Raw genomic sequence first — 1137207 nt, forward strand, 5'->3', positions numbered from 1 at the left:
AGTAACATGTAGTACATATAGTGTCGCAGTGCCTAATTCATTATCATTCTCAGGTGTTCACTCACTGTCATTCAGTTTTATGATTTACTGTCCAAAACGCTGTGTTTTGAAATGAAAACAAACAAAAGAGGTGTTCAACTTATGACAGAGTTGTTGGAACAGAGCCCCATTGTAAAACGGGGACTACCTGTAATTTGTCAAACAAGGCTATTTGTAAAAAAGAGATATAAAAACATTTTTCAAATAATCTGTGAGCAAGTGCCAACTGAAGTGTGAATGTGAGTGCATTCTGACACAATTAACTGAAACCTCAAGTATTTCAGGAAGGCGTCCTGGAAGAAGCGATCTTTGGGTTTAAAAGGAAAGGAAAAGCGAGTGTACCAGTTTCCTAGAGCTGCTGAAACAAAACACCATAAGCTGGAAAGCTCGTAAGAACAGAAATTTATTGTCTCACAGCTCTGAGGCAAAAAGCCCAAATCAGGTTATTCCAAAACCAAACCAAACCCATTGCCACTGAGTCGATTTCAACTCAACGACCCCACAGGACAGAGTAGAACTGCTCCACAAGGTTTCCAAGGAGCACCTGGTAGATTCAAACTGCCGACCTGGCTAGCACCCCCAGGGCTCCGAATCAGGGTGTTAGCCATGCTGAATCCCTTTGAGGGCTCTGAGGAAGAGTCTGTTCCATGCCTCTCTCCTAGCTTCCGGTAGTCCCCTGCAACCCACGGCGTTCCTTGACTTGCAGCTGTTTCTCCCTTTGTCATCACATGGCTGTTCTTCCTACGTGTTTCTTCTCCTCTCTCATAAGGACAGCAGTCATACAGGATTAGGACTCGCCCTACGCTGGTATGGCCTTGTGATAATATTTTCTGGTAACGTTTTCAAAGACTATTTCCAAACAAGGTCACATTCACAGGTTAGGATTTCAACATTATCTTTCTGGAAGACACAATTCAATCCATAGCAGTGGGCCAGCAGCTTCTTCAATGGGCACACTTTTTCCTGAGGTAGTAATATCTCCATTTTACAGATACAGACACTGTTCAGACAGCTATGGGATATCCACCACAGGGAGCTGAATTTGTGAAGGAAAGAGCAGGAGGCTCCAGAGTGATTCAAATCTCAGCCCCCATTGTCCACCTCACATCTACTTTATTCCCCAAATCATCACTCGAGAGGTTTCCCACAAATAGCAGAACCCTGGTCTGGCCATTCCTGAATGTCTGTAAGATATCACAGTGTCCACTCGGCGCTCGGGCACTGCCTCCTTCTGGAACAACTCCAGGAGTAAAGGCTTGGTCCACAGTCTTCAGTTCGAACAAGATGGGGCAGGGAGAGAGGACCAGGTTGGTTTGGGGGACTGATGGAGACACCCCCATGGAAGTCTCTGGGATCATCTGGACTTACTCATCAGAAGAGAAAGAAATGAAACTTCCAAACCTCGGTCCACCTTCCCCCAGCTTGCAGAAAACAGACAGAGCAGAGGTCTGGGCTAGCACTCAGTGCCCACAGGGAAAGTGAGGTGCAGACAAGTTAAGGTCAAGGTCCCACAGTGAGTAGCAGACCATGGTCTGGAGAACATGGGCCTATTCTGTCCCTTCCATGACAACGTCCTGTTGGTCCCTAACAGCTCCACCTGGCATGGACAATGGACTGCAAATCGTCATTTATAGAAAGTGGTAAAGGCAACACTGAACACTCTGTGCCAGGCGCTTACTGAGGCTTTACCAAATTAATTTTTTAGCTGGTGCAACTGGTTTGTGCTTGATTACTAACCTAAAGGTTGGAGGTTCCAACGTACCTGGCACTGCTGCTGAAGAAAGGCCTGGCAATCTGTTGTTGCTAGTTGCCCTCACATCAATTCCAACTCATGGCGACCCTATGCGCCTCAGAGTAGTACCGCTCCATAGGGTTTTCAAGGCTGTGACCTTTCCGAGGCACCTCTGGCTGAGTCTGAGCCGCTAACCTTTCAGTTAGTGGTCCAGCGTTTAACCATTTGCGCCAAGACGAGACTCCTTTAAGATTGCAGCCAAGAAAACATTATGGGGCACGGTTCTATTCTGTAACACATGGGGTCGCCACGAGTCCGAATCTACTCTGAGGCAATGGGTTTCTCCTCACCGCTACCCTATTACTCCCTCCCACTGTACAGACAGAGAGACTGAGGCACAGAGCGTTGTACTGACTTGCTCAGGGTGGCAGCGGTGAACCGCAGAGGGGGCGCAGCGCCTGGCCGCAGTGGGGAGGCCTTGGCCGCCTCCCAGTGGCTCTCAGCCTCGCAGGCCCGCCGGCCTGCTGTCCTTATAAGGCCCCGGACGTCCTTTCAGGATTACACAGGGCACCAGGCACCCCCGGCCTTCATCCTCCTCCGCAGAGAAGAATGCCTGGCATCTTCCTATCAGCTGTTCGCCCCGGGAAGCCCTCTTCCCACTGGGGCGCAGGATCAGCCCCTACGCGGCCTCCCCTCTGGGGAACCCCCTGGCCCGGGCCGCGCCCTCTCACCTGCCCCGCGGGCGGAGGAAGAGGAGGAGGTGGAGGAGGCTGGGAAGAGGAGGAGGCCGGGGAGGAGCCTGCGCCCGGCGGGAGCGCCGCACAAAGTGAAACTCCTGGAAGTGGCGGCGGGGAGCGCGGGGACCGACGCGGCCCCGGCCCCGGATCCCGGCCCCGGCCATGTCCCTGAGCAAGGGGCTGCGGCTGCTCGCGCGGCTGGAGCCCGCGGGGGAGAGCAGCGTCCTGCTGGAGGCGCGCGGCCGCGGCGACTGCCTGCTCTTCGAGGCCGGCACGGTGGCCACGCTCGGTGAGTGCGGCGCCTGCCCCGGTGCCCTCGTCTCCGAGCCCCGGTCCCCTGCTCTCCGGGCCCGGGTCCCTTCCTCTCCTGACCCCGGTCCCCTCCTCACCGGGCCCGGGTCCTGCCCCTTCCTCTCCTGGCCCCGGTCCCCTCCTCTCCGGCCCAGGGGCGGCCCCCAGAGCGGAGACCCCGCATTTGCTGAAACCGAGCAAGGGCACCTCCCGTCCCCGGGACTTGGGGGTCGCGCGTGGGGGGCGGCCTTTCTGAGTGGCATGGCGAGGGGACGGAGGTCGGGGACACTCCCGGGCCAGGCTCTCGGTCCGCGCCCGCCCGCCCGCCGGCCTGTGCGCGGAGGGTCGAGTTCTCCGAGCGCCGGGCTCCGGCGATTTAGGGCGCGCGCCCTCTCGGGGCGCGTTACACATTCATGACGGTCCCAGTGCGCCGGTCGCTCCCCTTCTGTTGCACCGGCTGGTGAGGAAGCCAGGGATTGCCGTTTGGTTTGTGGGTCTGGCTTAAGGATCAAAGCCCTATAACGGAGAGACGACCCCCAAACTGCAGCTAGCGCCGCCGCTTGAAGTGTTAGTACAGCAGAGTAGAGAACGTGGATTTTGACACACTACCTGGTGACTACATTTCTGCCGGGAATATTTGAAGGGAGGCACAGAAGTCCTGAGAGGGGCGGTGTGCTCCGAGGACTTTAGAGACATAGTCTCATTTAATTTTCACAATTAGAAAAGAGATATTATTATCCTGGTATTGCAGATGAGTAAACTGAGGCCTGAAGAGAAACTTTCTTGCCAGGGCGACACAGCTCCTGTCTGAGCATTTCTGTAAGGTCACACAGTGCGCGACTTCTTGTATCACTACGTCCCCTCCCTTGTTTTGTTGCCAGCATTCATGACCAGGGTCTAGGTAACACCAAAGTGAGCAAAAGCGGGTAGGATTGTTAGGATTTTAAACAGCAACACAGGACAGTGGGCTTAGGGTGGTCTCCAGGTCCACCATCTTTCTGTGTATGAAGCTGAACAGAGCACAGAGCAGAGTCACCTGGAATGGAGGTGCCGGGCAGGTGCAGCGGACGCTCACTTGCTCAGGTCTTTAGAAATGTGTCTTTTTTTCTGCATTCGTATCCATTGCCTCCTCAGTGAGGATGGATGCCTTGGAAGCACCATCTCTCCTATTTCCACTTCCCTGTTCCTTCCGTGAGGGAGACCCAGGTTCGATTCCCGTCAACCAGTGCACCTCAAATGCAGCTACCACCTGTCAGTCAGTGGAAGCTTGCCAATTGCTAGAATGCCGATTAGCTTTCAGTGGCGCTTCCAGACTAAGACCAGGAAGAAAGACCTGGCAATCTACTTCTGAAATATCAGGCCGTGAAAACCCTATGGATCACAGTGCTTTGATCCCTTTGTGCGTGGGGTCGCCATGAGTTGGGGCTGACTTGATGGCAGCTAATGATGACAGCAGTCACTTCATTAGCATATAATTTTCTGGCTTGTTTTTAGTCACTTGACTACTGAAACAATGTCTCCAGTATTCTCAGTATCACAAATGTGCAGTGAATTGTGGATTAAGTCATTATCCGATTATTCCAATCTGTGCCCTGTCCTGAGAAGTCCAAATTTGGTCATTTGGTAAGGCCTTGAAAGAAACCCACAAAAATTTCCATTCCATTTTAGACGTCTACTTCATAGAACGTTTATCAGAACTGAGATTGATTTCATGGTACGAAAATACCCCTTCATCAAAGATATGAAAATGTCCTTCGGTTGGATCACAGTAAAGTAAGGTTCATAGACATTTAAGCCACCAGGGGAAAAAGATTTTTTTTTCCCCAAAGCGAAGATTTTAAAATGATTAATGAAAGTAAAATAGTGCATATTTTCCATTAAGAAATGAAGTTTGTGCCGAGATGCATTTGTATTACATTGGTGGTTGATTCCAGGACAGAGGGTATAAGGAAATGGGTGGAGGTGTCCTGCCGGCACAGTGGTTAAAGCTCTCAGCTGCTAACAGAAAGGTCGGTGGTTCAAAACCACCGTGGTTCCGCAGGAGAAAGATGTGGCAGTCAGCTTCTTTAAAGATTCACAGCTTGGGAAACCCTGTGGGGCAGTCCTGTGGTGTCCTGTAGGGTTGCTATGAGTAGGCACTGGTTGGGCTCTTTTTCCTACAGCGTGCACTCCACATCTGTCACTTAACCTAGCATTCATTTATCAGGAGACCTGGGGTTGAATAACAAAAGGGAAAAAAATGAGTTGCCTTTGAGTCACCTCTGACTCACGGTGATGCTGTGTGTGTCATAGCTGTGCTCCATGGGGTTTTCAAAGACTGATTTTTTGGAAGTAGGTAGCCAGCCCTTTCTTACGAGCCACCTCTGGGTGTGTGGACTGACCACACCACCCAGAGACACTGGCTGGGCTGAATACTTAACTTTTGAAGTCTGGTTTTCTTAAATGAAATAAAACTCTTTTTACAAAGCAGCTGTAGCGTTTGCTGGCATTGCTGCCCCAGAGGAGGACTGTAAGAACCTTCTATGACGAGAAAGTTGTTTCAACTTTTTAAATACCCGAAACAGGTCACGTCTGTACAGTGTGGCTCAGGACCTGAAATTTCCGTCTGTGTTTGCAGGTCTAGTGTTTTTCATTTCCTTTCTTGACAAGGTTAAGAATGCCTTCGTTTTTTACACGAAAGTTGTAATCTCTAGGCTTGTGTGGGACTCACATACTTGTGCCAGCCAACATATTGTTGTTGTCAGCTGCTGTCGAGTCAGCACCCGACTCATAGTGGCCCCATGCACAACAGAATGAAACACTGCCTGGTCCTGAACCATCCTCACAACCGTTGCTACGTTTGAGCCTATTGTTGTAGCCACCATGTCAGTCCATCTCGTTGAGGATCTTCGTCCTTTTTACTGGCCTCTATTTTACTAAGCGTGATGTCCTTCTCCAGGGACAGGTCCCTCCTGATAACATGTCCAAAGTACATGAGATGAAGTCTCACCATCCTTGCTTTCAAGGAGTATTCTGACTGTACTTCTTCCAAGACGGATTTGTTCATTCTCCTGGGAGTCCAGAAATTTATTCTCTCACAGTCTAGAAGGCTGTTGTTGTTGTTGTTAGGTACCATCAAGTCAGTTCCAACTCACTGGAGCATTCTGACTGTACTTCTTCCAAGACAAATTTGTTCATTCTTTTGGCAGTCCATGGTATATTCAATATTCTTCTTCGCCAGCACCACAATTCAAATGCGTCAATTGTTCAGTCTTCCTCATTCATTGTCCAGATTTTGCATGCATATGAGGCGACTGAAAAAACAATGGCTTGGGTCAGGCGCACCTTAGTCTTCACGGTGACATCTTTGCTTTGCTTTTCAATGCATCAAAGAGGTCTTTTGCAGCAGATTTGCCCAATGCGCTATGTCCTTTGATTTCTTGACTGCTGCTTCCAGGAGTGTTGATTGTGGATCCAAGTAAAATGAAATCCTCGACAACTTAAATCTTTTCTCCTTTTATCATGATGTTGCTTATTGGTCCAGTTGTGATGATTAAATTTTCTTTATGTTGAGGTGAAATCCATACTGAGGGCTGTATGGTCTTTGATCTTCATCAGTAAGTGCTTCAATTCCTCTCACTTTCACCAATCAAGGTTATATCATCTGCATGATGCAGGTTGTTAATTTACACATCAACCACTAAGGCCAAAGATGAACAAGTTGAAGATTTTTACCAACTTCTTCAGTCTGAAATTGATAGGACGTGCAATCAGGATGCATTGATAATTACTGGTGATTGGAATGCATAAGTTGGATACAAGAAGAAGGATCCGTAGCTGGAAAATAAGGCCTTGATGATAGAAACAATGCCAGAGATCGCATGATAGAATTTTGCAAGACCAACAACTTCTTCATTGCACATACTTTTTCAACAACATAATTGGCAACTATACAGGAAAAAGAGGGAGAACCTCAACAAGATGGATTGATACAGTGGCTGCAACAATGGGCTCAAGCATAACAAGGATTGTGAGGGTGGCACAGGACCGGGCAGTGTTTCATTCTGTTGTACATAGGGTTGCTATGAGTCTGAACCTACTCAACAGCACGTAACAACAACAACATACACGTGAACCTCGCCACAAGAATCAAATTGACTACATCTGTGGAAAGAGATGACGGAAAAGCTGAATATCATCAGTCAGAATAAGGCCAGGGGCCGACTACGAAACAGAACATCAGTTGCTCATTTGCAAGTTCAAGTTGAAACTGAAGAAAATTAGAACAAGTCCAAGAGGGCCAAAGTACTACCCTGAGTGTATTTCACCTGAATTTAGAGACCACTTCAGGAATAGATTTGACACATTGAACACTAATGACTGAAGACCAGATGAGTTGTGAGATGGCATCAAGGACATCATACATGAAAAAACCAAGAGGTCATTAAAAAGGCAGGAAAGAAAGAAAAGATCAAGATGGATGTCAGAAGAGACTCTCAAACTTGCTCTTGAATGTCAAGTAGCTAAAGCGAAAGGAAGAAACGGTGAAGTAAAAGAGTTGAACAGAAGATTTCAAAGGGCAGCTGGAGAAGATAAAGTACAGTATTATAATGAACTGTGCAAAGGCCTGGAGGTAGAAAACCAAAAGGGAGGAACATGCTCGGCATTTTTCAAGCTGAAAGAACTGCAGAAAAAATTCAAGCCTCGAGTTGCAATACTACTGAAGTATTCTACGTGGGAAATATCAAAGGACACAGGAAACATCAAAAGAAAATGGAAGGAATATACAGAGTCACTATACCAAAAAGAATTGGTTGATGTTCAGCCATTTTAGGAGGTGGCATATGATCAGGAACCAATGATACTGAAGGAAGAAGTCCAAGCTGCACTGAAGGCATTGGTGAAAAACAAGGCTCCAGGAATTGACGGAATACGTACTGAGATGTTTCAGCAAGTGGATGCAGCACTGGAAGTGCTCACTCATCTATGCCGAGAAATTTGGAAGACAGCTTCCTGGCCAACCCACTGGAAGAGATCCATATTTATGCCTATTTCCAAGAAAGGTGATCCAACTGAATATGGAAATTATCGAACAATATCATTAATATCACACTCAAGTAAAATTTTGCTGAAGATCATTTAAAAGTGACTGCAGCAGTATATTGACAGGAAACTGCTGGAAATTCAAGCTGGATTCAGAAGAGGACGTGGAACCAGGGATATCATTGATGTCATGTGGGTCCTGGCTGAAAGCAGAGAATACCAGAAAGATGTTTACCTGTGTTTTATTGACTATGTAAAGGCATTCGGCTGTGTGAATCATAACAAATTATGGATAACATTGTGAAGAATGGGAATTCCAGAACATTTAATTGTGCTCATGAGGAACCTGTACATATCTTAGTCATCCAGTGCTGCTGTAACAGAAATATCACAAGTGGATAGCTTTATCAAAGAGAAATTTATTCTCTCACTGTCTAGTAGGCTAAAAAGTCCAAATTCAGGGCGTCAGCGCCAGTGGAAGACTTTTTCTCCCTGTTGGCTCTGGTTGAAAGCCCTTGTCATCAATCTTCCTCTGGACTAGAAGCTTCTCCACACCTTGGGTCCAAAGGATGCACTCTGCTCCCGGCACTGCTTTCTTGGTGGTATGAGGTCCCGAGTCTCTGCTTGCTTCCCTTTCCTTTTATCTCTTGTAAGATAAAAGGTGATTCAGGCCACACCCCAGGGAAACTCCCTTTACATTGAATCAGGGATTTGACCTGAGTAAGGTGTAACAGCCCACCCTAATGCTCTTTAACATTTCTTGCCTCATTAACCAACACAGGCAGAGATTAAGATTTACAACACATAGAAAAATTACATACACCACAAAATGGAGGACAACCACACAATACTGGGAATCATGGCCTAACCAAGTTGACACATATTTTGGAGGGACACAATTCAGTTGATGACAACATTGATCAAGAGGCAGTTGTTCGAACAGAACATGGAGAGACTGTGTGGTTTAAAGTCAGGAAAGGCGTGTGTCAGGGTTGTATGCTTTCACCATAGCTATTCAATCTGGAATAATCTGAGAAGCTGGACTCTGTGAAGAAGAATGGGGCATCTGGATTGATGGAAGACTCATTAACAATTAGCGATATGCAGATGACACAACCTTGCTTGCTGAAAGTAAAGAGGACTTGAAGCACTTAACTGATGAAGATCAAAGACCACAGCCTTCAGTATGGATTACACCTTAACATAAAGAAAACAAAAATCCTCACAATTGGATCAATAAGCAACATCATGATAAACGGAGAAAAGATTGAAGTTGTCGAGGATGTCATCTTACTTGGATCCACAATCAACAACCATGGAAGCAGCAGTCAAGAAATCAAAAGACATATTGCATTGGGCAAATCTGCTGCAAAGGACCTCTTTAAAGTGTTGAAAAGCAAAGACGCCACCTTGAAGACTAAGGTGCGCCTGACCCAAGCCATGGCATTTTCAATCGCATCATATGCATGTGAAAGCTGGACAATGAATAAGGAAGACAGAAGAAGAACTGACACCTTTAAATGGTGCTGTTGGCGAAGAATATTGAATATACCGTGGACTGCCAAGAAAACAAGCAAATCTGTCTTGGAGGAAGTACAACCAGAATGCTCCTTAGAAGCAAGGATTGCAAGACTATGTCTTACATACTTTGGACATGTTGTCAGGAGGGATCAGTCCCTAGAGAAGGACATCATGCTTGGTAAAGTACAGGGCCAGCGGAATAGGGGAAGACCCTCAAGAGATGGATTGACACAGTGACTGCAACAATGGGCTCAAGCATAGCAATGATTGTGAGCGTGGTGCAGGCCTGGGCAGTGTTTTGCTCTGTGGTACATAGTGTCACTATGAGTCGGAACTTTCTCGACGACACTTAACAACAAGAACAACGTTCAGTCTGTATGCTGAGCAATAATCCAAGAAGCTGGATTATATGAAGAACGGTGCATCAGGATTGGAGGAAGACTCATTAGAAGCTTGCAGATGACACAGCTTTCTTGCTGGAAGTCTAGGAGGCTAGAAGTCTGAATTCAGGGCTCCAGCTCTAGGGTAAGGCTTTCTCCTCTGTGTCGGCTCTGGGAGAGGTCTTTGTCATCAGTCTTTCCCTGGTGTAGGAGCTTCTCGGTGCAGGTACCTTGGGTCCAAAGGACATGCTCTACTCCTGGCATTGCTTTCTTGTTGGTATGAGATCCCACATAACTCTCTGCTCATGTCTGTTTTTTATATCTCGAAAGAGATTGACTTAAGACACAACTGTATCTTGTAGATTGACTCCTGCCTCACTAACATAACTGCTGCTTATCCCACTTCATTAATATCATAGAGGTGGGATTTACAACACATGAGAAAATCACCTCAGATGACAAAATGGTGGACAATCACACAATACTGGGAACCATGGACCAACCAAGTTGATACACATTTTAGGGGGACACAATTCAATCCATAAGAGTTGTGTAATTGGAGTGTTGTGAGCCATAGGGTTTTCATTGACTGATATTTGGAAGTAGATTGCCAGGCCTTTCTTCCTAGTCCATCTTAGTCTGGAATCTCCTCTGAAACCTGTTCAGCATCATGGCAGCACGCATGAGGTAGGTACATTGGCTGGGAATCGAATCCAGGTTTCGGACATGGAAGATGAGAATTCTCCCACTGAACCACCACTACCCCCGGCAGCCAGCATAGTCAGCACCTAACCCTGACCATTCACACTTTCTGTGATGTTCAAGGTTGAGGGCAGGTTCCTTCTCAGTTCAGCTGTGGTTTTCCAGTGATGGGTCTAAAGGGATAATATCATGGGTTTATTCCAGTGTGGGTAATGGTCTCTTCTTGGGCCCTGGTTAGGCTGGGTTCTCTAGAGAAGCAATACCAGTAAAATGTATAAATATATAGAGAGATTTATTACAAGGAAACGGCTCACACCACAGAGGCTGGAATGTCCCAAGTCCGTGAATCACAATAGAGGCTTCTCTCAATTCACATAGCTGCAGGGGCTGGTGAACCCAGGATCTCCAGGGCAGAGAGCAGGGCTCCCATTCACAGGCTGTGAAGATCAACAAATCCCAAAATTGGCAGATAAGCTGTTAGCTCAAGTTTCCAGAACCAAAGGTCAGATGAATAAGAGGCAGCTGCAGGATCCAGAGCAAGCCAAAAACCCAGAGCGTCTCCTCATATTTGGATGCAAGCCACACCCCCAAGGAAACTCCCTTTCAACTGATTGGCTACTCAACAGCAGATTCGATCATGGGCGTGATCATATATAGACACAGAGAATCATGGCCTAGCCAAGTCAACACACAATCTTAATCATCACAGGCCCTGAGTGCTCCGAAAAATTCCGTCCGATGCGCACTGCTGCTTTTAGGTGAGTCAGCAGACACCCATAAGCACATGGCCTCTGACAGCTGGGCCCAGCGTCTTTATAGCAAATCTTATCCCGGAGAGATGCTGACTTGAAAAAATGCCTCTTGCTTGAAGGGGTTCAGCATTCCTTAGCAGCCGGGCTCTGGCATTGCGTTGTGGTTTTAGGGAAGAAGTCCCTGGGTGGTGCAAACAGTTAAAGTACTCCACAGCTAATGGGAGGGTTGGAGGTTCAGGGCCACCCAGGGGCACCTTGGGAGAAAGACTTGGCGATCTACTTCCAAAAAAATGAACCACTGAAAACCCTGTGGAGCACTGTTCTACTCTGACACACGCAGGGGTTGCCATGAGTCCGGGTCGACTCGGTGGCAGCTGGTTTTGGTTTAGGAAAAACTGATGATTGGTTCATAGTCCTCTGTTGTTGTTAGGTACCGTCAAGTCAGTTCAAACTCACAGCGACCCTATGTACGACAGAACGAAATGCTGCCCGATCCTGAGCCATCCTCACAATTGTTGCTACGCTTGAGCCCATTGTTGCAGCCACTGTGTCAGTCCATCTTGTCGAGAGTCTTCCTCTTTTTCTCTAACCCTCTACTTTACCAAGCATGATGTCCTTCTCCAGGAATTTATCCCTCCTGATAACATGTTCAAAGTACATGAAACGAAGCCTCGTCATCATCGTACCTATGGAGCATTTCTGGCTGTACTTCTTACAAGACAGATTTGTTTGTTCTTCTGGCAGCCCATGGTATATTCAAGATTCTTCACCAGCACAATAATTCAGAGACATCAATTCTTCTTCGGTCTTCCTTATTCATTGTCCAACTTTCACATGCGTATGAGGCGATTGGAAACACCATGGCTTGCATCAGGCGCACCTTAGTTCTTAGAGTGACATCTTTGCTTTTCAACACTTTAAAGAGATTTTTTGCAGTGGATTTGCCCAATGCAATGCGTCTTTCGATTTTTGACTGCTGCTTCCATGAGAAGTAAAATGAAATCCTTGACAACCTCAATCTTTTCCCCATTTATCATGATGTTGCTCATTGGTCCATTTGTGAGGATTCTTGTTTTCTTTATGTTGAGGTGTAGTCCATCCTGAAGGCTGTGGTCTTTGATCTTCATCAGTAAGTGCTTCAAGTCTCTTCACTTTCAGCAAGCAAGATTGTGTCATCTGCATATCACAGGCTGTTAATGAGTCTTCCTCCAATCCTGATGCCCTGTTCTTCTTCGAATAATCTAGTTTCTCAGATTATTTGCTCAGCACACAGATAGAATAAGTATGGTGAAAGGATACAAGCCTGACACACACCTTTCTTGACTTTAAACCACAAAGTATCTCCTTGTTCTGGTCAAACGACTGCCTCTTGGTCTAAGTACAGGTTCCTCATGAGCACAATTAAATGTTCTAGAATTCCCATTCTTCACAACGTTATTCATAATTTGTTGATTCACACAGCCGAATGCCTTTACATAGTTAATAAAACACAGGTAAACATCTTTCTGGTATTCTCTGCTTTCAGCCAGGATCCATCTAACAGCAGCAATGATATCCCTGGTTCCACGTCTTCTGCTTATAACATGAAATCTATAGGGCAGTCTCCAGGCCGTCAAGCCTTTTAGTAGGAGATCCGTTAACGGAATAAGTCCAAATTCTTTCTTCTAAGAGAATGAGGTTGAGAATCAGTCTTTTATGTACATCAGAGAAGAAGGAGTTCAGAGGCAGAACAGCCAGCCTTACTGGCACCAACTTAAAAGTTTTTTGTTTTTTTTTTTGAAGTTTTCTTGGTGACCTGATTCATTGGTAGGAGGCTTCTTAAGTATAGATGAAAAGCTGTCACGTGTAGCAATTTCCCTTGGGCCACAGTCCACAAATAGTATCCAGATGTTCTCTTATTTGCAGTAAAAAATTTGCATATTGGGGCAAAAAGCACTTGCCATCTTTCTGTCTCCCTTTCTGGCTCTCTTAGACTTGGCGTGAGCTGGGTGTAGGGAGCGGTGCATAAGTGGGGCTGCCACGTGGCTCCATAGTGGCCAACAGACACCCGGGAAGGGTGGCCTGAGGGTGTCTGGAGACTGCACCTGTGTTCGTGTGTGAGTGAAAGCCTCCCGCTCTCACCCAGCCTTGCTCACTGTTGAACAGGCAGCAGGGAGGGAGGGGTGGGGAAGTAGACTTGGGAGACTTAATTAAGTTGATTAGAGAGTGTTCCTAAGTTACCTGGAGCTTCTGGGGGAGAGGGTTCTATGTAAACACTGGGCCCCTGGGTCCTGCAGCTGCTGTGTTCGTGCAAAGGTCACAAAGTCGAGCTTTGTTTGAAGTGGCAAAATGGTTTAAAGCTACAGCAAGGTGCTGTGAGGACTATCGCGGTCCTCGTGTTTCTGACCTGGATTTATTTGGTCAGTGTTATGGATTGAATTCTGTCCCCCTCCCCCGCCCCAAATTTCTGTTGTAAATCCTCACCTTTGTGCCTGTGGTAGGAGCCCTGGGGGCACAGTGGTTAAGTGCTGGGCTGTGGTTTGAACCCACCAGCTGCTCTGCGGGAGAAAGATGTGGCGGTCTGCTTCCATGAAGATTTACAGCCTCGGAGCCCCTGTAGGGCAGTTCTGCTCTGGCCTATAGGGTTGCTATGAGTCAATCACCTTGATGGCAATGGGTTTGGTTTTGGTTTATGCCTGGGATTATAATCCTATTTATGTTAATGAGACAGGATTAGTGGAGCGTGTATCTTAAATCAATCTCTTTTGAAATGTAAAAGAGATTAAACAAGCAAGGGAGAGAAGCATCGATGGAGGGAGAGAGATGCCAAGCCACATAAGATCCCCCGGGAGCGGAAGCTCAAAGAGACAGGGCCCTTTCTCTGAGCTGACAGAGAAAGAAAGCCTTTCCCTAGAGCTGGCACCTTGAATTCAGACTTCTAGCCTCTGAAACCGTGAGAGAATAAATTTCTGTTTGTTAGAGCACCCGCTTTTGGTGTTTCTGTTACAGCAACAGTAGATGACTAAGGCAGTCAGTGACTTGAAGCCTGACCTGCATGAGAGCATCTGGGAGTTCCTGGGTGGTACAATGGTTACTGCACTCAGCTAACGTATCCAGGTTGGAGGTTGGAGTCCACCCAGAGCCGCGTTCTAAGAAATGTCTGGTGGTCCACTTCTGAACAATCAGCCATTGAAAACCCTACGGAGGACAGTTCTACTCTAACACACGTGGGGTCCCCATGAGTCAGCGTCTCCTCCAGGGCAGGGGGTGGTGGTGGGGAATTGCTTCTGAGAGAATGGAGTGAGCTGCCCTTTACAAATTCTCTGGACCAAGGTTGAAGCCGTGGTGAGGCGGTGGAGGGCTCCAGCCTCCTACCTGGAAACTTGGGCAGTGACCTGGGCCCAGTGGTCTGTTCGCCTCCGTGACCCTTGCTGCCACCTTCTCTAGCACAGGTGTTCTCAGTGTAATGTTTACAAAGATCCCGACAGACTCAGCACAAGCTTTAGCTCTCAGTTTGGAACTCGCTGCTAAGATCATGGATTTAGCCCTTGCCAGGCTCGTGTGGCTATGAGTCGGAATTGACTCGACGGCAATGGGTTTGGTTTGTTTTTTAGGCTCATGTTTCGGCTCTGTGGCCCCAAACTTTTTTTTTAAAACTTTTAATTGTGGAAATTTTCAAACACACGGAAGAGAAAAGTGAACCTATGTACCTCTCACTCAGTGTTCATAGTTATCAATATATTGTCTGTTTTATTTTATCTGCCCCTCCTGTATTTTTTATGAAAAACTAACCTAAGATTTAGCTTGTTCAATGCCAAGCAAGATTTTCATTTATTGAGATTGACTTTTTTTTCTTGCATTTATGTGTAGGTTCAAAACCTACTTGGCAGATTTAAATGTGACCAAAAGCAGAAAGGGTGGTGTGAATTGATTCTGAGATCAAAGTGACCACTTGGGAGAGCCAGTCACAGCTGGCAGAAGCGGTGCTCTTGGAGCCAGGCCCCCCGCAGCCTTCCTGTGGGCAGCAGTGATGGGCTCAGAAGGAGGAGCCTGGTCTCATTGGCGGCACTGCCCATAGACCGGGACAAAGGATGACCTTGTCCCCAAACACTTTACACGGCCTTGGCTCCCCTCCCAGCAGGAGCTGTACCCATCTGGCGCTGTGCTCCACCTTCTGGACTTTGGACTTTCTGCACAGTGGTCCCCAGCCTCCTCTGGGCCTGGTGTGCAGTTCGGTGTCCACCCCAGGCTTGGGGGTGGCAGGGGTGAGGGATGTGGGTAGAACTCGAGACACCGGCGGGGGATTTCTTGTGTGTACGTGAGGCCTCTGCCGAGAGGTGTGAAGCCCTGCGGGGTGGGGGGTGGTTGGAAGAGAATGGGACTAGGTTGGGGCACCTCTGTCCACTGGCCACATTTGGGACCCGGCCGTCCAGGCGATGTATTTCTCAAGGCAGGAGGACAGGGAACATGTTGTATTTCACAGTTGGCTAGCTTGACTTAAAACTTTAGTTAGACATGTGGGGCACAGGCTTCGATTCATCCTCTGGCCACAAGCCCCACAAGCGATGAGAGCAGGCCTGCTCAAGGGCAAAGGTGGTGGTGTGCTGGTCCAGTTGCTGTGTGTGTGCACGCGCATGTGTGATGTGTGCCTGTGTGTGTGTGTACATGTGTGGACGAGTGTACACGTGCATGAGTAGTGTGTGTACATGTGTGTACTTGTATGCATATGCATATGTGATGTGCCTGTACACACGAATGTGTAGTGTGCATAGACATGCATATATTTGTGTGCATGTGTGTGTGCACACGTGTGTGTCACGCACCTCTGGAAGGCTCCTTTGGTGCTCGGGTTCCCCACTGTGGTTTCTGGCCACTCAGCTGCTGCCGCTTGGCTGCTTCAGCCTCCCACCTAAGGATGAGAACGTTCCGTTTTCTTTCTACTTGAATTGTCCTTAAAGCCCCAGGTAAACTGACCCAGGCCCAGGCTTGGGAATGAGATCCCAGATGCTTGGGGTCCCCACACACCTCCTGGCAGGGCTAGGTGGCATGGTGGCCACCCCACCCCACGGTGGGCCAGCGAGGTATCTGCCTGATGAAGCTGAACTCTTAGAAACCAAGCCCCAGAGCTGCTCCAGCATCCCCGGCTGTCCCTGCAGACAGCAGGTCTTCCGTGATGGGGGAGGTGGGACCGTCATCACTGGCCGGCCAGTCCCACCTTTGTGGTCGTTACAAAACAGCTGAGGCAGTCCTGACCACTTTTCAGGACTCACTGGAAGGCACCTGGAGGCATTGTTCACGTCAGGGTCAATCCTCCTTTCATGTCCTTGAGCCAGAGTCCCCCCTGTAGAAGTTTTCTAGGAAATAACCACAGATTGGAGCCTGTTTGTTCAAGGATGCATGTTGGAGGCTGATTTGAATTTTTAGCTGCTTAAATAGAATAATAATAATAGCTAACACTTAAGCAGCACTTGCCATAGACCAAGGCATCCTGGGTGGCAAAAATGGTTAAGTGCTCGACTACTAGCTGAAAGGTTTGGCGGATTGAACCCACCCAGGGGCATCTCGGAAGATAGGCCTGGCAGTGTGCTTCAGAACGGTCACAGCCATCAAAGCCCTGCGGAACACAGTTCCTTGCACGTGGGGTCACCGTGGACTGGAATTGACCCGATGGCAACTACCAACAACCATATGCCCAGCACTGTCCTGTTTTACATGTGTGGACTTACTTGATCTTCACAACAAGGCAGCCTCTAATGATCTGTGTTCTACACTTGGAGAAACGGGGGCACAGAGAGGCTGAAGGACGCACCCAAGGTTCCACCTCTGGTTAGTGGCAGAGCCGCGTTGTGAATAAGTCTGGGTGGCTCCAGGGAACAGTATGTTAGTAAGATCTCATTAGAAAACCAGGGCACACAGGTGATAAGTAGCACAGGCGTGTTTACCCAGTGTCCTTTAAAGCATGCGTGGTCTCATTGAGCCATGGCTGCTCTCCTGGCTCCAGTGTGGGTGTAGGATTTGGGGAGTGGGGGGCAGGGCTGATGCTCTGCCCCATGGAGGACTGTGATGTTCCAGTCTCTCTCTGGAAATGGTCAGGCTCTGGAAGGTGTCAGGCACAGTTCCTTATCTCTGCTGACTGCCGCCTTTTGTGTGTGCTGTTGATCCATGCAAAGGCTGGGGTTGGCAGGCGGGAACTTGTATTGACTTTGTTCTGATTGTGGCTGTAATGCTTTACACAGAGAAAGCAAACTACTTTCTCCCTTTCCTCAGTTCAAACTCTAGAAAGTTCCAGCGACGCCTTCTCCAAACCCTTCCCATGCTCCCCTAGCCCTCTGCCCAAGAGGCTTCCTCTCCTTCCTCTCAGCAGGTGACCACAGTGACAAGGACCCAGGGCTCCGTGTGGGCAACTGATGTTTTCCAGACAGCCGTGGGCAATGAGCCTGGAGACACTGGGCCCCTGCCCTTCCTGTCCCCCCGCCCCCACCGCCCCATTCTGCTTTTCAGCCTTAGAGGTTACACCTTTTCTTCTAGAAAGTGTGTGTGCCTGTTTAAGAGAACAAGATATTGTAGCTTCGGGTGTATTAGAAATGGAAACTGCCTCGCTTACTTCGTAGTCTGAATTGTGGGGAGAGAGAAGGGAGGCGGCGTCCAGAGCCTGCCACACATTTGCTGGAGAAAGTGATAACAGTTCCCAGGCAAGGGACCAGCCAGCCTCCTTGCCTCACTGTGATCAGCAGGCGGTGCTCCAGGTGCTCCATCCGTTACTGGAGACCTCGTAGGTCTGGGGTGGCACCTGAGTCTGCGTGAGTCACTCTCCAGGTGATGCTGGCCCTGGACCACATGGAATAGCAGGTCTGGCGCTGGCATGGTGGGCAGTAGCCCTGGCTCCTTGTGCTCTTCCTGGACTTGGGGGAGTTTAGCCAATCCCTCCCTCCAGGCCTCAGAATCCTAGTCTGAAACAAATGAATCACAATGTAAGTTGCCTTTCCTACCCTGAGATTCCACGTGTATATATTTTTAAAAAGGCTTAAACACTAAGCATAAGCGCAGTTACTTCACACACCTAAAATTATAAACTACCCAGAACTTCGAATCTTAGGAAGAGTTACCTGGCAAGATAAGGTCTAAGATGGCTTGGAAGTCTGAGCTAAACCTAGAAATCTGATGCTATACATTTTTTATTGGATACTTATGAATTAATTAAAATGTGTGAGACGATCGCTCCTTGATTCTGCCCTTTTCCTACAAGCAAAAAAAAAAAAAAAGGCAATAGCAATTTTAGCTTAAATTAGGAAAGCAAAGTAAGGTATTTATTAAAATATCATAAGCTATGGTTTTTTTTGTTTTATGCTAATTCAGTGGTTGCTTTAGTAGATTCTTATTAATATCTGTTGACGTGCTTCCAGTCGTATCTTTCATCATATTGCCCAGCATTTTAAAAATAATCTGGGCGTCGTTTGGTTCGGGAGGGGGTGTTTGTGTGTCCGGGAATGTGTGGTCTATTTTAACTGACAATACTTTGCATGAATTTAGCCTTGCTATGAATCGTATCAATGGCCGATGGATATTGTATGTTGGAAAAAGTCTCTTTAAGAAGAGGAGACAGTTCTCTGCTTTTCCTGGTGCCCGATTCAGCAGAACTTAGGTCAAGTGGAACCAAGCTGGGTCCTTCTGGTAGAGATGAGTGATTAGAATGCTATCGGATGTGGCCACAGATCATGTGAACGGTGACACATGCCATCACAGCTCGGGGACAGTGATTGAACCAGCCTGTCTCAATAATGGAGGTGGTTGGTTTTTGTTTAGATGCTGTGGAAACAGAAAGGAGTGTTGAAAAACGAGGGCTGGAAATGACTTCTTGCTACTCCCGCCTGTTGTTGATACCTGCCATCGAGTGAGCTTTGACTTGTAGGTGACTCCATGTTCAACAGAACATAACACGGCCAGGTCCTGCACCACCTTCATGATTGTTGGTGTGCTTGAGTCCATTTTTGCAGCTTGTATATTTTGTGTATTCTGTGTATTTTGAGTGCCTACCAATCTTTTTTTTTTTACCAATCTAGGGGCTCATCTTCTAGCACTATATTGGACCATATTCTGTTGTGATCCCTGCGTTTTCACTGGCTAATTTTCAGAAGCAGATCTTGAGGCCTTTCTTCCTAGTCTGTCTTAGCCTGGAAGCTCTGCTGAAACCTGTCCACCATGGGTGACCATGCTAGTATTTGAAATACTGGTGGCATAGCTTCCAGCATCAGAGTGAAATGCAAGCACACTGGCAGACCTGCACGGCCGTGTATCCCCTGACCCTGGGCCACTCCTCCAACCTCATCTTCCACTGCTTCAACAACCCTGACTTGTTCGTGCCTCAGAATCTTTGTACTTGCTGTTCCTTCTGCCTGGAATGCTCTTCCCATTAGATCTTTCCTGGTGGCCCTCGTCCTCGTTCAAGACTCAACTCAATGGTAAACGCGACTTTGAGGGTAAATTCCCTAACCGCCCTGGCTTAACCAGCCTATGGCCTCCACGCACCAACTGTCTTTGTTCCATCGCTGTTTTATTTTCTGTGTGGCGCTTGTGACTGAAATCACCTCATTTATTTGCTTGCATGTGTCTGGTCTGTGTCCACCACGAGAATGTAGGCTCGATGGGGACAGGCATTGTCTGTCGTGATCAGTGCTGTATTTCCAACACTGCCTGGTGTAGAAAAGGGAGAGACTCTTGAAGCGTCTGTTGAATGACGGACAAAATGGCTTTGGAAGATAAAACTGGGAAAAGTAGGTCAAGGGCATCTGATGTTCTGGGGGAATATAAGTTGTCAACTTCCCTTCCTTGGACATCCTCAGATCTTAGTGCCATCATGTTTACCAGTTTTGAGGACCCCAGCTTCCATTAGACGAGGTGGCCATTGCTGACCCACGTCCCAAGATAGGCTGGTATGTGCCTCACACTGTGCAGAGACTGGAGATCTGTTTGTAAGGAGACCCTGAGATTAAGTGAAGAGTTTCTGAAATCAGCCGAGACAGAGGTCTGGGCAGAAGGACAGAAAACAGCTAGCTACTCTTTCTTTTTCCCACTTGATGGTTTACACAGTATGTGTGTGTCAATGGGAAATTTGAAAATAAAATTTTACTTTCTAAGTGGCAAAAAAAAGTCACGAAGGTTTTGAAAGAGATCGGTGAAGACAGAAATGGTCTATCACATAACAAAGCATCCTCTAAAGCCCTAGAACTGGTATAGGTGACAGGCACAAATCAGTAGAATAGACGGCTCAGAAGAGACTATGTCAACACAGTAATTTAGTTTATTATGCAGGTGACGCATCTGTGGTGGAAGCAGTACAGCCAGGATGCTCCTTAGAAGCAAGGGCAGTAACACTTCGTCTCAGGTGCTTTGGACATGTTATCAGGAGAGACCAGTCCCTGGAGAAGGACGTCGTACTTGGTAAAGTAGAGGGTCATTGAAAAAGAGGAAGACCCTCAACAAGATGGATTAACACAGTGGCTGCAACAATGGGCTCGAGCATAACAATGATCACGAGGATGGCACAGGGCCAGGCAGTGTTTCATGATGTTGTACACAGGGTCACTATGAGTCGGAACCAACTCGACGGTACCTAACAACAACAACATACAGGTGAGGATTTAAGTAAGCCAGGGAAAAAGAGGGTCTACTTGATAAATAAAAATTCCAACTTGAATTTCTGGCAGTTCGCTGTCAATATACTACAGCTGCTTTTGAATGATCTTAAGCAAAGTTTTGCTGGCATGTGATATTAAGGATATTGTTCAATAATTTCTGGATTTGGTTGGTTCGCCTTTCTCGGGAATAGGCATAAATATGGATCTCTTCCAGTTGGTTGGCCAGGTAGCTGTCTTCCAAATATCTTGGCATAGATGAGTGAGCACTTCCAGCACTGGATCTGTTTGCCGAAACATCTCAACTGCTATTCTTTGATCTTCATTAGTCTTTGATCTTCATCAGTAGGTGCTTCAAGTCCTGTTCACTGTCAGCAAGCAAGGTTACTAATGAGTCTTCCTCCAATCCTGAGGCTACGTTCTTCTTCATATAGTCCAGCTTCTCGGATTATTTGCTCAGCATACAGATTGAATAGGTATGGTGAAAGGATACAACCGTGACACACACCTTTCCTGATTTTAAACCACACAGTATCCCCTTGTTCTGTTCAAACAACTGCTTCTTGATCTATGTACAGGTTCCCCATGAACACAAGTGTTCTGGAATTCCTATTCTTCACAATATTATCCACAATTTGTTATGATCCACACAGTTGAATGCCTTTACATAGTCAATAAAACACAGGTAGACATCTTTCTAGTGTTCTCTGCTTTCAGCCAGAATTCATCTGACATCAGCTATGATATCCCTGGTTCTATGTCCTCTTCTGCATCTGGCTTGAATTTGTGGTGGTTCTTTGTTGATGTACTGCTGCAACCATTTTTGAATGATCTTCAGCAAAATTTTACTTGTGTGTGATATTAATGATATTTTTTGATAATTTCTGCATTCCGTTGTATCACCTTTCTTTGGAATGACCACAAATACGGATTTCTTCCAGTCAGTTGAACTGGTAGCTGTCTTCCAAATTTCTTGCCATAGACAAGTGAGCACCTCCAGCATTGCATTTGTTTGTTGAAATGTCTCAACTGGTATTCTGTCAATTCCTGGAGCCTTGTTTTTCACCAATGCCTTCTGTGCAGCTTGGACTTCTTTCTTCAATACCATCGGTTCTTGATCATATTCTGTCTACTGAAATGGTTGAATATCGACCAATTCTTTTTGGTACCGTGACTCTGTGTATTTCTTTCATCTTCTTTTGATGCTTCCTATGTTGTTCAATATTTTGCCCATAGAATTCTTCACTATTGCAACTCGAGTCTTGAATTTTTATCTTCAGTTCTTTCAGCTTGAGAAATGCCAATAGTGCTCTTCCCTTTTGGTTTTCTAACTCCAGGTCTTTGCAGCATTTCATTATGATACTTTGTCTTCTCCAGCCACCCTTTGAAATCTTCTATTCAGCTCTTTCACTTCATCATTTCTTCTACTTGCTTTAAGTACTCTATGTTCAAGAACAAGTTTCAGAATCTCTTCTGATGTCCATTTTGGTCTTTTCTTTCTTTCCTGTCTTTTCAGTGACCTTTTGCTTACTCCGTATACCATTTAAGCCTCAGCTGAAGTTGTCAAGGATTTCATTTTACTTGGATCCACAATCAGCACCCATGTAAGCAATCGTCAAGAAATCAAAGGACATACTGCATTTGGCAAATCTGCTGCAAAAGACCTCTTTAAAGTGTTAAAAAGCAAAGATGTCACCTTGAGGACTAAGGCGTGCCTGACCCAAGCCATGGTATTTTCAGTCACCTCATATGCATGTGAACGCTGAACAGTGAATAAGGAAAACTGAAGAAGAATTGATGCCTTTAAATTATGATGTTGGCAAAGAATATTGAATATGTCATGGACTGCCAGAACAACGAATAAATCTGTCTTGGAAGAAATACTGCCAGAAAGCTCCTTAGAGGTGAGGCTGGCGAGACTTCTGTCTTGGTTATCTAGTGCTACTGCAACAGAAATACCACAAATGGATGGCTTTAACAAAGAGAAATTTATTTCCTCACAGCAAAGTAGGCTAAAAGTCCAAATTCAGGGCATCAGCTCCAGGGGAAGTCTTTTTCTCTGTGTTGGCTCTGGAGGAAGGTCCTTGTCCTCAATCTTCCCCTGGTCGAGGAGCTTCTCAGGCACAGGGACCCCACGTCCAAAGGACACTCTCTGCTGCTGGTGTTTCTTTATTGGTGGTATGAGGTCCCCCCATCTCTTCTTGCTTCCCTTTTTATCTCTTTACATTGGATCAGGAATGTGACCTGGGTAAGGGTGGTGTTACAATCCCACCCTAATCCTCTTTAACATAAAATTACAGTCACACAATGGAGGACAACCACACCATACTGGGAATCGTGGCCTAGCCAAGTTGATACACACATTTTTGGGGGGACATAATTCAATTCAATCCGTGACAACTTTGTTTCGTACACTTTGGACATGTTATCAGGAGGGACCATACTTGGTAAAATAGAGGGTCCAGGATAAAGAGGATGACCCTGAATGAGATGGATTGACAAAATGTCTGCAACAATGGGCTCAAACGTAGCAATGAGTGTGAGGATGGTACATGACCAGGCAGTGTTTCATTCTGTTATACCTAGGATTGCTATTAGTTGGAACCAGTTCGAGAGCACTTATCAACAACAGCAACAAGTTATTCTTACAAAATCCTGTCATGCGATCTCTGGCATTGTTTCTATCACCAAGGGCGTATTTTCCAACTACCCATCCTTCTTCTTTGTTTCTAACTTTCACCAAACACCAGTAATTATCAATGCATCTAGATTGCATGTTTGATCAATTTCAGACTGCAGAAATTGGTAAAAATCTTCAATTTCTTCATCTTTGGACTTAGTGGTTGGTGCATAGATTTGAATAATAGTTGTATTAACTGGTCTTCCTTGTAGGCATATGGATATTATCCTATCACTGACAGTGTTGTACTTCAGGATACATCTTGAAATGTTCTTTTTGATGATGAATGCAACACCATTCCTCTTTAAGTTGTCATTCCCGGCATAGTAGGCTGTATGATTGTCTGATTCAGAATGGCCAATACCAGTCCATTTCAGTTCAGTAGTGCCTAGGATATCGATGTTTATATGTTCCATTTCATATTTGATGATTGCCTATTTTCCTAGATTCATACCTCGTACATTCTATATTTCTATTATTAATGGATGTTTGCAACTGCTTCTTCTCATTTTGAGTCCTGCTACCTCAGCAAGTGTAGGTCCTGAAAGCTTGACTCCATCCACGTCATTAAGGTTGACTTTACTTTGAGGAGGCAGCTCTTTCCCAGTCATCTTCTGAGTGTCTTCCAACCTGAAGGGCTCATCTTCTGGCACTATATCAGACAATGTTCCACTGCTATTCTTAGGGTCTTCACTGGCCAGTTTTTTAAAAAGTAGATGGCCAGGTCCTTCTTCATAATCTCTCTAAGTCTAGAAGCTCTTCTGAAACCTGTCCACCATGGGCGACCCTGCTGGTATTTGAAATACCAGTGGCATAGCTTCTAGCGTCACAGCAGCATGAAAGCCACCACAGCATGACAAACTGACATCCTATTAGTGTTGGTTCTGTTCATGAGAACATTATCAGTATATGATGGGTCCTAGACCTCATCACTTCTGAGCAGTTATTACTGAGTCGTTATCACTGAGTCATTATCACTCCTGATGAAGAGCAGCCTAGACACAGTCAAGGAAGCACAAACAGGGGAAAGATAGGTGCCACATGAAGATCGCCAAGGAACCAGAGTACACCTGAGCTACAGAAACTGAGACAAGGACCTTCCTCCAGAGCTGACAGAGAGCAGGGCTTTGAGCCGGTTCATTCTGGTTTGACCCCCTGTTAGAATTTGCACTTCCACCCCCAGATATTCTATATCTGAATCAACATTTTAACAAGATCCCTAGGTGGTTCTTATGTATAAATGAAAAGTCGATTCTGATTCATTATATCTAGGGTAGAAATTCAAATTCTCAGCAGTGGGTCAAACCCTGGTATTTCTATTATGGCAGCTGTAGGGAACTAAGACACTGTCAACATGGTTAAAAGGTAAGCAACTGCCCAGAAGGAAACTATGGACAAACTTTTGCAACATATAAAATGGACAAAGGAAAGACTGATAATTGTGGTATATAAAAGAGCTCCTACAGATCAAGAAGGACAAATAGTTGAACACGAAAACTGGCAAAGGACATAACAAGCAATTCTCAAAAGAAAAACAAAGCAAAGCAGCTGGCACTGCCTGTCTGCCTAGCACAGTAGTCTGTGTGACAGACGTTCAGTGGATGGATGCCTCCCCATGGTCCTCTAGCCCCCGCTGTGTTTCGGGCACGGAGCCGAGACTGAGCTGCCAGCCTGTGTGGTAGCGCCCCCCACATGCCCCTTCCCACCTGGCCCTTCAACTGAGCCTTCACATGTCCCTCTCCTTTCCCATGAGGGCATTTGGTTCTCTTGTCTACCTGGCTCAACTGGGTCAGCCCAGCATCCTCCAAACAAAGGCAGACTTGCTTTGTCCTAAGGGAATGCACCTGCATAGGTCACGCTCAGACCCTGAGACTACGGAGGCAGGCGCAGCGTGTGAGGCGCGAACAACATGTGGCAGGACCAGGAGTAGCAGGAGGTAGCAGTGGGGGCCAGACATGAAGACAGGCAACAGGTATGACATCCTCCTGAAAAGAAGTGTTAGGAGGACAGCATAAGCCCCTCAGAGGAGGAGGACAGGTATTGGAGGCAACGACGGTTCCTCATATAGAAATGGACTTCGCAGATGGGGGTTCCTGGGACAGAGGACATCACGGGCAATGATCAGGAAGGTCTGGGCCCATATCCCCCCTGGAGAGGTACACCACATGTTAGCACAGAGTCGTCCTGCAGTCCATACACTTGGTGAGCCCTGTGTTTCCCAAATACGTTGACCTTTTGTTCACAGAATACCTGCCAGCATCATACGGCACACCCGTGTCCCTTGGGAATGCTGGCTATGACGTGATTAGGATTTTAAGGCCAGACTCTGGCCCAGCTGGAGTTGGAACTGCCCCTTTTCAGGACTGGAGTTAATTCCAGGCATAGAGAACGTGTACTTCACTTGGCTTCTTGGAGGCGCTTTTCTCCTGGTTGTGTTCCTGCCTCACTGCTGATTTGCCCTCTGCCTTCTCCTCAGTGCCCAGAACAGTGCCTGGCACACAGAAGGCATCAAGACCCTTGTGGAGTGCCTCCAGTTGTCCATTCAATCCAGCCTTTGCGCACTTTCTGTGGGGAGGGCGGATCTGGGCTCTGGGGGAATCGCTGACTTAGAGGAGATAAGCGTCTAAGCAGCGGCACACCTGTGAATTAGGAGAAGGTGGAAGAGAGGGTGGGGGACAGATTTTGTCCTTCCCTCAGGCTCCCTCAGGCCCCCAGCCTATGGCCTGTCTGAGGCTCATGCAGGGTACCAGTTGCCCTCGAGTCGATTCCAACTCACGGTGCCCCCATGTGTGTCAGAGTAGAGCTGTGCTCCGTACTGTTTTCAATGACTGAGTTTTGGGTAGTATATCACCAGGCCTTTCTCTGAGGCCCTTCGGGTTAGTGGCTTAACATGATGACCGTCTGCACCACCCAGGGACACCTCACGTAGGAGTCATATATGCAGTCACATTACTACTGGCTGCTGAGGGTGTGTGTGCGTGTGCATGTGTGTACATGCACGTGTGTGGAGGTAGCGACTTGTTTTATGACGGAGGCGGCTCTAAGGGACCTCTTAGGCAGGGGTGGGAGGGACATTTCAGGTGAAGGAAGAACCTGAGTGAGGAAGAAGTGGGGAGGTACCAGATACCTGAGGAACTGGTTTGACTGGCCTGTTAGGGAAGAAGTGAGAGAAGACCTGAAGTAGCAGGCAGGGACCAGACCCAGCCCAGGCCCAGCCTGGGACCTAGCTTGTTAGGACAGGGACACAGCTGGAGGGCATGCTGTGTGAGGAAGCGGGGGAAGGCCCCGGGGACATTGGCGGGAAACTGACCAGAGGAGGGAAATCTTCTGTAGTCAGCCCGAAGCATTGTTCAGAAGGATCTGCACCCACCCTCCAGAGTCTAAAGAAAAAACACAGGCATTTGTAGTGAAAGAAGCATTTTATGCCTTGTTCTTGCTCCCTGTTGGGTGGGAGGGCTGGTAGCCGCCTTGTCCCAATGAAAGGACAAATCCCCAGCACCCCATGCTGCCTCATCTTCCTATCCTTGCACTGCTGCCCAGAGCTTGACCACCTGCTGGCTGGGGTGTGGACACTGCTGCTGGGCTCTGCCAGAGCCCTTCAGCATTACTGTATTGGAGGGTTTTTTTTTTTTTTTTAGGTGCAAATGGCTTTGCTGGATTCCTTCTTTTTAAGGAAAAAAAGAGTCTGACTGTAAAGAATCCACCTGGCCTGCATTCAGGGCCCTGAGGGGACAGTGTGGAGAGTGCTGGAGAAGGGCTGCCCTGCCCCACAGATATTTTTCTTCTAACTCCTCCTCAGATTTTCTCTGGCTACCTTGTACAAAGCACAGCCAAAATGCTCCTTAGAAGGATGACAAGAGTTCATCTCATTACTTTGGACATGTTATCAGGAGTGACTAGTCCCTAGAGAAGGACATCATCCTGGTAAAATAGAGGGTCAGCAAAAAAAGAGGAAGACCCTCAACAAGATGGATTGACACAGTGGCTGCAACAATGGGCTCAAACATAGCAACAATTGTGAGGATGGTGCAGGACCGGGCAGTGTTTCATTCTGTGAAACATAGGGTCTCTGAGTCGGAACTGACTGGATGGCACCTAACAACAACAACAACAACAACACTTGCAGCCTCAGGAGAGGCCTCGGGATAATGTTTTGTTTTTAGTTCTTCCCCCTCTCCCTCCCAAGGGCTCTTCTGTGAGTTCTGTGAGGCATGGACTTTTGGGTGAGGGAGAGAAGCTGTGAGGAGTGCAGGAAAATTTATTAGCAGGCCTGGCCGTGTGTGTCTGGTCAGCTTGCTTTTACTGGGCTCTCAAGCCTTGGTTTCAAACCAATGTTTTGATTTCCACTTTGCTTAGCAACCACCCTGCAGCCTTTCTCTGCCCTCTGAAAACCACTGTCTGTCTGAAGAGCTGCTTGGCTCTAAACCGATAAGCCTGGAAGAAACAGCCCTAAACCAGTCAGAATTAGGACATGAAGGAAACCTTTTTAGTCTGACCTGGAAGGTTCTATCCTCTTGAGACCCTGAAACACACTCTTATACAGAGTATAAGAACGTAGCTACAGTGGCACCTCCGTTTTTGCTGTTGGCATTGTTAAATTGACCTACTTGTTTTCGACCTGTGGGCAGGACTTGACTGGCGTTTCCTTATGGCCTGTTGTTGTGGAAAATATTATTAAAGAAAGGAGTATGTTTGGTGTATTTGATTATTGACCTGTCCTGGCTGCCTGCTGATCAAGAACAAAGCCTCTGGCCTGGTTTTTAACAACCAGAGCAAACACTGGTGACAACCAATTGGAACTGCTGTCCCATGGCACCATCCCCTTCCTCGGGGTGGTGTGACCAGCAGAGCTCTGTCCTAGCAAACAGGATCCGTGGCCAGGTTGTTTCTGCTTCGGTGCAGCCACACTGGACCTGTTGGGTGTCCTCTGCACTCCTCTTTGCTACTTACTTCTAGAACATTCTCTGTCCCTCTTCCATAAAGTCAGTCCCTGGGTGGTATACATGGTTAATGTGCTCAACTGCTAATTGAAAAGTTGGAGGTTTGAGTCTACCCAAAGGCATCTCTGAAGAAAGGCCTGGCAATCTACTTCCACAGAATCAGCCATTGAAAACTCTGTGAAACACAGTTCTATTCTGACACACAGGGGGTTGCCATGAGTCAGAATCGACTCAATGACAGCTGTTTTTTTTTCCTCCATAAAGCACTTAACTTAGAATTTCATGTTGCAACACCCACCGGAAGGTCCACTCAGGCTCATTAAACATCCAGACCCACAAGACTCCCACAGACCCCACTCAGGACAAGCAGCACAGCTCGCTAGCCAAGCAGCGTGTGGTGTCGTTTGGTGGGAATAGTCCTCACAGTGGCCATGCAAGTTCACACAACCATCAGGAGACCTCGCAGAGGCAGCCCAGGTACAAGGAGTTAGGACTCTTCTTGTGTGGATGTGAGAGGCATCTGGGCTTAGAAGTCTTACTCCCACAGGCTTTTAGTATTAGGTGGCTTAGCTTTCAGGGGCTCCTCAAAAGACATGCCAGCAACAGGAGTCTCTGCATGGCTCCATCAGGCATTTATAGTTCATTTGTAGTTCCTCTCAATCCCGGCATATTTTACCAATCAGGATTGTTTTTATTATAAGCCATGTTATCTAGTAACACAACCCCCCCCCCCCAAAAAAAACACCACTGCCATTGAGTTGATTCTGATTCATAGTGACTCCATATGGCTTCCAAGGCTGTAGGTCTCTACCGAAGCCAACTGCCACATCTCTCTCTTGCAGAGCGGCTGGTAGTTTCACCGCCGACCTTCCGGTTAACAGTAGATGGCTTTAGCCACTGTGCCACCAGGAGTCCTTATATAGTAACATAGACAGCTTTTATCAGGTTTCCAGGGAAACGAGACCAGAAAGTTAACCTAAGGTCAAATCCTCCTACAGGAGGGGAACCAGCTTTGTTAACCCTTTACCCACACACGTCAGGAGACTGTATCACCTACTGGCCCTCCTTGTTGCAATTGTCTGGCTCTTTGGCAATTTTACTTTCTTTCTCTCTGTCAGTTTCTCAGCTACTAATTCCCCTCATACTTCTTGGTAACTTTAATTGCCACGTTGGTAATTGTCAACCGTGCTTGCTGTGCCATACTGGCTAGCCAACATCTGGGGTCACCAACAAAAGCACCACTTATACACAGGCACTGGTTGGAACAACGCTTTACTCACACAGAGAAGAGACAGAGCAAGGCCAGCCTCAGTGGTGGTCATTGGTCTCCTGCAGCCAGCAGGTCACTCCCTGCAGCAGCAACACAGAGATGGTGGTTTCCACACACCCCTCTTGTGCTGCAGAAGAGGGATCCTGTTTCCTCTCCACCAGGAACAGATACAGAAGTGGGGTTGGCCAGGTGCCATATAACACACACTTAGCTAAGCAGATCCTGGTGGGAGGGATGTGCTGATAGCCCACCAGGTGCTGTGGGATGTGTTTTGAGTCAAGGCGCCCCAGAAAGGGAGTCAGCCTACACTCTCATCCCGTCCTAGAAGCCAGCCCAACCCATTTAGTCCTATGAACAAGGTCATTTGTAGGTCACAGAGAAAGGTGGAAAACTGCACTCAGACTGCGTCCTTCCACAGTGATCCTGCTGAAGACATCAGCCTCTCGGTTCCTTGATGTCCTCTCTTCCAATAAGCATGTCTTCCGCCCTGCTCAGCTACTCATTCCACAGTCATACCCTTGACCTTCACATGACCAGTGACCCAAACCCCTCCATCATCTGTTTCAAACAACTTCCACTTAGATCCTTTCAACTGATCCCTCAGCACCCCAGGTCAGACAGTCTTTGACCCTCCTGCCATTCCAATCCCTTGATCCTGTTGTCTTTTCACAGCCCCTCCCTCCTGCCCCACTCCCTGTCTTCCTTCTCTGCCCATCTTAAGTTCCGTGTCAGTCACTAGCCCTCCCTCGCGCTCACCTTCCCTTCCCCTGCCTCTCATCTGCTGGGTCCCACTTGCCTGGCGTAACCACTGCCCTGGTTCCATCCTCCTCTCCACCTGTCTGTATCTGCCTCTGTGCAGCTCAAAGTTCCCAGAAGTGACCCACTACTGTGCTGACCAGTCTCGTTGTAATTGCATGGTCCCCACTATCAGGTGGGCCCTTCCTGTTATATTCTTATAGTCCAGTCACTCACCCACCTTCCCAGACCACTCTTTCAAGCCTTTCCTCTTCCCCACTGTACCTTACCTCCTCTGTCCTCACTCTTAGTGGATGGCAACATTGCTTCTCATTTCACTGAGAAAATTGAAGCAACCTGGAGAGACTGTCCACAAGCTCCCTGTACACTTTCACCCACCCTCCCACCCACATCTATTACCTTATGCTCCATCTTCTCTCCTGTTGACCACGTACAACCCTGACTTGTACATGGGATTCCACTGTGACATTACTCTGGCCAGGAGGCCTTCTTAGAAGCCACTGTCTAAAATTCCAACCTCCTAAGCACACCCACCTTCATATTCCCTCCCAGCTCACTTGTCCTCCTTAGCTCTTCTCACTGTCAGTACTGTGCTTATTGATCTTGTCTATCCACCTTGGCAAGACACTTGAACCAGGCTCAGCATGGAGTAGCCCTAGCACCTCTCACCTTCCTCGGCGTGCCTTGGCAGTGCTGCTGTCCTGCCTCACACCCCATCCTCGGATCTACCCGCACCACCATCACTCACTTATTCGTTCATTTGTGACATGCCTCCCTTCTTTCCACTGTGGAGTGTTGACTCAGCTCAGTGCTGGTGTGGATGGATTTTTGTCTCTCCGGTTTGCTGCTGTGTCCCTGTGCCTGGAACTGTGCCAACCCTGCAGGCACTCCAGTGTGTGCTTGGTGAATGAGTGGCTGATCCCGGAGCCTGAGGGAGGTGGAGAAGAAGGTTGGGAGAGCAAAGGAGAGAACGGATCTTTTTTTTTTTTCTTCTGATAAAACTGGGTATGTATTTATTTCCAAAGAAACTGGGTCTAAACAACATAAAAAACAGGATGCGGTTATTCAGTTGTCACCTACTTGGGTTTTAGTAACAACACATATTCAGACATTTTCTTTGGCGCCACAGCTCATAAACAGCGAGTGGAGATAGAGTTTGTTGTTGTTATTGAGAATATACACAGCAAAACATACACCAATTTAACTGTTTCTACATGTACAATTCAGGGACACTGATTACATTCTCCTAGTTGTGCAACCATTCTCGCCCTCCTTTTCTGAGTTGTTCCTCCCCCATTAACATAAACTCACTGCCCCCTAAGATTCCTATCTAATCTTTTGAGTTGCTGCTCTCACTTTGATCCCATATGTTGTTGTTAGGTGCTGTTGAGTCACTTCCGACTCATAGTGACCCTATGCACAACAGAACAAAACACTGCCCGGTCCTCCACCATCCTCACAATCGTTGCTATGTTTGAGCCTGTTGTTGCAGCCACTGTGTCAATCCATCTCATTGAGGGTCTTCCTCTCTTTCACTGACCGTCTACTTTACCAAGCATTAAGTCCTTCTCCAGGGACTGATCCCTCCTGATAACATGTCCAAAGTATGTGAAATGAAGTCTCGCCATTCTCCGTTCTAAGAAACATTCTGGCTGTACTTCTTCCAAGACAGATTTGTTCATTCTCCTGGCAGTCCATGGTATAGTCAATATTCTTCGCCAACACCATGATTCAAAGGCATCGATTCTTCTTCAGTCTTTCTTATTCATTGCCCAGCTTTTGCATTAATATGAGGTGATTGAAAATGAATGGCTTGGGTCAGGTGCACCTTAGTCCTCATATTAAAAAACAAAAAACAAACTAATTGCCGTCGAGTTGATTCCAACTCATAGTGACCCTAGAGGATACAGTAGAACTGCCCCATAGGGTTTCCAGGGAGCACCTGGTGGAATTGAACTGCTGACCTTTTGGTTAGCAACTGAACTCTTAACCAATATGCCATATAAAAAAAACAAACCCGTTGCCATTGAATCAATTCCGACTCATAGTGACCCTATAGGACAGGGTAGAACTGCCCCATAGAATTTCCAAGGAGTACCTGGTAGGTTCAAACTGCCAGCCTTTTGGTTAGCAGTCGTAGCACTTAACCACTATGCCACCAGGGTTTCCTTCCTCATGTAGGTAGATCTTAAAAGAGCATGATGCTCAAGGCAGACATTTTACTAGTTAAGTTAAACTAATGTTTGATTTTAAGATGACATCGGGATATTTTTGGTTTAATGTTTAAAGATTATCTCAGGGCGATAGTTTCAGGGGCTCATCCAGCCTCCATGGCTCCAGAAAGTCTGGAGTGAGAGGACTGATCTGAACAGCTCAGGAAGGCATTGACAATGGGAGGGGAAGCCAAAGTGTTCTCATGTGGAAACGTGCACAGGAAATGCAATACAAAGTATGGAAGATGGAATATTCCATCTATTTTGGAGATATTTAATAAGGAAGGACGGAAGTTACAGATGGGCAGGCCAAATAGAGTCTGCAGAGGTGTGTGTTCAGCCCACATAGTGCTTAAAATAAAATTGGGTTGGTTGCCAATGTTGGAAAATCAGGAGTGTCCTATTTCTTGTGAAGAACTGGAGACTTGCTACATGGTACTGGCAGGCTAAACTGGTGGCATGGGCTGGAACTGCCCAGTTGCCTCTTTAGAAGGGAGTCTGTGTTCTCTTGTCACCCACAGCCCCTCCCAGAAGCTCCGTTCTTTCCTTACCTGCCTCCTGCTTGTAGACATTTGGTGGGTGGCTTCCGTTTTGGAGAGTGAAGTGGGTTTCTTCTTCCTTTGTACCTACCTGAGGAAATACAGTTGTTGGGACAAGCAGGGGGTGGGGCAGTGTTAAGACAGGCTACCCAAAGGCCAGCCTCTGGGTGCGCTGGGGCAGGTGGGCAGTGGGCAGCCAGAAGGGCCAATGTGCCTACTTGTACATTGGAGGAGTCAGAGGGAGACTTCGAGATAAAGGCATTTAGATAAGAAAGTAAGTTTACTGGAAAAAAGATTTGCAGGGAGACCAGGCTTTAGGAGAGCTGGCTCACCAAATAAAAAGCTTACCGGGGTTAGTTAGTCCATTTGTGGAAAAGCAGCCACCTTCTCACACGATTGTCACATCCACAAAGGTCACGACTTGTTTTGCGTTGTGACGTTGTCTAAGTCAGGTATCATGGGTTGAACTGTGTCCCCCAAAATGTATGTTGAAGTCCTAACCCTACCTGTGAACAGTACCTTCTGCGGAAAGAGGGTCTTTAAAGATGTCATCCTGGAGTAGGGTGGGTCCTGATCCCATCTGAGCGGTGTCCTTGGAAAAGAAAAGGGACGGAGAGATACACAGGGCATCTACAAGCCAAGGAAGGCCTGGGGCTGCTGGAAGCTGGGAGAGGCAGGACGGGATCTTCCCTTAGAGCCTTCAGAGAGAGCGTGGCCCCGCTGACGCCTGGGAGTCAGACTTCTGGCCTCCAGAACTGCGAGTGAATGAATTTCTGTGCTTTAAAGCTGCCCACTGTGAGAGACTTCGTCACAGTAGCTGTGGGAAGGGAGTGTATCAAGGATAAAGTTGTTCTTACTGAGGACGCTGAGCCTTTTATTTGTGTTTGTTTTTTTTCCCTATGGGCCACGTGACATGCAGACCCGGCACCTGTGCCGGCACAGGGCACGGGGTCAGTGTTGTTGCCACAGCTTCCCTTGTGGTCAAGGGCCCACCCCCAAGTGTGGATTTGACCGTGTAACCTTGTTTAACAGTCTCCTGGTGTTCAGTTTTATTTGGTCAGGTTTATTTGCATAGATGACTGAACACACAGAGACCTCCTTGTTTTACGGTTAATGAGAGCCAGGGGATTCCAAGCCTTCAGGGCTCTGTTTGAAGGCTGCATAGGGCTCCTAGGTTGAAACATGATCTTTTATAAAAATATATTTCATTTTGTTGTCGTTAAGACTATGCACAGCAAAACATGCACCAATTCAGGGTTCTACATGGACAATTCAAGTGGCATTGATTACATTCTTGAGTTGTACAACCATTCTTACCCTCGGTTTCTGAGGTGCCCCCCACATTAACATAGACTCACTGCCCCCAAGGTTGCCATCTAACAAAACATGTTTTTTTGTGTCAGAATTGTCAGCGCATTGATCAGCTTGTGTACTGACAGGAGGAACCACACCTCTGCCTGGTTCGGCCCTCAGCACCTGTCAGCTGCAGATCCCAAGCTTGGCAACGCACAGGGCCTGCAGGGAGTGACATTCATTTCTACCTTGAAGGTTGGGATCTCGTAGGTGTAGGTCCTAGAGCCGGGAGCAGCCCCAACCATACTCCTTGTTTCTTAGTGATAGGCTTATCATTGTTCCCAGCAGGAGGGTGCTCTTCATCTCAGACCTGGGAGCAGATGGGGAGGGGGAGGAAGAGGATGCCTCAGTCTTGTCCTTCATCCATATGGTGCCAAGGGCAGGAGACCTGTGGGTTGGATTCCTCTTGGGCAGGCAGAATAACAGCCCCCAAAGGTGCCCATGTCCTACCTTCCATGGCAAAAGAGCTTTGCAAATGTGATAGATTAAGGACCTTGAGATGGGAGATGACCCTGAATTATCTGGGTGGGCCAGCCCGTTGTCATCAAGAGGGCAGAAGAAGGAGGTGGAAGAGGGAGAGAGAAGGACATGTGACCATGGAAGCAGGGGCCAGAGTAATGCGATTGCTGGCTTTGAAGATGGAGGAAGAGGCCACTAGCCATGAAATGCAGGTGGCCTCTAGAAGCTGGAAAGGGCAAGGAAACAGATTCTCCCCTAGAGCCTCCAGAAGGAACACTGTCCTGCTGATGCCTTGATTGTAGCCCTCTGAGACCTGTGCCAGACTTCTGACCTACACAACTGTAAGATAAGAAGTTTGCATTATTAAAGCCACTGTGATTATTGTGACTTTTACAACAGCTGCAGGAAGCTCATACGCCATCCATCACCTCTCCCAGCTACCCTGAGTCCTCTGAGGCAAGTTGGTGGAGTGGATACGACAGTGGCCTCCCAGTCTTTTTCCAGGGGACCTCCAGGCCATTATTTCAAAAATAACTTGTTTGCTGAAGGTGTCTCCCACCCGCTTCTGTCAGCAAACTCTGCTTAGTCTTCAGGACTTAGCTTCTGGCTGCTTTTGGCTCCCCAATACCTCATCAGTCTCCTCTACAACCTATAGTCTCATCATAAACCCATATAAGGTCTATGATTTCGTAACTATCTTCAAGTTTCTCTGCTACCACCACCCCCCCAAAAAATCAGTTACACAAATTCATGTGGGCATTTGGGGGAAAAGTAGTTCATTAAGGTAGTCCTTAACCTTTTCCAGGCCACTAGCCCCTTTAACTTGAAGCCTTGGTGGTGCAGTGGTCAGCAGTTCGAATCCACTTGTCACTCCGAGGGACAAAGATGTGGCGGTCTGCTCCTGTAAAGATTTACAGCTTGGAAACCCAATGGGGCAGTTCTATGCTGTCCTATAGGGTCACTGTTAGTCGAAATTGACTTGACAGCAGTGAATTAGACTTTTGGTTTCACCCCTTTGAGGAGGTCCCTGGGTGGTGCAAACTGCTAAGGGCTCGACTACCAATCAAAAGGTTGGTGGTACAGATCTACCCAAAGGTGCCTCAGAAGACAGACCTTGAAAGCCCTACAGAGCAGTTGTTCTCTGCACACATGAGGTCACTTTGAGTCAGAATGGATTTGACAACAACCAATGACAACAGTTCCTTTGAGATTCTGATGAAATCTCTGGATCCTACCCCCATAAAATGCACATCCAACTTTAGGGATTATACAGATTGAATAAGCCATAGGAAACTCCTTCTCCATCCATCACCTTTCTCAGCAGTCCTAAGTTCTCTGAGGCAGGTCGGTGGAGTAGGTTAGAGTTTCACAGAAACCACAGAAGCTCTGGTGGCTTCCTGGGCTTTCCCCCGTCCCTGCAGTTAAGAGCCCTTGTATTAGATTGACTCACATTAAGGCCGAGTCACTCCTTCCTAGTGAATCTCCCTAATAGTATTTGCCAGGTCTCAAAGCCATATATTTTTGAATTGTTGAGTCTCCAGCTGTACTGGCAATGGGCCTTTCTCTTTAAATCACATCTCACCACCAGTCCTGCCTGTTATTATTTTTAGCTGCCATTGAGTTGGCGGTCGATTCATGGCGACCCCATGCACAACAGAACAAAATGGTTCCCAGTCCTGTGCCAACCCCGTAATTGGTCATGGATCAGACTGTTGTGATCCACTGAGCTTTCACGGGCTGATTTTCAGAAGGAGATCGCTAGGCCTTTCTTCCTAGTCAGTCTTAGTCTGGAAACTCCGTTGAAACCTGCCCGCATCCTAGCGGCGTGTGAGCCTCCACTGACAGACGGGTGGCGGCGACGCGTGAAATGCATTGGCCGGAAATTGAAGCTGGGTCTCCTGCATTGAAGAGGAGAATTCTGCCACTGAACCACCACTGCCCTAGAGAAATGAAAAAGGGGGAACTCTGGCCTTCCAGTCTGTTCCCCTCTCTGCCCTACTAGCTGTGTGTCCTGAGCCACAGCTTGGCCAGACCTGTCAGGTGAGGGATGGTAGATTTCCCTGGCTGACTTGGGGTGACAGCCCTCCCGGGTCAGCCAGAGAAGAAGGGGGCTGGAACACAGGACCACGAGGTCCCCAGTGAGGACAGCTCTGGTGTGCCAGTGCCGACCCCCGGGCTGAGGTCTGAGGAGGGCTACAGAGGGAGGGTGGGACTCCAGACTGACTTTATTCTGCAGAGCAAGTTGGGACAGACCCGTGTGGATGAGTACAAGTGCACTTTACGGGATGAACGACAGAAACGTGGAAGTCAGGTCATCCTGGAGAATGTGGGAGGGTGGGAACTTTTGAGCTGGGGTGTGCCAGGAGGGGTGTCAGCTAAAACTAGGTTCATGTCCTGAAAAGTGCCTGTCCATGCTTTCTGCACTTGTCTTCTTACTCTTCTAGCTGGTCCACACTGCCTTTTTAAGGCACACATCCATGGAGACAGCAGGAAGTGAACCCGTAAGGTTCCATGTGGTCTTGGGCAGGGTCAGATTACCCAATGAGCAAGTTACGCACGGGCCCAATCGTACCTTCCCGCCAGCCTGCAGTGCACAGTTTCCCCTGTCCCCCACCACAGCAAATGGTTCACCACAGATTAGCAGGTAAATACAATCAAGCCCGTGTGTACCTTGCTCAGTGTAAACAGCTACGTACTGTGCTTCCTGGCTAATCCACCTCTGCTCATGGGGCTTAGTGTGTGACGCTTCCTTACAGATTCCCCTTTCTCTGACTCCACGGTCTGTTTTCTGTCATTACTTTTTCTTTTTTGGAGGTCATTTATGGGATGTATATGTTTTGATATTACAACAAGGTTTTAGGCACATTTTCTCAACAAATATTCAGTGTGAATATCACATATAGCATCTAAAATGGGTGGTTACTTCCAGAGAACAAATATTCGTTCTTATAGCACGATTAATTTAAGCTAGATGTAGTGGTGGCACAAACAGTTAAGCGTTTGACTACTAACAAAAAGGTTGGAGGTTCGATCCTACCCAGAGGCACCTCAGAAGAAAGGCCTGGCATTCTGCTTCCAAAAGGTCACAACCATGAAAACCCTATGGAACAGCTCTACTCTGCAACACATGGGGCCGCCATGAGCCAGAAACAACTTGACGACAATTTTTTTTTTTAATTTTAAGTAGGGCTAGGGTTGCTATGGGAACCCTGGTAGCGCCATGGTTAAGAGCTCGGCTGCTAACCAAAAGGTCAGCAGTTGGAATCCACCAGCTGCTCCTTGGAAATCCTGTGTTCTACTCTGTCCCATAGGGTCGCTATGAGTCAGAATAGACTGGTCGGCAACGGGTTTGGCTTTTTTAGACCCTATTAGATTATGTTGTATTGCACGGGGCAAATCTCCTCAAAAGGCCTCTTTGGAGTGTTAAAAAGGAAAGATGTCAATCTGAGGACTAAAGTGCTCCTGACTCAAGATACATGCAAAAGCTGGATAATGAATAAGGAAGACCGGAGAAGAATTGGTGGCCTTTGAATTAAGGTGTTGGCAAAGAATTTTGAATATACCATGGACTGCCAAAAGAATGAACAAATCTGTCTTGGAAGAAGCACAGCCAGAATGTTTCTTAGAAACAAGAATGGGGAGACTTCGTCTCATGTACTTCGAACATGTTACTAGGAGGGACTAGTCCCTGGAGAAGGACATCATGCTTGGTAGATTGGAGGGTCAGTGAAAAAGAGGAAGGCCCTCAATGAGATGGATTGACATAGTGGCTGCAACAGTGGGCTCAAACATAGCAACAGTTGTGAGGATGGCGCAGGACTGGGCAGTGTTTTGTTCTGTTGTGCATAGGGTCACTGAGTCGGAATCAACTTGACAGCACCTAACAAAACCTAACAGATTCTGTTATTTAAGGTGTTAATGACAGAATACATTTATTGCTATACAAAATATTTTTAGTATTTTGATAACTGTTATTAGGTGCCCATTTTGATAACTAGATTTCAGTAAAGTTGAATCTTATTTGTTTTTGTTGTTTTTTATCACAGTGTCATGGACTGAATTATGTCCCCCCAAAAATATGTGTATCGGCTGGGCTGGGCGATGATTCCCAGTATTGTGTGATATTCCTATATGTTGTAAATCCTGCCTCTGTGATGTTAATGAGGGAGGATGGGCCGCAGTTGTGTTAGTGAGGCAGGACTCAATCTACAGGATTGGATTGTGTCTTGAGGCAATCTCTTGAGATATAAAAGAGAGTAGCAAGCTGAGAGGGGGCGGGGAACACTTGCCAGGAGCAGAGCACATCCTTTGGACCCGGGGTTCCTGCGAAAAGAAGCCCCTAGTCTGGGAGAAGATTGATGAGAAGAACAACAGAGAGAGAAAGCCTTCTCCTGGAGCTGACACCCTGAATTTGGACTTTGAGCCTACTTTACTGTGAGAAAATAAACTTTGCTTTGGTAAAGCCATCCACTTGTAGCACTTCTGTTATAGCAGCACCAGATGACTAAGACAAATAGCTTTTTTTTATTGTACTTTAGATGAAGATTTACATAGCAAATTCGTTTCTCATTAAACAATTAATACATGTATTGTTTTTTGACATTAGTTGCCAGCCCCACAACATGTTAACGCCCTCCCCTTCTCGACCTTGGGTTCCCCATTGCCAGCTTTCCTGTCCCCTCCTGTCTTCTTGCCCTTGTCCCTGGGCTTATGTGCCCATTTAGTCTCGTTTTGTTTTATGGGCCTATCTAATCTTTGGCTGAAGGGTGAACCTCAGGAGTAACTTCGGTACCGAGTTAAAAAGGTGTCCGGGGGCTATACTTTCGGGCTATAACAGCTTTATTGAGATATGATTCACGTATCATAAAATTTACCAATTTAAAATGTACAGTTCACAGTTTTTTAGTGTATTCATGGATTATGCTACCATCATCACAATCTAATTGTAGAAGATTTTTGTCGTTCCTAAAATAAACCTCATACCCATTAGCAGTTGCTCTCATTCCTACGGCCCCCCCCCCCGTTAACCTAATCACTAATCTACTTTCTGTCTGTATACATTTGCCTATTCTGTACACTTATATAAATGGAATCATACAACAGGTAGTCTTTTGTGACTGGCTTCTTTCACTTAGCATAATGTTTTCAAGGTTCATCCAGTGTTTGGTTCTATGCATTTAAAAACATTTTTAAAAAGCTGCTGTTGAATCTTTTCATACCCATGGCAGCCCTCCATCATGTGCATCAGAGTAGAACCGTGCTACATAGGATTTTCAGTGGCTGGTTTTGGGGAGGTACCTCTGGGTGGACTTGAACCTCCAGCCTTTTGGTTAGCAGCCAAGTGCATCATTATAAAGATTAAGGACCTCCCTGCTTCCAATGGTTCTTCCCTCAGTCACTTTTGCTTTCTTCTTTGTCCTTGAACTAGACCATGTCTTTGCTTGGATCTGGACAATTACTGGCCCTGCTGATGCAGCCTGCCTTGGGATTAATTGGACTGAGCTTGGCCGGGGGTGGTGCGGGGAGGGGAGTCTGCAACTGGCCCCAACCCTGGTCACCTGGCCGCAAGTGCAGCCTTTGCTCAGAGCCTGGGTTAGCAGGTCCCGTGGAGGCGGTGGCACCGGAAGTTGCAGTCTCCCGTGGATAATATTTATGAAAGGATGCCCTCCAAATGGTTAACGATGACTCACTCCTGTCTATGAACAGATGGAGCGGGACTGCTTCACAGTGTGACAGAAAGCCGGGCCCAAGGAGTCTGCTCCCAGCTTGCAGCCAGAACCCCAGCGCCTCCAGGCCTTTCTGGGGCTTAGTCCTCTCGAGCCCCAGGAAGCTGTCGGCGCCTCCAGAGGGAGAGCAAACTTTTCTACCTCATTGCCGCCCTGTGATTTGCTGATCACAAAGCCTCCACTCATTTTCTTTGTGGGCCGAGCGAGCCATTGTCTTCTTCTTTTCTTTCCTGAGTGGGTGGGAGCTAGATTGGAGAGCTGCCGGGTAAATGAACCTCGCACAGGGGCCGCACGCTGACGGGCTTTGTGATATGCTTCTTTTCCAGCCCCGGAAGAAAAGGAGGTGATTAGAGGGCAGTATGGGAAGCTCACGGACGCCTATGGCTGCTTGGGCGAGCTCAGGCTGAAGTCTGGTAAGTAAGTGCCCTTCCTTCCGATGGAAAGGTTAGCTGTCCGCACGTGCACGGCCAGACTTCTGATGGTGGGCAGCAGCCTCTCCTGTTAGTTGGAAAGATTGTGGGGTTTAGGCATTTTATTTTAAGCTTTGTCATGTTTTAAAGTGTTTCTTTATATCATTGCACCTGCGTCTCAGTGCCGGGTTGACTCTCACCTGTCTGCGCAGGTGGAGGTGGAAACTCCCCTCATGTTTGCCCACCAGGGCCGAAGTTTTTCCCACGTCCGGTCTGGGGGGTGGTTTGTAGTATAAAAGGGACCTGTGCTCTAGAAGGTGTGCCAGCATGGGGGCAGGAGGACGGGACTAGAATGTATGGCCAAGGCTCAGGAGCCCTGGACTGCCTGGGTGCATCTTGGTTTTCTTCATTGCTATGCTTGTGTTATTTTATATTTCTTACCCATAATCCCACTTTTATTGGTTCTAAATGTTTCATCTCATACTCTCATTTTTCTACTTGCTTTTTTAAAATTGTGGTTATAAATACGTATATATATATATATATATAAAACATTTGCCAATTCAGTTTTTGCATGCACACTTGGGTGACATTGATTACATTCATCAGGCTGTGCAGCTGTCACCACCGTCCGTTTCCAGATCATTCCACCACCCTTAATGGAAGCTCGGTGCCCCCTAAGCAGTGACTCCCCCTGGGCTCATCTTGAGGGAAGAGGAGGTGGGACTGGCAGTTGTTTGCAAGGAGATAAGACCCCACCCAGAGGATTTGAGTAAAACACGGACTCTGGGCAGGAGGGAAAGAATGGAAATTGCATTCAAAGAACGGGAAATTGAGTGTGACTTGGGAAGGGAGAGAAGTTAATCTGAAGAGGTGGGCATCCCTGCTCAGTGTGAGAGCTGAGGGGTGAGCTGGTCGCCGGCTGTAGGGGGCGGGGGCTGGTGCCTCTGGCTCTCCTGGACCTCAGGGGTGCCCAGAGTGCCCTTCTGGTTCTGCACCCACAGGCCAGGACACAGGGAACCCACCTGATTTATTTTGTCTCCCCCCCTACCCCCACCGCCCCAATGTCACCAGTGATCGCTGGCTGTGGAGTGCCTCAGTGATTTATGTGGTCAAGACCAGAGTATAGGGGACATTCCTTGTTCTCAGCCCCATTGGTGGAAATGGGAATGGCTGTGAATTACCCAGATTCAGCCATGGGTGGCTCCACCTGGGCTCAGCGTGGACCGCTCTGTATTCCTACAGCAGATGTTCTGACTTGCTAAGGGTTTTTGAAGCTGACAGAATAGCAGTTGTGTTTGCCACTATCTTTCTGGGTCTTTCTTTCAAGGAATGAGTTTTCCTGAACTATGATTATTAAAGTCATCATTTCCCAAGCGTGTTCAGAAAAAAACCACAGGGGCTGTGCAGCAAAATGCTTTCAGTAAATGTCTGTTTTGTGCCAAGTGCTAGAGATATACTTTCACTTCTTGAATCCTAAAAATAAGCTGATAGGATAATGTATCTTTATCTCCATTCTCCAGTAAAGAAAACAGGCTTGGAGAGTTACAGTATTTTGTCTAAAGTAGTAAGTTACAAGTAAGAAGCTTAGCAAGGAGCCCTGGTGGTGCAATGGTTAAGCACCCGGATGCTAACCCAAAGGTTGGTTGTTCGAACCCACCAGACCTGGTGATCTGTTCCTGTAAAGATTATAGTCTAGAAAACCCTATGGGGCAGTTCTACTCTGTCACATGGGGTCACTATGAGTCCGAATCAACTCCATGGCACATAGAACAACAAGAAGCTAAGATGGATTTGAACCTAGTTCTAGCTGCTTCCATACACTCATTTTTTCCATGAAAATGTGCCACCCCAAAGCCAGTGTCCACCTACTGGCCTCCAGAAACCTGTCCCTGCCCAGGAGTGAGAGACCACAGCCCCTGGTGGGGTGAGGGGTCGTGGCTTGGTGTGTGGCCTGGGTGCTGGCGAGTCCTGGGCGGTCCTCAGCCGTTGAATACCCCGGTTCCTGCCTTCCAGAGTCAGCATGCTGGGGTCGGGGGAATGAATTTGACTCCTGGAGTGCTGGGATTACCTGGCCTGTTTTCCACACACTTCTGAAAGTGCCCTGGGGCATCTGAAGGGTGGGGGCCAGGGCCTCTGAATTGAGTTCTCAAATGCCTTTTGGTGCCATTGAGGAGTGTTTGGCTTTAACTGAATATTCTTCCCACTGTAAGTCCCCGACCCAGAAAGCTGATCTGTTTTTCTTTTGCTTTTCCCTAACCTGTATTGAGGGTGTCGAGGTCAGGGCAGCCTGGAGTGAATCCAGCTTTTAGTTGCCACCAAGATGACCAGCCTGAGTGAGGGGTCAGCCTCCCTTTTGGCTTCTTTAGGAGGGGAGTCTCTGTAGAAAGAAAGAGGCTTCCCTCGGGCTCTCGACTTGAAACACATTGTTAAACTGCAATCCACCTAAGTGAGAATAGCCTTTTATGTTAGAAATTAAGAAACACGCACAAAAATTGCATAGAAGCTTTATCCCAGGAGAGCCCGAAGTCCCTCCTTCCTCCCTGAAATGGCAGCAGACATTTCCTGATGCATATATAAGACAGAACACAGAAAGCGAGAATATAGCAATAAGAAGAAACTTCCAATGATTATAGGGATTTAAAACCAAAAAACCTCTTGTCATCGAGTCAATTCCAACTCATAGCGGCTCCACAGGGCAGAGTAGAGCTGCCCATGGGATTTGCAAGGAGAGGCTGGTGGATTCGAAATGCCAACCATTTGTTTAGCAGCCTGAGCTTCTACCATCAGAGCTCCACAGGGATTTAACTCGTCTTTAACCTGAGCTTCCAAGGCCTCCCATTTCATAGCCTTAAGGAACTCGCCTCAAACCTCAGTCTCCAATGAATTGTGCTCTGCAGTTTTGCAGTGTGCAACCTGTGAGGCTATACACAGCAGCCCTGTAAACACTCCAGCGGGCAGCCCTCCTGGATTCTAGTTCCAGCTTCACAACTGGCTGACCTGCATTCATTTAATCTCTCTAGCTCTGTTTCTCCATCTGTAACTAGGAAAACTGCCTCATGGCTGTCTTCTAGAGTTCTTAAGAGATTCGCGGGGGTTGGGGTATGGTAGCCTAGAAGAGCATGGAGTGTTCCCCCGCACCACCAGGCAGGAGTGCCATGGCAGCTTGGTGGAGGGCGGCCTGGTGATGGTGGCAGTTCTGGGCCGATGGGGAGGGCCCTGTGGGATACTCAGTCCCACTCTCTACCGCCCCAGGAGCTCTGCTGTCTCCATTCCCTGTCTCAGGGAGGCAGGGAGGAGGTAAAGGGTGCTGAGTGGGGGTGGGAGGCTGGCCTGCGGGGGGTTCCTTTGGGGAGTGAGGTGAGGGGTAAAGGGCCAGGCCAAATGGCTTTGGCTCATTGACTCCTGGTGGGTGGCTCATGGACACAGGCTAACTGAGGGCTGGTTCCCATGGACAGTCGCTTCTGAGAGAAAACTCCCTGGAGAGGGAAATTTTACATCTTTAGTCTTGTCTTTCGAGATTCAGGGAATGAGATACTGTCTAGCAAGTCTTGAGATGAAATATTCTTCACCAGAATTAGAATAGTTTATTTAATATGTATACCCATAAAGTTTATAATGAAATGTGCAAAGGCCTGGAAATAGAAAACCAAACAGGAAGAACATGCTTGGCGTTTCTCAAGCTAAAAGAACTGAAGAAAAAATTCAAGCCTTGAGTTGCAATAGTGAAGGATTCTATGGGAAAATAGTAAACAATGCAGGAGGCATCAAAAGAAGATGGAAGGAATATACAGAGTCACTGTCCTGAAAAGAACTGGTCAACTATCAACCATTTCGAGAGTTAGCATATGGTCAGAACCAACGGCACGGAACGGAGAGGTCCAGGGTGCACTGCAGGCATTGGTGAAAAACAAGGCTCCAGGAATTGATGGAATACCAACTGAGATGTTTCAACAAACGGATGTAGCACTGTAGTGCTCACTTGTCTATGGTGAGAAATTTGGAAGACAGCTACCTGGCCAACTGACAGGTAGAGATCCATATTTGTACCCATTCCAAAGAAAGGTGATCCAACCAAATGTGGAAATTATCGGACAATGTCATTAATATCACGCACAAGTAAAATTTTGCTGAAGATCATTCAAAAGCAGCTGCAGCGGTATATCCACAGGGAACTGCCAGGAATTCAAGCCAGATTCAGAAGAGGCTGTGGAACAAGGAATACCATTGCCAATGTCAGATGGACCATGGTTGAAAGCAGAGAATACCAGAAAGATGTTTACCTGTGTTTTATTAACTATAGAAAAGGCGTTCAATTGTGTAGATCATAACAAATTATAGATAACATTGTGAAGAATGGGAATTTCAGAACACTTAATTGTGCTCATGAGAAACCTGTACTTAGACCAAGAGGCAGTTGTTTGAACAGAACAAGGAAGTACTTCTGACTGGTTCAAAGTCGAAGAAGGTGTACATCAAGGTTGTATTCTTTCACCATACTTATTCAGTCTGTATGCTGAGCGAATAATCTAAGAAGCTGGACTATATGAAGAAGAATTTGGCATCAGGATTGGAGGAAGACTCATTAACAACCTTGCTTACTGAAAGTGAAGAGGACTTGAAACACTTACTGATGAAGATCAAAGACCACAGCCTTCAGTGTGGATTACACCTCAACATAAAGATAACAAAAGTCCTCACAACTGGACCAATAAACAACATCATGATAAATGGAGAAAAGATTGAAGTTGTCAATGCACTGCATTGGGCAAATGTGCTACAAAAGACCTCTTTAAAGTGTTAAAAAACAAAGATGTTACCTTGAAGAATAAGGTGTGCCTGACCCAAGCCATGGTGTTTTCAATCACATCATATGCATGTGAAAGCTGGACAATGAATAGGAAGGCTGAAGAATTGATGCCTTTGAATTATGGTGTTGGCGAAGACTATTGACTATACACTGGACTGCCAGAAGAACGAACAAATCTGTCTTGAAAGAAGTACAGCGAGAATGCTCATTAGAAGGGGCAATGGCCAGACTTTGTCTCACATACTTTGGACATGTTATCGGGAGGGACCAGTACCTAAAGAAAGACATCATACTTGGCAGAGTAGAGGGTCAGTGAAAAAGTAGAAGACCCTCATCAAGATGGATTGACACAGTGGCTGCAACAATGGGCTCAAGCATAATGATTATGAGGATGGTGCAGGACCGGGCGGTGTTTCATTCTCTTGTACATAGGGTCGCAATGAGTTGGAACCGAGTCGACGGCACCTAACAACATACCCAGTGGTATGCTGGTGAATATTTAATATCTAGCTCTCCGGGGAGCGGGGGGGACCCCTGGTATGTGATGTTTTCCAATTTCCATGGTGTAAATACATCTACCATGGTGATTTCAAGCTACCAATGAGGAGTTGGGAAAAAGGACACCCAATTGGCTCCCAGGAGCTAGTGTAAACTGGCTCCAGCACACCACTGCTTATCCCACGTTCATGTTCTAAAAGAAAAGGTGAAAGAGGTACTTGAGACCATGCCACGTGGGCACTAGTATCCAGAATTCTGAGACGGTTAGTGTGCGGAAGGCTCAGGGTCGTCTGGCCCAGAGTCCTCACTTCATGGGTGGAAAGCCTAGAGTTCAGGATTCAGTTTGCAGATTTAAGTGAGAGTGTCCCATGTGCCCCGGGGTTGAGATTGGGATGGACCTGGCTGGGGAGGTGAGCTCAGAGGCTGAGCAAACACTGGGGTGGGGAGGGGAGGGGGTGGTGCTAGCAAGGAGCAGAAGCAAGGGGCTAGCGCTGTCGCTACATAGATGGAGCATTGTATCCACATGTGACTGATTGTGATCCCAGCAGCCAGCCCTTACAGCCCGTTGACAAATGGCCACAGCAAGATAAGACATAAATCTCATTCCTGCAGGGTCCAGGGACACTGGGCAGCTTTGACTGGGAGTTGGGTTTTGCAGGCAGCCCTGCTGGGGATAGAATCCCCAGGTGACAGGGAGGTCGTTGCATTCCCTTACTCCACCCTGCTTATTCAGGCTGCGGGCAAGGGTGCCTGGACTCAGCCTTCTGCTGTCTGGAGGGCATGTGTATGTGTCTGTCCTTCTGGTTCTAGGGTGTCTTTTGGCCTTCTGACCCATGGCTTGCCCTCCCTCTCCCCACATCTGACGCTGGCCAGCTCCTTCTGACCCATGCCTGGTCTTGCTTTGGCCTGAGCACTAGAAGCAGAGTGTTAAAGCTGGAAGGACATGGGGGCTGTCTGGTGCACCCTTTCCTGAGTTCCAGGGAAAGTAGGAGACTTCCCTGAGGTTCCTGAGGTCATGGGGCAGCGCAGAAACCAGAGCCCTGGTCTCCTGATGCCAAGGAGAACTGACCTCCTGGGGCCGCTGTAACAAAGCACCACACTCTGGCTGGCTTATAAGAACAGAAGTGTATTCTCTCACAGTCTGGAGGCTAGAAGTCCATTTCAGGATGCTGGCAGGGCCATGCTGTCTCTGAAGGCTCTAGGAGATCCTTCCTTGCCTCTTCCAGCTTCTGGTGGCCCCTAGTGGTTTTTGGCGCTCGTCAGCTCATAGATGCATCATCACTCTAGTCTCAGCCTCCATATTCCTTGTGTCTGTCTCTCTTCTCCTATTTTATAAGGACATTGCTTATTTTGGATTAGTCCCTGGGTGATGCAAATGGTTAAATACTTGGCTACTAACCGAAAGGTTGGTGGTTCGAACCCACCCAGAGCTACCTTGGAAGAAAGGCCTGGTGATCTACTTCTGAAAATCATCCACCGAAAACCTGATGGAGCCCAGCTCCACTCTGACACGCATGGGGTCTCTATGAGTTGAAATTGACTTGATGGCAACTGTTTTTTAGTACAGGTTTAGGACCCCCCCACCACTCCAGTATGACCGCATGTTAACTGATGACATCTTCAAAGACCTTATTTCTGGACAAGGTCACATTTACAGGTACCAGGGGTTAGAGCTTCAACATATCTTTTGCGGGGGGCACAGTTTAATCCATAACACAAGGTGAGTTTGAGTTGTACTCCCCCACCCCCCACTACCAGATCCTCACTGGTTTCAAACCCCTGGAGTCATCCTCTTCTGACGACCTTGGTGACCCTACCAGGCCTGGCTTGCTTCCTGGCTGTCAGAAACAAAGCCCAGGTCCTGTGCTCAAGGTGACCATGGGAAGGGGACTTTACACCCACTTGGGGCAGCTGAATCTCACAGAACTTACTTTAGCACCCAAAAGACAGCGAACGTGTCACTGGCCCACATCGCAGGGGCTGCCCTCTTCCTTCATCGGACTGTGCTGGGCTTGAACCAGGGCTCTGTCCTTAAAACCTGTGGTACCACTGAGAGGTCACTGAGGCTGTTAAACAAGATCTGGTAGGACACACACACAAACTCGTTGCCATTGAATTGATTCCGACTCATGGCCACCCCATATGTTACAGAATAGAACTGCCCCCTAGGGTTTTCTTGGCTGTAATATTTATGGAAGCAGGTCCCCAGTTTTTCTTCCACAGTGCCGTTGAACGGGTTTGAACTGCCAACCTTTCAATTAGTAGTTGAGTGCAAACATGGTAACCCCAATATTGAAGTCAGAGAAGCCATACACTGAGTAGAGAGTGGGGTGGGGTAAGTTCCAGCAATAAACGACCCTCAGGGGTCACATAGACTGTCCAGGGGACACAGGCATGGTAGTTCTCAGTCGATTCCGGCTCACAGCGACCCTGTAAGGCAAAATAGAACTGTCCCATCAGATTTCCAAGGCCGTAATCTTTGCGGAAACAGACGGCCACATCTTTCTCTCTTGGAGCGGCTGATGGGTTTGAACTGCTGTCCTTTCGGTTAGCCGAGCACATAACCACTGTGCCAGCCACCAGGGCTCCTATGGTAGTTTTATGGGAAACAATTTCCAGACCCTCAGCTCTTTCCTAGAATTGATTTGTCTGGAAATATGCCTGTGAGGGAGGGGGCAGGCTTCCCATCCTCACTCTTGCATCTGCAATCCTTCTTCCATGTTACAAAAGAAAAGCCCACCTCCTCCCGTCCAGAATCTTCCAGTGGTGCATGGTTCCAGGAAGTAAATACCTCTGGGATGCCAAATGACGTTAAGGAAGTAAGTGATGTCAGTGACCGGGCGACACATTTGTTTGCAAGTCAGCCGAAACCCAATTATTTGCATTCCATGAAACTGGAGGCAAGCTTCGCTGGGCACCAGCTGACAGCACTAATTTTGTCAGTAGACCATTGTGAATTTTTTTTTTTTTTTATTTTAGCATGTAACTCAGAAGAAGTTTGTTTGAAGAACTCAGTGACACTTTCTATGACAGTTCTTTCTACTTACATCTATTTATTAATGTGTGTCTTAGTTATCAAGTGCTGCTATAACAAAAATACCACTAGTGGGTGGCTTTAACAAACAGAAATTTATTTTCTCTTTGTTTAGGAGGCTAGAAGTCCAAATTCAGAGAGCAGGCTCTAGGGGAAGGCTTTCTCTCTCTGTCAGCTCTGGGAGAAGGTCCTTGTCTCTTCAGCTTCTGTTCCTTGGCCGCTTGGCTCTCTTCATGTGGTGCGGCATCTCTCTTCCCAAATCTCTCCTTGCTGCCTTGCTTGTTTAATCTCTTTGCTGTCTCAAGAGAGACTGATTTAAGACACAGCCTACACCAATACTGTGTCATTAACATAACAAAGACCACTCTTTCCCAAATGGGATTGTAACTGCTGGTATAGAACCAAAAACCCATTGCCACAGAGTCAATTCTGACTCATAGCAACCCTACAGGACAGAGTAGAACTGCCCCATAGGGTTTCCAAGGAGCGGCTGGTGGATTCAAACTGCTGACCTTTTGGTTAGCAGAGAAGCTCGTAACCACTGCACCACCAGGGCTCCTACCACAGGGTTAGGATTTACAATACATTTTGGGGGACACAATTCAATCCATAACAATGTGAAAAAGGTTTCTTAGTGTTTATATCGAGGAGCCCTGGCTGCGCAGTGGTTAAGCTCTCAGCTGCTATTCGAAAAAAAGATTTGTGGTTCGAACCCACTGCTTAGCTGGGGAAAGATGTGGCAGTCTGCTCCCATAAAGATTACAGTCTTGGAAACCCTATACGCAGTTCTCCTCTGCCCTATAGAGTCGCTATGAGTTGGAATCGGCTCATCGGCAACGGGTTTGGTATCCATGGACACTTGAACTAGAAGTCCTACCCGCCTCATTAAGAGACACCTTTCCAACAGCTCTTCACTTTTTCTGTTAAGTGATTATTTTTTGAAATGTTTTGTTTACATTGTATTGTTTACACTGTTTGACCAATTGTGTACTAACGGTAATTGTAATGATAATTCAAAACAGATAATTCAAACCAAAAGAGACTCTTATTAGACAATAGATAAGTGGTAACTTTGGTGAAGGGTGAGACAGTCCACAATACTGGGGAGGCCAGCACAACTTGCCCAAGGCAAGGTCATAGAAGAAGCTCCATAGACAGAACCAAAGTCCCTAAGGGACCGAATTACTGGGGCTGAGGGCTGTGGGGACCATCTAGCTCAATTGGCATAACACAATTTATAAAGAAAATGTTCTACATTCTACTTTGGCGAGTAGCATCTGGGGTCTTAAAAGCTTGTGAGCAGCCATCTAAGATACTCCACTGGTCTCACCCTGTCATGAGCAAGGGAAAATGAAGAAAACCAAAGACACAAGGGAAAGATTAGTCCAAAAGACTCATGGACCACAGCCTCCACCAGACTGAGTCCAGCACAACTAGGTGGTGCCCAGCTACCACCACCAACTGCTCTGACAGGGATCACAATAGAGGGTCCCAGACAGAGCTAGAGAAAAAATGTAGAGCAAAATTCTAACTCACAAAAAAAGACCAGACTTACTGGCCTGACAGAGACTGAGGAAACCCTGAGAGTATGGCCCCCGGACACTCTTTTAGCTCAGTAATGATGTCACTCCTGAGGTTCACCCTTCAGCCAAAGATTAGACAGGCCCATAAAACAAAACAAGACTAAAGGGGTGCACCAGCCCAGGGGCAAGGACCAGAAGGCAGGAGGGGACATGAAAGCTGGTAATAGGGGACCCAAGGTCGAGAAGAGGAGAGTGTTGACATGTCGTGGGGTTGGTAACTAATGTCACAAAACGATATGTGCACTGATAGTTTAATGAGAAGGTAGTTTGTTCTGCAAACTTTCATCTGAAGTACAATTAAAAAAAAAAAGGGAATCTAAAAAAAAATAAGAAGAGACGCTTTTTAAACCCAAACCAGAAGAAACTCTTTTTAAACACTGAGCTTTCAGATCAAATTGCTGCACTGTGTGATAGGGTGAGCAATAAAAGATATCGAAGCACAAAATATGTCCCATTTGCATGAAATTCTGTGGGGAAGTGAAATGGCAATGCGAGTAAAAATCCCGTCTGTTCCAGAAGAACTTGTTTCCGAGTTCCTTTACGTAGTCGATGAGGCTGAGCATCACACCACTGTTTAGCTTCCGCTGGATCCTCGTAAAAAGGACTTCCTACCACAGTTTTATGCTGACATGTCAATATTTAGACTATGCTGAAAAAAAACATTTACAACTGTTTAAACTAATGGTGGTGTTGTTAGCAAGGGCTCAATTGACTGAACCCTTTCTTTAGAGTCCAGCCAGCAGAGTGGCTGAGGACTAGACAGAGCCTGGGCTCGGTGGCTTCTTGGTTCTAGCACCGACCACCTGTGTCACTTGGGCAGGTGATCAGCTCCCCTGGGTGACAGTTGCTCGTTTGTAAAATGGTGATAGTTGCCCTGCAAGATCAGTGTTGTTAGGTAGGTTGGTGATCCCGTCTGCAAGGATACAGGTGAGAGCACCAGCTCTGGAGCCAGACTGCACTGGAGTCACCTGCCCAGGTGGTGTAACGAGGAAGTGGGTCTGAACCAGCTTTTACATTGTGTCACCTGTGGCAGGCTCCTTCACCTCTCTGTGCCTCCATTTTCTGCCCTGTAAAAAGTGCCTGGTCCTGGTCCTTCCTTCATGGGGTTATTGAGAAAATTAAATAAGTTACCAAGTACCTGGCATCCGGTAAACACTGCCAAACGTGTTAGCTGTTGTTGAAGGGCAGGCTCCCACATGCCCCTAGATGGCGGCTCCTCTCATCCCCGGGAAACTCTCCCTTGTCCCAGCATCCTTGTCCCAGGACTAAACCAGTTGCTGTCGACTCGATCCTGACTCATGGCAACCCCATGTGTGTCAGAGGAGAACTGTGCTCCATAGGGTTTCAATGGCGGCTTTTTCCGAAGCAGATTGCCAGGTGTCTTAGTCATCTAGTGCTGCTATAACAGAAATACCACAGGTGGATGGCTTTAACGAAGAGAAATTTATTTTCTCACAGTCTAGTAGGCTAGAAGTCCAAATTCAGGATGTCAGCTCTAGGGGAATGTTTTCTCTCTTTGTCTGCTAGGAGCTTCTCCAAGCAAGAACCCCACGCAATGCTTTTTTGGTGGTATGAGGTCCCCCGCTTTCTGCTTGCTTCTCTTTCCTTTTATCTCTTGTAAGATAAAACCTGGTTCAGGCCACACCCCAGGGAAACTCCCTTTACATTGGATCAGGGATGTGACCTTAGTAAGGGTGTTACAACCCTACCCTAAACCTCTTTATTTAATCTTGCCTCATTAACCATAGGCAGAGATTAGGATTTACACCACGAAGGAAAATCACATCAGATGACAAAATGGCGGACAATCGCACAATAGTGGGAATCATGGCCTAACCAAGTTGACACATATTTTGGGGGGACACAATTCAATCCATGACACCAGGCCTTTTCTCCGAGGCACCTCAGGGTTAAGTCGAAACACCAACCTTTCAGTTAGTAGCTGAGAGTATTAACATCTCAGGGCTAGGAGTCAGCTTTCGCTGTGGTGGTGGCACCTTCCCTTTCTTTCATTTATTTTAAGAGCCTTTAATACCTGCTGCAGCACACCTTTCCCAGGCTGCCCCCAGGCACTGCTGCCCTGAATGGGAAATGCTGGCTACCTTCAAAGGAGCTTGGACCCTTGCCAGGGACTCCGTACCCCCACGCAGAGGCTGTCAAGGGAGTAGTGTTAGAAATCGGCTTCATAACTTGGATGGAGGGATTGAAAGTAAAATTTTCCATGGCTGTCCTGGAGCCCGCTCCCTGCAAACTCGGTCTTAGCCTCATCAGCCTGGGCACAAGGACTACTGTCCTCTTGCTACACCAAGGGATGTGGGGCTGGACTCTGGCTTTCCCTGTGCTGAACCCATCAGAAGAGGCAGGGGAATGCCTGGGAATTTCGTGCCTGCAAAGGCTGTGGTAATATTGCACCCTCAAGGCTATAATTTGAGAATGCCAGCCCCACACCAACTCCACCGTCTTCCAGAAAGGACGCCTGCCCTATTTAAGAAACTCCACCCCCAGACACCTGTCACCATGCAGTGTTACAAGGGAGAGCGGTCATGACTTCATAATTTCTGTAAATCACCAAGGGACTTCCCATTTCCTTTCCCCGCCCAGCCTGGGCTGGTGCCACACCTCTGAGTGGGGATTACTGAGCTATTTGAGTTTCTTTGCAAGGGCATCATGCAGAGGCAGGTGGGCAGAGCTCAGGGCCCAGGGGCAGATCGAAGTTTCCTCCTCATCATGCCTTGATGCTGTCATCTTCAGGGTCTGCCTGCTGCCTGGTCACGCTGGATGTCACTCGTCCTGTGACTCATGAGGCGGTTCTGAAGGAGTCGTGTGCTTCGTCTTAGGGAAGGAAGAGGGCCTGGAGTTATCCTGTAGAGGTGGAGAGGGCAGTCAGGGAGGAGTGAGGGTTCAGTGACAGAATTCTCACCTTCCATGCAGGAGACCCAAGTCCAATTTCTGGCCAGTGTACCTCATGCACCGGTACCACCTGTCTGTCAGTGGAGGCTTACATGTTGCTGTGATGCTGAACGGGTTTCATCAGAGCTTCCAGAGTACGACCAGGAAGAAAGGCCTGGCGGTCTATTTCCAAAAACCAGCCTATGAAAACCCTAAGGAGCACAATGGTCTGATCCCACTGTGCATGGGGTTGCCATGAGTCAGGGGCTGACAACAGAGGGTAGTTATCTGAGCTGCAGGTGATGGGAAGTCCCTACACTCGGGGTCCCTATGGCTCCTTTTCAAGACTGATTCACAGTTCATCTCAAAGCAGTCCCTGCGCTGTCTCCTCTGGAAAGTGCTGCTCATTTCCTTCCTGGCAGTAGTGTGGAAGTACCCCCTCCCCTGTCCTCTGCCAATCCTCAACACGGAGTCGCTTGTTCAGGCGGCTCAGCTTCTCTTGGTCCTGTGTTTCCCCACTGCCGCTGCACACCCCTCTCTCAGGCCCAGCTCCCGCATCACACTCGAGAACGGTTTCCTCACCGTCCACATCCCTGGCACATCCTCTTCGAATTTCTGCCAAACTGGAGCACAGCTTCCTTTATGAGAGATGAGGCAATGCAGTTGCCTGCTGGTGCCCCACCCCCTCTGCATCTTGTGGGGGACCTCCTTCTGGAATGACGGATCCTGAGTAGGTATTACCTCACACCAGTGGCACTTTTCTCAGTGACTGTGAGGAGGGAATTTGGAAGGCGCTGGCGAGTAGGTGCGAGAGAAAGACGTGGCAGTCTGCTTGCATAACGATTACAGCCTTGGAAACCCTGTGGGGCAGTTCTGCTCTGTCCTACAGGATCGCTATGAGTCGGAAGTGACTGGATGGCAATGGGTGTGGTTTGATTTTGTTCTGGTCAGTAGGTGGAATTGGCAGTCTTCAAGGTGTTTTATCTTGTCTGAGTGTCCAGAGATCTAAGAGTGTTGAAAACCATTGTCCCAGGTAATCCAAAAAACCAAACCAGTTGCTTATAAACCAGCTGATTATGATTCATGGTGACCCCGTGTGTTTCCGAGTAGAGCTCCATAGGGTTTTCAACGGCTATTTTTTCTAAAATAGATTGCCAGGCCCATCTTCTGAGGCACCTGTGAGTGGATAACCATAGTTGTTTTTGTTGGGTGCTGCTGAGCCGATTCGGATTCATAATGGCCCTGTGTGGCAGAGTAGCACTGTCCCACAGGGTTTTCAAGACTTTTAAAGCAGATTGCCAGGCCTTTTTTCCTAGGCACCTCTGGGTGGGTTCAAACCTCCAATTTTTACTCTTTTTTACTGACTTCCTACTTACCACGCATGATGTTTGTCTTTGTTATCTAGTGCTGCTGTAACAAAAATACCACAAGTGGACAACTTTAACAAACAGAAATTTACGTCCTCACAGTTTAGGAGTCCAAATTCAGAGCACAGCTCTAGGGGAAGGCTTTCTCTCTGTCAGCTCTAGGGGAAGGCTTTCTCTCTCTCTCTCTCTCTCTCTCTCTCTCTGCTCTAGGGGAAGGCTTGCTCTCTCTCTCTCTCTGTCAGCTCTAGGGGAAGGCTTGCTCTCTCTGTTGGCTCTAGGGGAAGGCTTGCTCTCTCTATTGGCTCTAGGGGAAGGCTTGCTCTCTCCGTCGGCTCTAGGGGAAGTTCCTTGTCTCTTCGGCTTGTTTACTGGGTCTTTGGAGATTTCTATGTGGGTTGGCATCAGTCCTCCCTATCTCTGCCTCTAGTTTGCTTGTTTAATCTCTTTATATCTCAAAAAAGATTGACTCAAGACACATCCTACACTGATCTCGTGTAACTAACATAACAAAGACAGCCCATTTCCAAATGGGATTATAGCCACAGGCATAGAGGTTAGGGTTTACAGCACATATTTTGGGGGGTTACAATTCAATCCATAACAACCTCTTTCTCCAGGGATTGGTCCCTCCTGATAACATGTCCAAAGTAAGCAAGATGAAGACGTGACATTTTTGCTTCTGTAAAGATTCCAAAAAACCCATTGCCATTGAATCGATTCCGACTCATAGCGACCCTATAGAACAGGGTAGAACTACCCCATAGGGTTTCCAAGGAGCGCCTGGCGGTTTTGAACTGCCGACCTTTTGGTTAGCAGCCGTAGCACTTAACCACTATACCACCAGGGTTTCCCAAAAACCCAACCGAGTGCTGTCGAGTCGATTCCAACTCATAGCAACCCTATAGGACAGAGTAGAACTGCCCCATAGAGTTTCCAAGGAGCGCCTGGTGGGTTCAAACTGCCAACCCTTTGGTTAGCAGCCGTAGCACTTAACCACTATGCCACCAGGGTTTCCATCAGCCAAGAAAACCCTGCGGAGCATAATTCTACTCTGGGATACCCCATAAGTTCGCGTTGATTCGGAATCGACTTGACTGCAACATGTTGGGTATTGCTTCCTTGGGAGCCCCTGGGTGGTGCAGTGAACGGGCCTAGCTGCTAACCCAAAGGCTGAAAGTTTGAATCCAACCAGAGGCACCTTGGAAGAAAGGCCTGGCAATCTACTTGTGAAAAAGTAGCCATTGAAAACCCAGTGGAGCACAGTTCTGCTCTGGTGCACATGGGGTCGCCGTGCGTCAGAACTGACTCCACAGCAGCTAGTCTTGCTTTGTCAGGCTTCTCTGCGGCTGTGCGGTTCTGACGCTTGGCTCTCTTGTCTGGTTTGCCTTCCAGGTGGCACCTCTTTGAGCTTCCTGGTTTTGGTGACAGGCTGCACCTCTGTGGGCAGAATTCCAGAGGCTGAAATCTACAAGATCACGGCCACCGATTTTTACCCACTTCAGGAAGAAGCCAAAGAGGAAGACCGTCTCTTGGCCTTGAAGAAGATCCTCAACTCAGGCGTGTTCTACTTCTCGTGGCCCAACGAAGGGTCCCATTTTGACCTGACCGTCCGGGCGCAGAAGCAGGGCGACGGCCACTATGAGTGGGGCAATTCCTTCTTTTGGTGAGGGGCTCCATCGTCAGATAAATGTTCTCAGTGCCTCGGTTTCCCCACAGTGAATTCCAGGCTTCTGTTTGGAGACGGGGGTGGGGTATGTCTCCTCATGTATCCCAGTGCCTCCCTCCCCCAAGTGCTCCTGGGGGCTCTGTTTGGTTGAGTTTTTGTACCTGGCTGCTAATTGAAAGACTGGAGGTTCAAGTCCACCCAGAAGTGCCTTGGAAGAAAGGCCTGGCAATCTACTTCTGAAAAATCAGCCATTGAAAACCCTATGGAGCACAGCCCTTCTCTGACACACATGGTGGCCCCATGAATTGGGGTTGACTTGACAGCAACTGGTTTAGCTTGGTTAATGTGCTCAAACTTTCAAATGCAGGCGAATCTGCTGAAGGCGTTGAAGTGCAGGTTCCAGCCCAGTAGTTCTAGGCTGGGCCTGCTTTCTGCCTCAGCCGCTGGTGCCGAAGGTGACCACCCTCTGAGTGACAGACAGGCTCTGGGGGTTGTGTTTGTGTGACTCCCTCAGTCCGCAGCAGCCCATCCCTTGCCTGGGTGTGGAGCGGCTTTGTATCCAGAGAGCCTATGAGCTGGGATCAGAAACCATTTCACACAGAGCAAGAAGCATGGCAGCACTGCTGTAAGTGGTCACCGGGTATCTGAGTCCCTGCCCATTTGTTGCTGCTCTTGTCAGGTCACCCGGGCCAGCTGTATGGCTGGAGATTGAGGAATGCGGGAAATGCAAGACGAAGGGAGTGGGGTGGCCCCAGATGGGCCTGGAGAGGGCGAGGTCACCACAGTGCCTTTTGCAGTGGACTTCAGCTTGGTCTTGAGCTGCAGAGGAGGAAGTAGTTGGGGAGGTGCCAGGCTGCCGGGGGAGCACACTGCAGGGTGTGGTGCCCAGGCTTAGGGCGGAACCCGGAGAACTGACCACAGTGAGTCACCTCTGGCTAAGGGGTCGCAGGCTGAAAAGCTAAACTCACTGTATTGTGGGCAGCGTCTGAGACTGGTAGCCCCATGTCAGGAGTCAGACAGGGTCTGCACTGAGGTGGCTCGTAGAAAAGGCAGAGTGTTTGCTGACAGTCATCATTCCAGGCCACGTATTGATCTCACCGATAATTGCTTCCCCACACAATCACATCTTGGGAGGAGCCGCACAGCTCTAGTTTCCTGTACAGATTTGGGGATCTTCCTTGGAGAATATGAGCTGTCCTCCCACCAAGGGTCTGGCAAGTATGACTAATAAGAACCAAGGTTTACTCAGGGGTTATCCCTCTTATTGCTATATGGTTAGCAGACTCTGGAGTGTTCTGGAGGCCTTGCCTTGATGCCATGTACGGACTTAATACATTTATTACTAAACTGGTTTGTCGGAGTCTGAGAGAGTGATCCAGAAGCAGGAAATGTTTTTGGAAAGTGATGCTGCAGGATTCTCCTTTCTTCAGCAGTGGGCACCGTGGTACGGAGAGCGGAGATGTGGGTCTGATGTGGGGCCGTGCTGGGGGCCGTGGCTGGGGGGATGCTTCTAGAGCCAGAGGCAGAGTCAGGGTGGCTAGCCGGAGAGGAGGGCCGGCTACTTCTTGCTGCATGGCAAAGCTGCTGCCGGTGAGGTGGGGTTTCCTAGCACTGTTGTCCAACAAGAAGAAAACGCGAGATCTTTGAGGAAGGCTCAAGGGCAGAGATAGTGTTGCCTTTTTTAGATAAGTAGGGCGTTGTGATCTAGATTTGCTTGATGCCCCATCAGAGAGAGGCTCAGGTGATAGTTCCCGTCTCCCTAGGAGCAGGCTCAGGGCCCTGGCTCGGCCTCCCAACTCGCTGGTGGAGGTGAAAGCAGCAGAGGTGTCCTCTGGGGGCTTAGGGGTCCATGCACCTCGACTGAGACCCCACTTCTCAGAACGGCCCCTCCTGTGCTCACTAACTCAGGTGCGAGTGGGGAGGCCAAGGGAAAGAAACGGATGATTCGAGCACCTGCAGCCCTTCGTGGTGAGGGGCTGGCAGTGCTAAGCAGAAGGGCCGTGTCTCCACTCCATGACCTTGTCCCAGTACTCAACTTCTCTGTGCCTCAGTTTCCGTATCTGCAGAATGGGGTTAGCGTCCATACCTTTCACATAAGGCCATTTCGAGGAGGAAGTGAGCTTATCCATCTGGAAACACCTAGAATGGTGCCTGGTCCACTTGATTAATGTTGGCTGTTGACACACCACCACCGCCATGGACACCGGGGGCCCCAGCAGCCCGGACAATGCCCTGGGCATGGGAAGGAAACACAAACACTTGAGTTAAAGTTTACTTCCACCTCACCCTTTGTTATTCATTCTGGATTGCTTGCTTATGCTGTCATTATATCCACACCACAGTGTAGGTGTGTAATTTAAATAAGCCTGCATACATTGGACGTGTGGTTAAATTTTTAACTAATAGGGTGTATCAAAAACTATGGACTCCAGAGGGTTAAAACAGAGGCTTCTTTGAACTTCCCTGACAGGCCCACCCCTGGCTTTGCTTCCAACCCTGTAGCAAGGGTTCCTTATCAGGAAAGGAGGAGTCCTGAGTGGTGCGAATGATTAATGCACGCAGCTGCTAACTGAAAGGTCGAAAGTTCGAGTCCACCCAGAAGCACCTTGGAAGAATGGCCTGGTGATCTACTTCTGAGAAGCAGGCATTGAAAACCCTATGGAGCACAGTTCTACTCTCACACACAGGGGTCGCCATGAGTCAGAGTCGACTTGGTTGTGTCTGGTTTATTGGGAAAGGGTTCCTTCTCCCACACACCTGTACACGTCTGGTGTCCTACTGTTTGGGTCTCTGTGAAGGGCCTAGATCTTCTCAGGCTATCTGTCCACGGTGAAGAGTGCATGGGAGACACTGTGCTTTTGTCCCCTCCCGAGCTGAAGTGCCGGCCCCAGTAGGAGCCCACTGCACACACGCTTTGGATGCCATGTTCACGAATCCGTTTTGCAGGAACCAGCTGTTGCACGTACCCCTGAAGCACCACCAGGTGAGCTGCTCCGACTGGCTGCTGAAGGTGATCTGTGGGGTGGTGGCCATCCGCACCGTGTACGCCTCGCACAAGCAGGCCAAGGCCTGCCTCATCTCCCGCATCAGCTGCGAGCGGGCCGGCGCCCGCTTCCACACCCGCGGCGTCAATGACGACGGCCACGTGTCCAACTTCGTGGAGACAGAGCAGGTCAGTGGCCGGGCCCTGGCACTGGGGGGCTCAGAATAGTCAACAAAACAACAATGAACAAACCAGACCCGTTGCTGTCAAGTTGATTCTGACTCATGGCCACCCCATGTGCTGCAGAGTAGAACCACCCCATATGGTTTTTGTGGCTATTACCTTTACAGAAGCAGATGGCCAGGGCTTTCTTCTGCGGTGTTGCTAGGTGGGTTGGAAGCGCCACCGTTTAGGTCAATAGCCTAGCACACACTGCGCCATCCCGGGAACTTGGTCTGAACTCCTCCTCCACCCAGACTCTCCATCCCCACTCCCTAGGACACAGCACAGGCGAAAGTGTATTCTCTTTTGGGGAGAAGAGACTCTGGAGCTTTTTGGGGTGGTTTCTGATCGTGGCTCCTGACTAACTGAGAATGGAATGTGTAAGTGGTGCTGGGCATGGAGGCCTGGCCTCTGGTTGCCTGGTGGGTATTTTTTGCTTCACTTCTCATGGTGGGAGAATGCTGCTTACCCGAGGTATTTTTAGCTAGAAGGAATCAGGAGTCTTTGCTGTGGTCATCCAGGGTGGGACTTACTCAGAGGGCAGCTGTCGGATGAACCCCTCTGGTTGGAAAATCTTTTCATGACAGGAGTGAGTAGATTAGGACCATGGAAGGAGGAGAGAAGAGACAAGTATTCTTATTTTTATTCGAAATCAACCAAGGCGTGAGCCAAGATGCAAGCAGCGGCAGCTGGGCGTTGAGAAGGCTGAGCTTCAGCAGCAGCAGCTTCCAGCACCCGTGGAACACAGCCATCTGCTTAACGTCTCGATTTTTTTCCCTAACTTGCAGGCTGTAGGCTAACACCCTGAGTCGAATGGCAGGTGGGCTAAGTTGTAGGGAAGGAGACCCCGGTGAAGGCACAGGTATAATGTGGTTGTGGACGGCACACAGAGCCCATTAACCAGGAAACACTGCATGCAGTCAGTGGCTTACAGCAAGCAAGGTACGCACGGGCTTAATGGTGCTTACTTACTAATCTGTCGTACACAGTTCACTAAGTAAGCTCGTGGAATTGTGCATGACAGATTAGTAAGTAAGCACCATTAAGCCCGCGTGGCTTATTGGGTGATCTGTCCCTGGTGGCACACTTCTCACACCCCGTTGATTTGGTGGAGATGTGGCTTTGCATTTCCTTGTCACTCCTGCTGCTGCTGCTGCCATTGGAGAGGTTCTCCTGAGGACACAGAAACAAAAAAAAAACAAACCCATTGCTGTGGAGTCAATTCCGACTCATAGCTACCCTACAGGACAGAGCAGAGCTGCCCCCTAGGGTTTCCAAGGCTGTAAATCTTTACGGAAGCAGGCTGCCACACCTTTCTCCCGAAGAACCGCTGGTGGGTTTGAACCGCAGACCTTCTGGTTAGCAGTCAAGTGCTTAATCGCTGCGCCACCAGGGCTCCTTATGAGAACATTAGCCAGTTTAATTCAGCACATATTTGGATACTGACCGTGTGCACATCTTTCAGAGCCTGGAAGGTGAGTGAGGGCATCTTGGTTGGAGCAGCCACTCAGCAGGAGGGACTTTAGAACCGGGCCTTGGAGTGAGCCAAAGGCGGAGTTCCTTGCATGTGATTCCCCAGTGATACGGGCTGTCCTGGGTACTGACCAAAGCTGTTAAAGAAATATCTAGTTAAAAACAAAGAGAGAGAGAGAAAGAGAACATGTGACGCCAAATGCAGGCCGTTTTCTTTTTTCTCGCTCCCTCCTGTTCCGTGAAATGACTCCTTTTTGCCGCCAGGCCCTGCTACCATGATCACTTTTTCCATCCCAGGTTTTAGCCTGGGGTTTGGTGTTTAGTCTGCCAGCTCTTCAATTACTTTTACAAATATTGGTTTATTAGTTATCACCTGCCGTGGGCTGGGTGCTATGCTGGACCCTGGGGGCCCAAGGTGCAAAGCATATTTGTATGAATTGAAATGCCAGAGCCCCTTAACCTGGTAAGGGAGCCAGACTCCAGAGATAGTCACAGGCCGCCCTGCAGGGACTCTGCCATCTCGGCCTTTGCCCCATTCTCCACCCAGCCCTGGGGCAGAAAATACCTAGCTTGTCCTCTCATTTGTGTGTCCCCAGATTTTTGGATTTCAACCAATTAAAAAAATGGAGGTGGTCTCAGAGTCTCATCTACTTTTTTTGTTGAGTAAGTCATTGAAGGAAAACCACATTCCACAATCGGCCCGTTTCCTACAGAATTATTTATTTTATTTTTTTGTTGTTGGGAATATACACAGCAGAGCATGCACCAGCTCAACAGTTTCTACGTGTGCAATTCAGGGACACTGATTACATCCTTTGAGTTGTGCAACTGCTCTCACCCGCCTTTTCTGAGTCGTTCCTCCCTCACTTACATAAACTGACTGCCCCTGAAGCTTCTTATCCAACCTGTCGAGTTGCTGTTGGCAGTTTGATCCCATATAAATAGTTGTTAAAAGAGCACAATGCTCCAGGCAGGCCTTTTTTCTACTAGTTAAGCTAAACTATTGTTTGGTTTTAAGGAGACTTCCGGGATATTTTTGGTTTAAGGTTTAAAGATTATCTCAGGGTAATAGTTTCAGGGGCTCATCTGATTTTCATGGCTCCAGAAATTCTAGATTCCATTAGAATTTGAAATTCTGTTCTGCATTTTCCCCCTTTTGATCAAAGATTCTTCTATAGAATCTTTGATCAAAATGTTCAGTAATGGTAGCTGGGTACCATCCAGTTCTTCTGGTCTCATGGCAAAGAAGGCAGTTGTTCATGGAGGCAATTAGCCACACAGTCCTTATCCTTCTCCTGTTTCTGGCTTTCCTTTGACCTCTTTTGCTCCAGGTTAATAGAGACCAGTTGTGCCTTGAATGGCTGCTTGCAAGCTTTTAAGACCCCAGGCACTACACTACTAACTAAGAAGTAGAACAGAAACATTAAACACGATATTAGGCCAATTAACTGGGATGTCCCATGAAACCATGACCCTAAACCTCCAAAAAAAAAAACCAGGAATCAAATCCCATGAGGCTTTGGTTGTACATAAGGAGCCCCAGCTGCTGCTCTTTTTGTTGTTGTTGTTGTAAATACGTCTATCATACAACTTTTGCCAATTCAACTTTTTACACGTACAGAACTTGTTGACATCAGTTACGTTAATCAGCTGTGCAACCCTACCCCTAATCAACATGGTGTTTCCATCCCCATAAACTGGACTTTCCTAAACGATTTTAACACCACAGTGTAAGAGGACATAATCCTTGGTAAAGGACTATGCTTTAAGTGCCCGTTAGCTTTATGATAGATCTCTACATTGTCTTTGCTTTTCTCAGCTCCCACAGACAAGTGAGCATTTTGGCAGGCGAGGGCTTGGGGGACATCGCCCTAGTTATTTCTTGTATGGGTGTCTCGTGACTTGAGTTTTTCTCCTCATGTTTTCAGTTTGCTGGTTAGGGCTCAGGGCAGAGGCCTTGTCTTCATGTCTCCTGACTCTCCCAGGAGGCCTTAGAGAAATGTCTGAAATAGGACCAGCCTCACGCCAGCTCCCGGGCGTCCAGCCCATGTTGTTTAAATTGCTTCCATCTTCCTTCTCAGGATTAGGAGGGATTTCTTGCTCCCAAAAAGCTTTGGGAGGTTTTTTGTTTGTTTGTTTTTTGTTTTCATTCCCACCCACCCACCCGCCGCCTCTGGATCACAGTAGTGTGTTGGTGCATTGTCACTCTCTCCAGAAAGAGTACCTTCCTCCCAGGAACAGCAGACCTGCTGACAGACAGCCAGAAAGCCCAGCTGCTGTTGGTGCAGAGACCACAGGCACTGCAGACTGAGGCCCTGCCCTGTGTGCATTCAACCCCTCAGCGATTTTGCTTTCAACACAGACACATAGCAGGACATCAGGATTGTTATGGATTGAATTACGTCCCCCAAAATGCCTGTTGTAAATCCTAACCCCTGTACTCATGGAAGTCATACCATTTGGGAACAGGGTTTCTTTGTTATGTTAATGAGGCCATATCAGTGGAGGGTGTGTCCCAATCATTTTTGATCAGGTTTGATATAAAGGTCAGATCGGACACTGAGAACCACCAACCTTTTGGTTAGCAGCCAAATGCTTAACCACTGTGCCACCAGGGCTGCTTCTGTTAAGCAGCACCAGGAAACTCAGGGCTCTTACACCCTGAGTGCCCATTTGCTGGGCAGGTATGTCTGAGGCCAGCTTGCACTTTGGGTGAACCATGGTTTCTCACTGTGGGAAATACAAGCCAGGATGTTCTCTGTGACTCAGAGAGCCCCCAACAGTGCGAACCGTGGTGTGTGAGGGAGAAGGTCCCACCTGGTATATTTGAGGAATCACTTCCCAGAGCTTATCAAGGTGTCCTCGTTAGCACTGTGGAGCAGACCCAGGGCTTCTCCAGTCCTTGGCACATTCAGCTGTGTGCCGTTCCCGGTGCCGGGCGTGCAGCAAGACCAGGACAGACAAGGGCTGGTCCTCCAGGGCGGCTTCCTTCCTCCCCATTGGTGCCCAGTCAGTGCCAGGCCAGGGACAGATGAGAGACTCACCAGGCCAAGTGAGGATCAGGAGAGGCCATGACGTTAGAGGAAGGGCCCATCTAAGGTGGGGGATGCATGGAGAGAAGGACAGACAGTGGAGAAGAAGACACGAGACGGAATAGAGGGGAAGAGTGAAGGCCTGGTGTCTTAGTTACCTGGTGCTGCCATTAAAAATACTGTGAGTGGGTGGCTTTAGAGAACAGAAATTTATTTTCTCACAATTCAGGAGGCTGGAAGTCCAATTCAGGTCATGAGTCTAGGGGAAGTCTTTGTCTATTCCAGTTTCTAGAAGGTGCCAACAATCCCTGGTGTTCCTGGGCTTATGGATTCACCTGCCTCCATTGTCACATAGCGTCTGTCTCCCCCTCTGTGCCTCTGTGTCTCTTTTGCTCTTTGTATAAGACATCACTCAGAAGTGATTAGGTTTGGGACCCACCCTACTCTGCTATGGCCTCATTCTCCATAACAAAAGAAACATCCTATTTCCAAATTCGGTCACATTCTTAGGTACAGCAGTTAGGACATCAACACATATTTTAGGGGACACAATTAGGTCCATAAGATGGGGCTTCCCTCTGGAAAGCTCTTGCCAAGGGACACCCCAGTGATGCTCATGGGGCCCCAGCCTGCTCCTGTTGGGGGGCTGGCCATTTCTCTAAGCATCTACAAGATGGTTTCTAACGTAGGACTGCATCCCCTTCTCTCAAATGTGTAAGGAGGCAGGGTGAGCAGAAACAGCCAGAGGGGAGCAACTGTTGCCAGAAGAACAAAAACATGGCTTCTCCTTATGGCAAGAGGGCCGCTTGCTCTCCACTTCTGGGGTCACAGAATGCCTTCTGTGTAAGGCACTTTATAGCAATATGGGTGCTTAGGTTGGGCCAAGTTGTTTCTTCTGAACAAAAATTGCTCTTTAAGTGGAGTGTATACTTCACTGACGTCCCTGTACATGCGGATCTGCCTTCTACCCCTCCAAGAGGCCCAGGCTCTCAGCAGCTGCACCTCCTGCTGACAAAGGTACTCTTCATTCCCCATTCCTCCTCCCCCAGCCCCTGGCGACCACTGATAAACTGGGGGGTTCTAGGGAAGCCAGCCTCAGGTCTTCTGCTGAGCTGTTGGAAGCAGTGGGTGTGGGCTGCACAGCACAGGAACCTGGACTGGACTCAGGGAAGTTTTCAGGGCTGTGGTGGTCCACTGGGATCCTGGATCACACCCTCACAGGAACCAGGCGCGTCCTGCTTCCTGACGTTTGTAACATCAGAGATGTGGGGCCCCTTGAGCCGGGACAGTGGCACCTCAATACATGGCCTTGGTGGCTTTGATTATGGTGGAATAGCAAATTGTGTGTTGGATCTTAAGGTCCCTCAAATCAGTGATTCAGTAGACAAAGTCTGGGTGATGCGTTCAGGTAGTGTTGGGTTGCCTCCTGTGTGGCTACATGTGAAGAGTCTCCTCGCCCCAGCGTGGCAGGTAGCGAGTTTGGGGGAAAGGGGCAGGTGAGCCTAGGAGGCTTCAGCAGCTGCAGAAGATCCACCACCACACAGTGATTGCCCTCTGGTCTCAGGGGCCTGGGCTGAAGCTGGTCCCCGAGGACCTCTGTAAGGAAGTGAGGCTCTTCAGCCCACGCCCACTGTCCCTTGGGAAGTAGGGCTCTGACTAATTGCCCTGCTCTGTCGTTGGCAACCAGAGACCCCATAAGGAGCAGAGGCTCCCTGCTGTGTGGGGAGCTCTCAGCAGGCAGATGGGCTCCTCATGAATTAAATTCTCAGGAGCCAGAAGAGAGACAGCTTTCTGCGCCGTCCCTGTTTGCCTCCATGGTGGGCCACATGTGAGTTTGTGTGAGTGGGTGCATGTGTGTGTGTCCATGCTTGTGAATGTGTTTGAATGCCTGCGTGTGAGTGTGTGCACCCATATGTGTGTGTGCCATGTGTGAATGTGTGTGGGTGTGAGAGAATGTGTGTGTGAGTGTATGAGTGCATGTGTGAGAGTCCATGAGTACGTGAGTGGGAATATGTGAGAGTGAGCATGTGTGTGAGTGCATGTGAGTGTGTGAGGGAGTGCATTGTGAGAGGGTGTGAGTGTGTAAGAGTACATCAGTGTGTGGGAGAGTGTGTGTGAATGCATGTGTGAGGGACTGAGTGTGTGTGAGTGTGTGAGGGAGTGCGTTGTGAAAGGGTGTGTGTGTGTGAGAGTACATGAATGTGTGGGAGAGTGTGTGTGAGCACGAGGGACTGAGTGTGTGTGAGTGTGTGAGGGAGTGCATTGTGAGAGGGTGTGTGTGTAGATGGCCTTCTCAGACTCCCTCACAGAGGGCCTGAGTCTTTTCCGCACTGTGGTGAGCCGTGTCTGGTGGGTTTGCGCTACAGCCCTGACTAATCCTGCAGAAACCTCCCCCACCACCCAAAAAAAAAGAGAAACATTTGACTAGTGAAGGTAAGAGCACTGGTTAGTGCCGGGACGTTATAGTTCCCTGGTTCCCATGTGTCCTCCTAAGAACGAAGACTTGGGAAGCACTGGTTTACAGATACCTCATCGGAGGGAAGGAGCTCAGGAAAAGCCTTTTAGATAGAAGTACATTCTTAAGTACTCCTGCCTTGTCCTCTTCCTTGGATGGCCCTTTGGCCTCTGCTCCTGCTGCTCCATGAAAGGGGCCACTCAGGGTCACCTGAGGCTTCCTGGTAGCCAAGTCCAGCAGCCCCACCCAGGCCTCACCCCACTGGCACGGCTTCCTCCCTCCTGAAGTGCTCTCCTTCCGGGTTTCCCTCCCACTCTGTCTGTTCCTTCGTATGCTCCCTCTCTCCCCGCAGCTCAAAACCCATTTCCCCATGTTCTGAGCCTGCCTTCTCTTTCTCTCCATCATCTCTGGGTGGCCTCATCCACACTCACAGAGCAGCCTGCTGCCCTGAACAAAGAGAGAAGCTGAGTTTGTGAGCAAGTCATTCACTCCTCAGAGCACGTCACCTCTCTGTGCCCCAGGTGACACTTACTCCATTGAGAGAGACGGACACTGAGGGTCACCCTCCTGGGCAGGTGGGAGTTTGCAGAATGGAGGTTGGACCAGGTTGGGCTTTCATGCTCCCGTCTGCCTCCCTCAACTCCTGTGGACCCAAACGCTGTTAGGATTTCGTCTGTGAGGTGAAGCCCTGCACCCCAGCAAGTTAGACCTGTGTTCTCTCACCCAAAATGGAAGCACAGGCAATCCCTCACTAGTGTGTGAAGGTCAGGGTATGTCCCATCACCTTGGGAACAAATAAGGTGGCCTTGGGGATAGGATGGGACCCAGAATAAAATGTGATTGTCTCACGGAAGGAAGGGGGTGGAGACACTTGGAGGCATCTTTTCTTCTCGCCCACGGGTGGAGTCTGGGACTCTTTGGGGGTTTTCTGAAGCTGGCTTTGCACAAGTTTCATCTCAAGAGGAACTGGGCAAGTGTTGGAAGTAGCACTGTTAGCAGCATTAATTAGAGTGAACGGTAGTCCTTTCTTAAACGAAGAGTTGGCTTTCTGGGAGAATGCTGGCTGGGTTGGTTTCTTGTTCAGTCCTATAGACTGTGTGAGTCACAGCTGCTGGTCAGGTTTATGGACTTCATCTCATTGGGTGTGTGTGTGTGAATTTACGCAAACTGCTCTTTTGTTCTGGCCTTATCAGTAGAATGATGGAGCATAACAGACTGGCTGGTGGTCGGTACCTGGAGACGGGCAGCAAGTTCTCACCCGGGGCTGTTTTCCTTTGGAGACTAATGGACAGACTTTCAGTCGGATGCTGTGGATACGAGGCTCATATAATTCCTGTAGTCCAGGGAAGCTGCAGGGCTGCTTTCCAAGTCCTCGCTGCAGAATGACTAATGAATGTGCCACCTGAGCGTGATCTGCCGGGCATGGAAAGCTACCCGGTAAAGGGAGCAGGGTGGTAAGAAGTGGAAAGGACCCACAGCCTCGCCGGCTGGCCCTGCCAAACCAGGATACAGTTACTCAGATCAAAGCCAAGCATCTGGTAACGGCCCAGCCTTCCCCTGTGACGCTCAGGACTGTGCTCCGTGCCCTCTGAAAACTCCCTTACACTGCACTCATAGGCCTGCGGGCCCACCGGAAGCCGGCCCACTCTGAAATAAGTGTGCGTGTGGGTGGGGAGGAGGAGTATTTTTTAAAAATAGAAGTATACTGTGTTTCTATGCAGGCGCCATTCCACAGGAAGCTTCTGGAAACCGTGTTGTGTGTTGACGTTGTGGTATGTGTCAAGTCTTGACTTGCGTTGTCAAGCACAGGATTGACTAGTGCTGTCGGTTCGGCCTTGGATATAGCTGTTCACCGTACTTCATCCAGCCCTTTACTAACAGCACTGCCACTTAGCTATGGGATCAGGTTAAAATGGAGGGCTCTAAGGAAGACCATGTAGGGGCAGTGGTGGCCCAGTGGTAGAATTCTCACCTTCCATGCGGGAGACCCGGGTTCAATTCCTGGCTAGTGCACCTGATGAGCAGCTGCCACCTGTCTGTCTGTGGGGGCTTCCGTGTTGCTGTGATGCTGAGCAGGTTTCAGTGGAGCTTCCAGACTAAGACAGACTAGGAAGAAAGGCCTGGCAATCTGCTTCCAAAGACCAGCCATTGAGAACCCTATGGATCACCACGGTCTGATCTGTAGTTGATCACGGAGATGGTGAAGGACCAGGCAGCACTCCATCCCTTTGTGCGCGGGGTCACCGTGAGTCAGGGCCAACTCAGTGTCAGCTGACAAAAGAAGGTCTTACTGAAATCCCAGAGTACCCCTGCTTCTCTTCCTAACGTGCAGTGGAGCACTGTGGGATGTTCAGGGAAACCAGCAAGGTTGCTCCCCGAGAAGAAGGCACTCCCCACCAGCGCCAGCTGATCCTGAGGACAGGGCACTTGGTCACTCTCTGGGAGGTGGCTTGGGCAGCAGGCCTGGAAGTCCGCCCAGCAGCTGGCAGGCCCGTCGGCTCCCGGGCTGGGCCTCGGGTCAGGGCGCAGCCCTGCTGTGCTGGCCAGAGGAGCTGGGTGCTGCAATCCACCGCCTGCCCTTCTCGCTAGCTGGTGCTCGGTCTCAGGCGGCAGCATCCGGTTACCAAGCTGAGGACACTCGGTTTCATTGAAGAATCTCTCTCCCTTTATGTTTCCTCCCCATGCAGACGATTTACATGGATGATGGGGTGTCGTCTTTTGTCCAGATCAGAGGCTCCGTTCCGCTGTTTTGGGAGCAGCCAGGCCTTCAGGTGGGTAATGAAGACATCGCCATGTCCGTTGTGTTCTCTTCTAAAACTCTCTGGCAACCTTTCAACCAGGTTTTTGGATGGCACGGTGTCCGGTCTTTTCCTCTGCCCAGCTGTCAAGGTGTATGGGGGGTGTGTGCGTGTGTGTGTGTGTGTGTGTGTGTGCAGATCCATGAACTGTGTGTGCATGTACGTGTGTGTGCGGATGCATCAGGTGTGCTCGTGTGTGTATGTATGCGCGTGTGTGTACGTGTGCGTGTGCAGATGCTTGGGGGGAGTATGTATGTGTGACGTGTATGAGTGTGTATGTGTGTGTGTATTGTGTATGTATGTGTGGGGTGTGTGTATGTATGTTTGTGTATTGTGTGTGTGGGTGTGTGTATATGAGTGTCTATGTGTGTATGTATATGTGTATGTATTGCATGTGTGTGTGTGCAGGTGTATGGGGTGTATGTATGTGTATTGTGTGTGTGTGCAGACAAGTGGGGGGTGCGTGTATATGAGTGTCTATGTGCGTATGTATGTGTGTGTATTGCATATACGTGTGTGTGCAGGCGTGTGGAGGTATGTGTGCACACATGCGTGGTATTTTTTATGTAGAACACACATGCACTGATTTGTAATTTTTGATTGGCAAGCATGTATTGTGCTTCCTGTGGACTTGGGTAACTGCTGGGGTGTCTTTTCTGAGTAAGTGAACCACATTGTGTACTTGGGTAGAATTACCTTAAGTTATACCCCAAAGTCAGTGTACTCAGAGCACGGCCACAGTTGCGTTGTGAGGGTCATGAATCTCTTAGAGGACCCTGCGTGGCCATGCAGGGGTCTGGCGTGTGGAGGTGTCTGTGGCAGAGCTGCCCGAGAATTACACGTAGCTTTCCTGTGATTTCTAAAAATACACCTGGCTATTGGCACAGGGCTCCGGCCAGTGTCAGAGGGTATTTGGCGTTCTGACTCCTGGGGAGAGGGCGGCGTGTGGCGGTTTGTTCCAGGGACACACTTGTCCTCAGCAGAGGGACGTGTGCTCTGCTCGGTGACTCTCCAGCAAGGCGGGCTATGGGCGAGTGGGTTGAGGTTCCTCAGCACTGATCCTGGATCCTCTTCCCCATCTGAGGGAATATTTGCCGTGTTCATAAACCCTCTCTGTGGGCTTTGTTGTTTTCGGCTCTTCTTACCCAGGCTCATGTTACCCCCATGAGGTCGTCATCCAGGGCTGAAGAGCGTCAGGGTGCCATTGCCAGGCCCTGGGGTGTCTGTCACAGCAGGGCTCAGAGTCCCAAGTCTTGGGTTCAACTTCTTAACACAGCCCTTGACAAGACACAGTGTTTGGCACGTCACTTTGTCCTAATGGCTGTCACCAGGCTGCAGCTGACCGCTGTGGTAATGTACCACGCTGGCTCTCAGAGCGAGGACGGGTGAACTGGGTGTCTCATTGGGCTCTGAATTCTGTGAAAACAAATGGCTTTGTTAATTAACACTCGGTCTTTCTGTCAAAAAGGAGCGGCTAAGATGTAGACGGCCAGCGCATGGCACTGAAAGGCAGCATCCATAAGCCCTTCTGAGGATGGTCATAACACGTGGAAAATTCCTTTGGAGAGCTTCCAAAAAGAGTGTTTTGATTTGTTTTTTTGAACATGTTTATTGAGATATAATTTACCTGCCATAAATTTTGTCCGTTTAAGGTATACGATTCAATGGTCTGTAATGTATTTACAGAGTTGTGCGATCATCACCATAATTTAATTTTAGAACACTGTCTTCACGGTTAAAAAACCTGGTCCCCATCAGCAGCCACTCTCCAGTCCCTCCCCTACAAGCCTAAAGAACCAGAACCATTACTCCACTTTCTGTCTCTATGGGTCTCCATATTCTGGACCTTTCTAAAGAGTTTCTGAAACTTGATTTTCTTTACATTTGGGTTTTTCCTTCTGAAACTTCTCGAGCTCTGAATTTAGAATAAAAAGCATAGATCAAATGAGTATAGTGCATAAATGAAACAGGGAGACCAGGCTTCATGTAAAAATGTGTAAGAAGTCCAAAAACTGAGGGGTGGTCCTAATATAGAGTCTCGGGATTTGGGAAGGATCCTTTGGGATTCAACCATTTCATCCTTCCCCCAATTCAGGGACCCTTCCTCACCAAATCTTAAGGAGCCTGTCCTCCAGACCTGACCAGGAGTCCAGGATTTGGGACGGCTCTGGTAATTAGAGATAGGTCTTTCCTGTATCAGGAGTCTATGGGTAGTGCAAACGGTTAACACGATCGGCTGGAGATTCAGGCACACCCAGAGATGCCTCAGAAGAAAGGCCTTGTAATTTTCTTCAGAAAATTCAGCCATTGAAAACCTCTGTGGAGCACAGTTCTACTCTGACACACATGGGATCACCATGAGTCAGAATTGACTCAACTGCAACTCTCCTTGTGTTAAACCGCTCTCTGTAGTCTGATTGCTTCTACAGGACGTACCATGGATGCTCAAGAGTAGGTCCAGTTCTTTTCTCACCTGACATGCCTTCAGACCATTAGAAGGGAATTCTCCCTTCTTCCATTTTGTCTTCTCTGGGAAGAACTTTTCAGCACCTTCAACTATCTTCTGTCATATTTCTAGGAACTTCTGTGTTCTCCCTCCTTCTGCCTCAGTATTCTCATCCCTCCTTCTGCCTCAGTGTTCTCCTCTCTTGTCCGCAGTGTTCTTCTCCCTCCTCCTCAGCATTCCCCCTCTTCCTCGGTGTTCTCCTCCCTCCTCCTCCGCATTCTCCTCCCACCTCCTCAGCGTTCTTTTTCTCTCCTCCTCAGTGTTCTGTCTCCTCCTCAGCGTTCTCCTCCCTCGTCCTCAGCGTTCTCCTCCCTCCTCCTCAGTATTCTCCTCCCTTCTCCTCAGCGTTCTCCTCCCTCCTTTCAGTGTTCTCCTCCTTCCTCCTCAGTGTTCTCCTCCCTCCTCCTCAGTATTCTCCTCCCTTCTCCTCAGCGTTCTCCTCCTTCCTCCTCAGTGTTCTCCCTCCTCCTCAGTGTTCTCCTTCCTCCTCCTCAGTATTCTCCTCCCTTCTCCTCAGCGTTCTCCTCCCTCCTTCTCAGTGTTCTCCTCCCTCCTTCTCAGTGTTCTCCTCCCTCCTCCTCAGCGTTCTCCTCCCTCCTCCTCAGTGTTCTTTTCACTTCCTGAGTGTTTCTCCTCCCTCCTCCTCAGCGTTCTCCTCCCTCCTCCTCAGTGTTCTTTTCACTTCCTGAGTGTTCTCCTCCCTCCTCCTCGGCATTCTCCTCCCACCTCCTCAGCGTTCTTTTTCTCTCCTCCTCAGTGTTATCTCTCCTCCTCAGCGTTCTCCTCCCTCTTCCTCAGTGTTCTCCTCCCTCCTCCTCAGTGTTCTCCTCCCTCCTCCTCAGTGCTCTCCTCCCTCCTTAGTGCTCTCCTCCCTCCTCCTCAGTGCTCTCCTCCCTCCTCCTCACTGTTCCCCTCCCTCCTGCTCAGTGTTCTCCCTCTTCCTCAGTGTTCTCCTCCCTGCTCCTCAGTGTTCTCCTCCCTCCTGCTCAGTGTTCTCCTCCATCATACTCAGTGTTCTCCTCCCTCCTGCTCAGTGTTCTCCTCCCTCTTCCTCAGTGTTCTCCTCCCTGCTCCTCAGTGTTCTCCTCCCTCCTACTCAGTGTTCTTCTCCCTCCTCCTCAGTGTTCTCCCTCCTCAGCATTCTCCTCCCTCCTCCTCAGCATTCTCCTCTCTCCTCCTCAGCATTCTCCTCCCTCCCCCTCAGCGTTTTCCTCCCTCCTCCTCAGTGATCGGCCTTTCTTTTCCTCAGTGTCCTCCCTCTTCCTCTTCGTTGTCCTCCCATCCCTTTTCCAGGCCCAGGGGATGGCAGAGGGGGCTGGGAGTGTTCATTTGTCTGCACATTTTCACAGGAACTCTGTCTTCATTAACAAACTCCTGTGTCCTTTCCCAGTTCTAGCAACCCTGTACCTTTACCACTTACAAATTTTACCCTTAAAACGATTTCCTCTCCTGGGATAGTTGGTTCAAGACTGTATTTTTTATCTTGTCCATTGTGCTGAAGAATTCGTCCCCCTTGTCACTCTAGAATTGTCCTCTCCCCTAATGTGCTTACTCATAGGGTCGCTATGATTCAGAATTGACTTGATGGCAATGAGTTTGGTTTGGTTCTTTTAACGTACTTACACAGACACGTGTCTTGGGAAGGTGAGGTACATCTGTGTCGTTTAGTTCCTGTCACTAAGGCAACTGGAGGAGGCTGAGGTGTGGATGAGTCCCCTCTGCTGTCCCCACCTTGCCTACACACGCCTCTTCCCTGTCAAACGCTATGCATTCAGCGCTGGGATGCATGGCACTCTGTGTGCTTACTTGTGTGTTTATACCTTTTTTTGTTCCAAAAAGGATGGGAGATGGGTTGTAGCACAACAACTTCAAAAAGAAGTGAGGGGGTTGAGGGAAGGGAGAAAAGACTCACGATGACAGTGAATTGGAGCTAGAGATAAAGTTGGTGCACATAGCGTGTGCCCTGTCTTGTGTGCTTGCACAAGTGGGTGTCGTGTTCATTCTCAAACGTCCCAGCAACCATCACGGAAACAGGCAAGACCACAAGGCAGTTTATCACAGTACCTCAGAGCATAAACTTTGAAGTTGTACAGACCTGAGTTCAAGTGCAGATTCTCGCCCTTCTACGTAGGAAACATATACTTTTGAGGAATTTCTTATCTTTCTTAAGCCTTAATTACCAAAAAACCAAACCTGTTTTCATTGAATCTATTCCAACTTATAGCTACCCTATAGGACAGAGTAAAACTGCCCCATAGGGTTGCCAAGGCTGTAATCTTTACGAAGAAGACTGCTACATCTTTCTCCTGTGGAGTGGCTGATGGGTTTGAACTGCCAACCTTTCAGTTAGCAGCCGAGTGCTTAATCACTACATCGCCATGGCTCCTTACCCTTAGTTTACTCTACTGTAAATTGGGGTTAACAGTACCAACCTCAGGGTTATGGGAATGATTAAATATGATATGTATTAGAATCTAGCACAGTACCTAGAAAATACTCAAAAATGGTAGCTGATGTTATCACTAATAATATAAGTAAATTATGGCATCTAAGAGATAAAAACACTAATAGAAGCAGAACTGTTTGCATCCTGAGAACTGAGTGAACGTGTCCGCTAAGTCTACATGAGGACCCTCTGTGGTGTGTGGCAGTGTCCTCAGTGTCTCCTCTATGGACACACAGCACAAAGACCTGCTTCCTGGGATGTCTCAGCTACCACCCCCTGTTGTAGACTGATGGCAAATCATCAATCTCAGATGAAGCCATTTATTCAACAGACACCCACTCAGCATCTGCCCGGTATATGGGGTACCAGGGAGAATATATCATGCCTGCCTTCAAGGAGTGGGGAATAGGGGCATGACAGGACCATGTGATTAGAGCTGTCCTAGAGGAAGGCTGAAGATCATTCAAAAGCTGCCGCAGCAGCACATCCACAGGGAACTGCCAGAAATTCAAACTGGATTTAAAAGAGGACATGGAACCAGGGATATCATTGCTGATGTCAGATGAATCCTGGCTGAAAGCACAGAGTACCAGAAAGATGTTTTCCTGTGATTTATTGACTATGCAAAGGCATTCGACTGTGCAGATCATAACAAATTATGGATAACATTGCAAAGAATGGGAATTCCAGAACACTTAATTGTGCTCATGAGGAACCTGTACATGGATCAAGAGGCAGTCGTGCAAACATAACAAGGCATACTGGAGGAAAGGTGTGCATCAGGGTTGTACCCTTTCACCATACTTATTCAATCTGTATGCTGAGCAAATAATCAGAGAAGGTGGGCCATATGAAGAAGAATAGGGCATCAGGATTGAAGGAAGACTCATTGACAACCTGCATTATGCAGAAGACTCAAACTTGCTTACTGAAAATGAAGAGAACTTGAAGCAATTACTGATGAGGATCAAAGACCACAGCCTTCAGAGTGGATTACACCTCAACATAAAGAAAACAAAAATCCTCACAACTGGACCAATAAACAACATCATGATAAACGGAGAAAAGATTGTCAAGGATTTCATTTCACTTGGATCCACAGTCAACATCCATGGAAGCAGTAGTCAAGAAATCAAAAGACGTATTGCATTGGGCAAATCTGCTGCAAAAGACCTCCTTAGAGTGTTAAAAAGCAAAGATGCCACCTTGAGGACTAAGGTGTGCCTGATCCAGGCCATGGTGTTTTCAATTGCCTCATATACATGTGAAAGCTGGACAATAAATAAGGAAGAGAGAAGAAGAATTGATGCCTTTGAATTGTGGCATTGGGGAAGAATATTGAATATACCATGGACTGCCAAAAGAACAAATTTGTCTTGGAAGAAGTACAACCAGAATGCTTCTTAGATGCAAGGATGCCGAGACTATGTCTCACATACTTTGGACATGTTATCAGGAGGGATCAGTCCCTGGAGAAGGACGTCATGGTTGGTAAAGTAGAGAGTCAGTGAAAAAGAGGAAGACCCTCAATGAGATGGATTTGACACAGTGGCTGCAACAATGGGCTTAAGCATAGCAATGATTATGAGGATGGTGCAGGACTGGGCAGTGTTTCATTCTGTTGTGCGTAGGATCACTATGAGTCAGAACTGACAGGACGGCACCTAACAACAACAACAGAGGAAGGCTGAGGTCCCTGTGGCAGCTCTCAGGGAGAGCTCACCTAGGCGAGGGGTAGGGGAAGGGTTGCTCAAGGCTAGTGGCGGCTTCCTTAGGGATTCATCTTAGGGAAAGGCTTGAGAAAGGATGGGGAAGAATCACCAGGGCGGGAAGGCAGCTGTCCCAAGGGAACAGGAGATGTAGATGTTGCCACCCCTGAGGTCCCAGCATATCCACACTGGCTCAGCTGCTTGGAGTCCTAAGCATGAGGGATATGAGGAGAGATGAGACTGGGGAGGTAGGCAGGGCCAGATCAAGATGGCCTTTGTATGTTCTACCATGGAGTTTGAATTTTATCTGAAAAGCAGCTAAAGCAGAGTTGCTCAAGCTTTGTTGTACGTCAGACACGCTTGGGGAGCTTTAAAAACTTTTCACACCCAGGTTGCATACCACACCAATTCGGATATCTGGGGTAGGTGGGCAGGAGCATCAGTATTTTTTCAAGGCCCCTTTGTTACTCCAGTGTGTGGTAATGTTGGGGAGCCACTCAATGGTGTGCTGGTCGACCAGTGCTCTGGAATATGACGGGGGAAGCTTTGATTTGTAGCATTTGTTCATTCCTGTGGTGTAAATGCTCCCAACATGGCCGATTTTAAGCTATCAACTGACGCCACTCAGCCTGGGCTTGGGAAGGGATGTGCGCACAGCCGGCTCAGTGCTGGTAGGAGCATCAGACCATGCACTAACTAAGGGCTTCAGGGGTGGCTGACATGATTAGAAGGCTAAGAATTTTCAGTTTGAAGGCGGAAGCCTGAGGGTAAAGAGACAGATGGGGGGCAGTTGCAGCAGTCCAGTTCAAGGTGATGGCATTCTTGAAGGTTGGAGCAGTGTGTATGCAAGGAGAGATTCCGAAGATACTGGGTGTAAAGATGTGACCCTCAGGTGCTGTTGGAGACTTTGCTTTGACTAACACAGCCAGGCATTGTTGGGACTTTGACTATTCAAATGGCCAATTCCCTTACCTCAAATGTATAGTCTACAGGATTGAGGTAATGACTTGAGGGGCCAGGCATGAGTAATTGACCAAGTACCCACCTACCAAGGGGGAGGGAAGACAGGGTGAAGGAGAAGAAGGTGAAGGCTAAGAAAAGCACCATGGTCAGTGCCAACCAGTTGGTGCCAACAGTAGTTTGATTCTAGCCCAGCTGAAGCTCCTTCTTGGGCTTCTGACACACAGTGACTCAGGATGCGGAGAAGAGAGGTATGAGGTGAGGTTAGAGTGGGCAGAGGAAGAGGGAAGGACTGACAGGACCAGGGTGATTCCTCAAAAAGTGAAACATAGAATTACCACATGACCCAGCAATTCCACTCCTAGGTATGCACCCAAGAGCCCAAACAGATACAAGTACACCAGAGATCATTGTATCACTATTCACAACAACCAAAAGGTAGAAACAACTCACGTGTCCATCAACGGATGAATGGATAAACAAATGTGGTACATATATGCAACAAATATTATTCAGCCATAAAGAGAAATGAAGTCCTAATACATGCTAGGACGTGGATGAATCTTAAAAACATGTTAAAAGAAATAAGTCAGTCACAAAAGGACAAATATTGTATGATCCCGCCAATGTGAAATATGTGTTGTTGTCATTACGTGCCGTCCAGTTGGTTCCGACTCATAGCGACACCATATACAACAGAACAAAACACTACCCAGTCCTGCACCATCCTCACAATCATTGCTATGTTTGAGCCCACTGTTGTAGCCACTGTGTCAGTCCATCTTGTTGAGGGTCTTCATTTTTTATCCCTGACCCTCTACTTTACCAAGCATGATGTCCTTTTCCGGAGATTGGTCCCTACCAATAACATGTCCAAAGTATGTGAGTGAGACGAAGTTTTGCCATGCTCGCTTTTAAGGAGCATTCTGATTGTACTTCTTCCAAGACAGGTTTGTTCATTCTTCTGGCAGTCCATGGTAAATTCAATATTCTTCGCCAACACCACAATTCAAAGGCACCAGTTCTTCACTCTTCCTTATTCGGAAACCCTGGTGGTGTAGTGGTTAAGTGGAGATGGCCCAAGGAAGCCAGAGTAAAGGAGGCCCAGGAGGAGGGAGGCAGGAGCATCTACTGAGAGAAGGTGGAGGAGCCGCAGCTTCCTGTCTGCTCGAGGGCATCTGCTTTAGGAGGTAGAGAGTCTGTGGCTGTGCAGGGGTGGGCTCGACCCGTTCGCTGTTCTCCCCCTGCTGCCCTCATTCCTTCACAGGCATTTGCAACCTGAGCAAAAAGGAAACCAAAGAAGACAAGTGGGTCCATGCAGCACTTCTCAAACGTTAGCACTTGTGCGTGAGATTTACCTGCATGAGATTTACCTGCACCAGTTAAAACCGTTGATTCTGACTTGTGTGTAGCCGATCCCATGTGTGCAGGGTGGAACTGCGCTCCCTAGGGTTTATATGGCCAACCTTACAGAAGCACATTGCCAAGCCTTTCTTCCAAGGTGCCTCTGGGTAGGTCTGAACCTCCAGACTTAGTAGCCCAGCTCTTAGCCGTTTGTGCCGCCCAGGGAGTTACCTGGAGGGCTTGTTAAGACACAGATTCCTGGCCCCACCTGGAGATTGTGGTTCAGTGGGTCTAGGGCGGGGTCCAAGAATTTGAATTTCTAACAAGCTCCCGGAAACCCTGGTGGCGTAGTGGTTAAGTGCTACGGCTGGTAACCAAGAGGTCCGCAGTTCAAATCCCCCAGGTGCTCCTTGGAAACTCTACCGGGCAGTTCTACTCTGTCATATAGGGTCCCTATGAGTCAGAATTGACTCTACGGCAGTGGGTTTGGTTTTTTTGGTTAACAAGCTCCCAGGTGCAATGCCACTGGTCCACGTGCACAGGTTGAAACACACCCAACCTTTAGGCCCATGTGCTGCCCAGTTCACTCCTCTGCACGGTGCCCTTGGCTTCTTCATTACCTGGGGGGGTTTGAAAGCCTGAGACAGGCCTGCCTCCTGGACACAAGGATGCTGATTAAGTCTGGGGTGAGAGGCAAGCCATGAGGAAGCAGAAGAAGAGCAGGGCTCTGGTCTCAGGTGGACTGCACCCTCCCTTTCTCAGCCACCAGCTGCCACTCCCCTGAGGCCCTGTAGGTGAGGTGAGGGCCTGCTGTGCCTTCCCTGTTTGCTGCTGGTTCTCAGTGCTCAGAGCCACAATTCCCATCCCGTGGATTTGCACTTGCTGTGCAGACTTGTTAGAATTTCTAAGTGTCTCTAGATCTTTCCACAGAGACTCTACTCGGCGGCCATCCGCTGGGCAGGGGACTTGTTGTCCCCCATTTCTTTCCATGGTGCCCAGTACTACACTTGACTCAGATGTGCTTAGTGTCTCTTATGGACTGTCTGTGCAGTTTTGTTTTTTTTGGGGGGGGTGGTAAAAATACATATAACAAAACACTTGCCAATTCAACAATTTTTACATGTACAGTTTAGTGGCATTGTCATCGTGTTGTGTAACGATCAACCACTCTGCCTTTCCATATTACCCCCCACCAAGAACAGAAACTCAGGGCCCTCGGAGCTAATACTCCCTCTTTCCCCCTCCCTCCCAGCCAGGTAACCACTGATCAGCTTAGGTCTCTATAGGGTTGCCTGTTTCATACAAGTGGGATCGTACAATATTTGTCGTTTTGTGACTGACTGACTTCAATTAACATAACGTCTTCAGGCTCCATCCATGTCATAGCGTATATCAGCACTTCATTTCTCTTTACGGCTGAATGATATTCCATTGTGTGGATGGACCACATTTTGTTTATCCATTCATCTGTTGATGGGCATTTAGGTTGTTCCCACCTTTTGGCTATTGTGAATAGTGCTGCAGTGAACGTTGGTGTACACGTATCTGTTTGTGTCCCTGCTTGAATTGCTGGGTCATATGGTAATTCTATGTTTAACTTTTTGAGGAACCACCAAACATTTTTCCACAGTGGCCGAGCCATTTTACATTTCCCACCAGCAGGGAATGAGGGTTCCAATTTCTCTACACCCTTAACCAAAACCAAAAACCTGCCCTACTTATTACCTATTGAGTTGATGCTGACTCATAGCGACCCTATAGGACAGAGTAGAACTGCCCCATAGGGTTTCCAAGGTTGTAATCTTTACAAAAGCAGACTGCCACATCTTTCTCCTGTGGATTGGCTGGTGGATTCAAACCACTGACCTTTCTGTTAGCAACCAAGCACTTTAACCACTGCACCACCAGGGCTCCCTACATCCTTGACAATACCTGTTATTTTCTGGTTTTTTTGATCATAGCTATTCTACCGGCGATGACGTGGTATCTCACTGTGGTTTTGACTTGCATCCAGTGATGTGGTGTGTCTTTTCATGGGCTTGTTGGTCATTTGTATATCCTCTTTGGTGAGATGTCTATTCAAGTCCTTTGTAGGTTTTTTTGTTAATTGTACTTTAGGTGAAGGTTTACAGAACAAACTAATATCTCATTAAACAGTACACATATTGTTTTGTGACATTGGTTAACAACCCCACAGCATGTCAACGCTCTCCCTTCTCAACCTTGGGTTCCCTATTACCAGCTTTCCTCTCCCCTCCTGCCTTCTAGTCCTTGCCCCTGGGCTGGTGTGCCTCTTAAGTCTCATTTTGTTTTATGCTGTGTTCATTTTTTGATTGGGTGACTTACGTAATTTTTAATGGAACTCAAGCTGTCTTTGTAATAAGGGTAGCTGTAGAACCTGCAGATTGGACACAGCTATGTTGAGCCACCTATGACTGTAATTCCCACCTGTTTGAAAGAAGAGGCATTCAGTTATGACTCAGGGAGAACCTCAGGCATGTCCGGTAATGAAACTTGTTATGACTAAGAATCAGGCTTCAGAGCCCTGAAACCTTGTTGCTATATTCTCCTCTTACTGTGCGCCCACGGAAATTATTCTAAAAACAGCCACAGCCTCTTGGTGAAGCCAGAGGAGACTTACCTGTAGTGACCGACTGGTCAGAATTAGCAGCCCCTTTTCTGGGGTATCAGTCTTAGTCATTTGTTGTGGAGCAGAGTACAACACTAATCGGGCGCCTTGACTGTAAATTCAGAAGGCAGACGAAGGCAGCGCAGGGTGGAGCAGCCCCTCTCAGCTCTGCAGGTCTGCGGACACATTTGGAGTTGTGACTGGCCTTTCCTCAGCCAGGTGTTGAGGGACTAGGGAAAAGGAGGGCAGAGTGACCATGAGCAGCAAAACAGAGGTGTGTGACTTGAGCCTTTCTTAGGAGCGCTCTTTAGTTAACAGTTGAGATGCATCATTTTACAGACTCATCTCCCTTGTGACCAAGGTGTCGTAAGATCGAAATAGACTTTGGGCTTTATTTGTGGAATCGTTTATGTGGAGAAACTTTCCCGCAGTAACTTCTAAACCCAGTTTTCTGGATTGGTGCTTTCCTCAGACGTGAAGAGGACGTTTGTATACCCGTGTTGTTAATCCTTCATACATAGTAATATATGATACATACCCGTGTTGTTAATACTTGATACGTAGTAATATATGATAATGAATTATTGATTAAAAAATAAAACAAGGAAACCAGTTGCCAACCACACCGGTTGCCGTTGAGTCAGTTCCGACTCATGGTGACCCCGTATGTGTCAGAGTAGAACTGTGCTCCACAGGGTTTTCAATGGCTGATTTTTCAGAAGTAGATCACAGTGCATTTCTTTGTGGCGTCTCTGGGTGGACTCAAACCTCCAACCTTGCACTTAGCAGCTGAGAGTGGTAACCATTTGCACCATCCAGGGGCTCCTCATGTCTCGTCTCTTTAGCCTCCTTTAATCTGAAAGGTTCTTCAGTCTCTCTGTCTTTCATGACACTGACATTTGTGGAGAATGCAAGCCTTCTTTTTCTTTAATCAAATGTCTCTCATTTTGGGTTTGTCTGCTGTTCCCTCATGAGCAGGATTTGGGTCATGGATCCCCAGCCAGAAGGCTACATAAGTTACAATGCTGGGTCATCTTCAAGGGATCACATCTGGACGCACCATGGTGTCTCTCTGCCTCTCATGGTGATGTTAATTCTCATCACCCAGTCACAGCGCTGCTCAGTTTCTCCACTTAGAGTTAGTGGTTTTCTTTTCAGCTAATAAGCAAACTATGGGAGGCACTTTTAGATCACACAATATCCTGCTCCTCATCAAACTTTTCTTTAAGATTTACCATCAAATGATGATTCTTGCTTGAACAATTCTTTACTACGACAATTATAAAATGATGATTTTCCACCACATTTGTCAGTTGAAATTCAACTATAAGGAAGAACCCTTCCTTTTCCCTGTTCACTCGTCTGTCTGTCCATTCATCCATCCATCCACCCACTCACCCACCCACCCGTTCATCCATTCACTCACCTATCCATGCATCCATCCATCCATTCATCCACCTATCCACCCACCCATCAACCTGCTCATCCATCTTCCTACCCATCCATCCATCCAACCTCCCATCCATCCATCCATCCATCTGCTCATCCATCCACCCACTGACCCACCCACCGACCCACCCACCGACCCACCGACCCACCCATCCATCCATCCATCCATCCATCCATCCATCCATCCATCCATCCATCCATCCATCCATCCATCCATCCATCCATCCATCCATCCATCCATCCATCCATCCATCCACCCACTCATCCATCCATTCATCCATCCATTCACCCACCTATCCATGCATGCATGCATTCAGCAATCCATCCTTCCATCCATTTGTTCGTATACTTATCCACCTGTCCACCCACCCACCTACCAGCTATCATCAGCATAAATTCACAGTTTCCTATTTTATTCATCAGGTTATAATCCATTTCATAGGTAGTTTTAAGTTTTTTTTTCAAATTAAGTTCAGTGTTAAATAGATCGTTCTAAATATAAGACAAATTAGTTTGCAGATAATTATGATAACTCAAATTTTAGGGGGAAATCAAGGTTCTTGGAGTAGAAGAGGCTGGGAAGTGATTTCTCTCTCCTTAGTTGACTTGTTTACACCTCTGTGCTATTAAATGACTTAGGGATCCAACATCTGTCTGATGGTATTATCATGAAATTTCTCTTCCGTCTATGGAAGAATTCCAGCGGACGAGTTTCACACTGCAGAAAGACTGGCAGCAGCCAAGCCAGACTTCAGCCCAGGACCTGAGTTGAGAGCACTGATGCAGAGTCCAGGGAGCAGACACCTGTTCCTCCTGCTCTGGGAGTCCGCCATGGAGGTGGCTACCACATGCGACCTGGCTGGCAGTGAGTGGGGGGACCAGGAAAGGCATAGCTTCCTGGAAGAATCACAGTTGTTATTTCTTTTCCTTTAGGTTGGCTCCCATCATCTGAGACTCAACAGAGGCCTAGAAGCCAACGCCCCTGCTTTCGACAGGTAAGGCTCATTGGACACAACAGAAGCCTGTGCTCTTTGGGGTCTGCTTTCCATTACACAGTTACACAATAGACAGGAAGCGGAGGTCCCCCAGTCCTGAATCTAAACCTGCCCTTTACTTTGATCCTTTATGAAGAAGGGCCTTACAAAATGGGATTTTTACTTTATCTCAGCTCTCACTAAATACTTAGCAATTATTATATCTTATCAGTTCTTTCTTGCAATAAAGCTCCATCAGTTAGTTCCAGTTAATAAGGAATAATCTAAATTATACGATATAGAATGTAGGATATGTGTAGCTGTTCACGGTATATCAAACCTACTGCCATCTAGTCGATTCTGACACAAAACCAACCCCATAAGGTTTCCAGGGCTGTAAATCTCTACGGAAGCAAACTGCCACACCTCTCTCCCAAGGAGCCACCGGTGGCTTTGGACCGCCGACCTTTTGGTTAGCAGTCAAATGCTTTAACCACTGTGACACCAGGGCTCCTTACACAGTTTACAGAGGTATGAAGCGAAAAGTACTTTAACTCCCAATTATTAATATCAGTAGTTTTTTTATGTATCATCTTTAAAAAAAATTGGATCATAACATATTGTGTTGCAACTTGCTTAAGAAAAGCTATTTCTAAGCTAAACTGTTAGTAACATGGACTTGAAATAGCTAATGTTGTTAGGTGCCATCAAGTCAGTTCCAACTCATAGTGACCCTATGTACAACAACACAAAACACTGCCCAGTCCTGTGCCATCTTCACAATCATTGTTATGTTTGAGCCCATTGTTACAGCCACTGTGTCAATCCGTCTCCCTGAGGGTTTTCCTCTTTTCCCTGACCCTCTACTTTACCAAGCATGATATCCTTCTCCAGGGGCTGATCTCTCTGGATAATATGTCCAAAGTGTGTGAGATGAAGTCTGGCTATCCTCTCTTCTAAGCAGCTTTCTGGCTCTGCTTACTTCCTCGAGGACAGATTTGTCCATTCTTCTGGCGGTCCATGGTGTATTCAATATTCTTCACTAACACCCTTATTTAGAGGCATCAGTTCTTCTACGATCTTCCTTATTCATTGTCCAGCTTTCACATGCATATGAGGCAATGGGTCAGGCTGGGTCAGGTACACCTTAGTCCTCAAGGTGACATCTTTGCTTTTTAATACTTTAAAGAGATCTTTTGCAGCAGATTTGCCCAATGCAATATGTTGTTTGGTTTCTTGACTGCTGCCTCCATGACCACTGATTATGGATCCAAATAAAATGAAATCCTTGACCACTTCAATCTTTTCTCCGTTTATCATGATGTTGCTTATTGGTCCAGCTGTGAGGACTTTTGTTGTGAGAAAATAGCTAATAGCTCCTTAAAACATTTCTTCTTTTATTTAAATACTAATTTTAAAAATTATCTTAGCAAATGTAATAAAAATTCTCAAAAGTAATTTTTTTAAGTGTTTCAATCTTTCTACCTCAGACATGGTTTGTACTTTAAATTTGCTTAGCCCACATTTTTCGTTTACCGATACACCAGTATCGACAGCCCAGCTGGAAACCCCTAATTAGCATGTTGCCGTTAATGAGCTTTTGCTGGCAAGTATAATATGTTAATGAAAAAGCCTTTTCCAGGTGTTATTAATGTGTACTCTTCATGTGTTCTAACGAGCCCTGGTGGTGCAGTGGTTAAACCACTCGGCTGCTAACCAAAAGGTTGAAGGTTCAAACCCACCAGTTGCTCTGTGGGAGAAAGATGTGGCAGTCTGCTCCTATCTTGGAAACGCTGTGGGGTTGCTATGAGTAGTGAGTTTAAGTTTTATACGTATGAAATTCTTTTAGTTGACATTGGATTTACATGGAATATTCTTAAGGAAATAGTAAACACATCACTGAAAACGAAATCCCCCCTGAGCTGACCGGAAACCAGAGGGGAGGGCCAGTCATGGGCTTGTTTCAAAATCCCTTTATGAGCTTTTTTCTAAAAAAAAAAAATATATATATATATATATATGTGTGTGTGTATGTGTATTAAAGCACGTTTATATGGACTTAAAATTTGTCTTAAATCCTGGCAATGCATGGTGTGTGTGTATGCATATACCTGAGAGAATAAGACCTCTCTTTTCTCACGAGAAGACACCCTGGTGACGCAGTGGTTAAGTGCCAGCTGCTAACCAAAAGGTTGGTGGTTCAAACTTACCGGCCGCTCTATAAGAGAAAGATGTGACATTCAGCTTCCATAAACATTATAGCCTTAGAAACCCTGTGGGGCAGTTCTACTCTGTCCTATACGGCCTCTATCCCAACTAGACAGTAATGGGATATTTTTGGCTTTTCTCACGAGCCCCCCAGAAGCTGTCTTGTGCCTTGGAAAGGCTTCTCTAAATCCAGGGGTAAACCTAGATCTCTTCTACAAATCACAGAACAGCTTTCTGACGGCTAAGTCCTTTCACAGGAAGCTGCTATTTAAGACGTTGGCTTAGAGAGTGTTTCTCTTTCAATGCTTTTTAACTGGGAAGTTTGACTAGAATGGTATACAGCAGATTCCCTAGAGAAGGAGTTATGTGTTTCCGCGTTCACTGTCAAACTTGTCCTAGTCTTCTAGTGGTACTGTAACAAAAAATACCACAACGGAGCAGGAGTTTGTTCTCTCACAGTTCTGGAGGCTAGAAGTCTGAATTCAGGACGAGGCTCTAGGGGAAGGTCCTTCTGTGTCTCTTTCACCTTTCAGTGGCCAGCAATCCTTGGTGTTCCTGGGCTTGTAGACGTAACTGCCTGTGTTTTCACATGGCGTCTCCCAGTGTGTGTGTGTCTAGTACACTGCTTTTATAAGACAGCACTTAGAAGGGATTAGGTTTAGGACCCACCCTCCCCTGGTATGACCCCATTAATGCAACAGAAGAAAACCCCTGTTTCCAAACAGGGTCATATTTACAGATACAGGGGCTAGGGCTTCCACATAGCTTTTTGGAGGACACGGTTCGATCCGCAACAACCACACCCGTCCCGCTGTAGAGTAATATTTGATGATGAGGTAACAGGTTTGTCTAGTGCAACCCGAGGGAGACCCCAGAGAGGGCAGGCGTGCTTTCCCCAGACTGGCATGCAAGTTTTGATGGATGCATCTGGGACGTCCAATTTTTTTAGTTCTGATGTGTTTGGCCCAGAGCCAATCCTTTCGTTGCTCCCTTCCCCCACCCGCAAAACAACTTGAGCATGAGTAATTTTAATACTCACAGAATACTTGTTCTTTGTCAGTATTGCCGTGACACACTCCCCTGTTGAAGTGGATTATGCATTCCCCTTCACTCATCTGTGTGTCTGAAGGAAGGGGGTGTGTTGAGCAGGTCTGCTCATCATGGCATGGTAATGAGTTTTGAACGTATTAACCTTTATTGGTGGCAGTGCCTGGGTCACCTTCTCAGACCTTCTCTCACTTTGCATGTATCGACTTACACTGGGAATCTTGTCAAGGAGATCAGTTGTTTTTAACTGTTGGTACTCTCAACTACACCCTGATGAGGAGGAGGAGGACACTTCCAAATGGAAACCTGATTCCTCAGTCTCCTGAAAAATGCCAAAGTTTTCCAAGTAGCTTCATGTAACACTAGCAGATGGGCAGAGAAAGTAAAAAAGAACCTAAACTCAGAGAAGAGCATCGCCATTTGTACTGACCTCAGCACGGTCTCCTGGACTCTTTCCCTAAAGCCCTGGAGTCAGTGGAATGAATCTCTTAATTGATCAAAATATAAGTACATTCTTATTTTTAGATTAAAGCAAAGGTGTGTTTGTTTTCTAGAACTGCCGTAACAAGGTACCACAAAATGTGGGGCTTAAAATAACAGAAATGTATTGTCTCACATGCATCAAGGTGTTGGCAGGGCCATGCTCTCTTTGCAATAGGGAAAGACCCTTCTTTGTCTCTTCCAGCTTCTGGTAGCCCCAGATGTTCCTGGGCTTGCAGCCACAGCATCACTCCTTAGTCACATGGCCTTCGTCACATGGCTGCTCTCCTCTTTTATAAGGACACCACTCAGGTGGGATTAGGACCCACCCTATTCCAGTATGACCTCATGGTAGCTTAATGACAACGTCTGCAAAGACCCTTTCCAAACAAAGGACACGCTCACAGGTACAGGGGTTAGAACTTGAACATATCCTTTTAGGGGACACAATTCAATCTCTAACAGAAAGAAAGAGAGACAACTCCCATGACCAAGCACTGAACTTTTCACTTTTCCTTGTCACGCTTACTCCTTTTAACCATTCCTTACAGGAGGATTACCTTATCTTACAGATGGAGAAACTAGCTCAGAGAAGATCAACAATTTGATCAAGAATATTTGGGGTTGGTGACAGGATGTTGTTGTTGTTGCTAGGTGCCCTGGAGTCAGTTCTGACTCATAGCAACCCCATGTGTTATAGAGTAGAACCGCCCTATAGGGCCTTCCAGGCTGCAGTCTTTCTGGAAGCGGGTTCTGTGGAGCAGCTGGGTGGGTTCTAGCTGCCAACCTTTTGGTTAGGAGTTGAGCATCTAACTATAGCGCCACCAGGGCTCCTGTGACAGGATAAAGGACATCGTGAATAATGCTTCTCTCAGTCCTAAAGTGTGGACCCATGAGAAGCAGGAACAGGGATCAGACAAATGGAGCTCAAATACCAGCCTTGTTTCTGATGAGTAGCATTGTAGGCGCGGCTTGGGTGTGTGTTCACAACGGGCTTCTTCACATTTCACCCCAAAATTAACATTACCCTGTGACTGGCAGAGCTGGACAACCCTGGCTTCTCTGCCCAGAGAGAGTCTGCTCTGGAGTGCCACCTGCTGTAAAAATCAGGCCAAATCCTAAAAGATCCCAGGAGAGGCCAGTCGCATCCTTTTGTTTCTTCTTCCTTTCAACCAAGGCTGACTCATAAATCTGCCCAGCTTGGTTGCTATGAGTCAGAATGGTGCAGTGGTTAAGAGCTCGGTTGCTAACCAAAAGGCTGGCAGTTTGAATCCACCAGCCATTCCTTGGAAACCCTGTGGGGCAGCCCTGCTTTGTCCTATGGGGTCACTATGAGTCAGAATCCACTCAATGGCAATGGGTTTGGTTTTTGAGCTGAGGCCCTGATCTCAGCAATCTGATAAACCCATGACCTTCACTCCCACAGAGGGCGACTGCAGGGTCGGCGGGGCTTCCAGGAGCACTGCTCCAGCTGAGTCCCCCCCATAGAGACACAGGAGTCCAAGAGGCTAGGCCCACCCCGGACGAAGTCAGCAGAGGAACCTAAATTCAAACTATCTACTTCAAATCCACATGCTTTCTACTACACAGTGCTACCCCTCAAAGTTTGGAAGAGAATGCTTTTTACCTTACTGAGCTAAAAATGGTTCTTTTTTGATAATTAATATATATTTTTAATTCAGTTTATAAATGAAACATCTTAACCTTGAAAACATTAGGAGGGAAATAAGTCAGTCACAGAAGGAGAAATATTTTATGATCCCATTTATATGAAATAGGCACATCTAGGGGAACCCTGGTGGCGCAGCGGTTAAGAGCTTGGCTGCTAACCAAAAGGTCAGCAGTTTGAATCCACCAGGTGCTCCTTGGAAACCCTGTGGGCCAGTTCTACTCTGTCCTATACGGTGGCTAGGAGTCGGAATCAACTTGACAGCAACGGGTTTTTTTTTTTTTGGTTTAGGCACACCCAGAGAGAGCAAAAATTTTTAGTGGTTGCAGGGGTGGGAGAAGCCCTGGTGGTGCAGCGATTAAGCGCTCTGCTGCTAATCAAACAGTCAGAAGTTCTAACCCACCAGCCGCTCCTCCAGAGAACAATACGGCAGTCTGCTTCCGTGTAGATTACAGCCTTGGAAACCCTATGGGGCAGTTCTGCTCTGTCCTACAGGGTGGCTATGAGGGCCTAAAACTTCAGCACTTATATGTATTTAAAAAATACTCTCTGATAGCTGATTATTTTCCAAAAGTCCAACCAAAATTTTGTTGTTATACCTTCTTTCTTTGTTAAATTTTATTAGAGTGAAATATATATAATAAAACGTTTTGTCCTTTTAATTATTTTTAATGTCCATTTCAATGACATTAATTCAATATGTTGTGCAACCATCACCAACATCTCTTTGCAAAAGTTTTTCATCATCTCAGGTGGAGACTCAGTACCCCTTAAGCCATAACTCCCCATTCACCACTACTCGCAGCTCCTGGTAACCACCGATAAACTTTGTCTCTGTGTGTGCCTATTCTGTAGATTTCATAGAAGTGGGATCATACAGTATGTGTCCTTTTGTGCCTAACTTATTTCAGTCAGCAGAATGTTTTCAAGGTTATTCCATGACATAGCATGCATCAGAACTTCCTTTCTCTCTACATCTGAGTAATATTCCATTGTACATGTGTACCACATTTTGTTTATCCAGTCATCTGTTGATGGACACTTGGGTTGTTTCCACCTTTTGGCTATTGTGAGTAAGTGCTACGATCATTGGTGTACATGTATCCGTTAGAGTCCCTGCTTCCAAGTCCTTTGGGTGTATAACTAGGAGTGGAATTGCTGGGTCGTGTGGTAACTCTGTTTAAATTTCGAAGAACTGCCAAACTGTTTTTTACACAGAGTGTGCACCATTTTACCTTCCCACCAGCAATGCACAAGGGCTCCGCTTTGTCCACAACCTTGCCAGCACTTGTTATTTTCCATTTTTTCTGGTAATAGCCATCCTAGTAGGTGTGACGTGTTGTACCTTCTTGTTTCATCTGCAGCATTTAAGGGAAAAACTGGACACCAAGGTTGACAACTCTGCTAACAGCTTTTCTAGTTTTGAGACGGATGGGTACTAGATAAAATATGAGAGTAATTTCAGAGATACACACAACATGTCAAAGGCTCGATAACAGAGCCTTGGTAGTGCAGTGGTTAAGTGTTAGGTTCCTAACCAAAAAGGTTGGGAGTTCGAATCCGCCAGGCTCTCCTTGGAAATCATGTGGGACAGTTCTACTTTGTCCTATAGGGTTGCTATGAGTTGGAATCATCTCGATGGCAGTGGGTTTCATGATTTATTAATTAAAAGTCCAGTTAGCTCTTCTCGGCTTAATGGTGGCACTTTATATAAAGCCTGGCATGTCATTCATCCAATGTTGGAATTGTTTGGAAGTCAGATACGCTGGGGGTTACTCTTGGCACTGCCTTTCCTCAAGCATCCTGTTGATGTACTGACAGCAGGCCGCAATGAGCCTGAGGGTGGCTGGCAGAGATTGGTTTCCCTTCCCCCGGGCTCATCTTCCCCACGTTGGGTCTTGGGGCTCGGCTCGTCTGGAGTCCCGGTGACACGACTGCGTGGTCCTGCCATGACAGGCATATGTTGCTTCTGAAAGAGCAGTACGGGAAGCAAGTGGTTGTCAACCTGCTGGGGAGCCGAGGCGGAGAGGAAGTGCTCAACAGAGCCTTCAAGGTAACGTCCGTCTGTCTGTCTGTCTGTCTGTCTGTCAGAGGAAGTGCTCAACAGAGCCTTCAAGGTAACGTCCGTTTGTCTGTCTGTCTGTCAGAGGAAGTGCTCAACAGAGCCTTCAAGGTAACGTCTGTCTGTCTGTCTGTCTGTCAGAGGAAGTGCTCAACAGAGCCTTCAAGGTAACGTCCGTCTGTCTGTCTGTCTCTCGCGGCTCCGAACTGACGGGCTGAGGTGGGGGCGGGTGGGGAAGGGGTGCCCGCTGACCTGCACAGGGGCTCCAGGTGAGGGCTCTTTATAAGCATCACTGCTCTGCTTTTGGAACTTTTTTCCACCAGCGCTCCCACCACTTAACGCAGCAGCATAGGAGATCCAGGAGTCCCCACACATTCGATTCTTACAACGTGGTGGCTGGGGAGGACCTGCTCAAAGTCAAAACAAGACATTTCCTACCCGCCACTGCATGGGATCTTGAGGTTCATGACAATGCCCTCTCGCAGCTCTCTGGAGAGTTCCTTCTCAGTCCAGAAAAAGGGAGCATGAAGCCCACCCTCTCCCATCCCTCGCCTTCACCCTTCCTTCGTTCTGATGGCCCCTCACCTCCTGGGGGAACCCTAGGGTCCCCTCTTGGGGTAACCCCACAAAGACCCCTGCCGGGGCATGTGTGGCTGGGTCTCTCTATTTAAAGAGTTTTCCATATTTTCCTCCTGCTTCCTTGGCAGCCTCGAAAACTTCATTCACCAGGGACTGCTGGGAAAGCTGCTCTCTGCACAGCCCGTGTGGGCTCCTGCAGCCTCCCCGGGGCACAAGCAGGTGTGGAAAGAAACCCCACAGGGCTGGGAAGCCACAGAGCAAGTGACCCTGCCTCGCCTGGCTCTCCCTGCTCGTAGGGCCCAGGCCTCTGTGGAACCTGCTTCCCAGGTGTCTCATCTCCTACCTGAAAAGCTCAGAGTGAGCTGTGTCCTTTCGCTTTCATTCCAAGCCACACATGCCCTAATTGTCAGAGAAAAGCCCTCTGTTTTTGTGTTTTATGCTTTTATTGTGGTAGATATCTATGTAACAAAACTTCTGCCCTTTCAACATTCACTCTTACCCATTTCCAGATTTTTCCATCACCTCAGTGATGGATTTTTCCCTCAAGCTCAGTGAGTCTTCCCCCACTCCCACTGCCATCCCCACCCCCACCCCCACCCGCCCCTTGTAACCACTAATCCACTTGAGTCCCTATACACTTCCTCTGGTTGTCTGAAGCTCCAGGAAGCTCCTTCTGAGGCAAGTTTGAAGGCAGAGCTCCCTTCAGCAGGAGGGAGGGCAGAGCTCAGCCTTGGCTGCTTGGCCTTCTGGCAGGAACCCCAGGTCAGCTGAGTGCTTAGCTCACCCCACTTAGAAAGCCACATCTTGGAGCACAGGCTTTTGGTTGTCGGTTTTATTTGGCCAGACCTGCTTTTCCTGTGTGGTTTGTTGTTATTAGCAACAAGCTCCAGAAGTATTTCCCTTCCACCCATCTTGGCAGTGACGCTTCCTTCTTATTTTAAGGAAGAAGAGAAAAAAAAAAAAGGCAAAAAAAAATATGAAAGAATAGTAGCACTAAAAAACCCAAACCCATATAGTAAGTCAAGAAATAAAGTATCACTTTATTTAAAAAAGAATCCAAGGTGCTATCTCCCCTGTGGTGCCTTGAGTTATGGGAAGAGGAAACCTTTAGCCTCCCCTCCTGGCATAGGTGGGAGTGCTCCTGAGCGCTAGGATGCTGGGTCAGAACTTGGGAGATGTGGGTTCTGTCTTCCTGGGATGTTACACTGAGCCTTGGCTCCCGGTGTCAAATGACCTAGTAAGGTTCTTGTCTACATCAGGGCTGCTCAGAGTGTGGTCCGCGCCCCCCAGAAAGTCTGTGGCTGGGTGTTCTCTGTCCATACTCCACAGTGTCAATCAACTCTGCCCCTAAGCTCACTGACTTAGTTCATCTGACTTCAACATCATAGCAAGACTTTCTCAATGAAGCCATGCAGTGATTCACATTCTGGCGTGTTGTGGACAGGCACTTTAAGTATGACCAGACTGGATGACCTATAGTCCTTTTAGTCCTTTGTTATGGATTGAATTGTGTCCCCCAAAAATGTGTATCAACTTGTCTAGGCTGTGATTCCCAGTATTGTGTGACTGTCCACTTAAATTCCATGCAGACCACACCCCCAAGGAAACTCCCTTTCAACTGATTGGCTCCTCACAGCAGATCCCATCATGGAGGTGATCACATTATATCAGATCCCATCATGGAAGTGATCCCATCATCACACGACTACCAAACTACATCATAACTGCCAAACCACTGAGAATCATGGCCCAGCCAAGTTGACACATAGCCTCAACCTTCACATCCTTGAAGGTTATTAGCACCTCTGACTGGACAGACACTGGACTAAGTGGTGTGTGGTACAGGGTGGGGTGTGTGAGGCCAAGTGGCCTAGGGAGACAGCTAGTTTGTCCTTGGCCTTGAGGCTGTTTAGTGAGAAAGCTGAGGTGTTGCCAGGCCACAGGAGCCTCATGTGTGGAGAAAGGCAGCTGTGAAGAGGGTCATGGAACCCCCAAGTGATCATGCCCTGGACTCCCCATCTCTGTCCCACCTTCAGCTCATGGTCTGGGCCTGGGCTAGACTGGCTTTACAGACCCTAGCCTCCCCTCCCCTTCCACTGGGCCACACATCCTGCACCTCCCTAGAGGCCCCAGCTGACAACCTGGCCACATCCACCAGACACTTGTGCTTAAGTCCGGATGTGACCGGTTACCAGGGCAACCATGAGCTGCATTATGAGCTCCACAGCCTGCTGCGATGCTGCTGTACTTGGGGCCTGCAGCCCTTGGGTTATATGAGAACAGAGGAAGCCTCCCACCTGTGCTTCCTGAGGGCCCTGCAGGTTGTGATGTCGGCAGGAACCCCCTTTGTCTTGGCTAGCTTTTGCCCAGGGTGGACCTTCTGCCACTCTGCAGGCAAGGACCCTTTGTGGTTTTGTCCCACGTGTTTCTGTTCTGGCTTCCCTTTCAGGGCCAGGAAGCAGACACGACTCAATGCACGCTACACTTTAGAACGAAGCCCGGACGTTCTAGCGAGTAGCGCAGTGTCGTGTGGTGAAGCGTGCCGTCATCTTTGTCTCTCTCTCTTCCCCCCTCCACTCTCTTCTCCCCTTTGCAGAAGTTGCTCTGGGCTTCCTGCCACGCCAGCGACACACCTATGATAAATTTTGACTTCCATCAATTTGCCAAAGGCGGGAAGCTAGAAAAATTGGAGAACCTGTTGAGGCCGCAGTTGAAGTTGCACTGGGACGACTTTGATGTGTTCACGAAGGGCGAGAATGTGCATCCACGGTGAGTCGCCTCCAGGGGCCTCATCGTCCTGTTGGCGGAGGTAGCAGAGGCGCTGGGAGGACTCTCCTGGTCCCCGACCCCTGCAGTGTGTGCCTGCATCAAAGACAGACTCCGTCTTCTTGCTGCTTAGGTACTCCTGTGGTTTCCTGGGCCATGTACTCCGTGATTTTGGGGTTCAACTGCCTCTGTTCCCTTCCCGCAATCAAAAACATGCTTTTTGATTTTGCAAGTAGATTTTAAAATATAGTTTTCTGGAAAAAGAAATTTGTTAATAAAGGGGACCGCATTAAATGTTGAGCTCCCCCCCCGCCGAATTGATTCTGCATCACGGTGACCCCATATGTGTCAGAGTAGAAATGTGCTCCATAGGGTTTTCAGTGGCTGGTTTTCTGGAAGTAGACTGCCAGGTCTTTCTTCTGAGGTGCCCCAGGGTGAACTTAAGCCTTCGACTTTTCAGTTAGTTGCGAAGCACATTAACCCTTTGCACCACCCAGTGTAGAGCTAGGGTGACAATGTAACTTAGCGCCCAACCTGAGGTACTTGCGAGAGTGAAAGGGGTGCTGGGACAGCTGGCGTAAACTCAATTGCCCAAGGAGACAGGGATGGGTGCTACCCCCTCAGAGCTGAGAAGAAGGCCCCATGAGGAGACCTGGACAGGTGCTGCCTGCTCAGAGCTGAGGACAAGGCAGCATGAGGAGACCTGTATGGGTGCTGCCTGCTCAGACTTGAGGAGAAGCCCCCACGAGGAGACCTGGATGGGTGCTGTCACCTCAGAGCTGGGGAAAAGGCCCTATGAGGGGACCTGGACAGGTGCTATTCCCTTAGAGCTGAGGAGAAGGCCCTGTGAGGAGACCTGGATGGGTGTTGTCACCTCAGAGCTGAGGAGAAGGCCCTGTGAGGAGACCTGGACAGGTGCTGTTCCCTTAGAGCTGAGGAGAAGGCCTTGTGAGGAGACCTGGATGGGTTCTGTCACCTCAGAGCTGAGAACAAGCCCCATGAGGAGACCTGGGCGGGTGCTGTTCCCTCAGAGCTGAGGAGAGGGCCCTGTGAGGAGACCTGGATGACTGCTGTCTGCTCAGAGCTGAGGAGAAGGCCCTGTAAGGAGACCTGGATGGGTGCTGTCTGCTCAGAGCTGAGGAGAAGGCCCTGTGAGGAGGCCTGGATGGGTGCTGTCCGCTCAGAGCTGAGGAGAAGGCCCTGTGAGGAGACCTGGATGGGTGCTGTCCACTCAGAGGTGAGGAGAAGGCCTTGTGAAGAGACCGGATGGGTGCTGCCTGCTCAGAGCTGAGGAGAAGGCCCTGTGAGGAGACCTGGATGGGTGCTGTCCTGTCAGAGCTGAGGAGAAGGCCCTGTGAGGAGATCTGGATGGGTGCTGTCCCTTCAGAACTGAGAAGAAGGTCCTATAAGAAGACCTGGATGGGTGTTACGAACTGAGAAGGCTGCATGAGGGGACCAGCATGGGTGCTGCCTGCTCAGAGCTGAGGAGAAGTCTCCGTGAGAAGACCCAGACAGGTGTTGCCCACTCAGTGCTGAGAAGAAGACCCCATGAGAAGACCTGGATGGATGCTGCCTGCTCAGGGCTGAGGAGGAGGAGGAAGCCGGGTTCCCTCAGATCAGCATTCACAGTCACATGTGTGCAGGTTGTTGAGCTGGGCTCGAATCTGCCCCCTTCCCAGCAGTGGTGGATCCATTGGACAGGGGTCTGCTGGCTACTTGGGCCAAGGGACAGAGTCGTTCTTGGTTCCTGTCTCCTTGGGGGTCTGTGGTTAAATCTGCTCCTTTGTGCTACGCCATTGTCCCTTCAGACATGATTTGTAACCCTGGTCTCTCACTGTCGCCCTAGCTTTCAGAAAGGAACTCTGCGAATGAACTGTCTCGACTGCCTGGACCGAACCAACACCGTGCAGTGCTTTATCGCCCTCGAGGTCAGTGTCCAAAACCCCGGCCATCGCTGGTGGAGCACCTTGAGAAGCATGGGGGCCATCGCTGGGTCAGCTCTGACTCTAAGAGAGGGGGACAGGGCTGAGCTGTGCCTCTCTGGGCGGTTCGCTTCCCCGTCCACAATATGCTTTTGCCCCATCATAGGGAAACTCACCTCACACCCTTTTTTGGATTGTGCCTGGACATGGCAGCCCAGAGGTACCAGGTGCCCCCTTGAGACACAGAAGTCCCATGTGGGCAGAGACAGATGGAGCTGCCCCTGAGGGTGGCTGAGTGAGACCCAGGAGGAATAGGAAGTCTGAAGACCTGAATTTGTATGTGGCCTCTCCTGGCTCATTCTTGGAGGGAGAAGGCGAGTTAGCACCACTTACTATCCAGGTCTCTTGTGGTGGTGGTGGTGGTGATGGGGCCAGGTGTCAGGGGTCAGAGGTGGACCAAGTGGAGTGCCTAAATAGTCAGGATAAGTCATGGTGGGAACCTTCTCTGTGACCAGAATGCCTCTTGCTCTGGGTGGTACAGTCTTCCAGTGCCCAGAGCAGCCTGCAATGTGCTGAAATAAGGAACTTACTAGGAAGACCCCTGGTGGCGTTTGCTCCAAGGCCAGGGAGCTGCTGGTAGCTGTGGAGAAGCCCTGGTGATGCCATGTATTTCTCACACAGGTCCTCCATCTGCAGCTTGAGAGCTTGGGGCTGCTTTCAAAGCCCATTGTTGACCGCTTCTTGGAGGCCTTCAAAGCCATGTGGTCCCTGAACGGGCACAGTCTGAGCAAAGTGTTCACGGGCAGCCGGGCCCTGGAAGGGAAGGCCAAGGTAGGGGCAGTCAGGGAGGGAGGGCAGGTGGCCTGAAGTGAGTCTCTCTCACGGTCTTGCTCCCGGCCTGCGGCAGGTGGGGAAGCTGAAGGATGGGGCCCGGTCGGTGTCACGCACGATTCAGTCTAACTTCTTCGACGGTGTGAAGCAGGAGGCCATCAAGCTTCTGCTAGTTGGGGATGTCTACAGCGAAGAGTCGACCGACAAAGGCAGGATGCTCATGGACAACACGGCCCTTCTGGGTAAGAGGACCCTCAGCTCACACGGAGGGATGGGTGTCGGGGACGTGCCTGCCAGCCCCACATTCTACGCCTCCGCCTGTAATCCAAGATGGTGGTTGGCAGACACCCCTTTCTGGAGGAGGGTAGAGCAGAGAGCATCTGTTCTCTGTACTTCTGGCCTGTGACTTGTACGTAATCTGTCTCATGCTCTGACCAGTTTGTCTGAGCAACTTAACGACTGTTGCTGTTTTTCCAGGGTGTTTTATTTATCTATTTATTTATTTTACCATACTTATGGCTGTGGGTTTATTACAATCATAAAGGATACAAAGAGACACATAAGGTGAGGTCTGGGCGGAGTCATAGCACAGAGCTTCCATGTCCCTAAGAGGGCTCTGTGGGCCTTATCATGTGGCCATGATAGATTACATCATGCCTCATGAGGCTTAATTAGCACCAGACCCCCTAGTTGGTCCCTCTCAGTCTGGTCAGCCCCCATCCACGTGTTGGTATGGCTAGAAAGAACTGAGAATGAAGGACAAATTCCCTTCTGCAGGGTAATTGCACAGCTCTTGGTGCCTCACACCCACTATCGCTAATGCTGAAAACCATTCTGTGACAGGGCTGCAAAACATGAGTGTAACCAACATCACTGAATTGTACGTGTAGAAATTAGTGAATTGGTGAAGTTTTCTTGTGTATACTTTCACTGCAAAAAATCCTAGGAAGAATTCTTATTCCCAAACCCAAACCTGTTGCTGTCAAGTCGATTTGGACTCATAACACACTATAGGACGAAGTAGAACTGGCCCATAGGGTTTCCAAGGCTGTAACTCTTTAGGAGAGCAGACCGGAACATCTTTCTCCACGGAGCAGCTGGTGGGTTTGAACCGCTGACTTCTATGGAGCAGTGTGGTAGATATATTTGCAACAACAACAAAAAGGAGTAGCTGCGGAGGCTGCTTATGTACAACCAGATACCTCATGGGATTTGATCCCTTGGTTGGGAGGTTTAGGATCATGGTTTCATGGGACATCCCAGCTGAGCACTTAACCACTGCGCCACCAGGGCTCCCCCGAGTAGCACAGTGAGTTTTGTTTAGTAGCAAGGTAGATATATGGCACAAAACAACAGATATGATTTAGATTTGGGTTAAATCACTAGTTAAAAAAATTGAATATATTTTGGGTTTCCAGAGGGTGAATACGGTTCAATGTAGTGAGCTTTAAAAGCTACAAGTCTGAGGTGTAAAAAAACAAACAAAAAACCATTTCAGACACGCTGAATGGAAGGTGGAAAATTCGAAGAAAGGTGTTTTGGTTGGTAAGACATTTTAAGTATATATGTACATATATGAGAGCAGACCACTGCATCTTTCTCACTTGAAGTGGCTGAGGGGTTCGAACCACTGACTTCTGTGGGGGTAGTGTGATAGATATATTTACAACAATGACAGAAAAAGAAAAGAGTAGCTGCTGAGGCTGCTTATGTGCAGCCAGATGCCTCATGGGATTTAGTTCCTTGGTTGGGAGGTTTAGGGTCATGGCTTCCTGGCACATCCCAGTTAATTGGCCTAATGATGTGTTTAGCACTTCTGTTCTAAAACCCCTAGTTCCTTGCTTAGTGCCTGGGATCTTGGAAGCTTGTAAGTGGTCTCTGTTCGCCTGGAGCAACAGAGGAAGAAGGAGAGTCATGAATAGGAGGAGGAAATGGCGTGTACATTTAATTGCCTCCATGAACCACTGCCTCCTTTGCCATGAGATGAGATCTGGATGGCACCCGACTACTGTTATTGAACATTCTAATCAAAGGTTCTATAAAAGAACCCTGATCAAAAGAGGGAAAATGGAGAACAAAACTTCAAATTCTCATAGACTCTAGCCTTTCTGGAGCCGTGGTGGCTGGATGAACCCCTGAAACTATTGCCCTGAGATAATCTTTAGACCTTAAGCCAAAACTATGCCCTGCAGTCTTCTTAAAACCAAACAATAGTTTAGCTTAACTAGTAAAGAGCATCTGCCTTGACTATGGTGCTCTTTTAAGATCTTATATGGGCTCAAATTGACAACAGCAACTCAAAAGATCAGATAGAAAACTTAGGGGTCAGTGAGTATATGTTAATGGGGGAGAAACAACTCAGAGAAGGAGGGTGAGAATGGTTGTACAACTCAAAAAATGTAATCAATGTCATTGAATTGTACATGTAGAAATTGTTGAATCGGTGTATGTTCTGCTGTGTATTTTCTCAATAACAACAACAAAAATAAAATATATATTAAAAAAGAAAAACTCTATAGGACAGTTCTACTCTGTCATGTGGGGTCACTTTGAGTTGAAATCGACTCAGTGGCACCTAACAACAACAGTATTTTCATGCCTTTATTGCAAAAACACCGTAAGATAAATGTAATGTTTTTTGTGGTTTACAGACTTTATTTATAAGGCTCCTGTTTTGGTCGGTAGCAATAGACTGGTGGATTCATTTTCCTGGGCCAGGGAGCCCCTTCTGCGTTTGAGGTTGTGAGCTGCAGGGAGATGTGCCTTTTTATCCTTCCTTACAGTGACTCCCAGGATCCTGAAAGCTATGTCGGAGCGGCAGTCCGAATTCACAAATTTCAAACGGATCCGTATCGCCATGGGAACCTGGAATGTAAATGGAGGGAAGCAGTTTAGGAGCAATCTCCTTGGGACTGAGGAGTTGACTGACTGGCTGCTGGACGCGCCCAAGCTTTCTGGAGTTGCCGAATTTCAGGGTGAGAGCAGTTACTTTGGAGAAAATGAAATACGAATTCCATTTACCCCTCAGGTTTGACTTTTTTAATAACTGCTGCCACGTGGAATTCAATATTGGGCCTTTTTTTTTTTACTTTTCAGAAAGTTCCAGAACACCGCCTAACAAATTAACTGCTCATACTTCAACCTTTTCTTTCTTTTTTTTTTAATCAGTAGAATTAATTTTCTTAGAGCAGTTTTAGGTTTACAGAAAAATAGAGCAGAAAGTACAGAGAGTTCCCATATGAACCCTCTCCCGCTGCCCAGTTTCTTGTATTATTAACATCTTGCATCTCTGTGGCACGTTTGTTACAGTTGACGAACCAATATTGATACACCATTATTAACTAAGGTCCATAGTTTACATTAGGGTTCATTGTGTCATAAGGATTCCTAGTGGCACAGTGGTTAAACTCTCAGCTGCTAACCAAAATATCTGGGGTTCCAATCCACCAGCTGGTCCACTGGAAAAAAAAAAGATGTGACAATCTGTTTCTGTAAAAATTCCAGCCTTGAAAACCCTAATGGGGCAGTTCTACTCTGTCCTATAGAGTCACTCTGTCATCTCGATGGCAGTGGGTTTTGTTTTTCTCTTTGTGTTATACAGTCCTGTGGGCTTTGATATAGGTATAATGTCTTGCATCCACCATGACAGTGTCACGCAGAGTAGTTTCACTGCCCTAAGAATGCCCTGAGCTCCACCTAGCCATTCCTCCCTCCCCTGCCACCACTGATCTAACTCTATACATACCAACTCCTCACTTGCCGACTGTCTTGTTGTCCGACATTTTGAATTTACGACAGTAGTAAAAAAATCTACTATGTGACTATTTTGTGCTCAATGACATACATCTGGCAGTAACAAATGCCGGATGCCAAGGTGTGAGGCGAGAGTAACGCTGGCTGTGATGGTTAACGTCATGTATCAGCTTGGCTGGGCCTTGATTCTTAGTGGTTTGGCAGTTACGCGGTGATGTAATTTGGCAGGTATGTAATGATGTACTCATCGTAATTTCTGCATAATACCGATTTTCACTAACAACCTGGTCTTTGGCACCTAAACATGTTGGTAAGTGAAGAGTAGGTATATTTTGCCTTTTCCGGAAAGTCACATTGTTGGAGTCATACAGTGTGTAGCTTTTTCAGACTCAGATGTCTTCGCTTTTCAAAATACTTGGAAGAGTTGTCAAAGGGGTGAGCCTCTCTTTCACGTATCGAGATTTTGTTGTGTGAGATTTTGAAGGGTGAGCCTCTCTTTCATATATCGAGATTTTGTTGTGTGAGATTTTGAATGTTAGAACCTGTTTGTCATAAGATGATGTGGCTTATAGAGCTTTATTACTGTCAGGAGCTTGTCTGGAGCCCACATGTTTAATGTTAGTGGCTGACCAAGACTGTCTTGACATCTGCATTTTCTCAAACCAACTAAATACATCCACTGTAAGCAGGCAAGAAAGTTTGTGTACCTATTAAGAATAAAATAATTCCAAGTTTGGCACCTCTCCTGTCTCCTGTCAGCCAATATAATATTTAGAGGCCTCAGAACTCAGCATTTGAAGTCTCAGTTACTTCGTCAGTCAGCACTGACCCAACAGCCTTGCTTTTCCTGCCTCCTTAGATTTTGGAGCAGCCTCATACCCAGGGCATTGCCTGTTGATGAGTGATTCAGTCCACGGATGTGGGGGGGCCAGACCCTAGCCGTGCACAGAGCCCTGCCTGTACCCTCCTTTCCCACCCACAGATGGGGGAGCACTCCAGTCTGCAGCTCAGAGTTAGGGCTGTGTAGGTGGCTGTGGTGTGTCCAGAGACCACTCTGTCCCCACGGATGCTGAGGACACTAAGTACAGCCTTCGAGCCAGCGAGTGTGCTGAAGACCAGTTGGCTGAAGACCAGTCAGTGGAGCCCCTGCTGCTGCCAGTGGTGACTCCTCCTCAGTTGCCTGAGGGACAGTGTGGGTGGTTACACCAGCTGATGGTGACTTTGCAGGGATCTTATGGGGACAGAAGTGAGTGGGGTCGCTCCCACTAGGAACCTACCAGATTCAGGACAAGAAAGACTTGTAGTTACTGTTGCCAGCCAGGTCAAGCAGAGGAACAGGTATTGTTTTGTTTTAAATGGAAGCTTTAAACCGGTGAAGCTTGAAGTTCAAAGTTGACCTGTTAGCTCAACAGAAAAGGAAGTGGCTCACCTGGCCTCCCATTGATGGGGGAGAGGAGGGGCTTTCATTGTCGCAGCAGTTGGAGCACATCTGAACCTGATGCCTCTGGTACCGAGTGTCACAGCCTGGCCAGAGAGCACTGGGTTCAGTCGCGTGCTGTGGGGCTTGTGTTGAGTGTAAACTTGCTGGGTTAAAGGAAACAGACAGAATGGTGAACAAGCCTCTCAGCTCACTGCACTTCCTTTAAGCCAGGCATTTCAGGAGCAGATTTCATTGAAGCCATGCCTTGGGTTGGGCTGGGTTTTCTCTGCTCTCCAAGAGCGAATTAACCAGTAAACAGGGTATGCCACTGGCTTGCACTGAGCAAGGTACGCACGGGCTTAATATTATTTACTTGCTTATCTGTGGTAAGCAATTTCACAAGTTTCACCACATCTTTGACTCAGATTGGTGGAAGGCACAACTGAGACTGTGTATACCTTGCTTATCAGGCAACCTGGCCCTGGCTGTCACAGTCAGGAAGGTGGTTCCAGGACAGGGCTGCATCCATCTGTCTCAGCCGAGCAGTCGTACTCAGCACTGTCAGTCCTTCAGAGAACACTGAGTTACTCAGGCTGGCTGGTCTAACCAAACCACCCAAACTTGCTGTGGTCGAGTGAATTCCAACTGGAAAGTTGCCAGGAAGGAAGAGGGGTGGGCGGACGTTAGACGGTGGGCCAGGCAGGTGCCCAACGTGATCTAGTGTGGCTTCAAGGCGACCTTGTGAAGAGCTGGTTACAGACCCTTTCTGCAGGTAAACTGACGTTCAGGGGCTCACAGCTGCCCAAGAATACACCCAGGGAAAGGTCATGTGTCATGTGGGTGCACAGTAGGACTGGAGGGATGGGGTGTCCAGGGCACCTTTTTGAGTGGGCTGGGTTGGTGAACGCTGGCTGTGTGGGGCGGTAAGGCTGAGAAGAGGGACAGGGTGGGCTTCTTGTGAACTGGGTAGTCCAGGCTGTCGCAGCTCTGAGTCCATCCCCCGCCTTTCCCCAGATGACAGCAACCCAGCCGACATCTTTGCTGTGGGGTTTGAGGAGATGGTGGAGCTGAGCGCAGGGAACATTGTCAATGCCAGGTAAGCGACCAGCGTGAGGGGTGGAGGTGGTTTCTGGCAGGGGCCTGGCTGGGAGCAGGGCCTTTCTTGGAGCCACCCTGCTTCTGAACCTGTGGTGAATCTGTGGTGTGTAGCTCTTTCTGATTCCACTCTGCCAGGAGCCAGCACCACCCTGTGTCACCTCATTAGCATACACTCCTAGGTATAATCTGGAGGCCTGTAGAAAGCAAGGCACCTCAGTGACCCAGAAAGTTCCAGCAGTTTAGAGTATCTCAGGAACTGAGACAAAGGACAAAGACCAAATTACTCTAGGTAAAGTTAAAGTAAACCCTACAACTCTTTCCCTAACAGACACACCTGCCCTTCCTTTTTCCCCCTGAATAAGGGAAGAGGAGAAGGTGTGGTTGTCGCTTGTCTCTGTGAGGAGCAGCAGCCTTGGCCTCTGGCCTCTGTGAGGTGATTCATGCTGCCCTGGGGTGTGGCGTGAGTGCCTGGAGGGTGGGTGTGGGCTGAGTGGGGCCAGTCCTGTGCCCTGGCTGAAGGTGAGAACTCCTGGGTGCTGGGAGAGGTGCCTTGTTCTCAAAGTAAGGTACAAAGGAAAGAATCGAAACCACAGATTAATATCTGGTATAAAATCAACCTCGCTTTTTTTTTTTTAATTGTGGTAAAATATACACAGCCTAACATGTCCATTTTGACCATTTTCAAGTGTGCATTAATCACACACACAGTGTTGTGCAACCAATCCCACTATCTGTTTCCAAGACGTTTTCATCTCCCCAAATAGAAGCTCGGCCCCTTAAGCCACAACTCTCTGTTCCCCGCCTCAGCCACTGTAACCACTAGTCTACTTTTGTCTCTATGGGTTTGCCTAGTCTAATATTTTATGTGACGTTTTATGTAAGTGGGATCCCATACAGCATTTGTCTTTGTGTCTGACTTATTTCACTCAGTATAATGTTTTTAAAGTCCTCCTGTGTCATAGCGTGTATTAGAGCTTCATTTCTCTTTAGGGCTGAATAATATCCCGTTGTATGGATAGACCACATTTTGTTTATCCGTTCATCTGTTAATGGACACTTGGGTTGTTTCCACTTTTAAGCTACTGTGAATCATGCTACAATGAATTTTGGTGTACAAGTATCTGTTTGAGTGCCTGCTTTCAATTCTTTTGGGTATATACCCAGGAGCAGAATTGCTGAGTCATATGATAACTCTATGTTTAACTTTTTGAGGAACCGTCAAACTGTTTTCGGGAGTGGCCCCATCATTTTGCATTCCCAGTGGCAATGTGGAAGAGTTCCACATCCTCTCCAACACTTGTTATTTTCCTTTTTTTTTTTTAATAATACCCATCCTAGTGAATGTGAAGTGGCATCTCATTGTGGCACACAACAACGACTAATGATGTTGAGCATCTCTTCATGCACTTATTGGCCATTTCTATATCTTCTTTGGGGAAACCCTGGTAGCATAGTGGTTAAGAGCTACGGCTGCTAACCAAAAGGTCAGCAGTTCAAATCCACCAGCTACTCCCTGGAAACCCTATGGGTCAGTTCTACTCTGTCCTATAGGGTCGCTATGAGTCGGCATTGACTCGACGGCAATGGGTTTTTGTATCCTCTTTTTTTTTTTTTTTGGAGAAATGTCTTTTCAAGCCTTTTGCTCATTTTGAAATTGCATTCTTAGTCTTTTTGTCATTCCTTTCAGCCTTCTCCCCGCCCCAAGTTTCAGCTTTATTCCAACGAACTTTCAGAACAAATCAATAAAATTAATTCAGTTGAGCTCTTGTGAGCAAGGTCCCGTCCTGGGTTTCAGGGGTAGACATGGGAGGCACTTCAGTGAGTGTGACACCAAAAAGATCCTTGAAGTCCATGACAGGAGCCAGGTGGGCACTCAGTTGGGGTGCAGGCAGGATGGCGTCAGTTCTGTAAAAGGATATGACTAGGGCTGGAGGAGCTGTGGGTGGGAGGGCGCCCCAGCTACCTGTCCACAGCACCCTCTGCTCTTCTTTCCAGCACCACCAACAGGAAGATGTGGGGAGAGCAGCTCCAGAAGGCCGTCTCGCGCTCCCATAGGTACATCCTCCTGACGTCAGCACAGCTGGTGGGCGTCTGTCTTTACATCTTTGTGCGTCCCTACCATGTCCCCTTCATCAGGTAAGAACATTCAGTGGGTGAACATCTAGGGGAGCGAGGGCTTGACAGTCTCTGCGTTTTGTTCTGTGGCCTCCTCTTCCCCTCCTGCATCAGGAATCAGGATCTGCTGTTACTGTAGAGAAACATAACAAAACCCTAGGCAGACTAGAACGTTGTCTCACCATTAAAAAGTCACCACGGGAAACGTCTAGGTCAGGAAGCCGAGCTCTTTTGGAAAGAGCGTTACAAGATCAGCATCATCCAAGTTCAGTTTTGCACACGGAAAGGGACTTCTTGTTGAAATTTTACAGACAAGAAACTCTTCGACCAAGTGTTGAGTAATTCAGCAGGAAATGCCAATTCTTTTGTTGCTTTTTAAAAAGAATTCTAAGTAGGGTTTGTGGGCAGAAAGCTGTACAGCTGTCTCCACCCCATTGTTGCTGCTCCAAGGAGACAGCTTGTCAGAATGTCGGAAAAGGGAAACCTTTGGGAATGTGTTTCCTGCCAGGAAATGTGGGATTTGTGTGTACGTATACATGTGTGCATGCCTTTGCTTGTGTGTGTGCGTGTTTAAGATTTTGGAGGCGCCTCTCAGCCAAAGATGAGACAGGCTTGTGAAACAATAACACGTGTGAGGAACATGCTTCTTAGGTCAACCAAGTACACAAGGCCAAATGGGCAACACCTGCCCCAAAGCAAAGATGAGAAGGCAGAAAAGGACAGGAAAACTGGGTGAATGGACACAGGGAACCCGGGGTGTAAAGGGAAAGGGGGAGAGTGCTGACACGATATGGGGATTGCAACCAATGTCACAAAACAACTTGTGTGTAAATTCTTGAATGAGAAACTAATTTGCACTGTAAACTTTCACTTAAAGCACAATACAATTAAAAAAAAAAAGATTCTGGAGGAACTCACCTTTTCACTCAACTTTTTAACAGCCTCATATTACTACCTGTTCTTATCATATCATTCAAATTTCCTCCTGTCTTTCTAATTGTCCCACCACCTGTCTCAGTTTACCTTACTGTGGCGGTTTGCATGTTGCTGTGATGCTGGAGGAAACCCTGGTGGCGCAGTGGTTAAGTGCTACGGCTGCTAACCAAAAGGTGGGCAGTTCAAATCCACCAGCCACTCCCTGGAAACCCTATGGGGCACTTCTACTCTGTCCTTTAGGGTCACTATGAGTCGGAATTGACTCAGCAGCAACGGGTTTTGGGTTTTTGTGATGCTGGAAGCTCTGCCACCAGTATTTCAAATACCAGCAGGGTCACCCATGGTGGACAGGTTTCAGTGGAGCTTCCAGCCTAAGACAGGCTAGGAAGAAGGGCCAGGAGATCTATTTCTGAAAATTAGCCAGTGAAAACCCTATGAATCACAACAGAATATTGTCCAGTACAGTGCTGGAAGATGAGCCCCCCACAGGTTCAAAGGCACTGAAAGTACACAGTGAATTGAGCACACCAACAATCAGGAAGATGGCAGAGGACTGGACAACATTTCATTCTGTTGTAGTCGTCAGAGCCAATTTGACGGCAACTAATAAAAACCCAGTACAGGCGTGAGCTAGCCTTTTCCTCCTAAATCAAGTAGGATTACACCTGGTGGAGCACCTTGGTATATCTGGAAGACCACAAGTATACCCTTGGTCTAGCTAGCAAGACTGTGCCCTGGGTTCTTAATTCGCTTATATGACTCTTCCGGAAAAGTTTTTAAGTTGCAACCCTTTGACTGTATCATGGCAGTCAGGACGAGTCCAGCACTCATGGGTAAAGGTTAATAAACGTTTAGAGTCACGGTAAGGTTGGGGTCAAGGTTAGAGATGAACCTTGAGAAAAAGGAGCCACGTTGAGGAGTTGTGGATTTCCCAACTCGGCCTCAGGTCTAGTCACCTGGGTCCTCAGCTTCTCTTTAGCTCAAGCTTGTTTAGCTGGCACACCTGTTCCCAAGCTGTCCCCCTCGTGTCATTTGCTGAGTAACAGTCCAGGGAGCAGACGCACCAGTGGCCTCAGTCTGTGGCCTAGTCGCTGTTGTTAAATCATCGGCTTTCAGTCCCTGGGTTTGTGGATGGGCTTGTCACTTGTGTGCATTGTGGTTGTTGTCAGGTGCCGTCGAGTTGGTTCTGACTCACAGCAACCCTGTGTACAACAGAATGAAACACTGCCTGGTCCTGCGCCATCCTCACAATCGTTGTTATGCTTGAGCCCATTGTTGCAGCCACTGTGTCAGTCGAGCTCACTGAGGGCCTTCCTCTTCTTTGCTGACCTTCTACTTTACCAAGCATGATGTCCTCCAGGGACAGGTCCCTCCTGATAACATATCCAAAGTATGTGAGATGAATGTATGTGTGCATTAGAAATTGGCATTTTATGTGGAACAGAATATCAAATCCCTGTGGAAACCAGACTTACTGGATCCATTGAGGCTGGGGAACCTTTGATTCTATTGTCCTGAAATAACCTTTAAACCTTGCACCGAAACTATCCCATGAAGTCATCTATAAACAAAACAACAGTTTAGCTCAATTGATAAAGAACATTTTGATCTTTTAAGGAATTATCTATATGTGATCAAATTGACAACAGTAACTCTAAAGCACAGTTGACAGCTTTAAGGGGCACAGAGAGTAAAAGTTAATGGCGGTAAAACGAGGTGGGTAGAGATCGTGAGAATGGTGACACACGCGAAGAATGTAACCAGTGGCATTGATTTGTACATGTAGAAATGGTTGAATGAATGTGTGTTTTGTTGTGTATATTTTCACTAAAAAAAAAAAAAAAAGTTGGCTTTAGTGTGAGCAGGAGTCTGGTGTTGAACAAAAATCAGTTTGAAACCATCTACCAGCCCAGCAGAGATAGCTGGTTGTTTCCTTGTCCTGGAGCCGTGTTGACTATCTGGATGGCATCTCCTCTGCCTTGCGTGGAAGCTGCACAGGGGTGGGGGACCGTGACGTGACATTCATGGAAGCCGAAAGCGGGACTTGACGTGTTGGTGCCTTCATCGAGTGCGTCCTTGGGGGCTCTCTGAGTACGAAAGCACATCAGAGTTGGGGCATCTAGGAGATACTGTGTCCTTCCACGAGGGAGCTTGTCCTCAGTGAGAGGAGAGGCCTCCTTACAATGGGAGCCACGGACATCATGTTGGTCACTCAACAAGGTGTGACTCAGCACGCTCCGATTTATGTGTTTCCTTGTAGCCATTAAGAAACCAACCGAACGTGTGCATTCTTCCGTTCCAGGGACGTGGCCATCGACACGGTGAAGACGGGGATGGGAGGAAAGGCGGGAAACAAGGGCGCCGTAGGCATCCGCCTCCAGTTCCACAGCACCAGCTTCTGCTTCATCTGCAGCCACCTGACAGCTGGGCAGTCCCAGGTGAAAGAGAGAAACGAGGACTACAAGGAGATCACCCAGAAGCTAAGCTTCCCGATGGTGAGAGGCTGGGATGGTGGACGGAGGCCCATGGTGGTGAAGGGGGTGTGGTGCTGTGGTCTCCTGCTCATTCAGTCCCGCCAATGAGTTTTTGAGCTGCTTGTGTGTGCCAGGCTTTGGGGACACAACCATAAGGAGGGGCCCTGCCCTTGAGGAGCTCAACCTTGGGGAGGACGGAGTGGCTGTGTCTTTCCACGGAAATGACCGGGGGCGTACATGGGTAGTCTGGCCCTGGCCTATTCTGGGCCCCCTCCATTTTCTTGCCATTCACCATCTTTACATATACATCCAACAAAACAGCTCAGATAAGAACCCCTTTTTAGAACTCAGAAGAATTCATGACTGCTGAGCCCTGGATCCTGCCATCTGGGCTTGAGGTTCTGAGAACACACATAATGCTGCCCTCTAGTGGTGGACTTGAGGTTTCACCCTGAAAACAAAAACCAGTTGCCGTTGAGTTGATGCTAACTCCTGGCAACCCCGTGTGTGTCATAGTAGAACTGTGCCCCATAGGTTTTTCAGTGGCCGATTTTTCAGAAATAGATCGCCAGGACGTTCTTCCAGGGTGCCTCTGACTGGCCTTGAACTGCCAACCTTTTGTTAGCTGAGCGTATTACCTATTTGCACCACCCAGGGCTCCTTTCACTCTGAAGCCAGCAGATTTTCTGTTTAAATTAGGATTTTAATGTTCTCCTTCCTATGCAAAGATAATGCCCTGGCACACCCTCGGCCTGGTGCACAGTGAGCCCCAGCTGTTTCACGGTAGTGAGGACAGACTTTTCTAGCCACATGCTCTTCCAGCGTCCGGTTGGCTCACACAGCTCTTTGTATGAGGACAGGGTCCTTACGCCTGGCCTCCCATTCACTGAACTGCACACACACGTGAGGCTCAGCTTCCTTGTTTTTTCATTAGAAGTGCCGTGCTCCTCGTAAAAAGTGTAGTTGTTATTTCTTGAGTTAAAGGAGAAACAAATAATTTGGGAAATTTTCAGTTTCTGGTTTTTCAGATTATGTAGAACATTAACCAAGCCAAAAACTCTTTCTCCATTGAGTCGATTCCGACTCATAGAGACCCTCTAAGACAGAGAAGAAGTGCCCCATAGGGTTTCCAGGGAGTGGCTGGTGGATTTGAACTGCCCACCTTTTGGTTAGCAGCTGAGCTCTTAACCACTGCGCCACCAGGGTTTCCTCCAGCATCACAGCAACATGCAAACCACCACAGTAAGCTAAACTGAGACAGGTGGTGGAACAATTAGATAGACAGGAGGAAATTTGAATGATATGATAAGAACAGGTAGCAATATGAGGCTGGTAAAAAGTTAAGTGAAAAGGTGAGTTCCTCCAGAATCTTTTTTTTTTTAATTGTATTGTGCTTTAAGTGAAAGTTTACAGTGCAAATTAGTTTCTCATTCAAGAATTTACACACAAGTTGTTTTGTGACATTGGTTGCAATCCCCATATCGTGTCAGCACTCTCCCCCTTTCCCTTTACACCCCGGGTCCCCCGTGTCCATTCACCCAGTTTTCCTGTCCTTTTCTGCCTTCTCATCTTTGCTTTGGGTCGGGTGTTGCCACCTGGGCTCCATGTAGAACACTTTGCTTTTTTTGTATATTAGTGTGATTTTGTTAAAAAGTCCAGTGAATAGAATACTTGAGATATAGTGCTGGGGAGAAGAAATGTCAAACCAGTCTCACTTAAAAATGCTACTTTGAAATAGTAAACTTGGGACACATTCGAAATAATTAAGGGGCTCACACTATAGCTCTTTCTTTCAACAACAGAATTACTGAGGGTACTGTATACCTGTGCTGTCCGATATAGTAGCCACTAGCCACAAGTTCAGATGTTATTCATAAGGTTTTCACTGGCCAATTTTTTTAGAAGTAGACTTCCAGGTCCTTTTTCCTAGTCTATCTTAGTCTCCACTGAAACCTGCCCATCAAGGGTGACCCTGCTAGTATTTGAAACACCAGTGGCAAAGCGTCCAGTATCACAGCAACGTGCAAGCCACCACAGTGCAACAATGTGAGACTTCATCTCACATACTTTGGACATGTTGTCAGGAGGGATCAGTCCCTGGAGGAGGACATCGTGCTTGGTAAAGTAGAGGGTCAGCGGGAAAGAGGAAGACCGTCAACAAGGTGGATTGACGCAGTGGCTGCAACAATGGGCTGAAGAATAACAATGATTTTGAGGCTGGCACAGGACTGGGCAGTGTTTTGTTCTGTTGTACATGGGTTCGCTGTGAGTCGGAACTGACTCGATGGCACCTAACAACAACTAACTTCAACAGCCACAAGCAGCTATTTAAATTGAAGTTAATTAAAAAAACAACTTCCTCTGTTGCACTGGCCACATTTAATGTATTCAATGGTTATGTGTGGCTAGCGGCTACCAGGTTAGGCAGTACAGATATAGAGCATTGCCGTTATTGCAGAAGGTTGTATTGAATAGCATAGCTTTATACACTCATTGATTTGGTTGTGATCGTTATAATCCTTTTGTCCAGGTTATTATTGTGGACTGGGGAGAGGGGTATGCCACATAGCGTAGTGGGACAGAAATAGCTTTTGGAGCCAGCAGATCTGAGTTCAAATCTTGTCTCCATCACACACTAGCTGTGTAACCTCCACAGGTTAGTTTCTGAACTTTTTTTTTTGTAAATCTGAGAAAGAGAGCCGATAGTGTCTGCTTCACAGGAAGAAATGCTCCTGAACAGTCTCGGCCCTTGGAGACGTTGATACACAGCAGCTGCTGTCATTGTTGTTGTGATTCCCCGGGGAAGAGAGGGGACCAGGTGCCTGGGTTCCAGCTGTCCAGGGCAGGGCTGGGTTCATAGTGACTGGGCCAGGTAGGGGGAAATGACCAGGAGGAGGAGAGGATGAGATGGAGAATCTCAGGGTGAAATGTGCAAACTCAATGCTTCTTAGCCTGTAGACAGCAAGCGCCCAGCCTGATCCTTGAGGCCTGGATCAGCAGAGTAACCATCTCTATCATGCTTTTCCCGTTAGACTTGGAGCTTTGTCCAAAACACTCAACAGAACTGTTATCTGAAATTAAGAAGCAAACCATGTAAAAATTCCTAGATAGGTTTATGGGATTCGCGACCTGCTCTCATAGAAGACCTTTTTATTTTTTAAGGCATATTTTAAGAAAATTATGATTTTGCTTGTCATCCACACGGTGACCTTGTTGTTCTCTCCTGTTCCACCTTCTCTGCAAGACAGGCTTTACTGATTTCAGTTTTCTTTGCAACTTAGGGAAGAAACGTTTTTTCTCATGACTATGTGTTTTGGTGCGGCGATTTAAACTACCGCATTGATCTTACATATGAAGAAGTCTTCTATTTTGTTAAACGTCAAGACTGGAAGAAACTTCTGGAATTTGACCAGCTACAGCTACAGAAATCAAGTGGAAAAGTAAGTTGTGCTTTTAAAATATTTTTTCAGCAGGTGCTCCAATATGGAATAATAATAAATATATACCCTAGTTTTCCCCAACCTAAGTTTCAGAGTGGATTTAGCAGCATTCCTCCTGGTGTACTGACCCTTTAATCATTATGTAGTGTCTGTCCTTACCCTTTGTGGTGGATTTTGCTTTAAAGTCTATTTTGTCAGAAATTAATATTGCCACTCCTGCTCTTTTTTGCTTGTTTGCTTGATACGTTTTTTTCTATCCTTTGAGTTTTAGTTTGTGTCTTAGAGTCTGAGGTGTGTCTCTTGTAGGCTGCGTGTAGACAGATCGTGTTTTTTTAATCCATTCTGCCACTCTCTGTCTCTTTATTGGCGCATTTAGTCCATTTACATTCAGCATAATTATTGATACGTATGAGTTTTTTATGAGTTTAGTGCTGCCATTTTGATGCCTTTTTTTGTGTGTTGTTGAGAGTGTCTTTGTTCCACTTAATTTTTTGTGCTGAGTCATTTTTCTTTATGTATTTTCTTTTCATCATTTTCATTGTTGTTGATTTTGTATTTGCTGAGTCTTTATGTTTTTCTTGTTTTTTATTTTGAAGGGCAGGATTGTTAGTTTCCTTTGTAGTTACCTTAATATTTACCTCTATTTTTCTAAGTTTAAACCAATCTTTATTTTCTTGATATTGCCTTGACTCCCTCTCCATATGAAAGCTCTATGACTACAGTATTTAGTCATTCTTTTTTGTTTTAATGTTGTCATCTTTTACATATTGATGTCTCTGTTTCCCTATTTTCATTGTTTTAGCTTTGGTTTATTTTTGTGACTTCCCTATCTGGGTTGATATCTGGTTGCTCTGCCCAGTGCTGTAGTCTTGGGTTGTTATCTGATGTTATTGATTTTCTAACCAGAGGACTCCCTTCAGTATTTCTTGTAATTTTGGTTTGGTTTTTACACATTCCCTTGACTTCTGTTTATCTGGAAATGCCTTAATTTCACCATCATATTTGAGAGACAGTTTTGCTGGATATATGATTCTTGGCTGGAAATTCTTTTCCTTCAAGGCTTTATGTATGTCTTCCCATTGCCTTCTTGTCTGCATGGTTTCTGCTGAGTAGTCAGAGATAAGCTTATTGACTCTCCATTATAGATGACTTTTCGTTTATCCCTAGCTGCTCTTAAAATTCTCTCTTTATCTTTGGTTTGGGGAAGTTCGATTATAATACATCTTGATGACTTTCTCTTGGGATCTGCCTTGAGTGAGGTTTGATGAGCATCTTGGATAGATATCTTCTCATCTTTCAAAATGTCAGGGAAGGTTTCCGCCAACAAATCTCCAACAATTCTCTCTGTGTTTTCTGTTATCCCACCTGTTCTGGTACTCCAATCACTCATAGGTTATTCCTTTTGATAGAGTCTCACATAATCTTAGGGTTTTTTCTTTTTTTTCTTTTTTAATTATTTTATCTGATTTTTCCTCAGATAAATTGGTGTCGAGTGCTTTATCTTCAATCTCACTAATTCTGACTTCCATTATCTCAGTTCTGCTCATATGACTTACTGTTGAGTTGTCTAATTCTGAAATTTTTCTGTTAATCTTTTGGATTTCTGTTTGCTGTCTCTCTATGAATTCTTGCAGCCTGTTAAGTTTGTCATTTTGCTCTTGTATAACCTTCTTAAGTTCCTGTGTTGCTTCATCTGTGTGTTCCTTGGCTTGGTCTGCATTTTGCCTGAACTCCTTCCTGATCTCTTGAAGAGTTCTGTATGTTAATCTTTTGAATTCTACCCCCTGGTAATTCCAAGAAGTTACCTTCCTCTGGGAGGTTTCTTGGTTCTTTGTTTTGTCCTCTTGCTGAAGCCATCATGGTTTGCCTCTTTATGTGATTTGATATTGACGGTTATCTCTGAGCTATCAATAAATTATTATATTTATTTATGTTTGCTTACTGTGTCCTAGCTTCTTGTTTTGATATACCCAAATAGGTTGGTTGTGTGATCTAATTTGATTATTGGTATCTTTGAAGCTTTCACATCCTATCACCAGGCAGTTAGAGCTGTTACTAGGTATGTGAGCCCAGGAGTCCGTTTACTTTTCTTGTTTGGATTCAGCTCAGGTGTCCAGGTTATCAGTCACTGAGTGTGCAATGCAGGCTCTCATCTATAGTCCTTGACTGGCAGAGCTACGTAGGGGTGATTGGAGTAGACACAGTCGTCTGGCTGCAGTAGGGGTTAAGTGCTGAGCAAGATAGAGGGCTGATGGTTGCCCTTGAGTGGCTGGGTGGAAGGCGTGTTCCTGTTCCCTAGAGTGCGTAGGTGGCTGAGTTTTACAGCTGGACTTTGGACACCCAATGCTGTTGGCTTTAAGACCTGGGAGGCACCACTTATTTTTGGACCCCTGTCCTGGGTAGATAGGTGGAGTGGGTGGAGCCACCAGCCCTCAGGCCTCTGATGTGGGTAGGTGAGGACCTTGCTTAATGGGCAGGGTGGTGTCAAATGTCAGGAATCTGCCACTCCCTCTTAGCTGTTGCAGTTGAAAATAGGCTTCAGGTGTATACCCTATTGTACTGTGCGCTAATGACGGCCTGTGCTTTAACAGTATTCCGGATGTTGTAAAAAACAGGTGTGGCGTACAAACTTAGAGAAACACAACATTCATCCACACACACTTCTGCTTCTCATGAACCGGGCCCCATGTGGGATTTGTGTGTCATCTCAAGGCCTGAAGGGCCATCACTGTATGAAAGCGCGCCAGAAAGCGCTCAGGTGGCTATGGCAGCTTGCAGCAATGGGACTCCATCTGCCGATCCTAAAGCGCTCTCCTGTGGCTGGGGGAGGATTGTTGTCTTTTCTCTTTCACATGGGCTGAGCCCTCGGTTTCTCTGTGGCTCAGCAGCGAGTCACCAGTTGCTGTCCAGTTGATTCTGACTCCTGGTGACCCATGTGTGTCAGAGTAGAACTGTGCTCCACAGGGTTTTCAATGGCTGATTTTTCAGAAGTAGATTGCCAGGGCTTTCTTCTGAGGCACCTCTGTGTGGACTCAAACCTGCAACCTTTGGGTTAGCAGACGAGTGCACTGACTGCACCTCCCAGAGGGTTGCACCAGTGAATAGCAGTATTCAGTCTGAGTCACAGCTGCTTTCAAGTCCACACCATCTCCTCACACTCGTGAACAAGACTTTAGGGACCAGTTTGTTTCAGACATGGTAAACCACTGAGGGGCACTTTAGACTCCGCTCAGAGTACTTCATTTTAGTGACATCACTTATTTCTTATTGGTGAAACACTGACAAATTATAGTAATACCCACTGTATAAACAGGAAGACTGAGGCCAAGGACAAATAACTTGGCCAAGGTCACATAGCTGGTCAACGCAGCCATGATTCGTTCAACACTGACGAGCTACAGAGTGCATAGTTATCCTCCTGGGTGACCCACATGCATAGTTATCCACCTGCGTGACCCCCATGCATGCTTTTAGGGACTCCTTGGGCTGTACCATAGATAGGACACGTTCTGCTCTTGGGTTTACCCTCGGTTATTTAAGGCCACAGCAGCCAGCTTCCAGATGACTCAATCTTATCTTCTCCAGCAAATACTGTTTGCTTAGTCAGTGCCTGCTAACTTCCTAGCAAGACGAGCTGAGATGAGAGAGCCAGCTTCTGTCAGCTCCAACTCATGGGGCCCCTGTGTGTGTCAGAGTAGAACTGTACTCTGTAGAGTTTTCAGTGGTGGTTTTTCAGAAGTAGATCACCAGGCCTGTCTTCCATGGCACCTCTAGATGGAATGGAAACTCCAACCGTTCGGTTAGGAGCCGAGCGCGTTGACTGTTTACGTCACCCAGGGACTCCGAGGTGAGGGAAGCATGTTTAAACGCCATTGACCTTCCGAGTATGCAGCTGGTTAAGTGGCTGAGGATAGGGAAGTTAATGTTTTTCCTACAGGCAGATTTAGGGACATTCTTCAAGGTTTTTTGTGCCCTCCACTTCAACCCCTGCCAGAAGTGTGGACTGCTGAGGAATGGCCAATGGAAAAGGTGTGTTCTTTCTTCCTCCTCACTGGTCCCCTCACGCCCTTTCACTGATGACTGAGGATTCGTGAATGTTTGTGCCTGGGCCTTCCCATGGCACCAGGGCAGGATCCAGAGCTAAACAAAGAGAGAGAGCAGCTTGACTTTAATTAGTGCTTCTGTCTCCTCAGTCCCTGTTGTTCACAAATACTTATTAAGGCCCTGTTAGGCCTGGGCAAACCTGGCTAGCCCTTGGGCAACTGGCGGGGGACAGTGTGCCAGGACCCAGGGTGGGAGAGACGTGGTGTGTGCGGCAGTGCAGTGAATCAATGGTTATCACTTTTTTGCTAATTTAAGAGTGCCCGTGTTTTGAGCATATTTACCACTATAATGTAGATTGTTACCTTTTGAGAATGTATCTTTTTTTTAGATGTGTTTTATTTTTGCGTTTAACAATCAGAACCTAGGAGAACTGAGACGGCCTTGTGAATTCTTTCTTTCCAAATAGATTTTTAAGGACTTTCACGAAGGAACCATTACTTTTGGCCCCACCTACAAGTACGATGTCGGCTCAGCTGCCTACGATACGAGCGACAAGTGCCGAACGCCAGCCTGGACAGACAGGGTCCTGTGGTGGCGGAAGAAGCACTCATTCGATAAGACAGGTGAGTGAGGTGTGCAGATCCGAAAGCTGATGAACGGTGAGGGAAAGCCACGTGTTGTTCAGCCCTGTAGTCTTTGGTGTATAAACGACACCTTTTGTGATAACCCAGAGCTGGCACACCTAAGTCATCCCAGATGCTAACCCCTAAGCTTTGTGGAAGCCCCACTCTGGTCTGTTTTGTGAGACTGTGATCCACCAATGGCCCTGTTCTGGACTCCCGCATCCCTGGGTGCCCACCCCCTAACCCCCACTTTGTTCTGGATGGGGAGAGAGGAAAGAAGTATCGGCAAATCTGTGTTCTTTCCTCCTCAGCGCCTCTCCCCCTCCCCACACACACAGTCACAGTACTTACAGACTTTACCCAGCCCATTTTGTCTACCTGATCCTACCAAACTCTTATTTTGTCTGCTTAAAGCCCCAATTCCAGATTAAATGGGAGCGAGACACTGAAAGGAGTCCTTGGATAGCGCAAATGGTTAATGTGCTTAACTGCTAACTGAAAGGTTCAAGGTTCAAGTCCACCCAGGGGCTCCTTGGAGGAAAGGCCTAGTGATCAACTTCCAAAAAATCAGCCATTGAAAACCCTATGGAGCACAGTTCTACTCTGACACACACGGGGTTGCTGTGAGTTGGAATCGACTCAACTGCAGCTGGTAGACCCATAAAGATATGAGTTTTTAGCAATTAGTTCACAAGTATGTTTTGAACTACTGTTGATGCCGCCTAAGAAGTGGCAGTTTGTTTGAGATTAGGACACATGTCCACAGTCCATAAACAGTGGACTTGTCTGGGGAGATGTGTGCTGATGTTACTAAGCCAGGTGGTCACATCTGTGGGTTGAGACAGTAAATTTTCATTCAGAGGCGTCAGTGAGCACCTGCCGGGCCCGGGGCGCTGAGGTGGGGCCAGACCACTGATCTCACCGCTCTCATGTTGGTGCCAAACTGCTGCTGTCTGTGATCCTGGGGGCCTTGGAGCAGAAAGCGTGGCAGCAGTGAACCTTGTGTCCCAAGTCCTCAAGTGCCTAAGTGGCTTCTGCCATTTTAGATAATCTACATTTGAGGATTTTTAAACCTCAGTCCCTGAAGCAACACCCCAGGCTGGCTTCAAGCCGGGGAGGGTAGAGTGTGTAAGGCCAAGACCAGCGGTGTTCAGTGAAGTAGGTCCCACCAGAGGTGTTCGAATCGGCACGCACGTATAGTGATACAATTTTGTGTTATGTGTGGATCTCCTGAATGGAACCCCTGTGAGTAGCAGGAGAACTCAACCTTCTGGACAACGATCTCAATGTCAACTCCAAAGTCAAACACACCTGGTCTCCTGGGGTCCTCATGTACTACGGCCGGGCGGAGCTGCAAGCATCTGATCACAGGTGAGGTCCTCGCTGGGTCGAGCATGTTGTCCTCTGCAGACAGGAAGGCGGGAGCTCCTTTTTCCCTGGGACAACTGACGTGTTGTTCCCATAAAGGAGTGCACATGTGTGCGTGCATGCGTGCAAAAGACAATAAAGAACAAAGGATAATGTGACAAGCCTCTGTGCACCCACCACCAAAGATGAATAAATGTTAACATTTTGTCATTGCTCCGTATTACAGATGACATCGTTTATGAAAATTTAGTGTTTTGGGTTTTTCAAATATTCATAAGTGATGTCATCATGTGACTTGCTTTTTGTACTTAATATTTCTGAGATACAGTCACATTGATGTTATAGATCTGGTTCACTGATTTGTAACCACTCTGTAGCATCCCTTACGTACATCCATGGACTTTAGCCTACATTCGTTCATGTTACATTCATTTACCCTACCTCTGTGCTACGTTCATCCATGAATTTAAATATTCACCCATTAATGAATACTTTTTCTAATATTTTGTCATTACAAACACTTCAGGGTTTTTATTTTCCTCTTTTAAAATAACAGCTTTGTTGAGATACAATTCATGTACTCTTCAGTTCACACATTTAAAATGTATAAGGCAGTGGTTTTTACTATATTCACAGGGTGGCACGACTATCACCACTATGACTTTTAGAATATTCTTATCACCCCAGATGAAACCCCATACGTGTTAGCATCTGCTCTGCATTTGCAGCCCCTTCCCAACCCGAGGCCACCTGTTATTATCACCCCATGAGATCTCTTAATTTTTTACTGTGTTCTTCATTTTTTAAAGGTTGCCACCATAGCTTATGCCATTTTGTATTCTGCTTTGTTTCCACTTAATATTATATTGTATATGCCTTCTATGAGTTTACATAATCTTCATAACAAAGGATTTTCTAAGATTTTGTAAATAGTAACACATCACCCATCCCTATATGAAAACTCTGTTCTATAGAGTCGCCACAAGTCGGAATCAACTCCACAGCAACGGGTTTGGTTTTTGGTGTTATCACACGGATATGTCACAACTTCTTCCCCGTTATGAAACAGTTTGATTGTTTTCTTTTTCTTCTCCTATCAGCAATGCTTTAACAAGCAACCGTGTATATGAATCTTTGTCTGAATATCTGATCATTTCCCTAAAATAAAGTTCTGCAAGTTAGACTACTAGGTGAATAAAGATGAGTATTTTTGAGACTCTTAATACAAATTGCTGAGTAGTCCTTGGAAAAGCTGGAACCTCTGGCAAAGTAGGAGTGTCCACCTCTCCACACCCTTAGCAGTACTGGGGATACCATAGAAAAGCTCTTTGCTGACCCAAGTACATGAGTGGTCACCAGGGGCAGGAGGGAGGGGAAAGGGGGCCATTGCGTAGGAAGCAGTGAGTTTCTGCCCGTTGTGATGGAAAAGTTGGCGGCGGTTATTGGTGATCGTTGCAGAACATAATTACTGTAGTTGATGCCAGTAAATTGTACACATCAAAACATTGAATTGGCAAATGTTGTGTTATACATACATACATATATATCGGTACTGGACACCAATTGTTTTCTGATTCCTGGGTTAAATCTTTAGAGCACTATGGTCTTTTTTTTTTCCCACCCAGATCATCCTTAGATAAAAATGCTCAGATAATACTGAGATTGGCTCAATATGAAAAAGACAAGACAGCTGGCCTTGGGCAAGACAGCTGGCCTGGACCTGCAGGAGCTGGTGGGCATAGTCGTGGGTGTGCCACGTTTACTGCGGCAGCAGGGTCTAGGTGTCAAGTGCTGCCGACTGGAAGCTGCAGGTTGGGTGACCTCTGTATGTCAATATCATAAGTTCAGGGTTTCCATTTCCCTCTGTGTCTAACAGACCTGTGCTGGCCATTGTGGAGGCAGAGGTACAAGAAGTTGACGTGGACGCCCGGGAGAGAGTTTTCCAGGAGGTCTCCTCTTTCCAGGGCCCCCTGGATGCCACCGTCGTAGTAAATCTCCAGTCGCCAACCTTAGAAGAGAGGAGTGAATTCCCTGAGGACCTGCGCACCGAGCTCATGCAGACCTTGGGGAACTACGGGACCATCGTTCTCGTCAGGTACCCGCAGCCGGCTGGCGTGGTCCAGTGTGGGATCTCCTCGAGGACCCTCATTCTCCAGCTGACTTGGTGTGTTTTATCTATTCCAGGATCAACCAAGGACAGATGCTGGTGACTTTTGCAGATAGTCACTCGGCTCTCAGTGTCCTGGATGTGGATGGCATGAAGGTAGGTCACGCTGACCAGCCGTGAAGTGGGGGCTAATGGATCCCCGTGGTTTTCTGTTGCTTTTTTAAATAATATTTTCTTTTCTTTTCAGTGAAAGCTTACACAACATATTAGGTTCCCGTGTGATATTTTCTGTACAAATTGTTCAGTGACATTAGTTACATTTTTCACTATGTGTCAACATTCTCTTTAATTGTGTTCTGGTTGTTCTGTTTCTAGCACTCTAGTTTTCGTGCCCCCTTATCTTCTCATCTTTGCTTTATAGTAATTGTTGACTGTTTGGTCTCATATAGATGGCTTTTTAATGGAGCACCGTACTCACAGGTGATATCCTTCATTTTGTGTGCCTATCTGTTACTTCACTAAAAGGTGACCTTGGGATAGTTTCGGTTCAAGGTTTAAAGAGTATCTCAGGGAGTCCTCCAGTCTTAACTGGTCCCTAAGTCTGGACTTTTTAAGAATTTGAGTTCTGTATGGTGTTTTTCTTCTGTTCTATCAGGGTCCATTTATAGTATTCCAGGTCAGAACAGTCAGTAGCGGTAGCTGGGTACCATCTAGTTCTTCTTGTCTCAGGGTAGATGAGGCCTTGGCTCGTGTAAGCTATTAGCCCTGTAGACTAGTTTCTTCTCTGAGACTTTGGTTTCCTTCTTTCTCTTTTGCTCCAATAGTTGTATCTTAGATGGCTGCTCACAAGCTTTTAAGATTTTCTGTTGGTTTGATGTAGCCCCGTCGTCCCCTCTCCTCTTGCCCTGGCCTGTGTCTTTACATGTAGGTATGCATGAGGGAGGGAGCTGAGATTTGTACCTCTGGTTAACTGAGCTGTCCAACATCCATCCCTGGCTACATGTAGATCATGGGAGAAAGAGTAAGATTTAGGGTCCAGCTCCCGTGGAGTGACCTGGCTGCCTTCCCTTAGACCTTCACATGGAACTGTGTCTTAATCTTTCCCTTTAGCATGTGCAGCTCGTATGTAGTTTCATTTTGCTAATATTCTGGCTTTAAGTTCACATGGAAAGACAAGCAGGAGATGGTGATTCATCCTTTATTTAGACCCAACTGTGAGAGAGCTGTACTGGGGCCTGCTTGGGGCCAGGACCCTCAACTTCTCTGTCACCTTGGCAAAGCGTGAGGATGGGCCTGGCTCCCAATGCATGAAGTATTTGCATGAGAAGCATTTTGTGACCAAAAGGAGTTGGTTTTTCTTGTTTATTTTGGTGTTCACTCTGCCCTTATAGGTGAAAGGCAGAGCAGTGAAGATTAGACCCAAGACAAAGGACTGGCTGAAAGGTTTGCAAGAGGAAATCATTCGGAAACGGGAGAGCATAGTCTCCCTGTCTCCCACAGCCAATTCCTACTTGCTGGAGGAAAACTTTGATTTCACAAGCTTGGACTATGAATCCGAAGGTTAGTAACCCTGTGAGGACTTCTCTGTGGGTCTGGTGAAGAGGGACAGGCAAACGTTCTAGCAAAAGATTTTAAAGACCCCTCCTAAAGCCCCGCTTCGTAAAAGTTTAAAGACTAGAGTACAAGCACTGCACCCCATGTGCGGACCACAGGCTGTGTTCGTGGGTAGCATGGTGGTGTCCTCGAGCCATCTAAAGGTGTATGAACAACAGTGGCTGTGAGGGTGTAAGCTTGGCCGCCATGCCTCCTGTGTGATGGGGTCACAGCACTGTCTCTGATCTCACGTGTGCCACTTCAGACCTAAACCACGTGTGTTCTGGCCGGACCCCAGGCGTTATGTTTAAATAGACCCACTGATGAAAGAGTAGGTGCTTTTCACCCTCACAGTCTTCTGTGGTCCATTTTCTGCTCTAAGGGGACATTCTGGAAGATGATGAGGACTACTTGGTGGAAGAGCTACATCGGCCAGTGGTCTCTGACAGTGAGCTGCTGGGAGATGACCTTCCGGAAGCCACCAGCTCCGCAGTGTTGGCCCCCCCAAGCAGGTCGCCTACATTCACCAAGAAGCAGCAGCAGCCAACATACAAAGGTAGGTGGACCTTCCAGTCCCAAATAGCCTGCGGCATTTGGTTCTGCCCAAGACAGATACGCTCTTTCTCTGTCACAGTTGGACATTCAAAGTGGTCCCAACCAAGTGAGCATGTCCTGTCAGAGGCCCAGGACAAGAGCCACAGTCAGTGTGGGGTTGGGACTGTGGAGAAGGACCCAGCTTCCACCACACTGGTTTTCTCTGTTATTTCCTGTTTTTACAACTTCTGTCCCTGTAGAATGCCAGATGCCTGACAATCCCATCTCCTGTGTATATTCACATGGTCACTGGTCTGAGTTGGCTCTACGTTTCTGATTTTTCCCCAAAAGCTTTTGATTTAATCCCGTCAGGTACGTTTCATATCTATGTCCTGAGTTGCTGATGTGTTGTTATATTGCTATAAGATTATATTTATTATTATGTAGTAATATTAAGGAAACCCTGATGGCATAGTAGTTAAGAGCTACAGCTGCTAACTAAAAGGTCGGCAGTTCGAATCCACCAAGTACTCCTTGAAAACTCTATGAAACAGTTCTACTCTGTCCTATGGGGTCCCTATGAGTCAGAATCGACTTGACAGCAACGATTTGGGGTTTTTTTTTAGTAATATTAAAAAAAAAAACAAAAACACTGCTATCAAGCTGATTCTGACGCGTGGGGACCCTCTGAGTTACACAGTAGAACTGCTCCATAGGGTTTTTGGGCTGTAATCTTTATGGAAGCAGTTTGCCTTTCTTCTGTGGAGCTGCTGGTAGGGTTCAAACCGACAACCTTTAGGTTAGCAGCCAATTGCAAGTCACTTGTGCCACCAGGGCTCTCAGTGTTGTACATTAGCATCATTAAATCATTTTAGACCTGAATAAAGAGGGGCTGAAAAGCTCTGTTGATTGAGCTGCACGTTCCTAGATTAAATGGTATAATAATTCCTTTGAGCTAAGTTTTAAAACCCAGTAGAGTTACATGGGAGTCCCTGGGTGATGCAAACAGTCAGTGCTCTTGGCTGCTAACTGAAAGGTTGGTGGTTCAAGTCCACCCAGAGGTGCCTCAGGAGAAAGGCTTGGTGACCTGCTTCCCAAAAACCAGCCATCGAAAACCCTATGGAGCACATTTCTTTCTTTTTTATTTTTGACATTTAGACACAGAACATTTATTTATGAATTTCCTCGTTCCTAATGATTATGTGGATTTTATTTGGGAGAGCACCTATGTATTTATAACTTCCTTTAGTTTGTTTTGTCTAATTATGAAATAGATGTATACTACGGTAACTGAAATAGGTGGAACACGGTTCTACCCCGACACACACAGGTCACCGTGAGTAGGAATTGACTTGATGGCACTTGGCACCCGACCGATACTGGTGGAGTTCCACAGGCTGGAAAGGAGGGTAGTTGGTGTTCAGCGTCGGACTGTGGCACAGCTCCGCAAACAGCCAAGAGGGCCTGCCAGCTGTGCGTCCTTGTCTCTCCTGGTTGGAGGGATGGTCTGGCCAGCAAGCGCAGGGCTCCTGCTGTGTGCCAGGACCCCGTGAACTGGGGCTGAGAACTGAGAACAGCTGTGAAGGTGAATTCAGGGGCTTCGCGGGGGCTGTTTTGCAGGGAGAGGGGCAGAGTCCCCCAGGCCCCTTTGACTGTGTGGTGGTCCCATGGTGGATCTGTGGCCTGGCTACAGGGCATCATTAGGAGCCGTTACACAACCATTTCCCTGAGCCCCACTTGGAGATAGGAATTTGGGGGACGGGCAGACCAGAGATCAAACGTTTCATAAAGCTCCCTGGTGATCTGGACGTGCCACCTAGCTTGGGACCTGCCTTGTCAGAGCATCAAGGTGGTTCTGTGCGCTCTGATCTAGGGGCTCCCGCCCTGAAGTGGAAGGGGCTGAAGGGACGAGGCGGCCTTTTCTCTGGGGTGGCTGTCATCCAGGTCGCCTCTGGAGGGCAGAGCTGGCATGAGTGCAAAGGCCTCTCTGAATAAAGAAATGAACGAAGCAAGATGGAACTCCGCGGGCGGCCCAGCCACCTGGCAGGCAGCGAGCACACACCTCCTCTGTACTGCACAGTGCCAGTGTCCAGGCAGCCCCATCAGAAGGAGCAACTCTGCTTCTCCCCAATTCCAGCTGCGGAGATACACAGGGTTGAGCTGGAGGGCTTGAGGACAGGCCAGTGTGAGGTGAATTGGGCTGTGGTGTGGTATGGGGAAGAAGACCTGAAATTGCCCTGAATGTATAAGCTCTGTAATTAAACAGAAATCAGGGCCCCTGGGTGGGAAAAACAGTTAAGCGCTCAACCACTAGCCAAAAGGTTGGCAGTTTGAGTCCTCCCTGAGGCACCTCAGGGGAAAGTCCTGGCAATTTGCTTCTAAAAGGTCAGAGCCTTGAAAACCCTATGGAGCACAGTTCTACTTTGCACACATGGGGTTGCTATGAGTCAGAATTAACTCGATGGCAGCTATTTCTTTGGCATAAGACAGAAACAACCACCTCCCCGTACCCCTCCAAGCCCTAGAAGAATGTGCAGGTGCAGTCAAGATGGCGGACACTTGTGCGATAGCCAGAATCCTCAAGACTAGGAGCTACACTGGGCAGCAGGCTGCCCTACTGGCCGAGGAGTGAGAATGTCTTCAGCTTCTAAAAACCTGGCCACGGATTAGCAGGGATGGAGGTCTAGGGACCATGGTTTCAGGGTACATCTAGGTCAGTTGGCATAAGAAAATGTATTAAGAAAACATTCTGCATCCCACTTTGGTGAGTGGCATCTGGGGTCTTAAATGCTAGCAAGCGGCCATCTAAGATGTATCAATTGGTCTCAACTCACCTGGAGCAAAGGTGAATGAATAACACCAAAGACACAAGGTAATTATGAGCCCAAAAGATAGAAAGGGGCACATAAACCAGAGACTACATCGGACTGAGATCGGAAGAACTAGATAGTGCCCAGCTACCACTGATGACTGCCCTGACAGGGAACACAACAGTAAATCCCTAATGGACCAGGAGAACCATGGGATGCAGATCTCAAATTTTCGTAAAAAGACTAGAATTAATAGTCTGAATGAGACCGGAGGGACCCCGGTGGTCATGGTCCCCAGGCCCTCTGTTAGCCCAAGACTGCAACCATTCCCGAAGCCAGCTCTTCAGACAGGGATTGGACTGGACTATATGACAGAAAATGATACTGGTGAGGAGTGAGCTTCTTGGCTCAAGTAAACACGTGAGACTGTGTGGGCAACTCCTGTCAGGAGGTGAGAAGGCAGAGGGGGACAGGAGCTGATTGAATGGACATGGGGAATACAGGTTAGAGAGAAGGAGTGTGCTGTCTTAAAGGGGGAGAACATAACAAGGCGTGTATAAGTTTTTGTATGAGAGACTGACTTGATTTGTAAACTTTCACTTAAAGCACAATAAATTAAAAAAAAAAAAAAAAAAAAACTGGCCACATTGTGGGGTGAGGGATTAGAACCTGGCTCCCCGGTGACTGGATGAACCTTCGGGGCTCTGAATTCAAGTGTCTCTCCACTCTGCGTGCCAGTCACATTGATTATTTCCAAAGGAAACACACCTCTACGGGAAAATCTTTCAGTGTCTCTCATGTCTGGAAAATAAGCCCCGTCCTTTGTTCACCGACTATTCCAAGCAGGCATTAGTCCGCCCCACACACACGCTAGCAGAAGCAGGCGCCTGCTCCTGAGTGGACACTGTCCACACTACTGAGTCGTTGCTGTCCTGTGGGAGTCCCAGACCTGGGCTGACAGCCTTGCCCCGCGGACAGACCGTCTCATTCGTGTCCCACATGTCCTCCAGATGACGCTGACCTGGCGAAGTTAAAGCAGGAGCTGGAAGCCGTTGGGGATTTCCGCCACCGTTCTCCAAGCAGGTCTCTGTCGGTCCCCAATAGGCCTCGGCCACCTCACCCACCGCAGAGACCCCCCCCTCCAAGTAAGCCTCTCCTTGCTTTCTGCTCACCACCATGCCTGCTGGGAATAATTGCTCATTTCCTCCTGCTGAAATCCTACTTCTCAGTCAGCTCCAACCTCGCTTTGGGGTCCCCCGTGCTTTTCCTCACCTCAGGCTCCTTTTTGTCTCAGACCCATGGTGTGTTTGATGTTGGAGGTAGCTGTGTTTCTCCTGGCAAATGGACGGACTCGTTTACAAGGCTGCTCTAACTGCTGCTTCTGGGTTAAAACTTTGTGGATGGAAAAGCAGGGTGCAGTCCAGGGAGGGGCTTTTCCAGCTCCTTTCTCCCCTCTGCCCCATCATTCAGGGGCAGGCTCCTTTCTCCTTGACTGCTGCCAGCCTCTGCCTGCTTACTGGAAACCTAGGACGGCCAGGACACACCGCCTCTAACCTCTCCTGTGATTTGGGCTGCTGGCCACCAGCTGCCCTCAGGCCCGAGCAAGCTCTCCCTCACCTGGGTCTCTTAGGACAGGGCTCTCTCTGGCTTCTCAAGAAGCAATGCTTTACCCATCATGCTTTCCTTAATAACCTGAAGAGAAAGTTGTCACATGCCCTTAATCAGTTTCTATTTCTCCTCTACTGTTTACTCACCCCATCCCCCCAAAAAAAGTGTGACAACCAGACATACAGACTTTCCAAGGCTTTCTTTCCAGAATTGGGTTCCTAATAGCTCATGTGTGCGTCGCAGTAATTACTCTACTGGAAGCCAGAAGTACATCAGTTTTTAAGCATATTTTTGCTTTGCCAAGGACAAAAGTCATGTATTATTGCAGAAAGTTTACAAAAGTAGAGAAGTATAAAGCAACATAATATTTTTAAATTCAGTTGACTACCTATAACAAAAAGACTTCCAGCCTTTTTTTAGTTGTATGTATCTATGTCTTCCCATTTGTTATTATTTTTTTACAAAATGGGTATCCGTTTTGTTTGGTAACTTGTCTTTTTTAGACTTAACATGTCATTCGTTTCCTGTGTCATTAAATATCATTGGCGGCTACAAGTATAATTTAAAGTAATTTATTCCCCTGCTTTGGGATTTTTAACTTTTTCCCCGCAAACGTTTAAAATATTTGAGCGTAATAAGAGCAGTATGTTTCAAACCATTTTAAAAAATCAGTTGACTTTTATATCAAATTCAAACCCCAATATGTTAGACTGGATTTGTGTTCAAACAATGCTTGACATTGGCACAAGCTGTTATGGAATCACAAGAGAAACACACTAAAAATCACGGTAAGCCTTCTGCACCTGTGAGCGCTCCAAGTACCACGTGAGTCTCTGGGCCCAAACCCTGCTGACTGCCGGGACGTCACCATGGCCTATCAGGGCTCCCTGTAGCCCAGTGGGAAGCTGCCCTGCCCTGCCCAGGACTCCGCTGAGATTGAGACTCTGCCTTTATTGGTTTTTCCAGCTGGCTTGATGGTGAAGAAGTCGGCTTCGGACGTGTCCATCTCCTCCGGCACCCACGGGCAGTACTCAATTTTGCAGACAGCAAAGCTGCTGCCAGGAGCACCTCAGCAACCAGTGAGTTCTGGGCCCAGAAGCTTGATGGGTCAGCAGCTCACCCTGCGGGGCTGCCCCACGGCTCACCCTTAGCCTGGAGGCCACATGAGGTCACCTCCTCCCTCTGAATACCTAGATCTCTCTCTCTTTAAACCCCTCCCTGTCTTTTACTGGGCTGTAAGTGGTTGTATGTGGCCAAAGTACTTACTTTGGACATGTCATCAGGAAAGACCGATCGCTAGAAAAGGACATTGTATTTGGTAGAGGGTCAATAAATATGAGGGAAACCCCCAATAAAATGGATTGACACAGTAGTCACACAGTGGGCTCAGACATACCAGTGGTCTTGGAGATGGCACAGGACTGGACAACGTTTTGTTCTGTTCTATGTAAGGTCGCCATGAGTCAGAGCTGGCAAGACAGCAAGTAACAACGAAGTGGTTACTTTGTTTTCAGAGAGGAAATCACTTTTGTTGAAAACCCCAGGTGTCCCCATGTGTCAGGATTGTCGGTTTTCAGACCCATCAGCTTCTCTTTTCTGATTCTTGCCTTTGTCCTTGACGTATAGAGCATGGCTAGGGGGAGGGAAGAATGAGTTCAGACCAGTCATCCTCACAAAAAGATGGTGGTTCTGGTGGAAAGTTAGCTGAGGGGAGACAAAAAGGAAAGTCCCTCCCTCAGATATAATCTACACAGAGCAGGGGCACTGTCTTGTTCGCTGGATCCCTCTGCCTGGAACAGTGCCTGGCACACAGGAGGCACTCCGATTTTATCTGTCGAGGTAAACGAGATTCGGGAATTATATGTGAATTCCCGTGACTCCTTGCTCTCCTCTTCCCCCATGATAACATAGAGTCGAAGCCTGGCTACAAACGGTGTCTTTCTAGCCCTTTGCCTCTTATTGAACCTTGTTAAAATCTAACACTTGCCGGCTCCTCCTCACCTCCCCACTTGACTGCCATCATCACTGTGAGAAAGTGAATGATGCGAGAAGAGACAGGTCATGGGGGCAGAAGGGGAGACTTTCCATCCAGGGAAAGAAGCCCTGGTGGTGCAGTGGTTTAAGTCCTCCATGGTTCAAACCCACCAAGAGCTGCTCGGGAGAAAGATGTGGCAGCCTGTTTCCATAAAGATTTACAGCCTTGGAAACCCTATGGGACAGTTCTGCTCTGTCCTGTAGGGTTGCTCTGAGTCGGAATCGACTCAATGGCAGTGAGTTTTCTACCTAGGAAGTCCCTGGGTGAGTGCAAGCTGTTAATGCACTAGTCTGCTAACCCAGAGGTTGGAGGTTCAAGTCCACCCAAAGGGACCTAGCAAGAAAGGCCTGATGGTCTACTTCCAAAAAGCCAGCCATTGAAAACTGTGGAGCGCAGTTCTATTCTGACACACATAGGATTGCCATGAGTCGCAGTTGGCTGCACAGCAACCAGTGGCTGTTGGTATTCCGTCCCTCTTCTTGATCTGAGAGTATCGACGGATGCACCTTATATTGGGGTTTGTGTTTTAATCTGTAAGCTCCACGCGTGTGCAGAGTGGGAGGTGACGAACGTGTGTGTGAGGTTCTGCTGCTGCCTGTGTTAACGTGCTTCATTCCTCATTCTGTCCTCAAGCCCAAAGCCAGGACCGGGATAAGCAAACCGTACAATGTCAAGCAGATCAAAACCAGCAATGCTCAGGAGGCTGAAGCAGCAATCCGGTGTCTCCTGGAAGCCAAAGGAGGTAGGCACTCCCCTGGCGCTTCCTCCCTGCTAAGGCAAAAAATTTATTTTCTTTTCCTCTCCCTACTAAAGTGCTCTAAAAAAGAATCCCCCCATCCCCGGAGGCAGTGTTAAATGAAAGTACCCCTTAGCCCCGGTGGTGCAGTTGTTAAATGTTTAGCTGCTAACCAAAATGTCAGCGGTTTGAATCCACCAGCCACTCTACTGGAGAAAGAAGTGACAGTCTGCTTCCATAAAACACCCTGTGGGGCAGTTCTACTCTGTCCTATACGGTCACTATGAGTCACAATCGACTCGACAGCAATGGGTTAACAGGTTATATTTTTAAGAAAGGAGCCCTGGTGGCTCAATGGTTAAGCATTTGGCTGCTAACTGGAAGGTTGGTGGTTCAAACCCACCTAGTGTCTCTGAGGGAGAAAGACCTGACAATCTGCTTCCATGAAGATTACAGCCTAGGAAACCCTCTGGGGCATTTCTACTCTGTCACATGGGGTAGCTATGAGTCGGAATTTACTCACCAGCAGTGGGTTGGGTTTGGTTTGGTTTTACCCCTTAGCAACATTTTCTAAAATTCCACTGCTAAGAGTTATTGCTCATTTAAAAAAATATATTCAAAATTCAGTAAGTATATTGTCTTAGTTATCTAGTGCTGCTATAACAGAAATACCACAAGTGGAGGTCTTTAACAAGCAGAAATTTATTCCCTCATGGTTTAGGAAACTAGAAGTCTGAATTCAGGGCACCAGCTCTAGGGGAAGGCTTTCTCTCTCTGTCAGCTCTGGAGGAAGGTCCTTGTCTCAACATCTGTGAGCCCAGTGTTCCTTAGAGATCTCCACATGTCTTGGCATCAACCTTTCCCTGGGTATAGGAGGTTCTCAGCACAGGGACCCCAGGCCCAAAGGACTGTCTGCCAGCTCTCAGCACTCTGCTCCCACCTCTTCTTTTTTGATGGTAGTCAGGTCCATCTCTCTTTGCTTCCTTCTCCTTTTATCTCTTATAAGATAAAAGGTGATACAGGCCACACCCCAGGGGAACTCTCCTTACATCGGATCAGGGCTGTGACCTGAGTAAGAATGTTGCATCCCACCCTATAGTCCTCTTAACATAACCTAATCATGCCTCATTAACATAGACAGAGATTATGGTTTACGACACATAGGACAACTACATCAGACCACAAAATGGAGGACAACCACACAATACTGGGAATCATGGCCTAGGCAATTGCCACATATTTTGTGGGGACATGATTCAGTCCACAACATATATAAAAAGCATCCAAGAATTATTACACATCACTTAAGGGAGAGACTGACGTGAACTAAAATGAATTTTAAAAACAGTAAGAAGAGCCAGTTCTGGTGTGGGTCCTATTCCAGCCACAAAATCCACTTTTTAAATCACCAGCAAGTCTAGACAGATCTTTTGCTGCTGGGTAGGGTCTCTTCTCTACCCCCTTGCTTGTTAATTTTTTTTTTCTCATTCAAAAATTTATATGTGTATAGTTTTATGACATTGGTTGCAATCCCCGCAATGTGACAGCACTCTCTCCCTTTCAAACTCTGGTTCCCATGTCCATTTGTCCAGTTTTCATGTCCCGCTTATTAATTTTTTGTTGCTGTTACTTTGCTTCACCCATATTAATCACAGTTTAACTTGGAACCTTCCTTATTCAGAGTTGCTGATAACTAAAATTTTTGTGTTTTTGTTTTTACTTTGTACCAGAATCTCTTTTGGAGAGGGGAGATATTTACTTTGAAAAGACATTTTCAATTACAATGACCTAATTTGCTTTCAGTCAGGATATTTCACTTATTTGGAATTCTCAAATCTCTTTTTAAGAGGGCAGGAGTTCAGAAGCTGAGAAACACCATTTTAGGGTAACACTACTACAAGTGGTTTCTTTTATTATTAAAAAAAAATAACTATAATTCTGTGGATGTAAAACCCAAATGTCTGTCAACTGAATGGATAAACAAAATGCAATATGCCCGTACAATGAAATGTTTTTAAGAAAAAGAAATGAAGTAATGATATCGCTACAACATGGATGAACCTTGAAAACATGCTGAGTGAAAGAAGTCAGTCGCAAGAGGCCATGTATTGTAGGATTCAGTTTAGATGAAGTGTCCAGAATAGGCAAATCATAAAGACAGAGAGTAGATTAGTGGTTTATTAGTGGTTTCCAGAGCCCGGGGCTGGGGGGCGGGTGGGGGGAGCGGGAATGGGAAGTGACTGCTAATTTGTACAGGGTTTCTTTCTGGGGTGATGAGAATGTTCTGGAATTAGATAACGGTGATGGCTGCAACAATTCTGCAAATACAATAAAAACCACTGAATTGTACACTTTAAAAGGGTAATTTTAGGGCATGTGAATTATATTTCAATAAAGCAGTTATTAAAAGAAATTCTACAGATGTAGATTTTTGAGGTCTGAAATCTCTCCAGGGCCCCAGCTTAGCATTTTCTTGGTCATGGGCCCTTGGAAATTTGGGTGGGCTTTGGATCCTCCACCTGTGATATTCACGTCCCCATAAGACTTTATGTATGATCTCAAGGCCTTACTGGTCCCCACCAGAACTGTCCACGGGCCCCAGACCACCATCCTTATTGAGAAGATAAGCACAAATGGCTGAGGGCCAAAGCTGACACTCCTCAAAGATTTTTTTTTAAAGGAAATACATGTTGTCAGTAAGTTATCCTTAGAATGTGGACTGTCTAGAGAGTAAGTCATGCAGTGAATTGCCTTTCTCTTTAACCCCCAGCCATGCAATCTGATGTTCCAGGGACCCCAGAAGAAGCCCTGAATGCCATGGTCCTGAGAGACCGAGGGAGCTCCAAACCAGAGCCCACACCTGGGGTGGCCAAGCTGGAGTCCTGCCAGGTACCCCAGTTCATTCCCCGTCGGCCAGCACCCAGAGTTCCTGCCATCAAGAAGCCGACCCTGAGAAGGACGGGCAAAGTAAGGACCCAGAGACACAAACTCTTACTCCTGAGTGGTCCTAATGTCTCATTAGACAGGAATTACATTCAGCTCACTGAGTCTGGGCTCTCTGTACCCTTTGTGAGTCCAATACAACCCCACCTTTGAGGAAAATCCCACTAACTGCTTTCTCATCCATGTCCCGCTGCATCTTGGCTGTAGCTGAGCAGAAAAACAAGTCTTTTACTGTCTTTCTGCACATTCTCACTGTGACAAGAACAGCTTTGAGTTTTATGCTTCACAAATATTCTGTTGGAACCCCCAAGCCGAACCGTCACGGGGTGCCTTTTCCCAAGTACCCTAATATTCCCCATTTGCGGTTTATCCCACACATCCTAATATCCCCCACTTGTGCGTGGTCTAAGTTGTATGCACGTGGTTTCACGTGCATCGATCTTATCTTCATAGACGAGCAATAACCAGTTCCTAGGTGAGCCAACTGCACGCTCTGAGCGGCCCAGGTCTCCTGGAGGCTCCGCAGCTTTTCTCACCACTTTTCTTGCAGATTGTCTTTTGTTCTCGCTCTCCGGCTGCTCAGCCTTGCTTGCTGCTTCAGAGACGTGAGTTTGTAAGGACAGTAGCAGCCCAGAGACTGGCACCCATAGAGACATCTGGATCTTCTGTTTGAGTTCAAGTTCTAGTGGCAGGACGCTCGGTAATCCCTCGCCTGGTCGTTGTAGGCTGGTGCTGTCTTTCACCTGTAGGAAGTGTGAGCGGCTGCGTGGTGCTTCACTCTCTGCAGAGCTTGCTAGCGTTCCCTGCGTTGCTATTCGCTCCCACTTTGGTTCATTGCCATCTGTCTATTTTCCATTCCTGCTCCAAACTGATCTCTTTCCTCCTCCTTTTCCCTGTCCTTGTTGTGCCATTTCTTTTAAAAGCCAGGTGCAGAAATGGATTCATTTTCCCAGCTTGGTGCACAGGGGTTACAATCAAAGGCTGTTGAGGATTTTTTTTTTTTTTTTGGTTTGTTTTCTAAAGAACCAAGGGAAATGCCAAAATGCCGGTGCTGTGCTACTGTTAGTGTCCCTGGGTGGTGCATAGAGTTAAGCACTTGCCTGCTAACCAAAACGTTGGAAGTTCGAGTCCACCCAGAGGCACCTCGGAAGAAAGCCCCGGTGATCCACTTCTAAAACATCAGCCATGGAAAACCCCGTGGAGCACAGTTCTGCTCTGACTCACATGGGGGCACTGTGCGTCCAGGCCACCTCACGGCGATTGGTAATGGGAAGCTGCTAAGAGCCATTTCTGTACCAAAGCTTCATCTTGCTCTGTGCAGGTTTTTGCTTTGTGGTCATTTTGAACCAGAACCAAGGAACTGAAGACCTTGTGGAAAGTTTCCTGTTCTTCTACATTTCAATAAAAAGTCCACAGAGGAAGTGGTCTCCCTTGGTCCTTCAGTTAGCTTACTGCTGTAACAGGAGTTCCTTCACCCAATCCTGGTACAAACGGGTGAATTCCCAGCCTTCGCCGGGGCCTGAAAGAGGATGTTTTCGGGGAGGTTTGGGTTTAATAAGGAAAGAGCATAACCCCGATTGCTGAGGTAATTTAAAAAAAAAGTCTCCATTTGTTCACTGTGGCCTTGGTTTTCAAATGCCCGTTCCTGTTCCATGGGACCTTCTATTTGTCCTTGGTCAGCATGTGTTTCTCCTGTCCTTTTTCTTATCTGGTCACCACCTGCACATCGTAGACATCCTGGAATCTCGTGTTTGTTAGCATGTCAGTTTAGCCTCCTCTCTGACCTGAAGGCTCTCTGACGCTAACTCCCGAGTGCTGCCTTCTTACTGATGTTCTTTGTCCTGCCTTTTCTCAGCCCACGTCGCCAGGAGAACAGTTGGGGGAACAGATGGCCCACTTTACAGTTGGGCCCCCAGAGGCAAGCATCGAAACCTCTTCTCTCACAACAGCCCCTCGAGTCCCACCTGTCCCCAGACCCAGAACATTTCAGCCTGGAAGAAGTGCCGAGAAGCAGCCAGGCCTTGGAAAGCCACCATCCGATGAGGCCCCTCCAGGGGCAGCAGCCACTGCACCAGCACTGTTGGAGGTCCCGTCTCTTGTGCCCAAGGTCCCACCGAGGAGGAAGAAGTCAGCCCCGGCTGCCTTCCACCTGCAGCTTCTACAGAGCAACAGCCAGCTTCTCCAGGGCCTTGCCTGCGGCAGCAGCCATGACGACTGCCCGCCTAGACCCCTGCCGGTCACTGGCCCCCTCTCTCCGCAGGCTGACTTTCTTGGCACATCATCTGCCACAAGCCCTGACACCGATGTCACCAAGAATATGAAGTCAGAGGCAGCCTCCATCCTTGGTGATTATCCAGATCCCTTCCGGAACCTTCTCCATCACCCTACACTGTCGAATCATGCCTGGCTTTCCAAGAGCTCCGACCCTTCGGACTCAGGGACCAGGAGCTTTGAAAGGGCATACACGGACCTCCCACAAGTCAGTGCTTCAACAGTGAAGGTGGAGCTGCCAACGGACCCCAGGGAGAAGGACTATGGACGCTGGGTGACGCTCAGTGACAAAGACAAGAGGACGGCCCTGCAGTTGTTTGACCCGCTGGCGAAAACATGACTGAGGGACTTCTACAGCTGCCCTCTGTGGAGTGCTTTCTTCTCCCCTGTAGACACCACTTTACCAGGAAAACGTTCTCTTTTTGTTAAACCCTTCAGTCTAAAGAGACATCTATTTAAAGACACACTGAAACAAACATGTGAACTTCTGTAACTCTTGTGTAGTTTACAAAAACGGTGTCTCTTACTCAATAAGATTATTATTCAGCCACCAAAGTATGTTTTACTCAAGACTTGGGCATTTTAAGCTTTCTCTCAGGGGTACGGGAAGCCCCTGTCAGATTCCGTGTACGAATTTTAGGGAAGGAAACCTAGCTATAATGCCCAGGACGTTCCCCACCATTGAATTTTAAATGGTTGCTCAGTTTACGTGTGTATGTGATTTTGTTTTGTTTTGTTTATTTTGTTCGTATTTTACAGATTTGGAATAACTTTTTGGTGATGCACTTGAAGGTGGATGCATAAAGTTAGGATTAATTACATTAAAGGCAGTTGGGACCATTATAGCTGTACCCAGGCCACTTAAACCAGGTTTACAAACAAAATCAGTATTGGAAGCAGGAACTAGATCAACCAGACCACTGTCCATTCCATTAGCCTCTTTTGCTGACTTCTGGACACGTATGTTAGCCTTGACTGTGTGTGACTCTGTGGGAGGCCAGACACTGTGTGATTCTGAAGCGTGTATCATTGGCTTAACCTCAGCTTAAACCGAAAGCCTTCTGCCCTGCATCTTGGATATTGCATACCCCATACATTGCTGGAGTCCCTGGGTGGTACAAACCGTTAACCAGCTCAGCTGCTACCTGGAAGGTTGGAAGTTTGAGTCCACTCAGAGACACCTTGGAAGAAAGGCCTGGCCATCTGTTTCTGAGACATCAGCCATTGAAAACCCTACAGAGCACAGTTCTACTCTGGCACACACCCAAAAAATTAAAACAAACAAAGCAACCCATTGCCGTTGAGTCGATTCTGACTCGTAATGACCCTATAGGACAGAGTAGAACTTCCCCATAGGGATTCCAAGGAGCAGCTGGTGGATTTGAACTGCCAACGTTTTGGTTAGCAGCTGAGCCCTTAACCCCTGTGCCACCAGGGCTCCTCTGAGACACATGGGGTCATAAAACCAGCCATTATAGCTACTTCCATAAAATCAACCATCGTAGCTACTGGTAAAATACATTGCTACCATTCTGAGCCCTAGTGTGCTACTTAACCTAATTTTTATACACTCTCTATGGTGGCGTAGTGGTTAACAGCTGCAGCTGCTAACCAAAAGGTCGACAGTTTGAATTCACCAGGTGCTCCTTGGAAACCCTAAGGAACAGTTCTGCTCTGTCCTATTGGGTCACTATGAGTCGGAATCGACTCAGTGGCAACAGGTCTGGCTTGTTTGGTATACCTTATATGAAACCTCATGGCTTCTTTCTTCCATCATATTCCATACCTGGCAAAAGCACAAAGTGTGAGAACTCATACTGGCACATCCTATTGATTCTCACTGTTGTAACATGAAGTCTGTGCTGTAGCCTGGCCTGCCTCGCTATGGCTCAGGAAGGCAAGCACTGTGTGTCCCTGTGAACAAGAACCCCCAGGGCAGTGTTTCTGGTTTGCTTGTTTATATGCTTATCGTTGATTACTGCCTTGTGCATTTTTCCTGTATATTTCCCACACCACTTCTTGCCTAGTCAGTAATTTGAAAAGACATTACCATACTGTTGTACATTTAAAAAATAGTTTTATAAGGCCTAGAATCCATTGAGAAACCCTGGTGGCATAGTGGTTAAGTGCTACGGCTGCTAACCAAAAGGTCAGCAGTTTGAATCCTCCAGGCACTCCTTGGAAACTCTATGGGCCAGTTCTACTCTGTTCTATAGGGCCACTATGAGTCGGAATTGACTCGATGGCAATGAGTTTGGTTTGGAGTTTTAGAATCCATTGGGAGCAGACATTGGGGTTTTGGTATAAGAAATTCACTGGATAATCTAGACAGTAAATAGGAAAATCTTAACGTGCCACATGCCGTATTTAGGAGTCTTTCATGTTGTAGAATTCGGCAGCGGTTATACTGACTTAGCCCTCATGTGACGTTGGCATTCTGGTACTAAATGCTAACTGCTGAGATGTCACTAATGCTCTTGCCTAGAACACACCACTCTGCTTTTACCAATCAGACCTTTGGGATTTCAGAACTATTTCTCAGTGCCACTATCTTGATACATTGCTGATGACTTAGATTTGGCATTTGAAACAAAAGCAAAACAATACCGATCTCATTTCATCTGAAAACTGACAAAAGAAAAAGATATTAGTGACCCACAGAGACAAACAGGTAATAAGCATAGCTGACCAGTCATAAAAGATGGTGTTTCTGGCCTTAGCTGATTAGGACAGCTTCAGTAGCAAGTGCTTTGTATCATTTTTACTTCTGTGGCAAATACAAGAAGTAAAGAACATCGTCCTTGTAAGAATTTAAGGGAGAAAGAAAGCAAGAAGAGTAGTAATCTTGGAGAAGTTAAATGATTTGCCGAGATTCACGTAGCTACTGATGGGTACAATTGGGAATGGAATTGAAGATTTCTTAATTCAAATGCCCTTTTCGCTATAACCTCTTCCTTCTCCCAAAAGGTAAATTTGAAAGCAACCTTCAGAAAAGCAGGGGGAAAATAAGTTCCACAAAAGTTGCTTTCAGTGCTGAGAAAAGGCCTAATTTTTAGGTTTCTTCTTTGTTGTAGAGCACAAACAGCAAATAAGTGCCACAGAGAACAGACCCTAGTGAAGGTAGGTGTGCATCATACAAGTAGTTCTTGAGAAGGCGTCGTTAAGTATTAATGCACAGAACTGGGCTGACTTGGGCAGATGGGTCATGAGAAAAATTGTAAGTAATGGAACTTTAAATTGAACAAATGTTATTTGATCCTGGGTGTTCAAATTTAATAAACAGCGTAGATGAGATATGGGATTTTGAGTTGATAATACGTAAAGTTCTCATACTGCTCTTCTGTCTCTTAAGTACAATTGGAGTTGCCTTATTTATTTTTTAAATCAATGTTTAATAGTTGGGGGGGTCCTAGGTTAGCAGTGGAGTCAGATTGGAAAATCTAGACAATGATCGAGCTGCCATCTTAGGGCTGTCCTTCTGTGGTCTTTGACTTTTAGTCTTTATTTGATGCCACCACACGGGCCTTTTTGGTATGATCCTCTAGTTTATTTCCTCACCACTGTTCTGAAAGATGTTACAGTTCACTGCAGAGTATTTTAGGTACCAAACTTTATAATCCGGAGCTCCTGGGTGCTGCAAATGGTTACCACGCTTGGCTCCTAACCAAAAGGTTGGAGGTTCAAATCCATCCAGAGGCACCTTAAAAGAAAGGCCTGGGGATCTACTTCCATACAATCAGTCGTAATAAATACTAGGGACCCATGATAAGTTTGGAAATGTTATGTTTAAAAAAAAAAAAGCCCTACGGAGCACGGTATGACACCCAGGGGCTCATCATGAGTTAGAATTCACTCAATGGCGACTGGTTAAACACTGCTTCTCGGGCTTCTTGCCCTGTTTATTATTACTAATTTGTTCTGGTAAATCATTAAAATTAGGACATCTGTCCAAGCAGTTCCTATAAGCGTTCAAAATTATTGAAGTTCAAGACGCTTGATAAAGTTGTGTCTGATGGGCGTATCAGTATAAGTAATGTATTAGAGCATTTACTTTATACCAAGTCATGTCGTCGGGAAGGAAAGCTGAAAAAACTATTGCGTGATTAGCAATTAATAAAAACCCTGTGATGTTTATTTGAATTGAAAATTTGTACCGAAGTTGTAAATAATACCTATTAAATGCTTTATCTTTTTTTTTTTTAATTTTGCTTATTTCTTTTCAGATATGAGAACCTTGTGATATCTTCTTTTGCTAGGCTTCTGTTCTTCATAAAATGTAATTACTACTAGCTATTTTTTTTTTTTTATTTATCTGAGTTTTGTTTTTTGTTCAGTTTTGACCATCAAGCTAAGTTGAAAAATGTATGACTTGAGCACTGCTGGCAGGGCCACAGCCGTAACGTTAGGTAATAAGTAACTTTACGCTGCAATGTCTGCCTTGAGAGACGCTAGAGTATGTACTCTATAGAAAACTTTTAGCAAACTTACAAAGGCTTAGATTGCTGTGTAGCCAAGTGCAAGATTGATTTTTCAAGTGATTTCATCAAAATAATATTGTTTATTTTTTAGTCTTAGGATGCAAAGGTGTGTATGTATGTATGTGAGAGTTGATTTTATATGTCAATTCCTTTATACCCCTATTCATTTTTTCTCTTAACACAGTTTTCTTTTACTCAAACATTCCCCATTTTTTAATAATAAAAGTCAGCCCCAGTGAATGTGAACAGAGGATTCATTCAGGAGCTACACACAAATGTGTAGCTAACAGCCCAGAGTCTGGGTTAGCGTAATATTATGCAACATAAATCCAGAAGAGTGCTTTAAATATACATACTCAGTAATCACAAACATCTGTGGAAACAACCACAACTCAGATCAGCAAAGAGAACATTGTCAGCACCCCAGAGTCCCTGCTGTGTGTCCCTCTAGCTCACGTTCACCTCATCGCCAGACACACGAGATAATATGATCCTGACTTACGGAAATCACTTCTCAGCTTTTCTGTGCCGTTTTATCACTGATACATATTCCTAACCTATATTGTTAAGTGTCTCCAGGTTTTCAACTTCATATTAATGAAATAGTACAGAATGTATTCTTTTTATCAACATTGTTTCGCTTCATCCACATTGTTGCCTGTGTCTGTGGTTTGTTGACTTGCTACGGTAGATGGGTATCTGGGTTTCGTTCAGTTTAGGGGTAATATGAACCTGGGTGGTACAAATGGTTACTGCTTGGCTGCTAATCAAAAGGTTGGCAGTTCTAGTCTACCGAGAAGTGCTTCAGAAGAAAGGTCTATTGACCTACTTCTCCAACGTCAGCCATTGAAAACACTGTGGTACACTGATACACATGGGTTCTACTCTGATACACATGGGTTCACCATGAGTTAGAATCCACTTGATGGCAACTGGTGAACTGGCAAATGAACAATTAGGCTGTGAACACACTTGTGCATGGATACGGAGCCCATATGCATAAGCTTCTTCAGGGCAAATGCCCAGAAGTGGAATCGCTAGAGATAGGGTATGTATGTCTTTGACTTTACAAGCAACGCTAATTTTCCAAAGTACTTTTATCAGTTCAAGCATAAAGATTCCTGTTCTTTGTCCTCATCAATAATTGATACGTATTGTCAGACTCAATTTTGCCAACCTTGGACGGTGTAAGGATATTTGCACACCTGATTTGCATTCCCTGATTACTAATGAGGTTGAGCACCATTTAGTGTTTATCGGTTATTTGAATTTTTGTGAAATACTTCTGGTGTGTGGAAGCCCTTTGCAGTGAATGATTTGGCCTTTGGTCCTGGTGCTGAAAATAGGACCACACCTGAGGCTGGTGAGAGCCAGCCCAGCTGAGAGGGATCACTGGGGGCCATGCTAAGTAAGCCTCAGAGGTGTGATGAGGCCTGATGGTTTGCCCACATGGTGAGCCATGTAGGCTGAGAGTATAAAATCGTTGGGAGAGAAAGTTTTGTTTCCTCAGCTACAGTGTTGATGGGCAGCAAGTGTAACACTAAGCTTGTAGCCCACCTAAGTGGATCTACCTGGCCGGGGTAGTCTGGTGGAAGGTAGGCTCCCATTGTGTCCCTCACCCATGAAACCAGTTGGAGAGCTTTCACGGAAGAGTTCTTTATACCCACCCCGGGAAAGCTTCCAGAAGCCAGAGGGGATCGGTGTGTCATATAACTGCCCCATTTAACTCACTCATCCACGACACAAAGTGGGGTGTGCATGGAAGTCGTCATCTCTGCCCAGACAGCTTTTGAGCCATGGGGTACTGCTCATCGATTGTATGCTGTCTGCTTCTTATTATAAGTAATAAAGGCTACTTTCCATTGCTAATGTGTATTCCGGCTCTGACTGGAAGAACATGATTTTTATGCAGCAATCCATATTAGTTATTGGTTCCCTTTTTCTAATGGCTTCCTGATTATCTAGAACTTGGGGACCACTTGTAAGTACCATGCAGATTTGGCATGGTGTCTCAGACTTGGCGTGTTGTCCAAATCTTTTGCCCACTTTTCTATTGGATTGTCTTACTGAATTGTAGGGGTTCTTCATGTATTCTGGTTGAGTCTTCTTTGTTATACTGTGTTACAAATGCCTTCTCATTCTGTGGCTTTTGTTTTGCTTTCTTTCTTGGGTCTTTTGATGAAAAGTCTTTATTAATGTTGTCTGATTTTATGGTTAGTGCTTTTTGTAACTTATTTTAAAAATACCTCCCTACTCCAGGGACATTGTCCTGTTATCTTCTAAAACCTTTAGAGTTTAGCCCTCCACATTTAAGTCTGTAATCCACCTGGAGAGATTTTTGTACCTGGTTGAGGAAAACCAGGAAACCCTGGTGGCGTGGTGGTTAAGAGCTACAGCAGCTAACCAAAAGGTCTGCAGTTCAAATCCAACAGGCACTCCTGGGGCAGTTCTACTCTGTTCTATAAGGTCACTATGAGTCAGAAGACTTGACAGTAATGGGTGTGTTTTTTGGGGGGAGGGAAACCAGATTCAACTTTTTCTGGATTCATTGTGGGTACCCAACTGGCCAAGTACCATCTATTAAGTCTTTCTTCACTGCTCTCAACAGGACCACCTTTGTCACAAATCAAGGGCCCATATATGTGTGTGCATTATTCTGGGCTTTTTTGTTTTCTGTGTCTCATGCATTTTTTGTTCTTTCATTTCTCCTTTACTGCCTCTTTTTGCATTATTTTCTTGATTATTTTACTGTTTTTTGGTTTTTAGATACCCTTTACTAGAGAAGATTAAGGAAATTCTCCTGGCTCACTAAATTTATCTTTTTCAAGAGTGGTTTGTTGAATTTCCTCAAAGATAATTTTATCCATATATTGAAATGATCATTTTTTTCTCCTTTTGTTTGTAATATGGTGACTTACATTAATCAATTTCCCCATGCAAAACAAATTGTGCATCCTTGGTATGAATCCAACTTGGACAGATGATATGTTAATTGGAGAAGAAAACCAAATATGCATGGGTTCCTGGGATCACTGGAGAGTGAGGGAACTCCATCTCCTGGCACAAAGAGTGTCCGCTTGTTAGATTTCAGAGTATTTTGGTATCTGGGATTATCAGAGTAAAACAGATTATTTAAAACATTGAAAGCCCTAAAAAATTTCATGCTCGGTTTATCCTCAATCAAATCCATTCCGCATCTCCATTTCAGGTTATTAGAATTCCTTGTTCAAGCAGGATACCTTTCTGTTTTTTGACTTCTCTCCCCCGACGTCTGACTGACCACCAGACGCTTCTGAATCTTTTCCATTTCCACAGCCGGTCTTAATTCAGCTTTCACACGTTGCCTGGATTATAATCAGGGCTTGAACCCCTGCTGAGAATCTACAGTTCTAACAAATCCCCAGGTGGTGCTAATGCTGCTGGTTAGTCAGGGACCGACTCTGAGAACCACTAGAGCAGTGTTCCTCATCATTTATTATGCATAAGAATCACCTGGGGATCCGGTTAAACTGTAGATTCTGACTCGCTATATCTCGGGTGGAAACGCAAATTTTCAGCAGGGATTTGAACCAGAACGAATCGGTTCAAATCTCTGATTATAACAGCCTCCTAAGTGGTTCCTCATCTCAGCAGGAAAATAGAACTTTTATTCAGTGAACATCAGTTAGGCACCATGTACCAGGTGGTGCTTTAAATAAGACTATGAGCTAGCGTTATTCGTATTTTAGAGATGAGAAGACTGAGCATCATGAAATTCTTGTGGGCTTTTCATACTGTTTGTTTTTCAAACTAAAACATCTGTTTTAATCTCAGATATCAAACTACTCTGAAATCTAAATCACAGAATCAGGTGTGATGAATGCCTTTTGTACCTGGAGATTGCTCCCATCAAGGCACTTCCAACGTCCCGGGAACCCACACATATTCGGCTTTCTTTATCCATTAGCTTTAAGACATGGTAGTACCGTTTTGATTACACAAAAAATCTATGGTCCTAGTAACCTTAGTTTCTCCAAACTCTGGGCCCAGGTGTTAAACTGTGACACTTCCTAAACTCCAAGGCCAAGCCAAAGGCAGATTAACTGGAATTTTTACAAGAATGATTGCTTCTAAATTTGAAAATTTCTTGGACATGAAACTGTCTTTTTATGCCTTCTGCCTTAAGTTAACTTATAATAAAACACTGCTTTTTTTATAAGGTAAAGTTCTAGTATTTTAAGTGATTACCATTTGGGGAAGTTTTCAACAGCCTACATAAAAGTGCACTCAGTTCTACGTAAATGACATTTGTTGAACATCAAATTCAGGAGGGTATGCCTCACACTTAACTTTCCCAAATTACAAACAATTTGAGGGGCATTATATGAACAAAGTTCAAAAGAGCTATCACATTGTTTTAATACCCGCTGTGTTTCTCAAAAGGAACTCAGTGCTGGCACGGACCAACCAACCTCGGGCACTCCCATTCAACATGCAACCCACCTCCCCCACGACTCTGGCCGGCATGTATCCTGTGTCATGGCTGAGAGTGTGGAGAAAGGTGCCTTGTAGTCTCAGTCGCTCCTAAACCAAAAAACCAAACCCGTTGCCACGGAGTCGATTCTGACTCACAGCAACCCTGAAGGACAGAGTAGAACTGCCCCATAGGGTTTCCAAGGAGCGCCTGGTGGATTCGAACTACTGACCTTTTGGTTAGCAGCTGTACCTTTTAGCCAGTACGCCACCAGGGTTTCCCGATGGCTCTTAGGTGACATTTGTATTCTGTTGTAAAGGAGAACTTGGTGTCCTGTTCTAGGAGTTTTAGGGCTAACAAGGTGATCTTGCAGTTTGGGAGAATGTGGTCAGTGAAAGGGTTATAAATGAAGGTAACTGACTTTTTCATTTGTAACTGCTATACTCTATTCCATTCCCCCTTCAACAAGATCATTCAGTGACTTGTATTATAAGGAGAAAGGCAAAACGGACCTTCACTTGCAATTTCTCCTAGAACGTATATTTAAACAAGGATGACTGAACTGAGGGAAGAACCATTTTACTTATCGTTCTAAGTTGAAAATTATTTCAGATCCATATATTTTTCATACTCTGTGACCTTAAAGTGTTTTTCAGCCAATGCTTTTAAGAAAAATATTAATGACTTAAATCTCACAAAATTGATCAGGTCAACCTGGGGCATCATACCCATTTCACAGGTTGGTAGATGGATGACGGGTTGACAGAAATAACAGGAAACGTTAGGTCTTGCTGACGAACCTCTTCTGGCAGGTTAGTGATACTCTGGGTCTCTCTTCCAGATCTTATTCTAGAAACACGGCTATAACGAGTACACTGGGTTTTTTTAGGAATGGGGTTTCAGTCCATTCCTAGAAGTTAATGAGTGGCTGTTTCTAAGAGTGGTGTATGTGCTCTGGTTCAGGGCCAAGAGAAATAGGAAATGCAAACCTATCTGCCCCTTCCCCCGCCATGTCACCCGTTACCTAGTGCACCGTGGTCACCTACCATCACCTGTGTCTACACAGTAAAGCTAGTGGTTGCGTCACCTGTTCTGTTGTTGCACACCTGAACGATCAGACGTTGATAAGGTTTACTGACGACCCTGGTTTGCCTTCAGATGCTGTACTCCAGGGTTAGCTCTGACCATCCCTGTCTACAAAAGTCCACCATCTTCAGCATGCCAAGCACAGAGGTACCATGGGACACAGCAGCCCCACTCCTAGTTATAGCCCAAAAGAACCAAAGGTGTATGTCCGCACAAAAACTTGACCATGACCGTTCACAGCAGCGTTCTTTGTAACAGCCAAAAGGTGGGACAAACCCAAATGTCCACCAACGGATGGGGGGTAAACAAAATGGGGTAGAACCACCGAATGGAATATTATTCAACAATAGAAAAGAATGAAGTTGTGACAAGGCTACAACACGAATGAACCTTGAAAACATGCCAAGTGAAAGAAGCCAGTCTCAAAAGGTCACACACTGTATGATTCCATGTCTATGGAATGTCCAGAACAGAAAGGCCATGGAGACAGAGTCGATTAGCATCTGCCAGGGGTCGGGGAGTGAGTGCTAATGGGTACCTACGTACCGGGTGACTATGGGGGATGATAAGTGTTCTGAAATGAGATGGTGGTGGTGGCCGCACCACTGTGGATATACTAAAACGCACTGACTTAGACTCTAAAAGGGTGAATTTACGGTGTGTGAATTATCTCAATAAAGCTGTCACTTTAAAAAAAAGTCCATCAACATGATTTCCTACTTCTCACATGGTGGAGGGCATTACCACTTCCAAGTGAGCAAGAAAGGTATACTTTATTTGGCCAAAGAAAATCTGAGAATCCTGATACTAAGTATGGCTAATATACATAATGACTTAGTTTTATTTCATACTCTCATCAATAGTAGATTTAGCTACTTTATCTGGGACAAACTGTAAGTATAGGTACCTAGAGTCTGGAAAGAATGAATATAAGCTTGAATTTTGTTTTTTAAGCAAAAGGTTTGCTCTCAGCAATACGAAGAGAAACACAAGGAGCTGATTCGTGCATGGTGGGCAGGTTGAATAAAGTTGACACCGTGGTGACGCGCTAGACAAAGACTTACACAGATGAGTTTTTAAAAATTTACAGCACACAGATACCCAGAACAAAACAGTCATCTCCGCTCTGGTTCAGTCTTCTCTCCACCGTGTGCGGCACCCTCCAGGTGGCATTTTTCTGAGAAGCGAAGCTGAAGTTGGCTCTCCCTCTGAGCCTGTGTGCCTCCTGGAGTGAGCTGGGAGCTGCTCACCAGGAAGAGGTTCTTCTCCATCCACAGCAACTCTGCCCTCTGCCACGAGGCACCACACTGCAACCACCAACAGTGGTGCCCAGGGAATCTCTTCTACGTGGAAGGAGTCCAGGCCTTTCATTCTTCAGTCACTTCCGTCTGTGATTGCGCTTCCTGGTTTCCAGACTGAGGACAATGTTCTCTTGCCTGCAGCATATTCCAGACTACGTTGATGTCATAATCACTATGTTTGCACAGTTGCTTGAGCTTAAAAGAGAATGAGAACACCAAGTTTCTTGCACTGTGTTCACATGTGAAAAATGGACCAGGACAATGGTTAGTTTTCAAGGTCTTTGGCTAAAGTTTCATGGATGAATTGTAAAGTGCGTTGGTACAGAAAAGCATCCTTTGTCTTTGGCTTACAAATGTTTAAATGGTTAACATCCACGGGGATCAGATCTCCAATGCCTAAATCTGAAGAAAACAAAAATGTTAATAAAACCTAAGTAAAAATATGAGTTCTCCCCACCCCCAACTTGTCAACATTGCAAGAAGCCAGATGAGTTGTTCTAATATTGATTTGGTTGGGATAAGGGACACTTAGGAGGCCCTGGGCGGTGCAAATGGTTAAGTGTTCAACTTCTAGCCAGAAGTTGGTGGTTTAAACCCACCCAGAAACGCCTCAGAAGACAGGCCTGACGATCTGCTTCCAAAAGGTCACAGCCTTGAAAACCCTACCAAGTATTCTGCTCTGAACACTCAGGGTTCCCATGAGTCGAAGCTAACAACAACGAGGGATTTTTAAAAGATAAAGGAACTTGAGGTTTGACTGCAGTTGAGTTACACTGGACAAAGCATGTGTTCTAGCATATGTAATTATAATTTTATGGTTTTCACAAGTTGTTTGTATGTGTCCTGTCTCCTTCCTAATGAACAGGGAGCAGAGCTGGAGCACTACCATCTTCAGAACCTTCCACGCCTGCAGGTTATGACCACAGCTGCATCTCTTTAACCAGAGTCTATTCTGTCATCTTTATGACAAGCCCCCTCGTGTTGATGAAGAGATTGAGAACATCACACGTGTGGCCTATACTCAAACACCCATGATCACTCTGAGGCGGGAAGGGTTATTTAGTGCTTGATTCATTGAAAGACTTGGAAGAGTATCTCACGTTTCAGTCTAGCAAAGTCCACCTCAACCAAAGTGACAAGAGGTACTGGTGAGGCATGCTAGGTGGGGACTGCAGGGCGGGGGTTGCTATAAAGGAAAAAGAGCCTCCGGGAGCCTTGGGAGAAGGGGGCAGGCAGAGCCATGACAAGGCTCTGACAATGATTTTCCTTTTGCTTCAAGCTTCCAAAGTGGTTTGTTTAACATCTGGCAAATGTTCTTTGAACGTAAGTTCTTCATCTACCAAATAGCGACTCCTCACACGATGGCATATTACTTTGAGGGTAAAGCTTCTTTAAGTTCTAGTACGAAGCATTAAGCATTTTCCACTTATTGAGATGATATACAACGATGTTCAGACAAATCTCACTCTGCAGTGGGAAGACCCACTTGGCAGGTGCTGCAGACGCACCTTGTCCCTGGCTGCCGGGAGCTCAGGGCGGGGCTGAGTGCTACGAGGACAGCACCTACCCGGCCTCAGGTGATCAGAAAAGGGTTCCATAGGTAATATATAAGCCGACCAGTAGCTGGGTGGGGACAATCAATTCAGTGACGGAATGCACAGAATAATATGGCAGGCTGGAAAGAGTCAAGATTTAGGCCGTATCCTCAAAAAGCCTGCAGTAGCAGGTACTGGCCATCTCCCTCAACCCCAGGAGCATAAAGGAACTGCAGGTTAACACTAGTTTTCTCCATTGGAATCTTGGCTGCTTCAATATTTCCCATATATCTCCCATTTACTAAAGCTTCCATCCCTTTGGTTGACTTTTTAGAGTTTCTACATGCAGCTATCAGTCTATTAAGTAAAATGACCCTTTCAATCTAGCTGATAGAAGGGTTTGATTCTTAAAACAACAGAGGTCACTGCTGAGGGCTACCTTGGGGTTAGCCAATTAACCTTCGTCATCGTTTATTAAATGAAGGGAGTGAGGACGGGTAGGGCCAAGGTTGTATGTTGGCAGAGAAAGTTTTATCTATAGCTAAAAAGAAAACAATTACAGATCTAGGTCTTCATGAACCTGCCTCCTAAAGCTGAGAAGCTGGATATCAAAGCTGACATTTACCATTAACCACCAGACACCACCAGCTGTGCATATAATGGGCAACACATTTCGAAGGAAGAAATACCTGCTGATTCCACTGGTACCACGTGGAGTTTAATCATGCTGCCGACATAGGTTGGTAGTGTTTCTACGAAATTCAGCACCTGGAAGTTCTTGTCTTTAGCAAACTCCAGAAAGTCATCCTGTAGTGCTTTAAGGGCAGGGGAATCTGTAAAACCACAGAGAACAAGAGCGTGCTCCGTCTGCCCAGTCCATGACAGAATGTGCCAACTTTTCAAATCGTGAGAAATCCAAGTTCTAACTCAAGATCGCGGCCTGAGTACACGCTTACAGTCTCATGCCAGGAAGCCATCAGGCATAAAAGCAATGAGGAACTGGAAGGATAGTCATTCAGGGATGCGTTCCCTCACATTCCTGCCAGCAAGAAGCAATGCCCCTGGGAAGTGTGCTGGGGGGAGACTGCACCCCATCCCCCGCCGCAAAGCACAGCCTTCTGCCAACCCAACCTGTCCACAATCACAGAGGGCCCATCCTCTCCTACTCCCTAATCCTCACGTACAGAAGGGCAGCCAAGAAGCCCCAGATTGTAGAGGAAATCCTATAGCCTAAAAGAGGCAGACAGGTAAGCAAAGAGAAACCTGGCCACAGAGGAAACATATAAATGAAGAAACAAAAGGAAGCTCTGAAAACCCTCTATTTAGAGTGATTTGAAGAGAGAATACATCCACAGACAAAGAGGGTGATACAAAAAAGAACTCTTAAGAAATAAAATTTGACTGCAAAAAAAGTTCCACAGGGTCAGAATATAAAAGTCAAGCAACTCTCTAACAATGCAGAACAAAGAGAAAATACGAACAAAAAAGAACAGCATACTAAGGCTCAAGCCAAAAGTTCAAAATTCTGATTAATAGGAGTTCCAGAAAGAGAAAACCCTTAGTCAAAACAAATACAGTGCTTTATAATTAACATATTGAAAATCTCAAAAGCTCATTTATATTTTTAAAGCTAATGATTTCCCAAACTCATGAAAAAATGCACTTCATTGGTTATTTGGAAATATACTTAAAGCAAAACAGTGTGTAATTTTTCTAATTTTAAATCCCAGTGTCCTTGGTGATAGAAGGTAAGCATTACCCTTGCTGAGCTCTTTGACTTCCAAGGAGGGAAAGAGAAGATAGCGGTAGTTAACTGAGTATTCAGCCAGACGGGACCCGTGATGAGGGACACTGTAGAAAATCATTCCTCTGGTATTGTTTATAAGAGTACTCATTTCTGGCTTCTTAGAGGCTTCCACCAGCATCTTTTTGACAAGAAGACCTAGACACACAAAGAATGAAAAACAATGAATTATTTTTCTTCCCTCCATTATTCTAAAAACAACAACAAAAATGCAAAACACACACACAGAGATTCTTTAAAAAAAACATTTAAACAAGAATTGGGTGTAGTACCATGAACAGGGCCTAAAGATGCTGCTGCTGTTGTTGTTAGGTGCTGTCAAGTCAGTTTCCACTCACAAAAAAAAAAACAGTGACCCTATATACAACAGAAAGAAACACTGCCCAGTCCTGCACCATCCTCACAGTCGTCGTTATGCTTGAGCTCATTGTTGCAGCCACTGTGTCAATTCATCTCATTGAGGGTCTTCCTCTTTTTTGCTGACCCTCTACTTTACCGAGCGTGATGTCCTCCTCCAGGGACTGATCCCTCCTGATAACACGTCCAAAGAATGTGAGATGAAGTATCCTCACTTCTAAGGAGCGTTCTGGTTGTACTTCTTCCAAGGCAGATTTGTTCGTTCTTTTGGCAGCCCATGGTACATTCAATATTCGCTAACACTGTAACTCAAAGGCATTGATTCTTCTTCGGTCTTCCTTATTCACTGTCCAGCTTTCACATGCATATGAGGTGACTGAAAACACCATGGCTTTGGTCAGGTGCACCTTACTCCTCAAAGTGACATCTTTGCTCTTTAACACTTTAAAGAGGTCCTTTGCAGGAAATTTGCCCAATGCAATGTTTCACTTGATTTCTTGACTGCTGCTTCCCTGGGTGTTGATTGTGGATCCAAGTAAAATGAAATCCTTGACAGATTCAGTCTTTTACCATGATGTTTACCATGATGTTGCTTACTGGTCCAGTTGTGAGGATTTTTATTTTCTTTATGTTGAGGTGTAATCCACACTGAAGGCTGTAGTCTTCGATCTTCATCAGTAAGTGCTTCAAGTCCTCTTCACTTTCAGCAAGCAAAGCTGAGTCATCTTCATAATGCAGGCTGTTAATGAGTCTTCCTCCAATCCTGATGCCCCATTCTTCTTCATACAGTCCAACTTCTCAGACTATTTGCTTAGCATACAGACTCAGTAAATACGGTGAAAGGATACAACCCTGACACACACCTTTCCTGACCTTAAACCATGCAGTATCCCCTTGTTCTGTTGGAACGACTGCCTCTTGATCTATGTACATGTTCCTCATAAGCACAATTAAGTGTTCTGGAATTCTCATTCTTTGCAATGTTATCCATAAATTTGTTATGATCCACACAGTCGAATGCCTTTGTATTGTCAGCAAAACACAAGTAAACATCTTTCTGGTATTCTCTGCTTTCAGCCAGGATCCATCTGACATCAGCAATGATATCCCCGGTTCCACATCCTCTTTTGAATCCAGGCTGAATTTCTGACAGTTCTCTGTCAACACACTGCTGGTGCTGCTTTGGAATGATCTTCAGCAAAACTTTACTTCCGTGTAATACGAATAACATTGTTTGATCATTTCTGCATTCGGGTGGGTCACCTTTCTCTGGAATAGGCATGAATATGGTTCTCTTCCAGGGGTTGAAGATTTAGCACTTGTTAATACCCCTGTCCTCTAGGATATACAGTACACATTACAGGCAGGTAGAACCAGCAATTCCGTCCTGCATGAAGTACAACCAGAACGCTCCTTAGAAGCGAGGATGGCAAAACTTCGACTTACGTACTTTGGGCGTGTTATCAGGAGGGACCAGTCGAAGGACATCATACTTGGAAAACCCGAGAGCCAGTGAAGAAGAGGAAGACCCTCAATGAGATGGACTGACACAGTGGCTGCAACAGTCGGCTCAAGCATAACGACGACTATGAGGATGGTGCAGGAACAGGTAGCGCTTCCCTCTGTTTTATATAGGGTCCCTATGAGTCAGAACTAACTACAACAACAACTACACAGGCAGGTGAGATCTACAAGACCGCTGTCCCTCAGGGTGCTCTGCTCTGCTGGGCTTCATAAATGAAGGGGGATGGGGCAGCTGGTCTCCCCACCCTGCCCCCGCAGCCCACCAATGACCACGTACTGAAGACAGCACTGCTAGTCTAACACATGGGCCCCTGAAGCTTGCCTGCCATGGAAAACAAGCTCCTGTGGGAAAATGTCCCTGGGACAGCACCTGCTCTTCCACCCCCACGGGCCTACAGTGAGGCATGAAGGTCACAGGTGGTGACAGTGGCGCTCTGAGGACACCAAGGGCTACATCCACCTTCTTCTCAGCACAAAGCCCCTCGAGTCACCTGCCCTGAGCATTTCATGAGATACACTAAATTGGCGAACTTAGAATTGCATCGGGGGGCAGCAGGCAGGAAGGAGCAGATGTGGCATCGGAGCAAGCGTAAGGTCTCGGGGAGCAGAAAGCAGACAGGAATGGCTGGGGCTGCAGGCACTGAAGCAGTGTGGACTCTGATGGAGAGGGGACAGGGAGGAAAGGGGAGCCTCGCCGCCAGCCGGGAAGGCTGAGTGTGTTTGGAAGCAGGGCTCACAGAAGTCAGGGGCTGATTCTGATTTTTATTCATTACCACTACATGAAAGCATTGCATTAAGTGCTCAAACTCCTGTCCCTTTTCTAAGGTCTGTTACTGTTGTCCCCTTCTAGAAAAACAGCATGGAAGGAGAGCAGTAATTCTGAAACTCCTAGTGATGGCTGAAAACATTAATTTGGACATAAGGGCTGGCCTCCATGCTGGCGACAGCGTCGAAATGCCCCCTCTGCAGAAGTGAGGCCCAACTTACCCCCCATGCTGTGTGACACCCAGATCATGGGCCTGTCCCCAACGCCAGCCGCTCGGAGCTTCCTGAGGAGCTCACTGCTTCTGAATGCAATAGACTTTCTGAGCAAAAGAAAACAGCAGGTGTGACAGGAGGCTGCAGATCCCCCAGATTGTGTTACCCACGTTTTCTAAGGCAAAATCTTTTCACTTTGTATTGGACTAATGCTACATACCACGTTTCAGGGCTGGGAATAACCCCTCTTCTCTCTGCACGACTTCTGAAGTTGCTAACACTGGCATAACTAGGAATACCTAAGCGCAGGACAAGCCATTTATTTACCTAACAATCGTCGTCTGAGCATATAGTGTGTGTCTAGTGATTTTTACCGGGCAAGCTGGGGCTCCCACCGACAGACCACTGAGGACCCTGCAGGTCCCACCTCATTCCCTGGCCTGACAGTGACAGAGTCATTGAAGACCACCTGGCTCTCTTGTGAGTTCACCTCCAAAAAGTCAGCAGTCACTGCTTCTTAGTTCTACTTGTATTTACACTGCAAGGAGCAAGCCTTCATCACTGGGTTTATTATTTAGAAATACTGGAAAGCTATTAGAGAATTCGAACTAAGCGATTTTCCAACTGAAAGGGAACTTCAAAACCATCTAGTCTGGTAGCTTCAAACTTTTCATCAGTAGGCCCCTTTGTTCATAATGCAGGCTCTTCAGAGCCACTGTGGGTGAGATGGGATGGAGACCTGGGGTCTGCCTGCCTGCTGGCCCTCAACGCCATTCCAGAGAGCACACAGGGATAACCTTGATTTAGACTGACTCTCAACCTGTGGACACACTGAGAGAAGTCAAGTGGCTTGTCAAAGGCAGAATCGGGCAACAGTCTAGACCTTGTACTCAGAAACCCAGTGTCCTTCTCTATGTTCACAACTGGCACATGACATACAGGTGACATACAGGGCCTATATTGCTTACTACCTTTTCTTCTACTTTCTCTAGCTGGTGTGATTGTGAACACAAAAGCAGAGAGCACCAGTTTTACTTCTGGTAGAAAAGGAGATCTGCTTTATCACCCAGGGTCCTTACTGTTAGGATAGTTGTAAGGAAACCATGTTAGGAGCCCAACACTGACAAATATCTAAGCCCTATCCTGTTTTACTGTTTCTTTATAGCTAACTCCCTCTAAAACGAAGAGAAAAAAGCTAGGTTAATTTTTCTTAAGAAAATCCTGCCTGTGGCATCAAAAAATAAAAATCTCCTCCCATCACGGAACTGAATTACTGGGCTTGAAGGCTAAAGACCACAGTGTCAGGGGACATTTAGGTCGACTGGCATAATATAGCTCATGAAGGCAATGTTCTGCATCCTACTCTGATGAGTACTGTCTGGGGCTTCAAAAGCTTGAGATACAACTATTGGTCTCTAATGGTCTCTTTCTTCGGAGCAAAAGAGAGTTAAGAAAACCAAAGACTCAAGGAAACAATTAGTCCAGAGGACTAATGGACCACAGGAACCACAGCCTCCACTAGCCTGAGGCCAGAAGAACTAGATGGTGCCCAGCTACCACTACTGAACGCTCTGACCAGGATCACAACAGAAGATTCCAGGTACGGTGGGAAAAAAACATAGGACAAAACTCAAATTCATAAAAAAGACCAGACTTACTGGTCCAACAGAGACTGGAGGAACCTGAGACTATGGTCCTTAGACATCCTTCTAATTTGGAACTCCCAGAAACCACCTTTCACCCAAACAATAGACAGGCTATAAAGTGAACAGTCACACCCGTGAGGAAAGTGCTCCTTAGAACAATCATCTATATGAGACCAAAAGGGTAACACCTGCCCAAAAGCAAAGATGAGAGGGCAGGAAGTGGCAGAACACCAGGTGAATGGAAATGGGAGAGCTCAGGGTGGTAACAGGGAGAGTGCTGACACACTGCAAGGACTATAACCAATGTCGTGAACAATCTGAACACAAATTATGGAATGGGAAACTAACTACTCCGAAAACCTTCACCTAAAGCACAATAAAATGTTCAAAAAACAAAAAATCCCCTCCCAGGCAGAGGATCCACTGTGATCGTGTCCCTCCCCCCTCACATGTCCCTCCCCTCTCACATGTCCCTCCCCTCCCAGTATAACGGTGTCTCCCTGTTACCTTTCCATGGGGCACCTTGCTCGCCAGTCACTGAGGCTGGTGTCGTACTCCACAGATATAATGCGGAGAGCAGGACAGTCTCTTGCTAACCATGTCTATGTAAAACAAAAGGTACAAAGGAACACACGTGAGTCTCCATGGCTTGATTACTTCCTGGTAACTGAAAGCCATTAACTAGAGGCCTCTTGCAATATGACAACTAATTAAAGATAGCATTGGAATAAAGTTCGGAGGTGACTACAAAAACAGTTCCAGTGGTCTCTCTTTTTACGTCTCTGGTCGCAAAGTTGTATCGATATTTATACCATAAAGCCCATACAGGTTTCAAGAGAACAGTCTCAATTTTAATCTGCTATGGCCAAAAGAGCCAAGCCTGTTTTGGAGTTTAGATCAAATTGGCTTTTTAAAAGCATTTAATAGAAATCTATGGTCTAAGGACAGACAGTACAGTCTAGTGTTTAGTGTCTGGGCCTGAGAATTCAGAAAGTCTAACACAGTGACGTTCTGCCACTGTGGTCCTGGGTCTACCATCATCTCTGCTCTTCATTGTCATCAGAGGGAAAGGTAAGAAACAATGGCTCAAAGCCCCGGAAACTACTTACATATATAAAAACAACAAACCAAACCCACTGCTGTTGAGTTGATTCTGACTCATAGTGACCCTATCAGACAGAGTAGAACTGCCCCACAGGGTTTCCAAGGCTGTAAATCTTTACAGAAATAGGCTGCCACATCTTCCTCCTGCAGAGCTGCTGGTGGGTTCAAACTGCCAACCTTCTGGTTAGCAGCCAAGTGCTTAACCACTGTGTCACCAGGGCTCCTTATTCATACATACAGGCAGCATCAATTCTAAATGAGCTTCAGATTAAGTTCATTTGACAAATTCACTCCAGAAGGATTTCTTTGACTATTCTTTAGAACAAATAATGTCAAAGAAATCCGAAGTAAGTAGAATCATTTCAATGAATTCGCTCCAGATAGATTTACTTGAACATTCTGTGAAAGAAATAATGTTCAAGAAATCCAAAATAAATAGAATTATCTCTTCAAAGTTTTTCTATTTTTATAATTATTAAAATCACAACTAGCTAACTATTCTGAATACGAATGATGTTCCCACTATACCCTGTTGCTGCTAAGTTGATACTGACTCATGTCAACCCCCCCACGTGTCTGTCAGTTTGTCGTACTGTGGGGGCTTGTGTGCTGCTGTGATGCTGGAAGCTATGCCACCAGTATTCAGATACCAGCAGGGTCACCAATGGCGAACAGGTTTCAGCTGAGCTTCCAGACTAAGACAGACTATGAACAAGGACCCAGCAGTCCACTTCTGAAAAACATTAGCCAGTGAAAACCTCATGAATAGCAGCAGAACATTGTCTGATATGGTGCTGGAAGATGAGCCCCCCAGGTTGGAAGGCACTCAAAAGATGACTGGGGAAGAGCTGCCTCCTCAAGGTAGAGTCGACCTTAAGGACGTGGATGGAGTAAAGCTTTCAGGACCTTCATTTGCTGATGTGGCACAACTCAAAATAAGAAGAAACAGCTGCAAACATCCATTAATAATCAGAACCTGGAATGTACGAAGTATGGATCTAGGAAAATTGGAAATCATCAAAAATGAAGTGGAATGCATAAACACCAATATCCTAAGCATCAGTGAGCTGAAATGGACTGGTATTGGCCATTTTGAACTGGACAATCATACAGTCTACTACGCCGGGAATGACAGCTTGAAGAGGAATGGTGTTGCATTCATCATCCAAAAAGAACATTTCAAGATCTATCCTGAAGTGCAATGCTGTCAGTGATAGGATAATATCCACACACCTAGAAGGAAGACCAGTTAATACAACTATTATTCAAATTTACGCACCAACCACTAGGGCCAAAGATGAAGAAATTGAAGATTTTTACCAGCTTCTGCAGTCTGAAATTGATCAAATAAGCAATCAGGATTCATTGATAATTACTGGCGATTGGAATATGGAAGTTGGAAATGAAGAAGGATCGGTAGTTAGCAAATAATGGCCTTGGTGACAGAAACAATGCCAGAGATCAAATGATAGAATTTTGCAAGACCAACCACTTCTTCACTGCAAATACCTTTTTTGACCAACACAAACGGCGACTGTACACATGGACCTTGCCAGATGGAATACACAGGCATCAAATTGACTACATCTGTGGAAAGAGACAATGGAAAAGCTCAATATCATCAGTCAGAAAAAGGCCAGAGCCAACCACAGAACAGACCATCAATTCCTCGGATGCAAGTTCAAGCTGAAACTGAAGAAAACTGGAACAAGTCGAAAAAAGCTGAAGTACGACCTTGAGTATATCCCACCTGAATTTAGAGACCATCTCAAGAATAGATCTGACAGGTTGAACACTAATGACTGAAGACCAGATGAGTTGTGGAATGACTTCAAAGACATCATACATGAAGAAAGCAAGAGGTCATTAAAAAGATAGGAAATAGAGGCGAAGCCAAGATGGTGGAATAGACGCTTCTGGCGAGCCCCCTTTAAAACAAAGACCTGAAAAAACAAGTGAAACGAGTATATTTGTGACAAGCTGGGAGCTCTGAGCATCAAAGGCAAGCTTAGACAATGAACTGAGGGGCAGGGGGAGGAAAAGACTGTTCAGAAGTGGAGAGGAATTACTGGACCTGAATCGAGGGGAGCCCTCAGGCACCATTCCCAGAGCGACAGGGATGGTGGGCTGGTACTAGCATTCAGCCGCAGTTTCCTCACGGAGAAGCAACCAGCCACACAGCCTACTCACACCTCTGGAACCTGGGGAGAATGGCGCTCTTGGCAAAAGCTAAGTACTTGCATATATTTTACCATGCCCCCACACCCCCAAGCCGGCTTCAGCGGCTGAATCCCTGGGCCTGAGATAGACCCTGGTGAGCACCTAGAGCCATCCTCCCGCCCTTGGGGAAGGAAAAAATTTGCAGCTGGGGAAAAAGATAATTTGCTAGCTCCATTAACCGGGGGAACTCAGGACAGAAGCAGCTCCTGTCCAGGCATAAACCATCCATGGACCTTGAGCACCTTTCCCTTCTGCATGGACCTGTGTGGGCCTATTTCGGGAGAATAGGCCCTTGTTGGCAAACTCCAACCATTTCAGCTGTGTGGTAGAGAGGTGGGTGTTTGACGTTTGACATTGCTTTGCCTATTAAACAAGGTCCTCACCTACCCTCATCAGGGACCTAAGGACTGGTAGCTCCACTCAGGTCAGCCAGCTACCCACGAGAGGGGTCCAGAGATAACTGGTACCTGCCAGTCCTTACAACCAAAAACTTTGGGTGCCCAAGGTCCCTCTGCAGAACCCACCCACCAGCACACTCTAGGGAACAGAGACGCCTTTTCCTCAGAGACACTCAGGGGTTGGTTCTCAGCCCCCTGCCTTGTTCAGAGCGTGACCCCCTGCTGCAATCAGATATCAGTATATAAGCCAATCACCCCTGCCCCTCTAATAAGACTGTAGGACAGAGCCTGTACCACACACTTCAAATTAGGTACCTGGAAACCTGAGCTGAATTCATACAAGAAAACTGAATGGACTCCTAGACTGATATACCTGATAACAGCTCTGGCCGACTGGGGACAGAACACGAGAGCTCCAAAGGTGAAAATAATCAAGCTAGCTCACTCAAGCAAACCATAGGGGTATACCAAAACAAAACAAAGCAAGCAGCTACAACACAGTAAGCAAGCATAAACTAATACAATACCTTATAGATGGCTCAGAGACAACAGTCAATATCAAGTCACATAAAGAAACAGACCATGATCACCTCAACAGGCTCTCACAACAAAGAATCCAGGGATCTTCTAGATGAAAGTGCACTCCTGGAATTACCAGAGGCAGAATACAAAAGTTTAATACACAGAACCCTTCAAGACATTAGGAAGGAAATGAGGCAATATGCAGAACAAGCCAAGAAACACACAGATAAAGCAACTGAAGAAATTAGAAAGATTATTCAGGAACATAATGAAAAGTTTAATAAGCTGGAAAATTCCACAGACAGCAATCAGAAATTCAGAAGATTAACAATAAAATTACAGAATTAGACAACTCAATAGAAAGTCAGAGGAGCAGAATTGAGCAAGTAGAAGCTAGAATCTCTGAACTCAAAGATAAATCACTTGGTACTAATATATATGAAGAAAAATCAGATAAAAGAATTAAAAAAAATAAAGAAACCTTAAGAATCATGTGGGACTCTATCAAGAGAAATAACCTATGAGTGATTGGAGTACCAGAACCGGGAGGGATAACAGAAAATATAGAGAAAATTGTTGAGGATTTGTTGGCAGAAAACTTCGCTGATATTGTGAAAGACGAGAAGATACCTATCCAAGATGCTCATCGAACTCCACATAAGGTAGACCTGAAACAAAAGTCACCAAGACATATTACAATCAAACTTGACAAAACCAAAGTTAAAGAGAGAATTATAAGAGCAGCGAGGGATAAATGAAAAGTCACCTACAAAGGAGAGCCAATAAGAATAAGCTCAGACTACTTGGCAGAAACCATGCAGGCAAGAAGGCAATGGAATGACATATTTAAAAAACTGAAGGAAAAAACTGCCTGCCAAGAATCATATATCCAGCAAAACTGTCTCTTAAATATGAAGGTGAAATTAAGACATTTCCAGATAAACACAAGTTTAAGGAATTTGTAAAAACCAAACCAAAACTACAAGAAATACTAAAGGGAGTTCTTTGGTAAGAAAATCAATAATATCAGGTATCGACCCAACACTAGAACACTGGGCAGAGCAACCAGAAGTCAGCCCAGACATGGAAATCCAAAAAAAATCAAACCAAGATTATAAAAAAAAAAAAAAAGCCCCAAACAGGGTAACAGTGATGCTATCATATAAAAGAAGGCAACATTAAATAAAGAGGGACTAAGAAATGTAATCATACACCTTCCATATGGAGAGGAAGATACGGCGATACAAAGAAATAAAAGTTCATTTTAAATTTAGAAAAACAGGGGTAAATAATAAGGTAACCACAAAGGAGACAAACTATCCTACTCATAAAAAAAAAATACAAGGGAAAAATACAGACTCAGCAGAAACAAAATCAACAACAACAAATACAAGGAAAGGACAATATATAAAGAAAATCTACTCAGCACATAAAATCAAGTGGGAAAAAGAAACTGTCAACAACACACACAAAAAGACATCAAAATGATAGCACTAAATTCATACCTATCCATAATTACCCTGAATGTAAATGGACTAAATGCACCAATAAAGAGACAGGGAATGGCAGAATGGATTAAAAAACAAGATCCGTCTATATGCTGCCTACAAGAGACACACCTTAGACTTAGAGACACAAACTAAAACTCAAAAGATGAAAAAATATATATCAAGCAAACAACAATCAAAAAAGAACAGGAGTGGCAATATGAAGTTCTGACAAAACAGACTTTAAAGTTAAATCCATCATAAAGGATAAGGAAGGACACTATATAATGATTAAAGGGACAATACGCCAAGAAGATATAACCATATTAAATATTTATGGATCCAGTGACAGGGCTGCAAGATACATAAAACAAACTCTATCAGCATTGAAAAGTGAGGTAGACAGCTCCACAATAATAGGAGACTTCAACACACCACTTTCGGTGAAGGACTGGGCATCCAGAAAGAAGCTCAATGAAGACACAGAAGATTTAAATGCGACAATCAACCAACTTGACCTCGTAGACATATACAGAACACTCCACCCAAGAGCTACCAACAATACTTTCTTTTCTAGTGCACATGGAACATTCTCTAGAATAGACCACATATTAGGTCATAAAGCAAGCCTTAGCAGAATCCAAAACATTGAACTATTACAAAGCATCTTCTCTGACCATAAGGCCATAAAAGTGGAAATCAATCACAGGAAAAGCGGGGGAAAGAAATCAAACACTTGGAAACTGAACAATACCCTGCTCAAAAACGACTGGATTATAGAAGACATTAAGGATGGAATAAAGAAATTCAGAGAATCCAATGAGAATGAAAACGCTTCCTATCAGAACCTTTGGGACACAGCAAAAGCGGTGCTCAGAGGCCAATTTATATCAATCAACGCACACATCCAAAAAGAAGAAAAGGCCAAAATCAAAGAATTATCCCTACAACTTCAACAAATAGAGAGCAACAAAAGAAACCCACAGGCACCAGAAGAAAACAAATAATAAAAATTAGAGCTGAACTAAATGAAATAGAAAACAAAAAAACAATTGAAAGAATTAACAAGGCCAAAAGCTGGTTTTTTGGAAAAAAAAAAATCAACAAAACTGATAAACCACTGGCCAGACTGACAAAAGAAAAACAGGACAGGAAGCAAATAACCCCAATAAGAAATGTGAGGGGTGATATTACAACAGACCCAACTAAAATTAAAAGAATCATATCAAATTACTATGAAAAAGTATACTCAAATTTTAAAATCTAGAAGAAATGGATAAATTCCTAGAAACACACTACCTACCTACCTAAACTAACACAAACAGAGGAAGAACAACTAAATAGACCCGTAACAAAAGAAGAGATTGAAAAGGTAATCAAAAAATTCCCAACAGAGGCCTCACTCTACCTGATTTTAGAACATATTATACAGCCACAGTAGTCAAAACAGCCTGGTACTGGTACAACAACAGGCACACAGACCAATGGAACAGAATTGAGAACCCAGATATAAATCCATCCACAGATGAGCAGCTGATATTTGACAAAGGCCCAGTGTCAGTTAATTGGGGAAAAGATAGCCTTTTTAACAAACGGTGCTGGCCTAACTGGATATCCATTTGCAAAAAAATGAAACAGGACCCATACCTTACACAATGCACAAAAACTAACTCCAAGTGGATCAAAGACCTAAACATAAAGACTAAAACGATAAAGATCATGGAAGAAAAAATAGGGCCAACGTTAGGAGCCCTAATACAAGGCATAAACAGAATACAAAACATTACCAAAAATGACGAAGAGAAACCAGGTAACTGGGAGCTCCTAAAAACCAAACACCTATGCTCATCTAAAGACTTCACCAAAACAGTAAAAAGACCACCTACAGATTGGGAAAGAATTTTCAGCTATGACATCTCCGACCAGCGCCTGATCTCTAAAATCTATATGATTCTGTCAAAACTCAACCACAAAAAGACAAACAACCCAATCAAGACGTGGGCAAAGGATATGAACACGCATTTCACTAAAGAAAATATTGGGGCAGCTAACAGATACATGAGAAAATGCTCTCGATCATTAGCCATTAGAGAAATGCAAATTAAAACTACGATGAGATTCCATCTCACTCCAACAAGGCTGGCATTAATCCAAAAAACACAAAATAATAAATGTTGGAGAGGCTGCGGAGAGATTGGAACTCTTATACACTGCTGGTGGGAATGTAAAATGCTACAACCACTTTGGAAATCTATCTGGTGTTTTCTTAAAAAGTTAGAACTAGAACTACCATACAACCCAGAAATCCCACTCCTCGGAATATACCCTAGAGAAATAAGAGCCTTCACACGAACAGATATATGCACACCCATGTTTACTGCAGCTCTGTTTACAATAGCAAAAAGCTGGAAGCAACCAAAGTGTCCATCAATGGGTGAATGGTTAAATAAATTGTGGTATATTCACACAATGGAATACTACGCATTGATAAAGAACAGTGACTAATCTGTGAAACATTTCATAACATGGAGGAACCTGGAAGGCATTATGCTGAGTGAAATTAGAGGCAAAATGACAAATATTGTATAAGACCACTATTATAAGATCTTGAGAAACAGTATGAACTGAAAAGAACACATTCTTTTGTGGTTATGAGGAGGGGAGGGAGGGACGGTGGGAGAGGGTTATTTAATGATTAGTTAGGTAGATAAAAACTACTTTAGGTGAAGGGAAGGACAATACTCAATACACGGAAGGTCAGCTCAACTGGACTGGACCAAAAGCAAAGAAGTTTCCGCGATAAAATGAATGCTTCAAAGGTCAGCGGGGCAAGGGTGGGGGTTTGGGGACTATGGCTTAAGGGGACTCCTAAGTCAACTGGCAAAATAATTCTATTATGAAAACATTCTGCATCCCACTTTGAAATGTGGCATCTGGGGTCTTAAATGCTAACAAGCGGCCGTCTAAGATGCATCAATTGGTCTCAACCCACCTGGATCAAAGGAGAATGAAGAACACCAAAGTCACACAATAACTATGAGCCCAAGAGACAGAAAGGGCCACATGAACCAGAGACCTACATCATCCTGAGACCAGAAGAACTTGCTGGTGACCGGCCACAACCAATGACTGCCCTGACAGGGAGCACAACACAGAACCCCTGAGGGAGCAGGAGATCAGTGGGATGCAGACCCCAAATTCTCACAAAAAGACCATACTTAATGGTCTGACTGAGACTAGAGGAATCATGGTCCCCAAAACTTCCGTTGGCCCAGGACAGGAACCATTCCCAAAGACAACTCATCAGACATGGAAGGGACTGGACAATGGGTTGGAGAGAGATGCTGATGAAGAGTGAGCTACTTATGTCAGGTGGACACTTGAGACTGTGTTGGCATCTCCTGTCTGCAGGGGAGATAGGACGGTAGAGAGGGTTGGAAGCTGACAAAATTGTCACGAAAGGAGAGACTGGAAGAGCTGACTCATTAGGGGGAGAGTAAGTGGGAGTATGGAGTAAGGTATATATAAGCTTATATGTGACAGACTGACTTGATTTGTAAACGTTCACTTAAAGCTCAATAAAAATTATTAAAAAAAAAAAAAAAAACTCCCAACAAAAAAAAGCCCTAGTCTGGACGGCTTCACTGCAGAGTTCTACCAAACTTCCAGAGAAGAGTTAACACCACTACTACTAAAGGTATTTCAGAGCATAGAAAAGGACTGAATACTACCAAACTCATTCTATGAAGCCACAATATCCCTGATACCAAAACCAGGTAAAGACAACACAAGAAAATTATAGACCTATATCCCTCATGGATATACATGAAAAATCCTCAACAAAATTCTAACCAATAGAATTGAACAACATATTAAAAAAATAATTAACCATGATTTTTTTTTTTAAGTGGGATTCATACCAGGTATGCAGGGACGGTTCAAGATTAGAAAAACAATGTAATCCACCACATAAATAAAACAAAAGACAAGAATCACATGATTTTATCAATTGATGCAGGAAAGGCATTTGACAAACTTCGACACTCATTCATGATAAAAACTCTCAGCAAAATAAGAATAGAAGGAAAATTCCTCAACATAATAAAGGGCATTTATATAAAGCCAACAGCCAACATCACCCTAAATGAAGAGAGCCTGAAAACATTCCCACTGAGATCGGGAACCAGACAAGGATGCCCTTTATCACCACTCTTATTCAACATTGTGTTGGAAGTCCTAGCCAGAGCAATTAGGCTAGATAAAGAAAGAAAGGGCATCCAGATTGGCAAGGAAGAAGTAGAAGTATCTCTATTTGCAGATGACATGATCTTATACACAGAAAATCCTAAGGAATCCTCCAGAAAACTACTGAAACTAATAGAAGAGTTCAGCAGAATATTGGGATACAAGATGAACATACAAAAATCAGTTGGATTCCTCTACACCAACAAAAAGAATATCAAAGAGGCAATCACCAAATCAATGCCATTTACAGCAGCCCCCAAGAAGATAAAATGCTTAGGAATAAATCTTACCAGAGACGTAAAAGACTTATACAAAGAAAACTACAGCACACTCCTGCAAGAAACCAAAAGAGACTTACATAAGTGGAAGAAGATACCTTGCCCGTGGATAGGAAGACTTAACATTATAAAAATGTCTATTCTACCAAAAGCAATCTATACATTTAACGCAATTCTGATCCAAATCCCAATGACATTCTTTAATGAAACGGAGAAACAAATCACCCACTTCATATGGAAGGGAAAGAGGCCCCGGATAAGTAAGTCATTACTGAAAAAGAAGAACAAAGTGGGAGGCCTTACTTTACTTGATTTTAGAACCTATTATACCGCCACAGTAGTAAAAACAGCCTGGTACTGGTCCAACAACAGATACATGGACCAATGGAACAGAATTGAGAATCCAGACATAAACCCATCCACATATGAGCAGTTGATATTTGACAAAGGCCCCAAAACAGTTAAATGGGGGAAAAGACAGTCTTTTTAACAAATGGTGCTGGCATAACTGGATATCCATCTGCAAAAAAATGAAACAAGACCTATACCTCATTCCATGCACAAAAACTCAGAATGGATCCAAGACCTAAATATAAAATCTAAAATGATAAAGATCATGGAAGAAAAAATAGGGACTTTTTTTAATACATGGCATAAACAGTATATAAAACATTATAAAGAATGTAGAAGAAAAACTAGATAACTGGGAGCTCCTAAAAATCAAACACCTATGCTCATCCAAAGACTTCACCAAAAGAGTAAAAAGACTACCTACAGACTGGGAAAAAGTTTTTAGCTATGACATTTCTGATCAGCGCCTGATCTCTAAAATCTACATGACACTGTAAAAACTCAACTGCAAAAGGACAAATAACCCAATTAAAAAATGGACAAAAGATACGAATAGACACGTCACTGAAGAAGACATTCAGGTAGCTAACAGATATCTGAGGAAACGTTCATGATCATTAGCCATTTGAGAAATGCAGATCAAAGTACAATGAGATTTCATCTCACTCCAACAAGGCTGGCATTAATCCAAAAAACACAAAATAATAAATGTTGGAGAGGCTGTGGAGAGATTAGAACACTTATACATACACTGCTGGTGGGAATGTAAAATGGTACAACCACTTTGGAAATCGATTTGGCACTTCCTTAAAAAGCTAGAAATAGAACTACCATACGATCCAGCAATCCCACTCCTTGGAATATATCCTAGAGAAATAAGAGCCTTTACACGAACAGATAAATGCACACCCACATATTTATTGCAGCACTGTTTACAATAGCAAAAAGATGGAAGCAACCAAGGTGCCCATCAACGGATGAATGGATAAATAAAATTATGGTATATTCACACAATGGAATACTACGCATCGATAAAGAACAGTGAGGAATCTGTGGCACATTTCATAACATGGAGGAACCTGGAAGGCATTATACTGAGTGAAATTAGTCAGTTGCAAAAGGACAAATATTGTATAAGACCATTATTACAAGAACTTGAGAAATAGTTTAAATTGAGAAGAAAACATTCTTTTGTGGTTACGAGAGGGGGAAGGGAGGGAGGGTGAGAGAGGAGCATTCACTAATTAGATAATAGATAAGAACTACTTTAGGTGAAGGGAAAGACAAGACACAATACAGGGGAGGTCAGCACAATTGGACTAAACCAAAAGCAAAGAAGTTTCCTAAATAAACTGAGTGCTTCAAAGGCCCGCGTAGCAGGGGCAGGGGCCTGGGGACCATGATTTTAGGGGACATCTAAGTCAATTGGCATAATAAAATCTATTAAGAAAACATTCTGCATTCCACTTTGAAGAGTGGCGTCTGGGGTCTTAAACGCTAGCAAGCAGCCATCTAAGATGCACCAATTGGTCTCAACCCACCTGGGTCAAAGGAGAATGAAGAACACCAAGGATACAAGGCGATTACGAGCCCAAGAGACAGAAAGGGCCACATGAACCAGAGACTACATCATCCTGACACCAGAAGAACTAGATGGTTTCCGGCTACAACTGATGACTGCCCTGACAGGGAACACAACAGAGAACCCCTGAGGGAGCAGGAGAGCAGTGGGATGCAGACCCCAAATTCTCATAAGACCAGACTTAATGGTCTGACTGAGACTGGAAGGACCCCAGTGGTCATGGCCCCCAGACCTTCTGTTGGCCCAGGACAGGAACCATTCCCGAAGCAAACTCTTCAGACATGGATTGGACTGGACAACGGGTAGGAGAGGGATGCTGGTGAGGAGTGAGCTTCTTGGATCAGGTGGACACTTGAGACTATGTTGGCATCTCCTGCCTGGAGGGGAGATGAGAGGGTGGAGGGGGTTAGAAGCTGGCGAAATAGACACGAAAAGAGACAGTGGAGGGAGAGAGCAGGCTGTCTCATTAGGGGGAGAGTAATTGGGAGTGTGTAGCAAGGTGTATATGGGTTTTTGTGTGAGAGACTGACTTGATTTGTAAACTTGCACTTAAAGCACAAGGGAAGTTATTTTAAAAAAATGAAAAAAAAATTGTACATGGCCCAGTTATGAAAAAATAAAATAAACCTGTTACTAAAAAAAAAAAGGCAGGAAATAGAAGACCAAAACAGATGTCAGAGACTCTGAAACTTACTCTTGAACATCGAGCAGCTAAAGCAAAAGGAAGAAATGAAGTAAAAGAACTGAACAGAGGATTTCAAAGGGCGGCTCGGGAAGACAAAGTAAAGTATTATGATGACACGTGGAGAGACCTGGAGGTAGAAAACTAAAAGGGAAGAACACACTCGGCGTTTCTCAAGGTAAAAGACCTGAAGAAAAAATTCAAGCCTCGAGTTGCAATGCTGAAGGATTCTACAGGAAAAATATTAGACAATGCAGAAAGCATCAAAAGAAGATGGAAGGAATACACGGAGTCACTATACCGAAAAGAATCGGTCAACCTTCACCACTTCAGAAGTGGCCTATGATCAGTAACCGATGGTGCTGAAGGACGTCTAAGCTGCACTGAGGCATTGTCAAAAACCAAGGCTCCAGGAATTGACAGAATATTAACTGAGATGTTTCAACAAAAGGATGCAGAACTGCAACTGCTCAGTCATATATGCCAAGAAATTTGGAAGACAGCTACCTGGCCAATAGATTGGAAGAGATCCACATTTATGCCTATTCCCAAGAAAGGTGGTCCAACCGAAAGCAGAAATTATTGAACAATATCATTAATATCACACACGAAGTAAAATTTTGCTGAAGATCATTCAAAAGCGGCTGTAGCAGTATATCGACAGGGAACTGCCAAAAATTCAAGCTGGATTCAGGAGAAGACATGGAACCAGGGATATCATTGCTGATGTCAGATGGATCATGGCTGGAAGCAGAGAATACCAGAAGGGTATTTACCTGTGTTTTATTGACTATGCAAAGGCATTCGACTGTGTGGATCATAACCAATTATGGGTAACATTGGGAAGAATCGAAATTCCAGAACACTTAATTGTGCTCATGAGGAACCTTACACAGATCAAAGGGCAGTCTGTCCAACAGAACAAGGAAATACTGTGTGGTTTAAAGTCAGGAAAGGTGTGCATCAGGGTTCTATCTTTCCACCATACCTATTCAACCTGTATGCTGAGCAAATAATCCAAGGAGCTGGACTCTGTGAAGAAGATCATGGCATCAGGATTGGAGGGAGATTCATTAACAACCTGCCATATGCAGATGAAACAATCTTGCTTGCTGAAAGTGAAGAGGACTTGAAGCACTTACTGATGATCAAAGACCACAGCCTTCAGTATGGATTACACCTCATCATAAAGAAAACAAAATTTCTTACAACTGGACCAATAAGCAACATCATGATAAACATCATGAAAAGACTGAAGTTGTCAAGGATTTCATTTTACTTGGATTCACAATCAACACCCATGGAAGCAGCAGTCAAGAAATCAAAAGATGCATTACATTGAGCAAATCTGCTTCAAAAGACCTCTTTCAACAGCTAAAAAACAAAGATGTCATCTGGGAAGAGTACAGTGGGCCTCACCCTAGCCATGGTGTTTTCAGTCACCATATGCATGTGAAAGCTAGACAATGAATAAAGAAGACCAAAGAAAAACTGACGCCTTTGAATTGTGGCGTTGCAGAAGAAGAAGACTGTGTCTCACATACCTTAGACATTTTACCAGTAGGGATCAGTCCCTGGAGAAGGACATCTTGCTTGGTAAAGTAGAGGGTCAGGGAAAAAGAGGAAGACCCTCCACGAGATGGACTGACACAGTGGCTGCAACAATGGGCTCCAGCATAACAAGGATTGTGAGGATGGTGCAGGAACAGGCAGTGTTTCGTACTATAAGTCGGAACCGACTCGACGTACACCTAACAACAACAACAACACGGTGACCCCATGTGTTACAGGGTACAACTATTCCATAAGGTTTTCAACGGCTGTAATCTAGAGCGCCAGGCCTTTTTTCTGTGGCTCCATTAAGTAAGTTCAAACTTCCAACCTTTAGGTTAGTAGTCAAGCGCAAACCATTTGCAGCACCCAGGGACCTCTATGTTCCTACTATGTTATTTTTTATAGTATCTTTTTAATGGAAGTGAACTATTACTGGCCCCTCCTTTGTGCTGCACGTAACATTTTATTTAATAAATATTCTCCTTTACAGTCACAGGCTGTATCCTAACCAGAAGTCACACAGCACATGGCGGCAAACCCAGCTGTTAACGTCACATGCTACCAGTATCCCCAAAGGAAAGAAAAACTGCATGGAAGAATATCTTTGTAAAAAGACAACAATGAGTAAGTCACAATGAGGGCTCTTAAGACCAGTGGGCTGGCAGTGTGCCGTAGGTGGGGCTGGCTACCAGGGTTAGTGGCTCCTTACCTTAGGCCAACAGGTGGTATACCTGTCTTCACCCTCTGAAGCCTTTTCCATCAGAACCTGATCAAGGTCCTGCTGGCGCCATGTTCTGAAGGCTGCTCCCATAAGGCCATGAATAAAAAGGACATCGGCTTTAATGGGCTGACTGACGGGAGAGAGAATTTTAAAAAGAAGCAGAATAGATGCATTATTGCTTTGGTAAGAATCTACGCAGCACTCTCTGTGGCTGGTGCTTCAGCAGGTTTGTGTGACATGAAACTCAATTCAGGCAAGCGTGTGAACACAGGTTCACTGGGGACCCCGACAGAGAGCTGACAAGGCACCCAGGCAGCGACTCGCTGCACCTGCAGTCAGACCAGCCCAGTCGGCTGTGGTATGCTTAGTGAGCACTGAGGTGACCGGTGTCATGGGTCGCCCTCCAACGAATGCCATGGGGATAGTCCACAAACCAGTCAAAGTCCTGAGGGAATGAAACAGGAACAGTTCTGTTACACATCAGGTCGCCACGAGTTGGGACCAACTCAACAGCAACTAACAGCAGCAAATGCAGGTTCAGTTAGTATAACCAAAGAGGTTTTCACAACTCTGGCAAGGAAAATAATCACATCAGAAGTACAGTCATCGAGATTGTGAAGTCATCCATCTTTGGACATGATGTTTAAAAAACCGCAGATGGTATATTACTTGCAAGCTACTTACACTACACACACAATTACGCAGCACACGTAAAAGACACTGCCATAATGTCTTATTTATAACTTGGAATTAACCAGACAACCTGTTTTTCAAATTTGAAAAAAGCTTTTGCTATTTTCTGAGGCATTTTTTAAAGTGCTTGATAAAAATCCAGAAACCCTGGTGGCGTCGTGGTAGTGCCACAGCTCCTAACCAAAAGGTCTGCAGTTTGAAGCCACCAGCTGCTCCTTGGAAACTCTACGGAGCAGTCCTACTCTCTCCTATAGGGTCGCTATAAATTGGAAGCGATTCGACAGCAGCGGGTTTGGTTTTCTCAGTCTGATAAAAATCCAAGAGATAGGGAATTGTTTTCACTGGTTGTTTCTGTGGATACTCTCTCGGCAGTGATACAGCTGGAGACAGTGACCACAGCTAGCCTGAAGAAACAGCATGAGTCAGACCGATTACAACCTCCTCTTCCCGCCGTATGCTTTCATACCTGCATCATTTCCCACCCGAGTTCTGGCCCAGGTGAATTCGTTACCTGCAGACGATAATGTCCTATCTCCCTTCCTATTCAGACCAATCTCTACATTCCACATCAGTTACTAACCCAGATCTAAGTGACAAATGCCTTGAAACAAAGAAGAAATACACATCAGAAACTTCGACACATTACAATGAACCCTGTGAGAGCCAGAACTTGACCAGACGGGCTTGTTTTTCTGGGTCCCCAAAGTTTTCCGCCTTTGGCAAGGTGCAGTCTTGCCACTTTTCTATTGCTCTCTATTAGTGTAAAATATGAGTTTTCCTCCTCTGACAGGCTTCCGCCTTACACAGGTTCTGATTTTTGCAGGTTTTACTGTGTAAGAGATGAGTACAGCGATGTTCAAATGCCCTCAGCGCAAAACAACCCTGATGATTTAGCCAGTACGCACGCTCTCATGACAACGTGCTATTCTTCCTAGGTTATCCTCGACAAGTGGTTTCAGTAAAGAAGGTACCAGACTTATCAGTAAGGTACTTAAAAAAAACAAACCCATCACCATCGACTCCATTCCAACTCACACCGACCCTACAGGACAGGGCAGAATTACCCCCTAGGGTTTCCATGGATTCGAACTGCCGGCCTTCTGGTTAGCAGCTGAGCTCTTCACCACTGGGCAACCAGGGCTGCATGAGGTACTCAGTGTATGCAAATTATGCAGAAATTAATTACAAAGGCAAGCCCTGAGCTGGTTTATACCTGGTGCGGCACTGGGGATGCAGCACATATACCCCGTCCTGGTACTTTTCCTGCACAGTTTCTCGGTCCAGGTTAGCCAGGGTCCTGGCAGCGTGTGAGGCCTCCATAATGTGCTGAGATTTCATTGCTTCTGCCATCAGGGAAACCCAGCCTAGTGAAACACAAACACATGCCCTAAATACTGACGCCACAGGTGTGCAGTGGTTGAGAGATGCTTGGACCCGAGGGGCAGCAGGAGAAAGCCAAGGTCCAGCACATTTGACAAGTGCAGCAGCCAGGTTACCCTACTTCATTCTTCCCTGAGGGCCTGGAGGCCCAACACACAAGTCTGCGATGGCTCCCAATCAGAGGCCCCATATGGGATCTCAGAGAAGGTATGAGAGGACAGGGAAGCCAGAGCACTGGGAACAGAACAACCAGCAACACAATTAAAGAAAATGTTGACACACTGTGAAAAACATAACTAATGTCACTGAACGATTTGTACAGAAATTGTCAAATGGGAACCTAATTTACTGTGTAAACATTTACCATAAACACAGTAAGATAGTATTAAAATAAAGAAGGTACAAGGAGTTCGGTAACCATTTCCTTTATTTAGAAAATCTAACAAAAATTGCAGTTATTAGAGATCACAAAAGATAACAAAGTATCATATTGTGCATTTAGCAAGAATTAGAAAACTCAGTGGGTGAAGAGTTATTTCATCCTATCAGCAGTCGTATCGGCAGCCTTTAGCACAAATGAGGAAGTTAATTCACACACATGCACAGATATGGAAAGGATACACCAAACTCACAAGGAGCCATTACCTCTTAGGAAGGAGGTGGGCTCTGTATTTCTGTACTCTGACGTATTTCCGGTGAGATCTTCTCCTGTGTTACTTACATAATCCAAAATAAACAGTGTGTGGGCTTTGAGGGCAGAGGCTTACTCCACGAGGGCCTCAGTGGCATGACTTAGTGGGAGGAAGGTTTTAATCAGTTAACGTCTGTAGAATCACCGGGACCTTCCCCCCGGCCCTGGCAGATTTGCAATAGATGGCTATTGTTCCTGCGTCCTCCTCCCACTCTCTGTGACAGAAATGTCCAGGGCCATTGTGATGATGTGAGGCCAGTATTTAATAACCCAAAAGAAGCTTCTAGCCCGTTCATCCTTCAACAACAATCGAATTTATAATGTCAGAAAATTCCTCTTCAAAATCTGTTAAAGAAGGCTTTATAGTAAGAATAATTTAAAATTCTACCAAGACGGATATACAGGTATATTATTGATATGTACGACGACACAGCTTTATTTTGACTGAGGTGTCACAAGAAAGGAAACAGGAAAACACGGCACAAGCCATTTCTGTGACATTTTTAGTTGACAAAGTATTTTCACCCTGCCTGGGACTCCTGGACTATGAGCAACTAAGTTTCTGTCCTTCACAGCCACTCACTTGCGCTATTTCTCTTACAGCAGCCCTAGGAGACTAAGACAGGCAGCAGTACCAACGGGCAGGGAGCAGGATATCTACATACCCTTAAGTGTCTCCCAAGGAGCCCCAGTGGTGCCGTAGTTAAAGCACTCAGCTGCTAACCAAAAGGTCGGTGGTTCTAACCCACCAGCTGCTCCACAGGAGAAAGGTGTGGCAGTCTGCTTCCATAAAGATTACAGCCTTGGAAACCCTATGGGAGAGCTCTGCGCTGCCCTATAGGGTCACTATGAGTCGGAATTGACTTGACGGCAGTGGGTTGTTTTTTTTTTTGGGGGTAAGTGTCTCCCCACAGTCTCCTTATTAGTTCCGACGGGGGAAGACAGGAATTACACAGTGGACCTTGTTTTAGTCTGACTGTGCCTCTTGGTTAACCAAATCGTCTTATGTCAACCATTTACTAGCTGCTCAAAAACTAGTTTTTTTTTTTTCATCACGCAGACACTGCCCTCCTGTGGTTGCGCACACACTGACCATCTCAGGTGTGGGTTATCCGCATCTCAGCAACACCTTGCTCCCACTATCACTACATGATCTAAGGACCCACAACTAATGCTGAGTTGTTTTTTTAACTTTATTGTGCTTTAGGTGAAAGTTTACAATGCAAAACAGTTTCTCATTCAAAAATTTATACACAAATTGTTTTGTGACATTGGTTGCAATCCCCACAATGTGACACCACCCTCCCCCTTTCCACCTCGGGTTCCCCATGTCCATTCATCCAGTTTTCCTGTCCCTTCCTGCCTTCTCATCTTTGCTTTCGGGCAGGTGTTGCCCATTTGCTCTTGTATATTTGACTGAACTAAGAAACACATTCCTCACGTGTGTTACTGTTTGTTTTATAAGCCTGTCTAATCTTTATCTCAAAAATGGGCTTCAAGAATGGCTTCATTTCTGAGTTAGCAGGATGTCCGGGGGCCATAGCCTTGGAGGTTCCTCCAGTCTCAGTCAGAGTAAGTCTGGTCTTGTTTTGTGAATTTGAATTTTGTTCTGCATTTTTCTCCTGTTCTGTCTGGGACGCTCTATTGTGATCCCTGTCAGAAAGGTCAGTGGTACTAGCCAGGCACCATCGAGTTCTTCTGGGTTCAGGCTGGTGGAGGCTGTGGTTCATGTGGTCCTTCAGTCCTTTGGGCTAATATCTGCCTCATGTCTTTGGTTTTCTTCATTCTCCTTTGCTCCAGACAGGATGGGACCAACAGGTGTATCTTAGACGGTGGCTTGAAAGCTTTTAAGACCCCAGATGCTACTCACCAAAGTAGGATGTAAAACATTTTCTTTATAAACTATATTATGCCAAGTGACCTGGAGTTCTTCTGAGACAATGGTTCCCGGTTCTTAACCCCGGCAACTTGGTCCCTCAGGGTGTTTGGATGTGGAAGCTTCTATGACTTTGCCTCGGTCCAGTTGGCTGACTCCCCCTATACTGTGTGTTGTCTTTCTCTTCACCAAAGTTGACCCTTGTCCACTATCTAGTTAGTGAATTCTACTCCCCAGCCCTTCCTCTTCGTAAAACCATCCAAGATTGCTTTTTTCTGTATGTAAATCTTTTCTTGAGTTTTTATAATAGTGGTCTCAAACAACATCTGTCCTTTTGTGACTGACTTATTTCACTCAGCATAATGCCCTCCAGATTCATCCACACTGTGAGATGTTTCACGGACTCATCATTATTCTTTATTATTGCGTACCTGGCAGAATCTTAACTCTGAAAATTCAATGTACTATGAGGGCTGCAGGTGGAAGAGGGAGAAGCAAGGACTGAACCCCAAATGCCAGTATACAAAGGTGTTACCTGAGCGAACTATCGCAGGGTGAAGATGTTCGTTCAGAGCCATATTCCCAACGACACGCATTATGTTTCTCTGCACTTTGGGGCAGTCCCTGTAGAGCTGGTACAGCCTCTGAAGCAGTTGTAGGCCTCCGTTTGCCTCGATCTTATCACAGTGTGAGGGTATCTAGCAGAATAAATTAACGAGAACACACTTTATGTTGTATGAATTCCTGACACAAGATGACATAGCATGCTGATATGGACAGCCAGGTGGCTCCTGCCCAGGACAGAGACCCACTGAGGACACACAAACCTCTGGTCTCAGCTTACTCAAATGAAAAAGCGAGTCCTATGTCAGGGGAAAGTGCTTCGAAATTTTTAAAATTCTAAGGTGGTGTATCTTGTCAGGGCTTTTAAAATTTTTATTCTTAAAATTATTCTGCCTAGCTTTTGGGCCAGAAGTAACCTGACGATATCATTATTACAGACTTGTTTCAATTTATAGGGATATTGGCTTGAAACGACCTTAAAATGGTTCTGAAACCTTGAGAAATCAGCCACCAATTCACGGGAAATAATCCCGGATGCAAACAGGCAGACACTGCTTGTGAATACACGGACCCACCCAGAAACAGATGGCCACCTCTGCGGCCCTACGTGCCACCCCAGGGTAGGCAGTGCCCAGGGCTATGGGGCGGGCTGAAAATCAGGAGCTGGGAAAAGTTTAAAAAGAGAAAGACCAAGTAAAAATAAAAGAAAGAGAAAGGAATTTGAATTTTAAAGGAGAGAAGACAGAAAAGGAAACAAACGAAATGTATGTCAAGGTCAGGTGACACAGTTGGCCAGCAAGTTATTTCCACCTGTCTAATGTTTAATGTCGTTGGGGAGCCCTGTTGGCACAGTGGTTAAGGGCTTGGCTACTAACCAAAAGGTCAGTAGTTCAAACCCACCAGCTGCTCTTCAGGAGGAAGATGCGGCAGTCTGTTTCCATAAAGATTACAGCCTTGGAAACTCTACGGGGCAGTTCTATCTCTGTCCTATAGGATCACTATGAGTCGGAGTTGATTCAATGGCAACAGGTTTTTTGGTTTTCTTAATGTCACTGGGCACTGCTTGCCTCTTCCATCACCAGTTTTACTCACTGACGTAACATGTCACGTATACGTGACAAGTTTCATTTTCTAAAATTTAATTATTTTTTATCACATTTTAAATACATTAAAAGTATGCCTTTAAATATCTATCGAGCGAGGTATGTAACAATCTGAGAGGTTTCTGGAAAGGTAACTGATATTCCACACATTGTAATTTCAACAGAAGAGTCATTAGATGCTTCAGAAACTACCTGTAAGTCATAAACACTCAAGGTAGTCTTCCCATGTCCCCTTTTTACTGCAACACTTCACTGACTCTGCTTCGTGCTCAATTCCTAACTCCACCAGAGGGAACTAGGGATGAGTGGAGAGCCCAGGCCCACGCACCAAGCCTAATGGTTCCCAAATTAAACTGGAGGGTTTGGAATCTCCAGGCTGGGGCTTCTCATGGTGAGACGATCTCGCCAGGGATGCCTGGAAAAACACAAACTTTGGACACCACCAGAGATCTACTAAATTAAACTCCCTATTGGTTAGCAGGAAATAGGCGTTTCACACGCTTCCTGAGTGATTTTTATGCTCTAATGTTGGAGCACCACAGATCGAAAGTTTATTGCTTTTTTTCTCTTTAAAAATAAAGAGCATGATGGAAAAGTCACCACGATGCCAAAGAGTTTAAAAATTACCAAGAGATGCTATAGTTACAATTCAAAAGTGTAGTCAGCCACGCATTTCCTTTTTTTCCTGCCACACCACATCTTTGGCAGATGTTTTAATAGAAATTAATTCCCTGATGATATTACGGGTAACAATGATCTGAGAAAGTAGGAGACGCTATTGCTGAAATGTAAATGCCATATTCAGAAGGCAGGTTGCTTCCTTTATATGTAATTAAAGGTTAAATCCATTTTAAAAAATTCTTAGCAATAATGAAATTCATGTATGATGCTTATTAATTCTAACAAACTGGGAAAAAAGCAGAAATTTAAAGACAAGTGAAAAGCTTATTTTTCTTCTAAAATAAATGAAGGCTGATCATTTCCCCTGCATAAACAAACCTTTATAATTTATTCAATGCAATCATATAAAGTAAACTACATTTTAAAGATGTAAGTTACCTCAGAGTGTTTTACTATAGCTTCTAAACAGAACATTTCTACTGTAGCTGAAGGAACTTTTCCAAAACTTTCAGCGTAAGGAAGTCCATTTCCTCCGAAACACCATAGGCCACCCTGGAATTAAGGTAATTAGAATTTTTATTGAAAAGAGTGACTAAATTTTCTGTTTGACAAAATATATCCCTGTACAAGATACAGAATTAGAATGTAGTAACATATAAAATATATACATATATATATATATATAGGGCTCTAAATATCTTGGCCACCACTAGTCTGTCAGTTTGAAGCACCGTGGTGGCTTGCATATTGCTCTGAGGCTGGAAGCTGAGCCACTGGATTTCAAATACCAGCAGGGTCACCCATGGCGGACAGGTTTCCAAGGAGCTTCCAAACTAAGACAGACTAGAAGAAAGGCCTGGCAATCTAAAAAAAAAAAATCTACTTCTGAAAATTAGCCGATGAAAGCCTTATAGATCACAACAGAACACTGTGTTTAGTGAAGCAGAGGGCCAATGAGGGCATGGGAGGTCCTCAGTGAGATGGATTGGCACAACCGTAACAAGGATGGACTGGAACACATCAGCGATTGTAAGGCTGACATAGGACCAGGCTACGTTTTGTTCCATAGTATATAATAAGGTCATCGCGAGTTAGAGTTGACTCTGGCAGCTAACAACAACAACAAAATATTTTGAAAGCTTAAAAGGGACTTTAAGGTTCTAAGTGCTAGCCCCGGGCACAATATCTTGGTAACAGTGGACACTCATAAATATTCACTGAGTGAGGGAGCAAGGAGCAAGCGAGCGAGCCTACCTTCTGAGCAGCCAGGCTCTGACTGCTTTCGCTCAGAGCCAGAGACGTAAAATACTGGATACATTCATCCACCTCTGTTTGCGGCAAAGAAGCCAGCAACTGCCTGAGCTCCTCTTCGATGGAGGAATCCTGAGTAAAAGCAAAAGAAAGTCTTCAAAAATAAGCTCAATAACTGTGTGCAACAAAAAGTACCCAAAGAACAAAGCCAAAAAGAAAAACTGGCAGAGATAAATTAGTGTATTCAGTCTTGAAAACAGGTAAACACACACCCAGGTAAATAAAGAACCATTTAAGTTTGAATCCTAGAGTTTCAGGTCTGCTACCTGAATCTGCAGGATACAGAAAGCTACGCCGCCACCCACTCATCGGTTCTCATACTACGGTGCCCGTGTGGTGCTAACGACCTAGAAGCTATGCCACCGGTACTTCAAACACCAGCAGGGTCACCGGCGGTGGAGAGGTTTCAGCAGAGCTCCCAGACTAAGACAGACTAGGAAGCTAAGCCTGGTGATCTACTTCCAAAAATGAGCCAATGAAACCATCACGGATCACAACATGCCATTGTCCCATGTAGTGCAGGAAGGGGGGCCCCTGGGTTGGACGCACTCAGAATTCACAATGGCCACAACGCTGGACTGAAGCACACCAACAATCACGGAGATGACGCAGGACAGGCAACACCTGTTCTGTTGTACGTGGGGTCGCCACAAGTCAGAGCCAGCTCAATGGCAGCTAACAACAACAAAATACAACTAGTGGTTTTTTAACCCAGGACCCATCACTCTCTCATCATCTCTAACAACTCCTAACAAGTAATCAGTTTTTCTATTTTCAAAAACTGATTGTTAACACAGAAGTTTTAAGATTTTCACTTTCCGGTCCTGGAAGGGTGCTCCAGATGCACACGTCAACGTTTACGGCAGCGGTTCTCCACCCAGGGTGGCTTCGCCCCCCAGGAAGCAGTCAGCGACGGCTGGAGCTGGACAGTGGTTAGGAGCCCCGCTGCTAACCGTAAGGCCAGCGGCCTGAGTCCACCAGCCTCTTCCTGGAGGCCCCGGGGGCAGCTCTGCTCTGTCCTAGAGGGTCACTGTGAGTCAGAATCGACTCAACGGCATGGGTCTGGTTTTGTTTGGTTTTTTTTTTTTTTGAGACTTTTTGGTTGTTACAACTGGGTGCACTACTGGCACCCAGCAAGTAGAGGCCAGAGGTGCTGCTCAACACCCTCCAATGCACAGAACAGCTCCCAGGACAAAGAATTATTTGGTGTTGAGATGGAGAAAGCCTGATGTATAGTAGCCTTAAAACAGTCGATCGGCTCACGGATGTTGATAAGGTCCAAAGCTACCCTATGGTGTACAGAGACTCCCGATCCCCACAGGAGGAAAATAATCCCAGGAGAACAGCACCCCCTGAGGAATCAAGAAATCTTTGTACGAAAACCGCTACTTCAGTTTTACATCCTGGGTGCTCGTGAAAAGTAGTCAAAAGCTATTTTTTGAAAGTTTATTTTACACCCAAAGAGAAGATGATATATTAAACTATTTTTCACACTCTGGATTAGTTTATTTACTTACTTCTTTTAAGGATGGCAAAGGAGGTGGTGGGAGAAAAAAGCGAAGATCACTCTCTTTGCTTCGTGCCAAACCAATCAGAGTTCTCATATCACAAGCTTGAGCGATTATCCTATATTGGTAATCTATTGTAAAAGTATATTGAACACCTAGATTAGTTTATAGCTGTTGCAAAGATTGAATGAATAAACTATTTGAAAGCACTCTGATTTCTAAACTGCTACACAAGTTTCTAGTTCAAAATTTCACAACTATTCTTTCACAACTGCATTTACAATACCTCTGAGCTAAAAAAAAATCCAAAATTTTCATGACTAATTTTACAATGAAGGAAAAAGGTATTTGCAATGAAGAAATTCTTGGTCTTGCAAAATTCTATCATGCCATCTCTGGCATCATTTTTTTTTCACCGAGGCCATATTTTCCACCTACTGATCCTTCTTCATTTTCAACTTTCACATTTCAATTATCAATGCATCTCGACTGCATGTTTGATCAATTTCTGACTGCAGAAGTTGGTAAAAAATCTTCAGCTTCGTCTTTGGCCTTAGTGGTTGATGCGTATATTTGAATAAACAGTCATATTAACTGGTCTTCCTTGTAGGCGTACGGATGTTATCCTACCACAGAGAGCATTGTACTTCAGGACAGATCTTGAAACGTTCTTTTTGACGATGAATGCGATGCCATTCCTCTTCGAGTTGTCATTCCCGGATACGACCGTCCGATTCAAAATGGCCAATACCAGTCCACTTCAGCTCACTAACGCCTAGGATATCGATGTTTATGCGTTCCATTTCATTTCTGACAATTTCCAATTTTCCTAGATTCATACTTCATACACTCCACGTCCTATTACTAATGGATGTTAGCAGCTGTTTTTTTCTCATTTTGAGTCATGCCACATCAGCAAATGAAGGTCCCGAAAGCTTGACTTCATCCATGTCGTAAGGTCAGCTCTACTTTGAGGAGGTAGTCCTTCCCCAGTCATCTTTTGAGTGCCTTCCAACCTGGGGGGCTCATCTTCCAGCACTATATCAGACAATGTTCCGCTGCCATTCATAAGGTTTTCACTGGCTAATGCTTTTCAGAAGTAGACTGCCGGGTCCTTCTCCCTAGTCTGTCTTAGTCTGGAAGCTTGGCTGAAACCTGTTTACCATGGATGACCCCACTGGTATTTGAAACAAGGGTGGCACAGCTTCCAGCATCACAGCAACATGCAAGCCCCCACAGTTGGACGAACTGACAGACACGTGTATGCTGTATGCTAAGCAAATAATTTAAGAAGCTGCGCTATATGAAGAAAAACAGGTCATCAGGATTAGAGGAAGACTACTTAACAACTTGCGTTATGCAGATGACACAACCTTGCTTGCTCAAAGTGAAGAGGACTTGAAGCACTTACTGATGAAAGTCAAAGACTACAGCCTTCAGTATGGATTACACCTCAACATAATGAAAACAAAAATCCTCACAACTGGATCAATAAACAACATCATAACAAATGGGGAAAAGACCAAAGCTGTCAAGGATTTCATTTTACTCAGATCCACTATCAACTTCCATGGTCAGGAAATCAAAAGATTCATTCATTGCCTTGAGCAAATCTGCTGCAAAAGATCTCTTAAGTGTTAAAAAGCAAAGATGTCACTTTAAGGACTAAGGTGTGCCTAACCCAAGCCATGGTGTTTACAATCACCTCATATGCATGTGAAAGCTGGACAATGAATACGGAAGACTGAAGAAAAACTGAGGTCTTTGAATTGTGATGTTGGGGAACAATGTTGAATATCCACGGAACGCCAAAAGAAGGAACAAATCTGTCTTGGATGAAGTACAGCCAGAATGCTTCTTAGAAGTAAGGATGGTGAGACTACAACTCACACGTTTTGGACATGTTACCAGGAGGGTCCAGCCCCTGGAGAAGGACATCATGCTTGGTAAAGTGGAGGGTCAGCGAAAAAAAGGAAGGCCCTCAATGAGATGGGCTGATACAGTGGCTCCAACAACGGCTCAAACATAACGATGACTGTGAGGATGGCATAAAACTGGGCAACGCTTTGTTCTGTTGCACTTGGGGTCACTATGAGTCGGAACCATCTCGATAGCACCTAACAACAACAACGAATTTCACAGTTCTCTCCAACTATACCTGGGTACCTGGTCACAACCTATGAAACTCTTTTTGAAAAAACAAAGCACGAATGTGAAAATGGATAGGTCAATACCAATTTCTCTAACACCTTTTTTTTTAATAATCGCAGTTTTCGAAAGCTTTGATGACTATTCCAAACTCCTGCAGTTGTACTTAGGTTGCTGTCCGCCGTGACAGTATTGTGCTTTGGCCTCCCGTGAAGTCTGTGAACGTTTCATTTGAGGTTCCAGATGCTGGTAGTTTGTTTTAACCCTCACGATTTAAACCTTCCCTTCTTTATGGACCAAAGAGAAAATTTCCTATCACAGCAACAGCCACTAAGGCAGACGTTCTTTTCAACAAGGGCAGTTCTTAGCTTGCGTGAGGGCTTCCCGACCGAGTGGGGAGCTTTCTCAGAATCTACGTGCCAGGGTCCTCCCGACTGCTCTGATACAGTGAGTCTGGAAGAGAGCCCTGGAATGCAGGTTGTAAGAACAATTTCTGTTCTGAGTCTCCACTAACATGAAATAAGCTCATATTTACATTACAAGTGATCGCAATTGTAGCCTCTAGTCAATCAACTAACAAACTTGTATGGAGTCAGGAATATTATTCTGAGACCTACCTTTTCTTTTAGAACCTTGTTCTTTTTTGTTTGTTGCCCCATTTTTACAAGGCGGCTCTACAACAAATTGTGGCTTAGTCCCTGGGCTAACCAGAGCAGGTCTGAACCTTAGCTCATGTACTTTCACTCCAAAACCAAGTGGCTTTTACAGAAAATGAAATTATTTTAAACACTCCTAAAGAATAAATGATGCACAAATCAGGTGCCTTTCACCAGTCATTAGTCTTAGAGCTAAGCAGATGGTCAAAGTAAAAGCAAATATAACCGTATGGTGCAGCAAGCAATTAAACAGGTTTCATTAAATACGAAATGATTGAAAATGCAAGCTCAATATTAAGCCGAACTGTCAGAATCAAGAGTTGATCCCAAGGAAATATCTAATTAAATCGAACTTTGTTCTGGTAGAAAGTTACACAAATCTATCTACTTCTGTTTCGAGGTTTTTCTACCGAACACATATGGCTAACTGGCCAGCGGTTTTTCACTTTATCGCCGAGGCTTCTTTTTTCAATTTTTGAAAAGTTGTTTTTTATACGTTAAGATCGCCTCAACTCTTTTCCTTACTTATGCTCTCAGTCCCTTTTCTTTTGTACCAGAAATCAGAGCTAGCTGGCAGTGCACTCACGCAGGTGGGTACATGTAGGTATCAGGTGGGGGTCTGGAGGGGACAGTTACCATGCAGGTGGGTACATGTAGGTATCAGGTGGGGGTCAGGTGGGTCAGGTGGGGACAGTTACCGTGCCAGTGGTGGGCCTGTGACATTTCCTGCACGGCCTGCAGCCGTGCTGCCTTATCACCCGACATACTGTTCCTCAGGAGCAGCCAGATGGCACACTCGTGGTCTTCCACGTCCACTGTGCTAAAGGTGTCTGCAAAACACAGGACAATGTGGATAGTCAAGATGACATCTTTACTCTCACATGTATTAAAAATTATAATCTAAAAATACTTGAAATCTACAAAAAAAGACTTGAATCCATTTATAACACCTAACAGTAACTGATGTATTTGTTAAGTGTATTAGGTGTCTGTATCTTACGTTTTATATACTATATTATTTCGTTACTTTTTTTTGCTTTTCCCCAAAAAACTTTTCATTATGAAAAATACCAAACAGAAGAACTGAAAGAACAGTATAGTAAACATCTATAATATACTTAACACGTCGAGCTTCAATAACTTATCATCTCGCCTTCTCTGCTTCCTCTATTTGCATGGGTAAGGAGTCCTGGATGTCGTAAAAGATTAAGCACTCGGCTGCTACCCGAAAGACTGGTGGTTTGAACTCGCCCAAAGGCTCCACAGGAAAAAGGCCTGGTGATGTGCTTCCATAAGGATTACAGCCATGAAAACCCTATGGGGCAGTTCTACCCTGTCACATGGGGTCACTTACGAGTGAAAATTGACTCGATGGCACCTAACAACAACGTATGCATGGATGTGTATTTTTTTTCCTAAACTAGTTGAAAGGGAGTTGTAGACATAACGACATTTCACCCTTTAATCACAGAATAAACCTCATTCTTCTACATAACCACAATGTCATTATCACACCCAAGAACACTAACAAAGACTTCCAAAGTCATCTAATATCCAGTCCAATTCCATATTAAATTTCTCCAACTGTCTCCAAAATATCCTTACAGCTGTTTCTTAAAACTAGGATTTAATTATGACTCTTTAGTCTCTTTTAAATCTAGAAAGTTTTCCCACCTTTTCTTTTTCACGAGACTAATTTTTAAAGAGATCAGGTCAGCTATCTTAGAGCTAGTGCGGATTTGTCTCTGAAATCTACATTTGTGATGTAATACTTTAATGATGAGAATGCATGAGAGTGATTTTCTAGCAAGTTTAAAATTTTGAAACTCTCGTGAAAAGGATAGCACATATTTAGTCTCAATATTTATTTACAAGTATCGAACAGCAATACATCTATAAAGATGGAAGAAAGAAAACTGTTGAAAAATACTGAGCCCTTAAGATTAAATACAACCTACACACGTACACCAATGTTCGCTGCAGCACTACTCACAATAGCCAAAAAACGGCAACAACCTAAACGTTCATCAACGGACGAATGGATAAACAAAACATGGTAAATCCACACAATGGCTTATCACTCAGCCAGAGAGAAATGACGTTCTGATTCACGTGCCAACATGATGAACTTTAAACACATGACGCTGGATGAGATCACCGTCACAAAAGGCCAAATATTGGATGATCTCACTTATAGGAAATGACAAAAGCAGGCAAATGGATAGAGACCCAAGTCGAGGGTGAGAGGGAAGGGAAGAGGGAGAGTTACGGTTTGGGAAACAGTGAACCGTTCACGGTGATGGAAAGTTTGGCATCAGTGAAGGGTGATGGTTGCCCAACATGCTTAATGTAATTGACATCACTAAGTCGTACACCCGAAAAATGCTGAACTGGCAAATGTGTAATATGTTTTTACAACAATAAGTAAATAAGAAGATTAAATAAAACCTAAGAGAACAATGTTAACCAATCAATTTTCCATAAATATACTAAACATCAGCATAAGAAATGGAAAAAAATTCTCAAGCTGATCATCTAATGACTTTCAAATTACTGATAAGGATTCCAAGTTAAATACTTACCAGCAAATGGACTCCGTAATATCTTGGCTGATGTTGCCAATACCTTCCTCACTGCTTTGTGAAGTTCTTTTCTTGCCTGGTAGGTGATTCCTAAAATGAGTATAAGCTTAAATGAAACCAAGTATGCACTCTTAATGTATGCTCCGATACCTCAAAGAGAAATGCATGAAATAAACTCCAAAATTCTTTTTCCCACAAAGAAAATACAAAATAGCATCATTCTTTTATTTTATTGTCACTATCAATGCAATATTAAAACAATATGGGGACATAGAGTTATAGACCCCAAAATAAGCTCACTTTCCAAGTTAGGCAAAAAAACAAAACATTATCTAACTTCTAACTAAAGCTAACCAAAGTCCTCATACACAACATAGAATCAGCTACATTCAGGAAAATGTCCCTTGAAAACAGCCCATCTCAAACTGAAAACTGGAGATATCTCACTCACGAGATGAAGCCTCACTACACAGGTCTACTGTAGGCTATAAAATGATCTGTTCAGTCAAAATGCTAAAAATGCTAACCCATCATTAAAAAAAATAGATTTCAGGTCTACTGCAGGCTATAAAATGATCTGTTCAGTTAAAATGCTAACCCGTCATATAAGCAGGCTGAAATACAGGAAGGTGAGGTGATCACGAATACCAGTAGGAGAGCTGTGGTAGCTACAGGTGGTGGATGGGGGAGGGGCCAAGACCGCCCCCTTGGGAAGGTTCTGTGCTTCCCTAAGAGTCAAGGCTGACGGGGCAGGCGCAGGCGGCTGAACCGTCCAGTGCGGCAACTCATCAGGCTACAAGTACCCTGATAAAAGGACACTGCTCTGCTCTAAAATTCCACGTTCACCAAGGAAACCTGTGACTGCTAGTCAGGCTTCCATGTGACCTAATACTAAGGAGGAGGCATCCTAACTGGTGCTACTTACTACTACCCGTTGCCATCAAGTTGACTGACTCAGCTTCCTGCAGGACAGAGTAGAACTGCCCCGTAGGGTTTCTTTATGGGAGCAGACTGCTGCATCTTTCTCCATGGGGCAGTTGGGTGGGTTTGAATCACTGACCTTAACTACGTAACCACTGCACCACCAGGGCTCCTTCCTACCTGGTAAGGACAGGCCTTTCAGCCTCCATAAATACGTACATTGGCTGGTATTGATGCTTATGAGTAAGTCTCGTGACTTTAGTTTGCTTGAATACATCCCTTAAAGCAAAAATATCTCTGAGCTGAATGACAAAACTGTGTTTTCATACTTGCCAAACTGCGGGCCCCCACTGAGGTCTGGGGTTATAGGTTCAAGCTAAAAGAGTCATCTGATCCTAGCTTCACATTGTTAAAGCAGGGTTGCAAGCTTGTATTAAATGTGGAAATCCCATATTTGGGCTTCCATTAATTTTTTTCAGAGCTTGATTCTCACAGGGTTTGGTGATTCTCAGAGTTAGCCAAACCTATTTTATTAATTGGATGTTTTAAATAGATTCATTTTTAAATTCAATTGCTAGCTTCCATTTTTCACAAAGACAAGATTATTTTACTATAAACTTACCATGATTTTCTCTGTTATCTAAAGACACTGTATTGACGTATATATATGACTTTGTTTTTTCTTTTTCTACCACTTGAGTATCTAGTGTCAAGGACTTCTTCAGGGCCAGAACTTCATATGTAAAAAATAAAGAACCTCTTAAAGAGAAACAAAAAAAAAATCACGATAAATATATGACCTAAATGTAACCTAGTCTTCTTTACTAAGCTTTTCATAGTAAACTTTTTATACTTATTGGGAAAAATAACATAGATACAAAAACACACATATAACATTTACGTGCACGCATGTGTTAAACACTCAGTTTACTGAATAATAATACCTGCATAACCATATAGAAATAAGAAACAAAAGTGACAGCACCCCAGAAGTCCACATGTACACTCCCTGATAATGATCTGTTCAGCTTTCCATGTAATTCTTATTCTGACTTTTATTATAACGTCCTCGCTTTTTTTTAATAGCTTTACCACTTACACATGCACCCTGCAACAAGAGAGCTCAGCGCTGCCTGTTTCTGACCTTTATTCTAGTGGAACTGCACTAGGTGTACCCTTTGTGCAGCCTGATGCTTGTGAGGCATCCCCGCGCTGCGTGTATCTCTAGCCTCCGCACTTCTCTTTTGTGGGCGTGTGAGTCATCCACGGTATACACACACCACAATCTATCTATCTATCCCACCAGACATGGGCGTTTCCTGCAGGCAATGCTACCCCACATCTTCCATGTTAGCATGTGCTTCTCCAGGGCAGTGTGTATACTTTCCAATGGTATACACACTGTTCAGCTTTACGAGGTAATGACAAACTGTTTTTTCAAAAAGGTTATACCAGTTTATACTCCCATCTCTAGCATCTGAAAGCTTTTGGTCTCCTAAGAACTAAACCTAAATTCAGCTTTTACATGTGAAATGAAGTTTGGTGTGCAGCCCTCAATGGAGATTTTTTTCCCCAACTAGACTGAGCTACGGCCACCAGGTAAATCCAGACACAGGTGCATCCTGTCGTGAGCCTTCTCCTGGCCTTCAGTCTCCAGCCTAAAGCAAGCAAGGGGCAGAAAGGCCAGACACTGGCCAGAGAGAAACTCTCAGGAAGCCTCTCCTCTCTTGGGGAGCCTATCTGAGCAGCCGGAGAGACCACATGCGTGGAGAATTTTTACACTTTCCATGAAAGACAAAATTCCTTACCAAAAAACGAGGGGTTCTTTCTACTCTATCCCTGACTAGAATCTAGACAAAGAGACTGCATTACAGAAAAGGATATATGTTTATTCTCTGCCCAAAACGAGTCAAAGGAAAAATCACCTAAATATGCTTTGGCTTACATTACAACATGATGGAGAAACACCATGTATCTGGGTAAAATGCAAAAGTGTAAATTCTATCCCCATCATTTTAGCATCTATGAATTAGCTTTTTATTTATACTAGTGAAAAAAGAAGTATTACTAATAAATGTAGTAGACTACTATTATACGTAAATTGAACGAATATAGTCCCTGCCCCCACAAAAGGGCAAAAGGTAAGAGAATGCTGAGGAACAACTGAAGGAGCGAGACCTGCGCCACCCTCTGGAGGCTCGTAACGGGGGAGACGTGACTTGTTCTCCCACTCCACCTCCATCTCTGAACCTGAGTGGTAATTTAAGAGATTCTCTAAAATAATTTTGACTACTGTGTTTTTTATACAAATAATGCATGTGTTATGCCAGGACTGTTTTACTTAACTTCATCATTTCCACGTGTTCTATGCGTGGGCTCATTACTAACATGGGCATGTTATTTGTGGAAAAACACGGTAGGCTCATTTTTTACTTTCTTCACCCACTTCAGAACTTAAGACAAAATGCTGCCCACTGTGGTGATTTAAAATGTGTGAAAGCTAATGAGAGAATGCCTGCTATGTATGTATCAGTTACTTTCCTCACAGCCCCTGCTGGAGGGAGGCAGAACCCCCTTGCCTATTGGACCCAAGAGAAAACAGGCCTCAGACAGGTAAGTAACTTGACCGAGATAACACCTAAGTGGCAGAACCAGTGATTAACCCTTCTCATTCCAAAACCTATACTGTTTCATTACCCCGGGCTACCTGTGAATCATTTCCCCTGAGATTTCAAGTAGTAATGTCACCAAATCAATTAGTATTTCCCAGTGGACACTTACCCTAGAATAAGGGAGCCAGTAAACTTTATAATATTTCCTTCAAAAAGAAAGGAAAAAAGTCAGTGTGATGAAACTCAGTTTTAAACATTTGACACAAAACAGGCAACAGTGTTAGTCTCTACTTGTATCATATATAATCACATAAGACATTACTGATATTTTCCCGTGAATAGAGTCAGTTGCTATCAACATACAGTTTCCTATTCACAGATATAAACATTCTAATCAACAAGTACTGGGCACACAAATACAACTATATTTATGGCCTTTCACTCTCATTGTCCCGTTGCCCCACCTCCAGTTCCCCCAGGCCTCATCCCACTACTGAAATTGCCAGACTACAGGGGTTCCACTGAAGACATGCCCTGGAAGCTACTTCTCTCTGGCTCCTTTCGTGGTTTACAACCAATTAAAGAAAAGAACGGGGAGACTGCTCCCTATCACTACCATGACTGTACCAAGGGATTGGTGTCTCCAGTAGGGACACAGAAACCCTGGTACCATAGTGGTTAAGAGTTTGGCTGCTAACCAAAAGGTCAGCATTTCAAATCCACCAGGCACTCCTTGGAATCCCTGTGGGGCAGTGCTACTCTGTCCTATAGGGTCACTATGAGTGGGAATTTGACTCCACGGCAGTGGGTTTTTTTGGTTTTAGTAAAAAAAGGACACAAAATGAATTTTCCCAAAGTAACTATGTTACAGTTGGTGATTAAGTGCCATATGTAGGGTAGCCCCACTTTAAATACACACTGCACTCTACAAACTCATTTATAAATCCTTGTTTGAAACTTGGAAAGCATTTTTTTAAAAAAAAGATTAAAAAAATCCTAGTGGCAGACACACCTAGTTGCCTATTCAGTATACATAAACTTCTTAATCCTTACTAACACAACTTTATTGCAAGAAATATCTCATTTCCCAGATGACTCTGCAGTGTGGCCAGTGAGATAGAGGCGGAAGTCGCTAGGGAGAGATCCCTTCCCAAAAAAAAGACAAAGCTCCATAAGGCAGCTTTTGGCCCTTTTGCTTTCCGATGTCCAGGGATTCAGCAGCCACCTCGCAACCATGAGGAGAAAGACACACACTAAAGATAATGGGGCAGGAAGACAAAGGGGATAAGGTGCTATTTCTGCTCTAAATTGTCTGCGCTGAACACAATCTTAACTGATACCTACCACCCACGATGGCTAGGTACCAAGTCCAGCCCACAAAAATCTATTTAACCTATAATTTATTTGGTGTCTAGAGGTAGTATTCCCTTTGTTCAGAGCTTCAACTCATGCGGCCAAGAACACAACTGAGGGAGAAGGAGATGCTCCTGGCTTGACCTCACCTATGCATCAGGCACTGGTAATGGGAATTCCCCGTCCCCTCCCCCCCACTCTAGCATCCCAGTGGTGGGTCTACCAGGTGGGGACAGCACAGTCCCGGCAGGTCTGCGGGGTGAAAGTTGTGGCACATAGGGCTGCTTGGCTGCAACTCCCTGGGACATTCTTCCTTCCTGGACGTTTCCCCCACCCCTACCCTGTGGGCCCCAGGCATTGGCCTGGGTCCCCCTCTACTGCTACCACTAAATTATCCCTTTTCACTGGGCCCCTGGGAACAGACAGAGTCTCACAGCCTTTCCTTCTATCCAAAAGTAAATTCATCACTCTTGCTCTTGAGTTTGTTGTGCTAGAATTGATGAGAGAAGCTCCCTTCCCTGACCCCTCTTCTCTTTTTATATTTAGAACATAGAATCAAACAATTTTCTACATGAAAGGATCTATCTGAAAAGCAGAGCTATTCTAAAGACCAAAAGGAAGCCCCATGAGGACAGGGACTTTGTCTCATTCAACACTGTGTCCTCAGAGCCTCGGATAGTATCTGGCACATAGAAGGTCAATAAGTATTTGTCAAATGGATGAAAGATGACTGCAAGGCATAGAACGCCTTTGTGGAGGATGATTTGGTCTTTTAGTCCTGGTTCTGACAGTAGGACCACACCTGAGGCCAATGAGCGAGACCGACCCAACTAAGAGGGACAGGGCCTGATTAAGGCATGTGAGGGCCCCAGGCACTGATAATCTGTGGAGCCCCAGCCTCTGCTTACTCAAGCATTCAAACAGGATACGCGAGTTTTATATATTCATGCGTGTGTGTGTGTGTGTGTGTGTGTGTGTGTTAACTATCCATGATGTAACTTTTTAAATGCAACTTTTTTATACTAAGGAAACCCTGGTGGCGTAGTTGTTAAGAGCTACAGCTGCTAACCAAAACGCTGGCAGTTTGAATCCACCAGCCATTCCCTGGAAACCCTACAGAGCAGTTCTCTGTCCTACAGGGTCACTATAAATTGGCATTGACTCGACAGCAATGGGTTTGGGTTTTTTGTTTGTTTGTTATACTATGCAAAGGCATTCTACTGTGTGAATCGTAACAAATTATGGATAACGTTGTGAAGAGTGGGAATTCTTAGTTGTGCCCATGAGAAACCTGGACATACATCAAAAGGCAGTCATTCAAACAGAACAAGGGGACACTGCGTGGTTTTAAGTCATGAAAGGTGTGCATCAGGGTTGTATCCTTTCACCACACTTGCTCAATCTGTACGCTGAACAAATAATGTGAGAAGCCGGACTATATGAAGAAGAACGGGGCATCAGGATTGGAGGAAAACTCATTAACAACATGCATTATGTATGATACAACCTTGCTTGCTTAGGTGAACAGGACTTGAAGCACTTACTAATGAAAATCAAAGACCACAGCCTTCGTATGGATTGCACCTCAACATAAAGAAAACAAAAATCCTTACAACTGGACCAATAAGCGACAGCATGATAAAAGATTGAGGTTGTCAAGGATTTCACTTTACTTGGATCCACAATCAACACTCATGGAAGCAGCAGTCAAGAAACCAAAGACGCATTGCATTGGGCAAATCTGCTGCAAAAGACCTCTTTAAAAGTGCTGGAAAGCAAAGATGTCACCTTGAAGACTAAGGTGCGCCTGACCCAAACCATGGTGTCTTCAATCACTTCATATACATACAAAAGCTGGACGATTAATAAGGAAGATCAAAGAAGAACTGACCCCTTTGAATCGTGATGTTGATGAAGAATATTGAATATACCTTGGCTGCTAAAAGAATGAACAAATCTGTCTTGGAAGAAGTACAACCAGAATATTCCTTACAAGCAAGGATGGCGAGACTACAACTCACATACTTCGGACATGTTATCGGGGGGATCAGTCCCTGGAGAAGGACATCATGCTTGGTAAAGTAGAGGGTCGGCAAAAAAGAGGAAGACCCTCAATGAGACAAACTGACACAGTGGTTGAAACAATGGGCTCAAACACAGCAACAACTGTGCGGATGGCTCAGGACAGGGCAGTGTTTATTTCTTTTGTACACAGGGTCGCTATGAATCAGAACCGACTCGACAACACCTAAAAACAACAACAAATGATATTAAAAACTGAACATAAAATTGGCATATGTCATTTCAGCGGAATGAGATGAAGTGGATTATAAAATTTTCAGTGGATGCGTCGTACTAAGATTTTTACTATACATCACATTTTCTACAAAAAGAATATTTCACGTATTCTACAACAAAGAAAATGAGTTGGTGAACTTAGTTGTTTCAACAATGAATGTAAAATTCTGTTGATCTCCCACAATGAAAAATGGACTTTCACCAATTTTGTTTTAAAAGGCTTATACTTCAACTTTGATACTTATTCTGTAACAAATGCTATTAGAAATGAACAAATGTAAAGATGTCATAAAACAAAATTTAATATCGGAAAACAAATATTATAACAAACTACTGTATTTTTAGATAGATCTCTCATCTTTAACATGTTATAATTAAAAACACTTCTATTCTTTGCTCTTATAAATTCTTCAGTTATTTCATCACAATTAAGTGGCTGAACAATATCTATTTCCATACACAATAAGGATAATGAGTCAAGTCTTTCTTGGATCTTTGTTGTAAGCTGAGGGTTTTTGAGTCCCCTTAGGGACAAAAATGGGCATTCTGTCGTGTAGTTTGCGATCATTAATGTTAGGAATATGCGTAAAGCCACCTCAACATTGGGAAATGCGCATTGTATTTTGTCTTCTATTATGGAATCATACATGCCTACATGAGTAAAATTCGTCTTCCCTGAATCTGTAAACTTAGTTCTCATGTAGGAATGAAACTGTCGCACTTCTCTGTAAAGGTCTATATTTTAGTCATCAGGATAAGCCTGCAGTAATTTCTTGGATGTCTTCATGCATGCTTCATTAGGTATGATCACATTACTTAAGAAGGAAAATCTACTGGAAAGAACTTCATGCACTTTTGCCCTTCTTTTCATGCAAGATTCACACGTGTCAACGATGGGGTAGTTACATGGCTTCGTGAAATTGATCTCTGGCACTCAATACTTCTGGTGCACTTCTTTCATTTACTTGTTTCTTTCTAATGCTTCTGTGACGGTGAGCTGCTTGATAATCAGTATTTGGCAGTATTTGTCTTACTGTTTTCAAAATCGTCTCTTCAATTATCTATACAGCCTGTAATGACTGGCAGTTGCTGTCGTTCTTAGGTGGCGTCTAGTCGGTTCCGACTCATCAATCAATCACCCTGTGTACAACAGAATGAAACACTGTGTGGTCCTGTGCCATCCTCACAATCATTGTTATGCTTGCGCCCATTGGTGCAGCCACTTTGTCAATCCATGTTGTTGAGGGTCTTCCTCTTTTTCGCTGACCCTCTACTTTACCAACCATGATGTCCTTCTCCAGGGACTGATCCCTCCTGATAACATGTCCAATGTTTCTAAGGAGCTTTCTGGTTATAATTCTTCTAAGACAGATTTGTTTGTTCTTCTGGCAGTCCATGGTATATTCAATATTCTCTCCCAACACCATAATTCAAAGGTGTCAATTCTTATTCGGTCTTCCTTATTCATTGTCTAGCTTTTGCATGTATATGAGGCGACTGAAAACACCATGGCTTCGGTCAGCTGCTCTTAACCACTGCCACCAGGGCCACAGGCATAGAGGTTAGAATTTACAACACATATTGGGGGGACATAATTTGATCCATAACAAACACCCTTCCCCCAATCGTGTCATGTGGAGACATCAATCTGGGGGATAAGAGAGTGAAAAATTCTTTAGTCACAGCAGAACAGCAGACAGGCACTAGTAACAGCAGAAACCCAGGACCCAGCAGGAGACAGAACTTGGAGAAGGCGAGTCAGAGGCAGGGAGGAAGCAGAAGCCAGTGTCTGTGAACAGAGAAGCGGCAGCAGAGCAGTCTGAGAGCAGCGGGCCAAGAACTGAAACGAGCTGAGGGCTGAGACAGTACTGGAAGCAGCGGAGACCCAGAGTACAGAGGGGCTATCTGCCCAGCCAGGGTGCAGCCTGTGTAGGGGTGGCCCTGCCGCAGTTGTGTTTTGAGAGTTGTGGTGACACTGGCCCAGGCTTGTCCTGATGCTGCTGGGTGAGAGCTGGACCAGCATGGAAGGGGGCAGAGCACCTGCTGACACCTAAGACTTGCCCACCCAGCGATATAAGAGTAAACACTGGCCTTCCATCGTTATTTAGAAGTGGTTTCTATCATTGTCTGCTATCTACTTTCCACATGCTAACGCTCTAGGAGCACCTCGTGTGTTCTGGCTCTGACAGGATGGACGTGATGTTTATGGAGGAACAATTATCAGTGAAAACCTGTGTGTGCACAGTAATTCGTATTGTGTGAATAACCTGTTGAATGAGTGGGACCGTAGTGACCCAGGCCAATCTTTTCATTTTGCAAATAAAGGAAATAATGCTCAAAGAAGGTAATTTATTTCATTCTACTATTCAACAAATAATATTTGAACGTCTACTATATGCCAGGTATAATAACAAGCAACTGAGAATATAACTGTAAAGAAGACATTTCCTTCTCAGAGTGTACAGTCTGTAGGGGAAGTCAGACAACTAAACCTGTTCTAGTTCACTCTACAGGATAAGTGACAAGATCTACCTGCTTTAGGGTGTCAGGGACAGTAGATGAGTGCTAAGCTCCAACAGGGCAAGAACAAACATCTTGTGTGCTCGCCACTGTCTCCCCAGATCCTAATACAGTGCCTGGCACAAAACAGGAGCTTAAAAAATATCTGTTTAATGAGAATACAGTGATATTTAAGTTAAGCTTTCTAGTTGTCGTCAAGTCAATTCCAACTCATGGCAACCCCATGTGCGTCAGAGTAGAGCTGTGCTCTGTAGGGTTTCCAATGGCTGATTCTTTAGATCACCAGGCCTTTCTTCCAAGGTGCCTCTGGAAGGATTGAAACCTCCATCCTCTCGGTTAGCAACCGCGCATGTTATCTGTTTGCACCGCTCAGGGACTCCAAGTCAAATTTGTTGTTGTTGTATTGTTATGTCGAGTCGATTCCAACTCCTAGTGAATCTATGTGACAGAGTAGAATTGCACCATAAGGTTTCCTAGGCTGTAATCTTTACAGGAGCAGACCACCAGGCCTTTTCTCCTGCAGAGCAGTTGGTGGGTTTGAACCACCGACCTTTCAGTCAGCAGTCAACCTTTTGTGTCACCAGGGTTCCTTAAGTCAAGTTTAGAAAGACAAATATAAATTTGATGTGAAAAGTAGGGTAGGGAAAAGAATTTCCAAGGACAGTGAGTGTGTATGGCTCTGGGCCTACAAATTTAAGGTGGGCCATTAAAATAGAAAAGGAAACCCTGGTGGCGTAATGGTTAAAACCTATGGCTGCTAACCAAAAGGTTGGCAGTTTGAATTCACCAGATGCTCTTTGGAAACTCTAGCGGGCAGTTTTACTCTGTCCTATAGGGTCGCTATGAGTGGGAATTGATGCAATGGGTATTAATACAGAAAAGACAAATCTGAGGCTCATTGTAGCTTAAATATATGTGTGTGGGCCCCCTGGAAACCCAGCCACCATCACGGCCCCATGTCTACACTACGGCCCTGCTGGTTGAGCTGTACTCACGGAGCTCTCGCCAGTAGGTGCTGCTCTTCAGCGAGGGAGGAGACGTTGCCATCCTTCTGCCACAGGCTACACAACAAGCAGCCAGGGACATTCTGCCTGTGGGGAACAGTTACAGCAGGCTTAATGGAGCACGTGATTTAAGATGCATCTTTTGACTACAAAAACATGTCAACATTACAGCAGACTGTCCGCCAAGTTCGATTTCCCAAGACCAGAAAAAATCTTTTCGATTAAAAGCATTTTTTTCTCCCTTAAAAACTTTAAGCAGACTTGTTAAAATAACATTTTTGGGAGTACTTTATTCTTCTTCAAACTGTGTCCATTGGTGAGCAATGATTGATAGGAAATAAGAAATACAGATTATCAATCAGAATACAAACATAGGCATCTAAATGTATTTATATTATACAATATATACAATGTATTTATAATAAAAACCCATTGCCATCGAGTCGATTCTGACTCATAGCAACCCTATGGGACAGAGTAGAACTGCCTCACAGGGTTTCCAAGGAATGCCTGGTGGATTTGAACTGCTGACCTTTTGGTAAGCAGCCCAATGCTTAACCACTATGCTACCAAGGCTCCATGATATATATATATATATATATATAACATATATGTATATATAAAATACATATACATACATAAGTTTGATAAAAAGAGGCGCTACAGAAATGAGAAGCTCTGTCTGAGTGGAAGATATACTTAGGACCCATGGACATACAGTAAAACCTGCAAAAGACGGAACCTATGTAAGGCAAAAACCTGTCAAGAGAAGGAAAAGTCAGGTATTTTCCACTAAAAGGTTCAAGAGAAAAGTGGTGACTGTGCCCTGTCAAAGACTGAAGACTTGTGAGGCCCGTAAAAACAATGCAGTTCCATCGAGTTCCCGCTCTCACAAGTTTCACTGTATTTAGTTGTTCTCTAGCTCCCTCAGGATGGTACCCAACATAGTTAAATTTTTTTGAAATTTAATCGTTGGCATAGTGTCAAAGAAAGAGAACCGTCGCCCAACTAATTCATCAACTGAGTAAAGATAATCTAGTGTGATGCAATGGCTTCTAGAACAACCCAGCATTCTAGAACCATATCCATTTATCTTTGGATAATGAGACTTTTTTCTTTTTGCTATAAAGGAAAAGGTGCCTTGAGAGTCTCAAGTGAGAAATGGTCCTTTGGTTGAACATACAGAAAACCTTTGGCAGGTTTATGGAAAATGGGGGGAAATCATTTGGTGTACACTTAAGAAATAGCCACTAGAGGTTTTTTTATTTGCGGAATCAAATTTGTAGGCCCCGAAACACAGACACTCCCCTTCTTCGTGAATGTTCTTCTCTCTGCCTCTTTTCCTTGTCAAATTCATACTCATCCTTTTGGTCTTCACTTAAATATCACCATTCTCATCCAGCAGACACTAAGCTCTCTAGCAGATAATTCTTACACATGTGCCCCTACGTCCTATAAAGCTGTCCGGTTAATTCCTAGGCCCCATTTTGCCCCCTCTTTTAGTGGCACAGTGGTTAAGTGCTCAGCTACTAACCCAAACATCGACGGTTTGAACCCACCAGCTCTGCGGGAGAAATGTGCGACAGCCCGCTTCTGTAAAGATTTACTGCCTTGCAAACCCTATGGGGCAGTTCTACTCTGTCCAATAGGGTCGCTACAAGCTGGAATCTATCTACTGAACAGCAATAGGCTTAGTTTTGGCCTTATTCTGTACATAATGAGCCCTGGTAGTGCAATGGTTATGTGCTTAGCTGCTAACCAAAAGGCTGGTGCTTCAAATTCAGCCAGTGGCTCTGTATGAAAAAGACCTGGTGATCTGCTCCTGTAAAGACTACAGCCTAAAAAACGCATGGGACAGTTCCACTCTGTCACACGGGGTTGCTATGAGTCGAAAACTGACTCAACGGCACCTAACAACATTCTGTGCGTGCTTAAGACAGAGGGAAGCCGTAAGACTGGGCCTTTACTTCCAACAGATTCCGAATGTACCAGTTTTTCCTATTTTCTGAAAGATGAAAAGAAATAGCCCGATATAAAAAAATACATAGAAATATTTAAACTCAGCCACTCAAAAAAAAAAAGGGAGTAATGCTGTCACGCAAGATACGTATTAATACTGTCAATGAAGGCCTACAGAATACACATCATACATTAATAGACACTTCCTAATAACTATTATAATTTCATCAGCTTCTAATTTCCAAAACAGTTTTAGCAGCCCCAAATATTTTCACATTTGCTTTATTTTTCTTCATATAAACAAATTATAATCACTTAAAGGTTTTCATTCTGAACCATACCCTACAGTGATAACACAAGATAAAAAGCTTGTAAATTTTTCTTAGTTGATGTGATTCTATCCTGTTCACATCAAACTACTTAACAAGTAGCCTGGTGGCACAAAGGTTAAGTGCTCGGCTACTAACTGAAAGGTTGGCAGTTCAAACTCACCCAGCAGCTCCATGGGAAAAATGCCTGGCAATCTGCACCTGTAAAGATTATAGCCTAGAAAACCATATGGGGTAATTCTAATCTGTCATATGGGTCTCTACGAGTTGAAATCGACTTGACGGTACATAACAACAACAAACTTGTAAAGGTTATTGCTTCTGATTTTTTCACTTGTTTAATGGGCCATGGTTACTTACCTATGAGATGTGTTGTTGTTGGGTGCCGTCAAATAGATTTTCAACTCACAGTGACCCCATGTGACAGGGTAGAACTGCCCCATAGGGTTTCCCAGGCTGTAATTTTTAGGGGAGAAGATCGCCAGGTCTTTTCTCTCCTGGATCTGCTGGTGGGTTCGAACTGCCGACCTTTTGGTTAGCAGCTGAACGCTTAACCATTATGCCATCAGGGCTCCTTAGTGGTGGATTCCGATCCATTGCCAGAGTCCATTTTGACTCATAGCGACATAGGTATGTTTCTGGGCTCTCTATTCTGTTCCGCCAGTCTACTTTTCTATCCTTGAACCAACACCATACTGTCTTAATTTTTATAGCCTTATACTAAGTTTTCATATGTGGTAGGGAGAGACCAATTTCTTCTTTTTCAAAACTGGCTTCACTATTCTTGGTCCTTTGCTTATGAATTTCAGGTTCAACCTTACAAGTTTCATGGAAAACCATAAAGCAATTTTAACTGGAATTGCACAAAATTGAGGAAAACTGCCATCTTTATAATACTGAGTCTTCATATCCATGAATATGGTATAACTCTCCATTTATTTGGGTCTTTTATGCCTTTTAACAATTATATTTTTCTCTTCCTAAAGCACTAACCAGCTTTAGTTTGATCAATTTCTAAATACCTTCAGTTTTGACTTCTGTTATGAATAGTATCTTTGGCTACTATTAAAATTCCTAGTTAGTTATTGCTGATGTACAGAAGTTATTTTTGTATTCAGCAACCTTCCGGAACTAAAGGCTACTGCTGACACCTCCTAACCAAAGTAGCCGTTCCCTCACATCACCACCTGGTACCTTCTTGATAACTGATTTGTTTAGTGTCTCTCCCCCCAACTAAAATCGGTTACTTGTTCACCATTCCATCCCCCAGTGTCTAGAACATGTCAGCATATATTAGGTGCACAAAAACGTGTGCTGAATAAATGGATGAAGGCTTTAAATCTGGATGATTCCCAGAAACACAGGAAGAAAAACAAGTTTTGAAATGAGGATGAGAGATAAGAACTAGTTCTCTCTGACAGGTGGAGTCTAGAGTCCACACAAGTCATTAATATGCTGGCACCAGGCCAGCACCTGAAGTTCAAGAATGCCAGTTCAATGTGATGGAACTGAAGATGTGGTCAAGGATGAGAAAATAAGCCAGAAGGAAAATAAGCAGAGACACCTGGGACCTACACTTAGGGGCAGATTAAAAAAAAAAAAAAAACCTAGAGTGCAACAATATGGAAGCCAAAATGAGGACAAAGATTTGAGGGTGAGAAACAGGGAAATCAATGGGAAAGCTAGGTTCCTAAAAAGTCCCAAGAACAAATGAGGTTAAAAGCAGCATAAGCTTAACTGGGGAAGTACTAGTTAACCTCAGGAACAGAAAGCCAGAATCTCTCAACCGGTAAAAAGAAAGCCTGTGGTTAAGAGCTCGGCTGCTAACCGAAAGGTCGGCAGTTCGAATCCCCTAGCCGTTTCTTGGTGACCCAGTGGGGCAGTTCTACTCTGTCCTAGAAGGTTGCTATGAGTCGGAATCAACTCGATGACAATGGGTTTTTTTTTTTTTTTTTTGAGGCTACAGATTAGAATCGGGTGAAGGAATTAATTTTAGAACCTTCTGGGGTTTTTCCCTTTGAAATTACCGTTATGGGGTTCATACAGCTATCCGCACTGAACCTGTTCAATCGCAGGGTCTGGGGCGAGCAAGCAGCTGCGGTCGGAAGCTCAGACTAGGGCGGCGAGACTGCTCGTTGTCATCATCTTTTCGCGACTACGAGCCCGGGCTCACGGCGCCGAGGGGTGCACCTGGCCTCGGTGGGAACCGGGGAGGATCAGGCCCTGAGAGCCGGGTCCGCGCGCAGTCGGGGCCCGGCCAGGCGAGCGGCGCGCCCCTCGAGGCCCCGATCGCCCGGCCACCACGCGGCCTCCCGCGCCCGCCGCCGCCCGCGGCCCGAGCCCACCTCCCTCCTACCTGCCGGCGCGCGGACGCGGCCCGCGCGGACGTTCCCACGGGAGCCCGGCGGCGGGCGGAGGCGGAGGCGGAGGCGGAGGCGGAGGGCACGCGCCCACCGCTGTCTGCGGCTCCCCGCCCGCACCGTCACGTGGCCCGCCCGCCGGCCCGGCTTGCCCCGCCCCCCGGCCCGGGCCCCGCCTCCCGCCGGCGCTCTCCGCCCACAAGAGCGACGTCACGCGCGACGCAGCTGCGCAGGCGCACTCTGTACGCGACGCCGAGGCGCACCTGGGACAGTGGGCGGAGGTGCGTAGCGGGCCTCGGAGAGGGAAAGTGGGGCGCGTGGAAGCCAGAGGGGCCCCTCAGGCGTTAAGTCGTGTATTTCCTCGGGAAGAGGCATTGCCCCAAGCGCAGGTGCGGACGCGGAGGGGCGTAGCTGGCTGGGCGGTTTCCCTGGAGCACACATCCCTGGTTTGGTGGGGGAGCGCAAGACTTGAGACCTGGTCTGTACCTCCTTTTTTTTTTTTTTTTTTTTTTTGCCGGGAGCTACGGCTTCATCTCTCTGCTGGGTCTCCTCATCTGTAAAATGAGACGGTTGGACTCACTATGATTTTAAAGGCCACTTTCAGAACTGCCGTGCTGTGATTCCTTCCTGCCAGGATGCTAACTTTGATCACGTCGCTGGGCGGGAAAGGGAATCTTTTCAATAGTGGACGTGTTCTAAACCCGCGTTGGGCACGCTGGTGTGGCTTGTACCGCCTGCTGTTGTTAGGATTGACAGCGGGTAAAATTTGTCTGCAAGTAAGATTTGCACATGGTTAACATTCCAAATAGGTTCATTTTACTCTTGTTAAAAGATGAGAATGTCTGTGTGTTTTCTTAATGTCAGCCCCTGTGTCTTTCGTAGACTTAGATGTTTAATGAACCAGATTCCTGAAGTATGTTGAAGTTGATGCCTTTGAATTTTATGTTGCCTTGCCCCTTTTCTCAGCATTCCTGAGGTCATCTGTGCCTTCTGACTGGGAAAAGATGGTCAACGTCTTGAAAGGAGTGCTTATAGAATGGTTAGTAGCTTTGATACTTCCAGTTTTAAATGTACATATTCAATCTTGATTTTCTTGTAAATTTTAATTCGGTGTTTTTCTTTTGGGGGGGTTGGTTTTAATTTTAAAATCTGGATAAAATCAAGTCTTTTAGCTTCCTCAACATCAGTTTTCTTAAGCTGTATAATAAGTGGGACCGATTTTGCTGCTAAGCTTCTTCTTAGTGCCAGATTTCAATGTCTCTTAAATTGATAAAATTGAGATTATTTCCAACAGTTTTTCATCAGAGGCAGCATGTTTGATAGATTAACACTCTTCAGAGAAGTAATGCTTATATTTTCCTGAAACCATCAAAGGTTGCCTAGAATTTTAGAGCCTGCAAGGGTTTAGGAAATTCCTAAATCTTCCCCATTGCAAAGAGCAGCCCATGAAAAAAAAAGACCAGCTGGAAAAGTCTTCTGAAGACCTTTGCACACATCCCAGAGGAGAAACTAGAAACCATAATGGTCAGGGCTGAAGTCTTTCAAAGCACTCTATCTTAGATCTTACTTATAATACAGGTTTGTTCATACACGTGTATATACACACGTGTGTATGTACATACATGTACACATACAAATACATGTGATGAGTCTCTGGGTGCCAAAAACACTCGACTGTTAGCCAAAAGATTGGCAAGATTGGCAGTTTGGACTCGCCCAGAGGGCACCTCAGAAAACAGACCAGGCGATCTGCTTCCAAAAGCCTTAAAAACCCTATGGAGCAGTTCTCTGCACTCATGAGTCAGCATCAACTCAACAGCAACTGACTACAACAAGTAGAGGCATTCAAGGATTTGACTACAGGACTGTGGGGGCTGGCAAGTTTAAAAACAGTAGGTTAGTATTCTAACCAGGGACTCAATAGAAGATCCCAATAGAATGGAAGAAAAATGTAGAACAAAACTCAGATTCCTAAAAAAGGGCAGACTTACTGAACTGATGGAGACTAGAGGAGCCCCCGAGACTATTACCCTAAGATACTGTTTGAAAATGGAATTGAAGATCTTACTGTGGGTCGTCTTTCAGCCAAGTAATACATTAGCTTATAAAATAAATAGTGTCACCCCTGAGTAATGTGGTTCCTTAAACAATTAACGATATGAGACCAAATAGTCAGCATTTACCCAAAAGCAAAGGTGACAAGGCAAAGAGTAGAAAGGAAGCTAGATCAATGGAAACAGAACAGACACAATGGAAATTATGAGAATGCAGATATGTTGTAAACATTGTAACTTACGGCACGGAGCAATTTGTATAAAAATTGTTAAAGGGGAACCTAATTTGCTGTGCAAACTTTCACCTAAAACACAATAAAAATTTTTTTTTAATTGTACTTTAAAGTTTTACACAGCAAAGTAGTTTCTCATTAAACAAAACATACATTCTGTTTTGTGACATCGGTTCCCAGCCCGACAAGTACCTGCGCTTTCCCTTCTCAACCTTTAGTTCTCTGCTACCAGCTTTCCTGTCTACTCCTGCCTTCTCGTCCTTGCCCCTGGGCTGGTGTGCCTGTTTAGTCTCATTTTGTTTTATGGTCCTGCCTAGTCTTTGGCTGAAGAGTGAACCTCAGGAGCAACTTCATTACTGAGCTATAGGGGTATCCGGGGACTATATTCTTTGGGTTTGTCCAGTGTCAGGGCTGTAAGTCTGGTCTGTTTTTTGTGATTTAGAATTTTGTTACATATTTCTCTCCAGCTCTGTCCAGGACCCTGTATTGTGATCCCTCTCAGAGCAGTCAGTGGTGGTAGCTGGGCACCATCTGGTTGTGCTGGACTCAGTCTGGTGGAGGCTGTGGTAATTGTGGTCCTTTAGTCCTTTGAACTAATCTTTCCCTTGTGTCTTTGGTTTTCTTCATTCTTCCTTGCTTCCAACTGGGTAAGACCAGTGGAATATCTTAGATGGCTGCTCACAAGCTTTTAAGACCCCAGACACTACTCACCAAAGTAGAATGTAGAACATTTTCTTTATAAACTTTTATACCAATTGAGCTAGATGTTCCCCAAGACCATGGTCCCCTCAGCTCAGTAATTCGGTCCCTCAGGGAGTTTGGATGTGTCTGTGGAGCTTCCACAACCTTGCCTTGGACAAATTGTGCTGGCTTCCCTAGTATTGTGTACTGTTTTACCTTCACTAAAGTTACCACTTAACTATTATCTGTTGAGCGTTTTTCCCTCCTCACCCCTCCCCTCCCTCATAACCATCAAACATTGTTGTTTTTTTGTGTGTAAACCTTTCCAAGAGTTTTTATAGTAGTGGTCTCATACAATATTTGTCCTTTAGTGATTAACTTATTTCATTCAACATAATGCCCTTATTATGGAACCTGGGAAGGTGGATCCTTTCTCACATGCTCAGACCTGCCGATAATCTGGACACTGGCCTTTGAGAAAAAGAAAGTAACTTTATTTGCAAGGAGCTGGGAGGAAGGGCCTCAGATCTGACTCCCCAAACAGTGGGGAGGCAGGGCTTTTATGTGATTAGGTAGTAAGATGGCTACCGATCAGGCCCACTGGGAGTTTTCCCCACACAGGCACACTGGGAGGTTTGCAGGGCCTTGTTACACCCTCCAGATACATTTGCGTTGTGAGATGCTTGGCAAATTCATCATTGTTTTTTATCGTAGCGTAGTAAAAACTTGGTGGGTCAGGCTGCAGGCTGCAGACTCCTATAGTCTTGAATCCCAAGATCCCTAGGACAGGTAAGAAAAGTGCAATGAGAAGAGAGAATTCTGCCAAAATATTTAGTCTGGAGGCAGAACATGCCCTAAGGAAACTCCCTTTTCAACTGATTGAGTGACATTAACATGCATTTGGAGCCCTGGTGGCGCAGTGGTTAAGAGCTCGGCTGCTTACCAAGATGTCACTCCTTGAAAACCGTATGGGGCAGTTGTACTTTGGCCTGTAGGGTAGCTATGAGTTGGAAACAACTCAATGGCAACGAGTTTTTTTGAACATACATCATGGAAAGTGATTAGATTATAATATAGACTAGCGTTTGGCCACACCACTGGGAACTCACTGAGAACCATAGCCTAGCCAAATTGGCACATAAAATTAACCATCACAGCCCCAATACAATTGCAGGTGCCATTGCTGTTGAATCATTTTGACTCACGGTGACCCCATGTGTGTCAGTAAAACTGATCCACTAGGTTGTCTTTTACTTTGTTTTGTTTTTTAAAATAATATTGTGCTTTACGTGAAAGTTTAGACAACAAATTAGGCTCTCCCCTGATGGCGCAGTGGTTAAGAGCTGGGCAGCTAACCAAAAGGTGGGCAGTTGAATCTACCAGCCACTCCTTGGGAACCCTTGTAGGCAGTTCAGCTCTGTCCTGTAGGGTTGCTACCAGTCTGAACGGACTAGACAGCAATGGGTTTTGTAACATTTTCATACAAATTGTTCTGTGCCATTGGTTACAATGTTTACAATGGGTCAGCAGTCTCATTATTTCCATTCTGTTCTGTTCCCATTGATCTAGCTTCCCTTCCCCTCCTTGTCTGCTTGGGTAAACGTTGACTGTTTGGTCTCATATAGTTAATTGTTTTAGGGAGCGAATTATCACAGGTGATACTGTTTATATTGTAAGCCATTCTCTTATTTGGCTGAAAGGTGACCTGCAGAAATAGCTTCAATTCCAAGTTCAATGGGTATTTTAGGGTGATAGTCTTAGGGGTTCCTCTAGTCCCTATCGGTCTAGTAGGTCTGGCCTTTTTTAGGAATTTGAGCTTTATTCTACATTTTTCTTCCGTTCTATCCAGGACCTTGTATTGCATTCCTGGTCATAGCTGTTGGTAGTGGTAGCCAGGCAGCATCTAGTTCTTCTGGTCTCATGTTAGAAGAGGCTATGATTCATGTAGGCTCTTAGTCCCATGAACTGGTTTCTTCTTTGAGCCTTCGATCTCCTTCATTCTCCTTTGCTCCGTACAAGTAGAGACCAATAGTTGTATCTTAAATCACAGCTCACAAGCTTTTAAGACCCCAGACATTACTCACCAAACTAGGATGTATCACACACAAGTAAAATTTTAATTTATTTCCAGAAAAATCCTTGGGAATGCATTAAACCTATATTTTAATTTAGGAAAAAAAAAGGCTGGATCGCATCTTAAAGAGCAAAACTCTGGGGAGACATTAAAATCCCAGTGGTAGGTAGACTTGGTTTAGCCTTAAACCCTTTCAAGACCTCTGGGACACACGTTATCCCACCCACTTTTTATGCCTCTGGAGTTCTTACGAAAGGGAGTAGCCCAATTTTAACGCGTCTAGCATCAATGTGGGAAACCCTGGTGGCGTAGTGGTTAAGTGCTACAGCTGCTAACCAACAGGTCGGCAGATCAGATCTGCCAGGCGCTCCTTGGAAGCTCCACAGGGCAGTTCTACTCTGTCCTGTAGGGTCACTGTGAGTCGGAATCAACTTGACGGCAGTGGGTTTGGGTTTTTTTGAGCATCAGTGTGGGAGCCTTCTGGAATTTGTGAAGCTCAGATTTGAGTTGGAGCCTCATTTTTGTGTAGATTGAGCATTGTCTTAGGCCATGCCTCTCGAATAGGTGAATTTTCTAAACTTTTGACAGATTTGCCTTTATTTGTGTGAGATAAGTCTCCTTACTATGTTTCCCAGTTACCATGTTCTCGTGAGAATGTATTCAGCATGAGGATAAGCTATTGCCAGTCTTCTTTCAGTCATAGTGACCGTTTTATCTTTTATGCCATTCATTGTTTCCAGGTGTTACTGGCTCCCTTTGTTTCTAGTTTCTGAAGAGTAAATAATGCCTTTTAAATAAGGAATAATGCATTGAGGTTGTACTTTTTCAAGAGATTGGAACTCCTATTAGTTATTCCTACCCTGCATTCAATCTTAGGGCCCAGACATTGCAGGTGGACTGCGCCACTGTGAGCCGTTCTGCAGGATTCCAGGGCAGCTGTTTCCACTTCTTAGCTGTTAGTGCTGCTGTTGTTGTAGTGAAGAATACATAGCAGTGGTGGTAGTTTTCCTGAGACTCACATTCCTTTAGTTATCATTTTGCCTCTAAGTGTTGCTTTGCAGTAGTGAAGAATGCTTTGTGGTAAATCTTCCTGAGATAAAAAATTCTTTGACTTTATTTATTTGGGCTGCAAGTACTGCTTCTGCAGTAAGGAAGAATGTACTGTACCATGCTTTGAAAAAGTTTCGTGGAAAATAATAAGGCTAAGAAGGAGACGAGAATAAAACGTATGTGCAGTCATCGCCAGATGGCTTCATGTTTCGTGAATTGTCAAGAAGTGAAATGAAAAAAATTTAAAAACCGTATTTACCATTGACACATATCAGCAGGATTTACGTCATCCAGGCTCTGCTGGGACACGTGATCCCAGATAATGGGCATCAGAATCCATAACTCATAACAAAAATTCTGAATTGGTCCTTTAATGAGCATGCCTTCATTAGTGAAACACGTAAGATCAACAGAAAATTCCAAGGAGAATATAACTGGGTCTTGAAAGAATTTAAAGACAAAGCATGGATCTGTAAGAGAAACTGAGGTGTGTTGGGTGAGATTTCTGCCCCAAGCTTGCTGCCCTGTTATTGAGCCTCTGAATTCTGCCTGGGATCTCTTGGCCCTCTATCTCTACAACCTTACTAATTTGCATGGTCCCAGACCAGCAGCATCTGGGGGCTTGTTAGAAATGCAGAATCGCAGACCTCACCCCACATCTACTGGATCAGAACTGTGCCCACAAGGACCTTGTTAAGATACATTTAAAGCTGGAAAAGCGCCGTGAATTCGTCAGCTTGAGTTGATAATTCCCCTATGGAGAATTGTTTTGCACCAGGACTACTTAGATTTTATTTTGCAGATAGGTACTATTGTTGCAAAACTATTTAACTTTTCCCTTCAAGGTGAATTTTAAAGTGTAGCCCACATAACTGTCTTCCCAAAGGTTCAAATCTTCCAGAAAGACTCCAGGCCCAAAATAACAGATTGATAAGGGACATGCCGCAGCCGGTGGCTACTTCATGAGCAGGTGCAGTCGATGCTGGGTTATAACTGGAAGAGTTTTCATTCTGCCTCCTCTGGGTATCTGATGTCGGTATTTGATGGGAAGATTGTTAACAATACAGCCCCAGCATAGGTCTGTTTATTACCTTATAATACCCATAGATTGCGGGAAGCCTGTGCGGGGTATTAGAGTGCAGAATTTGATAGGTTTGGAGTTTACAGCCAGACCATTTGAGGAGCTCCTGAAACTGCTTCCACTATTCTGGTGATTCTGCGTGTTCCAGTCACATGGTCGCACAGGGTAACCTGTGGTATCCTGCATACCTGTTCCAGTGCTGTTCCGGATAGGCGGGGCAGCCAGCTCTGTACGTCTCCCACCTCTGTGGCCCAGTTCAAGAAGGACGGCTTTCTCCGGTGTTAGATCAGCTTACCTTGTTGCTGTATTTAAGCTCCGTGCTGGTCTGTTCCTCATCACTGATTCTGAGTCTACAGTAACGAAGCATATAAATCAGAGTATAATGGTGGCCACTTAGCCCAGCTAAGAACAAATTGGAAAATCACAGTCCTTGATATAATAAGATTGTTTCCTCCGAAGGCTTATCAAAACCCAAAATCTAAGGGTAAATAAAAAATTTTAGGTTTATAAATTTGTATTTTTATGTCAAAATTAAGTTGGTGAGAACTTCTTCTTTGTTGGGATCCGTCACTATCTTCTGCCAGGCTCACGCCAAGCCTTTACCCAAACCCAGCCAACCACAGCAGTTACTGAAGCAGACGACACATGCCAACATATGTCTGCGTCCAATTCCAGGTGCCAGAGCAGGCCCCTGGCGTGACGGTTAGCACAGGTGGCTTGGCAGCTGCTCTGCAGGAACATTTGCTGCAGAGGTGAGGTGCACGTTCCGGCTGCTTTACAGCACAGCAGCAGAGCCCCCAGAAATCAGGGCATCAGACCAGCCTCCCCCTGAGAGGAAGAAACACCGAGTTTGGCTTCTAAACCTGTGTTACATATGATATGAGAAGCAAGTACAAACTAAGGCAAAACCAATCTAATTGTTGTTCTGTTCTGTTTATAAATCTTTTGTCAGCCTTTGCTTAGTAGGGCCACGTGCACTGAAGTTTCCATTACCCAAAACAGTGCCCGAGGAATACCCAGGAGGTGCCTAGTGTGTGTGTTGACTGAATGAATTCAGTTAACAGGACTGAGTCCAGATCTGCGATCTCAGCCTGAAGCCCAGGTTCTTAATGTCCCTTTAAAGCCTCTCCTGTGATCATTGTGACATCAGTGAGACTCAGAAGGGCTGAGGATGGGTTCTTGATAAATTGGATCCCAACTTCAGGACAAAACAGGTTTGTACACTAGGCCTCCTTTTTGGCAGGTTACACCAGAATAGCTTTTAAATGAAGTAGCTGTTGCTTCCCAGGCATAGCTTTGAAAAAGCAAGCACCCACCAAGCCGAGGACCTGGAGTTTACACAGTCGGGACGGAAGTGCGTTCTTAAGCACCAGCTGATCTAGAAAGCAGTTTGCAATAGGTTTTGAGAGCTTTCATATCCTTTAACACAGTGATTGCATTTCTAGAAGGTTGTCCTAAGGAAGTGATTGGGATTGCTAATGAAAATGTGTCTAGTTGAATGTTCTGATAAAGCAAAATGTTGATTGTGGCATACTTTTATAATAAATAATGTAGCTATTAAAATAGCTGAGGAAACCCTGGTGGTATAGTGGTTAAGAGCTACGTCTGCTAACCAAAAGGTTGGCGGCTTGAATCCACCAGGTGCTCCTTGGAAACGCTGTGGGGCAGTTCTGCGCTGTCCTGTGATAACAGTTTAAACGATATGAATCAACAATATTGACAATACAGCGTTAATGAATAAAGCTGAATGCTGTTACTAGCTGACATCGATGTTTTCCATGTGACAAGCACTGTACTGAGCACTTAGTAGTGTTCATTCATTCAGTTCTCACAACAGCCCTGTGAGCTAGGTATTACCATTTTACGGTGCAGAAATTGAGGCACAGAGAGATTAATCAACTTGCTCAGGGTCACACAGCTACTAAGTAAGCTGGGATTTTATATCGTAGTATACTGGCTCCAAAACTCAAGCTCCTAAACCTTACATATACTGCCTCTAATACAAAACTAAGTGTAATGTTGTACCCCCCCTTTTTTTTTTTAAAGAATGTAAGCATATATAGTCTTAGAATAATAGGGCTCCTTAATATTTTTGTAACAGAAATGATAAATTATATAATAGGAAGAGAGTTGTTTATAATTTGGACCTCTCTGCCTACACCCTCCCACATACCCAAATAGCCCTGGTGGTGCAGTGGTTAAGAGCTCGGCTGCTAACCAAAAGGTCGGTAGTTCAAATCCAACAGCTGCTCCTTGGAAACCCTATGGGGCAGTTCTCTGTCCTACAGGGTCGCTGTCTTAGGTTGGGTTCTCTAGAGAAGCTAAACCAGTTGTCATGGATTGAATTGTGGTCCCCAGAATATCTGTCAGCTTGGCTAGGTCACGATTCCCTTGTATGACTGTATGATTGTCTGCCATTTTATCTTCTGATGTGATTTCCCTATATGTTGTACATCCTGTCACCATGATGTAATAAGATGGATTAGCAGCAGTTAGAGTGATGAGGCCTACAAGATCAGGTAGCGTCTTAAGCCAATCTCTTTTGAGATAAAGAAGACAGAAGCGAGCAGAGACATGGGACCTCATACCACCAAGAAAACAGCGCTGGGAGCAGACCGAGTCCTATGGACCTAAGGTTCCTGTGCTGAGATGCTCCCAGACCAAGGGAAGACTGATGACAAGGACCTTCCTCCAGAGCCGACAGAAATAAAGCCTTCCCCTGGAGCTGGCACCCTGAATTCGGACTTGTAACCCTCTGGACTGCGAGAGAATAAATTTCTCTTTGTTAAAGCTGTCCACTTGTGGTATTCCTGTTATAGCAGCACTAGATACCTAAGACACCAGTAAAGCATATGAATATATAGAGAGAGATTTATATCAAGGGAACTGCTCACACGATTGTAGAGGCTGAACTGTCCCAAGTCCGTGTATCGGGATAGAGGCTTCTCTCAATTCATGTAGCCACAGGGGCTGGTGAACTCAAGATTGGCAGGTCAGAGAGCGGGGCTCCTGCTCTCAGGCTATGAAGATCTGTGAATTCCAAGATTGGCAGATAAGCTGGTAGCTCAAGTCCCATGAGCCAGAGGTCAGAGGAACAGGAGGCAGCACAGGATCCAGAGTGAGCAAAAAAGCCAGAATGTCTGCTTGTATTTGGATGCAGGCCACACCCCCAAGGAAACTCCCCGTCAACTGATTGGCTACTCACAGCAGACTCAATCATGGGAGTGATCACATATAAACACTGAGAATCATGGCCCAGCCAAGTGGACACACAATCTTAACCATCATAGTCGCTGTGAGTTGGAATCAACTCCAAAGCAATGAGGTTTTGTTTTGGTATTTGAGTGCCTACCATAGGCAAGGTGTTTTGGATACATTCTGTAATCCAGCACCCTGTAACATAAGTGGTACAGTCTCCATTTTACTAGTGTACAGCTTAAGGCATGGAAATGTTTATATACCACACATATTTTGATTTTGCTGAGCTGGGGTTTGGGACTAGTTTTTCTGAGTCCAGTACGCTGTGGAGTCTTGTGTCTTTGTAATGGTAAAACGTGGAATCTGTCATATTGGGAAATTGGGAGGTAGGATTCTGGTTAACTGAATGTCTCCTGTGATGGCCTTTTCTCCTCTTCTTCAGACCACATTCATGTAGCAAATACTGATGGGGCACTTAAAATATGCTGGACCCTAATCTAGGGACCATATCTCAGGCTGGACAAGACCCAAATTCAAAAAAACACTGGGAAAACATAAGTGGGAAATAAACTTAAGTGAGCAAAACCCTTTCACATTCAATAACAAGTTTTCTAAAACATCCTATTTCCAGGACATGCAGAATTTATGGAGAAATACTTGAACCTTTTAAGTATTTACGTCTGTTGGCTAATTATTTTCAGAAAGATTAGTTTACTACTGTCTAAGCCAAGATTATTGATCAAAGGCTATGTAAGGGATAATATGAATATGTAATACACGTGTTATGAGTAGTAGCTAAAATAGCAAACAGCAAGAATGTGAAAGCACGGTCAGGGTGCCTCAGCCCCGTGTGAGTACCATGCTGTTTCTTGGTTTCAGTTGTTTAGCTTTTACCTCATTGACGTGATGTAAATTTATTCAATTTAGAAAATTTCTAGACATTACGTCTTACTAGCCATTAACCCTTGCTGCCTCTAACACCTCTTAGGAGCAGGCCATAAACAAATACCATATTTTTCTGAAAATAATGCAGGCCTTCTCAGTTTATTTGCCAACCGCACCCTCCCTCCTCAAGGTATTTTTATAAAACGAGCTATGCTAATTTTTTTTACAGCAGTATTTGTTCACCTTTTGTGTACAGTGTATCCTCCTGAGAAACCTCTGAGCGTGTGATTTTTACAGAAAATAGTGAAGTTCTTACGGGGCCTGAGGCGGTCAAGGACAAACGGTAAAGTGCTGCAGAGGCCACCCAGTGAGAAAGGCGTCCTCGCTTGTACGGCAGGGACAGCAAGCAGCACTTTGTGCTGGAGCACTCCACCCCAGCTGTCACACCTTTCTACCCTTAAGTGGCTCCCCTTTAATTCCACACCCTACCCTCATGGCGCCTCTTCTTTGTATATCCACTGCTGTCATGTTGATTCTAACTCATTGTGACCTAATAGAAGAGAGGAGAACTGCCCTGTAGGGTTTCCTAGGCTGTAATCTTTACAGAAGCGGATTGCCAGGTCTTTTCTTCCACAGAGCTGTTGGTGGGTTCCAACCACTGACCAGTCAGTTAGCAGCCAGGCACTTAACCATTGCGCCACCAGGGCTCCTTTCTTATTTGTGTAGACAAGGAAGAAGTTGAGGGAAACAGCTGGCCTTTAAGAGTCTGAGTAGAAAACCTGAATCATTTTAGAAAAGCTGAAGCTTTGGTTTCCCTGCCCTGCGGGCCGTCTCATTTTCATTTCTGGAATACAATCTGGAAGTACCATGTTAAGCCTGTTTCTTAAGCCCCAGTTCCTTCCAGAATTGCCCTTTTTAATTCCGTTTGTTTCTCCAGGTGCTTTTTGTCAATAATCGATGCGTTGTTTACTTCAGTGGGATTCCTCAATGTGCGTGGTCTCAGTGAGTGTTTTGTTCACTGCTGAATCCCTAGGACCAGAACAGTGGCTGGCACAAGAGAGGGTCTCAGTAAGGATTTACTGAATGAGAATAAAACGTAAAATAGCAGGTTGACTACTGCCAAACAAATCAACTTTGCACGTTTGTGTGGCCATTCTAATACTGCAGCTGTAAAATTTAACCGAATTTTCCTGAACTGGCGCAGGACCGGGCAGTGTTTCGTTCTGTTGTGCACAGGGTCGCTATGAGTCAGAACCGACTCGACGTCTCTAACAACAACAACAAGTGTAAGATGTTGTTAGGTGCTGTCAAGTTAATTTCAGCTCATAGCGACCTCACGTGGTACAGAATAGAACTGCTCCATAGCGTTTTCTTGGCTCTAATCTTCGCATTAGCAGGTCTTTCTCCTACAGAGACACTGGGTGGGAACCACCAACTTTCGGTTAGCAGCTGAGTGCTTAACCATTGCGCCACCAGGGCTCTGCTCCTTAAGTGTAAGATAACATACTAGAAACTCAGTTTAGAATCTGTGGTAATTCTGACCTGGGCAGACCTGTTCATTTATTTACGTCTATACAAGATAGTAAATTGGTAATAAAACCATTTTAATGGGAGTGTGTTGAAACTAGTTAAGAAAATAATTTTGTTTAGGTAGGATTGACTTTATTTAATAGCTCAAATGTCATGAATCAGACTCATCTAGGGAATGAAAGAAATCCTTTAGAGAGCCTTAATTTGCAGTTCTTCCTTAGCTTCGATTATACCTGTATGTTTGAATTTGAAAGAAGTAAAACTTTTATTGTTTTCTGTAAGTTATACTGACCTCTTTTGGATTAAATTGATATCTTTGTAATTGATGTTGACATTCCCCAAGAAAGCAAAAGACTCTGTTTTTTCTAGGAATTTAAAGAACTGTATGCAACTTGACATTTTATGTTCATCTTTTGCTAAACATATTATTGCGTATTAGATAAAAAGTGTGTCCTTCATTGTGATTCAGGGTTTTTATAAAAGACATGTTTTTGTAAATGTGTGCTGTCCACCAAGAAATTGTATCTCTTTCCTTATAACACAGCGTTTAAAGCATCCTGCTGCTAACCGAAGTGTCAGCACGCTCCTTGGGAGAAAGATACGGCAGTCTGCTTCCGTAAAGATTTACTGCCTTGGAAACCCTATGGGGCAGTTCTACTCTGTCCTGTAGGGTCACTATGAGTGGGAATCGACTCACTGGCAGTGGGTTTTGATTCCTTATAACAACCCTATGCATTCCAGACGAAAAGCCACAAGTAAGTAGAATTGAATTTGGCTCTCCTCTTTGAGCTTGGTATTCTCAGAGTGGTTGTTAGGATTTCCTTCAAAAATTCCAAATAGTAGTTCAAACTAATGAAGGTCAGAACTTTGTGCAAGGAAAGATACTCCAGTACCTACTGCCAGCCAGACACTGTCCTTGGCGTCTGTCTCCTCTCATTTCCATAACAATTGTGTTATGCAGGTGCACTTCTGTAGCTGAGAATAGAGGTTTAGGAGATTAAGGACCGTGTTCAAGGTTGAATCCAGATCTGACTCTTGCTGTATAGCCTGCATTATCAAAGTGACTACTTAACAGGTTTTGTAAGTTACTGTCATTTGTCACTGACAAGGTATGTAACAGCTGTTGGTTTCTTAAATGTGATGGTCATGGACAAGTAAGGAAAGTCATTTTTAAAAGCAGTTAGGGAGGCTGTGACTCTGGGCTCTATTAACTAAACTTTTAACAGTAGTTTTTTACTTGCCAGTTAAAATTTTTTTTTTTCCCCTTATCATTGGCCTCTTTCTCCTTAAACTTTCACTCACAGTTCTAAGATGAAGCCGTGTCTATAATTGTTAACACTTGAGGCAGAGAGAGGGTGAGGGATTGAATAACAGTTTAGACCTTTTTTAATTATCCTCAAAATTCGATGTGCTCACACTCAGTAGCAAATTGCAGTCTCTGGGGTATGGTTTGGCAGTGAGGTGTCTTACAGTCAGCTGTTGTCTCCACAGTGACCCAGCCATGAAGCAGTTTCTCCTGTACTTGGATGAGTCCAATGCCCTAGGGAAGAAATTCATCATCCAAGACATCGATGACACGCACGTCTTCGTGATAGCAGAGCTGGTCAGCGTCCTCCAGGAGCGAGTGGGTGAGCTCATGGACCAGAACGCTTTTTCTCTCACCCAGAAGTGAAAATACTGACTGACCACTTAGGGATGATCAGCACCAAACGTGAAACAGACTGTCAGCGTTCAGCCTCATGTGTAACTCAGTAGACAAGAGAATCTCTGAGGGGCATGACGGGAAAGACCATGGCGTCAGGTGTTCAGAAAAAGCCCCTGAATGGATTTCGTTGTTGTGATTTTTTTAAGTACTTGTATCCTAGAATTAAAAAAAAAAAAGGTGATTAAATAGTTGGCTGTAATTTGGCTTTTATTATCATTTATTAAAATATAAATGCTTTTCATACCTTTTGGTATCGATTTAATTAATACATCAGGAATATAGTGGAATATGCTTTTAAATTATTCGTCTAACCTAGGTATGTATTTTGCTTGTTCTAGTTAGTGATTGTGAGTTTTTATAGTCTGGGTACTTTTTGTTTTGTTTTCATTAGAAATTTCACAGATTTACTGTTTTGATAAATGTGCCAGGGAGGGAACTTTGGTAGTATTTATGTCTCACAAATACTATTTGCATATCAGCCAGCTCTCTTGGTAATGAAGATGGGAAAGAGAACATGTAACATTAACGTAAACGATAGTTTGCATTTCTCTCAAAATAATATTTTTAAAAAGGTCAGAAGGTTAGAGACAGCCAAACGGGAAAGATAACATGTTACTTTGCACCTTGAGTTTACCTGTTCAGACCTTATTGGTCATTTTCCCATCAGACCAAGCATTCTTTTAATGAGAAATCAGTTTTACCTGTGCCTTATTCCCTGTGAAGGAGCCCTGGTGGTACAGTGGTTAAGGTGCTCGGCTGCTAAATGAAAGGTCAGCAGTTTGAAACCATCAGTGGCTCCACAGAGAAGGATGTGGCTGTCTGTTTCCATAGAGGTTTACAGCTTAGGAAACCCTATGTGGTCGCTATGAGCTGGAATCAACTCAATGGCAGTGGGTTTACAGCCTGGGAAACCCTATGGGGTTGCTACGAGCTGGAATCAATTCAATGGCAGTGGGTTTGATCTTGGGTAATCGCCATGAAAATCCCTATTTAAACTCATCTTTAAAAAAAAAAAAGAAAGTTAGGACTGGATAGAAGCAAAGGCAGCCTCAGGGGAAACAATGTTAGGCTAAAGTATGTTGTGTATGTTGTATGATTGGAAGGAGGCAGAACCGGTAACAGTGATAGGGGCTTTGCGTCCCTTCTTGAAGATTGTGGCACGGGAATGGGGTCCCGTGACGGGAATTTTCCCAGAGGAAAGAGAACTTCATGGTGTTATGTGGAATCATATCAAGCCCAGTTTACTGCCTCAATGGTATGTTTATTCGCAATACAGCCGTACCGTTTTCACTCACTTGTGCATGCGTTACTGAAGCTGGAAATTATCGTAATTCATTGTATTTATTATGATTGCCATGTAACAGTCTACACAATTTTGATTCCCACGTAACAGTGCGCCCAGTATTGATGGGTTGCTGGTGCATCTGGTACTAAAACTTGTTCAGTGGAAGATATTTTTCTTCATAATTTCCAGCTGTACTGAAATATTATTGAATCTTGTATTTCAGGCATGTTTCAGTCAATTTTAAACATGTCTCAGCAGTTCGCCACCTAATACCTCTAAAATTGACGTGAAACTTTGAGAGAAACTTTTTCTTCGAATCCCAGCATTAAAGAGACACAGAGAAAAGTATATTGAATAGTGACTGCAAAGAGAGTTAAGTGAAGGACAATCTCTATTATACTAACTCTTATTGTTAAAAACTTAGGTTGGGGCAGCATTAAACACCTTTCTCTGAACACTGCATTAAGAAATATGGGAGAATGCAACAATTGGAAGCCACTTGCAGCCCCTTAGTTGACTTCTCCAGCTCTGGAAAAGCAGGAACTGCCCAAGTGACATTCATGCTGGCTCTGTTTGTGCCCGAGTGGCATTCACGCTGGCTCTGTTTGTGCCCGAGTGGCGTTCACGCTGGCTCAGTTTGTGCCCAAGCGACGTTCACGCTGGCTCTGTTTGTGCCCAAGCGACATTCACGCTGGCTCCGTTTCTCAGCATCTCATTAGCATCATTTGATCTGTTGCACTCAGATCCCCAGAATAGGAGGTGCTGGGACCTTGACGCCAGGGGGAGTTATCACCGTCTTGTTATTTTTCACCAGCTCCTAAATACTGTGAAAGGTTACTAGTAACTGAAGTTTTCTTACTGCATGAAAGAATCATATCTTAATTTACAGAATGAAGCTGACCAGTTATAGAGATCCCTGATGAAAATTGTGATATTCTCAAATGGTATATGCAGTGTAATGAATTACTTAATATGGCCCTTCTAGACATGGTCTTCATGACTCACACACAGTGATTGAGTGGGACTATGCAAAAAAGGTATATGGAACCTGTGATGGTTGGGATTATGTGTCAGCTTGGCTAGGCCATGGTTCCCAATATTGTATGGTTGTCCCCCATTATGTGTGTTGTGGATCCTGACCTCTACGTGTTGATGAGGCAGGACTGGTGTAGGGTGTGTCTTGCGTCTCAGCCTTGACGGTTGTGACTCAAGTCCCACCCTTACTTAAGTTATGCCCTTCCTAGGCTGTGGCATCCAAGATATATGTAGGTGTCCTCGTGGGGCTCGCTCTCTCTGCATCTGGATCCAGCTTTTGGTTCATGATGAGTTGACCTCCGGTTGTTGGGACTTGAGCCAGCGGCCTGCTGTCTGACCTGCCAATTCTGGGATTCACAGGCTCCCACAGACCTGTGGGCTGGCAACCTGCAGCCTGACCTGATTCACCAGCTTCCACAGTCTTGTGAGCCAGCAGCCTGTGGTCTGAATGGCCAGTTTGGGTTTGTCAGCCCCTGCAGCCACGTGGGTCAGGAGAAGTCTATGCCTGACTCACGGGTTTGGGACTTGCCGGCCCCCACAACCACATGAGCCATTTCCTTTATACAGTTTCTGAGTTCTGTGAGACTTTGCAGCCAATTATGGAGCCCAAAGCCAGGAGGGAGAGTACTGAGGGGAAAGGGAGTAGTTGATTTTAGAGATGATGGAGTGGTACAGCAGTTTGGGAAAGTTGGACATTTGGGACATCTTTAACTTCTGCCTGATAGAAACCAGCTTTGTGGTGCTCCTTATAAAAGAAACTATTAGTTACAGTCAGAATGGTGAGTTTTGCTGCAATGGCCCAGACTCACTAGAATATGTGGTTTTGCAGAAAAAGGAGATAAATGGGAGAATGAGAAACCTTTGGTTTCTGGATGGGATTAAAAAAACACCCATGGATTGAAGCAGCTGTTACCCAATCAGTTACCCAAGGCAGAAGCTGTTCACGGCATTTAGGAGGGGTGGATCTAACTCCTGAGGAATTGGCTAGTTGGATGCAGATGGAAATACAGAGTGATAAAGAAAGGGCCAGACATACAATACCTTGGTTTCTGTTACCACTAATAGCTGCAATGGCAGGGGAAAAGAATGCAGGGATTGAGTTTAGCACTGAACCAAGCCCAGATCCGTTCTGGTCAGAGCTACCACCTGTAGTCTCAGGGCAACCTACAAAGGAAAAATCTTGTTGGAGCAACAGGAATTTCCTCTGTAGTGGTCACTAAGAAGGTAGCCCTGGAGGGAAATGAGCAAAACCAAGAAACTGTAGAAACCAGGGGTATACTGTAAAGGAGTTGCTTTAGTTTATAGATCAGTATCGTCAGCTTCCTAAGGAACCGTTACTAATATGGATTGTGCAAACAACTGATTCAGAGGCAGTGTCTTTAATTTTGAATGCTGCAGAATGGAAGAGTCTGTTGGGATTGATACAAGACCCACAACTCACTATGGAACATTCACAAAGGATACACAGGATCCAGTTACACAGCAGGTTAACCTGGAGGGGACGGCCAGCCTGGTGGCCTGGATAAAACTTGCAGTGAGATTTGTTTACCCTGAGAAGGGTAACTGCCCCTCTCCCCCTCTAAATACCCAGTGGAACACTCCAGAGGAAGCACCTGATGAGCTGCTTACGCAAACCATGCTGGAATGGCTTTATGGTGATCAGGATATTCATTCAGTGAGTATGCCACTTACACAGGTCATGGCAGATATGGTAGTCAAGGAACCCCTTCAATATGGGCACCCGACATAGCCTTGCTACCGTGAAACAAAGTAACTATCCAAGAAGCCTTGTCAGATCTTTTGTCACAGCTTTCCCTCATGGGTCTTAACAAATCCAAGATAGGAAAGGATGCTTCATAGGAGACTGGGAAGAGGCAACGGGGAAAAAACTTATCCCAGCAGAACAGTGATTTTTAGATGGTTACTAAGAAATGGGATGACTATAGCAAACATTGATGGAGTTGAGACAGAGCTTCTAAGGCAGCATTATAGGAGATTGGGTGGGCCAACAAAAACTACTGCTGGTCCGCCAACATTACAGAGTCCATCCTTTTCACCTTAAAAAACAAAAAAAAACCTTGCTTTCCAGTTGATTCTGACTCATAGTGACCCTATAGGACAGAGTAGAACTGCCCCATATGGTTTCCTAGGAGTGCCTGGTGAATTCAAACTGCTGATCTTTTGGTTAGCAGCTGTAGCTCTTAACCACTACACCACCAGGGTTTCATTATTCACCCTAGTCGGAAGGTATTTAATGATGGGAATTCCCACCTGGGACCATTTGAAGCAGAGGTTCAGCTAGTTGATCAAGATAAGGATTGACAAGGGGGCCAGGGTCTTCTGCTTCAGCCCCAAGCGGGGAACTTGAGACCATAAGCACATGTGAGGGTGAAATGGCCCAGGGGTGGAGAAGAGACCTTGGAGCCCAATATACTGTAATCCCAAAACCTGTCAATAAAATCTAAAAAAGGGGACTAAGGTTAAAAAAAAAAAAAAAAAAGGTTAGACTGGGGGGATATAGGGATGCAACGGTTGATAAGACTAAGGTGAAAAAAAAAAAGGTCTGATGAAAATTGGAAGATTCAAACAGATCTTGTATGAAGTAGTTACACCTCCCTTACCTGAATGTATTATTGGTATGAATACTATGCTTAATTGGGGAACACTCCCTCTACCTGATATTGTAAAGCTGAAGGCATTTAACTCTGCCCTTAGGCCAGTATTGATTGGACATGCTAAATGGGAACCATTAGAATTGCCTGAACCCACTCAGGTTGTTAATTTGGAACAGTATAATTTGAAACAAATAGTAATTTGGTGGTCAAAGGGAGATTACTGCTTTGATTAAAGACATACTAAAGGCTAGGTTATTGGTACCAACAAATTCTCTGTATAACAGCCCTGTATGGCCCATGAAAAAGGAAGATGGCTCATGGAGGCTGACAGTAGACTATCGAGGCCTAAATAAAGTAGTGCCGCCTGTGGCTTCAGTTGTTGCAGACGTGGTATCAGCAGTGCATAAAATACAGCAGGCTAAAGGAGACTGGTACTCAGTGATGATCTTGCAAATCCCTATTTCTCCATACCAGTCTGTGAATACAGCCAGCCAGTTTGCTTTCACGTGGGAAGGATCTCAGCTTACATTCACTGCATTGCCACAGGGTTACCTGAATTCACCAGCTTACTGTCATAGTTTTCTTAGACGAGACTTGAACTTGGTACTGATTGCAAGTGTAATGATAACATTACATTGATGACATTGTTACTATCAAACTCCGAAGAACAGGCAACAGCTGAATACAGTGGTGGCCCACATAACCACCTAGTGAAATTCTTGGGAATAACTTGGGCAGGAGCCACCCGTGACATTTCACAGGCAACTAAGTTATTGTCACTGCCTACCCCCAGGACTAAACAGGAGGCCCAATGTTTGGTTGGTTTATTTGGATTTGGGAGAACACATATTCCACATCTGGGAATATCTCTGGTCCTCATGCGTAAAGCCACTCGGAAGAAAACTGCATTTGAATGGGGGCCAGAGCAACAGCAGGCAAATCTGAATTACAAAAAGTGGTCTCACTCTCCCTGCCTTTAGGCCCCTGTGGTCCACATCCAGACATGATCTTGGAGGTGTCTGCCATACTTTCTTATGCAGACTGGAGCTTATGGCAAAAACCTGAGAATGCCACCCTACGGTGACCACTGGGATTCTGGATGAGAAAGTTTCCAGATGCTGCAGCACGAGACGTGCCATTATCTGCCTGCTTTGGGCATTGACTGAGACTGCCTCAATGACAGAGGGACATAAAACCATCATGAGATCTGAAATACCTATAATGTCTTGGGTAACATCAGAGAAACTAATAAGGAAGGTGGTGCCCAAAATAGTTCCATAATAAAATGGAAATGGTTCTTATAAGAACAAGCTACCGGGAGAATGCAGGGAGGCACCCACTATATCCACAAGCAGGTAGTCTCTTTCCCATAGGTCCTACCCTGGAACCACCTGAGAAGCTGCCAGAGCCCATTGCTACGTGGATAATGTCCTATGATAACTTTCTGCAGACCAATAGAAGGCTGCTTGGTTCATGGATACATGAACAACATGTGTACGTGTTGGCCAGGGTATATAGACAACATGTGATGTGGAAAGCTGCATTAAGACCAACAGATGGGAAAACTGATTGAAGAAGGTAAGAACAAGTCATCTCCATAGACTGAACTGCATGCTATCTTCCTGGTTGTAATGGAAGAAGTGCACAATGGTGAGAGCCCATATGTTTGGATTTTTACTGATTCATGGGCAGTGGCCAACAGCCTGGCTGTGTTGTTGTCAGTTGCCGTCAAGTCAGTTCTGACTCATAATGACCTTATGTACAACAGAAGGAAACACTGCCCAGTCTTGTGCCATCCTCACAATCATTGTTATATTTGAACCCATTGTTGCAGCCACTGTGTCAGTCCATCTCATTGAGGGTCTTCCTCTTTTTTGCTGACCCTCTAGTTTACCAAGCATGATGTCGTTTTCCAGGGACTGCTCCCTCCTGATAACATGTCCAAAATGTGTGAGACATAGTCTCACCATCTTTGTTTCTAAGGAATATTCTGGCTGTACTTCGTCCAAGACAGATTTGTTGGTTCTTTTGGCAATCTATGCTATATTCAATATTCTTCACCAACACCACAATTCAAAGGTGTCATTTCTTCTGTCTTCCTTTTTCCTTATTGTAAGAAAAAGTCCCACTCCCCCATCTCAATAAGATCACACTGCTCTCACACTTGCATTTTCACTTAATCTTTCATGGTTTTTTGTTTATTAAAAACATGAAGCAATATTTCTATTTCAGAGGAAAATTTCGCTCCTGGCTTCTTGAGCACATGTGCATACCAAACCAAACCTGCTGCTGTTGAGTCGATTCCGACTCCAAGCGACCCTGTAGGACAGACTAGAGCTACCCCTTAGGATTTTCAAGGAGCGGCTGGTGGATTTGAACTGCCTACCTTTTGGTTGGCAGCTGAACTCTTAACCTCTACACCACCAGGGCTCCAGAAGTACATAAGGAGCATTAAAAAAATATTGATGGCTGGCCTCAGCCCCCAGCTATTCAGACTTAATTATCTTCAGGTGGGTACTGGGCATCACCATTTTTAAAGGCTCCCTGGCAATTCGTGGGCACAGTCAGAGTCGAAGACCCCTGGCCTTGTGTATGTAATAGAGACTTGGGGAGGAAGTTTTTGTTGGGTTTTCAGTATGCTACTCTACCAGCACAGCTGTTTTCTTTTACTGCCAGGAAGGCTGAGTCTACCCAGCAAGAAACCAGCTTTTGTTAAAATCTACTAATCGGATAACTGAATCCCCGGGTAGCTGCAGGATCTTACTTATTGATGTAGTTACTTTGGTTTGGGTCCTTTGGTTAGTTTAAGCAGAGTGATGGCATCACTCGTTATTGGCTAGGGCTGTTTTTAAAAAAAAAAAAAAAATTCACTACAGTATATTTTAGTCGTTTGTTTACCATTTGGCAGAATTTTTTAATGAAAAATTTTTTAGTTATGTCACTATATCATTTCTCAGGCAGGGTCTTTCTGGGAGGATGTCTAATATTCACATAAGTTGTTTGCATAGCTATGGTGGCCACTCTGCCTCCCATGAGACCTCAGTATCATCTACATTTACATACGGCCTTTGGATGTCTGTGCTTTATATTTTCTTCCATCAAGAAGAGTGGTCATTTAGTGACAGGAATTCACAGGAATCTTGAAGGTTTTGAGTTTCCCAAAGGACATGGAATGGGGGAACCAGTCTCAGGTCAAGCTTGTAAAACACAGTAAGTCATTTGGTATTTGTGGCTGCAGTTTGCGATGAACGCATCTTGGAAGTTTTAGTACAAGCCGCTGTGTCTAAGAGTAAATGTTCTAGAGTGTTTAAAGCTTGAACTACGGCTACACTGGGTGACTGGTCCAAGAGCCGCTCTGAAAGTTGTCCAGAGTTAAATTACGGTCACAATCCAGGAATAGACGCTTTCGAGGGTTTCTTCCTCAATACTGGTGCTTCTCAAATTTTAATGTGCATAGGAATCATCTGGAAAGCTGGTTAAATTGCAGGCCCTGAGTCAGCAGTCTGGGCTGGGCCCCGAAGAGTCCGCATTTCTAACAAGCTCCCAGGTGAGGTGGAGGTGACCGTTAGCAGATCCCACTTGGAGCAGCAAAGCTCTATCAGGCAATAGTTGAGGACCCAGAGGGAGAAAAAAATCTCAGTTCCTAACAAGAGAAAAGTGGCATTCTTCCCTAATTTTTTATACTGATTTTTAATCTTGTGAACCCCACTAGAGAACACATCAGTCAACTGCATTGACGTCTGTTTGGCCCTGCGAGACACATTCCAGTGCGCTAATTTAGCAATGGCTTTTAATTTCACATCCTTCTTTTTCTTTTACGCCAAATTCTTCATTATTTTCATTCTTTGTATGAAAGCATTCAAACGTGTAAAGTCGCTGAGTCCTGACCTCTGTATCACTCAATTGTAACATGTTGATTCCAATTTTTTAGTGAAAATAATACAGAGTTGAAATCCCCTTTGTCACAGTGCCCTTCTTTACCCTTCCAAGGCAAGTACCACTGTAAAGTTGATACATAAACATCTATGTTTTCCACTTGTATTACATACTATATATCCATAAAGCATGTACGACTGTGTTTTTTCTAACTTATATGATAAACAAATGGTACAATGCTGTAAACTATCATTCTGAAATTCTCTTCACACTGTTTTTGAGATCTGTCCATGTTGATATGTGGGGTTCCAGTTCATTCGTTATAGCTGTTATTTATTGTTTAATCATGTGATTCCATGAACATCATTATGTGTGTCTTCTGCTCATGTGCAAGTATTTCTCTAAGTTATTTCCCACGAGTGCAATTTCTTGGTCATACCAAAATACCTGTTGCCGTCAAGTCAATTTCTACTCGTAGCAGCCCTATAGGACAGAGTAGAACTGCCCCACAGAGTTAGTTCCAAGGCTGTAATCTTTATGGAAGCAGACTGCCACATCTTGCCCCCGCAGAGCGACTGGTAAGTTTGAAACACCAATCTGTCCGTTAGCAGTCAAGCGGTTAACCACTGTGCCACCAGGGCTTCTCATTGGGTCATAGGTGAGATGCACATTTAGCTTCAAGAAATCTTGTTAGGTTGTTCTACAACATGGCTGAGTCAGTTGTCACTGCATCTGCAGTGTGAGAAAGCTCCTATTTCCCTACAGCCTTGCCAGCACTTAAGAGTTTACTAATCTGATGGGCTTAAAGTGAAATTTAATCTCAGCTATTTTTTAAAAATCTTTTTATATTTATTTTTGAAAATGTTTCAGTTTTGTGTGTATGTGTAATGGGTAAACTATACCCTGTTTTTCATAGGAAACGTATAATATTTCAGCTTCCTTATTTTTATGGGTTAGCTTTTACCCTAACCATCGTCCTAACACTAATCCCGTGGGCAAATACAGTTTGCCACAGCCAAATTGTAAATGAACTATTATACAAAGACAGTTCATATTAACAAATTGGAGGCTTCCTGCAATTAGCTAGTTCCCCCCCCCCCCCACCGCCCCGGCCTAAATTTTTCTAAAACTGGATTGTTTTGAGCTGCTTTGTAAATAAGCATAGCTTAAGAGGTTCATCTGCTTCCAAAGTTGATCGCCTAAATTTTTCTAAAACTGGATTGTTTTGAGCTGCTTTGTAAATAAGCATAGCTTAAGAGGTTCATCTGCTTCCAAAGTTGATCAGTAAGGTGCTAAAAATAGATTTTTAGGCTGAATTTTTAAGTAAACTTTTTATTGAAGTATAATATGCATATAGAAAAGTGCACATGTCAAATGTACAAATCTCTGAATATCCACAAACTGAACACACCTGTGTAACCAGCAGCCAGACCAAGAAACAGAACGTTAGTACCATCCCAGAAGGCCTTTCACGCCTTCCCCATCACTATCCACTGTCCTGAGGGTAACCACTGTCCTGACTTCAAACAGTGTAGATTAGTTCACTGTGCCTGTTTTTGAACTTGATCTAAACGGAATCATGGGGTATATAATCTTTTGTCTGGCTTCTATTTAACATGTTTGTGAGATTTTTTCCCTGCTATGGCATGAAATTACAGTTTGGTCGTTCTCATTGATGTAGGCTATTCTGTTGTGTGCCTGTACCACACTATAGGTATTTTGGTTGATAAATAAGTCAGTCTTAAAAATTAATAAATACATTAATTTCACTACCCATCTGTCAGTTTCTGGTACTCTGGTGGCTTACATGTTGCTGTGATGCTGGAAGGTGTGCACCACCAGCATTTCAAGTACCAGTGGGGTCACCCGTGGTGGGCAGGTTTCGACAGTTTCCAGACTAAGACAGACTAGGAAGAAAGGCCTGAAGATCTGCTTCTGAAAATTGGCCAGTGAAAGCCCTCTGGATCACAACAGAATACTGTTGGGTACTGCACTGGAAGATCATTCCTGTAGACGACAATGGACGCAGGTGTGCTGACCATCTTAAGGATGGGGCAGAAGCGGGCAGCGTTTCATTCTGTTGTACGTGGGGTCCCCGTGAGTCGGAGCCAACACAACAGCAACTAGCAGCCACACCCACGTATCAAACCTCGGTTTGCCCTTGGTAAACCTACAGCAGAAAACTTCAGTACTATCCTGTGGTCACACTAATACGTTATTTCTCCACTGACAAAATTGATAGAACTTTGTTCTATTTCTTTGAGAGAAGAAATGGAAATACAGAGTCTAATTGCAAAATAACTGGCACTAGCTACTTTTAACAGTGCATTCAAAACTTTCTTCCAAACTTTTGAGAAAAGGTGATGTTCTAAGAAAAATGTGCTCTGTTTACCCTGTGGCTTCCATCCATTCTCTAGTCCTTTTCAGGAGTGTTCACACCCTCATTTCAGAAATATGCCAACTAAGCCAACCAAACTCATTGTTGTCAAGTCGATTCCGGTAGAGACCCTATAATAGGGCCAAGTAGAACTGCCCCCATAGAGCTTCCAAAGAGCGGCTGGTGGATTTGAACTGCTGACCTTTTGATTAGCAGCCAAGCTCTTAACCACTTTGCCACCAGGACTCCTTCGGAAGCGTAGAGTCAGGTTATGTAGATAAAAATGTAGTGAAGATAGTCACATTGCTGTGTCTCGCTGGGTATGCTCCTTGAGAACTCCCACTTGCTTTGTTCTAACCCTGGGTTCGCCAGGTAGCCCGCTGACCCATGACTGGTCACCAGGAGAGCGTGGTCTGTGCACAGGGTGGTGCTGATTGCTACTGGTTTCTTATTGTCGAGCTTTGTGCTAGAACCAGAGGAGATGTGCTTGGGCACTGTATGTACATAGTGAAAGAAAAAAAAACTCAATCACGGTTTGAAGGTTTCTGTGTCTCTAAGTGGGTTTGGAAACCCTGGTGGTGTTTAAGTGGGTTCATAAGTATCTAATTTCTGGAGAAAGTAAGTAGTACAGACTCAAATCCCTTTTGAATCTAGGTGGGAAATAAAAAGAATCACCAAGGGGAAAAGTACTGTGGTACCTTGTTTTATTACTCATATCACAGCTGACAACATATACCCTTCAGATGCAACAGAAAAGTATCTTTCCATTGTCATGCCTTGTTTTGTTCTGTATATCACAGCTGACAACATTTACCCTTCATATGCAACGGAGAAGCTCACGGAGTAGTGTGGTTAAGGAGTACTTCAGGACACCAGTATCTGTGGTTCTAGTGTCTGTGGTGTAGTAGCACACCCCTGGTTCTAGCACAACACTGGGCAATAGGGAAGAGTAGTTTCCTATCAGAGAAAGCACTTAACTCTTCGTTAACTTACCGAGTGTTACTTTGTATGTAATGGTTTTGTATCAAAAATATTGAAATCCCATTTCTGTCCCTGAAATCACCATTCTGTTCCGCGGCAGGTGGATCAGGCCCCATCTGAGGACAGCTGCGCGCCCCCAGTTCTGGGTTACGAGGGGGTTAACGTTTCACTGAGGAAAGTATTTTAGACTCAGAAGAATGGATTCAAACGTGGCATCTATGCAAAGGAAACAGTGGAAATTACAAGGAACAAAACCAAAACTCCACCTAGATGATGAGATTGTGGGTGATTTAGTGTTTCTTACCGGTATTCCCCACGATTCACATGGTGGCTAACATAGAGAAATGATAACGGTTAAAGGAAAACGGCTAACGAGGCAGAGTATGACCGTGTGCATCGGTTGTGAATATCATCCATGCGGCCTATGTGTTTGTCTTCCAAAGTCTAAATGGCACAAAACTGACTGCAATTTCCTGTTCAGATATAAAGATCTTCGTTAATATTGTCGTCTTCAAAGCCTAAACCCAAACCCAAAACAATTTTTTGGAGTTGTGTTACAGGTTATGCATGAAAACATCAGTTGACCTGTCAGTTGCTTATGGGACGGCTTGGTGTGTAGTTAGGAAGAAAAGATTCGTAGTAAATTTGCTTGGCACGCTCATTCTAGTAAGGGTCAAATATTAAAACCTTAGCGAAGTCACACAAACTCGAATTTAATCCCCAAATGTAATTTAATCCCGATTATCTGGCAAAGTTAACTGTCCTTAAATTAAGAACAAATATTCACATATCGTATTTTAAGACTTTAAGATAATAACGTTCTAATATTTTACAAGTGGTAAAATGATCTGAAGGGTGCTTGCTCTTCCCCTCTTGGTTAAATTGATGTTTCAGCTTATGACATCAGTATTTGAAATTCTAAAATGAAAGTAAAAGATTGGCAGAAGCCAGCAAGGAGAGGTGTTCAATGATAAGCAGAATAGCTACAGCCAAAAATATTAATACAGCAAGATAAACAGGTGTAGGATTTGTATTTCTGAGGCAGTGAACAGGCCTCATTTTCTAGCTTGTATCCTCAGGAGAGATGAACACAGAGGGAGTCATGGAAGGAGGCATGTGGGAAAACAACTCCTTTGTAGATCTGAAGGTTTTCAGTTTCCTTCACCACAGCTCAGATTAGGTCCAATTAGCTACTCAATAAAGCGCATAAGGAAAATAGAAGTTTATTACGTTTGGTGATTCTTTTTCCCCATACCCCAGGATAATAATATAGTGTGTTATTTACTCATATGACACTTCTATTTGGGAAGAGGAAAAGCAGCTTAGCACATTAATTCTCCAAGCAGATAGCTTTGTGAACGTTAGTTCTAACCACTGATCTTGTGCTAAGCACGTTGCCAGGAGGCACAGCCCTGTAGGAGAGATTCCAAACACACAGCTTACAGGTTATTTCAAAATAGTTAAGCCTCAGGGACAAGGAGGGCCTGGTCTTTCCATCTCTCACAGCCCCCAGGGGAGCACCCATTCTTAGGGAACCTAAGCTTTCCCGAAGCCCTCGTACTTCAGGACTTCAATCCCATGAACAGACACTTTCCCTTCCCCTTCCCATCTGCACCTTCCTCTTCTTGCAAAGCCAGGAGCCCCCAAGTCACCTCACTGGAGGCCCCTTTCCAAGAGAGCCACACTTGGGGGCTGCGAGACTAGAGTCTTCTTGGATGAGTCCACGACTGACTGAGGAGCAGTGGCCCTGCGAGACAATGGACAGTTCTCCAGGAACCAAGCGTCTCATGGGAGCCCCAATTTCTTTTTCTGCCACTGCCACAGGGGTCTGGAAGGGCCTGGAGCCCTGACCATCATGGGTGGGCACAGACCAGCAGCATCGGCACTACCTGGGGCCTGTTCCAAGCTCACTGAACCAGAGTTCCCCAGGCGATTCTTCTGTACGTTAAAGGTGGAGAGCTGCTCTGAAGGAGCTGCAGTGGGGCAGGGGAGAGGGTCTCAGAGCTGGTTTGGGGGCCATGGGAATGCAGACTAAGGAGTCAAACAGGGTCTGCCCCCACCCCGTTCCAGGGAGAAACCTGGGAACTAAAGACAAGTGATATGGGTATGGTGTTGAGGTGAGGAGGTTTATAGTGTCACAAAAAAAAAAAAAAAAAAAAATTTTTTTTTTTAGTCAGAGGGGGCAAATACTCCTTTAGCAAAACAGAGCCAGGCTCATTATCTCACAAGGAAAAAGGTCAACGTTAAGTCAGAGCCTTTGTGCAACTTAGAAGGTGCTCGTGGGCACAGGTATCCACCTCTTTTCAAAAGTTCACTTTACACCACTGCGCTTCTACGAAAAACCTACATTGGTACCTGTTTTCTCTAACTGAAAGAACTCTGAAGAGGATTCTAACTTTTACAAAAGAAGGCAAAAATAGCGTACAACGTTTGTTTTGCAGCGAGCCATTGAAGAGGCAGTGTGCACCCCGAGCAGCGAGAGAGGCGTTGCTGAGCTGCTTCCGTGGGAGCTACACTTGGTATCTGAGCATCAAACCGCCACAGCTTTGAACTGTGTCTGTGAGCATCTGTGCTTTATCTCAATTTATCTTGTGCATCCGTTAGCGAGATGTGTCCTAAGGTATCAGGAAAGCCTAAGAGATCATAAGGGCGTTACTGTTAGTGTAAAACTGGACATAATTAAGCATTTTGATCGTGGTGAATGAAATAGACGTGTGTGCCTTGAACTTGCCTGCGTCCACCATTTGTACTGTTTACACACGGAGAGAAAGAATCTTGAAAGCTGCCAAAGTTACTATTATTTCTGCTGGTAGCAAAGTGGTCTCTTTTAGTCGGCGTCCAGTAATGGATAAAATGGAAGGTCTATTGTTTGAGTGGATTGATGGGTGTACAAAGCGTGGTGTTCCATTACCTTATACTTAAGGAGAAAGTCAGTCTTTTTTTTTGTTTTTTATTGTGCTTTAAGTGAAAGTTTACAAATCAAGTCAGTCTCTCATACAAAAATTTATATACACCTTGCTGTCTACTCCTAGTTACTCTCCCCTGAATGAGACAGCACACTCCTTCTCTCCACCTCTATTTCCGTGTTCATTCAGGCAGCTTCTGTCCCCATCTGCCTTCTCATCTCCCCTCCAGACAGAAGCTGCCCACATAGTCTCATGTGTCTACTTGAGCCAAGAAGCTCACTCCTCACCAGTATCATTTTCTATCCCATAGTCCAGTCCAATCCCTGTCTGAAGAGTTGGCTTTGGGAATGGTTCCTGTCTTGGGCTAACAGAAGGTCTGGGGACCACAACCTCTGGGGTCCTTCTAGTCTCAGTCAGACCATTAAGTCCGGTCTTTTTACAAGAATTTGGGGTCTGCATCCCACTGCTCTCCTGCTCTCTCAGGTGTTCTCTGTTGTGTTCCCTGTCAAGGCAGTCATCGGTTGTAGCCAGACACCATCTAGTTCTTCTGGTTTCAGGCTCGCAGCCGAACTTTTAACAGACTTCTAATGGCCATATGTGGGCTGGCATTGAATTCCAGTCACCACATGAGTCTGCACCCACCTCACAACTCTGTCACAAGTCTGTACCAAAGTGCACAACGGTAGTCTGTCAGGACCTGGGCATGGCCTGAACAAATCCCTCGGAAGCCCCAGGTTGTTTACCTGCTACTTTTCTGGACCCTCCAACAGCTGGGGACAGAGCACAAGAGTGGAAAGAAACCCCTATGATGGATTCCTGGCCTGCACCGAATATACTGGTGCCGTATGTATTCTCTAAGATGATAGAGACTTTCTCTACAGCTCTCATCACTTCCTCTGAGCCCTCGTCAGAAGTGCCTTTGATGTCCATGACTCTACCAGCAGTTTCTTCAAGGCAACCTAGGCTTTTACTATTAGGCACCTTAAAACTTTTCCAGCCTCTACCCATTACCCAATTCCAAAGCCAGTTTCACATCTTAGGTATCCGTTAGAGCAGCAGCCCACTCTCCTGGTCCAAATTCTGTCTTAGTTGTCTAGCGCTGCTGTAACAGAAATACCACAAGTGGATGGCTTTAACAAACAAATTTATTTTCTCACAGTTTAGGAGGCTGGAAGTCTGAATTCAGAGTGCTGGCCCTAAGGGAAGGCTTTCTGTGTGAGCTCTGGAGGAAAGTCCTTGTCTCTTCAGCTTTTGCTTCCTCATTCCTTGGAGATCTCCAGGTGTCTTGGCACCTATCTTGACCCACATCTCTCTCTGCTCCCTTGCTTGATTTGTCTTTATATCTCAAGAGATTGACTCAGGATACACCCTGCATTAATCCAGCCTCATTAACATAACAAAGACAACCCATTTCCAAATGCAGTTATAACCACAGGCATATAGGTTGCAATTTACAACACATATTTTGGGGAGACATAATTCAGTCCATAACATTTTACACTTTGGCCCCCCAAAATTCATGTCCCTGCCACATGCAAAACACAGTCTCCCCATCACATCACCCCAAAAGTCTTAAATCAACTCCAAGTCCAAAATCTCACCTTCTGAATCATCTAAATCAAATATGGGTGAGATTTTAGGCAGATTCCATCCTGGGGCAAAATCCCTCTTCATCTGTGAACCTGTGAAATCTAGACTACAAGTTATCTGCTTACAAAGTACAAGGTGGAACAGGCACAAAGTAGACATTTTCATTACAAATGGGAGAAATTGGCGGGAAAGAAGGGATACCAGGCACCAAGCAAGTCCAAAACCCAGCAGAACAAATTATGTTAGCTCTCAAGGCTTGAAAATAATCCTCTCTTCTCTGAGACCATCTGGGCAACAGCCCCGACCTCCAAACTCTGGGTGTTGGCCACACTCTCTGGATTCTTGGTGGAGACCCCTCATCCCTGGGCTTCAAGCCTTTAGTTACAACGTTGAAAGATTCTATGGGGAAAATATTAAACAACGCAGGATGCGTCAAAAGAAGATGGAAGGAATACACAGAGTCACTGTACCAAAAAGAAGTGGTCGACGTTCAGCCATTACAGGAGGTAGCATATGGTCATGAATCGATTGTATTGAAGGAAGAAGTCCAAGCTGCACTGAAGGTCTTGGTAAAAAACAAGCCTTCGGGAATTGCCAGAATTCCAACTGAGGTGTTTCAACAAACGGATGCAGTGCTGGAGGTGCTTACTTGTCTATGCCAAGAATTTGCAAGATAGCTACCTGGCCAACCAAGTGAAAGAGATCCATATGTGTACCCATTCCAAAGAAAGGTGATCCCACAGAATGTGGAAATTATCAAACAATATCATTAATATCACATGCAAGTAAAATTTTGCTGAAGATAATTCAAAAATGGTTGCAGCAGTACATTGATGGGGAACTGTCAAAACTTGAAGCCGATTCAGAAGGGGATGTGAAAGAGGGATAGCATTGCTGATATCATATGGATCTTGGTTAAAAGCAGAGAATACCAGAAAGATGTTTACCTGTGTTTTATTGACTATGCAAAGACATTCAACTGTGTGTGTCATAACAAATTATGGATACCATTGGGAAGAATGGGAATTCCAGAACACCTAACTGTGCTCATGCAGAACCTGTACATATTCCAAGATGCAGCCATTTAAACTGAACGAGGGGATGCTGTGTGGTTCAGAATCAGGACAGGTGTGCATCGTGGTTGTAGCCTTTCACCATACTTATTCAATCTATATGCAGAGCAAATAATCCGAGAAGCTGGACTATAAGAAGAACTCAGCATCAGGATTGGAGTAAGACTCGTTAACAGCCTGTATCATGCAGATGACACAACCTTCTTTGCTGAAAGTGAAGAGAACTTGAAGCACTGATGAAAATCAAAGACCACAGCCTTCAGTATGGATTACACCTCAACAAAAAACAAAAATCCTCACACTGGACGAATAAGCAACATCATGATAAACGGAGAAAAGATTGAAGTTGTCGAGGATTTCATTTTACTTGGATCCACAATCAACATGCAGAAAAGCTGCAGTCAAGAAACTGGACGATGTATTGCATTGGGCAAATCTGCTGCAAAAGACCTCTTTAAAGTGTAAACAGCAAAGCTGTCACTTCGAGGACTAAGGTGTGCCTGACTCAAACCAGGGTATTTTCTATCACCTCAAAAGCATGCAAAACCCAGACAATGAATAAGGAAGACTGAAAAAGAATTGATGCCTTTGAACTATGGTGTTGGCGAAGAATGTTGAAAATACCACAGACTTGCAGAAGAACAAACAAATCTGTCTTGGAAGAATTACGGCCAGAATGCTCCTTAGAAGTGAGGATGCTGAGACTTTGTCTCTAAGACTTTGGACGATTTATCAGGAGGGATCAAAAGGGCGGGGCCAAGATGGCAGAGTAGTCAGGTGCTTCCTGTGGTCCCTCTTACAACAAAGACCTGAAAAGGACAGTGACTTGATTATATATGACAATCTAGGAGCCCTGAACATCAAAGACAAAGTTAAGGAGTCAGACTGAGAGGCAGAGAATGGAGAGACAGTTCAGAAGCAGCGAGGATTTGCCAGACCTTGCCCGGCCGGCGCCCTGCAGGCTAGATTGGCCAGTGCTTTCAGGCTGAGGTAAGCAGTAGTTCTAGGGATGTGTCTTCCACACTAGGGGACATCGAGTGGCAGAGAGTCTGCTCAAGCCTCGGGAACCAGGGAGAAGGGGCACTGAATCTGCGAAAGTTTAGGGCAAGCCTCTAACCTACTGCGTGAGATCAAATAAATCCTTCCCCCCTCTGAAAAGTACCTCTCTCCCATTTACCATTTTTCCCGCTCTGCTCCTGTCCAGGTCAGGCTTCAGCGACTGTCGTGCCCCCTGGGCCAGAAGTGGGACCCGACAGGTACCCCAAGCCATTCTCCTGGCTTTGGAAAAGGAACAAATTAACAAACAGGAAAAAAAAAAAAAATCTTCCAGCTGCGCTAAGCCAAACTCAGCACAGGCACAGCCCCTTTGAGTAGAGCACAGGCATAAGGGGTCCACGGACTCTGAATGCCTTTCACCCTTGCCTAGATTTCAGCAGCTGAGGCCCTCATTAGCACAGTACAACAGGGTAAAATACCTGAAGCCTATTTTCAACTGCAACAGCTGAGGGGGAGTGGCAGATTCGTGACATTTGACACCGCCCTGCCCATTAAGCAGCATCCTCTTCTACCCATATCAGGGCTCTGTGGACTGGTGGCTCCACCCACTCCACCTAGCCACCTGTGACAGGTGTATTAGAATAAGTGGTACCTCCCAGTTCCTATAGCCAACCACATTGGGTGTCCAAGGTCTGGTTGCAAAACCCACCCATCTATGCACTCCAGGAAACAGAGACACACTTCCCACCCAGGCACTCAGGGGCAGCTGCCAGCCCCCTACCTTGCTCAGCACATAACCCCCTACTGCAGCCAGGTAACTGTGCCTACTCCAATCACGCCCTGCCAGTCTAGAACTGTAGGTTAGAGCCTGCACCACACACTTGCTGACAGACGACCTGGACACTGGCGCTGAATCCACACAAGCAAAGTAAACAGACTCCTGGGCTCGCATACCTAGTAACAGCTCTGACCACCTGGTGACAGGACATGAAAGCTTCGAAGACACCAATAATCAAAGTAGCTCACACAACCAGCCTATTTAGGCATATGAAAACAAAACAAAACAAGTAGCTAGGACACAGTAAAGAGGGATCAGTCCCTGGAGAAGGACATCATGCTCGGTAGAGGGTCAGTGAAAGAAAGGAAGACCCTCAACAAGATGGATTGACACAGTGGCTGCAATGATGGGCTCAAGCATAGCAAGTGTTATGAAGATGGCACAGGACTGGGCAGTGTTTCATTCTGTTGTACACAGGGTCACTAGGAGTTGGAACCTACTAACAGCACCTGATAATAATAAATATAACCATTTATCTCTTTAGTATATTAAAAAAGAAAGAAAGAAAAAGCTCACATACAGAGACTCGGGAGATTGACGTTCTAGTCAGCAAGAGTCATTTTAATTAAGTTCAATCAGCGCAGGAAAAGATGAAGCATTCTACAGTAAAAGCAATATTTTCCAGGTCAACCTCAAGGTCCATGGAAGTGGACCACATACGTAGCTTTATTGCTAAAGCTGATTGCATGGTGCGAGCATTATGAGTTTTACTTCTTTGTCACTGATCTCATAGTTGCCCTTGTAGAAACTGATTTAAAATCAAGTCAGAAGGTTTCATATCTCACTAATTTCAGGTTGCTAGGCAACTAGTCCACTTCTCCTCTGCCTCACTTCTGTTCCTCAGGAGACGTAGAAGGTTGGGGTAAAGTATGTAGCATTGGAGACTAACAGAAGACAGATTTTTTTAAAGGAAAGTTATCCAGTTTCTGGAATTCATGTTGCTTTATTTCTCAAAGCCAATTTCTGACTCTGTCTTTCAGCCTTATTAAGAGAAATAAAATCAATATTTCGAATTCTATCTTAGAGAAATGAATGCAAACATATATTTTCTCATCCTCTGAAATTTTTCATGTAACTTCTGTGTTTTTCTTAAAACTAACATCAAAGACAAAAATTTTTATTATTATCATACAATTGATGTTGTTCATTATTGTCACCATGCGTGTTTAGGGTTGCAAGGCAGGAGCCCTAGAAGCTTATGGTTCCCTGTAAGGCACCTTGCCTATAGGTACTCAGTGCCTTACTTGTCTAGTGCTGCTATTACGGCAACACCACAAATGGGTGGCTTCAACACACGAATTCATTTTCTCATAGTTCAGGAGGCTAGAAGTCTACATTCAGCGTGCCAGCTCCAGGGAAAGGCTTTCTCCCTCTGTTGGCTCTGGGGGAAGGTCCTTATCTCTTCCCAGCCTCTGTTCCCCAGTCACTTGGTGATCTCCGTGTGGCTTGACATCCATCTTCCCTGTCTCTGCTCCTAAACAGCTTGGTTTATATCTCAAAGGTAATTGGCTTAAGACACACCCTACACTGATACGGCTCATTAATATAATAAAGAAAACCTTATTCCTAAGTGGGATTACATCCACAAGTTTAAAATCAAACCAAACCCATTACCATCACTCAATTCCTACTCCTGCCTCATAGGGTTTCCAAGGGGCGGCTGGTAGATTCAAACTGTCAGCCTTTTGGTCAGCAGCATGAGCTCTTAACCACTGCGCCACCAGGGTTTCCCTCATAAGCATAGGGGTTAGGAACTTGTTATGGATTGAATTGTGTCCCCCCAAAATGTGTGTCAACTTGGCTAGGCCATGATTCCCAGTATTGTGTGGTTGTCCACCATTTTGTGATCTGTTGTGATTATCCTGTGTGTTGTAAATCCTAACCTCTATGATGTTAATAAGGCAGGATTAGAGGCAGTTATGTTAATGTGGCAGGACTCAGTCTACACGATTTGGTTGTATCTTGAGTTAATCTCTTTTGAGATATAAAAGAGAGAAGCAAGCAGAGAGCAAAGGGACCTCATACCACCAAGAAAGAAGTGCCAGGAGCCGAGTGCATCCTTTGGACCCAGGGTCCTGGCACTGAGAAGCTTCTAGACCAGGGGAAGATTGATGACAAGGACCTTCCCCCAGAAATGACAAAGAGAGAAAACCTTCTCCTAGAGCTGGTGGTCTGAATTTGGACTTCTAGCCTTCTGAACTGCGAGAGAATAAACTTCTGTTTGTTAAAGCCATCCATTTGTGGCATTTATGTTATAGCATCACTAGATGACTAAGACAGAATTACAGGACATATTTTGGGCGGATACAATTCAATCCATAACCCTGGACTGTAATTACTCCTTTAGTACGTGATATGAAAACCATTTAGAGGTATGGATTTTTCATCTCACGTATTTTCACTTAAATGAAAATACATGAAAAATAAAAATTTAGACACCTACAAATATTTCTCATTATTAAAATTGCTAAATATAGAATCTTCAGCTAGTATATCTCACCTTCCATGTGGGAGAACCGAGTTCAGTCCTGGCCAGTGAGTCTCATGTGCAGCCACCACCTGTCAGTGGGGCCTTTCGTGTTGCTATGACGCCGAACAAGTTGCAGCAATGCTTCCAGACTAAGACTAGGAAGAAAGGCCTGGCAATGCACCTCTGAAAATTATCCACAAAAACCCTATGGATCACAACGGTCTGATCCCATTTTGCACGGGGTCCAGGTGAGTCAGGAGCCGACTCAATGGCAGCTAAAAGCAACAACTAGTATATCTAATCACTTTACTTAAATATCAGACAACAGCAAGGTAAAGCTAGTTCAACAACTTTTCCGAGCTTGGACTCTTCTCTATCACACGTCTACCAAGTAGTTGTACAGTCTACTCATTAATACTGCCAGGAAAGCTCAGTCCCTTTCATGGCAACTTCATCCAGTCCTTCCTTCATTTAAAATACACAGAAATAAATACTAGTTAACATGTGGAACCTTGCCCACAAATGTCTAGTGTTATTTTATCCCAAACTATTACAGCTTTCATAGGAACAGCTCGTCCATTCATCCACCCATTCCTTCATTTCATTATTTATTCATATATTACTTAGTCACTATCTGCCAACGTACCAGAGATGAGGATACAATCGTAAACATGAATTTTGCTCTTTTTTCTCCTAAGGTCAAAACCTTTTCTGATGCCAACTTAGAGCTTCAGGACTTCAAGATAGCTTAGCATCTGTTATCACAATGACATTTGTCTTGTACTCTGTTAGCACTCCCAGGTAGGTATTCCTTGTTTGCAGTCAGCTCTCCATCATGAGATTTGGTAATCCAGGCCGTACTCCTCTGGTGGCTCCATTTCCACGGGCCTCCAGCTGGCTGACAAAGGAAGAGAGACGGTGGGGAAGCACACCAATTTTTTAACTGCCTAGGCCAGAAGTAAGGCATAGCACTTCCTCACACATTCCATTGGCAAGCAGCAGTCACGTGGCCCTACTTAGGCAGAAAAGGGCTGGGAAACATCCTTGGCTGGGCAGAGATTTCCTAGTTACAACTCCATTGTACAGAAGGACAAATGGTGGACAATTAGCTGTCTCTGTTTCAACACCCAAAACCCTTGCATTGTTTTGCAACTGTGAGTTAGGTTATTTTAGCATAGATAATCATTGCTTATAACTGGACTAATAACCAACATCATGATCAGAGAAAAGATTGAAGTTGTCAAGGATTTCATTTTACTTGGATCCACAATCAACGCCCATGGAAGCAGCGGTCAAGAAATCTAAGGATGCATTGCATTGGGAAAATCTGCTGCAAAAGACCTCTTTGAGGTGTTAAGAAGCAAAGATATCACCTTGAAGGCTAAGATGTGCCTGACCCAAGCCATCGTGTTTTCACTTGCCTCACATGCATGAGAAAGCTGGGCAATAAATAAGGAAAGCTGAAAAAGAATTGACACTTTTGAATTACAGTGTTGGCAAAGAATATTGAATATATCATGGACTGGCAGAAGAATGAACAAATGTGTCTTGGAAGAAGTACAGCCAGAATGCTCCTTAGAAGCGAGGATAGCGAGACTTCATCTCACATACTTTGGACACGTTATCAGGATGGATTAGTCCCTGGAGAAGGACATCATGCTTGGTAAAGTAGAGGGTCAGTGAAAAAGACGCAGACCCTCAACGAGATGGATTGACACAAGGGCTGCAACAACGGTCTCAAGCATAACAATGATTGTGAGGATGGTGCAGGACCAGGCAGTGTTTTGTTCTGTTGTACTTAGGGTCTCTACAAGTTGGAACCGACTTGACAGCACCTAACAACAACAACAATCATTGCTGAGACTGCTCTCTTCTGTGGTCTGATACTTAAATAGTTCTCTTTCATAGGTACTATTTTTTCATGTAACAGAAATTATTTATTGACTATCTAGTAACTGATATTCTTTAGGTAATTAAATAGATATGACTTGGTATTTGTCTCCAATGGTCCTGTTGGCAAACATGACTTGCAGGGTCTGATTCTCAGAATTCACTGTTACAAAGTCCTAAGCTTTTTACTGAGCTAAACTGAAAATTGTTAGCATTTACATAAAAATTAACAATTAAAAATACAGAGATCCTATTGGTATAATCCCATAGTCTTGATCAGGAGATTTAATCTATCTAGGTGTGTATATGTGCTCACCATGTTTTGTCTTTTTTTTTTTTTTTGACATCTGCTTTTTTGGAATGCTGATGACCCTTGTTAACTTCATGAATGACAACTTTATCAGGTTTCATTTTCTAATTCTCATTTAAGTTTTGTCTTGGAACTTCAGTATCTTCACTTGTCAAACGGGATCACTAAACCACAAACACCTGGAGACATAGGCACGATGGATCTGAAGGGTACGGAGGTCCTCAGAGCTCAGGGCAAATTTAAACAGCTGGGAAGATGCTGCCAGCAAGTAAGAGAAACTGAAGGTGTCAGTGATTTCGTTCTACTTGAGTCAATAATCAATGCCCACTGAAGTAGCAGTGGTGAAACCAAATGGCGTATTGCATTGGGAAAATCTGCTGCAAAAGACCTCTTTAAAGTGTTAAAAAAAAAAAAAAAAAAAAAAGCTGTCACTTTGATGACTAAGGTGCATCTGACCCAAGCCATGGTCTTTTCAATTGCCTCTTAGACCTGTGAAAGCTGGACAGTGAAACAGGAAGACAGAAGAATTGACATATTCAAATTGTGGTGTTGGTGAAGAATATGGACGACACCATGGACTGCCAGAAGCATGAACAAATCAGTCTTAGAAGGAATACAACAGAATGCTCCTTGGAAGTGAGTTGGCGAGACTTCACTTGGAGACGTCATCAGGAAAGACCAATCGCTAGAGAAGGACATCCTGTTTGGTAAAGCAGAGCGTCAGCGGAAACGATGGAAACCCTCCATGAGATGGATTGGCACAACAATGGACTCAAGCGTATCGAGGGTCATGAACATGGGGCAGTGATTCATTCTGTTATACATAAGGTTGCCATGAGTCGAAGGCGACTCAACAGCGACTAACAAAAACTGCTCAAGTAGTTAGGGGATTTATCATCTCAGAGAAAAGGTTTCAAGCCAATGAAGGCATGCAGGATATGTGCCAAGCTTGGCTATTTCGGACACAGGCTGTTGTCTTCTCTCTGCTCTGCGGTCCTTGGGATGTTGGCAGCTTTTCTTGTGGCCACTAGATGGCAGCAGAACCCCCAGCTCCCGCAGCCTCACCTGTAGCAGCGGGACCTCCCTGTTATTCAGTACCCTAGAGAGCTTTGTTTTCTCCTTAATGTGGGTTGTCTGTCAAAATTTACCATTTTATGAGCTAAAACTGAGGATATATTAAAATATTTATCTGTTCACTTGAAATAATAATAAACCTATCATGCTAACCTATTCTTCAAAACCAAAAATTAGTGGGAAGAATGACACTGTTCTGTATTTTTATAAATGTCTGGCTTAAGACAGATGAATTGTCATATCTGCTTCTGCATTCAGTCTGTTTCGGCATGTCACATCAGGTGGCTTCTGGATAAGCCCGGTGTGCATTCAAGAGAGAACGAGGGTGAAACATGCAGATAATGTCCTAGTGTTATCCGGAAAATAGTTTGATCTCACGGACACCCTGAAAACCAGTGGTGGCACAGCTTAGAACCCAGGCCTTGTCACCATGTCTCTTCCCAAACATCCTTTCCAAGGCACCCAACTGTATTCAGAAGTTCTGAATGTGAAGTTCTGGCTAGTTCTTCTAGGTGGTGGTTAAAACAGAAACAAAACAAGATGTAGCAAAGAGGTTATATGTAACCGTTAAGACCGAAGGGTTTCAGCTGTTTGAATCTTTGAGAAAAGTCAGTTTTTGTGCACTACGCTTCAGCTACAAGCCTTATGCCCTGACGCCTTCAGCCTCAAACATTACAGCTCTCAGCTACCGGCCACCACTATGTCTGCTTCCCAGGTAGCAGCCGGGCTCCTGAGATTTGGGTCAAACAATACCTCCCATAGCAGTCTCTTCTCATCTGGAGCAAAAGAGAAACAAGGAAGCCAAAGACTCAGAAAAGAAACTAGTTTATGGGAGCCACGGCTTCATCTACCCTGAGACCAGAAGAATTCGATGGTGCCCAGGTACCACGAATGGCCATTATGATCAGGGCCCCAATAGGTGAATCCTAAAAGAAGGGGAGAAAAATGTGGAACAGAACTCAAATTCTTAAAAAGTCCAGACTTACTGGATTGGTTGAGACTAGCGGACACGCTGAGGCTATGCCGTGAGCTGAGGCTTAGTGTCTCTGTAGACCTTGAAAAGAGGTCATCTTTTAGCTAAATAACAACGGGTTGGCTCATAAAATAAAGAATATTACCTTTAAATACTGTGGACCTTTTTAAAAAATCATCTATATGAGACCAAATGGTCAACAATTACTCTAAAGCAAAGATGAAAGGGTAAAGGGTCCAGGAAACCAGGTTACTGGAAATGAAACATCCTGAATGGAATGAATGAGAATGTTGATACATTGTAAAAAACGTAACCAACGTCACTGAAGAAAACTTCCCAGCCCCAGGGCCTCCATGGCAGCCTCCCCAACACAGCCCGACCCCCACTCCCATCGCCCTCTGCTTTGCTGTAACTTGGCTCAGAGGTCCCCAGCCCTCCTTGCCCCTGGCCTCGTGCAGGGCCAGCCTGGTCCACGTAGATGCTAAATCCACAGAGTAAGGTGTGGGGGTCATAGATTGCTTTCTTCCCAGAGGACCACCCATCTCTTTTATGAATGGCCCCCCTTTCCCCGCTTGCAGAGATCAATTCTGGAAATCCAGGGGCCAGGCAGATTTTAGGATATTGCCAGAAAAAAGTCTTCCCAAGACAATGGGCAGTTGCTTAACAAAGGCCCCTTCAGTGCCTTTGGAGACCATCAGCAACTCTGCTTAAAGAATCATTGCTGTCCAACTCCAGTTACCTACTCAGAGGGGGCTTGGCCAGAATTCAGGGCTGCCGAAAGGAACCACTAGAGCAATGATGGGGTTGGGAGGAAGGAGAATGATGGTTTGCCTGTGGGTTAGAGCATGGCGAACTGCTCACCCCACTCTTCTCCAGGACAGGGAAGGCAAGGACTAGAAAAACTCTTTTTTTAGTCATCTTCTGTCCTGGTCATCTAGTGCTGCTATAACAGAAATACCACCAGTGGATGACTTTAACAAAGAGAAATTGATTCTCTCACAGTCTAGTAGGCTAGAAGTCCAAATTCAGGGTGTCAGTTCCAGGGGAAGGCTTTCTCTCTCTGTCGGCCCTGGAGGAAGTCCTTGTCATCAATCTTCCCTTGGTGTGAGAGCACCTCAGCGCAGGAACCTCAGGTCCAAAGGATGTGCTCTGCTCCCAGCGCTGCTTTCTCGGTGGTTTGTGTTTCCCGTCTCTTTGTTCGCTTCTCTCTCTTATATCTCAAAGGTAATTGGCTTAAGATACAGTCTAATCTTGTAGATCTCATCGATATAACTGCCACTAATTCATTGTACTGCATCATAGCGATAGGATTTACCACACGTAGGGAAATCCCATCAGAAGATAAGATGGCAGACACTCATGCAACACTGGGAATCCCGACCTAGCCAAGTTGACAGATATTTTGGGGGGACACAATTCAATCCATGACATCTCTCTTTCCCATCTTCTCCCTCTCCAGAGCGAACGGAGCAGTGTTTTTGGTGGCTAGACTTTGGCCTAGGTGTTACTTCTGCTCTGGGAGGCACGAAGCAGGAAGAGGAAGAGGCAGCAGGAAGCTGACTGAGCGCCGGGGAGGATCTTGGCGATGCTCTCCCGTCATCCAGCCCAGCTCACTGGAGGAAGAGGGTGGGCAGCGGTGGGATCCAGATACTGTCTAAGGCTGCCCATTCCTCTGATAAGCATGCTCTTATAAGGCTCCTTCCTGCCCAAACCCGCCCCCCTCCCCACACACACACTGGATCTAGTTTGACAGTGCCTAGTCCAAAGTAGAAGGTCAATCAGTGGTTAACAAGGAATAATACTCCCAATAGACCAATCCAAACCAATTGCTGTCCAGTTGATTCTGACTCATAGCGACCCTGTAGGATAGAGTAGAACTGCCCCATAGGGTTTCCAAGCTGTAATCTTTACAGAAGCAGACTGCCACATCTTTCTCCCAAAGAGCGGCTGGTGGGTTTGAACTGCTGACCTTTCGGTTAGTAGCCAAGCACCACTAGGACTCCTGATGGCCACTCCAATCATAGGCTTCCACCATCATAGGTTTCGAAGTCTGTTTTGCTCCAGGTTACACGTTGCCATCTTCTTCAACAGCTATTTATAGACTCATACAATACAGCGTCTGGAGTCCTCCCTGTTCTGGTCGCTGTTCATCGGCTGTGCTACCTCCTCTCAATGTGCCCATCGGAGCATCCAGAACTGAGAGCGACAGTGTGGGCAGGCACGGCTCCTGTAGGGTCCAGAGGGACCACAGGATCTCTTTCCTTATTCTGAGTGCTGTTTCTGGTTATGAAATCTCTGCTGGCTCTGGCATTTTTGGCTCTCAGGACACATTAAAAGACAAAAGCTTTGGATCTTATTCTCCAAAAGCTCTGCTCCCTTTGCCATCGATATTTTCTGTCTCTCTGTGCTCCGTTTCCAGTCCTATCCCTGTGCTGAGCCTCTTGGTGGCTGATAGACCTGAGCCAGCAGAAACTTTGGGCTATGTATGGATTCAGTCCTGGCCAGGAGGGAGGGTGGTACCCACCACAGGTGCTGGACTGGACCAGGTGTGGGGTGACCAGGAGGCAAGGAAGAGGCCTGGTGAGGCCTCTGGGTCTTCAGTATCTGGATTCTTGGAGTGAAGTGATGGGGAGAAAGGGGTGGAGAGAAGTGGGGAGAGAAGAGAAGGGAACAAACATCAACCCAAGCACCCTGCTATGATTTCGGATTCCTTGTGCCTTCAGGCCCAGCCCCAGGGTAGGACCGTGGCAGTACCATCTCTACTCTCCTTCACAGCCACATTTGTGGTGGGTTGCCAAACAGTTACCAGGACTCCTGTCAGATCCAGAGTAAGCTGACTGAGTGCCCCAAGGCAGGTGTAAAGGAGAGCTGAGCTGTCAAAGATAAGTCGCCGCTCTCTCTAAACTTTTGGGAGCCTGGTAAGGGTAGTAGAAAGTTTTTCTCAAACTTGAACCTAGGAGCAAAGGACAGCCACAGTCATGAACACTGTGTGAGACATTTTTCTTACAGTAACTGTCAGCAGCAATCACTGTATGGTGGATTGGTTTTATCTCTTCAATTGTGCTGCCAAAAATTCGAATATTTAAAAAAGTATACCTCAAATTGCAACCGATCATGGGGCTGGTGCAGGACCAGGTAGCGTTTTGTTTCATTGTGCATGGGGTCGCCATGAGTCAGAGTGGCTGGCTCAGCAGCTTACCACAACAACAACACACCCCGAACACAGCACAGTGAGAGTGATTGGACCAGCAGGATTTCAAGGGGCAGTGGAAGGATCCCGTTACCAAACCTCCCTCCTCTTGGATCCCAATTGCCTCAGATTTCTAGATAAAAGCATTTTTATTCCATAATTAGAGAAGAAGGGAAAAGCTTAAAAAATGCAAATTCCCAACAGATTTAGTAGATTACTCTAAGTTTCCAGTTATGCGAAGAGGTAGAAGCAGAGGCAGAAAGAAAACAAACGTGGGGTGCCTTCAGTTCTGCAGACAGTGGGCTGCATTTGTTCCCAGCCATGCTTGAAAAAAACAGAGTTTACACAGGTGGACCTCATGCAAGACTATGGTGCTGGGAAAAGAGGGGTTCCAATGTTAGTATTATTTCATTTTGCAGAAGAAAGAGCACCTGTGTTAAGTGTGATGGTTAATTTTTTGTGTCTACTTGGCTAGGCTATGAATCTCAGTGGTTTGGCAGACCTTATGTAATCACCTTCCGTTTTGTGATCTGATGTGATCAGTCAATCAGTGAAAAAAGAGTTCCCTTGGGCATGTGGTCTGCCTCCAGAATATAAATGGATGTTCTGGGAGAGCTTTCTCTCTCTCCTTCCCTCTCTCTCGACCCTGCATTCGTTTTGTAGCCTGTTCTCCAGATCTTGGGACTCAGCCTGCAGAAGTCTTTGCCTGCCACCTGACCTATGTATTTTGGATTTGCCGGCCCCCACAACACCGTGGGCCAGCAGAGGTCTCCAGCCTGCCACCTGACCTACAGATTTGGGACTTCCAAACCAAAAACCAAATCCACTGCTTTTGAGTAGATTCCCACTCATAGTGACCATATAGGACAGAGGGCTTCCAAGGTTGTAAATCTTTATGGAAGCAGACTGCCATGTCTTTCTTCCACGGAGCTGTTGGTGGGTTCTAACCGCCGACCTCTCAGCAGCTGAGTGCTTTAACCACTTCGTGACCGGGGTCCTTTGGCGGCTGCCAGCCCACACAGTTGTGAGAGCCATTTCCTTGAAGTAAGTCTCTCTCTCTCTGTTTTTATATTTACATCTCACTGGTTTTGCTCCTCTAGAAAACCCAACTAAGACAGTAAGTCTTGCTGGTATTTGTTAAATCATTTCTATGCTGTTATATAAATATTATTTGTTCAGTCAAGGAAGTTCTTCAACTGCATATTTTTATCTTAACCCTTTCCCTAACTCTTAAAATCTGACAGTACGGGTCAGATTTTTCGTAATTTAGGCTTTTGATTTCTGGTCCCAGTTAATTTAATGTGTGTGTTTGTGTAGTCCCTGGGTGGTGCAAATAATTAGTGTGCTTCGCTGAAAGGTTGGAGGTTCAAGTCCACCCAGAGGCACTTTGGAAGAAAGACCTGGCAATCTACTTCTGCAAAACCAGTCTTTGAAAACCCTATCACAGTTCTACTCTAACACACATTGGGTTGCTGTGTGTCAGAGTCAAGTAGACAGCAACTGGCTTTGTGTGTTTGTCTGAAACAGGGAGATTGGTTTTCTTAATATGATATGTATACATCTTAAAGTAATTAGGTTCTGCAATGGTAAGTATTGAGGGTAGAGAGATGTATTTTCTTAGTATACTGTGCATGCATCTTAAAGTAACTCTGTTTTGAAATTGTAAATATTGAGGGCAAGGGCCATACATCTATACTTCTTTGGGTTTTCCCACAGTATTTAGCATAAGGACGAGCTCCCAGCCGAAGCCTAATTACTCATTACATTGAACTGAGTGAGCATTGTCTTTTATGATAAGGTATCCTAAGACCTAAATGATGTTTTATTACTTAAAGCCTTCAGAATTAAATTTAGGGGTTACAACATATTGCTATTAAATAATGCTGGTATTACTACTTCTATCAAATGCGTATTTATGTGCCTGCATGCATGAATGAGGCAAATATTCTTGTTTAAAAATCTGCCTTTTTAAGTCAAAACTATGCCCCAAAACCAGTGCCCTCAAGGACAGAGTAGAACTGCCCCATAGAGTTTCCAAGGAGCACCTGGCGGATTTGAACTGCCAACCCTTTGGTTAGTAGCTGTAGCACTTAACCACTATGTCGCCAGGGTTTTCCAGAACTTGCAGTCAGTGAAAAGTTCAGTGGTTGCCAGGGGATCAGGAAGAAGGGAAGGATGAATAGGTGGAGCACAGGGCGTTTTTAGGGCAGTGAAACTATTCTGTATGATAGTGTCACGGTAGACACGTGACATTATACTTTTGTCCAAACCCATAGGACCGTACAACACAAAGAGTGAAGCCTAATGTAAACTATGGACTTCAGTGTGTAATAATGTATCCATATTGGTGGTTTATCGATTGTAGCAAATGTGCCACAGGAACGTCACATAGGAGAAATGACCTGGAGGGGGAAGAACTCTCTGTACTTCCTGCCCGATTTTTCTGTCAACCTAAAACGGCCCTAAAAAAATAGTCGTTAAAAATTACCTTTTAAAAAGAAAAGTGTAGATAGCACCTGTCAACATTTGTAAAATCGTAGGCATGGAATTTCAGAATTTAACGGACTTTCATCCAGCTCTCTCTTTTTTTCTGACAAGCAGAAATTCACAGAAGCAGGAGTTCTTAAATCTGAAGGTGATTTGAAAACTTTTGCAAACAGGCAAAACAGAAAACAGTGCTGAGCTTTGGCAAAGCGTGGCTGCTGGTCTGAGCTACATAGAACATTCTATGCCTCAAATCGAGGAAGAAATGATGCTGACCTTGCCTAATTTTTTAAACTACAAATATGTGAAGTCATGCAATAACAATGCTGTTAGTACATGCTAGAAAATGAAGGAAGGATGTATAAGGACATCAATATAGGGGGAAAGGCTGCTAGTTAAAATGATACTATCTTGTCTTTCCTCCAAAAGACCAGCTGAAAAAAAGACACACTACATCTGAGGTCATCAGCATCAAAGGGGCACTCCGATCACTGCTTCCGTGGAGAACCACGCTGGCTCATGTGGTTGTAGTTGGGTACCATCGTGTCAATTCCAGCTCATAATGACCTCTCCCATGTGACAGAGTAGAACTGCCCCATAGTGTTTTCTAGACTGTAATCTTTACAGGAGCAGACTGTCGGGCCCTTTCTTCCCGGGAGCGGCTGGTGGGTTGAAACCAGTTGGCAGCTGAGCACTTAACCATTGCGCCACCAGGGCTCCTTAGTCCTAGCAAATATGTGTTTTCTAGTGGCATCCAACTCAAGACAATGTGGCATTCACTTCCGGCTCAGATTAAGTCCGGGCAATCTGGACATCATCGCTGGCATTATCGGCTGGTAAGGATTGCTCAGCTAAGGGAGGTTCGGACTAGAGTGGCTGTTAAGTGTTTTCCTGGTTGTTCAGGCTGCGCAGACCCGAGCGGAGAAGGCTGCCTGGGGTGGGGATGGGTGGGATGAGTGGACGTGTGAGAGTGAGCATTATGCGGTTTGAGCGTGTGGTGTGAGTGAGCATTTGTGTGGTGTGTTTGAGTGAGTGTGTGTGGTGTGACTGCTATGTGTGTGTGGCTACGTGCAAGTGTGTAAGCATGTGTGTGTGGTGTGTATGAGTGCATGATTATGTGTGGTGTGAGTTTGCAATGTGTGTGTCTGCGGTGTGTGTGTGCAGCATGAGTACGTGATGTGAGTGTGGTGGTGTGTTAGTGTGTGGTGCGAATGTGAGAGTGTGTGTGGTATGAGTGTGTGGTGTCTGGGTGGTGTGAGTCTGTGTGGTCAGTGTGAGTCTGGGTGGGTACGTCTGTGGTGTGAACATGGGTGTGAACGTGAGTGTGGCTGTGTATGGTGTGAGCGAGTGGTGTAAGTGTAGGCATGTGCGGATGTGTGTGTGTGGTGTATGTGCGTGAATGAATGTGGCTGTGGCTGTGTGTGTGGGTGTGCACGAGTGTGGCTGTGAGTGGATCTGAGTGTGTGGTGTGTGCACGAGTGTGGGTGTGCATGAGTGTGAGTGGTGTGTGGGTGTGCACGAGTGTGGGCATTCACGAATGTGAGTGGTGTGTGTGGGTGTGCACAAGTGTGGGTGTGTGGATCTGAGTGTGTGGTGTGTGTGTGGGTGTGCACGAGTGTGGTGTGCATGAGTGTGAGTGGTGTGTGGGTGTGCATGAGTGTGGGCATTCACGAATGTGAGTGGTGTGTGTGGGTGTGCACAAGTGTGGGTGTGTGGATCTGAGTGTGTGGTGTGTGTGAGGGTGTGCACGAGTGTGGTGTGCATGAGTGTGAGTGGTGTGTGGGTGTGCACGAGTGTGGATGCGCACGAGTGTAGGCATTCACGAGTGTGAGTGGTGTGTGTGGGTGTGCATGAGTGTGTGTGTCAGTGTGAGCGGTGTGTGGGTGTGCACGAGTGTGGGCGTTCACGAGTTGAGTGGTGTGTGGGCGTGCACAAGTGTGGGCGTGCACGAGGGTGAGTGGTGTGTGTGGGTGTGCACGAGTGTGGACGTGCACGAGTGTGAGTGGTGTGTGGGTGTGCACGAGTGTGGGTGTGTGTGGATCTGAGTGTGTGGTGTGTGTGGGTGTGCATGACTGTGGGTGTGTGGTGTGTGTGTGATCAGTGTGAGTGGTGTGTGTGGGCGTTCACGAGTTGAGTGGTGTGTGGGCGTGCACGAGTGTGGGCGTGCACGAGTGTGGGTGTGTGTGGATCTGAGTGTGTGATGTGTGTGTGGGTGCGCATGAGTGTGGGTGTGTGGTGTGTGTGTGCATCAGTGTGAGCGGTGTGTGTGGGCGTGCACAAGAGTGAGTGGTGTGTGGGTGTGCAAGAGCGTGTGTGCATCAGTGTGAACGGTGTGTGCGGGCGTGCACGGGGGTGGGTGTGCACGAGTGTGAGCGGTGTGTTCGGGTGTGCACGGGGGTGGGTGTGCGTGAGCGTGTGCAGGGTCCCGCGGGCCCTCCCTCCGCTCTTGGGCCCGGCGAGCAGGAGCAGAAGGCGGGCCGGCACCCCGGGCCTGGGCGCGGAGGGCTGTACGCGCGGCGGGGCGTCCTGGGCGGGGCGCGGGCCCCGGCGGCGCGGGCGGAGCGGCGGCCCCGGGAGGCGCCCCCGCCGGTCATGTGACGCGTCACGTGGCGGCCGCGGCGGGGGAGGCGGAGCCTGGGCGAGACGGGGGAGCGGCGGCGGCGGTGCTGCCGGAGGAGGAGGCGCCGGGAGCCCGGGTGGCCGCCGCCACGGCCCTTCGGAGGTGAGGCGCGCGGGGCGCGGCGGGGCGGCTGTCACGGCGGGGCGCGCCGCGGCCGCCCGAGGGTGTGGGCCCGCGCCCCCCGCCCGTCCCGCCCGGGACCCCCGGGCCGGCGCTCGGGGGGCGGCGGGGACCCCGGCCGGGGCGCGGGGCGGGGCGGGGAGCGCGGGCGGGCGCCCGGGGCCCTTCGGGGCGCAGGGGGCGCGGGCGTCGGGCCCCAGAGCCGGTGGCGGCCGCTGCTGCTGCGCTCTGCTCGCCTTTTGTCTCGGCGTCTGAGAAAATGGGGCGAGAGGAGCCGGGGTGCGTGCGTGTGTGTGTGAGAATCAGGGGGCGTTTGGCTTGGAGCCATTTTTTTCTTTAATTGTGGAGACAGAAAACCCCTTAACACGGTTTCCCCAGGGAGCCGGGCCGTGCTCCTCGTCGTGCGCCCAGCGCCGGCTGAGTGCAGTGGGCTTCCCTCCCTGTCTGCCCACCTTCCCGGCTTCCAGCCTCGCCCCCCACCCCTGGAGCCCCGGAGCGGGGTGTCTGCAGAGCAGCGCCCAGTCACCTGTCGTGCCAGCTGCATGGAAATCCTGGCGCTCCTGCTGTCTGGAGTCTGGGCTGTTTCCTCTGGCGAATCACCGAGATTCCGCTCGCAGTACCAACCCTTCCTCCTTCCCCTTCGCTTGAAAACAGGGCACGATGCGAAGGCTAAAGTTGGACCTGGTGGGGTCGGTTAGCAGGGGGAAGCATCTACTTTTTCCTGTCAACCCTTCAGGGTTGGGAAGGTGAGGGCGATCTGGCGTTGTGGAAGGAAACGAGGGTGATACAGTCCTATCTGGGGAAGATGTAGACAGGAGACCTAGCATTCTACCTGCTGGATTGCCACCGTGATCGGAAAGTCTTCTTACACTCTCCTCTTTCGGGATAACCAACTCCCTTTGCCAGGGAAACGTTTCTTGGATTTCTGGATTTGGGGGCTTTCCTCCTCTTTATTTACAGCAGATCAGCAGTGCCTTACCCAAGGATGTCTATTAAGCCTTTTCAGTAGGCAGGTTTATGTCTAAGGTTTTGAAGGCAAGAGTCTGTTTGGGGGTCCTTTTCTCTGTTCCTCATTCTGTGTGTCTCGGATTTGCAATTCACAGTTTAGTTCTTGCAGGCAGCTCCACTGGGAATAATGCTGTGGTCTCGGAGTGTTCTGTCACCAGGCCACGGGCAGGCTTGCTGGGGCTTGAGCCTGTGATGGGTGAAACGTGACAGGGTGGCTTGTCCATAGCCACACCGCAGTCCAGAGAGCACCTGTGCCCATGGCTCTGGGCTGCCGGCTGGGCAAGCAGGCCGAGCACAGCACTGTGCAGTGATGGTCACATCACCAGCGAGGGGATGACAAGTGTCCTCCCTTATTCTGCATAGTTTTCTGCCCTGGAAATGATTACCGGTGTGTGAATAAATCTCAGCCAAGTCTAGTGTTCAGTATCTCAGTTTAAAGAGTAGTTCTTAATTGGTATAAAGGAGTTCTTAGTGGGTGTGTGTTTCCTTTCAGAATTGGAAGAGGTCTACTTTAGAAAGGGCTGTGAAAGCAGCAGTTTTTTTCAGGTGATGGGGGAGGTGGTGTTGGCCTCTAGGAGTATGTAGTGCTGAGTTAGAGGGAGTCCTGTAGGGAAAAAAGTTACCACTGTGGAGCTCTCAGACTTGGAAGAGGAGTAGAAAGCCAGGACTGCTTCCAGGGCCTGAGAAATAATAACAGTGTATTGACTACTGTATATTTTGTTCTGTTGTACATAGGGCCGCTATGAGTCAGGATCGACTTGATGGCACCTAACAACAACTGTGTATTTTAGAACAGTGGCTTTTTCGTTTAGAAAAGATCTGTGTCTGCTATTGAACTTTCTGGTTTTTATGTGGAGCAACAAGAGTGGCAGTTTGGTTATTCACACTCCTCCCTCCCGCAGCAGAACTCTGAATAAGGATGATTTTTTAACCCATCGGAGGATGCGTGGCACGTGAAGCCTGTTTTAAATGGGACCATCCAGCACTGATGCTGAGATCCCAAGTGATGGTATGATGGTAAAGAGATAGCTGTCATACGTGAGGCTGAATTCCAACCCTCTCACTGATGGTTAGGAGCCCTGGTGGCTAATTAGCTCACCTGCTCATCAGAAGGTCAGCAGTTCCAACCCACCAGCTCCTTGTTGGAAACCCTTGGGGCACTTCTGCTGGGTCCTGCAGGGTCACTATGAGTCAGAGTAGACACGATGGCAGTGGGTTTAGTGCACCGGTGGTTTGTAGGACAGAGTGTGAGTCCCAGTGTTTCTTTTTGGTCTTGCAGCAGAGTCACCGAGTATCTGAACTCAGCCATGTTCCAGTGCCTACTCTGTGAGGGTAAGCTGGGTGGGAACCCGCTTCTCCATCTGTTCAGTGGGATTCGCAACGTCACTTACAATCTCTCTGTGCTCCTGAAGTCTCCTGTTCACTCCTGGGGATGGAGAAGGATTGAAGATGGGTGCAGGGGCCCAACTGTGCATGTGGTTTGTCAAATGTGTTAAAAAACAGAGTGAAGCCTCTGCTGCATTATGCCTTGATTTAGTTATTGTGTTGGTTCCTGTTAGGAGTCTGAAGTATTTTCAGTGTTACCAAAAGCCTTGTAGAAACTGTGCATTTGCCCTTAGTAACACTGCTGGGGCTGGGCAGAGTATGACATTCAAATGTCACATTTCTTGTACTTTGGCTGGGATTATGTTAATTTAGTTACTACGTTTTAGCATGCTACGTTTTAACATACTAGATGTTAACTGTGGTAAGCTCCTGATGGTCAGTAGCTCTTACTGAAAGTTATAGACACCTTTCATAAAAACACCTATTGCTGTTAATTCTGTCTCATAGCAACCCTACAGGACAGACTGGAACTGACTCATAGGGTTTCTAAGGCCGTACTCTTTATGGAAGCAGATTGCCACATCTTTCTCCCTCCGTGCGGCTCATGGGTTTGAACTGCTAACCTTTCAGTTAACAGTTGAGTGCTTAAACATTTCATCACCAGGGCTCCTTTAATTAAAATAACGGAAAACCAATTAGTTATTATTTAATACAGGGTCCATCTTTAAAACATACCCTCCATGGGGGCATAAGTGATACATGTTTTGTGTCCTTGCTGGGCTCTGTCGCTTTCTTTCCATGTGGACAGTTACGTGTGGTGCAGCTATCTTTCGGAAATTTACCGATGATGCAAGTGACGGATTTGTTTTCTAGCTAACATTATAAAAACTAAAAAACACCAAACCTACTGCCGTCGAGTCGATTGCGACTCCTAGTGACCCTGCAGGACTGAGTAGAACTGCCCCATAGAGTTTACAAGGAGCGCCTGGTGGATTCAAACTGCCAACCTTTTGGTTAGCAGCTGTAGCCCTTAACCACTACGCCACCAGGGTTTCTGTATAATGTCAAAAGGTTGATAAATTTTGCTTTATGGAAGAGTATATTTTAAAAGCACTAAAGAGAAATAAAGGTAAATGTTTATATAATTCTAGTATGGGTGAAGTCTTTCTAAGCTTAACACCGAACAGGAAACTGTAAAAGAATTGACAACAGTGTTAAACAATGTACGTTATTTTAAGCGAAGAATGCCTTGAACGTAAAAGACAAATGACAAACTGGAAGAATACGGGCAACATATATATTGGACATGTCAATATATAAAGAGCCCTAAAAAATCAAAAAGAAAGAGATGAACAACACCTCACTAGAAAAACGGGTTAGAACATGAGCAGATCATTCTCCTTTAAAAAGATCTTTTATTATTTAAATTTTTATCCTGGAAATTTTTAAGCATTAGAAAAGTTGTGAGACTAGTGTAAGGCAGCAAAATATCTGCCGCCCATCTTCAGCAATTACAAAGCATGACCAGTCTCGTAGGCGACATTCTTCTCTGCTTCATTCTCCCTGGATTATATTGAAGCAAATCAAGCCGTTGTATCATTTTATCTGTAAATATTTTTGTTGTGTCTCTAAAAGAGTGAGACTCCTTAAAAAAAAAAAAATCATGTTATTGGGTCCCTGGGTGATGCAAACGGGTAGCATGCTTGGCTGCTAACCAAAAGGTTGGTGATTCGAGTCCACCGAGAGGCACCTCAGAAGACAGACCCGATGGAGCACGGTTGTACTCTGACACACATGGGGTCTGTATGAACTGGGGCCAACTCCATGGCAGCTGGTACTAGTTATTACTCTACTTGAAAAACAAAAAATCCCACAATATCATCAAACATCCAGTCAGTGTTCCCTGACTGTTGTATATATATATATATTGAATTGTTGTCTTGAATTAAGATCCAGGTAAGGTGTATACATTGCAGTTAGTTCATTTATCTCAAGTGTCTTTTAATCTGTAGTTCTCTACCTTTTTTGTTTGTTTTGTTTTCTTTATAACTTTTTATTGAAGAAACTGAACTTTGCAGGTCGTATCGTGTACTGCTAAATATACTTGTATTTCCTGGACATTGGTAGTTTTGTCTAGAGTCTTAGTCGGAGGAATCAGGTTTTGTGTGTTGTGTGTATTCAGGGGGAATGTTGGCGAAAGGAGCATTTCCATCAGGAGATCCATAATGTCTGATTTCTGTCTTTTTGTGATATTAACAGCCACTCCTGATCATTACCTTGATCCCTGGATTCATTAGGGATTGCAGTACGCTACAGTCTGTCATCCCCTCTTTATACTTATTAGCTAAAATCCTAGTTCTACACAAGAAACTCCCCTACATCAATTGTTTGGTTTCGCTGAGACACAGATGGTGGGGAAGAGAGGGCAGGTCGTCTGATTCTTTTTCCTTTATTTACCAGTTTCCAAAATCATGTGTCAGTTCCCTAGCATCCTCCAATGGTGGTTCATGAGATCGTGGATTGTTTAAATTTTTTGAGTATCATTATGAACTCCTGTATTTTAGCATACATGGTGTGTTTCAGTCCATTGGAATAATTGTCCTTGTTGTCAGGTGTTTTGAATCAATTCCGACTCATAGTGACTCCATGTGACAGAGTAGAACTGCCCTACAGCATTTTCGTGGCTGTAATCTTTATGGGAGCAGGTCTTTCTCCTGCAGATCCAGTGGCTGAGTTAGGACCACCAACCTTTAGGTTAGCAGCCGAGTGCTTAACCATTGCATTACCAGGATGCTCACATTGCCCTATCTTTGGGCAGAGTAAGTGTATTCAGGTTGGTTCCCGAGTCCTGACATTTCTCTAGTAGTCTAGTCTGTAATTGTTTCCTTAATGAGATGTTCCAGGCTCATCTTGTACACTTCCTGTTCTAGACTTGGAGTCAAAATAGACAATTTTTAAAAGGAAAAAAGGAGATATAAATGGTCGGTGTTGTTGTTACGTGCTGTCACTTTGGTTCCGACTCGTAGCGACCTTATGTACAACAGAATAAAACGCTGCCTGGTCCTGCGCCATCCTCACAATCATTGTTGTGCTTAAGCCCATTGTTTGCAGCCTCTCTATCAACCCATCTCTTTGAGGGTATTCCTCTTTTCCGCTGACCCTCTACTTTGCCAAGCCTGATGTTCACCCCCAGAGACTGATCCTTCCTGACAACACGTCCAAAGTATGTGAGATGTAGTCTTGCCATCCTTGCTTCTAAGGAGCATTCTGGTCATATTTCTCCCAAGACAGGTTTGTTTGTCCTTTTGGTAGTCCATGGTATATTCGATATTTTTCCCCAACACCACAATTCAAAGGCGTCAGTTTTTCTTTGGTTTTCATTATTCATGTCCAGCTTTCACATGCATATGAGGGGATTGAAAGCACCATGGCTTGGGTCAGGTACACCTTAGTCTTCAAGGTGACTTTTTGCTTTTTAACACTTTAAAGAGGGCCTTTGCAGCAGATTTGCCCAATGCAATGCATCTTTTGAATTAAAAAAAATTTTTTTATTGTGCTTCAAGTGAAAGTTTACAAATCAAGTCAGTATCTCACACAAAAACTTACATACACCTTGCTACATACTCCCAATTGATCTCCCGCTAATGAGACAACCCGCTCCCTCCCTCCGCTCTCTCTTTTCGTGACCATTTTGTCAGCTTCTGACCCCCTCTACTCTCTCATCCCCCCTCTAGGGAGGAGATGCCAACATAGTCTAAAGTATCCACCTTATCCAAGAAGCTCACTCCTCACCAGCATCCCTCTCCAACCCATTGTCCAGTCCAATCCCCGTCTGAAGAGTTGGCTTTGGGAATGGTTCCTGTCCTGGGCCAACAGAAGGTCTGGGGGTCATGACCACCGGGGTCCTTCTAGTCTCAGTCAGGCCATTAAGTCTGGCCTTTTTATGAGAATTTGGGGTCTGCATCCCACTGCTCTCCTACTCCCTCAGGGGTTCTCTGTTGTGTTCCCTGTCAGGGCAGTCATCGGTTGTAGCCGGGCACCGTCTAGCTCTTCTGATCTCAGGCTGATGTAGTCTCTGGTTTATGTTGCCCTTTCTGTCTCCTGGGCTCATAATTACCTTGTGCCCTTGGTGTTCTTCATTCTCCTTTGAGCCAGGTGGGTTGAGACCAATCAATGCGTCTTTTTATTTCTTAACTGCTGCTTCCATGGGTGTTGTTTGTTGATCCAAGTAAAATGAAATCCTTCACAACTTCAATCTTTTCCCCATTTATCCTGATGTTGCTTATTGGTCCAGTTGTGAGGATATTTGTTTTCTTTATGTTGAGGTGTAATCCATACTGAAGGTTGTGGTCTTTGATCTTCATCAGTAAGTGCTTCAAGTCCTCTTCGTTTTCAGCAAGCAAGGTTGTGTCATCTGCATAACGCAGGTTGTTAATGAGTCTTCCTCCAGTCCTGATGCCCTGTTCTTCTTTATATAGTCCAGCTTCTCGGATTATTTAGTCAGCGTACAGACTGAATAGGTATGGTGAAAGGGTATAACCCTGACACACACCTTTCCTGACTTTAAACCACAAAGTATACGCTTGTTCTATTCAAACGACTGCCTCTTGGTCTATGTACGGTTTCCTCATTAGCAGAATTAAGTTTTCTGGAATTCCCATTCTTTGCAATGTTATCCGTAATTTGTTATGATTCACACAGTTGAATGTCTTTGCATAGCCAATAAAACACAGGTAGACATCTTTCTGGTATTCTCTGCTTTCAGCCAGGATTCATCTTACATCAGCAATGATATCCCTGGTTCCACTTCCTCTTCTGAAACTGGCCTGAATTTCTGGCAGTTCTCTGTTGATATACTGCTGCAGCCGTTTTTGAATGATCTTCAGCAAAATTTTGCTTGCGTGTGATATTAATAATATTGTTCTGTAATTTCCACATTCAGTGGGATCACCTTTCTTGGGAATAGGCATAAATATGGATCTCTTCCAGTAAGTTGGCTGGGTAGCTGTCCTCCAAATTTCTTGGCATAGATGAGTGAGTACTTCCCAGCACTGCATCTGTTTGTTGGAACATCTCAGTTGATGTTCTGTCAGTTCCTGGAGACTTGTTTTTCCCCAGTGCCTTCAGAACAGCTTGGACTTCTTCCTTCAGTACCACCGGTTCCTCATTGTGTGCTGCCTCCTGAGATGGTTGAATGTCGATGAATTCTTTTTGATATGGTGGCTCTGTGTACTTCCATCTTCTTTTGATACTTCCTGTGTTGTTTAATATATAACCCATAGAATCCTTCAAATTTGCAGCTTGAGGCTTGAATTTTTTCTTCAGTTCTTTCAGCTTGAGAAATGCTGAGTGTGTTCTTCCCTTTCGGTTTCTATCTACATGTCTTTGCATACGTCATAATACTTGTCTTCTTGAGCTGCCTTTTGAAATCTTCTGTTGAACTCTTTTACTTCATCATTTCTTCTTTTTGCTTGAGCTACTCGACATTCAAGAGCAAGTTTCAAAGTCTCTTCTGACATCCATCTCAGTCTTTTCTTTCTTTCCTTTCTGTCTTTTTAATGACCTCTTGCTTTCTTCATGTATGATGACCTTGATGTCATTCCACAACTTGTGTGGTCTTCTTTCATTAGTGTTCAGCACATCAATTCTTGAGATGGTCTTTAAATTCAGGTGAGGTATATTTAAGGTTGTACTTTGGCTCCCGTGGACTTTTTCTAATTTTCATCACCTTCAACTTGAACTTGCATATGAGCAGTTGATGGTCCATTCCACAGTCGACCCCTGACCTTGTTTTGACTGATGATTTTGAACTTTTCCATCGTCTCTTTTCACGGATGTAGTCGATTTGATTCCCGTGTATTCCATCTGGTGAGGTCCATGTGTATTGTCGACATTTATGTTGGTGAAAAAAGTTATTTGCAATGAAGAAGTTGTTGGTCTTGGAAAATTCTGTCATGCAATCTCTGGCATCATTTCTATCACCAAGGCCATATTTTCCAACTACGGATCCTTCTTCTTTGTTTCCAACTTTTGCATTCCAATCATTAGTAATTATCAGTGCATCCTGATTGCATGTTTGATCCATTTCAGACTGCAGAAGTTGGTAAAAATCTTTAATTTCTTCATCTTTGGCCTTAGTGGTTGGTGTGTAAATTTGAATAATAGTTGTATTAACTGGTCTTCCTCGTAGGCATGTGGATATCATCCTGTCACTGACAGCGTTGTACTTCAGGATTGAATGGCCAACAAACTTATTAAAATAGTAATTTTAGTAGTAATTAAGAAATGAAATTAAGAGGAAAAAGAAGATACTAATTTTAGGTCTTATATTGGCAATATAATTTAGACTCAGCTTAGGCCTTAACAGATGTGAATCTACTTGGTAAAGCTTAATATAAAGCACAATATTATTATGATTACTTCTGCTATTCCTTCTCTTGGTAGTCTTAATTTTTGGACGTCTCCCAGTCTGCAATGGGAAAAGGATGATGGTAATTCCCAGCATGGGTGAGGATGCAGGGAAATGTGCCGTCTCAGATACTCTCACTGGTGGCAGAAAATGATATGCTTATTTGGTATAGATGCAACTATGTATCAGAGTGTGAAATGTGCATAGGCCTTGACTCAGGTAGTCCATATTTAGGAATTTATCCTAAAGAAATAATAGGAAAAGTCAGAAAAGATGCAAGTGCATAGTAAACAACTGAACATACCTTACACAAGGAATTGATAAAATAGATTTTGATACTTTCACACTGCATGCAGGCATTGAAAATAGTGATATGAATCTATGTTAACCAGTCTGGAAAGATGGCTATGATACATTATTGAATAAAAAAGGTAGGTTCCAGAATTTTAGGTACAGCCTTTAGAAGTAGTATGTAGCGGCCTTCAAGTGAGCCCCCTACTTATGGTGAACCCACACACAATGGGAGGACATGCTGCCTGGTCCTGTGCCATGCCTGTGATTGGTCATGGATTGGACCATTGTGATCAATAGGGTTTCCATTGGCTGCTTTTTGAATGTAGATCACCAGGCCTTTCTTCCTTGTCCATCTTAGTTTGGAAGCTCCACTGGAAGCTGCTCAGCATCACAACAGCACACAAGCCTCTGCTGACAGACTGGTGGTGGGTGTGCATCAGGTGCGTTGGCTAGGAATTGAACCTGGTCTCCCGCATGGAAGATGAGAGTTCTACCACTGAGCCACCACTGACCCAGAAATAGTATAACCGAAAACCAAACCCGTTGCTGTGGAGTCGATCCTGACTAATAGTGACTCTATATTACATTGTGGAACTGCCCCATAGGGTTTCCAAGAAGCGGCTGGTAGATTTGAACTGCCAACCTTGTGGTTAGCAGCTGAGCTCTTAACCACTGCACCACTAGGGCTCCCAGAAATAGTGTAGGATTAGAAAATGCTGGACAACGAGGCTTTGACAAGGCCAAGAATCATGCCAGCTGGGAGGATCTAGTCTGTCAGATCTCATGGTCTCAAAGAGTCTGTACAGGCCGGTTTCATTCTTGGGATATAAGATTCAGATTTCCCAGAGACAGAATGAGATTGGCCTAGTCAGGGTGATTTGCCTACCCTTTGGCTGTGTGTATGTGTGAATGCAGTATGACTCTCAGTTCACAGTCCAACAGAGACCCTGCGGAAGGGGGAGAAGTCATTCTCTGTAGGAGAGTTGGGGTGATTTTAATGAAAGGGGATAAAGACATTCCATGAAGACAGGGAAATAGATGCTCATTACCTATTTAGTTAAAATTAAATGAATGCTTTGATCAGAATCAGTAAATTTTGCCACATCGCCATAAATTACTGTAAATTCTGATAAACTTGGCCTTTCAGATCTCTGTACCCACCACTTTTGGGCATGTTAGGACCTATACCAGTGGGTAAACTCCGTTTCTCAGAAAATGATTGGTCAGAAATAAAATTCTGGGTTATTCGTGGATTTTAAAATTTATGCTATTTCCCCTTCAAGTGTGGATAATGCAGAACCAAATGTATTTTTCTGATATCAGAAAGTACGAATCACAGTCTTTGTACTTGTGTGGTATCAAGGATACTCGCCCTTTGGATAAAGAGCGTTGGAATGTAGGTGCTCATGGAAAGCCTCTGACTGCGGTGGTGTGACAGGTTGGGGAGTGTGGGAAATTAGTGGGTGGCTGTGCAGTGGTGCCGTGTAGAGAGTGGAGGTTTACTTGAGCATCTTTCTTACTGTTCTGATTTTTAATCAAAAGCACAGTTAGAGTCAAAATGAATGTGAAGAGCTTTGAGAAAGATAACACCCTCTACAGTTGAAGATATTAATTTCTCACTTAAAAAAAACTAAAGACTCTGTTTAGACCTTAATGGATGTGAAATGATTTTGGTAATGCATAAGAAAAGGTATTATGTTGTTATGATTCTATCTGCTATTCCTTCTCTTAGTAGTCTTAATACTTGGGCATGTCCCACTTTGGAATGGGCCTGTCAGAGCCACAGGGCCTGGGTTTTTGTGGTGTCAGCTCTGTGAAAGTCTGATCAAGGGTAAGAATTTGGCCCTTTAATGAATAAATTTTTATGAAAGATTCTTCAGCCTTTGCTTTTAAGTTTCAGCTATTGATCCAACTAGTTATTAGTTGGGAGACTGTTCTGAAGACTCCTTGTATCTGCTTTCAAAAACCATTGCTCAGTGTTTGTGAATTCCGCTTCAATCTTATAGGCAGATATCACTGAGTTCAGAATTTCTTCATCCTGCTGGCTATTTCTTTTACCAGTTTCTTGTCAGTGACAAAAGGAAAGTAAGTTTAAATTTCTTGAGACAGTTACTCCTCTGATGTGTGTGTCTGTGTGCAATTTTGAATTTCTAACAAAGGAAATGAAGAGTCTTGGGTAGAAATCCCTTTCAGTACCATGTTATTTTCCCGTATTGTAGCGTTCCCTCATCTTTGACTATTAAGAGTGTGTGTTGCCTCCCCGTCACTGTTACTGATGGTTAACAGTAAGGCAGGAGCATCACAGATCCTCGCTGAGGACTAGCTGAGCCATTAGGTCGGGACAGCTTTGCTGTCTGTGAAGAGTTGGTCGGCAGTGAGGTTAGTACACGCTGCGGGTGTACAGGATTATCTTTGCTGCGGGTGTACAGGATTATCTTTGCACACGAGCAGTTTCTTAAGCTGCATCCAACCTTCTTGGCCATAAAACCAGATGGGCAAATTCAGCTCCGATGGTAAGAGTATCACAACGTGCATTGTAAGATGTGAGGCTGTGCCGTGTTTATAAAACCCTGGCCAGCCCCAGCTGAGGTTTTAAGTAGCCAGAGTTCCTGTTTAGAATCAGTAAGTAGCCAGAAAGTTTAACTATAGTATTGACTTTGTCAGAGTACAGAAGGATGCCTTTAAAATATGATGCCTGGGTTCAGTGTGTCTGAGAAAAAGAAGCGTAAGGAGGCTGGAGTGTGGGAGAGCCAGGTGGATGTGGTTAAAACTCTGATCACATTTTCTGGCTCTCACAAGTGGTTAGCACCCCTCGTTTTTCTTCTTCCCATCTTTTCCTGTGAAATGAGAATTGCGGTCTTGTGTTTCATATGTAGGAAATTTACTTTTCGGAATTCATTTTCTAGCACCTGAATAATGTAATAAATTCTGTAGTATTTGAAATGCTTGGCGTAAAACACAACCACTCTCGATAAAAGATAGCTCCTAGTTTGCCTGTCTTATTCTATTAGTAATAATTTTTAATCAAGTGACAGAAAGGAGCATGACAGCGGCACACGTAATGTTTTGTCTCTTTGCACGGCTTTGAGTCTGAGGAACTCTAAGGAATAAATTAAGTGGTGTGGGATTGGGGCGCTGCCCAGAATCTATCCGCTAAACCCTACTAGAGCATCAGTTCCCAGCCTCTGTGGATTTATGGCACCCTGTTCGTGTTTGATTTTGTGTCTCCCTCCTCCTTGCCACTCTAATGGCTGCCACAGCCAGGTCTCAGCTATCAGAGGAGAGCAAAGTGCTGATATAAGAAATTCACTGATTGTTGCCATCGCTCAATTTTATCTAATTGCGTCCACCTGCAGGTTTAAATAATCACCACCACAGCTTTTCTAGAAGAACATTAACAAGGTGCACAGTGCCATTGCTCTGTGGAATGCATTTAAATTTTTTGATTGATGAAAATTAATATTTTGAAAAATTTTGTGACTTTTAAAAGTAGTCAGTCGTGGTGAATAAGATTTGTATGTTACGTGCAAGCAATGTGATGGAGAAGTGTGAAGTGACATTGTAGGTCCCTCCTAGGTGACAAATGGTGTTCTTTACAGAGGTATATGTAGAAGCAATAGGGTTTATGAGGTGCTTCAAAATCAGCTTTCCATAGATCTAGTGTAATAAGTTTGTTGTGAAATAAAGAAGCCTCAAGGTTGGCAATATGGTTCACAAATGGTGTGAGTGTCGTTTTTAATTCTGAGAGCCTTGGCATATCACACTGTCTTCCCTCTCCTGACTTTCTGTGTTTTGCGAATAACTGTGGTCTCCTGGGCATGACTAATAGTCATGGAAAATAGAAATTTCATCGGCTGTCCTTCCCAGTGTTCAGATGTTGCCATTCTTTCTCCTTCACAGTGATACAGAAAGATGACACAAGCATGGCTTTGGGGAATTGGTCTATTTCTGTAGAGTATACGAGACAGCCAAAGCTTTATTTGTGGTAAGAAGGGTAAGTACTGTCATGTGAAAGACATAAATGATCTCTGGAGATTTAGTATAAGATACTTCAACCTTTTCATTTTAGCCAGTTGTTATCAAACCTTTACTAGATGGTTAACGACTGGCAGCATGGGTTTGAGTTGAATCTCCTTTGGCACAGATGAGCAGTAAAGAGGACTCCAGGTGAGATGTGAGAAGAAGGAGGCTTCCAGGGGGCCTGGACCCAATCACAGACTAGATAATGAATGAGCTCCCTGGAAGTTCACATTTGGTTAACTCCTCTCCACTTTGTGTCTACCTGGCCTTCAGCACTGCTGTTATGGCACAATGCTATTTTGAGAAGCAAACTATTTTATAGGAAATGCCGGGTAAGTAGGGCAGGAGGTTTATCTGAGGCTGTTGAACAAGTGACTCAGCTAGGATTCCGATCTTCAGCTACTTAATTTTTAGTCCAGTGGTTTCATGACTGTCACACTCTATTCTGTGTATCTTGGCCCCCATATTGTTTTGTGTTTGGAATTTAAATGTTGCCTGAGATTTACAACCTTCTGCACCTTATTCTTATTATGCTAATATGATTAACATTTATTCTTAATATTTTAATTGTGACTTAATGTGAAGCATATGTATATGTGTCCTTTCACCATACTTATTCGATCTATATGCTGAGGAAATAATCCAAGAAGAAGAATGCAGCATCAGGATTGGAGAAAGACTCATTAGCAACCTGTGATATGCAGATGATACAACCTTCCTTGCTGAAAGTGAAGAGGACTTGAAGCACTCACTGATGAAGATCAAAGACTATAGCCTTCAGTATAGGTTACACCTCAACATAAAACAAAATCCTTACAACTGAACCAAAAAAACATATCATGATAAGCAGAGAAAAGATTGAAGTTGTCAAGGATTATATTTTACTGGGATCTACAATCAATGCCCATGGAAGCAGCAGTAAAGAAATCAAATGACATATTACATCGGGCAAATCTGCTGCAAAAGGCCTCTTTAAAGTATTAAAAGGCAAAGGTGTCATTTTGAGGACCAAGGTGTGTCTGACCCAAGCCATGGTGTTTTCACTCGCCTCATATGCATGTGAAAGCTGGGCAATGAATAAGGAAGATTGAAAAAGAACTGATGCTTTTAAATTACTGTATTGCCGAAGAAAACTGAATATACCACGGGCTGCCAGAAGAAGGAACAAATCTGTGTTGGAAGAAATACAGCCAGAATGCTCCTTAGAAGCAGGGATGGCGAGACTACGTCTCACATACTTTGGACATGTCATCAGGAGGGACCAGTTCCTGGAAAAGGACATCATGCTTGGTAAAGTAGAGGGTCACCGAAAAAGAGGCAGACCCGCAATGAGATGGGTTGACACAGTGGCTGCAACAGTGGCCTCAAACAGCGATGATTGTGAGGATGGTGCAAGCCTGGGCGGTGTTTCATTCTGTTGCATAGGGTTGCTAAGAGTCGGAAGTGACTTGACGGTACCTAATAAAAACAACGTGTATATGGGGACACCTTGAAAGAAGTATGTTCTCTCTTCTAATTCTCTAGTTCCCTTCTGAATTTAAAAAGCACATAAATAACAATTGAAAAAATTACTGAGATCGGTTGACTCTAATATAAACTGCCAGCCTATTTAGAAGACCAAAGAATTGATACCTTTGAATTGTGATGTTGGCAAAGAATATCAAATGTACCATGGACTGCCAAAAGAACGAACAAATCTGTCTTGGAAGAAGTACAACCAGAATGCTCCTTAGAAGCAGGGATGGCGAGACTACGTCTCACATACTTTGGACTTGTTATCAGGAGGGGCCGGTCCCTGGAGAAGGACATCATTCTTGGTAAAGCAGAGGGTCAGCGAAAAACAGGAAGACCCTCAATGAGGTGGATTGACACAGTGGCTGCAACAGCGGGCTCAGGCTTAACAATGATTGTGAAGATGGTGCAGGACTGGGCAGTGTTTCCTTCTGTTGTACACAGGGTCGCTATGAGTCGGAACCAACTTGGCAGCATCTAACAACAGCAGCAACGTATTTAGGTGAAGATATATTTTATTTCAAAAAGGTTCTTTTGCCTTAAATATGTGACTCCAAAAATCCAGGTAAACATGGCTCCAGGTGGGAATGTCTGCTCACCTGTAGTTCATGCTTTTGTGGTGCCCTTCTCAACCCACCAGATTGGCTGCGGCTGAAATTTGAGTCTTGTTTTCACAATGCAAGGTCTTTGCACACCTTAGTCTTTTCTTCAGGACTCTTACTTCTGGCTTGACCAGATAACTGTTATGAGCACCATGTAGTTAAACTTCATGGACTGGGGTCATAAAGAAGAAAAAATTTTGGATTCTAAAAGGTGACTTTGGTTAAGAATGGTCAAACTAAAGAAATAGTTGCCTTTGGTGGGGGTAGCTGTATGGAGGAGTTCCTGGGTGGTGCAAATGGTTAACGTGCTCAGCTGCTAAATGAAGGTTAGAGGTTTGAGTCCACCCAATGGTACCTTGGAAGAAAGGCCTTGTGATCTACTTCTGAAAAATCAGATATTGAAAACTCTATGGAGCCCAGTTCTACTCGGACACAGATGGGAGCGCTATGTGTGACAACGTATACAACTGGTAAGACATCAAAGAAAGCTAATACATAAACCCAGATTATCATTGCCTTCACACTCCAGAATCTTGGTGCTAGACATGATCAGGCTTCCTACTTTATTGTGTAGATGAAGCATGTTGTATCTAATGAAAAAAAAGTGGTTGGCATGTATAAGTTCATGTCTGTCTTTTTAGGTAGGTTTGGCTTCTCTGTGGCTTGCTTGCCAATGTCTACCCTTGCTTTAAGTGGAGATGGAGGAATTGAAATAGGTAGTGGGCAGGGCAGACAGGAAATTAGGCAGCACAGGTTACGTGTTGGGTGGCTTCATGCCTACAATGCCTGGTAAAAATGACATTAGCGGCAAGTCCTTAGATGCTGCAGAATTTATTATCCGTGGCCTTCTGAACTCCTGCTCCTTAATTGGATTTGGGCTGAGCTTTCTCGTGGGTGACCTTGTACCTTCAAATCAGTGTTCCCTCTCCTAAATAACAGCACCTTAAATTAAAAAAAAAAAAAATTCTTAACCTTTTCTGACTTGTAAAACGCCACCGCCCTACTTTTCCGTTTAGAAAACAGTGAGAACCAGAGAGCTGTGCACGCTGGAGGAGGAGGGTCGGTGAATGAGCAGAGAGGAGGATGCTGCCTTTGCTTTTGGCAGACCTGTGAGACAGTTTGTGTAGTCACGTTCTGTCCCAGCTACTGGAGAGCATCAGTGGATCGTGCCGGAAAACCTCCAAGCAAGTCCCTGGTACATCAGAGGAATCCAGTTTCCTAAAGCAAACGTCCTGTCGTAGGCTGGTCCTGCTGCATTTTCGCCACAGAGGCACCTCAGCCTTTCTTCAAGGAGGCTTTCTCAGGGGTTCGTGATTATTTCTACCGCGAGTGGTAATTACAGCTTGTACTTGCGTTGCGCTTAGTTTCAGAATATTTTTTCACGTGTACCATTTTATTTGGTTTTCAAAACAACCTTACACGATATGTCAAGCACATGTTTTCCTGTTTTTTTTGTCATTTTACGAGAAAACGAAGGCTGAGGGACTTGCCCCTGGTCCTACAGTTGTCACGCAGAAGTCTTGGGACTCCCGTCCACACCTCCTGCAGATGAATCCTGCCTCCCGTCTCTTGCACCCTCAGCCACCCAGTGGCCTCCTTTCCGTGTCAGTCCTGCCATTTTTAAAGATTCAACTGAGGGCTAGGCTGTGGAGGCCTTCTCTCGGGGAACATCGGGACAACAGCATATGTCCCACACTGATAACTAGTGGACCTTGCTGAGAGCATGTCTAGCATCCTTCCTTCTTAATGGGATTGGGATTTTGTTTATATATCCTCCCCTCCTCCACATGACTCTGGGAAAGGTGACCCCATCCCCTGCCAGGGGTAAATCCGGATTAATTTCAGCCCGTCACTCTGGGCCCCGTAAGCCACAGGGGAATGCTGTGGGGTAAGAATTCTCACCTTCCATGTGGAAGACCTGGATTCGGTTCCTTGATAACGCACCTCACGCACAGCCAGCACCTGTCGGTGGAGGCATGCATGTTGCTGTGACACCGTACAGGTTTCAGTGGGCTTCCAAACGAAGGCTAGGAAGGAAGGCATGATGATCTACTTCTGAAAACCACCCAGTGAAAGCCCCGTTGATCACAATAGTCCGATACACAACTGATCATGGGGATGGCACAGGACTGGGCAGCATTTCGTTCTGTTGTGCATGGAATCACCATGAGTTGGGGACAGCTAACAACAACTAGCCAGTGATGTAGTCCTGGCCAATGGGACAAGTACGGATCTGCTAGGAGGTTCTGGGAAAACCTTCCTCAACCTTAGAGTGACAGCACGAGGGAAGATGACCTGTTTGTCCCCTAAAGTTGTCTGCACGTCTGGATGTGGTGCCTGGAACCATTACAGCCATCTTGCTACTAGTGTGAACATGAAGCCAACATGAGAGGGGACAGGGTCAAGAAGACATTAGAGAAAAAACCTCAGAGGCCTGGCGATCCACACCTGGCACTCACCCTGCCTTTGCTTGTTACATGAAATAAATTTTGTATCTTTACGTCAGATGGAACACTTGAAGATTGATATGCTAGGCATTGGTGAGCTGAAATGGACTGGTATTGGCCATTTTGAATTGGGTACTCATATGGTCTACTATGCCGGGAATGACAACTTGAAGAGGAATGGCGTTGCACTCATCATTAAAAAAGCATTTCAAGATCTGTCCTGAAATACAATGCTGTCAGTGACAGGATAATATCCCTACACCTACAAGGAAGACGAGTTAATACAACTATTGTTCAAATTTATGCACCAACTGCTGAGGCCAGAGATGAAGAAACTGAAGATTTTTACCAGCTTCTGCAGTCTGAAATTGATCAAACATGCAATCAAAATGCATCAGTAATTACTGGTGATTGGAATGCAAAAGTTGGAAACAAAGAAGAAGGGTAAGTAGTTGGAATATATGGCATTAGTGATAGAAACAATGCCAGAGATTGCATGAGAGAGTTTTGCAACACCAATGACTTATTCATTGGAAATACCTTTTTTCAACAACATAAATGGCACTGTACACTTGGATACCACCAGATGGAATACACAGGCATCAAATCAACTACATCTGTGGAAAGAGATGATGGAAAAGCTCAATATCATCAGTCAGAACAAGGCCAGGGGCTGACTGTGGAACAGATCATCAGTTGCACTTATTTAAGTTCAAATTGAAGCTGAAGAAAATTAGAGCAAGTCGACGAGAGCCAAAGAACAACCTTAAGTATAAAAAAAAAAAAAAAAATCCAGTGCCCTCGAGTCGATTCCGACTCATAGCGACCCTATAGGACAGAGTAGAACTGCCCCATAGGGTTTCCAAGGAGCGCCTGGCGGATTTGAACTGCCGATCCTTTGGTTAGCCACCATAGCACTTAACCACTGTGGCACCAGGGTTTCTGCCTTAAGTGTATCCTACTTGAATTTAGAGATCAATCACCTCAAGAATAGATTTCACTCATTGAACACTAATGACCGAAGACCAGACCAGTTGTGGAGTGATATCAAGGACTTCATACATGAAGAAAGCAAAAGGGTCATTAAAAAGACAAGAAAAGGAAAAAAAAGACCAAAATGGATGTCAGAAGAGACTCTGAAACTTGCTCGTGAATGTCGAGCAGCTAAAGTGAAAGGAAAAAATGATGAAGTAGAAGAGCTGAACAAAAGATTTCAAAGTGCAGCTCGAGAAGACAAAGCAAAGTATTGTAATGATACGCGCAAAGACCTGGAGATGGAAAACCAAAGGGAAGAACACGCTTGGCATTTCTCAGGCTGAAAGAACTGAAGAAAAAATTCAAGCCTCGAGTTGCAATATTGAAGGATTCTATGAGCAAAATATTCAATGACACAACAAAAGAAGATGGAAAGAATATACAGAGTCACTTTAACAAAAAGAATTGGTTGACGTTCAGCCCTTTTAGGAGGTAGCATGTGATGAGGATTTGATGGTATTGAAGGAAAAAATCTAAGCTGCGCTGGATGCATTGGTGAAAAACAAGGCTTCTGGAGTATCAATTGAGATTTTTCGACAAATGGATGTAATGCTGGAAGCGCTCACTCATCTATGCCAGGAAATCTGGTGGACAGCTACCTAGCCAACTGACTGGAAAAGATCCATATCCATGCCCATTCCAAAGAAAGGTGACCCAACAGACTGTGGAAATTATCAAACAACGTCGTTAATATCACAGGCAAGTAAAATTTTGCTGAAGATCATTCAAAAGCGATTGCAGGGAACTGCCGGAAATTCATGCGGAATTCAGAAGGAGCCGTGGATTGAGGGATATCATTGCTGATGTCACATGGATCCTGTCTGAAAGCAGAGAATACTGGAAAGATTTTTATCTGTGTTTTATTGACTATGCAAAGGTATCGATTGTGGGGATCATAACAAATTATGGATAACATTGCAAAGACTGGGAATTCCAGAACACTTAATTGTGCTTGTGTGGAACTTGTGTATAGACCAAGAGGCAGTCAGTCATTCAGACAGAACAAGGGGATACTGCATGGTTTAAAGTCAGGAAAGGTGTGCTTCAGGGTTGTAGCCTTTCACCATACTTATTCAGTCTGTATGCCGAGGAAATAATCTGAGAAGCTGGACTATATGAAGAAGAATGGGGCATCAGGATTTGAGGAAGGCTCATTAACAGCCTGTGATATGCAAATGACACAGCCTTCCTTGCTGAAAGCAAAAAGGACTTGAAGCACTTACTGATGAAGATGAAAGACCGCAGCCTTCAGAATGGATTACACTTCAACATAAAGAAAACAAAAATCCTCACAACTGAACCAGTAAGCAATGTCATGATAAACAGGGAGAATATTGACATTGTCAAGGATTTCATTTTACTTGGATCGATAATCAGTGCCTGTGGAAGCAGCAGTCAAGAAATCAAAAGTTGTATTGCACTGGACAAATCTGTTGCAAAAAAACCTCTTTAAAATGTTAAAAAGCAAAGATGTCACCTTGAGAACTAAGGTGCGCCTAACTAAGCCATTGTGTTTTCAGTTGTCTCATAATGCATGCGAAAGCCAAAAATTCAGTAAGGAAAATCGAAACCTTTGAATTCTGGTGAATATTGAATATACCATGGACTGCCAAAAGAACAAACAAATCTTTCTTGGTAGAAGTACAGCTAGAATGGTTCTTAGAAGTGAGGATGGCGAGACTTCATCCCACGTACTTTGGACACGTTGTCGGGAGGGATTAGTCACTAGAGAAGGACATCATGCTTGGTAAATTAGACAGTTAGAAGAGAAGAGGAAGGCTCTGAATGAGGTGGATTGTCATAGTTGCTGCAACAGTGGACTCAAGCATAACACCGAACATGCGAATGGCGCAGGACTGGGCAATGTTTTGTTTTGTTGTACATAGGGTTGCAGTGAGTCACAACCGACTTGATGGCACCTAACAACAACAACATATGCATGTGAAAGGCACATAATGAATAAGGAAGACTGAAGAAGAATTGATGCCTTTGAAGTAAGGTGTTGACAAAAATATTGAATATACTGTGGACTGCCAGAAAGAATGAACAAATCTGTCTTGGAAGGAGTATAGCCAGAATGCTCCTTAGATGCAAGGATGGCAAGACTTCATCTCAAGTACTTTGGACATGTTATCAGGAGAGATCAGTACCTGGAGAAGGAAATTATGCTTGGTAGAGGGTCAGCGGAAAGAGGAAAACCGGCAATGAATATGAATTTATATAGTGGGTGCAACAGTGGGCTCAAGTGTGGCAATGATTGTGAAGATTGGACAGGACCACGCAGTGTTTCCTTCAGGTGTACACAGGTACTCGACAGCACTTAAGAACAACAACATGTCAGCTCGTTTTGGGGTTATCTGTTACTTGTGTCCAAATACATGCTGACTGATGTGATAACTATCGTATTTATCCATCTGTTCGGTCATTCATTCACACATACATACATATGTACATATGTATGAAGGAGAAGAACAAGGCAGAAAGGCAGAAGTTGAGCTAGTTATGGGTCAGAAATGGCTTCCCCCAGGAAATTCAGAGGCCTTGGTGGGAGAGAGCTCATTTTGTGATGGGCCTTGTATTTCATGTTTTCGGGTTTGGGTGTTTTATTTCAAGAGGAGAGCTGTCGAAAGGTTTAATACGGGGATATGGCCTGAGTATAAACAACAACAAAAAACCAAACCCGTTGCCGTTGAGTCTATTCTGACTCATAGCGACCCTATAGGACAGGGTAGAACTGCCCCATAGGGTTTCCTAGGAGTGCCTGATGGATTTGAACTGCTGACCTTTTGGTTAGCAGCAGAACTCTTAACCGCTGTGCCACCAAGGTGTCCAGAATGAGTATAGTAAGCTGTAAATAACTTAAGCTACCCATGCTAGTGAGAAATTTGGCTTCATATTCCAAAGAGGCAAGTTTGATTTGCTGAGCAGGCAAGGAACAGTCAGTGGCTAAGGACCTGGTGACAAGCCGGTGTGTCCAGAAAGCTCAGAAGAGCACCTTTGCTTGGAATCTGATGAAATAAACAACCTGTATTTTTTGCTTCCTCCTAGCCAGTATGTACACATTCAGACACACACACACACACACACACACACACACACAAAACACAGACACTGGCACACACGCACACACACACGGAGATAGCTTTCAAACCCTGGCGTCATTTGTGCACTCTGTCATTCTCTTAGTCTTTGATGGTTCAAATGAAACAGTTCCAGCCGAGACATCTCTGTTGGGGTTACAAAACCAGGAGAGATGGTTCCAATGTAAATAAAACTTTAAGGGTGTATAATGTGTCCACAGTGGAACTTTTCACATCTCAGGAGGATTTCCTCCAGGTCTGCTGTAGCAGGGGCTGTGCTTGTCCTCATACAAATGGGTAGATTAGTAAAGCTGGCTCATACCCAGTGTTGTCAGGGATCCCGCCTCCATTGCTCCTGTACTTCTTTCAGGCTGTGCAAGGTCCCTCCCCGCGTTTGGTAATTGGTGGGGTTGTAATGAGACTGCTTCCCCGCTGCTTCTAGGATGCCGATCTGTGGGCGTCCTGGCAGGGTTTTCGTTGTGTTTGAGAGGCTTTGGCATAAAGGTGGGAGGGATTGGTGTTTCAGGTGGTGGCAGGTGAGCCTCCTGCCAAGTTGGCATAATGGGAACAGGACTCCTCTGAGCTGCCATCTGTGTGCGGCTGATGGGAAACCGGCAGTGGCTTCCGTGGAGTGCGGAGCTGTTCCGCTTATGCTTAGATATTTAGGCATCAGTAATGCGAAGGCTGTGCCGGTCAGCTATCAGGAGGCTGGGGAAAGTAGACTGTGCAGTGACTTTTCATTGTTTGAATTCAGGAGACTGCTGTTTGGATCTACCCCCTACCCCCCCACCCCCAAAATGAACAAAAAGAAAGCCTCAACTCTTTTCTGCTACTACAGCTAACCCCGAAGCCCGCCACAGTTGTGCACCCAGTTGCCCGCAGCAAGGGGCGGCTTGTTTTGACCAAGTAGTTTGACATACTTTAGAGTTAGCAGATGCTCCTTTTCCACACACCAAACGTGTATAATAAGCCATCAACATGCTTGTCTAATATGGTGTCCCTTTGCTTTTTAAGCTCAAATTTTCTTTCTCTCCTTGTGGTGGTTGACAGGTCAAACGGAAGTGCTGCATCCACGCTTCATCTTGGTCTGACTTGCTGCCCTTGAACCGGGGGTCTGCTCTCCAGGTGATGTGTGTGTGGTAAATATATACGTGACAAAACATTTGATGTTTCGACAGTCTTCACATGTACAGTTCAGTGCTATTAACTTAAGTTCATCATGCTGTTCAACTGTCACTCTTATCCATTCCCAAATTTTCCATCACAGGCGCTCAGTGTCTCCTAAGCAGTGAATCCTCCTCTCCCCTGTCCTCCCACCCGAACTGGTAACCAATAATCAACTTTGGTCTCTATATACTTAAGGCACAGTGGGTTTTGGTGTGTCCTGAAAACCTTGCTTTGTGTCTCCTTTATCATAATCTCAAAGCACGGGTGTGGGATAGAGAACAACTCACTTCCCCTGTAACCTAGCATTAGTTGGTAGGTTAGCTAGAGCAGTTAACTTGTGGCCCAAGGGCCTGCCAGAAAATTGCAGTGGACCCCGAGCTGGCCTGGAGAGAAGCAGAGTTGCCGGGTGACCCTGTCTGACCTCTGCCCTGGAAGCAGATCAGAAGAATGACTTGCCTGCTGGGTTCCGTGGACCACTTACAGATTTCTGTATTTCTGTTTCAAAACAGCCAGCAAAAAAGACTCTGGAGCCCTCTATTATTAGGGGCTCTAATCTATTTTATTTTTTTGTTGTTGTTGAGAATATACACAGCAAAACATACACCAATTCAATGGTTTCTACGTGTACTGTTCAGTGACATTGATTACATTCTTTTGAGTCGTGCAGCCATTTTCATCCTCCTTTACTGGGCTGTTCCTTCTCCATTTACATAAAACTCACTGCCCCCCAGGTTCCTATAGACACCTATCTTGACTGACTTACTCAGAAAAGGGAATTAATTGGAAAGATTCTGGACTATCTCTTGGAATGCAGGCTGGGCTCTGGATGGGCCTCAGACTGGAACTGGAGACTGGAAGACTGTATGGCGTGGATCTGGGAAGGGCTTTTCTTCTCTCTGTCTCTTTCCCGTGCTCCGTGCCTCCCTTCCCTCTTCTAGCATCCTCTACTCCTCAGTCCATATGGCAGAACATGCTGCCAGTGCCCATGTTTTGCACATGGTGTTTGGAGGGAGGCTATTTTCTGTGTCCAGAATCTCCAGGGAGGGACTGGTGAGTGTTCTAGAAGATGGCGGTTCCCATGGTAACTGTGGAGAGGGATGGTAGCTGTTAAGGAGGTCGTCGATGTTCAGCAGAAAGAACTACCCTGCTACCATTTACAAATATGGAAGGGACAGGCCTCTACCAGTTAACAAATACGAAGGACCCAGGCAGTAAAAGCACCTAGGCTTATGCATGAAAAATTAACACAAGATAACCAGTAAAGAATGTCTGCCGTGAGCATTATACTCTTTCAAGAACTATCTATATGGGATCAAATTGACAACAGGAACTCGAAAGATTAGTTAGGAGCCTTGGGGGGCAGTGAGTTTATATAAGTGGGGGAGGAACAGCTCGGTAAAGGAGGTTGCACAACTCGAAGGATGTAATCAATGTCACTGCATTGTCTGTGTAGAAACTGTTTAATTGGTGTATGTTTGGCTGTGTATATTTTCAATAACAACAACAAAAATAAAATATAAAAAAAAATTAAAGCAAGACAATTTGTCAGGTCCTAATTCGATGGCACTGGGTAATTCAATGGTGGCAGTGAAGGAGCTGCTGGGTAGTGAAACTAGTTAAGCTCTGGACTGCTAACCCAAAGGCTGGTGATTCAGACCAACTTAGAGACACCTCAGATGTAAGGCCTGGCAGTCTGCTTCTGAGAGGTCACAGCCTTGAAAGCCCTATGGAGTACAGTTGTACTCCGCACACTTGGGGTCGCCATGAGCTGGAATCGACTCAACAGCAACTAAGGACAACAACAATTCAATGGTGAGGAAGGGAGATACAGGTCCACAGGACTTCGGGGCCCGTAGGCCGGAGGACAGAACAGGAAGGAGCTAAGAACCATGGCAGGTGGGTGGAGGGGTCATGTGCAGGGGCAACTCCCCGTGATTTGGGAAGTTATGGAAGGTATTCTGAAGAAAGCCGTGTCTGACATGAGGCCCAGTGTATGGTCAGAAGACAGCCAGGGGTGGTGGGTACGTAGGAAGATGCTGCAGGTAATTGTAATAGAGGGTAAAGGGCTTGAATGGAACTGCTGTTGAATACGTTTGTGACTAGACCTTAATGAAGCTGGAGGAAGGAATAATTGGCCCTGTGAGGAGGGTTGAAGCTTAAGAATTAGTCAGAAATAGAAGAAGTAGGAATAGAAGCTTCAGAGGGGCAGAGAACAGGTCCAGATTGATCACTGGTGTCGCTCCAGGGCATTTCCATCAGTGCTTAATTAAGATTTGATGAGTCAACAAATGACTATTGTCCTGTTAAGAAATTAAGCAAAATAAAATAATGAAGCTAAGTACTAAACCAAAACAAGATCCCACCACCACTGCCAACAGAAAGTCCTGGGGGGTGAGGAGGCACACTTGCTAATAAATTCTGGAAGTACTTTTTCTGAAACCAACTTACTTTTTTAGTAAAATGGATTATAGCCCATTTTCATATCAGCATTGTCTGAGCTCAGAGAAATTGTGGCTCAAGTTTAATCAAGCAGAGTAGCTTGATGTGATAAACATATCTCTGAACACCTGAGTATAAATACAATATTTTCAATTCTGTTTTAAGTGCACTGGGAGTCCTTTTGTAAACCCCATTTGGTAGCAGATAACTTCGCAAATTTCAATTGTCCGACATCACATACAGTTAAGCCACACCAGTAGGTTGTCCTTTCCTGCTGCTGTTATATCTCATTGAGGCCACAGGGTCATTGACGGATCACACGCTGACTTCTGAGTTAATGAAAAATAGCTATTCCTTTGTTAGGGGTTTGGTTGCACACACAAATCACCTGTATGAATTTGGGAACTCCAAATGAATTGGAGCTGAGGTGGGGTTGAGTTGCCCATGTGAATTGTGAATCTGTAATACAAGGAGATTTCCAGTAATGCAAGGAGAATTGAAAGAGTCATTTAGTGATTGCAATTTTGAGCTATTCTTTTCTTGCATAAATATCAGAACAGTGTCTAATAGGTCATGGTTTAGTGTAAATCTTGGGTTCTTAGAGGACGTTTCTGAGGATATTCAGATATTTTTGTTAGCTGCTGTTGAGTCGGCCCCGACTCATGGTTACCCTGTACACAACGGAACAAAATGTCGCCTGGCCCTACACCATCCCCATGATCAGTTGCAGGTTAAACTGTTGTGATCCCTAGGGTTTTCACTGACTGATTTTCAGAAGTAAATTAACAACCAGGCCTTTCTTCCTCATTTGTCTTAATCTGCTGAAACCTGTTCAGCATCACAGCAACACAGAAACCTCCGGTGACAGATGGGTGGTGGCTGTGCATGAGGTGCACTGGCTGGAAGTTGAACTCCGGTCCTCCGTGTGGAAGGCGAGAGTTCTACCACGAGCCATCAGCCATCACTGCCCCATATTCAGATGTTAGTGAGTGTTTAAACTTTCTGCATAAAGATGACAGTTGACTCCATGGGAGACCACCTAGGTAGAGGAGGAGAGAAGAGGGACCTGTATAGAGCCCTGAAAGATAGAGAAGGAGGAGCCTGGTGAGATAGACAAACAGGAGAGCTGACTGTCATAGAAGCTGTCCAGGAGAATCTTCTGTTTGAATGGAGATATTGGTGCTACCCGATAAGGTAGCAATTGAAATGTGGCTAGTACAACTGAGAACAAGATTTTATTTTATTTGATTGTACTTAATTTAAATTTAAATCACCACATGTGACTAGTGGCTACTGTTCTGTACAGTGCAGTTTTAGACTGAGGATCTGGTCAGCAGGGCCAAGAAGGGTAAGGACTGACAAGTATGTTTTCTCCCCTCAGCCACCAACTCTAGGGCTACTGGAAGCTTTGTGGTGGCTTCAGACTCTGGGATGTTCCCCAGAGAGGATTTGGATTGTTGGGGGCAGCCTTGGGACCTCTGGGGAGGAAACAAGCCACATAAGGGCCCTGTCCTTGGGGAAGCACTATTGTTGTTGTTAGGTGCTGTCCAGTCAGTTCCAATGAACAGTGATCCTGTGTACAACAGTACGAAACACTGCCCGGTTCTGCGCCATCCTCACAATCTTTGCTGAGTTTGAGCCCATTGCTGCAGCCACTGCATTAATCCAGCTCATTGAGGGTCTTCCTCTTTTTCGCTGACCTTCTGCTTTACCAAGCATGATGTCCTTCTCCAGGGACTGGTCTCTCCTGATAACATGTCCAAAGTACATGAAACGAGGTCTGGCATCCTTGCTTCTAAGGAGCATTCTGATTGTACTTCTTCCAAGATAGATTTGTTCGTTCTTCTGGCAATCTGTGGCATATTCAGTATTCTTTGCCTACACCATAATTCAAAGGTGTCAGTGTGAATAATATGGTGAAAGGATACAACCCCAACTCAAACCTTTCCTGATTTTAACCATGCGGTATTCTCTTGTTCTGTTCAAATGACTGTCTCTTGGTCTGTACACAGGTTCTGCATGAACACAATTAAGTGTTCCGAAATTTCTGTTCTTTGCAGTGTTATCCATAATTTGTTATGGTTCACACAGTCGCATACCTTTGCATAGTCAGTAAAACATGAGGAAACATCTCTCTGGTATTCTCTGCTTTCAGCCAGGATCCATCTTACATCAGCAATGATATGCCCCCGGCTCCATGTCCTCTTCTGAATCTGTCTTGAATTTCTGGCAGTTCCCTGTCGATACACTACTACAGCTGCTTTTGAGTGATCTTCCGTAAAATTTTACTTGCATGGGGTACTAACAATATTGTTCAATAATTTCCACATTCTGTTGGATCACCTTTCTTTGAAATAAGCGTGTATTTGGATCTCTCTCGGTTGGCACAGACGGATGAATGCTATCAGCACTACATCTGTTTGTTGAAACATCTCAATTGGTATTTCGTCAGTTCCTGGAGCCTTGTTTTTTGTGTGTCTTCAGTGCAGCTTGGACTTCTTCCTTCAGTACCATCAGCTCTTAGTCATATGCTACCTCCTGAAATGGTTGAACGTCAACCAGTTCTTTTTGGTACGGTGACTCTGTGTATTCCTTCCATCTTCTTTTGATACTTCCTGCGTCATTCAATATTTTGCCCATAGAATCCTTCAGTATTGCAACTGGAGACTTGAATTTTTTCTTCAGTTCTTTCAGCTTGAGAAATGCCGAGTATATTCTTCCCTTTTGGTTTTCTTACTCTAGGTCTTTGCACGTGTCATTATAATTCTTTACTTTGTCTTTTGGAGCTGCTCTTGGAAATCTTCTGTTCAGCTCTTTCTTCCATTTGCTTTAGCAAGTCGATGTTCAAGAGCAAGTTTCAGAGTCTCTTTTGACATACATTTTGTTTTTTTCTTTCCCTCCTGTCTCTTTAATGACATATACGATGTCCTTGATGTCATTCCATAACTCTCCTGGTCTTTGGTCATTAGCTTTCAGTGCATCAAATCTATTCTTGAGGTGGTCTCTAAATTCAGGTGTATTTTGGCTCTTGTGGACTTGTTTTAATTTTCTTTAGCTTCGACTTGAACTTGCATATGAACAATTGATGGTCTGTTCCACAGTCAGCCCCTGGTCTTGTTCTGACTGATGATATTGAGCTTTCCCACCATCTTTTTCCACAGATGTAGTCAGTTTGATGCCTGTGTATTCTATATGATGATGTCCAACTGTATAGTGCCATTTATGTTGTTGAAAAAAGGTATTTGCAATGAATCAGTCATTAGTATTACAAAATTCTGTCATGCAATCTCTGGCATCGTTTCTGTCACCAAGGCCGTGTTTTCCAACTACTTTCCTTCTTCTTTGTTTCCAACTTTTGCATTCTTGACTGCGTGTCTGATCAATTTCAGACTGCAGAAGTTGTTAAAAATCTTCAATTTCTTCATCTTTGACATAAGTGGTTGGTGCATAAATTTGAATAATAGTTGTATTAACTGGTCTTTCTTGTAGGCGTATGGATATTATCCTGTCACTGACAGCCTTGTACTTCAGGGTAGGTCTTCCGGGAGCTTTTGTCATCAGTTTTGTCGTTAGTATTTCTGAAGGAATTCAAGTATTTCTTCTCTCTGTGTCCTGTTTTCTTTTTCACTGAGGAGTCAGAAAGCGTTTGAGAGGAGCATGGAAGAAAGGTGGGAGGTGGTGTTACGGGGAAGCAGGTGTGGATTCAGAACTGGCGGGTCAGCATTAGTAGTGTTGAAAAGAGAAAGCTGCTCTCTTTCTTACATCATCTCAAGCCCTGCGAAGACACCGTGTTCTCAGGGTGCGGCCTCTTGTGGGAATCTTGTCATGGTTTTGCTTTTGGAAATGCTTTTGGTCAAGCATTCTCCACATATAAAAACACTTTTTATTTCACCCCAAGTTTAGGATTGTATTAATGGGTAAAGAGTGACCAGTAAGGGAGCTTTGTGGCTTCAGACACCTTTGCTTTACCTTTTTGTATTACACCTGTTGCGTCAATTTTTGTTGTGTTTATAAGTTTAAACGTGAGACAAACAGCAAAATAATAACAGTACATTTGTAAAAGAGGAGAAAAATCCCCCATATGTTCCACCATTATTTTAACCTATGTACAGCATTGTTGTCAATTCTGTTCTCATATGCATTTTTTATAGTTATAATCAAGACTACGAATACCTTTATATGCTTTTTTAAAAAAAATTAGCACTGTATGAGTATTTTTTTATGTCTACATGATCTTCACAGAGCCTTGGTAGTACAGCGGTTAAGAGCTACAGCTACGAACCAAAAGGTTGCTCCTTTTGGTTCTTTAGAAACTATGGGGCGGTTCTACTCCGTCCTGTGGGGTCGCTATGAGTCAGAATTGACTCGATGGCAACGGGTAGCAGGGAACGGTAATATGATCTGTGTAATTATACTTTTCGACGACTGTTTAATATTCCACCAAGTAGGTAAATCATCGTGTACTCAAGTGTTTGATTATTGTTGGGCATTTGGGTTGCTTCCGATTTGGGGCTGTTTTAAAATAATGATGTAGTACATGTCTTCCTACTTTTTTTTATCCTTCTGGGTTATTTCTCTTTAGGGGATTGTACAGATAGTGATGTTCACTTTTGTTTGCTGTTTAGTGAGTACCAGTTTAGGCTGAACTTTAGGGTGAAGGTACCTTTTGGAAACTGGGTATGTGAGCATCGCTGTGCATCATATTGACTCTGCCTCAGTGTAGGGAGGGTCGTCTGCAGATTGCTCCCGTCTGAGCCCGTGCTTGCTCAGTGAACATAATGGCATAGTTTAGAGATGTCAGGAGAGTGATGGCTGACCTTTCAGTAGTTGAAGGACTGACCTCATGTCCGTATTCAGGAAGGGCTTATGGGCTAGCCTCAGAGAAGAAACTAATCTACAGGGCCAAGAGCCTACACGAACCATGGCACACCTACCCTGAGACCAGAACTAGATGGTGCCGGCTACCACTGCCGACTCTTCTGTTCAGGGCCACAGTAGATGGATCCTGATAGAACAGAGGAAAAATGCAGAATAAACTCAAATTCTTAAAAAATCCTGACTTACTGGAGCAGTTGAGTCTAGAAGACTCCCTGAGACTATCGCTTTGAGATACTCTTTTTTTTTTAAATTGTACTTTAGGTGAAAGTTTACACAACAAACTAGCTTCTCATTAAACAGTTAGTACACATATTATTTTGTGACATTGGTTACTAACCTGACGACATGTCAACACTCTCCATTCTCAACCTTGGGTTCCCTATTACCAGCTTTCCTGTCCCCTCCTGCCGTCTAGTCCTTGCCCCTGGGCAGGTGTGCCCCTTTAGTCTTGTTTTGGTTTATGGGCCTGTCTAATCTTTGGCTGAAGGGTGAATCTGAGGAGTGACTTCATTACTGAGCTAAAAGGGTGTCCGGGGGCCATATTCTCAAGGTTTTTTCAGTCTCTGTTAGGCCAGTAAGTCTAGTCTGTTTTGTGAGTTAGAATTTTGTTCTACATTTTTCTCCAGTTCTTTCTGGGACCCTCTATAGTGATCCCTGTCGGAGCAGTCAGTGCTGGTAGCTGGGCACCACCTAGTTGTGCTGGACTCAGTCTGGTGCAGGCTGTGGTAGTTGTGGTCCATTAATCCTTTGGACTAATCTTTTCCTTGTATTTGTATACTGAAAGTTGTGATTCTTGCCCTCAAAGATCTGACATTCAAGTTGGCATACCACCGTAGGAAGCCATTAGAAAGCCAAGTAACCACATGATAAGAGAAACCAGCCTGGGTTCACACAGAATAAACAAAGGCAGGTGTCATTCCGTTTTGTGACAGAGAGTTCTGGAAGAAGGTCTTTAGTTTGATTTCCTACCCGCTCTGTCCCTCCAGCCTCTGCTGCTATTATATTAGGCCTCTAAACCAAACAAAACCAAACCCATTGCCGTTGAGTTGGTTCTGACTCATAGCGACCCTGAGTACATTTAAAAAGAAAAACAACTGTTGCCCTCAAGTTGACTCCAACTCGTGGCCATCCCAGGAGTGTCAGAATAAAACTATACTCCATAGGGTTTTTGATGGCTGATTTTTTTGGAAGCAGATTGCCAGGCCTTTCTTCCAAGGTGCCTTGGAGTATCATCAAACCTCTAGCCTTTGGATTGGCGACTGACTGTGTTAACCATTTGTATCACAGACTGCTCTGTGTATGGTTAGCAGTCGTCTAATAGTAAGTCTTCTAGACCAGTAGGGAGTTTCACTGCTTTGCCAAGCTGATCCATACCACCCTTCCTAGTCCACATTAACTGGGTTATTTCTCCCCATTTTCTGTCTTGCTCCACTGCCCACATATGGGGCGCACCAGACGGCATGCAAGGGTCCAGCCACCATGTCCTCACTGGCCCAGTGTGGGCAAGTGCTGTTGGCCAGCCAGTACCTGGGCCCTTCAGGTGAGGGTAGTGCTCTCCCTCGCCTGGTTGAATTAAGACGCTTTGATACTTTATCAATCTGATGCCATCTGCTCTATTTCTCTTAGAAGTTCCTCAAGGGCCCATCAGTGTGACCTGTCTGTATTTTCTGGAGAATTTTTTTCATATTACTATGTTTGTTTTATCAATTCAGTGGGCATTTGGGAGGGAGAAATGTACACACTGAGGCTTATTCAACATCTTGTTACGTTTTCCCATTTTACTGAACTCTCTTAGTAGTTCTAATTTGATTAAATTCTGTTGGATTTTCCAGATGGAAAGTTGAATGATTTATAAATAAAGGTGGTTTTTGGCTCTTTGTATTTTTATATTTCTATTTTATATTTTTATACGACTTTTTTCTGTCGTAGCACGCAGGTTGGTGTTTCTAGAGTGATGTCGAATAACCCTGTTGGTGGGCCTGTTTGGCTTAACCCTCACTCTAACCTGACTGCCGTTAGCATTACCGGGTCAGTCACCTTTGGCGTATTGCCGCGTTGCTTTCTGGAACGGTGACCTAAAACTGGCATGTTCTTGGCGCACTACACCCTCGTTAGTGCCGAGTGACTAGATTATTGCTAAGGCTCTTCCACACCTATGTTCTGCCATTTCAGACTTAAATGTGGGCTTGGCCATCTGTTATTTCCTCTGGAAATTTTGGAGTCCATGAGAACAATCAGGTTTGGCCTAGATTTCGTACATTGTTTTGTTCTCATCAAATACTTACACAAACTTTTCCCTCCCTGTGGACCCAAATTACAATTGTTAACCCTTGCAGCATAGTTTCGTGGAAAATTACGGGCTCCAGCAGATATCAAGCCAGGGCTCTGTCAGTAACTGCCCGATGGCTTTGGAGGAGATACTTACACTGTTTGAGCCTTGGTTTATTCATTGTAAAACAGGGATTTCACTACCTGGTAGGGAGGTTGTGAAGTAAGATGAAAACTATCTGGGTGACAGTGGGCCCTTGTGGTTAACTGCCATCCAGTTGGCCCAACTCATGGTGGCCCCATGCACAACAGACAGAATGAAATGGTGCCATCTTTACGATCATTGATATGTTCAAGTCCATTGTTGTGGCCACTGTGTATTTTTAGTGCCTTCCCACATAGGGGCCTCATCTTCCAGAACTATATCAGATGGTGTTCTGTTGTGATCCATAGGGTTTTCACTGGCTGATTTTTGGGAGTAGATCTCCAGGCCTCTCTTCCTAGTCTTTCTTAGTCTGGAAGCGCTGGTGAAACCTGTTTACCATGGGTGACTCAGCTGATACTCGAAATACTGGTAGCATAGTTTCCAGCATCATAGCAACACACAAGCCACCACAGTATGACACACTGACAGAGGGGTGGTGGAGTGGGCCCTTGTAATGTCGAAATCCATGGTTCTTTTTCAGCCTCTTGGCTCCTTCCAACACTGGCTCGTTAGCACCCTCAGTCCATTCAGCAAGAATTTTCCCTGTTTGAAGATGTTTATGAACTTTTATTTTACTCATAGATCATTTTTGCCCTTTTCCATGATCCTTTGTCCCCAATTTTCAGATAGAAATCAGGTTTAATGATAATTGCCTTTGCATATCTATTTAATAATTTGGCTTATTCCAGATTTTTAAATTGCTTAATAGGCAGAATGTAAACAAAATTGTAATAGCAATGTCCAATACTAATTGAGGACTTACTATGTGGCAGACAGGTAGTTAGGTATCTTGCATACATTAATTTCTTTAATCTTTGCAGCAGTCATCTCTCCTAGGAAACTGAGGCGTAGAAAGGTCACCCAGCTAGGACATGTGGGACCAGGCTGCAGGCCCAGGCAGGCTGCCTCCAGACCTGTACTAGAAACTGCAGTGTTCCGCCGCTTTCTTGTACTGTCTGCACGGTCTGTAAGGGGTTTTCCCCCGTTATTTCGTATTCCCAAAGTCTAGTCTATTATGTGCTCACTCGTCTATGCCAAGAAATTTGGCAGAATGCTACCTGGCGGACCGATTGAGGAGATCCATATGTGTGCCCATTCCACAGAGAGGTGATCCGCACAACGTGGAAATTATTCAACAATCATTAACACCACACGCAAGTAAAATTTTGCAGTAGATAATTCAAAAACCGTTGCAGCAGTACATCAACTGGAAACTGTCAAAACTGAAGCCGGATTCAGAAGAGGACTTGGAACATTGCTGATGTCAGACAGATCTTGGCTGAAAGCAGAAAATACCAGAAGGATGTTTACCTGTGTTTTATTGACTATGCAGAGGCATTTGGCTATATGGATCATAACAAATTATGGATAACATTGCAAAGCATGGGAATTTCAGAACACTTAATTGTGCTCACGTGGAACCTGTACGTAGATCAAGAGTCAGTCATTCTAACAGAGCAAAGGGATACTGCATGGTGTAAAGTCAGGAAAGGTGCGCGTTAGGGTTGTATTCTTTCAGCATTCAGTCTGTATGCTGAGCAAATAATCTGAGAAGCTGGACTGTAGGAAGAATGCAGCATCAGGATTGGAGGAAGACTCATTAACAACCTGCGATATGCAGATGACACAACCTTGCTTGCTGACAGCAGAGAGGACTTGCAGCACTTGCTGATGAAGATCAAAGACCACAACGTCATGATAAACAGAAAACATATTGAAATTGTCAAGGATTTCATTTGACTTGGACCCACAATGAATGCCCATGGAAACAGTAGTCAAGAAATCAAACAACTTATTGGATTGTGCAAATCTGCAAAATATCTCTTTAAAGTGTTAAAAAGCAAAGACGTCACCTTGAAGACTAAGGAGCACCTGGGCCAAGCCATGATATTTTCAGCTGCCTCATATGCATGTGAAAGCTGGATAACGAGTAGGAAAGAATGAAGAAGGATTGATGCATCTGAATTGTGGTATTGTCGAAGAATGTTGAACACCATGGGCTTCCAGAAGAATGAACAAATCTGTCTTGGAAGAAGCACAGCCAGAATACTCCTTAGAAGTGAGCATGGCAAGACTTCCTCTCATATACTTTGGACATGTTATCAGGAGGTACCAGTCCTTGGAGAGGCACATCATGCTTGGTAAAGTAGAGGGTCAGCAAAAAGACGAAGACCCAAATGAGATGGATTGGCAAAGTGGCTGCAGAAATGGGCTCAAACGTAGAAATGATTGTGAGGATGGCACAAGACTGGGCAGCATTTCATTCTGTTATGCGTAGGTTCACTGTGAGTTGGAACAGACTTGATGGCACCTATCAACAACAACCATCTATTATTTATAGATCCAGGGATAGGTTAAAAATAAAATCTGAGTTTGTGAAAAAGCTGATTGGAAAGTTAGGTAATGACTGCCAAATCTAGAGGATGTTAGTTCTAGTCTGTAGCATTAAGACTCTAGGTTGTTTAATTTGATTTTCCCCTTGAAATTGCCACCCAGAGCTGAACTTCCTACTGTATCTTAAGAACTGTGGTTTTAACTTTCTCTGTGATTATTAAAAAGCCTTCACTATTAGCATATTCTTGGCAATATAGTTATTTTCAGTAAATTCTCCCTGCTTTGGCCTAAGTTTGATCTCTCTGCTTTGCTAATGCACCATTGTCTTCAGCTTCTACCTGGCTTTATGCTGTCAAGAACCAGTCATTCCATTGAGGTTCTGGGGCTCTGCCCCAGAGCACTTTGCTGGTCACTGGCTACAATATTTGTCTTGTAGTATTGAAGGTTTGAATCCATCAATTTTTCTGTCTTCCTTTTTCATTATCTGACTTTTGCATGCATTGGTGTAGAATATTAAATGCACCATGAGTGCCAAAAGAACGAACAAATCAGTCTTAGGGGAAATACCACCAGATTGTTTCTTAGCAGCGAGGATGGTAAAACTTTGGCTCGCTTACTTTGCACACACCATCAGGAAAGACCAATCGCTAGAGAAGGACATCGTGTTTGGTAAAGTGGAGGGTCAGCGAAAATGAGCGAACCCTCAGTGAGATGGATTGACAGAATGGCCACAATGGTGGACTCCAGCATATCAACAGTCATGAGGATGGTGCAGGACCGGGCAGCGTTTCATTCTGTCATACATAAATGGCCACCAAGAGTCGAAGCCAACTAGACAGCAGCTAGTAACAACAGCATTGCAGTTTATGTATGTCAAAAGCCCACCTTCTCACAGGATGCTGGGTGCTCCCCAGGCCAGGCCTGGGCTTCACTGAGTTGTGTGTGGCTCTCATGCAGCCAGCAGCCGGGGTTGGGGCGGGCACTCAGGAAACACTTGTGTGTGAGTGTCCCTCGGTTGCTTTCCTCATTTCACATTTCACTTTGGACTCTTGCAGCTAATATTAACACACACCATCTATTGATTTGATGCTTACCTTTTTCCAAGCCTTCCCAAAGCTTTCTAAACTTCTTCCTGAAATTCTGGAACCTTCACTGATGAAATTTCTCCTCAATTAGGAAAAAAAAAAACCCCATTGCCATTGAGTCAGTTCCAACTCATAGTGACCCTGTCAGACAGAGAACTACACCATAGGGTTTCTAAGGAGTGGCTGGTGGATTTGAACTGCTAACCTTTTGGTTAGCAGCCAAATGTTTAACCACTGTACCACCAGGGCAGAAATTGACTCCAGGCTCCATTGTGCGTAAATATGTCGACTTTGGAGGCTGCCTTCACTGTGGTCTCAGAGCTCACACACACCAGCCCGTTGTAAATACTCACTGCAGCTGGCTTATTTAACGTAAGCAGTTGATGCTTTTGCGGTAGTCTCTGCTCTGTCCTCTTGTTTGTTTCATTATCAGTTGTGGCTTATCATGTGGTGACCATGAAATCATTACAGACCTAGTCAGGTGGGGAGCTATTTTGGTCCTGCTTCCTCAAGGCTGTGTCATGAGTCACTGATGAGGGAGGGTACAGAGACATCTAGCTCACATATGCTTTGTCTCTTGTAGCTCAGAGAGCTTTTTTTTTCTCTCTTCAGAAATTTTAAAAGGGTGGCCTTCATCCAGGTGTAACTGTCCTCCTAAAGTAAAGAAAAATTGTTCTGAAAAGTTGGGTTTTGAAGTTAGAAAGCACTCAGGATGAATCAGTGCTGGGGGAAACTTAGTGGCGTGCCACCCCTGAGAATCTGTGTAGCTGTGCCTGCAGTGAGACGGTGTGTGGAAAGGATGGTGGTCGGAAGGTAGTCAAAAGGCCTTATTGGGGCACAGCGAGTACTTGGCAGAAAAAATTTGAGACTCTTTAATTAGAAATTTAGGAGAATTTAGGAGTAAGGGTGTTAAGTACAGGGTATTAATAATTCAGCAGTTTGCTGATCATATGCCATTAATAAGTCAGATATATGGATACTCCTCCGGGGGGGTTATAATCTAATAGGACAGCAAAACCTAATCCAGTGGGTTTTAATTCAGGGTGCTGAGTATCATATGGTAGAGTGCCCGATGTGTTTCAGGCATTGAGAAATAGAATTTTAGAGTTGGGAATTACCAGTGGACACCAACATCTTCACCTTTAGCTTCTCCTTTTTTTTTGCCCCTAGAAATGGCTCTGCTCTATTAATAGCTGAGAACTTTTGCTCAGTATAAGATAATAATATTAATAACTCATGTTTGCTTAGTACTTAATTAGATGTTTAATGATGAGCATAGCCAGAGAGGAGGGAGACCAAGGAGAAGAGGATCTAGTGGTAAGCCTTCTGGAACCCAACATTCCATGTCAGGTGAAGGTGGGGGAACTAGGAGAGGCGACTGAGAAAGAATAGTTAAGAGAGAGCAGCAAAACAACAGAGAGCTCTTGCTAAGATCTTACAGGGAAAAACTCATTTAAATCCCTTAACTCTATGAGTTTGATGCTGTCATACTCCCCATTTTACAGATGAGGAGACTGAGGCCTTGAGTGGTTAAATAACACAGCTCTGGTCATGTAGCTAGTGGTGGAGCCAAGATTTGAAGTCAGGCAGTTAGGCTATAGAGCCCCCCTCCTCAACCACTGCTGCTTCCTAAACTTACAGACATTACCACACCTGGTTATATTTCAGCCCCAAACAAAGAAATGTGACGGTTTATATAAATTTATCATAGGTAGTGCATTTTTTTTAGTGCATAGTTTTCAGTACCTGTTTTAAATATTAAAAAACAGCTCATAATTATCAGTTCTGTACACTTGTAGGCAACTCAGGACCTGTGTTTGTGAATCTGGTCTAACCTTGCCATTTTACCTGTGGTGAAAAGCAGGCCCCATGTTGTTGAGGGATTTGCACAAAACTGCACTTGAACTTAGATCTCTGACTACAAGGTCAGTGTTTTCTCCACTGACTGTGATGCCCTTGGAACATACATTCTTATATAAACAATGTTGCAAATGAGAGAAAGAAAAAACATTTAAAAATTAAGGAATAAACATAAACAAAAACTTCACAGCTAGGCTGATGTAGAACATATGGTACATGGTCTAAAAATCGAAGTTCTCAAGGATTTCATTCTACTTGGATCATATCCAGGCATGGACCAGTAACAGGAAATTTGCCTCAAAAATGTAGGGCACCGAGAGACTGAAGAAAGAGGTGGGCAACTCCAGTGTGGCAGCGAAAGAGTTTATTAGGAAGACAGTCCTGGGCAGCCACAGGATGAAAGCAGATCTCCGCACCCCGCAGTGGGAGTGCAGAGGTTTTATAGTGGTAGTGGACAGCAATGGCCAGGGACTTACATAAGGATGACCTAGCAAACTGTAGTGAACTAGTGGACCATATGAGGGTGCTAATGTTTGGCCTTGCAAAGCCTCTTCAGTCCACCCCTTGAGACTGGCTCTTAGGATCTCGTTTCTCCGTCTCTTGTGCCGTGGTACAAGAGACCCTGTTCTCTCTCTGCCAGGAACAGATATAAAAGTGGTATTGGTCAGGTGCTGTATGATGCCTATGTATGCGCAAGAGACAGAGAAAGTTACTGTGTGTCCAGAATAGAGGGAAGGCTTTTCTGATAAGGAGGAGAAACTGGGAGAGGGAAGGCGATCTTAATCCCCGCATCCTTATCAGAGAATGTTTTGGGCCCAACACCTTTACTTAGGCAGCCTGATGGGAGGCAGAAAGGCAGACCATTCCCGCAGTGGACCAACAATCAGTGCCCATGGAAACATCAGACAAGAAACCAAACAGCATATATTGCATTGGGCAAATCTGTGGCAAAAGATCTCTTTAAAGTTCTAAAAAGCAAAGATGTCACTTTGATGCCTAAGGTGTTTCTGACCCAAGCCGTAGTCTTTTCAGTTGACTCATATTAATGCAAACACCGAACAACAAAAAAGGAAGATAGAATAAGAATTGGTGCATTTGAATTGTGGTGTTGGTGATGAATATTGAGTGTACTGTGGACTTAAAGAAGAAGGAACAAATCAGTCTTAGAAGAAATACAACCAGAATGCCCCTTAGAAGTGAGCATGGTGAGACTTCATCTCACGTACTTTGGACATCTGATCAGGAGGCACCAGTCCCTGGAGAAGGACCTGTTAACCTGTTGCCGTCGATTAGATTCCGACTCATAGAGACCCTATAGGGCAGAGTAGAACTGTCCCATAGAGTTTCCAAGGAGCACCTGGTGGATTTGAACGGCTGACCTTTTGGTTAGCAGCTGTTGCACTTAACTACTACACCACCAGGGTTTCCTTGAGAAGGACATCATGCTTAATAAAGTAGAGGAAAGAAAAAGAGGAAGACCTGTGATGAGATGGATTGACACATTAACTACAACAATGGGCTCAGATATACCAAGATTCATGAAGATCATTGGTGCAGGACTGGGCAGTATTTCATACTGTTATGCATAATGTCATCATGAGTCAGAACCTACTGACAACAACTAATAGCAACAATAGTTGACATGAATACGCAAGATAGTAAAAATGCCCTCGTCAAGATCAGTGATAACCTCCCTGTAGCCACATCCAGTGTCTTCAACCAACTTGACCTCATCCAAAAGCTGCTCCTGGTTTAGGTGTTGTGACTCCACTCTCTACTGGTTTTTCCTGCTCCCCCTTGACTATTCTTTCTCTCTCTCATCTGCTGGTTCCTCCACCTTTACCTGACTTGGAATGTTGAGGCCTGTCTTAGTTATCTAGTGCTGCTGTAACAAAGACACCAGAAGTGAATGGTTTTTAAAAAGCAGGAATTAATTTTCTCGCAGTTTATGAGGCTTGAAGTCTGAATTCAGGGTGCTGGCTCTAGGGGAAGGCTTTCTCCTTCTGTTGCCTCTGGAGGAAGGTCCTTGTCTCCTCTGAACCTCAGTTCCTGGGCAGTCTGCATATAGCTTGGCATCTCTCTTTCCCCATCTCTGCTTCCTAACTTGTTTATTTAATATCTTTTATATCTCAAAAGAGATTGACTTCAAGTACAACCTACACTAATTTTCCTCATTAACACAACAAAGACAGCCCATTCCCAAATGGAATTATAACCATGGCATAGAGGTTAGGATTTAGATCACATATTTTGAGGGAACAGAATTCAATCGTAACATTCTACGCTTTGGTCCCCCCCAAATTTATATCCTTGCCACATGCAAAACACATTCACCTAATCACATCACCCCAAGAGTCTTAACTCCAAGTCCAGAATCTCATCTTCCGAATCATCTAAACCAAATATGGGTGAGACTTTAGGCAGATTCCATCCTGGGGGCAAATTTCCTCTTCGTCTGTCACCTAGGAAGTCTAAACCACATGTTATCTGTTGCCAAAGTTCAATGGTGGAACAGGCACAAGGTGAACATTAGCATTACAAATGGAAGAAATTGGAGGGAAAGAAGGGATAATAGCCACCAAGCAAGTCTAAAACCCAGCAGAACAAATTACATTAGCTCTCAAGTCTTGAAAATAATCTTCTCTTATTGAGACCGTCTGGGCAAAGGCCCTGTCCTTCAGAGTCTGGATGTTGGTCACGCCCTCTGGATTCTAGGGGAGGCCCCTCATCCCTGGGCTTTAGTTCTGCCTTCCAGGCCCACTGGGACATTGCCTCTGCTCCCTCAGCTTCGGTTGGCCCTATTCTCCTACTTCATCTGAGTGGTGACCCCAAACCCCAACTCCAGCACAGACTCTGTTGTTCTGCCCCCTGGGCATGACAACCCCATCCTCTCAGCTTTGGGTAGAGGTCCCATCCCCCTGGCATGCCTTAGCAGCAGCCCCATACTCCAGAACCAGTTGGCAAAGATCAAACCTTGGGCCTCCAGGTTCTTTTTAAAACCTAGGAGGCTGTGGCCCAAACCTTTGAGATCTAGGAGACTGTGGCCACACCCTTTGAAACTGAGAAGGCCCTGCCTTCTATGCTTCTTTCAACAGTTCTGCTGATCTCCGCACTGCTCCATGGATGGTCCTTTTTTTCCTTGGAGTACAATATATGTAACTCCTTTGGCCTGTTTCCTGCCTGTAGAATCCCAAGAGACAGACAGCGTTCTTTTCCTTTCATTCTTTCTCTGTCCCCTTCAGTCTAAGCTGATAGGTTTTCTGCTGTGATAGTTGGTTAGATCCATCAGTCACAGGCTTAATCTCTTTAACAAAAGTTTGTGTAGCCATGTACTTAGTGAACATTCTAGGACACATGTCCTTAGTTTGTACAACAGAATTTTCTAAATCTTTAAGTTCTGTTTTCATTTTGCACAGTTCATTTTTAAGTCCATGTCTTTCCTCTTGTATTTTCCTCTAAGCAACAAGGAAAAACCACACTGCCCCATAAAGACCTTACTTAGAAATCTCAGGCAGATATCCAAGTTCATCACTTTCAAGTTCTACCTTCCACCAAACATCTGAACAAAAGTCAGACAGGTTTTTTCCACTGCATAAAAAGTATCACCCTTCTTCCACTGTCCAGTCACATGTTCATTTTCTTTAAAGCCCCACCAGAAGCACATTTAACAGCCGTATTTCTAGAAACATTCTGTTGCTGGCACCATATGTATTCTCTAAGACGATACAGACTTTCTCTATAGTTCTCACTCCCTCTGAGCCCTCACCAGAATTGCCTTTGATGTCCATAATTCTCCCAATAGTCTCTTCAAGGCAATCTAGGATTTTACTATTAGGGATCTTAAAACTATTCTAGCCTCTACCCATACCCAATTCCAAAACCACTTGCACATTTTAGGTATCTGTCAGAGCATCACCCCACTCTCAGTAACAAATTCCATCTTAGTTATCTAGAGCTGCTATAACAGAAATACCACAGATGGGTGGCTTTAATAAATAGAAAATTATTTTCTCACAGTTCAGGAGGCTAGAAGTCTGAATTCAGGGTGCTGGCGCTAAGGGAAGGCTTTCTCTCTCTTTTGGCTCTGGAGGAAGGTCCTTGTCTCTTCAGCTTCTGCTTCCTGGTTGCTTGGAGATCTCCATGTGTGTTGCACCAATCTTAATGTAACTCTACTTCTCTCATTCTTGTTTAATCTCCTCTATATCTCAAAAAAGATTGACTCACGACATATTTTACAGTAATCCTGTCTCATTAACATAGCAAAGACAACCCAATTCTCAAATAGAATTATAAACGTAAGTATCCCGTTGCCGTCAAGTTGATTTTTACTCACAGCGACCCTAAAGGACAGAGTAGAACTGCCCCACAGGGTTTCCAAGGAGCGCCTGGTGCCTTTGAACTGCCAATCTTTTGGTTAGCAGCCATAGCTCTTTACTACACCACCCGGGTTTCCAACCATAGGCATAGAGGTTAGAATTTACAACACGTATTTTTAGGGACACATTTCAAGCCATAACATTGGCTCATCGCAGGATCTTCTTCTCCCCGTCTCCGCCTTCTCTCTCTCTGGGCCCATCCTTTATAGTCCTCAACTTACCTTTATGGAGATGATTCTTCTGTTAATATCTCCAGTCCAGGCTGCTCCTCTGAGGGTCAGATTCACGTATCCAACTGCTTACCTGACTTTGCCATTTGCATGTCTCACAGGCACCACAAACGTAACATGCCAAAATGGAACCTATGCCATAGACCCTGGACCTGTTCATAGCACCTGCCCACCATGCCATTCTTGTCACCACTAACTGGGAGCCTTTCGTAACAACAGCAATAGCTAAAGTTTATTTAGAGTTTGTGATGTGCCAGGCGCCGCCTTACAGGCATCGCATGGATTAGTCCTAACAACAGTATCATGAGGTAGATGATAGTAATAATAACACATTATATAGCTTTTAGATTGCAGTTGCTAACCAAAAAAGGTCAGCAATTTGAATTCACCAACCACTATTCGGAAACACTATGGGGATGTTCTACTCTGTCCTATAGGGTCGCTATGAGTTGGAATCAACTCGATAGCCATGAGTTTTTTTTTAAGGCAGTGTTTTAAGCATTTTATAAATACTAACTTGTTCAGTTCTGTGAGTATGTAGATACTATTATTCAACTGAAACGCAGGGAGATTAAGTTACTTGCTCAAGGTCAGTCTGCTAGTGTGGTAGAGCTGGGAAAACAGCCCTGGAAGGCTGAGTGGAGAGACACACTAACCTGTACCCCATGCCACGTGACTGTCATTATCCCTGATATACACACAGAGTGATGGCTCCCCCGTTTCCTCTCCCACATCTGGTTTATGACCAGTCCTGTTGGCTCTGAATATACCTCCACACTGCCCTCAGCTCCCCCTCTAGTTCACGTCCCCTTGTCTCTCCCCTGGGTTATGCAGCAGCCTCCTGTTTGCTCTTTCTGCTTTCACTCTGGTCCCTTTCCATATCTCCTCTGCAGGGCAGCAGTGCAGGCCCTGAAGAGAACATCAGAACATTTCAGTCCACTGCTTCCCGTCACTTTCAGAAGAAAACAGAAGCACCTTTCTGTGGCCTACGAGGCCTCGTCTAAACTTTACCGTAGCCTCTCTGATATTCTTTCCTGTCCTCATGTGTGACTAGTGGTGACCCTAAGCACAAAAGAATGAAATGCATGGTCCTGCGCCACCCTCATGATCGATTGCGAATTGGGCAGTTGCGATCCATAGGCTTTTCAATGGCTGATTTTCAGAAGTAGATCACCAGGTCTTTCTTTGTAGAGTATCTTAGTCTAGAAACTCCGCTGAAAGCTGTTCAGCATCATAGCAACATGCAGGCCCCCACTGACAGACGGGTGTTCTTGGAATCAAACCTGGGTCTCCCATATGGTAGGTGAGAATTCTGCCATTGAACCACAAGGCAACTCACAGATGCCAACAGCCTTATTTCTCTCTTCCCTTTTGTTATGGTTCTCTCCCATTAGAATGTAAGCTCCCCGAGGGCTCAAGCTCAATAATCATTGAAAGAAATAAATGCAGGTTAAAGGTTACGCGGCATTAGAATCCTGGCTCCTTCCGGTTGGAACATGTGTTCCGTGTTCCAGAAGAGCTGACTTTGTGTAGCCTGGAGTGCAACCCTGTGACTCAGTTGTGGAGTGCTTGTCCACCATCACTCAGTTGTGGAGTGCTTGTCCACCATCACTCAGTTGTGGAGTGCTTATCCAGTCCTATCATCTGCTGGAACACACAGGTGGCAAGAGTTCCAGGACGTTCACAGCTGTATTTTTGTGGCTCCACTCTTATCCTGCCCATCTCCCTAATGGCCATGGTTTTTAAACCTTGTGCAAGCAACGCTGCCCAGACTCTGGCAATTGGATGTTTTGTGGATGGTGGGAGGCAGGCCGTTAGGCAGGGGAGCTCTCTGAGGAGCTGGGAAATGGTTGGCCTGCAAAGTGCTTGGCCATATCCTTGCCTGGACAAGGGGCCATTGTTTAGGGCACCCTCTGAGGCCCCAGTCCACCCCTCAGCAAGGCAGGCTCTCCTGCATGGATTCCCAAACTGAGCCCCAGATCTAGACATCTGAGCCGTCACAGTCACGCGTACCTCAGCTCTCTGAAGACCCCACGTTGCTGCCTCTGGGGATTCTTCTGGAATCACCGTAAATGTAGCTGTGCTGTCTCCATCATCTAGTGCTGCTGTAACAGAAATACCACACGTGGATGGCTTTAACAAAGAGAAATTTGTTTTCTCACAGTCTAGTAGGTTACAAGTCCAAATTCAGGGCGTTGGTTCCAGGGGAAGGGCTTTCTGTCTCTGTTGGCCTTATCATTGTTCCCCCAGACGAGGAGCTTCTTCACACGGACCCTGGGTCTAAAGGATGCGCCCTGCTCCTGGTACTGCTTTCTTGGTGGCATGAGGTCCCCAACTTTCTGCTTGCTTCCCTTTTATCTCTTGAGAGATAAAAGGTGGTGCAGGCCACGCCCCAGGGAAGCTTCCTTTACCTTGGTTCAGGGCAGTGACCTGAGTGAGGGTGGTGTTACAATCCCACCCTAATCCTCTCAACATAAAATTACGATCACAGAATGGAGGACAGCCATACGGTACTGGGAATCATCTCCTAACCAAGTTGATACACACGTTTTTGGGGGACATAGTTCATTCCACAGCACGTGCTTTAATAGCAAGTTCTTTTAGTTTCTTCAGTAACTAAATCTCTCAGGGTGGGGTACAAGGAAGTGCACCTGACGGGAATTCCTGTAGCAAGCCAGAAGATGGAATCTGGGGTGGTATTAGCAAACAGGCAGTAGCTGTTAGCAAGTTAATTAAGGTCTCATTTGTAGTCCTGGTGTGGAGGACAGTATGTTATTAGCTCATTTAACACCCTATGGCTTCCTGAAAGCTGTCGTTCTGTGGAAGTACTGACTGAGGTGGGCCCCTGCCGTGAGAGGTGGGAGCCTGCAGTTGCCAAGTGCTTCCACACTGAGCGAGAGCGATGACAGCAATAAACTGGGGAGACTTTTCTTTCAAAGCAAGAAAACAGCGTGCACTTGGTTGACAGCGGGAGGGTAAACACGACCTTAACGCATGACTAGAATCACTGGGTGGCGCAAAGGTTTTTTTGGCTGCTCATTGAAAGATTGGAGGTTCAAGTCCACCCAGAGATGCTGCAGAAGAAAGGCCTGGTGATCGACTTCCAAAAAAATCAGCCTTTGAAAATCCTGTGGAGCACAGTTTCACTCTGACACATGAGGCTGCCAGGAGCTGAAGTTGGCCCTGTGGCAGCTGGTACTAGTTATCATTGCACCTAAAAAAGAAAAAAAAACTCATGATATCAAGTACCCAGCCAGTGTTCCTTGACTTTTATATATATGTTGGATTGTTTAAGATCCAGATGAGGTGTATGCATTGCAGTTGGCTTGTTTGTCTTAAGCGTCTTTTAATCTATAGTTTCTCTGTCTTTTCCTTTGCAACTTTTTATTGCAGAAACTAAGCTTTGCAGATTATGTCCTGTCGTGTTAAATACACTCCTTTGTTTTGTGTATTTCCTGTGCATCTGTAGTTTTATCTGGAGTCTTGATCAGAAGAATCAGATTTCTCTGTGTGTGTGTGTGTGTGTGTGTGTGTGGTGTTGGGGGGAGCTGGGGGAGAACAGGAATATTTCCATCAGGAGGTATGTAATGTCTGAATTCTGTCTTTTTGTGCTATTGACAACCACTCATGGTCCTGACCTGAAAACTGCCTGTTGCGGTAAAGGGGCCCAGCAATCCCTCAGCATTTTCAGGCAATGCATGGGGACAGGCTCTTGAATTGGATCATGGTTTTAGGAAAAAATCCCGGGGTGGTACAAATGTTTAAAATGTTTGGCTGCTAACTGAGAGGTTGGCAGTTTGAGTCCACTCAGAGGCACCTTGAAAGAAAGACTTGGCCATCTCCTGAAAAATCAGCCACTGAAAACTCTATGGAGATGGGAAAAGATAGGTGCCAGACCACATGAAGATCACCAAGGAGCAGAAGCTGAAAGAAACAAGGACATTCCCCACGAGCTGACGGGAGGAGAGCCTTCCTTCCTCTAGAGCTGGTGTCCTGAATTCGTACTTCTAGTTTCCTACACTGTGAGAAAGTAATTTTCGGTTTGTTAAAGCCAAAAATAAGAAAACCCTATAGAGCACTGTTCTACCCTGACACACGGGGCTTGCTATGAGTTGGAATCAGCTTGATGGCGACTGGTTCTTTTTGGTTAATGAATGAATGCTTCAGCTGTTCCTTGGCCCCGAGCTCATAATCTGTACAGGTAAGCGATCAGTATAGATGGTCTGCCATGGGACACTCGCGCCGTAGGACCCCCTACCCACAGCACCCTCCCCTTTAATGTGGGGTGTGACGGCTGTAAAGCAGCACTGTGTTCTCTGCACAGGTCGGGACTCGTCTCTGATGTGCTGACCCAGAGCCTACGTTGCTCGACTGGCTCTCCCAGTCTGGAGCTTCACCTTGATCAGCTCCTCGGTCGGGGAGGTCAGGGAAGTGGGGTCTCTTCAGAGACATTAAGGAATATCGAAGAAAGCACTGTTAGTATTTTGCCCCAGGTGAATTGTGAATTGTCTGTGTAGCAGTGATAATGCTTATGATGTTATTTCTTTGGAAATATTTACTCAAAGCTAAACAGTCAGTCTACACAAAGACTGTACAAACAGTGTGTAGATTAATTGGGGAAGCCTGCATTAGGGCCCCCAGAAGCTAGGGCTGGCCTTGGCGGCGGGGTCGCCTCAGGGGCAAAAACAGCTCCTCGCTCCTTCCTGGGCTGCTGGGAGAACACAGCTGCTGGGAGAACGCAGGGTGAGTATGTGACATGTTCCGGGTGGCCACACCGGGTTACTAGACTCCGGTGGCCTGGAGAGTCACTGTTGGCTGTTAGGCAGGAGCCCTGCGCCTTGGATATCAGATCTTAATATTGTGACACCCTGGATGAGTCTCGGAATGTGGAGAGTTCCCCTCAGTGATGGGAAGCTCCAACAACTGCTTATTCCTTCCGTCTAACAGCTCCAGGTGTGTGGGTGCCAGAAATGGCCCTGCTTTTCTTTTTCTGGCAGCACTAATCTTTTGAGGGGGAATAAGGGGTGAGAAGCAATTGTTTTAGGCTCTTTGTGGGCAGCTCTGGCTTCTCCACTCAGAGATAGCTGTGCCAACCTCCATTGCCTAGTCCTGAACCCCTGTCCACTTCCTTTGATACTGTGACCCTTGTGTTTGTCAGAGCTCAAGCTGCGTTTGGTGTTGGGCCATCTCGGCAGGAGGTGGAGGAGGCGTGGGCTCCCTTCCGCTTGTACTGAATTCATCCTCACAGGCATGGAGGGATCCTCAACCTGTTGGTTGTCAGTAAAGTGGACTGCGCTGTATATCATTTAGCCCAAGTGTGGGGGAAGGGTGCCGTCTGTCTTCACAGCTCCTTGGAGACTCTACAAGGTGTCCAAGCTGTATGGCATCGGGGCTGTGTGGGCAGAACAGCTTCTTAAAGAAAGAACAACGTTCTAGCACTTTATCTTTCCCTCCAGTTGTTTTGATATAGCACATTTTGGAAAGTTTAGAGAGGAAATACAGAATAAAATATTGTTTTTGTGACCCCTCGCTATAAATGTAAAATGATCCTGCACTTTCTGAAAGATGTTTTTATTGTTTGGTTGTGTTTATGCTCATGTTTGTTGGGTTGATTGAAATTCTAAATTTTAGAGACACAAGCTTAGGGCTTTCCTGGGAAAGCAGCGCAAGCCTACTTTGATAACACTTTTCGTCTGATTTAATTTGAGAAACATTTTATATGGCGAGTTTAGAGAAACAGTTGCTCTGTTGGTTAGTTTTTTCTTCTTGAAATATTTACCTGTTCATGACTTTATTTTGTTTCTTAATAGATGCTCGTAAGTATGATTTATTTGATCCGGTTTTCCCTCTGTAAACATCTAATTGGACACACATGTGTGGAGGGCCTCCGATCTGCAGACAGTGTTAGGACAGGTGGCAGGAAGGAGAGTGAGAGCAGAGTCACAGCGTCTGCATTTAGGGAGCTTGCGGGGTGAGGTTAGCCTTCCTTTTTGCGGACTCCGCGGGGCCTGGAACACTGGGCCTGGTTTTCGCTGATGCAGTGCAACATTGGCAAGTGTTCAGAATGTAAGTCTTGTCTGTCCTTTCTACCGTAAATTTCCCTATAAATTGCTTTAGTTCTTAGCAGTGATTTAGGTCAGGTATGATAGGTGGAGGTATTCTTTTCCCTTCCCTGTTATAGTCTGATCTTAATGTTATGGGAAGATGACAGTGTAGCATTTGGCACTAAGATGTTTAGAAACGATTTTCTAGCCAAAGGATATGATACTTTGTATATATGCATGAGGAAACCCTTTAAGGCACATGGCTTAAACGGCAAAAGTTAATTTCAGATGGCTTAATCAGTGTTAACTTCAGATGACTAGGATACCTTTAAAAGCAAACAGACAGCAGAAAACCTCCCTCTCCCCATCCAGTCATTTGACAGTAGCATAATTGGGAAAGTGTCCTTGGCCTGTCCCTTTCCCTCCCCCAGGGTGGCCTGGTTCCCCCTGTATTCTTACGAGGTTCTCAAAGGCAGCAGACAGCTGTGAACATTTGATACTTGTTTGCCTTGGAATTTAGCATGTGAGCCCCTCTGCCTAGAAAGCCAGCTGCTTGGTCATTGGGCTGTTATTTCAGAAGGACATTGTGAAATTAGGTGATGGCTCTAATGACCAGGCAAAATGTGAGGCATTTACCATGTGGGTAGACAGCAGGCGAGTGGGTCACTGTAGATGTAAAGCTGACACTTTCTTCACAACTAGGGGGTCAAATTGACAATTCACTAAGGGAAAAAATGGCGTATTTCTCTCATATATGCTGTCTCCATTTCCTCTTATTTATCAACTTGAGTGTTTGTTGTTAAGAGGTAGGCCTCTGTGTGAATTTTTATTAGAATTGTAGTACAGCATTAATCTTAGTGAGGCAGCAAGACCAATGTAGTATGAAAGCATTTAAAAGAAGGAAATTCTTATATGTTATAACATGAGTAATAGAAGCCAGGCCGAGTGTAAGACACTATGTTTTTATTCCATTGTATCTTTTCTTTTTAAATTGCTTTTTTTATTTCTGATATTTTCCTGTGGTCATTTATCAGAGTATCCTCCTTGGTTATTTAAAGTCATCTTTTCATTGTTTTTCTTCACCTGGAATCTGTTTTCTTAGCTTTTTGGAACAAGTGACTGCCTGAATGTAGATTTTATTTTTATTATGAAGATTGGTTTCTTGTAGAGGTTCTTCAGTGAAATTAAAAGCTGTTGCATGACAAAGGAGAAAACTGTGGTCAGGAAGGGTCCCGGCACAATTTGATCTTCACTGTAACTGGCTGCCTCCATGCCTTTGGTAGCTGTGAAAACCACAGGTGCGGACCATGGTGACAGTGTGGGCGCCGGCCTCCTTATGTAGATGGCCACTGTTGAGTGATTAATAAAAGATAGGGTTTTGTATTTTAGGTCCTAAGCCGTCTTCAGGTTTACATTGGACAGTCTCCCACCCCAGTGGTGTTTGTAAGGTGCTCTTATCTTGAAGTACACAGTTGTTTGTTTTAATTGTGCTTTAGGTGAAAGTTTACAGCTCAAGTTAATTTCTCAATAAAAAATTTATACACATTTTGTTATGTGACACTAGTTGCGATCCCTGTAATGTGACAGCACTCTCCCTCTTTCTACCATGGGTTTCTTTTGTCCATTCAGTCAGCTCCTGTCCCTTCCTGCCTTCTTATCCTGCCTCTGGGCAGGAGCCGCCCATTTGGTCTTGTGTATCTGCTTGAACTAAGAAGCACACACTTCACGAGAATTTTTTTTATGTTTATACTCCAGTATCATCTTTGCTTAAAGAGTGGGCTTCGGGAATGGTTTTAGTTGTGGGTTAACAGAGTATCCAGGGGCCGTGGTGTCAGGGGTTCCTCCAGTCTCAGTCAGACCATGAAATTTGGTCTTTTTACAGGAACTTGAGTTCTGCTGCACACTTTTCTCCTGTTCTGTCAGGGACTCTCTGTTGTGTTCCCTGTCAGGGCAGTCATTGATGGTAGCCGGGCACCATCTAGTTCTTCCAGTCTCAGGCTGATGGAGTCTTTGGTTTATGTGTCCCTTTTGTCTCTTGGACTAATATTTTCCTTGTGTCTTTGGTATTCTTCATTCTCCTTTGCTCCAAGTGGGTTGGGACCAATCGATGCATCTTAGATGGCCTCTTTCAAGCTTTTAAGACCCCAGACGCCACTCACCAAAGTGGGATGCAGAACATTTTCTTAATAAACTTTGTTGTGACAGTTGACCTAGATGTCTCCCAAAACAGTGGTCCCCAGTCCCCATCCTCAGCTACTCTGTCCCTCAAAGTGTTTGGTTGTGTTCAAGAAACTTCCTAGCTTTTGCTTTAGTCCAGTTGTGCTGACTTCCCATGTATTGTGTGTTGTCCTTCCCTTCACCTAAGATGATTCTTGTCTACTATGTAGTTAGTGAATTCTCCTCTCCCTCCCTTCCCACCCTCATAACCATCAAAGAATGTTTTCTTCTGTGTTTAAACCTTTTCTTGAGTTCTTATAATAGTGGTTTCATACAGTCTCTCTACAACCACTCCAACATTTATTATTTTGTGTTTTTTGGATTAATGTCAGCCTTGTTGGGGTGGGAGCCCTGGTGGCAGAGTGGTTAAGAGCTACAGCTGCTAAGTAAGAGGTCAGCAGTTCGAATCCACCAGCTGCTCCTTGGAAACCCCATGGGACAGTTCTGTTCTGTCCTATAGAGTCGCTATGAGTCCGAATGGACTTGATAGCAATGTGTTTGGGGTTTTTTTTTTCCCCAGGTGTTGGGGTGAGATGGTATCTCATTGTAGTTTGAATTTGCATTTCTCTAATGACTAAAAAATGACTAATGATTGTGAGCATTTCCTCATGTGTCTTTCAGCCGCCTAAATGTCTTCTTAGGTGAAGTATCTGTTCATATCCTTTGCCTATTTTTAATTGGGTTGTTTGTCTTTTTGTTGTTAAGGTGTTGCAGTATCTTGTAGATTTTAGAGATTAGATCGTTATCAGATATGTCATAGCCAAAATTTTTTTCCCAGCCTGTAGATTCTTTTTTTACTCTTCCGGTAAAGTCTTTTGATGAGTGTGTTTGATTTTTAGGAGCTTCCAGTTATCTAGTTTCTCTTCTGGCATTCGTGTATTGTTAATTATGGTTTATATTCTGTTTATGCCATGTGTTAGGGCCCCTAGCGTTGTCCCTGTTTTTTTCTTCCATGGTCTGTATTGTTTTAGATTTTATATTTAGGTCTTTGATCCATTTTGAGTTAGTTTTTGTACATGGTGTGAGGTATGGGCCTTGTTTCATTTTTTTTGCAGATGGAGACTCAATTATGCCAGCATGATTTGTTAAAGAGACTGCCTTTTCCCCATTTAACAGACTTTGGGCCTTTGTCAAATATCACCTGCTCATAGGTGGATGAATTTACGTCTGGGTTCTCAATTCTGTTCCACTGGTCTATGTATCTGTTGTTGTACCAATACCAGGCAGTTTTGACTACAGTGGTGGTATAATAGGTTCTAAAACCAAACCAGGTAGAGTGAGGCTTCCCACTTTGTTGTTGTTCTTTGGTAATACTTTACTTATCTGGGGCCTCTTTTCTTTCCATATAAAGTTGGTGATTTGTTTCTCCATCTCATTAAAAAGTGTCATTGGAATTTGGATTGGGATTGCATTGTACTTGTAGATCACTTTGGGTAGAATTGACATTTTCACAATGTTGTGTCTTCCTATCCATGAGCATGGTATATTTTTTCACTTACGTAGTTCTCTTTTGGTTTCTTTCATTAGTGTCTTATAGTTTTCTTTGTATACGTCTTTTATGTTTCTGGTTAGGTTTATTCCTAAGTATTTTATCTTCTTGGGGACTATCTAAATGGTATCGATTTGGGGATTTTCTTTTGAAAGTTCTCTTTGTTGGTGTAGAGGAATCGAACTGATTTTTGTGTGCTTATCTTGTGTCATGATACTTTGCTCAAATCTTCTGTTAGTGCCAGTAGTTTTCTTGTAGATTCTTGGGGATCTTCTGTGTATAAGATCATATCACCTGCAAATAGGGATACTTTTACTTCTTCTTTACCAATTTGGATGCCCTTTATTTCTTTTTCTTGTCTTATTGCTCCAGCTAGGACCTCCAGCACAATGTTGAATAAGAGTGTTGATAAAGGGCATCCTTGTCTATTTCCCATTCTCAAGAGGAATGCTTTCATACTCTCTCCATTTAGGACGATGTAGGCTGTTGGTTTTGTATAAATGCCCTTTATTATGTCAAGGAATATTCCTTCTATTCCTATTTTGCCAAAAATTTTTATCATGAATCGGTGTTGGACTTTATCAGATGCCTTTTCTGCATTGGTTGATAAGCTCATGTGGTTCTTAAATCTTTTTTTTATTATTATTTATGTGATGGATTACATTGATCATTTTTCTAATGTTCAACCATCCCTGCATACCTAGTGTGAATCCCGCTTGGTCACGATGAATTATTTTTTTCCAGTGTACATTTTAACTGTTTAAATTGGGAGAGGGAAACACTGTCGTTTATAACCTAAGTTGGGAAGCCAAGGCTGGATTTTATTTGTAGCTTCTCATGACTTAGCAGAGTGCCTGGGATGTGAGGCATTCAAATGTTTGTCAGTGGATGAATAGATGCACATGTGGGCGGGTACATAAGTTTAGTTGGTCATGGTTTTTTTTAATGATTAAAATAACTTATTTTTTTGAAGGAGATAAATTACTCAATGTTAGCTGTTTGTAGACAAAGGGAAAGGCACATGTTAGAAGTCAGATGTGTTGGCAAGTGGGACAGACTACTACTGAAGGCTCCACTCAACAAATACCCAGAATCCTGGGCTCTCCCATTTCTTCCCGTACAAAAGTGGGTCACACTTTCCAGTCAAAGGATCACAGAGACCAAATAGGTAGGATTCTTTTGACTATCAACCAAGAATCTTTAGATCTTTTCTCAGCCAAGGCATCTAGTGAAAATATAACTCATTTTTCAGGCTTCTCTGGGGGATTAAAAAGTCTCATTTTGCATCCCACTTCCTTTCTCCATGTGCTCATTCTTGAGGACTTTTCTCCTCTGCTGATCAAGATCATTGCAGTGACGAAAAAATTTCAAAATGCTGTGATTTTTATGGCATTCTTTTAGCATGTTAATCAAGATGTTGCATTCTTCAGTGTGCATGTGTGGAGATGAGCCAGGATGTATCTTTAGAAGAAGGTGATGGATCACAGCAGAGCAGCCCGGGAGGTCTAAAGCTGTATTCAACCAAGATGCCTGACTCAGAAGCTGGCTGCCTGAGGACCCGAGAGTCAGGCCAGCTCCACGGGCGGTGAAGGCTCGGGATGGCCTCTACAGCCAGCCTCTGCTTACCCTCTCCTCTTTTTTTATTAAAAAAAAAAAAAAAAAGCAGATATCTTGCTTTACATAAGAGAAAAAATAGCCACTCTCAAAATATTCTGCTCCCAGTTCTTCAGGTAAATAACTGGGAGGGGTGCATCATCACTTGAGCCACGTTGAGCAGCTTTAGGGGGATGTTCTGGAAAGGATAGTCAGAAAGGTAGAAGGAGAAAGAACTAGCATCTCAGTGGTCTCGTGTGTTTTACTGGCATCTCGGAGAGGTGATTCAGATTCTGGACCCCCTCGGTTGAAATTGCTGCCTTAATTTCCTCATTTACAGAACTGACCTAAACATGGAGGCCCTTCTTCCCATTCTGATTTGTATCCTTCCATCATCCTATGGGATGACAGGGACAGATATGTGGTAGCATTTCTCAGGTAAACAGAAGGAGGCAGGAAGGCTGAGCACCTTGCCTCGGCTTGTTTGTTAACTCCTCTGATTGAGATCCATAATTTTAGGAAATTCGGGAAGGACACATTATCAGTCTACTCTACCCATCGTACATTTTAAGTTTTTTTTTTTTTTTTTAACTTTAGATGAAGGTTTACAGAACTAGCTTCTCATTAAGTAATTAGTACACATATTATTTTGTGACATTAACTACCAACCCCATGACATGTCAACATCCTCCCCTTCTTGACCTTGGGTTCTCTATTACCAGCTTTCCTGTCCCCGCCTGCCTTCTAGTCCTTCCCCTGGGCTGGTGTTCCCTTTAGTTTCATTTTGTTTTATGGGCCTGTATAATCTTTGAAGGGTGAACCTCAGGAGGGACTTCATTACTAAGCTAAAAACATGTCCGGAACAATGGAATACCACGCATCGATAAAGAACAGTGACGAATCTGTGAAACATTTCATAACATGGAGGAACCTGGAAGGCATTATGCTGAGTGAAATTAGTCAGATGCAAAAGGACAAATATTGTACAAGACCACTATTATAAGATCTTGAGAAATGGTAAACCTGAGAAGAACACATACTTTTGTGGTTACGAGGCGGGGAGGGAGAGAGGGAGGGAGAGGGTTTTTAATTGAATAATCAGTAGATAAGAACTGCTTTAGGTGAAGGGAAAGACAACACTCAATACATGGAAGGTCAGCTCAATTGGACTGGACCAAAAGCAAAGAAGTTTCCGGGATAAAATGAATGCTTCAAAGGTCAGCGGAGCAAGCGTGGGGGTCTGGGGACCATGGTTTGCGGGGACTTCTAAGTCAATTGGCAAAATAATTCTATTATGAAATCATTCTGCATCCCACTTTGAAATGTGGTGTCTGGGGTCTTAAATGCTAACAAGCTGCCATCTAAGATGCATCAATTGGTCTCAACCCACCTGGACCAAAGGAGAATGAAGAACACCAAGGCCACACGACAACTAAGAGCCCAAGAGACAGAAAGGGCCACATGAACCAGAGACCTACATCACCCTGAGACCAGAAGAACTAGTTGATGCCTGGCCACAGTCGATGACTGCCCTGACAGGGAGCACAGCAGAGGACCCCTGAGGGAGCAGGAGATCAGTGGAATGCAGACCCCAAATTCTCATAAAAAGACCATACTTAATGGTCTGACTGAGACTAGAGGAATCCCGGCGGCCATGCTCCCCAGACCTTCTGTTGGCACAGGACAGGAACCATCCCCGAAGACAACTCATCAGACATGAAAGGGACTGGTCAGCGGGTGGGAGAGAGACGCTGATGAAGAGTGAGCTAATTATATCAGGTGGACACTTGAGATTGTGTTGGCAACTCTTGTCTGGAGGGGGGATGGGAGGATAGAGAGAGAGGGAAGCCGGCAAAATTGTCATGAAAGGAGAGACTGGAAGGGCTGACTCAAGAGGGGGAGAGCAAGTGGGAGTACGGAGTAAGATGTATGTAAACTTATATGTGACAGACTGATTGGATTTGTAAACGTTCACTTGAAGCTTAATAAAAGTTAATAAAAAAAAAACATCTGAATAAACCCTCATAAAAATGAAAAAAAAAAAAGATATCTATGATGAGTCACTTGAAAACTGAGCAGCAGACTGTTAATATAAATAGCTCTAAGCGCTCAACATAATTTAAAACTTAAAAGGTATGCAGTTGTTGTAGAAGTTGTGAAATGGCTGATAAATTGCCCTATCTATTTATGCTTGTGTTAAAGATGAGATAAATTGTTTCCTGATTAAAAAAAAAAACATGTCCGGAGGCCATACTCTCGGGGTCTCTCCAGTCCCTGTCAGGCCAGTAAGTCCGGTCTTTCTTTATGAGTTAGAATTTTGCTCTACATTTTTCTCCAGCTCTGTTCGGGAGCCTCTATTGTGATTCCTGTCAGCAGTTGGTGGTGGTAGCTGGGCACCATACAGTTGTTCTGGACTCAGTCTGGTGAAGGCTTTGGTAGTTGTGGCCCATTAGTCCTTTGGACTAATCTTTCTGTTGTGTCTTTGGTTTTCTTCATTCTCCCTTGCTCCATACAGGGTGAGACCAGTAGAGTACCTTAGATGGCTGCTTATAAAGCTTTTACGACCCCAGATGCTACTCACCAAAGTGGAATGTAGAATATTTTCTTTATAAACTATGTTATGCCAGTTGAGCTAGATGTTCCCAGAGACTGTGGTCCCCACAGCCCTCAGCCTCGTAAATCGGTCCCTTAGGGAGTTTGGATGTGTCTGTGGAGCTTCCATGACTCTGTCTTGGACAAGTTGTGCTGGCTTTCCCAGTTTTGTGTACTATCTTACCCTTCACCAAAGTTACCACTTATCTATCGTCTATTCAGTGTTTTCCCCACCCCACCTCTTCCATCCCTCATAATCATCAAAGATTGTTTCTTTTTTGTGTGTAAACTTTTTCATGAATTTTTATAGTAGAGGTCTCATACAATATTTGTCCTTTCGTGATTGACTTATTTCTGTCATCGTAATGCCTCCAGATTCATCATGTTGTGAGATGCTTCGCAGATTCATCATTGTTCTTTATTGTTGCTTAGTACTCCAGTGTGTGTGTGTACCATAGTTAGTTTATCCTTTCATCTGTTGAGAGCATTTTGGCTGTTTCCATCTTTTTGCTATTGTGAACAATGCTACAGTGAACATGGGTGTGCATATGTCTGTTCGTGTGACGGCTCATATTTCTTTAGGAGTGGGATTGCTGGATCATATGGTATTTCTATTTCTGGCTTTCTAAGGAAGTGCCATATTGTTTTCCAAGATAGTTGTACCATTTTGCATTTCCCCCCAGCAGTGCATGAGTTCCAGTCTCCCCACAGCCTCTCCAACATTTGTTATTTTCTGTTTTTTTTTTTTTTTTTATTTGTGCCAATAATGCCGGGGGATGGGGGGTGGAGGGGAGGTGAGATGATATCTCATTGTGGTATTGATTTGAATTCTTTAATGGCTAGTGATTGCGAGCACTTCTTCATGTGTCTGTTAGCCACTTGAAAGTCTTCTTTGGTGAAGTGTCCATTTCCTTTGCCCGTTTTTCAGTGGGATTATTTGTCTTTTTGTTGTTGAGGTGTTAGATTTTCCTGTAGATTTTAGAGATGAGAACTTTGTTGGATTTGTCTTAGCCAATTTTTTTTCCCCAGTCTATAGATTCTCTTGAAGTCTTCTGATGAGCATGAGTGTTTAATTTTTAGAAGATCCCAGTTATCTAGCTTATCTTCTGGAATTTGTGTGTTGTTAGTTATGGTTTGTACCCTGTTAATGCTGTGTATTAGGGCCTCCAACGTTGATCCTTTTTTTTCTTCTATGATCTTCATAGTTTTTGGCTTAATATTTAGGTCTTTGTTCCATTTTGAATTAGTTTTTGTGTATGGTGTGAGGTGTGGGTCCTGTTTCCTGTTATACATTTTGGACCACATTACCCTGTTGTTACTGTTAGGTGTCATCGAGTCGACTCAGCTCATTAGTGACCCCCTTGTGACAGATTAGAACTGCCCCACAGGTGTAACTGTTTGCGCCACTAGAGCCCCTAACCCTCCCAAAATTGTTTTCACCGAATTACCCATTGATGTTAAGCTTTTTTTTATTCATGTTTACAGTTAAGAAATAATTGCAAATCCTGTTTTTTACATTTGTGTGAGATTGTTACAAACCCATTTGCCCTTGAGTCAGTTCCAACTCATAGCAACTCTATAGGACAGAGTAGCACTTCCTGTAGGATTTCCAAGGAGCGGCTGGTGGATTCGAACTGCTAACCTTTTGGTTAGCAGCCTGAGCCCTTAGCCACTGTGCCACCAGGGTTCCCTCATCTGATGGGCTTTATGTAGTGCTTCCATTGCAAAATATTTTCAGAATTAAGTATTAGGAGAAACCTTGACTTCCTTGGGTGACTGGGCAGCTTCCTCATTTCTGATAATGAGATTTATGTAAGCCATCCTACTTCTCTTTCTGTTTTGATTGCAGCCATGCCTAAGGCCAAGTTTTTAATGCTTTGTACTAACATTTTTGCTGTCTCCTTTTTCTTAACTCTTGTTTTTCCTTTCAGAAGCTATTATGCATAATCTTATTTTATTTTGTACGTGTTTTTTATAAAGTGTCGTAAATTCTCTTTGGGACGAGTCATGTTTTTAATAGATCGATTAAAAGAACAGTACATATTCATTATTCATTAAGTATAATGAGTTCTCAGAGTATAAACATTGAGTTTATGCATGGTGATACTACAACTTTCTTTTCCCACTAACTCCACAAGATTGTTCTTTCTTATGTAGCCCTGGCCGTGCCGAGAAAGGAACTCCAAATTTAGGTGTACAAATACTATCTTATTGTGTATAAGAAATTGAAGAAAATAGAACTGATCCGTTTCTTCCACAAGCTAAGCTTTTGATAAATGAATATGGAATCCCCTCTGAGAACTTGCATGATATAAATCATTGCCTGAGTTCGTTATTTCCAGCTATGATTATAGCCCTTAATTGAAAGTGGTTTAAGGGAAGAATTGGCTCATTATCCTTTTCTCTGCTACTGACGTCTCCTCTTTTATTTGAGGTATCACTGTTTTCTGGAAAGAAGGTCTACTCCACTGATCAGATAGAGTCACTGTAAACCAAAAAACCCACTGCCATCGAGTTGATTCCTTTTCATAGCGACCTGTAAGGACAGAGTACAGCTGCCCCGTATGGTTTCCAAGGCTGTATGTCCTTACGGAAGCAGACTGCCACATCTATCCTCCCGTGGAGCAGCTGATAGGTTCGAATCGCTGACCTTTCAGTTAGCAGTCGAGCCACCAGGGCTTCTTAGAATCACAGTAGAGGTTTAAATTCTGTAGTTTCTTTTCCATGCTATTTGTGTGCATCTGCCTAGCGCACAACAGTGCCCACAAATCAGCTGAATTTTCCCTGACACTATTCTTGTTAGTGGTATTGTGATGGTACCTGTGAGAAACAGCCATCAGATCCTAAGGGACACAGATGCCTGCCTTGGTGAATCCATTTCATGTCCACCATTTCTCTTTCATTGTTTCATGTGCAGACTACTGTACTATGTGATGAGTATAGCGATGTGCCTGCCTAAGGGCTAGGAGATAGTTGTATTTGTTTGAGTCCTCACTGAGCTTCCTTGAGCCTCATTTTGCTAACTTGTAACGGTCTCCCGCTCATTGTTATTGTTACAAAAAAAGAGAATTAAAAAAAGCTCCGGAGCATTATGCCTGGCTACATTTGATAATAATTGAATGATAAACGTTTCCAAGCCCTTGTGATGGTCTGCTTATTCTCAGATCAGTAACAAAATTCTTGCCTAAAACCACTCCTTGATGTAGACTGTAAGAAGATATGGCTTGTGCTCTGAATCTTATAATTTTACAGTAGCATAGCACAACTGATGATTTGTTTCCAATCATGGGATGTCCGCTTCATTCATCTCATTTCCCTGTACATGAGTTTTCCTGTGCTGTGTCTCCTACTTGAATTTGGTTTAACGTGGACCCGTGTGTTCATTGTATATTTTTTTGCTAAGCTACATACACAAGTGATAGTATTATGTTTCTAAGCTATCCTCTTTATTTGTAGAAGTACCAATAAAGATTAGCATTATATTTTCTTACCTTATGTTGTTGGTGTTGTTATTAGGTGCCATTGAGTTGGTTCCAACTCACAGAGACCCTATGTACAACAGAATGAAATACTACCCGGTCCTGCGCCAGCCTCACAATTGTTGTTATGTTTGAGCCCCTTGTTGCAGCCACTGTCATCCTTAGGAACTAACTTCTGGAGTTCAGATCGGCCTCCTTATCATTAGTAAATAAACAGAAAAGCTAAAGAACACTGTACCTCTTGACCCTGCTGTCACTTAGAATTATTGTTGAATGTTATCTCTTTACTTTTTTCCCCCAGACCCCAGACTGGTCAAAATTTTGGGCCTAGTTGTATCTTCATTTTCTGGCTATCTGCCCCTTTCTTAACTCCTGCAGTTTGTCTTCTGCTTCTACCCATCATTTCGTTCCCAAGTCCAGGGTCCTCCACCTCTCTAGCAAATTCTGGCCTGTCTCTCTTAATTGGCTTCGTGTTTTTATCCTCACCCTCTCTGGGCGTCTTCCCCTACTTTGACCTCTTACCCTGTTACAGCTCTTGATCTCAGATGATGGTTTCTAAACTTGCAGACAAAAGTTGACAGATGGTAGGTGTGGAGCCCACCCTCCTGAAATGTGGCCTGCCAGATATTCTAGAAAACCTTCCAGCTGTAAACACTTAGAAATACTGAAAAACATACAGCGAACACTCTTTAAAAGCTTTATCACAAGAAGGTAAGGGAAATCCACAGGTGGGGAAAAAGAAAGAGAGCGTGAGGTGTGTTCTTTGAAGGAAAGAAAGGAGGAGGTTTCCCCACGTGGGCAATAAGCATGGGACCCTGCTCTGCGGTCCTCAGTCTCAGTGAGGAATATTGTGACTTTAACCTGAGCCTTTTCAGAGGAGGAGGCTGGGAAAAAAATAAAACAGCAAAACCCACCTGTTAGCAAAGGAGCAGGCTTCTTTGCTTAAAACAAGGCTCTTCTGAGACTTTTGGGTTGGGGTTTGAATTTATGCTGCCGGTATGGTCTGGAAAACTCCAGGCTGAGAAATTAATGACATGCTCTTGAGTGGAAGCACCCAGACGTGCTTGGCAGAAATAAATGCAAATTTCCTCTGGAAGATTAGGACCCTCAACCCGCTGGTTATTCTCTCTGAAATGTGAGCTAACAATAAGGAAATAAGCCACCATGAGTGAGGGTCAGCCTATAGTTGAGTATGACATGGCAGTTGTTTCATTAATTCAATCATTCTTCCAGTTTTTATTGCGCACTCATTAGGTACTAGCTACTATGCTCAGTGCTGGGGTTATCATGGCAAAAAAGCCTGTGGGGCAGTGGGTCCTGGGCTGCTGACCAGAGGATTTGGTCCGTTTGGCCTGAGGCCCTCCTCTTCAGTGCTCTATCACTGCCATAAAACTGGTGCTTCACCAGTCCCACCTAATTTTTTTTATGCTAATTCCTGTCCTTTACAGATGACAAACTGAGACCAGAGTGGTAGTAACTTGCCCAACGTATGCATCTCACTTTGCATGTCTGTAAAATGGGGATAATATCTGCCTTCCAAGTGTGCTGTGACAGGGAAAGGATAGCCAGCACACTCTGTATACAGATGGGTCTCGCCCCCGTCTCTCCCCCCTTGAATAGTCCCCTGCCTCTCCTGATTTAAGCCTAAGTGCTGTTTCTACTGCTGGTGCGACTCCTTGAGATGTCTTTCATTGTTCAAGTTGCTACCGGTATCTCTTTTGTCTGAAATCCTATTGTGTTCTAATCATCAGAGCTCCACAGTTTCACACTTAGTCCTTCTCCAATTATTCCGTATGTCTGTGTTTTGCCTCCATAATTGGATTGTGAACTGCTTAAGTTCCGGGACCAGACCATGTGTTTTTTATATTAAGGTGATATTACTTGGTCTTGTGCTGGTCACTTGGTAGGTATTTTATAATACCTGTTTATTGTTATTTGATTAAGCATAGTAATGTCATTGTAATGAGGAAATGAAAATATTTCTTTCCAAACAGCAATTTTGGGTCATTATGTGAGAGTTTTGACAAAGTAAGAAAACATTTTCTGCTGGCCGTTTTTTCTCCTTCTAAAATTTATTTTATTTTTTGGTGAAAATACATACAACACAAGATACACCATTTCAGCAATTTCTATATGTCCAGTTCAGTGACATTGATTACACTCTGAGTTGTGCAGCCATTCTTGCTATCCTTTTCCAAATTGTTCCACCACAGTTAACATAAACTTACTGTCCCCTAAGCTTCTCGTCTAACCTTTCGAGTTGCTGTTGTCAGTTTGATCCCACGTAGATAATTTCTTTTAAAAAGCATAATGCTCAAGGCAGGCATACTTTACTAATTAAGCTAAACCGTTGTTTGTTTGGTTCAAAGAAGACTTTAGGGGATAGTTTAGTTTCAGGTTTAAGGTTTAAAGATTATCTCATGGCAATAGTTTGGGGGTTCAGCCTTGGTGGTTGTTTTTGGTGTAGACGTGTATTCTGCTATCTAAATCATTGGTTGGTGAGGTGATTCCTACTTTATCTTCTGGGACAATTTCCCCTACAGTCAGGACTACTCATGCATTTAGTGGTGAGCACCTTTGTAAGTACCTGACGAAGCTGGGACTCTCTGTTGGAAATTATCAAATAGGCCACAGTCACTTCTGTGTTGGCCCAGGTGCGTGTGTGGAATTGGAAATGCATCTATTTGTGTGAAATGCATGGGGGTTATTTTTGCAAATAAAAAAAAAAGATGGCCTCAGATGTGGTAACAGATTTGCACATCAGGATGTAAACTGATGTTTTCATTTTAGTTTAACAATATATACCTATTCATGAAAATATTTGGCCATAAAAAATTAGGAAAATAACAAATGGCCATCATCTACTACAATCTAATTCAGTTTTTTTGAAAGGAACTTCTTTGTAAGTTAAAAAAAAAAGAAGTACTGAAAATAGTATTAAAATAAGATTTAAACATTGCATAATAATCCAAAAGACATTTTAAAATTCAGATTTACCATAACCAATTGTACCTTGCTCTGAACACATGTAGTAGTTTAACGGGATATGGAATGTGAAATAGAATGAATGCTAGGTTGTTTTGTCACATCCTTCATTTTTCTCTGACAGTTGTTTCTCTGTTTCTCCTTTTTCTTAAAGGAAACTGCTTATATTTTATATTTCCTGTGTACTCATCACCAAGAGGGCGATTTTTCCACTACACCTAAGCGTGTTTATTCTTGTGTGTATATGCTGGGCCATAGACTGGTTTGAATTTTCCATGTTACAATGCGTCTATGAGAAGACCTTGTGTTAGTATTCATGGTAAATGTCAGCGTGGTGATACCACCTAAACACATAACAACGGGACCTTGGCAGGAGCTTGGGGACATTTTCAGCTACTTGGAGCTCTTTATTATGATGGTATTTATTAGTATTTCAAGACGAATTTTATTATATAATTATGCTCAATGTATTTACTGTCATCTAAGATACATTCAGTGTTTTAGATGACTAGAATGTAGCCTTTGAAGAGCCCCAAATTTTTATTTCAGCTCCTTTAATTGGAAAACTTTCAAAATATGCAATTCCCTACTTAATCAGAAGATAATGAATACAATTAAAAAAAAAAAAAAACCGTTGCTGTCAAGTCGATTCCGACTCATAGGGACTCTATAGGACAGAGTAGAACTTGCACCACAGAGTTTCCAGGGAGCACCTGGTCGATTCGAACTGCCAACCTTTTGGGTAGCAGCCGTAGCACTTAACCACTATGCCACCAGGGCTTCCAGTGACTACAATAGAACTCATAATTTACCATTCAGAGGCATCTCCTTATTCTTTTGTGAGGACACACAGTGGTGATTTTCGAAGGAGTTGGCATATTGGGCTTCTTCCTACTCTTAGTGGTCATTGGTTCAGCAGATACTTACTGAGTTTGTTGTAGGTGTGGAGATGGACTGTGAGTCGAAATACACTGAGTTTTTTTTTTTTTTTTTTTTTTGTGGAGATTGGTCAAAGCATACTTCCCGCTCTCAGAAGGTTCGCAGTGTAGGGAGGACAGACTGGGAAGCAAGCGTTAGAACACAGCATGATATAAGCCATGAGGTGGGGAGGCAGGGCGGGGCTGTGAGTTTGACATCCAGGCATCCCATTGCTGTCCAGTCAATTCCGACTCGTAGATACCCTGTAGGACAGAGCAGAGCTGCCCCATAGGGTTTCCATGGTTGTATTCTTTAAGGAAGCAGACTGCCACGTCTTTCTTCCATGGAGCAGTTGGTGTGTTCAAATTGCCAACCTTTCCATTAGCAGCTAAGCACTTAACCACTGCACCACCAGGGTTTCTTGATCCAGATATATCTGAGGTCAACTTAAAGGGTGAATGGCATTGTATTAAACTCTGTCATGCACTTTCGTGACAAGGTGTGTGTGTGTGTGTGTGTGTGTGTGTGTGTGTGTGGATTAATCCTGCCTATGGCCCTGGGAAGACGTTTCCTGTAGTTTACTGGCCTGTAAAAGAATACAGTGCATTACATCGTTGAGGAAGCATTTTTATTCCTATACAGCATTATTTGTTCCTGGAGGGAAACATTTTCAGCACCATGTACAAATAAAAGCACTTTTATTCAATCGACATCCATTTATTGAATGCCTACTGTGTTCATGTCCTAGACGTCTTCAGGAGCAGGCGTGTTAAAAGTCCTCACCATTACGTAGCTCCCAAGCTATCAGGTAGCATAGGGGCTCAGATACCTATAATATGGTAGAGAATTGAATGAGCAATTTAAGAAAGATAGAAAAACATGCGTGACGATTAAAAAAGATAAGTCCATATCCGGTAGGGAGGAGCTGGCAAGGACAAGGAGGAGGTCGTTTTGAAAGATGGTAAAATTGGGGAAATTTGGGATGAGCACTGTTATCGGAGGGATTAACCAGAGGGGAGGGGAGTTCTGGGATTGGGGTACAAGCAGTATGTGGAGCGCTGGTGGTGCAGTGGTTAAGAGCTTGGCTGCTAACCAAAAGGTCGGCAGTTTGAATCCATCAGCTGCTCCTTGGAAACCCTGTGGCTCTACTCTGTCCTGTAGCATCGCTATGAGTCAGAATCGACTTGTTGGCAACGGGTTTTTGGATTGGTTTTATGCAAGCAGTGAGTGTACTTTGAAAGGAGGGTGATTTTTACAGAGGACAGGGGTGGAAGATAAAGCTGCAGAGGCCGGTGTGGGACCATTCTGTGAAGGCCTTCAGGGCCAGGCTGAGGATGGCGGCCGTGAGTGAGAACAAGTCAATGGTTTTGAGGTGGCGAATGATGTTTTTGCAGCTGTCCTTTAAGCTCATGGCAGAAAAGGGTGAGTGGAACAAGAGGGGAAGACATTTGATCCGGTGTTAAGAATCCTGACCTTATTAAAAAAAAAAAAAAAAATTTGACCTTATTAGCCAGCTTGAATTCCGGTTTCAGCACTTAATGTACCATGAGACTTTAACTTCAAGCGTTTCTCAACTGCTGTAAGACTCAGTTTTCTCATAGGGAAAATGGGAATAATAATTTTTGTACATGATTGTCTTAAGTGACGTAACATTTGTGAAATCTTTAATAATTTGTATGTACTTTCATTTGGAATTTCAGCCTGGGCTGTTTGTTTTCTTCCTTTTCAAACCTTATTTATACCTTTTTATTTCTTCTGCTTGTCTTACTGAGCTGGCGAGGACCTCCAAACAGCGTGATAGTAGGATTCTTGTCTTACTGCTCTGGCTGGGATTTCTAGTAAAGCAAGATATGAACACCCTTGTCTTGTTTCACTGTTAAATAGGATGTTTGCTGTAGGTGTTTGGTAAATATCCTTTATCAGATTGAAAGTTCTCTTCCTAGTTTGAAATTTATAAAAATGGATGTTGAATTTCATCAGGTACTTTCTCTGCTTGTATTTCAATAATCTTTTCTTCCCTTCTTGACTCTTTTAAAATGAATTATAATTAATAGATAAATAGATTTTCTAATGTTAAATTACCCTGGCATTCCTGGGGTGAACCCAGTTTCGTCATGATCTAGTATTTTCTTTATGTGCCATTGGATTTGCTCATGTGTAGGGTTTTCGTTATCCACGAGTGATATCATCTTTACTTTCTCATTCTCGTACTTTCCTTATCTGGTTTTGGTATCAAGGTATAATAGCTTCATAGAATTAGTTGTGGGTGTTACCACTTTTTTGGTTCTCTGGGAGAGTTTGTATAATATTGCAATGGTCTGTTCCTTGAATGTTTGGTAGAACCTGTCTGTAAAATTACCTGAGCTGGTGTTTTCCTTGTGGCACAATCTTAAACTACTTGTTTATTTTCTTTAATGGTTATGGAACAATTTAAACTTCATCTTTCTTCTTGAGTTAGTTTTGTTAAATTATGTTTCCTAGGAATTTGTCCATTTTGTATGTTATCAAATTTTTTAGCATTAAGTTGTTCGTGGTGTACTTGTATCTTTTTAGTCTTTGCTGTATCTGTGGTTATATTACGTTTTTCATTCCGACTATTGTTTATTTGTGTGCTGTCTTCTCTTGCTCTACCTTGCTACAGGTTTCTTTGGTTAATTTTTTCTAATGAATCCAGCCATTGGCTTTGTTTAGCCTCTTTCTGTTTCTTTTGTCTGTTTTGTGAATTTCTGTTTTTATCTTTGTTATATTCTTTCTGTATTGTCTTGTGGTTTAATTTGTACTTTTCTAACTGAAGATGAACATTTAGACCCTTGGTTTATAGCCTTTTCTAATAGAAGCAGTAAAGGCAGGAGCAAAGTTCTGCTTTTGCTGTAGACAAAAAATTTTGATATGTAGTATTTTAATGAATGTTCAGTATTTTAAACTTTCCATTATGGTTTTTCTTTGTTTCATAGGCTATTTACAAGTTTTTTTTTTTTTTTTTTTTTAATATTGTAGACTATTTCTTCACAGTATTTGAAAAAATGTATTGTGGTAAATATGTATCTAACAGGTGTGTTTCTTTAGTTGGTTTTTAAAATTTCCAAAATATGGGGTTTTATCATTTATATTTTTGTAATTGATTTTTGGCTTAATAGCTTAGTAGTCATATAATATAGTCATTATATAACACTTAACAACCTGCGTTATGAGGATGATACAACCTTGCTTGCTGAAAGTGAAGAGGACTTAAAGCACTTACTGATGAAGACCAAAGCCTTCAGTATGGATTATACTTCAACAAAAAACAAAAATCCTCACAACTAGACCAATTAGCAGCATCGTGATAAACAGAGAAAAGATTAAAGTTTTCAAGGATTTCATTTTACTTGGATCCACAATCAACACCCTTGGAAGCAGCACTCAAGAAACCAAACGATGCATTACATCTGTCCGGCACATCTGCTGCAAAAAGACCTCTCAGGAGTGTTAAAACAAACAAAGATGTCACCTTAAGGACTAAGGTGTGTCTGACCCTGGCCGTTGTGTTTTCAGTCACTTCATGTGCATGTGAAAGCTGGGCAATGAATAAGGAAGACTGAAGAAGAATTGACGCCTTTGAATTGTGGTGTTGGGGAAGAGGAATATACCATGGACGGCCAAAAGAACAAACAAATCTGTTTTGGAAGAAGTACAGCCAGAATGCTCCTTAGAAGCAAGAATGGCGAGACATCGTCTTGTATACTGTGGACATGTTGTCGGGAAGAATCAGTCCCTGGAGAAGGACAATGCTTGGTATATTAGAGGATTAGCGAAAAAGAGGAAGACCCTCAACGAGATAGATTGACACAGTGGCTGCAAAAATGGGCTGAAACATAACAATTGTGAGGATGGTGCAGGACTGGGCAACGTTTCTTTCTGTTGTACATAGGGTTGCTGTGAGTTGGAACCAACTCGATGGTACTTAACAACAGCACATGACACTTAGTCTTGAAATATGCTGAAACTTGCTTTACATGGTAAATTTTTGTTAATGTTCTTGTGTGCTTGAGAAGAATATGCATTTTCTGAATTGGACGCAAGATTCTGTATCTGAGCATTAGGACCGATTCTATTTTTATTACTGTAGATGGTTTACAGAACAAACTAGCTTCTCATTAAACAGTTAGTACATACATTGCTTTGTGACCTTGGTGACCAACCCCAGGACATATCAACACTCTCCCCTCTTCAACCTCGGGTTCCCTATTACCAACTTCCCTGTCCCCGCCTGCCTTCTAGTCCTTGCCCCTGGACTGGTGTGCCCAGTTAGTCTTGTTTTGGTTTTATGGGCCTGTCTATTCTTTGGCTGAAGGATGAACTTCAGGAGTGACTTCATTACCGAGCTAAAAGGGTTTCTGGGGGGCCATACTCTTGGGGTTTCTCCAGTTTTTGTCAAGCCTGTAAGTCTGGTCTTTTTTTGTAAGTTAGAATTTTGTTCTACATTTTTCTTCAGAGGACCAAATTTTTTAATTGTGATATTTGCATCTTCTAAATCTTTGCAATTTTTTTTTTTTGTGCAGCTTGATCTATAAGTAATTAAGAAAGCTGATTGAAATCTCCTCCTCTGGTAGAGGATAATGCATTTCTTCCCATCAGTTTTTTCTTTGTATATTTAGAGGTTATTTTTTAGGTATTTTATCAGTTTAGAGTTGTGATACATTCCTGCTGAATAGGACTATTTTATTGTATGGCTACCTTCTTTATTCTGTATTAACTACTTTTGCTTTCAAATGTATTATATTTGATATGGTTATGTGTTGATATGTGGTTAAGTGCCCAGCTGCTAACCGAAAGGTCGGTGGTTTGAACCGACGTGGCAGTCTGCTTCCGTAAAGATTAACAGCCTTGGAAATCCTCTGGGACAGTTCTGCCTGGTCCTGGTCCTGGTCCTAGAGGGTCACTAATAGTTGGAATTGGCTCAGTGGGTTTGACTTTTTTTTTTTTTTTAAATGTAATCTTATGCTCTTTTAACCTGTAGGTGTAGGTCTTTTAATCATTGATACATTGTGTTTACTGATGTATTTGTACTTGCTTCTGCCATCTTTTTTGTGTGTGTGTTTTCATTTATTCTGCCTTTTTCATTTCCTTTTTCTCATTTTGGGGAACTGATTTGAGGTTTTTCTTTCCTTTTTTTCTCCTCCATTTTTCCCATTCCAGTGATTTAGATGTTGTGTGATTTGTTTCCAGTCCTTTTGTGCTTGCCCTTTAAATTTTACCATACTTACCTAATACAGTCAATTGTAAAATTATTCAGTGTTTTAACCACCCTCTGGGAGAATACAAGGGCGCTAGAATACTTCAGCTCTGACCATTCTTCCTTTAGCCGTCTTTTGCCTATTCTTTTTAGTTTTCCATTTTTTATCTCCCAAATAGACACAGCTAGTGGTTAAGCTCGTGGATCAGAAACTGGCTAACCGGATTTGAATCCCAGTTCTGCCACCTACCCAATGGGTAATGTTGGGAAAGGTGCTTAACCTCTCTGTGCATTGTTTCAGCTGTTAAATGTGGACAATAAAAGGACTGTTCTCTTAGGGCTAGGACTTTTAAGTGGGAAATACAGTAGCTATAAAGCATTTAGAACTATGCCTAGGAGGTATGAAGTGCTATGTAAATGTTGCTATAATTACTAGTGTTATTTTTTGTTCTTCTTTGAGCAGACAATGTTTAATTTTACCTGCATATTTAACAGTTTATTTTTTCACCATTTTTCCTTCTTCAGAACCTTTTTTCTTTTGCCCGAAGAATATTCTTTAGAAGTTATTTTGTGGGGTCAGTTAGGTTTAAAACTCAGCTTTCATTCATTAAAAATGTCTTGTTATTTCATCCTAATTATTAAAATATAGTTTTTCTGGGTATAAATTTCTGTTATATGTCTGGAGTGTAATTCTATATTTTCTGTATTTTATATTTTCCCTCTTTGAGGATATTAGTTCGTTGATTTCTGCCTTCCACTGTTGCTCTTGAGATGTCTGCTGTGAGTCTGATTGTCATTCCTTTATAAGAACCTGTCTTTTCTTTTTTGCTGCTTCTGAATCTTCTTTCTGAGTTTCCATTCTGCAGTTTTACTAAAATGTGCTGGGGTGTGGATTTCTTTGTCATTCATCCTGCTTGGTGTATTTTGTGCATCTTGTATCTGTGAATCTTTCATTGGTTCTGGCAAATTCTCCGCTGTTATGTCTTCACATATTTCTTCTGTTTTCTGCCTTCTTGTGATTACAGTTAGATGCATATTAACCCTTTGCAACCAGCCTCTGAACCTCTCTTTTATATTTCTATCTCCTCGTCCCTCTGTGCTACAGAAAGTTAGATGGACCATTTCTTGAGGTGTTAGATCCAGTTCATTAATTCTTCCTTTCACTGATGTCTCACTCACATATTCCATTTTATTTCAGGGATTAGGTTTTCTGTTTCTGACTTTATTTGGTTGCCTCTAGTCAGTTTAGGCAAAACCCTGGTGGCGTAGTGGTTAAGTGCTACGGCTGCTAACCAAGAGTTCAGCAGTTCGAATCCGCCAGGCGCTTCTTGGAAACTCTATGGGGCAGTCCTGCTCTGTTCTGTAGGGTCGCTAGGAGTCGGAATCGACTCAGTGGCAGTGGGTTTGGTTTTTGGTTTTTAGTCAGTTTAGGTAGTGTTTTGTTGCTTCCTTTTTAATTTTTTTATGGAACATTTTAAACCTAATTATTTGAAATTCAGTCTATGTTCATTCTTATTTCTGAAGATTTGGGGTCTGAATTTTTTGTTTGTCGTTTCTATCGAGAGCTTGTCGTGACTTCTTTTGTGTTTGTTAATTTTTGATTGTGAATTGATTTTTGGCGAAACCTTATCACTGGGAGTTCTCAGGCCCTAAATTGGGAATGTTTTCATGCAAAGAAGATCTGCATTGGTTTTACTCTAGAAACGGGGTGCTAGAAACCTGGGACAGCTTTAGTTTCCTTTGAGGGTCTTGTTGAATGTGTGTGACTCGGGTTCAGCCTCACCACCTTCAGTCTGAACCAGAGTTTGTGTATTTGATAGGGTGACCAACTGTCTGGTTTATTCAGGACTGAGAGGTTTCCTGGAGTGGGGGACTTTCAGTGCTAAAACTGGGACAATCTTGGGCAAACTGGGGTGGTCGGCCGCCATTTCAGGACTGAGAGGTTTCCTGGAGTGGGGGACTTTCAGCGCTAAAACTGGGACAATCTTGGGCAAACGGGGGTGGTCGGCCGCCGTAACTCTGATTCCGGTGCTTATATCTGCGTCTCCCATAGATGACTGGCTTTCTCATTTGTTACTTTTGTTTATGTGCCTCCCATGGAGATTTCCCATCCTTTCCAGTAAGTACAGCAGTTAAACATTATGTTTGTTGTACTTTACTCAGGATCTAGCTGTAGAGTAGTGGGTGTCCCTAGAGAGCATAAAATATTGAAGTGTAATTTGTAACTTCACGTTTTGCTCGTTATTGAGAACATTTTTCAATGCCATTCCGTAGTCTTCTACAGTGTAATTATTAATGGTTCCATAGTATTCTGTAACATTTATTTAACTAGTGTCCCATTTTAGACATACAGTTTATTTCAGATTTTTCACTTATAAACAGCGTTGTGATGGAGATCCTTATAGCTAAATCTTTGCATAATCCAAGACTGTTTCTTTAAGATAAATTTCCAGATGGAGAATTGCTGAACCAAAAGGTTTGCAACGTTGTAAACCTTTTGAATTATATTGTCAGATTGCTCTTCCACTTACCTGCACCTTAGGTGACATTGGGTATTATCATTCCTGTCAGTCCTTGTCACTGTGATAAATGAAATGTTCCCTCTTTTTAATTAAGGCACATGACTGTTGATCCTAGTGAGCCCCATATATGGAACCACAGTATTTTAAAATCTAAGTTTCAGTCATATATTCACTGTAAGGAATACCTAGCTCCTGTTCTCTTTTAAACAAATAATGAAGCTGTTTGTCTTGCAACCTCCATGCCTTCCCCTCTCTTTAGAGATAATTAGATGTTCATGTTTTTCAACCTGGCTGTTGAAAGCAGGCACAGAAGGTAAATAGGGAGTAACATCCCCTGAAAACATACCTCTTTGCTGATCTCTGAACACAGCTGTGGACTCATAACCTTCTTCCCTGAATTCTTTTCCTCACAGAGGCTTCAGTGCCAAGCAGTTGCAGGCTTCCAGGGAGACCCAGATCCTGAGTGTTTGGTGTTGACCCAAGGTTTTATGGAGAACCTCACTCAGTCTGTATTGTTTCCCATCGCCTTGAAAGACTGAGGCGGTATCCCACACTTAGTACTGTATTCAACAATTAAATGCAGGGAAGTCTGTGGGTACTGCAGGCAGTATAAAAATTGGAGTAAAACATAGTCTCTCCCACCTAAGAGTTTAAGATTTAGTAGGCGACGTGGATTGAATAGAACGGCAGCGGAGAAGACACTTGACATGTGAGTCTGTGTACAGCATTTCAGTGTGCCTCGTCTGAAGGAGCTGGTGGTGTTCTGGACAAGGCAGAACTATTCTGTACAGTGCATCTTGGAACTCTCCAGCACAGGTCAGCGGGAAGGCAACTGGACACCTGTGCAGCTGCTGTAAGAATGCGTCCTTTGGATAAGCCTCGCCATCAGCACGCATGTCTGTAGTTATTCTCTCACTAGCATGTTTCGAGACTTAAATTAAGAGCTAGGGAATAATAACACAATAAATATTTAAAATCATTATTAAACTCCATTCTCTTTGTAGTGGTGGTGTGCAATTTTCAGGTTTGTAGGTGCTTCCTTACACATGTAGGTAGGCACATAACAAGGGGTTCCTGGTAAAGGCCCTTACTGGTGGGGAAGGCATCCATCCAAGACCTGAAGGCAGTTCTGGAAGGCAGATTTGAACTAGCCTCTAGGCAGCTTTTGAAACTAATTAGGAACCTGTTAGAGTGCCTTGGGCTCAGTGGATGTTTGTGGGTTGTGGAATATTCTTGGGGGAAAAGAGTGACTCCGTAATTAGAGGAAATATCATCATAGTTGTGTTAGTTAAAAAGTGCACAGACGTGTTCCCATCTGTGGAAAGTGAGACAGCGGGAGAGGAGGCCTGGGCTTGGGTAGGAATCACCCTCTGTTCTCTTTTTAGGGTAGAATTATGAAGATGTCATCTTAGAAGTCCACACCTTCGTTCACAACCAGAAAACGAGTAGCCATCCCTAGCGTAGTAATTGGAATGCATTTTCGAAGTCTCCGGGTGGTGCACGTATGGTTAACACACTTGGGTGCTAACCAAAAGGTTGGAAGTTCAAGTCCACCCATAGGTGCCTTGGAAGAAAGATGTGGCGATCTACTTCTGGGAAAAATCAGCCGTTGAAAACCCTGTGGAGGGCAGCTCTACTCTGACACACGGGGTTGCCAGGAGTCGGCATCCACCTGATGGCAACTGGTTGGTTAATTTAAATCACTCAACAGGGAAACTCACTCTCCTCTCCAGCCCCCAAACAAGTGTGCATTCAAAAGCTTCAGCTTCAGGGTGTTTAGAATATTTTATTCTAGATGTTCTCCTGTGTTTTTCCTCTGCTGTGCGGTCATCTGACACCATCAATATATATTTTTTGCCCATACCTACTTCACCATTATTGCTTCTCATCCTAGTCTTCTTTTAACCACCGTCTTATATTTTTATCCTTTAGAAAGAAATAGTTTATTCCAAAATTTTTTCTCATCTCCGCTTATCACTGTTAATACGCATTTTCTTTGTCGACACCTTCTTAGCTTGAGAACTAAAATAGTGCCTTTGATGCTGTTTTGGGGATTTTCTGGATTGGGAGAGTGCTTATTAAGGTTGGATATAATAATCTAAAAAATTCCTTCTTAATGATTGTGAGTTCTCTAGCGATCCCAGAAGACTAGTGCCTAATATAATGCACAACTTTTTAAACTCGTTTATGAGAACATTCTTAAAAATTTTTATTTATTTATTGCGAGATATATCCTACATGTAGAAGAATTATAAGACATATATGTATTAAAGAATAATTTTAAAATGAACACCCCATAGCCATCACCCAGATCAAGAAATGGAATAATTGCTAGCATACCAGAAACACATCTGTGTGTGCCTTTTCGTGAACACAGTCCCTCCCCCCTCCCCCCAGTAACCACTGTACTGCTGCTTTCCTTGCTTTTTAAAATTTAATCATATTACCTAGATATGCAGTCTTAACTGATAAAATTAGTTTTGCCTGTTTTTGAACTTTATATAAATGGATTCATATTATTGGTATTCTTCCATAAGATTCTTTTGCCCGACATTGTGTTTATGAATTCTCCCGTTTTGTTGTGTGCAGTATTCATTTGATGACTAAGGTGTGCCTGACCCCCCCAAAAAACACCTGTTGCTGTTGAGTCGCTTGTGACTCATAGCAGCTCTAACCATGGTCTTTTCAGTCGCCTTATATGCTTTCTAAAGCTGGACAATGAAAAAGGGAGACTCAAGAAGAATTGACGTATTCGAATTGTGGTGTGGGTGAAGATTATTGAATGTATCATGGACTTGCAGAAGAATGAACAAATCCACCTTGGAGGAAGTACAGCCAGGATGCTCCTTAGAAGCAAGGATGGCTAGATTTCATCTCACTTTGTACACATCATCAGGAGGGACCAATTACTGGAGAAGGAGATCATATTTAATAAAGTAGAAGGTCAGCAGAAAAGAGACCCTCAGTGAGGTAGATTGACACAGTGGCTGCAACAATGGGCTTAAAGGTCCTAATGATTTTGAGGATGTTGCAGGACTGGGCAGCATTGCCTTCTGTTATACGTAAGGTTGCTATGAGTTGGAGCCAATGGCGACTAACAACAAGAGTGTTCATTTACGTTGCTGTATAGAATTCTGTTGTTTGAATGCCACACTGTGTCCATTTGTGTTGTTACAGTTTAAATTTTGTCCTCCAAAAAGGTATGTTGAAGTCCTAACCCCTGGTACCCATGAGCCAGGGCTTTGAACTGGATCATTCCAATTCGACCCCCTGCTGAGAATTTTTATTTCCATCCTGGATATGTTAAATCAGAATCTACATTTTAACAAGATTCCCAGGTGATTCTTACGTACACACCTACATTTTAACAAGATTGGCCAAATACATAAGAATCACCTCGAGATCTTGTAAAATATAGATCATGATTCAGTATATCTGGGGTGGAAAGGCAAGTTCTCAGCAGACGGTGGAACAGAATGAACCAATTTGAAACCCTGCCGTGAACATGACATTGTTTGGAAATACGGCATTTGAAGATCTTATCAGTTAACATGAAGTCATACTGGAGTAGGGTGGGTCCTTACACCGTCTGTGTGGTGTCCTTATAAAAAGAGAAAAGAGACACAGAGAGAGGAGAGATGGCAATGTGAGAAGATGGCATCTATCAGCCTAATAATGTCAAAGAACACGTGGGGCTATCAAGCTGGAAGACCTTCCCCTAGAGCCTTCAGAGAAAGCATGGCCTTGCTGACACCCTGATTTAGTACTCAGCCTGCAGTGCTGTGAGGCAATAAATTTCTGTTCATATAAGCCACCCAAAACATGGTATTTTGTTATGACAACCCTAGGAACTAATACAGTGTTGTTTTCAGTCTTGGTTAATGTAGGCGGTGCTGCTACGAATGTGTCTTGTATAGACCTCCTGGAGTACTTGCGAAGGATGTACTTAGTGTACATACTTGGGAGTGGAGTTGGTGGCTCACAGAGTATTCTCATCTTCAGTATTACTAGTTAATAGCTGTTTTCCAGAGTGGTTGCATTATTGCAACTTTTAATGAATGTATCTCTATCAAAATTGTGTAAATGGAACATAACCCACTGCCGACCAGTCCATTCCAACTCATAGCGACACTATAGAACAGAGTAGAACTGCCCTGTAGAGTTTCCAAGGAGCCCCTGGTGGATTCGAACTGCCGACCTTTTGGTTAGCAGCTCTTATCTTCCCTAATTTTATCTCTGTTCTCTAACATTAATTTGAAGAATTAAAAAAAAAAGAACAAACCAAAAAATGCATTTTATTCCCTTCTCCCCCTGGTAAATTTTATCCAGGTCGATGGAAAGAAGCAGTCAGAAAAGACAAAATAGATTGTAGTGAAAATAATTCAAGTTAGAAAGAAGAATACTAACGGGGGGGGGGGGCAAGAGAGGCAGAGAACACAGCACAGGACCTTTTGCATAATAGATGTTCAATAAAGATTTGTCAGTTGATTAATCCAGGGGTGTCTATAATTGTAGAATTTTTTTTCTCAGCAATGTACCAGTCTGTCCCCAAATTTGGGGCTCCTAATTTGTCATTAAGGTCCCTGGGTGGCACAGCGGTGGGCCCTTGGCTACTAACTCAAAGGTTGGCAGTTCAAATCCACCTGCTGCGCCGTGGAAGAAAGACCTGGTGATCTGTTTCTGTAAGGTTACAGCCATTGAAAACCCTGTGGAGCACAGTTCTGCGCTGACACATATGGGGTCACCATGAGTCAAAGTGGATTCCATAGCAACTTTTTTTTTTTTTTAATTTGCCATTAGAACTGGATAGTATGGAAAGTCTGAGTGGAAAGAATGTGTTAACCTTATAAATTTAAGTACTGCCCCCTACGTCCGTACCAGGTGATTAATTCAGTCAGGCACGTGTACTGTTTGGTTTAAGACTGTAATCTCCTTAGGGCAAGAACGAACTTTTCAGTGTCTTATAGCAGCGTTCTGAAAATAAGCCGTAATGCCCAGAAGCAGGTTTGGCCCAGAATATAGAGGTTAGCATTGGTAGTGTTGAGTTGACAAGCTTCTTACCATTGATCAGAAGTTCATGAGTCAGTTACCATCCTCACTTTCAAAATGAGAAAATAAGGAAGAAAGAAGGGAAGTAACGTGCCCAACATCGCCGGTGTCAGTGAACGGTAGCGTTGATGTTGGTGCCAGCCTTTCAGTAATTAGGACTTTATGATGGAGGTGGTTTTGCATTGCTAGATTTTTATATCCATTATCCATTTTAATTTTGGGTTTTTTTGAACATTTTATTGTGCTTTAGGTGAAAGCTTACATAGCAAATTAGTTTTCCGGTCGGCAGTTCATTCACAGATTGTTCTGGGACTTTGGTTGCAATCTCGGTAGTGTGTCAGCGCTCTCCCCACTTCCTCCATGGGCTCCCTCTTCCATTCATCTGGTTTCCCTGTCCCTCCCTGACTTCTCATCTTTGGTTTTGGGCAAATGTTGCCCTTTTGGTCTGATACGGTTGTTCTCAGGAGCACATTCTTCACGGGTGTCATTATTTATTTTATAGACCCGTCTATTATTTGGCTTAAAGGTGGCCTCCAGGAGTGTCTTCAGTTTCAAATTAGAATGTTGTCTTAGGGCAATAGTTTTGGGGGTTCCTCCAGTCTCTTTCAGACCAGTAAGTCTGTTTTTTTTTTTTTTTAATTTGAATTTTGCCATTATCCATTTAGAGTCACCTAGAAGTCGTTGTTGGATGCTTTTGAGTTGATTTCGACTCATAGTGACCCCATGTGATTTTTTTCTTAGAACGCCTGCCATATTTGTTTAATCAAGAGCCAAACCTGTTGTCACTGAATCCATTCCCACTTATAGCAGGACCATGTAGGACAGGGTAGAACTGCCCCATAGGGTTTCCGAGACTGTACAGAAGCTGACTGCCACATCTTTCTTCTGTGGAGAGGCTGGTGAGTTCGAACTGCCAACCTTTCGATTAGCAGCCGAGAGCTTAATCACTGTGCCGGCAGGGCTCCTGGGAATAACGTGGTATATTATGTACTGGGGAAACCCTGGCGGCGTAGGGGTTAAGTGCTACAGCTGCTAACCAAAGAGTTGGCAGTTCAAATCTGTCAGGTGCTTCTTGGAAACTCTAGGGGCAGTTCCACTCTGTCTTATAGGGTCGCTATGAGTTGGAATCGACTCGACAGCACTGGGTCTGGTTTTATTATTATTACTATATACTGGTATAAGCATTTTAGGAGGAGGGACAGTGGCACTGATTTGAGTTTTATAGAATTTGTTTTCATTTTGCGTGCCCCTCAGGTACAAGTGCTTCCCGAGAGAATTTCTTCAGCTGTTTCTACTGAGATAGGAAAAAAGTTATGCCTGTCTCTCTCGCTCTCTGTATATATTTAACAGGACTGAGCTAGGGTATCTCAGTGGAGTTCTGTGTAGCTGCTGCCTTACCCCTGCCCACCTCCTTCCACAGACTTAATTATTGAGTTTCTGGTCAATATTAAAACCCCTGGTGGTGCAAGGCGTTGCTAATCTAAAGGTTGGTGCTCTGAATCCACCCCGCAGTGCTGCAGAAGAAAGACCTGATGATCTTCTAGAAAACCAGCCACTGGAAACCCCCGGAGCACGTTTCTGCTCTGACGCACGTGGGGTTGGCATCAGTCGGAACTCGGGTAGCTGGTTTGGTACGTGCCAAGCTTTGTGTCAGAGACGAGAAAGACCTCCTCTAGGAGCTTATGTTTGGAGAGAAGAGAGCTAACGTGCAGTGCAGCGCGTGTTGTAACAGAAGTTGGTGCCCGGTGCCATGGGGGCTTCACCGTAGAGGTGCTGTTGTCGTCGGGTTTAAAGGAAGACTTGGGTGTTGGTGCCGCTGGGGGAGCAGCCAGAATGAGGTGTGAGAAGAGCCAGGAGCAGAACGCTTTGGGGGACCGAGTGGCCAGAAGCGAGTGTGGTAACACAGGCTAGGCGTGGAGGATGCAGCAGGAGGGTGGGACCAAGCCATATACCATACCCGTTGCCCTGGTGTCGAAGGGTGGGCAGAGAGGTTGAAATCACATCATCAGGGGCCTTGATGGAACTGGATCCCATGGGCCAGAGGCTCTCAAAGCCTGGCGTCCAAACAGTTGGTATTTGCATCTCAGCACCGATGTTTAGAGTTTCGGGATCTCCCCCCGCCCCCGCCCTGGGCTCCCAGCGTACATCTTGTGGGGGAGCTGGGCAGGCGGTTTTAGCTGGCCCTCCGGGATCTGGAGAACACCTGCCGCAGGCCCAGGGGAGTGCAGTCAAGGCTTTGGTTTCTCTTATTTGAATTTTCGAAAGGTCACGCTGAGGCCCCAGGAGGGGGTTGAGCGTGGGGAGCTATAAAACAGTATTTGTCGTGGTGGGTGATGCAGGCTGGGCTGCAGGCGGCAGGAATGGAGATGGGATGGGTTTGCTGGGGACGGTTCTGCAGGACTTTATGGCTTAGTTGAGGATTCGCAGGAGCCGAGGACACAGGTGTGCTTTGCTCTGTGACCTGACAGCCCTCAGGGACATAGAGGGGTTTTGAAAAGCCCTTGATGCATTGTGTCTTCAGGGAGTTTCCTTTACTAGTAGTGAACAAATCAATTCAGGTAGCTCACCTGAGGCTCTCAGGCTTCTCGCTGAGGATGGCCTCTACAGGGTAGTGCATTTGCAGAGTCCAGAGTCTTAGAAGGGCAGCCCCGAGCATGAGAGCAAGGGAGTCAGTTCACCCAGATACGCCAGCCATTGACAGACACCGTGTTCAGATGCTGCAGGTTACGGGTTGTCTGTCCACTGGTGCAGAATATCGTCTGTCTGTGTTTCACTGGTCAGTAGACTCGATACCTCCATCTGATATGTGTTAGTGTAAAAATGGGTCTCCAGTTTCAATTATGGCAGTTACTATTCTGCTCAAACCATTATTCTTCAGTTTTTTTCCAGTTCTTTTATTTCTTACACTTCTTTGTTTTACAGATTTGCGGGACACCAGGACCCCACGCCGTGATCAATCAGAAGCTTCCTGAAGTGACTGGGAAAACAGACACTTCCCGGGCCAGCCGAAGCGTGTTTGCACGTGCACTGAAAAGCTTCTTTCTCTCCACACACGCGTACACGAGAAGGCAGGCTCGCCCTGTGCACACTCGAGCGTTCCACAACCGATGAAAATTAATTTAAGAATCAGATGGAGCAGCCAGACACCACTGGGCTCTGGAGCCCGGGGAGAGAAGTGCATCACTAACGGCCAGCTTTCTATATGGTCCTCACGGGTAAAGAAAGTTTGCAAAAAGAAGAAAAAAAAAAATTTGCACACATCAAGCCTCCAAATACCTCCCGGGTTTAAAGAAGGAGCTCCGTGCGAAGGAGACACTGGGGAAGCGTGATCTCTGCATTGCAGGTGGCAGCAGGCGGCGGTTTTGGCCCTTTAGTTTGCAGTGGCTTTGGTGATTGGGACAGAGGTTAAAAGCCCAGACTGAAAAGTTACTGTTAGTGTGGTGACGGCTGGGGGAAAGCGAGTTCAGGTCTGATGGGACAGGTCTGAACAATGAACTGACTCCTTGGCCTTTTTTAGTTAACCGTGCTGGAGACATTTTAATTTATTATTTCCCCTTTCCTTTCCTGCATCGATAGGATAATATCTTCCAAAAGCAATCGAAACTGGTAATTGCAGAATAAATACCAAGGGAAATCCAAGCAGAGTTTCCTTTTAATTGGGCTGTGCATGAGGCATTTGGAAACAGTCTGAATGTGAAGAGGAACGCACCCCATCGGCAGAACGGGAAGCCGTCGGGGAAGACGCCGCTCGTCTGTGTGTTTGTTCTGAGGGATTATCTTCCTTGGTGAGTCCAAGAAGACTTTCATGTGAGAGAAAGGTTACTTGATGGACTTAACCCTGAGATTAGTGTTTGTCATCAGGATGGGAAAAGACGTGACCTTTAGGAGCAGAAAAAGGGTGAAGTGACAAGGTCAGGGAGGAAGGAGACGGGGGAGAAACAGAACCCCAAAGCCGGCTCAGCTCTGTGAGCAGGGCCATTTAGGGGCCGTCCAGGGCACACGTTTGCCTACTTGGAGAGCTGTAGAACCTTTCTGACCCTGTTTAGGGAGGGGGCTTCCTTCCCAGCCTCTATGGCACGGAGAAGCAAGCCACCATCGGGGCAGCGGGTGGACAGAGTGCAGTGTGCCCGTGGGACACCACAACCTGCTGTGACGCCAGGCCTGGCTTTGGATCGGGAAAACCGTAGGATCCGGGGAGTTTCCTGGTTTTGAACGGCAGTGAAGGAGTCGTCTTTTCTTCCTGACATTCGGACTGCTGTCTGCACAAACTCTGGTCTGTTCTGCACGGTTTGTGTGCCTTTTTTCCCTTTATGCAATCTTCTTCAGCTTTAGCAGCAGAACTCTGTCCTGTTCAGAAAACGTGCCAGCGGTGGCTTCAGAAGAAACACGATCGTGTACATGCTGTCTCTGCATCTGAGCTCTGGAGGAGAACATTCCAGCCAGAGGGATTCATAAAGCCTTAAGTTACTTGAAATCTATGTATTTGCAACCCTTTGTCTCTGGAATCACGTTACACTAAACTGGAACCTCAGGCTGAATAAGAATAACCAAGTTGAACAAAAAGAAGACAAAGCTGTTTGCTGATCACCACTCGTTAAACAAGGCTCTTTCTCCAGAGGGTCAGCGCACTCTTCCTCTAAGGACTTGAAAACAAACACGACTTGATGGTTTTTTTAAGCATTGCTTTTTCTTAGCAGACTGCCGTCGTCTTTTATAGAGGCATTTTTCACTATGCATTTGTGGATCTTTATAAAGTGCTGACCTTCTAATTAGGCCCAGGTCGGCCTTAATTAAAGGGAAGAAGGGAGCAGCGCAAGCCACCCACAAAAAATAGAGAAATAATTCAATGAGAAAAATTGGATTAGATTTTTCAGCGTTAGGCGTTGCTTTCTAAGTAGAAGAGTTCGTCAGAAACGAAGTATGTACGCAGCAGTGGAACGTGGGCCGGTCCTCTGCAGCGACTCAAACATCCTCTGCCTGTCCTGGAAAGGGCGCGTCCCCAAGAGCGAGAAGGAGAAGCCCGTGTGCAGGAGGCGCTACTACGAGGAGGGCTGGCTCGCCACGGGTAACGGGCGGGGCGTCGTCGGCGTCACCTTCACCTCCAGCCACTGCCGCAGGGACAGGAATACTCCCCAGAGGATAAACTTCAACCTGCGTGGCCACAATAGCGAGGTAAACTTGCAGGCTTGTTTTGCTTTTTCTTTGGCCATTTCCGGTGGTGATTTAGAGGATCTGCCCCCACCACGGACACAGAACTTACCCGTGTTCCTTCCTGAGTGTGTCAGAGTCTCTCCAGCATCCTCGTTTCTGGTTGGAGGGCACCCAGTAGGGAGCCCAGGGAGGTGTTCTGACTGGGGTGGGAGGTTGGATTAGATGCATAACTCACCGTTCCTGTTCTGAGGCCGGTATGTTCGCCACCTCCAGTGTGAGGATCTATTGCGACACGCGAGAGTGCCAGTGTAAGGAAGGGAAATGGTGCAGCCCTCACCTGGCAGAGCACCTGCATTTCTTTGCTGATGGTTTAACACCTAGTTTGTGTTTCTTGTACTTGGAGATGAGCAGAGTAATTCACTGGGCATAGGTGAAGGAAGTCATTCCTAGGACCAGAGTCATAGTGTTGCACTTGTATTGTGGGTATATTCGATTGAGGAAATGATGCTATGTATATTTGGGTGTACACACATACACTGGAGCCCTGGAGGTGCAGTCGTTAAGAGCTCAGCTGCTAACTCAAAGGTCAATTTGAATCCACCAGCCCCTTGTTGGAAACCCTACGGGGCAGTTCTCTGTCCTATAGGGTTGCTAAGAGTCAGAACCCAGGCGGTAGCAACAGGTTTTGTTTTTTCCTTTTATGCATATGTACACATAGATTTCTCTGGGCTGGTGAAATGCAAACAGTAGCCTTACCTGTGAAATTCATTCTACCAACATTTATTGAGAAATGCCATCAAGTGGGTTCTGACTCACCATGAGCCTGTAGTGCTAGGCGCTGTGTTTGAGAGAAAAGTATGGCTGATAATTTGTTGCAAAGGTGTACTTGTGTAGCAACTTGACAGTATTAATGTTCCACTGTTCACTGGCTTTTTTTTTTTTTTTTAATGAGGAATCCATAATTCTTTTAAACCCGTTGTTGTCGAATTCTTTTAGACATCTTAAAATTTCCTTAGATGGGTATTGAATAGAATACTGCCAGAGTGTAACAGAGTAAAGTGCGTTCATCTTGAGCTACATCTCAGTGATGATTCGCGTGTGCAGTCACCGTGTAACTCCAAGCAGACTCAGACACAATGTTTCCAGCTCCTCTGTACGGGAATCGGGCGCCCCTTCCCAGCCTTGACACCCCCACCGACAAGAGGTGCTCAGTTTTCCTGACTTCCCGCACCACGCATAAGGGGTGCCTATGCTTGGACTTCATGTAAGTGGAATCACGCCTTATATACCCCGGGGTGCCAGACATCTTCACTCAACATGACATCTTGTGAGAGTCACCTTTGTTGTGTGCTCACCATTGGTTGGTTCTTTTTAATTGATGTTTGTTTTCCATTGAAGGAAGATAAAACAGTTTACCCGTCTTCCTGATGATGGGCATGTGGGTTGCTTCCAGTTTGGGGCTATTATGACTAAAGCTGCTATGAACGTTCGTGTACTTGTCTTTTTGTGGACCTTTGTACTTATTTTTCTTGGGTATATCTCTAGAGGTGGAATTTCTGAGTCATAGAGTAGGCGTATGTTTAGGCTTAGCAGAAATTGCCAAAGAGTTTTCTGAAGTGGTTGTGCCATTTCACACTCCTACCAGCATCGTGTGAGAGTTTTGGTTGTGAAGCAAAGAGTATTTCAGGATATTTTTCCCAGACCAAGTGAAATTTACTAAGAAACTGCTTTTGCATTTGAGCTTTCTCCTGTTTTAAAACAAGTGGTTTTATGCAAGAAGTTAGAATGTTTTACAGATACTTCTATATCCACTAAATGGAGATGCCTGTATACCTACCTACATACGTACATACTACACAAAACCATTTATATATATTTATTATAATGTATATTTATGTCATATGTATTTGTCATATTTATATAGATATACATTTATCTCTTTCTCATTTTGAAGTGGATACTCTCTGAAAAGATACATTCATTTTCTATTGTTGTGTAATAAATTAGCACAAACTTAGTGGCTTATTTAGCGGCTTAGAACAACACCCATTTATCATCCCACAGTTCTGCAGGTCAGAAGCCCTGGCTTGGTGTAGCAGCGTTTTACTCAGGGTCTTACAGGCTGACAAACGTGATATAGGCCAGGGCTGCAATCTCGTCTGATGCTCGGGATCTAAACTCATTCAAGTTCTTGGCAGAATTCTCTTCCTTGTGGTTGCAGGACTGAAGCCCTCAGCTCCTAGAGGCTGCCTGCTGTTTGCTGCCGTGGGAACTTCTCCACAGCAGGGCACTTTGCTTCTTCAAGGCCAGCAGGAGAGCATCTGCTGTAGTTTCGAATCACTCTGTAACTTCTAGTTCTGAAAAAGGCTCACTTGATTAGGTCAGGTCCACCTGTACTCCAGGAGAGGGGATTAAGCAGGTGTTCACACCAGGGGGTGCTCTTTTAGAATTCTGCTTACCACAAAGAGGTGACTGTTATTCTGTGAGTCGGAATCTACTCGACAGCACGTACCAGCAACAACACATTATTCCCAGACAATGGTGTAAGTATTTCAGTATCGAAAATAACTTCTGTGATTTTTTCCATTTTGCATTTTTACTGTAGTTAATTTATATTCTTAGTATTAGAATAGCTAAAATGTATTGAGTGCCTGCCAAGTAGGGTGACCAACTGTCCTGGTTTCCTGGGACATAGGGCTTGCAGTACTAAGACTGGGAAGTCATGTGCAAGCTGGATGGTTGGTGATCCTACTGCCAAGTGCCAGGCACCTTCTCATCTCTCTTTCCTTGTGTGGTTTTCACAGCAGACCCTAAGGGTACATTAGATATCATTGTTCCCATTTTACAGGTAAGAAAACTAAGGCTTACAGACATTAAACCACTTGCCTAAGTTCGTGCAGCCTGAATGGAGGAGAGCTGGAATTTGAATTCAGGACTCAACTAGTCCGCTTCAACTTGTCTTTTTTTTTTTAAATATTTTTTAATCTGCTTTCCTGTCTTTTTTATAACTTATTTTTGTTGTTGTTGAGAATATATACAACAGAACATACACCAATTCAACGATTTGTACATGCACAATTAGTGACATTGGTTACATTCTTCAAATTGTGCAGCTATTCTCACCCTCCTTTTCTGAGTTGTTCCTTCTCCAGTAACATAAACTTACTGCCCCCCTGAGTTTCCTGCCTAATCTTTTGAGTTGCTATTATCATTTTGGTCTGTTAGAGATAGATTTTAAAAGAGCACAGTGCTTAAGGTAGACATTCTTTCTTTACTAGTTAAGCTATTGTTTGGTTTTAAGAAGACTTCAGGAGATATTTTTGGTTTAAGGTTTGAAGATTATTTCGGGGTAATAGTTTCAAGGGTTCATCTAGCCTCTATGGCTTCAGAAAGTCTGGAGTTCATGAGAATTTGCAATTCTGCTCTGCATTTTCCCCTTCTGGTCAGGATTCTTCTATAGAATCTTTGATGAAAACATTCAGGAATGGTAGCTGGGTACCATCCAGTTCTTCTGGTCACAGGGCGAAGGAGGCAGTTGTTCATGGAGGCAGTTAGCCACACATTTCATACCCTCCTCCTATTCCTGACTCTCCTTCTTCCTCCTGCTCCAGGTGAATAGAGACCAGTTGTTGTATATTGGTCTTTATTTTTTAAAACCTTGTGTTAAATGTAAGTCCATAGTCCCTTACCTGCAATTGTGACATTTAAGAGCACAGAGATTATGGAAAGATTATTCATAACTAATTTAACAGTGCCGCCTAACCTAGCCTGATTGAAGTATTCACTGTGGTTATTCAGTCTCCTTCAGCTGCAGAAATATGTATGTGTTTTATTATGGGTGTTGCCCCGGACCCTGTTGGGGAATATTATATAGGTTATGGTGTGTGCCTTGTATTACTTTTCTAAAATTTCAAAATTTACTTGACCACAAGGGTTTGAGATAATGAATTAGGAACTTGTATCTTCATGTAAGGGAATCATGAAAAGATAATCCAAAGAGATTTATCTTTTTTTCATTTCCAGGAACAATGATATTTAACTCCTCTCTACCCATTGCTCTCTTTCTACACAACAAGCAAAAAAAAAAAAAAAGCCCAAAACAAAAGAACCTTGCCCCCACCCCGATGTCCCTTAAGAACACTATTGAAGGAACTGTGGCAACGTTTTGATGATATTTCTGGCTTTAGAATCTAATCAAATTGCAAGTGTCAACTCTACTAATCTGCTAATTTCACAACTGAGTTTAAAAAAAGAAAAAAGCCAAATGGAAGCTCATTTGTTTCACAAACAGCTAGTGTGCAAAACCTGTTTCTGACAAACTTCTTAAAAATGCGCTTAATCAAATTTTTGAATTATAAATGTTTTCAGTTATATAAGTTGAAGGTAATAAATGAATCCTGTAATGTTTGTGCCCAGCCTTCTAGATTAGTTTGTCATTCTCATGTTGTGTGTTCTTTTATTACAGATTTGCGGTGGAATAGTACCAGCTGTGTTTTCTGGAGTGAAAACAGGAGAATTAGTATTTTTTTTTGTTTTTTGAGTTTTGAGAATTTATTCACTTTGTTTTTAATGTAATTTTTTTTTTTTTTTTTTTGCTGTGCTTTAGGTGAAAGTTTATAGCTCACGTTAATTTCTCATTCAAAAATTTATACACATACCGTTTTGTGACATTGGTTGCAATCTCCACAATGTGACAGCACACTCCCCCTTCCACCCTGGGTTCCCTGTGTCCACCTATACTGTCCTGTCCCTTCCTGCCTTTTGTCCTGCTTCTGGACAGGAGCTGCCCATTTGGTCTCATACGTTCGATTGAACTAAGAAGCATGTTCCTCATGTGTGTTACTTTTTGTTTTATAGGCTTGTCTAATCTTTGTCTGAAAAGTGCGCTTCGGAAATGGCTTCAGTTCTGGGTTAGCAGAGCGCCCGGGGGCCATAGTTTCGGGGGTTCCTCCAGTCTGTGTCAGACCATTAAGTCTGGTCTTTTTACATGAATTTGAATTCTTTTCTACATTTTTCTCCTGCACTGCCTGGGTCTCTCTGTTGTGATCCCTGTCAAGGTGATTGTTGGTGGTAGCCGGGTACCATCTAGTTCTTCTGGTCTCATGCTGGTGGGGCCTCTGGTTCATGTGGCCCTTTTGCCCTTTGGGCTAACATTTTCTGTGTGTCTTTGGTTTTCTTCATTCTCCTTTGCTTCAGGTGGGATGGGACCAATGATGTATCTTAGATGGCTGTTCACAGGCTTTTAAGACCCCAGATGCTACTCAGCAAAGTGGGATATAGAATATTTTCTTTATAAACTCTGTTATGCCAGTTGACCTGGATGTCCCCCAAAACTATGGTCCCCAGTCCCAGCTACTCGGTCCCTCAAAGCATTTGAATGTGTATAGGAAACTTGCTTTTGCTTTGGTCTGGTTGTGCTGACTTAGTAGTAGAATTCTTCATCTTTAAAAATAGCTTTACATGTGGTAAATATGTTTACTATACTAGTCAGGTGGTCAAAATATGTCCCTGAGAATACCTCTTATAGGCAAAACAAAAAGAGCCCCTGCCATCAAGTGAACCAACCCTTCCCAAGTCAGCTTTACATGGCTTCTGTGGGCAGAAGAGATCCTTGTAGCCTGTTTCAGGTCTTTCTTCTGAAATCTTTGATATAGTTAGGAGCCGTGGAGTTGATTTTGACTCATAGTGACCCCATGTTACAGAGTAGAACTGCCCCATAGGGTTTTCTAGGCTATAATATTTATGGGAGCAGATGGCCATGTTTTTCTCCCATGGAGCTGCTGGGTGAATTTGAACCACCAGTCTTTCAGTTAGCAGCCTAGCCGCTTAACCTTCGCGTTACCAGGGCAGCCCTGAAACCTTTGGTAACCCAAGCCCAGTGCCGTTGAGTTGATTCCGACTCATAGCAACCCTATAGGACAGAGTAGAACTGCCCCATAGAGTTTCCAAGGAGTGCCTGGCAGATTCGAACTGCCGACCCTTTGGTTAGCAGCCGTAGCACTTAACCACTATGCCACCAGGGTTTCTGAAACCTTTGATAGCAGTGTTTACATAAGAGGCATAGATGTACGCTTATCTACTGAAACTCAAAGAGGGAATCTTCACGACTGTTTGAAAAGTGATGTTTCTTGCAGTTACAGTCCTTCTTTGGCCGTGAAGCAGGGTGATGACTCAGGCCTTCAATAAAGACGAGTTTTCCTTTTAAAAGCATCTCCAGCAGGTGGGCACGTGTACCATGCAAACTGACCATGTTGCAGAATGAAGATGATTTCAGAAAACAATTACTTGGGAATGTTTTTCTTCTGGAAAACAGCTTCTTATAGATACTGTTGATGTCATGAAAATGAGTGGAGGTTGGTACTGATTATTCATTTAGGGCTTTTTTACACTTAGAGCAGACAGGCAGGCATGTGTGTTTGGTAGAACTGGTTTGTTTACAGGGGCGTATCAGCTCTAGGACTGGTCGTACCTGGGTTCTTGGGTTTGGTTGCATCTTCTCTAAGGAGTTTTTTTCTGGCTCTCTCTACTTTACCAGACCTTTCTGGTAACGCCGGTAGTGCTTTATAGCAGGTATCTGCTTGCGTGGTTGTATCTGTCTACGTGATTGTGAGTTCCTCCAGAACCAGGATGATCTTTTTATCTGTAGTGCCTGATGCATTGGTTGTGGGCAGTAAATATTTATTAAGTGAACAGATCTGGGAAAAACGCCAAATCAAGAAAAGAAAGAGGGCCAAGAGTACGTGTGAGTGTGCACGTACACCCCCACCCCACCCCGCCCACAGAACAAGCCCCAGGTAAACCCTCCTGACAGGCTCATGTCATCAGCAACCTCTGTTCCCAGAAAGTTTTTTTTGTTTTTTTTTTTAAGGGTTCGTGCAAGTTGATTTATTAGGGTAAAGGAAAAACAGTAGAATATTTTTTAATCTCATCATCTAAAATTTTCATTTCCTGTGTTTGGGTTTTTGGGTATGATATTATAGCACATATATATATACTTTATAAACAAATATGTATATGTCTATATATTTCAGGGGGCTCAATTTTTTTATTGATAGAAGTATGCAATCAAGGCTTTAACATGTAGCTCAAGTTCAGAGCTGCTGGTCACCAAAGAACCATACATTATAATGTGGTGGGGAATGCGTGCTCACCAGAATTCTGCCTCATGCAGTCCCACTAAACTAGCAGAACAGACATCAAAATGGAGAAATCATTAAAGGAGAATGATGAGAACAAAATACATTTAATTAATCGCTCCTGATTCCAAGAAGCTCTTTCTAATGACCATCCTAACCCAGGCTCTGATTCTCTTCCTCTGCCATATTGGAGGTGGAAAACACCTGGTCACTCTTCTTTACACCTGTTTCTCTTAGAAGGCCTTGCAGGCTAATGTAATAGAGTTTCCAGTCTTGGGATAGAAAGGTTGAAATGGAGACGTAATTGAGGGCTGAGAAATCTTTAAGGCTCCCAGTAAAGAACAAAAACCAAACCCCTTGCCACCAAGTCAATTCCAACTCATAGCGACCCCATAGGACAGAGTAGGACTGTCCCCATAGGGTTTCCACGGAGTGGCTGGTGGATTTGAACTGCCGACATTTTGATTAGCAGCTGTCGCTCTTAGCTAGTGTACCACGAGGGGCTCCAAGGCTCTCAGTAGGTGTGGATTTTCTTACCAAATTCTGGACAATTAATATTTTAACGGTGATATTTGAAAGGACCATTTAAAGTTGAAAAAGAATTTTAGTTGTCCTAAAATGAACCATGAGATTAGAGTATTAAGTCTAGAAGAGACTTCAGTTTTTTTAAAATTTATCTCTCTCATTTTACAAAAAATAGGTGGATGGTAATTAGGTGACTTGTTCAGTGGCAAAGAAGGACTAGAACATCAGTCTTCTGACTCTGTCAAATACTTATGTACCACTTACCAAAAAACCCACTGCCGTCGAGCTGACTCCTACTTAAAGTAACCCCATAGGGTTTCCAAGGTTGTAAATATCTGTGGAAACAGACCACCACATCTTTGTCCTGTGGAGCCGCTGGTGGTTTCGAACTGCAAACCTTTCCATTAGCCGTCAATCACTTTAACCACTTCGCCACCAGGGCTCCTACTACTTATCAAGTAGAGAGCAAAGGAGTGCTCTTGGTCTGGATTAATCTCATGGAAGGTCATGCTTCTCTCTAGAAGACCCCTTAGTCCTGCTGTCTAAAAAGGTCATCTGCCTGTATGTGGCTGCTCCATGTATTCTTAGATGTGTTACCTAAAGTGTCTGTCCTCTTAATACATCATCTCAGGTCCTTTTATTTTCCTGTGTAGGTCTAATCGTCCACCATTTTGTTGGAGGGTTGTGGAACTGGGGAAAAAGGCTGGCTTGCCATTACTTAGAGCGCGTTGTTGGGTTTAGGTAGCTAGGCTGATCCTTGCGCTCTTAGGTTACTGGGCTTGGAGAAGATAGATAAGAGAAACAAGTTGACTCAAATTGCTTTATTCTTGTTTAACTAGTCCCAGTAGAAATTTTGAATTGAAATCAGCAATTATAATGAGGTATTAGAATTTTCTATTTTAATCTATGAATAATTATCCTAAAATATTATCTTCTTTTTTCCCTATTTAGTTTTTCAAGGGTGGTTAAAATATTCTAAAAAAATTTTTTTACTTCTAATGCACTTTAATCAGTTTTTCTCTTTCCTATAAAAACACAGTATGACCTATGTCACAATTCCAAAAACAAGAATGCAGATTTCTAGATTACAAGAGTGATCTCCTATGCAATTGAGTCTTGGGTTCCTGTTGTGCTCTGTGGTGAGCGTGAGGACCTAGAAGTGGGCTCCCTCCCTGCTGCTGTCTCTGGCTCACCCTCCTTTCTATGAGGCCAGAGCCCCTGCTGGGAGGTGGGCTGCATGAAGGGGATCCACTGTCTTAAACTTAGGAGAGACTTGAGAACCACATTTGGTTTAGAAATATCATGTATACAGGATTTAACATATTTGCAAATTTATACACTAATTCTAGTGAGAAAACCTGACTTATTTTGGGTTAAAGCCAGCAAAAACTTACGGAAATCCTTTATCTTCCTTATAAATTCTTCATAGGCAGTGACTTTCAGTAAATCTGTGGCTACTAGCCATGGTTTCATAGCGTTGAATGTAAGCGGAAGACTGTTTCATTGCCATTAGTGATGGCCTGTTGTACCTTTTCTCTGTCTGTTCCAGATTCCAGGAAGTTCTAGTTCTACTGCTTTCCCACCTCCTCTGCGAGTCACTCAAGTCGCCAGTTTACTTAGGGTTAAATTGGAATAAGTCCCTTCAGAGTGTTTTGAGAACCTATGTGATAATTTTTTTATTTGGAAAGGTCGCTGGAAGTGATGAAGGTGCGTGCCATGTATGTGGATGGTGAATTTAAAGCACCTCATATCTTTTTCATATCCTAGTTAAGTTCTTAGTTTCCAGCCCTTACACTATCGCTAACACGCTTATGTTCAGTTACTTTCTTCGCTATGAGGCCACAGACAGTGTTTCTTGATTTTTGTTCCACAGTTAAGATTTGAAAACCCATATGCATCATCAGGCGTCTGTTGCACCCAGTGTATGCCAGGTGCTTTGTGTGCCTGCCACTGTGTGCAAGAAATGCTGCGTGTACTCACCACTGTGTGTGCCAAATGCTTTGTGTGCCTGCCACTGTATGCAAGAAGTGCTGCATGTACCCGCCACTGTGTGCACTCACCACTGTGTGTGCCAGATGCTTTATGTGCCTGCCACTGTGCGCGCCCACTACTGTGTCCGCCAAGGACTTCGTGCACCTGCCACTGCGTGTGCCTGCCACTGTCTGTGCCCACCACTGTGTGTGCCAAGTGCTATGTGTGCCTGCTGCTGTGTGTGCACGCCGCTGTGTGTACCAAGTGCTTTTTGTGCCCACCACTGTGTGCGCCTGCCACTGTGTGCCCGCCACTGTGTGCCAGGTGCTTTGTGTGTCTGCCACTGTGTGCACCAAATGCTTTGTGTGCCTGCCACTGTGTGTACCTGTCACTGTGGGCCAAGTGCTTCGTGCGCCCACCGTTGTGTGCGGCAGGTGCTTAGTGTGTCCACCACTGTGTGCACTGAGCACTGTGTGTGCCTCCACTGTGTGTGCCCGCTGTTGTGTGTGCCCACCACTGTGGGGCAAGATCAATCCTGCATTCAGCCCTCGTGGAGTTTACTGTCTAGTGATGAAGGTGAGGTGTGTACCTGGATATGTCTTTCTCCACTTGTGTTTCCGTTAAGCACAGAACGAAAGCTATGTGATGGTCAAGGAATTGGAGGTGACGGTAGCCAGAGCTGGGCCTTGACCAATCGTTAGTGTTAGGTAGTGTTTTCCTTGTGGTGCGAGAAGATTAAGCCATATTCTGGCTTCCAAGAAGCAGTTGATCTCTTTGGTGCCCTGGCCCCCACCTAGCATGTAACTGTTACTCACTTGTTCAGATCCAGCTCCAGCCTCCACAGGAAGGTGCTGCCGACCCTGGTCAGTCGGTGCCCAAGGACGGGACTTACGTATTTTTGCCTGCCCTAGAACGGTCATCCTCTTAACAGGCAGTGATTTTCTGCGTTCCTTTTAATTATTCTGGGAAATGTTTGTGGGTTTTAATGGGGATTCTGTCCACTCAGGCATTCTGTACTTTGATCAATTTCAATGACTAAAGGTTTAACCAAGGGGCTGTCTTAATAATGTGACTTAGGTTAACTCTCAGATAGGGCTTCCTAGTTGTTTCTGTGTGGAACACATCCAGCATGCAGTGCGGTCACATGTGGAAAGTTCCCTAATCATGGGCCATGACCTGTCTGAAGTGAAGATAACACACTAGTGCGGTAGCTTTCACAGCTCACCTTACAGTGGCTCTCCTCGCGAGTCAGCCAGCTGCGTTTATTTGTGTGAGCATACTTGAACATGCTAGGCCATCATTTCTATTTTGAAATTTAAAAACAGCCTTCCAGTTGTTCCTGTCCTCAGGAGAAGAGGTATTCCATTCTGGGAAGCTGCTCTTGAACCCAGAGAGGCGGGTGCTGGTCTGCCTGCCTCAGTGGAGGAAGCCCTGGATTCACATCATGCTGCAGGTGAACCAGGTGTGAGTGAGGAGCTCCGGGCTGCCTTGGTGAATGTCTGTGGCTTCACGGTGTGCACAGCTGATCCCAGAACTGCATAGTGCTCAAGACAGGAATTGCAAAGCCACAGCCCCTCAGACTCTCTGCTGCTTTCGCTGTGTTAAGAGTGAAACAGATATTGGAGACCAACCTAATTTTATATCCTAGAAAGGAATTTAAAACAATGAAGTGTACCTACTAGAGTTTGGTGAATGTATCACTTTGATCTGCCAGCTTTATGACAAAAGATTTTCTGGATGGGAGAGTGAACAAAAAGATCTTCACAGTGAGACTGAGGGGATGGAGAAGTATATGAATAAAGTAAACTTGACAGTTTAAAAATATATTTTAAAATTCCCTGAATACAGCCATAGTGGACTTCATTGTCCTGGTGAGGCTGTCTTCTTTCGTAGGCCAGGCATGGAAAAATGGGTGGTGGGTGTTACCCTGGGAATGCAGGGTGACACGGGGCCAGAGTGGTGGGACGGCCTTCTGGAGGAGGTGGGTGTGAGCTAGACCTTGAAGCTCATTTCAAGCATTAGAGACACATCTAGAGTTGCCACTGTGCTAGAGTACCAAGGTGGAAGAGATGCCATTCCTGCCGAGATGTTTTTGCTGCTGAAGGGTGGATGTCATTTGTGTGGGAGTAATGTGGCTACTTGATCTTCAGTTTGCCATGCTGTGGTGCTTGCGTGTTGCTGTGATGCTGGAAGCTGTGTTGCTGGTGTTTCAAATACTACCAAGGTTTCCCATGGTGGACAGGTTCCAGTGTCGCTTTGAGACTAAGACCAGGAAGAAAGGCCTGGCAATCTATCTCGGAAAATCAGCCAATGAAAACCCTACGAATCACAACAGAATGTTGTCTGATGTAGCGCTGGAAGATGAGCCTCCTAGGTTGGAAGGCACTACACAGTGGCTGCAACAGTGGACTCAGATATACCAAGATCAGGAAGATGGTGCAGGACTGGGCAGTGTTTCGTTTCATGATCCATAAGGTTGCCATGAGTTGGAGCTGACTTGACCATAACTAACAACAGTGTTACTGCTGCTGATGACAATTGCCATATATTTGTGTGCTTTATGTCCATTGGAAACCCTGTGGCATGTTCAGCTGCTAACTGAAAGATCAGCAGTTTGAATCCACGAGGTGCTCCTTGGCAACTCTGTGGGGCCATTCTGCTCTGTCCTACAGGGTTACTATGAGTTGGAATCGACTCGACAGCAGTGGGTTTTTGGTTTTATGTCCATTATTTTGTTTACCCTCATTACAAGTCACTTCAGTGTTGTATTGTTGTCCTCGCTGTGCGGTGGAAGAATCTGAGCTTCTGAGATGTTGAGGAAGTTGTTCAGGGTTACAGAGCTCGATGGTGACGTGGGATTTGACTCCATGTCTGTGTGTTTTTCTTCTAGGAGACATCCCTTCAAAAAGGTGAGGGGGTAGAGAGAGTACCCTGTAAACATCACTCACCAGGATTCTGTGATAGCATGGGAATGGGCCCGCAGTGTACCCAGTTACTATACACTGAAGGTATTTGAGACAAAACTGTTTTGAATGTCTTAGTTATATAAAATCTTATTCTGAATAGGGAGGCCGTTCTAGCAGAGAGGCAGAATGGGATTGTTGTATAGTAAAACCTGTGAAAACTGGAACTTGTGTAAGGTGGAGACCTGTCAGAGAAGGAGAACTAAAATATTTTCCACTAAAACGAGTGATAGAAAAGTGGTAAGATTGCACCCTGTCAAAGGCAGAAAACTTGTGAGATCCAGAAAAACAAGGCAGTCCTGTAGAGTTCTGCTGTCTCAGGTTTCACCTAAGCTGGCTTATCTATTTTTATACCAAAGCGGAGTCGTGGGAGTTAATATTAATTTCTATCACAGTAATGAAGAATTCCCGGTAGCACAGTGGGTAAAGCTTTTGGCTGCCAACCAAAAGGTCGGTACTTTAAACTCATGAGCAGCCCCACGAGAGAACGATGTGGCAGTCTGCTCCGTAAAGATTTACAGCCTTGGAAACACGGTCAGGCAGTTCTGCTCTGTCCTGTAGGGTCGCTATGAGTCAGAATCGACTCGATGGCAGTGTGTTTCTTTAATCACAGTAATACGTACACATGGGGAAATGCTTTTAATGAAGAAAAGAACAAAAACCAGATCTGTAGCTGTTTAGTCAATTCCGACTCATAGTGACCCTATAGGACAGAGTAGAACGACTCCATAGGGTTTCCAAGTCGCAGCTGGTGGATTTGAACTGCCAGCCTTTTGATTAGCAGCCACGCTCTTAACCACTATGCCACCAGGAGTCCTTAATAAAGAACAGAGGTTTGTTTCACCTGTCTGCTTCCCAGCTGCCCCTCTCCTGACTGCTCACCAAAGGCTCATATTATAATCTGTTTATCCGTTTTAGAATTTTGTCTTAATTTCTTTTCTGTCTTGGTAGGTGAGGATTGAGCTCTGTCCTGTCTCTCTTTTTTACTCAATCCAGCTGTGCCCACTACCCACTCATCCCAATATTGCTGTATCACAGTAATCGATTAAATTGTTATTCAGTGTTTACCTTGTTTAAATTATGTAAATATTGCTCCCAGATCAGCCCAGTAGGGTACTCTGATTATATTGGCTTTATTGTTTAACCTTCCCCCTCCCCAGGCAATAACAATTGTCTTATTTTCTTCAGTGGTTAATTTTTTTTTTTTACCTATTCTAAATCTTCCTGCATCTTCCGTACAGTTTCCACACATTCAGGCCAATTAGATAATTTCTCAGTTCCTTTTTTGGGGAGGAAGCTGAGACCTCCATCTGGGGTCCTTTGCCCTCTTGCTGCTCTCTGGGTTGGCTGTTCAGTGGGCCTGCTGCCCTGCGGACTTCCCAAACTTCTGTTTATCATCTCAGGAATTCCCTTTGCTCCTTGCTTCTGCAAGACCCTGTTTCTTGGGTTTTGTGTCTTGGTCTTTCTTGGTTTATCTCCTCATTTTTGTTGGAACAATCTCCTGGATCTTCCTAAGAAAGAGTTCTCAAGCCATAATTTTTTTTTTTTTTTTTTTGCAACTTTGTATATCTAACAATTTCGTTATTCTACTCCGTTAATAGTTTGGCTGGGTATAGCTTTCTAGGATTGTTTCTTCACAACTTTGAAGGAACAAACACACTGTCTTCAGACTTCGCGAATCCCATAAAGAGTTCAGGCTCTAGAGCAGACTCAGTTTGAATCCTAGCTCTGTCGTTTAGCAGTGTTGTGACTTAATAAGTATGTTATTTAATTTCTCATTTGCGAAATGGATTTGTAAATAGTACTTTTCTCAGAGGCCTTTTTCATGAGAATTAAACGAGTTGCTATCCATAAAGCTTTTAGAACAGTGCCTGGCACATCGTGAGATTAGCCATTACTGTTCCTAAAAATCCTTCCTGTGTGACCTTTTTAAAAAAAAGGGAACGTGGGAGTCTTGGGGCCTGCTTCTTATCCGAGGTATTCTGAAGTTCCACAATGGTGTGTCTTCGTGAAGGTCTTTTTTCATTTATTGCAGTGGTCTTGTGATGGACCCATTTGGTGGAGACCGTGTCCTTCAGTTGCAGGACATTTTTGTTCGTTTGTTTTTTTATTTTTACTCTCCACGTGCATCCTGGATCATCTGTTTTCTCTAATTTCTTAGTCAGATGGTGAACATCCTAGAATAACATCGATTTTCTCATTTTGTTTGACTTTATGAGAGATTTTCTCGCTGTATTTTTCAACCCTTCCTTTGGGAAGTTTTTGGGAGCCATGGGTTTTTTTCCCCTCAACAGCTGTTTATAATCTTCTGTTCTGATTCTTATTTCTCATACCTCTGTGAGGATACAAGCCGTTGGTCTCAACAGGTTTTTTTCTTCATGCATTGGACCCATTTTTTGTATTTGGGGCTTCCTTACTGGACCCGCTTCTCTGAGGTTCCTTTTCTAAAGGTATGTGTAAATGTATGCAGGGGTGTGTGTATTTGAATCTCTCTCCATTTTTCATATTTGAGGCTTCCTCAAATGCCTGATGACCCTTGACTCTTTATTCAGATTTAAAAGGAATGCACTAGAAATCTGATTAGTCCCTCTGGGGGTGTGTGTGGGGAGAGAGCTCAGTTAGTGGGCCTTATTGTGGCGTGATCTGGAGGAGAACCAGCAGTTTTCTTGGGGACCTCCAAATGTCTGAATACAAGCAGCTTTCTCTGGTTGTTCAGCTTCTCCAGAGAAGCTTCTTCCAGTCCCCTGCCTGGGAGTTTACTCCTGCCTCCAGCATTCTGAGAGATTGGAGGGGGCAGTGCTAGGGGGGAGACAGGGGTGGTAGATGTAATAAAGGAACAAGTAGTGACAGCTGCAGGAGCAGCAGCAGCAAGGAGCAGCACAGCTAACGTTTATTGGGTACCTACTGTGTGCTGGTTACCATTCTGAGTGCTTTAACTCTTAATTCTCATACCAGCTCTGTGACTTTGGCCTTACTGTTACCGTCATTTTATAGATGAGGACACTGAGGTACGGAGCCATTAAGCAGCTTGCCCAGAGTGACACATCTCTACAAATTGACAGAGCTGAAATTTGAACCCAGGGACCCTCCAAATTCTATGCTCCTAACCACTATGCAGAAACCCTGGTGGTGTAGTGGTTAAGTGCTACGGCTGCTAACCAAAAGGCCGGTAGTTCACATCCACCAGGTGCTCCCTGGAAACTCTATGGAGCAGTTCTGCTATGTACTATAGGGTTGCTATAGGGTCACTATGAGTCAGAATTGACTGAACGGCAACAGGTTTGTTTTTTTTAAACCACTGTGCAGTGTGGTCTCTCAGAAAATCACTCCTGTTTTTGGTTCTTACACGTTCTTTGCTGTGCCCCGAGACTAGTTTCTGTGGTTTGTTTTGCCCAGAGAATAAACCCTCAGTGTCTATTGGGGGACAAGACTTGCTGGTTACATCTGTAACGGTGGTACAGAATGGCCTGGCCATGTGGGTGGAATGGGTCCCTGGGGCTTTAACTGTTCTTTATGTAACTTTTCGTGGAGCAGTGGTGGTTCAGTGGTAGCGTTCTCATTCCCCACGCAGGAGATCCCAGTTTGATTCCTGGGCAGTACCCCTCGTGTGCAGCCACCGCCCGCCTGTCAGTGGAGGCTCGCATGTTGCTAGGATGCTGAACAGTCTTCAGCAGAGCTTCCACACTAAGGCAGACTAGGAAGGAAAGCCTGGCAATCTAATTCCAAAACTCAGCCAGTGAAAACCCTATGGATCGCAAGGGCCCCTATCTGCACCTCCCACGGGACCTAGACAACCTTTCTAGGATGTTTCTCCGTATCCACTCCATTTTGTCCCCCCCTCTTCTATTAATCCAGTGACCACTCCTCTATTTGCTGTCTTTGTGTGTTGTGGTTTGGGGGCATAGTTTCTGCTTCTCAGCGCCCTTGAAGATGGTGTTTGTGTCGGTTTTCACGCTTCCTCTTGTTTTGAGGCAATTTCCAAGAGAAGGACCAGAATCATCTTTACTTTTGACATCTTAAATCACAAATCCCCTGCTAAGGTATTTTTTAAAGGTTTTTAAAGCATTGAATGTAGATTTATTTTTCCCTAAACAATAAACAGAATAGAATAGACTTATATTTTATTAAGAAAAGTGGAATTTGTCAAAATAATGGTGGTATTCGTTTTTTCTTTTAACAATTTGTTTTGTTGGATTGTTTTTTCTCCTAATAGAAATAAATGATCACATCCAAAAGTAACGTAGATACATGGGGAAGCACCGTCCTTTGGGTGTATTTTTACTGGAGAGAGAAAGAAAGGGACGAGGGGAGAGGCAATCATTTTTTTGGTAATAGCCCCCCAGGGAAGCTCCTTCAAGCTGCGTCACATCGAAATGAGAGTGAACAAGATTATTACCGAAGTCATGGGCAAATAAATATTTCCTTAACCCTGTAATCTGTAGTCCTGACTTATTAATGGATGAATACCTGGATTCTTGAACCAGATAGCTTGGATTTGAACTGAGCCACTTTCTGTGTGATTTGGGACAAGTTAGTGTAACTTCCCTACTTCTTGGTTTCATTATCTGCATGGAAGTGATTATACCTGCCTCCTCAATGGGTGGTGGTGATTAAAAGACGTAATCTACATAAAATGCTTTTCATGGGTGCTAGGACATAAAGGCACTCATTAAATATTAGTTTTTGGTTAATTATTGTCATACTGTCATACTTGGGTTTTTTTTTTTTTTTTATCTTCTGCCTACCCTTCTGAGGCTGTAACGGTGGAGACATGGCCTGCCTGTGGAGAGGTGGCCTCCTGGCAGCTAAGTATGGGGATGGGAGGTGAGACTTGAGGCCGGTGAGAAGTTAGGGGCAGGGTGGGAGCTGTCTGAGCTGGGAAGGAGGCTCAGCTTGAGCCATTTAGGGTCTTCATAAATTCAGGATTCTAGGATGCTGGGCACCCAATCTGTCTGGCGCCTTGTTTGCTCCCTGATTGTGGCGCATACAGAGTTTCTCAGTTCTGCTTGCTTCCATCCACGTCAATAGACTCTGACTCATGGATTCCAGAGAGACATGGAGCTATCTATTGACCCTTTACATCAGGGTTCTAGGCCTAGATGGAGAAATGGATGCATAGTGCACTGGACAGTAGAGATCACATGTTACTAGGAGGTTTTACTGTCTAAAAGTCAATGGAAGTCACTTCTCTGGGATACATTGTATAGGATGGTGTGGGAGGGTGCGAGCGGGGAGCCCATGAGAATCTCCACTGGGGCCACCCACACGCTGATTTCCAACTTCCAAAACAAACACGCCTGTGCGTTTTGCCTGACATTGTACTGCTGGTGTTTTTATTGTACCTTCTGGTAACCTACGTTTGGTTTCTCTTCCCTGTTGTTGCTGTTTTATGGAATTCTTACTGACATTTGTTGTTTTTTCCGCTTGGCCTAGTTAGATTCGGCCTACTAAAATACAGAGGAAGTTGTCTGTGTCCTAGGGCTCTATCCTGAAATAATCCTAGTCAAATCCATTTCCAACCCTCCTTACCCCTCCGTGTATATAATCCCTGTAACAATGTTTAAAGAAAAAAGCGATGTTGTCTGTCTTAGCTCTATTCTTCTTTCTTCGCTTTTTAAAAAAATTTTATTGTGTTTTAGGTGAAAGTTTACAATGCAAATTAGTTTCTCGGTAAAAAAAAATTTAAACACAAATTGTTTTGTGACATTAGTTGCAATCCCCGCAATGTGTCAGGATTCGCCCATTTTCCCTTTCCACACTGGGTTCTCAGTGTCCCTTCATCCAGTTTTCCTGTCCCTTCTTGCCTTCTCGTCTTTGCTTTTGAGCAGGTATTGCCCATCTGGTCTCCTGTACTTGATTGAACTGAAAAGCATGTTCCTCACATGTGTTACTGTTTGTTTTACAGTTCTGTCTAATCTTTGGCTGAGAGGTGGACTTCGGGAGGGGCTGCAGTTCTGAGTTAGTGGGGTGTCCGGGAACCATAGTTGTCTCAGGGGTTCTTCCAGTCACCATCAGTCCAGTAAGTCTGGTCTTTTTTTGTGCATTTGAATTTTGTTCTGCATTTTTCTCCTGCTCTGCTAGGGACTCTCTATTCTGATCCCTGTCAGAGCGGTAGGTAGTGGTAGCTGGCCACCAGCTAGTTCTTCGGGTTGGTAGAGGCTGTGGTTCATGTGATCCGTTACTCCTTTCAACAAGTATTTTCATCATGTCTTTGGTTTTCTTCATTCTCCTTTGCTCTGAACATGCTGGGACCAGTAGATGTATTTTAGATGGCTGTACGCAAGCTTTTAAGACCCCAGATGCTACTCACCAAAGTAGGATGTAGAGAGATTGTCTTTATGAACTATGTTATGACAATTGATCTAGCTGTCCCCTGAGACCATAGTTCCCACCCCTCATCCCCGGTAACTCAGCCTCTCAAGGTGCTTGGATGTATCTAGGAAGCTTTTATGACTTTGCCTTGATCAAGTTGTGCTGACTTCCGAGTATTTTGTGTTGTCTTTGCCTTCACCAGATTTGACACTTGTCTACTATCTAGTTAGCGATTTTCCTTCCCCATCTCTCCTCTCCACTGTAACCATCAAAGATTGTTTTTTTCTGTGTATAAGCTTTTTCTTGAATTTTAATGATAGTGGTCTCATACAATATTCGTCCTTTTGTGATTGACTTAGTCTGCATAATACCCTCCAGATCCATCCATGTTGTAAGATGTTTCTAGGATTCATCATTGTTCTTTATTGTTGTTTAGTATTCCGTTGTGTTTATGTGCCATAATTTGTTTATCCACTCATCTGTTGATGGGCATTTAGGTGGTTTCATCTTTTTGCTATTGGGAAGAGCGCTGCAGTGAACATGGGTATGCATATGTCTCTTCATGTGATGGCTTTTATTTCTCTGGTATATATTCCTAGTAGTGGGATTGCTGGATTGTAGTACTACTACTTTTTAGTTTTTTTTATGGTATTTCTATTTTTAGCTTTTTTTTTTTTATTGTACTTCGGATGAAGGTTTACAGAACAAACTAGCTTCTCATTAAAAAGTACATGTATTCTTTTATGACACTGGCTAACTCCACAACATGTCAACATGCCCCCTTCTCTCTATCTTGGGTTCTCTATTACCAGCTTTCCTGTCCCCTCCTGCTTTCTAGTACCTGCCCCTAAGATGATGTGTCCCTTTAGTCTTGTTTTGTTTTATGGGCCTGTCTAATCTTTGGCTGAAGAGTGAACCTCAGGAGTGACTTCATTACTGAGCTAAAAGGGTGTCCGGGGGCCATACTCTCAGTGTTTCTCCAGTCTCTGTCAGGCCAGTAAGTCGGGTCTTTTTTTGTGAGTTAGAATTTTGTTCTACATTTTTCTCCAGCTCTGCCTGGGACCCTCTATTATGATCCCTGTCAGAGCAGTTGATGATGGTAGCCGGTCACCATCTAGTTGTGCTGGACTCAGTCTGGTGGAGGCTGTGGTAGTTGTGGTCCGTTAGTCCTTTGGACTAATCTTACCCTTGTGTCTTTGGTTTTCTTCATTCTCCCTTGCTCCCGATGGGGTAGGACCAGTGGAGTATCATAGATGGCCGCTCACAAGCTTTTAAGACCCCAGACACTACTCAACCAAACTAGAATGTAGAACATTTTCTTTATAAACTGTGTTATGCCAGTTGAGCTAGATGTTCCCTGAGACCATGGTCCCTACAGCCCTCTACCCAGTAATTCTGTCCGTCAGGGAGTTTGGATGTATCTGTTGACCTTGCCTTGGATGAATTGTGCTGGCTTCCCCAGTATTGTATACTGCCTTACCCTTCACCAAAGTTACCACTTATCTATTGTCTATTTAATGTTTTTCCATCCCCACCCCTCCCCTCCCTCGTAACCATCAAAGATTGTTTCTTTTTGTGTGTAAACCTTTTCTTGAGTTTTTATAGTAGTGGTCTCATACAAAATTTGTCTTTTTTGTGATTGACTTATTTCACTCGGCATAATGCCTCCAGATTCATCCATGTTGTGAGATGCTTCCCAGACTCATCATTGTTCTTTATCGTTGTGTACTACTCCATTGTGTGCATGTACCACAGTTTATCCATTTATCTGTTGATGGGCATCTAGGTTGTTTCCATCTTTTTGCTATTGTGAGCAGTGCTCCAATGAAACATGGGTGTGCATCATGTCTATTCGTGTGATGGCTCTTATTTCTCTAGGATATATTCCTAGGAGTGGGATTGCTGAATCATATTGTATTTCTATTTCTAGGTTTCTAAGGAAGCACCATATTGTTTTCCAAAATGTTTGTACCATTTTGCATTCCCATCAGCAGTGCATGAGTTCTAGTCTCCCCACAGCCTCTCCAACATTTGTTATTTTCTGTTTTTTCGATTCGTGATAGTATAAAACCGAGGTGAGATAGTATCTTATTGTGGTTTTGATTTTCATTTCTCTAATGGCTAGTGATCATGGGCATTTCCGCATGTGTTTGTTAGCCTCTTGAATGTCTTCTTTGGTGAAGTGTCTGTTCATTTCCTTTGCCCATTTTTTAATGGGATTATTTGTCTTTTTGATGTAGAGGTATTGAATTTTCCTGTAGATTTTAGAGATTAAACCTTTGTCTAATTTGTCATAGCCAAAAATTTTTTCCCAGTCTGTAGGTTCTCTTTTTACTCTTTTGGTGAAGTGTTTTGATGAGCATAAGTGTTTTATTTTAAGAAGATCCTAGTTATCTAGCTTATCTTCTGGAATTTGTGTGGTGTTAGTTATGTTTGTATCCTGTTAATGCCGTGTATTAGGGCCTCTAGAGTTGATCCTATTTTTTCTTCTATGATCTTTATAGTTTTTGGTTTTATATTTAGGTCTTTGATCCATTTTGAATTAGTTTTTGTGTATGGTGTGAGGTATGGGTCCTGTTTCATTTTTTTGAGGATGGACTTCCAGTTTTGCCAGCACCATTTGTTAAAAAGACTGTCTTTTCCCCATTTGATGGACTTTGGATCCTTGTCGAAGATCAGGTGACCATAGGTGGACGAATTTACATCTGGGTTCCCAGTTCTGTTCCATTGGTCAAGATATCTGTTGTTGCACCAATACCAGACTGTTTTGACTACTGTAGCTGTATAGTAGGTTCTGAGGTCTGGTAGTGTGAGTCCTACTTTATTCTTCTTCTTCAGTAGGGCTTTACTTATCTGGGATTTCCCTTTCTATATAAAGTTAATGATTTGTTTTTCCAGCTCTTCAAAGAACATTGTTGGTATTTGGATTGGGATTGTAAATTGCTTTGGGTAGAATTGTCATTTTAATAATGTTGAGTCTACCTATCCATGAACATGGTACGTTTTTCCATTTATGTAGATCTCTTTTGGTTTTTTATGGTAGCATTTTGTAGTTTTCTTTATAGGTCTTTTATGTCCCTGGTTAGATTTATTCCTAAGTATTTTATTTTTTTAGAGACTATTGTAAATGGTATTATTTTCCTGATTTACTTTTCATCATTTTCTTTATCGAAGTTTAGGTATCCAATGATTTTTGTATGTTTATCCTGTGTCTTGCAACTCTGCTGAATCTTTCTGTTAGTTCCAGTAATTTTCTCGTGGAGTCTTGGGTTTCCTACCGATAGAGATAGGGACAGTTTAACTTCTTCCTTACCAATTTGGATGCCCTTTATTTCTTTTTATTGCCGTATTGCTCTAGCTAAGACTTCTAGCACAGTGTTAAATAGGGGGGGTAATAAAGGGCATCCTTGTCTTGTTCCTGTTCTCAAGGGGAATGTTTTCAGCCTCTCTCCATTAAGAATGATGTTGGCTGTTTGAATTTTGTTTAGATGCCCTTTATTATGTTGGGGAATTTCCCTTCTATACCTGTTTTATTGAGAGTTTTTATCAGGAATTGGTGTTGGACTTTGTTGAATGCCTTTTCTGCATTGATTGAGATGATCATGTGATTCTTTTATTTATGTGGTGGATTACATTGGTTGATTTTCTAATGTTGAACCATCCTTGCATACCTGGTATGAATCCTATTTGGTTGTGGTGTATTTTTTTTTTTTTGGTATAATGCTGAATTCTATTGGCTAGAATTTTGTTGAGAATTTTTGCATCTATATTCATGAGAGATATTGGTCTATAATTTTCCTTATTTCTTATTTTTGTGGTGTCTTTGCCTGGTTTTGGTATCAGAGTTATGCTGGATTCATAGGATGAATTCAGAAATATAACTTCCTTTTCTATATTCTGAAATAGTTTGAGTAGTACTGGTATAAGTTCTTCTCTGAACATTTAGTGGAGTACTCCAGTGAAGCCATCTGGGCCAGGGGTTTTTTGGTTGGAAGTTTTTTTCTTATTACCTTTTCAATCTCTTCTCTTGTTATGGGTTTGTTCAGATTTTCAGTATCATGTTTTATTAATTTGGGTAGGTAGTGTGTTTCTATAAATTTGTCCATTTCCTCCTGGTTTTCAAATTTGTTGGAGTATAGTTTTTATAATACTCTGTTATGATTCTTTTTTATTTCAGTTGGGTCTATTGTAATGTCCCCCATTTCATTTCTTATTTGGGTTATTTGCATTCTCCCCTGTTTTTCTTTTGTCAGTTTGGCCAGTGGTTTGTTGATTTTGTTGATCCTTTCACAGAACCAACTTTTGGTTTTGTTGATTCTTTCTATTGTTTTCCTATTCTCTATTTAACTTATTTCTGCTCTGATCTTTATTATTTCCTTTCTTTTGGTGGTTGTGTGCTTCTTTTGCTGTTCTCTTTCTATTTGTTTGAGTTGTGTAGCTAATGTTCTGATTTTATCCCTTTCTTCTTTTTTGATGTGTGCATCTATTGCTATAAATTGACCTCTGGCATAGTGGTTAAGTGCTACGGCTGCTAACCAAAATGTGGGCAGTTCGAATCTGCCAGGCACTTCTTGGCAGTTCTGCTCTGTCCTGTAGGGTCACTATGAGTCAGAGTTGACTCCACGGCACTGGGTTTGGTTTGGTTTTGAGCAAGCACTGCCTTTGCTGTGTCCCAAAGGTTTTGGTATGATGTGTTTTTATTCTCATTTGATTCTAGGAATTTTTTAATTCCATCTCTGGTTTCCTCTGTTATCCAGTGGTTTTTAATCAGAATGTTGTCCAGTTTCCATGTAATTAATTTTTTTTCCATGCTCTTCCTGTTGTTAATTTCAACTTTGATGGCATTCTGATCAGAGAAGATACTTTGTATTATCTCAGTGTTTTGGATTTTGTGGAAGATTGCTCTGTGGCCTAAGATGTGGTCTATTTTGGAGAACTTTCCATGTGCATTGGAAAAGAATGTGTACTTTGCAGCTGTCGGGTAGAGTGTTCTGCGTATGTCTGTGAGTTCAAGTTGGCTGATCGTGTCCTTTAGAACTTTTGTATCTTTGTTGAGTTTCTTTCTGGATGTTCTGTCCTTTACTGGGAGTGGTGTGTTAAAAGTCTCCAGCTGTTATTGTGGAACTGACAATTTCTCTTTTAAGTGCTGTTAGAGTTTGTTTTATGTATTTTGGAGCCCTGTCATTGGGTGCACAGATATTTATTATGGTTATGTCTTCATGATGGGTCATCCTTTTAATCATTATATAGTGCCCTTCTATGTCCTTTCTGGTGGGTTTTGTTTTAAAGTCTATTTTATCTGAGATTAGTACTGCCACTTCTGCTCTTTCTTGGTAGCTGTTTTCTTGGTATATTTTTTTCCATGTTTTGATTTTTAATAAATTTATTTCTTTGTTTCTAAGGCTTGTCTCTTGTGGGCAGCATTGATGGATTCTGTTTTTTTTTTTTTTTTTAATCTCTTCTGTCACTGTCTATGGTTTCATTTAGGCCATTTGCATTCAGTGTAATTATTGATAGGTGGGAGTTTATTCCTGTCATTTTGTAGTTTTTTTTTGTGTGTGTGTGGTGCAGATGTTTTCTTTGTTCCTCTTCTCTCCTGTGCTGAATTCCTTTTGTTAGTGATATTTTTTATTTCCTTTTTTTGTAGATTTTATGTTTTTCTTCTTTATTTTGATGAGTAGGTTTTTAACTTTCTTTGTGGTTACCTTGACATTTACCCTTACCATCCTAGGTTTGAACCAGTCTATTATTACTTGGTATTGCCTTGCCTTCTCCTCCATTAGAAAGTTCTGTACCTATACTGTTTATTCCCCCTTTTATTGTTCTGACATTGTCATCATTTACAGATTAACCTCTCTGGTTCCCTGTTGTAAATCTTTTGGTTTTGAATAGTCCTTGAGAGTTCATTTCCTAGGTTGGTATCTGGCTGGTACAATCTTGTGTCCTAGATTCACGCTGTCGTCTGATGTTTCTTCTCAAGCAGAAGGATTCCCTTTAATATTTCTTGTAAGTTTGGTTTGGTTTTTACATATTCCCTTAATTTCTGTTTATCTGGAAATATCCTGATTTCACCGGGGGTGAGTGAAGGGCAGGTTCCAGTAGGCTGTGCCTGTGCTATGTTTCTCAGGGGTTCAGTGTTCAGCACACTGTGCAGGTAGGCAGGAGCGAGGGGGAAGTTTGTGATGTGAGGAGCTAAGATGGGTATGGGAAAGACGAGAGGGAGGAGAGAGAAACAGGGCCAAAAAAAAAAAAAAGTGCTGAAGGAGCCTGCTGTTGGAGTGGAGAGATGATAAACCAAGAAATGAAGAAAAACAAAAAGGAAAAAAGAAGAAGAGAAAAATAAATAAAAATTAAAAACAAGAAAAAAGAAATGCCCCCATGGATCCCACCAGTGACTGGGGAAGAGGCTTCCATCTGGAAGCCTGGCACACAGCTCCAGGTATTCAGGAGACAGGGAAAGAAGGTAAGTAGAGAGAGATGAGAAACTGAGAAAAGAAGAAAAACACAAAGCATAACAGAAAATAAATAAATAAAAGATCCTAGGGATCCCACCAGCAGGGAGGTGCAGACTGGGGAAGCAGTTCTCCAGCCAAGCGGCGCTTCACAGCCTGTCAAGAAGAAGCAAAGATGGCACATGGAGCCAGGTGTTCCAGAGAAAGGAGGGAAAGGAGGTAATAGGCAGGGGAGAAACCAAAAGAAGCTGAAAAAAGGAGCAGCAGCAACAAAGAAATGGCACTGAAGGAGTCGGCCCGTTTGGGTGAGGCGAATCTGAGCGGCACGCAGCCCGTGCTTCCTGGGCCGTGGCTGCTCGGCCTGCTGGGAAGCAGCAGAGGCTGAGCAGAGGGAAGAAGGGTGGGAGGTGGGAAAGCATGTATCGCTGGTTACTGGGCACTCTGTCTCCTGGTGGGAGCTCTGTGAAGCTGCTTTCCTATACTCTTTGTTCACCGATCTCTGATAGGAGTCCAAGAGGGCAAATCCATGCTGTGTTATGTGATAGAGGACCTCCACTCGTGTCTCTCCTTGCCCTCTGTTCTCTGTCAGTTTCTTATTCCATTCAGTGCTTGGTTGAGTTCTTTTTCTCTTCATTTGACACTCTGGTTTCCAGGATTGAAGTTTGTTTCCGTTTTACTTAGTTTTTTGGGTCTTTGCTGTGGAGAGATGGCATCATGCTCTTGTCTATAGTGCTGTGTTGGCTCCACCGCTCTATTTCTAGCTATTTAGGAGGCGCCATATCGTTTTCCATAGTAGTTGTACCATTTTACAATCCCACCAGCAGTGCATAAGAGTTCCAGTTTTCCTGCAGCCTGTCCAATGTTTGTTATTTTCTGTCTTTTTGATTAGTGCCACTAATTTTGGGGTGAGGTGGTATCTTACTGTAGTTTTGATTTGCATTTCTCTAATGGCTAATGATCGAGAGCATTTCCTCATGTGTCTATTAGCTGTCTGAATGTCTTCTTTGGTGAACTGTCTGCTCATATCCTTTGTCTCTCTTAAAATTGAGTTATTTGTGTTTTTGTTGTTGAAGTGTTGAAGTATTATATAGATTTTAGAGATTAGAACCTTGTCAGATATGTCATAGTCAAATTTTTTCCCCCAGTCTCTGTATTCTCTTTTTATCCTTTTGGTGGTCTGGATGAGCTTGTTTGATTTTTAGGAGCTCCCAGTTATCTAGTTTATCTTCTGGTGTTTGTACATTGTTAGTTATGGTTTGTTTTGTATTTATGCCATATATTAGGACTCCTAGTCTTGTCTCTGTTTTTTCTTCCATTATCTTTATCTTTTTAGGTTTTATATTTACATTTTTGATCCCTTTTGAATTAGTTTTTGTGTATATTGTGAGGTATAGGTCTATTTCATTTTTTTTTTTTTTTACAGATGGACATCCAGTATTGCCATCACCATTTGTTAAAAAGATTTTTTTCCCCATTTGATGGACTTTGGTCCTTTGTCAAAGATCAGCTGACCACAGGTGGATGGGTTTACATCTGGGTTCTTGATTCTGTTCCATTGGTCTTTGTGTCTGTTGTTGTACCTGTAGCAGGCTGTTTTCACTACCTTGGATATATAGTAGATTCTGAGATTAGGTAATGTGAGCCCTCCTACTTTGTTCTTTTTCTTCAATAATGCTTTGCTTATCTGGGGCCACTGTCCCTCCCATATAAAATTGGTGATTAGTTTTTCCAACTTGTTAAAGAATGCTCTTGGTATTTGGATCATGATTGTTTTTTATCTGTAGATGGCTTTGGGTAGGATTGACATTTTTACAATGTTAGGTTTTCCTATCTATGAGCATGGTATGTTTTACCATTTTTGTAGGTCTCTTTTGGTTTCTAGCATTAATGTTTTGTAGTTTTCTTTGTGTAGGTCTTTTACAGCCCTGGTTAAATTTATTCCTAAGATTTTTTTTTTTTTTTTTAGGGGCAGTTATAAATGGTTTTGTTTCCTGATTTCCATTTCAAAGTTCTCTTTCTTGGTGTATAAGAATCTGATTTTTTGTATGTCAATCTTGTATCTTGCTATTCTGCTGAATCTTTTTATTAGTTCAATAGTTTTCTTGTGGAATCTTTGCAGTTCTCTATGTATAAGATTGTGTTATCTATGAATAAGGGATACTTTTATTTCTAGTTTTATGTATTTGGAACCCTGTCATTGGGTGCATAGATATTTATTAAGGTTATGTCCTCTTGGTGGATTGTTACTTTAATCATTGTCATGGATTGAATTGTGTCTTCCCAAAATATGTATAAGTTTGGCTAAGCCATGATTCCCAGTTGTGATTGTCCACCATTTTGTCATCTGATGTGATTTCCCTATGTGTTGTAAATCCTAATCTCTGCCTGTGGTTAATAAGACAAGATTAGATTACGTTAAGGAGGATTAGGGTGGGATGTAACACTCTTGCTCAGGTTGCATCCCTGATTCAATGTAAGGGGAATTTTCCTGGGGTGTGGCCTGCACCACCTTTTCTCTTACCAGAGAAAAAAGGAGAAGGAAGTGAGCAGAGAGGAGGAAACTCATACCACCAGGAAAGCAGTGCCAGGAGCACAGTAGGTCCTTTGGACCTGGGGTTCCTGTGCAGAGGAGGCCCTAGTCCAGGGGAAGATTGATGACGTGGACCTTCCTCCAGAGCCGACAGAGAGAGAAAGCCTTCCCCTGGAGCTGACACCCTGAATTTGGACTTCTAGCCTCCTAGAAAATAGATTTCTTTTTGTCAAAGCCATCCACTTGTTGTATTTCTGTTATAGCAGTACTAGATGACTAAGACAATCATTATATAATGTCCTTCCTTGACGTCTATGGTTGATTTTGCCTTAAAGTCTATTTTATCTGAGATTAGTGTTACCACTTCTGCCCTTTTTTGGTCACTGTTTACTTGACATATTTTTTCCTTCCTTAGATTTTTAATATATTTGTGTCTGTTGTGTATTTCTTGTAGACAGCATATTGATGGATTGTGCTTTTTTATCCATCCTGCCACTCTCTGTTTCTTTTCAGGTAAATTTATACCATTTACATTCAGTGTAATTAGTGATAAGTATGAGTTTATTTTGTTCATGTTGTTGTGCTTTTTTTTAGTGCTGACGTTTTCTTTGTGCCTTTTACTTTCCTATGTTGAGTTCGTTTTGTTTGTGGATTTTCTTTTCCTCCATTGTTATAGATTTCGTGTTTACTGAGACTTCTTCTTTTTTATTCTGATGAGTAATTTGTTAATCTTTGTGGTTACCTTGAGATTTACTTTTATCCTCCTAAGTTTGAACCAGTATTTTATTACTTGAAATCGCCTTGATTTCCTCTCTTATTGAAAGTTCTTTACCTACACCATTTGTTGCCCCTTTTATAGTTTAGACATTGTTGTCATTTATAGACTGACACCTCTGTTTTCCTGTTTTAAGTCTTTTAGCTTTGTTTTATTATTGAAATCTGTTTTTTTCAACCCCTCCATTTGATGTTTAGGGTTCCAGGATTGACGTTTGTATCTGTTTTACTTAGTTCTTTGGTTCTTTGTTGCAGAGAGGCAACATGATGCATCTGTCTCAGACGCCGTGTCGGCTCTACCTCCTTTCTTTGCTTTGTAACATTTTAGAGCTCATTCCTTAAAATAGGAAAATAAATAACCTTGGAAGCACCATCATTGTTAGTAAGGTCTACTTTATAATTCCTTGCTAGAGGAAATAAGTATGTAATGGCTTTGTTTATAAAATCCTATGAGTTAATGTTTAAGACTTGGAAAATTAATTTTGTCCATACAGAGTTTGAAAATGAGAGTGTAAAAACCATTTATCATCAGTCCATTCACTTGCTATTTTTGAAATTTTAGATTTTATTTTTTCATCTTCTCAGGAAATTCACCATGGGTAGCATTTGTGGTTAATTAGGGAATTACTTAAGCAATATGATCAAAGAGCTCTTTCTTGTCTCCTAGGCCTTAAATTTTTCTTTTCCCTTAATTATGCTTAAAAAAAAACCCAGTTATCTACTTTATTTCTAAGATTAGAATTACCTTAGGGGAGTCAGATCTGTAATGTAAATTGACATACTTGAAATACTCATTTGAGACTAACACCTCTTAAAAAAAACACAGTATTTTAGTGCAGTACTGTCCAATAGAAATATAATACGAACCACATATGTAATTCTAAATTTTTTAGTAGCCTCATTAAAGAAATAAAAGGAAACAGGTGAAATTAATTTTAATATACTTTATGTTGTTGTGAGGTGCCATCGAGTTGGTTCCAACTCATAGCAAGTCTGTGTCCAAGAGAACGAAACACTGCCTGGTCCTACGCCATCCTCATGATCGTTGTCATGCTTGAGCCCATTGTTGTAGCTGCCGTGTCGGTCCATCTTGTTGAGGGTCTTCCTCTTTTTCACTGACCCTGTGTTTTACCAAGCATGATGTCATTCTCCAGGGACTGGTCCCTCCCGATAACATGTCCAAAGTATGTAAGACGAAGCTTCGCCATCCTGGCTTCTAAGGAACATTCTGGCTATACTTCTTCCCAGACAGATTTGTTACGTAGATATACTTTATATAACCAGTGTATCTAAAATATTATCATCCAGAATATAATCAGTATAAAAATTATTAGATAATTTATTTTCATTTTCTATACTAAAGCTTTGAAATCTCAGTTGAGGTTAGCCACATCTCAAGGCTCATCTGCCACATGTGGCTAGTGGCTACCATATTGGGCTGTGCAGTTTTAGACAACTCGGGTTTTTTTGAAGGTTGTGGCAGAGCCATCTGCTTACCCCAGAGAGCTTATTAATACATGTCTTAGGGCCTTGGATAAAGGGTATTTTAAAAAACCTTTATTTGGGAATAATTTCAAGTTTACATAAAAGTTACGAAAAGTACAAAACACACTCATCCTTTACTCAAATTCACTTACTGGGAACATTTTGCCTTATTCTGTCATTTGTACTCATGCTCGAGCAGTCATGGTCGCACTCACTATACACACACAGACACACACACGTATTTATGCATACTTATTGATTGTTGTTGTTAGGTGCCACCAATTCAGACTCATAGCTGACCCCATGAGACAGAATAGAGCTGTCCCTTACATATTCTTTCTTTCTTTTTATCTATATCCATCTATCTGTCTACCTATCTGTCTGTCTCGCTATGTATCTAAACTGTCCCTGGTGATGCAACGGTTAAGCACTTAGCTGCTAACTGAAAAGTCAGTGTTTGAACCCACCAGTGGCTTCATGAAAGAAAAGACCTGGCAATCTGCTCCCGTAAAGATTACAGCCTTGGAAACCCTTTGGGGCAATTTTACTCTGTCACGTGGCATCACTATGAGTTGAAACTTGATGGTAGACAACAACAACAAATGTGAATCTATATGTCTCCATATATTCCCCCTTGAGTCATTTGAGAGTTCAGATCATGTCCATTTACCCAGAAAAACTCTAGCATGTATTCCCTAAGCATTCTCTCACATAACCACAGTACAGTTATCAGCTTCAGGAAATTTAACATCGATTTAAGCCTTTCCTCCAACTTGCTGTCAATATTCCACTTCCATCAAACGACCAACAAAGTATATTCTGGGTGCAGGTTAGGATTGCATATTGCGTGTACCTGTCATGTATTCCTGTGTGTTTTGGTCCCTTGAACCTGGGACAGTCCCTCAGTTTGTCTTTCTTGACCTTGGCATTTTAGAAGAATACAGCACCCTGGCCCCAATAGAATGCTCCACATTTTGGGTGTGTGTGATCCCCTCCCCATTGTTAGATTCAGGTTGATCATCTCCAGTGGACTACTACGTAAGTGATTTGTGTCTATCTAAGGGCACATCCAGTGATATCTGCTGTCATTGGTGAGATTAATTTTGATCACCTGGCCCAAGTACTGTCCAATTTCTCTACCGTATTGTTATTTCTTCCTTGCATTTGATCAGCAATCTGTGGGGAGACACTTTAAAACTGTGCACATGTCCCGTTCTTTATGAAAATTTCCTCCCTAGTTTTAGCATCCACTGATAGTTTTTCCTTGAGCCAGTCTTTACAATGATGATTCCAAAATGGTGGTTTCCCAACTCCGGCATTCCTTCCAGAGATATTGCAGGTTCAGTTCCAGACCACTGCAATAAAGTGAATATTGCAATAACATGAACTTTTTTGGTTTCCCAGCGCATATAAAAGTTATGTTACACTATCCTGTAGTCTGTTACGTGCGCAGTAGCATTATGTCTAAAAAATCAATGCACACACCTTGATTAAATAATACTTTATTGCTAAAAAAATGCTGACCATCATCTGAGCCTTCAGCGAGTCATAGTCTTTTTGCTGGTGGAGGGTTTTGCTTCCAGGTTGATGGCTGCGGACTGATCAAGGTGGTCATTGCTGAAGGCTGCCGTGGCTGTAGCAATTTCTTAAAATAAGACAACAGTGAAATTTGCTGCATCGATTGATTCTTCCTTTCATGAAAGATTTTTCTGTAGCATATGATGCTGTTTGGTAGTGTTTTACCCACAGTAGAACTTCTTTCAAAATTGGAGTCAGCCCTCTCAAACCCTGCTGCTGGTGTATCAACTAAGTTTATGTAGTATTCTAAATCCTTTGTTGTCATTTCAACACTGTTCACAGTGTCTTCACCAGGAGTAGATTCCATCTCAAGAAACTTTCTTTGCTCATCCATGAGAAACAACTCCTCATCTGTTAGAAGTTTTATCATGAGATTGTAGCAACTGTCACATCTTCAGAATCTCCTTTTAATTCTAGTTCTCTTGCTTTTTCCACCACATCTGTAGTCACTTTGTCCACTGAAGTCTTGAACTCCTCAAAGTTATCCATGAGTTTTGGAGACAGCTTCCAAACTCTAGTTAATGTTGATATTTTGACCTCCCATGAACCATGAATATTCTTAACGCCATTTAGAATAGTGAATCCTTTCCAGAAGGTTTTCCATTTACTTTGCCCAGCTCCATCAGAGGAATCACTGTCTATGGCAGCTATAGCCTTAAGAAATGTATTTCTTAAATAATAAGACTTGAAAAGTTGAAATTACTCCTTGATCCATGGGGTGCAGAATGGGTGTGTTGTTAGCAGTCATGAAAACAAAATTAATCTCTAATCTCTATCAGAGCTCTTGGGTGACCAGGTGCATTGTCAGTGAGCAGTCATATTTTGAAAGCAATCTTTTTTTCTGAGCAGGAGGTCTCAACGATGGGCTTAAAATATTGTAAACAGATACACTGTCATATAGGCTTTGTTGTTCCATGTATAGAGGCAGAGTAGATTTAGCATAATTCTTTAGGGCCCTAGAATTTTCGGAATGGTAAATGAGCATTGGCTTCAACTTAAAGTCACCAGCTTCATTAGCCACTGACAAGAGGGTCAGCTTGTCCTTTGAAGCTTTGAAGCCCAAGTGTCTTAGTCATCTAGTTCTGCCATAATAGAAATACCGCAAGTGTATGGCTTTAACAAAGAAAAATTTATTTTCTCACAGCCTAGTAGGTTACAAGTACAAATTCAGGGCACCGACTCCAGGGGAAGGCCTTCTGTCTCTGTTGGCTCTGGAGAAAGGCTTCCCCTGGTTGAGGAGCTTCTCAGGCACAGGGACCCCGTGTCCAAAGGACGCACCCTGCTCCTGGTGCTGCTTTCTTGGTGGTCTGAGGTCTCCAGCTCTCCACTGGTTTCCCTTTCCTGTGATCTCTTGAGAGAGAAAAGGCAGTGCAGGCCACATCTCAGGGAAACTCCCTTTACCTTGGATCAGGGAGGTGACCTGAGTAAGGGTGGTATTGGAATCCCACCCTGATTCTCTCAACATAAAATTACGATCACAAAATGGAGGACAACTATACAATACTGGGAATCATGGCCTAACCAAGTTGATACACACATTTTTGGGGGGACATAATTCAATCCATGACACCAAGCATTGACTTCTCTAGCTATGAAAGTCCTTCTTCCAGTATAAGGCTGTTTTGTCTACGTTGAAAATCTGTTTAGCGAAGCCACCTTCATCAGTTATCTTAGCTAGATCTTCTGGGTAACTTGCTGCAGCTTCTGCATCAGCAGTTTGCACTCTTATGTTACGGAGACGGCTTCTTTCCTTAAACCTCATGAACCAGTCTCTGCTAGCTTCAGACTTTTCTTCTGCAGCTTCCTCACCTCTCTCAGCCTTCATAGAATTTAAGAGAGTTAGGGTCACTATGAGTTAGAATCGACTTGACGGCAGTGGGTTTTTTTTAGGGCCTTACTCTGGATTAGGCTGTGGCTTAAGGGAGTGTTGTGGCTAGTTTGATCTTCTATCCAGACCACTGAAACTTTCTTCATACGAGCAATGAGGCTGTTTTGCTTTCTTATTATTGTGTATTCACTGGAGTAGCACTTTTAATTTCCTTCAAGAACTTTTCTTTTGCATTCACAACTTGGGAAACGGTTTAGCACAAGAGGCCAAGCTTTCGCCCTACCACAGCTTTCGACATGCCTTCCTTACTGAGCTTAATCATTTCTAGCTTTTGATTTAAAGTGAGAGACAAGCGACTCTTCCTTTCACTTGAACACTTAGAGGCCAGTGGCATAGGGTTACTAATTGGCCTGATTTCAATACTGTCGTGTCTAAGGGGTTAGGGAGGCGGAGGAGAGAGAGTTGGGGAATGCTGGTCAGTGGAGCAGTCAGAACACACGCAGCATTTATCAGTTATGTTCACTGTCTTATGTGGGCGTGGTTTGTGGTGTCCCAAAACAATTACAATAGGAACATCAAAGATAGCTGATCACAGATCACCATAACAGATATAAAAATAATGAAAAGGTTTGAAATATTGGGAGAACTACCAAAATGTGATAGAGAGACACAAAGTGAGCACATGTGGTTGGAAAAATGGTGCCAGCAAGGCTTGCTTGATGCAAGGTTGTCACAAGCCTTCAATTTATAAAAAACTCAGTTATCTGCAGAGCACAATAAAGCGAGGTATGCCTGTGTGTCCATCCATCTATCCATCATCCATCCATCCATCCATGCATATCTGCCTCCATCATCATTATGAACTTAATGGATTTCAATTTTTTTTCCAATTATTTTTCTCAATTATATACAGACCCAAATTTGCTCATTTTGTCCCAGATTTGGCCAGTGGAAACCTCTTTAAGCTGGGTTACATTTCCTTTTGATGCATCTCAATCATTTTGGGGGTTCTTTACTTTCTGGTATAACCAGATGTTCTAACCGCATCTTGTTACTCACCCTGCCCCAGGTCTGGAAATAGTCATTTCTCCGAGCCGTACTGATTGTTTTTAGTGGAGATGGTATTAGTAGAAACAAAGCCCCAGCCTCTAGTTGTGATCATGCCCGCACACACATACACACAAACACACACACACAAATACACATACGCACATACCATTGCAGTCTGGATCCAATCAGGAGACAAAAACACACAGTAAGTCAGTCCCCCTGCTTATGAGCTTATAGTAAGCCAGAGGCTGGAGGACAGCAGGGTCCCCTCCTGGGATGGAACATCTTTGGATTCCTGTGCCATCCTCTGCCTGTTTTTTTTTTTTTAAACCATTTGTGCCGCCCAGGGACTTCTCTGTCTCTGTAGATTTGCTTTGTCTCTGGACATCCTCTAACCATTTTTTTTTTAATTGTACTTTAGCTGAAGGTTTACAGAACAAACTAGCTTTTCATTAAACATTAGTACACATAATGTTTTGTGACTTTGGTTTCCAGCCCCACAACATGTCAACACTTTTCTGTTCTCAACCTTGGGTTCCCTGTTACCAACTTTCCTGTCCCTTCCTGCCTTCTTTTTGTTGCGCTGGGGATGGTGTGCCCATTTAGTCTTGTTTTGTTTTATGGGCCTGTCTAATCTTTGCCTGTTTTTATTTATTAATTCCTACTCATCTACCTCCTCCATTACCAAAGAATTGACGGTAATATTGTAGTAATTCATTTGCTTTTTTTTTTTAATGATTGGAAGAATGAATGGGAGGAGGGCCAGGAGGTAATGCTGAGACTTGGTCTCTCTACAACTTCCCGTTGGGGATGGGCATGGGGCTAGCAGGACGTGGACTTTGATTCTGTCCAGCTCTAGTGTTCACTGTGCCCATCAGCCAGCTATATTCTGACTTTAATTTTCTTAATCTTAAAAATGAATTTCCAGCTCTAAGTTTCTAAAGTCTTGTGGTTTCATTCATTTCCTACCTTAATAGATTTAATTGTGACATTCACTTCCTTATAAAAAAAATTTTTTTTAATACTCTTGGTTTTAAAATACGGTCAGTAAGTTGACTGTTATTGAATGTGCTTCATATTTTGTCATTTGAGTGTGTGCTCCATGGGAGCAGAGAACTGACCTTGGCACCTTAAAAGTAAAGGTGAATAGTGAATTTCTTCTCTATGTGGCTTGGTTTTGGAGGGGAAATCAATTTTAGAGCTTTAGTGACATTGAGGTATACTTCATTGTTTCCAGTTTCTTACCGTATAGAGCAGTAACTTGACTTTGTTTCATGGCCCTAAAGTGTCCCTGAAGCTACGGCCAGAGGTCATGAAAATTATTCTTGGGAGTGGAGAGAGGATGGGGTGAAAGTGTGACTTGGTCCTCAGATCTGTCTCTGTGGCCTAGAAGCAACTTAAAATAAGGTAGTGAATTCATACTGAACCCTCATGGCTGTTAGTGTCCTGTCCCCTCCTCTCAGCCTCCCCCTCCAGCTTTTGTTTTACAGTCTCACTTATATAATAGAATTTCCTTCTTGTCTGAAGAAGGAAGAATTTCATTATTAAAAAGAAAATCCATTCTCAGCTGGCATGACATTTATTAGGAACACTCGGCCCTGTTGTTGAGCAGCTCTCTTATTTTTCTGATGTAGAAAAAAGAGCCAGTTAAGCTTTCAGAGACGTGACCCAGAGCCAGATGTCCTCTTGAGGTAGCTGACGTCGCTTTTGTAGTGATCAGAAGTACAGAACAGTTCATGGTGCCAGGTTAACAGTCAATGGCTATCGTAGACTTAGCTCAATCTCGAAGAAAATGCCAAGACTTTCATGTAGTCTGAAACTCATTTAAGTTGCATGAATTTATAATAACTACTATAATGGGTGGCTTCTTTTCCAGAATAATTTATGCATAGAAAGTAAACTTTTCATATTTCTTTCCTAGTAAAGATGAATTGTGGCAATTGCTTGACTGTTAACTTTTTTTTAACATAAAATTACCTATGTAAATTATTTTGGTCCTAATTTTTATTCAACTCATTTGAAAAAATGTTAGGCATCTTCTTTGTGCAAGCGCCCATGCTAAATGCTATGGTATGGAGTGAACAAGATGGACACAGTTTTTATTAATTATGATGTATGTGGTGGAAAGTGCAGAAAACCTACTCGAATTGATTCAAGCAATTAATAAAAGGGATGTGTGGGCTCATGGAACTAAAAACATCTGGGGGATACCAAGTTTGAGGCATGGCCTGCTCCACTGGGACCTGGTGTTTCTCCATCTCTCTGCTTCCGTGTTGGCCCCGCTGACAGGTAGGCTCCTTCCACATGGTTGCCCTTAGCAACCTCAGGCTAACAGTCTCCCAGCTCTCCCTCCAGTGGAGAAGGGAGACTGCTGTGCCCCAGTAACAGTGCTGGGCTTGACTCCCAATATCCAGAGATGGTCATGTGCCCAAGCCAGAGCCAGTCACTCTGGCCAAAGGGGGGCTCTGATGGGCTAGCCAGTCACTCTGGCCAAACAGAGGCTCTGATGGGCTGGCCAGTCAGGTGCATGCCTGAGCCAGGGGTGGTGGTGGTGGTGGTGGTGGTTGTTAGTTGCCGTCGAGTTAGCTCAGACTTGGAGTGACCCCATGTGTGCAGAGCAAAACTGCATTCCATTGGGTTTTCAAGGCTGTGACCTTTTGGAAGTAGATCACCAGGCCAGTCTTCTGAGGCACCTCTGGGTGGGTTCAAACTGCCAACCTTTTGGTTAGTAGTGCAGCATGTAACTGCTTGCAAGGGGCGTTGAAGTCACCCCCTTTTGAAGCATGCAGACTGGGCGTAGGGAATGTGGTTCCCCAGGAAAATCTAGGCTGTGCACTTGAAGCAGTGAGTGGGTGGTGGGTGTCAGAAACCACGGGTGTTTCTCCTGCAGCATCTGCCCTTACAGAGCCCACAGTGTGGTGGGCGACAGAATGCGAGCAGGCAGTAAATGGTGGTGGTGCTTGACTGAGAAAACCCAGGGGCCGGGGACCTCCTGGCAGGAGCAAACCATTGCCAATCATACTTTAAAGTGTAATGAGTAACAGCCATCAGAGAGGATGGGCGTGCCAATTACATGTTTAAAGGAAACGATTTGGGGGAAGAATATTGCAATTAAGCCTTATTTTTGAACGTTCTCGTGCAGCACGCTTGTGACAGTGTGCGTCTGAGTCAGCGCCAATCGGCTCTTCTAGGCCAGCTCTACGGTAGACGCATCCTGGCTGGATCGGGAACTGCTGCAAGGCTGGGCTGTGGCTGTGCTACCTTTCTGTCCCCTGCAGAATTTAATATCACTCATTACATAGGATGATGAGTGGGGGATGGAGAGGTGGGCACAGGGAGCCCTGTCTGCATTCTGAGGCCGGTGGCCAGGATATGAGAGGGCCAGGTGGGGCTGGGACTCAGATGGGAGGGGGGCTTCTGGGAGAGGGCGCGGGGGTCACAGAACATTTCCTGGAGGAAGTAGCTTTTGAGATACTTTGATCATGACAGAGATGCCTCCTGACTCTTGGGAGGAGCCTTTCAAGTCCTCTCAGCTTGAGAACACTGCCGAACTTTCCTGGTGTCACCACTCTGTGTGACTCCCTGCTGATGGTTCTTCTTGTGCAGGTGTGGCCATTGGGTGCGTGGCTCCTGTACGTGTGAGCATTGCATCCTGAGATGCAGGCCTAGAGCTCAGTCAGTAATGAGGTGGCTTCTGGCTGTGTACGTTCGGCTCAGTGAGCCAGGTGAACATGGACCGCTCCTGAGAGACGGATGGAGCTCAGTGCGTGGACAGAAGTGGAATGTGGGTCTGACCACCTTCTCGGGCCACTGGGCCTCGACCTGGACCACTGGGGGCAGCAGTTGACCCCTGTCACTGCCTCCCCTCCCCCACTGTGGGACTGGCAGTGGAAAATAGCAGGCACATTCAGGCACCTGGAATTCTATTTGGTGGGAATGTACAGTAACTTTGATAATTTGGTTACTAGCAAAGATGTATTCTTCAGGAAAGAGGTGTATCAGAATTGTTGTGTTAGTAATTGGTCATTAGAATCAACAAACCTGAAACGAAAGTATAGACATTCAACTTTGAGAGCCACTTGTAACTGTTGAGTACAAACTGTTATTAAAATTAAACCCCCATTTATTTAGTTTAATTTTGCTAAGTTTGTCCCTGAACATCCCTAAACGAGCGTCCACCCCTCTTCCCCTCCACCAGTGTGTGTGGGCACGCTGGGGTGGGAACAAGAGTTACTGGCATACATGCACATGCGTGCTGTACACACGCACACAGATGTCATCCCTCTTAGAGCTCTGGGGGAGCTGATTCCACAAAGTAGCCTGGAATTGTCCCCCTGCACAGAGTACCCCCTGTAACCACAGGGGCCCTGGGCTTTCTGTGCACGGCATGTGTTCCTTCCTCCAGCCTGCCCTGCGGTCCCCTCTCGTGGCGTGCTGCCCTCCTGCACCGACCAGGATGAATGGTGCCCAGCTTTAAGACTCCCGAGTCCTACCTTTTCCATGAAGCGCCCTGACTCCTTTGGACCGGGTGACCTGAGGGCCCATTGGGCATTAGCATTCCAAGATTCTGAAATTGGGCATCACTTATTATTTGTGCCACTTGCTTGGCACCCGCAACTCTCTGCCTTCTGTAGTTTTTAGGAAAGTGTGTACATCTTTTCTCTCCATCTTATCAGTTATTCGAGTCAGCATGTGAGAGACTGCTGAGCTGCTCGAGATGGCACACATTAAGCAAGACTGAAGGCTTATTGAATTTTAAGACTGCCATCTCTATTTTGAAAGCGTACATAAGAAATAGCTGCACTTTAAAAAGATTCATTTGTGTAAGCTTGTATTATATATCGAAATGAGTCACATCTTACCTTTCTTGTTCATTTGCACAGACTTTAGATCCCCTGAATTCTGCAAACGAGTGTTTTGTCTCTGTAGCCTGGGTTGTGTGTGTAGTGGGTGTATCTCCATATGGCTGGTTCATTCAGGGAGGTAATTGCATAGCCAACTTGCTAGGTTAAGCTTGTAAGGTTCCTAGAAAAACGAAGCAACTAAACATGTAATAAATGTTTAGATTTTATATTTGATACTCTGAAGTGAAAATAAAAGATTATACACTCAGCTGCCGGTCTTCGCTGGCCTTTTATGAGGGTGAATTAAAGGCAACACGGAATAAAGAATGTAAGGTTTGAAGTGAGACTGACCTTGAGTCGACTCTTCCATCATTTTGTTGTTGCCATTGGTTGCCATGGAGTTGCCTCTGACTCATGGTGGCCCATATCCAACAGAACAAAACATTGCCCGGTCCTGCACCATCTTCACAATCGTTGATATGCTTCAGTTCATTGTTGGCAGCCACTGTGTATTTTGAGTGCCTTCTACCCTAGGGGACTCATCTTCCAACACTATATCAGACAATGGTCAGTGTGGCCCACAGGGCTTCCATTGCCTAATTTCCATACCTTTCATCCTAGTCTGTCGTAGTCTGGACCCTCCACTGAAACCTGTCCACCATGGTGACCCTGCTGGTGTTTGAAATACCACTGGCATAGCTGGAAGGGCAGTAGTGAGAGAGAGACTTACAGCTGTTCACTAGCTATTTTTTTTATTTGCCAGGACAAATAGTTTGTGTCAGAATGAAAATAGTAATAAAATGAAATGCATAGAGAAATTACTAATAAAGTTAAGTGTGTGGATTTTTCCTGTCATTCTTGTTTAGCTTATTAGATATGAAAAGTATCTGTAATTTCATACTTGAGCTTCTTTTAACAATAGAAGGTTCAATATTTGGGGTTCTAAAGATGCGTTTAAAACCCACCGCCGTCGAGTTGATTCTGACTCATAGCAACCCTATAGGACAGAGTAGAACTGCCCTGGAGGGTTTCCAAGGTTGTAAATCTTAACGGAAGCAGACTGCCACATCTTTCTCCTGAGGAGCGGCTGGAGGGTTCAAACTGCCGACCTTTCATTGGCAGCCAAGTGCTTTAACTGCTGCGCCACCAGGGCTCCTAAAGATTCATTGAGGCAGAGTGTTTTTGATGTTTAGTGATTTAAGACTAGTCTAGACTTTCAGCTTTGGCGGAAGCAAAACCCCTTCAGCCGTTCTTTCCCTCTCTTCTACCCTCCCTTCCTTCCCTTCTTCCTAAAATAGAAATAGGGCTTGTGCTTCCACCCTTTCCTCATGACTTTAGTAATTATGATTCCATAGTTCTCTGTTCTTTGCTACCTGCTAATGTGGCATTAAACTTTAAATTTAATCCGTGCACATATTTTTTTTTTCAAAATTTGCATGTAAAGTATGACCACAGCTGTAGGAAACGTGCAAGATAAAATTCATTATGAAATCCCAGAATGTAGAAATGTCAGGTAATTTTTTTGGCAAATAACTTTTTGTTGCACTTTTTTCCCAAGATAAGCCATTAAAATAAAATCTGGTTTTTAATGAATTGGAAATCCTTTTTCTCCTGTACTGTAAGGGTAACGGATACTAATAATATGACCCTAAGGCATTACAGTGTTCTACAGTGTCTTCTGAATCATTAAAGAAAGATTATTTTAAGCATAGTGTTTTAGTTCATTACATTTTATTACATTATAATTGAAAAGTAGAAAGTCACACATTTCGTGTATAAGAGAACTTTCTCATTTAAAAGTAATGCATTATTCATTAACACACACCTGTATAAACTTAAATGCAGAATTATAAAATATATGCATGTATTCCTAACCTAGTCACTCCTGGCCATTCTGCTGTTGTCAGGTGGTCAGAGCCAACACCATCTCTTATTGGGATCAGTGTGCTGACCTCCTCACTGGCAACCCAGCTTCTCCTCTGGACTTTCTTTTAATCCTCACAATGTCCACAAAAATAATGTTGTTGTTAGCTGCCATAAGTAGGCCCCCAACTCGTGGCAGCCCCGTGCACAACAGAGTAAAACGCTGCCCGGTCCTATGCCATCCGATGATTGGTTGCAAATCGGACCATTGTAGACTTCCGGGCAACACGGCGCCATAGACGGAAGCACCACGTCATCCCTCCACAGTAAAGAACCAAAAAACTAAGTAAAACAGAGACAAACGTCATTCCTGGAACCTGAAGTGTCAGATGAAGAGATAAAGAACTTAACCAAACACCAAATGGAATAAATGAACTCTCAGGGACTATCCAAAATCTAAAGACTTGTAACAGGGAACCAGAGAGGTTAATCTGTAAATGATGACAATGTCAGACCAATAAAAGAGGGAATAAATGGTTTAGGTATAGAACTTTCTAATGGAGAAGAAGGCAAGGCAATACCAAGTAATAATAGACTGGTTCAAACCTAGGAAGATAAGGGTAAATTTCAAGGTAACCACAAAGAAAATTAACAAACCTACTCATCAAAATAAAGAAGAAAAACACAAAGTTTCAATAAAAACAAAAGAAATGAAAAAGAAATCCGGAAATAGACCATTGTGATCCATAAGGTTTTCACTGACTGATTTTCAGCAGTAGGTAGCCAGGACTTTCCTCCCTAGTCTGTCTTAGTCTGGCAGCTCTGCTGAACCCTGCTCAGCATCATAGCAACGCACAAGCCTCCACTAACGGGTGGAAGCTGTGCATGAGGTGTGTTGGCTGTGCCTCAAACCTGCACAGAAGCTGAGAATTCTACTACTGAACCACCACTGCCCCTTTAAAGCATTGGGAGGTCACATCATCCGTATGACCTGTCCAGAAAACCCATTGCTGTCGAGTTGATTCCAACACACTGCAACCCTTCAGGACAGAATACACTGGCCCTATAGGGTTTCCAAGGCTGTAATCTGAAGCAGACTGCCACATCTTACTCCTTTGGAGTGGCTGGTGGATTTGAAGCACTGACCTTTTGGTTAGCAGCTGAGCACTTAACAGCCACACCACCAGGGCTCATTCAGTAACCTTCTAATGACCTCTTTAGTTTGTGTTTTGGCCACCAGGCCCCTCCTGACCTACTTGGGGCCTAGTTCTCCTGCACACTGCCCTTGTCCTGAAGCCCAGCTTGAATGCCCTCACACCTTTGCACCAGCCGTCCTGTCTCTGCTGCCTGGAATGATCTCCCTATGATTGGTGCCTCCTTGGAGTTTAGATTTCCCCTATTTTATGATTACTTCCACATGGAAGGCTTTCCTGACCACGAGGCATCATTTCTCCCGCTCTACTGCCTGTCACTCCCAGGTTATTATTGTTTTCTGAAATAACACTTGGATTGTGTTACTTCTCTTATTAAAAACCTAGAAGAGTTTTCTTTTGTTTACTTCATCAAGTACAAACTTTCCTGCCTGGATTTGTTTGTGGTTTTTTTTTTTTCCTTAATCGTACTTTAGATGAAGATTTACGGAGCAAACTAGCTTCTCATTAAACAATGAATACACATACTGTTTTGTGACATTGGTTGCCAACTCCACGACGTATTAACACTCTCCCCTTCTTGATCTTAGGTTCTCCATTACCTGCTTTCCTGTCCCCTCTTGCCTTCTTGTCCTTGCTCCTGGGCTGGTGTGTCCATTTAGTCTAGTTTTGTTTTATGGGCCTGTCTAATCTTTGGCTGAAGGGTGAACCTCAGGAGTGACTTCATTACTGAACTAAACGGGTGTCTGGGGGCCATACTTTCAGGGTTTCTGGGTTTATTTCTTGATCTCATGTTTTATACAATATCCTTAGAGCCTCTTCCGTTGCTGGTTCTGTTTCTGAGGACTGGCACTTAAACAACATAGACACTATGATTCCGTCTCAGAGTGACCCTACAGGACAGAGTAGAGCTGCCCCATAGGGTTTCCAAGGAGCAGCTGGTGGATTTGAGCTGAGCTCTTAACTACTACACCACCAGGGCTCCTTAAACAAACAGTTTTTGTTGTTGTCAGGTACTGTCAAGTTGGTTCTGACTCATAGCAACCCTATTTACAATAGAACAGAACACCATAGACCTAAACAAATGCCATAAATCCCAAATGCGTCGTTTTATGTTTTGTTTCAGTCTTTATCCACGTGTGTGTATACTTTTACAGAGCTCAGATGAGTGTGAGGTTGTCCTGGGGTAGTTTTCTCTTCATGCAATGTTATTTTGCCCTTGTGTTTTGTGTGCACGTGGCTCTGAGTTGTGAGGTAATGAGCCCATACACTCACACTCGTGTAGGTGTCACTTTGGGAACTCTCAGAGTGACGTGAGGAACGAATATTTGACCTGGCAGTCCTCTGCCTACAGACCTGACTGTCATTGACTGCTGCTGTCCTGCACTCAGCCCCAGGGACCGGAACGAGGGTTCCTCTCCCCTGCAGCATGTAGGTGGCATCACTAGCTCTGCACCTGGTGCCCTCTTGGACTCGAGGGTATGCAAGATGTAGGAGGATGTCAGCTGCTCTGTGGAGGAGGGTCAGGAACACCTGCTCATGCAAATTAGCTAAAAGTTAGAGTAAGGCTGGATATCAAATCTATATTATTTCCATATTTTTTATTGTGGTAAAAAATGCTTAACATATATATATTTTATATATTATATAAAATAATATATATAATATATAATAAAACATTCCAACCCTTTTACATGTGCAGCTCAGTGACATTGATTATGTTCATCGTGTTGTGTAGCCGTCACCCTGTCCATTTCCAGATTTTTCCATTACTCTCAACAAACTCAGTGTCAGTAACTACCCCTTTCTTCTTCCCTGCTATCCCAAATAACCCAGAAACCACACTAATAAAATTTGATTCCTATACATCCGCCTGTTCTAGGTATTTCATACAAGAGGGATCGTACAGCATCTGTTCTCCTGTGTCTGGTTTATTGTACTCAGCATAACGTTTTCAAGGTTCTTCCGTGTTGTCGCGTATATCGGGACTTCCGTTCTTTATTCCATTGTATGTATGTACCCCACATTTTGTTAATCCATTCATCTCTTGATGGACACCTGGGTTGTTCCACCTTTTGGCTGTTGTGAATAGTGTTGCAATGAGCATTGGTGTACAAGTATCTGTTTGAGTCCCTGCTTTCAATTCTTTTGAGTATATACCTAGGAATAGAATTGCTGGATCACATGGTAGTTCTGTGTCTAACTTTTTGAGGAACTGCCAAACTGTCTTCCACAGTGGCATTCCCAGCAATAGAGGAGAGAAGATTCCCGTTTGTCCACATCCTCGCCAACACTTGTTGTTTTCAGATTTTTTTTTTTTTTAGTAAGCTTAAGGAAACCCTGGTGACATAGTGGTTAAGTGCTACAGCTGCTAACCAAGAGATCGGCAGTTCAAATCCATCAGGCACTCCTTGGAAGCCCTATGGGGCAGTTCTACTTTGTCCTATAGGGTCGCTATGAGTCGGAATTGACTCGACGGCAGTGGGTTTAGTTTTTTTTTTTTTTTTTAGTAGGCTTAACGTGCTATTTCATTGTGGTTTTGATTTGCATTTCTTAATGACTAATGATGTTGAGTATCTTTTCATGTGCTTCTTGGCCATTCGTATATCTTCTTTGATGAAATATCTATTCAAGTCCTTTGCAGGTTTCTTGATTGCATTGTCTTTTTGTTGTTTTGTTTCCATATTGTATTCTTAAGGTACAAAGAAATACTGTGAAACTGCTGGAAATCTCAGTAGGTAGTTCCTTGTCATAAGTGGAACCCAATGTGGTGTTTATGAACTTCCCACCTTAGCTACCTTGTGTCATTCAGGTATTGTCTGTATGAGCAAAGGTCATGGATTTGCTCTTTGAAATGGTTAAGTAGCATCTTTTTATTTTACCGTACCGTCAATTGTTTAAACTTTGTCCTATTGAGGGCATTTAAAAAATATTTTCAGGTTTTCCTAAAAATAAATGGTGTGTTACTGTCTTTGTAGAAGTTCCTCTGGGCTAATGTTTTGGAGGTACACTCTCAAAAGTGAGTTTATTAGGGTTAATGACTTGATTACATTAAAATTTTTGTTTTATATTTCCATATTTCATTGAGGAAGGATTGCCGAGGAGGCTAGGGATGAGAGTGTGAAGGGGCTGTCTGAAATGGCAGGAGGTGTGTGTGAACTCTCGAGCCTGAGACTGCTACCCGTTGTGAACTAGCTTGGATGGCTAGGGCTGAACTGACCAGAACCCGACCAAACAAGGAGAAAGATGTTTGACACCATGAGCTGGTGTAGATTGCTGAAATTTGATGGCTTGCTCTGGGCTGGACTTTGCTTATGGATGCAGATCCTCAAAGTTCCAACCGGAACAGAAGATTCTTCAAGACTGAGGAAAATGCTTGACTCTTCAGAGTACCGGTTTGATCCGAAACCAAAACCAAACCTGTTGCCATCGAGTCAATTCTAACTCATAGTGACCGTATAGGACAGAGTAGAACTGCCCCACAGGGTTTTCAAGGAGCAGCTGCTGGATTAGAACTGCAACCCTTTTGATTAGTAGCCATGGCTCTTAACCACTGATAGGGACAGGCAATTTAAACATTGGCCATCTAAAAGGGGGTAGACAAAGGCATCAAGTGGTAGGCTTACACGCCCTCCTCGATGTGCTTACACTCAAAGTAAGGGGACAAAGGAGGATCTCCACTGAAATAGCTTCCTGTTTTCCTGATGGGCCTGGGAAGAGAGGGTAGGGGAAGTTGCTGGTAGGATTCTGTGATTCAGCTGTGTGTGTTGACTGCTAACAGGGTTAATTGTGATTGTAAAATCTGTAATTGTAGAAGCTGTAGCTATAAAAGAGTGGGCTGAGAGGGAGGCACTGCTGGGCGAGAGGGAGGCACTGCTGGGCGAGAGGGAGGCACTGCTGGGCGAGAGGGAGGCACTGCTGGGCGAGAGGGAGGCACTGCTGGGCGAGAGGGCAGTGGCCGCACCTGAAGTCCCTTAGAGGCTTTGCTATACCGATACTTGTGAGGCCCGGTGCAAGGACATATTGTCTCTCAGTTAAATTTTATTGGAGGCCAGAAAGGGTGAAGATAAGACGAACTGTCGGGGAACCTGACCAGTTCAGGTGGACACCTGCAGCAGACCTGAATGGCTGGTAGCTGGGTAACCTCACCCAGAGGACTCTTTGCCCTACTGAAGGCATAATTGTTAATGACTATTTTGGGCTGGTAAAATGATTGAGAGGGGCAAGTTATCCTCCAAGTATGACAGAACCTGGCTAGAACAGCCAGGGGGTGGCCTGAGGTGCCATAGGTCGCTTTTGTGTGGCCTTTCTAGCCATAGTCCTGTAACTCCCACCCAGGTGATTGGTAATTGTGGCCCACCAGGGGGATTTGTCAGTTTCGTCATCCCTCTGGGCTTAAAATGAGCCACCCCAGAGGCGGAAAAGAAACCACCACCACCAGGGAAGAACAGCCAGGAGCCAGCAAGTCCTTTGGACCCGGGATCCCTGCATTAAAAAGCTCCTGGACCCAGGAGACAGAGTGAGCTGTAACCTTGAAGAAGGCAGAGAAGCAGTGGTAGAAGAGACTGTGCCACTGTGGGCTTCCTGGCCCACAGAGCGAGAAAACAGTGCCTTTGGCCAGAGACTGAGGGCCAGGGAGAGGCATGCCTGCGAGCACAGCTGGGAGGAGGCTATCCTGATGGAAGAACTGTATCCTGAGTATTCCAGAGCCTAAACTGTAACCTGTTTACCTCTCTAATAAACCCCATAATAGTGAGTATTGTCCGTGAGTTCTGTGTGGCCATTGTAATGAATTATTGAGCCCAGCAGAGAAGTAGAGAGTGCCCTGGGAAAGGCAGTTGGTGTCAGAATTGGTGAAGATGGCGTAGAGAGGAGGCATGTCTGACCCTTGCCTCGTAGGAATCAGCCTTGGGCTGTTGATCTTTAGTCTCCTTCCCCCTTGTGAAGTTAGAGGAGGTCAGACACTGCCCCATGCCGTTTTGACATTTATAATTTTATTTCTAGATTGTTGTTGTTTTGTGCCATTGACTCAGTTTCAAACTCAGAGCAACATTGTGCCCCACAGGGTTTCTTAGGCTGTCATCTTTATGGGAGCAGATTGCCACATCTTTTCTTCTGCAAAGCAGCTGGTGGGTTTGAACCACTGACCATTCAGTTAGCAGCTGAGCACTTAACCACTGAGCCACGCGGGCTCCTTCCAGATCCTATACGAAAACCAAACCCCCACTACCATCGAGTCGACTGCGACTCATAGAGACCATGCAGGACAGAGTAGAAGGCTGTCATCTTTACAGAAGCAGACTGCCACATCTTTCTCCCACGGGGTGTCTGGTGGGTTTGAACCGCCGACCTTTTGATTAGAAGCCAAATGCTTAGCCACTGTGCCACCAGGGCTTCTTTCCAGATCCTGTAGTTGTGTATAATTTCCAGGAATGTTCAAGCCGTAGAACAGTAAACACGTCATACATTTATATGTGTGTGTATACAAATAAATGCAAATTGAAAGCCGGGTGCTCAGTAAACTTCTCAATGTGTTTCTTCTGCCCCACTTGAAAATCCCTTTTCAATTTCCAGCTATAGGTTTACAGCTTCTTTAATTAATTCAGGCATCTATTTACTCCAAGTTTTTTGTGTGCTGTTTGTGGAAAGATAGATAAGGAGAGTGATAAAAAATACCGCATTGCTTATTCGTTAGCATATTGAAGGACAGTTGTACTTGTACTTTCTGTCTTTAAAGTTTAGATCCCAGAGAATAGGTCATTGTTTAAGTCCCTGCCTCACTAGAGTTTCTGTTTCTGGAGATTCAAACAAAGTGAATTCTCTAACAATAAAAACTTTCTAAATAAAGCCTTTGACTTTATCCGTGTAAGCGGAACTATATTGGGATTCTCTAACGTGGTTTTATTTTATGTGGGCACTTGTTAAGAAATGTCAGAGAACAGTGTGCTCTATGAGCTATCTCAGCCGTGGTGGCTGTGGAAATTGTCCCCGTCCAATACTGTGTCCTCACCTTGCAGGCCCTTAAGGACGCTCAACCCCCTACTGTTTCCTAATGGGCACCTCTGGAATTTTTTTTTTTTAATTATATAACCACCGTACCTTAGGGAATTTTACTAGAGAATTGGTATGTCTTTTATTTTCCCTGGTGTTTGTACTTCTCAGAGAAAATGATTTAATATTTAGTCCACTGGGAAAAAAATGAACTAGTGGAGGTAGAAGCTAAAATATGAGTAGCTTTTATGTGTTTTAACTTCTTTTAGTTCATCCTTCTGGCAGTTGGACAATGTCCAGTGCCATGATGTCATTAATAAGCAGATGAGGCCACGGGGGTGCATTCCGTGGCTGGCATTTTTTGTTATGGGTTACTCTTCGTGAGCGAATTTAAAACTTCTGTCTCCGATGGCCTTAGAATGTTTTATGGTAGACATACTCAGCCGATTGTCAGTTTTCTCTTGTTTCAATGCTTTAAAAAAAATTAAGATCACTTGTTGAGGTGACTTGTTGACAAATATGAGTAGTGTAAGGTATTTGCCCTCAAGCTGCTCATTGTCAAGTATAAATGATTGCCACGCAGTATACTAAGCAGTCAGATAGAGGCACGTCCAGGGTGTTTTGGGAGCAGTGACGGGTATGTGAGGGAATTCTTGAGGCGATGGTTTGCATCAGCTGACTTTTCAGCAGAGCCTTGAAGAGTAAATGGAAGCTTGTGAGGAGACGTGTTCATCCAAGAGCCAGAGCAGTAGCAGAGGAGGCTGGACAAGTGGGTGGGACCTTTTGTACCAAGTGAGAGATGGCATTATCCCACTAATGATAAGAAACTGCGGAAAGGTGAAAGCAGGGGCTGGCGTGATTACAGCTTCATTTTAAAAAGTTCTATTTATCTGCAGTGTGAGCTCTGAATTGAAGGATGGGCTGGGAGCCAGGACTTTGGTTAAAAGGCTTATACAGGTGTCTTGGCAAAAAGCAGGTGTTCAGGCTGAGGCAGTGAGAATGAAGTGGGTAGATCTGAAAGAGATGCGGGAGGAAAAATTAGTGGAGTGGAGGGCAGGTCAGAAGAACGGAGCCCAGAATGACACCCAAGTTTACAGGCGGATGCTGCTGACTAAGATGAATGATATAGCCTTCATTTGAGACATGCTGCATTTGAGGATCAGGCAAGATATCTATTGAAAGTTCAAGTTCAGATTTATACACGCTACAAAGTAGATGAAGCTCAAGAATATTATGCTGAATGAAAGAGCCAGATACAATGGGCTGCATATGTAGTGTATGATTCCATTTATATGAAATCTTAGAAAAGACAGATCTAATCTGTAATGTCTAAAAGCAGGTCAGTAGTTGTACCAAGGGATAACATTATCTCACTGATGATAGGGAACCATCGGGAGGTGGCCTTAGTGGTTAGGGATTCAAGGGAATTTTGGAGGTGATGGAGCCTTGAGTGTGGTGGTATTGTGCAGTTGTGGGGGTGATTATGTAAACTCATTGAAGTGTATCCTTTGAGATGTGTTTTTATTTTTTTGGGGATGTAAATTATACCTTAATAAAGGTTATCTTAAAAAAAAAAAATTCAAGTTCAGAAGAGAGTCTGGACCAGAGGTAAATAAACATCTGAGAAGTAAGTAGGGTTTAGGCTGTGGTTGAAATTCCAGGAGTGAATGAGATTGTCGAAGCCAGGTATTGAGGATGAGACGAAAACCAAAGAAGGAAACCCAGACAATGCCAACCTTTAAGGATACAAGAAAAAATAGAAGTCTTTGAAGCAAACAGAGGAATAGTTAGAGGTGAAGGAGAACTAGAGTACAGTGGCAGGATCCAAGGAGAAGAACTTCAAGGATGGAGGGGCCACAGTTTTCATTCCTGCAGAAGTATCAAGATGGGGACTTTGTGTTTAGCAGTTTTGAGGTCCGCATTTTTCAGTGAAATCGGGTTGGTGCAAATGTTGAACCCGAGAGTTCTCACTGAGTGGAGAAGTCAAATGTGGGCCAGTCATCCAAGAATGTTGCCTAGAAAGGACCAGAAGGACAAGGCGGTTGGGTGGTTGGGGGATTCAGGATCTCGTTGTTAACAACTTTAAGGTTATTTGTTCTTTTATAGGCAAAGGATCTCTGGTAGAAAAGTCCAGATTGTAGAAGGTGGTAACCAATGGGCAAGGGCCCAGAGGAGAGGGTGAGGCCATGCTCTGACAAGAGAAGTTGCCGTCTTCCTCTGAAACCAGAGATGAGGAGGTGGTAAGTTGGGCGCAGAAGTAGGTGAGTTTCTGTGAGGACTGAGAGTGAGTGGGGGAACAGGGTAGAGAAGCTGGTTTCAGGAAAGTGGTAAAGCTTTGAAACAGCTGTCTTAGGACCTGGGACAGAAACCTGAGCAAGGATATGTAAAGGGTTTGCTGAGAAGAGAGCAGAGTTGGTTGAGACTGGAAACCACACAGTGGGCCCAGCAGGGGAGGCCTCATTTTCTCCAGCTGAGCCTGGCAAGTTGGGGGTAAGTGCGTCCATTTCAGCAAAAGCAGCAGGTTGCTGTCCCTAACACCTGGAATGACAATGGTTAGTATTTTCTTTCATCCAGCATTACTTTATATGCTGTGTAGGTGTTAATGGGGGTCTCAGGCCTCACTCAGCGCAGCTACAGAGACACAAAATGGGTGAAAACGGGTTGGCTGAGCAAAGGAGCACACTGGGACTTGCTTTGCTAAGATGGCTCCCCCAACGATTGCTGAAACAGGTTTTATTAGGGGCAGAAACTGAGGAAGGGTCCTGGCGAGAAGGAGCAAGATCATTGATTGGCCTGACCTGAAAAGGCGTTCCTGGGGCGGCTCCATAGTCTGCGCTTGCTCAGTCCCAAAGTGGTGGCGGGGGAGGGGGGGGTGGTTCTCAAACCGCATCTTAGGCTTGGCCCCTTCCGTTCTGAAAGTTTTCCCCCAAACTTGGGCTGCTAAAGTTTGGTTCAGTCTGATGGGAGAAAAGTTCTGGGGTCGCCTAGAGGATGGGGTTGATGGTTCTGCAACATGTCAGGCGGGCCAAATTTGGTCTTAACTGGTTCTGTAGTTTGCGACCCCAGCCTCTTGTTTTTCTTACCTTGGGCAGGAAGTTGGCTGATTGCCTAAAAAACATCTAGAGAAACCAGTTAGAAGGGGAGGTGACTCATGCTAACCTACTTAAAAGTTGGGGTTGGTAATGGTGCTCAGAGGCTGTCGGCCTCATGGGGACATGGTATCTGTCTGCAGCCCCAGCTCCTAGGGAGCCCAGCGTTATCCCACGCTGGATGAGGTCAGGGGCCCTGGAGAAGGAGCAGGACCTTCCTTTGCCCTCTTCCCTCTGGGGCCCACTCCCATCCATGGAGGTCAACTTGGTAGGAGTTGTGTTCCATCGGAAACAGTATTTGTAATCAACTTTGTGACTCTCTGAATAAAGACTTGGTTTGAAATTAGAGCCTTTTGCCTGAGGAAAATGTTCTTCTTTAGGGAAAATATTTGAACGGATTAGCAGTTGGTGTTCCTGGGCAGTGTCGTGCAGGGGGTTTATCTAGGCTTAAATCTGGGCAGCCGGGGAGAGTCGTGGCTTTGTGGCCAGCTCAGGAGCAGTCACTTTGAAATGTACACATTAGCTTCTAGTCAGAGGACCACACCAAGAACATCCTCTTTCCCCGGAATCAGTCCAAAAACCCCAAACCCATTGCCGTCGAGGCGATTCTGACTCATAGCAACCCTATAGGACAGAGTAGAACTGCCCCATAGGGTTTCCAAAGAGCGCCTTGTGGATTGGAACTGCAGACCTTTTGGTTAGCAGTCGTAGCTCTTAACCACTACGCCACTAGGGTTTCCCAGGAATCAGAGGCATAAAAAAGCACTTCAGAGAGCCTCCATGAAAATGGCCAGAATACGCTGACAATACACTGAATGCCAGCAATTCCAGTAGATTAGTGGAGCCAGCGCTGTGGTGCCTGCGGTTGTTTTTACTGGTGGCGGGGGTGGGGGTCTACACCTTTTTATGTGATCCTGTGCCCAGAAAAGGAAATCGCCTCTTGAAACTCAAAAACGTTCCCTGTGGTGAGCCCAGCACTGCCTTGCAGGGAGTACAGGTGGCAGTCGTACCAGGTGCTCCCAGGTTCTCAGCTTCCTGTGTCACTGTGGCTTCTCAGGCAAAGCAAGGCAGAGTATACACCATCTTTGCTGCTTTGGTTATTCTCTGGCCTCTTGATTTTTTTTTTAAGACTTAGGTCCTCAATTACATGCTTTTCAAAAAGCATGTATTTCTGAAGACCCATAGGGTGGGAGTTTAGGCTACAGAATTTGGTAAGCAGGTGAGGTTGGGCATATTACTTAACGTTCTGAATTGAGTGTTCACTTCTGCAAACTAAGGATTATAATTGTCTGCCCTACCTACTATGTGGAATCTCTGAGTGGCGCAAAATGTTAATGTGCTCAGCTGCTAAATGCAAGGTTGGAAGTTCAGGTCCACCCAGAGGCGCCTTGGAAGAAAGACCTTCTGAAAAGTCAGCCATTGAAAACCCTATAGAGTATGGTTCTACTCTGACCAGCATGGGGTTGTCATGAGTAGAAGTTGACTTGACTGCAACTGATTTACAGCCTTAGAAACCCTTTGGGGCAGTTCTGTTCTGTCCTACAGGGTTGTTATCAGTTGAATCAACTCAATGGCAATGGGTTTGGGTTCTTTTTTTTTTTTTTTAGGTTAGTTAGGGGACATCGGTAGTTCAGTGGTAATATTCTCACCTTTTATGCCAGAGACCCGAGTTCGATTCCTTGCCAATACTCCTCATGCACACCCACCACTTGTCAGTAGAGGCTTGTGTGTTGCTGTGATGCTGAACAGGTTTCAGCAGACTTCCAGACTAAGATGGACTAGGAAGAAAAGCCTGGTGACCTACTTGTGTAAACCAACCAGTGAAAACCCTAACAAACACAACTGTCAGATCTGCAACTGATCATGGGGACAGTGTGGGACCAGTTAGCATTCAGTGCTGTTGTGTATGAGGTCACCATGAGTCACGGGCTGACTTAGTGGCAGCTAATGACACCAACAGGTTAGTCACATCTACTTAGCATTGGGTATAGAAAGACCTGTAACAAATGGTTCTGCACACAACAGGCTCTTACTTGAGGGTTGAAGACACTCATGGGGCACCATTATACAAATCATGGAAAATGCTAGAATAAACATCTAACTAAAGCAGTGTGATAACAGAGGAGAATACTTATTTTGATGATGTCAGGGAACACTTTTCAAAAGCAGTAACATTTCAGTTGGGTCTGGAGAGACACTTAGGAGGGGTGACATGTAGGAAATGGCGAGAAGCCTGAAGTGGCTGGGTGTTGGGATGGGACTGAGGAGGGCAAGGCCAGGACACGCAAGCTAATCCAAGCTGTTGGAACTTTATTGAGTCTGCAGTGGCCAGTAACAGTTACTACATGTACTTGCTTCTCTTCAATATGAGGGAGATTTATACATTTTTATTATAACTCTTCGTGTAAAGATTCTGCCCCTAATTTAGTGTTTTTGTTTGTGTGTATTTCTGTGCCATCCAGCTCTCTCCCCCGTTTACCTGGAGCTAAAACTGAGAAAAAATGGGTCTCTTGCTTTGTTCACACGGTGGTGTGCCCTGGTGGAAGTGACAGAAAATATCCCCTTAAAAAACAACACCAACGTTTTCTTTGGTAATTATTGCTGTTTTCCTTCCTGGTAATCTTCCTGGTGGAAGTTTTAGAGGTTTCATGACCTCGAAATTGTAAATTAAATTTTTTGAAACATTCGGAATTTACTCTTCCCCAATTAAACAGGCCTTGGCACAAGCCGGTTTGTGTTTTTGCCTCATTATTCTGTGGACTTCTCTGTGGGCTTGGCCTCCTCCGTGGATTCTTCTGGTTTATTGTTCATCTCTTGTCCTTCTGCTTGTTCATTTCCTCATTTCACATCAAAAGGAAAACCCAGGCGATTCCTTGGTGCCTCTGCTCTTGGCTCAGGCCTTGAGGGACTTGTTGGTGGCCTGGCCCTCCTGTGCTGATTTTTTTTTCTCCAAAAAAAAAGTGAGAATGGAATAACCATAAAGAACATGAATTACAGATTCCTGATAAAAAGGTACTTAAGTTTTCTCCTGTGGTCACTCTGTATTCTCAGTGTCTGTTTGTTCCATCTTAGAGTGTCTCACAGGATCCAGAGCCTTGGAAAAAATGGTTAAATGCTCAGCTGCTAACCTAAAGGTTGGTGGTTCAAGTCCACCCAGAGGCACTTTGGAAGTAAGGCCTGGCAATCTACTTTTGAAAGATCACAGCCATTGAAAACTATGACTCGCAGTTCTAGTCTGACACCCATGGTGTCCCCATGAGTCAGAATCGACTATGGCAACTGATGTTTTGAGGACAGTGTTTTTTCAGTGGTAGAATTCTCACTTTCCATGCGGGAGACCTGGGTTCAGTTCCTGGCCAATGCCCTTCACGCACAGCCACCGCTTGTCTGTCATTGGAGGCTTGTGTGTTGCTATGATGCTGAACAGGTGTCAGTGGAGCTTTCAGACTAAGATGGACTAGGAAGAAAGGCCCGGTGATCTGCTTCGGAAAATCAGCCGGTGAAAACCCTGTGAGTCACAGCAGCCTGACTGGTAACTGATCCTGGGGATGGAGCAGGACTGGGCTGCATTTTGTTCCAGCGTGCACGGAGTCACCACGAGTCAGGGGGAGCTGTGTTTTGTTCCACTGTGCGTGGAGCTACAGCGAGTCAGGCACCACTCTGCAGCAGCGAACAACAACGGAGCCTTGAAATGGAAACTTCCAGGAGCTGATGGACCTTCAGCTCACTCTTCTCTGCAGTTCAGTCCCTGCCTGAGAAGATGTTCTGTGATGTATCACGCACCTTGAGAGTCAGTCTTCAAGTTGATAGGTTCTTATGAGTGATGTAGAAGACTGAATAAGAAAGAGTGTGTGTGCATGTAATGGCCACAAGCGGGATGTGATATTTATGAAGAACTGGGTTCTCTTAATGAAACAATTAGATAGCAACAACTAGAAAATGTGGTAGAAGGAAAAGAAGTTTATAAATGTTTACTTGGCAGGTATTTGTTACTCATACATTTACTTAGTATTGGGAAATATGGGAGATTATAAGAATAACATCCCACAGGCTCTGAGCAGGTGAAATATGCTCTATGCAGGTGAAACTCTACCCAATAAAGAGGTCCAGCAAAAAGTGCAGTACCACGTCCTGTCATTCTCAGTGTATTTTCTCCGTCAGAAATTGGCCTGTTACTACATTTATTTAGTCCATTTACTTCTAATGTGTAATTATTGATATGGTTGGATTTAGGACTGCCATCTTGCAATTTGTTTTCTGTTTGTCTCATGTCCTTTTTTGCACCATTGGTCCTTCTTTCCTGTCTTCCTTTATGTTAACCGAAATAATTTTTTTGTATATCTTTTTAACTTCTACATTGGCTTTTTAGTTCTATTTCTTTTCTAAAAATTTTTAGTAGTTGCTGTAGGGATTACAACATTGATTTTTAATTTATCACAGTGTACTTGAAGTTAATAATGAATTACCGCATTTTTACACAGATAATGTGCACCTTCTACATTTGTTTGCCAACAGCCCTCCCCCATGAGGTATTTTCATAAGTGCACCATGCTAATTTTTTATAGCAGCATGTAAAAGAATTTGGCATAGCAGCGCTTATGCTTATGAAAATACCTGGTGCGGGGAAGGCGTGGTTGGCAAACAAACATAGAAGGCATAAGTTATTTGTGTAAAATTATGGTACTTCTGGTAAAATATAGGTACCTTGTAATGGTATGGAAACCCTGGTGGCATAGTGGTTAAGTGCTATGGCTGCTAACCAAGGGTCGGCAGTTCGAATCCGCCAGGCGCTCCTTGGAAACTCTATGGGGCAGTTCTACTCTGTCCTCTGGGGTCACTGTGAGTCAGAATCGACTCGACGGCACTGGGTTTGGTTTTGGTTTTTGTAATGGTATAGTTCCATTTACTCTCCTCCCTCAATTCATTGTGCTATTATTATCATAAGGACCCTTCCTGAGTGAGACTGGAACCGTTGGAGGGTTTTAAGCAGAGGAATATCAGGAGTAGCTACTGCTATTAACAGTACACTCAGATCTCCCGATTATTTGAATAGAGTAGTATTTACAGTTTTTATAAAGTTTTAAAAAAATTTATGAGTAGAGGGGTTTTTTTACCATTGAAAAATAGCAGTGTGCTGCCTCTTAGGATGGAAAGAGGTGAGTCTTAGGTCCGTGAAAGAGAACCTCACAAGCCCATCTAGTCATCACGCCGGATCATCTGGGTTTTCGTTCTCTCTCCCTGAGTTGGTAGATCGGTGTTAAATTTCATTTAATCAACAGTGAATCCTAGCTTACAGCTTGTTCCTCAAATCATGTAGCATTTTAAGTGTTTTCCTCTTTCAGAGGTGCAAGTCACTTATTTTCTTTTTAAAATTAATGCATGTACATTCTCATCCTGAAAGACTGGAACAGTATAGAAAGATACAGAGTGAAATGTCATTTTTCCACTAGGAAGGGAACATGTTAGAAGAGCTTCTTGGCATTTGAGAAGCTGTCTATTGTCACTCCCTCTTTTATTGCATCTTTTTCTTTCTAATAAAGGGTGTGTACTCCTCTGAGTTATTCCTGATATTATTATTATGCACTATTCTTGATAGTTATTCCTCCAACTTCTGTCTGATTTTAGAGGTTAACTACTAGGTGAGTCCTGACTATCTCATCCATTTCTCCTTATGACATTTTTAGGGGTATTATTCATGTTGCCTCTAGAATATCCAGGCTCCTCACCCTTGACAATTCCTCTAGTAGTTGAAAGAGTGGTTTGAGATGACTTTTATTAGATTCTACACAGAAGTCCCCATTGCAGCGTTCAAGTCTCTGTTGCATAACTGTCCTGTGTCTAAAAATACACCGTTGAGTAGCTTCAGCTATTGCACAGGGATAGGAACCCACGCCCTTTGAGCTATTAGTACTGACTCTGACCACAGACTGTCTTCCAGGATGTCCTGCAAAGTGACCTTTCTAGAAAACACCATTCTTGTTCCAGTGAAGTACAGTACAGTTGTAGTAGCTGACAGCATGACAGGCAGACTGCTCTTGGTGTTTGTCAAGGTTTGACTTGCCAATGTTGAGGGATTTTCATAATCGTATTTATACTTCTCTGCGATCTTTGGTGCCTGGGGTTGTAGATTGCATTTAATCCATACACGAACACGTTTGGTAGTGAATCTGACTTGAAACTACATGCAAAGCACAGTTTTTGTATTAGGGTCAGGGAGTGTTTTCCAGCTACATGCTGTTCGAAGTAACACTTCTTTATTGCCTTTTCTACCACATGAAAAACTGTAGAACCTCATCTTGCTGACTGTGTGTTACTGTTGTCGTTAGGTGCTGTCGAGTCAGTTTTGACTCATAGCAAACCAGTGTACAACAGAATGAAACACTCCCTGGTCTTGTGCCATCCTCACAATCATTGCTATGTTTGAGCCCATTGTTAAACAGCCACTGTGTCAGTCCAGCTCATTGAGGGCCTTCCTCTTCTTGCTGACCCTCTACTTTTTACCAAGCATGATGTCCTTCTCCAGGGACTGGTCCCTCCTTATGACATGTCCAAGTTCATGAGATAAAGTCTCGCCGTCCTCACTTCTAAGGAACATTCTGGCAAGACAGATTTGTTTTTTGTTCTGGCAGTCCATGGTATATTCAGTATTCTTTGCCAACACCATAATTCAAATGCATCAATTCTTCTTTAGCCTTCCTTATTCATTGTCCGACTTGACATGCATATAAGGTGATTGACAACACCATGGCTTGGATCAGGCCCACCTTAGTCCTCAAGGTAACATCTTTGCTTTTTAACACTTTAAAGAGGTCTTTTGCGGCACATTTGCCCCTTGACTGTGTGTACAAACAAGGTTACAAATAATTTACAGAGCCTAAATACAGGGTTGCTACGAGTTGGAACCAATGGGTTAAATATAGGCAGAGGAATGCCCTGGGATGCGGATGTGGAGGTTGTGAATGGCTTCGTTGGGGAATCTGTTAACGTGGGAGGTAGTACAAAGGAGCTAATATTCGTACTTGAGTTACTTTTCCATCTCTGAGGGTAAGATACCGATTTTTCACTCAAAGTATCAGCCAGATACTTAAATCTCTTATTTCAATGCCTGTTTGCATTTGAGTTAAAGATAGTCACGTAGGTTTTGTTTTGTTTTTATTAAGTCAGTACACAGTTGTTATTTGCAAAATCTTAATTTCATAAAGGCATACTAAAATAGTGAAGTAGTTAATGCCATATTAAAAGAATATGCAGCTTGGTTTATAGCCACACAGAACTTTCTCTTCATGTAAGAAAAATGAAAGACAATTATGAATTATTTATCAAAAGTTTACCTTTCTAAATAGGTGAAAAAAATTACAATTTTGTGTTATATATGTAGCAGATGAAACACATTGCCAAAGGTGAGATGATTTAGACAAGGAAATGCACAGTCAGTGAAATTACTGATAAATAACTCACTTGCCGTTCTTCCTCATTACAGTCACGCTTCAGGGAAATTTTTAAATTTAAAAAGGAGAAGAATCTGAATGTTGTGAAAAATATTTTGATAATATTTAGAAACTGTCAACTTGAGGTTTTATATTTAAATGGAAATTAAAATCTAAAATCGAAAGATTAAGAAGGAAGGAGTTAGAGGAAAGAATACTAAACTGAGAGTGAATATACAAGAATTCTTATTTGTCTCAGCCGTTAATTACCTATGAACCTAAAACAAGTCCTGCATTCTCTCAGCTACTGAATCGCCCTCCTTCTCTTTGGATCTTTTATTATTTTTGTTGAAGTATAGTTGTAATTTAATAGTTCTCTTAGTAACTGTCTTAGAAGTTCAGTAGCTCTTGTGGTAACTGTCTGTAGAATGCAAACCTCATCTTTGTATTTTAGACAGTGTCTTTATTTTATGCGTGCTCTTAAGAGATGATTTACTTGGGTATGGTATTTTGAGCTAGTGATGGTTTTCCCTAAGAACTCTGAGCATACGATTCTATCACCTCCCGGTACTCGTTACTGCTTTGAGAAGTCTGCTGTCAGTCTGATTGTCATTCCCTGTTAGCTCTCTTTTCGCTCTGGTAGCTTTCAAGATTTTCTTGTTGTCTTTGATGATTGCAGCCTTAGTACAATCTGTTTAATGGGGGATTCATTTTTATTCAGGCTGCTTGGCACCCATTGTGAGCTTTCAGTAAAAAGATTCATGTCTTCAATTCTGGAAAATTTTTATTGTCTCCATCATTCCTGCTATGTCCATTTCTGGAAATACTATTAGAAGTATGTTTCTTCTCAATCTGTTTGTTATGTTACTTAACATCCCTCTGTGTATTATAACTCTTTTTCCTTATTCTTTCAGTTTACTGATTTTATCTTTTTACCTGGTATTGAGTTTATCCGATTTACTGATTTTTTTTCAGTGACCATATTTTTTAATTCCAAGATTTTGAATAAGTTTTTGTTTTCAGATCTACTTCTTCTTGATTCATTGTCTGCCCGTCCTCCTTTCCTCGCTCCTTTCCTCCCTGAAAGCATTTTATCTATCATTACTATCATTTGGAATAGTGAATGGTATATAGAACCTGAACTCACAAGGCATCCTGGCCAGAAATTCTATGTTTTAATTTCTTCAGCTTTACTAGGTAACATGAAGGTCCCTTCCAACTTCAAAAATTCTAACTTCCCACACACAGCAGGCAGCAAGGAAAATTACCCGTGGAGTCAGGTTTTTGCACATTGCAGCCAACCCAGTCATTTTCTTGTCCTTATGGTCTGGACCACACAGGCTTATGAATTATTGGTCTAAAAAGGTATCTCAGATGTTGTGCCCTCTACAGAAGCTAGTGTTCTACAGGCTTTTCCAGTTATTATCTCATTCACAGCTAATATTTTCCAACTTAGACTTTTTTGGGGGAAAAAAATCCTGTAAACCATAGACATAATGCTGGCTAGTGGTACATATTGGTCCAAAGACCATGTAGTTGTGGGAATGGAGCTGAACATTGTTTTTTTCTCTCTCCCCACGTATCTCTGCTTCCCTCTGAAATAACTATTGACAGCCAAGGACTCATTTCCCTTTTCCACGAGGAAATAATAACAGGTGATTCTGCAATCTAACTTATCCAGGATAGCCCAAAGAGGATCAAGAAGGGAAGGAAAGAGGCTGTTGTCAGAGGAGGTGAAGTTTACTTTTTACGGGCTTCCAAAGTTTCTTTGTAGGTGATTGCTAGAGCTGTTTATTTATGTTTTACAAATAATGTTTAATGAAGAACTGCCAAAATTGCAGTTAACTTTTTTTTTTTTTAAATAAATAACTTAGCAAGAAAGCAGCCATATGGTATCTGCTTAGAGCTGGAGGTGCAGAGTCTATTTTAAAAAACAGACCCACGGAAAGACTCAAACCAAAAAACCCCTTCCACTTTAATAAAAATAACATTGAGTGATCCATGGTTAATTTTTAAAAAGGGTTTTAAAACTTTTACAAATAGCATATTAAATTTGGCAAGCAGAAATTCTGAGAAAATATAAATCTGATATTAGTCAGATGGTTCTCAGTGATTCTCTTTGCTAACCTTCCAAGTAGGAGAAAGAATTGCACGTGACTGTAGGTTTTTGGGAACTAGGAACTGTTGGGGTAGTGGTGGTTCAGTGGTAGACTTCTTGCCTTCCATGTGGGAGACCCAAGTTTGATTCCTGGCCAGTGCATCTTATGTGCAGCCACCACCCATCTGTCAGTGGAGGCTTGCGTGTTGCTATGATGCTGAACAGATTTCAGCAGAGCTTCCAGAATAAGACAGGGTAGGAAGAAAGGCTTGGACATTTACTTCTAAAAATCAGCTAATGAAAACCCCATGGATCACAATGTGCATGAGGTCACCATGAACCAGAGGCCGCCACGATGGCAGCTAACAACAACAGCAAGTACTGTTAGAGAAGAGCTCAGGTGAGGGCCTGGCATTAGGGAGGAGGCAGAGAAATATATGACCACAGAGGGGACGAGATGGGGCTTCCTAGAGAAGGTGCTGCTGCTGTGGCACGAGACCTGTGCTCTGTGACCGTGACCTGGAGACCTACATACACAGGTGTTCCACCTGAAGTTTGCACATTTGGCCTTAAAAACATTAGTCCTCAAAACCTACATCAAAAGCGACACAGTGAATTTCAAATGGACATTTGAGCTACCCATGAAATTTCATGATTCTCTTGCCCCTTGATTGGTTTGTAAATACAAGATTATCATTACCTGGGGAATGGCTATCCATAAAATGATTAGAAATCCCTTCATGCTACAACGATTTATGACAGAATTGAGTTGTCCTCTTCAGTTTAACTGCTTGGCTTGGCATGATGTTCTTACCTCTTTTGAAGAGCATGTGATGTGCCTTTTTTCCTGTGCGTAAAGCATATCAGGAACTCATGCCCTAATCCTGTTTGATGGCCTCTGTGAATTGGGCTAATTAGCTTGGCTGGTTAAAACTCTCTGTTGGAAAAAGTGAAGTATTGTTTCAGCCCCAGTTAATTCTTTCAGTTTCCTGAGCACAGAGCTTTCATCCCAAAGATCCATACCTGTTATAAAAGCAACTTCAAGGTGCACGATTTGTGGACGATATATACGTCATTATCGTTTTCTGTGAAACACATGTGTATGTGCATGCAGACACACACTAAAAGTCCATAAAAATTATATAGTTAGCATTGGTGGGGCAAGGAAGGAGTTAATAAATTATAAGTGATAAGCTATTGTCTTTGCACTATTTGTACAGTATTTAGCAGATTATTTGTATTTTCATTGTGGTACAAAGAACCCATGTCTTTGTCTCCATGCACGTGATTGGACCATTGTGATCCAAAGGGTTTTCAGTGGCTGATTTTTGGAAGTAGATCTCTTAGGTCTTTCTTCCTAGTCCGCCTTAGTCTGGAAGCTCCCCTGAAACCTCAGCATCATAGCAACGCACAGTCTGCCACTGACAAGCAGGTGATAGCTGTGTGTGACCATGATCTTGTAGAAAAATCTGCCTTGATGTAATTTTATCCTTCTTGAAGGTGTTGGTTGGAATTATTTTATAATGCCAAAGAGCCATTGTAGGAAATATGATGCCAAATTGCAAGCAGTGCCTTCCTTTACATATTGTTAGGTTAGAATTATTTTTAAAAAATACAAGTAGATTTTCATTTAAAGGCCGTGATTTTAACCTCAGGATAGTCCCTATTTTATTTTATCATAATAACTTGTGATGAATATCATTTTACAAGGGAGGAAAATTAAGTATTAAGAGGCTGTTAGCCAGCCTTCTTCATAGTCTGAGACGGGTGGGACCCGAGACAAGGCCACCCATCTTGGTGGATCACTTTGTTACATCTCATGTCAAGACCTGTTCACCTGAGATGTTCTAAGATGGAAGCTGAGAGAGTGATCATGTTTCTAAAAACAAGGTACAGAATGAGTGATGTTGCCATTTGGCTTTAGAAAACCTGCACATACATGCTTGTATATGCTTAGAACATGTCTGGAAGATAGGTCAGATACTGATGACAGTGTTTACTTTCTCTGTACCCAGGTTCCACCATCGAATTTTGTACTAGAATTACACATTTAAAAAATAAAACAACAAAATAACCTAAGTGTTCAGAGTGGATTTGTTCGATATAATGGGTTCTAGTCATATTTCTCCTGTTTCTTTTACTCAATGGGTGTTATTAGAGACCTTTATTGTGAACTAGACATGGCAGACCATCTTGGAACTTTTCACCTGGAAAACCGAGATCTGCTTTTTACGCAGCAGTACTGTCACGGATTGAATTATGTCCCCCTAAAAATGTGTGTATCAATTGGGCTGGGCCGTGATTCCTGGTATTGTGTGATTTTCCTATATGTTACAAATCGTGCCTCTATGATGTTAATGAGGCAGGATGGGTGGCAGTTGTGTTAGTGAGGCAGGACTCAGTCTACAAGATTGGATTGTGTCTTGAGGCAGTCTCTTGAGATACAAAAGAAGTGAGCAGATAGACAGGGGGACTTCATACCACTAAGAAAGAAGCACTGGGGGCAGAGTGCATCCTTTAGACCCGGGGTTCCTGCACGGAGAAAGCTCCTAGTCTGGGGGAAGATTGACAAAAAAGACCTTTCTCCAGAGCTGACAGAGAGAGAAAGCCTTCCCCTGGAGCTGACACCCTGAATTTAGACTTCTAGCCTTCTACACTGTGAGAAAATAAATTACTCTTTATTAAAGCCATCCACTTGTGGTATTTCTGTTATAGCAGCCCTAGATAACTAAGACAGGTACCCTCCTGGTTTGCTGTGGTGAATTTCGTGGTGGCAACAAGATGTTGAGGGAGGCAGGTAGCTCTGACCTCAGGCTATTTACTTACGGTCCTTAGGTCTCAGTTTTCTATAAAATGGGGGCCTGTGGCAGAAGTGTGTTGTTCTTTATGCCATTGGGGTCTGTTCCCCTGCATGCCAGTCATGCCTGCCCCTACTGCCCCTGTGGTCTGCCTCATCTGAGGGTGATCCCGTGGCCTCGGCCTGAACCTCACACTTTCCTGACTGGCAGGGATTGGCTCGGGAATGGGTACAGACCCAACAGGATGCAGAGAGTTTTGTTAATACATCTGGAGGGAAATTCTTGTTGTTTCTCACTGAAAGAATGAGAAGAGGGTGTGAGGTTTGGAGTAGCTGTCGTCCACATTCTAACACTGGGAGACAGTGTGGAGGAGAAATGTCATGTCCAGGTGATGCTCATGGAACCTGGAAACAAACAAACCACACCTGCAGCTTACCCTGCCCCTGGTCTGTTACTGGACTGTTTTGAGAGGCAGTATATTCTCTGTTTCGCTTCAGTGAGTTTCTTGTCATGTGTGTCACAAAATAAAATCCCAACTGGTGTGTTGTTGTTGTTGTTAGGTGACATCGAGTCAGTTCCAAATCATGGCAACCCTAGTACAACAGAATGAGACATTCCCAGTCCTGCACCTTCCTCACAATCGTTGTTATGCTTGAGCCCCTTTTTGCAGCCACTGTGTCAGTCTGTCTGGCCGAGGGTCTTCCTCTTTTTCACTGACCCTCTACTTTACAAAGCATGATGTCCTTCTTCAGGGACTGATCCCTCCTGATAACATGTCCAAAGTATGTGAGACGAAGTCGGGCAATCCTCGCTTCTAAGGAGCATTCTGGCTGTGCTTCTTCCAGGACAAATGTGTTCGTTCTTCTGACAGTCCGTGGTATATTCACTATTTTTGGTCAACACCATAATTCAAAGGAATCAGTTCTTCAGTCTTCCTTATTCATTGTCCAGCTTTTGCATGCACATGCGACAATTTAAAATACCATGGCTTGGGTCAGGCGCACCTTAGTCCTGAAAATGACATCTTTGCTTTTCAACACTTTAAAGTGGTCTTTTGCAGCATATTTTCCCAACGCAACGCATTGTTCGATTCCTTGAGTGCTGCTTCCTTGGGCATTGATTGTGGATCCAAGTAAAATGAAATCTTTGACAAGTTCAACCTTTTCCTCATTTATCATGATGTTGCTTGTTGGTCCAGGTGTATGCCTTTTTGTTTTCTTTATGTTGAGGTGTAAATCCATACTGAAAGCTGTAGTCTTTGATCTTCATCAGTAAGTACTTCAAGTTCTCTTCACTTTGAGCTAGCAAGGGTGTGTCATCTGCATATGGCAAGTTGTTAATGAATCTACCTTTAATCCTGATGCTGCATTCTTCATATAGTCCAGCTTCTCAAATTATTTACTCAGCGTACATATTGAATAAATACGGTGAAAGGATGCAAACCTGAATGCACACCTTTTTTGACTTTGAACCACGCAGTATCCCCTTATTCTGTTTGAATAACTGCCTCTTGTATGTACAAGTTCTCATGAGCACAATTAAGTGTTCTGGAATTCCCATTCTTTGCAGTGTTATCCATAACTTGTTATGATCCACACAGTCGCATGCCTTTGCATAGTCAGTAAAACACAGGTAAACATCCCAGGCATTACTGAGCTGAAGTGGACTGGTATTGGCTGTTTTGAATCAGATAGTCATATGGTATACTATGCCGGGAATGACAAATTGAAGAGGAATGGTGTACCATTCATCATCAAAAAGAAAATTTCAAGATCTATTCTGAAGTAAAATGCTGTCAGTGAAGGGATAATATCCGTACACTCCAAGGAAGGCCAGTTAATACAACTAGTATTCAAATTTACACATCAACTGCTAATGCTAAAGATGAAGAAATTGAAGATTTTACCAACTGGTATAATACCATTTAAATTTAAGATTATTGGATGGTTAATCACACATATCAAGACGTAGAGTGCACATAGAAAGCGCTCAATGGCAATTCTTAGAGTTGGAGCAAGAAGTATAAAACATGTTAATAGCTTATCTAACATGAAGTAGAAGCTGCAAGAGAGAGTATAACAAAGTGTTTAGTTCCTTGTTGTTGTTGTTAAGTGACATCAAGTTGGTTCCAACTCATAGCAACCCTATGCAAAACAGAGTGAAACACTGCCCGGTCGTGCACCATCCTTACAATCATTGTTATGCTTGAGCCCATTGTTGCAGCCACTGTGTCAATCCATCTCATTGAGGGCATTCCTCTTTTCTGCTGACCCTGTGCTTTACCAAGCATGATGTGCTTCTCCAGGGACTGATCCCTCCTGACAGCATGTCCAAAGTATATAAGACGCAGTCTCGCACTCCTTGCTTCTGAGGGGCATTCTGGTTGTACTTCTTCCAAGACAGATTTGTTTTTTCTTTTGGTAGTCCACGGTATATTCAATATTCTATTCTTCGTCAACACCACACTTCAAAGGCATCAATTCTTCTTCTTCGGTCTTCCTTATTCATTGTCCAGCTTTCACATGCATATGATGCTATTGAAAATACTATGGCTTGGGTCAGGTGCACCTTAGTCTTCAAGGTGACATCTTTGCTTTTTAACACTTTGCAGCAGATTTGCCCAACACAATGCGTCTTTTGATTTCTTGACTGCTGCTTCCATGGCTGTTGATTGTGGATCCAAGTAAAATGAAATCCTTGACAACTTCAATCATTTCTCCATTTATCATGATGTTGCTTATTGTTCCAGTTGTGAGGACTTCTGTTTTCTTTATGTTGAGGTGTAAAGTCATACTGAAGGCTGTGGTCTTTGATCTACATCAGTAAGTGCTTCAAGTCCTCTTCACCTTCAGCAAGCAACGTTGTGTCATCTGCATAATGTAGGTTGTTAACGAATCTTCAGCCAATCCTGATGCCCTGTTCTTCATGTAGTCCAGCTTCTCGGATTATTTGCTCAGCATACAGATTGAATAATAAAAAAAAAGGTATGGTGAAAGGATACAATGCTGACGCATACCTTTCCTGACTTTTAACCAATCAGTATCCTCTTGTTCTGTCTGAACAGCTGCCTCTTGATCTATGTAAAGGTTCCTCATGAGCACACGTGAGTGTTCTGGAATTCCCATTCTTTGCAGTGTTGTCCATAACTTGTTATGATCCACACAGTCAAATGCCTTTGCCTAGTCAGTAAAACATAGGTATCCTTCTGGTATTCTCTGCTTTCAGCCAGGATCCATCTCACATCAGCAATGATATCCTTGGTTCCACGTCCTCTTCTGAATCTGGTCTGAATTTCTGGCAGTTCCCTGTGGATATACTGCTGTAGCCGCTTTTGAATGATCATTAGCAAGATGTTGCTTGTGTGTGATATTAATGATAGTGTTCGATAATTGCCACATTCAGTTGGATCGCCTTTCTTGGAAATAGGCATAAACATGGATCTCTTCCAGTTGGTTGGCCAGGAAGCTGTCTTTCATATTTCTTGGCCTAGATGAGTAAGCACTTCCAGTGCTGCATCCGTTTATTGAAACATCTCAATTGATATTCTGTCAATTCCTGGAGCCTTGTTTTTCACCAATGCCTTCAGTGCAGCTTGGACTTCTTCCTTCAGTACCGTCAGTTCCTGATCATGCGCTACCTCTTGAAATGGTTGAATGTCGACTGATTTTTTTTGGTGTAATGACTCTGTGTATTCCTTCCATCTTCTTTTGATGCTTTCTGTGTTGTTTAATAGTTTCCCCATGAAATCCTTCACTGTTGCAACTCAGTGGCAATTCTTAGAATTGGAGCAAGAAGTTCTTTAGCTTGTCATAATTATACTCTACTCCTCTTCAAGGCCATCTATTTGGTTTGTAAAGATAAAACAGTCTGGTATTTTACAGCCGAGAAGGACTAGATCTGCTGAGGTTCCAGTGTTGAGGCATTTTAAGAGTATCCATTTGAGAGTAAATTTGAAGCCCCTGTTGTTGTGTATAGGGTGGCTCTGAGTTTGAATCTACTCAGTGGCAGTGGGTTCAGTTTGTTTGGGTTTATTTTTGTCTTATAGGGTCGCTATGAGTCGGAATCGACTCAACGGCACTGAGTTTGGTTTTGGTTTTTTTTGGAGTTAAAAAAAATAATATATATATATATATATATACACATGTAGTTCCACTCTATCTGATATTACATAAAAGAAGGAAAGAAAAAAGAAAGCTGTGTTGGGTAACAAAACAAAAAACAAGAACTTAAAAAAATTTTTAAGGACTGGTCAGGCCTTCCCAAGAGGACAGCCTATGACCGCATAGTTCGACCACCCTTTCTTCTCTTCCAGTTTTCTGACGCAGGAAAATCCGAACAGGCAACTGTAGAGACGGACATGGATTCTTTAAGAAGCTGTTAACATTGAACCCCAGGGCCCACTGGCTTACGTAACAGCAGCGGTATCATTGTTGATTTTCTGACTTCTCAATACTCTCCAGAAAGTGCAACCTGGCGTATTTTTAAAAGATCAAATTGAATTAAAAATCAGTTTCTATTTTGAGAATTTCAGTAATGTGAGATAATTGGAAAGGCTCTGGAGTGCTTCAGTAATGGCTGAAAAAACATTGTTTTTAATAATCGAAATGAACTCTGAAATGACAAGCATTTTATACACTCTTGCTGACATGATTTTTAAAAAACCTTTCTGATGCATATGGACCTCATGGCCCTTATCTACTTTTTCCTCTTAGGGCTTTTATATGATTATCTCATCCCAGACATTGTATTTCTAAAGTTTTGTTTTTTTGTTACCAGCTAGAAAAGTATATTGTTATGGCCTCCCTCCCTCCCTCCTTCCTTTCCTTCCTTTCTTTTAGCTCCTCTTATCACTTCCACATTCTGAAAAAGTAGCACATACTATATAGCAAATTAGAAGATATTAGGCATAAATAATAAATATACAGAGCTAAGAAATTAAATTGATATTTAAGTTAGTTTCATACTCTGTCCTATAGAGTCACCATGCGTCGGAATCAACTTGACGGCACTGGGTTTTTCATATAATAATAACTGAAATGGTTGATGCATTCTGTATCAGCATATATTGCTAGGATTGCATCGATCTGACCAGCTTGACACTGTTCAGATAGAAAGAACTAAAGGCCACAGTAGGTAATGAATAGAGTGGGGTGGAAGCCTAACTATAAATAAATGGTAAATGAGGCTCTTATAGAGAAAGTTCTTCAAGATGAATGAAAATTTAGACTCTAATTAGTAATTACTCCATATGGTAGTACTATATTTATGAAATTAATGCTGGTCGAAGGAAGGCATTTGGGTTAAATAGGTTATGGTAACTATAGTAATCTGAATGGCTTATTCCTCCAAGAAGCTGCCTTTAACCTCCTCAGTCTGCATAGATTTTTCCGTAAGATTTATAATGTGGTATATTCTTAATTATTTTTTCATGTTTATACAGTCAGCAGATGTTTATTGTGATGTTGTGGATTGAATTGTGGCTCCCAAGATGTGCATATAAAAATCCTAACCCTTATTCCTGTAAATATGACTTCATTTGGAAATAGGGGTTTTCTTTTGTTATATTAATAGTTTGACCAACCTTTCTTATGTTAATGAGGCCATATCAAAGCAGAGTGGGTCCTAAACCTCATCACTTCTGGTTTATCAAAAGAGCAGAATTAAAGAAATAAAAAGCAGAACAGATGCCTAGACACACACAGAAGGAAAACAGATGCTAAGAAACTCCAAGGACCTCCCATGATTACTGAGCAGGAAGGACCCTTTGGTAGAGCTGATGCCCTGACTTGGACTTCTAGCCTCTGAAACTGTGAGACAATAAATTCCTGTCTTTAAAGTCACCCATTTGTGGTATTTTTTGTGCTGGCAGTGTTAGGAGACAGACAAGCCCTTACTGTGCCTCAGTCACTGGAGATTTAGGACCAGACTGGTCCTTAAAGACAAGGTAGGTTTCATACAGTCAGAGAAATCTTACTGCATGAGAACAGAGCCTGCAGTGTTCTGAGGTGAACATGATAAAGGCTTTGTAAGACACATCAAACTTGGCAACTGTGACTCTCTCTCTGCATGTCCTGCTGTTTGGGAGCCTTGACCGCACAGACTGTTTATTTACTTGTTTTCATCATGCCGGTAGAATACTGTTGATAACCTAACAAAGCAGTAGCCAGCCTAGCTTAGATGCAAAGGCAATTAGAAGTAAATAGACATTTTCCAGGGGTGAGTTAGTGCTGTCAATATATTGCAACTATGGGTGGTATTTTGTGCGTTACCTTGATTTTGCAAAAGTGGAAGGAAAATGGAGAAGAGTTAGGAAATCCAAGGAAGACAACTACTTGGTCAGTCTTCCAGGACCAGGCCCCTGTTTTGTGTACCAGTGTGGGTCCTGTGGCAGGCACAGGAGTCCTCACCTGGCCTGAGGAGTCAGGCAGGAGAACTGGCATCCAGCCGTGCCAATGCTTCTGTATCTGAGGCAGCCCAAATTTTCCCCAACTTTTACGTGTGGTTTCAGAAATCTGCCGTTTGCCTCTTTTGTATCTTAGACGTGGTCAGACAAAGTTGTTTATAAGAGCTTGACCTTTTCCAGCAAGTCATACACTGAATGTTGGAAATACCATACAGCACCAGCTGCAGCGTGAGAGCTGGTACGGCACAGAGTCCTGGCTCCAGCTTTTCAGCAGTAAAATTACTCATGGGTGCTACCTCCTAGGACTCCTCCTATTTTTGTTTTAAAATAGGCCTGAAATGTAATATTTTTTCAAAGTAGCTTTTTAAGAACACTTTTGGTGTGTTTATCTAGTTATCAGGGTGTTATTTCTTCCTTTTAAATTGAGGCCTTGCTCTACTTTTTTTTTTTCTACTTACCTAAATGACACAGTGTTAAAGAAGTCAGTTTCTCAAATACCGTTTAAGCAATGAAATAGTTTTTTTTTAATTTAGGATTTTCTTTTTGTTACTTGCTGGCAATTCAGTGTGTGCCCTCTTTTCCCTCCATTTATGAAGCATTTGTTGACTGTCTACTATGTGTCAGCATTTGGTGCTGGGGGTGAAAAGATGATTAAGCTCTGGGCCTCCCTCTGTAGAGGGGAGGCTTGAGAAAGACAGGCACAGACAACTCCAGTGTCATGTGACAAGTACGAGACTAGAAGGTTGGTGAAGGTGCTCATGAACATGAAGCAGAGGGTCTAATCCTGTGGGAGGGCTCATTAAGGAAAGATTTGCAGAGAAAGGCACATTTGATCTGAACTTTGAAGAAGAAAAAGGCACTTAGAAGGCATACTGTGATGGTTAAGGTTTTGTGTCAACTTGGCTGGGCCATGATTCTCAGTGGTTTGGCAGTTATGATATAGTTTGGTAGCTATATAATAATGTAATCACCTCCATGATGAGATCTGCTGTGAGTAGCCAGTCAGTTGAAAGGGAGTTTCCTTGGGGGTGCAGGCTGCATCCAATATAGGTGAACTTTCTGGCAAAGCCTTGTGGCCTTTTGCTTGCCCTAGATCCTGCAGCTGGCTCCTGTTCATCTGACCTCCGGTTCTTGGGACTCGAGTTAGCAGCTTACCTGCCAATCTTGGGATTTGTTGGCCTCTGCAGAGGCCTGTGAAGCAGAGGCCTGCTGTCTGCTCTGCTGATCTTGGGCTTACCGGCTGTCTGACCTGCTGATCTTGGGTTCACCTGCCCCTGCGGCTGTGTGAGTCAGGAGAAGCCTCTAGCCTGACTCACAGACCTGGAACTTTCCAGCCGCTATAAATATGTGAGCCATTTCCTTGACATAAATCTCTCTATATTTATATACATATAGGCCAGTTCCACTCTGTCCTATAGGGTTGCTCTGAGTTGGAATTGACTTGACAGCAGCGGGTTTGGTTTTTTGGTTTTTATATACATATTTATACACTTCACTGATTTTGCTTCTCTAGAGAACCCAGCCTAAGACACAGACCATGACTAAGTGTTGAGGAGAAGGCTGGCGTTATGGTGCAGGAGTGTCCAAGAGACCTTGCCTTTAGCATAAAACACAGAATGCTCAAGTCGATTCAGCAAGTCTATATTAAACATCTACTCCTTCCCTGGTAAAAAAAACATACAGATAATATAGGTCTGTGTGGAGACCTCCATGAAAAAGAGCTCACACTGGACTTTAAAAGCCAGAATAGTGGGGGGAAAATATAATGGGATTGAATGTAATTAAATTTAAAAAGTCTTCTGGACACCACTAGAGAGATCATTGACGTAATGGAGAGCTCGGCTCATGACCAAGGGCTACCGCTGCTTTTGTGATTGAGATGGAGGTCCAGGGGAGAGCAGAGCAGAGGCAGGAAGGCCAGCACAGCTGGGGCATCAGGAGAAGGTGGGAGGCACGGACTGCTGCCAGGCTAACCCAGTCCCACCACCCAGCTCCAGGCTCTCTCTCCTGCCTGCCTCCACTGCTGTCTTAGTGGTCTTTCGCAGCTCTACAAACCACCCCAGAACGTAGTGGCTTAGAACAGCAGTGGTCATTTGCAGTCGCCCTGGTTCCTGTGGATTAGGGACTTGTGAGCAGCTCATTTAGGCAGTTCTGGCTCAGTGTCTGTCGTGAGGCTGCAGTGAAATGGGGGGTGGCTGGGGCCAGGGTCCTCTCGAAGGCTTCTTTACTCTCATGTCTCATGCCCAGGCTGGGGAGACCCAAACAGCAGGGGAGAGTCCTCCTCAGACCCCTCTCTCTGTCTCTCTGGTCTCCTGAGCATGGCCAGACTCTTCACATAGTATTTCAAGGCTCCAAAGGCATGTGTGGAAGAGAAAGAGAGTACCAGGTGGAAGCTGTGTCCCGTTTTCTAGCCTGGCTTGGAAGCCACATAGCATCACCTCCATGTAGTGATTGAATGGGAAAGGACACCGATCCCAACTTTCAGTGCGGAGTTCCAGGGCTCAGGGGCTGCTGGTTATCCAGGTGAGAGACCAGGCTGGTAGCATTGGTGACAGTGACCCTGCTGGATTCTAGGTCTATTTTGAAGGTAGAATTGACAGGATTTGCTAACAAATCACGTTTTGAGGTTTGAGAGAAGGAAGACTTGGAGGTTTTTGGTCTGATCAGTTTGGAAGATAGAGCTGCCATTTACTGAAATGGTAAAGATGGGAGCACTGCACTGGGGCAGAATTCGGCAGCTCTGCTATGAATGTGCTGAGTTTGAGGTGCCCCTTTAACATTCAAGTGGAGGTGTCTAGTGGGCAGTGCCATAGAGTCTGGGTTCAGGGCAAAGAGTCGGACTGGAATCATCAGTATCTCATGGACAGGATCCCTGAGGGGTGCTTAATGGTGGGTAGGGGCCGGGGCAGTGGCAGTGTGGTGGGTAGGGGCAGGGGCGGTGCGGTGGGTAGGGGCAGGGGCGGTGCGGTGGGTAGGGGCCGGGGCGGTGCGGTGGGTAGGGGCCGGGGCGGTGCGGTGGGTAGGGCCTGGGGCGGTGCGGTGGGTAGGGCCTGGGGCGGTGCGGTGGGTAGGGGCCGGGGCGGTGCGGTGGGTAGGGGCCGGGGCGGTGCGGTGGGTAGGGGCCGGGGCGGTGCGGTGGGTAGGGGCCGGGGCGGTGCGGTGGGTAGGGGCCGGGGCGGTGCGGTGGGTAGGGGCCGGGGCGGTGCGGTGGGTAGGGGCCGGGGCGGTGCGGTGGGTAGGGGCCGGGGCGGTGCGGTGGGTAGGGCCTGGGGCGGTGCGGTGGGTAGGGGCAGGGGCAGTGTGGTGGAGTCCCTGGGTGGTGTAAACATAATGTGCTCAGCTGCCAGCTAAAAGGCAAGAGGTTCCATTCCACCCAAAGACACCTCGGAAGAAAGGCCTGGTGAGCTACTTCTGAAAAATCGGCCATTGGAAACCCTGTGGAGCGCAGTTCTACTCTGATACACATGGGATTCGCATGAGTCAGAGTTGACTTGATGGCAGCTAGTTTTGTTTTTTAAAGACAGAAGAGAGAGTGGAGCATTCAAGAGTTACTTCAAAGAAAAAAATGAATAGGACTTGGTGACACTTCAGGTTAAGGCCTTAAGGAGAGGGGGGAGTTAGAACATCCTCTTAGATTTTAAGGAGAGCTTGAAAAATACAATAGACAAGCATCCTGCTTTCATTGACTTTATGGTCTTGTCAGCAGATTTTTTTTTTTAATCTTTATTGTATGTTAAAACCCTGATCAGTTGAGATTTGAGTCTGCTTTGAGGCCCTCCAAGAAAGGGTCAGCAAGCACTCCAGACAGCCCTCAGCATCGCCAGGACCTGTACAGGCTCCTGTGCTGGGCCACAGCATGAGTTAGGGAGCAGTCATGCTGGACAAATGTTTCTTAGCCCTTAGATGACCTTTCTGTGTTTAGTAGCCATGCTTTAAATAGCTCACCCGGTCCTTTGACAACTCAAGCAAAACAAAATCCCAGAAGTGCACCTGGCCCAGGTTCCGTGTGCCATGTGCACGGCAAAGAGGAGCTGAACAAGTCCGTGTGCCTTGTGCACTGCAGGGTAGGGCTGGACAGGTCAGTGTGCTGTGTACAGTGCAAGGTGGGACAGGACAGGTCAATGTGCCATGTGCACTGCAGGGTAGGGCAGGACAGTTCTGTGTGCTGTGTGCACTGCAGGGTGGAGCGGGACATATCTGTGTGCTGTGTGCACCGCAGGGCAGGGCAGGACAGGTCAGTGTGCCATGTGCACTGCAGGGTGGGGCGGGACAGGTCAGTGTGACGTGTGCACTGTAGGGTGGGTGAGACAGGTCTGTGTGCCTGTGTGCACTGCAGGGTGGGGCGGGACAGGTCAGTGTGCTGTGTGTACTGTAGGGTGGGGTAAGACAGGTCTGTGTGCCTGTGTGCACTGCGGGGTAGGGCAGGACAGCTCAGTGTGCTGTGTGTACTTCAGGGCCGGGTGAGATGGTGAGGCATGTCTGTGGACAGTCGGGACTGCTGAGGAGAACTCGGGGTGACAGGGATAATTTTCCATTTGATAAGATTTTCTTTTACATGTGTTCTCCCCAGGCCCTATGCCAGGCTCCAGATAGAAAGCTAAAGAAGTCAGCTGTCCTTGCCCAAGCCACTTGTCTGGTGAGGAAGACATGGACAGTGGTGCGGTGTTGGGTCAGCCAGGAGAGGGCTGTTCAGGACCCTGTAGTGGCTGGAGAGTCATGAATCAGAGTAGGGCTTCCTGGGAGTGGGGACTTTTAGTTAACTTGGGCATTTTGCATCAATTCTTGGTGATTTCAGGGAATAACTGCAGGCAGTCTGTGATTCCAAAAAGCAAATAAATACAGCACCATAGTTTTATGTGAAATTCTTATTCCTGAATTCTAATTTTTTAGAATTTAGAACATATAGGTGCATTATCACATAGTATGCAAGACACCTAGCAGGGATGGGGCATCACCCTGTAACCAACCATAATATTTCAGCAAAGCACACTGTACTGGGCTGAATAGTGTCCCCATGCATGTCTCCCAGAACCTGTGAAACAGGGTTCTTGCAGATGTAATCAAGTTAAGATGAGGTCATTCTGGAGTAGGGTGGCCCCAGGAGGCAAGGAAGGGTCCTCACCTAGAGTCTTCAGAGGGAGCGTGGCTGTGCAGACACCTTGATTTGGGACTTCTGGCCTCTGGAGCTATAACAGTGATTTCTGTTGCTTTAAGCCCCTCAGCTTGTGGTACTTTGTTTCGGTAGCCCTGGGAAACCAAGCACACACAGAGTGGGGTGGGTACAGAGGCTGGATAGAGCCTTAGCCAGTTCAGGACAGATTTGGTAGCTGAATAAGTCAGCTCAGGTTTTGATATCAAATGAGCTTGTGAAAAGCTTTCAATTTTCAGAGTTCTTTAGGTTTCACAATTGTGGATAATGGATGGTGGACCCATATTACAAACATAGGACTCTTTCCTACTTTCTTTTCTTCTTATGGAGCTGAAATTCCGTAGAGTTGTGGGGCATATTTTCAAAATTTAGGGATGAAATGCCTCAGCAGTGGTCTTGAGTGTACTGGCGATCTTGGCAATGGCCTGGGACTGGGCAGTGTTTTATTCTGTTGGACGTGGGGACACCATGAGTTAGAGCTGATTGGACAGCACCTGTTTAGTTTTGGACTCTTTCCAGGGTCCCTTGTACCCACTGAAGCTCTTCCATATCCTTGGCTGGAGGGGGGCCGAGCAGGGAATTGGTTTCAGTGTCCAGTGAAGTTATGGTGACATTTTTCAAATAGTTTGAATTTTCTCATTTAAATGGGAAAACCAAACCTGTAGCATTGTAGATATTTTCCTACAAGTGGATGATGCAACCCCTGCTGCTTTCTTCTCCATTTGCCAGGCTCCTTTGGGCAACAGAGTGGGTGAAGAAGAGCTTGTGTTTGGAATCCAGCTGACCGGGTTTGAATCCTTGGTCTTCCACTCCTTACTGGCTTCATTTGGGTTGAATTACCCTAGGTCTCTGAGCGACAGGTTTTCACCTCTGAAATGATGGTGATTAGTAGGTAACGTCTACGGTACAGGAGCAGCCATGGGAAGGACGGAATGAGGTTAAATATAGTGATGCGGAAAGTGCACTTAGCAGGCCGATGGGCTTGTTCCCTCCCCATGACTGATAGAGCCTTTGTGAGCCGTGAGACTGTGGGTGGCCAACGTGCGTTTGAGAAGTGAAATGTCATCACAGCAAGAGTTGACCTAGTAATTAGAGCAATGTCCTTTTCACAGTAGCAAGACAAATTCCATAATAAGTGAGGTCAAAGAAGGAGACCCTCAGAGATGATGAGTGAGGCAGTGCCAAAAATGGAATGAAAATGGAGGCTCAGGAGTCACTGTAACAGCCAATTTGACCACAAATGGGTCAGGAACATTTGCTGGAGCAGTTTGACCAATTTTGTTGAATCTGGGACTAAATTTAAGCCATCTTGTCCAAGACCTTGCTGCTCAGTAGCCAACTCAAAGTCCCTTGGTCCTTAAGGTCTAGAAACTGGGCTCAAACTCAGTGTTGTGACTTCAGACCTGGGGTGCTTCTCATTGCTTTCTGCCACCTTACATGTACTTAGAGTGACCTCGCCTTCCCACTAGACATTATTAGGTGTCGGTGATGACGGAAACATTACCTTGTGAATTCTGTGAAATCTCATATCCAGTTCCCCTGCCTGTAACACGGGGATGATTATTTCCACTTTTATTGTAGTACTGTTGCGCAGGTTATAGTAGAATAACGCAAAAACGACACGCACGACGATTAAGTTATGTACACATTCTCGCTATTAATGATCAAGGTGTGGATTTGCATAGTTTGGGTTGGGGTCATGCCTGTTTTCAAGGTCATAATGCGGAGGTGAAACGTATAAAGGTGAATAGAAATGTACCATTAGAATTATATCAGCATAGCGGTTACCATCAGGTTGTTTCCGACTCCTGGCTGTGGACTCACCTTCATCCCCGTCCTCGTGTGGGCTGGTTATCTGTTCAGTCTATTCAAAATTAGACTTTTACATAGGCACAGCAGGCTGGAGAGATAACTGGCCACACCCGGGATGCGGATGACAGTGAGCCCACGAGTGGGAGCTGCACTTGTAGCTGGACAGGAAAGGGCTGGAGGAACACGGAAGAGCATAGTCAGGCATTCTGAGTGCCAGGGTCGAGTCTGAGTCAAAGCCTCGAGCCGGTTTTTCAGTGCACGTAGCCTAGGTTCTCTGGCACAGGGGTACAATGAGAGAGTGGAGTGGTGACTGCAGACCAAAGGGTGAAACGAAGACTTTGAGCAGGGCCGGTTGATGCACACATGTAGTCAAAGCCCCTGTAAAGGATTTCAGAGGGTACCTCTCCTCCAGGAGTTGAATGTGCTTTGGATACAGCCTTGGAAGAGAATAAAAGAAAGTGTTGGCTTTGGCAAGCAGTAAGTGGAGAAGGATTCCTACTGAGAAACCAAACATGATCCCAAGACTGGGGCAGAAGAGGTGGGTCTAGCAGCAGCTGCTTAGTTTGTAAGGACTAGGGGAGACTTCAGTAACGTGGGGAGACTTCAGTGACATGCTCAGAGCCTGACTTAAAATGTTAATGAATATTTACATTTTCAAATACTTGCCAAACAAAATTTTCTAGCACGTAAAGCCAATTCTTTTATTTCCTGAACGTAAATTTTTAATATACATTATGACAAGGTAATTAAATTTTGAAAATTTGATTTACAATATAAGAACTGTATGCTTTTTTAGCATTTATTTTTATGTCTTTTTGTTAATTGACAGTGATTGATCACGTCAGGCCAAGCATTTTAATTTGTCGGACAGTTATTAGCCAGCTGTCCAGACTGGGCTGAGGGGACACTCTCACCCCGAGGAGGCATGAGCAGTGGACCCTGTGTGAGTCTGCAGCATCAGCTGAGTGTGCACCTTTTGGTATGCCCAAGTGAGAAAGGCAAACAAAGGACCTTGGGAGAAGACAGCCTGGGGCTCGGGGCACAGAGGAGGCTACTGCAGAGGGCAGGCAAGGGCTCGTCTCATAAATATCCAGAGTGTGTTTAATACAAAGTGACTGTAGAATCAGATGATCTGCTTGGATAACTTCCCAGCAGTCACTGTAGAAATTCTGAAATTAATTCCAGATCATATCTCAGAGTACCCAACCCCAAAGTCAGGCTTTTCACTGAGTTAAAAGTAGTTGAGTAAAATAAACAAACGGGTGCACAACAGAGCGAAAATGCTGCCTCGTCCTATGCAGTGCTCATTACTGGGCAGACCGTTGTGATTCATAGGGTTCCCGTTGGCTGATTTTCAGGCCAGGCTGATCGCTAGGCCTTCCCTCCTAGTCTGTCTTAGTCTGGAAGCTCTGCTGGAACCTCTTCAGCATCGTAATAACACGTGACCACCAACATGGTGGCTGCGCACGAGATAAGTCGGCTGGGAATGGAATTTGGATCCTCCCACATGAAAGGCGAGAATTCTCATTCAGTAATTACCCAGAAAAATAGAAGAAATACATGATCATCTATTACCCTTCCACCCCAACCCCCATCAAAATAACCAACGTGATAAAAATATCAGGAGCTTATGATGACGGTTCATTACGGGTAAAACATTGTAAGACGGTTCTTGCTGGCGTTCTATTGAATCTGACGGCCATTATGTATCCCTCTCTGCACCCAGGGCTTCCAGTTCGGGGCCCCTCTTTATTAGGGTGTACCATAGGTGATAGCCCCCAGGGGATGATTTTGGCCAAAACAAGGAACACTGTGTCAGAAGAGCATGAGTTCTGGAATCAGCAGACCCTGGCTTGAAATTCTGGCATTTAGTTTAGCATTGTGTCTCCTGGCGCAAGCTACTCTTTGCACCTCAGATTCTTCTGTAAAATAGGGGTGCCCTTTGCCTTAGAGGAGTATGAGGATTAAACTTATATATTACTAAAAAAACCAAAACACATTGCCTTTGAGTCTCTTCCAACTCATAGTGACCTTATAGGACAGAGTAGAACTGCCCTGTAGGGTTTCCAAGCAATGGCTAGTGGATTCAAACTGACGACCTTTTACTTGGTAGCCAAATTCTTAGCCACTGCACCATATATAGCATACACATACATAGCCATATATAATTCTACATTTATAATATGTAAAGTTACATTATACATATATAGTTACACATTTATAGTATATTTATAATATATACCCACACATATGTACATAATACAAAACTGCATAATTTAGCACAATGCTTGGTGCATAAAGTTCCTTATTCAGTGTTGATTTGTATCTTCCCCCCTTTCCCACAGTAGTCTTGCTCTCAAATATGGTGGCACACCTCAGCTTATGTCAAGAAAGACCAGAGATACATTGTGCAATATCTTGGTTGTAAAGATTACAATTGGCTAGCTGAAGTATTCACCTGAAACATTATTTTATTTAAGCCTAGCCACAACTCTCAGATCATTACCCCTATTAATGATAAGTTTTACTACAAATTTCAGGTGAGGCTGGTTTCTGAATTAGAACAATAAATTTGGAATTTCAGCACTTAAACCTTATTAAAAGGTGGCTGCCCGAAATTTAACCAAGTAAAACCTTATTAACTCGAAGTGATTTGGAGGACATCCAATCTGTCCTGGTGACAAAATGGAATTTACAGAGTACTAATAGATAACGTGCTCATGCCCTATTTCAAGAGAATAAAACTTGCATAAGATATTCATAGGTGCCAGTAGAGAGAATGGAGTAAATTTTTTACTACTTTAATTTTTTTGTGCAAATCTGCAAAAGACCTCTTTAAAGCATTAAAAAGCAAAGATGTCACTTTGAGGACTAAGGTGCGCCTGGCCCAAGCCATGATATTTTCAGTCACCTCATATGCATGCAAAAACCAGACAATGAATAAGGAAGACTGAGGAATTGATGCCTCTGAATTACAGTGTTGGCAAAGAACATTGAATATACATACCACGGACTGCCAGAAGAACAAACGAATATGTCTCGGAAGATGTATAGTCTGAATGCTTTTTAGAAGCAGTAATAGGGAGATCTCATCTCAAGTACTTTGGACATGATATCAGGAGAGACCAGTCCCTGGAGAAGGACATGATGATTGGTAGAGGGTCAGCAGAAAAATGAGGAAGACCCTAAATGAGATGGATTAACACAGTGGCTGCAACAATGGGCTTAAGCATAACAATGATTGTAAGGATGGCACAGGACCGGGCAGTGTTTCATTCTGTTGTACGTAGGGTCTTTAGGAGTCAAAACCAACTTGACAGCACCTAACAACAACAAAAAATATTTTTATTACTAAATAATGTGTTATAAACCTAAGCTATTTGGTGTATAAGAAGGAACCCTAATTTCTTGACTTTAGCTATATCAGCTTATGACTTTGTTCAGAGAGGCGGTACACTATAGAGGTTAAGTACATAGGTGGAAACTGGAGTGCCTGGATTAGTTAGAAATCTGATGTAACCACTTCTTAGCTGAATGACCGTGGACAAGTTACCAGACCACTCCGTGTCTCTATATCCTTATCTATAAAATGGGGACAATAACAGTTCCTATCTCATAGGGTTGTTGGAGGACTAAATGAGCTAATGCGTGTAAAGTGCTTAGAATTGTGTCTAGTACTTAATCTGAGCTATTTTTTACAACCTTGAAAATGTGGAGAGAATTACTAGTTTACTTCTCTTATCTCAAAACGATTTACAAAAATGTAAACAGGCAAGAAAAATCGGGAGGGCAGAGTAAAAATGGAAAAATGTTGTAAAAGCAGAGGATAAAAATAGGAAATAAAAGGTGTGTGCATACAGTTGAGAGAGTGGGTGAGTGTGCAGGTAAGCAGAGAGGGAGAAGAGGGGTTATCCTGCTGCTGAGATCTGGTGGAAGTGCATGTGAGGCTCACATAGGGGGCTATGACACAAACACATGGTAAGTGTTGTGGCTGCTGGTATAGTTCTGTCATTTAAGTCTCACGAAGTTCTCTAGCAACAGCCTACAGTAGAAGTCCTTATTTGAAGGGATTGGGACCGATTCATCCAAAATAGGTGGTTAGTTAATCCAAAAAAGGAAAAAAATGGGTTAAAATAGAGAATCGTTAAAAATGGTGCTTAAGGAGGCAGGGCCAAGATGGTGGAATAGCCAGACGCTTCTGGTGATCCCTCTTACAACAAAGACCAAAAAAAACAAGCAAAACAATTATATTTATGACAAACTAGGAGCCCTGAACATAAAAGGCAAAGTTAGAAAACAGACCGAGTGGCAGGGGGAAGGAGAGACGGTTCAGAAGCGGAGAGGAGTTACCGGACCTGAATCACCAGGATCCCTCAGGCACCATTCCCGGGAGTGATGTGGCAAGGTGGTAGTAGTGTTTGGCTGCAGTTTCCTCAGGGAGAAACAGCTAGCTGCACAGCCTACTCACATCTCCAGAACCAGAGAAGAACGGTGCTCTCAGCAAAAGCTAAGTACTTGCATATATTTTACCGTGCCCCCTTCCCCCAAGCCAGCTTCAGTGGCTGCCGATTTTCCTGTTACTGAGATAGGGTTTGCTGAGTGTCCTGAGCCATTCTCCCGAACATGGAGAAGGAATAACTTCCCAATTGGGGGAAAAGATAATCCGCCAGTGCCACTAAACTGGGGAGCTCAGGACAGAAGCGGCTCCTGCCCAGGCATAAATGATCCTTGGACTTTGAATGCCTTTACCCCCAAATGGACCTGTGTGGGCCTATTTCAGGAGAATAGGCCCTTGTTGGCAGACTGCAACTGTTTCAGCTGTGTGGTGGAGAGGTGGGTAATTTGATATTTGACACCACATTGCCTGATAAACAGGGTCTTCACCTACCCACATCAGGGGCCAAAGGACTGGTGCCTCCACTCAGGTCATCCAGCCACCCGCGTCAGGGATCCAAGGATAAGTGGTACCTCCCAGTCCTTACAACCAAAAGCACTGGGTGCCCGTGATCCATCTGCAGAACCCAACCACCTATATGCTCTAGGGAACAGGGATGTGCTTTCCTCGCAGACACTCGGGGGTTGGTTGCCAGACCACTGCCTTTTTCAGAGCATGACCCCTGCTGCAACCAGGTACAGGGACCTACACCAATCACCCCTGCCCCTCTAAGACTGTAGGACAGAGCCTGTACCACATGCTTGATGACCAGTTACCTGGACACCTGAGCTGAATCCATACAAGAAAAGTGAATGGAGTCGTAAGGTGATAAACCTGATAACAGCTCTAGCCATCTGGTGACAGGGCATCGGCTCTTGAAAGACGAAAATAATCAAGCTAGCTCACTCAAGCAACCCATTTGGGCATATCAAAACAAAACAAAGCAAGAAGCTAGGATACAGTAAGCAAACATAAACTAATACAATAATTTATAGATGGCTCACAGACAACAGTCAATACCAAATCCCATGAAGAAGCAGACCTTGATTACTTCAACAAGCTCTCAAAACAAAGAATCAAGGGTTCTTCTGGATGAAGGTGCATCCCTGGAATTACCAGAGGCAGAATACAAAACATTGATATACAGAACTCTTCAAGACATCAGGAGTGAGATTAGGAAGGAGACCAGGCAATATGCAGAACAAGACAAGGAACACACAGATAAAGCAGTTGAAGAAATTAAAAAGAATATAATGAAAAATTTAATAAGCTACAAGAATCCATAGACAGGAATCAGAAATTCAGAAGATTAACAATAAAATTAGAGAATTAGACAACCCAATAGGAAGAGGAGCAGAATTGAGCAAGTGGGAGGCAGAATTGGTGAGACTGAAGATAAACACTTGGCACCAATATATTTGAAGAAAAATCAGATAAAAGAATTGAAAAAAATGAAGAAACCTTAAGAACCATGTGGGACTCTATCAAGAGAAATAACCTATGAGTGATTGAAGTACCAGAACACTGAGGGATAACAGAAAATACAGAGAGAAGAGTTGAAGATTTGTTGGCAGAAAACTTCCCTGATAATGTGAAAGATGAGAAGATATCAATCCAAGATGCTCATCGAACTCCATGTAAGGTAGATCTCAAAACAAAGTCACCAAGACATAATCAAACTTGGCCAAAACCAAAGATAAAGAGAGAATTTTAAGAGCAGCTAGGGATAAACGAAATGTCACCTACCAAGGAGAGTCAATAAGAATAAGCTCAGACTAGGCAGACACCATGCAGGCAAGAAGGCAATGGGATGACTTATATAAAGCATTGAAGGAAAAACTTGCCGGCCAAGAATCATATATCCAGCGAAACTGTCTTTCAAATATGAAGGTGAAATTAGGACATTTCCAGATAAACAGAAGTTTAGGGAATTAGTAAAAACCAAACCAAAACTACAAGAAATACAAAAGGGAGTTCTTGGATAGAAAGTCAATATTATCAGATACCAACCCAAGACTAGAACACTGGACAGAGCAATCAGATGTCAACCCAGATAGGGAAATCACAAAAATAAATCCAGATAAAAAAAGTGCTCAAAACAGGGAAACAGCGATGCCATTATGTAAAAGAAGACAACATTAAAAAAAAATAAAGAGGGGCTAAGAAATGTAGTCATAGATCTTTTATATGGAGAGGAGGATAAGGTGATATAAAGACATAAAAATTAAGTTTAAACTTAGAAAAAGAGGGGTAAATATTAAGGTAACCATAAAGGAGACTAATGATGCTACTCATCAAAATAAAACACAAGAAAAAAAAACAGAGACTCAACAGAAACAAAATCAACAACCAATGAGAGGAAAAGACAATATATAAAGACAAACTACGCAGCACAAAAAATTAAGTGGGAAAAAGAAGCTGTCAACAACACACAAAAAAGACATCAAAATGACAGCACTAAATTCATACCTATCCATAATTACCCTGAATGTAAATGGATTAAATGCAGCAATAAAGAGACAGAGAGTGGCAGAATGGATTAAAAAACGTGATCCATCTATATGGTGCCTACACGAGACACACCTTAGACTTAGAGTCACAAACAAACAAAAAGTTAAAGGATGGAAAAAATACATCAAGCAAACAATAATCAAAAAAGAGCAAGAGTGGCAGTATTAATTTCTGACAAAATAGACTTTAAAGTTAAATCCACCACAAGGGCAAGGAAGGACACTATATAGTGATTAAAGGGACAATATACCAGGAGGATATAACCATATTAAATATTTATGCACCCAATGACAGGTATGCAAGATACATAAATTCTAACAGCATTGAAAAGTGAGATAGCTCCACAATTACAGTAGGAGACTTCAACACACTACCTTCAGTGAAGGACAGAACATCCAGAAAGAGGCTCAGTAAAGACACGGAAGATCTAAATGCAACAGTCAGTCAACTTGAACTCATAGACATATACAGAACACTCCACCCAACAGCAGCCAAGTATACTTTCTTTTGTAGTGCACATGGAACATTCTCTAGAATAGACCACGTTTAGGTCATAAAGCAAGCCTCAGCAGAATCCAAAACATCGAAATATTACAAAGCACCTTCTCTGACCAGAAGGCCATAAAAGTAGAAATCAGTGACAGAAAAAGCAGGGAAAAGAAATCAAACACTTGGAAACTGAACAATACCCTGCTCAAAAATGACTGGGTTATAGAAGACATTAAGGATGGAATAAAGAAATGGATAGAATCCAATGAGAATGAAAAGACTTCCTATCAGAACCTTTGGGACACAGTGAAAGTGGTGCTCAGAGGTCAATGAGTTTTGTTTTCTTTATGTTGAGGTGCAATCCATACTGAAGGCCGTGGTCTTTGATCTTCATCAGTAAGCGCTTCAAGTCCTCTTCACTTTCAGCAAGCAAGGTTGTGTCATCTGCATAACAACGCAGGTTGTTGGTGAATCTTCCTCCAGTACTGGTGCCCCGTTCTTCATCATATAGTCTGGCATCTCAGATTATTTGCTCAGCGTGCAGATTGAGTAAATATGGTGAAAGGATACAACCCTGACACATACATTTCTTGATTTTAAACCATGCAGTATCCTCTTTTTCTATTCGGACAACTGCCTCGTGGTCTATGTACAGGTTTATTATGAGCACAATTAAGTGTTCTGGAATTCCCACGCAGTTTATTGCCTTTGTATTAGTCAGTAAAACACAGGTAAACATTTTTCTGGTATCCTCTGCCTTCAGCCAAGATCCATGTAACATTAGTGATGATATCCCACTCGTTCCGCACCGTCTTCTGAATCTGGCCTGAGTTTCTGGCAGCTCCCTGTCAGTGTACTGCTGTGGGGTCGTATCCACAAATAGCCACATTATTGCACAGTTGACTGCTTCCCAGAGTTAATTTTATACCACAGACTCTTCATACGTCAGCTGAACAGCAAGTTGACCCCCAGGGTAAATTGGACTTAACTGTCAATCAGGTCCTTAAACACATTTGTACTGAAAGGGCCTCTAGAGGCTGCTATAGAGTGTGGTTCACACCAGCGTTTCCCTCACTGGGCCCAAGAGGCAGGGAAAGCAAATAACGGAAAAGGAGCAAACAGAATCTGAAAAAGGTTAAAGCCCGTGTACCAAGTAATTGAAAGGTCACATGACAGAGAGGGGGAAACACGCCATTTGTGGAATGGTTTCATGGAAATTGAAAATCAAGAGTCTAAAAGACTTCTTTCAAATAGCATATTCTGAACTTCATTTTACATGGGGTACCTATGTTTATTTTTACATAAAAATAAAATGGAAATACTTTAAATAATAAAAATAGCAGCTGGACACAGCTTTAATGTCCTGAGGTTTATTTCTTGCATAATGTGGTGTGTGTGTGTGTTTGGGGAACATTGAGGGAAGGGAGTGTGGCCATTTTTTTTTCCTTTTGTAAAATTTCGAATGAAAATATACGGAAGTATTTTTTCATGAAATGATATAGTAGTATGCATGTATTTTAAAGAACTGCATAACAAAACAGCCCTTAAAAGCAAGACCATTCGTTATTACTCTTTATATCCTTTTAATAATGCCACGTCTCAAGTGTGCTGTGCCACCAGAGAGAAGAGCAGGGAGCTGTGACTTCAGCCAAATGATCATTAGCGATGATTTATGATCAGCTAGAATTTATGAGGGTTTGCTTAGGAACTTAGGAAGTAATCAAAGGCAACACTGGTGAATTTTTTTAAAGTGTTATTTTTTTAAACTAACAGCATGATTTTCCTTAAGATAAAATTTAAAATAGACCAGAAACATTGGAAGCCCCTGCTTTCAAATGAATTTCCATAGTTGGTGTAATAGAGCTGGAATTCCTGGGTTAAAGGGAATGAGTTAGGAGTTGGGGGTACTTTTTATTATTGTGGTAAAAAACACATATGACAAAATATTTGCGTAATCATCGTTTTTTACATGTACAGTTCGGTGACATTGCTGGTGTTCAGCATGTTAGGGAAACCACCAGCACAGCCTGTTTGCAGAGTTTGGGGGGAGGGGTGCTTTTGATGCATACTTTCCAGACTGTGTTATACCAGTGTATAGGGCTGTGTTTGAGGATAAGTTTTACCACATCTTTGTCAGCATTGGCTGTTATATTTGGGGATGATTTTTGTTGTTTTTAGTTTTGCCAGGAGTAAATGTCTAATGTTATCTGGAGTGTTTAGATGTGCCTTTCTCTGCAGCACAGTTAAGTTCCACAAGAGCAGACTTTATCAGTTTTGTCCACTTCCATATTCCTAGAAACTAGAACAGTGCCTGGAACGTGGCCAGCACCCAATAAATGATTGCTGAATGAATGAAGTAACAGAACAGCTGCCTAGCTGTAGTTTACACAAATAGGAATTTGACTTACATAATAGGAAGCAGAGAGGCGAATGGCTGCCGCCATTTTCCAGAAGCCCAGGGCCGCGTCTCTCCTTCTCTTGACTTCTTCCTCATGGCTACAAGGTGGCTGCCACAGCTTGCTGAGCCACAGTGGAGTTTAAGGCTGGAGAAAGCAGGATGGGGTGACTTCAGCTTCCATCTCATTGGCCAGTCCTGGCTGGGGCGGGGGAGGGGGTGGAAATAAATAGCAGAGGCAGGCAAGGGAGGAGTGTGTTGGGATGGGGTGCTGGGTAAGCCCCCCTGCACTGCCATGGTTCCTTGTAATTTGTATTTCTTTGCTTGTTAGGGAAACCACAGAGATTTCCTCTTATTTAGCATTTTCTCTTAATCCTTTGTTATATTTGATAGATACATTTTCTCTAGTTTGTTTTGACCTTTTACTTGCAGTAATTTGAGTTAGTGTTAATTAGATCTCTTTTGGTTGCAAGTTGCAGAAACTCGGCGCAGGGCATTTACTACTTCCCATGACTGAAAGCCCCTGGGTTGGACTGGCTTTTGGCCCGTTTTAGTCCGAGGGCTGGGGCATAGATGGCACCTTCAGGCCTCAGCTTTTCTCCATGGGTTGACTTTATTCTCTTTTCAGCTTCTCCAGGGTGGATGGTTTGTGATAGGAGAGCCCCAGGCTTCTGTGACTCTTAACAGCTCACGATGCTGGGTGAAAGTCCATATATCAAATTTAAGGAGTGACTCTGGTGGCCCAGCCATGGAACAGTCACTGTTGGTGGAGGTATGGAGGACCTGGTTGGCTGCCCAAGTCAGGGTCCTCCCTGCAGCAGTGGGCAGTAAGGCATCGGATGGCAGCCCTGGCAGGAGCACGTGGGTGGGCCAGGAGCCCTTCCTGTGGAAGCAGGAGTGCTGCCCCCTCCTCCACACACACTCACACCCCCCTCCACCACAGACTTGAATGGGGGCATTTTCATTCTTCTGTAGTTGACTCTGTTTTTCTTTCCTTTTCCCTACTGTCTCAAAGCTTAAAAATGTGTCATTTTCCAAAGAAGCTGTTTTATGCTGGATTTGGTGTTTTTACATTCTGCTCGGTCCTCCTGGAGTTGATCTGAAGTTTGGTGGAGGATGAGGTAGAGTGTGCCCAGGAGCTGGGCTCTGAGTCAGACTGCCTGACTTCACATGGTGGTTCCATCCTGTGGCGGTGTGAGACCTTGGGCCAATTACAGTATCTGCCTACACCTCACTTTTCTCACCTCCAGAAAACCGAAAAAGAAAACAAAACAAACCCATTGCCATCGAGTCGATTCTGACACATAGCAACCCTATAGAAGTAGGGACAATAATAGCTCTTCTGAAGTTACTCCGAGGGTTAAATGAGAAAATGCTTGTCTGCTGTTGGCAGAGAAGCACACGCAGCGCACGCACCCCACAGACGTTCGCTGCTGTTACTGTTAGTATTACCCCTTCCTCAGTCGGTGTCTGTCCTTCAGTGAGCGACGCCCTGGCTGTCTCCTCCCTTTTGTCTGGATCACACGCTAACTTCATCACTTGCCTGTTCTTGGCAAGAAGCATCCTTGCTTTTAGGCAGTTCAATCAGATGATTAATGAACATTTACTGAGAGCTTAGCTCTGCGTGCCTTGGCTTCCTTCTTTGATATAGAGATGCACTGGACGAGGTAACATAGACAAAAGAAATTCATTGTTATGAAATAGATCCTGTGAAAATATGCTAAAAGTACCAATTTTTTTTTTAATTTTACTGTGCTTTATGTGAAAGTTTACAAATCAAGTCAGTGTCTCATACAAAAATTTACGTACACTTTGCTATATATATACTCCTAGTTGCTCTCCCCTTAATGAGACAAGCACACTCTTTCTCTCCACCCTGTACTTCCATGTTAAAGGGACCAATTTTAATGTAGCTTTTTCTAAGCTTTTAAATAATCTTATATATATATGAAATTATATAAATAATATATATTTATTTTGTAAAAAAAAAATGTTTAAAAATGCACAGAAAGAAGAAATAAAACTCTTGTGACCCCACCCCCTGGAGATAACCATTGTTTACATTTGGGCATCTCTTTCCAGACTGCTTTTCTGTACACATGCGCGCACTTTGTATAATGACATGGAATGTTCTACCTCAGGGAATGTGAAAGGTGCAGCCCGTGTGGGAAACAGTCTGGCAGTACCTGAGAAAATTCAATACAGAACTACCGTATCACCCAGCAATTCCACTCCTAGGTTTGTACCCGTAAGACTTGAAGCAGAGAATCAGGTACATGTACACCAGTGTTCGTTTAAGCAGTATTCACAGTAGCCAAAAGGTGGGAACACCTCTGGTGTCCATCAGTAGCTGAATGCGTACACCAAATGTGGTATATCCATACCAAAACCAAAAACCAGATCCATTGCTGTCGTGTCAATTCTGACTCATAGGGACCCTATAGGACAGAGTAGAACTGTCATATAAGGTTTCCCAGGAGCGGCTGGTGGATTTGAACTGCCGACCTTTTGGTTAGCAGCTGAGTTCTTAACCACTGCACCACCAGAGTTCCGTATATCCGTACAGTGGAGCATTACTCAGCCATAAACAGAAATGAAGCCCTGATACATGCTATGACATGGATGAACCTTGAAAACATCATGCTGGGTGAAATGAGTCAGTCACAAAAGGAGAGCACTTTTCCCCTGTTGTTTTTGCAGATACTCAGGAAGTAATACTCATCTTCAGCCCAGCTCTGTGTCAGCGTTTACGTGACATCGCAGTGATTTGGGTTTTGAGTTTTGCGGCACAAACCTCAATGTGCATGTAAACACCTGTTGGAATGCAGTTTATCATTCACTGGGTCTGGGGTAGAGCCCTGATTAGCCTGCATCTCAGCAGGTTCTCAGGTGATGCTGATGCCTCTGGCCCGAGGACCACGCTGGGGTGGCGAGGCTGTAGTTGGCTGGAGCCATTTGAGTGTCTTGAGTGTGCTGGTGGTAGTAGTGCCTGGCCTTTGCTCCTGCCTGAGAGATGGGTGATTCAGACCCAGCTGTTGGAAGGTGAGGCACTGCGTGAATATCCCGTTATGTAAGAGACCACCAGTACTAATGCTTTCGTGTGCCAGGCACTTGTATTGAGTTCTGTTTTAACTTATTCCCCATGACCTCCCTGTTTTGTGGACCAAACCCACTGCCGTCGAGTTGATTCCAACTCATAGCGACCCTATAGGACAGAGTGGAACTGCCCCATAGGGTTTCCAAGGAGCACCTGGTGGATTCCAACTGCTGACATTTTGATTAGCAGCCGAGCTCTTAACCACTGTGCCACTAGGACTCTGTTTAATGGCCCAGACTTGCTCAAAACCCACAATTATATGTTCTGCAGCCAAAATCCAGACTAGTCTGGCTGACTTCAGAGCCCAAGCCCATAACCACCGTGACTTCTCAAGTTTTGACGAAAGGACAGTCTAAAGAGATGGGAGTTCTTACCCTCTGTCTGTATCTACCTTGTCAGCTGACCTGCAGTCACCCCCAGTACTTGAGGTAATTCTAACTGGGCTTCTCAGAACCCAAAATTCAGGCAAGAGAAGGTGCTAGCATTTTGTAGCTGTTGGTTAACAGTCTCATAACCTCAGAGTAGTATAATACAAATCACATCTAACAAGACAAAAGGTTTACTAATGTGAAATTTAACTACGTCAATTTACTGAGAGTTACCATTTTGATAAAGTTTATCAAATTAAAGTATACTTATGTATAAACCTTTTAAAATTTACTAAAGTAAATTAATGTAAAAGTATTTTTATTACTTAGGCATGATCCACAAACTTCTTGAACTAGCACCTCTGTAAGTAAAAAAATGAATGTGTACCCCAATAAATGACATACTTGTGTAGTGTATACTACTCTGCCAGTAAAAGTATGTATACTAGAAAATAAAAGGAAAATGGTGAAAGGATGAGATGCCAGCGAAATACGCAGTATTTTTAAATTTAAAATGCCTTCCCATCATGATGGATTAGCTGTATTATGAAGTAGTATCCGAAGGTCTAGTGCTTACAGGTGTGCATCTAAATCCTTATTCAGAATAGTCGTCATTTCTTTCTTGATAACATTTGTGTTCTTCCGGCCTCCGTCTTGTCAGACATGAGTCGATCATCTTTGTATTTACCTGCAGCGAGGCTGGTGGAGAACTCACCCTGGGAGCAGGGCATGCGTCTGTTCTGCCATTGTCTCGTTTTCCCTTGGGCTTGCAGCATCGGTCGGTTTTATCTTCCCTCTGGGTTCTCTTTGGGGATCCTCTAAAACCCCTTGTCCATTTTGTGAGGTTAGCGTAGTTAAAATGAGGCACATAATTCAGAAACCCACATACCTGGGCACAGGCGCAGTACAGGTGCTGTAAGCAGGCGACCCCATGTGTGTCAGAGGAGAGCTGTGCTCCATTGGGCTTTCTCTGGCTGATTTTTGGAAGGAGGTTGCCAGGTCTTTCTTCTGAGGAGCCTCTGGGTGAACTTGAACCGCCAAACTTCTGGTTAGCACCCAAATGCATTAACCGTTTGTGCCACGCACACACTCTACAGATGCGCTCCTCTTTCCAAGTCAATCCCTTGTCCTTACCAAGAATTTTACAACATGAATCTCCCCTCGCATTTCCGCTGGAGAAATAATTCTGTACCCAAGTATATACAGAGGACCTCGCCTTGTGCCTTTCTCTCTTGCCTTATTTGTTAGTTTGCCTTTCTTCTGCTCAGGCCTCTTCAGAAAGCCTTCTCTGGGGCATCGGGGAGGAGCCTGGATTTTGTTTTCAGCACCTGGGGCTGAAGCCTCACCCACTCACCTGACCCAGCTCCTCCCCCTCCTGCAGAAGGCGCTTAAAGCAACAGTTCTCAAACTAGCCTTCCTCAGGAACACCTGGAAGGCCTGCTCAAACAAATTGTGGACCTTGTCCTGGAACTGCTGCTTCAGTAGGTCTGGGTGACATTTCCAACAAGTCCCAGGTGGTGCTGTGTTGCTGGTGCTGAGACTCTGACAGGCACTGGCTCACAGGAACCCCAGTTCCTCATTGGTGCTGGCCAGGTTCCCTAGAAGCAGAGCCCCAGGTGGAGATTTTTGTTCCAAGGACTTATGGCAGGTGCTCTCAGGGGATAGGGAGTTGTTCCTCGTGACACCGCACACACAGGGCAGAGAGAAGGGATTGCTGCTGGTGGGCCTCCTGGGCCTTCTCACCAAGGCGTGAGGCCCGAAGGTCAGCGGCTGAGCCGCCAGCTTTCAAGGCACCTGGGAATCAGCAGCAGGAAGGTGACGGCTGTGGAGGTGGGAAATGAGGCGTGGGGGAGGACAGGACCTTGCCGTGCATGCCCACCTGGGGGTGGGATTTCAGAGACCACTGAGCAAAGCTGAGGAACGGGAGGGTGTGGAAAGAGCTGGGGGAGGGAGAGACGATTCTAGACCGGTGTGGGGCCCAGCGGGAATGGAGAAAATTGGTTTTGTTTAATCATTAGAGCTCAGGATGGGACAGTGATGCCTGGATGGAAGAACCCCTGTGAACATCAAGCATATCACGCGCTACAGCAGTGACGAACGTGGCTGCAGTTCACAGGACCAGCTCAGGTCGGGCTCTCGACCAAGGGCTGCCTCTGCACCCTCTCACCCAGAGAAAGCAGGTACAGGGCAGAGATTAAGTGATTAAGGGCTCGGAGTCCCACGGACCAGGGTTCAACCTGGCTTGTCCCACTTACTGAAGAACTTGGGCTACACTGATGGACACTCCTAACTATGTGGAGTGTAGAGGACAGTCATAATGACCTCTTCGAGGTTTTGCATGAGGCTTAAATGAAACGAGAACATGAAGGACCTGGCGGAAGGTGAGTCCAGAGTGGAATGGTAGTTCTTAACAACTTTGGCAATTACAGTCTTGCAGCAGTTCTGCCAGTTAGGTGGTGGTGCCTGTTTCACAGATGAGAAAACTGAGGCTCAGGGAGGTTATGTAACTCACCCAGTGTCACACCGCTGCTAAGTGGTGTTTCTCATTTTTTATCAACACAACTAAACAAATAGTTTCTTTTATAAGGATCATCACAGAGCTGGTTCCTATGAGGCAGAGCTTAAAGATGTCCCAGATGCCCAACTTTTCCAAATCGTGGGACCAGGACCACTCCATCATCTCTAACACCAACTACGCCCTCTTCCCTCAGTACTCTACCTCCCAGCTTTGAGTTCCCTAATTCGCTGCAACATCATACAGAACTCACGGTATAAGGAAAATGGCTCATGTGGTTGTAGAGGCTGGCAAGTCTCAAATTTGTGGGTCAGATGTAGGTTTCTCCCGACCCACGTGGCTGCAGGAGCTGACAAACCCAAACCAGCAGTTCAGACCACAGGCTGTTGGTTCACAAGGCTTTGGAACCTGGCAAATTGGGTCACATGATAGGCCACTGGCCTAAGGGGCTGTAGAGGTCCCAAATCCCAGAATTGGCCTGTCAGCAGGCCTGTGGAGGTTAGTTGATCACTAACCAGATACGGGATCCAGATGTAGACAGAGAGAGAGCCTCGCCAGGATACATACATATGTCTTAGATGCAGGCCAGACCCCAGGGAAGGGTGTAACTTTAGTAAGTGTGGGACTTAAGTCATACTCTCCTTCAAGGCTGGGACCTAAGACGTACCCTACACCAGTCCTGCCTCATCAACATGCAGAGGTCAGGATCCACAACACGTAAAGTGGAGGACAACCATACAACACTGGGATAAATGGCCTAGCCAAGTAGACGCATAATCCCAACCATCACAGGTTTCATATACCTTACTGCATAGTCCCACTCACTGTGTGTGAGTCACAAAGACCATGGCTAAAAGGACCATATTGAGTAACTGCACCACAGCTACTCAGGATGGAATATAATAGACTCCTCTTAGTACAGCTTAGAGGTGGCTGAATTTATTGACCATCCAAGCAACTTTTGATCATTCCCTTTAAAAAGAGTTTTATATTTGCATCTGCCAACAGATTGCAGATATACATGAAATAATGTATCCTTCCACAAACTGGAAAAGCAGTTGCACTTTAATAAATAGTAACACGTAGCTAAATGCTAATAGAGTTGCCAAAACGAAGTTTAAGTTACAAAAGAATCCAAGGTCTGTTTCAGGTTGTTCAGGTTACTGACTGAGACTCAGTGTTAAGTTCCTCTGTAACAGCACCCGTTACCCGTGGTCGTCAAGTCGATTGCGACTCATAGCGACCCTACAGGACAGAGTAGAACTGCCCCAAAAGGTTTCCAAGGCTGTAAATCTTTACAGAAGCAGGTTGCCACATCTTCCTCCCTTGAAGCTGCTGGTAGGTTCAAACTGCCAAGCACTTAAATCGCTGCACCAGCAGGGCTCCTTTTTAACAGCAGAGGCAAGGAATATTAAACAGAAATACTTTGAGGAGAAGAATCTATTAAATATATTAAGGGAACATGTAATTTTAATTTTCTATTTGCAGCTGTTGATATAACCACCCCAATTTTCAGTCTTAAAGGGGAATATTGGGCAGAAGAGAAGGTGTTGCCCGTTATGTGAACTCTAGTTAATTCATGTTTTAGCAGGGAATGCTAACATTCCCCTGCTCCAGGTGTTTGCAAACCTCTGCAAATGCCTTTTTTGCAGAGAGCTGTCTGCCTGCGGAGCCCCTGACCCTTTCTCTCTACACTGCTCTCAGGTACTCTGCACAATGCTGAGCTCCTTGTTTTATCCTTCTGTGCCCACCTGCCACCTCCCCCCTTCACCCATGCTGAACGCTTCCAGGTATGTGAGCCCAGGGCTGTATTTAGCTGTCTCCTTTTTTTTTTTTTTCGGCTCTAGCTTGGTGTCTGACACGTGTTAAACACTCAACAAAGGCATGAAATACCCCAGGCTTCTGTAGTATATCTTCTGCATTTTAACTGGGATTTAGCCCAGTGTCATTTGCCTGTTAATACTGTCATTAGACAAGCCTCACGGTTGTGTCATCTCATATCACGGGTTGTTAATGAGTCTTCCTCCAGTCCTCATGCCCCGTTCTTCTTCATATAGTCCAGCTTCTCAGATTATTTGCTCAGCATACAGACTGAATAAGTATGGTGAAAGGATACAACCCTGACACACACCGTTCCTGACTTTAAAACACACAGCATCCCCTTGTTCTGTTCGAACGACTGCCTCTTGGTCCTCATGAGCATAATTAGGAGTTCGGAATTCCCATTCTTCGCAATGTTATCAGTTATTTTTTATGATCCACACAGTCGAATACCTTTGCATAGTCAATAAAACACAAGTAAACCTCCTTCTGGTATTCTCTGCTTTCAGCCAGAGTCCATCTGACATCAGCAATGATATCCCTCATTCCACATCTTCTGAACCCAGCTTGAATTTCTGCCAGTTCCCTGTCGATGCACTGCTGCAACTGTTTTTGAATTATCTTCAGTAAAATTTTATTAGCGTGTGATATTAATGATATTGTTTGATAATTTCTTCATTTGTTGGGTCATCTTTCTTTGGAATGGGCACATATATGCATCTCTTCCAGTCGGTTGGCCAGGTAGCTGTCTTCCAAATTTCTTACTTAAGGTTGTGTATCAACTTGGCTGGTCCATGATTCTCAGTGGTTTGCAGTTATGATATAGCTTGGCAGCTATTTAATGATGTAATCACTTCTAGAATGAGATCTGATACGATGTAATCACTTCCATGATGAGATCTGCTGTGAGCAGCCAGTCAGTTCAAAGAACGTTTCCTTGGGGGTGTGGGTGTGGCCTGCATCCAATATATGTGGACGTTCTGGCTAGGCTTGTGGGCTTTTGCTCACTGTGGATCCTGCACCTGCCTCCAATTCTTCGGACTTAAGCTAGCAGCTTACCTGTCAATCTTAGGATTTGTCAGCCTCCACAGCCTGTGAGCCAGAGGCCTGCCGTCTTACCTGCTAATCTTGGGTTTGTCAGCTCCTGCAGCTACAGAGTGAGGAGAAACCTCCAGCCTGACCCATGGACTAGAGACTTTACAGCCTCTACGATCACTCGAACCATTTACTTGATATAAATCTCTCTCTGTGTGTGTATAAATAACCGAGTACCCATTGCTGTTGCTTTGATTTTGACTCATAGCGACCCTATAAGACACACACACACATACATCGTTGTGTTGTTGTTGTTAGGTGTCATCAAGTCAGTTCCAACTTGTAGCAACCCTGTTTACAACAGAACGAACCACTGCCCAGTCCTGTGCGGTCCTCATAATCCTTGCTATGTGGTAGACGTTTCTGAAGTCCTTGCCTAAGCATCAGCCGATAGTGTCTGGTTTATCCGCTCCATGTGCAGCAGGGTGCTCGGAGGGCATTACCCAGGAAGAGAGCTGGCGCTTGGTGGTGCATGCTGCCTGGACGCAGGCGAGAGAGGACTGCAGTGGTGGGAATGCCCTCCTCATGGCTTCTGGGGCTCGAGTCACTTCAGGCTGTGTCCACCCTGAGAGGTGCCACAGCCCAGAGGCATGGGAGGAGGTGGGGGGGCACTTGCCCCTGGGCGCCAGTCCAAGGGGGTGCCAGATGAGACATGGAACAACATTCAAAGGTGCTACAAATATGAAGGCACCTACCTAAGGCAGCCGGACAAGAGCGGGGAAGGTGTGCTTGGCTGCTATCAACATCTATTCATCTTGAAATTGGGAGTAGCGGGGGTGCAACTTAGAGATTGCTAGGCAGTCCTTACCCTTGCTAGGCCTCTGCTACAGCCACAGACCTCCATCCAGAGCTTTGTCTGTCTTTAGCTTTGAAGGAAGTCCTGCCGAGAACAGCATTCTACAGACTTTGGGAAGGGGGTGTGGGTGTAGTCTTCAGCAGAGCCTGGGATCTTTATCAATCTGTGCCACCTCTGGAGCCCACTCCCAGCCCTCCCCCGCATTGAGGCTCCTCTCCCAGTGGCCCAGAGTCACCAATGTGAGTACATTGGGGCCCCTCGGGGTGCTGGGCTGCGCAGAAAGGTGGGTAACCAGATAACCAAACCACTTCAGCAGGCTGCAGAACTGAAGAGAGCCTGTGGAGAAAGAGGTTGCTGGAAGGGGAGGCGAGTGTTGTTCGCGTTGCTCTCTGACTAGTGCTCGCCAGCTCCGGGGTAAAAATGCTCGCCAGCTCCGGGGTAGTGAGTAGAAATTCCTACTTTGATTTTCCACCTTTAAAAAGTTTCTTCTGCGGTGAGAAGAAAAGAATAAAGCAGGGATCCCTGCTGAGGAACAAGCAGCCCAGCATTTGGCCCAGATTTGAATTTTCCATTAGAAAAACCACAAGGGGAAAGGCTTTGGTGAGTGTTTCACAAATAGGTTGAATTCTTTGTATATAAAGCTAGGGTTGTACCGTTGACCCCCCTTTTTAGTATTAGAAAGGTACATGGAGTAATAATGATGACAGTAATCAGTACCAACTGCCATTGAGTCATAGCCAGCCCAGGGCAACCCCATGAGTGTCAGAGTAGAACTGTGCTCTGTAGGGTTTTCAAGGGCTGAGTTTTTGGAAGTAGGTTGCCAGGCCTTTCTTCTGAGGTGCCTCTGGGTGAGCGTGAACTTCCAGTCTGTCAGTTAACAGCTGAGCTCATTAACCGTTTGTACTACCCAAGGATTCTGATAACAATTGTTCATCCTTACTGAGCACCTGCACAGCCTGTGGGCTGAGTGGTGGGCATCTTCGAGCAGGGTGCTGAGGATCCGGCTGCTTCACTGCGATGAGAAGTGAAGAGAATTGTCCTGGAAATGAATGCATTAGATTAAGTGTGCAGATGACCATAGTGCACACCTGGTAGATTGGACTGTTATAATATTTAAAATATAAATTGTTGATTAAAATAGCTGAGTTAACTAGTTTAATAATTGAGTTTTCCTTTAGCAAATTGGGTGTGGGATGAGCAGAAGATGTGTTGAGATGAGCCTTTTTTTCGCGACCATAACACCACTAAGGACCAGAGCCCATTTGATCCTTAGCATGGTGTCGTCGTGTGCTGACTTCAGCGGTGCAGCGTTGGAGCTGGATGTAGCAGGGAGGTCTTCTCGTTCTAGTCTGGCAAACCCTCCGGTTAGATACGTTCCTTGGAGCACCCCTCGCAGTTGGCGGTCAGGCCACTGCTTAAACCCTTTTCAGTGTTCAAGGTTCCGTATGAAGACAGCCCGTTCCGTTGCCAGGAAGCTCTCGTCAGAATGTTCTTTCTCATAGTAACATAAACTTCTTCTAATTTGTGCTCGTGTCACGTAGTTCTGCCCCAGGATTTTTTTTTCTGGTTTTCTCGGAACATTTTTCATAGTTCATTTTGGATGGTTCATATTTTCTAGGCTAGACGTGTCGGCTTTCTGATTTAAAAGATGAGAGCATTCCTTGGTGAGTGGGTGATGCCAAGCAATAGGGTCATAAACGAGTTTGCCTTACTTTATTTTCTTAAAGATACGAAGACACACTGGGCTGGGAATGGAAACACCCAGTTCCTGGACCCTGTTCTGCCTCTTGCTGGTTGGTACTTTGGGTCTGACAACCTCTCTGAACTTCAGTCTCCTTTTCTATAAAAGGAAGATAATAATGCTTGCCCCAGGTCACGGGATTTTGTCAATCAGATCCCTTTGTGATCAGTCAATTTCTATCTAACCACAGGAAGAACTCCCCTGTTTTAGGATAGAAAATTCTGGATCATCAGTACAGTGATGTAGCAGGGGCTTAGATAACAAAAGGAGCCCTGGTGGTGCAGTGATTTAGCACTCAGCTGCTAACTGAAGGATTGGTGGTTCAAACCCACCAGCTGCTCTGCGGGAGGAAGATGTGGCGGTCTACTTCCGTAAAGATCACAGCCTTGGAAACCCCGTGGGACAGCCCTGCTCAGTCCTGTAGAGTGGTGATGAGATGGAGATGACTCAGAGCAGTGGGTTTCGGACAACAAGGTGCAGTGATGAAATCAGGTGATGTTTCCTGGCAGGTCCTGAAAGCCTGTGAATATAGTGCGTCGATAGTTTAGTGTATGCTTTCCTGTATTTATTATAGAGACTAGGAAGAGATTTTAATAAACTCAAGAATAAATAAAATTTATGAATTATATTGTGAAAGATATTCGTAAGCTTAAATTAAGACCATTCACCTCAGAGTGCCTAGGTGGTGCAAATGGTTAAGCGTCCCACTCCTTACCAAAAGGTTAGCGGTTCAGACCCACCTGGAGGCGCCTTGGAATTCAGGCCTGGTGATCTGCTTCGGAAAGGTCACAGCCTTGAAAACCCTACAAAGCAGTTCTGACGTGCTCATATGGGTTGCCATGAGTTGGAATTGACCCGACAGGAAGTAACAACAACAACAGAAGAAAAAAAAAGACCACTTACCCCTCCAGTGTGGGTCAGTGTGAAGACCTTGATTTGAGTTGGCACCCCTGCTGCAATTTAGGGCCAAGAAAAAGAAGTATCATTTGCTAATAGATAACAATGACTTTGAGAAACAAATGACCTTTGGTTATTATACAGAGACATTAATACTGCTTATTCAGAATGTCTTATTTTCACATTTGGGGTAGAAATCCAGTTCTGTCCCATAGGGTTGCTATGGGTCGGAATCGACTCGACGGCACTGGGTTTGGTTTTTTGGTTTTTAATTCTGCTGATGCACTGGTGGCATAGTGGTTAATGGCTATGGTGAGCTATGGCTGCTAACCCAAAGGTCAGCAGTTCAAATCCACCAGCAACTCCTGTGGGGCGGTTCTACTGGTGCCACAGTGGTTGAGTGCTGTGGTTGCCAACCAAAGGCTTGGCAGTTCAAATCCACCAGGCGCTCCTTGGAATCTCTATGGGGCAGTTCTTCTCTGTCCTATTGGGTCGCTATGAGTTGGAATCAACTTGATGGTGGCAGGTTTTTATAGGGTCACTGTGAGTTGGAATCAACTCAGCGGCAGCTTGTAATGGTAGCTGGTGATTCTACTCATTTGATCCTCAAGTGATCTGCTGTGTTTGCAGCCTTGGTGGCACCTGAGTTCTCTTGTCTGCTTTGTTTTCAGAGAAATCCTTTCCAAAGCCAGAAACACCCCTTCTGGTCCAGGAACACTGTAACAGTTAGTGGACCTCATGTGGATCTTAGAAGGCCGTTCTGAGCCCAGAATGTTCAGGGAAGACTGAGTAGGGAGGGAGGTGGGCAGGGGGAAGAGCTGCCGTGTAGTCCACCAGGGTCCCTGCACTAGAGGAGAAAATGGGAAAACAGCAATGCAAGCCCTCACTACACTGCACATGGCAGACACAATGCCTTTGTCTTTCTTTCTATTCCTTATTTAAAATCAAGTACTGAGTCAGTTTTTGGGCCAGTCTGGCTGACTGGGTAATGGAGAAAGACTGGGCTCTGGCTTGGGCCCTGACCTGAATTTGAACTCGCTGTGTGACCTTAGGCAAGTCAGCTCCCATCATTCGCCTCACTTTCCCCATCAGTAAGACAAAGCAGTTGGTTTATAATGTCCACTTTAACTCTAGAGTGGCTGAAGCCAGTACCTGCTATACGGAGTAGTGAGAGCGAGGGGGACGTGACAGTGGATAAAATGCTAGTTCATGATGCTTTGGTGTTTTGTAACCTCACTGAATAGTGTACATGATTGAATGTGCTTTCCAGTCAGATCTGTAGGCAGGAGATGGCAGCTGATATTGAGGGGGGAAGGAAGGAAGTCAGAGTCATGGGGATATGATTGACCTCACTGGGTACATCAGTGGCTGGAAATAGTCAGGACATAAAGGTGTTAACTGTTGGGTTTCCTATAGACAGTAGAGTCCCTGCATGGTGCAAGTAGTTAAAGTGCTGGGCTACTGATTAAAAGGTTGGAAGTTCGAGTCCACCCAGAGGTGCCTTGGAAGAAAGGCCTGGTGATATGCTTCCAAGAAATCAGCTGTTGAAAACCCTGTGGGACACAGTTCTACTCTGACACACGTGGGGTCACTGTGAGTCGGAGTTGACTCAATAACAGCGGGTTAACTGGTTGGTAGTTTGTATATTGCTTTGATGGAAGAGTGTTGCTACTGCTTAGTAGGTGGGGAGACTAAGAATGGTAAGTTGATGTTCATATCAGGAGATCTGGAGCCCCCCCCCCCCCCCACCCCATTCAGCCTTGTTTGGAAGCATAAATTCTACACCAAAAGAAGTTGTATTATTTTCCAGCAAGGAGGCTGTGGAAAATATCAAGAAGGCATATATAGCTGTGAGTTTCCTGGGAAGTATCCTCAAGCAGCCGGAACGGAGAGAGGCCCCCCCCCCATTCAGATTTTGAGCCACTTAGAGGCGCTTTGGTCCCTGGATCCCAGGACTCTGACCATAGACCCATTTGCTCTGATTCCCCTGTCGTCTTGGGGCCATTTCCTTCCTGGTGCTCTTACCAACAAAGGGAATTAAATGAGTGAACAAATGAAGACTGAATTTTGAACAGCTGAGTGAGAGAAATGAATTGGGTTAAAAAAAATGAATTGGGTTACCTGGAAATAAAAGCTAAAGTGTTCCTCAAATGTAGTCAGTATTTCAGAGGGTTTAAGAAAAAGAAACTCCTAAACTCAATAATAAAAAGATAACTAAAAAATGGACAAATGATTTGAATAGTCATTTCTCCCAAGAAGATACACAAATGGCCAACAAGCGCCTGAGAACGTGCTCAACATCGTTAGCTGTTATGGATTGAACCGTGTCACTATTCACAGTATTGTGTGGTTGTCCACCATTTTGTGATCTGTTGTGATTATCCTTTATATTGTAAATCCTAACTTCTATGATATTAATGAGGCAGCGTTAGAGGCAGCTGTGTTAATGAGGCAGGACTCAATCTACAAAATTAGGTTATATCTTGAGTCAGTCTCTTTTGAGATATAAAAGAGAAGCAGAGAGGAGGGGGACCTCATGCCATCCGGAAGAAGTGCCAGGAGCAGAGCGTATCCTTTGGACCTGGGGTCCCTGCCCTGAGAAGCTCCTAGACCAGGGGGAGATCGATGACAAGGACCTTCTCCCAGGGCTGACAGAGAAAGAAAGCGTTCCCCAGGAGCTGGCATCCTGAATTCAGACTTCTACCCTCCTAGACTGTGAGATAATAAATTTCTTTTTGTTAAAGTCACCCACTTGTGGTATTTCTGTTGTAGCAGCACTAGATAACTAAGGCATTAGACATCAGGGAAGTGCAAGCAAAACCAAATTGAAATGCCACTTCACACATGCTAGCATGGCTATAATGAAAAAGATAGACGCTGACGAGTCTCGGCTATGACGCGGAGAATTTGGAACCCTCATATGCTGCTGGCAAGAGTGTATAATGGTGCAGCCACTTTTGGAAAAGTGTCTGGCAGTTCCTCGGAAAGATAAACATAGTTACCATTTGACCTAGCAGTACCGCTCCTAGGTATACACCCAAGAGAAATGAAAACATGTCTACCCATAATCTTGTACATGAATGTTCATAGCAGGATTAGTCATAGTAGCCAAAAAGTAGAAACAACTCAAATGTCCGTCTGCTGATGAACGGATAAACGAAATGTAGCATATCCATACAATGGAATATTATTTGTCCATATAAAGGAAGCACTGGTATTGCTGCAATATGAGTGAGCCTTGAAAGCATAATACTAAGTGAAAGAAGCCAATTACAAAAGGCCACATACTGTGTAATTACATCTGTATGAAACATCCAGAAGAGGCAAATCTATAGAGACAGAAAGTAGTGGCTGACCGGGGAAGGAGGTGTGGGAGACAGGGTGATACCTAAATGGTCTGGGGTTTCTTTTTGGGGTGATGAAAATGTTCTAAAATTTATTGTAGGGATAGTTAGACAACTCTGTGAATATACTGAAAACCATCGAATTTTATGCCATAAATGAGTGAGCTATATTGTGTGAATTATATCTCAGTAAAGTTGTTCCCCCCTAAAGAAAAGCACCCTCTCATCTGAACTGGTTTTAACATGATGGTGGTTCCTCCGTTAATAAGTTGAGTGAAAAGAAAGAGAATGAATGAAAGAGTAGTACAAAAGTCTAGAGAAATATGATTACTTGCCTTCAAGAATAGTTTGTTACAAAGATTTGTTGTATGCCTGCTGCCACTGGGACACACAAGCAAAGTTCTCAGTCTGGCGAGGAAGAAAGACATTGGGTTAGTGAGCACGTGCAGTGAGCTGTCTGCACTAGAACTCAGTACAGGCATACCTCGGGTACCGCGGGTTCAGCTTCAGACCACCACAATAAAGTGAATATCAAAATAAAGCAAGTCACACGAGTTTTTTGGTTTTCCAGTGAATGTAAAATTGTTACACTGTACTGTAGTCTGTTAAGTGTGCAATAGTATTATGTCTAAAAAAGCAATATATATACCTTAATTTAAAAATACTTGATTGCTGAAAATATGCTAACCATCATCTGAGTTGTAATCTTTTTGCTGGAGGAGGGTCTTGCCTTCATGTTGATGGCTGCTGACCGACTGGTCGGTGGTTGTTGAAGGCTGGGGTGACTGTGGCAATTTCTTAAAATAGGCCAACAATGAAGGTTGCCGCACAGACCAAGTCTTCCTTTCACAAAACATTTCTCTGGAGCATGCGATGCTGTTTGCTAGCATTTTACCCACAGTAGAACTTCTTTCAAAATTGGAGTCAGTCCTCTCAAACCCTGCTGCTGCTTTATCAACTAAGTTTATGCAATATTCTAAATCCTTTGTTGTCATTTCGACAGTGTTCACTTCACCAGGAGTGGATTCCATCTCATGAAACTACTTTCTTTGCTCATCCATGGGAAACAACTCGTCACCCGTTAAAGTTTTATTATGAGATTGCAGCAATTCAGTCACATTTCCAGGCTCCACTTCTGTCATGGATTGAATTTCATCCCTCAAAAATATCCGTCAACTTGGCTAGGCTGTGATTCCCAGTATTGTGTGGTTGTCCTCCATTTTGTGATTGGTATAATTTTCCTATATGTTGTAAATCCTAATCTCTGCCTGTGGTTAATGAGGCAAGATTAGATTATGTTAAAGAGGATTAGGGTGATATATAACACACTCGCTCAGATCACATCCCTCATCCAATGCAAAGGGAATCTTCCTGGGGAGTGGCCTGCACCACCTTTTATCTTAGAAGAGGTAAAAGGAAAGAGAAGTGAGCAGAGAGTGAGGGGACCTCAAACCAATACGAAAGCAGCACCAGGAGCATGTCCTTTGGACCCAGGGTTCCTGTGAGGAGAAGGTCCTAGTCCAGAGGAAGATTGATGAGAAGGACCTTCCTCCAGAGCCGACAGAGAGAGAGAGCTTTCCCCTGGAGCTGATGCCCTGAATTTGGACTTCTAGCCTTCTAGACTGTGAGAGAATAAATTTCTCTTTGTTAAAGCCATCCACTTGTGGTATTTCTGTTTTAGCAGCACTAGATGACCAGGACAACTTCTAATTCCAATTCTCTGGTGTTTCCACCACATCTGCAGTTATTTCCTCCGCTGAAGTCTTGAACCCCTCGCAGTCATCCATGAGGGTTGGAATCAACTTCTTCCAAACTCCTGTTAATACTGATATTTTAACCTCCTCCCGTGAATCACGAATGTTTTTAATGGCATCTAGAATGGTGAATCTTTGCAGAAGGGTTTCTATTTGCTTCACCCAGATCCATCAGAGAAATCACTACCTATGGCAGCTATAGCCTTACGAAATGTATTTCTTAAATAAGACTTGAAAGTTGAAATTACTCCTGATCCATGGGCTGCAGAATGAATGTGGTGTTAACAGGGATGAAAACAGCATTAATCTCCTTGTGCATCTCATCAGAGCTCTTGGGTTACCAGGTGTGTTGTCAATGAGCAGTACTATTTTGAAAGAAAGAATTTTTTTCTGAGCGGTAGGTCTCAACAGTGAGCTTAAACTATTCAGTAAACCGTGTTGTAAACAGATGTGCTGTCATCCAGGCTTTGTTGTTCCATTTATGAGCACAGGCAGAGTAAATTTAACATAATTCTTGAGGGTCCTAGGATTTCTGGAACGGTAAATGAGCATTGGCTTCCACTTAAAGTCATCAGCTGTATTAATCCTTAACAAGAGAGTCGGCCTGTCCTTTGAAGCTTTGAAAACAGACATTGACTTCTCCTCTCTAGCTAGGAAAGTTCTAGATGGCATCTTTTTCCAATATAAGGCTGTTGTGTCTACATTGAAAACCTGTTGTTTAGTGTAACCACCTTCATCAATTATCTTAGCTAGATTTTATGGATAACTTGCTGCAGCGTCCACATCAGCACTTGCTTGCTCATTTCATACTTTTGTGTTAGGGAGATGGCCTCTTTCCTTAAACCTCATGAACCAACCTCTGCTAGCATCAAATTTTTCTTTTGTAGCTTCCTCACTTCTCTCAGCCTTCACAGAATTGGAGAGAGTTAGGGCCTTGTCCTGAATTATGCTTTGGCGTAAGGGAATGTTGTTGCTGGCTTGATCTTCTATCCAGACCACTGAAACCTTCTCCGTATGAGCAGTGAGGCTGTTTCACTGTCTTACCGTTCGCATGTTCGCTGGAGCAGCGCTTTACGTTTCCTTCAAGAACTTGGCCTTTGCGTTCACAACTTGGCTAACTGTTCGGCACAAGAGGCCAAGCTTTCGAACTGTCTCAGCTTTCAACATGCCTTCCTCACTAAGCTTACTTGTTTCTAGCTTTTGATTTAAAGTGAGTGAGGTATGACATTTCTTTTCACTTGGACACTTAGAGACCATTGTAGGGTTATTAACTGGCTTAATTTCAATATTGTCTCGGGGGACAGGGAGGCCCGAGGAGAGAGAGCGAGGCGGGGGACAGCCAGTCAGTGGAGCAGTCAGAACACATAACATTTATCAATTAACTTCGCCATCTTATATGGGCATGTTTCATGGCACCCCAAAACAATTTCAATACTAACATCAAGGAATGCTGCTCACAGATCACCATAACAGATAAAATAATAATGAAAAAGTTGGAAATATTGTGACAATTACCAAAATGTGACACAGAGACATGAAGTGAGCACATGCAGTTAGAAAAATGGCGCTGATAGACGTGTTCTATGCAAGGCTACCATAATCCTTCAATTTGTAAAAAATGCAATAACTGCAGAGTACAATAAAGCAACGCACAATGAAATGAGGTATGCCTGTATAGGAGGTGCTGCAGTGATAGCAGGAAGGAATGTTAGAACATCAGGGCAAGCTTCCCTACCAGGTGTCAAGGGACAGAAGTGTATTCCAGGCTCATGGTGATATGAAGCATGTGGGAGTGTTGACCTTTAAGGTGCAGAGCCCTTTAAGGTAGGGGTACTAGTGGTAGGAGGTGGGTTGGAAAGGGGGGCTCACTTTCATATATTTATGTTAAATAAGAGGACACAATCCACTTACATATGAGGACATTGGTGGTTCAGTGGTAGAATATGAGGACATTGGTGGTTGTCATGGATTGAATTGTGTCCCCCCCAAAATATCTGTGTGGTTGTCTTCCATTTGTGATTGATATAATTTTCCTGTGTGTTGTAAATCCTGATCTCTGCCTGCGGTTAATGACGCAGGATTGGGTTATATTGAAGAGGATTAGGATGGGATATGACACCCTTTCTTAGATCACATCTCTTATCCAATGTAAAAGGGAGTTTCCCTGGAGCGTGGCCTGCATCACCTTTTATCTTACAAGAGATAAAAGGAGAGAGAAGTGAGCAGAGAGTTGGGGACCTCACACTACCAAGAAAGAAGCACCAGGAACACAGCATGTCCTTTGGACCCAGGGTCCCTATGCTGAGAAGCTCCTTGACCAGAGGAAGATTAATGAAAAGGAATTTCCTCCAGAGCCGACAGAGAAAGCCTTCACCTGGAGCTGATGCCCTGAATTTGGACTTTTAGCCTCCTAGACTGTGAGAGGATAAACTTCTCTTTGTTAAAGCCATCTACTTGTGGTATTTCTGTTACAGCAGCACAAGATGACCAAGACAGTGGTTTCAGTGGTAGAAGTCTCACCTTCCATGCAGGACAACCAGGTTTGATTCTCAATGAGTGTACCTCATGCTCAGCCATCACGCATCCGTCAGCGGAGACCTGTGTGTTGCTATGACGCTGTAAAAATGGCACAGTGGGGGCGTCTGATCTCTGATTTAAGGAGGGAGAGAGTCAAGATCAACAGCCCAAGGCTGATTCCTAAGAAACAAAGTTCAGACATAACTTTTTCTCACCAACCTTTTTACCAATTTGACACCAGCCTCCCACAGCACTCTCTACTTCCCTACCGTGTTTGATAATTCATTGCAGTGGCCACACAGAACTCACAGACAGTAATCACAATTATGGGGTTTATTAGGGAAGTAACAGGTTACAGTTCAGGATCAGGAACGACTCAGGATACAGTTCTTTGGTCAGGACAGGTTCTCGGCTGTGCCCACAAGCAGGCTTCTTTCTGGCCCTCAGCCTCTCCATCCCTCGGCGTCTTGGGCTGGCTCAGCCTCTGCTCTGCCCAGACAAGTGTCACAAAACTGTTTAGCTCCACCAATAAGTGCAGGGATCCTGGGTCCAAAGGACACATTCCACTCCTGGCTCTTCTTTCTGGGTGATAGTGAGGTCCCCCTTTTCTGCCTCTGGGATGGCTCATTTTAAACCTAGCAGGACGGCAAACTGACCAGTCCCCTCGTTAGGGTTCCATATACCTTATTTGCATGGTCCCACCCCCAGAAGGGTGCCGTGCACCTATTTACATTATTAGCATGCTATCCAATCTCCTTGGTGGGCCACAAGCACCTTATTTACATAGTCCCACCCGGTCATTTGGTGGGAGTTACAAGACCATGCGAGAAAGGCCACATGAAAGCCATCCATTGTACCACAGATGCCGAACTGGTTTTCGCGGAGTTTCCAAACTAAGACAGACTAGGAAGAAAGGCCTAATAACCTGAAAATCAGTAAATGAAAACCCAGTAGATCACAGTGGCTCCATACACAACCATGGGGATGGTGCAGGACCAGACAGTGTCTGGGATCAACATGAGTCAGGGGCTGACTCAGCGACAGCTAACCACAGGAATAGCATCCATTTAAATCCTGTTCTGGGCCCGCCTTTATCTTCTGGACTTTTTAGTTCATGACGTTAAAGAGGTTTATGGAGGGGATTGCTGTGTGCCAAGCACTGTTCTGTGCCTGTTTCAGTATATACCACATGGCTACTCTGAAAGATGTGCTGTTGCCACCCCCCCGGCAAACGAGGAAAGCGGCCCAAAGTGGGTGAGCGGGTGGCCCCCAGCCACGCTGCTGAGCAGTGCAAGGCCAGGATGCAGGTCCAGAACCTGCACTCCGAACCACTGAGCTACAGTGACCAGACTTTGCAGAAGATTGTGCTGGGTGGTGTCATTCTATAATACAATTGTTCTCATTGAATTTCTTCCAGTCTCTATTTCAGGATGCTTTTTGGTTCTTTATTAAAATGACTAAATGTATCTAAAATTAAACTGGCAATTACTGTTTTTCTTGTGCAGTTCAGGTTGTTGCTGTTTCACTTAATAAATTACAGAACAGGAAGAAATGAGTTCTAAGTCACGAGGATTTATTACTTTACCTATTTGTATTAAGCCATTCATTCCAATTACATATTTTTTAAGTTAAGAGAAAATATGTCCAATCATTGGCAATTCTAGTTGCTCAGTGAGTTGTTTTCTATGTAAATATATGTCCACACCATTTGAAGGGGTCCTACCTCTAAAAATCCTTGAGTTTGATTAAGTGGCCTTTGTTATTCTGCATAGAAATAATTTTGGATACAGGACCAGTGAAGGGACTTACTTGGGCCATTAGGTTACAGCCTGAGGAGGCATCCAGCAGGCTGCGCTGTATTTTAAGTGCAGATCTCTCTACCCACAGTGGTGGTGTTAGCTGCCATCGAGTCAGCCTCGACTCATGGCTACCCCGTGTACGGTAGAACGAAATGCTGTCTGGTCCTGTACCATCTCCGTGATGGGTTGTAGATCGGACCGTTGTGATCCACAGGGTTTTCACTGGCTGATTTTCAGAAGTAGATCACCAGGCCTTTCTTCCTGGTCCATCTCAGTCTGGAAGCTTCTCTAAAACCTGTTCCATATCATAGCAACATGTGAGCCTCCACTGACAAACGAGTGGTGGCTATGCGTGAGGAGCATTGGCTGGGAATCGAACCTAGGTCTCCCGCGTGGAAGGTGAGAATCCTACCACTGAACCATAATTGGCCCCGGTCTTCCCATAATGGCTCTCAATAAATGCTTAGTGATAACAATAACATCGTAAAGTGTTGGAACATATCTTATATTGGAGAGAGTGCCAGGCTGGCATTTTTTGAATAACCAAAGACCTAAGTCAAAACTTAGTTCATTTGTCTTAATAGTAGAGGAGCAGGCTCTTCAGCCGCTGCCCTAACCACTGAAGCTCTTCTGTGCCTGAAGATGGGGGCTGCCATGCCTTCAGACAGGAAGAAGAGCTTCGCCTTAGGCTCCTGGACAGGTGCTCAGCAGCCTGCCACGTACTCTGCATTGGTAATCCCTTGGCACGCTGCTTTGTCCTCACATCGCTGAACAGGCTGGAAGGATCTGGAGAACAGTACACTGCTGGAAAGATAAGGTGGCTGTGAGAACTTGTAGACGAGACAGGAGAGAACTCTCATCCTGGGAAACAATATTAGCAGTCTGACTTTATTTTTAAACAAGAATCACCTAAAGATTCTCTAACCTAGAGGAGGTACCCACCTATTGAGTTATACCAGTTAGCACTCACAGCAAACAAGTGTGCAAACGAGGATCACGTTTTCATCTACTGATGCACCTCAACTGATTAAGAATTATAAAAAAATATGAACTTGAGTCTGTTAACACATCATTTATCCAACAAAGGCAACTGCATTGTCTTAAGACCAGGAACTGTTTAATGTCACTTAGGAATAATTTAAATGGTTTTTGACTCTGCTCTTTTGTGTTGGTGTTGTGCTGTGAGTGGGCAAATTGTATAGTCAAGAGGAGGGGTTTTGTTGTCAGGGTTCACTAAGTATGCAGTTACACATGGCAGTGCATATCAGAGGCAAAAAGTAGGACCTCTCTTCTCTGTTACCAAAAGTTATTTTACAAAGAGCCCTCACGGTAACAATGAATGCTGTCTTCACTTGAGGTCACAGTTTAAGAATTGATCAAAAATGTGTTATTTATTTACCATATTCCATTCTAATGGAGCCATCCAAAAGTATACTAATGATTGTGGGCTTAGATGATTGATTAGTGATTACAAAAATGGAGGACGAGTCCTTCAGGACCAAATTGCAGCCCACGCACATTTGTGGATTGTGGTGCTCGGACCAGATCATCTTAGATCTGGAAGAAGCTTATGAAGATGGCCTTTATCGATGATTTGGAAATTCTAAATTCTGTAACACATTTGATGTCAGTGAAAGACTTTTGCTGTTGTTGGCTGGGCTTTTTTTAATTCAATCAGTAATTTAAACAAAGAAGAATTTTAAGAACTAGACTTAAACACAGTGGTTTGTTGCCCCCTGCCCAATTCTCTCATACCCTTCCCGTGTGTACTTACGACTCCAGAATTACATAGAGTGCGTGGTGCTGAGTCTGGTAAACTGCGCTCCGCAGGGACAGAGCTGTGTCTTCATCCCGATCCTCATACCACACAGTGTCGGTTTATCATAGGCAGGCAGAAAGCGTTTGCTGTGGCTAAAATGCCTTCATGAGTTGGAAATAACCTGCTCAAAATAGTTTTCAATACATTTTACAGTTCAAAGATATAATTCAATATGGATTGTAACTTCTAACTATATACTATTTCTTGGCACAGTATTTTCAAATTGACTGTGTGTCAGTAATCAGAGATGGGCAAGACTCGGTCTCTGTCCCCAAGCAGCACAGAGCTGCGGGGGGAGGCACACACCAGACAGTTCCTGTGGACTGTGTGAGTACCGTGTGGAAGAGCAGTGACCCAGCAAGGAGGAGCTCTTAACAGAGGGATGAAGCTAGCTGGGACTCCTGAGGGCATTTCCGGCGTCTGTAATCCTAGAAGCTGATTGTGACAGTGGCATGGTCAGCCACCTGCTAGAGCAGATTTGTTAAGTGCTTGCCAGGTTTTAAAAGATTGAAACTTCATAGCTTTCTGGATTTTGCAGTCTTTGAGCAGAGCCACAGGACTCTTTACATTTTAAATGTGTAATAATTTCATCAGGAGTATTTGAGGATTTTGTTATGCATCTTGCAACAAGTGCTGATACCGTCAAGTGTCGTGAACCAAAGCTGGCTAGAAACCTGGCTGAAGGCCCGCTTAGGTCAGACCCTTCTTGGGGTCTCCTAGCTCTCGTGCCCTGGAAGCAGATGTAAAGATGTAAAAGTGGCATGTCCATTGTATGACTTTTAGATGTGATGGGTTTATGTGTTGGTCGGAAAGCAGGAAATGTGGATTTGGAAGATGGGTGTGGGGAAGGGTCTGGATGTTGTTTGGGGTGAAGGGGGGCCCTCACCATTGGCCCTTGGCCTTGTTTTCTAGTTTACGTGGTAACTTAGACTTCAGAAGCGTTTACACAGTTGTCACAAGTTCACGAGGGGTATAATTAGTTTGCTTAGGTCCAGTGTCCTGGGAGTAGACGGGATTACAGATCTTTCTTATGAATAGCAGGAGTGCTCGTGTTGATTTTTTATGATGTTGTTTTGTTAGTTGTATTCCAGTCAGCTTCCACTCATGGTGATCCCACTTATAACAGAATGAAACGTTGCCTGCTCCTGCTCCATCTTCGTGATCATTACTGTGTTTGAGTCCATTGTTGTGGCTGTGTGTCAGTGCATCTCATGGAGAGTTTCTCTGGTTTTCGCTGACTGTCCACTTTACCAAACACCATGTCATTTTCTAGTAACTGGTCTTTCCGGGTGACATGTCCAAAGTAAGCAAGACAAAGTCTTGCCATCCTTGCTTCTAAGGACCGTTCTGGTTGTGTTTCTCCTAAAACTGATTTATTCCTTTTTCTGGCAGTCCATGGTATGTTCAATATTCTTCTGTCTTCTTTTTGCATTGTCCAGCTTTGGCTTGCATATGAGGCAGTTGAAAAGACCATGGCTTGGGTCAGGCATACCTTAATCCTCAAAGTAACATCTTTGCTTTTGAGCATTTTAAAGCGGTGATATTGTTTATTGGTCCAATTGTGAGGTTTTTGTTTTCTTTACTGAGGTGTTGAGGTGTAATCCATACTGAAGGCTGTGGTCTTTGATCTTCATCAGTAAGTGCTTCAGTCCTCTTTGCTTTCAGCAAGCAAGATTGTGTCATCTGCACATTGCAGGTTGTTAATGAGTCTTCCTCCAATCCTGACGCCACATCCTTCATCACATAGTCCGACTTTTTGAATTATTTGTTCAGCATTCGGATTGAATAAGTGAGGTGAAAACATACAACCCCGACACACACCTTTTTTTTTTTTCCTATTCAAAAATTTATACACAAATTGTTTTGTGACATTGGTTGCAATCTCTGCAATGTGTCAGCATGCAATGTGTCCCCTTTCCCTTTAACCCCCAGATTCCACGTGTCTAATTGTCCAGTTGTCCTGTCCATCCTGCTTGCCTGCCTTTTTGATTTTGGGAAACTATTGTCCATCTGGTCTCCTATTCCCAATTGAACTAAAAAGCACGTTCTTCAGGTATGTTATCCTTTGTTTTATATGCCTGTCTAATCTTTGGCTGAAAGGTGGATTCAGGAGTGGATTCAGTTCTGAATTAGCAGGGCGTCCAGGGGCCAAAGTCTTGGGCATTCCTCCAGTCTCTGTCAGACCAGTAAGCCTGCTCCTTTTTTGTGAATTTGAATTTTGTTCTAGATTTTTCTCCACTCTGCCCAGGACCCTCTGTTGAGATTCCTGTCGGAGAGATCCCTGGTGGTAGCCGGGCACCATCTAGTTCTTCTGGGCTCAGGCTGGTGGAGGCTATGGTTCATGTGGTCCATTAGTCCTTTCGACTAATATTTTCCTTATGTTTTTGGCTTTCTTCATTCTCCTTTTCTCTGGATGGTTCAGAACCAATAGACGTATCTTATATCATAGATGGCTTTTAAGCTTTTAAGGAAACTTTTAAGACCCCAGATGCTACTGACAAAAGTAGGATGTAGAACATTTTCTTTTAAACTCTGTTATGCCAATTGAGCTAGATGTCTCCAGAGACCATGGTCCCCAGCCCTCAGATCCAGTAACTCAATTCCTCAGGGTGTTTGAACTTGTTTAGGAAGCTTCTATGGCTTTGCCTTAGTCGAGCTGTGTTGACCTCCTCTGTATCGTGTATTGTCTTTCCCTTCACCAAGTTTCCTTCCATTTTGTAAGTGACAAGAATTGTTCTGTGTGTGAGGGGATGCACTACAACCAAATTTCCCTGCCCTCAGGAAGAAATTTAGTGCAGGATGGACATGGTAATAAATAGACCTACACTTACAGTTTTTTTTGCAGGATCCTGTGAGGAGTGAAGTAGGAAGTGGCCATGCCACTTTGGTAGTTGGCACAGTCTACATAGAGGAATTGTCACTTGAGTTTTGTTCCTGTTGAAAAAAAAGCAGCACTGAATTGAGTGCTTACAGAGATACATGGGAGTCAGACAAGAAATAGTCAAGAAAGGATCTGTAGGGCAGGATTTTTAGGTAGAATAAGAGAAAGTTGTTTACCAAAACCTAGGACTGACTGCTTAGCAAGGTTGCTTAACCGTTTGGCTTCAGTTTTTGCTTTCAGAACCTTAGGGCCCAGCTTTGGTTCAGTTTAGCACATCCATGTTCAGTTTCTATGAGGTTTGCTGCTGCTACTGTTGTTGTTGTTGAAAATTGTTAGATTAACAAATATTAGGTACAAAGTGTGATTATAACTTGAAAAATTGTTGATAACATATATATATTGGATATTACTTGTATATTATTTCTCAGTTATAAAAAATGGATATTCAGCAGGTGGACGTGGTGAGAGAAGGCATTTTGGGGAGCAAGGACAGCTTGAGCAAAAGTACGGAGGCAAGAGATAGGTATGCTGGTAAAATAAAAGTAGAATGACGACGGTGGGGCAAGAGCAGAGTGAGGCTAGTGAGTGAAACAGGGGCCAGATCAACTACTGAGTAGCCGATGACAGCCATGTTTCTATTTCCAGCCCTGTCTGCTCTCCCTCACTGAGCTCTGGACCCATACACCCAACTGCCTCCTTAGATCATGTAGATGTCTGATAGCATTCAAGCTAAGTATGTCCAAAACCAAACCTTTGATTTTCTCTTGTTATTTTATCTCCTCCAATTTTCCTCATCTCAGTCAATGGTAACCTTATCCACAGTTACTGAGGTTGGAAATTAAGACGTCATCCTTGATTCTTTATGTGCACACCTGAATCCACATCAAATTAGTTGGTAGATTCTATTAGCTTTACCTCCAATACAAATCTTAAGTTGGGTTTTCTCTCCTGTTACCACTATTATCCTAATCCAAGCCTCTATCGTCTCTTGTGAAAAATGTAAGAGATTTTTGAAAGAGCTATCTTAAAAAATATAAATCTGATCATACCACTTCCCTACTTGGACCCTTTTCATCTCATTCTGAATCAAATCCAACTCCTAAATGAGGCCCAGAAGGGTGACACACACCTTTTGACGTACATCAGCCTATATCTACATGTCTGTGGATGTTCTGACTCCCTACCTGGGCTTTTCACGTTCCCGAACACGGAAGCTTCAGATCCTCTAACTTAGTATTAGTCCCGTTGCATGAGCGTAATAAATACATGACAGAGGAGACAGCCTCGGGGAACATTCACCACAGTGTACCTTGGGTTTGCAGCGCATGGCCCCCAGGGACCACTTCATAACCCTCACGCCCTTTAAGGTTTTACTGGTCTCTGTGAGGGCTGCCCTCAGGCTCCCGCAGCTAGCAGAGACCGCAGCATTTACCTGGTCCCACAAATCACCTACCAGAGCCTTTCTTAGATGAGAAAATGGTAGTTCAGGAAGATGAAAGTGATTTGTCTAGCTCGAACTTTTCAAATTTATAAAGTTGAGTTCTTATTTGCTTATAAATTTTGAAGCTTATAATTTCTTCATATTTCCTCTGTGATAAATCTTAAACAACTTAGATGTTTCAGCTGTGTACTTTTCTCCAAATTGGCCATGTTTAAACACTGAACTATGAAGAGAAAAATAAGGTAGTCCAGAAAAAATACAGAAAATTTCACTTGGGGAGGAAAATGAAATTAAATAGGACCCACACTTCCCTCTTTCTATACTAAATATCTGGTTAAAATACATAGTAAGTTTTGTGAGAATACATTTTCCCACAACATTGTGCCATCAGATGAGGGAGCACTGGAGGCCGGTGAGGGGCAGGGGCTGGATACAGATGGGCTTTGGGTTCTTCTCTTTGTTTTCGTAGTGATGGGCATATTCGTGCCGTAATTTACTGTTTGCACAGGTGTCTGCTGTTTGTCAGGAAGCCACGTCAGAATGGATCTGGTTCCATGTAAAACTGTCATGTGTGGGCTGTGCCCTGTCCCCTCTGCGAATTCTCCACCTTCTCTTTCTTTTCCTTGGACAGTTGGTTGCTGTTGAGTCGTCTCCGACTTACAGCAACCCCGTGTACATTGGAGGCGAATGTTGCCCAGGCCCACGCTGTCTTAGTCCTCTAGTGCTGCTGTAACAGAAATACCACAAGTGGATGGGTTCAACAAAGAGAAATTCATTCTTTCACAGTCTTGTAGGCTAAAAGTCCAAATTCAGGGCATCGGCTCCAGGGGAAGTCATTCTCTCCCTGTTGGCTCTGGAGGAAGGTCCTTGTCATCAGTCTTCTCCTGGACTCGGAGCATCACCACGCAGGAACCCCGGGTCCAAAGGAAGTGCGCTGCTCCTGGCACTGCTTTCTTGGTGGTATGAGGCTCCCACTCTCTGCTTGCCTCCCTTTCATTTTACCTCTTGTAGGATAAAAGGTGGTTCAGGCCACACTCCAGGGAAACTCCCTTTACATTGGATCAGGGATGTGACCTTAGTAAGGGTGTTACAATCCCATCCCAGTCCTCTTTAACATAAAATTATAGCCACAAAATGGAGGACAGCAACACAATACTGGGAATCATGGCCTAACCAAGTTGACACATATTTTTAGGGGACAAAGTTCAATCCGTGACACACCATCCCCATGATCACTGGTACATTTGAGCCCATGTTCCTTTGACTAACTATACCATATTTAGCTCTGAAGCCTGATCACCTTCCAGAAGTAATCGTGGCCCGCTGGCTTATCCACTATGGTAAATACCTTCTTGGTTTTTTCTAGGTTGTGCTGGTGAGGTGGAATGAGCCCTACCAGAAGCTGGCCACGTGTGACGCTGACGGAGGGATATTCGTGTGGATTCAGTATGAAGGCAGGTGGTCTGTGGAGCTGGTCAATGACCGAGGGGCTCAGGTGAGTGGGAGCTGGGGAGAGAGTGCCAGACCAAGTGCTCTAGAAAAAATGCTTCAGGTCACTGACAACTCTCCAGAACAAGGTGGAGTGGTAGGAATAAATAAAATTAGAGCCCGCTTTTCTCTCCTCTAGCGTATGCCACTAGGTTAAAAAAGAGACTGCCAGATCCTAATTCCTTCTCTTCAGCTATGCTGCTGTGGTGAGAACTCTCACGTTTTAAGCCTTAATTAAATCTGTGAGATGATTTTTTACCCTTCAGTGTGTGATTGCACGTTAAATTTGGACTCTCTGTAGTACTTCTGGCATATCACTTCTCTGCTCCTTCCAAAGGTATTTTCCCGGTATTGTAAGCTTTGTGCTTCTCACCGGGAGAGCCTGTGAGGTGGTTTCTCACCGCCTGCTCACCAAGCAGAGGGTTTTCGCACTCTCTTCTTTTTTTTTTCTGTCAGCTTTCAATTAGCGTGGCCCCCTGTGGGCCTCGCTTCCTTTCTGGGGTGGATTTGTCTCCATTTACCCTGTTTTTTTTTTTTTTTTTTCACCCTGTGGAGCCATCTAATTTTAGAGTTCCTCCGTAGGCTTCTCCTGGCTCGAGCACAGCTCTTCCTCCTCCCTGAGGGGTGGGCTCCCTGAGCGCCTCATCTCGTGTGTCAGGACACCCATGTGAGCAGGCGCCCCCATCCTGGGGATGTGACAGAACTCAGACTCTGGAGCCCGAGTCCTCCGGGGAGGCTGACCCAGGAGGGGTTTCCTGGACCACTGTCTCCCCCGGAAGGTTTCCCTGTGACGGCTGTTCCATACATTTTTAAGGAACTGGCCTCTCATCCATTGCCCCTCACCCCTTGCTAAATAAGCCGTGACCTTCCCAAGTTTGAGAGGCCGGTGAAGTGAAATGAAATTGCAGGGAATGAAGATATCGTCGTTGCTGTGGTTGGTTGCTGTCAGGTAGATTCTGACTCATTTATTATTTATTATTAGCAGTTACTATTAGCAGGCTGAGGTCCAGTGTAATATGTGATCACAGAAGACAGATGTGGCTCTGTGTAAAAACAGAACACTCTCTTTGTGTGTAAGTGAGTTTGTTTGTGTAAATGTCGTAATAGTGGTTGACTCTGGTAAGCCCTCCTCAATTTACTGCCACCTCCATGGAGTGAAAAGACGAAGAAGAGGCAGAGCCCACTCCCTGGCTCCTAACCTTCCTGAAACAGAGCCCTAGGTGTGGAAACCTCCGTGGCCCTGAGAAGTTCACGTCACTTAGAGGGTAGATGTTGTAGTCAGGAGCACACATTCTGGAGTCAGACAACATATGCCAAAAGTCTGATCCATGTCTTCTTAGCTTACGAGTTACTTCTCTGTGCCTCAGTTTTATCATCAGAATGTGTTGTTGTGTGCCATCGAGTTCATTTCGACTCATATCAACCCCATGTAACAGTAGAACCGCCCTATAAGATTTTCCAGGTTATAATTGGAATCAACTCAACAGCACACAACAACAACAGTCTTTACGGGAGGAGATTGTTGACGTCTTTCTCCTGTGTAGCTGCTGGGTTGGTTCGAACCACCAACCTTTCGGTTAGCAGATGTGCACTTAACTGTTGCACCACCAAGGCCCCTTTGGAACTGTAATAGTACCTGCCTGAAGGGTCCTTTTGAGGATCAAATAAGATTGTGTGTGTAAAGTGCTTATAACAATGCCTGAAACATAGCAGTTGTCACTATGTATTATTGTAGTTCTAATACCTGCAATATGTTGAGGCTACTACTGCCTCACAGCCACCAGCATTAAGCCTACCTGTCCCACAAGCAGTAGCTATAAGGTCATCACCAAAGACGAGCTTCAGGCATTGAGGTGGCATCTCTCCTTGGCTTTCTGTAAAGCCGTGATTTTTCCGAGGCTATCCATAAGGGTCTGTAAAGTGCTATAATTCTCCTGTCAGTCAAAGGATAGAACTCAGTAATCAGCCAAGACATATCTTCAGATTTGGGATGGCAAGAAAACACGAACCTAACATTACTGAGAGAAGGAAAGGGAAGGGGAGCTAGAATTTATTAAATGCCAGCCAAGTGCATAGCATTTTCGTGTCATTTCTCTTGCTATTCATAGGAACCCCACTCAGAAGACGTTATTCTCAGTTAGCGGAGAGAAACCCAGCTCAGGGAGGCCAAGTAACTTGCCAGCCCAAGGAAGTTAATGAGAGGAAAAGCCGAGATTGGAACCCGGGTTTATTTGAGTCCAAAACACTGTACCACTTGGGTGTTTATATTATGTCCTGAAGAGCTCAGGCTTTACTACCACAAGAGAGGCAGGCCACACCAGACGCGAGAGGCCACCACCGCTCCTTTTTGCATGACGGCAGCATCTCTGAGGGGGAATCTTCCATCATCTCTGTCCAGCAGCTGCATCGTTAATGTCATTATATCCTTCAGCTCTTTTTTCCACTAACAGGGAGAACAAGCATGTTAGAAATAAGAGAGGGAGGATGAATTCAGACCTATGGGCTAGTGAGCTTACCTGGGTGAGAAAATGCCTGGAAGGAGTCTTAACAAGTTGCTGTCAATTCCATTCCTACTCGGGGCGCCCCCGTATGTGTCAGAGTAGCACTGTGTTCATAGGGCTTTCAGTGATGTAGGAATGAATTAGATTACTAGGCCTCTCTTCCGATGCAGCTCTGGTTGGACTGAAACAACCAGCCTTTTGGTTAGCAGCCAAACATATAAACCATTTGGGCCACCCGGGAACTCCGGAAGCAGCCTAAAAAAACAAAGCCCGTTGCCATTGAGTCAATTCCGACTCATAGCAACCCTATAGGACAGAGTAGAACTGCCCCATAGGGTTTCCAAGGAATGGCTGGTGGGTTCAAACTTTGACTTTTTGTTTAGTAGCCAAGCTCTTAACCACTGCACTACCAGGGCTCCTGGAAACAGCCAGAACCTCACAAATGCGTGTCTGATAGGTGTGACCAGAATAATTGCAACATCTTGTGATCTGATTCAGTTTTTTGTATAACTTTGCTTTTTGAAACTCTGACTCTCTAAACCTCAGGACTCCACTGAGCAGTTGTCACCATCACACTCTTTGTACTTTGGGAAGGCCTGGTTGCTTTTCGTTGTGTTGGAGGCAGATCGTATGTGAGGGTAGCCAACATCAGGACACTGGTGAGGGTGAGTCACCACAGGAGGCATGTGTCTCTGTGCACCTGAAAAATGTCTGGTGAGAATCATTTCGTGGCTGGAGGGGGACCATCTTTGAAACAAGCTCAGAGAAAAATCACACTTGTTAAAAGAAATGACAGTTGATCCTTATTACACAGCATACCTTGCATTGTCACAAAGTAATCCAACAGTGGCAAAAGCTGAGTGATGCTGTAACAGTTTCATTTCAGGAAATGATTGTGAATCCTTTGTGAGTCTGGAGCGGGGCATGCATTCCTTCACAGGGCTGGTCACTGAGGGCGCCTGCGCCTGGCTCGGCGTCATGGGTGCATGTCTGAGAACGCTGTCTCAGCAAGCAAGAGCATCGCAACCCTTTGCAGTTCAAACACAATCAGAAGCAGAGGCGTTCTGCTCATTTCTCTGTAGCATTTGGAACTCGGTTCCTGCTCTTTTTGTTTTTCTAGTTTTCATGTAGTCTTATCACTCTTTGATGACCTAAGTTAATAAACCCAGTTAGTTCACGTAAACATCGTATATTATTCATGTTTTGTAACTGTAAGACTACTTGTGTCTCTAAGAAGTACCTTTTCACTGGCACTATGTTTCTGCCCTCTGGTAAGAGGAAGTTTTTCCTTTAGAACAAATCTTTTCCGACATAAATGAGTTAAAATGCACGTAAATAAGCAACATTATCCTTAAAAGATGAAAGGACTTTACATTTTATTGCAGAATGTAAGTGTTCTCTGAAAAATGGTGATTTAAATTCTTAAGAAAGCTAGATAGTGTACTTGGTGAAACATGTCAGTGAAACCAGGGTTCTGAGTTTACCCAAGGAAGCAACTTTTTCAGCAACTTTGAGCAGCTGTCCAAGAGCTATGTCTCAAATCCATGCCATTGATGGAGACATGGTGATCAGGCAGCAAAAGCCGTGACCCTGTCCAGAAAACAGCAAAATGTTCATGTCCTTGTGGTGGTCTGTTCATTTATTTTATTATTACCCAAAATGTGACATATTAGTAATGTCACAAATTTTAAAAGACATGGAACATTTCTAAGTATAAGAATGGTGAAAATTATATATATAATAATTTTTTAGTTAGAAAAGATTAAAAAGAAACAAAAGATACTAACTTAAAAAGTAAATTAATGTGGTAGAAACAAGACCAATTATGATGATAATTAGAACAAATATAAATGAAGCAGATTTGCCAACTAAAAGGTAAAAGTTAACAGATTATGTTTTTAAAACCCTAGATATATGCTATTAAGAGCCAGACCTAAAACTTAAAAGTTTAAAGTAAAAGGATGGAAAAGATACTATCTGGCAAATACTAAGAAAAAAAAGATATCTGGTATAGCTATAGCAATATTAGGTAAAATAGACTTAAAGACAAAGTATTGTTTGGTTGACAGCATTACTACATAATCATAAAAGGTATAGTTTACAAAGAAGATGTTTTTCATATGTATGGATCTATTAATAATAACACCAAAATATATGAAAGAAATTGATAGAACTAAAAGGAAAATTTGATAAATTCATTGGTATACTCACTCGGAGGTCTCGAGAACAACAATAATCAACAAAGATATAGAAGATCTCAACAACACAATTAACACAATAAACTAACGGACATTTGTAGATTCTGAATACAACAGAGATTTTTTATCAAGCATACATGGAATATTTAAAAAATCTATCATGTTCTGCTGCAGTGGTGGTTGTTGTTAGTTGCCGTTGAGTCAATTCCAATTCATGGCAACCCCGTGTATGCAGAGGGGAGCTGCTCCATAACAGTTGTCATCAGAGGCACTTCTGGGTGGGTTTGAACCACCGACCTTCAGCTAGTAGTTGAGCACTTAACCGTTTGTGCCACCCACACACTTTTTCTGCAAAGGGGCAGATAGTAAATAGTTTAGGCTTTGTGAACCAGGAGGCAAAATCGAGGATACTATGTAGGTATTGTATAACAGGAGAGAAAACAGATTTCACAGAATTTAGAAATTCAGAACTTTATTTATGGATACTAAAATTTGAATTTCATATAGCTTTCACGTATCACAAAATATTTTCCTGTTAATTTTTCTTTAAACATTTAAAACCATTCTTAGCTTGCAGGCTAAACAAAAATAGGTGCCATAGTTTTCCAGCACCTGTTTCAGGGTATAATTAGAGCCTCAGCAAATTTCCAATGATAGGCCTCAGAATTTTAGACAATGATCTCTGCACACAGTGCAATTAGGCTGGAAGTTAATAACAAAAAGATAAATTTCAGAAATCCCTGCACATTTGGAAATTCAAAAATCATTATAAAACTCATGGGTTAAATAAATTTTATTGAACATTTATAAAACCTTAGATCTGAATGATAATGAAAACTTCACATATCAAAATTTTTGAGGTACGACTGAAGTGGTTGACTTCAAGTTGATTAAATATTTATATTAAAAAGGAATAAAGCTAAACTGAATGCTTTGAAGGCCAGCGTAGCAGGGCCAGGGGTCTGAGGACCATGGTTTCAGGGGGCATCTAAGTCAATTGGCATAATAAAATCTATTAACAAAACATTCTGCATCCCACTTTGAAGAGTGGCGTCTGGGGTCTTAAACGCTAGCAAGCAGCCATCTAAGATGCATCAATTGGTCTCAACCCACCTGGATCAAATGAGAATGAAGAACATTGAGGACACAAGGCGATTACGAGCCCAAGAGACAGAAAGGGCCACATGAACCAGAGACTACATCATCCTGACACCAGAAGAGCTAGCTGGTGCCTGGCTACAACCGATGACTGCCCTGACAGGGAACACAACAGAGAACCCCTGAGGGAGCAGGAGAGCAGTGGGATGCAGACCCCAAATTCTCATAAGACCAGACTTAATGGTCTAACTGAGACTAGAAGGACCCCAGTGGTCATGGCCCCCAGACCTTCTGTTGGCCCAGGACAGGAACCATTCCCAAAGCCAACTCTTCAGACAGGGATTGGACTGGACAATGGGTTGGAGAGGGATGCTGGTGAGGAGTGAGCTTCTTGGATCAGGTGGATACTTGAGACTATGTTGGCATCTCCTGCCTGGAGGGGAGATGAGCGGGTGGAGGGGGTTAGAAGCTGGTGAAATGGACATGAAAAGAGAGAGTGGAGGGAGAGAGCAGGCTGTCTCATTAGGGGGAAAGTAATTGGGAATGTGTAGCAAGGTGTATATGGGTTTTTGTGTGAAAGACTGACTTGATTTGTAAACTTTCACTTAAAGCACAATAAAAATTATTAAAAAAAAAAAAGAAGGAATAAAGCTGTGATCATTAAGTAAGTATTTTATGAAGTTACCAAAAAAACAGGGTAAATCCAGTGAAAGAGAAAGGAAGAGATAATAAAAGTAGAAATTAATGAAGAGGGGAAAAATACAGTAGAGCAGATCAACAAATCAAAAAATTGGTTCTTTGGAAATAAATTAACAAAATAGACAAACTGCTGGCAAGCCTGGTCAAGAGAGGAAAAGAGAAAACTTGAATTTATGAATGAAAAATTGAGCGTAACTATAGATAAAGTAGAAATTAGAAGGTAACCAAAAGTGTGTGTATTGCCACCAAAAATATATTAAAAACAGCAATAACAACCACCAAAAAAGGGGGAGGGGCCTACAGATGCTGATACTAATTAGATATAACCAATCTCGTCATGGTATTAGTCCTCTTGGTTTGGGGGCTTTGGCCCGTATTTTCATGGAACAATCCAGTCAGTTAACATAATACAGTTCTTAAACTGTACGTTCTACCTCCCAGTATGGTGAATAGTGTCTGGGGTCTTAAAAGCTTATGTGTGGCCATCTAATAGTTGTTGTATAACTGTTGGTCCTTATTCATGTGGAACAAAAGAGAAAGAAGTAAACTCAAGAGTCAGAGAAGAACTGGACTACCGGACTAATTGTCTACATGAACCGCTGCCTCCTCTGCCTTGAAACCAGAAGAACTAGATGGTGCCCATCTACCACTACTGAACATTCTGATCAGGAAAGTAATAAATGACTCCTGATAAAAAAGAGAGAAAAATGTGGAATAGTACTTCAAATTCTTGAAGAATCCAGACTTACTGGATCTGTTGAGGCTGGAGGAATCCCTAAGACTATGGCCCCGAGTTGTTCTTCAAACCTTGAATTGAAACTATCCCTGAAGTCCCCTCTAAACTAAGTAATAATTTAGCCTGAAGAGCAAAGAATGTCACCCTTGAGTATTGTGTTTCATTAAAAAAAATAAAATACATATATATACGTATATATGTGTGTGTGTGCGTGTGTGTATACAAAACCAAAGGGTCAACAGCTATTTTGAAGCATAGATGAGAAAGTTGGGGAACAGGGAGATTAAGTAAATGGAAATGAAACATCTAGAACAGAAACGATGAGAATGTTGACACAATGTGAAGAATGTAAGCATTGCCATTGATCATTATGTCTAGAAGCTGTAGGACGGGAGCAGGTTTTGCTGTGTAGAAACCCATTGCCATTGAGTTGATGCTGACTTACAGTGACCAGTGACCACACAGGACAGAGTAGAACTGCCCATAGAGTTTCCAAGGAGTGGCTGGTGGATTCAAACTGCCGACCTTTTGGATAGCAGCTGAGCTCTTTACCATTGTACCTTGCTGTGTATATTTTCACCAAAAAAAAAAAAAAAAAGCTAATGCAAGTATGGCAACATAAATTAATTTGATGCTGCTGAGTGGTAGATAAACTGGCCTTATTGCTCTACTTCGTGGTATGCTTGAAATAAAAAAAAAAAGGAAATTTAAAATAAAAAATTAATTAAGACCAAAAAAAGGTAAGCAAAGGCAATGAAAGGATGACTCCGTAATTCAATGGGGAAAAGAAAGTCTTTTCAACAAATAGTGCTGAAACAACTAAATAGCTGAATGAGAATATTTAAAAAAAAAAAAGCCCTTGATTCTTACCTCACACCACGCACAAAAATCAACTCTAAATGACCCATAGACCTAAATGTAAAAACTGAACTTCTCCTGGAAGAAAGTATAGGAGAAAAATTTTTGCAACCTTGACTTAGCCAAAAATTTCTTGAATAGGACACAAAAGGTGTGAACCATAAGAGAAAAAAATTGATATTGGGCTTCATCAAAATTTAAAACTTTTGCTCTTTAAAGGATACCTTTAAGAAAATGAAAAGGCAAGCCAGACTAGAGAAAATATTTGCGGTACACATATCTGAAAAAGCTTTTATATCCAGGATTTATACAGAAATTTTACAACAGGATAATAAGGTCAATAACCTAATAAATATATTTGTACTTATATATATATAAACGTGTATCTCCATATATACATATGTGTGTATGTGTATATATATGACAAAGGATTTGAATGGAGACTTCCCAAAAGAAGATATGCAGATGATCAGTAAGCACTGAAACACTGCCCAGCCTCATTAGCCATCAGGGGTATGCAAACTAAAACTGCGATACAATACCATGACACACCCACTGTTGTTGTTGTTGTTAGTTGCCTTGGAACCAGTTCCAATTCACGGTGACCCCGTGTGTGCAGACCAAATCTGCTCCGTAGGGTCTTCAAGGCTGTGACCTTTTGAAAGCAGGTCACCAGGCCTGTCTTCGGTGGCACCAACCCTTCAGCTAGTAATCGAGTGCCTAACCGTTTGTCTCACCCAGGGATTCTTGCACACCAACTAGAATGGCTAAAATAAAAAAGACTGATAGCACCAGTGTTAGAGTCTGGATCCTCTAGAACTCGCCTGCACTGTTGGTGGGAGTGTGAAATGGAATAGCCACTTTGGAGAACAGCTTGGTAGTTTCTTATATGGTTGAACATACATTCACCATATTACTCAGCAGTAAATTCCACCCGTTGGTGTTTACCCAAGAGAAATGAAACCATGTGTCTACAAAGCAGTCTTCGACCTGAATGTGCATAGCAACTTTATAATAGCCCCAAACTGGAAACAGCCCAAATGTCCAGCAACTTGGATGGATAAACAAGTTTTGGTGTATCCATATGATGGAATACTTCTCATTTATGAAAAGGAATGAACTACTGGTAACACGCTCTTGAACACAAAAGACTCTCAAACCTGCTATGCTGAGCAAGAGCAACCAGGCACAAAAGTAAACACACTGTGTGGGGCCAAGGGAGAGTGTAGGGGATGACTGCAGAGGGGAACTTTATTTTATTATATGTAAATTATACTTCAATAAAGTTGACTCGTAAAAGGATAATTAATGCTTTCAACAACTAGTCAACAGTTTTGAAAACTGACATGAACTGGACAAATGCCTAAAAAAATATATATATATATACATATATATAATTTATGAGAACTGACTCAAAAAGAATAAAAAGCTTGGCTAGCACTAAAACTATTAAAGAAATCGAAGCAGTGGTTAAAAATCTTTTCACGAAAAAATGCAGAGGAAGTTGGTTTTTAATAGGCGTGTTGTACCAAACTTTCAAGTAACAGGTTATGCCAATTAATACAAATTCTTTCAGCAATGGAAAAAGAGACTAGCCTCCAACTCGTTCTGAGTTCAGCATAACCCTGAAAACAAATCCAGAAAAAGGCATTACAAAAAAGGAAATCACCATTGTTGTACTCATGAATACACATGCAAAAATTCTAACACATTATCAAATCTACCTGTATAAAAGGATAGCATTTCACCTCCAAGTTGGGCTTCTTCTTGGAGTGCAAGAATAGTATAATATTGGAAAATCTATAGAAGCAATTCAGCACAATAATAGATTAAAAGAGAAAAAACATGGTCATTTGAATAGATTCAGTAAAAGCATTTGATAAAACTCAACACCCAAGTGTAAGTGCTGTTTTCCAAAAGATGTGGGTTTGTTTGTTTTTCATTTTCATTGAGGGAATAGTGTTGGCAAGACTGAGAGAGGATATAATCAGAAACTCAGAGCTTTAGTATCCCTTCCTCCATGGGTCATGTTCTTTATTTTGTGAGCCAATCTTTTATATAGCTAAGAGATCATCTGTTACTGACCTCAGGGGATAGTTTTTGTTCAAGGTTTAAAGAATATCTCAGGGCCATAGTCTCGGGGAGTCCCCTACTCTCAACCAGCCCATTAAGTCAGGACTTTACAAAACTGAGGTCTGTTCCAGAATTTTCTCCCATTCTATCAGAATCCATCTACTGTGGCTCTGATCAGAAAGCTTGGTAGTGGAAGCCAGGCACCATCTAGTTCTTCTGGTGTCAGGGTAGATGAGGCCATGGTTCATGGAGACAGTTAGTCCTATAGCCTAGTTTTTTTCTCAGAGTCTTGGGTTTCCTTCTTTCTCTTTTGCTTTGGATGAGTAGAGACCAATAGTTTTATCTTAGATGGCCGCTTGCAAACTTTTAAGAACCCAGATGCTGCTCACCAACCTGGTATGTAGAAGAAAGACTTTACGAACTTTATTATGCCAATTGATTGAGTTGTCCCATGAGATTACTTGCCTATACACATACATGCTTACGTACATACTCATATACTCACATGCGTATTTTTTTATTGTTGTCGCAGACTTATATGTGTCACAGCATTACCAAAATGTCTTTTTCTTGTGTACATCTTAGCGACATCATTTGGTCAAGCTCTGCTCACTTCATCCATATTTGGTGTTAATTTGAGCTTTACTATTTTGATAAGTGACCAGCAAAGAATGACGGAGAATCTGCTATAGCCACGCGTGGAAGGCACTATATAACGGGCCGGGAGTAAGGACATTGGAGCCACACAGCCCTGGGATTGGCCTTGGCTTTGCTGTGTGACCATGGGTAAATTCTTTACCCCCACTGCGCCTACGTGTGCGTTATAAAATGGGGATAATAAAGCCTTCCTCAGGAGATTGTTATGAGGCTCAGTGAGTTAACATACGTGAAGCTCTGTGACAGTGCTGACACATAGTACATACTATACAAGTTTTGTCTTTGGTCATTTTTCTTACAGATTTTCACATAACATCATTCTAAGGCTGTCCCAATCTTAGCCTAAAGACTAATGACCTGTATCTGCTGTTGTAAGTTGCTGTCACGTTGGCTCCGAATCATGACTACCTTGTGTGTAACAGAACGAACCCACTCTGTTGTGTGCCATTGTCACGATCGTTGGTATGTTTGAGTGTTGTCGCTGTTGTGTCAATCCATCTCATGAAGGGCTTTCCAGTTTTCACTGACCCTCTACCAAACATGATATCCTTCTCTAGTAATTGGTCTTTCCTGATGAGTTTCCAAAGTAAGCAAGCTGAAGTCTCACTATTCTGGCTTCTATGGAACGTTCCTATCTGCAGTCTTTGATAAAAGTACCTTCCCTTTCAGATGACAAATTGACCTCCTCTCTCTGTGTGTGTCCCAAAGGTGAGTGATTTTACGTGGAGCCATGATGGGACCCAAGCACTCATTTCCTATCGAGATGGATTTGTCCTGGTTGGCTCTGTCAGTGGACAAAGGCACTGGTCGTCTGAGATCAACTTGGAGAGTCAGATCACCTGTGGCATATGGACTCCTGATGACCAACAGGTAATGCTTCTTATTGTGGGTGTGTTAAATTAAACCACAAATGCTGAGAAACATGGGGAGGGGGGCGGGCAAAGGCTCAAAAGACTTTTAAAGAATCACAAAAGAACAATAAAACCATCTAGATAAAAATTAAAGCAAAATTTTAAATGAATCATAGATTGGAGAAGTAATATTTCTCATCAGTCTAGTAAACAGTGATTTAGTGATTTAATTGTATAAAATATTCATACAAATTTATTTTAAAATCCACATAAAGCACCAATTGAGAAATGGGTCATGGACATGAATAAGTAATTCCTCAAAAGAAAAAGCTCAAGTAGTCAGTAATCAGATGGTAGAATGCAAAATTAGTCCAGTAAAGGGATATTTTTCACTTATTAGCAAAAAAGGATAATAAGATACAGATGATTTTACTGAATATTGATGAGTCCAACCAAGTAAGTATTTTCAATTTATTGTGGTAACAATATGTGTTAGACCTTGGGGAAAGTAATTTGGCAGAAAACATCAGAACCTTGAAAATCATCTTTGACTGTTAATATACTTTGAGGAGCCCTGGTTAAACATGTAATTAAGGAGCAGTGATTAAGTGTTCAGCTGCTAACCAAAAGGTCAACAGTTCGGACTCAACAGCCGTTCAACTGGAGAAAGATGTGGCAATCTGCTTCTGGAAAGATTACAGCCTTGTAAATCCTACGGGGCAGCTCTCCTCTGTCCTACAGGGTCGCTATGAGTCAGGAATCGACTTGATGGCAATGGCTTTGGTTAATATACTTCAGGAACTTACGTAAAAGACACAAAAGTGAAGAAAATAAAAGTTGTATTCATTAAATCATTGTGATAGTAAAAATTTGGCAGTAGTCTACTTGCCTAAAAAGAATGATTAAGTAAATTGTGGTATAACTACTTAAAAGATCATAAAAAAAAGATCATAGCCTCATTCAATAAATTATAGATTCTGGTTATGAAGATGATATAGCCATCTGGAAGTGCCCTTATGATACAACGCTAAGAGAAAAAACTCAGGATACAGAATGGTACATGTGGTTGATTACAACATCATAAAGCAACCAAAAGAAACCCATCCACATGGTAAAAAAGAACTGGAAGGAAATGAATGAAAATGTCACAAGTAGTTAGTTTTTCTATGGTGATGAGCCCCTGGGTGATTTTTTTTAAATCTAATTTCAAAACCTTCCTTAATGTGCCTGTTCTATTTTCATGATACAATATTACATAATAACCTTAAAAAATTATATATTGATAATTTATTATGTAAAATAAGGGCTGACTATTTAAAACTTCTGTATATGAAACTTGTGTTTCCCAGATACAGCAGAATCCATCAAATGCCAGGACATTTTATGCAGAAAGTTTCGTATTAGCAAAATCAAGCAGTATGGTAATAGAACTACCATAACTTCTGTTTTTGAGCCACTTTTCTTACTGAATTGGTGCCTTGTACTCACTATATGTTTCCTATTTCCATTTCTTTGAAAACAAAAGAATATTTTTTCCTCCATCCTCAAAGTTAGTACTATGAGAATTACAAAAAGATGTTTTCAACTGAGTTTCCTCCCCCCAGAGGCATCTCATTGTCATTAGTGTATGTGTGTGTTTATACGAAGCACCTGGATGTATTTATTTTTATATGCTCACAGAGCAGCAGGGCGTGAGGGGAGAGGAGAGCCCAGTGGGGAGGTTTGCGCTGTGGCCCTGGCTCTGCTGTGCTCAAGGCACCTATCCTCTCCTTCATCCGCTTCCTCCCCTGGTCCAGGCTATGAATTACTTCCTGCCAATCCCCAGGGCCTTTGTAATGATCTAACAGATGTGAAAGCCCTAAAAAAAATGTCAGTGGAAATCTTGGCTTCAGTCTCTCTGGAGTTCTGAGCCTGTGAGCCACTGTGAGGCTCCTCACGGTCCCGCAATAAGCTAAGCCAGCAGTGTCCCCAGTGGACTATACCCACACTGTGGCAGGCATGGCCCTAGACACTCTGGGAAGGAGCGGGGCACAGCTGTGGGCCAGTGGAGGAGACAGGGCCCATGAGTGTTCACCGCCACTGCATCCTGGCAGCACCACGGCTGAGGGTCTCAGAGCAAGGGGCACGGAGATCCAGGCTGAAGTTGGGGGTGATCCTCTAGGGAGTCTGAGCAGATTTGTGGAGCTCATTCGATGCTGCTCGTCTGAAATGTGACGTGGGACCTGTGGGGCTGTAGGAATGGAGAGGGAACAGGAATAGCAGGTGGCTACGCCCACGCCCAGAGCCTGGACCTGGCTGTAGACCTGTGGGGCCTGGGGAGAGAGTGGGTGCCACAGCCTCTAGTCCTGGCAGCTGCTTTTACTGGTTATATATTTAGGGCGGAAACCCTGGTGGTGTAGTGGTTAAATGCTACGGCTGCTAACCAAAGGGTCAGCAGTTTGAATCCACCAGGCGCTCCTTGGAAACTCTGGGGCGGTTCTACTCTGTCCTGCAGGGTCGCTATGAGTCGGAATCCACTCGACAGCACTGGGTTTTTTTTTTTTTTTTTTTTTTATATTTCGGGCTAATAGAATTGTATCTGAGGAAAGTGTTTCATTACCTTTTACAGTTTGATGACCACTGAAGCAGTAAGAGTCTTCGAGGAATTTCGTATTGAAAAGACCAGTGGGTTGGATACCCTGTTAGTCTTGTTTGAACTGAGGCATGAACTGGGAATATTCCTTCCCGTTGTCTGTCATTCTTTTCTCTCTCTGGCTTGGTAGAATATTACCAAAAAACAGTGTGAGAACAGCTGGCGGGAGAGCCACCCTGTTTGTGAAACACCCTGAGTCCGTGCCGTTGGTGAGTGGTGTTTAAAGCAGGCCCTGCACAGTCTCAGGACATGGGTCTGAGGGTGGACAGAAGAGCAGACCTTCAGGAGGCCGACCACATCCCTCCTGTTTCATAGAATGTCCCTACTTTCATGTCGGTGTAAAACAGCCTCCAGGAGAAAGCCTTCTCTCCCATCTTGAGATCTCTCTGATTGTAATGGGGTTTTAGGCTACTTCCTGCTAACTTATATAAACATAAGATATAGTCTCTTATAAACAGTATGTATTTTATAAGCAGTGAGTTTTAAGTCAAGGACCCCTGGTGGTGCACTGGTTAAGCACTAACTGGAAGGTCAGCAGTTGGAACCCAACAACTGCTCCTTGGAAAGATGTGGCGGTCTGCTTCCGTAAAGATTACCCGCTTGGAAACCCTATGGGGGCAGTTCTACTCTGTCCTGTAGGGTCACTGTGAGTCAGAATCAGCTTGTAGGTAGTGAGTTTGGTTTTTTGGTGAGTTGTAAGTCTAGATTTTTTCCTGTTTCTCATGTAGTAATAGTTTCTTCATGCTAGAGCACTGATTTATATACCCTTTTGGGGGTAATAACTACTTCGAATATCAGATGGAAATTGTAAACCCTTTCCCTGGAAAATCACACATACTATTTTAGGGAGCTCGTAGGATACCATCCATGGATTCTCCCCTTCAGATCCTGATCTAGATATTCTTAGAGGGGATTTGGGGATAATCTTACCAACTTTCTGTTATGAACATTTTCCGACATAAAGAAAGCTGAGGAATACCCCTCCCTAGGCTCAACAGCTGATACTTTGCCCTGTCTACACGCTCTCCCTCTCACGTGCACACACACACACTCACATGCACTCACGTGCACACAGGCACACTCACATGCACTCACGTGCACACACGCACACTCACATGGACTCACGTGCACACACACGCACTCACGTGCACACTCACGTGCACACACTCACATGCACACACACATGCACTCACGTGCACTCGTGCACACACACGCTCACATGCACACATGCACTCGTGCACACACGCACTCGTGCACACACACGCTCGTGCACACACACACGTGCACACACACTCACATGCACACACAGTTTTTTGCAGTACTATTAGAAACCTTGGTGGTGTAGCAGTTAAGAGCTATGGCTGCTAACCAAAAGGTCAGCAGTTCAAATCCACCAGCCATTCCTTGGAAGCTTTATGGGGCAGCTCTACCCTGTCCTATAGGGTCACTAACTATGAGTTGGAAATTGACACAACGTCAACAGGTTTGGTTTCTTTTTGGTTTTTATTTGAAAGTAAGTTGTAGACATCATGGCACGTCACCCCTAAACATTTCCACATGCCTCTCCCAACTTTAAGATCCTGCTGCTCTATTATCACACCTAAGAACTTAGCAACAGCGTTAGCTAGCCTTCAGGCCTTCTTCCTGCCTCCCTCATGGCTACGAGAGTGTGTTTTATAGGCGTTTCTTTCTTCTTCTGTTACTGTGTTTGGAACCAGGATCCTGTTTAGTTCATGCACAGCGGTGGTGTGTCTCTTCAATCATTTAGTCCAAAACAGCTTCTTTTTTTTTAAAAAAAAATAAAATTTACTTTCTAAAAGAGCTCAGCATGGTTGCCCTGTGGATGCCCCACACTCTGGATTTGTCTGGCGTGGACTCACAGCACCGGTCAGCTTGTTCTGTCCCCTGAGTTAGGTCTAAGGCCTGATGAGAGTTGGATTAACAATTGCAGCAAGAATACTTTATAAGCGATGTCATATTCTTCATCCTGAACCCCCTTAAAAGGCAGATAATGTCAGGTAATCCCACTGTGAGGGTTGGGAGGCTTGATGGAAGCTCCGTAAAAACAAACAGTTATTTGCACAACACGTTCTTAATTTTACCTACTCTTACAGTGTAATTGTTTTCAAGTAATGTTATTCGTGAAAAGGCTAAAATCTGTCCTCCATTTAATAGCAAGACGGAATATGATCCTACCTGGAGCTCACATACAGGGCTTCCAACCGATTCATTCTGGTTCGAACCCCTGCTCAGAATTTGCATTTCTGCCCCAGATATACTGAATCAAAATCTACAGTTTAACAAGATCTCCGTGTGATTCTTATGTATAATGCCTTTTGCTGTACTAGTGGTTCTCAAAGGAACCTTGGTGGTGCAGTGGTTACTGTGCTTAGCTGCTAACCATAAGGTCAGAGTCTGAACCCTCCAGCCACTCTGGTAGAAAGAGGTGGCAGTCTGCTTCTGTAAAGATTACAGCCTTAGAAACCTTATGAAGTAGTTTTACTCTGTCCTATAGGGTTGCTGTGAGCCAGAATTGACTCCACAACAGTGGGTTTGGTTTGGCTTAGTGATTCTCAGAATTGGTCCCTAACCAGCAACGTTAGCATCATCACCTGGGATCTTGTTAGAAATGCAGATTCTCAGCAGGGGTTTGAACCTGTATGAAACCTGTCAAGGCATTGCTTTCAAAGCTAGGCAAGGATTCATTTAAAAAGTATCTTGGAGACTAGGAAATGCACAGAAGTGATGGTGGTATGAACTCTGCTCGGTAAACCTGGGATACGTTTATAAATAGAACAGTATTTGCAGGGCTTGGGAGAAAAACCAAATGGCATAAATAGAAAATGTCACAGAAATCACTGTGAAGTATGGCTGGAATAATACCTGTGATTCCTGAGTTCATCATGAGTGATGCAGCTGGAAAGATTTTGCAGTAACCAGGAAGCACCCACATACAGCTCCACTTTCCCCAGGGGTTTGGAAGAAGGCCGTGCCGCTTGATATATGAACGTGCTTTGAGACATTGTTATCGATTCACTTATGCCCCTACCCCCACCCCACCCCCCACAAAAAAATATGTGTTGGAATCTTGACTCCTTATACCTGTGGTTGTGATCCTGTTTGGAAATAGTGTTTCTTTCTTATGTTAATTAGATCATACCTGAGTAGGGTGGGTTCTCAATCTAATCACTCTTGAGTTATAAAAAGAGCAGATAGCCACACACACACACAGGGGAAGACGGACAACATGTAGGAATGCCCAGGGCTATCTACAAGGAAGGAATCAACACAGCTAAGATCCTAATTTGGGCTTTCAGCCTCCAGAACTGTGAGAAAATAAATTTCTGTTTTTAAAGCCACCCACTTGTGGTATTTGTGTTACAGCACCACTGATAAACTAAGACAGACACGTGCATTTAAAAAAAATCCTCCCAGCGTGTTTTGAGACTTAATTGAACTTCAGTTCCATTTGAAAGCCTTTCAGCTAAAGGAGGTTTTTGAAACCTGGAGATGCAGCGTTCATTAAGAAAGGAAGAAGCAGGAGGAGGAAATGGAACGTGTGGCTAATGGTCTCCCTCAACAACTACCTCCTTTGCCATGAGACCAGAACTGGATGGTGCCCAGCTACCACTGTTGAACATTTTGATCCAAGATTCCGTAGCAGAATCCTGACCAAAAGGGGGGAAATGTGGAACAGAATTTTAAGTATTAATGGAATCCAGACATTCTAGAGCCATTGAGGCTGGATAAGCCCCCAAAACTATTGCCCTGAGAGTCTTTAAGCGATAAAGCAAAAATATCCCCTGAAGTCTTCTTAAAACAAACCAATAGTTTGGCTTAATTAGTAAAGAATATCTGCCTCGAGCATCGTGCACTTTTCTCTAGCATCTATATGGGATCAAATTGACAAAAGCAACTCGAAAGGTTAGATAGGAAGTTTAGGGGCCAGTGAGTTTATGTTAACGGAGGGAGAACAATTTGGAAAGGAGGGTGAGAATGGTTACGCAACATGAAGAATGTATCAGTGTCACTGACTTCTACATGTAGAAATTGTTAAGTTGGTGTACTTTGCTGTGTATATTTTCAACAACAACAAAATTAAATTATTTTTCAAAAAGAAAGAAAGATAGGGGCCCTGGCACAGCGTTCTGTTTCAAGGCCTGCATGTGGCTCCCTCTGACGAGGACAGTGACCAGTGGAGTCTCTAGATCCACTGGGGGTAGGCCAAAAGGAAAGAAGTCTTAATTTCAACTTTGAGAAATTCCATTTAAATGAGGAAGACTTTTGTGAGAACTGCCCTGAGGAAACCAGCACAGCTAACCCTGCTTGGGGAGAGGACTACCTGTGCTCCTGCCCTTGCTGGGAGAGCCCCTGTGTGGGGGTGAGGGGCTGTGACTGGGTACCTACCTCCTGCACCCCACCTCTACTGTAGCCCCTGCAACGTGGCGCGTGCATAACTCGAGTGCATGAACCCCTTTTTTTAAATCATGAGCCAACAGACTTTTCTGTGTTAATGTTCTGAAATTCTCCTTGTTACCCAATATGCCTCTGGCAGGTAGTCATGATGAACATCCTAGAATTACGTTTAGGACATTTATAGCCACAAGAAGGAAACTTTAAGGCTCATTTCCTTTAATGAGAACAGAGTCAGTGTTTAAAAAAAAAAAAGACAAATGCTTAGTCTTCATACATTTTGCAAGTGCTGATAATTAACTAATCCATGAAGTTTGTTCAGGTGAGGAAGGAGGCAAACCGTGATTCATTTATACAGCAGAGGCTAAAATGTGATGATGAACTTAGAAAATATATCAGGAGCACAACCCTGTACAATAAAACCAAATCAAACCCGCTGCTGTCAAGTCAATTCCGACTCATAGTGACCCTATAGGACAGAGTAGAACTGCCCCATACGGTTTCCAAACATATATCTTATGTTTCTAGCCTTTCTAGAAAAAAAATATGTATTTTTCATGTAGCCGGAATGTTTAAGTGTTCTTTAGAGAAGTTAAAACCAAAACCCGTTGCTGTCAACTCAGTTCCAACTCATAGTGACCCTATAGGACAGGGTGGAGCTTTCCCGTAGGGTTTCCAAGAAGCAGCTGCTGGATTCAAACGACCAGCCATTTGGTTAGCAGCTGAGCTCTTAACCACGGTGCCACCAGGGCTCCAGAGAAGGTAATAGTTCTACAGAAATACTGTTATACTCACTTGACATATTAAATGAGTGGAATATTACTCAGTGATCAGAAGAACTGGTGATCAAGCCACAGAAGGACGTGGAGGAACCTTAAATGCATACCGCCAGGTGGAAGAAGCTAGTCTGAAAAAGCTGCATATTGTAAGATTCCACCTACTCCGGAAAAAGCAAGACTGTAGAGGCAGTGAGATGATCAGAGGCTGCCAGCAGAGAGACCCAGGTGGAGCACCGGGCGTTTTAGGGCAGTGAAGCGATTCTGTATGATCCTGTGGTGGTAGACACATGACATTATGGATTTGTCCAGACCCAGAGGACTGTACAACACAGAGCGTGAACCCTAACGTAAACTGTGGATGTAAGCTGATAGTACCCTATCAGTATTGGTTCATCAGTTGTACCAAATGTATCCCAGGAATGCCAGGTGCTAATAGGAGAAGCAGGGTGCAGGAGGCAAAGGGTAGGTGGTCACGCTTTGTATTTTCTGTAAACCCAAAACTGCTCACAAAAATTAACCTCTATTCAGAATGTTAAAAAAAAAAGACTGATTAAACAAAAAAAGTATGTGAACGGAGTTTTTTGTAAATATGATTGTATTTCACATATTTAAGATTTAAAGGAGTCTCCCTATTTATGTAGACATTTTGGAAAAATTGCCATTGTTTAGAGGGAGATGTTTGGTGAAAGGAGAATTCTTCACCTAATACCTCTGTTTACTAAGTGTTTAGATTTTAGATTTGCAAGAATAAAGGTAATGTTTGTTTATAAATGCTAAAACTTAAAAAAAGAAAAAAAAAAGAAAAAAAGGTTGGGGGGCCTTAAATACTTAGACTAATATTTTTGTAGGCACTTTTAAACCATGATTTCAAATAAGGTCAGAGACAATCTGGGTTGGGTCGATCGGTAGTAAATAGTCAAGATTAAATTTTTAGTTTCTCAAGTCTTCCCGTGCGCCACTGTAGGTGGGTAACATTTTCTTCTCTAGCCTGAGTGCTGCTGGGGTTTTGGTTTTCCAAGACAGAGGGAATGTTTTGTTGTGATGGGTTTTTTGCTTTTGGTTACAAAGGGTAGTTCCCAAACCTCTCCTCATGCACTAGAGGGAGGTTTTTCACAAACTGTGGTTTCTCCCTTCAGTTTAAGTTTTTCGCAAACGTTGCTGATGTGGCCAGTGAGCCTCAGTCCACTGCAGGAGTTGTCGTTGTGGTTGTTGTGAGGTTCCCTGGAGTTGATTCCGACTCAGCAACCTCATGTGACAGAAGAGAGTTGCTCCATAGGGTTTTCTAGGCTGTATCTTAAGGAAAGCAGATCACCAGGTCTTTCTAGCGAGGAGACAGTGGGTGGGTTCAACCAAGTAACCTTTCGATGAGCAGCCAAGTGCCTAACCATTGCGCCTCCAGGGCTCCATCCTGGTAGAGGTAGCGCATCAAAATAATGAAAAGGGGTGTTACAGTGCATGACTTTTAATTCATAGATTTTTAAAATAATTAATGATGTGCAACCTCTTTTCAGAAATCCTGATTGATGAAAAATGGACTGTCCTAGAAACTCATTTGTCCTGAAAGCTTTTACACACTCACCAATTGAAAAGAATACGTATTTGTTTAATTTTTTTAATGACTTATTTTTGTTGTGTTGAGGATATGCACAGCAGAACATACACCGAATCAACAAAGTCCACGCGTCCAAGTCAGTGACGTTGCTTACATTCTTCCTGTTGTGCAACCCTTCTCACCCTCCTTTCCTGAGTTGTCCCCTCTGTTGACATAAACCCTCTGTCCCTGAAGTTTCCCAGCTAATCTCTCCAGTTGCAGTTGGCAATTTGATCCCATATAGATAGTTCTTAAAAGAGCACAGTGCTCAAGGCAGGCATTCTTTACTGGTTAAGCTAAACTATTGTTTGGTGTAAAGAAGACTTTGGGGATATTTTTGGTTTAAGGTTTAAAGATTACCTCAGGACAATAGTTTTGAGGGTTCATTATTCATTTACATTTCAAATAAGAGGTCCTGGCTCCAGTACCAACAAAAAATTCAAGGAGATTTGCTAATTCCCCAGAAGTATTCTTAGGAATAAATGAGGTTGTAGGGATTTTTAATTCTGTAATTTGTTTTAAATTGGGTTATGAAAAAGAAAATCTCAGTAACAACAACAGCAAAAAAAAAAAAAAAAAATGAATTCAGAACCATTGTATTTGGCCATATTTGCTTTTTTACCTCTTTCTTCTTTGTTATATTTAAAGCGAACCCCAGACAGCTTGTCATTTGACACATGCACTCTTCAATATAAATCTCTAAAAAATGTGACCGTTTTCTTCCAGAGCCACAGTGCTGTTCTCAGTCCCCCACCTTCTTTCCTCTGGAGAAGGCTCCTGTCAGATTAAAATCAATCGTTTGCCTGGAATTTGGGCACATCTACTGCGTTAGAGAGACACAGATTTATTCGGAAGGTTTTTCTTCTCTTGCATTGTCAGACAAGAAACAGCATAGCAAGGGGACTTTAAAAAGTGAGGTATTCCCACCCTTGGCTTTCTCACCTGAAGCATGATGCTGCCACCATTTTTTAAGTAAGAAGTAGTCACTGATATTCCGCATCCAGGTAATGACTAACACGTGGATGAGGTCCACTCTTCAACAGAAAGGCAAACTTAAGGACAGCTATGAAGAGTCACAATTTCTTATTTGCAAGTATTTTTTATTCACCTGAGGATATGCTTCCCCCTGCTGTGTCTTTCAGGGCTGGTTTTCGGAGTGGCCCAGCTGAGTGCCCGCCCTGTGCCCTCTCCCTTCCTCCAGTGCACCTGCGCAGTGTGTGTCCCGATGCACCTGGTCCTTTAAGATCGTTATTACGGGTTTAGCTCCCTAAAGCCCAAAGGCCATTGTGACTCAAGGTCATTGTGCTCAACACCACGGAACAGAACACGGACCTCTCTCCTGCACAGGCTCATGTGCAAATGGCTTCTTTTTTAGAAATGCGCACACCGACTAGTGATGTCACAGTGGTCCGATCCTGTGCTGGCGACCCTCAATGGTGAGTGGGCTGTGAGCAGGTCAAAGGGCCTGTGGCAGAGCGCCTGGTTGGTGAGGCGGGGGGGTCCACTGGGGGAGCACGACTCGGAAATGGGCTTGACTCACTCTCCCTCCCCAGTGGACTCCCCCCGACGTTTTCATAGTGCCTGCACTGCCCAAGGGAAGGCCGCCTGCGTTAAGCCATGCACTGAACATATGTAGGGGCAGTTCTTGCCATCACAGGCCAGGAGCACGCAAGTAACAGTCAAGGAGAATAATGGAAATAGACTCAGAAAGGAAGCTGGAGGTGCCTCCATCTTCATGGACATCTTTATACAACTACTGATACTGTTTACTTTAAATTTTTTCTTTTGTGTGTGTGTTCTGGAAACCCTGTTGTTGAACTCTTTGTGGGAGAAAATAGATTTCCTTAGCAGAAACGGTTGCAGCTACTGTGTTTGTACTTTCTCTTTCATTTTCTTTTGTCAGTGTTGATTTGGTTCTTTGATCATCTGGCCAGAAAGACTTTTAAAGACTAAGTTTCTCTTTGTTAAGTTTCCCAGTGTCGTAGATCCTTGATAAATCACTGTATTAGAACACTCTCAGCATAGATAAATTATAAAACACACTAAAGATTTTTTCCTGAAAGTTACATGTAATTGATGAGGTAGAGAATGAAAAGCTGGAAGGCAGTTACTCGTATGCACTGGCTGTTACTGCGTACACCTTCTTGAGACTATATCAGACACCTACATTTCTTTAATGCGAGATTTCCTTCATCTTAAGGAGCCCTGGTGGCACAGCAGTTAAAGCACTCGGCTGCAAACTGGAAGGCCAGAGATTCGAACCCACCAGCCACTCCACGGAAGGAAGATTTGGCAGTCTGCTTCTGTGTAAATTTACGGCCTTAGCTAAAACCCTCTGTCCTGTAGGGTCGTTATGGATTGGAACTGACTTGGTGGCAGTGGGATTGGATTCCTTCATCTTTATTAACACCACAGCACAGTGATGGCTTTGGCTTTGATGCAGAGCTCTGGCCTGAACACCAGTGTTTAAACTACAAAATGGAGAGTGTCATAATTGAATTATATCCCCCCAAAAATACACCAGCGTGGCTAGGCGATGTGTGGTTGTCCTCTGTTTTGTGATTTTCCTGTGTGTTAAAAACCATAATCTTTACCTGTGGTTAAAAGGATTAGGCTGGGACTAGAACACTACCCTTACCCAGGTCACTTCCCTGATCCAAGATAAAGGAAGTTTCCCTGGGGCGTGGCCTGTACCAGCTTTTATCTCTCAAGAGGTAAAGGGAAGCTAGCAGAGAGTTGGGGATCTCATACCACCAAGAAAGAAGCACCAAGAGCAGAGCACGTCCTTTAGACCCAGGGTCCCTGTGTGAAGAAGCTTCTCATCCAGGGAAACATTGATGAGAAGGCCAACAGAGCAAGAAAGCCTGCCCCTGGAGCTGACTCCCTGACTTTGGACTAGTAACCTACTAGACTGTGAGAAAATAAATTTCTCTTTGTTAAAGGCATCCACATGTGGTATTTCTGTTAAAGCAGCACTAGAGGACCCACCCCTCAGCCCTGGCTGTCCTGTTCTTCTGCCCTTTGGGCATGGTAGCCCCACTCTCTCAGCTTTGGGTGGCAGCCCCATCCCCTGGCACACCTTAATGGCAGCCCCATACTCCAGAACCAAGTTGGGAAAGACCTGACTCTGAAACCTAGGAGGCTGTGGTCCCACCCTTTGAAATTGAGAAAGCCCTGCTTCCTGTGCTCCTTCCAGCAGTTCTCTGATCTCCAAGCTGCTCCAGGGATGGTCCTTTTCTTTTCTTGGGGGACAACAGATGTAGCTCCTTTAGCCTGTTTCCTGCCTGTAGAATTCCAAGAGGCAGGCAGTATTCTTTCCTTTCATTCTTTCTCTCTCCCCTTCATTCTAGGCAGGTGGGTTTCCTGCTGTGGTAGTTGGCTAAATCCATCAGTTGCAGGCTTAAGCTCTTTAACGAAAGATTGTGTAGCCATATCTTTGGTGAGCATTCTAGGATCGTGTTCTTAGTTTGTACAACAGAGTTTTCCAAATCTTTCTCCAAGTTTTGTTTTCATTTTGCACAGTTTAGTTTTAAGTCCGCCTCTTGCCTTTCACATTTTACTTTAAGTGACAAGGAGGAACCACATGGCCCATTTAAGATCTTGCCTAGGAATCTCCTCAGCCCTATATCTAAGTTCATCACTTACAAGTTCTACCTTCCACTGAACTTTTGAACATAATTCAGACAAGTTCTTTGCCACTGCATAAAATGCATCGCCCTTCCTCCATTGTCTGATGACATATTAATTATTTTCTTTTAAAGCCTCACTAGAAGCACATTTAACAGTCACATTTCTAGTAACGTTCTGTTGCTGGCGCCATATGTATTCTCCAGGAGGACAGAGACTTTCTCTATATCTCTCCTCACTTCCTTCTGAACCCTCACCAGAATTTCCTTTAATGTCCATAATTCTACCAACAATCTCATCAGGACAATCTAGGGTTTTCCTCTTAGGCACTGTAAAACTCTCCCAGCTTCTACCCATTACCCAATTCCAAAACTGCTTCCACATTTTTGGTATCTGTTAGAACCTACTCTTCCGATACCAAATTCTGTTTTAGTTATCTAGTGCTGCTATAACAGAAATACCACACGCGGATGGCTTTAAGAAACAGAAATTTATTTTCTCACAGTTTAGGAGGCTGAAAGTCCAAATTCAGGGCACTAGCTCTAGGGACAGACTTTCTCTCTCTGTTGGCTCTAAGGAAAGGTCCTTGTCTCTTCAGCTTCTGTTTCCTAGTTCCTTGGAGATCTCCATGTGCTTGTTGTCAGTGTTTCCCCTGTCTCTCTGCTGCCTTGTTTAATCTCTGTATCTCAAAAGAAATTGACTCAAGATACAGCCTACACTAATCCTGCCTCATTAACATAACAAAGACAACACATTCCTAAATGGGATTATAACCACAGGCATAGAGGTTAGGATTTACAACATGAATTTTGGGAGGACATAATTTAATTCATAATAGAATCCTAACCTTATACCTATGGATATGATCCTGTTTGGGAAAAGGGTTTTCTTAGTTAAGCTAATAAGCCCATGCTCAAGTAAGGTGGGTCCTGAACCTAATCACTTCTGAGTTACAAAAAGAGCAAATCAGAGAGGCAGGGCCAAGATGGCAAACTAGGTAGATGCTGCCCCGGATCCGTCTTGCAACAAAGACTCGGAAAAACAAGTGAATCGATCACATACATAACAATCTACGAACCCTGAACAACAAACACAGATTTAGAGACGGAAAACGAACAAATACGGGGAAGCAGCGATTGTTTTCAGAGCCTGGAGCCAGCGTCCCGGTAAGGTAACCTTGGCTCCCAGTTTAGGGCAGGGCCCAGGGGAGCTGACGGCGCAAACAAGGGGTGCAGCCCTACCCCCCTGAACTCACCCCGGGAGGGGGCCCAGCCGGTCCGCGCGGGTGGCGTGGCCACACATCCAGTGGGAGAAGTCCCCGGGAGGTAGTGACTGATTTTGGAGCTGGGAGGGCAGCGTCCCAGCCGGGGAATCTTGCCGCTGGGCATTTGACTGGGCGCTGTCACGGCGCAAGCACGGAGAGCTGCTCCACTCCCCTGAACTAACCCCAGGAGGGGGCCCAGCCGGTTTCTGGAGGCGGCACGGCAGCGCGGCTGGCGGGACGAGAAGTCCCCGGGAGGCAGCGACTGATTTTGGAGTCAGGAGTGTACCGTCCCAGCAGGGGAACCTTGACGCTGGGCGTGGGACTGGCAGCGGAGGATCTGACTGCGGCTTCAGTGGGCCAGATCCCCGGGGGCAATCTCCACACAGCCAGCACACATAGGCGACACGCCCCTCGGGAATCTCAGATAAAATAGTCATTCCAAGCAAGACAAGCAACTCTGGCTATATTCTGAGGTGCTACTCTCCTATCTCTCTGATCCCTCCCCCACCCTCCCCAGGCACCTTCATTAACATTGGAATTTCCTGAGCCAGAGGGAGAACGGCTCCGGCTCCGCGGCGGCTTTGCTTCCCCCCCACTCTTTTTTTTTTTTTCTTTTGGTCTTTTCCTAACCCACTCTTCCAGGCTGAGAGAAGGAAACACAAAAAACCCAGGGACCAAAAATCCACCCCTAATTGGACTAAAAACACAGAACCAGCTACAGCCAAGCATATATGATCCAAATCTCAGACTTTCATCCTTACAGGGAACAAGGTGGCGGTTATAATCCAAAGGCAGTTCTGATAGGGATCTGAATACATTTTTTTTTAGTGGATTTTCTGGAAAAACTAGTTTCCCAGTGATGGCTCGGAGACAGCAGTCCATATCAAACCACATAAAGAAGCAGACCATGACAGCTTCTACAACCCCCCAAACGAATCAAAATCTTTCCCAAATGAAGATACAATTCTGGAATTATCAGATACAGAATATAAAAAACTAATTTACAAAATGTTTCAAGACATCAGAAACGAAATAAGGCAAACTGCAGAAAAAGCCAAGGAACACACTGATAAAACAGTTGAAGAACTCAAAAAGATTATTCAAGAACATAGTGGAAAAATTAATAAGTTGCAAGAATCCATAGAGAGACAGCATGTAGAAATCCAAAAGATTAACAATAAAATTACAGAATTTGACAATGCAATAGGAAGTCAGAGGAGCAGACTCGAGCAATTAGAATGCAGACTGGGAAATCTGGAGGACCAGGGAATCAACACCAACATAGCTGAGAAAAAATCAGATAAAAGAATTAAAAAAAATGAAGAAACCCTAAGAATCATGTGGGACTCTATCAAGAAGGATAACTTGCGTGTGATTGGAGTCCCAGAACAGGGAGGGAGGTCAGAAAACACAGAGAAAATAATTGAAGATCTGCTGACAGAAAACTTCCCTGACATCATGAAAGACGAAAGGATATCTATCCAAGATGCTCATTGAAACCCATTTAAGACTGATCCAAAAAGAAAATCACCAAGACATATTATCATCCAACTCGCCAAAACCAAAGATAAAGAAAAAAATTTTAAAAGCAGCCAGGGAGAAAAGAAAGGTCACCTTCAAGGGAGAATCAATAAGAATAAGTTCAGACTACTCAGCAGAAACCATGCAGGCAAGACGGGAATGGGACGACATATACAGAGCACTGAAGGAGAAAAACTGCCAGCCAAGGATCATATATCCAGCAAAACTCTCTCTGAAATATGAAGGCGAAATTAAGATATTTACAGATAAACACAAGTTTAGAGAATTTGCAAAAACCAAACCAAAGCTACAAGAAATACTAAAGGATATTGTTTGGTCAGAAAACCAATAACATCAGGTACCAGCACAACACAAGGTCACAAAACAGAACATCCTGATATCAACTCAAATAGGGAAATCACAAAAACAAATTAAGATTAATTAAAAAAAAATGCTCATAACAGGGAATCACTGAACTCAATATGTAAAAGATCACAATAATCAAAAAGAGGGACTAAATACAGGAGGCATAGAACTGCCATATGGAGAGTGATACAAGGCAATAAAGAACAATACAAGTTAGGTTTTTACTTAGAAAAATAGGGATAAATAATAAGGTAACCACAAAGAGGTATAACAACTCCATAACTCAAGATAAAAGCCGAGAAAAATGTAACGACTCAACAAACATAAAGTCAAACACTACGAAAATGAGGATCTCACAATTTACTAAGAAAAACGTCTCAGCACAAAAAAGTAAGTGGAAAAATGAAATTGTCAACAACACACATAAAAAGGTATCAAAATGACAACACTAAACACTTATTTATCTATAATTACGCTGAATGTAAATGGACTAAATGCACCAATAAAGAGACAGAGAGTCTCGGACTGGATAAAGAAACATGATCCGTCTATATGCTGCCTACAAGAGACACACCTTAGACTTAGAGACACAAACAAACTAAAACTCAAAGGATGGAAAAACATATATCAAGCAAACAATAAGCAAAAAAGAAGAGGAGTAGCAATATTACTTTCTGACAAAATAGACTTCAGACTTAAATCCACCACAAAGGATAAAGAAGGACACTACATAATGATAAAAGGGACAATTGATCAGGAAGACATAACCATATTAAATATTTATGCACCCAGTGACAGGGCTGCAAGATACATAAATCAAATTTTAACAGAACTGAAAAGTGAGATAGACACGTCCACAATTACAGTAGGAGACTTCAACACACCACTTTCGGAGAAGGACAGGACATCCAGTAAGAAGCTCAACAGAGACACGGAAGACCTAATTACAACAATCAACCAGCTTGACCTCATTGATTTATACAGAACTCTCCACCCAACTGCTGCAAAGTATACTTTTTTTTCTAGCGCACATGGAACATTCTCTAGAATAGACCACATATTAGGTCATAAAACAAACCTTTGCAGAATCCAAAACATCGAAATATTACAAAGCATCTTCTCAGACCACAAGGCAATAAAAGTAGAAATCAATAACAGAAAAACTAGGGAAAAGAAATCAAATACTTGGAAACTGAACAGTACCCTCCGAAAAAAGACTGGGTTATAGAAGACATCAAGGAGGGAATAAGGAAATTCATAGAATGCAACGAGAATGAAAATACTTCCTATCAAAACCTCTGGGACACAGCAAAAGCAGTGCTCAGAGGCCAATTTATATCGATAAATGCACACATACGAAAAGAAGAAAGAGCCAAAAGCAGAGAACTGTCCCTACAACTTGAACAAATAGAAAGTGAGCAACAAAAGAATCCATCAGGCACCAGAAGAAAACAAATAATAAAAATTAGAGCTGAACTAAATGAATTAGAGAACAGAAAAACAATTGAAAGAATTAACAAAGCCAAAAGCTGGTTCTTTGAAAAAATTAACAAAATTGATAAACCATTGGCTAGACTGACTAAAGAAATACAGGAAAGGAAACAAATAACCCGAATAAGAAACGAGAAGGACCACATCACAACAGAACCAACTGAAATTAAAAGAATCATATCAGATTATTACGAAAAATTGTACTCTGACAAATTTGCAAACCTAGAAGAAATGGGTGAGTTCCTGGAAAAACACTACCTACCTAAACTAACACATTCAGAAGTAGAACAACTAAATAGACCCATAACAAAAAAAGAGATTGAAACGGTAATCAACAAACTCCCAACAAAAAAAAGCCCTCGCCCGGACGGCTTCACTGCAGAGCTCTACCAAACTTTCAGAGAAGAGTTAACACCACTACTACTAAAGGTATTTCAAAGCATAGAAGATGACGGAATACTACCCAACTCATTCTATGAAGCCACCATCTCCCTGATACCAAAACCAGGTAAAGACATTACAAAAAAAGAAAATTACAGACCTATATCCCTCATGAACATAGATGCAAAAATCCTCAAGAAAATTCTAGCCAATAGAATTCAACAACATATCAAAAAAATAATTCACCCTGATCAAGTGGGATTTATACCAGGTATGCAAGGCTGGTTTAATATCAGGAAAACCATTAATGTAATCCACCACATAAATAAAACAAAAGACAAAAACCACATGATCTTATCAATTGATGCAGAAAAGGCATTTGACAAAGTCCAACACCCATTTATGATAAAAACTCTCACCAAAATAGGAATTGAAGGAAAATTCCTCAACACAATAAAGGGCATCTATGCAAAGCCAACAGCCAACATCACTCTAAATGGAGGGAACCTGAAAGCATTTCCCTTGAGAACGGGAACCAGACAAGGATGCCCTTTATCACCGCTCTTATTCAACATCGTGCTGGAAGTCCTAGCCAGGGCAATTAGGCTAGACAAAGAAATAAAAGGCATCCGGATTGGCAAGGAGGAAGTAAAATTATCTCTATTTGCAGATGACATGATCTTATACACAGAAAACCCTAAGGAATCCTCCAGAAAACTACTGAAACTAATAGAAGAGTTTGGCAGAGTCTCAGGTTATAAAATAAACATACAAAAATCACTTGGATTCCTCTACATGAACAAAAAGAACATCGAAGAGGAAATAACCAAATCAATACCATTCATAGTAGCCCCCAAGAAGATAAAATACTTAGGAATAAATCTTACCAAGGATGTAAAAGATCTATACAAAGAAAACTACAAAGCTCTACTACAAGAAATTCAAAAGGACATACTTAAGTGGAAAAACGTACCTTGCTCATGGATAGGAAGACTTAACATAGTAAAAATGTCTATTCTACCAAAAGCCATCTATACATACAATGCACTTCCGATCCAAATTCCAATGTTATTTTTTAAGGTGATAGAGAAACAAATCACCAATTTCATATGGAAGGGAAAGAAGCCTCGGATAAGCAAAGCATTACTGAAAAAGAAGAAGAAAGTGGGAGGCCTCACTCTACCTGATTTCAGAAGCTATTATACAGCCACAGTAGTCAAAACAGCCTGGTACTGGTACAACAACAGGCACATAGACCAATGGAACAGAATTGAGAACCCAGATATAAATCCATCCACAGATGAGCAGCTGATATTTGACAAAGGCCCAGTGTCAGTTAATTGGGGAAAAGATAGTCTTTTTAACAAAAGGTGCTGGCCTAACTGGATATCCATTTGCAAAAAAATGAAACAGGACCAATACTTCATACCATGCACAAAAACTAACTCCAAGTGGATCAAAGACCTAAACATAAAGACTAAAACGATAAAGATCATGGAAGAAAAAATAGGGACAACCCTAGGAGCCCTAATACAAGGCATAAACAGAATACAAAACATTACCAAAAATGACGAAGAGAAACCAGAGAACTGGGAGCTCCTAAAAATCCAACACCTATGCTCATCTAAAGACTTCACCAAAAGAGTAAAAAGACCACCTACAGACTGGGAAAGAATTTTCAGCTATGACATCTCCAACCAGCGCCTGATCTCTAAAATCTACATGATTCTGTCAAAACTCAACCACAAAAAGACAAACAACCCAATCAAGAAGTGGGCAAAGGATATGAACACACACTTCACTAAAGAAGATACTCAGGCAGCTAACAGATACATGAGAAAATGCTCTCGATCATTAGCCATTAGAGAAATGCAGATTAAAACTACGATGAGATTCCATCTCACTCCAACAAGGCTGGCATTAATCCAAAAAACACAAAATAATAAATGTTGGAGAGGCTGTGGAGAGATCGAAACTCTTATACACTGCTGGTGGGAATGTAAAATGGTACAACCACTTTGGAAATCTATCTGGCGTTATCTTAAACAGTTAGAAATAGAACTACCATACAACCCAGAAATCCCACTCCTCGGAATATACCCTAGAGAAACAAGAGCCTTCACACAAACAGATATATGCACACCCATGTTTATTGCAGCTCTGTTTACAATAGCAAAAAGCTGGAAGCAACCAAGGTGTCCATCTACGGATGAATGGGTAAATAAATTATGGAATATTCACACAATGGAATACTACGCATCGATAAAGAACAGTGATGAATCTGTGAAACATTTCATAACATGGAGGAACCTGGAAGGCATTATGCTGAGTGAAATCAGTCAGAGGCAAAAGGACAAATATTGTATAAGACCACTGTTATAAGATCTTGAGAAATAGTATAAACTGAGAAGAACACATACTTTTGTGGTTACAAAGGGGGGAGGGAGGGAGGGAGGGAGAGGGGTTTTTTACTGATTAATTAGCTGAAAAGAACTGTTTTAGGTGAAGGGAAAGACAACACTCAATACATGGAAGGTCAACTCAACTGGACCGGACTGGACCAAAAGCAAAGAAGTTTCCGGGATAAACTGAATACTTCAAAGGTCAGCGGAGCAAGGGCGGGGGTTTGGTAACCATGGTTTAAGGGGACTTCTAAGTCAATTGGCAAAATAATTCTATTATGAAAACGTCCTGCATCCCACTTTGAAATGTGGCGTCTGGGGTCTTAAAAGCTTACAAGCGGCCGTCTAAGGTGCATCAATTGGTCTCAACCCACCTGGAGCAACGGAGAATGAAGAACACCAAGGTCACACGACAACTAAGAGCCCAAGAGACAGAGAGGGCCACATGAACCAGAGACCTACATTATCCTGAGAACAGAAGAACTAGTTGGTGCCCGGCCACAATCGATGACTGCCCTCACAGGGAGCACAATAGAGAACCCCTGAGGGAGCAGGAGATAAGTGGGATACAGACCCCAAATTCTCGTAAAAAGACCATACTTAACGGTCTGGATGTGACTAGGGGAATCCTGGCGGTCATGGTCCCCAAACCTTCTGTTGGCACAGGACGGGAACCATCCCCGAAGACAATTCATCAGACATGAAAGGGACTGAACAGTGGGTGGGAGAGAGATGCTGATGAAGAGTGAGCTAATTATATCAGGTGGACACTTGAGACTGTGTTGGCATCTCCTGTCTGGAGGGGGGATGGGAGGATAGAGAGAGTTGGAGGCTGCCAAAGTTTTCACGAAAGGAGAGACTGGAATGACTGACTCATTAGGGGGAGAGCAAGTGGGGGTAGGGAGTAAGATGTATATTAACTTATATGTGACAGACTGGCTTGATTTGTAAACGTTCACTTGAAGCTCAACAAAAGTTAATAATAAAAAAAAAAAAAAAAGAGCAAATCAGACACAGGCATACGCACATGGGGGAAGACAGATGACATGTGAGATTCACCTACAAGCCAAGGAACTCCTGAGGCTATGAACAAGGAAGAAATCAACACGGCTGAGACTCTGCTTTGGACTTTTAGCCTCCAAAACTGTAAGAAAATTCTGTTATTTAAAGTCACCCACTTGTGGTATTTGTGTTACGGCAGTGCTAGATAAGAAAGACACTCAGGGAGGCTAAATGATCAATCCAATGTTTCATAAGTAGTTAGGAGTGAAAATGGGACCGAATCCCAGTTAGCTGACTCCTAGTCCTGAAACTTTCGCAAAGGAAATGATGTTTCCCCAACCCGCTGGGACTGTTACACAAACAGGCTAAGCCAACTCCAGCATCACCTGGCACTTCCCACCCAAACAAAAAGTGCACATTCACCCTCAGCCCTCAAGTATGAGTAGCTACCCTGAGCGCTTGGGCCCTACTCCAGTGACCTAACACAGGGCCATGTTCCTGAAACATTTCTTCCTTCTTCATTCAAAGTATGCTTAAATAGATGTTTTAGTAAATAGTACATTCACATAGTCTAAGAGTATATGTGTTCGAAAGAATATGTGGTGCCTATATGGGATCAAATTAACAACAACTCTAAAGATTAGATGGGAAACTTAGGGGACGGTGAGTTTATGTTAATGAGGGAGGAACAACTCAGAAAAGGAGGCTGAGAATTGTTGCACAACTTGAAGGATGTCATCAGTGTCGCTGAATTGTACATGTAGAAATGTTGAGTTGGTATGTGTTCTGCTATGTATATTCGCAACCACAACAACAAAAACACAATAAATGATAAAAAAGAATATATGCTGGAAAGGTCCCTTCCTTTCACTATTCCTAGGCACCCAGTTGACTTCTCCAGAGAAAACTGATGTTTCCAGTTACTGGGTGTCCTTCTGCAGGGACTCTGTTAAATGCGTTTTTATTACTCAGACTGTTTCCTTCCAAAATGACAAAACGTAATGTAGACGAGCCTCAGGAGGGTGACCAGGTGTGTGATGGCTACCTCGGGAGAGTATAGGAACAGTTTTTCTTTTTTCTAATTAACAGTGGAATAAACTTAAAAATGGAGCCTAAAAGATTTGGCAGAGAATATTCCAGCAATGGAGATTATTTAACATCACATTCGATGCCTGAGGCAGATAGAATATTTCCTTCTCTGAAAGTTTTTCAACATAAGATAGTCTCTCATCTTCACTGGTTTGTTTAGAATTGGTCTTCCCTGCAATGAAGAGATCAGATGACTTCAAAATTACATGTTTAGGCCACAGATCTGTTATTATGGGTACTTTGGGTCAAATTTCTTTCCCATATTTATCAGAATATGTTTTAAAATATCTGTTTTAGAAGAGATTGTTATAATCAGCTGTGAAATTACTTTTAATCCTCCCCCCTTTTTTTTAAACCAGAAAATATTCTGCTAGTCAGATGAGCAGTTCTGTCCTTTACAACCGTCTAACTTCAGTGACTGTTTCTTAAGCTGCAGGGCATTCAGACCTGGCTTTGAAACACATCCAAAGACCAGTGTTCTAAAAGGCACCGGGAGGTCTTCAAAAGAAGAAATGCTCTACTACGGCATATCTCAGAACAGAGAAGTTTCTTTCTAAAGAGCAAAGGGACATTCAGCCTTGTCCTTTCCTTCCTGTCTCCACAGTAAAGCATTTAGATGTTTGCCACCAGCAGTGCTAAGATTATTAGCAAGAATTTGTGGTCAAGTTGTCTTTGTTACCCGCCTACACACACTATATCACAAAAGCAAATGGGGAAAGCCAGCTCTCAGGAATTAGTCCCAGTGCTACTCAATAAACTCTACTACAAAAGAGGTAACAATTTACGTAAAAAAAAAAAAAAACATTGCCATGGAGTCCGTTCCAATTCATAGTGACCTGACCGTCTAGGACAGAGTAGAACTGTCCCATAGGGTTTCCAAGGAGCAGCTGGTGGATTTGAACTGCCGACCTTTTGGTTAGCTGCCAAGCTTGTAACGACCGCACCATCAGGGTACCAGACCATTTATGGAAGCATCTGTTTTTTAAAGTTGATACTTCCCAAAGATAACTGTCTGGATGAGATATCATCACTGCTTTCAGGACACATATCTTTTGAATGATTTTGCATCCTCCTTTCAACCCCTTTGTTTTACAGTTTGGTTCATTTTAGATTACTGGTCATAACTGTGTTATATTCTAAAATAACAGTATCTAGAAGGAACTTGTAGAAGCGAGGATGGCGACACTTCATCTCACTTACTTTGGACATGTTACCAGGAGGGACCAGTCCCTGGAGAAAGCATCATGCTTGGTAAAGTAGAGGGTCAGCAAAAAAAGAGGAAGATCCTCAATGAGGTGGATTGACACAGTGTCTGCAACAGTGGGCTCAAGCATAACAACGATTGTGAGGATGGCGCAGGACTGGGCAGTGTTTTATTCTGTTGTACCTAGGGTTGCTGTGAGTCAAAACTGACTCAACAGCCAACAACAACAGAAGGAGCTTAAAGTGGAGTACGTTAAAATGAAGAGATTATATGTATACTGTAATTATTTTCAAATTGCATGATTATTTAGAAACTGCCCTGCAATGAGTATTTTCAAGGCTGGAGAATAAACGGGACCTGAGGAGACACGGTTGAGCTAGTATGGTATGATGACACCTAGGTTTCTCCCCTACAGAGGAGCAGAGTCCCTGCCCACATATGACACCTACAACCCAAGAGAGGAGACATCAGGAAATTCAGGAATGGAAATTTGTATAACCCATAATCAGAAAAAGTGTTTTGGGGCCAATTTTGCAGGAGTATTTGAGCATTGGTTGGTCTTTATAGTTTAAAGAAGAAAGGAAAGAAGACACTCCTTCATTTATAGCAAAACTTCGGCAAAAAGCAAAGGGGTAGGAATTCATAATCAATAGTCATTGAGCATGTACTTGTGAGAGGCACCAGGTGAGAACTGGGGATACAGACCTGCCTGCAAGAGGTTCATGGGTTCCTGGGAGAGACAGGCATCACACATAGGACCGAGTTCAGAGTGCTGTGGGGGCCATGGTAAGAGCAAGATTAATTTTGTTGGGGATTCCAAAAAGCGGCACACAGAATGTCTAAGCTACTGCCATCTATTCATTCTCTGTCCCCCTTGAGCACTGTCTTAGGGTTTTCTCGAGAAACAGAACCAGTGAGATATACATAGATATGGAAGCAGGGCCAAGGGAAGAGATTGAGATTGGTTTACTTCAAGGGTTTAGCTATGTAATTGGGGAGGGAGTCTGGCAAGTTCAAGATTCATAGTCAGGCGATAGAGCACAGAGTGAAGAGAGAGAATGAATTCTGCCAAAATGTCTATTTAATCTGTAATGAATATCACCCATAAGTACTGTGCTCTTTTAAAAAATCACTTATATGGGACCAAACAGTCAACAATTTGTGTAAAACAAAGATGAGAATGGAAGGGGACAGGGAAACTAGGCTAATGGAGATGGAACAACCAAAATGGGAATAATGAGAATGTTCACTCATTGTGAAAAATGTAATCAATGTCACTGAACAACTTGTGCAGAAATTGTTGAATGGGAACCTAAACTGCTGGGTAAACCTTCACTGAAAACACAATAAAATATTGTAGATAGAAAGATGGAGGCAAACCATACCCTAAGGAGACTCCCTTTTCAACTGATTGATTGATCACATTATATTAAAAAAAAAAAAATTTTTTTTTATTGTATTAAAACAAACTAAAAACCAAATCCTTTGCCATTTAGTTGGTTCCAACTCATAGAGACCCTATAAGATGGTAGAACTGCCCCATAGGGTTTCCAAGGAGCGCCTACTGGATTCGAACTGCCGACCTTTTGGTTAGCAGCTATAGCTCTTACCCACTACAACACCAGGGTTTCCTACATTATATTATGAAGGGTGATTATATTGTATTACATTACATTATGGAACTGCAACTAGTCTAGTATTTAGCCAAACCTCTGGGAACTATAACCTAGCCAAGTTGACACATCACAAGCACCTACTATGTACCAGACACTGCACTAGACATTGGCAATGAAAACGTGAGCCACGGTCTTTACTGGAGGAGGACCTGCTTGTGTGTGTTGGTCAGGGGAAGGATGAGATCATGACTTTGGTCTTGGGCAAGTTGACTGTGAAGGGCCTTTGGTGGATCCAGGGGAGATGGCAGGTAGGTAGTTGGACGTGTGAGTCTGGAGTTCAGGAGCGAGGCCCAGGAAAAAGTCAGCAGTGAACGGAGTTCTTAAGGCCGTGGGTGTAGTGGTGATCCTCTAGAGAGGAGAGAGAGAGGAGGGCCTGGAACCAAGGAGCAGGAGCTGAGCCTGGGCAGGAGGAGCCAATCCTTGTGGCAGCACCAGCCCATCCAGAGGGAGAAAGAACGACAGAGATTGATGCTTTCTCCCCTTGTGTATTCATTACTATTGGGCTCTTCTGTCTCATTCTCCACTGATGTATTTATTACTGTTAGACTCTCTGTCTTGTTCTCCCAAGTCCTTTGCGCTCATGAGCTTTTTCTCATTGGAATTGATTAAACAGAGGGATTTTTAAAAATCTGATTTCATGTTGCTTTGGCGTTCTTCAGTTGTCCGTGATGTGCCTGTTCCAAAGCCTTCCTCCGTCATTGCTTGACAGCTAGACCGCCAGGCTTCTTTTCCCATCTGTCTGAGCTTAGTAGTTAAGCATTGTCTTTCCATAAGAGCTGTAGTTGGAATTGATTAATAGTGGGGCACCTGGGGGCTGGTTTTTGTTGTTGTTGTGTTTGCTTTAGTGTGATGCTGAATGCCGATAACTCATTAAATCACCTTTCCTTTCTTCAGGTATTACCTGTCCATTCTGTTGCCTGGTATCTGTTCTTTTCTCTCTAAAATGGGAAAACATGAGTGTAACGCAAGACCCTTCAATGCAGTAGCGTTTCCTGCCCTCCTCTCTCCCGTCCTTTCCTTCCTTTGCAAATACTGCCATGGGCCAGGTGCCATGGCAGGCCCTAGGAGATAATCTGGGCAAGCAGACATGGTCCATGTCCTCAGACACGTGCAGTCTAACATAGGCCAGACAGAAATCAGCTCGTCACACAGTAAGGATCTGAGAATAGTAGCAAGTATGCCCACGGAACACTCTGGGGTAATATGAGAACCCATAGCAGGGGAGGGGTCAGGGAGCTTGTTTGAGGTGGATAGATGTTAATCCTGAGAATGGTAGAGAAGAAAGGTTTGTTGTTGTCTGCTAATAAGCTATTTTTATTAAAAACAAAGATGACTGAATACGTAAGTGGTGACATAATCCCTTCCCATAGCACCAAGGAACGTCGTTGCTTTTCAAAACGTACTTGAATAAATGAGTGAGGCCCTGGAAAGGGGAAAGGAAAAGCCTACTTCCCGTGGGCAGCCAGTCATTCATAGCACCGGCCTCACTGCGGGAACCCACACCTTTTTCTTTTGAAACATGTGAATTGTACATGTCAGTTAAAGTTAGAAATCATGTTCCACATTTATCATCATTGGAAACTGCTAACCAAGCATTTTTTTCTTTTTTTAATCTTTATTCTGCTTTAAGTGAAAGTTTACAAATCAAGTCAGTGTCTCATACAAAAATTTATATACACTTTGCTATGTACTCCTAGTTGCTTTCCCCCAATGAGACAGCACAGTCCTTCTCTCCACCCTCTTTTTCCGTATCCATTCAGTCAGCTTCTGACTCCCTCTGCCCTCTCATCTCCCCTCCAGACCAGCTGCCCATATAGTCTCATGTGTTTGCTTGATCCAAGAAGCTCACTCCTCACCAGTATCATTTTCTGTCTTATAGTCCAGTCCAATCCCTGTCTGAAGAGTTGGCTTTGGGAATGGTCCCTGTCTTGGGCTAACAGAAGGTCTGGGGACTGTGACCTCCGAGGGGCCTTCTAGTCTCAGTCAGACCATTAAGTCTGGTCTTTTTACAAGAATTTGGGGTCTACATCCCACTGCTCTCCTGCTTCTTCAGAGGTTCTCTGTTGTGTTTCCTGTCAGGGCAGTCATTGGTTGTAGCCGGGCACCATCTAGTTCTTCAGCCTGATGTAGTCTCTGGTTTATGTGGCCCTTTCTGCCTCTTGGGCTCATAATTACCTTGTGTCGTTGGTATTCTTCATTCTTCATTGTTCCAGGTGGTTTGAGACCAATTGATGCATCTTAGATGGCCACTTGCTAGCATTTAAGACCCCAGATGCCACTCTCCAAAGTGGGATGCAGGATGTTTTCTTAATAGATTTTATTATGCCAGTTGATCCAGATGTTCCCTGTAACCATGGTCCCCAAATCCCTGCCCCTGCTATTCTGGCCTTTGAAGCATTCTGTTTATTCAGGAAACTTCTTTGCTTTTGGCTTAGTCCAGTTGTGCTGACCTCTCCTGTATTGTGTGTTGTCTTTACCTTCACCTAAAATAGTTTTTTTCTACTATCTAATTAGTGAATGCCCCTTTCCCTCTTCCCCTCCCCACGCTCGTAACCATCAAAGAATAGTTCCTTCTCTGTTTAAACTCTTTCTTGAGTTCTTGTAATAGCGGTCTCATACAATATTTGCCCTTTTGCACCTGACTGATTTCACTTAGCATAATGCCTTCCAGATTCCTCCATGTTATGAAATGTTTCACGGATTCATCATTGTTCTTTATCAATGTGTAGTATTCCGTTGTGTGAATATACCATAATTTGTTTATTCATACATCTGTTGATTGGATGCTTCCATCTTTTTGCTGTTATAAACAGTGCCGCAATGAACATGGGTGCCAAGAATCTTTTTTTTTTGCCTTTTTTTGTGTGTGAAATAAATACGTAACAAATCGCTTGTCTTTTCAACATTCTTCGTGTGCACAATTTAGTGACATGAGTTACGTTTATCATGTTGTTCCACCATCTCACCATTATCCATTTCCAGTTTCCCATCACCTTAACAGAAGCTCAGCATCCCCTAAGCAGTGAGTCCCCTTTTCCCACCCTCCCACCCTCCCAAGTAACCACTGATGAACTTTGGTCTGCAGATACGTGTCTGTCATAGACATTTCATGTAAGGGAGACCATAAAGTAATTGTCCCTGAACCAAGCACCGTGAACACCTGCCCACCACTCCAGTGTCTTGATTCCAATATCTGCGTCACAGGAGGTCTTTGTAGACATACCGCTAGATACTTTTCCCACTGACAAGTTCAAATTCAGGTTGTTCCAAAATGAACTTGACGATGTCCCTGGTAACTTTCCTTGTTTTTCCTTTAAGCAGTGTGCACTAGTGAATCCACCGCTACCCCTAGGAAAAGTTGCCTTAGTCTTTTTATAGTTTCAGCCATTAAAATGTAGAGTATGGTTAAAGGAGTATTTGATAAACAATTGATTTATTCTAAAAAAGCTCTGTTTTCTATAGCTTGAGTGAAATACTGCTTAAATGAAATCCATCTTCTTTTGTAATTAATTTAGTGTAATCGTCTGCACTTAGGTCCTACAGTTGCCTTTTGATCATCACTGACTGTGACTCATTCACTGAGCAGTAAATATTTATCATGCGCTCACTGTGCACTCAGAGCGCCCTTAGGTGCCAGGGCTGTAGCTGTGTACACTCAAGTCTGGGCCCCCACGGAGCTTAAAGTCATAAAAAATAGAAAAAAGAAGCAAGGACCCCAAAGCCTCTATAACTTGCCTTTTGTGTAAATCCTGGCCTTTCTAGCCCAATAGCCCTGGCTTTACCGCTTAGTGGCTTTGTGTATCTGTAACTTTCCTTCTGTAAAGAGGACGTGACAGCTTACATGGATGTCACAGTGAGATGCCGATGGATAGGAAAATTCCATTAGATGCAAAAGATGCAAAGTTCCTTAAAGGGACCAGATGGAGAAACCACAGAGACCGTTCCACAGAGCAGAAGATGACCGAGTGTGCCCCTCAGTGAGCATCCTGCTGCCTGGGTCCCAGGTTCCCACTCAGGACACACCCTGACAAGGAAGGCTCCCTGCGCCCAGAAGGTGATCCCTGTGCCGTTCTCCCAGAGGGGCTGAGTGCCACCCTTCCTTCCTCTGCCCCTGCCGCTAGCACATCCCACTGTGAGCACCAAGACAGAGGTAACGAAACACCTCCTGGGGCGTCCCTCCACTCCGAGGGCTCCAGGCCCCTGAGGCCCAGGCTGTAGGACAAGAGTCTGGCTCACGGAGTCACTGACTGACAGTGAGGTGAGCTTCCACCACAGTGTTTGACACAAAGTGAGCCTTGGTTATTAAGTGATACACTGATTATTAGTTGATACCACTACTTGCAATGAAATAAAACATAAGACAGACTTTCTCAGGAACGTCATCTTTTCCCAATACGGTTAGATAAAGTGCTTGTATAGCCAAACATGTTTTCTCTGTAATTACACGTAATCCTAAGCTTTTTCTTCTGAATTTGAGAATACCATAACACCAAACTTCTGCTGCTGCTTCATTTTCCAGAAAAAGAGTATTATTCTCTTAAGGCGCCTCCTCCAGCAATAACAACAAAAAAGGCCAAACAAAACAAAACAAAAAAATCAACAATAACCCACAAAATGTGAAGGAATGATTTTGCAGGTATTATTTTAATTTTTTATTGGAAGATGTCCACACAATAGAAGGAGTGTCTTTGTTACGCTGTTCACCACAGTTCAGTATTAGTGGTCTAAGTCCTAGTGATAATAACCAGCAAAGTCTCTACTTAATGCCTGGTGTATCTGCCCAATTACCTAATTCATGTTTATAGTTGTAAGTATATTTTGTTCTTCTCAGACATTGTGGAGGCAGTGAAGTTTGCCAGAAACAGGGCCCTTTTTCTTAGCTCCCTAGAGCTGCTGTAACAGAAACACCACAAGTGGGTGGCTCTAACAAACAGAAATTTATTCTTTCACAGTTAGGAGGCTGGAAGCATGAATTCAGGGCGCCAGCTCTAGGGGAAGGCTTTCGCTCTCTGCTGGCTCTGAGGGAAGTTCCTTGTCTCTTCAGCTTCTGTTCTCGGTTCCTCGGTGATCTCCACTGTGGCATCTGTTTTCCCTCATCTCTGCTTTTTTGCTTCCATGCCTAATCTCCTTTTATATCTCAAAAACGATTGGCTTAAGACATACCCTACGCTGAAACGGTCTCGTTAATACAAAGAAAACTCTGTCCCCAAATGGGATTACATCCACAGGTATAGGGGTTAGGATTTACAGCACTTATTTTGGGGGACACAATTCAATCCATAGCTCTCTTCTTAGCGTCTAGTCAAGGGTCTGTCTTGGTTGCAGGTGCTCTTTGGCACAGCCGACGGGCAGGTGATCGTCATGGACTGCCACGGCCGCATGCTGGCTCACGTCCTGCTGCACGAGTCGGACGGTGTCCTCGGCATGTCCTGGAACTACCCCATCTTCCTGGTGGAGGACAGCAGCGAGAGCGACACTGACTCGGATGACTACTCCCCGCCCCAAGGTAGCGCCTGCCCGTGGCTCCTCGGCTCCCCCTCGTGCCCTTTAACCAGAGGGAACCAGAGCTGTCAGAAAAGAGTGCCGCCCAGCCTCCGCCCTTGACAGCCTGTCTTCTCTCTGCCGTCCCTTTCCTCAGAATAGCTGGTCAAGTTGATTAAGCGCTGTTGGCTGAGCTTCCCCATCGATATAAAATGAGACTTATAGCCCTTCCTGTCCCTGGGGTGGCCTGGGGCTTAGCTGCTTAGTGAGAATAAAAAGAGCTGAAGATGAAAAATTCTGAGCTATTAATATAACTTAATATATGGTATCTCCAAATCCCTAACGTTATGAAAGCCAATGGCTTTAGTTGCATGAGGAAAGGGTTTGTTCTGCCCATAATGAAGGCGAGCACCTTGGGCAGATAATCCGTACCCTGTCCTCTGTATTTCAGGCAGAAGCGACTCTGTTCCGCAGTTCAAAAGAACCCACTCCCTCTCCGTCAGCCTCACAGCGGTGTTAGATGAGTTGGCGTCAGGGTATTTAAACATTTGGACAGTAACAAAGGATCGTTTCGACTCTGATGGGGATATTTTCAAACGTCAGCCTCCTCCGCTTCAGCCGTCCGTTTTGTCCTTCAGATGTGTAAAGGGCCAAACAGAAGTGGAGGCCTTTGATTTTGATGGTGTCTGTCACCAGTGTCAGTACTCAACATGGGCCCTCCGGGGCTTCGGTCTTCACCAGTATTCCACCCCCTGCACCCCCCTCTTTTGGTAAAAGGACAGTGTGTTATGAAAACAATGGGAGGGGAGTGACCTATGGTCAGAGGTTACCGCAAGGCTGCAGGACTCCTGCCTCTGCTGGCCGCAGCCAAGCTCACTGTCCAGGGCTGTTGCAGCATTTTCTTCCCACCAGCATCTGCCTCGCCGGTACTTGGAGCGCTCTTATTTTTCTTCCCCCGCCTGTCACAGAGGGGATGGCGTGCTGTTGATCAATTGATAGTTTTTTTGTTTTTAGTAGAAGAAGGCAATGTTGAAATGTGAGGAGAAAATTGTGATTAGTGGTAGATTTCAGGATCAGCAGGTCTGGGAGGGGGGAGATTCCTCATCCCCATAAATCCAGTTGCGAGGTAACTGTGTCCTTTCCTGATAGGATGTGTCCTGAGTTAAGTGTTGATCATATTTCTAGAGCCTCCTAGTAATAAAGTCAGCATCCTTATAACTAACATTGGACTCAGCATACTTTGAAAACAGAGCTCCTCTGTAGTAGGTTGAATGCAGATTTGCTTATCCCACCCCATTTTTGGAAGAAACACAGTCCAGGAATCAGGTTTATCATGTAAGTCACGGTACATCTAAGAATTGCATTGGGTCCCTGGCTGTTTCTCTAGCTTGCTCTGCTTCTCAGAAGCAACAGGGCAAGTTAGAGGACAACAGAGATCTGGCTGTCAGGTATAGCAGAGGTTTTCCTGCAGCCTGGGGAATTTGAGGGCAGAGGTAGCATCTTAAAGTGGAGCAAAGGAGGGCAGTGACAGAGTCTTCCGTGGGCAAGGCTGAGTCAGGTGAGGGAGCTGTGTCAGGCCCCCCAGCAAGGCTGCCAAAGGACGAGCCCAGGAGCTCTACGAGGGCCTTTGGAAAGAGCCCTGAGTCACCCCAGCACGAAGGCAGGACGTGCTTTTACTCTTTAAAACAACCCATGAAAGGGTCCAGCGCCATAGTCCGTTGCTGCTTCATCCATAAGACCTGGGTGTGGGCTCCAGAGCTTCCACAGCACGCCTTCCCTGGTGCTGGCTGTCCGCGGAGCTCGCTCCCTCACCAGCCCCGTGCGTGTTCAGCCCGCTCTCCAGGTGGCAGGTACTAACTAAGCAGGCACCAGTGGTGGCTGCCCGGGCAGCCCTTGGCTGTGGTATTCAGTGAGAGAGCACTCCAGGTGGGAAAGCAGCTTTTCTGTATAAAACACATGTTGAACCAGGAGGAAAAAAACATTTTCAGCCCTTTTCCCTCCAACCTTGTGTTTGAACAGTGCATGACATTAAAATAATTTACATTTATAGATGATTGGAAACACATGACGCGTTAACACATAGGCTAATAAACTCTTCACATAGGCTAATAAACTCTTCACACGTAGTCTCACCACCCACGAAAGGCCCCAGGGCCGCCCCCCCAGCCCCCACTGGGGGCCTCCTGGCCTTCTGCACCAGGTCCTGACTCTCACTCCAAGCCCTCTGAAGGACCGCCCTTCTGACGGTCCTGTAGTTCTGGGATGACGCGGAACACTGGCCTTATGTGGTGACATCCCAGTCCAGTTTGATCTGCACTACCGGACAGTGTTTACGGCAGTACACGAGACGACAGCTTTGTGGGCCTGGGTTTGGGTCACATGCTCACCACCTTCTTTCACTCGGCGCCTTGTCCCACAGATGGCCCGGCAGCATACCCCATCCCGGTGCAGAACATCAAGCCGCTGCTCACCGTCAGCTTCACCTCGGGGGACATCAGCTTAATGAACAGCTACGACGACCTGTCTCCTATTGTCATCCGCTCGGGGCTGAAAGGTACAGAGCACCCACAGGTCAGCCGTGCATGTCCACCTCCAGGCCAGGGATGTCCCACCAGCACTGTAGATTCCTATCTGCTGCAGTGACCCCCTCTGTGCTCGATGGAGTCTGGTCAGTAAAGGTCACTTCTCCTCAACTGCTTTGCTTATCTGACAAGTCAATACCTAGTCTTACCTCGAGAGGGCTTCCTGATACTCAGTCCTTGTCGGAACATGCTCGTTCCCTCACTAACACAGGTGTGCTCGTCTCTTGGGTGCCCAAGTGTGTGTGCACCGGATACACGAGGGGTCAGCACAGTGAGCTGACAGCATCACGTGTCGTTCTGGAGGCACAGGGCACCCTTTACAGAGCACCCTGTATTTTGAGAGTGTGGCAGGCTGATTAAGGAACCGACTGTGATGCAGGAACGTTACCTTGAGAAACAATACTTGGGGAAGTTCCACAGTTGCAGACTGACGTACTGATGTTAAGGCTGACATCAAGTGCTGTCGCCTTACTGATAGATGTTGTAAAGAAAACCAGTGTGCCTGGGCATTTGGAGGGGTCTGAAGTTTGCCATTCAAAGATGTCACTGAAGGTGTGACCCTGAGGGGTTCTTTGGAAAACAGTTCTGTCTGCTCAGGTTGAGTGGTATAATGTAGAAAGTTCTAAAAATTCAGTTCCTGGGCTTCCTCTGGTCCGTGACGTGAAAGGGGCCTTTTGTAATGGGATGGGATATGCAGATTTCTGAGGGGCAGGTGGGGGACAAGCCTGCACCTTCAGTACAACCTAGGACTGTCATTCCAAAATGATCAGTCCAGGGGGTATCGCCACATGCTCCTTCATCAGGTCTGAGTTATTCAGGAATCACAGTGGTATAAATAGTCAAGTTCAAGTACGAAACTGTTGGTTGGCAGGAATATATCCTACCTGCCTTCACACCCCTCAAGTGCTAATTCATTTTAATCTATAGAATATTTTTGGAACAGAAGTTCACTCCCTCTTTTGGGTAACCCATTCTGCTATTTGAAAACTGTAATTCTAAGGAAGTCTTTAGTCCGTGCATTCCTAAGGGACATGAGCTATGAAGAAAGCCTCCTTTTTTGGCACAGATGGACCCCATTAGGAGCTGTGTACATTTGTGATGAGGATGAACGTGAATTCTGTGTGCTTTCCCAGTCATTTTTGTCTGCACGTTTTGTCTTTCGTGGAGCTAAAACAGGCACGGTCATCAGACATTCTCCCATATAGTCAGTAACCCAGGCTCTACTTTTTTCCTTGAAAAATTCTATTTTCAAACCTTAATAAACCTTTAAGTTTATTAATTTCTTTGGAACCTTCTAATTCTGGAACCCTGGACTTTGCCCTCTACCAAATATCTGGTCACGGTTGAAAACATCACAACTCAGTTCCTTTTTATCCTTTATGTGGTGACTTTTTCTAATTTTTCCAGATTTTGTTTATGGAAGCTATTTTTTACACCTTGGATGTATTATTTCTTATTATGTCTATCACATTAGATTGTATCTGAGCAACGCTTCTGACAGAGTCCCACCAACTGTGTGGTAGAGGGGTAGGAGCACAGATTGGGCAGTTGGGGAGTAAAAAATTTTTGTTTTATTTTTATTGTGCTTTAAGTGAAAGTTTACAAATCAAGTCATTCTCTCACACAAAAATTTATATACACCATGCTATGTATTCCTAGTTGCTCTCTCCTAATGAGACAGCACACTCCTTTTCTCCACTGTCTATTTTTGGGTCCATTTGGCCAGCTTCTGTCCTCCTCTGCTTTCTCAACCCCGCTCCAGACAGGAGCTGTCCACATAGTCTCATGTGTCGACTTGATCCAAGAAGCTCACTCCTCACCAGTATCATTTTCTATCCCATAGTCCAGTCCAATCCCTGTCTGAAGAGTTGGCTTTGGGAATGGGCCCTGTCTTGGACTAACAGAAGGTCTGGGAACCATGACCTCCGGGGTCCATCTAGTCTCAGTCAGACCATTATGTCTGCTCTTTTTATGAGAATTTGAGGTCTGTATCCCACTGCTCTCCTGCTCCCTCAGGGGTTCTCTGTTGTGTTCCCTGTCAGGGCAGCCATTAGTTGTAGCTGGGCACTATCTAGTTCTTTTGGCCACAGGCTAATGCAGTCTCTGGTTTATGTGGCCCTTTCTGTCTCTTGGGCTCATAATTACCTTGTGTCTTTGGTGTTCTTCGTTCTCCTTTGCTCCAGGTGGGTTCAGACCAATTGATGCATCTTAGATGGCTTTAGCATTTAAGACCCCAAACACTGCTCTCCAAAGTGGGATGCAGAATGTTTTCTTAATAGATTTTATTATGCCAGTTGACTTAGATGTTTCCTGAAACCATGGGCCCCAAACCCCTGCCCCTGCTACTCTGGCCTTCGAAGCATTCAGTTTATTCAGGAAACTGCTTTGCTTTTGGTTTAGTCCAGTTGTACTGACCTCTCCTGTATTGTGTGTTATCTTTTCCTTCACCTAAAATAGTTCTTATTTACTATCTAATTAGTGAAAACCCCTCTCACTCACTCCCTCCCCTCTCTCATAGCCATCAAAGAATATTTCCTTCTCTGTTTAAACTATTTTTCAAGTTCTTATAATAGTGCTCTCATACAATATTTGTCCTTTTGCACCTGACTAATTCCACTCAGCATAATGCCTTCCAGAGTCCTCCGTGTTATGAAATGTTTCACCGATTCATCATTGTTCTTTATCGATGCGTAGTAAGTTTTTTGTTTGTAGTATTCCATTGTGTGAATATACCATAATTTATCCATTCATCCATTGATGGACACCTTGATTGCTTCAGTTTTTTTTTGGTATTGTAAACAGTGCTGCAGTGAACATGGTGTGCATGTATCTCTTCATGTAAAGGCTCTTATTTCTCTAGGACATATTCCAAGGAGTGGGATTGCTGGATCATATGGTAGTTCTAGTTCTAGTTTTTTAAGGAAGACCCTAATCGGTTTCCAAAGTGGTTGTACCATTTAACATTCCGACCAGCAGTGTATAAGTGTTCTAGTCTCTCCACAACCTCCCCAACATTTATTAGTTTGTGTTTTTTGGATTAATGCCAGCCTTGTTGGAGTGAGATGGAATCTCATTGTAGTTTTGATTTGCATTTCTCTAATGGCTAATGATCATGAGCGTTTCCTCATGTATCTGTTAGCTACCTGAATGTCTTCTTCAGTGAAGTGTCTGTTCATATCCTTTGCCCATTTTTTAATTGGGTTATTTGTCTTTTTGTAGTTCAGTTTTTGCAGTATCGTGTAGATTTTAGAGTTCAGACGCTGATCGGAAATATCCCAGCTAAAAACTTTTTCCCAGTGTGTAGGTAATCTTTTTTGGTGAAGTCTTTGGATGAGCATAGGTGTTTGATTTTTAGGAGCTCCCAGTTATCTAGTTACTCTTCTGCATTGTTAGTAATATTTTGTATACTGTTCATGCATGTATTAGGGCTCCTAGCATTGTCCCTATTTTTATTTCCATGATCGTTATAAATTTTATATATAGGTCTTTGATTCGTTTTGAGTTAGTTTTTGTACATGGGGTGAGGTATGGGTCTTGTTTCATTTCTTTTTTAAATAATTTTTTTTGTGCTTTAAGTGAAAGTTTACAATTCAAGTCAGTCTCTCACACAAAAACCCATATACACCTTGCTACACACTCCCAATTACTCTCCCCCTAATGAGACAGCCTGCTCTCTCCCTCCACTCTCTCTTTTCGTGTCCTTTTCACCAGCTTCTAACCCCCTCCACCCCTCTCATCTCCCCTCCAGGCAGGAGATGCCAACTTAGCCTCCAGTGTCCACCTGATCCAAGAAGCTCACTCCTCACCAGCATCCCTCTCCAACCCATTGTCCAGTCCAATCCATGTCTGAAGAGTTGGCTTCAGGAATGGTTCCTGTCCTGGGCCAACAGAAGGTCTGGGGGCCTTGACCACTGGGGTCCTTCTAGTCTCAGTCAGACCATTAAGTCTGGTGTTATGAGAATTTGGGGTCTGCATCCCACTGCTCTCCTGCTCCCTCAGGGGTTCTCTGTTGTGTTCCCTGTCAGGGCAGTCATCGGTTGTAGCCAGGCACCATCTAGTTCTTCTGGTCTCAGGATGATGTAGTCTCTGGTTTATGTGGCCCCTTCTGTCTCTTAGGCTCGTAACTGCCTTGTGTCCTTAATGTTCTTCATGTTCCTTTGATCCAGGTGGGTTGAGACCCATTGATGCATCTTAGATGGCTGCTTGCTAGCGTTTAAGACCCCAGACGCCACTCTTCAAAGTGGAATGCAGAATGTTTTCTTAATAGATTTTATTATGCAAATTGACTTAGATGTCCCCTGAAACCATAGTCCCCAGACCCCTGCCCCTGCTACGCTGGCCTTTGAAGCGTTCAGTTTATTCAGGGAACTTCTTTGCTTTTGGTTTAGTGCAATTGTGCTCGCATCCCCTGTATTGTGTGCTGTCTTTCCCTTCACCTAAAGTAGTTCTTATCTACTATCTAATTAGTGAATGGCCCTCTCCCACCCTCCCTCCCTTCCCCCCTCATAACCACGAAAGAATGTTTTTTTCTCAGTTTAAACTATTTTTCAAGTTCTTATAATAGTGGTCTTACACAATATTTGCCCTTTTGCAACCGACTAATTTCACTCGGTATAATGCCTTCCAGGTTCCTCCATGTTATGAAATGTGTCACAGATTCCTCACTGTTCTTCATCGCTGCGTAGTATTCCATTGTGTGACTATACCATAATTTATTTATCCATTCATCCGTCGATGGGCACCTTGGTTGTTTCCATCTTGTTGCTGTTGTAAACAGTGCTAATAAACATGGATGTGCATATATCTGTTTGTGTAAAGGCTCTTATTTCTCTAGGATATATTCCAAGGAGTGGGATTGCTGGATCGTATGGTAGTTCTATTTCTAGCTTTTTAAGGAAGCGCCAAATCGATTTCCAAAGCCGTTGTACCATTTGACATTCCCACCAGCAGTGTATAAGTGTTCCAATCTCTCCACAGCCTCTCCAACATTTATTCTTTTGTGTTTTTTGGATGAATGCCAGCCTTGTTGGAGTAGGATGGAATCTCATTGTAGTTTTGATCTGCATTTCTCTAATGGCTAATGATACTGAACATTTCCTCATATATCTGTTAGCTACCGGAATGTCTTCTTCAGTGAAGTGTCTATTCATATCTTTTGTCCATTTTTTAATTGGGTTATTTGTCTTTTTGCAATATCATGTAGATTTTAGAGATCAGGCGCTGATCAGAAATGTCATAGTTAAAAACTTTTTCCCAGTCTGTAGGGAGTCTTTTTACTCTTCTGGTGAAGTCTTTGGATGAACATAGGTGTTTGATTTTTAGGAGCTCCCTGTTATCTATTTTTTCTTCTGCATTATTAGTAATGTTTTGTATACTGTTTATGCCATGTATTAGGGCTCCTAGCATTGTTGCTGTTTTTATTTCCACGATCTTTATCATTATAAATTTTATATATAGGTCTTTGATTCGTTTTGAGTTAGTTTTTGTACATGGGGTGAGGTATGGGTCTTGTTTCATTTTTTTGCAGGTGGATATCTAGTTATGCCAGCACCATTTGTTAGAGACTTTTTTTTCCCCATTTAATTGACTTTGGGTCTTTGTCAAATATCAGCTGCTCATATGTGGATGGATTTATGTCTGGATTCTCAGTTCTGTTCCGTTAGTCTATGTATCTGTTGTTGTACCAGTACCAGGCTCTTTTGACTACTGTGGCAGTGTAATAGGTTCTAAAATCGGGTAGTGTAAGGCCTCCCACTTTGTTCTTCTTTTTCAGTAATGCTTTACTTATCTGGGCCTCTTTCCCTTCCATATGAAGTTGGTGATTTGTTTCTCTGTCTCATTAAAAAATGTCGTTGGGATTTGGATTGGAATTGCATTATATCTGTCGATTGCTTTTGGTAGAAAAGACATTTTTACACTGTTAAGTCTTCCTATCCATGAGCAAGGTATGTTTTTCCAGTTAATGTAGGTCTCTTTTGGTTTCTTGCAGTAGTGTCTTGTAATTTTCTTTGTATAGGTCTTTCACGTCTCTGGTAAGATGTATTCCTAAGTATTTTATCTTCTCGCGGGCTACTTTAAATGGTATTGATTTGGTGATTTCCTCTTCAATGTTCTTTTTGTTGGTGTAGAGGAAGCCAACTGATTTTTGTATGTTTATCTGGTATCCTGATACTCTGCTAAACTCTTCGGTTAGTTTCAGTAGTTTTCTTTATGGTTTTCTGTGTATAAGATCATGTCATCTGCAAGTACAGATACTTTTACTTCTTCCTTACCAATCTGGATGTCCTTTATTTCTTTATCTAGCCTAATTGCTCTGGCACCAGCACAATGTTGAATAAGAGTGGTGATAAAGGGCATCCTTGTCTGGTTCCCTATCTCAGTGGGAATGCTTTCAGACTCTCTGCATTTAGGATGATGTTGGCTATTGGCTTTGTATTAATGCCCTTTATTACGTTGAGGAATTTTCATTCTATTCCTACTTTGCTGAGAGGAGAGTTTTTATTGTGAATGGGTGTTGGACTTTGTCAAATGCCTTTTCTGCATCAATTGATAAGATCGTGTGGTTTTTGTGTTTTGTTTTATTTGTATGATGGATTACATTGGTTTTTCTAATGTTGAAACATCCCTGCATACCTGATATGAATCCCACTTGGTCATGGTGAATTATTTTTTTTGATATGTTGTTGAATTCTATTGGCTAGAATTTTGTTGAGGATTTTTACATCTGAGTTCATGAGGGATATAGGTCTGTAATTTTCTTTTCCTGTGGTGTCTTTACCTGGTTTTGATATCAGGGATATGCTGGCTTCATAGAATGAGTTTGGGAGTATTCCATCCTTTTCTATGCTCTGAAATACCTTTAGTAGTAGAGGTGTTAACTCTTCTCTGAAAGTTTGGTAGAATTCTGCAGTGAAGCCATCCAGGCCAGGGCTTTTTTTTTGTTGGGAGTTTTTTGATTACCTTTTCAATCTCTTCTTTTGTTATGGGTTTATTTAGTAGTTCTACCTCTGTTTGTGTTACTTATGGTAGTTAGTGAGTTTCCAGAAATTCACCCATTTCTTCTAGGTTTTCAAATTTGTTAGAGTACAGTTTTTTTGTAGTAATCGGATATGATTCTTTTTATTTCAGTTGGGTCTGTTGTAATAGCGCCATCTCATTTCTTATTTGGGTTATTTGGTTCCTCTCCTGTTTTTCTTTTGTCAGTTTGGCCAGTAGTTTATCAACTTTCTTAATTTTTTCAAAGAAACAGCTTTTGGTCGTGTTAACTCTTTCAATTGTTTTTCTGTTTTCTATTTCATTTAATTCTGCTCTAATTTTTATTATTTGCTTTCTTTGGATGCCTGAGGGTTTCTTTTGTTGCTCTCTTTCTATTTGTTCAAGTTGTAGGGATAATTCTTTGATTTTGGCCCTTTCTTCTTTTTGGATGTGTGCATTTATTGATGTAACTTAACCTCTGAGCGCTGCTTTTGCTGTGTCCCACTTTCTGATAGGAAGTGTTTTCATTCTCATTGGATTCTATGAATTTGTTGATTCCATCCTTCATCTCTTCTATAGCCCAGTTGTTTCTGAGTAGGGTATTGTTCAGTTTCCAAGTGTTTACTGTATTTTCCCTGCTTTTTCTGTTACTGATTTCTACTTTTATTGCCTTATGGTCAGAGGAGGTGCTTTGTAATATTTCGATGTTTTGGATTCTGCTAAGGCTTGCTTTATGACCTAATATGTGGTCTATTCTAGAGAGTGTTCCATGTGCATTGGAAAAGAAGTTATACTTGCTTGCCGTGGGGTGGAGTGTTCTGTATGTGTCTATGAGGTCAAGTTGGTTGATTGTGGCTTTTAGATGTTCCATGTCTTTATTGAGCTTCTTTCTGGATGTTCTGTCCTTCATTGAAAGTGGCGTATTGAAGTCTACTACTATTCTTATGGAGCTGTCTGTCTCACTTTTCATTGCTGTTAGAGTTTGTCTTAGGTATCTTGCAGCCCTTTTATTGGATGCATAAATATTTGATATGGTTCTAGCCTCCCGGTATATTGTCCCTTTAACTGTTATATAGTGTCTTTCATTATCATTTGTGGTGGATTTAACTTTAAAGTCTATTTTGTCAGAAGTTAATATTACCACTCCTGTTCTTTTTTGGTTGTTGTTTGCTAGATATATTGTTTTCCGTCCTTTGAGTTTTAGTTTGTTTGTGCCTCTGAGACTAAGAGGTGTGTCTCTTGTAGGTAGCATATAGACAGATCATGTTTTTTAATCCATTCTGCCACTCTCTGTCTGTTTATTGGTGCATTTAGCCCATTTATAGTCAGTGTAGTTATGGATGGGTATGAATTTAGTGCTGTCATTATGATGTCTTTTTTTATGTGTTGTTGACAGTTTCTTTTTCCCACTTAATGTTTTGTGCTGTGTAGTTTGTCTTTATATATTATCTTTTCCTCTCATTGGTTGTTGATTTTGTTTCTGCTGTGTCTCTGTTTTTTTCTTATATTTTATTTTGATGAGTAGGATTGTTAGTCTCCTTTGTGGTTACCTTAATATTTACCCCCCTCTTTTTCTAAGTTTAAAGCTAAGTTTTATTTCTTTATGTCACCTTGTCTTCCTCTCTATATGAAAGATCTATGACTACATTTCTTAGTCCTTCTTTATTGTTTTAATGTTGTCTTCTTTTACATAATGGCATCGCTGTTGCCCCGTTTTGAGCACTTTTTTTTTTATTTAATTTTTGTTGTGCTTTAAGTAAAAGTTTACAAATCAGGTCAGTTTCTCATACAAAAATTTACATACACCTTGCTATACACTCCTAATTGCTCTCCCTGTAATGAGACAGCACAGTACTTCCCTCCACTCTCTCTCCTCGTGTCCATTTGGGTGGCTTCTGGCCCCCTCTGCCCTCTCATGTCTCCTCCAGACGGGAGATGCCAACATCGTCTCTTGAGTGTTTTTTTATCTTGATTTATTTTTGTGATTTCCCTATCTGGGTTGACATCTGATTGCTCTGTCCAGTGTTCTAGTCTTGGGTTGATATCGGATATTATTGATTTTCTAACCAGAGAACTCCCTTTAGTATTTCTTTTAGTTTTGGTTTTGTTTTTATGAAATCCCTAAACTTCTGTTTATCTTAAAATGTCCTAATTCACGTTCATATTTGAGAGACAGTTTTGCTGGATACATGATTCCTGGCTGGCAGTTTTTTTCCTTCAATGCTTATATACGTCATGCCATTGCCTTTTTGCCTGCATGGTTTTGGTTTCTGCTGAGTAGTCTGAACTTACTGACTCTCTTTTGTAGGTGACTTTTCATTTATCCCTAGCTGCTCTTAAAATTCTCTATCTTTGGTTTTGGCAAGTTTGATTATAATATGTCTTGGTGACTTCCTTTTAAGATCTACCTTATGTGGAGTTTGATGAGCATCTTGGATAGATAGCTTCTCATCTTTGACAATATCAGGGAAGTTTTCTCAACAAATTTTCAACAATTCTCTCTGTATTTTCTGTTACCCCTCCATGTTCTGGTACTCCAGTCACTCGTAGGTTATTTCTCTTGATAGAGTCTCCCATAATTCTTAGGATTTCTTCATTTTTTTTAATTCTTATATCTGATTTTTCTTCAAATATATTGGTGCCAAGTACTTTATGTTCAGTCTTACCAATTCTGCCTTCTACTTGTTCAATTCTGCTCCTCTAACTTTCTATTGAGTTGTCTAATTCTGTAATTTTATTGTTAATCTTCTGAATTTCTGATTCCTGTCTCTCTGGATTCTTGCAGCTTATTAAGTTTTTCATTATGTTCTTGAATAAACTTTTTAATTTCTTCAACTGCTTTATCTGTGTGTTCCTTGGCTTATTCTACGTATTGCCTGCCTGATCTCCTTCCTGCTCTTGTTCCTGATTTCTTGAAGAGTTCTGTATATTAATCTTTTGTATTCAGCATCCGGTAATTCCAGGATGGCACCTTCATCCAGAAGATTCTTTGTTTGTTTTGAGAGCTTGTTGAAGCGATCACGGTCTGCTTCTTCATGTGATTTGATATTGACTGTTGTCTCTGAGCCATCTGTAAGTTATTGTATTAGTTTGTCTTATGTTTCCTTACTGTATGTTAGCTTCTTGCTTTGTTTTGTTTTGATATGCCGAAATAGGTTGCTTGAGTGAACTACCTTATTTTCACCTTTGAAGCTCTGACATCCTCTTACCAGTTGGCTAGAGCTGTTTTCAGGTATATCAGCCTAGGAGTCCGTTCGCTTTTCTTGTATGGTTCAGCTCAGGTGTTCAGTTAGCTGGTCATCAAGTGTGTGGTATAGGCTCTGTCCTGCAGTCTTAGGGGGGCAACGGTGATTGGTGTAGGTACCAGTATCTGGTTGCAGCATGGGGTCACTCCCTGAACAAGGCAGGCAACTGACAACCGTTCCCCAAGTGTCTGTGAGGAAAGCGCATCCCTGTTTCCTAGAGCACACAGGTGAGTGGGTTCTGTGGACAGACCACGGGCACCCAGTGCTTTTGGTTGTAAGGACTGGGAGGTACCAGTTATCCTTGGACCCTGTCATGGGTGGCTGGATGATGTGAGTGGAGCCACCAGTCCTTAGGCCCCTGATGTGGGTAGGTGAGGACCCTGTTTAATAGGCAAAGCAGTGTCAAATATCAAACACCCACCACTCCACCACACAACTGAAACAGTTGCAGTCTGCCAACAAGGGCCTATTCTCCTGAAATAGTCCTACCCAGGTCCATGCAGGAGGGTAAGGTATTCTAAGTCCTCGGACCATTTATACCTGGACAGGACCTGCTTCTGTCTTGAGCTCCCCAGTTTAGTGGAGCTAGCAGATTATCTTTTCCCCCAGTTGTGAATTTATTCCTTCTCCAAGTCCGAGAGAATGGCTCAGAACACTCAGCAGGGCCTATCACAGGCCCAGGGAAATTGACAGCCACTGAAGCCGGCTTGGGGGCTAGAGGTATGGTAAAATATACGCAAGTACTTAGCTTTTGCCAATTGCGCCGTTCATCTCTGGTTCCAGAGGTGTGAGTAGACTGTGCAACTGGCTGTTTCTCCCTGAGGGAACTGCGGCCGAAGGCTACCACCAGGTCGCCGCAGTTGCTCCTGGGAATGCTGCCTGAGGGTTGCCGGTGATTCAGGTCCGGCAACTCCTCTTCACCTCTGTACTGTCTCTCCCTCCTCCTGCTACTCAGTCCGTTTTCTAACTTTGCCTTTGATGTCCAGGGCTACTAGCTTGTTATAAATATTATCATTTCCCTTGTTTTTTTGGCTCCTTGTTGTAAGAGGAATAACCGGAAGCATCTGACTAACCCACCATCTTGGCCTCACCTCTTGGAGTCAAAATTTTTTGACTTGATTTTTATCCTAAAAATTCAGGGAAATACTTGATGGCACTGGGTAGTGGCACAATGGTTAAAGTGCTTGACTTCTAACCAGAAGATCAATGATCTAAACCTACCAGCAGCTCCACAGGAGAAAAGACCTAGCAATCTGCTCCCATAGAGTTTACAGCCTAGGAAACCCTATAGGGTGGTTCTCCTCTGCCTTAGAGGACATCTATAAGTCCGAATCACCTCAACAGCACACAACCACAACAATAAGTAATTCACTAGAACGTTAAGGTCCCTAGGTGGCATGAACAGTTTACACACAACTGCTAACCCAAAGGTTGACGTTTGAAACCCACCCAGTGCCTCTGAGGGAGAAAAGCCCTGGTGATCTGCTTCCATTAAGATTACAGCCAAGAAAACTCTATGGAGCGGTCCTACTCTGACACACATGGGGTTGACATGAGTCAGAATTGACAACAACTGACAGCATGGAAGTCTGACAACAGCAGCAAAGTCAGTGATTGTCTCTGCTGCTCTAAAAGTGTTTTCAGTTTTTTCCTCCCAAGCTGTTCCTAATTTTAGAAAGTTATATTAAATTGAGGTGAACTGGTCCCTTGCATTGATGCTATGTAAGCAGTTTCTCTGTCTGAGTATCAGAATATTTCATGGACCCGGTCTTACATGTGGTGGGTATAAGCAGCAATAGTTTTTGGTTTTGTTTTGTTTTGTTTTTTCTTTTAAATCAACTGCTTTATGAGCAATGTCAGTAAATACTGGGAAGAGATAGCCAGAATGCCATCAGCGATGGCATGAGGCAACATTCCAGCTACAGCGATCCGCCCTAGTGTAAAGAGGGTGTTATGTCTCCTAAGGGTACTGAAAGAAAGGTTCTCCAGTCCATGTAGTCATCCTCTGTCCCTGTCTTAAAGAAACACCTTTGAAGAACTCTTCAGCAAGAAAAGGTGACACAGGATATTCTTTAGTTTGTCACTGACACTGTAATTTACGTCATGAGTAAAACAACTTAGAATTGGAAACAGCTCTGGGTCCCCACGGCCAGCCTGCTGCTTTGCCCTTCAAACTCCCTTTCCTTTGCAGAGTCATATGTGGGTGGGCAGTACTGGGATTGATTTTGCTTTGCAGTTGTTTGCTGAGGAAGTTCAGCCTTGCAAAAAAAGTTTGCTAAACAACCCAACTTTGGGGACTTGTGTTTACTACAGGCTTCACTTTGGAGTTTTCATCTTTTTTGTGACTTTTGCTCTTTTTAGCTCTGGGACTCTTTGACTAAGTCAGTCAATGCAGGAGGGGCAGCTCTCACAGGCACTTCCCACATCTACCTCACATTTGCCTTGAAGAAAAAGCATTCAAACCCCTGGGTTTCCTTTCTTCATTTGTTTGTTTTGCAGAATTTCCTCCTATTATCACTGCCTAGAGCCTGAGAAGATCAGGGGCAGTGTTTGAGGTGGAGATGTTTTACTGGGGGTGCCCTGGCTGTTGCTTCTGAGGTTTGGGCTGATAGAGGTTTGTCCCAGTTTACCCTTATTGATACATGCCTATATATTTTTTTCAGTCTTTACTATGCTCCCTAAAAAGACTTATTAAAAAAATTGATGGTTATTTTAGCATCACACAATTTGCTAATTAATTCGTTTCTTGGTTTCTGTTTTCTTCTCTCTCTCCTCTCTACACACACACAAGCAACTATACTTGTATCTAATGACTGATGAAAAGTGGATCATCAGCAGGGAAATTTAATAAAGGACCTGGTTAACCTCAAAATCCCAACCGGTAGCTCCAATATATGTGTTGTTTGGTAAGAACACTATTGTGTTTCCTTTTTTTTCCCATAAGGCTTGGCTGCCTCTTTTTTGTCCAGCATTAATACCACACAAGAGGCTTCTTTTTAACACAAAGAACCAAATTTGCTCATCACTGACGACAAGAAAATTTCAACCGTCTGTGCCTTTACCAAAAAAAGATACGTAAGATTAAAAGGCTGAAGTAGAATAGTGTAATTCTGCTGATTTTCTTTGCATAAAAGCTTTAAGAGACCAAAAATACACACTCCAAATCATCAGGAAAAATGGGTACTTTGGGGGGATGGGCCCTGTTTGTACCTTAGCACTCCCACGGCCCCATGTCCCTATCATGAGTGAGAAGCCTTAGAGACCCCATGTTAACACCATCAAACCCACTGCCATCGAGTCAATTCTGACTCATAGCGACCCTACAGGACAGAGTAGAACTGCCCCACAAGGACTACCAGGAGGAAAAAAAAAAAAAAAAAGGCACTAATTCGTTCCTTCTAGGTTATATTCTACAGCAAAATTTTAGAGATTCAAACAAAATTATTTCTGTAACACTGGGCAAAAAAAAAGGAAACCAAACCCGTTGCCATCAAGTCGATTCTGACTCGTCGCGACCCTATAGGACAGTGTAGAACTGCCCCATACTGGGCAAGGATATTGGGAATTATTTTTAAAATGAGAAAGACAGTCATGGCTTACAAAAAATTCCTGGGGGGGAAAAAGTTCTATCCTAACTGCATCTGGGCTTCTGTATCCTTTTCCTCTTGTGCTTCACAGTGACATCTAGAAACTGAATGAATATTTGCTTTTTCTTGCATTTTCTACTAATTAACAGACATTTTCAACACCAGCCCTAGGAATTCCACCCTGTGGAACGGTATTCACCTACCCTTCATTGACTGAATCCCTAGGAATTCCACCCTGTGGAACGGTACTCACCTACCCCTCACTGTCAGACATTGAGTAGTTAAAGGTTACTGTCCAGGGATTTCTGAGGTCCCAGTTTCCCTGAGGAGTCCCTGGTGGTACGGACAGTGCACTCAGCTGCCAACCAAAAGGTTGGAGGTTCGAGTCTACCCAGAGGCACCTCAGAAGAAAGGCCTGGTGATCTGCTTCTGAAAAGTCAGCCTTTGAAAACCCTGTGGAGCACAGTTCTACCCTGACACACGTGGGGTCACCATGAGTCGCAATTGACAACAGCTGGCAGTGGTGGTATTTCCCTGATGGCTTGTGATCTGTCCTGTGGATCAGGACTGGTTTATGCTGAATGTCAGATGGGCCCACATCTGATGCTGCCACTGACACGATGAGTCCTGTAATTGTCAGAACAAAAAAATGGCATTATTCTTATTGCGTTTATTCTTTTTAGAAGAGCAACTTGCCTCTGTAGGCTACAACTGTCTCAGTAGAACTCGTAACTGCATTAAAGAAATCCCTAGAAATTTGCTAGTAAACATTTGGAGTCCTCCTCCCCTCAGCCCGCTTCATAAACAGCCCCCTTGAGCGGTCAGAGTCTTTTTGGTTTTTGAGCAACCACTGAACTGATGGTGTGGCTAGGTCACCCTGCAGGCAGAGCACCCACTTTTTGGTTTTTGAGCAACCACTGAATGGATGGTGTGGCTAGGTCACCCTGTAGCCACAGCACCCACTTTTTGGTTGGGAAAAACCATTTTGTGATGAAATTCAAAGAACCTTTCGTATTTGAAATGAAAGAATGGTAGAGTTATTCACTCTCCCACTAAGCAAAGAAGGTCAGATGAAGAGCCTGGACAGTTTAGTGCTGTCATCTTTATTTCTGTGACATTACACTGATGTTTCTGTCTTAATAAAACAATTTAGAGAAAACGCAAATCAGAACAAAATCCTCAGTGAGGTACCGCTTCACACCCATTAGGATGGCTGTTGTAAAAACAAAAACAGAAAATAACAGGTATTGACTAGGATGTGGATAAATTGGGACCCTCATCTATTGGAGGGAGGGGTGTGAGATGGTACAGCTACTGTGGAAAACAGTTGGTGGCTCCTCAAAACGTTAAACATATAATTATCACATGGCACAAAAATTCCACTCCTAGATATACACCCAAATGAATTGAAAGCAGCACCTCCAACAGATACATGTACGCTAATGCTCACTGTGGTACTGTATTCAGGTGGAAACAATCCAAATGTCCATGAACAGATAAATGGAGAAACAAAATGTGGTATGTACACACATGAAACACTACTCAGCCATGAAGAGAAATAAAATCCTGATACATGTCACAACATGGATAAACCTTGAAAATGCTGTGCTGTGTGAAATAAGCCAGACGCTCAAGGACAAATATCGTATGATTCCACGTACATGAAATATCTAGAATATAGGCAGAATCATTGAGATAGAAGCTTATCAGTGGTTACAGGGTCTGGGTGAATGGAGGGATGGAGAGAAAAAATAAAATCATGCATAAAAACAGCCAAAGGGCAAGGCTATTATTCTTCCATACCTAACACACTAGTGGTGTGTTGTTGTTGTTGTTAGGTGCCATCCAGTCGGTTCCCACTCATAGCTGCCCTGTGTACAACAGAATGAAAACACCGCCTGGTCCTGCACCATCCTCACAGTTGTTGTACGGTACAGTTTCAGGTGAATAAGGGATGCTGTGATCACATGTGACCTGACAGGGCTGAGGTAAACGAGGGACCTTTGATCATGTGTGACCTGACAGAGCTGAGGTGAACAGGGGACGCTGTGATCACGTGTGACCTGACAGAGCTGAGGTGAACAGGGGACGCTGTGATCACGTGTGACCTGACAGAGCTGAGGTGAACAGGGGACGCTGTGATCACGTGTGACCTGACAGAGCTGAGGTGAACAGAGGACACTGTGATCACGTGTGACCTGACAGAGCTGAGGTGAATGAGGGGACACTGTGATCACGTGTGACCTGATAGAGCTGAGGTGAATGAGGGGACACTGTGATCACGTGTGACCTGACAGAGCTGAGGTGAATGAGGGATGCCATGATCACATGTGACCTGACAGAGCTGAGGTGAACAGGGGACACTGTGATCACGTGTGACCTGACAGAGCTGAGGTGAACAGGGGATGCTGTGATCACGTGTGACCTGACAGAGCTGAGGTGAATGAGGGGACACTGATCACGTGTGACCTGACAGAGCTGAGGTGAATGAGGGGACACTGTGATCACGTGTGACCTGACAGAGCTGAGGTGAATGAGGGACGCCATGATCACATGTGACCTGACAGAGTTCAGGTAAACAAGAGGCGCTGTAAGTTAATAAGGTGAATGCGAATCATCGTTAAAAAAAAAAAAAAAAACTCTGCTATGCACAAGGGGGGAAAGCTTATCATAAAAAGAAGTTGGTGATTGAAGCCATTAATATTATTACCACAATTATACCGCTACTGAAGAAACTTTAGAATCCATCTTCTTTGTTATCTCTTTGCTGTTAGTTGCTTTCGATTTCTTGGCGTATCTAAAACTACCATCCAGAGACGGCAATTTCAGCCTCACCGTCACGGCTCTCCACCAGGTCGGTGTAGGTATCGGGACCTGCGTTAGTTCGCGCACAAGCGCTCCAGCTTCCCCTCCCGCTTTTGTCTTGTTTTAATCTTATTCATCAGGATATTTATTTGATTCTTTTATTTTTCATTTCCTGGTTTTGTATTCTTTTAAGAAAGAAAAATCTCCTTTTACTGATGCTTTCACTGTTTCAGGTTGTGTGAGTGGTTTTTGTTTTGTGTTTGTGTAGAAATGCTTCGGCTGCATCTCTGTTACTTCCTCAGTGGCCTCTGCTCTGGGGCTACCTTGACAAGCAAGCTCTTGGCTCCCTGGGCCTGGCAAACCGCCCTGTCCCAGGGAGCAGTCCCAGTTTTCCGGGGCTGTTAAAGAGCATCAGCAGACTCGGAATTCTCTGGTGTTAATGTCAGAGCCATTACTGTTGATGGGTAAATGAGGGACACTGTGATCCTGTGTGACCTGACAGAGCTCAGGTGAACGAGGGCGCTGTGGTCACATTTGACCTTACAGAGCTGAGGTGAACGAGGGATGCTGTGATCACGTGTGACCTGACAGACTTCAGGTGAGCGAGGGCACTGTGATCATATGACCTGACAGGGTTCAGGTAAATGAGGGACGCCGTGAACACATGTGACCTAACAGAGTTCAGGTGAATGAGGGCCCCTGTGATCACATATACCTGACAGAGTTTAGGAGCCACTGAGTTCTAGTCACAACTCTGACCTATGTACCTATGTTGTGGCAGAGAACCTTGTCTAGTCCCATCCAGCCTTTGCAGAATAGGCCACTTAGTCCTAGATCTCAGGGGACTCTGTATAAACCACCTATGATTTTAATGATCATTGAGGAGGAAAAATAGGCTATAAATCTTATTAGGACTAATACTTTGATTTACCAGCAAGAAATAGGTAGGTTGCTCACATGGTATAAGACAAACCATTTAGTAGCTATTTCTTAGAGGCACCGAATGGCTTGCAGGTGGACATCACATCTGCAGAGAGTGCAGAAGGTCCTCTGAGCACACTACCACCACCACAGGTATCTGTATTCTTTTTTAAGACCCACCACATCACCAAATGCTGAGTAGGAGTCAGGGCCTTCCCAGACATGTCTGTCCTTGACCCGAACGTTATCTGCCCCATGGCGCACAGAAATCAAATGAATGTAAGCTTAGGCATTTTGATTTATTTTTGCTCTTAGCATTTACAAACTCATTCAGTCATCTTGGGGAACGGGGGGCACGGCAAGGGGAAAGCAGTTCCATGATGCATAGTCATGGACGTTTTGTCATCTTACTTGCTCTCTGCGGGTTCCATCATGAAAATCCTAGTGTTGGAGATCCATATTGAACATGGCAACATTACCATATCAGGTTTTTAACCGGATTTAGTTGTATTTCAGGGGCCCTGCAATCTCCATCCAATGAGCCCCTGTCGTGTTTTTTTTCTTACAGTCTGTGTTGTCGTAAGAGAAATGAGTAGTGTATTGCCTTCCATGAGAAAAAGGGGAAGAGCCACAGCCATGTTTGCTTAGCAGCTCCCTGCCCAGTGAGCATCAGGGCACATGTCGTCTGCTGACGTCTCTCCTTTGTGATTTCAGAGGTGGTGGTCCAGTGGTGCACACAGGGAGACTTGCTGGCAGTGGCCGGAATGGAAAGACAGAGCCAACTTGGTGAACTGCCCAATGGTCCTCTTCTGAAGAGCGCCATGGTCAAGTTCTACAATGTCCGTGGGGAACACATCTTCACGCTGGACACGCTTGTACAAGTAAGGACACGCGTATGAACCTGTGTACATTTGCATCACGGCGGCAGCTTTCAGGGAGTGAAACCGCCATGTCAGTCTTCTGCCTCTTGTGAATCACTGTACTCATTGTGATCGTCTTTGACAAATTGTACTTAAATCTTTTGTTGACCTTAATTAAATGACAAGGTAGAAACCAGGAGAAAGAAGTCTTTGCCTTGTAAACAGAACACTTTATCCCATCCCCGCCAAAAGAGCATTGTGCTCAGCACTCCGTAGGCAATTTCAGCCATCACTATAGCTGTGGCTAGTGTCTCTACAAAGGGCTGACGCTCAGGAAACAGACCCGTGTATACCCAACTGCTGGCTTCACATCCATATAGCTGTCTCATAAGCCTTTCAAACTTAGCATGTTCAAGCCTCAACATAGTCCACCTGGAAAATATGCCCCCCCCCCAGACAGGGCACACTCGCCTGTCACCTGTGCCAGCCAGAAACCAGCAGTCCCCCTAACTTTTCTCTCTCAACCATCCCCATATCCACAGAATCTTGGGAATTTTACTTCTCAGATTCCTACGTATCTCCGTGCCAACAGCCTTTTGTCCACACCTGCCACCACCTTCGTCCAAGCCACCATTGTTTCTCTAGAGCCACTCTTTCCCCTCCCAAACCTGCCTTCATTTTGCAGCCACAACTTCATTGTAAAATCACCAGTCAGGTCAGTAGCATTCTACTGCCCTTAGGATAAAGTCCAGAAAATCCTAGTATGCCTTAAAGGAACCTCTGTCAGCCAGTCCTATATCCTCTCTAGATTTAGCTGTCACCACTGCCTCCTCCCTACTCCTGCCATTCTGGATTTTTCCTTTCCTCAAATAGAACACTCTCTGTCTTCCAGGCTTTTCCTGTGCTGTTCCCTCACCTAGACACACTTGTTCCCCACACCTTACCTGATAGCTCCTGTCTGCCTGTACTGTCTGAGCATAAACATCACCTCTGCAGAGGGTCCTTCCGACTCCCCAGACTGCTGAGATTTTTGGCAATGCTCCTTGAGCTTGAAATGATCCTTGTGAGGTCTGTTTGTAAGGGCATTGAACGCAGGGTCCTTGTCTTTCTTGTTCGCTGTTGTATCCACAGTCCCTCACACAAGAGGCAGTCAGTAAATATTTATCTGAGTATTACTGAATGAAAAAGCCACTTCAGAACCCCAGCAGCCCACATGCAAAGTGCTAGGGCTGAAATGACGTTATCATGTTCCAGCTGGTCAGAGAGCCATTTCACTACGTTACGGATTAAAGAGAAACTGACGCTCTTCTGTCCTGAAGACCTGCACACCTATCCCAGGAAATAAGCTGTGCTGGGCGGTGTTTTCACTTGGAGCAGATAGGTTCCATAGCTCATCACCACCATGCCACACTGCAGGTTTCCGTTCAGCATGTCATTCCTACTTCAAGCTCCGGTGACCTCCCCTCGCCCCGGCGACCCCACAGGCCTTGTGTATGCTCAGCCCTGCCTCCCCAAGCCTCATCCAACACCGGTTCCCCTAGTCCCTGGGCACCGCCAGCCACTCAGGCCTCCTTGTGCTTGGAACATGCCATCCTGGAGGCCTCCCTATACGGAACCCTTTCACCTGGTGTCATGGATTGAATCGTGTCTCCCCAAATTATGTATCAACTTGGCTAGGATCCTCCATTTTGTGAGCTGATGTTATTATCCAATTAGCGTCCATTTTGTGTGTTGTAAATCTTGACCTCTGTGTGTTAATGAGGCAGGGTTAATGTGGGATGTGTCTTGACTCACCACCCTTCACCGCTCTTACTCAAGCCACACCCATGCTTGAGCCATACCTTTTATCTTACAAGAGATAAAAGGAGAGAGAAGCAAGCAGAGAGAAGGACCTCAATACTGCCAAGAAGAGACTGGAGAGGAGCGAATCCTTTGGACCTGGGATCCCTGCTCTGAGAACTCCCTAGAACCAGGAGACACAGTGAGAGAGCTGTAACACCAGAGACGATGCAAGAGAGAGACCTGCCTGCAGACGTGGCTGAGAAGAGGGTGTTCTGATCAACAGGGACCTTACTCCAGAGGCAACAGAGAGAGAGAAAGCCTTCCCTGAGAGCCGGCGCTCTGCATTTGGACTTGTAGCCTCCTAAACTGTGAGAAAATACAGTTCTGTTTGTTAAAGCCACCCACTTGTGCTGTTTCTGTTATAGCAGCACTAGATAACTAAGACACCGGGTTTTCAGACTGACACCTCCTCACCTTTCAGGTCCTCACTCCCATCTCACCACCTTGGAAAGATTCCATGACTCTGAAAGCACCCCATTCCGTCATGTCTTGCTTTCATGACACTTACTGTAATCTGGAAATTTTACACTTATTATCTGCCTTGCTGTTTCATCCCACTGGGGTATAAGGGACATGAGTGTGGCAACCTCAAATATCCCACTCATCCTTGTAACACAGAGCCCAGGGCAGCGCTGGACCTGGTGGGATCTGACCCCACTCACCCTTGTAACATGAGCCCCAGAGCAGTGCTGGACCTGGTGGGGTCTGATCCCATTCACCCTTGTAACACGGGGCCCAGGCGGTACAAGACAGTTCACATCCTGAGCATCTTCACTGGCCACTTAGTCTCCAATTCTTTGTCTTGTCTATCACAGCTATACCTCCAGCACCTGGAACAACACTTGGCCACAGTAGATGTCTCAATGAATGTGGGTTGAATGAATGAACATGTATTTTTCAGTGTGACTTCCATCACTGTTACTCCACTGAAGATACTCTATTGACCTCCTAACCACCGAATCCAGTTTTCTCATGTCTGCATCTAATTGTTGTCCTCTTGTTTGACATAGTCGTCTTTACTGGTCTTTATGGCATCCCCTTCTGGTTCCTTCTTCCTTCTGCTGCTTGTTAAATGAATGCTATTACTCCATCATCAAGAATTCTGTTCTTGGTCCTCGTCTCATTTCCCCTTCCTCTCCACTCATTCCTTTGGCATTTAATCCAATCTCATTTCTCCAGTACGGCCTCTGTGCAGATGACTCCATGTCTATCTCAACCCCAGTCTCTTGCCTGAGATCCAGTCCCAGGCTCCCACTGCTTTCTAAGCACCTCCACTCAGACATCTAGCTGGCACCTCCAACTAAGACTGTCTGCTTTTACTGGTACTGGCGCCATTCTCCTCTGGGCATCGGGAGCCAAGTCATGTTACATCTCTGAATCCTGTCTCCTCTACCCTCTTCTTGCTGCCCTGATTTTCTTCCTCACTCCTCTGCCTGGGATTTTGGCAAGACTGCTATCAGATTAACCTTTCCATAGTCCTGCCCTGCCTTTCCCTTGCTCAGGAAAAAAAAAAAATTAAGTCTCAACATACGTAGCCAGACTCACGAGACCTAACATAATCTGGCCCCAAAGCACTTTTCTAGTTTTGTTTTCTACATTGCCCATCGCGTTGTCTGTGCTGTAGACAGAGTGTATTCTATTTCTAAAGGTAATTTATTATTTAGTTTTTTACAAATCATATTATGATGATTGCCAGTGACTGAAGACATCGGTGTCTTTAAATAGTTGAGACACTGTCATATTTATAAGCAAACAAAAGGCTTTGGGGAAGAAAGAGAAAAGAAGGAAGCAAAAGAACAGCATGGAACCAGGACCCAAGGCAGTTGGAAGGTGTGGGTTTGAGGAGAGAGGGAGGTTAATCTGGAAGAGATGTTCAGGAAGGAGAGATTGTCGGGGGAGCCAAATGGTTTTTAAGGAAAGGAGAGAGCTGAAGCAGGTCTCTTAGGACAACTTCTGTCTTCTCAGTGAACTAAAGGGCAGGGTTGAAAAGCCCGGGAAAGATGTGACATCAGTGCCACTGGGGAATATGAGGAGGGAGCCATTTGAGATAAGAAGCCCCAGACAAAGCTGGGTAGCATGGCTTTACAGATTTTCTGAGACCAGGAACTGGAAAGGTCAGTACAACAGAAAGACAAACACACAGGAGGGGAGGAATCGAGGGTGCTACTGAGGACCCAGTGGAGATGGCCAGCCTCGGAGTCACGGGTGGAGGCTTTATGACCTGGGACTGGGTGGTATGAAGTCATGAAAAGGCACGTGAGGAGGAAGGAAGTTGTGGTTGGATAGGAAATTCAAATTCCCATTTTTAGAATAGTGATGACACAATCCCAGGGAAGAGCTGAAGTGGAGAAGAGATGAGGCCATTGACCCAAAGCCAAGATGTGCCAAAAGCACCATAGATGGTAGTCATTGGATTTGGGAGTGTGACCCTACTGCCAGCACTGCTGGAATATAGTAGGTGCTCCGTAAATATTTGTTCAGTGAATTGATGGACAGACAGTTGTCAGCATAGACTTTCTTTAGTTCTTCCTGTTGATGGTTTGAACCAGTAGGGTATAGGTCCTTCTCAATCAGATCTCATGCTAGTTTTCTATCTCTAGCCTAACTGAAAGGTGAGTAGGAGAGGGTGGGAATTTTAAGCACTTTCTGAGTTAATATCTTTTGGGTTTATTAGAATATTTATAAATTCAGGTGCTGAAACATGTTCCATGTCCATTCAGAGTTGTCTCCTGTTCTGTATGACGTCAGGCACCCTGCTGGCATTTTGTTCCCTCAACGGAAATGCCCTTCCCTGCCGTCTTAGCTGGGGGAAATCATACCCTTAAAACCAACTTAGCCACATTCTTTAAATCCGCCCAGCTGATTACAACCTCTCTTCTCTCTGAATCCCGGGGTGCTTAATACCTCTGGCAGATATTACATGTTTCTGTTAGAAACCATGCTTGCTTCGTTTTTCTAACCTTTACTGTGCCTAGAATGTAGTAGAGGTTCAATGGCCTTAACCATTGCACAAGTTTTCATCATCACATGAAATTAACATGAGTCTTGAATTTAAACTGGGGGTTAGGGATAGGTGGAAGGCTCAACTGAATTTCCTTTGGAGAAGAGTATTCCTACAGTGTCTCCTCTTTTCTTTCTTTTTTTTTTTTTTTCACTTCAAGGTTCATTTCAACCATTCAAAAAATTGCTTTAATTATATATAGTTAAGTAATGCTGTCACTAAAAATCAAGTACAGGATTAATCATGTAGTACCAACTTAACCATTGCCTATAATGATTCTAAAATAACATGTTAGCTGTGGTGTGCTGTTCAAGGAGTCCAAGGGCAGGGATGTTTTTATAGCAGGAAGGAAGTTAGGCAATTTATTGGACTGTTTATAAAAAGAACTAAATGCAATTGAGATGGGAAAATTTATTTCCAAGTTAATTAGATTGTAGGTTATTGCATATAAAGCCGTTGCCCGGTACAAACTTGGGCCACACCAGCTTTAAAATTGATTCTTTTGATTTACTCACAACAGCAATGCCTGGGGCTGAAGCTCTTCTAAGGAAATATACTCTAATTTATTTTCCTTTCCTTCCTACATGTTGTACTTTGAAATTCTATAATTTATCTCATTAGCTGTTCTCAGTGACTTCTATGTATAATCACATAAATGATAATCTGACAACAGATTTTTAAAGTAAACACTTCTAACTGAAGTTTGCAGGCTTCAATAATTTGTTTTGTTTTGTTTTTTAAGCTTTATGAACTTTTTGTGCATGAAAGGCAAGTTGGGGGATCACCCCATAGTCTATAGGTTCAGTTGTTGATATGAGGTATTTGGGTAAAAAATTAAAAGGGGAGGAGGAGGAAGAAGATATCTGAAAATCAAATAAGAGTTTGTGCTCATAGACTTGTATAACTATTAAAGGAAAGTCCTACAGCAAAAATATATCTGCCTCCTTGTGGATTAGGGGTCAGTGGTGGCTCAGTGGTAGAATTCTCACCTTCCACGGAGGAGATCCAGGCCCAAGTCTCAGCCAGTGCAGAGCTGCCAGGCTAAGAGGGACTAGGAAGAAAGGCCTGGTGATCTGCTTTCGAAAATCAGCCATTCAGACCTCCGTGGATCACAACGGTCCGTTCCACAACCAACCATGGGGATGGCGCAGGACCAGACAGCGTTTTGTTCCATTGTGCAGGGGTCGCCACGAGTCCGGGGCCAAGAACAACGATAGTTCTCGCGAAGCTGCTGCCACACGTGTGCTTTTTCCGTCGCATGTGATACATAGGTGGAAAAGTCCTTGGTGGGACTGTTGCTGCTTACGAAATACAAACACAAACTAGGATCTGGCTGAATCCTGAGCTCGCTTTTACTGCTGCTGGAATCATCGTAACTTAATATTCGGCGCTTTCGTGGCTCCGGCCAGCTCAGGCTGCAGGTGAACCATCACCCGCTCGGTCGTTTTCAGGGTGAACCGTGATAGAAGGCTGTCCTCCTTCATACCATGTTCATACTCCGTGAGCTGAACACCTACTGCTGCATGTGCTGGTAAACACTTGGCAGCCTGTCTCTTCTGAGACCGACCCCCACCCTCTTAGGGGAAATTGCTGGAAGAAGAAACAAAGTCTGGGGCGGGGCTGCAGACTGTGGGAGACAAGGAGAGCCCTACAACATTCAAGGGGGTCTGATCCTTGGCCAGTCTGCTGGCTAGTTCTCCACAGGGCCCCGAGTCAGCCATAAACCTTTGGACTGCCTTCTTTTCCCTATCTTGGGCCCGTGTGGTTGGTTTTGACCCTTTTGTTTTCCTTTAATCCTAAAACTAGTTGCTGTCGAGTTGATTCTGACTCACAGTGATCCCACAAGTGTCACAGTAGAACCGTACTCCATAGGATAGGTTTTCCAGTAGCTGTGACCTTTCAGAAGTAGGTTGCCAGACCTTTCTTCCAAGGCACCTCTGGGTTTATTCAAACCACCAGCCTTTCGATTAGTAGCTGAGCACTTATCCATTTGGTCCACCCAATGACATGTACTTGAATAGCTTACCTTTAATGTGTGAAGGACACCATGCTTTTTATTCCTTTTAAATGTTTAGAGGACTCCATCCAACTCACTGCTGTATACGGAAATAGTAACAGTGAGGAAGCTTTTGATTCCAATAAAAATAAATAAACTCCCTCACCTCAGCCCAGCCTCTGCTCAGTCTCACCTTGTTAGGCAGCTTCCCTGTTCCCCTTTACCTGCAGCAGCCGTGCGCTCTGTCTCGGCCCCTCACCCCACTCTGATTTCAGTTCATAGCACATCTCACTACCTGACGTTGTATCATGTCAGATATTACAATATCTCTCCCCGCCACCTGGGACAGGCACTGATTTTATTCCATTTCCATCCCCTAATACCAAGGATGTGTCTGGTCCATTGTGAACCTTTAAGAGATGTTTATGGAATGGCTGATCGACAGCTCAGTGGAGGAATAAATGCCTGGATGGATGCCTAGCATGGAAGACGTAGCATCAGCTCACCCACCACAGTAAGGAGCTGAAACTGAACATTTATGAACGCGTCCCATATCGTCATGGCGGGGCAAGTGAGGCAGAACAGACTTACTGCCGCCCGCTTGAAATGGCTTGGCAGTAGGTGTCTAGACAGTCATACTTGGGAGGAACAACTCACCTGGGTGTCAGCCAGCTCACCTCCAAGCCACGTTGTGAACAGCGTAGCCTCTGCCGCTGAGCAGCCTCGCTCCTGGTTTCGTACAGCTGCCAAAGGCACGAGGCCCTGCCATGCCAGCACTGCCTGAGATGCAGCCCACTTTCTTGCCTTTTGCCTCGGATTTAGATGTGCAAATTATGTGAGCATCCCTATACAAATTAAGACTTTGATGCTATCAACTTCGCAATTCTAGACATCCCGGTTCTAAAAATAGTCATTTTGTGTGATTTGAGAAGGAGATTAAGTCCACAAATTCACAGCTGGGTTTCTCCCTAGCAGGCAGCAGCTGTTCAAACAAAAACATTAATTTGTGGGAGTTGCGCTTGGAATACCCTGTAAGGGTTATTGGACTTGGAACATTGGGTACTTTTCTCTTCATCCCAAGACATGGGGGTTCCTGGGGTGGAAGCCTTCTCCGTGTGGCGAGGTGTGGGGCTAGCAGACGGTGGGTGAGCACGTTGGGCCAGCATGGCTGATCCCAAAGGACAGATGACAAGCAGGTGATGGTGAGGCAGCTACACCAAGACTTGGCTTTGGTAAACAGCCCACTCCCCGTGTCTGTGGGCAGGTGACGTTACCTCCGTGTCCACCTGGCTCTTCGTGAAACTCAGCAGAACATTTGAGGGCCCTCTAGGCTGCAGTACCCATAAACCAGGACAGGGAAAATCCGCACCAACAAGGAAATGTGATTTCAAAAAAGTAAGATGACACTTTGTAAAAGGACTTAACCATGGACTTACAGCGAATCCCTGGGTGGTGCCAATGGCTGAGCAGTTGGCTACTAACTGAAAGGCTGGAGGTTTGAGTCCACCCAGAGGTTCTGGGAAGAAAGGTCTGGCAGTCTACCGCTGAAAAATCAGCCATTGGAGACTCTACGGGTGCCGCTCTACTCTGCACACTTGGGGTCCCCGGGAGCCGGAATTGACTCGGCGGCAACTGGTTTTATGGATTTATAGGACTTAAAGGAACCCTGAGTGGTCGTAGCCCTACCGCCTGACCTCTGAGCGAACAGTAATTATGGTAGTTAATTTTTCCTCATCAGTGACCCCTCAAAATCTTCAGAGAAGTAGTGGTAGCTCTCACTGCCTAAAAATTCTTCTGTATTTTGTGATACAACCTTAACCATTGTTACGGCAAAGGTACCAGCAGTTATTTTTGCTTCTTTATCATCTTGCATAAAAACTAAATTAAATCGGCCTGTTTTCTGCTCATTGTGACCTGGGCAACTGAGTGAGTGCTATACCCCAAATTAATTTAAGTTCCTGCTGGTCATCTCGACTCATTCTCAGATGAGGGGGGATCGCCTTGCTTCTTCCTGTGAGACCCTGCAGGCTTCGCTTTTCCAGGCTGAATAATTCTAGCTCCTGTCCCCAGGTGCTAGTTGTCAGTGCTTTAATCTTTCACATCCTTTCACTTGTACTTGGCTGCGAATTCTGTTTTCCTCATGAATGCAATGCCAGAGTGGAGCAGCCCCCCACCCCCGCCCCCGTGCCCGAGCCGTGCTGTCCTGCTGCGATTTGTGTTCCTCTGACAACGCTAATTGGCTAATTTACCTCCACTTGTGGGCCCACCTGACCTGTAGATTCTTTTCTGCCATAATGAATCATTCAGGTCTTTTATCCATTTGCTATTTGTGCAGCCTGTTTCTCCTTCATTTGCCTTTTCTAGAGACGTGCCATTCGATTTGTTTCCAAGTCAAATGTTGTTGTTGTTGTTAGGTACTATCGAGTCAGTGCCGACTCACAGCGACCCTGTGTATAACAGAACGAAACACTGCCTGGACCTGCACCATCCTCAAAACCATTGTTATACTTGAGCCCATTCTTGTAGCCACTGGTTCAATCCATCTCATTGAGGGTCTTCCTCTTTTTCTCTTGGCCCTCTGCTTTACCAAGCATGATGTCCTCTAGAGACTGGTCTGCCCTGATAACATGTCCAAAGTATGTGAGACAAAGTCTCGCCATCCTTGCTCCTAAGGAGCATTCTGGTGTTACTTCTTCCAAAACAGACTTGTTCGTTCTTCTGACAGTCCATGGTATATTCAGTGTTCTTTGGCAACACCATAATTGAAAGGCATCAATTCTTCTTCGGTCTTCCTTATTTGTTGTCCAGCTCTGAATCAAATAGCCTTGACTAAATGGATTAAGAGGAAAATATGGGTTCATGACTTTATTTGTGATTGCCATATCATTACAGTTTTCAGTGGGACATCAGACATTCTTGGAGCTGTTGTATCAACGTGCAGACACATAGGGAGGCAGCGCCTCGTAGTGACGTGAGCACCGGCTGTAGACCTGGACGGAAAAGGGGGAGGAGGCTGGCTCTCCTGTTTACTAGCTGTGCCCAAGTTACTGAGGCTCACTTAGCCTCCGTTTCCTCATATGCTACATGGGAACAATAGCTCCATGTTGGAATCGAGAGGATGAGACGAGGTAATGCGTGTGAGGTGCTTCATGTGCTAGCGAACTGTAGTAAACTTTCACCAGACAGTGGCAGTTATTTTTGCAATGATGGGTAGTGACTATACATGTAAATGTAGCAGAGGATTTTCATCCAGTTTGAAAGTCTATAAATGGCATAAGTTCCATGGTACAGATACGTAATAGGAGAGATACATACACATCATAATAATTACTTTATATATTGTACCATTACTAGTTGCCACCAAGTTGATGCGAAGTCATGGTGACCCTATGAGTGTCAGAGTAGAACTGCCCTCCATAGGGTTTTCAGTGGCTGAGTTTTCAGAATTAGATCCCCAGACCCTTCTTCCAAAGTGCCTTTGGGTGGCCTCAAACCTCCAGTCTTTGGGTTAGCAGCTGAGTATATTAACTGTTCGCACCACCAGGGACTACATGTGCTTGCCATGGGTCGGAATTGACTTGACGGCGACTGGTTTTTAGTTTATGTAAGACCCTCCCAAAACATGTAATCAACTGTTATACAGAGATAGTTATTGTGAAATGCAGAACTGGGAAGAGAGACAGGAGGATAAATATAAAGATATCCCCTGCATTGTAACCGTTGGCATGCCAGGCTGAACACTCAAGAATAGTGAAAAATTGAAGGAAAGAAGTGTCCGATATTTCTGTGGCCAGTTACAACTAGCCCGGCCGTCCTGACCTTCATTATTTGAGCTGCTGTCAGTTCAGGGCCCTGGTGGCACAGTGGTTAAGAGCTCAAGCTGCTAACCAAAAGGTTAGCAGTTTGAATTCACCAGCTGCTCCTTGAAAACGCTATGGGGCAGTTCTATTCTGTCCTATAGGGTTGCTATGAGTCCGAATCAACTCGATGGCAATTGGTTTAGTTTGGTTCAGTTGTGAATATTGTCAAGCTCAGGCTCAGGCTCGGGTGGTGTTTAAACTGTTAAGATTAAGTGTGGATTTCATTTTACTTGGATCCACAATCAACACCCATGGAAGCAGCAGTCAAGAAATTAAAGAACATATTGCATTGGGCAAATCTGCTGCAAAAGACCTCTTTAAAGTGTTGAAAAAGACGTCACTTTGAGGACTGAGGTATGCCTGACCCAAGCCATGGTGTTTTCAATCATCTCATATGCGTGTGAAAGCTGGACAATGAATAAGACCGAAGAAGAATTGATGCCTTTGAATTGTGGTGTTGGCAAAGACTACCGAATATACATGGACTCCCATAAGCCAGGGTGGTGAGGCTTTGTCTCACGTACTTTGGACATGTTATCAGGAGGGACCAGTCCCTGGAGAAGAACATCAAACTTGGTAAAGTGGAGGGTCAGTGGAAAAGAGGAAGACCCTCAATGGGATGGATTGACACAGTGGCTGCAACAAAGGGCTCAAATATAGCAACGATTGTAAGCATGATACAGGACCAGGCAGTGTTTTGGTCTGTTGCACGTAGGGTCGCTGTGAGTCAGAACAGACTTGATGGCACCTAACGACAACAGAGCCTCTACCTCTAACCTCACTTAGGAGGTTGATGATAGCAGAGCTGCTTTATGTGTAGTTGCTTCTGTCCTCAGCTATGATTATGCAAATGAACACTCTGGAGCCTTGCTGTAAATTAACACTCCGTTCTATGGCCTTGGAGCCTTAGTGGCACAGTGGTTAAGTGATACGGCTGCTAACTAAAAGGTCAACAGTTCAAATCCATCAGCCATTCCTTGGAAACCCTATGGGGCAGTTCTCCTCTGTCCTGTAAGATAGCTGTAGGTCTGAATCGACTCAACAGCAACGGGTTTGGTTTTGGTTTTCTATGGGCTTCCCCCTCTGTGTGAGATCATCTTATGAGGAGGCTGCCTTAGTCTCCTAGGGCTGCCATAAGAAAGTACCACAAAATGGTGACTTTAAAGAACAGAAATGTATTGTCTCACAGGCCTGGAGGCTGGAAGTCCAAATCAGGGTATCAGCCATGTCGATTCCATCTCAGCTTTGAGAGGAGAACCAGTCCGTGCCTCCTTTGTAGCTTCTAGTGGCCACCACATTCCTTGGTGCCCCTTCACTGCTTGTAGATGCAGCTCCACATGGTGTCTTTCCCCTCTGTGACTCTGTCTCCATGTCCATACTCCCCTTTATAACACGCCACTCAGAAGGGGTTAGGACCCACCCTACTTCAGTGTGACCTCTTTTGACCTAACTGAAAACATAAAAAAACCTGTTTCCAAACAAGGTCACATTCAGAGATAGTGGTTAGGATGTCAGTGTATCTTTTTTGGGGACACTCTTCAGGCCATGGAACCCTGCTGCTGCAGTGGTTAATCATCAGGCTGCTATCCAAACAATCGGCAGTTCGAATCCACCAGCCGCAACTTGGAAACCCTGTGGGCAGTTCTGCTCTGTCCTATAGGGTTGCTGTGAGTCGGAATCAACTTGTTGGCAGTGGATTTATTCAGGCCATAACAGATGCCTATCTTAGTAGTACAGCCACCAAACTTGGCTTCTCCAGCAGTGGACTTGCAGCCTTGGTCCCACCGGCTGTCCGGCCGCACTCTGAAGGAAACGGAAGATGGACTACCTTCAGCCTCACGTTTTGTTTTGAAGGTGAAACCAGGACTAACTGACCCTGGAGGCTATGTTACGGAAATGTCTTCACGTGCCCCTTTTATCTTGATGTTTGTCACTAAAGTGCTGTGAAAATCTTGTTCCTATCCATCATTCATGTAAACTATCTGGCATCCCCACTCCCAACCTCTGGAACCCCTGCGGACCTCGTTAAATTCGAGCTCCATCTGTCTGCACCGAGGTGGACGAATCCTGCGGCTGCTCCTCCGTCACAGCCCTCCTTCCCTTCGTCTCTCCTTGGCTCATCTTCTCAGATGGCACCCGTGGGCTTTCGACTTTTTCAGTACAAGAAGTTTCTGGCTTGCAAACGTGGGCTTCCAGCTGCCTTTTTGTAGTCAAGGCAAAAGGAATGACCCCATCCTCTTTCTCTCCACTTTGCCCGTCAGCCTCAGGATGACGGAGCTTAACAGTGACCTCATGTCTACCTGCAGGTGATCTCCTGTGTGAGGTCACAGGGCACTTTCCCATCATTCACCTTGTCCATCCTCACAACGTCCCCATGTTTCTCGTGAGGAGGGGGAGACTCGCAGGGCTGCCTACCAGCCCCCAGGTCACACAGCTGCTGAGTGATGGTGTTGGACCTGGACCCAGACGCAGACCCCGAACTCACTAAAATGCTGCCTTGTCAAGACAGAAGGCCAGGGCCACTTGGTCTACCTCCTCACACCTCCCCAAGCCATGGGGCCCACCACTGGGCATTTGGAGCCCCAAGAGTCTTGAGTCTCGTATCAGAGCTTAGTATGGGTTACTGTGCCCCATGCTGGTGTCGTCTCTGGGTAGATTTTATTCTGAGATGCTCACTGAGGTTTTCGGGTGGTGTCACATGAAGTGATGCACATGAGAGAACTCTGTAAACCCTCAGTGCTTTGCTTGTGCTCCAACCTGAAGACCTAACTACTTGTCAGTGAAAATAGTGGATTTTCATAATATGTTTTTTTTATTGGTGCTTTTGGAAGCCCTGGTGGCGTAGTGGTTAAGTGCTACAGCTGCTAACCAAGAGGTCAGCAGTTCAAATCCACCAGGCGCTCCTTGGAAACTCTATGGGGCACAGTCGGAATCGACTCGACAGCTGTGGGTTAGTGGAGTTATTGTGCTTTTGGGGCTGTGTTGGCGCAGTAGTTAAGAGCTCGGCTACTAACCAAAAAGTTGGCAGTTCAAATCCACCAGCCGCTCCGTGAAAACCCTATGGGGCAGTTCTACTCTGTCCTGTGGGGTCACTATGAGTCAGAATCGATTCAGTGTCAGTGGGTTTGGTTTTTGCTTTTCACTGTGCTTTTGGAACCCTTGTTGCTCAGTGGTTAAGCACTCAACTGCTAACCAAAAAGTAGGCGATTCCACCCACCAGCTGCTCGGTGGGAGAAAGATACGGCAGTCTGATCCATAAAGAGTTACAGCCGTGAAAACTCTATGGGGCAGTTCTACTCTGTCCTGTAGGGTCGCTATGAGTTGGAATTGGCTCAATGGCAATGGCTATTTTTATTATGCTTTTAACTTTAAAACCAATACTCTCAAAACCATCCACTCACTTTGTTTTGCTTGAGACAAGAGCGCGGGATCTTTCTTTGCTTGCCACAAGAGCGGAGCCTTACACACGCCTCTGCTTGCCTCCTGGCAGCGCCCCATCATCTCCATCTGCTGGGGCCACCGGGACTCGCGGCTGCTCATGGCCTCGGGACCGGCCCTGTATGTGGTGCGCGTGGAGCACCGGGTGTCCAGCCTGCAGCTGCTGTGCCAGCAGGCCATCGCCAGCGCCCTGCGAGAGGACAAGGACGTCAGCAAGCTGAGCCTGCCCCCCCGCCTCTGCTCCTACCTCTCCACGGCCTTCATCCCCACCATCAAGGTACTGCCGCCCCCACCCACCCTGTTCCCTCCTTGCGTGTCCTGGCTCCTGTGCAGGAGGGCTCACCTGGAGAAGGGCAGAGCTGGAAAGACGGGTCAAAGTACAGAGCAGTACACAGGGGTCTTGTCCACTCTTGACAGGGGCAGCTGGGTGGTAAAGGTATACGCTCTGCAGAGTTCTGGCATCTTCTCCCACGTGTGCAGCCTGTCATCAGCGTCACGGCTACCATCTGTGTGAGATTTGCCTCTTGTGCCGGATGTTCTCTTTCCATGGCAAAGACAGCTTTCCGAGCTTGATTGCTGTGTCACCCTGATGATGAAAATTGTTAGCATCTAAGAGCTATGTCTGGCAACCAAAAGGTCAGCAGTTCGAATCCACCAGGCATTCCTTGGAAATCCTATGGGGTAGTTCTGCACTGTCCTGTAGGGTCGCTATGAGTCGGAGTAGACTCGACAGCAATGGGTTTTGTATTTAGCACTTACTGTATACTCGGCATTGCACACAGTACTTTTCAGGACTCTGTCTTGTCTGACTGTGAGGCAGGAGGCGAATGCTGCCATCGTTCCCGTCAGAGAAAGCAGGAGATGTGCTTGTAGATGTTCAGTCATTTGCAGCTGCTGCTGGCATGGTCAGGATTTGAACCCAGCACCGTTAGAACCTGCACTGCTCCTCACTGTGCTGGGGAGGGTGACCCCACTCAGCGCCCACTTCACCCTCTGCTATACTGATTGTCACTTTAGCGACCAGTTGGTTTTTCATGGTGGCATACAGACTCTATCTGCCTATTACTGCTCAAGTGTGGGTTTGCCCTTAACTCCAGACCCTCCATCTTTTTTATGTCCTTTTCTGCTTCTAAGTACCAAACAGATTTTTGGTTACAGGAAATAGCATTTTTTTGAAACACCAGAATTTCAGAGTCTGCCATGATTTTTTTCCCACAAATTCCCTTAAAATCTGGGTTCTGCACCAGTGAGTCTCAGTCCCACTACTCGTCAGAACCACCCAGGGCTTTTTAAAAGTGCAGATGCCAGGCCTACGCCAGGGGTCTGGTTTACCCGTCTGGGTGGGATCCTGGCTTAGGTATGTGACAAAGTGCAGATGCCAGGCCTACGCCAGGGGTCTGGTTTACCCATCTGGGTGGGATCCTGGCTTAGGTATATGACAAAGTGCAGATGCCAGGCCTATGCCAGGGTTCTGGTTTACCCGTCTGGGTGGGATCCTGGCTTAGGTATGTGACAAAGTGCAGATGCCAGGCCTACGCCAGGGGCCTGGTTTACCCATCTGGGTAGGATCCTGGCTTAGGTATGTGACAAAGTGCAGATGCCAGGCCTACGTCAGGGTTCTGGTTTCCGTCTGGGTAGGATCCTGGCTTAGGTATATGACAAAGTGCAGATGCCAGGCCCACGTCAGGGGCCTGGTTTACCCGTCTGGGTGGGATCCTGGCTTAGGTGTATTTAAAAGCTGCCCGAGCTTGGGACTTACTGCTCCACCACATCCATCTCTCCCTGGGCTCCACTCCCACTCTTGTCCTGGCAAGCCCCAGCCTCTCCTTTTCTTCCACTGTCTACCTGCAGCCCCCGATTCCAGACCCCAACAACATGCGGGACTTTGTGAGCTACCCCTCGGCTGGCAACGAGCGGCTGCACTGCACCATGAGGCGCACGGAGGACGACCCCGAGGTGGGCGGTCCCTGCTACACGCTCTACCTGGAGTACCTGGGCGGGCTGGTGCCCATTCTCAAGGGGCGGCGTGTCAGCAAGCTGCGGCCGGAGTTTGTCATCATGGACCCTCGCACGGACAGCAAATCAGGTGGGTGTCCCGCTGCAGATGTGGCTTCATGCCATGGGGCAGAGTGAGCTCTGCAGCCCACCCAAAGGCAGCCTGGACGTGAGCTGTGAGCCTCGTTGGCTAAGACGTGGTGGTCTCACTGGGGGGGTGTGGGTGGCGCGGACTGCACTGGGTGACCCTCAGAGGGGGTGACAACTAAAATGACTGTAAAATGTGCAGTATTTCAGCAGAAATTTCTTATTTTTTATTAAAACATCCATGCAGTTAGTTGTAACAACAAAAACATTTTTTCATGAGCCCAGCTTATGTGTATCAATCAATATACCTACAAGGCTAAAACTCTACACTCATTTACTCTTTGAACTTTCTGATGCACTCCGATCAGAGCTGTCATTGTCACCCAATTACAGGGACGCCTGGAATCACGTGGTCTCATCTGCACGCGCTACAAGAACACGCTCTTGTTTTTGTTGTTGCCCGTGTTTTTATGATCGCTGATTTTGTCAAATCTTCTGGTGCTTTAGCGACAATCTTGTGGTAATTAGCATGAGTTACTATACGGGGTGCCGCCAACCCTGGCGACACCACTGCTAAGGGAGACTGTTACTCCCAGACCCTTAAGTCCACGTCACTTTCTGAGAGCGGTTTTCACAACCTTCTGTAAGGCGCCATGTCGACTGGGCTGAGGACATAGGAAGCCCGGCTCATGCCAGGGAAGCTGGCCAGGGTCTTCCAGGAAGGATAGCGCCTTCATTGTGTTCTCTGCCAAGGATTCATGAGGCCCTCAGTACAGTATTGAGGCTCACGGAAAGAACAGTGAGACACCCTCTCTGCCCTCCCAGAGCCAGCGACAGTCAGAATGTCTTCGGTGTGCTTCTGCCCCGCTAATCCACCGTTAACTGCTTTTGAGTGAGTTGCCAGTGAGAAATCCTTTGCTCGTCCATACGAATTCTGACACGGTAAATCACCCCTTCCTTCTAAAATCTCCCCCGTTCTGATTCTCATCACTCATTTGGTTTGTGCACGACGCTCACTGCATTACCTGTCGAGCACTAGACTGTGAGTCTCCATAGCGGGTGACTTTGTTCTTTTTTTTTTTTTGTACTACGGCACTAGGTTTACTTAGGACTAGCACGTCATCCCCATCCGGTGCCTGTCATAGGCTCCCCGCCCTGGAGCACTGTGGCTCGGACGTTCTGCCAGCTCCCCAAAACGTCCTCCCCGCCACCCACAGCAGAAAGCACAGCCCTGTCCTCAGTGCCCCGTGTCTGTCCATCAGGCTACTGGTGTCCAGCTAGACACATGGTGGTCACCGTGCCCAGGATTCTATCTGCCCCACAAGTCTGAGGGCCGTGAGGGGAAACTGAGTCACATGTGCAGCTCTGGTTGGATTAGGTTTGTTGTAGTTAGTTCTGCTTGCCGTCTCTACTCCCTTGCTCCCGTCCACTCACCACCCTTCAGGCTGATCGGACTGGCCTCTGCCCTCATGTGACACCAAACCTGTCACCCTGTATGACCATACAGGGGCTGTTCTCAGACCTCCCACGCTTGACCACTCCGGTGCTTTCCACAACTGACCCCCTGTCTGCTCTTCTTGCCTTGCTCAGCATCTGTGGCAACAGTATGTTGACAGCGTTTTGTGTACAGTGGAAAGTGGGAAGCTGTGCTTCAACAAACGGGCGCCAGTGGGTGTTTCTGCCTTTTGAGGCAACAAACTGGTAGCAGGAGCAGGAAGAGCCAGGGGAAGACTGGGGAGGATTCAGAGGAAAGGAAGGGGAGGAAAGCAAAGGGAGAGCAGTGGATGGACCTACGGCGGAGGGAGGGAGAGGAGCCACCAAGGACAGGGTGATTGAGAAGGGCTAAGTGCGGGAGGGATGGAACCAGGGTGCCGCGTGTTCTCACTGGATGTCATGCCAAGGCTTCTCCCGTGAATGTTGTCAGCTGCTGTAGAACCAAACGCTGCCTAGTTCTGCACTATCCCCATGATTGGTCGCAGATCAGACCTCCATAGGGTTTCCACTGGCTGGTTTTGGAGTTAGATCGCTAGGCCTTTCTTCCTAGTCTTGCCTTAGTCTGGAAGGTCTGCTGAAACCCATTCAGCATCATAGCACACAAGCCTCCCCTGACAGCCAGATGGAGGCTGCCCACGGAAGGTTCAGTTCCACCACTGAACCACCAGTGCCCCGAAGACTAGAGTTGTTTAATGTCCCACCTCATCACCCTAAATGCCTTCTTTTGCTCCTTAATTTTCGTATTTATCCACCCAGATCAAACACAAATTGAATCAGTTGTGAACAACGCTTTTGGGAATAAGATGTTTTATTTTTATCATTTTCGTAATTAAAAGAATTAAAAAGCTGTAAAACAAAGCCAGATCAACAAGTATTTATTCAGTGCCTACTTTGTACAAAGCACGTCAGCCTCCAGTGATGGTCGGTGCAGGAATTGAGCAACAGGAGGGTGTCTCTGGTTTCACAGAGTTTAAAATCCGTTTCAGGTGATGAGCCAACTTACACACCTAAAGTTCAGTTAAAAAGTCAAAGTTTAAGTGCCTTAAGACAAAAACAGAAGGTATGTTACAGGCAGAATCTGACTAACTGCCAACCAAATGGCACATAGAAGCTGGTTCAGAGAAGGAAGAGCCCTGGTTTTGAGAAGCGGGAACCTCCCAGCATAGGAAGCCTCCAGGTCTTTTTTGTGAGCATGGTCCAGGACAACCTCCATACACATCACCTAAGATGCTTTCTCAACACTCGACCCATTCTTCCAGGAAGCGTTTATCGAGTCCCACAATCAGTATAGTTTCTAGGGTTGCAGCAGGAGACAATAAAAAAGTCGTTAGTGAGGAAAGAAAGCAGATAGCATGGGACATCTCACTTGCAATATCCTGGCAATAAAGAGGAAGCTGGGAGTCAGGTGATACGTGGCTGAATTTCCTCGGGTGGTAGTGGGTTCTCTGCACATGAACGTTCGGGATGTTCTGTGAACTCGTGTGCGTTTGAATCATGGCAGACTTCATTGGGTCCAGTGGTCCTAAGCTGAATGGGGCTGAGCTCTGCTTTGTAGCTTTGTGGTAGCCCCATCTCTGGCCACAGCCTCTTACCTACCATCTGATGGCCCACTGTCACAAGTGTCTCGAGTGACTCCCAATGCAGGGTGCCTCCGAGAAGCCCAGAGCTCCTTCCGGATGGTTCTTCTGCACAGGTCCTTCTTCCAGCCAGGGCTCCCAGCAGGCAGGCAGCCCCTAGGGTGGAGTCGCTCAGCCCTTCTGGCCATCTCATGGCAGTTTCAGCAGATGGTTGGCATCCCAGATGTCCCCTGCTGGAAGACCCTGAAATGGGCCAGCTCTGTTAGGACTTGAGTCTTCACAGGCCTAGACCCAGCTAGGTCTTTCCCAGGCCCCAGGTCAGAAGCAGGTTCTCAGGGGAGCCTCTGAGAAGAACGCTTCTCATGCAGCCTGGATTCCAGGGCTCCCTGGAAGCCCCCACGAGCCCAGGTGGACACTTGATGCGTCCTGAGGCACAACCACAGCACGTCACTCCATTTCAGCTCTGGTACAGCCAACAGTGTAGATGGTTTTGTACCCTCCCAGAGGCGCTCAAGTGCCGTATCCATTGTGACAACAGTGGAATTAATTGCCTAATTTGCTTAGAAAATATAATAGCATAAAAAGTCTAAGAGAAAACAACTCTATGCCCCTTTGTATTTCAACTTTTAGAAGTAAAATGGTGGCCTGTGGAGTCCGTGATCCTGCAGGTCATAGTGGTGGGTGTCGTCGGGGCCCAGCAGGTAGAACTTCCCTTACCTTTGCTCATTGGTGTGTGTTTTACCAGATGAAATCTATGGAAACAGCTTGATTTCTACCGTGATTGACAGCTGCAACTGCTCTGACTCCAGCGACATTGAACTGAGTGATGACTGGGCTGCCAAGAAGTCTCCCAAAATCTCCCGAGCTAGCAAATCACCCAAGCTCCCCAGGTAACCTTGGGCTTTAGAGGCCTTCTCCCCTTTATGGCAAACTTCGTGCCTCCGGATGTGTGTCTATGTTTGTGCCTGCAGCAGGATCCCGTTGAAACTGACGCTGGAAGTATACAGCCCGGGGAACATTTAACACAGGAGCAGCTAAGTCCTTCACATGTAAAAGTCCTTTTATGATTGGACATTTACAGCTCATGAGTTGTGTGATTTCCCCAATGTTGCTGTCTCCCTTTAGGTATCTGCTCCTCCTTCCTCTGGTCCTTCCTCACGCTCAGTCCCCCGACGTGCAGCAACCAGGCTCCTTGTCCTAAAAGATAGCTTCGGTTAGCTCAGTCCCCCACCGTCCTCCCATCCCCTGGGAGCCCTAAATACCTCGCCAAGCTCTTGAGCCGTGTAGATGAGGCATGATACGTTTCTCTCACAGAATGCTATCAGCTTTGTCATATTCATTTTTATAACACTCTGGAGAAAACCGGTGTTGAGTACAGGTCCCTGTGTTATTAGTGAGGGTACTGAGAACCAGAGGTGTAACCTAAGATCAAAAGGCAGCAGTAAGACTTTCAGGCCACTGATTTGATTTCAGTATATTGCAGGCGGTGAAGCTAGATAAGCCTGTTGAAATCAGAGCTGTGGTACAAGGGATCACTTTAAAACCACTGGGGCACAGGATGAGAAATGACCCTCTCCCTGCCACGTTCCCCAGGGCGGATTTTGCAGACCCCTGACGGAAGGCACATGGCCACTACCGAACTTGCTATAAATGTTTAGAGTGAAAGGCTATTCTCTGCAGCTCCTTACAAATGAATCACTTGATGTCGTCTCAGCGTATTTTCCATCCACGTTCTGTAAACCGTTCTATCGTTCTTTGCTCGTGCTTATAAAGCAGAAGTGGGGCCTCTGCCAGTGGGGCCTAGTAAGTTAAACTGGGCCCAGAGACACAGGTGATGCTCAGCGAGGGTGCACAGGTGCTCAGAGGCGCGGCCGCTGCCTTTGGACGCAGTGGCCTTGAGCCTCCCCCATGGACGCCTGACTCCCAGCCTTGTCTCCGCAGGATCAACATCGAGGCTCGGAAGTCTCCAAAGCTGTCCCGGGCCACACAGGAGGTCTCCCGGTCCCCCCGCCTGCCGATGCGGAAACCCTCCATAGGCTCACCCAGCCTGACGCGGAGGGAGTTCCCATTTGAAGACATTGCTCAGGTGGGCCAGCACCACCCAGGTTTACACAGCACCCTCCGCCTGCCCCATCCTCCTGGGGGCTTTGCTTGACGAGGGGACACTGGAAACCCCCGTCTGCCTTCTCTCTATACCTGTCCTGGTGTCCTCTGCTGAGACTGTGGTTCACTGCATCACCTTGTCAGAGATGGCCAGTGCCCTGCTGCCTCACTGCCACTCCTTCTGCAGCCCAGGCCTCGCTCCACCCCCCAGCAGCTCCTCTGCACCCCCAGCAGCTCCCCTGCTACCCTGGCAGCTCCCCCGCACCCCCCTCCCCCCCGCCGCAGCTCCCCCACACCCCTGGCAGCTCCCCCGCACCCCCCCCGCAGCTCCCCCCCACCCCCCCCCCCGCATCTCCCCCGCACTCCCCGGCAGCTTCTCTGCACCCTGCCCCCCCCCACCCCGGCAGCTCTTCCGCACTCCCACAGCTCCTCTGCACCCAGGCAGCTCTCCCACCCCAGCTTCCCTACATCGGGCCATCCCCCCTGGGCCACACCTGCTCCGAGGTGGCCCTTCCTGAAACGCAGCTCTGGCTCACCTTCCACCTGTGCACTGCCTCAGCTGTTTCTGGTCCTCCAGCTGTACCCAGTGTGCAGGACCAGATAGACCCTGGGAGTCGGCCCCCTGGCAGGCTGCCCTGCCTGCCGCTCTCTGCTGTTCTTCCCTCCCCACACTCACCGGTGCCACAGCCCCGGCCTCGCTGTCTACCATTCTCCACACCCCAGCTCTTCGCTGCATCATGCCCACTTTCACCTGGGTGCCCACCTGTACCTGGGTGCCCACCTGTACCTGGGCCATCAGCTCACCCACATCATCTCCTCACCCTTGTTTTTACCTACGGTCTTCGCACTTCCCAGCCCCATTTCAGTGTCATCTCCTTCCCCGGCTCAGCTACAGTCATTCCCAGGCATCTGGTTTATAACTCCTTGAAGCGTCTATTAGTGATTTTCTCTTTGTAAATGCTTACAAGTCGTTTCCCCTTTATTAGACTATAAGCTCCTTGAGGAGCTGTGTTATATTCATATCTATTGCGTGAATGTACATGTGTGTATATGTGTGAATGTATTGTGTGTGTGTGAATGTATGAATGTGTGCCTGTGAATGTGTGTGTGTGAATGTATGTGTAAATATACGTTTACATATATAGATGCGTGCCTTAGACACAGTAATAACTTCATTTTTTTTAATTTAATTGAAAGAACATAATTAGGTAGTTTCAGGACCTCGTGGTATCAGTGCAGCCGATGTTTCAGGAGAAACATCAAGGACAGATGAATTCTGTCAGTGACTGAGGGCAAGGAGAGGCAAAAAGGCCATTTTGGGTGGGACACGCTGAGACACATCTCCTCACTGCCACCTTCAGAGTCACAGCTCGGTGAGCCACCGTGTAAAGCAGGTGCCAAGCTACACCTCACGTCTGTTGTCTGTCGTCTGTCGTGGCAGATAAAGGGAGAAACACAACTGTAGCTCGCTTCCGGTCTTGAGAACGGTGGAGTGAGGGGCAGTGAGTATTCCCGGCAGTCTGCAGCTGTGGGCTTGGTTTTTGGCTGGCTAGGGTTTTTGTGTTTTTGTACCTGTGGATTTTTAAGCAAGAAGCTCAGTGTTCTTACTAAGTGATTGATAGAAAATCTGGGAATGGTTTCTGAGGGTGCTTTTTTGTTTTTTTCCTCCCACAGCACAACTACCTTGCTCAGGTCACGTCTAATATCTGGGGAACCAAATTCAAGATTGTGGGCTTGGCTGCTTTCCTGCCAACCAACCTCGGTGCAGGTAAAAAAAAAAAAAAAAAATCCCTGTTTTCCGCCTGTTCCTTCAGTTTGAACGCAGACTGAAAAATCCAGTGTCAGCCTTCAGTCGACAGCAAAAGATCAGCGCGTATTTTACTGTCAGACTTACATGTCAACCCCTGTGATCTCACGAAAGAGAGAATTATCACTCAAATTATTTATTTGGCAGCAAGTGCTTTCCTTTTTTTCACAAAAACCCTAACGTTTAAAAATAACGATAATAGCAGAAATCTCTACAATGGCTCTGGTAGACTTTTAGATACTTTGACTTCTGAACCTTTTACTGTGGGCGGGTCTTGGTCGCTGTGTCTTTAGGTTCTTGAATCAAAAGAAAGTCAAGAAGAAGGTATGGAAGGCTTTAAGGAGAAGCTGGCTGGCTGTTCGTACAGTTCTTAGTGGTAAACCTTGATCATTTCATCTCTAAATACCACAGAAATACGCTGTCCGTGACAAGTTTGAGACAGAGGAAAATCAAGCCAAGGGAGCTCAAAGCGGGACTGGACCCAGAATTTAGATATGCTGTGTTCTCATCTGTCCTTCTGCCCAAATGAGCAGTGATTACTTGTCATATTTGCCTCAGAGACAATGAAGACATGAATGTGGCAGAAGATCCTTGTTAAAGCAACTTGATTCTGATGGGTGGACCCCTGTTTGGCATAAGGAGTGAGCTGCTCACCTCCTCCTCTTCCCAGGTTCATGTCTACCACCATAGCAGGTGGGGTTCTCCTATGGCTGATGGACTCTATCTTCAGTGTACCTGGGTAACCTGCTAAAAGTTGTCTTTGAAAAATCCTGATTCTGCAAAACATTGCCAGGTCTTGTGCCATCATCACAATCATTGCTGTGTTTGAGCTCATTATTGCAGCCACTGCATCATTCCATCTTATTGAGGGTCTTCCTTTTTTTCACTGGAAACCCTGGTGGTGTAATTCTTAGGAGCTACAGCTGCTGACCGAAAGGTCAGCAGTTCAAATCCACCAGGCATTCCTTGGAAACCCTATGGGGCAGTTCTACTCTGTTCTGTAGGGTTGCTATGAGTCTGAAACAACCAAGCATGATGACCAAAGAAGAACTGATATGTTTGAATTATGGTATTGGTGAAGAATATTGAGTATACTATGGACTGCCAGAAGAACAAACAAATCTCTCTTGGAAGAAGTACAGCCAGAATGCTCCTTAGAAGTGAAGATAGCAAGACATTGTCTCGCATGCTTTGGACATGTTACCAGGAGGGACCAGTACCTGGAGAAGCACATGTGCACAATTAGATCCTTTATCGTAAATGACTGTAGCACATCAGATGTTAAGAAGTATTGCTACCTAAGCATCTTCAGAGATTATGCTGCGTTTGGAGTTTTCATTGTGAGGTTTCTCAGCTCAAAGAAAAGGAGGGATAAAGGTAAAACACAAAGCCGACTTAGGAGATACATTAGGCCATCTCTGTACATGAGTGCAAAGAAAGGCTCAGAATATTCTCAACAACCTGGAAACTGACGACCAGCTCAGCAGCACGCTCTTGATGTGTGTATGCTTGATTTCAGTAACCACTGCTTGGAGATCGTGATTATCCCCATGTCGGTAAGCTAAGAACTTAGCCATCTGCCTACAGTAAATATTGAAAAAAGGAATGGAAGTGAGAATTAACTTAATGGATGTTTTCATTTTGCCATTAATTTCTTGGATGTTGAGACAATCTACAAATGAGCCAACAAGGATCTTAAAATGGGAGTGCCTGTATGAGACACATACTGCTCCAGTCGGAGTAATTTGAGTGCCCAGGACAAAAGCTTTCTGTGTGACAGCGATGAAATCATTGTCCTTGTCCGTGACCTTTTTTGAAAGAGTGCTTTGATCTATATAGTTACTATTCATTTGTCAAGCCGAAAGAATTTTCCACTTGATTCTACTAGAGAAAAGAAATTAACTCTTGCATTCTAGAAGGTATATGGTGCCCCATTAAATAATCTTTTCAAAGACAACACATGGCAGTCTTAGCGGACTTTATAAGTGAGCACTGTTCCCCATCTTGAATTGCTTTTTTCCTTCAGTTAGAATGATCTGGCCCATGGCATTTTTCTTATCTTTCATTTCTTAATTTTTTAAATATAAAATTGATACAAAATTCAAAAGACTTAAAGAGATACACAGTAAAAAGTCTCTCTCATTCTTGCCCCCAGCCACCTAGTTTTATTCTCTGGAGGCAACTGATGTAATTTTTTTTTTTTTTAATCCCTCCTCAGATATGTTATCTTATTGCTCTTTGTCAGCATAGATGACAAAGAACAGCACTCTCAGCCACACAGAATTCTTAAACCAAGATGTATATTCACTTTCTTTTGTGGCAAGAGAGATAAACACATGAGTAAAGCTTGTGAAGACTGTGGGGCAGAAAAGCCGCCTTCACCCAGGCCAGCAGAGCACCAAGCTCACTAAGATGCCTCAGAGAAGAAGACCTGCCGTGCTCGGTAACACTGGCCAGGCAGCCACATGGCTGGCAAAGGTGATAGTGTGGAGATAGAATTTGGTATATCTAAACAAAACTAAGAAGAAGCCTAAGTAAAGAACCTCTGTGTCTGCATAGCTCCCAGGAAGGCGTAGTAAACATAAAAGAAAGTTGACAGGACAGTTTCATCCTGACTTTAACCTACTGTGAAACTTAGAATCGTCGTATTTTATGTTTATTTTGTCTCTTCTGAGTATTTTAGTGGCAGCCTAGACCTCCTGAATGCCCCTGCCAATCAAATTAAATCTTAGGGTGTAGAGAAATCACATGGCTTCTATCTCTGTCGTGATTGTTAAATTAGGATTGAAATTGAAAGTTGGGGAGACAAGCGCTCATTCCTGGGTAAGAGCAGCTTTGTACTCACGTGGGGTGGCAGTCTCCCTCGACTTGTCTTCTGTCACCAGAGCCTCCCTGAGTTTGACACTCTGGTTACTGCAACAATTTCTACTAAATTATTCACCTGATTGCAAACGGAGTTTTTAAAAAATACATTTACTATGCCCCAGCTCATTCCAGAATCAAATTTAAGTCTGCGGATATGTTTTTAACCTTCAAGATTTGTGATCCTGTAAATAAACCATTGGCAGAGTAGCTGGGCTCGACCGAGAATTCCGTTACTGAGTCCGACACCGTGGCGGGCGTGGCCACGTCTGTACCGGACAGATGGCCAGGATGAAGCGTGCACTTGGGCTCTTGGCTGGGCCATGCAGATCTGTCTTCAATGGCAGGAAAACCGCAGCCTCCATCCGTCTTCCTGTGCCTCTGCTGACACTTGGCCCCTCACTGCCGTATCTCTATTAACCGTGCCCTGCTTCTCTCCCTCAGTCATCTATAAAACCAGCCTGCTGCATCTCCAGCCACGGCAGATGACCATCTATCTCCCAGAAGTTCGGAAGATTTCCATGGACTATATTAATTTGCCTGTCTTCAACCCGAATGTTTTCAGTGAAGACGAGGATGATTTACCAGGTATGTTCACAGACAGCAGCTTCTGATGGGTCGTGAACAGGGGCAGCGGTGGTGAGTAGGTGAGGGTTGCAGTGTGTCAGCTGCGCCCACTGCCTCGGTTTGGAAAAGGCTTAACATCCCTGTGAGGTTGGGACATGTGCTGGCAGGTCACAGGAGAGAGGTGGCATGTTGTCCTCAGTTTTTAACGAAAAGAAGCTACCAGGACTTGGATAATTAAGAGGGCGGTGACACCTGATCTTCACAGAGTACCTCTGCCATCCCATTTTATCCCCATAGTGATTCTCTGAGTTGTGTGCCAGATAAAGGTTGGTTAATAGGACTAACCCACCTACCCCCACCCCCCCAAAAAAACCCCTCTGCCATTGAGTCAGTTCCAACTCATAGTGACCCTGTAGGACAGAGTAGAACTACCCCATAGGGTTTCCAAGGAGCAGCTGGTGGATTCAAACTGCCGACCTTTGGTTAGCACCCAAGCTCTTAACCACTGAGCCGGAACTAGCCAGGAGTAAATGAAACCCAAACTAAAGCCCAGTCTCGACCTTAGCCCAGCCCTTATCCTCAACCCTTGCTTAGGGAATGGCACCTGTGGTGCCTAGAGAGGAGTCACCGGGGGGTACACGGTTGACTCGCTGTTAGCGCTCAGCTGCTGACCAAAAGGCTGGAGGTTCGAGTCCACCCCGAGGTTCCCTGGAAGAAAGGTCTGGCAGTTTACTGCCAAAAAATCAGCCATTGAAAACCCTATGGGGCATAGCTCTACTCTGACACACACGGGGTCACCATGAGTCAGAATTGACTCAACGGCAACTAGTTGTTGGTTGATGTGCAAATAGCCCAGTTTCCCAAACCTGCCCCATCTCTCGAGTGTACAACCTTCACAGGTAAGCACCTTTCTTCCACTGTGCGATGCATGTCTCTTGAGTTAAAAATAAAATCTGTTCCAACTCTTTAAAATTTCAGTTGATAAATTTTAGACTATCTGTGGTATCTTAAGCTAATTCAGGCATTTTCTGTTGGGGTCCTGTTTTGATTGATAGATTAGACTCATTTGCAGTTAGTAGTTAGTCTGCCAATTATTCTCAGTACTGGAGGGTACCTGAAAAAGCATTTGTTTCCTGAGTAACCGTCTACCTGCAGTTCTGTAAATGTGGACACCCCTGTGCTTGCAGCTCAGTGAGGCTCTGAAGGCCCTTGTTTCTGAGTCCAGTGGCAGGCCTGCCTGTCCTCACATGAACTGAGGTGCTTTGGTCCCAGTGGGGGGCCCTGCAGTCTCTCCCATCTTGCTTCTCCCTTGGTCTGTGAACTTGGGGTCAGGGATTACCTTCTCTCAGCCCAGATTTCTTACCTCTGCTATCCTTTCCAGCAGTGACATTGTAGGTTCTGACAGGCTACCTCTCCTTCACAGGTGGGATAACCGGTCTAGATGGACTAGGTCCTGATGGGTGGGGTTATTCAGCCACGTAGACACTCACAGTATGAAGCCATGTATCGTGGAGCTTTATAGCTCACTCTCTGTACTGCAGAACACCTACCCTGTCCCCTCAAAATGCAGCTAATACAGCTCTCAGTAACGTTCAGCTGCTGCTGCTGGCTGCCGTCCCCACGAGAGGAGGGAACGTATCTTGGGGTTACACGTAAGGACAGTGAACCGGCAGACTTTCTCCCCATCTGGAGGGGAAGATGCCTGCGGCAGCGTCCCATACAGATGAGAGCACATCAGAACAGGGATCTGAACAGCGAACTTGCGGCAGGACCCAGGTTCCTCTCCCGTCACATACCGGGAATGGCCGGTGTCACTAGAGGACCATGGCAAAGGGGCAGAGTGTGTTGCAGGCTCCCAGGGCAAGCGGTGGTTGTTAGCTGCTGCTGAGTCGGCTCCTGACTCGTAGCAACCCCATGCACAACAGAACAGAACACTGCTCAATCCTGCGCCATCCCCGTGATCAGCTACAGATCAGACCCTTGTGAGCCATGGGTTTTCATGGGCTGGTTTTCAGAAGTAGATTGCCAGGCCTTTCTTCCTAGCCCATCTTAGTCTGGAAGCTCCCCTGAAACCTGTTCAGCATCACAGCAACATGCAAGCCTCTATGACAGACAAGTGGTGGCTGCACATGAGGTGTGTTGGTGGGGCATCAAACCCAGGACACCTGCTTGGAAGGCAAGAATTGTCACTAAACCATCAATGCTGCTAAGCTATCTGGCCCATTCTGTGGGTCTTCTGGTGGAAGGCCAGCCAGCCTTTATAATTAGCCTCTTAAGTCATGTTCCTAGTCTTACGCTAGCTGCCGCACGTCACTTAGCACCACGCTTCAGGCTGCTGGTTAGAGGAGGTTTTCTCTGGGGGAGGAGCTACAGAGTGGAGCCAGGTCCCCAGAGAGCTTGACGGGTACTTTAAAGAGAACAGGACGCAGGGGTGTCCTAGGACCTGGGTATGGTCTGCAGACAGTGTCTCACATACACTCTCTGTTAACCTCCCACGCTACACAGATAGGCTGTATGCGCAGGGTTTTATTCAGGGTGGCTCTGCCTTTCCTACTGTTTGAAGTGCTTACAGGCAGATAAGTTAGGAAATGATCTTGCACTCAAAATGCAAATTTGCTATAAACCAAAGACCAAATCCGTTGCCATCGTGTCGATTCTGCCTAATAGCGACCCCATAGGACAGAGAAGAACTGCCCCGAAGTGTTTCTAAGGCCGTAATCTTTATGGCACAGGAAGCATCAAAAGAAGCTGGAAGGAACACACAGAGTCACTACCAAAAAGAACTGGTTTATGTTCAGCCATTTTAGGAGGTAGCATATGATCAAGTACTGATGGTATAGAAGAAAGAAGTCCAAGCTGCACTGAAGGCATTGATGAAAAACAAGGCTCCAGGAATTGATGGAATATCAGTTAAGATGTGTAACAAACCGATGCAGCGCTGGAGGTACTCACTCGTCTATGCCAAGAAGTTTGGAAGAGAGCTACCTGACCAACCAGCTGAAAGAGATCCATATTTGTGCCTATTCCAAAGAAGGGCGATCCAACAGAATGTGGAAATTATCAAACAATATCATTGATAATCACACGCAAGTAAAATTTTGCTGAAGATCATTCAAAAGTGATAGCACATTGACAGGGAACTGCCAGAGATTCAAGCCAGATTCAGAAGAGGACATGAAACCAGGGATATCATTGCTGATGTTACATGGATCTTGGCTGAAAGCAGAGAATACCAGAAAGATGTTTACCTGTGTTTTATTGACATGCAAAGGCATTCGGCTGTGTGGATCTAACAAATTACGGATGATATTTCCAACAATGGGAATTCCAGAACACTTAACTGTGCTTATGCAGAATCTGTACACAGACCAAGAGGCAGCCCTTTGAACAGAACAAGGGGATACTGTGTGGTTTAAAATCAGAAAAGTGTGCATCAGGGTTGTATTCCTTCACCATGCTTATTCAATCCGTATGCTGAGCAAATACTCTGAGAAGCTGGACTATATGAAGAAGGACCGGGCATCAGGATTGGAGGAAGATTCATTAACATCCTGTGGTATGCGGATGACACAGCCTTGCTTGTCGAAAGGGGACTTGAAGCACTTACTAATGAAGATCAAAGACCACAGCCTTCAGTATGGATTACACCTCAACATAAAGCAAACAAAAATCCTCACAACTGGACCAATGAGCAACATCATGATAAATGGAGAAAAGATTGAAGTTGTCAAGAATTCAATTTTACTTGGATCCAAAATCAATGCCTGTGGAAGAATCAGTCAAGAAATCAAGCGACATACTGCATTGGGCAAATCTGCTGCAAAGGACCTCTTTAAACTGTTGAAGAGCAAAGATGTCACCTTGAAGACTAAGGTGCACCTGACCCAAGCCATGGTGTTTTTAGCCACCTCATAGGCATGCAAAAGCCAAACAGTGAATAAGGAAGACCAAAGAAGAATTGATGCCTTTGAATTATGGTGTTGGCAAAAATATTGAATATACCATGGACTGCCAGAAGAACGAACAAATCTGTCCTGAAAGTACAGCCAGAATGCTCCTTAGAAGCAAAGATGGCAAGATTTTGTCTGAGGTACTTTGTACATGTTATCAGGAGGGACCAGTCCATGGAGGACATCATGCTTGGTGAAATAGAAAGTCAGTGAAAAAGAAGACCCTCAACAAGATGGATTTACACAGTAGTTGCGACAATAGGCCCAAACATAGCAACAGTTGTGGGGATGGCGCAGGACCAGGCAGTGTTTTGTTCTGTTGTACGCAGTGTCATTATGAATCAGAACCAACTCAATGGCACCTAACAACAAGTCTTTACGGAAGCAGACTGCGACATCTTTCTCCTGCCGAGTAGCTGGTGGGTTCGAACCACCAACCTTTCAGTTAATAGCTGAATGCTTAAGTACTGCGCCACCAGCACTCCTTGGATTTGCAATAGGATTCTTTTAATCACTTCTTCTACTAAATTTTACATGGTTCTACTTATAGAAACTTAGTTTATGAACAGATTTCAGGTATACATCTGTTGCATGACATTTCCCACACCACACAGTCCCTAAACCAAAAACTAGACATGTTGCCATCAAGTCCATACCAACTCACAGAGACCCCATGTGTGCAATGTAGAACTGCTTCATAGGGTTTTCTTGACTGTAATCTTTACAGAAGTAGACCACCAGGCTTTCCTTCCATGGTACCACTGGGTGGATTCAAACCACCAACCTTTTAGTTAGTAGCCAAGCATAAACCGTTTGTACCACCAGGGACCTAGGCATTTGAGAGCCCCAGTGGAGCCCCATACTGTGCCATTGCCCTCAGCTTGCGTAAGAGAGTAGATGAGTCATGAATATCAGCTGTAAAAAGCTTCTTTAAACATTACTTGTGATTGGGTACCTCAGGTATGTGGTACCAAATTCGGAAGTTGAATGGTATGTTCACGGGAGAGCTGTGACAACGCCTTAGCTAGAGGGCTAAACAAAACAGAACCAAAGCCCAGGCTTGTTGACCCTAGCCCAGCCCTGCCTGGTCCCAGCTGCCTTCTGTTTGCTTCCAGTTCCTGTCTTCATGGCGCCCCATGGGTGTCAGAGTAGTACTGCCTTCCATAGGGTTTCTGATGGCTGGTTTTTCAGAAGTAGACTGCCAGGCCTCTCTTCAGAGGCACTTCTGGGTGAACTCGAGCCTCCAACCTCGTGGTTAGCAGCCTAGTATGTTGGCGGTTTATACCACCCAGGGACTCCAGGCCATCCCTGCAGCGTTCCCCCATTGCTTATGCCTCCCTCTAGAAATATTAGGCTTTTTATAACGTGTGTCAACAGCTTTCCCAGACAAACACAGGCAGGCTGTAGCGGTCGCATTCTGTGTGCAAAAGGACCGGAGGAGTGCAGACGTAGTGCTTATTGTCACCCGGCCCTAAGTCACTGTTTTGTAAGCGATTCGTCTTTCTCATTTCCTTTCAGTGACAGGAGCATCCGGTGTCCCTGAGAACAACCCACCCTGTACCGTGAACATCCCCATCGCCCCGATCCACAGCTCAGCCCAGGCCATGTCCCCTACTCAGAGCATCGGGCTGGTGCAGTCCCTGCTGGCCAATCAGAATGTGCAGCTGGATGTCCTGACCAACCAGACCGCAGCCGCAGGGCCGGCAGAGCACCCCGGCGACCCGGTCACCCCGTACCCAGTCCCCAACCGGTACTCCAGCCCTGGGCAGGTGATCTTCGGGGGTGTGGAGATGAGCCGAATGATCCAGAACCCTCCTCCTCCTCCGCTGTCCCTGCCACCACCCCCGCCCACAGCGCTGCAGTTGTCCCTGGTGGACCACGGGGACCGCGACTACGGGCACCTCCAGAAGCCAGCCAAGGCCCTGCGGCCAGCCCCGCCACTGGCGGCCGAGGGAGATGCGGTGGTCTTCAGTGCCCCACAGGAGCTTCCTGTGAATAAGATGAACCCTCCGCCCCCTTACCCGGGCATCATCCCAGCCGCCCCCACCACGGCGGCCCCTCCTCCCCCACTGCTGCCGCCACAGCCTCCAATGGATGTCTGCCTGAAGAAGGGTGACTTCTCCCTGTACCCGACCTCTGCCCACTACCAGACCCCGCTGGGCTACGAGCGGATCACCACCTTCGACAGCAGCGGCAACGTGGAGGAGGTGTGCCGGCCACGGGCGCGGGTGCTCTGCGCCCAGAACACCTACACCCTCCCCGGCCCGGGCAGCTCAGCCACACTGCGGATCACTGCCACGGAGAAGAAGGTCCCGCAGCCCTGCACTAGCGCCACCCTGAACCGGCTGACCATGCCTCGCTACTCCATCCCCCCGGGGGACCCGCCGCCCTACCCCGACATTACCAGCCAGTTGGTGCACAGTCGGGGCATGACCCAAAGACCAGAGAGCAGCCTCATCCACGCCACTCTGCGCAGGAACAACCGCGAGGCCGCGCTGAAGATGGCCCAGCTGGTGGACCAGCAGCGCGCCACCCTGCAACACCCGCCCAAGCCCAAGAGCAGCATGGTGGTGCCTCCATTCCCAGCGCGGCCCCCGCCAGCACTGTATACCTGCAGCCAGTGCAGTGGGGGCAGCTCCAGTGGGGGCACCGGGGCCGGGGCCACTGTGGCAGGCCTCGGGGCTGGCCTCGTAGGTGGCTTGGCAGGCAGTGGCGGGCGGCCTGACCCAAGCACGGGCTCCAGCTCTCAGCTGGGCACAGCCCTGGCACACTCAGCTAGTACGTCCCCCTTGACTTCACAGTCCTCCTATAGTCTCCTGAGCCCCTTGGACAGCTCCCGGGACCGCACAGACTACATCAACTCGGCCTTCACCGAGGACGAAGCTCTGTCCCAGCACTGTCAGGCCGAGAGGCCCCTGCGGCACCCCCCGCTGACTGACGCAGCGATCACCTCAGTGAAGCGGCCGCCCCCTTACCAGTGGGACCCTGTGTTGGGCGAGGACATCTGGGTTCCTCAGGAAAGGACAGCACAGACTTCAGTGCCCAACCCCCTAAAACTGTCCCCTCTGCTGATGGGCCAGAGCCAGCACCTGGACGTGTCCCGCGTGCCCTTCGTCTCCCCCAAGTCGCCAGCCAGCCCTACTGCCACCTTCCAGACAGGCTACGGGGTGGGAGTGCCATATGCAGGGAGCTATAGCAACCCCCCACTGCAGGGGGTGCAGGCTCCCTGCTCCCCAAAGGATGCTCTGGCCGCACCCCAGTTTGCACAGCAGGAGCCGGCCATGGTGCTGCAGCCGGGGTACCCACCCAGCCTTTCCTACTGCACCCTGCCCCCCATGTACCCAGGAGGCAGCACGTGCTCCGGCTTACAGCTGCCACCCCTTGCCTTGCACCCCTGGAACTCCTACAGCGCGTGCCCCCCCTTGCAGAACCCCCAGGGCACGCTGCCCCCAAAGCCACACCTGGTGGTGGAGAAGCCCGTCATGTCTCCACCGCCTGCTGACCTGCAGAACCACGTGGGCACTGAGGTGATGGTGGAGACGGCGGACAACTTCCAGGAGGTGCTCTCCCTGACAGAAAGCCCTGTCCCCCAGCGGACAGAAAAGTTCGGGAAGAAGAACCGGAAGCGCTTGGACAGCCGTGCCGAGGAAGGGAGTGTGCAGGCCATCACTGAGGGCAAAGTGAAGAAGGAGGCCCGGACGCTGAGTGACTTCAACTCCCTCATCTCCAGCCCCCGCCTGGGGAGAGAGAAGAAGAAAGTGAAGAGTCAGAAAGACCAGCTGAAGTCCAAGAAGCTGAACAAGACGAACGAGTTCCAGGACAGCTCAGAGAGCGAGCCAGAGCTGTTCATCAGCGGGGATGAGCTGATGAACCAAAGCCAGGGCAGCAAGAAGGGCTGGAAAAGCAAGCGGAGCCTGAGGACAGCCAGTGAGCTGGAGGAGTTCAAGTGCCGGAAAGCCAATGAGAAAGAGGAGGGGCGGCTGGGCAGCCAGGGCTTTGTCTACGTGATGGCCAACAAGCAGCCCCTGTGGAACGAGGCCACCCAGGTGTACCAGCTGGACTTTGGGGGGCGCGTGACCCAGGAGTCAGCCAAGAACTTCCAGATTGAGCTGGAGGGCCGGCAGGTAAGGGAGCCGGGACGCAAGGCCGCCTGGTTTTCAGTATCCCCAGGCCGGATCTCTGCTCTCATCCTGACAGACATCTGTGGGCGGGGCTGTGCTGCTCAGGTCTCCAAGGCCAGGTGGGAAATGTGGGGAAGAGCTGATGCCTCTGACGGGGAGCCAACGGGGCTTAGACTTTTCAGCGTGCTCTTTGCGACCTTTTATTTAGAATGACAGGAACACATGTAGTAATATTTTAAAGTCAAGTAATTTCACAAGACATAGAGGATAAAACAGCCATCCTCTGGCCCACCCTGCCCCACTCCTGATCCCCACTCTCCCAGAGGCAGGGATTTACCTTTTCCTAGCATCTGCCACCATATTTGCAAAGGCCACTAACGTCTATGTGTTGATGGCTTTGACCATTATATAGCGCCTTCATCCTGAGGAAGGTGAGGGCCGGATGTATTCACCACCACCTCCTCTCTCCCCCGACACACACAGACAGGTGTGACCTTTCCCTTCCCCCTTCCCCCAGTCACCTCAGTAGTCGCTGCACACCTGTCGTGCCAGTAAATACATCCACAGCCGAGCTGTGTACTGAGGTTTGAGTCCATTTCCTTTTGTGTATGGCTTTCTCTCTAGGAATAATAATGGCCTTGGTGTGTTTACATGCTTGTTTCTCTGTGTAGTTATTAAGACAGTTCCCAGTTCTTTGGCGCAGTGTGAATCTCCTCCAGGGACAGTTGAGCATGCGAGGTCCTCTGCCAGCTCCCCTGGCTCCAGCCTGGCCCAGTGGCTCTGGTGCGGCTGGAGAGCTGCTGTTCCCGTGCGTCCCTTCTCTGCCACCCTGGGAATTCCTTTCCCTCGTCATACTTAAATTCTTACCACCAGTAATTCACTGTGCAAGTGTTTATTGAGCACCTGCTGTATGGGTGGCAGTGCTGTAAGACAGGAGTCAGCACACCGTGGCCTGCCACTTGGTCTGTCTACAGCGTGTATTGACTCACAGCCCGCCTACATCCAAGGATTGTCTGTGGCTGACATTGCATTTCAAAGCAGAGTTAACAGCTTGGCAAAGACCCCATGACCCACAGAGCCTAAGATGTTTGTCATCAGCCCTTTACAGAAAGCTTGCCAACCCTGCTAAGAGCTGAAGGTTCAGCAGTGGGGACAACATGAGGTCTCTACCCTCAGGGAGCTTACCTCTTAATGGGAGCTTACCAAGAACACGTGGATGTACAACAGAGTGTGTGCGTAGCCTGGTGTGGTACGGTGGCAGTAGTACTGAGAGGACAGGCAAAGCTGGGTGAGGAGCTGGCATGTGAGGGGGAGGAGGTGTGTGGCCTGGAAGCCCTCCCTGAGCAGTGACGTTTGACAGTTACAGTCGGCTGATACCTCTCATAAGTCTCAGCCTATGGGTAGGTTCTCCTTTCTCCCTTTCTTTTTGCTTGGTGAAGAAACCACCTCTTTTGAACTGTGGAGTTTTCCATGTTCTGAATTCTGCCCATTGTCTCTGCACTGTTGCCATTTAACATGTTCCTCTGTCCCCTTAGTTCCTACAAACGGGCAGTTAGATCTAGAAGCTCCTGTGGGCAAACTGTCTCATAGATGGCCTTGTCTGCTTCCACGAGGAGGTGCACGGTTTGGCTGCCCTGTTCCACCTGTTCTTTAATGGCTCTGCTTCCCTCCCCGGACCCCAGGTGATGCAGTTTGGCAGGATTGACGGCAACGCCTACATCCTGGACTTCCAGTGCCCCTTCTCAGCGGTGCAGGCCTTTGCGGTGGCCCTGGCCAACGTGACTCAGCGCCTCAAGTGAATAGGCCTGTGCAGGAGGAGAGGGGCGCAGCAGAGCACCGTTGCGAAGGGGTCTACTCAGGAGGTGCTGGAAGAGCCCGCCGGGAACCACAGGCCCGGGAGGCCCAGGAGAGAACCGCAAAACTGGAACCACCAGCCGGGCCAGCAGAGGGCGCTGCCTTGAGTCATTGTTAATCTGGGCTTTTGTTGTCTTTATATTGTCTTCTTCCTTTTTTCTTTCTTTTTAAACAAAAACAAAATACAGTAGCTTGGCTCGTGGTAATGGTTCCATGGGGCGTGCTTACGTACGCTACGCTGCCGGGGAAGTGGGGCCTTTAGAATTAGGTGAGTTTCCTACTGTCTGCTCTTCGTTTAGAGATGGGGGCATGTGTTATTTCTCATTCTTGCTTTTATGACTCCTCCGACATCACCACTAGTGTCAAACAAGAAGCTTTTTAAAAAACACAACCAAAAATCCTGATGATACAGGTTCTCCTAGGGGACAGCGTTTAACTCACACACAGTCTGTTTACTCCCCAAAAGGCGACTTGATTAATGAAGGGTGTTTGGCAAATGCACTGTGTTTGAACAATAAGAGTCGGCTCTTTAAGGGGTGCTATTACTTTTTTTTTTTATTACTTTACCGGGTATAAGTACGATTTGCTCCTTGGTGACGTAGGGGAGGGGACGGTGGGTGAGTAGGGGCTCCTGCACATCCTTACCTGTACACAGTGCTCCATGACACCTGGGTGACCCAGACAGTGTGACTTGAAATAGTACAAGGGCTCCGCTCCTCTGCTGAGGATGTTTACAATGGAGGACTTCACTGGTTTTATAGTACATTAAGGCTCCATAGGCTCAACGATGGTCATTCAGAATGGCTGACTTAGGGAGAAGGTAGAGAGACAGAAATGCAGAGACCCAGGCGTGGGGTAACTCCCTGGGTGCCGCTTGCTGAGAGACAGCCCGTATTCGCGCCCTGCTTTTCATTTTCTCCCTGGAAATGCTACCATAGCATCTTCTTTCTCTTTAGCTATTAAAAAAAATAGCTAAAGAGAAAGAAGATGCTATGGTATTAGAGCCCCACTTTCTCTTTCTAAAAATGTTGGCCATACTTGATTTGAAAATTCTCCTTTTCTCCTCTAGGCCACATTAAAATCCAGTTGACTAAAAATGTTTTCCATTGGATGAGAAAGAGTAACAAAAAAAAAAAAAAATTTAAGAGTTTACCAGGGTATTAAAAGATAGGAGTGTGGCCAAATTCCTGACAAAAGTTCTGTGGTCTTCTCTAGGGAAAAAATAATAAACTGTACAGACTGTTTACTGAAGAAATAAACCACTGGGGAGAATTGGTAAAATTCTAGTACTTAAGGTAGTTGGTTGACTTACCACCTTACTCTTTGTTAACTGCAAAAAAAAAAAATCTACCTAGAATGCCTTCCACCCTTCCCCCTCCTCAGGAAGACACCTTGGGCGGTATTCGAACCTGAAAACAAGACCCTGTTCATTTTTTTTCAGTCATTTACAGTTGTGGCATTGCTTAGGGTAAGAGCACAACGCCCTCTACTGGCTGGGGGTCCTAAATTGTGTTTGCGAACAGATGGGCCGACAATGCTGCAAAAAGCATTTTCAAAGTAGATGTTTTTCAAAATTCCCTGTTATGGTTTTTGAGCACGACAAAATATTATGGCATAAAAATTAGGAAAGAAATCTGGCCCAGCGCAAGATGAGTTCACTCAGCATCTCCCCAGACCCCGATGAAACCCTGATGCAATTTGTAAATAGATGAAGGATGTCTGCCAGCGAATACCAGGCTCCCATTTTATATTGCAAACCATTGAACCTGATTTTGGGTGGGTAAATTCTTCCAGAAAGAACTTAGCAATGTATTCAGAATTATCTAATGATTTTATATGCGTTTCTGTAGCTGGATGTGGTGTTTCAGTGCTTATTAGTTGTGCAATAATGGTTACAGCTTATTTCTAAAATAATTTAAATGCAATCCCGTTTTGTCCAAGTTATTTATCTTTGCTTTTAATAGTGTTTTTAGGAGTTATTTTGTTACTATATATTGGTGAGTTATGCCCATTTTATTATTTATTTAGAAAAATAGTATCTTTGTAATGACTTATTTGGTAGCAGTGTGCTTTGCTGCAAGAAATAAAGAGGATGTTGATAGAAGGTTTTTCGCTGGACAATTTGTCGCTTTTTCTAGTTGGGAAAAACATCCTATTAATGTGTTAAAATATTATTTCGTATTTTGTGGTATTGATTGTATGCAAAGGAGATTTCTTTGAGATACCAATCCTAAAATAATATTTCCCTTTCTTCTGAAGTTTTTAGGTTTAATTATAAATAACGGATGATGAGGAAAGAGGGGGAAGTGTATTAGGATGTGAGTGGTGAAGGAAGGGCTGTCGAGTGTTGTGCTTCAGGTGTTTAAGTTCTGGTGGATTTTTGAGGAAAAAGACCATGAAAGGATACGTTTTAGAACTTTTCTTAATAAGGGCAAAATCGGAGGCAATCCTTGGAAACACAGCTACAGATACCAGTATGAAGTAAAAGTAGATATTTGTAGCAAATAATTAACTCACTGAATTCTTTTTTGTTGTTGTTGTTTAAACTTCACAAATTCTTAAGGAGCCCTAGTGATACAACGGTCAAGTGCTCGACTGCTACCTGAAAGGTTGGCGGTTCGAACCCACCAGCCTTTCTGCAGGAGAAAAGACCTGGTGATCTGCTCTGTAAAGATCATAGCGAAGGAAACTCTATGGGGCAGTTCTACTCTGTCACGTGGAGTCGCTATGGGTCAGAATGGACTTGACAGCACTGAACAACAAAAACTAAATTCTTAGCTCACCCTAAGAGGCATTTTCTCAACATGGAGAAAAAAGGTTTCATTTGGTGTTGGGGTGTTCAGTGTCTGGACCCACAGGAACCTGAGGAAGCCACAAGCCACTTGTCTGCTCTGAGGGACCGGAAATAATCTCATTTACCAAAACAGGACTTAAATTGGTGCCTGTTGCACTTGTAATGTGGTGTCTTCTAAGTTAGTGGTGGGAACTTTTCTTTTTTTTCCAGGAAGAGTCTTGTCCATTTACTTATATTTAATACTTAGTTTTTCTTCCAACAGTTTTAGATTCAACCATCAGATGCAAAACACCTTTGTTTGTTTGTTCATTTACTTTTTGTAGTCCCCTGCCCCTCCTCCCCTTTTTTTTTTCTTTATTCTTTTTTGGTGAAAATATCCACATTACAGGATAAAAATTCCTTTCATTTAACCAGTCTCAATTTATTAAATACTACTAAAGCCAGTATTTTAAACAGCACAATTCTGAATAGTTCATGTTAATTAATAGCAGTTTATGAATATGAAGTACCTCATTGAATCTCTAAATTTAAATCCATAAGTCTAGTAAAAACTCCACTACTTAAAGAATCTATCTAGTCTAGATAAAGAATCTATGACTTTTTTTTTTTAATAAGTACATTTGTCTTCATGTGATGCTTTAATACAAAGTTAAAGCTATAAAGCCATGGTCATCAGATTAATCTTGTAAGATAACTGACACTTAAAATCCTGCAGCAAAGAAATGGAAAACTCTAGTGGTGTAGTGGTTAAGTGCCACGTTTGCTAACCAAAGGGTTGGCGGTTCGAATCCGCCAGGCACTCCTTGGAAACTCTGTGGGGCAGTTTTACTCTGTTCTATAGGGTCACTATGAGTTGGAATCGACTCGACGCCACTGGATTTGGTTTTTTTGCTTTAGCAAGGAAATGGAAACCGTGTTTCCTTCTAATTTCCTCAGATAACGCCCTGCCTTCCATGAAGGGGAAGAAAGCAAGGCATTTTGAACATTTAAATTTTATGTCCCTCTTGATCCTGTTTGCTGTTGGGTGCCGTCAAGTCAGTTCCGACTGATAGCAACCCTATATAACACAGTAGAACTGCCCCATAGGGTTTCCTAGGCCATAATCTTTTTTCCCTCTAAATTTTACTTATTTTTTTGTTTTTGAGAATATACACAGCAAAACATACACAGATTCAGCAGTTTCCACATGTACAATTTAGTGACTTTGAGTTGTGCATCCCTCAATTTGTGCAACCATCCTCACCCTCCTTTTCTGAGTTGTTCTTCCCTCATTGATGTAAACTTACTGCCTCTTAAGGTTCCTGTCTAATCTTAGGAGTTGCTGTTGTCAATTTGATCCCAGATAGTTCTTTAAAAAGCATAATACCCAAAGCAGACTTTTTTTACTAGTCAAGCTAAACTATTCAGTTTTAAGATGACTTCAGGGGATATTTTTGGTTTAAGGTTTAAAGATTATCTCAGGGCCATAGTTTCAGGGGTTGATCTACCCTCCATGGCTCCAGAATAAAGTCTAGAGTCCATGACAATTTGACATTCTGTTTTGTATTTTCTGCCTTTTGATCAGTATTCTTCTATGGAATCTGATCAAATGTTCAGTAATGGTAGCCAGACACTATCCAGTTCTTCTGGACTCATGGCAAAGGAGGCAGTTGTTCATGGAGGCAATTAGCCACACATTCCATATCCTCCTCCTATTCCTGGCTCTCCTTGCTCTGTTGCTCCAGGTGAATAGAGACCAATTGTTGTGCCTTGGATGGCAGCTTGCAAGCTCTTAAGACCGCAGGCACTGCACTACAAACTGGGAGGCAGAACAGAAGCACTAAACCTGTTATTAGACCAGTTAACTGGGATGACCACGAAACGATAACCCTAAACCTCCAAACCGAGGAACCAAATCCCATGAGGTGTTTGGTTGTACAGAAGCAGCCTCAGCAGCTACTCTTTTGTTGTTGTTGTAAGTATATCTGTCACACAACTTTGCCAATTCAACTTTTTACAGGGGTACAACTTATTGAGGGCAATTACAAAATTCGGCTGTGCAGCGCTACCCTTAATCAGTGTGATTTTTCCATCAATGTTTCCCCCCTCCCTTCTGCCCCTAACCACTAATAAACTTTGGTCTCTATACATTTGCCTTTTCCTGTCTTTTTATGTAAGTGAAAAAAAAAAAAAAAAGTGAGGTCATACAATATTTGTCCTTTTGTGATTGGCTTATTTCGCTCAGCATAATGTTTTCAAGCTCCATCCATACTGTAGCATGTATCAAGACTTCATTTCTCCTACTGACTGAGTAGTATTCCTATGTATGTATGACATTTTGTTTATCCATTCATCTGTTGATGGGCATTTCGGTTGTTTCCACCTTTTGGCTATTATAAATAGTGCTGCAGTGAACACTGGTATACAAGTCTCCTTTTGAGTCTCTGCTTTCAAGTCTTTTGGGTATATACCTAAGAGTGGAATTCTGGCTCATATGGTCATTCTATTTTTAATTTTTTGAGGAACCACCACACTGTTTTCCAGAATAGCTGTATCATTTTGCATTCCCACCAGCAATGGATAAGTGTTCCAATTTCCCCACATCCTTGCCAACATTTGTTATTTTCTGGGTTTTCTTTGTTTTGTTTTTTTATCTTAGCCATCCTAGTGGTAGCGAAATGATATCTCATTGTGGTTTTGATTTGCATCTCTCTGATGGCTAATGACACTGAGCATCTTTTCGTACATTTGGTGGCCATTTTAATGTCCTCTTTGGTGAAATGTCTATTCAAGTTCTTTGTCCATTTTATGACTTGGTTATTTGTCTTTTTGTTAAGTCGTGGAAGTTTTATATATATTTTGTTTATTAGATTCTTGTCAGATATATGGTTTCCAAAGATGTTCTCCCAGTCGGTAGCCTCTTTTCACTTTTTTGGTAAAGTTGTTTGATGAACAAAAGTTTTTAATTTTTATGAAGTCGCATTTATTTATTTTGTCCTTCGTCGTTTGTGTTTTTGTTATTAGATAATCCATTGTTGAAAGACAGGCCCCTGCTTGTTCATCTAAGAATTTTATGGTTTTAGTTTGCACATTTAGGTCCTTAATCCAGTTTGAATTTGTTTTTGTATATGGCATAAGGCCTGGATCCAGTTTCACATTTCTGCTTGTGCAAATCCAATTTTCCCAGCAGCATTTATTGCGAAGACTCTTCTTTCCCTATCAAATGGACTTAGCACCCTTGTCAGAAATCAGTTGACCATGGATATGTGGGTTTATTTCTGGACTCTCAATTCTATACCATTGGTCTGTGTGTCTGTTATACCAGTGCCAGGCTGTTTTGATTACTGTGGCTGTATAAAAAATAAAAAAAAAATTTTTTTTTTTTTTATGTTTTAAAAGAATCTATTACTTTCTGAGGGACGTTATCTATTAACAAACCTAGAAACCAGTTTTAAACTTGCTTTAATCCTGACCTTATCAAAGGCACAGATTCGGGTGCAGTCCACCCATTTAGTGTATAGCCTGAAAAAAAATGGGAGTCCAGGAAGTTATGATGTAAATCAAGGAGTTTTCCCTTGTAGAGGGTCCCGTGAAGGCATGGAAAAACATGTCCCTCTTGGAACCACGTACCAGGAAGTCGGGAGACCCCAAGGTGGAGCCTACTCTGCCACGAAGTTGGAGGGAAACCCCTGAGGTTGACCAGGCCTCCGTTTGTCCATCTGTAAAACGAAGGGGACAGTCTTCTAAACTCTTTCTAGTCCCAGCAGTCCAAGATCTCCAGTTTTCATCATTCCACTTTTCAAACGTATAGAAATAGTTATTTTCCTTTGTTAATGAGCTATCTACTAAATAGAATTAGTACACTTAAAATAATGTCTTTAGAAAGTTCGTTTCTAGAAGTGAACACATTTGAACCTTGGTGGTTTTCATAAAATCACACCAAAGCACTGATCCCAGAGTAGACCAAGGAGTCTCGCTCTGAGCATGCCCTGCTCAGTGGATGTCCTTTTGAACAGCACTAAAGTTAAGTTACCATATTCACCCTAAAAACCAGAGAATGGGTTCAACCAAGAACAAAGAAATAAAAATCTAGGCTTACTTGAGTTCCTTTGTGTGGTCTGCAGTGTTAACACTGTCTTCATATTCAAAAGGGTTCTTGAAAGGAGCAGTATTCACCCACCCACTGTGGGGAGGAGCCCATGTGTACCTGCTGGGTCATCCTGCCCTTGGCCAGGGCAATGGTTGTTGACCCAGTTACTTGAGATACAATGTGTCAAAAATGTTTGAGTTCTGGGGTTTTGTAAGAGTGCATAACTCAGTTGTGTATCATCTCTGGCTGATGAAATGTTGAAGGGTGGTGGCTGGTTTTGTTTTCATTTTCTTTGGCTTTGTGCAATTTTCTTGTAACTTGTACCTATATTTTCTGTTTACAAATTCTTTTTAAGGGGAGGGGTGGGGGTTTAAGATCTCTTTGTTTATTGTAGATAAAGAAAAAGAACGTCTGTTGTAGAAAAGCAGGGGCTATGCGTTTGACTGAAAAAGGCACTGTATTATTTACCAAAGGGGTGTTTTTGCGTTGGTTTATAAATGCATTATTTTGGTACTGTAAATTTGAACATAATTTCTGAGTTTATTACTACTGGCTTTTTCTTTTTCCCTTTTTTTTTTCTTTTTTTTAATGTGAGTGCAGGTATGTGGTGCGCAGGTCCCAGACCAAATCAGACCACCAGCATGTCCTTGTCCAGCCGTGAACACAACGCGCGCTGTCCCGTGCACCCAGCTCCTGTAATGTCGTGGGGCTTTTTTTTTTTTTCTTTAATTCAGCATCCTGCTTTGTTTTACTTCCTAAGAAAGAAATGTTGAGACGCCCTATTGCATTTTAATGAGCTCTTACTTGCCTCTCTCCTTATGTATTTTGTGTATGAGATTGTACAAGAGGTATTCTAGAAGGCATTCATGGTTTGCATTCAAAATGATGTCGCTTGTCCAGATTTCTTTCCGTCTTTGTTGAGATGGATTAATCTCCTTATTTTTTTTTTCTTGATGATTTGAAGTTGTAAGAGTCGTCCAGCTATTGCTTAATAAAATTTTGCAGAGCAAAAAGAAAAAAGATCAATGACTTGTGTGTAGAATCCAGATGTGAGTCTTATTGAGTCCTTGGAGAAGACATCACCGCTCTCCGCCGTCACTTCCACCTTTTCCATTGCTTTTCACATCTCTGGGTCACGTCCAAAGTTCCCAAGACCCCAAGGGCCTTATCCTCACTGTGTGGTTTCAGAGAGACCAAATATTGTGCTCTCTTCCAGAAGAGCTAGTTTGAGTTGCTTTTTTTTCTTTTTAGAGGAGACCATGTTAAGGATGTGTCTTTGTGACACCTGGGAGATCACAGGTGCTAAATACAGTGACACCTTCTTAATATTACTCTGTAATATTACTCTGTAGGAAACGTAAAACCAGGTTTTAAGCAATTGAACTATAAAAAAAATGAACTATAGGTGGTAATATAACTGTTAATTGTTGTTCATACTAATTCACCTTTAGTGAGCCTCCCCACCCACCCAGAACCCCTGCAGCCACGGGGGGGGGCCGGAGTGTGGGGGCGGGAGGGGGGCAGCTCGTCTGTACGCGCAGTCACGCAGGTGCACATTTACATACAGAACTACCCTTTTGGTTTCGTCAGAGATAAAAATAGCCATGTGGTCACTTAGGTTTTAGGCAACAGGAACCAAAAGCCACTGTCAGCACTAACAAATTCTCCTTATGCATTAAGTGTGAAAATAACCATAGGACCCTAACCCTGCTTTAACGAATAGTAACGATTGAAGACTAGTAATAATAGTTGGACAGAGTTCCTGACCTGAATTGTGTGTAAGAATCAAAATAGATCTCCTTTGACTATGGAAGTCTGTGAACTTCCAGTGAATATTCACTGTATCCTCGTCACTTAGAAGGCAGTGGCGTTTAGCAGTGGAGTTTTCACCCTCCATACAGGAGACCCAGGTTCAAGTCTGGGCAGATGAACCTCACGCACAGCCGCTACCTGTCTGTCGTTGGAGGCTTGCGTGCAGCTATGATGCTGAACAGGTTTCAGCAGAGCGTCCAGACTAGGATGGACTAGGAAGAAGGGCCTGGTAATCTATTCTGAAAATCAGCCCATGAAAGCCCTATGGGTCACAACGGTCCGATCCTGTTGTGCATGGGGTCCCCGTGAGTCGGGGGCTGACCTGGTGGCAGCTAACAACAGCTACATCGTCATCACTTCAAGGAGGTAGCAAGGACACCTGGTCAAAAACAAGCCAAAAAAAGCCCACCAACGCCACCACAGTCCCAGAGTATCTGGGTCAGCACCAAGAATCCATTCCATGTCTGTGATCACCCCCCATCGTCAACTACGTTGTTCGGCTCTTGGACGGTTCAGTGTGAGTTGTTTCCAGAAGTGATTTTTTTAAAGCCCTGGAAGGAACTCTTACAAACCCCTTTCCTGCTGCAAACTTCCTTTGAAAAGCTTGCATTCTGTTTGTAGTCCAGTTTTTTAGTGTTCTCCTGGGAGCATTAGAATAATAGGGAATCGATTTAGCTCTCCTACTATAGGGTCGCTATGAGTCGGAATCGACTCGACGGCACTGGTTTTGGTTTTGGTTTGGTTACCCCTGCCTCCAAACTCGCCGTGGACGAGGAATGACGGCCTCTGGGGATGGTGCTGCATGTTCCCAAGGCCACAGACCTAAGAATAACAGCGGAATCCCCCAACCTAGTAGATACTTTGCCTCCCTTTCCTTTCAGAGGACAGTTGAAGCCTTGAGAGGTTGAAGTGATTTCTGGATTCCATAGACAAAACCGATCCTGAAATAGAATCCAAGGCTTCTGGGTCACGGTAATGAGCAGGCTTACTTGATTTCCCAGCTTTCACTCTGCCTTTTAGTAATTAATGATTCGCCCATGGTGAGCAACTGCCTCTTAGTCATCTTCCTGAAGAGGCCTCACAGGTGGGCCCCGCCCCTCAGGGAGCTCGGCCTCTGTAGAGGGAGATGTGTGCACTTGTCACTGAATCTTCAGAGACTGAACATTAGCTCATGGTGCTCCTGACCCCGGCATCACAAAGAAGCGGCTGTGTGGATCTGTTTCTCTGCGTATTTTAGAAGCAGTCATACCCTGCACTAAAGAGCCTGAAGCCATCCACGTGAAGAAAGGCTCATTTCTTGAATCCACGTAAAGTTCCTGTTAGAGCGATGGCTTCAATAAGACAAGGTACAGCAGCTTAGTAGCAGGACACCAGCAGGAAACACAGTGCTAGGTGTAAAAAATAAGCAGGTTCTACTTCATGGCCTGCACTTTCTTGTTTCTGGTTTGCTACTTCCCACGTCACTTCCCTCCATAGGAAGTGTGTTCCCTGTGGTTTAGATGACGTCGGAGCCACCCCTCCGGGTGCCCTCTTGAATGACTGATGGAAGCCTTCAATGAAGCTTTGAGACTTTTTCCTTGAAACCGTCCTACTGTTGAGGCAAGGTAAAAGCTCTTTGGGAAATTACATAACTATGAAAGAGAAATTATTGAGTGTCTGTAAAGGAGAAATAAGTCTGAAGAATTTCTTAAACTTCAACCACCTGTCAGGACAGTGTCTAGCACCTTGCAAAGCATCCTCTCTGCTGTGTGAAATGTCTATGCCGTTTCCCCGGTTGGAGTTACCAGAAGTTAAGGCATCCCATTTGCCTCTTCAGCTCCTCCATTTCAGCACTTTCTGAGCTTAGTGATTATGCAGCATTTTCATCGCTCGTCCCCTTCCCCACCCCTGGCCCCGCAAAAAAAAGGACGAGAGAGAAGATGGAGTTTGAATGATAAATGTGGCTGCCTAGCAGTATCTCCAGCTATTAACCAAGTTGCCTTCTCACGGTCCACCATCTTCACCCATTAGGCATGGAGAGAACCGTGTGCTTACTCTCCATCCTCCTCCAAAACTGAAAAACATAGTTAGTCCTGACACCTTTCCCATCATGTGCAGAAAGCAGAGGGTCTCCGGGACTCCTTTTGGTTCATCCTGCAGCTTGTTAAATGGGCTGTGGTTTCTCCTTTCATGTGAACGCTTGCCTCCCATGGTTGGACGCATCACTGGCCAGGGGGTCACGGGGAGCAGGAAGGATGGTGTGGTTGAAGAGCAGGGCTCTGAGAACCTGGAGAGCAGGGACCTGGTCCTGATCTGCCCTAAGGAACCATGGAACAGTGGGAGGCCACTTGATGTCTCTGTGCTTCATTTTTACTGAAAAACAAGGAGATTGGACTAAGTATTTCCCAAAGTGCGTTCCATACTTCCCCCGCGTCTGATTAAAGTAAAGCAAGCTGCTTTGCTGTAGAATTTTCCACACACTTCAGTGAGCTAATGTGTTGTGCGTGGCGGATCTCCATGGGGAAGAAATACCTTGTGCAGTGTTGCCCAGACGTTTTTGAACTTGGAACACAATTTGGAGGGAACATCTTCAGGGCCAGTGATGCCAGGAATGAGCTTTTGGGAAACTGGACTGGATACTCTCCAAATTCTTCCCAACTTACCTGTTCTGTGCTTCTATGAATTTTATTGAAAATGTAAAGCAGATTCCTTTCCTCCATCTTCTCCTTTAAAAGATTCACTTTTTTCTGCTCAAGAGACCCTTCTCAAGTGTAAAGTATATTTGCTGAGCTACCAAGTTTTGTTTTGTTTTTATGGTGTGCTCACAAAGCCGAGCTGATTAAAACAGAAATGAGCGCACGTCCTTTACAGCCAACCAAGATGCACTTGTTTAGCTGTTTAGCTTGTTCAATTTGCAATTCTAACTCATGCAAATACAGTCTTTCCTAAAACAAGTGAGACTGAGGACTCCAGACCTAGCTCCTCTTCTGTTCCTAATTACTACTTGAGGTTTCTGCCTCCCGTTTGTTTAATTAAGGGCCCTAGACATCATCTTTCACTCAGTTGAGAGAGAGGGTCACTCAGGGTCAGCCAAGGATCCATCCGAGTTGAGCCCGTGGATCGGGCACCATACTGAAATCTCTGCTCCCAGGGAGTTGGGAGCTCATATCCAGAAATGTGGGTGTAAGTAGAACCCCCACTGGCTGCTAGGTGGTTTACAAAAGTACATGTCCCTCCTGAACTCTTCCAAAAGACTTCTTGTCATCTTGGTTGCCAAAAATAAGGAATCAAGAGCTGAGAATATTCATCTTTCTGAAAGTCAGCAAATAACGTTCCCTGGGAGCCCCAAGTGGCTGGCAGCGTCTGCCTGGTGACTGCCTAGATGGAAGGAGCATTGGCTGGTGCTGAACCTGTCTCACTGTTTGCCAGGGAGGGTCTCCAAGCTCCGGGTGAAGGCCTCCTCCCCCAAAAGGATCCACCAGGGAGATGCTGACTTGTGTCCGTTGTTTCTTGAGACCGCCCAGGGGTCAGGGTTGCTGTGAGATGATCCGGGGGCTCTTGTTTGTTTTACTTTAAGTAAGCAAGTTTCCAATTTTTCTGAAGTTTATGATCATAAGAATGAAACCAACCTTCTCCCACCCCCGTGAATGATAATTAACTATTTCACCACCCATCTGTCAAGTTTGTTGTACTGTGGTGGCTTCCATGTTGCTGGGATGCTGGAATCTATGCCACCAGTATTTCAAATACCAGGAAAGTCACCCATGGTGGACAGCTTTCAGTGGAGATTCAGACTAAGACTGGGAAGAAAGGCCTGGCAATCTACTTCCAAAAATTAACCAGTGAAAACCTTTATGGATCACAACAGACTGGTGTCCAACTTGCTTGCTTTGGACACATCATCAGGAGGGATAAGTCGCTGGAGGAGGAGGACATCATGTTTGATGATGTGGAGGGCCAATGAAGGCGAAGGAGACCCTCAGTGAGATGGGTTGGTACAGTAGCTGCAAGGATGGACTCGAACATCCTAGCTGTTATGAGGATGACACAGGACCAGGCAACCTTTCCTTCTTTTGTACGTAAAGTTGCCATGAATTGGAGTCAACTTAACAGCAGCTCATAGTGACTCTGTAAGACAGGGTAAAAACTGCCCATAGGGTTTCCAAGGAAAGGCTGGTGAACTGCAGACCTCTTGGTTAGCAGCCTGAGCTCTTAAACCTCTGGGCCACCAGGGCTCCTATTATCTAATAAGAATATCCTGTGATTACACGACCATAATTGTAAACACCAGAAGCTACAAGTGCTGTTCAGGAAACGTGCTTCTTCCCCAGTTTCTCATTTGACCTTGAAAAAATGGAAAGGGCATGCTTAAATGGAGCACTCCCAGAAAAAGTTGTAAGGGGAAAAAACCTTTTAGGAGCCACTAGAAGTAACATGAGAAAAGTAATTATGAAATTCTCTGTGGATCACATTCTAGTTACGGTAACATTTTATCACAAACCCCATTTTCACTTTCTTGCCTTGGTTTACCCCAAGGAGCACACGCACAGTCCGCAGTGCTCATGTTGAGTTCTTGAAAGCTCTGCACTTTCTGTTGCAGATTCTGTCCGGCGGTTTTCTTCACCGACAGAAATGAGGTCAGGGAAAGAGAGCTCAGCCCTAGCAGGGCAGCCTGTTTTTGAAATGTGTAAATAAGAACTTTCCCATTGCTAGACAGGAAGAAAATGGATTCTGAATCCCACTGGGCAGAGAGGGTGCTGGTGTAAAGATCTTTGTAACTGCTGAGCACCACATGCATGTTAGAGCCCATGTGTCCTCAAGAATTCATTGTTGTAGTTAGGTGCCATTGAGTCGGTTCTGACTCATTGCAACCCTACATACAGCAGAACTAAACACTGCCTGGTCCTGTGGTATCCTCACAATCGTTGCTGCGTTTGAGTCCATTGTTGGCTCAGTCCATCCTGTTGATGGTCTTCCTCTTTGCAACTAACCCTCTACTTTACCAAGTGTGACGTCTTCTCCAGGGACTGATCCCTTCCAATAACGTGTCCAGAGTATGCGAGACGAAGTCTTGCCATCCTCGCTTCTAAGGAGCATTCTGGTTATACTTCTTCCAAGACACATTTGTTCATTCTTCTGGCAGTCCATGGTATAGTCAATATTCTTCGTCAGCACTGTCATTCAAATGCATCAATAGTTCTTTGATCTTCATTATTCATTGTTTAGCTTTTGAAGTAATCACTGGAGCAGGCAGCTGTCTGTTGGCCCAGCCACATAGCCTGCAAGCATCTTGGGTGAACTCCTAAACATAAAGTGGAAATGGCAAATCTATCAGAACCCTGCCATCTCTGGATCTCATTTTAATGATTCAGCCTGCCCATATCCTTGCTAGGGCCCTCCGTGGGTGATACGAACAGCTAAGCACTAAAGGTTGGCTGTTCAAAGCCACCCTGCAGCACCATGGAAGAAAGGTCTAGCAACCTGTTTCCATAAAGGTAACAACCAAGAAAACCCTGTGGAGCAGTTTTCTGTAACACATAAGGTCTCGTGTTACACGGGGACTCATGGTAATGAGTTGGAAATAACTTCAGGGCACAGGTTTGTTTTGTTTGGGGATTTTTTGTTTGTTTTGTGGTGCCCTTAAAAAAAAAAAAAAACCGTTGCCGTTGAGTCGATTCCAACTCATAGCGACCCTGTAGGACAGAGGAGAACTGCCCCCATAGGGTTTCCAAGGCTGTAAATCTTTTCAGAAGCAGATTGCCACATCTTTATCCTGCGGAGCGGCTGGTGGGCTTGAACCACCGACCTTTTGGTTAGTAGCCAAGAGCTTAACTGCTGTGCCACCAGGGCTCCTCTTGGTGTCCTTGCTGCTGGATAAATATGATAATCTCTACCCCTGCTGACTCAGGGGTCTCTGTGGTTTGGTCCTTGCCTCCTTCATTCTGTAAGAAGAATGCTGTCAGCTAAGGGTTGGATGCCGTGATGTGCTGGTAGGTGTGTAACACTCAGCTCTCTCTCCAGAAGCACACACACGGCAGGTGCTCAGCACACACACAATCTCCATGGGAAATAGGGTTTCTCAGACCCACCTGAGAAGCCGCGCATCACAAGCAGTGTCACTGTCAGCAAAACCCCAGTGCCAATGAGAAAGCTTGGCCGTAGGCCTGGATTTGCCTAAAGGTAATATTTGGCATCAGGACTCTCACCATAGGTCTCCGTTCTCCAGAAGTGCCAAGGGCCCTGCACGGCCTCTGTCAGGTGCTCCGCAGAGCCGGAAAGGAACAAGGAGGACATCAAGGCTTTGGAACCTTGCCAATCACACACCATAGGCTTGCTGGCTGTTGTGCAAACTTCACTTCCCAATGGCTCTTCCAGAAGATTCCGAGGGTAGGTGGTTCTCACAAACACTGAGCTCCCATGGGTGCAGGGACCAGAGCGGCTGCTTCATACACCCCAGCTGGGTTCTGCCAGGAAGTACTACACCACAGAGGGGGCAAACTTCCCAAAGGAGAACCTGAAAACGAGGGAGATTCAGCTCAGAAGACAGGCAATCCTCCCCAGGTAGGCACCAAACAGAATAGCCTCAACTTCTTTTGTTTATATATTCTAAGACCTTATCTATTAGAGAAACGTACTAAAGCCTTTGAGTGAGGTGTTAGAGTTGCGATTTGCTTTACAATGTTCCAGCGTTGTAAACCAGAGCGCCAGATGAAACCTGAAGCTGGGTGGTGGGTGGTGGGTGGTGGGTGGTGGGTGGTGGGTGGTGGGTGTGTGGGAGGGGGAGTTCAGTGCATTAGTCTCTACTTTTTTCATTGATAACAGTCTCTAGTTTCTAAGTATAAATTTCCGTAATATAAAGTGTTATAAAATAGCCTGAAATATGGGGACAGCAAAAACCGACAGAACTTCAGGGATGCCTAAACAAATCCCCCACTGTGGCAGGAGTTGGCAGCAGATGTCAGTTATAATCCGGTCGCCGTGGAGTCGATTCCGACTCGTGGTGACCCCTTGTGTGTCAGAGTAGAACTGCGCTCCGTAGGGTTTTCAACGACTGATTTTTTTGGAAGTAGATTGCCAGGCATTTCTTCCAAAGTGCCTCTGGGTGGACTTGAACCTCCAGCATTTCAGTTAGCAGCCAAGCATGTTAACTATTTGCACCACCCAGGGAAGAGAGACCCACCTATTTTGAAGAATCCTGTCTGGGGCTCTCAGGATGGTCTAGGGCACCACTGGGGGGGAGGGGTGTCTCAATCCAAGTCAAGTGCCACTTAATTAAGTAAAAAGGGCATAACCACTTTAGAAGCCCAAATATCACCTCCCAGAACAGTTCCCAGCAATTAGAAAGTGCCAGGCCTATAAGTCCTGGTAAATACTTGTTGAATAAATGAAACAAAAGGCAGATTTATTTCTCCTTTGCCCTTTCTTTAGGGGAAATTGACTCATAGGTAAAGTTTATGTTTCTGTGAAATAATTAGATAATACACATTTCTGGGTAGCAAAAATGCTTAGTGACATTATATAATCAGATAACCTTGATAAATTCATAATAAAAGCCAAGGCGGGGGTGGGGTGGGGCGGGGTTTGGAACTGTTAAGTGATAATGCTGCAGATAGTTTTCTAGCAATAACCTAGAAACCCAGTTTTTATTGCACCAGAAACAAAAACCACAGGGTAACAGGTATTCTTGTTTAGAATACCAGCGTCACATTAGGTAGCTGTGTGCTGACTAACCTAACCAAACCCGTTGCTGTTGACTCAGTTCTGACCCATAGCGATCCTGTAGGACAGAGTAGAACTGCCCCATAGGGTTTCCAAGGAGGTGGATTCGAACTGCCAGCCTTTTGGTTAGCAGCCTGAGCTCTTAACCACTGCAGCACCAGGGCTTTGTGCACTGACTAGTCTAAATTAAATGAGTGGTCAGTGCTAAATCCCATAGGTAGGACTTTATGAACGTGACAGTAAAGCACCAAGGAGGCAGGTGAGCCTAAACACAGACGCTGTGGTTAACATATACCTAGTACCCTCTAGGGATGAACTGACCCCCATCCATCTACCAGGACAGAGTGAGTGTGGACGCGTAATGAAAAGAGAGTGCGTATCTGGAATTAAGTTCTGACGTGTCGGTGCCAGCAGAGCTGTCATGCACATTCATCAGCGAGCTGATGTGTGTGACTAGGAGAAAGGAAACACACATCTTTTCCCGAGTCTTCTTTCCTGTGGTGGAGTCATCGGTGCCTGGCGACGCGTGTGCAATACGTATTGTAAACAGAGTTGATCGTCAGAAACCAACCACTTCTATTAGGTGGACGTGTATGAAATTGTCATCTTTGAGGGTCAAAATGACTAAATATTGGCAATTCCACATGGTTCAACCTAATTCGTCGTGAGGTATTGATCTGAGCACGGCCTTATGAGTCACCTGTCACTTGGCGGAAAGTCGGCTTTTTAGCTTTCTGTGCGTGTAGAATATCATTGAGCCGGGGCTGGGAAGGCGCAAGCAGACAGGAGCTGAAGCACCAGACACAGTGTGATTTGATGACCACGAAGATTTAGTTAGGAATACTATAAAAGCCAGCCACCATCCATCTGTCACTTTGTCATTCTGGGATGGCTTGCATGTTGCTATGATGCTGGAAATGATGCCATCGGTATTTCAAATACTGTGCGGGACAGGTTTCAGCAGAGCTTCTAGACTAAAATAGACAAGGAAGAAAGGCCTGGAGACCTGCCCTGAAAATCAGCGATGAAAACCCCATAGATCACAACAGAAATTGCATGGCATGTTCTGGAAGATGAGCCCCTAGGTAGGGAGGCCCCCAAAACACACAACAGCTGCAACAATGGACTCAGACCTGCCAACAATCATGAAGACGGTGTAGGACCAGGCAATGTTTCGTTCTCTTGTACATGAGTTGGAGCTGACTCGAGGGCAACTAACAACAGAAAAGCCAAACCACATTGGTTCAAAAGCCAAGATATTCAAAATCATTAGACAAAAAAGAAGGAAAACAATAGTGAAGAAAGAAGAAAAACAGGATTTTTAAATACGGTCTGAGGAACACACACGGTGGAGAGAAGAAATGGTGGAGATGGAAGCAAGACACAAACTCCAAATGCCCTGTGCTGCGGGGCCCTGACATCACACTCATCGTCCAACTGCTTGTGGCCTGTGGGGACATTTGATGAATAGACAAGCCAAGACTGCTCCTTCAGTGGCTCCGGAGACACGATGTGTTTCACTAAGGCCCTGTGGTCACAGCCTGGGGGCTAAACAGGGTGAGACAGGCGTGAGCCACAGAGGGCCAAGCTCCACTGGCAGCGTGCCGACCCTACACCCTCCAGTACCCAGGAGTACTGCCAACCCAAAGAGGAAATGGACAGCTCTACAGTCCTGGAAGTTACAAGAACAGGAACAAGGAACTCATCTCTCCATCTGTCATCAGCCCAATCATACTAAGTATCATAAAGAAAATTAGACAAATAGATGGAGTCTACCAAAGGTGTAGATCCCTGCCTCCCCGAGACAGACAGTGAGACCAGCACCCAGACCCTACTGCCTGAGGGTGGATCTCAGCAAGAAGATCCAGGCTCAGAAACACTCCTCCTGACCCTCAAAGGTGCAGCCAAAGCCAAAGCCAAAGTCACCTCATTGCCAACAATGGGCACTGCATCATCAGTCACCCAAGCCAGGTCATTGCAACCATCTAAGATGTGTCCACCCCATATTCCAGGCTTCTAAATTCTACCTTCCATATATCCTCCAGTGGATCTTTTGTCTCTTAGGCTAATATTTTCCTTGTGTCTTTGGTTTTCTTCATTCTCCTTTGCTCCAGGTGGGTTGGAACCAAAAAAAATTGATGCATCTTAGATGGCTGCTTGCAAGCTTTTAAGACCCCAGACACCACTCACCAAAGTGGGATGGAGAACATTTTCTTGATAAACTTTGTTATGCCAGTTGACCTAGATGTCCCTCGAAACCATGGTCTTCAGACCCCTACCCCAGCTACTCTGTCCCTCAAAGTGATTGGCTGTGTTCAGGAAACTTCTTAGCTCTTCTTTAGTCCATTTGTGCTGACTTCGCCTTATTACTGGTTCTTGAAGACATCACACCATGAGCTCCATTTGTGCATCCTGCCCCCCCTGCGTCTCCCCCTCCCTGTCCACTCAGTGAGCTCTGGGCTGGTTGTTTCTCCACACAGGTACCACCTCCTCTATGAGGTCTTCCTAGAGCCACATGCCCTGGACTTACTTCTGTTGCAGACTTAATCACGTCGTTTGGACCTGTTTACACGTGTATCTCCCCCCACCAGACTATGAATCCCTGGGGTTCAGGAAATGATTGTCACTCAATTTGGAATTTCCAGTACCTAGTATTGTGGGGACCAGGCACCTCCTATGCATGCCAAAGCTGGATAATGGATAAGGAAGACTGAAGAAGAATTGATCTCTTTGGATTACGGTGTTGGCAAAGAATACTGAATATATGCGATGGACTGCCAGAAGAATGAACAAATCTGTCTTGGAAGAAGTACAGCCAGAATGCTCCTTAGAAGTAAGGGCGGTGAGACTTCATCTCATGTACTTTGGACCTGTTAAGAGGAGGGAACAGTCTCTGAAGAAGGATATCATGCTTGGTAAAGTCGAGGGTGAGTGAAAAAGAGGAAGACCCTCAACGAGACAGATTGACACAGTGGCTGCAACAATGGGCTCAAACATAGCAATGATTGTGAGGATGGCACATGACCAGGCAGTGTTTAGTTCTATTGTACGTGGGGTCACTATGAGTAGGAACCAACTTGATGGCACCTAACAGCAACAACAGTATTGTCTGGAATGTAATGGGGACCAGAACCAGTTGCCATGGAGTGGATCCTGACTCATAATGACCCCATGTGTGTTAGCATAGAACTGTGATCCACAGGGTTTTCAATGGTTGATTTTCAGAAGTAGATTACCAGGTCGTTTTTCTGAGGCGCCATTAGGTGGTGAATCTCCAGCCTTTCAGTAAGCAGCAGAGTGTGTTCGCTGTTTGCACCACCAAGGGACTCTGGTCCTGGTTTCTGGTAATATTGTCTGGGACATAATGGGCACTTAATATTTTTTAAGATTAAAGTAAAATTACAGTGCCCTACTTGTGTCTCAATACTCCATTAAAAAGTCAATATTCATCCATTGTCAAATGTTAGGGATGCCACCACCTGTGGATTCTGATGTGTGCCATGGCATTTCACAGGAGATGTGGCATTAGAGGGTTGGCGATGCTGATGAGAAAATGATGAGTAAACCATGAATCTGCAGACGAGCGCAGTGTTTTACATGACTCAGTTCTGAGCCCAGAGCCTCGTTTGACAAAATTGATGAAATCAGAGCGTTCTGGTCCTGCCGAACAACGTCCCAGCTATTGGTGTCGATGAATCAAGTCCCTCTGAGCCTTGGCTCTCTAAGGACAGATGGATTAGTTCACACTTAAATGAACCTTCAGGGGAAGGACATTTTTATCGTTTCTAGATCTTGCAAAAAATGCTATTTACAAACAGCCAGTAAAGGTTTTGGGTTAATAATGGTATAGCTTTGTTGTTGTTGTTAGGTGCTGTTGAGTCGGTTCTGACTCAGAGTGACCCTTTGTACAACAGAACGAAACACTGCCCGATCCTGGGCCATCCTCACAATCTTTGTTATGCTTGAGCCCATTGTTGCCATCACTGTGTCAATCCATCTCATTGGGGGTCTTCCTCTTTTTTGCTCACCTTCTACTTTACCAAGAATGATGTACTTCTCCAGGGACTGATCCCTCCTGATAACACGTCCAAAGTACTTGAGACGAAGTCCTGCCATCCTCGCTTCTAAGGAGCATTCTGGCCGTGCTTCTTCCAAGACAGATTTGTTCATTCCTTTGGCAGTCCATGGTATATTCAGTATTCTTCACCAACACCACAATTCAAAGGCGTCAATTCACCTTCAGTCTTCCTTATCCATTGCCCAGCTTTCACGTACATATGAGATGATTGAAAACACCATGGCTTGGGTCAGGCGCATCTTAGTTTTCACGGTGAAGTCTTTGCTTTGCAACACTTCAAAGAGGTCTTTTGCAGCAGATTTGCCCAGTGCAATGTGTCACTTGATTTCTTGACTGCTGTTTCCATGGGTGTTGATTGTGGATCCAAGTAAAATGAAATCCTTGACAACTTCAATCTTTTATCATGATGTTGCTTATTGGTCCAGTTGTAAGGATTTTTGTTTTCTTTATGTTGAGGGGTAATCCATACTGAAGGCTGTGGTCTTCGATCTTCATCAGTAAGTGTTTCAAGTCCTCTTTACTTTCAGCAAGGAAGCTTGTGTCATCTGCATAACACATGAGTCTTCCTCCAATCCTGATGCCCCATTCTTCTTCCTATATTCCAGCTTCTCAGATTATTAGCTCAGCATACAGACTGAATAGCTTGATGAAGATTATCCTCTATCTACTTTGTATGCTTTCAGTGAGTGGAATATTATCTCAGGACCACTTTCCTGCCCCAAGGCAACCCTCCCCACCAGCTTCCTGAGGGTGGAACTGGTGCAGGCCACTCCTTCACCATCTTCTTGTCCATCATGGATTCCTGCTACAAAGCATGACTATGTCTAGTTTCCTGGACATGGCTAAGTCATTATAAAGTACCACTCAATTTCATTAAAAGACACATGGTGCCATTTTACATTGCTTGTGCCTGAAATTATGTTAAAATAAATACAGTAGACCCCCTTTATCTATGAGGAATATGTTCCAAGACCCCCCCCCCCCGCCGTGGATATAAAACAAAACAAAAACCCAGTGCCATCGAGTCAATTCTGACTCATAGCGATCCTACAGGACAGAGTAGAACTGCCCCATAGAGTTTCCAAGGAGTGCCTGGCAGATTCAAACTGCCAACCCTTTGGTTAGCAGCCGTAGCACTTAACCACTACACCACCAGGGTTTCCAGTGGATATCTGAAACCGCAAATAATGCCAAACCTGAACCCTATACATACCATGTTTTTCCCTATACATACATACCTATGATAAAGTTTAATTTATAAGTTAGGCACAGTAAGAGATTAATAACAATAACGAATAATAAAATAGAAGCATTTTACAGCTTCTCTTTGGCATATCCAAACGCCAGCATCACTGCTCTTGGGCTTTGGGGCCACTATTAAGTCAAATAAGGGTTACTTGAACACAGCACTGCGGATCGAGGTTGACCACGGGTAACTGGAACCACGGGAAGAGAAATCACAAATAAGGGGGGACTTTTTTTACTGTAGGGAAGAAACTTTGGGGAAAATTGTGACTTTGCGCTATATTTGCAGAAGTGTCTAGGGATGGTGATAAAGACTGTGAAAGCTTAAGAGATTAGACCTGCCTTGAATCCTTTTTAGAAAAATATGGGGTATGAATAATATATTAATGACTGCACCAGGACTCAAGAGGACTGATTTACTCTCTGATCTGCTGTCAACTTTGTTATTGTGTACCAGCCACTTAATCCTGCTGGGCTTCAATTTCCTCAGTCTTCACAATGTTCACCTTCTAGTGTTCTGTGTCATGACTTGTCAGCCTTGTCTTCCAATCAATGAAAGGGGTCAGTAGTGATCCCTGCCTGCTCACTGCTGCTCTGGCTTATCTAGCACACTCCCTCTGAGCTGAAACCTAGAGTGGGAAAACTAGGACCCTCATGTCCATCTGCTTCATATGCCTTCTCTCTCTTTCTTCTCCTTGAAGCTGCTCCTGGGGCTTGGCAGGGGCAGTGGTGGGGTCCGGGGGGAGGCAGGCTGTCTACCATCAAGCAGTGAACTTCACGGCTTCATTGAACACCAGAGGAAAATTCGGTGAGTAGGGCATGCTGGTCATTTTCTCCTTGTCCCCCTCCCCAGATCCATGGTTTGGCCTGCTCTATCCAGTTCTGGGCCCCAGGAGGCTGACATCTGGGGATTGTCCGGCTTCCTTCACCTCTAGCTTCCCATCAGGCTTGGTCCCTGGGAGGCACTGGCCTGCGATTGGCAGGCAGGAGGACATGAGTCTTCCTCTTCACTCATATCTGAAGAAATGAATGTATACACATGATTGTTACTACCTCCTACAACCATAACAAAGCTCTAAAAGTTTTAGCCTCACGTGTACTTAAATATAGGGTGTATCTTCAGTGGGTGTTGTGATGGTACATGAAATCAGGGAAACAGAGCAACTTCTCAGTGGGCTACAGTGCCTCCATCTCCAAATACAAGTGGTCTTCAATGGGCTGGTCAGTAGAGATTGCACTGTATATTGAGTGCTGCTATATAACAAAGGTATCACAAATGGGTGACTTTAACAACAGAAACTTATTTTCTTATGGTTAGGAATGTGGAAGTCTGAATTCAGGGCGCCAGCTCTAGGGAAAGTCTGTCTGTCCCTGTCAGTGCTGGAGGAAGGTCCTTGTCCCTTTTGAGCTTCTGCTCCTGAGCAATCTTCACATGGCTTGGCATCTCTCTTCCCTCATCTCTGCTGTTCATGTGCTTGGTTAATCTGTTTTATATCTCAAAAGAGGTTGACTTAAAATATACCCTACACTAATACTGTCTCATTAACATAATAAAGAAAACTCATTCCCAAATGGGATAATAACCACAAGTATAGGAGTTAGGATTTATAACATATTGTTTGGGAACACGACTCAATCCCTAACATGGGTGTTTTCTGAAATGAGACACATCTAGGTTCAAATCCACTCACTGCCACTGGCATCATGCGCAGACCCTCAATCCCTCTAACCTCCAATAACCTCATCTGTAAAATGGAGATAACAGTACCTTCCTCATAAAATTGCTGAGAATTCTGAGTAAGAAAATGCTGTCAAGTGCTTAGCACAGCACCCATCACACAGAACGTGTTCAGAAGTGGGTAATAAAACAATTAATAATGCATCCAGGGAGTATTGCAGTTAAGAGCCAGGGAAATAAGAGACTTATCATGTGATTTCTTGGGAAGAGCAGGGAAAGAATTGTCTGACTCTTTGTGACTCAGCGGTAACATGTTTTACCAGCCCTATTCATTGCCCTTCCCATCTCACTTCTTAGCTAGGTTTTCTTATGACCTTCCTTTATTTTGCCCTCTCAGAGGATGAAAATGATCTGGACAGTTGTTTTTTGTTTTTTTATTTGATGGTTCTTTGCAAAGTCTCTTATGTTCTCAGAAGGAACAATGCCCTTTAAAATATAATCAACAAATAAACCAGTAAGTACAGGGGAGTCTGTGTTGTTGTTGTTAGGTGCCCTCGAGTTGGTTCCAACTCCCAGGGACCCAGATGAAGTTAGAGCACGGGTGAAGGTAGCTGCAAACATGGGAATTCTGAGCTTCTCTGACCTTGAGTAATCCTCAGACACAACTGGGGAATGGTGGAAAATACAGATTCATGACACCCCTATTCCATAATTTAGATTCAGTTGTGTATGCTGGGTTCCCCAAATCTGGATTTCTGAAAGGTCCCCCCAGTGCATGCAAGAGCAACCTAGCATAGAAAGCGGTCCTGGTGGGAACACACCAACACCATCTGTTTCTCCACTTTTATTGGAAAAATTCGCAAGAGGAGATCACACCGCTCTTTGGATAAGTAATCCCGTGGGAGACGTGTTAACGTGTGAGTTTTCCTTTTACACACTAGTGTTGAGCTTTGTAGAGTGTGAGAAACTCTCTTGGTCAGACTTTTTTTTAGTGGCTATAGTACATATTCTCTCATTCTGTGGGGGAAGTCATCTCACTTGGACACTCTTTTATCGTTAAAAGTAATATTAATCATGACATACCTGTAACAGGGTTCGTTTAAAATGGTTTTGCATTAGGCCAAGTGGAAGCCAAAGAAGCTTGAAGTCATCCACGGAAGCTGTCCGTGGTGCTGAACGCAATCGGGGGTCCATTACCAAGAAAGGGCTCTCAGCCGCTACCAAGAAAGGGCTCTCAGCCGCTCCCCAGCCCCATTTTCCTTTCTGCTGTCACCTCCATTTCCTTTTCTTCCCCAGTGCGGGCACTAGCGAAGGCGACATTTCCATTTTGTTCTGGGCGGCAGACGACCTTGCGCTGCACTTCTTCCCCCTCCCTTCCCAGGGCGGTGGCTGGTGGGCGTGGCTCTCCCTGGGCGGGGAGCAGGGCCCGGACCCCTGGCCCAGGCCCCCTGGGCGGTGCCCCGAGCCCTCCCTCCGGCGCCCCCTCCCCCTGCTCCTCCCCGCTCCTCGGCCCGCCCCGTGCGCCGGCGGCCCCCAATCCCGGGAGCCAGGAAGAGAGGGGGCGACGCAGAAATACAAAGGACAACGGGCTGGAGGAGGGAGCGGGCCGGGCTCCGGGGGCTGCGCGGCATGGACGCCGAAGACCCGGCCTTCGAGCCCCGGGTCTGCGGCGAGCTCAAGCACCTGTGCCGGCGGCTGCAGGAGGCGTACCGCGAGCTGCGCGAGGACCTCACGCCCTTCAAGGATGACCGCTACTACAGGTGCGGTGGCAGCCGGCGGGGGCGGTGGGGGCCGTGGGGGCGCTGCCCGGGTGTGCGCGGTGGGGGCAACGGGGGCAGTGGGGGCGCTGCCGGGGTGCGCGCGATGGGGGCGATGGGGGCGCGGTGGAGGCAGCCGGGGTGCGCGCGGTGGGGGCGCGGTGGGGGCGCTGCCGGGTTGCGCCCGGTGGGGGTGGTGGGGGCACTGCTGGGGTGCACGCGATGGGGGCGGTGGGGGTGCTGCCGGGGTGAGCTCGGTGGAGGCAGTGGGGATGCTGCTGGTTTCCCACCCCGCCCGTCCCCGGGCCCCCGGCAAGGATGGAGGGGGACTAGCCGCCGGGGTCAAGGGCGAGTCCGGTTAGCGGGGTGAAGAGCGGTTTTCCTTCCCCAGAACGTGAAAACGGAACCCAGGGGCTTTTGCCCCCGCTTTGCTCCTCCCTTTCCACCGTCTCTCCTCCGGATTCCCCATCTGCCTCGGCTTAGCCTCCCGCTCCCGTGGTCTTTGCTCCGGCCTGGCTGAGCCCTGGTTTGGGAAGGCGATCCCACCCTCTCGAGCAGCACCACGGGGGTGGTGCAATGAGAAGCCATGTATTTAAACCCCCAAGGAGCTGTTGGTTTGGGGTGGTTTGTTTCATTTCCGACTTCCTCTTCTGAGGCCAAGTGAGAGCTGGCGGAGAGGAGACCCCTTCTCTGTGCTCTGCTAGTCTGTTGGGAAAGCATTTCCATTGCTGTTGGCTGGTCTTACCTGAGGTATTGGAGCTGTGAAAGGCCTCTATTAGGAGTTGGGGCCTCTGGGACCTAGACTGATTCGCTTACATGGAATCTTGGCTGATTTTATTACATGGGACCTAGACTGATACTGTTATGAAGCAGCCGTGTGACCCTGAGAGAGTTACCTGCTCTGCTCACTCTCCACCCGAAGCCTTCCCATCTGTAAACAGGGGCGTTTGAGCCAGAAGCCCTCTGTGAGTATGTTGTTAGTTGCCCCGGAGTGGATTCCACCCCATGGCCACCCCATGTGTGCATAGGGCTTTCAAGGCTGTGACCTCTCGGAAGCGTATCTCACCAGGCCTGTGTTGCGAGGTGCTCTTGGGTAGGTTTGAGCTGCCAACCTTTTGGCTAGTAGTCAAACACTTAGCCATTTGCACCACACAGGGACTCCTCTCTGTAAGACTAGGATTCTGATAGGGATTTACTTACTCTTGTGCTTAAGGACTGCAGATGTATTGCCTGGTTGGCTTTAAAGGGGGGATCGCTTTTGTGCTACCTGCCCTGTGCTAATGGTCAGAAAGAGCATATATCATCACTTATCCTGAAATCTTTCCAAGAGCCCATTGGCTTCCCAGAGGCTAATCAGCAATATATTTATGACAATGGTCGTGATTACTGAACTGTAATTGGAAAAGCCCTGCCCCTTTTAATGCAATCCCAAGATCGACTGGTGTAGCCCCCTAGGTGAGTCTCGAAGTTCCTTCTGTCTCATGCAGGCTCCTGGGAGACTGGCAACATGGGAAAAGAACCCACGAGCATTTTAGAGGTTATTTTTGATCTGTGCTCCAACTGCCTTTCCCACTAATCTCCCCCCACTGTAACTGGTCCATCTCTATATATTCCATTTTCCTGGGAATATTCTTAGGCAAATGAGCTGGTGAATAATGAAATGGTCTCTGTGCAGGTGGCAGAGAACAAAGCCACCACTGGGTAATCCACAACTAGGTCATCCTTTATTCATTCACTCATTTAGTCAGCTAATAGCTGTTGAGCACCTCCTGAGTTCCTGCTGTTGTTCTAGGCGCTGGGGCAAGACAGACAGCGTCCTGGCTCTCCTGGGGCTGGCAGATAATGAACAAGTGATTACAAATGGTCGTGATCTCTGTGGCGGCAATAAGCAAGCGATACGATAAAGAGTGATGGGGGTGCTACATCAGAGAGGGTGGTCAGAGAAGGTTCTTGAAGGAGAGGGCATTTGACTGACAACTGGAGAAGGTTCTTGAAGGAGGGGGCATTTGACTGACAACTGAAGAATGAGACGCTCACTGAGCAATGAGCTGAGAGGAGTTCCAGAAAATGAATGGCAAGTGCGAAGTCCCTGAGGCCATAAAAACAGGCCAGACAGAAGACCAGGGTGGTGGGAGGACAGTGACAAGAGAGAGGCCGGGCCAGGTCTTGTAGAGCCTTGAAGGCTAGGCTTAAAAAAAAAAAATTAGGAATTTGAATTTCATTAGAATCGCAATGCAAAGCCAGTGGAGGGTTTTAAGCACAGAAAGTGACACTAGCTGTTTGTCTACCTCCAGGAACAACTTCATAAGTTGAGTTGGATCCTGGTGACACTTTCATCATGGTTAGGCGGGATGACAATAAATTTGGCCACCTCCCATGAGAGCAAGTCAATGGCAGCATGCTTCCCATAGCACGTGGATACATATCATATAAAGCATAGCATGCTTGTTTTCCATAGCCTAGTATTTGGTGTACACAGAGCAGTTAGGCTGAATCAAATACACTGTTGTACAGCGAGATGATTTTGGTTACTGAACTGTCTCCGACTGCCCTATTGAATTTTTGTGTCAGTTGGTTGCACCATTACAAAGCTAGGTGAAGTACTCCTGAGTTTCAAGCTGGGACTGATAGGTACAGCTCCTGCATGTCTCGCGAGAATGTGGACTTGCTACTATCGTTTCTCCTCCTGCACTTCTCACCATCTTGGTTTGCTCATTAGTGATTTATGACTAACAATGCAGCAGCCCTTCTTTCCCAGGAGAACCTGGGGATTCGCCTCACGTGGTTGACAGCTTCCTCGTAACAGAGCGAAGCAGAGAACACAGCTGTTAAAGCTCAATTTTCAGAAGACAGCTCTCCGGTCCCCTAGGTGGCATCCTGGGCAGGACACCAGCTACGTCATCTGGTATCACTGAGAGGTGGCAGCTATGTGATCAGAGGACTCACAGGCATTTTCACAAAATGAGAGATGACCATTGTACTGCCTGCAAGGAAGGGGAGAGCCAGCCGGCTTGGGTGGAAGAGCAGCAGGCGAGGGCTCTGAGAATCTGTGTTCTAGTCCCAGCTCTGCCTTTCACTAACTGCTCCCGGCTTTGGGGAATCACTGAATTTCACTGGTGGTCAGTTTCTACACCAGAAAAATTAACCTGTAACTCTCATCTTCTCAAGGATGTTGTGAGGCTCAAGTGACAACAGCAGAAGTGGCTTTGAAGACAACACTAAAGATGCTTTCAGACAAAAGAACAGAAAAGTGAACACAAACCAACGTAATAAGGCAATGGATGGAGTTGGCCGATCCAGCAGCTTGATGATGATGTCACCAAGGACCACGCTCTTTCTTTATAACATGGTAGCAATTGGCGGCTAGTTGCCATTTGGGCTACTGCTTCTCATTCACATTCATGAGAACTGACTGGCTTTCTGTGGCTTGCTAAAGGAAGAGGAAGAACTTTCCCTGAAGTCTACAACAAAACTCTTTGAATCTCCTATATACCCCCACCAAATGGCACAAATGAAGAAGACAGACATGTACCGACAGGACATGGAATGCTCAGCGTAGAAAGCTGTTTGGCGGTATTACCAAAGTCAAACATACACATACCCTTCAGCCCAGCAGTTCCTTTCTTAGGACTATGCCCTACAGAATGCATACATGTCCACCAAAGGCATGTACTAGAATGTTTTTGTTGTGTGCTGTTGAATTCACGCCAGCTCATAGTGACACTATGTGACAGAGTAGAACTGCCGTATAGGATTTTCTAGGTTGTAATCTTTACAGGGAAACCCTGGTAGCATAGTGGTTAAGAGCTACAGCGGCTAACCAAAAAGGTTGGCAGTTCGAATCCCCCAGGTGCTCCTTGGAAATCCTATGGGGCAGTTCTACCCTGTCCTGTAGGGTCATGATGAGTCAGAATCGACTCGACGGCAATGGTTTTTTTTTTTTTTTTTAACCTTTACAGGGAAAGCCCTGGTGGTGTAGTGGTTAAGTGCTACGGCTGCTAACCAAGAGGTCGGCAGTTCAAATCCACGAGGCGCTCCTTGGAAACTCTATGGGGCAGTTCTACTCAGTCCTATAGGGTCGCTATGAGTCGGAATCGACTCGACGGCAACAGTTTGGTTTTGGTTAATCTTTACAGGAGCAGATCACCAGGTCTTTCTCATGCAGCAGCTGCCAGGTTCTAACCACCAATCTTTCAGTTAGCAGTTGAGCACTTAACCATTGTGCCACCAGGGCTTCTCCATGCTAAAATACGGCAGCACTATTTGTAAAACTCTTAAACTGGCAACTAGCCAAATACTCATCTACAGTGGGATGCATAAATAAAATGTGGCTTATTCCATAATGGGATATTACACTGGAATACAGGTAAGCAATTTACAATTATACACAACAATGAAGATGGCTCACACACATAGTGTCAAGCAAAAGAATCCAGACACAAAAAGTGTATCCTGTTTGATTCCATTTCTATAAAATATATGGACAGACAAAATGACTCTACGCTGTTCGAATTCAAGATAGTGGTTTCCTTGATGGGGCAGTGACTGAAGGGAGCAGAAGAGGGTTGTCTGGGTGCTGGTAATATTCTGCTTCTTGATCTGGGTGCTGGCTATACAAGTATATTCAGTTTGTGAACATGTATCAAGCTGTACACATGATAGGTGTACTTTTCTGTATATATATTACGTTGCTGTTGTGTGCCATTGAGTCTGTTCCAACTCATAGTGACCCTATAGGACAGAGTAGAACTCTCCATAGGGCTTCTAAGGCTGAAATCTTTACAGAAGCAGATTTCCATGTCTTTCTCTCGCAGAGGGACTGGAGGGTTCCAGCTGCCGACCTTTCAACTAGCAACCGAGCGCTTAACCGTTGCTCCATCAGGGCACCTTATGCACATTATACTTCAACAAAAAGCTTAAAGGAAAACCAGCTTTTGTGTCTCGTTGCCATTTGCCCTTTCCTGAGCAGGCACTCGCAAGGGGACAGATGACGCTTAGACGTATCAGAGGACACCAGGTGACAGTCAAGGTGAAAGTCTGCGAGGCTTTTTCTATTTCAGGAAAACCTACGTATCTCCACCCTGATCCACGCTGGGCTGATGTTAATGTAAATGCCCGGAGAGCTCTCTTTCCCATTATTTTCAAGTTCTGGGAAGACCACTCACTCTACTGGGCACTAACAACTCTGCGGCTCCAATTCAGGGACATTCGGGGTGTTTCTTAGTCAGCTGTCCATCACCACCACTGGTTGCCATCAGTTGATTCTGGCTCACGACAACCCCACGTGTCAGAGGAGAATTTTGCTCCATAAGGTTTTTGTGATCTTTTGGAATTCGATCTGCAGGCCTTTCTCCCAAGGTGCCTCTGGGTGGATTCAAACCTCCAACCTTTCAGTTAGCAGCCGAGTGTGTTAATCATTTGCACCACCCAGGGACTAATTAGCTGTTTGATCCAGAAAACAGAACAGTCAGTTGGGAATCAAGATTTCATTTCAGCTTGGAAATGGCTAGTGGTGAGAACTGCACAGCATGGCAGATATAATTTATATTGCTCACTTGTACACGTGAAAATGGTTGAAATGTTTTGTTACATATATTTCACCACAATAAATATTTTAAAAATTAAAAAAAAAAAGATTAAATCCAAGTCTCAAGCCAGATCTTTTACCTTCTCTGCTTGCTGGGTTGGCCACTGTGAGCGGGAAGGGCTGTGTGATGTCTGGGTGATATGAGCTCATGGGGTCTCCCTGGGACAGGAGGCTGGTCAGCAGCAGGGGTGGCGGGGCGGGCCACCTTCTGACCCTGGCCTGGCCCTGGCAGGACGTGGACATCCCGCTTGCTTCTCTGGAGCGCCGACCAGAATGTGAACGGAGGTGTGTGCTGGTTGTCAAGAGAGGTGGCACCGTCCCCCGCCTCTGCCCACGAGCTGTCTTTCATTTGGTGGAGGTCTGGTGTGTGCCTCCCAGTTCTCAGTGTTTAGAGTTCTGCACTTAAGACTCTGGCTTTCTCTTTCCCTGACCTTGGGCTGCTGTGGGCCTGTTCCAGCAATGCCATGGTGACTTAAGGAGGGTCAAAAGAAGGGGCTTTAATAGGGTTTCCGAGGTTAGGGCATGGACGACAACACCGAGTTATGAGTCATGCTGAACAGGGGGTCTGTTGTTCATAAAAAATGAAAACTCACCCGCTCTGCATTATTTGGATCTTAGGCTAGCTAGTTCATTTTGGGAGATCATAGGATCTTAGAATATTCAAGGTCGAAGGGCCTTCTGGCCTCATTGGCTGACGTCCTTCCCTCTTAGATCATCCACACAAATGGTGTTCCCTCTGCCTGACCACTAAGGCAGCTCCTATTATGAGAACGTTCTTGTATTAAGACAAACTTTGTTGTTGTTGTTGTTAGCTGTCATCATGTCAGCTCCCCCTCTGCCCTGCTCATGGTGACCCCATGCAAAATAGGATAGGACTGGTGTGACCCATAGAGTTTCCACTGGCTGAGTTTCAGAAGTAGGTCATCAGACCTCTCTTCCTAGTTCATCCTAGTCTGGAAGATCTGTTGAAACCTGTACAGCGTCATGGCAACACCCAAGCTTCCACTGACAGGTGGTAGCTGCTTATGAGGTGCCCTGTGCCATCCTCATAATCGTTGTTATACTTGAGCCCATTCTTGCAGCCACTGAGTCAATCCATCCCATTGACGGTCTTCCTCTTCTTTGTTGGCCCTCTATCCTACCAAGCATGATGTCCTCCAGGGACTGGTTCCTCCTGAGAACATGCCCAAAGTATGCGAGATGAAGTCTCACCATTCTCGCTTCTAAGGAGCATTCTGGTTGTACTTCTTCCAAGACTTGTTTGTTCTTCTGGAAGTCCATGGTATATTCAATATTCTTTGCTGACACCTTAATTCAAAGGCATCAATTCTTATTTGGTCTCTCTTATTCATTGTCCAGCTGTCACATGCATATGAGGTGATTGAAAACACCATGGCTTGGGTCAGGCACACCTTAGTCCTCAAAGTTTATCTTATTCCAACTTAAAAAAAAAACAAACCCATTGCCCTCAGTCGATTCCAACTCATAGCGATCCTATAAAGCGAAATAGAACTGCCCTATAGGGTTTTCAAGGCTGTAAATCTTTATGGAAGCAGACTGCCATATTTTTCTCCTACTGGGTGGCTGGCAGGTTCAAACCACCAAGCTTTTTTTTAGCAGTCAAGCACTTAACACAGTAGCACCAGGGCTCCTCCTCCCTTACTCCAACTACTTGCTTTAAAATCTCTCTGCTATTTCTTGCTTCTCTTGCTCTGACAGTAACCTAATCTCACCAATGTGTCAAATTTACGTAACAGGGGATCTTTGAAGCTTGGTGGAAAACTTTAGTCTGTTCAACCCTGTTTGGTCATCTAGACAACAAGATTTTCAGAAAATTTTCTTCTAGTGTTATGTAGTGGTCAGGGCAAGGGGTGGGTAGGCAAAATAGAGAGGCACCTGCAGAGGTTGTACAATCTTTGTAAAGCTTTTCCTTCTTGAATTTGGCCAGATGGGGGCATAGTATAACACCCATAGTGGGGTGGAAGCTACATGGCCAACTGTATTTCATAACCCAGACATTTCATTAACTTTAAGATACCCAGGAACACTTAAAGGGCAACACTCAGGAATTATGGGACATTTCATACACAGGAAAAAAAAAAAAACACACAGATAACAGAAACTGTCTGTAGAGGACTCAGAGGTCAGATTTAACAAAGACTTCAAAGCAGTCATTATAAACATGTTCAAAAGACCAAAGGAAACCACACTTAACAGAAGTAAAAGAGGCTATGATGACAATGCCTCATGAAATATGGAATATCAGTAAAGAGATAGAAATTCTATCTGTCTGTCTGTCAATCATCTGCAAGTAGAAATTCCGGAGTTGCAAAGTGCAATAACCAAAGTGAAAAACTGACTAGAGAGACTCAACAGTAGATGGAACAGTTGAAGAAAACACCAGCATACCTGAAGATAGATGGTAGAGATTGTACAATCTGAAGACCACAGAGAAAAAAGAATGAAGAAAAATGAACAGAGCCTGACAGAAATCTGGGACAGCATTTAGCACACCAACTTATGCCTAATGGAAGGATCAAAAGGAGAGAGAAAGCAGCAGAAAAACTATTCAAAGAAATTATGGCTGAAAACTTCCCAAATTGGATGGAAGGCATTAATCCAATATCTAAGCTCTGTAAACTCCTAGTAGGATGTCCACACCCAGACACATCATAATAAAAATGAAGAGAAAAATTTAAAAGCAGCAAGAGAAAAACAAGTCAGCTCGTACAAGGCCCCCCCCCATAAGATTAACAGATTACTTCTCATCAGAAACAATGGAGGCCAGAGGGAAATGGGTGACATATTCAAAATGCTGAAAGAGGGGGAAAAAAAAACTTTTCAACCAAGATCTTATATCCAGCAAAACTATCTTTTACAAATGAAGGTGAAAAGAAGACATTCCAGGATAATAAAGATATTCCAGGGTAACAAACACTGAATTTGTTGCTAGCGGACCTGCCTTACAAGATATACAAAAAGAATTTCTTCAGACTGAAAAGCAAGAGACCTCAGATGATAATTCTAATCCACATTAAAAAAAAGCATTGAAATTATATGAGAATACTATGCCAATACATACTATGCCAACAAATTAGCTAAAAGAGAAGAGGCACAGAGAGAGACAGAGGGAAGACAGCTATGTGAAGATAAGCCAAGATGGAGTTGGGCTGCAACTGCAATCCAAGCAGTGCCTAGGGCTACCAGAAACTGGGGTAGATAAGAAGAGATCTTCCCCTAGACCCTTCAGAGAGAACATGGCCCTGGACACACTGAATTCAGGCTTTTAGCCTCCAGAACTGCGAGAGAGTAACTTTTTGCTGTTTTAAGCTACCTGCTTTGTGGTACTTTGTTATGGTGGCTCTAGGATACTAATACCCACTGTGGTGGGCCACATCTAAACAGCCCCGTGAGCCCCTCCTCCTGCTGGTTGTGCCCCTGCACAGTCCCCACCCCTAGAGTGTGGGATGAACCTGGTGATTCACTTCTAAGGAATGGAACACAGCAAAAGTGATGGGGTATTACTTCCAAGATTAGGTGAGAAAAGATCAGGACTTCGTCTTTCTCGCACTGCCTTTGCTCCCTTGGATGAAGCAAAGCTTCACCCTATGAGCTGACCTGGCAGGGCACTGAGAACGGCCTGCGGTCACCATCAGCGGGGAGCGGAGGCCCTCCGTTCAGTTGTGCCTGGGGACAGCAGATGAAGAGGAGCCAACGGGGAGCTGTCACCAGGAGGCAGTGAGGGCCTCAGGATCTCCAGCCGTTCCCCAAATTGGAGTCCTGTGAAAACGCTGTGGCTTCTGGGAGTGGCGGGAGGTTTCTCTCCCTGGAGATGGCTGGGCAGCTGGCACAGTCACTGCTGCAGGGGTTTCTATATAAGGCCACTCTAGACGGAGGTGGTGGGAAGAGCCAGGCAAAGGCAGCCAGCAGACGTGCTTCATCCAGCCCTCTCAGGGTTTAAACTTTTTTCAAATGAGTTTCCATCATGTTAAAATTGGGAGGTCACAAGGAATCACGGAAAACCCAGGGCTACCTACAGAGAAAGAATCCACACACCTGAACTCCTGATGGGGATTTTTAGGCTCCAGAACTGTGAGAAAATAAATTCCTGTTCTTTAAAGTCACCTACCTGTGGGTTTCTGTTACAGCAGGCCTAGGAGACAAGATATCACGATATCAATCTGTGCTTGTCACTATCAGTTTTGGTCATTTACTTGGCCAGTAAGTTGCTTGGGGGCAGGAGGTGTATCTTGTTCACCTTGGCGCCCTCAGTACATTAGGGAGGAAGGTTGAGTCTTTTTATTTTCCTCATGCAGATTGACTTTGGAAACCTTGGTGGCGTAGTGGTTAAGTGCTACAACTGCTAACCAAAGGGTCGGCAGTTTGAATCGGCCAGGCGCTCCTTGGAAACTCTATGGGGCAGCTCTACTCTGTCCTCTAGGGTCGCTATGAGTCGGAATAGACTCGACGGCACTGGGTTTGGTTTTGGGTTAGATTGACTTTAAACTGGCAGGCACCGAGGGGGCCGGAGGGCATTTTGACCAGTGCTCTAAAGAGAATCTTGGAAATAGCCAAACCTGGGCCCTCATCCATTCTTGATTTCATAAATTTAGAACTGTGAGCCAAGATCCTAAATCTGGAACGTGCTGACCTGTTCACACCATGTAGAAGCAACTGCAGCAGTGAGTGGGCCCGGACACCCAGTGAGTTTTTCAGCCCACTGCAGGGCATTTGTAGACTCCGGAGGCCCACCCTCATTCTCTGATTAAAACGCTCTGGAGGCTGAAGGAGGAGCCCTGGTGGCTCAGCGGTTACAGCACTCCGCCACTAACCAAAAGTCCACGGTTGAATCGACCCAGCCCTGAGGCGCCAGAAAGATGTGGCAGTCTGCTTCTGCAAAGATGACAGCCTTCGAAACCCAGTGGGGCAGTTCTACTCTGTTCTGTAGGGTCGCTATGAGTCAGAATGACTTGACCACAGTGGGTTTGGTTTTTTCTTTGGTTTTGGAGGTAAGAGGGTGAATGAATGAGTGTGCTGCCGCGCTCCGCTGTGGACCAAGTCGTTTAATTCACTTAATTTGCTCATCCTACCGTGAACCCGAACCCCGGTGGTTAAGAGCTCAGGCTGCTAACCGAAAGGTCAGCAGTTTCAATCCACCAGCTGCTCCTTGGAAAAGCTATGTGGCTGTTCCACTCTGTCCTGTGAATTGGAATGGACTAGATATTTGAGATGGCAACGGGTTTGTTCTTGGTTTTTTAAGGTCAACCATTGAGTTCTCCGGGACTGCAAGCCAGTCTGTCTTGGCTGGCGGCGCGCCCACCCCGGGGCCCCCGTGCCCCCCCACTCCGCCCCCCTGTGTCCCCCCACTCCGCTCCTCCCGGGGCCCCCGCCCCCCCCGCCCCCCCGCCCCCCCCCCGCCCCCCGCCCCCCCGTCCCCCCGAGGCCCCCGTCCCCCCCACTCCGCCCCCCCGCCCCCCCGAGGCCCCGGTCCCCCCACCCCGCCCCCCGCCCCCCCGCCCCCCCGAGGCCCCCGTCCCCCCCACTCCGCCCCGCCCCGCCCGCGGCCACTTCCGCCGCTGCGGCCGCTTCCGCGCACGTGACCCGCGCCGTCGCGCTCTGATGAGCTGGGCGAAGCCGGCGGATCCTGGGCCACTGTCGCTCCAGCCGTGCGGGGCCGAGGGCCCGGGGCGCGGAGATGGAGCCGTGAGTGCCGGGCCGGCGGGCGGGAGGGGGTGGCGGTCCCGGTCTCCGGGCCGGGTGGGCTGTCGGCGCCGCCCTGGGCCGCACACGTGGAGCCGGGGGCCTCTCGGTGGAGGGGCCGCGCCCTGGCCTGCCAGCCCGGCTGGGGTTGGACAGGGGTGCGCGGTCGGCCTGCGGGTGGGTCGGCGACCCAGAGAGCGTCCCGGAGAGCTCCCCGGAGCGAGCGGTCTGCAGGCTCCGCAGGGTGAAACGGGGCGCCCCTGTCCTCAGGGCAGCCCGATTGGGATGACTGGGGGGGGTCTGCCCTGCACCGAGACCTCTCGCTTACTTCGCTCGGGCGGCCCCTCGCCCTGCTGTGCCACAGCCCAGGCCCAGTCTCCCTGCTGGAGACGTGGTGGCCCTGCCCCGGTCAGTGGCTCCGGCCCGTCAATGGTCCCTGGTCGGTGGACCTGCCCTGGTAGGTGGCTCCTGCACGGTCAGTGGTCTCTGGGCAGTAGCCCTACCCAGGTTGGTGGCCCTGCCTTGGTAGGTGGCCCTGCCCCATCAGTGGTCCCTGGTCGGTGGCTCCTGACCAGGTTGGTGGCCCTGCCCCGTCAGTGGTCCTTTTCATCACCTGTTGAGAGCAGCAGAGTGCCCACTCAGCTCTTTGTGAGCTAGCCCAGAGCTGGTAGAGAGAGGTTCTTTGTAAATGCCTTTTGATGATGTTGGCACGTTGTGACCATGCCACGGCCTCTTTGGATCTCCGGGAATCCCTAGTTTTACGAGTCTCACAATCTGCTGACTTTGGGCCTTATTACTTCTGTGAAGTTCAGGGATTTTAATGAGGAGAAACCTGTCAAGGGCCCCATGGACGCCGTCCCTAAAGCCTGTTTTTGACGCAGCAGAGTCTCCTGAGTTTCCCCCAGGGGGCGTCCAGAAAGACAGGAGAATTAAAAAGGGGTTTAGCCTTGACTGGAGCTGCAAGAAGTGACAGAGGACCTGGGTCTTTTGCCTGTGACTGGAGGCTTGGCCGTCAGGCTTTGGAAATTGATTACGCTCTCAGAGAAGGCAGCTTTGAGAGAGGACTGGGTGGGTGTACGTCTGTGCGCATCTGGGGTTTTAGAGACAGAAAGGTTTTGCGTTGGGTCTTTGCTTATTTCTCTGCCTGTGGACATAGAGAAGTAAGATCCTGCGGTGTTGCCTCACTGCAAACTCCAAGATGGAGGGGAATTTTAATTTCTTACCCCTTGCGCCCTCAGACATTTCTGACTGGTCACTTTAGCGCAGCATGGGTAAACATGCTAAACATCAGTCCTAGATGGATGCCTTACTGGTCTTTTATTTAATTAACACCCACATGAGGTAAGTTAAAGGGCCCTGGTGGCGCAGTGGTTAAGCGCTTGGCTGCTAACTGAAAAGTTGCTGGTTTGAACCCACCAGCCACGCTGTAAGAAAGATGTGGCAATCTGCAGCCTTGGAAATCCTATGGGGCAGTTCTGCCCTCTGCTATAGGGTCGCTATGAGTTGGAATCAACTCGATGACAGTGGGCTTGGTTTTGAGGTGGGTTAGCAGTGCTGCCTCTGCACAGCTTCAGGGGCGGCATTCATGGTGTCTTCCGTGTAAACAGCATCACTTGGACTAGCCGGTGAACTGTGCTGGCTGGAGCCATGCGAAGTCGTGACCCTGCAGAAGAAGGACAACCAGTATATTCTAGGAGGTTCACTGCCAGACCTGCTCTCCTGGGAGCCTCACGCCACCCTGGGTGGTGGGTGGTGGTGTTCTCTCTGTTAATAGGAAGTTTGAGGGACTGCCAGGTGTTGTGGGCGGTAGCCAGTACTGGAGTCCTGGTGTCCCACAGGCGTCTGGTGCTGCTCTGTTACGTTAACTAAGTTAAGGTCTCGGGGAGGAACTGCAAAGCTACACCTTGAACCAAGTCTTGGGAGGGGTGTTTGAATTTCTCCCACTGCCAGGCTGCAGGCTCAGATGAAAGCAGGGCCCTACTCTGTGGAGCACGGGCTGGTGGGTGTGGAGCATGGTCACCTGGAGGTTAGCCAGCCACCACCGTGCAGCAGACAGGATAGCGGGGGCCTGGGACACAGAAAACATCTTTGGCAGCAAATACAAATTCTGAAAAAGCACGTTTGAAACGCCGTTGCCTAGTGGAGTCAGAGTGCTGACGTGACTGTGAGAGACATGCCCAGGGGTGAGAAAGGTGACGAGTGACAGGAGCAGGAAGAGAAGCAGGAAGAGAAGAAGGGAGTGCCCTGGAGGGGCAGTGGCAGCTTAGGGGGTGGGTAGAGGGGTAAGTGTAGGGAGGGGCCTGTCCCTCTGTCAATCCTGGCCCTTGCCCCCCACTCCCTGCTCAAATTCAGTCCAGCCAACTCTTTTCAGAAGGGCAGTAGAGATTGCCATCAAAATCAGCCAGAAAAAAGAGCTCCCAGTTCATAAACCTGTCCACTTAAGCTTCTTGCAAAATCTACTTACATGCAAAGCTCCTTCACGCTGGGGAAGCGAGACCCCAGGCGTTGGATAGGAGAGGAGTGTGTAGCTGATAACCAGACTTCCTATTAGAGCTGCAGTGCTAACACAGTGAGAGCTTTTCACATTCATTGGTTGCTCTGCTGTCAATGTAGCAAATTTAAATCAAATTGATGTTTTGTTTGTGTCTTGCTTGGCATTTAAAACCATTTTTAAAGAGTGTATTTTACCTGTATCTTGTGCTGGAGGCAGTCAGGTGCATGAATTAGACTCTTCGAGCAGTGAAGGTATGGCACAGATTAAGCCCAATGGAATCTGCTGGGGTTTTTGTGTCCTTCGTCTTCTGAGTGGAGCCTTGGTGGCGCAGTGGCCTGGGAGGGCATTTAACCACAAGGTTGGCAATTCAAATCCACCAGCTGCTCCTTGGAAACTCTGTGGGGTAGTTCTGCTCTCTCCGACTCATAGCAACCCTATAGGGCAGAGTAGAACTGCCCCATAGAGTTTCCAAGGAGTGCCTGGTGGATTCGAACTGCTGACCTTCAGGTTAGCAGCTGTAACACTTAACCACTACACCACCAGGGTTTTCACTCTGTCTTGTAGGGTTGCTGTAAGTCAGAACTGAATTGACAGCAGGGGCTTTTTTTTTTTATGGCCTTCTGTGCTGTTGGGGATACTGGGCCTAGTCTGGCAACCTAGAGTTATTTAGACTTGCTTAGGTCCCTGGGTGGCGCTAATGGTTTGGTTTTCACTACTAACTGAAAGATTGGCTGTTCAAATCTACCCAGTGGTGCCCCAGAGAAGGGCCTGGCGTCTGCTTCTGTGAGATGACAGCCAAGAAAACCTTGTGGAGCACAGTTCTACTCTGAAACACATAGGTCACCATGAGTTGAAATTGACTTGATGGCAACAGATTTGGTTTGGGGTTTCTCTTAGAATTTTTTTTTCTCTGAACCAATCTGATTTCTATAAAAAATAATAGAAAATCTTTTGAGTGTTTACTATGCACCAGGTGGTGTTGTTAGTGCTTTAGGCATCTGGTTTCATTAATCATCACAACCACCCTCCCCATGAGGTAGTTTCTGTTAGCATCTCCATTTTATAGATGAGAAAACTGAGGTGTGGAGAAGTCAAGTGGGTGGCTGAAGGTGACACAGCTAGTAAGTCCTAGAGCTGTGATGGAAGCCCAGGTAGCCTGGCCCAGAGCTCTTGACAGCTGTATTCCACTGCGTCAGTAACGGCTGACAGCTAACGAGTGCCGAGAAAGGGCTTTCGTGTAACAACTTTCTGAATTGTCACAGCCACCCGAGGTGGAAGTCTCCCTCAGATTCCTGAATTTTACTGCTCAGGAACTGGAGGGTGGGAGAGGGAAGATAATTTGCCCAGACCACCCTGCTGGTGAGTGGTGCAGACGGTCTTCCTGCCCAGCCAGCAGCCTCCACAGTCCTGTTCTTAACCTCTAGGCTACACTGCCTGAAACTAGCATGGCGCACTACTGGTAGATTGATTCTGGAGTACTGCTCCGAGCATCCGGCAGTCTTCTTGTGCAGAGACAAGTCCACTGACCTGTGTTTGGCCTTGGAAGGGTATTCTGTGACAAATGTGGGTCATTGGGCTTGTGGCCTGGGAGGGCACACATGAAGCCATGGCTCCTTAAGGAGAGTACAGATTTCTTCAGTAATGTATGTTTTGAGGTTGTTGGGCCTTGTATGTTTGTATAACTTAATTTTAAAAAATTTTTATTGTGCTTTAGGTGAAAGTTTACAAATCAAGTCAGTCTCTCCCACAAAAACTTACATACACCTTGCTACATACTCCCAATTGCTCTCCTCCTAATGAGACAGCCCGCTCCCTCCCTCCACTTTCTCTTTTCATGTCCATTTCGACAGTGAAGCTTACTTAATTCTTGAGTAGCTGAAGATAAATTATTAGTAATATATTTTGCCTGATTGGTGGAAATTTCAGAGTTGTTACTCTGTCCTTAGAAGTTTCTTCTCAAAACACATTCTTAGTGGATTATTTAGAGGGGAGATTGTGGTGAGGAGGGTCAAATAGTGAGTGTAAGGGGTGGTGGGCCTCTCCAGCCCCTGACTTCAGGGGCTAGGGTGTACACTCATGGGTTCAGATCCCACCTCTGCCACCTGCTAGCTGGGCTGTCTACAGGCGTTTATCCCCTGTCCGTCTCTGCTTTCCCATATGTAAAATGGGCTGATGATGCCTGCCTCACAGGGATGCTTCTCGTACCAAGTAAGTGCTTAGGAAGCCCACCCTCACCTGCCTTTTCCTTCACCCTTCACCCTGGCCCAGAGCCCACGCTCAGGCTGGCTCTGAGCTAGAGGAGGGGAGATTTTACACGGTAGGTCTTCCAGACATATTAGAATGAAAACTGAAAATTTTTTAAATAAAAAGTAGGGGGAGGAGGAGAAGCGTAAGTATTATTCCTACTAACTAGCACACGTCGTGCTCTCATGGCAGTCCTGCCACACTGCTCTAAGCACTTTCTGTTTATTATTGCATTTGTGCTTCCCAGCAACCCTGCGATGAATAGTTTGCTTATCTCCATTTTACAGATGAGGAAACTGAGGTCCTGAGAAGTTAGTTCTCTTGCCCACAGCAGTATACTAGGAAGGGAGGGAGCCGGGATTTGAAAACAGGTGGACAGGCTCCAAACTGGTGCTTTGGACCAAGTCGAAGAGATTATTTTTATACTGATTATGAAAAAATAAAAACTAAAATGTGAACTGGCTTTGAGATTCAAAGTCCCTTTCCACTGCCCGCAGTGCAATTTTTTAAATTCTGATCCTTTAATTGTAAAGCTGGTATCAGCTGAACTAGTAGCAAAATCTATAATACCGAAATATTTTCAATATGGTTCTGAGATGAGGTCAAATGCTTACTTATAAAGAATCTCAGGCTGCTGGGTGGTTTTCTCCCCTGCCCTGCACCCTGTGCGGGCTGTGTGACAGGCAGGGCCTGCGCTGGTGCTTCTCCTCCCTCTGGTCATCTCCTGGCTTACAGACAGGGCCTGGAGGTGCTTCCCGCATTCTCTGCTCACCCACAATCCATTCTGCGTTCATTCTGCTCCGGGTCAGGTGAGTCAGGCCTCTGAGCACTCACCTCGCCCACCTGCTCTCCCCAGTGCTCTGTTGTATTCGCTCTTGTAGTCTTGTAGGCCCGCATAGGAGCGAAGTGCTCGGTGGGGAAATGAGGCTGGCTCCAGTGGTTCAGAATGCTCAGCGGTGTGGCTTTCTGGTTCACCGAGTGAAGGGTTGGGTGGCGTTCTGACAGGAGGGTGTCCTGGAGGGTGCTCAGAGGTGCTGCGGCAGTGTCAAGTGGAGGACAAACGCCAGAGCCACCTAAAATATTAAAAGACAACATTGGGAGGAAAACAGTTACGTTTTGCAATTGAGTGGTCAGTAAGCATCGTAGCAGGGAAAATCTTAGAGCGTGAAGGGAAAGAGTGAAACCGAGAGAGTGAGTAGAAATGAAAAGAATAAGTAATTATGGAACCGCTGGCATTTGTGAGGCTCTGCTCTGGGTACTGAGGAGTGGACAGAGCTCTTCCCTGTGGGGCAGGGAGTGGGTGTGTAGGACAGTTACCACTGTGATCAAATCCTGAGATGGCCTTGTACGTCGGGCCCCACAGCTCAGTAGGCAGTTGCTGTCAAGTCGACTTTGATCCGTGGTGACCCCATGTGTGTCAGCAGTACTGTGCTCCATAGGGTTTTCAGTGGCTGATTTTTCAGAAATGGATGGCCAGACCTTTCTTCCGAGGTGCCTCTCTATGAACTTAAACCTCCAACCTTTCACTTAGCAGCTGAGCTCATTAACAAGTTGTACCACCCAGGGACTGGACAGTTGCTTTCTCTCAGAGAGGTTGGGGATGGCCTCACCGGAGGTGGGGTCTCATCTGGGCCAGGAAGGACAGTGGGGGTGGGGAGTGGGAGCTTGAAGGGAGGTTGCAAGGACGGGGAAGTCAGAGGGCAGCACCTGAGTGAGAGCGCCTGAGTGAGGGAGGGTTGATGTCTGCTTCGTGTTCTGAAAGGGTGGTTCTAGGTGCTCTGAGAGAGGAGGTTTCCCACAACGCTACGTAGTGGCTTGGTGCCTTGAGTTTCATTTTTAATTTTGGGTTTTTTTTTTGGGGGGGAGGTGTATTGTACAAAGCTTTTGCTTCTGTTAGGATCTTTAATTAAAAGTGGCTTAAACAACAAGGGGTGTATGATCTCAGCTGTCTAGAAGTCCAGGTAGGGCCATTGCAGCATCAATTCACCAGTGACCTAGAGGGTTTTCATCTTTCCACTGGTCCTGGACCTGTTTGCAATGTCCGCCTTCTTCTCTGAGATGTGGCTGCAGCCTCTCAGGAGAGTGTGTGCATAGTCGTGTCCACTGCAGACAAAGGGGCTTTCCTCTCATTCATGTCTTTTTATTAGGAAGGGAAACCTTTTCTGGAAGCCCTGCTGATTTCCCTTCAGGTTCTGTGCTCTAGCTGTGAGAAAGCCTGGGGAAGCCAGGGTCTGGCATTTATAGCCTCTGTTATGGGTGGGTGGTCTTGTCAGCAGGGAGCCAGGGTGGGAGAAGGCAGAGGGTGGCTCTGGAGAGACAACCTGAAGGGAATTCCTCCGCGTCCTGCGGCTCCTGTGCCTCTTTAGAGTGATGTGGGGTAAGAATGGCACAAGCACTCATAAACATGCCAGTGACGTTTGCATTGTGAAGCTTTTGGCTATCAACTCTGAATGATAAGGGAAGTCTTTGGAGATATAACAAATCTCACTTTCACTAAACTGGTTGGATAGAGACCAGAGTGTAGGGTGCTAAATATGGAAGCAGAAAGACCAGGTGGTGGTGGTTGTTAGTTGCCCTCGAGTTGGCTTCCAACTCATGGTGACCCCACGTGCGATGGGATGGGACCATTGTCATCTACAGGGTTTTCATGGGCTGATTTTCGTAAGTAGATTGACAGGCCTTTCTTCCTAGTCTGTGTTAGTTTGGAAGCTCTGCTGAAATCTGTTTGGCAGCAGAGCTACATCCCAGGCCTCTGCTGACAGATGGGTGCTGGCTGTACACGAGGTGCATTGGCTGGGAATTGAACCTGGGTCTTCTGCTTGGAAGGCGAGAAATGTCCCACTGAGCCACCACTGCCCCCGGAAAGACCAGGCAGGAGGCTACTATAATCCAAGTGAAAGGTGGAGTGTTTGGCCTGAGTAGCGAGAAGTGCCCAGAGTCTAGATGTCTTTTTGAAGGATTTGTTGATGGATCGGATGTGGAAGCGAGACAGGAGGTTTGAGATAATGCCGAGGGTTTTGGCCCAAGAACTAGAAGGACTGACTGGAGGTGAGGGTGACTGCAGGAGGGCAGCTTCGGGGGAAAGACCAGGAGCTCAGCTGTAGACACATCGTATTTGAAGTGCCTGTTCAGCGTCCAAGTGGCAAGTCAAGGTTCTCGTGAGACTGGAGTCAGGGCAGAATGCCGGGCTGACAGATGTGGGAATTGTTTGCGTGTACCCTGTATGTAAAGCCTATAGCAGAGGAGATCACAGGGAGGAGGCAGGGAAGAGAGGCAGTAAGCAGCATTAGGTAAATGCACCCCCCTCTGCTGGCAGGGACCAGAGGCTATGGGGTGTGGAGACCCCCAGGTTTCCAGCTCTTTTCTCCCCTGAATGGGACGTCTCTGCAGACTGCACCTTACTTGGGACAGTTCCCATGGGAAATTGCTTGACCGTGCAGAAAGAGGAAACCCTGGTGGCGTAGTGGTTAAGTGCTACGGCTGCTAACCAAGAAGTCGGCAGTTCGAATCTGCCAGGTGCTCCTTGGAAACTCTGTGGGGCGGTTCTATTCTGTTCTATAGGGTCGCCATGAGTCGGAATTGACTCGACGGCAGTGGGTTTGGTTTTTGGTTTTGGTGCAGAACGAAGGGAAGGTGTTGTTTATAACGTCTGCTTTTTTTTTTTTTTTTTGGTAGACTTTCCAGTAAAAGTGTTTTTAGTTTCTCTAGGAAATACTTCTAATTATTTTGTGTATGATTAAAAAACTTTTTTTTTCTATTGTCCTTATTTTCTGAAGTGTGTCTGTGATAGTTTAAAGCCCCTATGAAGTTGAGATTAATTTAGAAGGGACCCAAAGAACCCGAGGGGGCTAAGGGGACAGCCTGCCCCACTGTGTTTGAAGGATCTCCAGAGGCCCTGGGAGCTGCAGCTGGGCCTGAGTTCTAGAGTGTATGCCTCAGGTGAGTGAGTGTGAGAAGACAGGCAGACCAGCAGGGAAGACTGGTGCTGGGCCCCTGAGGAAAAGGAGAACCGGCCACTGGGAGCCAGCGGGGCTTGCAGGCCATCTGCCCGCCTGCTACCCAGCAGAGGCTGTGTCAGTGGTGTGCTGGACACAGCCCAGGTACTGTGAGGAAACGGGGCTGGGCCCTGCTCCCAGGATCCCACCGCCACCCTGAGGAAGCTGGACGGGCACACCTGAAATGACTCAGGGAAGCTGAGCTCAGTAGATACTTTTTTGTGTGTGTGTGTGATTTAAGTGAAAGTTTATGAATCAAGTCAGTCTCTCATACAAAAACTTATACACACCTTTCCATGTACTCCTAGCTGCTCTCCCCCTAATGAGACAGCACACTCCTTCTCTTTACCCTGTATTCCCCATGTCCATTCAGCCAGCTCCTGTCCCCCTCTGCCTTCTCATCTCCCCTCCAGACAGGAGCTGCCCATGTAGTCTTTTGTGTCTACTTGAGCCAAGAAGCTCCTTACCAGTATCATTTTTCAGTAGATACTTTTCGAATACCTACTGTAGGGCTACCGTAGCGAGGTGGGTGGCTTAAAACAACAGACATTTCATCTGTCATAGCTCTGGAGGCCAGAGATCCAAAATCAAGGTGTCAGGAGGACTGTGCTCCCTCTGAAGGCCCTAGGGAAGGTTCTTCCTTGCCTCTTCCACCTTCTGGCAATCCCTGCTTTCCTTGGTTAGTAGCTGTATCTTTCCAGTCTTCATGTGGCCTTCACATGGCCTTCTTCTCTGTGTCTCCTGTGTCACCTCCTCGGATTTAGGGCCCACCCTAAATGCAGGATGACTTCATCTCAAGATCCTGAACTAACTAATCACCATAGACCCTATTTCTAAATAAGATCACATTCTGAGAGTCTGGGTGGACATGAGTTTTTGGGGGAAGCTATTGGAGTCTCTGGGTGGTATAAATAATGCATTGTCTTATTAACCAAAAGATTCCAGGTTCAAGTCCACCCAAGGTGCCTCAGAAGAAAGGGCTGGTGATCTGCTTCTGAAAATCAGCCACTGGAAATGCTGTGGAGCACAGTTCTGTCCTGACACACATGGGGTCGCTGTGAGTCAGATTGACTTGTTGGCATCTGGTATTCTACCCACCACACCTACCACGTGCCAAGCCTGGTGTTCCTGCAGATAGACTGATAGTTTGTCTTCAGGTGCTTGGTGTGCAGTGCAGACCACATCTGTTGTCATGGCTTAAAAACATGGGCAGCCGGGAGAACTGGAGTAGGGCGGGGAGGCTTCCTGGAGAAGGTGAGCCGTAAGGGCGAGCCCTGAATGCTGGTTGGAGGTAGCTGGTGTGCAGGAAGAGGGGAGGGTGTTTCCCGTCAGGAGAACAGTGTGGGGTGGGCTGCCGTGGGCTCTGCGTGACCGTGCCAGGCCGCACCCTGGCTCTGGAGTCTGGTGCTTGGTTCGAATGCAGCCCCTGCTGCTTAATAGCTTTGTGACCCAGGGCAAGCTTTCCTTACCTGTGAAATGTGGCGGTGGTGGTACCTGCCTCCTGAGTCATAGTGACGACTAAATGAGGCAGTAGTTCATACAGGCTCTGTGCAGGGTGGTAGGAAGGTCAGAGAGGAATTACAGGAAGGATTTGAGAAGCATGAAAACCATAAAGAGGAGTTTAAGCTTGATCAAACCCACCAGAGGCTCCTCAGGAGAAAAGACCTGGCGATCTGTTCTCATAAAGATTATAGCCTAGAAAACCCTATAGGGCCGTTCTGCTCTATCCTGTATGGCCACTATGAGTCAAAATCGACTGGAGGACACCCAACAACAACAGGCTGCATCTGTCGACACTAGATTTTCTCCACAGGGACCACACGTTAAAGGTGCTGTAAGCCCTGAACTAGTAGCCAGGAGGTTGAGGTTCTAACTCACTCAGAGGCACTGCAGAAGACAGGCAGTGGAGCAGCTCTACCCTGCACACACGACGGCAGCTAACAACAACAATAACCGTCAGGGGAGTCAGGCCTGCCCGGTGTTGGGGGGGCGCTGAGGAAACGGGAAGGTGTCAGCTGCTGGGTGGCGAGTGCAGTCATTCCGGTGGGGGTCTTGAGGGCCTGGCAGTGGTGAAGAGAACTGAAGAAGGGAGGCCCCTCCTGCCTGTGCCATGTGTGGGTTGAAGGAGAGAGGGCCATCAGAGATGACCCCAGGGCTTCAGGACTTGGCAGTTGAGAGTAGACGAGGCAGGGAGTTGGGGGTGAGGTAGGTTTTTCTTCAATTTTATTTTATTTTTTAATGAGTTCAGTTTTAAACCTATTGATCATAGGTCATGTAGACTTCTAAGTGAAAATGCCTTGGGAGACACTGCTTCTCAGAGGAGGGAAGGGGACGCAGGCAGGAAGTCCTGTGCAGAGGTGGCAGGAGAGTGCACACAGCTGGCGAGTTTCAACAAGAGAATGGGTAACGGTGGATGGAGGTGGGCCCTCGGGGGACAGAAAAGACCTTCGGCTGGGAGGCCTCTTGGTGGGAGGCCTGGCTGATTTTTTGCGTTGCAGTTTTGGTGCCTCCGAGAGTTTACAGAAATTGTCCTTCTTTTAGTGGTCTGATAAAACCAGATGCTGCGGAGTCGGCTCTGACTCACGGCGTCCCCATGTGTGCAAAGCAGAACTGTGCCCCATAGACTTTTCAGTGGCTGATTTGTTTTGAAGAAGTTTGCCAGACCTTTCTTCCAAGGCACCACTAGGTGGATTTGAACCACAACCTTTCTGTTAGCAGCTGCACCACCTAGCAGAAATGTGATAATAGAGTGTAAAAGGCTCTCTTGGTTGCCGAGACTTGCCTGGGCCTTTGGTGTAGGTTAGCTTGATGGTTAGAAACAGTAACGTTCCAGCAGGGAGGTGAGAAATCCCGGGAGATGTTCTGAAGAGCTGGGAGCTCTGAGATGTGTGAGGAGTTCCGCCGAGCCACTGTCTTCACCCCTCTGGGTCTGCGCCGAGGGGTGGGGTCAGCTCAGGCAGACTCCTTCCTTCTCTTCCCCTGTCTTCCTGTTGGATACTCAGCGTTTTGTTTGTGAAGAGACCTACGGTTTGTTTGAAGTAGGATAATGTCTGAGGTTCCAGAGGGCTCTCGCTTTTTGGTGATGTGCTTCAGTGCTTTTCGGTGAGTTTAGAGAGGATATGGGGCAGTTCTAGTCTGTCCAGTAGGGTCGCTATGAGTCGGAATCGACTCGATGGCACTGGGGGTGGGGAACTATGGTGGGAGGTGTCCTCCTGTGACCATCCTCTCATGGTGCGGTCCCCGCTGGCACCACAGCGGGCTGGGAGAGTTTCCAGGCTGGAGGGAGGGCGCCTGCACAGGCTTGCTGCCCAGGGCAAGGCAGGAGTGGGTGAAGGCGGGGGCCCACCTTCCGTCCAGCTAGCCCGATGTGGGCCGGGGTCCTGCCCTGGCTGCGTCTTTTCTAGCATCATCCACTTGGCATCTTTTTTCCGTTGACTTGGGTAAGGCTGCGTTGCCGAATCAGGAAAATCGCCGATAAATTGGTTTGGTTTTATTTTGTAAAGTTTTTAGTTATTTGTTGTTGTTGAGAATGTACACAGCAGAATATAAACCAGTTCAACAGTTTCTGCATTTAGAATTCGTTGACACTGATTAGATTCTTCCCGTTGTGCAGCCACTCTCACCCTCCTTTACCAAGTCATTCCTCCTCCGTTAACATAAACTCACAGCCCCCTAAGGTTCCTAGCTAACCTTTCAAGTTGCTGCCGTCACTTGGATCCGATATGGACAGCTCTTAAAAGAGAATAATGCTCAAGTCAGGCATGTTTTACTAGTTAAGCTAAATCATTGTTTGGTTTTGAGAAGACTTCAGGGGATATTTTTGGTTTAAGGTTTAAAGATTATCTCAAGGCAATACAGGTAGTCCCCAACTTACCACGTATTTGAGTTAGGACAAACGACACTTAGAACCTTCTGGGTTTCTTTGGACGTGTTTTTATTGTTAGGAATATGTATTACATACAACGTTGCAGCATGTAATATGTTGATGGTATCATTCTCTGTAAGTCTATGTGTAATGTTTCCAACCCCCAAAGATTGGATTTATAAAGGTGCTGGTAATAAAAGGCAATAATAATGAAAAAAAAAAAAAAAAAAGGTATTCGACTTACACCACAACCGACTTACAGTGGAGTTTTTGGGGCGGAACCGTTTTGTAAGCCGGGGACTACGTGTAGTTTCGGGGGTTAATGGATTGGTTGGAAGTGGGAGTTTTAAGAAAGAGGAAATGAGGCTTATGAGGAGAATATTGGAAAATGCCCTGGGTAAGTTGTACACTGGTAGTGTAGTGGTTAAGAGCTGTGTCTGCTGACCAAAAGATTGGCAGTTCAGATCCACCAGGCACTCCTTGGAAACTGTATGGGGCAGTTCTGCTCTGTCCTACAGGCTCCGTATGAGTCGGAATTGACTCAGCTGCAACAAGTTTGGTTTGTCTTTTTTTTTTTTTTTTGCATAAATTTGATGGTGTGTTGTCATTCCTGTTCTTAACTTTGTCACACTCCTCCTCACCTGCAAAATAGCTGTGATTTAAGGGTGTCATTAATGTGTTTTAAAACCGGAATTTAAAGTGTAATTATTCTTATCTCTTTTTTTTTTCCTGCTTCCTCTTCTGTTTTCTCAGCTTCTGCTTGGGGAGCTCCTGGCATTCCTCAGCATCTCGTTGTGGGTGCTCAGGAATGACTTTGTGCCATTTTTGTTAATGCTTTATGTTTTGACTAAACGACAGGCTTTATTTGGATTTCCCTGGTTTTCCACTACAGTCCTTTTCCTGCTCGGGGCTGTAGTCCACTTAGCTTGGTGACCTTTTCTGAGGGAAAATGCTCTGCACAGCTGACTAGAGATCGTCCCTTCTGCAGAGTTACAGCAAAAGTGCATTAAACAGGCCATGCTAGTGATATACTCAACACCTGGGGTGTCAGAGGAGGTGCTAGTCCTCACGCCCACCCTGTGCACTTCCCTAGGATTGTCCCAGAAGGGCACTCATGGAGGTAGGCCATCTTAGCTCCATCCTGCTGCCCAGAGCCTCCTTCCAGGAGAGACTGTCACTGCCAAGGACCAGCTGTGGCTTCTTGGGCAAGTCCCTTTCCACCTCTAGACCTCAGTTGCCCCATCTGTAAATTGGGTTGAACTTCCTCCCCGAGGTAATTCAAGCTCTGCTATTTTAAGGCTCTCAGGCCTCTTATAATTTCATTTCCATTTAGCGTTTAGTGACTCCAAGTCATGGCAACTCATGGGTTGCAGAGTAGACCTGTGCTCTGTAGGGTTTCTGATGGCTGTTTTTCAGGAGATCACTAGGTCTTTCTTCCAAGGTACTTCTGGGTGCACGAAAACCTCCAGCCTTGCGGTTAGCAGCTGAGTGTGCTAACTCTTTGTTTGTACCACCCAGGGACTATACAGAATTTACAGCGTCCAGAATCTGGGTTGGGATCAGGCTGAGCTCGTTAACTCTTCCCTTTTTTTTTCTGGCTCAGCAGAGTGTCTTGAGCCTTAGCGTTTAGACTGGAGCCCCAAAGGCAAACGTGGAGGCACTCTTTCTGTTATTTATAACCTGTTCAGTCATTCAACGAGAGGTAGTGACACCGATCTGAGCTTTGGTTGATGGAGTAAGTAGTTAGTACACTCACCAGGAGGTCTGGCAGGCCTGCCACGTCAGAGGCTCAGGGCCCCACCTCTGCCCGGAGATAAGTTTCAGCCTCAGCAGCTGACTTCCTCCTCAGGTGTGGACTCCTCCTCAGGGGCAGAAGGAGAAGAGGGTGTGTGTGTAGTACCTGTGTGCTTCACACCACAAAGGTAAATAATGTTCCCAGTGTCCACCACGAAGGTAAATAACGTTCCCAGTGTCCGGTTAGAACCCATTCTCCACCTCTGGGCGTGTGTGCCTCTGCCTGTCCGTGATGTCTGAGAAATGGCACATCTTCCGCAGTTGCCTTCCTGCTTGTTCCACCTCACAAGACCAGGAAAGACAAGAACAAAAAGGTTGTAAGAAACAAAGCAAAACAAAAAACCACTTGCTCTCCCCTCTTCAGGTTTATAGGTCTCCCCGTTAGCATGTAGGGGTCTGTGAACTGCAGGTCCAGTTGGCCTGCCACCTGTCAGACTGGAACACAACCTCTCACATTCATTTGTGGGGTGTCTGTGCTTATAAAGGCAGAGTGGGGTGCGTGTGACACAGACTATATGGCCCGCAAGCCTAAAACAGTCATCAACTGCCCTTTCCAAGGGTTTCTTTTGTTTGCTGACCTTGATAGAGGGAGTCCTCAAAGAGAAGTGATACCTGCCCCCCGCCATTTCTTCTGACTACAGGAGAAGGGGAGTTCGCAGGAGGGGACTCTGAGGGGGTGAGTGTTAGGCTGGTCCCCTGAGTCAGTCTCCACACTGGTGTAAGTCACAGAAGAGTGTGGGCAACTGTGAACCAGACTTCACAGTTCCCCATGACGAGGTGAGGCCAGTGAGGGGTCTTAAATTATGAGAGAACCTGAAGAGGAAAAGAAAAACCCTGGGCTGGTGGGGATACCAGCAGAGACACGTGCCTGGCGGCACCTGGCAGTTGCATCTGGTGTTGACTGTGGCAGTGCACAGGAAGCTGCCCCCCTGCTGGGAGTGAAGTTAGGCAGGGCCCTTGGGCACGAGTGGGGGTGGAGAAAGGTGTGTGAGTGGGTGTCGTGCTCAGGGCCTTCTCCACGAGGGCTGGGTATGACCTTCCCCACTCCATCCTGGATGTCACCTGCCCCTGAAATAGTCACAGTGGCCCTTGAGACTGTATTGCCAGGAAAGGTCCCTGGTTTTAGAACAAGCCCACATCGGGGTGAGGGGCTGGAGGGTGCGGAAGGTGGGCGGTCTACGTGGCATTGTGGCTACCCCCCAAACACGGGCCAGCCCCTGACCACCCTTGTATCCCAGCTGTGTGGCTGCGCGTCCCTTCTTCACCATGCCAGGCGTGCCAGCCCCCCCATCACCTCCTATTCAGGCCAGCTTCCCCACCCCCCTTGCATCCTGGTGGCACAGTGTCCCCCTGATGCAGGCCAGCCCCCTGACCACCTTATGTCCTGGCTTCTCCCAGGCTGGCGCCCATGCGGCTGTACACACTCTCCAAGCGCCACTTCGTCCTCGTGTTTGTCGTTTTCTTCATTTGCTTTGGCCTGACCGTCTTCGTGGGGATCAAAGGTAGGTTCCGTTTTGATCGTTTTCTGCTTGTAGCTCCCTGGTGCTCCCCTCGTTCTCACCTGTGAGGGCACCGCTGCTGTCTCTCTGGCTCTTGTGGGGGGCACTGAACAGGCCCAGGTAGCCTGGGGCCATGATACGGACTTCTTCTTGGACACAGCCAGAGCCTCGGCTCAGCCTGGCAGCGTGTGCACCCTTGACAACCGTCTCTACTGAGGATCAGGTATTTCTTGTCTGCATACCAGGCCACCTGGGTGCTGAGGGTTCAGAGCTCTTTGTCTTGGGGGGAATATCGCTTTAGTGCAGTAATGGTGGTTGTGAGCATGGGGCAGGGGGGTCGGGGGCCTCAGCATGACTATGGGGAGGGGTCCTTGTAGACCTGCCTCTGCCCTGTGCCTGCAGAGCACCTGGCACCTCTGTGTGGCAGACGGGCCACACCAAAGCCATGTTAGCTTCGACATCCGAGAGCCAGCAAGGTGGAGTGGTTCTCACCAGTTCCTCCGTAGGTCCTGGTGCAGAGGGCGGGCCCAACACAGGAGCCGGCTCAGGCTGGAGAGTGTCCACTCCTCCTCCCGTTCTTTCTCCTCCTCTCAGTACACCTTGTTCCGGGAGGGTGCTTTCTGGGAGGTGTTTGTTTAACTGATACGTTTAACACTAAAGGGTGAGTGACAGTTAGGCTTAACTTATCCCAGAGGCATTTGTACCTCAAAAGAATAGTTTCTTCCCTGAAGTGGAACCTCAGGTTGGTGAAGGGACTGAGGAAGCTGAGGATGAGGCTGGCTGCTGAGGTGCTATTTACCTGATAGTGATGACGATGATGGCAGCTTGAGCCAAACTCTTCCTTCCCATTAAATATCAAAGAGGTAAAAATTACCTTAATCACAGCACAAGATATATCCATTCCCTTACTCTATTTCCACAGTTATTCTTCAAGGTTGGTAGGGGGGCTTAATATTCTCAGGGTATCCAGTCTCAGCGGGGCCTCAGCCAACCTTTGTTTGTGTCCACCCCCATCCGTGAGTATCCCCTACCTCTCATGTCTTAGATGCCCCGGAGTATCGCCAGCCTTCTCCACTGAGATGTGTCGGGATTTCCACGTCCCTTTCTGCTTCCCACAGAGGACACTCCCATCACTCTACTATGGGGTGAGGTTGTTAGGATTTCAGAGTGAGAAGTATCGTAGGGGCCATTGGGTTCATCACCCTCATTTTGCGATCCAGAAAGCTGAGTAAGCTAAGACCAGAGTCCAGGTGTTTGGGCTCCCCATCTTTCCAGGAAATTCTTTCTGGGTAACCAGACCACCTCACCTCCTGGGTGAGGAGTCTGCTCAGATGCAGCTTGTGTAAATACTAAGTCTCACTGTGCACACCGGCCCCTTCCTCCGTGGAGAACTTCCCCCTCAGCCTGCATAAATGCAGTCCAGGGACGGAGCTACCGGTAGGTCCACATGCTGCTTCCTTTTGCATGGAGGGTGGTTGGCAGCAGGCCACCCAAAAGCTGGCACCTCTCCTTGAGAGTGATGTGTTTATAGGGCAAACCCAGTTCTACGTTCAGTTAAAGTCGCATCCACAGGGTTCCCTTTGACTACTCTCTCAAGGTCAAAGCTCTGAGGAGTCATAATGTAGGAATCTGTGAAGCTCGTATGTCTATTTCTGGAAAAACTTTGAGTCCTTGTGTATGTTGTGCTTCTTCCTGGCCCTCCTGCAGCGTTTCTGCAGACTCGATTGGTTGGATGAATAGATAAGTGTGTCCAGATTTTTAGCAGAAGTCTGTACTTTACAAGCTATATATACCATATCTGCAGTTCGTGTTTTCTCTGGTTCACGTACTGTAGAGAAATCCCCCACTGAGAGGAAATGAATGGGGTTCCGCTCCTACAGGTCCCGTGGAAAGCAGCCAGATGGGTCATTCAGGCTTTGTTCACCTGTGTGTGCAGCCACGAAGTACAGCGAGGGATATTCCTGGGTGTGTGTGTATTTATATATTTTCCCTGGATATGGAACATCCCTAAAGACCAGGAAAATGAGACTACCTCCACATAATGTACGAGGCTTTCTTGGCTTGAAGAACAAGCCAGTAAATTAAATATTAATATAGGTGTAACCTGCTTTTGTTTCTTCTCTTTGTTACACTTTAGGGCCCAAAGTGATCCAGACTTCTGCAGCCAATTTTTCACTAAATAGCAAAAAGGTAAGATTGAATGGCAGCCAGCGGGACGTTGCAAACTACCAGGTCACTAGGAAATGGTCCTGTGTAGAGGGACCTTCGGTTCCTGGGTGGCACAAGCAGTTCACACTCAACTACAAACCTAAAAGTTGGCAGTTCAAACCCACCCAACGCCACAGTGGAAGGAAGGCCTGGTGATCTGCTTCCGCAAAGATTACAGCCAAGAAAACCCTGTGGGGCAGTTCTATACTGTAACAGGTGGGGTTGCCAGGAGTCGGCATTGACTCGATGGCAGTGGGTTTGATTTTGTTTTTATTTAGACAGGCCTGAGACAGACAGACCGCCTCGCCCCGACTCTTGTGTCTCAGGCAACGTGTGTTTCTTAATCCCCTGTCCCCTACTGGAGTAAATACCTCAGTTTTCAGGAAGGGTGGTGATATTGCCTCTTAGGGACAGTGGGTCACTTCCCAAGGGTAGGCACCCCCCCCGCCCCCGCTTCGTCGTGTCTGCAAGTGCTGTTAGATTACAAGATTGAGCCGTGACCGTGTCTGCCCCTGAATCCCCTGCACTTGCCCAAGTTAAGACCTGGTCTCCAGGTCAGGTTTCCGACAGGGACAGTACTTTGTAATGATTATTTCACGTGTCCTGCATGAACCCAGTTTAAACTAATCTTTTTAAATGTGCTTTGATTCTTCACTGTCTTTAGAGAAAAACAGTGGCCCTTCCAACGAGAGAATTTTGGTTTCCTTTAAGAAATACTAAACTACGAGAGTTCAGACAGCTAAACGCTTATTTTTCTGTGCCTCAAACGTACCGTCTTCATCCATAAGCTGAACACGTTGTCTTACTTTTTCATGGCCCTGTACGTGCGTTGTTTAAACCTGATCATTAGACTCCCAGTCCCACTTCTCTCTGTTCTACCACCCCCTCACTAGGTTTCTACCTTTACAGTTTCTCAAAAAGGCAAAAGGAAAAAAATGTCCTAAACCAAATACCTTTTAGTTCTCGTGTTTGAAAGGCCCTCTGCATAGCCCACTGGCACATTTTCGTCACACTTCTTTATTTCTCTAACTCCTGGGCTGATCCTCTGAGTTTCCTGACAGTGCTTTGGCCTTTTACCGTTTGGTTGCTTAGGTGCGAGTCTTTTTTTGACACTGAGAACAGCAACCATCCCACAGAATGGCTTGTTCCAAAGACGCCCTCACTGGGAAGGACAGTCGCACATCCTCCCCAAGTTTCACGGTCTGGCTGGCTTTCAGGCGAGTCCCTGGACACTGCATGTTTCACTGACACCCAGGCACAGTCACAGACATATTCAAACACAAAACCAACGTACATGTGTTCTCACAATCACAGACGTATTCAAACACAAAACCAATAAGTCTGTGTTTAAAGACCGTGCTTCAAGTAGCCCTTTTCTTTGGAACCATGGGTAGGCTCCTTAAACAACTTTCTTCTGAATCCCACAACTATTAGACACTAACACTGCTTTCCGAAAGACACTGCAGAAGTATGTTTGGCAACGTGGTCCCCTGTGTTTTTTCTCACCAGGGTCAGTAGGGCTTTCAGAAAGCTAAAATACCAGACCCTAAAGAGTGACAAGTCTGCACCCTGCTAAAGAAGTGATCCTGAGACAGATTAGCTTGAGGAGATGGGAGTGTTTCCTTGGGGTCCTTTGTTATCTTGTTACACATTTCCTCATCCTGTCCCTTTTCTGTTTTCCCCAAGCTGGCCTTGTCTTGGTATTAATGTAGGCCTGGTGCCTCATAGTTCCCGGTGGCGGGAACTGTCCTGCCTGTTTTGACGAGAGACCAGTGAGTGGCCGCAGTTAGCTAGTCCTTTCTAATTTTCTGGAAGGCAGAATTTCACTTAAGTTGTTGAAAGGAAACCCCCCACAGATCTGTTTGAGAGCTCAGGCCCAAACCTTTTCCACTCAGTGTGCATTTTGGGTGTTTAGGTGAAGTGTGTAGTAGTCTCACTGAAGAGGTCACATGGATTACTGAAGTTTTTTTTTTTTATCTTTTTGCCTCAGCTAAAGCCAATTCAAATACTTTCAAATCCACTGTCCACGTATAATCAGCAGCTGTGGCTGACGTGTGTCGTTGAGTTGAATCAATCGAAAGGTATGATGCCTGATATTCCGGGTGACTTTACTTTGTACAAAGCACCATATTTTAGAGGTTTTAGGGCCTTAAAGTGTTTGGACAAGATGATGAAGAAGAATGTTCATTATTTATTTATAAGATCAGCAAATTGGAAGCCCCTTCAACGTCCCGCAGGACTCAGTGCTTAGGGGGATCCTGGGCTTGTTACCGATGGTGGCCCAGTGTGGGAATGGGCAGGGCAACGGTTGAACAACATGGTGAACATAATTAATGCCCCCGAAGTGTGTGTGTGAAGGTTGTTGAAGTGGCCAATGTTTTGTTACGTATATATTTACCACAATTGAAAAGAAAAGAAAAAGAAAAATGCTCTCCAGTGGGACACAGCCAGTTGTGAACCAGCCCTCAGTCGGGTGCATGTTAGCTCAGCTCTGGGTGAACATGAGGGGGTGCTGCTGCTACCAGAGCCTTTTTCAGTGGGGGGCTGAGGATTCTGCCCCCCAGCATGTTTGGCAGTGTTTTGGAGATGGGATGCTACTAGCATGTAGTGGGTAGAGGTCAGAGCTGCTGCCAAACATCCGACAGCGCAGGGTAGCCCCACAACAGAGTGAACTGGACCAGACTCTGCCAAGTGACAAGGTTGAGAATCCCTGCCCTAAGGCACCCGTTGCTTCTGAGTAGTTAACTTCTGTTCGTCTAGAACGGGATAGTTAGGTGTCATCTTTGGGAGAATTGAGAAGACAGTCACCCAAATTATTTTCTGTGTTCTGTGGTTCGAATGGGGCATTCAGATTAAAAAAAAAATTTACAAAGCTGACCTCAGTAAATTAAGTAAAAAACACATACGTAAAAAAAAAAAAAAAAAATTATACTCCTTTTTTAAAATTTTGAACAGCAAGAATAAATTTTATATCACTATGTATTTGTGCTTAGAAAGTGGATGGACACAAAGTGTTACGTTTATCTCTAGGTGGTGGGATTGTAAGGTTTTAAATATACGTGTGTGTGTATGTTTTATAAAACCCATTGCCGTCGAGTGGATTCCAACTCATAGCGACCCTATAGGACAGAGTAATCTTTATGGAAGCAGACTGTCACATCTTTTTCCTGCAGAGCAGCTGGTGGATTCGAACCGCTGACCTTTTCGGTTAGCAGCAGAGAGCTTAACCACTGTGTCCCCAGGGTTCCCTAGTGTAAAATATACCTTTGTATACTTTGTTTTCTGATTCTTTAAAATGGGCATATAATCAGAAAAAAATAAGAAACCTACTATTTCAGCATAAAGCTAAAAACTCATGTGGAAAATGAAAAACTTTCATTAGCCATGAAGTATCTGTCCTTTGTAAAGTGAAACTCATGGGCCTGTCAGAAGTAGAGATTTTTACACAGGCCACTGGAGTAAGGAGTTGGAAGTAGAGCCAAGTAGGAAAGGCTTTACTTTGGTTGACAAATGTGAGGTTTTCCAATAAACCCAGGCTTACCATGGTTTAAATCCCTACCAGCTTGCCTGTGTGTTCCTGGCTGGCTCTAGGCAGCACACCTGTAGATGTGTGAGATGGTCCCTGACAGTGAGCTGGCAGCACACCTGTGCAGCTGTGAGGAAGGTGCCCGAGGTGGTCCCTGACACTTTTCCATTTCCCTCCTCTTTCTTTTGTAGAAACTTCTTTTCAGATGAGCTTTCCCATGACTGTTAAAGTAGATGGTGTAGCTCAAGATGGAACCGTAATGTTCATTAATAACAAAGTTCACAATCGGACCAGGACCCTCAGGTGTGCAGGGGTAAGTGCTTGTGACTGTTGCGTGATTGTTCACCGTGCTGTGCTGTCACAGGTCAGCGTCCCTGATGTCGTGGGCAGAGCACAGTAAGAGGCTTCTGAAAAAACGGAGTCATACCAAAGATGGCCTGGGAAACTCATGTCAGTTTACATGCTGATACTCTCATAGATTCTTAGAAAGTTACACCCGTGTGTGCACACACACACACACATGCACCCTGAGCACGTGACAACCCATTTGATTCTTTGTTGAACTTACTGTCTGGTGTGTCTTCAGGTGAATGTTTACAGGGCACCTGTTGCATTTGAAGGTCGGCCTCTGTTCCATGACCCCTGCTTGGCAGGGAGCACCAGTCAGGATTCAACCGGTGATTTGCAGCAGGGGGTCTTGTAGAGCATCGAAAACGGCAGCCTGTGCAATTTTAGGATAAGAAAAGCAACGTCAGAAAGCAGTTAGTGAGAGGTTTCTGTGGCCAGGCCAGCATGCCAGGTGCCGTCCATAGGTTAATACGGGAAGTAGGTGATTATGAGAGCTCTGTTTCATGCAAGCAGTTAGTGAGAGGTGTCTGTGGCCAGGCCAGCATGCCAGGTGCTGTCCACAGGTTAATACAGGAAGTAGGCGATTATGAGAGCTCTGTTTCATGCAGGAAGAAGCTGAAGCCTAGACAGGTCAAACCATAGGCCCAGGGTAACCTGTGAGAGGCCTGGGATTGAGCCCAGGGTCGTTTATTCCAGAGCTTGTGGCCTTAACCACTGTGCGTACCGCCTGCTCGTTAAAAGTGGAAATACTGGCCTTGTTCATCCGGGCAAGAAAGAACTCAGGTAGAGAAGGATTGGCGTCCCTTGGCTGGCCCCGTCCACTGTCCCTCTATCGACGTTCATAGAGGGTGGCGGAGGGGTCAGGACCAGGCACGCAGGGGGCTGGGTTGCTGACAGTGCCGACTGTGTCTCTCACAGCAGAATCTTTGAGGTGCCCACTTCTCCCGCTGCAGCAGCGCCAGCCCTGCTCTGTTAAGACTGTCAGCCTTGTCTCAGGAAGACCTCGAAGTCACCCGGTTCTTGTGTGAGCAGGACTAAGCCGGCTCAGAAATGCACCTTCCTCATCTGTAAAGTAGAGGCAGTGCAGTCTCCGCCTGTGGTGGGGGCCGTGGTGGGGTGTCTGGAAGCACCCTTGTAGACACGGCCTCTTCCTACTATGGCCATTAGTTCTGCTGGATGAGCAGGGGCTCTGGGTGGAGTGTCTGGAAGTGCCCTATAGACACAGTGGTCACCTTCTCCTAGCTGACATCTGTCTCTGTTGTACCTCGGCCCCTGGCACTGCCATTTCCCAGACAAGGCCACAATAAACAGTTGGTGAATGACTGTGTGACCCAAAGCTGGTGTCACTCATCCGGTCTGCCTGGGACTGAGGGGTTTGCCTGGACACAGAACGCTCGGTTTGAAAACTGGAAACCTTGGGCACGCTGGGACCAGCTGGTCATCCACCTGAAGCCTTTGTTTTTTTGACCCAGAACTAGCACTTTAAGGCTAGCTTGTCTGCACCAGGGGTCCTTGGGTGGCCTGCCATGCTGTCCCTGTAGTGTTTTCCTCTCCCATGTGGCCTTGCTTGGGTTTACACCATCACCTCCTTGGGAGCGTCTCTCTTCTCTTGTTCCCTCCCCACCGATGACACAAGGAACCCTGCAAGGAGCATTGTCCTGCCTTCCCACACCCAGGTTCTGATGTTAGAGAGAGAATTCACCACTCTTTATATCAGAGGTGGTCCCCGACTTATGATGGGTTTCAGTTCTGATGACTCCATATTAAGTCGGTTCTGACATAAGTCAAACACCTCTTTTTTTTTTTTTTTTTAGTTTTCATTATTATTGCTTTTATTATCAGTGTCTTTATAAATCTGAGCTTTATTTGTCTTGGGGGTTGGCATGAGAATGGTAACATAAGCAAATTATGCACTGCAGCGTTGTATGTTGTACATGTTACTAAGGACAAAATGTAAAAAAAAAGAGTACGGCTATGTGTATAGTCCGTCATAACTCGGTAAATCGAATACGTCCTAAGTCGGGGACTTCCTGTGCATTTTTTTTTCTTTTAAATGTGAAAACCCCACCGTCTGCTTTGGTAGCATAGTCGTCCGCACTTTGCAGGTGAGAGAGCGGGGGTGCTTTCACACAGTGCTTTTCAGGAGTGCGTCGTAACCGGTAGCAGAACCATGGCTTGACCTTGCGACCCCAAATCCTCAGGTGGTTTTACTGTAACTTTTTAATTTAAAGATATGTGCAGCCTGAGATAACTCTGTTTAGTTAAAACATCCCTAAAATCCATGCAGATTCTTAAACTTGTACGGAGTGCTTCTCTGTCCAGGAGCAGTGTCCGTAGATGTGAACCTGTTGGTCCCTGATCGTGTCGAGGCCCTGGCTGCCCCCCTCTGCACCGTCCTAGCACCAACCACCGTCCTAGCACCAACCACCGTCCTAGCACCAACCACCGTCCTAGCACCAACCATCGGGTGGAAAGGTGGCTTGGTTTTGTTTAGACCAGGACCACATACTCCAATGCCTGGAGGGCAGGTGGCCAGGACACCAGAGGAGACCTCGCAGCTCAGTTGCCGTTGACGTGTGCCTCAGACCTTCAGACGTGGTGGGCTGGAGGGGGGCCTGGGGTCAGTGGGGCGTGTGTCCCATTGCAGGGACAGCCGGCCAGGCCTGAGGACTGCCACTAAAGGGCAGGATGAGGCTGCAGGGTTTTTTAAATTTATTTATTTATTTTTGTCGTTACTGAGAATATACACAGCCAGAACACACCAATTCAAGTTTCTGCATGTACAATTCAGTGACATTGATTATGTCCTTTGAGTTGTGGAACCATTCTCAGCCTCCTTTTCTGAGTTGTTCCTCCGCCATTAACATAAACTCACTGCCTCCTAAGGCTCCTATTTAATCTTTCAAGTTGCTGTTGTCAGTTTGATCTCACATAGATAGATCTTAAAACAGTATAATGCTCAAGGCAGACATTCTTTACTGTTGTTGTTAGGTGCCATCGAGTAGGTTCCAACTCATAGTGACCTTATGTACAAGAGAACTAGACACTGCTTAGTTCTGCACCATCCTGACAATCGTTGCTATGTTTGAGCCCATGGTTGCAGCCACTGTGTCTAGTCCATCTTGTTGCAGGGGGTTCCTCTTTTTCACTGGCCCTCTACTTTACCAAGCATGAGTCCGTCTCCAGGGACTGGTCCCTCCTAAACTATTGTTTGGTTTATCCACTCTGCGTCATGACAGTGATGGCAGAAGGGGGCCCACGAGGCAGAGCTAGGTGCGTGTCTGATTCATGGTGTCTCGGCTTACATCCCAGCCCACCCGCAGAAACATCAGGTCTGTGTGACTGTGTTAATGCATTTTACAGGCGATACGTGATTTTGAATCATCTGAAGTGAAAAGATTCTAGTGATTTTAAATCATATGTTATTTGTGCCCAAGTAATAGCCATTTGGTTCTTTCTTTCCAAGGCCAATTTTTTGGCTGGCGTCAGACTTATTCTGGAGTTTCGGCGAGTTCTCTGGCGGTAATCGGTTCTGAGCACCTGTTGTTGATGTGCTTCTTCGCGGGTCGGTTGGTGGGAGAACCAATCTTGCTTGCTTTGAGTGAGAGCAAAATCTGCCTTGTGTATTTGCAGAAATGTGCAGAAATTATCGTGGCTCACCTTGGCTACCTGAATTACACACAGTATACAGTGACTGTGGGATTCGAACACCTGAAGTTGAGCATCAAGGAGATGAACTTCACAGTGAGTAGACCAGCTGCTGGCAGGTGTTTCCATGGCTCAAGTGTTTGCTCCATTCTTTTGTTGAATTACTGAAATGAATCTTGGCATCTAAACAGTGTTATTTTGGCAGTTGAAAACTTGTAAAGTTAAAAAAAATGATAGCAAAACCACGATTTCTTAAGTATACAGAGCCAAGACTAGTTTGAAGAAACAGCGTAGAAGTCGGAAAACCTCAGTGGTGTTGTGAGATTCAGAGGCAAGAGACTGGAGTGGTGTCTGGGGGAAGGTGACTGCGAGGTTGCCAGGCGCAATCTCCTGCGAAGGCAGGGTGCCCTCCTCCAGCTCTGAGAGTGTCCTTTGAGCCTGCCGGAAGCGCTGGTGATGGGGTGCACTGCTTCCGGCAGCCTGCCCCCCAGTCACATAGCTCTGTGAGACTTTTCCTTCTTTTCAAATTGTTTTATTGTAACAAAACATTTGCCAATTCAACATTTTTTGCATGCCCACTTGGGTGACATTGATTATGTTCATCACCCTGTGCAGCCATCAGCACCGTCCATTTCCAAATCATTCCATCACCGTTGACGGAAGTTCGGTGCCCCCCAGCCCTGACTTCCCCTTTCCCTTTCATGAAATGAGTAAGCTGGTTACAAAATAGGATAGATAGCACCAACCATAAACTGATTTATAAAAAGAAAAGAAAAAAAAATAATCAAAAATGTTTATAGAAAACTGTCTAGAGTGCTGTGTCTTGGTGCTGGGATTAATGCTTAGTTTCTTCTTTGTTTTCCTCTACCTCCCATAATGAACTTTTGTTACCTTTATAATCGGAAGAAAAAATTACTTAAAAAAAAGACCCTGAGACGACAAGGGATGCCCCAGAGCCACGGTAGCCACTCACTCCCAGCTACTGAAGAGCCGCATGGAGCTGTGTTTGCTCTGTTTTGGCCTCCAGCGTCCTTGGAGAATTGCGATTTAACGTTGTGTCTTCAGCCGTATAGAGATGCATGAAGAAGTTAGATAACCTTATGCAAAGTGTCCCTGCATCTTCTGTAAACTTGCTGGTGGAGGCAGCACCCATTGTATCAGGACCTCGAATCCTAACTTCCAAGCAGAATTCCTTTGACTGTTGTAACTACTTTTATGAGCTAATGAAGGCTGTATGCTCCTCACGTTTCTCTTTTGGTATTGGCTGCTAGAAATTCCAAAACAAGTCAAAGGGTCAGCTGCAGTAATTGCCACCATCCTGCTTAGGGTTCTGGTATAAAATTAGCTACCTTTTTTTTTTTTTAATTTTGCGTTTCCAGAAACTTTTAAAATTGCTTCTTTCTAATGTGGCTATGCCTTACAAGCTGTCTTTAGACCTTTTTGGAAGCAAATTAAGTATAATGAATAAATACATCTTAAAAAATATTTTAGCAATAGTACTACATGCCACTAGAAAGGCTAAAATGAAAAAGAAGATGCCAAACGTGGGCAAGGATGTAGGAGCTCGCGCACTGCTGGTGAAAGTGCAAACCGGTGCGGCCAAAATGTGTGCGTTCGAATCTCTGTAGCGGTACAGTTCGTAACCGCCCCCAACCGCAGACTCTGTCCCTCAGTAGGTGAACGAATAGGCACCTTGCGGCATGTTCCTGTAATGGAATACCTCACCGCAATGAGGAGGTGCGATTACCGCTGGGGGCAGCGTCATGGGTGACTTTCACAGGCATCATGTTGGAAGAAATAAGCCGACTACAAGATAGTACCTAGTGTATGATTCCATTTCCATAAATCACATTAGTATTACTCTTGAGTAGCCCAGTGACTCCAGGGGGCACGAAGGGAGGGGCTTCTGCGGTGCTGCTGATGCCCTGTTTCTTGCCCAGGACGCTGTTCACACAGGTGTGTTCACTTCGTGGCTGTTCATTAAGCCGTGCAGTTAGGACACGTACACTTCTTTGTCTGCGTGTTACTCTTCCAGTAAAAACTTAGAAAAAGATGCACTTTAAAAACCGGAGCTCTCAATTACACAATGAAGCAGTAGATCATTGTCAGAAAGAACCAGAAACCCCGAGTCCATCGGCACGCTGCCTCTGCAGCCAGGTCAGCTTCTTTGGGTGATCCCTGCTGCTTCAACAGAATCATTTGTGGGTATTCTGACAGAATTTAACTTTTTGAGGATAAAACAATATACTTTTCTTCACTGTGATTTTAAGGACGTTTTATGAAATTTTTTTCTGATGGTGACTTTTTTCCACTTGTCAGTTGTGTCTCTCCTTTAAATCCAGACATGTATCATACTTTATTTGAGTATTTACATCAGTTAGTGGCTCATAATCACTGCAAGCACACATTGGAGATACTGTGGGTTCAGTCTCAGACCACCACAATAAAGTGAGCGTTGCAGTAAGGCAAGTCACCCGCGTTTTTTGGTTTCCCAGTGCATATGAACATTATGTTTACACTATGCTGTAGTCATTTAAGTGTGCAATAGCATTATATCTAAAAAAAAAAAAGTACATACCTTATTTAGAAAAGACTTTATTACTAAAAAGTGCTAACCATCATCTGAGCCTTCAGCAAGTCGTAGTCTTTTTGCTGATGGGAGGTCTTGCCTCTGTGTTGATGGCTGCTGACTGAGCAGGGTGGTGCTTGCTGAAGGTTGGGGTGGCTGTGGCAATTTCTTAAAATAAGGCGACTGAGAAATTTGCCTCATTGATTGAGTCTTCCTTTCATGAAAGATTTCTCTGTAGCATGTGATGCTGTTTGATAGCATTTTTCCCACAGTAAAACTGCTTTCAAAGTTGGAGTCAGTCCTCTCAAACCCTGCTGCTGTTTCATCAACAAAGTTTATGTCACATTCTAAATCCTTTGTTGTCATTTCAACAATGCTCACAGCATCTTTACCAGAGGTAGATTCCATCTCAAGGAACCACTTTCTCTGTTCATCCATACGAAGCAACTCCTCATCAGGTAAAGTTTTGTCAGGAGATTGTAGCAATTCAGTCACATCTTCAGGCTCCACTTCTAGTTCTCTTGCTGTTTCCACCAGCTCTGCGGTTACTTCCTCCGCTGGAGTCCTCAACTCCTCAAAGTCACCCATGAGGGAGGGCTAGAATCAGCCTCTTCCAAACTCCTGTTAATGTTGATATTTTGACCCTCTCTCATGAACCAGGAATGTTCTTAGTGGCATCTAGAGTGGTGAACCCTTCCCAGAGGGTTTTCAATGTACTTTGCCCAGATTCATCACAGGAATCGCTGTCTATGGCTGCTATAGCCTTATAACATTTATTTCTTAAATAATAAGACTTGAAAGTTGAAATTACTCCTTGATCCATGGGCTGCAGAATGGGTGTGTTTTTAGCAGGCGTGAAAAGAACATTAATTTCCTTGTACGTCTCCCTCAGAGCTCTTGGGTGACCAAGGTGCATTGTTAATGGGCAGTCATGTTTTGAAAGGAATCTTTTTTTCTGAGCAGTAGATCTCAACAGCAAGCTTCAAATATTCAGTAAACCTTGTAAGCAGAAGTGCTATTATCCGGGCTTTGTTGTTCCCATTTATAGAGGCAGAGTAGACTTAGCATAATTCTTAAGGGCCATAGGATTTTCAAAATGGTAAATGCGTGTTGCTTCAACTCAAAGTCACCGGCTGCATTAGCCCCAAACAAGAGAGTCAGCCTGTCCTTTGAAGCTTTGAAGCCAGACGCTGACTTCTCTCTGGCTGTGACAGTCAACCTAGATGGCATCTTCTTCCAGTTTAAGGCTGTTCTGTCTACACGGAAGCTCTGTGGTTTGGCGTGGCCGCCCTCATCAGTTGTCGTAGCTGGATCTCCTGGAGGACTTGATGCAGCTTCTCCGTCGGCGCTTGCCGCTTCACCTGGCGGTTTTATGTTACGGAGACGGCTTCTTTCCTTAAACCTCGTGAACCAACCTCTGCTAGCTTCAGACTCTTCTTCTGCAGCTTTCTCAGGTCCCTCAGCCTTCACAGAATTGAGGAGAGCTAGGGTCTTGCTCTGGATTAGGCTTTGGCATACGGGAATGTTGTGGCTGGTTTGATCTATCCGGACCACTAAGACTTTCTCCATGGAAGCAATAAGGCTGTTTGGCTTTTCTTACCACTTGTGTGTTCTCTAGAGTAGCATTTTGAATTTCCGTCAAGAACTTGTCCTTTGCGTTCACAATTTGGCTTACTGTTTGGCACAAGAGGCCAAGCTTTTGAACTATCTCAGCTTTCGACATGCCTTCCTCACTAAGCTTAATTATTTTTAGCTTTTGGTTTACGTGGGAGACATGCGACACTGCCTTTCACTTGGACACTTAAGGCCATTATAGGGTTATTAATTGGCTTAATTTCAATACTGTCATTTCTCAGGGGATAGGGAGGCCCAAGGAGAGGAAGAGAGACGGGGGACGGCCGGTCAGTGGAGTAGTCAGAACACACACAACGTTTATCGATTAAGTTTTCTGTCTTACACGGGTATGGTTTGTGACGCCCCAAGACAATTACAATAGTAACTTCTAGGATCACTGATCATGGATCACCATAACAGATAAAATAATAATGAAAAAGCTTAAATATTGTGACAGTTACCAAAATGTGACACAGAGACATGAAGTGAGCACATGGGTTTAGAAAAATGGTGCCAATAGACTTGCTCAACGCAGGGTTGCCACAGACCTTCAATTTGTAAAAAATGCAATAATTGCGAAGCATAATAAACTAAAGTGCAATAAAAGGAGGTCTGTCTGTACTATGACTGTTCTGCAAATGTTAAAAAAAAAAAACCCCAAACCCACTGCTGTCGAGTCGATTCTGACTCTAAGCAACCCTCTAGGACAGAGTAGAACTGCCCCATGGGGTTTCCAAGGCTGTAAATCTTTATGGAAGCAGACTGCCACATCTTTCTCCCGTGGAGTGGCTGGTAGATTTGAACCACCAGCCTTTTAGTTAACAACCAAGTGCTTTAACCACTGCACCACCAAAAAGAAACCAAATCAAACCTGTTGCTGTGGAGTTGATTCCAACTACAACGAGCCCGTAGGACAGAGTAGAACTGCTCCGTAGGTTTCCAGGGAGTGGCTGGTGGATTCAAACTGTGGACCTTTTGGTTAGCAGCCAAAGTCTTAACCACTGTGCCAACAGGGCTTCCAAAAATCTGATGTTCTACCAACTGAGCTATCCAGGCCCAACAATACCCCTCTGCAAATGATACTGTTACAAAATTTATATACTATAACCATAATCATTGTAGTTGTACTATATTTTAGATTTATATTAACAGCGATTTTTTTTTTTTTACTGGACTTTTGCTATTTGCCAGGTACCGTGCTAAACTTTTTATATGCCTCATCATATTTAAATGTTATGGTACTTCTACGAAGCAAGTAATGTCATTGCTGTTTGGTGCCATTGAGTTGGTTCTGACTCGTGACGACCCCAAGTACAACAGAATGAAACATGCCCAGCACTGTGCCATCCTCACAATCATTGCTGTTTGGTGCCATTGAGTTGGTTCTGACTCGTGACGACCCCAAGTACAACAGAATGAAACATGCCCAGCACTGCGCCATCCTCACAATCATTGCTGTGCTTGAGCCCATTGTTGCAACCGCTGTGTCAGTCCATCTTGTCGAGAGTCTTCCTCTCTTTCACTGACCCTCTACTTTACCAAGCTTGATGTCCTTCTCCAGGTACTGGCCCCTCCTGATAACATGTCCAAAGTACATGAGACGAAGTCTTGCCATCCTCGCTCTTCTAAGGAGCATTCTGGCAGTACTTCTTCCAAGACAGATTTGTTCATTCTTCTGGAAGTCCATGGTATATTCAGTATTCTTCGCCAACACTATAATTCAAATACGTCAATTCTTCTTTGGTCTTCCTAATTCATTGTCCGGCTTTTACATGCATATGAGATGATCGAAAATACTATGGCTTGGTTCAAGCCCACCTTAGTCCTAAAAGTGACATCTTTGATTTTCAACACTTTAAAATAGGTCTTTTGCAGCCGACTTGCCCAGTGCAATATGTCATTTGATTTCTAGACTGCTGCTTCCATGGGTGTCGATTGTGAATCCAAGTAAAATGAAATCCTTGACAACTTCAATCTTTCCTCTGTTTGTCATGATGTTGCTCGTTGGTTCAGTTGTGAGGATTTTTGTTTTCTTTATGTTGAGGTGCAATCCATACTGAAGGCTGTGGTCTTTGATCTTCATTAGTAAGTGCTTCAAGTCCTCTTCACTTTCAGCAAGCAAGGATGTGTCTTCTGGGTATCGCAGGTTGTTAATGACTTCCTCCAAACCTGATATCCTGTTCTTCTTCGTACAGTCCAGCTTCTTGAATTATTTGTTCAGCATACAGATTGAATAAGTATGGTAAAATAATACAACCTGATGCACACCTTTCTTGACCTTAAACCACATAGTATCCCTTTGTTCTTGTTGAACGATGACCTCTTGGTATATGTACAAGGTCCTCATGGCACAATTAAGAGTTCTGGAATTCCCATTTTTTGTAATGTTATCCATAGTTTGTTATGATCCACACAGTCAAGTGGCTTTGCATAGTCAATAAAACACGGGTAAACATCTTCCTGGTATTCTCTGCTTTCAGCCAGGATCCACCTGACATCAGCAATGATATCCCTGGTTCAATGTCCTCTTCTGAATCTGGCTTGAATTTCTGGCAGTTCCCTGTCAATGTATTGTTGCAACCACTTTTGAATTACCGTCAGCAAAATTTTACTTGCATGCCATATTGATACTGTTTGATAATTTCCACATTCTGTTGGATCACCTTTCTTTGGAATAGGCACAAATATGGATCTCTTCCAGTTGGTTGGCCAGGTCACTGTCTTCCAAGTTTCTTGGCATAGACGAGTGAGCACTTCCAGCATTGAATTAGTTGAAACATCCCAGTTCGTATTCCGTCAATTCCTGAAGCCTTGTTTTTTTTCTCATGCCTTCAGTGCAGCTTGGACTTCTTCCTTCAGTACCATCCACTCTTGATCATGTGCTACCTCCTGAAGTGGTTGAATGTCAACCAGTTTTTTTTGGTTCTATGACTCTGTGATTCCTTCCGTATTCTTTTGATGCTCCCTGCGTCGTTAAATATTTTGCCCATAGAATCCTTTACTCTTGCAACTTGAGGAAAAATTGAATTTTTCCTTCAGTTTTTTGCAGTTTGAGAAATGCCAACTGTGTTCTTCCCTCTTGGTTTTCCAACTCCAGGTCTTTGCCCATTTCATTGTAATACTTTACTTTGCATTTTCAAGACAAAGCAAGTAATAGCATGTCGGTTTTTTGGAGGAGAAATAGGAAATGAAAGAGCTGGAATTTGAGCCCGGCTCTCTGAGGTCAAAACTCAGATGCCCATCACCACTTTGATCTCCACTTTTTCATAACATCTGTTGTTTACTCTTGATTCTTGTTTCACAACTTTATTGATGTGTAATTGAGGCACAGTGGAACACATGTATTTAAAATATAAAGTTTAAGCCATTTGACATGTGTGTGTTCACACTTACAAACCCACCTAACTCGGGAAGCCATCACCGTCATTAAGATAATAAACCATCACCCCTAGAAGTTTCCCTGTGCCCCTTCTTCCCTCCCCCTTCTCACCCCAGACAACCTCTGGTGTGTTTTCTCTCACTGTCTTAGTTATCTAATGCAGCTGTAACAGAAATACCACACTTGGATAGCATTAACAAAGAGAAATTAATTCTCTTGCAGTCAGTTGTTGTTAGGTGCCAACGAGTTGGTTCCAAATCGTAGCAACCCTGTGTACAACAGAACAAAACACTGCCCAGTCCTGCACCATCCGCACAATAGTTGTTATGCCTGAGCCCATTGTTGCAGCCATTGTGTCCATCTATCTTGTTGAGGGTCTCCCTCTTTTTCTCTGACCGTCTGCAGTCTAGGAGGCTAGAAGTCCAAATTCAGGGTGTCAGCTCCAGGGGAAGGCTTTCTCTCTCTGTTGGCTCTGGGGGAGGGTCCTTGTTATCAGTCTTCACCTGGTCTAGTTGCCTCTCAGTACAGAGACCCCAAGTCCAAAGGTAGCATGCTCCTGGCTCTAGTTTCTTGGTGGTACGAAGTTACTTCTGTCATTTATATCTCAAAAGAGATTGATTTAAGACACAACCTAATCTTGTAGATTGAGTCCTGCCTCATTAATATAACTGCCACTAGTCCCACCTCATTAACATTGTAGAGGTAGGATTTACAACACATAGGAAAGTCACATCAGATGACAAGATGGTAGACAATCTACCCAATACTTGGAAGCATGGCATAGACAAGTTGACACATATTTGGAGGGACACAATTCACTCCATGACAGTTACTATAAAGTAATTCATGTTTTCCAGAATTTTAGGAGTCATGTAGTATGTACTCACAGTTGTTTGAATTCTGTCACTGAGCATAATTATTTTAAGATTGATGATTTGGGATGTATTAGTAGTTTATTCCTTTTTGTTGCTGAGTAATATTCCACTGGGTGGATATACCCCAATTTGTTTATCCACTCACCTGTTGAGGAACATTTGGACAACGGTTTTGGGCTGTTATAAATAAAACTGCTGTGAACATTATCATGCATGTCTTTTTGTGGACGTGTGCTTTCATTTCCTTTGGATAAATACATTTTCTAATTGGCGAAGTTGATTTTTGAGAGATTTCAAATCCAAGTGTTCTTATTGTTACTGTAAAAACAACCTGGTGCCATTGAGTCAAGTCCGACTCACAGCGACCCTATAGCACAGAGTACAACTGCCCCATACGGTTTCCAAGGAGCAGCTGGTGGGTTCGAACTGCCCACCTTTTGGTTAGCAGCTGAGCTCTTAACCAGTGTGCCACCAGGGCTCCATTGTGACTGTAGAATAACTGATCTGCCAGACTTACCATCAGCATAACACAATTTAAAACTATTTTCAACTCTTGGTAGTTAAGATTCTTTTGTGTCTCTGTTCTTTAATACAAAGGTAAAATGTATTTGGTGTAAAAAAAACTGGAACATGTAGGAAAATGTAAGGACGAAGAACATTTAAATTAGGTATATTCTCATGTGGAGAGAGAACTATCATTAGTAGTCTGGTGTGTTTCCTTTTGGGTACAGATGTGTGTTTAAAAATCTTGTTCCCCCTTCCATTTCAGTGGAAGACTTACGACCCTAAGTTTTCCCAGTTGGAAATCTGGTTTCGATTTGTCTTTGTGGTGCTGACCTTCATCGTCACCGTAAGTACCATTTGCCTGACAGACTACGTCAGAAGTGGTGCAAGGACAAAGCTGGTTTATACAGTGAGGACTATCAGAGTGTGAGCCAATGGAAGAGTTACCTGAACTCTCTGAGACCCTTCATCAAAGGGGCTGACTGGATGTGCGTCGGTGTCCTGTCTGTCCACTACAATGCAGTGCTGAAAGGACAACAGCCCAGGTGACCTGGGGCCTTTGGCAAGGCTCCATGCAGAGTAATAGTAACTGCAAAGCACTGACTTCTCAGTAAATTCTCATCGCAGCACAGTGAGCGATACCAGCTAACATGGGAGGAATGCCGCATGAGTGGAAGTTACCTTTCTGTGCCTGGCCATGCAGCGTACTCTGGGGTTCTTATGTTTGGTAAATTTTATGGGGCCTTTTGGTCTTTGCGCTTTTTCTGGAAATGCGGGCTCTTGTCTCGTTGGGCATCTGAGGGTTGTGTCCACAAGCACACTGTAACTTTTGGGGGAAATGCTTACCCTTAAAAACACAGGAGATCCCCACAGAGGCCTCACCTGTGAAGATGAGCATCTCTCAGTTGGAGGAAGAGGCTGTGTGCTGCATTTAGTGGGACAGCCCCTGGCCTGTTGCCTGTGTGCTGGTACTCTGCCTTCAGCTACCTGCTGCTGGTGGGTGGGGCGGGTCATTCAGAGATTGAGGTGGCGACCCCTCCCAGCACCACCCACACAGCTCCTAGTACTGAGCAGATCTAGTCAGAAGGATGCAGGCAAGTGGCGGGTGTGTGAGGAGTTGCAGGCAGTGATGTTTTGTGGGGTCGGGTGTGGGTGGGAGAGCAGGATGTGGGCACTGACGTGGGGGTGGGGGGCAGCGGTGCTCAGGCAGAGCCCAGGGGCTTCAGGAGTTCCAGGGTCCCAGAGCTAACTTAGGAAGTGGGAAGCTGACATTTATACCTGGTCGTTCAGTAACCCTTGCTTGTTCTTGAAGGACCTCTTACTTGGGATTGTGCTGCCACACTCTGGGGCCCAAGGAACTGATACCTAAGGCCCTTACTTAATATGTTCGTAAGCAAGAGAGGTGGGTCTGAGCTTATTAGAGAACTCGGACTGGGGGAAATCGCCCACCAAACCACATAATCCAGATTGTCTAGAAAATCCCTGGCATATTTTGGATCATAGAAAAGAAGCCAGGCATAAAAATCACAAAATAAACAGTGCTTTAAAGCAGTTAAAGGAACTTCTCCCTTGGGCCCAGTGCACCTCCTTCAGGGAGGCGTTTTGCAAACGAACACACCCTCTGACCCTGATGTGCACCGTGCTTTCTGGGCTTTTCCTCTGGGGCCCCTAGTGCCTCCCTACAGCTGACACATCCATAGAATTGCACCACCAGGAAGGTGTGGCCTCCTGGGGACCCCCGGCCATGGTCTGGGTCATGGGTAAGTCCCCCCTATGGCCTCGCCAGGAGCCAGCCTGATTGAGGTGATAGGGACGTGCTCTTTTTCTTTTAGAGCCACTGTATTCCTGGTCCCTTGGTGCTCTTATGGGGACAGCTGTGACCCCTCTTACCCGTGGTGCCTTTGCAGTAATTCCCACCATCTGGTCTCAGTTGTCATTGATGACCTCAGGGACCTTAGTAGTCAACGCACCCAGCATCTAACCATTGTGCGGGTCTTGGCCAACACCAGACAGTTGACTGGGAAGACATAGCATAGTCAGGAGTGCAGGACAGCAGACCACTGGCTGGGAAGATGTAGTGTAGTCAGGAGTGCAGGACAGCAGACCACTGGCTGGGAAGATGTAGTGTAGTCAGGAGTACAGGACAGCAGACCACTGGCTGGGAAGATGTAGTGTAGTCAGGAGTGCAGGACAGCAGACCACTGGCTGGGAAGATGTAGTGTAGTCAGGAGTACAGGACAGCAGACCACTGGCTGGGAAGATGTAGTGTAGTCTGGAGTACAGGACAGCAGACCATTGGCTGGGAAGATGTAGTGTAGTCAGGAGTACAGGACAGCAGACCACTGGCTGGGAAGATGTAGTGTAGTCAGGAGTACTGGACAGCAGACCACTGGCTGGGAAGATGTAGTGTAGTCAGGAGTACTGGACAGCAGACCGTTGGCTGGGAAGGCACAGTGTAGTCAGGAGTGCAGGACAGCAGACCATTGGCTGGGAAGATGTAGTGTAGTCAGGAGTACAGGACAGCAGACCACTGGCTGGGAAGATGTAGTGTAGTCAGGAGTACAGGACAGCAGACCATTGGCTGGGAAGATGTAGTGTAGTCAGGAGTACAGGACAGCAGACCACTGGCTGGGAAGATGTAGTGTAGTCTGGAGTACAGGACAGCAGACCATTGGCTGGGAAGATGTAGTGTAGTCAGGAGTACAGGACAGCAGACCACTGGCTGGGAAGATGTAGTGTAGTCTGGAGTACTGGACAGCAGACCACTGGCTGGGAAGATGTAGTGTAGTCAGGAGTACAGGACAGCAGACCACTGGCTGGGAAGATGTAGTGTAGTCAGGAGTACAGGACAGCAGACCACTGGCTGGGAAGATGTAGTGTAGTCAGGAGTACTGGACAGCAGACCGTTGGCTGGGAAGGCACAGTGTAGTCAGGAGTGCAGGACAGCAGACCATTGGCTGGGAAGATGTAGTGTAGTCAGGAGTACTGGACAGCAGACCGTTGGCTGGGAAGGCACAGTGTAGTCAGGAGTGCAGGATAGTGCTGTCACAATGTGAGCAGAGTGGCGCCTGCTGGGCAGTGATGGCCTGGCTTGCTTTGCAGTGCCTGTTTGCACACTCCCTGCGGAAGTTTTCCATGAGAGACTGGGGGATCGAGCAGAAGTGGATGTCCATTCTGCTGCCTCTGCTGCTTCTCTACAATGGTAGGTCCTGTATTTTTTTTTTTTTTTTTTTTGGAGCTTTCCTCCTTAAAAGTTTAAAGCTGAAAGGAATCTGGGAAGGAGGTGGCCAAGGCCCAGAACCCTCCAGAAAGCAGCTGCTGGGACCCCTGAAGGAACATCTGGTCTCCACTCTCAGCTCCCCAAGCCAGGGCAGGTGCCTGGGATCTTTAACAAACCAGGACTTGCTCTGGCGGTATGAGCTTGGCCAGGCTACAGACACAGCAGCCTAGAATCTGGCTGAAGCTGGCCAGCCCTGCTGTCTGTTCTCTTTACCTGCTCCAAAGGTGTTTGCTTCCAGAGCTGGCACGCTCCACCGCACCTGCAGGGTGGAGGAGTGCTGGGAGCTTACGGCTCTCTGTAACGTCTCTGGTGCAATCTGTTTGCTGGCGCCTGGGGTTTCTGAAAAACAAAATAGCCTTTGGTTCCCCATGTTTCCTTTGGATCTGACCCAGGAGAGGCTGACGGTGAGCTCTGAGCCTCTCAGAGGGAGTGGGGCACCCTGGCTGGATGGGGAGTATGGGGTGTGTTTCTCACTTGGAGGGAGAGGGGTACCCTGGCTGGAACCGGGAGCAGGCCGTGTTGATCACATGGAGAAGGGAGACCCCCCCCACCAGCTGGAGGCTGAGTGCAGGCCTGTGTTGATCAGGCAGATGAAGGGAAGGGGTACCCTGGCTGGGGCTGGGTGCAGGCCATGTTGATCACATGGAGAAAGGAGACCACCCCCCCAGCTGGAGGCTGAGTGCAGGCCTGTGTTGATCACATGGAGAAAGGAGATCCAGCTGGAGGCTGAGTGCAGGTCTGTGTTGATCAGGCAGATGAAGGGAAGGGGTACCCTGGCTGGGGCTGGGTGTGGGCCTGTGTTGATCACGTGGAGAAAGGAGATCCAGCTGGAGTCTGAGTGCAGGCCTGTGTTGATCACACAGAGGGAGGGAGGGGAGTGCCCTGCTTAGAGGGGGTGAGGGCTAGAGGTGGGTGTGGTGGCAGGTGTGGCTGGAGGCGGTGTGGGCACGTTGCTCACGCCTCTGTCCACTCGTTGCAGACCCCTTCTTCCCCCTGTCCTTCCTGGTGAACAGCTGGCTCCCGGGCATGCTGGACGACCTTTTCCAGTCACTGTTCCTGTGCGCCCTGCTCCTCTTCTGGCTCTGTGTGTACCACGGCATCCGGGTGCAGGTGAGCGCTCAGCCCCCGCGCCCCAGCCCTTCCTCCCAGCGCCTGCTTGCTTCTGCTCCTGGGGGGCTTAATGACAAAGCCAACCTGGAAATCGGCCTTCAGCCCCATATGCAACAGAAGAGTGCGTGCTCCATAGAAACGACTCCAGAGCCCATATCTAATGAGACTCATCAGGGCTAACGGGGTGGCAGAGTTCCCAACCTTGATTTCCATGTTTTTTGTTGTTGTTTTTTTGCTTTTTAGGGAGAAAGAAAGTGTTTAACTTTCTATTTGCCTAAGTTCTTTATTGTTGGACTGTTGTGGTTGGCTTCTGTGACGCTTGGAATATGGCAAACGTAAGTAATTTTATTGTGTGTGAAATGCCAGTCATGAAGCATTTGACAAAGGTAGACAGACCACAGACTAAATGTATTCCGTGAAGGCATCCCGAGAGGGATCTGTCAGCCAGGGCTCTGGAGCTGGCAGTATGACAGGAACCCAGGAGTCCATTCCTGCTTGAATGGCTTGAGTCTCCTAGTGTGAGGTGGGAAACGGGGAAGACTGCCCTTGCCAGAGTCCTCCTCTGGAGAGATGAAGACTTACCTGCGGAAATGAAGTTCAGGCCGGGTCCTGGGTCCCCGGTGTCCACCCAGGGCTTTTTGCTTCTCCCTTGGCTTGACCCAGTAACCTTCCCAGTCCTTACACCAACCCCCACGAGGGTTTTTACTAGAACTTCTGTCCTTCTGTGAGGTGGCACCACAGCAGGAACCTCGTGTTGTAACAGCCCGAGTCACCCGAGCAGGATTTCCTCGAGCGTTCCATTTCAGGGTGTGATGACGCCAGGTGGTCTAGTGCCGTGCCACCGTGACCTGAGGAACCACCAGACTGACCCCGCCTTCTCCCCGCCCACCTGTCACCCGCTGCCTGTTTTCACCCTGAAATGAATTAGCTCTCTCAGCGTCTTCCTCCGTGCTCAGGACCACTTCTTGGTGCCACGGGTGCCATGTGAAGGGGCTGGCGAGCAGCTCCTAGGGCTGCAGGGGGACAGCGCAGAGCTTTCTGTGAGGGCAGACTGCTCGCTGAGGACAGTGTGTTAGTAGTGCCCTCTGTCCTATACACGTGAGATGGGAAATCAAGGATTTCTCACAAATTTATAGTTGCTTTTTGAAAAATCCTTTACCATTGTTTAGTAAGTAGTTTAAAGAGTAAAAAAAAAAAAAGTGAGAAAAACATAAAAAGCCAGTTATTAATCTATAATTTTTCAAAACATCATTTTTTAGAGTTAATGAATTACATGATCCAATGTACCAGTATCGAGTTGACACAGGAAATTTTCAGGTAAGGAGGGCTAATGAAGCCTAAGGATTTGTTTTAAATGCCATTTTATAAAATAACTGAATTTTATAACTTCATTTGTGCTGTTGGCATGAGCTTGCTGACAGGCAGCTTGGGAAGGACTATAGAAGTTCTCCATTGGGAAATTGTCTGGAAAAATGAGTTTGAGCAGTATAAAAAATAGACTTTTAAAATCTATGCCTTCACTCCTAGTCCTTGGTTTATGGTTGACGTGCAGGGCTCAGAAGGAGGGTTGCGTTTTAGGAAGATGGTAGCACAGTTAAGGGAACGTTTTTGTTCACGCTGTTTGTTCAAGTAGCAGGCAGCTTCCAGTGAGTTCCAGGGCGGTATCGTGGGCTTAGGAAACGTGCAGTCCACAGGCCTGTGCTTAAAGGGGGCCGGTGCTCGGGGGGCCCTTGCTCAGAGGGGCCGGTGCTCAGGGGGGGCCCATGCTCGGCGGGGCCTGTGCTCGGAGAGGCTCGTGCTTGGGGGGACCCATGCTCAGAGGGGCCTGTGCTCAGAGGGGCCGGTGCTCACAGAGGCCCATGCTCGGGGGGGCCGGTGCTTGGGGGGGCCGTGCTCGGAGGGGCCAGTGCTCGGAGAGGCCTGCGCTCAGGGGGGCCTGAGCTCGGAGGGGCCCGTGCTCGGGGGAGCCCGAGCTCGGAGGGGCCCGTGCTCAGGGGGGGCCCGTGCTCGGGGGGGCTGTGCTCGGAGGGGCCCGTGCTCGGCGGGGCCGTGCTCAGAGGGGCCGGTGCTCGGAGAGGCCTGTGTTCAGGGGGGCCTGAGCTCGGAGGGGCCCGTGCTCGGAGGGGCCCGTGCTCAGGGGGGGCCCGTGCTCGGAGAGGCCTGTGCTCTGGGGAGCCTGTGCTCGGAGGGGCCCGTGCTCAGGGGGGGCCCGTGCTCAGGGGGGGCCCGTGCTCGGAGGGGCCGGTGCTCGAGGGGGCCTGTGCTCGGAGGGGCCCGTGCTCGGGGGGGCCCGTGCTCAGAGAGGCCCGTGCTCAGGGGAGCTTGTGCTCAGAGGGGCCGGTGCTCGGAAGCCCCATGCCCAGGAGTTTCCCACATCTGGTCTAAAGCTCTACAGTCACTCTCCTGAAATTGTTAATGTTCTCTGAACAAGAGGCCGTGTGTTTTTATTTTTCCCCAAAACCCCAAACCAGACCCGTTGCTGTGGAGCCAACTTCAGCTCCTGGCGACCCCGTGTGTCAGTAGAACTGTGCCCCACCAGGTTTTCAGTGGATGGTTTTCCAGAAGTAGACTTCCAGGCCTTTCTTTCCAGGCGCCCCTGGGTGGTCTGGAACCTCCAGCATGTCAGTTAGCAGCCTAGCGCTGAACTGTTTGTACCACCCGGCGTCGCCGCATTTTACACAGAGCCCCACAAATCAAACGGCCAGTCCTGCGTGTGGCCTTCTCTGAGTCTGCAAGTCACACACGTCCCCCCGTGCCACACTGTTGGCTGAGCCAGGCGTGTGCTGTGTGCTCGGGGACAGAGGGCCCACTCAGGAGTGTGGGAGCCACACGAGCAGCCCAGGGCCCCTGACAGGTGGAAATGAGTTTGAATCCTGATCTCGCAGCAAGTCCAGCCTTTGCCAGCGTGGCTTTGCAGAGCTCCCTGTGAAGCGATGGAACCCCTGGTTGTTTGTGAAAGTGGCCTTGAGAAAGAGCGAGGGGATGTTTAGCGGGCGATGATGTGTTGACCAGACTTGTAACTTGCGTTACGACTCTGTGTGTCACAGGAAGCGGTGTAGGTAGGGCTGTACCTGAAGCCTCTCCATTCCATTTTCCTGAGTCTGAGAAGTTTTCAGGCCTCTGAATGTCTACCTAACACATAGCGTGCCGTGATCCTTGCACTCAGAGAACTTGTGGCCTGGGTAGGGAGAAAGCTTAGACAGCAAGGGGCAGATGCCAGAGCCCCCAGCTCCCTGCCAGCTGCATGTCCTTCTTGTGTAGAGGGGTCAGGAGAGAGAGAGGGGTCCCAGGCTTAGTTAATGTAGAGGAGGGGCAGTTTAATTTGCATTTTATCCCATTTTTGGGTTTTAATTAGCTTTACAGTGCTTTAGTGTTTTTGTCCGGGGGAACGAGGTGCACCTTAAGCTGGTGAGGAGGGAGAGAGCTTGTGGGTCCAGGGAAGACATGCTGATCCAGAGCCTTTGGGAGAGCCAGCAGGCGGGGGCAGGAGGAAGGCTTCTGTCACTGCAGCGACACCAGGGCTGGGGGCACTGGTAGGGCAGGTGGACCCTGAGTAGGGGGGCTCCATGAGACCTGTGCTTGGGAAGGACGTCTGGACCGCTGAGGAGGTTCGGAGGCCTGGTTACAGGGTCAGGGGCTCAGAGGGTGGGACGGGGCGAGGGCAATGAAGGAGGGAGGGAAGGAACTGCTTTGACACGTGCACACATGGCCCCTGGTGACAGAGCACAAGAGATGCCGTTGGTTGAATGTCACTCCTGGATTTACATAAAATACAACAATTTGTGTGAACATACTGTTACCGAAACCTTGGTCTGGCACAGTCTCCTTTCCTACCTGAGGAGGCTGAGAGTAGGCGAAGGGCCTGGGCCTGGGGCAGCAGCAGTACCTGTGTGTGTACCACCTCCCTGGACAGCCTAAGCGCAAAGCCTGAGTCCTGGGGAGCCGCCCATCTGCTTCCCTCCCCTGTCTTTCCATATGTAAGGTAGGAGATACCGGTGTCTACTCTAGGGAGACGTTGTGGGGATTACGTAAGACAGTGTGTGTGAAGCACGTAGCCGGGGCCAGTGTTAGTGCACACTCGGTGAGGCTGCCATTTCCACCATACCTTTGGCCTCCCTTCCCTCAATCAGGCTTTGAGGGTGCAAGGCCACTGGCACCTCTACCTGGGAGAAACAGGCAGGGCTGTCACTGCTGTCACTGAAGGAAACACAGAATGTTTTAAGACCTAGAGACTTGTAGGGGACCCCAGCTGATCTAGTCTAGCCCTTTTACTTAGAGATGAGAAAGCAGCCCAGGAAGCAGAGAGGCCTGTCTGAACTCCACAGGCAGAGATGAGGTGACACAGAGCCCCGCCAGCTCCATCTTTTACCCTTGAGAGGACATCTGGCTCTGAGAGGAAGGGAGAGAAGGGAGCTGGGGTGGGGGAGGGAGGGCTCCACAGGGGGAGCCTGAGGACTCCAGCGGGGCCTCTGTCAGAGAGGGGGTGGCACTGACCTGGTGGCCACAACTTCTGACCTGATGTCTTCTACCTCATCTAGCTCAGCCCCTCACTTCATAAGAAACTGAGGGCCAGAGAAGGGGAGGCTGCCTGGAAGTTTTTCAGGGTCCAGCCTTGGGTTCTATCTTTGAACATACTCTATCCTCATGAGCTAGTGGTGTGGGCTCTCACCAGGGAGAGACAGGCAGTGGCCACCACTCACTGGGCACCATTGTCTGGCCCTGAGCTGGGGGCTTAACACGTGAGGTGGAGGGAGTTTGGTTCTTACTGGCCTGGTCACCAGGGCCCTATTCACGGAAAGAGATGGAGGCTGAGCCTAAAGGCTGAGCCTGAAGACGCAGGAAGGTCAGGGGGCTGGGCCGTTCCCAGTCTGCTTCATGGCCCGACCTTCAGGCTCTGAATGTTTGGCTTCCTGCCTGTGTTGGTGTTGGAGGGAGAGCAGCTCTGAGACCCCTGTGCTTCATTCTAAAACAACAACCCGCCTTGTTTTGTTCTAGGGAATGAAAATTTTCTTCATGGCAGTGGCAGCTGTGTATATTTTATACCTTCTGTTCTTGATCGTGCGGGCATGTTCCGAGCTCCGCCACATGCCTTACGTCGGTAAGCACCCCCTTTTTAGTAGACTTTGTTTCCTTAGAGCAAAGCTTACAGAGAAATTATGCAGAAACTGCAGAGAGCTGCCGTATCTCCCCCTCCTCCCTGCACACACTGTTTCTCCTGGTGTTGACTTCTTGCACGTGTATAGTACATTTGTTACAGTTGATGAGCCAATACTAATAAATTATTGTTAACTAAAGTCCATAGTTCACATTAGAGGTACAGCCCTGTGGGTTTGGGCAAATGCATGATGTCATGTGTCCACCAGGACAATATCATACAGAGTAGTTTCACTGCCCTAAAAACACTCTGTGCTCTACCTGTTCATCCCTCCCTTCTCCCCTGGGACCCTTGGAAACCATTCATCTTATTTATTTATTGTGCTTTAAGTGAAAGTTTACATATCAAGTCAACGTTTCATACAAAAACTTATGCACACCTTGCTATGTACTCCTAGCTGCTCTCCCCCTAATAAGATAGCGCACTCCTCCTTTCTACCCTGTATTCCCTGTGTCCATTCAACCAGCTCCTGCTCCCCTCTGCCTTCTCATCTTGCTTCCAGACAGGAGCTGCCCACATAGTCTCGCATGTCTACTTCAGCCAAGAAGCTCACTCCTCAGCAGTATCATTTTCTGTCTTATAGTCCAGTCCAATCCCTGTCTGAAGAGTTGGTTTTGGGAATGGTTCCAGTCTTGGGCTAACAGAAGGTCTGGGGACCATTACCTCCAGCGTCCCTCTAGTCTCAGTCAGACCATTAAGTCTAGTCTTTTTATCAGAATTTGAGGTCTACATCCCACTGCTGTCCTGCTTCTTCAGGGGTTCTCTGTTGTGTTCCCTGTCAGGGCAGTCATCGGATGAAGCCAGGCACCATCTAGGTCTTCTGGTTTCAGGCTGATGTAGTCTCTGGTTTATGTGGCCCTTTCTAATATTCATCTTTTATTGTCTCTATAGTTTTGTGTTTTCCAGAACATCCTATAGTTGGGAATCATACAGTATGCGGCCTTTTCAGACTGGCTTCTTTCATTCTGGTTCCTCCCTGTCTTTTCATGTCTTGATAACTCTTTTTATCTCTGAATAATACACCGCTGTGTGGATGGGCCAGTTTATCAATTCACCTATTGAAGGACATCTTCTAATTTTTGGAACATACGCTTTTAAAATGGGTTTCATCTACTCACCTCTGTGCAGGAGTGGGTTAGGACTTGATGTTAAGTGGCAGATGAGTGTCTGAGGTCAGCTAAGTACTCTTGTCTTGAGGGGGGCGGTCTCAGAGATTTGTCCCTTTTCCCACAAGCTGGGGGCCATGTCTAATGAATCACTCTGGGCCATTTGGATGGTGCCCAAGGACAGTGCTGGAGGGAGGGCCTTGGGGTAGAGGCCAGGCTAGGGCCTGGGGCAGCCAGTGGGGCCAAGAGCTGCCTGGCCTCCCCAGAACCGGCCCCTTGCAGAGGAGCCAGCAGGACTGTTTTCTTATCTCTGAGTCAGGGACCTTTTGGATCCTTTTCCCAAATCTGTCACAGCCAGAATAACAGGGCCCTGGCCTTGCTGGAGACCCCAGTCTTGGACCCAACAAGGTGGGACAGCGTATCTCCAGGGGTTTACAGTCCAGAGGGAAGAAGGTTTTAGTTCAAGGGGTTTTGCTTTGTTGTTGTTTTTACTTCTAAGACCTCTGCAATGAGAGTGGAATTTCCTTCTGAGTTGTTTAATGGAATTCTTTCTTTCTTTTGCAGATCTCAGGTTAAAATTTTTGACTGCATTGACCTTTGTAGTGCTTGTCATTAGGTAAGACTTGGTTTCCTGAAAAAAGCAGAACTATAAATTTTGATTTGATTGACCTAAGTCTCTTCTCTCTTTTAAGGAGTTAATTTCAGGGTACTTCTCTTCAGAGACTTCCCGGCCTGCCTTTATGTTCATGAGGTCTGAGGGCCTCTTACCCAGGCTGGGAGGCGGGGCGGGGTGGGGTGCTGGGTGTGAAACAGCCAAGAGAGTGAACGTTTGTTGTCTGTGTCCGGGGTGGAGAGCATTGAAGAAAGCGTGTTCCCAGGGCCGGGTGGGAGCTGGCTGCCTGCTCTCACGTCCACTCACCGCGAAGCCTGGCTCTCTCACACTCAGAGCATGTGTCAGAGGATTTGAATTCCATGAGGAGCTGGCGCCTCGGCATCCCTCTGGTGCTCCAAGGGCCTGACTATAAGCACGTGTTATTTCTGTATCAGTTCAGTACAACAAATGTCATTGGAACTGTCTCACTCTTGGTCCTGTGGGGGCGGCGAGGTCCTGTTCAGAGGAGGTGCTATGCCGGCAAGGAAGGCCCAGCCAGGAGAACTCTGCCGGGTGGGCAGGCAGGCAGGGAGGGCTAACGGGGCGCAGTGCATGCAGGGCTGGGGGTGCCGGTGACTGAATCATTTAGCGGCCCGGGAAATTGTTTCTGTGACTGAATTCCAGATAATTGTTCGGATATTTCTGGCCTGTCTCTTTCTCCTCAAAGTCCAGAGGGAAAACAGTCTAGTTACCTGCTTTTCCCTTTGACTGCTTGGATGGCAAGTGGATGCCAGCCCCTCTCCTCTGCTAGGTACCATTGGCACCCAGTGTCTGTGAGTGGGATGACTCCTCCAGTACCCACACCCCTACCAGCGTCCCGGCACCCATGCCCCCACCCTGCCAGGAGGAGCACTCAGTGCTGTGAGAGCATGTGAGCTCAGCACAGACTTTCAGCTGCAGCTGAGTGTCAGTCACAACAGCGTCTGAGTTCACATGGGATAGCACAGGCGGGTGTGGGTGTTTCTGATTGAGCCTCTGCCCAGCGCTTGGCATATATGCTGCCTCTGTGTAACTTCTCACAGCCCCACTACACATTGTCTCTGTATAACTTCTCACAGACACACATTTTCTCTGTGTCACTTCTCACAGCCACCCCCCACCACACACACACATTGTCTCTGGGTAACTTCTCACAGCCCCGCCCCCGACACAGATTGTCTCTGTATAACTTCTCACAGACACGCATTGTCTCTGTATAACTTCTCACAGACACACATTGTGGGTAACTTCTCACAGCCCCCCCCCACACATTGTCTCTGTATAACTTCTCACAGACACATGTTGTCTCTGGGTAACTTCTCACAGCCCCCCCACACATTGTTTCTGGGTAACTTCTCACAGACACACATTGTCTCTGGGTAACTTCTCACAGCCGCCCCCCACATTGTCTCTGTATAACTTCTCACAGACACACATTGTCTCTGGGTAACTTCTCACAGACACACATTGTTTCTGGGTAACTTCTCATAGACACACATTGTCTCTGGGTAACTTCTCACAGCCGCCCCCCACATTGTCTCTGTATAACTTCTCACAGATACACATTGTCTCTGGGTAACTTCTCACAGACACACATTGTCTCTGGGTAACTTCTCATAGACATACATTGTCTCTGGGTAACTAATCGTAGACACACATTGTCTCTGGGTAACTAATCATAGACACACATTGTCTCTGTGTAACATCTCACAGCCCCCCGACACGTTGTCTCTGTATAACTTCTCACAGATACACATTTTCTCTGTGTAACATCTCACAGCCCCGCCACACATTGTCTCTGTGTAACTTCTCACAGACACACATTGTCTCTGTGTAACTTCTCACAGCCCCCCCCCCATTGTCTCTGTGTAACTTCTCACAAAAACACATTGTCTCTGGGTAACATCTCACAGCTCCTCACACACACACACCTGTCTTTGCAACTTCTCACAGCATTGGGGGGGTGCTGTGAGAAGTTACACAGAAACAGCATGTGTGTTTGTACGTGTATGGGGCGGCTAACTTCTCACAGACACACATTGTCTCTTTGTAACTTCTTACAGCCCCTCTCTCTCTCTCACACACACACCTGTATCTGTAATTTCTCACAGCCCCTTACAAACACACGCTGTCTGTCTGTAACTTCTCACAGCCTCACACACACACACACACACACACACTGTCTCTAACTTCTCACAGCCCCTCACACACACGTAAACACACATGCTATCTCTGTAACTTCTCACAGCCTCACACACATACACGCTGTCTAACTTCTCACAGCCTTGCACATGTACATGCTGTCTGTAACTTCTCACAGCCTCGCACACACATACACACTGTCTGTAACTTCTCATAGCCCCTCACACACACAGTCTCTAACTTCTCACAGCCTGCCCTCCCCACAGTGTTTCTGTACCTTCTCACAGCCCCTCACACACACACACACACACTGTCTCTGTGTAACTTCTCACAGCCCCCCCCACGTGTACACATACAGTCTCTGTGTAACTTCTCACAGCCCCCCACACGTACACACATACACTGTCTCTGTGTAACTTCTCACAGCCCCCCCCCCACACTTTCGGTAATGTCTCACAGCCCCTCACACACACACACATACACACGCCTGTCTCTGTGTAACTTCTCACAGCCACATACACACACACACCCTCCTTCTTTCCCTCCCTCCCTCTCCTGACCACAGTCCACAGGTCCGGAGCTGCTATCCACATAGTGTGAGCCTCTGTATAGTCTGTCTTAGCAGTTGTTGTGCTTTGGGGTTTTCGTATACGTTTTCAAGGAGACTGATTTATTCAACAAATGTTTCTGGGTGCCTGCACCGGTGAAGAAGACAGGGTCCTCCCTGCCGTGGCGTTATGTTCTAAGGGTGGCGGGCAGCAATGAATAGTTGTCAGATGCGGCATAAGTGTGGTTGCCAAAGTAAAGCCTAGTGATGTGTCCAGGTGGGGGGATGTCACCCCTTTAGACGTGGGCAGGGGAGATCTGGAGGAGGTGACATTGACCTGAGCCTGAATGACAAGAGGGAAGAGCCATGAAAGGTGCCCCTCCAGGGAGCCAGCAAGCAGAGTGAGGGGGAGCCCTCCATAGGCTATGGGAAACCTTGGGAGGGCTTTCAGTTGGGTGGTGGAGCAGTTTACATTTCTATTAAACAATCCATTTAGCTGATTTATGGAGACAGACCCCAGGGGGGAGATGAAAGCAGGGGTACTTTTCAGGAGGCTACCAAGTGGTTGAGGGGAGAGAGGATGTTGGCTGTGGAGGGACCCATCATCAGAACTCTGTTATCTTATATCTCGACATGTGGGCACCTGAGCCAAAGCTGTGCTGCTTTCTTCGCTGTGAGACTCACTGTGCCTGAGGAGGGGTATGCATTTAGGGAGTGACGGACTCTCCTCAGGGGAGCTGACAATCTGGGGTAGGAGGTGGTCTGGAAAGCACAAATTAGGGCTGAAAGAAGGGAAGGAGCCCGTGCTGAGGGAGAGCCCCAGGCCCTGGTATGTCAGGGTAAACTGCTTCTGTCCCAGCAGCTGGCTAGGGTCTGGCCCTCATAGTTCTGAGACCAAGAAACCAGAGGCAGGGGGTTGTGTGTGCATCTGTAAGTTTCCACGCAGAGGTGATTGTGAAATGTGTTACTGGGGTGTAGGTATCAAGTTATAGGAAGCTAGTGCCATTTCCTTGTTTATTTTGACGTACTGTCTCCCCCTTCCTGTTTTTCAGCATTGTCATCCTGTATTTAAGGTTTGGAGCACAAGTATTACAAGACAATTTTGTAGCTGAACTGTCGACTCATTACCAGAATTATATCCTTTTCACCAGGAGATTCAGGCTGTAGCTGTGTGCCCCTCGTGCAGTGGGGAGAGGTCTCAGTTATGGATGTTAAGATCAATGTCAATCACCTGTACCCTGGAGACCCTCTTATTTACGGTGATGGTGATGAGCATGAAGGTGGGTGGGGTACCACTTGTCCACTGGCAAGATGGCGAACGTGCTGAGAGGTTTGCAGACCTGCCTCATTCCACCCAGGACATTCTGCGAGGGAAGGCCCTGTATACCTCTTCTGCAGGTGGAGATCTCGGACTCGGCGGGGTTAAGGGACCCCCACCCAAGGTCAGGTACTCTGGGGTGGAGCTGGATTCCAGCCTGGAGGTCCAGGGACCACAGTGTCTTCCTCGCAGTGGGACGGGATCTGGAAAGAATAGTGAAGTCTAGTTGCGCATCCAGTCACGGGCCCACCCAGAGCCGCCGTCCCCCTGCCCGCCCACTGAGGAGGAGCAAGCAGTCTGACTGGGTGTCCTCCCTCGCTCACCCTGTGGCGTCTCTCCTCCTCTCACCCATATGTGCAGAGATCATTGCTGTGGGGGGTGACAGCTGCACAGTAGAAGCCTGTGTGTCTAGGGAAGCCTCACCAAACATCGGGGCCTCCTTGCCTTCTGCTTCCTGAGGCAGTGGTTCTGGCTGCTGCTCCCTGGGGTCCTTGTCCTTTCTCAGATGTCAGGGGGCTAGATGTGTATTCCTCACTCCCCTTCAATGGTGGGACACACCAGGGGACATTTTGGGGGTTAAACCTTTGAAGCATGGGTTCTAACCTTGGGTCCTCTTAATTCCTTAGAGTTAATGCACAGTTCTTCATTCTTCAGTTTTTTTTGTGACTATGAATTTCACACTAAGTTTTTATCAGCTTCCCAAAGGGACCCATTTTCTAGAAAAGGTTAAGAACAACTGGTTTGAGAAATATCTCAAATGCCCTGGATAGTTTGATCCCATCGGAGCCATTCCACTGGGTGCCAGGGGTGGTGTGGAGAGAGGCGTCTCCAGATGTTATCGTGGGGAGTCCATGTTTCCAAGGAGGGAGCCTGTTTTTCACTGATAGGAGAGACCGTGGTTCACCTGTGTTTCCATGGGCCTTGTGAGATTATTACCTCTGATTGTCGGCTTGAAGTATGCAGTCTAGCGTCTGGCTTGCAGACACCCCACATGCTGGTTGGTGTTTGCACCAGGAGGATTACATGGTGGTTAGGAGGACCCATGACACTGATATGTTCCGACTTATAATGTCCCTTGACTAATGCCACCAGCTGAATTCTTATCTTTCTACGGCTTGTTGAACTTTTATCTCTACACCTTGGCCTTTGTGTATTCTCCTTCCAAGAATGCTCTGTACGGTAAGTCACGTGGTGTCGGAGTGCTGACTAGACAAGACAGCTCCACAGGTCCCCGTCAGCTCAGCCCCCACTCGCAGGTTTTCAGTGACGCGGGCGCCATGATCCTTGCTTGATGTCTTCGCTGTTTGTAGGGAGAGTAACAAACAGCCAGTGCTCAGTGTCACCTAGAAAACGGCATGGACGGCGCCTCCGTTGTCATTAGCACCAGATGATACGCATGTGTTTTACTGTGAGTGGGTCCCAGCACGTGTCCCTCAGGTGTCATACATCACATTGAGTACCGTGCTGCACCCATGCAAGATTTAAGGCCCACCCCTGTCACGGAGGGAACTCCAGGCACAGGGCTTCTGGGAGCAGAGGCAGGGATGTTTAATGTCTGTGCCCCTACCTGGGTGCGGTGAGTCAGAATTGACTTGATGGCAGCTGACAACCACCACTCCCACTTGCGTTTTACCTTGTGTGGGGGTTTCCAGAGCCGTCCACATGCATTGTCTCCTTTGAGCAGCTTCACAGTAGAGGTACGGTCAAGCCAGTTTACAGATAATGAAACCCAGAGTGCCTTTGTGAGGTCCGAGGCCTGGCAGCGAGTGGAGCTGATGGGTCAGGGTCCCTGCTCCGCAAGTAGACATGAGCCAGTTCACCATGTCCCCGCCCTGCCTCAGGCAGGGAGGTGACTATCGATTGTGGTGCCTGTTTTGTGCCCCTGCACTCACAGTCATCTCTTTTAATCTGCTCCCTGATCCTGCGACGGGGGGCGGGGGGAGGATCCCTGTGCCCCAGCCCTGCAACGGGGGGCTGCGTTCCCTGTACCCCGACCCTGTGAGGGGGGACTGTGCTTCCTGCACCCCAATCCTGCTACAGGGGGAATGCTCCCTGCGCCCTGACCCTGTAAGGAGGGGGCCATGTTCCCTGTGCCCTGACCCTGCAAGGGGGGGCCATGTTCCCTGTGTTCCAACCCTACAAGAGGGGGAGGGCGTGCATCCTGTGCCCTAACTAGGTGACATGCATCTTGCACCCCGATCCTGTGACAGGGGAGCTGTGCCCCCTGTGCCCTGACCCTGCTGTGGCAGGGGGAACATGCTCCCTGTACCCCGACCTTGCCACGGGGGTACACATGTTCCATGTTAGACTCAGGAGAGGAAGTGATTTGTTCAGGTTCTCAGACCCCAGCTCTTTGTAGCTCCCATCCTTTCTCCGGGGCAGCATCTTGCCTTCCCAGGCTGATAGCACGAATTCCTGGAAATAAAAATGCTTTGTTCGTTTTCAGAATCCCAGCTGAAGGACAACCCTGCCTTCTCCATGCTGAACGATTCCGATGACGATGTAATCTATGGGTAAGTTGCTGTCGCACAGTGGGCATCCGGCTTGGCCTCACGGGTTTGCTGAAGGGCCGTTAATCTTTCTAAAATGACTTTCAAGGTATCATCGTTTCTCTCTTACCTGGGAGTGCCATGTGATCCACGGTCTTTGGTGTTCACCCTTCTCAGGCTGATTTAACGGTGCTCCTTTTTGCTGACCACTTGGAGTGAGTGGTGGTCACCAGAAGACTGGTCCTTTGGGGACGTGGCCCTGGCCTCAGCGGGGGAGGAGTGGGGGCATCGGGTGGCTTTAGAAAATTGAGAGTGCCGCTTCCAGGTGAGCTCTTGTCTGAACGGCGAGTCGGTGTGAGCGAGAATGACTGACAGCTGTCAGAGACAGAATGGTGTCACGGGTCTCTTTCTTGTGACAGGAGTGACTATGAAGAAATGCCTCTGCAGAACGGCCAGGCCATTCGGGCCAAGTACAAGGAGGAGTCGGACAGTGACTGAGCCATGGCGGGCGGCAGGCCCCAGGGACCTGGGTTTCCTGCAGCAACCACAGCCTGGCCTGCCCCGTACCTGCTTCTACTCAGACATCCTCTATGAGCAAGATTTCCCTTTCCTTATTTGTTTACATATTTTAAAAAGGAAAACCAAAACTGAGGGCCAATTTAAATGTTGGGCCAAATTTATTGTCAGAGTGGCTACATTATTTAGGGAGCGAGATGCTGATAAAAAATTTAAACGGCCACATCTTTTTTCCTAAAGACTTCGGATGGAAGGGAGCCTGTCTTCCGTGGTGCATGGTGGGGGAAACCCCATTTTTAGGAGGAAGAATTATGTGCATTTCGTTTCGATGATTGACTAGTTCCGAGTTCCTGGGGAGCACTTGTGAATGGGGTCTGCAGGTGGGAGCATGGCTTCTCCCCACCGTGCAGCTGAGAGGGAAACCTGTGTCTGTGGCTGCCTCATGGGGACAGTCCTTCCCCGCGAGCTTCAGTGCCCTGGGCAGCCATGCGCCTGAGATAAGTTAGCTTCGGGAGAGGAAGTGATTTGTTCAGGTTCTCAGAGCCCAGCTCTTCCTGGCTCCCATCCTTTCTCCAGGGCAGCATTTCACCTCCCCAGGCTGATGGCATTGACCGTTGTGTACAAAACCTAAGTCAGGGCTTGTCAGGGGAGTGGTAGGATAGGCAGGTTCTAGCCCTTCACCTTCACCAGAGCAGAAGTCGGCTGTGGAGTTCTGCCGAGGGTGTGACTCGTTACCAGAGAAAGGCTGAGAGGCTTGGAAGTTGCACGCTCGTGGGCAAGGTATTGCTGCCATGCAGTCTTTCAGGGGCCCATGTGTGCACAGGCACATGTATGCATGCGTGTCTGTACATACATATGAATGGATGTCCCTGTGACTGGGGTGGGGAAGAGGCTAACAGTTACATTTCTAATAAATGGTAGTTTCTGCAACTCTGTTAAAAATGATACCCCATGGAGCTTTATTTAAAAAAAAAAACAAACAGATGATTGATATAATATTCTTTATTGCCCAGAATTTTCCATTTCATATTTGGAAACTAGATGAAAACAAAGTGGAACATTTTAAACAGCTTCTGGAAAACTCCGGATAGCAGGTAGACTGCTGGGAAGGCATTCCCCTGCCATTCATTTCCCACCTGGTGGTCAGGTAAACAGACGACTGGCTCTGGCAAAAAGCTGTCTCTGGTGTTGCTGAATCTGTGGCATCATAGAAGGCCCCGGAGAGTCTCCAGGTCCTCTTTGTCAACGACTGAACGGAAGAGTCTGGCGCAGGTGTCTCCTTTGCTTCTCCTTGGACATGCACAGCACTGTCTGCAGCTCTTAGTGTACTGTAACTTGGAAACATTCTTAATGCTGCCATCTTGGCAGACACACCAGTGCAGGATGTTTGTCCCACTCTGCAAACAGCACCCACGTTTTCCTCGCCCTCGCATTAACTGCTCAGCCACCACTCGTGGCTAAAAGCTGTGTCCTGCTTGAGGCGGTGCTGGGACCTTTGAGATGACCACGTGAGACAATTCATCGTGACACCTCAGTATCATTCTTCTTAAACTTCAATTAAATGGACCTTTAATGTGAACTCCACCTATATTTGTTTGAAGAAAAACCTTGTAAATACGGATGTTTGGATTAAAGCTGTATTATCGCCAGGGTAATTCAAGTTTACAGTTTCTACACTTCCAACGGTGTGATTACTTTTTTTGATTCTGTGTACTTGGAGGAATTGGAGAAAAAAAATTTTGTTATCGAATTTTACAACTTCTGAGATTACTCCTAGTATAATTTCATGTATATGAATGACGACTTGTGCTGATTAATGTATTGTAGTGTGTGATATACACGTTTTAATTATTATAAATAATTGTCCTTTATGATTTGGAATGCTGTTATTTATCAGTAAATGTAAAATATTTGAGGCATTTAGTCGTACACATTAGAGCTCTTAAAAAATTGTCTTTGTCCTACAGTGTAATTTTCGACTGACGACTGCTGTCTTCAGACACTGATTCTGCACGGCATCGAGTCAATGAAAGGAGCAATACAGGAGTATTTATTTACTTTTGTAACAAAGCTGGAAACACACGACAGAGAAAGCACTTCAGGGGAAAAGGGTTCTTGATTAAATCATGCATTTTTGCTTTGTATTCTCTAGCGTATCATATGTATTTTACATACTCCATGGGTAAATTTCCTTAAAACATGGAGCATTTAGCATGGAGAATATGTGCAATAATTAGGTTAAGACACTAAAGTCTGCCAGAAACACTTGACAGTAGCAAGAAAAAAAAATTTCGGAGATCAACATTTGGCAAACTTCAATCACACAATTAAAGGACTGACTTTAGTTCTTTAGTGGTAACGGCCTAAGTAACATCTTTGGGATACTTTTTTTATACTGGTCCAGTCTAGGGGAACCCTGGGAGATGACCACGGGTACTTTTTCACAGTTCCCCTAGGGACAGTTTCATTATCCATGTGGATAGTAGGTCTGCTTGATTTATTATTAAATCATTACAGCGGTAAAGTGATGCAGTTTTCTGTCTTGTAAGCCCCTCTGAAGGCTAGATAAGGGGATACAGAAAATATATCCAATGTTAGGTTGTTACTGTACAGTTACAGACCGCAATGAAAGTTTAGATACTTGTGTGAACTCCAGATGGGGCAGGGCCTGAGACAACTGTCAGCAGCCTTGAGTGGCCCATGAATTATTTACTGGACAGTTACATGAGACAAGTCGTCATGTGGTCAGTGACTTTTTCCTGAATCCCTTTCCCAGGGAAAAGCATGGAAGCTCACCGAAGGGGCATTTCTATCCACATGTGGTCAAGGCAAGACTTCAGCACTGAAGTATATAGGTGTAGTCTGAAGATTTTAAAAACCAGTTGCCTTATAGGTTAGACTGTTAAGGAAAACAACGCAAACTCTTTCCCAGGCCAAAGGGAAGTTGCTTTAGTTTGTGCCGTCTCGTCCTGTTTTATCTCGATTTGACATGGTTTAGATATACTGGTAACTCTAATACCATACTATGAAACATAGAAGGATTTTCTGCTACTGAAAACTGCCTTTTTACAAAGACTGTAAATACTTGTAAAATAAAACGGAACACCAAACTTTAAGCTGAAAGGAAAGCTGGACTATGTATTCGAACACGGAGCTGTGCGGAGGGAGCGCAGGCCACCTGGTCACAACCAACCCTGTAACTGGGCAAAAGCAAGTAAATGTCTGCTTATGGCAAACTTCTGTTTTGGGAATGGCTTCATTTTGAGACTGCCTTTCTGGTAAACGTCAATAAACTTTTAATATTCTGTCCTTACAGATGTATCCTGCTTTGTTTGTTTGCTGTGTGTGTGAGGAGTTAATCTGGCCAATCGAAATGAGTGCTTTAGTAAGAGGGGTCTAGAGAAAAGAGCGGGGCCTTTTTCACCTGGGCAGGTAGACACTAAGGTGTGTACAGAGGAGCGTGTTCAGCGGGGCCCACGGAAGGGCGCTGAACACGAGGTCAGGCGCCTGAGGTTGGCGCGCCTCCCCAGTCACTTGGGCGCGTGACTTTAAATCAGGCAGATAACTTCCAAGCACATTTTCTTATTTTAAATTAACTGCATACCTGTTATGGACACAAGATGAAAGATTGTAAAAGTGTTTTGTAAACTATAAAGTACTAAAGCATTTTTTCATGATTGCTGCTGAAAAAGAAAACATGGAATTAGAAGCTGTCCTGCGTGCACTGCGGCGCCCTGGCTGAAGCAGCAGCAGTCGGCTGGCCCAGCTCCTGCCTGCCAGCTCCTGAGGGAAGCGAGGAAGGCAGGGGTGACGGGTCCCTGCTGCATCTCCAGGCCCTGGGGCCGCAACGAGCCAATCACCCCGTGCCTCCTGCCAGTAAGGAAACCTGAAGAGCTCGTTAGTGATTCTGTCTGACGACAAACGCGATCACACACTTCAAAGTGGAATAATTTATTATTCTAACAAAAGTATAAAGTATGGAAAATTAGTGTATTTAAATCACTTCAAAGGGTAGAGAAAGTTTCACACTAGCAGATTTCAGTTTTAGCACCTTTGAAAAGAAATGTTCAGAGTTAAGACTCGTGGCAACACAGCTTCTGACTGCCCCAGGAATATCCCGCCGACTTCGATAATTCATGGAGCAGTGCAGGCATTTTGGTTTTTTCTCTACATTTTGAGAGTGCCACAAAAAACACTTAAAAAACAAGAAAGGTGTTGACCGAATTCATGGCTGGTGGTAGAAGATGGAGCAGAGACGCTGAAACACAAAGAGAACGGCCGCAGGTGGGCGGGCGTTAGATGGACAGGCCGAAGGCGCTGACGATGCAGTACATGGTCTTGTTCTCCCACCGCACGGTGCAGCTCCCTGCAGAGAGAGAGACAGCACTGAGAACTGCGAAAAGGGGGACAGATGTTCCCATTCCCATAAGGTCACAACACTCAACTACTTGCCTTTTTATGGCACACAAATGAAGGTTGGCAAGTCTTGTTTATAAATTTTTCTTTTAGTATTTTTAAAGAATTTTTATTACGCTTTAAGTGAAAGTTTACAAATCAAGTCAGTCTCTCACACAAAAATTTATATACACTTTGCTATATACTCCTAGTTGCTCTTCCTCTAATGAGACAGCACACTCCTTCCCTCCACTCTCTATTTTCGTGTCCATTCACCCAGCTTCTGACCCCCTCTGCCCTCTCATCTCCCGTCCAGATAGAAGATGCCCACGCAGTCTCATGTGTCTACTTCAGCCAAGAAGCTCACTCTTCACCAGTATCATTTTCTATCTTATAGTCCAGTCCAATCCCTGTCTGAAGAGTTTGCTTTGGGAATGGTTCCTATCTTGGGCTAACAGAAGGTCTGGGGACCATGACCTCCGGGGTCCTTCTAGTCTCAGTCAGACCATTAAGTCTGGTCTTTTTCCAAGAATTTGGGGTCTGCATCCCACTGCTCTCCTGCTCCCTCAGGGGTTCTCTGTTGTGTTACCTGTCAGGGCAGTCACTGGTTGTAAGCCGGGTACCATCTAGTTCTTCTGGTCTCAGACTGATGTGCTGTTGTTGGTAGGTGCCGTTCAGTCAGTTCCGACTCATTGCGACCCTATGCACAACAGAACGAAACACTGCCCGGTCCTGCGCCATCCTTACAGTCGTTGTTATGCTTGAGCTCACTGTTGCAGCCACTGTGTCAATCCACCTTGTTGAGGGTCTTCCTCTTTTCCGCTGACCCTGTACTCTGCCAAGCATGATGTCCTTCTCCAGGGACTGATCCCTCCTGACAACATTCCAAAGTATGTAAGACGCAGTCTCACCATCCTTGCCTCTAAGAAGCATTCTGGCTGCACTTCTTTCAAGACAGATTTGCTCATTCTTTTGACAGTCTGTGGTATATTCAATATTCTTTGCCAGCACCACAATTCAAAGGTGTCAGCTCTTCTTCGCTCTTCCTTATTCATTGTCCAGCTTTCACATGCATATGATGCGACTGAAAATACCATGGCTTGGGTCAGGCGCACCTTAGTCTTCAGGGTGACATCTTTGCTCTTCCACACTTTGAAGAGGTCCTTTGCAGCAGGTTTACCCAATGCAATGTGTCTCTTGATTCTTGACCGCTGCTTCCCTGGCTGTTGATTGTGGATCCAAGTAAAATGAAATCCTTGACGACTTCAATCTTTTCTTCGTTTATCACGGTGTTGCTCATTGGTCCAGTGGTGAGGATTTTTGTTTTCTTTATATTGAGGTGCAGTCCATACTGAAAGCTGTGGTCTTTGATCTTCATCACTGCTTCAAGTCCTCTTCACCTTCAGCAAGCAAGGTTGTGTCATCTGCATAACACAGGTTATTAATGAGTTTTCCACCAATCCCGATGCCCCGTTCTTCATACAGTCCAGCTTCCTGGATCATTTGCTCAGCATACAGATTAAATAGGTATGGTGAAAGAATACAACCCTGACACACACCTTTCCTGACTTTAAACCATGCAGTATCCCCTTGTTCTGTTTCAACAACTGCCTCTTGATCTGTGTACTGGTTCCTCAGGAGCACAATTAAGTGTTCTGGAATTCCCATTCTTCGCAATGTTATCCATAGTTTGTTATGATCCACACAGTCAAATGCCTTTGCATAGTCAATAAAACAGGTAAACATCCTTCTGGTATTCTCTGCTTTCAGCCAGGATCCATCTGACATCAGCAATGATATCCCTGGTTCCACGTCCTCTTCTGAAAGAGGCCCAAATTTCTGGCAGTTCCCTGTCGATATACTGCTGTAGCCATTTCTGAATGATCTTCAATAATGAATAATGCTATTCATAAGGTTTTCATAAGTGAAAACCTTATGAATAGCAGCAGGCTGATGTAATCTCTGATTTATGTGGCCCTTTCTGTCTCCTGGGCTCATAATTACCTTGTGTCTTTGGTGTTCTTCATTCTCCTTTGCTCCAGGTGGGTTGAGACCAATTGATGCATCTTAGATGGCCGCTTGTTAGTGTTTAAGACCCCAGACGCCACTCTCCAAAGTAGGATGCAGAATGTTTTCTTAATAGATTTTATTATGCCAGTTGACTTAGATGTCCCCTGAAACTACGGTCCCCAAACTCCCGCCTCTACTACGCTGGCCTTCGAAGCGTTCAGTTTATTCAGGAATATAAAAATTTTTTAAAGTTAACTCTAATGAACATGCGTTCAGCGATGTGGAACGTTCAAGCACATACAGCGAACCCTGTGAGAGCCAGAACTTGACAGACTGCCTGTTTTTTCTGGGTCTCGTAAGCTTTCTGCCTTTGACAGGGTGCAGTCTTACCGCTTTTCTGTCATTCATTTTAGTGGAAAATGCTTTAGTTTTCCTTCTCTGACAGGTTTCTGCCTTACACAGGTTGCAGCTTTTGCAGGTTTTACTATATCTCATCAAACTGCTTTTATGAGATATTTCAGCGTAGTCCAAGACGGTACTTGACATGGAAGCCTTACCATCGGTGGAGCTGTCCCAGAAGCAGGAGCTTGCTGTGTGTAGCCCAGCTCCATTCTTCTGCATGATGACACAGGTCACTGGAATCAAAAGAGACTCCTATCAGGGCACACGTTCACTCAGCAACACCAACGTCCCTCTGCCCACTTGAAGCAGTGTGTATAGACCCCGTGGCTGACGCTCATGATGAAGACGACAGAAGACTACCTTGTCCCCCTGTGGTCACCGATTACACACAGTCCCCTTTCCTGATCTGGAACCCTGTGGTGTCCTGCCTGGCGTGTGCCCTGCAATGGTGCCAGCCGCTAAGCAGAGAGAGTGGATGAAAACCTAATGCAACTGACTACTCTTCTTAGGAAAGTTCTCTGAGGTAGGCACTGCATTGCCACACCTCCCCGCTACCCCACCATTGCCGTCGAGTCAATTCCGACTCAGCAACCCTGTAGGACAGAGTAGAACTGCCCCATAGAGTTTCCATGGCTGTAATCTTCATGTAAGCAGACTGCCACATCTTTCTGCCACAGAGTGGCTGGTGGGTTGGAACCACTGACTTTTTGGTTAGCAGACAAGCACTTACCACTGTGTGACCCACCCATTGCCATCGAGTCAATTCCAACTCATAGTGACCCTACAGGACCGAGCAGAATGGCCCCATCGAGTTTCCAAGGAGCACCTGGTGGATTCGAACTGCCAGCCTTTTGGTTAGCAGCCATAGCTCTTAAACACTACACCACCAGGGTTTCCACTGTACAACCAGGGCTCCTTATTGCCACATTAGCTGTCTTCTCTCTGGCTCAGACAAGCCTCCGGTCAGTATGTAAAGAAGCACCAGCAATGTCTGTGAGAAAGAGAAGTCCATTACCAATGTATTTAAATGGCTTTCCCAGCTTGGTGAGCTGACTCAGAGTTTGCTCGACGACGTTTGTGGTCCACTGATTGACCTTGCTGTGTTGGTAGGCATTACCGCCAATTGCACTTTCTATAGCCTAGAAAACAAAGCACAAAGGGGTCACGGTTAACAGCCCGCCCAAACACCTTCTGGTTAGCAATCGAAATCTATCATCCTAAGAACTGATGAAATAAAATTTAAATAAAATATAAACAGCTTTTTGATCATGAAGATACCCTTGCAAATCTATCTACTGTTTAAGCATTATAAAAAATCCATAATTACAGTCTGTCAAATTTTTTAAACATTTTGACTTATAACTGGGTTTAATGTTCATTGCTGCTATTACTACCTAGCGGTAAGCAACACTTTTCCTACTGAGGCCAAAAAATATTCTTACTTTGCTTGTTCCTTTCTTGGCTATTAGATGTCTGCATTATTGGTTATTTGTGCAGTTGTCAATATACAAAACTATCCAGATAATCATATATTCAAAAATACTTCCTTTACCCAACATTTTCTGGGAATGATATTACCAGGTAAGGGCATTTATCAGACAACTGAAGAATTGCCTGACATATTCCAAAACTTGTTTGTGACGCTGCATACTGCTTCTCTTGGCTTCCTTCTCCACCTTTTCTAATGTGCTGACCTGGAAACCAGAAAACCAAGCTTTTATGACAATTACGATGTCAAATAAAAACATTCCGTGAGGGCCAAATTCTGTCCTCAGAAAAGCAGAGAAAGACAACATTCCTGGTTCTGTACTGCATGAGGTGGTGATGAACAGGGGTCTGATGTGGGGGCTTATACCTGGTGACCTCGCTCTTGGGGGACAACCAGTCACACCCTGACTCCCCCTGCAGATCCTCCTAGTAACCCTGGAACTTTCTGTGGTTACATTAAATGGGCTGTAGAAGTCTTAGCGGCAAGGATGGTGAGACCTGGTCTTGCGTATTTTGGATACATTGTCAGGAGTGACCAATCCAGGAGTGACCAATCCCTGGAGAAGGACATCATGCTTGGTGAAGTAGAGGGTCAGCAAAAAAGGAAGACCCTCAACAAGATGGACTGACACAGTGGCTGCAACAATGGGCTCAAGCATAACGATGATTGTGAGCGTGGCACAGGACTGCACAGTGTTATGTTCAGTGTACACACGGTCACTATGAGTTGGAACCGACTCGACGGCAACTGACGACAACAACAACCACCTTGAAATAAAAGAAATAACAGAATTCCTTCCTTTAGCCCCCCTGTAGTCAGCCTGAGAGAGAATTTGGTTAGGATAGGGCTGACCTGTGGTTTCTACTTCCACCATGTACAGAGGTTGAGGCAAGAGCTGGCATTAGAAAGGACTTTTCAACAGTGAATGAAAAGTTTCTGGTGGAGATGGGGTGGCAGGAGCAGATATAAATCATGTTTCCGCTGACAACCTCCAAGTGCAGGAGAAACATCTGTCCATTCCTGCCCCACCCCCAATTCAACCCCCTCCACCTGTTCGCAATGCTCCTGGCTCCTCTCGTCCTCAGCCAGGCCCTGCTCCCTCCTCAGGCCAGGGCATAAAATGGGGCCCGGCAAAGGCGACCCTGGTTTAAGGGAACACGTTCCTGCTAGATCTGGGCATCGTCAGAGAAAAGCTGATGCTTATACAAAATTTCAAAAATGGTGAGACATCAGAGCTCACCAAACTCATCCACAGCTTTTATTTCTGATACGAAACCTCCAACTCCGGCAGCCCGCCTCCACACAGACTTTCAAATCCACCGTTGCCAGGGCGCGGGAGGTGGGGGGGAACCCTCCTCCAATCCTGGACCATCGCCAACTTACTACTGCCCAGTACTTCAAGCAGTCTGAGTACAGAACTAACCTCTCATGGGGACAACTAACCTCTCACAGGGACAACTAGCCTCTCACAGGGACAAAGAAAGCCCTTTGAGGCCAGTGGTAGATGTTAAAGTAACTCTGCAATGCTACTTCACACTTCCAGGTGGATTTACAATGTGTACTTTCGATTGTACCTGTAGCCAGGTAAGCAAGTCAAACCAAAGCAGAAAACAAGCAGGCCTTTAGATTTTATAACCCACAGACCCTACTTCTCACCCCAAAACACAAAAACCCAAACCTGCTATCAAGTCAATTTCGACTCAGTGAAGACACAGGGCAGAGTGGAACTGCCCCACAGTGTTTCCAAGGCTGTAATCTTTATGGAAGCAGACTGCCCCGTCTTTCTCCCGCCTACTTCTGGCAGTTGTAGTTTAATTCACTCATCTTCCTGTTCCATGTGTGCCACATGAAACACAATTCAGAAAAAAAATGAAAGCAAATGGTATAGATCCTGGAAAGCAACTAACTGAGCCTGATGTTGAATGATGTCTACAGTAAAACAGAAAATCGCTCTGCTTTCAGATACTGTTGACAAAAATAGGCTGTAATTCCTAGCACTGGAGTCAGTATTTTGCATTAATGATAATTTGCACTGGAGTCAATTCTCAACCACCAAGGAACGTCAGATTGTAATGTTAAACTCAGACCATCTCATGACTTTCGGTGATGGCATCAGTGTCTGTGCTCCATCTTACACCGGAAGGGCAGCTTGCTGGGAAAACCATTCTGGCTTCCTTCTTGCCCCTGGCTCCCCTAGCTCTCTGTACTCCAGCCATCCTCAAATACACCACGTGCGCTCCTACCACAGAGCCTTTGCACATGCTGTCTACCAACTGCCTGGACTGTTTGTCCTCCTTTTTGTACTGAGTTAACCCTACTCCTACTTTTTCTGCAGATTTCAGCTCTGAACCGTCCCTGAACTCCCTAGGGTGTCAAATCCCCCGTAATATTCTCACAGCACCAGGTCTGTGGCCCTTACCACACGGGCAATGCAGTGCCATGTGTTCCAGGGTGATTTCTGATGTGTGCCTTGTGCCCATACTGCAAGCTCCTCAAAGGCCAGGGCCTCATCTGCCTTGCCCACCAGTCAGTCTAGTGCAGGCTCCCTCAACAGAAGGTTTTTGAATGAATAAATGAATAACAAATGTCCCTTTTTGTCTCCTATCCTTCTCATCTAAAGAAGATACCCGGACCAATAATAGTATTGTGGATAGTTTAAGACCTGAGAAAAATAAAGAACCAAAGAAGCCCCAAGTGGGACCGTCAGCTCCTGAATAACTGTAAATTGATTTTTTTTTATGCTCACTATTAAACACTAGACACACTTATTTGTATATCAGGAGTCTTTACACTACCAGGTTATAAAGTCAAGCCTTAGTAACACCCAGTAATAACGCTATACATATAAAGCTTCCTGTCTGGTTTAAAATATACAATTTCCATAAAATGGGAGTAATTTGTATCTAGACACTCACTGAAATAAATAGTTATTTGAAATGCCAAAACACACAGACTCAGCTGAAACAATTCCAAGACGGTATTTAAAACAGATTATTTCCATACATATAAGCTATTAACCAAACACTTCCCAAGGGAGCATTTCTCCTCTTACCTCTTTTACAATGTTGCTCACTTCATCAACAACAAACGCAGTCTGTAAACAAAAAAAGTTAGTTAAATTTGATGTTTAAAGGATCTGTTCCCTTACAGTGACTACTGCAAATTTAGGGAGCAAACATAACTTAGAAGTGAAGGCTTCAGACATCACCTAGCAGACTGTCCCTCTTACCGATGAGCACAACACAGGGAGACCCGGAAGCACTAGGGGCTCTGCGAAGGTCAGAGCGATAGGTGGGGCCAGGGGATAGACTAAAAAAAAAAATTGGAGGTTTTGTTCGTCTATGTTTTAATCACACCACAATCCAAAAAGACTGACTTCATTTTAAACTAGAATACAACCTCCATCCATTTCAACTGGCTGTCCGGATAACTTAGTGTAAGCGAGCAGAAGCTGCTGAGGGGATCCATCTCAGAGACGTTAATTCCCTCTTCCCTAACGGAGGCTGATTAGGAGGCCCAAAGCTCGAGTTCCTGTGACTGCTGCAGAAGGCTTCTTCAGAGTATTAGGGAGCAAAGATGTCACTTTGAGGACTAAGGTGTGCCTGAACCAAGCCACGGTATTGTCAACGGCCTTATGTACATACGCGAGCTGGTCAATGAATAAGGAAGACCAAAGAAGAATCGATGCCTTTAAATTATGGTGTTGTCAAAGAACACTGAATATACCATGGACTGCCAGAAGAATGAATAAATCCGTCTTGGAAGTACAGCCGGAGTGCTCCTTAGAAGCGAGGACGGTGAGACTTTGTCTCACGTACTTTGGACGTGTTATCAGGGGGGAACAGTCCCCGGAGCAGAAGATCATGCTTGGTGAAGCAGACGGTCAGCAAGAGAGAGGAAGACCCTCAACGAGATGGACTAACACAGCGGCCTCAATGACCGGCTCAAGAAGAGCAACAACTGTGAAGATGGCGCAGGACCAGGCAGTGTTTCGCTCTGTTGTACACAGGGTCACTATGAGTCAGAACCAACTCGATGGTACCCAACAACAACAAATATTTTTTGTTACAAAGTAATGTATTATAAACTTAAGCTATTTGCTATGTAAGAAGGAACTCAAATTTGACTTTAGCTTAAGAGAGCTACAGATTTCAGAGCTCATTTTCTTTATGCAGAGAGGCGGTACACCACGAGGTTAAGTACAGAGGCAGAAGCTGCAGTGGCCAGATCAAATCTGATGCCACTTATGCACTGCATGACTGTGGACAAGTTACCAGACCGCATGTGTGTGTATATCCTCATTTGTGAAACAGGGACAATAACAGTTCCTATTATTTGCAGTTAACTATTAGTAGGCTGGAGTCCTGGTGGTGCAGTGGTTAAGAGCTATGGCTGCTAACCAGGTCAGCAGTTCGAATCCACCAGCCACCCTTCGAAACCCTACGGGGCAGTTCTACTCCGTCCTATAAGGTTGCTGTGAGTCGGAATCAACTAGACAGCAACAGGTTTAGTTTGGTTTATTTGCAGGCTAGGGTCAGCGAAAAGGAAGACCCTCAATGAGATGGACGGACACAGTAGTAACATTAGCGGTGAGACTGACAGCGGTCATACCACTTCCTGATAATTACTTTTCTGCCTCAATGCCGCACTACTTCAGGAATGTACAGCCCAGAGGCGGGCCCGTGGGTCTCAGTCAGTGTGTCAGAATGAGATCCGAGGTAACTGCCAGTGGTCTGCTATGCCAAGGGTTTATAAATGGTATTCTTTCTCCTCTTCTCTCTTTACACAGAGTAAATCTGAACGGGCACAAGGTCATTCTGAAAATAACATCGCTCTCCATCCCCTGCCTGCCAAGATGCTTCTTTACATGGGAAACGCAGTGGGAGGTTGTGGCTGCATCCCAGGGAACAGCACTCTGAACCTGCCACAGGAGGGTAAAGTGTCCGGGAGAATAAAGGCAGCGTGCCCCTGCTGACCCTCTGAGCTTTCCTCCCTGCCTGCGCTGCACCACTGCGGGCACTGACTTCCCAGAAGCTACCGGAGAAGAAAGCCTCTCTGGGGTTCTGTAGTAACAGCCCTTCTCACAGGGATCAGGGCTGACCTCTGAAGTCAGCTTACCTACCTGCAGTATAACAACTGGTTATACTTGGGACCCAAGTCAACCCACCACGTGAATGAAACTCTGTGGTGTCTTAGCGATTAAGTCACTTCAGGCTCCTTACAAGTGCCTATGGGGACCCTAAACCAAAAAGGAAAGTCTGTGTATAGCTTTCCTTATGGGTGGCACATATGGTTAAGAGCTCAACTACCAGCCAAAAGGTTGGTGGTTTGAACCCATCCAGAGGCACCTTGGAAGAAAGGCCAGGCGATCTGCTTCTGAAAGGTAACAGCCTTGAAAATGCTATGGAGCACTTCTACTCTGCACCCATGGGGTCGCCATTAGTCAAGAGCTGACTCGACAGCAACTAACAACAAGAATAAAGTATAAAAAAGGTTAAGGGACATTTTAATGACCTATTAGCAAGAAGCTGTAACAGTTGGCTCAAACATAACGATTGTGAGGATGGTGCAGGACCGGGCAGTGTTTTGTTTTGTTGTCCATTGGGTCGCTATGAGTCAGATCCAACTTGATGGTACCTAACAACAAAACAATAGTGGGAAGTACAGAAGTTGTATAGAACCTGACAGTTTCAACTTCTACAGAGAAGATAAAGTTGGGAGTGGAGTTACGAAGGCCAGGTAACTCTGTGAAGCTGGAGGGTACGCAGAAAAGACTTAGTGCAGAGGCTGGTAGGAAGACTGGCACGGACGTTTAGTAAAGATCCACAGCACACCTACTACAAGACAGTGTGATACAGGCCACTCTGTTCTGCCCTTCACTCTACAGGTATGCACCTGAGAGCTAGAGAAATGAAGTCACTGAGCCACCTCACCGGGACGGCGCCTGCATTAGAAGGCAGCTTGCTGTATTAAGGGCTTTCTCTCACATTGTCATCTGTTTTTTAAAAGCTTTACTCAATATTCCTATCACACAAATCACTTTTCAGTATTAGTTAATAGTTTACCGGAAAAAGCTCTTCCTTGGCCAGCTGCTTCTGAGCTATGTCTTCTGATAATTATTCACTTGGCTGCTATCAACATTCAAACATTTGTCATGGCCCGCAGTAAAAGTATCTGTGCTAGTTAGGGAGTCAGATCAAAGCTGAAACTCTAGATCAGTCCTTAGGCCTTACAATCTTTGTCTCCCTCCAAACATTCCTTCTTACACTAAATTTCAAAAATGGTAAGACATCAAACCGTACCAAATTATCTACGGCTTTTATTCTTGGCAGGCTGCATAATACACAGGGCGCTATTTGAATTTCAGCAAGAAGAATTATCTAACAGGAAGGAAATGAGCAACCGTTCTCCTACATCCATTGACTGGAGTCCCCGAATGCCTCTGGGCCTGAAGGAAAGCTAGGACGAATGTCTTCTGCTTGGCAAACACCTCTGTGCTTCGCCCTGGCTCTTCGCCGAGGCAGTGAGGGGCCAGTTTCCCCCCAGGAGTGAGCCATCGGAGGGACGTTTCAAACTCCATGGGACCTGAGCGAGCGACCCGGCCGCGCTGGGAGAGGGAGGCGGCCAGGAGCAAGGTGCTCGGGAGACAAAGGCAGGCTCTCCTCTCGGGCCCTGGCAGTCGGGCCCCGGGCAGTCGGGCCCCTGCCCGGCCCGGGAGACGCACAGCGCCCACGGACTGCACCCCCGGACGGGGGGGGCGGCCTGGCCTCCGAGCGAGGTCCCCCCCGCCGCCCGGCCCCTGCCCCGGCCAGCCCGGCCGTCCAGGGCGGCGCCCCGAGGCTCCGGGCTCGCCGCGGGCGACAGGGCGACTGGGAGCCGCGCGCGGCCTTAGCGCCGCCGCCCCCGGGCCGCTCCTGCCAGCCGGACGGCGCCCACCCGTTACCCGCTCCGCGGCGGAAGCCGCCACGGTGGGCGCGGCCGGCGGCCCGGGAAGGGCTCCGAGCGGGAAGGGGCCCTCCGCACCCCGGGCGCGCCGCTCGCCCGCCCCCGCGCTCCGGCCCCACCGCCCGCCGCCGACCGGGCGCTGGGTTACCTCCTCCGCAGCCTGGTAGTCCTCCATCTTTCCTGCCGCGCCGCCGCCTCCGCCCCCCGGAGCAAGGCGCCTGCGCAGTCCGCTCCGCTCGGGCGCCCCGCCCCGCCCCTCCGCGCCGGCCCGCCCCCCTCCGCGAAGGCCCCGCCTCCCACGTCGGCCCCGCCCCGCCCCCTTGTAGGCGCTCTCCGCGAAGGCCCCGCCTCTCCCGCAGCCCGAGCCCCGCCTCTCCCGCCTCGGTCGGACCTTTCCGCGCAGCCCCACCCCTCCCTCTGTGCAGGCCCCGCCCCTCTCCCCGCTCAGGCCCCGCCCCCACTTCTGCCCCGCCCCGTGCCTAGCTCGAGGGCCCGCCCCTGCCCTCACCCGGCCGCCTGGGAACATCAGCAGCCTGGGTGAGGCTGGGTGGGGGGGTGGCCTCCATATTAACCCCTGTCCGGTCTTGGAGCCCTGGTTGGCAGTGGTTAAGAGACCAGATGCTAACTAAAGGGTCGGCAGCTGGAATCCACCAGCTTCTCCTTGGAAACCGTATGGGGCAGTTCTACTCTTGTCTTACAGGGTCCCTGAGTTGGAATGGAGCCCTGGTGGCCCAGTGGTTAAGAGCTAAAGCGAGCTAGGCTGCTAACCGAAAGGTCTGCCCTTGGAATCCACCAGCCTTTCCTTGGAAACACTACGAGGGGCTTCTACTCTGTCCTATAGGGTCGTATGAGAGTTCTACTCTGTCCTATAGGGTCGCTATGAGTCGGAATCTACTCCACGCAGTAAGCGTGGGTTTTCGTAGGTAGGAGTCGGAATCTGACTCCATAGCAACGGTTCCCCCCTCGCCCCCCCCAGTCTTGGAATTGAAGACCTGATGGAGCAGTGGTTAAGCGCTTGGCTGCTGATGGCTGCAAAGTTTGGCGGTTTGAACCTGCCAGCCTCTCTGCAGGAGAAAGATGTGGCAGCTGCTTCCATACAGATTTAAAAAAAAACAGCTTTGGAAATTCTATGCGGCACTTCTACTCTGTAGGGTCATTAGGAGCCAGAGTGGACTTGGTGGCTAACCGGTTGGGGCTCTCGGTTTTGAGGTTTTCCTGTCCTGGAAAAGGGAGTGGTTTCCACGGGAACCATCAGGGTAGCCAGGGAGTTAACTGAACTAGGGCAACTAAACAAAACAGATGCACATAAACCAGTCGGGAGGGGAAGAGTCGCCCCGGCCCGCCAGCCCGCGTGTAACGTGTGCCTTAATTTGCTCACTCAAACAGGCTCGGACATCTGGTCAGGGATTGTAAAGCGATTGCCGACGTGAGATATTGGTGACGTCCCCTTGGGAGTCTAGGATTAGGAAATTTTAGCTATCTAAATGAAACCTTCCTTAGGGGAGCCAATTTTTCCACGTAAATGAGAATTTTTCCTTTAAGCATCATTTTTAAAAAAGAATTTGGATGGAAATTTTTGTGAAATGCAGCGCACTCCCTGCGTCCTTAACCTGAAAGAGCTAGACCTAGACTTCACTCATAGCCAGTTGCAGAGCTGGTCTGTGAATCATGGCGCCCCCATGTGGGTCAGGATAGAGCTGTGCCCCTTAGGGTTTTCAGTGGCCGATTTTTTTGAAGACTGCCAGGCCTTTCTTCTGAGGTGCCTCTGGGTGGACTCAAACCTCCAACCTTTCAGTTAGCAGCTGAGTGTGTTACCCATTTGCACCACCTTGTATTCAGGTGGTCTTTGTGCAAATTAATCATTGCGCTGAGTTCTAGTGCAGCACTGTCCCCAAGAGGTGTTGGGGCATACACACCTGCTTGCATCTACTCTGAGGTAGAGATTTTTTTTCTGGTTTGGCCACCCCCTTGAAGTCAAACTCAAATTGTCATCTATCACGTCTTATTCCTCCCAAGCCCAGCTTCGAGGACCACTCCCCATCCCCCAGGGAAGAGCTGACCACAAAGGTCCCGGGACATGTGGGATTAAGCTCCAGATGCTACTACCTTCACTCCATCAGCACCCCTTGTTCCTAACGCATCCACTCCCAGTCAGGCTCAAGGTTGGTGTCTCTCACCTGGACTAGGCCAGTGACCTGGTTGGCCTGTCAGTAGGGGCCCTTCTCATCAGGGTGCTTCAGCGGGACCTAAACCTGGCCAAAGACGCTTGCCTCCTCTCTCCCATCCTCCTTGTTGTGAGTCAATAATTCCAGTTTTGTCAGACTGCGGACTAATTCCCAGTGGTGTATGGGTGATTAAGCTTTAACACCTGCAATGTTAAGCACTCAGCTGCTGACTGAAAGGTTGGCAGTTCAAACCCACTCACACACTCGGCAGAAGAAAGTCCCTATGACCTGAGCCTGTAAAGATTATAGCCAAGAAAACCCTATGGGCAGTTCTACTCTGTCAAATGGGGTTGCTGTGAGTCGAAATCACTGGAGGGCACCCAACAACAACAACGTCTCGGCGTAAAATCCCCCCTGCGAAGAGGCCTCTCTCCCCTGCATCCTTTGGGTTTCCTTCATAGGGCTTCTGGCAGTTTGGAAGGAAATATTTATGTGCGCTTGTTTATGGTGTCTCTGCATCCAGAACCTGCGTTCCTTGCAAGCAGAATCTTTGTTTTATTCACTAATGTACCCCTGTCCCTTACATTGTGCCTGGCACATAGTAGGTGCACAATTACAAATTTGTTGAACGAATGAACAGTCTTCCCACGGGTGTTGGTTCTGCCCTCAGTCCCAAAGTGAGAGAGTTGAGGGAGTGGAGGAAGAAGCACTCGCCTGCCCCCTTGTGGGCAACAGAGGGATGCCGCCCCAGGGCGTCACCTGACCCCAGCCAGTCGACCTGTGGCGGGAGACTGGCGCCTTTCCCACACCTGGTCTCCCGCCTCTTAGATCCTGAACATTATTTACCTTTTCAGTTTTATTCCCTCCTTCGTATCTGGCTTCAACATTCTGTCTTGACCCCCGTCTCCATGTGACGCTGACTCTGACATTGCTTTGCTTTGTCCTCCTGCACCCTCAGCGTCAGGTGGCCCGGTTTTAGCTGTCCTTCTCAACCACCCGACCTCCCACCTGGTTCCAGGCCGTGCGCCAGCCCCCCACACTCCTCAGCCACACAGGGGCCTCCCATGAGCTTCCGATCTGCTGCTGCTGCTCTTCTGTGGATTTAGAGTACCGCCAGCCACGTGTCTCAGAATTAATGAGTAAAGCAAGATACACAGGTTCTGAGTGAACAACTGAAATTAAAGAGTGTGAGGCTTGGGACGTCTTTTTAAATTGCTCCAAAGCCATTTCTGACCTTCTTAATTCAAGTGAGTGCCCTGAATGGCTGCTAGGATAGGATATGGTTAATGCTTATAGATTTTAAGTCATATTTTAGCAAGAATCGTCAGCGTGTACGTCAACCAACAAATGTAAATGCACATTTAAAAATCGTTTTACATAATTTCAGCTTATATGGACCTGGTGCTACTCTGCAACCTTAACTTTCAAAGGACGTTGATTTAAATCATCAAAGCATTTTGAGTCTGCTTTATGAACGATGAGTTGCTTTGTTTATGTTCAGAACGATTTGATCATTTATTCAACACACTTATGTTGAGCCCTTGATTTGTAGCAGGCCCTGAGCTGAGGCTGGGGCTATCAAGTTGACTAAGGTGCAGTTCTTTTTCCTTATTTTCATTTTATTGTACTTTAGCTGAAAGTTTACAGCACAGATTAGTTTCTCATTAAAAAATTTATACAAACATTATTTCGTGACATTGGTTGCCGTCGCTGTAATGTGTCAGCACTCTTCCCTTTTCCACCCTGGGTTCCCCGTGTCCATTCGTTCAGTTTTCATGTCCCTTCCTGCTTTCTCCTCTTTGCTTTTGGGCAGGTTTGCCCATTTGGTCTCCTACACTTGATTGAACTAAGCACGTTCCTACGTGTATTACTGTCTAATCTGTGGCTGAAAGGTGGACTTTGGAGTGGCTTCAGTTCTGAGTTAGCAGGGTGCCTGGTAGCCATAGTCTAAGGTATGGTTTCTATGGAAAATTTTTTAAAACTAATTTTAAATGGGAGGGGTTAAGTTTTCTAGGCTTCTCTGTAGCACATGGGGTCACCATGAGTCGGAATTGACTCAACAGCAGCTAACAACATATGATGTTGTAGTGCTTAGAAAAATAAAGTGATGTATTCTTCCCAGTTGATACACAATCTGTTAGAATTCACTTGATGGCAGTGGGTTTTGGGGGGGGGGCGCGTAGGGCTAAAGACTTTAAAACAACTATGGCATCTGGCTGCTCCTTGCTGCCATTTCCAGCACCCACGATCTGCCAAAAAAAGAATGTCCATCCAAGTACTGTAGTATAAGATCCACTGACTTCATTCCAACAACAACCCACCAAACCCGTTACCACTGAGTTGATTCCAACTCATGATGACTCTCTAGGACAGAGTAGAACTGCCCCTTAGGGTTTCCAAGGAGTGCCTGGTAGATTCAAACTGCTGACCTTTTCATTAGCAGCCGAACTCTTAGCCACTAGACCACCAGGGTTTCCACTGACTTCATTAAAAAAAAACCTGTTGCCATCGAGTCGATTCCGACTCATAACGACCCTGTAGGACAGGGTAGAATTGCCCCATAGAGTTTCCAAGGAGTGCCTGGTGGTTTCAAACTGCCCACTTTTTGGTTGGCAGGCATAGTTCTTAACCACCATGCCACGAGGGTTTCCAACTGACTCATACCTGCCCATAAATAACTGAGATTCGGCCTTATTTCAGAATAATGCTTAGTTTCTTGGCCTAAGTCAGTGGAGTGAATCTTGGGTTTGTTTTTAATTTGGGGTTAGCCTTCGGTTAGGACTGGGGTTGCTGCTGCCTCTATTTAGCAAGTGTAGTCCTAATGGTCCTATAACAATACCAACAGCCACAGCTGGGCCTCGCTGGGTCGTTATATGGTCTGTGATCTACAGCCCTTTGCAATCTAGATCCTACCCTGTGGACTATGGCTTTTCCTGTGCCTAGGAATGTGTTGCTAAGACCTACCAAGGAGTCATGCTAAACCAGTAATGAAAAAAATGGCAAGAAAAAGGAGGGTGAGAAGAAAAAAGAGGGGGGAGAGAAAAGGAGAATGTCCGTAACAACACTATTCATAACAACCTAAAATTATAAACAATACAACTCTCCACCTACAGTAGAATAAACCAGCCAACCAAACAAACAAAAAAACCCAAACCTGTTGCTGTTGAGTTGATTCCAACTCATAGTGACCCTATAGGACAGAGTAGAACTGCCCCATAGTGTTTCCAAGGGGCGTCTATTGGATTCGACCTGCCGACCTTTTGGTTAGCAGCTGTAGCACTCAACCACTACACCACCAGGGTAGTGGTATTAGAGGTCAGGATAATAGTTATCCTAGGGGTGGGGTTAGTAACTGGACAGGGTCGCAAGGGGCTCCCGGGATGCTGGTAATGTTTTGTTTCTTGATAGGGGTGTGTTCACTTAGGAAAAATTCATTAAGCCATGAATTTTTATGTTTTGTATAAAATGCTCTGTATATTCTATACGTCAGTGAAATTTTCCCCAAATAAGTCCATGTCAGTGTTGTTATAAATCAATTCTTGTGTTAACAGCTGTTCTTAGAGAAGTCATGTATATTTGAGGTCAATGTGAAATCCTTCAGAAATGTGGGAACATTTGAATATTCAAAGCCTCTAGTCTCTATAGGGGGCATTGGTTGTTCAGTGACAGAAATCTCGCCTTCCAGGGGGAGCCCTGGTTCAATTCCCATCTTATGTGCAGCCACTTCCCATCTGTCAGGGGACACTTGTGTGTCGCTATGACGCTGAACAGGTTTCCCCAGAGCTTCTAGACAAAGATGGAGTAGGAAAAAAGGCCTGGTGATCTACTTCCAAAAATCAGCCAATGAAAACCCTGTAGAACACAACCAATCAGGAGGACGGCACAAGACAGGGCTGTGCTTCCTTCTGTTGTATATGGGACCACCTTGAGTCGGGGGCCGACTGGAAGGCAGCCTAGAGCATCTGTCTCTATTGGGGGTTTCCTTGGCAGTGGTGGAGTATTTCACTAGCATTAGCTTAGGCTTTCCTCCAGCTAAACTTGTAAAATGTTGCATTCACTGAGCTCTTTGGTGTGGCTTTGTATAGCGGCAGCTCTGTGGGCGATGTGGGAGTAGCCACCCAGCACCCAGGGTCTCCAGGGGCTGCGAGAGAGCACGCAAGGCGCAGCGCTTCAGCCCGAGCCCAACAGGAAGGAAAGAGAAAGACGTCAGTTACTCTGACAAGGAAGAAAACTCGACTTCCTTTTCTCCAGACCAGACTCCCTGGGCTCTTCTCTTGAAGCCGAAGAAAAGGTAGGATACGTATCCAAGTCTGGACATCTGAGCAGGGTTTCCTGGGTGTGGTTGGGCAGAGATTAGACTTATTGTAACTTTACTTAAATTGATGACATGGGAACAATGGGGAATGAAGACAATTAGAAATTAGGTAAAGGATGACTTGTAATTCTATTGAATAGCATTATTTAAAATGTAGAATAACAATGATTTAAATAGTATGAAGTAACTTCGAGTTTGTTTAAAAAAAAAAACTAACCAAAAGCTGTATGATGTGAATTTTTTTTTAAGGCGTTGTTTGGTTTCTTCTTTTGGTTTGTAAGTTCTGATACATATGGTTTATTACTGTTTTGCTATGTATCAACTTCTTTGATCAGATTGCCTTGATCATACACAAAGTCTAACTTGGAGGTGGGATATAAATATAACTTTAGGATTTAGAAAGTTAACCTAGCTAAGGCCTGATTCTGAATTTCTTTCAATTAAGTTCCTTAACCCCCAAACAAATTTCTTGGTGGAGGAGAGACTGTGGTTGGAAAATGCACATGAGATATTAAAGATCTATGAAAGATGTTAGAATTGGTATAGAAAAGCTTATTCACCCAGGATAGCGGGAGCATCTAACTTCTCAACTTCTCTTCCTAAACAAAGCATGAGGCTTTGGAGTCAAACAGACCCAGATTACAGTGTGATTTTAGAAAATTTACTTAATTGCTCCAAGCCTCACTCTTCTCCTCTGTAAAATGGGTATATTTACTTCATAAAGTTGTAATAAGGATTAATTGAGGTAGTGTATACAAAGTATTTGTCAAACTGTCTGACCCAGAGTAAGTGCTGAATAAATTACTGTCATGACAAAAGGCATGACAGTAATTATGAATAGTACATATTACAATGTAACATTGTTAATTCTCATTTCTTTAGACCACTGCAGGAGAAGAGGTCAAGTTCAGTCCATGAAAATCATGGGTTTCTATCACAACATTTTATTGTGATTCTAAATAGCAATTTTTTGTTTGTTGGTAAGGTATTTACTCCAATGAGAAAGAATACATAGAATGAATAGTGAACTGCAGTGACCATTCAGACAGATGACTGAGGTCTCCATGAAGTTGTGGCTGGCTTGACTTCCTCGTATCTCAGGTCATCTCCAAATTTATAGACTTCAGCCCCATATGTGCACCTTCACATGTTGAGTACAGAGCTGTGAGGGCCCTGAAGCTTAGAGTCTGTGGGACTTCTTTAAGAAAACGATGATAAAGCTGCGTAGTAGATGGGCCTGTGCTAGTGAGGGGCCCTGAAGCTTCAGCTTCATTAGCCCTGGCAAGCCCTGGTTCACTGACAGAGGATACAGAGCTATAAACCCACTCTCCTCTGTGTCAGTCTTTCTGACGGGTACATGTCCATGTTGTCTAATCTTGGTGAAAATGAGTCCTGAAAGCCTATGAGGACAAGCCCAGTTTGGGTTGGGACTCCAGAGACAAGAGTCGTTCTTTATTCACCTCCTTTCTTGAACTAGTATTGTTGTGGCTTACATGTAGAACTACCAGGAACCAGCTGCCGTCGAGTCAGTACCAACTCCTGGTGACCCCGTGTGTGTCAGAGTAGAACTGCAGGACCACAGGGTTTTCGGTGGCTGACCTTTCAGAAGTACATCACCGTGTCTTTCTTCTAGGGTGCCTCTGGGTAGACTCAAAGCACCAACCTTTCGGTTAGCAGCTGACATGTTAACCATTTGCACCATCCAGGGACCCCACGTCTAGAAAGAATCTACACAGGCAAAGAAGTGACGACGTTTTCAGGTAAAATTTCAAGGCTCATTTAGTCACTAAAATTTTCCCCAGTGTACGAGGCAGAAAGTCTTGTGGCTGCGTTCTGAAACCGAGAAGCTTCTCGAGGGACCAGCTGTGGTCAAAAAGCACAGGAGTGGAGGGGGCTGCTCTCAGAGATGATTATGCTGTGAGTCAGTACCGGCTGTGGGTTTCTGGCGTCGAGGACAGGCGGTAGTTTCCCTTGAAAGCCTGTGTGCAGCCATGCTGAGTCATATTCACACACATGTGCACGCTGCCGCGAGCCACATTTCCACCCTGGGGTCATTTTTCCCCTCCATCACACATGGTGGTGTGTTTTCCTTTGAGCTCATTGTTACAGGGCAGGGCTTCCCAGCTCAGAACTAAGCCCTGCTTAGGTTCTTACCTTCTTCTGACCAAGAATGACCAGGAGAGGCTCAGAGGTTCCACAAGAACAAAGGTTTGTTAGGAAAAGGCTTGCGAGGGAGAAACGGAGAGGGGTTTTCGCCTACGCTAGCCTCCAGTCTCTCCCTAACGAAGGATTTCTTGGGGCTTATAAAAAGGGATTATCTTTATTCATTACGTGGGTGGAGATTTTCAGGAGAGGGGGAGGGATTATGAAAATCAAATGCACACACAGTTGGAATTCAAGATGGATTTCCTCCCAGTGGTTGCTGGAACTAAGATGGTTGTCGAACAGGACTTATTCTGGGGTGTTGCACATGGGTGGTGTCTGTGGATCCTGGTTTGAGTCTCGGCAAAGGATCTTTGTTCACGATCATCTCATATGGAAGGTCATTCATAGGTTACCTTGATTTTTACTGTGCATGCTCTGCACCTGGTGGGGAACTTCAAAAACAACTCAGGAGGGTGATCAGTAATGTACAGCTGGTCACGCATGTAGGGATAGGAAATATGGCCTCTTATCTTATCTAAGTACCTAGTCTGTTTGTCACAAGTAGTCCTCGAATGCCAGCAGGAAAAGTTATGTGGTGGTCTGCGCTTAGATTGAGTTGGCAAGAATGCTGAATCAGAGGTTAATTATAACCAGCCTGACCGCTTGACTGTCTCATCATGACCCACCGCTCAGAGACAACAGACAACGGGGTGGAAGGAACAGGAAAGCAGTCTGCAGATAAAGACCTTTTCCCGTCCTTCTTTTCTCGTTGTCGCAGTTCTCTGGCGCTGCTATAACAGAAATGCCACAAGCGGGCGGTTTTAACAAACAGAGATTTATTTTCTCGCAGTTTAGGTGGCTAGAAGCCTGAGTTCAGGGTGGAGGCTCTAGCGCAAGGCTCTGTCCACTCTGCGGGAGACCCCTGACCCTTTCGGCTTCCCTTCCTCCGTTAGCTGGTGGTCTCCACGCGGCATCGGTCTTTCCCTGTTTGTGCTTGCTTCCTTCTGTGCCTTAGCTGCTCTTTTATATCTCTAAAGTGGTTGGTTCAAGACACACCCTACATCGACGTGGCCTCCTTAACATCACAAATGCCCTGTTTCCAGATGAGATTACATCCACAGGTATAGAGGTGTTTTAGACTGGGTTCTCTAGAGAAGTAAAACATATACACAGAGAGAGAGAGAGAGGTTGTGCTCGGTAAAGTAGAGGCTCAGTGAAAAAGAGGAAGACCCTCAGGGAGATGGATTGACACAGTGGCTGCAACAATGGGCTCCAGCACAGCAACGATCGTGAGGCTGGCACAGGACCGGGCAGTGTTTTGTTCTGATGTGCATAGGATTGCCATGAGTCAGAGCCGACTCCACGGCACCTAACGACAACGACAACATAGAGAGATTTATCTCAAGGAAATGGCTCACACGGTTGTAGAGGCTGCCAAGTCCCAGTCTGTGGGTTAGGTATGAGGCTGGAGGCTTCTGACTCACATAGCAGCAGGGGCTGGTGGACCCAAGGTCAGCAGGTGAGATGGCAGGCTGCTGGCTCACAGGATGCGGCGGCTGACTAATCCTAAGATCTGCAGGCAATCCAGCATGTGGCTGGCTCAAGTCCCAAGAACTGCTGTTGGATGATGAACAGCTAGATGCACGATCCAGAGCAAGCGAGTAGCTTTGCCAGAATGTTCATATATATATTGGATGCAGGCCACACCCCTGAGGAAACTCCCCTTACAACTGATAAGCTGATCACATCAGATCACATCATGGAGGATGACTACATCATTACATAACTGCCAAACTACATCATTATATAACTGCCAAACCACTGAGAATCATGGCCCAGCCAAGTTGACATACAGCCTTAACTATCACAAGGGGTTAATATCTATGATGCCTGTCCTGGGGACATAAAACTTAATCCATAACACTCTTCTCTCCCTTGGTTTCAATTTCTTGCTTTTCTCCCGTTTGTCAGATCTACAAGCTAAAGCCAAGGTCTTTGCTGTTAGGTTGAGGGAAAAAAAGCAAATGTTTCAGATTTCCAGCACATGACTGAATATTTTGTTTCCTCTGGCTAAAGTTGTCCCACCTTTCTCCCCTAGACAGCTTTTACTGGCCTTTGCAGCCCTTTCTCCTCTCTCCGTGTGGAGAGAATGGTGCCGTACTCTGAGCATTCTCCTTCTCCTGTAGATCCTTGCATATTCATACTCATTGTCCTGTGTTATAATTTATTTGTCCATGTGTCCATCTTCAGGTATTTTGACTGCCTCCTCTCTACCCCATCCACAGGTTCTTGTTTTTGTTGTTAGGTGCCGTCGAGTCGGTTCCAGCTCATAGCGACCCTATGTACAACAGAGTAGAACACTGCCCGGTCCTGTGCCATCCTTAAAAGTGTTGCTATGCTTGAGCTCATTGTTGCAGCCACTGTGTCAACCCACCTCGTTGAGGGTCTTCCTCTTTTCTGCTGACCCTGTACTTTGCCAAGCATGGTGTCCTTCTCCAGGGACTGATCCCTTCTGACAATATGTCCAAAGCATGTCAGACGCAGCTCTAGGAATGGCCAAACGCCTGACACCAGACACTGGACAGATGAGACTGATAGCCATTTATTAATCACATGTACTCACAGTCTGGGGGAGGAGGGCACTGCACAGCACACACGACCACACATGGCTTACATTCGGGGACAGAGTGAATGAGCAGGGGCTGTGGGAGGCAGACTTTGTAGTATCAAGTGGATAGGGTGCCCCCTGGTTCCTGTGGGAGGATGAGATTGGCTTGAGCAATTCTGTGGGCTGGCAGGAAACTGAAGCCCACTGCTCAGAGATAACTAGGAACTGTGTTTGGTCCCTGTGATAAGGAGGGTCTGGCTAGGGGCTCTTATCTGTAGGAGCAGAGTAGGGAGGGGACCCTATGGTTAGGCCATTGGAGGCCTTCCCAATTTCACCAGATGTCAAGGCACACATAATTTTAGGCCTCCCAACACATCTGGTAGGAATGTATGCTTGGAAGTGAGATTGGGTCTCAAGTGTTTTTATTTCCTTAGTACCTGGCATGTGCTTGGCACAGAAGGCCAATAAAATCAAGGCTGTTAAATGGATGCACCGAATGGCATAAGCAAACTGTGTTTGTCTGCGTGCCAACATTCCACTGGGATGCAGTGTGACTGGGTAAAGACAAGATGGAAATACGCAGATTAAGTACAGTCCTGGGATTTTTGAGGGGAACAAACTTGTTTGTTTATTTGTTTTTCCCTGCCCCATACTGCTGCCCAGATCTCTACCAGCCCTAGAGAAATTACTTAGTTCCCCTACTTTTTCGCCTTCCTGAAGGGGAGGGTAAAGATAGCTTTTTGAGTCCCTGATGTCCTAGAGTAAAACTCTCAGACTCTGTTAAAGTGAAACAAAGAGATTTATTGAAACCATAAGAAACATTTGAATGGGGAGACATTAGCCCACACAGAGTGAAGACCAACGAATCCTAGGGGTGGCTGCTTCTTGTGGACAGATATAAGATGGAAACCAGGAACAAGGTTGCCGTATTCTGATTGGAAGGTGCAAGATCAGGAGGCAGGGCAACTTGAGGCGAGGGCTTTACAGTGATTGGTTGGAAACACGAATGTGGGCTATTTGGATTGGTTAGTTTGAATACATGACTAAGGGAGTTTTACAGGGCTGCTACAAGGTAATTATCTTAAATATTTCCAGAGGACTTCTGAAGGGACTCCTTGTGTCAAGACCCTCCCTTAACAACATTAAAAACGTTTCTTTTGTTTCATACTTAAGTCTGCCTAAGAGTTTGATGGTTGCAGGGGCAATCCTTTGTTATGTATTTAAGTGTGCTAGTGGCAGAACATTCCCTTAGCTCAAAGAGAAAATGGTTTCTTAGTCACAGGCTTTTAACTCTGTACCAAGGTCACTGACTGTTAAATAAGTTAGCCTGAGTCAAGACGGAGTCTGAACTCAGGCCCAGACCAGCCACTTTACTTTGGTCAAGCACCCTGATTTTAGGGCTCCTGCACACAGCTTCCTGGGTAAACTCAGTCTCCTACAATCACAGCAGACACCCACCCTTATTTGCTAAGAGTGGCTTTGGGGCAAAAGCCAGGTCATTTAAACAAGATAATTGTTACTGGAGCAAGGGTCTGTTGGTTCCGCCCAGCCAGAGGCCCAAGTCCATGTGCATATGAAAGGGAAGAAATAGAAGTCACATTCTCAGAAATGCAGAAGCAGGAGCTTGCAAAAAAAATGGGGTCTGGCCTGCTTCTAGGCCAGCCACCCTAAATATGCCAGGCACCTCTGTTCTGAAGCTCTTAATCACCGCTTACTTTGCTCCAGCTATTGCTCTAGGCCTTTACTTGGAGGATCTCATTTAGCTCCCAAGGCAACCCTGGGAAGCAGGAATTGGTTTTCTCCATTTCACAGGTATGGAGAGTGGGTTTCATGGAGGTTAATTAACTGGCCCAAGAGCACACAGCTAAGAAATCAAAGAATTGGAATTTGACACTGGTTTCTCTGACCCCAAAACCAATGCTGAGATGAAATTGTGTTGTGTGGGGAGTTTCTCTAAGTGGCTGTATGAGATTCTTTCTTCAAAGGAATGCTGTGGGTAGTTTTGAATTATAAAGAATAAAATTAGAAGGCTAGGTGGACTTTTGTAAAACAACGGTAGTCATCATGACAGAAATGTGAGAGGAAAAGGAGTTAGGTGACTAGGCTCTAAGTTCTAGGTGGACAAGGACAGAGCCTGACCCTAGTGCCCAGGACATAGTACGAGTGAAGACTGTTGAGTCAATGAGAAGATGACTGAATAAATATCACCATAGGAAAAGAACCTAGGAGATCTCATTCTTCAAACTAGGAGATTGTGAATTTCTGCATGAGATCATCAAAATAATTTTTGTTTGCTCCTCAAATTCTGGAATCACTCAGATATTCCTGTCCTCAGATTTCTGAAGACACAAGCTTTCCCAAGTGAGTTCTCACCTGACCCTCCTTACTTCCGACTCTGCTTAAACTCATGCTTCCTGCTTGAGGCAAGCAAACCTACGTGTTGCGATACTCACTCTGTTTCTCAAGTCAAGCCAAACATTAAGTATCTACTTTCTGGGTGGTAGGGGATCACTAAAATCCAGTGTCACCACTACGATGGAAATATTCACTCTGGTGCATGCCTAAATGAAAGCAGAGCCACAATAGAGAAATATACAAAGTAGAAATGGTTAAAGATGAAGGAGCAGTTAATTTTGACTGTAAGTAGGGACAAGGCTTCCTAAATTAGGTAGCAATTGATCTGGACCTTGAAGGATTAGTAATAACACTGATGATATTAATACTACTACTAGCTATAATAACTACTAGTAGTAATAACAGCTAACATTTATGGAGTATAGATTATGTGCTGGGCACTGTGTTCTAAATATTTTGTATGTACGAACACATTTAACCCTCATAACAACCTATGAGGTAGGTACTGTAACTCTCCGTTTTATTGACAAGGAGATTAAGAACCAGGGAACCTAAGTAACTCACAATGGCTACTAAGTGGCAGAACAGAGCTACTCACCCAGAGAGTCAGGCTCCAAACCCTGTTCTTCTCAATTTCCTCAGAATAAGTGAGATTTCATGAGGCAGAAGGAATAGCAGGAACAAATGCATGGAAATGAAAAAGTGCATAGTGAGTTCATGTAACAGTGCAAGACTGAGAACACGGGAACATTTTGTGAAGATCCAGGATGGAGAAATGGGAAGAGGCCAGATCAGGAAGAGTTAGTTGTTGTTGTTAGGTGCCGTTGAGTAGGTTCCGACTCTTAGCATCCCAATGTATGACAGAACGAAACCCAGCCTGGTCCTGCCCCAACATCATAGTCGTTGTTATGCCTGAGCCCATTGTTGCAGCCACTGTGTCAATCTATCTCCTTGAGGGTCTTCCTCTTTTTCACTGACCCTCTGCTTTACCAAGCATGATGTCCCTTCTCCAGGGACTGATCCCTCCTAATAACATGTCCAAAGTACAAAAGATGAAGTCTCACCATCCTTGTTTCTAAGCGTTCTGGCTGTACTTTTTCCAAGACAGATTTGTTCGTTCTTCTGGAAGTCCATGGTATATTCAATATTCTTCAAGGGCTAGTTAGTACTTTAGAATTTGTTTATAGGTAATGGAGAACCTGGATTACTCTCCTGGTAGAAGAAAGACATGTTCCTACCTCTATATTTTTAAGAATGCTGTTCCTCACCCTAGAGATGTATTCTCCTTCCCATTCCCCAGGCCAGCTCCCCTTCTCCTCCCAGGCACAGCCAAAGTCACCTTTGCCATGAAGATTTTCCTGTCTCTCCGTTCACTCCCCTTCCTCTTAGTCAGGATTCCATTAGTAACATCACCACTGCTCTTGTTGGTTGCCTGCAGCTGTCTCTGTTGGCCAAGTTCATGGGTACAGCCAGTTCTTGACCACCTACAAACTGTCGATATTACCCATTTTGTGACTGTTAAAAATATCATTCTCTGACCTTGCTCTGTCACCTTAGAAGGGCATAGATCACATACCTGCCATGGTGTGGTAACACCTGGACTTGTGCAAGGGACATACAAACTAATTTTGTAGGTTTAATGTAATTCTTTTACCACCTCCACATTCTACTCCAAACCATTATACAAATTAAAAGCATCCCAGAGAGAAGTTTATTTTTAATCCTTATATTGAAGAATGTGTACAATAATCCAACAGATTTTTTTCCTATGAGTATGGGTGCTCAGAAGTCAAGTCTGTGTATATGCACTTTATCCTCCATTAACTGTGAGGTGGAAAGAATTGCCTCTGACTTTCTTGGTATTTACCATGGTCTCGTTGGCTAACTTACTAACTCTACCTGTCACCCAAGGAAACCTCTATTTACTAGGAAGAAGCTTACTAAAAAAACTTTAAAAAATAAAAATAAATTTTCACCACAAGCCTGGGGGCACCTTATCTTGAGTAAACAGATTTTGAGCTAAGAATAGTTTTAGTGAGTCATTTTTGACTGATTTGGAAGATGGAAATGCAGACTAGATTCTGCAAGTTGGTAGTTGACATAAGACTTTTAACAATTCGAATGCCAGGCTAAAGAGATAAAGAGCAGAAAGGACACCAGAGTTTTCTCAAGAGCATTGACAAGATGTGGTTGAAATAATTCAGACCACTCCTATTGAAGGTGGGACTCTGAGTACTCAGTTATAACCTGGGAACAAGACCTGGAATTTATTGCACAAACTCACAATCAAACGAACAAAACCAAGCAATCAATCCCCTATCTCCCTCTGCTCTCAGCCCCCTACAAGCCCAATAATATATTGAAAATTGAGCAAGAAAATTACATAAATTGATTTGTAAGTGACCTTAGAGATTATCGGGTCATCTGATTTAAACCTAGGAGACCCAATACTCACTCTTTATAGGAAATATTTTGTAATTTGCCTCTTTAAATGCTAAAATAAAATTCATATATAATATAACCTATCCCCAACACAAGGAGCCCTAATGGCACAGTGGTTAAGCATTTAAGTGCTAACCCAAAGGTCAGCAGTTTGAACCCACCATCTACATCACAGGTGAAAAGACCTCTAAAAGAAAAAAAAAAAAAGTAGATTTCAATTTAGCAATAGAAGGCTTTACTTACCCATGTTGTCGTTGTTGTTAGGTGCCATCGAGTCAGTTCTGACTCATAGAAACCCTATGTACAACACAACACAACACAACACTGCCCAGTCCTGCACCATTCTCACAATCATTGTTATGTTTCAGCCCATTGTTGCAGCCACTGTGTCAACCCATCTTGTCGAAGGTCTTCCTCTTTTCCACTGACCCTTTAATGTACCAAACATGATGTCTTTCTCCAGCGATTGATCCCTGCTGATAACATGTCCAAAGTATGTGAGACGTAGCCTGGCCATCCTTGCTTCCAAGGAGCATTCTGGTCATACTTCTTCCAAGACAGGTTTGTTCATTCTTTTGGCAGTCTGTCGCATCTTCAATATTCTTCGCCAACACCACAATTCAAAAGCATCAACTCTTCTTTGGCCTTCCTTATTCATCATCCGGCTTTCACATGCATTTGAGGCGATTGAAAACACCATGACGCGTATTAGTCTTCAAGGTGACATCTTTGCTTTTCAGCACTTTAAAGAGGTCTTTTGCAGCCGACTTGCCCAGTGCAATGTGTCATTTGATTTCTTGACTGCTGCTTCCATGGGTGTTGATTGCGGACCCAAGAAAAATGAAATCCTTGACAACTTCAATCTTTTCTCCATTTATCATGATGTTGCTTATTGGTCCAGTTGTGAGGATTTTCTTTATGTTGAGGTGTAATCCATACTAAAGGCTGTGGTCTTTGATCTTCATCAGTAAGTGCTTCAAGTTCTCCTCGCCTTCAGCAAGCAAGGTTGTGTCTTCTGCGTAACGCAGGTTGTTAATGAGTCTTCCTCCAATAGTGATTCCCTGTTCTTCTTCATATAGTCCAGCTTCTCGTATTATTTGCTGACCATACAGATTGAATGAGTATGGTGAAAGGATACAACCTTGACACACACCTTTTCTGACTTTAAACTATGCAGTATCCCCTTGTTCCGTTCAAACGATTGCCTCTTGATCTATGTACACGTTCCTTACGAGCACAAATAAGTGTTCCGGAATTCCCATTCTTCTCAATGTTATCCGTAATTTGTTATGATCCACATAGTCAAATGCCTTTGCATATCTACAGGTCAACACTTTCTGGTATTCTCTGCTTTCAGCCAGGATCCATCTGACATCAGCAATGATATCCCTGGTCCCACTTCCTCTTCTGAATCCAGCTTGAATTTCTGGCAGTTCCCTGTTGATATACTGCTGCAGCCACTTTTGAATGATCACCAGCAAAATTTTACTTGAGTGTGATATTAATGATATTGTTTGATAATTTCTGCATTCTGTTGGATCACCTTTCTTTGGAATAGGTGGTAAATATGAATCTCTTCCACTTGGCTGGCTACGTAGCTGTCTTCCAAATGTATTGGCATAGATGAGCGAGCACTTCCAGTGCTACATCCATTTGTTGAAACATCTCAATTAGTGTTCCATCAATTCCTGGAGCCTTGATTTTTCCAGTGCCTTTGGTGCAGCTTGGACCTCTTCCTTCAGTACCATCAGTTCCTGATTATATGCTACCTCCTGAAATGTTTGAATATGGACCAGTTCTTTTTGGCATAGTGACTCTGTGTATTCCTTCGATCTTCTTCTTCTTTTTTTTTTTTTATTGTGCTTCAAGTGAAAGTTTACAAGTCAAGTCAGTCTCTCATACAAAAATTTATATATACCTTACTATATACTCCTAGTTGTTCTCCCCCAATGAGACAGCATACTCCTTCTGTCCACGTTGTATTCCCGTGTCCATTCAGCCAGCTTCTGTCCCCCTCTGCCTTCTCACCTCCCCTCTAGGCAGGAGCTTCCCCTTATTCTCATGTGTCTACTTGAGCCAAGAAACTCACTGCTCACAAGTGTCATTTTCTATCTTATAGTCCAGTCCAATCCCTGACTGAAGAGTTGGCTTTGGGAATGGTTCCAGTCTTGGGCTAACAGAAGGTCCGGGGACCGTGACCTCTGGGGTCCTTCTAGTCTCAGTCAGACCATTAAGTCCGGTCTTTTTACAAGCATTTGAGGTCTGCATCCCACTGCTCTCCTGCTCCATCAGGGATTCTCTGTTGTGTTCTCTGTCAGGGCAGTCGTTGGCTATAGCTGGGAACCATCTAGTTCTTCTGGTCTCAGGCTGACGTAGTCTCTGATTTATGTGGCCCTTTCTGTCTCTTGGGCTTCTAATTACCTCGTGTCTTTGGTGTTCTTCATTCTCTTTTGCTCCCTATGGGCTGAGACCCATTGATGCATCTTAGATGGCCACTTGCTAGTGTTTAAGACCCCAGACTCCACCCTCCAAAGTGGGATGCAGAATGTTTTCTTAATAGATTTTATTATGCCAATTGACCTAGATGTTCCCTGAAATCATGGTCTCCAGAACTCTGCCCCTGCTACGCTGGTCTTTGAAGCATTCAGTTTATCTAGGAAACTTCTTTGCTTTTGGTTTAGTCCACTTGTGCTGGCCTCTCCTGTATTGTGTGTTGTCTTTCCCTTCACTTAAAGTAGTTCTTGTCTACTATCTAATTAGTGAATACCCTTCTCCCTCCTTCTTTCCCCATTCTCATAACCATCAAAGAGTATTTTCTTCTGTTTAAACTATTTCTTGAGCTCTTATAATAGTGGTCTCATACAATATTTGTCCTTTGGCAACTGACTTATTTCACTCAGCATAATGCCTTCCAGATTCCTCCATGCTATGAATGTTTCACAGATTCATCACTGTTCTTTATCGATGCATAGTATTCCATTGTGTGAATATACCATTATTTATCCATTCATCCATTGCTTTCCATCTTCTTCTGATGCTTCCTGCTTCATTTAATATTTTCAGCATAGAATCCTTCAATATTGCAACTCAAGACTTGAATTTTTTCTTTAATTCTTTCAGCTTGAGAAATGCCAAAGGTGCACTTCCCTTTTGGTTTTCTATCTCCAGGTCTTTGCACATTTCATTATAATACTTTGTCTTCTAGAGCCACCATTTGAAATCTTCTGTTCAGCTCTTTTACTTCATCATTTCTTCCATTTGCTTTAGCTACTCGACGTTCAAAAGAAAGCTTCAGAGTCTCTTGTGACATCCATTTAGGTCTTTTCTTTCTTTCCTATCTTTTTAATGACCTCTTGCTTTCTTCTTGTATGATATCCTTGATGTCATCCCACAACTCATCTGGTCTTTGGTTATTAGTGTTCAATGAGTCAAATCTATTCTTGAGATGGTCTCTAAATTCAGGTACTTTGGCTCTTTTGGACTTGTTTTTTCTTCAGCTTCAGCTTGGATTTGCATATGAACAATTGATGGTCTGTTCCACAGTCAGCCCCTGGCCTTGTTCTGACTGATGATATTGATACCTTAGGACTCTTTTAACGTCTTGTTCTCTAACCTGCTATGGATCATTAATTAATATAATGGGGATTTCTGTTGAAGGTCAACAAAGGAAGCTTACCCTCTAATGCACTGAGGGGAAGTATCATTTTCAGGGATTCACACCGATTTTATCACAAAGATGGCCTTATAGAAAGTATATTGATGTGATCTTTTACATTTTCTGCATTTCACTGATAGGCACCTATCTGCTCTCTAATCAAGTCACTGCCATCTTCTTGGGTTTATATTAGGTTGGGGGGAGGAACCGATAGGAAGTCATGTTGCCCAGCATCATAGATGGAAATCTAGCAGGGAGGGTGGATGCACTACCTTTCAAAGTAGCAGCAAACAGAAACAAGACCTGATGCATCACACTGTCCATGAAAACTATTAACCGCCATGAATAATTGATAGGTTGAGGTTATGGCCATGCCACTTCATACCCCCTAGATGATTAAATAATTTTTTAGTTTTAAATTAATTGTAAAAATAATAGCTAACAGTTAAGAACATCGCTCCTCTAACGGACTTTCAGTTAGCACGGTTTCCACTAATGATAGACCTTTATACCGCTTACTTCTGAAGACACAGGCTTCGTATTAGGAAAACACAGGTTTGGAAGTTTGAGGCTGGTAAAATTATAAAAAATTCAATAAATTTTGTTTACTTATCACAGGGTCATTATGAGACAGAATCAACTCAGGAGGAATGGGTTAATACATTCTATAAAATTTAAATTCTTTCATCATCCCCCAGGCAGAAAATGCAAACATATCTCTGCGTAGAGCATCCTGCCCTTTCAGAAGCAGTGCCGCAGAGAGACTCACGCCAGGGAAACTGACACTGTTTCTGTTGTCTTTTCTACAGGTAGTTGAACACGATGAGCCTTTGATTGTCATGACTGCTGACTTGACGACATTTGAAAGGGAAGATCAGCTCACAGAGTCACTGACCTCTTCCCATTGCTGTTTGCAAGCCCCCTCCGACTGGGGGTTGCTTCTGCTTTGCAGAAATTATCTGTGAGGAGCCGTTTCTGCTTTATAACAATCCCTGGCAAAACCTCAGAAAAGAGATACGCGTTTGAGTAAACAGATGTCACAGCTCAAGTGACCACGCTCTGCAGGTGGCCTGGAGGCTCCAGAAGCCATGACTCCAACAGGGGACAGCCTCTTGGGGCTTTCTTCTCCTGAGGAGTAGGACATAGTTAAAAAAAAAAAAAAAAAAAAGAAAAAGAAGCAGCACAACCAAAACCTGGTCACCAATGAAATAGGAGAAGAGCCCTTCAAAGAACCGGGCTTGCTGCTCTGAACCGCCGGCCGCTTGGGGCCCACCAGCAGGAAAGAAGCTCCGGGTGGCTGAAGTGACTCTTCAAACTCGGCATCTCGGCAAAGGAGAGAAAATGGCCCAAGAAGTAAATCTGAATTCCCTCAAGGACCTGGAGCGCGAGGTCATCCTCCAGGTCCTGTACCGGGACCAGGAGGTCCAGAACGTAGAGGAGGAGAGGATACGGTATGCTGTCACCCCAAAGGCTGTCATTCTTGGGTTCTGGCTTTTTCTGCTTGGTGTTTTCTACTGCTTGGCTCATGCGGTCTCCGGATCCGAGAAACCCCAAGTGGGCTTTGGGTGGAGAGTACCTTTGCTCTGTACGTAGGAAGAAGGAAAAACGAAGCAGCTCTTGTTATTTACTTAAAATGGTGCCTTTTGTATTTTTTTACTCAACAAAATTTATTCCAAGATTCAATATAATAACTAGCGTGTGTTAGTGAGTGCTTGTTGTTGTGTGCCACGGAGTTGACTCCGACTCATAGCGACCCCATGTGATATTAAAACTGTCCCCCAGGGTTTTCCAGGCTCTAATCTTAACAGAAACAGATCACCAGGTCTTTTTCCTGCAGAGCCGCTGGATAGGTTTGAACTGCCAACCTTTTGGTTAGCAGCCGAGCACTTAACCATCGTACCACCAGCGCTCCTTTGTTAGTAACTTTGTTTCTGAGATTTTAGCCAGAAAAAGAAAATCCCTTTATCAGTGACAGGGAATTAATAAGAGAATTTTTTTTATTGTGGTAAATATGTATGTAACAAATTGTTTGCTTTTGCAGCACCCTTCACATGTACACAAAATGGTGCTTTTTGTAATGAGTTTGCTGTCTGTCTGTCTGCTTGTCTGTCTGCCTACTTTGCGGGGTAACTCAAGGGAGGCTTTTAGACTGTCAAGGAAAAGGTCTGGGGTTAAGGATTCTCCTACCGTATTTCAGGTGGTACCTGAGGGCTCAGAGGAGAAGCAAACCCCTTAGAAACAGCAAATGCAGTGGAACCCATTGCCCTTTTTTCTTTCCTGGTGTTTGCTCCCCAGCCTGCTCCTAGGAAAGAGGGACTTGAAATATGAACCTGCTCAGCCTGTTCCCTGGCTGATGTGTCAACAGGGAGCTCCTTCCTGTCTGTCTCTGTGCTGCCAAGCCCTGTGATAGCAGTTAACACTGAATAGGCAGCACGGGGCCTGTGCACTGGGGTGTGGAACAGGGTCCTCGTTGGAGTGGAGACCCAGCTTTAAATATGCTGCTCCCTTTGTCCATTCTAGGAGGGCGTGGGGCCTGAGAAAAGACGTAGATGCAATAGGTGTTGTCGTTTCACTTTACTTCTAATGGTAGAACTCTTTTGCAGTCTGCTCAAAAAAAAAAAAAAACCACATACACGTGAAAAATATAACTTTGGATAACCAAACCCTTGAGGAATGAGGGAAGGTTTCTGATTAACCAGAAGCTACAACACTCTCTTTCTAGCCTCCCTTGTTATTCCAAAGCTCTCCAAATGCACTTATGCAGCTTCTTCTACCAAACAATAGAATAAAGTGAGCAAAAGTGGAATCTTCCTTGGTGACCAAGGCTTTTTGGTGATTTAGAGACGCCATTTTGAATATCAGCAGAGTAACACGGACACGGTGGTGAGGGAGTTTTGCTCCACAGGGTGCTGATTTTAGGGCCAACACTGAAAGGTAATTTTTAGACCATATATCTGATGTAAGCATGTTTGTTGGAGTTGACTCCTCTCTCTTAAAAAAAGTAGGTGGTGTCATTGGGTGCCATCGAGTCAATTCCGACTTACGGTGACCCCACATGACCAAGTAGAACTGCCCCATAGAGTTTCCTAGGCTGTAATATTTACAGAAGCAGATTGACAGGCCTTTCTCATGTGGAGCCACTGGATGGTTTCCAACTGCCAATCTTTCGATTAACAGCCAAGAGCTTAACCATCGCACCACCAGGGCTCCTTTTATAAAAGTAGGTAACAAGGACATTTCATAAAAGAGTGTTCTGGTTAGTGACACCATCTTGGGGTCAATGCCATGTCCCTTTGCATTACAGTTGTTGTCGAGGAGAAATAGGGGTTGGAAGGGTACTGAACACCCATCAGAAAACAGTAGCAAAAGCATAACATCAGTTCAGTGATTTTATTGGGTAACGTGTAACAACGGGAGAAATATATGACGTCTATTTACAGATTTTTCCGTGCCTTGTATATTAAAATTGATTTCCTTTCCTTGTTTTTTCATCTTGCTTGCTATTATGGTCCCCTTTGGGCACAAGGGAAACCCTGGTGTCATAGTGGTTAAGAGCTGCAGCTGCTAACCAAAGGGTTGGCAGTTCGAATCCACCACCCGTTCCTTGGAAACTCTGTGGGGCACTTCTACTCTGTCTTATAGGGCCACTAGGAGTCAGAATTGACTCAACAGCAATGGGTTTGGTTTTTTGTTTGTTTTGGCCACAAAGGAATGAACCTAGAGTGAAATTAGCAGCCATCTCCTCTGTGCCAGGCATTTTATTTATGCTTTGCCATTTAATCCTCACTACAACCTTGTGAGGTAAGGCCTTCTTATCTCCATTTCACCTCTGAGCTGAGTCTCAGCTCCCTGAGGTCCCATGGCCATTGTTGGAACCCAGGGGTGTTGATGCCAAAGCCCTTTCTCTTCCCATGGACGATACTATTAGGGTTCATGGCCTTTTAGGAGTATTTCTGGGGCCTGTGCTTCCATTCAATCCCATCTAATCATTCAAATCTATGTCCACAGGAAACTGAAAACTCACCTGCAGCACCTCCGGTGGAAGGGGGCGAAGAGCACAAACCAAGACTACAGAGAGAAGTCCTGTGCCCGGTGCCAGAGGGCTCTGGGGCTCCTGCTGAACCGGGGCGCTGTGTGCCGGGGCTGCAGCTACCGCGTGTGTGCCCAATGCCGCGTTTTCCTGAGGAAGACCCACGCCTGGAAGTGCACCGTGTGCTTCGAGGATAGGTGAGTGCTCCTGAGGGCCAGTTCCTCCCACCAAGCCACACTGTGGAGAGAGATCATCAGCCAAGGTTTAGAGAAAACCAGCTGCCATCAAGTTGGTTCAGACTCATGGTGACCCCGTGTGTGTTAGAATAGAACTGCACTCCACAGGGTTTTCAATAGCTGGTTTTTTTGGAAGTAGATCGCCTGGCCTTTCTTCCAAGGTACCTTTGGGTGGACTCAAGTTCCAACCTTTTGGTTAGCCAAGCACGTTAACTGTTTACACCACCCAATAAATGTTTAACTTCACTAACCAGTTGCCATCGAGTTGATTCTGACATGTCACGACAGACTGCCTAATATGAAGTAACCTTTCTAGACTCGGAAGTTATTTTCATTACAAAAAGAAATTTTGTTATAAAATAATTTTTCTTAATTTACCAAAGTTTGTTCATAGTGGCTTAAGGGTGGGTTATAGGAACCCTGGTAGCATAGTGGTTAAGAGCTACGGCTGCTAATCAAAAGGTCAGCAACTCAAATCCACCAGGCATTCCTTGGAAACCCTATGGGGCAGTTCTACTCTGTCCTAGAGGGTTGCTATGAGTTGAAATCTACTCAACGGCAATGGGTTTGGTCTTTTTTGTTGTTGTTGTTGTTGTTGTTAAGGGTAGGTTAACTCAGACGTTAGGATTCCTTTGGATTTCTTGACTAGGTGCCTTAGTGTGTTTACAGCTTGATTTATCTTCTTTGGTAAAAATGGAGTGAGCTATAACATAGGGGATGTCAGAGTAACAATGTGCACCTTTAAATAAGGCCTTTTTGAGGTAGGCAAGCTGGCCGATAGTTGAATAAAGAAATGGGTATGATAGACTGAATCTACGTTTACTTTAATCTTGGGTGTTGTGGATTCTTTTTTTTTTTTTCTTTTTAGCATGCACTTGGCATTTTTGAACAACTCATCTTGAAAACAATAAAGAGCATGTTTGACTTGGACTCATGTTGCTCCAAACCAGGATGGCCTGGTCATCAGTTCTTTGGAAACACGAGGGGAGGACTCGATTAGTTGGGGGGGAATGTGCACCAGGACACCATTCAGTTTTGGGGCTTGGTGTGACTCTAGGATTGGTATGTTTGAGCTCATTGTTTCAGCTATTGTGTTGATCTGTCTCATGGAGAGCTTCCCTCGTTTTTGCTGACCCACTGCTTTACCAACCATGATATCCTTTTCTAGCCGCTGGACTTTCCTGAAGGCGTGTCCAAATTAAGTGAGCCAAAGTCTCCCCATCCTCACTTCTAAGAACATCAGAAAAATAAAAAGCCAAACCCGTTGCCATCGACTCAATCCCGACTCGTAGCGACTCTATAGGACAGAGTAGAACTGCTCCATAGAGTTTCCAAGGAGTGGCTGGTGGATTTGAACTGCTGACCTTTCCGTTAGCAGCTGAACCATTGAAATGTCCTGTTGCTTTGCCAGGCTTACTGTGTTTCAATCATTCCGCCAAAGAAAGGGGAAGTTGTTCGACCTGATTTCTTTGCTTCTGAAGTGCACACCTTCTGTTTCTATAGCTGCATGCCAAGTCACGCTGGCTTCTGACAGAGCTCCCCTCGTGCCTCCCATATTTCTTTGATCTGTTGAAGCCAGTGCCGGTCAGGTTTTCCCGAGCGCGCAGAGAGGGAAAGACAAAGAATTCCTGACAGCTGCCCAGCCACCCCTGGGCTCTGGCAGTCTGGGCCCTGAATCATCTTTAGAAAGGTCTTGAGATCTCCTCCCCACCCCCCTCCCCCCCGTTTCAATGAACCAAGTATATTTGAAGTCCAGTGGTGAGTATCACCTGGTAAGATGTTAAATTCTTTGGAATTTGTTGTTGTTGTTGTTCTAATAGTCACAAGATAGAAATCAAAACAGGAGACAGGCGGCTGAGGCAATCTGCCAGGCAGCTTGCTGTGTTGAAATCTCCATCTTAGAGGACCGAGCGCACGGTGCTTGGTAACTTTACCTCTGAACACACCAAGTGTGATTTCTAAAACCCCAGCTTCCTTATTTTGAAATAAAGACGTTTTTCAAAATACCTAAGATAATTACATTACTTTGAGTGAATTAACAGGAAATCCTACAGGGAGAGAATTGAATAACTTACTAATAACACCTACTTTCCCAAACCCTCCTTCTCTTTTCTCCCCCTACTCCACTCAGCTTTGTCCGCTCTGGGCTGCTCTCCTATGTTAGGGCCAAAACAAAGAGAAAACTAGTTCCCGTCTGGCCGATTCCAACTCAGGGCTACCCCATGTGTGTCTGAGCAGAACTGTGCTCCACGGGGTTTTCAGTGGCTGCTTTTTCAGAAGTAGATCACCAGGCCTTTCTTCCGAGGTGCCCTGGATGGACTGGAGCCCCCAACTTTTCAGTTAGCAGCTGAGCTACCACCTAGGAACTCCTAAACAAAAAAAGGCTTTTGTGAAACTTTAGGCTGTTTGATCATCATAACTGGCTCACATATTGGGGGACCTGGGACAGGTTTTTGACCCCAATCACTTCTCCCCCGCTGCTTCTCCCTCAGCTGGAGCCTGATTTCTCAAGAATAAGTAGACCCATTGTGGGAGCAAGATGAGGAAAATAGATTTTTAAATTCAAGAAAGGGTAAGCTGTAGGGTAGCAATAAAACACACACACCAAAGAAACCCGCTGCCGCTGAGTGAATTCTGACTCATAGCGACCCTACAGGGAAGAGTGGAACTGTCCCACAGAGTTTCCAAGGAACGCCTGGAGGATTTGAACTGCTGACCTCTTGGTTAGCAGCCATAGCACTTAACCACTACGCCACCAGGGTTTCCAACACACACACACACACACATAAAAACAAAACAGCTAAGAGACTGTTACAGAGCAAGAGACCTGGGAACTGCTCATGGCCTGAACTTGTGCTGAGGTCCTGGGAGACATTTAGGCTGAAGTTCTGCCTTGAGGAAAGTACTCTCAGAGAGTTTAGAGCTATTGGAGCTCAGAGGAGGATGAGTCCAGGGAGGGCTGAGCTGACCCAAGGCTGGAGTATCCTCAGGAGGGTAAGGATTAAAAAGGAAGTTGGGCACTGCTGGGGAGAGGCCACACGGGGATGCTGCTGACCACTTGTCTGTGCAGGTGCTGGCCTGAGCATCTTAAACCCAGCGCTGTACTTAAACCTTAGAATAACCTTATGAAGTAGTAGGAATTCCTGGGTGGTGCAAACCGAAAGGTTGGCTGTTCGAATCTACCCAGAAGTGCCTCAGAAAAAAGGCTTGGCAATCTAGTTTCTGAAATATCAGCCACTGAAAACCCTATGGAGCACTGTTCTTCTCCGACACACATAGGGTCAGTCAGTTGTTAGGCCTCCTAGGTGGTGGAAATATTAAAGTACTCAGATACTAACTGAAAGGTTGGTGGTTCAAGTCCACCCAGAGGCACCTTGGAAGAAAGGCCTGTCAGCCTGCTTCTGAAAGGTCACAGCAATTGAAAACCCTGTGGAGCATTGTTTCGCTCCGACACACATGGGGTCGGTTGCTGTGAGTGGGAATCGAATCGACAGTGACTGGTAATAACTATTATCCTCGTTTTGCGGATGAGGAAATGGAGACTTAGAGATATAAGATCGTTTGCTCAAGGCCCTGTGGTCAGTAATAAGCAGAGTCAGGACTAGAACACAGGTTTCCAGAGTCCGGTGGCTGCATTCTTAATTTCTGCCCTCTCCTGCCTGCTGAGAGACAAGGCCTCTCAGAAGAGTCTGAACTCAAGGCAACAGGAGCTGGGGTTTGATATCTGCTCTTGGCCAGCAGAAGGCACGCCCTGAGCCTGCACTGTTCGCAGGCAGAAGAGATGAGGATAAAAGAGCGAGGAGGATAAGGCATGATGTGAGAAGACTGGTTGCTATGGTGATGGAGAGAACACAAGAGACATTTCAAAAAAGGAATGGCAGAACTTGGTGCCAAGAGATTAAAGGGAGGGAAGAATGAAAATGGTTCCTAGATTTTTAGTGTCTTAGTCATCTAGTGCTGCTATAACAGAAATACCACAAGTGGATGGCTTTAACAAAGAAAAGTTTATTCTCTCACAGTCTAAGAGGCTAGAAGTCCGAATTCAGGGCGCCAGCTCCAGGGGAAGGGTTTCTCTCTCTGTTAGCTCTGGCGGAAGGTCCTTGTCATCAATTTTCCCCTGGTTTAGGGGGAAAATTGGCACAGGGACCACAGGCCTAAAGAAACTCACTATTCTTCTGATTTTTGTTCTTGGTGATAGGTGGTCCCTCTGTCTCTCCGATGGATTTTCTCTTTCATATCGCGAAAGAGATCGGCTTAAGACAAAACCTAATTTTGTAAATTGAGTCCCACCTCATTAACATAGCTGCTTCTAATCCTGCCTCATTAACATCATAGAGGTAGGATTTACAACACGTAGGAAAATCACATCAGATGACAAAATGGTGGACAACCACACAATACTGAGAATCATGGCCTAGGCAAGTTAATACACATTTTGGGGGGACACAGTTCAATTAATAACACTTAGCTTGAGTGACTTGGACATGGTTCTGGGAAGAAAATTAATCCCATTGTGGATCTCTTGAGTTTGACATGAGAGGGAACAGGAGGTCTCACTTTGAGTTACCCTGTAAATGGGACAAAATAGTGGAGGACAGGTGAGAGGCAGGTCAGTGGTTAAAGTTATGGGAGAGCGTGGGCCTCACAGGCAGTGAGGATGCTCAGAGAAAGACTGTCTTAGCTGCATGAGTTAGGAATGATGGCAGATTGAGGGGAGAAAACCAAAAATAAACCAAACCAATTGTTGAGTGGAGACCAACTCATGGTGACCCCATGTGTGTCAGAGTAGAACTGTACTCCACAGGTTTTTCAGTGGCTGAGTTTTTGGAAGTAGAATGCCAGACTGTCTTCCAAGCTGACTCTGGTTGGACTTGAACCTCCAGCCTTTTCAGTTGGTGACCCAGCACTTAAGCATTTGTGCCATCCAGCGACTCTACGGTGAGAAAAAGGAGGTAGCGGTTCAGGAGACTTCAGTCCATAACCTGTAGAATATTAGAGCTGGGAGTGAAGGACGAGGCCCTTTAGCCCAGTGAGTGAATAGGGAAAGCTAACTGGGTTTGGCAGGAAGATGCCTGGGAACTTTTAAAAAGAGAATCGAAGAGTAGAAAATGGAAACTATGGGTGTAGTTTGGCAGAAAAGGCAGGGCAGGAGTTATATGGCAATGGCGTTCATAAAATGGGGAGGGCTGGCTGGCCATTCTTAAAGAGTTGGTGTGGACAAGTAGATTTTGAAAAGGATTTATAAATATTTATTGAGTGTAAAAATTTACTACTGGAGTAAGGTTCAGGAGATTATGGTAAAACACAAGCAAGTGGACACGTGACCCTTCAAACACAGTTTAACAGCCAGTAAGGGCACTTTGTGGTGTGATTCCAGTGAAATTGTTTTAGTAACTGATTTTATTCATTTGGTCCATCATTTTGAAATATTTATATTCTTACGAATTATTAAGTTTTCTATTATGTAGGATCGCCTTCAATCATTATTTTTGTCATCTGCACTGTTTTATAATGACACAGCAGGTATGACACCGAATGTGTATTCTAACCAATTCCGATGCTTATTGCTGACCTTTGAGACCACGAGTTTGCAATTCACAAGTCCCTTATGTTGGCTCATTTTTCAGTCAACTCAAGTACTTCTGCAAAGATATTTTTCTTCCCCAGAAGCGCATGTGGGTGGCATATTTCTAAGCCTTTGCAGATTTGAGGATGCTTTCCAGTAGCTTTCATTCATGAATAATGACTTCACTGGGTATTAAAAATTCTGGGGCATAACACCCACCCTTTTTTTTTCCTAAGTTTTATTTATTTTGTTGTTGTTGAGATTATACATAAAAAAACACATACCAATTCAACAGTTTCCACATATACAGTCTCCCCACACATCTGTCAGTTTGTCATACTGTGGTGGTGGCTTGCGTGTTGCTGTGATGCTGGAAGCTATGCCACCGGTATCTCAACTACCAGCAGGGTCACCCACGGTGGACAGGGTTCTTCCTTGACCCATTGGTGGTTTAACAGTGTGCCGCAGCAATGAGCTCAAGCTTAACAATGACCCGGCAGTGTTTCATTTAGTTGTACACAGGGTTGCTATGAGTCAGAACCGACTCGACGGCACCTAACGACAACAACAACATGTACAATTTAGTGACATTGATTACATTCTTTGAGTTGTGCACCCATTCTCACCCTCCTTTCCTGAGCTGCTCCTTCCACAGTAGCATAAACTCACTACGCCCTAAGGTTCCTGTCTTATCTTTCGACTTGCCGTTGTTGATCCCATGTAGATAGTTCTTAAAAAAGCATAATGCTCAAGGCAGGTCTTTTTTATTAGTTAAGCTAAAATATTGTTCAGTTTTAAGATGACTTCAGGGGATATTTTTGGTTTAAGGTTTAAAGATTACCTCAGGGCTGTAGTTTTAGGGATTCATCCACCCTCCATGGCTCCAAAAAGTCTAGAGTCTATGAGGATTTGAAATTATGTTCTGTATTTTCCCCCTTTTGATCAGGATTCTTCTATGGAATCTTTGATCAAAATGTTCAGTAATGGTAGCAGGGCACCATTCAGTTCTTCTGGTCTCATGGCAAAGGAGGCAGTTGTTCATGGAGGCAATTAGCCACACATCTGTATCCTCTTCCTATTCCTGACTCTGCTTTCTCTGTTGCTTTAGGTGAATACAGATCAGTTGTTGTGCTTTGGACGGCTGCATGTAAGCTTTTAAGACTCCAGGCACTACGCAACAAACTAGGAGGTAGAACCAAACCAAAAAAACCAAACCCACTGCCACTGAGTCAATTCCGACTCATAGAGGCCCTATAGGACAGGATAGAACCGGCCCATAGAGTTTCCAAGGAGTGCCTGGCAGATTCGAACTGCCAACCTTTATGGTTAGCAGCCGTCGCACTTAACCACTACGCCACCAGGGTTCCCAGGAGGTAGAACAGAAGCACTAAATACGTTATTAGGCCAATTAACTGGGATGTCCCATGAAACAATGACCCTAAACCTCCGAACCAAGGAACAAAATCCCATGAGGTGTTTGGTTGTACATAAGCAGCCTCAGTAGCTACTCTTTTTTTTTTTCTTTTTGTCATTGTTGAAAGTATCTATATCACACACCTTTGCTAATTCAGTGTTTTACAGGTGTACAACTTGTTGACAGCGATTACAATAATCAGCTGTGCAATACCCTTAATCGATGCAATTTTTCCATCACTGTTAACACCCCTTTCCCCCCTCCCTTCCTCCCCTGGTAACCTCTAATAAACTTTTGTCTCTGTACATTTGCCTTTTCTTGTCTTTTCACATAAGTGAGGTCATACAATATTTGTCCTTTTGTGACTGGCTTATTTCGCTCAGCATAATGTCTTCAAGCTCCATCTGTACTGTAGCGTGCATCAAGACTTCATTTCTCCTACTGGCTGAGTACTATGCCATTGTGAGTACGTACCAAACTTTGTTTATCTACTCATCTGTCGATGGGAATTTAGGTTGTTTCCGCCTTTTGGCTATTGTGAATAGTGTCGCAGTGAACATTGGTACACAAGTCTCCTTTTGAGTCTCTGCTTTTAAATCTTTTAAATGTATACCTAGGAGTGGAATTGCTATGTCATATGACACTTCTGCTACACGGTTTTCCACAACGGCTGTACCATTTTGCATTCCCACCAGCAGTGGATAAGGGTTCCAGTTTCCCCAACATCCTTACCAACATTTATTTTCTGTTTTTTTTTTAATCTAAGCTGTCCTAAACAAACAAACAAACAAAAAAACCAAACTTGTTTCTGTCAAGTTGATTCTAACTCATAGAGACCCTATTGGACAGAGTAGAACTGCCTCATAGGGTTTCCAAGGAGTGAATGGTGGATTCCAATTGCTGACTTTTTGGTCAGCCCCTGTAGCTCTTAACCACTCTATCACCAGGGCTAGCCATCCTAGTGGGAGGGTGTCATGGATTGAATTGTGTCCCCAAAAATATATGTATCAATGTGGCTAAGCCACGATTCCCAGTACTGTGTGATTGTTCACCACGTTGTCATCTGGTGTGATTTTCCTTTGTGTTGCAAATCCTATCACGGTGATGTTAATGAGATGGAATTAGTAGCAGTTATGCTGATGAGATCTACAAGATTAGATTGTGTCTTGAGCCAATCTTTTTTTTTTTAATTTTTATCGTGATTTAAGTGAAAGTTTACAAATCAAGTCAGCCTCTCGCACAAAAACCCGTATACACCTTGCTACACACTCCCAATTACTCTCCCCCTAATAAGACAGCCCACTCCCTCCCTCCACTCTCTCTTTTCCTGTCCATTTCACCAACTTCTAACCCCCTCCACCCTCTCATCTCCCTTCCAGGCAGGAGATGCCAACATAGTTTCAAGCATCCACCTGATCCAAGAAGCTCACTCCTCACCAGCATCCCTCTCCAACCCATTGTCCAGTCCAATCCATGTCTGAAGAGTTGGCTTCAGGAATGGTTCCTGTCCTGGGCCAACAGAAGGTCTGGGGGCCATCACCATCAAGGTCCTTCCAGTCTCAGTCAGACCATTAAGTCTGGTCTTTTTACGAGAATTTGGGTCTGCATCCCACTGCTCTCCTGCTTTCTCAGGGGTTCTCTGTTGTGTTCACTGTTAGGGCAGTCATCGGTTGTAGCTGGGCACCATCTAGCTCTTCTGATCTCAGGCTGATGTAGTCTCTGGTTTATGTGGCCCTTTCTATCTCTTGGGCTCGTAATTACCTAGTGTCGTTGGTGTTCTAAGCCAATCTTTATTGAGATATAAAAGAGAGAAGCCAGCAGAGAGACAGGAGGATCTCATATCACCCAGAAGCAAGAGCCAGGAGAATAGTGCATCCTTTGGACCCAGGGTCCCTGAGCTGAGAAACTCCTAGACCAGGGGAAGATTGATGACAATGACCTTCTCTCCAGAGAGAAGAAAGCCTTCCCCTGGAGCTTACACCCTGAATTTGCACTACTACTAGCCTACTGGACTGTGAGAGAACAAACTTGTCTTTGTTAAAGCCATCCTCTGTGTTATTTCTGTTGTAGCAGCACCAGATGACTAAGACAGAAATGATACCTCATTGTGGTTTTGATTTGCATCTCTGTTGACTAATGACACTGAGCATTTTTTCATGTGTTTGGTGGCCATTTAATATCCTCTTTGGTGAAATGTCTATTCAAGTCCTTTGCCCATTTTATGATTGGGTTTTTTGTTGTTGTTGTTAAGTTGTCAAAGTTTTGTATATATACGTAAACCAAAAAACCAAACCCACTGCCGTCGAGTTGATTCCGACTCAGAGCAAACCTATAGGACAGGGTAGAACTGCCTCATAGAGTTTCCAAGGACAGCCTGACGGATTTGAACTGCCGACCTCTTGGTTAACAGCCATAGCACTTAACCACTATACCACCAGGATTTCTGACATATGCATATATATAGGTTATTAGATTCTTGTTGTAAGTATGACTCCCAGAGATATTCTCCCAGTTGGTAGCTTGTCTTTTCACTTTTTTGGTAAAGTCTTTTGATGAGCAAAAGTTTTTAATTTTTGTAAGGTTCGATTTATTTTGTCTTTGCTGTTCGTGCTTTGTTATTATAGCAGATAATCCATTGTTGAAAACTAGGCCTGACAGCGTTGCCCCTGCTTGTTCTTCTAAGAATTTTATGATTTTAGTTTGCACAATTAGGTTTTTAATCCATTCTGTTTTATGTATGCTATGAGGCATGGATCCTGTTTCATTTTCCTGCATGTGGGAATTCAATTTTCCCAACACCATTTATTGAAGAGACTTTTCTTTTCCCTTCAAATGGTTTTAGCACCCTTGTCAAAAATTACTTGACCATAGATGCGTGGGTTTATTTCTGGACTCTCAATTCTATTCCATTAGTCTGTGTGTCTATTGTTATACCATTGCCATAATTACCAAGCTATTTTGGTACATACCTGTACAGTATGCTTTAAAATCAGGACATGTGAGTCTTCCTACTTTGTTCTTCTCTTTCAACATTGTTTAAGCTATTTGGGACCTCTTGCCATGCCATATAAAGTTGAGAATTGAGTTTTTTATTTCTGTAAAGAAGGCTGTTGGAATTTTTTCAGGATTGCGTTGAATCTATAGATTGCTTTGGGTAGTATCAACATCTTAACAATATTAAGTCTTCGAATCCATGAATATGGAACATCTTTCCATTTATTTAAGTCTTCTTTAATGTCTTTTGGAAACCCTGGTGGAGTAGTGGTTAAGTGCTACGGCTACTAATCAAGAAGTTGGCAGTTCAAATCCACCAGGTGCTCCTTGGAAACTCTATGGGACAGTTCTACTCTGTCCTATAGGGTCGCTATGAGTCGGAATCGACTTGACAGCGGTGGGTTTGGTTTTTTTTAATCTCTTTCAGTGGTGTTTTATAATTTCCATTGTATAAGTCCTCTAGTCCCTGCTTAGATTTATCTCTTTGATGGTATTCTAATTTCCCTTTCAGATTTCTCATTGCTGGTATGTAGAAACCCAACTGGTTTTTATTTGTTGACCTTGTACCCAGCAACTTTGCTAAATTCTTGTATTAGCTCTAGAAGTTTACTTGTGGACTCTTTGGGATTTTCTATATATAGGATCACATCATTTGTGAATAGAGATAATTTTACTTCTTTTTTTCCAACCTGGATACCTTTTATTTCTTTTTCTTGTCTTCTTGCTCTGGGTAGGACTTCTAATACGATATTGAATAGAAGTGGTGACAGTGGGCACCCTTGTCTTATTCTGGACTTCATGGAGAAAGCTTTCAGTCTTCTCCATTAAGTATAATGTTGGGTGTTAGCTTTTCACATATGCCCTGAATTATATTGAGGGATTTCCATTCTATTCCAATTATCTTTAGGGTTTTAATCAAGAAGGGTGTTGGATTTTATCAAATGCTTTTTCTGCATCCGTAGACATGATCATGTGGTTCTTTTCCTTTGTTTTATTGATGTGGTGTATTACATTGATTGATTTTCTAATGTTGAACCATTCCTGCACTCCTGGAATAAATTCCAGGTTTATGACTCTTTTAATATGCTGCTGGATTCTTTCACTAGTATTTTGTTTACGATTTTTGCATCAATATTCACAAGAGTATTGACCTATAGTTTTCCTTTTTTGTGGTGTCTTTGCCTGGTTTTGGAGTCAAGGTTGTCTCATAGAATGAATTAGGTACTATTACTTTCTTCTCTATCTTTTGAAAGAGTTTAAACAGCAATGGTGTCAATGTCTCTAAATGTTTGGTGAAGCCATCTGGTCCAAGGCTTTTTTTGTTGTTGGGAAGTTTTTGATCACTGATGCAATCTCTTTACTTGTTACGGGTTGTTAAGACTTTCTATTTCCTCTTGAACCAATTTAGGCAGGTTGTGTGCTTCTAAGAATTTGTCCATTTCATCTAAGTTATCCAGTTTGTTGTCATACAGTTATTCATAATATTCTGTTATAATTCCTTTTATTTCTACTGGGGCAGTTGTAAAGTCTTTTCTTTCATTTTCTATTTTGGTTATTTGCATTTTTTCTTTTCTTTGTCGATCTAGCTAAAGATTTGTCAATTTTACTGATCTTTTCAAAGAACCAGATTCTGGTTTTATTGATTCTTTCTGTTGTTTTTCTGTTTTTGATTTTATTTATTTATGCTCTGATCTTTGTTATTTCCTTTCTTCTAGTGAGTTTAGGCTTAGTTTGCTCTTGTCTTTATAGTTCCTGGAGTTGTCAAGTCAAGCTGTTAATTTGAGATCTTCATTCTTTTTTTTATATAGGCAATTCTTGCTATAAGTTTCCCTCTGAGTACTTCCTTTGCTGTATCCCCACATCTTGGTATGTTGTGCTTTCATTTTCATTTGACTCTAAAAAATGTGTGATTTTTTCCTTGACTCATTGGTAGTTTAATAGTGTGTTGCTCAATTTTCATATGTTTATGTATTTTCCAGTTTTTTTTTTTCCTGTTATTGATTTCTAGCTTCACTCCATTTTAATATGCTGAGGTCAGAGAAACTACTTTGTAAGATTTCCATCTTTTTAAATTTATCAAGACTTACTTTGTGACCTAAAATGTGGTCTATCTTGGAGAATGATCCATGTGCACTGGACAACAATGTATATTTTGCTATTTTGGGGCGGAGTGTTCTGTATATGCCTGTCAAGTCTAGCTGGCTTATGGTGTCATTCAGTTCCTGCATTTCCTTGTTGATCTTCTGTCTAGATGCTCTGTCCAATATTGTTAGTGGTGCAGTGAAGCCTCCAACTATTATTGAAGTATAATCTGTTTTTCCCAATACATTTAGATGCCCTGATGTTGGGTGCACAGGATTTTATGATTGTTAAATCTTCTTGATTAATTGTCCCTTTTATCAGTATATAAAGTTTATCTTTACCTCTTCTGTGGGTCACAAGCTTTTTAATTTCAAAAATTAGTACATGTTTCCTCATTGTCTTTCATCTTAATATTACAGAAACATCTGAAGTGAATTTTATTATTTCTTTATTGAACAGCTGGTTTTCATGTACTAGAAACATGTAAGGTTTTTCTTTGTTCTTCTAATTAAAACCAGTTTCTAGTATATGTCTGGGTATGAATCTCTCCACATTGATTTTCATGGAGCGTTTTTTTAAGCCACTAGCCCTTGGGTGGAAACCCTGGGGGCATAGTGGTTAAGTGCTACGGCTGCTAACCAAAGGGTCGGCAGTTTGAATCCGCCAGGTGCTCCTTGGAAACTCTGTGGGGCAGTTCTACTCTGTCCTATAGGGTTACCATGAGTCAGAATTGACTCTACAGTACTGGTTTGGTTTTTGTTTTGTTTTGTTTTAGCCCTCGGGTTTGTTGTTTTTTTAACTCAGTGACATTTTTTTCTTCAATCAGCTCTGATTATTCTTATGTGCACCTGCCCTGGCTACCTTGAGAATAAGCTTTAATATGTAGGTGGCCTCTGTTCTCTACCCCCTAGATTTATTATCTTCTCTCTTGATATTTAATATCTTCATCTTTTTCTTTCACCTTCTGGGAAAGGATCTCTACTGAGTGAGCCACTGATTCAACTTTCCAGGGTCTTGATTCTATCTTTTACTGCCTGTAAAACAAAGTTCAGTTCTGCTTTTGCGTTTTCAGTTTCCTAAATCTTCCTTAGAGTCTCTGGGTGGTGCAAACAGTTAAAATGCTCAGCCCTGCTAACTGAAAGTTTGTAGGTTTGAGTCCACCCAGACCCACCTTGGAAAAAAGGCCTGGTGATCTACCCCTGAGAACTCAGCATTGAGAACGCTGTGGAGCACAGTTCTCCTCTGACACACAGGGGCTCACCGTGAGTCAGTCAGGTCTACAGCAACCGGTCACTGATAGATTTTCCTTTATTCTAGTCCTGCTGTCTGTTCACTTCAGCCCAGTTTTCTTTATGTCTCTGTATTTCTTTTCCATAGAGGTAGAACTTTTATGCTTTTAGAGACAAACCTCTTTCTGGTATGTTCTGGTTTCCATAGCAATGCATGTCCAGGGAATACTGCTCCTCTGGTGTTCAGGACCTCATTCGGTGGTCTGCAGCATGTCTCAGAGGCTCTCGGTTGTCTCTTTAGACATCCAGGGCTGGGGTTTGCCAACAAAGAATGTGCTCCGGGTCTCTGACCGTTCTCATTGCCCGCATCGGTAATAGTGGAGTCTCCTTTGTAGTTCTACAGGGTCAACAGCATCTAACCCAATTCTCACCATCCAGTCTTAACAATATAGCTCCATCAGGCTGCAGTAGAATCTTTCTCCTACTTTCCTTGCCTAGTTATCTGGCATAACAAGCCAGGAGTCCCAGCCTGCGTGCTGACTGGTTGCGGCCAGCCCACAGACCTTGTTTTGCTTGGCTCACACAATGTTTAATACTGGTCAGTTTAGTGCTTAAAATAGGCAAGTGTCTGCCAGTCCACCACAGCGCTCACCCCTCTCTATGGTCTTATGCCCAGTCCACATTGTCACTGATCATTTCTGCTTCATGCCTGAGCTTGCGACTCCTGTGCTGTGCTAAGTGTCTAGAGCATCAAACACTTTCAACTTCAGTGCTCACTGCTACCAGAGCCCAACCTATTTGGAATTCCACCTCATCCCTTTAATCTCAGGGTGTCCTCTCTGGAGGTGGGAGTATCCGTTTGGTTACCAAACCAAAACCAAACCACTTATCATCTACTTGATTCCAACTCATGGCAACCCCGTGTATGCAGAGTAGGACAGCCTCATGGCATTTTCTGTGGCCAGTTGTTCAGAAGTTGATCACCAGACCTGTCTTTCAAGGCATCTCTGGGTGGACTTGAACTGCCTACCTTTTTGTTGGTTGCCATGTACTTAACCATTTGTATCACCTAAGGACTCCCTCATCTGTCACCAACACACACATATTTGTACTTGGGGTCCTAAGTACAGCACCATAGTTTAGGTAAAGGAGGTTTATTCATGTTTTGCAAGAAGTGTTGCCTGCAGCTTGATAAAATCATTTCTTTATCTTCATCTTGGTTCTCTGACTGCTCTCATCATCACCTAGGATTTAATCACAGTGGTTGGCTTTCTTTTCCTGTTAAGAACGTTGAGATCAGATCAACACAGCTAGTGGAAAAACCCACTGTTTTGTTTATAATTTTGAACCATCTTAAATGCAAGACTATTTGAAGTAAGAAAATGTTCAATGCACAGGACGGTTTTAACTGCGAATGACCAAGCGGTTGGGCAACCTAGCACAAAGAAATTAGGCTGACCTTGATTTTACAGCGTTCTGCTTCTCTATCTGGAGATCTTACGGCTCGGCGTCTAATGAACCAGGAGGCCCCTCTCAAGGCCCCCTGGCCACCAGGGCACTGGTTGGAGAGCAGACTTTCATGAGAGATGGGCTTCTTTAGACATTCAGAGAATTCTGACTCTGTAGACCAATTTCCCATCTCTTTTTGGATAAACGGTGCAAATACATCAGGGAATGCTGGGGACATCATGCTCACTCTTCTTGGAGCAGGAAGCTCGGATGCGATAGCTTAACCACTTGCAGATGTGAATAGTTTAGACGTGAAATAAAAATGCATCCCAACAGGTGTATTTGGCTTACTGTGTGGTGATAGTAATGAGGTGAACCGTATCTTTCTGTTAGGGCCCCTCATTCTTCTGGTTATTGAACATTTGTATGCTAGAATTTGCAAAGTGAGTTTCAACAGTTATTTCTCTCCCGCTAGTGAAATGACAACATTAGCAAGATTCAAGGCCATGAAAGTGGATGATGAAACTTCCAAAACTGTATTAAGTGACATCTATACACCAGATGGAGCCCTGGTGGTCCAGTGGTTAAGAACTCAGGCTGTTAACCAAAAGGTTGGCAGTTCAAATCCACCAGCTGCTCCTTGGAAACCCTATGGGGAAGTTCAGTTCTGTCTTATAGGGTCACTATGAGTTGGAATTAACTCAACAGCAATGGGTATACATCAGGTATATCAAAGACCATGAAAATGGCACAGGATCAGACGACGTTTCGTTCTGTCATACGTAAGTTTGCTGTGAATTGGAGCCAACTGGACGGCAACTAACAACAACAACAAATACACCAAGTGCTTGGCATCTATAATTATTCACAAGTAGGGAATTGCTTAGTTAGTAGGAGGTCAGACCCTGACTCAGGTCTATGTCCTGTCCTCTTCAGTACTGCTGGCTTTTCAATCGATTGATTGAGACACTTTTAAAGAAGCAAGTCATGATTCTGAAAAATCTAAAAGCATTAACCTATTGCTGAGCTCATAAAACATTCCAACAAGCTTTAATAGACAAATGCTGCTTTAATCATCTGGGGAGAAATAATAAATGTTTCCATTGGTCACTGAGTCATGGCTGCCCTGTTTTGCCCTAACCAGGACAGAGATACTGCACGGGACCCCGCTGCAGGATTGGCTCACCTGAATCTTGGTCAATAAGAGCAATAAATAGTTCTTTTTTGAAATTTGGGACTGTTGTAGACAGAGGGTTGTGACAAAAGGTCACATGGAATAATTGCTTATGAAATGACTGGTTCTACAAACAGCACTTATATGCCCAGCTCAAGTCTAGCACTCGAAGAGAACAGCCTTGAATGCAGAAAGGGCTGGTTGTCACAGGGTTTAGATTGTGGGATCCTTACCCTTCCATTCTTTAGTCACAGGTAAACCCAGGAGAAAGAGCACTGATGGTGCAAAGGAGCCTTGGTAGTGCAATGGTCAAGTCTTTAGCTGCTAATTGAAAGGTTGGCAGTCCAAACCCACCAGCTGCTATGTGGGAGAAAGATATGGCAGTCTGCTCCCGTAGAGATTATAGCCTTGGAAACCCTGCGGTTTTACTCTGTCCTGTAGAGTCACTGGAAACCCTGGTGGCGTAGTGATTAAGAACTATGGCTGCTAACCAAAAGGTCAGCACTTTGAATCCACCAGGCACTCCTTGGAAACCCTATGGGGCAGTTCTACTCTGTCCTATAGGTTCAATATAGGATTTCTATGAGTTGGAATAGACTTCACAGCAACGGGTTTAGTTTTTTGGTTTTATAGGGTCACTATGAGTCAAAATCAACTCGACAACAACAAGTTTTGGGGTTTTGTTTTAAGCCCAAGAGACCTGTGAGTTTGCACCCGAATCTCTACATGCCAAATTAGCTCTTGTATAAACTTCACAAATAATTAATTGGGATTAAATTAGATGACTAGATGGTTGTAAAAGACAATTGCCCCAGGGTGGTGCAAACGGTTAACTTGCTTGGCCCAATAGAGAGAGGATGGAATTTTTCTGTAGTTTATCTTTCCTGCCACCACTTTCCACCATCAACATGACACACTGATGGTTTTGATGGCATTTTTGTTTCACTTTGTATATTTATTCAGAAAACATTATGTACTTACCACGTGCTGGGCACATGCATATGTTAATACGTATACGTTGCATATACAGATTAAATACACAGTAAAATGAAGGGAGGCAGGAGCCGCCCAGCTTTGCTGCACCACAGATCAGTTAATCTGATGCCATTAACTGCGAGCGTTGCTGCTAGCTAGTCAAATCACTTAACCTCTATGGAAAGTCTATAAGATTAGGGGTTTGGGCCAGAACATTGAGCTCTGAAGTCCCTTCTGAGACCAATATATATATTTTTAAATAATTTTTATTGTGCTTTAAGTGAAAGTTTACAAATCAAGTCAGTCTCTCACACAAAAACCCATATACACCTTGCTACACACTCCCAATTACTCTCCCCTAATGAGACAGCCCGCTCTGAGACCAATATTTTGTGACATTTCTTACTTAGCTCCCAGGAGCACAATACAGCACAATTCATAACCTCTCGATCTGCTTGCTTTTCAGAAACGTGAAAATAAAAAGTGGACAATGGTTCTTTGAGGAACGAGCCAAGAAATTTCCAACCGAAGGTAAATGCTCTTATTTTAAAAAGTTTTTTTTTTTTAATTGTGATGAAAATACACACAACAAAACATTCCCCAACCAGACAGTTTCTGCATGCACAATTCAGTGACATTGGTTACACTCTTCAAGTTGTACAGCCGGCCTTGATCTCTTTTTCCAAATTATTCCACCACTGTGAACTTGAACTCACTGCCGCCTAAGCTATGATTCCCCCTTCCCCCTCCTTCCCACTCCTGGTGACCACTAATAACCTTTGGTTTCTATAGATTTGCTTATTTCATGTAAGTGAGATCATACAGTATTTGTCCTTTTTGCAACTGACTAAATGTTCTTAACATTTTTTTGAAGCAAAAGGATGCATTCCTAGTTTTCAGACGCTTGGGGTTAAGAATTGTGATTCTAGAAACCTTACAGGACTCAGTAGCTCAGCCCCTCCCTCACCTCTGGGTGTTACATCTGCCAGGAACCGAGCTCCAGGAGAACCCATTGCTGTCGATTCTGACTCATAGCTACCCTATAGGACGGAGTAGAACTGCCCTACAGGGCTTCCAAGGAGCATCTGGTGGATTCAAACCGCCAACCTTTTGGTTAGCAGCCAATCTCTTAACCACTACACCACCAGGGCTCCGCACACTCCAGGAAGTTTCCTTAATTCCCTGCTTCTGCGTGTGATTTCTCCCTCCTCTGAAACCCTGGTGGAGGCTTTAGAATACATGACCTAGGCACAGCAATGGCAGCATAGGGTCTTTATGTTTTATTGTTTCCTTTTGATTTTTAAAAAGACTTTGTGGCGGGGTGGCAGAGCTGGGCTTTTCCTTGGGTGGTACATAGATTCTATTTTTTTCTCTTCTGGTTTGTTCATTAAACAAAACCAAACCCATTTCGGTGCAGTCCAGCTCATAGTGACGTCCAGCTGTTCCTGAATTGTTGCAAAGCACCTTACACAATGCTTTGTGTGCTTCTCTCTCTCTCTAAGCAGGAATTGTGCTTTTAAAAGCTTGTTCTGTTCCTCATAGCACCAAGCACAACACCTTGCTAGTAAAACTTGTTCAAAATAACCATTGAATGAGTAATGAAGACTGGCACGTGGTGTTGTCAGACTTTGGCAGGTGGGGATGAGTCTGGGTGAGCACGTGCTGGGATTGTGTGAGGGGAGGTGTGTATCGGCCTGTACACCACGAAGTTCATCTACACACTGGCAGAGGGTAATGCATCAGTGTGATGGTGGCTGGACCACAAAGCCATGGGGAAAAGGAACGGTGCCTGGCTGCAAAGGTGCCATGTCAGAGGGCGCGAGCGGTAAAGAGATACAGCATAACTGACCTGACGCTGGAGACGGACGGACAGGCGCTGCATTAAAATCAAGTGGCGCCTGCCTGCTACATGAGCCAAGTCGTCTGTAGGGTCACACGATGGCACAAATCTCCTCTGATATGTGCTAGCAGGGCCTGCAAGCGAGGTAAACCTGGACCACAGGTTGACTTAGAGGGAGTGAGGTGGCTCAAAACACAGGTGTTCTGTGAACAGTGGCAATTTGAGGTAGAAATAAGCCAGTCAGCCTCTACCGAGAATTCTTGGTAAGGCATTCACTCAAGTGCTGATAATCCAGTAGCATTCCAATCAGCTCCGACTCACGGTGACCCCACGTGTGTCAGGGCAGAACGGTGCTCCGTAGGGTTTTCAGTGGCTGATATTCTGAAAGTAGATGGCCAGGGCTTTCTTCTGAGATGCCTTGGGGTGGACTTGAACCTCCAACCTTTCGAATAACAGCAAAGAGCACTGTTTGCACCACCCAGGGACTAGGTACATATTCAGCAATAGCAGCATATGGCCTTTCTCTAAGTTTTATTGCTTTTTTTTAAAGACTTTTTTGTGTGTGGGAGGCTGGGGCCTTCTTCAGGCGGCTCATAGATGCTGATTTTTTTCACTTCAGTTCTGAGTTCATAAACGACAAGACTGTAGGGGTCACCAACTCAGGACATTTTCCTCACCGGATTTTTTACACACATCATTGGATGTTTTATTATCAATTTTTCAGTTAGGTAAATTGATTTTCAGGCCAGAACATGTGTGTGTGTGTGTGTGTGTGTGTGTGTTACCATTTTGCCATCTTTTCACCACCTCTTCCTCTTCCAAATGAGTAGGAGGGAGTCAGTTATCCTGACTGACTTCAAATAAAAGGGAGGTTGGAAAGAGATGATACTGACCTCCGGAAGGGTCTCTTCTTGTCCAGTAGCTTTCTAGAAGTTTCTAGAGTAATGAAAACCAGCCTAAGCATAAATCATTCTTTTTTTCGTCCTTTTTATTTTTTAATTTAATTTAATATTTAATTATTTTTTTATTGTTTCTCTCAAGGAATAAAAAAATAAGCCAAAAAACAATACCAACAACAACACAAAAAATTTCTTCCCTCCTTCCCTCCACTTTTCCCCAAATACTGAAGTGTTTCATTTTGGTGAAGTTATGTTTACAAAGTGTGGAGATATCAAGAAATGTACTGTGAACGCAAGCAGTACTGTGAGCCGACCACAGGGCAGGGTGGGGTGTGATGGTGATGAGACAAAGATGTTACGTATAGGCAGGAAGTCTGTCTAAAAGAGACCCTGATACAATAACTGATGAGTTGAACTGAAATTTGTGTGCTGCGTAAGCTAAGCACTTCAATTTCATGTGATAGAAACCGCATGACGATTTTAACAAAAAAAAATTTAATTTAGGGAGTTGGTTGTTGTTAGGTGTGGTCAAGTTGATTCTGACTGATAATGACATGTGACAGAGTAGAACTGCCCCATAGGGTGTCCAGGCTGTAATCTTTTACCGGAGGACTGGAAGGCAAAAAGGGAACATTGAGGGGACACAGAGATAGTAACTGCAGGAAGCAAACACCACCCCAAGAGCCATTACTGAGCTGGACCTGAGAGGATAGCAGGCAAGTGGAAGGAGCAAACCCCTTCTCCCTCTTTCTGTCTTCTGGTCTCTCTATAGCACCCCCTATTGGTGGTCCCTAGGTGGTGCAAATAGTTGAGCAGTGGACTACTCACTGAAAGGTTGGCGGTTCAAACTCACCCAGAGACACCTGGGAAGTAAAGCCTGGCAATCTGCTTCCAAAAGGCTACAGTCTTGAAACAACAACAATAGGGAACCAGGTGCAACCTCAGCTCTTGGATGTGTTCAACAAAAATTGTGATTTTGCATATTATCTAGTGTTTTTGTTGTTGTTGTGATGATGGGAGCAAGGCTTTTTCTAGCTTTCTAAATACTAAGTGGAAGCTAGAAGAGATATATGGTGGTTTAAATTATAAAAGGGGTACATGACATCTCACATCTACACCTCTTTCTATGTACTAGTTAAGCCATAAAACTTACTGGCTTCAAAGAATTCACGTAATTATTTTACATGGTTTCTATCTTCAACAGAAGGCTTGATTGGCCTGGAGGATCTGCTGTTTGTTGGCAGGAGGCCGCAATTCCTCGCCATGTGAACTCCCCATAGCGCTGCTTGAGTGTCCTTAAAACATGGCGGCTAGCTTCCAAGTAGTCTGAGAAAGAGCCTGCAATATCTTTTATGACTTAGTTTCAGAAGGCACACTCTTTCATTTCTGCTATATCCTATTGGTTACACAGGTCAGCCCTATTGAGGGTTGGAGGGGGCAACACAAGGGTGTGAATACCGTAAGGCAGGAATCATTGGCAGCCATCTTGGAGGCTGGTTACCACATCCTGTATTCCATATCTGGGGAAAAAGGCAACAACTCTCATTCCACGTCCCAATTCGCAACCTGATACTCATACATGACTGTTCCCTCTTCATCATCCCCACCCCATATCCAATCAGTCACCAAATCCTGAGAGTTCTATCCCCCAAATCTTTCAAATCCCTCCTCCCCTTCAATCTCACTTCCATTGCAGCAGCTTGTAACTGGTCTCTGCTGGCTCCATTTGCCTCACCCTGTATTCCATTCTCCATTCTGTGAAGAGATGGAGCTTTCTTTAATCTTAAATGAGTTATATGTTTTCTGATTATAGAAGTAATGCATCCTCAGTGCAGAACATTTGGGAAACACAGAACAGTATATGGAAGAAAGTAAAAATCATGCCAATAGCCAAAACTACTGTGAATTTTATTTTCCAAGTATTCTGCAGTGAAGATGCATAACTTCTCTAATTAGAAAATATATAGCTAATTTTAATATATATCCTTCCAGGTCATCACATGCGTATGTGTGTGCACATGCAGATTTATCAATTTCTAAAACTTATTTAGGAAACCCTGGTTGCATAGTGGTTAAGAGCTACGGCTGCTAACCAAAAGGTTGGCAGTTCGAATCCACCAGGGGCTCCTTGGAAGTCCTATGGGGCAGCTCTACCCTGTCCTATTGGGTCCCTATGAGTCGGAATTGACTCGACGGCAATGGGTTTGGTTTTTTTGAAAACATATTTATAATCAGATCTTGTATATAGTTTCTATCCTGCTTTTACAATTCAATTTAGCATGAATACTTCCCTGTACCATTAAAACTTCTTCCAAAATGTTTTGACGGCTGCATAAAAATGTGTGCCCTGCAATTTATTAGCCAGTTCTCTAACCTATTCCCTATTGTTAGTATGTAGTTGTATTCAATTTTTCATATTACAGATAACTCTGTGAAGAACACCTTGTGAGGTGTCTTGGGATCTCTGGTTATTTCCTTCAGAGAGGTTCTTAGAGGAAGAATCACTGGTCAAAAGTGTGGACATTTGAAAGGCTTTTGGGAAGTTTGTGCTTGTTTGCCCTCTCCTACCGGCGTATGGGATTCTCTTCTCAATGTTCTCTGGCCCATATTAAGGTCTATCACTTGAAACATAATTTCAAATTACATTCGCGATTTTGTTTTGAATATAAAAGTAATATGCATTCATTTCAAAAATTGGAACATGAACAAAAGCATAAAGAGTAACAGTAAAAGTACAGTAGCTTCACCTAGAGAATTATTGTTGACTTTTTGTTATATATCATTTCAGTTCTTTTGTGCGTATATGTATCTGTGTACTTACATATATACACATACGAAAACCAAAACCAAACCCATGGCTATCAAGGCGATTCCAACTCATAGTGACCCTGTAGGGCAGAGTAGAACTGTTTCATAGGGTTTCCAAGGAGCTCCTGGTGGATTTGAACTGCTGACTTTTTGGTTAGCAGCCAAAAACACCACCAGGGCCTTATGTACACATACACATACGTATTTTTAAAAATATTTAGGTTGGACCATAAGAAAATGACATTTTTGGGAAAAAATAATTGAATAGAGGCAATTTCATGATTGAAACTAGTATGTTTACATAATTCAGATTAAACTGTATGTACAATTTTATATACAGTATTTTCATAAATAACACGCCCACATATATAATGTGCACAGAGCACCTAGGAGATAATGTGCAAGGGGGTTGCACAGTTGGCCAAAAAATGTATAACACACATGTTATTTGTAAAAATACGACGGGTGTTTCTTCATTTAATCATTTATGAGGAATGTTTTCTTCATTTTTTTCCTGATGACTCTATCTCATTCCGTCACTTGAACGTGTCATCATTTTGCTTAACCAGACTACTATTGTTGGATACTTAAGGTTTCCGGTCTTTCTATTTCATTTTTCAGAATGTATAATATTATTAAAATGATAAATAATAGTGCAATGAATATCCTTGTTGATAATTAATTCTTTGGGACATCTCTGAGAGTTTCTAAGAACAGAATGACACACTGAAAGGTTAGAAACATCCCATCCAGGAAGGAATTAGGGATTTTCAGTAGGAATTACCAGTAGGAACTCTCGTTAAAAAACAATAACAACAAATTTTGTCCATTCGGTAAAACCACATTGGTAGGCCAAAATGGTTTCTCATTGTTTTAATTTTAACTGATTATTAAGGGGACTGAATAGTGTCCACTTCTTTACCTTCTGTAGATGTTCTTTATATTTTATTACTATTAGCCCTTTCCGGAAACTCTGGTGGCATAGTGGTTAAGTGCTATGGCTGCTAACCAAAAGGTTGGCAGTTCGAGTCCACCAGACGCTCCTTGGAAACTCTATGGGACAGTTCTACTCTGTCCTATAGGGTCGCTATGAGTCAGAATCGACTCAACGGCAGTGGGTTTTGTGGGTATTAGCCCTTTCCAGTCATGTTAGTTGCAACAGTTAAGCACCTGCCGCTAACTGAAAGGTTGATGGTTTGAACCCACCCAGCAGCTCCCGGGGAGAAAGACCTGGTGATCTGCTCTCGTAAGGATTCCTATTAAAACCCATTGCTGTCAACTTGATTCTGACTCACAGCGACTCTACAGGACATGGTAGAAGTTCCCCGTAGGGCCTCCAAGGCTGTAAATCATTACAGAAGCAGACTGCCACATTTTTTTTTTCCTACAGAGCAGCTGGCGGGTTTGAACTGCTAATTTTTCAGTTAGCAGCCAAGTGCTTAACCACTGCACCACTGGGAGTCCTTCCCATAAAGATTACATCCTAGAAAACCCTAAGGGGCAGTTCTACTTTGTCACATGGGGTGACAATGAGTCAAAATCTACTTGACACACCTAACAACAAGTTTGTTTTAAATTTTATGGTTTTTGACATACAGAAGTTTGTAGTCAAATCTACCTTTTCCTGTACAATTTCTCCCTTTGCTATTATGCTTAGAGAATCCTTCCATATCCAGAGATCAGCTAAATATCCACATTTATTTTCTTCTAATGTTATGGCATTATTTATATTTATCTCTTCACAATTCATCAAGAGGCCTGATCTAATTTTATTTTTTTCTCCCAGTGGTCAAGGTCTCCAGTACCATCTGTTACAAGGAGCCCTGGTGGCTCAGTGGTTAAAGCGGTCGACTGCTAACTGACAGGTCGACGGTTTGAACCCATCAGCTGCTCCACAGCAGAAAGATGCAGCAGTCTGGTTCTGTAAAGATTCACAGCCTTGGAAACCCTACAGGGTTGCTATGAGTCAAAATCGACTCAATGCCATTGGGTTTTTGGGTTTGTTACATGGCCATCCCTTTCCCATGGGCCTGTCACCTAGGGCCACTGATGTGGCACAGCCAGGGGCTTCTATCCCATAGGACCAACATGAACGCTGTTCCTGTCCACCCACTACTCTTGGCGGTTCTGGCCTAACCAGGTTATTAATTCATTGAGGGCAGGAGCTACAATAAATGAGCAATGGAGTGATGGAACTGAGCGAGGACAGGGTTGTTTGGCGATAAAAACTGATGTGCTATAGAGTAGAGCCCGGAGTCAGAGATTAGCACCAGGGAGACACCTGAAAATGAAGAAGTAGACTTATTTTCCTTTTTGGCATCTGGAAACCTACAGCTACATTTAGTGTTCGGGTCCAGGAAACACTGCTCTGTCTCACTCAGTTTCTCTTTTATATACTTTTACTTTTTCTATGTAAATAGTACTACTGGAGATGTGCCCTGTCAGATAGTTGCCCCCAGAAGTTCCTTGAAAGCACACAAGGTATAAATTATCATCTAATGAGGCATAATAGATATCAATTGTGGTAATATTTGTTGTGTTACATTTCCAGCCATTAGGAAAAAAAAAAAAAAAAAAGGTTCCAATTCCTTATTTTTCAGAAGATGGTGCAAAAAAGTACTTTAAACGTTTTGGTTTACTTTAAAAGATATTTTTCTGATTGTAGATTGGCTTTTTTCCCCCTAAGGTTTAATAATTCCATATTTAGTTTTGTCACGTTAAGATAATTCCTCATACGCAGCTCATGTGTGGTGCGTCAGAATTATCAAAAGGCTCAGACCTTCAGAATCAGGCTTTCCAGGGTCTCTTTGGGAAGGTCCCCAGGACACTCCGGCATTGTCATCTCCGTCAACTGGCACTTGGCCATTCCCATGCAGAGGTGTTACAATGTGGCTCCGGAGCAGCTGTGAGCTGCCTCAGATTCACAGTCCCTGCTCTCACTCAGAGATTCTGATTCAGTGGGGATAGGTAGGGCCCAAGAGTGCGTATTTAACAAGTTCCCGAATGGTCTCCTCATGCACCATTAAGTTTGTGAGCCGCTGGTAAAGTAGCAAAGTCAGTAAACAATTACAATGGAAAGTTTTTCTTTTTTATTGTGCTTTAAAAGTTTACAATTCAAGTCAGTTTCTCATACAAAAAGTTATACACACATTGTTATGTGACCCTAGTTGCCCTCCCCACAATGTGACAGCACACTCCTTCTCTCCACCCTGTATTTCCTGTGTCCATTCAACCAGCTCCTGTCCCCCTCTGCCTTCTCATCTCGCCTCCAGACAGGAGCTGCCCACATAGTCTCATGTGTCTACTTGAGCTAAGAAGCATAGTCCTTGCCAGTGTCATTGTATGTCTTATAGTCCAGTCTAATCTTTGTCTGAAGAGTTGGCTTCGGGAATGGTTTTAGTTTTGGGCTAACAGAGGGTCCGGGGGCCATGACTTCTGGGGTGTCCCTCCGGTCTGTCAGACCATCAAGTCTGGTCTTTTTGCTAGAATTTGAGGTCTGCATCCTGCTGTTCTTCTGCTCCATCAAGGATTTTCTGTTGTGTTCCCAGTCAGGCCGGCACTATGATGGAAATTTTTAAGACAACTCATGACTAGAAAACTAAGACTGAAAAACTGATCCTTGCTATTTCGTTGTCTGCTAAGCTTTTTTAAGCACACATGGGGTTGCCATGAGCCAGAAAGGACTGGGCTGCAGCTGACACCAAGCATGTAAAGACAGTGCCCTCTTCTGGCTCCTTGCTGTCAGGGCACATATTTTGATTTTTTTATTTCACAACCATGACATTTTACAAAGATCATAATAGTAGTATTTTTAGTAATAACACTTTTTCAAGTTTAAAAATAGTTAAATGTAATATATAAACAATCTTGGAGCGTTGGTGATGCAGTAGTTAAGAGCTGGGCTGCTAACCAAAGGATCAGCAGTTCGAATCTACCAGCCACTCCCTGGAAACCCTATAGGGCAGTTCTACTCTGTCCTATAGGGCCACTATGAACTGGAATCAACTTGATGGCAATGGGTTTTTTGATTTTTTTTTCTTTTTTTTGATAACTAATCTACTTCTGACCTTCCCTCTGTTGTTAAGGGAAGAGAAATAATTTAGGAAGACTGAACCTTAATATAAAAACCAAAACCAAACCAGTTGCCCTAGAGTTGTTTCTGACTCACGGTGACCCCGCGTGTGTCAGAGTAGAACCGTGCTCCATGGGGTTTTCCATGGCTGGTTTTTCGGAAGTTGATTACTAGGCCTTTCTTCAGAGGTGCCTCTGGGTAGACTCAAACCCCTGACCTTTCAGTTAGCAACTGAGTGTGTTTAACTGTTGGTGCCACCAGGGACTCTGAACCTCTGATAACTGCCTTAGTGATCCTTTACAGAACTAACCAGGATGATTACTGGGTTTAATAATTATGAGAGAAAACAGCTTGCCACAGTAAGCATGGTTCAGTTCTTCAGGTGACTTTCAGAGTGTCATCCTTCTGGTGGGCAGCCGGGATCTGGTAGGTCTGATCACGGCGGTTTGTCCTCACAGCACTGGACTGGCTGTGTGGGCTTGAAACAGTGGGGGCTCATGAATGAGATAGGGGCCAGTGACCAGATGACTCGGTCTCACTGCCCTGCCCTGTCTCCTCTCTACATCTTTGCTCACTGAAGACCCTCAGCCCCTGCAATGCAGCAGATGAATTCAACAGGGATGGTTCTGCGAAAACCCATCTATAAGTTACAAATAGAAGAGCACCCCGTGTATGTGTGTATGGTAGCTTCCTGAGGACTAAAGACATCATGGTACTGGTGGAACTTGCATGTGGGGGTGTCTTACGAAATTACATTTATTCCCAGATAGAAAATTTGTATGTGCTTTTGTCTTATATTTTTTCTTCTCAGTCTTCTCCTTAAGAAGAAAAACAAACCCCAGACCACAAAAGGAAGTGATTTCTTAGCTGATGGGATGCTTCTCACATGGCTGAGAGCTATCCATTGTTGTTGCTGTGTGCCGTGAAGTCGATTCCAGCTCATAAAAACCCTGAATGACAGAGTAGAGCTGGTCCGCAGGGTTTCCTAGGCTGTCATCTCTACAAAAACAGATCGCCAGGTCTTTTCTCCTGCGGAGTGGCTGGTGGGTTTGAACCGCCAACCTTCCGGTTAGTAGCCGAGTGCTGAACTGTGTGCCACCAGGGCTCTGGTTATTTAAGCTGGCCCGAGCAGAGGCCATTGGGCAGTCTTATGATTAATGGAGTGAAGGGACACCTCAGCCTTCAAGCCTTTTGTTTTCACCCCATTTTTCTAGGTGAGAATCTTTCTGAGGCAGGTTCAAAAATTTTATTCATTTCTTTACTTCGTGATGGCTTTGAGTTTCTACATAGTTGTTGCTGCCATGGAGTTGGCTCTGACTTATGGTGACCCTATGGAAACCCTGGTGGCATAGTGGTTAAGTGGTACGGCTGCTAACCTAAAGGTCGGCAGTTCAAATCTGCCAGGCACTCCTTAGAAACTCCATGGGGGAGTTCTACTCTGTCCTATAGGGTTGCTATGAGTCGGAATTGACTCAATGGCAACAGGTTTGGTTTGGCTTTATGTACAACATGACAAAATGTTTGAGTCTATTGTTGCAGCCACCGTGTGGTTTGAGTGCCTTCCAGCCTAGGGGGCTCATCCTCCAGCACTATATCAGACAATGTTCTGTTGTGTTCTATAGGATTTTCATTGGCTGATTTTCAGAAGTGGATCTCCAGGCCCTTCTTCCTAGTCTGTCTTAGTCTGGAAGCTCTGCTGAAACCTGTCCACCATGGGTGACCCTGCTGGTATTTGAAATACTGGTGGCATAGCTTCCATCATCACAGCAACACACAAGCCACCACAGTACAACACACTGACGAGTGGGTGCTGGTTGCACTTAGTAGCAACTCAAAAATGGAATTGATTAGATTGTCCAAGGCACTTTGAATACACCAAGTCAACCCAGAGTTCTTGTATCTCAAATACCTAACAGGGAAAATGGAATTTTCCTTTCTGAACCCCGAGATTCCTACGGGACCATTTCCTTGTCTCCCCCTCTCCAGTGCCCTCTGTGCCCTGTCTACCACCCCTTGGTGGTGAGGCCACTGTAGACAACTTACACCTTTGGTCCTGAATTGTCATGACCACCTCACTACCCACTCGCTTCTTTTGATGTTAGACCCATTGCTTCTGGAATGCAGGGGGAACCATGGTTAATTGGACTAGTTATTAGCCTGGTCAACATTTTATTTTACTAAATACTCCCTGCTCTACCAGGGATTGGTAAACGACAGCCCACAGGCCGAATGTGGACCACTGCTTGCTTTTCTAACTGAAGTTTGATTGGAAACTGCTTGTCTGTTTATGTTTGCACTTGCGCTACGATGGTCAGCTAGTTGCAGCAGAGACCGTATAGCTGTCAAAGCCTGGTATTCTCTCTCTGGTCCTTTACACAAAAAACTTGCCACCCTCTCCTCTAGGTGCTCAACTGATAAAATGCAACAATGTTCTGGTGCCCATTCTTATCTTTCTTATTCAAACGAAGAGAACAGAAAACCTGACCTGAGTGGGATTTCAGGATTAAGAACTCATCTGTTCATATAGTTAGACCAAATTCCTGATTAGATAGTCTGCAGGGAGTATTATAACAATATGTACAGGTTCCTCATGAGTGTTCTGGAATTCCCACTCTTCACAATGTTATCCATAATTTGTTATGATCCACACAGTCAAATGCCTTTGCATAGTCAATAAAACACAGGTAAACATCCTTCTGGTATTCTCTGCTTTCAGCCAGGATCCATCTGACATCAGTAGTGATATCTCTGGTTCCACGTCCTCTTCTGAAACTGGCCTGAATTTCTGGAAGTTCCCTGTCGATATACTGCTGGAGCCGCTTTTGAATGATCTTCAGCAAAATTTTGCTTGCATGTGATTTTAATGATACAGTTTGAAAATTTCCGCATTTGGTTGGATCACCTTTCCTGGGAATAGGCATAAATATGGATCTCTTCCAGTCATTTGGCCAGGAAGCTGTCTTCCATATTTCTTGGCATAGACGAGTGAGCATCTCCAGCGCTGCATCTGTTTGTTGTAACATCTCAATTGATATTCCATCAATTCCTGGAGCCTTGTTTTTCGCCAATGCCTTCAGAGCAGCTTGGACTTCTTCCTTCAGTACCATCAGTTCCTGATCATATGCTACCCCTTGAAATGGTTGAACATCAACTAATTATTTTTGGTATAATGACTCTGTGTATTCCTTCCATCTTCTTTTGATGCTTCCTGCGTTGTTTAATACTGTGTGGATCATAACAAATTATGGATAACATTGCGAAGAATGGGAATTCCAGAACACTTAATTGTGCTCATGAGAAACCTGTACATAGATCAAGAGGCAGTTGTTCAAACAGAACAAGGGGATAATGTGTGGTTTAAAGTCAGGGAAGTTGTACGTCAGGGTTGTGTTCTTTCACCATACCTATTCAATCTGTATGCTGAGCGAATAATCCGAGAGGCTGGACTATAAGAAGAAGAATGGGGCATCAGGATTGGAGGAAGACTCATTAACAACCTGTGTTATGCAGAGGACACAACCTTGCTTACTGAAAATGAAGAGGACTTGAAGCACTTACTGATGAAGATCAAAGACCCCAGCCTTCAGTATGGACTACACCTCAATATAAAGAAACAAAAATTCTCACAATTGGATACCGAGTTTTTGTTTCCAGTGACACAAGACACACAAGACATATAGGAAGCACTTATAAAATTAAGAACTCTTACAGAGATTTTAGGGACTCAATCCCTGGTTAATATGTGGCTGGTTTTCTCCTAACTTTTTATTATGAGGGATTTCAAACATAAGCAAAAGTAGGCAGAATGCAGACCCCCACCCCCTGCCCCTCATCACTTAGCACACTGTGCTGTTTCCACTGGACCTCACCAGCCCTGTCGCTTTCCTGGGTGGGCCTCTTGACTTTGTGCCTGGCATTGTGGGTACACTCTGTGGCTTTGGGCCCATAACACAATATCTCTTATTCTCAGCTTTCATTTTTTGGAGCCCCTGGGTGGTGCAAAAAGTTAACACGTTCAGCTGCTACACGAAAGGCTGGAGGTTCGAGTACACCCAGAGGTTCCTCAAAAGAAAGGCCTGGCAATCTACATCTGAAAACCCAGCCACTGAAAACCCACAGTTCACTCTGATGCGAATGAGGTCACCATTAGTTGTAGTCAACTCAAAGGTAACTTTTTTTTTTTTTTTTAACGGCTGCTTTTACAAGGGCTGATTTGAGAAGCTGTGGCAGAAATTGTATGGCTGACAAAGCATAAAACATTTTCTTTCTGGCTTTTAAGGTCTCTAGGTGGTACAGTTTGCATTCAACTATGAACTGAAAGGCTGGTGATTCGAGCCCGCCCATCGGCACCGTGAAAGAAAGGCCTGGCAATCTGCTTCTGTACGGATTGTTAGATGCTGTCCCTCTCGTTGAAGATTTTCCTCTTTTTCACTGACTCTCTGCTTGGATGGGTTGACACAGTGGCTGCAATGATGGGCTCAAGCATAGTAACAATCGTGAGGATGGCGAAGGACCAGGCAGTGTTTTATTCTGCTGTACGTAGTGTAGCTACGAGTTGGAACCAACTTGATGGCACCTAACAACAACAACTACTTTACCAAGCATGATGTCCTTCTCTAGGGATGGCCCCTCCTGATAACATGTCCAAAGTAGGTGGCTGTACTTCCAAGACAGATTTGTTTATTCTTCTGGCAGTCCATGGTATATTCAATATTCTTCACCAACACCTTAATTCAAAGACCTCAGTTCTTTGGTCTTCCTTATTCATTGTCCAGCTTTCTTACGCACATGAGGCAATTGAAAATACCATGGCTTGGGTCAGGCACGCCTTAGTCCTCAAAGTGACATCTTTGCTTTTCAACACTGTAAAGAGGTCTTTTGCAGCAGATTTGCCCAGTGCAATACATTGTTTGATTTCTTGACTGCTGCTTTCCTGGGCATTGATTGTGGATCCAAGTGAAATGAAATCCTTGACAACTTCAATCTTTTCTCCATTTATCGTGATGTTGCTTATTGGTCCAGTTGTGAAGATTTTTGTTTTCTTTATGTTGAGGTGTAATCCATACTGAAGGCTGTAGTCTTTGATCTCCCTCAGTAAGTGCTTCAAGTCCTCTTCGCTTTCAGCAAGCATGTGTCATCTGAATAACACAGGTTGTTGATGAATCTTCCTCCAAACCTGACGCCCCGTTCTTCTTCATATAGTCCAGCTTCTTGGCTTATTTGCTCAGCATACAGATTGAGTAAGCATGGTGAAAGGACACACACCTTTCCTGATTTTAAACCACGTAGTATTCCCTTGGAAACCCTGGTGGCATAGTGGTTAAGAGCTACAGCTGCTAACCAAAAGGTTGGCAGTTCAAATCCACCAGGCATTCCTTGGAAACCGTATAGGGCAGTTCTACTCTGTCCTGCAGGGTTGCTATGAGACAGAATTGACTCGAGGGCAACCAGTTTGGGTTTTTTTTTGTTTGTTTGTTTACTATCCCCTTGTTCTGTTTGAACACCTGCCTCGTGGTCTATGTACAGGTTCCACGGAAACATAATCAAGTGTTCTGGAATTCCCGTTTTGTGAAATGTTATCCATAATCTATTAAGATCCACACAGCTACATCAGCAAACGAAGGCCCCAAAAACCTTACTCTACCCACATCATCAAGATTGACTCTACCCAGTCGTATTTTGAGTGCCTTCCAACCTGAGAGGCACGGCTTCCCACACTGTTTCAGTGTTCCACTGCTATTAATAAGATTTTCACTGGCCAATTTTTTAGGAAGTAGATCTCCAGGACCTTCTTCCTTGTGTGTCTTAGTCTGGAAGCTCTGATGCAATCCATTTACCATAGGTCACCCTGCTGGTATTCGAGATACCAGTGGCATAGCTTCCAGCATCACAGCAACACGCAAACCACCACAGTACAAGAAACTGAAAAATGAGCGCAGCTGTAAAGAATTACAGCCAAGAAAACCCTGTGGAGCAGTTGTCTTTAACACATGGGGTCGCCACGAGTTGGAAATCCACTGGAAGGCAATGTGTTTGATTCCGTGTGGTTTAATAGGCCTAGTGCCAAGGTTCTGACAGCCAGCAGGGGGCAGCAGAGAGCTATTTGTGGTGCAAGGCGGACCCAGGGAGGCCAGGTGGGTTGGAGCTGAGGGAGCAGAGGTTTCCTGCTCAGGAGGAGTATCTGGGAATGTGAGATAGGGAGATCAGGTGGGCGTTTATAATAAGGATCTGAGATATGGGCGTGAGGCAGAAACGCCAGGGGAATTAGGACGAGAGAAGAAGAGGGGGCAGGCTATGGGACATCCAGGGCAAGTCGGGGTAAGAGAGTGGAAAGACAGAAGGGGCAGCCCAGAGAGCTCTGGGAGCCACCTGGGGCTGGACTTCAGGGCAAGGCAATAAGGAGCCATCAAAGGCTCCAGGCAGTAGAGTGATAGTATCAGATTTAGGTGAGGGGAGGGACAATGACCTCGGTGGCCGTGCCTCCAGGGAAGCTGTTGCAATGATCCAGGAGCAAGATGTTGTTAGGTGCTGTCGAGTGGGTTCCAACTCACAGCAACCCATGTGCAACAGAAGGAAACGCTACCTGGTCCTGCACTATCTTCATAATCGTTGCTATATTCGAGCCCATTGTTGCAGCCACTGTGGCAATCCATCTCGTTGAGGGTCATCTTTCGCTGACCCTTTATTTTACCAAGCATGATGTCCTTCTCCAGGAACTGGCCCATGTCCAAAGTACATGAAACAAAATATCACCCTCCTCGCTTCTAAGGAGCACTCTGGTTGTACTTTTTCCAGTACAGACTTGTTTGTTCTTCTGGCAGTCCATGGTATATTCAATATTCAATGCCAACACCGTAATTCAAAGGCATCAATTCCTCTTTGGTCTTCCTTACTCACTGTCCATTTTTCACATGCATATGAGGCAACTGAAAATACCATGGCTTGGGTTGGGTGCACCTTAGTCCTCAAAGTGACATCTTTGCTTTTCAACACTTTAAAATGGTCTTTTGCAGCAGATTTGCTCAGTGCAATATATCATTTGATTTCTTGACTGCTGCTTCCATGGACATTAATCGTGGATTCAAGTAAAATGAAATCCTTGACAACTTCAATCTTTTCTCTGTTTATCGGTCCAGTTGTGAGGATTTTTGTTTTCTTTATGTTGAGGCGTAATCCATACTGAAGGCTGGGGTCTTTGATCTTCATCAGTAAGTGCTTCAAGTCCTCTTGGCTTTCAGCAAGCAAAGTTGTGTCATCTGCATATCGCAGGTTGTTAGTGAGTCTTCCTCTAATTCCGATGCCCCATTCTTCTTCAAATAGTCCAGCTTCTCAGACTCTTTGCCCAGCATACAGATTGAATAAGTATGATGAAAGTATATAACCCCGACACACACCTTTCCTCATTTTGAAGCACTCGGTGTCCCCTTACTCCGTTCAAATGACTGCCCCTTGGTCTATGTACAGGTTCCACATGAGCACAATTCAAGGTTCTGGAATTTCCATTCTTTGCAGTGTTATCTATATTATAGTTATGATCCATGCAGTCCAAGTCCTTTGCATAGTTTCTGGAATTCTCTGCTTTCAGCCAAGATCCATGTGACATCAGCAACGATATCCCTTGTACCACGTTGTCTCCTGAATCCCGCTGGAGTTTCTGGCAGTTCCCTGTGGATATACTGCTGCAGCCACTTTTGAATTATCTTCAGCAAAATTTTACTTGCGTGTGATATTAATGATATTGTTTGATAATTTCCACATTCTGTTGGATCACTTTCTTCGAAATGGGCACAAATACAAATCTCTTCCAGTCGATTGGCCAGGTAGCTTTCTTCCAAAGCATAAACGAGTGAGCACTTCCAGCACAGCATCCATTTGTTGAAACATCCCAATTGGCGTTCCATCAATTCCCGAAGCCTTGCTCTTCACCAGCGCCCTCAGTGGACCTTGGACTTCTTCCTTCACCACCATCGGTTCTTGATCATATGTTACCTCCTGAAATGGCTGAACATCCACCAATTCTTTTTGGTACAGTGACTCCTTTGATGCTTCCTGTGTCGTTCAGTATTTGCCCATAGAATCATTCAAGATCACAACTCGAGAAGTGAATTGTTTCTTCAGTTCTTTCAGCTTAAGCAACACCGAGCATGTTCTTCCCTTTTGATTTTCTATCTCTCGGTCTTCACACATTTCAGTATAACACTTTACTTTGTCTTCTCAAGTCTCCCTTTGAAATCTTCTGTTCAGTTCTTTCACTTCATCATTTTTTCCTTTTGCTTTAGCTACTCAATGTTCAAGAGCAAGTTTCAGAGTCTCTTCTGGCGTCCATTTTGGTTTTTCCTTTTCTTTTCAATAACCTTTTGATTTCTTCATGTATCATGTCCTTAATGTCATCTTGCAATTTGTCTGGTCTTCAGTCATTAGTGTTCAGCGTGTCATATCTATTCTATATGGTCTCCAAATTCAGCTGGGATATACTGAAGTTCATACTTTGGCTCTCATCAACCTATTCTAATTTTCTTCAGCTTCAACTTGAACTTGTATATAAGCAATTGATGGTCTGTTCTGCAGTTGGCCCCTGGCCTTGTTCTGACTGATATCGAGCTTTTGCATAGTCTCTTTCCACAGATGTAGTCTATTTTTTTCCTTGTATTCCATCCAGTGAGATCTATGTGTATTAAAAAAAAAAGAAACATTGCTGTCAAGTTGATTCCAACTCATAGCAATCCTATAGGACAGAGTAGAACTGCCCCATAGGGTTTCCAAGGAGCGGCTGGTAGATTTGAACTGCTGACCTTTTTGGTTAGCATCCGTAGCTCTTAACCACTACACCACCAGGGTTTCCTCTGTGTGTATAGTCACTGTTTATGTTGTTTAAAAAAGGTATTTGCAATGAAGAAGTCATTGGTCTTGCAAATTTCTATCATGCTATCAACCTCCAGTGTCCTTTCTATCACCAAGGCCATATTTTCCAGCTACTGATCCTTCTTCTTTGTTTCCAACTATCGCATTCTAATCACCAGTAATCATCAGTGTGTCTTGATTGCTTAGAGCAAGATGAGGAGGGCTGAATAAGGACAAGGCAGTGGGGAGGGGCCAGCTGCTTGGTGAGCCTGTGAAACACCCATCCCACAGAGTGGTCAGAAGCCCCTGTGTTTTACCCTGGGATGAGACTCGGTGAATGGGGTGGAAGGGCTCTCCTTCTCTCTCTCTCTCCCTTCCTTTTGCTCTTCCTCTCTCCTTCCCTCTCTCTCTGCCTCTCTGTCTTGCTCTCTCTCTCTCTGTGTTCTCTCCCCTGCCTTGCTCTTTTTCTCTCTTGTTCTCCGTGTCCTTCTGTCTCTCTCTCTGCTCTTTTACTCTCTCTGTCTCTACTCTCCACCCTCTTGTACTCTCTCCACCCCTTTTACTCTCCCCATCTCTTGCACTCTCTCCCCCTGCACTCTCCCTCTCTTGCTCTCTCTCCTCCCCTTGCACTCTCTCTCCACCTCTTGCACTCTCTCCCCCCTTGCACCCTCTCCCCACCTCTTGTACTCTCCCTTCTCTTGCACTCTCTCCCCTCCTCTTGCACTCCATCCCTCTGTTTCTCTCTCCCCCCTTGCTCTCTCTCGCTCTGTCTTTCTCTTTCCCTTTCTCTCTCTCTCTCTCCCCCTACTCCTCTCTCTTGCTGCCCTCTGGTTGGCTGTCTTTTTGCTTCTTCCTGGATGTTTTCTTTAAAGTGTCTTTGCTCACATCTGATTTCATCTATTACAAGCAGGTTCTACCAGTTCACCATACAGCAGCCTCTGGGCAAGACCATTTTGTACCTTTTGTGTCCTGCTGAGAGAAGTATTTCTTAATGGGGAGGGGGGTTCACAGACTTTTAGAGACTCTGAGGAGCACTGGTATGAGTCCCAGGAAGTGCACACCCACAGGTAGATGCAGAAGTATAGCTGTGGGTCCAGAGGCTCACACAGCCCCTGAAGCTGCCCCGTACACACCAGGCCTGTGGGCCCCCAGCCAGCATCTTCTGGGGCATCTGCTACACCCCTGCTTTAAGATTGGGGACTGGATATCAAGGGCAGACTTGTCACCAGATGCCATCTGTCCCCTCACAAAGGCCTTCCTGCCCTTCTTGGCTTTCTCCCTGCCCCTCGTGTCCTATGGACCTGATACTAATCCATAAGTCTTTCTGTGGAATGGACTAAAACCTTCTCAGTGGTGTCACTAGCGGAGTGGGGGGGGGTGTGTGGACTGCACCAGGTGACACTGTCAAGGGGGTGACAGCAAAATGACTGTCTATAAAATTCTTGCACAGTGTTTCAGCAGAAATTGATTACTTTTATAAAAATATCCCTGTAGCTAGTTATAACAACAAAAACATGTTTCCTAAGCCCAGCTTACAGGTATCACTATACCTCCAAGGCTAAAACTCTATGCTCATTTACTTTTTGAACCTTCTAACGCGCTCCACTCAGAGCCATCATTGTCACCAATCACAGTGACCCTTCCAATCATGTGGTCCCAGCTGCTTAAGCACGTACTGTGGTTTTCGTTGCTGCCAGCGGTTTTTACGGTCACTGATTCTGTCAAATTTTCTAGTGTTTTAGCAACAGTATTGTGGTAATTAGTGTTTGTGACCCTATATCATAACTTTCTTGGGTAATGAGGTAGTAATTAAAGGAAAAAGAGGGAATGATATATGGGAATTATGATTTACAAGTAACATTACTACAAAAAACATTACTAAAGATTCTGTAGGGTCTGGTACAGGAGGAGGTCCATGGTCCATGGTTGGGGGGGTCGACACCATGAGTTAGCACACTGGGTGACACCAACCCTAGTGACACACTGAACCTTCTAAACACGCAAGACACACACTGGGCTGACCTTCTAGGCCAGTCACTAGTGGGGCCCTCTGGCACCCCCCGTGAAAAGAAATCTGCATTTCAGGCTGGGCCCTCAGAGGCTGCCAGCCCTGTGTGCAGGAAATACAGTGTCCCCAAAACTGTGGGCAGGTACACTTTTATTTCTTCAGTCTTAGTACATCCTAAAAGCCCGTTTCCTGGAAACAAAAAGAGTGCTCTATCTGATGCAGTCTGATTTAGGAAACGCTTAGCCTCTGTAACTAGAAATAAGTAGATTACATTTTTTTAAAGATTAATTTAATCTCCATAACAAGGACTCCTTAGAGGAATATATTTGTTCAGTTATGAAATGTTTCCACAGGACAAATGGAAGCTGGGAAGCTTGAAATATTTTTCAAATTAACAAGATTTAGAAAATCTACCCCAACATTGACTTATCATAAAACCGGTCATCCCCAACCAGCATGTTCTCTTACTTAAAAAAAAACTTTTTTGACAGCTTTAGTGGAGTATAATTTATAGAACATCACATTCACTATTTAAATACAATTATAATATTTTTCAAATTTTTTATTTTTTTCAAATTACACTTCCGTGACTTTAATAAACTTAAAGAGTTGTATGACCACCACCACAATCTAATTTCAGAATATTTCCATCACCCCCAAAATGGCCTCTCATTTTTTTGAGCACAGGAAGCAACGTCAGAAAACTAAAAATTCTTATTTCTTACTTCTCGCATTTGCACCATTGAAGTCAGGCTCTCACAATGAATGACCTTCACCCATATCTCTTCCAGGCAAACACGGGACGGCTGGAGCAAAGCTCTTGCAATCTTATCAGAAACCGAGGTGAGTGTCGCAGAAGGACAGACCGTCCTGGGCCTGGGGGACGGGAGTGCAAAGGACACTCTGAACAAACGTTAAGATGTCTTGACTTTCAGATGTCACTGCTCGGGAATGTAACTTCAAAAAACAACAAAAAAGATAATGTGCTTGGAAAAGGTTCAAACAGAGATGGTTTCAGAATCTTACGAAAAGCCTTCTGGGAGGCAGCCTAGTATTTTACCAGTAAACATTTTGTTTTGTTTCTTAAATTCTCCCGAAATGTTGTGAGGAAACAAAATATTATTTCTGATTGCACAGCAAGGGAAATTCTAAGCCCAGCCTTCCTTCTCATTAATCACCCCCGTTTCCAACGCCTCATCTGGTGCCTGGCACCACACAGACAGGCCAGAAACATTTGTCGAAGTGAATAATGGCCTTGGAGATGGCAACTTCTTGACAGGAAGTTCTAAAAACCCAGCTGCCTGGAAGCTAGCAATAATTCACATACCTGAGGACCTGACCTTTATTAAACAATAACTGCAAGCTCCCCTCTGGTGGTTGGTTTTTTGACTCATCAGGAGATTTTCCGGTCTCAGGACTTTTTCATTCCCCCCCATTCCACTCCCCTACCCGCCCCACCACTTCTCTTAGCATGAGCCTCCAATTCCTCTGCTAATTGATGTTTATATCTAAAACACCTTTGACCCTTCTGCAGATGTGGTTGTCACTGACTCAGATGGGAACACAGGCGTGGGGTCTGGGATTCGGAACAGCTCGAGGCCCTGAGCCCCCTAGATCTTTGAGAACAGAAATGGAATGAAATGCCCAGACGTCGGGGAGTATCCCACAGTGTCCCCATGTCCAGATGCCAAGAAACAATGACCTTGGGGAGGGGATTCTCTTCTAAAAAGTGAGAAAGTAAAAAATAGCCGAGAGGTTGAATGATAGGATAATGACGCATTTTGTGTTTTTGTGGCACTAATACTTGTATAGTCCATAACCTGTTTCTTATTCCGGCATTTTCCCTTGGTAGCAAAATTTCTGTGGTTCCTCCCACGCCACCTCCCCACAGTGAAAACCAGTGTGGCAGCCAGACGGGGGTAAAGTATTCTTGTGTCCTGGGTGCTTCTCTTGGGAAGGGAAACAGCAAGGAAAGAAAGAGAGGAAGGAGGCTTGAAGGGGTTGTGGGGAGAACCTCATAGCCAAGGGACTAGCTTGGTCTGGAGTGGGTCACGAATAAGACAGAGAACAAAGGCCCCAAATGAGCGCTGGGCCTCCCCAGTGTGTGTGCTTCCACCACCTGGCAGTGGCCAGGGCACCTCCACCATTACCTGCCTGCCTCCTCTGTGTCCAACATGCCTGTCTACTCTTTTTGGTTGGCCTCTTCTCTAACCCTCCCTGTGCCTTTGAGTGTGTGTACCGGAAAGGCTGGTGTGTGCCTGGGATCTCCGTGTGTCTAAGGGGAACAGGAGTTGATTCCGAGTGTGTGAGAGAGAGTGTCCAAGTGTGTGTGTCCACCTTTGATTGTCTGTAAGCCAGTGCTGTCAAAGGCAATGAACTGTATGACCTTGGGGGTTTCCTGAGTCTTACGGATTGAACTGTGTGACCCCAAAATATGTGTTGTAAATCCTAACCTCTCTGCCTATGGTCATAATCCCATTTGGGAATGGTTTGTCTTTGTTATGTTAATGAGGCAAGATTAGCCTAGGGTGTATCTTGAGTCAATCTCTTATGAGATATGAAAGAAATCAAACAAGCAAGGAAGCAAGCAGAGATGGAGGAAGGTAGATGCCAAGCCTCATGAATATCACTAAGGAGCCAAGGAGCAAGGACCTTCCCCCAGACCTGAAAAAGAGAGAAAGACTTCGCCTAGAGCTGGCACCCTGAATTCGGATTTTAGCCTCCTAAACTGTGAGAGAATAAATTTCTGTTTGTTAGTTTGTAACAACAAACAGAACAAACCATTTGCGGTGTTTCTGTTACAGCAGCACTACATAACTGAGGCACTGGGTTCCCACCTAAGAAGTGGGAACGAGAATTCTCATCTGGCTCCCTCCATGGCTGCTGTGAGAATGAAATGATGCCTCTGCCGGTGCTTTGACAGCTGCCACGTGCAATGAGAACATGGGGTGTGGACTGATTATCTTCATTGTTATTATTCTGGGAATGAAAAGGAACCACCATGTAGGTGTGAACAAGACACATCTGGTGGGGGAGAGAGAGAAAACAAACATAAAACAAAAACATTCCTTTCCAATATCGACAGAGACCCGGGTGCTCTTCAAAACCCTGCTCGAGTTCTTAAGATTTAAATTATCCAAAGGTGTTTGGTCACCTTCCTGTCCCAGCACCTGTGGGCTCAGTGCATATTTATTGGGGGATGATGGATGGATGGATGGACGGACAGACGGACGGACGGACGGGCGGGCGGGCGGGCAGATGAAAGGATAGATGGATGGATGAGACCTGTAGAGGGAAATGATCTCCTTTCTGTTGTTTTCTCTCTTTTTTTCTTCTCTTCTGCTTTGGAAGGCAGGGCTCTTTGGCTCCAGTCTGGCTACCATGCGCCCTGTCCACCCACAGCCTCTATGTCTCATGCATTACATCCCCTTAGCCCTTATGTTGTGTGCATTCCATGGTGTGGGTGTCCTTCTGCATTCAGCTGGGGTGGGGTTATAGAAAAAGGAGGTTAAGCAAGCAGTAATTTACTTGGGTACAATCTTTAAGCCAATACAATATCAGTCATTATTTTAAGAAGTAGTTGTTATCTTGTCAACAACCCATTGAAAAAGTCTCTCCCTTCCATGTGGATGTCAAAATACAGTGAAGGAAGCTGAGTACAGAGGATACCTGCCTCCTGAGGGGGCTGTGTCCCTCCTCACTTGCAGGCATGCACGCATACACCCACACCTGCATGCACCCATACCTATACACACACCCCACACACCTGCGCAACACACACACACACACCTGCACACACCCACACATACCCCCATAGGTGAACACATACCCCATGCACCCACACCTGTGTGACACACAATACCACCTGTACAACACACCCACACCGACACACACACTTGCACACCTGCACCCACACACTTGCACAACACACCCATACCTGCACTCACCCACAACTGTGCACACTTGAACCCACACGTACACACCACCACCTGTACACACACTTCTACACACACATGCAAGACATCCCCACACCTACACACACACACCTGCACACACTCCCATATGCACGCACTCACTTCTGCACACACACCCACATCACACCTGCCCACACCCAAACCTCCACACACCAGCCAGTGGTTTGGGGTTGGCAGTCTAGAGGCTGCTGGGACAGACACAGGCCATGAAACATAACTTATTCTCTCTCCCCCGCCTCTGTTTTAGTTACAGGAGCTTGGTCAGTTTAAAGGATTTAATAAGTCGGTGGAAAATTTGTTCCTGTCTGTTACCACCCATATGAAAAGTAAGTGGATGTTTCTCTGTGTGTTCTTCCCGCAGCAAAGCAGACTGGCCGAGCCAACTGGCCCAGGCCTGGTGGTGACCTGGGTTGGGACTGTCCCCGGGACAGGCTGGGGGAAGTCCAGCACCAGGCCGTTCACTCTTCACCAGCACAGTGGCTTCTGGCTCCACTGTGGGAAGAGAAAATGCCACCTCAGCCACTTGGCTGGCTGGTCTCCTCCTGCTCTGTCCAAACAGCCCCTAGCTCCGTGCGGGGAAAGGAGCACGAAGCTACGCTGTCTTTCGTTTCAGACTCTCAATGACCGAGAGACATAGTGACAGGATTAACCCACCCCAAAAACCCAGTGTGATATAAAACCAGAACTCTCCAGGCCAGGTGGGGCAGCCAATCTTTGCCTTTTGCATGGCCTGACTTTTCCATTCTTCTCCGTAAATTTATCTTCTTCAATTAGCACCATTTCGCAGAAGCAAATCCCAGAACTAGCACTGCTTAGAATCTCATCTCTCTCTGGGTTCTTTCTGTTCAGATATATTTTCCTGTTTATCTTAAAACGTGGGTCCTGGAGAACAGACCCTCTCATGGCTCCTAGAGGCCCTGCATGGGCTGTGCTGAGGACAGGGACTTGCTGGGCTTGGGCTCTGCGCGTCCCCTTCTTCTCCCTGGTCTCCTGCAGTTGTATATATAGGGTCTCGTTGTTGCATGCAGCTGGGAGACAATCTTATCCTTTGGCTGAATGAGTCATCTGTATTTCCCGGTAGCCCTGTCTAAGCTGTTACGTGAGGATGATTGAAATCAAAGCTACACTCTGCAGACTGGGCTATCTCAGGTAACAGACGGCCCCCTTCTTCAGAACGGAGGGGCTCTGGCATGTCTTGTTCCCCTGTTTGCAATAGCACCTGGAGGTTTCCAGTCCCCTCCCAACTCAGACCCTGACAAGCTCCCACCTCTGCAGAGCACCCGTGGACAGGGCTCTGGTGGTCACAGCTGTGCTCTCTGAGCAGCTGGCTCTTCTAGTCGGGCCCTTCTCTGCACTTCCTTCTAGACACACGGCCCCTGCCCACATCCGTGTAGCCTATATGACCCCTTCCCATGCCACTGTGTCTTCAGAGCGTGGGCTAAACCCACGCCTTCTGATTGCTCGGCCACAGAAACCTGGTCCACCCGCTCCAGCTCACAGCTGCCCCCAGACGCGTGGACCCATGCAGGGCACTCTCACTTGTTGGCGGTTACTAACGCCCACCCCCACCCCGGCCTGTGCAGATACTCCATGTGTGGGATTGACCAGTTTAATTCCCTGGGCAACACCATCATCATCAGCGATGGCCGGAGCTGGTCCCTGGGCTGGACTTGGCAAGAGCAAAGCAACAGCCCTTTTCTGGTGTAGGAAGTAGACTGAGAACCCCTCATCTGCGTTCCCTCCCTCGGCGGCCCCCTGCTTGGTCAGGCTCTAGGACTTCCCAGGACACCGAGGACTTGACCCCGGCTTTCTGAGCCCCCGGGAATGACGATATGCCCAAGGCCTTTCCCAGAGTGCTTCCCGCGTGCTACTCCCAGCCTCCCTCATGGGTCCAGCAGCAGGCCATTCAGTGTGCTCCAGGTGGTGTTGTCTGTGAGTGATGCCAGCGGTTAAGGCTCTCAGCTGCTAACCAGAAGGTTGGAGGTTGGGGTCCACCCAGAGGCACCTCAGAAGAAAGTCCTGGCAATCTGCACCAAAAAATCAGCCACGGAAAACCCTGTGGAGCACAGTTCTACTCTGACGCACGTGGGGTCACCGTGAGTTGGGGTCAACTTGATGGCAACTTGTTTTTGTTTATCTTTTAGGGGCTGTTGGGAGATGCTGGTTCATATGTCTTCGGTTTTGAGCTATTTTCCGTGTGTCCTTCTTGATCTTTTTTGCCATCTGTTTCCCTAGAGAAGTGGGTAGCAGGAAAGCCTCATTTTAGTGGGAGGAAGTAAGACTGGAGCCTGGAGTCCAAAGAGGAGTGTGAAGTAGGGCCCCAGACTCTTCTGGGGTCCCAGTGTCCCAGAACAGGAGTTTTGGAAGCTGACCCTGAATGACAACCCCCAACTGCTAATGTCCTAGGAAAAACAAACCGGCTGGAAGAAATGCATTATTCCAGCCCTCTTTATTATCAGAGCACTTCTAGAAGATGCCAGCATAACAGCCCCACCCTGTCGCCTTAGAGTAAGGGAAAATGAGAAAACTGGAGCAGCAGGGTTTCTTTCTTTTCGTTTCCATTTCCACCCCTAATAGCACCATATGTGAGCCTGCTTGTTCGAAACCGAATTGCACGGGGAGGCTTTTTCCCCCCATTAAGTGGATGGACATGGGCCAAATGAAGGCTCAGGTTAGGGCTGAGAGCAGCGCAGACGGCTGGGCAGAATAACGTCTCTGAGGGCTTGAAATTAGAGCCCCTCGTGTCCTCCCACCAGCTTGGGCCTTAGCTGTGAGATTTCACCTAGTCTTCAGTCAGCTCTGAGGACTGGTGTGTGCTGGTCCTTTTCCCACTCCCTGACAGAGAAAACGCTCCAAGGTTTCTGGACGGGAGACTTGAGGGAACAGGAGCGGTATTGCCCTTACAGAAGAGAGGCTTCAGCTGTCTTGGTGGAGAAGTGAATGCCAGGGGGTTTCTAGGGGCTTCGCGTGGGAGAATAGATGTTCCACAGTCTCAGCCTGGGGCAGTGCACAAGGCTAAGCTTTCATGCAATCTCCTCAATGACGAATCAGCCAGAGGCGGGGGTGGGGGGGGGCCAGGAGCCACACCGTCCACCACATGTGGCCACTGGGCACTTGAAACATGGTGGCCTAAAGTGAGACCTGTGCTAAAATCGAAACACAAACTAGATTCTACAGAAGTGGTATGAAAACAACATAAAATATTTCATCAATAATTTTTATACTGATGATATGTTTCAAAAAGAATATTTTGGATATATTAGGTTAAATAAAACATTATATTTTAGAACATATTATTAACAATTAATTTTACTTTGACTCATGAGACCCCTAGAAAGTTTGGAATTCCGTCCGTAGCTGGCATTTGGTCTCTGTGGGGCGGCGCTCCTCTCAGATGGTTTCTAAGGCCCACGTTTCAGGGAAATGAGCATCTTGTGGGAAAAGGAATTTGGCTTTGGAGGGAGAGTCCATCTCTGAGTGGTTCTGTTAGTTTGGTGTGTGGGTTCCTTCCTTCTCGCTTTATCCATCTTTATTCTAGACCACTGTTATTCTCTAAAAACAAAAACCAAGTTTGAAGCCATCTTTTCACAAATTGTTTACAAAAATAGTTACAAGGACTCCCACAAGAAAGGGGACTTGGATAAAGCCTTTGTAAGGAACCTCCGGAAAGCCTGCTTCTTTGTTAGGCTGTCATCTTTTTGTTTGGACAGCTGCGCACTCATAACACAGAACCGGGGTCACTTGGGACCGGACTCTTGCAATACCATCTCAATGGCTGAATAAGCCAGGAGTCAGAGTGGTGGTCTGGAGCTGCCCTTTAACTCTGGCCCTGGTGGGGCTCCCTACCTTCCTGGCTGGGGACCACAGAGCCATCCTCCTGGGAGTTCAGCTCTTTTCCCTCCCTTGGTGTGGGGCCATGTGCCCACGACAGCATGCAGTCTTGGCAACTCTCCTGGAGCCTCTGTACTTCCCAGACCCTGAAGCTGGCACAGGGTTGCTGCCTCTGCACCGCTGAGCCTTTCCCTTGCAGACCTTGGGGCCGGCCGGTGTGGGCTGTGAGACTCCTCGAGCATGGCTTCAAAAGTCTTGGCAAAGCTTCGCGTTCCCACCAGTCATCTCCTTGTCTTTGTTTTCTAGAGCTCTCCAAGTCCCAGAATGACATGACGTCTGACAAACACCACCTGGCCACGGGTCACAGGCAGAGCAAGGGTCGGTCTGAGAGGAGAAGCCAGTCTGACACCGCCATCAATGTCACCACCAGGGTACTCCCGGGGCCATGGCCTCCACGCGCTGCAATCCTGTCTTCTTTCCAAGCTTCCCAACTCATTTGCTCCACAGATTTACTTCTCCTTTTATTTCATAGCAAAACATTGTTGCCGTGAGGTGCCATTGAGTCCGTTCTGACTCATAGTGACCGTACGCACAACATAACGAAACACTGCCTGGTCCTGCGCCGTCCTCACAATTGTTGCTATGCTTGAGTCCATTGGTGCAGCCGCTGTGTCAGTACATCTGGTTGGGGGTCTCCCTCTTTTTTCATTGATCCTCTACTTTATCAAGCATGATGTCCTTCCCCAGGGGACTGGTCCCTCCTGATAACATGTCCAAAGTACGTGAGACGAAGTATGTCCATCCTTTCTTATAAGGAACATTCTGGCTGTATTTCTTCCAGGACAGATTTGTTTGTTCTTCTGGCAGTCCATGGTATAGTCAATATTCTTTACCAACACCATAATTCAAATGCAGCAATTCTTCTTCAGTCTTCCTTATTTATTGTCCAGCACATGAGGCAATGGAAAATACCACGGCTTGGGTCAGGTACACCTTAGTTCTCAAAGTGATATCTTTGCTTTTCAACACTTTAAAGAGATCTTTTGCAGCAGATTGCCCAATGCAACGTGTCATTTGGTTTCTTGACTGCTGTTTCCATGCGTGTTAACTGTAGATCCAAGTAAAATAAAATCTTTTTTCTTTTCAATCTTTTCTCCATTTATCATGATGTTTCTTATTGGTCCAGTCGTGAGGATTTTTGTTTTCTTTATGTTGAGGCGTAATCCATGCTGAAAGCTGTAGTCTTTGATCTTCATCTGTAAGTGCTTCAAGTCCTGTTTACTTTAAGCAAGCAAGGTTGTGTCATCTGCATAACACAGGTTGTTAGTGAGTCTTCCTCTAATCCTGATGCCACATTCTTGCATTACTGTGGTACTTTTGGTACAACTGATACATTATTATTAACTGAAGTCCATAGTTACATTAGGGTTCACAATTCGTGTTGTACAAACCTGTGTGGTAGCCGGGCACCATCCAGTTCTTCTGGTCTCATGGCAAAGGAGGCAGTTGTCCATGGAGGCAATTAGCCACACATTCCATTTCCTCCTCCTGTTCCTGATTCTCCTTCTTCCTCTGTTGCTCCCAGTGAATAGAGACCAATTGTTGGGCTTTGGATGGCCGCTTGCAAGCATTTAAGACCCCAAGCAGTGTGCAATGAACTAGGAGTTAGAACAGAAGCACTAAACATGTTATTAGGCCAATTAACTGGGGTGTCCCGTGAAACCATGACCCTAAGTCTCCAAACCAAGGAACCAGATCCCTCGAGGTGTTTGGTTGTACATAAGCGGCCTCAGCAGCTACTTTTTTTTGTTTGTTTGTTTTTCTTATTGTTGTAAATATATCCATCAGACAACTTTTGCCAGTTCAACTTTTTACAGCAATTACAATAATCGGCTGTGCAGTTCTACCCTTAATCAATGAAACTTTTCCATCACTATTAACCCTTTTCCCCCCTCTTCCTCCCCGGGTAACCTCTAATAAACGTTGGTCTGTATACATTTGCCTTTTCTTGACTTTTTATATAAGTGAGGTCATACAATACTGGTCCTTTTGTGATTGGCTTGTTTTGCTCAGCATAATATCTTCAAGCTCCATCCATATTGTAGCGTGTGTCAAGACTTCATTTCTCCTACTGGCTGAGTAGTATTCCAGTGTATCTGTGAACCACATTTTGTTTATCCATTCATTTGCTGATGGGAATTTATGTTGTTTCTACCTTTTCACTATTGTGACTAGTGCTGCAGTGGACTTTGGTGTACAAGTCTCTATTTGAGTCTCTGCCATCTCATAGGTTTTGACAAATGGATAATGTCATGTGTTCACCATGACAGTATCATATGGAATAGTTTCGCTGCCCTGAAAATGCCCCATGCTCCACCCATTCGTCTCTCTGCCTTCCCCCTTCCCCCTGGTAACCACTAATCTTCTCACTGTCTCTATAGTTTTGCCTTTTCCTGAATGTCAGTGTAGTTGGGAACTTAAAATATGTAGCTTTTTCTGACTAGTTTCTTTCATAGGCATGTGAAGTTCCTCCTTGTCTTTTGTAGTTTGACAGCTCATTTCTTTGTGTCACTGACAATACTCCACTGTGTGGCTATACCACAGTTTGCTTATCCATTCATCTATTGTAGGACATCTTGGTTGCTCCCATTTTTGGGCACCAGCATTTATTACTATGTGCTACTCTGTGCTAAAAGCTTCACAGGGATTATCTCATTCTAACCTCACAGCAACCCTATGCGATAGGTATTGCATTTACCGGCAACCTTATTTTACATTTAGGAAAACTGAGGCTTAGAGAGATGAAATCACTACCCAAGGCTGACTAACTAGAAAGCGTTTGGCTGGGATTTGAATCCACACAGTCTTGATTTGGAGCCTGAACAAGGATTAGCGATTCTCAGCCTGTAAGGTGTGTGTGAGTCCTGTGGAGCCCTTGTTAAATGCAGGTTCCGAATCAGTTGGTCTCGGATGGGGCACGTGTGGCAGAATCTCAGATGCATTTCTAACAAGATACCAGGTGATTGGTGATACTGATGCTGCTGCTGGTTCTCAGACCCCTTTTAGTAGCAAGATGTCTGGAGTATCTGAAATGTATTGGAAGGCTTTGAAACCTTAAAGTACAGACAAGCATGCATTCACGTTAGCTTCCAAGGGCCTCTGTGAGCACCATCCTAACTGCCATCTGACACTCTTCCTCCTCTGTAAGCGACACAGACCTGGGAGAGGGTTGTCATTCATTTACGAAGCACTTACTGTATTTCTGGCATAATGGCAGCATTTTTTCATACTTTGTCACATTCAGTTCTTGCAAAAATACTGAGTAAGATATTGTTAGTCCCTTTAAACTGAAAAAACAAAAGCTGTTACCATCGAGTCGATTCCGACTCATAATGACCCTGTAGGACAGAGTAGAACTACCCCTACAGGGTTTCCAAGGAGCAGCTGGTGGATGGGTAGGTGAAACCCATGTGAAATTGTGCATTACAGATTAGTGAGTAAGCACAATTAAACCTGTGCATACCTTGCTTGCTGGGTAATCCCTCCCTGTTCCTGCAGGGCTTTATGGTACCTCTTGCTGATGTGTAGTTGATAGACGTAGACATTGGCTGTGAAAACATGCATGTGTGTTTAACCTACCTCAGGAAGGAAACATAAAAAGCTGTTAGGAGTGGTTGTTTCTGAGGAGGGAGACTGAGTGTAGAGGTGGAGGAAGAAGACTTGACTTTATTTCATACCCCCTTGTATTATTTGAAAAAACTCTGGTGGTGTAGTGGTTAACTGCTACAGCTGCTAACCAATAGGTCGGCAGTTTGAATCCACCAGGCACTCCTTGGAAACTCCATGGGGCAGTTCTACTCTGTCCCATAGGGTCACTATGAGTTGGAATCAACTTGATGGCAATGGGTTTTTGTATTATTTGAACACCTGAAATGAACACATGCCAAGTGAAGCCTGAGTATTTCCTGATACCCGAGTCAGTGTTTATGTTAAAAGGCAACCCTAAGATGGAGCCTCAGAGATGGCCACCGTTGGTCTTCTTCCTCTTATTTCTTTACCTTCTTATCTAAAATCAGCAACAATTCCAAGCACATGTCTTGCTTGGTCCCAGAGTCCATAATTTGATCAAATCATACCTAATCTTTATTGATCTTTCAGAGTACAGTATTAAACTTCATAACTCTTGGCAGAGTAGACCTCATTCAGGGCAATGATTTTTCTCTATAATTTGGCCAAGTACTAGACAGTCACTAAAATATATTAAAAATCATGGGGGGAATGAAAAGCTCACCTCAACACCATTGATAATATGCCATGTCATCTTGATTATAGGGATAGTTTTCTTTGTTCCTTTTTAGAGATTTCTTTCATCAATTTATTTTTATCATTCAGAAAAAAATCTGTTGCCTTAAAGAAGATGGAATTAGATGGTTATGTATTGAACACTTAAAAACCAAGAAAATAAAGAAAAACCCATTGCCATGGAGTAGATTCCAACTCATAGTGACCCTCCAGGACAGAGTAGAACTGCTGCATAGAGTTTCCAAGGAGCGCCTGGTGGATTTGAACTGCAGACCTTTTTGTTAGCAGCCATAGCCCTTAACCACTATGCCACAGGGGTTTCCAAAAGACCTAGTGAGGTCCCAGTGAGGTTTGAACTCGGATTTCTGGATTCAAAGTCCAGAGTGCTAATCATTACACCACGGGACCTGCTATTGAACACTTAGCAGGTATAAACCTTTATATTAATTCTTAACTCCATTTTCTTCTTTCTGTCCTTGTCTGACTACCTTATCAATTTTCTTTCAGTACTGTTCTGAATCTTTTACGTTTTCCCAGGCCCCTGCCCCACGTGGCTCAGAAGATGGGGGCCTTGCAATAAAATAATCTTCTAGCATCTTCCTCCAGTTCACATTTCTCCAGATTGTTGTTCATACTTTCCCCTCCTCAGAAAGTGGTGTCCCTTTCCGAGGTGGATCCCTCCATCGGTCCTTTGGGTTTCCTTCCTCTCCACTCTCCCCTGTGATCTCCATCAATTTGCAGCTTTAACCTTTCCCCCTCTAACTCTTTCTCCTTAGCCTACAAATATTCCCCAATCTTCTCCACCCTAAAAAATACAGATGACATCTTTTGAAGGTTTCTGTGTCAAGTCACTGTCCCTTTTTCTTCTCTTCACGGCCAAAGTTCACGAAAGCCTTGTCCACTCTTCTTGCCCTCCTTTCCCTTGCTCTTGACTTCCTTCTGGTCTGTCCTTTCTCCACTCTGTGAAACTGTTTTCCTGGAACCCCAGGACCCCCTGGTTGGTAAACCAGGTGGCCGCTTTCCAGTCGTCACCCCCATCAGTGTCTTTACAACATTTGACAAGTTGACAAGACGTCCGTTCTTTTTTTAATTTAGAAAGTGACTTCTATTGCTTTTCTTTACGTATAAAACATAAGCTACTCACTGTTGAGAATTTAGAAAACACAGACAAGGAAAGAAGAAAGAGGAAGAGGAGGAGGAAGGAAAGGAGAAAGAAGAAGGAGAAAAGCAGGCACAGCACGAACCAGAGACAGCCACGTGGACTACACGTATACACTCATGTCACCAAAATGGTGTCACACCACACATACACTTCTGGGGCTTGCTTTTAAAAAAATGCTAGCCTTGTATTTCCCCACATATACTTTTGTAACTTGTTTTTTAAAAAAAAACTCTAACATTATGTTTTACTCCTTCCACATCGATAAACACATACTGTCATTTTTAACAGCTACATCGTAGGGCTTTGAATTCATGCTGCCTAGCTGCCCGCCCCCAAGGTCAACTCAGTTTACACGACCACAACTAGTGCAGGAGGGAGCCTGTCCCCAGCACTCGCCAACACTAAACTCTACTTTTTTTATTTTTAGTATTTACCAGGTTGATAAAAAAAAAAAAAAAAAAAACCCAAAAACCAAACCTGTTTCCGTTGAGGCGGTTCTGACTCATAGCGACCCTATAGGACACAGTAGAACTGCCCCATAGGGTTTCCAAGGAGTGTCTGGTGGATTTGAACTGCCAACCTTTTGGTTAGCAGCCATAACTCTTAATCACTATGCCACCAGGGTTTCCACCAAGTTGGTAGGCAATTTAAAAAAATTTTGCATTTCTTTAATTTCAAGTGAGGCTTCTCTCATACCTTTTTTTTTTTTTTTTTGTATTTTTCTCCTTTTTGAACATCCTTCATTCTTGAATTTGTTCGTTCAATTTGTTCAACCAACAAATCTGTCTTGGAAGAAGTATAGCCAGAACACTCCTTAGAAGCAAGGATGGTGAGGCTTTGTCTTATGTACTTTGGACATGTTATCAAGATGGACCAGTCCCTGGACAAGGACATCATGCTTGGTAGAGTAGAGGGTCAATGAAAAAGAGGAAGACCCTCAACCAGATGGATTGACACAGTGGCTGCAACAACGGGCTCAAGCATAGCAACGATAGTGAGGATGGTGCAGGACCAGGCAGTGTTTCGTTCTGTTGTACGTGGGGTCGCTATGAGTCAGGATGACTTGATGGCACCTAACAACAGCTTTCTTGAAACCCTCTCCTTGACTCTCCTAGCTCTTTCAACCCTGCCTTCTCTCCATTTCTTGGCTGACATGGCCCCTTGGCCCACCCTTTGGGGTGTCCCCACACTACCTGTTCTCTCAGACAGTCCCACACAACACCTGTGTTCTCACAGTCTCTGCGCCCAGTCTCTGGCCTGGACTCCTGATGCCTCCTAGGTATGCTGATCTGTAGCAGGTCTGTGAAGGACCTGCACTTGACCATCAGGCTGCCCGTTCCATGCAGGGTGCTTCCCTTTTCAGTGTCTCTGGGCCATACCACCAAGATCACAGTTCCCCTGAGGATCATCCCAGATGCCCCAGTTCTGAATAAAGTCCCTCTCCTATTTCCCCTTGGTCCTTGCCTGGTGCCTCCATGTTAATTGTGTGTCCATTTTCCTTGCTAGCTAGGGAGCCCCTGGAGGGTGGGCATTGTACCTTCCCCTCCTTGCCTCTCTTTTCTCTTTCCCTCTCCTCTTATTCTTCTCCCCACCAGGACTTAGAGTGGTAGATTGAAAACAGTGAGTACCCATTACCCATTGCCACCAAGTCAATTCCAACTCATAGCGACCCTACAGGACAGAATAGAACTACCCTGCAGGGTTTCCAAGGAGCGGCTGGTGGATTTGAGCTGCCGACCTTTTGTTTAGCAGCCTGAGCTCTTAACCACTGCACCACCACGCCTAGTGTTGCTGAAATATCTATTGGGATTGAGCTGACATTCTGGGGATTGAGGACATGAATAATAATTTAGAAGTAATCATTTCTTTCATTTATTCTCTAATATTTCTAGTCTTTTTTTTCTTCCTGAAAATTGTGAGTAGGTGCAACTGTTAGAATTCCAAGTTCTATTTTCAACCCAGCCTCAAAACCTAAAGACTTGATTCAGAAACGCTGTATTTTCAGTGAGAAGGAAATTTTCCCACCTTGTGCATTGTGTTTGTTGCTCTATTCTAGCGCTGTCCAATAGAACTTTCTGCACTGGTGGGAATGTTCCGTGTCTGCACTGTCCAATATGAAAGCCACTGTTCACGTGTGGCTACTGAACCCTTGAAATGTGGCTAGTGCACTGAGGAGCTGACCTTTATATTTTATTTTAATTAATTTGCATTTAAATTTAAGTAGATACATGTGGCTAGTGGTTACCATACTGAAAAGCACAGCTCTGTATATTATACAAGTACCGACAATTAACAAAATATTTTTTATGACATATATTGATTTTTCCCTTTTTATGAACACATTAGAGCTAAAATTCTGCCTAATCGGGCTGAATATCATATTTCGTGCCAGGATCATTTTGTGGGCCTTCGATTTCTTTAAGACTTTTACAAATCCCTAAGCAACTCAAGCTTAGCAACAATTGTGAGGATGGTGCAGGACCAGGCAGCGTTTCCTTCTGTTGTACAAAGGGTCTCTACGAGTCAGAAGCGACTCAAGGGCACTTAACAACAACAACAAGTAACTCACATCACTGTTCACGAATATCCCAAAGCTTGATGATGTCGGCCTCCGGGCCCAGCGGGTGTGTATGTAAACATTTATCCAAATGCAAGAGTGTCCTCTTCCTCAGCAATAGAAGTTTGCATATTAGTGACATCAGGCTGTGCTTGTTGAAGGCACCGTATTTGAACAAAATCAAACTGGGATGCAAACTAAAAGATTAGTTTTGTTTTTCTTTTCCAGAAGGTCAGCTCGCCGGATATTCTGAAATCTCTCAATCAAGAGGATTCCAAACACTCTCCTGACCCTGTTTCGAAGCAACAGGACAGCTCATCCAACCCAGCCGCCCGTCCACTGTTCTCTGGAGAGTTGAGACATGTGAGTCTTATCCTAATATTCTTGGCATGTGACATGCAGTTGTGACTATGACACCAAACTGGACCAATAGGCAAGGTGTTGGAGTGAACTCTTGGCTTATAAGATAGACCGAAGTATGCAAAAGAGTGTGGAGGTAATATTTTACTTAGATGGAACCCAGGAAAAACTTGTTTTTTCTTCTCCACGACATCTTGTTTTGAACACGTTCGTATGTATGGAGAGTAATTAATAATAAAACACTGGTGTCTCTCTTAGTTTCCTAGTGCTGGTGTCACAGAAATACCACGGTGGGTGGCTTTAAAGAAGAGAACCTTATTTTCTCAGAGTTCAAGAGGCTAGGAGCCTGAATTTAGGGTACCAGCTGCAGGGGAAGGCTCTCCCTGTCGGCTCTGGGGGAAGAGCTTTGTCCCTTTCAGCTTCCCTTCACTGGTTTCTTGGCGATCTCCATGTGGCAGCTATCTTCCTCCTGTTGGTGCTTGGTTGTCTATGTGCCTGTTCTGCCCTTTTTATATCTGAAAAGTGATTAGGTTTACCGTACACCCTATGCTTATATGGACTCATTAACATAACAAAGAAAACTCTAGCCCGGAATGGCATTACATCCACAGACATAGTGGTTAGGATTCCAACACACATTTTGGGGGGACACAATTCAATCAGCGATAGTGTCTTTTGATGAGTTTTTAATTTTGATGAAGTCACGTGTATCAGTTTTTTTCTTCAATGGTTATTTCTGTTTCTTGTCTGAAAACCTTTGCCTACCCACAAGCCATGAAGAACATTCTCCTATGTTTTCTTCTAGAAGCTTTAGAAAATTGTTAGCTTTTTTCTATGTTTAGGTCTATGATCCAGCCCAGACTAACTTTTGTAAATGGTGTAAGGTACAGGTTGAGGTTTTTTTTTTTTTTTTTTCTGTTTGGATATCTGGTTATTCCAACTCCATTTGTGAAAAAGACTTTCATTGACTTTGATGCCTTTGTTGGAAATCAAATGACCATACAAGTGTGGGTCTTTCTCTCTCTGTTCTGTTCGCTGATCTATTTGTTTCTCCTTATGCCAATACCACACGGTCCTGATTGCTGAAGATTGACAGTGCCCGTGAAGTCGGGTAATGTAAGTCTTCCAACTTTGCTTTTCTTTTCAAGATAGACTTGTGATGTTTATGTGTAGTCTCTGTCTCTAGGCAGGCATTTTTTCATCCATTCATTTGTTTATTCAAAATTGAAGAATTGAATGCTACTTTATGCATTGGATCCCTGGTGATGTAGTGGTTAAGAGCTTGGCTGCTAACCAAAAGGTAGGTAGTTCAAATCTACCAGCTGCTCCTTAGAAACACTATGGGGCAGGTCTGCTTTGTTCTGTAGGGTAGCTATGGGTCAGAACCAACTCAACGGCAACAAGTTTTATTTTGTTTTTAATGCCTAGAACTGCGATATATGGTATAGTAGATGGGACCTTGGATCCCAGGTTGTGAGCCCTCAGTTATAGTTAAAAAACTCCTTAAAAAAACCAGTTGCTGGTGAGTCAGTTCCAACTTGTGGCAACCCTACGTATGTCTGGGTAGAACTGCACTCCATAGATTTTCAACAGCTGGTTTTTCAGAAGTAGTTTGCCAGTCCTTTCTTCTGAGGTGCCTCTGGGTGGACTTGAACTTCCAGTCTCTCTAAACATCAGAGGCCTCATCAAGATATGGGTATCAGGCTTGTTCTCTTTATTTCACTGGATTGCTTTCAGAATCAAACAAGTGCAGGAATTCCTTCACATCCTACAGACGTGGCTAGTGTAGTGGGTGACACAGCCTCTAGAAAACGACTTCTCAAGTTCAAGTTCTAGCCCCTCTAGTGGCAAAGAGTAAGAACCAGAGCGACTTCTGTACCTGCTCTGTGCTTGGGCTGTTTGTGATTTTATGTAAAATGGTGTTAGACTCAGATAATTACAAACTGTCTCCCCATTTATGTGAATGTCCAGAGCATTCAAACGTCGTGGCAGAAGCAGGCAAGACCCATACTAACACCCCTAACCCCACCCCTAAATGCTAGTAGCCCCCAACCCACCCCTTCACTGGCTCCAGTGGGCGGTCCTGCCCCCCTAGATCACTGCTCCACACCCTGGCTACTCTAAGTGCAGGACCCTGCGGCATCCACATCACCTGGACGCAGTGCAGAAGCTCAGGCCTCAGCGCAGACCTGCTGACTCAGAATCTGCAGTTTAACAAGAGCCCCCGAAGAGTCATGAGCACGTCCAAGCTTGAGAAACAGGTCCAGCACTGACAGTTGCAAACCTTGAGTAGAGTGTGTCATTTGTTCTTTAACATCTAGAGCTGTGCTGTCCAGTATAGTACCACTGGTCACACGTGGCTATTGAGCACTTGAAATGTGGCTAGAACAAGCTGAGATCTCCTGTGGACATAAAATACATACTGGACATCAAAGACTTCTTGTTGCTGTTAGGTGCCATCAAGTCAGTTCCAACTCACAGCGACCCTATGTACAACAGAATGAAATACTACCCTGGTCCTGTGCCAACCTCACAATTGTTGCTATGCTTGAGCCCATTGTTGCCACGCCTGTATCAGTCCATCTCATTGAGGGTCTTCTCTTTTTCGCTGACCCTCTACCTTACCAAGCATGATGTACTTCTCCAGAGACTGAACCCTCCTGACAACATGTCCAAACTACGTGAGACGAAGTCTTGCCATCCTTGCTTCCAAGAAGCACTCTGGCTGTAGTTCTTCCGAGACAGACTTGTTCATTTTTCTGGCAGCCATGGTATATTCAATATTATTTGCCAACACCATAATTCAGTGCATCAATTCTTCTTCAATCTTCCTTCTTCATTGCCCAGCTTTTGTGTGCATATGAGGTGACTGAAAATATCATGGTTTGGGTCAGGTGCACCTTAGTCCTCAAAGTAACACCTTCGCTTTTCAATACTTCAGAGACTTAGTATATATATATATAAAAAGAATGTCAAATATCTCAGTAATAATTTTTATATTGAAACATGTTGAAGTGACAATATTTTGGGTATACTGGTTTAAATAAAATGTACTGTTAAAGTTAATTTCACCTGTTTCTTTTTTTAACATGACTACTGTTGTTGTTAGGTGCCGTTGAGTTGAGTCTGACTTATAGTGAGACTACAGAACAGAAAAGAAGTTCCCTATAGGGTTTCCAAGGGACAGCTGGCTGATTTGAACTGCTGACCTTTTGGTTAACAGCCAAGCTCTTAACTATTACACCACCAGGGCTCCAGTGTGGCTACTACAGAATTTTAAATTACCTACCTGGTTCACAAGATATTTCTTTGGGACGGCACTGGTTTCGACACTGTCATCGTGGGTTAGGTAGCACCTGGGGAGGAGCTCTTTTCCTGTGTGGGCCTGTGCCATGGTGCATGGTCTGGGAAGAAGGTCCATGCTTTCATCAGTCCTCAAACATATTAGCTGAGAATCCGGGTGCAGCTCCCAAACTCAGATACTGTTCGCATGAGTCTTCTTCTCATGGAATAACTCCCTGCTGGGTCTGAGAGCACAGCTCTTACTTTATAGACCAGTAGTTGAGTGTGGCCACTTGCCCCGTGTCACACATGTGTTAGAGCAGAGCGGGACCAAATCCCTGACCCTCTGCGACCCGGGTGCCCATATCATTCTGGAAATGAAGGCCATGAGAAGATTGAAACAGCCCTGCCAGCACATTTCAGAGAGCTGGTGTTTGCAGATGGCTAATATGTCTCTTCCCGACGAGGTGGTGTTGATATTTGAGGAGAGGTCAGACAGATGAAAGCGCTGAGGTTACACTTCCCCCTGGGCGAGGTAGGTGAGGGCAGGTCCGGAAGATTCTTTTCCAAGGTTGAGCCCTGTGAAGGCTATGTGATGTGAGTGCATGGGAGAGCCCTCTGGGAGTTTTGCCTTTACCCCCAGTTAAGGAAGGGCTCCCAGGAATTCAGTCGCCTTACACCGGGGCAGGGGAGGCTCCACCATCAGAGAGAACACAAGGGCATCCACTAGACTAGACCATGGGCTTCTGCAGGGCCACAATTACGTCTCCATATCCAACACACAGAGCTGGGTGCACAGGACAGGATCGCCCTAGAGTGGCCTACCAGGCCCTGTGTGATTTACTCTACCCACCCAACTGCTCTGACCTCACCCAGTCTCACTCCACTGACGCCACACTGGCCATGCGCTGGTCCTTGAATGTTCCAGGCACACCCCTGCCTAGGGCCTTCCTGCATCCTGTTCTTGCTCCCCGGGCTGCACCGTCCCCTTCCTTCCTCCAGGTCTCTGCTCAGATGTCCCCTTCTCAGGGCAGTTCACCCTCCCTGCCCCATCCTGCACCCACCCCCTTACCTTTATCCACAGCTCTCCTCACCTTCAACACACAATGTAGCTGACTTATCTATCATTCATTGTCTGTCCCGCCTCCCACTAGAATGTAATTCTCAAGTGCCTGGCACTTAAGTAGAACGCAATAGATACTTGTTGGAGGATTGGATTAATTATTACCATACCCACCCACTAAACCACTGCCGTCGGTACCATAGCTATCATTTATTAAAACCCTACTAGGAGTCCCTGAATGGTGCAAACAAGTAAACCAAAAGGTTGACAGTTCAAACACACTCAAAAGCACCTAGGAAGACAGGCCTGCTGGTCTGTTTCCAAAAGGTCACAGCTTTGAAAACTCTATGGAGCACAGTTCTACTCTGCACACATGGGGTCACCATGATTCAGAATCAACTTGAAGGACTCTAACCACAGATGTGCTAACTGGAGGCGGTGGTGGTTCAGTGGTAGGATTCTCACCTTCCATCCGGGAGACCTGGGTTCCATTCCCGGTCAATGTACTTCATACACAGCCACCATGCATCTATCACTGGAGGCTTGTGTGTTGCTGTGATGCTGAACAGGTTTCAGGAGAGTTTCCAGACTAAGACAGACTAGGAAGAAAGGCCTGGCAATCTATTTCTGAAAATCAGCCAAGGAAAACCCTATGGATCACAATGGCTGGATCCCTGACCAACCACGGGTACGAAGCAGGCCTGGTCATCTTTGGCTTTGTTTAAGAGGGTTCACCATGAGTCGGGCTAACAACAGGATGTGCTAACTGCCAGGCCAGGTGCTTCACTTCTCGGTGATACTCAAAACGGTCTTGTTGTGGTGGGTAATATTATCCCATTTTAAAAATGAGAAAACTGAGGTTCACAGTGGGTAATTGATCGCTCAGGTGACAATAATGGTAGGACGCTGATTCAACCCCAGGGGCTGTGTGAGTCAAAGGCCAGGCTTCTTGTACTATCCCATGTAGTTTGTTGAACTCTCAAACTGGGTGGTTTTCCTGAACCACCTCCGATCCAGGCGTACCACCATCCAGGTTCAGCTCCACTTGCTTGGGGCTTATCCACACCTAAAAAATCTTTAAGAGTGGGGGTGAAATTATATTAGGCTAAGAGACACATCATGGGCTAAGAAGGACATCATGCTTGGTAAAGTAGAGGGTCAGAGCAAAGGAGGAAGACTCTCACCCAGGTGGATTGACACAGTGGCTGCAACAATGGGCTCAAGCATAACAATTGTGAGGATGGCACGGGACCAGACAGTGTTTCATTCTGTTGTGTATGGGGTCGCTATGAGTCAGAACCAACTCAATGGCACCTAACAATGTCAACAAGAAGAGACAGGCTAAGTATATTCATTCTTAGTCAATCTTTTTGCCTCTTGGTGTATTTCCTCTAAATCGCAATGCAAATTCCATAGGGCTCTTTATTCTCTCTCATACTTTCTTCCAAACTTTTCTCTGATTTGTGCCTTTAAAATCCACAGCTACAAGATGGAATTATTATGTGCTTAATTGTAACCTGTTCCCTTCAGAGTGAAACGGTGTTTGTTGAAGCTGAACTCCGACAGAGCAAACAACTACTTCTCGCTCCTTGCCCAAAGATATCGCCTCACCTTCTGAAAAAAAAAAAATTTTTTTTTTTTTTGAGAGATACTTAAATTATCAGAGAAACAAAGAGTTGAGCTAGGGAAAGCTTATTGAATCTCCACTTGTTACAAAACAAGAAATACAATTGGGCAAGAAATACAGATACATGCTCAGTCTCCCAAATAGACGCAGAATTGCAAAATTAAAGCAAGCTGCTCTTTCGGGTCCACTTTAGCAAAATTAGAAAAAAATTCTACTGCTCAGTGTTGGCAGGGGTGTGGAGAAACAGGTGTTCTCATAAACTGCTGGTGTGAACATAAATCCTTACAACTTTCCTGGAGGGCAATTTAGCAATATGTATCAAAAGCCTTTAAAGTGCGTGTTCTCTTTATCCAACAATTTCAGTTATGGGAAATAGTCCTTAAAAATCATCATGAATGTGGCCAAAGATGCATATACATGGATGTCCAGAGCAACATTGCTTATATTTGTTTTAATTAAAAAAAAAAACTAGAAATAACCAAAATGCTCATCAATACAGCAATTGTTAAATTATGGCACATGTTTTCAGAGGAATACCTTGCAGCTATTAAAAATGATATGGTTGAAGAATATTAATGTCATAGAGAACATAGAGATAGATAAAAATATAAGGTTATAAAATAGTATTGTAGTAGCCCCTGTTTATCAAAATAAAGTGTTTATACTATAGACACCGACAGACTACTGAAAGGATTATACCAAAACGTTAACCCTGGGTGGTGGGATTATGCGTTTTTTTTTTTTTTTTTAACAATTTTTATCCACTAATCCGTGTTTTTGATATTTTCTTCATGTAAAGTTTTTGTGATAAGGAGAAAAAGAAAAAGTTTTTTTTTTTTTTGGAAAAAAAATCAACTCTAGTCATCCAAGGGAGTTAGTACTTGGTAGAGCCAAGAAGTGCACGGTTAAGGTTTTATCATTTCTGTGGTTGAGAAACATTATATCAAAGTTCCTGTCTGATTTAAGTTTTGTTTATACCTCCCCTGTTTAAAAAAAAAAAAGAAATCTAAAGAAGAATGCACTTTATGGCAGTGTTTTCGTACGGCTTACATTTTCTCTGCCAGTGAAGAAGTGATTGGCATGAGTTACCACGTGGAACACACCTTGGCGCTCCAGAGACCACGATGGGCTGGAAGTTAGGAAGACTTTGAGAAGAGCAGATTTCTGAACCACGGCAGATGATAAGCATCCTACCTCCACAATTGAGGTGTAGGACCTTCTGTGACGTTTGAGTAGCTCCTAAGCAGGGACTGTACTGGCTTCGAACTTTCACCCCATTACACAGGGCTCATTGAGATTTTGAGAGCCTCCATTTTAGCTCAGAGTTTCTGAATTTCTCCAGCGGCACTGATCTATTTAAGAGTGCTGTATTTAGCTGATATCTACCAGTATTAGTGCATTTTTATTAAAAAACAGAGCTAAAATGTTCTACATCCTACTTTGGTGAGTAGCGCCTCCACCAGGCTGAGTCCAGACAACCAGATGGTGCCTGGCTACCACCACAGACTGCTCTGACAGGGATCACAATAGAGCATCCTGGACAGAGCTGGAGATAAATGTAGAACAGAATTCTAACTCACAAAAAAAGACCAGACTTACTGGACTGACAGACTGGAGAAACCCCAAGAGTATGACCCCCAGACATCCTTTTAATTCAGTACTGAAGTCACTGCTGAGGTTCACCCTTCAGCCAAAGATTAGAAAAGCCAATAAAACAAAACAAGAGTAAACGGACACATCAGCCCAGGGGCAGGGATGAAAAGGCAGAAAGGGACAGGAAAGCTAGGAATGGGAAATGCAAGGTCAAGAAGGGGAGAGTGTTGACATGACATGGGGTTGGCAACCAATGTCACAAAACAATATGAGTATTAATTGTTTAATAAGAAACTAATTTGCTCTGTAAACCTTCACTTAAAGTACAACTAAAAAAAAGCTTGAAAGAGATGAATAGATTTCATACAATGAAATACTGTTCAGGGGTGAAAATGAACTAGAAGTACACCTAGCAGCATACGTTTAAAAAATAATGTAGAGAGAAAATAAGCTACAGGAGAATATGTGCTGTATGATTCCAATTATATAAATTTCAAAAGCAGGCAAAACTAACAAAGGTATTATTTGGGGGATATATTTGTTGTTAGTTGCTATTAAGTTGGCCTCAACTCAGAGCGACCTTATACATAACAACAAAATGTTGCCCAGTCCTGCACCATCTCCATGGTTGCTGGAGTCCATTGTTGTGGCTACCATGTTGATCCATCTCATTGAGGGTTTCCCTTGTTGTCATTGGCTTTCTACTTTACCAAACATGATGTCCTTTTCTAGCTATTGTTCTTTCCTGAGGACATGTCCAAAGAACTCTTGCCATCCTTCTTTCTAAGGAGCATTCTCGCTGTATGTCTTCTAAGACTGACGTCATAAAACCATAAAGACAAACGAGAAGGATTTACACAAAAATTTCAAACTCTCTTTACTAAAGGATGGGAAAGAAAGAGGAATTGATCAGGAAGGGGCCACAGGGAGGGTCCAATGTCCTGGTAATGTTATTTTTCTCAAGCTGAGTGATGGGTACATTGATGTTAATTTTACAATTATTATTCAACTATATATACAGCATATGTATTTTTATGTACACTATCCATTTCATAGCAAAAAAGAAAAACAAAGAAATAATTTATTCAGTTTGCTAAGGGCAGCTGAACTGTGTGACATTTTCAAAAGATTCATTAGTACTACACTTACTGTCTACAGGCATGGTTCTAAGTCTTTACATGCTTTGATTAATTAACTAGATGAGCCTCATAATCACTCTATGATATAAAAAAAATTAAAAATTAAGTCCGTTCCTGTCAAGTCGATTCTGACTCATAGCAACCCTATAGGACAGAGCAGAGCTTCCCCTCTGGGTTTTCAAGGAGGGGCTGGTGGATTCAAACTGCCGACCTTTTGGTTAGCAGCCGAGCTCTTAACCACGTGAGGAATATGAGGTGACAGAGGGTAAGTAACTTGCTCAAGATCACATGCCACTAAGTGTCAGAGTGGGATCTACAGGGTGTCTGGCCCCACTGCACACCAGCTTAACCACTACGCAGCCCTGCTCTTGGCATGCTCCTGGTCATCAGGAGATATATATATATATATAATTTTTTTTTTTTTTAGTATAGCTGTGTCTTTATAAAGTAAAAGGGCATCAGGCCTAGTTTGCAGCCTGCAAGTGACATTAAATAACTGTGACCTTCAGAGAAAGCCACTGGTGACAGTGCTCACTGCCTACCTTGGGCAGTCTCCTTGGTTTTGGCTCAAGCTTCCTTTTCTCTCAAACTCAGACAGACCAAAGGCTCTAATCAAAGTTAAGCTGAGTGCTTAGCTGCTCTTCTGGTCCAGGAACTACTGATTGGCTCAGTTTGCTGTTCAAAGTTTGCAACGTGCTCAAAGGCTCCGTTGTGGCTACGGAGAAAGCAGAATGACAAAACCCTGCTGGGGCAATGGCGGCAGTCATGTTATCTCCGAAAGAACACAGTTGACCAAAGAATGAGCTCGGCTCCTCTCTTTATCTGAGAGTGAACTTCCCTGGGGAAGCAGACCCAGCGACTGAACAACCAAGCAGGAGACCCAGGCACAACCAAGTAGGAGGCCCAGATGCAGCTCCAGGTCTACTTCTGATTTGCAGGCGTGGGTGTGTCTCACCTGCCCTGCCCTGCATATCTCTGGCACCTCACTCAGTGCTTGGTTCATGAGAAATCCTCAATAAATATTGATGAAGTGAAGAAAGGAAGCACTTGACGTATCCTGATAAGAAACTCCCTATGTGGATATTATGGTATGATGTGCTATGCTGCTTTGTACCAGCTGGAGCCATAGAATTAGAATTGAGGTCAGAATTCTTGAGTGCTAATCCTAACCCTAAGGAGCCCTGGTGGCACAATGGTTAAAGTGTTTAGGTGCTAACTGAAAGGCTGGTGGTTTGAACCCATCAGCTGCCCTGTGGGAGAAAGACGTGGCAGTCTGCTATCGTAAAGATTAACCCATTGCCTTTCAGTTGATTCCAACGCATAACAACCCAACAGGACAGAGCAGAGCTGCTCCATTGGGTTTTCAAGGAGCAGCTGGTGGCTTCTAGCTGCCAAACTTTGGGTTTTCAAGGAGTAGCTGTGCTCTTAATCACTGTGCCACCAGGTCTCCACCATAAATATTATAGCCTTGGAAATTCTATGCAGCAGTTCTACTCTGTCCTATAAAGCCGCTGTGAGTCAGAATTGACTTGATGGCATCCTAACCCTATGTAGGGTCGCTATGAGTCTGAATCAATAGCAATGGGTTTTAACCCTATGTAACTTTAAAAAAAAAAAAAATTTTTTTTTTTTTTTGACTTTACCCTGGTGGTGTAGTGGTTAAGTGCTATGGCTGCTAACCAAAAGGTTGGCAGTTCAAACCTGCCAGGCGCTCCTTGGAAACTCCATGGGGCAGTTCTACTCTGTCTTATAGGGTCGCTATGAGTCGCAATCGACTCGATGGCCCTGGGTTTGGTTTTTGGTTTTGTAACTTTCGGTAAGTGACTAACCCCCTGGGGTTTAGTTTCCTCGTCTGTCTCATGGGGATAACAGCTATCCTTGCCTGTTTCACAGAGCTGTGGAACTCAAGTGCTGTTACACGTAATAGTAATAAAAAATAGTTACCGTTTATTAAGTGCTTCTTATGGGTCAGGCACTGGGCTAGGAACCTTACATACATTATTGTACTCAATGTTTATAACAACCCTATGAGACTTGCCTTTTCTATCTTTCCATATGGCCAATTTTTGTAAATTCTCTATAATACTTGAAGAGATTCTATAATCCAAAGTGTTGGGAGAAATGTTTTATGTATGTCATTAGGCCAGATCTGTTAATTGTGCTGTTTTAAAATGATCTGTATCTTTTCTGGAAACCCTGGCGGTGTAGTGGTGAAGTGCTACAGCTGCTAATCAATAGGCTGGCAGTTCAAATCCACCAGGCGCTCCTCGGAAACCCTGTGGGGCAGTTCTACTCTGTCCTATAGGGTCGCTATGGGTTGGAATCGACTCAACGGCAGTGGGTTGGGTTTTGGTTTATATCTTTTCTGATAACTTTTTTTTTTTTTTTTATCGGTTTGTTCTACCATTATTGAGAATAGTTAAAATCCCTGTAGATTTATCTATTTCTCTTTTAGGTTCTGTCATTTTTTCCTTTATTTATGTTAAGCCAATGTCGTTAATTTAGAGTGGTTACCTCTCTCAAGTATATTGACCATTTTGTAATTATCAAATGTTTTTCTTTGTCTTTAATAACGTTTCTTGAGTCAAAAATCTACTTTGTCTGGTGTTATTATAGTTACATTGCTTTCTTTTGGTTAATGTTTGCATGGTATATTGTTTTCCATCCTTCTATTCCTACTTTTCTATGTACTTATATTTAAACTGTCTCTTTTAAGCAGCATATATAGTTGGATTTTTTAAAAATCCATTCTGACAATCCTTGCCTTTTTTGTAATAATAGTCTTTTTTTTCTAATTGTAATTACTGAGATATTTGGCTTTAAATCTATTAGCTTATCTACTTGGTTTCTATTTTGTCTATTATCTATTTGTGGTCTACTTTTCCTCCTGCCCTATATTTCTTTCCCCTTCCCCACTTCCTGTCATTGCTTCTTTTAGATTAATCAAATCTTCTGGCTTCTATCATTTGTTGAGAAGTAAATTGATAAGTCTTGTTTCCTCCGTCAAAGGTAATATCTTTTTTTCCCTGGCTGCCTTTAAGATTTTCTTTTTGTCTTTGATTTTCAGAAATTTTACTATGCTGTGTCTATATATGGTTTTATTTTTTTAATGGTTTCCTACATGGGATTCATAGAGCTTCTTAAAACTGTGGTTTATTGTCTCTTGTCAGTCTTGGAAAATTCTTGGCCAGTATCTCTTCAAATATACCTTCTGCCTCATTTTCTCTCTTTGTGGGACTCCAAATATGTATTGTACTTTTCCAAAGGGTATATTTATCTTATACGCTTTTCTGTATTTTTCATTCATCTTTTTCTCTGTGCATCGTTCTAGATATTTTCTACTGACCTATCTTCCAGTTCACCAATTCTCCTGTCAGCTGTGTCATCTGTTAAATCAATCTGTGGAGCTCTTCACTTCATTTACTGTATTTTCTAGGTTTTAATTATTATTATTTTATATATTCTATTTCTTTGGAGACATTCTCCAACTCGTTCTTTATTTTCTTGACCATATTGATCACAGCTATTTTAAAGTACGTGTCTTATATTTCCTATATCTGAATCACCCACGGGTCAGTTTTTATTGTCTTTTTTATTTTCTTCTTCTATTTTTGGTCGTTTATTTCAGGATCCTACATTTAGAATGAACAACAATCCTGGTTTTCCCAGGACTCCCCTGGTTTTAGCACTTCAAGTCCTGCATCCCAGCAAACCATTCGGTCCTGAAAAAATTGAAACAGCTGGTCACCTTTCAGTACTAGCATATCTGGTAGTTTTTTTTTTTTTTTTTTAATTGAATGCTGGGCATTATGTATGAAAAAAAACTCTAGGGGTAAATTGAGGCTCAAGAAGATGCTATGTTCCTCCAGAGAATATTTACTTTTTTTTTTTTAATTTTTATTGTGCTTTAGGTGAAAGTTTACAAATCAAGTTTGTCTCTCATACAAAAATTTATATACACCTTACTATATACTCCTAGTTGCTCTCCCCCTAATGAGACAGCACATTCCTTCTCTCCACCCTGTATTCCCCATGTCCATTCAGCCAGCTTCTGTCCCCCTCGGCCTTCACATTTCCTCTCCAGACAGGAGCTGCCCACGTAGTCTCATGTGTCTGCTTGATCCAAGAAGCTCACTCCTCACCAGTATCATTTTCTATCTTATAGTCCAGTCCAATCCCTGTCTGAAGAGTTGGCTTTGGGAATGGTTCCTATCTTAGGCTAACAGAAGCTCTGGGGGCCATGACCTCCAGGGTCCTTCTAGTCACAGTCAGACCATCAAGTCTGGTCTTTTTACAAGAATTTGAGGTCTGCATCCCACTGCTCTCCTGCTCCTTCAGGGATTCTCTGTTGTGTTCCCTGTCATGGCAGTCATCGGTTATAGCCAGGCACCATCTAGTTCTTCTGGTCTCAGGCTGATGTAGTCTCTGATTTATGTGGCTCTTTCTGTCTCTTGGTCTCATAATTACCTTGTGTCTTTGGTGTTCTTCATTCTCCTTTGCTCCATGTGGATTGAGACCAATTGGTGTATCTTAGATGTCCACTTGCTAGCATTTAAGACTCCAGACACCACTCTCCAAAACGGGATGCAGAATGTTTTCTTAACAGACTTTATTATGCCAACTGACCTGTATGTCCCCTGAAACCATGGTCCCCAAACCCCTGCCTCTGCTGCGCTGGCCTTTGAAGCATTCAGTTTATTCAGGAAACTTCTTTGCTTTTGGTCTAGTCCACTTGTGCTGACCCAGGGAGGATTTAGTTTTGCCTTCAGCAAGCATCTAGGGTAGGAGCAAATCATCTTAATCCAATATGGGACTGAGATAATTCAAAGCTGGGTTTCAGTCTTTTTGGGGACTGTTCCATTTTCAGTTGACTCTTACTGCTAGGAAGAAACTCATTAGGGGTTTCCCAGCTGATAGACTGAATATTTACCAAGCCTGTATGTGCTGGTCCTGAACTCCTTTTTTTTTTCCCTCCCTTTTGTTGTTGTGTGCCTTTGAGTCAATTCCGATTCATAGCCACCCTATAGGATAGAGTAGAACTGCCCCGTAGGACTTCCAAGGAGTGGCTGGTAGATTCGAACTGCCAAGCTTTTAGTTAGCAGCCTGAGTTCTTAACCACTTCACCACCAGGGCTCCTTTTTCTCTCTAGTACCATTAATTTGTGGAGCTCTTTATTTCAGTAACCTTATTTTCTAGGTTTTAATTATCATATATTCTAGTTATTTGGAGAAACTCTCCAACTTGTCCCTTATTTTCTTGACCATATTGATCACAGTTATTTTAAAGGTCATGTCCTATATTGCCTATATCTGTATCATCTGTGGGTCTGTTTTTATTGTCTTTTTTTTTTTTCTTTCTATTTTTGGCCATTTATTTCTGGATTCTATGAAACTTCTGAAAGCATTCTTAAGCTTCTCAGCCTGTCAGATATAGCTTCCAATTCAGCAAATACCTTGAGGGGGAAGCAGCGTCTTGCATTAGTCTCACCTCAGTGCATTTTTCTTTTCTCTGGGATCTTTGCACCTCAAGTTCCAGGTGCCTTCCCAATTTTGTCTGACTGCTAAAAACTTTGTTCATTTTCTGAGCCCCTTGCTGCTTCTTTTAGCTTGACTTGCCAGGTTTTCAGCCCTGTGCTACTTGCTACTTTAGAGACTGACAAATGCCTCAAAGGGGGGAAGCAGATCAGGTCAGGCTTTTCTCAAGATGCTTCTCTTCTCTTCAGGATCGTAGACCCTTGCCTTCTGGCTATCTTGGTAGCTCTGGACCATTTTGAAACACTTTGGTTTTTCAATTCAGCTTTTCTAATTGTTAGGAGCAGAAAAGTTGGCCTAATACAGTTTAGTCTGACAGAACCAGAAGTGAAGTCCCAGGGGAGCGCCATTTTAATTATCAGAATTTTTCAGCACCTTTATTTGTTTACATCGTTCTTTTCCCAAGCAACTCACATGTTTTGCTATGCTCCCTGCTGTTATCTTCTATCTTTACCTTTTTGTACCTCGCTCATTCATGCCCTTTCACCACTTCCTGCATTTTTGAATGTGTAAAATGTAAGAATTATTTTCCATTCAAACACTTGCGTGGGTGTTGGCAGATGACGTTTTTCAGAACCAGTGACTGCGCACAGGGAAACTGGTCGCTTTCCTGGCGGTAGATAATTCGGGCTTTCTTCCCTCTGTCGAGTTGGTTTTGTTTTGTTTTGAATCTCTCTTTGCTGGTCCTGACCCTTTGCCCTAGGTTTTCTCCTTAGTTTCTTTTCAGGACATTTCACAGTGCAAAGGAACTAGCTGGGAAGTGGTAGTGGAAATCAGTTAGGCTTCTCTGTTTTACTAACGTCAGCACTGAGATTAGTTGCATGCAAATAGTGGCAAATATTTAAGTGAATTTAATAGTGAGGTTGTTAATTTTGTCCTTTAGGCCCTGGCAGTCTGTGCTACTTATCTGCATTATCTAATCTTGGAATGCCCTATGACGGTTTTGTTGTTTTCCATTTTAGATAGCCATAAAAATTTAAACACAATATATAAAGTTACCATGACTGCACACTTTACAGCCCTTATTTCACTAACCCTTCATCATAACCCTATGATATCAGTATTATTTTTTCCATTTAGACTTTGACACAGCTCGTAAGTAGCAGAACCAGAATATGAATCCAGTTGATCTGGTTCCCAGTCACAGGCACTTAGCCGCCATGCTATGTGCTTTCCATGAGGCTCTCCCTGCCGTGGATATTATCTGCCCTCCTGAGTGTTATCTTTGCAGACTTGCACTGGAGATGTTGCACATCATCACAAGTGATTCACGTTAAAGAACGAGATTGTGTAAACTTTATTGCTAGGCAAAGACCATATCTGGGTAAGACAAGGCTTTCTCAGGGCTCCCCATTTCCATAGGATGGAGTATGTGCTAACTTGTTTGGCAAAGTACAATCTGGTGGATTATTAACTTCATGTGAGTCGGGATGCATACACTGTGTTAATTTTATTTTTTTTTTTTTGATATCATGAAAATAGAAGTGCAAGTAAAAAGTGGTTAACTTGAAGTAATTTCTTGTCTCTGTCATTTTTCATTTCAGGGGAGTTTAATTAGCATTAACAGCACTTGTACAGAGATGGGTAATTTTGACAACGCTAATGTCACTGGAGAAATAGAACTCGCCATTCGTTATTGCTTCAAAACCCATTCTTTAGAAATCTGCATCAAGGCCTGTAAGAACCTTGCCTACGGAGAGGAAAAGAAAAAAAAGTGCAATCCGTAAGTTTTCTCTCTCTCTCTTTTTTTTTCTTAGTTTTAATTTAGATGATAGACATATTGGTTCTAATTTCATATGGAAATGCAAAAGTCAAAGAATGACCAAGACAATTGTAAAAGAGAGCAAAAACAAAGTCTTACTTCAAGAATTATTATAAAGCTTTTACTGACGCATGGACAGACAGATCAATACAGCAGAATCAAAAGTGCAGATACAGACTCTGGCATATCTGGGAACCTAAGTCGGAATCAACTCAACAGCAATGGGCATATATGGGAACCCGGGTGGCACAGTGGTTAAGAGTTCAGGCTGCTAACCAAAAGGTCAGTACTTCAAATCTACCAGCTGCTCCTTGGAAACACTATGGGGTAGTTCTACCGTGTCCTGTAGGATCACTATTAGTCGGAATCCACTCGACGGCAATGGGTTTGGGTTTTTTTTTTTTTAATATGATCAAGAGGCCATTAAAAACCTTTGGGGAAAATGATGGGCTTCAATAAACAGTGTTGGAAAATTTGACGTTCCGTATATGAAAAATAAAATTAGAATCTTGTTTCACGTAATCCATAAACAAATTATAGATGGGAAACAGTGTGTCACTGTTACGTTAATGTGCCTTTCCCTGATTACTAACAAGGCTGACCAACTTTTCACACACCCATTAGCCACTTAGGTTGCCCTTGCTATGAATTCCTTGTTCAAATCCTTTGCACATTTTCCTATTGGACTGTTTGTCACTTTCTCATTTGTTTACAGGATTTTTTTGTTTTAATTGTTTCGAATGCAAACTCTTCCTTGTTTATATGTATTTTAATTATCTTCTCCTAATATGTTACTTGTTTGTGATGACCTTGTTGTTGTTGCTGTTGTGTGCTGTCAAGTCAGCCCTGACTCATGGCAATCCTATGTGACACAGCAGAATTACCCCACAAGGTTTCCTAAATGATAATCGTTATGGGAGCAGATCGCCAGGTCTTTTCTTCCGTGGAGCCACTGGTGGGTTCAAACTGCTGACCTTTCAGTTAGCAGACGAGTGCTTAACCATTGTGCTACCGGGGCTCCTTGTGATGATTTTACTTGTAGAAAATTTTATAATGTCAAATTTATCAAATTTTTCCTATTAAAAATCTCTGCTTTTTTCACCCCAACATTGCTGGCACTAATAAAAAAAAACACAGAAAATAACAAATGTTGGAGAGGTTACCGGGAGATTGGAGTTCTTATGCATTGCTGGTGGGAATGTAAAATGATACAATCACTATGGAAAACAATATGATGCCTCCTTAGAAGTCTAGAAATAGAAATATCATATGATCCAGCAACCCCACTCCTATGAATGTATCCTAGAGAAGTAAGAGCTGTCACACAAATAGACATACGCACACCATGTTCATTGCAGCATTATTCACAATAGCAAAAAGACGGAAACAACCTAAGTGCCCATCGATAGATGAATGGATAAACAAATTATGGTACATACACACAATGGAGTATTACCCAACGATAAAGAACAATGATACAGCCACAAAACATCTTACAACATTGGATGAATCTGGAGGACATTATGCTGGGTGAAATAACTCAATCACGAAAAGACGAGTATTGTACGAGACCACTATTATAAAAACCCAAGAAAAGATTTACACTCAGAAAAAAGAAAAAAAAAATCCTTTGATGGTTATGAGGGACAGAAGGGTTCGGGAGGGAAAAACACTAACGAGTGTTAACTTTGGTGAAGGGAAAGACAACACACAATATAAGGGAAGTCAATACAACTTAACCAAGGCAAAGTCATTGATGATTCCTCGACACTTCCAAACACGTTGAGGAACTGAGTTACTGGGGTTGCGGGCTGGGGACCAAGGTCTTGGGGGACATCTAGGTCAATTGGCATAACGTAGTTCATAAAGAAAATGTTCTACGTGCTACCTTTTTGAGTAATGTCTGGGGTCTTAAAAGCTCGAGAGCAGCCATCTGAGATACATCTATTGGTCCCATCAGGTTTAGAGCAAAGGGGAATAAAAAAACCAAAGACACATGGAAAATATTAGTCTAAAGGACTAATGGACAACATGAACCACAGCTCCCACCAGCCTGGGCCCAGAATGCTGACACATTACAGGGATTGCGACTAATGTCACAACACAATTTGTGTATACCATTTTTAAATGAAAAAAAAAAAAAACAACGCTGCTTTTTGTGTTAGTAGGCAAACTGCTATGACACCTAAAGTTATGTTGTTAGGTGTTGTCAAGTCAGTTCCAACTCATAGCAACACTACGTACCACAAAATGAAATACTGCCTGGTCCTGCGTCATCCTCACAATCATTGTTATGCTTGAGCCCATTGTTGCAGTCACTGTGTCAGTCCATCTCACTGAGGGTCTTCCTCTTTTCTGCTGACCCTGTACTTTACCAAGCATGATGTCCTTCTTCAGGGTCTGAACCCTCCTGATAACATGTCCAAAGTATGTAAGATGCAGTCTTGCCATCCTTGGTTCTAAGGAGCATTCTGGTTGTACTCCCTCCAAGACAGTTTTGTTCGTTCTTTTGGCAGCCCATGGTATATTCAATATTCTTCGCCAACACCACAATTCAAAGGCTTCAGTTTTTCTTCAGTCTTGTTACTCATTGTCCAGCTTTCACATGCATATGATGTGATTGAAAATACCACAGCTTGGGTCAGGCACATCTTAGTCTTCAAGGTAACATCTTTGCTTTTCAACACTTTAAAGAGGTCCTTTGCAGCAGATTTGCCCAATGTGAGGCGTCTTTTGATTTCTTGACTGCTGCTTCCATGGCTGTTGATTGTGGATCCAAGTAAAATGAAATCCTTGACAACTTCAATCTTTCCTGTGTTTATCATAATATTGCTTATTGTTCCAGTTACGAGGATTTTCGTCTTCTTTATATTGAGGTGTAATCCATACTGAAGGCTCTGGTCTTTGATCTTCATCAATAAGTGCTTCAAGTTCTCTTCACTTTCAGCAAGCAAGGTTGTGTCTTCTATATAATGCAGGTTGTTAATGAGTCTTCCTCCAATCCTTTTGCCCGGTTCGTCATATAGTCCAGCTTCTCAGATTATTTGTTCAGCGTACAGGTTAAATAGGTGTGGTGAAAGGATACAACCCTGACACACACCTTTCCTGACTTTAAACCATGCAGTATCCCCTTGTTATGCCTGAACAACTGCAAATATCCATTAATAATTAGAACGTGGAATGTACAAAGCATGAACTTAGGAAAATTGGAAATCATCAAAAATGAAATGGAATGTATAAAATTCGATATCCTAGGCATTAGTGAACTGAAGTGGACTGGCATTGGCCATTTTGAATTGAACAATCATATGGTATACTATGCCAGAAATGAGAGCTTTAAGAGGAATGGTGTTGTATTCATTGTCAAAAAAAAATTTCAAGATCTATCCTGAAGTACGATGCTGTCAGTGATAGGATAATATCCATATGCCCACAGGGAAGACCAGTTAATACGACTATTATTCAAATTTACACACCAACTACTAAGGCCAAAGATGAAAAAATTTGAAGATTTTTATTAGCTTCTGCAGTCCGAAATTGACTGAACATGCAACCAGGATGCATTGATAATTACTGGTGATTGAAATACAAAAGCTGGAAACAAAGAAGAAGGATTGATAGCTGGAAAATATGACCTTGGTGATAGAAACAATGCGGGAGATTGCATGATAGAATTTTGCAAGACCAATGACTTTTTCATTTCAAATACTTTTCTTCACCAACATAAATGGCAACTATACACATGGACCTCGCCAGATGGAGCACACAGGAATCAAATCGACTATATCTGTGGAAAGACAATGCAAAAGCTCAACATCATCAGTCAGAACAAGGTCAGGGGCCGACTGTGGAAAAGACCATCAGTTGCTCACATGCAAGTTCAAGTTGAAACTGAAGAAAGTTAGAAGACCATGAAAGCCAAAGTATGACCTTGAGTATATCCCACCTGAATTTAGAGGCCATCTCAAGAATAGATTTGATGCATTGAACACTAATGACCGAAGACCAGATGAGTTGTGGAATGACATCAAGGATATCATACATGAAGAAAACAAGAGGTTATTGAAGAGACAGGAAAGAAAGAAAAGACCAAGAAGGATGTCAGAGGAGACTCTGAAACTTGCTCTTGAACGTCAGGCAGCTAAAGCAAAAGGAAGAAATGATGTAGTCAAGATTGAATGAAAGACTTCAAAGGGTGGCTCGAGAAGACAAACTTAAGTATAATAATGACATGTACAAAGAGCTAGAGATAGAAAACCAAAAGGGAAGAACACACTTGGCACTTCTCAAACTCAACGAACTGAAGAAAAAATTCAAGTCTCGAGTTGCAATAGTAAAGGATTCTATGGGGAAAATATTAAACAACGCAGGAAGCATCAAAAGAAGATAGAAGGAATACACAGTGTTACACCAAAAAGAGTTTGTTGACGTTCAACCATTTCAAGAGGTAGCATACGATCAGGAACCAACAGTGCAGAAGGAAGAATTCCAAGCTGCACTGAAGGCACTGGCAAAAAACAAGGCTCCAGGAATTTATGGAATATCAATTGAGATGTTTCAACAAACAGATGCAGTGCTCAAAGTGTTCACTTGTCTATGCCAAGAAATTTGGAAGACAGCTTCCTGGCCAACTGATTGGAAGACATGTGTATTTATGCCTATTCCCAAGAAAAGTGACCCAACCAAATGTGGAAATTGTTAAACAATATCATTAATATCACATACAAGCAAAATTTTGCTGAAGATCATTCAAAACCTGCTGGAACAGTGTATCGACAGGGAACTGCCAGAAATTCAGGACTGATTCAGAAAAGGATGTGGAACCAGAGATATCATTGCTCATATCAGATGGATCCTGGCTGAAAGCAGAGAAAACCAGAAGGATGCTTACCTGTGTTTTAATGACTATGCAAAGGCATTCGACTGTGTGGATCATACCAAATTATGGATAACATTGTGAAGAATGGCAATTCCAGAACCTAAAGGTTATAAATACATTTTTCTCACTTTTCTTGTAATCGAGTTTTTATTATTCACACTTAGATCCTTGTACATTAGATCTGGAATTGATTTTCTGTGTATGGATTAAGGCAGGGACCTTATTTTTGCCTTTTTTCCTACATGGAAAGTTTTTAGCACGTTCTTTAATTACCAACTAGGGAGTAATGGTGGGAAAATGAAAGGATTATTGATCCAATCAAATTGTCCTCTGCTCTGAAGAGTGCTGGAAATGATAAATTAAAATATTTTCTGATCTCTTAATTTCTTTTAAAATTTGACTATTGAAAGAAAAAATAACAATGAAAAAATAATAACAATGTATCATAGGGCTTATTACACATGGAAAAGTAAAATGTATGACGATAATAACACAAGGTCAGGAGGGGTTAATGGAGCTATATCATTTTAAGATTCTTACATTATATTTGAAATGGTATAATATTGACTCAAGGTAGAATTGGAGAAGGTAAGGAAAAAGAAGAAAATGTGTACTGTAATTCCTAGAATGACCACTGAAAAATAAAACAATGAAGTAGGGCTAAAATGTCAATAACCAAAACAAATCTGTTGCTGTTGAGTTGATTCTGACTCATAGCAACCTTATAGGACAGGCTAGAGCTGTCCCATACAGTTTCCAAGGAGTGGCTGGTGGAGTCAAAACTGCTGACCTTTTGGTTAGCAGCCAAGCTCTTATTCACTGCACCACCAGGGGTCCAAAATGTGAATAACAAATAAAAAAAGAGGAGATAAAATGAATTTTAAAATTCTATTAAATGAAAAGCAGGTTGAAAAGAAAGAAAAGAGGAACAAAAAACAGATGTAACAAATAAAAAAAAAATAGAACATCTCATACTTAAACCCAAACTTATCAGTAATTATATTAAATGTTGTTGTTGTTCTTAGGTGCCATCAAGTCGGTTCCGACTCAGGCAACCCTATGCACAACAGAACGAAATACTGCCCAGTCCTGTGCCATCCTCAAAATCGTTGTTATGCTTGAGCTCATTGTTGCAGCCACTGTGTCAATCCACCTTGTTGAGGGTCTTCCTCTTTTCTGCTGACCCTGTACTCTGCCAAGCGTGATGTCCTTCTCCAGGGACTGATCCCTCCTGACAACATGTCCGAAGTATGTAAGATGCAGTCTCCCCATCCTTGCTTCTAAGGAGCATTCTGGTTGTACTTCTTCCAAGACAGATTTGTTCGTTCTTTTGGCAGTCCAACACCACAATTCAAAGGCATCAACTCTTCTTCAGTCTTCTTTATTCATTGTCCAGCTTTCACAGGCATATGATACGATTGAAAATACCATGGCTTGGGTCAGGCGCACCTTAGTCTTCAGGGTGACATCTTTGCTCTTCAACACTTTGAAGAGGTCCTTTGCAGCAGATTTGCCCAATGCAATGCGCCTTTTGATTTCTTGACTGCTGCTTCCATGGCTGTTGATTGTGGATCCAAGTAAAATGAAATCCTTGACAACTTCGATCTTTTCTCCATTTATCATGATGTTGCTCATTGGTCCAGTTGTGAGGATTTTTGTTTTCTTTATGTTGAGGTGCAGTCCATACTGAAGGCTGTGGTCTTTGATCTTCATTAGTAAGGGCTTCAAGTCCTCTTCACTTTCAGCAAGCAAGGTTGTGTCATCTGCATAACACAGGTTGTTAATGAGTCTTCCTCCAATCCTGATGCCCCGTTCTTCTTCATTTAGTCAAGCTTCTCCTATTATTTGTTCAGCATACGGATTAAATAGGTATGGTGAAAGAATACAACCCTGGCACACACCTTTCCTGACTTAAACCACACAGTATCCCCTTGTTCTGTCTGAACAACTGCCTCTTGATCCATGTAAAGGTTCCTCATGAGCACAATTAAGTATTCTGCAATTCCCATTTAACCCAATGTTACCCATAATTTGTTATGATCCACACAGTCGAATGCCTTTGCGTAGTCAATAAAACACAGGTAAACATCTTTCTGGTATTCTCTGCTTTCAGCCAGGATCCATCTGACATCAGCAATGATATCCCTGGTTCCACGTCCTCTTTTGAAACTGGCCTGAATTTCTGGCAGTTCCGTGTTGATATACTGCTGCAGCCGCTTTTGAATGATCTTCAGCAAAATTTTGCTTGCGTGTGATATTAATGATATTGTTCTATAATTTGCACATTCGGTTGGATCACCTTTCTTGGGAATAGGCATAAATATGGATCTGTTCCAGTCAGTTGGCCAGGAAGCTGTCTTCCATATTTCTTGGCATAGACAAGTGAGCACCTGCAGTGATGCATCTGTTTGTTGAAACACCTCAATTGATATTTCATCAATTTCTAGAGCCTTGTTTTTCGCCAATGCCTTCAGAGCAGCTTGGACTTCTTCCTTCAGTACCATCAGTTCTTGATCATATTCTACCTCTTGAAATGGTTGAATATCAACTAATTCTTTTTGGTATAATGACTCTGTGTATTCCTTCCATCTTCTTTTGATGCTTCCTGCATCGTTTAATGTCTTCCCCATGGAATCCTTCACTACTGCAACTCGAGGCTTGAATTTTTTCTTCAGTTCTTTCAGCTTGAGAAATGCCGAGCGTGTTCTTCCCTTTTGGTTTTCAATCTCCAGCTCTTTGCATGTGTCATGATAATACTTTACTTTGTCTTCTTGAGAGGTCCTTTGAAATCTCCTGTTCAGTTCATTTACTTCATCAATTCTTCCTTTTGCTTTAGCTGCTCAATGGTCAAGAGCAAGTTTCAGAGTCTCCTCTGACATCCATCTTGGTCTTTTCTTTCTTTCCTGTCTTTTCAGTGACCTCTTGCTTTCTTCAAGGATGATGTCCTTGATGTCATTCCACAATTCGTCTGGTCTTCGGTCACTAGTGTTCAGTGCATCAAATCTATTCTTGAGATGGCCTCTAAATTCAGGTGAGATATACTCAAGGTCATATTTTGGCTCTCATGGACTTGCTCTGATTTTCTTCAGTGTCAGCTTGAACTTGCATGTGAGCAATTGATGGTCTTTTCCACAGTCAGCCCCTGGCCTTATTCTGACTGATGATATTGAGCTTTTCCATCGTCTCTTTCCACAGATGTAGTCAATTTGATTTCTGTGTGTTCCATCTGGTGAGGTCCATGTGTATAGTCACCGTTTATGTTGGTGAAAAAAGGTATTTGCAATGAAGAAGTTGTTGGTCTTGCAAAATTCTATCATGCAATCTCCCGCATTGTTTCTATCACCAAAGCTGTATTTTGCACCTATTGATCCTTCTTCTTTGTTTCCAACTTTCATATTCCAATCGCCAGTAATTATCAATGCATCTTGATTGTATGTTCGATCAATTTCAGACTTCAGCAGCTGATCGAAATCTTCTATTTCTTCAACTTTGACCCTAGTGGTTGGTGGGTAAATTTGAATAATAGTCGTATTAACTGGTCTTCCTTATAAAAAAAAAAAAATTTTTTTTTTAAATAGCTGTATGGATATTATCCTATCACTGATAGCGTTGTATTTCAGGATACATCTTGAAATGTTTTTTTGACGATGGATGTAACACCATTCCTGTCCAAGTTGCCATTCCCAGCATAGTAGACTATGTGATTGTCTGATTCAAATGGCCAATACCAGTCCATTTCAGCTCACTAATGCCTAGGATATCGATGTTTAGGCGTTCCATTTCATTTTTTGACTACTTGCAATTTTCCTAGATTCATATTTCATACATTCCAGGTTCCAATTATTAATTGATGTTTGCAGCTGTTTCTTCTCATTTTGAGTCATGCCACATCAGCAAAAGAAGGTCCCAAAAGCTTTACTCCATCCACGTCATTAAGGTCTACCCTACTTTGAGTAGGTAGCTCTTCCCCAGTCATCTTTTGAGTGCCTTCCAACCTGGAGGGCTCATCTTCCAGCACTATATCAGACAGTGTTGCACAGTTATTCATAAGGTTTTCACTTGCTAGTGCTTTTCAGAAGTAGACTGCTGGGTCCTTCTTCCTAGTCCATCTTAGTTTGGAAGCTCAGCTGAAACCTGTCCTCCATGGGTGACCCTGCTGGTATCTGAATACCGGTAGCATAGCTTCCAGCATCACAGCAACATGCAAGCCCCCACAGTACGACAAACTGACAGACACGTGGGGGAAAGGAACAAATACTTCAATTAAAAGGCAGAGATTGTCAGACTAAATCTAAATGTGAGACTCACCTATATGCTGTTTACAAGAAACACATTTCAAATAAAAAGACACAGGTTAAAAGTAAAAATATGGAAAAAGATATATCATATAATCATAAATAAGATAGCTGGAGTGGTTATACTAGTATAAAAAAACGCATATTTTAGGACAAGAAGTATTACCAGAGATAAAGCAGGGCATGTCATAATGATAAAAGGGTCAATAGTCCTTGGAGAAAACATAGCAATCCTAAATGTGTATGTACCTAAAACAATGTCAGCAATCATGAAGCAAAAATGGCAGAACTGAATGCATAATTATAGTTGGTTTTAATACCCCTCTTTGATACATAGACAAAAAAAAAAAAAGGCTATAGAATAATTGAACAGCACCACCAACCAACCCGATATAATTAACTTTTATAGAACATTATTCACAAAAACTGCAGAATAGCGATTCTTTTCAAGCGCACATGGAACATTCACCAAGATAGACCATAGACTGGACCATAAAACAAGTCACAATGGATTTAAAGGATTGAAATCATTCACAGTATGTCATTTTGACCATAGTAAAGTAAGAAACCAATAACCAAAGGAAAAAAAAATAATAATAACCAAAGATATCTGGAAAATTCCCAAATGTTTGGAAGTTAATCAACACACTTCGAAATATCTTATTGGTCAAGTAAGAAAGCATAAGGAATGATAAATACAAAGTTCAGGATGGTTGTTACTTGATAGGGACAGGATTATGGTAGAGAAGTCACTGTTATATTCTATTTATAATGCTGTGTGGGAGGTACAAGGGTGTGTATTATATTATAATGCTTTAAAATGTATGTATATATACTGTTTTATACGTGTGAGATCTTGTAAGCCAAACTCACTGCTGTCAAGTCAATTCTGACTCATAGTGACCCTATAGGACAAAGTAGAACTGCTCCATAGGGTTTCCAAGGAGCAACTGTTAGATTTAAACTGCTGACCTCTTGGTTAGCAGCCAAATGCTTAACCACTGTACCACCAGGGCAATTTAAGAGTAAATTCACGGTGAGGAATTGGAGACAGTGAGCCTTGAATATTTTTCCAAGAAGCTTGACTTGAAAGGAAGAAGAGGCCTGAACTAGGTATACAGGTGGAACACACATAGAGGGATGGTTATTGCTTTTTTTTTTTTTTTTTGCTTTGGGGAAGTTGAACATGTTTCTAGCCTGTAATTGCAGGGTCTGGGCTAGCAGAGGCATTGCCATCAATGAAACTGGTAGAGGAAACAGATGGGGTCATTGTCTTAGAGTTTTCAGAAAAACAACCAGTGAAATGTATGTATGTCTGTATGTGTGTGTGTGCACATATATCTGTACCTATACAGGGGGATTTATTTTAAAGAACTGGCTCATGTAATTGTGGGAAGCTGGCAAGTCAAAATCTGTAGGTCAGGTAACACGTTAGAGACTGCAGGCTTGTGTCTCAAAATCCGTAGGTCAGGCTATGGGAAAAGTGAAGAGTGAGAGAGTTCTGGCAAAATGTCTACTTACTGTCTGGAAGCAGGACACCCCCTAGGGAAACTCCATTTTGCTCTTAAGGCCTTCAACTGATTGGAGGAGACCACCCATATTATGAAAGGTAATCTGCTTTGTTGTTGTTGTTAGGTGCTGTTGAGTTGGTTCCAACTCATAGTGACCCTAGGTACAACAGAACAAAACACTGCCTGGTCCTGTGCCATCCTCACAATCGTTGCTACGTTTGAGCCCATTGTTGCAGACACTGGATCAATCTGTCTCAGTGAGCGTCTTCCTTTTTTATGCTGACCTTTTACTTCAACAAGCATGATGTCCTTCTTCAGGGACTGGTCCCTCCTGATAATATGTCCAAAGTATGTGAGACAAAGTCTCACCATCCTCGCTTCTAAGGAACATTCTGGCTGTTCTTCTCCCAAGACAAATTTGTTCGTCCTTCTGGTAGTCCATGGTATGTTCAATATTCTTCACCAACACCATAATTCAAAGGCATCAATTCTTCTGTGCTCTTCCTTATTTATTGTCCAGCTTTCACATAAATATGAGTTGATTGAAAACACCGAGGCTTGGGTCAGGCACACCTCAGTCCTTAAATAAATCTGCTTTACTTAGGACCAATTGATTTAGTCACACTTATCTACTTCATTAACAGCAACTAGGCTAATGCTTGACCAAATAACTGGACATCATAGCCTAGCCAAGTTGACATATGAAATTAACCATCACAGTCATTTAGCGGCCAAAGTGGAAGGATTAGCCAAGAACAGTGCAGGAGACATGTTCTTCCTCTAAGCCAAGATTTGAGGGGATGGAGGAGACGTCCACCTCTCAGTTGAGTTACCTGCAGACTCAGCAGTTTCTCCTCCATTTTTCGACAGTCAGGAGGAGTACAATCAAAAAGCAAAGAGTGAGGGCACATGATTTACGTTTCCACTTTTTGTTGTTGTTGGGAATGGTAAGGTAGAGGGTGGGGAAGCTGGCTCATGGCCTCCACATCCAGGAGATTAGACGACTTCGAAGCCCATGGAGCGCTTAGAGCCTCTGGTTGCATGGTCTTCAGCAAATGACAGGTGATGAGAGGATAGATTCTGAGTAGTGCATGAAGAAAGCAAGGGGATGTTTGCATCCCCCAGAGTCAACATTTGGTCAAAGACAGTGTAAATCAGAACTATACCTAGTGCTAACCGTGTTGTCCATGGCCAGTAACACTCATTAGCTTGTTTTATGAAGTCAAATTCACTTTCAGATGAAGGTTTTGGGCTGGAAGCAGGGTAAAGAAAGCACTGATGTGTGATGTGTGCACTTCCTGAACTCTTTGGCCCCCACTGAGCTTGCTCCTGGTCCTGTCTGCCTTTGTTTACCAGGTATATAAAGATCTACCTGCTGCCTGACAGATCCTCCCAGGGCAAACGCAAGACCAGAGTCCAGAAGAACACAACAGACCCAGTCTTTCAGGAGACTCTGAAGGTACTTCCTGGGCAAATATTTATGAGCTGTCCTCCCTGCCCCAGGTTGGGGTGGAGGGGTCAGAGTCAAGCGGATGGTCTTTTCCAAGTCTTGGGTCAGTTAAACATAAGTGCAGACACCTCTATATTTCTGCAGGCCCCTGTCAATCAGTGGCAAGTTGGTAGAAAAGAAATTTCTGCCTTCGTCAAGGAAAAGCACAGAGTTGGCTGTACTAAGAATGGCTTTTGATTAATGATTTCTGGGAAAACATTTAAAAAGAATTCAACAGCCTCTCTCAGACTAACAACTGGGCACAGGGTAATTTTAAAAACCAGGTTGTCCTGTTGAATTTTTATGACTACCGGAGAGGTATTCTGAGTAGTATGGACTACTAACCCATTGCCATGGAGTTGATTCCAACTCATAGCAACCCTATAGAACAGAGAAAACCTGCCCCATAAGGTTTCCTAGGCTGTAGTCTTTACTGGGAAACCCTGGTGGTGTAGTGGTTAAGTGCTACAGCTTCTAACCAAGAGGTCGGCAGTTCAAATCTGCCAGGCGCTCCTTGCAAACTCTATGGGGCAGTTCTACTCTGTCCTGTAGGGTCGCTATGAGTCAGAATCAACTCAACGGCAGTGGGTTTGGTTTTTGTTTTGGTAATCTTTATGGGAGCAGACTGCCACATCTTTCTCCCACGCAGTGGCTGGTGGGTTCAAACTGTCAACTTTTCGGTTAGTAGCCGAGTGCTTAACCGTTGTGCCACCAGGGCTCCTTAACTCCACCACAGAGTTAGTATCTTCTAAAAAGTGCTCCTTTATTGTAATATCTGGCAGACTCAGTTTGCTTGTGATTTTATGGAAAAAAAAAAAAAGGAAATCCTGGTGGCGGAGTGATTAAGTGCTGCGGCTTGTAACCAAGAGGTCGGCAGTTCAAATCTGCCAGGCGCTCCTTGGAAACTCTATGGGTCAGCTCTACTCTGTTCTATACAGTCCCTATGAGTCGGAATTTACTTGATGGCAAGGGGTTTGGTGTTTTTGGTTTTATAAAAAAAAAAAATTGTTATGAAAAGCTGTTTGGATTTTTCACTTCCTTGGGTATTAAAGAAGTATGGCTTGTTTTAGGGCAGAGGTGGGGAGGGGCTGCATGGCTCCCTGATTTAGGGGGAGAGCTGGAACTAATGCCTGGCTTGTGCAAACAGCTGGCTGGAGGACAGCAGGCAGACACATGCAGACACCCAGCGAAGGCTGGGCAGCCCAGGGTCCCATAATCTCAGCCTGCCAAGGGAGAGAGAGGGCTTGTGGTCTTTCTTGGTGAGTTGAGGCATTCATGAGCTTCAAGCCAGGGGTCTTCCAGGCAGCCAGCATGAGAGCCCTGAGTTTATGAAATAATAATAGCCATTGTTGCAAGTGCTCTTACAGCAGCCAAGTACTTTCTATACTCTTTAAGTGTTAGAATTCTTATTTCCCAGTGGGGAAACTGAGGCTTACAAGTACCTAGAAGTACGTTGCTACCCCAGGATGGACTAGCAGTGCTTCCCAAAATTTGTGTGCATAGCAATTCCCTGGGGGTTTTATAAAAATACGGGTTCTAACTCAGCAGGTCTGGGCTGGGCCTGAGATTTTGCATTTCTAACCAGCTGGTGCTGGGGGTGCTGATGTTGATGACATGAGGGTGCTGATGCTACTAGGATGAGGGTGCTGATGCTGCTGGGATGAAGGTGCTGATGCTGCTGGGATGAGGGTGCTGATGCTGCTGGGATGAGGGTGCTGATGCTGCTGGGATGGTGGTGCTGATGCTACTAGAATGAGGGTGCTGATGCTGCTGGGATGAGGGTGCTGATGCTACTAGAATGAGGGTGCTGATGCTGCTGGGATGAGGGTGCTGATGCTGCTGGGATGAGGGTGCTGATGCTGCTGGGATGGTGGTGCTGATGCTACTGGGATGGTGGTGCGGATGCTGCTGGGATGAGGGTGCTGATGCTGCTGGGATGAGGGTGCTGATGCTGCTGGGATGAGGGTGCTGATGCTGCTGGGATGGTGGTGCTGATGCTGCTGGGATGGTGGCGCTGATGCTGCTGGGATGGTGGCGCTGATGCTGCTGGGATGGTGGTGCTGATGCTGCTGGGATGGTGGCGCTGATGCTGCTGGGATGGTGGCGCTGATGCTGCTGGGATGGTGGTGCTGATGCTGCTGGGATGAGGGTGCTGATGCTGCTGGTCCGAGGACCACACTTTAATGACAAGTGCCTAGAGACTTGTTTCCGGTGCTTTTCCTCATGTACCTGTTAAAAATCTGTTTTGAAAAACCACTAACCCCTCACATATTTTAAGTTAATATCTAAATGTATTCATCCTAAGTTAGGGAATTTTGTTGTTAAACAGAGGTAGACAAATATTTCAGATTTCATAAACTGAGATAAAACTGAGATAAGGATAGACTTATTTAAATAGATATTAAATTGTATGATCTACTTTAAAATGTTTACTTTTAAAAATTCATGCAGAATTTTAAAGAAGTAGCCTAAAATTTTATCCACGGGCTTCCAGGATATTGTGAGCATTTTGGCAGTCCTGGAAAAGCATCCAGATAAAAGTCCCTGGTTTACTGCAGTGGCTCTTCTTAATTCATATACTCCACGCTGGCCAAGCTTCTCTTTAATAGAAATGTGTGTTCAGCTGGGAAGATAGGGAAGCCAGCTGTCATAGCCAGGTTTCTCCAGAGAAACAGAAGCAATTATATAGATAATACATATACAGGTAGCCCCCAATTTATGATGAGGCTCCGTTTCAGCTCTGACGTAAGTCAAGTACCTATTTTTTTTAGTTTTCATTGTTATTGCCTTTTATTATCAGTATCTTTACATACCTGATCTTTATTTGTCTTTGGGGTTGGAAAAATTACATATAAACATCAGCAAATTACACTCTGCAACATTGTATGTAGTATATATTACCAATGACACAAAACAAAACTAAAGCCAGACAGTTGGAAGTGCGGTTCACCTTTAACTCGAATGCGTCGTAAGTCAGGTACCACCTGTATATATGTATGAGAGACAGATTTACTTCAAGGGATTGACTAACACAATTGTGGGGGCTGGCAAGTCTAAATCTGTAGGTTGGGTGACAAGTTAGAGACTCCTGCTGGATCATGGATTGTGGAGGCTGGCAAGTCCAAACTTCATAGGTCAGGCAGCAGACTAGACTTCTACAGGCTTGAGTCCCAATATCTTTAGGTCAGAAATCTGGAAGAGTGCAGAGTTGAGAGAGGGGAAGGGGAGGAGGAAAGAGTTCTGCCAAAGTATCTATTTACAGTCCACACCCAAAAGAACTCCCCTGTCAACTGATTCATTGATTACATGGAAGATGATTGCATTAGATTGCATTGTGGACGTTGATGACATTACATTGCATTAGATTACATTATGGAAAGTGATTACATTACACTACATTAGGTTATATTACAGAATGGCAACTAGTGTTTGGCCAAACCACTGGGAACCATAGCCTAGCCAAGCAGACACATAAAATTAATCATCACTCACACTGGTCAATCATCAAAAAGTCTCTCAGAAACCAGTGTTGGGCACCCAGGAGGCTTGTAAACCTGGGGCAGGCCCCACAGTAAGTCTCGGGGTGGATGAAGGCTGTGAGAACTGTCCTCAGCCAGCCTTGAGAAAGGTGCATATGAAGGTTGAGGATCTAGAAACTTATCCCACAAAGTTTTCTGAGCAGAGCACCCCTTGGAGAGCATTTCTGTGCTCCAGGGGGCTTGTACCCCAATTTGAAGATTCCTGCAGTGCGGATCTGAAATGAGACCCCAGATCTCGTTACCTTTGTTGTTACCTGATCCCTGCTCTCCAGTGTTCATCACGTGCCTCACCCAGTAGAGATTAGAGCCATCCCAGGATTTGGGGGGATGGCCTGTGGACCTAACAGTGTGATGAAAGATAGGTCTGGTTCACAAAAGTAGACTTAATCAAGCTCTTGGGAAGCCCAGCCCAGCTGCCCCACACCTGTAGAAGGGCAGTATGACCCTCCGGACACAGGTACCTCGACCTCCCAGCTCCCTGTGGGAGGGTCTCCCCCTGATGAGGTGGCTGGAGTGGGTGTGGGCTCCCAGTAATGTGTAAATCTGGCTGCCGGTGCAGCCTGACAGGCTCACACTGCTGGTGGGGTCGAACACACATTGTCCTTCTAGGGCAAGCATGTTGTTGTTGTTAGGTGCCATCGAGTTGGTTCTGACTCATAGCGACCGTATGTATAACAGGACGAAATACTGCCTGGTCCTGTGGCATCCCCACAATCATTGTTGTGCTTGAGCCCATTATTGCAGCCACTGTGTCAGTCCATCTGGTTGAGGGTCTCCCCCTTTTTTGCTGACTCTCTGCTTTATCAAGGATACGGGAGTGAAAGCTCATGCTTTGCGAGCTGAGTACAGGGTAGGCCAGACACAGTTTAGATACTGTGCTGAGTGGGGCCTTGGCTTGATTTCCGTGGATGTGGCTGAGGTTGGACATCTCATTGCCTCTTGGAAATGGGAGAGACATGACTGTGGGCTGGCTCAGCAGGCACCAGGGGCAGCTCAGCCTGTTTCCAGGCACCACATAGAGCACCTAGGGTTTGGGGGGCTCAGTGCTCGAGAGAGAGGGAGCCTCGCAGCATCTCACAGCATGGTCCCTGGCCACCCTGGGGCCCTCAGCCTGCAGGGGAGGCCGTAGAAATCCCGGGGCGTGGGCCCTGCTGATGACTCCTCTGCTCTGGTCCCCACAGTACCAGGTGGACCCTGCCCAGCTGGCGGTGCGGCGGCTGCAGGTGTCTGTGTGGCACCTGGGCGCTCTTACCCGGCGAGTGTTTCTTGGAGAAGTGCTCATTCCTTTGGCCATGTGGGACTTCGGAGACAGTGCGACACAGGCCTTCTGCTGGTACCCGCTGCGGCCCAAGGTGAGGCCTGGCTTGCGACTGGCCCCACCCCCCCACCAGCGGAACTAAACTGGCAAAACCAAAAGGCAAAGCCACTGGGGAAGCGGGGACCTCAGATGCACTGCATTGGGCCTTCCACCTGCCACTTCAAAATACAAACTTTGTAGGCGAGAAATGGCTCCACGCAGTGCTTCTCCTGGGTGAGGTTGTGGTCCTCATGGTGTCTAGTAGATTCTGACTCATAGTGACCCCGTGTGACAGAGTAGAACTGCCCCATAGGGTTTACTAACTTGTAATGTTTACCGGAGCAGATACCCAGGTTTCTTCTCCCAAGGAGTAGCTGGTGGATTTGAACTGCTGGCCTTTCAGTTAGCAGGCCAGCACTTAATCGTTGCACCACCAGGGCTCCTTTGAGGGAGTTAGGCTGAGATTTCTTTTTTAAACTGCTCAGGTTTGTTCAAGCCGGTGATAGCCCCACTCTCACGCAGCGCCAACACTGGATGTCAGCCTGGTCCTGGCAGGTCTCCTGTGGGCCCTCCCTGTGTTGGTGGTGGCAGCTGGGGCGGGGCTTGGCCTTCTTTACTGGGCTCTGTGGGCACAAAGGCCCCTGACTGACTGGGATCCCGTTATCGGCACCAGGGCTCTTGGGGGCAGAGGCCAGCCCCAGGGCTCCAGGCTTGGCTGGCGTTGCAGCAGCGTGGGACAGCAGGCCGACCCAGGCAGGTGGGCCAGGCAGGAGAGGGGGACCGGTGGGTGTGGTTTGAACCTGTGTGCACCGGCCCTGCAGATAAGAGGAAAGGCAGGGAGTCAGCGTTTACTTCTCCGGAGCTCCTCCGTACTCAGACCCAGGATGAGGGCGCCTGCGTATGAGACAGCGAGGGGAGAAAGCATGGCTCCTGCCAGCTCTGTGCAAAGCACTCACAGCAGGCTCTCTCAAAGGTCACGGGTGTCCCCTTGCTTCTTGAAGCTGGGTTGCGGTACCTATGCTCAGAGACCACATGGTTCCAGCCACTCGAGGAGAAAGCCCAAGGCCTCAGCCTGGAGCTGCCGACTGGCTCTGTGCCTGCTCTCCTGTCACCCTGTGCTGCCCGGGCTCGTCCTGCTGGGAGCCTCAGTGCACACTCCGCCCTCCACTAGGAATACTGTCTTTCTACCACAGGTCTTTCTACAAGACTTCTTGTAATCCCACCTCCTTCACAAAGCCCTCCTGATTCTCCCTGCCTGAAATGATCTCTCCTTCAGGGTTCAGGGCTCAGGGGGTCCTGCCTGTCTTCCCCCTGCTAAGCTCCTGGGAAGGGGAAGGGGGAACACTGCTGCCACTTGGTGTCTCCTTCACAGCGTCAAGAAAGCTGGTTTAATTTAAAGAGAAGAGAAAAGAAAAGCCCTGTGCATCCGAGCTGTCCTTATTATTCCTTTACACCCACTCGCCCCTCTCCCCCCAGCAGGTAAAGCAGAGTTGCACCATGCCTGCCTTTGCGGGTTTCCTCCCAGGCCTGGTGCCCCCTCTCCCCACCGCCTCTGTGCTGGGGCCACGCTGAAGGACCTGCTGCATCTCAGGATGCCCCAGGCCTCTGGCTTCTGTGCTGCCCCTCCCTCTGCCCCTCTGTCTCTGAAATGAACACCTCCTCCAGGATGCCCTCCCTGACCCCCCTGCCTGGGCCCACCCGCATGGGAAGTTGAATCCCTCCCCTCCACACACTCCACTGTAGGCTGGAGTCCAGGGACTGGAATGGAGTCACCTCTGTCACCAGCATTTGGCAAGGGCCAGGTGAAAACGAGCAGCCACAAATGTTTGTGGAAGGAGAGACAGCACCAAGTCGAAGGGTGTCCCCCAATGCCAGCTGACAGACATGAGCCCCTGGCCAGGGGCTGGCACATGGTTTCTGGAGCCAAGGGTGGAGGCGTCTTGCAGTTCACACCCAAGGGCCAGCTTCTTCCATGCCAACAGCCCTCCTCACCACTCCTGCCCCAGAGCTGGACAGGAGGAGCTGCCACCCACCACATAGACCCAGAGCTGTCATCTGGGGGCTGCTTCTTGCTGGGGGTGGACTCACCATCACAGTGGGAACTGAATGAACCTAAGCCCTCCCTGCCCCACCCCCCCCACCCCCCCGCCCCACAGTGGGTAGAAGATTGATTCAATTTCAGGGTCTTCTCTGAGCCTTTCCTTCACATGCTTCTGACGAAATCACTGATGATCAGGGAGATGGGGGTGGGGGCACAGGGAGGAGGCCAGACTCCCTCAGAAGGGAACTAACTCATGGCTCTGGACAGCCTGTGGTCCTCCAGGCCAGGGTGTCCCTGGCACAGAAGAGTAACCTCGTCTTCATTGGCCTAGGTGGAAGTGACTGGGACGCTGATTTTACTAATTTTTTCAAACCCAGGTTGTGTGCAGAGTTTCTTAGGACCACCCCGTGGGGATGTGCCAGTGCCCTTGAAGGCCCTCTGCTCCCTGGGGCCCCTTCCTCTCTGGTAGCCCCTCTTCCCCTGGTGGGCCCTCTTCCTCTGGTGGGCCCATCTTAGTCATCTAGTGCTGCTATAAGAGAAATACCACAAGTGGATGGCTTAAACAAAGAGAAATTTATTTCCTCTCGGTAAAGTAAGCTAGAAGTCCAAATTCAGGGCATCAGCTCCGGGGGAAGGCTTTTTCTCTCTGTCAGCTCTGGAGGAAGGTCTTTGTCATCAATCTTCCCCTGGACTAGGAGCTTCTCCACGCAGGAACCCTGGGTTCAAAGGACACCCTCTTCTCCTGGCACTGCTTTCTTGGTGGTATGAGGTCCCCACTCTCGGCTTGCTTCCCTTTCCTTTTATCTCTTGTAAGATGAAAGGCAGTGCAGGCTGCACTCCAGGGAAACTCCCTTTTCATTGGATCAGGGAGGTGACCTCAGTAAGGGTGTTACAATCCCACACTACTCCTGTTAACATAAAATTACAATCACAAAATGGAGGACAACCACACAATACTGGGAATCATGGCCTAACCAAGTTAACACATATTTTGGGGAGACACAATTCAATTCATGACACCCTTCTTCCTCTGGTGGGGCCCCTCTTCCTCTGGTGGGCCCCTCTTCCTCTAGTGAGCCCTCTTCTTCTGGTGGGCCCCTCTTCCTCTGGTGGACCCCCTCCTCTGGTGGGCCCCTCTTCTTCTGGTGGGGCACATTGGCTGATGTGGGCTGTTGGGGTGGCTGTTTCTCCCCAAGTTGGCGGCCAAGATTTGCAACAAATTGAAACAAAGACAAGTTCTCTGTGTCCCTGTTGCCTCCACCCAATGGCTTTCCCGCCTACAGTGGCTTCGGGAGGGGGGCATTTGTGGAGAGAGCTAAGGCAGAACAACCTGAGGCTCCGGGCACTAGGGTCTTCCTTCTGAGCCCCGCCTCTTCCCCCAGGCAGAGACGTGTGAAGACAGTGTCCCTCACAATAATGGAGAACTTGCAGTTCGGGCCAAACTCGTCCTCCCTTCAGGGCCCAGGAAGCTCCCGGAGGCTCAAGAAGGTAGGTGTATCCTCTCGAGCATTCGTCCCTATCACTGTTACAAAAGCCTGGGGCAGCAGGCCAGCTTGAAGGGGGCAAAAATGTTTTGGGCATAACTGTCCATAGACCCTCCACACTAGTCATTCGGACTCTTAACAGCAAATGAGTAGTTCTACTGGGAAATGGGTTCTTTGGAACCGCCTAACTTGGAACCAGATTTCCATAAACGTGGTGAGGCCGTCGCGCCCACTCTACGCAGGTCTTAGGACACGTGCCCTTGCAGTGCAGCTTGGCACTGGGCCATCTAAGATCAGGTGTGTGTTTCAAGGTTCTGGGCCAGCAAGCCTCAAAGTGAATGAATCCCTGTGCGGGGTCCCCGGAGGCCTGCTACCCAGTGAGAGAAGGGGACCTTACAGAAGGCTTAACCAGTAAAACCAGCTGGTTGCATCAAATCGCCTCCAAGTCACGGCAGCCCCATGTGTGTCAAGTAGAACTGTGCTCCATAGGGTTTTCAGTGGCTGATTTTTCAGAAGTAGCTTGCCAGGCCTTTTTTTTCTGAGGTGCCTCTGGGTGGATTTGAACTATCAACCTTTTGGTTAGCATCCAAGCACGTTAACTGTTTGCACCACCCAGGGACTCCAACAGGAGACTCAACTAACTTAAATTATGTGGGGGCATATGGCAAATATGAGGGTGAGAAGGCACAACTCCATTGTGGATTTTAGTGGAAACCCTGGTGGCGTAGCGGTTAAGAGCTCCAGCTGCTAACCAAAAGGGTGGCAGTTAATACCCACTAGGTGCTCCTTGGAAACTCTGCGGAGGCAGTTCTACGCCATCTTACAGGGTTGCTGTGAGTCGGAATTGACTCGATGGCAATGGTTTTTTTTTTTTTTTTTTTTGACTGTAAAAGGAGATTCTGCTACCCAAGCCCTAGGAGTCACTGACAGAACAGCCTCAAGCACCCTGTGGCCACCTCCTCCCCAGAACAGTTTGTGGGGCTCCCACCTTCCCCAAACCACTGACTACAACAAGATTAAAAATTCTACATCTGTCCTCTCCTTCGGTTCCTTTGTTTGCTGCTGTTTTCCTAGGATTGTAGCAATCCTTCCACCTGCCACCACGCTAGGCACTTAGTGGGACACGGTGTGTGCTGGGACAGGACTTGTGCCTCTTCCTGCCTGCTCTCTTGGGAACTGAAGGCTGTAACAACTTCTCTCACTCAGCTATCAGTTTGGGGTGGTGGTACTGCATACTCATGTATCAGTAGAAATGGGTTTTACACTAAACATGGGGTTTCCTTCCAGGAACAGACGACCAGCCACCACTTAATGGTCAACTCTGTCTGGTAGTGCTGGGAGCCAAGAACTTACCTGTGAGGTCCGATGGTACCTTAAACTCATTCGTTAAAGGGTAGGTATTAGAGTTAATCAAAGAATTATTTACCAGTTACCATCGACTCCAACTCAAGGCAACCCTAGGGGTACCATAGCAGAACTGTGCTCCAAAGGGTTTCCAATGGCTGATCTTTTGGAATCAGATAGCCAGGCCTTTCTTCCAAGGTACCCCCAGGTAGGTTCAAGCCTCCAACCTTTCAGTTAGCAGTTAAGTATGTTAACTGTTTGCACCTCCTAGGAATGATTATTTACTGATAGATGGTGTGGACCTGGAACCTGTAGGGAACACTAGAAAGTATAAGATGGCCATTTTAAACTCGTCTTATTTTAGCTTGCCTATGAAAACCCAACACAACCCATGTTAAAGACCCTGATTTCCAAGAATTCAAGGGATGTGGACATGCTGAGGCTACATTTGGAAGGCTACATTTTGACCTGAAACAAATCTCACCAGGCCTTCTTCCATCAGTCCATCAGTTTTTAATCAAGCATGAAAAATGTGGTGTGTTCAGTGACTTTTCTTTAGCTTAACATCTGCTCTTGGATCAGAGTAACATGGGTGACCCTCAATCATTCTGGCCCAGGACAGGTGTGCTGGTCTCTCCAAAGGTGAAGCAAACACGGGTAATCAGTATATTGAATTTGACTCTCCTTCCCCGAGTCGGTGCCAAAATGGAGGAACATGGCTTACGGTGTCAAGATAGAACTGAGTCCTTGTCCTCAGCACCCTTATCTGCGTGGCCTTGGACAGGTTACTTAACCTTCCACATTCATGTTCCTGAGGAAAGCAGAGTCACAGGGAGTGAGATAATAACTGTACACCAAATTCTGGTCTGGTTGCTGTAGCAGTTCTCATAAGCTGTACCATCGCATGGTGGGAGGCTGGCATGTACACCCCAGAGAAGAGATTAAAACAAGGGCCACGTTACCTCAGAATTCCAATTTATCCCTAGTGCCAGGTGAGGAACTCAGCTCTGAGAGAAATCTGAACACCCTAGCTAGAGGTTCAGGTAGTCTTAGGGATTCCATTCTAATCCACTGTTTCAGTTTTTCATTTTGGAGTGGATTTAGCTGCCTCCTTAGCACCTATAGTCTGCAGGGGTGCAGGCGTACCACTAGGGAAGGAGGCTGTGGAAGATTGTTATGGGTTTGCATGTATTTCTTTGTCTAGCTGCCTCACTCTGCCAAACCAACAAAAATTAAGACTGAAGTCGCCAGTCCTGAAGAAGCAAGCCTGTCCCCAGTGGAAGCATTCCTTTGTCTTCAGTGGTGTGACCACCTCTCAGCTGAGGCAGTCCAGCTTGGAATTAACCGTTTGGGACCAAGCCATCTTCGGTATGAATGACCGCTTGTTGGGTGGAGCCAGGCTTGGTTCAAGTAAGTCCATGGGAAATACTTATTTATCCTAATGATGATCTTACATGAAAGATGTTAAAAGAACAAAATGCTTCCACAATGGCAGAGCATTTAGCTAGCTTTGAGACAGCCTGGCCCACCCTAAGTGGAAATTACTAATTCTTACTCACTACTGAGAGATAATAAAGCAAAATATTCCAACAATTTAAATCGGATTTAGGTCTGCTAAAGAAACAAAAATTACAGACCTCCAAATGGACTAGGTACAGTATCCGCTTTTGTTTCTGACATCAGAAAAGGATTATCGTCTTAAAGAAAAATATCTTCTTAACCCAAACAAATGGCAATTCAGAAGGCATTTCATCAGGAGTGGGACAAAATGGCGGTGCCGTTCAGGGGTGCTGCTGGCATTTTGTTTGGGGCAGTCCTTCATTGAGGAGGGCCTGACTGCCCAACCCCCACCTACTCGAGATGGGTAGGGTCCCCAACACTGTGACCACCATAGACACCTCCAACCGGGAGCCAATAAGGATGAACAAGACTCATTATTAAATCACAATTTCCCCAAAACAGACCCCCTTCTCCTAAGGACCTCCTTTCCATGAACAAATATGGCCCCCAGTCTTGGATTACTCCCCACCTGCCTGGAACCCAGGTAATTTATTAAGCTGTCAATTGCTTTTCGTGAACAACCAGCCCAAGTCAAAACCCCTCCTCACTTCAAACCACAGTAAAGAAGATGGCGCTTCAGGCCCTAAGGACTTCCAGCACTTGAGCAGGACCGCCTGAACAGTTAGTTCTCTCTGAACACTAGTTTTGTCGAGGGGGTCTGTCACTCTCCAGTGGTTGGCATTTTAATAGGGTGTCTTAAGTTGAGGTGAAAAAACACTTCGCTTTCTAGCTGGCCCTCATTTTTAAAAAGCCGAAGAAAGGGATGGTATTTACTAGTTACTAATTTGTTATTCACATTACAGAGGAAGAGCCAGCTAGCGGCACCGACTCTTGCTCGCCATCGAAGCTCCAATGGCAGAAGGTGCTTTCCAACCCCAATTTGTGGACGGACATGACACTCGTCCTACACTGAAGCGGAAGCTGCAAGTCTGTCCCCGTGTTTGATGGGTGTTTAAGGACTGCACACCGGGGAAGGTTTTTGTAGGAACAGGGCAGTGAAGGCACAGCTGGAAAGCTTTCACAGATGGCTGGACGGTGAAAAAGTTTCGACAGCCACGTGCCATACTGAGATGACATTTTGAGATGACTCAGTCTGTATATTTAAATTAAAAAGAGCAATTGTTGCTGTTATATTAGTACGTCTCAGGTTGGTGATCTGTTCTTTGAGAGAAATGGCAATGGCCAGATTGCAATAAACGTTCATTGGCTACCTGTGTCTCCCAGAGCTTATGAAATGACGTTGAATATTAATTAGCTGGTGGTCCTGCTACGCTCACTCCAAAGAGAAAAAAATAATGCAGTGAGTATTCAATCCCTCCTGCCGGTGAGTTGATTCCAGCTCCTGGCGGCACCATGTGTTACACAGCAGAACTGCTTCACAGTTTTCTCGGCTGTAATCTGAAAGCAGATGACCAGGCCTTTCTTCCACTATGCCGGCTGAGTGGGTCTGAACCACCACCTTTTGGTTACCAGATCAATGCAGATGTTTCAGCCACTCTCCTACACTACTTGGAAAAGATTTATGGAGGTTGTATAGCTACGAAAATCACCCCATCAGGCATGAGGGAAGACCCCTGCTTTCAGGGGTCCACTTGAGGACTGTGCAGTGACCCCTTGCAGAGAACCCCATGGAGTTCCCAAGACACTGTCCCACCCCAGCACATGTAAGCAGACATGAACTCTGCACAAGGCCTTGCGATCTTTTATTTCACGTGGCTGTGGTGTGGACGCAGCTGCACACGACAAATTAGCTGAAAGGACAAAGCAGCACGTAGAAAGGAAGCCACGAACGAGCTAGAAGAACCAACAGGAACGGCAGCTGACGTTTAGGTGGCTTTTCCATGATGGGGAAGCAAATAGAAAGAGATCAGAATGAAGGTCTGTGGGAACACTGGGTTGATACACAGGTTTACAGGGTCCCTTCAGGGTTGGAGTCTGAATTATCAAAACAGCGTGCATTTTTCAAACAAGAAGCTTTGTTAGAAAACCAAGGAGTGCACACTCAATTACATGCATGAGGTACACAATGAGTAAAAAAAGTCATTTTTACAGAAGGGAGGATAACAGGGAAACCAGCTTCCTGACGGCTAGCCGCCACATCAGAGCAAGTGCCGCGTTCCATGGCTTTTCACATGGAATTCTTTTATTATTCTGTAAAAGGTAACAAAATATACAGAACAAAACTTTCCCTTTTTAAACTAATGTTACAAACCCATATTATCGCTTATATATAAATACTATACCCTACAGCTGGTCGTTAATTAGGCGTAAAGAAGTCCAACAATGTGTTCCTCTAACTGTTAAGCAAAACAGAACAAAAAAGTTTATCCAGGAGTGTCCTCCTATATCGTTTATTCTGAATGATCGCTGCAGATTTTGGTCGACTGACTGCACTGGAGGAAGGAAATGTATGTGTTGTGTGTGTTTTAGATTCCATTTTCGAAATAATTTTCACCCCTCAAAAAACAAATATACAAAGGTGGAATCTTCATAGAAATCAAGAACAAATCAACCAATTAAGCTCATTTTAAAATACAGAAAAAGCAAAGTATGGCACGGAATATAAGCCACCGCGTGGTTCTCTTTAATTATACTTAATCTTGTATCACACATGCCCAGCACAAAGTTTGCTATTCCAACTTTACAGGCATCTTTCCTTAATTCAGATTGGTCTTGCTCCAAGCACAAAACAGGAAGTGATCCCACCGTAATAAAAATCAGGCCTGTTTGGCACTATGATACAATTGGGATAACAAACCAGGGAGACTTCCACTGGTCCTCAGCCCCAGAGTATTCCCACTGAAATAACTACTCGCTTTTTAAAGAAACTGGAATATGATGAGGGGTTTCTAGACTTAGAATACTAAAAAAATACCTATTTCAGGTGTCTGACAGTGACTCCCAGAAGCCATCACACCCAACCTGCCTGCCCACAGTTCTGCCCCACTTGTGGAGCGTCTACATGGCCTCGAACTCATCAATCCTCTGCTTGGTGTTGCCCTGCCGGATCTGCCGCAGTGTCTTGTACTTGTCACGGCCTTGCCGCATGTTCTCATTGTGGATGATGTCGTTGTGGGTCCTCTTATTCTCATCTCTGGCCTGGGACAACTCGTTGGTCAAAGTCTGCAGCATTGAAGGAAACTCAGTCAGGTACCTGTCTTTCCCAGAGGTCACAGGTGACCTGATTGTCTAGGCGATGCCACCTGTCCCCTCCCCATGGGAAAAGCGATGACAGAGAAGTGGGTGCTGAGTGGGAGACTACTCAAGTGAGGGGCAAAGCCAGCCCCCTGGGGCCCCAAGGTGCTGTGATGTCTCTGCTGCTCCGGGCAGGGACCCAATGGGGGAACCTGCCCCAGGCCCAAGTCTAGCAGGAGTGCCCGGAGGCACATAATGATATCTCTATGCGCCACAAAGGCAGCAGAACAAGAGAGGGAAAGGAGTTCCTGCTGAGGCGTGGCCATTATCTATGTCTATTTATCTTGAAATTGCCCCTGTCCAACTTAGAGATGGAGCCCTGGTAGCCTGGTGGGTAACAGCTTGGCTGCTAACCAAAAGGTCAGCAGTTCAAATCCACCAGCCGCTCCTTGGCAATCCTGTGGGGCAGTTCTACTCTGTCCTATACGGTCACTATGGGTCAGAATCGACTCCATGGCAGTGGGTTTTAACTTAGAGATTGCTCCTGGGCACTGTTACCCTCGTTGTTCATTCCACTGCCTTTGCTTTCACCAAAGCAAACGCGCCAGGTGCCCTGCCCCGTCCCTGCCCTTTCTCTCCAAAGCCGAACCCCATGCCCTAACACCAGCCCCGCCCCGTCCCCCGCAGCCCCGCCCCTGCCCTCCCCCGGAGCCCCGCCCACCCGCCCCCATAGCCCCGCCCACCCGCCCCTTCCCCGCTCTCACCAGCAGCTGCCGCTGCACGCGCTCGTTCTTCTCGGCCTCGGTGATCCGCTTCTCCTCGTTGCGGTCGCCCATGATACCCTCACTGGAGAGCTCGGCGCTGTAGCCCGTGTACTCGGGGCCCTCCTCCTGCAGGTTGTCCTGGACGTGGTAATTCACTGGCTCGTACACGGGGGGCGGGGGCGGTGGGGGCGCCGTCATCACCAGGTGCAGCTCCTCCTTGGTCTTCACCAGGTCATCCTGGGCCTCTTTGGCCTGTGGGCCAGATCCAGAGTCAGAGTCTCACCCGGCCTCGCCTTGGACCCTTGCTGAGATCATCAGAACTCTGTCCTCCTCACCATCTGCTCACCCTGGGCTGACCCAGCACCTGGCAGGGGCCCTCTGCAGGTCAGCTGGCTGGTGTCTGGGGCTCAGGGCTGTGACAGTTACCCATCATCCCATAGCTTGGGAGAAGCTGTGATACTAGAGCCTTCACACGTTAAACACCACAGCTTTGTTCTGTCCATGATCCTCAATGTGCTCACTGGATAAACATCTTGGGGGAAAGGGGACTAAAGGAACAAAGATGCTCCGCAGCACAGCCGCTACAGAAGGCCACTCTGACAACTGGCGTGTCGCCTGGCCACCTTTCCTTGGGCAGGTACCTGCTGACCTGCCACGCCCTTAATACGTGTTTTCTTACCCCTCATACCCCCATTGCTGACCCTCACCAGGCAGGCAGACCCGCTCCCATCCCACCCTGGGGGGAGGTCATTTTGTATGTGCTTTATAACCAGCTTTATTCACTTAATACAGTACAATGAAGACTTTCTCCAAAGACTTTGTTTTTTTAAGAACCGAAGTCTTGTGTATGTCACTGGGGTTGGGAGGGGGGCACGAATTGGGGTGGGGGCGAATAGGAAGGGAAAGGCCCCTCTGGACAAACGGGACTCTGTTCTCAGGAGAAGGAGACCCCAAGATGTGGGAGCAGGAAAGGCCATGCGAGGGTGGGGTGGAGGGGGAGGAGCTTCCCAAAGCTTGGCTCCCAGTGCCTATGGCAAGCCCCACCTTCTCTGGGACGTGCCTCCCAGTGGGCAGGCAGAATCAGACTGAGGGACAAGCACTGTGGAACTAACCCTGGTTCTCAGCATTACAGCTACAGGCTCTCAATCCCTGGACGGGTCCTGGGCCACACAGTGACCTCTAATTCTTGGAGCAACCTGGCAAGTTGGCTATTCCTCTCACCCCCTTTTGACAAGGAGGAAACTGAGGCCACTTGCCCCTGGTCACACAGCTAGTGTATGGCCAGGCCTAGACTCCAGCCCCAGTTCGTGAACCCCAAGGCCGTGGGTCTTCCATTGTGCCATGCTGCACTCGTCAGCAAGTAGGTGGGGCGGGAAGTCTTGTTTCAGTCCCCGTGGCCCACTGCTGGGTGCACTGGCATAATCGGATTTAAACTAGCTCCCAAAGGGGGGGCTGTGTGCACCAGGCTGCACGGTTCGGGGTGGCCAGACCAAGTGGGTGGGAAGAAAAAAGCGGCTCTTTGTCCTCTGCTAATCCACCAGATACACTCCCTCCCGCGCAGGGCAAGCCCATTCCTCAGGGGATTTCAGCTGAAATCATACAACTGGTATCGGCAGGGTGGCAGGGCGTTGTGAAACAACCCAGGAGCTTGCAGTGCTCCGTGCCCAGCCTGGTCAGACCTATGCTGGCCACACCCATCTCCACAGGGAAGTGCCCCGGCCAGCCCCATGTGGCCGCTCACCCGGTGCTGCCATTCCTCCACCTCGTCTTCCTTGCGCCGCCGTGCCTCCTCCAGCAGGGCAATCTTGGCCGTGTACTCGGCCAGCTCCGCGGCCTGGCGAGGCAAGAGACAGAAATTTCTGGAACCCTTTCAGCAGCGTCCATTCATGAACATTCACATGGGGCACACATTCAGGTGAACAGCCTCCACGTTGACACGCCACGTCCCCTAGATGTCCCCCACTCACTGGCCAACAGTGTCCATTTGTGCTCTGACCAAGCCACTATTTCCGCCTCCACCCACCAGCCACAGCACAGCGGCCTGGGGATGCAAAGATGACAGGGATGGCCCCCTCCCCACCACGGCCACTCTACACCCTCCTGCAGATCACTTTACACCCCTGACAGACACTATTGGAAGGCAGATGTCACTTTTTCGATCCCCAGCACAGCCTCTCCATAATTCAGCATATTGAAACTCGGTGATTCCTACCAGCTGCTCCTGGCTCTTTATCTGATCCACAGCCTGTCTCTCCAGCTCCTCCTTGGCCCGCAGCGCAGCCACACGGTCAGCCTCCAAGCGCTCCGCCTCCTCCTGGGCGCGCTTCCTCTCCTCCTCCAGCTGCAGGGCTCTCTGGATCTGGTCAGAAAGTTCTAGAAGACACAGGCCAAAGATGCTTAAGTACGCAGCTGCGTAAGGACCCTAGAGCCCTTGCCTTAAAATCCTAGCCTGGGGGCGGAGCCAAGATGGTGGAATAGACGCTTCCCTCGAGCCCTCTTTACAACAAAGACCTGAAAAAACAAGTGAAATGAGTGTATTTGTGACAAGCTGGGAGCCGTGAGCACGAAAGGCAAGCTCAGACAACGAACTGAGGGGCAGGGGAAGGAAGAGACCGTTCAGAAGCAGAGAGGAGTTACTGGCCCTGAATCGCGGGGAGCCCTCAGAGTGGCGGCGGCGGGCTGGTCCTAGCGTTCGGCCCCAGTTTCCTCAGGGAGAAGCAGCAGCCACACAGCCCACTCACACCTCCGGAACCTGAACAGAAGGGCGCTCTCGGCAAAAGCTAAGTACTTGCCTATATTTTACTGCACCCTCCCGCCACCCGCAACCCAGCTTCAGCAGCCGAATCCCTGGGCCTGAGATAGACCCTGGTGAGCACCTGTAGCTGTCCTCCCGGCCTTGGGGAAGGAAAAAATTTCCAACTCGGGGGAAAAGATAATTGGCTAGCTCTGTCAACTGGGGGAGCTCAGGACAGAAGCGGCTCCTGTCCATGGACCTTGAGCACCTTTCCCTTCTGCGTGGACCTGTGTGGACCTATTTCAGGAGAATAGGCCCTTGTTGGCAAACTCCAACCATTTCAGTGCTGCGGTGGAGACGCGGGTGTTTGACGTTTGACATTGCTTTGCCTATTAAACAAGGTCCTCACCTACCCACAACAGGGACTTAAGGACTGGTGGCTCCACTTGGGTCACCCAGCCACCTGCAACATGGGCCCAGGGATAACTGGTACCTCCCAGGCCTTACAACAAAATCGTTGGGTGCCCGTGGTCCCTCTCCAGAGCCCACCCGCCAGCATGCTCTAGGGAACAGAGACGCGTTTTCCTCAGAGACACTTGGGGGTCGGTTCTCAGCCCCCTGCCTTGTTCAGAGCGTGACCTCCCTGCTGCAATCAGATACAGGTATATACGCCAATCACCCCTGTCCCTCTAAGACTGTAGGACACAGCCTGACCACACACTTGGTATCAGCTACCTGGAAACCTGAGCTGAATTCATACAAGAAAACTGAATGGACTCCTAGACTGATATAGCTGATAACAGCTCTAGCCAGCTGGGGACAGGACACCAGAGCTCCAAAGGCAAAAATAATCAAGCTAGCTCACTCAAGCAACCCATAGGGGTATACCAAAACAAAACAAAGCAAGCAGCTACGATACAGTAAGCAAGCATAAACTAATACAATACCTTATAGATGGCTCAGAGACAACAGTCAATATCAAGTCACATAAAGAAACAGGCCATGATCACCTCAACAAGCTCTCACAACAAAGAATCCAGGGATCTTTTAGATGAAAGTACATTCCTGGAATTACCAGATGCAGAATACAAAAGTTTAATATACAGAACCCTTCAAGACATCAGGAAGGAAATGAGGCAATACGCAGAACAAGCCAAAGAACACATAGATAAAGCAACTGAAGAACTCAGAAAGATTATTCAGGAACATAATGAAAAGTTTAATAAGCTGGAAAAATCCACAGACAGCAATCAGAAACTCAGAAGATTAACAATAAAATTACAGAATTAGATAATAGAAAGTCAGAGGAGCAGAACTGAGCAAGTAGAAGCTAGAATTTCTGAACTCGAAGACAAATCACTTGGCACTAATATATGTGAAGAAAAATCAGATAAAAGAATTAAAAAACAAAATGAAGAAACCTTAAGAATCATGTGGGACTCTATCAAGAGAAATAACCTACGAGTGACTGGAGTACCAGAACAGGGAGGGATAACAGAAAATATAGAGAAGACTGTTGAGGATTTGTTGGCAAAAAACTTCCCTGATACTGTGAAAGATGAGAAGATATCTAACCAAGATGCTCATCGAACTCCATATATGGTAGATCTTAAAAGAAAGTCACCAAGACATATTATCAAGCTTGCCAAAACCAAAAATAAGGAGACAATTTTAAAAGCAGCAAGGGATAAAAGAAAAGTCACCTACAAGGGAGAGCCAGTAAGAATAAGCTTGGACTACTCCGAAGAAACCATACAGGCAAGAAGGCAATGGGATGACATATTTAAAAAATTGAAGGAAAAAAATTGCCTGCCAAGAATCATATATCCATCAAAACTGTCTCTTAAATATGAAGGTAAAATTAAGACATTTAAAAATAAACACAAGTTGACGGAATTCGTAAAAACCAAACCAAAACTACAGGAAATACTAAAGGGAGTTCTTTGGTTAGAAAATCAATAATGTCAGGTATCGACCCAAGACTAGAACACTGCGCAGAGCAACCAGAAGTCAACCCAGACAGGGAAATCCAAAAAAAAAAGAGGCAAGATTAAAAATAAATAAATAAAGCCCAGCACAGGGTAACGGCAATGTTATTATATAAAAGAAGACAATATTAAAATAATAAAGAGAGACTAAGAAATGTAATCATACACCTTCCATATGGAGAGGAAGATACGGTGATACAGAGAAATAAATTTAGAAAAATAAGGGTAAATAATAAGGTAACCACAAAGGAGACAAACTATCCTACTCATCAAAATAAAATACAAGGGAAAAATACAGACTCAGCAGAAACAAAGTCAACAACAACAAATATGAGGAAAGGACAATATATAAAGACAATCTACTCAGCACATAAAGTCAGGTGGGAAAAAGAAGCTGTCAACACACAAAAAAAGACATCAAAATGATAGCACTAAATTCATACCTATCCATAATTACCCTGAATGTAAATGGACTACATGCACCAATAAAGAGACAGAGAGTGGCAGAATGGATTAAAAAACAAGATCTGTCTATATGCTGCCTATAAGAGACACACCTTAGACTTAGAGACATAAACAAACTAAAACTCAAAGGATGGAAAGAAATATATCAAGCAAACAACAATCAAAAAAGAGCAGGAGTGGCAATATTAATTTCTGACAAAATAGACTTTAAAGTTAAATCCATCAGAAAGGATAAGGAAGGACACTATATAATGATTAAAGGGACAATACACCAAGAAGATATAACCATATTAAATATTTATGCACCCAATGACAGGGCTGCAAGATACATAAAACAAACTCTGTCAGCATTGAAAAGTGAGATAGACAGCTCCACAATAACAGTAGGAGACTTCAACATACAACTTTCGGTGAAGGACAGGACATCCAGAAACAAGCTCAATAAAGACATGGAAGATCTAAATGCCACAACCAACCAACTTGACCTCGTAGACATATACAGAACACTCCACCCAACAGCAACCAACTATACTTTCTTTTCTAGTGCACATGGAACATTCTCTAGAAGAGACCACATATTAGGTCATAAAGCAAGCCTTAGCAGAATCCAAAACATAGAAATATTACAAAGCATCTTCTCTGACCATAAGGCCACAAAAGTGGAAATTAATAACGGGAAAAGAAATCAAACACTTGGAAACTGAACAATACCCTGCTCAAAAAAGACTGGATTATAGAAGACATTAAGGATAGAATAAAGAAATTTATAGAATCCAATGAGAATGAAAACACTTCCTATCAGAACCTTTGGGACACAGCAAAAGTGGTGCTCAGAGGCCAATTTATATCAATAAATGCACACATCCAAAAAGAAAGGGCCAAAATCAAAGAACTATCCCTACAACTTGAATAAATAGACAGCAACAAAAGAAACCCAGAGGCACCAGAAGAAAACAAGTAATAAAAATTAGAGCTGAACTAAATGAAATAGAAAACAGAAAAACAATTGAAAGAATTAACAAGACCAAAAGCTGTGTTTTTTTTTTTTTTGAGAAACTCAACAAAATTGATAAACCATTGGCCAAACTGACAAAGGAAAAACAGGAGAGGAAGCAAATAACCCGAATAAGAAATGTGATAGGCGATATTACAACAGACCCAACTGAAATTAAAAGAATCATATCAGATTACTATGAAAAATTATACTCAAATTTGAAAACCTAGAAGAAATGGATGAATTCCTAGAAACACACTACCTACCTAAACTAACACAGAGGTAGAACAACTAAATAGACCCATAACAAAAGAAGAGATTGAAAAGGTAATCAAAAAAACTCCCAACCAAAAAAAAGCCCTGGTCCAGATGGCTTCGCTGAAGAGTTCTACCACACTTTCAGAGAAGAGTTAACACCACTACTACTAAAGGTATTTTAGAGCATAGAAAAGGATGGAATACTACCAAATTAATTTTATGAAGCCACCATATCCCTGATACCAAAACCAGGTAAAGACACCACAAGAAAAGAAAATTATAGACCTATATCCCTCATGAATGTAGATGCAAAAATCCTCAACAAAATTCTAGCCAATGGAATTCAACAACATATCAAAAAAAATAATTCACCATGACCAAGTCGGATTCATTACCAGGTATGCAGGGATGGTTCAACATTAGAAAAACAATGTAATCTACCACATAAATAAAACAAAAGACAAGAATCACATGATTTTATCAACTGATGCAGAAAAGGCATTTGACAAAGTTCAACACCCATTCATGATAAAATCTCTCAGCAAAATAAGAATAGAAGGAAAATTTCTCAACATAATAAAGGGCATTTATACAAAGCCAACAGCCAACATCACCCTAAATGGAGAGAGCCTGAAAACTTTCCCACTCAGATCGGGAACCAGACAAGGATGCCCTTTATCACCACTCTTATTCAACATTGTGCTGGAAGTCCTAGCCAGGGCAATTAGGCTAGATAAAGAAATAAAGGGCATCCAGATTGGCAAGGAAGAAGTACAAGTATCTCTATTTGTAGATGACATGATCTTATACACAGAAAACCCTAAGGAATCCTCCAGAAAACTACTGAAACTAATAGAAGAGTTCAGCAGAGTATCGGGACACAAGATAAACATACAAAAATCAGTTGGATTCCTCTACACCAACAAAAAGAACATCAAAGAGGAAATCATCAAATCAATGCCATTTACAGTAGCCCCCAAGAAGATAGAACACTTAGGAATAAACCTTACCAAAGATGTAAAAGACTTATACAAAGAAAACTACAGTACACTTCTGCAAGAAACCAAAAGAGACTTACATAAGTGGAAGAACATACCTTGCTCGTGGATAGGAAGACTTAACATTATAAAAATGTCTATTCTACCAAAAGCGATCTATACATTTAATGCAATTCTGATCTAAATCCCAAGGACTTTCTTTAATGAGATGAAGAAACAAATCACCAATTTCATATGGAAGGGAAAGAGGCCCCGGATAAATAAGGCATTACTGAAAAAGAAGAATAAAGTCGGAGGCCTTACTTTACCTGATTTTAGAACCTATTATACTGCCATAGTAGTCAAAACAGCCTGGTCCTGGTACAACAACAGATACGTGGACCAACGGAACAGAATTGAGAATCCAGATGTAAATCCATCCACATATGAGCAGCTGATATTTGACAAAGGCCCCAAAACAGTCAAATGGGGGAAAAGACAGTCTTTTTAACAAATGGTGCTGGCATAACTGGATATCCATCTGCAAAAAAATGCAACAAGACCCATACCTCACTCCATGCACAAAAACTAACTCAAAATGGATCAAAGACCTAAATACAAAATCTAAAACGATAAAGATCATGGAAGAAAAAATAGAAATAACATTAGGAGCCCTAATACATGGCATAAACAGTATAGAAAATATTATAAAGAACGTAGAAGAAAAACTAGATAACTGGGAGCTCCTAAAAATCAAACACCTATGCTCATCCAAAGACTTCACCAAAAGAGTAAAAAGACTACGTACAGACTGGGAAAAAGTTTTTAGCGATGACATTTCTGATCAGCACCTGATCTCTAAAATCTACAAAATACTGCAAAAACTCAACTGCAAAAAGACAAATAACCCAATTAAAAAATGGGCAAAAGCTATGAATAGACACTTCACTAAAGAAGACATTCGAGTAGCTAACATATATGAGGAAATGTTCACGATCATTAGCCGTTAGAGAAATGCTGATCAAAACTACAATGAGATTTCATCTCACTCCAACAAGGCTGGCATTAATCCAAAAAACACAAAATAATAAATGTTGGAGAGGCTGTGGAGAGACTGGAACACTTCTACACTGCTGATGGGAATGTCAAATGGTACAAACACTTTGGAAATCAATTTGGCGTTTCCTTAAAAAGCTAGAAATAGAACTACCATACGATCCAGCAATCCCACTCCTTGGAATATATCCTAGAGAAATAAGAGCCTTTACACGAACAGATATATGCACACCCAAGTTTACTGTAGCACTGTTTACAACAGCAAAAAGATGGAAGCAACCAAGGTGACCATCAACAGATGAATGGATAAATTATGGTATATTCACACAATGGAATACTATGCATCAATAAAGAACAGTAAGGAATCTGTGAAAAACTTCATTACATGGAGGAACCTGGAAGGCATTATGCTGAGTGAAATTAGTCATTTGCAAAAGGACAAATATTGTATAAGACCACTAATTACAAGAACTTGAGAAACAGTTTAAACTGAGAAGAAAACATTCTTTTGTGGTTACGAGAGAGAGGGGAGGGAGGGAGGGTGGGAGAGGGGTATTCACTAATTAGTAGGTAAGAACTACTTCAGGTGAAGGGAAAGATAGAACACAGTACATGGGAGGTCAGCACAATTGGATTAAACCAAAAGCAAAGAAGTTCCCTGAATAAACTGAATGCTTCGAAGGCCAGAGTAGCAGGGGCAGGGGTCTGGGGATCATGCTTTCAGGGGACATCTAAGTCAACTGGCATAATAAAATCTATTAAGAAAACGTTCTGCATCCCACTTTGGCGTCTGGGGTCTTAAACGCTAGCAAGCAGCCATCTCAGTAAGATGCATCAATTGGTTTCAACCCACCTGGATCAAAGGAACATGAAGAACATCAAGGACACCAGGTGATTACGAGCCCAAGAGACAGAAAGGGCCACATGAACCAGAGACTACCTCATCCTGAGACCAGAAGAACTAGATGGTGGCCCGGCTACAACTGATGACTGACCTAACAGGGAACACAACAGAGAGCCCCTGAGGGAGCAGGAGAGCAGTGGGACGCAGACACCAAATTCTCATAAGACCAGACTTAATGGTCTGACTGAGACTGGAAGGACCCCGGAGGTCATGGCCCCCAGACCTTCTGTTGGCCCAGGACAGGAACTAATCCCAAAGCCAACTCTTCAGACATGGATTGGACTGGACAATGGGTTGGAGAGGGATGCTGGTGAGGAGTGAGCTTCTTGGATCAGGTGGACACTTGAGACTATGTTGGCATCTCCTGCCTGGAGAGGAGATGAGAAGGTGGAGGGGGTTAGAAGTTGGCAAAAAGGACATGAAAAGAGAGAGTGGAGGGAGAGAGCAGGCTGTCTCATTAGGGGGAGAGTAACTGGGAGTGTGTAGCAAGGTGTATATGGGTTTTTGGGTGAGAGACTGACTTGTAAACTTTCACTTAAAGCACAATAAAAAAAAAAAAATCCTAGTCTGAGTGGCTGAGTGAGGTCATGGGGGATCATTCAAGAAATCATCAAGAGCCAGACCCAGTTCCAGCTGGATGGACCTCCTTCGGTGTAAGACTTCTACAGATAACATTGGAAGTAAGTGCTTTACGGCTCGCTCTTGTATTTACGTGATGGTGTCTTCACGACTTTTTTTAAAAAAACACCATACAAAGCTGGTGACACATGGCTGTAACCAGCCAGGTGGTGACTCGTGCCCCTCCCTGTATCACCCACCTCAGAACAAATCACCTCTGCACCCAGCTTAGCAGGTGGGAATGTCCTGCTGATGAACACAGCCACCCATCTCCCCCAGCAGACTGTGAGCCCCTTGGGGCCAGGACTCCATGGCGAGTCTTTGCTGGAGTTGATACAAACCAGCCAGGCTGGGATGACTGAACGTGCTCTGGGTCTTGCTTCCAAAGGCGCCTCAGTGTTGAGCCCACAGGGAGGGTGGGTAAGCTGACACCCACTCTCTGAACCTTACACCCACATCAGGAAAATGGGTGCGGCCGTACTTAGCTCACAGGATTGTGGGGAGATTGAAGATGACGATGAACATAAAGCAGCCAGCACAGAGGACGTCCTTGATGGCTATCTGTTAACGTCCGCAGGACCATTCTATCGTCCCATGTTTCCACGGGTACATTTTTGGGTGTGGTTTAAACTGAGACACACAGGATGTGTGTGGGTGCGTGCGTACACGGTCTCTCTGCCCATCTGCTGCTCTCCATGGAAATTTCTACCTACACCTGCAAAAGGCCTACCCAGAACAAGGGCCCAGCAGAGCACAAAGCCCTCACCTCTCAGCAGCCCCGGCCAAGCATTCGGCCCTCACCTTTCTCGGCCTTCTTGGTTTTCTGCTCGTAGTCCTGCAGCCTCAGCATCAGTTCCTCCTTCTCCCGCATCATCTGCTCTTTCTCCCTCTCGACTGTTTCTCTCCTCTTCTTCTCAGTTTCCAGCTGTTGCCTATCACAGACAGGAGGAAGAAGGGGCACAGAAGGCTTGCTTAGACTTTGGCACCCAAGTGAAGGTCGATGTGCTTTCACCGTTGCGCCTGAGCTCCAGGACGGCACTCGGGCCCGGCACCTCCCATGTCTGTTCCCACTCATCACTAGGCCCGAGCAAGCTGGAGGGGGCACTATGTCCAGGGCCTGAGGCCTCATCCAGGCCTTGAGCCCACACCATGCCCATCCTCAGGATGGCTGTCAGCCGCAGCTCAGGTCGCTCTGCCACTTGAACTTCCACAGGAAGATGGTGGACCTGCGCATCTCACGCCCCGGGAGCCCATGCTCAGGCCCGCCCTCAAACTGCAGCTCTTAAGCTGCACACGTTAATTCTGAAAGGCCTGCAGCCTCTGGGTGCCCAAACTTGTTTACCAGATGACACCCCACCAGACTCCCCCCAGGCAGTGACGAGCGCAGGCCGGCCCCACTTACCGCTCCAGTTGCTTCTGCTGCTTCTCCTCGCGGGCCTGGGCCTTCATCTGCTGCACCTCGATGGTGTCGGGCTTGCGACGGCGCATGTACAGCTCGTGGTTCCCCATGCAGAGCTGCAGGATCCGCTTGTTGATCCGCAGACGCGGGGCGTAGAATACGAAGTCCTGCAACACACAGCAGGGCACACCCCGTTCACCCTCCTACAGGGATGGGCGCAGTGGGCCAGAGGGCCCCATGCGAGATGCCAGTCGTCCCGGGGCTTCTCCAGCACCGTGGGGCCTGGGGTTCTCTGGGCCAAGAAGGGGGAGTGTGTCTAGTCTTTGTGTGCATGGGTGTGCCTGCACATGTGAGTGTGTGAGCAAGCATGTGTGTGACGAGCCTGTGCATGAGCCAGCTTGTGTGAGTGTGCAAACGTGTGTGACACCTCGTGCGAGTGCAGCATCTTGTGTATGTGAGCGAGCTGGTATATGAGTCAGCTTGTGTGAGTGTGCGAGCGTGCGTGTTGAAATCCCAGTGGTCAGACTGTGAAGCTCTTCTCGGTCAAGTGTCCTCAGTCCTGGGAACCCCACGCCACCCAAACCCCACCCTGCCTCATCCCGTAGCTCCTCATCTGCTGATCGTCCTTTCCAGCCCCGCAGCCACTGTCCTGATTCTCGCCTGGACCGCTCCACTGGCTCCTACATGCTCCTCCTCAGCCTCACCCTCCCACTTCCCACACAGCTCCCAGCTCCTCTGCTCAGGGTGCTCCCGACCAGTGCCCACCTATCGTCTCCAGGAACAGGCACGTGCTCTGTGGCCGGCACACACAAAGGTCCTCCTGCCCTCTGAGCCCCATTCTCCAACTGTAACACGGGGATCACTATCCTCTGATGGGACCGTTCGAGGATTAAGTCAGGTAAGACTTAGTCAGCACTTAGAACAGGGTCTGGAACAACGCAAGTTGGCTGATACACAGCATGATTGCTCTCAGGTTGCTAATTGCCTCATGAGGCCGCTATCAGAGATGCCTTCTTGAAGAACAGGAACGCGGAATCGCAGCACCCAAGACTTATGTAACACTACTGACCACAAAAATATAGGACACAGGTGACGATCTTGTTTCCCGACTCCTAGCCACACCGTGAGCACCTCAGCTGGCAGGGAGGGAATATGCTTAGGGGTGCTCTACGATGAAGGCTATTTAAAAATGCCTCTGTCTGTTTCCTCTTCCCACCCCACCTACTTCCTCTGCTCAGCATCCAGATTCTGACGGGGAGGGTGGCTGAGAGACAGAAACAGTGCTCCACACCCCTGAGCAACATCTGAAACCTGAAGGATGTGCTGGGTAATCCACGTGCCCGAGAGAGGCCATTGAGCCTCTCAGGTCTTTTAGTCCCGGAAGTCCTGGGGTGAGTTTGCAGCAACGCCAGCCCCAGAGCCCCTAAACTTCCAGGGTAGGGCAGCCCCAGAGCCCCTAAACTCCCAGGGTAGGGCAGCCCCAGAGCCCCTAAACCTCCAGGGTAGGGCAGCCCCAGAGCCCCTAAACCTCCAGGGTAGGGCAGCCCCAGAGCCCCTAAACCTCCAGGGTAGGGCAGCCCCAGAGCCCCTAAACCTCCAGGGTAGGGCAGCCCCAGAGCCCCTAAACCTCCAGGGTAGGGCAGCCCCAGAGCCCCTAAACCTCCAGGGTAGGGCAGCCCCAGAGCCCCTAAACCTCCAGGGTAGGGCAGCCCCAGAGCCCCTAAACCTCCAGGGTAGGGCAGCCCCAGAGCCCCTAAACCTCCAGGGTAGGGCAGCCCCAGAGCCCCTAAACTTCCAGGGTAGGGCTATCTTTGGGGTTTCACGCACTTGTTACTGAGTCCCCGGGTTTCCCAGGGAGGTGTCTGAGGAGCTGGGAGAAACGGATATTTTTATTACCCATGATTACACAAGAGAAAACAATCTTGTATTATGGCTCAAAGTCATGATGCACAAATAGGTCTTGACTGTGACTCATAAGGACTTGGAAAGAAACACTGATAACCACCAAACTCCCATTTGGGGGGAAAAAAAATAAAATCAATGGACAGGAACTGCCAATTTTAAGGAGAATCTATACCACCACCATGAAGGCTGGCCTCCAGGTACCCAGTCACCGGGAGACACATTCAGAGGCAAGTGCACAAGGAGTGCAGCTCAGCGGGGCTACCGCTCAGCAGGTGAGGTGGGGCAGGTGGGAGGGAGAGATTTCGTGGTAGGCCTTAGAAGGAAGCCTGACTTCAAGTGAAAATACCAACAACTAATGTTTATTTAAAAACGTCGAAAACCAAGTCCCCAACCTATGCCTTGTAATGCAAAACTGTACCACTGACAAAACTTGGGGCACCTTTTCCAAACTCAGGCAGCGGAATGGTGTCCTAAAAAGTGGGACTCTAGGCACGAGCAACATTCACAGAAAACGAAGCCAAGTCCCTCGGGATACGCAGGGCAAAGGAGGAAGTAGACAAGCAGCCCTAAAGTCGACAGGGAGCAGAACTCCAGAAACTTCTAGAAGACTTCTCCCCACACTGAGCCCCGCCAAGAGCTTCCCCAGGCCTGGAGCTGGGAGAGGCAGGAGGGTGTGCAGACCCATCTGAAGGGGCAAGTCAGAAGAAACTCCAGAAAGCAGGTCACGCTCAAGTATAGGTTCATTTTTCAAAGTTTCAGAAGTTGTTACATAGTTCCTTCTTGCCTACTTCATGGGCTCAGGAACAAAAGGCCCTTTACTGCAGGGAAAGAAGAGGTTGTCTATGACCCTCACAGGGCCACCAGGACAGGCCTTGGACATCAGTGGTGGTCAAGGTCCCACCTGAAGAGTCAGGCGGTGGCCCCAAGCTGCTGCATCCAACTTGGCAGAGATGGAGGAGCTGGCTTTGAGGAGGGGACCTCCTGCCATGGGGCGGAGGGGACAGTGGCTCGCTTGTGAGTGGGGAAACGCCCGTGGGGGAGAGGCACCTGCGTCAGCACCAGATAAGGTAGACTCTGGGCCTTATCACCTCACTGAGGAGTCACCACTGACCTTTGGGGCTATCTTTTAAGTAAAAGTTTAAACTTGAAAAACTTTCTACTGCCCAAGGTGAGAAGGCTGAGGCAGGGAGTGCTGCAGAGAAGGAACCAGAAGAGGAGGGTAAGGTGAGCAGCAGTCAGACGAGCTCGGCCTCCTCACCCGGCTCCCCGCATCACCCCCCGGGACTGAGGTCTCCCTCACCCGGCTCCCCGCATCACCCCCTGGGACTGAGGTCTTCCCCAACCACAAGTCTAAAGTGATCCTGCCCCATCCTTTGGTCCTCTCTTTAGTCTGCTTCACTTTTGAACCGTAACTGTGCTTTTACATTTACTACCAGAAAGTGTATTGTTTGTTTTATTTGGGTGTCATCCATCTTATCCACTAGAATGCAGACCTCCTGAGGGCAGGAACTTTGTCTTGGTCTTGCTGTCCACTAGATACCTAGAATAAGTGCCCAGCATGCAGTGTGCAACCAGCAAGTTTTTTCTTTTCTTTTTTAAAAAGAGATGGCTTCACTTAACACTACAATATAGCAAAAGTACATTGGGCTAATTCAACCAGACACGTCACAAATCCCTTTACCTGGGATTTTGTAATTACGAAGTATTCTTCAGCTTTTTAAAAGCTAAACTTATGCCAAATTTAGAGGGGAAGAAAAAAAAGATTTAATTCTTAAACAATCTAGTCTAGAATTCCTGTTTCTATAGTCAGTCATTAAATTAAAAAAAAAAAATACTTCTGGAAAATTAGTCATATGACGAAAGAGTACCTAGCAGCCTACCAAAAGATTCCAGAATTTTCTTGCTCTCTTATGGCCCCAATCCCACTGCCTCATGTGACATGGGTACACTATGACCCTCAGGTCGGTGATGCTGCATGTTAGTGTGAACTGTTACCATGGAGCCTGAAAGCCTGTATTAAATCACAGGTTTAATTTGAAATAACTGAGCAACTACCCATGGAGTAGAGTCAAGAGTTCACGAACAGCAGGGAACATTTTCAATAAAGAAGAAAATACTTCATACAAACAATGTCAAGACCTGCTGGGTTTAAATTATGCTGGACCCACCCACATGTGAAGAGCAGTAACTGGACAATACCTCAAACTATTTTAAGGGGGCTTGCCATCTTGGCACCCAGTCCCGAGAGTTAGGTTAGCAGATACCCAAAGTATGGACCACAGCCCATGTTTGCCTTTCTAACCTTAATGCTGTAACTAAGGAACAAAAATGACACGAGAATGTGTCCCACCCCGTCTGGAGCGAGGGAGAATGAAGAAAAACAAAGACACAAGGGAAAGATTAGTCAAAAAAACCAATAGGCCACAACTATCAGAGCCTCCCCCAGGACTCAGGGCAGCACAACTAGATGGTGCCTGGCTACCACCACCGACCGCTCTGACAGGGATCATAATAAGAGGGTTCCGGACAGAGCTGTAGAAAAATGTAGGACAAAATTCTAACTCACAAAAAGAGACCAGACTTACAGGTCTGACAGAGACTGGAGACACCCCAAAAGTATGGCCCTTGGAACCCTTTAACTCATTACTGAGGTCACTCGAGGTTCACCCTTCCGCCAAAAATTAGACAGGCCCGTAAAACAAACAATAATACACATAGCTCAACCGTGTATAGAGACTAAATGGGCACAGCAGCCCAGGGGCAAGGACGAGAAGGCAGGAGGGGACAGGAAAGCTGGATGAATGGAAATGGGGAACCCAAGGTCAAGAAGGGGAGAGTGTTGACACATTTCCGGGTTGGCAACCAATGTCAGAAAACAATGTGTATGTTAACTGCTTAATGACAAACTAATTTGCTCTGTAAATCTTCATCTAAAGCACCAAAAAAAAAAAAAAATTACGCAAGAATGCAAAGTCTCTTCCCGTTTGTAATTCTGGTGAAATTCAGAACAGACTCTAAGGAGGATAGTAGAATTTCTTCAAGTGGTAATTTTTAAAGAGCTGGATTTTTGATCAGAAAACCATTCCACCGTACTACAGCCATGTATGCGTGCCTTATGTGTTCTGAGCAAACCACAGCTCAAAGTTCACCTCTTAGGAGAATAAACATAAAACCCAAACTAATGTCTGTAACACAGCTATTGGCTAACGGTCAATGCACTTCAGACCCCAGGGTGTGAGTGGAGGGCTTGGCCAGCTAAGTCCTCCCGGATGGGGGCTCCACCCACGCTGTCTCCCCGTTAGCATCAGTGTGCAGGTGCGGAGTAAAGACCGTCTGAGGGGCACAGGAAGGCCAGAGTGAAGCCTAAGCTGGCGTCTGGGTCAGAGGCGTACACTGCACAGGTGGAAGGCTGGGGACCAGCAATGCAGTGGACTCATGTCTGACTTTCCTTCACCTGGAAGAGCCCCAAGGACAGTTCTCGCAGGCGAAATCTGGCCCCTGGTGCAGCAGGCCCCAGGGAGAGGGTGCTGGGCCCCACGAACCTGAACCTTTCACAAACCTGGGTGTATCATGCCAGAAAAGCAATATTATGGGACAAGTTTCTCATCTGGCAAAGGGCAGTGACTCAGGACTGCCCTTTTCTTCATAAGGAATGAAGACCATTAAAAAACTAGTCTACAGAGTTGGAAGCTGGCAAAATTGTCATGGAAGGAGAGACTGGAAGGGCTGACTCATTAGGGGGAGAGCAAGTGGGAGTACAGAGTAAGGTGTATATAAACTTATATGTGACAGTTTGACTTGATTTGTAAACATTCACTTGAAGCTCAATTAAAAAAAAAAAAAACTAGTCTACAGAGTCAGCCAGCTTTCACGGGACCCTGGTCTCCATGGGACCTCTCATGGCGTGATCACTTGCGTGATGGTGCAGAGGAACCTTGACCTCCAATGGGAGCCGCTGGCAGTTCTCCCCACACAGAGGGGTCATTCTAAGCATTGCAGCCTCTTTGTCACAAAGACGGAGAAATCTGAGTGTTACCCTGAAAACTCACTTAGCTCCAAGGACAAAACATAGGAACCCCTGCTTAATCTCCATATGAACTTACAGGTGCCTTCTTGTCGATGGGCTTAATGACAAACTTCTTGTCGTTGAAGGAGATGTTTCTGATTTCACTCCAAGGGAAGCCAATCTTTGGGGTCAACCTGAGGTTAAAAACAAAACAAAAGGATGGTTAGATATATGTAGAGACACCTACGTGTGTGTAGGATTGGCTAAGAGATTTGTGAATTTACCTTAATTTTAGTTCAATTAAAAACAGTGTGAAGCTAACCCAGGAGCCGTAGTACATAATGTGTGTCATTACTAAGTTATCCCCACCAGTCCTGGGTTCAGCCAGGGAGGGCTATTTGTACGGTTAAAGCTCTAAACGCTGACAGACCTTGATGCGTCCCTATTCACATCCGTCTTTCTCTGGTCTTCCCGCTCCCTGCTGCTTCCAGTCACCAGGCTTGGAATCTTGATGTCAACTCCGATTCCTGACCAAGCCTGTCCTTCCGTGTCTTTGAAATCTCTCACAGCCATATTTGCAGATCATTCTCTGATCCCACCTCTCCTATGGCCAGTAGCCTAAACAAGTTCCTCACAGCCAGAGCCTGTACTTCACATTACTGCATTCCTATCAACTCTGAAAATGAGGCAGGTAAGCTCTCTGGTAGCTAAGGCCACGTCTTCTTGTCTTCCACTGGCACCACGCTGAGAGTGGCTGCTCGCTATGTATTCAAGAGAAGAATGAGGGATGGAGAAGGGCTCTGTGGGGGTCAATGCTCTTCCAGTTCTCATCCTTGTGATGCTCGTTCGTTCTCCTGGCTGGCCAGAGCCTTCTCAGCCACCCTGCAACTTCTAAGCAGCCTTCACGGTCCATGTCCCTAATGGAGGGCCTGTATGGTCCAGAGCCAAGCAATGCCAGCCATGCCTGGCTCGGATGCTGGCTTTTTAACAGCATTCCTGAGAAAGTTCATCACACAATTTCAAGGCCAGATTGCACTTCTGACCACATGTCCCACCATCCCCTCTTATTTCCTCCATCCCATTTTTTGCCAACAGTGTGTGCTTGACTGCTAACCTAAAGGCTGGTGGTTCAACCCAACCAGCGGTGCTGTGGAAGAAAAGTCTAGAAAACTGTATGGAGCAGTCCTGCTCTGTAACGCCTGGGGTCACTATGAGTCGGAATCACCTCGATGGCAACCAACAACTCTTTCAACACATGGATACCATTCTAGAAGTAACGGCAGCTCCTCAAACCACCACAAAGATACTGCCATCAGAAAAAGTCCTTTCCTCATCCTGTGAAAACCTCTGATTTTCTAAAAATAGCAGGGGTGGGGAAGAATCGACTGCCTATCAAGTTGTTTTAATGAAAACAGACGGGCACTGTCCATGTTGCTATGACTTGTGAGCCAGCTAGGGTAAGGCAGTGGGGATGGTTACTCAGGACCAAGAGTGGGCACCTCAGGCCTGACAGGTGGCCCTCCTGATACAGCAGTCTGCAGGCCTGACCCAGAGGTGTCAGGGCCCTGGCCAGGCTGCGGTTTCACGTGTCTGATCTTTTTGGCAGCCACCCTTTTACCTAGCTCTGTCCCAGAGGACCACCCATCCGCAGTTGAACACACCCGGCAGTCTTGCTTCACAGCACTGAAACAAATCACGCAGGGAACCTGTTCTGTTTTACCTTCGAAGTTGGGATGCAGACTCTTTGGAGATGCAGTTTTGTTTATGGGTCTGGAAAAGGACCCAGATGTCCCCCTGGTCCTGCCAGTGACTTCGACATGTGTCCTTATGGTGACTGATCACACGGGTGCCTGTCACTTCGCAGCACTCTCCCCAGGAACACGAGAGCAACGTGCTGGTGACAACAGAGGGGCCCAAAACCCAGCTCCTGCTTCTGCTTCCCTGCAAGCCAGTGGCCAGATTCCCACCTCAAAACTCGGAAGGCGTGAGGTACAAGTACCACTCTCTGGCCCCTGTCTTTATACAGGTCTCCCAGAAAACTCAGACCTCCAAGCAGGACAGGCACCTTTCTCTCAAGGGCTGGAAGCCTGTGACAGTGGTCTCTGGCCCTCTGCTATCTGGGGTGCCCTGAGTGTGTGGCCTTTCAAGACTCTGAAGCCTCATATAACAATTCACAGCCATTCACCCAGGATGACAGCTCCAGAGATGAGGGCCAGTCCCAAAGTCATGACTCACTGCTGAGTTCAACCGCCTCCTTCATTCTTGACCTTCAGAAGGCTACAAGGATTAATTCTTTTGCCTTAAACAGTACGCATGTAAGACATGAACTGGAGCCTCAGAGAAGGCTGCAGAAGAGTTTGTAAATCTGTCCTTGGCTAGGCCACACATAAAACAAAAACGCGGGCTCTGCAGTAACAGCAACCACAGCTCTTGGGAGGAACGGCAGATTCCAGGGCCGGAGCAGGAGAGTGGAAGATGCTGCTGGAATATCTTGTGGTGCCACAGAGTCGGGGGCACTCAAAGAACGAGGGGTCAAGCCGAGAGGGCCAGGAGCCACCCAGAGAGGCTGCTGAGGGCCAGGCTCAAACAACTTGAGCAACGAGTAATAATAGTAACAGATTATAACCCACAGAATAAAACAAACTTCCATGAGTCTATATTACTATAACTGAATAAGCAAACGAAGAGAAACTGGTTCCTTATAGCAAATTCCAATTAATAAATGTGAAAGGACTGATGGGGGAAAAAAAACCACAGTAATAATTGTTTCAAGCAAGACTCATCAGTGGATGCTAGAATGGATAGATGAAACAAAGAATGAGAGAAACAGGGTATTTACATAGTTTCAAAGTATCTCCCCAAAAGACACTTATCCATTACTCAGCTCTTGCTTCCATCCCCAACTTGGCTTCACAGCCCCGTTTACTTAAAACGCTAATCAAATGGTCTCCTGGAGTCCAGGACAACTTCAGAAACTCCCACCTAGAGAAGCAGCTCTACAAAGGCGTGAACCCAGAGAGGGGAGGAAGCGGGGGGCGGGGGGGGACGACTTATACAGGAGGAAAGAATGTGGGGGCAGTATTGGGTTTCTTTGTTTTATTTTCCTCTGAGAATGCCACAAGCATCAGCTTATAACGCCTGCCAGGGAAAGTGCCTGCCCATTTCCTCCTCTCTGTACTCCCTCCTGTTCTGATCTAAGGATCTAAAGAAAGAAAAAAGACAACAGCTTTCCGTCCTACAGGGTCCCACATTAATGTTACGTGTACAATGAAAAGGGACCAAAGAGAGGTTTCCCAATCAGAGCATTTGTACACTAAAAGGACACGGCCTTCTGGTAAAATTCGGGTGGTATTTGTTTATTTGCAGGTGCCCTAACTCTCTTAACACTCAGCGTACATCCCCAGTGTATCAGGTTCCTTAATAACTGAGCAGTGGATCCACACTGTCTCCCCACTATTAGTTCCTTGATAATAACAACACTCAGCATGGCTGAGGAGTCCTTGCAGGCTTGAGTTCCCATCTCCTGGTTATACAGGGAATCACGCTGTCAACATTTGCCCAGGCCTGTTAATTGCCTGACAGTGCCCGTCTTTGTAACTGGAAAGGGAGTGCACCTTTGGGGACGTGGAGAGGAAGAGAAGCAGGAAGGGCAGCTTGCTCAGTGCCCCAGCATTTTCTCTGGGGAGAAAACCGACTGGGGAATCGCCAGTTTCACAGTTGAATGAGGACAGCAGGGGCGGAAATGGGACTGAATGGGCACTGGCTCCAGTTTTACTTGGAAAGAATGAACATTTTTACATGGGCTGGGGGCTGCTGCAAGCTGGCTGACATCAGCAAGCTCCCGCCTATGGCTGTTTCTCGCAGCCTGAAAAACCTGTTTGGCCTTGGCCGTGTTACAAAACCTGGGCATTCAAGAAACTGGTTCAGGGACCAAGGCAGGTTCCCACAGATGTTACCAGGGGATGTGGCGTGCTCTCTGATGTGTGCCTTGTCCCCTAGCACATCTGCGCTAACAGGTTGCAATCCTCCACTCAGCCTTCGAGGAAGGACCTAGAAACTATGTCAGAAGTTCTTGTATTTCCCAGACTGCTCATCTCTTTGCCAACCCTGGTCGCTGGGGGAAAGACGACATCAGTAGTGCACATCCCTGTTAGTATTCAAACAGTTAAGCGTTTGAATACTAACCTAAAGGTTGGTGGTTCGAACCCACCCAGAGGCCCCTCAGAAACAGCTCTGGCTATCTGCTTCTGAAAGGTCACTGCCTGGAAAACCCTATGGAGCAGTTCTCTCTGTACATGTGGGGTTGCCATGAGTTGGAATCGACTCGATGGCAACTAACGACAGCTTCTCTGAAGAGCTCCTGGGAGCCTCTGGTAAGTAGGGAAGTGGCCGTCACCTCAGGGACCAAATTCATCCTGGCAAAGCCATTCCCCTCAGCAGAGACCTTTGGTCCTGTGGACACAGCAGCCATCCACTGTGGGTCCCGTGTCCATTTAGGCACAAAGCGGAGGGACAAAAAGTCTCTGACACTGGTCCCTGCCCTGCCTGAATGAAGTATCTCTGTACTTCACGCCTGGCGAGAATACACTTGGCTGGGACAAGCAACCGATCCTTCATGGGCACGTCGTTTGTGGAAAGCAGGGCAACTCCCCACATTAATTCCAGAGAGGGGGTGCCTGGGAGCCTGAGTGTGGGGAGCTGCAAACAGTAACATCAGAAATGAGGCGAGAGGGGCGAGGCATGGACAGGAAGTGTGGGCGGGCCACCACATAAAAGAACAGCGTGCCGGGGGGGCTCAGGAAAGGTGGGCTGGCCTGGCCCTGCAGCTGGTACAGGCCCACACAAACCCCACAGCCTCAAGGCCACGCTGCACCATCCTCGGAGGCAGGAGCCAGGCCCGCTCCCCCACAGGAGTGGCTCCTGCCCTTTACTGACCCCTTCATCCAGCAGCCTCCGCGGACATTTGGGGGAGCCCTTCTGAGCCATAATGTGGGCGCTCAGAGCAGGGTAACTAGGGAACCTCTCCCTTCCTGAACTGCCTTTTAAATTCAGGCAGCTTCAGATCTGAAGTATCTAGAAATGACACTTTCTTCTCTGAAAGCAGGGAACCACCAAGGAAAACCCTCTCTGCCCTCCTTGAATTAGGGGGACTTTTCTGGGTCTCCATCTAGCTTCTTGGGAGTCCCTGGGTGGTGTAAATGGTTAAGTGCTTGGCTGCCAACTGAATGGCTGGAGGTTCCAGTCCAGCCGGGGGCACCTCAGAAGAAAGGCCTGGTGATCTACTGCCAAAAATCAGCCACTGAAAACCCTATAAAGCACAATTCTACTTTGACTCTGGTGACCTGTTATCTAGGCCCTTGGCAGAAAGAAGACATGCATACGTTTGTAACCAATGGACGGGCCCGCCCCACCCAGCAGGCCTCACTGCTCCTGCACTTGAGTGCCTCTGTCCACACACTGAAGATCACATATGTGGAGCACAGAAGTCCAGAGGATTAAGCTGAACTGTTTGTACATGAAGGCTATTGTTTGTAGAATCTGAAAGTCCCAGGCTTGGCTGAATTAGAAGCTTCCAGCCCTGAGGGCCTGGGTCTGGGCAGAAGCCATGTGCCTGTAGGTACAGGGACCTGGGCCTCACTGGGAGGGGAGGGGGCGTCTTCCCACAGCTGCAGCCTTCATACCCCTCCTGCACCTGCTTCAGGCTCTGTGCGGCCCCTGATGCTTTCACCCAGCTTCTGGGCCCTTGGCTGTCACTTCCTACCATGCTACATGAGCTACTGAACAGGCTGTGGGGACAGAAGACAAGAGCCCGCCTGGGGCCCCTTTCCCAGAGGGCCCCACCCGAGCTGAAAGCCCTGAGAGACTCACATCTGGGTCAGTAAACTGCTCAGTAAAGACTCCAGAAAGCAACCCAGGTGCATGTTTACCAATTTTCCCACTGTTTCCCAGGCCCACTATCCCATGAATCAAAGAGAATTATCAAGTTTCAACTCACTTATCATCTTTCTCATAAATGTTCAGCCCAAGGGCGTCAACTCCAAGCCACAGGTCTGTTCCTTTCTTATTTTTTATCTCAAAATAGTTGATTCCATACATCTCCAGGTCCTGAGCAATCTTCAGATACTCCAGCATCGCGCTGTCTCTAGTTGGGGAGAGTCAGGTGGGCACAATCATTAGTGGTGCTCTTTAGCAAAAACAAGAAAACCTCTTGCAGTATTCAAAATAAGAGGTGCTTCAAAATGAAGAGAGTATAAGGGGGGCAGGGAAACCAGATTAATGAAAACAGAACAATCAGAATGAAAATACTGAGGATATCCATGCATGGTGAAGAATATAACCAATGTCACTGAACAATGTGTGTAGAAATTATTGAATAGGAACCTAAACTGCTACGTAAACCTTCACTGAAACCATAGGAAAATATTATTTAAAAAATTACTATAAAAATCCAAAACAAAACAAGTGACACAGGATGGACAGAGAGCCATGTGCTCAGAGGTGCTGTTTCCTGACCTTCTGGGACTGGATGCTGACAGTGGCGGTCAGGTCAGCAGACCCAACTGAGGACCAGGTAACAGCCCTATGGCCCGAACAAGACCCTGGAGATGCCATCCTGCCCCACACTTGCCACACTGGCTCACTTCACCAGTTCTGAAAGGAAAGCGCTGACTGGCTCCCACTGGTTTCTCCTGAGACAAGAGAGTCATCTCTTGTACGTCAGCACAAGGCACGGTCTTTCTCGGGCCTATGTGTGCTTTCGGGGGCTCTGCCTCCCACCTGACCTGTCACCACTGTCAAAGACTTTGTGCTATTTCCACCTCCACAAAGGTTCCCTGGGTCAGACAGGAAACTCTAAAGAGCAAAACGCTTCTGAGGCCCCAATTGCGAGCCAACATCTGAGGCTGTGACAACAGGCGACCGGCCCAAGACGAGGCGCTCTTAGACACCACCACCCAGCATCAGGAAGTCTGGGGCTTCTCACACTGGGTGGCTCTGTGCCACATATGCCTCTCCTTCACACTCGTTTCTGATGGTTTAATATCATAATTTCTCACTTAGCATAAACTGTTTTTTCATTTGTGCAGTTTTGATGGTGACTACCTTATAGACAATGAGCAGACCAGTGTCTCTCTGACAGAGGAAAGAAAAACAACGCTCTGGTTGCTTGTCAACAGTGTTCCCTCTTGACTAAAAATGAACAGTTTTACATACAGACCGTCTCTCTCCCCTAAACCAAGGAAGGGAGAAAGCTTTTGGGACCTCAAGGCTTAAACACATTTGCTTATCACCCCAGGCACGAGCACCTGGCTTTGTTTAAGGAAAAAAGAAACCACTTCCAGCTGCTTTAACTTTTAATACTTGATCAGACAGAAGCCTGGACTTTAGTCTACAGGCTCCAGAGCCAGACCCCCAGGAAGCCCGGGCTGGAGTCACCTGACAGGAAGACCCTGGTGCTCACCTGAGCATCCCACGGTGTTCAGCATGCCACACCTGGATACGGTCCTCCCACTGGTCCCGAGTCAGCTTGTGCTGGTCCATCACTCTGGGAGCAGAAGCAGAGCACACACGTCACAGAGGGCGCCCACAACCCCACCACATGCAGATCTCTGCTCTCCTTTCAAATGACACGCTCATAAAGAGCTTTGTCTCCACTTCTGCTGAAGCCCACTTAGCCTGAACAGTTTAGAGCTTGGAGAAGCAACTTCTAGTTCTGTTTTTAAAAATAAAAATAAAAGCATTTAAGAGGGCTCTTCTTCCAAAAGGAGTCCCTGGGTGGTGCAAACAGTTAACATGCTTGGCTGCTAACCAAAAGGGTGGAGGTCCGATTCCACCCAGAGGCACCTTAGAAGAAAGGCCTGGCAATTTAATTCTGAAGAATCAGCCCTGAAAATGTAACATGGACGAGGTTGCCATGAGTCAGAGTCAACCTGATGGCAACCGTGGTCCCCTACCACCCCCCTGCCCAAACACAAAAGGGATCATTTATGTGACCATTCAAAAAAAACCTGTTGCCATGGACTTGACTCCGACTCACAGCAACCCTACAGAACAGAGGAGAACTGCCCCATGCGGTATCCAAGGAGTGCCTGGTGGACTGGAACTGCTGACCTTTTGGCTAGCAGCCGAGTTCTTAACCACTGCACCACCAGGGCTCCGTGTGACCACTAGTGAATAAAAACAGGTTTCACAGGGGCAAGATTCTTATATACCAGGAAAAGCTACGCAGTCAGGACATAACAAGCCGGATGACTTTAAGGTATCCCCAATAATAAAGTCACTTTCCATTTTCCAGGAGGAATAGCAGCTCTCCTCTCCTGGTTACGTTTGCTACTAGAACCTTCAGGTCCATCGTCAGTGGCTTAGGGAGAACAGGGTGTCGGGTCAGTATCTCCTGACATCTGGAGTACTGACTTTACAAACCCAGATGAGGGAATGCCTGGAGCCCAGCCTAAAGGAGCACCTAACCTTGACCAGGTGCTTGCTGTCTCTCCTGGCTACTTCTAAGCTGACCACGTACGCCTGGAGAGAGGTGGCACGGCTGCTCCTGCACCAGGCTGCCACCCTCGGCTCACCTTTGGGGGACCAGCCGCTCGGAGCTGAGGTACCCAGACTTGTGCAACTCTTTGTTGTAATCTCCAAACTTGGCCTGCACTGCGTAGGAGCCCAGGAGCACCGCGGTCTCAGGCGGACAGTAGATCTCATCGCTGAGGATCCCCTCCTTCACTTGCAGGAAGAAGAGCTTCTGGGTGATGTCCTGGATGAGCTCCTCAGGCACGTCTTCCGGGTAGAACTTGGCGCGGAACCTGAACTGGAGGGGGGTCTCCTTTCTGAGCTCCTGGGCAGACACCTGGGCCACAAACAAGCCAAACGCTCTCGTTACAGGTTCAGGGCACAAATCCCTGCCTCCCCAGACACAGGTGATTAACCGAGGACTCAAAAGAGCCCCTCAGGCCAGTTTTCAGAAGATAACATTTATTCTGAGAGCAGCCTTTTTAGTGGGCGGACAAAAGAAGTCAGTCAAAAGTCCTACACTCAGTGGGAACGCCAGCAACAGCCACTAGGCCCAGCCCCCATTTTCTAGGATCGATGCCATCATTTCCAGAGAAACTCGAATTTAGAGCCAACCTCGCCAAACCCCCTGGGATCCAGGAATCCGCCCACATGGCCAGAGGCTGGCCCTGGACCACGGAACTTACTTCTAGTAACTCCCCACTCTCCTCCACTCTGACATCCCAGTGGCTCTCCTGACTTGTGTAGTAACATTGGGAAGACTGAGGGAGTTTGGGAAAAGGGGCATTTTTCAAAGAGTTTGGAAAAAACCAACTTTTCATTAGAATTGCTGTATGGGATTATCCAGTCTTTAGAACTGAAAGATAATCTACCACAGGTTCCGACAGAGCTATAAACACACTCTTACAAAACAGTGGATGATTCATGGTTTATAAGATTAACGATCTCACCAGGAAAAAAAAAGCAAATCAACTGAAAGCTCAGCAACTACCCATCGTGCTGTGCCAACGAGCAAGCAATTAGGAGAAATGCCAGGGTCTAACTCCCAACCAATACGCCCACTTACTGGAAACCTGCAACCTTTTCATTTGTTCAAACTTTTACACAAATAAAAAGGAACAAAACAAAAGACAGAGTTAAGGTGCTCGAGTTTCAATGTCAACGGGGCAGACCAACACCCAATTAACATCCTATAAATAGTTAACCCCGACTTACCTTCTTATCAAGTTTCAACCAGGTTGGAAATCCTTTATTATCCACGTACTGGAGGCCAAAGTACCATACTTCCCGAAGTCCAATAGTCTTAACCACCTGAGAGAGAGAAGCCAAAACAGTCACAAGAAAATCTCTCCCCCGGAGGCCCTCCACACATGGTACCGTCCAACACACCATACTGTCCAATGCGTGGCACCATCCAACACATGGCAGTGCCTACACACGGAAGCGCCCACACATGGTACAGCTGCCCCAGAACTTAGTGGAACTCGGAGTCTCAAGTAACTTCTCACTAACAGAGACCATTAAGTCAAGGTTATATATGATTGATCTTTAATATGAATGAGTGGATTCAGGGTTATCTTTATAAAATCACCACCCTACTCCCTCTTTTACTCCCCTGTACTCTGTGATGTCTTCCTGAGCACTCCCAGGGTGAGCTATAGCCGGCAGAGAGAACTGTGCTCCCCATAGCCCACCAGCAGAAGCATGTGCCCAGGTAGAAATGTCACCTGGACATGGTTAAAATTACCAATGAAAAGCAAAGGAGCCCCTGGGGCCTCCTCTAGCTGCCTGTGCCTGTGTTCCTGCTCTTGGCCGGCTGGCCCCGGAATCCAATTGAACTAGAAGACGGGAACTTTCGCCCTGGAGAAAGCAGGAAATAGCCGGGGGCAAGCTTCCTGGATGGTAAGACTGGCAGCAGGAGGGGCTAGAGACTGGAGCTCGGCTTTATATGTGCGGTGGGGGGGAAGATGATATTCTCTGGGCTCCAGAAATTTGAAGTTTGGATACAAAGAAAGGGTACAATTGCCAACTCCAGCTCCTGGCAACTGTAGGTTTCGCATATTAAAATTCTCCACAGTCCTAGAAAAGAGAAAGTCTCTTGTGGTCCATTGAAAGAGGGCCCTAGCCTGGTGTTCTTGGGGCTGTCTTGGAGATGACATCAGTGCTGATAGGCCCTGCTAGGGACTCTTGCTGAACAAACACTCACAAAACTGAGCGCCAGGACTTTGATGTTTAACTTTAAATCCCAAGACACAAAACGCTAAACTTCCCAAAATGCATTACCTATGTCCAGGTAGGTGGTTTCTTTCATAATAAAAGTAAAAGGGACTGAATGCCTTAGAGATGACCTTCAGGCATCCGAACTCTTGCTTAAAGTAACATGTGGAATTCCAAATTAACTCCTGACCCAGCTGCCCGCTTCCTCATCCCTGGGGTGCCTGGTGCTTGACAAGGCTCTGGGTGTGTCTGTTTATGAAATCCCACCGCCCCAGATGCCTCCAAAAGGGGGAAAAGAAAAACAAAACAAAAACTATAACCAAGTTTCTTCATCACGGATACGAAAGGAAATCTGACTTTTTACACAGGCTTTATTCTAAAGTCTTTTGTGAAATCTTGCCTTTGTTTTTATAGTAGCTAAGCGTAAACTAAGAAGCCCTTGTAGGCTCAGTGGTTATGAACTCAGGCGCTAATCAAAAGGTCAGCGGCTCGAACCCACCAACCACTCCAAGGGAGGAAGATGTGGCAGTCTGCTTCTGTAAAGATTACAACCTTGGAAACCCTACGGGGCGGTTCTACTCTGTCTTACAGGGTCCAGATAGTCAGAACTGACTCAACTGCAATGGGTCTGAAGTGTAGAGAAAGCTGAATTCAAAGACCAGGTTTTAATAACCAATCCTGCTGATTTCTTATTCTCCACAAACCTCCATCTCTTCACTTGGAAACAGGCAAGATGAACCCTGCCTTGCTGTCCTCTTCGGGTTTCTTCACAGCTGTGCCTGAAAGCCCCGCACGCCCTTGCAACTGCCAAGTCTCTCACTACTCTCTTCACTTTGCCCAGCCCGCCTCAGCCTTCACCTGCGCTTACCCTGTCTGAATGACTTCCGTCCCTTTCAGACTCTAGATGATTTTCAGGCCACAGCTCAGACTCATCTTTCTCACTCCTCCACGACGTGGCCAGCTCCCTTCACAGGGCATATGGAACACTCTACGGTCCCACCATGGGCTCAATCTGCCATCTGCCCTCTTAGTTGGAGCACCTGTCCCTGGCTGCCCTGCTCCACCTCCGGTCATACTTCACGAAGCTACAGTCCCTTCTCCTGTAAACCTCTTCAGGGTCTCTTGTCTAGCCCCACTTCTCTCCCTATGGGGTCTCCAAAACAACACAGTAGAAGTGGACAACCTTCCTTTCTTTAGCCAGTCCTAAAACCAACCCAGATGTCTTTCCTCAAAGGAATAATCCATATTTCTGGAAAAAGGCTCCTCACTGTTCCCTTCCATTTCCTTAGCTTAACCCAACGCTAATACACACCACACAGAAGAACCTGAACAGGTGTGATGACTATCCCCTTATCTCTGTCCCAATGACGGTTTAAATGGCAAATACTTGGAAAGGAAAAGGCAGGATGTGTACTCGGCTCCATCTTAAGCAGCCGCTTGGCAAATACTTTTTGAGATGGAAACAATAAGCCCACCGATTCACTCACTTCCTCCCCGCTCAGGATCTCGGGTAGCGGGGGGAGGTAGGGCACCACCCTACAGAAGCCCTGTTACTAGTGTCAGAGTCCCAGCTCTGCCCCCAGCCGTGTGGCTGCTGGCTTGGTTACCTCATCTGTCAAATCAGAGCACTGGACTAGAATCTAGTCACTAGATGCTCTTAGATAAAGACACAACTTGCCAGGATGCCAGGCTGGGATGGGGGTTGTTGTAGGTGACATGTAAGTACAAATGGAGTGAGGAACGGAGGGGTTAGACTAACTTCCCTTCAAAGCCTCTTTCCGCCTACTCTATGCAAGGCCCGTATTTTGAGACTGGGAACATCTGGCCTATGAATGAGCTTCCTAGACCTGGAACACCTGTACAGGTGTAGTATCCATTCATCACCTGTCTCAGCGCAAAGCAACAGGTGAACAGCCCTGTGCACCCAAAGACCCTGAAAGGTGTTCAGGAGAAAACATTCTCAGCTTGGTTGAGGACAGTGCGTGGGGGAGGAGCCTCTGGAAGAGGCCTCAGTAATCAAAGCCCCAGTGCAAAGTGCGGCTTGCAGTTACAGGACGAGGGGAGGGATAGAACTCACTTCCCTAGTGAGAGGGTCTCTCATTACACAGGGCACTGAGCTTACTCCTCAGTCCTGCTCGCCTGTGCAGATGACGTGGCACCTTGTATAAATAGACAGATACACCTCCAAAAAGACCAATGTAACTATAGAGTTCAAAGAGCCAGCAGTTCTATGACGGTGGACAAGGCACTTGATCTCCCTGAGCCTCAACTTCCTCATCTATAACACACAACATACTAGACCAAGAATTCCCAAGGTCTACTCCAGCCTTAACATTCTCAGATCGCCTGGTGTCTTTCATTAAAAAATCCAAACCTGTTTCCATCAAGTTGATTCTGACTTATAGTGACCCTATAGGACAGAGTACAACTCCCCCATAGAGTTTCCATGGAGTGCCTGGTAGATTCGAACTATTGATCTTTGGCAGCTCTTAACCACTACACCATCAGGGTTTCCATGTCTTTCATTAAAAGTGCAAAACCATAAAAGATCTTCAGAGAGCTCCAAGATCCAGTCTCGTCACTGGCGGGGGAGTGGGAGGAAACAGAGAAGGGAGAGAAAGGGCAGGCGGAGACCCAGAATCTCCTTGTCCACTACAACTCCCATCTTAAATCTGACGAGTGCTGGAATATAACCACGTACCCTCGCATTGAGGTTTAGATACAAAGACAACCTGGGAACAGTGACTAAGTGAGAATCAACCAAGATTTTGTTCTAGCAGAATTGAATCAAGGGAACCTCATCTTCTGGGCTGGGGGACAGGAATACATCGTTCTAACAGGACGGATGGTGGGAGGTTAATGAGCTCTGGAATCATATGCACTCAGAACCTATCAAGATTTGAAATGTTGACTGCATTCATGTGTTCAGCATTTTTTTAAAAAATCGTCTACAAAAATTCATACTGGAGTGAGTTCTGGATTCATTTTTGTATACCTCTTAATTCATAGCTCCATTCTACAGGTGAGCAGATCATCTAAAATCAGAAAAACACCTGGCTTGAAACCAACAAAAACGCCAAAGTAGATACAATCATTTGTCATATTTCAATATGGCGCCCTGGAACCCAGGCACTAAGAAAATCCGGTGAGAGCATGCGGCTCAACACCAAGAGCATTTAAGCATGAGGCTGAAAGTTTCTGAAATCTGAAGTGCACACATATAGGACTTCAGGTACAAGCCGCTCTGCTGTTTCTCCACCCAGCAGGAAACAAGGGCGCAGCAAGCAGCAGAGAAGAGTATCTTGTGAGAATCAACACTATTTCTGCCTTTCCACAAAAATATTACAAACTCTTCAATAGCCTCTTCACATAATCTCTGAAAAGCAACAGGTGAAAAGGATACGGAAAATGGAGGCTAGGGAAGCTGAACGATGAATCCAGCAAACACTTGACTGTAACTGTTACTGTTTAGTTTTTCCATTTATGTAGAGAGTTTCCATCCTTTTTTTAAAAATGAAGCTGAAGAGGCACCAAGGCCTGCAGAGACCTACCAGACGCTGCCAGAGAAGGGCCTGAAGGGAGACGTCGGCACAGGTCCGCTGGAGGCAGACTGAACGCAAGCCTTCTGGGCTTCCCGTCCGGCCCAGTGTTCCAACCACTCTGCACTAAGGCTCACTGGCTCCAGTAACTTCACATAGAATTGTCTTCCAGGGGAGCCCTTTTGCTTTCTAGCCTCAGTCCAGCCTCACCCACAACAGTAAATACCTTATCCTTATTGGGTGAGGCCGTCCCAGGGCCCGGCTTCAGACTAATAGCACCAGGGAGAGCTGGCTCTCCTGTAATGCACTGCAGAACCACACCCACTCTCTAAGGCTTCAGTCCAGGGCACTCCCTGGGCACCTCACGTCTCAGGGTGACTGATGCGGCTGCTGTGGAGAGACTGCCCATCACCTGGGGGACTTGTCAACTGGAGCTCCTTTTGCAGGTGAGAGGAGACGTGATCAAGCCTGGGAGGAGTCACCCAGAGCTTCTAAGTTTGCTAAAACTCTGCTCCCAGGTTGCCCAACTGCCACCCTCTCAGATTTCTGGGTCGTGTGCCAGTGTCCAGAGCATGGCTCCTCCTGCCAGCAGGGTCTCAGAAAAGCAGGTTCAAGTGGCTTGTCAACTCACATCTGGTCTGTCCCCTCCTGGATCCCTGGCTCCAGAGCAGAAAATACTTGGCCCAGAGACGATATTGCTCTGTCCAAAGTCTGGGCTGTTTCTGGGAACATTACCACAGCCTTCACGGTGGTTCGCTGTTCTCAGCAAAGCCTCCGCCACTTGCCCTCACGCTTCAGGGAGAAATATGTGGGAATGCTGATGTGTTTCCATGTTGCCCACTGAAAAAAGCATCTTCAAAAACACCTAGGTGAGCTCACAGATGCTGAGGGGAGCCGTGGCCAGGTGACCAGGACCCTGAGGTACTGGTTGAAAACCCATTCTCTCTCTTCTATGCCATCTCTGTCCTCTGAGCTCACCATGTCATGCAGAAGAGCAAGACAGGAGGGGATGAGGATCTACATTTCTTACACAAACAAAACTAAAACCACAGGGGAAGCTTAGTGGCTTCATCCCATTTCCACCTGCAGGGGTCCTTTAAGCATGCTGCAGAAACTTTTTATCAAAAACGTGCATCCTTTAGTGAGATCTGCCAATCATCTCAAGTGTTTCATGAAGAGACAACAGGAAGCACTGCGAAAGTATTCAAAAAAGGAGAGACTGCGGAGCCTAATGGCATGCTGGGAAAGTTAAGGCCTATGGCACCTCCTCCTCGGTGCCTCTCACAGCCACACCCGGGTGGGACAACCAGGAAACCTGATTTTGTCTGAGCTACACAAGAGACTCTTACAGAGCTGGAGTCAAAGGCTAGGGCCCGTGGGCCACATCTGGCCGCGGGTAAGAACGGGCCTCACGTTTTTAAGTAGTTGGGGGAAAAATCATATAAAAATGTCACTGTCTACAAATGCAGTGTTATTGACACACAGCCATGCCCATTCACTTACGGACCATCTGCAGCTGCTTTCTGCCTACAGGGGTGACAGGAGCTGTGTGGCCTGCAAGTCTCAAATATTTACCACCCAGCCCCTTAAAGAAAAAAAAATTTGCTAACCCATGACGTAAAGCACTGAAAACTACGCCAAATAAAAGCAAGTGGGTGGTTTTCAGTCGCTCTTTGACTGGGAAAAAGATTTAGAAATTAAGATTTGAAGCACTTGTTATCAGGGAAAAAACATTTAATAAACAATTAAAAATAAAGATACATAAAATATTAAAAATACTTTTAACATTATTAACCATATTTAATAAAAAATCTTCTGAAAGTTTTGCTCTAAATCCTCCTTTCTTCTTTTCATAGCTGTTCCAGGATGACTATTTAGAAATCAGAAGCTGCTCCAACTGAGACAGTGACGAAGACTTCGCCCTCCCATCAGCGGAGTGAGTTCACTCTGGAGGCAGATGGGCACCAGGGCAGCCAGCCAGCCCTAAGTGACTGCTGGCACAATCAACCCCTTTCTTCAGTCCTCTGCTTCTACGTCTGGTAGGACCCTTATTTCACCCGGCTCTGCACAACAGACAGAGGTGTGCCCTGCATACATCCACTAGGCACTAGGAGTCCCTGGGTGGTGCACATGGTTAGTGTGCTTGGCTGCTAACCGAAAAGGTGGAGGTTTGCGTTCACCCAGAGCTGCCTCAAAAGAAAGGCCTGGCAATCTACTTCCAAAAACCCTATGGAGCAGTTCTACTCTGACACAAACGGGGCTGCCACGAGTCAAAATCGACTTGATGGCAACTAACAACAACAACATGGTTGTAAGTAGGGGTTACCATGCACCCCGCAAGAATGCTTATAACAGTTTGAATCCTCCTCACAAGAGGGGGAAAAGGATCGACTATAAAAAGAGAAAGGAGCCCTGGTGGCACAGTGGTTAAGGGCTCACCTGCTAACCAAAAGGTCAGTGGTTTGAACCCACCAGTTGCTCCATGGGAGAAAGATGTGGCAGCCTGCTTCCATAAAGATTACAACCTTGGAAACCCTACAGAGGCAGTTCTATTCTGTCCTACATGGTCGTTATGAGTCAGAATCAACTCAATGGCATTTGGGTTTACAAAAAGACGAGAAAGCAGGCAAACCAGGGTAATAGGTTTAGCAAACAAAATTATTCGGCTGTTGCAAAAAATTCTCAATGGTAGCGATCTCTCTCAAGTTTATAGGTACTGACCTGATCAAAAAGCTGCTTCCCAGTAGTATTTGGCTGGATGGCAAACTCCAGCTCTGCATCCATTGTGGTGACCCGGACATTGATCTGGAAGAGACAAGACGAGTCAGACTTGACCCAGTGTTCTTTTCTCTTAGTAACCACGCACACCCACCCACCCACCGACCGTGAACCAGTGAATGAAGCCTCAGTATGGAAACACAGTTTAGATTCATATGTACGGCCTCCTTGCTTTCATAAAGCACGTACACATTGTTATCTGAGCTGTTTTCCTACAAAAATACTTGTACAACAGTTAACGTATTTTCCCATACACTGTCTTGTGGGATCCCAACAGCTGAGCGAAGGAGGCAGGGCTCACACTGCAAAGTAACAGCTCATGGTGAAGGCAAGAACTTTCCAGCCCCTCAATCTGCTTACTTCCTGAGAAGGCATGCTAAACTAGGAAGCAAAAAGAAGAGATAAGGATCTATAAACCAGAAAGTTTACAGCAACTTTAGAAACTACCTAAATAGTGAACAGAGAAATAGGTAAATGACACCTTAAGACAGAAGATTATGTAGCAATTTAAAACGGTAATTACGAAGACAGTGGAAATACGGAAATGGCTTCTAAAATTAAAAATATGACAAACAAAATGGTCCATACTCCTTCAATGCAAATATGTGAGATATATCTGGACAACAGATCAGAGTAAAATGCAAAAAAAGGAAGTGCTTTTTTATTAGGTGGGAAAACACCTGAGGACTCACTTGGTAATGATGGGAGGGCTTTAAAAATGTTTCTAATACTGCCACATAGTTGTTTGTTTCAAAAAACTAAACCAAACTTACTTCAAGATAGTCTTCTAATTTACCACTTGAGAACATCCAGATTTATTTGCATATGAAAAACACTCAAGTCTGGCTACTTTAGCTCAGTCCCAAAGGAAAATGCCACAGCTGCACCAACTGTACAGCTTAAGCAAAGGCTTGCTCCTCTGGCCATTTTTCAAGTAAAAGACCAGACAAACCTGTCTCCTGAGTTTTCCTGACACAGGTTACCTGCAGTCACACCTCCCCGACAGAGGCCCCAGGACCCAGTCCATGCTACGCACACAACCTGAGGAACAAAACTGGTCTTTATGGAATGTTTTTCCCCTGAAACATTCAAAACCTCCAGCTCGTCCTAACGGTTCTCTGACTGAAACAACTAATATAAACAAGGGGGATCCAATTTCCCAGACTTTTAAGAAAAAATTTTCCCCCAATCCCGAATCTACAATTTAAAGAACTGAAATTTTCTAAGAAACAAAGATAGACATTTTAAAGTCTTCGATCTTATTAAAATATAAAAATCTAAGCGTCTTTCATTTCCTTTTAGCAATGATTTACTTAAAAAACAACAACACCAAAATGGCTGTTATGAAGCATAATATAAAGCAAGTATCTCTGTCAACTTTGGTCCCAAGGGTACATATTAGAGATGGGAAAACCAGCCTCAAAGTCAAATGTTCCAGTAACAAGCACAGCTCCAAACTATATACTCGCCAGCCGGCAATGACACAGCACAGGAGCAAAACTAGAGCGGAGCGGGGCCGAGAGAGGCCAAGGCAGGCTATTCTTCCTATACCTGACTGATTCTGAAACTTAACCACCAACTGACTAGGACCACTGCCTCTATGCTGGTTAAGACAAAATACCAGACTCCATGGCACCGGGCTTTATAAATCCTAATCACTTCTAAATTTGAGGGCAATGAGAAAATGCCACCTCCTGGAACCAAAGATGATAATGGACATACATGAGGTGATATCAACCATTTTGTAAACTGATTAACAGGAATTCAGAACAGAGCATTTGAAGTTTCTGAATCAGGTCTGTATGCAATGCATGCAAAGTTCACCCGACCCTTTGAGAAAGCAACTCACCAGTTAAATGAATACTTGTACTGAGGTTGGACAATAACCCAACAGTTAGGTAGGAAGTAAATGTTTTCAAAATTACGTCTAAGGAGAGAGACTGTGTGACCTCTCATCACAAAGACTTCATCTGAGTATCAATATTGCCAACACGAGCCATTTTTCCAAGTTTTAGTTGATCTGGTCTGTCCACAAACGCTTTACATATGCGCGACACAAAAATCGCCAGTCTAAAGATCACTTACGTCGTTCTGGCAGTTCAGTAAACCATAAAATTGGGGCTAGGTACAGGAAGCACAGGAGCCCTGGGGTGCAGCGGTTAAGCACTCGGCTGTTAACCAAAAGGTCTGCGGTTCAAATCCTCAGGAGAAAAGATGTGGTAGTCTGCTTCCGTAAAGATTACAGCCTTAGAGACACTATGGGGCAGTTCTCCTCTGTCCTGTGTGGTCACTATGAGCAGGAATCGACTCAACAGCAATGGGTATAGGAAGTGAAAACAGGCTTCCCACCATGTTCTGTCCACTGGTCTGTCACAAAGATTAATTCTTATTTTAAGAAATGGCTCTAAAATTATAAAATCAAGTTACTTTTAGTCAATATATGTGTATATTATCACAATGCACGCTCTACAGTCTTTACACAGAAGTTGAGATGAGTGCTCACCACGAGACCAAACCAGCAGACCAACGACCACCGTGTCAGTCGGTGACCACCCCGCATTAAGTCAGTGGGCACACACGCTACCTCAGCAGTCATCACCCCACTAGTGTTTCTCACTGGGGTGCTACTACCATTCTGGACAGGAATATTCACTCTGCATGACGATCCCAAGCACTGCAGACTGTTCAACAGCCCTGAGCCCACCTACTACCTGCTGGTGTCCCCAGTCACTGTGACATCTAGAAGTACCCCCACACATTTCCCAATGCTTCCTAAGGGAGAAGGGAGTCCACCTCAGATGAAGGGCCACAGCATGGCACTGTCTCAATCTACAGTGTGCTAAACAGTTCCATGTTTGGAAAGACTACTAAGATTAACTTTCCATAGGCGGTTAAAAGAAACCAGGCTTTGAATATTAAGCAGAAACACCTAAATCCCAACTTCGTGTTAGGTTTCCATGGAAAGCAAGTGAACTCTGCGTAGGTGGATGCAAGCAGGAGGCTTGCATTTGCAATAGCACCATGGAAACACGGTGGGGTTGTACGGTTCTGGTATTCATGCAGATGGTCCCACAAAAACTGGAGGTCCACACACTTAAGCATATCACCACACAAACATAAACCATGTTCAAATGACAGAGAAAGGTATTACCTTGGCAATTCCCTCCAGATCACATACTTTTATCAATGGCAACATACTTATCCATGTGCCTTCGTCATCCAGTGCTGCTATAACAGAAATACCACAAGTGGATGGCTTTAACAAAGAGAAATTTATTTTCTCACAGTCTAGTAGGATATTATCGATGGCACTGGGTTTGGGTAGTAGGATATAAGTCCAAATTCAGGGTGTCAGCTCTAGGGGGAAGGCTTTCTCTCTCTGTTGGCTCTGGAGGAAGGTCCTTGTCATCAATCTTCCCCTGGACTAGGAGCTTCTCCTTGCAGGAACCCCGGGTCCAAAGGACGTGCTCTGCTCCTGGCACTGCTTTCTTGGTGGTTATGAGGTCCCCAATTCTCTGCTTGCTTCCCTTTGTTTTTATCTCTTGTAAGATAAAAGGTAGTGCAGGCCACACCCCAGGAAAATTCCCTTTACATTGGATCGGGGATGTGACCTCAGCAAGGGTGTTACATCCCATCCTAATCCTCTTAACTACAGGCAAGCGTTATGATTTGTAGTGCATAGGAAAATCACAACCACACAATACTGGGCATCACAGTCTAGCCAAGTGGACACATATTTTGGGGGGACTCAATTCAATCCATGAATCCAGGTGTGTGTCTATTTTAAATCTATGCAAAAACAAGCAGTTAATCTCAGGCTTGTGAAAATACTAAAAACCTTTTTAACACTCTGCTTTGTTGGGGGGTGGTGGTTAAAATTTGATTTTAGTCATGTACCCCCCCCCCACACAAGGAACCATGGGGTTGATGGTGTAGATAATGTAATAATTCATGTGTCTCCTCCAAATATTACTCCATTTGAAGCCAAGACACAACTCCATACTAAGTTCTAAAGGATTCAAACCTCAAAGAACCAGACATAACCATACCCTACTATAATCGAAATGTATAAATAAGTTTAGATATGAGGGTTAAGGCACAGCCTAGAGATCAAAAATAATAGGTCTTTCTACAACTATATACTATGTTCAAATTTGAGAACACAAGTCATGAAAACCTAGTATTGCAGATGCCTGAGCCCCTCCAGGAAAATGAAGCTCTAATGAGTATATTCTTCCTACTGACCACACTTAGCAGAAAAGGCTTTCCTCTTCCCTGCCCCAGCGTAGTAGGTGAGTTGGCTTCCAATTTCAGTAGGAGGGGTAAATTTCTGATCTGTTACTAGAATAACAGCATGCGCTCCTGCTTTGCGTTTTTAAAGAGACAAATGTCTAAAAACAAGAACAGGGATGAACTTAATTTTTTTAAAGGGAAACTAACAACCGGCCAATAAAACTTCTTAAATTTAAGAAAAACTGTCCATTTTCTTCTCATGCATGACTTGAGTCCCACAGATAGTGCCAGGCCATGTGACTACAAAATGCATTTATTATTTACTTTCAGAACTTAACGTGTACACCCTTCTTTGCCTTAGTTAATGAATACTTAATCGTAATTCACTCTCTACCCTTCCCACTTATAAATCTACTCTTTAAAAAGTTCTATTTGGAGGCGGAGCCAAGATGGCGGACTAGGCAGACGCTACCTCGGATCCCTCTTACAACAAAGACACGGAAAAACAAGTGAATCGATCACATACATAACAATCTACGAACCCTGAACAACAAACACAGATTTAGAGACGGAGAACGAACTAATACGGGGAAGCAGCGATTGTTTCCAGAGCCTGGAGCCAGCGTACCAGTCAGGTACGGCACAAGCACAGAGACCTGCTCCACCCCCCTGAACTAACCCCGGGAGGGGGACTAGCCGGTTCCACGGGCGGCGTGGGACGCAGCCGTTAGGAGAAGTCCCCGGGAGGCAGTGACTGATCTTGGAGCAGAAAGAGCAGCATCCGAGCCGGGGAACCGTCCCACAGGGATTTGGACTGCACGCAGGTACGCCATAAACACGGAGAGTTGCTCCACCCCCTGAACTAACCCCGGGAAGGTGACCATCCGGGTCGCGCGGGCGGCGTGGGACGCAGCCGGTAGGAGAAGTCCCCGGGAGGCAGCGACTGGTATTGGAGCGGGGAGAACAGCGTTCCAGCCGGGACACTCGGTCGCGGCACAAGCACGGGGAGCTACTCCACCCATCTGAACTAACCCCGGGAGGGGGCCCACCTGGTTCACGGGGGCGGCACGGCCACGCGGCTGGAGGGACGAGAAGTCCCCGGGAGGCAGCGATTGATTTTGGAGTCGAGAGTGCACCGTCCCAGTAGGGGAGCCTTGACGCTGGGCGTGGGGCTGGAAGCGGAGGATCTGACCGTGACTCCAGCGGGCCAGACCCCCCGGGGGCAATCTCCACACAGACAGCACACATAGGCGACGCGCCCGCGGGAATCTCAGATATAATAGTCATTCCAAGCAAGACAAGCAACTCTGGCTATATTCTGAGGTGCTACTCTCCTATCTCTCTGTTCCCTCCCCCACCCTCCCCAGGCGGCTTCATTAACATCTGAATAGCCTGAGCCAGAGGGAGAACTCTGATAGGGATCTGACTGCAGTTTTTTTTTAGCGGATTTTCTGGAAAAACTAGTTTCCCAGTGATGGCTCGGAGACAACAATCCATATCAAACCACTTAAAGAAGCAGACCGTGACAGCTTCTCCAACTCCCCAAACAAAAGAATCAAAATCTTTCCCAAATGAAGATACAATTTTGGAATTATCAGATACAGAATATAAAAAACTAATTTACAGAATGCTTAATGATATCACAAATGAAATTAGGATATCTGCAGAAAAAGCCAAGGAACACACTGATAAAACTGTTGAAGAACTCAAAAAGATTATTCAAGAACATACTGGAAAAATTAATAAGTTGCAAGAATCCATAGAGAGACAACATGTAGAAATCCAAAAGATTAACAATAAAATAACAGAATTAGACAACACACTAGGAAGTCAGAGGAGCAGACTCGAGCAATTAGAATGCAGACTGGGACATCTGGAGGACCAGGGAATCAACACCAACATAGCTGAAAAAAAATCAGATAAAAGAATTAAAAAAAATGAAGAAACCCTAAGAATTATGTGGGACTCTATCAAGAAGGATAACCTGCGGGTGATTGGAGTCCCAGAACAGGGAGGGGGGACAGAAAACACAGAGAAAATAGTTGAAGAACTTCTGACAGAAAACTTCCCTGACATCATGAAAGACGAAAGGATATCTATCCAAGATGCTCATCGAACCCCATTTAAGATTGATCCAAAAAGAAAAACACCAAGACATATTATCATCAAACTCACCAAAACCAAAGATAAACAGAAAATTTTAAAAGCAGCCAGGGAGAAAAGAAAGGTTTCCTTCAAGGGAGAATCAATAAGAATATGTTCTGACTACTCAGCAGAAACCATGCAGGCAAGAAGGGAATGGGACGACATATACAGAACACTGAAGGAGAAAAACTGCCAACCAAGGATCATATATCCAGCAAAACTCTCTCTGAAATATGAAGGCGAAATTAAGATATTTACAGACAAACACAAGTTTAGAGAATTTGCAAAAACCAAACCAAAGCTACAAGAAATACTAAAGGATATTGTTTGGTCAGAGAACCAATAATATCAGATATCAGCACAACACAAGGTCACAAAACAGAACGTCCTGATATCAACTCAAATAGGGAAATCACAAAAACAAACAAATTAAGATTAATTAAAAAAAAAAATACACATAACAGGGAATCATGGAAGTCAATAGGTAAAAGATCACAATAATCAAAAAGAGGGACTAAATACAGGAGGCATTGAACTGCCATATGGAGAGTGATACAAGGCGATATAGAACAATACAAGTTAGGTTTTTACTTAGAAAAATAGGGGTATATAATGAGGTAACCACAAAAAGGTATAACAACTCTATAACTCAAGACAAAAACCAAGAAAAACGTAACGACTCAACTAACATAAAGTCAAACACTATGAAAGTGAGGATCTCACAATTTACTAAGAAAAACGCCTCAGCACAAAAAAGTATGTGGAAAAATGAAATTGTCAACAACACACATAAAAAGGCATCAAAATGACAGCACTAAAAACTTATTTATCTATAATTACCCTGAATGTAAATGGACTAAATGCACCAATAAAGAGACAGAGAGTCACAGACTGGATAAAGAAACACGATCCATCTATATGCTGCCTACAAGAGACACACCTTAGACTTAGAGACACAAACAAACTAAAACTCAAAGGATGGAAAAAAGTATATCAAGCAAACAATAAGCAAAAAAGAAGAGGAGTAGCAATATTAATTTCTGACAAAATAGACTTTAGACTTAAATCCACCACAAAGGATAAAGAAGGACACTATATAATGATAAAAGGTACAATTGATCAGGAAGACATAACCATATTAAATATTTACGCACCCAATGACAGGGCTGCAAGATATATAAATCAAATTTTAACAGAACTGAAAAGCGAGATAGATACCTCCACAATTATAGTAGGAGACTTCAACACACCCCTTTCGGAGAAGGACAGGACATCCAGTAAGAAGCTCAACAGAGACACGGAAGATCTAATTACAACAATCAACCAACTTGACCTCATTGACTTATACAGAACTCTCCACCCAACTGCTGCAAAATATACTTTTTTTTCTAGCGCACATGGAACATTCTCTAGAATAGACCACATATTAGGTCATAAAACAAACCTTTGCAGAGTCCAAAACATCGAAATATTACAAAGCATCTTCTCAGACCACAAGGCAATAAAACTAGAGATCAATAACAGAAGAACGAGGGAAAAGAAATCAAATACTTGGAAAATGAACAATACCCTCCTGAAAAAAGACTGGGTTATAGAAGACATCAAGGAGGGAATAAGGAAATTCATAGAAAGCAACGAGAATGAAAATACTTCCTATCAAAACCTCTGGGACACAGCAAAAGCAGTGCTCAGAGGTCAATTTATATCAATAAATGCACACATACAAAAAGAAGAAAGAGCCAAAATCAGAGAACTGTCCCTACAACTTGAACAAATAGAAAGTGAGCAACAAAAGAATCCATCAGGCACCAGAAGAAAACAAATAATAAAAATTAGAGCTGAACTAAATGAATTAGAGAACAGAAAAACAATTGAAAGAATTAACAAAGCCAAAAGCTGGTTCTTTGAAAAAATTAACAAAATTGATAAACCATTGGCTAGACTGACTAAAGAAATACAGGAAAGGAAACAAATAACCCGAATAAGAAATGAGAAGGACCACATCACAACAGAACCAAATGAAATTAAAAGAATCATTTCAGATTATTATGAAAAATTGTACTCTAACAAATTTGAAAACCTAGAAGAAATGGATGAATTCCTTGAAAAACACTACCTACCTAAACTAACACATTCAGAAGCAGAACAACTAAATAGACCCATAACAAAAAAAGAGATTGAAACGGTAATCAAAAAACTCCCAACAAAAAAAAGTCCTGGCCCGGACGGCTTCACTGCAGAGTTCTACCAAATTTTCAGAGAAGAGTTAACACCACTACTACTAAAGGTATTCCAAAGCATAGAAAATGACGGAATACTACCCAACTCATTCTATGAAGCCACCATCTCCCTGATACCAAAACCAGGTAAAGACATTACAAAAAAAGAAAATTATAGACCTATATCCCTCATGAACATTGATGCAAAAATCCTCAACAAAATTCTAGCCAATAGAATCCAACAACACATCAAAAAAATAATTCACCCTGATCAAGTGGGATTTATACCAGGTATGCAAGGCTGGTTTAATATCAGAAAAACCATTAATGTAATCCATCACATAAATAAAATAAAAGACAAAAACCACATGATCTTATCAATTGATGCAGAAAAGGCATTTGACAAAGTCCAACACCCATTTATGATAAAAACTCTTACCAAAATAGGAATTGAAGGAAAATTCCTCAACATAATAAAGGGCATCTATGCAAAGCCAACGGCCAATATCACTCTAAATGGAGAGAACCTGAAAGCATTTCCCTTGAGAACGGGAACCAGACAAGGATGCCCTTTATCACCGCTCTTATTCAACATCGTGTTGGAAGTCTTAGCCAGGGCAATCAGGCTAGACAAAGAAATAAAAGGTATCCGGATTGGCAAGGAAGAAGTAAAGTTATCACTATTTGCAGATGACATGATTATATACACAGAAAACCCTAAGGAATCCTCCAGAAAACTACTGAAACTAATAGAAGAGTTTGGCAGAGTCTCAGGTTATAAAATAAACATACAAAAATCACTTGGATTCCTCTACATCAACAAAAAGAACACCGAAGAGGAAATAACCAAATCAATACCATTCACAGTAGCCCCCAAGAAGATAAGATACTTAGGAATAAATCTTACCAAGGATGTAAAAGACCTATACAAAGAAAACTACAAAGCTCTACTACAAGAAATTCAAAAGGACATACTTAAGTGGAAAAACATACCTTGCTCATGGATAGGAAGACTTAACATAGTAAAAATGTCTATTCTACCAAAAGCCATCTATACATTTAACGCACTTCCGATCCAAATTCCAATGTCATATTTTAAGGGGATAGAGAAACAAATCACCAATTTCATATGGAAGGGAAAGAAGCCCCGGATAAGCAAAGCACTACTGAAAAAGAAGAAGAAAGTGGGAGGCCTCACCTTACCTGACTTCAGAACCTATTATACAGCCACAGTAGTCAAAACAGCCTGGTATTGGTACAACAACAGACACATAGACCAATGGAACAGAATTGAGAACCCAGACATAGATCCATCCACATATGAGCAGCTGATATTTGACAAAGGACCAGTGTCAATTAACTGGGGAAAAGACAGCCTTTTTAACAAATGGTGCTGGCATAACTGGATATCCATTTGCAAAAAAATGAAACAGGACCCATACCTCACACCATGCACAAAAACTAACTCCAAGTGGATCAAAGACCTAAACATAAAGACTAAAACGATAAAGATCATGGAAGAAAAAATTGGGACAACCCTAGGAGCCCTAATACAAGGTATAAACAGAATACAAAACATTACCAAAAATGATGAAGAGAAACCCGATAACTGGGAGCTCCTAAAAATCAAACACCTATGCTCATCTAAAGACTTCACCAAAAGAGTAAAAAGACCACCTACAGATTGGGAAAGAATTTTCAGCTATGACATCTCCGACCAGCGCCTGATCTCTAAAATCTACATGATTCTGTCAAAACTCAACCACAAAAAGACAAACAACCCAATCAAGAAGTGGGCAAAGGATATGAACACACATTTCTCTAAAGAAGATATTCAGGCAGCCAACAGATACATGAGAAAATGCTCTCGATCATTAGCCATTAGAGAAATGCAAATTAAAACTACGATGAGATTCCATCTCACACCAGCAAGGCTGGCATTAATCCAAAAAACACAAAATAATAAATGTTGGAGAGGCTGCGGAGAGATTGGAACTCTCATACACTGCTGGTGGGAATGTAAAATGGTACAACCACTTTGGAAATCTATCTGGCGTTATCTTAAACAGTTAGAAATAGAACTACCATACAACCCAGAAATCCCACTCCTCGGAATATACCCTAGAGATACAAGAGCCTTCATACAAACAGATATATGCACACCCATGTTTATTGCAGCTCTGTTTACAATAGCAAAAAGTTGGAAGCAACCAAGGTGTCCATCAACGGATGAATGGGTAAATAAATTGTGGTATATTCACACAATGGAATACTACGCATCGATAAAGAACAGTGACGAATCTCTGAAACATTTCATAACATGGAGGAACCTGGAAGGCATTATGCTGAGCGAAATGAGTCAGAGGCAAAAGGACAAATATTGTATAAGACCACTATTATAAGATCTTGAGAAATAGTAAACCTGAGAAGAACACATACTTTTGTGGTTACGAGGGGCGGAGGGAGGGAGGGTGGGAGAGGGTTTTTTTATTGATTAATCAGTAGATAAGAACTGCTTTAGGTGAAGGGAAAGACAACACTCAATACATGGAAGTCAGCTCAATTGGACTGGACCAAAAGCAAAGAAGTTTCCGGGATAAAATGAATGCTTCAAAGCTCAGCGGAGCAAGCGCGGGGGTCTGGGGAACATGGTTTGCGGGGACTTCTAAGTCAATTGGCAAAATAATTCTATTATGAAATCATTCTGCATCCCACTTTGAAATGTGGCGTCTGGGGTCTTAAATGCTAACAAGCAGCCATCTAAGATGCAGCAATTGGTCTCAACCCACCTGGAGCAAAGGAAAATGAAGAACACCAAGCCCACATGACAACTAAGAGCCCAAGAGACAGAAAGGGCCACATGAACCAGAGACCTACATCATCCTGAGACCAGAAGAACTAGTTGGTGCCCGGCCACAATCGATGACTGCCCTGACAGGGAGCTCAGCAGAGGACCCCTGAGGGAGCAGGAGAGCAGTGGGATGCAGACCCCAAATTCTCATAAGAAGACCAAACTTAATGGTCTGACTGAGACTGGAGGAATCCCGGCGGTCATGCTCTCCAGACCTTCTGTTGACACAGGACAGGAACCATCCCTGAAGACAACTCATCAGACATGAAAGGGACTGGTCAGCGGGTGGGAGAGAGACGCTGATGAAGAGTGAGCTAATTATATCAGGTGTACACTTGAGATTGTGTTGGCAACTCTTGTCTGGAGGGGGGATGGGAGGATAGAGAGAGAGGGAAGCCAGCAAAATTGTCAAGAAAGGAGAGACTGAAAGGGCTGACTCAAGACGGGGAGAGTAAGTGGGAGTAGGGAGTGAGATGTATGTAAACTTATATGTGACAGACTGATTGGATTTGTAAACGTTCACTTGAAGCTTAATAAAAGTTATTATAAAAAAAAAAAAAAAAAAAAAAAGTTCTATTTGTGGTTTAGCCCAGCTCAGACCCATCATACTACACACTGATGAACCATAAATGCTTTTTCTTCATGTGTCACATGGCCACAGACAACAAGCCCACACAGCGAACCACCACCTGACATGCCTTTGGAATTCAATCTGAAAGTATCAATTAAACACCTACTTTTTTTTTTTAGGCACACTGGGACAAGTACCTAGGTGGAGCAACAGTTTGCACTCGGTTGCTAACTGAAAAGTTGGCGGTTTGAACCCACCCAGAAGCACTGAGGAAAAAAGGCCTGGTGACCTAGTTTCATAAAAATTACAGCCCCTCCCCCCCCCAAAACCCTATGGAGCAATTCTACTCTGTAACATATAAGGTCGTCATGAGTCAGAATCGACTCAACGGCAGTGGGTTTGGGTTTTTTTGTTTGTTTTGTACACTGGGTGCTATGGCAGACACTGTGGACTGAGAGAACTAGGCCTCCAATGTCCTCAAGCTGCTTACAACTTAACAAATATCTATGTGCCTCTGATAACTACCACACCCCTATCATCAGGGTCCCGAAATGTGGCTCATCCTTAGAATCGGCCACAGAAGCTTTTAAAAAGCCCAAGTTTCTGAGCCTTAGCCCAGCACCTGTTTTTTTTTTTTTTTTTTTAAGCTATTTAAGTGATACGTGGAGTGGCACCCTTTGGGCATCACTGCAATAGTGGGAGGAGTTGGGAGGCCTGGGTTCGAGAGCCAGCTCTGTCATCAACTGAGGACCCCAAGCAGAGCACTATCTCCCACTAGGTCTCAGTCATCTTTATTTGCACAGAGGGTTGATCAGATGGCCCAAGGTCCCTTCCAGCTCTGAGATGCTAGGTCTGTGGTCTGAGGGGCTGTAGTCCAGGTATGATGCTGCGAGTGCCATCAGAAGAGGGGACGGGGTCCTTCTTCCTTAGGTGAATGCGAGTGGACCGAGTGGGGTAATTTAATGAATGTTCCCGGACCACTAGTACAAAAATAACTAGCTATGGTACTGTGAAGAGCCGGCTAGTAGGCCGTGTTCCTGGACAAAAGGGCTCACATCTATTTTCACAGTCCCACGAGAGGAAGCGGGTCCAGTCTGACACGCAACAGTAAAGGTTTATTAGCTCCACGCAACTGGCATCTCTTGTCAAATACGAAAGAAAATTAAAGGTGTTCCACACCAGTCCGGTTTTCTGATAAACTCAGTAACAATTTATCTTATTAAAATAAAAGCTGCTTCCAAAATAAACCCAATGTCCCCTTTCTCACTTCCTCAGCAACTCAGCAACCATTAACACATATCAAGTGTGACCGCAGGGTGGGTGGTGGTGGACAGGAAATACGCTGGCCTGGGTACCCAGTCCAACCCCTGCCCTCCCGCTCGTCCAGAAGTAAACTGAAGTAACTGGAAATAACTTTTATCTGTAAGAGAACTTCCAGCTCTAGCATCCTACAACTTAAAAATTATCGTGAGTGATTTCTGCTACCATTCCAAACCAGTGGCTGTAGAGTTCTCTGGAAAATTACTTGACCTTTAAAGAGAGAGGAGAAAAAAAGGTGAAATGTGATGGGAGAGGGAGGGCAGTGTTTTGAGGTCAAATACACTGACAGTGGTGAAGTTAGGGTTTTCTGTTTCCTTCCTTTTTTTTCTAACTGAAAGGCTTTGAGTGTCTTTGCTATGTGAATGCACGTTGCAAAATCCCAGGACGCTGCCACAGTCTAGAGGTTTCCCACATTGTTCCGCCCTGAGTTTTTCCCATGGAGCATCCCAAAGGGCCAGTATTTTTCAGAAAATCCTTTGGAAAACATGATTTCTTTATCTTCCCAGTTTAATGAAACCATCGCCACTTCATTACTTCTTTTCTCCCCTTCCGTAGGTGCTGAGGAAACCCTGATGGTGCAGTAGTTAAGAGCTCTGGCTGCTAACCAAAAGGTCAGCAGTTCGAATTTACCAGGCACTCCCTGGAAACCCTGTGGGGCAGTTCTACTCTGTCCTATAGGGTCACTATGAGTTGGAATCCACTGGAATCGACTCGATGGCAGTGGGTTTGGTTTTGGTAAATGCTAAATTTAGAAATATTAGAAGGGGGATTATTTTCCCACCCAAGCCATGAGGTATGAACTTTAGTTACAATGACAACAAAATGTTATCTAAAATACCTTCCTAGTGTCTGAGAAATGTAAAGAAAAAAAAAAAAAAAACTGAGCTAGACAATGAAATGCTAGATTTTACTTCTAGGCCAGGTGTGATTGCTTAATTTTGGCTATGTCAAATGTCCTCCCAGTTCTTTCCCTGACTTTGGTAAATAAATCTCTTCTGCAATTTTTCCTCCGCAGAGTGTGTGTTTCCTCCTTAACACTTTAAACTCGGTGTAAGATGACCTCTCCGATCACAGGCACTTCTCAACAGAATAAATGTAAACTAAGGAAAGCACAGCAGAGGAAGGGAAAGTCCAAGACGGAGTCCTCCAGAGACTTCACGTGGCAGACGTGAGACCGCTGAAGAACCACACTAAAGCTACACAGAGCAAGTAATCAATACGACACTCAGAGATGGAAATGGCAAGCAACCATCTAAGTCTTCCAAGACAAATCTGCCAGATTTAATTTTAGTGGCCAGAACTTTCTAAAAGAACACTGCGGGGGGGGGGGGGTAGTGATTTTCTTCTGTACTGAACAATCAGGAAAACCATTTAAAATAGAAAAGGAAATTCAAACAGTAACATCTGCATGTCTGAATTTCAGGCAGTGGATTCTCGGTGATAACAGATTAATCCTTATATTACCACACCTGCCTTCACTCAAAAGTTAGTGTGAGTAGAACTATCCAGCCTCCACCAAGACTGCACTGAAAGTCAACCTTCTGTAATCTTGTAAAATGTCAGTGCTGTTTTCAACATTCCAGCCCTCTTCCAAAAGGTGCCACTTCAGCGACTTCTAACAGCTTTCAAATATTCGGATAAGACCTTTCAAATACTTAGAAAGGCTCTGATTCGAAGTAGATACAGTAAACTTTCTCCCACAAATGAGGGAAGAAAAGTATGACGAGGAAAAATTCTCATGATTGATAATAAATGAATTATAAAAGCGTTCTTGGAGCTGTTTTTGTTCACTTACTTGAATAATTATAGCAACAATCTCATATTTTGATTTTCATGCTGAGTCATGTATTTTCATAACAGCTTTACTGAGATATAATTATATACCATAAAATTTTCCCATTTAGAGTGTACAATTCAGTGGGTTTTAGACAACACCACTACCTCATTTTAGAACATTTCATCACCCAAAAAAGAAACCCGTCCCTATCAGCAGTTACTCCCCGCCCCTCCTTCTCCCCAAGTCCTCGGGCAACCACTCATCTACTTTCTGTCTCTATAGATTGCCTGTGAGTCAGGACTGAGTCCACGGCACTGGGACTGGTTAGATAATAGCAAACAAACAAACCAACCAATCCTGTTACCTTCCAGTGGATTCTGACTCATGCTGACCCTACAGGACAGAGCAGAACTGCCCCACAGGGTTTCCAAGGAGCAGCTGGTGGATTCAAACTGCTGACCTTTTGGTTAGCAGCCATAGCAATTAACCACTGTGCCACCACCAGGGCTTCCACATATATTCTAGATATTTTATGTAAATGGGATCATATACTATGTGGCTTTTTGTGCCTGGCTTCCATCACTTAGCGTAATATTTTCAAGGTTCATCCATGTTGCAGTATGTATCAGTACTTCCTCACTTTTTTCTCACCAAGTAATATTCCATTGTATGGACATACCACATCTTGGCATTGGTTGATGGACCTCTGGATTGAATATTGTATTTATTAACTTGTTCTGTGTAGCTTTAGTGTTCTTCAGCTGTCTCATGTCTGCCACGTCGTGAAACTAGACTATCTATGATCATCAAATTGATGATAAAAAATCTTTAGGAGAAAACCAAGAGAAAAACAAAGTTATGTTTTAACAACTAAAATTCAATTTGAAATTTACTGTTTTTGTTTTATGCTCTAAATGAAAATAATCTACATTCTCAGGAAGAAGGTACCCAGTACCAACTGCCATCGATTCATGGCTACCCCACGTACGTTACAGTAGAACTGTGCTCCAAAGGGTAGTTCAGTGGCTAAGACCCTTTGGAAGGAGATTGTCAGGCTTTTTCAGAAAGCAGGTTACCTACTGCCAAACAAACTGCCATAAACACAGCAGAAAACACACACTCTCTCTCTCTCTCTCTCCCCTGAGGCTGGAAGGGATCTGAGCTGTCATAGACTCCAGAGCCTCACACAGGAGAGAACGGCAGCCAGTGAGCTCCCGTCCCAGTGGCGGTGAGAACCAGCCTTCCAACCAGAGTTCTTGCTCCCATTTTCCATTCTTTCCCTAGATTCCAAACAGGGCCTTTGTCTTCTGTTCCATGTTTAACCCCAATCCTACAGGGCACACCACAGTCAGCACTCAACTTAATTACCAAAAAAACACTGTTTTTAAACTGAACCTTTCTATTTCAGACTCTCTTGGATCAAGGTAAGCCCCTCCAGAGCCCTGGGTACTGCTGCCCAGGAAGTGTGGCAACACCAGACCTGTTATGACAGAAGGAAGCCGGCCAACATCCCGTACAAACTGGTGGAGAAACGAGGTGGCGGCACCTTCCATGGCCCCGCGGTGCCCTCTTCTAAGACAATGGTTCTCAAACCTGAACCCACAGAAGAATCACCAGGAGAGCTGCCTAAAACAGGTTCCCGGGCCCCAGACCCACATTCTGATTCAGTAGGGTTAGGTGGGCCTTAAATTTCTCTCCTACAAGCTGACAGGGGACGCCGATGCTGCCAGGCTGAGGCCTGCACTTCGAGAACCGCTGCTCTACGGGAACTAGGCTTTCATCATGAAAATGCAAAGGCCACAACTCCTCTTGGCAACATTTATGTACTTCCGGCTCCTGTGCATGGCCCCTTCTGTGAGCAGCTCTTCACTAGGACTCCATGCAGTAACAGAACCACACAGGCAGGGACCAGCTCTCCCGAATGAACCGCTCCATCGCAACAGAGCGGTCCCCATTGTCAGCCTCTCTCTGGATCCTGATCTCCCTCTCATCTTTGAGAAAGATAAATATCACTGTCTCCACGAACGGTACTCCAGCTCCGCACACAACAGCATCAACTGTAGAAAGAATGGACACAAACAAGCAAGGGTCACAGCTCACAAATGCTGGCTAACAAATAACCAATCTCTGTCACACATCACCATTAACTGTGCAAACTTCCTTGAGCTTAGTGGAAAAATTCAGACGTAAATTCAGCCAATAAGGCAAAGCTGGAACGCCCCAAAGGCAAGCGGGTTTTTTATTTTTAATAAGTATATGGTTAGACATGTCCAAAGGAGCCCTGGTGGTACAGTGGTTAAGCCCTCAGCCGCTAACCGAAAGGTCAGTGGTTCGAACTTCCAATCTGCTCGGCAGGAGAACTATGTGGCAATCTGCTTCTAGGAAACCCTATGGGGCAGTTCTACTCCGTCCCACAGGGTCACTATGAGTCAGAATTGACTTGATGGCACAAAACGACAACAGAAGTGTCCAACTTTTATTTGAGAAAGGCAGCCTCGAAACCACCCTTTTGCACGCCACCCTTTTAAGGACAGAGGCCAAAATAAAAACTGCTACATCAGTATGGGAAGGTATTTAGCCAAATATCAAAACATGACTGCATGGAGAGAAGACAAGTAGAATGGAAACATGGACCTTAAAACAAGATTTTTCATTAAATGGAGTAAAAAAAGTATGTATTAGTTACAGGAGAAAACTTTATTAACCTGATACTGTAACTTGTCATAGGAGTCCCTGGGTGGTGTCAACAGTTAACACATTCATCTGCTAACTGAAAGGTTGGCAGTTCAGGTCTATCTAGAAGCGTCTCAGAAGAAAGGTCTGGCAATTTATGTCCAGGTGTATTTACACTGGTATCTCCATCTTCTCAAGAAGTCTGGTGTGAAGAGCTGGTGTTTAACTACGTATCCCTGGAAAGTCTAACGTTAGCCCAACCTCCCTTTGGGTCCATAGTGACACATGGCTGCTGCTGCTGCTGTTGGTTGTAACATTTTAGAGAGGGACTGCTGCTTTCTGACCCTTGACGACAACAACCAGTTGCTGTCTAGTTTACTGTGACTCATGGTGACCCCATGTGTGTCCACAGGATTTTCAGTAGCTGACTTTTTGGACCTTACTAATAAAATAACCCTGAGGCAAACCAATTTATTGCAAAAAGGTTTATTGCTATTTGTTTCTTTCAAGCTCCTCTGTATTTTAAAATTAAACAACACCCAATCATCATTTTATATTGTGTAAAGGTGAAGAAATTTGCTTTGACTGTTGAGGTTTAGGAAAATTTTCAGATGCCAAAAAAAAAAAAAAGTGGCAGTTTAGTTCCACAAATTTTGTAAAAAGGATGTGGAATTATTTTGCTGTGGTTAACTGCCGTTGAGTTGATTCCAACTCATGGCAACCCCACGTGTGCAGAAGAGAACTGCAACTTCATACGTAAGGTTTTCAAGGCTGTAATCTTGACAGAAGAGGAGCCCTTGTGGCTCAGCAGTTAAGCACTTGGCCACTAATCAAAAGATCGGGGGTTCGAACCCACCAGCTGCTCCTTGGGAAACAGAAGTAGCAATCTGCTTCCGTAAATATGTATACTCTGTCCTATACGGTAGCTATGAGCTGGAATCAACTCGATGGCAATGGGTTATCTTTACCAATGGAGATCACCAGGCCTTACTTCCACGGTGCATCTGGGTGCGGGTCAGAAATGCCAACCTTTCAGTTAGTAGTTTAGTGCATAAGCAGCTGCACCACCCATTAATGATAATAAAAATGGTCATGGGATTCAATATAACTTCAACGCATCATCTTGTTGTTAACACAACAAACCAGCAAAGACAGATGGGTAGGATAGATACAAACTGATAAACCAGCTTTCATATAATTATTCAATACTCAGGATATAAACTGGTCTTTTATTGCCCAAGTAGTAAAAACCAAGAGGAAAAAAAAAAAAAAAACATTGCCGTTGAGTCTATTCTGACACATAGTGACCCTACAGGACAGATGAGAACTGGCCCATAGGGCTTCCTAGGCCATAATCTTCAGGGAAGTAGATTGCCAAGTCTTTGCTCCCATGGAGTGGCTGGTGAGTTTGAACCACCAACCGTTTGGTTAGCGGCCAAGTGCTTAACCCCTGCACCACCGGGGCTCCTTGCCTAAGTGATAACCAAACCAAACTCGTTGCCGTTGAGTCCATCCCTACTCAGGGGGGCCCTGTAGGACAGAGTAGAGCTGCCCATACAGTTTCCAAGGAGTGCCTGGTGGATTCGAACTGCTGGCCTTTTGCCTAAATGACAGGAATAACAAAATCATCAAATGTTAGAGCTGACAGGGCACGCTAGTCACAACATCTGACGGCCATCATATAACGCCCCTGCAGAGTTCAAAGTGCTGGCCTGGAGCTCTCAGTTATTCCTAGAATCCCACAGAGGGGCGGTGTCGTTATTCCCAGGAACATAAGGTACTAAAAGTCACTGAGGAACAGGAATGGCGGTTTTAGGTGCTCTCGGGTCTCCTGGTGCCCAGCACCTAGCTCCAGACACTCAGTCCCCTGTGATGGTTTGTGGTTGTTTCCCCAGCAGTTAAACCACCCTGGAAAACTCAGACTCAGCTATATATGGGTTAATGCTGACAGTTAATGAAATGACTGTAAATGTCCTCTATCAAGAAACTAAGTGAACCTACCCCAATCTAGTGCCTTGGGCTATCATTATCCTTCTAGATTAAAACAACCCTGCCCCTGCCAGCCCCCCACTCCTTAACGGAGTTATAAAAAGCATTTACTGGTTAGAAGTTGACCAAGTGCTAATTACTAATGAAAAGCAAGGTCGTAACGACAGAGTTCAACATCAAATGAGCCAACTTGACTATATTATAAACCAAGAAGTTAGTTCAGTTTAAGCACAGTCCTTATTTACATTTAAGAAATGAGTATAAATTTTAACTTGCATAAGAAGACTTCGAATATAGTCATTGTTTCAATCTTTAACTGCCAGTAAACCTGCCAAAAAAGGTTAGCTAAAAATTCCATGAATTTTTGTCATGAATGTTTTATTTTTTGTTAAGATGCATTTCTGCCTACAATCACATCTAAATAACTTGCAAATGCCTGCTAATTTAGTTCTTCCAGAATACGTGACTATGACAAGTTAGGTTTTTGTTTGCTTAAAGCATAAGAAATCAAAAATTTTACATTCCTGACATGGGACAGCAAGTCTGTGTCCAGTTTCTCAAGGAAGGAATGGATATGGGGGTGCCAGACCCCCTACCTCTTACCCTGTGATCCTCAGAGACAATGGGAAGGGTACCCACTCCCCTTTAGAGAGAACTGAATTCCATAAACCTTTAAGAATTTTTTGGGCATCTTAAACTTAATTATGCAAATTAACACTACACACCCCTCGCTTCCTTTTCTACAGGGCTTTCCTCATCACTTCCACCACGACCACTATTAGGCTAAGCTCAAAATGTAAACGCTAACTTCTTTGTTGTTTAATTTTATTGTGGTGAAATATGCATATATGTGAAATATTTATTTTACATATACAGAAGTTGGCCATCTTTGCCATTTTTAGCAGACAATTCAGTGACATAATTGCATTCACAATGTTGTGCAACCATCAGTATCCGTTTTCACAAGTTTTACATCACCCCAAAGAGAAAGTCCACCTTCAGCAGTAACTTCCAACCCTTCCTCCCCCAGCCCCTGCTAACCGCCAATAAACTGTCTTTACGCACCTGCCAGTGCTCAGTGTTTCACACAGGCAGGACCCTACACAATTTGTCCTTTTGTGTCTAATTTCTCTCAGCGTAATGTTTTCAAGGTTCATCCAAGTATCAGGGCTCCATTTCTCCTTATGGCTGAATAACATTACATTGTATGCGTATACCACATTTTATTAATCCATTCATCTGTTGACGGAAATTGGGCTGTTTCTACGTTTTGGCTGTCGTGAGTAATGAAAAGCTAAATTCTCAATGTGCAGTGCAGGGCAGGGTTATCACCATAACAGCAGACTTTTTAATTTTCTAATGAGGGATACTTTTATGTTCCAGGTTTCTAGATTTTTATGTTCTGTAATGTACATTATAAGTAGAACAATCAAAGTAGTGACAAGATACAACCATTTCCTAGTGCGGCTCTAAATAGGTATTGTTTCTAAGGTGATCCTCTTATGACCACTTTCCTTTAATGGCTGAGGAAGCTGAGACCCTGAAAGGTTTAAGCAGCTTCCTCAACTTCTGACAATCGGCTACTAAAATATTTATACTTTCACAGCTCATAAATACTATTTATTCCTCCTAAAGTTGTATCCTGAAAGATAAGTCAACGGTTTTAAACCTTGACTTAAAAAGTTTGCATTTCCAAATTCTAGGGGAAAAATTATATAGTTTTATATATTTAAAGAAAGAGCCCAGACCAATCAATTAATATCCATCCTATTAATTTTAAGAACATGTAATGAAATCTCAAATCCTTCTGAACAACTCAAATGCGCTTCCTTCTGCCTCTGGAAGCAAGCTACTTCCTGCCCCCAGACCCACTTCCTGTCAGATCAAGGCTGCTTGACCAACACAAAAAGCAGACAAACCAGTCCTGTTTGTACTCTTTACAACAGAGAAAATCAGGACCCGTAGAGCTAGGAGGGAACTTTCCAAGCATCCCCCACATTACAGAGGGTCAGCTCCCTCTACTTTAAAACCAAGTTGGGAACAGTGTGTGACAAGCCCTGCCCACTGCTCATGGGCTAAGGCACTGCTTTTAGAGGGCCGAAAGACAAAATGAAACTCTGTCACTTACTTAGTTCCCAGGTTGTGCAGCAAAGCAACACTGGCAGGTATTTCCTATCTGCTAATGGCACGTAAAAACAATGTGCCACTGAGACTACCAGAAGGACCCCAGACGTTCTCTTAGCCCAAAACAGAAAACCATCTCCAAAGCCACCTCTTCAGACAGGGATTAGACTGGACTATAAGACAGAAAATGATACTGGCGAGGAGTGAGCTTCTTGGATCAAGTAGACACACGAGACTATGTCAGCATCTCCTGTCTGGAGAGGAGATGAGAGGGCAGAAGGAGACAGAAGCTGGCCAAATAGACTCGGAAATAGTGGGTGGAGAGAAGGAGTGTGCTGTCTCATTAGGGGGAGAGCAACTAGGAGTATATAGCAAGGTGTATATAAGTTTTTGTATGAGACTGACGACTTGTAAATTTTCACTTAAAGCACAATAAAATTTTTAAAAAGTGTTATTTATGTTACCCCCAGGTAGGCAAACCAGATTATCTTTCAAGGACACATTCTCTTTATTTAATAAGTTTGTGAATTCCGATTCTGTATATCAGTGACTTCAGTTTTACCGTGTGTGTCAGACATACTTCGGCACCAGTTTAGAAACGTGAAGTTAATTTTATCCACAAGCTCAGGATCTCATGAAAGACAAAACGGACAGAGCCAAGGTGGCTGTAACATGCTACAATGGTTTTAGTTCACAGAACATAGGAAATTAAAAGCCTGTAAACTAAACTGCATTACCCATTTGGAATGCACTATTTTCTTTGTAAATTCAGAAGTCTGTGAAGAGTGTTTCCTCTCCAACGTAGTGGGAGGAAAAGCCTGTGAAACAACGCAAACCTCAGACCACAATACCTTTGCTAACCCGCTTGCTGTCTTAGGAAGAACTGGATGTATAGAATAAACCATACCTAATCCCGTGCTGTTTGAGATAAATCTTCGCCCTAGTTAAGGCCACAGGAGCAGTAATAATTTGCAGAGTTAACTGGGTTCTGGGTAAGGTATCCTTCTCCTATAAGGAGCTCAGACTGACAAGATTTATCTGAACATGCCCGAGAAGCCCACTTTTGCCATCTACCAAAAACAAGAATTAGAGAGTGAGACCCCCAGTAGTTTTATCTTTTAAAAATTCAAACTAAACAGTAAGCTGACAAAATTTGTTTGGATAAGCAAACTCCAACCAAATTTACGCTTTTAAACCACCCTGGGTTTCTGCACAGTAAATTAAAAAAACCTCTTCGAATTTATCCTTTGTCTAAACCAAGTATGTTACGTCAGAAATGCGACTATAATTATGTACATAACTGCCAGATTGGGAGCAAGAAGATGTGACAGGGTACTTAGTCCTATCATAACGCCACCCCCATCAGCCCCTCCTATCCCCCCTTACCCCCAACCATGGTCCTAATACAGAGGCTGCTGCCTCTCTGAATGGGGAAGTGCAGTTCTAAGCCTGCACCCAACTTTTTTCATTTAGTACTTATGTCAAAACTGTCTTTCCAGGCACCCTGTACTCTGTAAATACCTTCAAAATGTTGCATAAAGCTCCGCTCAGTAGCTGCCTCATACTTTAGTATACTTGATTGCCATTTTCAATTCTGAGAAAGTTGCTATTAAGACAAGACCTTGTTCCTAGTCGGTTCAGAGCCCTTCCCCTCTCCCCCCACCCCCACAAAATTACATAAAGTGACACCTTGAGGGCTGGAACTTGACAAGACTGCCTGTTCTTCCAGCTCTCACAAGTCTTCCTGCTTTGGCAGGGTGCAGTCTTACCCCTTTTCTATTGCTCTCTCTTAGTGGAAAATATTATTTGTGTTTTCCTTCTCTGACGGGTTTCTCCCTTATGCAGATCCCACTTTGGCAGATTTTACTGTGTATATTGGGAACAAAGAGTTAACAGTGAAAACAGCTGGGAACACGGAGTCCTGTGTGTTTCCAAACCAACTGCAATCCTGGCCACATCCAGGCCTCCTTTAAAAACCGTGTGTGGAGGGCAAGGTGGCCCAGGTGGGATCAAATCACTCACTCACCTGACTCAGAACACAAAAGGACTCCCAAGAAACTGCCCTTCTACTCTGGAATCCCGGGAGAACCCCTCACTGCAACCAGGGCAGCCTGAGGATAGGCCACTGAGACCTGGCTCTCGGCCCCACTTCCAGGCTCCCAGTCCCAGAGGAGGAGGCCTGCACCTTCCAACTGGGTCTCCTTCCACCCTAAGATTCAGATCTTTCCCTTCCCACCTCTCCAGCGCATGCTTTTAAAAGCAAACTTTACTATGGAAATTTTGAAACATTTACAAAAGTAAAGAAAATTGTACAATGAGCCGCCATTCAGCTTCAACACCATTAACCTTCCTGCACTCGTTTCCTCTATCACTTTGGTGTTTTTAGGGGGGCAGGCATATTTTAAGGCGTTCATGTATTATTTCACCTGTAAAAGCTTCAGTACGTAGCTCTAAAGGGCTTCGTAACCATAATAATTCCTTGTTCAATTTCTCCCCGTTGCCTCAAAAATACCTTTTAGAGTTGATGTGTTCAGCTCATATGATGCAGTTTTCAGCTTTGCCAACGCAGTTTCTACATTTCCCTGGTCAGCCAGTTTCTTACTAAAATACCAAGTTTTCCTCATCCTACAGGCCCCACCATACCACCAAATCTACTCGAATAGCAATGCTATTTTGTAAGTAAACTCTTGAACACCCAAAAAATGACAAAAAAGTTTAATGAGAAAACTGTTCTAATAACCCCAGAAACTACTACCCTGAGATAATCTTTAAACCTTAAACCAAAAATATCCCCTGAAGACTTCTTAAAACCAAACAATATCTTAACTGGTCAAAAAGGTCTGCCTGGAGCATTACGCTCTTTTTAGAACTATTTATATGGGATCATAATGACAACAGCAACTCAAAACATTATATAGGAACCTCAGGGGGCAGTGAGTTTATGTCAATGGGGGAGGAACAACTCAGAAAAGGACACAGAGGATGGCTGCACAACTTGAAGCATGTATTCACTGTCACTGAAATGTACATGTAGAAGTGGTTGAATAGTATGGTTTGTAGTGTATATTCTCAACAACAAAATAAAATTTAAAAAACCTGTTCTAATATACATCTTTTCATAAATAAAAAAAAGTGATTACAATCTAATATATTCCTGTTCTAAGCTTTACTGAGTGATCTGTGGTTCAGTTTTCTCTTTAAAAACAGAGAACAAGGTTGGATAGCCTCCTAGGAGGTATTTTACAGGAAATCTATAAAAATCTTTAGGTGCAGGAGTGCTGCCATAGGCAAAAGGCCAGATATTTAAACCAATAAAGTTCCTGGAACCACAATGTCTGAGGAATACTGGAAGAATCTAAGTGGGCATGGCAAATCATGAAACTAACTAGTCACCCAACAAAGAGTGAAAAAATAAAATTAACCCTATCACTCGGCAAAGACTGGGTAAATATTTACAGTAGTACACTTCCCACCTCCTGATAGTATATACAGTCATAAGTCACTCAACGACCATGATAAACTAAAAAAGAAAAAAACCAAACCCACTGCCACTGAGTTGATTCCAATTCATAGGAGCCCTGTAAGACAGAGCAGAACTGCCCTATAGGGTTTCTAAGTAGCAGCTGGTGGATTTGAACTGCCAACCTTTTAGTTAGCAGCCGAACTCTTAGCCACTGAACCACCAGGGCTCCAATGTCCATGATATGTCTGTGAACTGCATTACCTGATTTGGACATTGTGCGAACACCATATTACATACAGGCAATCCCCAGGTTATCAGTGTCCGACTTATGTACAACCCATAGTTACAACCCAATCCTGGTAACGCCTATGAAAAACCTGAGGTACGTACACACGGTTTGTAATAACAAACGGGTGTTACTTTGCAACGGGCATCAAAGCTATATGGGATACTGTAGTGCACCTGTATTGACTAAACAGCCTAGATACTGTACACATACGGTACTGTATTTCATCTAATGTATCTGGCTGTTGGCACTCACTACATGCAGTCACCTCTGCTTCATCCCATTCTCCTATCAGGATTTCGGAACTCTATTGTAACTTTATGCGACCACGGACGTATATGTGGTCAGACGTTCGCGAACAGACGTTATGCTGTGCATGACCGTATCTGTCTTGCCCATTTCTTGCAATGTGGTATTTTGCCCTTTTTGTTCAACAATGCATCCCCAGGACCTGGCACATAGTAGGCACTCTGTGTGTTGAATGAATGAATGAATTTTGTGGATGGATGTGAGTCATGTTCACTATCAGCAAATGGACAAAAAAGTAAAATATTTATTGCATTATTTTATTAGGCTGTTTAAGTGAGAAAAAAAAGAATGACCATCATGAGATACTAAAAGCTTTTAATCAGATTAGAATTTAGTAGTTACAGTCCAAGTTTTTTCTAAGTTTGGTCTGACTTTAATGGTGATAGAGAACAAAGATAAATAGAAACACACAGGCCTGGGTGACCAGTACCAGGCCCAGGGCCAATCACCTTCTGTGTGTTATCTCATGACCCTCATCACTAGGTGCTCTCCTTATCTTGTTTCACAGATGAGGAAGCAGAGGGCGGTTAAGAAACTGGCCCAAGATTACCCACTGTTGTTGTTTTGGAGCCCTGGTGGCGCAGTGATTAAGCATTCAGCTGCTGACCAAAAGGTTGGTAGTTCAAATCCACCAGCTGCTCCTTGGAAACCCAATGGGGCAGTTCTACTCTGTCCTGTAACGTTGCTATGAATTGGAATCGACTTGAAGGCAGCGGGTTTGGTTTGGGTTGTTGTTAGGAGCAGGTTCCGACTCATGGTGACCTCATGTGTTACAGAGTACAGCTAAGCTCCATAGGGTTTTCTTGACTATAATCTTTATGGCAGCAGATCGCCAGGGCTTTCTTCCACAGTATTGCTGGATAAGTTCAAACCATCAACCTTATGATTAGTAGCCAAGAGCAAACCGTCTGCGTCAGGCACAAATCTCTACCTTAAAAAAAAAAAAACCAAACCCAGTGCCGTCGAGTCGATTCCGACTCATAGCGACCCTATAGGACAGAGTAGAACTGCCCCACAGAGTTTCCAAGCAAAGCCTGGGGGATTCGAACTGCCAACCCTTTGGTTAGCAGCCGTGGCACTTAACCACTACACCACCAGGGTTTCTGTCTCTGTCCTGGAGTGGTCTAAATCAAGGGTGAAATTATAAAGCCAACTACTGTCAGAAAACTAATGTATACACATGGTCAAAAGTTAATTTTAAATTATCAATGATAAAAAAGCAACCTATTTGTATATCATTCTTTTTCCAACTCAAAAAAATATATATATATCAGGTACAAATTGCTTTCCTTTAGCATATGCCAAATATGTGCCATTACACAATGGCTTAGCAACAAGTGTGACACAAGATACTGCCACTTTCTCTACAGAAACAAAGAACCACCACGAATACCAGCCTTGTTTAAAAAATTACCTCAGCAACAACAAAGCTTGCTCCTCGGTGACAGCTTTTACAATAGATGTCCGGGCTCCAAGCTCACGATGCACTTAAGACTGGCTAACAAAACAGAGTCTTTATTCTTTGAGAACAATTTTTCAAAAACAGAACTAATGAGGTAGATCTGCTTCCAGATATTATTAGTTAGCCATGACGGCTGTATATAAAACATACACAAAATTATAACAACTGCTTAACAATATTTTTATCCTAAAGCAGAGGCTGGCCAATTTCTTCTGTACAGGGCCACGTGGTAAATAATTTAAGCTTTGTGGGCTATATTTGGAAATCCTGGTGGCATAGTGGTTAAGTGCTACGGCTGCTAACCAAAAGGTCGGCAGTTCAAATCCACCAGGCGCTCCTTGGAAAGCCGATGGGGCAGTTCCACTCTGTCCTCCAGGGTGACTGTGAGTCAGAATTGACTGGACAGCCATGCGCTTGGTTTTTGTTTTGAGGGGCTATATTTGGTCTCTGTTGCACATTTCTCTTCTTTTTAACAACCCTTTAAAAACACAAAAACCACTCTTAGCTGGTTATCAAAGCCAAGCCTGTTACCCAGTTGATTCTGACTCACAGCAACCCTCTAGGGCAAAGAAGAACTGCTCCAAAGGATTTCCAAGGCTGTAAAACTTTTACGGAAACCGGCTGCCTCATCCTTCTCCCGTGGGAACAGGTGGCGGGTTCGAACCACCAGCCTTTCAGTTAGCAGCCAAGCACTTAACCCCTGTACCGCTGGGGCTCCTTTCTAAGCTGGCAGACCATACAAAAACTGGCCAGAGCCAGATTCAGTCCTAGGGCGAATTGGTCTACCTGGTCCTAAAGCAAAAACAATTATTTTCAATACCTGATATGACAACTGTTAATATAAAACAAAAACATGATGCCGTCGAGTCAATTTTTAATTGCTCTCTCTCAGGAAAAAGTAGAAAAAAAGATTAGGAAAGCAGGAAGTGACTTCAAACTTAAAAAAAGAAGTAAAATCTGATACATTGACTATTGTAGTTTGATCTTCAGATGGTATTCATTCCTATCTTTTATCAATAATGGCTCAGAATCAGAAAAAAAATTTTTTTTTTTTTTTTTTGCTTTTAAAATTTGTTTTCTCAATTACGTCAGATTAAAAGCATAATTATTGTGTTAACACGGGCTTCAACCTCCTTAGGAGCAGCACCACCATTTACCTGAAGGTATTAAAACGGCTCAGAGAATGGAGTGTGTCATCGTCCAAGGACAACAGAGCTGACCTTTACTGCTGGAAACACCCTCTGCCCTTGTGCACCTGGGGAGCCCCTGCTCAACACCCACCCAGAGCACCACCCAGCCAGAGCACCACCCAGCCAGGGGGTTTTCCTTGCTCCTCAGACCCAAAAACCAAACCCGTTGCCTTCTGACTCATGGTATACCCACGTGGTACACAACAGAACTGCTCACGGGGTTTTCTCTGCTGTAATCTTTACGGAAGCAGATCGCCAGGCCTTTCCTCTGTAGCACGGCCGTGTGGGTTTAAACTGCCAACCTTAGGTTAAAAGGAGTTTTCAAAACCCAGGGATCCCTTGCTCCTCAGGGCACTCTAACCTTCTGTCTATGTCTGTCTTAAAGCACTTACAACCAGGCTGTAATTCTCTCTCTCTGTTTGTTACCTGCTTCTCCTATTAGACTAAGAATTCCCTAAAGGCAAAAACCTATCTTACTTATTTTGACAGCCCCTGCACCTGGCACATATGGGCATACAGCAGGGCTTCAATAAATGAAGAAACTCTGCAGACCTGTTTAAGAGAATTCTGACAACTAGAAGACATAAGGATGAAAAGGAAATCAAGGACACAAAGTTACAGTGTTCCCTTTTCCTAAATAAACCAATCATTTCATATTGCTTTCCCTTAGAAGGCCTATTGACAAACTTCACCTAGTTTATGGGAACTCGAGAACTAAAACCCAAAGCTTTAACCTACAGGTTACACTGAAAAGCTCGAAAAACAGGTATCTGGGTAAACAGCACACAAGACACACTGAAAGCTTACAGTACCTGAAAATAAATCACCGGCATTTCCCAGTCAGAAGCTTTGTCTCCGGTTATTTTATGTAACATTTTTTTCACTTAAAAAAATTTTTTTACTCCTATTTTACAGACGAAAAAATTGAGGCTCACAGAGGCTAAATATCTTGGCCAACTATAAGAAAACAGTGAATAAATTATGAAATCATTCTTTTCACAGCTCTTTGCATTTTTATTTTATTTGGAAAAACAACATATATTAACTATATAATAACCTGTTGCCGTCGAGTCTATTCCGACTCATAGCGACCCTACAGGACAGAGTAGGACTGCCCCAGAGTTTTCATGGAGCACCTGCTGGATTCGAACTGCTGACCTTTTTGGTTAGCAGCCGTAGCTCTTTACCACTGAACCAGCAGGGTTTCCAACTATATGATAGGCATTTTATTTTACTGAAAAGTCTCTATGCCATTTTACAGTGCTACAGTTTTATCCTTTAAAAACACTATTAGCAGAACTCTGGAAAACGATCTTTAAGTCAACAGACACTACGTGAAAAGAAAAACACTGTGATCTTCTGTTCTGCTCAATAAATATCCTATACATAACAAGCACTGGCAAACACACAGCGCTCAAACTAAACACTAATTGGAACAGGAGGGGAATCAGTAGTATAGTTACTACAAAAATGAAATAAAATATAAGAGCTAACTCTAAATGCGGCCCGAGATGGCGGCACAACACGATTAACGTAACTGATGTCACTAAAACTGTACATGAGAAAAACGTTAAATTGGCAGGCGTTGTGTTCTATTTTTACAATTACCAAAAAAAAAAAGCATTCGCTGACTTTGAAAGCAACTGAGTGTGGAATGAGATTGCTTCACACTGCAGAGTGAAAATGACTGAACACTCTAAGAAAGCAGGAATACTACCCCAGCCTAAGAATCTCCAAATTGTCAAGACAGACACAAGTTTTATGGCTAAGTAAAAATACATTAAATAAACAAGAAAAAGAATTCATGAAGAATAAGTGGTATCCTTTTCCTTTCCCCAACTATAAACATTAATAAAATTATTCAAAAATCTGTTAGAAATCCCAATGCTATAATTTAGGACAGCAACGAAGAAACAAGGTCAGTGTGGAGGACGTGAGAGAGGAAGAAAAGAGGAAAGGGGTAGGATCTCTCTTCTCTATGACTTAATAGGGACTGTCTAGCCTCTTTTTCTCTTTTAAAAACAAAGAGAGCCAAAATTTGAGAGCGCACAGGCTGCTGCCAAATGAAGCTCTGCAGCTGGACTCCCTGGAGGGACAAGCTCAAATCAGAGATCCTCAAGGAGGCCTTAGCTGGCCTTGTCTTCCTGCAGTTGGATCCCCGTTCAGCTGTCTCCTTCTTCCCACCCCTCCTTTGTCCAGACACCCATAAATGACACCCTTGGCATTTAAGCTGAAACTTCAGGAGAGGCTGTACATCCACACCCCAGTCCCTGAGCGCGTTTCCCCTGAAATGAAAACATTTGAGCCACACTGGGCTTCCTTTCTCACTGGTCCCTGCCCACGCAACAAGCACTCTCAATATAGTCAATAGGGCCTGACTGTTGGGGTTCAGAGAAAAACATATATACTCAAGGCTGTTCTTTTCCTGTGAAATCAGAAGTTCTCAAACTCTGGTGCCCATCAGACTCACCATTGAGTCATGCTGAGAAGGGTCTGGGAGTGTCCCCAGATAATGACACACACCAAAGATGGAGACCACTGTGCTAAACCAACCCTAACTTCTCACTTTATGTGTGGACTGGTGTGCACATACCCAGGGGAAACATTAAGAAGCTACTGGATTGTCTTAATTTACTTGGATTTAAAAGAACTGTAGCTTAGTGAGTCTAGTATTTGCATACACTGGGGTAGGGGACAGTTATAATGAGGACCACTTTCATCAACCAGTCACAACTTTTAACAGTATGTACATAACCAAACTCTTAACCACCTCCCCTCAGTCCCTGAGTGATGTGACTGGTTAACAGCGCTCGGCTGCTAGCCGAGAGGTTGGAGTCCACCCAGAGGCACTGCCGAAGGCCTGGCGATCTACTTTCCCAAAATCAGCCATTAAAAACCCTCTGGAGCACAGTTCTACTCTGACATACATGGGGTCACCATGACTGAGAATGGGTTGCCAGCCACTGTTTTTTTAACCTTCTCCCCAAACTTGGTCCTTTCCCAGGGCTCCTTTTTTGGTGAAGGGCACCATCACCCATGCAGTTACGCAAGCCAGAAACCAGAACTCAGCCTGGACACCGCCCTCTCCCTCAAGCCCTGCACATCCATCCCCGAGTCTTAACCAATTTTACTTCCTAAATACATCCACCTCTCTCCATTTCTACCACCACCATCTTGGTCCAAGCTACCACCATCTCTTCTCTGGAATACAACAGTCTACCGTATCCTCTCCTACCCTCCTTCCTCCTGCAGGCGCTCATATTACAGCTGCGATGAACTTTTCAAAAGGCAGACCTGATTGTGTTACTTCCTTCCTGTCAAAACCCTTCAATGTCTCCCACTGGGTTTAGCTCAAAAACACCTTGGCAGGGCCTATGTGGCTGTGCATAGCCTGACCTCTGTCTTCCTCCCCAACCACCCTGGTCTCCATCTGATACCCCAAGCTCATCCTCCTCCCTCCCACCTTAGGGCCTTTGTACATGCTGTTCCCGCAGCCTGGTGCGTCCTCTGCTCCCCTTTCACCCAGAGACCACCCCTTCATTCTCTGCATTGTTCTGCACAATCGTCCCTTGCTCAGGCGGGCCTCTGCTGACTTCTCTGATAAGGACCCCTGCCCCGCCCCCAACCACACACACACCCTTGTAGATACTCCCACAGCACCAGTGTACCTGTCATGAGGCAACTTTCCAGAGCTGCAGTTCTATGTTAACTCTGTGACAACTGCCTGCCTCCCTCCCAAACTGTTAATCCAGGGCGGCAGAGACAATTTCTGTGTCTGTGCACGTCGGTGCCGTCAACACCCAGAACAAGGACCAGCACGTTAAATGTTGCCAAGCTCGCAGATGAGTGGGCAATCAGACTCATCCTCCTGCCCTACAGTGTGACAACGGCAAGTGACCACACTCCCAGCCAGCATTTCTCGCCCCACAGGGCCCAACCTTAGCTCCCGAAATCACCTACCACCCATGGTGAAGGAGGACGGGGGTGCAGAAAACAGACCCTGTGCACCCATCTCAACAGGTGGGGCCCATGGAAAACATATCATCAAATTCTGTCCTGCAAAAACATTCAGCACAGTGGATTACCTTTTCCACCATGGAAGAGGCCGTGTACTCTCAGAGAGGAAGGGAATCTCAGAGGTGATTGTCTCAGTTTACACAGAATTTTGAACACACTTTCACAGTTGTCTTAATGAAGGGTAGATCCACTTTTGCGTTAGAAACAAGTATGGAACCACTGTAGAAAGGACCACTAAGGCTTCTGTTTCTACCACCTGAATAAGGCTCAGCCCGCTAAGCTGATCACAGGCCTCGAAGGCAACGCCCTTTTCACTGCTGGGCTTGATGGCAGGGGTTTTCCAACGTCCCATGTCTTTCTAATGGCCCGTGTCTCCTATAACAATGAAGAAAGCAAGTGTGGGGGAAAGGAAGGAGGGAGGAGGTACTCCACACTCACCCTAATCCTTAGGACAGAGATTGTTTCCTGAACCAGCTCCTGGCACTGTGCCCTGAGACCCCCAAATCACTCTTCCTGGAAGTCTACCAGCTGCCCATGAATGAGCCCCAGGCAGCTGTGGGAAAAGCAAAACCAGCCAGGGCCAGCCATACACAGGTGTGCCCCCCCCCCTTGGAGGGCCTGGCTGATCAGGCCGCCCACGGCTCTAGTGCAAGCCGTGCAAGCCGCGGCTGCCATACTACTTTTCTTTGGTCCTCCCCATCAGGCCACTGACTGTTGAGGGCACTGTTTTAGGGCACTTTGCCAAGTTTTCCAGTTTCTATTTCAACATTTGTGTGTGTCTTGGGTTAAAAACCAGACTGGAAAGCTTCCCTGGGGCCATGAATCCGGCTCATCCACCTGCAGGTTACCTGCCCGCAGGTGTTTGCCGAGTGAATGAACACTCACTTTTTTTAACAAGTGGTGACTCAAGAAGCAGTATGAAGAGGACGCACAGCGAATCAGTATCTCATTTATACCGCTTTTTGGGTAACACTGTCGGCTGACTCAGTTTAGACAAAGCAACCAAGATTACTCTGCCTGATGAATTCTTCACAGGTTAATGATTGTAAGGAATGCAAAATCCCAGTAAGTCGGATGTCTCCATCTTTATAGGTAACTGGGCTGTTAAACATCAAGTCATACTGAAGACTCCTAACAAAATTCTTAGTTTGGGCTTGAACAGTTAGAATCAAGAACCTTCAAAGATGTGTTTAAAGAACACATCTACGGAACCTGGTGGAAGCGTTGGATTTCACATTTACTGAGGCAGAAAAACAAACAAACTAGATGCTCTATAACAGCACCTGAGAGGCACTATACGCATATGTTTGAAGGCCACTAAGCATTTCTCAGTGATCTGTGGGATGGCCCTAATACGCATCACACAAAGAAAGGCTTAATAAGTGTGTTTCTCTTACCAGGCAAAATCTCCAAGACCTTCCCCTGCCAAAAAGGCGGCAGGCAGGAATTTCCTACTGCAAACAGGTGGAGCTGGCCTTTTACTGACTTCTCAAAAACATCTGCTATTTCTAATTTTTCAATATTATACAAAATAGAGTGTCTCAAAAAGCTACCCTGGCTATTCAGATTCCCGCATGCAAGGTGACGGCCCCGTCCTCCTTAGCAACTCGAGAACTATTCTCAGTTTATCAGAACTTTTGCTAAGTTTCTGATTCATTATAAAAAAATTTTCTAAACAAACCGAAATTAAAACATACCTAACAAAAAATAAAGATTAAAAAAATTACCGTTCATCCTAAGAAATAAGAACCGTAGTGACAGGAAACAGGTTTGTGGATTTTCCTGAGTGATATCTTAAAAGCTAAGCTCTTCATCTCTATTTTAAATAAAGAAAACCACAGTCAAAACAATGATCTCTTGACTCCTCTGAATCACGTGCTTCCTGAGCTGGGCCCTGAGGAAGGGGGTTTTATATCATTGACAGCGCAAAGCCTGGGTGGTGTGTGCCTCCTGCAAGTCTGAAATGAAAAGAAGAATTTTGTGTAGGAGAAAAAAAAATCTTCATGAATGAATCAACTTGACGATGTAACGTAGGCGAAAACAGCATTGCCTTCTGTATCCATTAACACCAATAAAATAAATGTAACAGTAAAAGAACTGCTTTTGGGGAATCTAAAAAGTACCTAAGTATGATGATTATAGAATTAACTTGTTTGAAAAACTAGCAATAAACTCCCTATTTACCTTTTATTTCAAATTGTAATGACCGAAGTTTATTTTCTCCATTGTTATTCAAATTCAACCAAAACATTTTAAGCCCTTTCCTCAGTGTCTCCTGGCCAGTTCACCTGTGTTAAAGCAAGTGGATACAGCTTTCTAAAACGAGTCAGTCCCAAAGAGCCTGGCTGTTCCCACAATTTAAAAGAAAGCCTAACGCTCCACACCTGGTCCCCGATCTAACCCCGGACCTGAGCACAAATCAGATTAAAGCGAACAGAGCAGCAGGGTTCAGCAGTGCCGTAATCAGCTGATGTTGACCAGGAGTGCGAGGCCGGAGAGGCCCAGGGGGCCACCGGACCAAACTCCACCGGCCGCCTTCATCTGCAAGTCAAGCCCATTACTAAGCCTCCGCCAGAGACGGAGTCCTGCTGCCCCCAGCAAATTCCCGTCCACAGAACGCAGCTTGGGTAAAACGGACTGGGGCGACACTGCGGGCCAGAAAGGCGTGTCCCCTCTCCCTGGCGCCGTTCGAATTTCAAGGGAAGTCTGGGTTACGTTCGCTTTCGGACGCTAGAAGGAACTGGGAGTTCCTATCCGTCGTCCGGAGCTCTTGCTGCGATCCAGACAGCTTTTCTTTTTTTAAGAAGCTTCAAAATTGCATTCGAAAACACTTTTAAAACACACTGAAGCCGTGTAAAAGTGGAAATTCTAATTTTTTCAAAAGACCGTAACCGGGGAGGGAGGGAAGATGGTTCACAAAGAAAGACTGTAGAAAGAAAGGCATCACAGCCCACAAAAGAGTCAGCAGATAACAAAGAGGGGCCAAGTCCCCGTCGCCGTCCTCCCTCCGTTTGGAAGCGAGCCCTGTCCTACAGGTAGCAGCCCCACGCGCGTCCAGGTAACTCGCTCCCCTCGAAGATACGCCGGCCGCACCCAGCCCAGCGCTGGCACCGGGCCACTTACTGGTTTCGGCATTTTCGGTTCCCGGGAGGTTCTCCTCAATCCCTCGGAAACACAACTCTCAGTCGCAGCAGCCGAAGGGACCCGCCGACCTGGAGTGCGAGGAAGCGGTGAGGCGCAGGACAGCAGGCTGCTCCGCGGCGCACCGAGACCCCGGCCGCCCCGCGCGCCGCCGCTTAAGAACCGGCCGGGCGGGCCCCGGTGAGTCACAGCCCAACCTGCAATTACCGCGGCCGGGCGGGGCGGGGCGGGGCGGGGCCTGCGGCCGGGGCGGGGCCGGGCCTCGGAGCCGGGGGGCGGGGAGCGCGGGAAACGGGGGCGCACGGGGCTGGGAGGGGGCGCCGGGGAGCCTGCGGGAGTCCCGGTGTTCCGGGGCACGGGAAGTGGAGACGCGCGGGGACCGGGAGGGGGGCGGCCGCGCCGCTCCGGGGTGGGCCGTGGGGGGGTCTCGGCGCCCCAGGGCGGGGAGCGCGGGAAACGGAGGCGCACGGGGGCTCGGAGGGGGCGCCGGGGAGCGCTGTGGGAGTCTCGGTGTTCCGGGGCACGGCAAGTGGAGCCGCGCCGCCCTGGGGTGGGCCGTGGTGGGGGGGGGGGTTCGGCGCCCAGGGGGGTAGCGCGGGGAGAGGGGGCGCACGAGGACCGGGAGAGGGGCGGCCGCGTCGCTCCGAGGAGAGCCCTGGGATCGGCCGAAGGGGCCTCGCCCGCCGGCAGAGGCGGGGAGCGCGGGAAGTGGAGGCGCACGCGGACCGGGGAGGGGTCGCCGCGTCGCTCCGGGGAGGGTCTCGAGGGTCTCTGCGCCCGGTAGGGCAGAGCGCGCGCGAAGCGGGTCGCTCGGGGACGTGAGAGGGCGGTCGGGTCGCTCTGGGGAAGGCCGTGGGATCAGCCAGGGGGCGGGGCGCATGGGAACCGGGACGGGGGCGCCGGGTCGCTCCGGAAAGGGCCGTGGGGTGGGCCCGAGAGTCCCCCAGGGGAACGCGGACGGGCGGGCCCCAGAGTCCCCGGGCTCGGCGGAAGCGGTGGTAAGGCGCCCGCAGCAAGTTTCACTTTGTGTAGCAACTGTTTGTCCCGGGGCTAAAACCACCGCTGCCGCCGCCGCGCTTCGGAGGACCCCTTTCCTGCGCGACCGCCCTTTTCCGGAAGGAAGGCCACGGCAGCTCGGCGCTCGGCGGGCCGGTGAACAGGCCAGCGGTGTGGCCCCCAAGAAAGCCCCCCAGAAGCCGCAGGCAGCCCAGTGGGGGGCGGCCCAGCCCGGGGTTCGGCTCCGGGGACGACCCTGGCGCTCGCAGCGGCGCCCCCGATACCAGCCCACCACACCTGCGGCGGCACGAGCCACTCCCGCCCGGGCAGCAGCGCGGTCCGGAGAGCCCGGCCCGGAGAGCCCGGCCCGGAGAGCCCGGCGGGGCGGGTGTGTGGGGGACCGCGCCCTTCCCGGCCGACCACGAGGAGCGCCCTGGGCGCAAGATGGCCGCGGGTCGGGAGGGCGCGCTCGTCGAGTCTCCATCTTAAAGATCTGCCCTGGCCGCTGCCCGGCCTTTGCCCTTGGAGAGAACTTGGCAGAGTTTGGTTCCTCTCCTGAGGGTAGATGTAAGGTGTGAGCCTGTCCACAGTGAACAGAGGGAATCGAGAAAACCTAAATAAGCCTGGAGTGGCGGGCAGCCACGGGGGAGCTGCTGTGCCGTCTCCGTCTCGGGATGACGCCGCCCTTGGTCACTCGGTTGCCCCAAGTCTGAGGGCGGCCTAGGTTGGCGGGACCTGCGGGCTGCATCCCCGCGCACGTGGCCCAGCCACGTCCACGTCCCGATTCCGCGAAGAAAGTTAAAGAACAGAAAACGCACCGTCCCCCAGTACCTAGTTAAAGGGCAAATGAGTGTCCTTACAGGACTTGACTAGCAAAAAGCTATTGTTCACTTCATAGGAAGTCACCTCTGAAATTCTAGGAGTTATTTTTATTATTATCGCAAATGGTTCTCCCGAGGAATTTAAAAAACAAAACAAACAAAAAAGTAAAAAGGCGTGTGTGTACTTCTGGTAGCCAGTAGAATATGCTGCTCAGCGATTTAGAGAGCAAACTCCAGAGGTGCCCTGACTATCAGCATCACCTGGGAGCTTGTCAGAAATGCAGGTTCTCAGGTGTTACCCCAGACCCGCCGAATCAGAAACTAAGGCCTGCCATCTGCATAATAACAACCCCTCGGGTGATTGTGATGTGTAGGCTGAAAGTTGAGAACTAGGGTTTCCCCCTAAATTCCCTTCTGGGGTTGCCACTAACTCCCTGTGTGAGCCTAGTGAGCTATTTAACAACTTTGTGCTTTACTTTTCTCATCTGTAAAATGGCATAACAATGACACCTATTTCATAAGGTTATTATGAGGGTTAAATGGGCTACTATATGAAAGATGTTTGGAACAGTACTTGGCGGTAGGTAGTAAGCATTCAGATATCTCCTCGCAAAGCATAACTGGTGACTTTGGGCAAAGTAGCAAACCCTCTAAAATTCCCAATTTGTGAAATGGAGATAATAGCAGCACTTTCACATAGACTTGTAAAGATTCAAAGATATTATGCATGCAAAGTGCCTGGTAAGGTATTCGGCTCATGGTAATGCTTAACCTGTCACAGCAGGGGTTGTTTCTTGATGAACTTTGGTCATTTAGCACCTGTGACCTTCCCAAGCTGCAGAATGGGGCATTTCAGAGGCAGGCGTGGAGGGAGGCCTTTTCTGAGATTTGTTCTCTTTTCTGGCAAGCTGTTACCTCTGAAAGAATGAGTATCTTTTTTATTAAAATGACCTTATGGTAACTGCAGTAGGAAGGAAACTATGAAATATATTTAAATAACCTGAAATGATAATGGGTCAGATTGGACATACTACTCTTAATATACTTTATCTCCGCCTCCTTTTCACTGCCTGGGGCCTTGGTGGTTATTTTTGGTCTCCAACTCTGCAGATAAGGTATGCTTCTAATCTTTTTTTTTAAATCTCAGTTCAAAGTGTACTGTCTTCTGAATTGGAGGTTTGAAATAGTCCAGGATGTTTTCTGAACTTTACCCTCCAGGGGACTGCTGAAGATGAAATGGCCGGTGGCATTGTGAAATGAAAGGATCACAGGCCTGAGAAGCAAACAGCAGAACAAAAACCTTCAAGTTGATTCCATATTATAGCAAGCCTATAGGACGGAGTAGAACTGCCCCATAGGGTTACCAAGGCTGTAGGCCCTGGTGATGCAGTGGTTAAGCACTTGACTGCTAACTGAAAAGTCAGTGGTTTGAACCCAACAGTCTGCTTCCATAAAGATTTATAGCCTTGGAAACCCTATGGGGCAGTTCTGTCCCATGGGACCACTATGAGTCAGAATTGACTCAATGGCGATGGGTTAGTTTTTTGGCTTTTTTCTGGTTTAGAACCTAAGAAGTCCCTGGGTGATGCAAAGGGTTAATGCGCTCAGCTGCTAACAGAAAGCCCTGGTGATCTACTTCTGAAAAGTCGGCCATTGAAAACTACGGAGCACAGCTCTGCTCTGACACACATGGGGTCCCAATCTTGCGATTCCATGGCAACCGACAGAACCTAAACCCTGCCTCCAGCTTACCTCCCCACCTCTACACACAACATACACACAAAAGATTGAACTCCAAAGCAGTCTACGAGAATTGCTTAGGACAGTGACTCTCAAACCTAGGTGTGCATTAAAATATCTCATGGAGCCCCCCTGTAGGAATTATGGTGGAGCCCTGGTAGTGCAATGGTTAAGAGTTACGATGGCTAACCAAAAGTTCGGCAGTTCAAATCCACCAGCCGCTCCTTGGAAACCCAAAGGGGGAATTCTACTCTGTCCTGTAGAGTCACTGTGAGTGGGAATCAACCTGCCAGCAGTGGGTTTGGTTTGGTGTTTGCTGGTTTGCAGTCTAAAGTGGGCCGTGGGAGTCAATGTCTTCAACAAGTCCCCCAGGTGGCTCTGACATACACCAAAATTTGCAAACCACTGACTTAGGATGTGAAAGGATCTTGACGAGTTTTATTCACCTTGCCTCCCCCTTCACCCTTCTTTTGTCAGGTTATGCTGGCATTTGTCAGCTGTGGTTCTGTTTAATGTATGATAATCAATGCAGTGAACGGCAGTGAGGAAACTCTGGAGCCAGGAGTCTTGGCGCTATTCCCTGCTTTCCTTTGTCTACCTCTTTGACCTTGAGCTACTCGCTCCTCATTGAGGGGTTTCAGTTTTTCACTGAGAGGAGGGAATCATCCATCTGCCTCCTGGGCCCGAGGAAAGGCTGTTTGTCAGCTGCCTGGAGTTCTTCAGGCAAGGTTAAACCAAAGTGAGGTGGGGCAGCCCGTGGGCAAGGGCAAGAGCTGTAGTACGCAGAATGTTCACGTTCCCCATATGTAGACTGTCTGTCACACTGCCTCCGAGCCTGTCGTATTTGTATCTCACACTGGTGCCAGCTTAATCTCAGCTGTTGTTGTTGCTAGGTGCCATCAGTGATTTCCAGCTCTTAGAGACCCCATGTGACAGCGGAATTGCATCCCGGAATTGAGTGGACTCAATGGCAGCTGGTCTGGTCTGAGCCCTGGCAGCGCAGTGGTTAAGTGATACGCCGCTAACCAAAAGGTCAGCAGTTCAGATCTACCAGCCGCTCCTTGGAAACTCTATGGGGCCGTTCTGCTCTGTCCTATAGGGTCGCTATGTGTCAGAATCAACTCCACAGCAATGGGTTAATCTTTACAAGAGCAGATTGCCAGGTCTTTCTCTTGCTAATCTGAACTAGTAAAAGAAAAAAAGAAAAGCTCAAAGTAGTGCGACGGTCTCTAGCCTCAGTTGCTTCAAAGGAACAGTCAACAGGCGGTAGGGAAATACATAAAGAGGGCTCTTTATACAGGGGTGTTGGTCCCTCTCTGGCACTTAATAACCTTGGCTGAAAATTCGGGCAGTGACTGCGTCTGGAGGACAGGGACAAGGCGGCAATTAGAGGGGCTACGTGGTGGCTCGTCTGCGTGGTGGCTCGTCTGCGTGGTGGTGCTTCATTAGGATGAGTGGTGGTTCACAGGTGTCCTTGGAACAGCCTTGGTGCGTGTTTTGTGGATATGAAGTATTTCTTAATAAATGTTTTAGACTTAACATTGGGGTCAGCTTTCCATTGGCAGAGATGATAGCTAAAGAGAAATAAACATTTCATGTAACCTTAGAAAGTTCCCTGAACACGGTATGTAAATTTCTATTATCATCTCACATTCCGTTCTGGCCTGTGCAAGGGTGACCTGTCCTTACAGTGTGGGTAAGAGAGTACACGACAACTAAGGACTCAGAATGACCCAACCAAGCTGACAAGTGACCACTCAGCTGTATTCGAATCTGCAGTGCATTTAGAAAGAACTTCTAAAGGGTCTTTGGCATCGCCATGTGTTGGATTGACCCAGGACAATAAGCTACAAAGCACCTCTTGGTACTATTATGATGGCATTCTATAATCCGGGTCAGCTGAGCCCTGGTGGCACAGTGGTTAAGAGCTCAGCTGCTAACCAAAAAGTCGACAGTTCAAATCCACCAGCTGCTCCTTGGAAAACCTGTGGGGCAGTTCTCTGTCCTACAGGGATGCTATGAGTCAGAATCGACTTGACAGCAATGGATACAGGTAAGAAGCTTAGGTGTTATATTTTCATGGAGTTTCCTTGACTGATTTAATAATTTGTGTACCAGTAATCTGGGCCCTGGTGGCACAGTGGTTAAAGTGCTCGGCTGTTAACTGAAAAGTTGGCAGTTCAAACCCACCAGCCACTCTGAGGGAAAGAGATGTGGCAGTCTGCTTTCGTAAAGATTACAGCCTTGGAAACCCTGTGGGGCAGTTTTACTGTCCTACAGGGTCCTATAAGCCAGAACCAACTCCAAGGCAACACGCTTGGTTTTTGGACATCAATAATCTGGAATGCTGGTGGTGCAAACAGTTAAACGCTCGCTGCTAACTGAAAGGTTGGCAGTTCAAACCCACTCAGAGGTTCTGCAGGAGAAAGACCTAGAGATCTGCTCCTGAAAAGATTACGGCCTAGACTACCCTGTGGAACAGTTCTACTCTGTCACATGCGGTTGTTATGAGTTGGAGTCGACTCGACAGTATAAAACAACAATACCAGTAACCAGTTACCATCAAGCCGATCCCGACTTAAGGCGATCCCATGTTATTTCAGAATAGAGCTGTACTCCATAGGGTTTTCATGGCTATGACCTTTCGGAAGCAGATCACCAGGACTTTATTCCGAGGCATCTCAGTGGGTCTGAACTACCAACCTTTCTGTCAGTGGCGCGGCAGTTAGCTATTTGTGCCACCCAGCAACTCCTAACCAGGTGCTGTTGAGTTGATTCCAACTCCTTAACAATTTTTATGTGAAAGTATACTAATGACCACACTTGTTGGACAGAGGAACTACCAGATAACATTAAAAAAAAAAAAACCCAGTGCCGTGGAGTCGATTCCGACTCATAGCGACCCTATAACATAGCTTCCTTTATTACAATTTCTCTTCTCCCTGGGCATTTTAACTGTTAAGTAACAGTACGGGGCAGTTCTACTCATTGCATGGGGCCGCTATGAGTTGGAATGGACTTGACGACAACTGGCAACAACTCACTTCACAGAGGACACAGGCATTCGCACTCATTCACACTCCTCAGCCAAACTTTTCTTGTCTGTATCGCCAGTGGCCTCTATCTTGCTAAGTCCGGAGGCGCAGCTTCTCTGCCTGCTTTTTCTTCTCCTAAGCATTGCTCGACCATTCAGCCAACCAAAAAACCAAACCCTGTGCCATCAAGTCAATTCTGACTCATAGCAACCCTATAGGACAGAGTAGAGTTGCCGCACACAGTTTCCAAGGAGTGCCTGGTGGATTTGAACTGCTGACCATCTGGCCACTGCCCTGGGAACTTTCTGTTCCGTGGGCCTGTGTTTTCTCATCTCTGCCCTGCTCTCCTGGTCTCGGCCTACAGCTTGGGCTGTTCTTGCACACCCTTCTCCCCACACTTCCGTGGGCCGGCCTCCAGCACCCACCTGGCCTCTTGTGTCTGCACACTCTGCCTTCCACTAACAGCTCCAGCCCTGACCTCTCCCCAGCAACAGTCGGGTACCTAGTGTCTCCAGGATTCCTGATTTTTCAGATCTCTTCTCTCAGTATCCCCCTTCTCAGTCAGCAGCCCCCTATTCACCATGTGGCTGTGCCCCAAACCTGAAAGTCTACTGTAATTCCTCTTCCGCTCAACACCACTTCATCCTGCACCCCCTGTCCTTTCAATCCAATGACAGTCCCATTTGCAAAGCCCCACCAGTGGATTTTAGAATAAATTCAAACACTGTCCTGGCCTGCAAGCCCCTCAAGGTCCATGCCTGCTTCTCCTGCCGCACCTCCGATCCCTCCTCCTTACTCTTCTTCTCCTGCTGCCTGATTTCTTTGTTGTCTGATTTCTTTGGTCTGTGATACCTCAACCTCATGCCTGCTCAGGGCTTCACCCTGACTGCTTGCTCTGCTGCAATGGCTTTCCCGTCTCTGCCCACCTGGCACAGAGCACTTCCTGTCCCCCCACCTGAAGGGCCCCCCACCTGATTCACTCTGTCCGCTTACTCTCACTTCCTGTAGTCACAGCATCATCCCTTATGGAGTGGTCTCGCTTCTTTACTTCCTGTCTCCCACACAAGAATCGAAGTGCCTGTCTGTCTTACTCACTATTCTGCCTTCAGCAGCTAACACAGTGCCTGGCACATAGTAGGTGATCGATAAATGTATTTGTTGAGTAAATGAATGAACCAAACTGCCAAAGCCTGGGTACCACCAGGTTAGTTGCCTTTCCAATACACCATACTGCTGTTGCCTGGACTGCTCACCACAGAAGCGTTACTTAACTACTCAGGAGCCGTCAGGTCGGCTCTGACTCGTGGCGACCCCGTGTGTGCGGAGTAGAGCTGTGCTCCATAGGGTTTTCATGGCTGTGACCTGTCAGAAGCAGACCGACAGGCCTTTTTTCCAAGGCACCTCTGGGTGGGCTTGAACCGCCAATCATTCATTTAGTAGCCAAGTGTTTAACCATTTGTGCCCCTCAAGGACGCCACTAGAAATATTTTATTTAGCAAACCCAGCTACCCAAAACAGCATTAAAAACCAAATGACGGTTAAAAAAAAAAAGTTTTTTAAAAAAGCCTGCCTATTTAGAATCCCTCTGGGTTTCCCTTCAAGCTTACTAATTCCAGTTTTCATGGCACTTCTACCAGATTTGACGCGCTGTATTCCCAGCCACAGCCGCCTAGGAGAGACGGTGCAAGCAGAAACAGGCACGCTGACAGCGGCAAGAAGTGATTCTTGACAGCAGAGCGGCAGGGAACATGCGCGTAGTGGCTGTCGGCGGGGGAGGGGGCGAGCCAGAGCCCTGTGTGCTAACCCCTGTAAACAGTGAGAGTGTGTTTCTGTCTGCTCGTCACTATCAGAAAAAGTGCTGTTTTGCAGTTTTTAAAAAGCCGTGAAATGTTTTGGATCATCAGAAAATAATTCAGTAGACAGCTGTGTACTCACCATCCTGATCTGGCAAATGGTAATATTTTATCACATTATCTTCAGATTTTTTAAAAGGAATAAAACACTATAGATACCTAAAGGCTCCCTGGCCTCCCTAGGAGGAACCTGTATGCCAGAGTGGCTGTGTTTCCCCACTGTGCATGGGTTTGGTTTACATGGCAGGGGGACCACTTATGTGAAAAAAAAAAAAAATTCCTGAATAAATGAGATGTTATTAGGTGTTTAGTTGTAGGATATAAATAGGAAACACTTAAAAATCATCATGAAGGGGGTGGGGAGTTATTGCTTAATGGGTACTGAGATTCTGTCAGGGGTGACAAGAAAGTTCTGGACATGGAGAGTGGGGGTGGTTGTACAACACAATGAATGTAATTAATGCCACTGAATCGTGCACGCAAAATGGTTAAAATAGCCAGTTTTATGTTATACATCTTTTACCTTAATAAAAAAATTTTTTAAACCATCACACATTTCTTTTTCTCCCTCTCTCTTTCTCTTTTCATGTTATCAAAAGCTAACTTTTGATACTGTGCCAAGAGTGCCCAGCAGGCCCCAGTTGGTGTTAACATCCGGTTGGATCGCTGTCTACTTGACTGTGAGTTCCTGGCAGTGGGATCCACTGTTCACTTACCCTAACTCACCGTAGTCACAGCATTTATCGCTGCTGGGATGGTTCTGCTTGTGCTGGTAAGGGCTTTTCTGCTCCTTTGGGCATCTCATGTACCCTGCGTAGTGCCCTGCCCCCACCCCCCCGCATGTAATAGGGGCTCAGTAAATATCTATTACCAGAATTGTACACAGAGCCCCGTATGTTCTCTGCAGTGAAGACAACATCTTACTGAGCGTTTAGATGTCTGAATCCTGCACATTTGACTTCTAAACTGGAGAACTGGTGCTTTAATTTTTTTTAAAAAGTGCCTCTTGATAACCCAAAAAACACATTTCAGTAGCAAGTGAGGAATGTTACCTGGCCCATTGGATCTCACCAAGGATCCAAAGAACTCACTCTGGAGTGAGATCACCTTTATGACGTTTTGAGCAGTGCTTCACACTAGGCTGAATCGTGGACATCGTACTTCGCTGGGCAAATGTTCACCGACTCCTGCCAGGGGTCAGGCACTGTGTCAGGTAATGGGTTTCAAGGAGCAAGACAGACGAAGCCATGCAGTTTACACCTAATTAAAACTTGGTCTTTGGCTGCTTGACTCCCATGAATTTCCATGAATCAGGAACTGTCACTTGGCCAATCTGCAAGGTCAAGCCACCTTCTCAAATTGGACCCTCAGGTGACCCCAACGGTGTGACTCAGGAATGCCTGGAAGGCCGGGTGATGGAGAAGAAAGACGACTGTAAAATCCAGCTCTGGCTCCCACTCAGATTCTTTGCCAGCAGATGTGTTTTACTTCTAGACTGGCAACGTTCCATGGCCTTGGTCCTTGGTGAAGGCCTCTGACTACTTCCCACCCAATCAGTTCCTGGCATTGCTGCTAAACCTACTCAGAGAGTACATAGAATGACTATTGAGAACAGCTAGCTGGGTGTGGTGTCCCCGCATTGCGGGTGGCTTTCTTCTCTGGAAGGCCCACCTCACCTTTTCATAACCTGTCCCTCTTCGTGGACCGGTCTAGAGCAAAACTGGACGTTTAGCCACAGGTTTCCTGAGATTTGATTCATCTTGAAACAATTTTTAAAAATGAAAGCAGATTGCCCCAATCACAAAGCGATTTGAAGTCTCAAAGGGGATTGCCATCCTCTGTTTCTTAAAGGCAGGATGTGCAGTAATGGCAGGTGGGGATGAAACACAGAACGTTGACAAACTGGATCTGTGAATCTCCCAACGCTCAGGATTCTGCTATCACCTGTTCTTGCTGACTCTTCCTCCACAGTCTTCCCTTTATCCCAAGGCCCCCATAACTGAGGAAGACTCCATGTGAAGACACAATCTTTCCTTCCATCTGAAGGGAGTGCCACAGAGTGACCCCTCTGGCTCCTCTCTGCCAGTCCCTGGAGAAGAACAAACTTAACGTGATTGGTGAGCTTGGAGGATAATGTGGCTGCGTGTGCAGTCCCCCCCCTCCCCCTCCCCCCCTCCCCCCCCCAGTCTCCTGGGAGCCAGCCTACCTGCAGAGGGTGAGAGCAGCTCTGCCCCTTCCAGCCATGGGTGTCACAGAAGCTGGCCCCGTGTGGGAGACGTGGGGTGGTGTAAGGCTGCCTCTGACTCGCTGGTACATTCGTCTCACTCCGAGGTTCAGTTCAGGACGCCTCTTGTCTGCAGATCCTGTCCACATTCTCCACTGCTGGCTGTATCTACAATAAGGCTTTTTTTTTTCCCCCAGTTGTTCCAGAACTCAGACCCGGAAGAGAAGTATTATTTATCAGGCCCTTTTAAACTGCAATAAGTGGCTCTAATCTCTCTTTCCCAGGCTATTCCACACAAATCAATAAGAATGAGGGTCCTCAAGTGTCGTTTCAGTGCTATAAATTTCCTGCTCATGTTCTCGGAAGGCCTCCTGAGACAAAATAAAACGTGTTTGTATTCAAGATGTCAAGGCGCTCTCAACCAGTAAGGCCTTTTTATCTAAATGTTTTTCATGGCTGCGATATCTGAGGGGGAGTCCAATGTGTTCTCTGCAAGCACGCCTCTTACTACCCTCACGCCCATGTCTCACTGGCCCTCGAAGCGTCTCCATTCTCCTCTGCTTCTTTCGTTTTCTAATCTGGACACCCATCTTCAGAGACCATAGCTTTCCCGTCTTTTACGCTTTTTTGTTCCCATCCCTGGGGTGAGGAATGCCCACTTACCGCATGTCCAGATGGAAGCTGGCATTGGCTATGTCCTTAAACTCCCTGCAGGAAGGAGAAGGCACCTTGAAGGCGTTGGAGGGGTGGCCCTGACCAGGCCACATGCTCCCCCAGCCCAGAGCCTGTCCCTCAAAGCTGCTCCCATCCCCAGTATCACCCACCATGAGAGCCCCTCCCTGCCAAGCTCCCCCCGCAGCTGCTCCCCTCCCTCCTTTAAGCTGAGACTTCAGACCACCCCCAGATTAACCCGGCCAGGGCCCAGCCCTCCCTGCCCAACTTGTACACCTGGCATTTATGTCTTTGTCCTGTCTGGCCAGCTGTCAGTTTAGCAAACCTAAAGAGCAGGGCGCCTTCTCCAGTCTTCCCCACTGCTCAGCCCCTCCCCTGAGCCAGGAAGATGCTCTCTAGTCCTGGTGACACCCCACACTGAGAGTAGCCCCAGGCAGGGAGCAAGAGGGGACGCAGGCAACTTACAAGATGAAGGTCTCATCCCAGACAGGGTTCAAGCTTCCCCTAAATAATGAATTGGACCCCATTCTCTCTAAATACCCTACCAACTCTCAAAGCATTTGAGACGAGACTCACTTGGTCCAAATATTTGCGTTTATGTTTAAAAAAAAAAAATGGTTAAGTGCTACTGCTGCTAACCAAGAGGTCGGCAGTTCGAATCCGCCAGGTGCTCCTTGGAAACTCTATCGGGCAGTTCTACTCTGTCCTGTAGGGTCACTATGAGTCGGAATCGACTCAACGGCAGTGGGTTTGGTTTGGTGTTTGGTTTTTGGTTAGTTATAGGATACAACCCTCACGCACACCTTTCCTGTCTTTAAACCATGCAGTATCCCCTTGGTCTGTTTGAACCACTGCCTCATGGTCTAAGTACAGGTTCTTCATGAGCATGATTAAGTATTCTGGAATTCCCATTCTTCCCAATGTCATCCATAATTTGTTGTGATCCACACAGCCAAATGCCTTTGCCTTCTCTGTTACATCATAGGCACCGCACCTGTGTCCCCACCCCACTGCCCTGTCCTGCTGCTGTCTGTATCTTAAATGGGCCCAGGCCATGCTGAGATGCTCAGGCCCTCTGTCCGGGACTGTGGCAGTAATCTTCATATTGTCACCCCTGTATCCATCTGTCTTAGTCATCTAGTGCTGCTATAACAGGAATACCACCAGTGGATGGCTTTAGCAAAGAGAAGTTTATTCTGTCACAGTCCAGTAAGCTAGAAGTCCGAATTCAGGGCACCGGCTGCAGGGGAAGGCTTTCTCTGTCCGCTCTGGAGGCAGGTCCTTGTCATCAGTCTTCCCTTGGTCCAGGAGCATCTCAGGGCAGGAATCTCAGTCCAAATGTGCACTGCTCCTGGTGCTGCTTTCTTGGTGGTATGAGGTTCCCATGTCTCTCTGCTTGCTTCTCTTTTATATCTCTAAAGAGATTGGCTTAAGACACTACCTAATCTTGTGGAATTCATCAATATAATTGCTGCCAATCTGTCTTATTACATCATAGTGGTAGGGTTTACAACGCATATGAAAATCACATAAAATAGTGGACAATCACACAATACTGGGACTCATGGCCCAGCTAAGTTGACAGATATTTTGGGGGGACACAATTCAATCCATGACATGGTCCATTTAACCATCAAAGTCATTAAGCACCTATTTTGTGCTAGACAGGTCCCTGGGTGGCAGAAACAGTTTGCACTTGATTATAAACCTAAAGGTTGATGGTTCAAACCCACTCAGTAGTGCCGGGGAAGAAAGGCCTGGCGACCTGTTTCCTTTAGATTAAGAAAGCCCTATGGAGCAGTTCTCCTCTGTCACATGAAAGTGCCATGAGTTGGAATCAAGTCAATAGCAGTGGGTTTGGTTTGGGTTTTGTGTGCCAGACACAGCTTCCAAGTGCTTTACTTTACAATTCAGCATCAAGTCAGCAGCCAGCTCCTGCTCTTAAACTTCAAGGATATCGCTGAGGCCGGGACTGCTGGGGTGGGGCCAGGACTGCTGGGGTGCGGCCAGGACTGCTGGGGCAGTGAGGAGGAGCAGGCAGGCTGAAGCAGTCGGAAAGAGATGGGACCTGGAACCAGGCCCACCAAGGGGACAGGAGAGGCCTAGGCCAGCAGAGCCGCAGGCACTGCAAGGAAGCTGAGCCGAGAAGGCAGAGCACAGAGTGCAAAGGGCTGGGCCATTACTGGCTGGTGTTGGGAGGCCTCAGCAAGAGGTCATCACACGGGGCCGGAGGGCACAGGTCCAGGAAGGCAGTGGATAGTTCTTGGGAGAGTCTTAGGGCAGGCTCAAAGGAGGAAGGTGACAACGTGGGAGGATAGGCTCCAGAACGTGTAAAATGAATGGAAGGCCCTTCCCCTAGAAGACCATGCTACAAGACCACGCAACACAGCAGAGACTTGGGAACAGGTGAAGCTGTTGTAAAATCAAACATAACATACATACAATGGAATAATATTTGTCCATGAAGATAAATGAAGTCCTGATACATGCTACAATGTGGAAGAATCTTGAAAACATCATGCTGAGTGAAATAAGTTAGCCACAAAGGGACGAATACTGTATGATCTCACTTGTATGAAATAGGCAAATATATACCAAAACCCATTGTCGTTGAGGCAATTCTAACTCATAGCAACTCTAGGACAGAGTAGAACTGCCCCACAGGGTTTCCAAGGCTGTATATCTTTATGGGAAGGAGATTGCTTTCTCCCTTGGAGCAACTGGTAGGCTTGAACCACTGACCTTTCAGTTAGCAGCCAAGTGCTTAACCGTTGTGCCAGCAGGGCTCCTAGGTAAATATACAGAAACAGAAACCATTAGTGGCCACCAGAGGTGGGAAGGAGGGAGAATTAGAGGGCACCAAGGTTCTGGTAAGGGTGGTAGAATAATTTGGAAAAGGATAGTGATGACGGTCGCAGAACATGATAAAGGTAGTCAATGTCCCTGAATTTTGTATATATAAGAATTATTGAATTGGCAAATGTTTTGCTATATATAAAAGTTTTACAATAAAAAAATTTTTTTTTAATTGAGGCAGAAAAGGGTGTATATTGTGGCTACCTGGTGTTGTGTGTGGCAGAAGGAAGTCTCTTTCAGGGAGAAAGGGGTCCTGGGCTGAGAGGGAGTGACTCACTGAGGCGAAAGGGGCAGTGCAGCGCTGGGGGAGCAGACAGCCTGACACAGACCCCCACTGGCCCCAGAATCCTGCCCCGGGGTCTTCTCTGGGGATTTCCAAGCTCTCCGGGATCTGTTCCGACCTGCCAGCACTACCCCAACTGTCTCCAGCTCAGACACAGGCTTCTGCTTCTCCCAGGCCTGACCCAGACATCCCGACACCCCACGCCTTTGGTTACACTTTCTCATCACCCCATAGTTCTCTTACCCCTCTGACCCCGCCTTGCCAATTCCTAAACCCTACTTATTTATCCTTTAAGACTAAGCACAAATGCAACGACCTGATATTTTCCAGGTCTTTGTAGTCTGTTTTAGTCACTTTTTCCTCCAAATTCCCGCAACACTTGATGCATCCAGTTGCTGTTGATTTGACTCCAAGAGTGTCAGAGTAGAAATGTGTTCCATAGGGCTTTCAGTCGCTGACTTATCACAAATAGATAACCAGGCCTGTCTTCCAAGGCACTTCTGGGTGGACTCAAACCTCCAACCTTTTGATTAGGAGTTTTTTTTTTTTTTACAACTTGGTGTATGCCTCTATTAAAATGCTCTTCGTGTTGCTTGGTGTCAGAGTTAGCTGTATACAGGTCAATATCCTTCTCAATCAACCACGCTCCTTGCCTACATACAGCCTGATGGTTCCAGAGGGAGACAGACTTTGTACTCACACCTTGTATCAACTTGAGCAAGATCCTTGAGCAAGCTGTCTGTTCTCATCTGTAGAATATCCACAATACCTAGAGTTATTGTGCTATTGCTATGAGTCAACCCATACATGCAGTGGTTGCCCAGGAAACTGTCATTATGGTTATTAATGTTGTGTACAGAACACAGCAGGCACTCAATAAGTGTTAGTCACCACCCCCTCTAACACATATCTATTAGACTGGCCAGCCTGCAGAATACCGGAACTTAGGTACTGTTCCAGGATGAGGGAGAGAAGTGCCTAATGAATCATGGAAACCCTTCCCTGTCACTGTGGGAATGCCGTCCAACTTTGCTGGATGGCAAGGAGATTCTGGTTTCCACCCCCGAAGCATGGAATCCGGGCAGGCTCTTCGGGGAATGTGAAGGTGGAGCAGGCAGGGACTCCACGGCCCTGGTCTCTGTTCTAGTTCTGTGTGTGTGTGTGTGTGTGTGTGTGTGTATACACGTGTATGTGTACGTGTGTGTGTTGGCCTGGTGCATGCATGCTGGGGAAGACAGAGAGGCCAGAGGAGTCAAGCGTCTTTCTGAAAGGACATACTTCAGGCCGGAATGAAGACAATCTGGTTGTCAGGCTGGATCACAGCACCCAGAGTCTGACCTCCACCTCTGTGGACCTTCCTGATTTCTGTGGAGCCCCAGATTCTCTTCCAGGAAAAATGGATGAAGCAAAGGAGTTGGAATCAGAGACCCAGATTTGAAATAGAACTCTACCTTTGAGTGGCTGGTTGACCTCCATGAGCCTCAGTTTTCTCTTCTATCCAGTAGGGCCGATAAAATCTGCTCTAGCAAATAAGAACATGATACAAATGCCAGGTGTGAATATTTATGTCCCTTTGTCCCCAGCGTTTCTAGAGCACACTAGCATTTCCAAAGCACTGTCTCAGGTATTGCTTCATTTTGATTTTTACAAGTGAAAACCTATGATTGCCGTGAGAAGTGAGAAAAAATGTCTAAAGCTCAGTCTTCATTTGTTGCAGGTGCAAACTCCAAGTCCCTTATCCTCCACACACTCTACTGACACCCAAAATTGTACGCTTCTGTTTCCAGGAGTTCCATTTCCTTAGGAACAAAACTCTGACCCAGCATATGCCCTCAAGAGCCTTCAAACAAGACAAGTGCTTCCACTTAAAAATTAATCACTAGCTTCCTGAACTTCATAGGAAAATCATTTCAAGAAAGCATATTAAAGTGGAATCAAAGATTAGAGAGGAACCTTAGGGGACAGTGAGTTTACATTAATGAGGGAGGAACAAGTCAGAAAAGCAGGGTGAGGATGGTTGCACAATTGACAGAGTGTAATCAATGTCACTGAATTGTATGTGTGAAAATTGTTGAACTCTTGCATGTTTTGCTGCCTATATTCTCAACAACAAATAAAATAATATCTTTAAAAAATCAAATATAAAATAAAGCAGATCAAGGACACAGATGCAAATTTTTAGGAAAGAAGTTAGTGATGAGATGTCACCCACATATCTAAAGGACACGTTATCGTACAAGACGGCAAGTATGCTGATCAACGCTGTGCCACATTGCAAAACATGGGTAGTTTTATTATTAAATGTTAGTAGCCTCCCAGCGTGAAAAAATAGATAGTCTTCATTCACTGATGCTAGGTAGGTGCAGCTACTCTGGAAGGGAGAGTGGTTTGGCTCACTCTGCCTGCCCCGACCAGTCTCCCCAGGGGTACCTCCTGGACATGACATGGGATACAATGTCATCTGAGTGCTTATCATTTCTGGTCATCTCATTCTGGCTCAGTGCCACCACTGACCTGTGGAGATCGTAGATGATGGTATGATGAACTAAGAGCATCCGTGTGTTTGTGGGAATGGAGAGGATGCTAAGCCTCATGTCACGTTCGGTTCTACATGAGACAATGCTCAATGAACAATTAACTAGAAAAACTCACTGAAAGCCAGGGAGGCCTGAGGGTAAGATGCACATAGATAACCAGCGGGCAGCAGGGTGAGACCAGGAGGTCAAAGAATAATGAGCTGACCTCCTTTGGGGCAATAGGAAAGCACCTGGTGTCGTCCTCCTAATGTGAAGAGACCAGGACAGGATAGAGAGAAGAAAACAAACCATTGGGAGCAGATGATCCAAGGCAGGAAAGCAAACGCTAACCAGAGTGGTCTGAGTCTTAATTCGTATGTTGTCGATCTGATCAGTTCCCACTCTGGTTCCGTATGTATTTATGGCATGTGCATTTATCTAGGGAAAAAAGGCAACTCTTCAATACAGAGCATGCAATTCTTGCCCAGTGAACCCTGCGAGCTTTTCTATGTCTAATATTAACAGAATTTTGTAAAAATGTCAAATTCTAAGTTTAGAAGCCTAGGTATTTATTAGCAAAAAAAAAATGCCTGATAATTCCACCAATAAACCATATGACAAGGACAAAGGTCATCGGAGAGCATCTAATTAGCAGTAAAAAGTCCCTGAAGAAAGTCACCTGTAGTTGGGGTGGCAGCCAGGAAATGGATACTACTTTGGTAGGCCCCCACACCTGTAAAATTCATAACACCACAGTGACATTTTTAGCAAGTACGGCTTTTCCTTTTAAAAAACCTTGCTACCAATAACTTTCTGGTTTGAAATAAACTAAGAGATAGCTAGAGCTGTTTAAATCCCTCATTATGTACATAATATAATATAATATAGCCGCTTTTAATGCTTTGAGAAAGTTGGGTTTCCCCATTTGAGTTCCGCATTAGATTAGGGACTGCCCAGCTGAGGATATTTCTGGAAAGTGACATCATCAAGACCCTTTATAGAAAATCATCAGGCTTCCAAGGCCTCTGCTTTCTTAAAAAGCCCGGTCCAGCCAAGCATTGCCTCTAAGTGGACCTTGGTGTTCATCGCCATGGGCCTCTAGCGTATGCGATCCAAGAGAAGAATGGGCTGAGGAGAAAACACTTTCTTGAGACCTTAGTTGTTAGATCTTTTTAAGACATGAAGGTTGGGACTTGTCTTTGCTAAATTCAGAGACTAGGTTTGTGTGACCTGAGGTTCTGGAAAAAAAAACCAGCAAGAGGCTAAAAGCACCTTGAAAGTGACTTGGCTTAAAGGAAAAGATCATGAATACTAAAAAACAAAATAAAATGAAAAAACAGATTGCTGAAGTACCAGTACTTTTAGTATTGATAAACTTTTCCCTCTTAAAATAGATAGTAGTAACAATGGATTCAAACATACCATCGATTACGAAGATGGTGTTGGACCAGGCACCATTTCACTCTGTTATACATAAGGGCACCACAAGTCAGAGCCAAGTGGATGGCAACTAACAACAACAACAACTCTTAAAACTGATACTTGTAAACTCATTCCCTAATGTCAGGGGTTGTATTTTTTGTCCTTGTCTCTTTTGTTCTATCACTAAGCACAGATATTGGTGTATCTAATTCTGTTCTGGGTTTTGGGGGATGTTAACTACCCACAAAGCTATAAAGGACTCCAGAATTCTGTAACTTACATATGTTAGATAATTTCAAGATCACACTTCAGATACTCAGTCTATCTTAAAGAACACCAAGTCTTTTGCAAGTAGTATGAATTGAAAGTAAGCAAACCTTTTAATAGAACCCATCAAACTGTTACTTGCAACAATACCTGGAGCAATTCTTGATGGCATCAACCACTATCCGTTCTTTAAAGACCACTCAATGAGTGGCAGCTAAATGCTGGGCACTGTCCAAACCAGAGTGAATCCGGTGGCCATAATCAAAACATAAATGTTTCTTTCTTTTAGAGAATTTACAGTCTAATAGGGAATATGGAAAAAAAATTACCATATAATTAGAGGTGTTGGATATACCATGAAAACTGTGAAAGCGGGAACTCGACAGGACTGTCTTGTTTTTTGGGTCTCGCAGTTTTCTGCCTTCGGCAGGGTACAGTCTTACTACTTTTCTGTCACTCCTTTTAGTGGAAAATATTTGTGTTTCCTTCTCTGAGAGGTTTCAGCCTGACACAGATTCCAGCTTTTGCAGGTTTTACTGTATTAAGTACTATTTAAGCCCAGTGCAGACAGCTCTTGTTTACAGTCACCCACCATTCCTTCTCCTTTTCTCCGAGTAACAGAACCAACATTTGCCTGGGAGGTCTGCCCACTCCCCACTCTTGTGAGCTGGCTCAGACCCCGGCTCTAAGTTTGGGCATGTGACCCAGAGGTGGAATCCCTCTCCACGGTGACCCTTACTTCCTCTATGACACTCAGTCCTGGGATCTTTTTTTAACAGCTGAGAAACTTAGACTAAGAACTGGACCTACAGCTGTTAGGATGTCAGCTTGGGGTGGCCAAGAAACACCAACAGAAAGAGCCTGGTTGACAACTGAGTAAAGCGAAGGAAAGCAGACCCGAGAGGTGAGACAGAGAGGATGGGACCAGATGACATTGAAGCTCTGGGGTCCAGCTTTTCCAACCCCTTGAATTTTTCAGTTAAGCAAACTAATAAATTCCCTTTTCCGGGTTAAACTGGGTTTTCTGCCATTTATAACCAAGAATCCCAAGTGGTCCAATGCCTTTAAAACTCAACTAATTTTAGATCATTGCGATGGATCTTTATCTGAATGTAAATTTGGATTATCATACAACCATTGAAAAATCAGTACATAATAGCTTATTTTTGTAACCCCTTATTTCTTCTAAACTATAGTATGTAAGTAATATCTTCTATAGGTTCTAGGAAAGAACACTTAGAATACATACCAGTGCTTTTATAACTAAAAAAGTAAAGTAAAATAAAAGATTTTATATTATTTAAACAAGTAGATTAACAATTTAAAAATAATCCCATTTTGCCAGTACACATTCCTTTGCTAAGGTATTTAAGGATAAAATTAAGCTCATCCTTTGAAAAAAAATATTGTAGACCTTGAATTCTCCACGCCAACAGTAAAAATACACCTAAAATTGGCATGGTGCTTTGGGCTTTTTGACATACTTTATGCCTGTTATTTAAACGTGGGTATAGTCCATACCCTAAGGTCATTCTCGATCTACTTTAGACTTCATTATGTTTTTTTTTCCTCCTAGCAAATCAGCTTCCTAATTAGATTACATTGGGGCTGATGTTTAAAGTGTTTTGAATTCCCTGCGCAAACAACGACTGAGCAGTCGGAGGGACTTTTTTAAAAGGATGCAAATCCTTTTGAGTTGATCATAAGTTACGAAGAGTTTTCATGACTCTGAAGGACTATCCTGGCATTGACAGGAAATACTTCATCTCCTACACTTTTGAGAACTGGAGTGACTCGACTTCTTAACCCTTCCGTTTGTAGAAAGCTGTGCAAAGTCAGTTTCAAGAACTAAAGGACAACACAAGGAAGCACCACCAGGCCCTGCGCCATCCCGGTGATCAATTGCAGATTGGACTGTTGTGACCTATAAGGTTTTCACTGGCTGAATTTTGGATGTAGATCACCTGGCCTTTCTTCCTAGTGCACCTGAGTCTGGAGGTTCTGTGAAACCTGTTCAGCATCACAGCCACATGCGAGCCACCATTGACAAGATGGATGGTGGCTGCGGATGAGGTATATAGGCCAGGAATCGGACCCCGATCTCCTGGATGGAAGATGAGAACTTTACCACTGAACCACCAATGCCTCCAAGCTAAACTTAGATGTTGGTGGTGGTGTTTCTCAACTCATATCGACAGAATAGAACTGTTCCTTAGGGTTTTCTAGGCTGTAATTTTTATGGGAGCAGATAGCCAGGTCTTTCTCCCGAAGAGCTGTTGGGTGGGTATGAACTGCCAGCCTTTCAGTTCGCAGCTAAGCGCTTATCTGCAGTGCGAGCAGGGCTCCTCTAAACTTAAAAAAAAAAAAACCCAGTGCCATCAAGTCGATTCCAACTCGTAACTTAAAAAAAAACTTAGATACTTAAAATTAAATACTCTAAACTTAGTTGACAATTGAGCATGAATCATTTCTATCTACAGATAGTAAAATTGAAGTCTAGAGGCCACAGTTGAGTTCTTGTCAGATGCCAGGACCCCCGGCTCCCAACACGAATGACTGACTGTTCCCCTGACCTCTCGGAAATGAAACCCAGGAACTAGATTCTCTTTCGCCAACTGTTTCCTTTCCAGTCAAGTGCAACAAATCAGTTATGATTCAGGTGCCGAATTCTTGCAGTCACTCCTCTTGCACTTTCTGTTAATAGTCAAATCCATCTCCAAACCTTAAAGAACACATCTTTGTATAATATTGTGTTAATTAGCAGCTCACGTGGCTGAGAGTAACAGGAAACCTGGCAAACAAGGGCTCAGGGAGCCGAGGGATTTCTTTTCCTCACACTGGGGGAGCTCTGTGGATTCCTGGCTCTGCAGGACCACCAAGACGCTAGGCTTCTTCTAGCTTACTGTTTAGCAATCCTTTGTATGTGGCTTTTGTCTTCATGCTTATCACCAGGTGGTTGCAAGATAAACACTCATCCTCTGGCTTCCCATCTGTGTTCAGGGCAGGAAGGGGGCAATGGCAAAGAGCAAAAAGCACATGCCAGGTGAATTTGTCCCTTGTAAAAGGGTTTTTCCAGAAGTTCCACCTCGCAAATTCTGTTCCATCTCATTGGCCTGAACTTGTCCCAAGTCCCCCCTCCCCCTCCCCAGTTCCCCTGACACACACGCCAGCTGCCGGAGGGTATAAAACAGCAGAAAATAAATATTTTAAATCTTTCCAGTTAAGGAATCTAATAGACTGAACTCTCATACTGGAGCAAATGAGTCAGGGAGCAACTCCAAAATTAAGAAATGTTTGATATCATTTGAAATGAACTCAAAATGTATTGCTCCAGGTTTGATTAAAAAAGAAAAGAATGTTTCTACACATTTGATGATGGGCATGCCACTGCCTCAGTGCCTTTGCTGTTGCTGTTCCCTCTGCTTGGGCTGCTTTTCCCCATGATACCTAGTGGCTCCTTCTCTCACTTCCTTCCAGTCTCTGAGAGATGATGTCACTTCCTCAGAGAGCCCTCCTTTTCCGTCCTCTTCAAAGCAGTACTACTCATCGGCTCTTATCCCTTTCTCAGCTTTAATTTCTTCATAACCCTCACTGCCACCTGACATGACAGTACATGGTTATTAGTTTATACATTCTGGACCTGTTTCCCTAACTACGATATATATTCTATGATGGCAGCCACTTTGCTGTCTTTGTTCTCTGCTGTTGCCCTAGGGCCTGGCACAGTGCCTGGCACACATTGTTGTTAGCTGCCGTTGAGTAGCCCCAATCATGGGGACCCCATGCACAACGGAATGAAATGCTACTGGGTCCTGCCTCCTCCCCACAGTTGTGGTCGGGCCATTGTGATCCATATTGTTTTCATTCACTGATTTTCAGAAGTAGAATTCTACATGAGCCTGGAAGCTCTGCTGAAACCTGTTGAGCATCATAGCAACACACAAGCCTTCGCGGACAGAAAGATGGTGACTATGCTTGAGGCATATTGGCCAGGAATTGAAGCCTGGTCTCCCTCATGGAAGAGGAGAATTCTATCCCTGAACCCCCAACAATCTCCCTGGCATATACAGGGCCAAAAACCCCGAGCCAAATCCATTCCTGTCGAGTCGACTCTGACTCCTAGCGACCCTGTAGGCCAGAGCAGAACTGCCCCATAGGGCTCCCAAGGCTGTAATGTTTATGGAAGCAGACAGCCACACCTTTCTCCCACGTAGTGGCTGGGGGGTTGAAACTGCTAAACTTTCGGTTAGTGGCTGAGTGCATTAACCACGGTGCTACCAGGACTCCTTACACAGAGGGCACTCAAAAAATATTGAATGAATGACTATTTGGCTGGTCACATGACTGTGTACAGGACTGGCTAAGGAGTTGTTGCTGGGCACCCGGGGGCCTAGTGAGGACGAGGGGCTTTCCTCCCCCGGGCAGCACCCCGCCAGCTGGCAGTCACACTGGTGCTGGAGTACAAGTTCCTGACCCACGCGTGCCTCCTGCACTTCCCACCTGGCCCAGCGCCTCTCAACTTAGGAAGGGACATCTCTTGTGAAATAATTACCTAACGAGAAACTTTATTTTCCATCAATTACGAATGCAGATACTTTATGATAGCTTTACTCACCTGTATATTCAGAACATAATTGGACCTGGCAGATGAAAAAATACATCAGCAGAAAACATCTTAACTCACCTGAGCAATTTTACCCAATGGGCTCAGAAGAGAAGCCGCTAATAGTAGATGCTACTTGTAGCTAAAAGCACATTTGCGCTGAATGGTTTAACATGTTAATTTCCTCTCCCAGTTTCCACATTGTTTAGAGAGTTGCATTACACACACCCCAAACTTCAGTGAAGAATTGAACCTGTGTCTTAGGATTCTGACCTTCCTGCCCACTTCCAACTCTGACACACTTAAGTTGGGAATTGGTTATTTGGTACTTTCAAGCCAGCCAGAAGTCAGGAGGACGCACTCAAAAGTCAGGTGGCTTAGGGAATAATGGAACAATAATTGCTCTCCCCCGTGGGAGCTTAGCAACAAAAGAGCAACCAGAACAGGAAACTGGATGATCCCTTGGGGCAATAGGGCAGGGAAGGAGAGCAAAGGAACCAGGAAAGGTAAGGTGACCTTCACCTTAAAGCTGAGAACATAAGGGAAACTGTTAGGTTACTTTTTCTAAATGGTAAGAAAGAATGAATATCAACGTGCGATCTAATAAGTCGTCTTATCCAGTATATTTTCTTCTCCAATCATAATGCTTGTGGAAACAGGGCGCGTTGGAGTAACTGTGTGGGTCTTCGGCTGTCCGTGAGCTGGGTGAGGTCCTACGGCATTCTGAACATTCCTCTGATTGCGCTTATCTTGCTGCCTGTAATAACTGTTTACATTTACGCTCGGAGGTAGACCAGGAACCCCTCCAGGGCTAGCCTCAGCGCTCAGAACCCTCTTTACACCAGGACAGCCTATTAAACATTTGGCAGACAAATTGTGGAACAGATTCCCTTTTTCCCTACAGTCCTTCCAACTCATTCAACATTTGATTAATTTAAACTACAATCGAAAGGCCTGGAAGTTCCAGAGTCCAGCAGTGAAGCCTGGGAACTTGTCATTAGTCAGCTGATGTCCGACTGTTGAAATAAGAGAAGATTCAAACTACTTAAAATTCTCTAAAGGAGTATGAGAAGTTTCACAGGGAATAGGGTATTAAGTAAATATTCAAGAAATACATTCAGTGTGTAATAAGAGGAATTTAATTTTCACATGTAAGACGAGCTTTCTAACAAGGAGCAACATGGCAAAAAATTTGGATCCACACTGACACTAGAGTTCTTATTGACTGTGTCCATCTTCGCTAATCCTTCACTGGTTTGTCAGATATTATAGCTGTTTCCTAAACTGGAAATTCTAGGGGTCAGTATTTACCCATTCACTCATTTATTCATTGATTTATTCAAAAAAACTGCAGAGTCCTACCACATGCCCAAGCACCAAGGACATTACAAAAAATGTGATAAGGAATAGATGTACAGGGTGGTGAGTGATGGAGCCTAAGCTGGGAGCTCATGCAATGAGCCCTAGAAGAAATGATGGATAAACCAAGATCAGAAGTGGGTAGATTAATGAGGTCAAGAGAGGAGGGACGACCATCCAGGCTGTAGGAACAGGACGTCAGAATCCTTGTGGTAGGAAGTAAGACCAGTGTGGCCGGAGCAAGAGGCCATGTCAGGGATATGCAACTTTGAAGAGTTTGACTTCTCAGAAAATGGGAAATCTGAAATGCTTTAAACCAGAGAGTGATGGAGGTGGATTAGACTGGCAAGATCCAATGTGTCTTCCACAAAGACTCTGCTCTTGTGTGAAGGAAGATGGGGGTGAGGGGCAGGTCTGGGTGGGCAAACAGTTAATTAACTCAAGTACTAACTGAAAGGTTTGGAGGTTCAAATCCACCCTGAGGTACCTCAGAAGAAAGACCTGGTGCTGGACTTCCAATAAATCAGCCATTGAGAGCCCTATGTTGCGGAGCTCCTCTCAGGCACACACGGGGTCGCCATGCGTCAGAATCTCCTCCTCCTCACTGGTAACTGGGAGACCAGCTGGGGGGTAGGCGACTGTGACGGTTGGACAGTAGGTTTAAGGGAAGCCTAACATGTCCCTCATCTCTCCCTGCAGGAGAAGACTCCTTCTTAGCAAAAGTCGGTGCTTTGCAACCAAATTAAAATACAAGTTGAAAACTTACCTCCCGGCTAACACTGGGTCACTAGCCACATTGAACTCAACTGATTTTTTAAAATTGTTCTTTCTTAAAGCCTACATGCTTCTTCAGGGTAGGGAGTGTGTAGTGAGTGTGTAGTATTCATCATTGACTCTTCAGGGAAGCACACCACAGAAACTAATTAAGTGTCAAGTAAATGAAGGATGTGTGGGGCCTCGCATTCTGGCAGCTAGTCAGTTGGGGTAGGAGGAATCCGTTTAACAAGGCAGCCTTTGCTAGGTCACAGTACCGCCTTTGCCAAGCCCTGTCAGAGAGCAGCGTCAGAATCGGCAGAGCACAGCACAGCGCAGGAGAATTTCTTTCCTGGTCTCTTCAAAGTTTCTGTCATTTCCCTAAAAAAGGCCAATGAAGGTAGGTTTGCCAAACCAAATTGGCGCACACTCCTATTCTTAAACACGTTTCTCTTGGTAACTCCATATCACGGTTCATTTCTTTTCAGTAACAGGTATTGTTCCAGGCCACCACCCGTCTTTCGGTGTGGCATACCATGGTTTGGGTGTTGCCATGATCGTGGAAGCTATGCCGCTGGTATTTCATATACCAGTAGGGTCACCCATGGTGGACAGATTTCTTTGGCGCTTCCAGACAGACAGATGAGGAAGAAAGGCCTGGCAATCTACTTCTGAAAATTAGCCAATGAAAACCATATGGATTACAACAGCATATTGTTCAATGTAGTACTGGAAGATGACCCTCTAAGGCTGGAAGGAGCTCAAAATATAGTGGCTGCAACCACTGGGTCAAACCTAACAATGATCGTGAAGCTGGCAAAGGACCAGGCAACATTTCATTCCATTGTATCTGGGGTTTCCAGGAGTCCAGGAGGCCATCAGACAGCATTTAGCAACAACAACATTTCCTGAGCACTTACCAGTGCCAATGACTGTGCTAAGAGTGTTATCGACGTCATCTCATTGAATTCATGCAAACCTAGAGATAGGTAGCATAGGATGGTAATTTTTATAGAAAAGGAACCGCAGAGTGAGAGATGGCCGTCACTTGCCTCATCCAGGAGGAAAAGTGTGGAGTCAGGACCAGCACCCTGTCTGATGGACCCCAAGGTGGGGCTCTTCCATCCTGAGCCCCTCCACTCTGGGCAGAGGGCACATTCTGGGAGGCGTCACTGATCTTGGCGTCAAGATGTGCAGCTGACACAGCTGGGTGTTTAGGTGATGAAAGGATTCATTTACCCCTTCAGACTACTTTCTGGTCTCTCAGTTAGGGCTGTGGCTCCAGATTGTTCTTTGTTCTTAATGAATCCATCAGCTCCCCATGGGCAGAATTAAGGCTATACCAGCATTAAAAAAACAAAATTTTTTTACAGAGCCCAAATTCAATGCTTTTGTCTTTGCTCTTATCACAAGTCATAGGACTCTAAGGAAGTACATTTTAAGCAGAGGAAAAGAAGATGAGAAGAAAATGACAAGTCATCAGATCACAAAGAAATGGGAGGAATCATGTCCTTAATAGAGGAATCCTGGTGGTGCGGTGGTTAAGCCCTAGGCTGTTAACTGAAAGGTCAGTGGTTCTAACCCAACAGTCTCTCCATGGGAGAAAGATGTAGCAGTCTGCTCCCGTAAAGATGGCAGCCTTGGAAACCCTATGGGGCAGTTCTACTCTGTCCTATAGGGTCCCTATGTGTCAGGATTGACTGCACACAACAACAGCATGTCTTTAACGACCGCACCTGAGTGGATTCATCTTGACATCTTTGTGATGTCCTGCTTATTTGCACAAGGGAGCATTTACACACATTTAGGTAGAGCTGCCACGGAATGGGGCATCCAGACTTCTCCCCTGCCTGGCGCTTAAAGTGGGATTATGGGTTTTAGACCTTGGAATGCTGACAAGAAAAACACACTGTGAGCAGTTTCAAATAGGGTAATAAATGAGATGGGGTGAGATGAGATGTGTAAATCTCATGGACTCTGGAACTTCTTCTAAACGTAAAACTACCTACATCTCCAGAAATAAAAGGGCTATCCCTAGTTTTGTGTTCCATTGCTACACTACTGAAATTTGCACGATTTACACTTCACCTAATCAGTGCCTTGTTGAAAGCTGAAACATATATTGAGAAACAGCTAATCATAGCTGAGATTAGGTAGCCTACTGCCATCTTACTTCCATGGACACCACTCAGAAACATTTGAGACTTTGTGGAGAGACAAGGCAAGTGAAACGTCCCCATAGCTGCACTGGATAAGCACTGAGTCAATCTTAAGCAAATGGCACACCCAGTTTGAGGTCCATGAGGGTGAAGTCATTGATCTGTGAGTCATAGCCCTGAACATTCTCTGTTCTATAGAATGTTGGTTAGCAACTCCCCTCCAAACACTGTGTCCAACGGTTCTGTTATATACAACATTCGAAAGTCAGACGAGTGGTTGGTTTTGTCTTAGCATTAGGTAATGAAACGAATCTGGCATTGAAATGGACTTGGGTTTTTACCAGTGGGCTTAGATTCTGAAAAGAAGAGCTATGTCACATGATTCCATTTTCACATTAAGCAAGAAAGCCAGAGGGGAAGGACGACCCTGGTTCCCCTGGCTAAGGGGCGAGAGCTGCATTGCCCCAGAGGCTTCTAGAAGAGGAAAAAGGAGGGGAAAGCGAAACCCAGCCCAATGACCCTGCTTGTTTTATTATGTTGGGGCTTTTTTCAGAGGCCCTGACTGTGTGATTAAAACCTTAGCAATTGGCAGGACTTTGTATTGATGGGTGTTTTAAACTAGAACCTTCCAACCCAGCTATTCCAACCACAGGACCTATTAAAAGAACCCTGTATTTATAACTTGAGGAATGAGCAGCCAAGAGGGTGAGGCTGTGGGAGCCTAAGGCTGGGGGAAAGGTGTGACGAGTTGCTGTGTTTGTTGCTAGGCAACAGGTTTTATGGGACAACAATTCCTTTTCTCTAAAGAACTGGAGTGCTCTTCTTGTTTATGGAAGCGGTAGGTTTTCTTGGTACAAGACGTACACGCGGAGTTGACAAGGACTGTGATATTATAGTAAACAGTGTTCATGAAAGGAAATGCTATTCTAGTCTTGAGTTATTCTGTTTGTTTTACATTGCCATCTCACGACATTATTTGCCTAAGGAGACATGGTTCTTCTTTCCATTTCTCAGACGATTTCTGTTTGTTTGGCTTGTCTGGCTGTGGTTTGTATGAGATTGCTCTTCTGTCCAAGCTGCTGAATTCCCCGGGTTGAGTTGTGAGTGTGCTTCTGAGCTTCTCAACAGAGAAGATGTCCATATTTAGAGGTGTCGTGAGATTTGATTTCATAATTTCCAACTAGTTAGCAAGGCCTGATAGACATACGTATCGCATCTTCTATATTTTCTTCTCCTTTTATTGATTCTGTACTAATATGAAATGTTGTGTACTGGTTATAATCGCCTTGAGATAGGGCTCTATATCTACTGCATTTTTACAGCTTTCATGGCATCTAACAGAACCTGACATATAAAAAAAAAAAAAATAGTAGGTGCTTAATACATGCTGGTTGAATAAATGAATGGATGGATATACAAAGATTAATACATTGTTGCATTTTCTAATTACATGGATTTTAAACAAATTCAAGACAAGCTCTGAAAGCAGTGAAGTGGTGGTTGGGTACTAAGTTGATAGGTATTATTATTCCAAACCAAAACCAAACCCACTGCCGTCGGGTTGATTCCAACTCATAGCAACCCTAGATGTCAGAGTAGAACTAACTGCCGCATAGAGTTTCCTAGGAGCACCTGGTGGATTTAACTGCCGACCTTTTGGTTAGCAGCTGTAGCACTTAACCACTATGCCACCAGGATTTCCAGGTGTTATTATAGGTATTATAAAAAGAGACAGAAACCTAAATACACTTAATTCAGAGACTTGCCCTTCTTCCATAAAAAAATAATTTTTACACAGAAATACCAATGGAAAACTCACAGAAGTAGATTCAGAACACTGATATTTCTTTAAATTTGGGAGACCATGGAGCTGATTCTAAAAATGAAAAGGACTTAGGTGTAAGTGCCAGCTCATGAGTTTGGTGTTTTTCCCTGATGGTAATGTCCTCTCCTAAGGCAAAGCTGAGGTGTTGCTGGTTCAGTGGTAGAATTCTCGCCTTTTGTGCAGGACACCCCACTTTGATTCCTGGCCAACACCCCTCATGTGCAACAACCACTCACCTGTCATTGGAGGCTTTTGTGTTGCTATGATGCTGAGCAGGTTTCAGTGGAGCTTTCAGACTACGATGGGCTAGGAAGAAAGGCCTGGAGATCTACTTCTGAAAATCAGCCAATAAAAACCCTATGGATTATGACAGTCCAATCTGCAACCGATCATGCCACTATTGGTTACCCAGTAAGCAAGGTATGCACAGGCTTACTTGTGCTTACTAATCTGTAGTGCACAGTTTCACAGGGGTTTCACCACATCCTAGGTAAGTAAGCAAGCATGAGTAAGCCCATGCACACTTGCTTACTGGTTAATCCACCCCTGGATCATTGGGATGATGATGCAGGATGGGGCAGCATTTCGTTCCACTGCGCATGGGGTCACCATGAGTCGGGTGCCAGCTCAATGGCAGCTAATGACAACGGCAGCAAGGCAGAGTTAGTGTTTTGCTACCATGAAACTCATAATCAGAAAATGCATCCCCAAACCATTGGGGCTGGCCTTTCTCTCTTACTGGGCTGTAGGTTCCTCTTGGGCTCTGTCCCATTCATCTTTGCACCACCACTGCCTCCCACGGTGCCCGGAACACTATAGGTGCTTGAGGAGTGTGGGACCCCCGAGCAGACGTGTGAGGTCCCAAAGCTCTGCAGGACCCAGGGAGACTCAAGGACTGCTACATCTGTGTCGGGGGACATATGCCGCTCTGTTATCGTCCCAGGTAACAATGTTTATGCTACTAAAGAGTACAAAGAAAACACACACACGCACACAAACCATGCAGAGAGAAATGAAAACCATCCACTAATCCAGTCTTCAAATATTTACACAAATTAGATGAAATATTTCGGGGAATTTCAATATTGAAATCAAGCTTTAATCCATGAATCAGTTGTAGATTTAGTTTAAATTCTGCCCAGCAAATCTACTGAAGCAGGAACGCCTATCTTTTTACTAAATGCAAAATAAACAGATCTTTTTGGTATGAAGGCGCCTCCCATGCAAAACAGTGTGATTTAAGCGGTGGTTTCTCCTGTCTGTATGAAGCTCGTAGCTCGTGTTCCGTTTCGTATTACTGAACTTCAGCATCTACAGCCGTGAATTCACCAGCCTGGAGAAGTCCTCTATGACCAAGAGTTCTGGTCACTTCCATCAGCTAATTACTCATCTTTGCATAAATATGAGGGATATTTATTTCCCTTGAATTTTATTTCACCTTACCTACAAGTACACTATTGGACTTTCCTTTGCCTCTGTTTCCCTTATTAACTAAGTGAGAATGCTTACAGCTAAGCCACATCTACCCTCAAAGGCAGTTATGAAATGCATTACTAGCCATAGTATTAGGTACCAGGAGTACTTACTTCACAGTTGTATTTGCAAGAAGTGTCCTGATCCCTTTAGTCTTCTTAAAACCAAGCAACGGTTTAGCTTAACTAGTCAAGAATGCCTGCCTTGAGCATGTAATGAATGTCGTTGAATTGGACATGGAGTAATTGTTGAATTGGTGTATGTTCTGCTATGCATATTCTCAACAACAACAAAATATATATATGTAGGTATAAATATAAAGAAGTGCTGTGAGAAGAGAAGCAAATACACAGTACCAAGTTACTACTGGAAAACATTTCTTTATTCTTCTTATCCCCACAGCATGTAGCATAGTTTTAGGTACTTCGCATTTGATCATTAAATGCGTGTGGATTTATTAAGAATTAATATATAATATTGTTCGGTGGGGAGGTGTATTTTAGCCATGAACCTGAGAGGGACTGGGTTTGGAAGACACTATATTGGCCTGTGGGAATGGGCCTAAATCCACCAATAAGTTTTGCGCTTCCCCGCCATATTTGCAGCTGTCTCAGGACTCTCATTGTATCCCTTCTCTCAGACAAGTCTTACTGTGTTGGGACATAAATTCCCATCCAAAGCTAACTCTTCAGAAGAGCTATCAGCTATAAAGATACTCAGAAGTATGTTGTACCCTGAAGAACACTGGCTGCTCTTGCTTTTCTTTTTCTTTAACAGACTTAATTTTTTATACTGTGGACTGCCAAAAGAACAAACAAATCTGTCTTGGAGGAAGTACAGCCAGAATGCTTCTTGGAAGCAAGAATGGTGAGACTTTGTCTTGCTTACTTTGGACATGTTATCAGGAGGGACCAAGCCCTGGAGAAGGACAGCATGCTTGGTAGAGGATTAGCCAAAAAGAGGAAGATCCTCGTCTTAGTTATCTAGTGCTGCTCTAACAGAAATACCATAAATGGGTGGCTTTAACAAACAAATTAATTTTCTCACAGTTTAGGAGGCTAGAAGTCTGAATTCAGGGCTCTAGGGGAAGGCTTGCTCTTTCTGTTGGCTCTGGGGGGAAGGTCCTTGTCTCTTTTCATCTTCTGTTTCTTGATTCTTTGAAGATCTCATTTATTTTTCCCATCTCCGCTTGCTTGCTTTGTTGCTTGCTCAATCTGCTTTTTTTAATATCTCGAAAGGACTTAAGACACACACTACATGAATACTCCCCATCGACATAGCAAAGAAAACCCATTCCCAAGTGGGATTGTAACCGCAGGTATAGGAGTTAGGGGTTACAGCACATATTTTGAGGGGACACAGTTGATGGATTGATACCATGGCTGCGATAATGGCCTCAAACATACCTACTATTGTGAGGATGGTGCGGGACCAGGCAACGCTTAATTCTGTTATATATAGGGTCGCTATGAGTCGGAGCCAACTGGACAGCACCTAACAACAGCAACAGATTTTTAGAGCAACTTTAGGGTTACAGAAAAATTGAGCAGCAAGTACAGAGTTCCCTCTCTCCCTTGCACACCTTTCTCCTACTATTAACATCTCCCTTTAGCATCATACATTTATTACAACTGGTAAACCAATATTGATACATTGTTATTAAGTAAAGTTCACCTGGTGGCACAGTGGTTAAGAGCTTGGGTGCTAACAAAAAGGTTAGCAGTTTGAATCTACAGCTGCTTCTTGAAAACCCTGTGGGGCAGCTCTGCTCTGTCCTATAGGGTCACTATGAGTCGAAATCGACTTGGCGGCAACAGGTCTGGCTTGGTTTTTTTTTTTAATGGTTACATTACGGTTCGCTCTTTGTTTTGTACAGTCCTGTGGGTTTGGACAGATGCCTAATGTCATATGTCCACCATCACAGTATCGTAGGGAATAGTTTCACTGCCCTAAAAATACCCTGTGCTCCATCTATTCATCCCTCCCCCTCCCTCCTGAATCCCTGGTGACCACTGTCTCTATAGTTTTGCCTTTTTCAGAATGTCATACAGCTGGAAGCATGCAGAATGAAGCTTTTCAGACTGCGTTCTTTCACTTAATGTGCCTTTAAGGTTCCTCCATGTCTTTTCATAGTTTGATTGCTCATTTCTTTTAATTGCTAGATAATATGCCATTGCATGGATGTCTCACGATTTATTTAGCCATTCATCTTTGCTTTTCTTTTCGATAGAATATAAAAAACTTTGGACTTTGTCTCCTAAATTTCAGAGGATTAAAATGCTCCCTCTGCTCCATCCCTCCCTCCCTGTCCCTGTCATTGCTAGGTGCCATCAAGTCAGCTCTGACTCACGGTGACCTCCCGTATAACAGAACAGTTACTTGGTCTTACATCATCTTCACGATCGTTGGAATGTTTGAGTCCCTTGTTGTGGTGATTGTGTTAATCCATCTCACTGAGAGGTGCCCTCTTCTTCTCTGACCCTCTGCTTTACCAAGCACAACGTCCTTTTCTAGTGGCTGGTCTTTCCTCATAATGTGTCCAAAGTAAGCAAAATGAATACTCATCAGCCTCACGTCTAAGCAGCATTCTGGCAGTATTTCTTCTACGACTGATTTGTTCATTCTTCTGCAGTCTACAGTATATTCAATTTTCTTCCCCGACACCACAATTAGAATGCATCGGTTCTTCTTTTGTCTTCTTTGTTCACTGTCCAGCTTTCACATGCATATGAGGCAATTGAAAAGACCATGGTTTGGTCCAGGCATACCTGACCCAACTTGAGTTAGGCCACCGCTAGCACGCTGGGTTTGTTTTTTTTCCCCCAAAGAATAAGGATGAATGCCCATTGAGTGCTTACTGTGTGCCAGGTACTTTTCTAAGTTCTTCACATGTTTAACCCCTTTCATCCTTACAACAACCTTATCAGGTGGATGCTACAATTAGCCATTTTATAGAGTAAGAAATTGAGACACAGAGAGGTTAAGTAACTTGCCTACTGACTCCACCTAGTAGGTGGCAGAACTGAGTTTAAAAGCCAGAGAGTCTACCTCCAGAATTGACGTTCTTACCCATTCTATATACTGCCTCCCAAATGGAAAAAGGGAAAAGAAAGTGCTAACTCACTAATTACACCCCACCAGGTGTGAGCTCTTTGCCCAGCCACTGCCTCCCACAATTGCCCATCTCCTTGACCTTGCTCTGGGCTGGTCTGGGACAATGCTTCACGTGCACCAGGGCCCAAAGGTCTTGTGGTGGTGCAGATGCCCAGCTCAGCTCCCGGGCACCTGCTCGTCCTCGAGCCAGGCTGTACAGAGGCTGAACCCAGTCCCACTGAACTCCACTTGAGGGCCGCCCCTTCAGCCCTGAACCCTGACCCCATGGAACTGCTGTAGCGGAAAGCCAGCAAGGCATTTTGTTGCCAACTGCACCCACCAAGGAGGACACACCTCCTCTACCCCCTGTGAGCCCGTGCTGCACCCTAGGAGATGAACCGATGCTCATCCCAAGAGGACATTCTGGCATCACAGCCCTCCCAGAGGCCCCCGGCGCAGAGCCTGGCCTCTCCTCCTCCGCAGAGCTGGAGGCTGGCACCCCACTGGTGCAGGCAGCGTGATTTCACAGACAGCCGAGTGGCCTCGCCCAACTCCCCTCCCTCAGCAAACACTGGCAGCCTCGCCCACACCTGCATTCCAGAGTCCACACAAATGGCTCCCTCTTCAGAAGGCCTGTAGGCCCCATGACCAGAGCAACTGCTCGAGCACGTGCACAGAGGGCTGCCCTTCCCACAGGAAGTGAAAGAGTAAACACACAGCTTCTCTTTAAGGGCTGGTGCACATAGGAAACAGGTGATTAAAAAAGAGCGTGCTGTTCCAAAGGCCGTGACAGGCCTGGAGCAGGACAGTGAGTTGGGACGCACAGTCACCGGCAGAGACCACAGAACCTCAGTGGAACTGTTTTATGGCAGGTGCTGACATTCTGGAACCCCAGGAGGTGGCTTCCTCTGAATCAGAGCTGGGAGTCCTGGAGGACAAGCTATGGGCCACATACGTGGACACCTGAGTGTGAGGTCAGAGAGGAAGCCCTGGGAGAGAATTTCACATTTTGAGCATTAAAAAAAAGAAATCAGGAGAGAGCCTGGTGGAGAGGACGTGGCTGGTGGATGTGCTACTCGGGTCCCAGGCCGTGCCCAGTGTGGCCCAAGTTGGTGTGGGCTCGGCCAAGCTGTTGGAGGTGCAGAATTTGCTGTACCTGGCACTGGAGCTGGCCACCGCTGCACTGTCAGTGGCAGGCAGTGTGCTGGTGTGTGCTGCAGTGGGCACATCGAGTGTGCTATAGACACCCACCAACTACTTCCTGGCGTCCTTGGCGGTGGCTGGCATGGCCATGGGGCTGTTCGCCATCCCCTTTGCCATCACCATCAGCCTGGCTTCTGTGCTGACTTTCATAGCTGCCCCTTCCTTGCCTGCTTCGTGCTGGTGCTCATGCAGAGCTCTATCTTATCCTGGCCGTGGTGTTGACAGGTACTTGGCCATCCTCCTCCCACTCAGGTATAACAGTTTGGTCACTGGAATCTGGGCAAGAAGGGCCATGGCTGTCCTCCAGGTCCTTGCCTTTAGTATCTTACTGGCATTGGACTGACTCCATTCCTGGGATGGAACAGCAAAGACAATGCCACCGACAACTGCATGGAGCCCTGGGATGGAACCATGAGTGAAAGCTACTGCCTTGTGAGGTGGCTCTTTGAGAATGCGGTCCCCATGAGCTACAGGGTGTATTTCAATTTCTTTGGATGTGTTCTACCCCCCTACTCATAATGCTGGTGATCTATATCAATATCTTTGTGGTGGCCTGCAAGCAGCTTCAGCACACTGAGCTGATGGACCAGTCAAGAACCACTCTTCAATGGGAGAGCCACTCGGCCAAATCCCTAGTCATGACTGTGGGAATTTTGGCTCCCTGCTGGCTACCAGCACTTGCCATCTACAGTATCACTCTTTTTCAGTCAGTTCAAACTAAGGATAGGCCCAAGTGGGCAATGAACATGGCTATTCTATCACATGCCAGCTCAGTTGTCAATCCCATTGTCCACACCTATTGGAACCAAGACTTCCACTATACTTTTCATATAATCATCTGTCTGTGTACTCTCTGGCAGACAGATGTCCTTATGAGTGGGAATGGGCAGGTGGGGACACAGTCTGCTCTTGATGTGGGCTTATGACTTAGGCTCTGGCCTCTTCAAAGAGGCGCAGGCTCACAATAAATAAAGGGACATGACACAACTGGCTGATTCTCATTGTGAAAGACAGCTACATCTCACAAGCATATGGGCTGCCTCTGGTGAGTATTTCCCTGGAGTTACCACATATCTAGGTAATACCTACATGTTATTAACAGGCTCTGTCTTAGTTATCTAATGCTGCTATAACAGAAATACCACAAGTGGATGGCTTTAACAAAGAGAAATTTATTCTCTCACAGTCCAGGAGTCTCACAGTCCAGCAGTCCAAATCCAGGGGAAGGTTTCTCTTTCTTTTGGCTCTGGAAGAAGGTCTTTGTCATCAATCTTCCCTGGTCAAGGAGCTTCTCATCTCAGGGACTCCAGGTCCTAAGGATGTGCTATTCTCCTGGCTCTTATTTCTTGGTAGTATGAGGTCCCGGTGTCTCTCTGTTCACTTATCTTTTTTATGTCTCAAAAGATATAGACTTAAAAGATGCAGCAATTGGTCTCAACCCACCTGGAGCAAAGGAAAATGAAGAACACCAAGCCCACATGACAACTAAGAGCCCAAGAGACAGAAAGGGCCACATGAACAAGAGACCTACATCATCCTGAGACCAGAAGAACTAGTTGGTGCCCGGCCACAATCGATGACTGCCCTGACAGGGAGCTCAGCAGAGGACCCCTGAGGGAGCAGGAGAGCAGTGGGATGCAGACCCCAAATTCTCATAAGAAGACCAAACTTAATGGTCTGACTGAGACTGGAGGAATCCCGGCGGCCATGCTCTCCAGACCTTCTGTTGACACAGGACAGGAACCATCCCTGAAGACAACTCATCAGACATGAAAGGGACTGGTCAGCGGGTGGGAGAGAGACGCTGATGAAGAGTGAGCTAATTATATCAGGTGTACACTTGAGATTGTGTTGGCAACTCTTGTCTGGAGGGGGGATGGGAGGATAGAGAGAGAGGGAAGCCGGCAAAATTGTCAAGAAAGGAGAGACTGAAAGTGCTGACTCAAGACGGGGAGAGTAAGTGGGAGTAGGGAGTGAGATGTATGTAAACTTATATGTGACAGACTGATTGGATTTGTAAACGTTCACTTGAAGCTTAATAAAAGTTATTATAAAAAAAAAAAAAATTAAAAAAAAATTATAAAAAAAAAAAAAAGATATAGACTTAAGACACAACCTGATCTTGTAGATTGAGTCTTGTCTCATTAACATGTCTCATTACCATAACTGCCACTAATCCCACTTCATTAACATCATAGAGGTAGGATTTACAACACATAGGAAAATCACATCACATGAAAAATTGTGGACAATCACACAATACTGGGAATCATGGACTAGCCAAGTTGACAGATTTTTTGTTGGGGGACGCAATTGAATCCATAACATTTGACTCTTTGGCCCCCCAAAATTCATGTCCTTCCCACATATAAAACACATTCACCCCACCATATCATAGCAAAAGTCTTCAAGCAACTGCAAGTCCAAAATCCAAAAATTCCTCTTCACCTGTGAAATCTAGAATAAGTTATCTTCTTTCAGGATACAAATGGGAGAAATTGGGGGGAAAGAAGGGATAACAGTCACCAAGCAAGTCAGTAGAACACATTATATTAGCCCTCAAGGCTTGAAAGTAATCCTCTGTTCTCTGAGACCATTTATACAAGGGCCCTGCCCTCTAGACTCTAGGTATTGGCCACACTCTCTGAATTCTGAGTGGAGACCCCTCAGCCCTGGGCTTCAGTTCTGCCTTTAGACCCACTGGAACAGCAACTCTGCTCCCTCAAATTTGGGTGGCCCCATTCGGCTAGCTCATCTGAGTGATGACTCCACCCTTTGAGACTCCAGAAGTTGTGGCTCTACCCTTTGAGACCGAGGCAGCTCTGCTTCCTGTGTTTCTTGTCTCTTCAGCTTCTGCTTCCTGGTTCCTTGGTCTCTCAGTCCCTTGGGTCTCACCACCCACATCTGTCGTGCTCGGGCAAGTGTTCCAAAGCTCTGTAGTGCCACTGGTAAGTGGCTGGAGGCACCCCAATCTGCCAGTAAAATTTGGCTGGAAAGCACCTAGTTCTCTTGCTCTGTGGGTTGGAGAGCCTAGCTCCACCGATAAGTGCCCGGGGGCACCTCACTTGGCCAGGATTCTGCATTTCTCCCAGACAATGCCAACGCTGCTGTCTGTGGATCACCCTTGACTAGTGAGGGTTCTAGAGAGGTCTCAGGTGGGGGTAGGGTGGGGTTCATCAGTGGACCCTGGTACAGGCAGAGGAGGCTTCCTGGGGGAGGGATTTGTGCTGAGTCCAGAAGGTATGATTGGGTAAAAAGAAAAGAAAAGAAAACCTTTACCATTGAGAGTCAATTCCTACTCATAGCAACCCTATAGGACAGGGTAGAACTGCCCCATAGTGTTTCCTAGATGCAGACTGCCTCATCTTTCCACTTAGGAGGAGAACAAAGATAACCTAGGTCTATCTTAAAGACCCCTGGTTGCATAGTGGTTAAGGAGAAAGATGTGGCATTCTGAAAATATTACTGCCTTGGAAACCCTATGGGGCAGTTCTACTCTGTCCTATAGTGTCTCTCTGAGTCTCTATGGGTTTGGTTTGGTTTTAGGTCAATCTTATAAGGTAATGGGTGGCCTGAAGAATCTCCATCATATATGGGCCCCTGCCCTTGTTCAAGGCCCAGGAAAAGTTGGCCAGGCACAGCTGGGGGAATTGAAGGGCAGAGAGGCTAAGAGCTTGGAACCTGGAGTCTGCCATTTAGTAGCTGGGAGAACAAGCAGGCTCACTAACATTTAGTACTCTCTAGAAAATGGAGATAGTACTACCGATCCCATAGTATTGGTGTGAGGATTAAATAAGATGGGACACAAAGTACTCAGTATAGGGCCTGGCACAGGATAAACAACCAGTAAACAGAATACTTGTGGATGTTATTATTACTATTATTAGCTGAAGCAATGGAGTGGTGGGTCTTCTGTTTACTTCTGAGCCCAGGGCCAACATAGCTCCACAGTTGGCTCCTGGTTGAGGTAGGAGCTCTCTTCTCCCCATTCGTGGCCCTTGGGGGCAGCTGTTGGCCTCTGGGATGGGCAGGAGAACAAGACAGCTGAAGAAAAGAAGGCAGAGGGGCCAGGAAGGACTCCCGGGTGTAAACAGGGGAGAAGAATATGGACACCCAAGGCTACTTTATTGGTGGGAAAAGTTACTGAAAATATTCTAAGCAAGCTTTGTCATCACAATGAAAGGTCATCGCATAACAGGCCTTCTGTAGTTAGCCAAAGGAAGCCAGGACATGTTCTCACCTGACGTGCGACTAGATTCTGCATAGGGTTAGACCAACGCTAGGTGTTCTAGCATCTTCTCTTTCAGGACCTACTGGCCCACATGCCCCACCCTCCAGGAAAGCCAAGCACTGTGGGAAAGTGGTCACTCAGCCACTGGCAGAAGAGGGTGTGGCATTCACTTTCCCCAAATATTTCCTTAGAGAGATAACCCAGGCCCGAGGTACCACGCAGTGCCGAGCCCCAGCAAGGCCGGCCCTCTGGAGGAGAGCTGGAAATGCTGCTGAAATGAGAAGAATCTAAACAGCAATGATTTATTTCCTAAAGGCTGACATTTTCAGTCCCCGGGTTTGGTTGTTTTCCCCTCTTCCCTTCAACACGGCAGAGCAAACAAGCTTAAGGCCGATTTGCAGTGCCTGTGATTCCCTCAGATGGAGTTGGACATGAACCCAGGAACTTTGTACCTGGCTGTAGTCAGTGCATGAATGCAGCTCCAGGTCTTTATCTGCTCTGTTACATATTCAGCCAACATGCAAAGATGGCACCCAGCTTAGAGGTAAAAAAGCCAGGCCATCGTGCTCACTGTCCTTTGGGTCCCTCTCCTCCCCAATACCTATGGTCTGCCCTCCTTGGCCCACTGCGCATACCTCCTCACTCTTCTGGGGAGCCCCACTCTCCCCGCAGGCCTGCACGGTGGCCTCCGGCTGACCATGGTTTACTGTAGCTAGGAGCCCTCCCTCCTCCTTCCTCATCCACGTCTCAGGCCCTCAAGGCCCAGGCCTGTGCCAGCTAAGATGACAATTAAGTCACCTCACTCACGTTTACTGAAGGCAGGAGGCCTCCCAGGGCTTCTCCACCATCTCCATGAGTCCTATATGCATTAAAAATTAAATTAAAAATTTATTGTGGTGAAAATACACACAACCAAACACACAGCAGTTTAACAATTTCTACACGCACAATTCAGTGACATTGATTACATTCTTCAAGTTTCACATCCATTCTCAATGTCTATTTTCAAATTACACCACCACCATGAACATACATTCAATGCACCCTAAGCAGATACTATATGCATTTTAAGGGCTGTAGTGATTGGTTCACTAGCAAATAGCACTTGAGTGCCAACCCTGAGCCTTGGTGGCACAGTGGTTAAGAGCTACAGAGAGCTACAGCTGCTAACCAAAAGGTCAGCAGTTCAAATCTACCAGTCACTCCTTGGAAGTCCTATGGAGCAGTTCTACTCTGTCCTATAGGGTTGCTATGGTTTTGGTTTGGCCAACCATATGCCAGGCACAGTGCTAGGTGCTGAGACTACAGAGATGAGCACAGCAATGTGGGCCTGGGCCTCCGGGTGTTTCTGGCCCAGCCGGCAGGTTGACAGGAGTATATTATTAATGTTGAAGGTGAGTAAGGTTATGGTAGAAGCAAGAATGGTGTGGGCTGTTCACCAAGAGCACAGATGAAGGGAAGGCCCGATTCTGCCTCTAAGAGCTAGAGAGGACTTCACAGAGGAGGTGACTCTGGAGCTGTTTCTTCAGGGCTGGAGGAGTCTTGGTGGCCCAGTGGTCAAAAGCCCTGACTGCTAACCAAAAGGTTGGTGGTTTGAAACCACCAGCAGCTCCATAGGAGAAAGACATGGCAGTCTACTTACAGCCTTGAAAACTCTGCGGGGTCGCTGTGAGTCGCAACTGACTTGACGGCAGTGGGGTTGGTTTTTGGTTTCTTCAGGGCTGAGCAAAAGTTTGTCAGACAGAGAAGAGAGGAAAGGACACACCAGACAGTGGGAGAAGTATGTGCAGGCACAGAGATATGAGAAAGAACCTGGCCTTGTGGGGAGCGGAGGCAGTCTGGCTTGGCCAGAGTGGAGGAGGAAGAGGGCTCAGTGGGCAGTGAGGCTGGAAGGGCACAATGGTGACAGCTTGTGAAGAGCCTTAAATGCCATGCCTAGGAGTAAGAAGAGTCCTTGGGTGGCACAAAGAGTTAACATGCTCAGCTGCTAACTGAAAGGCTGGAGGTTTGAGGCTCTGAAGAAAAGCCTGGTTATCTACTTCTGAAAAACCAGCCGTTGGAAACCCCCTTGGTCAGTTTACACTGATACACATGGGGTTGCCATGAGCTGGGGTTGCCATGAGTCAGGGTTGCCATGCGTCCGAGTCACCATGAGTCACGGTTGCCATGAGTTGGAATCGAGTTGACAGCAACTACTTGGTTTTTTAGGAGTTGGAACCTTGTCCTGTGAGTAATAAGCACTTAAGTTGAGAGAGTGACCTTTTGTGACCATGGTGACTCTAGTAATGAGAACTTGAGGTCTGAAAAGGAGGGGAGAGTGACTTCTTCGAGATCAGGTGAAGAGGAAATTTGGGGGTTCCTCATAGGGCAAGGTCTGTAGTATCTAGCGTACCACCACATATACCCACAAGCTTCATAGATTTTCACTTTATATGTAATGATTCTGGATATGCTATATAAAAAAAAAAAGTCCTGTCGCGTTGAGTTGATTCCAATTCACAGTACCCAATTCACAGTACCCCTATAAGACAGAGAAGAACTGCCCCACAGGGTTTCCAAGGAGTGTGTGGTGGATTCGAACTGCCAAAATTTTGGTTACCAGCCAAGCTCTTAATGACTGCATCACCAGGGCTCCATATATATGCTATAGGTAAGGAAACTATTGCAGTAGGTGGTTACTGGGTTTAACAACCTCAGAACATTCTCCAGAGTGACTACACAAATTACCCTGTAAAGTCCACACTTGCTATCTATAGCCTTGTCATTATGATCTCTGTATATGAAATAAACGGGTTTAACAAACCCATTAGAATGCTGACATTCCACTAAACACGTTCCCCTTCAACGTGGGTACGGTCATTCTGTTGATACCAAGAGTGTGCCTAAAGGGATAACCCAAACAAAGGCTTAGGTTTATCTTGAAAGAGAGTTTCAGAAGGATCTTGATTCACATAAATTTAAAAGACACCACCACAGAAGACATTATTGTTCTTGAATTGCAAGAACAAGGTAACTCTGTCCAGTTTGTGTACATGCAGATGCGAATTTACCATGATGCTAACGCAGCCAGAGTTTTGGGGCTCCTCACTGCATGGTCCCTTCCATGGTCCTCTACCAACTCCGTTTAACTCTCACCCCCACCCCCATCTCCTGGTAACCCCTAATCTTCTTTTTTCTAGATATTTCAATAAGTGATATCATACAATGTTTATTCTTTCATGTCTGACTTTTCTTACTCAGCAGAGTGTTTTCAAGGTTCACTCGTGGGGTGGTATCAGAATTTCATTTCTCTTTATGGCTGAACAGTATTCCACTGCATGTATGTGCCACATTTCGTTTACCCATTCATATGTTGATCAGCACTTGGGTCGTTTCCACCTTTTGGTTATTGTGAACAGTGCTGCAATGAACAGCGGTATACAAACATCTGTTTGCATTCCAGCTTTCGGTTCTCTTGGCTACATACTTAGGAGCGGAATTTCTGGGTCATGTGGTAGTTCTGGAGCCCTGGGTGGCGCAGTGGTCAAGAGCTCAGCTGCTAACCAAAAGGTCAGCAGTTCGAATCCAACAGCCGTTCCTTGAAAACCCAATAGGGCAGCTCTGCTCTGTCCTATATGGTCTCTATGAGTCGGAACTGACTTGATGGCAACAGGTGGTAGCTTTATGTTTAACTTTCTTAGGAACCGCCAAGCTGTTTTCCACAGCGGCTACACCATTTTACATTTCCACCAGCAATGTGCTAGTGTTGGAAATTCTCCACATCTTATCCACTTATAACAATCTTTTAAATTAATAATTTTATATTTTTATTAAAGGGGGGACACATAAAATCTGGATTTACTTCCACATACAGCCTGGATATATTTTCAATCTGAAGATTGAACATTAATTTTGAGCGGTGTTATGGGTTGAACTGTGTTCCCCCAAACATCCTTAGAAGGAAGGATGGCAAGACTATGTCTCACATGCTTTGGCATGTTATCAGGATGGATCAGTCCCTGGAGAAGGACATCATGCTTGGTAAAGTACAGGGTCAGCAGAAAAGAGGAATATCCTCAAGGAGATGGATTGACACAGTGGCTGCAATGATGGGCTCAAACACAGCAACAATCATGAGGATGGCACAGGACTGGGCAGTTTTTCGTTCTGTGATACATAGGGTTGCTATAAGTTGGAACTGACTCCACGGCACTTAACAACAAAAACATGCTGAGCAAAGAATCCGAGAAGCTGGGCTATATGAAGAAGAATGCAGCATCAGGACTGGAGGAAAACTTATTAACAATTCGTGATGTAGGGATGACACAACATTGCTTGTTGAAAGTGAAAAGAACTTGAAGCACTTACCGATGAAGTGAAAGACTACACAGCCTTTTGCATGGATTACGCCTCAACATAAAGAAAACAAAAATTCTCACAACTGGACCAATAAGCAGTCAAGAAATCAAACGATGTATTGCACTGGGCAAATCTGCTGCAAAAGACCTCTTTAAAGTGTTGAAAAGACCTCTTTAAAGTGTTCAAAGACTGAGGTGCGCCTGATCTAAGCCACGGTGTTTTAATCGCCTCATATGCATGCAAAAGCTGGACAACAAATAAGAAAGAAAGAAGAAGAACTGATGTGTTCGGATTGTGGTGTTGGTGAAGAGTACTGAATCTACCATGGAGAACTGCCAGAAGAACAAACAAGTCTGTCTTGAAAGAAGTACAGCCAGACTGCTCCTTGGAAGCAAGGATGGTGAGACTTCATCTTACCTACTTTGGACATGTTATCAGAAAAGCCTAGTCCCTGGAGAAGGACATCATGCTTGGTAAAGTAGAGGGTCAGCAAAAAAGAGGAAGACCTTCAACAGATGGATTGACACAGTGGCTGTAACAATGGGCTCAGCATTACAGTGATTGTGAGGATGGTGCTGGACCAGGCAGCGTTTTGTTCTATTGTATGTACGCTCACTGAGTCGAAACCAACTCCATGGTACCTAACAACAACAGCAATGTTTAAATTTCTCTTGGGTATTTATTTAAAAGTAGAATTACTAGGCCATATGCAAATCCTATGTTTAACTTTTTAAGGAACTCCTAAACCGTTTTCCAAAGTGGCTGCACCATTTTACATTTTCACCAGTAGTGTACGAGGACCACTACTTTTAATGTAAATTTCTCAGTGTAGGGGTTCCTGGGCCACACAGGTAATATCAGTCCACTCACCTGAGTGAGGACAGACTCTCAGCCACACATTCTTAGTGGAAATTTTTGCTTTTCTCCAGAGCTCAGGCCAAGACAGATAATGACTTCCAGTCATCGACTATGCCAATGGGTAGGTTTTTTTCAAAGCCTAAGTCTTTGATGGGGGCTCTGGGCCATACAAACCATTAAAGCCCTTGGCTGCTAGCCAAAAGGTTGGAGGTTCAAATCCACCCTGAGGCACCTTGGAAGAATGGTCTGGTGATCTACTTCTGAAAAATCAGCCACTGAAAATCCTGTGGAGCACAGTTCTACTCTGACACATGTGGGTTCACCAGGAATTAACTTGATGGGAACTTTTGTTTTGTTTTTTTGACAGTAATTGTTTGAAAGCCCTGGGTATGTATGTGTGTTGGTGGCAGGAGTGGGGACACTTTCACAGTTTCAGCTTCCCACGTTTTCTAAGTCCAACACCTCACTTCCAGGCTCGCTAAGGCCGTTCAGCCCCAGGTTACTGAGATGGTCAGGTCTCACTAGTTTAGATATGCATTTAAAGGGAAGTTTGTCATATTTTATCCAGCATTTTTAAGTGCTTTGTAGTGGGAGTGTTTTCAACTTGGATCGTTCACCTCATTAACAGAAATTTCAGTCCTAAACACCTAGTTTGAAAATACCTTAGTTGAGTAATTTCTCTGAAAGATACACTTCTACTTACAAGTGAACTGGTATGTGGCCAGGTTTAGGATGGATGCCACTACTCCCCCCCGCCCCACCATTTGTCAACCTCTAGTGCTTGAAGAATGCATGGGAAACATCTAGATAACAGCCAGGCATCCAGCTTTTTCATGTTCTGTCCATCCTTTTTTAAATAATTATTTTTATTATGGTAAAATATCTTAAAATATTTGCCATTTTAACCATTTTTAAGTGTACAGTTGAGTGGCATTAACTACTTGTGCCCTGTTACCCAACCATACCACTATTTCCAAAGGTTTTTCATCACCTCAAACAGAAACTCAGTACTTCTTTTGCAATAACTTCCCATTCCTCCCTCCCTCTAGCCTCAATAATCACTAATAAAATGGAGAAAATGTTGAAGCTGTCAAGGATTTCATTTTACTTGGATCCACAATCAACTCATGGAAGCAGTCAAAAAATCAAACAACATATTGCGCTGGGCAAACCTGCTGCAAAAGACCTCTTTAAAGTGATGAAAAGCAGAGATGTCACTTTGAGGACTAAAGTGTGTCTAACCCAAGCCATATTTTCAATTGCCTCCTATGCCTGCGAAAGCTGGACAATGACTCAGAAAGATGGAAAAAGAATTGATGCCTTTGAATTGTGGTATTGGTGAAGAATACTGAATATACCATGGACTTCCAGGAGAACGAACAAACCTGTCTTAGAAGTATAGCCAGAATGCTCCTTAGAAGCGAGGATGGCAAGACTGTGTCTCAAGTACTTTGGACATGTTATCAGGAAGGACCAGTCCCTGGAGAAGGAATTGCACTTGGTAAAGTAGAGGACCAGTGAAAAAGAGGAAGCCCTTCAATGAGATAGATTGACACAGTGGCTGCAACAATGTGTTAAAATATAGCAACAATTGTGACGATGGCACAGGAGTGGGCAGTGTTTTGTTCTGTTGTACATGGGGTTACTATGAGTCAGAACTGACTCCACGGCATCTAACAACAACACGTGCATTTGCCTATTCTAAGCATTTTATATAAGTGGGATTACACAATATTTGTCCTTTTGTGTCCGACTAATTTCATTGAGCATAATGTTTTCAAGGTTCATCCACGTCGTATCATGTATCAGGAGTTCATTTCTCTTTATGGCTGAATTACATTCCATTGTATGTATGTGCCACAAATGTTTATCCATTCATCTGTTGATGGATACTTGAGTTGTGCTATAGGTTGTTTTCTCTAGAGAAACAAAACCAGTAAAGCAAATAAATATACATATAGAGGGATTGATATCAAGGAAATGGCTCAGGCAGTTGTAAAGGGTGGACAGTCCCAAGGCTGTGGGGCAGGATAGAGACTTCCTCTAGCTCACGTAGTCGAAGCGGCTGGAGAACCCAAGATAGGCAGGTCAGACAGCAGGGCCCTTGCTCACAGGCTGCGAGGATCGATGAATCCCAAGATCGGCAGTCAAGACCGAAGGTAAGCTGTTAGCTCAAGTCCCAAGAACGGGGAGGTCAGATGAACAGAAGCCAGCTGCAGGATCCAGGGTGAGCAAAAAGCCCCTGAGCCTTGCCAGAATGTCCATTTAAATTCGATGTAGTCCACATGCCCAAGGAAATCCCCTTTCAACTGACTGGCTGCTAACAGCAGATCCCATCATGGGGGTGATCACAACATAATTGTTGTTGTTGTTAGGTGCTATAGAGTCAGTTCTGGCTCATAGCGACCCTATGTACAACAGAACAAAACACTGTCTGGTCCTGCACCATCTTCACAATTGTTGCTATGCTTGGGCCAATGTTGCAGTCACTGTGTCAATCCATCTTACTGAGGGTTTGCTTTTTCACTGACCCTATACCTTACCATATTTATGCCTATTCCCAAGAAAGGTGATTCAACCGAATGTGGAAATTATAGCATTAATACCACAGACAAGCAAAATTTTGCTGAAGATCATTCAAAAATGGCTGCAGCAGTGTATCAACAGGGAACTGCCAGAAATTCAGGCCAGTTTCAGAAGAGGACATGGAACCAGGGATATCATTGCTGATGTCAGATGAATCCTGGCTGAAAGCAGAGAATACCAGAAGGGTGTTTGGCTGTGTTTTATTGACTACGCAAAGGCATTTGACTGTGTGGATCATAACAAACTATGGATAACATTGTGAAGAATGGGAATTCCATTCTTCCACTTAATTGTGCTCATGAGGAACCTTTACATAGATCAAGAGGCAGTTGTTCGGACAGAACAAGGGGATACTGTGTGGTTTAAAGTCAGGGAAGGTGTGCGACAGGGTTGTATTCTTTCACCACACCTATTTAAAAAAAATTTTTTTTTAATTTAATCTGTATGCTGAACAATTAATCCAAGAAGCTGGACCATATGAAGAAGAACGGGGCATCAGGATTGGAGGAAGACTCAATAACAACCTGTGTTATGCAGATGACACAACCTTGCTTGCTGAAAGTGAAGAGGACTTGAAGCACTTACTAATGAAGATCAAAGACCACAGCCTTCAGTATGGACTGCACCTCAACATAAAGAAAACAAAAATCCTCACAACTGGACCAATGAGCAACATCATGATAAATGGAGAAAAGATTGAAGTTGTCAAGGATTTCATTTTTCTTGGAAGCAGCAGTCAAGAAATCAAAAGATGCATCGCATTGGGCAAATCTGCTGCAAAGGACCTCTTCAAAGTGTTGAAGAGCAAAGATGTCACCCTGAAGACTAAGGTGCGCCTGACCCAAGCCATGGTATTTTCAATCGCATCACATGCACGTGAAAGCTGGACAATGAATAAGGAAGACTGAAGAAGAGTTGATGCCTTTGAATTGTGGGGTTGGCGAAGAATATTGAATATACCATGGACTGCCAAAAGAATGAACAAATCTGTCTTGGAAGAAGTGTGGCCAGAATGCTCCTTAGAGGCAAGAATGGCGAGACTGCATCTTACATACTTTGGACGTGTTGTCAGGAGGGATCAGTCCCTGGAGAAGGACATCATGCTTGGCAGAGTACAGGGTCAGCGGAAAAGAGGAAGACCCTCAATGACGTGGATTGACACAGTGGCTGCAACAATAAGCTCAAGCATAACAATGATTGTAAGGATGGCTCAGGACTGGGCAGTGTTTTGTTCTGTTGTGCATAGGGTCACTATGAGTTGGAACCAACTCGACGGCACCAAACAACAACAACAAATACTTTGCCAAGCAATGTGTCTTTTGATTTCTTAACTGCTGCTTCCATAGATGGTGATTGTGAATCCAAGTAAAATGAAATCCTTGACAACCTCAGTCTTTTCTCCGTTTATCATGATGTTGTTTATTTGTCCAGTTGTGAAGATTTCGTTTTCTTTATGTTGAGGTGTAAGCCATACTGAAAGCTATAGTCTTTGATCTTCATCAGTAAGTGCTTTAAGTCCTCTTCACTTAGCCAGCAAGGTGGTGTCATCTGCACAATGAAGGCTGTCAATGACTCTTCCTCCAATCCTGACGCCATGCCCTTCATATAGTCGTTTCTCGGATTATTTGCTCAGCATACAACATCATACGACTTGATCACAACATCGTATGACTGACAAACTACTGAGAATCATGGCCAAGCCAAGTTGATACACCATCTTAACCATCAGAGGTCGTTTCCACCTTTTGACTTTTGTGAATAGTGCTGCTATGAAAGTCTACCCACCTTGACACCTATTTCTAGTGGCTTGGATCAGCTCTATGAAGTTGCTCAGCCAAGGAGCCCACAGCTGTCACCCCAGAGTTTCAGCTACTGGCTGCTACTATCTTGAAGCGGGCACAGTGGTCTCAATAGCTTTGGAGCAGGGCCTGTGACCAAGGACTACGCAAGTGTATCTAAAGACTCCTGATTTCAGCCAGAAACACTTTATCTTACATTCCTGACATTTTCAGGATTCCTGCTATAAAATGCTACTGCGGCTGCCATCCTGCCCAGCTGAGCCTGAGGAGGTACAATTCCTTAGTGTCACCGTGAAGGCCATCACCAAGGTCCCCAGTACCAGGCCTGGTGAATGGCCATGAATATTCTGGACTTCATTTGGAGGGATCTTGACTCACATATTCCTTGGAGACAGCTATGCTCGCAGAAGGCGTATCAGGCCCCTTTCTGGGCTCAGATGCACTTCCCAGCGATTCTCAGAGCCCCTCTCACAAGTGCATTTATTCTGCTGTGCTGGTCCTTCTGGCCGGAACATGCCTTCGCATTCTCGACAGTGTTTACCTTGGAACGTGTCCTTCAGGGATTGTGGCATACTGTAATGCATCCTCCCTGGCTAGGCTTTTAATGGGCCATGATAACCTCCCCAATCAGTGCCAGCGGAGAGCCTCATCAGGAGTTTTTACAGCTAAGAAGTGAGCGCTGAGAAATCTTCCCACTTGCAATTTCTAGACAGAATGCCAGGTCGAGATGTACTGTGTTACTGCCCATATTAAAGGTGGTCTTTAGCTCCCAGGCTGCAGGAGCTATTGGTTTACTGTCAGAGAACAAGGACTGACGATGCCTGACAGGTTCACCAAAAGTTCTAGTCTCGGGTAAAACAGAGACAGTAAGAGACCTTCTGTGGCAAGCAGGGGGGGCAATGCCACTACTTGGGAGAGTGGCACGCCAGGGCAGGCGCCTCCCTTTGCTTCCTTACTGCAGCATGGAAAGGCAGTAGGTCAAGTCAGCTCTGGCTCCTGGTGACCCCCTTGTGTCAGAGCAGAACCGTGCTCCGTGGAGTTTTCAACCCCTGATCCTTTGGAGGGAGATCGCCAGGCCTTTCTTCTGGGGCACCTCTGGGTAGATTCAAACCTCCAACCTTTCGGTTAGCAGCCAAACTCATTAACCATTTGCAACAACCAGGGACTCCCCAGCCCACTCCGGGAAGTTGCTTTTCTGATACCCTGTTAACTCGCTTTAAGCTCCCATTGCCTGCAGGCCGGTGGTCAGTGCTTTAGTGTAGACCGAGCTCATTTGTGTCCTGACCGCCCGAATCTCCCCGCACTCCCACGTCCCAGCCCTTCGTCTGGAGCCGCCTACCCCTCCATGGTCCTGTCCATCCCCACGCCCTCACACTTCATCTCTTCCCCTGGGGGTGCCATTCCTATTTTGCTCTCATGCTTATCCTTCAAAACTCAGCTCAGTGTTCTGACACTCTTCTCCTTTCCCCAGCCGTCAGTTACGTCTCAGCTTGCCTAGTAAATCTCTCTATTTTAGTGATTAGTTCTCGGCTGCATTATTTGCTTACTCATCTCTCACCCCCACTAGACTTTAAGTCTTTCTGTAGCAGGAACCACCACCTATTCATATGTATTCATATATGCCAGGGGTATAGAAGGAAATCAAGAATTATTTCTCAAATCAATGAATGAATAAATACATGAATTAATGCTCCAAGGGGGCCATATACAATAGTCTCCTCAGGGATCACAATAGAGGGTCTCCGACAGGGCTGGAGAAAAACGTAGAACAAAATTCTAACTCAAAAAGAAAGACCAGACTTGCTGGCCTGACAGAGACTGAAGAAACCCTGGGAGTATGGCCCCAGGACACCCTTTCAGCTCAGTAATGAGGCCACTCCTGAGGTTCACCCTTCAGCCAAAGATAGAACAGGTCCATGGAACAAAACAAGACTAAAGGGGCGTACCAGCCCTGGTGGGGGGGCGCGGTGGACTGGAAGGTAGAAGGGAACGGGAAAGCTGGTAATATGGAATCCAGGGTTGAGAAGGGAGAGTGTTGACATGTCGGGGGTTGTTAACCAAAGTCATACAACAATGTGTATACTAACTGTTTGATGAGAAACTAGTTTGTTTTGTAAACCTTCATCTAAAGTTCAATAAAAAAAATTAAAAAATAGTCTCCTTTGCTCAGGTTCCAGGGCGGAGGCTGTGTGCACTGACTGTCGATGGTAGACAGGGCTTTTAGCTGCTGCTGTCTGGTTTTCCAGTTTTGTCAACAGAAGACGTATTGCAGCAACAGTAAAGAGTCAGGGGACAGGCAGGTTTTCAGAAGCAGCCCTTTATTCGAGCAAAAAATAATGTGAGCCAACCATACTGTAAATCATTCTTGCTGGCTATCACGCAAGTTAAAAGGATGAAGAAAAACCTTTAGCGGTTTCCCCATGATCCGAAAGTAGAGCGTTCCTATGAAACCTTTTGTAAGCCGACATACCGTAAATCAAAGAAGCAACTACCATCAATTTATGTGCGAAAAACTTTTGAGTGTTCCCAGACCCAAAAATAACCTACCAAGCCATACCCAATAACACATAAAACGCTCGTGAGCTCTCTTAGGCTTTTCTGATCCTTAGGACACACCTTGCTAACGGAGGCCCTGAAGCCTAGACGCAATGGGGGCTCAGTGCTAAGATGCCGAGTGTGGTTCCCAGGCCAGGAGCTTGGCGACACCACACTCGCTGCTTGGGGCGCGTGCTGCCTCTTTACTGGCTTGCTGAGAAACAAACTCTGAATGCTAGTTCTGTGTTTCGGTTTTTTTCGTAAGTGAAAATCCTCTTTGGATCTCTTTCGGTTAGCGAAAACAGGTACTAATGCAGATCTTTTGTAAAAGTGAAGTGGCATCAAGCAAACTTTTATAAACTGGGGGATGCCTGTATATTGACCCATGCTGGCATCTGACATAGATTAGACTACACTTTCGGTTATTACTATCGTTGTAGTTCATAATTTACCAGTTATTTGCAACAGCCGATCCGGTATACTATATATTATAAATATATATTAATTTCTTATTTTATATCTTCCATATTATTTTATACTAATTTCTCATCACTTAAGAAGCCAAGTTCTATGAAAGACTGCTAAATTTGAAAGTATAGCCTAATGTGGTTTTAAAAAAGTGGTTTTGTCTGGATTTCTTTGCTATTGAGTTGGCTGCTCGGTTGAATGGATCAAATAAACTGAACAGGTATCAGATGTCAGCTCCGTGCCACCTAAGTCATATGCTTTTGAATGGCGAAAAATAGTTCTGCTTTGATCCAAACCATGTAGTTAAACTCAATACTTTGCCAGTTTCTGAAAACTCAAATTCAGTTAAAACATATTTAGATGTGCCATGGTTTGCAAAGTTTGCATTTTTAAGTATTATCCACCACCACCTCGCTGTACGACACACACACACACACACACACACACACAATGCACATTTGATAACTTTATACTTGAGAAGAAGACTGAAAAGTCTCCCTTTGACTAGCAGTGATGAAAACAATCTTTACCTGCAAAAGCAGTTAGCAAAAAATGAGCAGCTTCAAGAGGCAAGAACAGTCTTTGAATTATACTTTAAAAAGAAGTACCTTAAATATTTGTTAAATTCCTACTTTCTGTTTCTATGTTTTTGGATATTGTTTTTCAATAAAGCTTTTTTTCTTCTTCTTCTTTCTTTTTTTGTCTTGCCAGACCAAATTATTTTCATTAAGAGTATGGTCAGAGTTGGAGCTTGGGGACCATAAGAAAAAACATGTTATTACCATAAAAGTACAGTTCATTTTCTTAACACATGTTTATGAAACAGGTTATTTAGCCGAAATGTTTTCAGAAAGCTCTATTAAAAGATAACCCAATGACTTATGCCTAATATATTTTCAATAACTATTTCCTAAAGGAATGACAGACAAAATTAAAGCTAAAGTTGATACTTGGAAATGATGTTGTTGAAGTTTCAATAACGATATTAAAGTCATGACTGACAATAGTCTTACCATAAATTACTAGCACCATGAAACTGAACACAGTCACCGTAGCTCTGTAAAAGGAACCATAAAGGTATAATCTCCATGGGTAGGTGTTATTCTTAATCATTCAGGTGAAAGGGTAAGAAAGACAACTAACATTTCTGAGTTACTTATATGCTTCCCACACTAATCCAGGCATTTCGCGTATCTCTCTTAATTCTGGAGGACGAATGTGTGCCTGACCCAAGCCAGGGTATTTTCAATTACCTCATATGCATGTGAAAACTGGACAATGAATAAGGAAGACTGATGAAGAATTGATGCCTTTGAATTACAGTGTTGTCAAAGAATATCGAATATACCACTACTGTCAAAAGAATAAACAAATCTTTCTCGGAAGGAGTATAGCCATAATGCTCCCTAGAAACAAGGATAGTGAGACTTCGTCTCACGTACTTCGTACTTCAACATGTTATCAGGAGGGACCAGTCCCTGGAGAAAGACATCATGCTTGGTAAAGTAGAGGGTTAGCGAAAAAGAGGAAGACCCTTGATCAGATGGACTGACACAGTGGCTGCAAGAATGGGCTCAAAAACAGCAACTATTTGTGAAGATGGCGGACAGGGCAGAATTTTGTTCTGTTGTACATAGTGTCATCGTGAATCAGAACTGACTTGATGGCACCTAATAACAACTCTTACTCCTCGCAGTAAAGTAGGTTACAGGTAAGGAAACTTCACCCAAAGTCAAACAGAGACAGATAGGAGAGAGAGAGATGGGCTCGCGACTGAACCCACGCCTGCCTGGTTCCAAGGCTCTTTCCTCTATAGGGTCTATTGTATTTGAAACTTCTATCAGGCAGTTCTGATAGCTCTTTAGGGGAAAGTGTAGAAAAAAGTTTGACAGTCATTCTTATGACCAGTTTGCTTCCTGTTTCTAACTAACCAAGTGGAGCTAAGTGAGGCCACTTGCTAAACAGTCCAGTCTACAGCAATGAGCACAGCAGAACCCAAAACCTTTTCAAAAACTGTATTGCAGGTTTAATATGGTCTGTTGTTCAGAGGGAGCGGAGATTGTTAAGACCCCTGGCACCATTACTTTCTCTGGTGGCAATCCTTTTCTTAAGCCAGCAGCCGGGCAAACATCTCCCTGAGGATTTATAACTTGCTGACTGATCTCAACTCCTTTCATGCCAGCCTGAGACTGAATTTCCAATAGGAAAAGCACATAAGAAACTACAGAGCTCAGCGGTTAAGGGCTCGAATGTTGGAATCAGACAAGCTTTGGTGTGAATCCTGACACTGTCATCACACTAGTGTGTGACTTCAAGGTTAAGTTATTTAAGCTCCCTGGGCTTTACTTTTCCTTTCCATGAAATGGTTAATAATGGAATCTAAATCATGAAGATTTTGTGAGGACTGTTATGTACTTACAATGCCTGTTGTGTTGTTGTTAGGTGCTGTTGAGTTGGTTCCAACCCGCAGCGACCCTATGTATCACACAACGAAACACTGCCCCATCCTGTGCCATCCTCACAATCCTCGTTATATGTGAGCCCATTGTTGCAGTCACTGTGTCAATCCATCTCGTTGAGGGTCTTCCTCTTTTTTGCTGACCCTCTAATTTTTTTTTTTTCTAATTTACCAAGCATGATGTGCTTCTCCAGGGACTAGTCCCTCCTGATAACGAGTCCAAAATATGTGAGATGTAGTCTTGCCATTCTGTTTCTAAGGAGAATTCTGGCTATACTTCTTCCTCTGTCTGTCCATGGAATATTCAATATTCTTTGTCAACACCACAATTCAAAGGCATCAATTCTTCTTCAATCTTCCTTATACATTGTCTAGCTTTCACATGCATATGAGGCAATTGAAAACATCATGGCTTGGGTCAGGCACACCTTAGTTCTCAAAGTGACATCTTTGCTTTTCAACACGTTAAAGAGGTCTCTTGCAGCAGATTTGCCCAGTGCAATGCGTCTTTGTATTTCTTGACTGCTGCTTCCATGGATGTTGATTGTGGCTCCAAGTAAAACACAATCTTTAACAACTACAATCTTTTCTCCATTTATCATGATGTTGCTTATTGGTCCAGTTGTGAGGATTTTTGTTTTCTTTATGTTGAGGTGTAATCCATACCGAAGGCTGTGGTCTTTGATCTTCATCAGTCAGTGCTTCTGGTTCTCTTCACTTTTAGCAAGCAAGGTTGTGTCATCTGCACATCACAGGTTGTTAATGAGTCTTCCTCCAATCATGATGCTGCATTCTTCTTCATACAGTCCAGCTTCTTGAATTATTTGCTTAACATAGAGATTGAATATCTGTGGTGAAATGATGCAACCCTGACACATCTTCTTGACTTTAAACCATGCAGTATCCCTTGTTCTGTTTGAACGACTGCCTCTTGGCCTATGTACAGGTTCCTCATGAGCACAATTAAGTGTTCTGGAATTCCCATTCTTTGCAATGCTATCCATAATTTGTTATGATCCATACAGTCAAATGCCTTTGCACAGTCAGTAACACACAGGTAAACATCTTTCTGGTATTCTCTGCTTTCAGTCAAGATCCATCTGAAATCAGCAATGATATCCCTTGTTCCACGTCCTCTTCTGAATCTGGCTTGAATTTCTGGCAGTTCCTTGTGGATGTACTGCCGCAACCGCTTTTTAATGATTTCCAGCAAAATTTTACTTGTATGTGAAATTAATGATATTGTTTTATAATTTCCACATTCTTTTAGATCACCTTTCTTTGGAATAGGTACAGTTGGTTGACCAGGTATCTCTTTTCCAAATTTCTTGGCATTGAAGAGTGAGCATCTCCAGCACTGCATCTGTTTGTTGAAACATCTCAATTGGTATTCCACTGAAACCAAAAAACCCAAACCCATTGCTGTCAATTCTGACTCATGGCGACCCTACAGGACAGAGTAGAACTGCCCTATAGGGTTTCCACGGAGTTTCTGGTGGTCCATTGACAGGACCCGATAAATGTTGACTCTTATTGATGTTGTTCACACCCAACAGTTACTAAGATATGTTCTTTCTACATCCGACTGCAAATGAGCTCAAAGGCCTTTTTGCGTGTGTGCATCCGTGTGTGCTTTAGGTGAAAGATTATAGGGCAAATTAGTTTCTAAAACAAAAATCATACACAAATTGTTTCCTGACATTGGCTGCAATCCCTGCAATGTGTCAGCACTCTCCCTCTTTCCAGTCCAGGTTTTCTGTTTCCATTCATCCAGTTTTCCTGACCCTTCCTGCTTTCTTGTCTTTGCTTTTGGGCAGGTGTTGCCCACTTGGACTCCTATACTTGACTGATCTAAGCAGCACGTTCCTCTAGTGTTTTATTGTTTGTTTCATAGGCCTGTCTAATCTTTTACTGAAAGGTGAGCTTTGGGAGTGGCTTTTTTTTTTTTTCAGTTCTGTTAGAAGGGTGTCTGGGGGCTATAGCCTCTGTCAGGTCAGTAAGCCTGGTCTTTTTGGTGAATTTGACTTTTGTTCTACATTTTTCTCCTGCTCTGTCCCAGATCCTCTATTGTGATTCCTGTCAGAGCAGTCAGTGGTGGTAACTGGACACAATCTAGTTGTTCTGGGCTTAGGTCGACAGACCCTATGGTTCATGTGGGCCAGTAGTCCTTTGGACTAATATCTGCCTTGTCTTTGATTTTCTTCATTCTCCTTTGCTCTGGATGGGATGGGAAAAATAGATGTATCTTAGATAGCTGCTCAAAAGCTTTCAAGACCTCAGACACTAGTCACCAAAGTAGGATGTAAAACATTTTCTTTCTTAAGATGCCTTTATGTGCTTTGCAACCAGAGGCAATATTTATGATTCAGAGGAAACAGAACCCCTTACCAGAACCCCTTTTCAAGCTGAATTCAGTATGGAGTGATAGCTTTACATGGTCCTTTTTCTTCTCTCTTAAAGAATAAAGATTTTTGGTAACTTATCAAAGAAGCTCAAAACAAATCTGCTTCCAAAAGAAATTCTAGAACTTTGAGACTCAGAAGTAAGGCTCCCAGGATCCCGGGAAAGACTCCAGTGGCTTGAGACCCAGGTAGGAATGTGGTAGAATGAGACCCTTTTGAGACGTCTACAGGGTGTTTTGTTCCTCTGGGTTCAGAGAAGGGCAGATGGCAGCACTAGGGGAGAAAGGAAAGGAGGCCCCAGCGACAGTTAGACGCGCAGCGCCGGCAGATCTCAGACTTGGCAGGCAGAGGCGAGGCAAGGCTGGCAGGAAGTGGAGCGTGCAGAGGTGGGCGGCCCAGCGCTTCCAGACAGGAAGTGGCCCTCGAGCAGTTTCTCGCTCCGCCGTAAAGCCTGTGTCGTCTGTTTCCGGCTCTGTGGCCTGTGAGGAGCGTAGCGCCATCTGGCTAGTCCCTCCAGAAAGAGTTTGGTTTTCACGGTAACACTATCTTTTATTAAACTATAACCCAGCCAACAGATCCCGGAGTAGGCTCAGAAACCCCGGGGCGCCCCGGAGAAGTCCCGGCCTGCGTCCGCAGCCGCCGACCCCCGCCGTCCCCACCCCCAGCTTCCGAGGCCGCGGTCAGGAGCCCCGCCCCGCGGAGCGGCCGGCAGCGCCCCTCCCCCCGGACGCCCGAGCGCCCGCGGCGCGCGAGCGTGTCGTTGCCTGCCGGCCGGCCAATCAGCAGGCGCGACCAAAATAGCGCGGTATAAAAGCGGGCGGGCGGCGCGCCTGCCTCCCAGCCGCGGGCGCCGCGGGCGGGAGCGCAGGTGAGGGCGGGTCTGCGCCACCTGCGGGCCGCCGGCCTCTCGCACCTTCTTCCGCCTGACGTCGGCGGGCGGGGCGCGCACAGCCTGCGGCTTGGCGGCCGCTGCCCAAACACTGGCCTGACGGTGCGTCTCTAAGTGAGTAAGCGGGACGCGGCCGCTCGGCGGGTCGGTGTCGCTCACCGTCGCGGCCTCTCCACGGGCGTCCTCTGGGGAAGGAGCGCAGCGCCCCACAAGCGGACTCGCCTGAGCCACGAACGTATTCAGAGAGCAGGCCGCAAGCCAGCTGCAGCGGTGACCCCGCGGCCGCGTAGACACGTGTTTGTCAGTGGTGCCAACAGTGGGTGCCAGCAGGCCCTTGGAGAAGCACGGCAGTGAACGAACGTGCTCTGCCCTCCGGGAACCGGCTCACGATTTGGGGTGGGAGACAGAAGGGCCTGTCTAGCGAAGGCCGACTCTGTTGAGAGACAGCCTTCCCAGGAGTAAGAGGTCAATTTAGGACGGTGGGTGTGGGGAGCAGAGATTTCCAGAAGAAGGTGACCCTTGAGCTGGTAGGTGGAAAAGCAAAGGCTTCGCCATCTGCAGCCCCGGGTTCTGGCCTCAGCTCAGGTCGCTTACTGCCAACCCATCGGCGAACTCGGAGGTTTCCCATCTTTGTAACGCAGATAACCAAATGTGTCTGCATAGCTTTGAAGATCTCTGCCCCACTGGGTGACCACCGTTTCTCCTTCACTTAAATTCCTTCTCTCTCTCTCGCCCCCTATTTCTTCCCTTATTTCCTTCCTTCGCCTCTCTCATTCTCGACTTCATTCTTTTCCTCAGGTTCTTTTTCTTTCCGTTTATTTTTTCTCATTGTGGTATAACTTTAAATAAACCGCACAGATCTTAAGAGTATAGCTGGGTGAATTTTTACAAATGTATGCAGGTGTGGTTGTCCCCGGGTGGTACAAGTGGTTAAGTGCTGGGCTGACAGAAAGGTTGGAGGTTTAAGTCCACTCAGAGGTGCCTTGCAAGAAAGGCCTGGCAGTCTGCTTCCAAAAAATAGGCCTTGAAAGCCCATGTTGCGTACTTCTCTGACACATGTGAGGTCACTGTGAGTTGGAATCGGCTCAGCGGCAACTGGTTTGGTTTAATGTGCGTGTATTCAGCCTCCGGATCAAGGTGTAGAACGTTTCTGTCACCTCAGAAGGTTCCGCCCTGCTCCTCCCCAGTCTAACCATTTCACCCCAGAGGTGACCACTCCCCGGACTTTTATCCCATACGTTAGTGTTGCCTGTTCTTGAACTTCATATGAGTAGAACCCTGCGATGTGTCTTTGGTCTGTTTTTTTTTCACTGAACAAATGTCTACAAGATTCATCCATGTTATTACATATACCAGTAGTTTGTTCTTTATTGCTGGGTAGTATTCTGTTGTATGAGTATACTACATTCTCACCAGAAGGGCAAAAATTAAAAACGCTTTAGACAGGCCTATAAAACAAACACCACCACATGCAAGGAATGTGCTGCTTAGTTCCATCAAGTATAGGAGACCAAATGGGCAACACCTGCCCAAAAGCAAAGATGAGAAGGCAGGAAGGGACAGGAAAACTGGATAAATGGACACGGGGACCCTGGGGTATAAAGGGAAAGGGGGAGAGTGCTGACACATTGTGGGGATTGCAACCAATGTCAAAACAATTTGTGTATAAATTTTTGCATGAGAAAAAAAAACACTTAATACCAAAGTTGGCAAGGATGTCAAGTCACTAAAACTTCCCTAAAGTGATACAACCTCTTGGGAAACCTGCTAGGCAGTATCTATTAGAACTAAACAGACACCTACCCTATGACACAAAAATTCCACTCATGGGTATACATATGTGTATGCAGCAATAGTCTGTTAGGGTTTCAGTGTTCATTTCCCTAACGAATAATGGTGTTTTGTCCTTTTAATAACTTGTTAGCCATTTGCACAATCTTTTTTTGTGAAACTGCCATTCAAGTCTTCTGCCCACTTTTTAATCTGCTCGTCTGTCTTCCTTATGATTCGTAGGAACACTTTATATATTTTGTCTACAAGTCTTTTGTTAAGTATGTGTGTTGTGAAATTATTCTCCCAATCTGCTTTGCATGTTGAATTTTTCAGTGAAGTCTTCATTTTGTTTTTTAAATTAACACACAATAAACTTAATTGACTTCTTGTTTTAACACTTGTATAAGTATGTGTAACCTACATAAAGAAAACAAAAATCCTCCCAACTGCACCAATACGCAACATCAGAATAAATGGAGAAAATATTGACGTTGTCAAGGATTTCGTTTTACTTGGATCAACGGTCAACATCCCTGGAAGCAGCAGTTAAGAAATCAAACAACGAATTGCATTGGGCAAATCTGCTGCAAAACACCTTTTTAAAGTGTTAAAAAGCAGAGATGTCACTTTGAGAGCTAAGGCGTGGCTGACCCAAGACATGGTATTTTCAGTTGCCTCATATGCATGTGAAAGCTGAACAATGAAAATCGAAGACTGAAGAATTGATGCCTTTGAATTATGGTGTTGGTGAAGAATATTGAATATAAATACCATAGACTGCCAGAAGAACAAATCTGTCTTGGAAGAAGTACAGCCAGAATGCTCCTTAGAAGTGAGAGCAGCAGGACTTTGTCTTGCTTACTTTGGACATGTTATCAGGAGGGATCAGTTGCCGGAGAAGGACATCATGCTTGGCAACGTAGAAAGTCAGTGAAGAAGAGGAAGAACTTCAGTGAGATAGATTGACACAGTGGCTGCAACAATGGGCTCAGACATACCTACTGTTGTGAGGATGGTACATGACTGAGCAATGTTTTGTTCTATTGTGTATAAGGTTGCCATGAGTCAGAGCCCACTTGATGGCACCTCGCAACTAGTGAGGTTTTTAACTCTCAGCCTCGCTGAAACAAACAACCCTCACGTAGGCTTCAGCAATTCATTGAAATGATCTTGTCACTATTTCAACCAGTTACTGGCCCCAGGGGCTTCTGCTTCAGGTAGTTGATCTTGGCTGCGAGTTTCTGTATTCTTCTACCTCTTCAGATTTTGGGGTTGGTGGTTTGCCCTGCGGCCACAGTGTTCTGATGAATCTAAAAAAAGTCATTGATTTTCAGTTCGTTTGGCGTTTTTTCTTGTGAGAATGGGGTGATGACTTCCAAGCTCTTTATATGTTGGAGCTGAAATTGGAAGTCCTGTTGTTTAATTTTTAAGTTTAGAGATTTTCCAGATATCTTTTTCTTACAGATTTCTGATTCCCATTGTGGTCAGAGAACGTCCTTTGCATGGTTTCAATTCATTTAAATTATCACGGTTTGTATTAGGATTCAGGATGTGGTCTGTCTTGATGACCGTTCTTTGGGAAGAATGTACAGGGTGAAGTATTATACAAATATCAGTTAGATTAATTGGTTGATTGTGGTTTATAGTTCTGCATCCTTGCTGATCTGGTGTCTGTTCTGTTGATTACTGAGTGGAGTGTTGGACTCTTTACCTGTCATTGTGGATTTGTTCGTTTCTCCTTTCAGTTCTATCAGTTTTTGCTTCAGGTATTTTGAAGTTCTTTTGTTGGGTATGTCTACATTTAGGATGGCCATGTGATTGTGGTGACCCTTTTATCATTTGCAAGAACTGTGACGTTTCAGACATTTTCCTTTCCTTGCAAGCTAACCAGTTAGCCTGGCACAGGACTCCTGGATGAAAAACGAAGGGCAGTTTACTCACAGAAATAGCGGTAGCCAGAGAACCAGCATGTGTATCAGTTCCTTGAAACCCATTTCCACGGGGTGATGCAAAGAGAGCTGGGTGTCACGTACACACGCAGTGTGGTGAGTCACAGGAAAGGATCCCTGAGATGAGAGAGCCCGAGTCTTTTACAGTGGGCAGTCAGCCTTTCTGACCTTTACCCCACAGGGAGACATTATCCAGTGGACTGAAAACAAACCTGCCCTTTGCTCTGCAGAGAAGCACTATTTCTCTTTCCAGTGCTGCTTAGTATACAAACATCCCTGAAAGGACATTCCAGATCAAAGGCATCGTTGCCTCTGCCCACAAAATGTGCAGAAACGTGAGACTTTTGGAGAGTTGTCTTTCAACAATAATGCCCCTCTTTATCCCTGGTAATTTTCCTTGTTCTAAAGTCTACTTTGTCTGATATTAATGTAAGCACTCGAGCTTTCTTTTGGTTCATGTTTGTGTAGTTTATTGTTTCCCTCCTTTTATTTTTATCTGCTTACATCACAAGGAGCCCTGGTGGAGTAATGGTTAAGCACTCAGCTGCTAACTGAAAGGTCGGCAGTTGGAACCCACTAGTGGCTCTGTGAGAGAAAAGACCTAGAGATCTGTTCCTGTAAAAACTACAGCCTAGAAAACCCCAAGGGGAAGTTCCACTCTGTAACATGTGGGGTCACCATCAATTGGAATTGACTCAATACCAAACAACAGCAACATATCATGTCCCTGTGTGGTGAAAATGGTTAAGTGCTTGGCTGCTAACTGAAAGGTTGTCTGAGTCCACCCAGAGGTGCCTCAGAAGAAAGGCTTGGCAATATACTTTTGAATAAAATCCATTGAAAACCCAGCGGAGCATAGTTCTACTCAGACACGCATGGGGTTGCCATGAGTCAGAATTGGCTCAGCGGCAGTGGATTTGGTTTTGGTTTTGCTCTTGTTGGTAGGGCCCTTGTGTGGTGCATGCTTTGTACATTGGGGAGGCCGTGCTGAGGCCCTGGAAGGGAGGAAGTCCCCGCCAGAGGACACAGACACCCTGCCCTTAGGGTGTGCAAGAATTCAGCAGTGTCAGCCTCGGGAGCACAGAACCAGTCTTTCTGATGCTTCTCAGGATTTCTGACCCCAAGTCATTAATGTAAATCTCTGATATGCAGCTGACACTGCATACTTCACGTTGCTTGTGAAATAATTTCAAGTCCCAGCATTTGGACAGAGGTGCTGGTTAGGTGCCATCTCATAGCGACCCTGAGTACGGCAGAAAGAAATGTACTGTCCTGTGCCATCCTCTCCATCGTTGCTGTGTTTGAGCCCATTGTTGCAGCTGCTGTGTCAATCCATCTTGCTGAGAGTCTTCCTCTTTTTACTGCCCCCCGGCTTTACCAAGCATGATGTCCTTCCTGATATGCGTTCAAAGTACATGAGGCGAAGTCCTGCCATCCTTGCTTCTAAGGAGCATTCTGGCTGTCCTTCCTCCAAGACAGATTTGTTTGTTTCTGGCTAAAACCGGTTGCTGTCATGTCGATTCCGACTCACAGTGACCCTATAGGACAGAGTAGAACTGCCCCATTGGGTTTGCCAGGAGTGGCTGGTGGATTTGAACTGCTGACTTTTTGGTTAGCAGCCAAGCTCTTAACCACTGTGCCATCCAGGGCTCCGTTCTTCTGGCAGCCCGTGGTATATTCAATATTCTATGCCAACACCTTAATGTAAGTATGTCCGTTCTTCGTTAGGCTTCCCTTTTCGTTGTCTAGCTTTTGTATGCATATTGAAAATACCATGGTTTCGCTTTGGGGTCAGATGTACCTTAGTCACTGAAGTGACATCTTTGCTTTTTAAGGTTTTAAAGACTTTAAAATCTTGGGCAGAGGAGTGGGGGATTATCTGCCTGTCCTTTATTCTAATTAGATCACAAGCCCATGGGCTTGGTCTGTGTGAGAAGACCGTGAACATGGCGGGGGGGGGGGTAGGTGAGGGGGAAGGGCAGCAGCCCGGATTAGAGGGAGTAACTGAGAAGCTCCCCTCCCCCACAGAGACCATCTGCCCTCTCTGCTCCTACCTGGCCGCTCCACCTGGTGGGGGAGGGGGGTGCATTTCTTCCTCCTGTTATGAAGGACTTTGCTGTAAAACTCGAATGACGCTAGAAGGTCACACACACTAAACCATTACCAGCTGTTGGCACCTCTCTGTGCTGTGAAGCCATCACCACAGTTTGGAGCCCTGGTGGTACAGCGGTTAAGTGGTGGGCTGCTAACTGAAAGGTCGGTGGTTCGAGTTCAGGAGCCTTGGAAGCTGGGGCAGTCTGCTTCGGTAAAGATTTACAGCCTTGGGAACCCTATGGGGCAGTTCTACTAGAAAGCAACAGGTTTTAACAGGTGTGTTTACTTATCGCTTGCCTTTCTAATGACCCAGCAGAGTTACATTTGTTGGGGAGAGCAGGTGGAGAGGTATGGAGAAGGAGGAACCTTGCCAGGGGAGTTTCTTCATCTCCAGAACTAGGGAGTGTGTACTACATTATCTTACCCAGCTCAGAGACATCTCGCATTCTCAGCATTATCTGCAGTTTAGTGGGAGGGGAGGTGGGGGAGAAGGGAGCTGGCTGGTCAAGTATGTGGTTTGATGACCTGTAGCTTGGTACCTTGTGGCTCCACCCACCACGCCCTGTGCTCCAGAAAGGGAAACAGGTTCTTGGGGTTTCCTTCCATCCACAGTGTTCTTTTTCTCACAGGTCCCAGGACTTCACTCCCAACCCCCGGGAAGTGTCCAGGGCCTTTTGGCCCATTCTTGCAGATCTCTAAGCCATGGCAAGAGAGCAAGTGCAGAGGACATGCTATGGAGATGACTAGCGCTGTGCCGGGAGGCCAATTGAAGGGCCTCCTCCAGGCTCCAGAGATACCATGGCTCTAGTGCCAGTCCCTGGTGGTGCAGTGGTTAAGAGCTCGGCTGCTAACCAAAAGGTCAGCAGTTTGAATCCACCTGCTGCTCCTTGGAAACCCTGTGGGGCAGTTCTGCTGTGTCCTATAGGGTCACAATGAATTGGAATCGACTCCATGGCAACAAAGTTTTTTTAGTGCCAGTCCAGGTCTCTGGGTGACACAAACGGTTTGCATTTGACTACTAATTGAAAGATTGGAGGTTCAAGCCAACCCAGGGGCCCATGGAAGAAAGGCCTGGTGATCTGCTTCTGTAAAGATTATTGTCATTGTGTGCTGTTGAGTCGATTCCAACTCCTAGTGACCCTATAGGATAGAGCAGAACTGCCCCATAGGGTTTCTCCTAGGCTAAAATCTCTATGGGAGCGGATGGCCAGGTCTTTTCTCTCACAAAGTGGCTGGTTAGTTCGAAACACTGACCTTTTGATTAGCAGCCTAGTGCTTAACCATTGCGCCACCAGGGCTCCTTCTGTAAAAATTATAGCCTGTAGCACATAGAGTCAACCATGAGTCAGAATCTACTCGAGGGCAACGGTTAGTGGCAGTCCCATCATTAGAAAAGGATATCCTATCTGTAGAGTGTCATTGAAAAGCGGGAAACCTTCAGTGAGGTGGACTGACATAAGAGCTGCAACAATGGACTCAAACATACCAGCAAGCGTGAAGATGTTGCACGACCGGGCAACGTTCCGTCCTGTCGTACTTGGGCTGCCGTGAGCTGGGGCTACTGGACAGCAGCCCAGAACAATAGCAGTGCCGCTACTGCATTGCCACCTCACACTTACAACTGCCTGTTGATTCTGCCTTCTCTCCCACCAGGTGGTGGGCCCCTGCAGGCCCTGTCTCTCTCACTCATCTTTTTACTCCCTGGCTCTTAGCACAGGGCTGCCTCATAGTAAAAGCCCAGTCAACGTTTAGGGAATGAATGAACGGAATCGGGCAGGGGAATGAATCAGAGTTCCCGGGGTTTATCACGTCAGGACCACCTCTGACTCACTCCTCATCTGAACACATCCCTCCAATGAGCACTAAAACCAGAGACTCTTGATTCTCAATATGTGTCTTCACGGTGGCTTCCCTCATCCAGGCAGTCACCGTTTTGCTCCCGGGCAGTGGCCTACAGCCAGGCGTCCTCATGACTAGCCGCCCCCTTCCTTACCCGCCCTGCACAGATGCATCTTCCTAAAGTACGTCTTCATCTGGTTGCTGGCTGCTCGGGAGCATTTCTTTGGCTCTCCACCTCTAGTAAGCCTCAATCCAAATTCATCAGCTCAGCTTTCAAGTCTCCTCTGTACCCTACCTTTCTAGGCGTCCCGTCAATTAATGCTTCTGCGCTCGCCGCTGGAGCTCCATCTGGAGGTCTCTGCTCTAGCAGATTGGCTTTGTCGTCCTCCTGTCTCTGAGCCCTTCCGCAGCCATCTGCCTGCTGGTGGGCCCTTTCTCCTCTCCGGTCCCACCACTTCATATCTCTCCAGGACTTGTTTAGCACACCTCCCAATCATCCCAGGCCCTGTCCACCTTTCCCATTCCGCTTGGAGCAGCGTCCAGTCAATGCCGATGTAAACTGTGGCAACAACCATGGGCCCATCAGCAGGAACAGAGAAATAAGAACCGTGACTTGGGGTGGGGACTGGGCCTGGGAGGGGGCCACAGCACCTGAGTGGGCAAAGTAGGCGGGAGCTTATGTGGACTGATTTTGAAAGTTACTAAATGGGCTTCCCAGCCTATCACAGACTGCCTGCAGGAGCTGGTTCTCTTTGCAGAATCGGCACGGAGAGAATCTGTCCTTGGAGCCAAGGGTCTAGTCCCTCCCTCCATGCTTTCAACTCGATATGAAAGCGTCTACAGAGCCTTTCCTGGGGACAGGTGGTGAAAGGGAGGAGGGGAATGGGAGGTGCCAGGTGCCAGGGGTAATCAAACATCCCGTCCACGCCCCAACACCCAGACCAGCCCTGCTGTGCTGGTGTAAGTTAGCCCTCATAAATCACGCTTCCAGATGTTCTACCACGCATGGTCCTAAAGGTGATAAATTACCCAAGGTCATCACCATCTAGGACAGGTTGACCTGACGTCACCTAAGACCAGGGTGGGTTGACCCAGGATCAGAACTGAGCAGGAGGTGACAGAACTGTTGATTGCTGTGCACTTCCTATGGTAGCACCTTGTCACAGCCCTGGTGGTGCAGTAGTTAAGAGCCCACCTGCTAACCAAAAAGGTCGGCAGTTCAAATCCACCAGCCACTCCTTGCAAGGGGGCAGTAGTTCTACTCTGTCCCATAGGATCGGTATGAGTGAAACACAAACCAAACAGCCTCTTTTTCTTTCTGCAAAAGTAATACACATCTGCTGTAAAAATTTTAGAAAACACAAGGAAGCAAAAAATAAAATCATCCGCAGTCTCGCTAGATCTTAGCGTGCACCTTTTAAGTCTTTTGCCTGCTTTCCTTCCTTCCTTCTACCAGCAGCTTCCGGTCACCACTACTAGCCCCCAACCTCCTGGTAAGTAGGTTAGCATGAGCCACCTCCCCTTCTAACTGGTTTCTCCAGATGTTTTTTAGGCAGTTGGCCAACTTCCTGCCTAAGGTGAAGAAAAACAGGAGGCTGGGGTCACAGACTACAGAACCAGTTAATACCAAATCTGGCCTGCCTGACAAGCACAGAACCATCAACCCCGTCCTCTGGGTGACCCTGGAAATTTTCTCCCGTCTTACACAACCAAACTTTAGCTGTCCGAGATTGGAGGAAGACGTTCAGAAGCAAAGGGTCCGAGCCTAAGATCCAGTTTGAGAGGCCCCTTTTGGACTGAACAAGTGCCAACGACAGAATTGCCCTGGGAATGCTTTTTTGGGCCAGACCAATCAATGACCTTGCTCCTTCTTGCCAGGGCCCTTCCTCAGTTTTTGCCCCTAATAAAAGCTGTTTCAGCTATCGTTCAGGGAACCATCTAGGTGATGTAAGTCCCAGTGTGCTCCTTTGCTTGGCCAACCAAATAAAGCTGCTTCTTTCACTTTTACCCATTTTGTGTCTCTATGGCCAATTTTTTTTTTTTTTTTTTTTATGGCCACGCTGAGTGAGGCCTGAGACCCCTGGTAACATTCCTGCCTCCCTGCCTGCCTTATTGCCTTCCTTCCTGCCTCCTTGCCAGCCTTCTTGCCTGCCTGCCTTACTGCCTGCCTCCCTGCCATCCTTCCTACCTGCTTGCCTGCCTGCCTGCCTGCTTCCTTTCTACCTTTGTAAGGGGGGAGAGGGGATATTTTAGCTACTGTCTCTGCTTAGAGGTTCCTTGAACTGGATACTTTAAGTATCTGTGCTCTCCCAGCTCCCACTCCACCCCCCTCCTCTCCTAGGGTGTGCTCCTCCTTCTTTCTGCCTTTGTCATGCCCTACCCAGTGCCATTGAGTCGTTTCCGACTCATGCCCTAGGATGACTTAAAGTGCGGTTATCCACTTAGGGCAGGTGGGACAGAAACCAAGTAAAGCCTCAGTGTGAAGGTGGACATGGCCAATGGCCTACAGACAGCTGTCACTGAACTCCTAAAGAAGAGGCAGTTGCTATAGCCCTGGGGTCAGTCAGATGACTCTTGAATGAAAGCAGAGAATACCACAAAGATGTTTTACTGACTATGCAAAGGATTTGTGTGGATCATAACAAATTATGGATAACTCTTAATCATGCTCATGAGGAACCTGTACATAGAGCAAGAGGCAGTTGTTCAAACAGAGCAAGGGGAAAGTGCATGGTTTAAGTCTGGAAAGTTGTGCGTCAGGGTTGTATCCGTTCACCATACTTAATCTGCATGCTGAGCAGATAATCCGAGAAGTTGGACTCTATGAAGAAGAACAGGACATCAGCATTGGAGAAAGGCTCATTTACAACCCCTGTTATGTAGATGACACAACCTTGCTTGCTGAAAGTGAAGAGGACTTGAGGTACTTACTGATGAAGATGAAAGACCACAGCCTTCAGTATGGATTTCACCTCAACATAGAGAAAACAAAAATCCTCATAATGGGCCAATAAGCAATATCATGATAAATGGAGAAAAGATTGAAGATGTCAAGGATTTTATTTTATTTGGATCCACTATCAACACCTGTGGAAGCAGCAGCCAAGAAATCAAACAATGTATTGCATTGGGCAGATGTGCTGAAAAGGCCTCTTTAAGTGTTAAAAAGCAAAGATGTCACTTGAGGACTAAGGTACGCCTGACCCAAGCCAGGATGTTTTCAATCATCTCATGTGCATTCGAAAGCTGGACAATGAATAAGGAAGGCCGAAGAAGAAATAATGCATTTGAGATATGGTGCTGGCAAAGAATATTGAATATACCATGGACTGCCAGAAGAACAAACAAATCTGTTTTGGCAGAAGTATAGCCAGAATATTGGAAATTGTCAAAAATTAAATGGAATGCATAAAGATCAATATCCTAGACATTAGTGAGCTAAAATGGACTGGTATTGGTCATTTTGAATCAGACAGTCATATGGTCTATTATGTTGGGAATGACAGCTTGAAGAGGAATGGCATTGCATTTGTCATCGAAAAGAACAAGATCTATCCTGAAGTACAGTGCTGCCAGTAGTAGGATAATATCCATACTCCTACAAGGAAGATCAGTTAATAGGCATTATTCAAATTTACGCACCAACCACTCAGACCAAAGATGGAGAAATTGAAGATTTTTGCCAACTTCTGTAGTCTGAAATTGATTGAACATGCAATTAGGATGCAGTGATAATTCCTGGTGATTGGAATACAAAAGTTGGAAACAAAGAAGTGATCAGTAATTGGAAAATATGACCTTGGTAATAGAAATGATGCCGGAGATCGCATGCTTGAATTCTGCAAGACCAATGACTTCTTCATTGCAAATACCTTTTTTTAACCAACATAAACATCAACTATACACATGGACCTCGCCAGATGGAATACACAGGAATCAAATTGACTACATCTGTGGAAAGAGACGATGGAAAAGTTCAGTATCATCAGTCAGAACAAGGCCAGCAGCCAACTGCGGATCAGACCATCAATTACTCATATGGAAGTTCAAGTTGAAATGAAGAAAATTAGAAGTCCACGAGAGCCAATGTACCACCTTGAGTATATCCCACCTAAGTTTAGAGACCATCTCAAGAATAGATTTGACAGGTTGAACAGAAATGATCGAAGACCAGATGAGTTGTAGAATAACATCGAAGATATCAGACATGAAGAAATCAAGAGGCCATTAAAAAGACAAGAAAGAAAAGACCTAACTGGATGTCAGAAGTGACTCTGAAACTTGCTCTTGAAAGTTGAATAGCTAAAGTAAAAGGAAAAAATGATGAAGTAAAAGGCTGAACAGAAGATGTCAAAGGGCATCTCAAGAAGACAAAGCAAAGTGTTATGATGGCATGTGCAATAACCTGGAGATAGAAAACTGAAAGGGAAGAACATGTTCAGCATTTCTGAAGCTGAATGAACTGAAGAAAAAATTCAAGTCTCGAGTTGCAATACTGAAGAATTCTACAGGGAAATTAAACGATGCAGGAAGCATCAAAAGAAGATGGAAGGAATACACAGAGTCCCTATACCAAAAAAAAAAAAAAGTCATATTCAAGTATTTCAGGAGATAACATATGATCAGGAACCGATGGTACTAAAGGAAGAAGTCCAAGCTGCTCTGAAGGCATTGGCAAAAAACAAGGCTCCAGGAATTGACGGAATACAAATTGAGTTGTTTCAGCAAACAGATGCAGGGCTGAAAGTGCCTACTGGTCTATGTCAAGAAATTTGGAAGACAGGTACCTGGCCAACTGACTGGAAGAGATCCATATTTATGCCTATTCCCAAGAAAGGTGATCCCACCGATTGTGGAAATTATCAAACAAATCATTAATATCAAATGAAAGCAAAATTTTGCTGAAGATCACTCAAAAGCGGCTGCAGCAGTATATCGACAAAGAACGGCCGGAAATTCAAGCCCGATTTAGAAGAGGATGTGGAATCAGGGATGTTATTGCTGGTGTCAGGTGGATCCTGGCTGAAAGCAGAGAATACCAGAAAGTTGTTTACCTGTGTTTGATTGACTCTGCTAAGGCATTTGACTGTGTGGATCATAACATTGTGGAAAACGGGAATTCCAGAACACTTAATGGGACTCATGAGGAATCTGTACGTAGATCAAGAGGCAGTTGTTCGAACAGAATAAGGGAATACTGCATGGTTTAAAGTCAGGAAAGATGTGGGTCAGGGTTGTATCCTTCCACCATACCTATTCAATCTGTATGCTGAGCAGATAATCCAAGAAGCTGGACTCTGTGAAGAAGAACAGGGCATCAGGATTGGAGGAAGACTCATTAACAACCTGCGTTATGCAGATGACACAACCCTGCTTGCTCAAAGTGAAGAGGACTTGAAGTACTTACTGATGAAGATCAAAGACCACAGCCTTCAGTATGGATTTCACCTCAGCATAAAGAAAACAAAAATCCTCACAAGCGGTCCAATGAGCAGCATCGTGATAAAGTGGAGCTAGAGTTGGATTTTTTTTTTTTTTTTAGAGTTGGGGCTCAGACTGGAGCCCATCGTTCTCATGTGAGTCAGGTGTGTCAGTTTTGGAACTCTCACACAATTGCCTTCACCTGTAAAATGAAGTTGTTCTTTCTTCTGTGTAATCTGTCTCGGAGGAAGAGGTCCTGTGTCTCATTAAAATAAACTAAGTTTATGTTAATTTATATGCCCTGGACTAAGAAAGCCAATCCTCATGTTTTATTTGCTAACTTGATTGCAACTTTGGTCTTTAAGTCGAGCAACATTGATGTCAGTGAGTTCCAACTGAGGATTTACTCTGCTTTCCTATAGAGTTTTATTAATACATGTTTATAAGTTCAATAATCTTTGTATATTCTTGATATATCCTAACTATATGCTTTATAGTTATATCTCAGGATTATCGTGTCTAAAGTTCTTTTCTCACTAAAGATTATGATCATCTGTTTTGAAAAATTAAGATGTATTATCCACTCTTCTTTGAAAATAGGGTTAATCATGCTTAGAGATACTTTGTCTCCACTCTTCTTTGAAAATCGGGTTAATCATGCTTAGAGATACTTTGTCTAAGTTTTTTTTTTTTTTTTTGGAGGGGATTAACTTTATTTTGCTTTGCATTACTTTTGTATATTAAGGGTTTCTATGGGCAAAATATTGAATTACACAGGAAGCATCAGAAGAAGATGGAAGGAATTGTTGTAGAGAGAAATCACTCAGAACTTATATGAAAATTCAGAGGATTTATTTGGTTTTAAAAGATCTATTTGAATAGAGGAAACCACCAGCCCACATTAGTGGAAACTTGGTGATTTCAGAGAGAGAGTCTCTAGCAGTGGGGGAAGAGTGAGGCAGTTATAGGACTGAAAAAGCAATTACAACAAAAACCGTTGATTGGTTAAACATTCATTGAGATCAGAAGAGGGAGAGCCAAGCAAATCAAGAAGAGGTCTCCATTGGACACATACACTTAGGTATGTTTAGGTAGGCTACAAAAATTGATTATAATTCTAATTACAAAGTACACTTTGGCATAGAGATTTACAGTCATAGTAATGAGATGTTCACAATGGATGCCTTGTAAAACTGTTTAGTTTAACATAAAATATATCCTTGGAGTGTCAGGTGCCTGAGGCTGGCGATAAAATTTTTTGCCTATGCCCCTGCTTGCTCAAGCTAAACCTTTCAGGTAGCCTGGGGAACTTAGTAGGTTGGCACCCAAGATTTTTTCTGAAATATTGTTTCTACATCCCTATCATGAAAAGAATATTTCTTAAGGCCATTTTGCACAAATGTAGCTGTGTCAAAATCTCCCTCCTTGGGTGTATTCCTTCCACATTTTGACTTGTCTACAGACAAGCTACCTCCCTAACTACCCAAGGTTGCTATGCCAGATAAAAAGCCTAAAAAACAGTATTGCTAATTTCAGTTTTAGTTCTGCTAAAAGTAGTAGGAACGTGGATTTTTATACTTTACTTTGATCAAAGATTTACTGGAAATTTCTCTCTTATGGAATACATAGAGTCACTATGCAAAAAAGAATTGGTCAATGTTCAATCATTGACAGGAGGCAGCATATGATCAAGAACCAGTGGTATTGAAGGAAGAAGTCCAAGCTGTACTGAAGGCACAAGCTAAAAACAAGGCTCCGGGAATTGATGGAATACCCACTGAGATGTTTCAACAAAGGGATGCAGCATGAAATGCTCATTTATCTATGCCAAGAAATTTGGAAGACAGATACCTGACCAACCGACTGGAAGAGATCCACATTTGTGCCCATTCCAAAGGAAGGTCATCCAACAGAATGCAATATCATTAGTATCACCCAAAAGTAAAACAATATCATTAATATCACACACAAGTAAAATTTTGCTGAAGATAATTCAAAATTAGTCACAGCAGTACATCAACAGGGAACTGCGAGAAATTCAAGCTGGATTGAGAAGAGGATGTGGAACAAGGGGTATCATTGCTGATGTCAGATGGTTTTTGGCTAAAAGCAGAGAATACCAGAAAGATGTTTTCCTGTGTTTCATTGACTATGCAAATACATTTGACTGTGTGGATGATAACTAACTACGGACAAAATTGAGAAGAATGGGAATTCCAGAACACTTAATTGTGCTCATGAGAAACCTGTGCATAGTCCAAGAGGCAGTGGTTTAAATAGAACAAGGGGATACTGCATGGTTTAAAGTCAGGAAGGGTGTGTGTCAGGGCTGTATCTTTTCACCATGCTTATTCCACCTGTATGCTGAACAAATAATACGAGAAGGTGGACTGTATGAAGAAGAGCATGCCACAGGATTGAAGGAAGACTCATTAACAACCTATGATGTGCAGATGATACAACGTTGCTTGCTGAAAGTGAGGAAGACTTGAAGCACTTACTGATGAAAATCAAAGACTATAGCCTTCAGAATGGATTTCGCCTTAACATAAAGAAAACAAAAGTCCCCACAACTGGACCAATAAGCAACATCATGATAAATGGAGAAAAGATTGTGCTTGTCAGAGATTTTCTTTTACTTGGATCCACAGTCCATGTCCATGGAAGCAGCAGTCAGGAAATCAAAAGAGGACTAATGGACTACATCTACCATGGCCTCAACCAGACTGAATCTAGTACAACTAGATGGTGCCTGGCTACCACCACTGACTGCTCTGACAGGGATCACAATAGAGGGTCCCAGACAGAGCTGGAGAGAAACACAGAACAAAATTCTAACTTAAAAAGAAAGACCAGACTTGCTGGCCTGACAGAGACTGGAGAAACCCTGAGAGTATGGCCCCCAGACACTGTTTCAGCTCAGTAATGAGGTCACTCCTGAGGTTCACCCTTCAGCCAAAGATTGAACAGGCCCATGGAACAAAACAGGACTAAAGGGGCGCACCAGCCCTAGGACAGAACTGGAAGGTAGGAGGGAACAGGAAAGCTGGTAATAGGGAATCCAGGGCTGAGAAGGGAGAGTGTTGACGTGTCATGGGGTTGTTAACCAGTGTCGTAGAACAATGTGTATACTAACTATTTGATGAGAAACTAGTTCTGTAAACCTTCATCTAAAGTACAATAAGAAAAAACGCAATCAAAAGACACATTGCATTGGGCAAATCTGCTGCAAAAGACCTCCTAAAAGTGTTGAAAAGCACAAAGATGTCACTTTGAGGACTAAGGTGTACCTAACCCGAGCCATGGTATTTTTAATCGCCTCATATGCATGTGAAAGCTGGACAATCAATAAGGAAGACTAAAGAAGTAACATCTTTGAATTGTGGTGTTGGTGAAGAATATTGACTATACCATGAACTGCCAGAAGAATGAACAAATATGTCTTAGAAGAAGTACAGCCAGAATGCTCCTTAGAAGTGAAGATGGTGAGACTTTGTCTCAAGTTCTTTGGACATGTTATCAGGAGGGACTAGTCCTTGGAGCAGGGCATCATGCTTCATCAAGTGCAGGGTCAGTGAAAAAGAGGAAGACCCTCAATAAGATGGATTGACACAGTGGCTGCAACAATGGGCTCAAGCATAGCAATGATTGTGAGGATGGGGCAGGGCCAGGCAGTGTATTGTTCTATTGTACGGAGGGCTGCTGTGAGTCAGAACTGACTGGAAGGCACCTGACAACACCACCACCACCGCCACCAAGGGTTTGATGGTTGCAGGACAAATCCTTTGTCATGTACTTAATTCTGACTGAGAGTTTGACAGTAACAGGGGCAATAAGCAAAATCTGAGATGGAGTCCGGGCTCAGACCTCGGCTGATCATTCTGCTGTGAGTCAGGCGGGTCGCTTTTGGAACAATGACTTTTGTAATGAATTCTCATCGAGTCTTTCGCTTGTATAAATTATTATTACTAGTAAGTTAACCTTTTTTTTTAAAAGTCTTATCATCTACCGATAGTTCTTACTTTGATGATGTCCCGGAGGTGCTTGCGATAAACCACAGGCCAATGCCTTTTGCCAGAATGGATCTTTGAAAAGGACTGTCCTAGATATTTGGACTTGGACTTCTAAATAGCACTGCTGATACCACTGGACTGAATCAAGATTTCCATGTCTCTTGTGTAAAAGCAGAAACCCTGGTGGTGTAGTGGTTAAGTGCTACGGCTGCTAACCAAGAGGTCGGCGATTCGAATCTGCCAGGTGCTCCTTGGACACTCTATCGGGCAGTTCTACTCTGTCCTATAGGGTCGCTATGAGTCAGAATCGTCTCGACAGCAGGGTTTTTTTTTGGGTTTTGTGTAGAAGCTGATGGGTTTACAGACTGCTGCTTATTCAGGATCACGTGGAACAGGACTTAACTACAGAGGACTTAGTATACAAAAAATTTGTGATGGATTTTATGTGGGGGATATTACTGATGTTTTAATGTTCTGTTTTCTGGGCATCAGAAACCATTCTCTCTTTTCTCCTAAATGATCTATAACTTATAATTATTTAATAGACTATGTCAGTGCCAACAAAGATGAATGATTTATCACTTCTCTCTCCCTAATCTCTTCAGAGTTAGAAAACTCTCAAGTGTTTTTATTTTTTATGGCAATTTAATTATTTGTGTAAGTTCAGTAGGAGTCTGTCCCCCTTTGCCGTGGATTGAATTGTGTATTTCTGTTGCAGCAGCACTAAATGACTAGACACTAGATGACTGAAACCAACCCCACTGCCACTGAGTTGATTCTGACTCATAGTGACCCTACAGGACAGAGTAGAACTGCCACATAGGGCTTCCAAGGTTGGAATCTTTCCAGAAGCAGAGTGCCAAATCTTTTTCCCAGTCCACCTTGTTCACAGGGCCTAATCAAATATCTCAGTTATGTAACCAAGCGTTGACAGGAATGTCACATTTGAGAATGCTGCTCAGAGAATCACGTATGGCCACACACTTCTAAGGAGCTAAGACTGACTTCAGGGAGCCCGTGCTTACAAAGCCGCCCCGGGAAATCTGACCTGGTACCTGACTTACGAAGCTCCCAGCCTTACAGGGGAGTAGGGAAGGGCACTTCCTGACAGGCCCAGGAAACCTGGTGATATTTTGGGACCCGGAGAAAAGAGGAACTCACCCCAACCTGTGGCTAGTGTAGCTGAGATCTGGTGGCAAGTTCTCAGCTTGGCCTCCTGGCCTCGAGAGGCTTTACAGTTTAATCAGAAGTTTCTTGTAAAGTTTCCAGCAAAGCAGCTTTAAAAGGCTCTAGGATAAGTTATCCTTCTTACGGTACCTATTTAAGTCACAATGAACAGCCGTATTGTAGGTCAAGAAGAACTTTACTTTGAGATTGTCTTTTGGTTGAGAGAAGGGTGACTGTAGAGAGAAATTTTCCGTTTCAACAGGAAATTCTGGCCGGCATTTATGGGCTGTCAGATTCTGTTTTTTGTTCATTGTCTTTGAGAAACCACAGATAACTAATGAGTTTGTTTTCTGCTGACAGGTTGGACTTGTTCTTGTTGCATGGTCTCTGCTGTTCTCTGTGTCTCTGTGCGTAATCAGCTACCCAGAAAGAAAACTGGAAGTGGGGGAGAGATTAAGGCTGAAGGACAGCAAGCAGTTGGCCAAACTGTCAAATCAGGGTCCGTCGGCAAAGGGACAGTAATTGGCTGTTCTGTAACAGCCATGGTCCTTAGTTTCTGAAATTGGTTTAAACTGTGTAAAAAAAAAATATATAGAGAGCCCTGGTGGCGCAGTGGTTAAGAGCTCAGACTGCTAACCAAAAGGTTGGCACTTAGAATCCACCGGGCGCTCTAGGGGGGCAGTTCTGCTCTGTCCTGTAAGGTCGCTATGAGTCAGAATCGACTGAACAGCAATAGGTTTTTTTTTTTTTTTTAAATAAATATACATACATACATATTTAAGGTTATGAATGATGTTAGACAAGATGGCTCTGTTAGTAATCTAGACAATGCTGTACTCTCTCTGAGATAGCAGAGATAAAGATAATTACATCATAAATTAGATTAGTTCTTGATTATTTACCTGCTTCCCAAGGAGGAGCTCGTACTTTGGCAGAAGGACATTGCTGTGTGTGTTAATGACACCGGAGCGGAAGCACGGTGAGCGCAGTGTCAGCGGAGGCTCACGCTAACCATGCAGTGCAGGCTGCTGATGCCCCTGTCTCGTCGTCGTGGGATTTGGGGTCGTGGTTAGGAAATCTGAGTTTGTGGGCCAGGCAATCATTTCAGACCACTGGCTTGTGCATTTTCCTCTTTCTCATCTTTTATATTATTATCAGACCACTAAGCTATTTGTCATCTCTAGTCTTAAAAGCTTGGGAGCGGCTATCTAAGGTACAGCAAATGGTCTCCATCCAACAGGAGAAACAACAAAGAAAAGAAGCTAAGAAACCAACCAAAATAACGTATGTTTCACAAAAAGGTACCCCATAAAGAAGTATCTGTGTGACTCAAATTTTGTTCTCGTTAAAAAAAAAAAAAAAAAAACACTCCTTACTACTGGACCAATAAGCAACATTATGATAAATGGAGAAAAGATTGAAGTTGTCAAGGATTTCATTTTACTTGGATCCACAATCAACACCCATGACACAGCAGTCAAGAAATCAAAAGACCAATTGCATTGGGCAAATCTGCTGCAAAAGACCTCTTTAAAGTGCTCAAAAGCAAAGATGTCGCCTTGAAGACTAAGGTGCACCTGACCCAAGCCATGGTGTTTTCAATCATCTCAAATGCATGTGAAAGCTGGACAGTGAATAAAGAAGACTGAAGAATTGATGCCTTTGAATTATAGTGTTGTCAAAGACTATTGGCCATACCATGGACTGCCAAAAGAACAAACCTGTCTTGGAAGAAGTACAACCAGAATGCTCCTTAGAAGCAAGGATGGTGAGGCTTTGTCTCATACTTTGGACATGTTATCAGAAGGGATCAGTCCCTGGAGAAGGACATCATGCTTGGTAAAGTAGAGGATCAGCGAAAAAGAGGAAGAAAGTCAATGAGATGGGTTAACACAGTGGCTGCAACAATGGGCTGAAGCATAGCAATGATTGTGAGGATGGTGCAGGATCAGGCAGTGTTTTGTTTTGTTGTGCATAAGGTTGCTATGAGTTGGAACTGACTTGACAGCATCTAACAACAACAAAAACAACATGAGACTCGAAGAAACCTGGATGGTGCCCAACCAACATTTAGTTCATCAAAGATTCTAACTGAATAATGATCGAGAAGGGGGAGATGTCAGTCTCTGTAGTGTCAGAGAGAAAAATTAATAACAGACATCTTACTTTGATTTTAAGGTTTCTCTTACAAAACCAAATATTAGCCATAAAAAAATTCCTGACCCAAAATCCTGCAGCAGCTTTTTTTCACCCGAAATTGCTAATCTTTTTCCTGTTAGAGGCTGGGGTTAGTTAATTTAAATTTCAAAAAGATGTCATGGCTGCTGGTGGGTAGAGGGCCAGAGACCCTTTGTGACCTGGTATCCCTTGATTTCAGTAAAAGGGGGAGGGCTGGGTTCAGTCAATCACGTTCAGATTAGCCAGTGGTTGATCTTCTATTCTCCCTCCTCTTTTATAAGCTTCATTTGATTTAGGAAAATAATATCGAAGTCGTTATTCTCTGTCCTTGAGCACAGAGAATGTGACCCAGCTGGAGCTGGACTCACAAGGGCTCACAAGGACACATCAACTGAGCCCTGAGATAAAGACAATAGGTGGGACAATGTTGCAAATCATCTTTTAGGGAAGAAAAATATCTTATAAGGAAATTTTCACATGAAGGCAACCAAACAGAACACAAAAGACTTTCCATTCTTAGCATTTTCTATTAGCATTTAGTGAATAGAAAATTTGTTGAACCAGTGACGACCCTCCTGATTGTCAGTTACTGAAACCTGCACCAATGATAAGAAATGAAACCTGCACCAATGTTAAGAAAGACAATTCAAAATGTAAGATCACAGTTTCCAGCCAATCTGTGAAAAGGTGAACCTTTCAATGGTTTTGTGCATTTATAATGTTAATATATACCGATGACCCTGTAACATTCCTTGGATTTGGGCAGATGTGGTTGTGGCAGTGTGCTTGTCCATTTTCCCATTCTTGTCTATTATTCTGTAATGTTCCCTAGACTCAGGCCTCCCTGGCTGTGGAACATGCTTGTCCACTTTCCCATTCTTGTCTATTCTGTAATGTTCCCCAGACTCGGGCCTCCCTGGCTGTGGAACATGCTTGTCCGCTTTCCCATTCTTGTCTGTTCTGTAATGTTCCCTAAACTCGGACCTCCATGGCTGTGGAACATGCTTGTCCATTTCCCCATTCTTGGTTATTCTGTAATATTCCCTAGACTCGGGCCTGCATGGCTATGGCAGCGTGCTTGTCCGCTTTCCCATTCTTGTCTATTCTGTAATGTTCCCTAGACTCGGCCAGACGTGGCTGTGGCAGCGTGCTTGTCTGTTTCCCCATTCTTGGTTATTCTGTAATATTTCCTTGGATTTGGGCAGACATGGCTCTAGCAGCGTGCTTGTCTGCTTCCCACTTTTGCCTTTTTGAATATATGCCGAATAAAACTTTTTGCTTTACTCAACTTTGTGATTTTTTCCCCTGAAACACATTGTAGCTAGCCTACTTGGAGCCATGTGCTTTTTTTGCGAATCAGAATGGTCTCCCTGTATGCATATAGAATAACTGCTCAGAACAAACTTACGTTTCAGTTTCTTTGAATTTTGATAATTTTAAAGTAGGTTTGGGTGCGGGGAGATAAGTGGCCTCCAGTGGTGGTTGGGGGCAGGCAGGGGTCGCCAGGCATCCCAGCCTGTGGCTTTTTTCCCTGAGAAGTTCCCCTCCTCTGCCCTTCCCAGCAGTTTCATGTGTGAACGGATTCTTTGTGACTCACCAGTGCTTTTGTTTGTCCTTTCACCGGCAAATACTTGTCAAACACTTCAATCTCGCAAATGGAAAAAAACTCCATGGTAAAGTTAAGCCTAAAAGTCTTCCAAAATTCTGAGTTTGGGACAAGCCTGGTTACACAGAAACGGGATATATTCAGTTCAACCATAGGAAAATTGTATTGCTTTGATATTCATCTTACATGTTTGGCTGGAGGCGTTTTCATCGGGAGACTCTGCTCAGCCTCCTGTAATAATACTCCATGGACGGGGGGAGCCTCCCGAGATAAGCCATCCTGGGAAGTGGGCCCCCTGCTAAGCTCCTTTCTGGAAGTGACTCCTCCCTAGGTGGCACCCACGTTCTTCTCCGTGCGGTTTCAGTCCCCAGGCAGACCGGTCTGACAGCATGCTTTTGTACCTCTGCAGGGGCAGATCTGAATCAGCTTGTCCGGGCTTTAAAACCCTTTTAATTCTTTCCTTTCTTAAAAGTCTCTTTGGAAAGCCTTTGAGTGAATCATAAAATTAACATCTAAAAAAGACATAGCAGCAACTGAACTGGGAAAGCTGGGGGTATTTGACCTGCAACACTGTCCTTGACCTTGCTCGGAGCAGTTTGATAAGGGAGGGACTTTGCAGGTGGGGTAAAGAGCAGCCCCTGGGAGTGGCTGTACCTGGGCAGGGGCAGTAATATTCCTGGCCTGTGCCCCAGACCCTCACCTCTTCCTTCTCTGTCCCCTAAGGGACCCCCAGATCTCACTGAAGGCAGATAGCTGAGTACAGAGCAAAGCCTCCCTTCCCTTTTTGTGCTTAATCCTTTCTCTACCTCAGTGCTAGCTTGCCACGTTTAAGAATCCGGGAAGCCTATTTTAGCTGCTTTCGCTTCTCTAAACTTTTGATCTCTTCAGTTAGGTGTCAAATACTGCGGAATTTACATTTTCAATTCTATTTCACCCTTGTTCTATAAAATGTGAGACCATAGGCCTTTTTCTCTGAATGAAAAGATTGGCTTTAGGAATCACATTCCGAGCATTTCATTAACTAGGACTTGGCTTTGCATTTGTGAGCCCTGCTGGGAAGCTTTGCACTTTTTCTTTTTACCCCAGATTTTTCTTTTTCTCTTTTGCCTCCTCTATCTTTTTTTTTTTGTCTTTCCAAGCTCTGTGGACTCCATTGAGAGGAAGAGGGCTCTGAGGACTGAGGAAAGAAGAAAGGCTCTTCTTCAGTGATTTGTCATTGCCGTGACTTCTGATTAGCAAGTTTCCTGTTTCTTTAAGTTGATAAGAAACTTAAACACTCAGGTAGCCCAATGGGAAAAAAGGAGGGTAAACCCTGTTTCTCCTTTCCCTGGCTTTGCTATAGATCGTGGGTCTCTGTAAGGACGCTGAAAACAAGTGGACAAGGCTACATCCTGCTTCAGGAGTGGGGGAGCTAGGGTGAGGGTTGGGGACTCCGGAGGGTAGGTGGATGTCGGTGTGTGCACGTTTTATCAAGTGTGGCAGCTTTCTAAGAACAAGCAAACAAATAAGCAAACAAGCTTCAGGCCAAGGGTCTGGGGGATTGGATTTGTACTGTAATTGCCACCCAGCTGGTCAGCTGGCCTGTGCCCTCGGGTGACAGTCACCATGTTCCCCTCTGGTGTCACTTGAAGGCTGGCTTGCTCCTTCCCCCTGTTGGGACAGGCCACCCATCACAGCTTCTCCTGAGGCTCACTGCTTGAAGGCTGGCTTGCTCCATCCCCCTGTTGGGACAGGCCACCCATCACAGCTTCTCCTGAGGCTCACTGGCCACTCCTTTGCAGTCCTGCTCTTCTTAGGGTTTGTCCTGCTTTTACACTTGCCTGCCTCCTCCTCAGTCATAGCTCCTTGGATAGTTGGGGGAAAGGCAGGTGATTTACAGACATTGCCAGCCAGCCTCAGTCCTGCTGGTCTTCTGGGGAGAGGGCTGTCTGGGAGGAGAGGATGTATGAACCCATTAGTAGCTGCTTGTGGGTGTAAGTGGAGAGTTTGTGGTTGCTGGGGTTCAGCGCCCCCTGTGTTTGCCATGTTAAAACCAAAATCATATTAAGCCAATAATATACACTGATTTGAAGTGTTAAATGAAAATGGAGCCCCATGATTGACAAAATGGCGTTGGTGGTTGAGTTGACAAGGCTCCTAAGCCTTGTCTTTACCGAAGCTTAAGCCCAGCTTTCTTGTAAATCAGGCCACCCCGTTGACCAATGAGGTTCTGACAGTGTTTCAGTAGTAAATGGTATAAGCCAATCAGCAATAAGCTTTTGCTTCCGCATTTTGTCAGCATAAGCCAATCTCTGCTGATACCTGGAGTACCTTTCCACGTGTGTTTAGTGCTACATGATTCACGAAGCTTCTGCCTGAATAAACTTCATCTAATAAATTAATTTTATTATTGACTCAGTTTCTTTTGACAGAAGTTTAATATATGACTTGCATTTCGGCAACGCTTCTGACTAGAGAGCCAGTATTCCAAAGATGAGAGAATATCCAAAGATTCTTATAAAAAAAAAAAAAAAAATTTTTTTTTTTTTTTTTTTGTATATCCCGTCTTATTGACACTGCCATGGAAATGAGCTGCCACAGTGTTTTCATAATAACAATTCACCCTAACACACAGCTTCCGGCTGGACCTTGGAGTTTCTGTTTCCTGAATCTGACTGCGATCTTCATCAAAAGAGCGCAATGCCCAAGGCAGAACAGTCTTCACTAATTAGCAAGACTATTGTTTGACTTAAAGTCAACTCTTAGGAGACCAATGTGCTCAAGGCTCAAGGTTCAAAAGAAGGATCTCAGGGCAGTGGCCTGGCTGAGTCACCCCAATTCCATGGACTCCAGGAATTTATATTCCAGGAGAATTAAAACTGTTTCCTAGCCATGGTGGCGGCAGGGGTGGGGGTGGGGGGTTGTTAAATCAAAATGGAATCATGTGGTTGACAAAAGGACTTAGGCGGTTGAGTGGTCAATGCCCCTAAGGCTTGTCTTCACCAAAACTTAAGCCTAGCTTTCCTGTAAATCAGGCCACCCTCGTTGACCACTGAGATTCTGACAGCGTTTCAATAGTATATTATATAAGCCAATCAGAAATAAGCTTCTTTGCTTCCTCGTTTTTTGTCAATGAAAAGCCAGTCACTGCTGATAATCAGTGGAGTACTTTTCCACATGTGGTTTGGCACTACCTGACTCTTGAATGTTCTGTCCTGATAAACCCCATCTAATAGACACATTTTATTATTGACTCAGTTTCTTTTGACAAGTTGTATATGCGTGCAAATGATGGCATAATCCATTGAAATGTTAACTTTTGCCTTGTTCTCTGGCAGCCAAACGGATTCAGTTCTTACAAGGGTCAAGAAGGTGATGGGAGTTTGTGCAGTAGCCCCTAGGCACATCAGGGAGCAGTGGAGACTGGGGCAAAGCCAAGAATATACACCCATCTAAAGCCAGCTACAATCAGCTCCAAGTAATAAAAGGAAACAAAGTGGGGCCTAAACAACTCAAGAGTTTTTCACTCAGGCATCTGGTTTGTCATATCTTGGCTAGATTCTTGTTACCCTCCTGTGGTTGGCAGAGGTGGGGGAGGGAGTTTCAGAGTGGCGCAGTTACTGTGTACGGTTACTGAAAGGTTGGCAGGTCAGATCCACCCTCAGAAGAAAGACTTGGCGATCTACTTCTGAAACATCAGCCCACGGAAAACCCTGTAGAGAACAGGTCTACGCAGACACACGTGGGGTCGCCATGAACTAGAATCGAATAGTTCAGCTGGAGTTGGGGAGAGCAGCTACTAGATTGGATCTGTCCCCACACCTCCACCCACCAGTCCCAGTGGGATGTAAGGGGGGGACAGGTGCAGCCTGGAGAGTGGGTGAGCAGCTAGAGCTTAGCCTGTGGGGTTGCCCCCATGGGGAAGAAGTACCTGCTTCCTTGCAATAGCCGTGCCCTCAGAGGGGATGCAGGTTTGGATCTTCATGCCCGGACTCGGCTGGGAGAAACTGGGGGCTTCTGCCTTTGTGAGGCCCACAGGCTCAGGGGTGGGAGCCCCACATCAACAGCCCTTCCTCCAGTTCTCCTGCCTGCTTAAGCCTAGGAGTTCCCACATGAGCCAAAGGGGTGCAGAAAAGGGAGCCCCAAACACACGCCTCCAACTGCGTTTTCCAGATTGGCGACTCAGAGTCAAGCCAGATTTAAATGATTTAGAAATAGTTGTTATTGGGTGCCTTGAGTTAATTTTCAACACATAGTGACCCCAAATGACAGGGTAGAACTGCCCCATAGGGTTTCCTAGGCTGTAATCTTTACGGGAGCAGATTGCCAGGACTTTCTTCCTTGGAGCTGCTGGGTGGGTCTGAACCACCAATCGCTCAGTTAGCAGCCAAGGGCTACTTATTTAGAAATTAAAGAAATGCAAATCTAGTCTGGGATCTTTGTGCGTCAGTATATACGTGTGTACTATATGTTTCCTGGTTGGGACCCAGCTTGGAAGCCTAAGGGCTTCACTACCCAGTTTTGTCCTCTTAACATGCCTTGAAGTCATCGTAAGTCTTGTTGTTAGTTGTAGTTGAGTCAGTTTCGACTCATAGCAACTTTATGGACAACAGAACAAAACACTGCCTGGTCCTGCGCCATGCCCACAGTCGTCGTTATGCTTGAACCCATTGTTGCAGCCACTGTGTCAGTCCGTCTTTTTGAGGATCTTCCTCTTTTTTGTTGATCCTGTACTTTACTAAGCGTGATGTCCTTCTCCAGGGACTGATCTTTCCTGACAATGTGTCCAAAGTATGTAAGACGTAATCTCGCCATCCTTGCTTTTAAGGAGCATTCTGGTTGTACTTTTTCCAAGACAGATTTGTTCTTTCTTTTGGCAGTCCATGGTATATTCAAATTCTTTACCAACACTGCAGTTCAAAGGTGTCAGTTCTCTCTTCCTTATTCATTGTCCAGCTTTCCCATGCCTATTATGCTATTGAAAATATCATGGCTTGGGTCAGGCGCACCTGAGTCTTCAAGGTGACATTTTTGCTTTTTAACACTTTAAAGAGGTCATAAGTTCTAGGTACAGAGAAACCTGTCAGAGCTGGAACTCAACAGGACTGCCTCGTTTTTCCTGGTCTTCCAAGCTTTCCGCCTTTGACGGTGCGGTCTTACCACTTTTTTATTGCTAGTTTCAGTGGAAATATTTGAGTTTTCCTTCTCTGACAGGTTTCTGTCTTACACAGGTTCCAGCTTTGGCAGGTTTTCCTGTATTTCCGATCCACTGGCTTTCTCCACCTGAGGCCCGAGTTAGGACATTGAGCAGGTGCCCAGCTTCCCTGGACAAATGCGCCGCTGACTCATTTGACTGCCAAGACCTGAGCCACTAAGTTGTTATTCCTCTCATTTATTTTAATACTTCCTTCTTCCGTGACTCAGTCTCTCCTTATGAACTTCTAATGTTTTAAAAGGAATTTAATGATGTTATTGCCCCTAGGTTTCCCTTGTTTGGTCTTTAGAAGCAGGGATGGTGTCATTACGATGCTTTTATTCTGCTTTACTTCCTTTGCTTCCTGGAAACCTTTCACAACTGAAATGAATCTGCTGTGACCTGAGACCTGTGCCCTCAGCATGTACGAAACACTCAGAAACAGCTGTTTATGTGGAGGCCCGTCAGTGAAATGGAATGCCCATTTCCCATGAGGAACCAGAGCTCTTCTTTCCAAGGGTGGAGCAGACGGTTCTTGAATGATAATCCCAGCTGTTTAAATGTGAGGCCCTGGAAAGGGTCCCATGGAGGAGAATTGACTGGCGTTGGCTCCTAGTGGTTTGCTTTGGTTGCCTGGATGGAGCAGTTATACAAGGGCCAAGAGGGCCCTCCATTTCTTGAATTATGAGTATCAAAGGTTCCATGAGTGACCTTGTGAAGAGTTCCATTGGTGTCTTTATGTTTACTGACACAAAAATGATGCCGGGGATGCTAACATTGTATTAGGTCGTGTGCCCTCTGCACTTCCATTTGGCCTTCATCTCTTGACTGTGCCATCACAGCCTTGCCATTCCAGTTCAATTTATAACTTGACATAAAATATTGTTAGCAGGACTAATGGAAAATTCCGCTAAAGGAGGAAAATCGGCTCCAGTATGGAATGAATAGCTATTAATTAAAGCTGTGCTGTGCCCTCTGAGCTGCTCTTCTTGCATGATGCTTTTAACAGCTCAGGGTCAGCACTTTTTACCCAGTGGACGCTGATGTGCCAGGTAGAGCCCTGTTCCTTTTGGGAACGCTGTTGCCTCTGGCTGAGTGCCTGTATCATATGTCACCCAAATGGATTGCGTCTTCTTCCTTTGTGTCCAAGCCCCAGGCTGGCTGCTGCATACAGCAGGTGATGCAGTAACGCACCCAACACCCTCACGTGGTGAAGAGGATGCCCCCTACAGCTCTAGGCTGGGACATGGCAGGGACAGGTCACCAAGATGGCACCTGGAGCCCTAACCTTATAAATGGGGTGGGGATCAGGACCAGGAGGGAGGTGTGATGCCATGGGGAGGGAGTCAAAGAAGACCCCCCCCCCCAAAAAAGAACTTCTGCCTTGAAATTCCGCTATTAGAAACAGATTTCTTTGGGGTGTTTTTTTTTTTAAAACCATTCTTTCTTTCTTCAAAAGTGTTATATATTCATTGCAGAAAAATTTTTTTATTTTGGAGAGGCAATAAACCATTAAAATAGCAGACATAGATAATATTTATAGTTACTATTTATATTTGAGTTATACACACACAAGGTTTATTTCATAAAAAAAATATTCTACAGCAAACACATTTTCACTACTTTTTTTACTTATGTAGTGAACATGTTTCCTCTTCAGTGAATGTCAGTTTATACCATCATTATATGGACCTGTAGAAATGTGTTTAAATAAATGAATTGTCGGGAGAGTTTCCAGCTTTGTGCTTGGGTGAATGCCCTCGTCGTTAAATCTTTCTCATACAGCCTGAATTATTTTGTTAGAATACACTAAGTATTCGTGGGGAGGTAGCACACCAGTCCCATGTGGTCAAAGGCCTGGCAACCTCTGACATCCTTTTCTCCAGCCCTCTGGGGCTAAAAAGACAAGATGAGGCCCTCCTACTCCTGTGCTCAGTGCTGGCTGCTCAAGATACCTGCTCTGCTTTGTGTCCCATCCTTCCACTGCCCTTCTAAGGTGGCCGTTAAGCACAGTCCCTGGGTGGTGCAAAGGTTCACGTGCTCAGCTGCTAACAAAGGTTGGCGGTTCCATTCCACCCAGAGGTGCTTAGGAGGAAAGGCCCGGTGACAGCTTCCTTCAAACCAGCCACTGATGGCCCTGTGGAGCACAGCTCCACTCTGCGACAGACGGGGTCACAGTGAGTCAGGGTCGACTGGACCTCAGCTGGTTTCTGGTGCCGTCAAGCCCAGTTTCCTGTGTGAACATGTCGGGCCTGGGTGGTGATCACCTTGTGCAAGACCAGGACAGACTCCTGTGCTCAGGAGGACATAGTTCCTGCCGCCGTGAGATCATATTCTGAGAAGCGGCCAGAGAGCAAAGATGGACTTTCACAGAACACACCAAATCTGGGTCTTACAACAGGAACTCAACCCAGTGACGTGATGGGGCTGCGACCCGGGGCAGTGAAGACCTGTAGGGGCACGTGCACAGAGAAAGAGCTGGAAACCTTCTTGCCGGATGGAGATGCAACAGTTGACCTGAGTTTACTTCCTCAGTGAGGATTTCTTCGGGGAAATCCTTGGCCATAGTGCATAAATCACCCTTGGTACGTGCATCTGATTCATCTCTGTGCTAGACTTACTTCTCTAGCAAAAAAAAAAATAATATATATATACACATACACACACACAGAGGCTTCTTCGAGTACTTCCTGTCGGCTGTTTGTGCTATCAGGAAGTGAAGCCATTTGTGTGATTACCGGTACTACCATGACTCACAGTGACCCCATGTGTGTCAGAGTAGAACTGTGCTCCACAGGGCTTTTAATGGCTGAGTTTTTGGAAGTACATCGCCAGGCCTTTCTTCCAAGGCGCCTCAGAGTGGACTCAAACTGCCAACCTTTTGGTTAGCAGACGAGCACATTAACCGTTTGCACCACCCAGGGAGTCCTCTTGAACGATGACTGAGGGCATTAAAGAACCTGCCTGGTCCGTATCGCTAAGAAAGCTCAACAGTCTTCTTTCACCTAATAACTGCGTACGCTTTCACAGACTCAGTGGATCAAGAAGGGCGGTCACAAACACCACATCTGTAGTGAGTACGCAGTCTTATGCCCAGACTCTTTTCTAAGTGCTTCATGTCTATTACCCTATGTGATCCTCAAAAAAACCCTGAGGAAATTCCTGCTATTAAAACCCCCACAGCCAAGGTGACAAGAGGCGCCCAGTGGTGAAGTAACTGGCCCAGGAGGACATGGCTCATCAGGGGTGAAGCTGGGCCTAGAGTCCAGGCAATCCGGCTCCAGAACACACAATGGTTTTTCTTTGTAGCGACTTCTTATGGTTATTAACTCGTGTAAGCTTTCACAATTTGCAGCCACCTGAATCACACACACACACACCCCAAAACCAAAACCAAACCAAACCTATCGCTGTCAAATTGATACTGACTGATAGCGATCCCATAGGACAGAGCAGAACTGCCCTGTGGGGTTTCCAAGAAGTGGCTGGTGGATTTGAACTGCTGACCTTTTGGTTAGTAGCCGTAGCTCTTAACTATTTCACCACACATAAAATATAGGACTGGTCAGAAAATAATGGCTCTCACCTCAGACTCAAAGAGTGAAATTTCTCATTGTGAATTTATTAACTTAGTCAACAAATATGCATCAGGTATTTATTATATGCCAGGTAGTGTTCTAAATTTTTTTTTTTTTTTAGTGTTCTAAATGCATGAAAACCAGTGGTATTCATCATAGACATATGGACATACATAGCATATACTCAAAGCAGACAAATAGACCTGCCTTGTGGAGTTTATGTCCTGCTTAGGAATTTAGCTTGAAACCTGAAAGATGGAAGGAAGCAGGAGGGAAATCTCTCAGACTGGCACACAGTAGGTCAGGGGCCAAGAAACCAAGACCCTAGCATGATTGAGACATAGGAGTTGCACTTGAGTCCCTTCCCCAAAGTCTATTTAACATGCCTTTAATTGGATTCTAGGAGTCTTCTTCTCCCAGGTCCCAAATGGACCAGTTTTCCTGAGTCACTCCAACTCTTCATCCTGCATCAGGCATTGGCCCTCCGTCCATTCAGTCGATTCTTTCAACCACTCAGTCAGTTGCCTTTTTTTGAGTTCTTACTCGATTCTGGGCTGTCCTGGGTACTAGAGCCAGAGATGGGCAAGACATCCTTTCACCTCAGGGAACCAGCTGCGGGCATTTAGGTGTTGAGCTCCGTGTGTTTACGAAGCTGTGGATGAAGTTGGATGGCATATTTGGGTTTAAATATAGAAATGGAACAAATGTTGAAGAAAACCTTTAAAAGAATGTCCTCGTAGAATTCTTTCTGGTTCCTCAGGTCCCTTCCTGCCCCACAGTGGATGTGAGGGCGGGAAGGGGGCTGGTGAGGTCATCCAGCCAAGCCCATTATGGGTTTGTAGGAACTTGACGATGGTCTCAGGTGGAGAAGCTTCTCCTCAGATGCTTCTAGGATACAATCCAGTGCACACAGGCAGGAGACATGTTTTGTCGTTACCCAAATTGCAGTTCAGAATGAGTGCGTGTGCCATCGCCTCCTTACCTGCTGTTGCCTCCCGCCAGTCACTTCTAACGTAGGCAAAATGGCAGGAGCTGGGAAATACATGCTTAGCTGGCCTGAAGTTCTTTTTGAATTAAATTCTCCATTCAAAGAAAGAAGCAGGGGCAGAGGACGAGTCAGTGGCGCTGAGGCCATTGGTGCCCCTGCTCCAGGGCAGAGCACGGTCGGGAGGTGTGGGCAGTGAGCATCACCCAGAAGCTGTAGTAGTGCCCAGGGAAAGGAGGACTTCTGTGGTGTAGGCCACCAAACTTAGCATAAGGAGACTGATCTAAGGTCGGGGAGAAACAAGTGGACCCGTTGCCATTCTCTAATTTTGCTCTTCATTTAGGAAGGGTTTTCTTTTTTTTTTTTTGTTTAATTTTTTAAAATTGTACTTTAGTTGAAGGTTTACAAAACAAAACTAGTTTCTCATTAAACAATTAATACACATATCGTTTTGTGACATTGTTTGTCAACCCCTTGACATGTCAACACTCTCCCCTTCTTGACCTTGGGTTCCCCATTACCAGCTTTCCTGTCCCCTCCTGCCTTCTTGTCCTTGCCCCTGGGCTGGTGTGCCCTTTTAGTCTCATTTTTTTTTATGGGCCTGTCTGATCTTTGGCTGAAGGGTGACCCTTAGGAGTGACTTCATTATTGAGCTATAAGGGTGTCCGGGGCCCTTAGGAAGGCTTTTGGTGTGACTGACTGTGGCTGCATGCATGAGTCAGGATCAGAGGTAGAAATAGCTTTGGAGCAGTCGTGAGCTCTCTTTTATTGTGGTAGACCATTAGACAGTGGTACAACTCACCCACCTGAATTATGAACTGTATTACGGTAGCTGGTTCCTGGTTCATGATGTGGGACCCACTGGCTGTTGCCTAAGGGGTCATGCAAAATTGGGCAAGAATATTTTCACATGAACTTCGCCAGCCTTGTCTTGATAAGAATCTCATAGAGCAAGAGCTCACATTTTTTTTTTTTTTTTTTTTTTGTGGCTATATATATATATGGAAACCCTGGTGGCGTAGTGGATGAGTGCTATGGCTGCTAACCAAGAGGTCGGCAGTTTGAATCCACCAGGCGTTCCTTGGAAACTCTATGGGGCAGTTCTACTCTGTCCTACAGGGTAGCTATGAGTCAGGATCGACTTGATTGGAATGGTTTATATATATAGATATATATGTGTATCTATATCTATCTATCTATCTATAGCACTTTCTTCAGGATATAATGATGCTGTAGAAGAAATGATAGCTCAGCTTCACGGAGGACCAGAGGAACTCACACCTAAGCTTGGGGGATCAGTGACAAAGGCAAAGATGGATTTCTTCCACAGAGAAGGCTCCTCCTCACACGGGAGCCTCCAGGCTGCTTGGGCCTGTCAGTGTTTTCTCTGAAGTGAAGTGTCTACAGGAATATTACGACACACTTGACACCAGCCCCGAGTATTGACATGTCCCCCCACCCCAACTCTCTCGCCAGACCTAAGGAGAAGTTACCAATCCCATCCTGACGGACTTATTTAACGGGAATAAGAAGTTCACAACTCAAGTAAGAATGTGACCATGAGGCCACAAAGCGTGGTGTGACCCTACAGTGGGACACTGTTGTTGTGCGTGGTGTAACCGTACAGTGGGACACTGTTGTCGTCAGGGGCTGCCGAGTAGCTTTCCAGAGTAGGACTGCCCCGTAGGGTTTTCTAGGCCGTAGTCTTTACAGGAGCACACCATCAGGTCTTCTCCCATGGAGCTGCTGAGTGAGCTTGAACCGTCAACCTTTGGCTGGCAGCTGAGCACATAACTTCATTTAAATACGTGGAATACTACTCAGCAATAAAATGAATAAGCTATTGATACCTGCAACATGGATGAATCTCAAAATATTCATCCTGAGAAAAAGGAGCCAAATAGAACAGAGTACATGCTCTGTGATTGAATTTCTAGAAGATTTTAGAAGATGCAAACTCATCGACAGGGAGAGAAAGCAGGTCAATGGCTGCCTCGGGATAGGGGTAGAGGGACGGGGGAGATTACAGAGGGGCACAAGGAAACTTTTGGGGGTGACGGATCTGCTCGTTATCTTGATTGTGGTGATCGTTACACAGGTGCATACGTAGGTCTAAACACGTGAAATTGTACGGTTTAAATATATGTTGTTTACTGTATACAGTTATAGCTTAATAAAGCTGTACAAACAAAAGTCTAAAATAGGGTAATCTGCGATAACTTTTACGGGCCCTGGTGGTGCAGTGGTAAAGAGCTTGGCTGCTGACCGAAAAGGTCAACAGTCTGAATCCACCAGTCACTGCTTGGAAGCCCTACGGGGCAGTTCTACTCTGTCCTATAGAGTTTCTGTGATTCGGAATCGACTCAACAGCAACGGGTTTTTTTTTTTTTTGCAATGTATTTGCAATAACTTTTAATGAGATGGGGAAGAACCGTAAAATTCTTTTGCATCATACAGAGGTTCATTGTTGTCATAGAAAAGTCTTCAAAAAGAGCTGGCAAATTTAAAGATGAGTTACACAATTTTTCTTATGTAAAATGACATTGTTCCAAATTTGCTGATGTTTTCTGACATGGCAAGTTGTTCTCACCATACCGAGTAGATATTTTTGAAAATCCAAGGAAGAATCCTACCCATAATCTGATCCTTCACAATTAAAGGAGGTATTTTAACGTTGAGCGTGTTAACAACATTGAGTTTCTTTTTAAAAGAAACTCTAGATAGGGCATTTTAGAAACAGATGTTTGGAGATGTTTCTATCATCATGCGATTTTTGTCACTGAACGTGATGTGTGTGTCACTTTAAACTCTTTTTCATATTTTTGCCCACTCCAAAAAGTTACAAACAATTTCCTAACCTGTTTACAAAGTTCCCAACTAAATTTTCAGGCTTTCAAGCCATTTATTAAAGTTATAAATATAAAAAAAAAAAACAAGGAATGCCCTCTGGCTTGTTTGCAAGCGTAGCCGATTGGTATCGGCGAGGATGGAAGTTTGCTTGCTGAATTCAAGGGAAGACTGCTGTGTAAGTGGTAAATAGGATTTGTGAGGGTATTGTAATTTAATAAGCCCAGTCAAATGATGGCTTTCTTCCGCTTGGATCTACTCATCCTTGTGAGATTTTAAAACTAAGTAGCGAGATACTGTACATGATCGTAAAGATGGTGCAGGACCAGGCAACATTGTATCCATAAGGTCCCTGTGAGTCACAGCTGACTCGATGGCACCTAACAACAACTGTGAGATGCTGTACATGATCATGAAGGCGGTGCAGGACCAGGCAACATTGTATCCATAAGGTCCCTGTGCGTTGTGGCTGACTCGATGGCACCTAACAACAGCGAGATAAAGTGAACTTAAAGCCAAACTTTAAAATTGCTATATCATAAAGTATTAAACCAGTGTTTTCAAAAATTGGGTAACATTTGAAACCAAACTGCTCCCACTAAAGCATTATTATAAACAATAATATACACATAATTAATACTTTTAGCGAGGGTAAAAAGTTTTTTGGTACCATTAACAAATAAAATACAAGAAAGCATCCCATTTAAAAACCCTCTAACTGGGATACAAGATAAAAAATGTGGTGACTTCTACTCTAGGGGTGCTTTCGATGTTCCCTTTCTCTAGACACCCCACTCCTTGGGTGCTGCCCTCCCTCCACAACTAGTGACTTGAGTTCATGAGAATTGGCCTGGCTCACTCTTTGAGCCTAGTCGGTTCTAAAGATAGTTATGGGGTATAGTATATGCAAATTCAGTGCATTGTCTTGGTCCTGTGGGAACAGTTTCAGGTCTACAGAATCTCCAAAGCAACCAGGAATCACATTCTGATGTTGTGTTAGACCTTGTGAATATGGTATCGTTTAATAAAATGACCCTAAAAACAGAATGAGCCTGGCCATTACTGAACATTTTGATCAGAGATTCTAAAGCAGTGTCCTGACTGGAGGAGGAAAATGTAGAACAGAATTTTAAATTCTCATCAACTCCAGACTGTCTGGAGCCATGGAGGCTCGGTGAATTCCGAAAACTATTGCCCTGAGATAATCTTTAAACCTTAAAGCATAAATATGCCCTGAAGTCTTCTTGAAACCAAACAATAGTCTAGCTTAACTAGTAAAAAATGTCGCCTTGAGGATTATGCTCTTTTATATCTATCTATATAGGATCAAATTGACAATAACAACTCAAAAGATTACATAGGAACCTTGAGGGGCAGTGAATTTACACAGATGAGGAGGAACAACTCAGAAAAGGAGGGTGAGAATGGATGCTCAAGTCAAAGAATATAATCAATGCCACTGAACTGTACACGTAAAAAAAAAAAAATGTACATGTAGAAACAGTTAAATCAGTGTCTGCTGTGTATATTCTCAACAACAACAACAAAAATCGTAAAAAAACCAGAGTAAGCTTCTTGATGACTGTAAATTATTAATCCAGTTGTTATGGACTGGGAAGCACAAGCCCTGGAAGCAGCTGACCTGGCAAATCTTGTTACAGAGCAGAGTCCCCAGCTGCCCTTGTGCCATAAAACAATCTATCAAAATCCACTTTCTAGGCCGAATGTTCATTAGAAGTAAGGGTGGTGAGACTTTGTCTCACATAATTTGGATGTGTTATCAGGAGGGACCAGTTCCTGGAGAAAGCATCATGCTTGGTAAAGTAGAGGGTCAGCAAAAAAGAGGAAGACCCTTAATGAGATGGATTGACACAGTGGCTGCAACAGTGGGCCAGACATAGCAGTGACTGTGAAGATGGCACAGGACCAGGCAGTGTTTCGTTCTATTGTACATGGGTTCACTACGAGTTGGAAGTGACTTGATGGCACCTAACAACCACAACAGCAGGCTGACTCAAGGAGTCCATAGTGATTTAGGGGGTTATTTTGCATCAAATAAAACCAAGAAATGTCATAAAATTTATGAAAGTGAGAGGTCAAAGTAGAAACACTGTTCCATAGCTTAGATTGCTTGTCAACCTTGGCTACACCTTTGGATCACTTGGACAGCTCAAAAAATACCCGGGTACTAGTATTAAAAATGGAGCCCCCAGCTTATTGCAGTGTGCAGCCATGGTTGAAAGCCAGTGTTTCAGAATCACAATCATCATTGCATCTGCTTGGCGTCCACTTCTGGCTGTTATAGAGAAACCGGTAATGGATCGTCCTTCTGCTGAGAACAACCGTAGGAATGGGTAGACTACGTGAGGCAACTGTTCTCAGTCATTGCGTAACAGGCAGTGCAGACCTGTGACCTTGCTGATATGGCTCAATTGTTGGGGAAACACACGCTGAGCCTCATGATTGCCCTTGCTTTCTGCCTGCAGCCACACTGGAAGGTGGGATCCAAGCTAGCAGTGACCTTACTGAGAAAAGGAGGCAGAGATGGGGGACAGGGGTGTTTCCTGGGGGGCTGAAGCAGGTGAGGTTTGCAAAGCAGGGTGCCAGAAAAGGAAAGAGCAGCGTGGGCTGCTAGAGACAGACGTTTGTGTGGCAATTCATTGTGTGAATCCCTAACCAAGGACTAAGGTAGAGATGTTCAAGGGAAGACTGCACAAGGCTTAGGAGAGGTTGCTTCTTGTGGGACTAAGAGCTGAATAGCAGTATAGAAGCTGTACACTACTGGGAGATGTTGGAAGGAGCCCTGGTGGTACAGCGGTTAAGCACTTGGCTGCTAACTGAAAGGTTAGCAGTCCAAATTCACCAGCTTCTCCACGGGAGAAAGATGTGGCAGTCTGCTTTCGTAAAGATTACAGCCTTGACACCCTATGGGGTCAAATCTGTTTTGTTCTAGAGGGTTGTTAGAAGCTGGAATTGACTCGATGGCAACGGGCCATGGGCGATGTTGAAGTTCTGGCTCAGCCTGAGTAGAGAGACCTGGTTGAACACCCTGGACTAAATACTTCAATTAAAAGGTAGGGATTGTCAGGCTGAAAAGAAATGTTTTAATATAAGGACAGATTGAAAGTAAAAAGATAGAAAAAGATACATGATGCTATCAGTAGGTATAAGAAAGTTGGTGTGGCTATATTGATATTACAGAAAGAAAACTTCAGGACAAGGAGAAATACTAAAAAAAAAAAAAAGGAAATTTTATAATGATAAAGGATCATTTAATCAAGGGAGACTTAATACTCCTAAATGTGTACATACCTAATAAAAGAGCTTTAAAATGCACGAAGCAAAAAACTGACAAAACTAAAGGGAGAAGCAGAAAAATCCACAGTCATAGTGGGAGATTTTTAACACCCACCTCTCAGTAATTGATAGGACAAGTAGACATAAAAGTCAATAACATTACAGAAGATTTGGCCAACACTATCAACCAACTTGACCTAACTTATAGAACACCCATCCAAGGGCTTCAGAACCACAGTCGTAAACATCAGCAGCATCAATGGCAACCAAGAAGGAACAACAAAAGCCATTCAGCTTTTCTGAAGCTGGCAATTACCCAAGAAGTCCCTGGGCTCCATCCCATACCCACTAAACCCCCATGCTGGGGCGTGGAATGGTTAACAAGCACCTGGGTGGTTCTCACTCTGGGAAAGTTTGGAAAGGACTGGCATCCCATTTAGTGAGGAGTGGCCCACCTGTGGTTCTTTTGGGACATAAGAGAGGTAGTATTTTCTCGGTGTGATATATTTTAAAATATTCTGTTAAAATACATGGTGTTTGTTTTGTTTTGCAGTGTTTCAGAATTTGGTATGTCTGACTTAGGCAAAAGAATTGATCTGACACAAATTTGATTTAGTGGGTAAAAAAAAGTAGGAGTCCATAAAGTGCTAATCGTTTAGCCATAATTTATGAAAATCCAACATGTCAAAATCAAAACTGTTTTGGATGCTGTTTTTATTAGGTCCCACTGAGTCGGTTCTGACTCATGGTGACCCTACGTCTAACAGAATGGAACACTGTCTGGTCCTGCAACATCCTCACAATCGTCGCTGTGTTTGAGCCCATTGTTGCAGCCACTGTGTCAAACTCTCTCGAGGGTCTTCCTCTTTTTCACTGACATACATTTTGGATGAAATGTTCTAGTTTGTGCTGCTCATCCAGTAAATATCGCTGAGCATTCCAATTACACGTGAAGCTCTCCCCTTTGTCAGGTGTGGAGAAAGACACGCAGCATCACGATTTCGTGACCAGCTGAACAACAAAACAAGAGCTGTATCTCCCTGTTTTTATTTACGTGAAACCATAGAAGCTAGACTATCATCACTGAGAAACAATTCCTCTTCAGATGTCATCAGATATGTTAACACACAAATAATCAAAGTTTGACCAGAGTGGGAGAATCCTCCCCAGTGGGTCACCAACCACTCCTGTTTGGAAAGAAGTAGAGCAGAGCTGTAACTAAGATATGGCGGATAGGGCGCTAACAAGCGGCCTCCACTGGCCGCGGCAGTCTCCACTGCCAGCTGTGTGTGAGAAATCATTTCACAATTTAAAACTAACTGCCGTAGGCACAGTTTTCCTTGGTAGGCCCTGAGATAGAGAGATGACCATTGAAAACAACTATTTAAACTATTATCACAACCAACCATGACCTCACTCACCTGCAGTATATTTCCGCGTTCATTGCATCTCATGTTTGTCAGCTTTGGAGTAATCTGCTTGTAATTGCTAAGGTCATTTGGGTTTCAGATATCAGAAACCACCTATAACTATTTTGAATGAAAAGGGAATTTGCTGGAAGGAGGAGATTCCACACCTTCCAAGGAAATTTGAACAATCACACTTGAAAAAGGGTGGGACCCAGGAAGACTCTAGTGATGTGGACAATTGTGGGCCCTCTCATAAGCCTCTCATGTGACTTGCTATCAAAAATTGCCACTCTGTTTTTTTTTCTCTCTCTTCAAAATTCCAGTTTCCTACTTTGGGTCACTTGTCCTCTTATGGACTGTGTTAATTTCCCAGGGCTACTGTAATAAAGTGCCACAAATTGAGTGGCTTGTAAGAGCAGAAATTCGTCTCACAGTTCTGGAGGTTGGGAGTCTGAGATGAGGGTGTCAGCCCTGTCAACTCCTTCTGAGAGCTCTGAGGGAGAATCTGCTCCAAGCCTTTCTCCTCATTTCTGGTGACCGCTGGTGATCCTTGGTGTTCTGTGACTTGTAGATCACTCCAGTTTCTGCCTCTGTCTTCACATGACCATCTTCTCTCCAAGTCTTTCTGTCTCTGTGTGTTTTATATGTACACCACTCATAGAGGATTAGGACCTACCCTACTTCAGTATGACCTTGTGTTAACTAATAACATCTTCAAAGACCCGATTTCCAAACAAGGTCACACTTATAGATGACAGGGGTTAGGACCTCAATGTATCTTTTCGAGGGACATAATTCAGCCCATAACATGGACCCATCAGCTTTTTTTGCCTAGTAGCTTTCTTCTTCTAACATGTCATATACAGTGAAACCTGTATGTAACTGTAATTTCTCTTCAAGTGCCAGATGCTGTCTGGGTGCTTGGAATACCTCAGTGAATAGAAGTCTATCATTGAGGAGCTTACATTGTAGGAAAGGTAGATAGACAATAAATATACAGTAAAACCTGGGAAAGCTGGAATCTGTATAAGGCAGAACCTTGTCAGAGAAGGAAAACTCAAATATTTTCCTCTAAAACAAGTGATAGAAAAGTGGTAAGTAAGACCGCACCCTGTCAAAAAGGGAAAACTTTCGAGACCCGGAAAAACAAGGCAGTCTCATAGAGTTCTGGCTCTCAGAGGTTTCACTGTAATAAATAATTGTTGAATAAATGAATAGTAAAATGCCCAACTATTATAAAGTATTCAAACCTTTCACCTTTTGTTCCTCCGAACTTTAGGATTCAGCCATTGTCCCTATTGCTTTTGCTGCAGTATGCTTTGGAAAGATCCACCAGGTCATTTGGCTCATGTTGTTAAACATTAATAATATTTTCCAAGTTCTATTTTCCCTTAAAGCTGTCTAAAAATTAGAAGGCAGCATTGTTAACGAATTTAATAAGCATCTACTTTCAAGACTTACTTGGAATGAGATTTAAAAAAAAAATGTGGTTTCACTAGATATTCTATTCTAGGACACTGATTTAGCATAAAAATCTGAGCCTGGTTTTTGCCCAAAGGGTAAGAAATTGCAGAAGGCAGCTAGCTGTCTGTGAGTTTGTGGTGGCTGTTCCATGGTGGTGGTAAGGCGCGTTCTCCTATGGGAATGCAATAGTGTGGTAGATGGGGGTTAGGGTTTTTTGAATCTCTTTCTCAGAAAAATTCTAAGGCAATTTGATTTTTAGTCACTTCCCAAATAAGTGAATCATGTTTGCATTTTTGTAAGTTCCACTGACTTTTTAATTGTTATTATAATGAATATTTTTCCTGTTTTGATAGACTCAATACTGTATCAAATCAATGTCACCTTGGACAACAACTTACTACTGTAAGAATCTTGCTCAAAATTTGACTGATCTTACTATATAAGTGGTTTAAATGCTAAAAGTTTTTAGCCATTTTTCAGTGCAAAATTTCACCTGTAAGTCATTTGCACAAAGGTACAAACCTATAGCTGTACTGTACTTCATTTTATGGAATCAGGGAGAGTCACTGTGGTTTAGTTATTTCGGTGGAGCAAAGAGCAAGGTGAGAAAATTTGTACACTCTGCTACAAATTGTTGTTGTTGTTAGCTGCCGTCACAGGACATTCTTTTTTCCTATAAATCAACTTTCATGAAATGTAATTTAAATTTATGTATTTGTAAGTTGTGCATTAATATTATATTTTTCTTTTAATGTCTGTAGGATAGGATCTGTAGTGACATTCCTCCTTTTTTTTTTTCCTCCCCTGATGTGTCTTCTTTTTTCTTGATCAGTCAGTGCAAATGGTTTGCCTACAACTGTTAACCTGAAGGTTAGTGATTCGAACCCATTCAGCGGCACCTCAGAAGAAAAGGCCTGGCAATCTGCTTCCATTAAGATTACAGCCAAGAAAGCCCTCTGGAGCAGTTTTACCCTGTAACGTATGCAGTCACCACAAGTCAGAATTGACTCGATGGCAACTAACAGCAACAACAACATTGCTGTTTTCAAAGATTCAACTTCGGATTTCATTGCTTTTGTTTTTATGTTTTATTTTTTATTTCTGCTCTGATCTTGATTATCTCTTCTACTCTGAGTTTAATTTACTCCTCTTTTGCTAGTTTCTTAAGATGGAAGTTTAGAACATTGATGTTAGACCTTTCTTTTTATTACAAGCCAATATGCACTGCCTTAGCTCTAGCCTGCAGATTTTGATATGTTGTGTTTTCATCTTAATTCAGTTTAAGATATTTTCTAAGTTCTCTTGTAATTTATTCTTTGATCCATGGGTTATTTAAGTGCATATTTAATTTGTGCTGTTGGATTGTTAGCTAATATACTTTGTAACTTTTATGTTGGAAAATTTAAAGTCTAAACAGAAGTTGCAGGAATGACACAGTGAATACCCATAAACCCTTCACTTAATTTTGTTGACTGTTAGCATTTTACCGCCTTCCTCTCTCTTCATCTCTTTTTCCTATCATCATTAGTATTGTTAGCCCTGGTGGTGCAGTGGCTAAGAGCTACATCGGCTAACCAAAATGTTGGCAGTTTGAATCCACCAGCTGCTCCTTGGAAACCCTATGGGGCTATTGGGTTGCTATGAATCGAAGCTGACTCGATGGCAATGGATTTTTTTTTTAAATAGTAGGTTTGAGAATATATTAGTACATCATGATCTTTTACTTCTAAGTACTTCAGCATGAGTGTCTTATGAACAAGGACGTTGTCTTGCATAACTACAGCACAATGATCAAATTCAGGAAATTTGACACTGATATAATACTTTTTTCCAATATAGAGTCCATATTCAGATTTCACCAATTTTTCCATTAGTGTCCTTTGTTGCAGCCTTTTTTCTTTTTCTTCTGCTGGATCCATCCAGGATCACACCTTCCATTTAGTTGCCATGTCTTTTTAGTTTTAATTCAAAACATCTCCTCAGCTTTTTTTTGTTTTTCATGTCCTTGACAATTTTGAAGATCTGTTGTTTTACAGAAGGTTTCTCAGTATGGGTTTGAGTGTTCCTTCTTGAATAGAATTAGGTTCTGCTTTTTGGCAGGGATCCTGTATGTAAGTGTTGCTATGTCCTTCTCATTGCCTCACATCAGAAGGCACATGATATCAGCTATAAAAAAAAAATAAATAAAAAATAATTTTATTTTGTTATTAGTTGATGTGTACTTTGATCAGATGGTGTGTTAGTCATTTAGTGCCGCTATAACAGAAATACCACAAGTGGGTGGCTTTAACAAAGAGAAATATATACTCTTATAGTCTAGTATTTCAGGATGTCACCTCTAGGGGAAGCCTTTCTCTCTCTGTTGGCTCTGGAGGAAGGTCCTCGAGGAGCTTCTCAGCACAGGGACCCCAGGCCCAAAGTACAAGCTATGGTCCTGGTGCTTCTTTCTTGGCGGTGTGAGGTCCCCATGTCTCTCTGCTCACTTCTCTCCTTTATATCTCAAAAGAGATTGGCTCAAGGTGCAACCCAATCCTGTAGATTGAGTCCTGCCTCATTAACATAACTGCCACTAATTCCATATCATTAACATTGTAGAGATAGGATTTACAATACAGGAAAACCACATCAGATGACAAAATGGTGGGCAATCACACAATACTGGGAATCATTGTCTAGCCAAGTTGACAGACATTTTGGGGGGACAAAATTGAATCCATGACACATGGCTACAATGAAATCTGCCAGATTTCTCCTATGCTTTGGTTATTTTTGAATGTGTGCCAGACATTTTATATAAAAACCTTTATTGATAATTTCAGGCTTTGCATGATGTTATCTTCCCCCAGAGAAGATTTGCTTTTGCTTTTGGCAGTCAGTCTAGAAACCTTATTTTAGTCAGCAATTGAGATGATTCACAGATGGGTTTTAATCATTCTCAGAATTGGCCTACTTTTGGTTTACCCTTCTTCTGAAAGTTCAGCACTGTGGGTCCCAGCCAAAAATCTGGGGTCTTTACAGGGACCCTTCTTCCTGAGTGGACACAGAGGTCCAATTTTTATCCCCCCAACGTTGAGATGATCAAAAGTCCTGCTCAGCTTCTTCTTCTTTTTATAATTTTTATTGTGCTTTAAGTGAAAATTTACAAATCAAGTCAGCATCTCACATAAAAACTTATATATACCTTGCTACATACTCCCAATTACTCTCCCCCTAATGATATAGCCTGTTCCCTCCCTCCACTCTCTCTTTTCGTATCCATTTCGCCAGCTTCTAACCCCTCTACCCTCTCATCTCCCCACCAGGCAGGAGATGCCAACATAATCTCAAGTGTCCCCCTGATCCAAGAAGCTCACTCCTCACCAGCATCCCTCTCCAACACTGTCCAGTCCAATCCATGTCTGAAGAGTTGGCTTCAGGAATGGTTCCTGTCCTGGGCCAACAGAAGGTCTGGGGACCATGACCACCAGGGTCCTTCTAGTTTCAGTCAGACCATTAAGTCTGGTCTTTTTATGAGAATATGGGGTCTGCATCCCACTGCTCTCCTGCTCCCTCAGGGGTTCTCTGTTGTGTTCCCTGTCAGGGCAGTCATTTGTTGTAGCCGGGCACCATCTAGTTCTTCTGGTCTCAGGATGATGTAGTCTCTGGTTCATGTGGCCCTTTCTGTCTCTTGGGCTAGTAATTACATTGTGTCCTTGGTGTTCTTCATTCTCCTTTGATCCAGGTGGGGTGAGACTCATTGATGCATCTTACATGGCTGCTTGCTCTGGCAGCTTCTTAATTTGCCATTGACTGCTTTTGCTTTTGAGTTGACAATTGCCTTAAGGGTAGAAATAGCCCCAAGATATGAACGACACTCCTACCTCTTTCAAATGCCTCCTCTGTCATATCTTGGTCCTGCAAATTCTCACTGCCTTGGTAGAACTCTGATATTTTCAAAACAATGTTTGTTGTATTTCATTGAGGTTTTCTAATTGTTCTTGGTAGGAGCGTTGGTCCAAAAACAACTCAGTTTTGCCAGAACTGTAACCTTTATGGCTACTTTAAAATAATTATTGGGTCTCACCTGGATTGTTTATGCTGAGTGAATTAGACTGCATAAGATATCCAAGGTGAGTTCACTTTATATAACAAATGTTATTAGAAAAGAAATAGTGCATACAAAAGCAATTAAAAACTGGCCTGTATATGTATGAATAGGAAGAAAACAGAGTTTCATAAACCTCAAGTGAAACCTTTTTCATGAATAGCAAGTTCATTTTTTTAGACAAATACCCTATAGTTGATAAATCTAGAAAAATCAATGGTTTTATCAGCATACTAGAACTGTATTTCACAAGTGTGGACTATTTCTTTACCTTTCTCAAAAGCAGAAAACCCACAATGACTGTGTTTTCAGATAAGTGTATTTTCTTCTCCTAGAACTTTGATGAACTACTTATGAAGATCAAAGACCACAGCTGTCAGCATGGATTACACCTCAACATAAAGAAAAAAAAATCTTTTCACAATAAGCAACATCATGATAAATGGAGAAAAGACTGAGGTTGTCAAGGATTTCATTTTACTTGGATCCACAATCAACATCCATGGAAGCAGCAGTCAAGAAATCAAAAGACGCACTACGTTGGGTAAATCTGCTGCAAAAGACCTCTTTAAAGTGTTGAAAAGCACAGATGTCACCTTGAAGATGAAGGTGTTCCTGTCCCAAGCCATGGTGTTTTCAGTCGCCTCATATGCATGCAAAAACTGGACAGTGAATAAGGAAGACCGAAGAAGAATTGACGCCTTTGAATTGTGGTGTTGGTGAAGAATATTGAACATACCATGGACTGCCAAAAGAATGAACAAGTCTGTCTTGGAATAAGTACAGCCAGAATGCTCCTTAGAAGCAAGGATGGCAAGACTACATCTCACATACTCACATACTTTGGACATGGTATCTGGAAGGATCAGTCGCCGAAGAAGGACATCATGGTAAAGTAGAGGGTCAGCAAAAAAGAGGAAACGAGGTAGATTGACACAGTGGCTGCAACAATGGGCTCAAGCATAGCAACGATTGTGAGGATGGTACAGGACTGGGAAGTATTTCATTCTGTTGTGCATTGGGTCGTTATGAGTTGGAACCAACTCGATGGCACCTAACAACAACAGAACTTTAGCAGTATACTATTTAGTTGAAATTGATTCATCGGCAATTAATAACAGTTATAATGCTGGAGAGGAAAAAAAAAAACCTCAATTTTTTGAACATTTGTTTGTGAATTACAGTGTCCCTACAGTGCAAAAGGCATGGCAGTTTAGGTCATGTATATAGAAAGCTATGAGTTTGATTTTCCATGAAATTCCAAGTTAAAACGCCTTGTCATATTATCTGATCATATATTGGAGAAAGTGGTCACGGTTTATTCCTTATTTAGTTTTTCTTTGTTATAACTTATTTTGGGCAATAATAATTTGCATTAATGACTTAAACTCTCGAAATGATGTTTTTAGTAAGTCGTGTGAGTCCTAGAGCACTCCCCTTCTGGCATTTCTCAAGACCGTATATCACCTTTAATGACAGGAGAAGGACTGAAGGCTTACAGTGTTCAATCCTCAAGTCTAAGAGCTGACTGAAAAGCTCATTTATATTTTGGGCACAATTTACTTTTGGTTCTAGTTGAAAATGTTAGGCAAAAACTTCCTTTACCAAAATCTATCAACCTTGTTTTTATTCAGAACAGAAGCAGTAAGAACTCAAACATTTCTTTCTTTCTTTCTTTTTTTTTTTTTACAGTACATTTACAAAAACAGTATAAGACGGAGTTGTGGATTGGACTTCTTGGTAATCAGCAAAATTGATTTTATTGTTTTCAAATTTGTGGAGACCCGAGTGTTTATCAGATCATCATTGTGTAATTTCAGAAACGTTGGTTCCGAAGACTTAAACTGTAGCAGCAGTATGCTCAGTTGTCTGTGTTCCCTATATTTCAGTGCACTCGGACTATTTGGCTAACATCCTAAGTACTATGTCAGTGTTCTATGAGATGAAGAAGGTAACTTATACTGGTTCTTTTGTTAACCTTTCTCTCTAGATGAAACTGAATTCAATTGAATAAACTGTCCAAGGCCTCTTTCCCAGAATCTCAGAGGCTCTGTAAAAGGGGTCAGGGTTGCGTTGCTTCCAGGGTTAGCCTAACTGGTTTGCTTCCAGGCCCAGCTGAAGCCTTCTTGGTCTGCAAGGGGTAATGGGCTGTCTTAAGTGCCTCATTCCCAGGGAGGGTTTGGTACTGTCTTAACTAAGTATCAGATTATTTTAGCAGGTGGCTTACCATGTCTCTCAACATTGATTCTCCCACCAGTAAACTAACCGAAGTGGACAAAGAACACTAGTGAAATACAACACCTCCTTCACGCTTGGCTCCAGGGGAGAATCAGGTTTGTGGGTAATGCAATCAGCATCCACAGTATTTCTAAACAGCATAAAGAACATGCTCACAGACCAAATCACATACTAAATAGTGCCACACCTCAAAGAATGAATTCTCTTTCCTAGTGTAGTGATTTTTTTAATTGCTAGTTTTAGATGTTTAAACAGTATACTTTGAATTTTACAAAAAGTCTCTCCATTTTTTTGCCTCCAGATGGACATACTTTGGGATCACTTCCAAACTAAAACCAGGGCCTCAGTTCTGGTTTGAACTCATGCTGATAATTTGCATTTCTAACAAGTTCTCAGGCAATGCTAATGCTGTTGGTTAGGTACCAGTTCTGAGAACCACTAGTAGAGCAGTGATTCTCAAAATTTATTATACATAAGAATCATTGCAACTTATGGTGCAGTATAAACTTAAAAGCCCATAAACTACCCTTATTAAAATTGCATTTTCAAACAGAGCAAGTTGTTAGACATAAAAGGCATTTTAGAAATGATATGTGTATTTTTATCACACTAGAAAACTGATCAATTGAAATAGATAATTCTTATTTAAAGTTGAAGATTTACTGCTTCAGTGGTTTTTAACATAGCAATATTTTCTTTGCTCAATATTACCTGAAAACAAACTCATGACTATATTCTTGAAATCTAGATAGGTTGCTGTGATGCTGGAAGCTATACCACTGGTAACCAAATACAGCAGGGTCACCCATGGTAGACAGGTTTCAGCTGAGCTTCCAGAGTAAGACAGACTAGGAAGAAGAACCTGGCGATCTGCTTCTGAAAATAATTAGCCAGTGAAAACCTTATGAGTAGCAGCAGAATATTGTCTGATATAGTCCCGGAAGATGAGCCCCCCAGGCTGGAAGGCACTCAAAAGATGACTGGGGAAGAGCTGCCTCCTCAAAATAGAGTTGACCTTAATGATGTGAATGGAGTCAAGTTTTGGCAACCTTCATTTGCTGATATGGCATTACTCAAAATGAGAAGAAACAGTTGCAAACATCCATTAATAATGAGAATGTGAAATGTATAAAGTATGAATCTAGGAAAATTGGAAATCATCAAAAATGAAATGGAATGCATAAACATTGATATCCTAGGCATTAGTGATTTGAAATGAACTGGTATTGTCCATTTGGAATCAGACAATCATATGCTCTACTATGCTGGGAGTGACACATTGAAGAGGAATGGTGTTGCATTCATCGTCAAAAAGAACATTTTAAGATCTATCCTAAAGTACAATACTGTCAGTGATAGGATAATACCTATACACCTACAAGGAAGACTAGTTAATACAACTATTATTCAAATTTACTCACCAAACACTAATGCCAAAGTTGAAGAAATTGAAGATTTTTTCAACTTCTTCAGTCTGAAATTGATCAAACATGCAATCAGGATGCATTGATAATTACACATGATTGGAACGCAAAAGTTGGAAACAAAGAAGAAGTATCAGCAGCTGGAAAATATGGCCTTGGTGATAGAAAAGGTGCTGGAGATGGCATGATTGAATTGCAAATACCTTTTCTCAACAACATAAATGGTGACTATACACGTGGACCTCACCAGATGGAATACACAGGAATCAAATCGACTGCATCTGTGGAAAAAGACAGTGGAAAAGCTTCATATTATCTGTCAGAACAAGGCGAGGGGCCGACTGTGGAACAGACCATCAGTTGCTCATACGCAAGTTCAATCTGAAGCTGAAGAAAATTAGAACAAGTCCACGAGAGCCAAAGTACGGCCTTGAGTGTATCTCACCTGAATTTAGAGACCGTCTCAAGAGCAGATTTAACACATTGAACACTAATGAATGAAGACCAAATGAGTTGTGGAATGACATCATATGTGAAGAAAGCAAGAGGTCATTAAAAAGACAGGAAAGAAAAGACCAAAATGAATGTCAGAAGAGACTCTGAAACTTGCTCTTGAAAGTCGAGAAGGTACAGAAATTAAAGAAATGATGAAGTAAAAGAGCTGAACAGAAGATTTCAAAGGGTGGCTGGAGAAGACAAAGTATTATAATGACATGTGCAGAGATCTGGAGTTAGAAAACCAAAAGGGAAAAACATGCTCGGCATTTCTCAAGCTGAAAGAACTGAAGAAAAAATTCAAGCCTCAAGTTGCATCAAAACAAGATGGAAGGAATACACAGAGTCACTATACCAAAAATAATTGGTTGACGTTGAACCATTTCAGGAGGTACCATATGATCAGGAACTGAGGGTACTGAAGGAAGAGGTCCAAGCTGCATCGAAGGCATTGGTGATAAACAAGGCTCCAGGAATTGATGGAATACCAATTGAGATGTTTCAACAAACGGATTTAGCACTGGAAGTGCTCACTTGTCTATGCCAAGAAATTTGGAAAACAGCTACCTGGCCAACCAACTGGAAGATATCCATACTTATGCCTATTCCAAAGAAAGGTGAATGCAGAAATTATTGAACAGTATCATATGCAAGTAAAATTTTGCTGAAGATCATTCAAAAGCAGCTGCTGCTGTACATTGACAGGGAACTGCCAGAAATTCAAGCCAAATCCAGAAGAGGATGTGGAACAAGGATGGATCTTGGCTGAAAGCAGAGAATATCAGAAAGATGCTTATGTGTGTTTTATTGACTATGCAAAGGCATTCGACTGTATGGATCACAACAAATTATGGGTAACGCTGCAAAGAATAGCAATTTCACAACACTTAATTATGCTCATGGGGAACCTGTACATAGATCAAGAGGCAGTTGTTCCAACAGAACAAGGGGTTACTTCATGGTTTAAAGTTAGGAAAGGTGTGTGTCAGGGTTGTAACCTTTCACCATACTTATTCAACCTGTATGCTAATCAGATAATCTGAGAAGCTGGACTATATGAAGAAGAATGGGGCATCAGGATTGGAGAAGACTCATTAACAACCTGTGGTATGCAGATTACATAGCTTTGCTTGCTGAAAGTCAAGAGGACTCGAAGCACTTGCTGATGAAGATCAAAGGGCACAGCCTTCAGTGTGGATTACACTTCAGCATAAAGAAAACAAAAATCTTCACAACTAGACCAATAAACAACATCATGACAAACAGAGAAAATACTGAAGTTGTCAAGGATTTCATTTTTCTTGCATCCACAATCAACGCCCATGGAAGCAGAAGTCAAGAAATCAAAAGACATGTTGCATTGGGCAAATCTGCTGTAAAAGGCCTCTTTAAAGTGTTAAAAAGCAAAGATGTCACCTTGAAGACAAAGCTGCACCTGATCCAACCCGTGGTATTTTCAGTCACCTCATGTGCATGGGAAAGCCGGAAAATGGATAAGGAAGACTGAAGAAGAATTGATGCCTTTGAACTGCGGTGTTGGTGAAGAATATTGAATATACCATTGACTGCCAAAAGAATGAACAAATCCGTCTTGGAAGAGCTACAACCAGAATGTTCCTTAGAAGCAAGGCTGGTGAGACTATGTCTCACATACTTTGGACATGTTATCAGGAGGGAGGGATCAGTCCCTGGAGAAGGATATCATGCTTGGTAATGTAGAAAACCAAACCAAACCAAACCTGTTGCCGTCAAGTGGATTCTGACTCATAGCGACTCTATAGGACAGAGTACAACTACCCCATAGGGTTTCCAAGGAGCACCTAGTGGATTAGAACTGCTGACCTTTGGTTAGCAGTCATAGCACTTAACCACTACGCCACCAGGGTTTTCTGGTAGAGGATCAATGACAAAGACAAAGACCCTCAACAAGATGGGTTGACCCAGTGGCTGCAACAGTGGACTCAAGCATAAGAACAATTGCGAGGATGGTGCAGGACTGGGCAGTGTTTCATTCTGTTGTAGGTAGGGTCTCTATGAGTCGGAACCAACTCAACGGCACCTCAAAGCAACAGATATGTCCCAAATTTCTGAATAAAAAGGATTTTTTTTTAACCTTCCCCAAAGTAAGTTTCACAAATAAATTTTTGGTATTGTTTCCCAGATGGTCATGGATGTTCATCCATTCTTCTAACCAAACACTTTATCTAGCTAATGGCTGGAGAAGGCAGCTGGGGTTCACTATGACATACTCCCCTCATGTCATGTGATGGCCTGTACTACCTCCAGCCTCTGTTCTTTGGGGGTCTGGGAGATGGACAGGGGTTGATAGGGTCTGGTCACGGTACCTAATTCATACTGTCCAATTTCCATTGTCTGTAACATTGGGAACTATATTCTGGGTCAAATGAGAATAAGAATCCAAAGCTCATTTAAAGAACCTGGAGAAGAAACAATGCTCAGATGGGCTAAATATATATGTATGTGTGTGTGTATATATATATATGTTGTTGTTAGGTGCCATCGAGTCGGTTCCAACTCATAGCGACCCTATGCACAACAGAACGAAACACTGCCCGGTCCTGCGCCATCCTCACAATCGTTGTTATGCTTGAGCTCATTGTTGCAGCCACTGTGTCAGTCCACCTCATTGAGGGTCTTCCTCTTTTCCGCTGACCCTGTACTCTGCCAAGCATGATGTCCTTCTCCAGGGACTCATCCCTCCTGACAACATGTCCAAAGTATGTAAGATGTAGTCTCGCCATCCTTGGTTCTAAGGAGCATTCTGGTTGTACTTCTAAGACAGATTTGTTTGCTCTTTTCGCAGTCCATGGTATATTCAATATTCTTCTCCAACACCACAATTCAAAGGCGTCAACTCTTCTTCGGTCTTCCTTATTCATTGTCCAGCTTTCACATGCATATGATGCGATTGAAAATACCATGGCTTGGGTCAGGCGCACCTTAGTCTTCAGGATGGCATCTTTGCTCTTCAACACTTTGAAGAGGTTCTTTGCAGCAGATTTGCCCAATGCAATGCGTCTTTTGATTTCTTGACTGCTGCTTCCATGGCTGTTGATTGCGGATCCAAGTAAAATGAAATCCTTGACAACTTCAATCTTTTCTCCGTTTATCATGATGTTGCTTGTTGGTCCAGTTGTGAAGATTTTGTTTTCTTTATGTTGAGGTGTAATCCATACTGAAGGCTGTGGTCTTTGATCTTCATCAGTAAGTGCTTCAAGCCCTCTTCACTATCAGCAAGCAAGGTTGTGTCATCTGCATAACGCAGGTTGTTAATGAGTCTTCCTCCAATCTTGATGCCCCGTTCTTCTTCATATAGTCCAGCTTCTTGTATTATTTGTTCAGCATACAGATTAAATAGGTATGGTGAAAGAATATAACCCTGATGCACACCTTCCCTGACTTTAAACCAATCAGTATCCCCTTGTTCTGTCTGAACAACTGCCTCTTGATCTATGTAAAGGTTCCTCATGAGCACAATTAAGTGTTCTGGAATTCCCATTCTTCACAGTGTTATCCATAGTTTGTTATGATCTGCACAGTCGAATGCCTTTGCATAATCAATAAAACACAGGTAAACATCCTTCTGGTATTCTCTGCTTTCAGCTGGGATCCATCTTACATCAGCAATGATATTCCTGGTTCCATGTCCTCTTCTGAAACCGGCCTGAATTTCTGGCAGTTCCCTGTCGATATACTGCTGCAGCCGTTTTTGAATGATCTTCGGCAGAATTTTGCTTGCGTGTGATATTAATGATATTGTTCTATAAATATTTACATATATACACACACACACACAGATACACACACACACACACATATATATATATATGGAAACCCTGGTGGCATAGTAGTTAAGAGTTCAGCTGGTAACCAAAAGATTGGCAGTTCAGATCCACCAGGTGCTCCTTGGAAATTCTACTCTGTCTTACAGGGTTTCTATGAGTCGGAATTGACTCCATGGCAATGAGTTTGATTTTTTTGTTTTATATATATATATATATATATATATAAAAGCAAACCCACTGCCATCGAGTCTATTCCAACTCATAGCGATCCTATAGTACAGAGTAGAACTGCCCCGTAGAGTTTCCAAGGAGCACCTGGCGGATTCGAACTGCCGACCTTTTGGTTAGCAGCCGTAGCACTTAACCACTACACCACCAGGGTTTCCATATGTATATATATATATATATACACACACACACACGTATGTATATAAACAACAACAAAAAAAACCCCAAACCCTTTGCTGTTGATTCTGACTCATAGCAACCCTATAGGACTGAGTAGAACTGCCCCACAGCGTTTCCAAGGAGCACCTGGTGGATTGGGACTGCTGACTTTTTGGTTACCAACTGAACTCTTAACTAGTATGCCACCAGGGTTTCCATATATGTGTGTGTGTGTGTGTGTGCGTGTGTGTGTGCGTGTGCGTATGTGTATCTATCTATCTATCTATCTATCTATCTATCTATCTATCTATCTATCTATCTATCTATCTATCTATCTATCTATCTATCTATCTATCTATCTATCTATCTATCTATCTATCATCTATCTATCTATCTGTCATCTATCTATCATCTACCTACCTACCTGCCTATCTAGCCCAGGCCCATCCCAGACGAGCTGAATCACAATTCATATTCATTGAAAAATGTGTTTTTTAACAAATGCTTTTAAGTACACCTCGTAACGGTCATAAGGGGGTTGAAGGAGTTTGCCAATGGAGGAAGGCAGGACTTTGTTTATACATTTCTAGGCAATACAAAGTTCAGGGCAACAACCACCTGGCTCCCAGTCGTGAAAACCAGGCCTGGTACACGGTGGGTACTAAATAAACACTTGTTGAGTAAATAAGTGACCAGGTATAAAGCCCAAACTATGTTTCTCCCCATGTTATAGAGGTGCACTGTAGGGTCTTCTGGAAACCCTGGTGGCATAGTGGTTAAGTGCCACAGCTGCTAACCAAAGGGTTGGCAGTTCAAATCTACCAGGCGCTCCTTGGAAACTCTACGGGGCAGTTCTACTCTGACTTACAGAGTTGCTATGAGTTGGAATCGACTTGATAGCACTGGGTTTTTTTTTTTTTTTTTTTTGTAGGGTCTTCAAGTGTGGAGCAGACTTCATGCTAACCATCCTACTAGTATGCTGTGGATTGAATTGTGTCCCCACAAAATCTGTACATGGCCCCTGTACATGTGGGTGTGATCCTGTTTGAAAATAGGGCTTTCCTTATGTTAATAAGGCCATACCAGCATAGTACCTTAAACCTAATCATTTCTGAGTTATAAAAAGACTGTAAATACAGTAAAAAGGAGTAAATACTGCTTTATGTTTAGAAGGAGTATATGGTGCTTTATGTTTTTTCTGACTGACAAAGGAAAATGACAATATAAAAAAGGGGTTTTAATGACTGATCTATAAATTGGACAGATGAATCCACCACAGAATAGAAATCTTCATGTTTTCATTTATCGCTTCTTCCTCCATCCAAAAAATGAACATGTGATTCAAAATGCTGTGGTCAAAATCTTCTTGATGCAAAGGATGAGGAAGGATCTTGGATAAAGTATGTCTCCTGTGAAGATACATATACACAATCTATAAACATTTAATAGAAGATACTTATCTCATTGAGTAAATCTTAGAGGGGCAGGGGTGATTGGTGTAGGTACCAGTATCTGGTAGCAGCAGGGGGTCACACTCTGAACAAGGCAGGGGGCTTAGAATCATCCCCCATGTGTCTCTGAGGAAAGTGTGCCCCTGTTCCCTAGAGTGTACAGGTGGATGGGTTCTGCAGACGGACCATGGGCACCCAATGTTTTCGGTTGTAAGGACTGGGAGGTACCAGTCATCCTTGGATCTCTGTTGCAGTCCTTAGGCCCCTGATGTGGGTAGGTGAGGACCCTGTTTAATAGGCAAAGCAATGTCAAACATCAAACACCCACCTCTCCACTGCACAGCTGAAACTGTTGGAGTTTGCCAACAAGGGCCTATTCTCCTGAAATAGGCCCACACAGGTCCATGCAGAGGGGAAAGGTACTCAAAGTCCATGGACCGTTTATGGCTGGACAGGAGCCGCTTCTGTCCTGAGCTCCCCTGGTTAGCGGAGCTGGCAAATTATCTTTTCCCCCAGTTGCAAATTTATTCCTTCTCTAAGGCTGGGAGGATGGCTCTAGGCACTCAGCAGGGCCTATTTCAGGCCCCGGGAATTCAGCCGCTGAAGCTGGCTTGGGGGTGGGGGGTGAGGTAAAATGTACACAAGTACTTAGCTTTTGCTGACAGCGCCGTTCTTCTCTGGTCCTGGAGGTGTGAGTAGGCTGTGTGGCTGCTGCTTCTCCCTGAGGAAACTGAGCCTGAACACTAGTACCAGCCCGTCACCGCTGCTCCTGGGAATGGTGCCTGAGGGCTCCCCCTGATTCAGGTCTGGTAACTCCTCTCCGCTTCGGAACCATCTCTTCCTCCCCCTGCTCCTCAGTTTGCTTTCTAAGCTTGCCTTTGATGCTCAGGGCTCCTAGCTTGTCATAAATATACTCATTTCACTTGCTTTTTCAGGTCTTTGTTGTAAAGAGGGCTCACCGGAAGTGTCTGTCTATTCCGCCATCTTGGCTGTGCCCCACTGATGAAGATCAAAGACTATAGCCTTCAATACAGATTGAACCTCAACATAAAGAAAATAAAAATCCTTACAACTGGACCAATAAGCAGCATCATGATAAACAGAGAAAAGAACGAAGTTGTCAAGGATCCATAATCAACGCCTATGGAATCAGCAGTCAAGAAATCAAACGATGTTACTGCATTGGCAAAATCTACTGCAAAAGACCTCTTTAAATGTTAAAAAGCAAAGATGTCATTTTGGGGACTAAGGTATGCCTGACCTAAGCCATATTATTTTCAATTGCTCATATCCATGCTAAAACTGGGCAATGAATAAGGAAGACCGAAGAAGAATTGACGTCTTTGGATTAGGGCGTTGGTGAAGAATATTGAATACACCGTCGACTGCCAGAAGAACGAACAGATCTGTCTTGGAATAAGTACAGCCAGAATGCTCCTTAGAAGCAAGGATGGCGAGATTTTGGACATGTTATCAGGAGTGACCAATCCCTGGAGAAGGATATCATGCTTGGTAAAGTAGAGGGTCAAAGAAAAAGAGGAAGACCTTTAAGGAGATGGATTGACACAGTGGCTGCAACAGTGGGCTCAAGCATAACAACGATTGCGAGGATGGTGCAGGACCAGGCGGTGTTTCATTCTGTTGTGCATAGGGTAGCTATGAGTCAGGAAGTAACAACAATGTTGTTCTCATATTCAAAATTAATATTCACCAAACACACAAGAAGTTCTAGGATTGTCTTGGATGATCCATCTGCCTGTGCCAGCCTACTAGGAAACATTGCCTAATTTTTAGACCTCGCTCACAGAAATAAAACTCCCATTTTGTTCTTTCAGTGTCTGAGGTTAAATTAGTCTGGTAACAGCAGGACACCTGAGGTCAGCATCATGGTGTGGCTCGATGGAACATCAGCGCCCTGATGCTGAATTCTCATGATGCTACTGCCACGGCCAGCTGGTGATGGCCTATCTTGATCCCATTTGAACACAGGAATGTAATTCTTATGTTTAGCTTTCAAGTAATCTAAGTTTTATAACATCATTCTTTCTGGGAGAGCCTTTTAGTTACCACCACTTTACATTTATAAAAATCCCATTTCACTTTGTTAGATTTTTAAAAACAAGGTAAGCAGAGGAAGCTCTATAAAGATGAAGTACGAGAACTCTTAACTGAATTCAACTGAGCATCGTGCAAATGCTATGGATTTCTGTCATTAGGGGAAGCTTTTAAATTTCTAAGGACTCTTTCTAAAAGGAATCAGAGTAAAAGATGTGGAGTCCTTACCTTACATTTTCTATGCAATCTATAGCTTCAGTTTCAAGAACCTGCTGAAGTAATGCTGGGTGCCGAGTATAAAATTTTCTATGGCAGGAAGGCCACCTGGACATATTGTCTGTTTAGAAACTCAACACTCTATCAACGTGTATGTTTACGTTCCCTTTGTGCTATGTTTAGAGAAAGAAAAACGACTGTGAAACAAGGAACGAAAGAAACTAAACAGGAGAGCGATGTATAAGAAGTTCTCTCTCACAGCCTTTAATAAATCCATCCTCTCCTACAAGGTCTGTTGTTGGATGGCTGAACAGATGGGGCTGGAGAAGGGTAGGCAGACCACAGCTTCATTCTCCCTGGATCTTTAAGCCCCTCTGTGGACTTGCTTCTTCCTTGCCTCTTGGATGGAATCTTGGGCAGATTTCATAGCTTTTCAAGTCACTCTTAAGATGCTAAAACATTCAGTCTAATGATTAAGTGATTCTAATACAGAGTGATAGTCAAAACTCCCAAGTCCCATTCAATTTACTGGCCCCTCTCCCCTTCCCAACTCAGCCAACCAGTGGGGTGGAAGAGGGTGGGGGCGGGGTGAGAATCACAGGCTTGTTCTTTGCTCCAAGTTTTCCCTGACTTGCTGAGGAGGCTGTGTGTCAGACCCTCAGAGGCTAGCCTGGGAATGGAGTCTGACAAGGTGTCCGTTGTGGTCTGGTTCCTTTGGGTGGTGAAGAGGGAATCTTGGCTCTTCTCACTGAGAACTTGGAGGGTGCCTCAAAGACCCTGGAGGGAGCTGCTGGAAGGAGACAGCTGCCCATCCTGTCTGGCAGCTCTGTCCTGGCGACCCACCCACAGAGCCCCAATCTGGTCTCCAAACAATGCCTCTGCCCCTACCCACAGATGGAGACAGATGCTCTGAGCAGCCACCTCTCAGTGAGGTGGGGAGGCATATGCCCCATTTTCCTTGGGACAGTACCAGTTTATGCCTGCTGTCCTGTGTCTTGTCCAAATTAGCATTTGTCTCAGGGTTTACATTTTTTAATTAAGCATTCTTATTAGCTGCAGTGAACACCAGGCTGAGTTTGCAAGAGCTCTGCTTTGTACTCACAACTTCTTCCATGTTCTCCTTTTAGCAAGGTGTGAGATGCAGGTGCAGAGACTGGGGGGCTCCCTGTAATGCGTGGTTAAATCTAAGCACGCTGCCTTTCTTTTCAGACCCTCTCCAGCTGCAACAGGATTTGCACCTCCTCGCTCACTGACAGAAGACGTGCTCAGACACAGGTGGCAAGGGGCATCGAGTCCTTTCTGTGCCCAGGGCTGCTGTGAGATGTATGTGGTACTGCCCGTTGCTGATGCTTGGCCTTTGAGACGCCCAGAGTCACCAGGCTGCCTCAGTGGGTTCAGTGGGGAACACGGGGAACGGCAGGTGAGGTGTGCAGAGAGAGAGGCTAGCACTCCTTGCTACAGTGCAGTCCCTGCGTGGTGCAAACATTATTACATGGTGTCAATCTGTTATTTATTCTTTGGTAATGCTTCTTTGTAAGTTTTGCAATTAACCCTTTCAACAACAATTAAACTCCAGGGAACACAGGTCAAACTCCTGAGTGGCCCCCTTGCCACCTCTTTCCAATCTAGACACTGTCCGGCACACAAGTCACTCCAAACAAGTGTCACCAGAAGGCCTCCTTCACCCACTTTCACATCTCGGGGTAGGCGAGCACTCAGCCTATGTCACCACTCTGCACACTCTCAGCATGTCCTACAACAGCATTGCCCCCCCCTTTTTTTTTTAACCCCTGAGAAGGGAGGCTGGTTTTAACATCCTGCTCCAGAACAGTGTAACAGAACAAAGACAACTAAGCCAAACAGCAGTTTATCAGTTTACCTTTAAAACACTGAGTAACTTTGTTTTATTCCACGGTAATTAACAAAAATGAGGTGCTGGTTAACTTAAGTTGATAAAATTCATTTTGAAAGGAATTTTTTAGGTGATGTTGGCAACAGCATCTGAAATAATGTCTTATTAATTCATCTCATGAAGACATAGGTTTCCAAGGCTGTAATCTTTACAGAAGCTGACTGCTGTATCTCTCTCCCATGGAACCGCTGGTGGGTTCCAACTGCCCACCTTTTGGTTACTAGCTGAGTGCTTAACCACTGTGCCACCAGGGCTCCTTTCATAAAAACAAGTGGCTGAACACTAGAAATTCAGGAAAAGTCATGGGAAAGCCATGAAAACTATGTGGAGAGAAAATATCACTAACTATATGAAAAAAAATAAAGCGTTGGTCTTTTTTTTTATATAAAAAAAATAAAGTGTTGGTCGCTTGGGCAACCAGTGCCTGTAAACTAAAATGTCCATGCATGAAATGAGGTCAGTCGTAAGTACAGGCACCTGCAAAGGAAGGGACTGAAAAATATGGGAAACTGGGGAACAATACAGAAAGTGAGATTGATGTAACTGCTCTGCTAACGTCTAAGTCCAATTAATGTCAATATTATTAGCTAATCTTTCCTTAGTTTATTCATTCAACAAACTTTTCTGATCCTTGCTATGTGGTTACTGGAAATCCAAAAACAGAACACGTCTTTGTCCTCAAAGAGCTCCAGGACTAGAGGTAAAAGCTGGCAGACAGTGGTGACGCCATGTGCCGGGGGAAACCGAGGGCTTTCTACTTTCAACTTTGCATATACGGTAAAGCAGTAAAGGCCAGTAAGGAGCCATGGTGGCGTAATCGTTAAGTGCTTGGCTGCTAACCAAGAGGTCAGTGGTTTGAACCCACTGTCGGCTCCGAGGGAGAAAAGACCTGGTGAACTGCTCCCATAAGGATTATAGCCTAGGAAAGCCTATGAGGTGGTTCTACTCTGTCCCACAGGGTTGCAATGGGTCAGAATTAACTAGATGTCACAAAACAACAAGGGGGAAAGTGATACAATTGAATTTAAATATCGATGGATCTCTCTAGCAGCAGTGAGAGAACGGCATGGCTGGAGGCAGGTGGCTGCAATGGCCTACAGGAAAATGGCAAGAAGGGGACCCCGTTGAGTTGAATGACTGCAGGTGGGATTATGTCAGAGAGACCTGGAAGCCTCAAAATTGTGGAGCCACAAGACAGAAACAGTCTGCATACTTGATTTCTTTTTTCGAAGGGAGCACCTCAGAGTTGTCCTCTTGAACGTCTGGATTAGGCTTTGCGTAAAACAAATTTTTATTCTGTTTAAGCTCCTGAGATTTTGGGATTGATTTTATAACTTTTCTGGGGGGTTAGCATTTAGGCTATATTTTCATAAAATGGATATTATCCTATCACTGACAATGTTGTACAACGTTGATAGATAAGGATAGTTCTTGAAAAGATTGACGTTGTCAAGGATTTCATTTTACTCGGATCCACAATTAACGCCCATGGAAGCAGCAGTCAAGAAATCAAACAACGTATTGTATTGGGCCAATGTGCCACAAAAAACCTCTTTAAAATGTTGAAAAGCAAAGATGTCACTTTGAGGACCAAGATACGCTTGATATTTTCATTTGCCTCATATGCATCCAAAAGCTGGATAATGAATGAGGGAGACTGGAGAAGAATTGACATCTTTGAATTATGGTGTTGGCAAAGAATATTGAATATACCATGGACTTCCAGAAGAAAGAACAAGTCTGTCTTGGAAGAAATACAGCCAGACTGCTTCTTGGAAGCGAGGATGGTGAGACTTTGTCTTATGTACTTTCAACATGTTATCTGGAGGGACCTGTCCCTGGAGAAGGACATCAGGCTTGGTAAAGTACAGGGTCAGTGAAAAAAGAGGAAGACCCTTGACAAGATGGACTCACACAGTGGCTGCAGCAATGGGCTCCTTTTTCTCTTCTCCTTCTGGGATTCCCATTATGTACATATTGGTATATTTGATAGTGTTCCACAGGTATCTAAGGCTGTGGTCATTTTTCTTCAGTTCCTCAGAGTGAATAATCTGAGTTGACTTAACTTCAAGTTCATGAATTTTTTCTTCTGTCAATTCAAATATGTATTGAGACTGTGTAGTGAATTTTTCATTTCAGTTATTGTACTTTTCAACACAAGAATTCCTATTTTTAAAAATGATTTCTATATCTTAATTCTATTCTCTGTTTGGTGAGACATCATTCTCATACTTTAATTCTTTAGACATGGTTTCCATTAGTTTTTGAGCATGTTTATAAGAGCTGATTTGAAGTATTTATCTAGTAAGTTCAATGTCTGGATTTCCTCAGGAACGGTTTGTATTGACGTCTTTTTTTTCCTTGCATATGGGCCAACCTTTCCTATTTTTTGCTTGCCATGTAAATTTTAGTTGAAAATTAGATATTTTAAATAATTATAATGTAACAACTCTGGAAATCTGATTCCTACCCCCACTCCAGGTTTTTTGATGCTGTTTATTGTTGTTGCTGTTTGTTCATGTAATGACTTCCCTTGGCAAATTCTGTAAAGCCTGTATTCTTTGTTGTGTGCAGCCACCAAAGTCTTTGCTCAGCGAGCTTAATTGTCAGCTAATAATTAGATTTCCTTAAATGCCCTTAAACAGTAAGTCTTCCACCCTTTGCCTGGGTACTTTTTGTATGTGTTGGGGGAGCATGCCTTCAATATTTTAGCAGTTTATAACTCTGCCTTAGCCTTAATTTTTTGCTTGTGCAGTCTCAAGGTCACCAAGAAGTGTGAGATTAAGGCCTTCATAGGTCTTTCCTGGGCATGTGCACAGACTACGTATAAATTCCCAGGAATATGTCAAAGTTTTCAAAGCCCCATATGAACATCTCATTCCCTAGATTTTCCTTTTTAAGTTTTTCATCAGCCTCTTGTATGCTCCCACTGTTATCTGCCTCAGGCAGCTGTGATATTAAATGATACTAAATAATTGCTACTCATTGTTTTTGACAAATGCCCTGGAGATAGGGCTTTTCTCTCTGAGCAAGCTCTGAGTCAGGCCAAATAAAGACAAGCTCTGTAAGTGGGACTTTTCCAGGGAGCTGCCAGACAGGTTAAAAAGTGACAATTCTCTGGAGATGGAATTCCTGGAGGTGCTCCAAACTTGTTCTGCCCCCTTCCAGTGGCTTCTAGGCTAGTGGTTTTCTCAGCCACTGTGGTTCTGAGAATCCCTGGTGGCACAGTGGTTAAGAGCTCGCCTGCTAACCAAAAGGCTGGCAGTCTGAATCCACCTTGGAAACCCTGTGGGGCAGTTCTACTCTGTCCTATAGGATTGCTATGAGTCGGAATTGACCTGATGGCAACAGGAAAGTGGTTCTGCATCTGTTGGTTTTCAAGGATACCATGGACTGGGGGGAAGAGTGTGGGAATAAGGCAAGTTAAAATGCTACAAAACTTATTTTTAATGAGAGTCAGCCATTTTTCTTGAATAAATCCTCCTCATTGTTGTAAGGCTTTGGATAAGATCCAGAGCTCTGGAAATGTTGAGTTTGACAATCTTTGCCTGTGTTCTCATTGCTTTTATGGAGGAGTGGATTTTTGGAGGTTTTACTCCACCATTCCAGAAGTGCTTCCTCCATAAACATTAATTTCTGTACTGTTCAGTAATGCTATATTCAGGACCTGCTCAGGAATATTTAATTTGGCCCCTGACTTCTGTGCTTTTTGAATTATCCATTTTTTTACTGCATTTTCCTTTATAGATACAAGTACAGCAAGTCTTCCTATCACTCTCCCTTTGATAATATACTACCTCTAATATGCTTTTTTAATATGCTGTGAGGTTAACATGCTGTTGGGTTAAAAAATAGCCAAATGGGTCAGCAATATGTTAGAATAGATTTGGAGGGGCCTTCTGGGTTTTTGGGTTCTGCAAGTAAAGTGCTTCAAGTCCTCTTTGCTTTCAGCAAGCAGGGCTGTGTCATCTGCATATCACAGGTTGTTAATGAGTCTATTTACAGTCCTGATGCTGCATTCCTCCTCATATGGTCCAGCTTCTTATTTGCTCATTATTATACACATTGAATGAGAAGGGTAAAAGGATACAACCCTGACATACACCCTTCCTGATTGTAAACCATGAAGTATCTCCTTGTTCTATTCAAAAGAGTACCTTTTGATCTATGTACAGGTTCTGCATGAGCACAATTAAGTGTTCTGGAATTCTCATTCTTTGCAGTGTTATCCCTAATTTGTTATGATTCACACAACCAAATACCTTTGCATAGACAATAAAACACAGGTAAACATCTTTCTGGTATTCTCTGCTTTCAGCCAAGATCCATCTGACATCAGCAGTGATATCCCTCATTCCATGACCTCTTCTGAATCTGGCTTGAACTTCTGGCAGTTCCCTGTTGATGTACTACTGCAATCATTTTTGAATTATCAGCATAATTTTACTTGTGTGTGATATTAATGATATTGTTTGACAATTTCTGCTGGATCATCTTTCTTTGGAGTGGGCACAAATATGGATCTCTTCCAGTCGGCTGGCCAGGTAGCTGTCTTCTAAATATCTTGTCATAGACGAGTCAGGACTTCCATTCCAGCATTGCAATTTTGCCCTTAGACTCCTTCAATATTGCAGCTCGAGGCTTGAGTTTTTCTTCAATTCTTTCAGCTTCAGAAATGCTGAGTGTGTTCTTCTCTTTTGGTTTTCTAGCTCTAGGTCTTTGCACATTTCATTATTGCACATTTCATTATAATACTTTGTCTTCTCAAGTTGCCTTTGAAATCTTCTGTTTTTCATCCATTTGCTTTAGCTACTATAGGTTCAAAAGAAAGTTTCAGAATCTCTTTTGACATCCATTTTGGTCTTTTCCTTCCTACTTGTCTTTTTAATGACCTTTTGCTTTCTTCATGTATGATGTCCTTGATGTCATCCTACAACTTGTCTGGTCTTTGGTCATTAGTGTTCACTGTGTCAAATCTAGAGATGGTCTCTAAATTCAGGTGGGATATAGTCAAGGTCATATTTGGGCTCTCACGGGCTTGATTTAATTTTCTTCACTTTCAGCTTGATCTTAGATACAATAATTGATGGTCTTTTTTGTAGCTGGCTCCTGGCCTTGTTCTGACTGATGATATTGAGCTTCTCCATCGTCTCTTTCCATAGATGTAGTTGATTTGATTCCTATGTATTCCATCTGGTGAGGTCCACATGTATAGTCATTACTGTTTATGTTCGTAGAAAAAAGTATTTGCAATGAAGAAGTCATTGGTCTTGTAAAATTCTATCATGTGATCTCTGCCATCATTTCTATTACTAAGGCCATACCTTCCAACTTTGTTACCTTCTTTGTTTCCAACTTTCGCATTCCAATTACTGGTAATTATCAATGCATCTTGATTGCATGTTTGATCAATTTCAGACTGCAGAAGTTGTTAAAAACCTTCCATTTTTTCATCTTTGGCCTCAGTAAATTGAACAATAGTCATATTAACTGGTCTTCCTTGTAAATTGTCCTATCATTAACAGTGTGGAACTTCAGGATAGATCTTGATATATCATTCTCAGCATAGTAGGCCAGATGATTGTCCAATTCAAAATGCCCAATACCAGTCCATTTCAGCTCACTAATGCCTAGGATATCGATCCTTATGCATTCCATTTCATTTTTGATGACTTCCAATTTTCCTAGATTTATATTTGATACATTCCACGTTATGATTATTAATGGATGTTTATAGCTGTCTCTTCTCATTTTGAGTCATGCCACATCAGCAAATGAAAGTTCCGAAAGCTTTACTCTATCCACGTCATTAAGGTCAACTCTACTTTGAGGAGGCAACTCTTCCCCAGTTGTATTTTGAGTGCCTTCCAACCTGAAGGGGTCATCTTCTGGCACGACATCATACAATGTTCCACTGCTATTCATACAATTTTCATTGGTCAATTTTTTTTAGAAGCTTCCAAACTAAGAATAGGAAGAAGGACCTGGTGATCCAAGGTAACAGTGACCAGGTTAGAACGGGGAAGTTCTGAAGCTGTGCCTTATAAGGAATAACTGGGAAGAGTCACGATATTTCACTGGGACAAAGATAAACTTAGAAAGGAAACCTTAACGGGGCATATGATAGGGCTGATTTGGTAATAAAATTATCCTGTCTCCCTTTACCACAGTCATGCCAAGTGGCACAATTATGAGCAATGAGCATAGGTTGTAATGAGACAGATTTTCCAAACAGTATAAAATAAATTTCTAATAACAAGAACTGTCCAACAACGGAAATGACTAAGCATTTGCTGTTGTCCAGGCCTGGGGAGACAAAACTAAGTAAGATATAATTGCTATTCTAGAGCAGCTCATAAAGTGAAAGTCTCATCCTTAAAATGATTTAACAAAAATTAAGTGACCATCTGTTAAGGTTCCTGTGTTGGAGAGAAGATTGGCATAATTGTCAGTTAAGACCCATTCGAAAACTAGCATTTCTAAGGGTGTGAGACACAGACAGGAGTCCACTGGCACACCACAGAGTCGGCAGATGACGTACGGCAAGACAAAATCTTCAGTGAGGGTTTAGAGTCTCCAAGGAGTGGAATGTATTTCTGAACTCTGCCTACCAAAGTCTCTTAAAATCGTTAAATTAGGTATGAAGGTGACAGCAAGTGAACTTTACCTTAGGCTTTTACTGACACCTGGTGGTAAACATGGGTATCAATATGATCTAAAATGTTAGAATACAATATATACAATTCAGTGATTGCAAATAAGAACACTTAATACTTATAAAAAGTGTGACTGCATATAGTGATCAAAATGTATTCATGTTTTGAACACTATTTTCAAAAAGGATTTAAAATCATTTAAATGTTATTTTACCTGTAAAATATTTTTATCCTGAAATTTCAAACTCTTCAAATATCTTCATTCATTTTGCTTATAAATTTATAATGTCACTACTGCATTCTTTAATTCATATATTGCAGTTATTCTATTTACAAGGTTTATTAAAAATAAAAATATGATTGAACTTCAATGTTAAATTTTAGTTATGTAGAGTCCATTCTCATTATTCACGATGTCGTTAGGTGTCATTGAGTCAACTCATAGCGACGATATGCACAACAGAATGAAACACTGCCCGGTCCCGTGCCATCCTCACAATAGTTGTTATGCTTGAGCCCATTGTTGCAGCCACTGTGTCAGTCCATCTTGTTGAGGGTCTTCCTATTTTTGCTGACCCTCTACTTTACCAAGCATGGTGTCCTTCTCAAACACTGAACTCTCCTAACCCATTGCTCCTAGAGGAAATACAGGGTTAGGTTCCTGTGAGCCTCTGGTCACATTTTCATCAACTCATCAATATATAACCATGTTTTTTGTGTATTCTTGTTTACAGACAAGGCATAGGCATACGGATTTTATCCTGTCACTGGCAGTGTTGTACTTCAGGACAGATCTTGAAATGTTCTTTTTGACGGTGAATGTAATGTCATTCCTCTTAAATTTATCATGCCTGGCATGGTAGACCATATGACTGTCTGATTCAAAATGGTCAATACCAGTCTATTTCAGCTCACTAATGCCTCGGATATCAGTGTTTATATGTCCCATTTAATTTTTGACGATTTCCAACTTTCCTAGATTCATACTTCATACATTCCACATTCCTATTATTAATGGATGTTTGCAGCTGTTTCTTCTCATTCTGAATCATGCTGCATTAGCAAATGAAGGTCCCCAAAGCTTGACTCCATCTGTGTCATTAAGGTCAACTCTACTTTGAGGAGGCAGCTCTGCCCTAATTGTATTTTGAGTGTCTTTCAACCTGAGGGGCTCCTCTTCTGGCGCAATGTCAATGTTCTGGTGCTATTCATAAGGTTTTCACTGGCCCATTTGCTTCAGAAGTAGACTGCCAGGTCCTTCCTAGTCTGTGTTAGTCTGGAAGCTCAGCTGAAACCTGTCTACCATGGGAAACCCTGCTCATATGTGAAATGCTGGTAGCATAGCTTCCAGCATCACGGCAACGCGTAAGCCACCACGGTACGACAAACTGACAGACATGTGGGGTGTGTATGTGGAATCTGCAAATAATGAGGATTGCCCGTAATTTGATGCCACTGAAACACTAAGGTAAATGTGCTGTATTTCTAAGGGAGAGTTACAGACATTAGCCCAATACCATTAACACTACTTTTTCATGACAGTGACATCCTGTTTGTAACATACCATTTGGATCTCTGACTGTGAACCATCTGGGAGCGGTTGGTTCTGGTTAGACCTAGGCACTATGGTTGAGAAACAACAGGTGTGAACTGGTCTGTGGGGACATTAAACCCATGTTTGGGCCTATGCATTACAACTTTATGCCAAATAAATCGAGCCAATTGGTCATGGCTATTTGAGCTATAGTGTGTATATACAGATACGTTTTCTGTGAGTCACCTACTAACAAGATAAAAATAGAATGCATCAAATTACCCATAGTAAGTAAAGCATATGAAAATTGATTATAATTAGCAGATGTGGTTGATGTGTTTTAAAAACATAATAAGAAAATGAAACTTTTCTAGGACTAAAGAAATGGGTGCCGTTAACATTCTAGGTTTTAATTTGATATGCAAACATGCCATCTCTCTCCAGAATGTGACCTTTAAAGGAATTATAAGCTCCAATATACGTTTTCTTTCCACAGCTCTTCCCTCAATGTGTTTTTAAAATAAAACACAAGACTTATAAACCAATTCTTTTTCTTAATTTAGAAAAGAAAAAGAAAAACAAAACCCAATGCGTTGGGAAGGCAACCAGTCTTGGTGGTGAAGACTGTATCTTGCTGATGAGAACTCAAGCCAGGTGATCTTTGATTTCAGTTACTGCCCTGTGCTACTTAGAGGGACTTCACAGGCTATGCCAATGTCCCTCAGCTCAACACAAGTCAGAATGGCTTAAATGCACCCATGTCTCCACTAAGAAAAACCACATTCTGCCTTCCTGATCTATTTTTGTGATATGGGAATTGTCAGGGATGACAATCTTTATGACTTTACTATACAGTTGTCCCTCCGTATCTGTGGGGACTGGTTCTGAGACCACCGTGGATACCAAAATCCATGGATGCTAAAGTCCCTTATATAAAATAGTGTAGTATTTGTATATGAAATATAGCATGGAGCAAATCTGCTGCAGAAGACCTGTTTGAAGTGTTCAAAAGCAAAGATGGCACTTTGAGGACGAAGGTGCACTTGACCCAAGCCATGATATTTTCAATCGTCCCGTGTGTGTGAAAGCTGGACAATGAATAAGGAAGACTGAAGAAGAATTTGTGCCTTTGAATTATGGTGTTGGCTAAGAATATTGAATGTATGGGTTTTTGGGCCAGAGGAACACACAAGTCTGTTTCCGAAGAAATACAGCTGAAGTGCTCCTTGGAAGCGAGAACGGTGAGACTTCATCTCATGTACTTTCGATTTGTTATTAGGGGGGACTGGTTCCTGGAGAAGGACAGCATGCTTGGGAAAGGACAGAGTCAGCGAAAAAGAAGATCTTCAGCCAGATGTAATGACACAGTGGCTACAACGACGGGCTCGAGCGTAACAACGATTGTGAGGGTGGCGCAGGACTGGGCAGTGTCCTACCTAACAGCAATTTGTGTATAACATCCTCCTGTATACTTGAAGTCATCTCTAGATTACTTATAATAGCTAATACAATGTAAATGCTATGGAAATAGTTATTATGCTGTATTGTTTGGGGAATAATGACGAGAGGCAAACAACGCTCCAACCAGAAGTGCTGGGGAGAGACTGAGGATCTGAGACATGGCAGGAGGCTACAGCAGGGATGCCTACACATCGTTTCATTCACGTGGACTCAGCCTAGTACTTGGCATTCAGCAAATTCAAGATTTGCTTTTTGGAACTTTTTTTTTTCCCCAAATATTTTTGATCCACGGTTGGTTGAATCTGCGAAACAGACCCCTCAGGTACAGAGGGCTGACTGTATATTATTCATTTTATTACTATTTAGCTTCCGTTAGCTTCATGACAGTGGAAACAATTGGAAGGATTAGAATTCATGAGAAGACCATTACCAAATGTGGGCAAATCCAATGCAAATTTGAAGTTTTTTTATGCTTCCAACCCATTTGCAAACAAGCTTACAGTTAAAAAGTCTCCTAGACATATGGGACCTAAACATAATCCAAAACCAAACACCAAATCCACTGCCGTCGAGTCCATTCTGACCCATGGCGACTCTGTAGGACAGAGGAGAGCTGCCCCATAGAGTTTCCAAGGCTGTAATCTTTACGGAAGCAGGCTGCCACATCTTCCTCTGGCACAGTGACTGGTGGGTTCCAACTGCCGACCTTTAGGTTAGGAGCCAAGCGCTGTAACCACTGTGCCAGCAGGGCTCCAACCTAAACATATTGTTCCATAATTCACCATGAAAGCCTTCCTGCGTTTGAAGAAATTCGTCATAAACTTTAAGAAAATTTAAAGTTTCCACTGAATATTCCTTTTTCCAGATAACATAGAACTCCAGATTGTCTACGTTTTCTCACAGGGAACGTCCCATAACCTATTGATTATTTTTGTTTCTTTCTAGGATGGAAGATAATACCCAATTTCAGTGTCAGGCCCATAGATTTCCATATATTTTGATTAATTGGATTAATTAATGGAATTAAGGAGCACAGGTCTCGCTGTTTAGCAAAGCATTTGCAAAGTGTCTAATGGGCTGGATTATTGTAAAGGTTCAAACTGTAGAAGACAATCAACCTTAAATCAATTTTGAGTGGATTCTTAGTTTGGTTGTAGATATTTTAAATTTAATAATAATAACAACAACCCGAATTTTTTAAAAAAAGTCATGACCCTTTACTGGTCTTCCTACCAAAATTAATGTCTTATAATTTTAGGATGCTTATAAAGATGGCTTAAGAAGAAGGAACTAGCCCAGCAATGGGTAACAGGTGGGGTTCCAATTTTTAAAATGTTGTTGTATGCTGTCGAGTTGATTCCAACTCCTAGTGACCCTGTGTGACAGAACAGAACTACCCCATAGGGTTTTCTAGGCTGAAATCTTTACAGGAACAGATCACCAAGTCTTTTCTCCAGCAGAGCCACTGGTGGGTTTAAACCGCAGACATTTTGGTTAGCAGCTGAGTGCTTAACCATTGTGTCATCAGGGACCCTTAAAATGCTGCTAATGTAATAATTTTATTTAAAGTTATCCTTTGAAGCACACAAGAACTCAAGGTTGTTTAGAAGAAAGTACACTAGATTAGGGTTCCAGCTTTAGTCCTATTACTTACTAGGCTTATCACCTATGGCAAATCACTTAAAATCTCCGAGTTTCTTTATATACTCCATTAACTTCATTTAGCTCCACTGCTGCTGTTGTTAGCTGTTGTCCTGTCTATTCTGATTTACAGTGACCTTGTATACAACAGAATGAAATACTGCCCGACTGAGTCCTGTGCCATTCTCACAAATGTTGCTGTGTTTGAGCCCGTTGTCACAGCTACCGTGTCAATGCATCTCATTGAGGGTCTTCCTCTTTTTTGCTGACTCTCTCCTTTACCAAGCATGATGTCCTTCTCCAGGGATTGGTCCCTCTTGATAACATGTCCAAAGTAAGTGAGATCAAGTCTTGCCATCCTCATTTCTAAGGAGCATTCTGGCTATGCTTCTTCCAAGACAGATTTGTTCATTCTTCGGGCAGTCCATGGTGTATTCAACATTCCTCGCCAACACTACAAAGGGTCAGATCCGACAGCAAGGGGTTTTGGGCCCACTGCTAGGCTGTAAAATATATGTATGTAGTATTTATGTGTATCTGTTAACTGCTCTATCTGTAGGCTCCTACACTGTGCCTGGCACACAGCAAGTACTCGTTGTTATTGTTGTTGGCTGCCATTGAGTTGACCCCCAACTCATTGCAACCCCATGTACAATGGGATCAGACCACTGTGATCCACAGAGTTTTCATTGGCTATTTTCCAGAAGTAGATCACAAGGCCTTTCTTCCTAGTCTGTTTTAGTCTGGAAACTCTGCTGAAACCTGTTCAGCATCATAGCAACGTGCAAGCTGCTACTGAAAGACACATGGTAGCTGTGTTTGAAGTGCATTTGCAGGGAATCAAACCTGGGTCTCCCGCATGGAAGTGAGAATTCTACCACTGAGCTACCAATATCCCGCAGCAGGCACTCAGTTTATGTTTGCTGATTGACTGAACTAATGATTGAATAAGAAATGAAACACACCCCTGATACCCTTTTAACTTAGTACTGAAGTTACTCCTGAGGGTCACCCTTCAGCCAAAGATTACACAGGCCTATAAGACAAACAGTAACACATGCAGTTCAACCATGTATATGAGACTAAATGGGCACACCAGCCCAGGGGAAGGACAGGAAGGCAGGAAGGGACAGGAAAGCTGGACAGATGGAATTTGGGAACCCAAGGTCAGGAAGGGGAGAGTACTGACATGTTGAAGGGTTGGCAACCAATGTCACAAAACCATTTGTGTATTAACTGTTTAATGAGAAATTAATTTGCTCTGTAAACTTTTACCTAAAAAAAAAAAAAAAAAATTTACCTAAAGCACAATTAAAAAAAGTCTCTCTAAAATATAAAAAAAAAAGAAAAAGAAAAAGAAATGAGACACATGCTTCAGAAGATGGCTATGCGGATTAGATGACGATATATGGGAGAATGCTTTGCGAACCATATCCTGCTATATTATATGCACATATAGTACAGTACTTTTTACAAATGGAGAACAGTCTTCTTTCTCCATCTGTAAAATGGGGATACATTCATGGTATCAAACTTACAAAGAAATTAAAGTAAATGGGTTGATACTTTTAAGTTATTTCAAATCCCTACAGTTTAAATGTCTATAAATATTCTGAGAAAAATAGGCTACATTTACCACACGACTCAGAAGACTTGAGTTATTGCTTAAAACTAATATGGCTTTGAAAATAAAATAATCTGTGATTTTCAATAGTTCAGGTAAATTCTCTGAAAAAGAACAGATAAAAATTCAAAAGTGAACTCCCTACACTATAACATGGTCACAATATGTAATACCTTACAGTGTTTTTAAAAGATATGAGAAGTTTATACATACTAATTCTGAGAGATTTAAGACAGACTGTTAGGTGAAAAATGAAATATACAAACAGTCCAGTTAAGTTTACATAAAGCAAAAGCAACCTTTATATTTCTAGGTGTTTTAATATTTATGTATGTAAATACCTGGAACAAGGTCTAGAAGGTACCAACCAAACTGGTAACTAGGAGGGCCAGGAGGGACTTTTGCTTCTCTGGTATTGTCTGAAATTTGTTTATAGCAGGAAATGTGAAAAAAGACGAGACTAAATTACTAACCCGTAGAATCCCTAAGCCTTACTTGAATATTCAAGATGGGAGGTGCAACTATCTGTTTAATTTTATACAAATAAAAGCACATTTCTTGGTTATTGGTGAAAGGGAGCATTAGAGCTTTCAACAACACAAAGTTTAGGTACTCTGTTGTTGGATAAGAAACAGTTTTCCCATAGAGAAGAAAAAGCTCAGTGGCTGACATCACTGATAATACAGTGACATCTGTGAGAGCAGGAACTCAATGGGACTGCCTTGTTTTCCAGGTCTTGTATGTTTTCCAGCATTGACAAGGTGGTCTTATCACTTTTCTATCACTCGCATCATGGATTGAATTGTGTCCCCCAAAAATATGTGTAACAACTCGGGTAGGCCACAATTTGCAGTACTGTGTGATTAGCCACCATTTTGTCATCTGATGTGATTTTCCTATGTGTTGTAAATCCTACCTCTATGATGTTAATGAGGTGTGATTAGTGGCAGTTATGTTAATGAGGCAGGACTCAATCTACAGGATTGAATTGTGTCTTGAGCCAATCTCTTTTGAGATATAAGAGACAAGTGAACAGAGGTGGGGGGGCCCTCATACTACCAAAAAACAAGAGCCAGGAGAAGAACGCATCCTTGGGACCCAGGGTCCCTGCGCTGAGAAGCTCCTCCACCAAGGGAAGATTGAGGACAAGGATCTTCCTCCAGAGCTGAGAGAGACAGAAAGCATTCCCCTGAGGCTGGCGCCCTGAGTTTGGACTTCTAGCCTGCTAGACTATGAGGGAATAAACTTCTCTCCGTTAAAGCCATCCACTTACGGTATTTCTGTTATAGCAGCCCTAGATGACTAAGACAACTTGTTTTAGTGGGAAATATTTGAGTTTTCCTTCTCTGATAGGTTTCTGCCTTATACAGGTTCCGGCTTTCGCAGGTTTTACTGTATTAAATATCATATTTACTAGAAAAGAACCCACAAAGTCAGAAGGATTAAGGAAAAATATATTTGCTAGTTATAAAAAAAAAGTTATAGATGGTAGCAATAGGAAGCCAATAATTAAACATAATTTTCATTAAAGTTACAATATAGCCTCTGGATATTTTATTATTCATAAGTATTTATTTAAGTTTCATTTTTTTATTAGTTTTATTATTTCATCATATCTGACTTGCCCAGTCCATTATATATGACATGCTGACTAAACACAACATAATTTCCATAAGCCAAGGGGACTCACATATCATTACCTGATGGTTTGGATCGTTGATTTGGCTCCAGGGTGGGCTTCATGGCTCCCCTATGGAGTCTCTTTCCTCTAAAACTTTCTTGTCTTGGTACAGCCCTCTCTCTATGTACCTTCCTTCGTAAGCTGTTCTGGACAGAGAGTCTTTGCCTACAGGGGCCCTCTGAGTCTGCGAGGCACTTGGTCCCTGGAGCTCATAGTACTCCAGCGACCCTTGCATGGCCCCAGAGCTGCCCTGCCCATCTGTGGGCCCCTGGGATGGGCGTTTGTGCTTCTTATGCTCATACATATCCAGTCTCTTCTCAACCACCTCTCGGATCAACACTGCAAAGTTACACAGACAGAAATCAGTACAATTTTTCATTTCATAGTAGTTACAGTGCTGACTTACAGATGAGTATGAAACATTCACCAGGCCTTATCCTTCCTCACACACTTCACACACCTCTGTGTCACTTAATACATTCAATATGAATTGTATTTTCTACCTGTTTTAACAGATTACTTACAAAATAATGTTAACACATATTAATACTGATCAAATTATAGAAAGATCAAAAATAATACTGAAGCTAAAAATCTGCAACTTTTGTTAATATAATCAACATATTAAAACTGTGAAGTTAATACTTTGTGCAATTTAAATTTTCTACTGAAAATTTTTAGAGATGACTTTTAAAGAAAAAAAAAGAACTTACTGTCAAGTACTGTTCTTCCCACCATGCTGTGTTCCATGGTTTTGTCAACTTCATTCATTAGCCATGGAAGGAATCCCATCTCAATATCTGTATTACAAAAAAAAAAAAAGAGTAAGCTCATTAGTTTGATTTTTATGTGAATCATTACAGATAGGAAGAATCTGTGCTTTTTTCGTAATGTGATGGATTCATCAACACTGTTTTCTTAATACAAAATGTTAAATAGACCCATTACCAAAAAGAGTTGCCATCGAGTTGATTCTGACTCATGGCGCCCCCATGTGTGTCAGAGAAGAACTGTGCTCTGCAGGTTTTCCATGGCTGATTTTTCGGAACTAGAGCTTCTGCTATATATGTTCTGGTCAGTTTTCTTTCTACTGCACTAGAGAAACTATTTTCAGAATCATGAGGCTTTCTTTGGAGTCAAAGCTTACTTCATGTGTTGTACTTTGAGGTGAGTCAAGGAGGCAGGTGGAAGATGTGGACTTGGGGGGCAGAGCTCCAATCCAAACAGCACAAATTTGGGATTGGGCCACGCCAGTCAAAAGAAGATGCCCACCTGTGCCTAGGGCCCGATGGAAGCTGATCAGAACTTTTTTTTGAGGGCAGGAGGGGTAGGCATCTAATTATTTTTCAACACAGTGACAATGGAGAATAAAAGACTATTATCTTCACAACTATAAATACTTTTAATCTTGGGCATGGATTTCATTTGCAAGCTTTTAAGTGATGTATAACTGACTTTTTCTGTAGGTCAGCAATCCAGAATAGGAAATGCTTACTGACATCTATGACTCACAGTGTGAGGCCTGGAAGAAAGAACACTGGCCCTGCTGAGTCAGAGTTCCAAGTGAGTCTGAGACCTAAACAGGTCTACTGACCAGCTTGAGTATTTTGAAGCAAAACATTTAGCTTCTCCTCTTGAAAAATGCGGATTATAACTGCTCTATCTGTCCGACAGCTAAGCATGCAAAGTGCGATGTTGGAAAGTACAATAAACATTTAAACTAATGATACTGTCTGTATTCTGATCTCTAGGAAAACTGAATACGTATCAGTGAAAATTAACATTATTAACACCTGCTCCAAAATACTACTGGCCAAATGAAACAGGATTGAACAACCAAGCCTTATGGACTTAAGTGCTTTTTAACTTCAAGAAGGAGGGTGGTCGTGTGAAGATGGCAGACATCTTACCCTTCATTTGGCCAGACTAGCTAGGAGGGGCGGCACTGGGGAGATGCTAAGAGATAGCTGACAGGCAATGGGCTCTACAAAGGCTCATATCAGGTCTTCTTTTTTAATCTCCGACACCTAACACAGTGCCTGGCACAGTCTCCTTTTAGTTAGAAGCCAAACTCTTAACCACTGGGCAACCAGGGCTCGGAGCACCCACTTAGTGCGTGTTAAATGAATGAACGACCTCAACAGCTGGCCCCAACGGGTTTCTGACTGAAATAAAAAGTCCGCTGAGAACACGTTTACCAACAGCTGCTTACACTTACATAGTGCTTTACAGCTTACACGAAGTTTTCACATACACTGTGACTTTAACTCCCAAATAATCCTCATTTCAAAGATGAGGAAGATAAAAATTACAGAGCTAGTCAACGATGCAGCTGGGGCCTGAACTCAAGTTTTTGACCTCAAGTCCAATTGTGGACTATCCAATTTTACTTCTCAATAAAGAAAAGCTAACATCCTAAAATCAAGATCCTATAACACACTTCTTATTAGTATGTACTTGAAGCCACTGTAGTTGACTTTTTGATTTGTTTCAGAGACTGAAAGAATCTAGTTGAAAATAAAATAGGCATGAGATAAATCTGAACCATTAAGAGGATGCTTATTAGAACGGCGAATCTAACAAAAACCTCCACAAACCTCTTTCAATGGGATCATAGAAGTAGCCACCATCCCTGAGGCTACCAAACACTGATGGAAGAAGGTCCGCCAGGAAACGCTGAGCAAAGACCCGAGCGGCAATTTTTTGTGCAGTCTCCTTATGCTTGTGTACTATTTCCCACTGCTGTTGCTTACGACGTTCCTGTCAAGAGAAAAGCATTATCAGAGATGGTTACTGAGCTACTACGTCCTCTCCAAACAATGAATCCAGTGAGGTTAATGTGAGGACGATTCTGGAAGTGTATCTGTACTTAAAAAATGGACAGCAAGGCGTCTATCTATTAAAAAGCTCATTTTTTAAAATCAAGATTGTAATGAATTGCATCAACTAATGGATATTGAATTCAGAAAGGTATAAAAGATGAAGCTTGAGGTAAAACTCTTCTGATCCATTTTTGAGTAAAATAATTTCAAGAAATACATGCTTGACTATATGGATGGTATCAGAAGGATAAAGATGATTATATCCATTTTTAATCAATATCATCACAAAGTATTACTGACACGAAAATTTTAGTTGCTTAGACATCTTCCATTAAAGAATTTGGGCCAATGAATCAAGTTGTTTGTAATAATTCTTTGAATTCATGAAGTTGAAATGGTTCTGAAGATTTTAAGAACCTCCTGTGTTTTGTTGTTGCTCTATGTAGACCATACAATTATCTATAAAGCTAATGGTTGTCTCTGCTGCCATGTAATTAGTATATTTTCTAGTTAAATCTATTTTCAAGGTTTAAGCAAATAAAAGTCTAGATGATTTATATTCTTCATTCACTTCAATATATTTCTTAATAGTAAATAAGTATTCTCTGATAAAGAGCCCTGATTATTTCAACAAACTTTATTTTGTCTATTTATATTTGTAAGCCAATAGTCTTGCATTTGTACAATCCTTACCATAAACCCCATGCTCTTTACACAATTATTTAATTATTTATTTTGGAGGAAAGTCTAAAGTTCACTTGATTAGGTATTGAGTAGAATTTCCCAGGACTAACCTTCACAGTAGGTTAGGCTCTTTGGGAAATCGTTTTAACTCTTAGGTACTGGGGCACCCTCTTATCATTTGCTCATTCAGTGTACAACACACAAAAAAAAACAACACAGGGTGACAGTTAATGCCAGAACTAGAAGATTCTCCAAGATGTCTGAGTCTAGTGCTTCCTGACTGAAAGGTCACTGGCGTATTTTAAAAACTGGATTAGAAAACTTTGCTTATGGGAGGTTCTTAACACCTATAACCTGAAAATTATTCTATAAGGACTCAGGTAGTGGTGGTGTATCCTCAAGGGTATAGAAAAGGGTCTGGCCACAGGGGGAAAGACCTAGATTCTGGCTAGATCCTCTGCTTCTTACCCCTCTCCCATCCCCAATACATTCCGCTTTGTCCTTCCTTCCACTTTTTCTGCCACTGAGTTGGAAAAAGCAATTAATTTCTTTCTCTAGGACTCCTCATATTTAAGAGTCTCTTCAGACATATGTAATTTAAATTATTTCATTTAGGAACTCTTGGAAACTCAATTTATGTCAGATGGAATCTAAAGCATGTAATTCAGTCCATGAAGGATCTATTCATAAAAGAGGAGAGACCTGAGCGATACATACTATAGGTCTTTTTCTAACATGTTTCCAAAGATCTTATGACATACCCAGTATACCACCCAGTGCCATCGAGTCAATTCTGACTTATAGCGACCCTACAGGACAGAGTAGAACTGCCCCATAGAGTTTCTAAGGAGCGCTTGGTGGATTCGAACTGCCGACCCTTTGGTTATGACATAGCACATGTAATTCTGAATGTGATCTTTTAAATAGCCAAAGATTATCTAAGAAAGAAAACTAGAATCTGTACTTTTTCTTCTCGGTGTCGTCTCTCCTGCTCTTCAAGTCGCTGGACTTCAGCAAGTTCGATATTCCGTAGTTCTTCATATGCATACTGATTGGCCCGCAGGTTGGCCAGCTCCTCTTCTTCCATTACCTCCAGGAGAGACTGCTCGATGGTCTTTCCTACCAAAACTTCTAGCATTGGTGTCACTTCAAGGTCAAAGTCGAAGAGCTTAAACATACAAAACAAAGCAAATCTAAAATTGTAATCATGAACTGAGTGCCCAATAAAAAATATAAAAAGAACAATGGCAATAGTGGGATATCATCTGAGTGTCTTCTGTGTGCCAGGCACTGTGGTGGTGCTTTACCAGTGGTCTTTAATCCTCAAAGTAACCCTTCGAGAAACATCGGACAGTATTTTGTTCAAAGGCAAAACTCTATTAAGTCGAAGTCACAAAAGTCAGCAAGATGAAACCTGATAGTTGACAATTTTAACATCAAACTCTGACACCCAAGAGAAATATTCTGTCTTTCTTATTCTCTGCCTTTTCTGCTCAATATTTACTGGTTGTTTTTGATAACAGTTTGATGAACTAAGGAACAAGAATAATGGAAATTTTGGTGATTCATCTCTAGGATTTAGAGGCAAATATACTCTCCTATGTTTCTGAAGATATTTTATTTCAATGACAGTTCTTTAAAGCTTCTTTAAGTCTTAAATCATTTAAGTCATTGTGCATATAATCATTTCCATCTGTTCTTCAATTTCATAAACTGCCCTACTTATGCATTCCATACTGATAAAAATGTAATTATTTTAAAGTTATTTTTAACACAGAGAGATTGTCTTCAGAAAAGTTCAGTATTATACAAGCAACTAATAGGGGCATCTTATTTTATACCAGGATGTTATTTTTCCTTATTTGGTACAAGTCTACCTAATATACATACATAAAAAAAAAAAGCAGTACACAAACAAATCAAATGTTTATATATTCCGAAAACATTTCTAATGATTTCATTCCTGATCAGCAAAGAGGAGAAATGAGAACATAATAATTTAAAACATTTCTAGTATTGCAGGAAAAACTCTTATAGATAGCATCTTGATTAAATTTAGTAAGTAAAATCTTTGATTGTGAAGCGGTTCTAAAACCGAAAACCCACAGCCGTTGAGTAGACTGAAACTTGTTTCAACCCTAAAGAACAGAACAGAACTTCCCCATAGGGTTTCCAAGGCTGTAACCTTTATGCAAGCCGACTGCCACATCTTTCTCCCATGGAGTGGCTGGTGGGTTCGAACAACTGACCTTTAGGTTAGGAGCCAAGCACTTTAATCACTGCACCATCGGGGCTCTTTGAAGTGGTTCTAGCACATCCTAAGTTTTTAACTAAACCTAACTTTAATTCATTTATAAAAAGATAGAGGGAAGCGCAAAGTATGTACCTCACCTCTCCCTCCAGTATTTGGGTGGCCACGTCTTTGCCAGTTTTGGCAGGAATAAAGAGTGGTGTTGGTGGCCTGTCCAAAAACGCATCTGTCTGGCATTCCATATCAACTTCTATTATGCGATCAGCAATTTCTTCAAGGTATAGTTCTAAGAAGAATACACACACACTGAGTCTGAAATTCTCGTCTACTTCAAGCGTATATGTGCATTTTGAAGCTTTAGCTCCTGTAGGATAGAATTAAATGCATCAGAAAGTAAGTCTTAGAAAGAAAGTGCTCAAATGTGGAGTTCAAATCTCATATTGAACTAAGAGTTTTTATGTATTTGGAAGACCACAGAACATTTATTGACTGTTGAGAAAGCACTGAGCTTTGTGTTTGAAAATGGAACTAAGAAAGAGTACAAGACCAGGGCTGTGTATTAGATGCAAAGTATAACTGGTAGTGGAGAGACGATAATACGTGCATCTGATTAATAACATGATAATGTGTAACAATTTGGAAACTCTCGGATTTTTTAAAATCATGCCCTATGTCTTCATGTTACTTAATGTTCTCTCTACTCTATAAACATATATGAAAACGAGTTTCACCTTAGAAATAACTCATGAGGCAGGGGCAGTGTGGTATCATGCCAAGAACATGAGCACTGGAGTCAGATGTTGAACATAGGACCTAGCCAAGTTATATCCTCTCTGGGCCTCAGTTTCTTCATCTGTAAAAGGGATCATAAGATCTGTCTTATGGAATCTTTATAGTAATAAAAGAAGATACATAGGTAAAGTACCTAGTATAGTCTCTGAGATATAGGAAATATTCAACAAAAGGTGGCTGCTATTATGTCATTTATTATTCTCGTGGCATAACATAAACATGAAACCTAACAGAGTTATAACTAAATCGGCTAATCACAAACATACACAGATTCTAGAGTTGGCCTCAAGGTAGGGGAGAAAGAGTAGAATGGTTCTCTTCCTTTTGCCCTTACCACCTGGAAGGAACCCTGATGACTCCACTCACCATCTTGCCAGGGTACCAGATGGATCTTGAGTAGTTACACTGGTCCAAGGAAAACACCAAGTATTGTCTGATTGCTGAGATTCTGTCAAGAACACAGCTAGACCCTATGGGTTAGGTAAGCCTCCATAGCATCTAGAATAGTTAGACAAGTAGGAAGAAGCTGGCACTGGCCTCAGGAGAGCTGTGTGGCCCTGCGGAATGTACAAAGTGAAAGGATTTGAACAAAACGTGACAGTGGAAGGGGCCTTGGTGAGGGGGATGGGACTCAGATCTGAGTGGGTCTCTTCCTCTCAGAAGGCAAGTAAAATGCCAAAATAGACTCGGTCCCCATCTCACACTGCCCTGCAAGTCCTGATGAAAAGCCCAGGGACTCATGCTGGGGAATGAAGAGAAAAAGTGAGAAATAATCCTAGTTTAAGAATAGAATACGTGACCATTCCACACTTCCAGCCATATCCAATATAACAACATATACTGCTCCGCACCATGTGACTGGGGAAGTATGGGGAAGCATGCGAGATACATAAATCATATAGAGAAAGGCCAAATAAAAATGAACTGCAAAGAAAAACTGGGTAAGCCAATGGCAATGGAAACACACCTGTTTGCACATCCACGTGCTTTCTGCCTTCCACAGGTTCAGGAGTGCGTGGTCGGAGCTGTTCTTGGGCTCGCTTCCTGGCGAGGGCCCTCCTTTTAGCCTGCTGCTGCCTCTGAAGTTCGACAGGATCCGGCTGCCCACCCTAAGGGTGACGGAAAAGGCTTTTACATTTCTCATACAGACCTGCCTTCCAAAAATAATTCCTAGGTAGTATCAAAGCATCTGTCATGATAACACGTCCAGATTATTAGTGACCGGATGATTAAAGTTTTACGGGAACTTCGTCAGGTAATTACAAAGATGTCTGACAGCATAAAAATAACATCGAAGTATGGCTGTTAACTGGGATAAACGGGTTCAGAATCCTATCTAATAAACGATCTTTCCTTACTCAAGTATTTTAATGCATAAATTCCTCTGGTGTGTTGTAAAACTGATATGAATATTCAGTTACAGTAAATTCTAATGTGTAGTTAAGAAACTGAAAAGCACTAGATTTTTTTCTAAATCTGAATTTCATTTGAACAGAATTTCCTTAAAAAATATTTTAGTTCACAAAGAAAATATCCTCAGTGCAAATGAAGCCTATCCAAGTATACAAAAAGACAACTGATTAAGGAATTGTTACTGTTGTTAGGTGCCATCGAGTCTGTTCCAACTCATAGTGACCCTATGTAGAAAAGAACAAAACACTGCCTGGTCCTGTGCCGTCCTCACAATCTTGTTATGTTTGAGCCCATTGTTGCATCCACTGTGTTAATCCATCTTGTCAAGGGTCTTCCTCTTATTTTGCTGACCCTCTACTTTACCGAGCATGATGTCCTTCTCTAGGGACTGGTCGCTCCTGATAACATGTCCAAAGTACATGAGATGAAGTCTCGCCACTTCCAAGGAGCACTCTGGCTGTATTTCTTCCAAGACAGACTTGTTTGTTCTTCTGGTTGTGTATGTGTATGTGTATGTGTATGTGTATGTGTATGTGTATGTGTATGTGTATGTGTATGTGTATGTGTATGTGTATGTGTATGTGTATGTGTATGTGTATGTGTATGTGTATGTGTATATATCAACTGGAAGACCAGTTAATACGACTATTATTCAAATTTACACACCAACCACTAAGGCCAAAGATGAAGAAACTGAAGATTTTTACCAACTTCTGCAGTCTGAAATTGATCAAACATGCAATCAGGATGCATTGATAATTACTGGTGGAAACAAAGAAGAAGGATCGGTAGTTGGAAAACATAGCCTTGGAGAAAGAAAGGATGCCGGAGATCTCATGATAGAATTTTGCAAGACCAATGACTTCTTCACTGCAAATACCTTTTTCAACAACGTAAGTGGCAACTACACACATGGACCTCACCAGATGGAACACACAGAAATCAAATTCACTACATCTGTGGAAAGAGACAATGGAAAAGCTCAATATCCTCAGTCAGGACAAGGCTAGGGGCCATCTTCAGATCAGACCATCAATTACTCATATGCAAGTTCAAGTTGAAACTGAAGAAAATCAGAACAAGTCCATGATAGCCAAAGTATGACCTTGTGTAAATCCCACCTGAATTTAGAGACCATCTCAAGAACAGATTTGACGCGTCAAACACCAATGACCAAAGACCAGACGAGTTGTGGAATGACACCAAGGACATCATATATGAAGAAAGCAAGAGGGCATTTAAAAGACAGGAAAGAAAGAAAAGACCAAAATGGATGTCATAAGAGACTCTGAAAATTGCTCTTGAATGTCGAGTAGCTAAAGCAAAAGAAATGATGAAGTTAAAGAGTTGAATGGAAGATTTCAAAGGGCTGCTTGAGAAGACAAAGGAAAGTATTATAACGACATACGCAAAGACCTTGAGATACAAAACCAAAAGGGAAGAACACACATTTCTCAAGCTTAAAGAACTGAAGAAAACATTCAAGCCTCGAGTTGCAATATTGCAGGATTTTACAGGGAAAATATTAAACCCAGGGAGCATCAAAAGAAGATGGAAGGAATACATGGAATCACTATACCAAAAAGAACTGATTGACGTTCAGCCATTTCAGGAGGTACCATATGATCAGGAACTGGTGGTACTGAAGGAGGGAGTCCAAGTTGCACTGAAGGCACTGGCAAAAAACAAGACTCCAGGAATTGACAGAATACCAACTGAGATGTTTCAACAAATACATGCAGTAGTGGAAGCCCCCTCTTGTCTATACCAAGAAATTTGGAATATAGCTACCTGGTCGATTGACTGGAAGAGATCCATATTTATGCCTATTCCCAAGAAAGGTGATCCTGCTGAATGTGGCAATTATTGAACAATATCCGTATCACACGCAAGCAAAATTTTGCTGAAGATCATTCAAAAGCGGCTGCAGCAGTGTATTGACAGGGAACTGCCAGGAATTCAAGCTGGATTTAGAAGAGGACGTGGAAACTGGGATATCATTGCTGATGTCCGATGGATCCTGGCTGAAAGCAGAGAATGCCAGAAAGATATTTACCTGTGTTTTACTAACTATGCAAAGTCATTCAACTGTGTGGATCATAACAAATTAGGGATTACATTGTGGATAATGGGGATTCCAAAACACTTAATTGTGCTCATGAGGAATCTATACATGGATCAAGAGGCGGTCGTTCGAACAGAACCGGGAATACTGCATGGTTTAAAGTTAGGAAAAGTGTATGTCAGGATTGTATCCTTTCACCATACCTATTCAATCTGTATGCTGAGCAAATAATCCAAGAAGCTTGACTATCTGAAGAAGAACGGGGCATCAGGATTGGAGGAAGACTCAATAACCTGCATTACGCAGAAGATACAACGTTGCTTGCTGAAAGCGAAGAGGACTTGAAGCACTTACTGATGAAGATCACAGCCTTCAGCATGGATTATACCTGCAATACATCCTACTTGGTCATGGTGTATACTACTTTTAACATATCGCTAAATTCTATTTGCTAATATTTTGTTGAAGATTTTTGCATCTAACTTCATGAAAAAATATCGGTCTGTAGTTTTTTTTTTTTCTTCCTTTGTCTGGTTTGGGTATTGGGGCACTGCTAGTCTCATAAACCAAGTTTGGAAGTACTCCCTCATTTTTTATTTTCTGGGCAATATTGTATAGAATTGGTGCTAATAATTACTTAAATGTTTGGTAGCATCCTCCAGTGAAACCATCCGGGCCTGGAGATTTTCTTTTTGGAAAATTTTAAACTAGAAATTCAATTTCTTTAGTAGTTATAGGACTATCCAGATTATCTATTTCATACCAAGTTGAGTTTTGGCAGTTGACAGTTTTAAGGGTTCATTTCATCTAAGTCATCGAATTTATGTTAGTTTTGTAGTATTCCCTTATTATCCTTTTAATCTTTTAATGTGGGAAGTGGAGGGTCAACTCACACTGCCTTGTCGCCATGTGGGGATGGAAGGTCAGCTCCCACCCCAGCCTTGGTGACACTGAGGGGAGGGACAGGGCAGTTTTTCTGTTGGTGTTAGGCTAAAGTAGGGGTAACATTGTCAAAAGGTGTTCTGTTCTGCAACGCTGCCCTTTTCCCAGTTCTTTGACTAGAGGAAGCAGGCTTTCTTGGGGCTGACCCTGTTGGTGGTTTCAGGTTAGAGGCTTCTCCAGTGCTCTGAATGGGATATGTGGGAGATCAAAAAACAAAACAAAAAAACTTAGGGAACTCATTGCCATTGTGTTCAAGTCCCAAAATCCCTAGCCACTGCACCTTCTGCTTTCTAACTTTCAGAGTCTTTCCAGGTTTGTTTGTGTTATGGCTAGGGTTTTTACAGGAAGAACGAGAACTAGGAAGGAATAGGTGAATCCCCACCTTGTCTGAAAGTCTCAGTGGAGACTTTTAAGGTATGGTGCTAACTAGCTAACTAAAACCTGTTGCCGTTGAGTCGATTCCCACTCATAGTGACCTTGTAGGACAGAGTGTTAAAAAGCAAAGAAGTCACCTTGAAGACTAAAGTGCACCTGACCCAAGCCATGGTGTTTTCAATCACCTCATCTGCATGTGAAAGCTGGGCAATGAATAAGGAAGACTAGAGAAGAATTGACGCCTCTGAATTATGGTATTGGTGAAGAATACTGAATATACTATGGGTTATGGAAGAAATACTGCCAGAATCCTCCTTAGAAGCAAGGATGGCAAGACTGTATCTCACATAGTTTGGACATGCTATCAGGAGGGATCAGTCCCTGGAGAAGGACATCATGCTTGGTAAAGCAGAGGGTCAGCGAAGAAGAGGAAGACCCTCAACAAGATGGACTGACACAGTGGCTCCAACAATGGGCTCAAGCGTAATGGCAACTGTGAAATCCCATAGGGTTTCTAAGGCTGTAATTTTAATGGAAGCAGGCTGCCACATCTTTCTCCCATGGAGTGGTCAGGGGGCTCGAATTGCTGACCTTTCGGTAGGTGAGCGCTTAACCAATGTGCCACCAGGGCTCCATTAGTTGACTAAGAAACCAAAAATAGAGATGGTTCTATTTTCTATATCTGTACTAGGTATGCCAGCGTTTCTGGTACCATCACAAGAAAATGCTGAGGCATATGTCCATATCAAGTTTGAGGTGCTGATTCCAAACGCTGGTCCCTGGACTGACTGTATCAAAACTACCTACAGAAGCTTATTAAACATGCGAGTTCCTGTGTGTAATCCTTGGAGGTTTCAGTACAGTAGTTCTAAGGTAGGACTAAAGCATGTATATTTTTAATAAATTTTCTAGGTGATTCTGATGCACACACAGGTTTAGGAATCACTGCTTCAGGTGAGCTAACATTCCACGTATATCCATGTGGTGCTAGGCACTTATACATTATATACTGCTTATAGATTAAATTAACTGTATTTCAGTTCTGTGCTAAGAAATCATCACATTCAGTACCATGTCATGCCTTACTCAGCTTTGTATCCTAGGTACTCAGCAGAAGACCTAAAATGCATTAAGTATTTGTAGAGTGAATTAATGGAAAAGAAGCATAACTCAGAGGTTTTGATTAAATAATGACATAGCATTAGAGTATGAGCTAACCTAAGCAAGCTTCTAATGGTGACCTAAATGTGTCAGACCAGAACTGCTCAAAGTGTGGCCCTCAGATTAGTGCCATCCATGAACTGCTGGCACAGTTCTGTAACAATTTAAGTACAGAAATTGAGAGTAAAAGCTTATAAACTTTCAGAGCAATTGTGACAACTAGGCTTTTTTGAATCTAATAACAACTGAGCCTTGTATTTTGCGTGCCTTTTTTTCCATTTCATTTTTCAGTAATTCATCTTAATTGTATTTTTAAAATGTTTTGGTCTGCAACAAACAAACAAACCAGGCCTTCACCCCAGATACTCTGGGAAGCCCTACGTTAGACCATTCAAATTATACTAACCAGCGGCAATGTCTGTAGAGCGTAAGTGTTGCCTCGGATCACTCTTCTGTCATACATTATGTTTCCAAAATGCATAGGTTCGTCATCTCTGCAAAATAAAAATTAAAAAAAAAAATTTTTTTATAGCATATTTTAAATAACTTCTTTACTAGAGTGTTGGTATCTGTAAACAGAACTCATTTTCAGTAAGAGTTAGACTAAGATGAAAATACTTAGATTTTTGTTTTAGCACAATCCAAAAAATAAGAAGACAGCCGGCTACCATTTGTGGAAAGCGTATTATAAGTCAGGCCCTTCACACACATTATTGTTTTCTTACTTGCTCTAAGTCTTCAAGTTAGATAGTACGATTCCCATTTGATAGAAGTGGACACAGACTCAGAAAGCAATCTGCCCGAGGTCACTTAGCGAGTAAGTGCCGGAGCTGCATTTAGACTGTAAATCCACTGGGACTACTGAACGAACATATGTGACAATGGCCCGTCTTAAAAGGCGCCTGCCCTAAAGGACTGAAAAAAGTTTGATTCAAGGATTTGAAAGTGACATTAGTAGAACAATCTGGCTTAAAAAATAAGTCAGATTTCTCACTGTTCTTTAAACTCAATGATATTTTTAAAAGTTATTGTTTTTTAAATATTAAAAATTTTAATTCCAGCGATCAGAATGAAACAACAATGAAAAACACAGCCTGGTATTTTCATTCAAAATTCTTCAAATGATATCCTATTTATAGCTATGAAACCAAACACCAACTGTGTACGAATTAACGGTCCTCTCTCAGAAATGATTTTGAGAGGGCGGTAAGTTGCTTACTTATCACATGCTGAAGCCGCTAATGAACGACCTGATTCCGTATTATTTAAAACCCAGACAGGTTTCCCTCGTCTTGCTGGCCCTCTGCGCAGTGTCCAGCTCAGCTGGCCACTCATTCCTGAAACGCTTTTTCCCAGCCCGTTGACTCCGCTGCAGTCTTCAGATTGGTTTCCTGCTGCTTGGCTGGCCTTTGTTTGCTGGCTTCTTCCCAGACAGGAGGGTTTCTTCAGGGCTCCACCTTCTCTTGTCCTCAGCTGACCTCATCCATTTCCAAGGCTGCAGTTAGGATCCTGATACCTAAAACTCCCAATTTTACTGTATCTTTGGCTCAGACCACTCCTCTGAGCTCCAAGCATGTATACCAATTGCCCACTGACATCTCACTAGGATGTCCCCAAGGCAACCTCAAATTTCAACCATTCAACTAATTATCATTTGTCACTTCACCTCGTTACATCTTCAGTGTCCCCTATCTCAGCAAATGGCACTGCTGACCACCCACTGGCTCAATCCAGAAGCCTGGCTGTCATCTCTGATTCTTTCCCCTTACCCACCCCCACACCCAGCAAGTCCTTTCGACTCTGCCCCCAATCTCTCTCGTACCCACTCGCTGCCCACGGCCGCCGCTGCCTTTTACCTGGATTACTGCGGCGGTCTCTCAGCAGCCTGGCCATTCCAACTGCCGCACACACCGCGGCCACCGATCTTTCGGAATGGAAAATTCAAACGACGCTTACTTGTTTAAGCCTCCTACTGCTAATCACCGCCACCTGTCTGTCAGTTTGCTGCGCTGTGGTGGCTTGTATGTTGCTGTGATGCTGGAAGCTATGCCACCAGTATTTCAAATACCAGCAGGGTCACCCATGGTGGACAGGTTTCAGCAGAGCTTCCAGACAAAGACAGACTAGGAGGAAGGACCTGACAATCCACTTTCAAAAAAAAAAAAAAAATTAGCCAGTGAAAACCTACGAATAGCAGCGGAACATTGTCTGATATAGTGCCAGAAGACGAGCCCCTCAACAATGAGGATGGCACAACAGTGGGCAATGTTTCATTTTGTTGTATGTGGGGTCGCTATTGCTCAGAAACGACTCGGCATCTAACAACAGTGCTAATTAAATTAATAATGCAGAATAATTTTGGGCCCATGACGCTACCAAAAAACAAAAATCCATAACCTATTACTGGTGAGGACACTGGAGGAAAGGTAAAGTGATCCGATCGTATTAAAAGTACATATGGCCACAGAAATGCCAGGTCTAACAGGGGAAACAATGTATAGGGGTAAATGGGAGCACTCTGTACTCTCCACACAATTTCTCTGTGGCATCAGGAGCCATCTAAATTCACAAGGGGGAGACAGAAACACCATCAGCACAAAGCTGATTCCTATGAGGTGGAGGCCAGACGTATCTCCGCTCTACAACGTTTTCACCATTCTGACACCAGCTGATCTCCCCCCAGCACTCTCTACTTCTCTACTGGGTTCATCTGAGCCATCGGAGCGAGGAGAGAGGCCATTCCTTAAAACCACCTAAAATTACATTTGCCTCTAAAGCTCCCTAAAAGGTGATAATTTTAGAGCCTCCTTGAGTCTTTTCTTTACCTACCTGCACATGTCTAAAAGTCCTTATAAAGCATCAGATGTTAATGGTTTATAAGGCTACTGTTGTTAGCTGCCGTTGTCGAGTTGACTCCGACTCGTGGTGACCTTATGTGAACAGAACGAAACCTTCCCTGGTCCTGCATCATCCTCGTGATTGCCAGCATGTTTGAGTCCATCGTTGTGGCTAATGTGCCAACCCATCTCACAGAGGGTCTCCCTTGTCTTCGCTGGCCCTCTATGTTACTCAACATGATATCCTTCTCTAGCGATTGATCCCTCCTGATAAAATGGCCAAAGCAGGCAAATTGGACAGCGTTCTGTTGTGATCCATAAGGTTTTCGTTGGCTAATCTTCAGAAGCAGATTGTCAGGTCTTTTTTCCTAGTCTGGAAGCTCCCTGAAACCCGTCCACCATGGGTGACCCTGCTGATATTTGAAATACCAGAGGCATAGCTTCAAGTGTTACAGTAGCACGTAAGCCTGATAAACTGACAGATGGGTAGTGGACAAGGCTACTAATATACCAATATTCCCTAACTCATTCCTACTTATTCATAATCACTAAATGAGATCAAATCCATTCCTGTTTTGATACGGAAATGGATGAAGAAAAAAGGGCATTCATTGGGTAGGACAAGTGGAGAGAACCGGAAAATCTAGAAAAAGCAAAGATAAACATTAAAGAAGGCTATTCTGTCTAAGGCCACGACTGTATTATCCCACTGCTGCTGTAACAAATTACTACCAGCTTTGTGGTTTAAAACAATATAAACTTATTATCTTACATGTCTGCAGGTCAGAAGTCCCAGATGGGTCTCACTGGGCTAAAATCGAGGTATCGTCAAAGCTGTGTATTCCTTTCAGAGGCTCTAGGCGAGAAACTGTTTCCTTGTCTTTCCAGCTTCTAGAAGCTGCCTGCATTTTTTGACCTGTGGCCCTTCCAGTAATTGCATCACTCCCATTTCTGCTTCCATTGTCATATCTTCTCCTCTGACTCTGACTCCATACCTCCCTTATATAAGGACCCTTGTGATTACATTGGACCCACCTGGATAATCCAGGATAACCACCCCATCTCAATATCCTTGACTTAATCACATTTGCAAAGTCCCTTTTGCCATGTAGGGTAACATGTTCACAGGTTCTCGGGATTAGGACCATTATTCTTTGGGGGACCACTATTCTGCCTACCACAATGATTCAACTGGGCAGGATCAAATAAAAAATATATTCTAAGGTAATTTTGTCCATTTATTTACATTTAAGAACATTGTTATTTCATTAGAAGGGCTATAATCCTTTACCAAAGGATTCGTGAAATAAAGATGACGTTATTACAATTTGCTTTGGCCACGTGCCTTGTTATGGATTGAATTGTGTCCCCCTCAAAATATGTGTTGTAAATCCTAACTTCTATGCCTACAGTTATAATCCCATTTGGGAATGGGCTGTCTTTTTTATATTAATGAGGCAGGATTAGTGTAGGGTGTGTTTTGAGTCAATCTCTTATAAGACATAAAAGCAGCAGATTAAGGAAGCAGAGATGGGGGAAGACAGATGTCCAGTTACATGGAGATCTCCAAAGAGCTAGGAAACAGAAGTTGAGGAGATAGGGACCCTCCCCCAGAGAAGACAGAGAGAAAGCCTTCCCCCAGAGCCGGTGCCCTAATTAGGACTTCTAGAATCGACACTGGGTTTTGGGGAGCCTCCTAAACTGTAAGAAGTCGGAATCGACTCAACGGCAGTGGGGGTTTTGGGTTAAACTCTAAGAAAATAAACTTCTGTTTGTTAAAGCCATCCACTTGTGGTATTTCTTTTATAGCAGCACTAGATAACTAAGATATAGTTAAAGCTGAATTTAATGGAATTTATTGTCACTTAACTACCAACAAGTACATAAAAGATGTATCATATTTTATGTATTATATTCTTTTGCTTGTAAAATGAGAAAACTGGTATTTAAGATTTATGATTCTAAGAAAAGGGGGAATCTTGGCTGATCTTTGGAAGCAAATCGCCAGGACTTATACCACCTAAACCACATTAGGCTCGTGTTAAACTTAAATTTTTAGATTCTTTCCAAATGGACAATCAGGTACTCCTGTGATTGACTTTCCACACTTACAGAACTTTAGTCATCCAATTACATTTCATCTTCTGATTTGAGCCTAGTTACACCCTCTACTGGAGCCCTGGTGGCACAGTGGTAAGAGCTTGGCTGCTAACCAAAATATCAGCAGTTTGAATCCACCAGGCACTTCTTGAAAACTCTACACGGCAGTTCTACTCTGTCCTGTAGGGTCACTATGAGTCAGAATTGACTCGATGCAATGGGTTTCAGGGTTTTATACACTCCATCAAGGTAATTTGGAACTCTGACTCTTCTCGATCACATCCAGCTACCCATTCCAACCATGTGTCATCTGAAAGATTTAGCCAGTCGAACTATAAAATTTTGATCAAGACAGGGTCTAGGACTTTATAGGAGATCTTTCTCCAAATTGACACAAAAGCATACTCTCTTTGCATATGGTCTTCTGGTCACTCATCGGCAAGTTTAGCTAATAGTATTCTCCTGGACAAGGAACCCTGGTGGTTCAGTGGTTAAGCACTCAGCTGTTAACCAAAATGTCAGGGGTTTGAATCCACCAGTGGCTATGTGGGAGAAAGATGTGGCAGTCTCTTTCCAAGAAGATTAAAAAACAAAAACAAAACCAAACCCATCCAAACCCACTATGATTCCAACTCATAGTGACCCCATAGGATAGAGTAGAACCGCCCCATAGGGTTTCCAAATCTTTACAGAACCAGACTGTCACATCTTTCTCCTGCAGAATGGCGGAACCAACCTTTCGGTGAATAGCTAAGTGCTTTAACCGCTGTACCACCAGGGCCCTTTTTCATAAAGATTACAGCCTAGGAAACCCTATGGGGCCATTCTACTCTGTTTTATAGGGTAGCTATTGTCTCTGACGGCAATGGGTAGTCTCCTGGACCCTTTTCAATATTAATAAGGCTATCATTAAAAAGAAAAAAAAAAAAATTTTTTTTTTTTTTATCACGGAAAGGGAAACCCTGGTGGCCTAGTGTTTAAGTGCTACAGCTGCTAACCAAGAGGTCAGTGGTTTGAATCCACCAGGCGCTCCTTGGAAACTCCATGGGGCAGTTCTACTCTGTCCTATAGGGTTGCTATGAGTCGGAATCGACTCGACAGCAGTGGGTTTGGTTTTTTTTGGTTATCGTGGAAAGTGGTCTCAACTATTTTCTTCAAATTTAGATTTTACTATGTCTTCAGCATTACCTTAACACAGTCCAATCAATTAACTCTATCTATCTCCCTTCCTTCCCACAAGTATTTGTGCCTTATGAACTACCACTGATTCTCGTTTATCTTACTTGTTGGTCTGAACTGATAATAATGATCTGTAAGCAACTACCGTGAAACCTGTGAGAGCCAGAACTCAACTGTGAGAGCCAGAACTCAACCGGACTGCCTTGTTTTTCCAAGTTTTGCAAGTTTTCCACCTTTGGCAGGGTGTGGTCTTACCATTTTTCTGTCACCCGATTAGTGGAGAACATTTGAATTTTCCTTCTCTGACAAGTTTCTGCCTTACACAGGTTCCAGCTTTCACAGGTTTTACTGTATTTAAAGGCACCAGGTAGTGTTTTGGAAAGGAGTCCAGTTTTAATGTGAATCCTTTTCTAACGTACATAATCCTTTCTCACATTTTTCTATTTTTCTCTTCTTAAACTGGTAGACATCTCTTACTTAAAAAGCTCCCTGCAAGGTGCTTGGCATACAGCGGGCCCCCAATAAACATTAATTGACTCCAACTTTGTGGAAGGAGCCGATCCCTGAGCGTCAGGCCCAGCAGCTCCACACGGTATCGCTAAACGCTGATCGTCCAACAGCGGCCGCCCGCCCCCCTCCTGGCTTCATTCCTCCATGCCACGGGAGAGCTTCTCCGGGAAGAAAGTTTATTTCGGGAGAGTGCAGACAGGGAAAGCAGCCCGGCAGACCTCGCCAGGGTGGAGGGCCAGGGCCCCGGGATGGGGTGCAGGTGGAGACCACACAGGGTTGGTGTGGGAGAGCGGCTCGGGCACTCACGGCTGCAACAGGCTGTCCCGGTAACGGCGGCGCTGGCAGGGCAGGGCCCGGGGCCGGCTGGTGTAGGTGTAGGTGCCCATGGTCGCGGCGCTGTGGTCAGTCAGCGAGAGGGTCACGTCCGGCCTCGGGCCGCCTCCTTTTCGGTGGAGCTTGGCCTTGAGACAGGTGGGCGCTAAGGTGTCGTGAGAGCCGGAGAGGTGTAAGTAATGCCAGGGGCAGGAATTCCGCGACGCAAGCAGGGGCGGCAAGAAGTGAGGCGGGCGGGGCGGGAGGCTGCCGGGGCAGGCGGTGGGCGCTATGCTCGGCTCGCTCCAGGGAGCACAAAGCCGGCCCGCTGCTCGCACACCGGTTGCCAAGCAACGCGGAACTCGGTCCCTTCGCCTGACCTCCGCGAAGTTCCGGTTCCTGGCACGGGGCGCTTCCGGCTCCTGGCTCCGCCCCGCCGCGCCTGCGCCGCAAAGGCGCCTGCGCGCCAGGGGCTCTCTGGCCAGGGAGGCGGGGCTGGCGGTGGCCCCCAGCCCCAAGGTGGAGGGTGGCTCGGTAGGGCAGGTGTCGGCGTCATTCTCCCAGGCCCACGTGCTCCCGCTGGCTGCGCCGGCCTCTGCTGTTTCTCTTCCCGCCAGTGTCGCCGCCCTGCTGAGCCCCGAGCTGCCCCTGCGGCCGCGCACGTATGGCACCAGCTCTGTTACGTGCCATCGGGGCAGGGCTTCCCCGGGGCTCCCGGCACCCCCACCCTGCTCTGCCCTCGGTCCAGAGCCGGCGGCCGCTGCCCCGGCAACCTCTCAGTGCTGTCCCAGCTTCCCTCTCTGCTTACTTCTCTTGCCAGCACTTTGGAGGACCCTTGGGCGCATAGATCGACAAGGACCGCCCCACAGCCGTCTACTTTTGGGAAGGGGTGCGCCTGTCTGGTGGTTACTTGAATTTTTCTTTTAGGTCCTCTGTGTCTTAATTCATGGTCCCTGGGTAGCGCAAATTGTGCTCCTCTACCAGCCTGAAGGTTGGCGGTTTGAATCCACCCAGTATTGCTTCGGAAGAAAAGCCTGGTGATCTGCTTTCGTAAAAATTACAGCCAAGAAAGCCCTATGGAGCAGTAAGACGTGGGGTCGACACGAGTCAGAATGGACTCCAGGGCACCCAACAACAACAGCAACAACAAGTACATGCCTTAATCCATCAGGTTCTAGCCTCTGGAGAATGACACTGACTGAGCTGGGTCAGTGATTAGAAACACAAGTTGATTTGGTTGAGTGGAGCCCCTGATAGCACAGTGGTTAAGAGTTTGGCCGCTAACCAAAAGGTCCGCAGTTAGAATCCAGCAGTCGCTCTCTGGAAACCCTATGGGGTAGTTCTCTGTCCTCTAGGATCTTTTTAAGTCGGGAATCTTACAGCAAAGGATATACATACATATATATATATATAGTAGGCTATGTTAAAAATCTTGTAGTTTGACTAAGTGAAGTGTGATAATCGTTTGCATATTCATTTACTACTTCCATTCAGCTAAATGCTGTCTGGATTTGAATCCAGGTTGACAATTCACTAGCCCCATAACCTCAAGCAAGTTAATCATCTACCTAATCTGCAAATTGGGAATAATCGAATTTATCCCTTGGGGTTTGTTCCAAGGATTAAGAGAATTAATAAATGTAATACTTAGGACTGTGTTGGGTCAATGGCAAGCCATGACATTGAGATCTCCTTGGCCACTCCTGTGCTTTGAAGCTAATGATCTAAAGTAGATTTAAGGAATTGTGTAAATAATGCTAACAAAGGTGCATGATACATACTAGAGGTAAGAATGCTCCTGGAAAAATTTAGATCTGATTAATTTTAAGGTAATTTATGAAAGGGCTAAATGTGAAAATGGCACATAAATTTTGTGTTTGGAGAGTAATAACATTAAAAAACAATGGCTTTATTAAGATACAATTCACATACCGTACAATTCACCATTAAAGTGTACTGTTCAGTGGTTTTTAGTAAATTCATAAGGCTGCGCAACCATTACCACTTTTTTAATCCCAGACCATTTTCATCGCCCACCAAAAGAAATCCATTAGCAGCCACTCCCCATTCCTTCTCCAGTGCCTGTTGTTGGGTGCTGTAGAGTTGGTCCCAACCCTAAGTGTTGCTGAACACAATGGGTTTGCCACTTGTACTCCATTAAGAATAACTAGAGTCAAGTGGATTTTAAAGCAGACATAGTTTAATATGTGCAAGTAGGAGACAGTGAGATCACTCTCAAAGCACTGCCTCCCAGAGCAAAGTGCTGGGAGAAGTTTTATACTGTGCAGTAAAAGGCAACTTACACATATTCATCAAACTCCTGGGAAATAGCATGCATATTTAAAAGAAGGGCTAGGCTGAGGCTTAGCATGGAAGTGGGTATCAGACCTCTCACTTCTAAATTGGGTCTGGCTTTTATCTGGTGATGTGTGTCTGGCGTTTTTTTAGTTCCTTGACACCAGTTTCCTAGTTCCTAGGCAGGACTCATTATGGGATGGGGCTGTCCGGCAGTCAACCAAATCGTTTCTGCACCTGCACAGAATTCTGGTTTTAGTTGGTTTGCCTGAAAACAATCCTAAGAGGAAGTGTTTACGAAAATCTGGTTGCTTATCGTTTAAAATTTAGCCTCAGGTTGAGATACTGGTTTCTTCTTGTCTTCCCTATGCCATTATCTTGTTTGCTTTGGAATTTTTTTACAGCCTCTGTTCACAAGAGGGTTAATTTTACCTCAGGGCCCCATACCTGTATCTTACGTACAGTAGAATGAAACACTGCCTGGTCCTGTGCCATCCTCACAATAGTTGTGCTTGAGCCCATTGTTGCAGCCACTGTGTCAATCCATCTTGTTGAGGGTATTCCTCTTTTTTGCTGACCCTCTGCTTTACCAAGCATTATGTCCTTCTCCAGGGACTGATCCCTCCTGATAACATGTAGAAAGTATGTGAGCAAAGCCTTGCCATCCTTGCTTCTAAGGAGCATTCTGGTTGTACTTCTTCCAAGACAGATATGTTTGTTCTTTTGGCAGTCCATTATTCAATATATTCAATATTCTTCTCCAACACCACAATTGAAAGGCATCAATTCTTCAGTGTTCCTTATTCATCAACCAGCTTTCACATGCATTTGAGGCCACTGAATATACCATGGTTTGGGTCAGGCCCACCTTAGTCTTCAAGATGACATCTTTGCTTTTCAACACCTTAAAGAGGCCTTTGCAGCAGATTTGCTCAATGCAATGCATTGTGTGATTTCTTGACTGCTGCTTCCATGGCTGTTGATTGTGGATCCAAGCAAAGTGAAATCCTTGACAACTTCAGTCTTTTCTCTGTTTATCATGATGTGGCTTATTGGTCCACTTGTGAGGACTTTTGTTTTCTTTATGTTGAGGTGTAATCCGTACTAAAGGCAGTGGTCTTTGATCTTTATCAGTAAGTGCTTCCAGTCCTCTTCACTTTCAGCAAGGAAGGTTGTGTCATCTGCATAACACATGTTAATAAGCCTTCCTCCAATCCTGAGTCCCCATATGTAGTCCAGCTTCTCAGATTATTTGTTCAGCATACAGATTGAATAGATATGATGAAAGTATACAAGTCTGACACACACCTTTCCTGACTTTAAACCATACAGCATCCCCTTGTTCTGTTCGAATGACTGCTTCTTGATCTGTGTACAGGTTCCTCATAAGCACAATTAAGTGTTCTGGAATTCCCATTCTTTGAAATGTTATACATAATTTTTTATGATCCACACAGTCGAATTTCCAAGGAGCACCTGGTGGATTTGAACTGCCAACCTTCTGGTTAGCAGCCATAGTTCTTAACCACTATCCCACCAGGGTTTCCACCTTTGCATAGTCAATAAGACAGAGGTAAACATATTTCTGGTATTCTCTGCTTTTAGCCAGGATGGATCTGACATCAGCAATGATATCCCTGGTTCCGCATCCTCTTCTGAATCTGTCTTGAATTTCTGGCAGTTCCCTGTTGATATACTGCTGCAGTCGATTTTGAACCTCAGCAAAATCTTACTCCTGTGTGATATTAATGATATTGTTCAATAATTTCTGCATTTGGTTGAATCACCTTTTTTGGGAATAGGCATAAATAAGGACCACTAATCTACTAATCAACCACTAATCTACTTTCTGTTTCTGTGAATTTGCCTATTCTGGATATTTCATGTAGTGGAATCATACAATGTGTGGCCTTTTGTATCTGGCTTCTTTCACTGAACCTAATGTGGAATCCCATCAAGGACATTAAGAAAGCAAGAGGTCATTAAAAAGACAGAAAAGAAAAAACAGGCCAAAATGGATGTCAGAAGAGACTCTGAAATTTGCTCTTGAATGCCAAGTAGCTAAAGCGAAAGGAAGAAATGATGAAGTAAAAGAGTTAAACAGAAGATTTCAAAGGGTGGCTCCAGAAGACAAAGTAAAGTATTATAATGACATGTGCAAACACCTGGAGATGGAAAACCAAAAGGGAAGAACACGTTCTGCATTTCTCAAGCTGAAAGAAACTAAAGAAAGAATTCAAGCCTTGAGTTGCAATATTCTAGGATTCTATGGGGGAAAATAGTAAACAACTCAGGAAGCATTAAAAGAAGATGGAGCGAATACAGAGTCACTATACCAAAAAGAATTGGTCAGTGTTCAACCATTTCAGGAGGTACCATATGAGCAGGAACCAGTGGCACTGAAGGAAGAAGTCCAAGCTGCTCTGAAGGCATTGGTGAAAAACAAGGCTCCAGGACTTGATGGAATACCAATTGAGATATTTCAACAAACAGATGCAGCTCTGGAAGTTCTTAGTCATGTATGCCAAGAAATTTGGAAGATAACCTGGCGAACTGACTGGAAGAGATTCATATTTATGCCTATTTCCAAGAAAGGTGATCCCACCAAATGCAGAAATTATTGAACGATATCATTAACATCACACACAAGTAAAATTTTGCTGAAGATCGTTCAAAATTGGCTGCAGCAGAATATCAACAGGGAACTGCCAGAAATTCAAGCTGGATTCAGAAGAGGATGTGGAACCAGGGATATCATTGCTGATGTCGGATGGATCCTGGCTGAAAGCAGAGAATACCAGAAAGATGTTTACGTGGGTTTCATTGACTATGCAAAGGCATTCAACTGTGTGGATCATAAGAAATTATGGATAACATTACGAAGAATGGGAATTCCAGAACACTTAATTGTGCTTTTGAAGAATCTGCACATAGGCCAAGAGACAGTCATTCGAACAGAACAAGAGGATACAGCGTGGTTTAAAGTCAGGAAAGGTGCGCATAAGGGTTGTATCCTTTCACCATACCTACTCAGGCTCAAATAATCCGAGAAGCTGGACTATATGAAGAAGATTGGGGCATCAGGATTGGAGGAAGGCTCATTACCAACCTGTGTTATGCAGATGACACAACATTGGTTGCTGAAAGTGAGGAGGACTTGAAGCACTTACTGACAAAGATCAAAGACCACAGTCTTCAGTATAGATTACACCTCAACATAAAGAAAACAAAAATCTTCACGACTGGACCAATAAGCAATATCATGATAAATGGGGAAAAGTTTGAAGTTATCAAAGATTTCATTTTACTTGGATCCACAATCAACACCCATGGAAGGAGCAGTTAAGAATCAAAAGACACATTGCATTGGGAAAATCTGCTACAAAAGACCTCTTTAAAGTGTTGAAAAGTAAAGATGTCACTTGAACACTAGGGTGCACCTGACCCAAGCCATGGTGTTTTCAGTTGTCTCCTATGCATGTGAAAGCTGGACGATGAATAAAGAAGACTGAAGAAGAATTGATGTCTTTGAATTGTGGTGTTGGAGAAGAATATTGAATATACCATGGGCTGCCAAAAGAACAAACAGGTCTGTCTTGTAAGGAGTACAGCTGGAATACTCCTTGGAGGCAAGGATGGAAAGACTGCATCTCACATACTTTGGACATGTTGTCAGGAGGGATCAGTCCCTGGAGAAGGACATCATGCTTGGTAAAGTAGAGGGTCAGCAGAAAAGAAGAAGAGTCTCAATGAAATGGATTGACACAGTGGTTACAACAGTGGGCTTAAGCATAACAACGAATGTGAGGATGGCACAGGACTGGGCAGTGTTTCATTCTGTTGTACATAGGGTTGCTATGAGTAGGAACCAACTTGATGGCACTTAACAACAAAAACAATGTTGTCAAGGCTCATTTAGATTATAGTATGTTATCAGTATTTCATTCTTTTTTATGGCTGAATAACATTCCATTGTATAACCATACCACATTTTATTTGTCCACTTGATTGTCTTTATAATGATAGATAGCATTTTGGCAAAAATCTTGGGGGAAGCGCATTCAGAATGGAGGATATGGTTCAATCAAAAGCTCAAAAGCCCGACGTGGATTTGAAGATCTGTAATCAGTCTTGGGCAAAATACAGCCAGAAAGCACCTTAGAAGTGAGGATGATGAGAATGGCTCACTTACTTTGAACACATCATTAGGTGAAAAGAATGTCTAGAAAAGGATATCACGTTTGGTAAAGTATAAAAAAAAAAAAAAGTATAGGCTTAGTGAAAATGAGGGAAACCCTCCATGATATGGATTGACACAGTAGCCGCAGCCATGGACTCAAAAATACCAATGATCATGAAGATGGTGCAGGATGGGACAACCTTATACATAGGTCCCCATGAGTTGCAGTTGACTCGAAGGGCAACAACAACAAAGCACCTGAAACAAAGGAAAATGAAGAACACCAAAGACACAAGGTAAATACTAGCCCGAGAGACAGAAAGGATCACATAAACCAGAGACTCCAACAGCCTGAGACTGGAAGAACTAGATGGTGCCTGACTACCACCGATCACTGCCCTGACAGGGAACACAAAAGAGAATCCCTGATGGAGCAGGAGAACAGTGGGATGCAGATCTTAAATTCTTGTAAAAAGACCAGGCTTAATGGTCTGACTGAGATGGGAGGGACTCTGACGGTCAAAATACCCGGACCCTTTGATAGCCTCAAACTGGAACCATTCCAGAAACCAACTCTACAGACAGGGATTGGCTTGGACTATAAGATAGACAATGATGCTGCTGAGGAGTGACATTTGTGGCTCAAGCAGACAAATGAGACTAAGTGGGTGACTTCTGTCAGGTGGTAAGATGAGAGGGAAGGGGGGACAGGAGCTGGTTGAATGGACACGGGGAATCCAGGGTGGAGAGGAGGAGTGTTCTGTCTCATTAAGGGGAGAGCAGCTGGTAGTGCACGGCAGGGTGTGTATGGCTTTTTGTATGAGAGACTGACTTGATGTGTAAACTTTCACCTAAAGCACAATAATAAATAATAAAAAAAAAAGGGGTATGTGTAGATGAGTTGTAGAAGCAGAAATACCACTAGAAAGGAAGGTTAGCACCATATCATAGAAATATTGAACACTAGTTTATCACTTGGAACGTTTTTATCAGGTAAAAAAAAACTAAGTGGCTTAAACAATAAATAATTTAATATCTCACCTAAGTGCAGAGGTAGGATGCCTTCCAGGTTGGTTAACTCAGGAGCTCAGCACATCATTAACACGGGCTTTTTTCCTGTCTCCACTCTGTCATCTTGGTTGTTGGCTCAACAAGGCAGCATAGAAGTACCAACATTCCAGAAGACTGGAAGAGAGTGGATGAGGTAGGAGAGAGAGGGAAGAGTTAGTAGAATGATGTTCCTGCATAGGCAAGAGGGGTGGGCTCCTGTGCACAAGAAGAGTTGGCCTTGGCTAGAAGCATGGGTAGTTCATCCATAGTAACTGTGAAAGAATAGAGCATATGACCACAGGTGCAAGTAGATTGATAGCATAATAATAATTTTAGAATATCTTAATCATTAATATTTCCAGTGGAAACCCTGGTGGCGTAGTGGTTAAGAGTTCAGCTGCTAACCAAAAGGTCAGCAGTTCCAATCCACCAGGCACTCCTTGGAAACCCTATGGGGCAGTTCTACTGTCCTGTAGGGTCACTAGCAGGCACTCTGCCAAGAACTTTACATATATGATTTCATTTAGTTCTTCTAACAATCCTGTGAGGTAGGTTCTGATATTCCCATTTAATGTTTAATGAGGGAAGTGAAACCTAGAGAAGTTAAAATAACTTACCAAGGTCATACAGAAACTAGGGGACAGAACCAAGATTTAAACCCTTTCTGTCTGACTCTACAACCTATGCACTAAAGTGTCAGGTTATGGTGCTCTCTATTTTCCCACCCCGAACCTGCCCCTTTTGCTGAGTTTCTCTTGCCGTCTTGCTTTCCTCTTTCCCTCTCTCTCTTTCATCTGCAACTACTCCTCACACATTCTCCATACCCACATAATCACCGAGTCCTGCCCATTCTACCTCCTAAACCTATTCTCGATTCTGGGCCTTCGCCTTTGCATCCTTACTAGTCTGACCTGAGCAATTACAACAGCCTTTGACCTGATCCTTCTGACTCTGTGCTGCCCAAGCTGGATCTTCAGTACAGTCACAGAAGGATCTGACTCATATGCAAATCTAGTTACGCAGGTTTTATTTTGAGATATTTCTATAACCACATAGCCTAAAGAGTTCAAGCTCCTTAAATTATGATATAAATGCCCCACTATCTGATTATTGTATATTTTTCAACACCTCTGGAAGCAGCTGTGAAAAAATCAAAAGACGCATTGCATTGGGCAAATCTGCTGAAAAAGACCCCTGGAAAGTGTTTAAAAGCAAAGATGTCACCTTGAGGACTAAGTGTGCCTGACCCAAGCCATGGAAAAGCTGGACAGTGAATAAGGAAGACCGTAGAAGAAGAATCGATGCCTCTAAATTGTGGTGTTGGTGAAGAATATTGAATATACCATGGACTGCCAAAAGAATGAACAAATCTGTCTTGGAAGAAGTACAGCCAGAATGCTTCTTAGAAGCAAGGATGGCGAGACTGTGTCTTACATGCTTTGGACATGTTGTCAGGAAGGATCAGTACCTAGAGAAGGACATTGTGCTTGGTAAAGTAGAGGGTCAGTAAAAAAGAGGAAGACCCTCAACAAGGTGGGTTGACACAGTGGCCGTAATGATGAGCTCAAGCGTAACAAGGATTGTGAGGATAGCACAGGACTGGGCAGCGTTTTGTTCTGTTGTGCATAGAGTCACTATGAGTCGGAACCGACTCGATGGCACCTAACAACAACAACAATAGTAACAAATCTGGTTTCAGTAAAGCTCAAACTACGCATGCTATTGTGTTGTCCACTTCTGTATCTATGCTTTGTATTTTCCTTTATCCCTTCTCCTGGCTGACTCTCTACTCATCTTGTAAGCCTCATGTTGTTATTTTTTCCAGGGAGACACATCTGATCCCTCTAACTTGGGTTCACATGGTCCTCTTCCATATTTCTATCTTTTTACTGCCACTTGGCATTTATAATGATTTGTTAACATACTTGCCTCCACAACTAGGCCATAAGCTTCTTGAGGGCAGAAATCATGTCCTATTTGTATTGGTAGCCCTACCACATAGCTTAATGCTTTCTTATAATGAATGAATGAATGATCAGCACAGGTGTACAGTTTATCCAAGGAGCCCTGTGGCACAGTGGTTAAGTGCTCAGCTGCTAAATGAAAGGTTGGTGGTTCGAACACACCAGCCGCTCTGCGGGAGAAAAGACCTGATTATTTGCTCCCGTAAAGATTAAAAAAAAAAACAGTGCCATTACAGCCTTGGAAATCCTATTGGGCAGTTCTACTCTGTCCTGTAGGGTAACTATGACTCAGAATCGACTCAACAGCACACAACAACAACAGTTTATCCAAGGAAAAGAAGAGGGAGCACCTTGTAGAATGTGAAAAGTGAGCGAACAGCTAAGTTTCCAAAATATTTTCGAGTCGGTAAGAGAATGCGAGAGGGAACTCATGACAGTTCATTATTCAACAAACCTTTACGAAGCACCCTCCTTATACCACACACTATTGTAAGAGCAAAGATAGAATGGCAGACCACAAAGAGAAGGCCTCCGGTATCATGATGCTTTTATGCTAGTGAAGGGAGGCAGAATAAAGGCAAATAAGCCAAAAACATTAAGAAAGAAGCAAAAGTCATGGAACGGTAAAAGCGGTGATGAAAACAAAATGGAACGTTCTGATAAGGAGTGCCTGGGTGGCTGTTTTAGACCAAGTAGTGGCAAAGGCCTGAGAAGGTAGTGTTTGACTTGAGACCTGAATGACATAAGAAGGAGCCAAACACATGCAGTTTTGGGGGAAGAGCAGTACAGGCAGAGGGAAGCTTCTAGTGCACCGATCCCAAGGTAGGAGCAAGCTTGTTGTGACCAAGGGACAGGAGGAAAGCCCGTGTGGCTGGGACATTGAGAGCAATGGCAAGAGTGGTTGGACTTGAGTTTTTAGTGTTAACTAGGCATCAGATCACATCAGATCTTGTAGGCTGGGGTAAGGAGTTTGGATTATGGGGAGCCATCTAAGGGTTTTAAGTGGGAGGCTGATATGATTGGAGTTATATTTTACAAAGATCACTCTGATTGCTATGTGAAGAATGGATTTAAGAGGTAATGAGTAAGACTAGACAGGAAAATGTTACAGTAGGTTAGAGAAAGGACATGCTTGAGTTACAGTAATAGGGAAAACAGAGAAGGGGTGCATTTGGGATGTTTTCAAGAATAAATCAGGAGAACTGACTGATGGATTAGATCTGGGGGTGAGGAAAAAAATAAAGGGTGGCCGCTATGTTTTTGGCTTGAACAAAATGACATGATAATCATGTCATTACTGAGATATAGTCAACAGCTTGGGAGGAGTAGGAAATCAAGGGTTTTGGTTCAGACATGTTAGTTTTGAGATGCTTTTAGACATAAACGTGGATATGTCAAGTTGGCAGATTAGAGATGTGAGTCTTGATTTCTGTGGAAAGGCCGAGGGTGGAGAGATCCTTTGGTTCTCATGAGCATTTAGATGGCTTTAAAGACTTAGGACTGGGTGAGAGAACCTGGGCAGAACACAGAAATGAAGATCACAGATCATTAGAGACCAGGCAGAAGAAGAGTAGCCAGTGAGGTAGAAGGGAACCAGAGTGTGGTCTTGCTGAAAACAAAGGTCTCAGGAACAGTGTGGTCAACCTGGTCCGATGTTACCGAGACGTGAAGTAAGATGAGAACTGAGAAGTAACCCTTGGGTTTGCAAACACGGAAGTCATCTGTGAACTTGACAATAATAGCAGTTTCTGTGAAGTGCGGGAAGCTAAAGCCCAGTTAAGAGTCTGTTGATGGGAGAATCCAGTTACGAGAAGCAGAGCCTGTAACCACAGATTATTTTTTTCCAGAAGTCCTGCTATTGTCTTAACTTCTCAGTGAAGTGCATAAAGCCCACGGACAAGTCTCTCAACTGATCAGTAGCACGCGAATTGGTAAGCTTTTGCCACAAGGTGTCACCAATTCTTTACTGGTTTTAGTAAGTAAAGTAAGTACAGTGCAAGTATGCCTTGTATTAAGGAAATGCTATTTTTAAGATCACATTCACAAAATAGGCTAATTAGAAGATGGCTATTTACACTGTGGAAAGGTTCCTTTGCAAAGCCAGGCTTTTTAGTCCATTTGACATGTGGATTGATGTGAAGTGGGGCAACAAGGACTGGGCTAGGGATTTAGAGTTAGAAGACTTGAATTCAATTCCAGTTTTCCGCGTGCTACGTGTGTGACCTCACAAAATTTAAATCATTCTCTGTCCTTTTTTTTTGGGGGGGGGTGCTATTTTAAAATCAGAGATTCTAAATGTCTGTACTACCTATGTTGTTGTTAGGTGCCATGTAACAGTGTAAAACTGCTCCATGGGTTTTTTTTTTTTAATTTTTATTGTGCTATAAGTGAAAGTTTACAAATCAAGTCAGTCTCTCACACACGAACTTTTATACACCTTGCTACATACTCCCAATTGCTCACCCACTAATGAGACAGCCTGCTCCTTCCCTCCACTCTTTCTTTTTGTGTCCATTTTGCCAGCTTCTAACCCTCTCTACCCTCTCATCTTCCCTCCAGGGAGGAGATGCCAACATAGTCTCATGTCTACCTGATCCAAGAAGCTCACTCTTCACCAAGCATCCCTCTCCATCCCATTGTCCAGTCCAATCCCTGTCTGAAGAGTTGGCTTCGGGAATGGTTCCTGTCCTGGGCCAACAGAAGGTCTGGGGGCCATCACCACAGGTGTCCTTCTAGTCTCAGTCAAACCATTAAGTCTAGTCTTTTTATGAGAATTTGGGGTCTGCATCCCACTGATCTCCTGCTCCCTCAGGGGTTCTCTGTTGTGTTCCCTGTCAGGGCAGTCACCGCTTGTAGCCGGGCACCATCTAGTTCTTCTGGTCTCAGGGTGATGTGGTCTCTGGTTTATGTGACCCGTTCTGTCTCTTAGGCTCATAGTTATCGTGTGTCCTTGGTGTTCTTCATTTTCCTTCGATCCAGGTGGGTGGAGACCAACTGATGGATTTTAGACGGCCGCTTGCTAACGTTTAAGACCGCAGACGCCACTCTCCAAAGTGGGATGCAGAACATTTTCTTAATAGATTTTATTATGCCAATTGACTTAGATGTCCCCTGAAATCATGGTCCCCAAACCCCTGCCCCTGCTATGCTGGTCTTTGAAGCATTCAGTTTATTCATGAAACTTCTTTGCTTTTGGTTTAGTCCAGTTGCTCTGACCTCATCTGTATTGTGTTTTGTCTTTCCTGTCACCTGAAGTAGTTCTTATCTACTATCTAATTAGTGAATACCCTTCTCCCACCCTCCCTCCCATCCCTTCCCCCTCTCGTAACCATCAAAGAATGTGTTCTTCTCTGTTTAAACTATTTCTCAAGTTCTTATAATAGTGGTCTTATACAATATTTGTCTTTTTGCAGCTGACTAATGTCATTCAGCATGATGCCTTCCAGATTCCTCCATGAAACTGCTCCATAGGATTTTCTGGGCTGTAATTTTTACGGAAGCAGATCACCAAGTCCTTCTTCTGTGGAGCTTCCATTTGGGTTGGAACCACCAACATTTCAGTTAGCAGCTGAGTGCTTAACTGTTGTAACACCAGGGCTCCTTGTTCTACCCGTATCACCCAATTATCTTTATTACATTATACACATTATATCAAAATATATACTGTGTATAACAGTGTTTGGAAGTTATGAAGTACTATATAAATACAAGATATTTTCAAATTTTTATAAAAATAGTTTATGTTCCACTTCATAGTAATACAGGTGTTACCTGAAGCAGTTGTATTAGTCAGGACTCCAAGTTGTGTATGACAGAAACCCAACATGACCCTGCCTGGCAGAAGGGAGTCTTTGACATTTATGGGGTAGTTCACGGGCCTTCAGGCATGGCAGGATTGCAGTGGGCTTCAGGCCTCACTGGAATCAGGGATTTGAATGATGGCAACACATGTACCCCTTCTCTCCTCTTTGTTTCTATCTGATGTCTTTATCCGCTTTGGCTCCAACTTGCTTCCTTTCCCTAACGGGGAACATTTTGACATTATGAAGATTGTAGGAATTCACAGGGCAACATCCTATAGGTTGTGAAGGTGAGAATCTAGGGCTGGAGAAGTAGATGATATGGAATTATCCTGATTTTGGTGAATAGAATACAAATTTTGAATTTTGAAAGCCAATATCAATTGATACTAAACTTCATATTTTTAACAATAATATCCAAAGGCTCTGAAACAGTCTAATACCCCAAATCTGCTTATCTTTATTTTTTTCTAACTGGACAGTGTTCCATTATCTTTTTCTTCAGTAAGTTGATGTTCTAAAGAGTTAAGATAAAGAGACAGATGTACCTAATTTAAAGTAAATCAAAGATTAAGAAAATGAAAATTCACCCCAAGAAAGCTACATGTAATTGTTTTATAAAAGGACTCCTCATTTAAAACTTTTCACAATGGTATTCCTTTAAAAGTCATTCTCATATGAAATATACATTAATTTTAAAACTTTAGATATTTACAAAGCTCTTCAGGAATATACGTAAGATTGTGAGGTGCACTTGTCAGTTACATATGGTATATCTAATTTCTAAACCCTAACAAATAGGCTGATTGCTTTTAACAAAAAAAAACTCTTTAATAATTCACTTCAATAAGGGATATATTTTAAAGGTTCACGAAAAAGGCTAAGAATCATAACCTATGTTTCTCGTATATAAATATTTATGCTCATTCTTAAATTTGGATTTGTAAGTTGTATTCTTTTTCTTGTAGAAAACCCATTGCTGTCATGTCGATTCTGACTCATAGTGACCCTGTGTGACAGAGTAGAGCTGCCCCATAGGGTTTTCTTGGCTGTAATCTTTATGGAAGCAGATCACCAGGTCTTTCTTCCATAGTGCTGCTGGGTGTATTTGAGCTGCCAACTCTTCTGTTATCAAAACCCATTGCCATTGAGTCGATTCCAACTCATATTGACCCTACAGGACAGAGTAAAGCTGCCCCATAGGGTTTCTAAGGAGTGGTTGGTAGATTCGAACTGCTGGCCTTTTGGTTACCAGCTGAGCTCTTAAACACTGTGCCACCAGGGCTCCTTTCTGTTATTAAAAAAAAAAAAAAAAAATTTTTTTTTTTTTTATTTTAGTCAAGTGTAAATTGTTTGCACCACCCAGGGACCTTTTCCTTTTAAAGAGCCTACCAAATCATGTGAGTGCCAGGTCCTTCAAAACCTGGATCTAACCCAAAGGCTCCTAACTTTCAAATCAATCCCCGTTCTTCCACAAAATCATTATTTGACACTTGGTGCTGATAAATAGAAATATAGCTTCTCTCTTTTTCCATTTCCTGAAGAACTCAGAATCAGAGAGGCGATTTACCGCTCGTTTCCTTTTGATCTAGAAGGTTTCGATGGCTGGTTCTCTCTAGTAAGAGTTTGAGGGCCTGTGCTGTTAAACTAGTCAGAGTCAGACCGTGACTCAGAATCTGAGAAAATCCGAGACGGCGGCAATCTTCCTGGGAAGCTTTCTACATAAAAACACGCTGTGCTTCTGAATAAAAAGTAAAATGTTAAGGCCAAAGGATGGAAATTTCTTGTAAGAAAATATAAAATCCCCCTAGCCCTTCATATTCTGAAAAATAAGAGTTGTTTTTGTCAAAGGAGGACTGAACACATGTTTTGAGATAAACTTGGCAGATTGTGATGAGGCCTGTGATTCCGTGATTTCGTGGCATTAACCAACTTCCTTCCAGACTCGCCATGGTTTTGGTGTATTATATTATAGTTTGCAAGCACAGGAAGATTGGTCCCAGATAATAAACTTATTTTTGGATCTATGTGGTTTTAACTTAAAGCCAGGTGCTCCTTTGCCTTTATCTCTGATCAAAGATAAGCTTCGCCCATTTTGTAGTTGTTGTTAGTTGCCGTTTAGTTTATTTTTGACTCACAGTGACCCCGTGTGTGCAGAGTAGAACTGCTCCGTGGGGTTTTCAAGGCTGTGGCCTTTTGGAAGCTGATCACCAGGCCCGTCTTCTGAGGCATCTCTGGGTGGATTTGAATGGCCAACACTTTGCCTTTTAGCCGAGTGCTTAACCACGTGCCTAACTTCACCCATTTTGATGAAACTATTCTGCAGTTAAAAAAAAAAAAAAAAATTCAACATCAATTGGTCCCAATCCACCTGGAGCAAAGGAGAAAGAAGAACAACAAAGACACAAGGAAAATAAGAGCCCAAGAGACAAAAAAGGGCCATATAAACCAGGGACTCCAACAGCCTGAGACCAGGAGAACTACATGGTGCCCGGCTACCACCAATGACTGCCCTGACAGGGAACACAACAGAGAGCCCCTCATGGAGCCTAAAAAGGCCAGACTTAATGGTCTGGCTGAGACTGGCGGGACCCCAGAAGACACAGCCCCAGGACTCTATTAGCCCAAAACTAAAACCATTCCTGAAGCCAATGCTTCAGACAAAGATTAGACTGGACTATAAGATATAAAATGATACTCTTGAGGACTGTGCATCTTAGCTCAAGTAGATACATGAGACTAAATGGGCAGCTCCTGTCCGGCGGTGAGATGAGAAGGCAGAAAGGGACAGAAGCTGGCTGAATGGACATGGGAAATCTGGGGTGGGAAGGAGGAGTATACTGTCACATTATAGAGAAAGCAACTAGGGTCACATAACAATGTGTATATAGATTTTTGTATGAGAAACTAACTTGAACTGTAAACTTTCACTTAAAGTGCGAAAAAAAAGGAAAAAAAATTCAAGTCTGTGAAATATACTGAATTATTACAGAAAGAACATAAAAACAGTATCCAGTCTAGACATTTGCCCCCTAACTTCCATGCTTGGATGGAGAAGAAGCATGACTTCAGATATGGTAACCCTGTGTTCAAATACCAGCTCCAGCTCTTGGTAGCTTTCTACAAGTTACTCAATTTTCTCACCTATAAAAACATGAATATTAATATTCACCTCACAAAGTTGTCTCTAGAATTAGATGAGATAGCAGTAAATTAAAAAAAAAAAAAAAATTCCCAATACGTCCAGCACCTGGCACAAGAAAGAGCTAAGTAAATACTCAAAGTAAAAGAAAGATAATGGTTTAAACCTAGTTCCGAGGAGTCTACAAGGTAGAATATAGCAGAAAAGAAGGATCCAAGGCAATGAGTTAAATCATGAAGTCTTTGAAGCTGGTGAATCTTGTAGGAAGGAGCAAAAAGATAAGTGATGGAGAAATGCTAGTTTGGAAAAAGTTGTATGTGAAGCTGAAGTGTAAGCAGATGAATTGTGTCTAGGGAACCACTTTCATATTTTCTTGATCAAATTAGAGAGTACGTGTTCATTTATTTGTTCTTTCATTAATTCAAACATCTAATGCTATGGCTGCTAACCAAAGGGTAGCAGTTCAAATCTGCCAGACGCTCCTTGGAAACTCTGTGGGGCAGCTCTACTCTGTCTTGTAGGGTCGCTATGAGTTGGAATCGACTCGACGGCACTGGGTTGGGTAATGAACACCTAAGATGTGCCAAGGGAATACAAAGAGAAATGAGATCTATTTCTAACCCTCAAAGAAGGGGGAGAGAAACATGACAAAGCTAAGATTAAAATGTGGGGTACGAAAGAGAAATCTGGGGTCAGTTCTACATCAGTTAGGAGGTGGGGTCAGCAAGTGCTTTATGGAAGAGGTGATTCTGGAGATGTGAAGGTGCCCACCTGGCAGGGAAGGTGGGAGTGTGAACCATGGAAACACAAGGGAGAGGAATGGAATTAACAAAGGCACAGGTGTGAATTGGCTTTGCATGAGTGTGTGGACTCTCAGTAGCTTGGTAGAGTGGCAGCATGTGGGGGGGGCACCAAGAGGTTGGAGACGTAGGCAGGGTCTAAGGATGAAGGACTTGCCCTACCGATGTCAGTGTGAAGGTTTGGGGGTGGGGGAGTACAGATCAGGAAGTGACAAGAACAGCTGCTGAGGTGACTACAAGAGCAAGTAGATGCTTTCTAGCAGAGGGCCTGAAAGGCCAGGCCAAAACCAAGCACCACACCCATTGCCGTCAAGCCAGTTCTGACTCGTGGAGTCCCCATGTGTGACAGAGTAGAACTACCCTATAGGGTTTTCTTGGCTCTAATCTTTACAGAAGCAGATCTCCAGGCCTTTCTTTCGTGGCACTACTGGATGGGTTTGAGTCAGCAACTTTTAGGTTAGAAGTTGCTCACAAGACAGTTACGCTACCTAGGGATCAGCCAAGAGGAAACATAAGGTTTGGGGAAACATGATGGAAGTGGGGTTTTGAGGGTAAGCCTTCTAATGGTTGTATGCTGTATACATTGCCTAGGGAAGACACTTGAGGCCGGGATGTTAAATTAGAAGATATTTTATCAGTCTGGGCATTTGATGACGTGGACATGGACCCGTAGACTGTACTTTCAATTTTGCCTTTCTATTTTCTAACCCTTTAATTCTAGGAATGGACTGGAAATTTTGAAAAATTACTGTCGCAGATATGGGGATGGTCAGATATCAAGATTCACAAATTAGACTTGAAACCAGACTCAGACAACTTGTTCCACAACTAATTTAACAGGAGGAATTCCATACATGCAAATTAACACCTGTGAAAATTCTGAGGCAAGAACTTCTAGATTGAGCAACATCAGTTTAGCAGTTCAACATCAGTTTAGCAGTTCAACATCAGTTGAGCAGTTCAACATCAGTTTAGCAGTTTGGGAGGCTATCTCTTTTGAGGTTAAATGCCCAATTTTGCAGATTGTTTTGCTGGTCGGATATGCTGTAATGTTTGTTGAGTAGACAAATAAATACTATCTTTATAGGAGTTATTGAACTTGCTTTTAATTAAAAATTCTGAAAATAATGAATTTAGGTTATAAGCATCTCAGCATACTTCGAGGACTGTGAATGTTTGCTGTCCCTTGAAGGATTTATATGTGTAAGTCTTGTTATACGAAATTTAATTGACCTTTCTTAGGGACCAAATCTATGCAATCACATGTCATACTGCCTATACATTTGCCAGAAACCAGAGCTACACTTTTTCTAATTTCCAATCACAATGAAAAATCCTATGCTTTTTTGCTATAGATCCACAGATAAAAATACTTGGGGCTCTTCAGTGAAATGACCAGATGAGTGTCCTACCACCAGAGACATTAAAAAACAAAACAAAACAACCCAAACCTGTTGCCGTCTATTTGATTCCAACTGATGGGAACAATTTATCAGGAAGATATAAAAATCATAAATGTGCGTGTGCCTAAAAGACAGCCTCAAAATAAATGGAAAAAAAGGATAGAATTAAAAGAGAAATAGATAATGTCACAATCTTAGTAGAAGATTTTAATATCCTTCACTCAACAATTGACAGAACAACTAGACGATATACTAGTAAAGACAGGCGATCCTCACGACACTATCAGTCACCTTGACCTAATTGATTTTTATGGAACACTACACCCCAAACGGCAGAATACACATTTTTTTTTCAAGTACACATGATACTTTCACCAATATAAAAACAAGTCTCAATAAATCTAAAAGGATTGTAATCACACTAAGTGTGTTTCCATGGGCCAAAGAAGAAGCCACAAGAGAAATTAGAAAACATTTTCTGTTGAATAATAATGAAAATAAAACATACCAAAATTTATGGAATGTAGCTTTAAATGCTTACATTAGAAAAGAAGAAAAGCCTAATTTAATCACCTAAGTTCTCACCGAGGATCTAGAAAAAGAAAAACAAAGTAAGGCAAAAGTATATAGGAGAAAAGAAATAGGAGCAGAAATCAATGAAATAAAAGACAACCAACAGAGGAAATTAACAAAGTGGAATATTGCTTCTTTGAAAAGTTCAACAAAACTGATGAGCCCCTAGTAGGACTAATAAACAAACACAAAACAAAACAAAACAAAAAATAGAACACAAATCATCAATATCAGGATTGAAAGAGTAGTTATCACTGTTGTTGTTAGGTGCCCTTCATTTGGTTCCAACTCATAGTGACCCTATGTACAACAGACCGAAACACTGCCCGGTCCTGTGCCATCCTCATGATTGACATTATGCGTGAGCCCATTGTTGCAGCCACTGTGTCAATCCATCTCCTTGAGGATCTTCCTCTTTCATTGACCCCCCACTTACCAAGGATGATGTCCTTCTCCAGGAACTGGTCCCTCCTGATAACATGTCCAAAGTATGTGAGACATAGCCTCGCCATCCTTGCTTCTAAGGAACATTCTGGCTATACTTCTTCCAAGACGGATATGTTTGTTTTTCTGGCAGTCCATGTTATATTTAGTACTCTTCACCAACACCATATTTCAAATCCTTCTTCCCTTTTTCTTATTTATTTTCCAGCTTTCACATGCATATGAGGCAATTGAAAACACCATGGCTTGGGTCAGGTGCACCTTAGTTTTCAAGGCGACATCTTTGCTTTTTAACACTTTAAAGAGGTCTTTTGCAACTGATTTATAGAATGCAATGCGTCTTCTGATTTCTTGACTGCTGCTTCCATGGGTGTTTATTGTGGATTCGGGTAAAATGAAATCCTTGACAACTTCAGTATTTTCTCTGTTCATCTGGGTGTTGCTTGTTGGTCCAGTTGTGAGGATTTATGTTTTTTGTCGAAGTGTAATCCATACTGAAGGCTGTGGTCTTTCATCTTCATTAGCAAGTGCTTCAAGTTCTCTTCACTTTCAGCAAGCAAGGTTGTGTCATCTGTATAACACAGGTTGTTAATTAGTCTTCCTCCAATCCTGTTGGCCCGTTCTTCTTCATATAGTCCAGCTTCTCAGATTAGCTCAGCATACAGATTGAATAAGTATGGTGAAAAGATTCAACCCTGATGCACGCCCTTCCTGTCTTTAAAACACGAAGTAGTCCCTTGTTCTGTTTGAATGACTGCCTCTTGATCTATGCACAGGTTCCTCATGAGCACAATTGAGTGTCCTGGAATTCCCATTTCTTCGCAATGTTGTCCATAATTTGTTACCATCCACACAGACGAATGCCTTTGCATAGTCAATAAAACACAGGTAAATATCTTTCTGGTATTTTCTGCTTTTGGACAGGATCCATCTGATATCAGCAATGATATCCCTCGTTCCACATCCTGTTCTGAATCCGGCCTGAATTTCTGACAGTTCCCTGCTGATGTACCACTGCAGCCACTTTTGAATGATCTTTAGCAAAAATTTTATTTGCGTGTGATATTAATGATATTGTTGGATAATTTTCACATTCAGTTGAATTACTTTTCTTTGGAATAGGCGTAAATATGGCTTTCCTCCAGTCGTTTGGCCAGGTAGCTGTCTTCCGGATTTTTTGGCATAAATGAGTGAGCACTTCCAGTGCTGCATCCATTTCTTTAAACATCTCCATTGTTACTATGTCAATTTCTGGAGGCTCATTTTTCACCAATGCCTTCAGTGCAGCTTGGATCTCTTCCTTCAGTACCACCGGTTCCTGATCATATGCTACCCCCTGAAACGGCTGAACGTCAACCAATTATTTTTGGTACAGTGACTCTGTGTATTCCTTCCATCTTCTTTTGATATTTCCTGCATCGTTTAGTATTTTCCCTATAGAATCCTTCAGTATTGCAGCTCGAGGCTTGAATTTTTTCTTTAGTTCTTTCAGCTTGAGAAATGCCGAGCAAGTTCTTCCCTTTGGTTTTCTAACTCCAGGTCTTTGCACATGTCATTATAATACTTTACTTTGTCACGTCGAATTGCCCTTTGAAATCTTGTGTTCAGCTCTTTTACTTCATCATTTCTTCCTTTCGCTTTAGCTACTCGACTTTCAAGAGCAATTTTCTGCATCTCTTCTGACATCCATTTAGGTCTTTTCTTTCTTTTCTTTTTAATGACCTCTTGCTTTCGTCATGTATGATATTTTTGATGACATTGCACAGCTTGTCTGGTCTTCAGTTATTAGTGTTCAACATATCAAATCTATTCTTGAGATGGTCTCTAAATTCAGGTGGGATATACTCAAGGTGGTACTTTGGCTGTCATGGGCTTGTTCTGATTTTCTTCAGTTTCAACTTGAACTTGCATATGAGCAATTGATGATCTATTCCGCTGTCGGCCCCTAGCCTTGTTCTGACTGATGATATCGAGTTTTTTCCATCATCTCTTTCCACAGATGTAATCAATTTGATGCCTGTGTATTCCATCTGGTAAGGTCCACCTACATAGTCGCCGTTTATGTTGTTGAAAAAGATATTTGTAATGAAGAAGTCATTGGTCTTGCGAATTCTGTCATGCAATCCCTGGCTTCATTTCCAACACCAAGGCTATGTTTTCCAACTACCGATCCTTCTTCTTTGTTTCCAATGTCTGCATTCCAGTTACCAGTAATTATCAATGCATCCTGATTGCTTGCTTGCTTAATTTCCCAACTGCAGAAATTGGTAAAAATCTTCTATTTCCTCATCTTGGGCCTTAGTGGTTGGTGCATAAATTTGAGCAATAGTTATATTAACTGATCTTCTTTGTAGGAGTATGGATGTTATTCTATCACTGGCAGTGTTGTACTTCAAAATAGATATGAAGTGTTCTTTTTGAAGATGAATACAATGCCATTTTTCTTCAAGTCGTTATTCTTGGCATAGTAGACCATATGATTCTCTGATTCAAAATGGCCAATACTAGTCCATTTTGGCTCACTAATATCTAGGATATTGATGTTTATGCATTCCGTTTCCTTTTCGATGATTTCCAATTTTCCTAGATTCATACTTTGTACATTTCACATTTTGATTACTAATGGATGTTTGCAGCTGTTTCTCCTTACTATGAGTCATGCCACATCAGCAAATGAAGGTCCTGAAAGCTTGATTCCATCCACACCATTCAGGTCGACTCTATTTTGATGAGGAAGCTCTTCCCCAGTCATCTTTTGAATGACTTCCAACCTGAGGGGCTCATCTTCCAGTACTATATCAGACAACGTCCTGCTGCTATTCATAAGGTTTTCACTGGCTAATTCTTCTCAGAAGCAGATCGCCAATTCTTTCTTCCTAGTCCGTCTTAGTCTGGAAGCTCAGCTGAAACCTGTTCACCATGGGTGACCCTGTTGGTATTTGAATACTGATGGCATAGATTCCAGCATCACAACAACATGCAAGCACTCCACAAGCCCTCAACAAGTCGACAGATATGTGGGGGAGTTATCAGTACAAACCCTCAATATATTACAAGGATAATAAGAGAATTTCATAAACAACTAGATGCTAACAAACACGGTGAGTTTGATAAATTGGACAAATTCTTTGGAAAACACACAACCTTCTGGAATTGGCCAAAGAGGAAGTAGAAAACCTGAATAGCTCTATAACTAGTAAACTCTAGTTAACTCTATAACTATAAAAAACTTTCCCACAGAGAAAACTACAAACCTAGATGGTTTCACTGCTGAATTCTATCAAACATACAAGGAAGAAATAACACCATTCTTAGATAAACTTTTTTTTAGAAAATAGAAGACAAGGCAACACTATTTCTTTCTTTTTTAAAATAATTTTTGTTGTGCTTTAAGTGAAAGTTTACAAATCAAGCCAGTCTCTCACATAAAAACTTATATACACCTTACTACATACTCCCAATTACTCTCCCCCCAATGAGACAGCCCCCCCCCTCCTTCCAGTCTCTCTTTTCATGACCATTTTGCCCACTTCTAATCCCCTCTACCTTCTCATCTCCCCTCCAGACAGGAGATGCCAACATAGTCTCAAGTGTCCACCTGATGCAGGTAGCTCGCTCCCCATCAGCATCTCTCTCCAACCCATTGTCCAGTCCAATCCACGTCTGACAAGTTGGCTTCGGGAATGGTTCCTGTCCTGGGCCAACAGAAGGTTTGGGGACCATGACTGCCAGGGTCCTTCTAGTCTCAGCTAGACTATTAAGTCTAGTCTTTTCATGAGAATTTGGGGTCTGCGTCCCACTGATCTCCTGCTCCCTCAGGGGTTCTCTGTTGTGTTCCCTGTCATGGAAGTCATTGGTTGTGGCTGGGCACCATCTAGTTCTTCTGGTCTCAGGATGATGTAGTCTCCGGTTCATGTAGCCCTTTCTGTCTCTTGGGCTCATAATTACCTTGTGTCCTTGGTGTTCTACATTCTTCTCTCATCCAGGTGGGTTGAGACTCACTGATGCATCTTAGATGGCTGCTTGCTAGCGTTTAAGACCCCAGACGCCACTCTTCAAAGTGGGATACAGAATGTTTTCTTAATAGATTTTATTATGCCAATTGAATTATATGTCCCCTGAAACCGTGGTTCCCAAACCCCTGCCCCTGCTTCGCTGGCGTTCCAAGCATTCAGTTTATTCAGGAAACTTCTTTGCTTTTGGTTTTGTCCAGTTGTGCTGACCTCCCCTATATTGAGTGTTGTCCTTCCCTTCACTTAAAGTAATTCTTATCTGCTATCTAATTAATAAATACCCCTTTCCCGCTCTCCCTCCCTCCCCCCGTCATGACCACAAAAGAATGTGTTCTTCTCAGTTTAAACTATTTCTCAAGATCTTATAATAGTGGTCTTATACAATATTTGTCCTTTTGCAACTGACTAATTTCACTCAGCATAATGCCTTCCAGGTTCCTCCATGTTACGAAATGTTTCACAGATTCGTCACTGTTCTTTATCGATGCGTAGTATTCCATTGTGTGAATATACCATAGTTTATTTATCCATTCATCTGTTGATGAGCACCTTGGCTGCTTCCATCTTTTTGCTATTGTCAACAGTGCTGCAATAAACATGGGTGTGCATATATCTGTTCGTGTAAAGGCTCTTATTTCTCTAGGATATATTCCAAGGAGTGGGATTGCTGGATCGTATGGTAGTTCTATTTCTAGCTTTTTAAGGAAGCACCAAATCAATTTCCAAAGTGTTTGTACCATTTGACATTCCCACCAGCAGTGTATAAGTGGTCCAATCTCTCCACAGCCTCTCCAACATTTATTATTTTGTGTTTTTTGGATTAATGCCAGCCTTGTTGGATGAGATGGAATCTCACTGTAGTTTTGATTTGCATTTCTCTAATGGCTAATGATCGAGAGCACTTCCTTATGTATCTGTTAGCCGCCTGAATGTCTTCTTTAGTGAAGTGCCTGTTCATATCCTTTGCCCATTTTTTAATTTGGTTGTTTGTCTTTTTGTGGTTGACTTTTAGCAGAATCATGTAGATTTTAGAGATCAGGAGCTGGTTGGAGATGTTGTAGCTGAAAATTTTTTCCCAGTCTGTAGGTGGTCTTTTTACTCTTTTGGTGAAGTCTTTAGATGAGCATAGGTGTTTGATTTTTAGGAGCTCCTAGTTATCTGGTTTCTCTTTGGCATTTTTGGTAATGTTTTGTATTCTGTTTATGCCTTGTATTGGGGCTCCTAACATTGTCCCTATTTTTCTTCCATGATCTTTATCGTTTTAGACTTTATGTTTAGGCCTTCGATCCATTTGGAGTTAGTTTTTGTGCATGGTGTGAGGTATGGGTCCTGTTTCATTTTTTTGTAGATGGATATCCAGTTATGCCAGCACCATTTGTTAAAAAGACTATCTTTTCCCCAATTAACTGACACTGGGCCTTTGTTAAATATCAGCTGCTCATATGTGGATGAATTTATATCTGGATTCTCAATTCTGTTCCATTGGTCTATGTGCCTGTTTTTGTACCAGTACCAGCTTGTTTTGACTACTGTGGCTGTATAATAGGTTCTAAAATAAGGTAGAGTGAGGTCTCCCACTTTGTTCTTTTTCAGTAATGCTTTACTTATCTAGGGCTTCTTTCCCTTCCATATGAAGTTGGTGATTTGTTTCTCCATCACATTAAAAAATGTCTTTGGAATTTGGATCAGAAGTGCATTGTATATACAGATGGCTTTTGGTAGAATAGACATTTTTACAATGTTAAGTCTTCCTATCCATGAGCAAGGAATGTTTTTCCACTTATGTAGGTCCCTTTTGGTTTCTTACAGTAGTACCTTGTAGTTTTCTTTGTATAAGTCTTTTACGTCTCTGGTAAGATTTATTCCTAAGTATTTTATCTTCTTGGGGGCTACTGTGAACGGTACTGATTTGGTGATTTCCTCTTTGATGTTCTTTTTTGCTGATGTAGAGGAATCCAACTGATTTTTGTATGTTTATCTTGTGTCCTGATACTCTGCTGAACTCTTCCATTAGTTTCAGTAGTTTTCTGGAGGATTCCTTAGGGTTTTCTGTGTATGAAATCATGTCGTTGCAAATAGAGATACTTTTACTTCTTCCTTGCCAATCTGTATGCCCTTTATTTCTTTGTTTAGCCTAATTGCTCTGGCTAGGACTTCCAGCACAATGTTGAATAAAAGTGGTGATAAAGGGCATCCTTGTCTGGTTCCCATTCTCACGGGAAATGCTTTCAGGCTCTCTCCATTTAGGATGATGTTGGCTGTTGGCTTTGTATATATGCCCTTTATTATGCTGAGGAATTTTCCTTGTATTCCTATTTTGCTGAGAGTTTTTATCATGAATGGGTGTTAGGCTTTGTCAAATGCCTTTTCTGCATCAGTTGATAAGATCATGTGGTTTTTGACTTTTGTTTTATTTATGTGGTGGATTACATTAATGGTTTTCCTAATATTGACCCAACGTTGCTTACCTGGTATAAATCTCACTTGGTCATGGTGAATTATTTTTTTTATATATTGTTGAATTCTATTGGCTAGAATTTTGTCGAGGTTTTTTGGGATATAGGTCTGTAATTTTCTTTTTTTTGTGGTGTCTTTACCTGGTTTTGGTATCAGGGATATGCTGGCTTCATAGAATGAGTTAGGGAGTACTCCATCCTTTCCTATGCTTTGAAATACCTTTAGGAGTAGCGGTGTTAGCTCTTCTCTGAAAGCTTGGTAGAACCCTTCAGTGAAGCCGTCTGGGCCAGGGCTTTTAAGGCAATACTTCCTAATTCACTTCATAACAACAGCAAAACCCTAATATCAAAACCCGACACAGCTCTGTTGTTGTTGTTGGGTGGTGCTGAGTCATCTCTGCCTCATAGAGACCCTATGTACAAGAGAATGAAACACTGCTGAGTCCTGCACCATTCTCACAATTGTTGCTATATCTGTTTCCATTGTTGTAGCCACTGTATCGATCCATCTTGTCGAGGATCTTCTTCTTTTTCACTGACCCTGTACCTTACCAAGCATGGTGTCCTTCTCTATGTAAAGACACAGGCTTTACAAAGAAGAAAATGACAGATTAATATTCCTCAGGAACTCAGATGCAAAGATTCTTAAGAAAATATTAGCAAATCAACCCCAGCAATAAGTAAAATAAAATTTTTAAAGATAATAGATCATGATCAAGTAGAGTTTATCCTAGGAATTCAAATTTGGTTTAACATTAGAAAATCAATCAATTAATTCACCATATTGACAAATAAAGGAGAAAAACCTTTAAGATTATTTGTGTTACATACAGAAAAAATACTAAAATCAACATACGTTCATAATAAAAATTCTTACCAAACTGAAAATATAAGATTACTTCTTCGATATCATGAAGAGCATCTATGAAAAACCTACAGCTAAGATCATACTTAGTGGTAAAATATTGAATGCTTTCCTAGTAAAATCAGGAACAAGGCAAATGTGCCCTCTCACTACATCTATTCAACATTGTATTGTGGTCCAAGCCATTGCAATAAGGCAAGAAAAAACAATAAAATGATGGAGATATAGATCAAGGAAACAGAATAGAGAGTCCAAAAACAGGCCTGCACATATACAGTGAGCTGATTTTGACAGAGGCCCCAAGACAACTCATTGAAAAGGAAAGTCTTTTCAAGAAGTGGTCTAGAAACAACTGAATGTCCGTAGGGAAAAAAATGTACACTGACCCTTACATCACATCCTACACAGAAATTAACTTGTAATGGATCATGGACATAAATGTAAAATCTCAAACTATAAAACTTCTACAAGAAAACATATGACACTGGGTTAGGCACAGACTTATTAGACAGAACACAACGAACATAAAGAACAGAAATAAAAAGCATCTTCTTTTCAAAGGACATAGGTAAGAAAACAAAAAGACAAGCCACAGATTGGGAGAAAACATTTAAAAAATATATATCTGTCAAAAGATTTATATATAGAATATATAAAATAGTCTTCAAGCACAATATTTAGAAGACAGACAAACCAGTTAAAAATTTGGGCAAGAGATTGGATACTTCACAAGATTGTCAACGCCACGAAAGCACACCTGCTGCCGTCAAGTTGATTCCGACTCATAGTGACCCTATAGGACAGTGGAGAACTGCCCCCTAGGGTTTCCAAGGAGTGGCTGGTGGATTCAAACTGCCCACCTTTTGATTTGCAGCAGTAGCTTTTAACAACTGCGCCACCAGGGCTCCTGTCCTCAATACTACTAGTTAATGGGTAATGAAAACTTAAACCACAATGAAATGCTACTCCATACAGATTAAAAAACAAAAAACACCAAACCTGTTGCCGTCGAGTCGATTCTGACTCATAGCGACCCTATAAGACAGAGTAGAACTGCCCCATAGGGTTTCCAAGGAGCACTGGTGGATTTGAATTGCCGTCTTCTTGGTTAGCAGCTGAGCTCTTAACCACTGCACCACATACCTATTAGAATGGCTAAAACAAAATAAACTTGAGACTACTAAGTGTTATCAACAATGTGGGGCAAGTGGAAATCTCATTCACTGCTGTAAAATGGTAGAATCACTTTGGAAAGTATCCTTTTGACAATATCTTCCAAAGTTAAAACTATACTTACTATATGACCCAACTGCACCATTCCTAGGTATTTAGCCAAAAGAAATGAAAACATATGTCCACGCAATGGCTTGTACAGAAAGCCCATAGCAGCTTTTGAAACAGCCGAGAGCTTGAAACACTCAAAATGTCCATCAACAGGGGAGTGGGTAAACACACTATGATGTATCTTTATGACTGAATGCTACAAACCTGTTGCTGTGGAGTTCATTCTGATTCAGCAACCCCACAAGACAGAGTAGAACTGCCCCATAGGGTTTCCAGGGCTGTAATCTTTATGGAAGCAGACTGCCACATCTTTCTCCCACAGAGCTGCTGGTGGGTTTGAACTGCCAACATTCAGGTTAGCAACTGAGCACTTAGCCACTGTGCCATCAGGGCTCCTTAGGACAGAATACTACTACTCAGCCATAAAAAAGGGATGAACCACTAATGTACACTGCAATGGGAATTAATCTCAACATAATTATTATACTGAGTTAAAGAGTCAGATTTGGAAGAGACACACTGTATGATTCCATTTTTATCATATTCTAGAAAATACATACTAATATACAGTGACAACAAGGTGATCCAAAGTTGTCTAGAACATGGACAGAAGGAGGGACAGACTGCAAAAGGGCACAAGGAAATTTTTGGAGTTGATAGCAGGGTTCCGTATTTTGACTTTGGTAGTGTTTTCACGAGCGTGTATGTTGGCCAAAATTCATCAAACTGTACACTTGGAATGGATGCAGTTCATTCTATGTATGTTACACCTCGGTAAAGTTGATTAAAAAGTAAGTCTATGGAAGACTAAAGTAACTTATTGGCCCCATAAAAGGCAAAAATGTAAAGATGCTTAGATACTTGCTAAGGTAATATTCACCTAGTAAGTGGAGCTAGGATCAGACTTCAGTTCTCAGGCGATTTCCTCTTCTAGCTAGATCTTGCTACTGTGCACAGAATGCAGGAATTAAGGAGAGGAAGAAACCAGAAGGGAAATAAATGTCTTGAGAATTGACCTGTTGTAACCCAAATCCTTAGCTTCCCACATAGTGACATCAAAACACTTCCCCAGAATAGTAAAGGCTGGTTTTGCTTTTAACAATGAAGATTTTTAGTCTTTTAGAATAATTTCCTCATTTTTCTTTCCCTTCCCTAATTGTAGACAGGGTTGGTTTGAATTATATACAAAGAGTGAGATAGATACATATTGAAATAGAAAGTTCAAGCGACTTATACCATCTACCCTTTAAAAAAAAAAAAATTAGTACACATCAAAACACTTCCCCAGAGTAGTTAAGACATGTCTTACTTTTTAACTGTGAGAAGTTCTAATCTTTTAAAATAATTTCTTCATTTTCCTTTCCCTTCCCTATTTGTAGACAGGTAAATTTGAAGTATAGTGGTACCCTGGTATCCACAGGGAATTGGTTCCAGGTCCGCTCAAGGATACAAAAACCCACGTATCCTCAAGTCCCTTATATAAAATGTCATAGTATTTGCATATAATCTACGCAAATACATTATCGTCTTAGTCATCTAGTGCTGCTATAACAGAAATACCATGAGTGGATGGCTTTAACAAAGAGAAATTTATTTCTTCACAGTAAAGTAGGCTGAGTCCAAATTCAGGGCATCAGCTCCAGAGGAAGGCTTTCTGTCTCTGTTGACCTTCTCGTCAACCTTCCCCCAGACTAGGAGTTTCTCTGAGCAGGAACCCGGGGTCCAAATGACGTGCTCTGCTGCTGCCACTGCTTTCTTGGTGGCATGAGGTCTCGCAGTCTGTCTACTTGCTTTTCTTTTTTATACCTCAAGAGATTGCCTCAAGACACAATCCAGTCTTGTAGACTGAGTCCTGCCTCACTAACACAACTGCCGCCCATCCTCCCTCATTAACATCATAGAGGCAGAATTTACAACATACAGGAAAATCACCGAAACCCTGGTGGTGTAGTGGTTAAGTGCTAGCTGCTACCCAAGAGGTCGGCAGTACCAATCCGGCAGTACAAATCCGCCAGGAGCTCCTTGGAAACTCTATTGGGCAGTTCTACTCTGTCCTATAGCGTTGCTATGAGTCGGAATCAACTCCACAGCAGTGGGTTTTTTGGTTTAGGAAAATCACACAATACCGGGAATCATGGCCCAGCCAAACTGACACATTTTTGGGGGGATGTAATTCAATCCATGACAATTATATAGGCAAATAGTTGTAAATATGCGAATATGTACATGTAAATAGTTGTTATCCTGTATAATGACAAGCCTAGGGACAAACCCTGCTGAAACACCCAGTGCTGGAGAGTGAGGATCTGTGCAATGGTGGGGGGCTGCAGCAGAGATGCCAAGCGTCACTTCATTAGCATGCATTTAGCACAAACTGGAGTGTGGAAAAGTCAAGTTTTGCTTTTTAGAGCATTCTTTCTCAAGTTTTGCTTTTTGGAATTTTTTTTTCTGAGTATTTTCAACCTGTGGTTGGTTGAATGGGCAGATGCAGAATCCACAGATGTGGAGGGCAGACTGTACGTACAAAGAATATATTAGGTACGTATTGAAATAGTTCAAGTCACTCACACCATATCCCATTTAGGGGACATGTGTAAAGAACTTTGAACACAGCTTCTCATAGTTCACAAGTCAGTGTTTCTTTGGAAATTATGGTAGGTAGATTCAAATTATGTAATGAATTTAGGAAGAATCAGAAAATGCACAGAATGTGTTGAGTTTTAAAATTGGCCTACTAATTTCCCAAAGAATAAGGAAGACTGAAGAATTGATACCTTTGAATTATGGTATTAGCGAAGAATATTGAATATACCACGGCAGAAGAATGAACAAGTCTGTCTTGGAAGAAGTATAGCCAGAGTGCTACTTGGAAGTGAAGATGGCAAGACTTCATCTCACGTACTTTGGACATGTTATCAGGGGGGACCAGTTCCTGGAGAAGGACATCATACTTGGTAAAGGACAGGGTTAGTGAAAAAGAGGAAGACCCTCAATGAGATGGATTGGCACAGTGGCTGCTCTGCTGCTAACTGAAAGGTTGGCGGTTCAAACCTACCCAGTGGCTCCAAGGGAGAAAAGACCTGGTCCTCTTCTCCCATAAAGATTACAGACAAGAAAACCCTGTGGGGCAGTTGTACTCTGTCACATGGGGCCACCATGAGTCAGAAGCAACTTGATGGCACACAGCAACATCAGTTCTCCTTCACTGCTCTACTTTTCTGGAGTTCTTTTTCCTAGTAGTATTTAATATACATATAATATATATATTAAATATATATGTGTATATATATATTTAAATACAATCTTCAGAGTCAGTTTGTTTAGTTCCAGTAAGAAACAAACAGACAAAAAATACCTCCTGTTGGTTCTTTTATCGAGATCTCATTATATTTATAAATTAACTTAGGAAACTTAACGTATTTTATTATTCTGAATCTTACTATTGAAGACCATGGTAAGTCTATTTGTCCAACTCTGCTCTGCAGGAACATTGAAAAGTTTTTGTCAAATCCATTTTGTTACGTTTATTCCTAGATAGTTTATTTGCTGCTAATATACACGAGACGTTTTCTTTTATTGTATTTTCTAACTACTGGTAGTATACACGTACGCTTTTTTATTTCTGTATATTAATATTATAACTTGGTATTTTAATACATTTCCTTATTTTTCTAGTAGTTCATTTATTTATTTGGTTGATTCTTTAGATCTTCCAGGTATCCAATCATATAATCTGCAAATAGTAATAACCTTACTGCCTCCTTTAACGTTTTTATTCTCTGGTTTCTTTCTCTTATTTGGTTGCTTTAGATAGTGTTTACTCCAAAATAGTGGTAGATAATAATGAAAATAGTGTTTCTAGTGTTTCCATTAAGCCTGATACTTCCTTTTGGCCTGAATTTAGGCAAATTCAATAAAACAGAAAGCAACAAATATGACCTTAAAAAAAAAATGTCTAAATAAAAGGTCATATTCATTGATCTCTCTTTTATTGAATTTGCCTAAATTCAATAAAACAGAGATCAATGAATACAACCTTTTAAAAAATATGTCTGAATTCAAAACATTTGTCTAAATTCAATCATGGAGATTAAATTTTGACAGATGCTATTTCAATATCTATGGAGCTGATTATATTACTTTTCCTGTAACTAAATATTTATTTATTAATAGATGGATTATATTAGTAGGTTTCCTACATTGAATTATACTTGTATCCTTGAAATAAACTCCACTTGGTCTTCATGGCTTCCATATGTTAATGTTTTACTCATGATTTGTGCATCGACATGCATAAGACCGATCTTTAATTTTCCTTTTTTTATGAAATTGTTGCCAGGTTTTGGTAACAGTGTTATATTTGCTTTATAAAAATAATTTCAACATTTCCTTCTTTTTCTGTGGTTTAGATAGTTTAAGTAGCGTTTGAATTATCTGTTCTTTAGGTTTTGGAGAAATTCCTGTGAAACCACCTAGACCTGGTAATTTAGGGAGGGAGGAAAGTCTGACAACTTTCTCTGTTTCTTATATGAAATACATCTGTTTAGACCTTCTGCTTCTCCTGCAATAAAGTAGAAACATTAGGTTTTCCTAGAAAAATGTTCATTTCACTCAGATTTTCAAATTTATTTGGTTTGATTCTTTTAATATTCTGTTTCTGTAGCCATTTTCCCATTTTCATTTCTCACATTGTATGTATTTTTTTTGTTTTCCTTGCTTGGATTAGACAGAAGTTTGCTTTATTTTTCAGAGAGCTAGCTTTGATTTTATTTATTTATTTATTTTTTCTTACAGGATTAATTTCAACCGTATTTTTATTATTCCTTTTCTAACTTCATGAGTGGTATGCAGAATTCATTTTTATTTATTAATATAATTATGTAAGGCCATGGATTTTCATCTGAACACTGCTTTAGCTATATCCTATAGGTTCTGAAAGGTTGTGTCTGTATAAATTTCTAATACTAACTGTTGTTTTTTATTATTTATGATAGAAAGCCACTGAAGAGTTAAGAAAAGAAGTAAGTTTAGGTAGGACGAGGCTAGGTTAAGGAGGGCTAGAGTAAGATAGGCAGTAGTCAGAGAATTTTAGACTTGATAAAGATAGCATTAAGAAGACATTGAAGATCCTTGGTTAGGAAAGCAACAAGATTTAAGTGCTGTTTTAGAAAGATGAACATTTCACGTCTTAGCAGGTATCTTATTTAGTACCTTGTCTTTTTCCAAAGCCAGTTATGGATAGGAAATGCTCTTTTCAGCAAAGATGGAGAAAAGGGAGTCTTACTATGGTCAAATAACATAAATGAATAACCAAACCAAACCAAACCTGTTGCCATCCAGTTGACTCCGGCTCATGGTGACCCTATAGGACAGAGTAGAATGGCCGCATAGGGTTTCCAAGAGAGGCTGGTGGAGTCGAAGCCAAGCTCTTAACCACTGAGCCACCAGGGCTCCTGCACCTAGCTGAAATCTCTTAGGATTGCTTCAGATGTTTCACACTTGGCTGAAATCTTTCATTACTGACCTTGGAATTTCATGCATGAAGTTCCTTGAAATTTGAGGTACATTCTAGAGTTAATTGACCTACTCATTCCTTTCTACTATAGCATTTTATGTTTTATCGCTCATTTGGAATTCTTTTTTTCCTTCAAGAGTGTCTTATTTCTCTACTAGAGTGTAAATTCCTTATAGTGTAGTATCTTTCATCTTGTGGGAGGTTACTTAGTATTTGTTATTAGGTTATTTTACTTAAAAATTACTCTTGCATAATTACAATATTCTCGAAATGTGCATATGAATAATTGAAATATTCTGAAGTTTCTATCTGCTTTATCTTTATATTATCCCTAATCATTTTGCACATTTTCAGTTGTCTCGTGATACTGGATAGGTAACAAACAGCTCGCCTTGAGGTGACTCTGACTCGTGCTGACCCACGTTTGCCAGAGCAGAGCTGTGCTCCACAGGGTCTTCAATGGCTGATTTTTTGAAATTAGATCACCAGGGCCTTCTTCTGAGGCACCTCTCTGTAGACTTGAACCTCCAACTTTTCAGTTAGCAACCGAGCCAGGGTAGCTATTTGTACCACCCAGGGTATAGTAGTCTATGTTTTATCCTGCATTTGTATTATTATAGCACCTAAATTTGTATACATTTTACTGTATCCACAATCTTTATTGCATTTTTGTGTAAAGGACTAATAGTTACTTATTCAATATCCATTGTGCCCTTCTTTCCTATTAACTAATTTTGTTGGGGGAGGCCAAACCAAAAAAACAAAACAAAACCGAATCCATTGCTGTTGAGTCGATTCTGACACATTGTGAACCCACAGGGCATGGTAGAACTGTCTCATAGGGTTTCCAAGGCTGTAATCTTTACGGAAGCAAACTGTTAATTTTTCTCCCTCAGAGTGGCTGGTGGGTTCGAACTGCTGATCTTTTAGTTAGTAGCTGAGTGCTTAACCACTGCACCACTAGGGCTCCTTTGGGAGAGGTCAGGTGCCTATGAAAGTGCTGTATTGTATTAGGTGCCTCTGAGATAAGAGTGGCCCTGTGACTAAGTCCTGGCCACTGGGATGTAGGGTAGATGTTATTGAAAGAAAGATCCTTAGACGTTCTACCTGGGGTAGAGGAAGAGGATCATGGTCGAAGAAACCAGTTGTCATCAAGTCAGCGCCACTCACGGCGACCCCATATGTGTCAGAGTAGAGCTGTGCTCCGTAGGGTTTTCAGTGGCTGACTTTTCAGAAGTAGATCATCAGGCCTTTTTCCAAGGCACCTCTGGGTGGACTTGAACCTCCAACCTTTCAGTTAGTAGCTGAGCGTGTTAACCATTTGCACCACCCAGGGCTCCACTCCAAGAAAGGATGATACAGTAGAAAACTAGAAAGTGTGAACATCATTTGCAGGGCCAAGTGCAAAGTGAAAATGTTATTCAAAAATTGTCATTCAAAAAGTGCTAAGAATTTAAGGCGGCAGCAGTAGAACATTGAACCCAATATGGGCCCTTCTCAGTGCAGGATCCACTGTGAACACACAGGTGGCTCACCCACGACAGGGAAGGAGCGTGGGACCCCAGGGTGTCGTGGAACCTCTCCCCTCACCCTGACTTGCTACCTGTTCTTCTTTTACTAGCTCAACCCCCTTTCTTGTTGAAGCCTCTGCCATTTGGGTTTTCAGATACATACATTCTGCAATTGACACACTGTCACCATCACTCTCACTTTATAGACAGACAAACTGGTGCTCACGGGGCTAGTACCTTGTCTGTGGTGACACATTTAAGGCATGAACTCAGCTCCTATGAATTTAAGGCATGCACGCTTTCCATGTCAACACGCTGGATTTCCCTCCCTACAGACATGTTATGGTTCTGTGTTTCCTTTTTCTGGCACGATTTCTGTATTTTGCATGCTTGCTTTCTTACAGCGTCCACTCTTTGTAGCTCTTCATCCCATTGGTGTTTCCTCACTTAGGTGTAATTTGTACTCGAGACACCTGCGGAGCTCTGAGCCTCAGACAGAAAGCAAGGTCTCAGCCCACATTGGAAATATTGCTAAAAGGTGATTCACTTCCTTCTCTAGAAAAATGTTTATACTTCTGACTCAGCATTCTCTCCTTGCAGATGAAGAGTTGAGATCTTACATAACTCAATTAAAACAAAAAATGACAAACTCAAACTATGAGGTCCCTCATGATGTGGGTCTCCATGTTCTCAGCCCTTCAAGAGGACGGCATGTACCTGGTGATCCTTTGTGCGAGGTTGCAGCCGGAAAATCCACCTATAAATTCATTCTTTCACAAGTGCACTGGGATCAACAGTTAGTGTTTACCGCTCTTTGGAAATTCTCATCTAGGGCTCATGGGAAGCACTGTGGCCATAAGCTATTACTTGTTTTTTTAGTGCTGGAAACCAGAGCTGCCACTTCAACTGCTTAGGGGCCCCAGCTAACAAAGCCATTGTATTCGTTGTGTTTCAGCTCTCTGGAGATTGCAGTTTTGTTCAGTTCTAGAAAAAGCATCCAACCTCAGTTAACTCAAGTCAAAACTTCTAGACCGAGTTTTCATTTCTTTTGGCCCTAGTTGTGCTTGGGATAGAGAGTCCCTGGGTGGTGCAGATGTTTAAGCATTGGACTACTAACTGAAAGGCTGGCAGTTCAAACCCACCAAGAGGTGCTTTGGAAGAAAATCCTGGCAAGCTGCTTCCAAAAGGTCTCAGCCTTGAAAACCCTGTGGAGCAGGGTTTTCTACTCTGTGCACACATGGAGTCGCCAGAAGTTAGAATCAACTCAACAGAAGCTAACAACAAGTGTTTGGGGTGGGGCAGTGTGTCATGGCAGATAATCACAGTAGACTATGTGACAAGTTGGCAATGGGATATGTCAATACCTTCTTCCCCTTCTTTATTTTTGTTGTTAGATGCCGTCGAGTTGGTTCCAACTCATAGCGACCCTACATACCGCAGAACGAAACACTGCCTGGTTCTGCACTATCCTTAGAATCGTTATGCTTGAGCCCGTTGTTGCAGCCACTGTGTCAATCCACCTCATTGAGGGTCTTCCTGTTCTCCGCTGACCCTGTACTTTGCCAGGCATGATGTCCTTCTCCAGGGACTGATCCCTCCTGACAACATGTCCAAAGTATGTAAGACGCAGTCCCACCATCCTTGCTTCTAAGGAGCATTCTGGTTATACTTCTTCCAAGACAGATTTGTTCGTTCTTTTGGCAGTTCATGGTATATTCAATATTCTTCACCAGCACCACGATTTGGCGTCAATTCTTTGGTCTTCCTTATTCACTGTCAAGCTTTCACATTCATATGATGCAATTGAAAAGGAGGAGAGAAAATTTCCCACCTTTCAAGAGGAAGAAATTCTCATCTGCTCAGTCAGGTTCCAGGGCAGGGGTGGCTGAATGTTCACTGATGGGCTCATTGACTTGTATGAGGTTGTAGCCCTGTCTTCAGATTCTTCTTCCCTGTCTCTGGGTTGGTGAGAGGTCCAGGCCACTTAAGGTTTGACCCAGGCCTAGTAATATAGGATGCTAGGTGGGGGGCAGAGCTCACTGGCTCTGAGGCTGGAATGAGGCCTGGGTTTAGGCTCAAGTCCCTACTTAGACCTTGGCTTCCCGCCTGGTTTTACCATACACCTTGCACTCAGGTGGGAGGCACATTTGTGATTGTCATCACGCAGCCCCTCAGGAAACTCTCAGAGAACGGGGCTCTGGTGTGCCTGGTCGTTAACTAAAGTCTCACTCTAATACCATGCAAACCTCACTGTAGTCTTCGTCCTCAGGCTATGGTGAAGTATTAAACGTTGTTGGCATAATTTAGGAATCATTAAGCCCTGTTTTGCGAAATGTGGGAACTGGGTTGAGGAATCCTATTTTTTTGAAGGCCTGTGTGGATACAAGTAGGACTATAACACTGTGCCATATTTGAAATGTTCACCATGCCTTTTTCCACTTCAGAAACAGTAACAATAATGACATTTGCTTGATGTCAAGAAGCTCATAAATGTTGGTCAGCAAACTGTTCCTCACAAGTGACAGGTAGAGGCTGTTCAGTCTCTTCCCTACTCTTCAAAAATAAGGAAATTGGAGTTAGGTTTCCTGACTTGATCAGGGTCATATGGAGATCAGGTTAGTAGTGAAGTGGGAATAGACTTGTGGCTTCCTGGCTGTAGTCTGGAATTTCTGGGTGGCACAAATGGTCAGGTGCTTGGCTGCTAACTGAATGGTTGATGGTTCGAGACCATCCAGAGGTGCCTTGGAAGAAAGACCTGGTAATCTACTTCCGAAAAATTAGCATTAAAAACCCTTGGAACTCAGTTCTACTCTGTAAACATATGGGGTCGCCGTGAGTCGGAGTTGACTCAAAGCCAAAGGGTTTGGTTTGGTTTTTAGTTTAGCTATTACAGTACAGTGAATAGCTTTTGTGTGGTCTTTCTCACCATCCAAGCGATTGGGTAGGACTGTGAAGATAGAGTAATTGTGGCCCACCAAGGGGGTTGGTCAGTTTTGCCATCCTCTAAGCTTATTTTTTTTTAAGCTTAAAGGAGAGCCAATTCCAGAGCAACAGAGGATCTCACCACCATGAAGGAAAGAGAACGAGAAGTAGAGCAAGCCCTTTGGTCCTGGGATCCCTGCGATGAGACCCTCCTGGAACCAGGAGACAGAGAGAGAACGAGAGAGCTGTTAACACTGAAGATGGTGAGAAGCCGTGCTGGAGAAATGGCAGCAGGAGACAGGCAGGAGACGGTGCAGGGGGCTCCCCAGCCCGGAGAGTGAGACAACTGAGTGCCTCTGGGTAGGAGGCTTGTTGGTGGAGTGGGGCGCCTTTGGGCACTTGGTGGAGCTAGGTTTGCCGACCTTTGGAGTTAGAGCTGAGCCCCTTTGACTGAGGCTTACTGGTGGAGTGGGATGCTTTTGAGCACTTATTGGAAAGCTTTGTAACACTTGCCCAAGCAGGGCAGAGGCCGAGGGGCTAGAGAGAGGCGTGCCTGCAGGCATGGCTGAGAAGAGGCTGTCCTGATGGAAGGAGTGTTCCTCAATCTGGATTGTAACCTCTTCCCTAATAAACCCCACAATCGTGAGCATTGTCTGTGAGTTCTACGTGGCCGTTGCAATGAATTATTGAACCCAGCAGAGAAGTAGTGAGTGCCGTGGGAGGAACGGTTGGTGTCAGAATTGGTAAAGTTGGCGGAGAGAGGAGGCAAGTCTGACCTTCGCCTCATCGGAATCAGCCTTGGGCTGTTGACCTTGATTCTCCTTCCTCTTCGTAAGTTAAAGGCAGGCAGGTTCCGCCCCCATGCCATTCTTACAGCTATAGTTTTAGTAGTCTACTGATGAGAATTCTCTGATTCTCAGTAATAAGTGGCTAAGAACATGGTGGAGGATTTCTTTCTTTTTTTTTACAACCCCGAAATGCTAAGCATAGGGGCTGGCACAAGACAGATGCCAAAAATTACCCTTGTATTACCATGTGTATCCAACTGTGGAAAGGGTTCGCTCTTCTTAAATAAGCGGTCTAATGGGGGAAAGTCTGCCCCTTTGAATGTTAATATTTTTAGTGCTTAATAAGGTATTTTTATTGATATTATTAGACTTGATTGTGCTGCATTGAACAATTTGATTTACAACACTATTAACTTTGTACAACATTATTAATGGGTGACCTCTGGAAAGAATAGGTCTTCACCATCTGGTAACTGGCCAGGACAAAAAATTTCTATAACAAATCAATAGCATATACATAATTTTATGAAAAAAGTTGATAAAGTAAGGAAGATAGAAGTCTCTAAGATACTGGATAAATACCTCAGTCATTGAACATTGAAGTTCTAATGTAAATATATAAAATAACTTACCTTTTACCATTAAGCTTGCTAATAACCAAACAAACTGAGGCATCATAAAAATGAGATATGTGTGAAAGCATTGAGAAGTTGAATTCACTAAAAATTCCAATGTATTTATTTACTATATTACCCCGTATTTGCATACTAAATTTTCCTAGCCTCCAGAGTGATTGCTTACTGAAAAAATGGCTCAAAGTTGGTATTTTTTTCCAGTGGTTTTGCAAATTTCTGGAGAACAGGGATTGTCTTCCAAACTTCAAGATCCCCAATCTTACTAGATACCTGAAACAAGGAACACAGATTCCAGAAATGGCTGTGGAATGAAGGAACGTGCGAATGACGTTCTTCGTGCATTTATATTAACTGAGGGGATGGCAAGACGTCAATGAACAACAAACATTTGCACTTTCAAATAAAGAAGGCGATTTATTGTAGTGAAATTACATTGAAGTTCTACTCGACCCTCAATGCATATATAATGTTTACCTTCACACTACTGGCTATCATTCAACTACGAAGAAACTCAAAGTGCTATAAATGGGTGAATAGTAATGTAATGCATTTTCATTAATCTACCCAAATTTAATTTGAAGATTAAAAGACCTTTCTGAGTATTTTTCATAATTTTAATTATGGCCTTTTCTTTCACCGGCATTTGCCATGCCGTTGAAGACTTCAAACAAAAACTCTAATTTCTTGCTGTCTGTTTCTTTCTTGTACTGTGGTGGTTAGTTCTCAGGAAGCTGCTTATTAGAGTCCACTTCTATCAGAGATTTAAACATTTTTCCCTGAATGGAGTTTATGGAAAATGTAAAAATTGGCAGTGACATTAGAGGCAACATAAAGAGAAGAAAAGGTTATTTTTAAAACACTAAACAATAAGAAAGTGCCCCAAGAGGCCAAGGACTGCAATGCAGTTGACCTCAAGTACACAAACAAATATATATACATGTTTATGTCCACATAGACACCTTGCAGAGAACACATTTTATACACTTGGTACATATTGCACAAGTTCGGATACACGCAGACTCTAGCTGAGTGCTGTTGTACAGTTATCCTCTCTGAGGAGGGTTCCACACAACTTTTCTAAAAGGAGCTTATTCTTGACATTTTTGAAAAACAGAATCTACAAGCAGTTCTTTACACAGTCACATATTTACAGAAATACCATAAGCCGTGTCATGATGGATGGTCTACCTTCCTAAATGTAGGACTCTCTAGCATACTGGAATCGGTCAGCGTCAAAGACTGGCTGACTACATCGCCTTATGAGATAGTCCTGCTTGTTCTTTTGTATGGACTCAGACATGGTTCTCAGTTGATGAAGGGCAGATCTCCCTGGCACGGTCACTTCCTCTTTAGTCTCCACAGAAGTACACACAGTCCTGCTCTGTTTCCAACCCTCAGTCACGGGAGAGAGTCTGTGCCCGCTTAGTGGCTCTTCACTGCATGTGTTTCTTGAATCCCCACCATGGTGAGAAGGTAGGAGAGGCAATGGTATGGAGTCTTGACTGAGCATTCTTGCCCTCATACTTCGGACTGTTTGGCTCCCATAGGCAGTGAGTTTGAATGCCTGGCACTGAACAGCCTCTTCGTAAGATGGCGGACTTCCAGGAAGTCTCTGATCCACTTGTTGAAACACATCATCAACTGAGAAGGTATAGGCTCTTGAGCTGAAGTCCAGAGCTGTTTGGCTGTGGGTTTCAGACCAGCTTTCCTGGATGATGCGGCCAGCAAGCTGGCTTTCTTTCTTAAAACTCTTCTTCACTTGGTCTCTGTACTTCTCAGACCCACAGCTGGTGGTTTTGGTCTGCACTCTTTTGTGAGAGGCAAAGGAGAATGACAAGGAGTGCTTTTTTATTTCTCTGTTGAGCTTACCTTTGTCAGTCTTTGTGCTGAAGGACGGGTGTCTGGTGAAGAAATTTCTTTTGGGACTGGAAGGAGAAACCATGGGGGAGCTGTCAGAGGATCCATCCAGGGAGCCACTGGAGAAGGCCTTAGGTAACAGTCCCCGTGGGAACACCTGGCCCTGAGTCATACTCTTTGCCCTCAAGTCCAGTGGTCTTTTGGGTTTGCCTTCTACTGCAGGGAAAACCTCCTCTGGAAATGGGTCTTCAGTGTCCTCGCTTTCAAAACTACAGCCTGCCTGGGGCACGGTGAAATTATCCTCACTCTTGGTTAGCTTTTGGCTTGTTATCCGATTCTCAAGGTACTCTTGTGAGGACGACATGTTGGGTTCTGAATACCTCCTGTCTGGTTGACTGAGAGAGCCTTTCAGCCTGGCAACAGCGCTGACAATGGGCTTCGGGCCTGACTCACATGGGTACTGTGGCCCCCTATTGTCCACGCTGACAGCCATCTTGGTGGGCCCCGGGGGCTGCCTGCTCTGAGAACTGACACTGTTGCTGTCGACATCAGGGTCTGTGCTGTCGTAGGCGGAGTCGTTCAGCAGGATTGACATGTCTGGGGGAAGTTAAGGAAGAGGTGAACTTTTTGTTCAGGTTCTTTTAGAAATAAACTTTAGTACAATTGACCCTACTCATATACCAATGATAAAATGGCACTAGACAATTTGGTGGAATCACCTTGGGCTTGATATGATAAGAAGTTTACCACATTAAAATGGGTTTATTTCCAAATCTACTCTTTTGAGATGGAGAAGTATGAAAAGGGAAGATGAGAGACAGAGAGAGAATAAGAAAAGGGGGAAAAGAGCACTTCACTAAAAATTTATTGATCTTAAATTTTACAGTTGATCCTTGGATGGCTCTTTTTTAGACCTATATTTCATTACGTGGGAACAAAAATTTCTTACCCTAACCCTATAGCTAAAGGTTATTTAGTAAGTTTAGCAGTTGTTCAAGAAGCCCTGGTGGCACAGTGGTTAAGCACTCAGCTGCTAACCGGAAGGTCAGTGGTTTAAACCCACAGCTGCTCCGAGGGAGACTACACCTGGCAATCTGCTCCTTGTAAAGATAACAGCCTTGGAAACTCTGTGGGCAGCTCTACTCTCTCCTATAGGGTCGCTGTGAGTAGGAATCAACTCAAAGGCAACGAGTTTGTTTTTTTTTTCAAAGCAGCTATTCACGATTTAAAGAAGGTCCAGTTTGAAGTTAAAGGAGGAAGGAGGCGTTGCAGCAAAAGCTGAGCAAGCTTTTCATATTTAAGGACTGCCCTGTGGAGTCGAGTCATGATTTGTGAAGGCAATTTCTGGTTTGCATACCAGGGCTATTTTACATAACTGCCAGGACCTTTCTACAAAGATCATAATCGTAGATGGTATATTCTGTACCTGAACTGTCCGTGTGCTCCAGGGAGTCATCGGAAGTGACACTGGAAGGTGCGGGCATGTTCTCCCCAAAGACCTCAAGGCAATTATCAATGAGGAATTCCACCAGCGTCTTAACCTGTGAGGGAAAACAAGGGCCGTCAGACTGAGGACATATTTCTTTTTGGGGGGGTGGGGGGGAGATGAAGGATGGGACTATAGTGGGGGTCAGCAATTAAGAAAGGGCCAAAAAGAGACTGGGAGACTTTTATGTTTTTGAAACATACAGAAATTTGCTAGCAAATATATGTATATTATAGTTAGGTATTTTAATTATTATTTGCTGTTTTTGCATTTTTTTTCCAAGAATTTTTAAAGGTTTATTTTAAAGTAAGTACGGTTTTCATTTAGAGAAATAGTTTCAGTGCGACGCACAGAACAAAAAATCTTTTCTATCCCGGAAGATAGAGTGATCTATTTGATAAAGCCGTAGTCTATGTATTCTCTTCAGAGGTTGACAGAGGACATGGGATTAGGTTTAATAAATTTCATCAAATGCGTGTATGTATGATAAGAGGGGGCATTGGTGGCTCAGTGGTGGCATTCTCATCTTTCATGTGGGAGCCTTGCATTCGATTTCTAGCCAATACACCTCATGCAAAGCCATGACCCATCTGTCAGTGGATGCTTTCGTGTTGCTATGATACTGAGTATGAGTCGGTATCGACTCGACGGCAATGGGTTTTATGGTTTTTATGATACTGAGTAGGTTTCAGTAGAGCTTCCAGACTAAGTCAGACAAGGAAGAAAGGCCTGGGGACCTACTTCTGAAAATCAGCCAATGGATCACAAGGGTCTGATCTGCAACCAATCACGGGAATGGGGCAGGGCCAGGCAGTATTTCATTCTGTTGCGCGTGGGGTGGCCATGAGTTGGGGGCGGACTCCACGGCAGCTAACGACCACAACATGGTAAGACCACAGGAATCTGACAAAGGCATTTCTGCACGTTTACATTTTCTCTGTGATTCTGATCCAGTTGGAGAAATTCAGAAGCCTTTCATTGCTCGGCTTTTGCAAACTGATGGCAAGATTCTAAGTTGAGAGAGTCTCGTAAATAAGCTAGAACAAACCTTATTGTTCAAGTCTTTCTGGGCTTCGAATGACAGGTTTCGGTCATTGTCTAGGGTCAGCATGTTAGGTCCGATGCAGATGGCTAGATTGCTCGAGTCCATCTTGTTGGTGTCGGAGTTCTTGCTGATTAGGTAGAGCACGTAGACCAAGTGCTTCAGCAGCATGAGATTTGGCGGAGGGAGTTTATCTGCCACCCTGGAGTAAAGGGAGGAAGACGGGCTTCAGAGGAGGCCAGTGGTCTCACGCAGCTCTAGTTCAGGCAGTTGAAAGTTTCTGCCTAAGCCAGACTTCCTTTAAAATGAGGAAGGTACTTTTTCACAAGTGACATTGTGAAATATTCATTCAGATGGTTCCAGTGGCAACTGACACAAAACAGAACTAGTTAACCACAAAGTTTTGAAGACCTAAGAGATGGGTCTTTGCAATTACAACACCAATAACACAGCCCTTTGTTATTCACATAGATCTTACATTATGAATCAAAACCTGCATTCAGCCTCATGGTTTGTCTTTAAAATTTAAAATCATTTTGTTGAGTGATCTTTCAGCCAGGTGGGTGTCTTTCTGTCATCTCACACAGCAAAACTACTTTTTTTGGATTACAGTCATTTGCCTTTTTTTGAACCGTGGCCACCAAATGAAGATGACATATTTTTATACCATTCTGGGACTCTTTTATGGAGAATAAGTCAGTTTATAAGGACATGTTCATAAATCTGGCTGAGGCAATATTTGAACAGTAACATTGTAACTAACAATAATAAATGTGACTTTCCAACCCATACTTTAAAAAAAAAATGAAGTTGGTGACTGTAATACAGAGATCATTTTCACTTCTTATAAGAAGTTACTGTTATAAAAGAGCTTCTGTGTCTTTAGGCAGAAATTTATTGTGACAATCTTAGGATTTCTTTTTGGGATAGATACTCTAATGTCTTCAATTCTCTAAATATTTGGTTGAAAATATTTAGCCCTATGGGGCAATCATAATATACAGATAGGCTTTCATAGGGTTATGGATTGAACTGTGTGGCCCAAAATATATGTTGGAATCCTAACCCCTATTCACATGGATGTGATTCTGTTTGGAAATACGGTTTTCTTTGTTACGTTAATTAGATCAAACCCAAGTAGTTGTTGGTGGTATTGGGTGTCATCGAGTCAGCTCTGAATCATAGCAACTCTATAGGACAGAGTACAATTGCCCCACAGGGTTTCCGAAGAGTGGCTGGTGGATTTGGACTGCAAACCTTTTGGTTAGCCACTAAACTCTTAACTACCCTGGTGGCGTAGTGGTTAAGTGCTACAGCTGGTAACCAAAGGGTCGGCAGTTTGAATCCGCCAGGCGCTCCTTGGAAACTCTACGGGGCAGTTCTACTCTGTCCTATAGGGTCGCTATGACTCGGAATCGACTCAGTGGCACTGGGTTTGTTTTGTTTGTTTTCACCAGGATAGGGTGGGTTCTAAATCTAATCACTTTTGAGTTATAGAAAGAGCAGATTAGACACAGAGACACACACAGGGGAGACAGAGACTATCTGAGCATCATCAAGCCCAGGAACAAGGAATGTCTGGGACTACTGACAAGGAGGGATTGACATGATGAGACCCCGATTTGGACTTTTGGCTTCCAGAGCTGTGAGACAATAAATTTCTGTTCTTTAAAGACTCACATTTGTGTATTTGTGTTACAGCAGAGTAGGAAACTAAGACACACAGTAGCCGGTAAAAGTGCTGATATTCTAAAATTGGGTATTTAGGATTCTCTAACCACTAAGAAGTTACACTTTCCATTTACAGATATAATTATTTTTACTGTCACTGGAATTTGTTTTTATATAATTTTCATTTTGGTTAATTCTGAGAATATGGATTGTGCTATGGAATTTTATGAAAAACAAAAGCAAACAAAGAAACCAAAACCCAAACAGTCTCCTCCAGACATACCTACTAGGCTTTATGAGGTGTTCTGTGGGAGAATTGATGCTCTGCACGATACCAATCTATGTGGGTCAAGGACACCCCCAAATGCCTACACTTTGCTGGTTGGCCCATTTCCATGATTTTGTCTTCCTGAACTACTCATATTTCTAGACTTCCAAACCTCTTGGGATTTATGAGTTCTGAGGTTCACTTTTGGTTTTTGGAGTTGGACTTCCTTCTATTTGGCTAAAACCACTTATTTTAAGCTTTTGGGTACCACCTGGCTTTTATTCTGGGATTGGATGAGCAATTCCACTCAGATTCTCCATTTCACAATTTTGAAGTGGCATAGATTGTGACATGCTTCAACAGTTAGGTAGAGAATCAGAAGATGGCTGCTCCGGCCACGCCTCCGGGAATCACTTTGGGATGACTTACTGTTTGAGGGCATCGATTCTGTCCTCCTCACTCTGCTTGTCCAAGGCACCCATCCACTCCTCAAACAGTTCACTGGACAGCAGCTTCAGTGGGATGCTCCGGAGGAAGTCCTGTGGGAGGAAGCAGTACTGCTTGGCCTGTTTGTATGACATAAAGCACTGGTGTCTTCATTTCCCCTTGGGTTTGTCCCACCCCCGGGAACTCAGTGATCGTCTTATCACAGCCTGTGCCCCTTCATTCCTGCACCTGTTCACCTGGGAACCTGTCTCATCACCTGTCTGTCAGCAACTTCCTAATGACAGGCACAGAGGGGGCACTGTCCCCAGAGGGTGAATTCTGAGGGAACACCAGGTTTAGTGACACAGACTTAGTCACAGGACAATCGAATCACTTGTTCTCATCAAATTTTGGGGGGAACTTAAGGGATCACTTTCTGTTGGAATCGCAGATCATAGAAATAGAAATGTTATTTATTATAAACAAATAGATTATATATATATAATTTACTATAAATAACATGTATACATGTATATATGCATACATAATTTATTATGAATGAAAACATAAATGGCTTAACTAAAAAAGTTAAACTCCAAGATGAGTTTACTTGGACTTTTAGGGAGAGAAGTCCATTTCTCATTTTCTAAGAACAAAGGTATCTGAGCCCACTGACAAGCTATTTTGACAGGAATGCTGTGAACTCACCTTAAAAACCACAGCCAGAAGGTGCACGGGGCGGCTTTCCAGGTCCACCATGCCTCCTGAGTTGAGCTCTTCCTTAAGCTCTTTTCGGGCTTTCTCATTGGCTGCTTTCCGGAATATTCCTTCAGTCGAAGGGCCTTTCATGCATAGAATAGTAAGGATATCCTATAGGAAACAGGTATAGAGATAGGAAATGGTTATCCTTGGTGTGAAGACATACACTTTGCTGCTACTAATACATTTATGTTTAGGTTGGAGAGAGTGAATTAAAATAATGGACATGAACAGTACCCAACTTTACCTGTCATGAAGTACCCTGGCCATAAATGTTAGCTCTGTTCTCAGTTCTATTAAGATAGTACCAACAAGAAACTATTCATGCCAAGCTTTCCTTTCATCAGATTGCTATCAACTGTCTCTCAACCCACCATTTTTCTAAGAGGAGGAAAACTGTGAAAGCTCTCATCTTGAACAGTTCTAAAATTCTTGTTCTTTAGGCCTCCCTTCCTTTAAGTCATTCCATGAAAACATTGAATTTCTAATAACATACTCTCTACTCTCTGTCTGTTTGTTTTTCAGAAGCTATTTTTTTTTTTTTGTTGTTGTTCATTTTCAGCATTCTTAACTCCTTGAAGCCAGAAAAGTTGGAGCACTATGGAGAGACCCTCATTCTGGGTTCAGTGGTAAATACAAGTAATTTTTAGGCCATAAAAGCCACATATTCTCCTAACATGCACTCATAAGTGGACACACCCTTTCCGAAAGTGGAAAAAAACAAAGATCAACCCCAACAAGCTAAGGATGGGAGTGATACTAAAAATTTTCAAGAGTTTTCACATCCGACAGAAAACGGAAGTTGGTTTCTGAGTAAGTGCTCACCTACCTGAATGGGTCTGGGGAGCGTACCATCCTCACCACAGATAGTGGACAAGGGCTGGTCAAACAGGGAAGCTTTCAATCCTGGCTCCAAAGTCCCGGGAAAATCTGATGAAGAGGAAAGCCTTCTCGGGAGAAAAGGCCAGGGCAACACCTTCTTTCTCTTCTTGATTTCTACAGCCAAGGAAACAAGGCAAAGACAGAAATGAGATTACGATATTAATAAGGAATGATCCTTATTAATGGTAAGAAAATGGATATTGTCAGCCACATAATGTCATCTATAGTATGCTGTGCAGGAGAAAAAATTGAAAAACTGAGAAAGCAAAGGGCGTGAAACTTACTCTAGAAAAACCAAATTGAAAAACAACCACATTGTTACCAGAGCAACCAGCCTCTAAACACCAACACCAAGGTTCCTCAAGGCCTCCACCTTTCCTGTTTTTACTCTTCCTCAGCTGTTTGCTGCAGAAAATGAGCCAAACCTAGCTGTGCAGCTTGCAAACAACCAGCTTCACGTATTGGCCTTTATAACTATAGTGGATATTTTTGATGCGAGATTTTAATTTCCCCCTTCAATTGGTGAAAAAGAATGAAACCTGTCAGCACGAGAGGAAGTGACTCGCTCAAGATCACTTTGAAGGCACTTAGCAGCCCGTAGCTCTCTGTAGCCACGCTAGCACTAACCAGCCACTAGAGGGAGCACTACACCATTCCCTCCATCTGTAGTCATCTGGGGTGGCTTTCCCAGACGGGGCTGCTTTTAGGCCAGGGCAAGCACTAACTCATGGCGACCCCAGATGTCAGAGTAGAAATTCTCCATAGGGTTTTCAAGGCTGTGACCTTTCGGAAGCAGATCGCCAGGCTTATCTTCCAAGGAGCCTCTGGGTGGGTTCGAATTGCCAGCCCTTTGGCTAATAGTGGAGCACTTAACCATTTGCGCCACCCAGGGTCACTATGAGTTGGAATGAACCCAACGGCAACTAACAACAACATCGACAGCAAGCACAAACTGCTACAAGAAAGCTTAACCTGAGACCTGGCCATGGGGAATTTTTAGGAAAACGTTACCAAGATATTCTGTCCTTCCAAAAGCCAGCTTGTGGGCAATGGGTGTGGCATCTCACAAGTTTCCTTCTTTCTTTTTTCTAATTACAAAAGCTATATTTTCTAAATGCTTGTCATATGTCCTATACATTTCATAGTGGCAAATGAAAGGAGGACAGAGAGAGGAGTGCCCTATCCTTGTACTTCAGGAGACCTGGGTCAGGGTTACATTTTAATGAAATGCATTATGAAAAAAAAAATTAAGGGTGGAGGGTGGGTTCTCTGAGCTTTGATATGAACAACAATTGCTTCAGGGTCTCATAGACTCATTCTTCGTAAATTAAAGAAGGGTGCACACAGGAAAGGCACTGTGTCTTTTTCATATGTATGCACACTTTAAGAGATTTGTTTATCCCACTAAAAACCCTTTGGAGAACTGGCGAGTTGGCTACGGATAGCATCTTCCCTACCCGGGCGCTCCACTACTCTAGCACTTTGGAGTATGCCTGCCTGATGAGGGCATTCCACTAGTCTAGCAAGCTGGAGTATGCCTGCTATTTAAGAGTTAATGTTCTGCGGTCTTTAAAAGAACACTTATAAAAAAAAAATTCCTGGTAAAGTACTGCGGTTTGCAAACCAAAATACTGGTTGTTAGCACTTACATAAAAGACTGGTATGTTTTTAAAACTTACCAATTAGCTGGCAGATACTGTCTTCACTCTCACATGATGCCAACTGAGGAAGTTCCTTGATATCACCCTGAAAATAGATTTATTTCACTTGGAAACAATGGCAGGAGGAACCTATAGTCTTTCCCCACAGAATACACCAGTAACATTTTATTCATATGAAAGACTGAGTCGGTACAATGCATTGATTTTTTTTCTAGCCTCTAGAGTTAATAGTAAGTCTTGACTGTCATCCTATAAGATCCCAATTAACATGTTTAATCTACTATATTTAGGATGCTAACTTATACTCTGATAATTAAACAATCCAAATGAGACTGAATTAGAACAGAAAGGAGTTTCTCAGTACAGATACTAAGTTCTCACAGTGCAGATGGAAAGGTTTTAAAAATTGCTTTCTTACCTCTGACTGGCACTCGATTAATGTCTCCATATTATCAGCATTTAGTGTTTTCGACTAAGAGAGAGAAAAAAATTAGGTAAAACATCTTTGACTCTTCTTTTTAGAAAATGTGAATTAATCAATGTCCAGGTGTACGTACAGCATTGTGGTTGCTTGTCACCCTCATCAGGGGCTGGGCTGACTGTCCAGGGATGCACTGAGTTCCTGGGGCTGTGGCTCTGCCTGTAAACAATCACCAGGGAAAAGAGTTAGGCTGCACACACAGAAGAAGTTGGTCCATTTCAGGGCCGCTTTGCCAAAGCACACAACTTCAAACTATTAGAAAACGTCCCGGTTAAAGTGACTTATAGGTTACCAGATGTCTTAAGCTACTAAGAACAGTATCTGAACACCCTTATTTCTAAATTATTTAAACCTGATTCCTTTATTGTTGCAAAATGTGTTATTCATTTATTACATGCCATCAAGAGATAATCCGAATAGCAATTACGATAACTTTTTTTTTTTTCAGCGCTCACTATGCATGCGTCAAGCACTGTAGTCAGTCCTTTGCATGGATTTTTCCCGTCTAATCCAAAAAAGGAAAAAGCTTATTTCCAGGATGCTCCTTAGCATGAGCATAAAACAAAGACAACATTTCCAGGGTTCCTACCCCAGAGAAGTGCAGACTTGATAGGGAAGCAAAGCCCTCAGCGTTCACAGCCTTTGTGACCCTGTCGCATACTTGTTTCATCGTATAGATGTTTTCTGTTGACAGGAGCTTGACGGCCTGCCATCTGCTAGGCAGTCTATTTTCTATTCTCGTTAATTTATAGTACTTACCCTTGGAGGGCCTGGAGCCAGAGTTCTTTTACCTCCAGGGAACTGTGGAGAAGGGGCGAAGCAGCATGACCCTGGGCTGCGACTAATCCACTGGTGAGAGAAGGAGCCAGAGCCTCTCTGACTTCACGTGGACGACGTTATAAACCAGAGGGGGGCAGGTGGAAATGCAGACTGTCACAGACCGGAAGGCGCGGCGTCATGGGCTGTCTCCCAGGCCCAGCCTGTGGACCGAGAGTACTCACTTCCTCATTCCTTTTAGGGCAGCTATGGTTCTTTTCTTCTACTTCAAAGTCAGATATCTGTGAATTACTAGGGATGGAAAAGATGACATATAGCCACAGGCGAAGGCTCGGATTAATGTCATAGGTGGGATGTGTGAATAAGAAATTGTGTTATTTTGTAGGTAAACATCATTTTATTTTCTACAGTGGTAATTTTTTTGTATCCTGTTTGGGTGGTGTTTCCTCGCCGACCCACCAGCTACTCTGTCCATCAGCCACCCCGGACTTTGATGGGTATCCTCTGTGCAGGACACTCACAGAACCAAGGAGAAACATCAGACACAACCCTTCCTTTTAGAAACCGTCACCATCAAAAGCCAGGTCAGTTTTGATGACATATTAACCCCCTTCTCGTCTTCCCGAACTCTCAGCCAAAAGTATCAATACCTAATTTATAGTTAGATTGGCTGTAATTCAAATATGAAAGGAAAACAACAAAAGACTTCTTTGATCAGACAAATTTAAAGTAGAAAAGAGATGGTGGATTTCATCTGCGACATTCATCCTTCTCAGTGAGAATCTTCTGCTCTTCCCTGAGGCTGAAAGGCTATGTATGAAATGGCCTAAATACTTTGTCATCCAAATTGTAGAACGGATAAATACGTTGTGATACATTCAAACGCCGGAGCGTTACGTAGCATCCAGAATGAGCAGTCCGTATCTACATTCAGCAAGGTGGTTGCATCTCACAGTGTAATATTGAGTAAAAGAAGCCAGACACAAAACAGTACATCCTGCATGATTCAATCATTAATATAAAGTACAAAAACAGCAAGGAGACAGTGGTAGAATTCTCACCTGCTGTGTGGGAGACCCGGGTTCGATTCCCAGCCAACACAGCTCAAGCACAGTCGGCACCTGTCTCTCAGTGGAGGCTTTTATGTTGCTGCGATGCTGGACAGGTTTTGGTGGAGCACCCAGACTAAGATGGACCAGGAAGAAAGGCCTGGCCATCTACTTCCAAAAATCAGTCAGTGAAAACTCTATGCATCATAATGGTCCAATACCCAAGTGATCATGGGGATGGCACAGGACTGGGCAGCTTGTCGACTTTATTGTTTAGGGGGTTACCAAGAGTCGACAGCCGGCAGACAACAACAACATCAATGACACAAAAACAACAAACGTAACCTATGCTGTTAGAAGCCAACATAGTGAGTGGTTTCCCTAGGGGGATGGTTGGTGACCTCAAAGAGCAATGGTGGGATGTTAGGGTGTTTGCGATTGTCCACTTCTTGATCTGGGTGCTGCTGTACTCAACTGCACAATTCTGTAAGTAAGTTCTTCTTCAATAAAAAGATAAAAAATATTTGGACTTAATTCATTAATTCAGCACCTTTAATTCTAAGGCTTTCTCATACCGATACCTCTCTTGTCTTTATACTGAAAGAGGTAATTATTAGAGATACTTTGGGAAACTGAGGCGCACGGCAGTGAGATTTCCCTGTAATTCAGTGTGTCAGTGGACAAGCCGAGGACAGACCCTAGCTTTCAGCCTTCCATTGGAAGGCTCCTTCTCTTAAACCTGAGACAGCGCTGGGGTCTCCCCAGCCTCTTCACTGCATCTGTAGATTCTCTCACCCTTTCCTCCTCCAGCACAATGGGGGAACTCCTGCCTTTACAAATCTCCAAAAGCTAACTTATAGATTTTTTTTTTTAATTAAAAAGGGTATTTATATTGTACCTGGCATAGTACCAGGCATGTCGTAGGTGCTCAATACATCATTTCTGGATAATTATATTTACTTACAGAGCCCTGGTGGAGCAGCATTTGGCTGCTAACCAACAGCTTGCCAAAAGTTTGGCAGTTCGAATCCACCAGTCACTCCTTAGAAACCTTATGGGGGCAGTTCTAGTCTGTGCTCTAGGGTCTATATGAGTCAGAATCAACTAGACAGGAACAGGTTTTCTGGTTTTATATTATAAAATAGTCACAATAGGATGTTACTATAGTATACATTTTTTTGCTAGAATGTATTTTATAATATTATTCACGTGACAAACTTACTTTTTGGGTTCTTCTTAGAAACTTACTGTGTTCACTGTTCTTACAACTAAGGTATCAATTCTCAACTGAAAATTCACCTTTTTTTTTTAATGAAGGCTATAATTTTTCTAATCCTTAAGTTTTCTTCTCTCTATTATACATTATACCACACAATACACAGTATACCGGTGATTTAAAAGCAATTTTCTCTTCCCTATGGAATTCTATATGCAAAGGAACATAAATTCAGAACCCTAGTATTAAAAATGTAAAAAAAAAAAAATTTATTTAAGTATGTTTCTGTGGTAGAAGAAGGATGGAGAAATCACGGGCACCTCCATTCTGCCTCTTCTCCTGACAAGCCCAAGCTGAGTGGTTCTTGGGGAGACTTATAAGCTCATAGTTTGGCTTATATCAGCAGTTCTCGAAGTGTGCTCAGGTTCCCCGGGAGTCCCTGAGACACTTCCAGGGGGTCTATGAGGTCAAAACATCTTTTGTCATAATGCTAAGATGCTGTTTGCCTTTCTCCACCACCTGTTTTTCAGTTGCTGTGCTGTGGTGGCTTGTGTGTTGCTGTGATGCTGGAAGCTATGCCAGTGGTATTTCAAATACCAGCAGGATCATCCAGGGTGGACAGATTTCAGTGGAACTTCCAGACTAAGACAGGCTAGGAAGAAAGGTCTAGTGATCTACCCCTGAAAATCAGCCATTGAAAACTGTATGGATCGCAACAGAATATTGTTGGATACAGTGCTGGAAAGATGAACTTTTAGGTTGGAAGCCACTCAAAATATAGTGGCTGAAACAGTGCACTCGAAGATAGCAATGATCATGAAGATGGTGTAGGACCAGGTAACATTTCATTCTCTTGTACGTAGGGTCACCATGAGTCAGAGCCTTTTTAACTCTTTATTCTCTCAACAGTGTACAATGGAGTTTTCCAGAGTCCACATGATGCTCTGATGGCTAATGAATTGTGGCTTGTGTATTCTTGTGCTTGAAAAATTTCTCAGTTTTAATTTCTCACGTGGTAAATATCAATAGCTATAACTTAGCAACCCCGTGCATCTATCAGTTTGTCATACTGTGAGGACTTGTGTGTTGCTGTGATGCTGGAAGCTATGCCACCACTATTCAAATACCAGCAGGTCACCCATGGCAGACAGGTTTCGGCTGAGCTTCCAGACTAAAACAGACAAGGAAGGAGGACCCTAATACTTCTGGAAAGAATTAGCCAGTGAAAACCTTATAACTAACAGCAGAACGTTGTCTGATACAGTGCTGGAAAACGAGCCCCTCAGGTTGGAAGACTCTCCAAATGCAACTGGGGAAGAGCTGCCTCCTCAAAGAAGAGTTGACCTTAATGATGTGGATGGAATCAAGCTTTCGGGATCTTCATTTGCTGATGTGGCACTACTCAAAGTGAGAAGAAACAGCTGCAAACATCCATTAATAATAGGAACCAGGAATGTAAGAGGTATGAATCTAGGAAAAGCGGAAAGCATAAAAAATGGAATGCATAAAGATTGATATCATAGGCATTAGTGAGCTGAAATGGACTGGTATTGGTCATTTTGAATCAAACAATCATACAGTCTACTATGCCCGGAATGATAACTTGAAGAGGAATGGTGTTGCATTCATCTTCAAAAAAAGCATTTCAAGATCCATCCTGAGGTACAGTGCTGTCAGTGGCAGGATAATATCCATATGCCTACAAGGAAGGCCAGTTATTACAACTATTATTCAAATTTACTCACCAACCACTAAGGCTCAAGATGAAGAAATAGAAGGTTTTTACCAACTTCTGCAGACTGAAATTGATCAAACATGCAATCAGGATGCACTGATAATTAATGGTGATTGGAATGCAAAAGTTGGAAACAAAGAGGGATTAGTAGTTGGAAAATACGGCGTTGGTGATAGAAAAGATGCCGGAGATCGCATGACAGAATTTTGCAAGACCAATGACTTATTCATTGCAAATACCTTTTTTTTCAACAACATAAATGGTGACTATACACATGGACCTCACCCGATGGAATCAAATCGACTAAGTATGTGGAAAGAGACAATACAAAAGCTCAATATCGTCAGTCAGAACAAGGCCAGGAGCCGACTGCGAATCAGACCATCAATTGCTTATATACAAGTTCAAGTTGAAACTGAAGAAAATAGAACAAGTCAATGAGCATCGAGGTATGACTTGGAGCACATCCTGCCTGAATTTAGAGACCATTTCAAGAATAGATTTGACATGTTAAACACTAATGACTGACAACCAGACAAGTTGTGGAACGATCACACGTGAAGAAAGCAAGAGGTCATTAAAAAGACAGGAGAGAAAGAAAAGACCTAAATGGATGTAAGAAGAGACTGTGAAACTTGTTCTTGAATGTTGAATAGCTAAAACAAAAGGAAGAAATGATAAAGTAAAAGAGCTGAAAGAAGATTTCAAAGGGCGTCTTGAAAAGACGAAGTATTATGATGACTTGTGCAAAGAGCTAGAGATAGAAAACCAAAAGGAAAGAACACACTCATCATTTCTCAAGCTGAAAGAACTAAAGAAGAAATTCAAGCCTCCAGTTGCAATACTGAAGGATTCTTCAGGGAAAATATTAAACGACACAAGAAGCATCAAAAGAAGATGAAAGGAATACACAGAGTCACTATACCGAAAAGAACTGGTCAATGTTCAGCCATTTCAGGAGGTACCATTTGAGCAGGAACTGATGGTACAAAAGGAAAAAAGTCCAAGTTGCACTGAAGGCATTGGTGAAAAACAAGGCTCTGGGGATTGACTGAATACCAACAGAGATGTTTCAACAATTGGATGCAGTGCTGGAAGTGCTCACACGTGTATGCCAAGGAATTTGAAAGATAACTGCCTGGCCAACCGACTGGAAGAGATCCATATTGATGCCTACTCCTAAGAATGGGGATCCAACCGAATGCAGAAATTATCAAACAATATCATTAATATCACATGCAAGCAAAATTTTGCTGAAGATCATTTAAAAGCAGCTGCAGCAACATATCAAAAGGGAACTGCCAGAAACTCAAGCTGGATTTAGAAGAAGACGTAGAACCAAGGATATCATTGCTGACATCAGAGAGATCCTGGTTGAAAGCAGAGAATATCAGAAAGACGCTTACGTGTATTTTATTGGCTATGCTAAGGCATTCAACGTGTAGATCATAACAAATTATGGATTACATTGAGGAGAATGGGAATTTCAGAACACTTAACTGTGCTCATGAAGAATCTGCACATGGATCAAGAGGCAGTTGTTTGAACAGAACAAGGGGATACTGCATGGTTTAAAGTCAGGAAAGATGTGTGTCAGGGTTGTATCCTTTCTCTATACCTCTTCAATCTGTATGCTGAGCAAATAATCCGAGAAGCTGGACTATATGAAGAAGAATGGGGCATCAGGATTGGAGGAAGACTCATTAACAACCTGTGTTATGGAGATGACACAATCTTGCTTACTGGAAGTGAAGAGGACTTGAAGCACTTACTAATGAAGATCAAAGACCACAGCCTCCTGTATGGATTATACCATAACATAAAGAAAACAAAAATCCTCACAACTGGACTAATGAGCAACATCATGATGAACCGAGAAAAGATTGACATTGTCAAGGATTTCATTTTACTTGGATCCACAATCAACACTCATGGAAGCAGCAGAGAAAAAATCAAAAGACATATTGCATTGGGCAAATCAGGTGAAAAAGACCCCTTGAAAGTGTTTAAAAGCAAAGATGTCACCTTAAGGACTAAGTGTGCCTGACCCAAGCCATGGTGTTTTCAATCGCCTCGTATGTATGCAAAAGCTGGACAGTGAATAAGGAAGACCGAAGAACAAGAATCGATGCCTCTGAATTGTGGTGTTGGTGAAGAATATTGAATATACCATGGACTGCCAAAAGGATGAACAAATCTGTCTTGGAAGAAGTACAGCCAGAATGCTCCTTAGAAGGAAGGATGGTGACACTACATCTCACATACTTTGGACATGTTATCAGAAAGGATCAGTCCATGAAGAAGGACATCATGCTTGGTAGAGTAGGGGTCAGGGAAAAGAGGAAGACCCTCAATGAGACGGATTGACACAGTGGCTACAACAATGGGCACAAGCATAGCAACAATTGTGAGGAATGTTGGACCGGGCAGTGTTTCTTTCTGTTGTACATGGGGTTGCTATGAGTCGGAATCGACTGGATGGGCCCTAACAACAACAACAACAATAACATAACTTAGCAAAGTAAAGCTCTTTATGGCAATATTTAAGAGTGTAAAGGGCTCCTGAGATGGAAATGCATACGAGCTGCTGATCTACATCATGCAACATCATGCCTTTGCTTGTGAGAAAACTCTACATACTGGTCATGCACCATTTCCTTGTATCTTCTCCCTTATCTACGTAATCATTTTCAGTCAAAATTCTTGTTCAGGTGTGTGTCTGATGCTGCAGCTCCCACACTTCTAATTATTTTAATATAATTATGTTGACAAGTCTTGTAGCTGAGAAAGAGTCCTCTGGTCATTTACATCTGCTGCACTGACTTCCCACCTTTTACACGACAGTTGTGTAACTGCGGCTACCCCAGGGCTCCTCACCCCTTTTCTCCTCTTCTGAGTTTTGGGATCTTTTCTGTGGTCAGGTTACTTCACATCTCAGTTCCTCTAATGACAAAATGTCTCTCCCTGCAAGCTCAGTCATTGACATATGGCAATAAAGCAAAGGAGAAAGTGGGGTATAAGAAAATGGCCATTTCCTTTTGAATATGTAATTCTAAAACTTCTTGAATTTTTAAACGAGATTTGATTGTTGATAGGGGTTATATATATTTTTTCTCATGTAGAGGCTCATGTCTTTAAAATTATTATGAATACAATAAGAAATAGACATTGTATAAATATGTGCTTTTCTGGAACAACAACTTTGTAAAGCGGAATAAATGGCCGTATGTTTGTTAACAACATTGTGGTAAATTTGGACTTTTTAAAATGAAGAAATGATTAGAAATGCAAATGCTATAACTTACACTGAGTAAAAAATTCTCCTTCTAATCTAATGCCTTCCACTTTTCCACCTTCTTTTTTTTTTTCATTTCTGGAAACTGAACTATGGAATTCTCTAGAGACTTTCACTGACATTGAATCTCACTTATGCTCCTTCGCCCACTTCAAGGCCAGCTGCAGACACCCCCTTCATGAAGGAGTTCCTACTTTACCTTCAGTGTTCTGGACAGACATTATAGTCGAGTTGATTTCAACTGATAGCAACCCTGTAGGACAGAGTAGAACCGCCCCATAGGGTATCCAAGGCTATCATCTTTACCTAAGCAGACTGCCACATCTTCATCCTGCTGAGCAGCTGGTGGGTTCAGACCACTGACCTTTAGGTTAAAAGTCAAGAGCTTAACTACTGTGCCACCAGGGTTCCTTGAACAAGACCTCAAAAACCAAAACCAGCCAGTTGCTGTCAAGTCCATTTTGATTCATAGTGACCCTACAGATTAGAGGAGAACTGTTCTGTTGGATTTCCAGGGCTACTAGAATCTTTACAGGAGCAGACTACTACATCTTTCTCCCCTGGAGCAGCTGGTGCGTTCATACCATTGACCTATCAGTTAGCAGCCGAATAGTTTAACCACTGTGCCACCAGAGCTCCATGAACAAAACCTTAGGAACCATTTATTCCCACATTTTCTAGTTGGACTATGGAGATACCCAGTCTGGCTGTGGAAATACCAACTTGAGGATCTTTCGCTTAATTCCAAGTTCACTTTTCCTTTCTCTTCATTGGCCCACTCAGTGACTCAGAGCTCTGTGTTCCTTAATCAGGTGTCAACTCTTTCCTGCATATATGATTATCTTTCCAAAGGGTTTACAATTTTCTTGTGGGTTTCTATATCACCCATAGTGCCTGGTTACCTAGAAGATAGATAGATAGACAGCTGCCGTCAAGTTGACTCTGATTCATGGTGAACTTACGTACAACAGAACAAAACAGTGCCTGGTCATCCTCAAGATCATCGGCATTTCTGTGATGGCCACAGATCTTTTAAATTTGCCTCCCAGATCTTTGTGATCATTAATTTATTGTCATGTTGGAATATAAAATTAACTCAGCATAAAACAGTATTTGAAGATCTCTGTGTTTTCAGAAAGCCAGCTTGAAAAATAAGAAAGGCTAGAATAAAATGTTCTTTTAGAAGTGCCTCCCCCACTTACTGAGATCAAAATGAAGAATTAAAAAGAAAACTTCCTGCGATGAGGTGATTATAATCTGTAAATTGATGATGATAAAAATTGCCACGGTGCCACAAGCCAGACTCTAACTCAGAAGCATGCAACATTTTAAACACTAAAGTATTCCTCCTTTCTGATGATATTTTGTCCTGAAAAATTGCACAAAGAAGACACTATGTCAAAAAGTACATGTCAGTGGCCCTGGACATCAGTCAGCTTGGACATTATTCAATAGATTGTTTTTTGAAGGAAATAAATAAATAAATAAAAGAAGAAAAGTATGAAGACTGAGGTCCCTTGTTAGTAGTCTACAAAATCCACATGCTGCGTTTGTAAAAATCTGAACAACGACAACAAAAAGTAGAAACTATGGAAAAATGTTGAGTTAGCCCCATGCTGGTAAAATGCCTATCGAAGATGTTTTTAATCTAGCTTACTTTGATTTTTTTACACAGCACTTTTTTCATTTGTCATATGAAAAAAATGGTCTAGGGCTTTTATTTCCCTGTTTAAATTTTAAAAAGAAAAGTCTTTGTTATTTTGAGCGTGTGTGGTCCCTTTCTCAGATACTGTGCTTTATTTGGTGTTTCCCGAGAAAATCTCTTAAGTAGCGGTCTCAGAAGGTGGATTCCACTCCTGGGTCAGAGCAATGTGGCCACATCCACGCAGCTCCCGGCTCAGGGAGAAGGGCAAGGGGTCCCCATCCAAACTTCAACACGGCCTGAGCAGGCTTGTCAAGGATAAGGGCACTGTACTCATTGGGAAAGGAACCCTGGTGACGCAGTGGTTAAGTGCTCAGAAGCGAACCAAAAGGTCGGCAGTTCAAACCCATCAGCTGCTCCGAGGGAGAAAGATATGGCAGTCTGCTTCCATAAAGATTACAGCCTTGGAAACCCTATGGGGCAGTTCTACTCTGTCCTACAGGGTTGCTATGAGTCAGAATCGATTTAACGACATACACGTAGACACACTCATTGGGTGGCTTCATCTTCTAATCTTCGCTCTTCAGCTCAGGTTCAGCTACTGACGGTCAAAGCAAGTGAATTAATCCTTAGACTGAAACTTTCCAGTGCTTTCTTTTTTCAGTGATGGTAGCCTTTCTGATGGCTAGTTCAACCGGTTCTGATTTAGACTCTAGGACCAATTTGGGGTGTTGTGTAAAGCCAGTGTAACCTTCTATGTGTGAAATGACTTTGGGGATGTATTAGTTTAGTTGTTGTTGTTAGGTGCCATCGAGTCAGTTCCAACTCATAGCGACTCTGCACAACAGAACTAAACACTGCCTGGTCCTGGGCCATCCTCAATTGTTGCTATGCTCAAACCCATTGTTGCAGCCACTGTGCCAATCCATCTCTTTGAGGGTCTTCCACTTTTTTGCTGACCCTCTACCAAGCATGATGTCCTTCTCCAGGGACTGATCCCTCTGGATAATATGTCCAAAGCAGTCTCTCCATCCTTGCTTCTAAGGAGCATTCTGGTTGTACTTCTTCCAAGACAATTAGTTTAGTAGGGCTGCTGAAACAAAGTACCACAAACTGGGTGGCTTGTAAGAACAGATATTTACTGCCTCACAGTTCTGGAGGTTGGGAGTTTGAATTCAGGGTGTTGTCAGGGCCATACTTTCTCCAAAGGCTCTAGAAGAAGATCGTTCCTTGTCTCTTCCTAGCTTCTGGTGGTTCTGGTAATCCTTGGCTTGTAAATGTGTCACTCCAATCTCTGCCTATGTACACATGACTGTTTACTCTCTGTGCCTCTTCTTTTTATAAGGATAATAGTCATATTCGACTAGGACCCACCCTACTCCAGTATGATCTTGTGTTAACTAGTAACATTTTCAAAGATCCTATTTCTAAACAAAGTCCTGTTCACAGGTAATGGGGGTTAGGACTTCAACATATCTTCTTGGGGGACAGAATTCAACCCGTAACAGGGGAGCAAGGTAAAGCCACCATGATTTTGGTGAGACTCACACAACCTCCCATAGAGAAAAGTGCATGAGTAGAATGAGCTGAGAGCATGTGAGCAAAGTCATGCCAGGCAATGGAAGTTCCGTCTTCTAGACTCATCACTGCTCTGCCTTCTCCTTCCTGGGGTCCCTCTGGGTTGTCAGGGGCCGGGCCCCTATGGTGTTCTTTGTAACCCATTACTTCTGGGATCTTCCTACAGGAAAAAAAAAAAAAAAAAGTCACAAGATTTTTTTCCCAATTGTCATTGAAAAAAAAAATTATCCAGGGCTTTTACCTCCCTGTTTAAATTTCGAGTCAGGAAACGTTATAAGAAATACTAGAAATTGTGAGACACATTTTGAAGAACTCTTGTGTCTTTCCTAAAATTTACATATGTTGATTGGAACGTTGAGCTCAAATGCCATTTCTCTGAGATGCATCCTTTGTGAAATCATCAGTAAATCTCAAAGGGTGACCATTTTTCAAATGTGTAGAGCACTGGTACTCAAACTTGTGTATCAGAATCACCAGGAGGGCTTATTCAGACACAGGATGCTGGGCTTTGCCCCAGAGTCTGTGGCTCAGGAGGTCTGGGGAGAGGCCTGAGAATGCGCTTTTTCAACAAGCTCCCAGGTGACGCTGATCCTGCTGGTCTGAGGACTACACTTTGAAAGACCATAGTTGTAGTATCATGAAAAAGTACAAAGTAAATACATCTTTCCACTGCACCCTGGGTATCAGAATTATCAGTCGCCATTGAGTTGGCTCCAATTCATGGCGATCTGATGAGTAACAGATCAAAACGTTGCCCAGTCCTGTTCCATCTTCATGACCCTTGGTATGTTTAAGTCCATTGTTGTGGGGTGTTGTGTCAATCTATCTCACGGAAGGTTTCCCTTGTTTCCACTGACCCTCTACCAAACATGATGTCCTTTTCTAGCAACTGGTCTTTCTTGATGATGTGTCCAAAGTAAAGGAGTTGAAGTCTACCTTCTAAGGAATACTCTAGTTGCATTTCCTCTAAAACTGCTTTGTTTGTTCTTTTGGAGTCTGGTGCTCTGATACTTTTATAGTCAGATACTGTGGTATCTGAGTAGCTTGGCATTTTTGACAAACTACTGACCTTCTTACAATCACTGGGTTATCTCACAATCCCAACACTTTGGGGCTGTTCGCACAATCATCTTGACCCTGAGATTAGCCTGCAGGCCCTTCACATAGAGAAATTCATCCTCACGCCGGTGGTAGCTGTGGGGACACAGCACGGAGTGTACAAATGTTCATTCTTAAGAATGAGTCAAATGACACGTTGCCCAGCCAGAAGTAGTGCTTCTGCTTTTAGCTGGTATCGTCCCACATTGCTGCTCCTGATTCTGTGCTCAATCCTGCTTTCCCAGATAAAACACTGGGGCTGCTCCAGAGGAATTGTTTGACCTCTCCTGTTAACAAGGAGCCCAAAAACCTTTACTGGATGGCCAAGGAGAGACGAGGTGTCTACTGCTCGTTTAACTTATGTAGAGCCCAGGAAGAAGCTTTTGCTAATTTTATTCTATTTTTCAAATCAATGTGGTGTTCCTCTGTTGATGACTCACTTTCAGTGGCCCTGAGGTAAGGAAACCAAATAGAACCACAAGTTTTACTCGCTTCTTACTGAGCATAAGAGCCTGCTAGATGCACGCAGGATGCCTATTCCTCGTTAAGAGCGCTGACCTCCCCACAAGCGACCCTTCCAAGTGCTCCTAAACACTTGAAGGCAAGATTCCTTTATTAACAACTACCAGAACATCCTCTGTGCGTATGTGCGTGTGCGTGTGCATGTGTGTGTGTGTGTGCATAACATTATCCTCTCCCTACCTGTTTACCACAACACTAATGTCCAGGTAAGTAAAGTAAATAAGGCAGTTGTTGAATCTCTCTTGCCAAAGAAGAAAGGGTGGTTTAAAGTTTGTTTAACACCAGTGCATCTCAAAGTTTGCTGCACATCAGGATTCCCTGGGAAGTTTTGGGGCACACATTTTTCAGGGCTTCCCCACCCTTAGAACCTGGACTGGTTATGACTTGTTTTGACCCATATGACATGGCATAAAGGGTACTGTGTGAGTTCTGGAGCCTGGGCCTCCGAAGGCCTGGCAGGTTCCACCTTCGCACTCTTGGAAGGCAGACTTGAGATGACCATGATGGGAAGCCAGCCCAGTCTCCTGGAGGAGGAGAGGTGCTGGGTCCAGGTAGCAGCCAGCTCCCACTGTCAGACATGGTGTCAGGCCATCTTGGACCTTCTACCCAGCGACTCTCCAGTTCAATGTTGTCATATGAGTGAGCCCACATGAAACCAAGAGAAGAACTGCCCAGCCAAGCCACAGTGAAAACTAATAAATTGCTGTTGTTTCAAGAGACTGAGTGTTGGGGTGGTTGTTACTCAGCAATAGATGCCTAAAACAAATAATGACTCCATAAATCATTAGCCCAACTTTCCGCATGTGCCACAAGGGCACATAATTCCTGTCAGGACAGCCTTGCACTGAATGTCAAGTGCCTATGTACCAAAGCCTTGATTTAATCTTTTTCATAAGAGTAATCTGGCTGTATTTTAAACCAGCTTATTGAGCTATTGACATAGTATTTCCACCAGTGAACACCTGATGCAATTTTTCTAGTGCGTACATGATAATAAAGTTTAAAATAGACTGTAGAAATGTAAAATACAAGTCAGTGGTAGATGCTAAAAAAAAATTAGTGCCTAGGAATACAAACTATATCTAAGGAGATTTTCAGGATATAAAACTGAAGGGTGGAATAGCCAAAACTTTAAGTAGGGCTTTCACAAATTCCAGAAAAGAATGATTTTTCTCTGGAGGTTCAAGGAGGGTTGAACTAGAATACTTTTGTAAGTTTAGTTCTGATGTTATTGGCGTTTTTTTTCTTTGGTACCCCTACAATGTGTAAGGTGCTTTGCTTGGTATTAAGAGGGATGGAAAAAAGGCATGGTTCTTAACTCAAGGAGCGTATGTCCTGCTTCTAGATTGTCATTTCAGTTTTCGTGCATAGCTGGAAGCCAGCATCCCATAAACGCTCTGTGGAGTGGAACGGGACGGCAACTAGAATGGGAAAAATTAAAAGTTGTAGCCCTGCTACAAACCTAATACCCGTGTTAGAAAACAAGGGTAGAATACTCGTTGCATAGCAACCAAATCTCTTGCACGTAGGACTGTGAGCAGAGTCGGAAACAGCCGTGCCAGGTTCAAAGATGGTGGCCGACAGCGCCGCTTCGAAGATGCGTCGTGCTTCATAGTCCTGGCAACAATCCAGTCACATGCCTCGGGCTCCTGAAATCCAGTCACTGCCTCTTCTTAGTCGTCCGTTCCAGGGCTTCCACCCAAAATTTTTCACATTCCAGTGGTCATTCCGCTTTGCTGAAATTTTAAAAAATTAGGGTCTGTTCCGATTTTGCTTCTTCGGCCGTGACCGAACCAGTTTAAACTGATTCAAAGCCCTGAGCTGGGGACAGCAGCATTGAGTCAGGCCTCGGTAATGAGCAGACTCTGACATCATCTGCTGGGCTTGTAAATGAATACGTATTGTTGGATTTAGGCAGACAGCCTCCGTCCTTCTCTGGGCAGGCCGTACAAACTCAGCATGTTCTAACAAAGTGGTGGGCTTCTATGAGCAAGCCCTCATACGTACTGGGAGAGGATCCGTGAGTGCACTTCTAAGGAAGTTAGCTGGGGCAAAAACCCCACTTTCTTGAGTGCCGTTGCTCAAGTTCCTATTCAGAAATAATGGTCAAAGAGGAAATTACATTTTTTGGCGGCTCCTTTCTTCCTTCTCATTTTTAAACTCTTAATGTGATAAGCAGATAGGAGTTTTGTTTCCTTAAATGAAAGTCACTTAGTTCCTGTTTTCTCTAATTGGAGATATTTCAAATAAGAAGCTGGATTGTCAGACAGGCACGTTACACACACACACACACACCCTTCTAACTAAAGGGGAATTTCGCAGATATCTGGGAAATCTGAGAGCAGAGATGGAGGATGTTTGTGTAAGTCCAAAAACATGTTTTAATTTACAAATGCAACAGGTTTTGTTACAGAGTCTATGCAACACTGTGTCTGAGGAGTCTTTTTTCAAGACAGTCTAATAGACCTTGGCTCAGCTTCTGTGGCTCAGAGCTTTTGAAGCCAGCCAGAGCGAGGGCTCCCCACAGCCTTCCCCCAGAAGGGCCTGGAGCCTTCCCTGCAGGAGGGGCTGCTCTCGTGCTGGCTGGAGGAGGAGAGAAAACAGGAATTCAAAAGGAAACACAAAAGTTCAAAAGGGAAAAACAGGAAGAGACAGTGAGAAGATGCTAATATCACACTCCTAAAATTAGAATTGTCAACAAAAATGGCCAGATGAAAATGTCACATTTGGCAGATGTTCAGTTCTACAGGCAGAAATCAACACAATGCGATTGGGTGGATGCCACGACGTCCCAGCGAAGGCCCCAAAGAGGACATCTTCCTCCTGCAGTGTCAAAATTTCAGAGTTAGCTTTTGTTTTGTTTTAGTCATACTGTGATTAAAAAAAAGATTAAAAAACAATCAAAAAGCTTGCATAATATTTCAGCAGTGATTGCTGGACATAAAGATTTATAGATTTCAGAGTTCATTAATGAGTAAAATGTGTAAGAATTTTCAGTACTGCTTTTTCTCAACGGGGATTTTTCTAAACAGGAAGCCACTTTCCCCCCCAGAAAGAATACTATGTCTGGGGCACCCATCACACTGGCCTTGAGTTTCTTCTCTGGCAATGAAGGGACTTGCTGGATGTGGCTGTGATTGTCGAAGAGCAGAGGGTCCCATGTTCTCCCAGGGAGCCCTGCCTGCTGTTCCCCAGCTGGTCTGCAGTATTTTGTTATTAAACAGAAGAATAGTGATCTTGTCTTAACTCACAGACCATTTCAAGTTGAGAGCAATAACCTGCTTACTCTTAATATTTCCCTCATATTATTACAAATTGACCACTAACACCTATCTATATTAAAATCAAGTTCACGCTGAAGCTGAAGAAAATTAAGACAAGTCTACAACAGCCAAAATATGACCTTGGGTATGTTGTTGTTGCCGGGTGCTATCAAGTCAATTTTGATTCATAGCTAGTCTGTGTACAGCAGAGAGAAACACTGGCCAGTTCTGCACCAAGCTCATGACCGTTCTTAAGCTTGAGCCCATTGTTGCAGACACTGTGTCAATCCATCTCTTCGAGGGTCTTCCTCTTTATTCGACAACCCTCCACTTTACCAAGCATGACGTCCTTCTCCAGGGACCGATCCCTCCTGATAACATGTCCAAAGTATGTGAGATGTAGCCTCGCCATCTTGCTTCTAAGGAGCATTCTGGTTGTACTTCTTCCAAGACAGATTTGTTTGTTCTTTTGGCAGTGCATGGTATATTCAATATTCTTCACCAACACAATTCAAAGGCTTCAATTCTTCTCCGGCCTTCCTTATCCATTGCCCAGCTTTCCCATGTCTATGCCAAGAAATTTTGAAGACAGCTTCCTGGCCAACTGACTGGAAGAGATCCATATTTGTGCTCATTCCAAAAAAAGGCAATCCAACAGAATGTGGAAATCATCAAACAATATCATCAATATCACACACAAGTAAAATTTTGCTGAAGATGATTCAAAAGTTGTTGCAGCAGTATATTGACAAGGAACTGCCAGAAGAAATTCAAGCCAGATTCAAAAGAAGACATGGAACGAGGGATATCATTGCTGATAGCAGATGGATCTGGCCTGAAAGCAGAGAATGCCAGAAAGATGTTTACCTGTGTTTAATTGACTATACAAAGGCATTCGACTGTGTGGATCATGACAAATTATGGATAACGTTGTGAAGAACGGGAGTTCCAGGACACTTAATTGTGCTCATGATGAACCTGTACATAGACCAAGAGGCAGTCGTTTGAACAGAACAAGGGGATAAAATCACGTGGTTTAAAATCAGAAAAGGTGTGCATCAGGGTTGTATCATTTCATCATACTTATTCAATCTGTGTGCTGAACAAATAATCTGAGAAGCTGAACTACATGAAAAAGAACGAGGTATCAGGATTGGAGGAAGACCCATTAACAACCTGCGTTATGCAGATGACACAAACTTGCTTGCTGGAAGTGAGGACTTAAAGTTCTTACTGATGAAGATCAAAGACCACAGCCTTCCTTATGGACTACACTTCAACATAGAGAAAACAAAAATCCTCACAACTGGACCAATAAGCAACATCATGATAATATTGGAAATATTTAAGTTGTCAAGGATTTCTTTTTACTTGTATCCACAATTAGTGTTCATGGAAGCAGCAGTCAAGAAATCAAATGACGTATTGCATTGTCAAAGCTGCTGCAAAAGACTTCTTTAAAGTGTTAAAAGGCAAAGATATCACTTTGAGGACTAACATGTGCCTGACCCAAGCCATGGTATTTTCAATTGCTTCATATGCACAATGAATAAGGAAGACCAAAGAAGAACTAATGCCTTCAAATTATAGTGTTGATGAAGAATTTTGAATATACCATGGACTGCCAGAAGAATGAACAAACCTGTCTTTGAAGAAGTACAACCAGAATGCTCCTTAGAAGAGAGGATGGTGAGACTTTGTCTCAAGTACTTTGTACTTGTTATAAGAAGGGACCAGTCCCTGGAGAAGAACAGCATGTTTGATAAAGTGGAGGGTCAGAGAAAAAGAGGAAGACCCTCAATGACCCTCCACGAAGATGAATTGACAAGGTGCCTGCAACAATGGCCTCAAGCACAGCAACGATTATGAGAATGGTGCAGGACAGGGCAGTGTTTCATTTTGTTTTACATAATGTCGCTGTGAGTCAGAACAAACTTGAGGGCACCAAACAACAAGAACAGCATATTACTAGAATCTATTTTTTTTTATTGTGATGTTATTTAACTGGGTACAAAATTTTACCACCAACGTATTGACCGTTCATGGTGATCGAAACACTGCCCCATGGCCTTCAGGCCCTGTGACATTTACACCAAATTGTGAATGAACATTCTGGGATGTCTCATGCAGTGGGTTGCATTCTGTGTCTGTCTCTTTCTGTGTCCTATTAAAGATCTCTGTCTTATTAAAGTTGATGTCCTCTCCAGAGTACTTGGCACGTACTTGGCATTCCGGGAAGTCTTGTTGAATAAATGAATTCCTGTAGGGGCCATAGGTGAGCATAAAGCAAACTTGGCTAGCTAGCGTTTTGCAGCTAATGGTGATAAAAATATCTTTCAAAGCATTTGATTCATCGGTTTGACTCAGGATGGAAGAGCAGGTGGGATCATCTTCCCGTTTCTAGAAATTTCTGCTGCTAGATCCTACCCACATGAGGAGGGAAAACCATATTTCCTACATGGTAACGAGTCTCGATTTCCTTGTGGTCTAATTTGGAAGCCACACTTCTCAGTGTGATCCAGGAGAAGGGTCCGTCTCAGCTGCCATCAGCAGAAGAGCTTCTTCGGAGACTTGTAAAGAACTCAGGAACATGCCTTGAATGACAGGATAAGGTGGCCACAGGGCCTGGACAATGCTTCTTCTCAAGTCACCCTCCAGGTCTTTGACTGGTGCAAGCACTGAGAGAAACACCTTGTCTGATGTCGGAGGACCATAAGCAGGGGAGTTCCTCGCAGTCCATGTTAGTGGAGAGCCAATCTCAGTTGTTGATGTCGTTAGCTGCCATCGAGTTGGTCTCCAACTCATGGCGACCTCCTGAGTTACAGAGTAGAACTGCTTTATGGGGTTTTCTTGGCTGTAACTTTACATAAGCAGGTTGCCAGATCTTTCTTCCATGGCATTGCTGGGTGGGTTTGAACCACCACCCTTTCTGTTAGCACCTAAGTGCAAACTGTGCCACCTGGGTTCCGTAATCTCTCTCTAATGATCAGGAATTAATGAGCTCATGGTTACTCCGTAATACTTAATGAGTGAGGGTGGAGTACGTAAAGGCTTGATGTTGAATTTCCTTCACATCTTTCTTAGAGCTGTATGCTTCACATGGTAACGAGTATAACTAAATTTCTCTTAACAGGAAGAAAAGTATCCCCAGTAAGAATTAATTTTCCCTTCTGAAATCTAGACCTCTGTACGATTTGTGTTTGGTGGTGGCAGTGGTTGTGACCTAGGACTCATAACCCATTGCCGTTGAGTCAATTTTCAACTATAGTGACCCTAGAGGACAGAATAGAGCTGCCCCATAGGGTTTCCAAGGCTGTGATCTTTATGGAAGCAACTGCCACATCTTTCTCCCTCAGAGTAGCTGGTGGGTTCAAACTGCCAACATTTCAATTAGCAACTGAATGCATAACCACGTGCCACCAGGGCTCCTTGTGACCTAAGGCAGTAGTTCTCAGTGCAGCTAACTTTAGCATCAACATGGGAACCTTTAATGACCCCAGGCCCTGGCTGGACATCAGACCAATTTCCTCAGAATCCTTGGACTTTGGCAGCAGTACTTTTTAAGCTCTCAGGGGGCTCTGATGTTAAGCCAATGCTGAGAACCACTGCTTAGAGTCTACTGGAGGCCTCAAATGCAAAGGTTTCTAGAAAAAAAAAAAAAAAAAGTTTCTGTTTAATTGGGAAAAAAATGTAATTTTTTTTTTTATATTCTCATAACTCAAAAAGCTACCAAAGGGATTTTTGCCCCCTGAAATTTCCATTAGAAAACAAAACAAAACAAAACAAAACAAAAAACACAACAAATTTGTACTAAAAACAATTATAAGAAAATTCAGTAGAAAGTCGAATTTTCCAGAAAGTTTTGGGCTAGTAAAAAAGAAAAAAAACAAAACACTATTATTAAAAAATGCTTTTACAGGAATTTTATTTTAAGTTTTCTTGCAGTGTTTCATTTCAAAGATACATAAACAGCATTTGCCAAAAAGTCCCACCTCCAGCTATTGCTAAGACACTCAGTACCGGGTAATGGAAATGCCCACAGCAGGCTAACTCGGTCTGACTCATGTGGGTTTTAAAGAAGAAATTAGCAAATTCTTAACAGTCAGAGCATAAGCAGGTGGCTAAATGACTAGTTGAAAAAGATTGCCTTGTAGCTCGGACTGATGGCTCACCTTGCAAACACAACTTTCTAAAGACTGTAATGACCCTGTCTTTTGGTGGCAAAAGAAATGAACGTCTTCAATTAGTTAGATAATATTCCATTCTGTGTAGTCCTGAATTACTCTAAAAAGGTAGCATTCAATATTTCTGAATTGACATTGCTTGAACGTTCGCCTTTTGCTTTATTTCGTTGTCGTAGTGTGCTGTTGAGTAGATTCTGACTCATAGTCACCCTATAGGAGGAGAATTGCCTCATAGGGTTTCTTAGGCCGTAATCTTTAAGGGAGCAGATTGCCAGGTGCAGCTGGTGGGTTTGAACCACCAACCTTTCGGTTAGCAGCCAAGCACTTAACCATTGCACCACCAGGGTTATTAATCTGGCACAAATCATTGACCTAGCTGATTTTTATGGCAACAGTTTCCCATTAGCTATTGGAGAAAGTACAAATTCCTCAGGGTGACATTTAAGACCTTTCATGATGAGATCACACCCTGTTTTTCCATCCTTATACTCCAGGCAGGGGTGGTTGAGTGGTAGAATTCTCCTCTTCCATGTGGGAGATCCGGGTCTTGTTCTTGGCCGATGCACCTCATGCATAGCCACCACCTGTCTGTCCGTGGAGGCTTGTGTATTGCTGTGATGCTGAACGGGTTGCAGCAGAGCTTCCAGACTAAGACGGGCTAGGAAGAAAGGTGTGATGATCTAATTCTAAACATCAGCCAAGGAAAAGCCTATAGATCTCAACGGTTCAATCCACAACTGTTGAATTGAACCACTGGATGGCCGGTCCAGGACTGGGCAGTATTATATCCTGCTATGTATGGGGTTGCTATGAGTTGGGACCGACTTGATGGCAGCTAACAACTACAACAACAACGGCTTCTACCCAGCCTCTTTTTTTAAAGCCAGTATTCCTAAAACCTTTCTACTGAGGAAACAATGACAAATAAGAGTTCAAAGTAGTCTCCTGAAGTCTTCTGGTTTTTGCTTTTCCACTACTGCAGGTCCTTCCTATACGCTGCTCTCTCTGCTGAACTTTTTACAGACTTTCTTATCTGACCTTTAACGCAGGCTGGAAAGGAGAGAATTATTATTCCCTTCTGTCTTAAAAGCTTACCATTGCTGATATCAGATGGATCCTGGCTGAAAGCAGAGAAAAACAGAAAGATATTTACTTGTGTTTTATTGACGATGCTAAGGCATTTGACTGTGTGGATCATAACAAATTATGGAAATTCCAGAACACTTGATTGTGCTCATGATGAACCTGTACATGGATCAAGAGGCAGTTGTTTAAACAGAACAAGGGGATTCTGCGTAGTTTAAAGTCAGGAAAGGTATGTGTCAGGGTTGTATCCTTTCACCATACCTACTCAATCTGTATGCTGAGCAAATAATTCCAGAAACTGAACTACATGAAGAAGAACAGAACATCAGGATTGGAGGAAGACTCATTAACAACCTGCGTTATGCAGATAACACAACTTTCCTTGCTGAAAGTGATGAGGACTTGCATGAAGCACTTACTGATGAAGATCAAAGACCACAGCCTTCAGTACGGATTACATCTCAACATAAAGAAAACAAAAATCCTCACAACTGGACCAATGAGCAACATCAAGATAAATGGAGAAAAGGTTGAGGTTGTCAAGGATTTCCTTTTCCTTGGATCACTTAGATATCATTTGTATTTCTAGGCACTGATTTTTTTTTTAACATCTATCACTGATTAATTTTTATTTTACGTTTCTGCAGTCTATTTTACTTGGATCCACAATCGACACCCATGGACACAGCAGTCAAGAAATCAAAAGATGCATTGCATTGGCCAAATTGACTGCAAGAGATCTCTTTAAAGTATTAAAAAGCAAAGATGTCACCTTGAGGGCTAAGGTGTGCCTGACCCAAGCCATGGTGTTTACAATTACCTCATATGCATGCGAAAGCTGGATGATGAATAAGGAAGACCGAAGGAGAATTGACACCTTTGAACTGTGGTGCTGGCGAAGAATATCGAATATACCATGGACTGCCAAAAGAGCGAAAAATCTGTCTTGGAAGAAGTACAACCAGAATGCTCCTTAGAAGCAAGGATGGTGAGACTATGTCTCACATACTTTCATCATGTTATCGGGACGGATCAGTCCCCAGCGAAGGACATCATGCTTGGTAAAGTAGGGGGTCAGCGAAAAAGAGGAAGACCCTCAATGAGATGGATTGACACAGTGGCTACAACAATGTGCTCAAGCATAGCAACAGTTGTGAGGATAGTATAGGACAGGGAAGTGTTTTGTTCAGCGTGCATAGGGTTGCTATGAGTCAGAACCCACTCGATGGCACATAACAACAACAAAAACAGTATTAAAAACTCATGCAACTTTTGTAGTCTATGCCCTAATGTGTTAGAGTTTATTTTCATACTAAAAATAATGCTTTTCTCTCTCAAAGTATCTCGTAAAGTTGAGGTGCAGAAACATGCTTATTCATGGGGCCACACAGTGGAGCAGCCTGTCTTTGAGCAGCATTGGCTATTGAGATACTTTTGGCTGAGTGCAAGCATTTGTAAGTGACTTGGAGCAGAACAACTCGGAGCTAGGCCAAGTGAACTTGATCTGTGGGAGTGGTGGAGATGGGCATTTTTTGTTCAGCATTTCTGTTACATCGCTTAACCCTGTGTTTAGCTGTGGCAATGACAGTGAGCATGATAGAAGCCACATGTGGGAAAGTGAGGGCGGAGGGTAGAGACCTTAGGCACCCATCAGGCAATCTGGTTCACCTGCCTCTGCTGATATGCTCTTGGCTTCTCTATGTGAGTGGTGCTTTCATGTCTCTGGATCTTTGCCCCTCTCATCTCTGTACTGGATGTCCCTTCCACTCCTCTCTGAAGGTCCAATCTTGCCCCCCACAAGGCCCAGCTCAGATGCCACCCACAGCTCCCCTCAACCTGGAGTTAACGGCCTGTAATGAGTTGAATTGCATCCTCCCCAAAAATATGTCTAGTCCTGACTCCTGGTACCTGTGAATATGACCTTATTTGGAAATAGGGTCTTTGCAGGTGTAATCAAGGTAAGGCTCTCAAAATGAGATTGTCCTGGATTACATTGCTGTTGTTAGGAGATATTAGGGATTCAATTTTGTTCCCCAAGATGTGTGTCAAATTGGCTAGGCCATGATTCCAAGTACTGTGTGATTGTCCACCATTTTGTCATCTGAAGTGATTTTCCTATGTGTTGTAAATCCTACCTCTATGATATTAATGAGGCAGAATTAGAGGCAGTTATGTTAATGAGGCAGGACTCAATCCATAAGATTAGGCAGTGTTTTGGGTCAATCTCTTTTGAGATATAAAAGAGAGAAGCGAGCAGAGAAATAGGGGGACCTCATACTACCAAGAAAGCAGAGCCAGAAGCAGAGTGTGTCCTTTGGACCTGGGGCCCCTGTGCTGAGAAGCTCCTAGACCAAGAGAAGATTGATGGTGAGGACGTTTCCCCAGAGCCGACACAGAGAGAAAAACTTCCCCTGGAGCTAGCACCTGGAATTTGGACTTCTGGCCTCCTAGATTGTGTGAGAATAAACTTCTGTTTGTTGGAGCCATCCACTTGTGGTATTTCTGTTACAGCAGTACCAGCTAATTAAGACAGATGCCATCAGATTCATTCCAATTCATAGCAACCTTATGTGCAACGGAAGGAAATCCTGCCTGGTCCTGTAGCATCCTCACAATCGTTGCTATGTTAGAGCCATTGCTGCAGCCGCTGTGTCAATCCTTCTCTAAATTCAATGACAGGTGTTCTTAAAAGAGTCATAAAAGGAGAAGAGACACAGGGAAGGCCATGTGAACGTGGAGGCAGAGATTGGAGTGATGCATCTTCAAGCCAAGGGATGCCAAGGATTGCCAGGAGCCACCAGAAGCTAGGAGAGAGGAATGGAACAATTTCTCCCTCAGAGCCTCCAAAGGAAATCAGCCCTGCTTTTGGACTTCTGGCCTCCTGACCTGTGAGACAATCTATGGCCTCTGTCATCATGTGGCTGTCTTCCCTCTGTGTCTTTGTCTGTGACTCTTCTCTTTTATAGGATACCAGTCATATAGGATTAGGACCCACTTGTGATGGTTAAGATTGTATGTCAAACTGCCTGGGCCATGATTCTTAGTGTTTATATGTGATCGCTTCCATGATTGAATCTGCTGTGAGTAGCCAGTCAGTTGAAAGGGAGTTTCCTTGGGGGTGTGGCCTATATCCAAATATAAGCAGACGTTCTAGCTTTTTTGTTTACTCTGGATCCTGCAGCTGTCTCCTGTTTGTCTGACCTCCAGTTCTTGGGACTTGAGCTATCAGCTTATCTGCTGACTTTGGGATTCGTCGATCTTCACTGCCTGTGAGCAAGAGCCCTGCTCTCCAACCTGTGGATCTTGGGTTTGCAAGCCCCCTTGGCTACATGAATCAACAGAAGCCTCTGTCCTGATCCACGGACTTGGGACATTCCAGCCTCTAAAATCACGTGAGCTGTTTCCTTGATATAAATCTCTCTCTGTATTTATACGCTTTACTGGCTTTGCTTCTCTAGAGAACCCAGCCTAAGACATTTGGTACCAAGAGTGGTTCTAGAGAAACAAAATTGTAAGGGTGAGTTTTCTAAATTTGTTCTCAAGTCTGGTTAGTCATAAAGATGTTGATAACTCTGGTTCCAGGAGTAAAGAGGGCACTATTAATCCGTGGTGTGAGGTGGTGATACAAATACACAAAATATCACCACCAATAGGTCAGGTATTGGTGAAAGACAAGGCTCTGGAAGAACACATGTCTGATATCTTTCAACAGTTTTGTCAGAATGAGAAGTATAAGGAAGCTGGTTGGTTGGGTGAAAGAAATAGATGCACTCAGGGCTTCAGAGTCAAAGCTCAAGTGTCACATAAATGACCTCAAGGCTTCTACTTGTACTTTGAAAGAAAGCCTTATTTCTTATAGTAACAGAGCTGATATTGCCAAAAACCAAACCCAGAGTTTTATAGTAAGAGTGACTGTATTCAAATGCCAGCTCAATTGCCAACCTTGAGAGGTGTCTGGTTAAAATAAGGGCATTGATTCAGAAGAAATGGAACCCTGAAACTTGGGATGGGGACATGTGGGAAGATAATCAGGAAGCTGGGAACACTGAGCCCCTAAATTCTTTTGAATCACTCCTGCCAGCAGAACCACTTTCTTCTGAAGAGATTACTTCATGTTTGTTTGCTAAACCACCCTGCCCAGAAAAACCATTAGCCCCCCTACTCCCAACTAATGAGATTAGCTCTAGCCCAGCTGCCCCTAAAGAGCCCTTGCCTGAGCCATTGCCTGCGACATTGCCTGAAGCAGATGCTTTACAAGACAGTGCTGAATGTTCTCAAAACAAGTCCACACTACTGATTCTGGCTTCCAGACCTATAACTAGACTTAAGTCCCAGCAAGTGTGACTCAGGAGGAGGCAGACTACACTCCAGAAGAATTGCTTGATTTTCTAATATGTACAAACAGAAACCTGGGGAATATGTGTGGGAATGGCTATTAAGGGTGTGGGATAATTGTGCAAGGACCATAAAGATGGGTCAATCTGAGTTTATTGATATGGGTCCATAAGCACAGATTCTTTATTTAATGTTTCAGCTCGAGAAGTTAGGAAAGGATCTAATAGTTTATTTAGTTGGGTTGCTGAAGCATGGGTTATGAGGTGGCCTACACTAAATCAAGTTGAAGTACCAGACCTGCCTTGGTGTACTTTAGAAGACTGTATCCAAAAGCTTAGGGAAATTGGCAAGCTAGAATGATTTTATCAGGTTAGACCCACAGATCCACACATGGAATGCCCAGAGGACACACCTTTTACCACAACTGTGAGGAACAAATTTGTGAAGGGAGCTCCAGGATCCTTGAAGACTGCTGTGATTGCTATTTTATGTAAATCAGATATGACAGTGGGAACTGCCCTAACTGAATTAAGACAGCTAACTACAGTGGGGCTGATTGGACCCTGTGGTAGTAGGGGCCAAGTGGCTGCATTCAATCAACTTTCCCTTCCACAAGATGTCACATTGGTCCATTACATTGATGACATTATGCTGATTGAACCAAGTAAGGAAGAAGTGTCAATGACTCTGGACTTACTGGTAAAACATCTGATTGCTAGAAGGTGAGAAATTTCAGGCACCTTCTAACTCAGGGAAATTTCTAGAGGCCCAGTGATATGGGGCATGTCAAGATATTCCTTCTAAAGTGAAGGGTAAGTTATTGTTTCTGGCCCCTCCCACCACTAAAAAGGAGGCACAACACCTAGTGGGCTTCTTTGGATTTTGGAGGCAACGTATTCCTCATCTGGGTGTGCTACTCCCTCCTATTTATCAAGTGACTCGAAAAGCTGCTAGTTTTGAATGGGGCCCAGAACAAGAGAAGGCTCTGCAACAGGTTCAGGCTGCTGTGCAAGCCATTCTGCCACTTGGGCCACATGATCCAGCTAATCTGATGGTGCTTGAAGTGTCAGTGGCAGATAGAGATGCTGTTTGAAGTCTTTGGCAGGTCCTTACTAGTGAATCACAGTACAGACCCTTAGAATTTTGGAGCAAAGCCCTGCCATTCTCTGCATCTAACTATTCTCCTTTTGAGAAACAGCTTTTGGCTTACTACTGGGCCTTAGTAGAGAGTGAACTCTTACCATGGGACACCAAGTCACCATGTGGCCTGAGCTGCCCAACATGATCTGGGTGTTGTCGACTCACAGAGTCATAATGTTGGATGTGCACAGCAGCACTCCATCATTATACGGAAGTGATATATACAAGATTGGGCCGGAGCAGGAACTGAAGGTACAAGTAAGTTGCGTGAGGAAGTGGCCCAAATGCCCATGGTCTCCACTCCTGTCACATTACATTTCATCTCCCAGTCTGCACCTATGGCCTCATGGGGAGTTCCTTATGATCAGTTGACTGAAGAAAAGAAAACTTGTGCCTGGTTTACAGATGGTTCTGTGTGATATGTTGACATGACTTAAAAGTGGACAGTGGCAGCACTACAGTCCTTTTCTGGGACCTTCCTCAAGGACAGTGGTGAAGGGAATTCCTTTCAATGGACAGAATTTTGAGCAGTACACCTGGTTGTTCACTTTGCTTGGAAGGAGAAATGGCCAGATGTGTGATTATATACTGATTCATGGGCTGTGGCCAATGGTTTGGCTGGATGGTCAGGGACATGGAAGGAACATAAGTGGAAAATTGGAGACAAAGACTTATGGGGAAAAGGCATGTGGATAGGCCTCTCTGAATGGGCCAAAGAAGTGAAGATATTCGTGTCTCATGTGAATCCTTACCAATGGGTGACCTCAGCAGGGGATGATTTTAACAATCAAGTGGATAGAATGATGCATTCTGTGGAAACCAGTCATCTTTTTCCCCCACCTGCTCCTGTCATTGCTCAATGAGCTCATGAACAAAGCGGCCGTGGTGGCAGGGATGGAGGTTAAGCATGGGCCCAGCAACATGGACTTTCACTCACCAAGGCTGACTTGGCTACAGCCACTGCTGAGTGCCCAATCTGCCAGCAGCAGAGACCAACACTGAGTTCCTGATATGGCACCATCCCTCGAGGTGATCAGCCAGCAACTTGGTGGCAAGTTGATTACATTGGACCATTTCCGTCATGGAAAAGACAGCTTTTTGTCCTTACTGGAACAGACGCTTACTCTAGATATGGATTTGCCGTCCTGCATGCGATACTTCTGCCAAAACTACCATCCATGGACTTACAGAATGCCTTATTCACCTTCATGGTATCCCATACAGCATTGCCTTGGATCAAGAGACTCACTTCACAGCAGATGAAGTGTGGCAATGACCCCATGCTCATGGAATTCACTGGTCTTACCATGTTCCCCATCATCCTGAAGCAGCTGGCTTAACAGAATGATGCAATGGCCTTCCTTGGGTATGTGGCCTGTATCCAAATATCAGCAGACATTCTGGCTATTTTGCTTACTCTGGATCCTGCAGCTGTCTCCTGTTTGTCTGACCTCTAGTTCTTGGGACTTGAGCTATCAGCTTATCTGCCGACTTTGAGATTTCTTGATCTTCATAGCCATTGAGCAAGAGCCCTGCTCTCTGACCTGCCGATCTTGGGTTTGCCAGCCCCTGTGGCTATGTGAATCAAAAGAAGCCTCTATTCTGATCCATGGACTTGGGACATTTCAGCCTTTACAATCTCATGAGCCGTTTCCTTGATATAAATCTTTCTTTCTCTATATTTATACACTTCACTGGTTTTGCTTCTCTAGGGAACCCAGCCTAAGACACTACCCTACTCCAGTATAACCTCATATTAACCCAATTGATAACATCTTCGAAGACCCTGTTTCCAAATGAGGTCATGATCACAGGTACAGGGGTTAGAACTTCAACCTATATTTTGGGGGACACAATTCAACTCATAGTATTCTCCATCTAGCTTGTCAGGCTCATATTATGTTATCTGTTCACCCTGTCCTCCTCCACCCCCTACTCTCACACTGCCACCCAGTGATACTTAACTGCTGTTAGGCCAACTTGCAGACTGCCCACCCTCCTCTGAGCCCTGCACAGGCTGTGTCTTCTGCCTGGAATGTCCTTCCACATCACTGGTGTGAAAAGCCCCCTTTCCTGAAGGCACAGACCCTGTGCCAGAGCTTGACTAGCACCATCTAACTCAGTCCTCACAGCAACATGGCGCCTGGATGTTCCTTTTCATAACAAGAGCTGTGGCATTTGCTGGTCTGCCTATTGCTATCATAAGCCAAATCACCTGGGTGAGCCAAAAACGGCAGTTATGTACATGGCTTCATGATATCCCAGTGACTGTGACTGCAGTAGGAGGAAGTAGTCAAAGGACCTGGCCAGCCTTGGGCCACATACTCTGGTCAGCATGAATGGAGATGTCAGAGGACCTCTTGATCACCTGATATTGCCGGGGTGGGACTTCCCCTGTTAGTATGAAAAACAAGTTTTTGTAACTCGGGGTGAACCCTCTGGAAACAGAAAATCCATTTCTGACACCCAATTTGAAAGCCTCTTACCTCACATGACACCAGGGAATCTGGGTCAGAAAGGAAGTGGATGACTTCTTATGAGTGAAGTGCTGAGAGCCGTGTCTGGCACATAGTAAGCATACACGACTCTGGGCTATTTTGTCATCATCATCATCATTCTTATTATTCTCAGACTCCTCTGACAAAAGAGTGTATCACATTCATTTTAATTTCTATCTTGTAGACGGTGAGCTGATCCTGTGAAGTCAATAGGACCACAACCATCTACTACAAGGACAGAAGAAAAGCTATTTTTCTAGAAGGCTGCAGTGAGCAGAGGAAGCTGACACAACACCAGCCACTTCCTGCCGTACCCCAACCTTGGCAGGGTCGAGTCTCCAGATTATGCTGATGTTCGGTGAGCACCTCGGGTCTTCCTTGTGACTCCAAACTTCTTAGTTACGGGTCTGGTCTCTCCATGGACAGAAAGCGCACCCCCTTGGGTCCCTTCTTTGCAGTTGTATGTATCTGCTCTCCACCACCAGCCATTCTCCACACTTTGCAGTGCAGCAGTTTGCCAGAACAGTTTGAAGCAAGTTCAAAGTTCTGTAAAGCCACCCGTCAGAGCCTAATTGAGATCAGAGACTTTGAGGGATGATTCTAACCTTATCAATCATGCTGACAGTGAAGACTATCTTCACTGACCTGGATTGTCCCCACCAAGAAAACATAAATCAGCAGCCAACATTAGTATCAAGCACCTGCTAAACCAAAAAAAAAAAAAAAAAAGCCCAAACTCCTTGTTACCAAGTTGATTCCAACTCACAGTGATCCTACAGGACAGGGTAGGACTGCCCCATAAAGTTCCCAAGGGGTGGCTGTTGGATTCGAACTGCCAATCTTTTGGTTAGGAGCTGAACACTTAAACACTGTGTCATCTGGGCTCCAAGGACCTGTTAAGTGCTAGGAATTCTGTGTTAGTAGCTTTCATTTAAGCTGCACTAGGTTTTTATTTCTAAATCCACAAAGGATGTGTGGAAATTTATTAGGAGGGTTGGTTCCTTCTGGAGGCTTTGAGGGAGGATCTGTTCCTGCCTCTCTCCTAGTTTCTGGTTGCTGCAGGCAATCCTTGGCGTTCCTTGGCTTGTAGATACACCAGTCTGATTTCTGCTTCTATCATCATATGACCATCTTCTCTCTGAGTCTTTGCTTGTGCCTCTTCTCCTTCATAAGAACACCACTCATATTGGATAGTGCCTACCTTACGCCAGTATGACCTCATGTTAACTGATAACACCTTCAAAGACCCTATTTCTAAAAAAGGTCACATTCACAGGTACCTTCTCATGTATCCCTCCTCAAAACTCTGTGCAGGGGAAGTAGTTATTTCCTTTATGAAGATAAGGAAACTAAGGCTCAGAAATGTTGGGGACTTTGCAAGGGCAAACATGCAAGCAAAGACAAATCCAGGATTCCCATGTAGCTTTTCTTGGCCTGAGATGCCACGTCGTCTCCAAATCCCCACAGAGCTTTTCCCAGTCTGGGAGAACCTGAGTCAGGGTGGAGTGGCCAGGCAGAGAAGGACCCCATTGATGAAGTAACCCAAGGAGGTCCCAGGTGCAAGGTCACAAGGGACATCACAAGAGCACTGCTGATGTGGGTCCGGAAATCAATCTGGCTCCTGCTGGCTAACCAAGGGCACAGGTGCGTTTGTATGGGGAAGGAGAGGGAGAAATCTTCAGGGAAATTGTCAGAAAAGAGCAGGAAAGCTCAATTCACTTCAATGTGGTTCTGTGCAGAAAGAAGATAGAACAAGCCCCAGTGCTCAATGTGAGTTGTGAGGGTCATGGGGGCAAAGAAATGTTGTCCCATATTGAAGGGACAAATATGGAACTTGTTGAGGTTTTTGTCCTTTTGACACAGCTGACATGGATAGCCATCTCCAAAGCAAAGAAGGAATAACAATGGCACCTGTGTGCACATTATCATCTTTGCAGTGCTTCTACATACATAACGGGCTGTCAAGGGGCTTCTAGAGACAGAATGTGTAATGAAGAAACACACATCTAATCTAAACCCTGCTCTAAGTAGAAGCCTAGGGTTGCTTTGGAGACCCTGGGTGAGGCAAACGGTTAACGTGCTTGGCTGTTAACTGAAAGACTGAAGGTTCGAGTCCACCCGGAGGTGCTTTGGAAGAAAGGCCTAGTGATCTACTTCTGAAAGTTGAGCCATTGGAAACCCTCTGGAGCAGTTCCACTGTGACACACATAGGGTCACAATGAGTCAGCGTTGACTCGACAGCAACATGTTTTTGGTGTTTTTAAGGTTGCTACGAGTGGTCTCATGAGAAATTGGTATAAGTAGCAGCCCTCGTCCCTGTACCGAACTTCCTCAGCAAGAGTCACTCATTGGGTTAAGTGGTCACAAACGTGCTTTAAAGAAAAATGCCATCGTCTGTGTAACAGACCTTTATAGGGGAATAAAACTAATTGCTAGCCTGAGTCCTGGAATCAGTGGTGAATTACCAAAAGTCAACTCTTTCTCTTCCTTTCTTATCTTTGTCCACAACCTACTTCTTATTTTTCTTTGCTAGCAACTCTTCTCAATGAAATTCAGGAAAAAGCAAAAATAGATGATGAGGTCGCCATCTGCTAACACTAATGCAGACGCTCCTTGGTCAACTCTCTAGGAGACATTTTCACATGGCCTGCAGTGACAGTTGTGTGTTAATTAAAAAACCAGGTGCTTCTGAAGATCCTAGCATTGTTAAGCTGCAATTGAAATTGGTGGTACTCATGAAAACTCGGTGACACAAAGCTCAGAGGCCATGATGAAGATGAGAGAATTTTTTCGGTCGATAAGAAGATCTTGGTCTTCATCCTCATGCTTCTCCTCTGCATCAGAGGACCAAAAAACAAACAAACAAAAAAACAGATTGCCATCAAGTCAATTCCAACTCATAGAGACTCTACAGGACAGAGTAGAACTGCCCCATAAAGTTTCTAAGGAGCAGCGGGTAGATTTGAACTGCCGACCTTTTGGTTAGCAGCTGAACTCTTAACCACCGGATGACTCGCAAATCTGAGGGATGCAATTTCTCCTTTATACTGCAATCTTGGCAGGCCTGAAAAAGGAAAAATGAAAAATTTTGTATTCTCCATTTCACTCTGAAGTGTAATAGAAATGCTCCAAGTTCAGCCAGCCACCTCAAAAGACCCCCAAGCAGTGCAAATTTGGAAACTTGGTCTTCCTCTTGCCTTCTTTCCTGTCCATAGTTTGGGTAGAAAATCACTGGATTAGCCATCTATTCAGTTTTCGAACAGCATCTAGAAACAAAGGATCAGCACCAGCAGTTAGTTCTGGGTCTGCATGTGTGAGGAAGCTAAGGCAGAAGCCATTGCATGGGTTTGATTCGGTGTGGCGTGCACTGGCACCAGTGACCTGGGGTTTCCATCAGGTGCTAAGTACCGAGTGGCTCCTTATAGAGCCACAAGAGACCACCCACCTCCAGGAGTCAGATTATGCACTACTATACCCAGTGGCCACATGTATTTTTACTGATAATAAAAGCAATAAAATAATAGATGAGGGTTATTACCTTCTCCATTACTTTTTTTCTGGAAGCATCAAAAGCCAGTAAAAAGACATTCCCCTTTCTCCTACCCTGTATTTAGTAGTTTATTGGCTTTGATGTAGATATAAATAAAAAGTGTAATATGCTAGATCAAACGAAAAGCATCATGCCAGCCAAATAGTAGGCACTTAATAATGAAAAGAAAGAATTTCCCCAAGAACCAGAACTTATCAGGAGCTTTGAAGGATGAACAAGGACTAGTCGGTAAGGAGAAGGGTTGAAACGTTCCTTCTTGACAAGGATAAACACGAAAGAATTTCTTTCGATCTTAACAGCCGACACCGTGTACCATATTTATAGTAAGGGAGAGAAACAAATTCTGAACATGCAGGGAAAATTCCCCCAGATGCAACATTATTTCTTGACTTTTGGGTTCTTACCAAGTTGTTTTTTCTATGACGTTCTGGCTTCCATTCAAAATGTTAATTGCGGCAGGGAGTGAAGAAGTTGAGAGTCAAAGGTGAGCATAGTGCTTATCGCCCCTGATTTAGGAGGGGAGGATCCCTTATCTTGATGGGTAGATTTGAACTGAGTAAGAGGAATGGAATAAACAGAGAGTGCAAAGCAAGGACCTATAAATATCTTTTAGCCTCAGTCTGTTTTCAAAGCATCTCAACTATCCCAAATGCACATGGCAACTCTAACACAAAACAGTAAACTTTGATGATGCCAGCAGAACTTCTGGTTGGTTTTGGGTGGGGTGGGGTGACTGGAGAGGAGGGGGTAGGGGTAGGTCATTGTAGCAATTCTCTGATTTCTCCAAAGGTTAAAAAAAAGGGGATTCCATTGGCCCTCTGGAAAAAGCCAGAAGGCAGGCTGACCTGTTCAGTCTTGAATATATATATTTGCAACAATTATTTTGCTTGAAATAGTAAACAAGAAATATGGTTGTATTTAGTTCTCATCTCTCAGATTGCCCCCATGACACCTCAGATTATTTAGACTGCCAAGATTTGGGGCAAATGGCCAGAGGCACCCCATTTTTAGGAGCCAGAGTAGAAATTGGCAAGTCTCTTTCTACAATTTTCATCTTTGTGTAAATCCATTCTCCTTAAAGATGTCACCCACACTGGACCATCACAGAATGTGCTTTGGGAGAAAACAGAAATCTAAGTCCTTTTCCATAATTTATTTTTGTGAGAGATGGAGCCTCAAAGACCCAGACGTTGCTCGAATGACCATCTTCAGTTCCTTCTCTTCTTACACATTTTTATTCCAAAGGGGTGGATGCATTTTGGCATGGTGCACCCTTTGTAAGTAACGTGTCTCTCCTTCACTGCATGTGGCCTGTTAAAAGCAGTAAGAGCTGCAGGGTGTTTTTAAACTTAAACTTCAGAGGCAGCTCCATCTTTCCAAATTTTTAAAATAAAAAAAAAGGTCTCAATGCTCAACAGTGGCTCTCCCTTCTCCTACTCCACCCTGTATTCCATTCCACTGTGGTTTGTGATCACTTAGGATTTTTACCCACTCGACTTCTCAAGGGGAGCTGCAGCCTGAGTTAGGGAGTGTTATTTTAGTTTGTCTCTTGGTGGCTGTGAAAACTACACAGCCTAATACACGATTTCCCCCTTTTCTATAAATGCGGGAAGAAGCAGGATAAGATGACACCTCAACCCGGCAAGATGCCATGTGTTTTGTTCATCAGAAAAAGAAAAAGAAAAGAAAAATCAAGAAATGGTCAATGTTTTCTCTCCTGGAAGGTAGGGTGGAGTGTTTATCCCCAAATCAGCTCTTACCTCTTTTTTTTTTTTTTTTTAATTGTACTTTAGATGAAGGTTTACATAACAAACTAGCTTCTCACTAAACAATCAGTACACATATTGTTTTGTAACATTCGTTACCAACCCTGCAACATGTCAACAGTCTCTCTTCTGCATCTTGGTTTCCCAATCACCACCTTTCCTGCCCCCTCCTATCTTCTAGTCCTTTCGCCTGGGCTGGTGTGCCCCTTTAGTCTAGTTTTGTTTTATGGGCCTGTCAATTGCATCATATGCATGTGAAAGCTGGACAATGAATAAGGAAGACTGAAGAATTGACGACTTTGAATTGTGGAGTTGGCAAAGAATATTGAATATACCATGGACTGCCAAAAGAATGAACAAATCTGTCTTGGAAGAAGTACAACCAGGATGCTCCTTAGAAGCAAGGATGGCGAGACTGCATCTTACCTACTTTGGACATGTTGTCAGGAGGGATCAGTCCCTGGAGAAGGACATCATGCTTGGTAAAGTACAGGGTCTGCAGAAAAGAGGAAGACCCTCAGTGAGATGGATTGACACAGTGGCTGCAACAATGGGCTCAAGCATAACAACGATTGTGAGCATGGCAAAGAACTGGGCAGCATTTTGTTCTGTGGTACATAGGGTCGCTATGAGTTGGGACCTAACCGACGGCACCTAAAAACAACAACAACAATCTTTGGCTGAAAGATGAACCTCAGGAGAGACTTCATTACTGAGCTAAAAGGGTGTTCAGGGGTCTTACCTCTTTTTGTTTTTATCTTAGCCAAGACAGAGGATAAAAACATAAGCTGTGAAATATTATAAAGTAGTGACATGGGTTCAGATGTGGTCACTGAAACATGGAGTCCCTGAATGTTGCAAATGGTTAATGTACTCAACTGAGTACATTAACCAACTGAGAGGTTGGCAGTTTGAGTCTACCCAGAGGTGTCTAGGAATAAAGGCCTGGTGACCTACTTCTGAAAAAGGAGCCATTGAAAACCCTATGGCGCACAGTTCTACTCTGACACACACTGGGACACTATTAGTCAGAGTTAACTGACTGAGTCAATGGGCAGAGAGAGGGCCTTTCCCGGAAAAGGGCTCATGTGACTGGGGCGTGGTGAGAGCACATGTCTTTCTGAAGTGCCTGACTTCTTGCCTCACTTGAAGACAGTGATGAAACAGCGTGGAGTTTGCTCAATATGATGTATATTATCTTCAGCCGATAGGTGGCTTGGAGGGTCAGGAGGAAAGCCTTCGTATGCTCTTGGAAAATACTATGTTGCTATTCTAGGGAGACACTCTCTTATCCGCAGAAGTTGGGTACCACGTGCAATGGGACGTCCTCTCACTCGAGAGAACTGTGCGGTTGGCTGAGGAGAGAGGACAATTACACGGCTGTGAGTTTTCAGGAGAGGTTAAGAAATTCAGAGATACGGAGACTGGAACTCCCTCAGGACTGGAGAGCTATTATTAGAACATGTGGATTATTAGCACACCTCACTAAGGGAGACTGATTTAACAGCTGTGGGAATGCCTTTGTAGCTGGGGAGAAAAAGAAATAAAATGAATTGGATTCACCTTCCCCAGTTAGTGGCTGTGGTCTTGCTTGTTCATTAAATTTCATCAAATAGTGCTGTTTCTCCCTTAGCCAGGATTCATGGGTCAGGGATCTCACTATTACACAAAACACACTTCTGGAACGTTGGCTTCCTGTTGCCACAACTCTAGGCTTTGCTGGTTAGAAGACATTGTTTTGTAAGAGGAGATGCTTCAACTATAGGACACAATAGTGGCTCCATTGAATTGGAGGTTGAGACTGCCATCTGACCACTTGGGGCTCCTCGTTCCACTGAACCAAAAGGAAAAGAAGGGGTTACTCCACAGGCTGGGGTGGATTATTCCGATACCAGGGGGAAATGTGGTTGTTGCTCACAATGAGGTAAGGGAAGACTAGATAGCACTTCAGTACTAGGCTTGGGGGTCATTTTAAAGAGCAAAGTCACCAACAAAAAAAAAAAAGTGTGAAAAACGTGTAACAAAGTTGTTGCTGTTGTTGAGCGCTGTCAAGTTGGCTCTGACTCACAGTGACCTTATGTACACCAGAATGAAACACTGCCCAGTCCTGCACCATCCCTACAATAGTTGCTATGCTTGAGCCCATTGTTTCAGCCACTGTGTCAATCCATCTTGTTGAGGGTCTTCCTGTTTTTCACTGACCCTCTGGAATGCAGGGGATTCTCTGGGCTGTCCTTTAGTACTTGAATGACCAGTAGTAAAAGCGAATGGAAGGTGACTGCGACCAAATAAAGCAGGGCAACCGAGGATTAGAAATGAAGGTGTGAGTCCCTGGATCAGGTAGAGGACCCCAATCAGCTGCAGTCTTCTTGTGTGAGGACAAAGGGAACACAGGATGGATAGTGACTATAGAAAGTATGTGCAGTAAAACATAGGATGGACAGTGACTATAGAAAATATGCACAGTAAAACCTGGGAAAGCCTGAACCCGTATGAGGTGGAAACCTGTCAGAGAAGGAAAACTCAAGTATTTTCCACTAAAATTAGTGATAGAAAAGTGGTAAGACTGCACCCTATCAAAAATGGAAAACTTGCAAGATCCAGAAAAACAAGGCAGTCGAGTTCTGGCTCTCCCAGGTTTCACTGTATATTTTCTTACATTCTTTTTATGTGTATGACTGTCGGTATAGCTGATTTTCATTTTAATTGGTAGTTGTGTTCCATAAGGTTGATTCCTATTTTTTTTTATTAACTTTTATTGAGCTTTAAGTGAACATTTACAAATCCAATCAGTCTGTCACATATAAGTTTACATACATCTCACTCCTTACTCCCACTTGCTCTCCCCCTAATGAGTCAGCCCTTCCAGTCTCTCCTTTCGTGACAGTTCTGCCAGCTTCCCACTCTCTCTATCCTCCCATCTCCCCTCCAGACAGGAGATGCCAACACAGTCTCAAGTGACCACTTAATATAATTAGCTCACTCTTCATCAGCATCTCTCTCCCACCCACTGTCCAGTTCCTTTCATGTCTGATGACTTGTCCTCGGGGATGGTTCCTGTCCTGTGCCAACAGAAGGTCTGGGGACCCTGGCCGCCAGGATTTCTCTAGTCTCAGTCAGACCATTAAGTCTGGTCTTTTTATGAGAATTTGGGGTCTGCATTCCACTGATTTCCTGCTCCCTCAGGGGTTCTCTGTTGTGCTCCCTGTCAGGGCAGTCATCCATTGTGGCCGGGCACCAACTAGTTCTTCTGGTCTCAGGATGATGTAGGTCTCTGGTTCATGTGGCCCTTTCTGTCTCTTGGGCTCTTAGTTGTTGTGTGACCTTGGTGTTCTTCATTCTCCTTTGCTCCAGGTGGGTTGAGACCAATTGATGCATCTTAGATGGCCGCTTGTTAGCATTTAAGACCCCAGACGCCACATTTCAAAGTGGGATGCAGAATGTTTTCATAATAGAATTATTTTGCCAATTGACTTAGAAGTTCCCTTAAACCATGGTCCCCAAACCCCCGCCCTTGCTCCGCTGACCTTTGAAGCATTCATTTTATCCCGGAAACTTCTTTGCTTTTGGTCCAGTCCAATTGAGCTGACCTTCCATGTATTGAGTGTTGTCTTTCCCTTCACCTAAAGCGTTCTTATCTACTAATTAATCAATAAAAAACCCTCTCCCTCCCTCCCCCCCTCGTAACCACAAAAGTATGTGTTCTTCTCAGTTTATACTATTTCTCAAGATCTTATAATAGTGGTCTTATACAATATTTGTCCTTTTGCCTCTGACTGATTTCGCTCAGCATAATGCCTTCCAGGTTCCTCCATGTTATGAAATGTTTCACAGATTCGTCACTGTTCTTTACTGATGCGTAGTATTCCATTGTGTGAATATACCACAATTTATTTAACCATTCATCCGTTGATGGACACCTTGGTTGCTTCCAGCTTTTTGCTATTGTAAACAGAGCTGCAGTAAACATTGGTGTGCATATATCTGTTTGTGTGAAGGCTCTTGTTTCTCTAGGGTATATTCCGAGGAGTGGGATTTCTGGGTTGTATGGTGGTTCTATTTCTAACTGTTTAAGATAACGCCAGATAGATTTCCAAAGTGGTTGTACCATTTGACATTCCCACCAGCAGTGTATAAGAGTTCCAATCTCTCCTCAGCCTCTCCAACATTTATTGTTTTGTGTTTTTTGGATTAATGCCAGCCTTGTTGGAGTGAGATGGAATCTCATCGTAGTTTTAATTTGCATTTCTCTAATGGCTAATGATCGAGAGCATTTTCTCATGTATCTGTTAGCTGCCTGAATATCTTCTTTAGTGAAGTGTGTGTTCATATCCTTTGCCCACTTCTTGATTGGGTTGTTTGTCTTTTTGTGGTTGAGTTTTGACAGAATCATGTAGATTTTAGAGATCAGGCGCTGGTTGGAGATGTCATAGCTGAAAATTCTTTCCCAGTCTGTAGGTGGTCTTTTTACTCTTTTGGTGAAGTCTTTAGATGAGCATAGGTGTTTGATTTTTAGGAGCTCCCAGTTATCTGGTTTCTCTTTGTCATTTTTGGTAATGTTTTGTATTCTGTTTATGCCATGTATTAGGGATCCTAACATTGTCCCTATTTTTTCTTCCATGATCTTTATCGTTTTAGTCTTTATGTTTAGGTCTTTGATCCACTTGGAGTTAGTTTTTGTGCATGGTGTGAGGTATGGGTCCTGTTTCATTTTTTTGCAAATGGATATCCAGTTATGCCAGCACCATTTGTTAAAAAGGCTATCTTTTCCCCAATTAACTGACACTGGGCCTTTGTCAAATATCAGCTGCTCGTATGTGGATGTATTTATATCTGGGTTCTCAATTCTGTTCCACTGGTCTATGTGTCTGTTGTTGTACCAATACCAGGCTGTTTTGACTACTGTGGCTGTATGATAGGTTCTGAAATCAGGTAGAGTGAGGCCTCCCACTTTCTTCTTCTTTTTCAGTAATGCTTTGCTTATCCGAGGATTCTTTCCCTTCCATATGAAATTGGTGATTTGTTTCTCTATCACCTTAAAAAATGACATTGGAATTTGGATTGGAAGTGCATTGTATGTATAGATGGCTTTTGGTAGAATAGACATTTTTACTATGTTAAGTCTTCCTATCCATGAGCAAGGTATGTTTTTCCACTTAAGTAGGTCCTTTTGAATTTCTTGTAGTAGAGCTTTGTAGTTTTCTTTGTATAGGTCTTTTACATCTTCGGTAAGATTTATTCCTAAGTATTTTATCTTCTTGGGGGCCACTGTGAATGGTATTGATTTGGTGATTTCCTCTTCAATGTTCTTTTTGTTGATGTAGAGGAATCCAAGTGATTTTTGTATGTTTATTTTATAACCTGAGACTCTGCCAAACTCTTCTATTAGTTTCAGTAGTTTTCTGGAGGATTCCTTAGGGTTTTCTGTGTATAAGATCATGTCACCTGCAAATAGAGATAATTTTACTTCCTCCTTGCCAATCCAGATGTCTTTTATTTCTTTGTCTAGCCTAATTGCCCTGGCTAGGACTTCTAGCACGATGTTGAATAGGAGTGGTGATAAAGGGCATCCTTGGTTGGTTCCCGTTCTCAAGGGAAATGCTTTCAGGTTCTCTCCATTTAGAGTGATATTGGCTGTTGGCTTTGCATAGATGCCCTTTATTATGTTGAGGAATTTTCCTTCAATTCCTATTTTGGTGAGAGTTTTTATCATAAATGGGTGTTGGACTTTGTCAAATGCCTTTTCTGCATCAATTGATAAGATCATGTGGTTTTTGTCTTTTGTTTTATTTATGTGATGGATTACATTAATGGTTTTTCTAATATTAAACCAGCCTTGCATACCTGGTATAAATCCCACTTGATCGTGGTGAATTATTTTTTTGATATGTTGTTGTAGTCTATTGGCTAGAATTTTGTCAAGGATTTTTGCATCTATGTTCATGAGGGATATAGGTCTGTAATTTTCTTTTTTTGTAATGTGTTTACCTGGTTTTGGTATCAGGGAGATGGTAGCTTCATAGAATGAGTTGGGTAGTATTCTGTCATTTTCTATGCTTTGAAATACCTTCAGTAGTAGTGGGGTTAACTCTTCTCTGAAAGTTTGGTAGAACTCTGCAGTGAAACCGTCCAGGCCAGGGCTTTTTTTTGTTGGGAGTTTTTTGATTACCGTTTCAATCTCTTTTTTTGTTATGGGTCTATTTAGTTGTTCTACTTCTGAATGTGTTAGTTTAGGTAGGTAGTGTTTTTCCAGGAATTCATCCATTTCTTCTAGGTTTGCAAATTTGTTAGAGTACAATTTTTCGTAATAATCTGATATGATTCTTTTAATTTCAGTTGGTTCTGTTGTGATGTGGTCCTTTTCGTTTCTTATTCGGGTTATTTGCTTCCTTTCCTGTATTTCTTTAGTCAGTCTGGCCAATGGTTTATCAATTTTGTTAATTTTTTCAAAGAACCAGCTTTTGGCTTTGTTAATTCTTTCAATTGTTTTTCTGTTCTCTAATTCATTTAGTTCAGCTCTAATTTTTATTATTTGTTTTCTTCTGGTGCCTCATGGATTCTTTTGTTGCTCACTTTCTATTTGTTCAAGTTGTAGGGACAGTTCTCTGATTTTGGCTCTTTCTTCTTTTTGTATGTGTGCATTTATTGATATAAATTGGCCTCTGAGCACTGCTTTTGCTGTGTCCCAGAGGTTTTGATAGGAAGTATTTTCATCCTCGATGCATTCTATGAATTTCCTTATTCCCTCCTTGATGTCTTCTATAACCCAGTTTTTTTTCAGGAGGGTATTGTTCAGTTTCCAAGTATTTTGATTTCTGTTCCCTAGTTTTTCTGTTATTGATTTCTAGTTTTATTGCCTTGTGGTCTGAGATGATGCTTTGTAATATTTAGATGTTTTGGATTCTGGAAAGGTTTGTTTTATGACCTAATATGTGGTCTATTCTAGAGAATGTTCCATGTGCGCTAGAAAAAAAAGTATACTTTGCAGCAGTTGGGTGGAGAGTTCTGTATAAGTCAATGAGGTCAAGTTGGTTGATTGTTGTAAGTAGGTCTTCCGTGTCTCTATTGAGCTTCTTACTGGATGTCCTGTCTTTCTCCGAAAGTGGTGTGTTGAAGTCTCCTACTATAATTGTGGAGGTGTCTATCTCACTTTTCAGTTCTGTTAAAATTTGATTTATGTATCTTGCAGCCCTGTCATTGGGTGCATAAATATTTAATATGGTTATGTCTTCCTGATCAATTGTCCCTTTTATCATTATGTAGTGTCCTTCTTTATCCTTTGTGGTGGATTTAAGTCTAAAGTCTATTTTGTCAGAAATTAATATTGTGACTCCTTTTTTGCTTGTTGTTTGCTTGATATATTTTTTCCATCCTTTGAGTTTTAGTTTGTTTGTGTCTCTAAGTCTAAGGTGTGTCTCTTGTAGGCAGCATATAGACGCATCGTGTTTCTTTATCCAGTCTGAGACTCTCTGTCTCTTTATTGGTGCGTTTAGTCCATTTACATTCAGCGTAATTATAGATAAATAAGTGTTTAGTGTTGTCATTTTGATGCCTTTTTATGTGTGTTGTTGACAATTTCATTTTTCCACTTACTTTTTTGTGCTGAGACGTTTTTCTTAGTAAATTGTGAGATCCTCATTTTCGTAGTGTTTGACTTTATTTTTGTTGAGTCGTTACGTTTTTCTTGGCTTTTATCCTGAGTTATGGGGTTGTTATACCTTTTTGTGGTTACCTTATTATTTACCCCTATTTTTCTAAGTAAAAACCTAACTTGTATTGTTCTATATCGCCTTGTATCACTCTCCATATGGCAGTTCTATGCCTCCTGTGTTTAGTCCCTCTTTTTGATTATTGTGATCTTTTACATATTGACTTCCGTGATTCCCTGTTATGAGTATTTTTTTTTAATTAATCTTAATTTGTTTTTGTGATTTCCCTATTTGAGTTGATATCAGGATGTTCTGTTTTGTGACCTCGTGTTGTGCTGGTATCTGATATTATTGGTTTTCTGACCAAACAATATTCTTTAGTATTTCTTGTAGCTTTGGTTTGGTTTTTGCAAATTCTCTAAACTTGTGTTTATCTGTAAATATCTTAATTTCACCTTCATATTTCAGAGAGTTTTGCTGGATATATGATCCTTGGCTGGCAGTTTTTCTCCTTCAGTGCTCTGTATATGTCGTCCCATTCCCTTCTTGCCTGCATGGTTTCTGCTGAGTAGTCTGAACTTATTGATTCTCCCTTGAAGGAAACCTTTCTTTTCTCCCTGGCTGCTTTTAAAATTTTCTCTTTATCTTTGGTTTTGGCGAGTTTGATGATAATATGTCTTGGTGTTTTTCTTTTTGGATCAATCTTAAATGGGGTTCGATGAGCATCTTGGATAGATATCCTTTCATCTTTCAAGGTGTCAGGGAAGTTTTGTGTCAGGAGTTCTTCAACTATTTTCTCTGTGTTTTCTGTCCTCCCTCCCTGTTCTGGGACTCCAATCACACGCAAGTTATCCTTCCTGATAGAGTCCCACATGATTCTTAGGGTTTCTTCATTTTTTTAAATTCTTTTATCTGATTTTTTTCAGCTATGTTGGTGTTAATTCCCTGGTCCTCCAGATGTCCCAGTCTGCATTCTAATTGCTCGAGTCTGCTCCTCTGACTTCCTATTGCGTTGTCTAATTCTGTAATTTTATTGTTAATCTTTTGGATTTCTGAATGCTGTCTCTCTATGGATTCTTGCAACTTATTAATTTTTCCACTATGTTCTTGAATAATATTTTTGAGTTCTTCAACAGTTTTATCAGTGTATTCCTTGGCTTTTTCTGCAGTTTGCCTTATTTCGTTTGTGATGTCTTGAAGCATTCTGTAAATTAGTTTTTTATATTCTGTATCTGATAATTCCAGGATTGTATCTTCATTTGGGAAAGATTTTGATTCTTTTGTTTGGGGGGTTGTAGAAGCTGTCATGGTCTGCTTCTTTATGTGGTTTGATATGGACTGCTGTCTCCGAGCCATCACTGGGAAACTTGTTTTTCCAGAAAATCCGCTAAAAAAAAAATGCAGTCAGATCCCTATCAGAATTGCCTTTGGGTTATAACTGCCACCTTGTTCCCTATAAAGATGAAAGTCTGAGATTTGGATCATATATGCTTGGCTGTAGCTGGTTCTGTGTTTTTAGTCCAATTAGGGGTGGATTTTTGGTCCCTGGGTTTTTTTTTTGTTGTTGTTGTTGTTCCTTCTCTCAGGCCAAAAGAGTGGGTTAGGAAAAGACCAAAAGAAGAAAAAAAAAGGGGGGGGGGAAGCAAAGCCGCTGCGGAGCCGGAGCCGTTCTCCCTCTGGCTCAGGCCATTTGAATGTTAATGAAGCCGCCTGGGAAGGGTCGGGGAGGGATCAGAGAGATAGGAGAGTAGCACCTCAGAATATAGCCAGAGTTGCTTGTCTTGCTTGGAATGACTATTATATCTGAGATTCCCGAGGGGCGTGTCGCCTATGTGTGCTGGCTGTGTGGAGATTGCCCCCCGGGGATCTGGCCCACTGAAGCCACGGTCAGATCCTCCACTGCCAGTCCCACGCCCAGCGTAAAGGTTCCCCTGCTGGGACGGTGCACTCCTGACTCCAAAATCAGTCGCTGTCTCCCGGGGACTTCTCGTCCCGCCAGCCGTTGCCGCGCCGCCCCCCCCGGACGGCTGGGCCCCCTCCCAGGGTTAGTTCAGGGTAGTGGAGCAGCTCTCCATGCTTGTGCTGAGCCAGCTCCCAGTCAAAATCCCGGCGGACGGTTCCCCAGCTAGGACGCTGCTCTCCCAGCTCCAAGACCAGTCATTGTCTCCTGGAGACTTCTCCCCCCCGGCTGCGTCGCCACGCCGCCTGCGCGAACCGGCTGGGCCCCCTCCCGGGGTGAGTTCAGGGGGGTAGGGCAGGGCCCCTTGTTTGCGCTGTCAGCTCCCCTGGGCTCTGCCCCAAATCGGGCGCCAAAGGTTACCTGACTGGGACGCTGGCTCCAGGCTCCAAAAACAATCGCTGCTTCCCCGTATTTGTTCATTTTCCGTCTCTAAATCTGTGTTTGTTGTTCAGGGTTCGTAGATTGTTATGTACTTGATCGATTCACTTGTTTTTCCGAGTCTTTGTTGCAAGAGGGATCCGGGGTAGCTTCTCCCTAGTCCGCCATCTTGGACCCCCCAATTCCTATTTTTAACAGTAGTTATGTTCCATAAGTTTGCCATGAACAAAAAATTAGCCAATACTGCAATGTTGCTCCAGGGGAAATATAAGTTAGGTTCCTGTGAGCCTCTGGTCACAACATTTTCATAAACCCATAAAGCCATGACCTTGTATTTCTGTATAAAGGCACCTTATTTAATAGTTCTGATTCAGCTCACAGCCAACAGTAATAGAACTCATAACTGAATGAGGCTTATAGAACACACATATTTACTTCATAAGGCACATAGTCGCCTTCTGCAGTTGGCAACACAATGCAGCACTTCAGCACTATTCTTGGGGGTCATTTTAAACAGCAAACTCACCAACAAAAAGCACAAAAGTGTCAAAAAAAGTCACTAAGTTATCGCTTTTGTTGTTGTTCTTAAGTGCTGTAGAGTCGGTCCCGACTCATAGCAAACCAATGTACAACAGAATGAAACACTGCTCAGTCCTGTGCCATCCTCACAATCTTTTCTATGTTTGAGCCCATCGTTGCAGCCACTGTGTCAATCCATCTCACTGAGGGTCTTCTTCTTTTTCACTGGTCCTCTACTTTACCAAGCATAATGTTCTTCTCCAGGGACTGGTCCCTCCTGATAACATGTTCAAAGTATGAAGTCCCACTATCCCCCTTTCTTCTTCCTTGTCCATTGTCCAGCTTTGGCATGCATATGAGGTGATTGAAAATACCATGGTCAGTTGAACCTTCTTCCTCAAAGTGACTTCTTTCCTTTTAACACTTTAAAGAGGTCTTTTGCAGCAGGTTTGCCCAGTGTAATACATCATTTGATTTTTTGACTGCTGCCTCCATGGGCGTTGATTGTGGATCCAAGTAAAATGAAATCCCTGACAACTTCAATCTTTTCTCCATTTTCATGATGTTGCATATTGGTCCAGTTGTGAAGATGTTGTCTTCTTTATGTTGAGGTGTAATCCATACCGAAGACTGAGGTGTAATCCATACCGATCTTCATTAGTAAGTGCTTCAAGTCCTCTTCACTTTCGGCAAGCAAGATTGTGTCATCTGCAAATTGCAGGTTGTTGATGAGTCCTCCTCCAATCCTGATGCCATGTTCTTCTTCACATAGTCCAGCTTCTCCGAATATTTGCTTACCATGCAGATTGAAGGAGTATGGTGAAGGAGGCGGAGCCAAGATGGCGGAATAGACAGACGCTTCCGTTGAGCTCTCTTTACAACAAAGACCTCAAAAAACAAGTGAAACAAGTATATTTGTGACAAGCTGGGAACCCTGAGCATCAAAGGCAAGCTTAGACAAGGAACTGAGGAGAGGGGAAGGAAGAGACCTTTCAGAAGCGGAGAGGAGTTGCCGGACCAGAAGGGCGGGGAGCCCTCAGGCACCATTCCGAGAGCTGCGGTGGCGGCAGGCTGGTCCTAGCTTTCCGCCGCAGTTTCCTCAGGGAGAAGCAGCAGCCACACAGCCCACTCACACCTCTGGAACCTGAGGAGAAAAACGCTCTCAACAAAAGCTAAGTACTTGCATATATTTTACCGTGCCCCCCTCACCCCCAACCCAGCTTCAGCGGCCGAATCCCTGGGCCTGAGATGGACCCTGGTGAGCACCTGGAGCCGTCCTCCTGGCCTTGGGGAAGGAAAAAATTTGCACCTAGAGGGAAAAGATAATTTGCTAGCCCCATTAACTGGGGGAGCTCAGGACAGAAGCGGCTCCTGTCCAGGCATATACCATCTGTGGACCTTGAGCACCTTTCCCTCCTGCATGGGTCTGTGTGGACCTATTTCGGGAGAATAGGCCCTTGTTGGTAAACTCCAACCATTTCAGCTGTGTGGTGGAGAGGTGGGTGTTTGACGTTTGACATTGCTTTGCCTATTAAACAAGGTCCTCACCTACCCACATCAGGGACCCAAGGACTGATAGCTCCACTCAGGTCACCCAGCCACCTGCAACAGGGGTCCAATGGTAACTGGTACCTCCCAGTCCTTACAACCAAAAACTTTTGGTACCCACGATCCCTCTGCAGAATCCACCCACCAGCATGGTCCAGGGAACATAGATGCGTTTTCCTCAGAGACACTTGGGGGTTGGTTCTCAGCCCCCTGCCTTGATCAGAGTGTGACCCCCTGCTGCAATCAGACACCGGTATATACACCAATCACCCCTGCCCCTCTAAGACTGTAGGACAGAGCCTGTACCACACACTTGATGATCAGCTACCTGGAAACCTGAGCTGAATTCATGCAAGAAAACTGAATGGACTCCTAGGCTGATATACCTGATAACAGTTCTAGCCAGCTGGGGACAGGACACCAGAGCTCCAAAGGCAAAAATAATCAAGCTGGCTCACTCAAGCAACCCATAGGGGTATACCAAAACAAAACAAAGCAAGCAGCTATGACACAGTAAGCAAGCATAAACTAATACAATAACTTACAGATGGCTCAGAGACAACAGTCAATATCAAGTCACATAAAGAAACAGACCATGATCACCTCAACAGGCTCTCAAAACAAAGAATCCAGGGATCTTCTAGATGAAAGTGCATTCCTGTAATTACCAGATGCAGAATACAAAAGTGTAATATACAGAAGCCTTCAAGATATCAGGAAGGCTGCAAGAGTGCTGTGCACACAGTAGGTGTTTGGTAATGGCTGAATTTTCTGCCCTGCTTGGCAGAAAATTCAAATGCCAGCAACACTCTTCATGTGACATTTAAAGGGCCTGCATGACTCAGACTCACCACAACCTTAAATCCTGACCCGATTTAGCATAGATCTGTCTTCACATCTGCTCTTTGTAGCCTGGCTTCTGAGCTATCCACTGAGTAACCATTGGCCCAGCACCTTCTGTGTGCAGGCACAGAGCTGGGTGCCAGGATTGAGCACCTCCTGTGTACGGGTGCAGAGCTCGGCGCTAGGACTCAACCTTCTGTGTAACAGGACAGAGCTCGGTGCTGGGATCGAGCACCCTCTTTGTACGGGCACAGATCTTGGTGCCAGGACTGAGCTCCTTCTGTGTACCGGTACAGAGCTCGGTGCCAGGACTCAGAAGCTTCTGTATAAGGGAACAGAGCTTGGTGCCCGGATCGAGCACCTTCTTTGTATGGGTACAGAGCTCAGTGCTGGGACTGAGCACCTTCTGTGTATGGGCACAGAGCTCAGTGTCAGGATTGAGCACCTTCTGTGTAATGGCACAGAGCTTGGTGCTGGGACTGAGCACCTTCTGTATATGGGAACACAACTGAGTGCCAGGATTGAGTACCTTCTGTGTACTGGCACAGAACTTAGTGTCAGGATTGAGCACCTCCTGTGCACTGGCACAGAACTCGGTGCTGAGACCGAGTACCTTCTGTATATGGGGACACAACTGAGTGCCAGGATTGAGTACCTTCTGTGTACTGGCACAGAGCTTAGTGCCAGGATCAAGCACCTTCTATGTGCTGGCACAGAGCTTGGTGCCCAGATTGAGCACCTTCTGTATACTGGCACAGAGCTTGGTGCCAGGACTGAGCACTTTGTGTGTTAGGGCACAGAGCTTGGAGCTGAGGTTGAACACCTTGTGTGTACCAGCACACAGCTTGGTGCTGGGATGTAGAAATGGATTTTTACCATGGCCCTGTTCTTGGGGCATTCCCACCGTAGTGACAGGTAACAGGTGATCATGAAACAAGATAGGTGTCAGAGACAAACAGTGCATTGGGGAAATTTGGTAAGCCCCAGGGAGCCTAAGAAGGATTGTCTGTGGACGAGGTAGAGTTGGGTTCTGGTTGACCAGCAGGAGTTTGCCACGCTGTTGTTGTTAGGTGCTGTCAAGTCTATTCCAATTCATAGTGACCCTACGTGCACCACAGAATGAAAGGCTGCCTGGTCCTGCGCCATGCTAACAATCTTTGTTATGCCTGAGCCCATTGTTGCAGCCACTGTATCAATCCATCTCATTGAGGGCCTTCCTCTACTCGGCTGATCCTGTACTTTACTAAGCATGATATTCTTCTCCAGGGACTGATCCCTTCTGACAACATGTCCAAGGTATGTAAGACACGGTCTCTCCACCCTTGCTTCTAAGGAGCATTCTGGTTGTACTTCATCCAAGATAGATTTGTTCCTTCTTTTGGCAGTCCATGGTATATTCCATATTCTTCGCAACACCACAATTCAAAGGTGTCAATTCTTCTTCGGTCTTCCTTATTCATTGTCCAGCTTTCACATGCATATGAGGCAATTGAAAATACCTTGGCTTGTGTCAGGTGCACCTTAGTCTTCAAGGTGACATCATTGCTTCTCAACCCTTTAAAGAGGTCCTTTGCAACAGATTTGCACAATGCAATGTGTCTTTTGATTTCTTGCCTTTTTTTTTTTTTATTGCTTCCATGGGTGTTGATTGTGGACCTTCCCCACTAATCAGGGATGATATAGCACTTCTGCACTTTTGACGCAATAATTTATTCAGATGTTCATAAAATTTCTGTAGAATAGTGAATTTTAAACTTTTGGGGGCAATGCAGAGCTCTTTGAGAATCTGATAAAAAAGAAAAAAAAAAAAAAAAGGGGAACTGTGTAACCTTTCCCCAGAAACCAGCCTTGGACTCCTGTTTAAGAACTTATGGAGAACAGAAAGTGTGCCAACACTCAGGCTTGATTTCCCTTCTACTGCCTTTTCACTCAGCTTCTCTTCAGAGCTACCATGTATCTCTCACAAAGATAATAATTCTTGAGCACTGTTCCTGTGGGGGCCATGTTCAGCAGCCTGCCCATGTACCCAGGACTCGTTAGCACACGAGACATGTCCTGTTTCCTGCTGGCTCACCAATTGTGGGTGGCCACCAGGCTGCTCCCCACACAGTGTTTCCCGAGCCCAAGTCCCAGCCTCAGCTAACAATGTTCATTCATACAACATTCCACACTCAGCCTGAATGCAAGTGTGAGGCTCTCTCGATGGTGATCTCTGAAGATATCAACAAGGCTCAAATCAACAAGCCAAATATTACTTCAAAAAAGGCCAAGATGGGAGACAGGGCCAAGATGGTAGAGTAGTAAGACACTTCCAGTGAACCCTCTTACAACAAAGACCCCAAAAAACAAGTGAAACAATTACATTTATGACAAGCTATAAGCCCTGAACATCCAAGGCAAAGTTAGAAAACAGACTGAGCGGCAGGGGAGGGAGAGACTGTTCAGAAGCAGAAAGGAGTTACCAGACCTGAATCACCAGGATCCCTCAGGCACCATTCCCAGGAGCGGTGATGGTGGGCTGGTAGTAGTGTTCGGCCACAGTTTCCTCAGGGTGACGCATCAGCCATACAACCTACTCATACCTCCGGAACCAGAGAAGAACAGCGCTGTCAGGAAAAGCTAAGTAATTGCATATATTTTACTGTGCTCCCAGCCCTGAAGCTGGCTGTTGAGTTCCCTGGGCCTGAGATAGGTCTGTTTGTGTGCCCTGAGCCGTTGTCCCAGCCTTGAAAAAGGAATAAATTCACAACTGGGGAAAAGATAATCTGCCAGCTCCACTAACCTGGGGAGCTAAGGACAGAAGCGGCTCCCGTCTAGGCACAAATGGTCCATGGACTTTGAATACCTTTCCCCTCTGCATGGACCTGTGTGGGCCTATTTCAGGAGAATAGCCCTTGTTGCCAGACTGTTTCAGCTGTGCAGTGCAGAGATGGGCGTTTGATGTTTGACACTACTTTGCCTATTAAACAGGGTCCTCACCTTCCCACATCACTGGTCCAAGGATGGGTGGCCCACTCAGGTCACCCACCCACCCATGATGGGGTACAATGATAACTGATACCTCCCAGTCCTTACAAACAAAAGCATTGGGTGCCCAAGGTCCATCTGCTGAACTCACCCACCTGTGAGCTCTAGGGAACAGGGACACACTTTCCTCACAGACACTTGGGGGATGGTTGTCAGATACCTACCTTGTTCAGAGCATGACCCCCTGCTGCAACCAGATACCGAGACCTACACCAATCACCCCTGCCCCTCTAACACCGTAGGACAGAGCCTGTACCATACACTTGATGACCAACTACATGGACACCCAAGCTGAAGCCATACGAGAAAAGTGAATGGACTCCTAGGCTCATATACCTGGTAACAGCTGTAGCCATCTGGTGACAGGGCGTCAGAGCTTCAAAGGTGAAAATGATAAAGCTAGCTCACTCAAGCAACCTAGTTGGACATATCAAAACAAAACAAAGCAAGAAGCTGGGATATAGTAAGCAAACATAATACAATAGCTTATAGATGGCATGGAGACATCAGTCAGTATCAAATCACATAAAGAAGCAGGCAATGATCACTTGAACAAGCTCTCAAAACAAAGAATCCAGGAATCTTCTGGATGAAGGTGCCTTCCTGGAAATACCAGATGCTGAATATAAAAGATTAATATACAGAACTCTTCAAGACATCAAGAAGGAGATCGGGCATTATGCAGAACAAGCCAAGGAACGCACAAATAAAGGAACTAAAGAAATTAGAAAGAGTATTCAGGAACATAATGAAAAGTTTAATAAGCTGGAAAAATCCAGAGACAGACAGTAATCAGAAATTTGGAAGATTAACAATAAAATTACAGAATTAGATAACTCAATAGAAAGTCAGAGGAGCAGAATTGAGCAAGTAGAAGCTAGAATTTCTGAACTCGAAGATAAATCACTTGGCACTAATATATTTGAAGAAAAATCAGATAAAAGAATTTTAAAAAATGAAGAAAACTTAAGAATCATGTGGGACTCTATCAAGAGAAATAACCTATGAGTGATTGGAATACCAGAACAGGGAGGGATAACAGAAAATACAGAGAAAATTGTTGAAGATTTGTTTGCAGAATATTTCCCTGATATTGTAAAAGGTGAGAAGATATCTATCCAAGATGCTTATCGAACTCCACATAAGGTAGATCTAAAAGAAAGTCACCAAGACATATTATAATCAAGTTTGCGAAAACCAAAGATAAAGAGAGAATTATAAGAGCAGAGAGGGATAAATGAAAAGTCACCTACAAGGGAGAGCCAATAAGAATAAACTTGGACTACTTGGCAGAAACCATGCAGGCAAGAAGGCAATGGGATGACGTATTTAAAAAAATGAAGGAAAAAAATTGCCTGCCAAGGATCATATATCCATCAAAACTGTCTCTTAAATATGAAGGTGAAATTAAGACATTTCCAGATAAACACAAGTTGAGAAAATTCATAAAAACCAAACCAAAACTACAAGAAATACTAAAGGGAGTTCTTTGGTTAGAAAATCAATAATATCAGGTATCAACTAAAGACTAGAACACTGGGCAGAGTAACCTGAAGCCAACCTAGACAGGGAAATCCAAAAGAAACAAAGCAAGATTAAAAAAACAAAAAGCCCAACACAGGGTAATGGCGATGTTATTATATAAAAGAAGACAACACAAAAATAATAAAGAGGGACTAAGAAAAGTAATCATACACCTTCCATACGGAGAGGAAGATACGGCGTTACAAAGAAATAAAAGTTAGTTTTAAATTTAGAAAAATAGGGGTAAATAATTAGGTAACCACAAAGGAGACAAACTATCCTCCTCATCAAAATAAAATACAAGGGAAAAACACAGACTCAGCAGAAACAAAATCAACAACAACAAATATGAGGGAAGGACAATATATAAAGAAAATCTACTCAGCACATAAAATCAAGTGGGAAAAAGAAACTGTCAACACACAAAAAAAGACATCAAAATGATAGCACTAAATTCATACCTATCCACAATTACCCAGAATGTAAATGGACTAAATGCACCAATAAAGACACAGAGAGTGGCAGAAAGGATTAAAAAACAAGATCTGTCTATATGCTGCCAGAAGAGACATACCTTAGACTTAGAGACACAAACGAACTAAAACTCAAAGGATGGAAAAAAATATATCAAGCAAACAACAATCAAAAAAGAGCAGGAGTGGCAATATTAATTTCTGACAAAATAAACTTTAAAGTTAAATCCATCAGAAAGGATAAGGAAGGACACTATATAATGATTAAAGGGACAATACACCAAGAAATAGAACCATATTAAATATTTATGCACCCAGTGACAGGACTGCAAGATACATAACACAAACTCTATTAGCATTGAAAAGTGAGATGGCTCCACAATAATAGTAGGAGACTTCAACACACCACTTTCGGTGAAGGACAGTACATCCAGAAAGAAGCTCAATAAAGACACAGAAGATCTAAATGCCACAATCAACCAACTTGACCTCGTAGACATATACAGAACATTTCATCCAATAGCAACCAAGTACACTTTCTTTTCTAGTGCACATGGAAAGGAATAGACCACATTGTTTTTTTTTTTGGTCATAAAGTAAGCCTTAGCAGAATCCAAAACACTGAAATATTACAAAGCATCTTCTCTGACCATAAGGCCATAAAAGTGGAAATCAATAACGGGAAAAGAAATCAAACACTTGGAAACTGAACAATACCCTGCTCAAAAAAGACTGGATTATAGAAGACATTAAGGATGGAATAAAGAAATTCATAGAATCCAATGAGAATGAAAACACTTCCTTTCAGAACCTTTGGGATGCAGGAAAAACAGTGCTCAGCGGCCAGTTTATATCAATAAATGCACACATCCAAAAAGAAGAAAGGGCCAAAATCAAAGAATTATCCCTACCCAGAAAAACGACTTGAAAATAGAAAGAGAGCAACGAAAGAAACCCAGAGACACCAGAAGAAAACAAATAATAAAAATTAGAGCTGAACTAAATGAAACAGAAAACCGAAAAACAATTGAAAGAATTAACAATATCTAAATTTTTTTTTTAAGATGGTTTTTTGAAAAAATCAACAAAATTGATAAACCACTGGCCAAACTGACAAAAAAAAAAAAAAAAAAAGGAGAGGAAGCAAATAACCCAAATAAGAAATGAGAGGGGTGATATTACAACAGACCCAACTGAAATTAAAAGAATCATATCAGATTACTATGAAAAACTATAGTCAAACAAATCTGAAAACCTAGAAGAAATGGATGAATTCCCAGAAACACACTACCTACCCAAACTAACACAAACAGAGGTAGAACAACTAAATAGACCCATAACAAAAGAAGAGATCGAAAATATAATAAAAAAAAACTTCCAAAAACAACAACAAAAAAAAGCCCTGGCCTGGACGGCTTCACTGCAGAGTTCTACCAAACTTTCAGAGAAGAGTTAACACCACTACTACTAAAGATATTTCAGAGCATAGAAAAGGATGGAACATTCTATGAAGCCACCATATCCCTGATACCAAAACGAGGTAAAGACACCACAAGAAAAGAAAATTACAGACCTATATCCCTCATGAATGTAGTTGCAAAAATCCTCAACAAAGTTCTAGCCAATAGAATTCAACAACATATCAAAAAAATAATTCACCATGACCACATGGGATTCATACCAGGTATGCAGGGATGGTTCAACATTAGGAAAACAATTAAAGTAATCCACCATATAAATAAAACAGAAGACAAGAATCACATGATTTTATCAATTGATGCAGAAAAGGCATTTGACAAAGTCCAACACCCATTCATGATAAAATTTCTCAGCAAAATAAGAATAGAAGGAAAATTCCTCAACATAATAAAGGGCATTTATACAAAGCCAACAGCCAAAATCACCCTAAATGGAGAGAGCCTGAAAACTTTCCCACTGAGATCGGGAACCAGACAAGGATGCTCTTTATCACCACTCTTATTCAACATTGTGCTGCAAGTCCTAGCCAGAGCAACTAGGCTAGATAAAGAAATACAGGGCATCCAGATTGGCAAGGAAGAAGTAAAAGTATCTCTATTTGCAGATGACATGATCTTATACACAGAAAACCCTAAGGAATCCTCCAGAAAACTACTGAAACTAATAGAAGAGTTCAGCAGAGTATCGGGATACAAGATAAACATACAAAAATCAGTTGGATTCCTCTGCACCAACAAAAAGAACATCGAAGAGGAAATCACCAAATCAATGCCACTTACAATAGCCCCCAAGAAAATAAAATACTTAGGAATAAATCTTACCAAAGATGTAAAAGACCTATACAAAGAAAACTACAAGGTACTACTGTAAGAAACCAAAAGGGACCTACATAAGTGGAAAAACATTCCTTGCTCATGGATAGGAAGACTTAACATTGTAAAAAAGTCTATTCTACCATAAGCCATCTATATATACAATGCACTTCTGATCCAAATTCCAAAGACATTTTTTAATGTGATGGAGAAACAAATCACCAACTTCATATGGAAGGGAAAGAAGCCCCAGATAAGTAAAGCATTACTGAAAAAGAAGAACAAAGTGGGAGACCTCACTCTATCTTATTTTAGAACCTATTGTACAGCTACAGTAGTCAAAAAAGCTGGTACTGGTACAACAACAGGCACATAGACCAATGGGACAAAATTGAGAATCCAGATATAAATTCATCCACATATGAGCAGCTGATATTTGACAAAGGCCCAGTGTCAGTTAATTGGAGAAAAGATAGTCTTTTTAACAAATGGTGCTGGCATAACTGGATATCCATCTGCAAAAAAATGAAACAAGACTTACACCTCACTCCATGCACAAAAACTAACTCAAAATGCATCAAAGACCTAAATATAAAATCTAAAACGATAAAGATCATGGAAGAAAAACTAGGGACAATGTTAGGAGCCCTAATGCATGGCGTAAACAGTATACAAAACATTATAAAGAATGTAGAAGAAAAAATAGATAACTAGGAGCTCCTAAAAATCAAACACCTATGCTCATCCAAAGACTTCACCAAAAGAGTAAAAAGACTACCTACAGACTGGGAAAAAGTTTTTAGCTATGACATTTCTGATCAGCGCCTGATCTCTAAAATCTACATGATACTGCAAAAACTCAACTGCAGAAAGGCAAATAACCCAATTAAAAAATGGGCAAAAGATATGAACAGACACTTCACTAAAGAAGACATTCGGGTAGCTAACAGATATATGAGAAAATGTTCACGATCATTAGCCATTAGAGAAATGCAGATCAAAACTACAATGAGATTTCATCTCACTCCAACAAGGCTGACATTAATCCAAAAAACACAAAAGAATAAATGTTGGAGAGGCTGTGGAGAGATTGGAACACTTATACACTGCTGGTGGGAATGTCAAATGGTACAACCACTTTGGAAATCAATTTTGCGCTTCCTTAAAAAGCTAGAAATAGAACTACTATACGATCCAGCAACCCCACTCCTTGGAATATATCCTAGAGAAATATGAGCCTTTACACAAACAGATATATGCACACCCATGTTTATTGCAGCACTGTTTAAAAATAGCAAAAAGATGGAAGCAACCAAAGTGCCCATCAAAGGATGAATGGATAAATAAATTATGGTATATTCACACAGTGGAATACTGTGCATCGATAAAGAAGTGAGGAATCTGTGAAACACTTCATAACAAGGAGGAACCTGGAAGGCATTGTGCTGAGTGAAATTGGTCAGTTGCAAAAGGACAAATATTGTAAAAGACCACTATTATAAGAACTTGAGAAATTGTTTAAACTGAGAAGAAAACATTCTTTTGTGGTTACGAGAAGGGGGAGGGAGGGAGGGTGGGAGAAGGGAATTCACTAATTAGATAGTAGATAAGAACTACTTTAGGTGAAGGGAAAGACAGCACACAACACAGGTGAGGTCAGCACAATTGGACTAAACCAAAGCAAAGAAGTTTCCTGAATAATCTGAATGCTTCGAAGGCAGCGTAGCAGGGGCAGGGGCCTGGGGACCATCGTTTTAGGGGACATCTAAGTCAATTGGCAGAATAAAACCTATTAAGAAAATATTCTGCATCCCACTTTGAAGAGTGGCGTCTCGGGTCTTAGACACTAGCAAGCAGCCATCTAAGATGCATCAATTGGTCTCAACCCACCTGGAGCAAAGGAGAATGAAGAACACCAAGGACACAAGGTGCTTACGAGCCCAAGAGACAGAAAGGACCACATGAACCAGCGACTACATCATCCTGAGACCAGAAGAACTAGATGGCGCCCGGCTACAACCGATGACTGCCCTGACAGGGAACACAACAGAGAACCCCTGAGGGAGTAGGAGAGCAATGGCATGCAGACCCCAAATTCTTATAAGACCAGACTTAATGGTCTGACTGAGACTAGAAGGACCCCAGTGGTCATGGCCCCCAGACCTTCTGTTGGCCCAGGACAGGAACCATTCCTGAAGCCAACTCTTCAGACATGGATTGCACTGGACAATGGGTTGGAGAGGGATGCTAGTGAGGAGTGAGGTTCTTGGATCAGGTGAACAGTTGAGGCTATATTGGCATCTCCTGTCTGGAGGGGAGATGAGAGGGTGGAGGGGGTTAGAAGCTGGCGAAATGGACATGAAAAGAGAGAGTGGAGGGAGAGAGCGGGCTGTCTCATTAGGGGGAGAGTAATTGGGTGTGTGTAGCAAGGTGTATATGGGTTTTTGTGTGAGAGACTGACTTCATTTGTAAACTTTCACTTAAAGCACAATAAAAATTATTAAAAAAAGAAAAAAAAAAAAAGAAGTATGGTGAAAGGATATAACCCTGACCCACACCTTTTCTGATTTTAAAACATTCAATATTCCCTTGTTCTGTTCAAATGACTGCCTCTTGGTCTATGTACAGGTGCCCCATGAGAATAAATAAGTGTTCTGGAAATCTCATTCTTCACAATGTTATCCATAATTTGTTATGATCCACACAGTCAAATGCCTTTGCATAGTCGATAAAACACAGGTAAACATCTTTCTGGTGTCCTCTGCTTTCAGTCAAGATCCATATGACCTCAGCAGTGATATCCCTTGTTCTACATCCTCTTCTGAATCTGGCTTGAATTTCTGGCTGTTCTCTGTTAATGCACTGCTACAACCATTTTTTGAATTATCTTCATCAAAATTTTACTACGTGTGATACTAATGATATTGCTCGATAATTTCTGGATTCTGTTGGATTACCTTTCTTCAGAATGGGCAAAAATATGGATAACAACTCTACAGGGGTGGGGCTAAGATGACAGATCAGTGAGACACTTTGTGTTGCCCTTCTTACAACAAAGATCTGAAGAAAATAAGTGAATCGGATGTATATGACAATCTAGAAATCCTAATCATCAAAGAGAAAGCTAAAGAATTAGACTGAAAGACAGGTGAAAGGTGAGACAATTCAAAAACAGCAGAAATAGGGAATTATGGATCACAGGATCGCTGGCATCCTGCTAGTTGAATCTGTACAACACATAAAGGTTGAGGCAAGCAGCAACACCCCAAGCCAAAACTCACCGCAGCTGCTGTAGCCAAGCAACAGCTATCTGCACAAACTTCCAGAACCAAACAGAAGTGGCACCAGGCCTGTGAAAGTAAGTGCAAGCTCCCAAACCACCGCACATGCTCCATAACCCTTTCCCCACTAAAGCTCCGTGGCAAAGAAGCACTTCCTTCTCATCTATCCCCTTCCCTGCTTTGTCACCAGTCTGGCAGCACTGAACACTGCTGTACCCTCTAATCCAAGAACTCATGGCCAGGTCTGGAGGCACCTGCTCCTTCACTCAGCAACTGGCATAGGGTGTCCATGGACTTGCAGCACCCTTCACCTCTCCTGATCACCTGCACCAGTGCCTTGAAGGCACTGCACACCCTCATCAGGACAAAATGGGCAGGGCATCTACCTGAAGCCCGTTTTCACCTGCAGAAGCCAAATACAAGCTGCAGATTTATGACACTTGGCACTGCTCCCCCCACAAGGGGCCTCACTCACGCACACTGGAGCCTGAGGGCCGGCTGTATCACCCTTTCCATCTAGCCTCCCATGACAGGGGCCTGAGAATTAGCCAATGGCACCAGGCACCCAATGATCAGCTGCATTGATCATGTGCTCTAGGTGACAGGAGCTTACCCTTCATCTGGACACCCAGCCAACAGCCTCCTGTCTTGCCCCTATATCGCCCCCCTACAGCAACCAGAGACCTGTGACTTCTCGAACACCAACATACTGCCCTACCCACCCAAGACTGTAGGTGAGAGTCTCTGCAACACACACTTGGTGACTGATGACCTGGTGCCTGTGCCCGATAAACTGGTAAGTGATGGAGCACACGAACAACACCCAAACCAATGACCAAGGAGAGCATCCCCTGTACCCACAGCCAGGTGACCAGCCGGACAGATTCATCACCTTACTTAGAAATTTGCCTACATCTGTGGGACCCCCACAAGAACAGTGAACAGACTCCCAGGCTCACACACCTAGTAGCTGTTCCAACCACATGGAGACAGGAAGTGAGAGCTTCAACGATGGCAATGACTGGAGGAGCACACACACCCAAACTACTCGGACATATAAAAACAAAACAAAAATTCAGTACACAGTAAACAAAAATATAATGAATAAATAAATATAATAACTTATTGATGCCTTGGAGACAACAGTCAATATCAAATAACATAAAGAAGCAGGACGAGATGGCTCCAGCAAATAACCAAAATAAGGAACCAGAAATTCTTCCAGAGGAAGATAAGGCAATGAAACTACCTGATACAGAATTCAAAAGACTAATATACAGAGCTCTCAAAAAGATCAAGAAGGAGATCAAGCAAAATACAGACCAAACCAAGGAACACACAGACAAAGCAATAGAAGAATTCAGGAAAACAATCTAAGAACAAAATGACAGAATAAACAATCTGCTAGAAACCATACAAAAACAGCAACTAGAAATTCAAAAGTGTAACAATAAAATTTCAGAATTAGACAATTCGATAGAAGGTCATAGGAGCAGAATTAAGACAATCAAAGTTAGAATTACTGAGATTGAAGATAAATTTCTTGACCCCAACTTGTTTGAGGAAAAATCCGAAATAAGAATGAAGAAAAATGAAGAAAGCCTAAGAATTATGTGGGATACTATCAAGAGGATCAGAGTACCAAAACGGGGGGTATAATAGAAAACACAGAGAGCATTATTGAAGATTTGTTGGTAGAAAACTACCCAGACATCATGAAAAACGAGAAGATATCTATCCAAGAAGCTCAATGAACCCCATGCAGGATAGCTTCCAAAAGGAAGTGACCAAGACGTGTCATAATCAAACTTACCAAAACCAGACAGAAAGAATTCTAACAGTGGCTTGGGAAAAACAAAAAGTCACCTACAAAGGAGAGCCAATAAGACTAAGCTCTGGTTATTCAGCAGAAGCCATGCAGGCAAGAAGGCAATGAAATGACATAAATAAAGCCTTGAAGAAAAAAAAATGCCAGTAAAGAATTATATACCCAGCAAAATATTCTCTCAAGTATGATGGCAAAATTAGGTCATTTCCAGATAAACAAATCCTAAGAAAATTTGTAAAAATCAGACCGAAGTTACAAGAAATATTAAAGGGAGTCCTCTGATTAGAGAACCAACAACCTCAGACAACAATCCAAGACTAGGACCCAGGACAGAGCAACCAGATACCAACCCAGACAGGGAATTCACAGAAACTAAACAAAGCTAAAAGACTGAAAATAGGGAACCAGACACATCAATATATAAACAGTGACAAAGTCAAAACAAAAAAGAGGGTGTAGTCACAGAACTTCCATATGGAAAGGAAGTCAAACAATATCAAGAAAAAAAGACTGGTTTAAACTTGGAAAAATAAAGGTAAATTTCAAGGTAACCACAAAGGAAGCTAACAAATCTACCCATCAAAATAAAAAAATAGAAAACAAAGACTCGGCAAACACAAAATCAACAATAATGGAAGAGGTGAAAAGAAAATGCATAAATAAAAAGAGCTCAGCATAGAAAATTAAGTGGAAGAAAGAAATCATTGACACACACACACACAAAAGACCCAAAAAAACAAAAACAAGGAAACAAAAAAAACCGACAAAATGACAGCAGTAAACTCATACCTATCAAAATTTACACTGAATGTAAGTGGCCTAAATGCACCAGTAAAGAGACAGAGAGTGGTAGAAAGAATTAAAAAACCGTGATTCATCTATATGTTGTTTACAAGAGACACATCTTAGACACAAAGACATAAACAAATTAAAACTCAAAGGATGAAGAAAATATATCAAACAAACAATAACCAAAAAAAGAGCAGGAATGGCAATATTAATCTTTGATAAAATAGACTTTAAAGCAAAATTCACCATAAAGGATAAGGAAGGACAGTGCATAATGATTAAAAGGTCAATATACCAGAAGGACATAACAATAATAAATACATATGCGCCCCATGAGAGGGATCCAAAATACATAAAACTCTAACAGCACTGAAAAGAGAAATTGACACTTCCACAATAATTGTCGGAGACCAACACACCACTTTCGGTGATGGACAGAATATCTAGGAAGAAACTCAATAAAGATACTGAAGATCTAAATGCCAAAATCAACAAACTTGACCTCATAGATGTATACAGAACACTCCACCAAACAGCAGCAAAGTATATATTCTTTTCCAACACATATGGAACATTCTCCAGAATGGACCACATTTTAGGCCATAAAGCAAGTCTTAACAAAATCCAAAACATTGAAATAATACAAAGCATCTTCTCTGATCATAATGCCATAAAAGTAGAAATTAGTAACAGAAACAGCAAGGAAAAAAATCAAACACATGGACACTGAAAAACACCTTGCTTAAAAACTACTGGGTAATAGAAGAAATCAAGAATGGAAAAAATTTCATAGAATCCAATGAGAATGAAAACACATCTTACCAAAACCTTTGGGACACAGCAAAGGGAGTGTTTAGAGATCAGCTTATAGCAATAAACATACATATCAAAAAGAAGGAAAGGGCAAAATCAAAACATTAACCCTACAACTTGAACAAATAGACAGCAGCAAAAGAAGCCTTCAGGCACCAGAAGAAAGGAAATAATAATGATTAAAGCAGAAATAAATGAAATAGAGAATAGAAAAATAATTGAAAGAATCAACAAGACCAAAAATTTGTTCTTTGAAAGATCAACAAAATCAACAAACCACTGGCAAAACTGACAAAAGAAAAACACTAGTGGAAGAAACGACCCAAATAAGAAATGAGGTAAGTGATACCACAACAGACTCAACTGAAATAAAAAGGATCATAGCAGAATACTATGAAAAATTGTACTCGAACAAATTTGAAAACGTAGAGGAAATGGACACATTTCTAGAAACACACTACTTACCTAAACTAACAGAAGCTGAGGTAGAAAAACTTAACAGACCCATGACGAGAGATTAAAGAGGTAATAAAAAAAACCTCTCAATTAAAAATAAGCCCTGGCCTGGATGGCTTCATTGGAGAATTCTGCCAAACTTGCAGAGAAGAGCAGGCACCAAAACTACTCAAGCTATTTCAGAGCATAGAAAAAGAAGAAATATTCCAGAACTCATTCTATGAAGCCATCTGTCATAGATTGAATTGTGTACCCCCAAAATGTCTGTCAATTTGGCGGGGTCATGACTCCCAGTATTGTGTGATTGTCCACCATTTTGTCAGCTGATGGGAGTTTCCTGTGTGTTGTAAATCCTATCATTGTGATGTTAACGAGATGGATTAGCAGCAGTTATGTTGATGAGATCTACAGGATTGGATTGTGTCTTGAGCCACTCTCTTTTGGGACTTAAAGGAGAGAGGTGAGCAGAGAGACGGGAGGACCTCATACCATCAACAATGCAGTTCCAGGAGCAGAGCATATCCTTTGGACCTGGGGTTCCTGGGCGGAGAAACTCAGTCCAGGGGAAGATCGATGACAAGGACCTTCCTCCAGAGCCAACAGAGAAAGCCTTCCCCTGGAACTGACACCCTGAATTTGGACTTCTAGTCTACTAGACTGTGAGAGAATAAACTTCTGTTTGTTAAAGCCATCTACTTGTGGTATTTCTGTTATATTAGCACTAGAAAACCAAGACAGCAATCTACAGATTCAATGCAATCCTGATCCAAATTTCAACAGCATTCTTTAATGAGATGGAGAAACAAATCACCAACTTTATCTGGGAAGGGAAGAGGCCACATATAAGTAAAGCATTACTGAAGAAGAAAAAAGTGGAGGGCTCATACTACCTGATTTTAGAGCCTATTATACAGTGACAGCCAGAAATTCAAGCTGAATTCAGAAGAGGACATGGAATAAGGGATATCATTGCTGATGTCAGATGGATTTTGGCTGAAAGAAAAGAATACCAGAAAGACTTTTACCTGGGTTTTATTGATTATGCAAAGGCATTCAACTGTGTGGATCATGACAAATTATGGATAACATTGCAAAGAATGAGAATTCCAAAACTCTTAATTGTCCTCATGAGGAACCTGTACCTAGATCAAGAGGCAGTTGTTCAAAAAGAACAAGGGGATACTGAATGGTTTCAAATCAGAAAAGGTGTGGGTCAGGGTTGTATCCTGTCACCATACTTATTCAATCTGTATGGTGGGCAAATATTCTGAGAAGCTGGACTATACAAAGAAGAAGAAAGAAGAACATGGCATCAGGATTGGATGAAGACTCATTAACAACCTGTGATATGCAGATAATGCAACCTTGCTTACTGAAAGTGAAGAAGAGTTGAAGCACTTACTGATGAAGATCAAAGACTACAGCCTTCAATATGGATTATGCCTCAACATAAAGAAAACAGAAATCCTCACAACTGGACCAATAAGCAAAATCATGATAAATGGAGAAAAGATTGAAGTTGTCAAGGATTTCATTTTACTTGGATCCACAATCAACACCCATAGAAGCAGCAGTCAAGAAATCAAAAGATGCATTGCATTGGGCAAATCTGCCACAAAAGTGTTAAAAAAACAAAGATGTCACTTTAAGAACTAAGGTGTACCTGACCCAAGCCATGGTGGTTTCAATTGCCTCATATGCATGTGAAAGCTGGACAATGAATAAGGAAGACCGAAGAAGACTTGATGCCTTTGAATTATGGTATTGTTGAAGAATATTGAATATACCATGACTGCCTGAAGAACAAACAAATCTGTCTTGAAAGAACTACAGCCAGAATGTTCATTAGAAGCAAGAATGGTGAGACTTCGTCTCACATACTTAGGACGTGTTATCAGGAGGGACCAGTCCCTAGAGAAGGACATCATGTTTGGTAGAGTAGAGGGTCAGTGAAAAAGAGGAAGATGCCTAAGGAGATGGATTGACACAGTGACTACAGCAATGGGCCCAAGCATAACAACAACTGTGAGGATGGAGCAGGATTGGGCAGTGTTTTGTTCTGTTGTACATAGGCCTGCTATGAGTCAGAACTGACTCGACGGCACCTAACAACAACAAATTCCATAGTTATCCCATTGGAAATCTCAGATTTTTCCTCCTTTCTGAAAAAAATCCTCAGGCATTACCTTTTTGAATATTGTCCCTCCATTTTTCTCTTTTACACTCTTGTTTAAAAAAGAAACAACTAAGATTAGATATAAGTCGTACTTCGTGCTTTCCCATTCCACTGTGATGTCTTTTATACTTCACACTTCACTTTTCTCAACTAGATCATTTCCTTAGTTCTATATTCCAATTCACTACTTTTCACTTTAGCTTTACACAACTTACTATTAAACATATCTATTGAGTTTTAATTTCCATGTTTTTTGTTTAATTTCTGTAATTTTTTCTTGTTTGGGTTTTTGGGGGAGGTTTGTCTATTGCTTTTCCCACATGCTCTCCTGTTTTTTTCTTTTCTCCATATCGTATATATTTCCTTCTTTATCCTAAATATTTTCAATGTATTTAGTGTGCTTTTCAGACAGTTTTATTATCTCCAGTTCTTGAAGTGCAAATACTGTGAATTCTCAGTATTCTTGGGTTCAATATTTGTGAATTCACCTACTTGCTAAAATTTATTTGTAATCCCCACATCAATACTTCAAGTGCTTTTGAGGACACATGCAGAGCAGTGAAAATTTTGGTTGCCGAACACACACATTCCCAGCTAAGGTTGAACAAGGCAATGCTCCGCCTTCATTTGGCATGAGTTCAAGTGCTGTTGGCTGTGAATTCAACTTCAATGAATCAACAATATACATTAAATAGTGTGCCTTTAAACAGAAACACACATAAAAAAAGGTTAAGGGTTAGTCAGTTGGTGAAAATGTGGCCAGAGACTCACAGAAACCGAACCCTGTATTTTCCTCAGAAGCATTTTTTCCGTATTGCTAATTAAGTGTTCACGGTGACTTTATAGGCATAACTGCTGTCACTGTATTCCCACCTATTACCCCTTTTGGTAGTCTGTTTCCCAGTGTGATTTGGATTCTGAAGTCATTTTTAGAAAGGATTGTTAGTAATTATGGGGATGTTCCCGTGGAACAATTAGGTATTTCCCAAAAGCCTCCAGGAAGCTTCCCCTGGCATCTCACTAACCAGAATGGAGTCACATGTCTCTTCCTGAACCAGTCATTGATGAGAAGCAGAAGATTACCTTAGATCAATCCAATCCACCCGAGTCAAGCTGAGGGTGGTTCGGCTTTCTCTTCAATCATAGGCCAAGGGGGAAGAGTGGATACCTGAACCAAATCGGGATTCTATTAAAAAGACTGTAAAAGAGAGTATGCACATGTGAAACTATGACACTCTTCGAGGTTTCAAATTTGCAAAGACTCTCTTAAGCGTTAACACTCCAGCAGAGAAATTCTTCAAGGATATGGAAAGGGAAAAGAGAGAGAATAATTAAGACCAAAAACAAACATGATAAGGGCAAATTTTGGTGAAGCAAAGTATCATTTATATGTTCCCCAGAAATGCATCCCATTTTTGCGAAAGGCAACTTTGGCTTTTGTTGTTGAACATGGAGTAGTACACATACCACTGATGTGTTTTTCTTTATCCTTCTATTCACAGGAAAATGAAAACAAATAGAGAAGCAACTCCACAGAGAAAATGTAAATAGACTTCTTTCTAAATTTCAGATCTGATGCAGCAAACATTTAGTATTAACAAAAGTTTGAATTCGTCTGTGAGTACTCTGTGGTCCTTTGAAGGATTCAAAGTAATTTGAAGAAAGGAAAAGCTACATTCACATTAGTGGTGCAGAGATCTGCTTTGTTCCTGGTCACCCAACTTGTAGTTGAGTAACATGATAGGGAAGAGAATGCCTGACTACTGGTTCTAACACTATCTCCAGCCACACAATTTTGGCAGCATCTCTTCTGCGACTTGGCAAGCAAACTTAAGATAGAAGTAACAGAAGCAACCAGAAGATTGGTCAAACCTGTAAGCTTTACTAAGACTGGTCGACTTTTCATTTGCTCATTCAATATTTGCTGAATGCCTACTATGTGTCAGTCACTGTGCTAGGTACTGAGGACATAAGCAAAGTGAATAAGCAAAGCCTCTACCTTCATCGGAGCCTTGGTGGTGTAATGGTTAAGAGCTTGGCTGCTAACCAAAAGGTTGGCAGTTTAAATCCACCAGCCACTCCTTGGAAATCCTATGGGGCAGTTTTACACTGTCCTATAGGATAGCTATGAGTTGAAATCGACTCAACAGCAATGAGTTCTACCTTTGTTGGAGCTTCTCAGACACTGGATATCTAAGGAAATAAAAACATTTTTATCAGACCTTATATATTTTGAAACGTATGGGTGGTTGAATTCTTCATTATTCATGGAGACATTTCCTACCTGGTTGAAAAGAGAAAGCAATGCTGATCATAGTACTAGGTGTTAAACACCCCAGATTCAGCATCCTAGATACCTAGCCTCTCTGTTTGCTTGTGAAACTTCTTCCTGTCATTCATTCATTCATTCGTTCAAGAGATATTAGGTAAGGTTGCAGAGAAGACCTCTCTGCAAAGGTGACAATCTGAAACTGTCAGAATGAGTAGGAGCCAATTAGGCAAAGAAGGGTGGTATTGGTGGCAGTAATGGTGGGGTAGGGGTTGGCTGAAGCAAGAAGAAAGTTCCAGAGAAAATGAACAACATAAGAAAACAACCTGCGGTGAAAAGAACTTATTAGTTTGAGGAACCACTATTCCTTTCTTCTTGTACTCAATCCATCGGGTACCCCAGCCTCTCTGTCCCTCAGAAGTCTGTAACATCCCCATCCTGGACTTGTGAAGGCAGAACTTGCCCTTATCCTTCCTTTGCTTGTGCTGTGTCTGCATTTATTACATCTCCCCTTGCATCCTTCCTTGTGTTCGTCTGCCTCACCCCTTTTTTCCATCTCCTTATTGCTCCATCCTTGATCTTCAAGTTGGCCTGGAATTTAGCTGTTTTCTGGCCATAATGCTACTGTTTAAACTGCAATCTGTTTAGTCTGTGAAATGCTTGGAATCGTTGCTGGTTTTCCTGTAAATCAAGTTTTAAACACCAATTTAACAATTTTATGTATAAGCCCCATGAAAAAATTGCATTTGTTTATCATGTTAGAGCTGGCAAGGCAGGCTTTACACATATTATCTCATTTAATCCCAGCCCCAGCCTGTCCAGGAGGTGTTCTCATTTCTGTTTGAGAATGAGGAAACCAAGGCTGCAAGAAGGTTAGTGACTGCTAAAATCAAACAACTAATATAGTAACTGGGATTGAAGTCCAGGTCTTCTGACTCCAAATCTCATGTCCTTCCCAATCACTTCCTTGCCTTTTTCACAGGTGTGATGATTAAGATTGTGTGTCAACTTGGCTGGGCTGTGAGTCTCAGTGGTTTGGCTGTCATACGATGTTGTGATCACTCCCGTGATAGGATCTGTTGTGAGTAGCCAATCAATTGAAAGGGAGTTTCCTTGGGCATGTGCTCTGCATTGAATATAAGTGGACATTCTGGCAAAGCTCATGACTTTTACTCACTCTGGATCCTGCAGCTGGCTCCTGTTCATCTGACCTCCAGTTCTTGGGACTTGAGCTAGCAGCTTACCTGGAGTTTTGCTTGCCAGTCTTGGAATTCATCTATCTTCACAGCCTGTGAGCAACAGCCTTGCTCTCTGACCTGCCAATCTTGGGTTCACCAGCCCCTGAATCAGGAGAATCCTCCAGCCTAACCCATGGACTTGGGACATTCCAGTCTCTACAACTGCACGAGCTATTTCCTTGAAGTAAATCTCTCTCTCTATATTTGTATTTATATGCTTTACTGGTTTTAGTTCTCTAGAGAACCCAGCCTAAGACAACAGGTAATGCCATTGCCCTGAATAAAGACTGCAGAGTTAATTTTAATCACCACAGAACACTTTATTCAGAGCTCGTGTTGAGCAGGATTCAGGATCTCAAGTGATTTTTTGGAATTGGGCTCCTTTTTTATATATTTGGATCCACTATCCTTTTACATAGCATAGACACGACAGATCATCCAAATAAATTTTACACCTCTCTCCCCCCCACCCCCCCACAATTCATAAGTAAATCAGCAGGGCTGTGTTTCAGTAAAATGATATTTATAATAAAAAATAGGCTGCAGGCTGGATTTGGCTTATGGGCTAGTTGATCCTTTTTTTTAGAAAAATAATCTAGATAAATAATAAATATTCTGTCTAGTATTTATTCCTTGTATCAGGACTTGTTTCAGCTATGAGTAAGAGACCCAAAATAACAGTGTCCTAAACAATATTTCATTTTACTTGGACCAACAATAAATGCCCATGGAAGCAGCAGTCAAAAAATCAAATGACGTGTTTCATTGGGCAAATCTGCTGCAAAAAAAAAAAAGACCCTTTAAAATCTTAAAAAACAAAGATGTTACTTTCACTTTCAGGACTAAGGTGTACCTGACCCAAGTAGTGATATTTTCAATAGCCTCATATGCATGTGAAAACTGGACAATGAAAAAGGAAGACTGAAGAAGAATTGATGTATTCAAGTTGTGGTGCTGGCAAAGAACATTGAATATACTATGGACTGCCAGAAGAATGAACAAATCTGTTTTGGAGGAAGTACAGCCAGAATGCTCCTTAGAAGTGAGAATGGCGAGACTTTGTCTCATGTACTTTGGACATGTTATCAGTCCTTGGAGAAGGACACCATGCTTGGTAAAGGGTCAGTGAAAAAGAGGAAGACCCTCAATGAGATGGAAGGGCACATGTTGACTGATGCTTAAGGAAAATTCCCAGAAGCTACCACATGGTACTTTCTCTTCATCTCATTGGCCGTAGGTAGTTACATGACCACTGGTCTAGCTGCAAGACAGTCTGGAAAATGTGGTTTTTATTCTGTGTGGTGATGCAGGTGGCTCAAATGGCTATTACTGTGAAAGGAAGGAAAAATGGATACTGGGTGATATTTAGCAGCCCTTGCCACACACCTCTTATTTATTTTCGAGGCTGGATTTCATTAAATGTGATCGTTAATATATTAAATAATGGGCCCCTTTGCCTTGTTTGACTTTAATAGGAATGCTGCTAATGTTTTACTTTTAAGTATAAGTGTAATAGATTTCTGGCTGAGATAGATCTCTTTCCAATTTAAGGAAATTTTCCTCTATTTTTAGCTTGCCAATTGTTTTTTAATTGGGGTGGGCTAAAGCCTTAAGATCTTCTGATAAGGCAGAACTTCATAATTCACAGGAATATCTCAAAGACCATCTGATCTGAGAAGTTTAGCATTCCCAGCATATATCAGTGCGTCTTCTTGATTCTCCAGGGATGCCTGGCCATTCTGTCAGTGAATCAATCTCAGCAATGTTGATATAAACCCTGGCGGAAGCCAAGGCTGACTTCACATGAAATCATCTTTTTGGTTCTCTTCAAACAGAACACCTGCCCTGTCAGATTTATTTGAGGCTGGTTTACCACGATCATTTCCTATCCTCTTGAGCTATAAATTATAGAGAAAGGAAGGAGATCTGTCAGACAGCCCACTGGAGGTAAGTAAGTTCTTCATTGGGCATTCTCTCTGTATAGGTTTTTCTTAGCAGGTGTTGGGAGAGTTTATTGCTTGCTGCAAGTATAAAACCTAATGCCATACTCCTTGTCTAAATCAGTCTCCCAGCCCCTGTAGACATGTACCTGGAGGCTCTTACCTGCTTACCCAGCAGGACTCCTAACACCCAGTGGAAATCACCTTTAGAGCTGCACCTTCCTCTCTGACTTTTTCAACTTTGATGCCTCTGGACTTGACCTGGGCCTATTTTACCTGCTTTGTCCTCCCTTCTTTGCAGGGATCAGAATTTGTTTTCTTCCTGGACCTGTGGTCCTTACTTATCCTTTCCCAAAGAAACTGCTGCCCTTGGTCTGTTACCTTTCTCAGATGCCAGGCCCTTTCTGCGTGATTGGACTCCTGTTTCTGGCATCCCAGACCAGCTCTGTCCTGGATGGCCACCTACATCCAGGTGGAATATGCCCCTGCTTTTAGGATCCCATGAAGGACATATTATCATTAACTCAAGCTTCAAAAGCCAGCAAGTGTTTTGCCACATCTCTTGCCCCTTACATCTTGCCTGCAATGATCAAGATAGAGGCCCTTCTACAACCTGGGTCCTGGGATAAAGACAACATGGAGCAGAGTCACAGCTGACCCAGGTGGATATAACTAGGAAATAGCCTCTTGTGATTTTTGAGTTGTTACCCACAGTGTGACCTAGCCTACCCTACCTAGTATACAAAGTTAAACAAAGGCTGTATTGCAAGATTTCTCAGCTGCTTTCAAAGGCTGATGTGCAGTGTGAGTCTCCAAGATGGTGACAATACTGCTCTTCCCAACCTTAGTACCTAATACCCTCTTCATTCAAGCACCTGTTGAAACCTAGGCTGTTGTTCCAAAGAAGACAAATGGATAAACAGCTCTTCATACTCTGTGTAAGCCACCTTTCTCCAATTAGCATGCAAGCCCCTTAGTGTATACCTGGAGACTCCTGTAGTACCTGGCACAGGATTATATTCAACAAAAGTTTGTGGATAATAAAAAGAACATTAATCCATTCCTGCCACCTTCACGCCCACCGTGCATGGAATGATTCGTTGATTTGCAGTGCCAGTTTCTTGCTTTGGGAATGGAGTTAAGTACTTTCTGCCTTCTGCTTATGCCAGATGAAATCCTATCTGGCCTTTGCTCATGCTCCGTTTTGGGGCCGGGCCTGGGAGGCAGAGAGCTGAGGGAGGAGCTCTTTCCAGAAGTGCTGATGAAGGTAAATGAATGAGATTCTTACACCATAAACTGATTGGAAATCGGTGCGCAGCAGATACACAGCTGTAAGGCCTCTGCTAATAAGAAACCTATCCCAGGTCTATAGCTATTAGAATTTTTTTTTTTTCAATTTTATTGTGGTAAAAATTGCCACTTTGACCATTTTTAAGTGCACAATTCAGTGGTATTAAATACATTCATCACGAGGGGCAACCATCACCAGTATTAATTTCCAAAGCTTTTCATTACCCCAAATAGAAATTTAGTGCCCTGTAAGCAATAACTGCCATTTTCCCCTTTCCGCCTGCCCTGGTAACAACTGAAAATTTTCGTCTTATGCATATGCCTATTCTGGATGTTTTAAAAGTGGGATTATACAGTATTTGTCCTTTGTGACTGACTTATCTCATGCAGTGTAATGCCTTCAAGGTTCATCCATGCCACAGCATGCATTAGAACTTCATTTCTTTCTATGGCTGGGTAATATCCCATTGTACACATCATACCACATTTTGTTTATCCATTCATCCTTTGATGGACACTTGGGTTGTTGCTACCTATTTACCGTGGAGAATAGTGCTGCCATGGTCACTGGTGTACAACTGAACTTCTTTAAAATAGGACAATGACAACAGCTTCTTGAAAGATGAGGTTGTTATGGGAAATGGATGCTGCCATCAAGGTCTTCTTTTTTTTTTCAGAAGTAACTGGAAGAGCATTCACTGTGTTCAGAAGAGAAGTAAGTGGTCTTGATGGAACCATCTTCATTGAGTGCTCCTGAGTCCCCCACAGGACCTGTTGGAAGGTGGGAGGCCTGTGATTTCCCCTCCTCTCTTAAGCGAGGGATGCACACATGAGTCATCACAACACGACCCACTCTGCAGCACGTGGGAGGACAGGAAAAGTCAAACCACAGAGTGGGCTTCTCAGCGGCCGGTGAGGTGGCCTCTGTCCTTTCACTTTGAGAGAGAGGGGGGCTAAGTGTCAACCTGAAGGCCTTGTCACCATTTCGGTGGTAAATCATGGGTTTTCCAGGCCTTCAGAATTCAGGGCCCACAGTGTGGTGGCCGCCCACCCTCCAGCTCCTCCGGACCAGAAGAAGGCCTCCTATTGTGACCCTGTTTCCCTGAAAGAGGCAAGCATTTGGCTCCTTTTCATCAAAAAATCCACTTCTCAAGTTGGATTTTGATTTCTGAGAGAGTAAGGCAGGGGATGCAGGTGGAACAAACCCTAAAAATCAGTGGATCCAGGTACTGCTTTTTTTTTTTTTTTTAAGTTGGCATTTATTGGGCTCTTGCATTGTGCTGGCACTCTGATAAACATTTTGCAATCATTATCTCTTTTAATCTTCACAACACCACTATGTGGGTGGTATTGTTATTATCCATTTTATGGAGCAAGAAAGTGGTATGGACAAATTTATAATCCCAATGGCAAAGCAGAGACTGCATTCAGGTCCAGTTGAATCCTCAGCTTTTGGTCTTCATTATGATCCTGCCTTGTGTTGCCATTTTGAATGCTCCTGGCTGAAATAGCTATTGGAGATGAGCTAACGCTCTCATTGGGTCAAAATTTCTTCATCTATCCAGTGAAGCTTTGTAGAACTGTGGCTTTGTGGGAGCCCCTGGGAGACCAAGCTGAATAAAGTTCCCCCCAGTGAACTCGTGTGATTGCGGACAGACAGCGAAAGGGTAGCGGGACCTGGGGGAGGGGACATCTCACTTGGCTGCGGCACTGGGGAAGACTTTTATGAAATGTGACATTTGCACTGAGTCTCAACTTTGTTAGTTGCTATCAAGTAATTCCAACTCACTAGGAGCTGAGATCAACTCAACAGTGCCCAACAGCAACAATAATCTTGGTGGTATGCGCCAGTGACCACTGTATTGAGGAAACAGGGCTTTTAAGTTTGCATATTTCATCTGCTCATTTCTGTTATTTGCTTGTCTCTCTAGCACAGTAGACCAGCCCTACTGGAAACTGGGGAGGAAGCCAGGAGAGAGACATGTAATTCAACTGGCAAAGATGGTGCCACCTTTCACTTCTGTCCTTCACCTCTTCCCACCCTGCTCTGGGTCTCCCCTGGCCTATAGAGTATAGTGTTCCAGGCTCATAGTTTGACAGAAAATAAAAGCATTTGGTGCCTACTGAAACAGAGATTTCCAATGAGGAAATACCACCTTGGAACAATTTGAGGATAAAATCACTTATAGGGCATTTGAATTACCAAGGATTTAATGATGCTTTTATAAGACATGCAGAAAGTGAAGAGGACTTGAAGCACTTACTAATGAAGATCAAAGACCACAGCCTTCAGTATGGATTACACCTCAACATAAAGAAAACAAAAATCCTTACTACTGAAGCAATAAGCAACATCATGATAAACAGATAAAACATTGAAGTTGTTAACGATTTTATTTTACTTGGATCCACAATCAATGCCCATGGAAGCAGCAGTCAAGAAATCAAACTATGCATTGCATTGAGCAAATCTACTGCAAGAGCCCTCTTTAAAGTGTTGAAGAGCAAAGATATCACTTTGAGGACTAAAGTGCCCTGACCCAAGTCATGGTATTTTCAATCTCCCCATACGTATGTGAAAGCTGGACCATGAATAAGGAAGACCAAGAAAGAGTTGATGCCTTTGATTTATGGTGTTGGCAAAGTATATCGAATGTCAGAAGAACAAAATGCCAGAAGAACAAACCTATCTGTCTCAAAAGAAGTACAGCCAGTGGGCTCCTTAGAAGCGAGAATGGTGCAATCTTGTCTCATGTACTTTGGACATGTTATCAGGAGAAATTAATCCCTGGAGAAGGACATCATGCTTGGTAAAGTAGAGGGATTGACACAGTGGCTATAACAATGGGCTCAAGCATAACAATGATTGTGAGGATGGCGCAAGAAGAGGCAGTGTTTTGTTCTGTTGTACATAGGATCACTATGATTTGGGACCGACTTGATGGCACCTAACAACAACAACGATAGAACAGTTGGGCTATCAAATGAAGAGGAGGGAGAAGGGAAACTTAGAAGATCTCTTTAATGAGAGTACCTTGCTAAAACTGGGTTACAGTCTTCTGCGACCAATTATTTTCTTTTATAATTTTTCCTTAATTTTTGTTTTGCAATTTTATTTTTTCACTTGTTATATCAAGAAAGCCTTGTTCAAATAAACTACTGACACATAAGGGCTCAGACCTTGGGGGCCTCAGCAAAGCAGTCCAAAGCACAAGCGTGGGTATAAGGAAAACATGGGTTTACATCACTTCTTCACTGTTCGCTAGGCAAAGAAGTAACCCAATCATCAGGTTTGTCACTCCCGAACAGAGAATAAACATACCAATGCTTTGTTGCTATCAGGGCTAAGTTACAGAAATAATATAATAATGTTAGCACCGTGCCTGGCACAAGGCAGACACAGAACAAAATGTTAGCTCTTATTATGTCTTCAGTCCTTGGGCACTGAGCTCATGTGGCATTCAGGCCCACAGGTGGACACAAAGTGCTGGAATTGAAGGTTTCCTGTCTAGCAGAGTGGCCTTACTTAGTTTTGCATCAGAGATGGAGGTATAAGCCAGTGACCACCATGTTGAGGAAACAGAGCCTGACCGTGGCCTCTCACAGCAAGGGGTCCTTGAGTTAGAACTGAGCATGCATCTGGGCCCATTGGAGGTCATGCTTGGACTGTACCTTTCAAGAGACACTGTGCCTTTGTTGTTGTTGTTAGGTGCTGTTGAGTTGGTTCCGACTCATAGTGACCCTATGCACAACAGAACGAAATACTGCCCATTCCTGAGCCATCCTCACAATCATTGCTATGCTTGAGCCCATTGTTGCAGCCGCTGTGTCAATCCATCTAGTTGAGGGTCTTCCTTTTTTTCGCTGACCCTTTATTCTACCAGGCATGATGTCCTTTTCCAGGGACTGTTCTCTCCTCATAACATGTCCAAAGTATGTGAGACAAAGTCTCACCATTCTCGCTTCTAAGGAGCATTCTGGCTGTACTTCTTCCAAGACAGATTTATTCATTCCCTTGGCAGTCCACGGTATATTCAATATTCTTCACCAGCACCGTAATTCAAAAACGTCGATTCTTCTTCAGCCTTCTTGTGTCTTTAGGAAACTTAAAATACATCCCTCCACCCCCCCTCCCCACACACATACTCAGCCTCCAGGATGTGAAGCACCCCCTTTGGGCCCTGGTTGGACGTGGTCCCTGTGTTGATGCTGAGCTACTGCCCACATCCGCTAATGGGGAAGTGGCCTGGGCAGAGGTACAGTATAGGGGGATCCCCTCTGCAGAAACTACTGTGGGGCACAGAGATGGAGACTCTGAGAAATGCAAAGTCCCTTTCTTTCCCTCTGATCTTGTTCTGTGGGTTAGTCTAGTAATGTCCAGGGAGGAAAGAAATAGTCTTGATGTTCTCTCCCTTACTCTCTCTCTCTTTTTTTTTTTTTTTTTATCATAACCCATCCTGTCAGTCCTCTCTAAGAATGGTGCCAACAGTAAAGCAAGAGCAGAAAGAAATAGGAAGGAGGGGCATCATCTGTGTTCACCCAGCACCAGCCCCTCACTCTGGCCCCGCACACTGAGATTGAGGTGTCTGGCTAAGCCACCTCACAACCCACTTTCCATCAGCTTTACGTTTAGGAGTTAATGTACAAAATCCACTCCCACCCACTGCCGTCGAGTCGATTCAGACTCATAGCGATCCAATGGAATATATAGTTAAAAACCACGAGAACTTATACAAATTTAGAAGTACTTACACCTGCACACGATCCTAAAAACTTATTCTATTTTAGTTTTTAAGCCAATATTTCAGGAATATAACTAATATTTGGTGAGCACCCAAGACTTGATATATTAACATTAAATCTTTACTAATGCCCTCCAAGAGAGTTCTATCATCTCATTTTACAGGTGAGGAAACATGTGCCCAAACTCACAGAACTCAGAAATGGGAGGAGAGGGATTTTAAGCATTTGACTCTTTCCAAAACCCAAGCTCACCCCTTACTCTGCGCTGCCCATTACTAAACGCAACGGCCCCTACTAAGTAAGATATTCTAGCACCTCTTGGTCAACACTCTCATCACCTAAGGAGGAGCAAATCACTTTTAATAGTTACTCTGGTGTCTCATAGAGTGGAGTTGGAAAATGCATAGCGCTTCTGTAGGTATTGTCACACCAGGGTTCCATCGGGACATGGTAGAAAGCAAAAATTCTGTTTTTACTTAAGTAGTTGTATGCTTTAAAAAAAAAAAAGATTTTGACACTTCAATTAACATTAAAAAGTAAAAAAGAAATGGGATTTTTTTAGTTTAAACAAAGAAGAAAATATTCTTTGATGGTTAAGAGAGTGGGGAGGGAAGAAGGGAGGGAGGGAGAGAGGTATTCACTAATTAGTAGTAAGAACTATTTTAGGTGAAGGGAATCATCACACAATACAGGAGAGATCAGCACAACTGGACAAAACCAAAAGCAAAGAAGTTTCCTGAATAAACTGAATGCTTCGAAAGCCAGCGTAGCAGGGGCGGGGGTTAGGGGATCATGGTTTCAGGGGACATCTAAGTCAATTGACATAATAAAATCTATTAAGAAAACATTCTGCATTCTATTTTGGAGAGTGGTGTCTGGGGTCTTAAATGCCAGCAAGCGGCCATCTAAGATGCATCAGTTGGCCTCAACCCACCTGGAGCAAAGGAGAATGAAGAACACCAAAGACACAAGGTAATTATGAGCCCAAGAGGCAGAAAGGACCACATAAACCAGAGACTACATGAGCTTGAGACCAGAGGAACTAGATGGTTCCTGGCCACAACTGATGACTGCCCAGACGGAGCACGACAGAGAATCTCTGAGGGAGCAGGAGGGCAGTGGGATGCAGACCCCAAATTCTCATAAAAAGACCAGACTTAATGGTCTGACTGAGACTGCAAGGACCCCGGAGGTCATGGTCCCCAGACCCTCTGTTAGCTCAAGACAGGAACCATTCCCAAAGCCAACTCTTCAGACAGGGATTGGACTGGACAATGGGATAGAAAATGATACTGGTGAAGAACGAGCTTCTTGGACCAAGTAGACACATTAGACTATGTGGGCATCTCCTGTCTGGAGGGGCTGGAGGGGAGTTGAGAGGACAGAGAGGGTCAGAACCTGGCCAAATGGACACAAAAAGAGAGTGGAGGGAAGGAGTGTGCTGTCTCATTAGGGGGAGAGCAATCAGGAGTATATAGCAAGGTGTATATAAATTTTTATATGAGGGACTGACTTGATTTGTAAACTTTCACTTAAAGCACAATAAAAATTTTGAAAAGAAACATACATAAAAAGAGATGAGATTTTTAGTAAATTGAATTTCATTTGGATTCATGGTAACTAACAGAGATATAGCAAAATTTTATTTCAGTGAAAAAGATAAAATTGGGATTGATTATTAGCAAATATATGCATATATATCCGTATCCGGCAATACAGCATGTGATGATGCACAGCATTGTTAATTTGCAGAAATATAACCTTAGTGAGTAGATACCGAGCTACTTGCTCAGCTTGCTGAATCACATCAAAATGTGTGCCATTTGTCCGGTCTGCCATTGTGCTGTCTTTTCTAAGTGCTGTTTAAAAACCACTTGAAGTATTCTCTAGTTTTCCTTCCTCCTCTTCCTTATTATACATATTTTCCTTTGGGGGGTAATTTTTAAAAAATACAGAAAAATATGCAAAAAAGAAAAAAGTAAATCACCCATAATGCCACTACCCAAAGACATCTATTTTGATTTATATGGCTTTATGTTTTTCTTCATAGACTTGCATTGGGTGCTTTGGCACATTTAAGGATTTAAGCATCAGTTCTCTTAAAAAATTCTTTGGGGATTTTGATTGGCACAACAGTTACACAGTAATTTGAGGAGAAATGATAAGTTTGTAACTGAGTGTCCCCATCCATGAATATGGTATAGCTCTACTCTGTTCAAGTCTTTTTTTTTCCATATTAAAATTTTCTCTGTAGAGGTCTTGAGTGTTTTTCTTAGATTTATTCCTAGGTTTTTGTTGTTTGGTATCCTGAACTGCATTTTTTCTTCTTATTTTATTTTTTTACTTTTTACAATTGGTTATTGACGATTTATAAGAATACTATTGATTTCTGCAGGTTTCTCTTTTTTATGACCACCTTTTTGGGCTGCCTTTTGAGTTCTAGTAGTTTGACCATTGATTAGCTTGACGTTTCAAACTTAATAATCATGTCATTAGAAAATATGAGATTTTCTCCCTTTCAATTCTTATAAATACATATGTATATGTGTATATCTACATGTTTGCATCTTACACATTGACTAGAATTACCAGTACAATGCTGAATAGTGAAAGTCCCAATAGCTAAGAGGTTTATTTTATTTTTCTTAAATTATAAATGAGAGTCAAATTTTTTCTGCTTTTCTTATAATGATCACACATCTGGTTTTTCTGTTTTAATCTATGAACGTAGTACATTGTATTTACATCCTTGCATTCAAGGATAAATCTTACTTGTCATGATGTATTACTTTTTAATGCACTATTGGGTTAGGTTTGTTAGTACTGAGATAGACTTTTTGCATCTATGGTTATAAATGAGATTGCTATAGGTTTTCCTTTTTATTATGACGTTGTTTTAATTATCAAGATTACAGCAGCCTCGTAAAGTGAGACAGCTAGATTTTCATCTTGATCTTCACTCTGTAAAAAATGTATAAAATGGATTTACTTGGTAGAAGCTGTCTTTAAAACCACCTGGTTGGTGTCTTTTTAGGGACATCATTGCCTAATGTTTTCATTTCTTTAATGATCGTTAATTTGTTTGACTTTTCTGTTTCTTCTTGGACCAATTTCAGTAAATCTTTACTCTAAGAAATTGTCTATTTCATTTCAGATTTTAAGCTAATTACTCTAAAGTTGTTCCTTGTGCTGTCATATCTTGCTGTGCCTTTAGTGATATCCCTCTTTTTCATTTCTGATTTTTTTCTTACTACTTTTTTTATGCTTTTTGGATATTTTAATTTTGCTTTTAAAAAATTTTGAGGTAAATAATTGGTTCACCTATTGTGAATCTTATATTCTGATAATTTCATTTAAAGCTTGTAGTATTATGTAACACAGGCTGGTTTTGAAATTTTCTATCTAAGAGCAAAACAAGAGATCCTATTTATTTTAATAATAATGTGGGAAATTTTACCAGTTATATTTAAACATTTTGAGAACTAAGATAGAGTTCGTACATGCAATTTACTGCAGCTGAATAGAAATTCAGCGGGAGTTTTTCCAGAGAGCCAGGGCGGTGAATAACAATTGCTCAATGACATCAGTACATGAGAATCCTTTTCGTTTCTATGAAAGTACTGGTGTTACATTATCTACACATTGAGTAATTACAACTATCTATTTTTGGGTTAAAACAATATTGCAATTTCTTCTTTGGTGGCTTTTCCTTAGAACTACTGTTTCATAATCCTTTTGCCTATGAATTTGATTTTTTTTCAGGAATAAGAAACTAATTTACAGAAGAGTACTTAACTGCTTGTACTTCACTGGAACTTTTAGAACTACTGTCCAAATTGGTACCGTTTCCCTAGAATAGAAAGTTAAAACGTACAAAATTTTAAATGTAAAAATACATTTCTCTTCAATCTTAAATATACACATGCTCTTAGTGTATAGATATTTAAATCATAAAAATGAGTTATAGAGGTTTTATTTAAATAATAAAAAGTTATAGAGATTTTATTACTTTTTAACCATTGTGTACAAAATTAGTCACAATACTTAGAAAACAGTTCTTGAGGTAATTGAAATCTGTTTTTATTCTAGACATAAAATAGTGTAGATTTTTAGGCTACGATAAAAATTCTCAAAAAGTAAATTCAATATTCACAAAAGAAATCTTTGGAATTCCCTGAATTAAGAAAAAAAATAACTTTCCAGTATATTTATTCAAAGTATAACAAGAACTTCCTCTGAACTAATTCCCAAACAGTAGGAAAATACTACAGTTATGTTTTAAAACTATTTTCTATTTGTAAAAGTGGTACTTTTATTTTGTTCATTACAGACAATTTGAAAACACAGAAAAACATAAAAAGAAAGTAAAATTTTGGATAACTAGTGAGAATTTTGAAAAGATCTGGGCAGTACCTCCTCTTTTGGGGGTATAAACTTGCAAGTTTATGATTCAACCCTTGAGGAAGGCAAGCCTACATGTAAACTGATGTGTGGAGGGCAAGACCCAGCATGGGCAAGATTCCTCTTGGGGCATCCGAGCCTGCCCCTTTCCCTGGCCCTTTTCTATTCCATGTCTGACCCTTGGTGTATTTTTTTTCCTGGCTCATGTGAGCTTCTGCTTGGCTGCTATTGGACTGCCCTGGCTGTGGGGCCAGTCTACTTGGGGTTAATGTAGATGCCATCAGTGGGATGTTGGGAAAGTCTTTTAACCTTACTCTCCCGGCGTCCCCATCTTTCAGATAAGTATAATAATAGCCCCTGTGGTGGATTTAATAATAGGTCTCAATCATTCACTCCCCTGTGGTAGTATTACGCATCCACACCCTGACTTTGCCTGTGGTGGCAGAATGTACTCTTGACTTTGGGCTTGGCCATTTGGCTTGCTTTAGACAATAGGATGTTAGTATACGGGAGGCAAGCAGAGGCCTGAAGCATCCTGGTAAGGTTGAGTTTATCTTCTTGCACTTCCACCATCACCATTAGAAGCACAGGGTGAGTGTCCTGCTGATCTCAAAAAAGCATGAGACACCGGGAAACCCCAGAACTTGCCTTGTGGTGGGCACCCAAGCCCAGCTGAGCCAGCCAGTCGTCTTGGTGTCCGTTCTGACTCATGGTGCCCCCATGTGTGCAGAGTAGGGTTTTCAAGGCTGTGACCTTTCAGAAGCAGCTGCCAGGCCTGCCTTCCAAGGTGTCGCTGGGTGGGCTCAAACTTCCAACCCTTAACTGTCTGCACCACCCAGGAACTCCTCGGCTGACTGCTCCAGGGCCTGCAGATGCCTGAGCAGGAAGTAAGCGCTTGTTTTGTAAGCTACTGTGTTTTAAGGTGGTTTGTTCTGTGTCATTTTTGTAACAGTAGCTGACTAATAAAGTATTTAAAGTGTACGGTTATTGTTAAGATAAAATTAGATACTGTGTATCTAAAGGGCTTTAAAATAAATTTGCCACCCAGTCAGAATTGACTCATGGCAACTGGCTAACTGTTAATGGGTGTTGGGTCTTTGGTCTCAGTTCCTAACCCTCCATCTAGTGCCCTGGCTCTCTAAGTGTCTCCTGCTAGTGGTCTGACTCTTCCGTCTTGGGAAGCTGTAGTGACGATGCCCCAGGCTGATTCTGGGGACCATCCCCTCCTCAGTGGGAGGCCAGAGTCAGAGGGCAGATACCTATAGGTAGGATGAGCTCTGAATACAATCATTTCACAGTTTCAGATAGTTAAAACGAGAACACTACTCGTATCAGAAACACTCAGAAAGATCTTATGAATAATTTGCATTTCTATCATCTTTTTCCTCGCCAGTATCCACCAGAGTGCCTAATGCTGTGGATGGAGACTGATTTTTCAGTGAAGCCAAAGACCCAAAGAAAAAAAACCATTTAAGACAAAATAGGTAAAATAAAACTTAATGTCAGCTTTCCATTTTCTAAAAGTGTCAAAAATAAGCCAGGGTTTATTTTTAAATAAAAGGTTAATAATTCATCTAAGTCATTTAAAAAAAAGATTTATAGTGCTTTAGGTGAAAGTTTACAGCTCAAGTAAATTTCCCATTTGGAAATTTATACACAGATTGTTTTGTGACATTGGTTGCAATCCCCCCAATGTGACAACATGCTTCCCTTTCCACCCCGGGTTCCCTGTGTCCATTCAGTCAGTTCCTATCCCTTCCTACCTTCTTGTCCTGCTCTTGGGCAGAAGTTACCCATTTGGTCTCATATATTTGATTGAACTAAAAAGCACGTTCTTCATGTGTGATATTTTTTGTTTTGTAGGCCTGTCTAATCTTTGTCTGAAAAGTGAGCTTTGGGAATGGCTTCAGTTCTGAGCTAGCAGAGTGTCTGGGGACCATAGCCTCAGGGTTTCCTCCATTCTCTGTCAGACCAGTAAGTCTGGACTTTTTTTGTGTGAATTTGAATTTTGTTTTGCATTTTTCTCCCACTCTGTCGGGGACTGTCTGTTGTGATCCCTGTCAGACTGGTTGGTGTTGGTAGCTGGGAACCATCTAGTTCTTCTAGGTTCACGGTGGTGGAGGCTTTGGTACATGTGGTCCTTTAGTCCTTTGAGCTAATATTTTCCTTGTGTCTTTGGTTTTTTTCATTCTCCTTTGCTCCAGATGGGATGGGACCAATAGATGTATCTTACACGGCTGCTTACAAGCTTTTAAGACCCAGGATGCACCTCACCAAAGTGGGATGTTGAACATTTTCTTTATGAACTGTGTTATGTCAGTTGACCTAGATGTCCCCCAAGACTATGGTTTCCAACCCCCAGCCCCAGCAACTTGGTCCCTCAAGTTGTTCAGATGTGCCTAGAAAACTTCTATGCCTTTGCTTTGGTCAAGTTGTACTGACTTCCCCTATATTGGGTGTTGTCTTTCCCTTTACCAAAGTTGTTATTTGTTTACTATCTAGTTAGTGATTTCACCTCTTTTTTCCTCCCCACCCTTGTAACCACCAAAGAATGTTTTTTTTTTTTCTGTGTGTAAACCTTTTCTTGAGTTCTTGTAATAGTGGTTTCATACAATATTTGTCCTTTCGTGACTGACTTATTTCATTCAGCATAATGCCCTCCAGGTTCATCCATGTTGTGAGATGTTTCAAGGATTCATCATTGTTCTTTATCATTGTGTAGTATTCCATTGTGTGTATCCATTCATCTGTTGGTGAGCATTTAGGTTGTTTCCATTTTTTTTTTTTTTTTTTGCTGTTGTTAATAGTGCTGCAATGAACATGGGTGTGGATAAGTCTGTTCATGTGATGATTTATTTTTCTAGGGTATGTTCCTAGGAATGGGATAGCTGGATCGAATGGTATTTCTATTTCTAGCTTTTTAAGGAAGCACCATATAATTTTCCAAAGTGTTTGTACCATTTTACATTCCACCAACAGTGAGTAAAAGTTCCAATCTCCCTGCAGCCTCTCCAACACTTGTTATTTTCTGTATTTTTGATTAGTGTCAGTATTGTCGGGGTGAAATGGTATCTCATTGTAGTTTTGATTTGCATTTCTCTAATGGCTAATGATCCAGAGCCTTTCCTCCTGTGTCTGTTAGTTGCCTGAATGTCTTCTTTAGTGAAGTGTCTGTTCATATCCTTTGCCCATTTTTTAATTGGATTACTTGTCTTATTGTTATTGAAGTGTTGAAGTATTTTGTAGATTTTTAAGATTATACCTTGTCTATTTTTATTCATAAGGTTTTCACTGGCTAATGTTTTGCAGAAGTAGACTGCTGGGTCCTTCTTCCTAGTCTGTCTCAGTCTGGAAGCTCAGCTGAAACCTGTCCTCCATGGGTGACCCTGCTGGTATCTGAATACCGGTGGCATAGCTTCCAGTATCACAGCAACACACAAGCCCCCACTGTACAACAAACTGACAGGCATGTAGGGGAAGAATTGATGCCTTTGAATTGTGGTGTTGGTGAAGAATATTGAATGTACCATGGCCTGCCAAAAGAACGAACAAATCTGTCCTAGAATAAGTACAGCCAGAATACTGCTTAGAGGCAAAGATGGCAAGAATGCGTCTTACATACTTTGGACATGTTGTCAGGAGGGATCAGTCCCTGGAGAAGGACATCATGCTTGGCAGAGTACAGGGTCAGCAGAAAAGAGGAAGACCCTCAAAAAGGTGGATTGACACCGTGGCTGCAACAATAAGCTCAAGCATAACAATGATTGTAAGGATGGCTCAGGACCAGGCAGTGTTTCGTTCTGTTGTGCATAGGGTCACTATGAGTCGGAACCGACTTGATGGCACCTAACAACAACAACAACAACAACAACAACAACAACAACAACAACAACAACAACATACCCTTGTCTGATATGTCATAGCCATAAATTTTTCCCAGTTTGTAGGTTCTCTTTTTGCTCTTTTGGTGAAGTCTTTTGATAAGATTAAGTGTTTAATATTCAGGAGCTCCCAGTTATCTAGTTTCTCTTCTAGCGTCTGCGCATTGTTAGTTATGGTATGTATCATCTAAGCCATTTTTTATTTCAAGTGGCAACACCTTGCCAGGTAGTATCAGATGCCACTTAGTAGCCCTGTGGCTTCAGCAAGTATGTAAGGTACAATACAGAGATGATATCAACTTCATAGAGCTATTGGTGACTAAATACATTGATTAGAAATTGATTAACATGGTGCCTGGGTCATACAAAAGCAAACAAACAAAAACATATCCATTGCCGCAGAATTGCTTCCCACTCATAGCAACCCTTAGAATTGACTAGACAGCGACTGGTTTCCTCTCTCTTGGGCAATATGAAAGGCCAAATAAATTTTTGTTGTTGTCAGTTTTTGTCAGTTCCCACTCATGGAGACCCCCTGTGTGCAGAGTGGAACTGCTCCTTAGGTTTTCAAGGCTGTGACCTTTTGGAAACAGATTACTAGGTCTGTCTTCTGAGGCCCTTCGGGGGGGCTTGAACCACCAACCTTTCAGTTATTAGTTGAGTGTTTAAAAGTTTGCACCACCCAGGGACTCCTAAATAAACGATAGATGTTGCAGACTAAGCAGAGATGGAAGGCAATGGTGGGCCTCCCTTTTTAAGTGTTCGGCAGGGCAGATAAGAACAGGAGGCAAATCTGGGGGCTGGATGGACAAGACATCAGGGAACAAACCGTAGCTAGTGTTGTTACACATTTTATCAAATGAAAATGGTTTTATGAAAAGCTATGCATAATTATAAATTGTGAGATGTCTGTCTCTGTTTTGTCTGTTTGGATTACATTAAAGATGTTCTTTTTGTCAGTTTGTCAAATTATTTTGTTTTGACTACAGGAACAACGAGACCCTACGAATTCTGTAGCGTTAGAAAAGTCCTAATTTTTTTCAAGATAGCTAATTCACAGATTGAGTTTGGATTAAAGCTCTACTCAAACTTTAGTGTAACCTATGATTGTATGAAACAGTGATTGTGACTTTAAAAATCTTACTTCTATTTGAGATGTTATTTCCTGGTATATTTATGCTACACTAGTTAATATTTTTTAAGGAGCCCTGGTAGCACAGTGGTTAAAGTGATCGACTGCTAACCAAAAAGTCGGTGGTAGAAAACCACCATGGCTCCACTGGAGAAAGATGTGGCAGTCTGCTTCCGTAGAGATTTACAGCCTTGGAAACCCTATGGGGTGGCTATGCATTGGAATCAACTTGACGGCAGTGAGTAAACCATCAATTAGGTGATGTCCTCATGGTCACCAATGACTTCTACAATTCCTAATCCCATTGCCAAGTCTCAGCACCTACATATAGGATGTTCATACAATTCAGTGTCAAACTGGGATGCTTTTGAGAATGAAAAGGGCACTATTAGTAATAACACCAGGACAGAAACAAGCATGAGCTGGGACTGTCCTGGGCACACTGGGGTAAATGATGACACCACCTGACAGCAACATTTCACAGAGGGGATCACTCTCTCCTCCTTGATGCACTTTCTTCCCTTACTCCAAAGCACCTTCTCTCTGGCTTTCCTCCCACATCACCAGCCTCTCGCTCCTGGCCTGCTCTGCTGGTTCTTCCTCTTCTCCCCAACCTTTTTGTAGTAGCATCCTTGGGTGCAGTCTTTGGTCTCTTTTCCTTTCCCTTCATGTCCACTCCTTTGGTGATCCTGTCCATGGCTTTAAATGTAATCTGTATGCCTATGTGATGGTTTTAAAAATGTCTGTACAAATTCCTGGATATTTCTTCCCTCAAGAGGTGAAGCTTAATTTCACTCCCCTTGAGTATGGCCTGACCTTTCTGACTTCCCTCTAATGAATGGATTATGGTAGAAGGGATGGGATATTTCCAACCAAAAACCAAACCAAACCTATTGCTGTCGAGTCAATTCTGACTCATAGCGACCCTATAGGACAGAAAGGAACTTCCCCATAGAGTTTCCAAGGAGTGCCTGGTAGATTTAAACTGCTGACCTTTTTGGTTAGCAGCTGTAGTGCTTAACCACTACACCACCAGGGTTTCCATATTTCCAACAGTAGGTGATAAAAAGACTGTGGCTTCCATCTTGGGTGCTGTCTTGCTCTCTCTCGGATCGTTCGCCTTGAGAAAAACCAGTCACTATGTTGTGAGGCAGTCTTGTGAAGAGGCCCATGTGGCAAGGATTAGAGGCCTACCAATAGCTACATGACCAAGCTTGGAAGTGGATCTTCTGAGGCTTGTCAACAACTATGTGAGTGAGTTTGGAAGCTGATTTTCCCCTAAATTAGCCCTCAAATGGGTCTACAGTCCCTGCCTGTACCTTCACTGCAGCTGCTAAGCCAGAACCATCCAGGTAAACTGCTCCCAGATTCCTGGCCTACAGAAACTCTGGGATAAGAAAGGATTGTTGTTGTAAGCTGCTGAATTTTGGAGTAATTTGTTGCACATCAATAGGTAACTAACACAATTGACTCCCATATTCGGCTGCCTCCACACATTTCCCTTTAGATGGCTGACTGTTATTGTCATTGTTAGTTGCCACGGAGTCAATTCGCACTCATGGTGACCCCACAAGTGCAGAGTAGAACAGCTCCATAGGGTTTTCAAGCTGTGACCTTTTGGAAACAGATCACCAGGTCTGTCTTCCTAGGCACTTCTAAAAAAAAAAAAAATAATAAGTGGGTTCAAACTGCCATGCCAACCTTTCAGTTAGTAGTTGAGCGCTTAACTGTTTGCACCACCCAGAGACTCAGATGTCTAATGGGCATCTCAAACTCAATATGTCCAAAACTGAACTACTGGCCTCACACCTGCAAAACCTACTCCACCCCAAGCCTTTTCTATCTCAGCTGAAGAAAACTTCATCATTCTGGTGACTTGGGTCCGGAAGTTTTAATCCTCTCCATTTCTGCTTCTCTACACCCCACCTCCAATTTTCGTGTTGGCGTTATCTTAAAAATTTATTCAGAATCCAGTCACCTTCTCACCTACCAGTGTTTCTCTAGTCTGAGGCACCATCATCTCTTGCCTGGATTACTGCAGTCGTCTTGTACCAGTTTACCTTCTTTTTATTATGCTTGGTGGTTCTCTGACTCTTAGGCTATTTTCAGCAAAGCAGCCAGAGTGATTCTTTCAAAACATAAGTGAGATCATATTACTACAGGCAGTTCCCAGGTTACGAATATCTGATTTATGTACAACCTGTAGTTTTAAACCAACCCCGTAAAGCCTATTTTATTATAAATTCGAGGTATGTACAAAGGGTTGTAAAAACAAACTGGCTCTACTTTGCAACACACATCAAATATTATTATTACTGTATTATTACGTGAAAGATGCTTTAGTGTTTCTGGAAGTGTTTAATGTTTTTTATGCATAGAAAGGTACACCATATACCATATATTAAGACAAACATTTGACTAACTGATATTAAGATATGAACCATACCCTACTGTTCTGGCTTAGTACAAACTTGACTTAAAGACACTTAGGAAAGAAACTTGTTTGTAACCCGGGGACTGCCTGTACTCCACTACAGTCCCTTCAGTGGCTTCCCATCTCAACAAAAGGGAAAAGGCCAAGTCCTCATCAGGGCCCACAGGGCTTGTGATCTGGCACTTGCTACCTTTCCAACCCATCTCTTGTCTTGCTCCACTGACTTCCTTGCTGTTCCTCCCACAAGCCAGGTGCATCCTAGCCTTTTGGCCGTGGCTCTGGCTGTTTCCTCTGCCAAGGATGCTCTTCTTCCCAATATTCACTTGGCTAGCTCTTTCATTTCCTTCATATTTTTGCTCAAAACTCCCTTTTTCAAATTGCAGTTGACTCCCCTTTCACCATAAATTGCCAATTTCCCTTACCCAACTCTGTTGGTTTTTCCATAGGACTTACTACTTTCTAGCATGTTAGATCGTTTATTATATGTGCTGTCTATTGTATCTCCTCTTACTAGAATATAAATTCCATAAGAGCAGGATTCTTGTTCTATCTTATACACAAGAACCTAGAACAGTACCTAGCATATAGAGATGTTAATAAAATTTGTTGAACACTTGAATGAATGGTTATATGACTAGCAGTGGTTCAGTGGTAGAATTCTTGCCTTACATGTGGGAGAGCCCGGTTCAGTTCCCAGCCAGTGCACCTCCTGCGCAGCCACCACTCATCTGGCAGTAGAGGCTTATGTGTTACTATGATGCTTAACAGGTTTCAACAGAGCTTCCACACTAAGATAGACTGGGAAGAAAGGCCTGGTGATCTATGGCTGAAAATTAATCAGTGAAAACCTCATGGATCACAATAGTCTGACCCACAACCCATCATGGGGATGGCACAGGATTGGGCAGCTTTTTGTTTCCTTGTGCATAGGGTTGCCATGAGTTGGAGGCCAGCTTGACAGCAGCCAACAATTACAAAACCATTAAGGCCAAGAAACCCAGAAGAAATAATGATTTTCACAGATCTTACACCCCCAGATCAAATGGCAAATGTCAGTTTCTGAACTCATCAGTTCCTGAACTCCAGCCTTTTTGGTTTTCTTAAGAGCAGCAGAGTGATGATAAGTGTGGGCGCTCAAACCAGACTGCCTGGGTTCTTGTCCCGGCTCCACCACCTACCAGATAGGTGACCTGTGCCAAGTCATGTAACTTCTTTGCCTCGGTTGCCCCTCTATAATAATGGGCATAATAATAATATCTCCTACCTGTTGGGCATTTTTGTGGGACCTAATGAGTAAGGAAAGGGTTTAGACAGTGCCTGGTACAAAGTAAGAACATATTATTGTGCTTGTAGTATTCAGCAGGTTTGTTCTCTGGAAAGAGCCCTAGAATTTCTCTTTCCAAAGGGCTGCTTTGGATAGGTCTTGATGAGGGAGTGAAATACACAGGCATCAGTCGTTCTGATTAATGGGAATGGGCACTTTCAGTTCTTCAAAATTAGGTTGTTTGATACTGTAACCTTCGTAAAATGAGTGCCAGGGTAGGCTTAGGCCAACGTGTGAGTGAAATCTAGACCAAACTCATATTTTCAGCCCCAAAGAATTCAAGCAATTTATTGAAATTCACACACACACACACACAAAAAGTGAGAAATGCACTTTCAGAACTGTTTTTGTTCTTAAAAATAGGCAGTGCCTTTTTTATTCTAAAACATGGTTTTTGGCAAAGAATGGTACATCTATTATAGAACGAAGTGAATGCTGTTAAATGTTGGTAAATGTGTCAAATAAAGGTCTTAAGCTTGGAAGAGCCTTAAATATGTTTGATGATTTAAAATGTATTAAATCCATAAGAGCTGGCAGCCAGGCCAGCTGCATGATTGTATGACCTGTGTCCAGTCCCCACGCTCAGAAGGGCCCAGGCTTCGTTTCATGCTCTGCTGTTGCTGTCTTAAAATTCTTAATCATTTCGGACAAACCAAAAAAGAAAAAAAAAAACCAAACCCATTGTCAAGGAGTGGATTCTGATTACTAGCGACCCCATAGGAAAGAGTAGAACTGCCCCACAGGGTTTCCAAGGAGCGGCTGGTGGATTCAAACTGTTGACCTTTTTTTTGGTTAGCAGCCGAACTCTTATCCAGGGCTCCATTTTGGACAAGGGGCCCATATTTTCATTTTGCCCTGGGTCCTGCAAACTATGCAGCTAGTCTGGGGTGTTTATTACCAAATGTGAATTGTCATCGTGGACATCAGGGGCAAAAGGACGTTTCAAAACTCTGTGGGCAGTTATGTAATACATTTACCTTCCGTGTGTCTCATATTATTTATAGTAAAACACAACTGAAAATATTTTCCCTTTGGCAGTGGAGGCAAAGAGTATATTATTCTTGTCAAGAGAGTTCTGAGGCTGTCGTCGATTTTCACTCACGGAAGTTAATTACACAGAGCTGGAAGTGATCATATGGCTGATATCCACGATGCTTTAAAAATCAGATCTCTAATCCTGTAAAATACTGTAAGGCTTCTTCATAAAATAGCTTCTCCTTATATATATTTGAATATGGGACCAAGCACATCCTAAAAACATATAGTAGAAGTTTGACCCTAATGTAAATTAGATAAATTAGGTAAATTTCCCAAATTCGTTGGACTTTCACTCTTTCAGTTACAAACAAAACAAGCAAAAACTTCTACGTAAACTAAAGAGTTAGCCATTCCTTCCTTTTTGACCAGCAAGGCTGGCAGATTTTAAACTTTTCGACTCCATCATCAGCTCCTTAAGCACGTGGCTGCTTTCCCTCCCAGCAGCAGAGTATAGCAGAATGTCCTATGCAGAGCAGGCCTTAAGCCCTGCCAGCCAAAGTTAGTTAATGAGTTAGTAATTGGTCACTTTCAGGCTAGGAGATCAGGGGGAGTCTCTCTCTTTTTTTTAATTGTGGCAAAATATATATAACAAAATTCGACATTTTCACCATTTTTAAGTGTACAATTCAGTGGCAGTAATTATATTCACCATGTTTTGCAACCGTTACCATTATTCGTTTCAAAAACATTTTCATCACCCCAAAAAGAAATTCTACCCATTGAGCACGAACTCCCCATTCCCCATTCTCTCCAACCCCTGGGCATCTCTAGTCCATTTTGATCTCTCTGCATTTGCCTATCCCAGATATTTCACGTAAGAGGAATCATGCACTATTTGTCCTTTTGTGTCTGGCTTATTTCACTTAGCATAATGTTTTCAAGGTTCATCCATGCTGTAGAGTTATTAGAATTTCATTCCTTTTCATGGTTGAATAATATTCCACTTGAGTTCCTAGGTTTCACATATGGCTAAGCCTTTAACTACTTGCTGAAATGTTGGCAGTTTGAACTCATCCAGAGGTGCCTTGGAAGGCAGGCCTGGCGATCTGTTTGCAAAAAAAGCCATATGGAGCAGTTCTACTTTGCACGCATTGGGTCGTCATGAGTTGAAATCGACTTCACGGCAATTAACGAGAACGGCAACAACAACAATATTCCATTGTATAGATTACACCACATTTTGTTTATCCCTTCATTTGTTGATGGACATTTGGTTGTTTTCACCTTATCGCTGGTGTGAATATGTCACAATGAACCTTAGCATACAACTATTATTCTCCTTTTGTGATGAAGCTGGGACCTAAGAAACCTTTGAAGGCACACCACTTCATAGCAATCATGTAACATCTGTGCCTGGCCTTATTCTAAACTCTGTACATAAAATAATTCATTTAATCTCTGAAATCCACCGTTTGAGATAGGTACTATTTTAATCCCCACTTTACAAATGAGGAAATTGAAGCACAAGGACTTCAGTTACAGTTAAACAGTGGAGCCGAGATTCAAACCCAGTGATGTGGTTCCAAGCGTGTGTTTTCACCCATACATCGAGACATGCAGTCATTGCCCTGGGCTTCTAACTGGAGCTTGGTTTTCTTTGTGGTCAGTGGGTCACACAACCTGGCCCCTGTGTCTTGTCCTTGGGGCCACCGTGTCCCTGATGAGAACTCTTCTGAAGATTCTCCTATACCTAAAGCTGGCCTGTCCTGGCTGTCTCAGAGTTTGGGTAGGAGCTCGGCCCACAGTGAGAGGAAGCGGGGCCAGAGCGCACGGGCACAGGCACTATTGCAAGAGAGAGCAAACGCCGTTTGGGGCAGAGGGGTTACAGGGCTGAACCACGGAGTGTGTACAGCTGATACGGCTTTTAGGAAAGAGCTTTCACCCTGGTTCTCCCTTGAGGAAGTGGACAAGAAGGATTCTTGGTATTGTTATTATTAAAATGGGAAACCAGAAGCAGCGATGTGAATTTTCAGCTGTGGGCCCAAGGGCATGACCTTGGTTAGGAAACTTCCAGCCGGAAGCCCAGTTGGCAGGTCGCGCGAAATCTCCGGGCTTCGCCAACCACCAGCGCCAGGTGCCTCTGCGCCCGTGCCCACAGCGCCCCCTGCCTGATTGACGGTCTGCACGCAGCTGATGGGCAATTTCCAACAGATGCCCGTGTCCACACGAGTAAACTCAGGTCCCTAAGACACCCCATTCCATCTTTACATCTTATCTCTGCCTTCAGTGAGCAGTAACATTTTTTGAGGAGGCATGTGGAGATTTGAATGCAAAGCAAAAGGCATTACGTTCTTTGTGAAGGCTCCGTGGAAGAGGCGGAAGAGACAGTGGCGGGTTTCACTTTCACTGGGATGCGCTCCCAGGGAGACGTTGAGAAATCCCCATTCTGTTTCCTGTGGCTGGGCAGACTCCCTGGGTAGGATTTCCCCAGCTTCTGTTTAGTCTCCCCAGGGGCTTTCTCAGGCCACTGAAAACAACACACCTCTCACTGGGATATGGGGGAGGAGGATGTCAGATATGTTTTGGATTCTTTGAAATTTCTAAGTATCTGAAAAAATAATAATGTTGGGTAGGTGTGAGAAGTTCTTTAAAAGGTGGCACATTTCCCCCTGATGCTTAAAATAGAAATTTTCAAGGGAAATTAAATGAAAGTATAAAAATGTGTAAGTGTTCCTCTTCCTATAAAACAGAAACCTGGTGTTACAGGCAAACCCGTGCCCATATGACTCTATAGTCAGCATCAGCCCTGCAAAATATGGTCCTTTCCCTCCACTGCTGTAGCCGCTACCCCATGCCTTTCTTTGGATCTTTCCAAGGCTCTGTGCTGTGCTTTGTATTAAGATCCACTGCTGGCTGTGGACATCAAAGCTTCCCCAAGGAGACCCCACCTATTTCGCTGAAATCCCACAGCCTAATGTCTATAGAGGAGCCCTGGTGGCACAGGGGTTAGGCACTCAGCTGTTAACCAAGAGGTTTGCGGTTCCAACCCACCAGCTGCTCCTTGGGAGAAAGATGTGGCAGTTTGCTTCCATAAAGATTTACAGCCTTTGAAGCCCTGTGGGGCAGTTCTACTCCGTCCTACAGGGTCACTGAGAGTTGGAATTGACTCCACAGCACACAACAACTTCTATAGCTATGCTGCCTGCTTTTCTTTGGAGACCCTGGATGGTGCAAACAGT

The 1137207-nt window shown here is 44.3% G+C and overlaps 10 protein-coding genes, 1 long non-coding RNA gene and 1 pseudogene across 27 annotated transcripts; 7 read left to right on the forward strand and 5 right to left on the reverse strand.

Annotated features, from left to right (window-relative positions):
• The first annotated feature begins 2383 nt into the window (after positions 1 to 2383).
• On the forward strand, positions 2384 to 139610 carry SYNJ2 (synaptojanin 2). Of its 5 annotated transcripts, none has more exons than XM_049904616.1 (27): positions 2384 to 2797; positions 41050 to 41136; positions 56707 to 56977; positions 59927 to 60152; positions 69833 to 69916; positions 83920 to 83981; positions 91321 to 91417; positions 94602 to 94774; positions 96618 to 96699; positions 97375 to 97524; positions 97601 to 97766; positions 100308 to 100499; positions 103712 to 103793; positions 105791 to 105931; positions 109149 to 109341; positions 112602 to 112760; positions 117271 to 117427; positions 118681 to 118798; positions 120672 to 120890; positions 120980 to 121058; positions 122294 to 122462; positions 122878 to 123051; positions 126850 to 126984; positions 128414 to 128526; positions 130116 to 130224; positions 132989 to 133185; positions 135017 to 139610. In XM_049904616.1, the coding sequence occupies exons 1-27, from the start codon at positions 2671 to 2673 to the stop codon at positions 135770 to 135772; spliced, it is 4518 nt and encodes a 1505-aa protein (XP_049760573.1). In that variant the 5' UTR covers positions 2384 to 2670; the 3' UTR covers positions 135773 to 139610. The 5 variants fall into 5 exon arrangements, with proteins under 5 accessions (XP_049760573.1, XP_049760582.1, XP_049760590.1 ...); XM_049904625.1 differs by having other exon boundaries at positions 133010 to 133185; XM_049904633.1 differs by lacking the exon at positions 126850 to 126984.
• A 6505-nt stretch (positions 139611 to 146115) lies between these two features.
• On the reverse strand, positions 146116 to 200361 carry SERAC1 (serine active site containing 1). Of its 3 annotated transcripts, XM_049904676.1 has the most exons (18): positions 200224 to 200361; positions 199895 to 200057; positions 195571 to 195666; positions 188574 to 188610; positions 186415 to 186551; positions 184872 to 184961; positions 182988 to 183119; positions 179495 to 179616; positions 177921 to 178049; positions 177105 to 177218; positions 174914 to 175076; positions 171645 to 171795; positions 169727 to 169868; positions 155102 to 155196; positions 152958 to 153055; positions 150045 to 150227; positions 148975 to 149118; positions 146116 to 147152 (listed from the first exon to the last, which is right to left on the reverse strand). In XM_049904676.1, the coding sequence occupies exons 3-18, from the start codon at positions 195659 to 195661 to the stop codon at positions 147016 to 147018; spliced, it is 1965 nt and encodes a 654-aa protein (XP_049760633.1). In that variant the 5' UTR covers positions 195662 to 195666; positions 199895 to 200057; positions 200224 to 200361; the 3' UTR covers positions 146116 to 147015. The 3 variants fall into 3 exon arrangements, with proteins under 3 accessions (XP_049760633.1, XP_049760623.1, XP_049760615.1); XM_049904666.1 differs by lacking the exon at positions 199895 to 200057; XM_049904658.1 differs by lacking the exon at positions 200224 to 200361 and having other exon boundaries at positions 199895 to 200169.
• A 48948-nt stretch (positions 200362 to 249309) lies between these two features.
• On the forward strand, positions 249310 to 554074 carry TULP4 (TUB like protein 4). Of its 6 annotated transcripts, none has more exons than XM_049904582.1 (16): positions 249310 to 249403; positions 272205 to 272284; positions 329022 to 331271; positions 447561 to 447689; positions 459211 to 459372; positions 490117 to 490297; positions 492692 to 492826; positions 511102 to 511268; positions 525437 to 525661; positions 527236 to 527470; positions 531283 to 531427; positions 532479 to 532623; positions 534315 to 534408; positions 537754 to 537897; positions 543345 to 545950; positions 547630 to 554074. In XM_049904582.1, exons 3-16 carry the CDS (start codon positions 331020 to 331022, stop codon positions 547744 to 547746), a joined length of 4737 nt encoding a protein of 1578 aa, XP_049760539.1. In that variant the 5' UTR covers positions 249310 to 249403; positions 272205 to 272284; positions 329022 to 331019; the 3' UTR covers positions 547747 to 554074. The 6 variants fall into 6 exon arrangements, with proteins under 6 accessions (XP_049760539.1, XP_049760529.1, XP_049760518.1 ...); XM_049904572.1 differs by having other exon boundaries at positions 272205 to 272279; XM_049904561.1 differs by lacking the exon at positions 272205 to 272284.
• An 18692-nt stretch (positions 554075 to 572766) lies between these two features.
• Positions 572767 to 640388, forward strand: TMEM181 (transmembrane protein 181). 3 transcript variants are annotated; one of them, XR_007519737.1, is made up of 18 exons: positions 584132 to 584222; positions 600010 to 600113; positions 602248 to 602300; positions 604309 to 604399; positions 606036 to 606157; positions 609826 to 609936; positions 619047 to 619127; positions 621884 to 621983; positions 623041 to 623171; positions 623415 to 623506; positions 624431 to 624488; positions 628167 to 628269; positions 629997 to 630048; positions 633805 to 633887; positions 635160 to 635249; positions 636517 to 636583; positions 636979 to 637855; positions 638089 to 640388. XR_007519737.1 is itself a non-coding variant. In XM_049904766.1 (17 exons), exons 1-17 carry the CDS (start codon positions 572805 to 572807, stop codon positions 637055 to 637057), a joined length of 1548 nt encoding a protein of 515 aa, XP_049760723.1. In that variant the 5' UTR covers positions 572767 to 572804; the 3' UTR covers positions 637058 to 640388. The 3 variants fall into 3 exon arrangements, 2 of the variants coding, with proteins under 2 accessions (XP_049760723.1, XP_049760708.1); XM_049904766.1 differs by lacking the exon at positions 584132 to 584222 and adding an exon at positions 572767 to 572935 and having other exon boundaries at positions 636979 to 640388; XM_049904751.1 differs by having other exon boundaries at positions 636979 to 640388.
• A 782-nt stretch (positions 640389 to 641170) lies between these two features.
• Positions 641171 to 652525, reverse strand: DYNLT1 (dynein light chain Tctex-type 1). The gene is made up of 5 exons (XM_049904795.1): positions 652465 to 652525; positions 648424 to 648465; positions 644898 to 645021; positions 644038 to 644115; positions 641171 to 641441 (listed from the first exon to the last, which is right to left on the reverse strand). The coding sequence occupies exons 1-5, from the start codon at positions 652489 to 652491 to the stop codon at positions 641371 to 641373; spliced, it is 342 nt and encodes a 113-aa protein (XP_049760752.1). The 5' UTR covers positions 652492 to 652525; the 3' UTR covers positions 641171 to 641370.
• A 6157-nt stretch (positions 652526 to 658682) lies between these two features.
• On the forward strand, positions 658683 to 771103 carry SYTL3 (synaptotagmin like 3). Of its 3 annotated transcripts, none has more exons than XM_049904701.1 (17): positions 658683 to 658772; positions 660430 to 660556; positions 672811 to 673452; positions 676010 to 676228; positions 693617 to 693681; positions 714410 to 714461; positions 715471 to 715537; positions 717840 to 717918; positions 721730 to 721854; positions 729673 to 729807; positions 745584 to 745762; positions 757843 to 757945; positions 762696 to 762866; positions 766235 to 766340; positions 767624 to 767729; positions 768885 to 769090; positions 770044 to 771103. In XM_049904701.1, exons 3-17 carry the CDS (start codon positions 673343 to 673345, stop codon positions 770151 to 770153), a joined length of 1833 nt encoding a protein of 610 aa, XP_049760658.1. In that variant the 5' UTR covers positions 658683 to 658772; positions 660430 to 660556; positions 672811 to 673342; the 3' UTR covers positions 770154 to 771103. The 3 variants fall into 3 exon arrangements, with proteins under 3 accessions (XP_049760658.1, XP_049760675.1, XP_049760667.1); XM_049904718.1 differs by having other exon boundaries at positions 768885 to 769048; XM_049904710.1 differs by lacking the exon at positions 660430 to 660556 and having other exon boundaries at positions 658722 to 658772.
• Positions 771104 to 771803: 700 nt separating this feature from the next.
• Positions 771804 to 843440, reverse strand: EZR (ezrin). Of its 2 annotated transcripts, XM_049904726.1 has the most exons (13): positions 843241 to 843440; positions 807432 to 807515; positions 800170 to 800265; positions 799017 to 799291; positions 797903 to 797986; positions 796439 to 796585; positions 790541 to 790637; positions 784536 to 784699; positions 783935 to 784065; positions 775352 to 775512; positions 774881 to 774973; positions 773140 to 773391; positions 771804 to 772363 (listed from the first exon to the last, which is right to left on the reverse strand). In XM_049904726.1, the coding sequence occupies exons 1-13, from the start codon at positions 843250 to 843252 to the stop codon at positions 772199 to 772201; spliced, it is 1761 nt and encodes a 586-aa protein (XP_049760683.1). In that variant the 5' UTR covers positions 843253 to 843440; the 3' UTR covers positions 771804 to 772198. The 2 variants fall into 2 exon arrangements, with proteins under 2 accessions (XP_049760683.1, XP_049760693.1); XM_049904736.1 differs by lacking the exons at positions 799017 to 799291; positions 800170 to 800265; positions 843241 to 843440 and having other exon boundaries at positions 807432 to 807490.
• A 440-nt stretch (positions 843441 to 843880) lies between these two features.
• Positions 843881 to 853826, forward strand: LOC126087356 (translation initiation factor IF-2-like). The gene is made up of 3 exons (XM_049904780.1): positions 843881 to 846190; positions 851488 to 851804; positions 852303 to 853826. The coding sequence occupies exon 1, from the start codon at positions 844137 to 844139 to the stop codon at positions 844830 to 844832; it is 696 nt and encodes a 231-aa protein (XP_049760737.1). The 5' UTR covers positions 843881 to 844136; the 3' UTR covers positions 844833 to 846190; positions 851488 to 851804; positions 852303 to 853826.
• A 15869-nt stretch (positions 853827 to 869695) lies between these two features.
• On the forward strand, positions 869696 to 879337 carry LOC126070321 (adenosine receptor A2b-like; annotated as a pseudogene).
• Positions 879338 to 900934: 21597 nt separating this feature from the next.
• On the forward strand, positions 900935 to 961998 carry LOC126087376 (uncharacterized). The gene is made up of 3 exons (XR_007519749.1): positions 900935 to 901077; positions 956343 to 956457; positions 956589 to 961998. It is a non-coding gene; the product is annotated as an uncharacterized LOC126087376 (long non-coding RNA).
• Positions 961999 to 974193: 12195 nt separating this feature from the next.
• Positions 974194 to 994721, reverse strand: RSPH3 (radial spoke head 3). Its single transcript, XM_049874409.1, has 9 exons — positions 994685 to 994721; positions 993871 to 994636; positions 987345 to 987432; positions 981950 to 982091; positions 980331 to 980476; positions 978904 to 979107; positions 977031 to 977193; positions 975147 to 975233; positions 974194 to 974772 (listed from the first exon to the last, which is right to left on the reverse strand). The coding sequence occupies exons 1-9, from the start codon at positions 994719 to 994721 to the stop codon at positions 974492 to 974494; spliced, it is 1914 nt and encodes a 637-aa protein (XP_049730366.1). The 3' UTR covers positions 974194 to 974491.
• A 39175-nt stretch (positions 994722 to 1033896) lies between these two features.
• Positions 1033897 to 1044950, reverse strand: TAGAP (T cell activation RhoGTPase activating protein). The gene is made up of 10 exons (XM_049904688.1): positions 1044809 to 1044950; positions 1044126 to 1044208; positions 1043987 to 1044040; positions 1043587 to 1043653; positions 1041855 to 1042021; positions 1040975 to 1041136; positions 1040270 to 1040379; positions 1037908 to 1038103; positions 1036800 to 1036914; positions 1033897 to 1035970 (listed from the first exon to the last, which is right to left on the reverse strand). The coding sequence occupies exons 2-10, from the start codon at positions 1044150 to 1044152 to the stop codon at positions 1034709 to 1034711; spliced, it is 2160 nt and encodes a 719-aa protein (XP_049760645.1). The 5' UTR covers positions 1044153 to 1044208; positions 1044809 to 1044950; the 3' UTR covers positions 1033897 to 1034708.
• Positions 1044951 to 1137207: the final 92257 nt, after the last annotated feature.

This window comes from Elephas maximus, chromosome 1 (genome assembly GCF_024166365.1).
Source record: "Elephas maximus indicus isolate mEleMax1 chromosome 1, mEleMax1 primary haplotype, whole genome shotgun sequence".
NCBI lineage: Eukaryota > Metazoa > Chordata > Mammalia > Proboscidea > Elephantidae > Elephas > Elephas maximus.

What these genes read in the sequence shown, in the direction of transcription:
- RSPH3 (XM_049874409.1), bottom strand. Translation starts at nt 994,721, where the DNA reads ATGCGCCCAAGGGTCCTCCAAAGTGCTGGCAAGAGAA. An exon ending in CCAAAGTGCTGGCAAGAGAA is followed by an intron (nt 994,637 to 994,684) that starts GTAAGCAGAGAG and finishes TTGCCGGGGCAG; the next exon opens with CGGCCGCCGGCTCTGGACCG. An exon ending in GCACGTGGATGTGCAAACAG is followed by an intron (nt 980,477 to 981,949) that starts GTGTGTTTCCAT and finishes TATTCTTCTTAG; the next exon opens with AACTATACCTTGAAGAAATT.
- SYNJ2 (XM_049904616.1), top strand. Translation starts at nt 2,671, where the DNA reads ATGTCCCTGAGCAAGGGGCTGCGGCTGCTCGCGCGGCTGGAGCCCGCG. An exon ending in GGGAACATTGTCAATGCCAG is followed by an intron (nt 103,794 to 105,790) that starts GTAAGCGACCAG and finishes TCTTCTTTCCAG; the next exon opens with CACCACCAACAGGAAGATGT. An exon ending in CTTGGACTATGAATCCGAAG is followed by an intron (nt 122,463 to 122,877) that starts GTTAGTAACCCT and finishes TTCTGCTCTAAG; the next exon opens with GGGACATTCTGGAAGATGAT.
- SYTL3 (XM_049904701.1), top strand. Translation starts at nt 673,343, where the DNA reads ATGGCCCAAGAAGTAAATCTGAATTCCCTCAAGGACCTGGAGCGCGAG. An exon ending in GTAGAGGAGGAGAGGATACG is followed by an intron (nt 673,453 to 676,009) that starts GTATGCTGTCAC and finishes CTATGTCCACAG; the next exon opens with GAAACTGAAAACTCACCTGC. An exon ending in AAGAAAAAAAAGTGCAATCC is followed by an intron (nt 745,763 to 757,842) that starts GTAAGTTTTCTC and finishes TTTGTTTACCAG; the next exon opens with GTATATAAAGATCTACCTGC.
- LOC126087356 (XM_049904780.1), top strand. Translation starts at nt 844,137, where the DNA reads ATGGGAACCGGGACGGGGGCGCCGGGTCGCTCCGGAAAGGGCCGTGGG.
- EZR (XM_049904726.1), bottom strand. An exon ending in GAACACCGTGGGATGCTCAG is followed by an intron (nt 796,586 to 797,902) that starts GTGAGCACCAGG and finishes CTCCCCAACTAG; the next exon opens with AGACAGCGCGATGCTGGAGT. An exon ending in CCATCGACAAGAAGGCACCT is followed by an intron (nt 784,700 to 790,540) that starts GTAAGTTCATAT and finishes TGTGTGTTGCAG; the next exon opens with GACTTCGTATTCTACGCCCC.
- TAGAP (XM_049904688.1), bottom strand. Translation starts at nt 1,044,152, where the DNA reads ATGAGGGTGACAAGCAACCACAATGCT. An exon ending in AGAATCGATGCCCTCAAACA is followed by an intron (nt 1,038,104 to 1,040,269) that starts GTAAGTCATCCC and finishes CCTTTACTCCAG; the next exon opens with GGTGGCAGATAAACTCCCTC. An exon ending in GGAGCACACGGACAGTTCAG is followed by an intron (nt 1,035,971 to 1,036,799) that starts GTACAGAATATA and finishes AACTTCCCCCAG; the next exon opens with ACATGTCAATCCTGCTGAAC.
- SERAC1 (XM_049904666.1), bottom strand. Translation starts at nt 195,661, where the DNA reads ATGTCCCTGGCTGCTTGTTGTGTAGCCTGTGGCAGAAGGATGGCAACG. An exon ending in CTTTGCCATCCTTAAAAGAA is followed by an intron (nt 178,050 to 179,494) that starts GTAAGTAAATAA and finishes GCTTTTACTCAG; the next exon opens with GATTCCTCCATCGAAGAGGA. An exon ending in GGTGTCACACAGCATGGGGG is followed by an intron (nt 150,228 to 152,957) that starts GTAAGTTGGGCC and finishes TTGTGTGTCTAG; the next exon opens with GTCTTCTTGTCAAAAAGATG.
- DYNLT1 (XM_049904795.1), bottom strand. Translation starts at nt 652,491, where the DNA reads ATGGAGGACTACCAGGCTGCGGAGGAG. An exon ending in ACTACCAGGCTGCGGAGGAG is followed by an intron (nt 648,466 to 652,464) that starts GTAACCCAGCGC and finishes TTTTGTTTACAG; the next exon opens with ACTGCGTTTGTTGTTGATGA. An exon ending in TGAGCAACATTGTAAAAGAG is followed by an intron (nt 645,022 to 648,423) that starts GTAAGAGGAGAA and finishes TTTGTTTTCTAG; the next exon opens with GCTATAGAAAGTGCAATTGG.
- TMEM181 (XM_049904766.1), top strand. Translation starts at nt 572,805, where the DNA reads ATGGACGCCGAAGACCCGGCCTTCGAGCCCCGGGTCTGCGGCGAGCTC. An exon ending in AAGGATGACCGCTACTACAG is followed by an intron (nt 572,936 to 600,009) that starts GTGCGGTGGCAG and finishes GGCTTCTCCCAG; the next exon opens with GCTGGCGCCCATGCGGCTGT. An exon ending in TGCTGACCTTCATCGTCACC is followed by an intron (nt 619,128 to 621,883) that starts GTAAGTACCATT and finishes CTTGCTTTGCAG; the next exon opens with TGCCTGTTTGCACACTCCCT.
- TULP4 (XM_049904582.1), top strand. Translation starts at nt 331,020, where the DNA reads ATGTACGCAGCAGTGGAACGTGGGCCGGTCCTCTGCAGCGACTCAAAC. An exon ending in CGCTGGACACGCTTGTACAA is followed by an intron (nt 511,269 to 525,436) that starts GTAAGGACACGC and finishes GCCTCCTGGCAG; the next exon opens with CGCCCCATCATCTCCATCTG. An exon ending in TTGAGCTGGAGGGCCGGCAG is followed by an intron (nt 545,951 to 547,629) that starts GTAAGGGAGCCG and finishes CCCGGACCCCAG; the next exon opens with GTGATGCAGTTTGGCAGGAT.